Source organism: Rhodnius prolixus, unplaced genomic scaffold (genome assembly GCF_049639745.1).
Source record: "Rhodnius prolixus isolate KJV_2025 unplaced genomic scaffold, Rpr scaffold_4, whole genome shotgun sequence".
Lineage (NCBI taxonomy): Eukaryota > Metazoa > Arthropoda > Insecta > Hemiptera > Reduviidae > Rhodnius > Rhodnius prolixus.
Genome location: NW_027411614.1, coordinates 7,533,544 through 8,453,899, shown reverse-complemented (window position 1 = coordinate 8,453,899; position 920,356 = coordinate 7,533,544). Strand labels below are relative to the sequence as shown.

The following is a 920,356-nucleotide window of genomic DNA, read 5'->3' as shown; positions in this document are numbered from 1 at the left end:
AAGTTCCATTTGAGCCACGCGGCTACTATCGGAACTAAGTGTCCAATCACTATTAAAAATTTCAAATTCAAATAACTTACCTAACCTACGAAAAATAAGTCTATTTAAATTAAACTATTTACAAAAATTGTCAATGTGTCATCGCACTTCAATGTCTAACAAAACAAACAACAACAATAAACAAAATAAGAAACAATTTAACACTAAATAGTCACTAGAAACACTTAATAAATTAATAAGTTTGCAGAGCAAAATTTAAACACACTGAAACGTACAATGGCGAACCAGCTGATTCAGAAATCAATTTAAATACTTTTTGTGGTGTTCAAAATTAAAGAATTAACTAACATTGAACATAGTCAAGAGAAAGCACTGATATTCATTTGTAAGTAATAATTGAATGTAACATGCTGTTTTCATGCAAGAATAATAAAATATAATTAAATAATTGATAATAAAGCCTTACCTTGCTAAAAGAATATCCAAGTTCATTAGCATCTTAATAGTCACTATCCTACAGCACTTGACACTTTTTAAAATAATTAACAATACTATTTACTCTAAAACTGTATATCACGCACTAAGTATAACTTAAATTCAATTTATAAAGTCGAACTTCACTTTGCCACGCACTAATGTTCACTTAAAAAGTCACGTTATTAAAGAGACAACACGAACGAGTAAAAGATGGCCGACGATAACTGGCCAGGCTGATCAGCTGGTAAGTGAAGGTTATCTAAGCAGCTGATTCCAGCTGTTTTTTTTTTCATTTATTTTCAAAACAAAATGTAATTCTAAATTAAATTTTTTATTAATCTTACTTAACCTAATCCTTTTAGGTTTCGTTTTGTACTTCTTCCACTCTAGACTATTTTCGCTATTTATAACCTTCCTTTTAGGTTTTCCTTTTTATTTGTTCGTGTTTTCTTCATTTTGAAATATCAGTAAACTATTATTAATTATTTTTGTTATCTTTTATACCTATTTCATATTAATTGACAAATAAAAAGAGAAAATAAATAAAAAAAAATTTTTTACATTCTTTTAAAGATTTTCAATCAACATTCTAACATTAAATTATGAAAAGACATGCATATCACATATAATAACTACATACTTTTTTTTTTTATAGATTCCTAACCAAATTTGTTGGTATAGAAGAAGAAGAAGAAAAAGTCTTTATTGATTGTGCCATATACAGGGTGTCCCAAGCCATACGGACAACGACCTCCTCCCGGAAACCAAGATAGCTAGAAATTTGTTGGTATATTCACATTGGATTGATGACTTTTTCACTTGGGCTTCCATTGATGATTAGTTTTGCAGGCAGCACTCACCAGTATTAATCCTGAAAATCATTATTTATTGTAATTTAAATAATTAACATGTTTACTAAGTTTTATATAGCAGAAGTAAGTGAAAAACATTTATAACAACTTATGTACATTATAAAAATTAAATAAAGAAAACTGTAATTCAACTAAATAATTGATTTTTTAAAAACCTAAATCTTTTCATTCAATAATAATGAAATATATTTCCAAAAACACACTTATTCCTTGTGAATAAAATTAAGTAATAAGATAAGACTTACCTGGATGCGAATCACTTCATATTTATGGTCTTGCAGCTGAAAGTATAGAAGGACCCTTAAGTATAGAAGCTGAGCTTAACAGGGCTGCAAGTTGACAAAAAGCCCATAGATGTTAACAGTTAACACTGCATGAACTGATAAATACTACATTAATCATAAGTAGGCGTAATTCAAATTTGATTCACATTATATTACTCCATTTTTTAAACGTAATTTTTCTGTTTAATTCTATTATCAAAAAAATATGTATTAATTTTGCTCTTTTTTCTTAAAATAAAATTTAATTACATTCAAAACGTTAACCTTTATTACTTCAATAAAGAAAGAAATATTCTTCTTCTTCCCTTGGTGCTACAGTCCTATAGTAGGACCTGGACCGCATTCAAGAGAGAATGCCACTCTTCTCTGTCCTCGGTTTTTAGGCGCCATCTTACACCCACCTTTCGCAGATCTCTTTCTACGTCATCTAACCACCTTATCCTGGGACGACCTCTACGTCTTGCGCCTCTCGGGTGTCCATATAGTACCTTTTTAGGAACTCGGTGATGGCACCCGTTCAACATGGCCGAGCCACCTCATTAAAAATGCTGTAGCTTTCTTATAAGTTTAAAAAATTTAAATTAAATATAAAAAAAAATTATTTTATGTTGTGTTTTAACGAATTAAAATAATAGATAAGAATACCTGAAGAATAGTTCCACAGGCCAAGTGGTTGGTACACATACACAGGATTAAAGTTCATTATCGGAAATAGAATGGATGCGGAACCTCATATTTAGGTCATGCTGCTGGAAGTATAGGGGGACCTTAAATATAATCACTTCAGGTAAAAGCTGAGCTTAGCGGGGCACCAACTTGACAAAAGATTGAAAAAGCCCAAGAGGCTGACAATACATATTTCAATAATAAAATGAATGAATTTGGTTGAAATAAACCTTTAGAGTACACTTTTAAATAAATTTTGAAAACCTGAACTTTTTTTTATCAATCAAATCGAAATAAATCTTCAAAAATACTTTATCGTCAATTAAGTATATTTGTCAAAAAATGAAATACAATTTTTGAATTCTTCAAATATTACAAGTTTTGAATAAAATAAAATTTAAGAAGAAAATAAAGAAAGAAAGGTTTAAATTGGCAGAAAAATCGTTTCATTAGATGTTATAAGCAGCATTCACATGTATGTTTAAATTAAACTTCAACCTTTCCTCAAAAGTGTAAACATTACTTATTCTGATACAAAGGAAAAGATTAATCATCATGAAAAAGATTTTAGTTCGTCATGTTACTCTTCCCTACACTAAATAATGCAGTTTCAATAGGATTGAAAAATTAATGCCAGTTTCAGTCATTATAAACTTTATTATGCCGAGCTTTCGACCTAGGGACTAGGTCATCTTGGACTAATTTACAATATACTGTTTTACATTATTAGATGGTTGGTGGGTCTTCTGTCTTGTCTGTTCATGGACAGTCTGTTCAGTCCATGAAGAGACAAGACAGAAATTAGCCCTGAAGATGACCTAGTCCCTAGATCGAAAGCTCGTCATATTAAAGTTTATAATGACTGGAACTGGCATTAATTTTTCAATCCTATTGAAACTATGATTCAGTCACCAAAAATAATGAACACTAAATAATGTATTAAGATTACCTGAAGAACAATTCCACAGGAAATGTGGTAGGTAGATTTTCTTGACTTCTCCATTCTCCAGAATAGAATGAAATAGAACCATCTATAGAGATAAAAACACTGGAAATTTATGAGGAATGCTGAATTGTAATTTTAATTTTAAATTCACACCTTGAGTAAAACTAAAGAAATCTGGGCATTTTTCTGTTAATCTTTTATCAAGTACTTCATGCACGTACTTGAAAAAAGTATCCAATTACTTTCTCCTACATCCACAACCCTTCGTCAGGCACTACACCTGCTTGACTGAGTGAGGAAGGTTACACATGCTGTAATTCAAAATGTTAATTAATCATAAACTGTTTTGAAATAAAAATTAAAGATATTTAATGAACTAATTTAAGAGTTCTGTACGTTTAGTGCATTTTTAATTTTTTTAAATGTAAAAATAAAATTGTATTTCATTTAGGGGTGCAAATTTAAGTAAAAACAAAATTGAGACTGATTCTTAAAATTTTTTCAATTTTTATTAATTTCATTTTTCAGTTTATCAATAGAGTGGTCAAGTAGGTGCAGATGTCTAATAAAGGTTCTTTGGAACTTTTTTTAAAATTTTGCTAATTTTGTTGACAAGGAATGGGTAGGATGTAATATAAATAATACAAATAACTCGCAAAGTAGTATAATCTTATACCTAAGATGAAATAAAGACAATATAGAATAAGAATATTTTGTTTGAATTCATCTCTGTAAAGGGCAAAATCCGAACTTAAATGATATATTTTTACTTGTTAATAAACGAAAAAATACTGGAGACTATTGTTTCTTTTTTATTCAAGAAAAATCACAACTAAAGAAGATGAAAACAGTCTGTAAACAAGAGTGAGGAAGGAAATGAATGATATTTTTAAGCTGCATTTCAACAAACTCAACGATTAAATGGTGGATTAAATTTAGATTTTGAAAGGCGTGACGGGACCCATACCCACGACACCGCAGCCACGAGAGGCTTATTGTGCCTTCCCCTTTAAGTCTAGTAGATGAAACCTCCCCTTCTAAAAAGGTTGAGGACTTTCCCTACCAGTTTCTTCTGCGCTACAATCTCCTTTGGCCTCAAAGTTCCAAAGATAACGTAGCGCAGTCTCTCGATTGCAACACAATCGAACAAAAGGTGAGCGGCCGTCTCCTCCTCTTCCTGACACAGTCTGCACAACGGTTCAGAGCTAATAAGCCCCACCTTGTGCAGGTGCTTCCTGAACCTGCCGTACCCTGTGTGAGTAGGCCTGTAATCAGAGTAATCTGATTTCTGCCCAAGCCTCTTTGGTTCTTTGTTTACACAGCAAGGGCATGACACTCTTGCTGTGTTTGACCCCAGGAAGCATCACCTAGTACTTTTCATGTTCTCTCCAGATCTAATCTCTGAGAGCCTCACGAACTGCACCCTTGGTGATCCCCAGGATTAAATCGTGGAAATCAGAACTCAGTATGATTAAACAAAATAGAAATAAGTTACAATAATTTTCAAAGTACCAACAATAAAAATATATAATCTTTACATATATTGCCAGCTCAAACTCAGTGTCTTGTATCCGGAAATGATGCTACGCATCATGATTGTGTTTTGAAAGCAAGTATCACCAGTACTGGAATCACCTAGACCTTACACGATTCCAGCATCTATTTTCTCTTTTATTTCATTTTAAATTAGCAAATATTGCACATGGAGAAAGGTAGCCAAGCAAGCATCCTATGGACAATAATGTGATATTAAATTAGTTTTTAATGAATCGTTAATTTGCGTATGAGAGAATCGAACATAATAACTAATCTAAGTTTAATCAATTTTTTTAAATGAGTTTAATCTGCTGACTATGCTATGGAATTCCAAACAGCAGCATATAATTTGAGCTTAAAATGGAAATATTGTAACGTCTAATAAAATTAAATATTTACTTTTCTCCTTAAAAGCAGTGTTAGTCCTTAGAATACTTTTGAAAAGATAATACCGAAAAGGGTTCATAAGAGGAAAGGAATTTCCCTTTTTTAACTTTTTTGATAAAAATAGGTAAAAAATCGTAAATTATTTTTATAGCTTAAAACTATATTTTATGAGCTTTCAGGATTGCCCAGTTTAAAAGAACGTTTTTAGAAAAGATTTTTCAATAAAAAAAAGGCTTCTATTAAAAACTGTAAGGTTTAGAAAAAACTTTCGATTTATCAATCTGAAAAGTGAATACAAGCGCTTTCTAGCGAATATAATCAGGACTAATGTAGAGTAACAGTAAATGCGCAAGCGCAATTTCTGCTTTGATAAGAATGGTGCTATGAAGGTTACATTATGTTATATGTGCACTGTTTAGCGAAAAATGGGAAACTGATTTTTAAATAACTACTAAAGGAAACATGACTTCTAGGCCACGTTTTTTAAAACCAGGTAAGTGTTAAGAATTCTCTTAAAATTTTCCATATTCTCTCAATTAGAAGATAAAAAGTAAATGTTCTTCAAATTTTCAGAAGACGATGGGGGTTGGCATGAAGATAAATCTGATGTTGATACCCATAATAATACTAGTTTTGTTTATAACAGTAATCTAGCATTGGTATTGGAACAGCAACGCATTAGATTGCCCATTCACAAATATAAGGAACATATATTGTACTTACTAGAAAACTATCAAACAGTAGTGTTGGTCGGCGAAACTGGTTGTGGGAAAAGTACACAAATACCACAAGTTTGTTTTTATTTTTCTCTTTATTTATGGATAGCTAATTATTCTTACTATGCTAACGTGATTATTTTTGACAGTATTTATTGGAAGGAGGGTGGTGTGATGATGGGAAGATTATTGGAATAACAGAGCCTCGGAGAGTGGCAGCAACTATGCTTGCAACCAGAGTTGCCGAAGAAAAAGGATCTCAACTTGGAGATGTGGTTGGTTATGCTATCAGATTTGACGATTGTACTGATAAAGAGAGGACAAAAATTAAAGTACGTGAAATCATAAAACAAAAAAAGTCTAATCTTAATGCAATTTAAATATTCCAGTACTAACTGAGAATTATTTTAATAGTTTATAATCTAATAACTTTTAGTATATGACCGAAGGTTTGTTAATGCGAGAGATGATGGCTGATCCTTTATTGCGTAGTTATTCAGTCATCATGTTAGATGAAGTTCACGAACGAACCGTCAACACTGACGTGTTGATGGGATTACTCAAAAAGATATTAAAAGTAAGTAGAAAGTTGCAATTGAATTGAGGGTATTTTTTTTTTTTTAAATATTTTTCTCGATTTGTAAGGTGATGTATGATTTAATTAATTTTGATTGTTAAGAAACAGAAAAATTTGAAGTTAATTGTGACTTCGGCCACCGTCGACGCTGAACATTTACAAGAATTTTTTAATTTAAGAAATGAAAATAATTCTTCAAAAAATACATCAGCCATACTTAGTGTTGAAGGCAGACTTTATCCAGTAAATATTTATTACCTAAAAGGTATTATTATATATAAATTTTAGAAGCAAAAAAGAAATGACAACCATACTGTTCGGGTAAAATAAAATAATTTATTCTCCAGAACCAGTTGCTGATTTTATAAGAGCTTCAGTGGATACCGTTTTGAAAATTCATAGGAGTGAACCTGCTGGTGACATACTTTGCTTTCTAACTGGTCAGGAAGAAGTAGATCATGCTGTCTCCCTCGTAGAAAGCAGTGAAGACGATACTCAATGTAATGTTCTCCGTTTTTCTTACCTCTTGTGATATGCAGGGTAAATTCTAGTTTTTATAGGCGAATAGGTTTCTTAATAAGAATATTACTTACTTAACAAAACTGTTAAGTAATGTTATCTGATTATAAAGATAAGTGATTTACTGGTATTTCAAGGTGTCAGTCAATTTTTTGACTCTGACCATGACTCAAGTGACATATTGAAAAGTTAATGATGTAAGAATGTTAGTGTATACATAAATATTAATCAATTTTATTTTATATTCAAAAAAATTAACCATTTTGGTTCAGAGATCTAGCGTAAAGTTGATATCCTTTATTGGATAATTATTATTATTAATAATTATTCAGTCATCATGATAGATAAAGTTAACAAATGAACTGTTAACAAATTTATTTACTCTTAAAAAGTAGTAAAAAAGATTTTACAAAGGCGTTTAAAAAACAAATCTACTTTTTTTTCACCCTCATTATGTTTATGACCTGTTTTCTGATTCTTATGCATTAATTTCATCTTTCGCTATTAAATTTCAGTAAAATTATTTGCACTTCCAATGTATGGTTCTTTAACAAATACTGAACAGATAAAAGTATTTCGTCCTACGCCTAAGGGTATGAGAAAAGTAGTCATTGCTACAAACATAGCAGAAACTTCAGTAACAATTCCTGGTATTGTGTACGGTAAGAATTTCTATCTGAAGTTTTATTTAATTGTAAATTTAAGTTATATTGTTATTACATAACAGATTTTTGTAAATATTCCAGTTATTGATTGCGGTTATGTAAAAATGAAATGGTTCGATAGCGAAAGCCTTCTAGAAAGTTTAATTATGGTCCCCATATCGCAAGCCGCCGCCCAGCAAAGAGCCGGCCGAGCTGGTAGATTAAGATCTGGCAGCGCTTACAGGTTCCCATAAATTTATTGATTTAATTATTGTAATTTTTTTCAAATTTGCTAGTTATCACTAATCAGTGATATTATCCGTCATTAGAAGGATTATTTAATTTAAGTACGGATCTGCATTTACATCTTTCTTCAAATATTGAGTCATCATTTTTGTGTGGAGAAGAATATCACTTCGAAAAAATGAAGATTTCATTTATTAAATACAATTATCAGCATTGAATACTTTAGTTTTAACAGCCTACATTTTATTAGTCTAAGCTGTTCACGTAAACTGACGTTATGGCAATGAAATAAAATTCACATTTATGGATAGTACGCAATATAATGGATCACTTATTTAGTTAGTGATCGCGTTCATTATTTGTAAGCCGTGCCTGCAATTATAAACATTGTTTTGGTTGCCAAAAAAGTATAATATAACATTAAACTTTCTAAAGTGTTTAAATTAAATAAAAGCATTACCACTTTATTTTCAGACTGTACACAGAAGAAAGTTTTGAAAAACTTAGCGCCGAAACACCATGTGAAATGCAAAGAATAGAACTGAGCTGTGCAGTATTGCAGTTAAAGGCACTCGGCATCGACAATATTGTTAGATTTAATTTTCCAACACCACCGCCAGCTAAATCATTACTGTCTTCTATGGAATTATTGCATGCTTTGGGTGCAATTGATGAAAGTGCTCAACTTACAGAACCTGACGGTATTCGTATGGCAGAATTTCCTTTGAGCCCACTTCATGCAAAAACATTACTTGCGTCATGTAAGTTTTATTTTTTGGCCAGATTGCATTAATTATCTTTACAACTTTTCCTTTTTCTTTTTTTTCAAGCCATTTGACTTTCAATCATATTCAGTGAACTGGGTTGCATATTTTAGCCCTATTACATGTAGAAAATACATAATACTCTACGATAATTCAGTTTTTTAGTTGCGCTTTAGAGAATAGCGGTAATGATTTGAACTCCCAAGATTCAACTTGAAATTCGTCGATAATTTTTCATTTTAGGAGTCTATCTATTGGCTATCGACTCTTCTGGTAGGAGAATTTGAGGTTCGATTCGTGAAGGCAAACAAGCAAGGTAAATTTCTCTTAGAATCATGACAAAAAGGTAGGGAGATGTAATTAGTCGCGGACCCATTGACGAATACTAAATGGGTGCGAATAGTGACAATCATACCCATGCCAGTGATGGTAGCTCACTTTACTCTGCTTGACTCTTTTTTAGACTAAATTGTTCTGCGATGTTCTCTTAAAGAGATCACGTCCTCCAAAAAATATATGCTTAATTATTCAATGAAATATGCCACTTTCCTATCCAAACAAACTTAGGGATTAAAAAACATATTTATAACTTTTATTTATTGTATCACAGAAAGTAGAACAAGTACAGTGGTATAAAGCACTTATCACTAAGTGTGAACAATGATTATTCCGTCTAAAATTTTAAAGCTACTAAAAACAACGAATTACAAATCACTTAAAGAGATGTGTTAAAATTACAATAACGTTAAATAAAATATTAGGTTTCCGGTTTGAATCAATTTGTAAGTAAAAAGGAATAAACGAGAGCTCGATTAAAAAACGCTCCTTCATTGATGGGTTAAAACACCTCTATTGCCATATGTTTTCAGTAAAATGAGTGCCAAGCATCGGCTATTACCCGAAGTTAAGTCTATTAGAATGTTTAGTCTCATCATTAAATAAAACAACCAGCAACTGTGATTAAATCATTTAAACGGCAATAGGTTCAACTCAGTTACTACTAAACTAAATACCTTTAAAGATGGATAAGTAATCGAAATCGGGTTGAAGTAAGCAAAAGCAACAGTTATTCCGTACTAAGAAAGTTCTACACATGATTACCAAAAATTCCTGCTTTCCTGAGGCTCTTCTTTGAAAAACTAGTCGTTTGTACCACTAAAAGGGCAGTCTAGGTGAATTCTTCTGGCCAATATTTTATAATAAATAATTGTAAACTTAACGTTTCCTTTTTAGTTATGTAAGATCTCTTCTGTTAATATGTATTTGACTTCTTTTTGTTCGTTAGGTGAAATGGGTTGCACATCTGAAATCGCCTCCATTTTAGCGCTGTTACAAGTGGAAAATATATTCACAAATGTTACTTCAGGAGCTGCCTCAATTAAAGCTAGAATAAAACGAAGAAATTTCGAAGTTGAAGAAGGTGATCTGATCACCGCTTTAAATGTTCAGACTGCTTTTTTAAAAGTTCCTGAACAAAACCGAAAAAAATGGTGTTATAATAACTTTGTCAATTATAAATCAATGAAAAGAGTGCAGCAATTGTTATCTCAGATTCAAGGCCTTTTGAAAGCATTTAATATGGATTTTACTTCTTGTAATGGTTAGTGTTTTGATGCTTACTAGTTCTATTTTTGTTTTAGTAATTTTCTTGCACAAAAAAAAAATGTTTTAGGAAAAACAGAAACTGTTTGTAAGTGTATAGCTGCAGGATTCTTTCCTAATGCAGCGTATTTACATTCTTCTGGTGTTTATAAAACTCTACGGGGAAATTATGAACTCAGTATACATCCCTCTTCAGTTTTATATGTTCTGCAACAACCTCAATGGTAAAGTTATTTTCTTTAAGAAATGTAGTTTTTGTGAACTGCTTTAGTATTTTAATTAAATTACCAACTATTTCTAGGTTGATCTACTCCGATACAGTTTGTACCCAAAAGTTACTAATGAGGGACTTAACCGTTGTAAACCCAGATTGGTTATTAGAATTAGCTCCACATTTCTACCATAAAACAGTGGAAAAGTAATTTTTAAGACTGATTGTACTTAATTGTTTAAGTAATAAAGAACATGTATTGTTTAAATTTTATGTACAGTTCGTATTTACTGCTTAAAAGTGATTGGTAATTATTATTTCCGATAGTAAATTATTACAGAATTTAATTAATCGCTAATGAAGTTAGGTTCACATTTTCTTTCAACCTCAATATTTAACCCTCTCCTGTAAAGCATTTTTGCTCGCTTAATTAAACATTGAATTTTAAAATTGCTTTCATAAAGCAATACAACTATGAGGAATTCGTGTGGGTTATGCATATAAAATTTAAATAGAAAGTTTAAAGTATTATTACTTTCTCTTATTCTTTCTCACTCCCATCCTTTATTGTAGAGTTCGTGGGATTGAGGAGGAATGAAAACCATCAAGGTTTTACTCGATGAACGTAAAGCTGTAAATCTTTAGTGGCTTGGTCCCGCAATCGGTTTTTCATCGTTTATTCTATTCCAGTTGTTGCTCTTAGTCCAGATTGATTTTGGTTTGAGTAGGGTTTCGTTCCCCATTGATGAATGACGCTTCTGTGAAAGTATGGAAGTTAGGACTTGCTCTAAAAAGCTATTTTAGTATTATTTACGACCTTAAACCTTCATAGTATTATAAGAATTAAATATGTAATTAAAATACCAAATTTGAAGAAAACCTCCTAAACAGAAATGCCATTTTTCTGAATATCTTTTCATGGTTGTGATTCTTTTGAAAATAGTCATCGAAAGCAACTTACGGGACGCATTATTATCAAGATGATCAAGAATTTTATCACGCAAAATGAAATAAGTTAAAATCGTGTGGTTACTCACTTGTAGATTTTTAGAAGCAGTCATAAGTATAATTTTACAGAAATAATGAGTTAATATACCGAATTCTCAGAGTTGCAACAAACAAATCACATGAATTGCAAATAGCCCCGAAACTTTTAGCATTGCTTCAAAAGCCGTGGCGATAAAATTTATTTGTTATTGGCAGGTTTTATATTGTTATGTTTCCTACGAACCAAATTTTACACCGTCCAAATTCACTTACGCAGTTCTTGATTTTTACAAAAGTAACACTGACTAGTATTCTTACAAAAGTAGGTAAAATAGGAACAATTTTGTTTTCCTAAGGCGTTTATTGGACACACATAGCGACTTTCTTGAGCTAAATATAAACAAAAGCTTTCCCTAAAAAAACATCGTTATAATAGTATTTTAGCCTTCAGATGTTCATAAACTAAAAATTTTGTCTTTAAGCAAGTCATTCGACTTCAATTTAGTTGGTAGTTCAAAAAATAAAGGTAGTTGCCGTACAAAAACATTGAACAGAACTTTTCGGTTACAGACATAACAACATACTTCATTTTACAGTTATTTTTATTCAATACTATTTACATACCATTCTAGAATTAATTGCCTGGATAACGTTTAAGAAGTTCATCAATCTGTTTGTGCGATAAGTTTTTTTCACCCGGTACTAACACTCCTTGTCTCTCATGAGTTTTCTTCAGCCGTTGTTGAGCTGCATTATCTTCCCAACACTTTCTGAAGGCCGTGACTTCTTTATTACAAGGTATATCATTGAAACCATTTCTTTTAAGGCAAGCAAACAAAACAGACATTTCCTGTACACAAGAAGCACCAGTATTTTTATCTCCCTTACCTGATACGGAAGTTTTTAATTTAAGAGGTAATAATTCTTTAAATGGCACTTTATCAGGCGTAATATAACATCCTCGTTTCACATATCCCAGTTTCTTCATTTTTCAGATGATTTAGAACAGGCGATATGAATTTTTATTGGAACTGGACACAGCAGAATTAGAATTTAAATTTTCATCTTATCCTCTAGGTTCAGAATACTGACACTGACTTAGCCTACAGAGACGCAGATTGAAATCTGAAAATCACTTGCAAGATGGTATAACAGTCACGATTCATTACCTTCACACTTCATGGAGAGGGAAAAAGATAAGTAATCGTCCTACAGATTAGTGATGGGCAGAACGAGTCCGTCTTTGGACTCGTTGGATTTGAATCAGTTCCAGGGTTGGAATCGATTCCAACAACTCGTTCACCGATTCCGGTCTCTGTACTTACCCTATGCATTAGTAACATTGTCACGCAATTTATTAAAAAATATCATTAAATGTTAGCTGTAAGGGATCGAAGTTGAGTTATCAATGTTTTAGTTAGGGTAACATATGTTTTAATAGCAGATTGTATTATAATTATTGTTGATAGTAATTGCAATAAAAGTTGTTTCCTATAATAAGAAAGTATTCATTGACATGGCGCAGTCGGAAGATGGCATATTACATCTACAATTACCGACGGGTTTCAATTGGGAAGGAAATGTTACTGATAAGTGGAAAATTTTTAAACAACAATTTCAGATCTATGTCACTGCCAGTGGCATTTCATCAAGTAAGAATTCGGGTAAGCGTTTGTGTGCTTTATTATTACACGCCTTAGGACCAGAAAGTTTGCCAGTCTACAATTCATTTAAATTTCAAAAAAAAGAAGTTGATAATTTTGAGAGCTTAATAGAAAAATTTGATCAATACTTCTTGCCGAAAAAAAATGTTGTTTTCGAACAACACATGTTCTTTACTCGTAATCAGAGTGCGGAGGAAAATATAGAAAAATATGTGGCAGAATTGAGGAATTTGGCCCAATCCTGCGAATTTGGACAAATGGAAGACATGCTCATCAGAGGACGGGTAATTTGTGGGTTAAAAGATGATAAATTAAGAGAAAAACTTTTGAAGGAAGGCGATATTACTTTACAGAGAGTGATAGACATTTGCAAATTACATGAGAATACAGTTGTTCAGATGAAAAATTTCGAAAATTTAGCATGTGTGGATGCTTTAAAAAATTATAATAAGAAAAATAGTTTCATTGCCAGAAAAGAAAAAACTACTAGTAACTGTAGATATTGTGGTCTAACTCATTTGGCGAATAAGTGTCCAGCATTTGGCAAGTCCTGTAATCTGTGTAATAGAATGAACCATTTTGCGAGGTGTTGTGAGTCAGAAGGAAAAGCCATAAAAGAACTTAAAGAAAGGAACAAAAATGAAACTGAACGTCTGTGGCTGGAGGCCATTACGATTGAGGGGATTAATATGGTGGAATGGAAAGTTCCATTTGAGGTTCAACCAAATGTGTTCATCAATTTTAAGATAGACACAGGAGCTCAGGTTAATGTATTACCTAAACATATTTATGAGAAAATTCCAAACAAGGGAGTTCTGTATAAGACGGAAGCTAAGTTAACCACTTACAATGATGAGGAATTAGATGTGCTAGGGAAATGTTACTTACAGCTCAAGACGAAAAATAATTTTGTAGCTAACGAAGAGTTTTATGTCGTCCAAACAAGAAATAACAATAGTTCACCAATTATAGGATTGAAAACTTCCGAAAAATTAAATCTTATAGATCGTCGCATAAGCGCAATTAGACAGGATAATTGCACACAGATTGTAAATAGATATAAAAGAGTATTCGAAGGTATTGGTTGCATGTCAGAGGTATTTGACATAAAGTTAAAAGAGGATTATAATCCTGTAGTTCATACTGCGCGCAAGATACCATTTGCCCTCATAGATAAATTAGAGGAAGAGTTAGGCAGATTAGAACAGCTGGAGATAATTGAGAAAGTGGACAGACCCACTGAATGGGTAAATCCTGTGGTAATAGTAAAGAAACCTAATGGCAATGTGAGATTATGCATGGATCCACAGAATTTAAATAAATATATTGAAAGGGAGTACATTGATCTGCCAACGGAAGAAGAGATTTTGAGCAGACTAGCGGGTGCAAATATTTTCAGCACTCTGGATGCTTCACAAGGATTTTATCAAGTAAAACTAAGCGAACGAAGTTCAGAATTATGCACATTTGCTACGCCAAATGGAAGATATAAATTCAAGCGATTACCATTCGGCATTTCCTGTGCACCGGAAGTTTTCCACAAAAGATTTAAGAATATTTTTCGAGGAATTGAAGGGATAATAACATATATTGATGACTTGTTAATTTATGCCAAATCGGCAAAGGAGCATGATGAAATTCTGATGAGTGTGTTGCAAAGAGCACAAGACGCTAACATAAAATTTAATATAGAAAAATGTTGTTTCGCAAAGAACATGGTAAAATTTTTGGGTCACATCATAACGGCTAAGGGAGTACAACCGGATGCAGATAAAATTGCAGCGATCATACAAATAGAGACACCCAACAACAAGAAAGAGTTGCAAAGAATACTGGGAATGGTGACTTACGTTGGAAAATTCTTGCCAAATGTTGCAAAGGTGACGGCACCATTACGGGAACTACTAAAAAATGATGTTGCGTGGCAGTGGGGTTCGGATCAAGAGAAGGCCCTGAATGAGATAAAAAACATGTTGACCAGTCAGCCAGTCCTGCAGTATTACCATAGGAAAAAACCTTGTAGACTAACAGTTGATGCTTCCAGAGATACAGTCGCTGCGGTGCTGTTACAAGACAATTTGCCCGTTATATACGCCTCCAAATCAATGACGGAAACGCAACAAAATTATGCCCAGATAGAGAAAGAGATGCTTGCCATCGTCTTTGCCTGCCACAGATTTCACCAATACATATACGGAAAATCAGAAGTAGTGGTTGAAACAGACAACAAACCTCTAGAAACAATCTTTAGGAAACCATTGATAAAGTGCCCGTTGAGATTGCAAAGGATGAGAATAGCCTTACAGCAGTATGATATACAAGTGATATATACACCAGGAAGAGACCTACTACTAGCAGATGCCTTGAGTAGAACGAGAGCGAAAGAAGACAACGTCTTTGATAAATGGATAGAGAACAGTTTGGTGGCTCAGGTGAATCTAATTAATAACTTCATACCAATATCAGACAAAAGGTGGCACCAAATAAGAGAGGAGACAAGCAAAGATCCATGTTTGAGGGAATTAAAAAGGCTCATAGGAAACTGGCCAGAAGAAAAAACGGAGCAATGATAAAATGCAGCCATACTGGGATCTAAAAGAGGACATAACAGAAGTAAATGGAATTTTGCTAAAAAATAATAAGATCATAATTCCTGAAAGCCTCAAGAAGGATACGTTACAAAAAATACATTACAGCCATTTGGGAATAGAAAAATGTAAATACAGGGCACGAGAGTGTGTGTTTTGGTTGCACATAAATAATGATATTGAAAATTTCGTACGGCAATGTACAGTCTGCATGAAGTACCAAAAGGCACATATTAGAGAACCGTTACAAAGTCTGGAGATACCTCAGGGACCATGGGAGCTTATTGGTGTGGATTTATTTGCGTTCAACGAAAAATCATATTTATTAATAGTGGATTACTTTTCAAAATTCGTGGAAGTAAGCGTATTGAATTCATTAAGCAGTCAAGGAGTAATCAACTTATTGAAAACTGTGTTTGCACGTTTCGGTATCCCAAAAATTGTAAGGTCAGATGGTGGAAAACAATTTGATTCAAGAGAATTTGGAAGATTTGCAGAGGAATGGAGCTTTGAACACCGATGCTCTAGCCCGACCAATGCTCAGTCAAACGGAATGGTAGAAAGGCACATTCAAACAATAAAGAAAATGATGAAGAAGGCGAGCGAAGACAAAAAAGAGATGGAACTATGTCTATTAGAATATAGAAACACACCAATTAGTGAGGAATTACCGTCACCGGCAGAGATACTATTTGGACGTAAAGTTAGGGGGCTTTTGCCCTACAATCCTATACATAGGAACTTTGAAGGAATCAGAGAAGCTCTTAAGAAGAGGCATGAGATGCAGAAGGTTTACTATAACAGAGGGAAGAAGGAGTTACCAATGTTACAGGAGGGTGAAGAGGTGATGGTACAGAGGGAAGGAAGATGGGAGCCAGGCAAAGTAAAAGGAAGCCATGGTGATAGGAAGAAATCTTACGATGTAAAGATGAATAAGGGAGGAGAACTATGGCGGAATAGACGATTCATAAGAAAGGTTAAAAGGCCAGAAAAATATAAAGACTACGATTGTTCTTAACTTTAAAGTAGCGAATTAAAAGAGGGAGATGTAAGGGATCGAAGTTGAGTTATCAATGTTTTAGTTAGGGTAACATATGTTTTAATAGCAGATTGTATTATAATTATTGTTGATAGTAATTGCAATAAAAGTTGTTTCCTATAATAAGAAAGTATTCATTGACATTAGCTTTCCCAGTTAATAACAAAACTATATTTCTTTAACACACATTGAGTACTATCCCTAATTTCCAATTGCACTGATAAATATAAAATTAACAACGTAACACAAAAATTAACATAAAAATAGACTAGTCAATTATAAAAATTAAAGCAATGCTGTTTAGTCATTATCTAGCTTGACCACTGGAAGACTGGAGTTAATGTGCTTCAAGAGGATCCAAGATAGAGAAACGGAAATGGGTAGGAAATTATTCCCATAAAAAAAATCTAACCCTTCAAGCAAAATGATAATTACTCATAAATAAAGAAATATTTATTTACTAGGACTTGTATATCAAGCTTTAAAAATATTATCTCATTATCTTACGAAAAGAAAAAGCTGTGTGCTTAATCTTTAACATAGCGCTGGACACTCTTATTCTTATCTTCATTGGGTAAGTTTAACCGTGTACATGACCGTGAGACAGTCAAAGTAACACTGAGCCAAAATTTAGTATTACCTAATTGGTTTACTTACTGCAGTATCCCTCCCACTCTATCACCAATTTCACAAACATTCATCGATTGGAAATAATTTTTAGTTAAATATTCGTTTTATTTGAATACAAAAAACATTATAACGCTTTCTTAAGATGATTTTAATTTTTAAAATTTGTTTTTGTCCATTACTCTTATAAAATACGAAGAATTTCAAATAAAATATAATATACAAACACAATGATCTAGTGTGCAGGTGGAGTCAGTCCTCGTTACCATAGCAATGGAACCGTTAAACAACTCCGGTTCCAGCTCCAGCAATTTCTATTGGCTAGATTCAGTGAACCAAAAAATGGAACGAGTCCGGTTTCAAAAGGATTTAAATCACTCCGGATTCGACTCCACCAACTCCAGTGGATTTAACCAATGAAAATGCTAGAGCTGGGCCGGAGTCGTTTAACGGTTCCGTTGTCATGGTAACTACGACTGACTCCACCTGCACACTAGATCATTCTGTGTTTGTATATTATATTTTATTTGAAATTCTTCGTATTTTATAAGAGTAATGGACAAAAACAAATTTTAAAAATTCAAATCATCTTAAGAAAGCGTTATAATGTTTTTTGTATTCCAATGAAACGAATATTTAACTAAAAAATATTTTTAATCGATGAATGTTTGTGAAATAGGTGATAGAGTGGGAGGGATACTACACTAAGTAAACCAGTTAGGTAATACTAAATTTTGGCCCAGTTTTACTTTGACCGTCTAGCTGACATGTACACGTTCAAACTTACGCCAATGAAGATGAGAGTAAGTGTCCAGCGCTAAGTTTAAGATTAAGCACACAGCTTTTTCTTTTTGTAAAACAATAAGATAATATTTTAAAAGCTTGATATTCAATTCTTAGTAAATAAATATTATGAGTAATTATAATTTTGAAGGGTTAGAATTTTTATGGAATAATTTCCTACCCATTTTCGTTTCTCTACCTTGAATACTCTTGAAGTAAGTTAACTCCAGTCTTCTAGTGGTCAAGCTAGATAATGACAAAACTGCATTGCTTTAATTTATATTTGACTAGCCTATTTTTGTGTTAATTTTTGTATTACGTTGTTAATTTTATATTTATCAGAGCAATTGGAAATTAGGGATAGTACTCAATGTGTGTTAAAGAAATATAGTTTTGTTATTAACTGGGAAAGCTAACATTTAATGATATAATAATATAATAAATTGCGTGACATTTGTTCTTATGTTTAATCGTTCCAAACCTTCTGCTGCCTCATTTTCATTTTTATTTGCCTAAATTTTTTGGGGCGGGGCGGAATCACTTTTTTTAAAAATAGGGATTTGAATCAACTCGTTCCACCATCGGACTCGTTCCAATGGAACGAGTCCGCTCAAATAGCCCATCACTACTACAGATGGTCTAAACTAGTGATGGGCAGAACGAGTCCGTCTTTGGACTCGTTGGATTTGAATCAGTTCCAGGGTTGGAATCGATTCCAACAACTCGTTCACCGATTCCGGTCTCTGTACTTACCCTATGCATTAGTAAAAATGTCACGCAATTTATTAAAAAATATCATTAAATGTTAGCTTTCCCAGTTAATAACAAAACTATATTTCTTTAACACACATTGAGTACTATCCCTAATTTCCAATTGCACTGATAAATATAAAATTAACAACGTAACACAAAAATTAACATAAAAATAGACTAGTCAATTATAAAAATTAAAGCAATGCTGTTTAGTCATTATCTAGCTTGACCACTGGAAGACTGGAGTTAACGTGCTTCAAGAGGATCCAAGGTAGAGAAACGGAAATGGGTAGGAAATTATTCCCATAAAAAAAATTCTAACCCTTCAAGCAAAATGATAATTACTCATAAAGAAATATTTATTTACTAGGACTTGTATATCAAGCTTTAAAAATATTATCTTATTATCTTACGAAAAGAAAAAGCTGTGTGCTTAATCTTTAACATAGCGCTGGACACTCTTATTCTTATCTTCATTGGGTAAGTTTAACCGTGTACATGACCGTGAGACAGTCAAAGTAACACTGAGCCAAAATTTAGTATTACCTAATTGGTTTACTTACTGCAGTATCCCTCCCACTCTATCACCAATTTCACAAACATTCATCGATTGGAAATAATTTTTAGTTAAATATTCGTTTTATTTGAATACAAAAAACATTATAACGCTTTCTTAAGATGATTTTAATTTTTAAAATTTGTTTTTGTCCATTACTCTTATATAATACGAAGAATTTCAAATAAAATATAATATACAAACACAATGATCTAGTATGCAGGTGGAGTCAGTCCTCGTTACCATAGCAATGGAACCGTTAAACAACTCCGGTTCCAGCTCCAGCAATTTCTATTGGCTAGATTCAGTGAACGAAAAAATGGAACGAGTCCGGTTTCAAAAGGATTTAAATCACTCCGGATTCGACTCCACCAACTCCAGTGGATTTAACCAATGAAAATGCTAGAGCTGGGCCGGAGTCGTTTAACGGTTCCGTTGTCATGGTAACTACGACTGACTCCACCTGAACACTAGATCATTCTGTGTTTGTATATTATATTTTATTTGAAATTCTTCGTATTTTATAAGAGTAATGGACAAAAACAAATTTTAAAAATTCAAATCATCTTAAGAAAGCGTTATAATGTTTTTTGTATTCCAATGAAACGAATATTTAACTAAAAAATATTTTCAATCGATGAATGTTTGTGAAATAGGTGATAGAGTGGGAGGGATACTACACTAAGTAAACCAGTTAGGTAATACTAAATTTTGGCCCAGTTTTACTTTGACCGTCTAGCTGACATGTACACGTTCAAGCTTACGCCAATGAAGATGAGAGTAAGAGTGTCCAGCGCTAAGTTTAAGATTAAGCACACAGCTTTTTCTTTTTGTAAAACAATAAGATAATATTTTAAAAGCTTGATATTCAATTCTTAGTTAATAAATATTATGAGTAATTATAATTTTGAAGGGTTAGAATTTTTATGGAATAATTTCCTACCCATTTCCGTTTCTCTACCTTGAATACTCTTGAAGTAAGTTAACTCCAGTCTTCTAGTGGTCAAGCTAGATAATGACAAAACTGCATTGCTTTAATTTATATTTGACTAGCCTATTTTTGTGTTAATATTTGTATTACGTTGTTAATTTTATATTTATCAGAGCAATTGGAAATTAGGGATAGTACTCAATGTGTGTTAAAGAAATATAGTTTTGTTATTAACTGGGAAAGCTAACATTTAATGATATAATAATATAATAAATTGCGTGACATTTGTTCTTATGTTTAATCGTTCCAAACCTTCTGCTGCCTCATTTTCATTTTTATTTGCCTAAATTTTTTGGGGCGGGGCGGAATCACTTTTTTTAAAAATAGGGATTTGAATCAACTCGTTCCACCATCGGACTCGTTCCAATGGAACGAGTCCGCTCAAATAGCCCATCACTAGTCTAAACATCTAAAGAGAAACATCTGATTGAATTGAGTTAGAAACAGTGCAAATCTACATGTACAGTACACTGAACAGTGCACGCGTAAATTTAAACACCATCTCACAACCTTTTAACTTCAAAATTGAAATTAGCAAAAATGAAACCCACAATTGTTGCAGACGAAATGTTTCCTGAAGGTGCAGGTCCATATATGGATTTAGAAGAGGTAACAATTGCTATTTGAAACTTTGTTTTAATTTTTTTAGTGTAAACAGCTAATGTTTTTGTATCATAGGCAGGAGGATCGAGTGGTCTACTTATGGATTTGGCTGCCAATGAAAAAGCTGTGCATGCTGATTTTTTTAATGGTGAGACAAATGTTACGAGTTTATAATTAGATCGTCATGATAACAAATTACGATTTTACATTTATGTGTGGTACTAGTAAATGATATAAAATTGAATTTTAGAATAAAGGGAATAAATTTTGCATATTCAATAATTTTTTCCCTACAGATTCTTTTGTTTAAACAGATCAATTGGTTACTTAACCTACATTATCGTTTAAACTTATTATAATAAAACCTTTTTATAATTGCTCTACTTCATTTTTGATTTGGATCAGATTGGTGATAAAATTCAGACTTCTAGGTAATTTTTCTAGTCCCAGTAAGTTTAGATGGCTTAGAACTCCCTTAAGTTTCTACTTTTTCAGTATGGCTACTACAAGAATCGTGATTTTCTCTTAAAAGACTGTGATCCTGGAAGATTTGGCTAAGACTCTGCAAACATGAGTCCCAAACAAATGTCACCTCTCAGAATGCGCTGGTCGTAAGGAGGCCTCTGTCATCTGAATCTGTTAAACGTATGATGAGCTTTTTCGCTTACCGTTAGCCTTGTGGATTTCGTCTCACCATCTTTGTAACTCATTGTGCACTGTCACCTACAAGCCCAATATTTCTAATGTATGGTAGACATGCCCTGTAATCCAGGGCACTCGTTTAAATGCTGGAAAGTCAATATGCCGTTATTGTATAATGGGCAAATCATTGAGTCCCTAATACCTATTTTGTGGAGGTGTGCTTGTAGTTCCTCGGAAGAGCACGACAGAATCTTTTCTTGGGAAGCCGTCAGGTATCCTGTTTTCTAGCAGTGTTGCCCACTACTTTCCAGCGGCCATGCTCTTGAATTCCGCGTGTAATTTTCCCATTATGTGGCAACCTATAACTCTTGCCAAAGCGAAACACATTGCGTGGTCGGACTGAACACCTCCCCAGTTTCGCAAATTTATCGGGTTGCTCGTTCCTTGGTAATCCACAATGTGCAGGAATCCACTGGAAAGCCAGGTGCTTCCCTTTTGCAAGCGCCTTTTCAGCCATTTCTTTCACGCTCTTACATCTGCGGAAATTCCACTTTGAGATCCTGTTACGGCTACTAACGCAGCTTGGGAATCACTGAAAAACACTGCGATGTGCAATTTCTTTTCAACCATATATCTAAGACCTATCCAGGATAGCTCGGGGCTCCCCATCGAAATTTGATGCCCACGTTCCAACAGGTTCTAAAAACGAAGTCAATACCGTACCCTCCAGCTCCCGCATTTTTAGTGGCACCATCTGCTGAACGTCGATATAAATGAGCAGATTTCCTGGTTAATCGAAGTCTCAAAACAAGCAGAAAAAACAAAAAAGTATATCTTGGCCTAGAAGGTTGCCCAAAAGCAATAATTTAATAGTTTATTATTCCAGGCTTTTCGTCCAACTGCGGATCAAGGGTCTTGAACAGAGACGAATAGCTAACATATTTTTCTTTAAATTTCTATACACCATTTTAATAAAATCGAAAATCAAGACCGGAAATCGAACACCCCACCAAAATACGTGTTACTTCGCGATGGGCGCCTGTGACCGCTCAGTCAAGTTATAATTGTTAATGTTAACTTAGGAATTCAAAAAAATTAATTCAAAAAGCGACGGATGAAAACAGTGGAATTAATTTTTAATTTTAAATGGAAGTTATTAATATGAATTAAATTCATTTTAATGCAAGTAAATTCCATTTCAAAAATGCAAGATATTTTCCCTTTAATTTATGTGATTTTATTGACTAATGATTTATTAATTTTTCTTTTTCCAAGATTTTGAAGACCTTTACGACGATGACAATTTGGACTAGTTTAAAAAGGGGTAAGACAGAAAAGTATCAGCTGTTACCTTAATTTTGAAGAAAGAAAATATAACGTGTGTACGTGTTATTGCAGAGAACAAAATCAGTCGTTCATGGTTTGGTAAATTTAAGGTTTTTGAAAGCACACATGAAAACAAAAAATAAAACTTAATTCAAGTGCAGAATTTATATAAAATATGGTCAGAAACTTTTTATCTTTTTTGAAAAATACAGCCCATTATTTTTATGAAATAAAACTTTTTAAAAATATATATACAGTACTTGTCATTTTTCCTTTTACATATGTATATATAATTTTATTAAAATCTCGTTTTACTTACTACTTTCTAAATGTACACTCTTCGAATTCGAAGTACATATATTTAAAATGTTTTCTTCATTGCGTTCTAAGAATTATTTGTACAATATATAATGAATTCTTGATTTTTTGTTTGTTAGTTTATTTTATTTTTTTCAAATAAAATTTTAACTAACTTAAAAACTAATATAAATTTATTCTTATGGTTTTTGGATGAAGCAAATAACTAATTAGGAAAAACAGATGTGGCATATTTAAGAATAGAAAGTTTGAAAACACAAAACATGAGAAAAGTTTACATTATTACTGTTTTTTTAATTACAATGATGAGTTCACTTTTATTTCTTACATCAAATAGTAGAAAATGTCCTCAAATAATTGTGCTAATCACTTTAAATAAAAAAATGTAATCATTCAATTTTGTGTCAGTTATTTTTTTTTTAATTAAAACTGAATAAATTTCATTGCACTGTCATTTTTTGAGCGTCTGAAACCTAAAGACAATTTATTAATAAATCTGATAAAAAACGACGGTTTTGTAACTGGATTTATTCATTTAAATTAAATTGATATACGTATTCCTATAGCTCATTTTACTGAAATCTGATAATATGCAATTAAAAACAAAAAAGCTACTGTATTTTTTAAAAATATTAATATATTCTAATTTTATATTTAATTTAATTAACAAAGGCGCTAAGCAATTATGGTAACATTCGTTTTAATATTTGAAGAAAACTCAAATATTTAGAAAGTATTTTCAAAAATATAAATACTAAATTTTGTGTGAAGTGAATTTAAAGCGAGTAGTAAAGAGGAGGCATATTTATAAAGCCTCATATCTACATCTTCTACACTTACATAAAATGCGAACATCTTATGTATATTCTATCAATTTTCTTTTATCGACGGAATTTCAACAAAATATTGTGCCGCTCAACAACCTAACTAAAATTTAGATGTGTGTTATGTAATAGAATCTTGTACATTCTTAGAAGAGATGTATTGAATCAGTGGTGATAATTATGTAGATAACCCTTTTCTTCTCTTGAAGAACTGTTTGCGATTCTTTGCATCATACGAAAATTTTGCTTATTGTACGCCTAAGGTTTTTCTTTCAGAAGTAACAAGTGCCCAATACGTTATAATTTATATGCGTAAAACTTAATAGAAGCAGAGTGTTGGTGGAAGCGAAATTTTAATTGCTATATTTTTGCTGACCTCGTGATAAATTAATTAAATGAAGCTATGGAATCTACACACAACAGCGTGACAACACCTTTAGGTTCACTTTGAATTTTTGCTTATTAAAAACATATACAGGAATAGTTTAGGCATCAATATTAGCCAACGAAACCGCGCAAAAAACGAGACAGCACTGGGATGTAGTTTGAATTTCTGTTGACTCAGTTTTTAATCGCTGCATACCCATCGGACCGGCACGACAAAATCGGTATATTGAAATTAGCGCGTTTTGGAGTAGTTAGCTGGCTAGTACTGGAAGTTTTAATGCTAGAAAAGGTTTTGTTACCTTAATGTGAAGGAATTAAACGAAACTGAGATATTGTGCAGTGAGAGATAAACGAAAATACAAGCCCTTTTTTTTTTGTAACCTGTATGTGACACGAATCTGAAGTGGAAAGAATGCGCCAACGCGGTTAAGGACAGATACTTTTGAAGACGTCTGCTCCAAAGGCGCTCTCTACTAAAACATAAAAAAACACCGAAAAAGTGAAAATGTTGAGTTTTATGTTAAAACATTTCACAAATGATTTATGAATGTTAATAAGATCTGATGGTAGTAATCACTGGAAAGATACAATTGTAAGCTACGAACTACAAAGTAGTTTCGTATAAATTTACAAGACCTAAAAAATTGCATGGAAGTGGAAAAGTGGTATGTATAGAATATTGTAGTTTCACTTGTAAAACGATTTTTATGTTACTTAATGAGCTCTTTTATCGCAAATAATCTGGGATAAAGGAAAAAAAAACAAGTTAAAACATTAGAAATTAAACAATATTCCTAAAATAAAGTATTTATTTGATTAACTTAAAGAATTCAATTAATGCATTACTGGATTAGCAAAAAAAAAAAGAAGAAAAATGGGTTCGGTCCAGTAGAACAATCCCGAGATTCACATTCTTTACAAAAAATTCACCGAAACAAATTCTGTTGATAACTGCTGATGATAATACTAACTCGGAAAATATTTGTTGAACTAATGTAATGATTACTATTCATTTTATCGATATGTACACAAATGTTAAGACTGAATCGGCAACAAAACACTTAACCTCTGTTCAACATTTTAAGGGAGGAGAGCAAATTAAAAAGTAATTTTTTACAATATCCTTTGACTAGATAGCCACAGTTATTAAAATTGAAAAAAAAAGTTCTTGATCCCATTTTTATTTTTAAAGATTTTTGAAATAATATCACGATTATTTTGGTTTATTGCGAATGAAGATTAAGTTTATGATTTTAAATATTTGAAAAAATCTTTTGCATTTGTTAAACATTTTAAAGAATCTAATCAAGTTTTCAAAGGAATATTTGATTTTTTTTCTGGAAAATTATTTTAACGTTATAACTGTAATTTCCAAGTATTCTTAATACATGGAATGAAAAGTAGATTTTTTTTAGAATACTGGCACCGACTAACTTGAATCATACTTTTATGTCTCTGAATCTACTATTTCTTAAATTAAAAAATAAAAATAAGATAACTCTAACCATTAACCATCTAACCAACTAACTATTATTTTTTATTAACCATCAACTAACAAGAATATTTTGAAAATTTTCTATAATACAGAAGAATTCGTCAGCAATATTTAGTCCTATTTATCTAGATAATTTCCTTAACAAAAATGGAAAAAACTGCAACAATCATTCTAAAAAATTTAAAATAAAGACTTTAAATTCTTTAAAGAATTGAATAAGAAGATTAAATAATAAATCTTCAAAAAAAACTTGGATACGTATAGTCTAATTAACATGGCACTGATTTGGTTTTGTATGGAAATAATTTTGCTTCGCAACGTATTTGAGCAAATATTTTCGTTAATAATTATTTTAGTATCATGCATAAGGCATCCGCGACGGTCTTAAATTGGCTAAAAGATTTTGATAAAGTTGAAACTACTCATTATTTCAAACAAAGATTAATCAATCAATGATCTACATGAATAATATTAATTCCCAATGCGATCAGTGCAATATTTTCAAAAATTTGCCAAAAAACAAATTAGAATTGTCTCAAATGCCATCTAATATACAAAAACTTAATACAAAAAAAAAAAAGAAGAAAAAACTGAAGTGATAATATCCTTGGACTATTATACACATATTTAACAGAATTACTCAGTATTTTGATGAACAAATCTTACGGGTAAATCGCGGGATCGGTGAATACAAAATAACTAGTTTGTGGAGCCAGTATTCTACACAACTGCTTGAGAGAAAAAAAAATAAAATAATGATCCGAAAACTTAAAACGCATCTACTATATTAACTGCAGGCCACTACATTATTTGTACAAATGAAAATAAGATTAAATGTACAAAAGATATTAAGTAAAAACAAAATTCTAAATTGAATTTTGTTTAAATTAACGAAAATAATATTTAGTAGTAAAAACAAAAAACGTGCGCTTAACATCTAATGAGGCATACTTTCTAAAACTTTATATTCTTAAAAATTATTTTTTCAGGATTCACATCCTTAACAAAAAAAAATCCATTGGAACATAAAAGCCATGTTTCATTACGAAATATTTTTATTTTTTTACTAAGTCTCTGATCTCTCACACTTTTGTACAGATCCAGGCATAATTTATTTTTTTTTCTTTTTAATTTTGTCAATTTAATTTACGAAAAAATCTTAGCTTCTTTCATGATTTATTAAAAAATACTGTTAATATAATTCCGAATTAAATGTACAAGTTTAATTTTATTGGTAAATAGCTTGATAAAATATAGTTATAATCCAGAAGCGTTTGGGATGCTCTTAAGTTTTCTGTTTTTAGCTTTAAGACGGATAATTTTGAGAGGGCTTTAAAGAAAAAGAAAAAATCCAATTTAAATAAGTACCTCTACAAGTACTTTGCTCAACTAATCTGTACAAAATGTTTTCTGCTTATTTAAAACAAACTTGTGGTTCTAAACATTAGGATTATTAATGCACTGATGAAATAATTAATGGCAGGACAATTTAAATGTTTTTTCTTTCTCTACTTTTAAAATCTTCCTTCTTTTACGGAAAAAAAAATCAAATAAGTTAAAAAATCAAATAAAAATAAAAACTGTTTTTACTGATTAATTGATTTCCACATCTGTAGAAATATTTGATTCATCATCCGTTGTTTCTTCTATATAATCGTCCACATCTTCATGTACTTGTGCAAAAATACTACTACCATCCTCGCTACTGGAAGGACCAGCTGTGGTTATTGTACAATTTGGAAATTCTACTGTACTGGCATCATCAGTTGTCACAAAACCATTTGATAATGATGAAGGTTCTCTGGCCATTTCTACACGAAAAAAGAAAGCATAAAGCTTAATTGATTTGAATACAATGGCATGAAAGCATAAAGCTTAATTGTTTTGAATATAACAGCATGTTTTACACAAGCCTTTAAAATTGTCGAATGTACAAATATATAGGGAGGTTCTGAGTCTTTGCCCATCATATTACCAAAATCCTTTGAATAGTCGACTAAAATCGAGCTATAATTTTATTGTTTCCCCACACAGCTCGATTTTTCCATACAGGTTCCAGTCTAATGATTTTTAAGTTGTTGACAAGTGAAAGTACTGATCGTAGCTCTTCGAATGTTTTCAGTACTTAAATCAATTTTTCACTTCTTTGTCCAACGTCAGCCTAGAAAGCTAAGTATTTGATATAACTAGAAGTTTACTTTTTAGGTAAACAGCATAGCATGTACGACTCGACTTAGAGTAATGTAACATGAATTCATTCGTTAATTTTGAGTAGTAATCTCCAGAGTTTATCTCAACTGGTAAGTGAACTTGGATGTAAATATAAATTGTGCGAAGACTCTTTGTGCGTCAGAATGTGGTAAAATGATATTTGTGTTGAAAAGAACAAAAAAACTAAGGAGTAAGGAGATCCAAAAACATTTTCCCACTTCTATTTTTTTATTTTTTATGTAGATAAAACTTACTCGTTATATACTTTTCGAAAGCCTTTGGCATGGTGGATGTTATTTTCTCAAGATTTTCATCTGTTATTGTGCCATTTTCAAGACCTGAAAAATATAAAAATAAGTGATGACATAGAATAAATAATTTCTTTAAAAAAAAAATAAAATAAAAAACTTAAAATGAGTTGGTTTTTATTTGAAACTTACCGTAAGTTAAACCAATCTTTTTTAGAACATCAAAGTCATCGTGAATTTCAAATTTATCATTGAATACGAATACGTACTCAGTTCTAAAAAAAAAAGTTGTTAAAACATTAATTACTAAATTCAAAAAATAGAATGGTATTGAGAGCCTGCTATAACTTAATATATAATAAATTGTATTTCCATTTAATAAAATAAAGTATGATAAGAAATATTCGCACAATTTTCTCTTTCTACTTATATTTTCGTGAAACTAATTTTGGCGAAAAGTTAGGTATAAACCACTACTTGGGCACTTCATACACACTTGATTTCTTTTAACATTTTGCACTTAATGAGGTTCCTCGTTGTACGTACATAATTGACACTTTAGAAAGAAGCTCAATCTACCTTTCTTTCTGAATTGTGTTAACATTTTACCAAAAAGAAGCGCAGATATTTAGGTATTAGAATTGAATATTTAATAACTTTGTTTTAATTTCGTTTATTCAAATAAAAATTATTCGGTACTTTAAGAAATATTTTAATTTTAATGAGAGCGAATATTTATTTTTACTATTAGGTCTTAAAATGAAAATAATTTTACATAGATGTTACCGTCCTTTTAGAATATAATATTAATGATCTCGAACAGTATGTGTACATTTTAGCCACCTACTTTAACCAAACATACTAACAATATTCTATCTTTCAAACGTAACTTTCTCTTTACTCTAGGAGAGATTTCTTTTTCGCTCTTGGCCTCTTGGTTTGATTAAATATCTCAAAAACAAAAAAATGTCACTTTGTTTTAAATACCATTTTAATTATTTTAAATGGAAAAGTGACTTTTCCGATACGGTTTTTGTTTTTGCGATTTTCTCAAAATTGATTAAAATTATGTTTCATATAACGCTTTTGTCATGCTTATCACTATTTAATTTACTAATATTTTACTTTTAACATTTTACTTGAAACAGCCCAGGATTTTTTTTAGGGGGCTTCACTGGGAATGCATTGCAGAGCTTTTTGCAACAGAAGTGTCTCTTCAGTACCCAAGTTACTGTTCTGCGGGGACATCAAATATTTTTATGAGTTGAATATGTGGTTAAATACGCAATGATTAACATCAAAAATTTTAACCATTACATGCTTGATGAAACTGCAAAACTGGTCAGAATGTACAGTACAAGTATGCTGTAGAAGCATTGCTGCAATTCAAGATTTGAGAATAATCGTAGTTTTTTTAGGTTGTTTGAATTTTCTTGAAACCGGCCATAACTATTTTCATTTAACTTGCAGAAAGAGAGAATCGTGCCTGTTAACACAAGTTTTGTGTCCTAGGTATTGCAGTATGAGTCAAGTGGCACTAACTTGTCGCTGGAAATTGAGCAGTCTATTGAAGTTTTTCTATCACTGTTCACAACAATGAAGGGAAGCTGAATAGCTGTATTGGGTCCAGGTGGTCCTCGAATTTTTTCATATTCGAAATTTCTTGTAACCAAATTTTTGTAAGAAATTTGCTGTGAATGGAGGAGAAAAATACATGTACGAATTGAATGTCCAAAAGATAATGAGAATATTAAAGACTTGAATGAAAAAAGGAAGGGAAACTACCATACCTGCAGTAATAAATCATTTAACTGTTGTGTCTTACTGTGTATTCTATCTGCGATTTGCTTCTTCTGAGAATGCAAATTTAGACATTCTTGAGCTGAGGTCGTCGGCAAACCAAGCCACCGTATCTCTTTCTTTTCTTTAGATATAATATTCATTGCCATCAGAACATTCAACGCATCGTACACTCTGCGTCGAATATTTTTTTGATCATATTGCTGCAAAATAATCATCAAGGGCCACTAAGAGAAATCATTCTTTGAAAGTTCAATAATTTTTTCTAAATTTTTTAGTTGTTTCAGAATTTAGGATGTGTAATTTATTTGATAACACATTTCAATACAAACCTGATCAACACTATTTGGTAAATGTTTAGGATCCGTAAATTCGGCAACCAGTTCATCAGCCACTTCGTTATACGATGTCGTTCCTTTTTTGCGAACTTTTTCACAAACTTTCATTGAAAAATGTCTTAGGCCTTTACCGCCTTTGTCCGTCTTTCTTCTTTTAGCCACTGTCGCAGGGCTGTGTGAGAAAATGAATAATTGTTATTATTAAAAATGTTTGTAAAAAAGTATTAACAGCTTTTAACTTGAGACAGCCAAACACGTTTAGTGTTTTGCTTTTGCAAAAAATTACTTAATTACAGCAGAGTGTAAAATGGTAAGAAAAAAATTACAAAATAGCTCAAGTTAACACTAACAATTCAGGTACAAAATCATTTTCATGTTCTTGTCTTTTCCTTGAAGAGACGTCCAAAATTGGAGCAACATAAGGTTTAGGTGGATTAGGTTGTTGTATAACCTGAAAATGCAATAAATCACATTAAATCTTGGAACCCTAAATACATCGATTTATCCATTTTGTATTGCAAACAAGTTAAATTTTTTTAATTTAGTTTTCACTGAATTGAATTCCTAACCGAAAAAAATTGAATTCCTAGATGATAAAAAAATGTTTTCAATATGTGTTCTTAAATGCAAGTACTGAAAAACAAAACATTTAAAAAATAACAACTAAATGCATCCCTCATCACTAACTCATTAAAATAATGTTCGGTTCTGCCAGTTACAGACTACTACTGAATTAATTAAGATTCATTTGTTATTACAACATAAATAAAACTTTACATACAGCAACCTGGGCTGAGCTCACTATAAAATTGAAGAAAATACGCAAGTTAACCGGAAGTACAATTTCACAGAAAGAAGAATTTATGTTTCTTGAATTTTCTGGTACTTCCTCCACAATCAGAAGCAGTATACACTTTTTGTCACATTTTTAAGATCTTCAATGAATACTAATCAAAATCTTTGCGCCTTTGGTCGATATTTCAGAATTTCAGGAATTTTCGATTAGAATTCTAAATATTCTCAGATATGTAACAATGTTTTTTAACTATTCATTATTTTATTTATTTATTTTTTTAATAAAAAGTACAATCTCCTCAACCTAAACACAAAATTGAACATTATAGTGTAATACTTCATACTTACAACTGACTGATGTGGAGACGTTAATTGTATAGTTTTTGAAGTTGCATTTCCAGATTTTTCATTTTTTATTAAACTCTGAATCTGTGCTTTAACTGGAATAGTTACCAATTGCCCTGAAAATATTTCTATGTGCTTACAAAAAAAGTTTCTCACACATAAAAATAAGATATTTGTAGAATATTGAAATTAAAAACTTCAAAGAAAGATTTGCTAGCAATCAATTCTCTTCAAATTACTGACTTAGATTTTTTGATTTCAATAGTACAATTATTCATACATTGTGATTTCATAAAACGCATCTGTATTTTATACTGATTTAACAATTTAAATCAGTATAAATCCAGCTGCTGGCCCTTAAGTTTTCTCTTTCTAGGAGCTTCTTACAGCTCCCTGCCCGGAGATGGACAGTGTTGTTTGTAACGATAGAACACTGTCCGGAGGCCGGTAGTGCACTGAAAAACACTCAGGGCACCAATAACCTCAGATGTTGACGCGCCTTACTTAAATCTTTTTTTTTTTAATGTATTTCTGGAATCTTGAAAAGCGTTTATAACCGAACTATAGCAACGTTAAAATAAGTTATTAATTTCTTCAAATTTTTTACTGTTTTGCAACGAAAATGAATGGAGGAATCGAATCTAAACAGTGCTACAAGTTGGATCGACAGGAGAATAAATTGGTTAGTTTTGGTGATGGCAAAACCAGTGAGGCTAATGGGGAGCCTCATTCCACATGGAGGCGAAATCCTCATAAAGGTAGCAAACCCATGGAAAAATAAAGTTAATAGTCTTTTTAATTCAAAGACAGTCAATATTACCCAAAGCAACCTAAATTATCCATAGCAACGGGGCAAAACATTTTATGAAACGCACTGATTGAAGAGAGGCCCTTTATAAACTGTTTCCTGAATTGTTATCTCAACCTTTCAAAAATATAAAATTATACATATAGCGCGGTTAAATGAAATAAATAGATTTATGCCTTTATTCTTAAATTCGTTTACATGAAAGTACAAAGTTTAATTTTTAAACAATTCTAGCAAGTTAAATACGGGATAAAAGTCAAACTTGATAAACGAATTAAGCTGTGCGTGTACAGGTTCACTAAATAAAGCGTTCATACAAAAGTAGCTGTTTACAATGACAATTTATGAATTGGAAAGCTGCCGCATTAAATAGAGAAGACTGGCGGAAGCGGATCGAGGAGGCCAAGGCCCACTGATGGGCTGAAGAGCCGAGCAAAAAGAATGACAATTTACGGTGTATTGCATAATTTATTATGAAATAATAGATGTCCATTATTAAATTTATTTCAGTTCAATCAACGTTACAAATAATACTTGATGGTATTTTCCTAAAATTCAATTCATTTGCTCTAAGATAATAAAATGTGGTTAAAGTAAAAGTATACATTTACAACCAACATAATTATCAGGATGTAACTTATGTTTTCAATGGGGAAATATTCTTGATTCAGAGTTATTTAACTATTAAATACGGATCGAAAATTAAATAAATAAATAAAACTTATTTAATATTTTTGAGGAAACTCATCAAATTAATTTATTTTACTTTTTGTTTGTGCTTATGAATGAATCTAATGAATAAAATTTGGATGGGCACTCACTCGCTGGTTTGCCAGAGCTAGGAATCGTAACTGCTCGAAGTACCTGTGCACCTTGGATGTTTGCACCTGCACTAGAATTAATCACCTAACAAAACATAAATTATATGCAATAAATTTATGAAAACATTAGTCTCCAAACAAAATAAAATAAAATTCAAAAGCCTACACAAACCTGGGTTACTCCACCTGATTTTTGCGTAAGTATTTTTACGGTTTCTGATTTGACTGTTTTGGTGGGAACTGTTTTTTGTAATTTAATATATTGAGGTTTTCCTGGAAAGAAATATCTGTTAAAAAAAAAATGTAAATTCTCGACGCAACTTCAATTTTAAAAAGAATTTTTATATTTCAATCATGAAGATTTAATTAAAAGGTAGGCTTATAAATTGAAAAGTAAACATATATCTTGAAAACAAAACTCTTAAGGGTGTTTTCAGCTCTCAGCCCTTGTAAAATTTAAATTTATAAGATTGAATGGTTATAAGGAATATGGAGAAACATGGTGTTTTATAATGCCAACAACTTCTCACTTTAAACCCAATCCATTTTCAATGCTCACCATTGGTATCCTGTATTACGAAATTGTACGTTCCGGGCTGCTGAGCCATAGCACGATATCTGATAATAATTCCTCAGGTCAAAGCATTTAAAATGCCTAGCCAAGGCGCTATAAAAAATGATTTGCGTGAGCAATACTTTTAGAGGCCTTACAGTATTTAGGCAAAATGGCGACGAAAACACTACTGTTACGAAAAATAATTGGAATTATTCGTTTTTCATTAGACTGGAGGAACACTTCGTAATATAATTTCAGACAACTATTAGTACATTAAAGAACATTAACTGGATTACAAATGAAACATTAAGACTAAACCTATTCCGTAAACAACGACACAAGACACAAGTTATAAAACCCTCCAAAGCTTGGGCCTTGGCGCGATGGTACAATGGGAACAGCTGATTTATTCGCTCACGTGGTTCAGTCCTTGTTCCTTGTTCCACTCTTTAAAAATGTTCCCTATCCACAATCCAAACTAACCTCTGCAATAAATAAAATGACGTCAAGGTAATATTGACGTAATGTAAACAGTGAAATGTTTGTGAACAATGACTTATGAAGCCGCAAGTGGTAGTGTAGATATTAATAGTAGTAACGACCGTAGAAACATAGACTGTAATTTAAAGAAACTTAACAAAAATTTGTTCCGGTCCGCCGGCAAAATGGTGGAGGAAATTGCTGCGACGCTCCCCGATTCTGCTTTAGAAGTGATATTTTCATATTTAGACCTGCATGATCTTAGAAATTGTTCATTAGTTTGTAAAAAGTGGTATAGTTTTTTAAATGATGAAAATAATGACGTGTGGCGATTACATTGTATTAGGAAATTAGCGGAGGAAGCGCTAAAATCTGATTTACTTTCATCAGTTCCTACGTATAAAGCAAAATTACGAGCATTTTATCATGCATGGAACCCAAATGACTGTTCTAGAAATGTTTATATTAAGCCAAATGGATTTACACTACACCGAAACCCTGTGGCTCAAAGTACGGACGCTTCCAGGGGTAAGATAGGATTTAGGCATGGGCGACACGCCTGGGAAGTGATATGGGAAGGTCCTTTAGGCACCGTAGCAGTTATCGGAATAGCTACTAAAGAAGCACCTTTACAGTGTCATGGATATGTAGCATTATTAGGATCTGATGATCAAAGTTGGGGTTGGAACTTAGTTGATAACCATCTTCTACATAATGGAGATTCTCAAGGAAATTATCCTCTTTTAAATAATGCACCAAAATATCAGGTATGGAATTTTATTTAAAATTAAATAAACTTTTCTAGAAAGTATGTTACCATAAAAAGCAAATGTACCTCGATTTCCACATTGACAATATTTTCTATGCTTCCAATGTTCGAACACGTTACTATTAGAAAATATATTAAAGAATCATTAAATAGGTAAGGAAAGTATAATTTATCGTGTAGATAAAATATTCTTTGTTTTCTGAGCATAAGGTAAATTAAGCGAAATAGGAATTTCATCTGAATCATAATTATGTACTTGTTTTTTAATTGATAGGTTTGTTTAAAGCGATTTCGTTTTTATACATATGTATGTTTATTTATTAATTCAGGAAATAATACATATTAAGCGTTTATAACTTTTGTTCGCGTTTTTATCAAAAATACATTAATATATTTAAAAAAATGTGCAATGTACCAAATTGGTTTTTACTCTCTTTTTTTGTTTTAATATAAATATTTAATTTGATTCTAAATAATATAATTTACTCAAAGAAGTGCCTTATTATGAATTGAAAATTATTTTTGTGCTGTTCAATCTTTGCAGCAAATTTTTGTTTACAATTTCTTTTAAAATTGCCAGCGTGAAAATCAAGTTATGTTTTAGTCTATTCTGTATTACCGAGTGCAGTAATGTCAGTTTATTAAAAGGTTCGAGCAGTTTCTTATAAAACTTGTAAGTCTGAATTATCAGATTATTTTTCACTTGCTATTATATACCCGTTGATTGAAATCACTTAATTCATTACTATAATTTACGATTGGTTAATTTTCTTTTATGAAATTTTAATTGGTATCAGAATTAGATGAGTAAGTGCTGGATTCCCGAGGTGATGATTGTGAGACTCATCACAGTATAAATTCCTACTTAAAAGAGACCCATTGTTACGAAACTTCAACACGATACTCAAATTAGTGCAGTCTCAGTCGAAATGTATTATTCAATTCCAATATTAACACAATAAATACATGTTTTGGGTGTCAAATACTGGCGGTTATTATTTCGAAACAAACACCATTACACCAATTTTCGGGAATATTCCAAATTTTGATAAAGGGTAATAAATAACCCTCTATCTTCTCTCTCTTCACAAACCTGAAATTCATTCTTTTTGGCCCCAGTCAACCATTCATTGATAACTTCACAATTGACCTGTGAGTACACACTAGCAATGCACTTAACGAAACTTGCTATTATGTACTAACTACCAACTAGCGCTTAAAAGAAAACTAAAAGTAATTGCTAACTGGAACACCCAAAGTAATCTGTATTACTCAAACTAAGTTTGTGATAAAGTATGAGCGTTTGAACCGAAAGTCTTATTTCGAAAATCTGTTGGCGGTAACTAAACAGAATTAATATATATTAAACAATTTAACAAAGGAAATAAAATCAAAGCAAAATTTGTTCACATTAAACGTATTTTTAAGGAAGAAAAATGGAAATTTTGATACCAATACTTTTTTCAAGACGGATTGCCTCGACATGTTTTTGTGTTGAAAATCCTGTTTCACAAATTAGGTACTCTCGCAAAATTTCTTGCAGCAAAAGATAAGATAGTAAATTTTCTTTTTTTATTTTTACAATCTCCATAGGAATACGAGCCATTTGGAGATTTGCTATCTAGAGAAGATTAATTTAATTAGCCTTCGTTTTCAGGCCATGCTTTTTTAAGGTGAACGTGGGAGTGTCCTAAAATCGCCGGTAGCACGATGGCCAAACTAGTCCTATTTTATGGAGGTGCTTCTGTTCTTAGTAGTGAACGATCGCTAGTCTGAAGGGAGCTTGTGAATCACTCCTCCTTAATCTGTTTAAAGATTTACCCGTTGCAGTTTTCAGATCTTCTTTCATCTTATGCCTCTATAATTGCTTTCTGTTATTTTCAGTACTTTTTTCCAATGAGTTTTTTTCTGGGTTGCCTTGATATGTTACATTATGATGGTCATGATCCCTTGTAATTTTACTGTTCGTTCCTTTAGTCTAAGTCTCCTGTTGAAAGTTCTATATATTTAAATATCCTACTTAGCTATCATAATGATTATTATGTGAATGTAAAATCACTGCCTGGAAATCTACAAGATAAACAGTTAGTGGTTCACATGTGGGCAGTATTGCTTTCCATTGCGGATAATATGTACCTTTGCACTGTTTAAAATGCTTAAAGTCAACCCCTACATCTCCAATACGACATAGATACGTTTTTGAAGCAAAAATAATATCTAAGTTTCTTAACAATTTTATTTTTGGGGGAAAATGATTTTGTCAAAGAAGTTAGAAAAGATTTAACCATTTTTCTGTTTTCAGGTTGGTGAACGAATTAGAGTGATTTTAGACTGTGATGATAACACGTTGTCTTTTGAAAAAAATTATGAATTCCTCGGAGTCGCATTTAGAGGTAAGTAATATAAAAGATTTTGGCCGTAATGTTAATATAGAACCGAAATTATGAATGATGAAGATAGTCTCTATGTAGAGCATTTTGTGGGCCACAACCTCACTATCATTACTAATGTTAATTGTTTTCACCATTTCCACAATTTGAAAGTTGGAAGACATAAACGCCAAAATCACCGCTCCTTGTTGCACCTCCATCCGATGCGTCTGTATAGTTATGCTTCCTATTGCTGACAGATATTCTAAAGTGTCAAATACTGATGCATATACTGTGCGGAGTAATTTTTTTATACTCAACGTAAAAAAACCTAAATTCTACTTACTTGTAGTTTTATCTTCTTCGTATGCAAGGTTCTAGGAGAGAGTTTAGTTTTAATTCTACAGTAAGTTGCGATATCTCTACCCCATAATAATTCTTATTTATATACACCCAAAAATGTAGTGTGTCTTACAAAAAAATATGCATATTTTTTACAGGTTTACCAGATAGGAAATTATATCCATCAGTGTCGGCGGTTTATGGTAACACAGAAGTGTCTATGGTTTATTTAGGCCCACCGTTAGATGGCTAACACTTAGGAGATAGACGTTTCCTTAGTATTATAACCAGTTGCTCGGGAACAGTAGCAAGTGTATGTTGGCATCTTTAAAACACCAGAAGACAGCACAGATTGCAACAGTATAGGTACTTATGTGTGTGAGTGAATTTATCCCTCCGCCCTATTTGTCAAAGCACTTCAATCTAGAAGAATATTTATATAACTTGTCAGATGTAGGCAAAATAAAAAATATATGTACGAAAAGAGAACAAAAAAAACAAAAATTCCCGAAAATTGTTTAAATTGTAAAAAAAAAAACAACACATCTGACACCTATAAGTAAGCTTAATTAAAATAATAGTTACAATAAGCTGATAGACAACTCAGCTGAACATGATACTCTTTAAATATATGCCTAAATTCCTTAGGCACTACTTGAATAGATGATTTAAATAATCACAAATATAATAAGAAATGGTTGGAACAACTTTGGAACAAAGTTAAGTGATACCCTGTTACACGATGTATTTCAACTAATAGTATTGTTTTAGCAATTAAATATATTTGATTTTACAAAAACAGATTCATTTAAAAACAATAGTAATGTTTAATTAGGCACTTTGAATCAGTTAACTTATAAATCATACTCGGGTTCCTGGTTAAAATGCCATCTGTTTAAGGACTTCTTTTTCCTTGTAATTTTATGGAAGACTGATGTTTCACTCATGTTGTAATGCATCTGCTTAAGAATGGTTCTAATTCATGTGGTAGTAATGACCTACAGTACTGATGAGCACAATATTATATGTATTGCAACATAAGTGAAACTTAAAAGCTATTAAGCTATATTTATTTATTAATCTATTTTTAATTCAACAGGCATTCAAACATTGGCTATCAAAGCAGAATTAATAGTTCTATAATTTATTATTGACTAAACCTAAACAGCTTCATTTAAAAAACAAAAAAAAGGTTTAGCGAAAATAAAAACTTTCTGATAAAATTTCTTATTTGAGAATCACAGAGAGATTCATATTTTCATACTTAATTTAAGAATTCAAGTGTATAATCTTAGCCATTTCCTTGTTCTTGTGTTTTATTATTATTATTATTTAAGTTAACGAATATACCCACCATTATTAGAAGAATGTTATAAGTGATTTTTTTTTATTTTAAATTTTCACTAGTAGTCAAAACTTGTATGTGGTTACAACATGCAAGTAGAGTTACCCTTATTGTTTTGTCTTCCGTAAGAAATACAAATTTTATTTAAAGTCATTCCAATTATTATTTTACTTTATATAATCGTTTATTATTTTATGACAATAATTGAAATTTTGCATTTTTATTTGCACCGTAAAAATTGAATGTGCAATAAGTGATATATTATCTAAGTCATTTTGGGATATTTTATTCTTTTTAAATGGATCTTTCAGATGTTTGCTTAAAAGTAAAGAATGACGAGATATTCTTGTCATTATCTTATTTACATATTTTTAATAATCCTTGCTCATTGGCTGCATTTGAAGGAATTCTAAATTTCGTTAATTAGTCAAATTGCTATTCGGTTAATTTATTCGGTTTAAGTATCTTTAATTTTATTAATAATACTTTTATTTGTTCACCACCATTATAATTTCGAATGCAGAAAATTCTTTGGAAAGAAACAACTACAAAATATTTTTGAATTCTTAAAATTATTTTATAACTCAAGAAAAGAAATTCTCGATTTTTAAACAGGCAAAAAAAAATCAAAAAATATTTGAAAAAGAATAAAATTGTATATGTTGTTGAGGTACAAAATAAAAAAAAAATGTACATATTCTATACATAGATATACATAATGTATATATTTTGATAAAAGAAAGTAAGTCAAAACAAGTAATACAAAGAAAAATTCATTTTTTAACAAATTTTCTTGTGTAAAAATACTTTTATCATTGTAAGTGTTATTTATATAATAGTAGCTCCATTAAATATTAAAAATTATAATTATAAAGCGAAAAAAAATCTCTAGTCATAAATTGTAATACTCAAGCAACAACAATAATTCAGGTGTTTCCAACCTAATGGTCTGGATCCACTAACGTCGATATAAACGAAGAGTTTCTTTAGAGGTCAATAATGAGAAAGTCATAAACTTAAAGTACTTGTTTTATGTACTTCAGGATCTCGTACAGGCTTGTAAAACTAGAATTTAATGGAAGAATCAGAATGTATTATTGGATATTATTAATACTTACTGCATTGTAGCTAAAATGTAGTTATTCTACTTTATTCTTATTTGTTTGATAATTTATCTAAAAATGAAATGCGAAAGTCGGGAAAACATTTAGAACAAATTCCTTCATGTTGCATACAAATTTTCGTATACAAATCTGGTGTGTATGTTTTTTTACACATTTATTTTATTATTATTATTATTATTAATAAATAGCAACGTATCTACGAGATAAGTCCATGGGATCCAGGAATCCCCTTCAGAATTTTATTTGATCCTGAAGTACAATGTATATCAACCTACGCATTTTTTCCAAAAGTGGACGCCTGAAGAAGGTTAGGAACCCCTTGATTTCAATCGATCATTATTAAAAAATAAAACAAAAAACACTGCAATATAATAGCAGTCTAATTCTAATTTCATCATTACGAGTAAAGTAATAATTATACCTACTTTTGTTTCCTTTCTCTATTTATGAATTGAAGAATATTATTGTGATGGCAAATTAAGAATAATCAATTTGAAAATGTTAAGAAAATTACATTAAGTATGGGTACAAGGAGTTTTAATTTTGAGTTTCTTTAAAAAAACACCTATTATAATTAATAATAAAGTTCATAACCTTCATTCGTGATGGGTATGTTTCAATTTCGTGCTCTGTTTAATATTATTGTAAATTTCCAGAGAACAGCTAAATCTGGGAATTCAAGATTGAACTCTGGTTATTGTAGAGCCAGGGAATCGCAGATATCGTGCATAAAAAGGTGGCGGCGGCGGCAAAAGACCTCATTGGCGATCAAGAAAACTTATTTTAAAAAAAAAGTAATCAAGATAGATTTTCATCAGTTTTTGGCAAGTTGCACATTTATAACTTTTTAATATTTCTCTATCTTATTAAAATTCTCTTAATTAATGACTAAAGTTGTTTTTAAGATTGTTGAAACTCTTTTGTCAGAACTATGATATTTTCAATACTAATTTCGAAAGAAAATTAATTTTTGAAAGATGATTGTGGTGTTTTGCCAATTATAGAAGGGACGGCATGAACAAATTAGCGAGCATTAAAAAAAAAAAAGTTTAAATACATGACAGTGGGAATAGTAAATTGATCATTTATTTTCAATTAAAAAGAAAAAAAGGTTGTGGGCAAAAAAAAAAAAACTAATTTCCTGAATTTCGAATATGTTCACACATAGGACTTTCTGTAGTTCCAAACTTTAAATTTAAACATTTTATTCGAACTCGAAATTCCAAAAAATATTTAACTATGAACACACCATTATACAGTTCATAGAATCGTTCATTGCACTGAAGTGACAATGAAAGTCCGCCTCAAAACATCCCTTACAGAACTGCCCAAAACGTATTAACACTAAAAAGTTATACATCTATGTACAAGAAATTTTGGTACGAAGGCTTAAAGAAAGCAATATATCTACTCGAATAAGTGGTACTCGGTTGAGAGATTTTGTTCGCTGCTAAGTATCAATTGAGACTTAGCAATTGTTACTAGTACAATAGTTACTTAACTATTGTAACTGAAACTTCTGACGCAACAGACCTTAAAACGGATATTTCCGTTAAAAAACATTTTCTAAAATTCGGTACAATCTAATACTTTCCTTTTCGTGTTAGAATCAGTAAAATTGGCTATCTATCCTGACTTTTAATTTTAACAAAAGAACTAACATTAGTAAGAAAAAGATTGCTAGAGTTTACTGATTAAATTTAGAAAATTAGTCTTAGTCCAATTTTTTTATCGAGTATACTTTATTTTTTTTTCATTTTGCAGATTTGAAAGGAAAAAAAAAATAGGATCGACAAGTAACAAAAACTTCAATTTTAAACTCTTCCACATTAACACCTTAAACTCACGTATTTTCAGCTTGACTTTTGAAACAGAAAAATTGCATCTTGAATATTTCAAGAAATTAGACAGGTTATTGCATGAAAAAAAGCACCGATCTAGTGGGAGATGAAGTTCAGAATTTGAAATTTATTACATTTTATTTTAAGCTTTTATTTTAAACTATCCTTTTCATAATTTGCAAAAAAATAAATCAGATAATTTTCATCTTAAGTAAAAAAATTTAATTAAATTTGATTAGCAAAATTTTAGCTTTAATTTTCTAGGAGTTGAGCATTTTATTGCAAATGAATAGATTAATGAGTCGATTATGGATATTGAAGATAATTTTATATTAATAATTAAATAATAATATTTTTAAGAAAATACAACGTGGGACAAGGGAAAAGATTCCGTACGTGACGGATTGCTAAATTTAGTTCAATTAAATTAATTTAGTATAATGCAATAATATAATCCATTAATTACTATTCTTTTTACTTCACTTTCTATTTGGTGTAACAAAAGCAAAGAAACTTTTTGATTTGCGACGTGTTTCCTACGGTGCTCATGCCTAAGGATCGATAGTATGGCTAGCTTTTATTCAGTGTAAAGCAAACTCTCTCTAGACTTTATATCTGTCAGTGAATGAATAGAAAGATAACCTTTGAAATTATCAGTTTGTGATGGACCATTCGAATTATTAATCATAAAGTTTGTAATTAACGCCATGAATAATATTTTTCAATTCACATGACAACAAAAAATTAGTACAATTTAAAGTGTCAAAAAAACATTTATTTAGTTATTGTTTTTAATATTAGGATGATATTTACAAAAGTCGATCTCATTTTTTTTATTTTTTGCTAATTATTTATTCATTTGTAAATTGTGATGTTCATTTGTATTTATTATTATTATTATTTTTTTAATATACTTCTTTTATATTGTATCGATTGAAATTTGCTATCGGTACATTTCACAAAATTAGCTGTAAAAAAAATAATCTAAAAACCAAGTTGTTATTACTCTTTTTCTTTTTTTTTTTACAAAAAAACCTTACCTAAATTTGTAACTTGTATGCGATTGTTTTGTACATCTGTCAGCAAAAGGAGCCTATATTTTCTGAAACGAGTCGTGCCTAAAGTCTTCTGCAGTTCACGGCTTGCCTGCTATAGTTTCGACAGATTACCCCAGAGCTTAGCTGCTCCGGGAGAAAGTTGTAGATTATCCCAAGTTTGAGTCCCTTAAGGGGAGATGCTGCCCTTTGCCTAGTCAGTATGTTGGTTATGTCATTTCCTTGGTTACGAACCAACTCCTTGGATTGTTTTCAATCAATCTGTAAATAAAAAGTAAGAGTTGGCTAGGTGTTCTCAGATCATTGGATAAACCCCTTTACATATCATTGGATATGCGCATTCGTCTTTAATGTTATTATAATAATACTTGGACAAAAACGCTACACAGGCTATTTGAAATGAAGCAACCGTCTCGGTATCACATGCCGAACAGTCAGTCAGGAATGTAATGGCGGCCATTAAAACAGATATGTTACAAGTGGTCTCCTTTTAAGCTAAAATCGAGGATTCTACCCTATTAAGTGTTTTAGACTTTTCGTCCGATTGATGTGCTGTCGAATGGCTGTTACTAAAGTCGAACTATTAATCGGGGGGTCTATGAAAATTTTGTTTTATACGTTACTGCTTAGAGACAACACACTACCATAAAAACCTAGCAAGCTTAAAATACTGATGCTTGGAGGGGAGCATAAGTTCAATTTTTTAGAAGGCACTAACATTCGTTAATGACAAAATATTTTTTAGTAAAATGAATGTTAAAAAAAAAATTATGTAAAAAATGCAGAATGATCCGTATGCAGGTGGACTCTGTTATGGTTACCATGAGACACTGGACTCGTTCCGTGGAACCTGAGTTGATAGCGTGCATTTCTATTGCCTACTGTCGGTGAACGATTAGAAGAACCCAGTTCAGACTCAAAAGGATATAAATTTTAACGAGTTTTGCTTCGGTGTCGCTATGCGGTTATGCTACATCGGCCCTGCTCCTACGCCACTGTAAATTTAATCAATAATACCACTCATTACGAGCCATTTAGGTCCCTCACCGTAGAACTCTTTTGAACCAACTTCACAAAACATTAAAAGTAGTCAAGGCTTGAGCTCTTCATCGTCCCTTCCTGTATGTTTAAATACTATTTTGATGAATTCTATAGGAAATAAAAGTTAACTCCGTTCAAATCAATGTTTATATAAATGCAGAAAATGCGTACATAATTACGTATGAGAGAGATAACATAGCTAGTCTCCATTTATTAGTTAACAGCAGAAAATAAGACAGGCTGTTTCATAAGAAATTCAAATCAAGTTGTAATTGTGAGAATTCTTCTAAGAATGAAATAAAAGAAACACATGAATGAAATTAGAAATTAATAACGACAGCAGTCGATGCGCAAAAAAAAAGAAAAAATTATTGACAGTAATTGATAATAATGATAATAAAAGTACAAATATTGACAATAAAAGTGGGCTCTTTAAAATACAAATTATTAGAGATTAAATTTTGGTAAAAATTAAAGTTGTTATTAAAATTACAACTTAAACCATTGTTTTGATATGTTGAAGATCTTTTACTGCTATTTAAAACAAATAAACAAGGACAAATACACTAAATGAAATTGCATCCACTACTGAATATGTCTGTAAATACAAAATTTTTACAGAAAGTAAAATAAAGTGAAAATGGCAATAGTAGTGTGAACTAACATTCGATTATTGATTTTTTTTAAAGGATGATTATTCTTTGTTTCTACTACTGCAATTACAAAAAGCATCATATTTCACTAGCCTTTTGCCAACACTATATTTAAAAAAAGTTGAGAAAAAAATGACTGCATTATTTTAATGTTTGTTTTTCCAATTACATTAGATTCTTTATTTAAAAATTACTATCACCCAAATAACTATCTACCATATTTAATAGTTTTGTTCTTTTTTTTTTTTTTTATTACATATTGTCCACTAATTAAGTTTACTAGTTATAAAGAGTTACGTTTGAATATCACCAGCACAATGTGGTATGAAAACAAATTAGCCCACTTGAAAACAGATTTAGTCCAGGACCTAGGATTTTGTATTTTTTAATGTTTGTTCCAACATTTTCCGATAGCTGGTGCAAACTGATTTTTGATTAATTTGATATAGATACATTTTTAAAAAAATTAAAACTACATCTAGAATTTCGTGGAACCTAACAACTAAATACGAACAACTTTTGTCTTTGCTGTCACTGTGCATGCTCTGAACAATTACAAACCAGTCACAATCTTTGTTGGAACAAACGGATTCTTATTAGTTTTAATACTTAGTGGATATAAATAAAAAATATTAAAATAAGAATTGAAATCAGTAGAAAATATTTTCCATACATCTTTTTCAACATAGAACAATGGGTTTAAAAAGAAAAAAAAAAACTTTCCAAACAAATGATGCTACACTTAAAAACAGAATTAGTAAATTGTAAAACAATAATAATTATGAACTGTGGCAATTAAAACTCTGATATGAACATTTCTGACTTTATTTCTTATAGGAGTGATCAGGATTAGATACTCCATTTGCCAAAAAATAATGGGTCACATTGGGTATGGAACTCTCTCAATCTTTTGCGTTATCTAATGACTAAAGAATACTTTTGCCGTAAGGTAATGTATTAGGTCAGTGGTTTTATGCTTTCTACAAAGTATTGTCACTTTTACCTAACGTTGAATTTAAATGGATTATAAATAATGCGCTTCCTATGACATTACATATTTCTATAAATCATAATTAAAACTTTTTCCTTGAAAGTATGATTTACAAAGTTTTCAATTTGTCTTGCATTTATAAATAACATGAGTTTGAACAGAAGTAAATTGTTGATAAAAATATTAATTCCAAAAGTTTAATTTTTTGCATCTACAATAAATACTACGTCTAAATACTTTTACAGTATGGGTATTGCATATCTGAGCCTCTTTCTCAGATTTAAGATCCTTGAAAAGAGTAGAACAATTCGGAGATTCAGAAGGGTACCTAGAGCCTGTAACCTTTGATGTTATTAAGTTTTGCAAGGATGACTGGGTATACCAAAGAATTAGCAGAAAAGCAGAAAACTAAATACGGAGACCTGAGGTCGCTCTAGACCTTTTGAATTTGACAAGAGTAAGAGAAGAATCTAATTGGAAGGGGTGGTGAGAGAACTGGCAGGTGAAGCATCAAGGAGGTGAAAAAAATACAGACAAAAAATAAAAATAATAAGAAGCGCTATTGACCATAACTGCTGATGGATGTTCCACGTGCCTCCCCAATTAACAATCCGAAGAAGTAGTCTACATTTACATACATTTTTTTAATATAAGTTTAGGTAAATATTGACACCTCTTTCAAAAGTTGCTGGCATACATCCAAAATAAAATCACTTCATCCTCAGCTAAATTAATATAATCCAAAGCAATATTTGATATTTTTATCAGTATGATTTTTACATCTTTCTAGGAATTAACTTTGTTTAGTGACGTCTGAGGAAATGTGAGTAAACTGCCACAGAACATGGTAACTAATAGTTAAATTTGCTGTCCTAGCATTGGATACAAAGGGCACTGTATCATAATGTCTAACTCTAGAGAAAATAATAAAAGAAAGTACAAGATAATTAAAAATGTTTAGCTAAAATGCAATTCTACTAATTATAAAGTATTGTTATTCATTAAAATTCACTTTCTAATTTCGCCAAACAAAAATAACGTTAAATTGCGATTAAAGTTTTACACTTCAAATATATATAGAATATACACAATTAATTTGATTTTTGATTTTTTATTTTTTTGTTCACAGTCGTTTGAAAATTAGAAATTAAAAACTTCAACGTGTATAAAGAAAATTATTATTATTTTATAAGATCAAGGCACCTCAAAAAATTTTACAGCAGTTCAATTTAAAATAAATATTTCAAGAGTTAATAATATAGGGTGGATCAAACAAAAATAGTTCAGACAAAGATTTTGGAGTGTTTGTGACATTACATAGATTAATAAAGAGAAACTATAACAGGTGGAACGAAACATCATTAGTTGAATAATAAGAAATAAAAGGAATCTGAATGATCCTCGCAACAGTGTGAGCTACTATTTTACATTCTTTTCCTTTAAAACAAAACAAGAGTTATAAAGGAAATTATAAATAAAACTTCATTCAGGCAGATCAAGTTACAGACCAATATTTAATCCTATTTCAAAACTGTGCCTCATTTCCCTATAATGTAGTAAATATTATATGGGAATGCAAGCTAGTTCCTTTTCAGAAAATCTTGACAAATCTGCGCACAAATCTACCACACCTACAAGCCCCACCTTTCCAAGTTAACATAGTCCCTCTTATGTCCAAACCCCTGTTGTTGTAACAATGTTAACAAACGGGAGTTTGGACATAAGAGGAATTGTTAATTCATAATTTTTTGTTATTACTATTATGACAGCACCTCAGTTTCTTTAAAATATTGTTTGGATTTTCATAAAATAATAAAAAATTATTTGTAACCATTTTTCTTTTCTTAAGAAGGTTAAAAAAGAAGAATACTCTCGTATTTTTTCGGAGTAAAGTTGATCCATTCTTTTTCTCTTTCACATCATGAGTATGATTAGTGGTCCCATAGAGGTTTAAAATTTTTTTAGAAATTTCTTAAGTATGAGGTTGAAACATGTTTAAAATTGAAAATTTGACCCCTCTGATATTATATAGAACATAATAAGTAATTCTAATAAAACTAATAATTAGACGTTTAACAATTCAAACATAAGAAGACGTTTTACACATAGTTTACATGCACATTCAAGACTTTTTGGTCAGGAACGTTTTCTCTTCGAAGAGAAAGTATTTAAAGAAAAATAAAACAAAAAGAGAATACAGGGACGCTAATGACCAGGGCAGGCGATGAGAAAAAATAAAATAAATAAAGAATATACAACCAGACCAATTTCACAAGTATTAAACTGTTCAATAAAAAATTGCTGGAATACACTGAAAACATACTGAAGCTTTTTTCAATACCAATCCATGTATAAACATGCGTAGAAATTCATTTCATGTTTAACATGTTTCTTCAGTTTAGATGCATCAAGAAACAGAGATACATACTTTTAAAAATTTAATCTGATATTTGTATACCTCAAGGAGCAATTTTAAAACTAAGGATTAATTAAAGACAAATTAAGGTGCGTATGATTAAGTTCGGATATTAAGTATTTTAGAATAAATAAAAAAAAAAATGGCAAGGAATCTGATATCACAAACATTCTCACATTATTTTAATGGCATTCTGAATCACACCACCCTATATATAGAAATAATATATTAAGTAATTAAGTTACATGGTCCTACAAGACTTCTATTGTTCAATATGTATATATTTAAATATTTATCGTTAACTTTAACTGGGCTTTGTTGCTGTTAAATTGGTCAAAAAAGCATTTATTATATTAAGCTGCTATGGATAAAATTTTTGTTTATTTTTTAATATATATATTTATGTGTATTATATGATATGGGATTAAATGACTAGTTTTTATTTAGGCATTACAACATTTAAATAATTTTAACTACTAACATTCCCCCCCTTAAACTATTAATATATGTGTGTTATACTATATTTGCTAATTTTTTAGTGAGACAATTCTTGTTGCTTCAGTACTCAATGTTAAATAAATGAAAACAAAGGCCGCCAATTTTAAATACGGAAGAACTTTTATATTATTCAGGTTTTATAAAGGTTTCGTGTAAAAAATTCCAATGCAAATGTGGAAATTTAGAATTTTCTAAAAAGTTCTATCATTTAGTGAAAATCAAAAAGAACGACCAGAAATTCGTACTTCTTAGTAAAACAATAAATTCTGTTTAAGGTCAATAATTTTTTCAAAGATTCTGAGGCCATAAAAAAGCTCAACTATCAGTGTTCTTTTTTTTTTTGCTTTTGTGAGAGTAAATTTAGCCTCCAGGATATGGTGCTTTGATAGCATGTTTCAGTGGAACTGATCAATTTAATTTCAATAATGTTTGGGCAACTTAGTAAAGTTTTAGATAGTTGCTTTAACATATGTTTCAGAAATATCAATTTTGTCTAGTCTCAAAATAGGAAAACATTGTACCAAATAAGACGACGCGATTAGAAAGAGGCGTCATTTATTTTATGCCCCAAATAATCTATTTTTTTAAACTCACTTTAACCTGAAGTCCCAAATATAGCGACTTTTTTTTTTTTTTTTCATGTAACAGTAAAATCCAACAACTTCAGATATTTTCATCCATTATGAAGAAAGTCTACACATTGAATACTGAAACTCTTCAATGGTTGGCTGAATAAAAAAGAAAATTGATTCCTTTCCATCCAATGAAGTTGTATATTAGAACAAGGGCTAAAAATCCAACTTATTCATCAGTCTACAAACTTATTTTTGTAATTTCATTGCTCGATAACATTATCAATGTTATTTCCAATATTAAATTATATTAATCAAATAAACAGAACTTATTTTATCGTTCTTCCTTTCACAATCGTAATGAAAATGTTATTGTCAAAGTAGAAAACTTTCAATACCTTAAAAAAAATATTTAATAATTACTAAGAGAAAATAGGTTCCTTTTGGGGGGAACAAAACCTATTCTTGAAATTTTACACTTTTGCCAGAGTAACAAGCGATAATTTTTTTCAATATGCTAGTAAAAACTTATTTAATAAGAAACAAGTATAATATACATCTTATTTCCCACCCTCTCTTACAACTGTAAGTTTTGGACAATAATTATGAAAAATTAACATTAAATACAAAAACTAAGTACTTGGAACGCAACCATTTATAAGTTCGCTAGAAGTAGTACATAATCAAAACCGTCAGAGGGTTTACTTAATTATAAGTTCACAATTATATCAAAGTTTACAATTCGCCATATATTTACAACTTTAGATCAAATCAGCATTTCTTTCCGAGTATGGTTGTTTTCCATCAATCATCTACAGGCTAGACTAAGGATGAAAATAACTGCTTCACACTTCTTTTTTCTTTTTTTTTTATTCGAGATATACATAAAAAAAGGCATGACCGAATGAAAAAAAAAAAAATCCACAGAAAATATCAGATTTTAAACGATTGTCCATCAGATGATTTACCTATCAAAAGTTTCAGAATAAGTTCCTGGTCTAGCTTTGCGCCTTTTCTTCTATGGGGGATGAAGATTATTTCGCGAATAATTATAAAGGCACATTTTTTGTAATAATCCAATTCCATTGAACAGTAAAAACTGCTTTCATAGTACAATCACTATCTGAATCGGGAGGTAGTTATAGAAATAACCTTTCACTTACATTCAAAGTACTAGGCCAACACTCTGAGCAAGAATTACTTAAAACCCAAGCTTTGGCAGGGATATGCTTGTCATGTATGACAGTATAATAAACTTCACTTAAATAGTCCACACTCTGAACACTCTTCTTTCATATTTCTATCATTATCACGCTGAAAATTTGGTAAGAACGAGATTTGAATGGGATAGGTTATGTTTTTTTAAATATACTGATCCTTGCCTACATTGCATCAAATTTCATCAGGGCAGAGTTTAATCGAGTTTTGCTTCTCTACTTGGTAGTCACAGGAAAAAGTTTACATTTATGATGCCAACCAAAACAGACTGAAATATTTAGATAAAAGTGCTATCGCTACTAAAATTGCATTTACCAACAACACTTTATGCCTAAATTTCTGGATATCCCCTAGAATTAATACTTCAAATAGACTATGTATACAAATTAAGAACACTCCTAAAAAATATTTCTCATTCAATAATTAAAAAACAAAAAAAGAAAAACATTGTAAGTAATACATGCTGTTGGGTAACCAAGTAGTTCTCAGAGATTTTACAAGCGTTACATTCCTTCTTCAGTCATAAATATGAAATAAGGCGGAAGAAACACAAAAAATCATGTTAAGCACACTTTTGAAAGAAAGAGCGGAAGTAATAGGTAGTAACATTCCTTTTTATGAAGACGAGTGAATTAGGGAGAGAGAGAGCGTAAGTGGGAGAGAGTGAGAACTACAAAGTTAGAGAAAAGGAAATACTTGGGACTCTCTCTTCTTAGAAAATGTAGGAAAATTATAGTTAAGTTTTTTTTAAGGTAATAATGATATGTTGTCAATAAGATAAATGTAGGAAAACAATTTTTAATACTCTTGTCTTTTATTTTTTTTAGGCCTCATGCCAAGTCATAAATCTTATTCTGATTGGAAAACACAAAATTTATTATTTTTCTACTTTTGACTAATTGCGCTCATTTGTCTTTATTTATTTTGAATAAATATTTTTTTAAAAAAAGTAGAAAAATTTGTGGGAAGATTAAAATGTACATTTTTTTCAATTTAAGAACTTTCCTACTATATGGACGTTAATATAGTTTCTTCCTAAACACTTTTAACGCTCGCGACATACAATGAACATGTGTATGTTGAATACTAATTTTTTAATATTGAAGTTGATTACAAAACCAAAAATTTATTTTTAGAAACTAATATTAAACACTAATAGCATAAATTCAGAAAAAGAAATGAGTAAAAATCTATACTAACAACTACTGGAGGGCATCAATAATAGTTTATTTCTTTAATTTAGTTATATTTTTTTAATGCAAAATTTATCATGAGCAGCCAGTTGTTCAAGAGATTAGGTAATTTATTAAAACGTTTACTTATTTAGAAAGAATTATTTTCAAAATTTTTATTTTTTTAAAGGACTTAACATCTAATTCATAACTATTACTGCATTACACTAGTTTTTCGTTTATTTATTTTATTTTTTTAAGAGAAGGAGGCATTAGGAAAAAAGGAACTTACTTGAAAATATTCCTTTCGCTTTTCTGAAATAGATAAATAAACATAATAATCCGCTTTAATGTGGTTGTGATTTAAATTATCCAACTACAATCAAATATTTTAAGAATAATTTGTCTTATTAAATCTAAACCTACGTTGATATAGCGTTCTGGATAAATATTTTTAATGTATCTATATTATTTATATTTAAATAATATATAATATTTAAATTAAGTGAGCATTTGTAATAATTTTAACTAATAATTTCTTTTATAAAAAAAGAAATTAATAAAATATCGTTTTTACTATTACAAGATGTTTTCAATGTAAAGTAAGTTAAATAAACTGGAATGTTTTTGGAACAAAAAACATTTAAAACTTGTGTCTGTCTACTGGATGGCTGATATCAAAGATGAACTTCCAATCTCTAAAAAACAAAATTAGTTGAGTTTAATAAAAAATATTGGGTAATTCTTAATCAAGTGAGAATACACGTTAAAACTTAGTCAACATAGTTAAAACAAAAGAATGTTATTCTTGTAAAAAATAGTTTGCAATTTCTAACTAAAATGAGATGAAAGGATACCTAGGAAGGAGTGAATATGAAAATATTGAAATTTGTAATTTTACAGCTATAATTTTCATATTAAATCCATACTAAACTTTAATATTAATGGCTAGATTTGCACTACGTTAATTAAAGATTTAAAGCAGGTTCTAATGAACAATTTTAAAATACAATATCATTTCCTCGTTAAATTTTTAGAATTTTAATTACTAAACTTGGGTGAACAGACAAGCATGAGCACATTTGTAAATTTGTGTCAGAAGATTTTTTGACCAGATCATGTCCCATTATTTTTTAATTTATATCATATACATTTGAACTCTAATGCAGCGTATATTATATGTTACATGTGTATATATGTAAAAATTTCAGTTATTGCTTTTTACCAAAATCGTATCTATATGCGCGATGAAATTGTTGCTGATTTGTGGTTTTGAAATCAAATCTTTTCCACATAGAATTTATTAATAAAAATAATCATGCATTTAAATTTAATATAAAACAAGATTTACCTGTGTTATAAGTTCAGATTCTTAAGTTATTCCTTCTTAATTCAACAGATCAATGATATTTGTTCTCCTTTCGGTAAGAAATCGCCTTTGCCTGCATTCGTGTGCCAAGAAACGCGAACAATTTGCTCAACAATGGGCACAAAAATGCTTGATGCGCTGTAGCTATCGGTCTATACCATAGTCCATCAAATGGATCTCTTATTGCAGGGCAAAGCATGTGATTTAGATTTACCTGAGCCGGCTAGATTAAAAAAAAAAAAAAAATACATTAAAAATTTATCTGAATTTTTATTATTTTAATAGTAAATAAATTTCTTAAAAAATATAAATAAATAAACATTTTTGACTTTTGATACCCTCATTACTTTTCAAGGAAATAATGAAATATTCAAAATACATAAGTGATTATTTTACAACTCTGGATAGTCACCCTCTTTTATTAAAAAAAAATGAATAGACGGCGGAGTATTTAATTAAACTTTAATAACATAATTAACATAGCGTGTCTTTTTAATTGCTCTCTCATTTCCCTTGGTTATCTGTCATTAATAATGAATGCCATTAATGCACCACCATTGAAATTTGATTATCTTCTAAAAGGCCTCTTAAACACATTACAGATGAGTAAAAAATTGGATAAAATACCAAATCTACGACTAAATTATAAGTTAACTTATGGAAATCCATAGCCTAAATTTGAATGTATCGACTTTTGCGGGAGGTTATTTTTGGGCTAGATTACGCATACAAAACCAAATCCAAGGAGACCTAAAAAATTTATATGGCTCTGTTAGGTGTAGGGTTGGATAAAAATACAATATGTAAAATATGTTAGTCGAGTCTACCAGTGGGTTAACTACGAACTAGGTGCTCACATCAACTACCTCTGCAGTCGTAGAAGCTGCATACGTAGAGTATGTGTGAATGTTGAAAAAATGAGTATTGTGTTTTAAATTTCAGTTATTAGTTTAGGTTAGATTCCAACCTGCTTTGTTCAGCAGGTTATCATGTGCATCCCAGGATCAGCATGAGAAAGAGGTATTGGGAGAAACACTAATGACACCGAAGTTGATCCGAAACAAATTTAATTAAAAATTGGTTATGCTTGATAAACAATAATATTGTTCAAGTTCTGTGAGAAGCAATGGTGGTCAAAAACTAAAAACTTTTTCAATAAAATTTTCATTTTTCTTAATAGCTTGCAAAACAAAAAAAGTTTCAACATCCGGATGACCTTCTTCTATAAAACGTACGCACTTTCTGTGGGAAGTTATGTTGATATATATATGTAACTCATTAAGCGAATTCAAATTTAACTTCTACATATTGGGCTGGTGCACTCGTTCTTCCCTTGTATAAATCTTTATTTCTTGACTAGCTTGCTCAGCTGGTTAAAGAGAAGTTTGTTTTTCAATAAACTTCCACTTTTTGTTTGTTTTATTTTTTTTAACCAAGTTAATACTAGTTTAATGTGCCGGACGAAAAATAAAAATTAAGTCGAGCATTCTTTTCACGGTAGTTAAAAAAGCACAAGCTCCAATTTCTTTACTATTTGATCCACAGTGAACATGCATACATCGGTAGTTTGCAAAACACCTGTAAACGTCAGCCTGGAAGTTGGTTCTTCAAGTAATGGTGGTCCTTCAGAGACTGATGTGGCAGTACATATTTTATGAGATGGCAAGTTAATTATAGCGTAATAGGGGCATTTTGTCTAGTTGATTCATAAAGGATTTTATAAATATTATTACTATAAAAAAGGTAGCTTAGCGGCTGATTAATTTATGTACTATTATTTAAAAACGAAAAAAAGTTTACTTACGAGACCTATTCCTTGAAGAATGACGAAATGATAAAAAACCAGGATGCAGTACGATACCAAGCTCCAAGAAAAATCGTTCAATTTCTCAACTTGATACACTCCTGCAAATAGTATTAAGAAGTTAGGAAGTACTTACTTGCGTTTCTTTACAACAATGATGAAACAACTGCGCAAACATTGGTTATAAATGGCTAAATTATATACATAAATTCAAAATACAATCATGCATAGCGTATAACATCAACAATGTGGACCTTTGCAAATTTAAAACAAATCCTGCACTTTTTTTTTAATATGAACGTTTGAGTTACAAGTGTGCTCATAAAAAAAAATTTAGAAATAAAACAAGAAACTACTCCGATCATGAAATCCAATTTGATACTGGAGAAGCAAAACTTAAAACAAAAGTAATACATCAATTTCCTCTGAATAACAAAAATGAATACGAAACAGAAACAAAAATTACAGTCTTTTTGTTTATTTTTGTGTAGGAAAATGTTGTCAACCATGCTCTCAAATGTTAGAAGGAAAAAGAATCAACAACATTATCCAAAATTACTAAAAAGAACGCAGTGCCTACATTTTTGAACAGATTTACGTACCTCCAAGGTGTAATAGATATAAGGGTATTACCATCATCATAGTATGTTGTATCCAGTACAACCAGGTTTCAAATGGCAGCTTTAATAACAAATTCACCATTTTTAAGGGATAATGTACAATTTTTCAAGTGTGTTTTTTCGAAGAACATTAAAACAAAAATTAAACCATAAAATATCTAAGGTATAAAAAAGAATGCAAAATAAAGGTCTCATATTTTCTTTTGATGTTGCTTTAAACTATTGATTATTATACATAAGAGAAACTATCCAGAAATCAGGTAATGGTAAGTAATAACAATTATAACTTACATTTAGTGCATCTAATTCAGGAAATGCAAGAGCAAGCACTGCACCATTCATACAATTCATTTGAAAGCGGAATATAGCCCCTACTCTTTTGCTTGGACGAGCAGCCAACAAGTAAATCTACATCGCAATAAAATGCGTATTATTTTAGTTATCTTTATTATTTTGTTTTCCATAGGTGAAAAAACATAAGTAGCAATTCACAAACCTGTAAGGCAGTCGTTACATGGCATGGATTCAAAAGAAATATCACAGTCCGCGAAGAGAATTTAAATCCTATTTCGATTCCCCAAATCAGGCACATGGCTACAAGTAATATTCGCTTTCCTGTTGGTTCTCTTCTTTCTTGATAATCTAAATTCAATGGAGTCAAATTCCGTACACCCCATGAAAATGCCGGGCCAAAAATCAAGAGAACAAATATAGTTTCTAAGGTTCTTGCCTTCATAGTTAAAAAGTTGGCACATTCTTGACCACCGTTTCGTGGAACCGAGATGTTTACACCGTGATAAGCCCACTCCAACATTTAGAATAGTATTTTTTTCTTTCGCCTAAAAAAAATAATCATTTAATAAGCTCGAGACAAGTGGTGAGGTAAAAAAATGTAAACTGATAGAACACATTATACCTCAATAATGAAATATGATTCATTTTAATGAAATCAGTTGGAAAAGAACACAAACATTAACGAACAAAACTTCAAGATAACACGTTACGAACATTTTTGCAGATACAAATTTAATATAACAAAATTAATTGGTAGATACTCAATACTACTGCAATCAGGCTGGACAACACAAATATAAGTGACTGCACTTCAAATGAAAAAGTTAACTTTTTCTAACCATTTTACACTAAGATACTTACAGAATTTTGAAATAAAATTAAAATTTAATTTTTTAAAGTACGCCTTGAATTTTATATTTTCTTCTTTAAAATAACTTGAAATAGAAATTCCGACAGCCTAAACTTCTGACTGTTACACTCGTTAGTAATTCTCAAGATATTGAAATACATTTAAATAATTTAGTAAAAGTGCTCAGGGATATGAGAAATCAATAATCATTAAACATTAAAATGATCTACATTCCCTTCAAGCTTCATCCAATTATTAGAACGAGAATCCTTTTACGTTCTTTTCCTCTGAATTAAAGTTCTACAGTTGTGTCAAAGGAAAAGTCATTAATTGTAATGTCAGCTCACTTTTTGTTCACATAACTGATAAAATTACAAATTTAAAAAGCACTATTGCTTGTTACAGCTTTTAGAACTCCGAAGCTTGCGCCTATTTGTTGACAAGCAGTACTATTGATGAAATTATGAAGGTATCTCAGAAAACCATGTATGGGCTTGCATATATTTTATATCTCTGACAATATGTATGTAGACATTTTGTTACTTCTTAAAAAGGGTCTTAGATAACCTATCGCTTTTGCCGTTAATTCAATTTGGTAACTTCACCATGAAGGGTTCATTTTTTTAATATTGAATAATCTTGGGCTCATTCTAGAGGAGTCATATTTCTAGGTAAGGGTTTATCCATAATCAATTTTGCTTCACCTTCACTGAACAATCTTTTCTTCTTGCATGGATACTTTTATGGTTTACTGTGCCAATGATGTACAAATGTAGATATTTACTAGTAGGTTTAGGTTGGGACCGATTTTTTTTTTTTTAACAGGTCCTTTACGATGATTACTTTAATTGCCTGTAAATTAAAAAAATGACAAATCACACGCATGTTAAGTCACTGATTCCCTTTTCCCAATATATGCCCTACAGATAGGCTGACTCTAAAACTCCTTCCTCTTTCTGCAAACCACTCTCCTACCCAAAACATACTCGTACCTTGCAACGCCTTTTTTTTCTTATCTCCATCTAAGTCTTTTACTGCACAAGCTCATCCTCAAGGTGTGGTCAAGCAAGAATGTTCTCTACAATAACTGTAACTGTCGCTTTGACATTCAAACAGTCTTATGGTTGTTTGATATCCCACCTCACCTTAACATTCTCGGGAAAAGGCTCAAATGGCTTGCAACAGATTTTCGTGCAATTTTATCAATGTACAAGATTTGCTAGAATAAGTTTGGAAAAAAAGCGTTTCGGTGCCTTTGTGACTTATTAAGAAGAATTTCTTCAAATACATGAAAACTTTCTCCACAATCTTAATCCCTTCTCTTATCTGGTGTATGTTGAGCATCGCTCTTCAAGTGAGCGCCCAAAAAGTCCGATGTTAATGTCAATATTCACAAATAATAAAATCATCTAATTTTTACTACAAAACAAACGTTCAGGAACGAAAAGCAGAACAATAGAAATTATTAATTTCTTTTGGTCCGAATTAAATGACTCCTATTTAAATCTTTTCTGTAAGAATTTATACAACTGAATTGACAAATTCATCAATTACGTTCATGTTAATAGAGTTACCAACTAGCACACCTCCAGTCAAAGTAAAATAATAATTAGGAACAATAAGACCCAAGTTATTTTGGATATTCACAAAATAGAAAATATTTTAAAATTCTCTGAAAAATTGGTTGACAGAAACTGCTTTGAAAATTTAAGAGAGGAACACATAAATAAATATTATATATATAATTTTACATATTTACAAAAAATAATTTAATGTAGACTTTTTTATAATTACTTTTTCTTTCTTAAATGCAAATTTTCTGTATGGTTACTAGTTCTGTAAATATTAATTTTTTTTTTTTTCCAAACAAAAATCTCTTTCTTTCTGCACAAATCCTTGCTTCCAAAACGATTCCAGATCCGCCCTCCACGACGACTGAAATGCTGTTGGCCTTGTGACCACTTCCAGTAATGTAAGAAACTACAGTGAGAGTGTTGCCGGTGGGCAGCTTCTCTCTTCAACCTAATCCAGTCATGAAGTCTTGTATCATATTCAATGATAACATTTTATTCTTTTTGTAGATTGTGAATAGCAAATAAATTTTTTAACAAATATAAGTATAAATAATAATCTTTTGCTAGGAATGTTAGTTAAAAGGATTTTTTACATAATTATTGTGTCCCTAATTCTTCTTTGGTTTTTCCCAATATTTTTGGCATTTTTGTATTAGTTGTATCTTCCAGCTCCCGTTGTTTGTAATAGTGAGGAGCCACTTCTAACAACCATTTACTCTCTATTTCTGTTACCTATTGAAAAAAAGTTTGTCTATTAAAAACAACTGAAATATAACCCAAGTGTGTTAAATTTTGGAAATGAATTTTTTACCATTTGATTGGTGATAGAATAAAAAAAAAAAAAAATTAGTAACAAATTAATATAAAGTTAATATGAATAAATTATATATTCTTTTTGACGCCTGCTTGCTTGTTTTCCCATAGTCTCTGGTCAAAAAATTCAAAAGAATTTTTTATTTGACAATAATTGTCGTAGGTCTAAGGATTAATTTGTTAATCTAGTAAATCTAATGTTTAGTAACAACGTGAGTTTTCTATGGTATAATGGAACCAAAATTAGTTTTATTGCCTTGATACAAATGATATCATATGAGGAAATGTTTCAATTTATTTTAAAGAGAGACCAATCTACAAAACTTTTGTAATTAAAGTTTTAGAACTTTATGCAATTTTTTTTTCAGTATATGACATTACTAATCACTAATTTTATATGAAATTTTATAAATAATTGTCTCACTGTTTAGTAGTGATTTAAACCTCAGGTGAACTGGAAGATTTTGAAATAATAATAATGAAAATGAGCACTACAACTTTCAAAATATATTTCTACAAGGTTGAGAAGATATAAGAAACAAACAAATATAGTGTTGGAATATGTAATTTAAAGTGTAAAAATTAAGTTTAATAAAATGGATATGGAGTTGGCTTTATAAACAAAGAATTTATCACAAATCCACTTATAGTACAAAATAGCACCTAAGATTTATTATGGCCATTCGTCCGAAAGGAGGTGCGGAGTCCTCCAATATACACCTACCCCAGGACAACAACAGAACAATCCAATATACACCTACGCCCTTTCCGGTTTTGAATCAATTAAGATTTCTAGTTTTCCGAACAAATCAAACAATACTCATGGCACGACAGACAAAACTGTCAAACTGTTCCGAGCAAAGATCCTGATTCTGATCCCTCCACATCGCATGTGATGATTGGTGTTATCTCCTTAGACAGACTAAAAAACTGATCTGGCCTCATTGCTCAATGACTCATTACAACAAAATTGCCCAGTTGAGATCCAGAAAACGACTTCAGATTTAGAAATGAATTTAGTACGTAAGGCAGCCAGATTAACTAAGCAGCAACTAATTCCTTGTTAGATTGCCTTGAGTACCCCTCATTCCCTAAGCGTACAATATAAAAATGTTTTGTTTAATAATTTACTGCATTACACCTTTTGCTTTAAAAGTAATGATAAAGTAGAGTAATTTTAAATTATTTTAATTAAAGATAACAAATCCAATGCTTACCTGTCTCATAAATTCTTTCGTTGTAAATACCAATTCATGGTAAATAACCCATCGAGGAAGATCTTCAAAAAGCGCACTGTTTGGATGTATCATAACAGTTTGATTATGTTTTACAGTTTTATAATGACCACCTTTGGATAGTCTAGCAACGTGATAAAAATATCCAGATGTAATGGCTTTTCTTATAGCTGCAGTATCCGTCGGATTTGATGTAATATCAATTTCCACTCGTTCCATTAATCCAAGCAATTGTTCTCGGACATCTCGAGCTCTTCTCATTGACCTTTTTGAAATCATTAACACTTAAGGTTACATAAATATACTTATTTCAACGAAATTCACACGTAAGAGAAGTTACCTGTATTGTATATAATTTTCGTAACACCACTGCGTGCTATATTCTGTGTCTGCCCACTGTTTATATACATTGTACAATACCAAATGATCACCACCAGGTAGAAAGAAGTTTTTACGAGCTGTATCAGCATGTACTAGTTTATCTTTTGGTCGATAGAAAATTGCACCATTTACTGATAGCATTGCAGCAATGCTTACTATTTCATCACTACATTTATACCTACAAATTTGAGTACTTTTATTAACAAATAAAATATTAGTATCAACAATTTCAACGCCTTTTTTGATAAAAAAAAATCGAAGGATTTTAAATCTCAAACAAACAATAACAGCTTGTGTAACTCAATGAAACTGCACTAACTTTAACCAATTATTTTTATAAGCGTTATTGTTTGAGCTCAGAGATGCTTTCCTTTGAAATTCAATCACAGTAAAAGTAAGGGAAATTTTGTTTTCTCTCGTTCCTTTTATTAGACGCAATGCTCTACCAAAATTCCGAATTGGAAGTTTCTCAGCCAAATGAAATTACGACCAAACATAGCAGCTTTTTTGAATTGTTTGTAATGCTCTAGACTCTAGAGTCTAGAGTGTTACCGAAGGGTTTCATTTGAACTTGAATAAAACGAACATTAAACCTATCTCTTTATCTATTTTTTTTTTCAAAAGAATAATTAATTTTTTTGGGTTCTTGATAAGCTGTGGGGGGGGGGGGCACACTTCCTTCAACAGAATAATACTATAATTTTAGAGATCAAGTAAAATGCTAGAGCAAACGTACTTTTTAATACAAGTCAATTTAATTAACATAAATCGCAAAGAAAAAAGGAAAATATAGGTACACACAAGTTCTAAAAAATCCGCTTTTTGTAAAGTCCCAAGCGTAAGCTATCCCAATTGAAAGTGTTTTGTATAACTTTTATACATATGTATATCTTTTTATAAGGAGTTAATAGCAAGTTTTTGTTTTTTACACTATTTCAAGGTACTAATATCTTAGTTTTGACGTTTAGTAAGAATTAGCTGCTTACTTTTCTGACGCTAACAACATTTTTCCCATCATTGGATCTACTGGAAATTCAGCCATTCTTCTACCAAGTTTAGTAAGCTCTCCATGATGATTAAGTGCACCTAACGCATATAACTGTTCTAACGCCAAAACCTGCAAGAAATGCAGTTATACGCATTCAAAAATTCAAATGTGATATCAGCCAATCATTATTCAAGATAAAAGTATCTATACCAGTGTTTCATGTGGCGGAGGATCTAGGAAATCAAAATGTACAAGATCATTTATACCGAGTGCCTTCAGAGTGAGTACAACGTTGCCAAGATTAGTTCGTTGAATCTCTGGCACAGTATTGTCTTCTAGTTCATGTTTATATGCCCAAGCTGTGTAAAGTCGAAAACATTTTCCAGCTGCAACCCTTCCAGCACGACCTGCACGTTGATTTGCAGAAGCCTAAATAATTTCAAAGAAATTGACCATAAAATATAAAATGGTTAAAAGTAAGGAAAGTACCAAGACAATAAAACATTGTGGTCTTATTATATGACCTTGAGGAAGTATACCTTACAATACCGTAATGTATGTAATCACAGACACAAAAATTAACGCTCTTTTTTAAATTGAAATTAAGGAAATCTGGCATTATTATTAACAATATTATTATCTAGGCACTATGGTAACAGTGCGGTTAGAGGCGAGACCTGCAAAGCTAATATGTATTGAGGTACTGGGTTCGATTCCCGGCCTAGGCAATGTATTTTATTTAATGGTTAATAAAAGAAATTTAAAGTGAAGTACGTTTGCTATCTACCTCCGTCTGAGACACCTAATTGGTAGTTGGACGAAATGCCCATCTAGCAAAATAGGCATTACTTTACTACTTACTTGTTACTGTTATATCATCTAATTATGTAATACCTTAGAAATAGGAACAACAATTAAAGATTCCATGCCTGTCCTTGAATTAAAGTTATTTTGTTTACAAAATCCTGGATCAATTACGTATATAATATTATCAATTGTTAAAGAAGTTTCCGCAATATTCGTGGCAAGCACCACCTAGAAAAGATAGTAGAAAGCATTTTAAAAGACTGATCAATTCAGAAAATTCAGTTTTAATAAATTCAGAAAATATTCTACCTAAAGAAAAAGCATTCACCTTTCGGGCATTAGGTGGCGTGGGTTCGAAAATTTTTGCTTGCATATCTGACGGGAGACTGGAATAAACTGGTAGTATGATAAGCTCTTTTATACGGCTTCCCAGTCGCCTCACTCTATCTTGTAATATTTCCTGACATGTTTCAATTTCTTCTTGACCTGTTAGAAATACTAGTATATCCCCAAGTGGTTGTGTGGCATGAATCTGCAGTATAGAGACAACACATGCGTCAATATAGTCTGCTTCTGGTGCTTTGGTATAATAAATGTCCACAGGAAATCTACGGCCTTCAAACACATAACAAACAGACTCTCATGATATTAAAAGATAATGACAAAATGATCATCAAACTTTAGGAAACTCAAAATTCTCTAGCAATCGACTCGAAAGAATTTATGCAATTTTCTTTTCCAACTAAGGAAAGTTTTTGAAAATGTTACCTGCCTTTTTTTAGGAATTAAAAAAAAAAATCACCTGGTATTCTAAAGATAGGCGCGTCATCAAAGAATGTAGAAAATTTTTCAGCATCTAAGGTGGCAGAAGAGATAAGTAATTTCAAATTAGGCCTAAATCTTGCGATATCCTTTACCAATCCGAACAGTATATCCGTGTGTAATGTGCGTTCGTGAGCTTCATCAATTATCATTACGCTAAAGCAAAAATATAATTATACCGAACCTTTTTAATTTTTGATATCTAATTTCAGACTTAAATAACTCATTCAGTTATGTTACCTGTACGACTGCAAATCAGGTTCTGAGAGGAATTCTCTGTGAAGAGTACCGTCTGTCATGTACTTGATTATAGTACGTTCAGAAGTGCAATCCTCAAATCTGATAGTGTAACCAACCTAGAAATAAAAAAATATAAGCTAAATTGATAAATAACGCCAAAATAAGTTAAAAAAATAAATTTACAGAAAATACCCACAATTTAAATAAATTCAATTAGAATTACATTAATACCATTCGTAATAAAAACGTTAATTAATAGTGATAACTTTTATTTTCACATATTTCCTACCTCTGCGCCCAATTTGACAGACATTTCTTCAGCCACTCTTGCAGCAACAGACATTGCAGCAACCCTTCTTGGTTGGGTACAGCCAATCTTACCTGCCTTGGTATATCCTGCTTCTACCAAATATTGCGGTATCTGAGTAGTTTTTCCCGAGCCAGTTTCACCTTCGACAATTAATACCTAAAATAAAAGCGTAAGTTGCAAATAAGGTATCAACCACTGTCCTTCTAACATTTTGGATTTCTTATCACATAAACAATTCTGTTATGTTCGGGCAAAGTTGAGTATTTGCAACTTTTCTGAGAAGCAAATTTTCTTATTAATAAAGGACAGAAAACAGATTCCTCTCCAACTATAAATCCATTGTGCTTTAAATATTTCCCTTGTCACTGGGTTGCAAAATTCTTTTATTGACAAATGTAAAGTTCTGTGAGAGAAAATTGTCAAAAACAACAGTCATAAAGAAAGAGAAACCCATGCAGAACTTAAGGAATTACGCGAATCTATGCGATTTCCGATGGCAGCATACTTCCCAAGATTATGTTGACATCTTCTAGCAAAAGTAAAAGAAGAAATTAAGATCATAAAAATCTAAATTTGTAACACAATCAATAAGAACTTATGTTTCGGGGGAAACGGAAATCTATTCTTGATTCTTACAATCTGTTGGGGAACAGAGACGTCAGTGTCAGACCAAAACTCGGTGATTCTTCGAAGGTAATCAGAGGAAATATATCGAAAGCTCTGTAAACAGAGGTTTAAAGGACCAATTGGTTGATTCTTCAACACTAGGTTTAAATAACATTTGAATCCGAAAATCCACCAATCATTTTTAAATCTCATTATACAATTGTTGAAAAATTTCATTCAAAACACTAATTCAATTTAGTCAATATCTTATCTCCACATTTTCCAGTTGTTGCTTTGCAATATTCCAATTTTAATCACATTAAAGGATATGGAAAGTAATTTTTTTTTTAGTTTGGACTTGCCACAGCTATTGATATATTTTTAAAGCTAGTAAAAAATTATTTTCAATAACAACAGTTACAAAGAAAGAGGAACCCACGCGCCAGAACTGACAAAATTGTCTATAAATTGATCAACACAATAGCAGCCTTGGATATTTATCTACATAGACTTATAGATGATAAACCAAACTTGAGAGCCAGAACGGGTATTTTGAAGATACAGTTGCACTAAATACTCAGTAAATGAAGAGAATTTAGTCATCACTAAGAGTAAGGCTATAATTCTTCGTCGACTCTGAGGCGGGAAAAAATGCTCTTAATAGGGAAGAGATTAATTAGCCAGTTGATAATTAGATGGTCTAGTAAGTCGGAGATCATGTATTCAAATCCAGGCGTGCTGTCCGTGGATATTGTCTCCTTAAGAACTTCTACAACTCACTGTCCAGAGATGATCGGTATGCGAAAAAATGTACGAAAACCGGAAGGGCAATGAGGATTTTATTATAATGAAAATTATAATAAAAGCCTAAACAAAAATACCCTTCCTTATCGGCTGCCTGTAAACGAATTCCCAGTACTTTAAAAAAAATCAGAACAAGTCACTAGCAACGAGAAAGTTGTTAAACTGGACACTGTATGCATCATGATCTATCCATCACGCCGGACACTTAAAAAAGCCAAACTTGAGTAATATAAGTGAGGCAATAGGATCAAATGAAAAAAAAAAGTCACGGATTGATTTGCTACAGGCTAATCTCTTTCGGAAGAACTAAGTTGCTAATTGACTTGCTACGAGACATGATTTAGCTGCAACATTTATGTATTTAGATTGAGAAAGATTGTCCCTTATCCCCACATATGAAACGTGTAACACTTCATTGGCGCCAAATTTATCTTCAATGTTCTAAACTGACACTCACAACAACGCAAAGGAACTCCTCTTAATACTTGTCAGAAAGAATATGTTAATACTGCCACCCACAAAATTAAATTACAAGATAAAGTGGGAAGAGTTTACGCATCGTTGAGCAAAAATACAAAAACAACCAAAGGAAAACCTAAAGTAAGCTATACTTAGGGTGCTCAAGTATTACGACGAAATAAGACGAAGCTTGATCCACAAATCTGGACAGTTTCTAAAATTAGACCATCATACCGTACTTCTCCTGCGCTTGCTCTAACAGACTTCTGATTCTCTTCTCCGGCAAAGTCTGGTTCATCTGCTTATGTTGAAATTTACAAATTTAAAGGTACACATTGCACCAATCGCTACATCTAGGTCCCTTTACAAACAGTAAAGCTTAAGAAATGCACCGATGCAACAGATTCTAACAATGACCACAGTAAACACTGCCAACAAATTTTAAACACCTGAAAGGGATTAATACCTGATGTTTTACAGATTAAATACCTGATGATCACGGATAGCAGCGATAAGATCTTCTTTGTACTTGTAGACGGGTAAACTTTTCTGAGTCTCTTCAATAGTCATTCTTTTCTTCTGAGCATCGGTTAGTTTTGGTTCATCTGCCTAGAAAAAATGATTTTAGAAGTCCTTCTTCATCTGAATCAAATTTTTATTTATTTGTATTACAATACCTTATCTTTGGTTCCAGGTAGGCTAAGTGCCTGGATAAATTCAATCTGACTTTCTAAAACTAAATCATATTCTCTTGCTTCTTCTTTTTCATTCCTTTGTTTTGCACCAAAATGGAATACCGCAGATGACATTTGCTCCTCTTCCCATTTTTTTTGCTCATAATTGGGCTTTTTTTCACGTTCATCCACTTCTTCATAATCTTTATGACTCTAAGAAATAAAATATAAAAAAAAATACAATACGGTACATAACATTTTATTTTGAATGTCTCTGCAGGTTTCGAAAGTAAAGAAGCTCTATTTTCCTTACATCTTTAACATCTCTTGGCATATGATAACGTTGCACACGTTCCAATTCCCTCGCTTTTTCATGCTCTTTTGCTAGATTCAACAATTTCTTTTTATGTTCTCGATCTTTGCGTTCACGTTCTGTAAGTCTTTACAAAGAAAAGAATAATAACTTTAAAGTGATTCTAGATATGTAGATTCAACATTTACTTTTACTTCATTAAATGACAAAGAAAATAAATGTAAATGCTATTTATACAACTAAATAACACAAATTGTTGGCTTACTCTTCTTCCGCAAAAAGGTATTCATCATCTATAATATCTGCTTCTAACTCTAGAACCTTATCTTCTTTTCGTTTTTCCAAATACTTTCTTCTTGATTCTACACGCAATCTTGGTATTAACTTTTCCTGACTTTCTGCTTCAATTTTTAACCTTTTTGCAGCTTCTTCATAAGCTCTTTTATCTATGCAAAACAAAATATTAACTTATGAAATTTACAAGTTTCCGATGAACATCAATGTATATTAATATAATTTAAAATACCTGAATTAATAATTGTAATATTCCTAGTTTTATCTTTATCCCTCTTCCGTAGCCTTTCAGCAAATTCATCTCTTGCCTTTCTATCTTCCTCACTGCTGCTGTCACTACTATTGTCTTCCGACTTTGGCATTCTGATGACAGTATACTTATCCTTTTACAAGAATTCGCCAAATAAATAACTAAATCGTATTCTAGGGATAGGTTACTCGAGTGGACTCGGTCCAATGGAACGAATCCAACGGTGGAAGGTGTTGAGTTAATTCCCTTTTTTTTTAAGTGATTTCCCAAAACATTAAGGCAAATTAAATGAAAATAATTAATACTGAAGTTATTTTCATGTTACACTGAAATACAATTTTTAGCTGGCTAGTGGCTATCATTTAGGTGTCAATGACGTACATAATCTAACTTGTATAATCAATCAACACAAGAATAAAAAACTTGGTAAGCTTAAAATACTGATGCTTGGAGGGGGGCATAAGTTCCAAGAATTTTTAGAAGATTGCCCAGCATATTGTTATTTATCATGTAGTAGTAATGTTGCCGTCATTCTTGTTACGATCATTAGATCGTTGTTATTAATGTGATTTTAATTTATTTGAGACTGCATTTAAGTTTTTTGTCTTTATAAATCATGAATTCAAACACTCAAACATATATGCCAGAATCAGTATTCTTTTCAAGATTTACGTACTTTTTATATTATTTGAATAACTTATTGATAATTGCTTCATTTAAATATAATTATTTTCCAGTACAAATGAAAGAACTATAATCTGTATAATGTTTCTTAAATTAGCACTCCCTCTCCGTATAAAATACAACTCTAACTTTAGAATTTTAAGGTATTAAAATGCACTAAGTGTACCATAGAAGAAAAAACCTTAGAAGTTCTTACTAAGAACCCTTTAATTATTTCTTGGTTTCATTATTTTATGAAAACAATATATTATCAACATTATGAATTACAAATACATACATGTGTGTAACTTTCCTCTCAGTCAGCCAACAACAGCACGGAGGAAAGTTTAGTGATTTGTGGAATTTTTTTTGATTTAGAAATACTGTATAGTTTTGAACCAAACTGCTTGAGAAAATGCTACGATTTTTGCAGCCTCACTCAAGGTGTGAGTTTAGTTAAAATTTTAATGGATCTCACCCATTCAATTCTGGAGAATAAAGAAGTCAAAGTAATCTACCTACCACTTCTGTGACTGTGAAGTGGATAAAGCCCTCATTAATATACACATTGCTTAAAAAACAAAAGTAAATGTAATTAATTACATTTTAAATTGCAGGGATAAGAAGGTGTGGACAATTCCAACTAAGAAAAGCAAGGAAATCTGTTAAGAGCGCTCTTTTGGCAAGGTCGATAACTACTCAGCAATAGTTAGTTTCCAGTTCTTTCGCTAGATCGCACTGGTATGTTGAATTTGTGATTTTAAGTTCATACAAAACAATTATTTCTTTTTTTATTTGGCTACTCTGTGTAACTTTAATGTGTTATTTTAATATAGTTTTATTGTTATGGAATGAAAAGGTTCAAGTTCTTAAAAAAAAAAAAATTTAAATGAACGTATCTCTGCTTTAACTGTAGTCACATTTTAAAATATTTATCCATACTTTTTCCGTTGTTATGAATGTTTTTCTTTAGCTTCTTAATTTAAGACAACTTAGTTAACCCGTTATTTTAATTACATAATGTTGATTTTCAGATTAAATACTGCAGTTCCGTAGTCCGTGTTGTAGTGCTAAGCGGGCGTTCTGACTGCACTTCCCCAATTTTTAATACCTTCTGAATCATCAGAAGTAGAATTAGTACCAACACATAATGACTTTACCCTTACTAGTTACAAACAAATGATGGAATAAAAGGGAATAACTGCAGTCTCCTTTTTTCATAATCGTCAACAGTATTGGTAAAACAATATTTATCAAACTTTTTTATAAGGGGTTTCTTATCAGCTTGTGATCTACATCTTTTAAAATGGCCGTCATCGAGACTCTAAACATTAGAGCAAATAACTTCACAGCTTAAACAAAGCACAAAAGCTAATCCCTCTTCCAAATTAATAAGGTGATGTGAAATTCTCTGTACGAAATTAGATACAAAAATATAAAGAGATATTAGCCTGTTAAGTAAGTTTCTACAGGGTGTGCTTTAAAAAGTTTACGTGAAATAGAAGAGCCTTCTTACCAGCAAAGCAGCTAGTGTCTTACAGCTGGCAAAGAGTGTAGTTGCAAAAGCTACCTCACATTTCATGACAACGCAGGAGTTGCAGTTGCCTAGAAGTCTGCTAACCCTGCAGTTTATTCTCTGTCATGGATAGGGCAACGAATGTTGGTTCCCACAAGGCTTTAAGTTATGAAAAATATTGCCTATTTAAAAAAAAAAAAAAATCTCAACAGGCGATTAAACAAACTTCTGTTAGATGAAAGTGCAGACTTTTGCTGTAACCAATGTAAATGAATAATTATTTATAAATAATTTAAATTACTACTTTTTTGTTATTTAACCAATTTTTGTTTACGAAAAGCCAAAGTAATGTTATGAAATATTCAGAATTGCAAACGCAATAAAAGCTAAAATGAAATCATAAACAATATTTTGATAAATTAGAAAAAGATCGGTCTTTAAAGAAACCAAGTTCAGATCCCTCAATAATTTACTTTGCAGTTCTGATCAACTTACATAAATTCTACGCACAGTCCAAATACGATTTAAATTCAAATAGATAATTAATATATTTTAAAAAGTAAATTAACGAAATAAGGAATTGTGTTATGTATATTTCAATAAGAAAATCGTGTGCACCTACCATTATTTACATTTCACTAATAAACTTTGTACATTGTAATAAATAAAATAAAGAAAATTACAAAATCATCTATAACTTTCACTAACATGGTCTCATTATGAATTAGATTAATCAATTTATAATCAAAAACACTAATTTATTATTATTATTTTTTACTAGAATATTACAAACATTACTAATAATAGTAAATAACTCAATGATTAGTGCCCATTAAATAGAAAAGAAAACTGTTCAGCTAAAAAGGTTTCTACTAGATAGATGTGTTGAAAAAAAATGACTATTTTTTTTAGGTAGTAATCAATTTATATATAAAAAAAAATTCTTCAATTTTGTAAAAGAAAAAATGGTAAAATAAATCTCGCATTCTTATTTACTTCTACATTTATTGGAGCAAATTATTTTCAAGATGTTCACAGATGTAATTTTCAGATGATAATAATTCTATAACGATAATCTGAAGTTAAAATGCTTTAATTTAAATAAACTAGGTACAAAGTTTAAGTTCCCACCAGTTTAAAAAAAATAAATAAATTCCATTTTAAGCACTTTAAAATATGTACGACTAAACTAAGGTAAAGATACAGAAAAGAGGGTTTTATTTCACAAAATAAAAAAAAATACTCTCCTGTTAAAGTGAACTGTTCAAGAACGCAAGATTTTATTAAGGTATAATTTATTTAGCAGATAATGTGAAATAAAAAATAACATGTTGTGAAGTAGAAGAAAACTAGTAAAACTTACTTTCCAACAGTCAACTGGCCATTAGTTTTTTTTTGTTTTTAATTACCTCGGGGAAAAAAATTCCTCTTTTTCTTAAAATTAAATTGAAAGAAGATTCACATTTCAGTGCAAAATTCCTTTCAAAGAGAAAAAGAACAAAATCTGTTTAGTGACGATTTTGTCCTTCATTTTTATTATTTTATAACCCCCTTTTTCTTTTTAATCGATTTTCACCTCGCCATATATTTTAATAATAAAACAATAAGCTGCAAAGAAGCCTATAGTTCCAGTCAATATCCAATATGTAAACACCATCAATAATGTATATCCAAAATATAATAGGGTTGGTATGAATTCAGTTATCTGTAATTTTGTAAAGAAGTAAAAAACTGCGTACGCTAGTACATATGCTGCCGAACCACCGGACACCATCAGAGATCGCCACCACCAATTATAATCCTACAAATAAAATAAATTAATAATTAAGAATTAATTTTTAATTTTAAATATTTCCTTATAAAAATGGATAAAAGATATTAATTACCTCCCCACAAAGTTGAAAATAGACCATAACTATTGATATTTCTGAACATGATATAACTAGTATAATCAATACTAAAAACAAGAATCCAAACATGTAGTAAAACTGATTCTGCCAAATAGCCGTAAATATAAAAAATAATTCAATAAAAACAGCTCCAAATGGTAGAACGCCTGCCATTAATGTGCTGGAAATAAAAAATTAAATTTTATTAACAATGCTTTCATAAAATTCATTTATCTAATTATTATCTCTTAATTTTCGAAATTGAGTTTTCACGGCAATTGAATTAACAAATGTTTTGAGGTTCTATACAAACAAAAAAAAACTGTTTTTATGGGGAAAAACCTAAACGTCGACGAAAGCCTAATATTTTATTTCGTTTAGTTACCATTGACGCTTGCGAGTTTCAAGTAAAGTAATTTTTCAATTTGTCTCTACTAGCACAGCTACTAGGTATACAGAAACGTAAGCTGCTTTGTGGGATCAGAAAGGGTTGACCGAGCCTGTGGAGACGACCGGCGGTTGAATTACAGCAAGGGTGCATATGATAAGACCCGTACTGTTTTTCTTTTTATAAATAAAATAGTTTATATTTAAATTGTGATGTTAAGATCGAAAATACTAAGATCAAGTTGTTACCACTTGCGGACGATCTTTTTTCGACAAGCCTCGGATAGTCTACCTTTCAGAATAATGATTTAATTTCTGCAGAATTATTGTAAGGCTTGGAATCTACCTATTATATCTATAAATCTTTCAAAATTTAAGGTAATATTTTTTGACAGAGAAAAGTCAAAAAAGTGGTTCTTTAACCACTCAGAGGTGATGAACACTTACAAATTTAAAGAGCTTTATATGTTTTCGAACTAGTCATTTCAGCAGCTCATTAAAGAAAAACCGGTGAATGCAATAATTTAATAATAATTAAAAAAAAGCACTTTTGAAATGAATTAAATTTTTTTAAAGCGGCTTCTAGAACTGGTATTTTGCCGCAGTACGCAAGTCCTGGGTTACTGAGCACTGAAACTGTTTTAAAACTATCAATAACGAAATAATAATAATAAATTAAATTAAAAACTTTTCACTAACTAGAAGTGTGCCGGATTATTAAATTTATCTTGATCCCGTCTTTTTTTTACAATTAATAATAACAATAAAGACGTTGATATTTCCTCAGAGGACGCATTTTTATTGTATCCGTGACCAGCATCAACTTCCATCCATCATCAAAAGTAGATTAATATAGAATAGAGATTTTAACTTCACTTTTGTTTCCGTCTTGGCTTGGAGTAAGAAACCGGTCAGGGAAAAAATAATAAACATGTGTGCTACGACGAAGAAAAACTAAGATATTATTCAGCTCTGCGGACTTAATTTAAGTATAACACCTCATACCAAATAACAGTACCCAATATTTTAATAAGGAAAGTTATTTATGATAAGCTTTAATGGTTAAATGATGTCAAGGACATTTGTGATAAGTACAACGTTAGCATTTTTTTATCAGTAACGTAGTATGTACGTAAATAAACCATTTTTGAACTCTTAATGATGAAAGCGCACAAAAATTTTCTATATCTATAGATAAATAATCACACAGAAATAATAACATTACTCACCAAAGGAATGGATTCATGTACCACAGTTGATCTGGTACTTGACGAGGTATTTGATTAGTTCTTACGGGATGTGGAAATGGCATCTTTCTATAACCGAAGAAGTAACCACAATAAACCAATGGTAATGAAATACCAAACCACATCAGTAACAGCGATACCATTGTTGAAAACGGTACTGCACCACTAGAATGTTTGCCCCATATGAAGAAGTTGAGAAAAAAGCAAACACCAAATACGATGCCCGGATAAAATGATGCAGTCTGAAAAGAAATGAAATTATAATATTAATTTCTTGTTAATAATTTAGTAATGATGTAATGAAACGCAAACAAAAATCGGTAAATATGAAGAGGTAATTGACTTTTCTATCAATCTTTGCTCTGAGCAAAAAAGTCGTAAGTATTTAAGCATTGATAACTTGGATGGGCTACTCAAAATATAATGAGATTAAATGAAAAACAACATCGAGGCTTCTAAAGAGAGAAATAACCGTAAATCAGTTATTCCATTGGAAATTCTCTCTTATTATGTTATTGGAGAAAAGAAAGGAGTATGTTACACAAACCCTCACAGCATAATGGATGCGAACTTGAATGCGAAACCTTCTTAAGGTTTTCTGCCTGATCGTTGATCATATAAGGAACACAAGGACAGAATTATTGTAAGGCTTGGAATCTAGAAATAATACTGTATTCACCCCTCTTTAAAACTTGCAATATGTAAGGACAAATAGACAAGGTAAAACATTGGCGGGTTAACTATTTAATCTAGCATGAAATAACGATCTATCACATCATTATAAAGATACCTGTATTCTTTACGAACGGGATGCTGAAGTTATTACGAATTATTTGGGTGGATACAGTAGCCGTATCGTCTATAAATGAGTCGAAATGAGGATTACTCTGCAATAGAATTCTACCTTTGAATCTATCTTAGAGCACTAGAATTTCATCTTTAAATCTTTAAATTTTTGCTTCTGCATATTTTAAATCTTTGATACTGAATAATTTATAAAAGAGTGTTAAATCTTATCTTTATTATGAATTTAATATTAATGTTTGGAAGGTAATAGGTTACATAGTGCTTTCAGAAGCAGAGGGGTTTTGAATGTAGGCAACTGAATTTGTAGCGAGATAAGATTGCGTATGATGCTGAGTTGGTAGGGTTCTCAGGGGAATTTTTGGATCTAGGGGCTTCTTCCAGCTTACTGTCTGGAGAGAACACTGCCCGAAGGCCTCCAGTGCACTGAACAAAAACTCCGGGCGCCAATTAAGAATTATTAGCTATGAAAAAAGGCAGTCAGCAGAAGCGAGGGCTAAATAAAGTGGAACAGAACGCAGGATATGAAATTGTTAGATTGAGTCGTTGGGTCAGAAGGAAGAAGTTGAAAATATTAATCTCGACTCTACAGAATTCGTAAAGAATAACATAATAATCGAGAAACTATTTTATAATAGATTTTGATGATAAAACACATTTATAAATGAATAAAACTAACTAAAAATGCAGTTTTTTTCCATTCCCTTCCTTTTAAAGTTTTGTACAATCTTGCGGATACATAGCCTGCAGTTAGGCCCGAGAATACATAGAGCATAATGGCAACAGTCATCAACGCACCTCTGGATGCAGGTGACAACATTCCCAACATAGCAAAAACTATATAAAGAGCAAGATATAAATTAGAATCACTCATAAAAATAGTAAAATTCGGACCTTTGAATTATACATACAATATTATATAAATCTATTACATATATATAAACCTAACATACATATTGTAATGGCTGCCATGATAAAAATCTGAACTCCGGATCCAACAACAGCAGCAAAAAGATTCAACTTCGAAGGTGAACGAAAAACATCCCCGTGAACCAGCTTCCAACCTGACTCTTCTACCGCTTCCTCAATAGTTTCGGAAGAGTTGTAGCGAGCAATATCACGCCTTAATGTCCTTATCATTATCATAGTAAGAATTCCTAATGTATTAAAAAATACATTAGTAAGCGAAATAGATTAATACAAAATAAAATTAATGACACATAAAATGAGTATAATTATACCAAATAAAAATGCAACAACCACCAAGGAATTAAATATAGAAAACCAGTGTATTTCTACATCAGTCATTCTCAGATATATATCCCAGCGAGATGCCCAACTGACTTCAGAAGCAACCCATTGAACAGAATATGTAAAATATAATGTAGTCGGAGATCCACCAACTTCTTGAGGTTTAGCATTTTCTGGTGTGGGCAATTCACAATTGCCTGATTTATGTACCTTTAACGAGTTTATGTCTACACTTTGAGATTCCACTTCGAAGCCAACAACTCGATAGCTCTCTCTGTAGAAAACAAATTCAGTTATTTATTATGTAATATTGTTATTCTAAACTACATCAACCAATGTAGTTACTGTGTGAGAAACGACTTAAACAGCTTAGGTCTGCTTAGTAGGTGCATTAAAAAAAAAAATTGATCTGTAAATATTAAATCTAAACTAAATAATCCAGAAAGAACAGTTTGAAGAAATAAAAAAATTGCACGATGCTTTTACACAACATTTAAGATATAGGAAAGGTGTGAATTAAAACATCGTCTACAAAGTATAGCACCGACATTGGGATTCCTAATTTTTCATTAATTAATACTTTTTGAAATGAGGTATGTTAGGTATTAAATATGACTTGCCCACTTTAAATCTAAACACAAGACGTTATACTGCGAATCATTTGGGAGAAATATCTTATGATTTTTGTCTACAATCTATGCGCCCATTGAGACACTTGTGACATGCCACAGACCAGCACATTACCCTAAACACATACAGATCAAGAGAACACCAAAATATGTAATAGTAGCTTCAAGATTTTAAAGGTGAATCTGGTGTTTATTATAAGGAAGCTTGGAGAGGATTATACGAAATAAGCTTTAAAGATTAATTACGATAAAACAAAGTATACGGTTGTCGGACAGCTAACTGAACTGAAAGGGGTTATTTGGAATCCGTGTTCGAAAGAGAGGATCAGAGACGGAAATAAGAATATGGAGAGGCGAAGTCAAGGATATTGCCCAGTTTTGCCTTGGTAGAGTATCCTCCTTTATGTACGTAAACAAAAACAAAATCTTCATAAAACAAGAAAAAAAGATTTTTTCTTACGTGGTACAATGGAGAAATCAAAACATGCTAAGGTGGTATGGATTCCGAATAGAGAGAATGAAGAAAGGATTTCTAGATGTCGATATCTAGATAGGACTACACTAAAATTGAATACTTCCACAACGGTAACCGTGAATTTGGGAAAAAGTTGAGTAAGCAATAATTTGTTTGAAACGGACTTAATTCTGTTTGTTTCTTTTCGAAAGAGTGTGTTTAATAAGACTGGATCCACTTACTTGTCAACAGTATGATAGTGTAAAATTAATTTTAAATGGTTGTTAATATACACTTTATCTCCGTCCATAAATCCCAATTTGTATCCTTGTTCATACTGAACTTCATTTGTTTCAGGAATCATTACTTTCGTTGCACAAGGAAGATTGTCCACTAGCCTGAATTATCAAAGGAATCATTTATTTAATAATTTATTTTTTCTAAGAGGCATTATCTTATAAGTCCGAATGTGAAAACTTCGAAATAAAGAATAAATTATAACAGGATTCTTACAGATGAACGAGGTATTCATGTTTAATTCTATTCATCACTCTTAATTCTTCATCTCCCTTCCAATTCATTGGATTGCCTGGAGTATGACACAAGAGTTTGCAAGATATATCTTCAGCCATTTTCACTTCGTACGGTGTATTTACAATTCTGTCTCCTCGCAAAACTTCTCCTGAAAATTAAAATACATTATTAAAACTACGAAGTAATTCTTTCATCATCCGTTCTTTATGACAGATTTCTCGTTGTACAATATTACACTAAACAATTTTATCAAAAACGAAGTTAACTTACCCAAATTTTCTGATTTGTATTGAATATTAGTTTTGGGGAGACAAAGTGGTAAGGAATAATATTCATATGGAAGTTGGGTATGAGTGCTAGTCATTTTGACAGCTTTCACTTCGATTTGATCTCCTTTGCTAAATTCAACAGGTGCCACCCCAGGAACATAAAAGGAATGGCAAACCTTGAGATAGTAAACTAAAATCGCCAAGGAATGAATCCACATTTTGAAATCCTACGAGAAAAAAATGGTTTTAACGATAACTTTGCCTAAACTTTCAATAAAAGTAAGAGAGATAAGCTTATGACAAACCTGTTACATAAAACAACTTAATTTCTTGTCATAAAATCTTCATATTATTACGGATAGTATTTTTCGATCGTGGCCATCCTAAAGGTCGTATTTCAGAATTATACCGTTGATCATATATATTCAACCGCTTTTACCACCAACCACCTAAATTATATCTTACTTGAAAAATTTTCTTTATTAACATACTGTAAAACGGATCACAATAATTGCGAGCATTCGCAGAAGGTACTCTATTTTGCACACTAAGCTACATTCAACGCACCACACCACGATACCGAATAGCCAGAAAACAATATACTTAGTTCTTGATCATAAACGAACGATTCGTTCTTTTTGTATGATCTTAGCTGAGAACGAATTGATTCGAAAAATTTTTAAGAAAGACAAAAAATGTTCTTTTAAAAATTGATGATGTCGCAACACAGAGCGGTTTTCATACGTAAATACATATATACACATTATTTTCTTAGAAGCAGCTGATAATATAAACGTGTCAGCTGTGAGCAAGGCGGATAATATGAAATGAGGATTATTCTTAAACGTGTAAAAATTGAATTATATAAAGATAGATAGATAATTATTTTAATGATTGATAATACTTCACGCCTATTATGCCAGGTGCTTGCCCTAATATAAATGAATGGTCAGAACATGTTTTACGGGTATTTTAGCAGTGTTTTAATCCTACCATATAAATTTTGAGAGCATTCCGAATCGCTGAAATCGCAATTTGGTCTTATCTTCTTAGATTTAATTTGTGAGCTGACAAGAAGATGCAACGAACTTAGAAGCCTGGCTAGAAATATTATCTGGTGGAACTATAGTGGCATACATCTACATTCAGTTTTGCTCATCGACCGTATTCGGGCGGTCACCTAACTCAAGGTATTTGAATAAATTAGCAATATATTTTGGATACAGAAGTTTCGCTATAGAAAGAATAAGAAGTGAAATATCTTTTACAGTGACATCACATATACATACATTCGATAGAATGTGTTGTTGATATACTCTTTTTTTGATATTTCTTAAGTATACACTTCCGGAATCTGGAAGAGGTTGTGAACATTTCCAACCCTAATTGTCCTCACAATAAAATAATTTATTAATTTCAATATCATAAAAAATATATTATGTGCTGGAAATAGGGATCCAAGATAGAGTAGTTTCCTTCTATTAAATATTAAGTGGGTTTGGTTGATGTAGCAAAGGCTAGACACAGACAGGCCTGAAAGTAATCCTCCGGGAACTGGTGCATTCAAATCCCCCAAAATATTGTTTTTAATATGTTATTCGCACTCAGTGCTACCCTTAAAATTTTCAAAAGATTAGACACCGTTGAAAATAATTTTGAAAGATTTTACTCAAAATAATCTGAACTTAATTTGCATAAGATATAGTTAATATTTTAAGTTATTTTATTTCAATTATTTTTTAAAGAAAAATATAAATATTAACAACTTTCAGATCTTCCGCCAATTCAATTCTAAAAATCGCCATATTCTATTTTTTTTTTTTTTTCAGTAATAAATTGAAAATAAGTGACACTCAGAACTGATAACAAACACATTAACATGACTCACAGCTTCACAGCCCAACCCAGTTTTAAAAGCTCCAACAGTGATTTTACTAATTTTAATTACTGATATAAGGTGTGGGCCACCACAGAGATTAGGAACCAGTATAGCCAATATAGACGTGTCTTTAATCAAAAATAGTCTCAATCTGATAGAAATGACAACCGAAAACTGTAATAAATCAAATATTTGTCTTCGTTTGCTGCAATATTATTTTTTGAAACCAAATGATTCTTAATTTATTTTTATGGTCAATATTTATTTCTTGATGGTGACACTGAAAAGAACACTCAGTGAAAGTTTAATGTGTGAGGTGTAGCCTACTCCAATGGGGTGGGGTTTCTATTCGTTTAGCCGGCCTTAAATTAATCCAAATTTTAAATATGGACAACGAAGGAAAAAAAGTTATCGTTTGCGACAATGGAACTGGGGTAAGTACAGTTAAATAAGCTTTTAAACTAATCGTAGTAATTATGCATGAAAACGAACAGATATTATAACCTTAACATTTTGATGTTCAGTACTACAAAATATAATGTTCTTTTCTTTTAATTATTTTATTTTAGTTTGTTAAGTGTGGATATGCTGGATCAAATTTTCCAGAACATATTTTTCCATCTATTGTGGGAAGACCCATTATTAGAGCTGTTAACAAAATTGGTGACATTGAAGTGAAGGTAATTTTTTTTTCTACTTATATATTTCACAACTTTTAGGAGTGTTTGTACTAAAATTTCCTCTTGTGAAATATCATTAAATTCTATTTAAAGGAAAGTGGAGGTGACTTTGGAAATTATTAAATCTGAATAGAATATCAAGGCATTTATAAAATTGTAAATAGGCGATCCTAATGTAATACCACCTTTACTTGTTAAACATCGTATATCTTCAACTAAACCTAATCAACCAGATCCCAAAAAGATTCTTTTATAGAGGGGTAGGCTTTTCTTGTTCTTTTATAATTTTTTCGAAAGTTTTAAACTTGTATTTTTGAACTGTAATAGGGTAATTATGATGAGAGCTCTACGTTCTGAAAAAAGAACTACAGAATAGTCCAAAAAGTAAATGCATATCTCTCTATATTACTTTTTATGAAAATAAAACTTTCAATTCCTTTCGCAGTCATATATACGTTCATGGGGAGAAGCGAAAACAAAATGGTTTTTTTTTTTTTCAAAGCCTTGGCCATTGGCAACTAGGTAATACGGCTCCTGGCAGCCAAATAATGTATGACCGTATCATATTTCTTGAGGTGCCGCAGAGTAGTTAATAAATGGGCAGCAAGCAGCGTGACGTCCTGAAAAGTGTAAAAAAAGTATTCAATTGCACCATAATGTAGAAATATGGCTTACAATCAATAAATTTTATTGCTGAAAAGTAACTATTTTTATTATGAAAAATTTGTATGTCTACAAACATTTTTTTTTACCATTAAGTATGTACGTAAGTGTCACACATAAAGGAATTGCATGTAATACTGCAGTTAGGTATTCAGTCTTAAAATGTACTTTTTATTACAGGGATTAACTGTCAGAGTAAGCATACTGTTATCTCGTAAGATATTTTAAAGTTTTATGTTACACTTTTTCTTTACTTAGCATGTTGATTTTTATCCCTTTCTGTTTCTCCGATTTTTATTAATTAAATCTAAACATGTAAGTGTATAAGTATCTCCTTAATTCGTCATTATGGTAAAAACAGATGAATATTAATTTCAAAAATCAGATTTTGTTGTGTTGTTGATTACTACTTTATTGTTTTAATTTATGCTTTTATAATATTTTTTCATATAATTGAGTTTTTATTAATATGATGGATTATCTCACATGTGTCATCTGTATTTGTCACCTGCTGACCTCTAGGAATTACCAGTAAGTTCACCACTAATGAAAGAAAAGATTTATTCCTTAATTTATCCAGTAATTCTTTTGGAAAGAAAATAAAAGAATGCATGGAATTTGTTCTGGATGTTATTTTTTATTTAATTTTTTTCCCCAGTTGTGTTGTAACGATATACAATTTTTCCTTCTTTTTTTTGGCGGCCTTAATGACATTTTTGTTTATTGCTTTTGGTTTGTGCATTATTAATTTTTTGGTTGTAAATATATTTATTGAATATGGTGAAATGGTCCAAAGAGAAGTTTTTATATCAACCTAATGAGGATCTGGGAGCTCTGCATTTTAGTCGTTGTACCTACTTTTTGTTTACACTTAGATTTTATTTTTATATAATAATGTAAGCGTTTTCCATAAATATTTATAAAAACATGTTTTATGACTTCAATTTTATTTTATATATTGTCTGATTTGAAGCTATTTTTTTAATTACTTTTTTTTTCAGTATTTGCACGATTGGAATGAGACTGTTTACTTGTAGGGCTTTGTTATAAAATTATGTTGATTTTTTTGTTTGTTTTTTTTGTTAAGATAATATAGAAATTGTTTTAATGTTTTATCAAAATTAATTTTGTTTTAGGACTTAATGGTCGGTGATGAAGCTAGTAAATTAAGATCTATGCTTGAAGTCAATTATCCGATGGAAAATGGAATAGTTCGGTGAGAAATTTTCAAAAATTTAATTTGGATATTCTACTCAAAAGGGATTAATTAGTTTAATAATTAATCAATAAGGAAATATATATAAGTTTATTTATTCTGATGGTAACTTTATTGTAACGTTTGGAATTTACGCTAGAGGTTGACTTTAGGAAAACATTATGGGCTAGGAGTTAACTAGTTTAGCACATGGATGTGTCAATACAGCAACGATTAATTTCTCTTAATTTTTTAAAAAACAAGGGACAATAGTTTTGTTGCGCTTTGTTAGAACTGCTGCGACTTTTCTACAAACGTAATTCATATTAAATCGTGTTCGTAACATGTTACATTATATTTTTAGTGAGTCCGAGTTATGAATTTGGTGCCGGTATGTTCGTCTTTATTTGATTTTGCTTAGGCCAGTACGTCATTCTAGCGGAAATGCACGCTGCAACATTCGTGTTGGTGTCATAATTAAAATGATCACGATATATCATTAAACTCTGTCGCAATGAATCCATCCGTTAATCTGCCTGAATTATATTCTCTATTAAATAAGGTAGCCCTCAAAAACCATATTTTGTTGAAGATTACTTAGGATCCACAGCAATGAAAAAAATTCTATGGATTCGGCCCGAGGAGAATCATCTCTTTATTCTTTTATCTAGTATTGTGACGGAAACACTTTATCGCGGGCTGGGTTTGTAGAGTAGTTCAGGTGTTCGATAGTGATGCCTATATGTAAAAATATTCCTGTAAACCGTCTTTATGTAAGGTTTTTGGCGCTAGTTTTAGATATTACAGGCGTTTCAAACGATAACTTAACCAGAAAAACATTAATGAAGTATTTTGAACGATTATTTCTATTAAAAATTGTCTTTTTTCAGAAATTGGGAAGACATGTGTCATGTGTGGGACTATACATTTGGTCCTGAGAAAATGAACATTAATCCAAAAGAATGTAAAATTCTTTTGACTGAACCACCAATGAATCCTACTAAAAATAGGGAAAAAATGATTGAGGTTTGACAATTTCTATGTATTGTGCTCTTTAATTTATCAAAAGTAATGTTTTCGAACTTGAAACCACGCTTAGCTATTGCAAAAATAGCTGACCAATGGTTTTTCGGTGTTTTAATCTTAATTGTTTAACAACTAGGTGATGTTCGAAAAATACGGGTTTAGTGGTGCATACATAGCAATACAGGCAGTACTCACATTATACGCACAAGGTCTACTGAGTGGAGTAGTTGTAGATTCAGGAGATGGTGTAACACACATTTGTCCAGTCTATGAAGAGTTTGCTTTACCACATCTTACCAGGAGGCTTGATATTGCTGGTAGAGATATTACAAGATATTTAATCAAGGTCACAATTAAATTTATTTGTTTTTAAAGGAAAAGCAATTCACAAAATGTATTTCTTTGTCAACTTAGACTTTGTTTTCCGGTTTATTCAAAAACACTAATAATGCTACTATACATTCGTTTAGGATACATTATGTTGCTTAATCCCTTCAACTTCATATGAATATTAATTAACTTTTTAAAAATTCAGATGGAGAACTGAAAGTTGATTTAGAATGAACTTACTCATTAAGAGAATGATTCCAAATTTAAAAATTGTTCAGTATGGCTTTATCTCAAGTACTTTTTGTAATTGCTACTACACAACTCAGATATAGGTTTTTGAAGGTTAAAATAATAATAAATTAAATAAAAATCATTGCAGTTGTTACTACTGAGGGGTTATGCTTTTAATCATTCAGCTGACTTTGAAACTGTAAGGATAATGAAGGAAAAGCTCTGCTATATAGGTTATAATATTGAGACTGAACAGAAACTTGCATTGGAGACTACAGTGTTGGTGGAACCATATACGGTAATGTTTATAAAATTTGCGTAAACTTTATGTAGTTAAAAATTTCAAAATGAACTGTTGTAACTACAAAAGGCTTTAATTATATGTAACTTAGTGTTTTGTTTGCAGCTTCCAGATGGAAGAGTTATCAAAGTGAGCGGAGAAAGATTTGAAGCTCCTGAAGCACTGTTTCAACCGCACCTTATTAACGTTGAAGGACAAGGTATACTTTTACTGTACTTGCAACTTTAATTTGTTAGTTAATAATAAATGCATCTACTTCGTTGTCGTGCATACAGAAGTGGGACCCTACCATTTAAACAAATTGGATCTGAAATATTTTTTGTATTTGCCGTTTAGGAAGATTTAGCTCACAACAATTCACTTACTTATCCATCTGCATTAAAGCTTATGAGTAATAACTGAGTAATACTTTTAAAAAAAGTTGATTAATGAATTCGTGACTTCCTTGACCTATTTTTTTTTAATGCAGGATATTATTGATGGTGCTAGTTATATATTTGTACATGAAATTTGTAAAAAATGTAGCTTGTATTATTCTGTCTTGTCTCTCAAAATCACATTAAGTTGTGTGAATGATTAAAAGTTTGTGACAGTGGTTTGACCAGTTTTCAAGGGGAAATTTAAACATCAGTGTCTTCCCGATTCTGTAAAAATAATTTTGTGTGACATGGAAGGCAATGCTGAAAACAATCAGACTATTAAAGCTGCATTATAATGTGTGCAATTTTGGATATGCATAGGTTGATCCTTCTTCATTCAGCCCATTTTCTCCTAACCCTTTTTTCACTCAATGTCTGAAGAACCCAGCGACATAGCCTTCAATATTGAGAATGTCCTATAGAAGGTCAATTTCCTCGATGAGTATTTTTCAGCCAAACCCGTGTTTTTTGTTTTTGTTTTTTTTAAAAAAAGGCAATCTAGATCGCCAAACTGAGACCTTTCTGACAAAAACGATTATTGTAATGTAGTGGTAAAAACTGCTTGAATTTATACATCAACCATATAAAGTCATAGCTTTAGGGTCGATGACACAGGCTTATCTTGTTCGGAAATCGAACACATACTAGGTCTCGTTCAAGTTTCTTGAAAATACAAATGGAATTTACAATCCTCTAGTTTTGAATGCTGTTAGCCATTGCCTTAATAAAAAAATAAGTATTTTCTACAGGAATCTTAACACCAAAGCAAGAAGCTCAATGGGCTACTTTCCCCCATTTATGAATTGTTTAGATTTCTTATATTTATTTCTATAATTTTAGGTATAGCTGAAATGGTATTTAATACAATTCAAGCTGCGGATATCGATATGAGAGCAGAATTATATAAGCATATAGTGCTGTCCGGCGGCTCTACAATGTATCCTGGATTGCCAAGTAGGCTAGAGAGAGAGATTAAGCAACTGTTCTTGGAGAGAGTGTTGAAGAACGATGTAGATAAGCTAAGTGTAAGTATAAATTATGACAGTGACACCATTAAAAAGAGTAAATAATACTGCAGACATGTGAGGTTAGAATAATACATGGCTTAGAATCGGTTTCATAATAGAAAATCGAGACAAATCAAGATAGCTGGTTTTGAAGTCTCATTCAAGTATTCGTTAAGCAATAATCCTTAAATTAAGTATTTCAATTTCACAAAAAGTATAATTTAGCAGGCATGAAGCGAATTAGATCACTTCAGCATAATAGTGTATTAAATGTATATTTTTTCGCCCTCCTTGAATTTTGTATTTTTTATAATGAGTGCAAGTTCCGTTTCATATTATTTCTTTGAAACATATGTAAGAATGTTTTTTATATATATATATATATTTTAATAACGTTTAAGTCAACAAATGCGGAGTGAGATAAAGAACATATCTAGCTAAATCCATACGAACAATAATTGTACTTTAGAAAAATTAATATACCTACTCTCAGTTGAGGTTGCAACTATAGAGATATAAATAGAAAATATTCAAAACAAATGTTGAACTTACAATAAAATTTAAACAAACTTCTGAAATTAAAAGTAACTTTATGAGAATGGGTTAATTGCTTACTAGTCTCCACCTCATCCACATTGAAGTGCAGAGATACAATGGGTTGATGTATATCTTTAATTTCTTCCTGGACAATTTAATGCTACGAAGACCATTTGCAGTCAACTTCCCCCTCCAAGAAGAAAAATAATTATTTTTATAATTCTTAATTTCTCATAAGAGAAGGAATTAGCTCAGTGATTTCAACGCGAAAATCCTGGGTTCAAACCCAGCTGTGGTACCTTAGGTTTTCTCGCCTAGAAGCTTCTTATAGCTCACTGTCCTGAAATGTTTACTCCTGTCTGTAACGAGAGAGAGCACTGTCCGGAAGCGCGCTGTTTTCTGAAAAAAGCTACGGGCGACATTTACCTTAATCATTATTTTCTTTATGTAACTTTCCTTATAACGAAAATATTTTAACCATTTTGAACTTTATCTTTAAAATTTAATAGGGTTTATGAAGTTTTCTGTTTTTGTTAGTTTGAATAATATAAATAATTACTTACAGAAATTCAAGATTCGTATTGAAGATCCGCCACATCGAAAGGATATGGTTTTTATAGGTGGAGCTGTTTTAGCGGAAGTTATGAAAAATCGAGATACATTTTGGATGACTAATCAAGAATACCAAGAAATGGGCGTTGGAGTTTTGAAAAAATTAGGTGCAAGAGCTAGCTAATGAGAAGTAAAGAAAAAAGAGAAAATTTCTGAAACTTCTATTTTACATATTTAATGATTTATTAGAAAAATAAAATAAAATAATGTGGTAAAAAACAAAAAATTCAAGAAAACACTCAAATGATGCAATATAAGGACTCTTTTTAATTGTTAATAGTGTATTAATGATAAGAATTAAAAAAAAAAAGAGGACGATAACATAATTAGTTAAAAATCAATAAAGAAAGAAGCTCTCCTTATTAAAGAAGGTATTTGAAGGTCCGATTGGAAATAAGTTGCGGTCTGAACTCGTGATGAGAAAGATGTGGGTAATTTTTATCTTACATTGTAGTTTTGAGTTACATTTCAAACAAAGGCATTGTTATTTTAGTACTTTTTATTTATTGGAAAACTTATATCCCTTGCCAAAAACTGTGTATTACATGATTTTTATTGTAAGTGTAATTAAATTTTATTACCTATTTGAACTTATATCGTTCTTAAAGTGGAAATTAAAGCAAAATATTTTGCCATTTTTATTTTTTGTATTACTTTCAAATTTTAGTACTTTTAAAGATTTGTTTACCTTATTATTGATTATTTAACAGCAATATTTGTTAAATATGGATTTTAGACCGCTTCTTTTCTCTTTGTAATGTTCTGTTGTTGCAACAGATAAGTTAAATACTGTGATACATTCGATATGTATATCCTTTTAAACTAATATTTGATGTGTTTTTGTGTTCTTTTTTTTAAGGAGAAAAAAAAAATGCTCGCTCATTACTTTCTTTAATTCGTTATAAAAGATTATATGGCTACATAAAGAAACAAATTCATTCCATACTACGGAAAAACTGAATTTTTATTCTTACTAGCATACGTATACCATTTCATTCGATTTTTTGTCATAGAATTCGTATCATCAGATCACGTCATTAAGTAATTTCGTTTTCGAAAAAGATTCTCTAATAGAACTAATCATGCTTAATATAATTGATATTCCTTTTGAGGGTTTGTTATAATCAATCAAATAAGGTTTCCTAAATTTGCTAACTGTTTTAAGTGAAGAAAATTTAACCTGAAACATTAAACTAGGTCTGGATAATTAAAGCACTCCTTGGTTCCCAGTGAAGTAAAAGTCTTTCACACGTCAACCTAGACTAGTCATTTTCAGCTGGATTGTACTGAGTAATTTGCTTGTGGGATGCATATCTCTTCCATGCCTAAGTATAGTTGGTTCCGTTCATGACTCTCGTTGGCCAATCGAAAAATCAAAGAAGAGGTAATGGAATTGACAAGTACTTCCATCCTTCCTCATTGGTAGCATACGCACTGAAATATCAAATTTTTCATTTGAGTTACTAATCAAGAATAGAACTATTTCTAAAACCACTCTTTTTTTGAGGAGGGGAATTCAAAATGTATATTCCAGATGAAAATCTGAACTCTGGACTTCTACTTATTCTTATAAGAAACAAGAAAAAGAGAAACTAGTAAACAGTAAACTCAATTCCGGGTTAAATGAAGTATTTTTTAAAATTTTATTTTTAACATTATATCTAGCCAACATACAATTAAAGTGAGATACGTAAAAAAAAAAAAAAAATGCCAAAAGCAATTATTTAAAAAATGTCTTATACTTCGTAACGTAAGTGAGGAAACATCTCAACCACTTTTGATCACCATCTTAGTTCATCATTCATTGTCACAAATAGAGCATTCATTCGTTCAATACAATTTTCGAAATTAAGATTAGAAAAAGATTACCCTCTTCAAAACCACAAGCAACTTTATTTTTAGAAAGATAAAGAATTAATGTACGAACATTTTATTTTTGTGAACAGTCGCTTTTAAAAAAATCAAATTATTTCCTTGATGTTGAAAAATATAAAATAAATTACTTTTTTTCTTTTTTTTTTAATTAATGAGTTTGCAATAATATCTTCAAGCGTCCATTGCATTAATGTAAAATAATTATATAAGTATAAGTAAATACAGTTTTGTAGACAATAGTTCTTTAAAGATTTTTTACTCTCTGTTAAACACAGTAAGAGCTCTGTTAAAATTATCAACTTTTACTTTTATTTTTTGTGTTTAAAGGATGTCTAAGAAGGATATTTTGAAGGATGGGGTAGTGGTAAGCGAGTTTAATGCTAGACAAATTAATTAAAAATAAATTTGAACAAAATCTGTTAATAAATAACTACAAAAAAGTAACATTGTTTAGAATTTTAAAGTAAACTACGATAAGACAAAAGGTACTCTAAACTTAAGTAAACTTTAGTACCGTTGGTATACTATTTATTTTTTCAAAAAAAGTTATAGCTTATTATGTTTGCTTTAAAAATAATAATAATATAGTAATAATACTTGCAATTTTATGACAAACATTTTTAAAAAAGTACATAATTTCCCCATTGAATAATTTAATCGACAGTGCGAGCAGAAAATAAGTATTTTCTAATTTATTTTTTATTAGAATATTATTATGTGTTTAATTATAATTTTGTTTATACCTCTTTTTATAATTTATAAATATATTCTTTTGTTGCAGTACACTGGGTGCTTTTATGTTTTTTCTTTGCAATTTCATTATTCTTGTTTTACTAAAGGAACTATGAATTCATGTAGCTTAATTAATTTGGCAAGGGTTAAACATCTGTCTCTTTATGGGTAATGAACAGAATCATTAGACTTACTATCAAAAAAGCCTTGTTTTAGAATTCTGTTCTTCTGGTAACTACTCAGGCATCTAAATCTCCTTCGAACATGCCGTAGCAGTCGGTCAGGAAATAAACTTTACGATAAGAGAAATTTCGGAGACCGCTACAGGCGAGAACACTGTAATTTTGAGATCGAGTATGAAAAAATGAATGAAGTTGTGAGTTCTACAACACTTCTATTTCTAATTATTTGATTTAAAACATAGGATTCTGTAACAATGTCACAGACCAAAATCCTCTTCCTTTATTTATATAATATGCGTGTAACTTTCACTCTTCTTTCAAATACCTAGTAAAATTGGAACAAACAATCGTTGCTTCGATCATACAACCCAACTCCGATTCCCAATCTTTACGCCAAATATTGAAAACCAATAAGTGTAGTTTCATCTCGCAACAGTAAATAACGATTAAAGCATTACAGCAGCATTAACATGTTTGTCAACTGCAAAGGCGAACAAATTCGTATCCTGGCATCAAAACATTTACTTCAAAGAGCATAAAAAAGCAAATAATGCTGCAAAAAAAAAAAACGAATATAGTAAATAAAGTTAATAAGCATAATTCAAATGTTAAGCTATACAGTTCTTAATGATGAATTTTATGAAAGTGTAGACCAGTAAAATCAAAAGAAGGCTTAATTTTAACGTACATGAAATAGAAAAAATGTTTTCCAAGTTCCCTGTTGGTTATTCCCTGTAAAAAATAATTAAAAAAGCATTTTTATTTTTATGCTATGATTTTTTTACATCTATTCTAATAGTAAATAATCTATTGAGATTATTCTAAGAGATTTTAATTTTAAGTAATCTTTGCTATAATTTAATAGTTAACTTATGCTAACATCTCTTGCATATTTTAATCAGTTCGCACAACTTCATCAAGAAAACCAGATATCTGAACTAAATAAAAAGGTATTGCTGAAGTTAAAATAACACTGTTAATTTGATAAACTGTCAGGCTGTCTCACTATTAATAAAAATACAATATTGATAAGTAAGGAAAAAACCTAAGATTAGAAAAGATGAAACTTTTTCTTGAATAGTTTCTTTAACATCTTTCAGCAAGATGGGTTTGGCGGAAAATTACGGAATATTGCGACGTAGAAAAGATAATGGAGATGGTGCAGATCAGTTCACTTGCAGGATGTTCTGTATAATTTTACTACATGATGAGAAATTTTATTCACACCCAGGAGAGCTCTGCTAAGTGTTACGATCTTGGCTTGGACGACTTCCTTTGATTACAACTAAATTTTAAAGAAGTTTATTACTGATGAAGTTCTAGCAACTTATGTTTTTTATAAATGGGTACATGGAAAGAATTATAGCTTTTGATTATAGCTAAGATTAGAAAAGTTTTTGATGTAACTGTGAAAATGGAAAAACTCCCAATAATCTTAAACATTTTACTTTTTAATGTTAAGTAGTCATGCATAACTTTTAGTTTGATGAATACTATTGTATTTATTATAAATATTTACGATACTGTGCTAGGGTCTGGATGATTTAATTTCCAATGATTACGCTTTTTTTACTTTCCAAACATCATTGCTTACTTACTCTGTTGTGTTATATTTTCTTGGATTTTTCTTTTCTTCTCTTTTTTTTTTTTTTATCATTTGGAGGAAACTTAGTTTTTCTTTTATTATTTTTGCTTAAACCCAAAAAGAAGAAGTAATTTTCATAAAATATTTTATAAATGCTATTCCTTTGCTAAGGCATCGTGAGTCCTAGAACAAATAAACAAGTTGATAAATTACACTTGTGGATTTTATCCAGCAATTACGATATTAGTACAATTATCTATTACAGCTAGTAACAAATATCTCAAGCACAATAAAATGGAATATTTTTTGCCAATAAAAATATAAAAGTTGAATGAAATTGGCAATATTCTTTCTTCCCTTTGGATTATTGAATCAGTCACCAGAAACGATGAACACTACTCAACAAAAATGTCATTAATTATTTAACAATCACTTTTTATTATATCAATCCAATATTAGTTTACTGTATCAAATAATCAGGAACTTTTGTGATAAAACAAACATTTATTGGATGCTGATTGATCTAAAAATAAAACTGTTTAAATTTTAGAGAGGCCAATATATTAATAATGCATTTAATCAGTATACAATTTTACTACGCGTTTTTGTTACGTGCTTTCTTGAACATATATTTTATGAATTTATCTACTTAAGATAAATGTCATGGAAATATTTGGATCACTCTTTCTGTTCATGATTTTTCAACTTATGCTGATATCCTTTTTGCCATTATTAAGGGGTTAAGAGTAATAAATATGTTAAATGTTGTGCAATATTAAATTTTGCAATTCTTAAAACCGTACAGGTTTGATAATCTTAACTCTTATAATATTTTTTTTTGGATAGACCATTACAAAATAATATTATATGGATAAATATGAATTATAAATAACTTTTAAAAGTCTAAAACATGGATTATTAAAAAAAAAAATTCTTTGGTGGGCTCCGAGAGAATCGCCACGTCGATATTTTCTCTAACGCTAATTTCTGAAAGAAAGAAATATGTTTTGCTAATTGAGTTAATATCTGGTAACCAAAAGTGCGATTTTGCATAATAGATAACTGAGTTTTATAGAATTTTCTAGAAAAATAGTTCAATCTCTTTTTTAAATTTCAAATGCTGTTTCATACTAACACATTCACTTAAAAAATGTTTCCGAAAAACAGAATTCATGTGAGTTTGAGATTCTATGTAATATGGAGGCAGGACTAACTGCAGGGTTAATATAAGTTTTCGCTTGGTATAACATTCTACACCCTTCTCTTTACCTTATCTAACGCAAATACCAACATACCAAAATTATCCTTATCATTCTCTATATTTATTTATGGGAATCTAAAGTGAAGTAAATTTGACATTTACAACATTGGAATAAGAGAAAATGAAGCGCGTATTTCTCACAATTTATTGTATATAATGTGCACTTTACAATGTTCTGTTAAAACTAATGAACAAATTTACAAAGCCGAAATTTGAAAATAACGAAGCACATATTCATTTTGTGCTAAAAAGTTACGAGTATCATTTTTAACCAGAATTGGCCAAAATAAAACCTACTTTTATTTCTCTGTTCCACAACAATGTAAAAACACACCAGTTGTCTTCATATTTGGTTAATTTTATTAAAAAAAAATAATAAACTTGTTTAAAAAAGATAAATAAAGCGGGTATGCAAATGAGATTAATATTTGAAACCTGTGACCAATGGATACAGTTCATAAGATAGACACACCTCTGCACACATCTTGTCCACCTTGTGGGTCAGGAAGCCAGCTCAAGAGCCTCTGATGTAATTATTATTTTTTATTACATCATCATTAATAGTAATAAAAAAAAAGTACTTAACTTTTTTCACTACTCAATATCTTATTGTTCTTGCATCAGGTGCGCTGCTTTTCAGATGCTCTCATCTTTTTTATTTATTTTACTTTTTTTTTTATCTAATTAGTTGAATAACTTTTGTTTATCACATTGAACTCTTTAGCAACACTTCTGTTCATTAACACTCCTTCAACGAAGTGAGCCTTTATTAGTTTTACTTTTGTTATATTATTTATTTTTGGATAATCAAGTAAGTTCGTCCTTCAGAAAAGGACCTTAGTTTTGCGTTAATTTACACACTTCTCATTGTAGTCTATATACGTATGTTATCTAGACTTTATAAGATGTCTTCTATTCAAGAAGGGCATTTGCTCTAACCGTTATCTTTTCCTCTTCCACTCCTGCCCTCGCTTTCAGAATGTTGTTCCTCCTTATCAGATTAATCTGGCCTTTCTTCTCCAAGAATGTCTACATTATTAAGAGTGGACTGAATCGCCGTATTTCTAACCGTCCCGTTCTACACACCCCTTCTACACTTAGCGAATGTACTCATTTCTGCGGAATGAATATGACTTGGAACTTGTTTATATCCAGTATTGGTTTTGAGTAGGTTAAAATTTGGAATTAGCAAATTTTAGAAAACAGCAATCTTCAAGGTTTTAAAAACTTATCTTTTCGTAAAAAAAAAAAAATGGCATACTTTCATCGCAGAGCTCATAGTTCTAATAGTTAACTTTTCCATCTTCTTTTGTATCGCTAAGGCCCAAGGAGGACCTTAGTTCCATCAATATCCTCTTGGAAACATACCGCCTTCATCTTTCATTTTCGCACTATCACTCATTCCAAACATTTAAGACATGGTCTACCTTGGAACCTCTGCCCTCCGCATTGAATGTTCTTCACCTGCCCATATCATTTTCCTTCACCACCCGACCACAAAATTAGCATGGGAAAGTGATCAGCATCAGCTGAAAATAATTAATATTAAATAAGAGGATAAAGCATTGTTTTCCTGGTAGTGGATGGAAATTTACAATTTTAATTCAGCTAAGAATGGAGAAAATACTCTGCCACTGGAATATTTTGTTTAGGGAGAGGCACTAGAAAGATTGGTGATATGGAAATACTTTTTTTACCCGAGAACACCTTTAAAATTATTTCTTTAAACTAGGTATGATAATTTAACCAAAAATTGACCTTCATTAAAGTAAGGCTTAAATTTTATAGATTTTAACTTTTCACCAGAAATATCTGTTTTAAGGCGTCCTGAGACCGAAAAGGTGTTTTTAAAAACTGATCTATTCATGTAAGTGAGGTGTACGTGCGCGTGTGTTTAAAAGTACCTGTCACGGAATGTTCAAATTCGTTATTTGGAAATTATGCCACCCTACAGTTATTACAAGCTTTTGGACAAAATCAACTTATAACAAGTAGTACTTCAATAAATAGATTTTTTAGTGTTTTTACTTTCCTCGAAAAAATAACTTCAAAAATTTCCTATAAACTTCATATAATTATTGCTTACACTGCTAAGGAAAATGTTTTTAAAGGCAATTTTGGAAGAGAAGTCGATTAAGCTTTCACTCTAAAATTCATAATATAAGTACAATGAGAGGCCACATCACTTCTAAAACATTAATAGGAACTAAATATGTTTGTAAAAGTTCATAATTTAAACAAAATTTCTTGAGCAACGAGCGACTGTTGACTTTACTGGTTAAATTTTGTGTTTGTCAGGGATTTTTTATTCGCATAAAATAGTTTTATTAAATTTATTTACTACTAATTTTATTACTTATAATAACAACAAAACTGTTATTGCGCATAACGTGCTATAAAAGAGAATCATGCGCGTTTTACATCAAGGATCTAATTTTTACATATTTAAAAAGAGAACTTAAAAATGATCGGTATACGGTTGTAACGTCATTTGGAATTTTTGAAACAATGTAAGATTTGCACTTACGAAAAGATTTCCACCACATATTATATTATACATTCTGTTTCGAAGAAATCATTAAGATAGTGTGAAGATAGATATGTAGATGAGTGGGGATATAGTACGTAGATGGGATCTCTCGCAGATGTAAATATAGAAATGTGAATGTTAGTCCAATGGTCAGCCACGCCTCTACAACACTTTGAAATTATTCCATAGATTTTTCCAAAATCCCATCCCTACTTTAAGCTTCCTTTAAAGTAGGACGCTTCTAATAAAATAAACAGTCATATGTATCATAGTCATTTTCAAATTTTAAGAAAATTGTTCCTTGTTTGAGTAGTAGAGTAAGAGAAAATAGCATAATTCAGATTTCTAACTTTATTTTCTTTCAATTCTCGTCATAATAATGTCCAAACATAAAATGTTACAACCATATAAACCTTAGTAGAAACTAATGAACAAATGTTTATACATGTTTAATCGTAGCCTTGTCGTTGATTGCACTAGGTCAGGGATAACCGGACACAAAATATAATTACATTAAAGACTAAGCGAACGATAACTGTTCACTCTAAACTGTATCGCTACGAGAAACCTTAAGCGCCATTCTGCCGGTATATAATAGCAAGCAATTAAATTGATTGGACACTATTAAAATTGGCCCTTAAACTTCACATTTCTCTGAGTTGCGCCTTACAAAATTATTAGTTAACTGATGTCAATAAGATGCACACAATGGAAAAAAAAATATGGTGTAAATACTGCAATGAATAAAATTCTTAAAATAACTAACTACACTCAATAGTAAATACATCATGCAGCACAAAAATATGGAGGTGAAGATTAAATTATAAGTACTAGCCAAGATTTATGATTGGACATTAAATAAATAACAGCTAATACAGAACCTAGTTTTTACTTTGCTTCCTCAAATTGCCACGTAAGCAAAATATTGAAAATTACACCAGATAATTTGGACGTGGCTCAGCTTGTGTGAGTGAACTCGGAAGCATTTAGCGGTTTAATTTGATAATAAATGATACAGAAAGCATCGTCAACATTTCATTAATTACAATTTTTTTTATAGTTATCTATAATATAACGTCCATAATACGTACACTTTTTATTTCTTAATTTTAATTTTATAAACTTAAAAATGAAATTATGTCATTTCTTTTTTATGTATCATATCAGAATTGTCTTTAAAACATGAAAAACTGTCGCAATAATTCTTTTTTCTAAACTATTAAGAGAAAGTGGCAAATATACTGCAGTCAGTCTACAGTTCTGAATTATTAAACAATGGAATAATCGGAAATTAGTAAAATTAAAAAAATATATGAAATAATTAAATGTCAGTAAATTAAATTTTTAAACTAATTCCTATCTTAGGATGGAAGATTTGCGAGAAATCGGTCAAATAGAACAACTCGTCTCTTTGCCAACGTTTCGACAAATATATTGTCCTCTTCAGGGCGTTACAGAAACTGTAACCAACCAACCCGCATAGCCACGCCCTGAAGAGGACAATATATTTGTCGAAACGTTGGCAAAGAGTTGTTCTATTTGATCGATTTCTCGCAAATCTTCCATCCTAAGTTTAACAATTTACGGTCACGAAACCAATATATTCATATCACTAATTCCTATCTTTAAGAAGTTTTGATTTCTTGATCTCTTTAATCTTATAACCTAAAAACTGTATTCGGATTACGTAGATGTCACTTACCTAAAACTATCATTTTTTTCTTTTTGTAGGCTTGCTTTCCGCTTTCATCCCAAGTTTGCCTTGGCTTCTAAGGGTCCATTACCGAATTACTTTCTCTTTTATATTAATCGTCATTGGGGAGAGAATATCTACGCTATCCAAAGGCCTATAAAACCATCTGAAAAAACACATATATAAATTAGTTTCTCTGCTACTATCCGTTTGAGATTTCGGAGTACGAAAATAGTCTGTATTACAGTATCTCAAAACATGAAATTACAGTAAGTTAAAATTTGATACTTTACTTTACTTTAAAAAGAGACTTTACTGAATCATTTTTCAGTTATTTTTTCGAAATCAGCTTCAAAGATTTACCATAAATTAATTTATTTTTTACATAAATATATGTATTCAATACATACACTTATTATTACTAGTTTTTATCATCTTTCTATTATTCCACAATTCTCGGCGGGGAGTTGGAGGAGGTTTCCACTTAAGGTTAAATTTCAATTAAATGTACGATCAAAACTGTATAATGGTAAGAATTAAGTATAACTCAAATGAGTTTGAAGTATATTGCTTGATTAGAACCTTGACATTGGTAAAAAGTATAAGTCGTGAAAAGTGTGCACACCAGATTTAGTTTTGAATAGTATTGATCCAGTAACACAACTATTTTATGGCCTCGTCATTATACAGTAATACTTTTATTTTAGTACAGTTTGATGTATTTATTTATATTTAAATCATGATGTGTATGACCGTACCTTTTATACATTTTTAATTAATTATCAAACAAAAATAAATTTAAAAGAAAATCCCCCAAGGTCTATTTGCTCTATCAGTTGCATATTGATATAATGTTTCGGTCCCTTTTTTCATTTCTTTAGATCCCAGCTCCTCATTCCAATATTTAAATTATCCTGACTGAATATTCTTTCTAAGTATCTTGATTTAGACGTATTATATAATTAGTCAGCATTTATTTCTTATTTGAGGACACAATAGCCCCCATCCAATCGTAACGGTTAATTTAAATCTTCTAAAAAATTATCTAAAAACAGTAATTCTCTTCAGAGAGATAAACTGAACGATTTTATTTAATTTCTTTATTTATTTTTGTGAACGAAATACATTTTTAATATTATCATTGACATCTAGGTACGATACAAAAGTCACGTAGGTACAGCAAAATTGCCAATAATTTTTATCTTTACTACTACACTGAACGAAAATTATTAACTGTTATAGAGCCTACAATTCAGTATTCATTTAAATCTGAACAATGCGAAGAGTGATCCAAAGGTTTGAAATTTGAACCTATTTTAAAACCTCCAAAATTTAAACAGAGCTAATTTTTCACTACAATTCCGAAAAGAATTCATTCATCTAAAATTAAATTTAAATTAATCTATATATATAAAAATGAATGTGTGTCTGTTTGTTTGTACTCGATAGATTCAAAAACCATACATCCAATCGCCGTGAGAGTTTGGGAAATTATTAGGTATATCCCCGGGAAGGTTTTTGGATTTTTTTTTTTTTTAAATCAGAGTTGGGGTTCTAGGTGCACCCGAACAAATATCCCAAAAATATCAAAATAACATTTAATTAGTAATATTTGTTGAAAGTGTAACCATGAAAACCATGAAAAACAGTTTTTTGCAATTATTAATACGAGAATAAATTATACCGAAGATGGTGGAAAATCCATTAAACTAAAAGTACTCAACTATTGATGTTGATAATCGTTGGGTAGTACCATATTCTCCATTACTACTAAAAACGTATAACGCACACATAAATGTTGGGTACTGCAATTCAGTGAAAGCTATAAAATATATTTGCAAATATGTGAACAAAGGAAGCGATATGGCATTGTTTGGAGTGGAAAATACAACTGCATCTAACGATGTAGTCACCCAATATCAACTGGGACGCTTCATAAGTAGCAATGAGGCTGTATGGCGTATTACCTGTATATCATTTTCCATTCATGAACGATATTCAACGGTTGTTCATTTAGCAGTACATCTTGAAAATGGACAGCGTGTGTATTTTACATCAGAAAATGTACGTGCAAGAGCAATGTCACCACCTCCAACAACATTAACTGAATTTTTCACATTATGTAGAAATGATACCTTTGCAAGGACACTACTGTACTCTGAAGTAGGGGTCATTTTATTGTTAATTTTCATTTCGATGTATTGTATACATTTGGTCATTAATAAATTGTTTGAGGTATCAAAACTGCCTTTTTGTTCAAACACAGCAACGTGTGAACGGGTACAGCTAGTTTAATATAAATTAAACCTTCTATATCTCATTAACTAATTGCTTAACAAAAACTTAGTTTAAAAAGTTAAGTATTATATATGGGTTGATTAACTGAAGAGATCTCTTTAAAGAATGCTTTCAGTTGCGGTCCCCTCATCTCCTTAAAAATCCTCAAAAGTATCCTCAAAATCAATTTTTATTAAGAAGACGTTTTGAATAAAATAGTAAGGTATTTTTCCGTAAGAAAAATTAGACTGCGATGAAGTATTTCTCCCTAAAAGGCAAAGAGAAATTAAACTTCAAATACACGTGACTGAAGTACCTTCCTCTTAGTAGATGAAAGAGCATGAGGGCACTATAGTCACGTAGGGAAGCTTTAACCACTTCTTCGTTTTAAATTTTATAAAAATCGGGCTAAGCGTTATAGAAATTTTAGTAATCATAGTTGTAGAGGGGGCCTTAATTGCGGGTTTTCGGTAAACGCGTTTATAATTTGAAACAATTTCAATACTTCCCCTTAATAGGTGTAAAAAAGGTAGCAAGAAGAACAAGAACAATCTTTAAAATTGCCGTTTTTGCTCATTTTCGGCAACTTTTTTCTTAAAATCCTGATTACTTTACTTTAATGCATTACGTATCGAAGTTATTTAATCAGACTGCAGCAACATGCCGCAACTTTAATCACCAGACTGTAACCAAAAGTATAACATTCACACAGATCTTACGTTCTATCGTGCTAGTTTTACTGATTAATGTACGCATCTTTGCCGTGTAGCAGAGTTCGAAATATAAAAAAAGAAAAGAAATGATCAGAAACAGCCATATGGCCAATTTTGCTGCAGTTACATTTGAATGCTGACGTAAAATGTAAGCAGAACAAATAAATCTTTTTGTTTTAAATTTATAAACTCAATTATTTATTCGTTATGCAAGATTTATTGCTAAGAGTACATGGGTATGTTAGGTAACCAGGCGTCTAGTGGGAAGACAAATATTTAAATACATTGAGAAAACCATGCTATTTAGATAAACGTTTATAGAAAAAGAATTTTTGAAGTAAAAATAATGTTGAAATAGACATTTGAAAAAAGAATTATTAGCTACAAATTGAGATCTTCAAGTAGTTTATTTTAATCACAATTTTCTTAACAAATAGTTAAGTCAAAGTGATTTAAATTTAGGATTCGTACAGTTCTATTCTGTGAATATTTACATTAAATAAGATAAAATTTCTAGGGATATGTGGGTGACTCTTACGATGCCGCAGAAACTGGATTTAATGAAATCCTCAAAGTAATATATACACGATTTTGAAAATAATCTTAGATAGCTAAATGAAGAACTCAAGGGACTTACTTTATCAATGTTCTGACAACAAACGTTCCAAAATATTTCTTCATGACAGTCATTCTATCTAAAATCCAAACAATAATTGTTAAGATTATCGTCTGTCTATACTGACCCGCTAACATACTAGAAAGAAAATAAAACTAATGAATAAATATTTACACGAAATAAATTGCTAATATAAACGATTTTAATCACGAGGCTCTGAACGGTTGACCCGCTCAAGCAACCCTAAATACTAGCTCTCAAGAACATACATATACATATTTTGTTTTCTGAGAGCACGCAGATTTTTTCAGAGCACTACCGGCCTCCGATCAATATTATCTCATTACAAGCAACACTGCTAGCCTGTAAGAAGATCCAAGGAAAAGGAATTCTTAGGCCCAGCAGCTGGATTTGAATCAGGGGTCAGCTTTGGCAATCTGTACTCGCTTTGGCAGTACAAACACGTTTTAATAGAAGCCAATAAAGATAACTGTAATAGATTGTAAAATGGCTATAATCGTAATCCCCTGCGAACTAATAATCTATTCTGGCTTCTTTAAATATCGGCGATTATTTGTAGAATACAGGCATCTGTAAGGCTTTGTAATGTGTGACAATGTGCTACAGATTTCCTGTGATACACTAAACCTAAACATTTCCACACATGCAAGAATAAGCTCTGATGAGTCTATGTTTATTGTGCAATGTTTTTTTGGTGTCAAGTAAGTGTTAAGATTGATAGCCTCAGAGACGCCAAGATCCTCAAGACGTCCACTTTCCCCTATGAGTTCAATAAATTGTAACTGTAATAAACATGATGTAAAGTACAAGGCAATGACCTCTTTATACGTAATAATAAGGTAATATTGTACTTTTGCAAGAAACCAAGCTAGCTGAGCTAACAAATGGGATGTTTAGGACCAATATCGGTGACAATATGTACATATAGTACGATATCCCTCCTATTTAAACATAATTCATCATCAAATTCGATGGCAATAATATATAAATATGAATAAAGTGGATGTGTCATTGCGAGATAGTAATTTATTCTTTTAAAGTCCGTAAACAGAGAGCACGTCGTTAATGCGTGGTACCCGTTGAATGTTCTTATCTAGAAGATAAGAGTAAGGCCGTCTCTTTCAAATACATATAATTTTATTTGCAGTCGCACACATGCTTTTTTTCCCCTCTTTTTACTATTTATTTGATAAGAAATGAATTTATATATGATAAGTTTTCATAAAAAATGTATTTAAAAAAAATGGTATTAATTTAAAAATAACTCACACAAATATGTTAAGTGAAAAACCTCACTGTTGATGTTGAGCTATACACCGTCCGAAGTCTTCTTAAATTTAATATTTGTGAACTTAATTTCCAATTAATATACTTTTATGTTAACTTCCAAAATAAACTAGTAATAGAGTAAATAAATTTAAGAAAACATTTGATACCAAACAATCATTAATTGTTCAGACATTGATGGAGTACGTTTAACTTTAAGCCGGTAGATAGAGCAACAATTCAGCTCGCAACAGTTCACATAGGTATATAAAAAATATAACCTTCATCTATTGTTTATACCATACTGCGTGACTGTAATACAGACTTGTTAAGTGTGTTTTACTGTTTTAATCTGTCTTTTTAAGTAATAAAGTCTAATTTAATAAATTAAATAAGTAGCTTAAAAATTAAAAAAAAAAAAAAAACCTGTAAATTAAGGATTCAAAATTGGCGAGGAATCGGTCAAATAAAAACAACTCGTCAACGTTTCGACAAATATGTATATTGTCTTCTTCAGGGCGTGGATTTACAAATACAATTTAGAGAATTGAAAAATCAGTGATATAAAAATAAAACCTGTTTGCTAGATTTGTTTTTTCAATCTCGCTTATAAATTAGAATAAAGAATTTTTTTAAAAAGGGGAATATTACGAAGAAACAAGGAATATTCCTTGAAAGTTTATATTTTAAAATTATTTTTTCAAAACTTAAATTTGTTAGGCGAGGCATGCTCGCCCTTTATAACTAAAAACAGAATTTAGAGGACCCCATCTCTTTTAAAGACCTCTCGACCACTGCAAGCGCCGCCTTTGGGTGGCTGTACTATTATTGGTCGGAGTAAAAAAATATTTTTGTTTTGTAAAGAGCTAACTAGCCTCCATTGGCAAAGAAAATTAATTATAAGTAAAAATGAAAGGATTTATTTCACTTATAAGGAAGTATTTCAATTCTCAATCTATCGATTTTCACTAGGAACTTACATGAGGGCTCCACGAGTAAGATAAAAATGCCCATATCTATAAATATTAATGGGAAATTTAAAAAATAAAATGTGAATTTACTGACACGATTTTCTTGAAAAATAATTTTAAACTTAGTCCAACACTTACCCACCTCACCCAAATGGCAACCATCCAATCTGAGAACTATTTTAATGTCTAATGATACTTCCAACTGGAGGATACTGGTTTTTTCCAATACGGATAAAAGAAAAATAAGAACGGTCAACAGATTTCTGACCTATTCACACTGGCAGGTATACTTTTCAATGAATAAGGCAAGCAATTTTTTAAGCAAAATTCATGAATATATTTTTAAACAATTTTATTCATTTATTTTTTTTTTTTTCAAGTTTTTTGCATTTTTTAATACTAAAAATTCCAATAAATAAGTAAAAAATATTTAATTTACATAAACTCAAACTTTTCATAAGGAATGGCTACTTCCAGTTAACTTTGGCATAATTATACAATAAAATAATACCACACGTCAAGATTTATCTCAAAATCTCAGATATATACAATATACATATAGTTAGAGAGAGGAATAGAGAACAAGTTAATAAATGGGAAAGGAAACAGACATCACTAAAACTGTAAATTGTGATTCTTCTTAATGAAATTGCATTGCCTAAAAAAAAAGCCATTCTTACTGAAAACATCGTACAGCAGCATACAACAGTTTTTGTTTTTTGATTCAACATTTTCATTGTTTTTGGAAGGCAAAAATTTAATTGAAACATCAGTCCACTGTTGCATAAAACAAAATGAAAATGCAACATTTTATAAACTTATCTTACTTAAGATAATATTTACAGATAATATTTCTAATTACTATCACATATTATACAGACATATCCATATATCAGGTACAAAGAAACAATATAGCTCCTTAAGGCACTTACAAAAACTAAAAAAACAGTCGTTATGATCGGTTACAAAGTTTTTCTTTTTAATTAAGGAAATATTTCTTTCAAATTAAATTTTAAAAAAATGAGCTCACTTTGCTTCAAAAAGCTGAACTTTGTAAATACAAACAGTAAATTTAGTCAAATTTCACTGTTTGCAAATCCAGAAATTATTAAGTTTTTGGTCACATTTTTTAATTCCAAAGAGTGTCGGTCTTCCTCTAGAGTATTGGACTTCCAACTGAACGCATGGTTCCTCTACCGTTCTCCTCTCACACAAAGGACGGTATAACGAGACTTAATTGGAGTTTCTGTTGTTGCTGAAGTGGTTGCTGTAATGGTGTAGTTGGTGAACGACCATTTCTATTGTGACGCCTTGTGTGCTTGGCCAGATGGTCTGAACGCATGAATCTTTGTTTACATACAGAACATTCGAATTTCTTTTCACCAGTATGCGTCCTCTTGTGCCTTGATAGCTCATCCGATCGTGAAAATCTACGATTGCAATCGTCGAAAGGGCATTTAAATGGTTTCTCGCCTGGTGGAAAAAAAAAATGTAAATGAAATCAATATTTGTTGTATTTTAAATGAGAAAAAATAAAAATAAAACAATATTTACCAGTGTGGGATCGAGTGTGCGCCTTAAGATGGGATGATTTAAAATAATTTTTGCCGCACCCTTCGTGTTCACACTGGAATATTCTACGTCGTGAATCTTGTACAGGTTCAGCGGCAGGAGGTGTTGACGGGGTGACTAGTACTAATGGACAATTTGTAGACTTTAAAGTTTTTACAGGAATCAAGGTGCCGTTAGCAGTAAATAATACATCAACCACAGTGGCTGTTGGTAATATTGGTTTTGGAGCTATAGCAATTTCCTTCTTCTGTAAAAATGGTGCCACTATAGTTTGTTGTGTTGGTTGCGATGGTTGAAACGTAAACACAGGTTGCACTATCGCTGTTGGAGTAGGTTTCTTTTCTACAGAACTGGTATCTTTGCTAACACAACTGGTAATGATTTCTTGTTCCTTTCCGGTATCTTTAGCTTGTTTGAACAGCTCTTCTTTACGAGTACTCATTTTATATTTCAAAGTTTTTAATATATTTTGTGACGATACAAAACGTAATGTTTTATTTGTGTCTGAAGATTCATCATTTGGTGCCACGCGGTCTACAGACGATTGTTTTCCGATCCGACTAGCAGAAGAAGCCGCTGAACAGATGACACCTTGCTTATCGACTCTCATGATTACTGAAACTGCTACGGCTGTTGGAGCTTGAACGTCCACTGGACTGGGAGTTCGCGGCGGAGTTCGTGTCAACAATGACTGCAAAAAAACAACAGATTATTAGGATTATGACTAAACTAATTATTAAGGATAATTACTTTTGAAGAGAGACATTTTTTCTTAAACATGTGCCCACAAGGTATAAATTACAAACGAAGATTTGTAGAAGGGCAAGTATATGATCTGAAATTATCTTTTCACTTAATGAAATGAAAAATGAGATGTGAGTTTAATAAAATTATTGCAAATTCAATATAGTTCAGTTAAGGAAAAAATAAAAACTCAGCATAAACGAAAATTAATTAAATGTCACCCGGAAGTAGCTAGTAAACTTTCATAAAAATTGCTTACTCTAGCCATATCATGGCTGGCCAATTCGTCGTCAGATTTTATTCTTTTCTCCGGGATCTCAATATCTTCACTTTCAGAATCTGAAGGTTGTGGTGTTGGTAATTTTTCTTTAATTAAATCTTTGAAAGTTCTTTTTGTGCCCACAGTATGCATGGAAAGCAAAGTGCTTACCGCTTCCATCATTCTAGTAGTATTTGTTGTACTCATCTAAAAGAAAACATAAAAGAAATAAATTTACAATATCCTTATTTCAAATATTTTTGAATGCAATTTAATTGTAGCTCTGCCTATCTGTTTTAATCAACAATTTTATTTTATAAAAATTATAGTAATGCATAAAAGGGAATTTTACCCCTAAGTGGGTAGAAAAATGTTGACATAAATCTATTTTCGAAGAAATTAACGAGAGATTAATTCAACGAGACGAAGTGGCGGGGAAAACAACAGATACAAGAGGAAATCATGAGTTGTGCATGCGTAGTGAGGGAGATAAATTTAAAATGTAAACAAACTAAAAGAAGCTGCGTCATTAATTCGGCGAACTTGTTTTCATGAACAGACAAAGGGAAGGCGAGCGAGAGAGATAGAGAAGGTTGAATTCTTCGGTTTTGTAAGAGGAGTGGGGATGGTAAACAGAGACACACACCACGGAGGTCGCTATCACGGTCCCATCACGTGCACGACATGCAGTCAAGGCGTGCTACCCCGTACCCCCTCGTTAGACATTTTAAAAAATAGAATTTTACAAAATACGTAATAGTTATTTTCCTTAAAATTGTAACTCTATTTTGATTTACTGTTTTTCAGTCCCGCTTAATTCCACAGAAAAATCAATGACAATACTATAATAAAAACTTTTTAACGTCTATAATTGCAATGATATAATTTTAAGGATAAATATATAAATTTGTTTTCAATTATTATAAAATACCTTCAGAATGGATCGTTATTTTGGATTATTTTGCACTAATCAAGCGACACGGAAATTAAAATTTTAAAAGGATTGAAAAGGAAAAATTGTTAATGTAAAATAAAGAATGTACGTTACAAGATTAATTTTAAATAATGATGAAATTGTTTTTAGAGAAAAATCAAAAACTGGTGACATTTAAATACACAAAAAGTCGAACAGTTAAATAAAATAGAATATTTAAGAAATTATCTTACCATTTAACGATGTTTGCGCGTAAATGCTGTTTTACACTTTCTGTTAAATTAATTTAATTCAAAATTTAACATGACAATTCACACTTGGAAAAAAAAAACGATATGTTCGTTTAAACGTACATCCACAGAATGAATAAGAAAGCAGGGCGACTGCAATAATATAAATGTATGGTTTGAAAATCCTCCTTTCTTGTCTTATAACGAGAGTGTAGCGAGTACCGGGGAATATGGGGGCTCGCCTGGTAAAGTAACCAATAGCTGGCTGGTAAGCATCCGCCCTGATCATGCATTGTTCACGTGAATCACGGATGTGATCACGTGAACACCGGCTGACTAGGCCGTTGCTGTGGTAGCTGCCTTGGCCGCGCGCGCGCGCTCCTGACGTCAACCGAAAACAAAACAGTGTGGGCTTGTGGTGTGACGTCATGCCCAGTCACTCAGTTGGCTGCCGGCCAACCAGTTGGTTCCCCTCTCTCCGTTCCGGGTCGATATACTGACACTCTCTCCACTAGTGTTGGTACGTTATTCAGAATGTGGGCGAGTTGCGTATTATTTGACGCCCGCTTTCTGCAGTGTTACAACAGATTGAATATTTCTCTTATTTTTCGTCATTTGTTTCAAATGAAAGTGATAAATTTTTTAAATAGACATATCACACCACGTTTAGGTTCAAAGAGATTAATTAATTTTCAAGAAAATCTCAAATAGCTGTAAATTTTATTATATAAAATTGCACTTTCGCGAGTTTTATATCAAATTTTGGAATTCTCACAATGCTTCAGTTCGGTGTAACGGGATCCCAGACCTTTTTCAGTATATCCTTTTTCCAGCCCTCCGGGTTATCTGGTCATGATATATTTGGGTTCCGTTGGTGCTTTAATATCTGCTAGAGCTAAATACCATGATCTATAGGTCAATATTGCATTATTGTTTTGGTGATCTAGATTTATGGATCTGCTTACTGTTGGGCGTAAGCTATTGAGGCTCTCGGTAGTTGTCCGAACATCTTGCCATAGTAACTGCTACTGATATAATTGACGGCCAATTGTCCGCGCAAGATACTATTGATTTAAGCTAATGTTTCTGTAAGATTAGAAAAAACTATCTAAAAAATTATGTGCTGCATAAGCGGTCTATAATTTGTACAACAATAAAACTAAATTTTCTTTAAATTACGTCATGGGAAATAACGTCATGAGTAGATATTCATTCCGCTCACCATCACATCCTCATATGCTGAAGTACGTAATGATTATCAATTTTTAATCTCACCGGAAACCTGCATGACACTCATGTTTGCTGGGTGTACTACCAAATTAGAGATTGGTAAATATTGGGGTAAGCTTCAAATAAATGGATTACCACAAAATGGTTTCACTTCTAGCCATTTAAAAAGCATAAAACTGTAAAAGCAAGCCATACTATCCAACTATAGTTTACCTTCACTCTATGCTTACTTCTACCTTTTTTTTAAAAAAAGAATTTACTCATAAGATTTACCAAATGCATTTACAGATGACTGGAGGCGTGCAGAAGGACTGCAGATTCAAAGGTTTGCTACATTGGATAACAGACTACAATGAATAATAGCGTTGGTATCGCCAGTGACCTCAGATGTTGATACGCCATAAATCAAAGATTAAAATACTTTTTTTCTTTCATTAAATTAAGTAATTTTCCTTTTCCTTAAGAATAATAATTCCTGGGAGCCTCGCAGAGAGTGGTGGACAGTGTTGCCAGTAACGATAGAATACTGTTGGGAGACAGGTAATGCACAGATACAAGCTTCGAGCACCAATCAGTAGAATTTGGCCAAAGTTATTTGAAGGAAACAAAAAAAAAAAAAAAAAGCTGTGTATACAGATTTTGTTTTAGAGCCTTGTGTCCAGAAATGGTGCCTCAACGTGTTTTTAGTGAGGATCCCTTATCAAACCGATAGAGAAGGAGACATCAGGAGTGGAACTTTATAAAGTACTTAATTTTTTCCATACTCCAGCTTCTACCAACTGACAATATTTTCAGCCATATCTCAACTAAATCAATATAGATGAATTCCAGCTAAAATTGTTTTGTATAAAATTCTGCAAACTACGCCGTACTAGCATACTGCGAATGCTAAAATAAAGCGTCACGATTTTATGCATCATCCCAATATTTAAAATTACACACTCCCCACTCAATAACATTAAAACTAAAATCATTTTTCCCGGAAAAGGGAAGCCTAAATCTTGGAATCTAATCATGGAGAAAAAAAATTAAAAATAGAAATGGCGAATGTTTTAATCAGTTTTGGGTTACCCTTACATTTTTCTTTTTTAATAAATATTCACATGATCTCAAAATATGCTGTTCGCTTAAAAATTTAATTTTGTTATTATTAACATCTCCCCAATTCCGCCAGATTTAACTTGAAGGTAACATGAAAATACTAAAATTTACCAGACAATAAACAAATATTGTTATCTTAGACGTAAATATATAGAAAAATAATAATGATAACATTTGTTTATGAGCACAATTGAGGATTTATTGGTTGTAATAATTAATGATTTCCATATTCTGCGTATTTCCTCCATTTTGTTTTATTTCTCATTAGATAACATTCATAGTATTGTTTATCTTAAAACGGAAATTAATTTGTTAAAATTAAAATTATAAAATTTTATTTTATTTTTTTCTTGTGATACAGGAAATGAAGTTGAGATTCACTTGCCACAGTCTGATAAAATTACAAGAGTACAGAAAGTAGGCTAAGTGATAATCCACTTATGTTTCGACTAATTTTGCTTGCAAAAAAAATTAATTAATAAATGTTTACGTTTTTTAAACTCCTCGCAGTAGAAAGTAACTGCGCTCGTGCAGACTTTGGATTTTGAATAACCAAAAGCAAAAAAAAAATAGTGATAAACCGACCCAAGTACAATGATTGTTCGCAGTTTAAAGAAAAACGAAGCTATTTCCAAGAAAATTCAAAAAAATGTTTTTGTAAAGTGGTGCTTAAAGTACGATGAGAAACAGTTATCGCTTATTTTACAATCGGGTACTCTGTTGGGACACGAAATGTTAAGTTTCAGCCTTTTTTTTGTGGTTTTTTCATTTATATGTGATTGTACACTTACGAGGGTCGTTTGAAAAGTCCGTGCAAAGTCAGAGAGACAGCACTACTGGCGCGTATCGAGGTTATGTTTAGTTAGTAGCATCTCTTGGAAGAACACACACCAAGTTTCAGCCAGATCGGTCTATATCTTTGTGTTTGGCATTCGTTTGAATCGAGGAAGTCCTTTTCCATCACGACAACGCACCAGCTCACACCTCAGCAGTTGTGGTCGCAAAATTAATGGAAATAGGGTTCCAACTCGTTTCACATCCCCCCTATTCTCCAGACTTGGCTCCCTCCTACTATTTGTTCCCCGAAGAAATGGCTGGCGGGAAAAAGATTTTATTCAAACGAGGAGGTGACTGCAGAAACCAATGGCTATTTTTCAGACTTGGACAAATCCTATTATTCGGAAGGGATCAACAAACTAGAGCAGCGTTGGACGAAGTGTAAAAGCCTAAAAGGAGACTATGTTGAAAAATAAAAAAAAATTACCCCAAAAAATTAAGTAGTTTTTATTTTTGCACGGACTTTTCAAACGACCCTCGTATACCCACAGAAACTAGCCATTTCTAAAAATCTGTCTTTCGAGCTTGGAGAACTTCATAATTTATAGTTTCAGAGAAAAGTTGGACATGATCGCCGCCTCAACAGTAGTGAGAGGAAATAAAATTTGGTGCGAACAAGACGAAATCCTTATATAAATATTGCATGAAGAGCAGAAGGAAAGAAACAACCCAGCGGCAGCACTCTCTACAGGAAATCGATGATGACGATGATCTTTAGCTCTCAAGGAAGTCGTGGGACCAGCAGTGAATCAATCAGCGTGCAGAATTATGAGGAATAACAGTAAAGGCGATATTTCGTCTTGGCGAGTTCCTGTACGAATGGGATGTTGAGATCGTATCAACTATATGTCGGAGGAGTTTTGACTGAAATGACTTGTACAGTCCGTATGTTTGTAGGTTTGGCTGAACCCCACAGCTCTAGTTCTGTAAGTCCACATAGGTTTTGAGGATAGTGTTGTATATTAAACCTTGAGTTCAATGGGGCGTCGTCCAAGTAGTCAGTAAAGTAGTTTCGCACGTTTTGTCATTGCTTGTCTTTTAAGTCTTGCGTGAGGGTTCCACGTGAGTCGTTTGTCTTTGTACAGCCCAAGATAGCGCACCAGATCTGTGCAAGAAGAAGGATTGCTGTTGAAGAAGAATAAAGGACAGGAGCCCCGCCGACGAGTAAACGAAGCATGCTGCATTGGGCTTTGTGGGTTCATTTTAATAGTCCTTCTTTTCCTCTCATAAAAATTAAAAATTTTTTCTAACAAGAAAACTACACAGTTTTAATTGCCACTAATGAAGTCTTTTTAGACATTTTAAGTTAGATGAAATTGTTTATCACTGTTAGACTGCATCCATTTCAGCTTCAGATCGAGTTAAGCAAAATGGTTTAAGCATTATGATTAATTTCCCTATTTTTTTTTTTTTTGTACACACAGAAGTGTTAAAATTAAATGTGTAAAAGTTGTTATATTTCTATTAATAATTTATTATCGTATCAGGGCTCCCTCGATCAGGCGCATTTCACCCACCGCACCCCTGATCTGATATCATTTACGTTTAACTGACTACGTCCAAAAGGTTATTGTGAAAAAACCTAAAAAAAAAGTTCTACTTTTTTTTCACTTTACAAACACACATACAATCCAATTAGTGGGAGGACATGATTTCCACTTATATTTTCTGAAGTTAAATTCTCCACAAAACCTATCTACCACCTTTGAAGATGTTAGAAAACCCCAAATTGGATAGAACAAAGGAAAACCAATATGCAAATTATTAATATTGCGAGTCCAAAGATAAATTCAACGTTTTTTTCATATTTGGGAATTTTGAAAGCATGCAATACCAGTAAAAAACTGAATCTAGAAAATTCCATTAAGACGCAACAATAATTTAAGGTTATAAAAAAAAAACGTTATGGCAACACTAAACGGAATTACAAACATAAAGGCTATAGTTCCGGGAAAAAATTTCTTTTATGTTCTAAAATTGAACAGGATTTTAGGAAAGGAAGCCCCCCCTATACAACCCGGATCCTCGAAAGCATTCTGGTTTGAACTTGGTTGGGATTTTGTAAATTTACGCAACTTAAAGGTTTAATTAGAAGTTAACGTCAAATACTGACAACAGTATTATAAATTACTAATTGTTGAAATGCGTCACGATGACGCATGAATCGTACCAGGTACTAGAGAGCTTGACATAGGCACACCTTCCTAACAAGTTTCAAAGATTGGGCTTCCCCCACCATCTCGCGTATAATGCAAATAAACTGCCCTCTCTGATGTAAGCATGGTGCGCATCACGGTGTGATCGTTATCTTAGCTTAGTAGTGGTTAAATGGCTGTGTAGAGTGTCGTAGTGAGACAACTTAAGCGCTCAAATTCTCATTGCTCCATGAGCATATGCTTACAAATAAAAGTATGAATAAACTGTCAACTGTTTTAAATTGGTATAAGCAAACAAATTTAATTCATTTGGACAATTTATTATTTAATACTTGATCTTCCAAAAAAGAGTGTTTTTGACTACAGATCTGTATAGGTTTCTTTTTTTGTTTTTAAAAGATTAGAGTAAGAGAAATAAAGGAATATTTGAACCTCTAGGTAAACAATATTAAAATATTCACTGTAGTAGTTATTTAATATAACATTGAAATCTAAATGAAGTAAATAAGCAACAAACGCAGTTTATTAACAAACAAGAATAAAAGGTCACTTTTTTATGTACAACTAAATCAGTACAAAATTAGGTATGAGTTAATTTTAACGAGAATAGTTCTATTTATATTGATACCAATATGTAATTGAAATAAATAATAATAACAGACTGAAATAATTGAACAGATAAAAATCATCGATATGACATTTATATATCAATTAATCATTAACAAGAAATATTTAATAAAAAATAAAACAATCCTAATCAATATTAATTACAAATTTAGAGTATTCAAATTTTGTTGATAATTGTATATCACGTGAATGTATGATGAACTATCAATTCGATTAATCTTGTCTTCTGATAAAACAGCGCTATCATTCACCATAATCAGAATATAATAAGGCCTTGGAATCGTGTCTGCTACGTGTAAAACAATTATCTAATCTCTAAATTTATATTCAATAAAAAAATAAGAAGTGATTAAAAAAAAAAACTAATTAACAAATCTTATCACATTATCTCCTTAACAAAAACTTGAACAGTTTAAGAAGTTAAGTACTGACAATCGAACCATTCATAATATCCAGCTAAATCATGCATAATGACCTGAATATTCCTGTCTTGACCGAAATAATATCAATTCGCTATAAACAATATTCCACACCTTATCTGCACATTCGAATCCTTTTAGTCTATCGCCTGTCTTCATAAAGAATTTCTGGCGATCCTCTTAGACTTCTTAAACTTCATTGGCCTCGTGATTTGCTCCAGCGTAAAATCTCTTATGCGGAATGATACCACTGGGTAGTTTCTTCCCTCATTAATATTGTCACTTACTAATGGCCATTTTCCAAAAATTTCCATTGTAATAATATACACATAGAAAATCTCATTAAAATTATAAAGTTTATAAAAGGTTACACTAAAACGTTACAGGGTAACCTGTCTCACATTACAACTTGCATCTGTATGAATGTAATGTATACCCGAAGTTTGCAGAAAATCCTTGGAATCATTTGTCAAGGAGATCTATATAAAAAAAAAAAATTGAGCGATCCATTGAGTAAAGACATAATCTTAAAGGAATACGTACTTCAGATTAAGGAATGTTCATCAAACTGTGAATTTTAACATTAAATATAATCCTTCACAACAGTACAATGAGAAAGCACCATAAATTACGAAAAAAGGGCACTTTAGAGGCAATCTATTCATTCCCCACTTTTTTACCAGCAATCGAATTTTTCCGGGAAAAATGATAGAGCCACACATGTTCAGCAAGAATACTGATTCTAAAGAAAATCGTAATATCAGTTTTTGAGAAAATTCTACAAATACTAAAAAAAATCTTTTTTACAGTATTAATTCCAGGTAACCTATTTTAAGTCAAAAATTTATGTGGCATACACTGAAATATCAAATTAGAACTATCTTCGATTATTTTTTTTATTAAAGGTGGATTCATACAAGCATTCAGTGATCAATTTGTAAAACAATCAAAAAACCTCAAAATGTATATATCCGGTGGAAATTCAAAATCGAAAATCCGTAGTTACAACATCCACACTTTTAGATTGTATTAAAGGAAGGTTCCACCAAAAATGGGAAGGAACGCAGGCAATCCAAAATGCCTATTGTTCCCCTTCGTAGAACACTTTATCGAATTACAAAACGATATTACTGAAAATTTAATGCAGTAAAATTATTTAAATGATATTAATTGTTACAAGATTTGAATAAAACACAGGTTTTTTCAAGCATTTCTAAATGTCTGAAATTATGAGCTGAAGTATGAATGAAATATTGGGTACGCTGATTTGTGTACCTTTTGGTCGATTAATCAAACCTTAATGCTTGTCTTTTTGCACTGTAATTTTTTGTTAAGAAGATTTTTGTACTCTTAGATAAGAGTTTTCTCTTTGTTCCTTGATTGGAGCAAATTTATACATCTAAAGACCAATAAATATTCGAATAAAACAATTAGGCTGATTTACGTTGTGTTTTTATTAATGGCTTGTGTTTCTAGTTGCCCAAACATCTACAGTTTAGATCTATGTTAAGGATAAATAGCCATTTCATATGATAAATTAAACTGCGATTACAGTATTTCCTCTTTAAAAAGGTAATCAAAATATACTGCCCTAAAAGGGCAAAGAGAAATTAAACTGCGAAAATTAGGTAAGGCGACAGATTAAAAAAAGATAAGTTATGTGCCAATTTAATTCAAAACTAAGTTCTAGGATGTATAAATAGTGATTTTGATCGAGGTCAATTATTAGAATTGTTCTTTTTTCTTGTTGAATAAATATTAAGTAACTCATCATAATATATTTATCAAGGGGTAATCATTTTATAGAAACAAATACATTTACAGAGAGAGAAGCTGAATAAAAATACAAACCAAAATCGAAAGAAATGATGACTGCTTTACGCTCTGTTATTTTTAGGAAGCAATTTATATCAAATCTCACTTCATTTTAGGATTTTAAAAAAAGTCAACATAAATAAACACAATAAACCTATTCAATCAGTGAGGTTCAATATTCAATAGTGATACAACTAATAACAGTTAAAATAGAACTAAATTGTTCTATTCAAAATGTGTTAATAAAGAAAAAAGTACTCTCACCACTGCAGTAAGTTAATCACAACAAAAAAAGTAAAATTATTCTTCTGTTGATTCTGCAATAAGTATTTCATTTTTACACGACTAATACTACTCGCTGAGGCTACAGGTGCAGGCAACAAAAAGGTTTTAACACTCTCACGCTATCTATGAAATATTTTTTGAACTACAGTCTCAATTATATTAATAAGCAAGATAACGATAAAGATAATAATCTACATGAGGCTTAGACTTGAGATATGCATCACCAATCATTATTTTCAAAATTAGATGTGTTTTAAAAAAAAGGAAAAATTAAAAAACCTGTACCACTTTTACTAGCAATTTCTAAATTATAACTACCAGAATTTGACTGCAATGCCAGGGCTAGAACATAATCAGGCTAGTGGAAGTCTAAAATAAGAAAAAAAGGGGGAATTTTTGGGATTTTACTTAAAATTCCTTACTTTCTACTTATTACATTCCATTTTTATGCCGGAGATGAATATTATAACTTGCATTTGCTATTATTAAATTAAAGGTATAGCCAAAAATAAAATTAGAAAATTATCACTAGATTTATTAGAAATTCCTTAACTTCTCAATCTAATATTCTATTTCATTACTAGGGTAGGATAATTAACAATAGGTCTGCTATTTTTGGAATTAGCACTTAATAAGAAAAGGGAGGAAATGGAAAATCATTGCTAGTTATACAAAAAGTTCAGTACTTTTACTTCGAAAATTCTGATTTCGTACCAGTACTTGATCATAAACATTAGGTCAGCTTGTTTTAGGAGTAGCAATTTATTATAAAGGGAAAAAGTGGAAAATCTTAGCTAGTTTTACTGAAAGTTCCGTATTTTGAGTTTTACTGTACTAATTTTATGTCAGGGCTGGATCATACACATTAGGTCAGCTTGTTTTAGGAGTAGCAATTCATTATAAAGGGAAAAAATGGAAAATCTTAGCTAGTTTTACTGAAAGTTCCGTATTTTTGGTCTTACCATATTAATTCCATGTCCGGGCTAGAATGATGCACATTAGGTCGATTAGTTTTAGAAGTAGCAGTTTATTAAAAAAATGAAAAATCTTTGCTGCCTTATTTAGAATTTTATTATATTCTCGTTCTAACATTCTATTTTTTGTCTGGCGTTAATCAAACACCTTTGCTCGGCTAGTTTTTGTCTTTGCAGTTCACAAAGTAATAATTTACTAGAACTTAGTGCTATTTTTATTCTTTTGCAGTTTTTATGTATCCTGACATTAGAAAGGTGTCATATACTAAAGCCAGTTTTATGTGCAGCAAATAATATTCGGTTGTCCTGTAGTTTATACGTTTAAATAATGATACAGATAGATTTTTCTTTTATTCTATGAATTTAAATTTCAAGTTTTTTTATAATTACAATAATAATTAGGTATATTTATAATAATAATTGTAATAGTAATAATAATAATAGGTTAATTGAATATTTTAAAATTGTAGAATTAGTTTCAATGCTACTCAACAGAATGCGCTTGTGTTCACTTTTGACGTGTATGTAACTTTTACTAAAATAACAAATTAGTTATTTTTCCGTTCACTAGATATCTCTGGCATTAACTTTTTAGTAAGCTGTACTTAAAAACAAATTAATTCGCTAGGACTCAAGTGTTTGTCTTGAACTGTAAATCATTTTACACTTCGTGACCAGTGATTTTATCAAACTATATACCTAAAAATGTGTACCATCTAGAATAAAAATTGCCTAAAACTTCACCGAAATAATTATTAACCTGAGTAGTAAATGATTTTAATTGGAAATAAATGACAATAAAAGTTGGACAGACGTTTATGAAACCTTTGTTATTAATATTATTGGTCACTTATACATGTACTTTTTTATGGTTATATAATAAAGAATGCTGCTGCAATTAAAGTTTTTGATACAAACTTAATTCGTATTGGTTAATAGGGGGGCATCTGCCACCATCGTACAAAAAGGGCAAATCCTTGTGAAGCAATCTACGAGAGTTTACAGGAGTTTAAGAAGTACCTACACATGTGATGGTACGTCTTATACAATTTTGTTCATCTTAGAACTTATGATCAATCTAGAAGTAATTGATACTTCAAAAGTAATACAGAAAGGCTTCTAAAACTTTAGGTTTTCTGTTGAGGTATATACGTGCAATCTGTTGATAAAACAAACTTTCTGTATTCAATAGATTGCAGAAGATGAAGATAGAAATAACAAGGAGTGCCCCTCTGTAATTTATGTCCGTATTACAAATGTGTCATATTGCATTTGAGACTACGAGGTAATGATTTTACTGGGAATCTTAGGTGTTCCGATATATTTTCCAAAAATATCAAATTTATGATGATTAAGAAAATTACTGGGAGATTTGTAAGTCTACTTGCAAAGTTCTTCATCAAGAATTGCAGAAAACATATGTTACTAGGTTGCGCTGATTATCTAATTTACTGATATAACTTGGTAAGTAGAAATGAATTCATCCCTTGACAGGGGTTAGTCGATGTTGACACCCATATTTGTTCAGTAAAGGATATAAAACAAAAGTTAATAAGTTAATTTGATGGGAAAAGTCAAATTTTTCAGTTAAAACTTATCTCAAAATGTGGCTGAGGATTAATGATCAAATATACGAGTACGATAACTTTATTATGCAAAGATTATAAAATATTTTGAGAAATATATATCTATGCATCAAATATTTTAAATTAAGCACAAATAACGTGAAAACTAAAATACATTTCCTTAAAATATTAGATATTATAGGCAACTAAAATGCATTCTTTATTGGTCGCGGCAATGCACCTATCGCATTCTTGAAGATACGATTTATTGATAAAATATATCTTATCTGTCCACTAATGCTAAAAATAAAATAATACAAAAAATTCATAATTTAATATCACCTAAAAGTTAATTAATTGATTTGGACAAATTTGATTTGGTATGATATTGGCCATGATTTTTTATAAAACTGTAATTTTTTCAAATGAAATGTATCAATTATTTCATTTATTGGCTATAATGGACATTCAGATATTTCAGTTAAATTAATACACGCAAATCTTATCTAGTTTCAATTACACCTCAGATTCTGAAACTGGATCTTGAATGATACAGTAAAATGAGAGTTAAGTAATTAAAGAATATTTAATAGTATAATCTGAGCTGTAAGATTTTATAAAATTTATAATTATTTGTAGCTTTCCACCATAACTGCGGAAATCAGGACCTATTTTATTCACAAATATTCGTTGCTACATTTTTACTAATGATTAATTCATACTTTTCAGCAGGAACCTACTTTTGCAGTAACAATACTTAATGATTTGTTTATAAAATTTTGTCAAGTTCAACAAAATCAATTCAGAAAATCCTTAAGAAGTAAATTTTTGTTTGCAACTTCTCAGAAAAATTGAAGTTCTGATTGCCATCAAGTAAAACAACTGCTCTCCGAACTTGGTAGTCCTGAAGAGATTTTGCAGGAAAAATAGTTGTTCTCAGCATTATCATCCAAAACAAATTAACTCATTTACACATAATAAATTTCCTCCTTCAACATTTTCCTTCATTTGTGAACACGTTAAGTCTGTAAATGAACGATTGTTAATGGGCGTTAGAACAGTATCTCTTGATGACTTCGTTTGGTCATTATAATCTTAGGTAATCTTATCATATGGTGATGATTAATTAGTTCCTTATATTTTGAAGAATGATACAAAGTTATTCAAAAACCCAGGAGAAGAAAAAGAAGAGTTTTCGAACTGCAGTTGTTAATTTTAAAGATATCTTAAAAAACAAGATCATAGACGTATAAACTGTAAAAAGCTTTTGTGACAAATTAAACGAATAATGCACAGTTAAATTTGTGACGTCTTCTCATTATCCTGTTGCTAACTCATTACCACTTTTTTCGAATTTAATTTGTTTATTTATCCAACAGGCTGTAGGTTGATTATTATCAGCGAAACCTCTTATTAAACAGAATCAACTGGAACTCTTACTAACAAATAATAGGGAGTGCATCAAAATTATCTTGGAAGCCAGTTTGCTAAAGATCTTTAATGAAATGAGACATAAATTATCTATTTGGTTTCCTTGAGTGTTTTTTTACACGAAGTTATTGTTTAAAGATTGTACAACTTGCTGGTAATAACGCTTAGTATGCTGAACAGTGTGGGCTTACCAGAGTTGCAATAAATCATGTTATTCAAGTAAACCACAAACTTACCTGGCTAATAATAATTTAATAGGCCACTGTAATAAACTCAGCTTATCATTTCATTCAAAATTTAAGCATAGAAACTCTATACCTATATGCCCTAACAACTAATATTTTGTTTCCATAACTATTTTTGACCCCAAGTTGGGAACTGAAAAAGTTAATTCCCAAGATGAAAATTTCACTTCTTTCTACATGAGAACAAACTACTATTATTTTTAAAACACTTAAGTTTAATAAAGTGTCTAAAAACTGGTTAGCAAAAAAATTGTCAAGTAGTTGACAAGTTATGTATTTGGGAATCTATGTAGAAAAAGACCTCACCAACAAGACAAGAAAACTTTCTAAAATCTACACTGTTTAGTACAAATATAAATTGAAAGTACAAATAAAATATGCAGAATAAAAATATATAAACCATTTTGTATTGAAACTGTTGTTTGTAGCTATTGTATATTTTAAATCCTTTCAATTTCTACTGTTCTCAGATCCACAAATTTTTCTCAAAATGTAACTGAAACGTCATTAATACATGATTCATTTCTTCAAATTTTCGCTTTCCTTAATTACTTTATGTTATTGAATCCTTTCAGTCTGAAAAGAAGGAAAAGGTAATCAAGATAAGACCTGCTCGAAACATTACTAGTTGCTTTGTTAGTGGTTCATACAGTTTCAGTTAGGCGTTTACCTCAACTCATAGATTTCGGTTTCAAGTCCATCTAACGTCCTTAGATTTTCTCAAGAAAAAAAATGAAATAACTAATGTCCTACATTTTTCTGCAATTTTGTGTATCTTTTGCGTATAAACGAAGCACCTTGTGGGATGTGAGCAGCATATCTTTTCAAGTACGCGAAAGGGTAAGGAAATTATTGATACAGGATATTTAAAACTACTAGGAAAACTCTTTTATTCAAAACTACTAGGTCCTACTTACCAGGTCTCTTGCTTATCTCACTCTGTCTGCTAATAGTTTTCTTTGTGATAAATTAGACGATGCTTTTTCCACTTCTAATTTGAAGAATTCTATTGATTAAAATACACTAGGTAAACAAAAAAAGAAATGATTTTCATGTATAATTTTTAAAGTGGTTTTATTATGGTAATTTAGAAAAAATGTGTACAATAAAATGATAAATGTAGAGCACTCATGTCTAAGCCGTAAGATTTAAATGATCCATGAATGGCGCCATTATAGGTGAAACGATCTGTGAAACAAAGTTTAAATATAAATTCAAATTTTCAAAACATTCATTACAAAAATATTAAAATTATTTAAAACTGATTTTTTTAAACTCATTTATTATAAAACAAAGTTCAATTAGGAAAGAAATTTAGTCCTCTCAAATTTACACGTTTAAAAAATCTTTCGTCTAATTTTAAATTATTAAATGCTAAAAGTAATTAAAATAAATAATTTAATCTAATATTAGTTTTAAAATTAAATAAATTTCAAAAAATGAAATTAGTTCCTCTTCCTCTATCTTACCCCATTGGGCCAGTCTACGTCGGAATCCTTTTTGTTAAAGTGCTATTCAGTGCAATAAGTGCTTCAATTTTTTAATAAAAAGTAAGTAATTTATAGAAACTTTTATGTAAAACATTACTTAAAGAATTGTAACTTAAAACAAAACATTAAGTGTAATTTATTTTGCTGAATTATTAAATAAGAAGATTCAAAATTTTGGTTTCTTCCTGTAACTGATGGCGAGAACTTTTAAGAGAATAAAAGATATTTCAAATCAACAAAATTATTCAGTCAAACTTATAATTATATTTGCTTACTTAATCATTAGTTTTTTTACTTAAAACTACTTTAAAAAAATAAAAATTAATTTGGAGGCCGGCAGCTAGAAGACTTTCAGAATTCATCATGGCCGTTCATTAACTTTAATTTTTAACTTATTGCTTATGGCTTTTTAACTTATTACTTATAATTAGCATTATTTCATTTAAAAAGTCTATTATTGATCTATGATATGTAAGCTTTTCCATGTTTTAGTGTTGAACATTTATCTAATAAGTAAATTATATTAAACAGTATCAGAAGTTAAGTAAGTAAACTAGGGTATTCAATTGAAATGAGAATATTATCAGAGCATTAATATGAACTATCGGTCTAATGATATTATTGTTTCTAATAGCTTAAGAATCGGATTCACTTATGAATGCAAACTCATTTATGGATAATTTATTTTCAGTTTAACCAAAATATGATTTAATGTATTATGAAAATGCAGCCAAGGAAAAATATTAATCACTGCAAAAATTTGAATACACTTCTGTACCCGAACTATTTAGTTTTAGGTGTTGAATTTCCTTTCATTAAGATACCTAAGAAAAGAATTACAGACTTACCGAACTGAATACATTGATAAAGTTTTTAAAGTTTTTTTATTTTATTTTTTATTTAATTCATTTTTCATAATGAACTGATCTAGGCTTTATGCATTTATCACATTTAGGGACTTTTAAAGTTCCTAAATTCTGAATAGCACTCGTTAATCAACATTTATATTTTAAATGTTTCAATGTATTAATAAAACATGATTGATGTAAGGTGAAGATTCGTAAAAGACATTTGGTGAAGCTTTTACGGTATTGCAGAAGTATCTTCAAAATTAATGATGGGAAACAGTAGTTTTTTTTAATCTTAGTAAATTTTAGAATTTAAATTCTTTAAAAATGTCCTTTAATTAAGAAATTAAGATTTTTTTTCTAATTACAGGTGTGTGCAGTGCTGTGAGTGAGTGACTTTTTCTGTCAGTGTCAGTTAAGCTCACTGGAGAATGTGATCCGTATTTCAAAGAGCAAAAAAAAGTAAGTTTTAGTAATTTTAGTTCCCTTAATAAGTAAAATTTCTAATAAATGCTTATTAGAAAACAAATAACTTTTAATTGCAGGTGTCAGTGTTAAGTGTTGTGTCCAGTGTTTTGGTCCTGTATTCTTATGAAATAGTTGGGGTCTTCACTCATAATTTCAACAAGTTTAAGGTAATACAATATGTTTATTTTGGATTTCTGGCCAGGAATTTATGAAAAATCTCCACTTACCTCACGAAATAATTTAGCATTTCAAGATGAATAACTATTTTCTTTTATCGCCAGCAAACGATATAATTTTCTTTTTTCTTAATGCTCTAATATTGCAAGGAATACAAATAAGAAATTAACCGTGTGTTTGAACACAGTTGACTAAGATTATTCTAATTCTGTACTTTTACTGCTCATACACAGCACATAAGTTATCTATTTGTACACCCGATAAGAGTTTTTTAAACCGACATTATTTACAATTTTAAAACTTATTTGCAAAATAAAAAAATCACATGTTCACAATGTTTTTACTTCACCGAATATTGTATTTTGTTTGGCATGTCTTATGGCATTTTTGCTTTCAGCATTTTTCTATGTAAGATTTTAAAGATGAGATAAATTACCTCCTTTTAAGCAATTTTTAAATTCAATTATTGTCTTAATCAACAGTTGCAAAGTGAAGTGGCACCTCTCATTGATAGCAGCACAATTTTTAACCTCTCATTAACATGAATTGTTATTAATACACATGATAATAGTTTATTTCTTATTTAATGACCAGTGCTGCTGCGAGGGTATAAGGCACCTTTGTGCAAAACAGATTTCTGCGCCCCCCATATGAAGTTTATAAAAATTAAGGAATAATAAATATTCCGAATAGGTAACTTAAACTCACAACTTAGTTATTTTTAACTTTGCAAATTTTGTATTTTACTAAAACGAACAAGACCCACACACATATAATATAGAATTTCCATTAAAAAGGGCCAAATGAAATAAACCAAAATAAAAAATACATATCGTTAATTTAATCTTGAATTTTTTAAGTTAAAATTATTTTGGAAAAGAAAGTAGGTTAAGAGGACATTTATTGCCATGGGTCCTTCTTGAATTGTCAAAAAAGAGTATGCAAAGGCAATCGTGCAGGTTTCCAGTTTGAGTTATCACTGAAAGCACATTTTGTTAAAGTCCTCCTCGGCTTTTACACTTAAAACTTACAATCAAAATTTACCAACTGCAAGTACCACATTACTGAATGGAATTTTCTTATTTTTGAGTTTTCTCCAACGATTTCCTTTAAACTTTGTATTAAAACTGTTCGGTAGGATTCTCTTTAACTTTGACAGGATAAACAAATAAATAGTGGTTCCATTAAATGCAATACATTTTAATTCAACGCGCCGTCCTGCTCTTACTCTTAGTAAGAGGAAGAATTGCAAACATGCCCGTTTTAAGCCACTTGAACCTATTTTCGTGAATGAAGTATCATTATTTTTAAAATTTCAAGTATTAGGGAGTCTCGAAGCAGTACTAGGAGAGTACTTCTTTTAATAGGGGAGGAGTTAGCCTTATATATGAGTGTGTGGCGCCTTCTGAAATCAATTTCTCTTTCCCTTTTCAAGAAGAAATTTTGTAATCGAAGTGATATTTCTTTTATACTTCTTTAGGGAGAGTACAGTACAGTTTTAGTTCTTTTACCCTTCTTTAGGGAGAGTACAGTACAGTTTTCGTTCTTTTACCCTTCTTTAGGGAGAGTACAGTACAGTTTTCGTTCTTTTACCCTTCTTTAGGGAGAGTACAGTACAGTTTTAGTTCTCTTACCCTTCTTTAGGGAGAGCCTGTAGTTACAGTCTCATTTCTCTGATCCTTTAGGAAGAGTCCTATATTCACAATTTATTTCTCTTCCACTTCTTTAGGGAGAGTACTGTAATCACGGTAATTTCTCTGATCCTTTAGGGAGAGGTCTTGTAGTAACAGTTTTATTTCTCTAACCTTTAGGGAGAGTTTTGTAGTTCCAGTTTTATTTCTCTAACCTTTAGGGAGAGTCTTGTAGTCCCAGTTTTATTTCTCTTACCTTTAGGGAGAGTCTTGTAGTCACAGTTTTATTTCTCTTACCTTTAGGGAGAGTCTTGTAGTCACAGTTTTATTTCTCTTACCTTTAGGGAGAGTCTTGTAGTCACAGTTTTATTTCCCTTACCTTTAGGGAGAGGTCTTGTAGTCACAGTTTTATTTCTCTAACCTTTAGGGAGAGTCTTGTAGTCACAGTTTTATTTCTCTTACCTTTAGGGAGAGGTCTTGTAGTCCCAGTTTTATTTCTCTTACCTTTAGGGAGAGTCTTGTAGTCCCAGTTTTATTTCTCTTACTTTTAGGGAGAGTCTTGTAGTCACAGTTTTATTTCTCTTACCTTTAGGGAGAGTCTTGTAGTCACAGTTTTATTTCTCTTACCTTTAGGGAGAGTCTTGTAGTCACAGTTTTATTTCTCTTACCTTTAGGGAGAGTCTTGTAGTCACAGTTTTATTTCTCTTACCTTTAGGGAGAGTCTTGTAGTCACAGTTTTATTTCTCTTACCTTTAGGGAGAGTCTTGTAGTCACAGTTTTATTTCCCTTACCTTTAGGGAGAGGTCTTGTAGTCACAGTTTTATTTCTCTTACCTTTAGGGAGAGGTCTTGTAGTCACAGTTTTATTTCTCTAACCTTTAGGGAGAGTCTTGTAGTCACAGTTTTATTTCTCTAACCTTTAGGGAGAGTCTTGTAGTTCCAGTTTTATTTCTCTAACCTTTAGGGAGAGTCTTGTAGTTCCAGTTTTATTTCTCTTACCTTTAGGGAGAGGTCTTGTAGTCACAGTTTTATTTCTCTTGCCCTTCTTTAGGAAGTGCCTTAACCTAAAAACATAGATCGATTTTTAAACACCACTTTTTTGGGGCCTGAAAATGGATATTTATAAAGAAGTCTCGATATCGACATTTATCATACCTAATAAGAAAAAGAAACAAATGGCAATTTTAAAATTCCACTCACACTTTAAACTTGTAAATTGATTTAGAAAAATTTATCAAGTTCACCTGAGAATACTACAAAATCTAAGAAAGGCATTTCATGAGTATTTAGTTATTGCAACGGAAATATATTGAGGTGAAATAAGTAATTACGTCGCTTTAAAAAATAAAAAATAAAAATAACGTTGACTACTAGTTTAGTTTTTCAATAACTATTTCTATTTCTGCAAATAATAGTGGAGTAAGCAAATCATATTTGCAAGATTCTGTTAGATTTGCTAATTTTTCTGGTATCTTAATGAAAATCATGTTAAAGCATTCTTAGCACTTCCGGTCACGCGATGGCCTTCAAACTGAGAATTTTAGAAAAATATTTGATCAAAAACATTATTAATTAAGGGCGATTGTCAAAGTTTATGTAGCCATTTAATGTACCGTTGAAACCGTTAAGGGAAGAAAAAGGTGTTGACTAGCCTTCTTAAATTTATTTTCTTGGCAAAATGTTCTAATTTAAAAGTGATAAAACTGATGTGTTCATCTGTGTACTGCTGCGTATAGCGCTTTGGCCTAGGGGCTCCGTGCCGTCCAGAGCCCCGCTAAGTGTAAAAAAAAAAAAAAACACCAAAAACGGAAGTGAATAAATAGTGAGGAAGAAAGTTTATATTACCAATTTTAGAAATAATTTTTTTTTCTAAATTTATTTTATTGCCAAGCTTGAAACTAGGTTATCTTCATTAACAATTATTTAGGTTTTTCTTATTATTAATTATTATCCTTATTCTTGAAGGGAAAACATTTTAAAATAGACCACTTAGTATGTAAAACGAAAGGTCAAAAGACACAACAACCTTTAAGGTTAACACCCATAATGTAAAACAAATTTCAATTGTTAGTAAGTATAAGCCTTGACGATGACCTAGTCCCAATGTCGAAAACTAGGCAATAAATAATACAAATTATGACTGAAATTGGCAATAATCTTTGTTTTCCTCTTGGATAAATGAATCAGTTACCAACCAAGATGTACAATCCTATACAAAATAAATAATTTTATTTTTAAGCGCATTTGGTTATTATTTACTGTTTATCATACATTATAATAAATGTTACCGGCAGAATGTGCAAGCGTCGCATTTTATTTACTGCTAAAATTTCTCACCGATTTAGGCACTTTATTTCTCATACTCATTTTATAAAATTTCTATTGAGAAAAAGTAACTAGTTTTCCAAATGAAAATATTAATTAAAGACTATAAAGAACCAAGAAAATTTAGTCGGAATTTCAAAAATAAATCTCAGTATACAGAAATAAGAAATAAAACAGCATAACCTTATGATGTGTATTTAATGTTTTAAGCAAGTTGTCTTTTTATAATGAAGCAACTGATTATTTTGGGATGTCCGGAAAATAATGCAGGATTATGGTTTTAAAAGAAAAAAATAAAAATTAATGATTTATAACTGTTTTTATTAATCAAAATAGTCTCCATTACTTTCTATACATTTTTGCCAACGTGTGGGTAACTTTTCCATACCCTCTGTATAGAATTTGGAATCCTTAGAATTTATAAATCCAGAATACACATTTTCTAATTTTCTTTGGTCAATAAATTTTTTATTTTGTAAATAGCGGTCCAGGTGTCAAAAAAAATGGTAATCAGTAGGCGAGAGGTCTCCGGTGAGTAGGGCGGGTGTGGCAGAGTCTCATAGCCAAGCTCCAACAATTTTCGGGAAGTCAAACGTGAGATATGTGGCCGAGCGTTGTCATGCAACAGAATGGGCCCCTTTCGATTGGCTAAATATGGCTTCATTCTTGCCAATTTTAGTGCATTAAGTCAATTTGGTTACAATACGATTCAGCAATGATGGTTTCGCCAGGATTCAAAAAGCTGTAATGAATCAGACCAAATGAAGCCCACCAAACATGAGTAAAATATCACCTTTATTTGATGATTTGGGGGCTTTGGAAAATGTCGTGCTGCTTCTCCTCTGTCAAACCACTGTCCAGAGCGTCTGCTGTTGTCGTAGACGATCCACTTTTCATCGTTAGTCACAATTCTGGACAGAAAAGGATCGCTGTTGTTTCGACAAAGAAGTGCAGCACACATACTGCTCATCTTTTTTCGCGGACGTTTAATATATGAGGAACCCAACTTTCAAGCTTTTCACCTTACCAATCGCCTTGAGATGGTCATCGACGGTTGATTTGCTGACTTCAAGTTTCCCTGCCAGTTCTTGAACAGTTGTTATGGGATTTTCTTCCACCAAAGCTCGGAGAACATCGTCATCAAGGGCAGAATTTCTTCCAAGGCCTTCTTTGTCTTCAAGACTCAAGTCTCCCACTCGAAATATCTGGAACCACCGTTGTAAACAGTGCACTCACCTTTACTGCCTTCCACCCCCAGACATCGTTGATATTTCTGGCCGTTTGGGCACCGTTCCGGCCGGGTTTAAACTCGTTAAACAAAATTATGCGAAAATCACGCTTTGACATCTTAGTAAAGACTGAATTATTTCCAAGTAGTAAAATGTTACAGAGGTAAACAAACATTTTTGTTTGAAAGAGGATTAATAAGTGTTTACAATTTATAAAAGTCAAAAGTCCAACAAAAATAAACAGTAGGATGAAAAATTAATGCCAGTTTCAGTCATTATAAACTTTATTGTGCCGAGCTTTAGTCCTAGGGACTAGGTCATCTTCAGGGCTAATTTACAATATGCTTTTTTACATCATTAGAGGGTTGGTGTGTCTTCTTTCTTGTCTGTTCATGGACTGGAAGATGGACCTAGTCTCTAGGTGGAAAGCTCGGCGTAATAAAGTTTATAATGACTGAAACTGGCATTAATTTGTTCATCCTATTGAAACTATGATTCAGTCACCAAAAATAATGAACAGTAAAAATAAACAGTTTACTATTTGGAGGGGTATTTTAAAGAAAACATAAAATTCTGCATTATTTTCCGAACAACCCAATAATTGGTAATTCCATTTATTTATCTGCTACTGAAATTAACTTCTTGGGAGATAGCGAATATTAAAACACTACTTGCCAAAATGTTTCTCAAAAATGACTAATCTCTCTGTAATCTTAGAAGAAACCCAGCCTTTAAATAAAAAGCCTAAATATTAGCATGCTTTGTGCTTAATTTTAATCGAAAAAATAGTCGTATTAACTAGCATTTTAGGTTATTCGTTGTATTTTTTAAAGTAACTAAGCATTAGACGAAATGGCAGGATTTCATAATCTGCCAGTAACATGTATAGACAATTTATTAAGTTAGATCCCATAAGAGCACCAGATTTTTCTTTGAATTTCACAAATTTCTTGAAATCTAAATGATGTGTTCTTCGGTTCTCGTTTCTACGTTTTGGCGACAGCTGAGTTCAAAAGAATGGTCTGTCAGTTACCAACTATCTCAAAACTGAAACTTTATGTTTGTTTTTGGTCTTACTCAGGATATCTCATGTATCTTTTACCGGAAGTATAATTTTATTTTTGTTTTTTGAGTAATCAAAATCTCAATGGATAATTGATATAAGTTTTGATTAAAAATCGTTAATCGAAAATGTGATTTTACTGAATGTACGTTTCATTTTCTCCCAACTGGCTTCATCGATTTTCAAATACTTTGCTGCAATTTAAAAGACCTATAGTCAGAAGCTCCCGTTGTAATAATATGGTCTTCATGTACAATATGGTGTTTTTTTTCGATAGAATGCCTTTCGTCTAAGAATTTATTATTACATGTTCTATAATTTGAATAAAAGAGATGTAGATCTACAACTTTTTTATAAGAATTCACATAAAATTTAAATAAAAATTACTTTTGTGAAGCTCGGAAGGAATTAGCTACGAGGTTAGTGCAGTGAATTCCCACGCGGAGATCTCAGGTTCGAGTCGTTAGGACCTTCTCTTTGTAGCAGCCTTTTACCTTATTGTTCTGGACGGACACTGCTGTGACAATGTCCGGTGGCCAGGGAATCACTGAAAATGGACCCAGGCTCCAATGACCTCAGAATTTAATGCGCCTTGATTTAATTTTTTAAAAGCTTCCTGAAATAATTGTCCAGCCAGATCTTTGTCTGTCTTAATCGTCTGGAGGACGCCACAGCATCCTCCTCCATGTCTTGCTGGTATGCCCGCTTCTTTATTCCCCATCACGCTGACATCCAAAGTAGAGGGAATTTATTTTCATTCCGAGGTCATAGAATTTCTTTAAGGCCAATTCGTACCATTGTGCTACGGTTTGAATGTCCGCAAGGAAGATATCGGGAAATCATCCTATAGGTTCTGTATAGACGCTTAGCTCCAGTCCCTTCGGGAGTGCTGACCTATCCGTGAACCTTATTAAGGCTTGTTTTTAATGCCAAAAATAGTGAATTCACTGCTCCATTCCATCCCAAACCATGATCTGATAAAACATGATTGGCAACTTGGCTGTTGGAAGGCATTACTATTTCTTGGTCCCGATGTTTCCTGTGAAGTTTAAACTGAATGTACCATTGTACTATTGCTTGAATGTCCGCAAGGAAGATATCGGGAAATCATCCTATAGGTTCTGTATAGACGCTTAGCTCCAGTCCCTTCGGGAGTACTGACCTATCCGTGAACCTTATTAAAGCTTGTTTTTAATGCCAAAAATAGTGAATTCACTGCTCCATTCCATCCTAGTTGCTCCTCAACAAGAGGAATTCTTATATCATCTCTAGATAAGTTCTATAGCGAGGAGCTGACAGACAGCGATATCCACACCCTGTTCCAATGCACCCGAGCAACACAGTTGGTTCTAATGGGATGAAAAACTTGTCCTATAGGTGCGGTTCGAAAGTACACAGTAAATCTGACGACTAACACAATTTAGGCGGAAAGTCAGCTGTAAGAAGCAGCTTACGTTGCAAATCACAATTTATTTATTAATTTAAGGCGCGAAATCTAAGGCTCATTGGCGCCTAGAACCTCCGCAATGTTCTGCCAGCCTCTGAAAACCTGTAGTATCGCTTTTTATTATTGGAAATAATAATAAAAAAAATGAATTTAATAAAATTAATTTTGAATGAAAATTCTCAATTTTTGTGGGGAGGATTTCAGAAGGGGGCGTCAACTGGTTAAGTTTAGTGGTGGGGGAAGGAGCGCGCGGTCTGGCGGCGTGACTCCAGTTGTTACTCAGAGCCGGTACTGTGAAAACCGTGGATATATTGAAAAATTTATTATTTTGTTTAGACCGCGTTCTTTTTTTTATTATTATTATTTATTTTTTATTATCGCTCGTGAATTTTTACAATAATAAAAAGCGAGCCAGTGATTTTCTTTTAAATTAGAAGCCTAGAATAAATAGATAGATAAAAAACTTTTCGTCCAAATAAACAATTTCCGACAATGTCTACAATAATTATTGTACAAGATTCAACGAGATGAATTCCAAGTTATTGTTTGCTTGGTTACCAACAACAGCAACAACAACAACTACATCAACATTGAAGATATTTGACGAGAATACTTCTTGCTGTAGGCATTATGTCACGACGGAAACAGAGCAATCCAAAGCCACTAAAAGGTTGACTATAATTTATTTTGTATTTTGCTGCATTACCTTGTTGTATTGTTTGCCTTGATTCCTGTATTGGTTATTTTCTCTCATTTTAGTTTTATGATTTTGAACTTTTTTTTTTTGGTTTTATTTAACCATAAACTACAATAACCTATAAATACTCTTGAGAATTACGCTCGAAGGTAAAAAAAAAGACAAACTTAGAAACAAACAGACATAAATAATATTTAATTTAAAATAGAAAAGAGAGCAGAAAGAATGCGCTGCAAAGAGTACGGGGGCAGCATAAAGCCGTTATCTCTAGAGCCTATCTCAATTCTTATCAGATCAGATAGCACAGTGGCCGGTCTCTGTTATCTCTAAAACCTCTTTTCTGTATTATGGGGTACGCCGTATATTAACTTTATCTTCCTCTTCACAACTTTATATATATATAGTATATGGGTACATATGAAGTAATATAATAACAATACACAGAAAAAAATATGTATAAGTACATACACACAACACAAACATATAATATAACAATAGGTGCTTTAATTTTAGCATATAAAACTTTCCTAGCCTAACCTTCCTACAACCCACAATGCTTGAAATTACCTTCCCTTTAAACTTCATATAAAAACCAGAACATAAAAAAACAAAAAAAATTAATTTAACTAAATATCGTACCAAGATATTTTTTGTGTTTGCATTTGCTTTAAAAAACCAACAGTACCATTGGGTGCGTTAAGTGTTCCGTTTTCTTTTTAAAGTACAGATATTCTTCGTTAAAATAATATTCGATTTTAACTTTTTTTAAAGTGCTGAATCCATAGTTGCAGTTTATTAGCAGGAATGCTTAAAGAAATGTTGCTCTTTTTACTTAATTATTTGGTTGTTGTTATTCATTGTTCCTTTGATTTGGTGTACTATTAAGAAAAAATTGTTAATTAAAATTCAATTTCTTAGTTAATAATTAAAAGAAAAAAAAACATTGTTTTACGTTTCATAATTTTATAACATTAGATTCCTTAAAAAAATAGTATTAAAACTAGTTTTGTCAAATAATCTTTCAACTAATCGTTAGAAGGTTGAAACCACATGGTTGAACTAAACCGCACTATTGTTCTTCAAACCTCATCCGTTTTATCGTGGCTTGGTTTCTTTCTGATCTGCTTCTTCTTTAGACACGTAGTCCTGTAGAGATACATCCACATGAGCTTCCGTCACATTATTTATCTGACTGATATCCTCAATTTTTTTTTGATGACTTAAAATCTGAAATAGCTGTACATGATGGAATACAAGGTATGGTGATTTAGGGAGGTGAAATCCGATGATATTGTTACAGTTGAGATGGTAATTATTGTGTTCGCCTGTTACCTACTCACACGCGCCCATTTAATAAACTTTCTAAAAGAAGTCAGTGTAGATATTAGGTTTACTACTATTTTTATAACAATTAATAAAAATACTTTTTTCTCACAAATGGTAAAAATTCTAATGAATGAACCATTCATATCACTTATCTTACAACAGTTCCCAAGATGCTCTACAAACTTGCGACTTTATAACGTTAGTTGGCCTAGCAATATAGGTTCGATAATAAAAGAATTTTTTTCACAGAGTTAACTTACCTCAATTTCATCTCAGAATTTCTATTTCCGTTTTTTTGAGAATTCGCTGAATTGAGTGGAATTTACGCTGAAGAACAAACTTTCAGATTCTCACGTTCAAATCAATTTCAAGGAAAAAAAAAAATCCACCCAATTGGTGTACGGATTTATATTTCCGGGGAAGCGATGCTCTTCGAATTCGGAATTTTAGCAGCAGTTTTTCATTACATAACGTTATACATTTTCTGTATGTAATTCTCATCAGCACTAAAGCGGTGAAACAGTAAAATTCAATGGAATGTCAGTGGTACGTGAAGCACCCTTCCCAAAAAGTGCCTTTATTCGAATTTTTTTTAGGAAATCTCAAAAAAGTGGGAGGGAAAAACCATTCAGCGATATTATAAGTAATCTTTGTGAAACATTAACTTTTGTCAAACGGGTATTGTATAACGAAATGTAATGTTTAAGAAGCTACATATCTGCAATTTTTCGTTTCTCTAGTTTTTAGACCAGAGTATTCACAACGAATATTCTAAAACTTTTCTAAAAATTATTTATTTGGACTCTAAGATCACATAAACATTTAAATATTCTATGAAAACCCTTCATAGAAAATTGGGATCGCTCGAAGAACCTCCAATTTAAGTGTAACGGAAAATATTAAAAATTGAACAATCAAAGTAATTAAAATGGAGGAATATTGGAGGCCAGATATATTTATTCCGTGATTAATTTCCTTATTATTTATTATTTTTACTGCAGCTATTATTCAGAGAGGATTTTACTTTTATAGCTTTTTTATTTATCTATTTCTTGCTAAAAACATTTTAACAGCTGTTATAAAAAAAACTAAAATAACCTACTTTGTCCAAGTGTTTAAATATCTTATTGTGTTTGAAACGTAATAAGCACATTTTCGTTTTTTAAGTATTTTAATTTTATAGTAAATAATAATATTTGTAAAAATAATCATCATTGTTTTATTGTAATTTGTACAAAGTAAAATTTAATTTGGTTAATATTGAATATTTTTTAAAATTTTGATCAACTGCTGAAGCCCATCTTTCTGCCAACGGCTGGATCCCCTGGCATTCTTTAGTTAAAACAAACTTCATGACTAAGTAATAGTTTAAGCTTATGTAAAGATATTTTCCTCAAAAATTTATGAAAAGTTTATCTCTAAAAAAATGTTTTCTATAAAAGTTAAAGCTTAAAAGTATAAAGAGATTCGTCAGTAATATGAAAAGAGATTCGTCGGTAATGTGTAGAGAGATTCGTCAGTAATATGTAAAGAGATTCGTCAGTAGTATGTATAGAGATTCGTCGGTAATATGTAAAGAGATTTGTCAGTAATATGTAAAGAGATTCGTCGGTAATGTGTAGAGAGATTTGTCGGTAATGTGTAGAGAGATTCGTCGGTAATATGTAAAGAGATTCGTCGGTAATGTGTAGAGAGATTCGTCGGTAATATGTAAAGAGATTCGTCAGTAGCATGTATAGAGATTCGTCGGTAATATGTAAAGAGATTTGTCAGTAATATGTAAAGAGATTCGTCGGTAATATGTAAAGAGATTCGTCGGTAATATGTAAAGAGATTCGTCGGTAATGTGTAAAGAGATTCGTCGGTAGTGTAGAGAGATTCGTCGGTAATATGTAAAGAGATTTGTCAGTAATATGTAAAGAGATTCGTCGGTAATGTGTAGAGAGATTCGTCGGTAATGTGTAGAGAGATTCGTCGGTAATATGTAAAGAGATTCGTCGGTAATGTGTAGAGAGATTCGTCGGTAATATGTAAAGAGATTTGTCAGTAATATGTAAAGAGATTCGTCGGTAATGTGTAGAGAGATTCGTCGGTAATATGTAAAGAGATTCGTCAGTAGCATGTATAGAGATTCGTCGGTAATATGTAAAGAGATTTGTCAGTAATATGTAAAGAGATTCGTCGGTAATGTGTAGAGAGATTCGTCGGTAATATGTAAAGAGATTCGTCGGTAATGTGTAGAGAGATTCGTCGGTAATATGTAAAGAGATTTGTCAGTAATGTGTAGAGAGATTCGTCGGTAATATGTAAAGAGATTCGTCAGTAGCATGTATAGAGATTCGTCGGTAATATGTAAAGAGATTCGTCGATAATGTGTAGAGAGATTCGTCTGTACAATTTAAAAAAAAAAAAATCTTTAAAGGAATGTAAAGTCCCTTCATAAAAATGTTAGCGGTAGATTTGACCGCTAACTTTCTGTATGTTAGGTCCATTAGCTGAACAAATGACTGTTTGTAGTTTTTCAGTATTCAATATTTTACAACTTGCAGCACACTTTAAGACTTGAAAACCTGCGTCACAGCTACAATATACATTTACATACTTTTTGTTGATGACCTACTTAAACAATAAAGATAATTTTACGATAATCAACTTTAATAATTTATGTTTGAAAATAATTTTATTTACCGATTATAATTTAAAAAATGTTATTTGCTAAAATTCTTTTAAACCTAATTATAAAAGTCAGCTTAGTTAGTTATTTAACAATGATGTCCTTCTAGAATTTCGATCACAAAGTCTCATCTTGGAAACGCCAAGTACACTATAGCTTTTCTTGTTTCTTTCTGTTTTTAATATTGTTACATATTGTGGAAAAACTTACTGGCATCTCTATTAGATGTCAGAATAGGAAGAGGTACTTGTTATTGCTACTTTTCGATCTATTGGGAAGTTTTATAAATATAACTAATACGGATCTATAGTAGAATGTCTTTGTTACAATCCGCAGTCATTATTAATTTCAATTAATTCGTCCTTTTCTGCAATAAATAAAATTGCAAATATTTTAGAATTTAAAATTAAAGGATTTCATATAGACGATTAGTCAGTCTTTCTTCAAGACGTTCAAAATTTTAATTTTTGTAGTTAAACGATTTATTTTTTTCAAAATTCAGTGTGAATATCCACCCGTGCAGCTAGTAAAAGCGTAAAATTCCTTGAAATAAAGCCAAAGATGGAAACTTCTTTCCCTTCTCAGGAACTCACTTGGAATACAATAAGATTAAAAACAAAATTTGTTCTAAATGAATAGTTAGCATACAAAGATTGATGAAATAAGTTGAGACTTGAAAATGTCAAAATAATTTAGAAAAACAATATTTTTGGAAAATTTAATTTCCTGTAGGTTATATCCTTCCAACTGGGCAATTTTACTCATCTATTGAATTCTCATTAAGTGACCACACCTTTTGTCACTCTAAAATAGGTGATGGTGAACCTATGACACGCGTGTCAGAGTGGACAAGCCAACTCATTTTGGGTATCACGAATCGACAGAGATAAAAATTATGGTATAATTTTAAATAATATAGCGATTTGTGGAGTACTTTGTAGAAATTACGGTATTTATTGAGAATAAGGATTCGGCAAACTTTCCTCAGATCATAAGTGGGTCTTTTGATAAATCTACTTTTTCTACTGTGGTTGCAGATATCATCAAATATTTCTACGTATATGTGACACAGCACCCAGAGTTAAGTTAGGGTTTTTCAAAATGTTAATACGCCGAGCTCAAAAGGTTCGCCATCACTGCTCTAAAATATTCTTTAACATGAAGCCGGTAACTATTCGCTCCTTTAACATGAAGCCGGTAACCATTCGCTCCTTTAAAAAAAATAACCTAAAATGTATTTTTCTAATAAATTTTTTAATTAAAATTAGTGGATCGACTTGCATGCAAACATGAAGTAGAAAGCTTAATGGAAAACATTAGAATTGTTTTCGTCAAAATATTTTAAAAAACGTAAACATTGTTTTAGTAAAAGTGGCACTTTCCGCTTGTGGGATTTTCATCGATAATTTACTAATGATGATGATCTTATCGATGATTTGTAGTTACTTTCGGTCCCCATGGTGATGCTGAAACAACTTTTATAGTTGATACTCACTGTGATTTTTGGTTTTGGGATTAAGAATTTCGCATAAATTACTGATGCAATTAGCCACACCATTTTCTTAAAAATAACACTTTTCTGGTCTCAGAGATGTTCGTAAATTAATCATCATCGTTTGTAATTTTGAATTTTGTACACCTGTCTAAAAAAAAATCAAGTTAAAAAAAACAAACTCGGATTGTAATTCTAAATGCGGTTCGGAGAATTTGTTTTTATTTGTTCTGTTTTTGTTTTGCTTTGTTTCTTGTTTTAAATTTTTCTTTCGCAAAGTAAAAATTTCTAGAACAGAGATACAATCTTAAATTTATACTTGTGTATGTGTAATGTTTGTGCTCAAATATGCGTCTGTGCTATTTGTTGTTTGTTTAAAGAAATTGACTGAAAAAGGAACCAGGCAAGATCCGCGATACAAGTTGCCTTTTGCTCCTTCTCTGTCTCTCACTCTCGCAACTTGGTGGCCGGTATTTTTGTGATGCAGATGATCGATCAGTTTCTAATCAAGATAGCATTGTATAGGTACTGAATTCCCGTGCCTCTGGTCACTTCCCAGTCAAACAATCTGCTCTTGCAAATCTTCATATCTGTACTGTCAACGCTGGAGGAGGATACAGAATGAAACTTTGGAATTATAATTTTTCTTAACTTCTACTTTATATATATAATCTCCAGCTCTTTTGTCCCTTTTCCGCTTGTTTTATTATTTCTTTTAAACTTCTCCTTATACAGAGCTTCTCCCTTTAATTACTTCTTGCAGACCTTATTATTTATTTATATTTTCTTTCTTCGGATGCCCAGCCTTATATTTTGTTTTTGTAATTCTGTGTGTGTGTGTTAAAAATATTAATTAAAAAGGTTAAACTGAAGATGGGTTTTAAAAGAAGATGCCGCCGGCATTATTTTCTTTTTCGTAGCTCCTTTTTTATCAACTTTGGTTATTTCTTTATTTGTAACAAATGCTTGCTGACTACTGTTGACCTTTTTTTATCCTTAAGCCGATTTAATTAATGGAGTGTGTATATAACAATATTTTAACCTTCTGATACATAAAACAATTACAAATTGAATTCAAAGTGGAGCGCTAACAACCAACAACCGATTTAAAACTTTTGAATCACTTAAAAATAAATAAAAGTTGTTTTTTTTTAAATCTTTTATTGTAACTTACCACTGTAACAGTTGTTGCAACATGCAAATATGGTGAAAGAAAAAAGAAATAGAAGAAAATCATGAGTGGAGAAGACACCCAGTGGTGTCACTCCAGTAACGTGCTCAGCTACACTGCTCTCACGATGAGAGAAGATCACGAGGCCATCTTCTCTTCAGTCTCCTTAGAGGATTACCTGGTAATGTGGAGGAAGATAGGTGTTCTATGAGAGGGTTAGGATGAGCTGCTGTAGAGGAATGAAATTTGAAGAAACGAGTGTTAGCAAGATCTGTAATGAAAGGGATTTTGAGATCATTGTGGATGGTGAGATTAGATACATAGAACGGAGCATTAAGAAGTTTTCGAAGTATTTTTGACTGTAATGTCTGGAGACGTAGTGAGTTGGAACGCTTAGTCGATCCCCATACTTCGATGCCGTAAGACCAAATGGGTCGCAGTAACATTAGATATAAGAGTCTTTGGTTGTCTAGGTTAAGTTTCGATCGTTTGTCAAGTAGTCTGGCGAGAAGTTTGTAGCGCTGGTTAGTTTCTTGTCTTTTCAGTCTAGTATGGGGGATTCCATGTCAACCGTTTGTCTAGGTTCAGTCCAAGGTAGCGTACTTTGTCCACAGTTGGTATAGGAGTCTGGTTCAAGATGACAGGAGGTAGGATTTTCCGTCTGAGAGTAAATACTATAAACTTTGACTTCGAAACGTTGGTTTTGATTCTCCATTTGAAAAGCCAGTCCTGTAAGTGGTTGATGTGTATTTGTAGAGTTCGTGTAGCGATAAGAGGATCGGAATGTGGAGATAAGATAGCAGTATCGTCAGCAAAGGTGGAGAGGATAGTATTCAAGGAGTAAAGAATAGGACCTAGGACACTGCCCTGAGGAACACCAGCTCGAGCTAGACTGATATCAGAGTCTGTTGCTCCACAGTTGACTCTGAAATACCGATCTTTTAGGTAAGATTTGAGGATGAGGTAGTAAGTATGAGGAAGAATCTCCCTCAGCTTAAACAGTAGTCCCTCGTGCCACACCCTGTCGAACGCCTGAGCGACGTCAAGGAAAACACTCGGGCAATACTGCTTTCGCTCGAGGGAGGTAGCAATAGTGTCTACAACGCGAAGCACCTGATGAGAAGTTGAGTGATGTCTCCGAAATCCGAATTGATGATCCGGAATCATATTTTGTTCTGACACCAAAGGATAAAGTCTTTTAAGAAGTAGATAAATAAAAATAAATTGAAAAATATCGATTTGCACTGAGTTAATAACTAATTACCTTGCTCCAATTAGTTGTGTGCATGTGAAATTATCTAATTATTAAGCACCGTTCGTGCCATAATTTTTCTTCTGTAATTTTGAATAGATTATTAACTCTAGCCTTGTGCAATTATAACTAAACAAGGCATTCGTTTAATCTACTCAAAATTACCTGAAAAATAAACAGCATTTGTGTGATGCTACTATCCGGGGAGAGCCGGCTAGTAGCAGTAGTCGAAAAGTCTATTTTGGGTCGCCTTTTAAAACTGTTAGTTTTTCTCTTCTTTTTTTTTAAATTGTTTAATTGTTAAATAATGTGCAACATTTACAGAAAAACATTTATTTTTATTAATTTATGGCCACTTAGTTTTTTATTGTGTTAATTAATATTCTTTTCTCTTTTTTTTCCAGGTAAGAAAATGTTCCAGCGGTTACGCCATTTTTAATGGTTCGTTATTTATTTTTATTAATAAATTTGACTTTTTAATTGAAAATTAATTAAATCTTAAAATCCATTAATTTAATGCGAATTAATTCTCTTGTATGAGCAAATCACTGCAATGATAGTAATTGCTATTCATAAGAGCAAATATTTCTGGGAAATAATTCTTTACTTCCTTTTACCACTCGTAAAATTGAAAATTAAGAAATAGTTCTGATTTTCTACTTTGGGTTTTCATCAGGAAATAAACGTGTTCAAGTCCCCCGAAAATGAAACTAAATTGGACAGTGAAAGTTGTGTTTTACACTGACTCCATCGTATTTCCTCACAAACAATAACGTTTACAATCAAAATCCTTTAGCCTCCAGACTAGTGCGCTGGCAAAGCCTGACAGCGACTTCTTACACTCATAGACTAGGTTTTAAATGCTTCTAATGCTTTTAGTGCAGTCTGATTACCCGAATAGAGGCTTATTAGACCTTGATCTCAGCACTGGTTTTAATGGCAAAAACTTCATGATTGAATTAAGTGGAGTGATTCTTCAGTAGTCGAAGTAATGAATATCTCTGGACGTACCCCGTATTATCTAGTACTAGTGTCTCTGGCGATCTTGGAGCCATACAGTTCTTTTTAATCTGCTATTGTCCATTCAGTTCTTGTCCTTAAGATCATATCTGTATTTCGGTCCATCAATTTACTATCTTTGACCATGCTTCTTGCAAAGGTTCTTACAATCCCAAGCCCCAAGGAGTTCAGGTTAGCCTGAACAGTTCCTTGCCACCATTTTATCAACACATAGAGCAGAGGCAGGCCAGTAGTACTGTTGACAAAAGCGCTGGAGCACATTTAAAGAACCGTAATTTGAAGAAATACAAAATTCTGCTCCTCAAGCTAGAGCTTGTTTGGACCTTCTGTCCTCAGCCCAAAAAAAATGAGTTACAAATCTGCTTTATGTTGAACTTTTTGAGGTAAGCTTACATTAGACGTGTTCTTTCACCGTAATACCACCAGGTAGGCTTCTGTAAGGACGAATAGAAATAATTTTCAAAAATAGAGCAAAAAAGTAGCTATCTTGGAAGAAATTGTTATTAAACTTTGTTTATGAAAAATGTAGCCTTATATTAAAGCACTGTCGGTACTGGGTTCGATTCTAACCTCTATTCAGTCTATCCACGACACCTAAAATTAGTCGTAAAGCCCACCTGAAAAAAAATAAACACTACTTTACTGCCGGAACAAATCAAAATGGTTTTCCCAATACACATCTACGAATAAAAGAAATACTCTGACGATCGACAGTGTTACATATAGCGAGAGAACACTGTCCGGAAGTCGCAATAAAGAACTCCGATTGCTAATGATTGTAGTTGTTGACGCCCATTAAATTAAATCTGTTCGATTTTCGTTACATTACACGTTGTAATGTGTCGGCAGAAAACTTTATTGGTGCGACATTTCGGATACTTTGATGTTTCTTGGTCTTAGCCAACCATTATATCCTTATTAAATTATTATTTTTCATAAAATTATTTATTAACAGACTGTAATTTAAAAGTAATATAACAGAAAAACATTAAATTTTGTGGACTTTATTATCATTATAACTTTAATTTACTAGTAAAATTCGATGTTTGTGCTATTAGGCTAATACAATTCTTGTCATGGATTAGGTATCTATTCCATTAAAATGCATCCTAAGCACGTGTTTATTACAGAGATTTTGTGTTTTGGGAACATGGTTTATTAGAATTAGGTCTTGAAAATTTGTCTTTTTCTGTATACCAGTCGTTTTGGATAGGATGTACGGCCTCATCAGTGGCGAGTTTTCATAACCTATTAACCAGAATTCAAGTCATAAAAGAAGAAAAAGGCTAGGTCAACAAGGAAGCTATGTACTACATATTATTTTGTACTCTTCTTTGCCATTATTATTCTTATATTAAACAAACCATTGTAAAGAATGGAATAATTGAAAAGACCTAATGAATAGGAGTGACGAGTTTGATTTCTAAGAATTTTTTTTTTGTCAAAGTAATTTGACAAATCAGCTGTTTTCATATTTAAATTTCTCATTATCAGCTTTATTTATTTTAAATTATTACGTGTGAAATGTCATTTTTTTGATTTTATTTATTTATTTTTTTTTTAAAGAAAAGTTTAACCTCATTTTGCTAAAACAATAATTTTGTTTAGAATTCTGTTAAAGAAAAGTGGAATTATTAATTATTTGTGATTACAATCAGGGTTGTTGAGGCATTTGTCATCTCTTGCATCCAAGAGAGTAATTCGATTTCTTGTGCTCTCTAAAAAGGTACATGTATCTTTAGGATTTCATCTTCCATTCTCATGTTACATAACACACACCTAACTGGTCTTCAGCTGTAGATAATCGTGGCCGCAAAGAAGTCTATCGCAAACTACACTCTTTCTCTTTCTGTTTCGTTGATCTTGGAGGAATATTACCGCCTGGGTCATCCAGTAAAATTATTTTTTTTCCCCCTCTTCCTTCTTTTCCAAGCGTTCACATAATTTGATTCTCTTGATTCCAATGTAATTTAGATGGCTTTGCCAGTTACTTTTTTTTGCTGGAAGATTGCTGGCTATCGTGGCGCCAATGATATCCTTATAAGACGACTTATTGTTAAACCAGCATGCGCGGGACTCTCCATTTTTGTGAGATTGGCTAGTGAGGATCAATGCACATCGAGTATATCACCGGAACATATTGAGAATTGGGAAAACTCTCTACCAATTGCTTTGTTTATTTTTCTTCAGAAAGTTGGTGGTATTCTAAGGCACTGTTGATTTGAAAGTAGTTGTTGTTAGGTAATTTTCTCTCGAATGAAATTCAAGAGACAGTAGGAAATGAGAAATTGTTTATCCTGTTTCTATAAGAAAGTTTATAGTTTTAGTTGATAGTGAAAATATAATAGATATTTGAATAGAATTTCTGTCTGTTTTGCTTCGCCAAGTTTTGATGAAAAAGTAAAAATCAAACCAAATCTTTTTTAAGGAAACATAACGTAGAGGGCTTGTTTCTTTACTGATTTTTGACATCAGTATGTGGTCTATAATCACAGAATAATAATGCGATGGCCCAGAATTTTTGGAGCCATCCGTTTAAACCACAATTCTATATTTATAACCGCAATAATTGAGATCCACATCTGAGATTGTTACCTTGAATTTGGTTTAACATATTTTGTGTTTCTTTTTCTTTTTTTTTGGCAAGTTCCGGTTCTTTTCCGATGACAGGGTACTGCGACTTAAAGAGTTCAACTGGGCCCGAAGAATAGCCCGAGAAAATCGTAAATTTTAATTCGAAATTAAAGAAATAGGAAGCACCGAACGAAAATTATAAACTCGTGTTTTCTTTTTTTTTTTTACTACTTTAGATATAAGAAGTTTAATTGTTTAAGGCTATGTTTAATTTAATGTGGAATTGCCAGTTTTTATAAAACTAATTGCACAACATTACAAAAACGAGGAAAATATTGCAAATTAATATTTAATGTATATATATACATATTTCGCTAAAGGAGAAACGCAAAATAAAGGAAAGAAGGTTATACGATAATACTTATGGAAAGATACGATAAAATAGGGAAAAAAAATAAAAGCTAGTTACATTACGATAACAAGTTGACAAGGTGGACTATTTAACGAGGCTAGATATTACTGTCTTCCCTTAAAAAATTGTAATTCTAAATACGCTAAACTAGAAGACAGACTTGTAAAGAACGGAGCACCAAAAAAGAAGACATGATACAATAGAGAAATCTATCTAATCTTTTACATCTCATTAATTGCCTTAGACTTAGACACATCACTTTTAGAGAAAAGTTCCTGGTATCAGCTCTCCTTATCCTTTAATTTATTATTATTTTGTGAATGTTTCAAAAAAAGCTGTACGTATGTTCGTCCGTCCGTGATCTTCAAAACCATACATTAGGTAACCACGCCCCTATTCGTGAAAACATTTTTTTGGTTTAAACAAAGCGATGAAATGGTTTTAATTTGGAAAATATTGCGTTTTTACAATCCAAAACTTTTATTTGTAATATTTTCCAAGAAGTTCTTGGAAGAACTTGACATTACTTCCCCACTTATTATTGCAGGCGTTCTGTATGGTTGCCTTTCTCGGTTGCGAGAAAAAGTGAAAGATTAATTACATTTTGAAAACTGGGTTGTGCTGTTCTTCTAAAAATTGATACCCAATGATTGGCAAAGTAGAGTACTAGCCGTTCTTAAGATCTACTCTTCTTTTTCTTCTTCATAATCATTTCTCGTTTACCTTTCAGTGTCTGTGCGCGGTCTGCCCCTGCCTCTTTGACCCTGCATCTTAGCCTCATAACAAGGTCTTGCTATACGGCTTGTGTCCATCCTCATCATGTGCCCAAACCATCTTAGCCTGTGCTCTCTCAGCAGCTCTTCCACCGGCCTGACGTCGAGATTAGACCTTATAGTAGAATTTCTTATTCTATCTCTCCTCGTCTTTTCCTCTATTTTTCGGTGGAAACGCATTTCGGCTGCCTGTACCTGACTGTAAGATCTATTCATCAAAAAAAATTTGGAGTTAGCTCTTATTACTGATGAAAAATAAATAATTGTAGTCGTTTGAAACGACGAGCTGATCTGTAGATTTCAATTGTTGAAAAAAGTCCTTGCTTTCATAAGTTAATTCAAGAAATAAAAAAGTCACCGATAATTGGGTTAATGGTATAAACCTATTGCTTATACTCCTCCAACTCATTACGAATCTTTCGTAGTTTGATAAAAAGTTAAATATTTCGTTTTTTAATTTATGAACTAGATATTTGGTTTTTACTGCAAAGCGGAAGAACAGTTTTTCGTTTTTAAAAAATATTGGTACAGAGTTCATTAGTACAGTATTAGACAAGCGAAATTTAAACAGATTGAGAACTCTGCTCGGGGTATAGTGCTAGTTCATGATTGGATAGTAAAAAGTAGCGAAACAAAGGAATGATTGTTATAGAGTTCTGCAATGATTGAAGGACATAGAATAGTTACAACTCTCTTTACGATGATTGGGTCGAGAGAGATGTATTAATGAAGAGAGGAGGGGAGTCCCCTTTGGGGTTGGGCGAGTCCATTATGGTCGCCCTGAAGATAAACAGCTTGTTTTACCGTGGTTGCGCGATACCGAAAGGTGTGTATTGTGCCACAATAACAAGCACCGGAGGACTATCTGCATGCCGGCGGTAAAGTGATGCCCTGCAGCTCTTGCTGGTGCCCATATCTATGCTGCTGTAAACAGTCAAGCGGTGGGAAGGCGGCAGAAAACGCTGTGGCCCAGGTGATAGCTATTCCCCTTCGTCTAAAGTCACTCCACATCACATGCTGGATGTTGATCGTGATGCCAACTGGCCAACTCCCTTATATATTCCGTGTCCGTCTATTTTACTATTGCTTCCTATTCTTATTGTACTATTCTGCCGTGTGTGTCCATTGATAGGCACTTATGGCAATTTAGCTTTAAGAAGTGCATCTGCGCGCTTCTCCAAACAAGAGAACAATTTCCTGCCCATCTGTAAAATTGTCTTTTTCTTTCTCTTTGTGCTATTCTTCCTTTAGCTCCTGTTCTGAATATATTTTGGGTACGCAAAGGTTTCTTTTTGTGAATAAATTGTTTCTGTTCTTCCCTCTCTTCTTGTGCTTCAAAAAGTAACAATCCCCGGAATGTGCAGATTGACTCCTCATATCTAATATAAAAGTTTCAGCAATAATTTTCTCAACAGAAATTCTGTCTTCTCTTAATACTTGAAACTTCTATTCTATTGCAATTTTATCCAATTTACTACGATGAATTTTCATCGGTAATAAGCGTGTTGAAGTCCCCTGAACTTAAAAAAAAAGTCTTATTCAAATATCAGAAAGTTCAATGTTGGTAATTTGATTTGGTAACGTTTCCACTTCTGAGTAAAGTTGTACCGAAATTCAGTAACCATTCAGTGCGGCTCTCCAGAGACGATTTTTCTAGTTTTTCACAATCTTCTCTACTGTGTAACCTGTGAACTGACATAAAGGCATATCACTTTTATTTAGAGCTATTTCCGGGCAAGTTGATCTTTACAAGGTTCACACGGTATTCTCTCCAAGGAAATTAAAAGAATAGATAAAGTTTCAATTTCTTATAATTTATTACAAATACCTACTGAGTATTACATCGATCACTTTTGATTGACAAATTGACTCGAATCCTTGTTTGCGAAAATTTGTGATACTTCCTTGAATCGATTTACTTTTTTTTTTTGTGATTTAAGGCGCGTCAACATCTAAGGTTATTGGCGCCCGGAGCTTTTTTCAGTGCACTGCCGGCCTCCGGACAGTGATCTCTCGTTACAAACAACACTATCCATCACCGGACAGTGAGCTGTAAGAAGCTCCTTTACTTTACTTTAAGATTTACTTTAACTTGGTAAACTTGAATATGTGTTCGACAACTTTTAATTGAAACATTTTCACGGGAAATATTAGATTTTTAGCCCTTCTTGGCCAGGAAGTTGGTAGGGATTATCTCTCTAAACTGCAATTTAATTAGTGTAAAGACTTATCCCTATTAAATATTAAAAAGGATTAAAAGTCTACTCAAAATACTAAATTTGAAGAATTTACTGAACAATTTTTTTCCGTTACTTTTTGGAAATAATCTCGAAAATGGTTCTTCCATTGATTACTTTAAAGATTACTTGTACACTAAATATAAATACGCCAACAATTTTGAAGGAAAATTTCATTTTAGCGGGTTTCCATTTGTGATACAGTGTTGACTAGGGTACTGTAAAAAAAAAAGTCGTATTGGTATTGGATAGAGTGCCAAATTTTCGTACAAACTTAGTTAAAAAGCTAAGACTCTTTCACAGAGATTAGATCTTGTAGTGAATTACAGGTAGTGAAATAATTTTTAACAACTACTGATAAAAATGTCGCTAAAAAAAAAATGTAGCTGATACATATAATTATATTGTTAACAGTAACGTAACCATACCTAACCTATTTGATTTTTTTTTTCCTGTATAGGTTAATAAATTACATCCCCTCCCTTACATATACTTAACTACAACAAAAATTAAAAGGTTATTTCCTATCACCTGTATGATGGTTACTGTTACAAACAATTGAGTGAAGCAGCACGCATGACGTCCTATATTTTGTATGTAGAATGTCGCGTGACTAATTTATTTAAAATATTATAATGTATATATAAAACACCCCCTCACCATTTTTTTTTGTTTAATTCAGTCGTGCAGGGGACTGTTTTTTTTTACATTAAAAACTCCCATGCATTTAGCTTTGACCGATTTCAGTACGGTCCCATTGTACTGTCTGAGTTAGTCGACAGTCGATTTGTTAGTTGACAAATATATAGGTACCAGTTGTATCGTCAGTGCTCTAGACCGAAACAGTGTCAATTCTTTCCTTTTCTCTGTCTAGGATTTACTACTTCCGTTTTTTTTAGTGTGTAGGTGTTAAAGTTGGTAACATTGGTATTATACATCTGCTCTAATAGACATTGTTCACCTTTTTACATTCCGCTGCTGTTTGCCATGTTTACTATTGGTGGGAAAGAATCACTCCCAGCTAATTTATTGTGCGCACTATTGATCTATTTAATCTTTTATTCCTAGTTATTTATTGTTCTAAATTCCAAAGTATCAGCGCAAGTATCCCGCAAGAGGGTATCTTAGATTTGATTATTCACATAGTGTACACTAGAGCCATCCTAACCCATTTTGAAACAATTATTTCCTTCTTTGGAGATCACATTGCTGTACTTTCCATTCTCAAAACTATGAAGTGTACCTACCTCGGGGGTAGGATATGGCAGTATTAAAGAGAGTGTTCCCTCTGGAACACTTGGTTCGACAAGCCTCGCCAAGATAATTCCGTCAAGAGCCTTGGGTCGCTAGTTAGGAGTAACCATTCCCTTCTTTCGCTTCAAAGTTAACCTAATCACTGTTAATTAAACATAATCAGAACTTATTTGCTTCCTTCATAGGACTTCTATTTTACTCAGGTAATTTTTTCCTCTCTTTCTTGTTTCGATTTGCACTTAGTTCTCTTTTCCAGTTCCATCGCTGTTAGTACCGAATAAATTAATAGATAGTTTTAAGCATGCGCGCATACAGCTTATATGTTTTTGGGTGAAAAAGTTATGTGACCCACATTCCTGTTGAGGATTGCCTAAACTGGTTTAATGTCGTATTAAATAATGCCGTCACAACAGAAACATTTAGTAACCAACTGCAGCTGGTCCCCCCGGGTTGGAACAATAATATTCTTTTAATATTTTTACTCTACTTACGGACAGCCACTTTTATTGCATCATAATGGTGGCGGTGATGAGGTCATCACTTTTTAAATGTTTTGTTTTCGAAGAAATATTATAATCGTTTTTTTTAATTCAAAGAAATCTTATTTGATAGTTCAACTAGATAATCAAGCCTTATCTAGTTTTAAGGGCAGCTATCTCGCCATCCTACTGGATCGTATCGATAGTAATAAAAGTAGATTATTTATAAATTTATCAATTATTATATTGATATTAAAAAATTAGGTGGATAATTTAACTGAAATGGTTTGTCAGTATTCAGTTACTTCAGTTGTGCTGCCGTTTCCTAGACTTACTACTGTGTAGAAAATTAAACTTATTAATAATTCAAATAGTTTTTTCTTCTTCTTCCTCTTAAATGGCGCTACAACTTATGAAGAGTCTTGGCCTCCTCAAGACGTGCCCGCCAGGCGTTTCGTTCCTGCGCATCCGCCCTCCAGTTACGGAATCCTAGCATTGTCAAAGCATCTCTTGCCACACATTCCTACCATCGCGTTCTTGGTCTGCCTACCCTCCTGGGACCTTGTTCGCTGCCCTCTATAATTTTTTTTGGGTATTTCTTCATCCCCCGTCCTTCCATCGTGCACTGCCCATCGCAGTCTTCCGAGTTTTATAATTTTGGCAATATCCGATTCCTTGAACAAAGCATATACCTCTCGGTTTTTCCTGATTCTCCAGTTCTGTCCATCACGTACAGGGCCATAAATTATACGGAGAACCTTCCGTTCGAATACCGCTAAGGACCGCTCGCTCCTTTGACATGGTCCATGCTTCGGAGCCGTATATAAGCACTGGTCGGATCAACGTCTTGTATATTTGAATTTTCGTGCTGCGGGAGATAAGCTTGCTTTTAATGTACTTTACTAGGCCAAAATAGCACCTATTTGCGGCCATAATTATTCTTTTAATTTCCAGGCTCTCTTGATATTCACTACTAACTAGGGACCCTAGATAGCCAAACTCGTTAACCTTCTCGAATTTATAGTGCGCAATCGTCAGCTGCTGTTCCTGGTTGGTAGAGCTATATCCCGAGCGCATATATTTGGTCTTTGCTTCATTAACAACCAAGCCTAACCTTCTAGCGCCAGGAACGCTTCTTTCATGGCATTCATCGATCTTGCTATAATATCGATATCGTCGGCGAATGCAAGCAACTGAACAGTCTTATTTAGTAGCGTACCACTAGCTTGAATACCATAGTCCCCAAATAGTTTCTAGTAAACTATTTCATCCAACATTCCGAATTTCCCACGTAAAAGTCACAGACAATATTCTTTAAAGTTGGTGTTTAATAAATTTGCAGGAAACGTCATTTTATGCACTTTTAAGGAAGTGTGATGGTTGCGTTTCCCTCTAAAGTACCATTATTGTTTATTACTTACATCTATCACTTAGATGATGTTAATTAGGCTGGCTTAAATGCCGATTACGCGGAAAATAACGTAACAGGAAGTGGTAATATTTCATAGATTTTGGCGAATTGTTTGAAAACCATTCTAGCTGATTGATGTCTTTCAATTTGGTATCCTAATTAATCTTTATCATTTTTTCTTTTGATTTTAGAAGCGTTCCAAGGTAGCGGTATACCGACTTCCTACTGATGTGAAATTTCTCATTTCGGTGTGTTTTACGAATTAATTGTCTAAATAAAATAAATAATTTGTACCACACTTTATTGAATCGATTTTTAATTTTTGTTTTGTTGATATTTTCTTAAACGTCGCCCAAACGATTTTGTTTAAACATGGTCCATTTTAAGCCCTTTTTTGAAAAGGATTCTATTAGTTAATTGAAACATTATTCCTATACAAAGGGTTTTTAGCGCTTCTCTCCAAAGTGCTGTACGCATAAGGGCTTGCAACTTATTAAATTTAGTAATAATTACTAAATTATTCCAATACTAAATTAAATTCAAAATTTGAAAGAAATTACAATAATTGATCGGAGATGCCATTTAGTCCAAAAAGATTTTTTATGGTGCCGCTTAGATGAAATAGAATTAAATTAAATTTTTCCATTTTATTTGACAGTCAAATTGTAAGCTTCAAGACGATTTAATTTTGTAATCTTTAAAGTCGTCTGAGTATCCGTATCCCTTTTGATGTCTAAATGCGACCTCTACGCATTAATCTACGCTATCTAATAAATATGTAAATATTTATTATTATTTTATTTCCACTTATCTGCTTAAAAAGAAAAAGTATCCCCCTCTACTTTAACCATGAAGTATCAATTGAATTAAACTTTTACTTAAAAATGCTTTTAACAAGTTAGACCTTTTATGGTCATGACTGGAAGAGAGTGTTAGTGTGTCTGTGATTGTGTATTGGTTGACCAAGTCTTGTCGGGTCGCCTTAGCTTTCGTCCGTTTGTCACCCTGTGCCAACGTTTGCTGGGTGTGGAAAATGTCGGAATCATTAAGGTGCCGTTAACGTTGTGTATGTTAGGGATAGATATGCCCGGCGTTTAGACTCACCAGTGCGGGTGTCCAGACCAAGTAGAGGGTTTGTGGGTTTCTCTCACATAATCTACTAGTGGAGGGGGGATATATCTCTGTCCTCCTCCTTCTCCTTCTCCTCCTCTTCACACACTACTAATGACGGCAGATATTTTTTTAAAGTCGACAAGTCCTACCTTCTTCAAGATAAGACTCTTCTTTTTTATTTTCTCTCTTTAGTCTTTATCTTACATCTAACTAAATAAAAAGAATGAAATATAAAATATACGCAATCTAAGAATCATTTCAACTTTATGTTTCTTATCTCATTAAACAAAAAAAATAACTGTTTTAATTTTATATCGCCGAAGTAAATTAATATAAATTATAGTTTTTTGTCTAATTAAAAATATGTGTGAAGCCACCCACAGTTAGAACTATTACATTATTACAGCTCTAAAACTACTTAGTTACAAGTTTTTCTCCAAACTCCGAATTTTAGATACAGGATCTTGGGAACATTATATAGTTTGGTAAAACCAAATTTTGCACTTAAATAGGACCACTAATCATTTCAAAAAGCACGTTTTTTTTTATTTATACTCACCTAGGGTTCTTTTTTTTGACTGCCCAATCTTGCTAATTTTAGAGCTCAGCTTATTGACATCACAGTCCTTTATGGACGAATCCACTCGTTTTTCCTCAGCTACCTTTTTTTTTTACCGTCTCACTTTCAACACCTCGAGGACCTGCTCAACATTGTCCACCCATCACAATTAGGGTCTTCCTCTTTTTCTATCAGGTAGCCATTGGACAGCCTCTTCGGCATTCTCGCCTCCTTCATGTTCTCTACTTTCCTCTTCTACCAACCCAACAATATCCATCTCATTACATAGTTCGTTCAATCCTTCCTTACACCTAATCAAAAAAAAAATTAAGAATTGGCATATTTCTTAATTTATGGAGGATCATAGCTATTCTTATTTCCGATAGTTTAGTAAAAAAACAACAGTTTGACCGTGACATGAATTTGATCGTCTTGCAAAAAAAAAATGCACTATCAATTTTTTCCTTTGACTCTTGAGCTTATTAACATTTCATATTATTTATCAATAGACAAACGTTCGATCTCTTAAAATTACTAAGATAGGAAGCTAATATTTTAATATGGAAGAAGATGACATTTTATATGTTTTGTAAAATTACTAAATACTGGATTGTCGGTTCTGCATAAAATATAGTATGAGGGCGCCCGTAGATAACAGGCAGTGAGAAGGAAGTGTCTACAATAGGGGGTCTCAAGGCAGCCAGTATGCACCTACCTAGTGGATGCACTTTTAGAGACTTCTCAAAGTTTATTAGAAGATACTTATATATAGAGTTTAAAACTGAAGCTGCTGTCGATAAAGCGTTCTGAAATTCGCTCAATATCGCAGAAATAAATCAGCTTGATACTTCTGCGATCTACTCGTATAATATAATTCGTGAATTGTACTCGACTTAGAGATTGTCACGCGAAATCCTCAATACCAACGTTGGCCGCATTAAGTTAGTTTAGGCGGCCAGCAGACTTAGTATCCTTAACTGCTCCTCGATTCCAGTTTATTACTGTTATCCCCTTACCTTAGATGCCCTAAAGTACTCTTCCGCTTTTTTTTTTTTTACGGCCGGTGTAATCACATCACAGCCGTGGTCACGTCATAGAAGCTTTTCTATCCAGTTAGGTTTGTTTGGCCAAATTTCATCTGCCTTCTACACTGTGCAGTAATGGTTTTGCATACCCCTTGTGATAAGAGAGTGATATTATATCAGTATTTCCAACAGACTATCAGCATTAATTTCCTCTTTGTCCGGTGTTTGAACTGGATAAGTAACATAGTATAAGGTTCCTTTTGTAAATATGAAGAAATAGAAAACTTTTTTTGTTAAAATTATCTATAATATAGATAGCTATAATCGGCTAGCACTCTAATTACCTGAATAATACTCACTTTATTATGTACAATTATTATCTACTGTTATCAGTTGGCTATATCAATGGATAAGTTATTTTCCTTTGGACAACGGTATTGTAACTTTATCTGCATATATATTCATAATAGCCTTGACGAGATAACTTTATCAAAAAATGAAATAAGTTTACCTTCAATAAGAGACCTACGAGTATAATAACTAGTAAATTGCAGTAGTTTAGTTATACATATATCTATATCTGCAGTTAAAAATATTTGTTTTAAAGAGTTTATTTTATTTGAGAATTTAATGGATACTTAAATTGAGTTAATATTTTAATTGAGCAGGTTTCAATAGTTAGCATTTAACCCGGGAACATGATCTCAATTCTATAATTTGTACTGAACGGTAGTGATTAAAATTGCCTACAATCCTATCCTAATGATTCGTTCCTATTTTCAAGCTTGCAGATATAATACGAGAAATTTAATTGACCTAGATTATGTACTAATTTTAAAAAATAGAAGTTGGCGAAGCTTTGTAATTTGTAATTTATAAACTTCATTGTAGAGTTCATGTAGCGCTTTCCATAATTTCAAAAATTAAACTTCAGCTCCAAGAAATGCCGAGAAATTTTCTTTTCTCGGTTACATTGTTTTAAAATGGCAGATAACTAGGTTAACATACCTAGTTATTTTCGTTTTTGGAAATAATTTGGAGAAAATTAAGAAAAACTATCTGAAAACGATTTGCTAAAGCTTTTCGTTTAATTTTAACTCTTTTTTTATTATTATTATTAAACTTCGGAAATCAATGAATGCATAAAATGTTACAGGAGCCCTAGCAAATAAACTTTTTTAGCAAATAAGTTTGATTGAAGCCTAAATCTAGAGAATGTAGTTACTGTTGAAATTTCATCACAGTCATCGGGCTACAAAAAAATATTGCGGACAAACCTTGGTTTAAATGGGTCTATTCCTATTGTTTTCCTTTTCTAACTCACTTTTAGGATCTTCCATTTTGTTTAAGAGCTTAACTTTCTGCCAATTCTATCCTCTATCCTCCTAACAGGAACGTGAGTCCAGTTGGGTGGAGATCTTCTTCGTAAAAGTCGGAGTATATAGAGCGTCGTAATGGTCCTCGTATCACGAAACTCTACTGCCCCAGTCTGGTACTTTAGGACCTTAGCAATCTATCGTAAGTGTGGACAATGAGCTGCGCGTGACAATAAACCGTTCATCTTCAGGAGACTGATCTTAGTTAAAGCAACCGGTTGATCTTCAATGCAAGAATTGAAATCCTAACAGTTTCTTTTGTCAGCTGATTTTAGTCATAAAATGACCTACATTGGGTGTTTCTTGATTAAATATGCTTATCATAGACCAAGGGGGAGTCGTCAGGAGTGTACTGATAAAACCCAGGAGCAACCATCAGACAGGGCGAGAAAAGATGAATGTCAAAATTATGCGAAATAAATAATGACGCAGGATAAAATCTGCTGAATAATTAGATTCAAATAAGTAGGACTGCTCTGGAAGAGAACTAGTATTACATCCAATATCTCACCATTTCATTCACATCTTAAATTATAAATTCAACCAGTTGTAATTATAACTTCTGTTGAAACAAGGAAGTACAGTTAATTGATTAATTTAAAACGACATTTCTATTGGCTGCTTTTCCTCTTCTCACGTGTTAAGTTCGCTTATCTTTTCAGTCTAATTATCTCTTAGATGTTTTTTTTTATTTATTCATTATCTTTTTTGTCAATTAAAACTGTTATTATTACTTTAAATAAACATTATAATTGGACCAGAAAGAAAATTGCCCGTCTTTATTCACTTCAAAAATAAACAGTTTCATCTGCTATCAGATCTTAAAAGTTAGTTTTTTTTTTTTTTAATTGTAAATTGGTATCTTTGTGAATCCTCGGATAAAAAGACTATTGTAATTGTTACATGTAATTTTTGTATAAGCTGAAATCAAATACTCGGCACCAACTAATGAATCAACCTCTGATAATGATTTAATATCCGAAATCGGTCAGAATTAAAGAAAATCTGCCGAAGTAGAATTTAAAGAACTTGTTGTATTTTGGACTCCGCTTGAAGGTGTTACTTGTTAGACCGGAAGTGATTCGGGAGGCACAGATGGAAGAATTAGTGGCGCATTATCTTAGTTCCGCGTTTTGTGTTGTAAAGACTGAAGGGCTTTGGATTGGGTGTAATTTAGAGAGAAAATATGAATCTACGAGTATCTTAGGCGAATTTAAGGAGGCCATTATTGGGTGTGATTGGCAAGTTGGGCTAAATAATTCGATTTGAATTTAATGAACATCATAACTCAATATTCCATTATTCCGAACAAATTCCCTCCGGAAGTGTGACATCATAGATTCAGATTTTAATAATAATAATAATAATAATAGCCTTTATTACCAATACAAATTGCATACAAGCATATAATTCCACATTTTAAATTAATTTACATATATACACAAACAGGAAAATTAAATCCAAAAAGTAATGTTATATAAAACGAAAGATTTTGCTTGAAGTAAACTTAAAATAAAAATAACTAAAATAATTTATCATCTGAAATTTTTTCACTGAATATAAGATTGAAATTAAAAATTAAAAATAATTGAAAAGAATAAGAACAAAATAATATTGGTAACTAGGCCCATCTTAGGGCAAAGGCCTCTCCTTGTTTCTTCCATGCAGGTTTGTTTTGAGCCGCTCTGCTCCACAGTACCCCACAGAATTTCTCCAGATCATCCTTCCACCTCAAGAACGGTCTTCTTCCTCTTTTCCTTGGTCTATCTAATGGTATCCACTCAGTAACTCTCCTTGCCCAGTTCATCTCGCTCATCCTGGCCACGTGTCCAGCCCAATTCCATTTCAGCAATAAAGCTGCTTCTACTACATCAGTCATCCCAGTTTTCCTTCTAATTTCGGAGTTCCTAATTTTCTGAGCTCTTTGAATACCCAACATGCTTCTTTCCATCGCACTCTGGGTAGCTCTAAGATGACTTTTAGCTCTCCTGGTCAACGTCCAAACTTGCGCTCCGTAAAGACTGAAGGGCTTTTGGATTGGGTGTAATTTAGAGAGAAAATATGAATCTACGAGTATCTTAGGCGAATTTAAGGAGGCCATTATTGGGTGTGATTGGCAAGTTGGGCTAAATAATTCGATTTGAATTTAATGAACATCATAACTCAATATTCCATTATTCCGAACAAATTCCCTCCGGAAGTGTGACATCATAGATTCAGATTTTAGCTGAATAAAATCATGTCAGTCAATCATAGTTGCTGACTAAGTGGCTCCAACAATTTTCTTTAAAGTAGCATTTCTACACTTTAATTATTTACTTTTTTTCAACTATTTGGAAAAAGGCAGTGTTGCCATTTTGTTTAATTGTAAATTGAAAACTAATAAATATTCCCTGCCATCAATATTTAGATCAATAACACCTACACAGCTAATTTCACATTCTAGAAAGTTTGTCAATTAGAAATTAATAATAGAAAGTAATGGAAACTTGTAATAAAAGCTCACGAGTGAACTGCATCAGATTCTTTGTGAGCAGCGTAGGGAATCTGATAAAGAATCACTTGGCTTTCATTTAACACAATTCTTATAATTAAATTTTCTTGAAAGTTACAATTTGTAATCAGAAGATAATTAACTCAAATTGTTCCAAAAAGTTATTAAACTAATCGTGAACAATAAGTATGACATGTTTACAGGAAATCGTAGGAACTATTTTCGAAATAATTAACAAACCGGTTCCTGTTGACCGATTTTGAAAAAAAAAGAAACTCTTGGTTGCTTCCTCAAGTAGTTCTTGAACGAAACATTAAATTTGAACTTTTTGCTACTTGTAGTTTTTTGGTATTACGCTGGACTCACGTACCAAAGAGTAAAAAAAAAAAAACTTTATCGCCGCCATGTTATCTCAAAACGGATATTCCCTGTGAAAATTCCAAATTTGAAAATCTACCCAATCCGAATACTTCCTTTTTCACAGGATTAAGAGAAATGGAAAGTTTTTTTCAACTAATCAAAGTAACTTTGATAAAATTTACTTTTATAAAACTAGCTGATTTTCAACTGTTAGTCAAATTTCCTAGATATTAATAATTATGGTATTATTTTTAACAATTTAGACTTTAATAAGTTAGGTGTCCGATCAGTTATTGCTAATGAACAACCGTACAGGTTATTAACAATTAAACAGAATGTTTACTATCGTCACAATTCCCATTTATCCATGCTGAATATCACATTAACAATCTATTTTTTTCCCTTCTTGCTACAATATTATTTACACAGAAGTCTGTAAGGTTTATTTACACTGAGATGAGTAGATAGTTATCTGTATATCACGGAGTAATGGATAGTAGGGGGATTTTAATGTATATATGTACCCTTATATTAACTGATAACGCCCTCATCGCTCTAACTTGGCTCACTTATCATTGCCGAACACTTACATATTCTCCCACAAGGTGAAATTTGGAGAGAGTGAGAGAGCAAAAATAATTAACCCTTAAAAATTAAATTTACCTCGACTGGAACGTTTCAAAAAAGAACCAAACAGAATGTTTTTGGAGTTATCAACTTATGTCTGTCTGCTGGACACATAATTTTGCTTCGTTTAAGGAGTTAATTAATATGTTTTTAGTATATTCCTAGAGTTCTTAGTATTTTCGTGGTTAGCCAAGGGATCAAAGATTATTTCCTATTTCAGTAATAATTTATTTATTCATTTTTATGCCAATCTTACGACCTGGGGTTCTAGATTAACTTCAGGGCTTCTGTTTATTAACAATTGTTATTTGTTTTACATTATATCGACCTTAAAAGCTGCTTACTGACGGTCTAGGTAATTAGTACAGACACATCAACCTTTAATTTTAACAATGTAAAACAAATTACAATTGTTAATGAGTTATAAGCCCTGAATATGGCCTAATCTCTAGGTCGAAAGCTTGACAAAAGAAATAAGTAAAGAAATTATTACTGAAATTGGCAATAATTTTAGATATTTTTGAATCCTTTAGTTGAATGAATTAGCCACCAAAAAAGATGGACAAGTGGGGGACAAAGTTAAGTCAACTTTCAATTTTAGAAGATTCAAATAAATAAATAAATATATTACTTCTATTTTGGCGCCAACTTAGTCGCTTTTGAATCAATTAAATTGCTGCTTTGAACAGATTGTTTATCCTCTCCCCAAAAAACAAAAGGCTGAAGCTCAGAAAACAGTATTTCTGGGAACTATATTCGGAGAAGATCTTAATTCTTAATACCTCAATTCATTTGGCTCCACACTGCGAATCTCTTAATAAAAAAGAATGCTGGCTACTGATTGTCCTGTTTAAGGCGTTTAGGTAAGGATATTGGAGGTTTTGGCGATTATTGCTAGTAAATTGCCTTAAAAACATTACTTCTGGTTGGAAATGGTTCTTTAACCACAACTAGTTGAAATAATAACAGTAAATGAGCTTGTGTTGTCCATACCGTTCAGACATTTCTCTGTAGCGTTTTTTAAAATAATTTTTTGAGACTGATAGTTATTTTTGTTTCTGGTGCAGCTGGATTATTTCCTAAATACGTATTACCGAATTAAGGTGTCTTCTTTGAGTGATTAGGTTTTCCAGGCTGATGTACAAAGGTGGAGAATTGTTAGAGCGTCTCGTCCAACTTGATGGTGGAATTTAGTTTTCCGTGATAACTGTCAGAATTTGTTTCTGGAATTCTCTCATTGTCATCTACAATCAGAGAAACCCACTACTTTACCATCTTTTTCTCGTGAACCCTACTGTTATTTAGTTTTTTAGTGGATTGTTAGCTAAGAAGAAGTCTCTGCAATAAAGGCAATTTTCATGCATCATATTGCCGCAATATTAAATTTACTGGTAGCACAAAAATCACATCTCTATCTCAGTAAGGGTTGTTCAAATTTCTTGCTTGCTGTACTAGAAAAGAAGTGCGCGATCTATTACAACTATTTGACTATTTGTTTTATTAAAAAAAATCACCATCAAAGTGATTCCCAATGTAATATTATATTATTGGAAAGTTGTATTAGTGTTGGTAACAAGTGGGCGGAGTTAGCGTTAGCCAATAGTATGCTAGCGTCCTTGTAGCCTAGCAACCACTTCTGTCAGTACTTCTCTATCCTTGTCTTTCATTAGGATCTCTCACTCACTCTCCCCTCCACCCTCAATCATCGGGTTAAAGGAGAAAGAGTGAGAGGGAGAGAACGAAATGCACTATGCACTCTAATTAAATATGCACTTTCCTGTAATGCATTTATAAGTGTTCATTTTTTTTTGTTTAAAATAGTAAACCTTTGATTATACTTTGAAGCGAATATTTTTTACATTTAAATTTGAAAAATCCGAGCATTTTGGATTGTCATTGTTACAAAAAAACAGAACTACTTGTTTCCTTCCTTTTTTAAAAGATTAAATCCTTTTTGTGTTGGCCCTCCTTCTCGGTTTCCATGTTGTTTGTATCGTGAACTGAAAGAACTAAAACTAAAGGTTACCAAGTGAAAGAAGTATTGTACTCGTGAGATTGTTTTTCATATATTTTCATGAAGGCCATTGGCCAGCTGTCTTTTTTCTTTCGAGTTAACACCGTAGGATAACGGCTTGTTTTATGCGACGGGCTCTTAGCCAGGCGTCATTTAATTTGTTGTACGGAAAACTTCTCTTAAATGAAAACTCTCATACCAGACTCACCTAAATATATTTTCAAATTTCTTACAAGGAATGCGTGGGGAAATATATCTCAAAGAAATAATGGCTGAAGATTTAAAATTGGATTCAATTTTCTTCTTCGCAATTTAAGGGAGTGAAGGAAGGTAGATAATTCTATTAAAAATCGCCCTCATTTAGTTGAATTTCAAACGCAATAATGATAATTCTTAATTCCTACTTCATTGTAGCTCTTAAAACTTAAACTCAATACGTGAAAAAAGCACAATTATTTTAGAAAGAGCGATACAATCCTTGACGAATAGTCGAAGGTTTAGCTTCAGAAACAATGCAAAACAGTAATATCTCCGGAATGACGAACTGAAGGCTGATACAACGCAGGCTTCCTCTGTATAGTTCGGCTATAATTATTATAATAAAAAAATTAAAGCTACATTTACGTAAATAGTTTTACATAAATAAAAATCATTGTTTTTTATGAAATAATTTCTGGTGGGTTCAGTCTTGAAGTTTAATAGAAATCTTTGTTTAAGAGTTTGCTGATTTTGGGCTTATTCCTTGAAATTTAGAGAAGAACCGGGAAATAATCTGTAGACAAGAAATGTGAAATTCTATAGGCTATCTAAAATTAAAGGAAATTTTGTCTGTAGGCAGTAAACTTTAATGTCGTAGTAATTAGTATACGAGTTATATTTTTAATATGAAAAAGATAAAAGGGCTCTTTTTCTCACTGATGTTTCACTATAAGATGTAGGCTACAAAAATTATTTACGCCAATAATAATTCGAATTAAGGCAATGTTGAACATGTATAGGTATAGGTGAAATAACAACCAATGGCTAAGACCAGGGGCTGAATATAGAACCCCGCAACACACCTAAGTTTTGCAGTCCTTGCCTAACCACTTTGCTCGCCGACAAGAAATTACGAATTGAAAGATTGGGTTTAAAAGGTTTTATTATTTTGTAATTTTTGAAGCCTTTTTCTGTACCCTATCCGTCTCCTTTATTTTTATTTACTTTTATAAGCTAAAGAAGGACTCCTTGGTGGGTTATCGGAATTGGAATTGTGTTAAAGATGTTTGATTAATGGATTAGGATGGATTTGTGCGGTAGAATAAAAACGGAAAAGAAAGAGTTTCGCTAGATATCGAATAGATTATGATTGTTAAGATTAAGTCTGTATCAGGAAGAATACGCTATTTTCCTGTGAAATTTTGATTATGCGGACAAGATTATCTGTTTCAGTAGTGCCACACATTCCACTCCGTAAGTCCAAATCGATCCAATATTTAGTAGATATAATTGTCTTTTATTTTTACAGAGAATTTACAACGTCTGCCGTGGTTTTTTAAGAAACGTTTATATCGAGGGTTAGTTTCCATAGTATTTATCTTTCTAGTCATGGAGATGCGGAACCTTTTGTCGTGTAACAGTCCAAGGTAACAGATTCTGTTGGCGTTATGATTAGGCGATTAGATTGGCGATTCTGTGAATTTGGCGGGAGGGTTTGCTCTTGCGTTCATTTTTTTTTAGCCCCTTCTCTTCTGAAGTCACGTTTCCCAAAACATTGAGATTAGTTTGTGATTGAATTGTGAGCAAAAAAAAAAAACAGGATCTGGAATTGGGATATTGATCATCAGAAAGGATTTGGTTCTCCGTAAACCTAGAAATATACAGTGTTAGTGTATGGATGGATCAACTGTTTTGCGAATGGCGGATAGAAGTGCTCCGAATATTCAGCCTTGGCGGATAGATGCATAATTCAAGCGAAAATGTCGGCCAGAAAGAGAACAAGTTAAGGAAAAACCAAGTCCTTCCTGTAAGCCCTCGTGTCAGACCCCATGTCAACATAAAACTAGAAATATATTATACATTGATTTTCAGTAAAATTGATTGGGATCATTGGGACTGTCATATAGACATTTTTCCCCCCTCCAGATATATGATTAGATGTCGGGTAAAAGAAAAATAGAAAAATAAAGAAAAGTGACTAAGATTTGTTGAAGTGGTTGTATTTTTTACTTTTTCCTTTTAACGTAGAGGTCGTGTGTGTCGTGTACATAACAGTGTAGTCGGGTGGAGGAGTTTGGTTAAGTGTGTGTGTGTGTATGTGTGGTAGAGGGGCGGCGGCGAGAGGCGGCGAAGTAGAAGTACTGTGGCGATAGTATCAGATAGTGACTGGCACGACTGGCAACAGAAGGCAGCACAATTAGCTCTACACATGCCACCCACTCACACTCACCTAACCTTACTAAATAGTAACCGTGAATAGAACCTTCTCTTACTAGGCATGCTGCGTGCGGTCCTTCTATGTTGTAATGCAAATAAGAAGGGCATTCAGTTAATTTGTGGTGATGGCCAATAACTATAACTAATATTTTTCGTGTTGGTCGTCCTTTCTGGAAACGGAAATCTCTACTTCATTTCCCTTCTTCCGGCATGTTTTTGCACTTGAATTAACATTTTTCGCAGCACTTTCTAAGAAAGAAAAAACAAAATCTGCCTTCTTAATCAGCAAGAAATATACTTAGATACTTTCATAAAGTGATGTATACTTGTATAGACGTACATATACATCTTCTTCAGTGTAGGCTCTGGTGCTTGGTAGACTTCCAGTTGGATTTCTTTTAGAGATACAGCTTCTCGCTAAGTTCCCTTCTTTACTAATTAAAAGCGTATCAATTAGCGATTCAGTAAATATATCCCCAGCCTACATCCGAAGATGTACTCTCACTAGTTATAATATTCACTTCATAATAGTTCGTAAATCTTGACCTCGAACATTCTTCACAGTTCAGAGTTCACAGAGACCTGAAACCACTTAATAAAAGAATATTTTGTTCAAAGTAAAATCGTTTTCTTAATAGAACCACTAAGTTGAAAGAAAAAAATCAAAGAATTTTTAAAAAAATGGGACCCGGGGAATATTGCACTTTAAGAAGTTGGTGATGGACGTCAGATGTTTGTACTTTTGTCCTAGCTTCCAAATAGTTAGAAAATAAACATTAGTTTACTACAATGGTAGAGCAGTTTTAGTTTCTAAACTTTTTTAAAGCTCTCTTGAGCGCACATTATTGTCTTTAGTTGAAATATTTACTTTTAATGTCTATCTATTCTATATCTTGACAGTCTGGGAGTTCAATGGCCGGTTTATTACTAATTTTAGTAACAAACTTAGATAAAAAAAAAAGTTGAAAAGAAAGTTTTGAAGGTGATTAGAGTTATCTGTAAAACAAAAGAAATCATTTTTTATATGGGTTTTATCTACTTTTCTTGTGCAAGCAGCACTTGAGTTGGTGATGAACATGGTATTTAACCATTTGATGGTATCTAATAATGTTGATAACGTTGATAATATCGTTGTAATAAAACCTGATTTAGAATCACTCTCACTTTCCGAATATTTGGGGTTATTCTTGGTACTTTTTTATTTTTATTTTTGGAGACATTTTTTCGAAGTATGAGGTCTTAGCCGGGATTGACACGTCGGCACTTGAATGAATATAATGAGAGAAAGAATGAAAACCAAGCACAATTGTGAGCTAAATAACTGAAAGGCTTCTTGCTCAAAAAACAAAACTGTTTGAACTTGTAGCACCTGTAATCGCCAGCAACATCACATCCCTCACTTTTTGGGAGGCAGTGCTCCAATCCCTGTCTTCGGCACTATTTCTTCTCATCTTAAGTTTGACTATTATTATTATTGTTGAAGGCGTACGCTAGGCCACGAGAGGACCCCATTTCTACTATTTTTGACTAACTTTTCAACTCTATTAACAATTGCGTGACAAGAAAAATGCCCATGATAATAAGACTTGATATTTAGAGACACCCCATTAAACATGCTCTTCTTCTATTAACGTCCACGTTGAGCCACTGCTTGCGTTACCACTAAATTCCAGCCTCCCTCGGGATATGAATTTTTCCCAAATTTATAGCTGCTATATTAAAATTTAGCGTATTAGAGAGTCTTAAGTTCGTGTATCTTTAGAGCGAATAAGTAAAGTAATGCCTAATTTTTCAAACGGGCTTTACTTCCAACTACCAATTTGGTGTCATGAACGGAGGCAACTTAGCTGACATACTTTACAATAAATTCTTGTATTAACCATTAAATAAAATCCAAGACCTAGACCAGGAATTGACCTAGTGCCACAATGCTTGGCATTGTAAGTCTCGTTTCTATCCGCTCGGCTACCGTGGCATCTTTAATACGAATAACTTGAACTGTAATGGTGTAGAACATACAGCTAGAAATCATCCACATCTTGCCATATAAATAGTTTTTAATGTTTTCTCGCTGCATTAAAAACATCATTATGAAACAATGAAAGGAACCATGAAAATGACGAAAATTTCACAATTAATAAAGAAAACCGAGCTTAATAATAATATTATTATTGATTAATTTCCAAGGCGGCTAATGTTTGCAAAAATATTTTTAGATTATTAATAATTATTTATACAAATAAAAAAAACTTCCGACATTAAAATAATGAATGACATTGTAAAGTAATTTTTATTCATTGTAAAATGACTTGCTATTTTTTTCTCTCTCTGTCTCTGTCCAGTTGTTAATTATTATGTTGGTAATCCTGGACTAGTTTTCCTTGAACATTTGGTATTACGTGTTGATTGTGTACATATATGTTTATACTAATACGTTTAAATAATAATTCTTGTGGACATTGAAAACAAAGTGCATTAATTTTTTATATTAAGGATTCAAATAGCGAATAATCGGTCCAGAATAAAAATAACACCGTCTTTTTGCTGCCAACGTTTCAAAAAAATGTATTACCTTCTTCAGGACGTGGCTAGGTTGAATTACAGACAAACTAAGTTCATAAAATTGAAGAAGAAGAGAGACATTTTCCTGGAGCTTTAGATACAAAAAGGAAGAAGTGGAGAATAATGTGCATTTTACGCGAATTGAAAAACCAAGTCAACCTGAAAAATAGCAAAGTACGAGGGTCGTTTGAATAGTCCGTGCAAAAATAAAAACTACTTAATTTTTTTGGGTAAACCTTTTTTATTTTTCAACATAGTCTCCTTTTAGGCTTATACACTTCGTCCAACGCTGCTCTAGTTTGTTGATCCCTTCCGAATAATAGGATTTGTCCAAGTCTGAAAAATAGCCATTCGTTTCTGCAATCACCTCCTCGTTTGAATAAAATCTTTTTCCCGCCAGCCATTTCTTCATATTGGGGAACAAATAGTAGTCCGAGGGAGCCAAGTCTGGAGAATAGGGGGGATGTGAAACGAATTGGAACCCTATTTCCATTAATTTTGCGACCACAACTGCTGAGGTGTGAGCTGGTGCGTTGTGATGGAAAAGGACTTTTTTGTGGGCCAATCGTGGGCGTTTTTCTTGCAGCTCGGTTTTCAAACGGTCCAATAACGATGAATAATATGCACCTGTAATAGTTTTATCCTTTTCCAGATAGTCGATGAGGATTATTCCTTGCGAATCCCAAAAGACAGTCGCCATAATCTTTCCGGCCGAAAGAACGGTCTTCGCCTTTTTTGGCGCAGATTCCCCCTTGGTAACCCATTGTTTAGATTGTTCTTTGGTCTCAGGAGTGTAGTGATGTATCCATGTTTCATGCACATTGACGAAACGACGCTTAAAGTCCTGCGGATTCTTCTGGAACAGCTGCAAACCGTCCTTGCAACACTTCACACGATTTCGTTTTTGGTCAAGCGTGAGCAATCGCGGCACCCAACTTGCGGATAGCTTTGTCATGTCCAAATGTTGATGCAAAATATTATGTACCCGTTCATTCGAGATGCCCACAGCACTAGCAATCTCACGCACCTTCACTCTTCTGTCATCCATCACCATATCATGGATTTTATCAATGATTTCTGGAGTAGTAACCTCAACAGGGCGTCCAGAACGTTCAGCGTCACTTGTGCCCATATGGCCACTCCGAAAATTTTGAAACCTCTTATAAACTGTTCTAATCGAAGGTGCAGAGTCACCATAATGTTTATCAAGCTTCTCTTTAGTCTCCTGAGGCGTTTTGCCTTTCATAAAGTAGTGTTTAATCAACACACGAAATTTTTTTTCGTCCATTTTTTGAAAATCACTCGACTTCCTCGATTCAAACGAATGCCAAAAACAAAGAAATAGACCGATCTGGCTGAAACTTGGTGTGTTTTCTTCCAAGAGATGCTACTAACTAAACATAACCACGATACGCGCCAGTGGTACTATCTCTCTGACTTTGCACGGGCTTTTCAAACGACCCTCGTAGAGCTTATAAGTGAAGACAAGAAATTAATCTTCAATGAAGCTCAATGTTCAGTTGGAAAGGCCAAGCAATGGTAGTTAAATCCACTGTGGATTTAATTAGCAGTCATTTGATTCTACTTCAACCTAACTTTTCTCATGAAATAGTGAAGTGACAACATCAGAGAACAAAAAATTATCTAAACGTTTGAGGCATAGCCAAAAGATGTATGCTACTACTGACGGGCATAAGTGAATATTCTAAGGCAGGAGAATAAATAAAAGTATCAAAAGAAACAGCTTTCACTTATTTTTCAATTACTAAATATTTAAACAGGTTGCTAAAGTTTGGAGGAAATCTATCCTCACAAACTCGTTAAATTTGCGTAAAAATGTTGTTCGATTTTTTTTAATTATATCTATTAAAATATTTATACTGTTCATAAATTAAATAAATAGAAATAGTAAAAAAAGCTTCTGTGTTGGTATGGTGGAGGTAATGTACGTTGTGAACGGGTCTAGTTGTTGATATAGGCAAGTTAGACGGTGTTTAGGCTGATAAGATCTGCATATCATTTCTTTTCCTAACTTTACTATCAGAAGTAAACATCTCACAACGGCCAAGGATGTTGCCCAGTCACAGTGGCTATGAAAGTGTACGAGTGAGAGAGAGAGAGAGAGAGAGAGAGAGATTATCTGTGTGTGTGTGTGTGTGTAAAACACATTCGAGTGAACCTCTGAACTTACAGATATGTTTTAATGAAAAAAGGGGATTGGACGGAACATATTATTCGTACCATAAGTTATTTATTTCTCTTATTTAAAAAAGAAAAGCCAATATATCAATATTTTGAGAATTGTACTTGTTTAATTAAAATACAGAGTTTGAAAAAATTTTCCGGAACTTCCCCAGACGTCATTATGAGTCCCCTACTTTTCAATCTATATCCACGACTTAAGCTATGAATGCAGACGATACTGCTCCAACAAAGGCAATAACCAGTGCATTACTGACTTACAAACATCTGAATCAAACGGGTTCCAAAGATGGAAGCTAAAGTTGAATCCTTCTAAAACAGAAAGAACATTTTTCTCCCTTAGTAGGCTCAGGAATGAAGAGCTACGCGTATTAAAACTTAACAATCAGGAAATACCCTGGAAACAAAAGGAGTGCGCTACCTTGGCCTAATCCTTGATTGATACAAAACTCACCTGGAGACTGCAAATCAACACAAAACTTCAATAAGCATACACTCGACTGAAACAGTTATACCCATTAATTATCAGAAATACATCGCTCTAAACACTCCTAGCACTGTTCTTCTCTACACGACGCTCCTTAGACCCCTTTTAACATCCAGCCTGTCCAGTCTAGGTTACAGCTAGCTACACACTGACGAAAAGACTAGAGACATCAAAATAAAGCACTAAGAATTCGCCACTGAACGCCTTCATGGTTCCAACTAGGAACACACAAATACCCAGAGAACTCGTAATTCAAGGCCATTCACACTCACATGACCAAACTAATAGACAACTTCTTCCTCACCCTTCACATACTGCCATCCACAACTCAAGAAGACTGAAACCAAGACTGTATCAAGATCTTTGAAGAACTGAACTCTATTTGGAATATGTATCAATATGTGTAAAGCTTTTAGTGAACTCCCATATTTTTTCCTTTATTCTTAAATTCGCAACTGCATAACACATAAACGCAACAAGCAAATATGATAGCGTATAGTACATCATAAATGTGAAATATAAAACAAAACCAAAAAAATAAATAAAATAAAGTAATATATAAAGTAAAAACAAAATAAAATAATAAATAAGTAAATAAAATAAAATCCCAGCTTGAATGAGGGCCATCCAACGATGACCATAATAAGTCGGTTAAAGTAAAACACCGAATGGATTGAATTCGAAAGATGACCATTTTATCGTTCGACCAGGTGATAGCGAGGCCATCGGCGCCTCAGACTGCGAAGAGGATTTGACGGGAGGTTAGTGCAGGGCAGGTTGCTGATTAAGGGATTATGCTGAAGGTAAAGTTTGGAGTGGAATTTGATGTAGCCGGGACTGGGCAAGGTCAGAAACAAATGGGATTCGCAGGTCGGTGTGAATGGTATTGTTGCTCACGTAGAAGGGTGCGCCAGTGATGGTTCGAAGGAATTTTGACTAGAGGGTTTGGATTCTGTTTAGGTTCGAACGTTTAGCTATTCCGTACAGTTCAAGTCCGTAAGTCCAGATGGGTGCGAATAGGGCTGTGTATAGACGTTTCTTGTTTGTAAGAGTCAGTTTTGACGGTTTGTCAAGTAGTCTTTTGAGCATTCGATATCTCTGGTTTAGTACAAGTCGTTTGAGTCTAGTATGTGGATTCCACGTGAGTCGCTTGTCAAGGTATATTCCAAGATAACGAACGGAATCCGCTACAGGAATCGGAATGTGATTCAGGTATACTGGAGGGAGTATTTTTCTGTTGAGAGTGAAGGATACGCAGCGGGATTTATTTCCATTTACATACCTATATTCTCCATCTTCCATATTTAATTATAAATATATAACTTTTCTGGAAATGGTATCTCTATTTTACACTTTCATTTAAGTACCGTCTGTTCAGTTAAAGGCTGAATTCTTTTCATAATTAATAATTTTAAGGCAGAGTTCCAGGATGTCATATTTCCTTCAAAAGTGATCCTATTATAGTTTACCCAAAGTGAAGCTAAATAAATTGTATAATAGTAGAATCAAAGTTTAGTAAATGTAATAAGATTTCTTTCAGCGCTTATCAAAGAGATTATAAAACTTAACCACTTCAATTCTTTTACAGATAATTAGTTACTGTTACTAATTACATAATTGTGTGGTCACAAAATTGTGCCGAAAAGATTGGTTAAAGAAAAAACATTTTTTTTACCAGTTTTGGCGAAGTAATCACACATTGCTGGCAGTCAGTACCAGTACCAATCTATCTGTGCACAATGTCTCCTTGTACATTGTGATAAACAATTTCTTATCCGATACAAATGTTTTCACGGTAGCAATTTTCTTCATTAATTTTTATTACTTTAAATGTATTTTATCTTTATGTCGTGTGTGTTCTTCTTTTATTTATTGATTTTTTTTTTAATTGTCTGTAATTTCTGATAACCTTTTGATCACTGGTTTTTGAAAAATTATTTACGATGAGAGAGGGAAACTTAGGGAACAAAAAATATATATATTTAAACAAAAAAATCTGATATAATTATTGTATGTATTGTATCCCTCTGGTATAATAACTCTGTTATCGGCATTTATTCGATTCCTTTAGTTTGGTGGTTGAGTAAATAACTGATTTTAAAATTATTATTATTTTGCGAAGCTCTGTAGGTTTTATTTCCGTTTCTACCTTATTTCTACCTTCTTAGTCGCTGAAATATACCAAATTCTAGGACTACGAAATACACTAAAGCTGAAATATAATGGAACTTGGAAGTGGCACTTACCTTAGTAAATGAAACGTAAATGTAACTGAGGTCGCACTTAGGACTGTTAGTATTACCTTTATTACCTTATTACATGCATTCAATCGCAGAAAGTAAAGTATATACGAGGGTCGTTTGAAAAGTCCGTGCAAAAATAAAAACAACTTAATTTTTTGGGGTAAACCTTTTTTATTTTTCAACATAGTCTCCTTTTAGGCTTATACACTTCGTCCAACGCTGCTCTAGTTTGTTGATCCCTTCCGAATAATAGTATTTGTCCAAGTCTGAAAAATAGCCATTCGTTTCTGCAATCACCTCCTCGTTTGAATAAAATCTTTTTCCCGCCAGCCATTTCTTCATATTGGGGAACAAACAGTAGTCCGAGGGAGCCAAGTCTGGAGAATAGGGGGGATGTGAAACGAGTTGGAACCCTATTTCCATTAATTTTGCGACCACAACTGCTGAGGTGTGAGCTGGTGCGTTGTCGTGATGGAAAAGGACTTTTTTGTGGGCCAATCGTGGGCGTTTTTCTTGCAGCTCGGTTTTCAAAAGGTCCAATAACGATGAATAATATGCACCTGTAATAGTTTTTTCCTTTTCCAGATAGTCGATGAGGATTATTCCTTGCGAATCCCAAAAGACAGTCGCCATAATCTTTCCGGCCGAAGGAACGGTCTTCGCCTTTTTTGGCGCAAATTCCCCCTTGGTAACCCATTGTTTAGATTGTTCTTTGGTCTCAGGAGTGTAGTGATGTATCCATGTTTCATCCAAAGTGACGAAACGACGCTTAAAGTCCTGCGGATTCTTCTGGAACAGCTGCAAACCGTCCTTGCAACACTTCACACGATTTCGTTTTTGGTCAAGCGTGAGCAATCGCGGCACCCATCTTGCGGATAGCTTTGTCATGTCCAAATGTTGATGCAAAATATTATGTACCCGTTCGTACGCGATGCCCACAGCACTAGCAATCTCACGCACCTTCACTCTTCTGTCATCCATCACCATATCATGGATTTTATCAATGATTTCTGGAGTAGTAACCTCAACAGGGCGTCCAGAACGTTCAGCGTCACTTGTGCCCATATGGCCACTCCGAAAATTTTGAAACCACTTATAAACTGTTCTAATCGAAGGTGCAGAGTCACCATAATGTTTATCAAGCTTATCTTTAGTCTCCTGAGGCGTTTTGCCTTTCATAAAGTAGTGTTTAATCAACACACGAAATTCTTTTTCGTCCATTTTTTGAAAATCACTGGACTTCCTCGATTCAAACGAATGCCAAACACAAAGAAATAGACCGATCTGGCTGAAACCTGGTGTGTGTTCTTCCAAGAGACGCTACCAACTAAACATAACCTCGATACGCGCCAGTGGTGCTATCTCTCTGACTTTGCACGGACTTTTCAAACGACCCTCGTAAGTGGCACTGTTATGGGTACATTATAAATTCCGTGTAAATTATTTAATAAATATAATCTTTTCTATTCCACATAATCTACTCTTTAGATTTCTCATTCTAGTCTAAAAGTTCAGCTAAAGTAAGTGCATTTCATGGATTCATTTTTTTTTTTAACGGTTAAGCTGCATTTAAAATTGCGGGAATGAAAACCAAAAAAAAAAGGTGCTAAAAGTTTCCAAACATCTTGGGGTGCAGTTTTATAATGGTCTTTTAGGCGTTCAGAAAATTGCATTCAGAGTGTGCACTTGCAGGAGACTAACCTGGAAATAACGGTTAATCGGTTAGATTGGTATTATGTATATTATGAATATATAGGTTTCGTGTCCGTAAATTGTTAAACTTAGAATTGAAGATTGGCGAGGAATCGGTCAAATAAAATAACTCGTCTTTTTGCCAACGTTTCGATAAATATATTACCTTCTTCAGGGCGTGGCTACTGTTCTGTAACTCAACCAAACCGCATAGCCACGCCCTGAAGAAGACAATATATTTGTCGAAACGTTGGCAAAAAGACGAGTTTGTTTTTTATTTGACCGATTCCTCGCCTATCTTCAATCCTAAATTATGTATATTATTTGGGTTAAACAGTACTATGAAATTTCTGTTCACGATAGGAGCATTGTGGAAATAGATATGAAAAAATTGTAAGGGTAAAGGTACTTAGAAAGACATCATTCCGAAATTGCTCTTGAATATTATTTACTCGTAATGTGTGCCCATTAGAGTGCTGCCGAGTCATTCTCTTTTTAATCTTCACTTCTTTGCCAATTCTAAAGATTCCCCTTAGCCATTGAGGTTTTAGAGTTATTCAAATTTCTTTTCTAGTCTACCGCGCGGTTGCATACAAAGTTAGAACATGTTAATATAATTACATCACTGTAAGCACCCTTAATTTCAATCCTGAGCTTACATTGTCTCCATTCAAAATTATTTCCAACGGACTTCCTAATTTGCACTGTTTATTCTAGTCAGGGCTATTTCTTGCTCTTCTGGTCGCTTATCCATTTAGAAGTTATCTTAAAAACCCTCAAATTAGTTAGATATTCGTCTCTCCTGGTATATGAGAGAAGTAGTCACGTCTAGTTATGCTAAGTTTTTATGTGAAAATTCTCCTTTATTTCACAATCTTTCTGTTGTAGGTACGTTTAAAATAACAAAAACTACTCGTGTTCTATTGAGCTAACATGACATCACAACACATCCTTACTAATGTGGACGCCATCTCTTTAAACTGCGGCCAATTTAGTTTCCCATTTCAATTTAGATACGTTTATGTCTTTTATACGTGAGCTTGTTTTTTCTTTACTGCTAGATGTAGTCGTATAATATCAATTAGTGTAGTCGTATAATATCAATTGATATCAAATATCAAAACAGAGTCTTAATCAGGGAAAGAATTTTTTCTCAGAGTATTGCTTCAACTGCCTTTGGCCATATTATATTTATTATTTAATATTAAATTATATTAATAATATAGATTATATAATAATGATTATATCAGAAACTGGCCAACATGCACATAATCATGTAAAAACTCATGTATCCATGTAAAAATTTTAAAAATGAAAGAAGAAATATGTCGATGCATTAAACATCACCAGGTTTTATTGAATTTTATGTATTATATAATATTAGTTATATTAATTTATTTAATTTTACGGCATACCAAATCAATTTCACGACATTATCAAAAATTCCAGAACTACTGTTTCGTAAAATCCTAATCAAAATCAAATTATTTAAGAAGCTGATCAAACTTAATTAATTTACGTTTTATTGAACATTTTATGACATGTTCGACAGCTGATATTTTTTAATCACCTCAGAATATGTAAATGAAAAATACCTCCTCTAATGTTGTTTATTGCTTTCTTTTTTTTAAATTGGTTGTGTTGAAATTTTGGTCCCGTTGTACAAGTTTCTGGCGATCAGTTTATAGTTTTTTTGGTGATTTCGGGGGAGCCGAATTCTCTATCATCGTTGATTTTCGGCTCATTTGTTTTTTGATACTTCAAAATAATGATTTTCTTTCGTCAAATTCGTTGAAAGATAGAGCTTAATCATTATAAAAGTTATTTTGTGAGCTTGAAAGTACTACTGTTCTGAAGGAACATTCACTTTGTAAGCTAAGCATGAATATCTCTTCACTTTGTAAGCTAAGCATGAATATCTCTTCACTTTGTAAGCTAAGCATGAATATCTCTTCACTTTGTAAGCTAAGCATGAATATCTCTTCACTTTGTAAGCTAAGCATGAATATCTCTTCACTTTGTAAGCTAAGCATGAATATCTCTTCACTTTGTAAGCTAAGCATGAATATCTCTTCACTTTGCAAGCTAAGCATGAATATCTCTTCACTTTTATATGATTTTTTTTTTTCCAAAGAAAATAGATTTTTGGTACTAAGTGCCATCTCTAAATAGCAGCATTTTCAGCTTTAGCTGGCTAGCCCGTTTCCGATTTGTTTTCACGCTTGTCGCAGGCGGACATGACTTATTTCTAATCGCCCTTTTTTGTTCTAAGAATGTTTCTTTGCAAAACAGTTATTTTTCAGGTTGCCTTCACTTTTTCAGTTCGTTCAGTTCGCGGATAATACTTTTAATTCTCTACTTTTTAAACAACTTCTTCCTTTTAGTATCTAAATCTCCTGGAAACTATCTCTCTTCTTCAATTTTGTGCACTTATCAACTATTTTATGTGTCACATTGATGGACTGTTACATTTGTATCAATAAGCCAATAAAACTTTTCCTTTTTTCCCTTTTTTCACGTAAATAAATAAAAAATAAGAGATGGTTAGAAGAGGAGGAGTACGTTGTAGGATTGAATGAAATATTATATTCGTACATATTTATAAAAATTGTTGAGACGGATTGTTCCGTCCTGATTTTATCCTTTTGGATCCACTATCTCTCTACTCTCCTATTATTTCCGAATCCTGAAAGTAGGATAGTAGTATTATTGGCCCTGTCACCCACTGATTCCATCTGTCGGATACATCGCGGATATGAGTGCACAGAAATCATGTATTTCTCTCTCTCTCTCTCTCTCTATATATATATATATATTTTAAAGAGGAAAAGAAAGATAAACATTGTGAAAATTGATATTTTATCATTTGTATGACTACGTAGATCTATCTGTAAGTTGGAACCTGGTCATTTAGTGGCTAAATATAAAGCTCGCCTCCTAGGATTCCTGCTATCACGCCTTTTTTTCTTTGTTTTTCCATTTTTACATTTGTTCAGGTTTTAGTGATTTTCCCATCACCTCCAAAAAGTAACAAGGGATATGTACATTAGGTGTTTGTGCACCCTAAATTTGCCTTATTCACCCAAAAGATAAAAGATAATTATGCAAGTAACACCAAGAATTTCAGGAATAATTATATTTAGATGTACTTAGTTATTGACAATTACAGTTCAAAAAGAAAGTAATGCTGAAAATTACATTAAAAATCATTACATTACATTCTCTCTCGAATAAAAAAAATACAGTTGCTTGGTCAGCTGATTTAGCAGTTTTGTAACAATGCAGATCATTATTTAAAAGAATAATTATTTACAATTTGTTATTTGTGAAATACGTGCCATATCTTGAGTGTTTCAAATGAAGAGTGACTCACTAATCGTACTTACACTGCGCATGACTTATATCATCAGATTGTTGTTATTGTCTTAAGAGTGGTGCAAACTTTAAAACAAAACAATGTTCATTTTATTGTTTAATGTTTACATAAAGAGTATATAGCAAGTTACCGAGATAGTGTACGATTGCCTAGTTGTGTACAAAGCTTGTTTAAATAATGAAAAAATCATTTATATACATCAAGATTTAGATTTAGACTGTGCAGGAATTGAAGAATATAGATTTTTTAAAATTATTTATAGAGTACTTTTAACAACGCGAAAGTAATTATTAGGATTGCTTGGGTGATTCGCATAGGATAGGAACACAAATAAGACTCTTATAGCTTCAGCTTGATGACTAAGGGAACTGCAAAGGTGCTAATGACCCATTGAGCAGTCAATGAGCCCATAAAAAAAAAGTTAACAAAATTGATAGAAGATTATTGTTGTTTAGTAATGCCCTTTAAGAGGGCAAAGTTCATTGTTGAGGGTTTTAACCTGAAAATAATGATGGTTAAATTGGTGCTGCTTTTTTCTTTTCGTTAACGTGAAATTTTTTGGAAACCATTTATCTATTTTCCTGGCTCTCCTCCATTCTCGCCGTTTTGGATGTATGAGGTCAATTGAAGGAAATATTCTAGAAAGCAACAGCAACTTGATCCATTTTAGAGAGCACTGTCATTTCCACTAAAAAATAAAGATGGTTTTTAATCAGCAGCCGGAAATAGATTTTCTTTTAAATTCTTGGATTTGTTTTCTAGTGGATTTTACTTTCTCTTACTCTAGTTTATATTGCAATCGTGCAGGTTTTTCCTCGTACTTTCCACAGGCAATATCTCCCCCCCTGGGTCGTCCCAAAAGTGGTAGGTATGTGTGTGTGTGTGTGTATATATATATATTTGTGTCTGTCTGTTAGTAACCACTGTAACTCAAAAACGAATAATATTAGGAATTTGAAATTTGATATCATGCCTTAAGAGTTTTGTAGAGGAGACAACAATATAAGTTTTGGTCAAATTTAACAGGATGTTCAGCTTTACATAATTAATGTTCAGTTTCCTTTTTTTTTTTAAATGATTTTTTCGAGAACGTATCAATGATTTTCTCGAATATTGGTGTTTACTAGTTTCATATATCTAGATTAATAACTTTTGATTGAAAGTTTTTCCCAGGGAAATTTGAGTTAAGACTCTTCTTAGAGAGTGGAGAATTTAGGTTTAAAATAAGCTAAAAGTGATCGATATCATAATGATTTATTTTTCAATCGAATGCCTCTAATAGTCTTCACCACTTAATTATAGCTACCAAACAACTCCAAATTGAGAATCATAAATAAATCTAATCTTTTATAATTCTTATCTAATCTAAATTTCCCAATCTTTGCTGATAATTTTAATTGGTTTTTTCACAAAAACAAAGTTTTCCTACGAAATAACTGATCATTAATGATGATATTATTAGGAAGAAAATGATTATTAATGAGTAAGGTTAACTTTATTTTTTTGAGTTTTCATTGATTCACGCATGTATCACGTCGTCAAATGGTTGGAAAAGTGCTTAAGTGTTTGAAGTGGTATATATGCTATCACCGTTAAATTGGTTCCCATTAATTAAAAGTTATTTCAGTTTTAAGTATTAATAATTGATTTAAAAGAAAAAAAAAAAAAATCTCGAATGTTCCGTATAGATAGCTCAAAGGGTATTTATTCTATTCCTGCGAAAATACGTAAAGTGGCAAACATTTTTAAAAATTTAAGTAAAGTAACTGTTTTCGTCACTTTCTTTGAATATTAAATGAACAATGCGATCTTAGTTTGTTTAAATATTTGAAACATTTCTATAAAATTGTGGAAAATTTACTGTTTTGATGAAATAAGCTTATTTTTTTGAGTATTTAAATTAAAAATTTAATATTTAATAAATAGTTTCCTGCAGCTGCCAATTTCTTTTAAATGTTTCTTTAGATTGTGAAACATATTTAGTGAAATGAATCATGAGATGTTATTATTAAATAAATGCGGACGTTAGCAGATTAATAATGTTCATGATTACATAGTTTATTTTTATTTTATTTTTATGATAAGGACTTTTTTTTATATTGCTTTCTTTTGTGACGTCATTGTTTGTTTTTGGGTGGGGGGAAATTTAACAGTAGCGGCTAGATCGGGGGGTCATTTGAGCGGTTTTTTCTTCGCTGTGATCCATTTAATTCTTTTACAACTTTCTTGAAAACTACTCTCCCTGGAGAACTTTTTTGTTACTTTATTAATTTTATTAAAATTAGGAATATTTATGCCCTGTTTTGGGGTGAGGGGTTGGAAGAAAATAGATGGAATTTTTACTGAATAATTTTTTTTTTTTTGTTTCTTTTGGCGCATCGACGACTATAGTCATTAGCGCCCCTAGAGCTGTGTTCTTTTCTCGGACTAGGATGGCACATGCCTCTCCACCCGATTAGCGTCCAACCAATGTCTCATCCAGTGAGGCATGGCGGAGCCCCGGGTAATCCGACCTAGGTCCACACTTCCCTTCATAAGTTATCGGCCCAGCCGACAAGAGGGAGTGCGGGTACCCAGTAGTGTCATCCTCTTCTTACCCAACCCAATCGTCTCATCTCAGTTTTATTCACCACCTAAAGGCTATTTGCATCTATTATTCTTTCCCAAACTATTCTAGCTATCATTTTTGAACTTTGGGGTGTAGTACTCTTATAAATATTCCTACACCCTTTAAAATATACTAAGCCTAGCTATATGTACAATATTTACACTCATTTATACCTACATTCTTCTTAATTAAAACATTCATGCTTATAAATACACTCACGCTGATAAATATGTAATGGGTTCAGATGACTTGAAGAGGATGCGGGAATTAGTTAGAGATTTGATAGATAGATAAAGAGTTGATATTCGGAAAATAAATATATATATTTTAACAATAATTTAGAATGATTTAAATTGTAACTAGAATGCACAACTATAACGAAGTTGAATAGATATATGTTTAAACACTTAGATAGGGACGCGCTCGCGGTGTAACTCGCTGGTAGAATCTTGAGGTTACGGTGGTAAAAATCTGAAGAATAATCATCGACTGATCCCCCACTTCTTGTAGAGAGACCATATATAGCCCTCACCACACATTGACAAGTCTTGTAATTACGGGTCACACTCAAACATCTCTTGCCGTGTGTTGACCCTAGTCTTGAATAGGCCGGTGAAAGGTGTTGGATGTTGTCAAAGGGCTGTAGCCAGGTAGTCACTGTATACTGACCGTATAATGACCCTTTTGAAAGCGGTGTGTCTTTGGCGGGCGGTCCCTTTTTGCCCGTGCACTGACCGCGGCACTAGCGTCTGACTGGCACCACTAGTTATAATTTTTATAATTAAAAATTATATTTTTTTCTTCTGTTATCACATCACAAATACAACCATGCCAAAAATGCATACATACCTCGTCCATCCAAAGGGGGAGAGTACTCGATATTCCTTTCCCCTTTTGTTAAACTAACCTAACTAACCTAACCTAATCCTAAATCTTATGATAAAATCCAATTTTCTTCAAAAATGCAAATAGCCTTTTTTTATAAGAAGACCCTTCTTCTAGCACTGCACGCAAATCATCTGGCAGACCTGCTTGAACTCTATGTTGACGCAGTGTCTGGCACCCTTCCAACACATGTGCCACAGTAAGCCTTTCATTGCACCATGAGCACCTCGGTCTTCTAGTTCCAGTGAGAAGATACCCATGGGTCACTCTGGTGTGTCCAATCCTCAGCCTCGTAATTATTACCGATTCTCGCCGCAGGAAACTCTCACCTGTTGAGCGTTGCACCCGTGGTTCAATATCTTTCAATTTCTCATTTACGCAATCCCACTGATGCTGCCATTTCTTAATTATGTTTTCTTTAATGTGAGCTTTTAGATCAGTGGGTCGGACAGGGATGACACTTTGTATTTGATTCGAGGCGGCACTTTTTGCCGCCTGATCCGCCTTTTCATTCCCAGATACGCCAATGGGGGGGTTGAAAGAAAATAGATGGAATTTTTACTGAATAATTATTTTTACTTTTTGGCGTTTTCTAGATAGTGGCTCCAGTGGTTTTTCTTATTATTGCATCACCAAATTTGAAGTTAGTTCAATCTCGGATTAGAGAGGTCGTGAACAGAGGCTAAAGGAAAGGAAAGAGGCTGGAAATTAAATTCCAATCCATTGCTGGAAGCCTTCAGATATTCTCTGAAAGCTGATGTCATGAAATTCTTCTACCATTTTTTGTATTTAATATTTTTCTAGAAAATTCGTTAAACCCCCCACTTCTAGGTGGGGTTGTGTTCCCTCTAGGGGTTAGCTACAACCACTCCTTTTTAATTTATTTTCACTATCCCATGGTTAGATTGATTAGATTGATTAAATGATCAAGATTGCCAATTGAAGAAGTTTACGCAACCGGAAGTATAATTATGCAGAACCAATTTTTTTCGGAAGTCATTGATCCGATTATACACTAAACTGTACATAACTATTATATGAATATTTTTTTTGGTAGTCATAAAAAAATGATAAAACCTCGAAAATGGAAGTTAGCGTAATTGTTCAATCTCCGATTAAGAGAGGTCGTGAACAGATATTAAAAGAAAAATCTCTTACAAACCCTTACACATTAAAATTAAATTCCAGTCCATTGCTGGAAATCTTCTGACATTGTCCAGATATTCTCTGAAACTTGATGACATGAAATTCAGCTAAATTTCATCAGAATTCTGTCTCCCACAGATCAATGGGTCTCCCTTTTTTTTTGAAACAATTAACGACGATCTTAAGGAACAGTTATATTAACTTTATAACTCTTATTTACATTGAAATGTTTCCCAGTAGGGCTTAGCATTCTACAGCGAGGCAGTTTGCCAAACCAGCAGCTGTAAAAAAAAAACTAGGCTGGAATCTATCTTGTAGAAGAGACGAATGCCCGTCCATTCATTGGTAGCATAAAGAGAGTACTAAAGGCTAACAGCAGCATCTCTAGTGTCTGCTCCTTGCATACACACACACACACCAGTTTAGTGGTCCAGACATTCGGGAGGGGTTTAGGAAGGGATAAGAGGATGAGGGAATGCTGTTCCAGATAAGATATAACGTTTAACAAACCCGCATATCTGACCATTTATATACCAAATTTACTCGTACATGCCGGCCATATGTGGGCCTCAATAACCCACTCTAATAGTTGGAGATAGCCTAAAATATACCTATTATAGGCGTTTTGGTTCTCCTTTCTACGTTATTTCTTTTCTCCTGAACTTTATTGAAAAAAACCTGTTCTTCTAATCATTCTTTATTGGAAGATATTTCACTTTCCAGTTTGTTTTTTTTAGCCAACTTTGAAAATTTTAGGGTTAATTTACATTTTAGTATAAATTACCAGTTTAAATGAAATTTAATTTCGCAAATTTTAGGAAAATCAAATGAGTGTTCAGAGCAGGTTTTTTCTTTTCTATTATTTGACATATTTTCTGGAGAAAAAAATATTTTAGGAGATTACCAGGTGTAGTCCTGCTTCTTTTTAAAATAATATTTTAGCCAATAAATTACTGTTCTTCAATGAACAATTTTAGATTTATCACATTTATTAGGAATTTAAAATTGTTATTAAAACTGTCCGGCAGGACAGTTGTATAAGGGTTGATCGTCAAAAACTGCACGAAAAAGCGAAACGTTGAAAAACACCCAACTTTGATAATTTTCTTTCTCTTTTTCTATAAAAGATAAAATTCCTAAATTTTCTTTAAAATAAAGGGCAAACCCTCCTTTATAACTGTAATTTTTTTGCAACCACCCAGATCTAATAGGTTTCGAGAAAAAAGTTGCCGAAAATGACCAAAAACGGCATTTTCAGAAAATGTTCTTGTTCTTGTTGTTGTTACCTTTTTTGTAAACAACGTAGCGCCTAAACGCGCGAACCGATTTCCATGAATTAGGTGTCATTCGATTCAGAATTTTATGTAGATGTGCCTTTTGGGGGTCTCGACGCTGTACATCGAATGGGAGAGGAGTTAGCTCCCTTTATGTAAGGCCCCCTCCAAAATTATTACTACTAATAAATCTAGGCCCGATTTTGATAAAATTTAATATGATTATAGGGTTAGGGCTTCCCTACGTAACATAAAAGCGACGTTCTGCTCTTACACTAGTTAAGGGGAAGTATAGCAATCGTTTCAAATTATCGACACGTGAACCGATTTTCATGAATGGTCATTCGAATCGAAATTTTGTACAGATAATACCTTGTTTGAAGATAGTTCATCTAACATAATCCTTTCAGAGCTGCTATAGACTATAAGAGAAAATGCGAAAATTTTAAGTATAGAGAATTTTTCATCGCTTTTCTCAAATTCATTAAGCCAAAAGGAAGAAAGAATATCGCCAATTTCATTCGTAAGTTTATGGCTGAAATTGAAAATATTCTTCTTTCAATTTTAAACCATACTAGGTTGATTATTATTGGGTATTGAGTGAAGAAATAGCTTTTTTTTTTTTTCCTCAATAGAGCTGATGAGATCAATCAGTTTGAGATAGAGCACAGTTTTATCTTATCAATAAGTTGTTATCAGGAATGTAACTGATAAGCCGTTCGACTGTGCCAAGCCACACTCAATCTAAACACCAGTATGGACTCTTCTTTCATTTTGTTAAAAAAATATTTACCAAACTTGTTTTTGCGTATAAATGTTTTGGTTTTTAAAGACTAGGTTGAATATATATTTTTTTTTACATTTACTTTTATAGAAGATTTTTGACGTTCATTTTATAGTCTGGAGTGGTAGTACTGCTATTGTGAAAAAAAATTTGATTTTAACAGTTTAAAATTGAGTTTTCCGAAAATTGGGCTACTTTTTTAACGCTCATCACAGAAAACGCTGCAAAAATTTACAGACTTTCTATTTAAATTCATCTGAACCCAGCCTATCTGAACTCAGCCATTTAGAACGCATTTTCGAATTAGAAAACTTAAATTTTTCTTAAATACCAGTAAGTTTATCAGACGAAGTTAGTTTTGACTTTTACTTTACCACCTTCATTAATTTCTGGATTGCTTTTGCTAGTACACCGTTATTTAAATTACTATTAGTTTTTCATCGCATTTATCATTGTTTAAACCTCGGAATTATAATCTAAAAAAAAGAAACAAATCTATGCAACGGTGAATCGAATTGATTGTGTAGAAACACATGTTTGATGCATGATCCGTGTAACTTACTATTGTCGAGTGGAACTGTGATTATAGTGTACATAGAATTACATTAAGTGCAATATCAGTTTACATGTTACACACTTTAAAACGAATCTAACACTACTATACAGTCACATAGACCTAGAGAACTAACTAAAAATTATCATTACACATGCATTTTATTCCAATCTAAGTTACTTATAAATTGCATTCTTCTTTTTACGATATTATCATATCGGTGAGGTACCGTATTGCACTTTATGTGCAGAAGAATGTTAACATTTCTCTGGTATTTTGTTTTCATTATTGAACTGATAGGTTGTAATTGGAAATTTTGTAGAGAAGTATGTTGTTTGACCCTTATAACTTAACCTACCCAATTTTATATCAATTCCCTAGGAACTAGTTTACTGAAGAACCTAACCTGCTCACAACAGTCACTCATGGGTTTAATAACCTTCCCGAGACTCTCAAAATTCTTTGTGATGGGTCTAGCGGCAGGGGTCGGCAACCTATTTTAAGTAGAGAGCCATTTCTCCTTAAATAATTTTAATAAATCTTATCAAGAGCCGCAAGGATGATAGTGTAAACAACTCTGAAGATCATTTGTATTAACAATTTATTATTTTATGACATTCAATAACATTTAAATGTTTTAAAACTGTCCGGTAGGACAGTGGTAAAAGGGTTGATCGTCAAAAATTGCACTTAAAAGCGTAACGTTGAAAAACACCCAACTTTGACAATTTTATATATTTTTATTTTCACATATTGCAAAGTAAATAAACGAATAAATAATAACTAAACCTGTATTTGAATGAAAATGGCGGCAGTCTTTCATAATTACGAACTGTATTTTAATATAATTCTATTCAATTTCTAACCTATCACATTTAAAATTCTTTTTGAGAAAATATCTTTACTTTAATAAATGAAATTTTCATTTATTTCAATAAAATTGAAATATACAATTGATTTTGGACAGGCTGAAGAGCCACAAAATTTGGATAAAAGAGCCGTATGCGGCTCGCGAAGAAACAAATCTTACCCTGGCCTAGCGTAAGCGCCAATATACTGTAGTGATATTTCTTTAAACCGCAAAATCTATTAAAGGATACATCCTGGTGTCTGAGGGTTGCTCCTGGCAGAATAGAATCCATCCTAGTTCTGTTTTTTGTTTACCTACCTTCCTTAGCGCTACAGTTCTGTAATCCTCTCCAACAATCTGCCTTCACTCGCTTCTCATTCCTCAGCAGCTGTGTCCCATATCTTTTACACCTCATTTCTTCTGAATACAATTGACACCCTTGCGGGCGCCTTCTATCAAGCTACACTCTCTTCCGTGTGTAATCTGCATTACTTTTTCCCCACAAACAATGGCCAATGACAAACCTTGATGCTTCTAAACGCTAAAATATTACAAATACTTCCTGCTAGGAAGGTTCTCACCAGTTTAAATATTTTATAACCTGCAAGTAAATAAAAAAAAAATTGAAGGCCCCCGATTAATATGTAATTTACATTGATTACAACTTTATTGTATTTCCATGTTTATCCAATCCTTGTAATAACTTATAGAAATAAATATAAGATAATTATAGTTATAACTACAGAGAGTGAGAGGGAAAATCTAATTTTTTTTCCATAATACATTTAGAATAGTTAAGTTGTATATCGTGTATGCTTATCGTATGTGCGTAATTTTTTGTTAATTGTAATATGGTGGCAGCACTGTGCCTGTTAGGGGGTGGGGAGAGATTAACGAGTGGGGGCGGCAGTAAGGTAGATAATGAATGAATTAGATTGCTATTTGTGTGTGTGTAAGGTGCGGTTTATTGTATGTTTATTAAAAGGTTTTTAATACTATTGGTTAATATCCTGTGTTTATACGGTTTGAATTTGTAATACATTACAAACTTCCGTTTAACATTACAAGATATATGTAATGTTATTTTTAAACATGTTATATCCATTTATAGTGTTTGCTTTTATCATTTTTCTTTTTTTCGCTTTGTACCCATTTACATGCTATTTACGATATCGCATATAGTCCATCTTGAATAATTTTATTATAAAAGAGATTATTGAGTTAAAACTTACAAGAAAATAAACTTTTACCTTACTAGTTTAATTATTCTTAACTGTTTTATAGAGCGGCTTGCCCAGCTAAACGTTGCAATCTTTATGAGAATTCAATCGTTCTATCAAAAATGAAATTCTAACGTAAAACATAAAACTGGTTCTTGGATTGTATCTGATTTTCTTACCCATTGGAAAAAAGAAGCGATGCAAACGTCTAAATGTTTAATTTCTCTTTTTATTAGCTTATTTTGAATTTTCACAGGAAGTAGGCTCAAATATAAATTAATTACGACAAAAGAAACGTTTCTCTTCGATTAAGTGCATCAATTGTTTAATTGTGGTTCTGTAGTAGTACCAACGAACTCGCTTGCCAATTTTTGTTGTTGGGAGTTGATTCTACTGTTTATATTCAACTTATCATCGTTTTGTAGAAATATTTTGTTAGGAGTTAGTAAGGAATGAGAATTAGAAAATAATTTATTAATTTCGTAATATTTATTTAACCCCAATTTCATAATCAGCTCCTATTTTGTGACCAGCTGTTACCACTGCATAATTGTTTTAAATCCTGTTTAACTTAAATAGATAATAAAACAATTTAGATAATATTTATGTATAATTTGTCTACACACTATCCATTAATAAATATGGTTTTATATTTAAATATATGTGCAAGGAGTTGTTTAAAAATCTACCAGGGTGGTCTGGTTAGTAACTAGTAAAGGACCGGTTTTTAAAGCCTCTTATAACTTTATCACATTAACTGGATGGTAAACTTATTTATGCACGATGTTAACGCATATTTTTTTTTTTGTGATATATATAATCTATCTTTCTAAGTATGTACATGTGTGAGTAGAGTACGTGTGGCGAAGAGAATTATTGAGCGCAAGAGTTATGCCTATTTTGTATTAGAAAGACTTCTTTCTCCCTGTTGCTGAAAAGTCTTGCAAAGGATGTCATTTGCTGGTCTTGCAAATATTATTTCAGCCTCTGCTGGCGGATTGGTCTCAAGTCTAGTTCCAAAAAGGTCCATAACATAAACCTAGTATTAATTTTGGAACTCGTATAATTAAGTCACTACTTTACTTGTCCACTAAAAACATACTATCAAATGTGCCGTTTATTTTGAAAGTGGGGTAAGTCCATTTTTTTGTTATTTCGAGATATTTAAGGTTTTGCGGTTCAATAAACTTGAAAATATTGGTAAATATTAATAGACATATTTTTTTTGTATTTTGTGGTGTTAGATAATGTAAGTTTATAATCCAATAGTGTTTATAGTGCTGGCTAAGAAAAATAAAGATTTATTATAACTAAATGGACTTGCCTCACTTTCAAAATTAATGATTTAAATGGATAATATTTCAGTCGGATCAGTCTTTTTTTAACAATAAAAACAAAATACTAATCGATAGTTCAACTATTCTTCTTCTTTTTTTGAATCATTTTGGTCCGAATTGCCTTCGTATTCAGATTCTGATTCCAAGATTCTTCTTTTATTACCGATTGTCAGGGGTCTTATTTCTACAAGCATAATAAAATTACTTGCAAATGAGGATTTTATTGAAATGGCGTTATTACCCAGAAAAGTATTTTTATTTTATTTTTGGTACTTACCAAATTCACATTTAGATGCATCAGAGCTATAATTACCGTTGTAATCGGTTTCAGCCATTTTTTCTTTTTATAAAATAAACCACAATCCGTTATTAATTTTCAAATAATGAAACTTTTTTCGTACACCGAGCACAAAACAACACAACTTACTTGATAGCCGATAAGTCGAATGTTATACAATTTACAGTTTTTCAGAGCCAATAGTACTAAAATTTCCCGATGTTGTTATTATTATCGAAACACAAAATTAAGATGTACTTATTATTATTAAATAATAATAAATTTTATGAAGTATTGTACAATCACCTATTACCAATATAAAAGATAGATAGATAAGACATGATGTTAAACAATCACATTTGCTTCACCATACAGCAACAGGAGTTAAATTTTGCTGTACGGTTAAATAATTTCAACCTAAGATGGACTTGCACAATTTTCAAATTAAACATTATTTACAATATTGTTGAGAGCTAAAACTTCCATCTCCCAAATATTAGGATTTTGAATTTTTTTTTATTCTAAATTGTTTACAAATAAAAAGATCATACTAAGTTTTATCTATAATTACCATTATCTTCATTTTTTTCAAAAATGGACTTGCCCCACTTTCAAAATAAACGACTCATATAATTAAAGTATTTTGTATATAATATTGTTGTCCAAAACAGAGTGTGCTTCAATTTTTTACTTCGAGAGCAACCGCTTTAAAAAAAAAGTCCATCCGAAATGATGGATTTGGCAATAATTTTTAGAGAAACCTGTTTTATATTTCAAAGATTTGATTTTTTTTTTTAATTGGGAGGACGGTAAGGGCGGGCCAAAGAATTTTTATCATTATATTGGAAAAATTATGGGATTTTTAGAGAAGTAGAAGAAGAAGAAAAAAAAAATCTTCTTTAATCTGCCATCTTAAGAATTATCTTTGTTTGTGAATGCTAAACTTTGTTAATACTTGTTTTCTTTCTGTTTCCACTATAGATCTTATAAAAGATCTATTCAGTTTCCAAACACATATAAGTTAAAACTGCGGCTGTGTTCCTTTCCTAAAAGGAGAACTGCTCACATTATCAAGATTAACATACAGACAGACAAACTCACTAATATAATTATCATCTCTAATAGATCTAACTTTAAAAAAAGAAAAAATAATGGTTCTTTATTTATTTCTTATCAAAGCTTTATAATCGCAGTAAAAATAAAAATAAATTTTTTTTGAAACTAATCTAGGAATGTTTTGGCGAGCGCTTTATTTCATTTTTTCTCTTTTTTTAAATAATATATAGTTACGATTTCAAATCAAGGCTTATATCTGGCCAGATATTGGAAAGGTTATACCTTTCTGGAGGAATAGAAGTGAGTTTTTTGATTCTTTCTTTATAATTTAAGGCTCGTCAGATCATTGGCGCTGGGAGTCATTTTCAGCATACTTCCGGCTTTCGGTGTTCTTTCGTTTCAAATAAGACTTTCCATTACCGGACAATGAACTGTAAGAAGCTCCAAGGTAGAGAAAATCTGTGGGAACGCAACTGGATAACGTACCTAGGAGCTCCGATGGGAATCTTCTTCTTCCCTGATGATTAACCTTCCCCTGATGTTTTGTTTTAAATTCAGGAGCTCAAATTCAGGGAGAGCTGCATCAAATCTTAACTAGTGTTTTTTAAATAACACTGATTTTTTTGTGTAAATTCTTAGAGTCAGTCTGTGTTCTTTTTTAACCTGCCTCCAAGACGCAACCCTCCCAAATATGAATGCCCGCCTTGATGGTTATCTTTTTTAGAAACCTCCTTTAAATATAAAAAATGAATTAATAATAAAAGATTTACTATTCTCTCTATGGCCGGCTTCTACCTCTTTATGGCATTGTTTCTTATCGTCTTAATTTATTTATTTTTTGCCTTCGCTTTCTTCGTTTTCTTTTCTTTCTTTTGGATTAATGAATCAGCCATCAAAAACGATGAACAATATTCTACAATTAATTCTTATAATTAAATTACTATTATCATCAAATTGATAATTTACTAAAAAATTATTTAAATTAATTAAAATTATTTGTTAGAGCGCAGGTAGCGGGTTTGACAACCTAAAATTAATGCCTATTTTTTCAAGTGCCTCTAAACGTCTACTACCAATTAGGTGTCCTTGACGAAGGCGACTAGCAAACATACTCGTACCTACTATAAAATTTTGTCTAACCATTCAATAAAATCCAAAGACTAGGCAGGGGGAATCGAACCTACTAAACCAACAATACATCTTAGCTTTGCGGGTCTAGCCTATACTTTAAAATAATTTTTAATCTTAGTTAATGTAGCAGTTTAGACAGATGCTTAAAATGTTCCACTTTTTTTGGCGTTGGCTTCCGCCATACAGCCAGCATCGTGTAGGTGCTTATCACTAGAATATCATTCACTCTCCATTCTTACTTATAAATACATTCGCTTCACTCATTCATCCCTCTACTATATACAACTATTTACATAAACCTTACAACTAATGGATGGATCAGTACTCTATATTCCTGCCATCCTTATAGCTTAACCGAATTTTTTTTTTTTTTTTTGCGTTTATTTTTGCTACAATCAGCGCGTTAGCGCTATAAGTAACAGTGATAACAGGGTAACAACAAATAACAGAAGAATACGAGTGGAGAAGTTACCCAGTGGTAACACTCCAAAACAGGCTATTAGTCGCTCTCTTCACTTGAGATGAGATCACGAGGCCACTGTCTCTTAAGGCGTCTTGTCGGGTTGTCAGGAAGAGTTCTAGAAGAAAGATTTTTAGCTAGAGGATTTATATGAGATTGCAGGTTGAAGTGGAGTTTTCGGTATCTTGTTTTAGCGACTTGTGTGACAAAAGGAATGTTAAGGTCAGTGTGTATAGTCAAGTTGGAGACATAAAAAGGAGCGTTTACAATAGTTCGAAGAATTTTAGATTGTAGAGATTGAATCCTTTGAAGATTGGAGCGTTTGGTTGAACCCCACAGCTCTATTCCATACGCCCAGATGGGTTTTAAAATAGCTGTATAAATTAGTCTTTTGTTGTCCAGAGAGAGTTTTGATCTGTTGTCTAAGAGTCTTTTAAGTAGTCGATAGCGTCTGTTCAGTTCTGTTCTTTTAAGTCTAGTGTGGGGGTAACCGAAATTAAAATCACGTAATCCTTCTCTAATCATTTTCTTGCATTCATTCTATAACTTTTAAATACATTCATATTTCGTTGCTAGCTCTGCTATAGATTTAAGCGCATAGATGTTGGTGGAGAATATTATGTCTTCGTAGCGAAATGGTGCATCTAAATACCACCTGTATATGTCGTCAAACACTGATTTTAAATCCTTTGTTATTCTATCTCCTAGAAATGATTACCTTTTGCCCGATAAGGGTGATAAGGAGATTGCTCGGGCTGCAAAAGCAATATTAATAGCAAGTACCTATCAATCGAAATTTGAAGTTTAATTAATTTTCTTTTAATTGTGGCATGAGCCTGAATTTTGGTAAATCCTATTTCCATTATTAGATCTAATTATTAATGTAATAATTGATTAAGCAATTAAAAACAGTAAAATTACATTTTTTATCATTAGAATTTATTATTCATTCATTGACTGTGTCATGTGGAAAAAATAGTAATTTCTCAGATATAGAGAAAATATGGTAAAATAAAAAAAAAAAGTAAAGTATTTTTCCAGGCGGGGCTTAACGTCCAACTACCATTTACTAGGTGTAGTGGACGGAGGCGACTAGCAAACGTACTTTACTATTTCTCATTTAACCATGAAATAAAATCCAAAGCCAAGACCGGGAATCGAACCCAGTACCACAATGCATATTAGCTTTGCAGGTCTCGCCTCTTAACCCGCTCGGCTACCGTGGCGCCTCATATCGTAAAATAATATTTAATAATTTCTCGTACTAGAAGATTTTAGGCATTCTTTCTAGCGATGAACAATTAGTGTGCAACTAGTGAACACTCTCCGGAGGCCGGTAGTTGAATGAGTTGGCGCCAGTGTCCACATTTGCGCCTTTATTATTAAGGAAAAATACGAGTAAAATAATCAAAGATTTACCAAAAGAATTTGCAAAATGATGGATAACTATCAGTAAACTATAAAGAAAAATAATAATAAAAGATTTAATAATAATAACAATAATAACTTTTTTTATTGTCATTTGGTTTTACTGCGTTAGTGTGGTGTATAAAGGACAGAGAATAGATGCAAAGAATTGAACAACCATGATGTAGATAGCAGTGGAATGAATCATTTGATTGCGTAACACATTCTTGTCTTTATCGCGCACCCCCTTCTCTTTTTCTGGACTCTGTTTTATCTCATCTTCTGAAAACCACTCAGTGTCTCAGTCAGAGAGAGAGAGCCACCGCCAAAATGTCTCGCTAGAGACTGAGTAGATAAAATTTGTAGGATGGTTGAACGGCGATTTTACCAAACTCAACTATATCTTCGCTCAGCTATTTAAATATCAACTCCCTTAACTATTTAAATATGAAATAATTATATTTTTTATCAAGCTTCTCTCTATCCTTTTTAGTGTTGGCTCCATAGTTTCTATCATTGGTTTTTCTACGTATATACTTAACTTCGTATTCCCATGTTGCATATCTTATAGCTTGAGGTCGTTAACGACGTTTTAAGTTCTTTATTTATCTTTTGAAGTTATAGTTCGTTTTAAACGTTGATATTTGAAATTTTAAGAAAAGAAATTCACTGCATTCTTGTTCAAAACCAAGCCAAGATGTCTTTCTCTTAGGTTACTTATTCAGCTGCAGCGTTGTTATATTTTTATCCCTTGTACGACAATTTCTGATTAAGTACTGCTTTCCTAACTTGTTAAGTTGAATGAAGAAAACTAATCTAGTTTATTTAGATTCGGAGATGCAGTTTTTATTTATTTATGCTCCTCAAAGATTTCACGCATTTTTTGAAAATAGTAGAACAATCTTTTAAATTAGGACTTCAAGATTACCCAAATTCTGACCTATACATTTATCCATACTTACTGTGTGATACGTATTTAGCTCATCCTTCCACTTGAAAGGTGGTGAATAGTGCAATGAAGTGAGCGAAGTCTACCTCTATCATTCTACGTAACTACCCCCAAAGGAGTTCTCATAGAAAACTGAACTAGTCAAAATTACAGATCTATATGCAAGAAATTTAAATATGGAGACCAAAATTTTAGAGACCATTTTCGAGAAAATATATAAAAAAAAGAAAGTCTCAATAAAGAGAGAGACTCCGGTTCAGGATTTCCTTCAAGTTTAGACCTTAATTCACATAAATAATTCCTATTTTTTTTTTAGAGATGATGAGGTTGTATGAAATACTGAAATAAAACGTTAGAGAGAAGCCAACATGTGATACGAAAGCTATTTTTAATGAAAACAAATTTTGTATCTTTATGAAAGATTTCAGTACTCAAAAAGTAGTGTTAAGAGGTCTTAAGATCTTGGATTAGATTCGGAGTATGTTGGAATGGTTGGCAGTAACCTCATAGTTATAGCAGTAAGCTGAAACCATGGTATTGACCATAATGGAACTTCGACTGTAATGAGATTTGTCCCTAGTTTATCGCGTTTTTTGTTTTAAATAGAAATCGCGCAGCACTAAAACTTAAGGACCTAACACAACTTATTTGATACATTTTTTAAAAAAAGAAAATAGATTTTTAGAGGATTCTGAGAAAGCTTTCCCATCCTAGTGTCCTATTAGATTAAAGTTCGTCTTCCAATCAAGTTCCTCTGTTTTATTCATTCAAAACTACTTCTTTTTTTTTTGCGTTTATCTTTGCTACAATCAGCGCGTTAGCGCTATACTCGTAAGTATGTTAACACAGTGATAACCAAGTAACAAATGATAAGTAACGAGTGGAGAAGTTACCCTGTGGTAATACTCCCAAATATTAGATGGTTAGTCCCTCTCTTCACTGGAGTGGAGATCACGAGACCACTGTCTTTTAAGGCGTCTTGTCGGGTGTCAGGAAGAGTTCTAGAAGAAAGATTTTGAGCTAGAGGATTTATATGAGATTGCAGGTTTAAGTGGAGTTTTCTGTATCTTGTTTTAGCAACTTGTGTGACAGAAGGAATGTTAAGGTCAGTGTGAATAGTCAGATTGGAGACATAAAAAGGAGCGTGTACAATAGTTCGACGTATTTTAGATTGTAGAGACTGAAACCATTGGGAGATTCAATGTTTGGTTGAACCCCACAGCTCTATTCCATACTACTTAAGGTCATTATTTCCAGTAGGGTACTCTGTAATATTGGCGATACAATGAAATTTGTGGCGGACTTAACTCACTTTCCAGAAATCCTTTTATGAATAAAATCTAAAACTTGGTAAAAGATTATATTTCAAATTTATTATTATTATTATTATTATTTATTTATTTGTTACATGGGCATAGCCCTATACAAAGGAGTTGCTACAAAAAACAAAAAACAGTACATATACAAAAAACAAAAAGAAAAACTTGTACATCTTACGTAGCAAACAAAAAAAACAATACCAGTGTTATAATTTAAGTAATAATTAATAGAAATCAAAATATCTTGCGATAAATGAGTTATTAAATATTCATATAAATCAATAATTCATATTATTAGTTAAACACTGTATTATTCATTTAGAATAAATGCCCTCAGTTTTAACACATTTTCCACATAATAGTATAATTTTTTTATATTTTCAGCGCTGATATTATGAAATAATATTGGGAAATTAAATTGATCAACATCTTGTAAAAAACCTAAATATTTTAAACGAAATTGTAAATATATTGGGCAATTTAACAAAATATGGGACAAATCTTCAAATTGGGCGGTGTTACACAAAGTGCACTTTTCATTTGGATTTAATGTATATGTAATTTTACCAATACTAATCTTCAATACATATTTAGAGGACAAACGCAACTGAGAGAGCAATCGTATAAATTTAAAAGAAATAGGAAAATTCAAATAATTCTGTGGCTCCTGATCATTAAAAACTAACGCAGAATAGATTAAACTGAAATTGGAGCTGTGCAATTTGCAAAGGTCAGATTCTTTAAGCGACTTTTTATAGCTAACTAAAAACTGTTTCAACTGCTTCTTCAAACTGGAAATATTGTCATTGAATAAAATATCTGATAGATTTAAAGAAGGAAAGAAGAAATTTAATTGTGAAACCCAATTATACTTGGTATTTACTGCATTACGACTTAATTCCAACAGCTTTAGGAAACACAGCAACGGGTATCTGTCGGGCGACATAGCTTTTAATTTATAAATCCAGTTACCAGCAAACTTGAGAAGAAGATAACTAATGTGTACCACACCAAATTCCAAACGCACGGCAAAGTTGGGCGTACAACGCGGTAATCCAAGCAAACGCTTGTAAAAATTTAGACTACATGCATCCAACGTGTTGCTGTACCTGAGCCCCCATATATGGGCACCATACAATAATACGCTCATCGCAATGGCTTCATTCAGTTTAACCCTGGAATCCCAACAGATTAATTTCGATGCAGCGCAAGTATTTAACACAGTTCCAATAGCCGCATTTGTTTTAGATACCGCATTTTCAGACGCTTTTAGAAAAACCCCGGAATTAGAAAATAAAACCCCCAAGTAATTGTAATTAGAAACTTGTTCTATCAAAACATTGTTAAAGTATAAATTTCTGACTTTTTTCTTAAAACTTTTTGAAAACCTAATAATTTTGGTTTTATTGGTATTAACATTTAAACAATTTTCTTTGCAGTACGATTCCAAGCATTTCAGTTTCGATCGAATATCGGTGAACGAATCCCCAAAGATTATCAAGTCATCGGCATATAACAACATCAGAATGTCAGAGCGATGCCCCACAGGAACGCCGAACAGTCCCCTACTTCTAAAATAAGTCTCAATATCGGAAATGAACAAATTGAATAAGAGCGGACTCAACGACTCCCCCTGCAAAACACCCTCAGTGACCTCTATTGGTTCCGATAATTGATTACCAACCCTAACTTGCAAGACTGCATTATCATAAAGTACTTTTAGAAATCTTATAATTTTACCGCTAATAAAATCTAAAACTTGGTAAAAGATTATATTTCAAATTTGTTATCCCCCTATCTTCTTAAGTAAGTATCCTTTAAATTTTAGTAAGTAATTACGAGAAAGAGTAATTTACGGATTGTTAGCGCAAGATTAAGTTAGGAACTAGTTAAGGCGGGAAACAAAAAATCTCCCGCTGTGTTAAGATGGCACTGTGATAGTGCATCCAAGCGATTATGCATTTCTTTATTTCTTTTTTTTTAATGAAATAATTATTTACCTTATGTTCTTTAAAACTTATGAGGCATTGTAATTGAGAAAACTCAAGGGAAAAGTTCGTTGTTTTTTTCCCCCACAAATCAGCTGTTTTGTAAAAAGGAAAAGGAAGCTTTTTAGCATTGTGCTAGAGAGATATGTGACGTCATTTCAGTTGTATAGCCGACAGTAGTTGAGCGTCATAGTGGGTGAGGAAGCAGTTACTGAGAGTATGGAGGCGGCTCCGGGTTAAACCACCACCTGTTGATATTGGTCCTGATGAGGTTTTCTCTCATCTCATCTCTCTCTCTCTCTTTCTCTCTCGTTTCTCATTTTCACCAGTTACTCAGGGTTTTCCTGACTTTATTAAAATACTTTGCGCACCCACTTTATATCCAGCACCTCCTCACGTATGTTCAAGAATCCCCGCACCGTCTAGATATCACCTTGCACCCTCACACATGCCCTAAAAATCTTCAAATTTTCATCTCTCTCCCTATTGTTTTATTTCAGTTATATACAGACATTGTCCGCTTTTTCAGGCAATTTTTGCCTTGGTAATTCATATTTTTTGCCACTTTTCATTATTGTGGCAATATTAAGGCATCGATTTTTGTAGCGTAAGTTCTATTCTTGGTATCAGATATTGAAAGAAAGACACAGATTGGTGTAAAGATTTGGAGCACTGATTACTGAGACAGCCTATGTAGTGCGAAATGAGTGAAACATGAGTGAAGTCAAAATCTCTGCACAAAAGTGATTCATTCACCTCTGATGGTAGATGAAATCTGAAAGCGGCCAGGGATACAATAATATATGCTATGACGGAGAAAATCAAAGAAATTAATATTTTCAAAGGATTTTTCCCAAACAAATAATCGTTTCACGGAGTCTCTTTGAACAATTCGAGAACGTTGCCGTACACAAATAAAAGCACTCAACCCTTGTGCATAGAGGTTCAGACCTCAGTGCGAGCATGAATTCATTCTTTTCTTCCTTGTAAAAGCTCTTGCGTCCCTAGTTAACCAGGCAATGCAGGCAATACGAGGTGTGTTCAAAAAGTAACGGGAATTTTTAAATTTCGCGGGTTTGGAGAGTCTGATTGTAAAATTTTTTTTTTTATTATGTTGGTACACATGCCCCTGAAGTACGATAAAATTTTCAGTAATATTCATTGTTTACTTCTTAAGTGGCAGCCGTTAAGGTTAGACGTGTTTTTCGAGCTTGGCGATTTTTGTTTGTTAAAAAAAATGGATCAAAGAATTTGTATTAAATTTTGCGTAAAAAATGAAATAAAGTGTGTGAAATGTTAATAAAGGCATATGGTGAGTCTGCTATGAGTAAAACAAGGATTTACGAGTGGTATAAGCGTTTCCAAGATGGCCGCGAAAACGTTGAAGATGACGAACGACCTGGACGTCCAAGCACATCAACAACCGATGAAAACGTGAAAAAAATGAAAGAAATGGTTATGAACGATCGCCGAATCACAATCAGAGAAGTCGCTGATGATGTTGCCATATCAATTGGCTCATGCCATGAAATTTTTTCGGATGTTTTGGGTATGAAACGTGTGGCAGCAAAATTTGTTCCAAAATTGTTGAATTTCGAACAAAAACAGCGGAGAATGGAAGTTGTTCAAGAGTCACTCAATGAAGTCGACAACGATGCGGATCTACTGAAACGTGTTATAACAGGAGACGAAACATGGGTTTACGGATATGATGTCGAAACTAAGGCTCAATCGTCCCAGTGGAGGCATTCTGGATCGCCAAGACCGAAAAAGGCTCGACAAGTGCGGTCGAATGTGAAGGTTATGCTCACTGTGTTCTTCGATTTTAATGGCATAGTGCATCATGAATTCTTGCCACAAGGTCAAACAATCAATAAGGAGTACTACCTACAAGTTCAACGCCGTTTGCGTGAAGCAATCCGAAAAAAACGCCCGGATTTGTGGCAAAACAATTCATGGATTTGGCACCACGATAATGCACCTGCTCACACTTCATTGCTTGTTCGTGAATTTTTGGCCAAAAACAAAACTTTAACGATGCCCCAGCCTCCATATTCGCCAGACATGGCTCTATGTGACTTTTTTCTATTTCCAAACATAAATAGAACATTAAAAGGCCGTCGTTTTACAAGCATAGATGACATTAAAAGCGAATCGCTGAAAGAGCTGAAAGCTATCACAAAGATCGAGTTTCATAAGTGTTTCGAGGATTGGAAAAAGCGCTGGCACAAGTGTATTGTATGCGAAGGGGACTACTTTGAAGGCGACAATATTAATGTAGATGAATAAATAAATATTTTTTTCAAAAAACGAAAATTCCCGTAACTTTTTGAACACACCTCGTGCATGAAGCGGTGCAAGATTTTGAAATGCACAGAATGCTCTGTAATCTCAAGCCCCAGAGATTGCAGAAAAAGTGCTTGCAGTGTCTATTACGACGTTGTAAACTTTTGGTTGTTTTGCCCTGCGATCGATTTGTATACATGTCATTGTCTGATTTTAATTCCGCACACTGTGGGGGGGGGGGGGTTTAAGACTAAATTCCACGCTTAACTGGTTTTAAATGTGTGGATGTAACCAAGGACCATTACTGTTATGAGAAATTTGGCTATTCATGTCACTCTGAGATTCTGCATAATTAAACCAGCTCTCCAAAGAAGTTAGAGGCAGTTTGAAACTTTTCAGTTTTTCGAAATGGTTTACTCGGAAAAACTCCAAATTAGAGATTGAGTAAACAGGTGATCATGCCCTTAATTTTGGAGCGATCGCATCTAGTTTTTTTTTTTTTTTTAAATCCAAACTTTCTAATTTAGAAACTGTGCTAAGATAATTTCAACTCTCACAGTTTTAAGATGCGATAGCGATACACTTCATCTTAATAATACTTTGCTTAAACTGATCAATTATTATTTATATATAACATGATCTTTAGTCTGACATTTGTAATTTATTCATTAACATGCACGTATTTATGCAACTGCTGATCAACAATCTAAGATAAAAGTGCACATATTCTTGATGTATAGAATTTCATAGTCTACTTTAAAATTAATTTATTTAATTTTATATCGTTTCTGTTGCAGGTAAGCAGAGTTCTTGTCCTCACTTTTGCATGAAATTCGCACACGTTCCAATCACGTCCCAATCACGAACGAATAAAGGTTAGTACGTTATTTTTTTAATGACAATAACCCAATTAGCAAAACCAACGTTCTAGGCACGAACGTTTTTTGTCATAATGAAAACAACAAATTACTTCAAATATTATGTAAAATTAATATAGAGATCAAACCATAATAAATCTTTTATTTTTAAATGGAAAACGTGACATTCATCTGCATTCTAGTTTGTCTTATCCCTTGTAGAACAAGATCCAAGATGGCGGTCTAGAAGGAATTTAGTTTTTGTGTTTTCATTGGAAATATCTGTTATTAGTCGGATTCAGTGGTTTATACGGGGAGGAGGGGTCAGCAGAATTCGATAACCGAAAATCACGGAAAGTTCAAATTTTTATCAATAATTTGGCTCCCATTAGGAGACGTGACATGAACGTTTTACAAAAATATGTATTTTCCTTCGTATACTTTTGCGCAATGTTTATAATATTTTGTATTGTAGGGGAGCTAAGCTTGTATCTAAATCATTCCTCATTACATTACAGGAATTTAATGGTTTAATTTTATTATTATTTAAGTTTAAATTTATTAGGCGGAAGTGGCCCTTAATTTTATTGGTTTTTAGCGCTAAATTTCTAAATTTCATTAAACTTTTGTTGCGGAAATTGCGGCAAAGAGAGGAAGTAGTGAAAATATTCGCGCCAATAGATTATTGTACTAAACCGAGATATAGAAATAGAAATAGAAATAGAAAAGAAATTTATTATTCTGGGACAATTGTCCCCTAAGAATAAATACAGGAACAAATAGAGGCCTTAATAGTTTGGCCTGTGATTATACAGAAATTAAATAAATAAATAAATATTTACAAAAGTGAAAATATAATAAGTGAAAATGAAAGTAAAAATAAAATAATAAAACAGCAGAAATTAAGGAAATAAATTAAAACAATTAGAATTTCGGAGGAAGCTGAATAGAAAGGAGATAACTGAATAGACGGGATTTAAAGATGGATAGGGTAGGAGCATGGCGGACAGATGAAGGCAAGGAGTTCCAGAGAGAGGTAGCACGTATGAGGAAGGACTTGTCAAAGGATGAGGTACGGTGAGAGGGAATATAAAGATCAGATGAGCGAGATCTAGTGTTACGGGAATGGATGGAGGATTTAAACTTAAGGAGTTGAAAAATATAGGAAGGCCTTTGAGACTGGATGACTTGAAAAAGGAAAGAAGCCAAAAAATATTGGCGGCGATAGACAGGAAAAAGCCATTTCAACTCATCGTAGCAGTGCGAAATGCGAGAGTCTCTGGAAATGCTGAAAATAAATCTTATGAAGCAGTTCATGAGGCGCTTAAGCTTAGCTTCAATATCACCAGAAAGACCGCCATACACTAAACAACCATAGTCGAAATGGGGGAATATAAGAGAGGAAACTAGGTGTTGCCGGGTCTTAATTGGAAAAAGGTGACGGGAACTATTAAACTGCTTAAGGATATGGATGGAACGGCGAGAGATTTGGGAAACATGGTTTTTCCAGGATAGGTTTTGATCGAAAGTGATACCAAGGTTTTTCACAGAGGAACAATATTTTATTGGGGTATTGTAAAGGAAAAGATTAGGAAGAGGAGCCAATGATTTAAGGAGTGGGTTGGAGCTAATAACTATAGCTTTGGTCTTTTCTACATTCAGGGTAAGCTTATTGTTCGTGGCCCATGCTGAGATATTATTGAGGTCTTCTTGAAGTTTAAATACAGCTTCAAACAGATCCGACGGGGAAAAGGATATGTAAATACGAGGTTTACATATAGATATACGAGGTTTACGTAGAGTTGTACGAGGTTTATGTAGGTTTCGTATTTCTTAAAAGAGAGTTATGCTTAAACACAATAGTTAGCTTTAATAAGTACAGTGTACTTAGCTAGAATGACGGTACGATATAATAACGTCGGAGGGCGATATAACAAAGGTAGAGATAGATATTTTATGAATCGAATATCAGTAAGTGTACTTTTGTTATCTCGAGGTAGTCCATAACAGTTTGTATGTTACTTACCAAGAGTTATTTATTGCCTAGACATTTTTGAAATAGAGAAATAAACACACTATCACACTCATACTCATGCGTATGTATATACTTATATGTATTTATAAGATCAGGCAGGCTTACTGTAGATAAACAGGAGGTAACCATTTGACCTAGATGGTTATCTGTTAGGTTATATATACCAAGAATATTGCTTTGTGAATTTTCATATTATTGAAAAACTAATAAGAATTTCCTCTAGTAAATGTCTATTGCTGGTTATTAGGGATTTCTTCAAGATCAGGTCATTTTTACGTCATTTAATTAAAACTTCATTTTATTCTGATTACAATTCAGTCTTCTTTTTTCCCTCCAAAAAATTAGTCAAGGAGCACAAAGAACTGGGGCAGAAAGTGTTGTGATGTAATGGAAGATGGAAGGTTAATTAAGTTCATAACCCCATACACCCCAAAACGTCACTTCAGAACAAATTACTTTTTTTTTATCAGCTACGTAATCGATAGTAAAAATCATTGCTTAAATTTAAAATTTAATGAAAACCGGTTAAATGGTAGTGCAATTTTAAAGAGTAGATTCCTGAATTTCTAATTTTTTATAGCAAAAATGGTTCCAACGAGATTCATTGCTCTTAAAATAAGTATAAAATAAATCACATTTTATTTGTGAAATTTACGTCAGGTCCCCAGTATAAATGTTCAATTAAGAAAAACTGAATTCAGGAAAATTTAGTAAAAATTAAATTGTTATCGCAGATTAAGGGAAGTTTTCTTTCCAGATTTCTTTTCCTTATCCGGTTCCCAAAAGATATCTTTTCTATATCCATAGATATGTACTATATTTCACATATTTAGTTTTTTAACCAAGTAAAATAAAGTGGGCGCTGGTGAGCCGCATGTTTGCATTTATATCACCATATCCCGTGTTCTCACGGCGATCTGTTTTGCATATTGCGTGTGCATGTATATTTTCATTAACTAACTCTAATAATACAAGATTACAATTTTATATATATATATATATAACAATTTAGTTCTCCTCACAATCCACCAAGCGCGCTGTATATCCGCCTAACACTTCCATGATTCTTCGTGTACTCGTAACTTTGTACGTTTTGCATTCATCATAGTAAATATTTATTTATTTTATAATTTTTTTTTAATTTCAATTTCTTTTACTCTGTTATATTATTTTTCCTATTTCCTGTTGTTAAGAGTTTGTTTTTTAATTGCCTCGTTTATTCCATATTTATTCCATTGTATGCTACTTTTTTAGAATTGGTTCGTTTGCTGCATGTTTCTGTTCGATCTTGTCTCACTAAATGACAATTTATCTTCATTATTTACGGAACTTTATTAGTGTTTAGTAATTCATCACGCAATCAGTTGCAAGAAGGATTGTCTTTAAATTTATTGAAAAGTATTGTTGCACCGCAGTGTAGAAGGAGTGGACAAGTGCGGAAATCATTAACTAATTATTTATGACACATTTTATTTATGATCCCTGTATAATAAGAAGAGAATTAATTATAAATAAAATTACTGGAAAATAAAAAATCAATACCAGTTCTCTGGAGCAAGAAAAGTAACTTCAGTTGTCTATTACTTAGATATTACTAGATCGTACTCTTCGAGCCTGACCTTGCCTAACGTTCTTTCTTCAAACTTCAGTTTCTTCTGCTGATTGTCTAGTTGGCCGGTGTTTTCTATTGGCTGGGAAAGCATTATCAGTATTTAAAGCCGTCTTAACCATGTGTTGCCGCTGCCTTTCTTGAATACTTTAGGTGTTTAATTCCATTCTTCTAACACCTAATCTTAATCCTAGATAATAAGAAGATTAAGTAGGTGACTAGGGAGTAGGAACTTAAGAGGGTACAGTAAACATCAATGAATTTTGCTGTTGCAGTGCAGTCCATTCAGTATATATATATAAAAAAAAATTAATTCTAAGTGCCGCTTTTAAAACCAACCATTTAGTACTTCAATAGCCAGGACACTTGGCAAACAAGCAAGTAAAACATATTACAATGGTTCATAAGTATAAGCCCTGAAGATGACCTAGACTGTGGTCAAAGTAACTGGCAATAATCTCTTTTGATTAATGGATCAGTCATCAAAAAGATGAACAGAAATCTACATCCTGCAACAAGTGAAGGTGATACAACGTGATACGTACAATCCTTACACGTCTGAGGGGAGAATTCACCCAATAGTGGCACTCCCAAAGCAGAGCATAAACTACTACGTCCTGGCTTTTACATTATTAAGATCTCGTGGCCACTGGCGCTGCGACGGCCTTCGAGGAGTTCCTGGCAATGCAATAAGTTGTGAAACTATAGAGTTAGCGTATCGTCAGGACGTTTCTTTCTACGTTTAAATGATAAATACCCTACCCTTATAAAATACGTAGGTGGTGCTACCTTAAATGTAAAACACATCTACTACTTTCGTCGTATTTAAAATTTAAATAAGGCAAGTTTGTAAAGTGTTGGGGAACATTGGTGGCGGAGACAGAAGGGCAAAGAAATGGGGTATAGACAGCTGGACCGGAAGTTACACGGAATCTATTGAATATTTAAAGAAGAAGGTGGTAAGGCATGTTGTTGACATGTTAAACCGTTGTTACACGATTAGTTTCCGGTTTTATATGCAATATGCAGTTTAGTTGACTGTAATGCTTCTCTGCCCTTTGTATTGATAGCCCAGTAACCTTTTCTTTATGTCAACTTTGCCTCGGTTCTTTGCCAGCAATAGAAATTGTTCTGCTGTGACATGTATTGCAAAAAAACCTCTAGTCTGTTGGGAATTTTTCAGCCTGTATTGGAACATTATTAGGTATCGCTCCTAATGAATATTCGGTAATAAAAGGCCTTGGTTCCGTATAGTACTTCGAGATTATTCAAATCTTCTGTTTATATTATTTTCTCCTTGCGTCTAGTTCTGATAAAACATTTCTAGAATGTTTTTGAATCAGTGTTTAATAATTCCAGAAATTTGGAAACGAAATTACACTTCAATGCCTTTCCCTCAGAACCCTTTTAAAGTCAGTTTTTACCGGAAAACAGGAACAGTGTGAGTAATCAGAATCACCAGTTTCGAGAAATCCGCTGGCGGGGTCTTCGAATTTCAATTTTTTATTGTAACGAGAACCTATTTTGTACTTAAAACTTTCAAGACTCAAGAGTAAATCATATTTATGTTTTTAACACGATTTTTTATAGATTTTACAAAAAAAATTCTTACTTGGTCAACATTTTTGTTATTGAATTGTTACGATGTTATGTAACGGAATTGAGAGAGGTTGGAATGTTACGGATGTCACCCGTGGATGATGGGAGGAGAAGAAAAAGGAAGAAGAGGAAGAAGCGGAAAGTGATGTTGAAGATGCTCGTATTGGTGCTAGATAAAAGACAGGAATATCTGTACAAAATGTGGTGGCGGAGATTGAGAGATACAAAGATGGGGCAGTATGTTTGGAGGCAGTACGGGGGTGGCCAATACATACCCTCACACATACAGGCACACATACACGTTTCTCTCTTATCATTTCCACCAACTTTATCCCTTAACTGTTTTTAACATACATTTCCTTATCTCTCCATTTTAAGAGTGACTTTACTATACCACCCCTCTTGCCCCTACCCTCAGTTATTTCTCCATCACATTCTGTTTACTCTACAAACTAGGTATTATAAATATATTTATTTTACTCTTCCGTTATCCGCCATAATATCTCCTTGTCCTTCCTTATCTCACTCTTTTTCTAACAACTTTTGATTTATTAATGGTTTTGATAAGTTTCTTTGCTCTTGTTGTTATTATTTGGTGTTCCTAGATTGTTGTTAGATTGTGCCATCTCTATTGTAACTTTGCAAACCAATGGGGTACCATGTTTATTGGGTTGATTGTAATTTTATTGGGTTGCCTAGTTCTTTAGTTAGTTGGACCTTCATAAAACATGACCTAGTTTATAAAATTTTACTGCTATAATAAAGACGGCTCTACTGACCCTGAATTTAGAAGCTAGAAGCAAAGAAGCTCAGACCTGCTGTAAAGAGTACGTAAAGAACCGGTCAATAACAATGGGGGCTTCCATTTCTTGCCAAGTTAGGTTATCTAAGTCCCTTGTATTTATTATCTTCCCTTTATGGGCATGGTCCTGGTAAAAAGTTATTTCAGTGCTTACTGGATTCATTCTAAAATTTACAAAAGGGCAGCCAACATTATTGTCAATTAAAATCACACTAACTGGTGGCACAGAACATGATCTCCTCAGGAGGCTGGCAGGGCACTGCAAACCGCTCTCTACGCCATACAGTCATATAAATTACTATAAAACAATTATTTGGCATTAAGAGTCTCATGGTGTGCCAGGTTTGCCAACATTCAGATGAGGGCTCGCCATTTAGCTTTCTCAAGAAAACCCCTGATTTAATTGGGGCAAAGCAGTAAGAAAATCTGACCGAATTGGCAATTCAACGCATAGTATGAGGGCGTCAATCGCTAAAATTGGATGTTTAAGCTGTACCAACTTAGAAAGAATACTGTAAGGGTGGTCTGAAGTGTGCGTTCTCGGAACCATTACATCCTGGGTCCTCTGCGCTAAGTACTTAGAATAGATTAAATTAGGGCGGCCTCAAGGCCTACGCCACTGCGACCCCTTTGGATCTATTGTGGCTCCCCGACTTTAGAGCTCGCCCTCCAGACCCGTCCGTTTAATCAGACTCTTAATTCTGGAGAGTGACTCCTGGGTCCACAGGCCTTGGTTTTTCCTCCCCAAGAAGTAACATCCTTAGCTAGACAAGCCCCTCACATGACACAACACTTGCAGTGCAGTTTCCTCTTCTAATTGGCAGAACCTACAAAGGCTGTTATCTGCCAGGCCCATGCGATGCATGTGTTTTCTGAGCCTGCAGTGGCCAGTTAATAAGCCTACAATTATCCTTATAGCCCCCTGGCCTTGACGGAATAATTCTGTAGTCAGCCTCGGCGAATAGCGCGCTAAGTACTTAGTTGCTAATCTGTTTCCTCTATGATCTAATTAAAGAACTTTGCTATCTGATAAACAATAAAGATGTTTAATATAGTAATTGCCTGAGGGAAAGGACAGAATCATAAATTTCTTATGTTGAAAGAAAGAAAATAAAATTATCCTGGGACTATTGCACCTAAGAATAAATACAAGTACAATTGGAGAACCTATTGATTTGGCCTGTATTTTAGATATTTATATTCAAAAAATAAGCAAGTATTTACAAAAATAAGTATTAAAATTAAGGAAATAAATGAAATATTAATTTTTTTATTGAAATATCTTCTCTCATCATGATATTTAAATCAATCTTTATGTGACCCTGGAAGATTGTAGAGGTTAGGATAATGATCTCGTGATATTCTTGCCAGAATTGTAGGGCACGTCAGGTAACCCCGTATCCTCGAACATTCTATGCGGTTTTGAACTTCTTGTAGTACACTGGTTTTTTATAAAGGAAGGAGGGAAGAAATACCGTCGCACTAGAGATACATCCTTGGAGTTGTCGTGGCTTATAAACTATGACGTGGCCAACAGAGAGAACCTTAACGCGCCGTCACGTTATGGAAAAACTTGTCGTGACAAGTGACGAATTAGAATATAAAATATTTTTTTCTCCTCCCTTGAGAAAATAAATATACGTTAGGCTTCTTATTATTTTTTAGAGAAGTGCACAATACTCTTATTAAGAGTAGGGCAGCCCTGTGGTGAAGGGATTCGAAGGGTTGAAGTTTTTTTTTTTTAATTCTTGAAAGACGACAGGATAATTGTTAGCGATGTTTGGTGTATATGTGTGACGTCACACAAATTTGTAGGTCCACAAGATGGAATGGAAAATAGTTGTATAGTTGGTTGGGTGTTGTAATAGTGGCGAGGAAGAAGTAGGGGGTGCCAGTGGAGGAGATGTGGCCCTCCTACCGGGGGGGTAAGAACGGGGAATATGGAAATACGTAAAGAGGCGACCTCTACAATCTTGATAGCCAAACACTCACGACAGTTTGCCGCCTACTGGCATCGCACACTCTTTGTGTGACACGGCCTGTGGCGTATATCGCGCTTGTTCTCGGACATTCGCCAAGCTAAAGGTGACACTCCCTTGCCATATATACTCGTACATTATACTGTTCCTCCCCTTCTACTCTTCCACAGTCGTCACTCATGCTGCAATATAGTATTTCCTGTCATCGTAAAACAATGCGACATTTTATGCTGCATATATTTTATTACATTTTCTACCCAGTTGTTATTTATCTTCTCTTTTTTGCTCTAAAAACAGAACTACTACTTCATTTTTATTTTCGTTTATTCCATCTTATAAAATTTTTGAAATTGTAATCTCATTAAATTTAAGTTTATATTTTGTTTTCTCACAAACAATAGGCAAAGCCAAAGAAGAACACACTGATAATCCTGTGCTACAGGCGGTGCAGACCATCGTACCGACTGTGGTATAAGTCAGATCAGTATATGATAACTTGAAACGTGTGTCGACCGTTTAGTGTTGAAAAGGAAATTGGAAATCAAAAAGGAAATACCTAAGATTACATATTTTTGGTATTTATCGATGTAGTAAAACGAGAATCGTATTTCTCTTCATTTGTTCGAAGTGGCCATATGCCCTGAAGGGTATATGGTGAAGGTTGTGTGTCGCATATGTTCTGTGTAGGCTAGTAGGACCATGTTTTTAAAGGGTAGTTGTTGTTGTTGTTGTTGTTGTTGAATTCAGAGGGTAAAAGGAAGTTTGCGCTTATTGGCTGACAGAGTTCTTGTGGCGAGAAACGTAGGGGTGGTGGTAGCAGTGGCGGGTGAATAGTGCGTGTGTGTGTATGTAGGCAGGCGCGCGAAAGAGACTCGGTGTGGTAGTTTTGTTGATAAGGACTGCACTATCTGCCGGTGACATTGTACCTTATCATGACGGCAGTGGCAAGGTGACCCCAGTTATCGGAAAGCGAGAATAGGGCCCTGGCCACTACATTAGGGACGTTATCATACTATTGGCGCGCGCGGGAACCCCCCCCTCTTAAACACAGCACACACACACACTCTGAACCTGGTGCTAAAAACTCCACCACTAAATTCACTATGCGGAACCCCAGGTTCCATCTAAAATATAAGAAATAAAATTAAAATTTCAGAACATAGATCGTATAATCGGATGTCCAACTGTTGGCAGGAAGGACAGAGATTGAAAGAGTTAATTTTAAATGACACAATTACTTTGAACAAAATAGTATAATTTCAATAATTATGTTCATTATTGCAAAAATTTAACTTATTTTAACATTCTTTAATTATTTAACACTCTTTTTCCTTACCATACATTGAATAGAACCTACATTTCTTGGACTTTCTGGTTTTGGCTATATTTCTTGATTTAGCAGACGTATTTGACAATTTGACACGATGGACAGCTTTACAAAATTACGAGTAGATAGACTTTTGTTTCTTAATTACATTATTCAAATCATACGATCGTTTTTACAAGCCCGAGTACTCGCGAGCCAGCCTCAGGTTGGTCACACTGCTAAGATAACCTTAATTTACCAGCTGATCTGCGTGGCCAGTTACCGGCGGCCATCTTTAACTCGTAAGTGATGTCTCTTTATTAACGTGATTTTTTAAAGTGAATATTAGTGCGTTTTAAAGTGAAGTTCGGTTTAATAAATTGTGTTTAAGTTATTCTTAGTGCGTGATATACAGTTTAAGTGCGAATAGTGTTTTGAACTATTTTAAAAAGTGTCAAGTGTCAAGTGCTATTGGACTGGTGTTCTACTGAGGTGCTGGTGGACTTCTATATTCATTAAACGGAGTAAGTTTTTACTTATTTTAAATTTCGATTATATTTTTGTTATTCTTGCATGAAAATTACATGTTATCATTTAATTATTACTTACAAATTGCTACGACTTAAAAATTAAAGTTCTTTGATTCCCTAAATTGTTTTCTAAATTTTTTTGCTGCATTCTTTAATCTTTTCTATTTAATCGATTATTAGTTTAAAATTAGCATTCTTTGTTTCCCAAATAGTTTTTGGAATTGATTTCTAGATCTTTTTGATGTAATCTTTAATCTTTTCTTGTTAATCGACTATAAATTCTGCATTATCGTTTTTGGTTTTCCCAAATTGTTTTCTAAACCTTTTTGGTATATTTTTTTATCTTTCCTTTCAAAACGACTATAATTTAAAAATTAGCATTCCGTGTTTCTCCAAAGTATGTTCTAAAATTTTTTGATTGTTTTTGGGAATTGATTTCTTAACGTTTTTAATGTATCCTTTATTATTATTATGATTTTTAATCGATTATAAGTTCTACATTAGCGTTTTTGTTTCCATAAGTTGTTTTTGGAATTGATTTATAAACCTTTTTGATGTATTCTTTGATCTCTTCTTTCTAATCGACTGTAAGTTGAATATTATTATTCTTTATTTCTCCATTTCTTTTAATTGATTGGTACGAAATGTGAGCTTTAACGCCTTTTAAAGTTTCTGTACGGCTATCTTATAGTTGATTTGGTTCTGTTAAAATTGTCAGCCATTTAAATTGTTTAGAAGTGGTTCATGAAATTGTCCCATAAGTAAACAGAAGTAGGGATGTCGAAAAGAACCTAGAAAAGTAAGTGGTCCGTAGTAGTACGTAATGTACCTGTAATTTGAGCAACAATAACAAATCAGATCAATGTTATAGGTTTTGGGCCACTTTTATAAGTAAATAGAAAAATTTTCTGTTATTTGCGAGATACTATTTATTAAAGATGGAGATGTTACAGTGTTTCAAGATTATTGGAATAATAGAAATATTTGTGAAGATATTTTATGATCTGCATAAAAACGAGTAGCATTTTCAATATCTCCTTTTCTTTTACCTTGTACGTTCCCCAAGAGCGTCCGGCTAGCGCATGCACACAGATTGATGGTGCTCCCCGATAAGGGCTCTAATATCTCCTTTCTCCTCCTCTTACTTCTTTATCATGGCTGCACCACTCCATCGCATTCTTCTTCCTATTGTTTAATATTTAAGATTTGTTCATTAGTTTGTGCTTTACTTGCATCTCTTCATATTGGGTGCTCTGTCTTAGCGAATCGTTCTTTTCTTAAGACATGATTAGCATTCGACAAGCTTGGAAAACTTGAAAATTTAGTTACCTTTAAGGAGCATCTAGTTTACATTTCCACTTCTTTTCTTAATGCCTAAAATTCGTAAAAAGCAGATTTTAAAACTCTCTTGGTTCTTTTGCTTTTGTTTTGGGCTACTGTTCTCCTAATGTTTTCATTGGAATTTGCTGCCTCGACTTTAGCCTTATTTGTCACTGTGCTAGGACATACTGATTGTCTGTTAATACCTTTAATTTACTTTAAGAAATCTTAGGATATCTTACTTTATTAGCTGATGTCATGAATAAAAAAATCTGTGTTGCTCCTAGGCTCACATTGTTGTAAAATATAAGTACACCAGTTGGAGCGAAATGGGAATTCAAATAAGTTAAGTCGTCGATTACAATAAAATTGTTGAAGATATAATTTGTGTTATTAGAAATAACCCTAGTATTAGCCTAGTTCACAATAGATTCCATTATAAATATTATTCAGATCTGATAATTTTGGTTTTTATCAAATTATACAGTCTGATAATGCATAGTCACAACTAGATAAGCTGTAATTTCCTTTCTTCCAACCATCTACTGTTGTTAATATTATCGGATAATCTATTTTCACTTAATACAAACTTTTGTTGATTGACATTTATTGTTTTCCATGGTTTTTTTGGCATTAAAAATCGACATTGTACAGTCAATATCGATTATAGTTAGGCAATATTGGGGGACACTCTGTGTGTAATGTACTTATTAAGAGAAGCTTTTGGATCAGATAAGTTAACGTACTGTAACTGAGGGGGAGGAGAGGTAGAAAATGTGAGATTGTGTCAGAGTCGATCTAGACTAAAGTCACCGATTGACTGCGCCCATGATAAATATCACACTGAAACACGTGCAACACATTTACACAATGATTTCTGCACCCTAAAATAGTGTAATAGAGCAGGGAGAGGGACCTTGTGTTCTATTACTAATGCTAAGTAGTTTCGTCCGGACAGTAACTCTCTTATCTAACACTTATCTATTCTCTACGAGATCATAGTGGAATGAGGAGTGTAGCTTTAGCTTTATCTCTTTAAATCTAAATTCTCTCAGTCGTTCCCTGTACTACTACTGTATGGAACTATGCATGTATCTATGTGATTCTAGATGTTTGTAGTACTTTATAAATGTGAGTTAGTGTCTGTGAATGTGTATTTAGATAAACTTATCCAGAACTTCTCTATCTTTCTCTCTTTTAAACACGCGTTGCTATAACAACGATAACCATCTAAACTGAAGCCAATGTTATCTCGTATCTTTCATATTCAAAATAGTTCTCTTATATTTCTGTTTCTTTCTTTCATTCGTCCTTGAAATAACGAAATAGAAAGACTTACTAATTTTAATTGTACTCAATGTCAGTATTGATGGACAATTTAATTTTTTCTTCTTCTAAAAAAAAGTCCCAGAAAATTATATAGTCGACTCTCGATAAATCGAAATCCAAGGGACTGCAAGAAAAATTCGAATTATCAAGAAGGGGAAAAAAATTCGAATTATTAAGAGTTTTTATTATGTATATATGTATGTACATACGTATATTGAAAATACGTATGAGCTTACCTAAGTTTTAGACATATATAGCGTCAAGTAAAAAAGTAAAAATAATGGAAACGACAAAAAAGAACAAAAAAATTACATATGTATTAACATTTCAATAAATAATAATATACATATGTACCTAATTAAAAAAATGAAGAACAGTTTTTTGTTACAATGTGGCTTGACTTAGTCAGTGACTTAGAATTGTAGAAAGCGTTGATGGTGGAATATTGAAAGTTTTGGCGATATCTTTTTTGTTTCGAACCACTTTTCACGGCCGCGATACTGTTTTCTTTGTCGGACACAGTAAGGGAGACGTACTTCCCATCGTGACAAACTAAGAAAGAGAATTGGAAAGTTAAACTGGGCTGGAGAGGAGGGAAACATTACGCAGGAAATGGACAATAAGCGGAAAATGAGAAGTAAACATTACTAGGGAAAATTCGAATTATAAAGAGGGGCATGCGGCCTCGTTCGAATTATAGAGCCTCCTCTCCCCCTGTTGTTAAGGGAAAAGGATTTCGAGTTATCGAGAGTATCTAATTTTTAGATTTTTTTCGATTTACAGCTGTAGAGATTGAATTATCGAAAAATTCGAATTATTGAGGTTCGAATTATCGAGAGACGACTGTAAAATATTTTTTGGACAAATGAGAGAGTATTCGTTTTTCTGACCGCCTTCAAAGAGAGGTATTACAATCGTAAGGATTTTCGATTTTTAGTTTTTATAGGAAAACTTATTTTTGAGATCCTTCTTGGCTTTTTTTTTTTTGTGTGAAATGTTATTGAAACTGTCGTGTGAAAAATGGAAAATTTGAATGGCACGGTGAGGGAAATCCTCGCCAATTCCAGATTGTTTTTAAAAAAGAGTCTAATAAATAATACCGTTCAATATCATTTATTTTTGTTTTCCAAAGAATTATGAAGCATTTGTCTTAGAAACAGTTGATGTAAGGCATGCGGTTTACCAGTGCGTCAGACAAAGCGATACAAATGGCGGTGTGATTGTGTTAGCTGTACGTATAAGTGGCGCGGGAAGTGCGATATGTCTTTCTTTCGCTGTACTCGCTGGGTGTTATCAGAGAAAGAGAGAGTTGCGATAAAGTAACGCCCGTTGTTGCTATTCATATAACACCAGTGTTACCACCACCGTATACACAAGCATTGTATAATGTGTGTAAAATTCTTAGAGTCAGTCTGTGTACTTCTTTAGCCTGCCTTCAAAACGCAACCCTCCCAAATATGAATGCCCGCCTTGATGGTTATCTTTTTTAGAAACCTCCTTTAAATATAAAAAATGAATTAATAATAAAAGATTTACTATTCTCTCTATGGCCGGCTTCTACCTCTTTATGGCATTGTTTCTTATCGTCTTAATTTGTTATTTATTTTTGGCCTTCGCTTTCTTCGTTTTCTTTTCTTTCTTTTGGATTACTGAATCAGCCATCAAAAACGATGAACAATATTCTACAATTAATTCTTATAAGACGTAGTACGATACGTCGGACTGTACATTGACAAGAGACTCACGTGGAACCCACATACTCGGCTGAAACGACAAGACGTTAACAGACGCTACAAGCTTCTTAGTAGACTACTTGACCGCAGATCCAAACTCGACGTGAATCACAAACTGACTATTTACAAGACCCTGTTAAGACCCATATGGACATACGGAGCAGAAGTGTGGGGCTCAACCAAACCCTCTAACTCCAAACGCCTACAGACATTACAATCTAAAATCCTAAGGAAAATCCTGAATGCTCCATATTACATTTCTAACCTTACTATACACACTGACCTACACATCCCTTTTGTCACTGACCTAATAAAGTCTCGCTACCGCAACTTTCACAGCCTCCTAGCTCTCCATCCTAATCCTCTTGATTAACAAATGACTTGACACATACGAGGGTCGTTTGAAAAGTCCGTGCAAAGTCAGAGAGATAGCACCACTGGCGCGTATCGAGGTTATGTTTAGTTAGTAGCATCTCTTGGAAGAACACACACCAAGTTTCAGCCAGATCGGTCTATTTCTTTGTGTTTGGCATTCGTTTGAATCGAGGAAGTCGAGTGATTTTCAAAAAATGGGCGAAAAAGAATTTAGTGTGTTGATTAAACACTACTTTATGAAAGGCAAAACGCCTCAGGAGACTAAAGAGAAGCTTGATAAACATTATGGTGACTCTGCACCTTCGATTAGAACAGTTTATAAGTGGTTTCAAAATTTTCGGAGTGGCCATATGGGCACAAGTGACGCTGAACGTTCTGGACGCTCTGTTGAGGTTACTACTCCAGAAATCATTGATAAAATCCATGATATGGTGATGGATGACAGAAGAGTGAAGGTGCGTGAGATTGCTAGTGCTGTGGGCATCTCGAATGAACGGGTACATAATATTTTCCATCAACATTTGGACATGACAAAGCTATCCGCAAGATGGGTGCCACGATTGCTCACGCTTGACCAAAAACGAAATCGTGTGAAGTGTTGCAAGGACGGTTTGCAGCTGTTCCAGAAGAATCCGCAGGACTTTAAGCGTCGTTTCGTCACTGGATGAAACATGGATACATCACTACACTCCTGAGACCAAAGAACAATCTAAACAATGGGTTACCTAGGGGGAATCTGAGCCAAAAAAGGCGAAGACCGTTCCTTCGGCCGGAAAGATTATGGCGACTGTCTTTTGGGATTCGCAAGAAATAATCCTCATCGACTATCTGGAAAAGGGTAAAACTATTACAGGTGTATATTATTCATCGTTATTGGACCGTTTGAAAACCGAGCTGCAAGAAAACCTGGAACCTGGAAAATATATTTTTTCCGCTAGATTATCCTGAAGAAACCAAGGGTATGCACTCCTTAATAATATTCTAATATACGTATATTTAAAACTTATGAATAAAAGCTATATTAAGCTATGAATCAAAAGCTGAAAAATAAGAAAACGTATTAGATAGTCAGTTTATAAATGCAGTGGTAACTAGATCGAATTCGATAATCTACTTTTACAATCGAATACGCAAAAGGAGGTTAACTATATATGTATACGATAAAGATATTTTTAGTGTGTGCGTCAAAAGTTTAATATAATAGTATTTTAATGTAATTTTGTGTTTTTTGTTTATAAATGGTAATCAGTGAGTAATATGGAGAGAGATCTGTAAATATAGGAGACTTTTAGCCATACCCTTCGGCCATGAACATACCTCATAATTTAAATATACATTGTCCTAAATTTCCTAAATCAAGTTGTTCTATCTTCCAAACTTGTTATTTCACTTCCTGTTTTCAATCCACGGTTATATAGGTTTATTTACTATCGTTAAAATTTATCTGCGATTTACTTCTCCGTTTGATGATGATGGTGGCTGTGGCTAGTATTGGTCTTTGGAACACTCTTGGCAATGATCCTCATTTATTTCAAACAGATCATACAGATTACAAAAACAATTTTCAGTAAATTGTATGTTGCCTTCTTTGTTGCGATAGTAATCCAGAAATGAGTGCTTTGCCAATATTGGGTATCCACCTTGCTATAGAAATGATGTGATGTGATATTCTTCGAAGCTTCGTTGTACGTAGAACAAATGTTTACTGTTTAAATAGTAATTTTTTGCCTAAGGTAACTTGTAAACTTTTTGAAAAAGAAGATTGTAATGATTAGTGATTTCTGTTAAATTTATAGGTGGTTACTCTCATATCATTCTATTGTATTTTTACAATTATCCACAAAAAAAATATCCGTGACAGAGGCATTTTAAAAGTATGTTAAGAGTTTCCGCATCGTAGGCACTATTCCTTCCTAGATGGAGATGATTGGTACAAACAAGTCTAAAATCTAGCGGAACTATTATGTTCTGGAAATCTTGAGGTCTGGTGTAAGGTACATCTATTCATAAATCTGTTTATATCGTACAGTAAAAATTTGAAATGTCTAATTTCAAGTTATGGTAACATTAAAATTAGTGCTGCACGAGACCGAGACAAGGCGAGACTTTATGCAGTCTCGATCTCGGTCTCGGTCTCGGTCGCTCAAGTCTAGGTCTCGGTCTCGGTCTTGTCGAGATATCTCGGTCTCGGTCTCGGTTTTTTGAATTTTTGTTTAAGTATTAAAAGCGGTTTGCTATTAATAATCTTTTCAAAAAATGTTATTATTTTCTAATAATTATTTTAATTTATATATTGGTAATGAAAATGTGTGTAAAAGAAGACAACTACTTACACTTCAATGCATCATATATTACTATTACTGTTATATATCTTTATATAATTTCAAAAAGATGTTGAAAACGCGCCAAATGAAAGACCCAAATAACATATCTGCCTGCTATAACAAGTCGATTCGTGAAATAAAAAATACACCTCCCAACAAACTTCCCGCTCCATTAGTTATGGCTGTTGGTGAAGATAAAGAATCTGATGATTCACCTTTTGAGGACGACGACGACTGCATCAATATTTTTGCAACATTTGCTCAAAAATCAGCAAATATCACCGAAGCATGGAAGACAGAAATAATTAATTACACCAAATTAGACCAAGCACCAGTAGACGTTGACATTTTAGAATGGTGGAAAACACTTGAGAATTCCTTCAAAAATTTGCCTAGAATGGCGAAAGATATTTTTAGTATCTGTGCAACTTCAGTGCCATCGGAAAGATTATTTTCGCAAGCTGCGATGATAATGACCAATAGAAGATCTTCTCTAACTTCTGACTCAGTACCGAGACCGATACCGAGATTTGTCTCGTTTCTCGTGCAGCACTAATTAAAATTCACTGCAGCTAATTGTGCATTTCTTTGTGGTGCATTGGTTATCAGTATTGGGAGTCCTTTGTGATCAATCATTCCCTAACTCTCATTTAATGACTCCAATTTATGGCATCATTGAATTTTACTAAAATAGTTCTTCACTAGACAGACGTTAAGTGGTGTAGCATCTGCCACAAATTACCTTCATAAAGATATGCATGGTTATCCAAATCCTAGAAAGTGTATTTTAAATTTTCTGCGCCATCCAGAACCACCACCAGTATTGGGAACCCACATATTATCGTCCAGAAATAGTGCGGTTTTTGCGCATGTGTTTTCAATATTTTTTGGGAAAAAAGCCCTGAAGATGAACTAAATATAGTTCGAAACGTTGGCGTAAAGATTTTTTATTTATTTATAACTGACCAAAATTTAAGATTTCTCAGTTTCGATGTTATATCTAGGTCGTTTGTTTTAAATTAGGGGATAACAATGTTATCTAGACCGACGGTGTTTCAGAGTAAAAATGGATTAAAAAAGAAATAAATAATTTTCAACGTTACTTAAAGATTTTTGCATTTAAAGCTAAAATGGAAACTTGTGCATTAATTACTAGAAATGAGCAGGCAGACAATAAGAATCTTTACTAGAAGATATATATTCAGAGTGACCAAGGCATCTCCTCTTAGGTGGCCTTCTCACTTCATGAACTAAAAGCTTCTTCTTATCCTTTTTTCTGTCTTATCAACAGTTGATACGGAGTAGATAGTGAGTGGTGAGGTGGAAGTGCCAGAGACAGTCTCTTCTCCTCTAGATCTTGACAATCTAGTAATGGGGACATTACTCCCCAATCGTATAGCTAGTCGGTCGGTTCCTCTACCCAAGCCAAACAACTTAGAATGTTCGTTCACTTTTTTTTTTCTTTTCAAGCTCCTCCCCTCTCCCTACTTCCCCTTAACCCCTTCTTACTCTCCTTTCAACCCCCTCTCTTTCTAGAATATCGCTACCTTCTCCGAAGGACATTAAAATTCAAATGCAAAAGATATAGCAAAGGTTTTGTACCACGTACCATCCCCAGCCATCACTAAAGTGCATCCTTGTGCGGTCGGTCCTCCTTGCACAACCAATATCTTTTACTCAGACACTGCAACCAAACTGATAAAACCAGCCACTATGTGTGGCTTCTTGGCTATAGATATCTTAACTACATTCACTTATAAAAGTGTATATATCTATATATATATATACACACACGCACAAACACATTTTCATAGCAGTGGCGGCAAAATCCCGAAGTGCTGATAAGAAGTGGATAAATCTTAGAAAGGAAAAGACTCTGCTAAGGTTCGTCTGGAGAGTTTAGAAATGATGGCCAAGACGAAGTAGAGGAGTAACCATAAAACGATTCTTCTCACTGACCAAGACTTGCAACATTGATAAAAAACCGGATCTTTATCAATCACTTATGAAGGATATATTTTCAAACTCCCACGGTGTGTGCGCGCGTCAAGCTATATAGAGGAGGTGTGTATGGATAAAGTGTATGTGGATAAAGGATGAAGAAGAATCATATAAATATATATATTATAGATAAAGTTAAAATAAATTGATACATTCCTTTATCTCTAGATAAATTGGTTCCATTTTCTTTGATTGTTTCTAATCTTTTTAGTATTTTTTTTAAATCTATAAGTTTTTTCCTTTTATAGTTATTTTTGATCAAAATATCTATTATAGTTTTTTAGACTACTTTTGTTTTGACTGCTTAAGAAAAATAACTTATATTGAATGATTATTCATAAAACATCCTCTTCTATCAATTTTTAAAGTTGTAACTGTAATTTCGTTCAAACTATGAATATATTAGCCTTGTTAGGCTAATTCGAGGTCGTCACCACACATATTCACTCACTCACATTTACACATTAATTATTTTGCAGATGCCTACTACTATTGTACAGACATTGATACTTTAGGAACTTAGAATAGATTGTAGTAGCAACGTCAAGAAACTCCAGGACAGCACAGAACAAATTTCTCAGACTCTCCTCGACGCACTAAAATTGACTCACTCCACGAGTCTGCATCCATTATTCCCGTACACTCTACACTCCTATATCCAAAATCGTCTGCTGAAATTCCTTTCCATCCAAGACTGTTCTCCTAATTCATTCTGCCGCGACATAACCTCCTTCTGTGCTCTACAGGTACAAAAGTATCGAACACATACTTCTCTAACTTTCTAGTTACACTAGCTGCAGGTTTTTCCTTCCTTTTTCCCTGCATTCTTTATCCTTCAATTCTTAAGCTTTCCACATACCATTGTTATGAAGGTTATAATGCATTGTACATTGGCACTTTATGTCTGTATTTATTATTAAGATTTATTTATCTATCTTCATCTTTATCTACTATAGACCTTCTAGGTTGTTGATTTGGTCTTTTAGACATTCTCTTTTTAATCTACTTACTATGATTGTTAAAGAACCTCACATCTTATGTCAGTTCCTGAGGAAGGGCTTCAGAGAACTGGAAATATGGAACCAGTAAATTATCTGTTTAAATATGTCAATCATTAAAACCTATATATTAAATAATATATATATTTAAGCTAATCTTATGATTATTATCTCTGAGAAGATGACATTTCGCTCAATTGTAAACGTTTTACAAAACCTCTACAATGGCTGTGAGGTAAAACGAAATATGTTGCTACAACTCGTAGTTTGAGATGCATTTAGTAAGTAACCTTGAGATTTGAAGCAACAAGAATGTCGTTTGCGCGACTTCTTTACCAGATTTTATAAATTATTTTTTAAACTGGTACATTTTGGCTCCTTATTTAATTAAATTAGTATATATTTGTTTTTTTTAGTTGAAAAAACCTTGAAAATACGAACAAAAAAGGAATTATAATTTATAACCATATATGGGCGAGAAGAGTTTTTAGGTAAGATTTGAGGGGTGGTGGGGGGAGATAGTTCGGCTAAATTAGAAACACATGCGCTTGTAATCAGATAAAACCCAAGTTAGAATAAGCGAAAAACCTTCAAATAAGATATCAATCTTAGTCTTTCTCTCTCTGTCCCTTGTGCAGGTTTTAAGTAGTGTATGTGTGAGTGTGTATGAGAGAGTTTGAGGAAATAAAAGAGAGAGAATGAGTGAGGGCGTGTCAGGAGGATGGACAAGAGGAGCGATGAAGGGAGTACAGATCTTTACGAGATTTTTATATATTTTCGGTCTCACTTTAAGCGTACAGGTCCCGCTCGTAGTATTAGTATTATAGCACAACACCTCTAATCGTTCCTTCTTTGTCACTACAACCTCACCAAGTGCGTTTGTTTGTCTGTCTGTCTGTACAATTCTCACGACCTGTTTATCTACTTAGGTACAGGTAAAAAGGTTCGTGCGCGCGCGCTCGTATGCCTTTGATTATTGCCTGGTTTGAAAAATATTCTGACTGGATTTATATCTGTTTTTTGAGTGGGGAGATATTAATTGTGTGTGAGAGAGAGGAGATTTCCGGCTTAAGTAAGGCTAAGTTAGTAGAAAGTCACTGTGAGTAAGCGGCTGCCTTTAAATTCGAATGCTGTAAGTGATCTTAGCAACTTGAATCATTTTGAGCAGCTCCTTTTTTAGCAGGGCAAGTCTTTCTGTTTCTTTCTGTTTCGTGTTACATTGATGTTCTTCACCAGAAGTTTCTTTAACGGTTTAAAGAGCCTGAGGATGTTGTAGCTGTACAGCCGTGATTAGAAGAAGTTTTTTTTTTTTTAAATAAATTTATTCGACTTCTTGTTTACAAATATTGTGTCATATTCACACTCAGTACATAATGTTCCACTCACAGCCTGCTACATGTTCTGCCTTTCATCGTATAAGATATTTTCTAAACTACAATTTAAGGAACGATCCGATTCAGCAAAATTGCGCTTAGATTACAAAACGATCCTTAAAACCAAAAAGTTTCTCCTCAATATCGCTAACTTCTTCGACTTAGAATAACCATCTTATTGAAATGGCCATTTTAATGGAAACATAAATAAATTCCATCAAATAAAGATAAAATTGCAAATTTATCAAATCAAAAATAAATTATTTGCAATTATACAAATTAGAAAATCAATAATAATGAAAAATAAAATGTGGGAAGCGCTCACAAAAGTTTGCTGACATATTTAAATCGGTTCCTGTGGTATCATCTAACCGGAAGTTTAAGGTTCCTGATACTTTGTGATCAAGGCGCCACGGTAGCCGAGAGGTTAGAGGCGAGACCTGCAAAGCTAATATGTATTGTGGTACTGGGTTCGATTCCCGGTCTTTAGGCCTTGGATTTTATTTAATGGTTAATAAAAGAAATTTACAGTAAAGTATGTTTGCTAGTCGCCTCCGTCCACGACACCTAATTGGTAGTTGGACGTTAAGCCCCGCCTGAAAAAATAGGCGATTACTTTACTTTTTTTTTACTTACTTTGTGATCAGGTTTTTTTTTTATTTCCGGGTTACTGTTACCGGTTTATTGTGCAAAAGAGAGAGGTTTAACTTTTAAGGACTAAGTGACCTTTAAGGGCCAAAATGAATTTACAAATCCTTGTTTACACTTCTACCTGAACAGATCATCTTCAACACTGTGACGTCAGTTGTGCTCTTTAGGTTCATATGATCATAAATATGATAAAAAAAAAAGTTAATTATTTATTTTTTTTTAAGAAATTCGTTTGAGAAATCCCACGGGAACTTGGCACTTAGAGCGATAAGACGGGATAAATAAATTATTAAACGAATATAAATACATAACACGCAATTTATCTTTATTTATTTTATATTTAAACATTTTTTGTTTTACTTTATTAACAGTAAACTTTCTGAGTACTTTTTTTTTATACATAATTAAAAAAATTAAGTGCGGAATATGTATACAATGAAAGTCTTAAATAAACAATCTTCACTTATCTGATAAGATGTTTTTTTGCCTATCTTCACTCAAAGATATTTTATAAGAGTATTATAAAGAAGGAATTTGCCATTTTATTGGAATGTTATCTTTGAAGTAAATATAAGATTCGCTAATTTACTTTTCTCTTATTTTTAACTGAAATCAAAAACTGAAAAAAAAATCTACGAATACTCTGTCAGATTGAAAGATAGGCAGGCGGGGAACATAAGTGTAAAAAATAAAAAGAAGATATACGTCCAGATATTGGGGAGGACGAGCCAGAAATTTAGCGGGAGATCGCAATTTCATTTCGACTTTTTCAGCCTAGCAACTGTTAAACAGAAAAAAAACTTGAATATCTTTGGTCATTGACGTTATCTTATCGTCGTCATATCTTTCTCTTTTTTTAATTCCTATATTATTATTTGCTTTGCCATTTGTTTTCATTTCTTTTTAAATTGTGATCTTTTTCCAATTATTATTATTATTCCAAGTACTTTGGCGCTGGTTTGATTTTTTGTAAATAACGATTAAAAAAATGATCATTAAGGCTGAGTGTATAAATTCAGTTTCCGGTTTAATCAAAATGAATCCTAAAAGTGGTTTAAAACAAGGTAAGATTGGACAATATATAAATATATTTTTTTTATTCTCCAACATTAGTTGGGAAAATAAATCGGACACCTTCTATGCTTGATTGCCGGAAGTAAGATGACTTTGTTTTCCTCACCCAAAATATTTCTTTCATTAGAACGTATCTACCTAATGTGCGGATTTCCGCTTATATTTGTATTTATTTATTTATTCATTTATTTATTTCATTTTTTCCCCCGTTCTCTACACAGTATACAATCAGACATAACTTTGCAACTCTCTACACTTCTCTGTGCATATGCAGACGACACAGCCATACTAGCTACAAGTACACATCCTTCATTAGCTTCATACAAGTTACAAACACACTTACATAAAATAGAATCCTGGGCAAAGAAGTGGCGTATTAAAATGAACCCACAGAAATGCCAGCATGCCACGTTTACTCTCCGGCGGGGCTCCTGTCCACCTGTCCTCTTCAACAGCAATCCTCTTCCTTGTACAGATCAGGTGCGCTAACTTGGGCTCTTTATAGACAAACGACTCATGTGGGACCCACACACTAGACTTAAAAGACAAGCAATGACAAAACGTGCGAAACTACTTTACAGACTACCTGAACGACGCTCCAAATTACCCATTGAGCTCAAACGCTTAATATACAACACTATTCTCAAACCTATGAGGACTTATTAACTGTGGGGTTCAGCCAAACCTACAAACTTACGGACTGTACAAACATTTCAGTCAAAACTCCTCCCGACAGATAGCTGACGCTCCTTTCTACGGTGACTAACCTCACTCTTCACAACGACCTCAACATCCCCATTCGTACACCAACTCGCCAAGACTAAATGTCAGAAATTCCATACTGCTCTCTTTACTTGCTCTAATCCTCTTGTACTGACTCTCGCCTCCTCTGACATCCCTAACAATCCTCCTCGCCAACTGAATCGCCAGTGGCCCCACGACTTCCTTGCAGTCTGAAGACCTAAAGATCATTATATCCTGTAGAGTGCTACTCTGGGTAGTTTCTCTTCTCCTGCCTTTTACGCATTCATTGATATTTTATTCTCCCTATTTAATTATTGTATATACGATACTGTATACACGATACTGTATACACGATACTGTATACACGATACTGTATACACGATACTGTATACACGATACTGTATACACGATACTGTATACACGATACTGTATACACGATACAGTCAGTACAAGAGGATTACAGCAAGTAGAGAGAGCAGTATGGAATTTTTGACATTTAGTCTTGGCGAGTTGGTGTACGAATGGGGATGTTGAGGTCGTTGTGAAGAGTGAGGTTAGTCACCGTAGAAAGGAACGTCAGCTATCTGTCGGGAAGAGTTTTGACTGAATTTAAAGAAAATGTTTTTTAAGTAAAATTATTTTTATACACCTAAAATTTTTAACGTACTTATTTTTCGTGTACAATTTCTCTTTAGTCGTCGTATTTTATAATCACTAGATTTAAATTATTTTGACTTTTATGACTATAAAAGCCAACTTTTTATGATATGTAATTGTGGAAAAATTAATTTTTCTATTACGGAGAAAAGAGTTAATTTAATAAAACAAAAAAATAATCTTAATAGGTTGACAAGATAAGAAATAAAGATTAGATTAAGATCATTAGCAATAATCTCACCTTACGTAACATGATTCTGATGTTTTATTATCCTGTTCCATAAAAAAATGTCATATATATTTTATTACAGCCAATTCAAATTAATAAAAAAAAATAACACCGTTACCTTTAGATAAAACTTTATTAAGATTTATTTGGAATAGGCGTTAGTTCTAATTTAGTGGTGATAACCTCATTGAAATATGGTTAATGCTATTTGGTTAATATATTTCCAGAGCCCAGTTATGTCATGATACCATAGTTGTGCAGCCATGGTTAGTTGATGGCTCTCTTTTTGAAAACGTCTGTATATTAAAACTAATTTTTGATTGCCTAATGTGAGAGGAATGTCTGCAACCACCTTGGTTATATGATCACGTTTTGGCGTTGTGTATGTTTAAAGTGTTTCCTCATTTATTAAATTTTTGTAGTTGTCCACCTGAATGTAGTTACCCGACCAGGGTGCTCCACTCCTCACATAGTATTGGCCTCTTTCGGCCCACTTCCGTTCTCCATTCTTTTTATTAGTTTAAACCAATTATTCTTACATTGTTTTAATTTTAAGTAGGGCCCCTCAATTTTTTTGGGTCACAGTTTTTTCATTGGCCATGGAGACTGTGTTCTCTCGTTACACACAACACCCTCCTACATTGCATAGTACTCTGTAAGAGGCTTCTCTAAGAAGAGAAACATCAGCAGAAGGCAGCTGCACTCAATTCTATGGTTTTTTTCTTGAAGATAATTGTGAAAAAAAAAAATCTCTTTATTTCGTGTGTTTTGAAAAATGATACGTTGGGAAATTCATGAAAATTCCTGAGCAAAATTTTCATTGACAAATTTCAACGTTTATAACAAAATAATCATTTTTTTTCTCTCTCTCTCTTTCACCATCTCTTTGTCCTCTCTCTGTTTCCTTCACTCCAGAAGTGCTAGGAATACAACTCATCTTCCTGTAATTTTCCATGGAAATCACCAACACGCGCTAGCCATAGATTGATAGCAACAATTTTCTGAGAGAAATACAACCTGCAAAATGTACTACAGATCAGCTCAGACAACACCACTGCCAACTCTACATTGCTCGATATTATTTAAAGCGAAGTAGATTAATTTTAAAATTGTAAGATCATCCGGTGCTATAAATAAAAGATAAGATAGTAAAAATGTTATCGACGAGCGAACTTTACCATCAGTTAATGGTCGTAAAACTTCACCAGTTATATTTCTAAAAAAAAAGGTAATAAACATTACTTCAAGGTTTAGAAATCGAATCCACTATCGTGATAAACATCAGCAATGTACTTCCAACTTCCTGCCTATTGTGGCGCCTCATCAGATGTTCACTGGCCACTCACCGACATTTCAAAAAATAAATAAGTTTTCGTTACATTCTGACGCGTGAATACTCGTTTTTGCTTTTTTGCTGTAAAATTGAATCAGATGTACCGAGAGAAATTGCTATAAATGTTTTTAGTCGTCTTTGGTATCAGGACAATGATTCGATCGGGATGTATTAGAGCAGAGATTTCCAATATTTGTTAGCCTTTCCCTCAATTAATCATTTCTGAAATCCTATTGCTCTCTGTGAATTCAATATGTGAACTCCTTACAATGTGGAGTGTGATGAATCTGTGAATGAGGTAGATTATGGTGAAAACCATGTAGAAATAAAATCAAGGAAGCTAAATATTGATTAGGCACGAATAGATTACTAAGGCTATATGCCTAAATGCCTAAATGAAATGAAAGAAAGAATTAATGTTCAAAAGATGACTTACATTAATACTAATTTAAGAAGGAGAGATAGTTACAAAAACTACCTAGAGGATACTAAAGTGTAAAACTATAGTGGCTAAATGAAGCAGCTAAATTGATTGGATGACGTTGACAGTAACGGTATTGATACTGTGAAAATAGTGCGTAGGATAAGCGGTGAAATGGCATTTTTAAATACTTGGTTGGTCAGTTTGTATTGGTCGAACTTTACCTGGTATTTACTCATATACCGCTTTCCCCCTACATTTTGAATTTGTTGTAATTGAGTGGAATTTTAAATAAAATGCTAGGATTAAGAGAAAATAATATATTAGTTGAAGTGAAATCTGGAAAAATGGCGCATTATGTTTCAAAATAGACAGTAGATAACGGAAATGCAAAAGTAAAAATAATTGTGATAGCTTTTCACTTGAAGCAAAAATGAAATCAATTTGAGCTCGTATAGTAGTCTAAAACAAGTAAGATCTTTGTGCTTTCAAGTTTGCTGCAAAGAGCAGCCATTAGATTAGCTAGGCATAACAAGTTAGGCAACTTCAGTTTCAAGTTTTCTCTATATTGATGTCCAATCGATTCTTTACTTCAGTAACAAATCATTTAGAACTCGGGTGGCCAACTTCTGAACATGGAGGATCGATTTTTCCTTTTAAAAATTTGTTGCGATCTACTTTTTAAAATCTTGATATTGTATTTTATGCATCCAAACTTGTAATAAGTAATAATGGCGGAAAGGGTATCATAAAGAAACATAATATCTTATTAATAATATTAAGTATATCTATTAACTGACAAGTAACTGCAGAAAAAATACAGATTTATACATTATTTTACTGCCCTATCATTACTGAGAAGCCTGCGTCTGCATGTTTCTAACCAAAGTAATAATAATTTGGTGTATTTCCAGTCAAAGATAATGATTAGGAATCTTCACTGCGACAATCAGTTAGTAAAGAATGATGTGTAGTGTTCGTTACTGGGGCACGTTGAAATCGTCTTCTGTTGTGTACGATCGAGCTACAATCGCTTCGCAATCATTCGCGATCGACTTGTTGGCCACACCTGATTTAGGACAACTAGAATGGTAGTAACAGTTGGTCGAATTTAGGTGTTTTGATTTCGTCCTAAATTCTTCACTGCAAACATCGTCCGCTTTTTATAATTAATGTAATTTCGCAATTCTGTAAGTGTATGAGTTCTTCTCAGTATTTATCTCAAATAGCAAGTGGCTAGCACTGAATGTCATGCATATGATCACGATTGAATGTATAAATAATCCGTGAAATACATTTTATCTTCATCATGACAAAAAACGGAGCCTGCAATCATGAAATTTACACATATACTTAAAAATATGTGAAGAAATTGAACTGCTATTTATTAATTGGCACTTTAACAAAACTCATCTTAGTTTTGAATGCATTTTGTACAATATATACACCATGAAACAAGATTTACAACTGATGTCTGAGATTGTTACAGAAAATAAATAAAGTAAAATGTAGAGGGTCACACTGTTTGTTTACTCTTGCAGTTTTGGTACGATATTATTTATTACTACACGATCTTCAGCAAACACATTGGAAAATACTATTCTGATCACGAACTTCCAAGCTGGGATAGAGAGGAATAGTAATCTATATAAAAATATAAAGGATTTCTTCACTAATAGAAATTGTGATTCGTGAATTAAAACTTTCATGATATCGGGTGTTAACTGGTTATACGAGGGTCGTTTGAAAAGTCCGTGCAAAAATAAAAACTACTTAATTTTTTGGGGTAAACCTTTTTTATTTTTCAACATAGTCTCCTTTTAGGCTTATACATTTCGTCCAACGCTGCTCTAGTTTGTTGATCCCTTCCGAATAATAGGATTTGTCCAAGTCTGAAAAATAGCCATTCGTTTCTGCAATCACCTCCTCGTTTGAATAAAATCTTTTTCCCGCCAGCCATTTCTTCATATTGGGGAACAAATAGTAGTCCGAGGGTGATCCACATTGACGAAACGACGCTTAAAGTCCTGCGGATTCTTCTGGAACAGCTGCAAACCGTCCTTGCAACACTTCACACGATTTCGTTTTTGGTCAAGCGTGAGCAATCGCGGCACCCATCTTGCGGATAGCTTTGTCATGTCAAAATGTTGATGCAAAATATTATGTACCCGTTCATTCGAGATGCCCACAGCACTAGCAATCTCACGCACCTTCACTCTTCTGTCATCCATCACCATATCATGGATTTTATCAATGATTTCTGGAGTAGTAACCTCAACAGGGCGTCCACAAGCGTCACTTGTGCCCATATGGCCACTCCCAAAATTTTGAAACCACTTATAAACTGTTCTAATCGAAGGTGCAGAGTCACCATAATGTTTATCAAGCTTCTCTTTAGTCTCCTGAGGCGTTTTGCCTTTCATAAAGTAGTGTTTAATCAACACACGAAATTCTTTTTCGTCCATTTTTTGAAAATCACTCGACTTCCTCGATTCAAACGAATGCCAAACACAAAGAAATAGACCGATCTGGCTGAAACTTGGTGTGTGTTCTTCCAAGAGATGCTACTAACTAAACATAACCTCGATACGCGCCAGTAGTGCTATCTCTCCGACTTTGCACGGACTTTTCAAACGACCCTCGTACTTTGGTTTTCTTCACTCTTGCGTGAGTACAGGATGCTAAATAGTTAGGTTATTCTAAGATAGCCTTATTCCTTGCTTAAGCGTTCTTCAAGGAGACCTAACTCTTCACCATAGAGATTCCATTGTTTTCATAGTCCACAGTTCATCCCCCCCCCAATGCTGTTAAGGATTCGTTTTTTCTGTAGCTGCACCCCTCGCCTAAAGCTTATGAATTGGATCTCGTAACAGTTCTTTCCGTTCATTTTCATTTGGGATAAATTCCTGGCTAAATGCTCTGATAAGGAGCTCCCACTCTAACTTATCATGTAGATAAGAGTTGGCTTCTAAATACCCTACTGATTAAAGCTTTCTACCTTCACTCGCTGATAAAAGCACCCCTTCATCCGCCAGTACAGATAAGAGCTTACCCACTTACCTCTAGCCCAGTCTGATCGCTCAGTTAGATAGCCAAGTCTATAGATAAACTACCAAAGGAACAGACAACTTAACTAATTTAAAACTTTTTGGATAATAAATTGAATCAAATTAAAAAATGAAAATTGGTTCCCTCATTTTATTAAATGCTATTTACGAGTTACTGAATTATTGTAAAATAAATTATTTAAAGTATCTAATGTTCAATGAGCTCAGTCTGGGATGGTCTGAAACCTTGGTTTAAGCTTTTATCAATAACTGGGGGTTCACATCTCTATCTACAATAATTAGATCGCAGACGATTCTAACAAGAAGAGGACAGAATTACAACAATCCTTGGATCTGATCCACTTCTTTATTGTGACAATGAACACTGCTCGCTTTTTCCGAAGTTTAATTTAGATCCGCTTTTTGGAATTTCTCACGAATAACATCTGGACCTTAATTTAATAACGGATTATCTTCAAATTAAATAAAAATTTTGTAAGTTTTTAATTTTTTTCACGAACAAAAAATAAATAAACATTGTCTGATATGTACATGACAGACAATTATATATATGAACTGAAGTCTTATCTTGGTTAACAATCGTACAAAACGTGTTAGATATATTACTAGCGATAAAAACATTAAAAGTTTAACCTCTCTTCTCCCACCTGTAAATATATATATATGTATATAAAAAATAATGGTGATGATGGGAAAGTTGTTATGTATGGCTCTGAACAAACAAACATGGAATAAAAGAGAAAAACATAACATATGATTTATATAGAATAGAGATAAATATTGAAAGGGTTATGAACTATTTAGGAGGGATGGGTGATTATATTTGTGACTGGAGGAGCTCCATACCTGAGTTGGTTGTAAGTGCCAAGTGTTACTGGAGGAATCTGGAACTTAAGAACGTGTTCCAGTCCTCCCAATCATATCAGTTCAACACCTTAATATTTTACTAAGTTAATGTTTTATTCTTCTTTCACCTGACTTGGTCTGTTTGTTTTAGAAAACATATTTATTTTCATCTATAGTTATAATTTACCTTGGCTTCTCCTCTTCCATCACATCTCTCAATATCTATTCGCCACTTTTTTTGCCCACCCCTTGCGCTATACACGACATATAATAAACACACATAATATTTAATTGCGAATCCGAAATGAAATTCAGAGATGTTCACTCGTGAACCTATAAGCTACCAAATCTAATTAAAAGAGCGCCATATAAATCATTTTTACTGTTTTATTTTAATTTTACAAATGATTTTTCTGTTGACTTAAAGAGCTTTAGTTATTTTTTACAGCCAGTTTGCTGTTCCATCAATTAAGAATTAATTTTTTATATAAAAATAATTACTCATCGTTGGCACTAACGGAAAATCTTTCCTTGGCCCCAATCTATTCAGTGATTAATTTCGACAAAGATGAACAGAAAGGCTGCTAACTGGTGTTTATGTTCGATTTTGATTAGGGCTAGGTTAATCGATATTCATTTTCCAGTTATCAAATGAGAGTCAAAACACATCCTTAACTGTTCCGTGATATTTCTTTTTTACATTCGATACATTACCGATCTCCTTGGATCCAATGTCTGGAACAGTTTACAGTTAACTTAGCTATACTTTTTTTTTTACTTTATCCTACTCAACTAAATAAGAGAATTGTTGTTCATTCTTTTTGGTGACTGAATCATAGTTTCATTAGGATGAAAAAATAATTGCCATTTCAGTCGAGTAAAATTTATTTTGCCGAGCTTTCGACCTAGGGTCATCTTCAGGGCTAGTTTAGAAAGTAATACTATTACATTTCAGGGTTGGTGTGTCTTCTGTCTTGCCTGTTCATCAGTCCTGGTCGAAAGCTCGGCAAAATAAATTTTACTCGACTGAAATGGCAATTATTTTTTCATCCTAATAAATAAGAGAAGGTTACATTCCATTAAATGGACCCAGGGGAAAGAAGTCGAACCCTATATTGGACCTATATTGATCCTTGTATTTTGAACTTCAGCCTAGATAGCAAAGAAGCTGCAATAAATCTTAGTAAAGCATAGGTTTGCCATAAAAATCGTTCTCCTTATGTATCCAGAGAGGTTTTTAAACTTTTGGACGTTTCAATGGCAACACGTTGCCGTAATTTCGTCTGTCGTACACCTATTATGAAAAATATTACAAATATGTGCCATTAATCCAAAATTCCTGATAAAGAAAGAATAAATTTGCGAAACTTCTTTGTATTTATTTATTTAATTTACTAAATAATAATAATAATAATGGAAATTAAAAATAAAGTCAATATAAGACTCCAAGGTCTTCTTTATCAGAAGATAAAATAATGCCATCATCATCGTTAAACTATGAAGACAAGTGCATACCTCCCTTTTTTTGATCTTTATCTCTTACTGTCATAATCTCTTTCTCTCTCACTCTATATAAATACAGCAAATGACATGATATAAAAATGAATATAATCTTGAAAAAGAAATATTGTACCCTTACAGAAAAAAGTTAGTATGTATTCGTCTTCTACGGTAGTTATATCGTTTTTAAATCTATTATATGCATCTTCTTATAATCAAATAATTCGTTTAATTAGGGCTGGCGCTAACTGCATTTATAAGATTTTATCTCGTCTACTTCATTTGGTGAGTAAAGTATGTAAAATCAGTTTTAGAATCAACGGATTCTTTAATATTTAGATTTGTAATGATGTTGATTTTGTACTTAATTTTTTTTAGCCTTCATTAGAGGAAGGAAGTATTTAGCCATCGTGTAGGTTTTCTATTTTGGATTTTCCGCCGGAAATATTCGACATGATTAACAGCTGATTTTGTCTGTAATAACTTCCGTGTTCATTGTATCTCCAGATTGGTTTTGGACTTCCGTCCAAAGTAGTTAATCACTTTGGTGTAAAGAAATCGACCTCATTTATCTCACACTCTTGAAATTTTTTTTTTTTTTTATATATAAAATAGTGGAACTAACCATATTTTCCATACCATTTCAGTAAAGTGGAACCCAAAGAGGATGTAAACTTTCGAGTTTCCGGTGAGTTTCAGATTTTGTTCACTAACACAAAGGCTCACAAAACAATCTTTTGCACTCAGGTAATCATCTCAAAATGGGCACTTCCTGTAAAACTCAATTTTCCGCGACAAATTTGGCATTTATGTCGTCAGCATTTCGGAAATGTGTTTTTGTTATAAAAACAAATCAACTTCAGCTTTATCGAACTTAAATTACCTACTAGACATACAAAGCGTAGATTTTCGGTTAGAATTTATCCTGAAAAAAAACAACAAATCTCAGTTATATTGTACGTACATTCATAACAGATTTATTGGTCTTCAAAATTTAAGCACGCCATAATTGTCATTAACTTAGCCAATAAATCTTGTTGAATTTGATTTGAGAAAATGCATTTTTTTTTTTTTTTTTAAATAGATTTCATTGGTAATAAATTAAAATATCACTTTATCCCACATTCTAAGTGATATCTTTCTGGCTACATTGCCCCATAACTTTACTAACTTGTTTTCTGCATTACCGTTATAAATTACAGCGAATATTTTATTAGATATAGATAGCACTGGTCCAGAAATCATTAACCTGGTTTTTAGAAAATTTTATTTACTACCTCAGTATAATTTTTATATTTTTATTTTATCACTTTGTGGTTTTAACCAATATAGTTAATAAAAACTGATAATTACTTAATACAGGTAGTAAATAAATTTATTTTATGTGAAACGTGTTTACTTATATCGTACGTGTATGTAATTATTTTTATTGTTTGAGATTCTTTTAGCTCTCTCCGTTCTCTTGCGATTTATTCAGTTAGTTTCCAATTTTTATCAGATTTGATTGTTTAAACTGGTTCTAGACTTACTAGGCAAGTAATTTAAATTCAGAAAAGATGCTTATAACCAGAATTGTTTTAGCGAGAAGAATTCTGAGTTTTGGCGGAATTTTATCACCAATTGTTTGAACAATTGAACGTAAAATTTGCACATAATTTAATAAAACAGTTTAATGAAATATTGAGAAAAGGTAAACGGGTTGGTAGCTTACGTTAGAAATGAAGTTGATTTGGGCACTGCCGTCTTCTTCAGTTTTAGCGTGATAGCAATATATTGTGGACTTATCGCTCTCGAATAATGTAATTCAAATATTCTCTTGTAGAATTGATGTTTACAAACGAACTTCTCACTATCTTTCTTCATGTGTAGCATAACGTATGTATATGCATCTGTAGATAGAGTGAAGCTACAAAGAAAAAAACAATTAATCGCAACGAAATAAAAATTGATAGATCTAGGCCAAACTCTTACCGGAGAGAAGCACAAATAAAACGAAGTTTTAGTATTTGGAGATGCTTAAGGGAAACGAAGTGGCCGATATTGGCCCGGGAAGGCTCTGCGGGACACTTTGTTGGCCCGGAGCCCTATTTTGGGGTTCCAAAGTGTGTGAAGACTGCGGCCATTAACTTATGGGTGCAGAATAGGTCTCAAGAGTGGTGGCTTGCTACCACTGGGGCAGAAACAGGCGAAGGAGTTCATTAAAGGCTATTCGCCGAGGCTGACTGCAGAATTAATACGTCAAGGCCGCGTGGGGCTATAAGGATAATTGTAGGACTATTAACTGGCCACTGCATGCTTAGAAAACACATGCATCGCATGGGCCTGGCAGATGATAGCCTTTGTCAGGTTCTGTCAGGAAGAGGAGGAAACGGCACTGCACGTGTTGTGTCAGTGCGAGGGGCTCGTATGGCTAAGGATGTTACTTCTCGGGGAGGAAAAACCAAGGTGTGAGCTTTACCCAAGAGGCGCTCTCCAGTATCAAGAGTCTGATTAAAAGGACAGGCCTGAAGGGTGAGCTTTAAAGTGAGGGGAGCCACAATAGATCCATAGGGGTCGCAGTGGCGTAGGCCTTGAGGCCGCCCTAGTTTAAACAATCTATATGCGTCTGTAATAAAGTAATATAATTTTGCTTTATTCTATTTTCTAATCATGGAAACACGCATACTTTTTAAACTTTCAAATCTGAATTTTCTTCGACATATGCCTTAATTATTATTAGTTAATACTTTAGTTAGTATTAGTTAATTAGAATAAATGCCTTTTATAGTAGTTTAGTTTTTATTCTTTATTATACTAGATTGCAGGAAGAGAATTATAATTCTTAGCTGCATGTCCAGCCTCTGAAGCAAGTCTATTCTCTTTCGGATTCCCTTCAAATTTAGAATTAAACTTTTGCTTTTAATATTAAGTAAAGTACGAGAGTCATTTGAAAAGTCCGTGCAAAGTCAGAGAGATAGCACCACTGGCGCGTATCGAGGTTATGTTTAGTTAGTAGCATCTCTTGGAAGAACACACACCAAGTTTCAGCCAGATCGGTCTATTTCTTTGTGTTTGGCATTCGTTTGAATCGAGGAAGTCGAGTGATTTTCAAAAAATGGACGAAAAAGAATTTCGTGTGTTGATTAAACACTACTTTATGAAAGGCAAAACGCCTCAGGAGACTAAAGAGAAGCTTGATAAACATTATGGTGACTCTGCACCTTCGATTAGAACAGTTTATAAGTGGTTTTAAAATTTTCGGAGTGGCCATATGGGCACAAGTGACGCTGAACGTTCTGGACGCCCTGTTGAGGTTACTACTCCAGAAATCATTGATAAAATCCATGATATGGTGATGGATGACAGAAGAGTGAAGGTGCGTGAGATTGCTAGTGCTGTGGGCATCTCGAATGAACGGGTACATAATATTTTGCAACAACATTTGGACATGACAAAGCTATCCGCAAGATGGGTGCCGCGATTGCTCACGCTTGACCAAAAACGAAATCGTGTGAAGTGTTGCAAGGACGGTTTGCAGCTGTTCCAGAAGAATCCGCAGGACTTTAAGCGTCGTTTCGTCACTGTGGATGAAACATGGATACATCACTACACTCCTGAGACCAAAGAACAATCTAAACAATGGGTTACCAAGGGGGAATCTGCGCCAAAAAAGGCGAAGACCGTTCCTTCGGCCGGAAAGATTATGGCGACTGTCTTTTGGGATTCGCAAGGAATAATCCTCATCGACTATCTGGAAAAGGGTAAAACTATTACAGGTGCATATTATTCATCGTTATTGGACCGTTTGAAAACCGAGCTGCAAGAAAAACGCCCACGATTGGCCCACAAAAAAGTCCTTTTCCATCACGACAACGCACCAGCTCACATCTCAGCAGTTGTGGTCGCAAAATTAATGGAAATAGGGTTCCAACTCGTTTCACATCCCCCCTATTCTCCAGACTTGGCTCCCTCGGACTACTATTTGTTCCCCAATATGAAGAAATGGCTGGCGGGAAAAAGATTTTATTCAAACGAGGAGGTGATTGCAGAAACGAATGGCTATTTTTCAGACTTGGGCAAATCCTATTATTCGGAAGGGATCAACAAACTAGAGCAGCGATGGACGAAGTGTAAAAGCCTAAATGGAGACTATGTTGAAAAATAAAAATGGTTTACCCCAAAAAATTAAGTAGTTTTTATTTTTGCACGGACTTTTCAAAGGACCCTCGTAAAGTAATTGCCTATTTTTTCAGACGGGCTTTACATCCAACTACCAATTAGGTGTCGTGGACGGAGGCGACTAGCAAACATACTTTACTGTAAATTTCTTTTAATATAATTGATGAGCATAGGCGGCGGAAATAGTACTTGTTTTAAAAATGAACGGAAATTACAGCTCCCTAGAATTTCTTGACAACCAGTTTTTCTGGAAAAATTTTTAAAGTATAGTGTACAGCGTTTAAATAAAATCTTAGAAATAAAAGAATTAAAAAACCGGAAGTGATATAATATTGTATAACGGAAAGGAGCAGACAGGGGAGAAAAAAAAAATCCGTTTGATATATCTGTTGTTGTTTTCCTGTTCAGGGTATCGCAATACATTTATTTCCGGTGAACCACTGGTTTCCAAAATTCAACCTGATCGCAATACTTCAAAAGGAAATTTAAAAAAGAAATCGCATACTCTTTTAGTTTGGGTTTCATGTAACTTGTTTAGATAAGACGATAAGTGCAAATACGCGTACTTTTGTTTCTATATTTTTTGTTTTGTTTAGATACACAGTTTAGATTAGATTTCTCGCTAAAACGCTAAGATTCCATTGCGTATACAGCGCAAAAGAAAAAAAAAATAAATAAACACCTGTAATAAATACGAAAAAAGTAAAATGATGATTACGCGCATGGTCAGTTGGTGGTTATCTTTTTTCATTTGTTTTTTGTTTTTTACATGTGTTGCAAGAATCCTAGCGGTTTCATGTGGTACATGCTTGTAAGTACGAGCATATATACGTACATGTGACCTGTGAGTCAGGGCAGTGAGTCGGCTGAGATCAGTGGTAGTCATGGTAACGCCACATGACTGTAAGCACGATCTGACACCTCTCCGGTCCAATGCTCAGCTGATCTAGTATCTTTTTGACTGCTCTGTTCATACTCTTAGACGGGGCTTACACTTTACTAAGGTTTATTTTAGTACAGACAATGTATTTTCTTGATTTTTTTTGTAACTTCTATAACAGTTTGTGTGAGAATCTATTATTCTATTTTACTATAATTCTCTTCCTCATCCCTTTTCCACACTATAAAAACCTTTGGGGACTTGATGAATATATGGTTAGGTTGGCAGTGCTGAGTATCTTTCAGTCTATCCGTCGTACAGGACACATATGTTTATTGGTATCCCTGATCGGTTCCGGACTATCACCATTACAGGTAGTTTAATCAGTTTAGTACATTCAGACTTATTACGCTACCTCAGATGACCGATGAAATTGGTCAGGGATACACTAAACATGCATGTTGTGACGGATAAATTCAAAAACCTTCTGACTTATTTGAAACTGGATATAATTGACATATACCTAAACGTAATTGATAGTGTCCAGTTTTCAAATCGTACACAACCAATCTCGCTTGTGTTTTTATTCACTCTTCCATGTCCACATTTCTTGAAATTTTATCAACTCATCAATGGAACTAAAACGAACTTAAAGCAAATTTGTTTTTTTTTCTGTTTCAGGTAGGATAGTTTTTCTCAGCTGCAATTTGTTTTAAGACTTGATATTGATAAGGTAAAGTTTTAACTATTTTTTTTATGTCGTTATAAATCTAATTTATGGATGTAATCGCATAACTAAAATACTTAACGAAATTCTTCTTGTAGTACATTAAATAAACGTGACGTAGACAAGCCTGGGACTCAATACCAAGACGTTTATTGCTAGTTTCAGTCTTGATAGTTTAATAGGCATAATAGTTTCAGTCAAAATCTGACCCAAGTTGGAATTTCAAAGCGTGTTTTCATTATTTCCAAAATAGCGAATTATTATATTAATTTTTGTGTTTTGTAACAATGATTCTTTTGAAAACTCAATGAGCTGCAGCTTAGCCTCTTTTTACTGAATTTCCTCCTTTTTCAAGAATTTATTTTCAGTCTTATTTTCTGTCTTTCAACTCAACTTAAACAAACTTTGAATGATCTGTCTAATGAACTCAAAATGTAGTTTTGAAATCTGTAATTAATGTTCACTTTATGAATTATTTATTATGTACTGCCAGTAAATTTTCCTCATTAATTAAGTATTAATTGATACAAGCTCTTTTGCGGGCAGTAAAGCTCTCGATTAGCACATCTTAGTAAGTTCAACAATTAGAGAATTACCTCTTATATCTACTTCATTCTAAATTTTTGTTTCTAAAATATTCACTGGGTGACCCAGTGAAAATGACCACATTTCTTTTTTGAATAACTGTTGTGGTAACACTGCTACAGGGACGAACGCGCGCTCTATGGTTAGTAGAGACCTGGGAGATTCCTGTTATCAACATTTTAGTAATCATGGAACGTTACACTGCAAAAGAACGAGCATTTTGTGTAGAAGCGTATTTTCGAGATAAATCGGTTGTGAAAGTTCATAGAGCGTTTCGTAAACAGTTCAAAGTTAAAAGTAATGAATCTGTTCCTACGCGAAAATCGATCCTCAGGTGGGTTGAAAACTTCCGTGAAAGTGGCAAGACGACTGATAAGATTCATCCAGGTGCCAAAAGAACAGTTCGTACACCGGAAAACATCGGAAAAGTTTGCCAAGCAATAAAAATTAGTCCAACTCGTTCCGCTCGCCGTCACGCAGCTTCTTTAAAGTTATCAAGGGAATCTGTGCGTCGAATTCTAACCTCAGACTTGAACCACCATCCATATAAGTTGATGATCACTCAAGAGTTGAAAGAAACTGATTACCGACAGAGATTACTTTTCGCCGAAAACATGTTAAAGAAATTGGACGATGGTGAGATTGATTTAAATAATCTTTTAATGGGGGATGAAGCTCATTCCGAACTCTCTGGATCGGTAAATAAACAAAACTTTCGGTACTGGGCAAGTGGTAATCCCCAATTCATTCCAGAAAAACCGTTACATAGCCAACGAGTTACAGTATGGGCCGGTGTAGCGTCGTGGGGAATTATCGGACCGTATTTTTTCGACGGAACCGTCAATGGAGAGAGGTACAGGGAAATGTTAAACTTGTTCCTCATCCCCCAACTCCGCCGCAAACGTCGTTTGAATCGAACCTGGTTCCAGCAAGACGGGGCAACTTGTCACACCGCCGCTCTTTCACTTGCGTTGTTGAAAGAAACGTTTGGAATTCGTTTATTGTCACGTTCTTCAGATTTCGCTTGGCCGCCTCGCTCGCCAGATTTGACGGTTCCAGATTTTTTTCTGTGGGGGTATTTGAAAAGTCGTGTTTATGAAACCAAGTCCCGTGATCTAGAGGATTTAAAATCGAGGATTAGAGCCGAATTCGCAAAAATTTCGGCTTCCATGCTGAAGAAAGTATTCAAAAACTTGGTTAAACGATTGGAAGAATGTAAAGCCCAGAACGGTCACCATTTGAAGGATGTAATATTCCACAAATAATCTCCCATGTTTCTACTTTTCAAAGATTTTTTTGTTACTTTTATATCTGTAATACTTTTGCGGTTATTAAAGAAATAAATGTGGTCATTTTCATTGGGTCACCCTTATAATCAAATAGGTATCTCTCCTCACCAAAAATTGTAGTTTTAAAAATAATAAAAATCTGTAAAGTATATAACATATTAAACAGTGTGTTAAACATGTGTGGTACATATTATATATGTGTTTAGAACATTACAAGTTACCCTTGTGTGGGAGAGTCACGTTAAATCGTGCTACAACAAAAAGTTTTTACAAAATAAAAGATTGAATCATACATGGAATATTATGTCGCGCCCGCCCTCCATAATAATTTTAGAATTTAACGTGTTAATTATATTAAAAACGTTTGACTTTAAATTTTGTGATCATCTATAGCGTGAAACATTAAAACCCGCTAGAGTTTTAGCTTGGTTAGATATTTTTCTTTTTGTTTTGCTGCTGTTTTTTCAGCAGTTGACGGGATCCAGATTTAACTTATGAAGTCTTTTATTTGGCCTTATTCAGCGTTTTAATGAGTTTCCCTAGTTAAGAGGTTTTCTAGCTTTCCTGGATGTGAATCGGTCTCCATGCAGGAAATAATGGCAATTTCTGGTCAGCGAGAGAATAAAGGCGATCAATGCGGTGTATTAGGACCCTAAGGATGTAGTAATACTAAATGGAAGGGGATCCGAATCTTTGCTTATGCTAAAAGGAGCTAAATTGAGAGCTGTTTGGACCTGATTTCGTTTGTTCTGTATATAGATGAGATATAGAAGCTATGTAAGCGAAGCATTCCTACAGACTTAGTAGGATATTGACGATATGACACCAGCACAAGCTGCACACTACGATCTACACAGATATTATACTGCAGGATGCTAGTTCATAAGAGCAACTCCATCTAATGTCTTGGTAAGGGATGTGTATCAATAATTTCCTGAGTATTGTTGGGAAAATGGGTAGTAGAGAAAATTGCCATCCCATTTTGCGGGCAATATAATTGCTCTTCAGTCTGGCTCTGACTTTGAGAATCTGGGTTAGGCTATCAGTCAAGATGGACTATAGTTTGTCTGCCAGTCGTTATTATCTCTTGCTTTTCTTTTACCACTATCTGTTGCCTACAAATGTTTTCCACATTCTGGAGCCATTCCAGAATTACGAGCTCCTTGGTGTTTCTCGTAGTCTTTTTAGAAAACCTATTCATCTATTGCCAACTTCATCAACAACTCTTCCCTGGGTAATAAATAATTAATATAGGGACTATAATAATTAATAGGCCCTATTAATTTTGTAGCAATATATGTATATATATAAATTGATACTTATCAGTTCGATTAATAATTTTTATATGACAGAAATGATTGGGAATTCGATATCTAATACGCCATCAACATTATATTAGAACTATTTGGCTAATTGTAAATTAAAAGAATGAAATATAATAATCGATTAAATTAAACACTCATAGCATTTATCTTTGTTAGATCTCTAGCATGCTAAGAATTGGTTTTTAGTTAATGTAGAAAGAAGGCAGTGATGATGATGTAGATGATGGAGGCAAACGGCTATGACGTAGCGAAAGTAATTAGAGATGAAACGTTGTGTGGAAATGTGTATAGTGTGCGATCCGTTCAACATTTGATATCGTCGTAATCGTCATCTGTATCTGGATGATATAGAATGTTTATTAGACGTGAAACCTCCCTTTAATATAAAAACCTTTAATTATCTAGATCGTGTCTGTTTGATAAAATCGTGTAACTAGAAATTAATGGGGGGGCTAACATCTTTCAATAGTCTTTTTTTTTTTTTTTAAATATATACTATTCTTTTTGTTGTTGTTGTTGTTGTTGATATGCCCTTGCTCAGATATTATTGCAATTAACTTTGTAGTAATTATAACGTGGATTGTTATCTGGATATTAGGTTATTTATCTCACTCTGCCCCATTATGTGGTGTAGAAATAAGTTAACCAGCTGTCGTCATCAAAATATATTGAACACTCATATCTGATGAGTAGGTGATCAACCAAAAAAATAAAATTAACAATTGAGTTTAGATTGACAAAAGAGCGAATTTGGGTGTCATTGGAAGAAGATTGTAAAAACATTCTTTGCTCCCAAGATATTTATTCATTTTACAACCTCATTGAATTGGCCATTAACTAATAGAATTATAAAGGAAATCAACTGAAATAGAAAAAAGAAAACATTAAAGGTGCCCCACTTCGTGAGTAATTACTGGTAAAATTGGTTCAAATTAAATTTAATTCCTGAATGCTAGATTTTTCTGGCTATAGTCTAGACCAGCGTTTCCCAACCTGTGGTACGCATACCCACTGGTAGTACGCGAGTTGCTGGTTAGTGGTACGCGAAAAATAATCAATAATGGCTGACATAAAAAATTAAAGCATAAAAATATCATAGAAACGTTTTTTCCTATAATCCATAAAAATTATTTTAATTACTAATATAAAGTTGTTAATTTGTATAGTAGTAAGGTTAGTCTGTTTCACGATATACGAGAAAATACGTACAATAGCACGTTTAACAGGATTAAATTTGTCTTTCATGGAGTATTTTCCAAAACCCGAAAACACAAATGATACGTAATTGGATTTCAAACCCTCTTCTATAAAGAAAATTTAAGAAAATATACATCATTATCAAGAAAAGGTAAAGAAAATTTGATAGAACTATCATGTGACAGAACTTAAGTGAACTATTTACAAATCTTCTTAAAGAAACTGATTGTAATGAGTAAGCTCTATCCAAGCAACATTAAATTTAATTGGTACTTACAGGTAGTTGAATGCTTAAAAGAAATTAATTTAGAAGATTTGGGAACAAATATAATAATCCTAAAGAAGAACTTTGTAAATTAATTAATAATTTTGAAGAGAAAAATATGTAAGCAATTTTTATTATTTAACAAAAGTTTTAAAAAGTAAGATGTTATACGTTATAAAGTTTATAATAAAATAGCACACTCGGAGTAACAAATTTCACGAAATACAATCATTTTTACGAAATGGTACAATTTAGCATGATGTACTACCAAGTAGTACGCGAGCAAGGTTGGGAAACGCAGGTCTAGAATTCCCGAATACAGTCAGGTATGATGAAATAATGTAGCTGAGTTCTGGAGTGAATAAAATTTTGGCTGCCTTCATTAATATGCAACTGAATGGAAATTTGTAAGATAGTTGAATGAATTAGGTATACTTAGGGGTAGTAAATAGAAAAAGCCGTTACTAGATATTACGTCACCAATTTCATCTGGAAAAGTGTCCCATTATTCTGGAGTATTTTATTTTTTATAATATGTACTATAATTGAGGAATGAATATTACGTGTAAGAATGGTCTCAAGTTGGGTATATATATATAAGTGTAATAAAGATCTGTGTATCAGTGGAAGTGAGTTAATTAGAATAGGTCATTGGTTGGGATATTAGTGGAGATGCATAGTGGTGCGCGGAGGAAGGCCAGTGTGGTGGATGGTAGGCAAGGCGCGAGGTGGCGGAACAGAGCGGAAGTTGTTCCGTTCAACTTGTAGAGTTACATTCAACAAGTTGTAGAGTACCAACCTACAACACTCACACACATGCACACACCCTTCCCAGCTACCACTGCTACTGGCACAACGGCATTGCCATCCTGATCTAACGTACCCTACTGTATATACTAAACCCATATCGCTTGGGTTGTACACACTTACATTCAAACGTATATAATTAATAATCTTTATTATGTTTATAAATAATTTCTAATTATCTTTTTTTACGTTTTAAAAAAAGGTAAAATCTAACAGATATTTCGGTAAGTCTATAACCTTATTATGACTCGGTCATCAGGCAATTCTGTGTGACACATAGACGACTCCAAGACCGAGCGTTGGGGTTGGCTTGGAGGCGTAAAGGGTATAATCCAGTCTTTCAAGCTTGGATACCTGCAGAGCTAGTTGCAACATTTAATTGTACTGCTAAGACTATAATATAATATAATAATCGAGTCAGCAATATTTAATTTTTTTAGAATAAGAATCTTCTTGGAAAATCAGATTGCCTTACAAACTATGAACTGTATTCAAGGCTAGTGTAGGACTGCTTGGATATCCTTACGAGACCCTCTGCATCAATGAGGGTTCTGTGAATCCATTTGTGTTAATGAAACCGTCAAAGACTTGGTAGGCGCAGTTACATTGGTGGAAATCCCAAAGGAAGGAGAATAAGTTCATTTTGGTTAATCGCCTAAATTTACGAGGGTATTATTCAACAAGGCAGGATTTTTTTGACGGTTACTAGGTGAGGTAACATACCTGAGTATTTCGTTTAAAATTTGGTTCATCGGAAGAGAAGAAAACTTATGCCTTCATAGCTTAACCAGTCCCTCCATTTCTCCTGTTTCTAATTAAACGGTAAATCCTGGAGGAAGTACTATATCAGTAGGTGCCACACAATAGACTTTTTGGTCACAGTTGGCTTAGTTAGGCTTTCTGTGAATCCATTTGTGTTAATGAAACCGTCAAAGACTTGGTAGGCGCAGTTATATTGGTGGAAATCCCAAAGGAAGGAGAACAAGTTCATTTTGGTTAATCGCCTAAATTTACGACGGTATTATTCAACAAGGCCGGATTTTTTTGACGGTTACTAGGTGAGGTAACATACCTGAGTATTTCGTTTAAAATTTGGTTCATCGGAAGAGAAGAAAACTTATGCCTTCATAGCTTATCCAGTCCCTTCATTAGACACCTGTTTCTAATCAAACGGTAAATCCTGGAGGAGGTACTACATATATCCAGTAGGTGCCACAATAGACTTTTTGGTTAAAGTTGGCTTAGTTAGGCTTTCTGTGGCTTCTCTATGGAATTTAAACTAATCTTGTATGGGTCATTCTTATGCTGAAACTATTTATTTCTGACTTAACCTAATGCGCAACTTCTAATTAATGCAATTTGCATAACGATGCTTAACAGCATTAATGCTTAATGCATTAATATAAGCATTGTTGGCATATTCAAGTTCTTGAGATCGGATTCAGGAAGTCCACTTTTATCGAACGAATCATGAAAGGTTTCTCAAATACATTCTCGAGCACATCTTTTAAAGCCATAACGTTTAGTAAAAGTCAATTGCTGTACAGTAGAATAGTAACTTGATGGCACTTTCTCCATTAAACTCCAGTAAGAAGAAAGAAAAACAAGACTGTTGTTAGGCCCACATTACTGGATAACATCTTGCTATTTCCCCATCGTAGCACGCATCTTTTCCTGCGCATGTTTACCATTGTTTTCGGATTTTCCATCCATCATCAGAGGTTGATTTGAGTCAGTTTCAACAATTTCATACAAGATTGCTAAAATTTTCTTTTATTAGAAGTGAAAGAGAAATAAGTTCTCCACCTATCTTCTTTGCTGATGTTTTCAAGTTCTTCACTTTCAGTGGCTTTCCTCTGCAACTATAGTTTTATTCTGCTGAATAATGTCATACAAGAGACTTGTGGACACTTAAAAGAAATTTGCTTTCTAGTACAGACCCAGGGGGATTAGAAATCCAAATTACAGAATCACGCAGATGATGAGATATTTGTCTGATGATTTCGACATCATCTGTGTGTGAAAATAAAAGCCAATAGAGAGAGCCACTATTACCATAATAATGTTTGGACATAAATAATTAACTATGAACTCTGGCGACATCAAAAAAGAAAAATGGCGGTGGTGTAAAGAAAACTTTGAGAGTGATACTAGTGAGACAAAGAAATTGAATTAACACACTTCACTCTGTAATTTAAAAAAATCCGACACATTTCTTCCTTCTCCCACAGTAATCCTTACATCCTGTATGCTCTCCTCTCACCTGGTTACAGGACTAAAACTAAGAATATCCGGCTGAGTGTCGATTACAAAGAGAGATTCTAAAAAGTAAGCACGATTTCTAATTCTATTTCCATTTAGTCAATAAAAAAAAAAAAACTCAATACATCTTTACAAATTTATCACTATGTCGGTCAGTCTGTAGAATAAATGAAGATCTAGTCTTTATTCCAATCAGATCATTAAAAAATATCAAAGCGCACGCACAAAATATTCTCTCTAGATACATGTACAGGTGCCTAAGGTAATATCGCAAAAAATAATAATAATAAATAAAACGAAAATGATAAATTGAATTATTGCTCTGCACATTTCAGTTATCTATCTACATTGCAAAAGACTTCTTTTCAATAGTTAGTCTTTCATTTTAACAAAACATTAATTCCTTCAAGTAACCCCTACAAAATTTTAGTTGTTCCCCTTGACGCTGCAGGCGAAATAGCGTGCAACGTAAGACATAAATGGTAAACAACCACAGGTGAAACGAAAGTGGTTAATAATAATAAGAATAATGAGCTACAGCAGCCTGCAGACCGCCTGGTCAGACTTTCTGGTGTCCTACAAGACGATTTCACTTCAAACAAGTTGCTCTCTCTTCTGCTACTTTTGGTAGTTGCAGGTCTCCTCTTTTGGTCTTCCTTACCCACAATAAGTGTTCTACATTTTTTGGTGAAGAAAATTTTAAAATAACTTTATGAGATTGGAACTTTTCTGTTTTATCCTTAACTATATCTATGGCATTATTTTGGTCAAATTTTAAGTTTCCAGAATATTTAGTCATGTAAAGGGGGATGTATTGCAACGAGTCAGATGTTAAAACTTCACCCGAATAATATTTTGAGGAATCCTGAATGCCAAAAAATGTTTTTGGAACGTGTTTGTAAACAAAATATCTCAAAAACTAAGCATCTTAAAATTGATAGATAGATTAGACTAGGGCGGCTTCAAGGCCTACGCCACTGCGCCCCCTTTGGATCTATTGTGGATCCCCTCACTCTAAAACTCACCCTCCAGACCTGTCCTTTAGATCAGACTCTTAATGCTGGAGAACGACTCTTGGGTAAAGCTCACAGGCCTTGGTTTTTCCTCCCCGAGAAGTAACATCCTTAGCCACCCGAGCCCCCCAAACTGACACAACACGTGCAGTGCCCTTTCCTCCTCTTCCTGTCATGAACTACAGAGGCTATCATCCGCCAGGCTCATGCAATGCATGTGTTTTCTGAGCCTGCAGTGGCCAGTTAATAAGCCTACAATTATCCTTAAAGCCCCCACGGCCTTGGCGGATTAATTCTGCAGTCAGCCTCGGCGAATAGCCTCTAATGAACTCCTTCGCTTGTCTCTGCCCAGTGCCGGAGAGAAGCACAAATAAAACGAAGTTTGAATATTTGGAGATGCTTAAAGGAAACGAAGCGGCAGATTTATTGGCCCGGAGCCCTGTTTTGGGGTTCCCCAAAAAAGGACGAAACTAAAAAGGTGTTGAAAATCAGCCACATACATACGTTACTTTAGCGAACTCGTGCGCATACTCTGCACCCATAAGTGCAGTCGTAACACACTTCGGAACCCCAAAACAGGGCTTCGGGCTAATAAATCTGCAACTTCGTTTCCCTTAAGCATCTCCAAATACTCAAACTTCGTTTTATTTGTGCTTCTCTCCTTTCTTAAGGGTTTGGCCTAGATCTATCAATGTATATTTCGTTGCGATTAATTGTTTTTTTCTTTGCAGCTTCACTTTTTAACTAGAGCAATTAAAGTGCCAGGTTTATCGTTATAGTTTTACTAAGTTTGCATTTACAATTAGTTAACAATGACTACTTATAAAAAGATGATTGTAACTATAACCGGTTCATCGTATAGAATTGAAACTGTACATCTGCCATCAACTTACTTTCCCCAAGACAATATAATTACTAGTTGCCACTATCACTGCATGTAGTTATTATTACGATGCCCTTCAGCCACTATCTCTAACCAGTCCTAATCTAATAACTAACAAGTTAAGCATTTTCTTTTTTGGTGAGTACTTATTAAGTAAAAAAAAGTATTAACCACTTAAAAGTAGCCTGCAACTCGTATTTTATTGTATTAATCTTTTTTATTCTTATTAATAATTTATTCATTTCCCATATTACCTGCTTGCACCTTTATAGTCTTTTTAATAAATAACCATTTTCAAAGTTCAGGATGATTGATCGATACACAAAAAAATTGTAAACCTTCCTTTAAAGTAAAAAGTAAAGTAAAGTAATCGCCTATTTTTTCAGGCGGGGCTTAACGTTCAACTACCATTTACTAGGTGTCGTGGACGGAGGCGAATAGCAAACGTACTTTACTATTTCTCATTTAACCATTAAATAATATCCAAGGCCAAGACCGGGAATCGAACCCAGTACCACAATGCATATTAGCTTTGCAGGTCTCGCCTGTTAACCCGTTCGGCTACCGTGGCGCCTTTAAACCTTCCTTTATGTTTAATGTCAGCTAAGAAAACTCAACTTTCTATCTCTGTTACCCATTTAAACAAATAAAAAAATAGTGAGGATATATTTGATATGTAAAGAGCAGGAGGAGAGAAACTACTCAGCGGTAGCACTCTCTACAGAAAATCGATGATGACGATGATCTTTAGCTCTCAAGGAAGTTGCGGGACCAGTAGCGAATCAGTGGTGAATTGTTAGGAATAACAGTAGAGGCAAAAGACTGTACGAGAGGATTAAAGAATTAATGGATATGGAACTTGTGATATTTCGTCTTGGAAAGTGGTTGTACGAATGGGATTTTGAGGTCGTTGTGAAGAGTAAGAGGTTAGTCTCGTAGAAAAGAGCGTCAACTATCTGTTGGAGTGGTTTTCATTGGAATTTCTGTACAGTTTGTAGCCATCAATAAATATCAATTTGTGGTTAAATAATCCACGCAATGTCTAGAGCACCTACCTTAAATAATAATAATAATAATCGCTAATATTTTGAGGAATTTGTAGGTTCTGTCTTAGGTTAAAGTTGAAACCAATTGATTATCTTTGAAATAAATTTGACATGGTCAGCCGACTTTCTTTAAATTCGAAATTTGAAGTAAATCGGGATAAAGGATCTATTTAAAGAGAAGCGTTTTACAAAATGAAAACTCTATTATTACGATATTTTACTTCTTACACTCTCGTAAGCGCTAGTGATGCAGTCGTGCATATATTATATATTGCAATCTTACGAAACGAAAATCTACCCGATTGCAATATTTTCGCTCTTACAAATAGATAGAATTTCAAATAGGTTTAATAAAAGTCAAATAATTGCATAAAAGAAGATACTTTTATATAAATTATTGATAAATACAATTATTTTATTATTATTATTATTTTATTTTTTTTAAAAAAGATGATACCAGTTTGAGGAAGAAGTTTCTCTGCGTGGTTTATCGTTGCAAATCATTCGCGTGATTACCTGCCTCCCTCACCAAATGAAACACCTTTCAAGTTAAACTTAACTTCTATATCTACCAGTTCGTGTAAAAACAAAACATGCACACATATACACTGTGCACATATATACATGAAATTAAAAAAGGGGGGGAAAAAACACTCAAAGTCCTGACGAAAGAATCTATCCTCACTTCCAAGGAAGATATTTTAAAAGGTGTTCGTCGGAATGGTTAGTACTCAAAAAGTTCTCTGTTGGTGTCTGATGGAAGAAGTATTATCGTAACACCTTGTTGCTATTCGAGTTACTGCCAGAATATTTATCTCATTATTTAGATCTCTTCTTCTAGCACCTCTTTCTTACACCCTCCGTGCAGCTCGGCTACGGGATACACCTCTCCTTGGAGAGTTTGGTAGGGAACGACGGGTGGTGATTGTGTTATGGATGATGATGATGGCGGTGAAAGATCGAAGAGACAAGAATAGCTCTAGATGTGGTGGTGGGATCTGGGCAGCTTCCCTCCCTTACCTCGTTCTCACTCTCTAACTCATCCACCTTCATCTTTAGAATCATCACGATCTCCCAATAAATATGAATTACCCCAGACCATTCTCTCTCTTTTATATTATATTTTCACATTTTACTGTGAACGTGTATGTGTGCATATAACAACACACACACACACACACACAAATTAATAGGCTACCTTTAAATGTGCTAAAAAGGTGTTGAAAATCAGCCACATACATACGTTACTTTAGCCAACTCGTGCGCATAACTTAATCATAGCTAACAGATAAATTACTGAATTATTGAGGTAAGAAGTTATTTTTTAAAGCCCCTTGCTTACCTAATCAAATACTTTAGCTAATTCACGGGCTCGCAGAACAGATTTCTTTTCTTAGCCTACTTTCTCTTGTGGAGGCTTAAAAAAAGCTTTAATTGCGTACTGTGCCCTTCATGTAGTTACAATAAGAAACTATTTACTAATAATTTCATTAAAAAAAAATCATATTTTCACTATTTCAATAATTTGCAGTCAGGTGCATTTACAGTCAGGAGATGATACGATACATTGTCACAATAACACAGCATCGCTAAGTATTTGCATTAATCATCTGATAATAAGGTTAAATTATAGTAAGGCTTCTTCTTCTTCTTCTTCTCGAAGTTCCGCTCCCCCTTGGAGGTTGGCTACCATTATGGCTATTTTCACTTTTTTCCGCAATGACTCGAAATAAAGATTTGGTACTGCAATGAAAACCAACCACGAAGGTTCCTTAACCAAAAATGTTTTGTCTTCTGCCTTCGCTGCTTCTTCCTTGTACTTTACCTTGTGAAAGATCTTAGAGGTCGGCTGAAGCATCAGTAGCTTTGGGACCTCCTCAGTTTGTAGGTTGTCGAATTATAGGGGTGAATCATCATTGGATGGGTTACACCTTCATCTTGTAGTTGACTGTGCAGTATCATATTTACTAATTTACAGTTGTAAATTTCAAAATAAATAAATACGAGTAAATTACCAAAATTATAAGAATTGAAAAATACCAGAAATTCTTACATTTATTTTTTTAGATCAAATTGTGTCAGTATATGAGGAACTTGGAGCTGTCCTCCAGATAGTGTTCTATCGTCACAGACAGCACACTGTACACTCAATTCATTCTAACTGTAAACTGAAAAAAGGCTCAATTTTTCTTCTTCTTTGACGGCTCTGCATCCCATCAAAGAGCAATTGGCTTCTTGATCCGCTATCTCCAAGTCCTCACTTTTTAATCGTCAACTTTCCGATTCCAGGCGTTCTAACAGCTCATGGAAATTTCACTATCCCATTAACCCATTGCAACTAAAGATGCGTCCTACCATTCTTGTGCGCGACACTATTTTACTATTATCCTTGGGGGCACTTCGTCATCTGCCATCTAATCACACTGCAGCTTAATCAATTCAACGACATTCCGGGTATGGATTTAAAAGCATTAACTCCGCTTTAAATAGCCTTCTTCTGAATTTACTCTCTGTAGTATGTCCGTCGAAAAGAATCTTCCTTTCAAATGTTGTTGACCATTTTACTTTGGCTTTCGTTTCTACTCAGGTTTCCGAATTGTGCGCGAGATTAAACGAGCGTCTTTAGAGGTTTAAATTCATATTCCCAACTTAATGGTTTGCTCTTTATTTGAGATACCTAGAAAGTGAAAATCTAAAAGCTGGCAGCTGGGCTCGAACCAGGTTATCTCCATCACTGGAACCCTACGTATTTACCACTGAACCAATCAGTGGATATGTTTTGGATAAGCGACACAAGGGAGCGTTTAGAGGTGCAGATCGCTAAGCAATGATTTGCAGTCATACTGCGACCGGATTCACTGTTCTAGGCGTTGGATTTTATTTATTGTATCATAGATATAGGAGAGCATATTTGCTATCTCCTCCATCCACGACATAATCAATTCCAGACCATAAGAATAACACAAACGCCATTTGATTAGAGTACAGAAAAAACAAGCATTGCGCTTTAAACTGTTCGCCATAACCTGTTGCACTGTAGCTTGCCATTAAATAATTTTAATAAAAACAACGTTTTTAGGTACATGAAGCTAATTATATTCATTTCACAGCGCTATTACATATGTATATTTCTTGATATAGTTTCCGGTTCTTTGTACTTCTTTATCCTCTTTCTCTCTCTCTCTCTCCAAAGAAACATATAATTATTGCTATAAACCTTCAGAAAATTAAATAATTAATCCTTGGTATGCTTTTTATATAATAAATAATTAACTTTTTATTGTTATATGCAATTAATGTTTGTAATGCGAAAGAGAAACAGAAATTTGCGTATAAGAAAAACATTTCAAAATATCAAAAATCTACTAAAATAAACTTTTTTTAAAAAATATGAATAATGAAAGTGTTGAGACTGCAAAGAAAAATTTTTAATATTTAATAGTTAATTTTTCAGAATGTATTAGAGGAAAAATAAAAAAAATAATTATTTTACTGCAGCATCAACTCTACTCAGACTATTTCCAAATAATAGCGTTTTTTTTAAATATATTTTTGGTTTAATTAAAGTTATTTGCGAAATACTAAGTTCCTATTTGCTAGCTCGCTCCAGTTCTGTGTATTTTTTTTTCCTTCTCTTTTCCTAGTTTTAACGTAAAAGTAAAACAGTGATAAGCCCTCCAGGAAGCATGTTTAACTTTATCCAAGTATTCTGGAAGTGGGGTCTAATTTGTGATGTCACTGTACTCTGCTGTTGTGGCAATGGAGCATGGGGCGAGAGGGTGGCCCTTATTTTGCCAGTCCTCTTCCTTGTTTTTATTTTCTTTCTTAATAATCATAATTTTTTCTTTTTTTTTACTTTGTTAAATACCCGCTTTTTAAAATAATTATAGAACCCGCACATCCTGGTAGTCTGCACATAATAAACACTCCACTCTCGTCCTTGCTGGAGTCCTGATAAAAATGTAAATTTAATTATATATATATATATACAAAAAAAAAGTGAAGAAAAATGATGGTGGGGGTTTAGCGGTGATGAGGGGCGCAAAAAAGTAACAAACGAAAGATAATTTTTTGTTTCCATTTCTTGTAACTTTGTGTAGATGTCGCGGGTGTAGTTTCGCTAAACATCTCTTGCTTTAAGTGGTGACTGAGGGCCTGGTGCTGCTTTTTTTGGCGGGGGAGCTGCTGCATTTCCCTAAACAGATAAATGTCTATCTATATACTAGCAAAGCTACATCTCAAGAGAGGTTAAGTTTTTAAAGCTCTTCCCTTCTACATCACCAGCTTTCCTTCTTTTATAATTAAGAAAAAAAAAGCCCTTTCTTCGTGTCTCTGTTATGTTTCTTTTTCTTTCCCTTTTTTTTTTTTTTCTAATTTTGGATCCTGCGAACAAGACTCAGCCATCATCATTCTTAACAACGGTCGGCACACCCGGGGACATAATTCCTAGTAAAAATATTATTTAAATTATTAGCACCAGACTCCAATCTACTTTACGACTTCCTTGCCACCAGCAAGACTTGGCTCCCTTAATAGCTTGCTATATTCCAAGCTCCATTCCGGTTTCCCCTTACTCTCTTCAGAATTCTCTCTTGTTTTCATTTCACTTAGAACCAAGTATTTAACACTGGTTTATAATTAATATGCCAGGATGTTTAATACATAATTTTTTTTTTTAAGTTAAAGAATTTTCATTCTTTTTAAATGAGTTTTCTACTTTTCTTGTTATCTGGCCACATGTATCTTAGGGGTTAGCCCGAAAAGAGTGCTGCAGCATCCTTAATGAGGCAAGAACCCGAGGCCTAAAGCGAATTACTTGCCAAATCAAAGATCTGAACAAAGAATCGTTATTATTGACCATTGAGTTATGGATTTTTAAACTAAAATTGTTTCTCCACAGATTGTGGTTGTTACATCAAGTTTTCGTTGTATATTTTTTCCGGAAGTAAGCCAAGTTTATCGTCAAAATAGCCGAACCTAATCATAAATTCGAGAATAATTAACCCAATTATCTACTTTATTTTATCAAATTGGGGACATTTACAATGGATTTACATTTAAACCACTTACCGAGGTACTTTTTCATTTTATTTGCGTCAAAAATGTTCTTGAAAAGCACGTTGTAATTCTCACCTTTTTCAAGGATATTTAGACCCAAGTCGATCAGGTCGTTCGTTCAGGACCACTTCTTCTTGAACTTCATAAAGTTCTGTTGTTGCTTGGGGCTGTATCTGTTCTTCCAATCAATCATTTCTTAGTACAGTCGAATTTGAAGAAACGGAAAATCAATTGTGACTTAATCAGAATTTTAATGGCATTAAAGACTATTTTCTTAAAGATAAACTATGGTACTTATCACTCACTGCAAAGTTTAAGTAAATAAATTAAGTTCAGGGGTCAACTTTGTTTTATTGAAAAAATAATTTTTTTTTTACTCACCCTTATTATTATTATCTAATATATTATAATTATAATATATCAGATGTGACGCTGCAAGAGTGACGTATATAAGTTATTTGCTTCCTGTATTTGAAACATTATCAACATTATCATGAACGTTAGTCTGCCTTCCAATAAAGAAACATGATTATGCATAAAACACTTAGCCAGTGTACATACTGTCGGGCGATCGTCATTGTACCCATTGTATTACATAGAATAAAAAACAACTAACCACTTATTTTACATGACAATAGTGTTACCATCGCATGCACTACACCCAAAACAATTCAACTAGTCACCATATTTAGTGGCCTGGCCAGACTTCTCTCATTGTTTGCGTTCTATTTTTTTTTTTTTTTTTTTTTTTGTATTTGGTCGTCGTTTATAATGATATACATTATAGCCTCAACATACGTAACCTTCATTTTTAACCTGATAACTTCCTCTTTTTTTTATGCATGGCTCTGCACACACACTCTATAGTTCCTTCCCTACAGGTAGCTGCACGTGCATCTGTTCGTATGATGCACATATTTGTATAACACAACAACATTCATTTGATCAACACCAAAGATACCGAAGTAAGTTGCCAACCTGACAAAATTGAGATAAATCTCTAAAACAACATAAATTTACTATTTATATTTAAATAATAATTTCTCTTGGATTCGGATTCGAATTAACAAGTCCTTTACAAGTGTAAATGTGCCTAGTAACCTTTAAACAGCTTTACAGTTTTCTTTGGTCTCACAGTATAGATATCAATAACTTGCGAAGATCAGACTGGAAGTTTACACATTTACGATTGCATGATGTTATGCATCGTTCTGCAGAGGAGAATGAATCCATTCATTATGGCCACCTAAACATAGCCTATGCATTTCTATTCCAACCTTTTCTGACAATTCTATCTTTTTTATATAAAAATGCAAAACATTAATGGAACTGCAACTGCTGTAACGAACTAACCTTAATAATGTATTTCTGTTACAGGTAAGGCGGATTTTCTTTGCTGCACTTTCTTGTAATGCATGACAAAAGGTAATGTTTTGTTTATTGTGTTACAAGTATTTTTAATATATTTTTTATTACTAAACGTTTTTGCGTCAAATTTATAGCTTGCAAGAACATATAAGAGTCTCCTCTTTTAATTTAGGCTTGTTAGGTATTTATTATACCTAGGTTTTGATTACAAACTAAGCGCTTATCGCTGATTTATTATGGGAGTGACTTTGGGCGGCAAATCCACCAAAACATCGAAACCCCCCCTCATTACTCAAGATTCTTTGGGTGCTTTCTATGTTGTTTTTCGTCTACCAGAAAGATCCTGATAGAAAACTGTGGTTCATAGGCTTTTCAGTTTTAAATGCGGCCATTATAAAATGCTACAATTTTTTATAGCCCTAATTTTTATTTAAGTTGCATCAACATTTGGGGCTAACAATTTAGCCTCATGGTTTCTATTTTTTAGTGAGGAGATTTTGGGATAATTATCGATGTTTAAAGGTTAGACCTATTCACCTATTAGACAATTCAACTAAAATGAATTCAAGAAACAAATATTGAAAATGTAAATACGGTTTTACAAAAGCCTTATTACCTGAGTTGCAGCCCTGTTTTGGTCATTTTTAGTTAATAATAATACAAAAAGAAGTTACAATTCAAAGTGAGAATGAATTAATAGCCCTCAATGATTCATAAATATATGTTCTTGGGCAGCCCAGATATATCTAGCAGAAATAGGCTGCTACAGGAATTATAATTTCCGTAAACATCCTCCCAGTTTCCCCAAGTCCATCTACTTGGCCCAAGTAGGGAAGGTATGATGAAAAGGAAGAGTTTGGGTATGTTTATATGTTTGCAGAGAAGAGATCTGTAGTTGGATGCTGTATTAGATATAGGAAGGGCATTGCAAAGAGAGTTTTGGCCGGGAGAGAGAGGGAGAATAAGAGATATAAGTCCATATTTTTGGCTCCCTGGAGTGTGCAACCTATTCTGTTTTGCTACTCCAGTGGCTATCTACTGTAACAGAGGGTTTACAAATCCACTGAGTGCATGGATTTACATTTAATTTACTCCCTTTTCTATCTCACTCTTCTCCTTTCTCTTCTATATCTCCAACTCAGGATACTCTCCTCTCTTACTTAGATGGTACACAATACTGTAAAGTGGTTCTAGGACCCAGTTATATACCAATGGATTATGTGCACACTGAGAGGGCCGTAGATTTCCATCCAAACCAACTTCCCGTTCTTTGCTTGTGACCATATTCCTATTTTAGTAGTAGTAGTAAGTAGGTTGGAAGTGGCATTTTCTGTGTTTGTGTTTGGTTGCTTACGTGTGAACTGTTGAGTATATTCTATCTGGAAAGGAAATGAAAATGACCAAAGAGTAGGAGGAACAGTAGAATAGTGGCGAAGAAGAGGGTGAAGTAAAACAGAGATTTCCACTGTGTAGAGAATATGAGAAGACAACAGTGAAGAGATTGGAGGCGGCAAGACCCGGCCGGGTGGGTAGTTGGGAAAGGGAGAATATCTTGGGTTGCCCATCGGCCCGTGAGTGGACTACATCCATCATCAGCCGGGATTAAACAAAGCCCTTTGGATATATCCACACTCTCTTCCCTTCTTTATATATATATATATATATATATATATATATATATATCATGGTATTAGCACTAAGGGATGCTCTTCTCCCTTTCCCTTTTTGACTTTGTGGAGGTGTGTCCCAAGTAAAAGCCGCTATCTACTCCTTCCATACTTCACACCTGCTACAAACCCTAAATCTCCCCACTTCTGTCCACATTCCCATCTACAATCTCTTCTCATCCTTCATATCGAGAAAAGTGAGACAGACTGAGATTTGCACGTGAGAAACTCATCTCTCACAGCCTCCACTATCCTAGTTTATTCTTGAAAACTATCCTTTCAAATCCGTTATTACGCTCCATAACAGTTAATTTAACAACACAGTGACAGAATGTCACAAGAATGGCTCTTCCCATGAGACACTTTACAAATATCATTATTCCTTCCAGGTCTGAATTTACCATATAATAAAACTTTGAATCCTAATTTGTGGAAGTTTAGAATACTCTTTTCAACAATCCTAAATCATTCTTAATTAATTCTTATTATATAAATACAAATGAAACCCTGACTTTAGTATCAGGACTTCAACCCGGGACATACGGATGCTGGTCACTACGAATTGAGCTATTCCATCATTTTATTATAGTGATTCAGTTAAGAAGTATCAACATCCGTGCCCTTGCGCCAGATCTCTGCTCCCAAGACGTACAGAAAATCTAAAGGTAGCACACTGACTGAAACCTCCGCATTTGTAATCTGCTATCACTGAGCAATTCCGTTCCCAATTATTATTAAATAAATTAAAGCTTTGATACATGATCATTCTTGTTCTTATCACCCAGTTACTTTGTAAATAGAAATATATTTACGATGCAATTACTAAATCGATATATTTTTATATTTCTAATTGTACGATTGAAAATCATCACAGCCATCAATATATCTTATCCATATCTACATGGTAATTGATTCTATTGACCTAAAAGAAAGATTCCAATTATCCCGATAAAATAACTAATTAGTTTTTATCTAACTATAATTGTATTTCTAACATATAACAGAGATTTCATTGCAAATTAATTCAGTTTTTAATAAATAATTTTCTATTCGTTTTTCTTTCTAGCTTTGAGTAGAGTAATTAAGCAAACAAAATTGGGAAGTTCAGTTTCTTTCTTTCCCATGTGTGAGAAGATTTTGAAGAAGTTCCTTTTTAAAGACTAATTTCCTCAACGAAGATCACAGCACTAAGGTTCCTTCCACCTTTTAAACTGTTCTAAAATTCTATCATTAGAGTCGTCGTTCCCAATTTTGTTTCCTCCTGCTTAGGAACGACGTTTAGCATTTACACCTTCTATGCACGATCATACGTAATGTTCCTTTCTAATCGGTTCTGTTTCTTGCGATGATGAGATCTTTGAACAGTAAACGATCTTCGCTTCAAATGTAGCGTTATGAATCCAACGGCTTGTATAATCTGCGCACATGCTAACCCATATCTGCGGGTTTCTGTTATTAAATTTTGTCAGTTGATTTATTGAAATTCTTCCGTCGAAAGCTATACTTAACTGAATCGCTTATGTTAATCAATCGCAGATGTCGAAGATATTACAATAAACTAAATTAACTTACCATAAAAGGAATTCGCAATTTGATTTTCTTTTAAAATAATTACTTTTTATGTTTAAATTGAGGCTAAGAATAATAAATGTACCAGTGTAATAAATAGATAAATGGAGTTGATATGAACATTAATTGTAATGAGAGTTCTGTACAGAGATTGTGCTATCTGGCAATAGTAATCTAGACGGGCAGATCTGTTCCACAGATTGTATATACTACTGCTTTAAGGCAGCTAACTGACTGATGAGCAAACTGCCAGTCTCACAGTCTTAATAACTACTAAATACTTTAACAACTGGTAGCTAATTCTGCCCTAATTTCTTTTTTCCTTTGTCTATTATTTTATCTTTGAAAATTAAAATAATATGATAGTGATTAAATCATCATGACTGATCATCATGACTCTTCTTCAATCATTAAAGCCAAAATTAAAGTGGTTAGTGCACTGGCTTCCCACGCCGTGATTCAAGTTAGCTAGTTGCGCTAGTTTTTCTTGTTTCTTATGAGCCTTTTTACGATAGTTCGTTGCCTAAGAAGAATAGGGTCAAGATATAGGCTGGTAGAAGTGGATGGAAAGTTTGCACGTGTTTTTGGACAGTGTTCGGTGGGACAATTGTATTTCCTTTGTCTATCATTATCTTTGAAAATTAAAATAATATGATAGTAATAGTAATTACATCATCCCACTGATCATCACGACACTGCAATAAATAAAGCCTTGGATAAATGATGGTTAAAAACTGTTCGAAAATCGGGATGTTGAAAGACACCCAACTTTGACAACATGGTCATTTAGATCCTCTTCTTCTCCTCATCTCCTTCTTTGCCTTTTCATCCCGCTAACTTCCTCATAATCTTCCTCTAGATCATCGATGCAAGTTCGATCTCCTAAGAGATTGTTTCGTGATCTTTTAAAAGATTAAAGTGTAAGAGCATTACCTCAAGATAGTTTATGCACTCGGTGTCACGTACGTCATCATCGGTAGTTATTGGCGCCCTTGGTTTTTTTTCAGTGCACTGTAAGAAGTGCCTAGGTAGAGATTATCTAAGGGCCAACAGCTGCAGATTCCGTGGAAATCCAGTACTCTAACCTTCTCTTTTTCTTGCTTTACTCTGCACTTTCTTCAAATTTGTTCCTAGAAAGATTTCGTTACAAATAAAATAATAATAAATATTGTTCTACAGCCAACTTTCTGCGTTTTACTTAAAACGGAGTTTTTTTTTTTTTACAATTTCGATTCAGGCTGAAATTGAGAACTTCATGACCAGAATAGGTGAAACATCTTTTCTAAATTTGTGCCAAAATTTGAGCTGGCAATATTCACGTGTAAAAAGAAGAAAACTTGGATTAGGGGTGTTTGATGTATGTCAGAGACAAGGTTGTGTGCTGGGTAATGATTATGAAAGTGTTTTGATGATAAAGGCCTCTTGGGTACTTACTGTGTTTTCTTTAGATAAAAGGGCCCCGACCACGTGGGGAGCTATTGCTGGCCACAGTGATAATACCCAGGGTATGTGTTTGTGCGTATGTGTGTGTGTGGTTGTTTATTTTGTCATATACATATATATATCTACAGTGGTAGGGCTGAGATATGCGTCTTGGACCCTGTGTTGCCTCTAGATAAGAAAACCTTCTTCTGCAGCTACTCCTTCTTAGACTACTTGCCGGTTCCTCCTAGTTGTTGGGGGCTATAGTGAAGAGGATGTTTGAGACGGAGCTTTAAAGAGAGGCGGCCAGCCTTCCTAAGCTTCAAGTAGCCTAGCTTCCTTCTTTATTCATAGCAAGATCGTCTTGAACTCTTCATCTTATCCTCTTTCTCACACTCTCTCACTTTTATCCAGGCACACGATGTGGTGATGGAAGTCTGCCGCCTCTTTCTCACAGTATGTAGGTAGTTACTGAGCATCTTGCCTGTCTTATCTTGGAACTGTAAGGAAAACGGCGGCTAGTCCAATTTGCAATCCCCATACAAGGAGGGGGGATATGCAAGCCAACAGGACAAGTCCACTTGCTCCTCTTCTCCTGGCACTTTGCTTGATCAGTGGCAGTGGCGAAGGTAGTACAAAGTGTACCGGGCAGACCTACAAATTAATGCTTCCATTGTCCAGTCACTTATTCACAGACCGACCGACCGACCGACGTACTTACGGAGCTTGAACGTACCTAAGCGCGCCACCTATTTACACACAACAACTTGCACGTCATCCTTCCTTGTGTCTTTTTGTGATTTTTGTTTACAATCACCTGCCCCTCCCCCTGCCGACAACCCGAACACAGAAGGACAAGATATCCTCCGGACTTCAGTTTTTTTTTTTGTCTTCTTTTTCAGTATACTCATTTTATCTTAGTGTTGTAAATTCCTCCTAGCTCTCGCTTTAAACTTCTCAGTATAAAAGAAGCTTTGCACAAATTCACTTTTAATTATGAATTTCTAAGTTAACCTGTATCCTGTACTATGGTTTTCACAGTCAAACTTATCAGGCAGTGCCTTTCTCAAAGTGGGCGCTGGAAGCCGCCTACAGGAGGGCGGTAAAGGACTCAGAGAAAATTTTGGGGTGTTGAAGCGGTTTAGGGAGACGATGGCTGATTTGTGTTTTTCTAATGTTTTAAACTAAAATCAAAACCTGTCTACTACACTATATCGATTATTTCGTTGATTTTTTATTTCATTTTTTCATTAATTTTGGCTACAAAAGCCAATCCCGCAGCTGTATCCTGGTCGATGGTTCAACGATTTATAATAGCATTCCCTTCGTCGTATTTGTCTGAACGTGGATTTAGTACTGTGGTAACGCTGCTAACTAGAAAGAGAAATCGTTTGCATGTTACCGAACTTACGTCTGTTTTTGAGTAAATTCGAACCTGATAATAACAAACTTGTTGAAAATCATCAAATTCATCCATCACATTGGATTAGTTTTAAAATTTAAATTGAAATGTTTTAATTTGAACTAAAGTTTTTCAAAATATTATTTAAGTTGCGTTTTATTGCTCTCATTAGAACAGTCTCATTTAAAATGTAAGCTTGGACTCAGACACAGGATAAGACACACTTAGCCCGCTATAATTAAATTAAAGTAATGATTGCGATTGTGATTTTTAAGATGTGGTAAATTTAAAAATTTTCGGGGGTCGCTAGGAAATAATTGATTTGTAAAGTGGGTGGTTGACGAAATAAGTTTGAGAACTCTGACTAAGGAGAATGCAACGCACAGTGCAATTGCGGGTTTAGTATATCTTCTTAAAATTTACCAACTGTGGAGTGCAATTTTTTTTCTTATAACTCTGCGGCAACTCAGAGATGCAGTTCAGTTTTTCTGCTTAGCTGTAAGAAATATAACGCGGGTAACTAGTTCGGGAGTTTTTCTTTTACTCGCCTTCATCTTCTGTGGTAATGCTCCTCACACGTATTTATCCCACATACGAGGTGTGTTCAAAAAGTAACGGGAATTTTCGTTTTTTGAAAAAAATATTTATTTATTCATCTACATTAATATTGTCGCCTTCAAAGTAGTCCCCTTCGCATACAATACACTTGTGCCAGCGCTTTTTCCAATCCTCGAAACACTTCTGAAACTCGATCTTTGTGATAGCTTTCAGCTCTTTCAGCGATTCGCTTTTAATGTCATCTATGCTTGTAAAACGACGGCCTTTTAATGTTCTCTTTATGTTTGGAAATAGAAAAAAGTCACATGGAGCCATGTCTGGCGAATATGGAGGCTGGGGCATCGTTAAAGTTTTGTTTTTGGCCAAAAATTCACGAACAAGCAATGAAGTGTGAGCAGGTGCATTATCGTGGTGCAAAATCCATGAATTGTTTTGCCACAAATCCGGGCGTTTTTTTCGGATTGCTTCACGCAAACGGCGTTGAACTTGTAGGTAGTACTCCTTATTGATTGTTTGACCTTGTGGCAAGAATTCATGATGCACTATGCCATTAAAATCGAAGAACACAGTGAGCATAACCTTCACATTCGACCGCACTTGTCGAGCCTTTTTCGGTCTTGGCGATCCAGAATGCCTCCACTGGGACGATTGAGCCTTAGTTTCGACATCATATCCGTAAACCCATGTTTTGTCACCTGTTATAACACGTTTCAGTAGATCCGCATCGTTGTCGACTTCATTGAGTGACTCTTGAGCAACTTCCATTCTCCGCTGTTTTTGTTCGAAATTCAACAATTTTGGAACAAATTTTGCTGCCACACGTTTCATACCCAAAACATCCGAAAAAATTTCATGGCATGAGCCAATTGATATGGCAACATCATCAGCGACTTCTCTGATTGTGATTCGGCGATCGTTCATAACCATTTCTTTCACTTTTTTCACGTTTTCATCGGTTGTTGATGTGCTTGGACGTCCAGGTCGTTCGCGGCCATCTTGGAAACGCTTATACCACTCGTAAATCCTTGTTTTACTCATAGCAGACTCACCATATGCCTTTATTAACATTTCACACACTTTATTACACTTTATTTCATTTTTTACGCAAAATTTAATACAAATTCTTTGATCCATTTTTTTTAACAAACAAAAATCGCCAAGCTCGAAAAACACGTCTAACCTTAACGGCTGCCACTTAAGAAGTAAACAATGAATATTACTGAAAATTTTATCGTACTTCAGGGGCATGTGTACCAACATAATAAAAAAAAAAATTTTACAATCAGACTCTCCAAACCCACGAAATTTAAAAATTCCCGTTACTTTTTGAACACACCTCGTACGTTACAGAAAGAATCACTGGCACTATTCACCCAAAGAACTATTGTTGGCAATATCTGATTGCGATAAAGTGGTAAATAATTTCCTGCAATCTGTAGTTTTAGCGTCAAAGAGGCCAGTACAGAGATGGTTACCTCAATCTGGCATAGTGAGGCTAGTCCGGATTGGTCCTTCTGCTTTACCTACAATTTTTCTTTTCACCTTTTCTGCTATAAAAAAATCTTCTTGTCCTATAATCAATCATCAAGGTGCGGGCGTTGGTCTAGTGGTCAAGAGTGTGGCTTTTGTAAAGTGGGAGATCCTCAGTTCAAATCCCGCGTATGACTACTTTTTATTTGATAGAAAACAGCATCATCATTTTATTAAATACCTTTACAGAGGGAAAAAGTATATACGAGGTATGTTCAAAAAATAAGGTGAATTTTCAAATTTCGCGGGCTACGTACATTCGAATTTCGATTGTCTTTTTTTTTATGTTGGTACACTTGTCTCGAACATATTTTCAAAGTTGTAGCTATATAGCATGTTTAGTTTGTATGTTAGAGGCATAAATAAGACAAGTGTTTTGCGAGTTCGGCGATTTTCTTCTGTCGAAAAAAATGGATCAACGAATTTGCATCAAATTTTGTGTAAAAAATGGAATTAAGTGCTCAAAAACACTTGAAATGTTGAGAGTGGCGTACGGTGAGAGTACTCTGTGTCAAAAAAATGTTTACAAGTGGTACAAGCTTTTCACAGAAGGTCGAGAAGATGTGAATGACGACGCTCGCCCTGGACGCCCCAGCACATCAACAACCGATGAAAATGTTGAGAAGAATCGTCGAATCACAATTAGAGAAGTTGCTGAGGTTGTCGGCATATCGGTTGGCACATGTCCTGCAATTTTTTCGGAAATTTTGGGCATGAAGCGTGTGGTAGCGAAGTTCGTTTCAAAATTGCTGAATTTTGATCAAAAAAACCGTCGCATGAGCATCGTTCAGGAATTGTTGAATGACATTATCATGTCTCAGCCACCGTATTCACCAGATTTGGCGCCCTGCGACTTTTTCCTGTTCCCATGATTGAAGAGACCCATGAAAGGACGGAGATTTGCGACGATTGAGGAGATAAAAACCGAATCGCTGAGAGAGCTCAAGGACATACCAAAAAGTGCATATCAGAACTGTTTCGAGGATTGGAAAAAACGCTGGCACATATGTATTATATCTGAGGGGGACTACTTTGAAGGAGACAAAATAAAAATCGATGAATAAATAAATATTTTTTAAGAAAAATGAAAATTCACCTTATTTTTTGAACACACCTCGTATGTAGGTACTATCTTTTATTGTTAGAGGCACATTTTTTTTTTTTTAAAAAAAAAGATGTTCTTAGTAAGGATTAATTGATGAGAAAAGCTTTATCAGCTTCATGAAAAAGGGGATTTCTCATCTCTGAAATTATCATTTGGGAAAGCAAGAGTGGGAACGTATTTGTTAGCTGTATACGTTACACAACGTCTGTTCTGTTTCACATCCCTATTTTTTTTTTTTATGAACTGTAACATGTTTTACAGATTACAGAGTTTATGGTTAATCGAAATCGGAGAGGTAAAGGGAGGGGAGATGATAGAATGGAGCGATGATAGTAATGGAGGGAGCGAACTGTTCTATTATCAGATTATATAAAGGGCCCGCCTTTCTCTGGTGTGTTTATAAGTAGTTTTTCTCTTTATGTAGATATAATAAACCCTTCATTGCAGAAATCTTCTCTTTTCTAAACTAGCCACACTTATCCTGGTTCCATCTGGTTGAAGAACCAAAGTGGATTATGTAAATGATGTTTACTGAGTTTAACACCCTCTACCGCTGGGCACGCCACTATAACACCCTGAGCGGTGGTGGTACCGCTCTCTCGTCCTGTGGAAGAGATGCTCCTATATAAGTTTCTCCCCGTGCTCTCTGCGATATTCTCCTCGACTCTTATTGGCCGCTGGATAACAGAATGTTGTAGTACTCACAACAGCCATCGGGAGCAGCTTCTCTCTCCCTCTCCTCCCCCTTTCACCATTTTGTTCATAATATACTGGCAAACATTTTCACTCGCCATTGTTTTCCATTTGGAGTTACTCTCTTTCTCTTTAGTAAGCGGGGAGAAGTTTGAGAGCCCAGAGCCTAGGGATATGGAAAGGGTTTTTTGGGATGGCTTACTATGGCTAGGGAACTTAGTTTCCGGTTTGGGGCTGTGACGTCATACCACGTGTTCTGCCGTCTGTGCTCTCCAGTTTGTGTACTGCATGCGGCAAGGGAGGATAAAAGCGAAATGAGAACGATATCACGCGCACATACTACATTTCAACATTCTAACCACCTCTCCCTCCACCACCACACCACCTTCCGTACTCTTCAGTACTCTCTTGCTCGTTCACCCTGTAAAAGCTAGAAATGCCTCTTTTACTTAGGGGGCAATAAAGTCAGCTTAACAGGAAATGAACTTCGCCCCGGAGAATCGAGGCACACAGCAGTCGTATATATAGAGCGGGTATTCGGTTGGGTATGGACGTTATATCCGCCACCAGTTCTCCAGTAGGATATAAAGGGTTGGAGGTGTAATAGATACGTTGAGAAGAGGAAGGGGCTTTTAGAAGAGTATATAGATATAATACTATCGCATGGTCTACAGATCACATTGTAAGTGTGGGTGAGAGAGCAAACCAGTATTATAAAGAGTATATTTCGTACTGAGTATTATATAGACCAACAAGTGGGATGGTGGGTGGCGGATGCTGTTTATGATTTTCACTTTAAACGAAAACGTTTCGCCAAAACCTGCCCTCCTTCACTCTGTTACGTAATGTTGTACGAAAAACAAACATTGCTTCAAAACCGGATAACTGTTTAATGTAATCTCTTTTATTTACTTTAGTTCAAACAGATATAGTCACTTTGTAAATTATTGACTATTCTGTATATGTAGTATACTATACTATCTGTAGAACCATAATAATAGTTGTTATTGTTATATTTCTATTATACTATTTGCGTAAGTTCATCGTAAGATAATCAGAAAACTGTAGGCTGAGCAGCCAAATCCATTGTAGGCTGCATGGTATTAGATTCGATTCTACGAGGGTTGGCGATAAGTAGCCAAATCCATGAGGCACACAGCACCTTATTGTTGGCTGCATGGTATTAGATTCAATTCTACGAGGATTGGCGATGAGCAGCCAAATCCATGAGGCACACTGCACCTTATTGTAGGCTGCATGGTATTAGATTCAATTCTACGAGGGTTGGCGATCGAGAAAAAAACTATTGTGAGACCCGATATTTCCAGTCCATTGTAGTTCTTTGTGACCACCAGTTCTTTTAGGTGCCTGATGGAAGGAAAGGAGTGATCGCGTCTATATTTCGTGTAATTAATGGATTTACAAAGTTTAATATGTTTGTAAATCTTAAATATAAGCCGATTAGGTTGAGAATATTAGTAATAAAAGTCGTTTATATCCGATTTTTATTCATATAATTCAGAAACTCCCTATCAGTGCAACATAATGAAAAATAGAGACAGAAATAGGAATATTCTAGTCTGGCCAAATAAGATCACTCTGTTCTGTTGAACAATTTAAATGTAAAAAGCATTTTAATAACATCATATTTGTTTCTAAAGAGATAAATATATTTTACGTCTTCATTCTGGCGATGAAAGCCTTTTTTATTTGCATGTGATTTGCTCCTCCAGGATTCGCATATTGCCCTCCCTAGTACTATATCTTATTGCTCAGATTTTTGTTTTTTGTTCCTTTATCCAACTCAATTTGTTTTGCAGCTTATCCTTATTTCATAAATTTCTAATAATGGTAATTGGAATTTTTATATGGGAATTTAATATACTATAATAATAATTTTTTGTATTTACGAAAGAACTTATACATTATATGTAAACTATTTGCAGACCTTTTCTCTTTTAGATGTAGGTCTCGTTTTTATATTTTCGCACAACGTTTTGACGTGAATGTGTACCTTCATTAGTGGCACCGATAGTTATGTACGTATGAAGGTTATTCTGTGATGTAGGCTCAAGTCCATAATATTTGAAATGGTATATTTAGAAATGATTTATTGAACCCTTAAAAAACAGAAAAATCATATTTCCCACTTTTTTGGCGCTTCAAAATTTAAAGATTTTTGGAGGCAAAATTTGTTAGCGTGGGATAGACCAGAAAAAGGATGGCCTAAATGGAAGTAATAATTGTAAAGGCTGTGAAGTGAAATAAAGAGCGAAAAGATTAGTGAAAAGAATGAGTGGGAGAGAGATAAAGCTCTCTTGGATAGAGATCAGAAGAACTTTGTGACTAACACTAAAACACTCCGAATATGTAAGCCTTAGTTTCTATTCAAACTTACAGAGCATCCCGTACGTGAGTGAGTAAAACGAACACAACATGCGCACACTCTCAGTTTTAAATGTACATATATATATATATACATAGGTAAGTGTAGAATAATTATAATGATAATTATAACTGGGTTTCTCTGCCTTTAAGAGAAAAGAGAGAGCGTAATTAATATTATAATCGTTATTATGGATCTTGATGGAAAAATAGCGGGCGTAACCAATTATGTGAGTAAGTTCAATGCTAGGAGGAGGATGGCTGAGTGCAGGGGGCTTTAGGAAGGTCTGGAGGGGAAGAACGCGTACTGTAGAGGGGCAGCCGAGCTTTGTTGGAAATTGCTTGCTCTGAATTCCGTGGACGTAACCAGACAAGTTTGATAAGCTGTATATTAAAAACAAAAAAAAATGACATTTTGGATGAAAAAAGCTCGTATTAACTCGTACATTACCTTGGCTCTACAATTCTGAAAGTTTTCTTTAATATTCTCCTTTTTAATAAAACTTCGCCATAATAAAAAGGACTTGTGAGCGGTGGTGAATCGTGGCTTCTCAGATGCTCTTCTTAATATTAGTTTGCTTCAAAAGCATTTTGCAACAAAACCCAGAGGTCTTTGATCTAGACAAACGTTGAACGATGGCTAAAGAGAACCTGTTCGAGAGACTTGCACTTCCTCAAGGTTATTCTAATTCAGAACTGGGTTAATGCCATTTAATTTAGTGCAGTGAATTTCTCTTGGAAGTTATAACTTTCCATGTATCTCTCTATGTATAACGTACTAGATACGTTCTTTATGTCTTAAAATATATACTACTTTCATATTCAGTTCCCCCCGCAGGGGGAAGTGGATTAGCCACTTCTCCAGGGTACTTGGCGTCCCGACGGGTATCCCAGCCTAATAACATGAACATGAGCAACATATACTGTTACACCCCCAATACATTTACCCAGTGCACATATGTATCTGTACAATTACAGGCTTGTTAGCTCGGAACCGTTGTGCAGATTGTGTCAGAATGAGGAGGAAACGGCCTCTCACTGGCTGTTTCGATTGAGACCAAAGGAGATAGTAGCGCAAAAAGAACTAGTAGGGAAAGCCCTCCACCTCTTTAGTAGGGGAGGTTTCATCTACTAGATCCAAAGGGAGCTGACACATTAAGCCTCTTTTGGTTGCGGTGCCGTGTGGCATAGGTCCTACCCCGATAATCTAATCTAATTTATATTCAGTTGATTTGTCACAGGCTGTTATATTTATTAATTGCAACTTTGCATTGCATTTTTGTTTTTTTATTGCTAAAATAGAAATCATTTCTTGCTAAAGATGTATAATGTTCTCTTCTGAGGTGTGTTTAAAAAAAAGATTCTGTTTGATTATCCAAATTTCTTTTCATCGAATTTCGCTGAACTTTCACTTTCCTCTTTAAGTATTGCCGCAACTTCCTGCGCCACCTCGTCCCAGGAAGTATGAACTCAGTTTTAGAGACAGACCTACCTCTACCGGAAAATGTTTTTAATAAAGAAGCAGATATGAGTACGATATGTAGTGCACTCTTGTTTCAAAAAACCACTTTTCTTTACCGGATAGTGTACTGCAAGATCCTCCTTGTGGGAATCCAGTACGCTACCACTGAGCTAATCCTTCCCCTCATTAGTAGTTAAGTTCTCTAAGTTAAGCTGGAGCCTTTTTCTGTCTTCTATTATGAGTAACAATGTTCTGAAGGGGCAATTAAAGGGTTTTTTTAATATGACTTTTCCTTGTGGACCCGACTAAAGTTCATTTTTGTGGGAAAATGTTTTAAATAAAAGTGATAGGCCTTTTTATGTAACTATATCATATAAAGATTAAAGAAAATTGTGAACACTCTCCTCTTAGTTGAGGAAAAATTTATTTTATTAAACTACGTCATCGAGTTTCCCTAAATTCATGTATACATCACTTTTATTCACTATCTATCACCTTCATCTAATTTGATTTACCAGGGAATCATTTTAGAGGGGATCCAGTGGGAAGTGGCTCTTCATGCAAAAGTACTTAATTTAGTGCTCTTACTGGGAACTCCGTAGTATTTGAAGCCAAGATTTATTAATATATATTTGCAAGTTAGATTTTTTATCATGATGATTATTTTAGAAGTTGTTCTCGCCTTATTTCTTATCACGTTAATATTTTGAATTTTGTAAAGAAGCTGTTTTAAAATCAATGGAAAATACATAACGGATTTGAGAAGAAATCAAACTAAAAATAAATAAATAAAATCAAGATTTGTAGTTTAAAAAAATTATAAAATTAATTATAAACCAATAATGGTTTATTATTTCTAATTTCCGTCCGTATTACGTTACCGTTAATACAGATCACTCAGGGGCTAGAGTTACGGTACAACAATTAGTGAATTTTCTTTCCCAAAGACAACAAAATGCATCTCCACCAAACAAAGAATGTGCGGAATTTTCTCCTAAGTACAAAAAACGTTTTTAGGGTGTGTTTGAATCATTTATTTATTTATTTTTTTAAATAAAACTTGTAAGAAGCTCAAACGACATTCCTTTTGAATAGTCCCATCCCCTTTTTGAAATCCTGCTTATTTATATAAGTCCCTAATTCATGAAGAGAACTTTTTTCTTAAAAAACAAAATTAGGAGAAATTAAAAAAAAAAGCTCTAAAACAATCTGCAACTTAAAAATACAGTCAGTAGTGATTATTAGAGTTGTTGATGTTGGTCAAGACAAGATAATAAGTTCCCAATTAAGACATTACGTGTTAATTAACGTGTCCAAACAGGTACTTTGTGAGTGGGAGTTATACACTCTCTAAATACAGTATACACAGGACGACCCTCACAGAATTATAAAAGTATACATTATGTTAAACCTACGGAAGGTTTTTTTTTAATTATTTTTTATCTAATTAAAAAAATAAAAAAAGAAGAAAAAATAATGTGTTAGTGTGTCTGTGTGGGGGTTCCCAACATCTTGATAAGTGAAACTTCCTCCGATCTGATGAATTAGTGACTAAAACTCCTAAGAGTTCACTGACTTGGCCCTCTTCGCTGGATTTTATAAAATAGAAATATACAGTATCTAGGATGAGAAGAATCTTCTTTTAACTGTAACATTACTCGTTTCCCATTGTTCAATAATGGTTTATTATTTCTAATTTCCATCCGTATTACATTACCGTTAGTACAGATCACTCAGGGGCTAGAGTTACGGTTCAACAATTAGTAAATTTTCTTTCCCAAAGACAACAAAATGCATCTCCACCAAAACGACATTCCTTTTGAATAGTTCCATCCCCTTTTTGAAATGCTGCTTTTCTCCAGGTCTGTCAGCAGGCTTATTCATAGAATGTTGATGTACGCATGAATTACTTGGGTTTAGCGAATCTAAAGGTGAACTTTGTCTCATCTTAATATTTTCAAATACTAGATCTCAAAATTTAATAGATTTCCTTAACAAAAACTTATAGTTGAAAAGGTTGTATAAACGACAAAAGGTACGATTTTATATTTCATATAAAAAGAGAGAGAAAAAAAAATCAGCATTAACGTTTTTTCGTACAGTTTTTTCAACTTTATGTTGAACTGTCCTGCAGGAGGTTATATTACGTTTTTTCATACATTTAAGCTGTATTAGTAGTTGGAATCACATGTTTCAATTATTACCATCGTCTCTTCGATTTTAGACTTGTTTTTTGCTTTAGCTCTTAGTTGTGGAGTCTAGTTTTGGATGAAACACCTTTCTTACTGGTCCACTTACTGCGTAAAGAATGGATTTTTTTTGGTTACAGTAACTTTAAATTCGTATTAACGCTTAATAAAGTATGGGTAGCAATGTCGCATCGCATATGATGCCAAAGATTTGACCAAAATCCAATAACTGGTACTTAGAGAAACTGATTTTTCAACTATCCAACCAGTTGTTAATAGGCATATCACTTTTATTTGTTACATTTTTCTAGAAAATATTTATTTTTACTTTTGTGAGTGGGGAGCACCACGTTATATTTTCTCTTTTTTCTTTTCTATTTTAATTTCGCTCAGGAACGCTGAAAGAAATTCTGAATATTAAGTCTTAAGAAAAATGTGCTTTTATAGTACGAGGCAATTCCGTACCATCTTCTTTGGAAAAGTGTGAATTTTACTACTTACGACAGAGTTCCTAAAGAAGATTGTGATATCTAGACAAAGAAGACGATGCTTCTAGTCTCAGACTTAGCATTTATCAACGATATATATTGCTTTGACTTGACATGAAGTCTGGGGCCATAATGCCTCTCTTTTGATCCATATCCGGTATCCATAGGCGTGTACCCCAGCCTAACAGAGCGAATAACACTTTCTGAGATACCCAGTAAGATAGTTAATATGTATTGTGTCAATTCTTTAGCAAAATCTCGCGCACCATCTTATGCTACACAAACGTGCAACTTGTTATATTGTTATATCGATTATTTCACCTAAATAGCTGATTATATTCTACAATCAGCAATGAACAATTGGTATGCAAGTTGCATGTCTTCTTTAGGTGGCAGTTTTCCGGACTTTTCCACCACTATTAACACAAAATTTTTCCTTAAAATATGTGGTTAGGGCTTTTGAGAGAGAGCTAGGGAGTTTACGAAGATTTAACCACCGAAAAATGAAGTCATACTTTGTTTTGTATATTTTTTTAACAATTTATTTATTGTTAACAAGCATCAATAGATTTGCAATCATTACTAACACAACTGCGCTTCCTCACTACATAAAATATTCGTGAACAACGTTGCTCCAGATATAAGAACTCCGAACATTGCGGGAGCTAAGATATTTTTATTTATTTACTTCTTAGTTCTTCCCTCTAATGGTCCGCTGTTGTAGTTAGTGGTGTTGCTCCCGTGTACTTGGATGGATTGGGGGGGAGGGAATGGTACTGACAGAGAGCGGAATGTATGCCCCAATTTCCGGTAAAAGTGTCGGCCCGTTTCGCCTTCCGGTCTGATTACTATCATTTCTACCGGATCTAACCAGACTTTTTTCACCTCTGCCTTCAGGATCCTTGCTCTCTCTCAAGGCTACTTCTTCTTCAAGCATTTTTAGAAAGTCTCAAAATTAAACAAAATTATGTAGAAACCATCTCAGTTTTAGCATTTACATTCATTTTCCACGCGGGCGTTATTACCTTAGTTAATATTTGGGATTTATTGAGTTGTCCATCAGTTATATACCGTGTAATTTTGTAATTGCATCGGTGTGAGCAGCATTACTCAGAATCAAAAAGCAAGATTAGTGGAGGAAATTTAGATTTCCCCAAAAATGCCTAATCATATCTGTTTGATGTTTTTTACAATTAGTTGCTTATCACCTGCGCTACCTTGGGCTCTACATAGACAAGCGACTCACGTGGAACCCACACACTAGACTTAAAAGACAAGCAATGACAAAACGTGCGAAACTACTTTACAGACTTCTTGGACGACGCTCCAAATTACCTATTGAACTCAAACGATTAATATACAGTACTATCATCAAACCAATGTGGACTTACGGACTGGAGCTGTGGGGTTCAGCCAAACCTACAAACATACGGACTGTACAGACATTTCAATCAAAACTACTTCGACAGATAGCTGACGCTCCTTTCTACATAACTAACCTCACTCTACACAACGACCTCAACATACCTTTCGTACACCAATTAGCCAAGACTAAATATCAAAAATTCCATAGTGCTCTCTCCACTTGCTCCAATCCTCTAGTACAGTCTCTCGCCTCCTCTGACATTCCTAACAATCCTCCTCGCCGACTGAATCGCCAGTGGCCCCGCGACTTCCTCGCAGTCTGAAGGCTTAAAATTAATATCCTGTAGAAAGTGCTGCCGCTGGGCAGTTTCTTTCCTCCTGCCTTTCACGCCTCTATACTTCAATCTCCCTATTTACTCATTGTATAGTGTATTATACAGATTGTAAATAACAAAATAAATTAAAAAAAAAAGAAAAAAAAAAAGTTGCCTATCACCAATCGTTTAGTTCAACCACTTAACTATTGACCTAACGGACATTTGATCAAATTCCTAAATAATAAAGTTTTTGGCAAAGAGAAATAAAGATATGTTTTTGTTTTTTTTAATTAGAATAAAATGGGAAACAATTTGAAGCTAGTTTAAAGTCACAACTAGGAAATATTTTAATCAGTTAAGGGGAAAATTAATGGTCTGAAAAGTAGCGTTTTAAAGTATCCGGTTAACTACTGCTTTCTAGCTCTAACCGTTCGCCTGCTCTCTACATTGTTCTGTAGTTCATTAATTAAAAGCTTATTTTTCATTTAAACTTAACCAACCTTTTTAGTAAATTTTTTTTATTTTAACACTTCTAAGAAAAGGAAGTTTCAGATAGTGTCAAAAGTGTAATCCGAACATTGGAGAAGATTATTTTGGTTTATGCAGTAGTTATTTTCAATAACTTCCGTTCCTCAAATATCTCTCTTTCTCTCTCGCTCACACATACGGACGCATTTCCTGTATATGTTCTCTCAGTTTGTTTTTTAATCTCGTTTACTCCTAAGAAAGATAATTATTTAATCGTGCAGATTTTGTAATCTGCATAATAAATGTAATGTAATGAATTCTGTGTTTCTGTGAAATATACTATTGGTTTACACAACCCAAAAACAGAAAATCGTGTAAAGTTCAAGATCAAGTCTGTGTACGTGTAAACTCCATTATGAAACTTCGGACGAAATCACTTAAATATCGCCGAAGTATGAGAATGGATTCTTTTATATTCTACGAGTTCTTTTTGGAAACGTTGGCACTTACGATTTACTCTTTATATAATTTAGGTCAAAAAAAAAAAAATCAAAGTATCTTTGCATTCGCCTCAACCTTTTAGATACCTTAGCTCGACGAAAATCTCGCCTGAAATATTAAGCATTACTTTACTTATTTCATTGAATTTTTTGTATTAGAGGCGTTAACATCTCATTGGGTATTAGCGTCTTCAGCCTTCTCAATGCATTTTCTTCAGACAGTGTACTTTCGTTGACTACTTATCACTGGACAGTGTAGCCTTAGAAGCTCCAGAGAAACCTAAGCTGAGATCGAAACTCGGTAGTAAGTTGTTTCAGAGGATTGAAGAACCAATACTCCTGCATTATTAGCCAGGCCTAGTGTACGCCCAGGTTTAGAGATGGCAATGCTGCCTCTTTGTCTAATCAAAACTAATTGATGTGTCTTCTCGCTATTGGAGTATCGTCGAAGAACGTCTTGTTTAAACAGCTTCTAGTTCATCATCAGTAATCGGGAAAGATATGCGTACTTCAACTTTACAAGATATTTTCATTAAAACTACCCTGGAGTATCTGCACAAAAAAGCGTAACATTGAAAAATACCCAACTTTTAACAATATCCCTAATTTTCTTTAAAATATAGGGCATATTCTCTTTCATAAGAGTAATTCTTTGCTTTATTAGTGGAATCAGCCTAGTTCTCGCGTTTCCTCTCATACGAATGGCTTTTGTTTTGTCATCTGGGCAGTATTTAGGAATCAATACAAGTAGAAAAAAAGTCCATAAATTTGAAAGAGACGTCATCTAGATTATTCACCGAGAGAATATGAATTTTTTAACTCTTCTTTTTCATAATATTCCAACTTTGAAAATAAATAACCAATAAGTCTCGATAAGTATACGGAAACTTGTAGTGATATTTCCTGTTCCTTTAAGAGTGCAGCCTCTGATATGAGACAAAGTAAAAGGTAAAAAAATAAGGTAGGAGGAAAAAAAAACAAAAAAATACACATTTATACAGGATAATTCCTTCTTCCTCTTTTTCCGTGGAAATTTGTAATGATCGCCTTTTAATGGCGGATTTGATGACAACCCCGCTCATAGAAGGAAAGGTGGAAAATGCAGAAAAAAAAGAGGGAAAAGAAAATTACTGTTTTGTTAAAGGCTATCAAGTGAATAATGGAGGAAGAAAAAGTTCCAATAACAATTTAGGTTGGGAAATTCCTTTTCGCGCGGCAGTCGGGGTAATGGTTAGGAGGGGGTAAATATCTGAAGAGCTGTTTTAATGGGGTCTGTAAGATAAAGATGATAGTGGTCAGATGGAAAGAAGCGGAGAGAGGACCGCGAGGAGAGAGAGATCCCTCTAGAGAGGATCCAGATTCTAGGGCTGGTCCTACTTTAGCATTTGATCCTTTAGGTAGTTGCGGTATCACGCTCTTGATTAATGCCCTGTTTACTTTTATTATAGCCATTCTCTGGTGACTTAATAATCATCTCTTTAAAATAACTCATTTCTCTTCCAAAAACCTATCAAACTTCCAATAGGGACTTAAATCAGCTTTAATAAAATTTGATTATTTTGTTTGCCCATTCTATTGTCATTTTTAATTTTGAAATTATTACTTCGGAATGATTTCTTCTTTAGTGTAAAAACTTGTCACGGGAGTTGCTGAAAATAATTAATAAGGGGCAGACAAACTGTTAGAAATAGAAACACTTACAGAGCATTGTATTGTGATGGGAAAATTCCTGGCAAAAGGAACACAAAAGCGCATCTTTTCTGTCAAATATTAGGCCAAGGGGGAGGGAATGGTTAGCTAAGTGGTGATGGACAGTGTTATCTATAGTAAGAGAACATTGTCCGGAGGCTAGCAGTGCACATCAAAAAATCTTAGATGACATCGGATAGTGACGTACCTTAAATTAAAAATAGGACACACATTCGGATCGCTGTCACTTCAGAATTCTATCCTTTCGCGCAGTACAGCTAATTATTTATTCTAAAGGATGACATTGCTGACTGGGTCCATACAGCTTCCACGTCTTGTTACAAGTAATATTTGTTGTGATGAGTGTTGCAAGGATTGGTATAGGGTCCGTCTATGAAAGTATGGTGCTAGATGGTGAGTAGATGAACGCATACTGGTGGACACATCAACTCTTCCTCTTCGGGCTTTATCCTAACAGGAGAATGTAAGGTTCTCAGAGTGTTGCTTGTGAGTTAGAATGGATTTCTCACAGGAGCCCAAAGTGGCTAGTCCACTTCCTCCTCAAGGGAAGATTTCTGTTATACTTGTTTTTACTCGAATAATTTAAAGGAGTTTTTAATTAAATCGTTGCAAATAAAATAAGAAATGGACTAAATTAAAATGAAAAATATTTAAAAGTATATTTTTTCCTTTTTCCTCTGAAAAAAAAAAAAAAAAAAAAACTGGCAAAAGGTAAATTTGTAGCGATGACATTGGGCGTTATGTGCAAGCGTTCGTGTGAACGTGGCGGCAGAAGGTGAGGGGCACCTGAGAGGATAGATGTTTGGCGCTGTGGAATGGGTTCTAGCTAGGAGGTTGCCGGTGGGGTGACACTGATATATGCCGGGGCAATACATCATATACTAGCAACGGCAATACTCCTGCCACCCCCAGGCTTTTTAGTCTGAGCAGAGTATGGGGGCAGGAAATTTGGAACAGCCATTCCCCCTTACCACTTTGCTACTCATTGCTTGTCATGGAGACCTCCATTGCTAAGATTTACACTGCTTGCAATATACCGTCTTCTTTTCTACACACCTAGTAGATATGTACAATTCCCTATTAGTTATATACACTAATATATATATAGTACTAAGGGTAGGTTGAGGCATATCAATTTATCGTGTTTTTCTTTATACAATTTTCTTTAAATTTTGCTGATATTACCACCAGAAGTTTAACTGGAAAATTCTCTCTATCTCCGTCAGTAGGCTGTACGCTTTCCACGAAGTCAGACGAGACTCTTTTTCCATGCCTTTCATATAAATGTGAGAAGTAGTGACTTGGATACGTTTTTTTTTCTTGATCGTAGAAAGGATTAGAAAGGACTCATTTCACAACCTTTACCCTCAATCACAAAGCACTCCCGCCAATTGAACCACATTCTTATCCTCCGGCAGATAAGGTGCGATATCTCGGAGTTTACCTCGACAAACGCCTTACGTGGAACCTCTATACCCGACTCAAGCGACAGGAATTATTTTTACGATACTGAATGACCAAAAGACTCCTCGACAAATGCTCCAAATTGTCTATTACCAACAAAAAGAAAATCTACATAGCTCTACTAGCCCCAATCTGGACATATGGACTTGGAATTGTATGGTAATGCAAAGCGCTCCAATCTCAACCGCTTGCAATCCCTCCAATCGAAAATCCTACACACAATCCTTAACGCTCCTTTCTACGTAAGCAATCACACTATCCACACTGACCTAAAAATCCCATTTGTCCTTGACTTAGCCAAATCCCCGTTTACACCTTTCATTCCAAACTTTCCCCATCACTTCAACCCGCTCATAAACAATCTATCCCAGTCTACTCTTCCCTTGAATTCCCGCCGAAGACTGAAGCGTTGATGGCCTCGCGATCACCTGATCGCATCATAGAAAAGGGCTACCTTCGAATTCACTTCAAAGGCATCCTGTGTTAGTCGACTCATGATGGTTATCGATGGATGGCCCTCATTCAAATCTTTCAAGACATTTTTTATTTATGTATTCTACGCAATCTGATTTAATTGTTGCCAATAGGCAGATGTAAATTAAATTAAGAGTGTTTAAAAAAACAGAAAGCACTTTTCAAATATACTTAGAAATTACACATTCTTCAAATTCATTCAACTATCAGATACCTATATAATGAAAGTATATATATTTAAGTTATAAGTATTTATAAGTACTTATATAGTATTTGTTTTTTTACTCAGAATGTTAAGGTGAATATTAACTCATACTTGTTACACGGACCCTCTCAATCCCATTGATAAGTTTTCGTTAATTGTTTTAAGTATTCCTACCATTCTAAGTATTCCTTTTTAGTTTATTATTGATGTATATTATTTTCTTAGCATTGATCTTATCGCAAAAGAATCAGGTGATTATAATCTCAGTAGGTAATTGGCAAAAAATTGCAAGAACAAAAGCGATACTTTTAAGATGAAGTCTACTTAAAATAAGTAAAAAAAATGTAACGATTTGACTTAATAGGTGATCAAGTCCGAATTCCTGCGAGTAATTTCTTAATTCTTCATGATCATCAAATGTTTTTGGTTTTTGTTTAACTGTACTGGATCGTTTCCTTACATATATACGAGTATATATTTTTTAATTTGCCTAAAAAATTGGAACATGCATTAATGTTGATGGCAATCAAACACGATGTTCAATAAATGATTGTATCAAATTATATGAATTTTTAATTCTTCCATAACATTACGTTTATATAAATAGTTTGAATGTACTCTGTAATAGCAGAAAATATCACCTGTTCTTGTTCTTGTATATATAATGTACCAGATTCTCGGTACAGTTTTTTTAAATTGTTTTATATATACCCAGTTGGTTATATTTTACATTTCCACGCAATATATCCAGTGGAAAACCATTATCTCTGGGGGAAATCTTATCTAAGTGGAAAAATCTGAATAAATTACACATTCATTAACGTGTATATAAAATTATGTTGCGCAGAGCGGAATTTGTATTTTATATCGCTTGGAGTGCTTGGATCGTGGTTTTTTTTTATTCAGTTAGGTTTAGATTTATTATGATTTTCTTTAAGAACTTGCTCCGTTTAATCCATTCTTTCTTTGCTAAATATATACAAATTGCATATTTCACACGATTGTTTGTCCTAAGTTTGTTTTTTTTTTAGAACAAAAATTTATTTTTGAACTCTGGTTTGTTGGTTTGTTATCTGTAGATCTTTCTCTATTTACCAAAGTTTTGGCACGGATATGTACCCTCATCGGATACTTGAAGTAAGGTGCCAAAGAGAGGAGAATGTTCAGTGTGGAGGGTACAGATAATACTTCGCAAGGCTCTGTCTTCCTGATTATTTGATGAACGATTGGCGAAGAAAGTATACATGCGTTTTGAGAAGATACTGACACCCATGTGCCCACTAAATATGCCGACCTACATCTGTCAACGCTTTTTAAGCGATAAAGATGCTCTGATAATCAATCACCCGATCGTAAGGTTTGAAGCTAGTGAAGACGATCAGAAAGTTGAAGATACACCGTAAGAATAGTGGAATAATATTTTGAAGATATTAAGGGAAGTTTCAAGAAAAGTTGAACGTTAGGGAATGCTCGGTCCAGGGTTTGGAGACAGTGTTGCAATACTTGCATCATTTGAGACTATATCTTGAAGAGCTAGATATAAATCCAACAAATTTCAATCAAAAATCCAATCAGCCATTCGTTGGACGTTGTTAATTATCATATCTACGAGATAGTCTGGTTGATTGATAAGAATGCTGTGTAATTTAGAATCTCAAGTTTTTTGAGCTGCTCCAAATTGTGTGTGTTTTTTTTAATTACAATACAAGTAGTTTGTTACGCTTAATATTACTTTGAACTCGAGGTTTTTTCTCTTAAAAATGATTAAATCGATTGCATATAATCGAAATTCTTGTTCTATTCTTGTTAAATTTGTATTCTTTCCTGACCACCCCTTCAGAACCAGAGAAATCTACTTTTTCGCTTAAGTTCATCGTGTCTGTTATTCCTTCAGGTAGAATTATTGACTATGTGTATCGTCTATCAATATTTCTTTGCTTCTATTTTTGCTGACCACAATGCCACAGTAGCTCCTACAGTAGCTGGTGTTAAGCGTTATGGCGTGGAATGCTAATGCTGTATTTTCCTATCTTTAATTCATGACTCGTGATATTCCCGTATTCTTTTCACCAATGGCGCGAAATTTGACTAATATTTGTGGTTGTTAATCTTGTTTAAATTGGTTTGCTTGTTTTGTGGCGTCCGGTCTTTGATTTTCGAATATTTTTTTTTGTTTTGTAATATTTTTCGAGTATTATGATGCATTCACTTGTTAATCATGTTTTAATTAATTGCTTTCCGCGTGACTTTCGTGATAAGTCGTTATGGGTAGCCATTTTTTTTACTTTTATTAGAATTTGTTATGAATTCCTTTAATGTCTCATCTCATCGGTGAAATTTGAAGAAATTCAGTTTTGTTGCCCGTTGCATGAGGTGTTATTGATCTCTAATATGGGTGATTATAACAGCACTGATGAAGGCAACCATCTATGCCGAAAATTTTGGGCAAGATAAGTTTTCAAGTCCTTCATTTTCCGATACATCACAGTTCAAAGCATAAAAAATTTCAGCAAGTCTTTAAGACAAATAATTTTGATTGTTGGGACCCGAAAATATGATAACTCATGCAATAAATAAAAACTTTTTTCAGAGATTTGAAGATACTTGTTAAAGAGAATCTCTGCTCAAAAAGATGAGAGTTCTTTAGTTCTTTTGAGTCTGCAAGAGAAGAAATAGCACCTTTAAAAATATTAGTTTGATAGGCTAAATCAAAATGGGTGAGAATCTAATTGGAAATCATTGCACTAAAATGTTCCTAAAAGCAGACGATGGTATTGCCTTTTGCGCTGAAAAATAAATTACTTCGTAGTGACGATTTTTATACTTTTATTAAACTTCAGTAATTCCTTTCTCAATTGGTTCCCAAAGCTCCATGTATCTATTCTAGGGGCGAATAGGACCGAACATCATTTCCACGTTTTGGATTGGTCCAGTTATTGTAACCGACGTCACGATCAAGGCACTCAGGCTGTAACGTAATGTGAATATTGAACGACTTACGTTTTTCTTGCAGCTCGGTTTTCAAACGGTCCAATAACGATGAATAATATGCACCTGTAATAGTTTTACCCTTTTCCAGATAGTCGATGAGGATTATTCCTTGCGAATCCCAAAAGACAGTCGCCATGATCTTTCCGGCCGAAAGGACGGTCTTCGCCTTTTTTGGCGCAGATTTCCCCTTGGTAACCCATTGTTTAGATTGTTCTTTGGTTTCAGGAGTGTAGTGATGTATCCATGTTTCATCCACAGTGACGAAACGACGCTTAAAGTCCTGCGGATTCTTTAATACTAACCGTCCTTGCAACACTTCACACGTTTTCGTTTTTGGTCAAGCGTGAGCAATCGCGGCACCCATCTTGCGGATAGCTTTGTCATGTCCAAATGTTGATGCAAAATATTATGTACCCGTTCATTCGAGATGCCCACAGCACTAGCAATTTCACGCACCTTCACTCTTCTGTCATCCATCACCATATCATGGATTTTATCAATGATTTCTGGAGTAGTAACCTCAACAGGGCGTCCAGAACGTTCAGCGTCACTTGTGCCCATATGGCCACTCCGAAAATTTTGAAACCACTTATAAACTGTTCTAATTGAAGGTGCAGAGTCACCATAATGTTTATCAAGTTTCTCTTTAGTCTCCTGAGGCGTTTTGCCTTTCATAAAGTAGTGTTTAATCAACACACGAAATTCTTTTTCGTCCATTTTTTGAAAATCACTCGACTTCCTCGATTCAAACGAATGCCAAACACAAAGGAATAGGCCGATCTGGCTGAAACTTGGTGTGTGTTCTTCCAAGAGATGCTACTAACTAAACATAACCTCGATACGCGCCAGTAGTGCTATCTCTCTGACTTTGCACGGACTTTTCAAACGACCCTTGTATTTGCAGTATTGGAAATTAGTATTTAAAGAATCTATCTCCACCAAATAACCCACATATCGTTGATTTTAACCATCACAGCAGCTTGCTCTTCTTACTTCTGTCCGGTTTAGATTATTCTACCTTCATCAGATTGATGTAGAGAATTTTATTTTCACATTGTAATATTTCTATCAGATCACATTTTCACGATGAATTAATCAGATTTATTAAATCTGATAAATCAACATCTGATAATGAATGAAAATAAAAATCAACGATATTTTCCAGCACAACATGGACCCCCAACAGATCCACTCTATTTCCATTTCCCAATTTCAGATCAATTTATATGTTTATAAAAATCAAAAATTTTAAAGAGTGGCACAATTTCACGAAAATTGCGCCAAAATGATTTGAAAATTACTAATTTTGTTCTTTGATTTTTGTTACAGGTAAGATGGTTTTTCTTTTTTGAACGTTGCTTATTAAGGTAAGGATTTTATATCAGTTATAGAGCTAACTTTTCTCTACAATTCGGTAAAGAATTCACTTAAATCGGAACAACACGAAGAGAGATACAGTGGTTAGAAATTTGAACCACTTGCAAAACCTCCAAAATTTAACCTTCGTTATCTCAATAACTACAATGAATAAAACATTGCTATTTATGTCAGTTGTAGAGCTAACTTTTCTTTACAATTCAATAAAGGATTCATCAAAATCGGAACAACACGAAGAGAGATACAGCGGTTAGAAATTTGAACGATTTGCAAAACCTCCAAAATTTAACCTTCGTTATCTCAATAACTACAATGAATAAAACATTGCTATTTATGTCAGTTGTAGAGCTAACTTTTCTTTACAATTCAATAAAGGATTCATTAAAATCGGAACAACACGAAGAGAGATACAGCGGTTAGAAATTTGAACGATTTGCAAAACCTCCAAAATTTAACCTTCGTTATCTCAATAACTACAATGAATAAAACATTGCTATTTATGTCAGTTGTAGAGCTAACTTTTCTCTACAATTCGGAAAATAATGCATTTTGTAAAACCTTTTGTCATTTAATTAACCCTTATACTAAACTTTTTAAAATGTAAGTTTTTGGTTTAAGTGATTAATGGTACCTTTTGGATAGATTTCCCTTTTTGTCTATTCTGCTTTACTGACTTTTTTTAACGTTTTGAATAAGCATATTAACATTATATTTTGAAATGATATTAAGTTACCGATAGATATTACCATACCGTAACTACCACTGAAGAAATCTTTTAAAGGAATACTTAGTGTTGCGGTCCGCAAAGAATCTACTTAAACCCATTCTCTTGGGAAATCGTTTCGAATAAAATAGGAAGGCAAAATTAAACTGCGATTTCTGTGCATTGTTAAATTAAATTCCTAATCGAATGACATGAAAATTTAAAAACATTCAGTTAAAAAGGAGGATTTAATCTTATATTATACAGAAAATTTGGGTATTCTATTTTTTAAAGGAAAAAAAAAGATTCGTCAAAGTTGATTGTTTTTGAACGTTACTCTTTTTGGTGCACTTTTTGACAACGCAACTCTTATACAACTGTTCTACTGGACATTTTTTTTTTTTTTAAAAATTGTAGAACACGACCTCTAGTTTCGGTCGTTAGTCCACATCCCATTTAATTACAATTTTAACTGATCTTGACTAAAAATAAACATATAATTAACAACAGATGTCCTAAATGGACGGATTCTTTGAAACGTTGGTATTCATTTGTACTTCGTATGAAGCAAAACTACATAATTCGTAATTATAGTAATTAACAACACCGCACGCTTTGTTTTTTTATTTTTAAGTCCGTGTTATATACTTAAAAATTTGTATATAAATTTTGTTAAACTGGTACATAGCATACATCTACCACCCGGTTTTCTTGTGTGGTTGGATGCACTAAAGGGAGTGAGAAGTTTCGTACAAACTACTCGTACTTTGTTTCTTTGCACTCTGATTAAGAAACGATGTTAATAGTACTTTGTAAGTGAAATTGTTTGCACAAGTTTTATTGGTGTTTTGTGTTTATGGCTGTTAGTTATATATTTAGTTAAAATCCATTGATTTGTTGAATTTGTTCATTGACTACTACATTAACCGACTGTTTATAAGCCTTACGTTATCGATTGTATCGATTTGGAAGGCGGTAATCCTGGCGGAAAACCAAGAAAAACAATAAATAAATAAATAAACCGTACGTTAGCGATTGAAACTCCAGATGTCCTTTGGTTTTAAACAAACGAAAAAACCCAGTTAAATGTATTTTAAAATGGGTCACATACTTTCACTTTTAGCTGCATTATCTCCCCTCCGCTTATCCTATGACACACTGATCTTTAATGAGTCAATATATTGCTAAATTGTGACGCGCTTCCTCCTTGGAATCTCCCAAATAACAGCCAATCGATGGGCTCAAAAAAAAAAAAAAAATCTACACTTTAATTGGCAGATTATAAACAAATCTAGTGTTGTGGGGTGCAGGACTCGCAATATCATAAACTAAAATAAAAAGCTGGTGTGGAAACTCTTCTAGGGCAGATTTACCTAGTTAAATTTCCTTGAAACTCGCCATTTTGAAGTTTAAAAAAGTTAACTTCAATGCTTAACAGTGTACGCGTTCAATATAATAAGGAACGTGATGTCACAGCTCCGTATAAAACCCTGTAAAATCTATATTTCCAAAGAAAATGGTTCAAACTAAAGCAATGGATCTAACACACAAGTTCAAAGAAACCGTCAGTGATTGTCTAGAAAATTTTAGAAAACTTGGAAATAATATAATAAAATGTGAACATTCTGCCGTCTTTTTTAAACTAAAATTTCTAATTCATACATTATCTTACATGTAATTCCAACTTTTAAAACATAAAAATGAGTACATATATACTTACATATTTTACTAAATATGTAAATATATAGTAAAGTACATAGTTTTTCAAACACACTCAACCTTAAATGGGATATTTCTGTTGGTAAACTAGATATTTAAAATGGAGCACTCTCATATTATTTGCTCTTCGGAAAATACAAATCTTTTACGATTACATACAAGTCTGCTTCTTACTAGCTCATGTAAGTTACCCACATGATCTGTCAGAAGACAGAAGATGAAACCAGCCCTTCACACGGACACAATAACTGCAATCGTCGTTGTCAAAACAATATCTACAATGTGTACTTTTTGGAGATTTCTACATTTTGACTATTACGACTAATTTTACAAACCAAATTTTCGTATAAAAAGACTGCTATGTGACTCTACGCATTATACGGTGAACTGCGGTCGCTGAATATGCTATGTGCATCAACCAGAATATTATTCATCAATAATAAATACTAATATAAATTAGACATGTTTTTTCACTAATACCTGCTATGTGCCAATAATTGACAATTTATAAGCTGCTTTTTGCATAAATCACTCTAATTTGGTAATAATAAATAAATTATTAGATTTGAATACCTAAAATCAAATAAAATAACGTATAACACATATAACTTTAATTTAAATTAATTTTCAAAAATCTGCTTCATATAAAATTTGGACAGGAGAACGTTTTCATTCAATATCTCAAAGTTATACTTTTTGCACATAGCAGATATTGGTTTGACAACGACGATTGCAGTTATTGTGTCAGTGTGAACGGCTGGTTTGGCTCAGGGTTCGATACTTTAGGAACGAAGAATTAGCCATCATATTTTGCTCAGTAGCCTCTCACCTGATTTCTAAGTCTAGTTAAGTAGACATGTCTGAGGGTATATGCTCTAATTGGTTAGCGCCACAATGGGTAGCAGTGGTGTTGGTTTACTCGCTTCCTAAAACTAAACCAATACTGTCAAAATTAAATTTAGTATTTTGACCAAAAGTTTAGTTGGTAACCCTTCCCAGCATCTCTTCTCTTAAATATTCATCTAGTATTTTTTATTTAAGTCACGTCAACAACTAAGTTTGTTGGAGTCCGAAGCTTTTTGCAGTATACGTCGGCCCTCGGACAGTGTTCTCTCGTTACAGACAACTCTGTCCACTCACCGGACAGTGAGCTGCCAGAAGCTCCTCGGAAGAGAGAAAATCTAAGGCCAGCAGCTGGATTCGTACGCGGGATCTCCGCGTTGTAATCCAGTACGCTAATCCTTCACTAAACTAATCCCATCACTAGTTTTTACATAACTATTATAGAAACAGTTTATTTTCTCTTTGTTTTGCATTTTTGGCTCCCCATCACCACCAAATTAGATTACTCCTGAAGGATGTTGGATGCATCGTCATTCTGATCACAGATAATCCAAAAAGTAATAAGAAGAAAATCAAATTATTATTCTTTGATAAAGATCTTGTAGTTGTTGCGTTAATGTACAAGGCTACTGAATCATGTAAGACCCTGCGGCCAAACCGTGTCCATTTTAAACAAGTTTTAGACATTGGTTTTTTTCGGGGGGGCCTTGTTCCTAACAAGTCTTCACAGCGTTTAAGTCAAATATTGACTTAGCGAAAATGGTATCTTTCTTTTCTGCTGTTCAAAATTCAAGAAATTAACTGGATTTTTTTTTTTTTTTTTTAATCTTTTATTATAATTTACCACTGCAACAGTTGTTGCAACAAGCAAATATGGTGAAAGGGAAAAGAAATAGAAGAAAATCATGAGTGAAGAAGGCACCCAGTGGTGCCACTCTAGTAACGTGCTTTGCTCTCACGATAAGAGAAGATCACGAGGCTATCTTCTCTTCAATCTCCTTAGAGGATTACCTGGTAATGTGGAGGAAGATAGGTGTTCTATGAGAGAGTTAGGATGAGCTGCTGTAGAGGATCTGTAATGAAAAGAATTTTGAGGTCATTATGGGTAGTGAGGTTAGATACATAGAACGGAGCGTTAAGAAGTTTTCGAAGTATTTTTGACAAATGCCTGGAGGCGTAGTGAGTTGGAACGCTTAGTCGATCCCCATACTTCGAAGCCGTATGACCAAATTGGTCGCAGTAACAGAAGATATAAGAGTCATTTGTTATGTAGGTTAAGTTTCGAACGTTTGTCAAGTAGTCTGGCGAGAAGTTTGTAGCGTTGGTTAGTTTCTTGTCTTTTCAGTCTAGTATGGGGGTTCCATGTCAACCGTTTGTCTAGGTGCAGTCCAAGGTAGCGTACTTTGTTCACAGTTGGTATAGGAGTTTGGTTCAAGATGATTGGAGGTAGATTTTCGGTCTGAGAGTAAATACTATAAACTTTGACTTCGTAACGTTGGTTTTGATTCTCCATTTGAAAAGCCAGTCCTGTAAGTGGTTGATTTGTATTTGTAGAGTTCGTGTAGCGATAAGAGGATCGGAAAGAGGAGATAAGATTGCAGTATCGTCAGCAAAGGTGGAAAGAATGGTATTTGGGTGTTTCTAAAAATCAGTTTATTAACTTCTTTTAACAAAAAATCGAAAGTTCTCAAAGCATCTTTCTCTTAATTATTCAGTACAAATTTAAACTTTAATCATTGAATTTCAATCTGTATTCCGGTCAAAAAGGTTAATTAAAGATTTTGTATAGAATTATCCCTGGTTTTTAAGTAGATTTCATTAGGCTATTTCTGTAAAGTTTATTAGATTTCTTTTAGATATGCTCATGTATCGTATAATTAGTGAGCTATTTACTTGTGAATTAATCTCACTCTTTATCAAGTATTAAATTGAATAACCATTACTGTATCGTTAATTTAATCAGGTAATATATCAATAACTTGCACGGAGGATGGGAGAGATTTTACTCGTAGTTGGGAACTGTAGTTTTGATATGTTTATTGAGAGTAATTATTTATTAATTAAAAATTAATTTTATATTTATAATTTCCAACCCCCGGGGGAAATAATTTAATTAATGTACGTACATTATCTTTAGGTTAGATATTTATTATGATATTATTTAGAGTTGTGCTCTAGTGTGGAAGTATATTTATAAAATACGGCTGAGGCAGTGGCAGTCTTGTCTGTCAGTTGCGAGTGTGGACGAATCTCGTGCTCCTGTAGTACAGCCAGTGGCGCGGCTATCTAGTGGCCGGCATCCAGTCTAGTACACAGAGATAATCAGTTAATATCCATAACATAGAGGTTTGTCACGCGAACACTTCTTTTTTTTACCTCACCGTCCTCGCCACCATAATAACAATATTATTTTACTTATTAATGAGATTGCTATCATTTTGTGTATTTGAAGCGGATAATTAAGTGTATGCGCGTATGTATATTTTATATATGTTTATATATTAAGGGAATCTTCGAGGGATTTGAAGATGGGCCAAGGAAAGAGCTGTGTTTTTCCTATTATTCCGCGTTCCGGTTTTTTAAACATTTTTCATTCAGTTGTTACCTTAGTAATGGAGAGTATTGCGGAGGGCGTTTCAATTTCTCACCAAATAACAACCGTTCTAAGGTGTCCCCCTCATAGAGCAGGAAAAATGATTTTTCCAAATTCTCAGTCCTTATATTTACCCACCATAACTCAAAAAACAAAATTCACCGCGTTTAAATTTGATACTTTATTTTATTTAAAATTTAAAGTAAATTTTCAGCAAAATCAGCCACTTTCACTAAATGGTTTCTTTATTTTTGTGGGGAGTTTTCTCGAAAAAAGTTTTTCTAACAGGTTTTCCCATCTTCATGTCCTAAACCATTTTTTTTCCAGGACATTTGAGCGTTTAGGATTTTCTTTAAAGTGCTAAATTTCAGCCTTCAGCTCCCATTATCCTTATAATATATCTGGGAATTAAATTTAGAACTAAATTCAAAAGTTCTAGAAAAATCGATTGACTGGAACTGCCATTTTACTAAATATTATATATTGGAACCCCCACACTAGACTAAAAAGAACAGAACTAAACAGACGCTATCGACTACTTAAAAGACTCTTAGACGACAGCTCAAAACTCTCTCTGGACAACAAAAGACTGATTTATACTTCAATCTCCAAAGGATACAGTCTCTTCAATCTAAAATACTTCGAACTATTGTACACGCTCCTTTTTATGTCCCCAACCTAACTATACACACTGACCTTAACATTCCTTTTGTCACCCAAGTCGCTGAAAACACGATACAGAAAACTCCACTTCAACCTGCAATCTCATATAAATCCTCTAGCTCAAAATCTTTCTTCTAGAACTCTTCCTGACAACCCGGGCAAGACGTCTTATAAAAGACAGTGGCCTCGTGATCTCCTCTCCAGTGAAGAGAGCGACTAATAGCCTATTTGGGAGTGTTACCACTGGGTAACTTATCCACTCGTTACTTATCATTTGTTACTCTGTTATCACTGTTACTTATAGCGCTAACGCGCTGATTGTAGCGTAAATAAATGCCAAAAAAAACTAAATATATTTTCCAGTATTTGGCATATTTCTTACTAAAACGATTTCCTTTAAATTTTAAATACACATTCAAACCGTGTCCACTCAAGAAGCTAGGATGACCTATGACCTGTGTTGCATCCGTACGCAGTACCTTGTGCAAGGCAGGAGCCTTAGGTTATACGGTAATTATCCCACACATCCTCTCTTATCTCATACCTCTATCTAGACAATATGCGAGTGTTGGAAGGAGCTGAATTTAATCTAAAATATTTTAATAATATTCCAGCTAATTTTTAAATAATTCTTTAGTATCACCAACGTTATTCTTATATTTTCATTTAATCACTAACGACCAACTAAGTTGGTATCTTACTTTAATTAATCACTTAAGCAGTGAAAATTTGTTAAATAAAAAAAAAGTCGTAATTATTATTTTAAGAAAAGGTATACTCGAAAAAACCGGAAGCGATTAATTACAAAGATAAGGTTATTCTCTTTTTAGTTAATAAACATTTTATCAGATGTATTTTTGTACTATTTACAATTTTATATAGTTATATCTGATACACATATATAAAGATGAGTTGTGTGTAAATATTATCTAATTTATATTCTTTGTATAAATATTATGCGGATATCATATGTGTGCATGTACGTATATATATAATAATATATATATATGTATATTATGGTGGATTTTGTTTTTAATTATTTTTGTTCTGTTAATTGCTTGGCGTTTTTTGTTTGACGTGAGAAGGATCTGCTTTTTTTTAAAGAAATAGAATCATTTCTTGAGTAAAAATGGATGAAATATTTGTTAGCATTTTAGATAATATTTTTTCTTTAACCATGAACAACGTAATTCAGGCAAAAGTGAAATATATTGAGGCCGTACATTTGATCTTTTGAGCTAATAATTTCTAGTTAATTTTTAGTCCCTTGATTAACTTTTTATTTACAGAAATAAAGGCGATACGGTACCCGATAGGTTAGAGACAAGATCCACAAAGAAGTATTTGGTGGTTATTGGGTTCGATTCCCAGGTCTAGACTTTGGATTTTATTTAATGGTCAATATGAGAAATTTACAGTAAAGTATGTTCGCCAGTCGCCTCCGTCCACGACACCTAATTGGTAGTTGGACGTAAAGCCTGCCTGAAAAAATAGGCATTACTTTACTCGTACTTTACTTTTTTGTGCCCAGCACTATTTTATTATATAATTTTTGGAGAGAGAGTTTTATTTAAAAGTTTATTGCATTTTAGTTTTTGGTATTTAGAAATTACTTTAGAAATCTACTTTAAGGAGGGGCAAACTACCCCCACTACTCCAAAAGTGCCATATACATACAGTTACACATTTACTTATAAAGTACATATGTATATTCAATCAGTATATTTATTAAGGTCGAACGAAGTAGCCATATCTTCTAAGGTCTCTCTTTACATCTTCAGGACATCTGAATCTTGGCCTGCCTCATCTTCTTCTGCCTCTGGTTTTCCATGAAGTATTCTTCTGAGCACTCTCTCAGGTTCCATTTTCTCTTGGTGTCCCAACCATCCTTCTCCCAGACTTCACAGCCCAAGGGAGCTCTTCAATGTAGCTAATTCTCCACATCCCTCTTTTCTTAACCGAGTTACAATTCTTTATACTCGCTTCCCGAGTGTTGAACATCGTTCTCATCTTTCTTAGTTAGTACCCCGCCCTTAATAGCGTACGTCACTGTCAGACTGATGACCCTCTAATTCCCTCTTTATTGCGCGAGGGACCGTTCTAAATAAATAAAAAAACAACCTTTGTTTCCCACCTCTATTTTTAGTTAGAAATAGTTGTATGATATTATCTGTAAACGACAATCGTTCCACTTTATTCGACTGAACAATTATCATTTCTCCGTTTTCTATTTCCATATTCATAGTGATTCATGGGGAATATTCATGTAAATGTGGAAAAAAACTGTTATCATTTATGAATAGAATGTGAGTTAATGGGGGAATTTCACCATTGAAGGAAATGGTTAATTTTAATTTTATTCTTTACTTGTTCGCAGTATTTATCTCTTTTTTGTTGTTTTTTTTTTACTGAAATGTATTTCTGAAATACGCATTATTATGGTCCTCTTCGACATTGATTTTACACTTTCTGGTTTTGTTCTTTCTTTCCAAAAAAATGTGCTATTTTCTTTGATAACTCGGTACATAGAACTTTTGAATTACTAGTCAAAAACTCAGGACAATTATTTTGTAAACAAACAAGCAAATAGTAATAAACTGTAATATGAAAATTATTCATTAAGTAGTATCTGAATAAGTCAGGTGTCGACCGCATTTCTCTGATAGCATCTGGCGGATGTTGAAAGTCGAATGGTGGAGAGACAATTAAGAATGCAGCGGCTGCATGAAGTGGATACTTGTCATACTTTCAGTGCAGCGATTCACTGGAATTTTCTAACAGATTCTCTAATTCCAGTAAATTCAACTATAAATAATGTTTAATATGTTTTATACGACCATTATTGAAGCGTTATTGAATCCAATGGTATCTTTTATACGATTTGAGTTCATGTGACACGAAACTGAATCGATTGCTACTTTATACTTCTTGAACGCTTTCAAAGCCTTTGCAGCAATCTGCTTTTGACTTTCAATAAGTAGCTTTATGTATTTCCTGTTCCTCCTACAGGATGTGCCATCCTAAGTTGTAGGTCTTTAGTCAAGTTCAAACTTTATTGGATTTCCTGGTATGCAACAATCTGTGGGCAATTTCTTGATTTTTCCTTTTTTTCTTGAACAAAATTTTGTCCCTCCTAAACCACACGATAGCAATGTCACCCTATGGCGTTCGCAATAATAGACACATTTTAATTTTCCTTTATTTGTGGCTAGTATTTCCTCAAATCACTAATCTCCGACAATAATTGTTGTTCTGTCGCAGACATTGTTTTCCTTAGTTGACTCTTCATTAGTGCGGGACATTGCATTGTCACTTTACAGAGATACGCTCTGACTCCTTTCTGAGTGCTCCAATTATAATGAATTTTTCTGGACAAACGATTTAAATCCAAGAAACCGTGATTTAATGAAAAGCTCATTAAAATTGAAAAAGTATTGAGAAAAGTGGTAGTATTTCCGTTGCGGAATTTTATTTAACTGGCAATTTTGGCAACCGATTAACCCTCTTAGATAAAGATATCCTTTTTCTCCGGACAGTGTTCTCTCACCACTGAGAGTCCTTCATCGAACTGGGAGCTGCAAAGAGAGGCTCCTAGGAAGAGAAATGATAGATTATTAAAAAATTACACGTGTAATCTAGTCAATAAATCTTACTTACCGGAACTTACTACAATCAGTTGAGTTTTTAGTAAGATGAATACCATTACTGATAATCCCCGATAATATTGACGTGGTTTCCAATGGAAAAACTCATTCTCCGGTGCAATTCTTGTGGTAACAATGCTTGAATTTAATCAGCTCCAAAAATTACTAGCACTCATAGAATACGTTTTTTTTTTAAATGCCATAAATTTTCGCTTGGGATGCAGTTATCTGCAAATCATGCTTTAAATAGCAGTCTTATATGTTTTCTAGTTGTGCGTATGGTATCTCCAGGGGCCATCTGTGTGTGCGACCCTGTACGGTACCCAGATGTACTGTACAGTAGTTGTGTGTGTATGAGAGAGAGAAAGATCTACAAGTAAGTGCGATAGAGTGAGGTAGCAGTACAATTCCTCTACTCCATCTTCTCCTCTATACAGAGAGCTAACTGAACAAGTCCAGTCGAGAAATGAATCTAAATTGTATTACTCTAAGATAAATCAACTTCTTTTTTTTCCTTTTTCGGTATTGATCGATTAAAATAACCATCAGATTTCATCATATGTTAATATTAAGGTTGTAAGTTGTAACCATGTTTTCTGTTGTACGTGTACTAGATTGTACGAGAGTTAGGATGTTAATACTTACGGTTAAGACACTGCATTCTTGATTATTTCTCTTGTATTCTTCCTTGTAGATACAAGCCAGCTTCTTCTTCAACTAATATTTGAATGGGTATAAGATACTTCCGTTGTAAACGTTTTAATTGAAACACGTTTCTTATTATTGACAAAAAGAAAGACTAAAACTTTAAAAGGGTAACCATAAATTTATTTTTGACTTGATATCGATAACATTTTTTTGTCTATTAATTGTAAAACTTTTTAATGGTCTAACGGGCTGCTGTTTTTCGTCATACTTCTGTCTTAAACAATTTGTTGGCCTTCTGTTGTCATTATCCAATTTCTTATGATGACAGTGAACGATATATCGGTTCATCCTAATTAAAAAAATCTCTTTCATTGTTACAGTTTGACGATACCGTGTTTGTTATTGTTATCTCGAATACCAAGAACGTTTCTCTAGTTTGCTCAAACTTTCGAGTAACTTTTAAATGGTTTTATTCATTTAAAAATCAGCGCATCGCTGCTATAACCAACAAAGATAATGAAAAGAATATCCTCAACTCAGTGTAGAGAAGTTACTCAGTTAATATACACCGACAACCCTAATAATATGTTGACCATTGGACGTCGGAAAGGAGATCACGAGTTCACTGTCTTGTAAGACTACTAAAAGTGTTACCCGGAAGTGCTAATGTTAGATAGAAAGTTGGGTAACAATGAAATTGTACTTTATGGAGGAATTATCTGTAACGGTTGCGAGCATCTTATGTGACGAAAGGAATGTTTAGGTCGGTGGAAATGGTTTGAATAGAGATTTAGAAGCGTTAACTATGAAGGAAGTTCAATTTGCAATCACTGTTTTGAACACTGTTTTGATTTTTACATTAATTACACAAAACATAAAATAATGTAATATACAGTTATTTTTACATTCACTTTATTGAATAAATTTTAAATTAGAAGTTAGCTAATTTTAATACTTTTTAAATATTAAATAAAATCTATGACGGATAAAACCAACGATAAAAGTAACCCATGCTCCTGTGGGCAAAACCTGGACTTGTTACGTGAAAACTCATTTTCCAACCATAAATAACCATTATCCGTTGGAAATTTTTAATTAAAGATCAACATTAATTCAATCACTGAAAGTGAACATTCTCAGTTTGTAGTGAACTAGTAATCGCTGATTAGATAATCTTCTCGCCGAGTGAATGCAGCCCCGAATGCTTTTGTCTTGTATCCAATTGTTAAGTACTAATGTATAGGAAGATAAGTTTTGTAGCGTGCAAAGTGGTGAAGGTGGTACCTAAAGATACAAGTGTATGTGTGACGCTGTTAGGTACACCTGTATCCAGAGTATGTGACTCTCTGGGTATAGACCAGTTTACCAGCTTACCATCTGCCTCTATGCAGTCTCTTCCTCGTCCACTTAACTCCTTTCACACTCACACACTCACCACACAGTTAAACACTTGTCCCACAGTTGTCCATTTTTCTCTTTTTCTACTCTCTTCCCTATTATCTATGACGTAGTCTTCAATTTATTAACCGGTGATTTACATAAAAGAGGCTAACTTTTGACGATTGACACTTTAGCTAGCAGGTTCGGTTGTTGAGTATTCTTCCTAGTAGTATGACAAAAAAAACAGGAAATGGTAATTGTATGTCATCAGCTTCTTTTCTACGTAATAAATCTTCAATTATTATTAGCCTTTTTAGATTTTGTAATATCCATATATATTTTTTCTCCATACTGGGTAATACATATGTCAAACCATCTGTTTTATGTTTTTTCTATAATTCATGACCGTGGACGAACCTTTTTTCTCGGCTCATCATTTTAAACGGCGTGAAACAGAAGTAACCAAAATTCCTTTAAATAATCGTTTATTTAATTTCACTCACAATCTTTACCGACAATCAATGCGCAATGTGGGGAAAGAATGTATAGCCAAGAAACTATTTCTTGGACATCCAGGAGGGCCTAGAAGGAGAGGGAGGCCCCGGGCGAGATGGCTCGACAATGTTGAGCAGGATCTGGAGAGATTTGGGCGTAAGAAGATGGAGAAGAGCGGCCCAAGAGAGGGATGAATGGCACAACATTATTGAGGCGGCCAAGGTCCTTCATGGACTGTTAGTGCCAAGCAAGAAGAAGTACAATGCGCACCATTTCAATCAGCTCAGGCATATATCAGGCATATTCCACTAAGCAGCTGTCATCTAACCTTAACAGCTGCAATTTATAATGACTGATCATTAAATTCTAAATTATTCGCTAATCAAAAAATAAAATAAATACCTTGGCTATGGAAAAGTATCGATTTGTTAAACATTACCAATTTAAAAGGTAATTACCTTATTCCAATCATTAAAGTGTTCGTGAAATAATCCAATTAAATATCAGTTGTGCAACAAATTTCTCTCTTTTTTGTAATTTTGAATAGATTATTAACGCTGGCTTTGTTTTGACAAACGCATTCGTGCAATTATCATAAAAAGCAAGGCAGTTGTTTAATTCAAAAGTACTGGAACAATTATCAGCTCAATTACCTCTTGCAATTATTGCCCTTGCCGTGCGGATCAGAAGTTATGAGAAATAGTTTCTTTGGTGGAGGAGGTGTTAACTCTTGTGTGAACACTTTTACGTCTTTCTCTTATTTTAGTAATTTCCTTCTTACGTTGACTTTTATTGGATGTCAATTTATCATTAACTAATCGGAGTCTCCCTTTAATATTGTTTATTGTACTTACAATTGTTCCATAGATTGGCAGTGGTTCAGAATCCACTTCTAATGCTTCTATATTTGTAAATTTTAGTACGTGATCTATTATTTTTCTGCAATTTATTAATTTAGAAGGATCTTATTAAAAATATTCATTACTATCTCGTTAAATAACATCAACGCAAATTGATGTTAGAACTAGGACTATTTAAATGTAAGATGGTTACTTTTACCCGTTGGTTTTATCCGACATAGGTTTTATTTAATATTTAAAAGGTATTGTAAATTAGCTAACTTGAGATTTAAAATTTATTTATTTAAGTGAATTTAAAAATAACTGAGTATTACTTTATTTTATTAATTTAAATTAATATAAAAATCAAAGTAGTGTTCAAAACAGTGACTCGTATATCTCTATTCAAACCATTTCCACAGACCTAAACATTCCTTTCGTCACATAAGATGCTCGCACCCGTTACACACAATTCCTCCATAAAGTACAATCTCATTGTTACCCAACTTTCTATCTGACATTAGCACTTCCGGGTAACACTTTTAGTAGTCTTACAAGACAGTGAATTCGTGATCTCCTTTCCGACGTCCAATGGTCAACATATTATTAGGGTTGTCGGTGTATATTAACTGAGTAACTTCTCTACACTGAGTTGAGGATATTCTTTTCATTATCTTTGTTGGTTATAGCAACAATACGCTGATTTTAAATGAATAAAGCCATTTAAATATTACTCGAAAGTTTGAGGAAACTAGAGAATAGAGTAGCCATCAGGTGACCGTATGCAACATTTTAACTACTTATGACCAGCAAGTATTTTTCCGGCGTATCCAAGCCCTAAATCATGCGATTGCTCTCAGTAAAATCTTAGTAACTATAGCAACATAAGAAGTTTAAGCGACATTTAAAATTTTCTATCTAATGTATCTGCCTTACCCTAGGCCCTAGGCTCTCCAAACTTTAATCGATTTCCAGATTCCCCAAACATAATATATGATATTTAATATTAAAAAAACTATGTCAAATTAAAGTGATAAGTTATTTCGCATGTTAGTTTCGAAAAATCTTGTTTCCTTCGATAAAATTCTCTAAAAAATATTCCAAAATTGGACATTATAACCTGCAATGAATCTTCTTATTTTACGTGATCTAGGATCGCTTATTTTATTATTTAACAACAGAATTTGTCTATTTTCATTAAAAATTTTGCATTTTAAAAAAAATAAGCCTTTTTTAAAAAATTAATAATAAAGGGAAACATTGGACGAACAAAAAAAACTGAAAGAACTATCAGATTAGAGCCTAAGAGAGAAATAGTTGTCAGATGAGTGTGGCAGCTGGATGACAAGTGACAAATATAGCTTGTCAGCCCGTGACAGCTGACTGCAGGAAGGAAGCACGAGCAAGAAATACAGCATTGCTGCATACACAGCATGTGAAGGCAGAACTTTTTTGTTCCTCTCTCTCTCTGAATAACAAGTCTTTTATCGCGAAATTGGGACCCCTCTTTACCACATTATTCTCTCGATTTTAGTTTGTTTTTTTTTTTACTTTTTTTTCTTAACTTGATAAAAAGAAAGCACTGCAATCGTGCAAATTTTCCATTCTGAGTTTTCGTATGGCTTTTACAAAAATTTGACTTGTTCTCCCACCAATCGGGTCGTTTTTTTCCTTACTCTTTCACGGCAAGCACCTCACGGTAGTAATGTTGATCAATTATAATCGATATTTTCATCCGTTTTGACGTGAAAGGGCGACCTAGGCGGTCATCATCTCCGACGTCTTCTCGGCCATCTTGGAAACGCTTGAACCACTCAAAAACTTGCGCACGTAATTAACATTCATCGCCATAAATTTCTTTTCATAAAAGTTAAGTTTCAGTAGCGGTTTTTCCAAGTTTTGATGTGAAATTTCACGACAATTCGTTGCTCTACTACATGTGTAGTACGTACCATGCTTTCGACAAAACGAAACTAACACCTCTTACACAAACGACGGTTCCGGTCAGACAGATTTCTATACAAAGACGTGAGACGCTATAATCGTAAGAGAAGGCTTTACGCTGCACAGCTGTCGGTCGTTAGGATTTGGCGCATGCATAGTTTTTCTGTAGCAGCATCAGTCTCGTTATTTAATAGCCACACCTCGTATGTTTGTATCTTGCTGCCTGTTTATGGAGTGTGTTGGCCTAATATTAATTCAGAAATGGAAAAATACAGAAATTTCATATTCAAAACTTGATTTAGATGCTTCGATGGGATTTTATAATGAGCTTTTCTTCAAAATCTGATTCCGGAATTGCCACTGTACCCACAGTACTGATTTGTTTGTTACTTGTTTTCGAAAAACAGTCTCGAAGATATTTTTAATTGAAAATTTGGTTAGGATTGTTAGAGCTGAATAATATCTTATATTTTATTCTCCTAGCATGCATTTTTATTGCATCCCTGACCGGCTTCGGACTTTCAATCATCACCAGAGGTACATTAATCTGTTTGATGTAGAGAATTCAACCTCACTTATCTACCACGCTTGCAGATCGAGTCAGTAAGTTGAAATCGCTCTATAGAAAATTCAGCTGACTGATTCAGCAAGCATAGTGTGTGACTGAAACATAAGTGTAGCCGAATTCTCTACACCAAATTAATTGCTCTACCTCTGGTGATGATTGTAAGTTCGAAATCGGACAGGCATTCAATAAGTATGTGTACTAGGACTGTTCAAATCAACGATAACCAATTAATTCATCAAGTTTATAAGAATAATTTTTCTAGTTATACTCGTATTTAAGCAGATTTTGAGCAAGGGTACGTTTCATTTAGAGTCATTTCATTTATTTTATTGTTTTACAAAGTGTAAAATGTAAAACGATATGAGTATGATTCCAAAATTTGGACTTAGCAGAAAATGTGCAAGCTTGAGAATTATTATAAGGAAAAATCACAATATAAATATCCTAGATAGTATCAAATCAATTGCAAATAATTTGTTCGTACTAGGAAGTGATAAAATCAAATATTTGTGAAGAAAATTCAAGTAGCAATTTTCAATTAGACTTTGAATTAAATTAAGGAAGAGTATTGATTAAATCATAATAAATAATTTATAAATCAATACTTATTACAATAGTTGTGTAATTTATTTTACAATATTAACAAATAATAATAGTAATAGAAAACATGACTGTAACATCCATCATTAGTTATCAGATAAAATTATCAACTCTAATCTCACATTTAGAATCTATTGTCTCATCTACAGCACATTAAACTTGTATTTTTTAACGATAAGCGGAATGACTAAGTAATGACTCAGCTCTATTTAGTTGTAAAGATAGCTGGTTGTCATTTTGACGTCAATAAGTCACGCATTTGTTCAAAAGTAACTTATTTAAAGAGATAAAACTTATTAATTGTTCTTTTTTTTAAAAAAATCGTAATTTGTTTTTTGACTAAACTTACTAAATGGAAATATTTAAATAATTATTTTGAGCTTTTTTTACTTTTTCTTTCTGCAAGGAAAGTGTTTGCGAGCATGCCAAATCTTCGATAGCAAGATTCCCATTGAAAATTATCCTTTGTGAGTTTTCCTTAGACTGGAAAGGTAAATTTTAGAAAATAATAAATTTAAGAAGCTCATAGTTCTTATTTCGAAAGCGTCCCATCATGAGATCTGACAGTAACTTAGCAATGCCAATCTGTTAGCCAATAGCAACAACTTTCAGAAGCTCTTTTTGGTATTCCTCTAAAGAAAAAGCTCCAACTATTTGCTTTTAACGCAATTGCACACAAAACCCTGCCACATTTATTAAAAAAAAACAGGATCAGATTTGACCAAGAAAATTCGATTCTGAGAGAGGGTGGAAATTAAACTACCCTTTTAAGTGTCGTTTCGGTGTAAAGTGCTGTCGTCCCCTTACATAACATTTGGGAGAATAAATGAGTTGCTACAATCCTGAGCCAGAAGATACTTCCTCAGCCTCTTCATTGAAAGAGCTAAAAGTCTAATAACTAGATTAGGTGAACGAGAGCAAGTTCATACTTGATTTTTAAATGTTTTCCAACAGTTAGAAGGTTAGCTAACTGTAGATCGTAGAAAATTTTCTTTATAAGTTCAACAAAAAAGACTTGAAATATACTTTTTCGGGAACTGTAAGCACTTTTTCGAAGCTTGTTAAAAACATATTTATTAAATGGTCTATTTTGAATTTTCTATTGCAAGATGCTATTAGAACAGAATAGAATAGAAAAGAAATTTATTATTCTGGGACAATTGTCCTCTAAGAATAAACACAGGTACAAATAGAGGCCTTAATAGTTTGGCCTGTGATTAAAAGAAAATAAATAAATAAATAAGTATTTGCAAAAAGTGAAAATAAAAATAACAGCAGAAATTAAGGAAATAAATTAAAACAATTAGAAACAATTAGGAGGATGATGGCAAGGAGTTCCAGAGAGAGGTAGCACGTATTAGGAAGGATTTGTCAAAGGATGAGGTACGGTGAGAGGGAATATAGAGATCGGATGAGCGAGATCTGGTATTACGGGAATGTATCGAGGATTTAAACTTAAGGAGTTGAAAAATATAGGAAGGCCTTTGAGACTGGATGACTTGAAAAAGGAAAGAAGCCAAAAAATATTGGCGGCGATAGACAGGAAAAAGCCACTTCAACTCATCGTAGCAGTGCGAAATGCGAGAGTCTTTGGAAATGGTGAAAATAAATCTTATGAAGCAGTTCATGAGGCGCTTGCTTATTACTTCATGTTAAAAACAGGACTTTTCAAAAAGTGTAAACATTTTTAGTACGAGGGCTAAAACTTTTGTGTTTTCGGCTCCTACCCATTTTTGGTGAGTGACAAAATAACCAAAAGCATAAAGTAAGTATCATGGAGAGGAAGAGAAATATAATAAGTAGTACCACAGTTAGCAGATGGGAATCAATGGGACGAAAAACTAGAGGAGGACAGGTGGTAGCGTGTGACCCCGTGACATGGTACAGAGTGGCTCCGTAGCTCCCTAGCTCTCTAGCAGTAGCTCTCCTCTATACATTGCGGCTGGCCCGTGCGCTACACATTACTTGACTCAGGCCACAACTGCCTCCATGTTACTACGCTAATATTCTGACAACAAAACAACAGATACTAACCTTATCTATATAACCTTTACTGTAGTTCCCTCTGCATCATGTCACTGTCCCCTTTATCAATACTATTATATCTGTTTACCGGTGTGTGTGTGTTTGGGGGGGTGAGGGAGGGAGAGAGAAAGAGAAGTTCTCCTTGTTCTCTTCACGCCATTACTACTCCACAAACTCGCCACCAGTTCCTGTAATATAGTAATATATATTAAAACATTTTACTATCTATTTCCTCTTTATATTTGTCATCTGGTTATCTAATTACAGATATATTGTATAAATTACTATTCTACTTTTATATTTATCTGAAATATATTTTCATTTAATATACACTGTCCGTTTATACTAGACATTTGAAGGGAGTGATATTTTGAAAATAGATATATACATATTGTGGGTTATCAGCCGTTTTGCCAGCAATCAGCTGTTCGGTATAAATTATTGCAGTATGGTAATAGATTGTTCCATAATTCTCTACTAACAGGAACTCCTTTTCTTTTTCTCTTACGCTCAGAAGAGAGAGAGAGCGCTGTGGCATTCTTGGAGAAATTTTTATTTATTTTGAAAAGGTTTCTTGAATCCTGTGCGTGTAAAAGCAGTTTTGGCGAAGATCTGTTTAAGGAATCATAAACCTTCTAATAATTGGTTTATGTTTATTTCTCAACAATTACAGATGAGGCACAAGGTCAAAAATTCTCTTGTTCACATCCAATGTTATAAAATCCTTTGGGGGTGTGGGAGGGTTAGGGTTAGTCGCAGTAGTAATAATGGAGATCAAAAACGGTGGCAACAAGGTAGACATTTTGGGAAAGTAAATTAAAGCATAGTTTTAAGTCATATTTTCGGTTTTACAGATTTGGCCAAAAGTTAGCTCTAAGCAGAAAGCGTATAACCAATAATTTGGTTTTACAGTGAAAATTTGATAAGACCACGTTGATGTTATTAGTTTCTTATTCTTACAGTAGATGATAATAGTATAGAAATTATCTTTGAGTCCTTCAAAAGCCATCTAATTAATTTTTTAACAAATTCTGAGCTGTGTTAAAAAAAAAGATCCACGTTAATTTTAGCTGGTTTAATTAAAATGAAGGAAATAGCAAAAAAACTATGGGAAAAATTAAAACTATATTTTAATAAATATCTACATTTGTTTATTTTGTTTATTACATGGCTCCTACTCCAGCTCTATTAACTACTCCATAACATGTAATTTCTTATTTAATGTTAAACCTTATATTATTAAAATAAGTTAGTTTAGAGTTAGTTTTATATAACTGCTTAATTTGTTTGATAAACTTTTCCAAAGCATTGCTTGGATATATTTAAGAGAGCGTGACATGTCGCATCTGTCTATTAAATATTTTCTCATTTAGTTGGACTAAAAGTAAAAAATAAAATAAAAAAAAGAATGAAATCTGTGTCTCGTGACCACAATTGCCAAAGTTACACTTGGAGTTGTGCTTTATTACGTTTTACTTATACTAATATATTTTACATGTTTAGGAAGATTATATAAAATATTTCGACTGGGATTTATCTTTTTTTCCTTGTAAAAGTATTTAATGTAATTATTAGTTACTTTTTACGGAATGTTTTCAAAAGTTTTCACGTTAAAGTATGAGATTACTTTTTACTTAGGTATATTATTTACAACTTTTTGGTTTTGTTAGTTTTTGATAAATATTAATGTCAAACTTCCTTTCATAATGTATTATTTATTAATGTTCATCCAAAAAAAAAACATCAATTTATCTTTTCTTTTTAGTTTATTTGTTACGAAAAGAAAGTGCCCTCAAAAGAGTTGTTAGAAGCATTTGGCTATGGATTTAGGTTATTCTTAGCTCATGGATGCTAACAATATTAGATCAATTCTGTTATTATGATGCAATCGTAGGACTGGAGATCATGTTAAACGTTTAATCTGTATTCATATAATTAGCATACGTTAGGGAGCGGGTTTGGGGCTTGGTCCGCCAAGCTCGACACAATTACCGGTCTTTTACTTTGATGTGAATGATAATATAAGTCTATAGTCTGTGTTGAAGAAGGGAAAATACTTCTAATTCTGTACAAGAGTTCACTGAAAACAGTAAGAAAATACCTAAAATATCAAAAGGGGCGCAAAATAATTGGAATGCTGGAACGCTAGAACGGTACAGGAAGAATAGCTTGAACTTCAGAAGAATTGAAGCTCAGAAACTTGAGACGAGAAAATGGAATTGATTTCAAATTATTTAGATTGCCTTGGCTAGTATAAATAATTATTTTAAATTTATCTTATATATATATATAAATTAAATCTATAAAAAGATTTTTTTATGAGCGCTAATAATTACTGTGTGGGATCCAATTAATTAATATTGAAAATAAAAGGAATAAGTTGTAAATGTTGCATGCAAATTATTACATAATAGTAAATTTTGTTAAATTTGAAATAATAGCAATTATTAATTACAGATATCTGCAAAAAAAATATGTATATGATTTAAAATGGTAATGGAGGTATTAATTCCTAAGAAAAATATACTCATATCCCTAATTGTGAGTTCACACATTCACTTGACTAGCCTTGGCTGAATGCACATAGGAGCTAAGTGAGTTTCAACTCTTCACATTATTGATCCAAAAAATGTGAAAAATAAATAATTCTTTAAATCTCCAATTAGCCACGTTCACTCGTTTAATATTTATTTTTATATAAGTACATATAATGAATATAATGTATAATGTACGAGGGTCGTTTGAAAAGTCCGTGCAAAGTCAGAGAGATAGCACTACTGGCGCGTATCGAGGTTATGTTTAGTTAGTAGCATCTCTTGGAAGAACACACACCAAGTTTCAGCCAGATCGGTCTATTTCTTTGTGTTTGGCATTCGTTTGAATCGAGGAAGTCGAGTGATTTTCAAAAAATGGACGAAAAAGAATTTCGTGTGTTGATTAAACACTACTTTATGAAAGGCAAAACGCCTCAGGAGACTAAAGAGAAACTTGATAAACATTATGGTGACTCTGCACCTTCAATTAGAACAGTTTATAAGTGGTTTCAAAATTTTCGGAGTGGCCATATGGGCACAAGTGACGCTGAACGTTCTGGACGCCCTGTTGAGGTTACTACTCCAGAAATCATTGATAAAATCCATGATATGGTGATGGATGACAGAAGAGTGAAGGTGCGTGAAATTGCTAGTGCTGTGGGCATCTCGAATGAACGGGTACATAATATTTTGCATCAACATTTGGACATGACAAAGCTATCCGCAAGATGGGTGCCGCGATTGCTCACGCTTGACCAAAAATGAAATCGTGTGAAGTGTTGCAAGGACGGTTTGCAGCTGTTCCAGAAGAATCGGCAGGACTTTAAGCGTCGTTTCGTCACTGTGGATGAAACATGGATACATCACTACACTCCTGAGACCAAAGAACAATCTAAACAATGGGTTACCAAGGGGGAATCTGCGCCAAAAAAGGCGAAGACCGTTCCTTCGGCCGGAAAGATTATGGCGACTGTCTTTTGGGATTCGCAAGGAATAATCCTCATCGACTATTTGGAAAAGAGTAAAACTATTACAGGTGCATATTATTCATCGTTATTGGACCGTTTGAAAACCGAGCTGCAAGAAAAACGCCCACGATTGGCCCACAAAAAAGTCCTTTTTCATCACGACAACGCACCAGCTCACACCTCAGCAGTTGTGGTCGCAAAATTAATGGAAATAGGGTTCCAACTCGTTTCACATCCCCCCTATTCTCCAGACTTGGCTCCCTCGGACTACTATTTGTTCCCCAATATGAAGAAATGGCTGGCGGGAAAAAGATTTTATTCAAACGAGGAGGTGATTGCAGAAACGAATGGCTATTTTTCAGACTTGGACAAATCCTATTATTCGGAAGAGATCAACAAACTAGAGCAGCGTTGGACGAAGTGTATAAGCCTAAAAGGAGACTATGTTGAAAAATAAAAAAGGTTTACCCCAAAAAATTAAGTAGTTTTTATTTTTGCACGGACTTTTCAAACGACCCTCGTATGTTCATTATTGCACAAATTTAACTTATTTTAACATTCTTTAATTATTTAACACTCTTTTTCCTTACCATACATTGAATAGAACCTACATTTCTTGGACTTTCTGGTTTTGGCTATATTTCTTGATTTAGCAGACGTATTTGACAATTTGACACGATGGACAGCTTTACAAAATTGCGAGTAGATAGACTTTTGTTCTTAATTACATTATTCAAATCATACGATCGTTTTTACAAGCCCGAGTACTCGCGAGCCAGCCTCAGGGGCCAATAAGACCTCTACTCTTCTTGAATTTCTGCTCTATGGACAGACCTAAATGTGGTACAATGATGTTAGCAACTTTCGACACAGAATCATTAACCAAGTGACCATGTTCTGTTTTTTTTGTTCTTTATTTGCCATTCACGAAATAAAATGTAATTAGTGACTTTTTATAACAATAATTGAAGCTGAAGGAAATTTTAATTCCTGCGAGTGTTCAGATCATATTTTTCTTTATTTGCGTTGATTTAATTAAATCTTCTTTGATAATTTAAAGTGAATTTTAAAATAAAATACCCAATTCGTTAATTACATATTCAATAATTTCATTTTATTTTTGTAGATTATGAATGAAAATAAATAAAAAAAAAGGTTGGTCACACTGCTAAGATAACCTTAATTTACCAGCTGATCTGCCTGGCCAGTTACCGGCGGCCATCTTTAACTCGTAAGTGATGTCTCTTTATTAACGTGATTTTTTAAAGTGAATATTAGTGCGTTTTAAAGTGAAGTTCGGTTTTATAAATTGTGTTTAAGTTATTCTTAGTGCGTGATATAGAGTTTAAGTGCGAATAGTGTTTTGAACTATTTTAAATTGTGTCAAGTGTCAAGTGCTATTGGACTGGTGTTCTACTGAGATGCTGGTGGACTTCTATATTCATTAAACGGAGTAAGTTTTTACTTATTTTAAATTTCGATTATATTTTTGTTATTCTTGCATGAAAATTACATGTTATCATTTAATTATTACTTACAAATTGCTACGACTTAAAAATTAAAGTTCTGAAAAATAAAAAAGGTTTACCCCAAAAAATTAAGTAGTTTTTATTTTTGCACGGACTTTTCAAACGACCCTCGTACATATAAAGTGGTAATAGTATTGCCTTTTTTTAAAAGCATTACTTCCAAATTTCAGGCATTAGTCCAACTACCAAATTAGGTATCGTAGGAGAGGCGACTAACAAACATACTTTACTAACATAAGTGCTCATATTAAACATTAAATAAAATCTAAGGGCTAGACCGGGGAATCGAGTCCACTAAACCAGCAATACATCTTAGTTTTGCGGGTCCAGCCTGTAACTGCTAAACTATGGTGAAGTCTTATTAATGCATTTAAATATTTTATAGGCGTTATCGACTACTTTAAAAGACTACTAGACCAACGATCTAATCTTTCACTTAATAACAAACGACTGATTTATACTTCTATATTAAAACCCGCCTGGACGTACGGTATTGAACTATGTGGGGTTCAACGAAATGCTCCAATCTTAAACGAATTCAATCGCTTCTGTGTAAAAATTCTCCGCACCATCGTTAACGCTCCATTTAACGTTTCAAATCTAACCATCCATACAGACCTGGAAATTCCGTTTGTAGGTCAGAATCCTCTTGTTCGCCATTTATCATCTCATCACCATCCAGATCATCCTCCCAGACGATTTAATCGCCAGTGGCCTCGCGATTTTCTCTCTTCTGAATAGAGTAGCTAATCCTGGAGACGACCTAGGGAGTGTTATCACTGGGTAACTTCTCCCCTCAATTAGTGAATTTGTAGTGGTGCCAGTTACTGTCATTGTTACTTATGGCGTATCTAGCGCTGGTCTCACTTAACAAATAAATTTAAAAAAAATAAAATTACAATTTATACAACCAGTCCAGCAATGATGGTCTATCTAGAGCAGAAGGACGGCTTTGATCTCAATTTCTTCTCTAAGGTAACTGTGAATGCAGTTCGTACTTCAGGTGTATCAAGAAGACAAATATACGATGTTAAGGACATTTTAAATATCAAAATGTTTGAAGAATAATTAGCGAAATTCTTGAAGAGATAAGAGTAATTTAAATAAGTCAAGTCGAATGTGAGAAGACAAAATTCAACAAGACAGCAGAAGTTGTGTGAGTGGTCAGTTTGGATTTTCTTAAAACCAATTGAAAGTTATTTTCTGTTTGGGCACTTCATGTCACGTCCCGTTTCAACTCAGTTCCGTTCGCATCTCAAGAATACTTCTAAAATTAATAGTGGGAGGCAAGTTTTCCTGTTTCATGAGGTCTACAATGAATATCTTTCTAATTAATCAAAGATAGCCTTACTACTTATTAGCGATACTCCCATCATAAACAGAAATGCTAAATTCAAATAAAAGAAAACGTAGTAATGAGCACAAAAAAGTGAAGGAGTAAAACTTGCAAAAAGAGCTGGTAAAATTTACATATCAGTTACAAGAAAAAACAGTCACACGAATAAGTATCAAAGTGGAGGAGGAGAAAAAGAGACTTGAAGGAGCGAGGAAGTGGAAGATCGTGCACACAAGGTCAGATAGTTCTCTGCAACTGTTCCACACTCAGATTTTTGTTTTAAAAAGTACTTTGCAAACTTGTGTACAGTTGGAGCTCATTAGGAAGTGGAGAAGGTATCCAGAATAAAGAGGAGATAAGTATTAGGAGGAGACAGTGCGATCTTCTCTACGAAGGGAAACAGAGGGGGATGTTTAGCAGAGAGGGGACAAATAAATCTCTGGGGAAGATCTTAGCACGACATCTCTATAAGTTTTGTGTGCAAACGGCAGAAGTAGAAGAGTGACTGTAAAGGGAAGAAGTGTTTGGAGGGAGGCAGGCGGGATAGCGCAGCACACTCTAGCAGATAGGGACCACATTACTGCTGTCCCCTCCACCTTTTCAAACTTCTCTTCCCATTAGTCTTGTACAAATCTTTTATTGATCTCTTATAAATATCATTCAAACAGGCCCAAGATACTAAATGGCTGTACAGAGTTCCCGCTGGATCTGTACAGTGAAAGCCGCCAAAGGCGGGATATAGATAAGGCGAAGCATAAAAATTAGGTAATGATTACCAAAATGATCAATACTTATGGCAAGAGAGCGAACTCAAATACTTTGCGAGGTAGTTTTGTATTCTGTTACAGAATAGGTTTTGCCCTTAGTAACATAAATAGCACCCTAAATTTGATTCTTCCATTATTATCACCATAAATAGGATGAAAAAGCTTTGAAGTGAGCAAATGAATTAGAGAAACTGGTCAATATCCTTCATTTAAGTTATCCTCAATCTTGCACCTCTTGATCTTGCGGCTGAGAGATAGCCAAAAGAAGCCATCTTCAGAATATAAAGAAAGGCATTGGGTGAGAGGGCTGTAACATCTTTTAGGAAATTATTATTCCTTACTTTCGGCTCCTCAGACAGAAACTTGGGTAACAGACAGAGATCTTGGGTATTTATGAAGTGTTTTAAGAGGATCCATCACCACTAGACCTCCAAGATTGTTCTCCATTTTGGTGAAGGGTTAATGATTTCATTTAGCGCTAGTATGGGGACCACGTTGGTCACAGTTCTAATGAATGAAGTGACAGCTGTTACAACTGACTGATATTACAATTATGCGGGGGTTGATCGTCAAAAAAAATGCAAGAAAAGACGGAATGTTGAAAAAAATTAACTTAGAAACCGACAGAATACGCCAAACCTACTCACTAGAAAAATAAATAAATATTTTTAATCTCAAAATATAACAAACAACGCCAAACAAAAATGTTTGCCTCTCTGTTTTCTTTCGGTTACAAATAAATAAATTTATTTTTTAATTAGATTCAATCTACAAAACCTACACTACAAAGATATCTACGCGTATATTCCACCTACGCACGTATTATTAATTATAATAATAACGGCAGCCAATAACCTATATCAATTTAAAAAGAATATAGTGGTCTGTATAATAACATCGGTCCAGCTAAAGCAATATTTAATAAATCACATAACCTCTGCAGAACCTTTTCAACTTAGTAAAAAATTAACTAGCGATTGGATCATGTGATAATTTTTTTATTTTCTTGTTTTATAGCAATTAAAAATAATAATAATAATAATAAGGGAGATATGCATGATAATTCTGTAGGCTAGATGTTGAATAAGTCTATGTTCAGAAGTAAGAAAATTATAAATTCTAATATTAAACTGAGGCTCTCTTTTGTTAAATGATTCTTAAATTATGAATTTCCCGCGATAACTGGGCACTAGCACAATACTTCTCCATAAGGGGAGTGTATAAGATCGTGAAAATGGATAATGATGGGCATTTTATCCCCCATACTTATTTATAGATAGTGGGGAAAAATTATAAAGTTACAATGCTTAATCTGTGAAGTCAACAGATCTTTCTAATTTTTTTAAAATACGTAGTGTTGAGAAATAAACTTTTGTCTAGATTACCACCAAAATTATTGCTATAGATCTAGTGTTATAATGGAAAGTTGGCAGTAAAATGATCAAAGTAAGATGCAATATAAAGCTCTACTAACTAGCTCCTCTTCCTGTCTAGCTTATTTTCCTTAGATAAAGGAATAAGGGGAATAAGGAAAAAAAAACCTCAACACCAAAAAAAAAGAAGGTTAAGGTAGTTAATATTAATTGTAGTAAACAACAGGTTGGTAATTAATAGATTTAATTAGGACATATAAGGCTAGTAATTATGTAAATACCTGCCGCAGACCTGAGACTTCCCATGCATTAAGGCGCCTTTCTGACTTTAGCTTCCCTTGCTTAAAAGTTTGTTACAGAACTCTGATTCATAACCTTACATCAGGTAGATATTGTATCTGGCTTTTATAACCGTCTTCATTTTTTTACTTCCTTTTACCACTCTCACAATAGGGGTGGTTTAACGTCTGTGTAGAATTTTCTTTTTTTGAGTTTTTCCTAGAGGAAAAAAATCTTTTAAAAGTCTCCCACAATAAGAATATGTGGTTTTTATGAATAGTTAGAAGGCCTGTGTGCGTTGTTAGCCACTTTTCGTGGACAGCATAAAATCGCTGCCAGGAGACCTTGCAATAAAATTTGAATTAAAACCCTTTCACTGGAACAGCGAATTTTAAATATATTTTGTTCCCACCGTTTTTCCATATTTTTGAAAACAGCTGTATGAACTTCTTTAACTTCTCAGCTGCATTAATTGTATAATACCTAAATTACCATTTTGAAATAATTACCGTAGCCACTTAATTTTACGGCAGTTCTAGTAATCGTGGGAGTTAATATATTATTTGTGAATGGTGAGGAAGGAAACCCTACGTTATCCAAAGAGCCTCTGAGCCCAAATAGTTACTGCTGGAAGTTACTTCTTCTAGTGCCACTTTAGTGTATTGTACCGGATCTCTTTTCAAAAAATATTTTGCGCAGTCTCAGTCTCATAGGAAGTTATGTTCTTGGTTACCAGAAACGTTTTACCAAAAACTCAATATTAATAAGATATTATCGCGGATTTTATCATCACAGTACGTATATTTAATGTACTCCTGATCTGTTTAGATCTTCGTGCATCATCACAGTTTGGTGAAAAGAAATTTGCTGCAGAAATAAAGCAAAGGGAATTGACTAATCCAACAAGTGTAATACGGGACGGAAACATAACTGAAGTAGAATTCTCTACACTGAATCTACCTCTAATGATGGATGTAAATCCAAAACCAGTCAGAGATTCGATAAAGATGCGCTGTGGTCCTACCCACATTTTATTAATATTTAATGTTACCGATACTCCAATTTTACAGTTATTATCTTTGTCTCTTTCGGCGATGGAGGTTGGCAAATCACTCTTTGGGAAAGACAATTCACTGTTTTGTTTGCATTTTTGACGTAGTTTAGAAATACATTTTTAAGTAATTGCAGAATATAACAATTTCATAAAATAACATCAACTACTTGAATGTTGCATAAACATCAACTATTTCTAATTGCGCCTTAATTAATATTGCATTAATTTCCTTAGTTTTTGTTTTTAATTTTAATGAAATTATAACATTAACAAAACCCTGTAATTACTTGTTCTTTCAATGATTTCTATAAAAACCACCAACTATCTCTTTTTAATTAAATACTAACATGCCGTTGAACTCTTGATTCACACAAAATTAATGCTTAATATCATAAAACAAAAATTAAACATTAATTTTCATGCATGTTTAATTGCTTGATATTATTTTTATCTAAACATAGTTTATGAATAATTCATTTGAGATCTAAGTAGAGTGAAAGAGATTGAGTTAACGATTGGAAAAGATGTTCTTTGGAGTTTTTATCCGATTTCGAAACTGTCCGGTCGGGCAGTTGTAGAGAGGCTAATACAGGGGTCCCCAAACGTTTTACACAGGGGGGGCAGTTCACTGTGCCTCAGACCGTTGGAGGGCCGGACTATAAAACAAACTATGTACTAATCTCTATGCACACTGCACATATCTCATTTTAAAGTAAAATAACAAAACGGGAACAAATAGAATATTTCAAATAAAGAACAAGTGATTTAAATCACCAAACTGCCCAGTATTTCTGTGGGAATTATGGACCTGCTTTTGGCTAATGAGATGGTCAATGTCAGGTTTAGTTATAGTGCCTTTCTTCCGACTTCTGCTGTTATTTTTCGGAGCCGTAACGCGTGCGTCCAGCGTCACCGGAAGTAGTACTGTACGTGAGCGACGCCGCCACATACCACCAATGAAAGAGGTACCCTTCCGGAAGTGTGGCGGGGCCGGATAAGTGGCCTCAAGGGGCCCTCGGGCCGTAGTTTGGGGATCCCTGGGCTAATACATCTAAAAATATTGTTTTCAAATATCCATACATGCGAGGTGTGTTCAAAAAGTAACGGGAATTTTCGTTTTTTGAAAAAAATATTTATTTATTCATCTACATTAATATTGTCGCCTTCAAAGTAGTCCCCTTCGCATACAATACACTTGTGCCAGCGCTTTTTCCAATCCTCGAAACACTTCTGAAACTCGATCTTTGTGATAGCTTTCAGCTCTTTCAGCGATTCGCTTTTAATGTCATCTATGCTTGTAAAACGACGGCCTTTTAATGTTCTCTTTATGTTTGGAAATAGAAAAAAGTCACATGGAGCCATGTCTGGCGAATATGGAGGCTGGGGCATCGTTAAAGTTTTGTTTTTGGCCAAAAATTCACGAACAAGCAATGAAGTGTGAGCAGATGCATTATGGTGGTGCAAAATCCATGAATTGTTTTGCCACAAATCCGGGCGTTTTTTTCGGATTGCTTCACGCAAACGGCGTTGAACTTGTAGGTAGTACTCCTTATTGATTGTTTGACCTTGTGGCAAGAATTCATGATGCACTATGCCATTAAAATCGAAGAACACAGTGAGCATAACCTTCACATTCGACCGCACTTGTCGAGCCTTTTTCGGTCTTGGCGATCCAGAATGCCTCCACTGGGACGATTGAGCCTTAGTTTCGACATCATATCCGTAAACCCATGTTTCGTCACCTGTTATAACACGTTTCAGTAGATCCGCATCGTTGTCGACTTCATTGAGTGACTCTTGAGCAACTTCCATTCTCCGCTGTTTTTGTTCGAAATTCAACAATTTTGGAACAAATTTTGCTGCCACACGTTTCATACCCAAAACATCCGAAAAAATTTCATGGCATGAGCCAATTGATATGGCAACATCATCAGCGACTTCTCTGATTGTGATTCGGCGATCGTTCATAACCATTTCTTTCACTTTTTTCACGTTTTCATCGGTTGTTGATGTGCTTGGACGTCCAGGTCGTTCGTCATCTTCAACGTTTTCGCGGCCATCTTGGAAACGCTTGTACCACTCGTAAATCCTTGTTTTACTCATAGCAGACTCACCATATGCCTTTATTAACATTTCACACACTTTATTTCATTTTTTACGCAAAATTTAAGACAAATTCTTTGATCCATTTTTTTTAACAAACAAAAATCGCCAAGCTCGAAAAACACGTCTAACCTTAACGGCTGCCACTTAAGAAGTAAACAATGAATATTACTGAAAATTTTATCGTACTTCAGGGACATGTGTACCAACATAATAAAAAAAAAAAAATTTACAATCAGACTCTCCAAACCCGCGAAATTTAAAAATTCCCGTTACTTTTTGAACACACCTCGTACGTGTGTCCATACAAAGGTGTTTTAATTTAACTCATTCGTTTGATAGCCAGTTATGGACAAAGTTCCTATATTTATCTCAATTTACTTTAGGCTACGTAAATATGGATCTTCACATAAATGAAGCCAGGATGAAATGTAGTATTTTTTCAGTCAGGCCTTTACATTCAGCTACTAAATTAGGTGTCCTGGACGGAGGCAACTAGCAAGCACACTTCACTAAAAAATAAAAATGAAGTAAAGTAATCACCTATTATTTCAGGCGAGGCTTAACGTCCAACTTACCGATTAGGTGTCGTGGACGGTGGCGACTAGCAAACATACTTAACAAATAAAAGGAACTCCTCTCGGGATTTGAATTGGAAATCTCCCAATTACAAGTCCCAGCTTAATAACCGCTACACCAACATTCGCCTCACATACTACAAAGTTCTCTTAATAAAACCCAAGGCCTAGACTGGAAATCGAACCCAGTACCACAACATAGCTTTGCGGGCTTCGACTGTAACCGTTCGCTAAATTGGCGCCTTCTACACTTTGTATGAGAAGTTGTATCCTTCATTTACAATTAAATTTAGAGGAGGTGAAAGTGAAACGTTTGAAGAAATTTATCAGTTAAATTTTAATCATCTTGACGTGTACGCCAGCGTTTTTTTCTTTTGCTAACAAAATTTGCTGCGTGAAGTTTTTAAAAACTCGAGCAAGAACGGCGTTCAAGAATTCACATGAAGTGTATGGTGTAGTGGAAGCTGGATGCTGGAGGAGAACAGTAGGACCTGTTGCACAGTTCCTCTCATCTCCTCTCTGTCAGTTGTAAAGCCTCTGTCCTGGTCCATCTCCAGTGCCACGCACTCTTCCACATCTTGGTAGCACAGCTCTCTGCTTGCCTTCACACCCTCTCTGTCTCTAGCCACTCCCCCAACTCCACTGTACTATCCTCCTAACAATGCTGCATTTTTATCTCAATCTCAGTTTTCAGTTTAGCCACAATTAAAAAAAAAAAGAAAAACGTTTTTCGTTTTTATAAAGTTGGTATTTATGTATTTAAATGTATTGAAAAAGTTTTTTTTGGTCAGGGATCTGAAGTTCCCAAAGTTTTGATTGGTCACCTCTCTGTATGCTCGGACAGTTTTGTGAAGAGAGAGATTTAATTGAATAAACATTTGGTTGGATCCACAATATTGGACATTGTCAGCGATATTTTTGAATAATTTCTCAGTTTAGAATTCAATTATGTAAAATATTTACTTTGTATTTAGTAATTCAATTAACTTATTTGTAAAATGGTTTTAGAACCTCATATTTTTCGCCTCCATTTTCTTTCAAGACGAAATAAAAACCAAAGACTGATCAACCCGCCCGACGAGTATATGATTGTTAATGTTATTGTGTAACCACTTTACATCGAAACCAAAATGCTCTTTTTTGAATTGAAAATCACTCGGATCAATAGATAGAGTAAGGCATGCTTGCAAGAGTACGTGGCTTGTGCGGAGGTGGTAATTCCTAGGGGAATGTCCTTCCATTTCCAGAATCCTCCAGTAAGTTCCTAGTTGCGGTTAAGTGAGATACTATTAACAGTCCGCAAGTTTTCTGGTACTCATTCGACGATTAACTTCAACAACTTAGCTTAAAATAGATTTTGATAATTAAAAAGAAATAAATTATAACAGGAAATATTAATTTTGAGGCCCCGATTGAGTGTCCAATTAAGTGGTCCCTTCAAATTCGTCTTTGTGATTTAAGTATGTGTGTGTGTGTGTGAGAGAGAGAGAGAGAGAGAGAGAGAGAGCGAGAGGGAGAGAGAAAAGAGAAAGGTTGGGGAGAGTGTGCACAACTCAAAAAAACAAAAGTATCTCGCAGAAAGTTAAAATTAGAACTATTTCCGAACAAAATTGGTAAAAAATGTAAATATATCAATATATTTTATTTGAAAATTGAAAATTTCGTTTACATATTTCCCATTATTAGTGTTAAATAAACGTTCATTCCACTGAGACTGCACGTTAGAGGAAAGTCTGCCCCCCTCCTAACTCCAAAAATGCTATTAAGTTCTCTTTAGAAAATGTATCTAATAAATGTTAAGGTTCTACATACACTCAATATTATTATATCAAGTTCAAAGATTTGGGAACGTTTTTCGGAGCAGGAACGACTGAAAATTCGATTCAGGAAAGAGATATTTCTGATTGAATGGTTTGTTCAAGAGCAAATTTCCAGGTCCCTTGGCACCTAATTAAAACTGTCCGGTAGGACAGTTGTATAAGGGTTGATCGTCAAAAAATGCACGAAAAAGCGTAACGTTGAAAAACACCCAACTTTGACAATTTTTTTCTCTTTTTCTATAAAAGATAAAATTCCCAAATTTTCTTTATAATATAGGGCAAATCCTCCTTTATGACTATAATTTTTTGCACCAACACAGATCTAATAGATTTCGAGAAAAAAGTTGCTGAAAATGAGCAAAAACGGCATTTTCAAAAATTGGTCTTGTTGTTGTTGTTGTTGTTGTTGTTGTTGTTGTTGTTGTTGTTGTTGTTGTTGTTACCTTTTTTGTAATCATAATATTGAATTTGAGCTCTCTTTGTTTTTTTAGTTGTACCAATCAGAGACTGCAAATACGAGTACATACACAGGCCCTTTGTAATAAAACCCTTTTTTCGTTCCGAAGAGGGTGCCTCTAAACATATTCTTCCTGTTCTCAAAATCTGGGCAATAATTTTATTAATGAAGAGATAAAAAAAAAAATAAACAATAAAAAAGGACACAATTTGTCGCTTTAGATGGTGCCACAGGAAGAAAAATAGAGTAATGGGGAAGAGAATGAATATATGGGGAAAAGTTGGATGCATTGTTTTAAGTCGTTGCGGAAGTGAAATTTACGAAAAACAAAAAAAAAGCATTCGAGGGGTTATATGATATAGTTTTCTGATGTGGTTATAAATGGACAGAGAGAGACCGAGCGAGGAAACCAAGCCCTCCGGGTGGAGGTTTTTGTTTTTGTTTGAGAATGATGTCGGTGGTTGAAGTGAGCGAACGAACGAGTATATGGGGACGTTGTTGCAGTGTTGGTGAGGGCGAGATAAGGGCCGCGCTATCGCTGACAGACAGCCATCCCGAGCACGGCTATGAAAACATTTATGAAATATATTCAATGTGCCCGACGGTGATAAGGAGACTGCGGCTGCTGGCGGGCCAAACCTCCCCCAAACTGTTACCCAACAGCCACACTATGTTGTATCTTTCCCTTTCTATCTGTCTTCTTTTTAGTTTGGCGACGGCGGCCCTGCTTACAGGCGGACATAGTAGTATATAAGAAATCAATTCCATTGTAGGCAGCCTCAGCAATGAGGTGGAACAGAACTCTTAGTACGCACATCTCAGATCTGTTGCATACCTAGACCTTTCTACAGCCATTATATTTAATCGTCACCCAGTCTTCGCAGCATCTTATCCCACCTTACTTGTCCGGATAACGGAATGTAAACTAGACCTTTTATAAGATAGCGTCCCAATAATTATTACCTTATTTTTACTTCATAGTAAGGAATTTATCGGTTAGATTTTTGAAATTCATTTAACTTCAAAAAGAATATTTACAAAGAAAACTATAGTTACAAGGGAACACTGTCCAGAGAAAACGACAGAACATTGAGGAGGCTCCGATTACCGACAGCTTAAATTATTTAGTAATAATTGACCTACCAATTCAGCGAAATTGCTGGAAAAAAAAAATCGTTATCTGCAACATTAAGTTTAATAAAGGCAGAAGAGGAAGTAAACATGATAATTGTAAAAAAAAAAAAATGTTTTAATTATAGTAAATTAGGTACTTACAGACAAACGTACATAACAAAAGCTCTTGGGTGGGTCCATATTGTGATTTGTTCTTTTCTATTTCTATATCTTTGATGTGTGGGAGATGTTACAAATGATTGTGATTGGAAACAAAAGGAAACGGTCACCTTGATATGTTTTTTTACTTTTGTTTTATCCTTTAAACTTATCTATCATTCTTTTTGAATATGTTTGTGTCTATCTGTCTTAATGTCTGTCTCAACTATGATAAATCAAATGTTAATATTAAATGATTCAAAAAAAAAGAAGAAGATAAAAAAAAGTCCCTGATGTAGGTATAGATTTGAAGACATAAGCATGACTGTTAAAACTATAAAAACTTCTTCGTTTTTATAGTTTTAACAGTGGTTATTGTGCAATGCTTCTTAAGCTGCCCGAAGTTGTAGCTTCCAATTGAGTTCGTAAGATCTTTTAGTGTTAATTGTTGTAAAATAATTTGAATGATTTACTTTTCCTTTGTAGATGGATATACAGTGGTCAAAAAAAAGTATTCATACACTAAGTTTTCTTACTTTATCTACTGAACTTTTGTTTCTAGGATGACTATTTCTTCAGCACTGAAATCGAAGATAGTAACCATGAATTTAATGCTCTCATTTTCTTTTATAAACATAAAGAATTGATTAAAAAGTAGAAAAATAATTTACTGTATGCAAAATAAGTATTCATACACACAGTCTGAACGTTATAATTAACGCAAAACTAAAGACCTAATATTTTGTAAGCAATCCCTTTGCATTTGTTATTTCCTGAAGCCTCCTTGGTATAGATTCCACCAGGTTTGGTGTCTCTTGAGATGTGATTTCTGCCCATGATTTCTTTAAATTGGTTATGACCTCTTTTCTGGAAGAACATTTCAATTTTCAAATTTTCCGTCCCAAATAAGACCATAAATTTTCAATAGGGTTTATATACGGAGACTGTGGAGGGGTGACCAGTTGTTTTCGGGCATTATAAAGCAGCCATTCCTTAGTTTTTTTGGGCTGTATGTTTGGGATCGATATCCTGTTGAAAGAAGTATGTGCTTTCGATTCCCAATTTACCAGCACTTTTGCTTAAATTATGGCGGAGTATGTCCACGTACCTTTCAGAGTTAAGAGTATCATCGATGACGACAAGTTCTCCCATCCCCGCAGCAGTCCCATACCATCACACAGCCTCCTCCTTGCTGGACAGTTTTTATTATGATTTTTGCTTCAAGTTCCCTATTACTTATAAATTGTTTTTCTGCTTTTTAATCAATTCTTTATGTTTATAAAAGAAAATGAGAGCATTAAATTAATTGTTATTTTCTTCGATTTCAGGTCTGAACAATTATTCATCCTAGAAACAAAAGTTCAGTAGATAAAGTAAGAAAACTTAGTGTATGAATACTTTTTTTGACCACCTGTATGTTCATTCTCCTTCCTCCCTCTTCAACCCCTTCTTACTGTGTAACTTAGTATATAATTGTTTAAACAACGCAAAATCTCAGACAGCTCTAACATCCTGTTTAGAGAACACTCAAACAAAGTCTTAAATTAAAATTCCTCATCCGGTTCACCTATTAAAAATAAATAAATAAGGAGAGCCTTTTAGGTTTATATTTATTGGCTAACTTGGCTGACGGACAGATTGTCCATTGTCCTGTAGGTGTTGTATTATTTATCGTTATATTTTTAATGTACTTATTTCCAATAAAACACTATTCTATTCTATTGTAGATAAAAACTGTTACTCGTTTGTGGCAACCGCTAAGTTGTGTGAACTACCTTTAAATGAACTGCTTGGTATAGTAGAACTCAACTCGCCATTTATTAGCACAATCTATGCCGAAGAGTTTGAAGGTTACAACATATTAATTATTATGTTACATAATAAAATGAACTGACAAACACACTCGCCTCGTTTACGATCTTACTCCATTCCATCTCAATGCATTCTTCATTACAAGGGTTGTCAGCTGTCATTTTTTTCCCCCCCAACATCTGCCTAACGTTTGATATGTTGTAAAATTGGATTACATAATCAATCAGCTATGATATACTTAAGACAACTATAAAATTGATTCCCTTGTAAGATAAGATCATAGCTTGTACTATAGTATTAACGATCTAGCAATATTAGTTGGGCGTCAAATTGAAATTTGCATTTGAAATTAACATTTTGTGCAGCGGCCAAATCTATAATTTATACAAGATGTAAATATATTTGTGTGCTATTACAGCTGCTGTTGCGTGAGTTTACTGATGACTGATTATCATTATATTGTAATTGTAATAATAGCAATCATTATGATGCATAGTGTAATTTAATAGAATTAATTGTAATATTATATTAAACTAATGGACACATGAGCCGTTCACTGCACAAACCGATTAACTCCATTTTTTGAAATGTCCTAAATTTAAATGTCAAATCAAAATAAAGAGTAAAACCATTAAAGGAGAAAAAATTTTGTTGACCTAATTTATTTCGGAAGCCATTTTGATTAACTCAGTGCTCTAAGGTAAATCGTTGCAATAATTCAACTCAAATTCAGTAGCAGGTGCTTGAATGATAACGGTAAATTTATTTGAATTTATATTGTAAACGGGATTTTGAAAAAAACAATGTACATTATTTCATCGCATTTCTCCCACTTTATGGAGTTAATCGAATTGTGCAGTGAACGGCTGGTACATCCTGAATTTGTAAAGCGAATGTTGCATTCATCTCCGAGTCTGATTTGGAACGAAGTCTAGTGATGAGGCTGAGAATTAGTACAAGATATTTATCTTTTAAATATTGTTCCAAGTTATGAGTGATTGTTAGTAAATGTATGAAGAACCAGAACTAATGTGTTCTGGGTGTCCTACACCACACCATAAACTCTTTTTGTTCCGACATTGTGACATTTTACCTGCAACAAGCTAACCCACTCCACAATAATGACTCAGCATCTTGTGTTTTCAATGTTCTGTTGCTGGAACAATTGTTCTGTATTTTGCCTCCTCTTCTCCCTCGTACACTTTAACGTACTTCTCAGGTCCTAAAATCATTAACAGCCCTCAGTACTGTTTTGTTCTAAAATATATTACTTTTCTTATTTTATAGTATATATCGTCAAAAAAAGTGCACGAAAAAGCGAAATGTTGTAAAAAATCCTATTTTGATAATTTGTTTTCTCTTTTTCTATAAAAGATAACATTTCCACATTTTCAGATTTTGTGTACTTCTTCTTGTTGTAGTTGTTATTGTTGTTACTTTTTCTGTAAACAACGTAGCGCCTAAACGCGTGGACCGTTTTTCATGAATAGGGATAATTCGATTTGCAATTTTATGTAGATGCGCCTTTTAGGGGTCTCAAAGCTGTCTAGAAAACTAGAGGTATCAACTTTCTTAAACTGTAAGTTTTTTTTTTTTGGAAAGGAGGAATTATAAAATGTGCAAATTATAATATTATTCACCTTACCTATATCTTAAGGAGAGTGCAGGTTATATATTTTGAGATTAAACCTTAAGTTCCCGTTTTGATGTCTTTCAACACACATTTACTCGACTTTCTCGTGATTCTAACTCATTAAAACTGTCCGGTAGGACAGTTGTATAAGGGTTGACCATCAAAAACTGCACGAAAAAGTGTAACGTTGAAAAACACCCAACTTTGACAATTTTTTTCTATTTTTCTATAAAAGATAAAATTCCCAAATTTTCTTTATAATATAGGGCAAATCCTCCTTTATAACTGTAATTTTTTTGCAACCACCCAGATCTAATAGGTTTCGAGAAAAAAGTTGCCGAAAATGAGCAAAAACGGCTTTTTCAAAAAATGTTCTTGTTCTTGTTGTTGTTGTTGTTCTTGTTGTTGTTACCTTTTTTGTAAACAACGCAGCGCCTAAACGCGCGAACCGATTTTCATGAATGAGGTGTCATTCGATTCGGAATTTTATGTAGATGTGCCTTTTGGGGGTCTCGGCCCTGTACATCGAATGGGAGAGGAGTTAGCCCCCTTTATGTAAGGCCCCCTCCAAAATTATTATTACTAATTACTCTGTAAATCTTGGCCCGATTTTGATAAAATTTGGTAGGATGATAGGGTTAGGGCTCCCCTACCTAACAATAAAGCGACGATCTGCTCTTACACTTGTTAAGGGGAAGTATAGCAATCGTTTCAAATTATCGACACGTGAACCGATTTCATGAATGAAGTGTCATTCGAATCGAAATTTTGTACAGATTTGTACTTTAAAAGTCTCGACGCTATGCCTCATAAGGAGGGGAGTTCGCCCCACCCAAATAAGGCCCTTTCTAAAACTATTATTACCAATATTTCTACAAAGCTTAGTCCGATTTTGATAAAATTTAGCTCAAATAAGTGGTTAAAGCTCCTCTACGTGGCTGTGAAGTGCCATCATGCTCTTACACCTACTAAGAGGAAGTACTGCAATCGTTAAAATTATCAATGAGTGAACCGATTTACATCAATGAATTGTCGTTCGATTCAAAATCTTTGCCTTTTAGGGAGAAGTACTGTAATCGCAGTTTATTTTTCTTGCTCCTCTTAAAAGGAAGTACTGAAATCGCAGTTTAATTTTGCTATTTACGTACAAATACCTTCCTATTTTATTCAAAACGCTTTCTCAAAAAAATGGTTATTGAGGATGGTTTGGGGACCGCAACTATAATCATTCTTTAAAAAGATCTCTCCAGTGGTAGTTACGGTTCCGATTTAACACCTTATCAGGTTATAATGATAGAATAGCTTATTCCAAATTTTAAAAAATCTGTAAAGCAGACGTAACTTTGCAAATAGACAAAAAGGAAAATCTATCCAAAAGGTACAAAAATCTCCTTAACAAAAACTTACAGTTTTAAAAGTTAAGTATAAGGGTTGATTAAACGCCAAAAGGTACACAAATCAGCAGTTCCCAACATTTCATTAATACTTCATTGATATAATTTAAGTAATTTTACTGCATTAACTTTTCCTTCACATTTTTTAGAATTTATTAGATGTCACAGACCCTTATGCTGGCCAGTTCATTCATAATATTTTTTTATTATAATTATGATAAAATGAGTGATGAATTATTCTGAGTAGTCACATATACATGCATGTTAAAGTAGAAAAAAACAAAGTTAGAGTCGGCCACTTTTTAAATTTCAATCACGGAGGATTCAAAACAATATTTCAGTCTTAAATTCGTCTTACCGAAATATTCGTGAGCACGAATAACATACATTTAATAACAAGTAGATTATTCAACAATATTTACTCATTTCTCAATTGTAATTTAATTTAGTCCCCCTAATTTTACTTATGGTAAAATACTGGAATAATTAGCTGTCCTAAAAATATGCATATCTTTATTTTCTTTATTTTATATTACATATATATAAAATTGTGGGAAGAACACCTAGATTGAGAATGTAATTGAAGAAAACTATATTATTTGCGATAAAGCCAGATTATTTATTACTTATTATTACAAACGTTTGACTACAACATAAAATAACAATTACTTTAATCGAAGAATGAACTTAAACCAATGATTTTTATTTAAAAATTAAAATAAATGCATAAAATCATTGATGTAAAAAAAGTTTATGAATTTTTTAGCCTCTTATTTTTTTTATATTTTTTATAACGTTTTCTTTTTCACCTGTGATTAATAGTTTGATTATTATAGATAAATAGATATTACAGTCAATCTAAGTTAAATGGTGTGCTACTTGAGTAAATATTTTGTAGACGAAAATGGCCAGCATAAGGGTCTGTGACATCTAATAAATTCTAAAAAATGTGAAGGAAAAGTTAATGCAGTAAAATTACTTAAATTATATCAATGAAGTATTAATGAAATGTTGGGAACTGCTGATTTGTGTACCTTTTGGCGTTTAATCAACCCTTATACTTAACTTTTAAAACTGTAAGTTTTTGTTAAGGAGTCCATTACAACTAATGAGTATGATGTAATTGTTTGGGTATTTAATATAATATAGTTATTAGCCATAAATAAACTTTTACTTCTTCCAGGGCCCAATGGATCTATTAAGTCAAAGTGTTAAGTTTTTCACTGCCGGAGAAGGGAAAAGGAAAACTAATTTATTAATTTTGAAAATATGTGGAACGCTTAAACAAAGTAAAAAAAACTACCACACGTTGCCTTGGCGCTGATAAACCTAAACTTATCGCTGGTGTGCCTGTTCTATAGCGACACTCTACTGATATATAAGTAGAGATATTACCTCTGGCAACCTCGATAGAAAAAAAAAAAAATAGGTTCCACTTGTTCTTATCTTTAGCCCCTGATAGAGTGCCTATGTTTTAAAGTATATTTGAAAACCTCAGTGGAAACAGTTTGATGAACCGAAAAAGCCTATAGTTAATCGGTCTATCTAATTTATATAATTTATTTCTCTCTATATATTCTGGATTTTCTGCCTAACAAACTTTCTCCACATTACTTGCTATTCTGAGATCATGGGAAATAGAAAATTTAAAAAACTTTCTGCCATCCACAATTACCCAAGAAATTTTAAGAAAAATTAAATTTTCGATGATAGAAAGAACACAGGGTACAGGCAAACTTTGTAAATCGTTTAACCACTGTTTGGGTCTACACCATACCTTTACATTGAATACCACAATTAAATACCACTCGCTTGCTGCGATTTAGGGTCGTACTGAAGATTTAAAGTACTTAATAAGTCTGACTAGCTAGGCAAACTGAGCTCCTTCTTATGGGATCTTCTGCACTACTAATTACCTTAAGAGCTTGATATTCTTTATCTATTTTTCCAAACGCAGACGTCTTAAAGTTAATTCATAAAATATAAACTTGATTTCATTAAAAATGCCTGAAATCAGTAATTATTTGAAACTTCTAATTTCTTTTCGAATTTAGACACCAGTTACAAAACACTATTTTAGAGAAGTAAATGATATTTTAATAAAAAAACATTCAAGAGAATTTACTCATAAAACAGCGGTACATTTCTTGTCACGGTTACTGAGCCGCAAGGAATATCCCCAAATTCACGTTTGTCCCTTCAAAAAGTTTGAAATCCCACATTAGAATCTTATGATTCCGTTGAAAGATCATTTCATTATTTCCTATTTGTTAATTGATTTATAACAAGAAAAAAAAATTGTTGATAAATAAAATAATGGCTCTAAAATTACCTCCCTTTCTCTCCATCTCTTCTTCTATCTCGTCTTTTTTTTATTATTCAAATTAGAGTACAGGTTCGAAGCTATTTCAAACTGTTAGTTCTATTTTTTTTTTTAAATTAATTAATTGTTTACATATATAATTATATTGTTTTGACTGTCATATCAATGTTAAGTGATTTTGAATGGCTTTAATTTCTTTTAAAAAGTAATTAAGTAGGCTGTGTTTTTTTTTTTGTAAAGAAGTTTATTGAATGCAGGTGTAGAAGAGGAGAGAAAGTAAATGTATATAAAAACGAGCTGAAGGTTGGTAGAATTATAGCGCAGTAACTATCAGCTGTGTTGACGTTGAGCCGTTAATGGGACAACCTTTATTTTTATGGAGGGCTCCTCTCTATTCCCCAGACTTTTTCTTTTTTTTCTTTAATCTAATTCCTATCTATCCATCTTATACATACTTCTCTCTTTTGTGCGTGTTTTATCTTTTGTAGGAAGCTGTGAGGATTGATTGTCTAGGAGATTGGTCTCTACTTTTTTTAAAAAGTGCCTTTAATACTAATGGAATATTGATTAAAAACTATCATGCCCCTCTCTCATTTACTCACACGTATTATACCCACACATCCTCTCGCTCTATACAGAGATTACCTCGTTTTAAAATAATCACTCAAGATATATTGTTTGTTTATTCTATAGAATTTGTTAATTTTATAACAGGATTTAGGCAAAGTATCAGTTTTCTGAATAAAAATAACTATTTTTTTTTTATTTGTAGGTAGATATTTTCTGAATAAATAACAAAATAATCCGGTACTAAAAATTTATAAAGAAGCGCCTATTTTCTTTACTTTTTGAATTTGAAAAGTTTATTTACAATTTAAAAACGGTTATACAAATATATATATTCAAAAGGAGGTTTCAGGCTGCAGTGCCTATTATACTCTCAACCATGATTTTTACTTTGATAAATAGTCCAGACTTAATATAAGGTAAAAAAAACCTTACAACATAGAGTTAAATTATAGCAGGATATGCCTTTTGTGCTTATATTTTTTATAACTAAGTGAACTTAAGTTATAGTCTACAATATTTTTTATATGTGGGTGGGGACTACGTACATAGGAAGTTACAAATTTTTCCGTAGCGCTATAGATAAATGTTGACACGCTGGCAACATCAAGTGCTACATGGGTGTCCACCGGGGGTATGACCCAACTAGCCTTAAGCATTTGTTTTGAACTCTTTGTAACTTCCCATAGTTGGTGCAACAAGTATTGGACCACACAGGAGCCGCATATAAGAGTACTGGACGGATATAAAGATAGTAGTAAATTAGTTTTTTATTAAGAAAATCTATGTTAAAGTTGCGGTTCAAAAGAGGAAAGAGACTGCACATAATTCCTACCGCTTTATCGGACACTGATTTTCTTTATAATTTAACTACATCTGAGGTGATTGACGCCCCGGAGGTTTTTTTCAGTATTCTCCCGTTTCTGACAGGACAGTCTGTACATAAGATCTAAGATGTGTCTAGGAGAGAGAAAACACTAAGGGCGCCAGGAACGGATTTGAACCCTTGGATCTCTACGTGAGAACCACTGATCCCTAATCGTTGTTTATTATATCACGAAGTTGGTCCTGCACTCTAAGACATTGCTACCATGAAGGCTTATGGTACTATCCCCTTGAAATAAAGCCATCCCACTTTACGACGTCCAGGATGTCCTACTCTGTGCAAACCTGAATTAATCGGTTGCCAACTTTTAAAACGGGGGAAAATCAGGGAGGCACCAGTTAGTTCCGTTATCACTGACGGTCGAAAAGGAAGTTCACAGTCAAAGAAATAAAAGTTGAGTAATATAACGCCATAATTAGATATACATAGAACTTATTTTTTTTATGCGCAGTTAAATTTTTTTATTCTTTCTCTAGAAGGAATAATTCATATTTGTGCAGTTTAGTGGGTAAGGAGAGTTTTTTATGAAGCTATGAGGTGAGTTGAGGAAGTGGTACTGTTACCTTCCCAGGTCGGCGTTTCAACTGGGCAGGATGAGAAAACAACCATTGCACACAGAACTTAGCATACCTTGCTTCAACTCATCTACCGCACAGTGTCTCTTATCTGGAACTCGGACATCGGCTCTGCTGGTAGCCTCTGTGTAGAGGGAGGTGTGAAAAACTCTCTTGGTAGTCGTCGTCTTTTTTTGGTGAAGATGATGATAAATCTGAGAGCGCTAAAGGGGGGGAAGTGTGTGTGCCCAGTTTGGTGGATCTCACTTCTAGACCGCTGATAACATTATTACTAGCGGTAGACGCACGTTCTCTTTGCACACAACTCGGAGCTTTACTGATAAGGCCACAATTACCCTACTACAACCACTACTAGCAACTACTCTCGCTAAAAAAGGGTTGCCCTACAAAACATCGTAACCCTTCCATGTACAACTGAGCACGACCGGCCCAACCTCTAGTTCAGTTGGACATGTTTTGTACCCTGACTTTATAATTGTACCCATCGCTATCTCTTCTTGTTTATCAGGTGGCTTTCACTCTTTGTTTTGTGTCCTTGTCTCGTCACCATCCTCGTACATAATACCCCAAAAAAACTGGGAGACAATCTCCTGCCCTTACATTTCCCGTTTAGTGCGTTTCCGATTTACAACTTTATTACACAAGAAGTATTAAACGTCCTACAATCCTTTAAAAGGCAGTTTAGAGAGCTTTTCTGTCTCTCTTTCTGCTCTGAGGGTATGCACATGTCGCCTTAATACTAACATCAATCAAGCAATCAGTTGATGGGAGCTGCAGGTTTTTCCTTCCTTTATCCCTTCATTCAGTATTCTTCACATCTTTAGCTTTCTCCATACTATAGTTATGAGGGTTATAATGTATTGTACATTGGCACTTCATGTATTTATTTATTGCACACATTATAATAAAGATTTATATATCCATCTATGCAGTTCATGGGGCTGTTCTATCTTCACGTTCATTTTGATAAGAATTTATACCTTTAGCGTGGAGACCATCAGCAACAAGAAACTATTTCTATAAATAATCATGGTACGGACAACTAAGACGTATGAAAGGACCCAAATCTAAACTAACCACATCTAACAAACTATTCCTCTACAAGACGTTGCTTCAATCCATTTGGACTTATGGATCAGAGCTGTGGGGCTCAACTAAACCCTCCAATCTCTCCCGCATCCAATCCTTCCAATCAAAAGCCCTCCGCCGTATTGTAAATGCTCGCTATTATATAACCTCAACGGCCTAAATATTCTTTTTGTCACTGAAACAATCCATTCACGATTCCTCAATTTCCACAAAAGCCTATCCTGTCATCCCAATTCAACACCTCAAACATCTTTGCTTTATCAACCCATCCTGATAATCCATTAAGACTTCTAAAACGACGTTGTCCTCGTGATCTCCTAACCTAGACCTTTCCACAACTAAAATTCCCGAGAGTGTCTCTCCTCCTTACGGTTACGGTGCGCGTCGGCTATGCCAAGCAGCTTTCGCATCCTGTATTGTACTTGTACCATTCACACTTTGCCTGGTGTAAATGTATTCTTATACAGGTTGCAAATAAATGAATTAAAGGAAAAAAAAAGAAATCATTAAAGATGTATTTTTGCTTTTTATCCCAGGTCATAAAACAAAAAATTTGAAAAATATTAAGTAAATTCTTGCCGGATTATATGATTTAGTGCAGACACAAGATTGCTTGCAAGCAGAAATTTAGAATCAGTTTCAAAGTACCTTTTCTACGTCAGAACTCTTTCCGTCTCAAACTGATAACAAACAATAAGATAATAAAATAATTTTTCAATGATTTTTATTATTATTATTTAATTTATTGTGGCCAATTTTGTATCTATCTTGATTGGCCGATTAACATGGTAGACATCAAGATGAAATTCTGACTGTACGAGGAGAATTGGAAACCGAATTTACACGGGGTAAAAGTGTATTTATTATTTACTTTTTTTGCTTTCTTATTCTTTGTTTAAGGCTTCATCAAATAGGAATGTATTATGTATTTATTTATTCAATACATATGTTTCCACAGTTTGTTCTTCTTTACAATGCAGTCGTACTTTCAGTTTTTGTTTTGTTTTCAAGAAAGTGGCTTCATTGAAATTTCATCTCATGTTTGTATTTATAAAGTTGAACAAACCGACAATCAGAGTACTGTCTGCATTTTTTTTTCCTTGCTACAAAGTTTTCTTCTACTTGGTTCTGCTCCCTTTTCTTGATGAATTATAGTCTTATTAACAAAAAAAGAAAAACAGGAATTCAATTAATAAATAAGAAATAATTTAACTTGCAATTTCTTTTTTCTTCGATAAAAACTATTTAAAAATGCATAAATTTTATATTTCCTCATAAAAAAAATGAAAAATTTACACAAAATTTGCACGTCACTGTTGCACTAATGCACTTACTGTTATGTGTATTAATCACATTTGCCTTTGAGGCTAGTTCATTAAATCACTTCACTACGTTATCATTTAGTCGTTATGCACTGCCACGCTGTTTTTTTTTTTCTATTTTTTATTTTGTAATGAACTCAATTTTAATTATGCACATGAAAAACTTTTTATCTGGATTTTATTAAAATTTTAATGCACTTTTAATTAATAAATTAATAAATAATTAATAATAATAAGTCGGGAGGAAAGCCAAACAGCATAAAACTTCTAAATATGCATACTTCTCTGAATATTTAAACTCTCAGTTGTTTCAGCTAATAAAACCAGTTCCAAACTATTTGGAACAACAATGTACTAATTACGAAGTATACCATCACCACAAGGTGAAGAGAAACATGTACTACTTGCTTACGAAATGATCCCTTTGAGTGAAAAAACAATGGAAATATTTTATGGTTGTGACCGGCCAGGGGCGGTATCCTTGCGGGCGCCAGATAGCCGAAGCTATCAGATACGATATCCCTAACCAGCCTCAAATAGAAAAATACCCTCTGGCGGGATAGCTCACTGGTGAGTGGAGGGAGGGTCCTGGTGACAATCACCCGGGGCGATAGGGAGTAAAATAAAATTATTTCTTGTGCTCAATGCACCAACAACAAAATACCTTTACTTAAGAAAAAAATCATACAAAAAGGAAAATTTATGCTAAATACAAAATAATAATAAAAATATAAAACTCACAGACGATAGATAACATAAGCAGGCACTGGCCAGGCCGAACGCACGGTAGATAATGAATTTTTATATATATATATATATATTTTTTTTTTTTTGGAATGTTAGCTGTAAATAGCACCTGGTCTCGCAGTCCAAAGTTCAAATTTACATTATGCAGCAGCTCCTGCCATCTACGACTATTTTTCGGTTACATGGTTAATGCTTAAGTCTACGCTAGGCTATGAAATCACTTATCACATAAGTTGATAAGACAATGTCCGTGTAAGATTAGCGATCATGCTATAAGGCGAAAAAATATCGAATTTTGGACTAACGGTAAGATACAACTTATAAAAACAGGAACTAACCCAACGGAATGTGAAGGGGTGGCACAATTTTTCAACTGTTGGTGGCGGAAAATGCACTCGATTAGTGTTTGTTAATATTTCCGTTAATATGTGAATTTACAATTTCTGCTTTTAGTCCATTTGTACTCTGATGAGTTCCTAATATTATTGAAACAATAGCACAAAGTGTTAATATAGAAATGTCCCAAATTCAAATCACAAAATTTCTTAGGTTAATTACTTTAATTATACTGGTTTCAACATTGATTTGGTGTTTGCAATGGCTAACCCTTTTACCTGCATTTAAATTATAAAGAGATTCTAAATTGGGGTTGTGGTTATTTGCAGGAGATGGTTAGAAATCTCCAAAAGAATGAGTATTTAACCCGATTTCTCAGGTGATAAATGAGAGTTCGCTAAAACGAGTAGCCTTAGTTTTAATTCACAATTTCCAATAAAATTTTATTGAATTAAAGTAATGATAAAATTCTTGTTCTGTTTCAGGTAGGTGGTTTGCTGTAACATTATTTTATTTAAGGTATGTGATAAGTTGATTAACGTTCGATTTTTTGTATTTTTTGAACACTTAATTATCTCTTAGATGGTGAATAGAATATGATAAACCTCACTCATTACTTCCAGTTGTGGGTAGTACAAGAAAAATGTAATTTTCTGATAGAACCAGTACAATAAACGTCAACATACGCGTATCAGATGTAACATTGATATTTTACTCTAATTGATATTTTTATTGTAGTGAGTTTTATGGCTCCGATTTATGGCTCCATCAGTTTGAAACTCTAAATAGAATTTCCGGAAAACCCTAATCTTATCAAAGACATTTCTTACTTCAGACTTTTGGGTCTTCTAAGGATTTTTGGCTTTGTCAAGTGATTAATTTAGTTTCAGTTACGTATATTATTATTGGAATTTGATCAACCATGTTTGCTTTTATTAGTAAATTTAACAGAAAATTCAAACTTATTGGGGATTCTTATGTAGAGAGTTGTTTGAGATCTTTCGAGTATTGAGTTGACAGAATATTTTCAGTTCTCATAATTTCTCTCTTTGAATTTCTCATTATAATTAAAGGAAATGCTCTGTCAGGTACCTCATATTCTTCCACGATTTGATTGCCCATAATGAGAACTTATGCGTAATAAAATTTAAGTTGTTATCTAACTCTTGTTAGACGACAGTGTCTAGAGAGAGAGAGAAGTCGGAGAGTTTGTGTGAAGAAGTCTAAGTATAAGAGCTATGTAGTAAAGGTTTGGGCTGGGCAAGTTGTGAAGTACAGAGCGCGATATATCCTACGACAGGTATTGGCCATAAAGTAGCTTTATGGAAGATTGGACTGGGATTGAGAGATACTGGAAGATATTTCACTCCCCTCTATCTCTTTTCTAATAGAGATTCACATGCACATATAGGTCCCCTAAAAACAATGGGTAGATTGGATATAATGGGCGTTATATGGAAGATCAGAAGGTAGGTAGATGTATGGCTGGAAGGGATATCCTGTACAGACGGGCTGAACGCAAATATAGACAAGACTAGATAGAACAGTGGTGGAATTCCTCAACATACCGCATAGCATGTAGGGGAGGGGGAGGCTTTTTAGGCTTCAGCCAATGGTGCGGTGTAGGCTTTATCTAGAATCTGGGCACGTATATATCCAAGGAATAACTACCCAGATAAGAGCGTCCAGATAATGGAGATTAGGCTCCTATGTGTGCGTCAGCAAAGAGCTATTTGGTCTTCTGTGTGTTGTAGTGGTTGTAAGTTATTATTGATATGGCTTTTGAAAGTGTATCTCCTTTTCTGTGTGCGCGTGTGTTAGTGAGACTCAGGAAGGTTAGAGAATTTTAAGGAATGGAAACTGGCCAATATTTTGTACGTGTGTACGTACTACATCAGTATAAGTCTGTTATCTGTGGTGTGCTGGCGAGAGAAACAGAATCATTGGAAGTACCAGCTTCTTATCTGTTTAGGCGCGATTCCCTCTTACGTCCCTCATCAACCAACCGTCTATACTTTACAGGCAATGTGTGTTATTCATTTATAGATTCACATGCATGTAGAGGAGGATAGAGAGCGAATTTCGGGATAAAGATTCTCCCATAAAGTTCGCAACAGCTTTCCCTTACAGTTTTGTGGAAACCACCATCTCTTTTCTCCAACTCTAACACATAGATCTCAATATATTGCCAATCGATAACATCTCACACTTCGTAAATCGATATACTTTTATATTTGTTATGTGAGAGATAAACTTTTATAACAAAAAAACTAAAACTTTTTAATTAAAACAAAATGTCAGCGTAGAAAATGTGGTTAGGTTGGCAGTGTCGGATATCTTTGATTTTATCTGTCCCAGCATACATGTTGATTGCATCCTTAAGCGGTTTTGGACTTTCGTTCATCACCAGAGGAACATTAATCAGATTGGAGAAGAGATTTCAAAAAAAAAAAAAAAGACCAAAACCGGTCAGGGATACAATGAACATCATCATTCTACGATGGATAAAATAGAAAATGTCAACAGTCTATAAATTAAGCACTTTACCAAATCTTCATCTAACTTGAAGGCCGTTAATGAATTAAAATTTATTAATTTATTTTTTTTAAAACTTCTGTCCCCCTAAATCTTGAGATCTTTGGCCCCTAAAATTACTTGCTAATTGATGTCTAGACTCTGGCAAATTGGGATTCAATTGTTATTAATATTATTTTTAATTAAAGGCACGTTAATAACTGAGGTTATTGGCAACCGGAACTTTTTTCAGTGCACTGCCGGTCTTCGGACAGTATTCTCTCGTTACTGACAACACTGTCCATCACCGGACGGACAGTCAGCTGTAAGAAGCTCTTAGGAAGAGAAAATTACTTCTTCTTTTTTCCGTAAACCCGGTATCTCCAAGTAGGAATCCAGTATTTATTTTTTTTTGCTTTTTTTGGCATTGGCTTCCGCCATACAGCCCCAGCATCGTCTAGGTGCTTATCACTAGAATATCACTCACTCTCCATTCTTACTTATAAATACATTCGCTTCACACATTATATACAACACACTATATACAACTATTTACATAAACTACAGCTAATGGATGGATCAGTACTCTATATTCCTGCCATCCTTATAGCTTAACCGAAATTAAAATCACGTTATCCTTCTCTAATCATTTTCTTCCATTCATTCTAATCGGCTATAACTTTTAAATACATTCATATTTCATTGTTAGCTCTGCTATAGACTTAAGCACATAGATGTTGGTGGAGAATATTATGTCTTCGTAGCGAAATGGTGCTTCTAGATACCTGTATATGTCGTCGAACATTCGTTTCCTTTCTACCACATAACGTGGACATATCATTATTATATGTTTGAAATCCTCCTCCTCATTGCAATCTACGCAAAGAGGAGAGGACCTTTTGTTGATCCTGTGAAGATACGATCCGCACACCGCGTGGTTCGCTCTCAGCCTGCTTATTGTTGCAACAACCCATTTATTAGTGACAGTTCCCTTAAACCATGGTTGTCTAGGTAACCGATTTGCCATAGTTTTATAGAATCTTCCTTTATTACCATTACTGTAATCTGTCTGCCATTTTCGTAGTGCTGCTTTTGCAATTAGGCATTTTATTGTTATTATATGCCTAAAGGTGCTACTAGTGAATATAATGATGCGTACATATGGTAAATAATTGGGGGGTAGCGTGAATTATTGCAATCCAGTCATAACCAACAATCGTTCGTAAGACCAACGGCGCCTCAACCATTTTCAAAAATTTGACTGTGAAGTCAAATTGCCCATGGTAGATTTAAAAACTTCAGAAACCAAAGGATTGTTATAGTCTTCTGTGACTAGTCAGGTTACTAACATAGTAAGGAGCGTTTTTTCAATGCAATGGAGGATTTTCGATGACTTTAGCTAACTGAATCATAGTATTCGCAAGAAGGGCAAGATAATAATCGGCTCTTATTCTATAACGTTAAATTTGAGCGTTTGTATTTGTAGTCTAGCTAGTAGTCTGAATCTCTTGTGAGTTCAATAAATCTTGTTCTTGAGGTTGTCTCTAGTCTTGGTAAAGTCCAATAATAACGCAAATGGTCGGTTGGTGGAACAGAACTATTGTACAAGGAAAAATGGGTGCAAATATCTCTGAATTCAAAAAGAATTCACTAAGTTGTAGTTCACCAATGTTAGGGACAATAAGATCATTTGTTGCTGAAATTCCCAGTTTCATGATAATTGATAATTACTTGATCAGAAAAGATAATCAATCACTTAAACAGGGTTTTCCCTTTTTCGTTTTGTATTTTACTTTAGTTTCCTTGTAGTGACAATTCCATCTTTAGGAGAAGTTTAAGAATTACAGTAATTACGTTGTCGAGTAGATTTCCCCATCATCTTTTATTAAACATTGTAATTTTAAAAAGCTAAGAGAGCAAAAAATAATAATAATTGTGACTTTGTGCGAAATTTCATCCTTATAAAACTAATAATAAAAAAAAAAAATTAAATAAATACAAAGATTTCAGATCGTGCTCCTTTTTTTCTTGATACTGTATCTTGGGTATGTAATATTGCCAGAGTATGGAGTAGAAGAATAACAACACCTAGATGGTTATCTTATTGTGTGTCAGTGTGCGTGTAGGAGACATTACTAAAGCACTATGTAACTTTAGAATGTATATAGAATGATTAATATAAAGAAATGAGTTGCGATGAAGGTGACAGACCGCTAGATAAAAGATACTAATCATATTTCTTCTACTACGTCTCCTTCGCAGTCTTCGTGCTTCTCTTGCGCCCATCTCCACAACCACTACCAAACCTTCCAACTATATAACCACTCTTATACTTGGTACAAACTCCTCTTCTCATACTAACTGACACACACTTGCTCCTCATAGATACACTTCTTATCTGGCCAGATCTACAATTGAAAGAGAGAACCAAACATCCCTGTCTCTCTTTTACCTCTTACCTTCTTTACACTCCCTCCGTTGTATGAGTTTCATTTTTTTTTTGTAATGTTACTGATATAATATCAGTCACTATTACCAACACATACATACATACTTCTAAATATATATTATATACTTCTCTAACTCCCTCATTCTTAACATATATTTCTTCTTTAGTAAATAGTACATGAAGAAAGAATTTCTACCTCCACAATATTTCTTTGCGCAATACATTCCTTTCAATAAGCTGTCATTCAAAAATAGGGAGGCTGCAATCTGAATGATAGATAAATATAATTTTTATGTCTTATCTCCGCTGGAAATGTCATCATCATTCCATCCATAAAATGTAGAAATAAATGGCAGTTATCCTAGTGAAAAAAGTCATAAAAAAAATTGAAAATACTATTTTTTCTTATGAAATACTCACACTTTTCCTCTTATTCTTATGATTTTCTTCAAATTGGGAAAGTTTTTCTAATGTTAATTCAATTTAAATTCTCTGAAGAAAAGATTTTTCAGTAGAGCGTAATATCCTGGAACAACAGATTTTCAAGGCGATTGGTTTTTATCAATCAAAGTTAGTTAATCTCGTTCTAGAGAATTACATTTCTAGTTAAGCGATTCTTTTTGGACTCGGAAGTTTTTAGAAACAGTTTTTTTAAATCTCACTGTTATTACACAGTAGTTAAAAGCGTGTTTTTCGATTAAATGATTCTTCTAAGAGATCTACGTGCTACCTCATCATCATGGAAATGAATTTCCCTGAAACAAGTTTAAAATCCAAAGTATTTGCCTTTAAGGTAGACGATTAGTTGTGATAGTTATCAAATTTAAAGAAATTAGCTGAAATGGTTTTTTTTTTTAACTGTGGAAAACTGGAAAACCCTAAAGTAATTGACTCTTCTGGTAACAGCATTTTCTTCAAATTAGAAAGATTATGGAACAACTCGTTTATTCTTTACACGAGACTTCTTTTTATACAAAGATCGTAGATCTAAATATGGGCAATGTATTGTATGCTTCAAGTTCTTAGAGACTGGTTGATCACGTTATTTTAAAAAAAAACTTTTTTTGTGTCTTAGTGCTCCCCCAATATGGATACTTCCCACAAAAACTCAGTTTCGAAACTTGGCACGATTACATGACTTCCCATTACCAGTAGTTAGAAAAAAAAATCCCGTAATACTCGATGGAGCAGCGGTTATTGTTCAGTAAAAGGCACATCCTTCAACTACATTTTCAGCAGAAAAATTAGTCATACCGGAGATCAATTGGGTTCGGATAGAGGAGTCGATGTTCCTTATCACGTTGAATGAAGCTACTCTGTTTGAAGAGATATCTTTACCACAATTGAGTACCTCTTTTGTTTGAAAAATTTGGCCTCGAAGACAAAAAAGAAATGCTATTGCTTTTATTTTTTCGAATTTCGGAAGTTAACTTTACGAGTCTATTTCTACATTTTAGCTTTTTCTAAGTGATCTATGAAGGGCTTCAATATTAAAATTACACGTAAAAAACGTTGAATCTAAACTTTATTTAAAAACTTGTACAGTGCTGTTCAGAAATGTGTAAAATTTCATTTTTTCTCGACGAATGCGGGTGAAAATTGATAGAATGCATTTCTCAATGGTTTTCAAGCTAAAGACGTGAAAATTTCAGTGCAGTCTGTCAGTAATGCCGGCGTGAATGTATTAGTCGGTCAAATAATTGTGTTAAATAGAGTGTTGAAGGCAGACACAACAAAATGAAACTGCTTTCGTAGAGCGGCGCTTCACGCACTGTACACATAAAACTCTGTGCAATAGTTAGCATCAAGATTTGTCACTAGATTGTCCTAGTGACCTCACAGCTTCTCTCTCTTTCTCTCAACTTCTCCCTACCAGTTCTCCTTCCTTCACTTATAACTGTTACCTTGGTAACCCCTTTTAATTACCCGCCATCTACTAATTGTCACAAGTTTATGCTGATTCTACTCGGCGCCCAACCCTCCAACCAAACACTGATAACTATCTCACAAGTCATTGTAGGAAATGGGAACTTACTAATTTATATAGTCTTCATGCTTCATAAACATAATTACATTTATTAACTCTTTAGTGATACGACAAAAAAGATAATTATTTTTTAAATACGAAATTTAGGTTATTTAGGGTTTTTTTTTTGAGGCTTAAGTTGAATGTACTTGGGTCTCTTAAATTTGTTTTTAAAGTATAGATTTGGAAATTCTTCTAGCAGCCTGCAAATTACTGCCAAAATCTACCTAACTAACTTCTAAACGCGGAAGATCAAGTTACATCAAAAGCTCTATTCTTTAGAAATGATTTCCTTAAATCACCATCCCTAATATTGTTTTCCAAATAAGGGTTTAAGGGATGACGGTGACTGACAAAGAATTATCTAACAGCACTATCAAGAGCCCTAATCTGCATGTTAGCCTGCCGACATCCAGCTGAGTTCATTCGTAAGGATAAGAACTATGTGAGATGTTTCGTGCTAGTTTCTTTACAAGGAATCAAGAACTCTTGAACAGAGATACATCCGCCGGTCAGAGTAATCAGCATCTTCGTTAGCGCTCTACTATGACCAAAATCGTACACCCCGGCTAGTTCCGGATGAGTTGGGCACTAAAGTCTGGTCCAGATCAATTAGGAGGTGATCATTTGCCTTGGCCAGCGCAGGCTGTTGAAATAAAACAACCTAATGCTGCATGCTGGTCCAGTAACTGCCTATCCATACCGAATATAACAAGGGTTGGTGGAATGAGGGCCTTTACTGCCATTAACTGTTACCAGGTTGGAACTTCAGAACCAGATATGGCGGAGGTACTTGAATGGTATAACTAGTTTGGGAGATTTTTCGTCTGTCTTACAACATTCTCGAGAGGAAATCTAATATCGAAAATAATATTTGAGAGTATTTTTGTGCTGGCGTTGGGTATCATCAAGAAATGTTGCTTTATTTTGGACTGAATTTAGTAGCAGAAGTGTGCAAAGTGGAACATTGGAATTATAGAAGGATTCATCAAGTTTTTCATTGTGACCTGATGATTGGATACTTACCACAGGACTGATAGAAACAGTCAACAGGCAACTTTGTTTGTGTCCCAAATGCAGTGAGTTGCTCCCAAAAGTTGCACATAATAACAGAATTATTAAGAGATTTCCGACCTACAGACTGGTGCAGGTATCTGTCACCTCATTGATTTATGGACCTGTCGGCCGTCCAACCTACCATCTTTTGTCCTAACTACAACATTCACACACCAATAAGTGGTGTTGAATGTTTTGACCAATAAAATGAACATGGTAGTAAAAGCTGCGGTAGGGTTTTGCAGAACCAGTTTTGGATCTATGTGTATTAGTAGTGGTGAGGGAAGAGTTACAATCTGTTTATTATATGAGCCAGAGGGAGGCTGTGTGAAGTCTCTGTGGGTGTAAGTATGAGGGAGCTGTGATCATGGCAGGACCAGAATCAACTCTGTCAATGGCTCTGTGTATCATTGTGGTTTATATCTGACAGAGTGAGCCACACGAATAGCCACCGACAATGACCGTCTACACATAAACACGCGATGAATTGTAGGTTGGGAGATGCTCTACCCTAACGCTATCTATTATAAAACCTAACGCTCCAAACACTTGGTGCCTGCTTCTGCTCAACTCTTTCTCTCCAAATAGTCGACACAAACCGCTGCACCTTCAATCTCCAGGGCTCTATCATTCTTTTCTGTTGTGTCACCTCGAAACCATTATCAGCCTCTTTCAGTCCTCAACTACTCGTATATTCCCAAAGCACAACTGTTGTGATATTCACTTGTTTAGTATAATTAATAGGAGTTCGTCCCTCTTTGAGTGAAAGAGTTCACAAAATGGACAACACAATTGTTAACTAACGAACGCTGCATATCCATTCAACTAGCTGGTCACTTTAAACCGAAAATACCCATCACTGATGTCCAACAATAGGCTGGACATCGTTTGCCCAGCATCTTGATCAGTGACAAAGATCTGACTCTCTGCGCCATTCAGTTCATTCTTCTTTATTAAAAGAGAAGGCTGGTGAAGTTTCACAAACTGCAAAACATCCTTAGCCATTAGTAGACATTTGTTTTGAGACCATCTTTGTCTCATTATTTACATGTTTTACTGAAAGACAATTCAATTAGTTGCTTTTCAAGTCCATTGAAGCTGCTTTCTTTATTGTTCAGTTTTAAATCAAGGTCCCCTCTCCCATGAGTGGAATTTTAGTTTTCTCAACAACTGTGTGTTTAACAGGAACTTATTGCCATTGAGGCAGTTATTTACGAAATTGATAGTTTCTGATTCAAAACTTGGGTTTCTTTTACCCGTTTTGTAACATTTGGTTTTTCAGATGAAGATTTCCTAACCGTCAACGGTTCTAACTTTTCTTTTCACACATAAAATCCGAATATTAATATCTTTTATAAGAATAAGTTTACGAAAAGAAAATTACGGATTTGTAGTACAGTTGCAGCAATGACATTAGATGCGATGTTTAAATTAATTTTGGTAGAATAATGAAAACTGAATAAATAATCTTTCTGGAAATAGAAATTTAGTTGGTATTAGAAAGTGACGGAGCATGACTTTGATCTTACTCAACAATTTGAGGAATATTTTTCCACTTAATCAAACTAACAAGTATTAGGTCCTGTTATAACAGGAAACGTAATGGTTTAAATGTAGGAGTGATTACGTTAAACAGTGTAGCCAACTGATTGCAACAAATACAAAAAAAAAAAACTGTGGAGGTGGGGCCGCCAAATTCCCCCTCTCTTCCCTCATCACTATCACAAAGTAAAGGTTCTACTTTTTTTCTTTTTCTAAAAAGCTGCGAACGTGTGAAAAGTGGGAAGTACCAAAAGCAGCCGCTTGAGGCGGGCTCTTTAGCAAAGTTGTTAGGTTAAGTTGAGAAAAGTAGGAGGTTACATTTTAAGTATGGAGTGGCGGTGGACGAGGAAGTGAAGTGGGCCGGGTTTATATATATAAGTTTATCGTGGAACAAAATCTCAACTTATAAAAAACCGCGCTTAGTATCTTTAAAGGAAAGAAAAAAAATAAAAATAAAAAAAAATTTGAGAGAATACAATCTAACTAGCCTTAACTACAGCAACAACTACAACAACTACAACTATAGAACACGTTCCCTACATTTAACAATTATTGTCCAGTCACGAGAATATTGTTCGAGCCGCTACGGCACACTCCACCGCCTTCTAGATCTTTTGTAGTTTGGTTCTCCCTCGTATTGCATCTATCAACACCTTGCCTGCAACAAACTGTTTTTCCCTAGCACCTTAGAGAAATGCATGACCTTATTTTATTTCAACAACCAATTTATACGCGAACGATACTCTTCAGGAAGACAATTGCAGTATTTCTAATTAATAGTGGGTTTCAAATTTTTACCGAAGAAAAATTATCGCAGCAGTTAATTATTAATTGAATATCTTTTCCAACATCAAGAGATTTAATGAAATTACTTATTGCATCGATATAATGTTTAAAAAATCGATACTGTTCAACATAGAAAGTATTTTCCATACATTTTCATTCATTCATTACAGTGAATGATTTTTCAACTTTCCACGATCATTCTCTTTCGGAACACTTCAACTGATCTAGTTGACGTTTCTTTCATATTTTAACCAGAGTGATCTTTAAATATAAGAAATTGTAGTAAAAAGTAGTGAAGAATCTCATAAATTTGCCCTTATTTTACATTGAGAAAGTCTAATTTTGATCAAAATTAAAATCAAGAGAATTGATCAAATATGTTTTTGTGTTTGTCGCAGTCCAGCTGATTTAATACAGTGTTGTCTGTGTATTAGAATCCATCTTTAGTGTTTAATTTATTGGTGCTGGGTGTGAGCCGCGCTGGAGAAAGAGCAAGGCACTCAATGACAACGGTCCAATTAAATCTCCGATAAAACAATAATAATGTTAAAACGATAAGAAATTGACATCAAAAAAGAAAAAAAAAGTCAGAATTAGAAGAAAGCCTTGAAGTATAATTGACAGATTGATTTATTATTATTTTCTAATTTTCTACCTAATACGAGTATTTCATTTGGTTATCAACAAGCGAAATTCAAGCTGAGCCGACGTGATTTTTTGAATGTACGAGTAAATGATAGGAAATAAATAGAAATTAAAATTTTGTCTGTAATTTTTTGTTAATAGTTTGAATATTTGGCTTGTTCGTCTTTAAAGATAAATTTGTTCAAAATTTTAACAAATCGTTGATTGTTCTGTTACTCTTTTTTTGTTAAAGAAAAAGGAGTTTTGTTCTCTTTTCAGGCAAATGGAATTCCGTTTACTTAGCCTCCAATCACACCAATGTTTTTCCTAATAAAAAAAAAAAGCCTAGGCTTTCCGGCATTTTCGAGAAGGTGAACTTTTCATTGAATGAAGACGAATTTCTGGTTCAAAATTTTCTTCAAACTCTATTCTTTACTACCCATTTAAGCCGCCTTAACCACCCAAGAGTAGGACAACGTCCCTTGCTGAAAATTAAAAGATTCTTTTAGTACAGGCCGGCAAAAACTTAGAAGATTCCCGCCACTGTAGCCACCCATTCCCGCTAGAACTAAAGTCAACTTTTCAAATAGTAATGGACATTTTTCATTTCCTTCAAAGATAAACGCTTCTTCATTTCTTTTACCAGCCCTAGTCTTGTCTTCTTCTCCACGCTGCTTTAGAAGTTATATCTCACATAACAACAACACAGAAAATCTTCCAATGGTGCGTTATCCACTCTTCAAATCTTCCTCATTCTTCTTGATAATAATCTCACTCCTTCAACCATACATATTTCTCCTATCTATATCTTCATTTCTAACTCATTTCTCTTGGTTTTGTTTTTTTTGTCTCCCTGTTCTTCATGTTCAACTTTCAGAGATTTCTTATTCTTCTTTTTATCTAATTTATTTGTTTTATTCTTGATGAATCTCTGTGGCTGGATTCTTAATCCACTCTCAGTAAATTTTTGCTTAATTTCTATTTTCTCTCACCTTTAAGTAAGATTCACATACACATTTTGAGATTCTTTGAACATAAAAGTGTGGCTTTAAATTTAGTCCGTGTGCCGGTTTGTCCTATCTCAGCATTACTCAAAAAACGGAAAGTCAAATTGGAAGCAAAACGGAAGTAGAAATTGGACTCTAACGATCTAACTTATTGATCAGCCATGAATCGATTTTTTTTAAGCATAATATACTGATTAAATGTATATGTAGCATTTTAACTTTGATTAGGAACATTTTTTCGATAAATTAGATTAAGGGCATTTAACGATTACACTAGTTTCTGAAATGCTAATTCATTATAATCTTAGATTATAACACTTATCTAATCTTAATACGAGACATGTCCAGAAAGTAAGTGTACTGAATTTTTGTAGGTTACAAAAATGTTTATTTGAACAAAAACATAACCTGGTTACATTAGTACGTATGTAAGCTATTTTTCGACATAGTCATCATTTCTCTCAATGCAGTTGGTGAACCGGAGTATTAATTTTTTGATGCCTTACTCGAAGTAGTTTCCCGCCAACCCCTTCGTCCACTTATCCACTTCCCCCTTCACCTTCTCGTCGGTTGGAAACCTTTTTCCACCCATGTGCAGCTTCAGGGAGGTAAAGAGATAGTAATCTGAAGGTGCTAGGTCAGGGGAATGCGCGGGATGCTTACTGCGGATGCAGGGATGCACACTTACGTGTGCAGTTCCCGCGGGATGCTTAAGTGCTAATTTCTTGAAAAGTCCTTCAGCGAGTTTCTGGGTCTACTCGCATCATTGTACACTTCCTCCTTATAATTCGAAAACTGGTTCAGAACATTTTCAAAGAAAATTTACTTTAAAGTATAGCAGTTCTAACGGAGAAAGATGAAGCCAGGCGTTCCTCTAAAATATTATAGTACCTTCATAAAAATTATTGAGGATTAAATTTTGTTGGTAAAAGTCTGAATTAAGAAAATATCTCTTGTCGGCAAGTTTGAATCACTCTCCTGTATAAGGCGTATCAACATCTTGTGGCTATTGGCGCCCAGAGCTATTTTTTCAATTAATTGCCAGCCTTCGAGCAGTGTTCTCTTGTTACACGTAACATTGTCCATCATTGGACAGTGAGCTGTTAAGAATTTCGCTAGTGGAAGAGGAATCTTTTGAACGAATCCCATTGTGCATGCAAAAACCTTCTAATCAGTTAAAGAAGACTGGTCTAATGTTCGTTTGTCATAATGAATCTGTATTGGAGAAAACGAACATTCAGTAAAGAATTGGTGTTTTGTTTGAAAGAATTTTTTAGCAGTTTTCATATAAATTTTCTTTTGATTTCTTTTTAAAAAAGCAAGTTTTCTAGGTTATAATGCATCCGCTATTTGATATTTGGAGTAATTCAAGTAAAGCATTCTTGTTCGTAAAGTTTTAGGCTTAAAAACATTAGAAAGTACAATAAATTTAATGTTCGCTGAATAAGTTATTTCGTAGTAACTTGATTTAAAAAGAATAATGTTTGTAACATTTATTTTAAGCAACATTATTTATAAATTCTCTAGTTCTTTTTCTTTTTTAATGTTTTACATGAATAATTTCTTGTTGACCATTTTATATTTATTCCATTAGGTAGGAATTATGATAATTTACACCGTTGTCACTCACGAAATCTCCATCATTTTTTTTTTCTTTTCGTTTTAACAGACCGGGGAAAGGGGACACGATTTACCGTTTTCTCCACAGTTCGGAGCACACTCTTGTCTTTCAAACTCACAACAAAAATATTACGTCGGGTCTATTTGGCTAGAGTGAGAGAAGAATAGACTGTGAGATTTAGTGTAATAGATAGGCACTATGGTAGGGAGGATGGATTAGTTTCAGAGACAGGCCGACAGACTGAGCTAGTGCTCCGAAGAAAGTTATTCTTCACACCTTTTCTTTGTTACGTGTGCAGTTCCCTTCTTCGCTGGCAGTTCCAATGTAGATACACCTAGATACCCCATGCACTATGTACGAGTATATCTTATCCCCTGCAATAACCACCCACCCAACACTTAATTCAACACTTTTGTCTTTCTATTTTCTATTCCCCACTCTGGTACCTTTGTTTTGTTACGCTGTGATAGAATTTCTGTAATACTTCCTGCCTTATCTATTATCTATTACAGTTTTTACAACCTTCCGTTTGTTCCTCTCTTGTTAACTTTCACATGAGTACTTCCGAGTTCCGTTTTATTTAATGCAGTCAGTATATTATCAATCAACAGAAGTTTAATAAATTTAGATCGTCCATTAAGCTTAAATGTTAATTTGGCTTGGAATTTTTTTCTCCATTAATACTTTGGTTCAGGGGAATGTGTCGCATCCTATCAACATCTTTTCTTTTAAAGCAGTTCTAAGTTACAAGAAAATTCAATTATATTCATAAATTATGGTAAAAAAAGTCATGGGAGTGTTCATACGAGATTCTTTTCTTGAAACTGTCGAATATTGGCGAAAACTATTCAAAAACTATCATAACACGAAAAATTCCTTGAAAATTGAGAATGTTTTTTTTTTCGAATAAATTATTTGTATTATTTCTAAATATCTACGTAAAACCACAAAATTATTTCTAAAATCATAAAGAAGTTAATAAAGTATGAGAAAATAATTAAAGATTTAGAAAAATAAGTGAAAAGTATTGTAGCGCCATTGTAAATACGCTTTGATCAGCCCATAACTCGTTATCATTGGACAGGGCGTGGTTACACTACAGGTAGGCGTGACCCGCCCACAGCCACTACCTTACTGCATTGTGATTGGCCAATATTTCAAACTCAATAATTTCAATGAAATAATTAATTTAAATTTTTTTTTCCAACATTTCTCCCATAGGTATTTGATAAACTTTCGATTAAAGCAATAAAAAAAATTTCCCTTAAAAAATACGATAAAAAATATTTCTGTTGGAATAATACCTCATGTTTTACCCAATTATCGTTAACAGAATCAGAAAAGTTGAGAATTTGTATTGTTTAATCATGAAATAGATAAAAGAGAAATAGGCTAGTTAGCCGCCATTAAATAGGCTGTAAGCTTACTTTATACTCCATTCGGTGGAGAACTCTAGTGGCAATTTCTGGAAACATAATGTAGTTTCTACATTCACATATAACCATGTTGACGACTCCCTAGACTAATACAGATCTATCTTAAACTCATATGTAACCTTGTTGACGACTCACTAGGCTTATATAGGAGGACTATCTTAAACTCATATTTAACCATGTTGACGACTCATTAGACTAATACAGGTCTATCTTAAACTCATATTTAACCGTGTTGACGACTCACTACACTTATATAGGAGAACTATCTTATACTCATACTTAACCATGTTGAAGACTCATTAGACTAAAATAGGACTATCTTATACTCATATTTAACCATGTTGACGACTCATTAGATTAATACAGGACTATCTTAAACTCATATTTAACCGTGTTGACGACTCACTACACTTATATAGGAGAACTATCTTATACTCATATTTAACCATGTTGACGACTCATTAGACCAATATAGAACTATCTTATACTCATATTTAACCATGTTGACGACTCATTAGATTAATACAGGACTATCTTAAACTCATATTTAACCGTGTTGACGACTCACTACACTTATATAGGAGGACTATCTTATACTCATATTTAACCATGATGACGACTCATTAGACTAATACAGGACTATCTTAAACTCATATTTAACCGTGTTGACGACTCACTACACTTATATTGGAGAACTATCTTATACTCATATTTAACCATGATGGAAACAGTTAGGGATACAAAAAACGTGCGTGGTACGGCGGATGAAATCTGTGGTATATACATATTGAAATATTACAAGTTATCTTCTATTAGAACAAATTTTATTTTAATTTTTAAGCAAAAACTTGTTTCTTTGTTATAAATTGTTAAAAAATTGTATAAACAGAGCAAATTCTACATTTTTGCTTTTTCTAACTGTTTTGTATTTAGTAGATTGTACATACTAAATACAAAACAGTAGATTAGAAAAAAAAGCAAACAAATTGTAAGTAAGAGTTCAACAAAGAATACAAAGTTAACAATATTGTAAAATTGGAATGTTTTTATAAGAAAAATGGATGGTCCATATATAATATTAAATTATGTTTCTTAGATTGCATTAAATGTTATGCATATATTTAAAAAAAAATATGCAGGTATGCAATGAAATATAATGCCAGTTTTGGAAATATGTACGGTGCAAAGATCTAGGCCATGAGGTCCGTGTCTGTTTCAGAAATGCATTTTAAAGGTTAATTCTCACATAACAATTTCACCACCTAGCCAACCAAGTATTTGCTTTGCTTTCCTTTCTCTATTCACACAGGTGGCATTATGAAAGAGCGAGAGAGAGCACACTGATTGATTAGTTTCATTTATTTCACTCACTAGAACGATTTAAGATTGGATGGGAGGGAGGCAGGGATTAGAAAACTTTCTCTACGTGATTAATCAGATGCTGAAATTTTCTCTCTCCATTCATTCATGTGCAGTCCACAGCATTTGAATTCAGGATTTCCCTCGGTCACATTCTCCATTCTTTACTATTTGTCTGCTCTTATCTCGCTTTCATCAGAAAATACTCCCATTGGAGATCTCCGGATCACAAAAAGGTGGTTTTAAAAAAGTAGGATTGTGTGAGAGAGAGAGATGATCCTGCCTACCTGTCTGAGGTCTGACTGAATATATCTGAGAACAGCATAATCCAAAAATGGGAAATCGCAGAAATTTCATTTATGCTTCTTTTTTTTTAGGCGCCTTTGATGGGATCAGTCAGTTAAGCATTAGGACATAATCAGCTCAGTGGTTACGACATTTTGCAAAATCGACTTTCCAGATTTTCACGATTTTTCTCGATTGGCACTCACAATTTTCTTAATGATTTGGTATTTTCCATTACATTTGTCTACATCTATAACCTTTCTTTGCAACGTTTTTCCTTAAAAAAATCATGTAAGAGCCCTTTAGAGGGGCAAACTTTGCTCTGAAGTGCTGTTTAAATGTTACTTACCATCTCATCGCCTGTATAACATTAATAATAATTAAATATTCTATACAATAATTCTAATAGTTTGATCGAAAGTGGCAAAGCTACTAAATAGGCATTAAGTTTATGCGTTTTTTTCATAATTTTTTTTTAATTTTAATAGTGTTCCCTCTTTCGCTTTACTGCTTTTATTCAGAATCTCATTTTTGTTTTTATTGTTATAAATCTCAGTGTTATTTAAAAATAAAAGGGGGCGGTTACCGTGGAAACTTGCGGAGCCAAATCGGTTTTATTTATTTAGGAAATAATTAGAAATTGGAATGAGTGCGTTGGCTTTTTTATTAATAATAAGAGAAATACTGATGTGGTAGAATCAATGATTAGATTGAATGTACTGCAGGTGTACTAGCTAGTGTGTGTTGGGTGTCAAGGAGACGCGGAATGGAAGTCGAAGAAGAAAGAGTGTGGGTTCGTGAAGAGTCGGAGGGCCCCTTTTAGATACTAATCAGATGGCCTGAAGAGCTAGCTAGTTATATTGATAGCAATCTTAGCTCTTGCTATCTCTGTCAGAGAGTGTACGTATGATCGAGTTAAGGGCTGTACTACTACAAGGACAACACTCTGCCCCTGGGGAGTACTGGGTATGGAGGGGCAGTACCCCTGGAATATCTGTGTACAGGACTCAAGGCCTATCTTCCACCGCCGCGCCACCAAAATTCCCTTCTGCCCAAGTTTGATCAGAGATAAAGGTAAACTACCTTCTCACTCTTCTAAAACCTACCCCGCAACGCGGCCAAAACCCATTGAGAGCACCTCTGTGGACTATTGCCCCATCTTTCTCTTCTCTCCCTCCCATATCTAAATCAGTACTCTTGATAGTTTCTATGGCAACCTTATCTAGCACATCAATCGCCTCCCTTATCAGTTTACCCCATGGTACTACCATCATGGTTTACTTTCAGTTAAAACCAGCAGCCACCACCACCACTTTCCAACTTGCTGTTATTGTAGTTACACTTCTTCTACTTCAACATCTTACCATCTCACTTCTGTAAACTATTTATTCCATTTACTGTCTCACTTACTCCGTATATCCCCACCCAACATCGAACCATTCACTATTTTTATCTTTACTACCCTTATATTACCTTTTTCTTCTTTTTACATCCAACAGTTCTTTCTTTCTCCCTCTCCTTCTAGCCGGATGCCCGCTGGTAGAAGAAAAGTTCAACAATACAGTTCAACCTTACAGGCTGCTTAATATTTAGTGTAAAATATTGAAAGGTGGAAGTTCATGGAGGTGAACAGTTCGCCATTATTTAATCGTGGATCTATGAGGGAAAAAAAATGTAATTTAGTTTCTTTGAACCTACTTACTGTTCACTCCTACTAAATTTAAAAATTCCAGTTTTAGAATTATTCTTAATAAAGAAACGTCTCCCAAATAAACAACTCATTTGTGGAACAGTTCGAAGGGGCACAATGTATAAACAACTATTAACCCCTAAAGAAGTCCCTAGGTCGAAACTTTTCGAACTATATTTACTTCATCCACTTAATCTTTCTTTATAGTACAATAGTTATAATGTGCAATAATTCTAACAAAATATGCACTTACGTAGGTAAATCAAAATTATCTATAAATATTATAACTATTTTTTTAGTTTACTTAAGAGTTGGAATTATGTGTACCTGCATAAATAAATAATTAGTTTTAATTACTATTGTAATAAGTTTTTAGTTAGTCTATAGTTTTTTCTCTACGAGCTATTAGTTCCTAGCAGGTCAACTCAAAACTGGTTTGGGACTGTCTGGGTGCCATGAAGGAAATTAGCGACCATAATAAGGTCTTTCTGGTTTGAGTACCTGGGCATTCAGGTCATAGGGGAAACGAAGCGGCAGATTTACTGGCCCGGGGAGGCTCTGCGAGACATTTCGTTGGCCCGGAACCCTGTTTTGTGGTTCCGAGGTGTGTGAAGACTGCGACCGTTAACTTATGAGTGCAGAGTAGGTCTCAGGAGTGGTGGGCTCGTCACCACTGGGCAGAGACAGGCGAAGGAGTTCATTACAGGCTATTCGCCGAGGCTGACTGCAGAATTAATCCGTCAAGGCCGTGGGGCTACAAGGATGATTGTAGGCCTATTAACTGGGCCACTGCAGGCTCAGAAAACATATGCATTGCATGGGCCTGGCAGATGATAGCCTTTGCTGGTTCTGTCAGGAAGAGAAGGAAACGGCACTGCACATGTTGTGTCAGTGTGAGGGGCTCGTATGGCTAAGGATGTTCCTTCTCGGGGAGGAAAAACCAAGGCCTGTGAGCTTTACTCAAGAGTCGCTCTCCAGCATTAAGAGTCTGATTAAAAGGACAGTACTGGAGGGTGAGCTCTACTGTGAGGGGAGCCACAATAGATCCAAGCAGGGTGGCAGTGGCGTAGGCCTTGAGGCCGCCCTAGTTTAATCTAATCTAATCTAGAGTATAGTTTTCAGATTATGTTTCAAGTTATTTTTAAGTAGTATTGGGAGTAAAATTTTAGTTTCTCTATGACAATTTTAAAACACCTAGATCTCTATTTTTGGTTTTGTAACCCTGAAGATGAACTAAATATTATAGTTCGAAACGTTAGCATAAAGATTTGTATTTATAAGTGATCCAAACTCAAGATTCCTTACGAATAAAGTCTCATCAAGATGTGGTCACGATCTTATAGTTTTGAATTTCCCGCTACTAATCATTGTAAATCCAATCATATAAATCTTGGGCGGTAATTTGACTTCCTGGTAGTATCTTTGGTCATTTTACGTTTTTAGTTTTTAAGACATTTTAGTAAATTTAATAACTGTGAACAGTACGTTTTACTTTCGATGCACACTCGCTTGACGAATCAATAGTGTACATAAATGAGCAGCTGATACTGTTAACATTTAGAGGGGGAAGGTAACGCAGCTCCCAAGAAGCACCACACAGTGAACACTTGTCCTGCACTTCCTTAGATCTCTTCTTCACTGAACTGTGAGCAGAGCATGTAGCCGGGGATGGATATCTAACCCATATAAAAGGTGGGGTGAACTCATCATGCAGAATCTTAATTTGAAAACTTGACTCAAGAAGTAGTCGGGAAGGTTTGTACGAGAAGAAGCAGTGCGTCAGCGAAGCCGCGTTTATCGTAAACAGTTCTTAAATAATTATACTTACAGAAAGCTGTGTGATAACTAATTATTTTTGTTTAATAATAGAAGGTAATTCGTTTGGTCAGCGTAATTATTACCTCTAAGATAAGAACAAAGAAGGGGAAGATAGATTAATAAAAATATAGTAACGGATCTGTTTAGTGGGCGGAAATATTATATCTGTGGGTTCGCAGGGTGTTTTCTTTTTTTTTGTGGTGTTTGTATGTTTGTTGTAGCTGTCTCTCTTCCAGCTGGTTGACTAGATAGTACAATTGTGTCTATCTCTGCGAATCAGGTATGTAAACAAGGTCTCGTGTTTGGACACGAAACAAAGCAAAAAAAAAAAAACTGCAAAGATAAGAGTAAACATATGATGTCAGTAGTCTTCCATTTTTCCAAACCAACCAAACAAGCTCGTCGTAACGTACACATACATAACAATCACACATAGAATGCTTAACTTAAATGCATGTATATGAACTATGTAACTATGTTAGTGTGTTTGTGAGCGTTGAGAGAGAGGAGAGATAGAGATAGAGCTAGTTATTACTGTTTGCTTACTATAAATACAAGAGATGTACGCTGTGGTGTATCTCCAACTGATAGAGCCTCACCAATGTATTAGAGCACACTTTTCTGCCACAGCCCACTTGTAACTCTCCAGCGCAAACATAACTGACTTGTATATATCTTTCTTATCGAATCATCTTTAAATAAATAGAAACAATTCTCATATTTATCTGTTCGTCATATTTAATCGGTTATCTCGGAAATTTTAAATTAAAGGTAAATTCAATTATAAGCTTTTCCAAAACTATACTTATAAACTTGTAATATCATTACAGCATCCACTTTACTTTTGTGTTTTCTGTTTAATATTTATTTGGATGCAGGTAAAACCCCGGCCTTATAGACTATCAAATTCTGAATAGATCTGCTTGCAGATCCTGATGAGAATTCAGCCAAAGTTCAACCTTTCTAGTCCGGACTAGATATCAATTAGAAATGAGCCTGGCAAGGAGAAGGTCTTAAAGAAGCAACACGTGATCGAAACTAATTTGTACCATGGAAAACTGTCTCACAAGTGTAAAACTCAGACTTTGGGTTTGCAATAAACCGATGTGCATGGAACTACTAGGTTACAGTCAGACGAACAAGTCTTTGTTCGTCCTACCTTCCTAGGTTTTTTAAGCGATTGGTTGGGTAATCGGATATCAGATCTCCTCGGGCCACTGCTGATTGAGGAAGCATCTGCATAGAAAAGGTTTGACAAAGGAAAGCCTACAATGGGTTTGGCTGAAAGAATAGGAAACATTCTTAGCCCATTCAGAGAATTCAGCTTTTCATGCTACGGAAATAAATCTTGTGCTTTCCTACTTTAGCAGGAGCCCCACACCTAAGTCATTAATCATACAGGACGGTAGTCGTTATAAAATACTGATCATGTATAGAACTGTATGTTTATACCAAATTTGAACAAAAAATAACTATATCCAATTAACTCTAACTACTGCAACAACAGTAGTTACATAAAAGAGCAAGTTATAATTAAAACTAATACTTATCAATTACATTTCCTTAGCTAAATTCGTTGCAGTTAATCCAACTAACAACTATTAGGTCTTAAAAAAATCAATGATCAATTACTAGCATAAGATTTAGTTGCGTGAATTATCTACTAATACATCAAGTAGTATTAACAACTTACAACTATACATTTATTGTTACTGAATGAAAAATGAATAATGGTGAGTGATTTTTCCCTCTGTGAAAGCTTCAATATTAATCAAAACAAATTATTCATAATTAAAGCAACCGATCAATGTGAGATATTCTATGAGATATCTGATAAATCGCATAAAAATGTATCTACAGCAATTGACTCATTGTCATTGAGCGGTTGTAGGCTAGACCCGCAAAGCTAAGATGTATTGTTGGTTTAGTGTGTTCGATACCCTGACTTAGACTTTGAATTTTATTTAACGGTTTATTATAAGAAAGAAATAGTAAAGTAGTACGTTTGATAGTCGCCTCCGTCCACAACATCTACTTAGGAAGTAGGGCGTAAAGCCCATCTGAAAAGTAGTACTTTAATGATTGCAGTACGCCTTTAGAAAAATCAACAGTGTCTACATTTTTTATGCATACGGATCATTAGGGATCAGCTGCAACTTGGTCTACTTCTTTGTGTGTCTTAACTTAGAGTCAGTAGGATTAAACACTATTAATTCCTCAATCAGAAATGACAACAATTCCTTGGATTCACTTAAATTTTTATCCCTTATTACTCCAAGACTGATTTTTATTTAGACGAAATGGTTCATTTACTATTTCCAATCTATCCGTGTAAAAAAAAAGATTTTAAAAGTGCCAGAACAACTGAACTTTAATATAAAAACTACTTCTTTTTAATCTTGATGTGGCTGCTGGTATAGCCAAGAACTCGAAGATAACAAAACTTCATTAAGAATTAAGTTTAGTAGCTTCATAATCTCTTCTTATTTTTTTTGTAAGTATTTAAGAATCGAAGTTTTTTTTAATGACATTTTTTGTTTTTAAAAAAAATATCATTTCTAAAGGAAGATAAAAAAGAAGTAACGAGGAAGTAGATAAGAAATTAAAGTGATATAGTTAAGAAAGAGCAGGGGGCGGTTGTTGGCGGCGGCGGAGGCGGTAGGAGGAGAAGAGGAGGAGAGTTTGGACAGGGGATAGAAAGAGAGTTATTAATGTGGAAGTTAGTAACACCCTGGCTATAGAGGGCGCTCACATAGGGGCTGTGTAAAAAATGTTTAATTACGTTCACTGGAACCAGAAGAAGAAGAAGAAGAAGGAAAGTGTTCATCCAGGCCAGCGTGACGTCGCAGTGGGTATGAGGGGAGCCTTCTCTTGTTCTAGGTGACGTGAGAGGCCAGTAGTTTGTACGCCCAGAGTAAAAGAGCAGGGATGTTGCTCTTGGTTTTTTTTTTATATTCTGCAAAGTTTTTAATATCTCCTGCGACAAGAGATAAGAGCCTGAACGGACCGTAGGGAATTTTTTTTTTTTCCACGCACAGAACTGTTTACGATAAACGCGGCTTCGCTGACGTACTGCTTCTTCTCGTACAAACCTTCCCGACTACTTCTTGAGTCAAGTTTTCAAATTAAGATTCTGCATGATGAGTTCACCCCACCTTTTATATGGGTTAGATATCCATCCCCGGCTACATGCTCTGCTCTCAGTTCAGTGAAGAGGAGATCTAAGGAAGTGCAGGACAAGTGTTCACTGTGTGGTGCTTCTTGGGAGCTGCGTTACCTTCCCCCTCTAAATGTTAACAGTATCAGCTGCTCATTTATGTACAATGTACACTATTGATTCGTCAAGCGAGTGTGCATCGAAAGTAAAACGTACTGTTCACAGTTCAAATTTGGAAATCATTTTATGAACCCTACGTGCAAAATATCTTATTAAAATATGTTATTGTGTAATAATACCTTTTATAACATGCGGTAATCAAGTAGGTGTTATAAACATTTTATTATTATTATTATTATTATTATTATTATTATTATTATATTGTCTCTTTTAAAGAAAAATAAAAAAAAATGGTCAAAGAGGGTGCTTTTAACGTTACTCTTTTCGATTAGTTTTTGATGATCAACACTTACATGTTTAGCCGAACCTCAGTAAAAAGATTAAATCTCAATTTTGATTGCTATTATCAAAAATGTCCTTATCAGGACATTCCTCTTCCAAAACGATATCGTGATCTGAGTTGTGAACACATTCCTCTTCACCGTCTGAAAATTCAAAGCTTCAATTAAAATTACAATTCCATATATCAATATTTAATCGACTTTTCTTCATCGGAAATTTCACGTGAAATTTTATCGTGATCGCCTCTTTTTTTAAATGAATTTTAGTCCTAATGAAGAAAAGAAATTGTTGAAAATTTCTGAAAAGAAATGGGCAGGATGTCAATAAAATTTACAGAGGAGGGTTTAAAACAAGAATTTTACAGAATTCAAAGTTTGATTTAAAGTTTACTAATGAGTTAAATGAAAATTAAGACTTTAAAAAAAACCAACTGGAGAAATGACTTTAAGATAAAGCTGTCTTTCAGCAGATTCTTTATTGATCAGTGGTAAGATGCGGCGTAGCTGAAGCATGCATATTAGCAAGATAAAACTGGAAGCGCCACCGAGGACAAAGTGAGCCCCTATTGGTTCAGGTTCTTTTTTTTTTTAACTAGCCTTTTTATTGTTGAAGATAAGGGAGTGTGCCGCTGTTTTGAGATAGCCAACACTTTTTTTTTATCAGCAGTGCTGAACTTTATTTCTTGTGATATCAGCAGCACCACTCCAAGGGAAGGGTGGCTCCCTAGGGAGTGGTAAATTTTCTAATGACTAACTCTTTCTTTCCCTTCCATGCCCCAATTAAATGTAGTATTTTATTTTTTATATAGCATCTTTCGTAGCTTACATCAAGAGGGTTCTTATCAGATTTTCAAAATTAAGAACTTGGAAATCTTAGCGTTGGTCTTCAAGAAATAGTTGTACCCTCTTGAAAATATACATTAAAGTTACTCCCTGAGGATGAAAAGAAAAAGAATTGTAGAAAGGGTTCAGAGATAACAATCTCAGAGCAAATCATCTGTTCCTTTCTAATCTATTGTTTGCTGATGATGGACCAGATCATTATTTCTGAAGTTGGAAGTGAGCTGGCTGTATAATGAATGGGGAATGGCCATAAATGACTCACAGCCCTTATAAACAAATTATAGGTAAAAGACAAATACATTGCAGCAGTGAATTACACTGGTTATTTAAATGCAACAGTGGAAAAAGGTTGAAGAGTTTCCTCTAAGCAGAGAGTGGAGAGCATAATGGAAAATTAGAGTATTCAGATCTAGTTGCACAACAGAAGATATTGTTTCAGGAGCGTAACGATTAGCTCTTGGCAGTATACATGAAGATTAGCGGAGATCAGTCGAGTTCTCGATGAAAGAAAATTAGAAACTTCTTGATGAGGTGGAGAGAGAAGTAGTGAAGTCAGTTGAGGACAAGCGTCATTGCGACTCAGAGAGAATCGTTATTACATAAAGGCTAAAAGACAGTAGTAAGAAATGGAGATCCTTGGAAAAAAACAAAAAAGCTACTTAGGAAGATGTTTTTATAAATTGAGCGTCCTACAACAACTTCTTATCCTACAAGCTCTAGTTAGAGCTTACCTGTATTCAAAGCTTTAACCAAGTAAGTGCCCATTAACAAGCTTTAACCCAGAATGTACAAACTGAAGATGCAAGGAAGTTGCCTATACAAATATTGTAATTCGACAGCAAATTTTAGTTTCCTCACTAACGATCTCTTTCAATCAAATATACTACTCGTAACACACTTCTCTTCAGCAACGCTACCATCATCGACAATTCCGTCACTCAGCCTCCGACGCTATAATTCCTCTTTCTCCTCCTTACTAATAGCGGTGTTTATTCATATTGGTTTGCCATCAAGAAACTCCTACCTACCCAGCTAGCCAACAATTCTGACTCTATCCTCCACCTTCATTCTCTCATACTCTATTCCTCGTAGTTGCATTTACACACGCTTTCTGACCATCTAATGTGCAATATCCTATTTAAAACTTTTTCCTGAATGGCCAACTTTTTTTAACACATTATCCTATCTACAATACTCTTGCGGAAGCCGCTCCCAAAGTTGAAAATACACCTCCTTACCATTGCCTTGACTGTCTTTGAAGTGGTCTATATTTCAGTTTCAGACCCTTCTGTCATTTTCATACTTTCGATGGAATGATACATCTTGTTCTCTTTGAAGGAAGTCTTGTTTTATTTGACTAAGTAATTGTTTCTCTCTGATAACGAACTTACTTGAAAAAGTAAATTACTGTTCATTTATGCCTTAAGCAGGGATCTGCCTCGCGTATTAAGAAATCTCGTTCGTTGCTTCTGTATAGTTATCTACCTATTTAGGAGGTGAGCTCTTTCCTTCTACATTATCTATTCCTTAAACAGAAGAACATTCGCATTGTTTGATTCTTAAGCTTCTTGATGGGTTTTCTTTTCTTAAAACTATATATTACATTGTAAACATTATTGTTTTAATAAATTGATTTGTATTAAAATATATTTTGTAAACATAAAATGATAATGATTTTAAAACTGTGCTTTTCAAATGTGTGGCACAAAAACGATACTATTCAATTTCCCCCGACTGCTAGTAGATTCGATAGGAAGCCGATAGGAGGAGATTAACATTATTTCCGGTATGGATTTCAGGTAAATGTTTTACCGTTTTGAGGCTATATCAGCGTTTTGGGAAAGAGAGAGTGAGCTGTTTTAGCAGCATGAAAAGCTATGTGCAGAGGGAGGGCGAGTGGACAGGTAGTGGTGTAGCCGCTACTGGAAAACGATATTGCAAAAGTAAGTTTCCACAGGGAGAAATACTATACTAGCACTCCTCTGTGCCGTAGTGGCCGATCTAGGGGGTAACCGGGGCTAGGTGGAATGGTTTACCAAACCATCTCCCTTGTTCCTCTCTGCTCGAAGAGCCCGCCGCTCCCTCTTCCAATGTTCGCTGACGATAACACGGTCGTAAATTATGTAGCGAGGTGAAAATTCATGTATTGTTAGTTTATGGAAATCGGCGATGTTTGACCAAATTGTTAGGATATTGTTGGCAGCGGCTCGGGAGAGCGTTCCTCCCGTCTCCAGCTCCTAGCTCTTGGCGGCTGTTGGGGTAGCAAAGCTGATAAATCTGCCAATTTATCAAAGTTCCGTTGGCTATCTCCACATCTGTAACACTCGCGCGTCTCCACCTCACTCCGGCACACTCTGCGACAGAATTAGCCACCACCTCCGGGGGCTTTTCCACTCCATACATCCCGCTTCCCTCCCTTAATAGCTCGCACTTTCCTTCATGTCAATTACTTTAATACACTTCAGAATCCATGAACTTTTCTAAATTACTAATAAATTAAAATACATGTATCTTCTCCATTGATAACTAAAATACTTTTAACGCCTAACATATTGAAGGAAATCTTTATTCAAAACGACACTTATACGAGGTGAAAATATTGGTAAATTCTTTTTCACAAATCAAACTTTTTTCTTTGGTTCTTGTTGATTATTAATTTAAGTCGAGTCAACTTCATTGCAGCCTGCTCAGTGGGGTCTACTTAGTGTAATCAATCTCAGCCAATCTCTAAGCATAGTTGTACTCGTTACAGTAGGCGCCACGGTAGCCGAGCGGTTAAGAGGCGAGACCTGCAAAGCTAATTTACATTGTGGGACTGGGTTCGATTCCCGGTTTTTAGGCCTTGGATTTTATTTAATGGTTAATCAAAGAAATTTACAGTAAAGTATGTTTGCTAGTCGCCTCCGTCCACGACACCCAATTGGTAGTTGGACGTAAGAAATAGGCAGTTAGTTTACTTTACTTTTTACTTTACTTACTCGTTACAGTAGTAGTTTGACTGACGTTTTCGGCCTTCAAACCTGCATTACCTGAAGAGTTTGTAAAACCAAACATTACACTGAATGGACTTTAAAGAGGGAAAGTGCCCAACTTTCGCTCCAAGAAGTGTCTTTACACGACTTTTGCTAGAGTAACGTTTCAAACGGAAGTTATAGGTCTAAGAGAGTACTTTGGAAATTCCTAGCTTAAATTTTAGGTGCTATTTTTTTTTTATTTTTTTAGAAAATCTCCTCTCACTCAAAAAAAGTAAATCATTCATTTAATGCTCCTTAAGGTTTAGGATAATTGGCCACTAACTTTCTGGCAGGTTCCGGAAATATCCTCAGATATTGCCGCTGACAGCTTGATAATTTTGACCCGTTCGCGGTATTTTCTGTAGCAGTTGTTTTGTTTTAGTATTAATTGATTACTGAAATAACAACAGAAAGTCATTTCACTCCAGATTCTTTTTTACTTTTATGAAGATAAAAATTACTGAACAATCCTGAACGTGAAGTTTAGTGAAGCGTGTACAGTACGATTCTCAGACTCCTCTTTTAGATAGATAAAGTCTGGCAAAAAGTACTTATTTAGCTCGGCTATCCATTTTGATATTTAAACGGTTATTTTATGCTTTTATCTTAATGCATAATTTATATTAAATGTAATAATGCAGAGAGAGTGGCACAGCCGCAGGGCCACCAAGAAGAGGAAGAAAAGAAGATGTAGAAGTTTTAGAAAGAGAGGAAAAAACACAGAAAAATAAAAAAGAAAAAAAGGAAGCATAATGTGAAGAAAATGCATTTTTAATTTTTCCTTATCCATAGCTCAAACCAAAATGTAGTCGGGGGTGAGGGAAGAAGAAAAGATAATACACAGTGTTTTACATTAAATAGGTCCAGTGTCTGTAGAGGGCGAGATAACATGGGGGTGGCTCCCAGAATCTACCACATTCCGCACCATTTGTCTAACAAAGTTTTTAGTCTTCTTTTTTACACTCTTTCTCTCTGGTTTTTCTTTTTTTTTTATCCGCGCATAGAGCGCAGTACCTCTACAACGGCCGCTACGGGTCCGTCCTGGCCCACTCCGCCCTAGTCTATCCCATTCTTTTTATCATTTTTATGGCCCAGTTTCTCATTCCTTTCCATTTCTTTATCAGTCACAAAGAAGTGAGACACACAGAAACAGATAAAGAAGACTGAGTGAGAGAGAAGTTCTTCGTTGTGCTAGCTTTTTTCTTTTTTTTTTAAAAGGTTGGTGGGAGAAGTGGGTGGTAACTCCAGAGGATGGTGGTAAGTGGAGGCAGCAGAACTAAGCAGCGGATATAGCTCTATCTTATTCACTGTTCACTCCTTTGTCTAATCTCAGAATTCTTTGTCTCATTTTATTCATGCACATCCTTTTATATATATGTATATATATATAAAGGAGAAGAAAGGCCAGCTATCAGCCCGCTGAGAAAGGCATTTGAATCACAGAAGTTGTAATCACCGGCCTTGTTAGGTCATTTTTTATGAGCGAGATGCAAGCCCTGTAAATTTACTCTTCTTTCATGCCTTAAATCTTACCCATCAAAAAAAAACAAAAAAAAACTGTAATCTTAATGAACACTTAAGCGCGAGTGACATCAAGCTAATAACTTGGTTTGTACTTCCTGCCTGAGTTCTGTTGGCGGACTTCAATCTTCTACATTTCCTCTCTATGAAGTTCCTTCTAAAATTGAGTTCTTGATATGTTCTCGGACCAGTTATTATTTTCGTTGATGGAAAACTCATGTTTTGGCGAGTCCAGGTGCAAATATATGTTACATTTCTCCAAGCCTTGGCTTTGGCCATCTAATTTTGTATTGAGCAGCAGCTAAATGTAAATTAATGCCTACTTTTTTATGCGTGATTTACGTAAAACTAAAAAAATTAGAAAACATTGATTAAGTATATGCTAGTAAAATATTTTAACCAATATATTCCAAGGCCAGTAAATTAAAGTTCAGTACCAAGGAACTTCTTAATAATCTTTTATACGTCTTAATACATCCGATTATTAAAGCTATCAGTGCCTAATAAGTCAATTCTTGGCTAGTGTGGGATCTATTAAGTCGTACTTTCTTCAACCTGGTTGCCAGGGCAGGCCCAAGATATCCGGGTAAGGTAATGGCGAACGAGTTAACCCGAGAAATTTTTTTAACAGATCACTCGTACTTCCGGAATCTGAAGCAACCTGGTGGCGTAAACAAAGAGTTTATTCGAGAATAATAATAATAATAATAATAATACTGTATTTATGCATATTACATATTACAGGGAGTCAGCTTCGTACATCATTACAAATAAAAGAAATAAATGAAATAGAGAATAATTAGTTAAATAGTAAACTCCTTTTGAAAACAAAATAATTAAAAATAAGAGAGTAAATAAATAAGTAGCTCCATAAAAATTAAACTAAACATTTTGAGAAAATATAAATAAAGTAAATTAAAATAACTTAAAATAAATTCAACGCAAAATCTCTTCTTTTAATAACAGCCAGCATAAAGAACGCTATAGATTTCAGTTTGTTCAAATCATTAATCATTAATAAATTGACTGAATTTTCTTCCTCGCTGATATTTTTGTCAAAGTATCTTTCTAGGAATTGGTCTCTAGATAATTTATAGTACGGGCATCTAAAAAGTACATGTGAAAGGGACTCATATTCATTACAATTACACATTTCACATTTTTCCTCCGCATTAATTATGTGAGACTTCCCATCAATATACGAGAATTCCTGGTGAGGTGAGGTAAACAGTCCAAGATTAACTTACAAGAAAATACAATTACTTCATTTCTTTTGTACTAAAAGGTCAGAAATGAAGGCTTTTTTATAGTCTAAGTATTTATTCTAGTATTTTATGGCTAACTGAGTTCAGAGTTTGATTATCCCATTTCTTAATTTGAAATCGATGCTAAATCTGTATTAATTTGCTTAAAAACATTATTCAAGATTTCCACTTCTTCACTTCCTGGCGCCATGACCTACTTGTCAGTTACCCATCATCAGCACCAATAGGCTTCTTGATAAACTCCTCTTTCTCTCATCCAATACTTTCTCTTTAAACTTCCATTCTATGAAGTGCAATACTTGTTCAATTGATGAGCCAGCAAGTTAACAATACCCCTAACACTACAAGCTTCTATGTCGCACTTGAAGAATGCAATTAAGAATGAAGCGGAAATCATACATTATCGAAATCTCTTTTTTTCTTTCTTTCGTTTTCAATCTGCACTTGATGTACAAGTGGCCATGCTTTACTCTCTAAATCGTCACTTACAAGATAGCTGCTACTAATTACTAATGCTGACTCAACGTATCTTTTTTTTTTCTTAACACCTTTTAATATTATTAAGATTATTATTTATTTTTCTTGCCCCTCTCACTGTAAATCTAGCGTCTGTTATCATTTATTTATTATTAAAGTTTGTGCAATCATTATATAATGATTGCATTATTATATTAAATTTATTGAAGAAAGTGACAACTGTTTTCTCACTGTTCTAATTCAACAGCACTGTTTTAAATGCTTAATTAGTAAGTTTTCATTTTTTTGTATGCTTATAATGTAAGTAGATACTCAGTTTTAATGAGCAACAACCCCAAAACATTGTCTAAGTAGCGTGTAATTTATGAGGCTATAATTATTACAAATATATTCAAATATCAACACACAATAACGGAAACGGAATGAGGGGAACAGAAAGAATGATGAACGTAAAAAGAAGGTGTTATCGAATCGGTTCGAAATGTTTCTACTCCAAGAAATGAAATGTCCGAAGAGTAAAAGGAAGCAAAAATAAAAAATAAGGAGTATCCTGGTTTTTTATTATCTGTGAGACTAAAAATAAATTATATTCAAGACTTTTGCTTAAAAAGAAAATATTACCAAACAGCAGTTGATTGATAAGAATCTTACTTGATTTGAAAACAAGTCGAACTTTATTGGAGCTAAATAAAGAGGTTAAGGGTGGGAATGGTGAGGTGGTATCAACTGGCCGAATCGAGTCGTCCCGAAGTGTTATATTGAAATAAATAATATCAGAACAACATCTGTGGAGAAGGGGCCTTTCAGTTGGCACACTCATACCGAACCCATAAACAGAGAAGTTGCAGCATTCATTTTGTACAAAACTGTTAACAAAATATTAATTCATTTCTGCGATGAGGTGGATGGGAATGATGATGATAGTAGTGATGATTGGGATGAGTGGGGGGTGGATAGGAGAGCAGAAGACGTTATCTCTTCACTCACTGTGTGATGTTTGATGGAAGTGAACAACCGCCGCCAGTATAATGTCCACAGACAAGAGTATGCTGCTAGCTATTGATTCAGAGAAAGACAGCTCCCGCCTCCATGTCTCTTGTTTAGTACAAAAGGAGACTGCAGATTGGTTAAAAGTCACACTTTACTGACACGTTAGTTTAGACAAGGGAAAATTGACGGCTATATTATATACTTTTATTTGGGGCTTTGATAATGTACTTTTCCTGTTCTCGCCAGCCACTTTGCTTTTCAAACAATTTCATCGCGCTTGTCAATGGAAAAGAAAACCTTATCTTCACATCTACAGAACTAGACAGTTGCTGAAAACTGAAGACTTCAACATTAAGACGTTCACAGTCGAATGACGAGAGAATAGGTAATGACATTTTTTTTCATTTTTACAAGATAAAAGAAATCTAATTTGGGGAAAAAAGGTTCGCTTTTAGTAAAAACTCCTCCTACTGTGACTGAAACTTATTGATCATTGTTAGATATAGGTGGGCGGTCATCTTCGACTCTACAAAAACATTAAACTTTTTGGAGCCGTTTTTAGAGAAAATCTCGGAAAACTAATTACTGTTCATTATGTTTGGCGACTGATTCATAGTTTCAATAGGATGAAAAAATAATTGCCATTTCAGTCGTGATACATTTATTCTGCCGAGCTTTCGACCTAGGGACTAGATCATCTTCAGGTCTAGTTTACAAAGTAATATTTTACATTACAGGGTTGGTGTGTCTTCTGTCTTGTCTATTTAAGGGACTGAATGTGATCGGCCTGAGAAGACAAGACAGAAGACACACCAACCCTGTAATGTAAAATATTACTTTGTAAACTAGACCTGAAGATGACCTAGTCCCTAGGTAGGAAGCTTGGCAAAATAAATGTATCATGACTGAAATGGCAATTATTTTTTCATCCTATTGGAAAACTAAATAAACTTTTCTTTAAATTAATACTTCCAGTAGACCAAAAACCAAATGGGGACATTCTCAGGTTATACCTTGTAACCGAAAAATGGGCGATAGATGGCAGGAGCTGCCGCATTATTATAAATTTGGAGTGACGGTTGGACTGCCAGAGTGATTTACTGTTTACCGCTAACATTTTTGTTTGAAAAATAAGGCATTTCCTTTCCGTACGCTCGTCCTGGCCAGTGCCTTGAATATCGTTATCGTCACTGTGAGTCTTGTATTTTCTTATTATTATTTTGTAGTTAGCATAATTATTATTCTGCCTTGCTTTAGTTTAGAACAAACAATCTTCTCTGTAACACTCTTTCCTTAAATGAAGGTATTCTTTTGGTTGTTCAATTAAAGCACATGAGAGGATTTTATTTTGCTCCCTGTCGCCACGGGTAATTGACTACCGGACCCTCCTTCATCTCACGAAAGAGCTATCCCGCCAGGGGTGCCCTCAAAGGTTTTTTTTTTTTTTGCTTGGAGCTGGTTAGGGATATCGTATCGTATAGCTTCGGCTATCTGGCGTCTTAGAGAGAGGAACCGAAAGGGATCCTCTAGCCGGTCACTTTCTTTAACGAAATCTTTTATTTGCATTAACAAACTGGCAGAACGACTTCGTAAAACTGTTGTAAAATTTTCTTCCTTTGATCCTTAGGTCCCTGAATTCGTGAATCTTCTATTCCTTGCTTCCATCACCCAGAAAATAAAACTCCACAAGACTTGACGAGGAGTTTGAAACTTAATAAAATTAAGGGATGAGATTCCCTCATTCGATTCGAACAAGCTTATTGTAGGATGGTTAAAAAAGAAATTGAATAAAACACAGGGTGGAATAATTGTTTTTTTTTATTTCCTAAAAGAAAGGAAGTGTGAGGGTAATGAAGGTTGTATGAGCAACGGTGTGTGACTGAGATATGAACTGCCATCTCGTGGAGATTGCCGCCCCCAACCGGTATATTATTTAATATTACCGCCTCTCTCATATTCACAAACACATACACAATACATTCATATACAGAAGTAGCAGAGTTGACACATTTTATATTGTTCCAAGCCCCTTTTTTGACCAACACTGCATCAACTCCATCTATCTTTAATTAAATACAACCACACCTACAAAACACAGCTGATCCTACCAAAAACCAGCTGTTTAAAAAAAAGAAGAAGAAATATTTCAGCTGTATTTCTTATATTTATTATACATAGGTGTTCCTTTTTAATTAAAACCAAGTGATAATCCTAAATCTACCTTATTTTTACTTTCTGTCACTCTCAACAATGAGAGAAAAATTGCGATCCGTTTAAACTTTTCAAAATTAAGTTTTCACCATAGATGCACTTCCCCAGGGACTTTCCGACTCTCTCCCCAAAAGAAAATTGCGGCGCGTATTTAATATAACATCTCAAATCTCCAATATCAAACATCAAATTCCGTTTTGACACCATTTTCACTTCAGATACTAACGGCTAAAATCCTTAAACCCAAAATTCCTTATTGAACATTGACTTTACTCGCGCCATTTTTCAGTTTGATGTAATGTTTATGAATTTTGATGGAATGTGTAAGTAGGAGATCCCCAGTTCAAATCTAGCGTGCAGCTTCATTTTTATTCTTGGAAAAATATTAATAGTTCCGCCTTCCAATCATCGATATCTAATTGATATTTGGAAGTTAAGCCCCGCAGGAAAAATAAATTAGCCACTTACATTTCTATAATGATTTTGGATAGGACAGTGATTCATTCCAGAAGACAATTTAAACAAAAGCAATTAGGTTTTAGCCTGAAAAGACGAATCATTAATGAGAAACCACACTTCCGCTGTAGTAATTTTTTTAAATTCGAAATTTTGGTAATGTATTAATATCTCACTTTCCCGTAGGGGGAAGTGGATTAGCCACTTCTTCAGGGTACTTGGCGTCCCTGCGGGTATCCCAGCCTAACAACATGAACATGAGCAACATATACTGTTACACCCCAATACATTTACACACTACACATAGGGCGTAGTCATTTGTACAAGGTGGGGCTTGTTAGCTCGGAACCGTTGTGCAGATTGTGTAAGAATGAGGAGGAAACGGCCTCTCACGGGAGTGATTGCGCTATGAAACCTTTGGATCTTTGAGACCAAAGGAGATAGTAGTGCAAAAAGAACTATTATGGAAAGTCCTCCACCTCTTTAGTAGTGGAGGTTTCGTCTACTAGATCCAAAGGAGATGGCACAATAAGCCACATTTGGCTGCGGTGCCGTGGGGCATAGATCCTACCCCTATAATTTAATCTAATCTAATATCTCACTAAATTATTTTACGATATTTCTTATTGGACGGAAAAGTACAAAATTAATTTTTTCTTTGCCAATGATTCCCTGATTTTACTCAATAAAAAGTAATAATGGGGAAAACAAGTATCCATGTTTAGGATAGATAAGAAACCTCTGGAAGAAATTTTTGAAATGTGTGTTTGTGTGAGTATATCATAGTTGGGTGGTGTTTAGGAAGTGTGGTAATATTTTGTAACTTCCAAACAAATATGACGCGTAGGCTTGGAAGCTTTATAACAGGTATTTGTCAGGAGTAATGTTGTTTGCTCTAGGAGTAGTGGAAACTAGATATGTATTAGTAGATGTCCAGCGTCCAGTAGAGTGTACTGCTGGCAAATGTTAGTTAGTGACAATATGACAAAGAGCTCTCTTTTCCCTTGGCTGGTAGGAGTAGAGTTCGGCTAGAGGTTGTCCTACCAGAGCTGGGGGGACTTGAAGAAGGATTGCTGGCCATCACACGAGATTGAGTGTCTCTAATGTAAGTTAGTTTTGTGTCGGAGTGCGACTCGTAGATAGCGCTAGTTGGTTGTTTGCGGAGTAGATATGGTTTGGCAGGGGACAAATATTTAACTGACCTCTTGTACACCAAGCACCAACCATTGCTCATCTTCTTCGCAAATCCCTTCACTTCACATCTTGACAGATTATCCTTTTCCCTTAAACCTCCCTTCAAAAGAGGGGGCAGTTATACATCTCTGGTTCCATACTTTAGACCCCGAAGGTTTTCACTAGACCCATCTCTGGACAGGATGTTGTCGCTACTTCCAACACCAAAACCCTTTACTTTTCGCATCGTATGAATTATTCAATTGTTATGATAACCTCTCTGGTCAAACCAAAGAACCTAAAGTTTCCTTACTCATACAGAGAAAAATCACTTATGTGTGTGTGAGTGTGTGTGTGTGTGTGTCACTGTGTTGTCTGAATGTGTTGGTGAAAGGTGCAATAGAATAAAGGTGTTTAAGTGTGAGAAGCCAGGGATGGTTGACTTCGCTGGAGGTGTGTTTAAGTCTATCTGGGAAGTCCAGCCAAAAGGATTAGCTTACCCACCTGGACACTGGAGATAACTTTCCTGGTTTAGGGATAGAAGAGAGAACGAGATAGAATGAGAGAAGGGTGTGAAAAGGAACGCTTTACATTGGGTTCACCAGCCGGTCCCAGTACAGTCCCTGGTCAGAACTCAAACTTGAAGATATAAACCCATGGGTGGATTCCGTATCTGTCCGTTCTGTCTATTTCCCATTACCTCACACCCCGCCACATACATCTTTCTTGCATTTCATCAACACCTAGGCGTTGACTAACCAACTGCAGACACTACCGTCGCAGGCCGAGGATGGAAACCTGATACGCGTTAAATGTGGTGACTACTGTATTTATCCTTGCGGAAAGTTTAGCCACAATGCGAGGCTAACAATTTTCCAAACTACATTTCACCCACTCCTTCACACGATGTTCATCTTTTTATATTTTCACGTTGACCTCTGAAAGCAAAAGATAATTTTTTCCTACCTACAAACAAAAAATTTGAATCCTAAAAATGCTTAGTTAAGGCAACATCATTAATTTTATCTGTAAATTACTCCTTTTATTATTTATTAAGGTTATGTAGTCACTGGTACCAGATATTTCTTTATTTTACTTAAACTTTATACATTTTTTCTATCCAGAATCTTTCATTTACGGTATCTTGGATGTTCACAATCAACAATCCAAAAAGATTTCGAACGAATTCACTGTCATTATTACCGGGAAATCTTGAGTTTTGGTCAGTTTATAAATGAAAAAAAAGTGACGCCAAAGTTTTCAACTATATTTAGTTCATCTTCAGAGCTACAAAACAAAAACGGGAGATCTGGGCGTTTACAAATTATCATGGAGAAACTGAAACATTTATTCACAAATTCTACTTAAACACTCTCTACCATACTACCACAGATTTAGGGCAGAATGTTTTATTTATCCAAACATACTTCGCAAAGTACTTATATTCAAATCATTTAATGGTATGTAGTATTCATAAATTTAGAGCTAATAACGTTAAAACGCAGTAGAGTGCACAGACCAGAGGGAGTACCGCATGCGGGTTCAGGCGATTGGTTCATCACCTTATTTCCCGATGCATAGCAGTGACGTCAGATCACTGTCCGGAAGTTGGCCATAAACTCAAAAAAGACCGAAAGAAAAGCCAGAACAAAAACAAAAAAATAATAAGTTCAAATTGAGTAAGTAAACTACATTTTGCGTGCCATCAAGCTTCTCCCAAATGAGCTAATCCCTTCCTTCTTCAATCGCAGCTTCTTTATCTGTAACTTTCTCAATTTTATTTTTTTTAAAAACGACGACCTTTGAGAAAATTTATTTGTTGAAATACATCTAGATATGGAGGAATATTTTAGAAGCAATGGTGCCACCGAAATAAAAATCGATAATAACCACGATATTATTTCACTAGGATATGCTGATGATTTGGTTATCATGGGTGACTCATATACAGACATAAAAAAGAAGCTGGACCTACTATATCTGTATTGTATTAAAACTGTCCGGTAGGACAGTTGTATAAGGGTTGATCATCAAAAACTGCAGGAAAAAGCGTAACGTTGAAAAACACCCAACTTTGACAATTTTTTTCTCTTTTTCTATAAAAGATAAAATTCCCAAATTTTCTTTAAATTATAGGGCAAATCCTCCTTTATAACTGTAATTTTTTTGCAACAACCTAGATCTGATAGATTTTGAGAAAAAAGTTGCCGAAAATGTGCAAAAACGGCATTTTCAAAAATTGTTGTTGTTCTTCTTGTTGTTGTTGTTGTTGTTGTTGTTGTTGTTGTTGTTGTTGTTGTTGTTGTTGTTGTTGTTGTTGTTGTTACCTTTTTTGTAAACTGCGTAGCGCCTAAACGCGTGAACCGATTTTCATGAATGAGGTGTCATTCGATTCGGAATTTTATGTAGATGTGCCTTTTGGGGGTCTCGACTCTGTACATCGAATGGGAGAGGAGCTAGCCCCCTTTATGTAAGGCCCCCTCCAAAATTATTATTACTAATTACTCTGTAAATCTTGGCCCGATTTTGATAAAATTTGGTAGGATGATAGGGTTAGGGCTCCCCTACATAACATTAAAGCGACGATCTAATCTTACACTTGTTAAGGGGAAGTATAGCAATCGTTTCAAATTATCGACACGTGAACTGATTTTCATGAAAAAAGTGTCATTCGAATCGAAATTTTGTACAGATTTGCATTTTAAAAGTCTCGACGCTACGCCTCATAAGGAGGGGAGTTTGCCCCACCCAAGTAAAGCCCTTTCTAAAACTATTATTACCAATATTTCCATAACGCTTAGTCCGATTTTGATAAAATTTAGCACGAAGAAGTGATTAAAGGTCCTCTACGTGGCAGTGAAGTGCCATCATGCTCTTACACCTACTAAGAGGAAGTCTTGCAACTGTTAAAATTATCAATGGGTGAACCGATTTACATCAATGAATTGTCGTTCGATTCAAAATCTTTGCCTCTTTGCCTTTTTGGGAGAAGTACTGTATTCGCAGTTTGTTTTTCTTACTCCTCTTAAAAGGAAGTACTGAAATCGCAGTTTAATTTTGCTAGTTACGTACAAATACCTTCCTATTTTATTCAAATCGCTTTCTCAAAAAAATTGTTATTGAGGATGGCAACTATAATCATTCTTTATAAAGATCTCTCCAGTGGTAGTTACAGTTCCGACTTAACACCTTTTCAGGTTATAATGATAGAATTGCTTATTCCAAATTTTAAACAAATCTGTAAAGCAGATATGTAACTTTGCAAAATAGACAAAAATGAAAATCTATCCAAAAGGTACAAAAATCTCCTTAACAAAAACTTATAGTTTTAAAAGTTAAGTATAAGGGTTGATTAAACGCCAAAAGGTACACAAATCAGCTAGTACCCAACATTTCATTCATGCTTAGTTCATATAATTTAAGTAATTTTGCTGCATTAACTTTTCCTTCACATTTTTTAGAATTTATTAGATGTCACAGACCCTTATGCTGGCCAGTTCATTCATAATATTATTTTGTTATAATTATGATAAGATGTATATTATATCCGTTTTTAAATAGGTACATTATTTTAACTCTATTCCGAATTATTCTTCGGATTTAGCTTTAATTTGCCCTTTATTCTGAGATGTCACATATATATATATATGCAAAAGTAGAAAAAGACAAAGTTAGAGTCGGCTACTGTTTAAATTTGAATCACGGATTTGAAAGAATATTTCAGTGTTGAATTCGTTTTACCGAAATATTCGTGAGCACAAATAACACACAGTTAATAACAAGTAGATTATTCAACAATAATGATTCATTTCTCAATTGTAATTTAATTTAGACCCCCTAATTTTACTTATAGTAAAATACTGGAATAATTAGCTGTCCTAAAAAATATGTATATTTTATTTATTTTATATTACATATATACAACATTGTGGGAAGAACACCTAGATTGAGAATGTAATTGAAGAAAACCATATTATTTGCGATAAAGCCAGATAATTATTACCTTTAATTATAAACGTTTGGCTACTACATAAAATAACAATTACTTTAATCGAAGAATGAACTTAAAAAGACGATCTAAAAAAATAAATAAAATAAAATAAATAAATAAAATAAATAAATAAAATAAACAAAATCATTGATGTATGTTGATGTAAGCATTTTTTCAAAAAGTTTTTGAATTTTTTAACCTGTAATTAATAGATTGATTATTATAGATTAATAGATATTAAAGTCAATCTACAGTGCTACTTGAACAAATATTTTGTAGATAAATATGGCCAGCATAAGGGTCTGTGACATCTAATAAATTCTAAAAAATGTGAAGGAAAAGTTAATGCAGCAAAATTACTTAAATTATATGAACTAAGCATGAATGAAATGTTGGGTACTAGCTGATTTGTGTACCTTTTGGCGTTTAATCAACCCTTATACTTAACTTTTAAAACTGTAAGTTTTTGTTAAGGAGATAAATAACGAATTAACGGTGAATGTTAACAAAACAAAAATTCTAAAATTAGGTTTAGGAAGGGAACCCAAAAAACAAAGGAAATTTTATTTCAATAATCAAGAAATAGAAAAAGTAAAACAATTCGACTACTTAGGCATAACTTTTTCTCGGTCTGGGCAATTTAACGATACTGTATCTTCCTCGATCGCCAAAGCGAATGCAGCAACAGGAACAGCGATAAACATTCTTTGCAAGGGAAAATCTAACTCCTGGAAGTCTAGAACGTATTTATTTCAGTCTTTAGTGAAAAGCTGTTTACTATATTGTTGCCCTGTATGGGCATTGAGGCATGGCGATCAATTGGAAAAAGTACAAATGAATTATTATAAACGTTTACTGTGTCTCCCGCGGACCACACCAAATCACTTAATTAGATTGGAGACTGACCAGTTAAAACTTTCATTTAATATTTTAAAATCAACTCTTCATTGGATGTTCAAGATCAGTAATGCAGCCGAAAATAGTTTTCTATATCTCTGTTTTGCGACCCTTGTGAACTATAGCGTACTTAAACCAGGGGAGATCAAATATAATTGGCTTTCACAAGCCAAGGAATGCCTGAAATGCATTAGTATAGACGATTTAGGTCCTTTACAGGAGCTGGTCAGAGTTAAGAGAAACATTAAAATAACTTTAGAAAGATACAAAAATTATTTAATTCAAGCCGATTTAGAAAGAGTCTTAAAGTCATCTTTTAATATATTTTGGAATAATGCAGTATTGAAATATCTTCAGAGCTCTATTCCTTTCAAATTTATCAAAATTTACGCCCAAATAAGACTTTCTGGCCCTTATTTTATCAAACTTACACTTAATAAAATTACCTATAAAATTAATCCAAAAAACCTTTGCCTTTTATGTAATTTAAACGAACCTGAAACTTTAACACATATATTTATAAAGTGTCCATTATACAAGCTATTTAGAAAGCAATTAAATATAACTGCAGAAAACGATGCCAGTTCTGAATTTACAAATCTGTTTTTTAATACTCCTTTTGAACATACAATATATCGTATCTATAAGTTTCTTGAAAATGTATTAAAATTAAGAGCCTTTGTTCTAAATGAGTGATCAGTTATAATTTCTTTTTGTTATGTGTAAGTTTCTGTTTATTTAATTTTATTTAATTTATTTTAAGTTTCCGGCTTTTGGTTTTTTGTGTTGTGATTAATATATTATATTAGGAATATTTGTCATAGTACTAAGTAGCAGAACTCCATTTGTAACAGGTTTTACCTTTGTACAAATTTGAATAAATAAATAATAAATAATAGTAAATATTACTCCTAAGCAAACTACATCTAGATTACGAGTAGATTAGATTAGACTATGGCGGCCTCAAGGCCTACGGGCACTGCGACCCCTTTGGATCTATTGTGGCTCCCCTCACTTTAAAGCTCATCCTACAGACCTTTCTTTTTAATCAGACTCTTAATGGTGGAGAGCGACTCTTGGGTAAAGCTCACAGGCCTTGGTTTTTCCTCCCCGAGAAGTAACATCCTTAGCAAGCCCCTCACTCTGTCACAACACGTGCAGTGCAGTTTCCTTTTCTTCCTGGCAGAACCTACAAAGGCTGTTATCTGCCAGGTCCATGCGATGCATGTGTTTTCTGAGCCTGTAGTGGCCAGTTAATAAGCCTACAATCATCCTTATAGCCCCACGGCCTAGACGGATTAATTCTGCAGTCAACCTCGGCGAATAGCCTTTAATAAATTCCTTCGCCTGTCTCTGTCCAGTGGGTGGCAAGTCACCACTCCTGAGACCTAGAAATACATCTAAAAATTATGAGTTATTTTTTTGTTTTGTAAAATTGTAAGTGCTTAATATTTAACAATAAGTAACTTATAATGAAGATAACTTTTCCAAAGGATTTTCAGAAGATAGAGGAGTTTTTGAAAAGGTTATTACAGAAGTTACTAGGGGGGGAGAGTTCTGTTGGAGGTAAGACATCACACTACCTGGGGATTGGGGGACATTCTAAGAGAAGAGAGCTTACAGTGCTAGGGAAGAGGATGGATTTTAGATATTGCCCTATTTAAATGATATATTAGCTTTGATGGAAAACCAGAAGCTATGAGTTGCTTAACTGGGGAAGGGTTGTAAGAGCGGGTTGAGATGGGTTGAGTATGGATGCCAAAGTTAGCTTCGAGGAAATTATAGTGGACGACGAACACTGAGTATTAATCCGACAAGGAAGGACGGGAATGGAGATATAATACTAATACAGCCCCTTTCTCGTTTCCCAGGGTGTTTGTGCGCGCGCTGGATAACATTTCTCTATGTCGGATAACAGCCTCCGGGCGAATGCCAACAGAGAGGGGACCAGTTTTAGTACAACCTATCAATCACAGAATTGACTCCAAGTAATACTTTCATCAAAAAACATTTCTCCCTGTCTCTCTCTTTTATTTTACTTTAAAAACTTTTGTCTTTTTTTTGCCATTTCCACATTGCGCCGGCTGCTTTTCGAGTTCCATCGCCGCAAGACTTAGTCTATCTAAACTTTAATATATTTAACTCAACTTAATTTTAATAATTTCTTGTTTTCAACTTTTGATCCTTTACCTCCATCCTCAAGAGGTAAGCAGCTACTTCCATCATTGTTCCAAACTGTCATTTAGAGGACTTGTCATATCCAATCAATCTTTCCTATTTTACCTGCTTCAGTCAGTTTATTTTTTAAAAAAATATGTATACAGAACTTTTCATATTAAAAAGATAAATCCCCTATTTTCTCTCTTTCCTTCCAAAAATTAAAAAGAAAAAAACACAAAATGAAAATGAGAAAACCTGTCAAACTAAATTAAATACAATTCTTTTATTCTTTTTCATCTGTTCGATTTGTAGAGTTCATACTTTTCCTAAACTTCCTGAACCAAATCACTGGACTAAATTTGTTTTTTGCTTTTTTCCTTTGGGATCTGTGAGGGGGGATCTGTGAGGGGGGGATTCTAATCTGAAGAATTGTGATTTGTTCTTAATAATTTATTTTTTTCTTTTATTTGAATTTTATAATTATACAGTACTCTCTTTTTTTAAGAAAATATTTATCTTATCGTATGATGATAAATGATTGCTGGTTGCTGGCTCTTTATAATATATTTAAATTAAATCAATTTTTTTAACTTTCTATTTGAAAGTGACAGAGTCGCGGGTTTAAAACGATCTGCTAAATTGAAAATAAGAATATCCGATGTTATCTAACACCTACTCCATTATCCATTAAGAACCTATTCTGCAGAGTCGTCCGGTAATTGTCCTGGGTTCCACTTGTCACATGTATGATGTCTTTAAACGCTTCTCAAGTTCGCAGCTTGGACCATTCCTCTCTGTACCCTTAAATACTCCTTTAACTAGTTTACACTATCTAAAGGTTACTGACAGTGGTTGGTGAATGCAATTAAGCCGTTACTAAACTTATTGTGCTCTCTGATCAAATTCACATTAATTCTCTGTTATTGTTTGTCACCTACTAATTGTGTTATAGTAAATTATATCGAAATACTCATCTCTCCTAGCTATTGTTGAGTTCTTAAGGAGGTATTGTTCTGTGCTCAAGTCATGCATTTGCTACTGCATTTGCCTTTGGTGCTAAGATCAGAATTCCAAAATCGATTGAAGACTCGAAACGGCGTACACCAGTAATTTGAGGGAAATTGGGCAACAAAAGTTTACAGTGGGCATGCGCGCAGTGACAAAAACTAACTGAGATTGGACGGAGAATGCGTTTATATTTTCCATCCATTTCTTTTTAAATCGACCATCGTGCAAGTTTTGGCTGTTGGTGGGTGTTGTTGCCATATCTTACTGGATAATCTTAATTTCCTTCAAGATTTAGCCTCAGAAGAGCTTGAAAGCTTGTACCTTCATTCATTTCTCTTTGAAGTAATTATGCATTTCAACACTTCATTTACCCTGCCTTTCTCAGCAGTTCTATTTGAAATACTCTTAAATAGTTGGCTGGTTGTTAACGGTTTTGTTGTTCCTCTATCATAAATTTCTTTCCGGTTGTTCCGAAATGTAAAGTAACACTTACATAGCCAACCTATGTAACCAACAGCTCTCAGCTGTTTAATTGAATATATCACTAATTTTTTTAAATAATGCAACAGGGCAGGGTAATAAGATAGTTCTATCTCCACTGTAAGCTTCATTAATTTCTAACCTCTGCAGGTAATACTATACTTCCTTCATTGTGCTCAAGTTGTTCTTTTAATGGTATACATGAAGTATTTATTATACATTAAGTACCTTTATGTGGACCTACAGGAAATAGACCACCCGCATTCAGCACGTGCATTAACACGTGCTCCTCTTACCACACTGTAGTGTTTCCTACTTAACCGATAAAGGGCAAATTTCCTGGTTATTATTTTGGTGAAATATTGAAATTTAATTGTGGAACAATTAGGACATTTTCTTTTTAGTTTTTTAAAGCTGAATTTCTTAAATTCTGAATCTAATTAAATTTAAATATATGTATTGATAGATTATGTGGAGGAAAACTAGAACCCATCTACCTAAGGCCGCTCTTAGAGGCCAAAAACCCTAAAATTACAGCATGAGTGGTGACGAGCTAGAGTTGGCTAAACTATTGCTGCTTTTGTCACTACATCTGCAAGTATTCTATGCTTAGGGCAGTGAGTGAAAGTGCATTTGCATTTTCACTCAGTGAAAGAAGTGGCTGATCCAGAAATTCCTCTGAACTAGTTCACAAACTTTTGATCAAAACCTAATTTTTTAAATTATTATCAGTATTAACTAAGAGCGTCAACTAAGCTAGACAATATTGTCATAATTTTATACAATTTTGAAAAACTACAATTCTTTACCTTATGATTGGTGGACTTTGTCTTTGCAAAGGATGTCAGAAAAATTGAAACATTGAAAGGCTTTTTGAAAAAACTGTAACACTGCGAGGTCTATTGGCACTCCAATAAACTATAAAATTATTAAGTAAAATTCAGCGCAATTATTCTTTTTCAAATACCAAGCTTGTTTTTTATTTAAGCAGTTTTAATTTTTCCTGTTTTACGTTCAAAACATTGGTTCAAAGACGTTATTATAAATTCAGTTTCTTCTTATGTAGCTTCTAGGCAACAACAGGCATATTTTACTCCAACGTGGTTTTATCCTTCTATGGTCTGCCTTGATTTTCGTTTGTGGCCTTTTACTGCCCTGAAACTCCTCCACCTTTCAAACTGTTCACTCTTCATGTTTCTTTTCAAGGTATCCAGTAAAGGACAATTGTTTCATTGCGTAATATTTGGTCATCTCTACTTAGTTACCTTAATTTACATATCTTCAGATCTTTATTTAAACATAAATCTTCTTTCCCTCGTTTCTATTACACTACTCACACATAGAAAACTATTCTGTCTCCAATCTAGGATCTAACTTAGATATTTTCTCCGGAATTCTGGGATATTGAATTTATTTTGACGGGCATTGTATTTTTTCATTTTATTTTTGTTAAACCATGAAGTGTTCAGTGGTTTTTTGCATCGCATGGTTTGCTTCTTAGCTTTTTACTCAGAACAGCAATAAAGCTTTAAAGCTTGCCAAAACTCTAATTCATAATTTATTTGTAATATAATAATGAATTTACTAGCGCTACACCTAGAGTGGGCTAAAATGTGTTAGATTGTTGCAGTAGTGGGAAACAGTCAGGTTTAGATACAATGCTATCTAGATCCTGCACAAGAGGCCGCCACCTCACCAACACTGCAATACTAAATACTAGTTTTGTTGTTTGCTGAATACCATTGTAGTGGTGTGTAACTGCCAGGCTATACTAGAAGAGGGTCTTCTGCTTGGCCCTGCTGCCGTTGCTTGCCTAATTGACCAATCAGCGCGCCTCATTTGCTGCTCCTCTTGTCCTTCCACTGATTGTCTGATTACTATCTTATTGGAGCCCTTTTTTTTTTTTTCTCCAGTCTGTCTGTCTGTCTGCCTGTCTATAGTATATTTGGTCGCGTGCTAGTTGCCACTCACAAACAACATCAACAGCAGAAAAACTGTTTTAGTGAAAAATCTTACAACTTGTTCTTCCCCCCTTAATTCTAGTGTAGTTTATTTTAAATTGTTATTGAGCCAGCTAGATTGCTGACTGTACCATTTAACACTTTCCTCGAACATACTTATTTCTTTGAGAATTCGCAGACTTGGGCACGACCATGAGATGTTTCATTAGTACGAATTAGTAAGATTTTCTAGTAGAAGGATAAAAATCTCTCTTTCTAATACTGTTACTACCTAATTAGTGATCAATTTTTTTGGATTTTTCGTAAACGCGGAATTTTATTAAAATAATTATTTTTTAAGGAGGTGCATTGTAGAAGTACCTCTCTTTCACAACCAGCAAATCATTCATTGATTATAATGAAAAAAATTCAAAAAAGAATGAAAATCCTTACATCCCTACAAATAGCAACGCAACTCACAGCGTAATAACTAACATATTTTCCATATTCGAAAAATTATGTCACATAATTCACTTTAGACATTTCTAAATCCTTATCGGTATTATACAAGCGATAATATTGAAAAGAAAAGAAATCGCCTGTTTTTTCAGGCGTAGCTCAACATCCCCAAATACTAAATTAGGCGTAGTGGACAAAAAAGGAAGCACATTAAAATTCGCGGACAAAAGACGATATCTGGAGTTAGACAAGACATGAAAATATACAACAAACTATTATAACGTTTACAAGGAAGACACTCCACATTAACACTACAAAACAAGACTAATTTACCCGGTAATTATTCGATCTACGAGGTCTGTAAATTAAGTAATGAGACTGATTTTTTTTAAAAAAAATTATTCAAAAAGAATTACAATTCTATATTGTCACCTTCAAAATAACTTCCTTCTGAAGCCATACAGCGCTGGAGACGATTCCACGGATATCGAAAAAACAAATCAGCATTCATTTGATCTTCGACTTCGCCATCCTTGCTTTTTTGAGCCTTGGAGAGGTTGAAGTGTGCCACTCCATGCTCTGGCGCTTGGTTTCTGGGTCGTACTCAATCACCCAAGACTTGAGTCCTTGTAACTTTTTTCTCTTGCCGAAGTTGAAAAATCACCTCATTTTGGGACAGTCGAAAACATTCAAACGGCTGTAACCGCCCAGCTGAAGGCTATTCCAGTATCGAAGTTCGAGCACTGCAATGAGGAGTGGAAGAAACGTCTCCAGCACTGTGTGGCTTCAGAAGGAAGTCATTTTGAAGGTAACAATATAGAATAGTAATTCATTTTGAATAAATTTTTTTTAAAAAAATCAGTCTCATTACTTAATTTACAGACCTTGTATCTGAACTTAGGGAGCTGACATATGGGATTCAATCATTTCCGTCGCATTCAGTCATTCTAATCCGAACCCTCCGACGACCGAATCACCGACGCTCCATTTTATGTCTCCCGCCTTACCATCCATAATGACTTTAATATTCGGTTACATCTAAATGTAAAAAAATTCCATTTCAGCCTTCTCACAAATCCTCTAGTATCCTCATTATCATCTTCTATTCTTCCTGTGAACCCTTAGCTTGAAGTCACTTGAAGCGCAAGTGGCTTAGAGACAATAATGCAAATCTTTAGATAGGAAGGCACTCCAATGGGAGTGTACTCCGTCAAGTGTCACATGTGTGTGATTTTTTATCTCTGCGATCTACTTTACTTGATGAACACAGAATACTTGTAAGTAAATAAACAAGAGAAAAAAAGAGTTGCAGATCAGATTCCCAAATTTGATCATTTTGAGAAAGGATAAAAGGAGTTTATAGCATGCTGAAGAGATCCTGTGTTCTTCAAGAAGTCTGTTTTATAAAGTTGTTTCTTATTTCTGGGGAACTAATTAACATGTGCGTCCCTTCGTCGACATTTGAACAGATAGAAATTTAGAAGTTTGTTGAAAGAATTGTTTATCATCGAGAAAGGTTTTTTTTCTCTTCGGTCAGTTGTGTTAGAGGATAGTATCGGGCAGAATAACAGCAATAACGAAGAGCAAGGTAGTTGAAGATGTTAAGAGGATAAGGTAGACTAATGAAGTAGCTACAAAACTCTAGATTTCCAAGAAGTACAATAATTAAATGTAGAAAACATTCGCCTTCTATCTTCCAGCCAGGATAAGGATCTTTCCTATCTATTCTCAAAAGTTTAAGACTTTTATTTTGTAACGTCCAGAAGAGACTGCCGGGTTCTTAAGATAGTATTGGATAGGAGAGGGACAGATAGAGACTGTCTGGCCACGAAATACACTACACTAATAGAAGATGTTCTTAACAGTTTATCAGCATTTAAGTTCTTTGCCTGGACACGGTTTACTGGGGTTGTTCATGTTACACTCAGGATGAATGTGAATTACACTCTGTTCCCTTTATACTATCCTTACGATCCTGGCATATTTCCCTTACTGATTTTCCACCGGAAATACACGATCTCTTGAGCCCAAAAATAGTTCTTTCATATTAATAATGTGATAATAATATGCTTTATTTGGTGATAGACAGTGTTGTCTGATTCAAGAGCAACTATCCAGAGGCCGGCAATTTTTAACTTTCTTTGGAAATTCAGTTATTTTAAGGTGCCCTTGAGTTTGAGTAAAAAAAGAGGTTAACTGAAATTCATATCTGCCTTTTTTGTTTATGTGAATGTTGGTATGTTCATGAATGGGACTGCCTTGGGTGCATCGACCAATAATCTGGGAGTACTTTTAAAATTTGACATTTCCAACTCGTTTGATAGGTCGATTTTCTTGACATCGTAGGAGAACTTAGCATAAATCTTTATTAGTTTTTATCTGAGATTCATGAATATTAAGTCAAGAGCCCATGGGAACCATTTTTTTAAATCTAAATTTACTGTAATGTACAATATAAGATAATGCATCTCAAGATGCCAAATCTCTAACTAAACAGTATTTTTATATAACCAATTCTTTTCATTTGAAAATACTTGGGTTTAAACATATTATATTGAACATTAAATAAAAATAGTTAACCTTAAAATAGTTTAGTTTCCGGTTATCAGTGCTGATTAGATCTTTTACTGTTCCGTTGGTAAATAGATTATTTTATTTTAAGAAAGGAAGAAAAAAAAAAAGAATCTTTGGCAGGTATACAGTAAAAGCCGGGCATCAGAAACCACCCTTGTGTCTTTTACAATGGGCCAAGGGTTGAAGTATTGCCTTAGCCCTGCTATTGTAAGAAGGGCTCTTTCAGCCGCCCTTTCCTAAAGGGTAACTTAATCCTTCTGATAGGATCTTCTTTCACGTTTCCCTCTATCTATCGCTGTTGAACTCCCGGGCCGGCGGATACAGATTCAAAATCCTATCTATCTAGAAATCCTTTATCTAGCTTTTTATCTTAAAGAAAGAAAAAGAGAAAGCCTTGGAGTTTTCTCCCTTTATTTCCCTCTCTCTCTCTCTCTATCTTGCTCTCTTTCTCTCTCAAACCAACCCCCTTGTAGTTCTCCCCTCTACAAAAAAAACTAATGCCACCTTGATATATACACTAAGATAATATACCTTTTTAACCGGCCTATTATTTTACAATCTTACAGCCAACATCTATCCAACCTAGGGACCGAGTAAGCAAGGCTTCCTAGATAGAGAGCTATGGATTCAAGATCTTACAATAATCTTGTGTATGTGTGTGTGTGTGCTTTGTATATATATGTATATATGAAAGTTGGCACCCCTGCTATATTCTCATGAACGGATTTAGAACTGATACGTGTTCAAACTAATCTCTCGTTTCTCTTTAAAGGGAAAAAAATAACGAGCATTATCATTCTACTTTTTCTTTTTCTATTTCTTCTCTCTTTTGGTTGGTATAACTGGTTTTTGTGTGTGTATATCTAATCTAAATGCTCATTTCTGGTCCATACTATACACACTGGGTCCAGATAGTCGTCTTAAGAACATTGTGCGTGCGTGAGTAGGTACATTCTTATTATTTATATCATTTCTACAAAACTTGGAATGTGTATTTCGACTGTTATTAAAGGAACTATTTTCTTTATAAGATATATCTATATCTTTAATTCTTCTCTTTTTTCCCATTGTACACACTTTTGTTTCAGATACTATCAGTTAGGTTCTTATTTTTTTTTTTTTAAATAAAGTTAAATTGCTAGAAGCAATGATAACTATCGATTCCTTCTTCTTGTCTTTTGTGGTATAAAAATCTCAGTCGTAACCTATATTGTAGGAATGCCTACTTGGAGAATACTTTTTTGTTTCCCTGATATTTGATCTATAAAGATAATAAAATAGAATGTGCACCCTGAAAGAGAGGAATTGTAAGAGATTGCTTTAAAACGATTTAGCAAACAGACGCTAAAGATTTTGAAAGGAAATCCTAATAGCCTTTAAATGTGCGGTTGGAATTAGAAAAGATAAAAATAAAAGTAGATTAAATTAAAATGAAGGTAGTTTTTTTAATTCAGTTTTATAACTATTGTAGGCTGATCATAGTATTAATTACAGGTGTAGTTGTGTATATTAGTGAACATATAAAAGCCCATCAAAAGAAAATAAGGGCATTTAAAATCTTTGAAAAGTGTAGGAATCTTTTATGTAAATGTTAACACGTTATATTTGGAATAAATTGTGTCTAAAGTTGAATTGACTACGATTTTTGGATGCGTCGATAGAAAGTGTCTTTAGGGCAGTCGAATATTAGCGATTCTTCTTCTTGCTGATTGCGCTGCTCTTGCTGCGACGTTATATTTGCTTTGGCTGCCCGTAACAAGGCTTTATAAATCAATTTTTCCCACAAAAGCAGTATTGGTCGATTTATTTCATAGTACTGTGATTTCTTGGCGTCGAGACTTGGTGATTGTTTCGAGACAACTTGACAAGTCTACAATTTTTACTTTTATGTTATTATGTATTACTATCTCCAATGATGGTCCAGATCTGTTTGCTTTGAAACATTCCGTTTAACAACATCCCTTTTTTCCATTATCTTACAGATGCCAAGTTGAATACTACGTAATAACATAATTTTTGAAAAAAAAAAAAAAAAAATTCAATTCAACTTTTAATATTGGAGAAACAGTTTTATAGATTTCCCATCGAAATTTTTGATAACAAAGCCTTTTGTTTGTCAGTAATTTTTTAAAAAATACAATGAACTAGATTTAATTGTGCATACATTGTGACTTCCTTTATGGCCACGTTCTCTTCTTTAAAACCCACGATGCAGACAGCTCAAAATACTATTGAGACAAGAGATCACGACTATCTCTAGAGAACAGACTTCTCTTATATAATACTTTAGTTCTACAAAGTCGAACTATGGGGTTCTGCCAAGCGGTCTAACCTCCTACGAAATTCAAACCTTGCAATCAAAAATCCTTTGCATAATTGTCAATGCTTCTTTTTACGTATCCAACCGTACCATTCATAATGAATTCCATTATTTCTTTCTTGTCCGACGTAAGCTGAATCTGCTACTAGAAATTCTACAACCCTTTATCTTTCAGTCCAACGTTTCTCTTCCCGGACATCTTCCGGCGATCTTCCTAGACGGCTTAAGCTCCAGAGGCCTCGTTCGCTCCAGTGAATATACCTGGTTATAGCTATTGTTTCTTATGCGCAGTACCACCACCAAACCGTAAATTAATGCGATAAGTCATGAATTAGTCGTGTTATCATCAAGATTTGCGCTAGAATTACAGTTTTTTTAAAATATATATATATATATATATTTACCTTTTATCTACAAAGAAAACAAATGGAAGCCGCAAGATGAGCAATAAAGTCAGTTTAGAGCCGTGAGCACTGCTCAGACAGTTACGATGCTATCTACTTGACTAATTCCTTGCCTACGTGGTTTTGTGATCAAAAAAGTAAAGGAAGTAAATAGGACTATTAACCCATTTTTTTTGTATTTGTTGGTTTTTTTTACGTCAGTTTTTTTTACACAAGTGTATCTGCGCAAATTTGTTTTGTGGGAAGTTAGCAAGAGACAAGCGGTTTGGCTGGAGATACAGAGAGGGAAGCTGGTTGCGACGCCATTTAATATTCGAGTCTGCAACAACCTCTCTCTCTCTGTCTCTCTCTCTGAAGGGTTAAGATCTCGTGAAGGGCGATACTCTCCGAAGTCATTTGTTAATACGATATGCTTTAGCTCCGGCCGCCCTTTGGTAGGAGAGATTGGAGTTAGTTTAGGTGGAAGAGAGAGATGATGACTAGCGCTTGGCTTCCTAGGGTGTACCCCACTTGATGGAGGTAGTTAACTTAGAAGAGACAAAAAGAGGAGCAGTAACAACACTGTGTGATGGTAAATGTTGGCAACACTTGATGATGTATGGACCTTCTCATCAGATAACCTAGCATCCCTGGCGTGCCCTCACACAGCTCCTTCTATAACTAATTAATCCAGTAAAGCATGGTCGGCTGCAGATCTGTCTTTCTCTCCCTAATTCTGAACCGTTGCTATGAATCCCCATCTCATCCCATCACTTTTTAGAAAGGTGCCATTGTCCTGTTGAGATATGACCAGAATTTCAGCTTTAAACTTTTCCTTTTTTTTTTTTTTTATGGACTGGATGTGAAGTGGATGTGACTGGTTTATGCAAACCGAGGGGGTCAGCTTTTTTCACCCGAAAAAATTAACTTACGACTATCTACGTCATTGTAGAGCGAATTAAATTGATCATTTCAGTTCACAAAATGTTGGCTAATCTTTTCAAGTGATCTATCATATTTTCATTTCTTAACTAATGGATGAAGAGCTCCTAAAATCCAACAATTCTTTACTAATACTTTCAGCTACTGATAAGATGCTGTGATCGAAAACGGATATAGTTGATATAATTCACTTTATTTTTACGTTTAAGATATCCAATAAAATCCATGGGGAAGAAGGCGAATCGAACCCATAACTTAGCTTTTGTGAACTTCTCCTCTAATCTCCATTATTGTGCTTCTTGCCTGTATCTATTTCATGTTCATTATTACTGTTAAAATCATTATTTTGCCTGTTTTGCCAGTTACTCGCTGGAAGTCCGCTTAATCGCTACATAAAATTCTTTATAATAAGTTCTAACCCAAATTAAGAAACCAGCTGAATTTGCAGTTTAACACGTATCCTTTGTTCTTTTGACAACAGGGGAACGGAACAGTCTATCTACAATAGAAAACCCTAGCTTCTTAATTTTACAAAGAAGCCTTACAAAACATTATTGACTGCGCCAATTAGTGTTAATTTGGAGACAGCAGTTACTCTACAAATCGTAGAAATAGCCATTATTTGGAGTAGATATAGTTGCAGAAATTTAACCATCTTTAAATGTTTTTATTTTATTTAAAGAATTCATATATTTAGTAATTTTTATGATATTATTATCCTCGTAGAGGTTTTCAATGACTACAATAATCATATAAGACTTTGCAGTTAGATTTTTCTAGGCCAGGTGTTTAGTATAATAATAATTGTGTATTTTTATTAAACACACTTTTAAGCAACCATCTCTTTACGTTCTCTTATTTGGCGGATTTCGGTGACACTTCTGGTTCATTTAAAGAATTTTAATATTTAATTACTAGCTTCCGTCCTACACAGCTCACTGAGTCACTGAGTACTTACTACTGTGTAGCAGGAGCATATTTTTCATCTTCATCATCATGATTTTCCCATCCCAGCATTTTATATATCTCTGTTAATGAGGGCAATAAACATGCAAGCGATATTGGTACAAGTTATTCTTGTAAAAAAAGATTAAAAAAAAAGGAAAAAAAGTAAATAACTACATACATAAAAACATTCAATAAATGTTTTTAATAATCGATCATAATTTGATAATTGATCCTTTAATTGCTAATTCTGTGATAACAGTTTAATGATGATTTAATTTTATTTTTATTTCCATTATCTAACAAAAAGAAAGTAATCTTTAAAATTATAAACAAATATTAAATGAAAACAAATATGCCTAATAAAAATTAATTAATAATTTTTTTATATAAAATTGGCAATAATTGCATAAGAATGCTTTCTATTTACTTGGAGATATTTTTTTTTTTTTAAATAATAATAATTGTTTAATTGAAAAAGAGAAAATGTTATTTTTAATTGTGGTTGTGAGAATAAAATGTAATAATTTAATCTAGAAGAAGTGCAGTTATCGCTTGCGTTGCAAAAAATCAAACAATGAAAAGTCTGTTTTTAGAGTTTTTCTTCTTAGGCAGATATATAACCTGTACTGATCAATTCCAACCAGTTTCATCTTTGGCTAACCCGCTCAGGTTGGAATATATAACAAAATATTTACCAACGGTCATACTTTTAATTAAATCATTGACAAATTAAAAATTGTTGATTCATCCCAATATTTCGGTCAATTTTGTTATATCCCTTTTTGGAGTGATTTCTGCCATTTTAGGGAAAATAAAGTGTATTTTCATTTCAAATTTAAATATTCGTATAATATAAGTAAGTTTTATGTTCGCCATATGAGAAGTGCTTGTTGAGTAAGTTGGAATTGTGTGGGTTTGTAACAAGAGTTATGTAGAGTATTGATGGGGAATTGGTAGGGTTGAGGCTGTAAATAATTGTATGTTAGGGGTGTATGCGTGTCGCATATGGATGGTGTCGTGGCTAAGATAAGATGTAGCGCAAACTCCTTCACCTTCAGATGCTGCTCTGGGAGGCCTTGCTTCGACGGCCTCCTTCGACTTTGGCAGACTTAGGCTGTTGCCCTCCACCACTACTTCTTCTTAGGGCTCTCCTGAACTCCTCCTAACCATCAATATCTCACTATCTAACACCCTATCTATCGGTATGGTACACGCGCACACAAATACTTAGCATCACCCACCTACTACTTGCGGAAAGAAAGGGAGAGATGGCGGAAAACATAGAAGGTAACTTGTTAAAAAAAATGGGCAGGTCGCGGAGCGGGAGTTCATCTGGCAAACCTCCCTTTGAAGGCGGCATATAACTTCACCCCCAAACTTCATCCTTCTCCACTTTGAGTTGAAAAAGAAAAGCCATCCCTATGGAGTTGGCGGAGGCAAGTCTATCTTGTTCACACTCTTGGTGTATGTACACATGTACTTCTAGGTGTTTGTCGCTTTCACTCAGACACACTGGAGCCAGCACAAACCAAGCTCCAGAGTATTTCAGAGAGCGGCAATGTAAAACTGGTTGGAGGTTGCAGAGGGTTTCCTAATGGCGAATCATTTACCTTTACTAGCACCACCCTCCGCAGATCTTCTTTCCGTAAAACCTAATCTGCTTTCCTTTGACAGATAAAAATATCTAATAAATCATTGAAAGATGTGCTGGAGGGTGAGGTAAAAAAAAGAAAAAGGAGCTTACATTACTAGCTGAGCAGGGCGCGCTCTGTTGCATGTGTTAGTTGCCCCGGCTACTTGTGGTCGCACTATATTTCACTCGGTATGTGCTCCTGTCGGATTTTCTGTTCCCCTAACTTCCTGATTCCTCCACTCACATACCATGTGCTCTTTACCCCTTCACAATATGTGTACGTCTCCCCTAAACACAGGTGTGTGTGTTGTTATCGGTGCGGGAAGGAAATTAGCCGAAACGTTCTGTCACATCTCGTCATCAACCATCTGACTGACACACCCAACCAAATTGTGACCCACACATTCTGTACAAACCACTTTCATATTTTCCATTTTTTTATTTTTCCCCCCAAAGATAAAATATGGCAGCCATGAGAATTTACGAAATGGAATTTTCGCTGGAATGCTTACCTTAAATGTCCAATAAATTCGCAAATAATGTTTTTCGCGCGTGGACTGTTCTTGAGACAGAATATTTCAAAACAAAATACTTAGCAAGCTCAAACCTGGTGTTCCAGTTTACGCAAACTATATTTGAAAAATAGTTTCAGTCTGTTCTGAAATCCCGCCCTTAGGACATACATAAAAAGTAATTGCCTATTTTTTCAGGCGGGGCTTAACGTCCAACTAACCAATTAGGTGTCGTGGACGAAGGGCGGAAGCTCATACTCTACTATAAACAGTTTTTTCTAAGAAATAAAAAGTAGTCATACGCGGGATTCCATTTTACAAAAGCCACGTTCTTGACCACTAGACCAACATCCGCCCGCCCCGAAAATAACATAATCGCAAAATGATCTAGTAGATGAAACATCCCTTACTAAAGAGGTGGAGGACTTTTCCTACTAGTTCTTTTTGCGCTACTATCTCCTTTGGGCTCAAAGATCCAAAGGTTTCATAGCGCAATCATTCGATTGCAACACAATCGAACAGCCAGTGAGTGGCCGTTTCCTGTTCATCCTGACACAATCTGCACAACGGTTCGGAGCTAATAAGGCCTTGCTTGTACGTACAGATGAATATGCCCTATGTGTACTGTGTAAATGTAACAGTATGTGTTGCTCATGTTCATGTTGTTAGGCTGGGATTCCTGTAGGGACGCCAAGTATGGGGGTGTAAGTGAACATATCAGATCCTCGGTTTGTATGTTTATTACAAAAGTTGTTGACCTGCGAAGCTAATATGTATTGTGGTACTGGGTTCGATTCCCGGTCTTAGGCCTTGGATTTTATTTGATGGTTAATAAAAGAAATTTATAGTAAAGTATGTTTGCTAGTCGCCTCCGTCCACGACACCTGAAAAAATAGGCATTACTTTACTTTTATCAGACCCTCGGTGTAGTTGAGCGGTTATAGGCAAGACCGGCAATGCTAAGATGTACGTATTGTTGGTTTAGCGATTCCCCTGGTCTAGGCCTTGGATTGCATTTAATGGATTAATATGAGAAATTTATAGTAAAATACTTTTTGCTAATAGCTAATAAAAATAAATAAATGGGCAATAACTTTACTTTCTTTAGTAGCAATCAGTTTTTCTTAAATCGTTTTCCTTGCAATTTTTAGTGGTTCCATGAAAACTGCTCGATAAGTGTGGTTAGGAACGCAGTGCTGGATAGTACCGCTGATTTTATCCGTAGTTTTTTTATCCTTGACTGGTTTCAGATTTTCATCCATCACCAGATGTTGCTTAAGCAAAGTTTGGTGTTGAGCATTTGACTTCGTTCTCTTCTCACTTGCTGACTCAAGCGTTTCATTAAAAAATAAAAATCTCTCCATGTATTAATATAAAGAAGGGGTGGAAGTATTTAATGAGATCTAATTTAATCATTTTAATGTGTAACAAAAGGTGGCAGCGAGGAATTAATATTAATAATTACCTGAACTTAGCGATAGGAGACAGAGCAGAGATTGAAGAGCACTATTAAAATTGGAAGCTGATCTTTTGCTTTTTTTTATTATTTTTTCTTTAAAAAATGTTGAATAATGGGCTCTTTATAGTAATTCTTCTTTATAAATACCTAGTTGAAACTGCGTTTATAAAAAACAGATAACATCTTTAATTTCGCTTAAGTATCTTCAGCGAATATCTTTTTCTTGGCGGCTCACCTTTACTTGCGTGGCAAGCTGATCATTCCTTTTCTCCCTTCTACTTCTTTTAAGGAGTCATTAATTGCCCATTGAGTTTCATTTACTCATTCTTTTTCTCCTCCAGTCTTTATCTAATTCTGCTGCACTTAATCGAGAAATAAATTAAACTCTTTCTCAAAAAATTCTCTTGACTTTTCAACCCAAATAGTTCTATTGATGGTTTTGCACATTATCTCAGTTAATAACAGTAATAATAATAGCGAGGGTTTCCCTGTTGTCAACTAGAAAGTCCCATTTTTTGTTTTTTAGATAAGATTTTGAATGGGTTATCTTTCTATTCAGAACTAACTGGGTTTTATGTACTATATTTATATATATATGACCGGAAAACAGAATCTAAAGCTTATCATTTTCTTGATAAAAGTATTTCAAATAATCAAATAATTTGACCTTAGTAAGAAAAAATAGTTCTTTTTACGTTTTCCTTTACGTTTAAGCCTTTTCCTGAACACTGTTTGAATGAAACAACTAGCCTCCTCTTAAGCGAGTTGTTTCCAGCTTCGCGTTATGACTTCAATTATCTCTTTCTGAAGGAAGAAATAAAAAGAGCCTCTTTCGCACCTGTACACCACTTTTGATTCCTCATATCTGGCAATTCTCCTTCTCTATCCTGTTTTTACCGAACTTTTCCTCATGAAATTTATTGGCCCTAACACTGTGCCTATTTCTTTTCTAGCATATTCTTTGTCAACTGCAAAAATTAGCATGCAAGTTTTTATAACTAAATATTTGATAAATACTTAAAAATAAAATCATTTCAAATACATGACGTTCATCTGTTTGAACTGCACCTCCACTGCCTCTTCATCAGTCGCTATGTCAATACAACTCTTGCTTTAAGAGAAAATTAATAAATAATTAAGCATTTTAAAGTTATTGTCCGATTGAAGAAAACTGACTTCATCTTACTCGCAAATACTTTTATTTGGAGAAAATAACAGGGCTCATCATTAAATGTGCCGAGAACTATGAGAAATTAAAATTAATATACTAGAAAAGCTAAGTTCAACGTAATTGATTGGTCAGACAAAGTAATTCGCAATGTTCTTTTTGATTTAGTTGGTAGAGATTTTGGTTAAGTTCACCCCTAGCCTTCGGGAGTTCCCCCTTGGAATCTTCTTACTCGTTCTTCGTTATCTTCTTCTGCCAACTGTGTAGCCAAGTGAGAGAGAGAGTGAGAGAAGATAGTCAGTCAGAGAGGATGGGCTGCTAGTTATCTAGCGAGATAAACGGAAGATATACGAATGTGATAGCAGTGTACGGCCCTTTCCTTGTTTATTGCAAAGAACTGATAAGTTGAGAAAAATATATGCGCTTGCTTTCTTATCTCGCAAGAAGGGGGGGAAAAAAAACCTTCTAGCTGTTATATTAGTCTAAAACCTTCTTTAGTTTTTAAACTTCACAACTTCAGTTAGTCTTATTTTTTATAATTGTTGTTAACAAATCTGGTTTATAGAAATTTATAAATCATTATAACTGTTTTTTAAGATGGTTGCGTCTTTTGGGGGATATATAGTTAATAGTTTAGCCTCGAAGTTATTTTGATTTTAGAAGAAAACATTATCCATATTGTGAAACCTTGTCTTCCCCTGAAAATGATCCTTATCCCTCCTCACAATAATCTACATTAAATTTGCCAGCAAAAATTATCCAAATAAAAGTTACTGATTTACATTTTCGTTGAGTTTATGTGTTTAGAAAAAAATCGTAAACGGTATTTTCGAAACAAATCTTTGAATAGTGAAAAACCTGTAGATTAAAGTACGAATTTCTAGTTGAAGAATTCTGATCGCCTAAGTCGGGTGCTCTGGTAGGGGGAGGTCCCTATTCGAAATGGGGTCCCATATTCTCGCGATTTTCCGTTTTTTATGTATTTCTTTAAACAAAAACACACCAGACTATTTTCTAAAATCCACTTTTCCGGAATTAAGAGATCTTAAAACGGATTTTTCATATGAAAACGAAGTTTCCAAAATTTGACATAATCGCAAAACTTTTCTCTTTTAGTTTGTAACAGAAAGCAAAAAAATGGATCTCTTGAGGAGGCATTTTTTTTAAAAAAATGTAATGCTTGTCATTTCTTCGCATTCGCAGAACTATTTGGATGTCACGACCTACCATCTTTAAACCACAAACATTTCCTTTCCGTTTTCGCACGCACCTCATATTGTTCTTGCAATTGTCTCCAGAGAAAGCATTCAAGAAATATTCCTCTAAAAAAAAAAAAATCAAAGTTTTACTCGAAAAATGAAAATTCCAGAAAAGCACGAGTTTAAATAAAGAAAAAGAGACAGCTATAGAGTACTCATAAAAATGAGGTAATTCATACAATGTTAATGAAAATAATAAAAGCGAGAAGTCATTAATTAACTTTTTCACCACCAAAATAAAATAGAGTGTAAAAAAAGGAAGGCACATAACATACCCAGTTAGGTGTTAAAAGTGTGCCCATAATGTAGTTAGTGAGAAGGGTTGGAACAGAGGGTTTCAGCTGGGAAATCATTATTATAGAATACAGGGAGTGAAGAACATTATTATTAGGAAACTGTTGCCATGTTTGTCGCTATTTTTAGCCGAGAGAGAGAGTGTGTGGTATGGGGGATGCGCACAGCTTCCAGCTGATAATGTAACCAAGGTGAAAGTGGAAGGGCTATATAATTGTAGATAAACATCTATTTATTAACCTGAGAAGTGTGAGAGAGGGGCTATGGCCCCCCTATCTTCCCCTACCTGGTGAACTGTGGTGGGAGAGGGGAAGGCGGCTTACAGAATTAAAAGATGGCCACTACCTGTATCTTTTGTTTACCAGATATAACACCAGATAACAGCAGCAAGGTTAGTCCTGTATCTGTTCCCAGTATTACCGGGCTAGCTCCAAAGGGGGCGGCTAAAAACACGCAGAAACCACCGGCGATAATTCAAACATAATACTCTCCATGTCCACTACAGATTACTTGGGTAGAAAACATTCTTTAGAATATCTAGTGATATCGTAATCATCATATTTCCCATTATTTACGTACTTGCGTCCAAACCTTTAAAATTAATGTCCTTTAGCTCGATAAACCAGTTACATTAGGCTCCAATTTCTCTTCCATATTACGTACTATATATTTCTATAACTTTATCTTTTTTTATGTAAATCTATCTCCAAACATCTGTGTGGATGGTTTTCTTTGCCCATCCTTCTTCAAGATAGAGTTTAAGGATTACCCCAATTCTGGCCGAAGGAAAGTTCTCATACCGTCACTAGCCTGGGGAGCACCCTAGGATTTTTGTCTCCTCTCATGAATGAAGGATGTAGCACAATACAAAGAGTGTTTAGAAGAGTTTGCGCCGTAGTGCGTCATTTACTATACCTCTTTTCGCCACTCATCATTCGCCGACTTTAGTTGTAAATCGCAAATGCTATACTTTCATCGTCCCTAATATTTTTGTGAAAAAATCCTAATATTTTCACCCTCACCTGAACCACTGATCCAGTTCACTAATTCGCTCCGTTGAACAAGATAATATTTACTGTTTATAATAGCCCGCATTACTCCTAGTGAGATTAGCACATTATCATCGACAGGTGTATCAACAACTGTTTGTTGTGAAATGGCTGAGGAAGTTGGTCTTTAGAGAGAATGTTTTGTTGATTGTTTGAAAATATGGCGGTTCTGAGAAGATTCTTCAGAAGCTCACTTCGTTTATTTGGGAGAAGACAATTCCCTTTACTAGAGCACATTAAGAAGTATTTATCTTTCAGAATGTAATGGACAGGTAATTATCTAAAAACCGGAAATTGATATTGCCTGAAGTAGATGGATAACTAATTAAGGATAGTTGAAGATTTGGTTGGGTCCACAATAATCAAGATAACGTTGCTTTTATCTCTTTTTTAGCAGACTAGTTTCGGATTTTCGTCTGTCATCAGAGATTGAGTCCTCAGTTTGGTTTAGGGATTCCGACTTCTAATCTGCCGTCACCCACCTGACTTGCCTTCTTTCGAGTAACTTTTGAAGTAACTTCTTTTTGTCGGATTTGTTTTTGATTAGGCATGAATCAACTGATGACGTTGAATAGCACTCAAAACACTTGAATCTTTACCCGTGTTAAAATAAAATAGAATAAACCTATTCTGAAGTTTAGACCAACGTTAGAAAACTAACTTCCATGGATACTTAATCACTAACAGCGGAAAAGCATTTTAGAGTATAATTTTCAATTCACGAGATTTAGCTCCTTGAATCTTCTTTATTTCCCCTAAACTCAAAACACGCATTGAAGGAAAACGAATTTAAACAATGGAGGTCATAAAAGAACAATTTTCCAGGGAATTGAAGGAGACTCCATGAAAGGCTGCTTTCATCATCGTTAGGAATAGTGTATTTTTAAGTTTTAGAGACTATTTTGAATGCCTAAAAGACCAGTAGCTGCTAGAAAAAAATGCCAGTAATATTTTTAAAAAAAATCCCTAAGATTTGAACCCATTTCGTATATTCCTTCTCTATTTAAAGTAATCATGGATTTCGGGAGTGTAATTTCTAAAATGCAGTTTACCTTCTAAATCCTTACATTATCTCTTCTCTAAACCTTCATTTTCGTTCTCTAGAATAATTTAACCAATAAAGCAGATAATTGATACTTTAAGAATAATAATTATTGGCCATATTTTCCAGCTGATAACTTTAGTTACTTTACCTTGCACCCTGCAGATTGCAATGAATTCAAAATGTAATTGGTGCTTCCACAATCTGAAGCACATACTTGTAATTGACCAAGTATACAAGTAGAGACATATACTTTTGAGTAATTACTTTTGTTTGTTCGATTACTTGAGCCACACTATCTGATGGGGCTCTGTGTTCCACCAACAATGTTCAATTTATCTTGAGGATTTAGGCGATCAAGACAGTATTTTTACACTGCGCTTCTCAAAATAAAATCTCTGAGAAAAGGCATATATATTTATCCTTCATAAATTAAGCCAATAAAGTTTTCAATTAATTATTAAAAAGGAAAAATAAATAAAACTAAATAGCCAATTTTTAAACCATAATTACTCTCAACTGATGGCCGATAAATTTTATAGTTTGTTTGGTGCATAAACCGTAAATTGATAGTTGCAATGTGCAGTTTCTAACTGTATAAAGGAATATGCTGGCAGTGCAGGTTTTTATTTAAACCATTACATTAGAAAAAGAAAAGGATGCATATATAATTCTCGTTAATATTATTTAAGAATAAAACTAGCATTTTCATTTTACTCTTCGTTCCGACATTCCTAAACAAGGATATGGCCATCTAGCTTCTTTTAACCTCAATGATACGACATCCTTTAAGATACAGTACAGGATCATCGTACTAAGCTCAGCTAGCTCAGAAGATTTACCACCTTTCAGTTGAAGCTAGCAGCGCTATCATGTCACCACCTTGCGTCCCAAACATGGATATGCTTTAAAGTTGACTATCTTTTACTTTATCTCTCGTGCTTATATTAAATGTGCATTTTACTAGTTATTCTTTTTATAGCACATATATACCTACTTTATTTATAATTTCTTTTAATTTTTTTTTTTTGTCTACAGTTCTGAAGCATTCTTTAGAAACATGTTTATAATATATTAGTATTACAATTATTATTAATCTTATTGTTACTGTTATTTCTTAGATTATATTATTCACTTCTGTAGATCACTTTCAAGGATATTCAGAGACAAGAAGTGATTTAAAGTAAATTCCACAACGACTAAGAGCCCGTAAGAAGTCAGAGTTCGTTCAGCAAGTGCAGTAATGAGTGTGTACGTAAACTGAGCGAGTGAATGTGATGCTAGCTTATCTGTCTGAACGTTAATCCAAATAGTTTATTGAGAAATGATAGAGAAGCTGTAGTTATCAGCTATTTTTTCAATCCACCAAGGCTTAGCAGCAATATCAGAGCATGCCGACTGATATTAGGCAACTTAGTTTAAGGTACAAATAGTTGTCTCTTGATTAAGGCAATCAGCGTCGCAATCAAACTGATTTTTTTGTACAGCATTTACGTTCCATGTACTATTATTTACATCTGTTTGATAACAAATTGTTTGAAGAAAAGATGGAGAAGAAGACCTGAGTATAAAAAGGGAAGGATGTTTTAGAACAGAGGACATCCACAGCGGACTTACCTAGGTGCGATTACCTAGGTGACTATTTGTAGGAATGAAACCACTACAACGCTTAGAGAAAGAAATGCAGTTTTGAATAGTCTTTCGTTGATTGAAATGTTGATTTAAAGCAACAGATATTGTGACCAAATCTCGTTTTACTTCATAATAAACTTTACAGGAATGCCTGCAATGGCGCCGGGAGAAAAACAAAAATAGTATGATAGAGCATAACTCTGAAATAGCTTGTGGACTTACAATCTTTAAAAATAAATAGTATTGGCAACCAATAAATTTTAAAGCGGTTTAAAGTGACTGAACTGGAGGCTTTTAGGTCTGAACTGGTTTGGTAAAGTGCATCTAGAAAGACCTTTCAACAACCTGCCAGCAAAATCTGGGACTAACCAAGCTGTATCTCGTCTCTTATATTATAGCCCATCGCAATCTTGCTGCTGAGTCACCAGTGAAGCATCAAGAAGTTATTGTACTGTACAAGAAGGCGTTCTTGAAGTTCCGCCTTATTTCCAATTTCGATTTCATAGACATATCTAGCTAACATCCCAAATATCTCGCTGTAATTGTAGTACGTTGTACCTCCTTGAGTTTATATTTCTCTGGAAACATTGTGTTGTGCAGTTTAGTGTTGTTTTTCATACCACCAATCATCACAGTTTATTAGAACAGGGCAAAAAAGATTTCATAATTGAATTTTAAAAAATATAAAATTATTTGGAGGTGGGTGTAAACTTGAAATGGGACCGTACTATACATTCAATGTCTGAATCAGCTATATGCAGTTGATACATGAGTACATGATGACTCGCGGGTAACTCTTAAGGCCATTTTTTTCCTTTTCTTGTATCCTGGTTACAAATCAGGTGCGATATTCGGTTAATATCTTTGACAATAAATGTGCAATATAAAAGGTTCCTCGAAATGTACCAGAAATGTTGCTATAAATATTAAATAATGAAATATCAGTAGCGAAATGGCGCTAGTTTCTAACTTATAATGTCTCGTTATATAAGTTTAATATGTTAGAGTTGTAGCTAAAAGATTAGGAATGGGTTCACAAATCAGTAACCTCTCCAGAGTGTTTGCGATCATTATCTTGAGAACTAGCTTGGAGTTGAGTTTAAGCAAGGCAAAATACTACCCTTGTACTAGTGTGGGTGGACTTAGAAGAGTGATACACATTCGACGGAGTAAGTATTAGTGCGGCATGGTCATTTAAATTCTCCAGGCGTCCTAATCTCTGTTCACAATGAGCGGGAGAAGCCGTCTCCCCGCCAAACCAAAACCAGCAGGTACTTACATTGCCCTGAACAGAGGGTGTGAGAGAGGAAATGATACTAAAGTAAGAGACCCAAATGATAGAAGTGTTGTGTGGGTAGGTGTGTGTTAATGTACAGCCCGTGAAGGGAGGAAGCTTGTCTGCACGCTGGGTAGTGGATGGGTATGGGGTTTTGAAATCAAGAAGAAGTGAATTGGAAGCATGGATGCTCTGGTGCTTGGGTATCTCGGAGGTGCATGGTAGCCAGAGAAGTGTGAGTTAGGCTGGGTACCTAAGGGCCTTATCGCTCCGTCCAACTCTCTCTCTCTCTTTCAAGGAGAGTTGTCTGAGTGAGTGAGAAAGAGCGATGCAGAACTACACACCAACAGGGGGAAGAGCATTGAGTCTTCGTACGTGATTTGAATGTGCCAAAACTAAACACCCTTTAACACAGCTCGTGACGTAGATCGTCCAATAGATCGCGCCCTATCAACTTACTTCTATCCTCCCTATTCTACCCTATCGCCCTGTAATCCCATCCACTACATATCGCCCCTTAACCAGAACAGCAACAATACTGCGACTTCTTTAGTCTTCTAAGTCATTCTTCTTCCCCATAAATTTATAAAGCCTAAACTGTCTTATGAAATTCCGTATTAATTTTTAATTTCCCTTCTCCCACCTCAATATATTTAAATAGTAGAAAATCCTTTTATTATAGTTAATATTTTTTTCTATTTTCAGCAACTGGGCTTCGAATGTAACTTTGATGTTAATTTACAGAAAAGTTAAGCAGAACGTTTACTAAACAGCGCACATTAAGCAGTAAAAGAACTTCTATCAGTACTTCCAAACGATAGCTTAAATATTACTTCATTTCAATACATTAATTACGTCATTTTTTTCTTCCATCTTTGGCTACCAGATCGGAGAGTAGTTCGGCTATTTTTCGCCATTTACCCTGCTACAACTTACAGCTTTGACTTTGTTGGAGATCATTTATTAAAAATGTTATTTTTTTTGTATCCTTCGACTGTAAAGCTGATTCAATCCATAAATAAGGATCATTGGTAGCCCAGTTATCGCGCACGGCGTCCAGTCTTGATCGAGTCAGAGGTGCTTCTGAGTCAAGTAAAGAGACAAGTCGGGGACAAGAATTTTAGAGTTGAATAAAATGTTTCTTCGTTAATTAATCTTGTTGAATGTTGAACTACTTGTGGTCTCCGACCTTAATAGTTATTCATGCTTAATTTTAGCATAAATTCAAGGATATAGATAAAAAGGGCTCTTCCTAAGTAGATCCTAATATTTAAATTAATTTTTCTTTTCTTTTTTTTAAAAAAAGTCCCAATTTATTACTTTGTCAAGAAGGGGAAATAGATTATTATAAGCTAATTCTTCTTCTGATGAAGGAAAAGGGTCTTTAGGAGGATTGAGGAGAAGATTTTAGGGTGCAATGGAGGGGGTGAAATAAGAAGCACTACATCTCATATTCTAATTTTGGTCAAATAAAGCACTTTACCAAATCCTCCTGTGAATATAATGACTAACGTTTGCCCTCTTTTTTTTTATAAGTATATAAGAATTAATGTGAAATTATCTAGTGGGCCGTGGGCCGAGGTAGAGCTTCGTAGGGATACTATCTGCCACAGCCATCCCTACAGGACCCGCTACTTCTCGTTGAGTTAAAACGATGAGATTGTAGTTAGAATAAATTGAGATTAATTTTAAGCATGAGTAATATTCGCTTTGTGTATTACTTGTGTTTGTGTGGGTGTCTGTTTGATTATATATATATATATGCTGGAGGATGACTATAGAAGCTCCCGGTTAAGAAGAGAATTGTCGAGGTGGCGTTGGTTACAATTAGCTAGGACCTCTGTACGTTTATGGGTGTGTGTGTGTGTGTGAGGCCGGTGGTAGATGGGGGACCTGTACACTGTACCAAGAGTACATTGGCAAGAGATAGAGTGAGCAGGAGGTATTTGGAAGACTGGGAGAGATTGGTAGGTTAGAGCTGCTGTGTGGAGTTTGGGTAGCTACTATCTCTGGATCGCAGGATCTTGATTTAATTTCAAGGCAAGCCCCTCCACGTACAGTTGGCGGGGAACCGTCTTAGAGGGTGTTATCAGCTTGGTGCACAGGGCCCCCGGACTCTTCTTCATCTCTTCTGGCGGCTGTAAGCGCTCGCAGTTCGCTTTCTCTCTCTCTCTCTCTCTCTCACTCCACCAGCTTCCTAGTCATAGTAATGGAACAGAGACGAAGGACTATCTACTGCCTCCAGTTACCAAACACCCCGGCCAACCGCCTCCAGCTCGGGCTAACTGATCCTCCACAGTACAATATCTCTTCGCGCCCGTCGCCTTTTCTACCCATACTCTCTCGCCCACCTGGGAAGGAGATCTTCCTTATTTACCTCTCACTCACTGTATACACCCTTATCAGGTCAACTTGAATATTTGAATATCCCGTACTATCACCTTACCAAGCCAACCTGGACTGGGTGAGAGAAATGCTATTACTGTATCGTCGTCGGTCTAGTTCTAGTTACTAGTTGTATACTTATCTAGGTAAATATGGGTACAAGAACGCAATAACATCTGGAAACCTCCATCTGTCATTATTATTCCAAATAGAGCATCAGCTCTGCTTTGTACACTTCCTTTATCTCAAGTGAACACACATAACACTCGAATCATGAACCTGCATTTGCAAAATTCTCTGGCAGAGTATTTTTCACGAGAATTCATCTCGAAAAGATAAACCTTGAAGTCTATAATTTTTATTAATGAGGCTGTAAATAGCAAAACCATTTCTATCAATTAATAAATCAATATTAGAAAGTGTGCTCATAAAGTTCGTGCACTTTTTTGTCTAATTCAATGACAATTGCAGTTTTCTAATTCCAGTAGTTTTTTTTTTAATCCTCAAGTTTAGAGATGGCTATTACGTTAGCAACCAAACCAAGTAATGTGGGGTGAATGAGTGATGGTTGAGGTAGAATTTGTCTGTGAGTTGCTTGCTGCTATTCGGGCATCAGTAACAGGTGAGCGCCTGGTAGTAAAAGAATGCTTCGAAATGAAGGCCTTCGTCTTAGCACAGATTAGCTGCAGCTTCCGTTTTGTTTTAACCTTTTTCATAAGGTGTCCAAGGATGTCTGTTTGTCCAAAAAGCTTTGATTAATTATTCTTTCATAAATTTGGTTAACATAGGGTCATCTGCCATCGTAATAAGTTATTTTCATATTTGCATATGTAGGCACAAAAAAGTTTTGTACTTATATAAATACAAATAAAGTTCAAAAAAAAGCACCTCTAATACTGGAAGTGGTTAGAAGGGTTTTGAAGGACAATGTGAAGACTGAAAACAGGCCACAACATCCTCTAGTTCCTTCGTTACTCTGATTTAACAGTTTTCTACGAAGTAGCCTCATTTAGTTTCCTCGACTGTGTCAAAAGTGGCCCCAATGAATTTCTTAAAATTTCTCTTACTACATATTTTACGGAGAAGTTTTAGGATCAATTTATAGTTCTATTAATCTAATTATTTTAGGATCAAAGATTTCTGAATTTTAAACGCCTTTGCAGATCATCCACTGTTATCTCCTCGCTTTCGTTTTAAGGTCAGTTCATAATTATGGGCGGCCATGAGTGTGAGTTACTCAGTTTGGGAAAAAAATTATTGCGTTTTCATTAGGAATTCGAACTGACTGGCAATTCTACGATTAAAATCAGACAGACTGTCCTTTATTTTAAATTAATTAGTGCAATACTAAAAATAATTTAATCAAAACGTTACTTTGAGCCGAATAATTCTTATATTTTTGACTCAGGAAAAGCATTAACAATTTACGCAAGCAAATCATCCAAATTCTCTAGTTTAAAGATTTAATTGTTCAGTGTTTTCTAAAGTTTGTTCATTGAAATTCTCCACATATTGGATCATGAAATAAATAACTTTTAAATAAAAGTATCTTAGAATGGATATTATTTAAGAAATACTTCTTGAGAGAGAGTTTCTTATTGCGCGTAGAGCCGCCATACTGTAGTGAGCTGGCTTTAGTTGGTTATACGTTAAGAAGAGAAGAAGTAGGGAAAATACCGTTTGCCTTGCTCAATATATCGGATATTTGCAAAGCTTGGTGACTTAGTAGGAGGCGTGTGGAGCGAGGAGGGCAGTTATCAGTAGCGGCCCAGCTACGACACACCTTATCACACTGCTCCGTCGGCTCGCCCTGCGCTAAGAAGTATAGAAGGTGGTACTCTCCCAGCCAACAGCCGCTCCTATCTACAGCCGCCGGAATCAGACAAAGAAGGAGAGCGGTTTACTAACAAGAATAGTGCCCCTGCTATAGAGGGGATGTGCTTCGAAGAGATGGGTAGATTTCAAGCAAATTAATTGTGTAGGTTCCATCTTAACGTTAGCGCAAACTGTGGGCGGTGTTTCTAAATGGTAGAAGTGGTGGTGGCTTTAAGAAGTGCCAGCAGCTCTTTCTACACTATCATATACAAACTGGACTGTTCTCCTCCTCAGCCAACAGCCTCCGTCAACATCTCGGCCATATCGCAGACCCTGCTCACAGGTAAACAAGCAAACAAAGCCACCCCCTACTTACATGTACCACCACACCATCATCGTATTAACATCGTAGTGACCCTCTTCTGCACAAATTTTCAATATCTATACGTTGTTTACTGCTGGCCTAGATAACAGCCGCCAAATTACTTCTATAATCTCAACATATTTATAATCTAAATTCTCTTATCTGCTGCGCATAAACACTAATATAAAGTAAAAACCATCATTAGCTACAAAATGATAGTGCAGTTCAACCGAAAACAAACTTACTTTGAAGAAGAAATGAGGCAATACAATCGTTTCTTACTTACACCAACAAAACTGAAGACACAGCAATTCGGAATATGAAGGATATGTAAAACTCCCAAACTTTATCTCCTTATATCTCCTTCAAAAATGGAGCTAGAAAGCGGGAATTATGCACCACTGTAGAGGAAAAACGAGTTCTATAACTGTCTATATTTTCGCAGAGATTATACCTATAGGACAGGAGATACAGTAATTTGAAATATAAAGGAAATGTAAAGATCCCAAACTTTATCACCTTATATCTCCTCCATAAGTTCAGCTAGAAGAATGGAACTAGAATTGTGCACAATTGTAGAAGTAAACTGTTACTATAATTGTACATATTTTCGAAGAGATTACAGTAATAGGACAGAAGATGCAACAATTCGAAGTATGAAGGAAATGTAAAGCTTCCGAACTTTATCACCTTACATCTCCTTTAAGAATACAACTAAAAAGCTGGAATTGTGCACAATTATTGTAGAGGTAAACGAGTATTATAAATGTACATATTTTCGAAATGTTAAAACTCTGGAAGGACTAAACTGGGTTTCTCAGTTAAGAGCTCTGCTTGTCACAATTGGTGCTGAACATTTTTTGTCCCTGAACTGTCCATTCAAAGCCCGAAGAATGGTATCTGGCATAATAGAGAAGTTCAGTAATCACTATTTAAGTATTGATGTGAACGTTGCAATTAACTCGCGGTATAGCCTACTCTATAGATCTATCAGTACCCTGGGTTTGGGTGAGGATTATCTCAGGTTCCGAACCAGCATCGTCAAGTTGCGAATTATTAGCCAATTGAGACTTTCCTTCAAGAATAGAATCAGATGCTATTTTCGTAATAATTCTTATGTTATAAATTGTGATGAATTGTGCACAATTTGCAATCGCAATGAATTCGAGACCCTCCATCATGTACTGATTGTCTGTCCTATATATGAGCCACTTAGAATACATTATCTTTCTAGGTATCCTAAGCACGTTGAGAGCTTGCTATCCATAGCAGATAGCGATCAAATAGATAATTTATTTTTATTTACTGTAAATATGTTAAAATTGAGGTCCTTCATTTTAAATGAATAGTTATGTTTGATTAGTGTTTTTTTGTTTTTTGCTTTTTTAATTATTTTTGACGGTAATCATATTGATTTGGGACTCTTTTTTATTTTCAAGAAGTGGCTTTATTCTTTTTTGTTTTAATAATATCAATTTTATTTTTCTAATTGTAAAATAAATGAAAAAATATAAAATGCGGGAGAGAAACACACAAAAACTAAGACACATAAACCATAATAATAATTTACTTAATGTTCATAAGGGTTTGAATAAACACAAATTAACCTAAATATAGTTTATTCACATAAGTCATAAGGCATAATATTCATAAGGCATAACTTCCATAAAGAGTGACCAAACTCAACTCTACTCAACTAAGGAATGTCTCCAACTACCTGCAACCCTATAGCTACCCCTAACGGTCAGCCCTTCTCTTACACCCTCAACAGGGTTGCCAAATATCTACCATTCCAAATTTACTACAACTCGGCCAATCCTGACCCGTGATCGCCCTCGATCACAATAGTACTAAATTACAATTTAATAAAAATTACTAACTATTCATACTAACAAACATAACTGAACTTAATAGAAGCTAATACATAAACAAATAAGTAATAATTAATACACAATAAGAAATTAATACACAATGTTACATAAATGATTAATAAAAAAACCTAAAAAACTATTACAATCATAATTAACATAACCAAAGCAAATAATATCGTAACATACCTAATACAAACAAAATTTATAAATAAAATCTACTATAACTTTACACAGGAATTGCTTATACTTTGCCAATTCCAGACTCAGAAATTCCATCAAAAGGAATCTGAGTTACCTGATATATCCCCTAAACAGGTACCTAGCATGGAGCAAAACATTGTCCACCACATTTCTTTCTTTCCTAAGATTGGATTGTATGCAATACAATTACTACAGTTAGGAATGTAATCTTTAACTTTGTCTTGTAATTTTGGGCACCGACAGGACCTTAAAATTAATTCGGCACCTTTATTAACAACTAAATGGCCAACATAATCATGAAACTTTCTTATAATTTGTTTCTCCATTTTTCCGGGAACTACAAATAAAATTTTCCCCTTTTTATTTCTGAACACCAACCCCTCACATAATTTAAATCTTTTAAGCACTTTATCCTCTAAATATCCATAAATTTCACCAATTCCCTTATCACTGTCCTGAGATTCCCTAATCACTTTAATATCTACAGCGGGTTTACAAGGTTTGTCGGTAGGTATATACTCATTAATATTCTTAGGGACAGATTTTACCTCATTTACAGAAAGCTCAGGGTTTACAATTTCTAATTCACCGTAATCAATTAGCATTAACTCACAACCATAATTAAGTGCTACCTCACGTAATATATCGCTTTCACTCACACGATCTTCCATTATCAAAGATTTTGCTGAACCGGGCAAGGCTTCTACTTCACTAGTAGTAGCGCCTTCTATGACAATGTCGGCTGTGGATGGAGGTACAGCGGATTTCTCAGCTACCAGCAAAACTGAAGATGATGTGCTCTGCTTCTGACGTTCGCAATCCCTTTGAAGGTGTCCCATTTTGCCGCACTTGAAACAGCTTCCCTTTTCACGTCTGGGTTTCGGACATTCAGCCACTACATGTCCCTTGACACTGTCTTCGCTAGAAAATTCCTCCACAAGTGCTTCCTTCAATGCACTGTAACTGGTTAAACCACGTTCAACACTAACAAAAAGTTTTGCCAGTCCCTTCAGTGATTTTTTAGCGAACACCCATTTTTCTAACTCTTGCCACTTCATAACTTGCGCCAATTCTTCAAAATCAGTTAGCCACAAGTTAATGGTGTAGTTATCTTCGCCGGTAAATGGCCTCAGACTTTCTTCTATGTCTCTAGAAGAAAACTGAAATGGTCGACATTGCTGCACATATTTTGAACATGAAGAATTTTCACTCACTTCCTCAACGTATTCATCTTCTTCTTCTTCTGGTTGTTCTTCATTCGTTGCCTCAAATAATAAACTAATATTATTTAGAAACTTACACAACTCAGACGCCACATCCTGTCTACAGCTTAACTGAATACCTAATAGGTTTGCGACACTTTTTAATTCCCACAATGAAAATGTGTCTTTCAATTCTTCCACTTTATTACATAAGTCCACATCATTCAACTTGAAACCTTCAAATTCCTTTATTTTCTTTCTACTCAGACGCCCTTCATCTAGACCAAAAATAATTTCATACAATCTTTTAGCTTCCCTTACCGGTGCACACAAAATTGCGGATTCAATCCTCTTAATGTTGCCAAGCTGCATTTTGGTTTCTCACAAATAGCTACTCTTTAACTTATTCTTTAACTGTTCTTTCACTATTATTTACCGCACTTTGCCAGTTCTTTACCTATTCTTAACCAGTTCTTGACCTCACACTTTAACAGTTCTTGACCCCACACCTGAAGTTGTAAAATAAATGAAAAAATATAAAATGCGGGAGAGAAACACACAAAAACTAAGACACATAAACCATAATAATAATTTACTTAATGTTCATAAGGGTTTGAATAAACACAAATTAACCTAAATATAGTTTATTCACATAAGTCATAAGGCATAATATTCATAAGGCATAACTTCCATAAAGAGTGACCAAACTCAACTCTACTCAACTAAGGAATGTCTCCAACTACCTGCAACCCTATAGCTACCCCTAACGGTCAGCCCTTCTCTTACACCCTCAACAGGGTTGCCAAATATCTACCATTCCAAATTTACTACATAATTTGAATTAATATTTATTTTATGTTCTTTTTTACTTTATTTTTTTATTTTATTTTTTTTTTTTCTCAACAATTTGGTTAAAGTAATAGTTTTTGTTCCCTATTTATATTCTTTTATTTTTTTAGAAGATTAGTATTATTACTATTTTTACTCTTTTGCTGTAAATACTGTACTCATTTGTATGGCTTATGCTTCACAAATAAATAAATAAATAAATAAAAAAAATAAAATAAAATATTTTCGAAATGTTTACAGTGTAACTTGTATGTTCAGTAAATTTCATTTTTTGAAAAAATGATTCCCAGCTGTGAGTTGATCTAAATTAATTCCTGCCCTAGATCGAGGGCAGCTGTAGACGTATTACACGGAAATTTTACTTTGACGTAGGGATTGATAATTCCTAAAACTGTTAATTACAATGTTATTAATTATCATTGTCAATTAAATAGAAATAACTGATTTTGTTTCTGTTTCAGGTGAGTACCATTTTATCTTCTTGGGTGTTTTGTGCTGGCTTCTACAATAGTAAGTTTTTTTTAATTTAATCAATAATTTGTCAATTATTTTCTCATTGTATCACTTATAAACCATATTCTTGTAGTGGATAATTTCTCTTTTGAAAATTTTGGAAGCTAACGTGGGAAATGTTTTATTTTTCCCTGTATTTTTTTTTCTCTATTTCTTTATTGTTTTCTAATTTAAAAAAAAGTTAGAAATGGGAAACTGGAAGTTTAAAATTTCCAACCTGAACGTTAGGTCGTTCTATAGATAACCTTTATTTCCAAATTTTATACTCCAGATAAATAATATAATGCACTTAAAATAAGTACTAATGCATTATGCAGTAAGTGATCCGCACATTAAATGGCCAATTCACAAAATTTCACCAGCATACTCTAATTGCAAAGTTACTGTACGGTCCCAAGGATGTTTCTGGCTCAAGAGACGAAATACCGCAATAGTTTCCGGTTGTGAGAGAACGTAAATAAAGAGAGAGAGAGTAAGGAAGTGGGTGAAAGTTGGCCTAAAACCACTCATTGATCTTGAGACAGTAAAACGAGCTACACACTCACAATGGTTGAGAATTAGATATTCGATATTTTGCAGTTAAGTATAGAAATATCTAAAACACCGCCTGGAACGCTGATAATCATTCATTGTCTAGTAAAATGAACGATATTTCAAATGTGCAAGTTAGTAAAACTTGATTTTCACACAGACACACAGTACAGTTATGATGCATCGCACACTTTTATTTATAAAAATGCATCTTGGACTTAGTAAAAACTTAAGAAATGAGAGATAGGTCATTAAAGATATATAGTAATATAGTATGTTGGTGGAGTTAGTTGGTGCATAAATACTGTCATCTGTGAATAATGAGTACAGGTGTCCGAGAGGATGAAGAAGGTAGGTTTTTGTGAGTTGGTTGTGGTTACATGAATCTCGTTGACATATACCGATGGCAGTTCGAGAACTGGCCATTACTTTACCACCGTTCAAACATTTCTAGCCACAATCTTCTCTTTTAAACTTGGGAGTATTCACACACTAGTTGACACCTTTAGATTAAAGAAAAAGAGACTATGGCGAGGACAGAAGTTTATAATAAGGGACAATATACGACGCACGAAAAGTCTAAATTGTAAATGGACTTACACAAACTGCTAAGAACCAGACCAGTGAGCGAGCAATTGCAGCTCTTTCATAGTCCTCGACCGGGGAGACAAGTACAAAATGACCAACCTTTAGCAGAGCTATATTTCCCTTATATTTCCATCTGCCAGGGTATATCTAACAAACTGATAAAACTTATAATGTATATCCGAGAGAATAAACAAACAAAAATAGAAGTAGGTAAATAAATAAGCGAACAGAAGATAGAAGCGTGTATAAAATAGGCGGGAATACAGATAGTGCTCCAGGAGTCTAGTGTTAACTAAATTACTTCAACTTATCACGGCTCAGTGCGCCTCTCCCGCCCTTTTTCTGCGACTACTTTCTACGAATGCCATCTGTATCTGCTAAACTACTAGCTAACACCTGTCAATTTACCATTGGCCAAATGCAAACCTAACTTTTTTTTTACTTCACATAGATTATAATTACTCATTTATTTGTAGAGCTTTTTTTTTTTTTTTAATTTGTGTGTAACCTTTCTTACCCATTAAATTTTTTATTATCAATTATACTATCAGTTAATTACGTCTAATTATAGGTGTTCTTTTCAGTGATTAGTCTAGCTCATGCTTTTATTCGTACATTTAGAGCGGACGAGAGAGAACATATAAGAAAAACAGTGATTGGTGGAATTCTTTGTACGCTATGAAAATTCGTTATACCCGTTCTCACCATACCAAACTAAGAATCTGCTGTAACTTCTTCCTTGCGTCTTTATCTCAAAATAATTTTCAAGTTTCCTCATACATGTAATTTTTACTTCATGTTATTCAGCTTCAGAATTGGTTCAACATAATATAAAATTACTTTTGAGAACAGCATTATGATCTAAGAACCCATCCATAAAACCTATTTGCAAGGAAATGATTCGCAACAAGTTATCTTTAACCGAAAAGACAGTTCACAAACGTTACAAATAAAAAAAGCGTTTAGAAGATTCACCCTATTGGTTAAGCGATTTTTTAGCAAACGATTTATTTCTTATTAACGTTTGATATTGGTTAATACCGATGAAATCTCTCCATCAAAATTGGGGTTTACCTTACTGGCTGCGAAATTTCTATTGTTTTCGTGAAAAACCCCTGTGCCAACATGTAAAATCAACTCTAGCCCAGTCCCAGTCATCGGTATCAAACAAAAAAAAGTGGTAGGTTCTTTCATATTCCACTAAAATAGCACTGTAGAGATAAGCCTAAACATCCCTCCTCTTTTCCGATCGAATTTTCTTGCTGTTTTTTTTAAAAAAAGTTGAAACCCATTTGTGTTCAGTCTATCATATTTAAAGAGAATCTCGAGAGCCGTTTTCTTGTGAAAAAAGAAAGAAGTTCGTACTTCCGGTAAAAGGGGTATTGGCCTTAAATTCTCAATTAAAAACAAACTTTTGCGAACCGAGAGAACCTCAAAAATTACAAGAAAAGATTTCGAAAATTTAGCAAGATCACCAAAAGTGCCATGGATCACAGCATCTTCCAGATTACAGACAATATTTAAAAAAAATAATTAATTTTAAAAAAAATTGATCTACCTATAGATAAAAATCCACAATTTTTTTTTCCCCATTATAGTATCCAATATTTGAAGGTTATTAAAAAGAATATATACTTTCAAAATGATTAGAAATGAATTGGAGACCAGCTCGTCATATCACGTAGTAATATGGCGGCGGTACGAGATCTGACCGCGCTTAGTGCGGCCACATATTCAGATTTGAACTCACACGTACCATTCTACAAGTATTGCTCTTCCATATTATTTCCTTCAATGCTTTCTTAATATTACATATACATTCGTATCTATCTCTAGATATGAATTTAGTTTTAGAAAACATTTAATCAATACAGCCAATAGGATCTCTCACTATATATTAATTTCATAACTCATAACCCTGATGAAATTGATTATATCATATCTAGTATAGTAATAGTTGAATGGAAAGATTGTGCATAACTAAATTGATTTTAATTTTGCGTTTGTAATTTCCAGCACTACGCAAAATTCTCAAACTACGCAATATTTAATCTAAAGTCAATTTAAATTGAAACTATAATGTTCTAGAATTATATTAAACGGCTAATACTTTTTTATCGTTTAGTATTGGTTGAAAATACCAATAGATAAGACTAATATTAAAACAATTTTAAAACTTAGTCAAAAAAAAAATTTAAATTGTACGAGGGTCGTTTGAAAAGTCCGTGCAAAGTCAGAGAGATAGCACTACTAGCGCGTATCGAGGTTATGTTTAGTTAGGAGCATCTCTTGGAAGAACACACACCAAGTTTCAGCCAGATCGGTCTATTTCTTTGTGTTTGGCATTCGTTTGAATCGAGGAAGTCGAGTGATTTTCAAAAAATGGACGAAAAAGAATTTCGTGTGTTGATTAAACACTACTTTATGAAAGGCAAAACGCCTCAGGAGACTAAAGAGAAGCTTGATGTACATTATGGTGACTCTGCACCTTCGATTAGAACAGTTTATAAGTGGTTTCAAAATTTTCGGAGTGGCCATATGGGCACAAGTGACGCTGAACGTTCTGGACGCTCTGTTGAGGTTACTACTCCAGAAATCATTGATAAAATCCATGATATGGTGATGGATGACAGAAGAGTGAAGGTGCGTGAGATTGCTAGTGCTGTGGGCATCTCGAATAAACGGGTACATAATATTTTGCATCAACATTTGGACATGACAAAGCTATCCGCAAGATGGGTGCCGCGATTGCTCACGCTTGACCAAAAACGAAATCGTGTGAAGTGTTGCAAGGACGGTTTGCAGCTGTTCCAGAAGAATCCGCTGGACTTTAAGCGTCGTTTCGTTACTGTGGATGAAACATGGATACCTCACTACACTCCTGAGACCAAAGAACAATCTAAACAATGGGTTACCAAGGGGAATCTGCGCCAAAAAAGGCGAAGACCGTTCCTTCGGCCGGAAAGATTATGGCAACTGTCTTTTGGGATTCGCAAGGAATAATCCTCATCTACTATCTGGAAAAGGGTAAAACTATTACAGGTGCACATTATTCATCGTTATTGGACCGTTTGAAAACCGAGCTGCAAGAAAAACGCCCACGATTGGCCCACAAAAAAGTCCTTTTCCATCACGACAACGCACCAGCTCAAACCTCAGCAGTTGTGGTCGCCATATTCTCCAGACTTGGCTCCCTCGGTCTACTATTTGTTCCTCAATATGAAGAAATGGCTGGCGGGAAAAAGATTTTATTCAAACGAGGAGGTGATTGCAGAAACGAATGGCAATTTTTCAGACTTGGACAAATCCTATTATTCGGAAGGGATCAACAAACTAGAGCAGCGTTGGACGAAGTGTATAAGCCAAAAAGGAGATGTTGAAAAATAAAAAAGGTTTACCCCCAAAAATTAAGTAGTTATTATTTTTGCACGGACTGTTCAAACGACCCTCGTATTACACTACAGTAACTCTGAATGCACACAAGGTTACTTGCAGCCAACACCGAAGTGTTTCCATAGCTGATAGGATGTTATGCAGGTAGATATTACGCAACAAAATAACAGTTTATTGCAATGTTTCATCCAAGTATGGCACTGCCGTAAAGACGCACTTGCAATTATAACGCACCTGTCCCTAACAAGATATACTCAATTTTTAAATTTGAAACTTTCTTTAGATTTTTAGTTTCACTTTGAAATATCATTTCCGGTATCACAGTTCTATAAACAAAAATGAGCCATTGTTCGTGTGCTTTAAGATTAAAGAGCTGGGCTAATGGTGTAGAGCTGTAGGCTTCAACCAAACGCACCAGTTATAAAGGAATTCAATCACTAAAATCTAAAATATTTCGATCCATAGAAAACGCAATGAAATTCCACTTCAATCTGCAATCCTCTAGCTTAAAATCTATCTTCTAGAACTCTTTGACAACCAAAGAACACGTCTTGAAAAGACCCTGGATTCATGTTCTCCTCTTTAGTGACAACAGCTGCTTATAGTTCAGGGTTTAGAACGTTAGCTACCGGGTAACTAACTTCTCTCTTTACTGTACAGCCGACTTCTCTGTTCCTGTAACGTCCCCAGAGCGCATGAGCTGTTTTATCTGGAGGAGCCGTCCTCAGAACTTCCAGGAAAGTGCGGAGGCATCAGGGAGCGATGAATGTCCCTTATTCCCCTTTCCACTGTTTCTTTGGCGAACCTGAATAGCTATCATAGTTTGAAGGAAAGATTACCTAACTAGAATCCTCTAACTTTCTTTTGATTTAAAGGAGTCTCCTTTAGAAAATCTTAGGCAATATTTTAGCACTGTTTAGTTGAGACAGGGTATGGTTACTCTGGATTACCTGCACCGCACTCTTTCTAAACTTCCCTGAACTTCATCACCAATGGATGCTTCTAGAATGAAAACTTCAGCAGGAACCAGTGCTGCTACATGCATGAACGTGTATTTTACACAGGCAGTGTTACTGAGTTAGACCAGCGCCACACTGGGGTATCTTGGGGCCTTCTGAATTAGGAACCTCTTAAAATAGAAACTTTGGGAGATTGTCTTTCATTTTATCTTTTTCCCATGAGCATAGGGAAGTTTTGAACCCTTCATTTTCTTAATTAGTCAACTTGATTCTGGGATGTGCTGGTAGAATTGATATGGCTTCCATTATTGTGTATCAGTTTTCTTATCTTCCGACATCTGATTACAAATCCGCTTTTTGAACTTATGGCCAAGTATAATTCTACAACTGACTTTTCTAATTATTTAATATTAGCAAATAAAATTATTTCTTTAAAAAAAGAAAGAAAAAAAAGATCAACGTTGTAGGTAATAATCCATGATATTGATAAGAAGTTGGCAGAAAGGTAGGTGTACTATATGAGCGCAGTAGTTGTATTGGTAGTTTAGATGTGGTAGATGGGTGGCTAGCCAGAGTGGTATGGAGTGGTGATGGCAGAGGCTATCTCCACATTCCTGGGCTGGCACGAAGTTTGATGGGTAGTCCAGATAGCGGACTCAATAAACCTTTAGATGCACGATAACGATATTACTAGCACACCTTCCTTCTTCGTCTTCTTCTTTTCTACGTTTTTACTTCTTCTTTTTTGGCTGGCTTCATCATCATCATCATCATCAGCTCGCTTCTCATCTTCCAAACTTACACACACACACACACACACCACATTTTGATGATTGTGTTACATACTCGTATCTTACTGCTTATTCTTCTTCTCGACTTTCCTACTGAAACTTGCCTTAAGCTTCTGTTGGGAGGTATTATCTAACTACTCTAGTTTTTCACTCAAATCAAGAAAATCAAATAAGATGGGTTTTCGTGAATTAAAGATTTCAATCACATTTCTGAGGATATAGCAAGAATTTTCTTTTCTTTTCTTTTCTTTCTATCCCATTTTAAACACGAAATATTTAAGCAAAACAAGTAATTGAAATATCTAATCATTAAAGAAGTATTCTTATTACGATTAAAGTAGCCAAATAAGATTATAAAAACTAAACTGGTAGGTCTCTCTGACCTTAAATGTATTGATTTCAATTTTTTATTACTATTATTATTATTAAAAACCTTTAATAAGAAAATAGGCTACTTTTAAGTAATATTCACACGTTTTGGTGCCACGTTGTTTACGAAAAAAGGTATCAAGAAAAAGAAAAACAACACAAATTTATGAAAATGCCGGTTTTTCAACTTTTAGCAACTTTTTCTTTAAATCTATTTGATCTTTGTCGTTACGAAAAATTATACTTTTAATCGAGGATGTGCTCTTTGTGATATTCGAGGAAATTTGGTAACTTAAAGTTCTATAGGAAAAGAGGAGAAAATTGTCTAAGTTTAGAAGTTTTTTTTAAAACATTATGCGTGCAGTTTTTGACAATGAACCCCCTTAAATAACTGTCTTCAAAACTGTACGGTCAGTTTTGATTTAGAATGAAAGCTTTTTACAGATACAAAACTTCTTATAGTCTTTATTTTCCATTTTCATTTCAGTTTTGTATTTTCATTTATGTACATAGTTTTATAAAACGTATTGCTATAAACAAATATTTTTATGGTTAGTCTTAAAACTAAAGAATAAATATTTAATAAAGACAAAATTCAGGAGAGCAGTTATCACCAAAAAAGTATTTGTGTTAAGGAGCTCTTGATTCCTCTCGCATTTAGCTCATAATTTAATTACATTACTGAATAATTGCATAATTGATTTTATCTTTTTAAATTCATAAAATCTTAAAATATATAATTATTGTACATCTGAAAGTACCTTAAATAATTATCAGCTGATAACAGTTACTGGTACCAGGTGTAATTCTTTTATACTGAGTACAAAAAAATATTTCCTAACATAGAATATCAAGTGCAGTTTTAAGCTTATCAAAAGGTGTTAGCTAATATGCAAATTTAGTGACCTGCCGTGATGAAATTAATGCAAGTTATAAAATAACACCTGCACAAGAAGTTGCAATAATCATAAATTTTTTGTTTAGAATTTATATCTCCAGTTAAAGAGAATTTAATTACAAAAAAATAAAAAATCTAAAAGTTTCAATCTCTCTTCTCTTTTTCACTTCCTCTAACTCCTAGAAAGAGGAAGTATTGTGATCGTGTTGAATACAGATTCTCTAAACTCGGGGGGGGAAAAAAGCGTTGTGGAAAAGACTCTAAATTGAAATCAATACCTCAGTTTCTATACCAAGGAACGAAACAAATCCCAGAATAGTCCTACCTGATCTTTAAAAAAAATAAATATAATAAAAATATGGAGTTAAAGTAAACAAATGCGCGAACTGAAGCAAACATAGCTCGTGCCAATGTTCTGTCTGATAGACTTAATATAATAATCCTTTTACCTAGTGCTTTCATTTTAAGCTAAAAATAAAAAAAAAAATGGTCGCTGTCCCATTTCAGAAAATATATTATTTTTACCTTATCTCTGATTGGGGGATTTCCTGACTTTGAAATTTCATAGCCGAGAAAAAGTTGATTTTTTTAACTATTGTTTTATAAAAGTTGTTAATTTTAAAAAAAGTCAGAGCATAAGTTGTTTTTTAATTAGAGTTATTTTTTACTTAAAATTAAGCCTGAAAGGCTCATTGAGGACTACTGTGGCTTCATATTAATAATAATATTAAAAAGAGCAAATTAAAAAATAATAAAAAGTACAAATATGAAAAAATGCTTGATACAAACTTGGAAATTAGACCACACTGAGCTAACTGCAATACGAGGGTCGTTTGAAAAGTCCGTGCAAAAATAAAAACTACTTAATTTTTTGGGGTAAACCTTTTTTATTTTTCAACATAGTCTCCTTTTAGGCTTATACACTTCGTCCAACGCATTGTTGATCCCTTCCGAATAATAGGATTTGTCCAAGTCTGAAAAATAGCCAAGTCTGGAGAATAGGGGGGATGTGAAACGAGTTGGAACCCTATTTCCATTAATTTTGCGACCACAACTGCTGAGGTGTGAGCTGTTGCGTTGTCGTGATGCAAAAGGACTTTTTTGTGGGCCAATCGTGGGCGTTTTTCTTGCAGCTCGGTTTTCAAACGGTCCAATAACGATGAATAATATGCACCTGTAATAGTTTTACCCTTTTCCAGATAGTCGATGAGGATTATTCCTTACGAATCCCAAAAGACAGTCGCCATAATCTTTCCGGCCGAAGGAACGGTCTTCGCCTTTTTTGGCGCAGATTCCCCCTTGGTAACCCATTGTTTAGCTTGTTCTTTGGTCTCAGGAGTGTAGTGATGTATCCATGTTTCATGCACAGTGACGAAACGACGCATAAAGTCCTGCGGATTCTTCTGGAACAGCTGCAAACCGTCCTTGCAACACTTCACACGATTTCGTTTTTGGTCAAGCGTGAGCAATCGTGGCACCCATCTTGCGGATAGCTTTGTCATGTCCAAATGTTGATGCAAAATATTATGTACCCGTTCATTCGAGATGCCCACAGCACTAGCAATCTCACGCACCTTCACTCTTCTGTCACCCATCACCATATCATGGATTTTATCAATGATTTCTGGAGTAGTAACCTCAACAGGTCGTCCAGAACGTTCAGCGTCACTTGTGCCCATATGGCCACTCCGAAAATTTTGAAACCACTTATAAACTGTTCTAATCGAAGGTGCAGAGTCACCATAATGTTTATCAAGCTTCTCTTTAGTCTCCTGAGGCGTTTTGCCTTTCATAAAGTAGTGTTTAATCAACACATGAAATTCTTTTTCGTCCATTTTTTGAAAATCACTCGACTTCCTCGATTCAAACGAATGCCAAACACAAAGAAATAGACCGATCTGGCTGAAACTTGGTGTGTGTTCTTCCAAGAGATGCTACTAACTAAACATAACCTCGGTACGCGCCAGTAGTGCTATCTCTCTGACTTTGCACGGACTTTTTAAACGACCCTCGTACAATTAGAATTAAATATTAATATGGTGATTTATAATTTTAAATTTAAAAGATAGAAAAGGGCCAAAATATTGGGACTCTTCCAACTAAAATACAATGACAACAATCCGTTGAGGGAAGAGATTAGCTATGCGATTAGCCTACTGGACTCCCGGGTAAGAATCCAGCTGCTGACCCTTAGATTTTCTCTTCCTAGGAGCTTCTTCCAGTTCACTGTCTTGTGATGGACAGTGTTGTCTGTAACGAGAGAATACTGTCCAGAGGCCGGCAGTGCATTGAAAAAAGCTCCGGGCGCCAATAACTACAGATGTTGACGCGCCTTAAATCATTAAAAAAAACAATGCGTTGCAGTTTGTCAAAATTCTCAACTTTTCTAATGCTACAATCAGCGCGTTGGTGCTATAAGTAACAATAATACTGTACAGTAAAGAGAGAAGTTAGTTACCCGGTAGCTAACGTTCTAAACCCTGAACTATAAGCAGCTGTTGTCACTAAAGAGGAGAACATGAATCCAGGGTCTTTTCAAGACGTGTTCTTTGGTTGTCAAAGAGTTCTAGAAGATAGATTTTAAGCTAGAGGATTGCAGATTGAAGTGGAATTTCATTGCGTTTTCTATGGATCGAAATATTTTAGATTTTAGTGATTGAATTCCTTGGTAACTGGTGCGTTTGGTTGAAGCCTACAGCTCTACACCATTAGCCCAGCTCATTAATCTTAAAGCACACGAACAATGGCTCATTTTTGTTTATAGAACTGTGATACCGGAAATGATATTTCAAAGTGGAACTAAAAATCTAAAGAAAGTTTCAAATTTAAAAATTGAGTATATCTTGTTAGGGACAGGTGCGTTATAATTGCAAGTGCGTCTTTACGGCAGTGCCATACTTGGATGAAACATTGCAATAAACTGTTATTTTGTTGCGTAATATCTACCTGCATAACATCCTATCAGCTATGGAAACACTTCGGTGTTGGCTGCAAGTAACCTTGTGTGCATTCAGAGTTACTGTAGTGTAATACGAGGGTCGTTTGAACAGTCCGTGCAAAAATAAAAACTACTTAATTTTTGGGGGTAAACCTTTTTTATTTTTCAACATAGTCTCCTTTTAGGCTTATACACTTCGTCCATCGCTGCTCTAGTTTGTTGATCCCTTCCGAATAATAGGATTTGTCCAAGTCTGAAAAATAGCCATTCGTTTCTGCAATCACCTCCTCGTTTGAATAAAATCTTTTTCCCGCCAGCCATTTCTTCATATTGGGGAACAAATAGTAGTCCGAGGGAGCCAAGTCTGGAGAATAGGGGGGATGTGAAACGAGTTGGAACCCTATTTCCATTAATTTTGCGACCACAACTGCTGTGGTGTGAGGTAGTGATGTATCCATGTTTCATCCACAGTGACGAAACGACGCTTAAAGTCCTGCGGATTCTTCTGGAACAGCTGCAAACCGTCCTTGCAACACTTCATACGATTTCGTTTTTGGTCAAGCGTGAGCAATCGCGGCACCCATCTTGCGGATAGCTTTGTCATGTCCAAATGTGGATGCAAAATATTATGTACCCGTTCATTCGAGATGCCCACAGCACTAGCAATCTCACGCACCTTCACTCTTCTGTCATCCATCACCATATCATGGATTTTATCAATGATTTCTGGAGTAGTAACCTCAACAGGGCGTCCAGAACGTTCAGCGTCACTTGTGCCCATATGGCCACTCCGAAAATTTTGAAACCACTTATAAACTGTTCTAATCGAAGGTGCAGAGCCACCATAATGTTTATCAAGCTTCTCTTTAGTCTCCTGAGGCATTTTGCCCTTCATAAAGTAGTGTTTAATCAACACACGAAATTCTTTTTCGTCCATTTTTTGAAAATCACTCGACTTCCTCGTTTCAAACGAATGCCAAACACAAAGAAATAGACCGATCTGGCTGAAACTTGGTGTGTGTTCTTCCAAGAGATGCTACTAACTAAACATAACCTCGATACGCGCCAGTAGTGCTATCTCTCTGACTTTGCACGGACTTTTCAAACGACCCTCGTATGTTCAACAAAAAATCTTCAAGAAGGTTCAAGTTTTAGAAATTTTATTTGGTAGCTGACTTGTTTTGTAAAAGTTTTATCAACTAAATATATGGAGGAGATATTTAAAAGTTGAGATAATGTTTAGGGAATTCCAGCCGCAGATGGGCCACAAGGTTTTTACCGGATTCTATAAATAACAAACGAGTAAACCCAGCAATAAATAATAATTAAATGTTTTTGGATTTTTAAAATTTTGAAACATATTCAATGCAGTTGCTGGTCATACGCATTATCGCTGCATCTAATAACGGAGACGGCTCAGTCCTGCAAATTCTGTAAGCAGTAGTTCGTCACTTTCGTTACTATTACTTACCAAAATTAACTTATTACTAAAATATAACAGCCTTATTAAATATTCCTTCTCTAATCACTGAGAAAAATCATTTTTCAGTCTGGAAAAATATATTTTTAGAATTATTCTCATGTTAATATCGCATCTTTGTGGTACACTGATAAGCTTTGATAATTATTAATTTGATAAAACTGCATGCCAGTCTGTTTTAAACTGATAAAAATGCGTTCATAGCACGAAATATTGCGCAATGTTGTATCACAAGGCTCCGTTTGAATGGAGTTGAGGTTTTGTATAGGGATATTTCCAGAAATAAAAAAGAATTCGGTTAAGTTTATTTAATGAACGAGTGTCATATCCTGCAATCATTTGCAGTGAACTGTTTTAACACTTGCATATCTCCAAATCATATGTTTTTATTTTAGGGTCAGAGGAGAGGATAGTGCTTCCCCGAAAGGAGGGGGAAAAAACTTCTTTTTTTTCCATAAAAATTGCACAAAACTGTGGGGAAAAATATAGCAAAGAAATAAACTCTCTGACGGTTGTGTTGTGCGATTCAGACGTTCCTCTCAGACGCTTGGTTCGAACTCTAATTTAAACGACATTTAATAATCGTCATTTGGTGCAAGAGATACAAGGGACTCAATTTCTCTAAAAGTTTACTGAAGAGATAAAAATTTTTGAAGCCGTTTCCGAGAATTTAAAAGCCAGTAAAGTGGTACCTCCATTTGTGGGTCTTTGATGGCTGAGTTTTTGTCGGGTATAGTTTTGAGCTAGAGAATTCAATGCCTACTAGATACTCACACAGAGTATTTTAAACATTACTCAGGGAACTTGAGAACATATATTTTCAGTAAAAAAGTCAATATCAGAACTTGTAACACGAGCCAGACAGTACAAAATGTATTGTTTGTTTCAAAATAGAATAAAGTCAATGAAGATATCCGAAATGTACTTTAATAATAACTGACAATGGTTTACAGTGCAACAAGTTGTTACATGTCCAGTTGCCGCTGTTAGTTCAGACTGTTGTTGTGACCACTAATAAGCCTTACTACTATCTCTTGTCTTCCAGTGTCCTTTCTAACTTGTATTCACATACACAGATGGAGATGTACATTGCTGTAGCTAATTAGACTGGGGAACTAGAAGAAGAAATCCTTGTCTTGTTTGTGTACTTATGTGGGTGGAATTGTCTGGTTGAACTAAAGGAGGAATGTAAGATTGCGACAATGGTATAACCAACACGGTCTTATGTGACTGTGTCCGCTGGCCACGCAGTGGAACTCTGTAGCTAGAGATGTAACCTAATGATCAGCTGGTACTATCATCTTAACAGTTAACCCTACTTATTTAGTTCTTCTATCATCAGTTTGGAAAAAAATATATTTGATTTAAAATCTTCTGTAACATTTGTGATTCATTTTTGGGAACTTGAGATTTTATCGAACCCTAATGATAATTATATAAAAACGTTTATATTAAGTATAGTACAGTTCTATCGTACTTAAGCTGAATACTCAATTTGAAAAAATAGGCACGATGGACGTGTCAGAGAAAATACGCTTTGAAGGAGGATTATCATGAATTCATTGTAATAGACTTCTTTTATTTTGCAAATTTGTGGAAATTGAATGGAACTGCACACTATACAAACTGGATATGATGCAATGCGTAAAGTTGGCGGAAAAAAGTGGGTATATGGGTGTTCAAAACATTGTACTCTGTACCAGAATGTACGACGACCCATTGGCTGCTTAACAAGAAAAGTTGGGTTGAGAAAAACGCTGTGGTCGATACTTCAAGCTTAGCTTTAGTGTTCTTTTAGCAAATTAGCCTTTAACAAACTTTTTTGAAAACAATAAATGCGATAAAACTGACAAAATCTTTACGCGAAGTCGCACTTCTTATTAGCGGCTTCTTTGGAAACCTTGGCAGCGAGAATCAAAACAGAAAAATTAACTTTCAGCATTACCGTTGAAAAATCATTTTCCAAAAAAAAAAAATGTGACCATATTGTAGTGCCTGCTGTTATTAGTGATTACTTGACAATCAAGCGTTTTAGTGTTTCCTAAAGTTTCAGGTAATGTACTGAAGAATCTACAATAAAGCCCCATCTTAGGCGATGTAAAGACTCTAACAGCGAGAGACTCTAAGAGCCAACACTACCTAGACTCGAATCTAGAATCTCTACACTCTAATCTAACTGAGTTAATCCCATGCCAACCCCATTTGTTTACGCATTTGAATAATAAACCTTCACGCATTTTTCTATAGATGGACATGGAGAAAATGCCTATTGTTGTCTAGAGATAAAAATATTTTTCAGACGTACTAGGGTGTACATTATCTGAACTCTCCAAAGATTACCACAACTTCCCTCCTCTTTGTGCATATATATATATATATATAATACAGTGTTTGTGTGGAACTTTCAGTTGACCCTTCCTTACAATATTTTATCTTTTCACTTGGCTTCACCATTTTATCTCCATTCGACTGGAATTCTGTTCTTCAAATAAGTAATCCATCATGCTGCTGGCATCGTAAGATTATTTTATCACAATTGTCCTACACTTTCACGTGTGCGTGTGAGTGAATGTATTTATGTGTGCTTACGGGTTTTTTTAAAAAATGGGCTTCACTTTAATAAACCAAAGACGGAATGGTTATTAATTTGTCAAGTAAAGAAACAACTCTGCAGCAATTTTGCCAACTGAATGAGTATATTTTTGAAAAATATAATTTAATTAGATTTTTTTCTGTATCCTCTTTTAATTGGCTTCAACTTATTTATTAATATTTATTTTAAATTCAGTTTCAATAAATAATAAATGAAAACTACCTCTAAGTTCATCAACTTTAGGAAATATACTGCAGGCCGTGCAATTAATCAAAATCAAATTAAAAATGGCCATGTTCCAGTTCTGTAAACTATCTTCTCTCGCCAATACACGTCCACTCTTTTGAGAAAGGTTCATCTTGGAAAAAAATCAACGTTTATGTTGTTCCAAAATGCGATGGTAAACCGCGAGTACTTGAAGATCTAAACTGATAATTATTTACTATGAACTTTAGAGGCTTGTTAGGAGTGGCGGATCCGAACTGTAGTAATATCGCCTTTCATCTTTTGAAGTCCAGTCTTTCAAACATTTCTCTCGATATCATCTACCTCGAAATCCTATTCGATGACTGAAGCGGCCCCAGACTCGAAATTTCCTCGGAAATATAGGACAATAAATACTGAATTGGAGAATCATTTCTAGTTGACAATTCTAGAAGGAGATTGAATAAGAAATAGTGAACTATCAATTGATATCTTTATAAAGATTTTCCACTGTATTATATAATAATTATTCCAAATCCGTCCACTCCTAATTACTACCTAATTGGTAGCTGGACGTAAAGCCTGCCTGAAAAAATAGGCAATTATTTACTTTACTAATTATTCTAAAAAGATAGTTGTCTCGTTTCGATAGATTTTCGAATAGAGATTATTAAAGTAGTTGAATATCTCTTGTTAAATAATAACATCTATCTTCATTTTTTGTTGTTGTAAGATCAGAACTGTCACAAAACGAAATCCGCTACAAACATTATTCAAATAATATTTGACTAAACATTTAACCAACGGTGTTGGAGTAGTGGTTATGAAGCGTGGCTTTGCAAGTGGCAGGTCCCCAGTTTGAATCCAGCATGTAGTTCTTTTTATTTGTTCTTGTTCGAAAAAATATTAATAGTAAAGTATGGGCTTCCGCTCCTTGAAAAAAAAATTTACAATTTATACTATTGGTGGTTCTGCTCTCAAATTTTAACACTATCATTGATCTGACTGTATTTTATTTTAAATAACCATTAAGTGATGGTCCAAAAAGTGGAAGTCAACTTGTCCACAACTCTAATTAGTGGACCAAACTCAGATCATGATGGAAAATCCGAACCAGTCTGAGCAAAGAAACGAGCACGCTATGGCCGATAAAATCATTTACTCACAAACTGGATTTCTAAATGTCAAGTTGAATTTTAGAGAATTTCATAAAGATAATTTTGAGCGAATAGAAGCTAACATTTTCTCTATAAATTATGTAAATTATTAACTCTGATAAGGTACAAAAAAAAGAAAAAAATATCCATAAATGAATTCAGTAAAGGCTAGTTGGAAGTTTACTGAACGGTTATTATGTATATTAGCATTGTTAGGTTGGCTCCCCTGTAGAAGGTGTTATGTCTGAGTAATATACATATAAGGAAGATGGAAGCATGTTTGAGGCAATATATACAGCTACCGGGGTACACGCAGCAAGTGTTACACAGGAGAGTGAGAGAGCATCCTGCATGAGGAGCGAAATTGTCCTGAAGGCATGCAGGGGCCTTCAGAGTTCACGCACAACCTTCTTCACCATGTCTAATATCATCCTCCACCACTCTATCCCCATGGATATGGCTCCTCTCCACCCTTCTCTACATGGAACATTTACATACTAGTTTCACATGGTACATACCTGTTGTAGCACGCTGCTAACCCAACACCTTTACACTCATTTACCAAGAACAATAAGCTACCGCCAGACCACGCCCTCTTAATAACCTATTCAAGTCTATTATTGTAAAATAAATGCTTAAAACATACAACAAAGTTTTTAATCAGTTTGATTGTCTACTACCCGGTGCAATTAGTGAGATAATACTTGGATAAAACTAAAATTATTTACAGAAAGTTTACACTTAATTTTCTGAAGAAAACAAAGATTGGTAACAGACCTACGACAATTTTCTTACCAGTTCTGAACTTCCATCCATCATTAGAGATCTATTTATCAGTTTGGGTGTGGAGAAAGAAGTTCCTCATGCAGTTGCTAACTCGCTGACGATATTGAACTGCAGTACAGCCACATTTACTAGCTTTTACTTTCATCTAAAACTCGCGATTTTGCAAACAAAATGTTAGTTGGAACCAAGGCAATGTGCTCAACAATAAAATAGTTGGACAAAACTGAAATTATTATGAACTTAAAGCAATATTTTTAACAAATACAAAAATTAAAATTTAAGATTTTTTCCCCAAAATGGCTGCTACAACTTAGTCTATACTTCGTATGCAAATTACTATCTAACTTCTATCTAAAATCTTTATTGTTTCCGATGAAAATTTATTTCAACGCAGTTTTACGGAAGAGCAAGGTAGCTTTACTCTAACGTCTCTTGGTACAGTGATGGCTTCTACAACTTGAGAGTGTTACTAAAATTAATATTTACGTATAGAAATATTCGAATTCGAAGAAAATACAAGTTAGAAACTTAGATATTATTGAGTAAAAAAGAATCGGTCACCCCAAAAAAAAGATGAACCATATTCTACAATCTAGATTAGATTAGATTAGACTAGGGCGGCCTCAAGGCCTACGCCACTGCGACCCCTTTGGATCTATTGTGGATTCTCTCACTCTAAAACTCACCCTCCAGTCCTGTCCCTTTTAATAAGACTCTTAATGCTGGATAGCGACTCTTGGATAAAGCTCACAGGCCTTGGTTTTCGCCTACCCGAGTAGTAACAGCCAGATGAGCCCCTCCTCACACTGACACAACACGTGCAGTGCCGTTTCCTCCTCTTCCTGACATAACCTACAGAGGTTATCATCCACCAGGCCCATGTGTTTTCTGAGCCCTGCAATGGCCAGTTAGTAGGCCTACAATCATCCTTATAGCCCTACGGCCTTGACGGATTAATTCTGCAATCAGCCTCGGCAAAAAGCCTTTAATAAACTCCGCAATCTAAGAAATATAGATATTGTTTCCCTAACTAGATTATAATAGCATTGGACACGAGTTTTCTGGTACAATTTTTTTATTTTTGCCAAAGAGTTGAAACTGTTGAATTTGACTTTCGAAATCATGTCTTTCAAAATATGGAACGCTAAATAGTTATCTAAATTTCTTATTTTAATTTATCATATTCCTTCCAATCCGTTGTAATCATTCAAATTTAGTAATTTTACTTCTAACAATTTCTCTTAGATGGTACTTTTTCACTTTTTCTTTTTAGTCGTATTATCTTTTCTTTAGATAAAAATTTTTAATTATTCAAATTTTCCTTAAAAAATAATGGCATTTATTCCGTCACTTTTTTTTAGAACAGCCTTATTTTTGCTTAAAATTATCTATATATGTAACGTTATCTTTATAAAAACCTAATTAACTTTTTTAAAAATCTAGAATGGTTTTATTTATCTCTTTATTATGGCGCCAATTGTTTTTTTTAATGTTTAAAAAACAGCTGATTAAAACAAGTAAAAGTTATCAGCTGTTTATGCAATTCTCAGAGGCTGGCTATGCCAAAGAAGTGTAGCATCCATTTTTTTTTTATAAATATATATATATGTATATATAAAAAAGCGTAACAATAGCAATATGAAACCATTCCAACTGCTGTGTTTTGTAGATGGACGGCAATCGTGAAATCAGAACGGTCACCTCTAACCAATCTTTACTACGGTGAACATGCACCAGTTCCATAGATCGTGTTTATCGTCTTACCTCCTACAAACTTGTGTACTCTGGTACTATCTCTCCGTCATAGCCATTCCGTGACCGTTTTCCCTTTCAAAATAATAATATAATAATAAATAGAAATATATTTTAAAAAAAATAGATCTCGTTTCTCTTCACACTGAACGGTTTATTTGATATGTGTTTTTTGATAAGATAGTTCAGATAGTTACCTTCTATGTTATAGTAGGTTTTACCATCCATAATATCCCTGCAATCGCCCATAACTGGATTCTTGGCCGGGTAGACCGGGGAAACTTAGAGTAAACAACTTAAACTTTGCTCTCTTTCGGAGTGTTGATCAGTTTTTAAAATTGTTCGCTGATTGTTGTTTATTTTCCTACTACTACTCGGTAGAATAGTAAAGTAATGCCTGCTTTTTCAGTTGGCTTTTTATCCGGATCAGAGATTTTGGTGACGGAGGTGAATGGCTACTAAATTTTTCTCTAGTTATTTAATAAAATCAAAACCTCAACCAGAAATCTCACCCAGTTCCACAATACATACTCGTATTTTTGCCACCCTCGGTTCTATTGCAGACAGTCAAGGATACTATGTTTTACTATTTTTTAGCCAGCATCAAAACAATTACTTCAATGTTATTGACTTAACCTCGCAAAAATTAGCTGATATAATATAACTTCTGGACGATTTTGTGCCTTGCCTTTGAGATAAATTTGTTTATTGTTTAAAACACGTTTTCACTAACTAACTAGGGTTATCTCAGTCAAAAAGGTCTCTCGAAACCTTCTAGTCAGACGACACTTCCACATTCAATCCATTCAACTTCTTCTCTCTCCCTCCTATCCAACGTTTCCCATTTCTAAATCTACTAAGCGACTGCCTCCTACAAACAAGCCATCCCAGTCTCTTCACCTCAGTCCATCACAAAATAGTAACCTTCACGTCCATTATCTTCCAAACTTCTTCATTCCACTCTGGATACTTCATAGAAAAGGAGAATTAGCCCCAGAACTGGCAGTAACTTCCACCTTTGCTGCAATCAGTAATTCACTTTTGGCTGAACTATATATCATCACCTTCGTCTAATTGAGTAAATTATTACCTCTCCAAAGAACAGAATTAAGCGCCCTATCCATCTCTTTCCTGATACTTTGATTTATTTCTCTATCTTGAACGTCCCTTATAAGAACAGGTACTCTGCTTGAAATTAATTTCTAAAAACCTCTTACTATATGCTTAAGGTAAATTAATTTGTTGCATTATTAGAATCATCTTAGGTGTTAATTTTGCCACATTATTGTTTTTATTTCGTAAATAATTTTGATGAGCACCTCATGGAGAAGCGTTTAACAAAAAGTAAAGACTTATCTCGGTGGATCTAGAACTTTCTAACTAGTACATAAAGACGGCCAAATGGCTCCTGCAGGTCTAGACCTGATTATGGGTTGGTAGTGTCAAGTTCTAAGTAAGAAACTGGTAACTGATCGAACATTTGTGCATTTAATATTAATAAAAATCTAACATGCTTTTTCAAATCGAGCACACTACTTAACTAGTTTTAGTTTTTATTTAAAAGAAATACGTTTAACTGGCTAAATCTTTAAATTAAACTAACCTTTAAAAGGCACTTTCAGAGGCTTCCTTCTCTGATAGTTCGCACAAAGACAAGTGCTAGAGTGACTTGAGATAAGTGGCTACACGAAAAATACCCGAAAATCAGATACATTAACTTCGAAAAAGATAATAGTATCATTAAGTTTAAATCTGGATTTATTTTCGCATTGTTTTTAGAAGGTAGCTAGTTCAAACGGAAGTACTAAATATTGGTAGCCGGTAGCCGTGTAGGAGCTACTTATAAATGAGAAGATAAAAGTAAAGAGTTAAAGCTAAAGTTAATGAAGTTGTACATGTGTAATGTGAAGATATAGGCCACCTAGACGTTAACCTCTCACACAGACACACATACCAACAAGTACAAAAAAGATTGTCTTCATTGATAAGTATTATACTTCATACTAACTAGTTAAAAAGTTTTCAGTTTGGCCAATTAGTACTTAGTGACTGGTTGGCTGGAGATGGGAGTTGGATGTGGTTTCATTATTTTAAATAAAGTCAATGAGTGGAATAAAGAGCGCGGGAGAAACTATTAAGTTCCCGCCAATACTATTCCCAGCGCCCTCTGTAGCTTGTACACGAACACGAATATAGCGCATTCTATCGGCACGACTTCTCTTTCTCTCTCATTGCTGCTGCTGCTTCTTTTTAACTACTTTATCCTCTTATTTGTTGGCTCCTTTATTTCGTTTTTTATACCACACTTTATGCAAATCATTTGTTGATATAAACTGAATACTCGCTTTAATATAAAGTACAAAACCTACAAAAAATATATTATATATAAAATAATTTATCTTTAATACATCGCAGTTCTCTTTTCTTATATTTTTTTCTTTGTTAAATTTTTCTTTAATAAAGGTACCATATCTTGACACGCAATGGAAATAAAATAAAAAAATAATATATCAGTACTAAGTTTATCAGTATTATCTCAGTTTTTTTTCCACTCATTTTGAGATATTTTGCTCGCTTTAAATTTCCCCTGTATTCTTCATTTGTCTTAATGAAGTTTATATTGACTGCAGAGTCATGGGCAACCTGCATTTGTATAATTGAGTTTGAAACACAATGGCATGCGACATTTTTCCAACTTATGGCCGGCTGTTTTAATTGGACTTTCACAGTTTTTCACTACATCTAGCAATTACTCATATTCCACTGTCTCTTTTTACTTGGAAAACTACTGGAGAATATGCACTCGGAAGGCGTATATAGATGAATCAATTAGGTAGATACTGTTAAGTGTATAACTGCCACAGAAAGCAGTAACAGGATGGATGTTACAGTTGTAGGAATTACAAGAAGCTCAACAAGAAGTAGAGAATAACGGAAGAAGAAGTTCGAGCAAGAAGAAAGGGAAAAAATATAGTGCACAGTTGTAACAAGAGAGCAAGGCATTACGAGGAACTCCAGGTGATCGAGTAACATTCCAGTCAAAGAAGAGCAGGGAACTTTACGTTATAGTAAATGGGCAGATGGTCTTACTTAAAAGCTAGACACACAGCATGCCTCTAAGAGGAAATGGCTCCATCGTGAACAGAAAGGAGGATAGCATTGTATGAGAGAATCACACACAAGAACCGAGAAACTGAACTTATGTAAGGGAAAATAGTCACCCTAAATCGATGACTGCTCACCCGATAGAGAATAGATGATAAGCACCTTGCAGCAGCTAAAGAGTAATCGAACATTCGGCTTGGACGGGCTCTCTGTTTCAAAATTTCAAAAGTTAAAGTGATCACCTAGAAAAAGTACAGCTTGACAAACTTATCCACATTTCCATTTCTATTTTGGATGAAGTGAAGCATAATAGTGCTGATAGTTGGCATTTTTATGACCTTTGAGTGCATAGCAGGTTCTAAAAAGAGATCTGGTTTGTAAAGCAAACTGAATAGATTACTTATTTACCAAAATACATAGAATATATGGTATGCTGTGCCATACCAAGGAGCTGTAGCCAGATCTTGAAAGGGTAATTAGTTATGATGAACTTTTATCATTTAAATTAAAAACAAAAAAAGAAGATTCTCTGAGATAAAAAAAGAAACTTTTACCATTGGAGCCGTTCATCAGGAAGTGGGTATGAGGAGCAATTGTTGAAAGATTTCTCTAGCCATTCTTGGATAATCTGCGATGTTTAAGTATTATATTTACATCTATGTAAAGTTTAGCCAATTAAAAGGCCAATTCCAGCTCATATATTTTTAACACTTACCATTTTTCTTGGAGCCGCTGTAATTATAGCTTTTAAAGCGCAGTAAATTGCGCGTTTTATATACTTATTTTAAATTCTATTGGACATTTAAAAAAAAAAAATCGCATATTTTAAAAAAGCCATTAGCAGTTTATTTCCGGCTTAGTCCTCAATACGTGAATAAACGATAATTTAAAATCATTCATTCCATTCTGATGATATTCCCAAATTTCTGTAGTATAATAAATGAAATTTTTGCCAACCAATAATTTAGTAAAATTTGATTGATTACTAAATCAATGATGATATTTTTTTAAAAAAATAGGTATTACTAATTTTGTATTGCAATTTTTCTAATCAGGGTTTTTGAGAGCATGCGTGGTTGGTCGTTGGAGAAATGTGGGAATATGATAGTATTTATAGATAAGGATAATAACTGATAAAAACTCTTATCAATGTTCATTATTTATTCAATTTTTGTTATCTATAGATAATTTCAAACAGATAATAAACATATTGTTCCAGGAAATTATAATTATTGTTATTGTGTAAAAAAACCTCTATTGATAATTTATATTGTTGACTTTTAAACAATATCACTTTCTCTTTACTCTTTTTGCGGAAAATCACTAAGATTTCCTACTTGAAATTCTGGTTTCAAAGTACTATCACCGTGGAAAAGAGTTTAGTGTAACAGTCTGGTGAAACTTTGTGAAGTTCTTGAAGTTTTCTTTCAGAAATCGCTACAGTTACATAAAATTCAAGTAAATTTCACTCTCTCATAAGCGGGAATGCCAAGTTTATTGAAAATAATTTGACCGGCAATTTTTTTAATTTATTGATTAAATTTGCTCCAATCTTCTGGAAAACATATCCTACATTATTAGTTCTTCTATTAAACTGGATCTTTTCCTCGATGTCATCTCTGACTTAAGATAATTTCTTAATTACTCGTTGGATTAGTCAAAGAAAATTTATTCCAGCTCATAAACATCTACGCTGCATTAATCTCCTTCATTTGAGTGCAATTATGCAATTAGTGACTCATCTTTTGCTCCTATACTCTTTCTGTTGCAAGCGATTGAGTCACATTGAAAACAACATCTGCAATGAAATCCTTTGATTCTGACACAAAGGCCTGTAGAGGTAGAGACAATGAGCTGTAATTTGGGTTTAACGAACCATAGATAAGCTGTAGCTGTAATTCATTAGCTAATTTTAGCCTTCACTAACTAGCCTTTTAGGAACTTACTTTCTGGCTAAGAGCTCCTCTTTGACGAATAATAACAATGCATCTTACTTCTTTACTAGGTTCTTTGTGGACTTAATTTCGAAGAGACTTGATTTGGCGATGGTAATGCAGAAGCCAAAAAGATTATCTAGATGTTTAGTTTTACAGTGAATACTTCCACAAGTAGTTTTTTCCGTCGTCTTTTGAACTTCTAAATAGGAGTAGTCTTCTTGTTGTGGTGGTCGTTGTTGTTACCTTTTTTTATGTAAACAACGCGCGAACCGATTTTCATGAATGAGGTGTCATACAATAGGAAAGTTATTTAGATGTGCCTTTTGGGGGTCTCGACGCTGCGCATTTTTAGGAAATGAGTTCGCCCCAGCAAAGGGCCCTTTCTAAAACTATTATTATTATTAATAACTCTGTAAATCATAGTCCGATTTTGATAAAATTTGGGGAGCAGAAGAATTTAGAGTGCGTTACATTAGGGTACTATCCTGCTCTTTCACTTATTAAGGAGAAGTATTGCAATCATGCCGTATTTGAAGTTTAAATTCTCTTTACCCGTTTATGGAGAAGAACTGTAATTACAAATAATTTTTCTTTCCCCTCTTTAAACGATGTTATGCTGATCACAGCTTAATTTCTCTTAAATCCCTTAAGAGGAAGCAAAGTAATCACAATTTATCTTACTGTTCTTAATGGAAGGTACTGTAATCACAATTTTGTTTCTATTATCTCTCTTAATGGGATGTAGTAAAGTAAAGTAATTGCCTATTTTTTCAGGCGGGCTTTACGTCCAACTACCAATTAGGTGTCGTGGACGGAGGCGCCTAGTAAACATACTTTACTGTAAATTTCTTTTATTAATCTTTAAATAAAATCCATGACCTAAGACCGGGAATCGAACCCAATGGGATGTAAATATTCATCACTTTATCCCACAACGTTCCCAACAACCTTTTACCATTTTTATAACGTTACTGACAGTCTTTTCTTCACAATTTGGTACCACTTGGCTTTTCTTTCAGTCTTTATCTCCTGCCCACTAACTTGATAGTTTTATTTTCTACAACTACCTTCCACCACCTTAGAATCAAGTATAAAAATATTGCTTATTGCAAAAGATTAGAAAACCAGTAAACCAGATAAGAAACTTTATAGAAAAGACTTTTAAAGGTTTGGAATATTTTGGAAAATGACATTATCGATTATTTTTAAAGTTAAAACGATAATTATAGCAATATTGATGTATTACTTTGATTGATCAATTAAATTGATGTCAAATGTATGTAAGATTAGACTGATCCAAACTAGAGAAGATAAGACTAGATCCATAAGAACATTAATAAAAACTTTCTAACCTCTACATCCGGCGTAAATACTCCAAATCGTTTTTGACGTGAACGCAAATAAAAAAAAAAAAACAGTTTTAAAAGTTAAGTATAAGGGTTGATTAAAAGACAAAAGGTACAAAAGTCATCTAACATTTCAGCAATTTGACGGCATTAACTTTTCATTAATATTTTTTAGAATTTATTAAATGTCACAGACCCTTATGCTGGCCATTTCATCCATAAAATTTATGTTGAATAAAGACTTGCCTGCCATTAAGGACCATATATTACAGCGAGCTGTTTTCTAACCTGACCATTCCCCTCCTCCACGAGTAGCCTTAATCGAAGTAGTCCAGCAAAATGTTTCTTATAAAGACTTCTCTTTTAACATTTTGGTTTTGTATTTGCTTTTTTGTGTTTGTTTTTTTAAAATGTTTAATTCGTAATAAATTAACATTTCCCTCCCATTTTTAAGAGTTTTAACGAGAAAAAACACAGAAAGACAGAAGTATTCAGATAAGAATAAAAGGATGAATCAATGTCCAAGATAAAAGAAGGACACCAAAACCTGCCCAAAATGAAGAAGGATTCACATTAAGAGAAATACTTATTTTAGCCCTACAGAGAGGTGTACCGACAAAATTATTAAATTTTATATACAGTAACACTCAAGAAAAAAAGGGGACACACAGAAGTAGCAAAAGTCTGCAGATAAGCACATTAAATGATGACTCGGCTATGTCCAAGGGAAGCATTAATCGAAGAGCGGTTCCCAAAGAAAACGGCCTCACAATTAAAGAAATGATAATATTTTGTTTACAAAGAAACTTACCAACATAGTAGAATCAACTGAATATAGTTGCATATTTCGGAGGACTCGAGAAAAAAAGGGGACACACAGAAGTAGCAAAAGTCTTTAGATAAGCACATTAAATGATGACTCGGCTATGTCCAAGGGAAGCATTAATCGAAGAGCGGTTCCCAAAGAAAACGGCCTCACAATTAAAGAAATGATAATATTTTGTTTACAAAGAAGCTTACCAACATAGTAGAATCAACTGAATATAGTTGCATATTTCGGAGGACTCGAGAAAAAAAGGGGACACACAGAAGTAGCAAAAGTCTTCAGATAAGCACATTAAATGATGACTCGGCTATGTCCAAGGGAAGCATTAATCGAAGAGCTCTTCCCAAAGAAAACGGCCTCACAATTAAAGAAATGATAATATTTTGTTTACAAAGAAACTTACCAACACAGTAGAATCAACTGAATATAGTTGCATATTTCGGAGGACTCGAGAAAAAAAGGGGACACACAGAAGTAGCAAAAGTCTTCAGATAAGCACATTAAATGATGACTCGGCTATGTCCAAGGGAAGCATTAATCGAAGAGCTCTTCCCAAAGAAAACGGCCTCACAATTAAAGAAATGATAATATTTTGTTTACAAAGAAACTTACCAACACAGTAGAATCAACTGAATATAGTTGCATATTTCGGAGGACTCAAGAAAAAAAGGGGACACACAGAAGTAGCAAAAGTCTTCAGATAAGCACATTAAATGATGACTCAGCTATGTCCAGGGGAATCATTAATCGAAGAGCTCTTCCCAAAGAAAACGGCCTCACAATTAAAGAAATGATAATATTTTGTTTACAAAGAAACTTACCAACACAGTAGAATCAACTGAATAAAGTTGCATATTTCGGAGGACTCAAGAAAAAAAGGGGACACACAGAAGTAGCAAAAGTCTTCAGATAAGCACATTAAATGATGATTCGGCTATGTCCAAGGGAAGTATTAATCGAAGAGCTCTTCCCAAAGAAAACGGCCTCACAATTAAAGAAATGATAATATTTTGTTTACAAAGAAACTTACCAACACAGTAGAATCAACTGAATATAGTTGCATATTTCGGAGGACTCAAGAAAAAAAGGGGACACACAGAAGTAGCATAAGTCTTCAGATAAGCACATTAAATGATGACTCAGCTATGTCCAAGGGAAGTATTAATCGAAGAGCTCTTCCCAAAGAAAACGGCCTCACAATTAAAGAAATGATAATATTTTGTTTACAAAGAAACTTACCAACACAGTAGAATTAACTGAATATAGTTGCATATTTCGGAGGACTCAAGAAAAAAAGGGGACACACAGAAGTAGCAAAAGTCTGCAGATAATCACATTAAATGATGACTCAGCTATGTCCAGGGGAATCATTAATCGAAGAGCTCTTCCCAAAGAAAACGGCCTCACAATTAAAGAAATGATAATATTTTGTTTACAAAGAAACATACCAACATAGTTCATTCAATGCTTTTAGTCCGACAAAATTTCCATCCTATTTCAAAAATTGCACTTACAAATTATTCCACTTACAATACCTCCAACAATACAAACGCGTACCGAAATTTTTGTGCACGAAAAATTATCACTATACGATTATCCTTCGTACACGTACAAAGGACATATGACGGCCATATTAAACGCCAATGACAAAATTCAAAAAATAAAAAAATAGATAACCAATTATCTCGAAGAAGATAAAAGGAAATTACTTCATGTTACACCGAAATTTTCTGTAAAAATAATTCATCTACATTCCACCTGCCCACCATTTCGATCAACTACACTAAGGAATAAACACAAAATGTCCTCTGAAAGGGATATACACAAAAAATTTTATAATCGGGATCAAAGCGCAATTGACACTGGCTTCGCCAGACTACATAATCAACATATTTAAACACACCTACCTAACCTACCTACCTTTACGGCTGTACAAACCTTTTAAAACAACATTTTTCACATTAATACCATCACATGGCGGAAGAATTCAATGAATTCAACATTCCAAAATTTTCAACCAAATTAAAGAAACTAACATTCTTATTCAATTAAATATTAATAATTTCATGTTTACTGTTAAACAATAAAAAGATGTTTTCCAGTCATTGAAAACGAATTATGCCCTCCATATAAACAAAACTCACAATTTCAAAAATGTTACCAATATAACTGCGTACAATTACATATGGCAGAGCACAGTGTCATAGTGACACACATGATGAGTTGTACATATTATCTACCAACATACAAGTTATCAAACAAAATGTTACACATACAATACAAAACATGGGCATTCTGACAAAAAAAAAAAGAAAAAAGTGTAAGAGATAAAGAAAACTAACACTTCGCAAATGCCACGCCCAAGAAGAAGTTTTTGGAAGGGGCGCTTTTGTAAATGCGTGAAGAAGTGTTTCCTTGGATGCCTTTGTTGTAAAAGACGCCCAGAAAGAAGAGGGTCTGCTTTAAGAGTAAATACTTTTTTTGTATTCTTGTACTTTATTAATTTTTCTCTCATTCCTGAACCACAGCCATACTTCAAACTACATCTTTTTAATAAAGCCTTTTCTGAGTTATCAAACAAAATATTACACATACAATACAAAACAAGGGCATTCTGACAAAAAGAAAGAAAAAAAGTTATATATTCAAACACAGAACCACTTCAATCAAGCAATTTTAGAAAAAAAGAATGCGCTTTGATAGCAAGACGTTTTTCTAAAGTAATGTCAGATACCTTCATTGTAAATAGGGAGAAAAATAGTTAAATACATAATATGGATATAGATAAAGATAATATAGAAATATAGACAAATACATAGCTTGAATGTAAATTTATAAATAGAATATTTTAATGTAGAAATTGTAGCTAACAAAAAACAAAAATGCCCCCCCCCAAAAAAAAATACAAAAACAAAACAATAAAATTAAAGTGGTTTGAAATATGGAAGCAATACATTTTAAATAGTGTGGAACTGAGTTGGAGAATATAATAGAAATTGGCCGTCAGTTAAAATCCAAAAATGAAATGCGAGGATGGTTTTCTAGGTAAGTACCTAGTTTAGTAATTTCGCCGCTATAATGGTGCTTTATTCATTCTGCTGATACATCATTAATACTTTAACCCTTCCTTCTGCTACACAACACATTATAGTCCCTGCCAAGAAGACAATCCCAGTTAGTTGTATTCTCCAGGTACCTCGAGGAACCCTACCTTAACCTGTAATACCTTGTACTATAATGTCAGTCTCCAATATTCCAACAAATCTTAACCTCAGATTTGTTGATTCCTTGTAATTTTAGACTCCCATGGCCGCCAAACAATTGATTTAGTAAGGAGAACGGACTTCCAGTATCTAAAACAGCTGAAAGGGAAGAAGATAAGAAAGGGAAGGATACCTCACAGGTGTAACTGCCAAAAGTTCCCTCAATGAAACTAATCGATTTTGATGGAGGATGTCGTACATCTGTAGTATTCTTTTGGACAGGCATTGCTCTTATGTTCGAATGAACCACACTTGTAACAACTTAGGTTCTCACTTGGGTTTCCTGCATTCTATTGCTTAAAGTCCAGCAATGCCATACAGATGAAACATTTCTGAACAAACTAATTCTTCTTCCGACGAATTTCTTCTTCTTTTCCAGCTTCACTGCTTTACGCACATTTCCATCTACAGCCCCCAGGTTGACTTTAAATTCCTTCAAGTTGCTAGCTCCATACAAAATTATCTCATTTTGTAAAAAAAAAACCAACAGGAATTCCATTTATAATATAATTCATCAATGATGAATCATCAATTAGACCTTAGGACAGCGTTTCAATTTCAACATGATACTCGTGAGTTTCTGTGCTCTCCAATTTCCTAGCAGCTAAGTGTTCATGGGTTTTGTGCACGGCAGACTCTCTTGGGAAACTCTTGACTACAATAGTCTTCTAAAGCTTATCCAGTTTGTTGACTTCTGGGCAACTATTCAATTTTCTAGATCGAATGAAACTTAAATCATTTTCTTCGAAATCCTTTACAGGAACAACGCCAGTGCCAGCAAACTTATTAACTGTTACTTCTACATTCTTAAAAGTGAATGAAAATTCTTTTCACCTTCCTTCAAGATCTCCTTCAATCACATTACCATCAATGTCATAAACATCCATCATCTTCATTCTCTACAGCTTCACCAATCCTAGAATGCTTCAGAATAATAGCAGCCTTTGTAATCTGATTCTGTTTTTTTTGTACACCTCTTGTGATTTAATCAATCTTTATACTTAACTTTTGAAACTGTAAGTTTTTTGTTGACGAGATTTTTTTTTTTTAATCTGCAAAAAAAGAAAAATTCTATGAATAATTTTTAAGTATAAAAAAAAATAATAACTTGGAAGCATTGTGTGAAAAAATAATTGTGTGTTTTCATAGATAAAGGAATAAATAACATCATCACTAATTTGCTGGCCAGACGGGCAAACACGTTTGGTGGTAATTTCACATTCGAGGTTAATTAGATTAGATTTTAAAATAGATAAAAACTTACTCATTATAAAGTTAATTTTCTTATTTCTTCACCAGTCCTAATTAATTTATGAAAATAAAAATTATAAAGATTTAATTCGTTAAATATATGACAATCGTTATCTGAAAAAAAGGATAATTCGCTGTTGTTTTTCCAACTGGTTTTATAAATAACACATGACTTGTTTTAATTTTTTATTATTATTACTTTTATGTGATACTGCTTGCTATATAATCTTGCGTTAGCTCTTGTAATTTAAATTTATAATTCTTCTTTTTTTTTAACTTCCTCTATTAATTATGCACATACATACATGCTACATTAAATGTGTGCCTGTAACCTGGTTGATTATAAGAAGACATGAATCCTCTTTACGTCAATGATCATGTCTTTTCTTATTCATATGGCCGCCTTAGAAATTGCTTCCTTTTTGTTTAATTTTCTTCTTATTCCGTTGTATTATTCTAAGATGAAAGTAATTATTACCTACTTTGTGAATAATTTGTCTTTGGAATTCAACTAACTGAAGAATATATAGGGATTAACTTGCTGGTTGTATCACTCGGTACTCGGACCCAACGTTTCCAGTTACAGATCTGACATGTTGCATGTTTCTCTTCCTGTAGTTTAATGAAAAGAGTTAGATAGGAGTCCACAATGTTTAGAATAATGGAAAGAGAGATCGTAGAAAGTGGGCAACCCAAAATTAAGATAGATGTACAGGTAAGGGAAGAAGTGAAAGTTACAATTATGTCCTAATGAGCTGGTTTAATCAAAATGTAATTTTTTAAAAAGATTGAAAAATGTAATCCAAAAAAGATCTAAACGAATTTGTTTACTTCTCGTTTTTGAAATCTTCTATTCCTCAAAGATAGAACTTGGCTTAAAACAACTTTATTCGTTTTCAAATTACTTTAAATCCTCTTTAAAACATTCGGATTCCGATGAAATTCCTTAAGGTCGACCTATTTTTTATAACTGAGAATTTAGAAATAAAGAAATAGATAATATTTTACTATATCAGGGTCGTGAAATGTAACGGAGATTTGAAGGATGAGCAGCGCAGATCTAGATGTACCTAGTATGTACTCAATATTAAAAGATAATCATTCGAAAAATAGGTAAAAATAAAGTTTTAATAGTTTATTTTTATAGTTTAAATCGATTACAAAAAAAAAATTTCCCGCCATAGGTATTTAATAAAGAATGAAATTATGCAAAAAAGCAAAAATACATTATTTTGAAGATTTATTTTACGTTACACCAACAACTACGTTTTATGAATGATTGCAGAATGTGTAATATTTTGATTATGATGTGCCTAATTTTGATTTGATTAAAGAATTTTGTCGGAATAAAACAGTAAAGTTAAAAAATTACATTAATTTTTGTAGTAAAAACTTTTATTGCATAAATTGATTCTATAAGAAATACCTACGGAGGAAAAAATAGTAAAACAATTTTTAACTATTGTTTTAATAGAAATAATAAGCTTTAAAAATTCTAATGGCGGATCGAACCAGGGTCTAGTAGGCGTGTAAACTGGCCAATAGAACCGAAGGTAGGTAAGGATAAACCACGCTCAATTACACGCCCACATACCACTTCCAACAGTAAAACTTTTTATGCTATTTTTCTTATCGAAAATGTACTCTAGAATTTTTTCACTATTTTTCCTCCATAGGTGTTTACCTAACTCTGATTACTGCATAGGAAAAAAAAATTTAGATGTTAATATGGCGGCCTGGCCAAACAGTATTGTATTAACATGTTATTTGAAGTGGTGCTCTTTATAGCTCTTTGGATACTATCCAATCTGAGCAATAATGAACGAATCGATATGGGAAAACTCTTAATTCTTCAACTCAGCTATCTGACTTCTTATATTCCAAGCATTCAGAGATCAATGGAAGCAGTTATTTCCTATTTAAAAACTCTACGGTTTAGACTGAGCTCCATTTGTAGAGTGAAACCACAATGATCAGGATACCAGAAATTTTAATGATGCTCGTGAAAATCAGAGCAACTTCCCATTGTTTGGTACTAGTACTCCCAAAGTACTCAACGAAAAGGATGTATTAGGTGTATGTCCGCGTGCGATTGCCGGCGAGATATTAATATGAATCGATTACAGAGAAGCTGGTATCTTGCAAAGATGTTGCAAATAAAGAAATTATAATGTTTTACACCTCTTTATTAAATTTAGATTTACGTTTACGTTTGACAATATCGGGCCCTGAAATGTGGTGGTCGGCCGCGAATGCCTTAGCTGTCTAAAGCGAATAACTGGAATAAGTTGTAAAACTATTTTAGGCCAGAGATTAGGTATCATACTGTAAAGTCAAACTAATATTAATATTAGTTTTTGATTGATGACCAGGATAAATTGACTTTTGCAGGTGACATGAGTAGAGTTGAGGTGAGCAGATTATAGGTATAAGTGTTATCCGTGAAGCTGGACTAACCACACTGATGGGACTTAGTTTCTTAAGAAATGTAGTGGGGGAATTTTTCTCCAAATATTAGAATCAATCACTCGATTTGCTCCTTACATTTTTAGATTTTAAGGTCCACTTACACGCATCTTATTAATTAAAGAGGCCAAAAGCCTTGTCTGGATTGAAGCTTGATTGTTAAAGTTGATTGACGCTTACGAATATTTGATTCTTTAGTAAATAGGCCGGTTTTTCAAGTTTATAATAAGTATATTCCGTCTTTGTTAATACTCCCTTCTAAATACCGAAACGTTTTTTTCTAAAGCACTTCGTGATAAGCGAAAATCAGATAAGCATGATGCTATTCCTTTCAAGTTTGTCCATTTTAGGGAAGATCTACTATAATTTCCTTTTCGTTGTTTTGTAATTGCAAGTGAGTTGCTAAAAAGAGTAAGGCCAAAGTATGAAGTTGGTTTTCAAAATAAGAAAGGTTAAGAACAATAGTAGTAAGTCAGTTGTAAAGGTGAAACAGTTGTGATACGTAAAGAATGGATGCGTGTGTACCACAGTAGCTGGATATCCAATCAGAGAAAGAGCACAAGAAATACCATTGTCCTGTAGGATCAGTTAATTCAGAAGAAGGATAGTCCAAGTATAAAGAAAGATATGTTTGATTGTATTATGTGTGCGTAAAAGATATCTTGTGGAAGTTCTCAAAGAGAGGCAACAAAGTTGCGGGGTGATTGGAGACGGGAGGCAGTTACCTTCAAAGTTTCTATCTGGCTCCCTCTCAGAGCTACTTACTACATTTTATTGTAATGTATGCTTTGGGTATATAATCTGAAAAGATGTCCACTAGTTGATAAACCTTTTATGGTACCGCCAATTTGCGTATGTTGTGTTGCAGTCCACAGCTGTGGGGTATTGTTGAGCTCTACTGTAGAGATCGGTCGGATGGTGATGTTAGAGAGAGGGGGGAGACTTGTTTTATCACTTTAGTTAGATGCTGATGGCCAAACAGCACCAATAATAGCAACATCTTTCCAGGCTCACATTGTATCTTTGGTTGAGTATCGATGTTCGCCAGCGATACCCCTATTATGATTCTCTTATTTATTTCGATTTTAGAAAACACCGGCCCTATTTGTATATGAATAGAACCTCCCAGAAGTAGAAGGAAATAAGGGCTTATTTCTTGATTCTCTACCTTTGTTTTCTGTCTTCTGCACTTAAATATCTGTTTCTAGTTCTACAAACATCTTTTCAGTATATATTTTTTATTTTTATTGTTAAGACTCGTCATGAGATTAGAGTATAATTTGCCACGAAACGAGTGACGTCATTAGTGTTGGTTTTTCAGAATATATCACTATTATGCTCAGTGACTAATTGAAAATAACTTATTGAATTCTCTTCCTTGATAAAAACCGTTTTTAGAAAATAATCATTTTTCGTATTTATTTCTTTGTTTACTCAAAATTTCCTCCAACTATTGTAATCTTTAAAACTAGCTGAAAACTTACTTATACAAGTATAACCGCTACTTATACAATTTAACTTCCACGAAGAGAGGAAAACGGCATCTCTGAAAGCCTCTCTATTTAGATCAACCAAATTGACTCTCCCAACTGAAGTTGGCCTTAAGAGACTGTTGATGTGAGCACCTACTCTGATTTAGCGAAAAAAAATGCAATTTGTAGATCACTAACTACATCCGAATAGCTGCTTCTAAAATGTTATCAAAAACTTCTTAGTATGCCCATGGCCTTACGCTGTTCATTCCTAGGAGGTAAACAAACAGTACAGTACCAAGATTCTGTACTTTTTGTGTAGAAATGACTAAGTAAAGATTAACTGTCCGATTTCGATTTTGATGTGTAAAAAACAAGCTTGGCTGTAATGGATAGACCGTGATGAAAATGGGCCTAGCTTTATAGGATCCCTGATAAGTTATTTTACGGGACGTTGGGAGAAGCTATTGCGAATTTCATTGACTGAATGATATAGAAGCTGACTTGAATCCAGTGATTAGAGAGAAGAAGTTCACCTTTCTATGTCCACCAACTTGAGCTGATGACATTGGCCACTCCGCCAGCTGCATTTTGTTTTACCTTATGCACTTACATGTACACATTTGTCTGTATATCTAGATAAGGTTTCTCTACTAAGAGCAGGCTGTACTGAAGTTAATTTATTTACTGCTATATGGCCATGTAGAAACATATGACTATAGAATGTTATTGCACACAGTGTAGACAAAGACAAATTAAATAATCTTTGTACATAGTCATTTGAAATAATGAACATTTCTTTGCACATTCCTAAAAGCTAAATCGTTACAAGATTTGTGAGGAAAATCTACTATTTCTGTTTTTCTTTTTGAACCAAAAAATGCTCTTTCTAAAGTACACTTAGTCCCACAAACTAGTTTTTACAAAAATCAGTCTCTCGCTTTCTCTTCCAGTTTTATGTCGAAGTACCATTTGAAAACCATGGAGTTCGTTCTCAAAATAGGTTACATTTCTAAACAGTCACACTTTAACGACGTCTACATTTATCGGAAATACATTATTCTCCTCTGTAATCTTATTTATTTGTTAAAATAAATATAGATATAATTACTGATTCAATAATAAATCAGATAATACTAATTTATTTTCATATAATAAAAACAAAAACGGTTTTACATACTCTCGTATTCATATATAATTAATTTTTTTTTTTTTAATTTCTTTAAATAAATTTTGATTATTATTAAGTTATCAAAGATTAATTATAGTTTAAAACAAATATTTCTTAGATATTATAGTTTACAGAAAGTAGGTTTCAGTGCACGGTAGTTTTCCGGTGGAATGTTGGATCCAGATAAACTATTGACGACTGACATTGTTATCGCTGATAAACTGGTGATAAGAAATGGACGGGGTCGATTACATACAAACTAGTTTTAATGTCTATGGAAGAAACGCACCACTATAATATTTATATCGTTTGTTTTATTGCAGTTTGTTTTTTTGTATTGTTTATTCAATTTGTTTGTTTTGTGCTCTTCGAACATCGTTTTGTTTCTTTCATTTTTAGAGCAGACCGCATTCTAGGACAAGAAAAAAAACAAAATTATATATTTAGTCAGCGTTGAACTCATCCTTATCTGGTAAATATTTTTAAAATTCATTTTCCTGGTAGTTCTAGCTAGAACAATTTAATTTAGTTTGCTTCTATAATGTATTTGTATGTTATTACTTCATGCGAATGCCTGTTGGACCTAGAATATTCTGATGAACTTGTCTTCCTCTTTGCCTAAGATCTAAGAACTTGAAATTGAGCTTTTACAATGTTTCAAAACTCCTTGAGTCCTCAATATGATCATTAAACGTAATGATTCAATATTAATTATCATGGGTGATTATTGAAGTTAGGTTTTCATTCATTTGTATATTTCTCAGTAAAATGCAATCAAAAGAGCACAATATGGCACAATGCTTAGCTTCTCCCATTATCATTGGCCAACATTCACCAACCTGTGTAATATTTCTGCTATAAAACTTCGTCTAGCTAATAAAACTTGAATCAGTTGACATCTACAGTTTTTTAGCTCTTCTATGCGCTCTAAAAAATACATATATTCTAGGCAAAATATTTTTTGTAAAAGAAGTGTGTGCGGTAGTAAAAATTTGGAAGTATTCGAGTCATTTGCCGAGAAAGTTGCAAAAAACCGAGTATGATCTACTGTATTTAGGGTTGCCCAGGCATTAAAACATATATTTCGGTAAAATAGCAATTCACTTGGAGTTCACATGAGTTCCCAAGAAAATAAATTTTCTGAAAAATGTTATAATAAGATACATAAATAAAAGTGATAAGATATTAGTAATAATTTACAGATTTCAGCTCTTGTTTTTTTTAAAAAAAAGTTTGATTATAAACTGGTGATTGTGACTTTTCTTGTTGCTGGCGTTCTAAAAATAATTCTACCAAACGGCAATTAAACATTTAAGTAGATTTTCCAGCTCTTGCCACATTGATATTTAGTTTCATATGACTGAAAGGGGATGTTCGATTGGTAAAACTTAGATGAAATAAATTGTGTGGCAGACTTCTGATTGGATCTAGGAGAAATAATGAGTATAGACAAAGATAGAACATTATTTATAATCAACTAGCTCACTCTAGGCAACCAAGGATGGTTAATGCAGTCTTCTAGTTCTTGCAGGTCCTTTTATTCTCTCCAATTGCACTCTTAATCAGATTAGTAAAAACTTCTTGAAGAGATGTAGTTGAGAGATGTGGTTCTACTCCACTAACTTCTTCACATGTCACTGCATTATATTCTTCTTGCAATTCTCTAGCAGTTTTTCTTTTATTGCACCAGTATACATCATAGATAATCCTTTTGTCTCCAGCGAGAGGGTAACTTACAAATTATTACCAGCTTCGTTCTTTGATTTATTTCACAGATAATGGTTGGCATGTTTGTATGTTCTTATTTGTTACCCTTTGTAGAAAATAAAATATAGAAATCAGCTGTGATTAGGGTAAAGAAACAGCCGATATTAATTTAACCCTGCAGCGGTTGTATTCAGTTTTTAGAGATAACCTAAGGTAAGATGATTTCCAATCTTCCCTTGCATTCCTCGTTGGTAAAGTCCTGTTATTCGGCTCTGCTAACTCAATCTGTTTGATTATACAGCTTTCCTGCTCGTACCAATGTCCTAAATGACCTTTCAGTCAATTTATCGTTCTACAACCTCTAGAATATGAATAGTTGACCCGTCTATCAAATGAGTAGTACAATTTATATTCAAAGTAAGAAGGAAGGGATGAGGAAAGACTCTCTAGGCTTTGAGTGTCACCCTTTAGTAATCGTGTTTCAGTGAGAGCTGTGCATAGCATTTTTGCGGTGTTTCAAAACTAACGAAAATCGTTCCGAGAAACGAAAGCCAGCCACTCAATTTAGCCCGGTCGTCTAAGTTATTGGAAATTTGTTAGGCTACTGCACTGATGAGCCTATAGGCTTTATTGGCGGAAACAAGCCTCAGCCTTACTACTCTTCATCCATCTGAAAATAGAATTAGCGATTTACTGTTGTCTCTGATCGAATCTGAAGTTTTGACTTTCTAAATACATACTTGATTAGGATAGTGGACTCTTATAGGGCTTTTTAAGTCCCACTCATCCTGATTGGTAAATAGTAGTGTTAAGGGCCTTAGAGCAGCGATATGCGATGGCGCCAATTTAATTCTCGTATCTAGTCGAACAGATTTATACAGAAGCACTATCTTGGGATTGTTAATGGGATTAGACATGATTTAAACGGTGTTGCTAATTACCGGAAATGCAGTTTTAGTCTGTCATTTGTTATAACAAGAAAGTAGCTCGGCTTGCTCAGAGTCGACCGTATTCCTCAGAGTACATTGCAGAGTGAGGATCAATGGAGTGGAAGTAATTAGAAGGAACTTCTTACAAACTTATCTTTAAGTAGAATTGAAAAGGTACTGTAAAGAGGTTTTAAAGGAAAACGTTGTTAAGATTGAATTTGCGAATTGGATGAGAGTTAGGGTTTTCTGTCAAATTTGATAGTTGCTCATTTATGGCTTAATCTCCATACCTTAAACCGCTCACCTAGATTTAATTCTTACGTAGATTTTACTTACTAAAACTCAATAATGTGCAAACAACTCAGTGAAGAAGAATAGAGCTGTTCTAATTTCTCTTTCCATCACTAACGCAACCAATTAACTGTCTGAAAGAGTCCAAAAGTTATACTTAACCATCACGACACAAAAATGGTGAAGCTGTCAATTCATCGTGTTAGTTAATTAGAGAAATTTATTGTAATTCAAAATAAATAACTAACTTGATAAGAGAATTATTAAAACAAGATTATTCATCAACTTTGTGCAAAAAAACAAAGTACAGCCTTCTATCTTTCGTAATCAATAGCCGGCCAACAGTTCGTACAGTTTGTTATATGATATTGCCAGAGTATTATTGTGACTCTTAAGTTAGAACTGATATGTTGTCTTGATTAAGAAATCTCGACCAAACATAGAAATAGAATAAATTCATGTAAAACATTCGCTCGGACACAGATCCAACAAATACCCGTAACTTCCTGTACTGTTCTGTATCCTGACGGGTATCGGTACGGGTGTGTATGTGACACTACTTAATTAAACAGATTTATATCCTCTTAACTTCTTTTTTCTTAAAAATAAAAAGCTGTACACATTCATCACTGCAACGCACTAATTTATTTACGCTTGCGTTATCCCCACCCTGGAGACTCTATTAATTGTAGCAGATACATTTATACAGCTGATTTACTATCTAAAGAGTGAGAGAGAAGCTAAGCTGTATGTATCAGATTTTATTCTAATTTAAATACAATTTTCTTTTACTTTAGCATTGCATCATTCAACTGTTCTGCAATCATTGCAGGTATTTGTTGTACCGCAATGAATTTTTTCCAGGCGGGGCTTAACGTCCAACTACCAATTAGGTGTCGTGGACGGAGGCGACTAGCAAACATACTTTACTGTAATTACTTTTATTAAACATTAAATAAAATCCAAGGCCTAAGACCGGGAACCCAGTACCACAATACATATTAGCTTCGCAGGTCTCGCCTCTAACCGCTCGGCTACCGTGGAGCTACCGTAAATGCTTCATCATTTTCCTCGATTTTTTCGAGTATCATTACAACACCTTAAATTTCTTTGTTCTGATTGTTTTTTTGGGGTGGTACGATCTGAGGAGTGGGATACTTTGGATTTCTCTGTAAAGGGCCAGTCTGTTGAATGCTTGTAATTATTAGTTTTTTTTTTGTTTTTTTTAGAGGAACATATGCTTGTATTTCAAATCAGATTTTTCTTATTGATTCACAATCAAATGTAAAAATATGATGGCTATTGAATACAAAATCATATGCTCACTCTGGATTCGTGAAGGGGGGGAAGATAATGATTGAAGGATAAACATGAGTTTCTCTACATGCATTAGTGTATGTCGTAGTGCAGGTTTTGTGTCTGTACACGTGTAAATATCTAAGTGTTATGTATGTCAGTGTAAGACAACCAATAGAATTTCCTTATCTGACAACGTGTATCTATACCAAGACATCATATGTACATAGAGGGGTGATGGGGAGTCTAGCAAAGTCCTGTGTTTAGTTCTTGTGGTTCAAGAATTGTATCCCCTCAACTCTGCATCTCTGTTCTTCAGGTTGCATCAAACCCTTCCTGGTACCCAGATGACAAGGACGATGCTGATATTGCCCGTCGGCCGACATCACATCACTTCTTCTTGTAACCTCCACATTCTCTTTGGCTCACTAAACACACACACACACAGTGATGTGGAGAATGTGTAGCATGTAGAACGTCACTTTAGACAACAGACAGCAAGTATTATTACTCCCTGCTACCTTCCACTACTGTTATACTGCGTACAAATCTCATATTTCCTTAGTCTCGTGTATAATTCTCTCTTTCTCTAACTCTCTCTTACAATTTTCTTTGCTTAAACCCTCAATTTTACTACTTTAATTGTTTTTGAAAGTAGCTCCCAATAGATACCATCCCCTCCACCTACATCCCAAGCAGCATTAGAACTGCTGGAGATAGAAGTCCATCCCCTCAGCTTGCTTCCTCGTGAGTTTTACCACCAACCAGACTGAGTATCTTCTTAAACGCCGTCCTAATCTTGACTGATTAGCGTCTTTTTCATTCCAAGAAGAAGTCTTTATAATCCACGCTACGTTATATGCTTCATTCTAGTAGATCATGCGGTTTTTCTTGACCACTTGTAAGAATACAAAGTATGGTCGTCTATTTAGTAGTGTTTTGTGCCACAATAGATCTCTGGGCTTTATTTATTAAGTGCGCTCTTGCAAAAACTTCATGGAGGATAGTCACAATTCGTGGTGTTTTATTTCCTAAATTCGAACTCAGTCCACGAAACTTTCATTTTCTCTTCAAACTTACACTGTAAAAGATATTTTTTAAAATGATTGGGTTCGCTGTGCTGGATAAGATTCATGATTAGACAGATACCTATTTGTGGCCACTCTTTATCAAATTATCTGTTTGCATTTGATGTTCCTTGCTATGAAATTCTTGAAGGTTGAGTTCAGTAGCTTTAAATCAACAAAAAATAAGTCCACTGAAATTTAGATTTCAGCCTGATAATATTTTATTTTTTTCTTTTATCAGATTTATTAGTAATAAATTGTTCAAGAAAAAGGGAAAAAAAAGTAATTCTGCTAACTGAACAGGATGTATTGAAAGAACAGCGCCTGCATTTAGTCGACAGCACACAGCCTCACGCTGTTATACCGGGTATTCTTATCTCTTTCATTCTCCATTTCCTCTGTTCTAGTTAAGATCAGTCACTCTCATAAATGGTCTGGATATCTATTGTGTGTCGAGACGTTATCATTTTACTAGCGGGCCACAAGGGTACCATAAAAATAAAATTATAAAAATCTTTCATTTTTTTTTTTTTTTTAACTCAAATCAGTTTAATGTAGCTCAGCATCATCTTATCCATGGACCAGCAACGTTGAAGAGAAAGAAATGAGCGAGGATCTACCTGATAAGAAGACCCGTTAATTGGGACAGATATTTTTATTTGTTTTAGTGTGTTACGTATATGTATCTTTTTCACTATTTTATCTCACTTTGTCCATCTGTTGTCCAGTATCCAGAAATACACACACACACACACACAATCGAAGATACAAAGTGAATTCGAGATGCAAATGACCATCTATATCTTTTGTAGATTAGAATGTTTGTTTGTGTAGAAGTGTGTGGATTGTATGTGACAGAGAAAGATAGCTGTCTGTGTTTGTGAGTGAACGGTCCAGCTACAGCTTCTCGTTAAGAGGTGGACCTTCCATACTAATGGCACTTTGCTTCATCCTGCTAGTCCCCGTGGAGATAAGATTAACACTCCCTAAAAGCTATACTTGACTCCACTTCTTTTTTCTATCTCTCTTTACGCCCCTACTTTTTCTTTGTTTTATCTTTTTCTTTTAATTATAATTTCTTTTATAAATATAGAAAAGTAAAGTTACCGGAAAAGAAAGATGTTCAGGATGCTAATCTTCTCACCTTTAAAGTTGTTTTTCAAAAATAAGAGATTATGTCCATTTGCTCAGTTCAACATTTACTTTCTCTTATTATTTAAATAAAGAATTTTCGGATGTAAGTTTGCCAGCTTGATTTTAACCATAAACCTGTTCGAGGAACATTTTTGCTGTCGCTACATCAATAGTTGCACACCCATTTACTCAGGATCAACATTTTGTACACACTGTTGGATTTCACCACATCGTAATGGATATTTACGTATTGGCAGCATTGCTCTAAATATCGTGTCGGAGTATATTTGGTTTATATATCTTAATACTTCCTATTGTTACCCTTGAGGGAAAACTATTACCTTTTTCAGCTCTTCCTTGGTCTCTGCAACCACACTTCCTCATTGTTGGAGCAAATGATTTGGAATATATTGTCTGAAGCAGAAGTGGAAGTATCGTTTTGAAGAGGAAATACAGGAAAATTGAATAAGCTTGTGGCTGAAAACCTTATTAGGGAATAAACGTAATTAATAACTAAAGATGGACCAACATAAAATTAGAAGAATTAATAAACTAAATCCTGCACCACTAGACAGTACGTACAAACAAAATAAAAAGCTTTTAAAGATAATCTAACTTAGAAATCCAACTAAATGAGATGAAGAGACGAAAATCTGGACTAGAAAAGAATAGAAAATAAATTAAACAAAAATAAGTAACAGCTTGAATGTAGGCGAGCTAAACGAACTAAGATGGATTGATCAGTAGCAGCCAGCCGTTCAGTGTGTGTGAGTTTGTCCAAAGAAGTTTGTCCGATCGTGAGAACCCATTTTAGAATGTTAATTATATTCTTTGCATTTTAATCTTCCAACTTACATTCACAGCTGATCTTACACCAGATATATTGAAACCTTCTTGTTTATAAATATATATATATATATATATCATTATCAATTCTAAAAAATCTAAAAAAAAAACAAAAAACAGATATATCTGTTATTTCAGTAAGTCTTAGTTCAATTACAGTATATTAATGCTTCTATTAATGCAAATGACGCCATTAGACTTTCTGTTAATTCCAACTTATTTATCATAACTTCGAATAAAAGGTGATATTTATTATTCAACTTTAAATATTAACGCTTTCTTGTTAACCATTTATAACATTTTCATTGCTTTAACATTTCATTTACAAGGTCTCCTCAAAAACAATCCAATCTAAAAGTACATAGATCTATCTGTATTAAAGTACATTCCAAGTTTAAAGAAACGCTTCAAGTGGCCCATTTTTGGGGAGACCCCCTCCAAAAAAATAATGAGATTTACCTACTGAATGAAAAATTAATTCATTTACTACTTCTAGTTGACCAATTTTCATTGAAAAATTGTTGCGTTTTTAGCTGACCAATTAGGCAAAATACAAAATTAGAAGTTCTCTCTAAAACATACCCTGCAGACGAATGCGCGCGCACAGTCCCGTAAACTAATTTTAAAATCCAAATTTTTGGTTTTTGTTGGAACTCAGCGACGACCCCCCACAAAAGGGTTATTCCCAATGGGGAAAAAAAAGATCTGCCCGATTGCATACCTTCTTCTTAAGATTTACTACTTCTAGTTGACCAATTTTCATTGAAAAATTGTTGCGTTTTTAGCTGACCAATTGGGCAAAATACAAAATTAGAAGTTCTCTCTAAAACATACCCTGCAGACGAATGCGCGCGCACAGTCCCGTAAACTAATTTTAAAATCCAAATTTTTGGTTTTTGTTGGAACTCAGCGACGACCCCCCTCAAAAGGGTTATTCCCAATGGGGAAAAAAAAGATCTGCCCGATTGCATACCTTCTTCTTAAGATTTACTACTTCTAGTTGACCAATTTTCATTGAAAAATTGTTGAGTTTTTAGCTGACCAATTAGGCAAAATACAAAATTAGAAGTTCTCTCTAAAACATACCCTGCAGACGAATGCGCGCGCAAAGTCCCGTAAACTAATTTTAAAATCCAAATTTTTGGTTTTTGTTGGAACTCAGCGACGACCCCCCTCAAAAGGGTTATTCCCAATGGGGAAAAAAAAGATCTGCCCTATCGCATACCTTTTTCTTAAGATTTACTACTTCTAGTTGACCAATTTTCATTGAAAAATTGTTGAGTTTTTAGCTGACCAATTAGGCAAAATACAAAATTAGAAGTTCTCTCTAAAACATACCCTGCAGACGAATGCGCGCGCAAAGTCCCGTAAACTAATTTTAAAATCCAAATTTTTGGTTTTTGTTGGAACTCAGCGACGACCCCCCTCAAAAGGGTTATTCCCAATGGGGAAAAAAAAGATCTGCCCTATCGCATACCTTTTTCTTAAGAGGAGTGATGGTGCATAAAAACAGGACGCCAGTTACAAGTGGCAGTGTAATAAATCCATAAAACTATTCCTTTATGATTTCAAAAAATAATTTGGTATGTCTAAATGCACTACAAAATTTATTTAGTAAATTAACCCTTTCGCTCGTCTCTTAATATTGTACAACCAAAGAAAATACTTTAGAGGGACGCTTTACTCCTACCTCTTCCTTGGAACTATCTTAAAACGGTTTTTTCTTGGGCAATATTTTTTTAAAAAAAGTTTTAGATCTACCCACATTCAATGAACATTCTCAAGTTTTAAGAAAACTCAAAATCTATTAAATAGAGAGACATTTCTGGTAGCATATTTTGTCAAAAACTAATATAATCGCGTTCCCTGATTGTTGAAATATTTGAATTACCAGTTTGACTAGGTTTTGAGGATGCTGACCACACACAAAGAGACCAACTAGTAAAATCACTTTTTAGATTCAAGGAGCTTCAAAACGGATATAACTGAAAATCTAAAATGTATTACACGATCGCAATACTTTTTCTGATTAGAAGAAAGAGAAAGTAAAAAACGGTTTATATATTTAAAAAGATAAAATACAAAAATAACGCATTATCTAGACCAAGCTAGCGAACAATTAAGGGACTTGTTGAAGTGATTTAAATAGTAGGTGATGGAAGGTGGCGGACAAGTTACCTTCAAAGGATTCTCTTTGATGACACGCAGTTCATGACTTGAACGATACAGTTGGTCAGTTGGTACCCTTCTACTTGTGTATTGCTTCTTAAATTTGTTTCACAAATGGCCGACCTTCTACTATTGGATGTAATAAGAAATTACTAAACTCTTATCTCTCTAGCTAATTCTTTTTTCTTATTCTGTAAGTAAAAAAAAAAACTAAAAGCAGGTTGATCAATTTTTTATAACTCAATCACCAACAGCCACTATTAAAGATATTGGTGCTGCAGAGGAAGTTATTTGCAGCTATTCTTTTGTAGCTCAGTTTAGGTACCATGATGTAGTTGTTGTTTATCTTCATTCATACCTATTCAAGAGGCATTTTCTACATAGATGACTGATGTCTTCTGTTGCATGGCCACTAACTGCTCTGTTCCTCTGCAAATCGTTCAGAGTAGAGTAGAGCGTTTGGTTTGTACCGACCTTTACCCTTTGGTAGTATTTACACCGCTCAAATGGTTTCCGTTTATGAAAGTATAAACATTATTGTTTCCTCAAAGAAGAAATTGGTTACTTTGCTTAGTTTAGCTTGTTGCTTAGCTGTTTGTACAGATTTCGTTATCTATCTTCGCTCTTATTAGTTTAAACAATATTTTTATCAGTATTCTAGTAGTTCAAAATATTTTATAAGAAGAATAGAATAGAATTAGAAAAGGGATGGGTGCTGTACCCCACAGCACCGCAGCCAAAAGAGGCTTATTGTGCCCCCCCCCCTATTGGATCTAGTAGACGAAACCTCTCCTACTAAAGAGTTGGAGGACTTTCCCTACTAGTTCTTTTTGCGCTACTATCTCCTTTGTTCTCAAAGTTAAAGGTTTAGTAGCGCAACCGCTCGATTGCAGCGCAATTCGAACAGCAGGTGACAGGCCGTTTCCTCCTCTTCTTGTCACAATCTGCACGACGGTTCCGAGCTAATAAGCCCCTCCCTGTACAGATGCTTCCTGAACCTACCATGCCCCTGTAAATATTTTATTAACTTTAAAATCATTTTCCCCCAAAAACATATTTTGGTCAAATAAAGCCGGCAATGAAGAAGACTACAGTGCGTTTAGAAGAACTGTTACTTATCGGTAAGGTCTAGTATCAGGCTAAATCGCTCTTATTAAAAGAAGACACGTATGTCCTGCCATTGCTGACTATAAGTTGAGAAAAACTAAAAGCGATATCAACAAATAAAACTCTTCTTTCCGACTGAAAAGTCTAGAGGAAGTGATACTTAGTCGTCTCTGAACTGAACTGCGAGTAGATGCACGGACATTCAATAGCTTTTGAATACGGGCAGCCCTACATTTTTACCGAACTAAAGCATGATGACTCCTGCAAGATAGTCATCTATTTGATAACACTAACAGACATACATTACGAAGTGCAAATTAGACAGATAAAGGCGATATGATTTCTGTAGTTGACGCCTTCAATAAAAATTTATGCATTTATATAAATCTTAAGTTTTTCGTAACAAGAAATCGTTTCGTGAACAGAGAGAAACAACTTTTTTTGAAGCTGATGTCTGGGTGGGGCCCCCAAAATTTTTAAAATTTAATTTTGGCATTTTTCCTTGACATTGTGTATTTAACTCTATTTCTTGAGATTATATAATATTTTATAGTCATTCTAGACATTCTTTTCTTTCATACTGAGTAATTTACATAACCTAAAAGAGCTTAAATTGCGAAGGCAGTGCAGGTTATAGTAACCTTATCAGTTAGTTAGTCAGCACTAGTGATGGGCAGAACGAGTCCGTCTTTGGACTCGTTGGATTTGAATCAGTTCCAGGGTTGGAATCGATTCCAACAACTCGTTCACCGATTCCGGTCTCTGTACTTACCCTATGCATTAGTAAAAATGTCACGCAATTCATTAAAAAATATCATTAAATGTTAGCTTTCCCAGTTAATAACAAAACTATATTTCTTTAACACACATTGAGTACTATCCCTAATTTCCAATTGCACTGATAAATATAAAATTAACAACGTAACACAAAAATTAACATAAAAATAGACTAGTCAATTATAAAAATTAAAGCAATGATGTTTAGTCATTATCTAGCTTGACCACTGGAAGACTGGAGTTAACGTGCTTCAAGAGGATCCAAGGTAGAGAAACGGAAATGGGTAGGAAATTATTCCCATAAAAAAAATTCTAACCCTTCAAGCAAAATGATAATTACTCATAAATAAAGAAATATTTATTTACTAGGACTTGTATATCAAGCTTTAAAAATATTATCTTATTATCTTACGAAAAGAAAAAGCTGTGTGCTTAATCTGTAACATAGCGCTGGATTCTCTTATTCTTATCTTCATTGGGTAAGTTTAACCGTGTACATGACCGTGAGACAGTCAAAGTAACACTGAGCCAAAATTTAGTATTACCTAATTGGTTTACTTACTGCAGTATCCCTCCCACTCTATCACCAATTTCACAAACATTCATCGATTGGAAATAATTTTTAGTTAAATATTCGTTTTATTTGAATACAAAAAACATTATAACGCTTTCTTAAGATGATTTTAATTTTTAAAATTTGTTTTTGTCCATTACTCTTATATAATACGAAGAATTTCAAATAAAATATAATATACAAACACAATGATCTAGTATGCAGGTGGAGTCAGTCCTCGTTACCATAGCAATGGAACCGTTAAACAACTCCGGTTCCAGCTCCAGCAATTTCTATTGGCTAGATTCAGTGAACGAAAAAATGGAACGAGTCCGGTTTCAAAAGGATTTAAATCACTCCGGATTCGACTCCACCAACTCCAGTGGATTTAACCAATGAAAATGCTAGAGCTGGGCCGGAGTCGTTTAACGGTTCCGTTGTCATGGTAACTACGACTGACTCCACCTGCACACTAGATCATTCTGTGTTTGTATATTATATTTTATTTGAAATTCTTCGTATTTTATAAGAGTAATGGACAAAAACAAATTTTAAAAATTCAAATCATCTTAAGAAAGCGTTATAATGTTTTTTGTATTCCAATGAAACGAATATTTAACTAAAAAATATTTTCAATCGATGAATGTTTGTGAAATAGGTGATAGAGTGGGAGGGATACTACACTAAGTAAACCAGTTAGGTAATACTAAATTTTGGCCCAGTTTTACTTTGACCGTCTAGCTGACATGTACACGTTCAAGCTTACGCCAATGAAGATGAGAGTAAGAGTGTCCAGCGCTAAGTTTAAGATTAAGCACACAGCTTTTTCTTTTTGTAAAACAATAAGATAATATTTTAAAAGCTTGATATTCAATTCTTAGTTAATAAATATTATGAGTAATTATAATTTTGAAGGGTTAGAATTTTTATGGAATAATTTCCTACCCATTTCCGTTTCTCTACCTTGAATACTCTTGAAGTAAGTTAACTCCAGTCTTCTAGTGGTCAAGCTAGATAATGACAAAACTGCATTGCTTTAATTTATATTTGACTAGCCTATTTTTGTGTTAATATTTGTATTACGTTGTTAATTTTATATTTATCAGAGCAATTGGAAATTAGGGATAGTACTCAATGTGTGTTAAAGAAATATAGTTTTGTTATTAACTGGGAAAGCTAACATTTAATGATATAATAATATAATAAATTGCGTGACATTTGTTCTTATGTTTAATCGTTCCAAACCTTCTGCTGCCTCATTTTCATTTTTATTTGCCTAAATTTTTTGGGGCGGGGCGGAATCACTTTTTTTAAAAATAGGGATTTGAATCAACTCGTTCCACCATCGGACTCGTTCCAATGGAACGAGTCCGCTCAAATAGCCCATCACTAGTCAGCACTCCACGTGCATGCACATTAACCAGATCTACTTGGATATCTTTACTCTTGTTTCTTTCAGTTCCATTCTTTTGATCTGTGATCATTAGTAATTAATTTACTAATCATTTATTATAATTTACCTGAATAGAACGGAAACGTGCTAGTGTTTCTCAAATTTCAATTTCCAACAAGTTTCAACCAACAGTCAAAATTATTGAAGCAGCTTGTCTTTGTTCTTTAAATGGAGTTTCTCGCACAGGTTTCTGCTATTTCCATGCCAGAAAATTAATCATGCTTTACACTATAATCAATTTCCATCAACGAGTTTGTCGGAAACTTGGAAAAATGGTAACCGTAAGTGGTTTAATGCATTTATCTTTCACTTTTTCGATCCTCTTTCTTTCTTTCTTCTCAAACTACCCAATAACTGTTTTCATCTCTATGTTTCCCAACTATGAGGAACTACAGTTAGTTCACAGGTAACTATTCTCCATCAACTTTCTGTAATCATTCAAAATCAATCGAAGTTTGATATCTTTGTTCTTCTAATACTAACAGATAAGCAAATAGTTTGCCTGTATTTATGCCAGCTGCTCGAATGGGTTCTCTAAGAATTGTGGTCAGCCAGAATTTATGTAAGAGGAGTCACAAAACACACGTGAGTCTTTTTTTCCATTTTTTTAAATCTCAGTTTTGACTAGTCTTTCATCCCTCTTCTAATATTTTCTTTGAGAATGTGATTTCTTGTTGCCAAAAGTGCTCAGTAATTGTCTTTGAAGTTTCTTTTTCTATTATTTTTAATCAAAGGTTTTGGTGTATTTCCTAACAAAAAAAAAAATTTCTGACCTCCAGATATCAAATTCTGAATTAGCCAACCTCGTGTGTTAATGCTGAAAGGTGAGCAATAGTTTCAAAAACGTTGCTCCACTATAATATTATTAATCAATAATTTGCCAGAAATTATTTTGCAACAATATAATTAATGGGGCTTCTTCTCCACAAAATATTGAGTCTAATGGCGTTAAACCTAATTTTCTTATTTCCCAAAAAATTTATCGCAAAATGAATCGGCCCTTTCCTCCTCTAACTCACAGGGAATAGAAGTGACCTTCCACTTTTCCCGTACACCGACCTAATATAAACACTTCATGTATACATTCTTCAAAAATTCGTTTAAATCAATTTTACCAAGTTCAATATGAATCGATTTATCAGAAGCGGCAATAGCTTGAAAACAGACTTAAGCTTGCAATTGCTGCTAATTTTCATATTTGAAATATTCTTTCCACATAACACCCATACGAATTTGTGAACCATAACTGTTTTCATCTCTATGTTTCCCAACTATGAGGAACTACAGTTAGTTCACAGGTAACTATTCTCCATCAACTTTCTGATTTTTGCGCACTGAGAGGGCCTCAAACATACATAATACGGTGCAAATTTGACTATTGCTGTACTCCCCGATATTAGGAGTAATAAAATACAAAAATTCAACAAAATAATTCTCTTAAATATTAAAAGAGTGCAGCCATATCATTAATTTTCCTCATTTAGAAACAATATAACAAAACTTTTTCCTCTTCAGAAATTTATTATTTAAGATAATTATTAAACAAAAAATTATCATAGATTATTATTATACAATAAAAAAAAAATGTCAAAGAATGGAATGATAATTTACAGCGATATGTAAGTAAAATAGATAATAAATGTTTTAAAAAAGAAACCTTATCTCTTATTAGTTTTGTGCGATATAAATAATACCCGCATAAATAGTATTGTATTTAATTCATTTAGTGCTGCAAATAATTATTATTTATCGCATATTTTTATAAAAATAATTTTGTTTTAGAAGAGCATTGAACGCACTTTATAAATAGTCAACTTCCTTTTATTGCAATATGTATTGTGCAGTTATGCTAATTTTATTCTTTTCATTTTATTAGTTTTTCCAAATTATTTAACGTTTATACATTCAAATATGGTTACATGGAAATAGATCATTGATGTTCTTTTCTGTTAAGTTTTATTTTAAACAAGTTGAGCACTAGTACCGATTTCAATAATCTGATAGGCTTTTAATTTCTTCTCTACTTTAATCTCCACAAAAATTTACCCTTCCAGTGAAGGCCTGTTTCTTCAAATTCGAGTTATCAGATTTCATTTAATCCTCTAGAATATTATACAAGTGAGATACGCGTGCGTTACACTTAAGTGACAAAAGAAAACCTACAAAAGTTACTTCCCAAGAAGTGCCATAACTTGGAGATTCTTAAGATTTGCTGTACATATAGGAAACGTACATGTGAAGATATTGGTTTGACCAAAACATTAATATAGGGCTCCTCTAGAGGAACATTATTGTTATTATTAATTCTCTGGACGGGTTCTGTTGCCCAGAGCACTGCAAGATTACTGTACCATTTGGTAAAATAGTGTGCTAGATAACTCTCCTTTTTGTACAAAGTCTAGGATCTTCCCATCGTCTTCGTTGCAAAATAATCTCCTTTGGCTCTTATAGCACCAAATACGCAATCTCGCGTTGGCAACAAAACCAAACAGTGTTAGTATATAAACTTTTTGTTTTCATTTTGCAGTAATTTTTCCTGTAACAACTTTAAAAATTAGTGCATATAAATTGCTCTAAGAGCTATTACACTTCTCTAGAGTTCAGAGTGAGTACTCTAGCTAGGGCAGCTCAACAGTGTAAACGCACCTTTGTCAGTTGTTAGAGAACTTAAAAAGTAACTGTCAAGTACAAGTAACAGATAATATGAATATGATTAAATTTAATTCTGTACTTGCTGCTTTCTATACAGTTTATTAAATTTAATTCAGGTGGTTAAGTTAGGCTGAAATTTATTATTTTCTCATTGACAATATGGTTAACTAATACAAAATTTATTATTATTTAACATTATTGAATCAGGGGGTGATATATCCAATGAAGTAATAATGGTTCATTTACTGATTAGCCGCTACAGTTTTGTTAGCTGTATTGCTTTTATGGCGCCCCTTTCCCCCTTCCATAGGTTTTCACATCTATGTTCTATACACTAGTATGTATATTAATTATGTATCATTGTTTATTCATGTACATTATTATGTACAGTGTATATATATATATAATACTAGATTATAATCACTGTAGCACTGAACGAGAGTATGTGCGGCCCCTCTGCGTGCGAACAGTTTTAGTCTGTAGAGTCGAACGAACCCCTACTCGCAGTATTATCAGACAATTTTACAAACGCATGCATACACACCAACATTGGTAGAACAGTAGAGGCAGCTTACCTTCCCGCCAAAATGTGGTGTTATCCCGCCCTTTCTTTTCTATTGGCGTTAATCTATATTCAATTATCTATTATTACTTGGATAATAATATAGAAGGCAGATTATAGTGATCAGTTGTTCATTAATAAAGTGATCTCAAGCGCTTCACTTCAAACTAAATAACCAAAATAATACTATCACCACCCCCTTCAAAAATTTCGTATCTTCAACACACACACTTCAGTAACTATGATAAAGGCTATCGTTAATTTATTATTGTAACTTTAATTTATATATGATACATTTCATTAAATAATCATGTCATTTAGAGTTAAACGCAAAAAATTTATTTCTTACTCTTTGACGGATTTAAAGCCGGGAAAGTCAGTTGAAAGAGCGCCTAAGAGAAAGGATGACGTCTTTCCCTGTTTAAAAATAAATAGTAATTTATTATAATCAAAATATATACAATTCTTTTTTTAATCTGTGTTGTTATCATGCAGTTTTTGAAATTTTAAACAAGCTTCCTCTTTGTGTATGTGTATTTTTTAATTCTATGTAGCATTTGAATGAAATATTTGGCGATATATTTCGACAATATTACCAAGAGCAGTGAGTGATATCATCCCCCGGTTCGTCCTGATAACAACAAGAAGTCATTCTGTTGTAGAAATTTAATTTTAATGAGTACTATAAAACAAGTAAAAATAAAATTTTTAGCTTTTGTGTTTTAAACGAAGATGTTCAGCTACGACTGAATTCAATAAAAAAAATTGTCTACCATTTCACTAGCTTTGGGCGTTTAAAGTACTAGGAGTGAGTTAATACCGTTCCTTACTGTCACTATTTATGATGAAGATGAGGTTTTGTTAGCTCTGGCAGAGCAGTTAGGACAGTTCACTTCTCTAGTAGGAGGACCAGAATATGTCTATTGCCTCTTTGCCCCCTTTGGAATCATTGGCCACCGTAGAAGAAACAGTTGTGATAAAGCCGTAGAATCACTACGTTTAATAAGCTCGCAGCACAGTCCAGCTGATTAAGAAGCACGATTTGTACCTCTTGTCACATGACTAAGCTCGGGTGACTGGTTTACCTCGCGAACTTCGGCTTGTGGATTGTTTTCGGTTTGCTACACTAGAGTTAATTCATCGATAAAAGCCGACCTAAGGACTCATTTCAGAACTTTGTGTCAAGATGATACACCGATGGTTAGGAGGGCAGCTGCTTAGTAAGCTAGGCGAGTTTGCCAAAGTCGTAGAATTAGAATATCTTAAGACCGACTTAATACCAATGTTTGTTAGCCTCGCTCAGGATGAACAGGATTCAGTAAGATTATTAGCTGTAGGAGCGTGTGTGAGTATTGCATCTTTGCTACAGCAGGAGGATGTGGAACAGTTGGTAATGCCTACTCTGCGACAGTGTACCAGTGACACTTCCTGGAGAGTGCGATACATGGTGGCTGACAAGTTCACTAGTCGCCTCCGACCACGACACCTAATTGGTAGTTGGACGTTAAGCCCCGCCTGAATAAATAGGCGATTACTTTACTAAAGAAAGTAATGGAGTTTCTCTTGAAAAATATTTTCAGTGAAGAAGCAAATGATAAGTATTTGTAGATTTTTGTCTGAACATAACTGTACTTAGCTTTACAAGGAAATGATAGATGGATTTCACACATAAGTTCATGTAGTATTGCAGGGTTTTTGCAGTTCAATTGTCTGCATTAAAGGAAATTGCTTATTTTGAGGAAATGGATTAGCGTAGTATCAGTTTCTCAAGACGCAGTGATTCCAGATTCATGTCTCGCAGGCTGTCCATAGATCTCCTCTTCATATTGTTTTGTTGTTAGGAGCTTCTCCATTCTTTCTTTCTGTAATGCAGACGGGTGAATGGCCAAAGAAGACAAGACATAGTTTTTCTAGGTGAAGCATCCATGATTGCCCGCGATGGATAGTGTGTCTGCTCGAGGGAACACTGTTGTAGAGACTACACTACAAGAAAACGCTAGGCCACCGACCTTAGAAGTTGGCGTGTCTTACTTTAATAACAAAAAATAATAAAATCTAGGACATGCTTTATTTAAAAGAGAGAACAAAAAAAAAAAATCACCAAAAGTCTCCCAAAGTAAATGCGGTGGGGAATTCCCCAATCAGATTAGTGTGCTCGAAAATAAACTAAGATTAGATTAAACAAAAAGATATGGCAAACAAAGAGCGGACAGATAAGTTTGTAATAAGCCAAGCGGTAGTGAGAGCAAGAGAGCCTGTTACAAGAAAAAAAAATGTTGTTGTTGTTGATGATGATGATGTTGATAAGAATAGAAGAACAAAACGGCCCCAAAAGATAAGATAAAGAGCTAACTCAGAGAAATATAGATAATAGATTTATTGTTGGAGATAAGCAGGACTGAGTGCTGCCTTCTATATCTTTGTAAAACCTATATATTGTGTTTACTATCTCGAATTATAAAATACTAAATCATACTGTACCTATATTTATTTTAAATTATTGTTTTATTTCTAATATTAAGCCTGAGTCTATTCTAAATTTTGTGCGATGTTCTTAGTAGAGCATGCTATTGGCCTTCACAGTTCTGCACTATACCTTCGACAAAATTGATTTTTTTTATTAGTTATCATTGCTATTTATCGCCAAATGTGATTTATTTAGGTTTTATTGTTATATTTACAATCTAAAACTGGCATTGTTAAAGTATATCTAGCTAAGTTATCTAACTCATTTTATATTGATAATGAAATGATTAAGACTATTATTATTAATATTATTTATTTTTGAATTTCATGCGCTTCAACCTCTAAGGTCATTGATAGCTTCCAGATCCTTGTTCAGTGAACTGGCGGCCTCCAGACAGAGTATCTTTTTACTTCAGACAATATCTCATTATAATGTTTTGTCATAAATATTATTCGAGTTTAGAAAAACAAGACTTTCTGCATTTCCAAAGTTGTTATTTGCGAATTCGAGTTAAAACTAATTTATTAATGCCACAACATTGATGGCTATATCAAGAAATAGCAGGCTGTGACTTATTTGGTCACAATTGCCATGTTTTTCTTAAGGATTAAGAGAATTAAGGATAATATGTAGTTTTCTTTTTTCAAATTTACCCGCTCAATGCGCTGTTTCTACTATTGCTTATTAAATAGTGTATAATCTTTGTAGCTTTATGGCGTCGATCTCCTATAGCATATTTAGCAAATAATTGTTTAGGATTGGTTCGTGCTACTGACTTTGTAAATTACTTTTTAAATTTGTATTCTTGTATGCTTGCATGGCTGGCAGTGGGAAATCCAAGGCAATCTTGACAGAGGATGGGAGGCTCTCAAGTAGATTGGAGGGAAGGAGTTGATGTGCAACTAGAACGCAAAGAACATTTACTAAAGCTCACTTGTTATCTTTTATCTTATTTGGCTGCACTGTTGACTGGAGGTGGCGTATGAGTTCCAGCATGAAGTAGTGGAGGTCTATATTGTGACAGAACAAAGAGCTTGAGGAAGGCTTTGCCAGGGCACTGCGGGGAAACTATAAGGCCTGTTGCCAACTAGGCTGGATATACAACAGCACATTGGTTCTGGTTAGGGATGTTTATATGAATATTTGCATATCTGAGATCGGCCATGGCACCGCCACCTTGTTGTGGGTGGTTTGTGGAAGAGAGGGTGGAAGAAAACTGGCATTTGGCGTGGCCTGATAAGAATGAGCCGCTCGTCCTTCCCCGCCAACTGAATCAAACCACCCTCCGCTCTCGGCCCGTATTAGCCGACCACTATCAGCAGAAAAGTTGCGTGCCACCGCGCTCGTCCTGTCTCTGTCTTTAAGGCCATATCTTTACTACAACAGCAACACAACAATCTTCTCCATGTGCCTGGCACCGATCTATGGGTCGCATCTTCAACCAGCCCTTCTTATTTTTATTGCAACCTAACATCCTGTAATATATTGTTACGAACTGTTGCAAAATATCAAGACTGATTTGCCAACTGATTCCACCAGAAGATATCCTGTCTGGAAGTTTTCTATTATGAACGATATTACCGCCTTCCTTGAGGAGGTTTGCTTTTAAAAAGTTGGGTTCCCAAATATTAAAACCTTTAGGTTTGCGGTAATTAGACAATTTTTTTTTAATTTAAAAGAAAAAATAGTCATTACATTTAGCTTTATTCAATTTGTTTCTTTATCTTAACCAAGTCTCAGTATTTTAAGATAGGACAATTCTAAAGAATTGTTTATTATATTTTGGTAGTTATCCATGATCTATTTATCTTAGATATCATGCCCTGAATTACTTTTTAAACCTTAGATAAATTTTCAAATGATTATTCTAAGTTGAAGAGTTAGTGATTGTGGCACCCAGACAGTTTGCCGAGACTGATTGTTTCAGCAGACATTTTGCGGAGACTATGTTGGAAGTAGAAGTCTGACTTGATGTAATTTTTAAATAGAATTAATGTCTACATTGTTATGATGATATTGGTTTGAAAGAGATCGTGTTTTTAAAAAACCACTTTCATTGAACTAGTTAATCAACAAAATGGAAAAAACTTGTAATCTCAACCAAAAATTCAATCAATTTTCCTATTATTTGAAAACATGAACAACTCATGTGGTCTTTGCATCAAAGTAACTTTGAAATAGATTTTTAGAGAAGTCCTATTGCACATTGTTGTCTATTATTGATCAGTGTACCAAGTTTTGATATGGAAGAGAAGAGCAGAATGGGTAAGGTACGGCCAAACAAGGGGTATGAGGGTCTGCAAAGAGATGGCCACCAGCTGATAAGGCCGATCAGTTCGCGATAAGAAGAGAATGACTGTGTCTGATGGGGTACTAGATCTAGATTGCTGGCCCAACTTTCCTACAACGATACACGAACTTTAGCGAATATCATCATCGATTGAAATTGAAGTAAAAATGATTACAAATGACTTAAAAATGTTATTGATGACCATGTTGCTTGAGTAAAGAAAGCAGCTAAACTGAAAAAAGATTTATTGGGCTCTCTGTCGAAATCAGTAAATCTTAATAGATTAAGTTTATCACATTGCTATGACGTTTCTCACAAAAAAAACTGCATAAATTTTATATATTGCGTATGTTTTCTGGGTTTCAATATAAATGTGGTATGTGTTCATTTCAGCAGCAAACTCTAAATTACTTAATACATTTTTATTAAGAAATAATTATTGTTAATTTAAATATTGATGAACATGTGGTTCTAATCACTTAATTTACAGTTATTTTAACATTAAACGAACTTTCCTTGCTCGACTTTGAAGACCATAATATAAGAGTTGTAAAACTATAACGAAATTCATTATAAGTTTGAATTCTTAAATAATTATAGCATTATTTGATAGGCACTTATGAATTACTAGATTTTTTTTTAACCATTTGAAGGATAAATTCGTGATTCTAGGGATAGCCAATAGTGTAGGAATGCCTATTTCTTCAGGCGGGCTTCAGATCCGACTACCAAATTAGGTATCGTGGACGGAGGCGTTAGCAAAGGTACTTTACTTTAAATTTCTCATATTAACCTGTAAATATAATCAACGGGCTATGCTGGTAATCGAAACTAGCACCACAATATTTCTTTAGCTTTGTGGGCCTCACTTCTAACCACTCCAGGCTACCGTGGCGCTTACGATGTCCAATATTTCCACCGTTATTACTGTAAGAGGCGATGAACGTCCCTTTAAAAGGCAGTGTTCATTGTAAAACAAAAAATTGCATTACTTTTGCCAAGAACAGGGGCAGAAAATGTGAGAAAGAAAGCTGAATTATAAAATAATTATAACAAATCATTCGTTGAAGATCGGCTAAAAGCGTTGTCTATCGGTTGATGTGTGCTGCTTCAAGTGTACAATCAGAAGCCCACGTGAGGTTCCTTTAGTTGCAGTTTTGTGCGTTCCATGTTAACAGCAATGGTGTGTTACTCTCTACTATCTCTTGAGTAGTTCATAATAATCTTTTAGTTATTTATTTATTGTGCAATGTGTGTTACCTTGCTTGATCAATTAGATTTGAAATCATCAATAACAACACCAGGTAATTTAGGATTCATTATATAAATTTGTTAGTTCATTTATTATAAAATCATGTTTGTTTTAACGAAAAATGATAGCAGAAACTTTAGCAGTTGATAGAATTATTGTTCGCCAATTAATTTCTTCCAATTCTATTATGAAATTTATCACACCTCGTGTTTGAAATATTCTGGTGATATGTTACGTTAATTTTTTTTTTAATTACATTGAATTAAGTAATTTCTAATATTCAGTTTATACATGATTAATCTTTCTTTAAATAATAAGAAAGGAATCATTTATAACTATTAATAGTAAGTATGTTTGGAAAAATGTGCATTACTTCTTCATTTAGTTAAGGTAATGCTTCTTTTCTTCTGTTAATTCATTCAATTTAAAATGTCATCTCTAGTAATTTATTTCTTCAGTCTTTCCAAAGCATTCCTTAAGTGAACTGTAACAACAGGTTAACAACGTTAACCTTCACATTTACAAAGTTCGCGCTTGAATTCCTTAAATTTTACTAGCTTTGTTTTATAAAAAAGTTTAAACTTTTTTGCATAAATCTAACCATTTTACTTTCCCTTACGCCTTCTACGAAAGTATTGAAGAAAGTTGCAGATTTTTGATTGAGTTTATATCAGTGTTGAGGTTTCCAGAGTACAAAAAATAAAGGGGGATTTCTTACTTTGTATTAATTGTTACATGAGTTGGGTGTCCATCATAATTTAAAAACAAAAAATTGCTGAAAATTCAAATTTTTAAATATTTCGCTCAGGGTGCCAACATCAGGTTGAAGGTAAAATCGGTCTACCTGAAGTACTGCACTACTGAATGAATTTTTCAGCATTAATTGTTTAAATACAGAACTTGTATTAGCAACTTTTTTTTTTTTGTCTTAGGTAATCATATTAAAGGCACACTGTGCGAGAAGGTGCTTAGGCATTTCTGTAATGTGTAACATTGTCTTATCACATATCTACTGGTTGACGTGGATTAAATGTGTTACTAAAATCTAAAGAATATTTCTCAGCTGGAACTACCTCTTTACTCTAAAGATTGTTTACTTTTTGAAATATTCTGCAAAGTTCGTATTATATAAGCATGGATTTACTCTGATTTTTTAGAAAAATCCTTTTTCGTGCTGTTTTCAAGCAGATTCTTTGAGAATCCATCTCTCTTAGAAATATAATTTCCTAAATCCACAATATACTTTTCAAAATTTGGACCTGCGTTCCAAAATTTCAGCTTTACTTTTAAGAGTAGCAGAGTGAGCCTCTCACGCCTCGTTCTAGTAGCTATGTTCTAGACTAGAGGAATGGGTCAAGAGGTTTTAGTGGTTCTGAGTTTTTATTCGATTTGGGCTGTGGTATTTAATTAATATGTAGGTGTCAAGGTTGTTCACAGAATGTAGTTATTCTGTATGGTTAATGTCGTGTAAGTGGGAATGGCAATGAATCAGAACTTATCGCAGTAATTTCCCACTTAACGATTCTCTATTGGCACTTGTATAGGTTTTGTTTTGTTCTTAGGAGCTTTTAGTGTCACGTTGCTAGGTTGTAAAGCTCAGATTCTTGGAGAAGTGGAATTTCCAAATTTCTCAAGGTATATAATGTAATAAAATACAGACTGGGGTCGAGACCTTTTAATCTAAACCGTGCAATAATAATGCTTTAATTCGAATTCACGAGATTCATCCAAAACATTTAAAGCAACCACCCTGTTACAAAATATAGTATTGATGTGAGCTGCTTGGAAATGAGAAGGCAGATGAATTGGCAAAGGATAACTGCTGCATGTAAAATTATTATTCAATTTTCTTTATGTACTTGAAATTATAGTTTTAATAATTTAACCTTTTGACAGATGAATTGTGTAGCCTAGGCTAGGCATTCTAAATCCTTTTGATTACAATTTTGAGCCTTGGATCTTTATTTTTCATAAAATTGTACTGTAAGTAGTTGAAAATAATTTAGGCAACTGCGCATTTAGTATGTTCAGAAGGAATGCTCATAAAGAATAATCCTAGTCAATGATAGTTTTTCATACCTTTACAAAGACTTAATTAAGATTATGTTTTCAGTGAGCATTTTACTTAATTATGTTGGAAGCGATATTGTTGGATAAAAGTAGAGTAAACTTTTTCATCCTTTCGCTATCATACGATTATTGATTACATATTATGAACATTAAAATTCCATTGCTGCGATAGACGATTCAGTTAAACCTCGTTCGCTATTAATAATTGATGGATAAATCAGATATTAACTCGCAGAGAGATAGGTAGATTCTGAGTTCTATTGCATGTATATATACAAACGTGTATGTGGTGTGGTAAATATGAAGCTTAGTAGATGTGTATGTTTGTGTATTAGTAAAATGAGATAAGGATAGGTTTGGTCGTTATATTCATGGCCAATTGGTCGAGCCCTCTCTCAGCGAGCTATGGAGAGTACTGTGGCGCGCGGGGCAGGACAAGCTGGGTGATATCGGTGGCTGGTGATCGCTAGTCTGTACAGCTAACTTCTTAATGAGTTCCCAGAACAGGATAGCAGGACCCGCCGCTGATAACACAACTAATTGCCCTGGCTGGGTACCTATGCCGAGAGTGCAGATAGCGCTTATCTGGCGCGACCATCGCCTTACACAAAACTGGGAATATCCGTTTTGAAAGACTTCTCCTACCGCCTCTAATCTCACTCTTTCCTAAAATCGTTGTTTTGCATTGCCGGCCTTCATTTATTTCACTTTTCTTGTCTTTTTTTTTTACTTTATGTTATTTAAAATGTTTTTTGCGACTTGTGTACTCTTCTTTTATCTTTGATGGAGTTTCCAATAAGAATTTAAATTCACCGATTAAAAAGAAGGAAAAGAGATGCTCTTAGTAATGCAGTATTATTGTTTAACAATTGTTCAACATGGTTCACTCTAAAAAAAATTGTCCAAAATTTTTGTTTGTTTAAATAAAAACTTTAGTAAATGTTGAATAAAATCTGTGGATTATTATTGACGAAATTAACTATTTGTGTTTTCTTACAGGAGGAGAAGAAGAGGAAGAGTGGAGGGAAGGAAATGGAGGTGGCACGGCAGAAGAGACTAAGCAGACTATTACAGGCGCAACTAACGCAGTAGAAGAGGATTCAAAGAAGGACGAGGAAACTAAAGAAAGAGCAGGCCCATCTTCAACTGGAGTCAGCTCCACCGGGACAGTCAGTGCTGGTGAAGAATCAGTTGGCAAATTACGATTAAACGCCAGTTTAGCTACAGATCCTGCAGTTGTTCGTCCAGTGGTAGAAACCGAAAGGACTGTCAGTAAGTCAACTGGTGGTGGAGGTAGCATTATTGAAAGAGAAGACTCCAGGACAACACCATTACACGATATTGGAAGCGGCTACATTACGCCATCAGTAACTCCATCACCAACCATCCAGTCAGGTAACAGATATTATTAGCTGTTTCGCCCAAAAACGATTTGTCTTTGTTTAGTATAGAAAGTTTGAGAAAAATCTAGGAACAGATGTTTTTGTTAAGAGAATATTTAATGGTTGAGTTGTACTGTCAGTGAGCGCAATGTGCCGAGAGATTCTAATCTTATCTATCGCCAGCCGCTTTCCATCTTCATCATAAATTAATCTCCAGCACACCACACCACATGTATCGCACTATCTAATCTGGAGAGTATTATCAAGAGATCTAGATGATGGAATCTAGATAACCAATCCCCATTTGCTTCATAAAAACTCCTTATCTTAGCTTACTTTTATATACGGTAAAAACTAGAGTTTTCTGTTTAGGCTCTCCCATGTTGATAAATTATAAACGTTCTCAAAATGTGGCATTTCTTGCTCTGTTTAATGTTTTTAAAACTATTGGCAGTAAAATTTTTGAAATATGGAATCCTTGGGTTCTGTTTCACGAAAAAATAGGCGGAATTATATTTATCTTTGTGGGTAAATATTAAACAAATATTAGCTCAAATAGTACCTAAACAAAAATAAACGAAGCCTAAATTTTACTATTCAACTAGAAATTGATCGAATTTTTTTCCTCTAGTTCCTGTAAAGCATCTCAATTCCCTCCCAAGTTCGACTTTGTCAAGTCTTGTCTTGCTAGAAATATTGTTTAAAATTATGCATTCTAAAAAAATAAGTATAACTAGAAATATATACCGTTGTTTTCATGCCTCTCATGAGCTAGTGTTTTAGACTCTCGATTACATTTGCGTTATTAGATACAGTTTTTTTTTATGGCATTCATTCATCCCAAGCTAGAAATTGATCTGCTGCTTTGTTAAATTTATTAGAAATCTTAGCTCTGCTGAAAATCACAGTTTTTATTGATTTTCGCCATAAAGCCAGTTATTAAAATCAATATTTAATACTTTTATAAGAATATCTTATTGCAGGGCTTCTTAAACTTTTGTCATTCACGACCCCATTTATGATTGCGAGTTTCTTGACGACCCCATACAAATATAAAAGAAAAATAAATTAATATTTTTTGATTATTTATTTATTAGGTAACAATATACATATAGTACATATACATATGAAAATATATAGTTTTAGAATTCGTTTTGAAACATACAAAAATCTAAAATTAAAAATTGCACAAAAAATTATAAAATTGTATTTATTATAGTTTCAAAAATAAAAGTGGATTCTGAGCGTCTTAATTCGCTCGAATATATTCAAGTAGTTGCGTGGTAAGTATTACATTAAAATATAAGTAAAAAATTTAATGAGATGGATAATAATAGTATAATAATAGCGATCATCGATCGTTTACTGCTGTCGGAGGAGATAGCTCAAAACCTTCAACAAATGCGCGTGTCTAGACGCTGCAAGTCCACTGTATTCCGCCAACTCTAGTGATGTTATAAAATGGTATATATAAATATTTGACATTAAAATCTCTCGCGACCGCAGAATTTTGCTACCGTTTTTATCGTTACTCATTTCAAAAAAATAAAAATAAATCATCTGTTGCAGTAAATAAAACAAAATTATGTAGAGAAAGAAGCGCTTATAAGAAAATAAAACAGGACATGCGTTTTGTCGTTGTTTTAGTTTAGGAGAAGAGCCTGGGGCAATTATAGCATTGTTATCTTAGCATTATGAGCGCCCTTATCTCCAGGTATTATCTTATGTCAAAGTCGTGGATAAAGTTATCAGTCATTTGCCTGTAAATGGCAGTTTAGACAAACCACATTAAGCGTTCACTTTTAAAAGTTCATTCCATTTTCTTTCTTTTCTTTTGTTGGATAATTTTTATTAAATAGGAGGTAAATAATTATATATTGTTATTTTTATATTACTTGTTCGTTTTTTTTTTTTTTTGTTTTCTTTTTTTGGCATTGGCTTCCGCCATACAGCCAGCATCGTCTAGGTGCTTATCACTAGAATATCACTCACTCTCCATTCTTACCTACAAATACATTCGCTTCACACATTCATCCCTCTACTATATACCGCTATTTACATAAACTACTGCTAATGGATGGAGCAGCACTCTGTGCTCCTGCCATCCTTCTCGCTTAACCAAAATTAAAATCACGTAATATCTTCGTAGCGAAATGGTGCATCTAAATACCTGTATATATCGTCAAACATTCGTTTCCTTTCTACCACATAACGTGGACATATCATTATTACATGTTTGAAATCTTCCTCCTCATTGCAATCTACGCAAAGAGGAGAGGACCTTCTGTTGATCCTGTGTAGATACGATCCGCACACCGCGTGGTTCGCTCTCAGCCTGCTTATTGTCGTAACAACCCATTTATTAGTGACAGTTCCCTTAAACCATGGTTGTCTCGGTAACTGATCTGCCATAGTTTTATAGAATCTACCTTTATCACCATTATTGTAATCTGTCTGCCATTTTTGTAGTGCTGCTTTTGCAATTATACCCTTGATATCGGTGTGTGGTAATTTATAATTAGCCATTTCCCCACTATTGGTGGCTTCCTTTGCAAGTGTATCAACAATTTCATTCTCTTTTATACCACAATGACCTCTTACCCACAAAAAATTAATGCAGACTCCCTTCTCTTTAAAGATGGCAATAGTTTCTACAATCTCTGCGATAATGTGATTCATTCCTGCAGACTGGTTGTGTATATGTGATAATTTACACAACGCACTCTGGCTGTCACTAATAATGGTATATTTTTTCTCCGACAACGAATAAATATATTTTAAAGCAGTTAAAATAGCAATTAGCTCCGCTGTATAGATGGACGCCTCATCTTCTAATTTAATTATCGTAAAATAGTTCCGAACCGGATCATACACAGCACTTCCGACTTTATTATTGATTTTGGACCCATCTGTAAATAAACGATATGAGCCCGGATAATGGGAAGAAATGTAATCTTCGAAGGCCGCAGTTCTCATCTTTTCCGGTACCTTTATCAAGTCGAAGGAAGTGTTAACACTTAATTCGCTCAATAAATGTTCGTATTTTAAGTTGTACGCATCTAACTTATTATTAGAATATACCTTATCTCTAAAGGTAGAGATTCTAATAAAACTTTCTGTGTAAATGGGGCCTTTCTTTTTTGTCCAATATTTGTGAGTGAGTACTTGTTCGTTCTTTGATTATGGATATCTTCATGAACTGTTTCAGACAAAATAAAAGTAGCAACATCTGCATTTTTGTTGCTTGATTCACGAACTGAGTACTCCGTATTGATATTTATTGACTCTTTCGCCAATGTTAAGGTTTCGGTCGAAAATCTGTCAAATCTATGACTCCTTCTTTTTTTACTGCAAAAAAGCTGCATTTAATAAAGTATTCTCCAATTATGTAAAACATGTATAAAGTGCATAATCAAAACAACTGTTCCGCATCTAACTGGAAATTAGTCAACTCAGTACTTCTTTACAAAATAGATTTAGCCATCCGTAAATATCTGAAACCTAAATATAATTAATTGTGAATAGACCTAATCATATCTCAACAATTGTGGCCGAATTTCTTGAATTCTCTAAAGCCAGAGTTATTCCCTAAGAACGAGTGTAATTCAGAAAATGGAATAGAGAGCCACAATTCTCAGTTTTTCAGGGGTAAATATTAGAGTTATGTAGAACTTAGCATTCAATCGGAGAAATGGTCTTGCTACTCATAATAAAGCTAGAACCACCCATCTGCCTCTCTAATGATGGAGAATCTCTGACACCTTATTATCTTGAGCTTTTTCTTCAAGTTCTCTTAAGCTAAACCTAGCTTCTCTTGATCTTGAAAGTAAGTTTCTTTCTGGATGCTTGAACTACTATTGTCTAGTCCTGATAACGGTGGAGAGAGAGAGAGAGGGTAACATTAGTCTAGCTTCTTCAGGGCTTCCTCTCTTCTTCGATACAACACTTTTGAACGGCAGCTATTTTACCCATACTAAAAATCCTTCAGGTAATAACACGTCCCACTCATTCCTGGTTGCCTAGTTAGATTTCCAGAAATTGTCATAGAAGTTGCCATCAACATATGCCCAACCAACTGTCTATCGACTTGAGTCTCTAAAAACTTTCAAAACCCGAGAGAGTTTTTCATCTAACAAATTAATTATTACTCGCGAATTAATGTGATTTTATTTCAAAATTTGAAAAATCCTTATAACTTAGGTATTTAGTTTATGAAATTAGGCAGTCCGAGGACTTTTTAAAAAAGGATAAAATAATAGTGTACTAAATGTATTTCAATATACCTACTTGTTAAAGAAATACCCACACTGAAGTGCCTTCTTCTTTACACTTATTTTTAATTAAATATATTTTTCTCACAATTCAAGTTTATTTATTTCAGCAACTAAAATAAATAATTAATATGATCACGCAGATACCGAACTGATATCTTTTATTATGTTTTTTTTTTAAATGACTATTAATATTTTTTGTGTTAGTACATATCTCAGTATTGTTGGCCCGATACGAATCTCCTTGTACCCTTATGTTTTGGTGCCGATCTATTGTTATTGGGCACAGAGTTCTGTATATCTTTCTGGCTGGCCTTGATCGCTAAATTGCATCTAATAGATTTATCTGATGAAGAACCTAACTTTTCAGATGATCGTAATGACTTTGATACTTCATGTTCGATTTATAATATGTAAAGTAATATTTTTTAAAAAAATCTGATAAGAAGCATTATTATAAAGTAGTTTTAAATTCATCATTTGAATTTGAACATCATGGAATTTTATCTTTGAAATTAATTTTTCCGTCTCCGTTTACTTTTTTGGAATTCTCGCGAGTGTAAAAATGGTAGCATTTGACTGATAATCCATATATTATATCATGTGGGTCCTGTCCAAGGCAGCAACAAGTTCTTTCACTTCTGTAAACCAAGTAATTTATGGGATTTTGAAGGAGTTGCAGCCTAATTCGCTAAATTAACTTCTTTCTTTAAATCACAAAATGCTAAAAGCTTTTACTATAATTTTTATGCAAGAACAGCAAATTTTAACGTTTTACCTGGTACAAACACCAACGAATCAAATTTAGAAAAGCATATATAATTAGTAAAATGAATTCTATATTTACTTTCAGGTTCTGCGCCACCTGTTTATGTGTGTACTCCATGTGGGATACGGTTTAGCTCTCTGAGCACTCTGGAGGCCCACCAAACTTACTATTGTTCCCACAGAATGCCTTCACTTCCAAGAGGTAACTTATGTGTGATTATGTAATTATATTTAAAACGTTCTTTATAGCGTTTCCTACAATACTCGTATGAAAGCGCTAGTGTTTCACTCGTGCAATTTTTTTTTTTTTTTTTTTTTTTATTTTTTTTATTTTTTTGGCGCATCAACAGCTGAGGTTATTAGCGCCCGGAGCTTTTTCCAGTGCACTGCTGGCCTCCGGACAGTGTTCTCTCGTTACAGACAACACTGTCCATCACCGGACAGTGAGCTGTAAGAAGCTCCTAGGAAGAGAAAATCTAAGGGTCAGCTGCTGGATTCGAACCCGGGACCTCCGCGTGGGAGTCCAGTATGCTAACCTCATAGCTAATCCCTTCCCTCACTCGTGCAATTAAAAACCAATCTCAAGTTGCTAATATCAGTGCAATTCGCACAAATAATTTATCTCTCTATAATTCATTTGTTAGTTAAAAATAATAAAATAAGGTTAAGCAGGTACTATCATAATTCAGTTCGCTACCGACTTCAAACAGTGTTCTGACGATACACACAAGATGTGAGAGGTCAGTAAACTGTAGGTGGCTTCTAGGCAGAGAAAAATCTAAGGGCAGGCTGCTAGACCTTCGGTTGGAAATCTAGTATACTTATCATTGGGCTTATCTCATCACCATATTTATTAAATTAAACTAGTTTTGGATTCCCTATGAATTCACAACTGTTGTTAAAATTAACTGGAAGATTGTGTTGATCTATTGATTAACGGATTAGGAATTAACCTAATTCCTGCACCAGAGCAGTTTTTTACTGACCTAAATTCTTGAACAAAATTTGTATGTTCCATAATTTTATATAAAATGAAAATCTTCGAAGTTTTAATTTGTTCTTTCGTTCAATTTTTCACTTAAATAAGTAAATATTTATAAAAGATTAATTGACATAGCTCCACCACTCCCTATAGGGGGTACTGGATGTGATTCTGAGCCGGAAGATGTGAAATGTCCTACAGAAGAATGTGCTACAATTAGCGGAACTGAAAGCAGCACTGGCAGTACTCCAATCATCACTGCAGAACCTCCTTCTAAGAGTGTTCGCTCTGGCAAGTTGTACAAGTGCCCACACTGTTCTTATTCTGCCGATAAGAAAGTCAGCCTTAATAGACATATGCGGATGCACGCTACTTCTCCTGGAGGCGGACCACCAGCCAGTGAAAGATCAGTGTCCCCACAACAACCAGCAATCGATAGATATTGCCAGGATTGTGATATTAGGTTTGTAATTTTTGTTTTAAAATTTACTGTTATTAATTATGTTAAATATATCTGTGGTTATATATGTATATTTATAAATTGTTTAACCTTATTGTAGATTCTCTTCTAGTAAGACATTCCGCGCCCATAAACTACATTACTGTAGTACACGACATGTGATCAAACCAAAACCAATATCCAGCCCTCCATCACCTGGTGAAATGGTTGGATCAGGATCTCCTGCAGAAGCAGCACTACCGCCTAGAGATCAACCATTTTTAGCTCTGCCCACAAACCCTATACTCATCGTGCCCTATTCATTGCTGCAGGGTCAGTATAGTTAACATATCTACTTAAATTACGATAAAAATTAAAATTATTTAAAAAAATAAAAATAAATTAAAAAAAAAGTGAACCTCTCCTTTTCCGAAAACAGATCTATTGAGTTGTAATATAATGTATCATTGCTATTTGTAAAATAATTTTAAAAAATCTCTAAAAAACTATCTTATCTTTACAATTTGCTATCGCAATGAAATATAGGTCTTTGAAACAGTGACATTAAACTATTGCAAATTAAATTGCATAATATTTGGACTGTTAAAAAAAAAAATCAATGAAAAAGCTTAATTTTATCCATTTTTTTTCGGTTCTTTGGAAAAAGTTTTTTTTTTGGCGAGAAGAAAAAAATCACTTAATTTATTAATAAGATATTTTATGATTGGCCATTAACCGCGGGCCTCATAGATGCAAGTATATACTATAACCATTCTAACTTACCTGCCCTAAAACGTATTAGTATGTGTTTATTGCTTTTTTTTAAGTTTCTTTACACTGCTAATAAAAATGAATTGCAGTCTACGTCTACTGTTGCGTGTAGTATTAACTACCTTCCTGATATTAAATCTTTTCTGTTTTACCATTTTACAGGAGCTAGCTTATTCTCAGGAGCTGCTGCAGCAGGAATGCCTCCGACTGATACTGCATGCCTATTGTTACCAGATGGCACTCTGCAGCCCTTGGCCCAAGCCCTACCCACTAGACATGTTAGGGAAGAAAAAGTACTTCCTCGGCCTCCACCTTTTCCATCTCCTCAAGTAAGCATAATTTCAATAATAATTTTTCCTGAAGACAAAGACTTTTAAATTAATCATTCCATCATGTTTTGCTTTTGTTCAGGTACATAAAGTTGCTTTGGAAAAAAATAGTAAACCCCGTAGTGAAGGAACATCACCATTAGATTTGAGTTGCCGTCGTAGTGAAGAACGAGAAGAAGTCGTTGTGGTAGATGGTTGTGAAGATGAAAAGGAAAACAGACAGATCAATCAGTCATTGTCACCAGAGCATGAGGATATCATATGTGCACCTTCCATTCCATTAATGCTAAGTACGTCGTCCACATGTTCCTCGCCTTCGCCGGCACCTGTAAGCCCTCGCCCACGTGGTCGTAGTGAATCACAGTCGCAACACAGTAATAGTCCTAGTCCGAAATCCGTGGGTGGCGGTGGAAGTAGTGGAGGAGGAGCTGGAGTGTCCCCTTCTTCTGCTAAGTCTCCTAGGAGGACACCCAATGGATTGGCGGCCACAAAAACTAAAGAAGAACGCCGAAGGACTCCAGATAGTTTGCCAAAACAGGACGGTAATAGTATTAATCTGCAAAGTTTGTTGTTGGCTGCGGTCACTGCACAGTCACAGATGGATAATATGCAAATCAAATCTGATTTCGCTAGTCTTCCTTTCCCGCCGGAATTGGTGCCACATTTGTCTGCAGCCTACAATGCTAGGTATTTTGTTTACTTTATTCTTTCTGTAACGTGTAAATGATATAAATCAACATTTATTATTTTATTCTATATATAGTAATACAGTTGAGTTGCGGGTGTTGGTCTAGCGGTTGAGAGCGTAGCTTTGTAAGTGGGAGATCCCCAATTAGAATCCCGCGTATGACTGCTTTTTATTTGTTTGAAAATTATTCATAGTAAAGTATGAGCTTCCGCCCCCGTCCACGACGCCTGATTGGTAGTTGGACGTTAAGCCCAACAATTACGATTACTTTACTCTACTTTTTTTTTTGTAATACAGTTTTGTCTTACTCTAGGTTTTCCCCAAAAACTAAACCTCTGGTACCGATGAGTGGTCTTATACCTCCGCCACCTCTTCCTGGCCTATCTTCACTTAGTGGCAGCAGTCGTCCTTCTTCAAATGAAATATTAAATCATGCTGCATTCTTACCATTGCTCACTTCTGAGATGGCATTACGACTAGCGGCCGCAGCTGCGGCTGCGCAGGCGGGCAGTAGTTCAGGAGGATCTGCCGCAGACATAGTACCGTCTGCTGGAGCAGTCGTCCCACCTCCACCTCCGCCTCCTCCACAAGTGATAGTCAAGCACGGTGATTCTAAATGTTTGGAGTGCAACATCGTGTTCTACAAACACGAAAATTACATTGCCCACAAGAAACATTACTGTTCGGCAAGAAAACATTCCGATGTATCTAGTCAAGAGGTTAGTATAGTAACAAATTAATATCGTTACAATCAAGTTGTGCAATTACTGTAAAAGGTACAATTTTTTATATATTTACTAATTAAATATGGGCCAGCTGACTAAGAGCTTTACACATACTGACAAGTAGTTACAATTTTAATAATAGTACTTATGTATGAGAAGAATTTAGTAAAGGAATTGAAATAGTTGGCAATTTCTATAACAGTAAAAAGGATAAAGTTCTAAATTACCGTCCACAATACGGAATTTTGAAGCTGGGCTTCAAACTTTGCCTGCAAAAATAGGGGATATTCTATTTACATTTTAAAGCACTTATAGTTTTTACGAAGGTTCATTTTTAGAAATGATTAGTGGCTGTTCCTATGACCTCACTTTTGGGAAGCCGGTAATACGCTGAGAAAGCACTGAGCGCCAACAACCTCGAAAGTTTGTCATGCAGTTAATAATAATAAATAAAACGTAACTTTTAAATAAAGTAAAAATTTGAAAATACTGTCCCCAAAAAGAAACTGAAAGCCTTATACATTAACATCTGTTTAAATTTGCGCCCCTCCCCCTTATAAAATCAAACTCCAATTTAATAATTATAAAATATTATACATATACTAAACGTACAGAACCCTTATACTATTACTAGGTTTCATTATTTTTAAAAAATGTTTTACGATTCATTATTATTTTGAATAACTTCCATATTCACCATGTATCCTCCCTCACTCAGTCAGATGGTTCTGAATCAAACTAATTCATCTTTCTCTTGTAATGAATGCAACTCCGAAACCAGTCAGAATACAATAGAAATGCCTGCTACGAGGATATGAAAGCCTTGTTTGTTACAAATGGAATATGCAACAAACTTTTAAAAAAAAAAAACAAGCTAGATAAACAAACTATGGAATATATAAACATTATTTACGACTATTAACTAAGAGGTACCAGTTATATTCTTAAACTCAACTTTCCCCTCGCACAAACAAATTAATCAAGCAACAATTGATGTAAATTAATAAGTTTTCTAAGTGTCCAAATGCTATAAAATACGACGGTCTTAAAAGCGAGATTATCTTTTCCTTAAGCCTTATTTTATGAAGCCAATTAAGTGACATATTACATAGGATCATTGTAATTTATTGTTATTTAATTTGAATTATAGGATAAAACGCCAAGTCCTGTAGGTTCTTCATCACCACCGATAACGTCTCCAAAGGATAATCTTCCATTAACATCTAAAAGTCCTGTAGGAAGTAATCCACCAGGAAACATTGTGGCGTCAACGTCTAAACCACCACTATATCAGTTCATTTGCGCTGCTTGTGGAATCAAGTTCACATCATACGACAATCTAACAGCACATCAAACTTATTACTGTCCAAAGAGAGTTCCCCAACCTGAACAAGAGAAGCCCAGGCGGTGTCCTAAATGTAAGGTAAATACATATGTATTTTCTACCACCATGTGAAAATGCGAGAGTACTATAGTGAGAGAATTGTACTTTTAATCACAAGAGCGAGCGAGAAATATAATTTGTACTGTGCTTACAAATAATTACAAATCACCGTTTTCCCAGTAATTGAAATGATTATTACAAATGAAACAGTTGTTAGAGCTGTATGGAGCTTTGTACAAGTGTAATGTAGCTAACAAGTGTAATTAATTAAAAATAAATATTTTGAGAGATCCGGGTTTAATCGGTGCTCCTGCCTTCTGGACAGTCGGTTCATCTAAGTTGTATACGATGTTAATAGTAGTGTGTGAAGGGTAGGAAGACGTTGGGTATTACATTAGTGTTTACATATATTAATCACCAAGTTATATATAAAGGGCATTCTTGCAATTCTTAGCACTTTGTTTTGCAAATTCTTTAACCGTTTTGAATGTGCGTTTCTAGCTGTAATCGGAACAGTTTATGCACAAATCTGAAAACAACTCAAGAGGTAACTTAAAGCGCAAATTGTATTGGCTTGTGTTTCTGTTGGTGGGTGGGATTAACTGTTGTAGTTTAGTGTAAATGTATCTGGGTGAGCTTGGTGCAAAGCTTTCCTAGAAGATTTCCCAGCTGTTAACTTTCATTATGCGCAGGTCTCCATTTCAGAACCGCAATTGAGTGAGGAATTGTTTTAGAATATTTTAAATGCAGCTTTTCATTTTTGTAACCATTTGGATAAGATTGGCTGTTGGCTGTTTCTGTTTGCTTTCGGTTTGTTTGTTTGATTTTTGAAACGTGTTTAACAAAGTATCATCTGTAATCCTACCTAGTTAGCTTATGTTGATACTAGTATGCCCAAGTAGTTCAGGATGAAAAGTATAAGGCTCACGATTATTCTAAATAATCTTGCATAATCCACTACTTGAGCCAGTTATCTTTTACTGATCTGATCTGTCTGGAATGGCCTGTGATCTTAAATTTTTTTAAAAGTTATATGTGACCGTTTTGTTGAGAATTATCATGACGATTAATTTCTGTCCTCAAAATTGTGTGAACTCTGATTTAATGATGAGTTTATTCTCATCCAAAATGGGTGTGGTAGAATTGTGTGATTGGTTAATAAGTTTTAAAAGAATATTTTGTTATGTCATTTATTCTAATATTCTTGAGAAAGAATTTTAGGCTGACGATAACAGTTAGAATCCCTTTTTTGTTCGAAACATAAGTGAAATACGCGAACTAATGCATTCTTCCATTATTTTTATTTCATTTTTTAAATTTATTTTTATAAGGACGGAATAATCCTTAATCGAAGACAAGCGATGAAGAAGTTACTTAGGAAGTTTATAACCTTTCCTAGGCAGATTTTTTAAAGTAGGGTACTTTTTTTTTAGTAATGCGTAGGTTCTAGGAACTTATGTTGCAGGTACTTTGACTTGACAGTGAAGATATTATCTGGAGATTATGTATTTGCCAAGTTATCGTTTATTCTGTCTTTCAAGGCGCTTAAGTCAGTCAGCAAATTAGTCTTAGTTTTCTGCTAAGGTTTGTGAATTTTCGAACTTATTTTTCTCAGCGTGTAGTGGACGAAGCAGTACAAAAACCAAATAATGTGTCTCTCTTCGCCCAATTTTACTTCCAAATTTCGATAAATCTAATTAAATATTGATTAAGATTAAAGTTTATTTTCGATACATACAACTTTTTTCAAGCTCCTAGAAACTTGTAGGTGCAAAGCAAGTAATTTAATAAGTACTTACTATTCTGTTATAATAAGTATCAATTATTTGATCTGTTAACTTCTAGCATTGTAATATTAATTGCGGAAATTTATTTTTAGATAATAATTAATGGTAACGAACATCACTGCACCTCAGCCAGCGCCACTATTGGTATAGGATCGTCCACGGCGAATACAGCTAATGGTTGGAAATGTCCTTGCTGTCCGGTAACCAGTGCGACGGCTGCTGCAGCACAAAAACATATGGACACTCATACTGGTGTCAAGGCATTTCTGTGCACGCTTTGCCGGTATAAAGGCAACACGTTAAGAGGCATGAGAACTCATATTAGGATGCACTTTGATAAGAGACCATCTGAAATTAATGTAAGAATAGCAAGCGAAATTGAAAAATTTATTACGATCAAATTAATTTTCATCATATCTCATTTTTTTGTCGTTATCATTTCAGGAGGAGAATTTTATAACTTGTATCATAGAAGATGGTTGCGTAGGATCTACAGTGGAAGGAACTTCACCAAATCTTAGTGCTGAGGAGGATTCCGCTAGATCTCCAAGACTTAATTCTGTAGAAAAGAATACCTCGTGCAACGGTAGCGGCCTACTACCGCCAACATTGAGAATCAAGGAGGAAGAATCTGTTTCTGTAGAAGGGAATGTACAAGATACTGATGAAGAATTCATAGACGTTGATGAAGTTACAATAAAAGAAGAACCACCACCTTTAGTGATGTCTGGTAATGCGATCCCGGCTAATGTGATTGTAAAAAATGAAATAGATGATCAACCAGACGACTTGAGCACTTCAAACAATAATCGTAGTGGAAGTGGAATCGCCAACGCTGCGCCTCCAACAAATACTGGCCCAAGATATTGTAAATCGTGTGATATTTCGTTCAATTACTTATCTACTTTTATCGCACATAAAAAGTTTTATTGTTCCAGCCATTTAGGGGAAAATGCGGCTGCAAATAATAATAACAATAGTAATAATAACAACAATAGGCCTGCCGGTACTCCAGTTACTTAAAGTCTGACAGAACTATTATTGTTTTATGAAACAACGTTTGAAAGGGAATAAAGGAAGGAAAAGGGAAAAATATAGGAAAAGGAGGGAACGATAAGAATGTTCATACAAGCAGACAGTGGTAGACAAAAAATTAAGAATCTTTGGATTCATAACCGCGCCTAAATCTGTTAATTTTCATTGTACCATATTCTTGGTCAGATCTCAGTCGCTGTGGTGTGATGTTAAGTTCCACATTTTTGCATTGCAACAGCCATGATTTTCATAATCTGGATAGAAGGTTGGCACAGTGGTTAGAAAAGAAGATGTATTTGATGTGTTTGATTTTTGCGTTTATTTACATTTTTAAACTTAGAAAACTGTCGCAATTTTAAAATTGATCCTCACTACAAATAGACTTAATTGATCAAATTGATACAATATTATTTTACTTAAAACTCGCATTGAAATTGGAACATTTCCACGAATATATTAAATACAAGTTGTCAAAAATATCCTTCAACAGTCACATGTACCTATTTTTTTCAAGCGAAGATCTGGAAGATTATAAAATATTGAAAATTTTACATATTTATATTTTTTTTTAGGCTCTTTGGGTCTCTTTACTGGAATGTGTTAATCAAATTCTTGACTGTTGAATTTGTGTAGCTTAATAAATATTGTCAAAAAAAAAAATGCAATTAAAATCTGTTGAAACATATTTTGGAAGTGTCAAATTTTTCGTCTGCTTAAAATTTTAGATAATATTTGGTAGTTATAGTTTAGATAATTTTTTAAACAACATTCAGCGGTGTTTGCTTTCAGGCAATTCTATTAAGTAAATATGACGTGGGTGCGAAAAAAAAAACGCCTCGGACCATTGGTAAGCCACCTTTGCTTATCCGAAGCAGCTCACTTTTTCCAATAATTCTTACGTTTTCCTCCTCCATCATTTGGTTCAACTTCCATTTAAGCCGTATCTTCCGTTTTCAGTTACAAACAGATGTAGCGGCTACAAAAGGTGAACATTTAAATACTGAATCTCTTACCATGGACTTGATGAACCAAAACTCCTTCAATAGAGAAAAAAGTAGGATGAAATTCAGAATTGAAAATTCAGTGTTCACAGTCATACGTAAGCGTTTGACCGTGCAGTAGCTAATAACATTATAAGCTTCAAAATTACTAAAAGAAAGAATATGTACATTAAAAAAATATGAAATTCCTAAGATGAAAATTGTGTTACAGTGATGAGGTTTTCCAAAAATATCACCTCTAATACATCTATTTAGAATCAGGGCAAATTAAAAAAAAAAAATCATACTAATTTTTAAATGCCACTTCTGAAGCTCGATTTTTTTTATTTTTCGTTCATTTGAGTTTTCTTGAATTTGAAAAGTATAATATTAAAATATTAACTCTTTTTTAAATACTCTAATCGAATGCGTATTGATCGAAGAAGAGATAAGCAAAGAGAAGAAGATAATTTTCCTGTTCTTTTTATTTAAAACCTTTACCAAACTTGAAAAAACAAAGTTTTGAGAGAATAAAATCTTTAATTCAAAAATGGAATACAATCGAAACTGCATCGTTATTTATTTATACATAATTCCAAAGTTAATTTATTTTCTTAGAGACTACCAAGAAATTGTATAATTAAAGAGGAATAAAATTCTCATAATGTTTTTTACTTTAATTTTACACTGTGATTATGTAAAACCCTTCTCTTTATAATTATTATTATAAATAGTGTCAAGCAAGTAAAATATATGTACATAATATAAATATATATATATATATAAATAATATTTAAAATATGTAATCTATGTGATAGTATTATTATATAATATGAATGTACGGTTTGTTTGAAAGTAGCAAGTACTTGGAGATTTAAACTTGAAAACATGTGTTTTGTTTTTTATGAAAGATTATTTTATAAAGAACTACAGCTATCTTTATAATTTATATATGTACATTTTTTCCCTATTTAAAATTAAGTAGTTCTGTCCAATTTTATTTTAACGTTTTTAAAAATAGTGACAAATAATCAAATACGTACATTACGGAGTGAACTGCAGTAAATTTGTGCAATTTTATTGTTAAAAACGACTTCAAAATTTTGAAATAAAATTTTTACAGTAAAAGCAAAAATAAAAACAAAGATTTTTTTTATCGCAAAAATTTATCTTCTGGTTGAGATGAGTCCTATAGGCAGTATATGTTTAAAAACCACTTTTCTATATATTTTGTACCAAATAAGCTAGTAAAGTGTAAACTTAATACTAAAATCAATATGTAAATTGAATTCATGAATTGAGACAAGTTTATTTCACTAAATTAAAAGGTCTGCACAGAATGTCACTCTGTGGCAAAGAAGATGTGTTTATTCATGAATAAGGCTGATTTATATGAGTTATACCCAACAAATACAAAGAATTAAAACACATCATAGCAGATTATGACAAATTCTGGAGTAAGAATATATTTATTAGATTAAGTGGGTTTCTTCTTGACTAGAACACTGTTCTACGAAACGTCTTAGTTTATATTAGAAAATAGGTACTCTTCACTGTTACACATATTGTAACACTTTAAGGTCCAAAAGTCGGTTCCATTTTCTAAGAAGCAATCAAGGTTTAGATTGCTTGGAACAAAGCAAATTTTCGCAGCAATTCGCTTCAGCGTCCCGTAGCCTGCATAAACTTCCTCGTTATGTGGCAGCCCAAGTGTATCGACTTTGCGGAACTATTAAACTCAATTGATTTTCTTAGGACTATGAAAACCATTCTTTACTAAGGATCCCTAAATCTTATGGTAACCAGCATCTCTATCTTAGGAACGCTAGTACCACGAGCCCTTAAATAACACAGGTTGGAGAACTCGGATAAAGTGACTTGCTTTATTCGGGAGTCAAGCTTATACTTATTGCTCTCAATCTGTTTACCTCCCAAGGTTCTGCTTCTAATGTCTTTCTGACCTCATTCTTGAAAGCAGAGGAAATTTTAAATGCTACTCCTCGGAAACTCTTGCCTTTCAGTTGACCATCTTAATTTTTAGTTTCTCAGTGTTGACTTGAAAACCATAAGCGGTTGCTCTTTTTTTATTTCCAGAAATGTGCTTTTTATCACTGCGACTGATATTGTAATAAGCCTTATATCAACCAGGTGCACCAGGTATTATACTGTGAAATAAATAAGGCCTGCAGGATGTGAGCTCACTTGTTTCAAGACCATTTTGGACCAAATTGAAAAGAACCAGGAATACCGGGTCACTTTCTTTTAGTCCTGCATTATTCAACAAATTTATTTGCTAACGTCACTTGTATGGTATCTGATAGTATTATCCGTCTTTATTTTTATAATAAATAAATAATGTTATCATTTTTCTTCATCAAACTCGAACCAATTCTCTGGGATTTCAGCAAACACTCATTACTTCCTTTACTCATTATTCTTTCATGACAATTTGTAAGATTGTTATTATTACTGCATTACGAATTTGTTTTACCTGCCGTCTTCTATATACTCCGTGTTATTGTTATTATCAATTAATGTTACAATAATAGTTAAGAAAAGCCGCTGATAAAACTATCGAGTTTTATAAATATTTCGCTAATAAAGAGTCTCTCTTAAGTGTATTTAATTTGATTAATTTAATTTGCGTTCATTAACGACGCTTTGTTGAGGAAATATTTTCATTCTGGACACATTTACATATTGCAAGCAGGATTTAAGATATCTCGAAACTAATAAGTAATATAAAAGCCTACTTTATGAAGTGACTATTTATTTGTGTTTGTTCTGAAAAGATGTAAAAGAAAAAAAGCTATCAATAATATTAAATAACTCAATTTTATTTTTCCCAAATTAACAATGAAAAAGAACTGAAATTTAAAAAACAAATGGAGAAAGAAAGCAAAATTAAATTTGATACAATATATTTGTTTTATAATGATGTAAATTATGAATTAATCAATTCTTGTATTATAAAAATAAATAAATGTGTATATTAATTAATTTTAGTAATGAAAAGTATCAAACTATAGCCAGCCTTTAGAACTCGGTTGGATATTGTAAATCTTACAAATTATTCTAATTGTAATTATATTGTTTTTTGTTACCCATTACAATAACATTATATGTATACATGTAACACAAATACATACTACATAAGAGAAATAATAATGGTGATGATATAAATAAAAGTAAATATTTATTGCCACGGGATGTATGTATGTATACATTTTTTTGGATCATATAGGACGTTAGGTATTTGTGATTTAGTTTTACTTTTAGTACATATGAATAATATAAATAAATATACGTAAGTATAGCTTATTATTTAAAAAAATCTAAAGGCAATTATAAAATATATATATATTGTAAAAGTAAAACACATCAATTAAAAAAAAAGATCCTCAAAGACAATAAAAAAATTATTTATTTGTAATATTGTTTATTTCCAGTAATACCTTCTAAAGTAGGAAATGGTTTTGTAGCCTGAACGTTTGTTAATATTAGCGTAGAACTGCCTATGCCCGCTTTAGTTAATTCGTGATTATTATTCTATATTTTCTATCTTAGAACTGAAAAAAATCTGTAAAAGAAGTTCACAAAAATTTAATAACCAATCATTACAACACAACGTACAAAAAAAATCATTTAATGCCATCATTTCATTTCAACACAATAAAGTTATTATGTAATTTTATCTGTATTCTACCAACATTTATTAACAGCATCGTAGCAAGAAGCATTTCTAATTAAAAAATGTTCCAGAGCAAAATATTGGAAGCGGATACATTCGCAGTAGTTTTATCTGTCAACACGTTAAACATTTTAAATTTCCGATTTACTTACTGCCTTCTCCAAGTGAACCTGGGAAGATAAATGTTGAAGTGTAGCTGCAGGTTAAATGGGTACTGCCTCTCGACTTATTTTCAAGTGTTTACTATTTAACTTACAGAGGGATAGAGAGGGAAAATTTTTAAGTATTTAAATTGGACATTTCTGGCTTTGTTTTTTTCCTTAAAAAAACATGCTGTTAGATACGTACTTTTGCAGCCTGTCTTCTACAACCCACAAGAACCCATTACTATTAATCATATTGTGTTGTTCAAACTATTCCTTTTTTTAATATATCTAGTATTTTAATAACTTATTTCCTTTTTCTAAAAACCTCTTTAAAATTATTAAACTTTGAGTGTGGAATTTACACTCAAATTTCCCAGTTTTTCTGTAGAAAAATTGAATACAAAAAATTATAAAATACAATCTAATTTATTTCTTTATCTCTCAAGACAGCCCGTTAGGAGTGCAGTAATTAGTTAATCTAATTTTCCTCGTTGTAGCTCTCTTGATTTTTTGAAAACTTACTTCAGGGAAGAAAATACTAGAAAAACCTACGTGCAAATATTGATTACAGAATAATCGGCAGTTTGCTATTAGCGTAATAAGTGAAATATTAGAAGCATTACCTGGTTTGGAATAGAATTATATTAAAATCGTAGTTAATCAAGTAATTGAAACATCATGATAAAATATTACTAACTTTCCAAGTGGGAGTTATGCACTGAGTAATCTAAATACGAGTGCAATTTGTTGTATTCTTATTTTAAAAAAAGTTGAGTTTAACACAGATTCAAAGTTGTAAACTAAAGCAGAAAGTTAAATGTTAACTGAGTCGAAGAATACCGATGATTGCCGACTACATTCTGGTAGTTGCAGTTGAAACAGATCGTGGAAGGTAACAGGCGGCTAAGGCACCGTGGGTTCTGACCCACGTAAAATCTTAGTGTTAGTGACCAATTTTCTTGGAATTACCTCACTAACACAAAGATTTTACGTGGGTCAGAACCCATGGTGCCTTAGCCGCCTGTTACCTTCCACAATCTGTTTCAATTATGTACATCTAGCCGAATGTAGTCGGCAATTATCGGTATTCTTCGGCTTGGTAATATTAATTTAACTTTATTTTTTTAGTTTTCTGGTTTGAAAGGTTTGATTTTGTGTTGTTCTAGTGGTCAAGAACGTGGCTTTGTAAGTGGGAGATCCCCAGTTCGAATCTCGCGTATGACTACATTTTATTAAAAAATATTATGATGTATTAAGTATTATGAATGACTGCATACGCGAGATCCGAACTGATCTCCCACTTACAAAGCCACGCTCTTGACCACCAGACCAACACCCGCCCCTCCCTGTTAAGATATTGTTGCCGTAATAAAGTAGAAAAAAAATACTAGAATTATTGAAGAATTTATTAATTCTATTTTATTTTCTAAATACCACATAGTAACCATCTGCGGTGACGGCTTAAAAGTATTCCCTACTAGATTATATATTAATATTATTTAAAAAATAATTCAACCATAGAAAACTGATTTTTGAGTCAACATTACACTAGAATTTTTATTTTTTTAAATCTACATTTATTAAATTATTTCCGATAATTATATAAAAAAAGAGTACCATATGTGACTACTACACTTTTGTAGCGGCCATTATAACTGTTATTAATATAGCTGGGTAAACAGCTGATTCCAGTTCAACTCTGGTGGAGGTAACATCACTTCTGCGCAGTAAGTACATTTTCTTAATTTAAATTGATAATATACCATTAACTTTTTATATTTATTAATAGTTTATTAGAAAGAAAGATGAATACATAAATATTTATGGTTTTCATAATTTAGTTTAAAGAAATTAAGAAGAAATAGAATTGACCAGTACTGACATGTCTGAACTAACATTCAATTGAATGCATGGTAAAAGTAGATTTTGTTGAATAAAACTATCTTCAATAAGATTGAGTAAGTTTGTAATTCAACTTTTTTTTTAAATTTTAAGTAAATAGATGAACTTTAAGACAATAGGTAGTTAATGACTTTGTGGTACATAGGTATTTACGTATTTAATGAATTCGTGCTAGGTATTAACTGAAAATTACTTTTTTTAAATTTTTAGCATTAATTAATTAAAATAATGTTGATTTTTGAATGATTTATAGCACCACAATTTGTAAGGATGAATTTAAGACTAAGTCCAATATTTTTGAGTTCGGTGAAAAATTCAGCTGAACAGATAAGTTTTAAATTCTTTTACTAAATGACCGGAATATAAATACATTTTTATGTCAACTAGTATGAACTTTTTGATGAGGTTTGAATTAAACTTTTCTGAATTAATTTTGGGCATATTGGTCCCTTTAGGAGAAGAAACAATTAATTCAAATTTCTGTAAATTGTTTCAAAAGTATTTTATGAATTTACGAACAAGAATGAGTTTTATTATTTGATATTTTAGTCAAAATTTAGTTCAAAAAATGTGTTCATTTAAGTTATATATGTACTTATCTTTTTTCCTTATTGTTACAGGAACCGAGTTCGTGTTAAAATCCCCGGGAGTGATTGCTTCGGAACTTTTCTTACCTTCTATTAAGTATTATCATTGATATTTGAACCTGTGCGTATTTAAAAGTAATTGCTTTGGGTTCTTCCAATTCCGCTAAAGAAAAGCCTGCGAAGTATTTGTATGCGATATATTTTTAACCAGTGCCAATTGACGATTGACGAGGACTCCTGCTCTTCTCTCTCCGCCAAGAAGAAGACGCAAAGGACTACATCGATGGATATGTAACTGCAAGATATTGTTACATACCCCAACCTGTAGCAAAAAAGGTAGACTGGGGAATTATAGTAGTTATATCGATGACGTTCGGGCGCGATTAGTAGCTTGACACTCGCTCTAGGCGAGCGGCGCTCTAAAATCTCCTTATCCAAATTTATTTTTTTAGACTTGGCCAAATTTTACATAGAAACTCTTCTTCTTTGCGAATTATCTTTTTCGTCAACGATAAATACTTAGAGTTTATCCATAATTATGATTCAGTTTATTAGGGCATCTTAGGGATTCCTAGAGGAAGGAAAGAAACAACATTTTAGTTAGTCAAAGTAATTTCAAAATTAAGTTTAGAATTTGCTTTTTAGATAGGGTTTTCTGGTGGATAAATACAATATACTAGTTAGATAATTAAAGTTATTAAAAAATTAAAGTTTAGAATTTGTTTTTTAGTTAGGGTTTTCAGGTTCCCAGCCTTTTTTTTTTTGCACAAACAACACTCATACACTGACATCATAACAACACTCACACAGTATACTGTGTATATGTTGCTATAACAACATTACACAAAACAACACTGCATTCCAATATAAATTCATTTTAAGATTTAATTTGATTTTTAGTTGTAACTTTTTTTTTCTCGCGTGGCTGTTATAAAACTCACTGTTTAACGTAGTGGTGTTTTCCGTGGTGTGTAAAGATTGTACGAAATGGTATTAAGTGCCGACTTAAAAGGATGTCAGTAGCAACTTTTGGCAGCACGTTACGTGTATTGGACAAAGATCATCGAATAACTTACGTGTTTTTGGCGATTCATGAGAAAATTAGTTTTCACTATTTTAATAGCTTCTTTGTAATAATGCGACTTTTCTTCTAAATTATTGCAAAGTTGGTTTCTGACAAAATATTTTCAGTGGGAGAAAAAAGTTCTTTGCCAGTTCCTAATCCGGTAGGATGTCATTTTGGATGAAATCTTACCTTAGCAAGACGTTATCTACAATTTTTGAAAGCAAACACAGGACCTTTGTATTCAGAAGAACTGAGTCCACGTTCAAAGATTCATTTTATGTACTGATCCTTAACAAAAACTTACAGTTTTAAAAGTTAAGTATAAGGGTTGATTAAACGCCAAAAGGTACACAAATCAGCAGTTCCCAACATTTCATTAATACTTCATTGATATAATTTAAGTAATTTTACTGCATTAACTTTTCCTTCACATTTTTTAGAATTTATTAGATGTCACAGACCCTTATGCTGGCCATTTTCGTCTACAAAATATTTACTCAAGTAGCACACCATTTAACTTAGATTGACTGTAATATCTATTTATCTATAATAATCAAACTATTAATCACAGGTGAAAAAGAAAACGTTAGAAACGTTATTGGTTTAAGTTCATTCTTCGATTAAAGTAATTGTTATTTTATGTTGTAGTCAAACGTTTGTAATAATAAGTAATAAATAATCTGGCTTTATCGCAAATAATATAGTTTTCTTCAATTACATTCTCAATCTAGGTGTTCTTCCCACAATGTTATATATATGTAATATAAAATAAAGAAAATAAAGATATGCATATTTTTAGGACAGCTAATTATTCCTGTATTTTACCATAAGTAAAATTAGGGGGACTAAATTAAATTACAATTGAGAAATGAGTAAATATTGTTGAATAATCTACTTGTTATTAAATGTATGTTATTTGTGCTCACGAATATTTCGGTAAGACGAATTTAAGACTGAAATATTGTTTTGAATCCTCCGTGATTGAAATTTAAAAAGTGGCCGACTCTAACTTTGTTTTTTTCTACTTTAACATGCATGTATATGTGACTACTCAGAATAATTCATCACTCATTTTATCATAATTATAATAAAAAAATATTATGAATGAACTGGCCAGCATAAGGGTCTGTGACATCTAATAAATTCTAAAAAATGTGAAGGAAAAGTTAATGCAGTAAAATTACTTAAATTATATCAATGAAGTATTAATGAAATGTTGGGAACTGCTGATTTGTGTACCTTTTGGCGTTTAATCAACCCTTATACTTAACTTTTAAAACTGTAAGTTTTTGTTAAGGAGATTTTTGTAACTTTTGGATAGATTTTCCTTTTTGTCTATTTGCAAAGTTACGTCTGCTTTACAGATTTTTTAAAATTTGGAATAAGCTATTCTATCATTATAACCTGATAAGGTGTTAAATCGGAACCGTAACTACCACTGGAGAGATCTTTTTAAAGAATGATTATAGTTGCGGTCCCCAAACCATCCTCAATAACCATTTTTTTGAGAAAGCGTTTTGAATAAAATAGGAAGGTATTTGTACGTAAATAGCAAAATTAAACTGCGATTTCAGTACTTCCTTTTAAGAGGAGCAAGAAAAATAAACTGCGATTACAGTACTTCTCCCTAAAAGGCAAAGATTTTGAATCGAACGACAATTCATTGATGTAAATCGGTTCACTCATTGACAATTTTAACGATTGCAGTACTTCCTCTTAGTAGGTGTAAGAGCATGATGGCACTTCACAGCCACGTAGAGGAGCTTTAATCACTTTATTTGAGCTAAATTTTATCAAAATCGGACTAAGCTTTGTAGAAATATTGGTAATAATAGTTTTAGAAAGAGCCTTATTTGGGTGGGGCGAACTCCCCTCCTTATGAGGCATAGCGTCGAGACTTTTAAAGTACAAATCTGTACAAAATTTCGATTCGAATGACACTTCATTCATGAAAATCGGTTCACGTGTCGATAATTTGAAACGATTGCTATACTTCCCCTTAACAAGTGTAAGAGCAGATCGTCGCTTTATTGTTAGGTAGGGGAGCCCTAACCCTATCATCCTACCAAATTTTATCAAAATCGGGCCAAGATTTACAGAGTAATTAGTAATAATAATTTTGGAGCGGGCCTTACATAAAGGGGGCTAACTCCTCTCCCATTCGATGTACAGGGCCGAGACCCCCAAAAGGCACATCTACATAAAATTCCGAATCGAATGACACCTCATTCATGAAAATCGGTTCACGCGTTTAGGCGCTACGTTGTTTACAAAAAAGGTAACAACAACAACAACAACAACAACAAGAACAAGAACATTTTTTGAAAAAGCCGTTTTTGCTCATTTTCGGCAACTTTTTTCTCGAAACCTATTAGATCTGGGTGGTTGCAAAAAATCTACAGTTATAAAGGAGGATTTGCCCTATATTATAAAGAAAATTTGGGAATTTTATCTTTTATAGAAAAATAGAAAAAAATTGTCAAAGTTGGGTGTTTTTCAACGTTACACTTTTTCGTGCAGTTTTTGATGGTCAACCCTTATACAACTGTCCTACCGGACAGTTTTAATAAGTTTAGTTTGGGGATGAACTTCGAATACTTCTTTACAGCATTTTGTTTTTCGTTAGTTCCATATTACATTCATCTAAATCATAATGAAGAACAAAGGTGCAATTCAATACGAGGAAACGAAGAATTCTTTTTTGAGAACTTCAGAGGATTACATTGAAATTTTGTGTGTACTTCTATGCTGCATACACATACAATAAAATTAGTAACGTTTGTTAATATGTTGCAAAAAAATTACAGCTATAAAGGAGGATTTGCCCCATATTTTAAAGAAAATTTGGGAATTTTATCTTTAGTAGAAAAAGAGAAAAAAATTGTCAAAGTTGGGTGTTTTTCAACGTTACGCTTTTTCGTGCACTTTTTGATGATCAACCCTTATACAACTGTCCTACCGGACAGTTTTAATCCCTGTGTTACAAATAGAATATTGAAAAATATAAAGGACAGAAAGTTATTAAAGTTTTTTTTTTTTAAATAGTTAATGCTTTTTGAATTGTACATTAAATCCCAGTGAATTTAGGGCACATGTTGAAATGATATAGGTTTTAGGTGTTTGTTGTTTTTCATAGTTTGAATATTGGTCTAAACACTTCGATAATAATAAATCTTGCCAACGTTAAGTATTTTATATTTTAATTTATTATTACATGTCCAATATTTTAAACTAGTGTTTTTCTTTAATCTATGGCAAGGTGTAGATTAGCTATTTATTGTGATCCAAGGATTTTAGTGCGATTCCAGCTGTGAAATTCCAAAACAAGGCATACATAGTAAGGCAACTGTGGTTTTCCTGCTTCTTCATAAACTCCAGTTAGTTCGTTCATAACGCTTCATCAAGAACTAGTATGGCAGTGATTTCCATCGTTTGCAAAGTATTCCTATGCTTCTTTTTTGCAAATCCTTGTTATAATCAAATAAGTCGCAAAAATTATCCTCCCCACCCTCAATAAATTAAGGTCATCCGTACAAGATCCAACTATTTTCAAGCCTACTTCTTCTCAATCCGCGACGATTCATTTCAACTTCGATGCAAATCTTGAAGGGATCAAGAAAGCAAGATTCAAATGACCGCACTACATGTTGCCTCAGCTCCTAAACAACATCCGTACAAGATACAACTATTTTCAAGCCTACTTCTCCAATCTGGGGCGATTCAATTGTCTACTTCTTCAATCTGGGACGATTCATTTCAACTTCGATGCAAATCTTGAGGAGCTTAAGAAAGCAAGATTCAAATGACCGCTCCACAACCTGCCTCAGCTCCTAAACAGCATCCGTACAAGATCCAACTATTTTCAAGCCTACTTCTTCAATCTGGGACGATTCATTTCAACTTCGATTCAAATATTGAAGAGATCCAGAAAGCAAGATTCAAATGACCGCTCCACAACTTGCCTCTGCTCCTAAACAACATCCAACTATTTGCAAGCCTACTTCTTCAATCTGGGACGATTCATTTCAACTTCGATACAAAAATATTTCAATAGAAGAGCTCAAGAAAGCAAGATTCAAATGACCGCTCCACAACTTGCCTCAGCTCCTAAACAACATCCGTACAAGATCCAACTATTTTCAAGCCTACTTCTTCAATCTGGGACGATTCATTTCAACTTCGATTCAAATATTGAAGAGATCCAGAAAGCAAGATTCAAATGACCGCTCCTGCTCCTAAACAACATCCAACTATTTGCAAGCCTACTTCTTCAATCTGGGACGATTCATTTCAACTTCGATACAAAAATATTTCAATAGAAGAGCTCAAGAAAGCAAGATTCAAATGACCGCTCCACAACTTGCCTCAGCTCCTAAACAACATCCGTACAAGATCCAACTATTTTCAAGCCTACTTCTTCAATCTGGGACGATTCATTTCAACTTCGATTCAAATATTGAAGAGATCCAGAAAGCAAGATTCAAATGACCGCTCCACAACTTGCCTCTGCTCCTAAACAACATCCAACTATTTGCAAGCCTACTTCTTCAATCTGGGACGATTCATTTCAACTTCGATACAAAAATATTTCAATAGAAGAGCTCAAGAAAGCAAGATTCAAATGACCGCTCCACAACTTGCCTCAGCTCCTAAACAACATCCAACTATTTGCAAGCCTACTTCTTCAATCTGGGACGATTCATTTGCCTACTTCTTCAATCTGGGACAATTCATTTGCCTACTTCTTCAATCAGAGGCGATTCATTTCAACTTCGGTGCAAATACTGAAGAGATCCAGAAAGCAAGATTCAAATGACCGCTCCACAGCTTGCCTCAGCTCCTAAACAACATCCGTACAAGATCCAACTATTTTCAAGCTTACTTCTTCAATCAGAGGCGATTCATTCCAACGTCAGTGCAAATACTGAAGAGTTCCAGAAAGTAAGATTCAAATAACCGCTCCACAACTTGCCTCAGCTCCTAAACAACATCCGTACAAGATCCAACTATTTTCAATCCTACGTACTTCTTCAATCTGGGACGATTCATTTCAACTTCGATTCAAATATTGAAGAGCTAAAGAAAGCAAGATTCAAACGACCGCTCCACAACTTGCCTCAGCTCCTAAACAGTATCCGTACAAGATCCAACCATTTTCAAGTCTGTTCTTCAATCAATTTCAATTCAATTTTTTGAACTCCCTCCAATCACCATGTTCCGAGTTTCCTTGTTCTATGTGTGGTAGTGGCAAATTGTTAATTTTTAATGGTGTATTCTGAAACTTCGTAGTATGCTTTATGTTCGTAGAAAGGAAGACAACCTTCACCCAGGGTTTTCTCTGCAAAAAAAAGACTAAAAATTTAACGAACATACTTAAAATGACAAAATGACTATATAGGAATAACAAGGAGTTAACTTGTACGTATACTAGATCAACTGCATATATAATGTATACAAAAGAGAATCTTTGAACTTGTCAGTTCCGTTGCTATGTCTAAGACAGCTGGCCTTGATTTCCATTGGATGTTCTTTTTGAATTTGTTTAAATTTCTAAGTTCTGAGTAGGCCTTATTGCATAAATAGTATGTGATCTTTTTTTAGCAATATACCAAACTTTAAAATTGTTTACAGACTAAAACTTCAGTTGTAAATAATAAACTTTACAGAATTTCTATTTGTCATCTTAAGTTGGAGGAAGAAATCTTAATTTCATTATATTTTTAATCGTAGGAAGGTTCATAGACTTATGTGAACTAACAGAACGGTAAATCGAATAAATATGTGAAGTTTAATTCTTTGTTTTTTTATCGAGACAAGGTTTATTACTGTTCTTAGTTTAATCGTTTCCAGCATCACGGTGAGAGAAGCTAAAGTTTAAGATAAAACAATGTAGTTAAATTACAAAATAACATTAAACTATAACCAGAAAACTGAAGGCCGTAACAACAAGAATAAATTTTAGTAGAATAAAGTAGTTTACTTTCTTATATAAAAACTGTAAGAACCATATTTAAATTACAAATTACATTTTGGAGAGGAGAACTGTGTTTGAGGTAAAGGTTTTGGTTTAATCTTTCCAAGAGCAGAACTAAAAATGGGTATTTTGGGTATTTGGAAAAGGAATTTGCAAGTAACAAGAAATTATATAAATTTATATGTGTGGACGTATGTTTTGTATTATTTAAATGGGAAATTGTTGGAGAAAAAATCAGCTAAAACGTTCAAGTGACTTTGTTTTGTCTTGTGTTTCTGTTTGGTTATTGTTCACCATTATTCTGTACAACCTGTGTAGTTTTTGAGTTCATTACTTGGGGAAAGTAAAATTGTGGTTTCCACAAAAGGTTTATTTATTAACATCAAATTTTGTGACTAAATATTCTATTTTTAATACTCACTATGTGTAACCGCTGTATATTTTAGAAGAACAATCAGGACATACAATCTTAACTTTCTCACTCAATTGGGACTTTTTTATTTCATGTTACCTGTTAAATTTCTTCAACTAAACCAAAACAACAAGCATCACAATCATAGACTACGCTACAAAAATCTAATCACTTTTTCCATCTGTTACCAAAACTATAGACCTATATCGAGATAACTGCGGAAGCTGGACTGCAGCCAGCCCTGAGTCATCTCAGATATGAAGGTGTTCAAGATGTTTTGTTAAATAAAAAGAAAGTGAATTATGGATATTGTTAGCTAAAAGACAGATTGTGATGATGTTTGTTAGGAGTTTGAAGAAAGAAATGTGTATTACTTTGGTCTTTAGTAACATGAAATCTAAACAGTACCACTGAGCTGAGAATGATTGTTGAATAAATTTCTGATTATTGTTCACAGTATACGTTGGTAAGATGTAATAACATTTAAAAATTAGAATATTCAAACACAAAATTTGAGATTTAAAATAACTTTTTGGGCACCCAATTTCACTTCCGATAAATCTACAATTTCGAATGAACTCAAGATTATACAATAGAACAATGGTAAACATTTTACCCAAATAGTAAATACTTAAAAAAACTAAACAAGTCACTTGATAATTTCAGCAGAATTTAATCAACTTAATAGAAAAAAAAATACAAAACAGAGAGCCAAACATTTATATTTATCAGCAGGAGATCGCTCAATGCTTGCATATTTCACTTTTTCTAACTAATATCCATTCTTTAATTAATCATTAAAGATTAAACTAAAATCACTTAACTTCAAACAAAGCTTGCCTTGATAAATTGCAATTATTAATTTAATATTGTATTTTAAGTTTTATGTCATTGAAATAAGCTCAGTTTTTTTTTATTAAAATTTATTTAATGTTGATGCTGTTTCTACTAACTTCTGTCTTACAGTTTTCTGTGTTTTGTCTTTAAAAATAAGTTAAAAAAAAATAAGTAAGATGAGATATAAAGTTGTGCTTTCAATCATGTTCTAAAGCTGTGTCACTTTGAACATGTTTGGAAGTGAGAAACGTTTTATTCAGCTAGGTTTCTCTTAAGGGTGCGTTGGACAGTGCGCACTAAATCATGAACAGTAATAACTTAAGAAAAATGAAGACTTAAAGCTTCACAAATGATCTGATTTAACCGTTCTAAAGGTTCACATAAGACTTTGAGAATCATGTTTTCTGATACTGAATTTAAAGATAATGAAATCGAGAAATCTCTGTAAACTTAAAGCTGGGTCTATCGTTCGACGGGATACGGCGCGTTTTTTTTTTTTTTTTTTTTTCATTTGCCGCGAACGGCGATACCTTTAAAACATCGAAAATAATAGCGTTGGCTTTTCGCTCTTCGGCGGTCGATTTACTCGGTATTAGTCGCCGTATTGATTTCGTAATTCTTTTAGGGTAGCATGCTACCGTTATAGGCCGTTCTGCGATCTTCCGTTCCTTACTTGCGAATTGATCGCGTTATTTCGTGTTCCTATAGACCCAGCCTAACAAGGAGACATATAGGAAAATTCTATAAAGTTTTTATTCAAGAGAACTAAATACTTGTTTCAGACTGACAGCAATCATAAACTTTGGTTTAAATAACAAGATCACGACTAGTATTTATGTATACATTGCCCTACATTTTCTGTCAGAAAATTTTAGACATTCGAGCAGAAATTCCACAAACACCCAAGACAACCAGTTGTAGTATTTGTGTTTTCCAGAACTTCACTTGATTTAAGAATATGAGTTCTAGTTAGGAATTTGAGTTCATTGAATTCTATCGTTATTTTTATGCAGCAAGAATCAGTTGTTAAAGTTCATGCTTTGTCTTGTGCAAAGGAGTTTTGTTAATGTACATTTTCAAGGCTAAAGATTTGCATCCTAGAAGGATAAAAATTACATCTAACTGCAAGTAGTTAGGGATAATTGTATCTTATTTAAATAGTGAATCCTCTATTGTAGCATATAATGATTAGATGTTAGGTCGGTGGGCATTGATGAACAGGATTACTTGAGACGAATGAACTGGATTAGATTGGTTTGATGAGCTGGATTAGGATGGGATAGAAGAAAAGGATAAGGTGGGATAGACTAACAGGAGTACAAGGAATTGATGAATTGGATAAGATGGGATAGACGAATAGGAGTACAAGGGATAAATGAATCGGATAACACGGGGATAGTTATACTGGATTGATGGGAAAGATGAACTGGATTAAATGGAATAGATGAACTGGATTAGAAGGGGTATACGAACTGAAGAAGAAAGGATAGATGAATGGTTAAGAGGGGATAGCTGAATTGGATAAGATGGGATAGACGAGCAGGAGTACAAGGGATAGATGAATTGGATAAGACGAGGTAGTTACACTGGATTGATGGGATAGATGGACTGGATTAGAAGGGGTATACGAACTGATGTAGAATGAATAGATGAATTGGACAAGATGGGATAGATGAATTGGATAAGACGGGGATAGCTGAATTGGATAAGATGGGATAGACGAACAGGAGTACAAGGGATAGATGAATTGGATAAGATGGGATAGACGAACAGAAGTACAAGGGATAAATAAATTGGATAAGACGAGGTGGTTATACTGGATTGATGGGATAGATGGACTGGATTAGAAGGGGTATACGAACTGATGTAGAATGAATAGATGAATTGGACAAGATGGGATAGATGAATTGGATAAGACGGGGATAGTTATACTGGATTGATGGGATGGATGAACTGGATTAAATGGAATAGATGAACTGAAGTAGATGGGTTAGAAGAACTGGTGTAGAAAGGATAGATGAATTGGACAAGATAGGATAGCTGAATTGGATAAGATGGGATTGATGAATTGGATAAGACGGGGATAGTTAAACTGGTTTAATGGGATAGATGAACTGGATTAAATGGAATAGATGAACTAGAGTAGATGGGTTAGACGAACTGGTGTAGAAAGGATAGATGAATTGGACAAGATGGGATAGCTGAATTGGATAAGATGGGATAGATGAACAGGATAAGATGGAATAGATGAACAGGAGTACATGGATAGATTAATTGGATAAGGCGGGGATAGTTATACTGGATTGATGGGATGGATGAACTGGATTAAATGGAATAGATGAACTGGAGTAGATGGGTTAGACGAACTGGTGTAGATAGGATAGATGAATTGGATAAGACGGGGATAGCTTTACTGGTTTGATGGGATAGATGAACTGGATTAAATGGAATAGATGAACTGGAGTAGATGGGTTAGACAAACTGGTGTAGAAAGGATAGATGAATTGGACAAGATGGGATAGATGAACAGGAGTACATGGATAGATGAATTGGACAAGACGGGGATATTTATACTGGATTGATGGGCTAGATGAACTGGATTAAATGGAATAGATGGGTTAGACGAACTGATGTAGAAAGGATAGATGAATTGGACAAGATGGGATAGCTGACTTCGATAAGATGGGATAGATGAATTGGATAAGATGGGATAGTTGAATTGGATAACACGGGGATAGTTATACTGGATTGATGGGCTAGATGAACTGGATTAAATGGAATAGATGGGTTAGACGAACTGATGTAGAAAGGATAGATGAATTGGACAAGATGGGATAGCTGACTTCGATAAGATGGGATAGATGAATTGGATAAGATGGGATAGTTGAATTGGATAACACGGGGATAGTTATACTGGATTGATGGGATCGATGAACTGGAGTAGATGGGTTAGACGAACTTATGTAGAAAGGATATATGAAGTGGTTAAGATGGGAGAGCTGACTTGGATAAGATGGGATAGATGAATTGGATAAGTTAGGACAACTGAATTGGATAAGATGTGATAGATGAATTGGACAAGATGGGATAGATGAATTCGATAAGATAGAAGAGATAAACTGGATTAGATGGGATAGATCTTTTGGATAAGATAGGATATGATTAGATGGGTAATAATCGTTTAGACTACCGTTTGTTCGACGTAGTACAAGAAAGCTACTTTTATTCCATTTCGAATTTATATTTTTGCCTTCTTTTGAGCTCAGCTCTTGTCGAAACTGAATTCATTCCAATTGTTCGACACTTTTTATTTCTGAGAAACTCTTTTTTCACGCCATTCTATTGTTTATCCCCACCCCGCTCAACAAATTAAGGTCATCCCGTCAAGATTCATCTTTTCTAAAGCTTATTTCCTCTCTCAGAGAACATTCATTTTTTAGCAGTAATCTTTCTTACCAATCTTAAAGAATTCAAGAAAGCAAGACTCAATTGACTGTACTACAACCTTTCTCAGTTCATTAATAACATCTAATAACATCGTACACGATCCAACTATCTTCAAGCCTACATCTTCAATCAGGGAGGATTAATTTCGAGGCCACAATCTTCCTTACCAATTTTGAAGAGATCAAGAAAGCAAGATCCAAACGGCCGTACTACAACTTGCCAACGTCAGTGGAAGATCCATTTTTTCTTGAGCCAACTTCTTCAATCGATTTCAATGCCATTTTTGGTCCCCCGAATCAACAAGTTTCAAGTGAAGTTTTCTTTAGTACGTGTGGCAAATTGGTAAATTTTAAAGGATTATTCCAAGACTCTGGGGTAAGTTTTAAATTTATATTTGACCTATTAGGAATGCAACCTTCATTCTCTGATTCGAACAATACTATTTCCTTTGAACAGAACTTTTAACAAACTTACATAATAAATAACTAGATGGCAGCACGGGAATGAAAAAAAGCTGAACATATACTGACTAAAATTTCAAACCTTGCGCTTATGTTCTTACAAACTAAGTAAAAATGTACGATATTATAAAAAAACAATCGGTTCAACTTAGAGTTAGAGTTCCGTTACTGCTATCTAAATCAGCTGGTCTTGTTTTGCATGAGATGTTCTATTTTTATGTGTTAAAATTTTTAAGTTGTGGAGTAGGCCTTATTGCATATTTAGTGATCTTTTTCAGCAATAAACCAAACTTTAAAATCGTTTACAGACTGAAACTTCAGTTTTAAATAATAAACATTACAGAATTTCTATTTGCTTAATTTGCAGGAAGAAATCTTAATTTCACTATACTTTTAATGGTAAGTAAGGTTCATAGACTTACGTGAACTAAGTGAAAGGTAAATCAGATTATTTGTGGGGGTTTATTTCTTTGTTTTTCATCCACACTTAAAGATTCAATTTATTACTGATCTTAGTTTAGTCGTTTCCATTTCTACGGTATTTAAAGTATATAATCGATTTTCTCAATTTATAAAACACTTTCTGTGACGTAGAGACCCTATCAGTGGTCCAACAATTTTGAAACCAGCTCAGTGAGGTGAGATGAATAATTTCGTCTCTCAACATTTCACATTTAGAGCTTTGCATTCAGTTTGCCTCAAAACGTAACAAACTGCTTTATATTCACTAGTTTTATTGATACAAAATAGTATTTCTTGAATAAAAAGCGGCACTTTCAATTCCAATTTTTGCCCAAATGATTAGAATTCGGTTTCTGCAGTTTAGCTTGCCAGAAATTTTCAAACAAGACTGATTATAAAATATTGCATAGTTTCCAGCTGATACACTGCAGTACTACTATTAGTTTTCTATCGTTATTCGATTCCTATCCTATACTTGATTGATTTAGAACACGCCTTTGATTAATTTCACTAATGGTTTAGTTTCCGTTATAATACTTCGTACATTATTTAGTACTTTATTCGGCTGTACAGGGAATGCTGAGGCAATAATAAATTTTTTGAATGATTTATTTTGAAATTGAAACAATTTTTATCAACGTTGTTAACTTTAAAACAACTTTTTTTTAAACGTAAAAGTTTATTACTTGAGATTATTGCTGTGACCTACACAGCTATAGACTTCTAAGTACAGACTGTCAGTTCTTCTGACAAGGCAGTAGATTAAAATTAGATGATCTTTTATTTATGTCAAGTAGATATTTTATTTACATTCACTAAATTAATATATTTAGCATGAAAGAAAAATATGCTGCGAGAAATTGAGATAATATATCTGTAAAAATGTTTTGAGATAAAATAGTTAAATTACAAAATTACATTAAAGTAAATGATGCAACAACAAAAATAAATTTTAATAAAATAAAATTTAAAAAAAGAGTTCATTTAAATTGGATAAAAACTATAAATACTAAATTAAAATTACAAAAATTGCATTTTAAAGAGAACTGTGTTTTATGTACAGATTTTTGCTTAATCTTTACTCGAGCAAAATTATTATTGTCTATTTCGGGTTTTTGATAAAGGAATGTGCAAGCAACGAGAGATTATATATATGTAAATGTGTGGATTTATGTTTTGTATTATTTTAATGGGAAATAGTTGATTAAAACATTCTGCTGAGATGATTGTCTTTGTCTTGTTTTGTTAAGTGTTCCTGTTTGGTTATTGTTCACCATTGCTTTGTTACGTATATTCTAGTTTTGAGTTCATTATGGTAGTGATTTTAGGGAAAGTAAGTTGTGGCTTTCACGGAAGGTTTATTTATTTATTTTTAAGTCAAATTTTGTGCCTACATATTCTATTTTTAAATAGATATTATTTGTGACCTTTGTATATTTTAGAACAATCAGGATATAGAATGTGAACTTCCTCACACGATTGGACTTCTTTATTTCATGTTACTAAATGAGAAATTACTTTAACTTAACTTAAACAGCAAGCATCACAAATTATAGTCTACACTATACAAATCTAATATCACTTTTTTCATCTGCTAACAAAACAAAAGACCTGTATCGAGGTAACTGCAGAATCTGGACTGCAGCCAGCCCTGAGTCATCTCAGATACAAGGTGCTCAAAATGTTTTGTTAGACAAAAGAAAGTGAATTATGGATATAGTTAGCTAAAAGATAGATTGTGGTGATGTTTGTTGTTAGGAGTTTAGAAATAAGGAATATATATTATATTTGACTTTAGCAACATGAAATCAAAGCATTACGATTGAGTTGATAGGATTGTTGAACAAAAGGTTCTGATAATTGTTCGCTGTATACGTTGGTAAGATGTAACATTTAAAAATTAGAATATTCAAACACAAAATTTGTGATTTAAAATAACCTTTTGGGCACGCAATTTCACTTCCAATAAATTCTGAATGAACTCAAGACTACGCAATAAAACAGTGGTAAACAATTTATCCAAATAGTAAATTCTTAACAAAAAAACAACTAAACAAGTCATTGGGACATATTCAGTAGAATTTACACGACTTGATCTAAAATAATACACAACAAAGAGCCAAACATTTAACATTTTACCGGAATAAGATCGCTCATGCTTGTACCTTCACTTTTTGTAAAATCCAACCATAATTTGCTCATTCAAGATTAAGCTATAATCACTTACTTCAAACAAAGCTCGTCTTGATAAAATTCAATTATTGATTTAATATTGTATTTTAAGTTTTATGTCAATGAAATGAGCTCAATTTATTTTATTAAAATTCATTTAATGTTAATTACTGTCATTTACTTTTCTGTTTAATTTGTCGTGAAACTTAACTGAATTGAAGTTTAACTTAATCTCAAAATGGTATATTATATTATCCTTATTTGCTTATAAGCAAATTCTTCTTGCAATGATGCTAAATTTCATTTTTTTTCTTATTAATTTTTATTGAATATTATTCTACTTTTCAATAAAATCAAGATCACTTTATTGTAACCTTTAAGTCTACAAGAACTGCCATTCTTCGAAAAGCTATTAGAAGTCAGTACTAGTGTAGTTTCAGAATAACTACGAAAAATAAACTTTTAAGTTTAAATTTAAAAATTGTGGTTTAAGTTAATAAAATTGAAAAAAAAAATAATAATTTAATAGAAACTATTTTAAAATAATATTTTCGAAAATAATTTGTCATTTGCTCAGTATTTTGATCTTTGATCTATTTATTTTAGTCCTGATTATGAAAACAAATATTTTGTTGAATTCGACAAGAAGTTTTTCAATTTAAGGACATTCCATTAAGTATTACATTTAATGTATGAAGTAATTGCACTTAGTACAAAAGGTGCAAATTAATGAATGGGAATCGTAATTAGAATCTTGGTGAATTTGATCTTATTCGTATCTAGAATCGAGTATAGGAAGGAATATTTAGAGAACAATAGTTATTAACTGTAATAGTGTAGCATCTGTATCTATGGCAATTTTCAATCAGCTTGCTTCTTGGGTTGAAAGTTTGCTCAAAAATGTTTTTCTATTCAGAAAATCAATTAAATTTTCTCCAGAAACAGATTTACTCGCGAGCTGTTTGTTACTCCTGTTGCGAGTAAAAATAAATGGATAATTTTGTAAAGCTCTAAATGGGAAAATCGTTGAAAGATAAAATTGTGCTTTGTATCATCTTCTTCATAAGCTGTGTTCCTTTAAAAATGTGGTTCTGAATTGATGAACCTTTAATACACCCTAAGTTTTTCACAAAGGTGGGACGGAAATACTAAGTAAGAACAGGAGTAATAACTATTAGAAAAACTATGTCTTAAAACTTCACATGATCTGATTTAACCGTTCTGTAAGTTCTAATAAGACTCTGAGAATCTTATTTTCTGAGATCGAATTCAAAGATAATGAAATTGAGAAATCTCTGTAAACTTAAAGCTGGGTCTATCGTTCGACGAGACACGGCGCGTACTTTGTGATTGGTTGCGCGAGGCGATACTTCTAAAACAACGACGAATTTAAATCGCGTCGACTTTTAGCTCGTCGGAGAAAAGCGCGTCGCTCTCGTGAAGAGGGGCCGGTCGATGTACACGTATCTAGTCGCTTTATTGGTCTCGTAATTCTTCTAGGGTAGCATGCTACCGTTATACGCCGTGTTGCGATCTTCCATTCCGTACTGAATTGATCGAGTTAGTTCTTGTTCATTTAGACCCGGCCTAATAAGAAGGCATATTAGGAGAATTCTATAAAGTTTTTTATTTAAAAGAATAAATACAAGTTTCTATCTGGTAGCAATCATAAAGTTTGGTTTAAATATGAAATAAAAGATCACGTCCAATATTTATGCAAAAATTGTCCTACATATTCACGTTATTAATTTTTACACATTCAAACAGAAACTCTGTAACACACAGACAAACTTTTCCGGAATTATACTATAACTATAGATATATAACATGCTGTAACTAAATATACTATTTTTGGTTTACTGATAGTCACATAATTTACGAAAATGCATTCTAGTTTGGAATTTGAGTTCATTTAATTTTACCTTCATTATTTTTGAAAAGCAAGGCCTAATTGTGCTTAACCTAATCATGCTTGCCTTTTACAAAGAAAGCTTGATTAGTGCACACATTTAAGGCTGAAAATTTGCATCCTAATAGGCTAAATATTAAATTCAAGATGCAAGTAATTTGGAATAATCATTTGTCACGTCTGGTAAATTTTATTTTGAAGTATACGATGATTAGAGATTAGAGATTATGTAGGTACAGATAAACTGGATAAGATGGGATAGATATATTGGATTAGGTTGGATAGGTGTACTTAATTAGATGGGGGATAGAAGCATTGGGTTAGATGGGATAGATGTACCGGATTTGTAGGATAGATGAAGGATTAAATAGGATATATGATTTGTGTTAGATGGGATAGATGAACTGGATGGGATGGATTTATTGGAGTAGAGGGGATAGATGTACTGGATTAGATGGGATGGATTAGTTGAGATAGATGTACTGGATTAGATGGGATAGAGAAGCTGGATTAGTTGGGATAGATGAACTGGATTAGATGGGATAGATAAGCTGGATTAGGTGGGATATATGAACTGGATTTGATGAGATAGTAATCACCGTTCTGAGTATCGTTTTGTTTGTAGTAGTGCAAAAATGGTACCTCCATTTATTGTTTACTTGGTGTCTCTTCTCTTCTTTTGAACTTAGCTCGAAACGAAGCTGAATTCTATCCAATTCTTTTACACTTTTTGTAACAGATTTCCTGAAACACTTTTTTACTACTATTTTACTTCATTTTTTTAAGGTCCTTGATGCTTTGGTATCAAACGGCTTTTAGACTTTCACATTTCAAACTAAGATTAAACCCATTATTGTTCGGCCGGTACCCTAAATTTGCAATTAAAAGTAAATGTAAAATTTAGAGGGTGATATTTTCTTCCTCAATATTTTCTACGTAATAAGGATACATCATGATAGAGTCAGTTTTTATTTACAAATTGTTATTGGAGACTGTTCCATTTAATATTATCTACTGTTTATCCCTGCATTTTTTTTTTTTTTAATCTCCATTGCTTACTCTCTAAAATTCAAGGATAAAACTACATAACATACGGATAAGCAAGAATCCAATCTAAATAAAGCTAATAGAATGTTCTACTTTTGTATATTTATGTTTTATTATACATTAAATTAAATTGTAACTGAAGTTAGAAAATGTTGAATTAAGTGTCCCAAAAGGTAATCTGAAATTTGAAATTGAAATTACAATATTTTTTCAGGCAAGCTTTACTACGTCAAACTACCAAATTAGGTGTCTTGGACGGTGGCCACTAGTAAACATACTTTACTGTAAATTTCTCATATTAACCATTAAATTAAATACAAGCCCTAGACAGGTGTGATCGAACCCACTGACCAACAATACATCTTAGCTTTGCGGGTCTGGCCTCTAACCGTTCGGCTACCTCACAACTTGATTGCATAATAAAAATTTACATTTCTTGGCATTAAATTTCTACCAGTATTAAATTAATAACTAAAACAAAAAAATTGTGACATTTTATTAAACAAAATCTTGGTATCAAGTTTGATAAAAATGTTATCATTTACTTATATTTTAACTTAATTACAGTTACTTGAAGATTTGCAGAGAAAATATGTGTAATACCTAGTTAGGTGTGTATTTAAATAATAATTAAAGATAAGTTGTGTGATATTGGGCCATAAAAAGCAGTTTCTTTCTGAACAATGTAAATAACTTATTGTTAAGGCAACATATCATTGCAAACTTTAATTAGAGAACAATCACTTTTCTTTAATCCAGTTGTTCTTAATTTCTTTCACACAGTAATAGCATTAACCAAAGCAGAATTTAGATTTTCAACATCAAAAATATTAGATTAAAGCAATATTTTTTATGCTGTACATCTTTAATAATTTTTTAAAAATTGAAGTCGTATCTTTTTTATGAAATCTTATTTTAGATATATTATAACATATAACATATGTATATGTAACTTCTAACATAACATATATAAACATTATATGTATCAGGAAAACCTGCCGTAGTAGTTAGTTAAATGTCTATTTCACCCAATAAATCTTAATTTTCTGATTATTCAGTTGAATACAAAAACCTGTTTATTGTCAGAAAGGTTTATTTAAAAGACAGTGATTATTTTTTAAACGAACACATTAACAATCAAGTTAACATTAACATTATCTGTCAAAGATGAATGATTTCTGGCCTTTTGTGTATTTTATTATCTTCATCACTTTTTATCACTATATATCCGTAACATGAGCGTAAGGCGCCTTCAGATTGAGATTATTTTGTCAAAGTTTAAAAGTAATTTGTCTCAGTTCAGGGCAGATGATAATAATAGTTTTTGTTAAAAAATGCTTGAAATTATATTATTCTATAAATACTTGAATTTATATTTTAAATAAGTAAAGGACATCCATTTATTTTTTCATTTTTTAATTAGTCACTAAAAAAAAGATTACACATTATCTGTTAAAGATATAAAGCTCCTACAGCTTCCATCTCTTGCTAATTTTTTTGTACCTGGTGGGCACGGCCTGGGAGGAAGTATTATTATTTCACGATCAACACTAAAAGCTACATCATTGCTATCTATCCATTAATTTTAGCATTAATTAAAGCATTAATTTTATTGGTCATTACGATATTTCCATCTTATACTCTAAATATGTGCTGCTGTTTGCAATTCCATAGCATTGCCAGCAGATTAATCTCAGTTAAAAAAATTAGAAGCTATCTTTATTAAACTGAGATAAACTATTATGTTGGATTATCTCATACGCAAATTAACGAATCATTAAAAACTAACTTAATTAATTTTAACTAATTTAAACATTATTGTCCATAGGATGCTTGCTTGGCTACCAAAATAACAGCATAAGTAACCTTCCTCACTTAGTAAAGCAGGTGTAGTGCGAGGTGGAGACGTCGTTCATGTAGAAGCGCTCAGTTATTTTGAATCAAATTGAAACTTTTTTCAAGAAAATTGATACAGAATGTTTAATTTTGGTAGGTACGTACATAAGTACTTGATAAAAGATTAACTTTAACTGAAAAATGCCTAGATTTCTTTAGTCTTACTTATGGTTTGAATTTAAAGTTAAAATTATTAATTTAGCAATCCTCGTAAATTTCCAGGGTTTTTATCCCTTTAGATGGTTCTAATCCATTTTATTCTGGATCTCTCTATATCTAAAACCTACCTACCACGTGTCTTATGGAATTGTTCTTCAGGTAATCTTAATACACTATTTAGTGTAGCAAAGATTAATCTTTACCTTTGTATCAGAATAAGTAATGTTTACACTTGTGAAGAAGTAAGGTTGAAGTTTAATTTAAACGTACCTGTGAATGCTGCTTACTCGTATAACATCTAATGAAACTATTTTTCTGCCAATTTAAACCTTTCTTCAAAATATTTATTCTTTCTTTATTTTCTTCTTAAATTTCATGGACAAAATGTATTTTATTCAAAACTTTTAATATTTGAAGAATTCAAAAATTGTATTTCATTTTTTGATAAATAGACTTAATTGACGATAAAGTATTTTTGGAGATTTATTTCGATCTGATTGATAAAAAAAGTTCAGGTTTTCAAAATTTATTTAAAAGTACGTCTACTTTAAAGGTTCATTTCAACCAAATTCATTTATTTTATTAATAAAATATGTATTGTCAGTCTCTTGGGCTTTTTCAATCTTTTGTCAACTTGGTGCCCCGCTAAGCTCAGCTTTTACCTGAAGTGATTATATTTAAGGTCCCTCTATACTTCCAGCAGCATGACCGTAAATATGAGGTTCCGCATCCATTCTATTTCCGATAATGAATAAAATTGTAAGTTGATCTTAAATATCGACAAATATTAGAGATATCGAACGGGGAACGTCAATTTTCACAATTTTTTTATTAGTTTTCATAATCATTGTCAAAACCAGTGGTTCTTATGAAACTCCGATCAGGTTTTTGCCCCTAACTCCGCAAAAAATAAAGTTACAGCATCGGAAGTGAAAAATTTGAAAACTAGACCCAAAAATCATATTTACTTCGAGGGGCTTTCCTAAAAAGTTATTGGCGATTGATGCGTTTTAAATGGATCACCCTGTATTATTTAAATTTTTTAAACTTATGTGAATTCTACAGCATTTTTAATCAAATGAAGTCAGTTTAAACTTTTTCTTAATAATAATACTTTCCTTATTCCATTATAACTTCTAATAATAGTTTAACGTTTTGAATGTAATTAAAATGTATTTTAAGAAAGTATTCAGCAGAAAAATGACGTTTTAAAAATGGAGCAATATAATGTGAATCAAATTCGAATTACTCCTACTCATGTTTAATGTAGTATTTTTTCAGTTAATGCAGTGTTAACATATATGGACTTTTTGTCAACTTGCAGCCCTGTTAAGCCCAGCTTTTACCTGAGATGAATTTTTAAGGGTCCTTCTATACTTTCAGCAGCACGACCATAAATATGAAGTGATTCGCATCCAGGTAAGTCTTATCTTATTATTTATTATTTAGTAATGTTAGTGTATTATTATTATTTTGCAATCAAGTTAATTTTATTCACAAGGAGTAAGTGTGTTTTTGGAAATATATTTCATTATCTTTGAATGAAAAGATTTAGGTTTTTAAAAAAATCAATTATTTAGTTGAATTACAGTTTTCTTTATTTAATTTTTATAATGTACATAAGTTGTTATAAATGTTTTTCTCTTACTTCTTCTGCTAGATAAAACTTAGTAAACATGTTAATTATTTAAATCACAATAAATAATGAATTTCAGAATTAATACTGGTGAGTACTGCCTGCAAAACTAATCATCAATGGAAGCCCAAGTGAAATAGACATCAATCCAATGTGAATATACCAACAAATTTGGTTAGGAATCTATAAAAAAAAGAAGGTATGTAGTTATTATATGTGATTTGCATGCCTTTCATATTTTAATGCAAGAATGTTGATTGAAAATCTTTAAAAGAATGCAAAAAAAATTATTTATTTTTCCTTTTTATCTGTTAATTAATACGGAAAAGGTATAAAATAAAACGAAAATAATTAATAATAGTTTGATGATATTTCAAAATGACGAAGAAAATACGAAAAATAAAAAGGAAAACCTAAAGGAAGGTTATAAATAGCGAAAATAGTCTAGAGAGTGGAAGAAGTACAAAAGGAAACCTAAAAGGAAGGTTAAAAATGGCCGCCTGAGTCTAGAGAGTATGAGGGAAGGTTACAAAGAAGGCAGTAGGTGAAATCCAGTGGCAGTGGACTTTTAACATATGGACTGAACATATGGTGCCGCCATCTTGCCTCCAGAGAGTATATAACAAAGATCGCTGAAAGGGGGGGTAGGTTGGTTAGAACCGTCGTACTGAACACATCGCTCTGAACCTTTGTCAGGTACACATCTATCTTAACCTTCCATCCGAAGAGGAAGGTTACTACGGTCAGGTTATCCGAAATTTCTTTATTACTCATAAATTTTAACTTTGAACTTAAACTCAATACAAATTACGTATGCAAATAAATAGATGTTTTTTAGCAAATCTAAACTTAGAACCTTTGTCGGGAACACACAGTTAATGTAAAATCTATGTAAAAACTAAATAGGTATTTAAATGTAAAAATCTATATATTTCAGCAATTCTTATTTATAGTATAAGGTAAAGTAAATGTAAAATCTATGTAAATGTAAAATGTAAAAACTAAATAGGCATGCAAATAAGTAGATCTTTTTTTGATTGAAGGTTATTTTAGCCTCCTACTTTTTTGAAGTTAATGTAAAATCTATGTAAAAACTAAATACGTATGCTAATAAATAGATGTATTTTGATTAAATTATGTATATTATGTATATATATATATATTAAATTATGAAGCACTTGTTTTTTTTTTTTAATCTCATACTTTTATGAAATAAATGTAACATCTACGTAAAAACAAAAGTAAATGTAAAGTCTTACCTTGTTTAAAGAATATCCAATTTCATCAGCATTTTAATAGATCACCAGGCCAATAGCACTTGTCACTTTTTAAAATAACTCACAACACTATTTACACTAAAACTGTATATCACGCACTAAGTATAACTTAAACTCAATACAAATTACGTATGCAAATAAATAGATGTTTTTTAGCAAATCTAAACTTAGAACCTTTGTCGGGAACACACAGTGTAGGTTAACCAGACCGTAACCTACCTCTATGGATGTGGCTGCTTAGATAACCTTCACTTACCAGCTGATAATCCTAGCCAGTTACCGTCGGCCATCTTTAACTCGTTCACGGTGTCTCATTATTAACGTGATTTTTAATGTGAATATTAGTGCGTGTTAAAGTGAAGTTCGGGTTTATAAATTGGGTTCAAGTTATACTTAGTGTGTGATATACAGTTTTAGTGTAAATAGTGTTGCGAATTATTTTAAAAAGTGTCAAGTGCTATTGGACTGGTGATCTATTGAAATGCTGATAAAATTGGATTATCTTTAAACAAGGTAAGACTTTTATTATTCTTGCATGAAAATAGCATGTTATAATTTAATTATTACTTACAAATTAATATTATTGCTTCCTTTTGACTACGTTCAGTGTTAGTTATTCTTTAATTTTGATCATTGTAAAAAGTATTTAAATTTATTTCTAACCCTTTTGATGAATTCTTTAGTCTTTTTTTTAATCGACTATGAGCTCAAAATTACTATTCTTGGTTTACCTATGTTGTTTAGCACACCTATTTTATCTTTACATAGATTTTACATTCAATTGACTCTATAATATAATTAAGAATTGCTAAAAACGGCCTATTGATACCTCTTTAGATTTTACATAGATTTTACATTTACTTCATAAAAGTAGGTAAAAGAAAACACAACCTTTAATCAAAAAAAGATCTATTTATTAGAACACCCATTTTGTCTTTACATAGATTTTACATTTTCTGTACCTTACACTATAAATAAGAGTTGCTGAAATACATAGATTTTACATTTACTTCTGTTTTTACATAGATGTTACATTTACTTCATAAAAGTAGGAGGTTAAAAAAAAAAACCTTTAATCAAAAAAACTTCTATTTATTAGCACACCTATTTTGTCTTTACATAGATTTTACATTTACTTTTGTTTTTACATAGATTTTACATTTACTTTACATTAAACTATAAATAAGAATTGCTGAAATACATAGATTTTACATTTACTTTACATTAAACTATAAATAAGAATTGCTGAAATACATAGATGTTACATTTACTTTACCTTATACTATAAATAAGAATTGCTGAAATACATAGATTTTACATTTACTTTTGTTTTTACATAGATGTTACATTTACTTCATAAAAGTAGGAGGTTAAAAAAAAAAACCTTTAATCAAAAAAACTTCTATTTATTAACACACCTATTTTGTCTTTACATAGATTTTACATTTACTTTTGTTTTTACATAGATGTTACATTTACTTTTGTTTTTACATAGATGTTACATTTACTTCATAAAAGTAGGAGGTTAAAAAAAAAACCTTTAATCAAAAAAACTCCTATTTATTAACACACCTATTTTGTTTACATAGATTTTACATTTACTTTTGTTTTTACGTAGATGTTACATTTACTTCATAAAAGTAGGAGGTTAAAAAAAAAACCTTTAATCAAAAAAACTCCTATTTATTAACACACCTATTTTGTTTACATAGATTTTACATTTACTTTTGTTTTTACGTAGATGTTACATTTACTTCATAAAAGTAGGAGGTTAAAAAAAAAACCTTTAATCAAAAAAACTCCTATTTATTAACACACCTATTTTGTTTACATAGATTTTACATTTACTTTTGTTTTTACATAGATGTTACATTTACTTCATAAAAGTAGGAGATTTAAAAAAAAAACCTTTAATCAAAAAAACTCCTATTTATTAACACACCTATTTTGTTTACATAGATTTTACATTTACTTTTGTTTTTACATAGATGTTACATTTACTTCATAAAAGTAGGAGGTTAAAAAAAAAACCTTTAATCAAAAAAACTCCTATTTATTAACACACCTATTTTGTTTACATAGATTTTACATTTACTTTTGTTTTTACATAGATGTTACATTTACTTCATAAAAGTAGGAGATTTAAAAAAAAAACCTTTAATCAAAAAAACTCCTATTTATTAACACACCTATTTTGTTTACATAGATTTTACATTTACTTTTGTTTTTACATAGATGTTACATTTACTTCATAAAAGTAGGAGGTTAAAAAAAAAACCTTTAATCAAAAAAACTCCTATTTATTAACACACCTATTTTGTTTACATAGATTTTACATTTACTTTTGTTTTTACATAGATGTTACATTTACTTCATAAAAGTAGGAGATTTAAAAAAAAAACCTTTAATCAAAAAAACTCCTATTTATTAACACACCTATTTTGTTTACATAGATTTTACATTTACTTTTGTTTTTACATAGATGTTACATTTACTTCATAAAAGTAGGAGGTTAAAAAAAAAACCTTTAATCAAAAAAACTCCTATTTATTAACACACCTATTTTGTTTACATAGATTTTACATTTACTTTTGTTTTTACGTAGATGTTACATTTACTTCATAAAAGTAGGAGGTTAAAAAAAAAACCTTTAATCAAAAAAACTCCTATTTATTAGCACACCTATTTTGTCTTTACATAGATTTTACATTTACTTTTGTTTTTACATAGATGTTACATTTACTTTTGTTTTTACATAGATGTTACATTTACTTCATAAAAGTAGGAGGTTAAAAAAAAAACCTTTAATCAAAAAAACTCCTATTTATTAACACACCTATTTTGTCTTTACATAGATTTTACATTTACTTCTGTTTTTACATAGATGTTACATTTACTTCATAAAAGTAGGAGGTTAAAAAAAAAAACCTTTAATCAAAAAAACTTCTATTTATTAACACACCTATTTTGTCTTTACATAGATTTTACATTTACTTTTGTTTTTACATAGATGTTAGATTTACTTTTGTTTTTACAAAGATTTTAAATTTACTTCATAAAAGTAGGAGGTTAAAAAAAAAAACCTTTAATCAAAAAAACTCCTATTTATTAGCACACCCATTTTGTCTTTACATAGATTTTACATTTACTTGATCTTATAATATAAATAAGAATTAAAAGCTAAAAAACTTACGAGTAATAAAGAAATTTCGGATAACCTTGCCGTAACCTTCCTCTTCGGATGGAAGGTTAAGATAGATGTGTACCTGACAAAGGTTCTCCCCACCCTACCCCGCCCTTTTAACACAGCTGGGCAAGAGCCAATATGGCGGCCAGTCATACCATATGTTCCCCAAGTGTGTTAAAAGGGCGGGGCAGGGTGGGGAAAACCTTTGTCGGGAACACATCTATCTTAAACTTCCATCCGAAGAGGAAGGTTACGGCAAGGTTAACCGAAATTTCTTTTTACTCGTACGTTTTTTTAGCAATTCTTATTTATTTTATAAGGTCAAGTAAATGTAAAAAGACAAAATAGCAGTTTAAATAAATAAAATAAATAATAAATAGAAGTTTTTTTGATTAAAGGTTTTTTTTTTCGATTCTTATTTATAATATAAGGTAAAGTAAATGTTTTTTTTTTAAATCTCCTACTTTTATGAAGTAAATGTAACATCTATGTAAAAACAAAAGCAAATGTAAAATCTATGTATTTTAGCAACTCTTATTTATAGTATAAGGTACAGTAAATGTAAAATCTATGTAAAAACAAAAGCAAATGTAAAATCTATGTAAAGACAAAATGGGTGTTCTAATAAACAGATCTTTTTTTGATTAAAGGTTGTGTTTTCTTTTACCTACTTTTACGAAGTAAATGTAAAATCTAAAGAGGTATCAATATACCGGTTTTAGCAATTCATAATTATATTATAGAGCCAAGTGAATGTAAAATCTGTGTAATGATAAAATAGGTGTGCTAAACAACATAGGTAAACCAAGAATAGTAATTTTGAGCTCATAGTCGATTAAAAAAAAGACTAAAGAATTCATCAAAAGGGTTAGAAATAAATTTAAATACTTTTTACAATGATCAAAATTAAAGAATAACTAGCACTGAACGTAGTCAAAAGGAAGCAAAAATATTAATTTGTAAGTAATAATTAAATTATAATATGCTATTTTCATGCAAGAATAATAAAAGTCTTACCTTGTTTAAAGATAATCCAATTTCATCAGCATTTCAATAGATCACCAGTCCAATAGCACTTGACACTTTTTAAAATAATTCGCAACACTATTTACACTAAAACTGTATATCACGCGCTAAATATAACTTGAACCCAATTCATAAACCCGAACTTTACTTTAACACGCACTAATATACACATTAAAAATCACGTTAATAAAGAGACACCGTGAACGAGTTAAAGATGGCCGACGGTAACTGGCTAGGATGATCAGCTGGTAAGTGAAGGTTATGTAAGCAGCCACATCCATAGAGCAAGGTTACGCAACCTACACTGTGTGTTCCCGGCAAAGGTTCTAAGATTAGATTTGGTAAAAAATATCTATTTATTGGCATACGTAATTTGTATTGAGTTTAAGTTATACTTAGTGCGTGATATACAGTTTTAGTGTAAATAGTGTTGTGAGTTATTTTATAAAGTGTCAAGTGTCAAGTGCTATTGGACTGGTGATCTATTGAAATGCTGATGAAATTGGATATTCTTTAAACAAGGTAAGACTTTCATTATTCTTGCGTGAAAATAGCATCTTATAGATAAGAAATTTCGGATAACCCGAACCTATGTTGTTTAGCACACCTATTATGTCTTTACAAAGATTTTAAATTTACTTCATAAAAGTAGGAGGTTAAAAAAAAAAACTTTTAATCAAAAAAACTCCTATTTATTAGCACACCCATTTTGTCTTTACATAGATTTTACATTTACTTGATCTTATAATATAAATAAGAATTAAAAGCTAAAAAACTTACGAGTAATAAAGAAATTTCGGATAACCTGACCGAAACCTTCCTCTTCGGATGGAAGGTTAAGATAGATGTGTTCCCGACAAAGGTTTTCCCCACCCTGCCCCGCCCTTTTAACACAGCTGGGCAAGAGCCAATATGGCGGCCAGTCATACCATATGTTCCCCAAGTGTGTTAAAAGGGCGGGGCAGGGTGGGGAAAACCTTTGTCGGGAACACATCTATCTTAACCTTCCATCCGAAGAGGAAGGTTACGGCAAGGTTAACCGAAATTTCTTTTTACTCGTACGTTTTTTTAGCAATTCTTATTTATTTTATAAGGTCAAGTAAATGTAAAAAGACAAAATAGCAGTTTAAATAAATAAAATAAATAATAAATAGAAGTTTTTTGATTAAAGATTTTAAATTTACTCGTAAGTTTTTTACCAATTCTGACTTATAATAAAAGGCAAAATGAATGTAAAATCTATGTAAACATCAAATTTCAAATAAATTGATGTAAAAAACAAATTACGTATGCAAATAAATAGAAGTTTTTTAGCAAATCTTACTTACAAGAGAAGGTAAAATAAATGTTAATTCTATGTAAAAAAAAAAAACAAATTCGTTTGCAAATAAATACATTTTTTTTAACTTTAAGGTTTTTACTTATTCTCCTACATTTATGAAGGTTTATGAGTTTATCATGCAATATTTGGATCGTATAAAATATTAGATAACATTGCCTTAAAAACAATCCTACCTTACAGAAGTGGAGATTTCCTTGACTTCTTCATTCTCCAGAATAGACTTAATGAAAATCACCTAATATTTTCCGTTGCTGGATGTGAAGCAGGGCCCATTGTTTGAAAGCACTGGTTAAAGACAGAAAGTTCCTGCCTGCAATTTCTTCTTGAACACATGTCTCTACCCCCTCCATCAATTTAAGTAATATAGAGGAAGGTTACATCCTAACTTTTTTTACTCATTCAAGTATTTTGGCAATTCTTATTTAGAAGAGAAGTTAAACTAAATGTAAAATATATGTAAAAACAAAATACGTATGCAAATAAATAGATCTTTTTTTAATTAAAGGTTTTTTTTTAGCCTCTTACTTTATGAAGCTTTATGAGTTTTAGAATTAGATTCTTTAGAATTTATTTTATATATTAGTATTTACTTTATATTAAATTTCTTTATTACTATAAGTTTTTTAGCAATTTTTATTTATAATATAAGGTAAAATAAATGTAAAATCTATGTAAAAAAAAACACACAATGTGTATGCAAATAAATAGAAGTTTTTTAGCAATTCTTATTTATAAGAGAAAATGTAAAATCTATGTAAAAACAAAATATATAAGCAAATACATTTTTTCAAATTTAAGGTTTTCTTTATATATTTATTCTCCTACTTCTATTAAGGTTTATTAGTTTATTTGGAATATTTAGAACGCATAAAATAATAGTTAAGGCTACCTGAAAAACAATCTTACTCAAGTAAAGATTTCCTTGGCTTCTTCATTCTCCAGAATAGACTTAGTGAGGTTCACCTAATATTTTCGGTTACTGGATGTGAAGCAGAGCCCATACAGATAATCATTTCCTGATGAAAGCTGAGCAATACAAGGCTCCAACTTGGCATTTCTAGAAAAACCTCTGGTTAATGACAGCAAGCTCCTGACTGCAGTTTATATCACTGTATTTCAGCAGGCTATTAAACAACAAAATATAATCAAACAGTTCTTACTTTAATAAACAGTAACTTATTCTAAAACAATAAAAAGTATGCCTAATAGAAATGATAATTTATAAAAAAAATTTAAGCTACCTATGTGACCAAAATAATGGAAACATTACAAAAGGTTTACATCCAGTAACAATAATCAAGCAAAACAAATGTAAACAATTCAAATAAAAGTGCGCTTCATTAAAACCCCTTTTTCACTATGAATTTTTTCTGTAATAAAAGAAAGTATCATTTTGAACGAAACTGATTTGAGTATTACTTAAAATTTCCAAAATTAAAATCTGTAGTAATTTCTCATTAAAAAAAGTGCCAAAAGTACCTGCCTATGCTTTCTAGCGGCGACTGCTAGAACTAAGATTGTCTTTATAGTACCTTTAGTTTTAGCAGTTGACGCTAGATAGCATTCAGCAGCATTCACACTTTTTTGTAAACTTGAAATTTACTCTATGGTCAAATAATTGCAGACGACCAACGACTTCTATTAACATTTAACATTTATTTATAATTCTGTAGTGAGAACTATACATATTTTGTGGTTCCTTTTAGGAATGGTACACTAAATTGATTTTTTCAAGATTTATTCGAAGACAATAATTAATCTCAAAGTTCCCACATTCAAATTGTGCATATTATAAAAATGATACAATACTATCATCAGGAGCTAATAATTACAAACCCCGTATAACTATTTTGAATACACGCGAATATATTTCGCATACCCGACGAGAAAAATTAAAATTTCTCATCTATATTGATCATTTCCAGCCTACAGGGTAACAACTAATGAAAAATGGAAAATTTAATTAACTTAAGGTACTTACAAGTAGTAGATTTCAAGGAAGGTGTTGCCTATAAATCCAGTGTTCTGCAACCTAGTCGATCTTGTACTTCCTCTGCATATTCAGTATTCCTCTTAACTTTAAATAGTTAATCACTTTTGTTAACTGAGTTTTTTTTTATATATCTATCAAACTAATCTAGAAATCTAAAATCTATTACAGTAAAAAAAAATTCATAGCCCTGAAGATGACCTAGTCCCTAGATCTAAAGCTTGGTAAAAATAAATAAAAAATTAGGACTGAAATTGGCAATAATCTTTCTTCCATTATATGGTATAATAATAATTTCAACTTTTATCAGAAGCTAAATTTAGATAACTCACGAGATGAGTGCATTTTACAGCCCGTGGGGATTATTATTTTTAAATTTCCATAATATTCATTAATCTTTCTCGTCATAAGTAACTATAAAAGAATAAATGACTAAAACTAAACTATTTTTTTATGAGATGTAGATGTAGAGTCGTTTGTAGAATCGCAATTACTTGACGATAGTGAGTAAATATATAGTGAAAAAATTGATACGAAGAAACGGATATAGATGTATATTTGAGTTTGATACAGGGTACCAGTAACTCAACATTTGTGCTTATAGATCTTAAGCAAAGTTTAGAGAATGTTCAAAGAACTTGTCTTTTAAAAATAAATTGTTCTCGGAAACACAAACACATGTGAATTATACGTTTCAGACATTTTTATGTACTATAATACATTTATCTGCATCCATACTTGAATTACAATTTTTCCTTAAACAACACTAAAATACGGTAAAACTACTTTTAAATGATATACAAACAAAAGAAACAACAGTTTCTCAACGATTTTATAAAACTTGCAAGTAATATAAATCAAATATACTTCATAAGTTGTGTAAGAATATTTCAGCTAACCATGTTTTAATCCTTTGAACTTTTCAAAATTCGGTCAAAAATGAGCATATTTTTATTCTGTGCCTGACTTTTTGGATTTTGTTTTCACGCTGGTAAGAATATATGTATATGTTTTGATTTTTTTAAAAAAAAGTGTAACTGGTTAAATCAAGTGGCATCCGTTACCTAATTAAAACGAATTTTTGTTTTTTACATTATGCTATTCTGTGTTACGAAAAAAAAGGTTCAATTTTAAATAACTAAAGATATGGGGATGGAGGAAACTGCTTCGTTTCCCGCACTAGAAAAAAATTCCAATAAACTTGGCGAGATAGACGAACTGAACGAAGTTACAAGATGTGAGGTTATCTTTAGGTTTACCAAGTGAATTTTATGCAACAACATATGTTTAAATAGCAAATTTAACAATAATCATAACACCTAAGAACTAACAATGATTATAAAATTTAAAACATCTATACAATGAATAAAACAAAATACAAATAAGATTAAAAATTAAAATTATTTATACAATTTTCTGTTAGTGCTGGGGGAATAGAAATCATTTTCGAATTTATTTAACCATTTTTTTGAATAATTTTTTACAATTTTTGACTAGAAGTAACTTAACAAAAAAGGCTGTTTGCCTATTTGAAAACATACTATTAGACAAAACCCTATTTTTTCCATTAACAAAAAAAGTTTGAATACACCACTAAACTTGAAACAGAGATTGAATATACAAATCATGACGCCCAAATGTAGAATAAATAAAGCTTAAGAAATGAAGGAAAAAAGGAAACTATAAACTTCAATAAGCAGCGAATTATTCTAATTTAGATATCACGAATAGCTGCCTTCCGATTGTGGAATCAACATGTTGCGTACTATTACTCTACATCATCATTCTTTGTGAGAGGAGAGGTGATGACTGTTAGACTAGATAAGTTATGTTTGGAGTGACGAGGAATGTTACCTCCTGTATCACACAAGTTGTTGTTCGAATTGAAGAAAATTTGTTGCGTTGACATATATGTATAGGAAGGTTCTTTATTTTCCAGAATAGACTAATTAATATCGGCGTGCTGCTGGATGTAAAGAAAAGCTCATATAGGTAGTCATTTCCAGATGAAGGCTGAGCATTACTAGGCTGTTACCTGGCAGTCAGGCTGCAGTTTTTATTTCTGCAGGCTATAAACAACAAAATATAATCAAACTTATAGCTCTTACTTTATAGTACACTAATACATTTCTAATTAAATACATATAAAAACATATTCCAAATTAAAAGAAACTTGCCAGAAGAGTTGTCAATTCACGATAATTTTTTTTTTAATGATTTAAGGCGCGTCAACATCTAAGGTTATTGGCGCCCGGAGCTTTTTTCAGTGCACTGCCGGCCTCCAGACAGTGTTCTCTCGTTACAGACAACACTGTCCATCACCGGACAGTGAGCTGTAAGAAGCTCCTAAGAAGAGAAAATCTAAGGGTCAGCAGCTGGATTCGAACCCGGGACCTCCGCGTGGGAATCCAATACGCTAACTGCATAGCTCATCCCTTCCCTAATTCATGAGAATAGATGAAAAAATGGTGATTTTACAGAAGGTGGAGAAGTAGTATTATGAAATAAATATATTTTAAACAGTTGGAACAGAAGGCACACCAACCTTTAATGTTAATGTAATTATATAATATAATGCAAATGAATTATAACTGTTAATAAGTACAAACCTTGAAGATGTTCCTATGTCTAAAGCTCAGCCAAAAAATGAATACAAAAAAAATCATAAAATAAATTAAACTAAAATTAGTAATAATAACCCCCCCTTTTGAATAATGAATCAGTTTTCAAAAGAGTCCACGAAATAAATATAATGTTGAAATAAATGTTTAGTTTTATTTGAAATAACAATGGCACCAATCACGTAGGGGATAGATCTGATGAATAAATATGATGGTGAATAAGAAGTTGGTGTGTTTTCATCATAAAAATAAACGGTTTTATGGCGTTTAAGAAGTTAATATTATTTTTTTAAAGTATTCTAAATTTTAGGAACTGCCCTGAGTCCGACAAAAGCTAGAGGCAGCTCAGGAATATTAGAAACGAACAGATTAAAATTAAAACAAGGAATTTCTCCGTTAATCCTATTGCACATATGTTATAGAGGCGGCCATTAAAAATTTATGCCTGAGAGATTCTTTTTCACAGAATTTACAAGTTTTGAATAGTTTATATTATAACCAATTTTGCTAGTACGAAGAATGTACTCAATTCAAACAATGCAAACATGCGATGGGAAGATATGACTCAAGAATATACTTATTGAAAATACATTTCTAGCTACGCTTCTGTCGCTGAAAATTTGAATCTTAACTGTAACATACCTGTTGCAATCTGAAAGAGCTAGTAAGATGGATTTGAAATGAAGAAGATGCTACAGTAGTTACGCTATACCCAATTTCCTCTGCAGGCTCTTTGTAGAGTGTCATGTTGTTTAGAGTACCTTCAGACAAAGTTTTAGGTGGCCAATAACAACTTTCTCCATACTGCACTTTCATCAACTGAAAAAATACCGTATACTATTAATCTTTTATTTCGGAGTTACAAAACGAAAATATTCCACTTTCAGTGGTCAGTCGCACTATTAAAAAGTAATAAGTAAAGTAAGAAGGAAAATTTGGCCGAAGCAACTGAAAAGAGATATATTAAGGAAACTGCTGAAAAAGAATAACTTGAAATCATTAAAGTAGAAGTTTGTTGAAGCTGAAAAAAGTCAGTAGACAAGAAACGATGTAGTTGATAAAGAAGTAAAAAATAATACAATTAAACATGACAAGAAAGAAAAGATTTTGTATTGAAAAGAATTTAATTTAGACTCAATGTTTCACTGCTTTACAAAACCTTCAGTTTTAAATGTTAAGTAAGGGTTGGTTGTACAAAAACTGTCCTACCGAAAAGTTTTAATACATTTTAATTGCAATTAAAAAAAATAAATTATTTTTTAAGTTACACCAGCATTCATAAATCATATATGAGAATATTTACACAGTCACTAATTTAGGGGAGAAGTTACCGCTAAAGTTATCATTTAAAAAATGAAAAGTTAATACAGAAAAAAATAATCAAATTTGCTAACATTTTGTCCTAGGTTTCTACCTTTTCTTCTCTGTCACCTACTTTTAATGCCGAGGCTAAAAAACACACAAAAAGAAGCCTTCATTTAGAAAATAAAAAATAAATCAAAGGAAAAATACCAAACTGGATTCCAGTTCCTCTATATTTCTACTTGTTTGGCCCCTGTAATCTAGTTTTAAGGCCAAATGTTAAAAATTTACAAATTTACAAATTTACACGAAGGGTAGTTTTCTTTTGGAAAATGATAAGTAAAATACACAGGTAAAACATCAAATTGGGTCCCAGTTCGTCTAGATTTCTACTTGTTTGGCCCCTGTAATCTAGTTTTAGAGCAAAAGCTAAAACATACTTAAAGAGTAGCCTACTTTTGAATAATGAAAGTAAACACAACGGAAAATACCGAATTTGGTTCAAGTTCGTCTAGATTTGTATTTGTTTTGTCTCTACTAACTAGTTTTGAGGCCAAAGCTAAAATTTGCATAAAGGGTAGCCTTCCTTTGGAAAGTGTAAGGTAAAATATTACGGAAAAATACCGGATTGGGTTCCAAATCGTTAAGATTTCTACATGTTTTGTCTCTGGTATCTAGTTTTGAGGCCAAAGCTGAAATATTATTAAAGGGTATCCTTCGGTTGAAAAATGTACGGCAAATTACTACGGAATAAAACTGAATAGTGTTCCAGTTCGTCTAGATTTCTACTTTTTTTTCTCTAGTGTCTAGTTTTGAAGCCAAAGCTAAAATATACGTAAAGGATAGCCTTCTGTTGGAAAATATAAGGTAAAATACAATGGAAAAATACCGAATTGGGTTCCAGTTCAACTAGATTTCTACATTTCCTTTTCTGTCACCTACTTTTATTGCCGAGGCTAAAAAAAAACACAAAATGAAGCCTACATTTACAAAAAGAAAAAATAAATGAACGGAAAAATACTTATTTGGGTTCCAGTTCCTACATGATTTCTACTTATTTTGTGTCTGTTATCTAGGTTTGAGGCCAAAGCTTAAATCACAAAAGTCTTCAGTAGGTAGTACGGAAAGTACATTTAGAAGATAGCCCCCTCCTATTGTTATATCATTTATATAGTTTCATGCAAAAGAAACTAATCGATTTCCAGACATCAATTTATAGTTTTCACACTGGTAACAGTCACGTCAAAGAACCTTCCTAGACATGAAGATTTTTGTTAGCAGTAGTTGATAAACAACTGCAAGTTTACTTTATCCCCACTTCAATAAGTTGATAAGAGTGCTATGAGCAATGAGTCAACCAATAACCTCTAGTTAACTGTATGTAGTTGAACTTGGATTTAGCAGTTTACCTAGAGTGCCATCCATTCCAATCAGTTATGGTTAGAAATACGTCAATTTCGTTTGTTAATTAAATTTATAACATTAAAACAATTTTTTTTTAATTTTGCAATAATTATTTGACGATTTTTAGCATGGGTTAGCAAAAATCAAATCAAGTGAAGAAGAGAAAGAAAAGAAAAGGAAAGAAAGAGAGCAGAAGGTGCAACACTATAAGACTGGAATGGCGAAAATATTAGCAAAGGCTAGTGGCATTTAAATATATTTACATTATTTTTAAAGATAATTAATCCAAAATACCATTTAAAATCATTCATCACTTACTTCGAACTGGTTTGAAAAACAGTAGGTTTATTCAATGTTTTTTGTTAACAACAATGGTTGAAAAAAGTCACTATTCACAATATGTTATAATCAATAAAGTGTAGGTGATTAAATTATTGTAAAAATTATGGATTAAAAAAGATATTGGGATTTAGCCCTAAGATGGTGAGTCAATATAGGTAAGATTGCAAAGAGGGTTTTTTATTGAAGCAAACATTTTTTGATATTGATCTACGTTTATTATACGAAATGTGAAAATAACATTCTACAATCTATAGATTGAAAGAATATAAATTTTTATGTGAGATATATTAAACCTCTATAAAAAAAAAAGTAAGTCAATAATGTCAAATTTCATAGTGTATTTCTAACTATTTTTGGACAAATAGAACATAATCTGCTTAATATTTTAGACTTGAATAATTCATTTATTAATTTATTTTTAACTACCAAAATATTAGTTGATTCTAGAAATAAGTTAATTTAGTGCTTGATCACATTTTAATAGCTAAATTTTACTTTGCTTTTATTTTACTTCACAAAATATTTTCTTACAAATGACTGTTTGATTCGTTTATATCTTTAAATGTTTACTTTTACAACAATTGAAATAAATATTTCAAAATATATCAATTTATTTAACAGAGGAAGAATCAGGAACATGATAACGAAGCATTATCTTTAGTTGCTGACATGTTAATGAACAATCCCGATATATATACTTTGTGGAATTTTAGAAAGGAGATTTTAATAACTTACAAAAAAGAAAAGTGAGAATTATTTTTAAATAATTATGACATTTCATTATACACAATTTACTTTAGTAAAACCATTTATATTAAATTTAGAAGTGATGAGGATCTAGCAAAGTTGTTATCAAATGAATTGGGATTAACAGAGGTGTGCCTTAAGTGTAATCCAAAATCATATTGCGCCTGGTATCATCGTCTTTGGCTTATCAGCAATTGGCCTACTCCTGATCTAATGGTTGAACTCAATTTGTGTAATAAATACCTAAAATTGGACGAAAGAAATTGTAGGTATTTAATAAAAACTTAAATTTTCAATAAAATATGGCTTTTAATTTATATTTCAAAATAAGTAGAGTGTAAGATCTTATCAGGATTAAGAGGTTTTTGAATCTTAATGCTAAAAAAGTTACTGTTTGTAATTTGTAAATTTAAACGTACATTTTTAAATGTTCTGAATGACCTGAAAAATTTGAACGTTTTAATTTTGGAATGTTTTTATAAAAAGAAGTGAAAAAGAAAAGTTAGAATTTATGTGATACTGATAGTTGCCGCAATTAACTTATAATTATTTTCTTCATAATAATAATTTGCGTTACGAATGAAGCTATCATTCACCTAATTAGCATTTCATAAATAACGTCCATTACTGGTGACTGTAGATTGTATGATACTTCTGGCAAAGAAAAAAATCATTACTATTTTGGTCTTAAGAATGTATTATTTTGCTGAGCTTTCGATCTAGGGTCTAGGTCATCTCCAGGGTTTATAAATCAATATTGCACACAGTTCAAATCCAAACATTTATGGTGAAAATTCAATTCAAGATAATGTTGAAAAAACAACTAGTGTATGTAACATTGATCTTACAAGCCTTGAAGACAGTCCCAAGTCGAAAGCACGGCAATATAATAGTTATTTGTGTGAACATTACGGAAGTGATTCTTTTCATTAGAATTAAAATTAGAATTTCACCCATTAGGGTGTGGAATATTGCTACTCCCGCCGGAGGCGAGACTTGCAATTGCACGTTTAAACAATCAAATAAATAATAGTTGTTGTGAACAGTGCAAAACTAAATCGGTGCTTTCAAATTGAAATATCTCCTTAAACTAAGTAAAAAATAAGTCAGGAAACAATCAACTAGTGCTAAATACTATGTTATAAAATTACTCAAATTATACCTAATTAATTTTCACAGTAAAGATTAAGTTAAATTTCATTAGCTATTTTTAGCCATAACTTAATTAAAACACTGTTTAATAAATAGAAATAAATAAGCCGAATTGAACTAAATATATTTGTTTAAAATATAACGTAGTATTCTAATTTTAAGTTTATATCAATATGTGCGAAGAATGCCACATGCTGTGAATTCATATCATACATAAGTACTTTTAAAACATAAGAGCATGAGGTAAAGAGGGACATTCTGCCTTACTAAAAATTAGGACTAAAATTAGTAATAATTTTCTTTCCTATACTAAATAGCTTGTATTTAAATTTTTTAAAGACTACCGGTTGATATTTCTGTTTTATATAATACAGAGGTTTAGTCAAACTATTTTTTTATTTTAAAAGCATATGGTTACTAATGTTTCAACAACAATGTTTTTTTCAAGTAGTTATAGATTTTTTTTATAGGCTTAAGCTACTTATTTACAGCTACTAGTGTTCTTATCGTATCCCCGAAACGTATCATTCAGTTGAACGATACTTTTACCACTAGTAGCTAAGAGAGGATTAATAAGCACGTGAAGGAGGCATGCAATTTTTTATAGCCGAATTTACAATAGACCATGTGTCGTGCGATGTAAAATTGAAAAAAGTGTGGCGGGACCTACCTAAGTGTTCCACTTTAAAAGAAAGAATCAAAGATGTATACAATAATAAAAGCACTCCGAGAGCGAAGACCTATGCCATGGGTCCTAAAATTTATTAAAACTACCGATAGGGGTCAGTCCTGTATAATAATTGAGCTAAGATAAATAATTAGTTCCTGTTTAAAATTACTAATTTGACTTTGTTTTCCGACCATTTCATAAATGATAACAAAATTATAAACTGTGCGAGATAAATGTTAATACAAGAAATGAAGTTTATATATGTTACGGTTCTGAAGATATAACGATTAGAAGTCTCTGAAAATCGTCCTTTCTTCTGTTAGTTGTTATAATAATTTTGTTAAAATCTAAACTGTACGAAAAACGCCGTTCGATTTTGACGAATGAAGTATCATTCTTCTCAGAATTTCATGTTGAATGAAGATGCGCTTTTTGCTAGTTTCGTGTGTGTAGGTCATCCTGATGAAGCTCTAGAAGGAAGCTGAACGTTAAAGTCAGTAATGCTAAACTTTCTTTACCAATTGTAGAAGACAATATTGAGTGCACGTTTCCAATTTTGGAGATTGGTTTTCGTATTGTTTTAACTTTAACGGACATATTTAACACGGATGAGCGTTCATTTTTAAAGTAAATTGAAACTCCCATCAATACAATATGCAAAAAAGATGCCTTGATTCTAATTTTTAAAATTTGAAGTAGCAAATTAAACTAAATAGGTGAAATTTTTAACATAATGTATAAATAAATTGGAAGTCTACAAAAGTCACAATTATTTCTTGTCTTACTTAAGTTTTGTTAAATTTTGATTAATTTAATTGTATTTTGTTTTATTGTTATTTATACTTTGAATTACGTATAAAATAAGAGATCTCCAAAATCTTAGTGCTCATCGCCTCTAACAGTGTTAATCTGCCTCTAGATGCAACGTGTCGACTTGATTTTACTGATAATTCGTACCTTCAGCACACTATAAGGCATGAGATATTATATATCACCTCTTATCATTGTGTGGGTATGTAGTTACGGATCGATTTGTCAATGATCAGATTTAATAAAACATCAGGCTAGTCTTGTAAGCGTCTTGTGCGCTAGTCAGTCGTATTGTAAAATGAGTATAAAAGCCGGAACTAGTTTCCACTTCATACTACTTCGTACAGTGCCATTTCTTTGATATGACGGGATAAAAACAACAAAAGGGCCCATAAAAAGCCTGGATTTGCTTTTTTTCGAGTTAATACTAAATACAATGCGAGTGAATATTAACGAGAAATGTTTCCTAAAATTTCTTACTTGGCTTAAAGCTTGAAGTTTTCCCAATAGATTGATAAGAACACAATAAATAATTTTAAATTTTCTTATGAGATTACAAAAATTAAAAAATTGTATAAATTACCTTATGTGATTAAAAAAGTAAATTACCTTATGGGAGGAATTTCACAGTGATCACATAAACTTATAGGAAGTTTTATTTAGTTGCATATGTAAAATGATTACTTTTCTATGAAAAACCATATTTTGAAATAAAATCGTTTACTACTTCATAACTAAAGATTTACTTGTCGATACGTTGGTTACATACATATAAAGTATTTATTTTGTCAGAATTATAATACCTCTAAATATCTTTTTTTATAATTTCGTTTTATACCATCATTATATCTGCGGCGAACGATATCAGATAAGCTGTGTGTTTGGAAATCCTTTGGTAGTGATTTCAGAATCACCAAACATAAAATATCAACATATACAAATTTCTCGAAAATGAAATAAAATAAATTTTTTAGAGGAAGCGCTGGTGTTTTAGTTAAGTAACAATTATTTCTAGAAGTACAATTATATTATTTTGATATAATTGATTCCTTTATTTATGTTTCAGTTCATTGTTGGGATTATCGTAGAGCAGTTGTTTCGCTTTTAGGATTACAACCTGCCGAAGAATTGCAATACACTTTAACTAAAATAGAAGAGAATTTTTCAAATTATTCTAGTTGGCATTATCGAAGCAAATTATTACCGCTGATTTATCCAGATCCAGCGGGTGTCAGACCAGTTGAAGAAAAAAGTCATTTGTATGGTAATTGCATCATCACTTATATTAAATTTAAATTTCTTAAAACTTTGTATATATTTTTTTAATATATTTATGTATTATTTAAGAAATTAGGCCTCAAAACCTTAGTAGTTTTTGGTCAAATAATTTTATTAAAACATCACTCATTACAAAACTATTTTCAAGTTATTCCACGGCCTTAAACTACAGTTAATATAATTATAAGGTGATTACTCTTCAGTAATTCATAAGTGTGCTCATGTCCTTTCCAAGGCATTGTATTAAATGTAATTTTTCTTCTGTATCGATTGTCTCGTATAAGTGAATTCTCTTAAACAAAGCCCAAAAGCTTATCAAGTAGTTAAATCAAATTTTTTAGACTCAAGTTTAAAAAGCTAAACTTGCTGGGCTTTTTTTGTTTTATATTACTACTTTACTGTATAATATTGTATTGAATTTTTACTTTTGACAGAAAATTACACCAAAAATGTATTAAGTAGTTTTCGTCTTTTCTAGAAGACAAACCCGCCTCAAATCAATTTATTATTAATACTATTTATTTCTTAAAGACAGAAAATACTTGCAGTGACAATCTTCGAGGTCTAATGTAAATTAAAGAATGGTCATCTAGGCACCAACGAGTGCTCTTATTTGTATTATCAAACCTGCCGGATCTTAGAGATTCTGTACGGTAATTGATTCATTAAAACTTTTCTTTTTAAGTCCAAACCTTTGAACCCTATAGGGTGACTGACCCTCATCAGAAAAAGTAGAAAATTCTTTCATAGTTTTCCTCTTACTTTTTTCGATTTAGTTTTTAACATTGCAGCAGAATGAAATACAGAATACTACGATAAGTTATTTTCTCTTGAGAAATCTTCCTAATTAATGCCCATCGAAATAATTATTAGATCTCTCGATTTTTATAATCCGGGTTAGCGTTTAAATCCAGATATTTTTGAAAAGGTATGAAAAGTTGGTAGAGGTATGAAGGAATATTAATTGAATGCTTATTCTTTCTTTTGCTGTGCTGTCCTCTGAACCCCCTTTAGAATAGGATTAGATCAGCTTTTTATTGAATATTCAACATCGTTAGTCATCCGAGGACTCAAAAAGTCAGCATAATGCAATTTTGCAAACAAATGTTTACTTCCATCGTTCTCTTTAAAATCGTATACATTTCAAAGCCGAAACAGTTTTTTTTTGTCAAAAAATTTCTAATTACCAAAACAACAGTTAATACTCTTTATAATGTACAGGTTGGTGCGAAATAGAACGAAACTAATGGCGCATGTGTGAAAACTAATTTATTGTAATAAGTGACAACAAAAAAAGTTCTTTCGAAAATGATTCCAAACATTTTTTTCTGAGCTTTGAAGTATTATTTACTCGGCTAAATGCATTTAGTTTGTGACACATTTTGCCATAAATAATGATTTTGTGGGGAATTCTTAGGAAACTGTCATCTTGCAAGCTCTCTGTCTGGTGGTAGTTCAAACAGTTTATTGACCTCAGCCGACAGTGAAGTGTATTTACTTTATTCACGTTTAGTTTTTAAAAATCTAGAAATGTAATAATTGTAAAAGAAGCAAAGTAAACTCACTGCAGATATGTCTAATGTTTCTTCTTTTTTAAATTCTTTTTTACCTTCTCTTAATGGTCTCTTCATCTTTCTAGAACTTGAGCTGGTAGAAAATGCTGCATTTACCGATCCAAATGATCAGAGTGCTTGGTTTTATTTACGGTGGCTGCTGGGAAGGCTTCAGCCGCCTCTTAAAGCTGTAGTACTCTCTGGAACAAATGGCGGCCGACTGTGCGCGGCATTCAATCGGAGTGTAAAATTTTGTGATCAAGATATCAAGGAGGAAGGTGTAAACGCATCTGTTGATTGTATACCACAGGCGAAATGGATGTCCTTGTGCTATACGCATGATGCCGGTAATCACTCGTCTAAAGCTTGGGTTCGTTTACGTTCGTTATTTTTCAAAACCATATTTTTTTTTTATTTATTTTATTTTATGTGAATATGGCTTTAGTTTGTAGAATTACCGGCAAATGTTGGCGACATAATGAAAGTAAGTTTCATTTTCAAAGATGGACATAAAGAAGAGGTTACATTACAGAAGAACAATGGTTACTGTTGGTCTTCAGAACCGGTCTTTGACTCCCCTTTTAGTCCTAATTTAAGGACAGTACTCAAACAACAACTTTCTTCTTGTGATCAACTGCTAGAACTTGAACCGGAGAGCAAGTGTAAGATGTTTGAAGGTTTCTAATTACAAGAGGCTGTCCAAAGTAATGCATACAAATTTCCAAAATTATTTATCCTCATACATTCAGGTGAATATCCAAGTTATTTTTCTACAGGATCTTTTTTGTTATCTAACTACAGTCACGAGCTTTAGTTTTTGATTCGTTAGGTAATGAAAAACTTGGTAATCTGCAGTACCTTGTCTTAATCTCAAATGACATTATACCTTTGGGAAGAAGTTTCAATGTGTGTTACATAAGAAGGGTATCTGAATTTTTCAGTCCTATGTTTCCCAGTGATAATTCTCGGGCAAATCGAGCCCTGCGTTATTTTAATCGAGTATGAAGTGATTCGAAATGAAGTCAGCCAGTTCAGGTCGGTTTTATTTAATTTAGACTACAGCTGACTTAGAAAACGTCTCTATTACGTTTTCCGACCATGATTACTTCTTTAGTGCAGAAAGGAAGGCAGTCCCTAGAAAATTGAAAATTGAATTTTCTCTGAAGTTTATCATCTGGACTTATTAGTAGTGAATTCATTATTTGACTAACTGCTGCTAAATGGTGTTGGGATTTAGTACGGATACTTGTCTCTGTTTCCCCATAGATCTCTGTGTAACTGTGAAAGCATGTTTCATCTTTTGCATCAAAAAGAATAGTTGACGACGCACTTCCCTAGTCGTAAAAAGTACAAAAATTAATATAAGTAAACTCTCTTAAAGAAAGCTCGTAAATCTGAAGCTTCAAGGTATTTTTTATATTTTATATTATTAAGTTCATCTCTTCAACTTTCACTATTGCGGTTACAGCAGAAACATATAGAGAGCAAATGTAATAATAATAATATGCTATAATTTTGGACTGCCCATTTCTTATTTGCCTTATTTGGAAAAGTATTGTGCTCTGATCAAATTCATCATATATCTAAGTTCTCTTTTTCAATGTCTCTTTATGTAATGGGTAATCTTTTTTGTAGGGACTCTGTTAACTTCAACCGTATTAATGCAGGCGTTAGATAAGTATAGTTACAAAGATTCCATTTTAAGACGATTGGAATTGTTAAAAAAATGTGATAAATTAAGAGCTAATTATTACGACGATTTACGTAAGTATTTAATTTTATCATCATTTACTGTTACGAATTTCTAATAACAATTTTAATTATGTTGTTATGTAGGTAGTAAATTTCTGATAGAATGTTTACTGCAAAAATGGGATTTTAGTGACAAAATATCACTTGCCAATCTTGATTTAACTACAGTGTGTCATTCACAATATTTAATTGGTGCTATATCAGTAGATTTGTCAAATAATAGACTAAGCAGATCTTTACTTGATTTATACACGCTTTCAAAGTGTCAGGTAAGTAGTTTGATAATCAAATTTAGTAGTTTTTTATATCAATTGCTCTCTGTGTCTGGTGAAAATTCAATATCGCAGGTTTGAAACAACCAGCAGTAGAAAGTAAATGAACTCGAACAATTGCGATTTTGCTAATCGTTTTACCTTGGTGCATAAATATTTTTGGAATTTGGCCAAAAGCTAATTGACTGTTCAATAAGAAATAGAAATATTTTTGACATAATTCTATCTATTTATCACCAAATCACTAGTGATTATATGGTTGATATGGTTTTAGGTTTTAAATTTGGACAAGAATAATTTAGAAAGCTTAAAAGGACTGCCTCGGCTTCCTGCTTTGAAAACATTAACGTTACATGGCAATAAGTTATCTTCTGTGGAGGCTATAGTACCTTATTTATCCAAACACAAAGGTTTAGAACGCCTAGTGGTCAGCAACAACCCAATTGCAACACATGGCTTCGGTGATCTTGCCATGGCATTGCCCGGTGTCAGTATTATATGTGATAGCCAATCGAATCAGCTGTGAATAAAAATATTTAAAATAAATAAAATATTTCATTTTACTTTTTTATAAAAAATAAGATTGCACATTCCTATGATTGAATAACTATTTCTTTTACTATTTAAAAAAAATAAATTAATAAATCTGTCTGTGTAAAATAGATTCGCTATTTGTAATCTTTCGAAGCTTAAAATAAAATGTTATGTTTTTAACTTGTTTTTTCTCCATTTTAAGATTTTATAAGCTTCATTGTTATATTTTTTCCAAATAATTTATAACATAAGCATATATACATAGTTAAGGAACATTTTAAAAGTTCTTTTGAATGAGATTGTCACTGCCGCATGTTTTTTCTTTTTTTTCTTCTTTAAATAATTATTTTGAACTAATTGGAATTTAAATACTATAAATAGTTTTTTTTGCAATCAACATGTTTAGTCATATGTACAATTTTAAAATAAAATATATTGGGTGCACTATTATTTTTCTTCTAATTGTGTTACAAAATTAAAAATCTGGGTAAACACTCACATGACTTTCTCTACCGTAGTTTATGTAATTCAATTTTGTTGAAACTTTCAATTTGATCTAAAAGATTTTTTAATAGGCTTTCTCTATTCGTCTAGCGTCATTTAATTACATAATGAACACAAACTAATATGAATAGTGCCATCTAAACTCTAACACACCTACTTGCGTCTAAGTATCCTACTGTTTATAACTACTCGTCCTAAACCTACTAAAAAAGTAGGAAAGTAGCAGTCGATGCACCTTAAAATAACAAAAAGTTCAACATTGTACATGTCCAAATTTAAAAAAATACACTTCCGATAAGCCAACTTAATTCAAATTTGAATTTGGGTTCTTTATATAATAAATAAAGTTCTTTATTTCTTAATATTCAATGGTGATTATTCCGTACATTACATTGCATTGTATTAGCAATTTAGAAGAATGCCCAACCATCCTCGCCCAAAAGTGCCCTTAATATAATTTTAATAGACTTAATAGAACGTTTCTAATAAGTCGTAGCACTCTTAAACCCAATAGGTATTCAAAGAATAATATCATAATCTCATTTCAAGAAAATATGGATATGGAAAATTTGACGCGATAAGAATATTCTTCTCTATTAATGTAGCTAAAATTTTCATCCAAAAAAAATTTAAGAAATTATTACTGCTCTTTGTTACCTAATATTGAAAGAGAAAGCAAAAAAGGGATAACTTAACGTTAAGTCAGTTCACAGAAAAAATAACTCTGTTTAAGAAAGTATATCGTCAAAGCCTACTTTGAATTCTCTGTAATCAATTTTTCCTGAGATAAAGTGTAAAAGTGATAGGCCTAACCTTCATAACGCAAGGTTAGGTTCAAATAAAACCCTCTATTTTCTAGAGAATGCTCAAAAAGTAAATGAAAACACGAAAATGTCATTTCATACAGTCGCACATCCAGGAAATGATGTAGTACCAACTCAGAATTTTGGTTAGAAATTTTACTCTTATAAAATTTTACAGGATACGTAATGATAAAGCAAGAGGGTTGCTTAATTAACCCTTCTCGAACTTCAAGGTTTATTTAGAAAATCTATAAAAGTAATAAATCTGCATGTATGTATGTATGTAGGGTGAATTTAAAGTTTAGAGAAAACTATACTTTTTATAAAAAATCTTTCTATATTGAAAGATCTCTTCACAAAGTTGCACTTCCAGTCGACAAATTTGTATTTTGTGAAATTGGGATCTATGCTTACTTATTTAATTTCTATATTGCGCAAATGATGAGGCTGTACATCACCGAAACGGCATGTTAGAAAAAATCCTGCCTTTAACAATTCGCCTTACCTCCCAAAAGTGCCCTAAATTAATTTTCCTGGGAAAATTTAAAAGCTACATATACATATGTAGGTATAGTTAGATCTTCATGTAAGCAATTATTGAGTACACCGAGTTCACGGAAAACCGTAGCCGAAAGAAAAATTGATTCAGTAAGATGACATATAAACGAAATATAAAATTTGACTTTAGCGATTTATATTTTTGAGTTATGCTGACTGACAATAAACAGAAATCTGAGGAAAGGTAAAAACCCATTTTTGAACTCATACATTCAGTGGATCCCAAAACGTGTATTTTACATGAAAACTCAAATCAGGAAATCTGCAATATTGCCTGCAGCTGTAGTATACTATTTCCTACAAGAAACTAGAAGCACAAAAATGGAGTTCATCAATGTAAGAGAATACGTTTCATAGAAATGAAAGGCGATTCAATATTCAAAACCAACAAATTGTATGGTAGGTTTTGATTTATGAGTTTCAGATTAGATTTTAGGATTACGACACATTCACGACTGCATCTCTCTCCTCGACTTAAAAGTAATTGCCTTTCAGGCGGGCTTTACATCCAATTACCAATTAGGTGTGGTGCACGGAGGCGACTAGCAAACACACTTTACTGCAAATTTCTTTTATTATCCATTAAATAAAATCCAAGGGCTGAAGTCCGGGAATCGAACCCAGGGCCGCAATACATAATTAGCTTTATAGCTCTCTCCTCTATCCGCTCGGCTACCGTGGCACCCCTCCACGACGTTAGCGCTCCTGATGAGACGATTCGTTTACACTTTCAGAAGGTATTGCTTGATAACGGTTATCTGTTGTGAAACCTGAAATTTGTGCTTTTCAAACATTAATGACAAAGTCAAACAATATTTAATAAGTGTAATTTTATTGTGATCGTAGGACTAATGTCTGATAATAGCAGTTTTAAATGTGAAATTTGTGATCAGTTTTTCAGCACCAAGTTCAGTTTAAAGAGGCACATAAAGGTAAAACATCCTCCAAGCAAATCTTGTGTATTGTGTGAAACTTGTGGCCAGTCACTATCAAATGGAAAACTCTTGAGTAAACATATGGAAACGCATTATCAGATGAAAAATCGTTTAAAGTGCCCATTGTGTGGTTTTTTATGTTATGTTTCCGCAAAATTGAATGAGCATATAAATAGTAAACACGGTGTAGAAATAGAAGAAGAAATACTTGAATTCAAATCATCTGAAGAGTTTTTGAAATGGAAATTGAATTTAGAAAAAAATGATACTTCTAAGTTTGTAAAGTATTGTGGAAATTCCAAAATCAAGGATGGCTCAACCAGGTCCTACTATTATTGTCATAGATCGTACGTACATAAATCATACGTTTTGCATAGAATGAAAAAATTAAAAAAGCAAGGTCTGACAAAAATTGGTGCCCACTGTCCTGCAAGAATGAAAGTATTATGTAAGAAAGACGGGGCTATTAGTGTACATTATACAAAAACACATTTAGGACATGAAAGAGAAATTTGTTATATTAACTTATCTCTAGATGAAAGAAAATATTTGGCATCATTGATTTCCAAAAATATGACATTTGATGAGATTCTAAATGACATTAAAAAACATGGCGATTTCAATAATTTTAGAAAATTAAACTTAGTTACCAGAACCGATTTGCATAATATCCGAAGAAGTTTCCATTTATATCATGATACTACTGTGGCCAGTAATCGGGACGACCTGATAGGTTTAGATGTATGGGTGAAACAGCATCTGGAAGATGATGCGAATTGTATATTATTTTATAAATCTGAAGACGTTAGGAGTGAAGACTATCCAAATTTACCTAATAATTTTTTTTTTCTAGCAATCATGACCAAAGATCAAGAGACAGTGTTATTGCAACGACAGTTCACTTGTACCTGTATGGATGTTATACAGTCTAATAATATTAGTGACCGTCGTTTTGAACTTGTTGCATTGTCAGTAATAGATAATTCAAGACAAGAATATCCTACTGCATTTCTTGTAACATCTAAAGTCAATTTAGAATCGGTCGAAATATTTCTAACACTGATTAAAAATAAAGTAGGGCTTATCTCAGCAAACGTATTTTTGTCGAACATGAAGGATTGTTGCTACGATGTTTGGTGTAAAATAATGACCACTCCTAATATAAAATATTATACTTCATGGAATGTAAGTAGGAGGTGGCGTGTAGCTTTACATAAGATTATTTCACCAGAAGATGAAAGTTTAGCTTGTAAAATAGTTAAAGAGTTGATAGAAGAGAAAGATAAGCAATTATTTTATGATAAACTAAGGACTGCTTCAGAAAGTCTATGTTCTAATAAAAAAACTCGTCGTTTCGGGCACTTTTTCAAAGAAGAATTCTATGAAAACGCTGAATCGTGGGCGCGATGTTTTAGAACAACTTTCGATTTGGCAGTTGATATTCAATTAGAAAGAATACATCGAACACTGAAATATCTTTTTCTTGCAGTAAAAACATTGAAGCGTCTGGATAAATCTGTGATAGAAATAACAAAATTCGTGCAAGATGAATTTTTCAGTAAAAATAAAATTCTTACCGAGGAACTTAGATTTGCCAAAATGAGAGAAATAGATAGTCGTCACAGGGCTTCACTGCGTTTAAGTCTAGACAACGTGGTGACTGAAGAGCATGGATGGGTGGTGGTTTCTAAGTCTCGAACTTTTCACAAGCTTATTGTTTGCGATATATCACCAAATTGTAATTGTTCACTTATATGTGCACCTTGTAAAGTGTGCATCCATAGATTTTGCTGTTCTTGTAATGATTCATCTGTTATGTGGAGGATGTGCAAACATATTCATCTCGTTTGTAGAGCAGTTGGATTTACGCGTTCAGAAAAGGAAAGTATCGTTTGCACGGTTCCTAATGAAGTACAAAACAATAAATATAATGAAATAATTTCATGCGACACCCAACTGGTTAATCAACTGATACAAGTAGAAATGAATTCTGCTGAATTGGATAGATTAGTAGGTAGTATAAATATAAGTGGTATGATTTCCAAAACCGAAGGTACGATTGATCAGAAGAAAATTCTTATTAATAGAAAGTTCACAGAAATTATGGAACTAATTAAGACTGAAAATGAAGCCAATCTTTTACAGGCTAGTCTAGATTTGCTATACTCAACTTTCTCAAGCAAAATTAATGATACCCAAGATGTTTGCCCAACAAATTTATTGAGTGAAACATTCCAAGACGTCTCACCTTTAGTTTTATTAAAGCCAAACAAAATAAAATTGAATAATCGAATTTAATGCACAACTTTCTCATAATCAGTACGTTTCGTAGATGGATGAAGAACCAATTTTTTCCTCACCTTTGACATCTTCGGTTTCATTTAGAAAAAATAAATAAAATAAGAGACAACGCAAAAGAAGATTCTTTATAAGAAGATACCTCATCCTTTAGCCGTGCCAATTGTTGGCTTAGATCAAGGTATGCTAAATACATTTACTCCTAATGAGTACTTTTTTAAGTTATAATAAATTTATTATTTTTGTTTATCTTTTTAGAAAGCTGAGAATTATTTCCCGCCAAAACAGGAAATGTTTTCATCTTAGTGAATAAAATTTGTAATAGTGATAGTAAGTGAATTCATATTTTCATTATGTACTTTTAAAATAAGTTCTTTAAGAGTTGCCAGTACTTGCTATGTAATTATAGAAATTTATATTTGTTTAATTAAATGTGATATAGAATGTTACCTTATCTTTTGTACCGCAAATTCGTCCCCTAAGTTTGTTTTTGTCTGGCAATCAATTCTGCTCTGTAAGGTGCAAACTTTGTACAATTCCATTTAATTCAAAATTGTCCAGTTTTTCAAAATTTACTTAAAGTAAGCGAATAAAAACTAAAAGGTTAAAATTATGTTTCAATCGTTTACGTGAATACCAAATTCACTAACATTCACCTTAAGGTCTATCGTTTAATTCAGACTGCTTTACATCAAATTTATAAAGTTTAACTTCTATCTTTATTTGAAAGTCTAAGAAAAAAATCAATGAATGAAATATTTTCAGCAATTAATAATCCACCATCTTCACAATAATAATCAATAGTAGAATACATTAGAATATTAGATGACTTTTTCATCTTTTTTTTTTTTTAATCGAAATTTCTCGTGAATATTCATCTTTATGATTTGAAATTTGGAAAATTTAATGAATTTGTTTAAGAGAGAATATATTTTTTTTTAACTTGCTGATTTCAAATCAATTCTGGCTGTACATTTTCATTTTAGCTTCACACTTAATTTTCATTAATGACATGGAGATGATAAGACCAAACTTTGGACGCAAGCCTAACCCCGTCTTACATTCCCTCAGTTCTGCCCTAAAAGATTTTTTCTCGAAAAATTGTTGAAATAAATTGCCCATCTAAATTTTTGAAATTTATAGGCTAAGTTTAAAGAAAATCGCATTAGTTATCATCGAGTACACCTCACAAAGCTTTATATTCCTCATAGAAAATTATAGATCCTTTTTTCTTCCAGTCGGGTGTCCTGTGGTATCCAAACCTAAAGTAATTGTTCTCGGTTGTGAGATATTGTTTGTAAGTTGTTTACTTGCCTTACCACCATACACTAAAATTTGCAAACAAAGTGCATATTATTAAGAAAAATAATATTAACGCTTTTCTGAAACCATAAGATAAGCAGAATATAAATGAAATAGACATATAATAAATGTTAAGAAAAAAGAATTATAAAGTGGGCAATACCCTTCATAATACTGTTATCGTATTTTGGCTTATCATAGGTATGTCCCATTTATGCACATACTTATTTATTTATAGATATACTTCATTGCCTCCACATAATGTTTTGTATTCAAGTTTCTACAATAAAAGATTTTTTTATATTTTGAATTTTTGTATTTTCTTTTAAAGTGTTAGGAAAGGGGTACATTAGTATGACGGAGTCGTTATCCCACATGGCTGTTTTTCCTCTCCCAAGAACCGTCCTGGAGTGTAAGTACCTACAGTTCTGGCTAGCATCAGAACATCTGGGGGGCATTAGGTGAGTGGTTGTCCCTGACTACCGGCCCTCCCTTTTCCTACAAATACTCTAAAGAACTCAGTTAAAGTGGTCACCTAGGGTTATTTAATTGTTTTATTAGGAGTGGTTTTGTTAGCTGGCACCTTTGAGAGCACATAGATTTATTTTGGTAGTAGTGCGAGTCAAACAACGGTATTTAAACTGTCCGGTAGAACAGTTGTATAAGGGTTGATTGTAAAAAAACTGCACGAAAAGCGTAACGTTGAAAAATACCCAACTTTGACAATTTTTTTTTCTTTTTCTACAAAAGATAAAATTCCCAAAATTTCTTTATAATGTAGGGCAAATCCTCCTTTATAACTGTAATTTTTGTGCAACAACTTACATCTGATATTGAGTTATCATGGGAAACGACATTTAAGGGTTCCCTGAGACCGAAGTGGTTTTAGAAAATGGTATGTATATGTAGTATTTTTTTTTTTTTTACATACGTACAGTATGTATGTAATACTAGCTCAATATATCAAGAAGTTCAAACTATATATTTAGTTTTGGCGCTGCCATTAGGCCCGAAGAAAGTTAACCTCTCAAATAAACATCACTTTCCCAATGGATTTTTTTTCTTTTTTATGAGATTTTCTCGAAAGCGGCGCTAACTCTTTCAATTTGGCATGCAGTACACGCATGAGATCTACAAAATTTTTAAGTGAAGTTTTTTGCCAAATGTTTCGGTTCAAAAGTGTGCCCTTATCAGTGGTTCTGATGTATGTTGTCTCTCTATATGTAAACTGTCTCTCAGATAACAGCGATCGCTTTTATTTAAGTAATTATAACCGAAATTGATTTTATGGGAGTTCTAGGACATCGTGCTTCCATTAAAATTCCTTTTTTTCTAATTATATTGAACCCTCAATGAATATATATAGTAGTAATTGAGGATTGAAGAAAACCTTGAGTTTTGTTGTAATATAAAGTCGTGTGAGTGTGCACACGAAATGATATAAAATTTCTTACTTTCCCGGAAAATATGTTTTGAATATTTATGAAAGATAATAAAAATTAATTAATACGTTGCAATTTTAATAAAGTAGAATGCCCATTAAGAAATTATAATTAGCATAATATAAATAGTTTGAATAAAACGTCGTTACCTAATAATTGAGGTCATAAAATGTTTCATTAATAAAGATGTATTCTTAATTTAGTGTGCATGAATTGTCCGATTATAGTATAATGAGTATTTTATGAAAAAATATTTTTTATCAAATAGTCAACCATAGAAGACAATAAATTTTTAAATTATCCAATTTAATTTACAAAAAATAGTGACCTTGATTTTTTGTTTCCAATTAATGATTTGTTTTTGCTTGACTGCTTCTTGTATCATTACTCATTCTCTGTATTGAAACGCTTAGTCACTTTGGAAATATTAGAATTATATTAATATCCTTTTGTGTAATGATTTTTTGTTAATTCAGTCGACGAATTATAGTATAAAGCAATAACTAATGATAAATATTATTAAGATGTTTGTTGTATTATAAAATCTTTATATATATGACTTCAAATTTTTTTATATCTAAACCACTTTTAACGCCCAATTAAATGACAGAAAATTAATCCCATTAAATATCGTAACTTTTAAAGAACGTACAAGTCATTTGATAAGAGATAAGAAGTAATGTCCAGTTTAAGCCTCTTATCACTGACCAAGGTAAGAGCATATTCAGGCCTTAAATACATGAACATGAATACCTTTTTTAATGCTTACTGAATCTAGTATTAACAAAAAAAAGAAGAAGAAGAAGAAATTAAAAAGTGAACAAATTTTGTATGCAAAAAATATGTGACATACAACTTGCTGTACGCAAAATCACAGTAAGTTTAAATTCGATTTTTGTTCAACAAACTCAATGGGAACCGACAATAGGGAATTTAAAAGAAATTAAAGAAGTGATGTAAAATATTTCCCAGAAACTTGACACAGATTGCCTACTTTGAGGGCAAACTGTTTTATTAAAAATATGTTCCCAGCAAAATTAGAGGAAGGGTACTTTCTATGATAGAGAAGTGGTAAGGCTTTCCCGAAAATGCAATTTCATACTATTAAAGGTCCAAACGCTTAATAAAAATAATTGGAAATAAATATGTAACCGAAATTCTAATGTTACAGAAAATTTAGTACATCGAATGCCACGCTACTTAATAGATTTTTAAGGGGTGTTTTTTTTTAAATTTTGTTTACATGCACATTCTTGTGCGCCAACTACTTTTTTTTTAAACATATTTCCAGGAAACACTATCGGGATAGCAGGGTTCTTAGGGAGGGCCAACTGCAGTTTAAGTTTATTGTGAGGTTTTTGTACCAAAAAAAAAAAAAAACTGTTACTGAACTGTATGTAAGGCATGTCAACATCTGAGGTCATTGGCTCCCGGAAAAGAGAAAATCTAAGGGCCAGCAGATAGATTCCAACTAAGGAATAACTACTGAGCTTATTACATTTTAAACACATTTTAATAACACTTTTTTTTTTGCAAGTATATTTATGTTAAATGAAGGACTACCGATATCTGATCTGCGATAAATTAGTATTAGTAAGTGGTATAAGTGGAGTGATGGTGGGTGATACTGCCTTCAGTTTTGTTGCTAACATCATTCCCGGAAAGTATGTTTTTTTTTTTTGAAGAGTTATCATTTCTTTAGAACTCTCTTTTGAACAAGTTTCTGCAAACCTTTTTTAAAATAAAATTCATTGTTCTTTTAGATTAAGCAAACAACAATCCAAATTTAATCGTTGTAGCTATTTAACAAATAAAAATAAATGAATAAATAAATACAAATATAATTTAGAGAGGAGAGACTAAAGCAGCAGACCTTTGAAAACTCCCTAAATAAAAAAAATGGACAAACCTTTAAATAAAAGAAAGTTCAAAATATACAAATCGTTGGAACCGTTTTCGGAAAAATCGCAAAAACTGGACTACTGCATTTCTATCTTTACTTTCTTTTACTATTTTTTTCGCAAATAGCTCCACCTATTAACATACGAGTATAACGTATATCAAAGTAGGAACACTAAACCGTACAGATTATGCTCTCAAAACTTTGATTTTCTTCCTGTTTATTAGCTCTCAAAGTAGGTATTTCTGGTAAACAAAAAAAAGAGTAAGAGATATTTCTCACTAGAAATAAGAGAAAGTATGAAGTGCGCACTTAGCAAATTTTTTATGATGAGAAAAAATGGATCATTAATAATTTCAACTGGTTTTTGTTACATTTTCCCTCTAAATACTTAGATAATTTTTTTTTTTGAAAAATGTATGTATTTTAATTATTTTTTTAAAAACATATTTTTTATAAATATATTTTCAAGGACATAGACAATTAAATAATCAAGGTTCATCATAATGCATACATTTCATAAAATATTGTAAGCTGCAATTAATATGGAAGGAGGTATCCTTGTCCTATTATAAATAAAAAAAAAAAGAAAAATTCCCCACAATTTTCGAGAATTAAATTGGTAACAATTAGTCTAACTGATTGAATAAACGTACAGGAAATTCATTTTCAACTAGAAAAAATATACCTATTATTAGTTTGTTTTTTTTATTTCTTTACCATTTATTTTATTTTAAATTTTCTTCAAATTTAGAATTTGTTCATCAAAGATGGTTTATTTTCAAATGTACTAAAAATGTTGTTAGGTCAGCGTTGATTGATACTATAGATGTATTCTAATTTATTTTGATTTTATTTATTTTTTTAATTCAATTTTTTGAAACGCAGTATTTTTTTATAAATCAAAAATTTAAAAGAAATCATCTGTTTGATCAATAAACTATTTTTAAAAGTGTGATGTAAAAACTCGCACAATTCAAAGTTAAAATTAACTTCAAACTTTGAATTTTTCTTTTAACAGTTGCCTTCAATATTTTAAAGGCTCGCCGCAATAAAACAGTATTTTTAAAAGAAGCCATAATACCCAAAGAAAGAAGTACTCCAAAACTCCTGTTGAAATATTTTTAATAACAGTGATATACCAAATAATGAAGTCATTGAAGACTAAAGAAAATCATTGGGGTCATTTAAGAGAAAATTCAAACAAAAAAAAAACTGAACTTAAATTAGTGAAATGGCTTTTCCAATTCAATGATTTTAATTAAAAACTTTTTTGTCAATACTCCGGAGGTACCAAAACGAAATATCAAATTCTAATTTCTGGGTTTTTCCGTTTTAGAATAAATATCTGCTTGATCCACTCATAAGCTGAGCAATTACTAAAAACTTTTTTCGAACTTAGTGGCCCTTGAAATATAGCAGTTTTAATCTCATCATCACATACATAAATATCTACATGATCATCTTACGAAGGGAAATAGAAAGTACAAATTATTTCCTAAGATTTCGTAAAAATTAGGATTGCTTCATACTAGTTTTGCAATAGATTAAGAAGTGCTCTTTTTATTTTTGGAATGAGTCTTTCGAACATGTTTTGCTGTTTCTCCCAGCTTTTCAAGACAAATTGTTTAATTCCCGCAATTGCAATGAAATTTCGTTTAATTCAAACTTGAAATATGTATCCATAATCCAATGTATCATATAATTTGAGAATACTATTCACTAATTGAATTACGTCGTTGAACTCTGCCCTAATAAACTTACCCTATTCGCCACATATTCCTAGAGTTGCTAATATCTTTTCATCCTCTTCTTTGGAAGCTAATTTTTTTTTTCTTTTTTTTAGAACATTCACTGAAGGTACGTTCGCATAATGCATCTCTTCAGAATCAAAAACACTAATTTGGAGGCCTTCTAACAAATGTTCTTAATTCTATAGTTACGATCATAATTAATGCATACTTGAATTTTTTTAATTTTTTTTTTTTTGGAAGCCCCGGCAATGTTAAAAAAAAAATAAATAAAAAATAAAAGAATAATAATAACTAGCACCACAATTAAACTTATTGTTCTTTGTAAAAGTTGTTAATATAAATCCATCCAAGGCAAGTGTGACTCCAAATTAAAGACTTTACGACATAACTCGACATATCTCAATAAAGGACATTACTGCTTAATTATTAAACTGCTTCACCTTCAAGATTTTCTACTTTTCCTTACTAGTACAGTAAGAGAATGTTTTGTAAACGTAGAAATTTGCGATTTTGAGATTCTACCAAAAATACACGATTTGAGATCGCCTGAGTACGAAAAAAAAATTCGAAAGGATAATCGGATGCCAAGCAGATTTACCGCAGGACACGGTGTTCGGCAAGAAAAGGATTGTATGACCGCGTAGACGTTGGTTACAGGAGATTGAAGAGAATAAACGTGACCTCGTCACGGAGACGGGAGTGTATGGAACATCGTGCGCTTGGAAGCCATTTTGAAGAAATAACTGTGTAGAAATAAAATAATGCAAGTGATTAGCATATGACTGTATAGAAAATTGAAGCTAGTAAAACAAGATTATTCCAATTTCACTTCTAGTTTCAATTTTTAATGTCATTCATGATATTCATGTTATGCATGCAGTAATTCCTCTAAAATGCCTCCACAATTCGAGTTTTAACGCTAAATAAAATAAGGAAAAATACTTCCAAATACATTCAAGGACATCTATTTTCAAAGGTCATTTAAGTAAATAAATGTACCCATTTAAATAAATTTTCATTTTCCCTAATTAATTTTGTTTCTAGGAAGCAATGCGATTGTTTTAAACGATATCATCACGCTCTCTTTCTCACACTCTCTCTCATTTACTATACACATTATGTTGGTGTTACAGTATATTTCCGAGGTGTTCAAACTTTATTTTTAATTTCTTAACTTACAGCATTATTTTATAAATTAGTTTTACTCTCTCTTACTCGACTACATAGTAAGAGAAGGTATTGCAGTCGTGCAGAGTTTTAATTTTGAGTTTTCATTGAAAATATGTGGTACCACGAGTCAAAAAAACATTTTTCTCAAATATATTAAAAAAAAAATTTACTGAATAATCAAAATTTCAAAGGCAAAAGAATATTTGTTTGTTTGAAGTTAATTAGAACTGAGAATTTCTCCCCATATTAGGATATTGCTGATTTTTTACGAAAAAGATGCCAAATATTTCGATTTTTTGGAGATCTTTATGTAGAACTCCTTGATATATTTAATGTAGGACACTTTGCATAAATAATACGGAAAATAAAATTATTTTGTAGTAATTCTTAAATTTGATTAACATTGATTTACTGAACGTTGAAGCATCGAGTGTTTTTGACTGTCGCGATATTGTATATATATTGAAATTTAAAGTGAAGCTTTCAAGAAAAAGTATAAAGCTTCAAAAATTTAATATCTAAAAAGATAAGGAAATCAGACGTAATCACAATTGCAATCGATTATATTATTGATCACAGCAAGAATAAAATAAAAAAATAAAAACCAATAATGCTACTGAAAAGTAGTTAGTATGTAGTAATAATCCATAAGTATCTCCTCTTGTAATTTTTTTCCCTACATTGACCTAGTTAAGCCCGCGTTTTAATAATATAGAATTGATTCTCAAGCTTAAACAAAATAAAAAAATGTGTTTTATCAGCAAGATTTATAAAATACTTCTCTAAGTAAATTACCTAATCAACATGACGTATAATTTTTAAGTGTCCCTACAAGTTTTTAATTGAGTCAACTCAGCAACTCTTTTTTTTGTTCTTCTGTCTTTTAATAACTATTTTTTATTTGTTTTTGTTTAATTTGTTTTAAATAAAATATTTTAGAAGGTCCATTTCCAATAAATCAATCTTAATTTCTGAACTCTATTTAATTTAAGGATTAAACTTGTGTTTACTTCTTACTTTTACTCACACACAAAATTATTCTGTTATTTGGAGTGAATCTCGGAAGAAAATGAAGGCATGAGACAATGAAATGAATTAATGAAGAAGCAGGAAAGGAAATTTCAATAAATAAAAAAAAACTTTTACGATATTTATCGGAATTTTAATTCTTTCTAATTAGGACCCCCTACAGGTAAATTATATGTATATTATTTATATACGTTTACACCATCGTAATGCTACTCTATGTATTGGATTAATGGAATATTTCCTCATATTGTACCTCTTTAGAATTAAATAAAAAATAAAAATTTCTTTATAAACTGCTTCTTTAAAAAATTAAATTAATAATAATTTAATACTCTCTTAAATTAATGTACAAAAAAATCTATAATAATAAAACAATAGAATCCTTGCACGTTTTTATCCACGTCACGCACTTTCATCACTTAGATGGTACAAAGAAATCAAATTGTAAATTATATCATTTAAAACAGAGAAAGCAATATACAGATAAGAAATACTAAAATTTCTTGTCCCTAACCATATTTTCTTCTAATTCGAGTACACTTTTATTTAAGAACACAACGTGTTGGCAGAGGAAGAATTATGATTATTTTTAAGAATGGGGGTATTTTATAGGATGATTCACTCACAATCGGCATGCATACCTCGAACTTGCCCCACATTACGCTGTTTGTCAAGTTCTTCTTTGGTGGTTTCTTCAATTCTTCGAATATCCTCCATGGTTAACCCATACCAGCGATCCATCCAGCAGAAAAGTTGTCTATGAAATGTAGTAAAGAGCCGTCTTTCAGACTTATGAATAAAATTTTCAATACGAGATTGAAGACCAAACCACTTAAATTCTACTGTCACCAATTTATAACAGGTCATCACTGGTTCCACTTTTTCCCTCCAAACCGCACTATCTAAGGGCCCACGACCTGTCTTCTGAGATTTAAACTTTTTAGGATCTTCAGATTCTTTATAATCGGCCGGTGCCACTGGATCACAGCCAATGTCAATCATAACAATTTCTCGCATTTTCAATTTTTCTTCATTCAGCTCATGTACGTTAGTCGACATGCCTCTATCTCCCACATGCAAGGTTTCCACAATTATAACAAATTTGTCTTTCATATAATTTGGATTAGTTAAAACCGTACGGCAATACGGATAAGCATTCCACGCTTCCTCATGTATTTCTAAGGAACCTTTCGGCGCCAGTAATCGAATGAATGCTGGAACTTTGCTCTGCAAATGGTATATTTTATAAGTATACTGCCCTTTGGAGTACTTTCCTCCTAACAAAGGAAAGTCATCGAAAGGTTCATTCTTCAGCACTTCAATACCTTCACCTCCACCCGTTTCATTCTTGCTAGCTTCTGCAACTGAATATAACTGCGCCACTTGATATTCTTCAACTGTTAAGGGAAGGGTTACTCGGTACTCTTTTATCAACATCTTTTTAAAGAGGAAAACCAAAACATGGAAAAATTTCCTTTCCACTAACAAAAAACAATTATTACTTTTTAGCAATCAAATACAGACTCACTTCACTTCAATATACAAGAGGTCAGATGAAAAAATGTATCACCTGCAGTGCTAAGTCCTGTACCTCAGCTGACACAAACTTCACTCAAATGTCCGGGATTTCAACAATGCTCGCTCAGCACCGCAAGCGAACAGTAGCAGTATTCTGCAATGCTAGCCCTAACGAAAAATGTCCAGATCGCACGTAAAACTTTATTAACAATGGCAATTAAACGCGATGACACTAAAGATTGGATTAGATAGGGAATAATAACCTACCTTTTACCTTCATATGCTCGCCCCTGCCTTGTCAATTTATTGACTACCAACCTTTGCATCACATGAAAGCCAACCTTCTAATGCTAAAACTAGTAACTTGAGTGTTCAATAATTTCATTTTTTTCAATTAGATCAATGATTTTAGTAAGAGAATATGTTTACAAAAATATTTGTTTGTAAATGAATTTCATTAAATGGGCTTCTTAATAAATTTATTATTTCAGTAGTACGAAAAATCCTTTGTTAGGTATAATTTAAATATTTTTTTTTAAATAAAAAAATTCTTACTCTGAATAAACAAACATAATTAAATTTATTCAACATATATTCCTCGATTAAGTGAATGTACTATATTAACGTAATAACACCTAACATGTAAGAAATGTGGTTGGAACGTAGAAGGTAATTTTCTATTTTTAAACTTCATTGTTGATTCAAACATAATTTCTTGTAATGTTAGAAAGAATTTCAGAAAGACATATTCCACGGCCAGCTCTACATTTGCACCTTCCCTTTGATAAATGCTATTCTTCCCGCGTTTCCATGCAACAACAGTTAAGGTTCATCGCGCGTATTATTTTGCTATTTGTTTAAGGTATAATTCAAATGAGTTTTGCTTAGCTGATTTTAGTTCACCCCAGTGATGTTACTTTTTCAATGTACAAATTAGATGAATGTTATTAAGTTTGTGAAGCTTAATTAAAACTGACCTGTAGGACAGTTATCTAGGGGTTCTTTACTAGTTGTAAAAGGTATTATACTTAAGAGATATTTTTACTTACATAACTTTCATTATTTCAGTAATATTAAAGATATAGCTTAAGCGATTCATATATTTTGTCATGCCTAGGCTTATGACTGAAACAAGGCCTAAGTTATCAGGGATGGGATCTAATATTTTAATATTTTGTTTTAGAGGTGTAGTGTTTTGCAACCCATACAGATCAATTGTGCCCCTTACTGGTGCTAAACCCGAGCACCCTACCCCTTTCTCCGAACTGAGATACTGGTACTGGGCGTAAGTACCAGGCCCAGCTTCTTCAGGTGTCCGTAAAGAAACCAGTCAGCTTGGGAAGCGTATTTTTACATCAGATTTCAGATTTAATTATCGGACTATATCTGTTATAATATTATCTATGTTTATTACTATTATAACTGATTATTTCACACTTTAATAAGACTCAGGCCTTCCTTAATACTGGGAGGTCAATCCAGAGCAGAGTTCTCTGCTGGTTTTCCTGTCACTCTTGAGATCGTCTTGGAGAAGCCTGTCGCTTATCCTAGTGACTGTTTAGGAAAGAGGCATGTTGCAGCGCTCACCCTTTTGATAGTATCGGCTTTCTCATTTCGTGCTACGCCCTTATGTCTGGGGCAAAATTTAATAATGAAATAAGTTGGCAAATTTTTCGTTCCCGAATCATTGGGTTTGATAAGGCATTCCAAAAATTGTTGAGCTGTCAACTTCTGAAACAAGCGTTTTAATGGTAACCTTGCTGTCGTATAGAGTCTTTGATTCCGATACTTCCTCTCGAGGTTAAATTTGACGCATCTTAATGCAAGAATGTTCGTTGAAAGATGCTATGACGTCCGCCCATTGGGTCCGAGTTACTGATAAAAACATTCTGACTCCAGTCGTTCCGATATTAATCACAATGAAGTTTAAAAACCAGCGTTAGAATAGAGGAGGAAATCCTTGAAAGAGCCAAGCCAGATTCTAACGAACGTTGAAGCCGGTAAGAGATACAGCGATAGATAAGCTCAGACGTGAACATCAGAGCATGCAAACTAGATTTCTTGGGGAATGCAGTACATTTCTTAAAAAAAATAGTTTTTAATGGGATTTCAGGATCTTTTTGAATCTACAATAGGGAACGATGGTCGAATTTTACATAATTATTTTAACTTTATTAATTACTATAGTTTAAATTTATAGCAGTTGTTTGAATATTTGGTTTATTAACAATAATATATTTGTATTACCTGTTTTAGACCGAAAACAAAAAGATGGTTGCCAATTATATTAAAAAACAAAAGATATGATTACATCTTTCTCCGGAAACATAATTTGTTTCAAAAGCGTCTCATACTTTCATCCGAACAATAGTGAAGTAATTAAAGAACTTAGCCATAATGGGAGATGCGTTCGAAAAGTCTTTCGTGGCTCAAGCAAGTTCAAGCAATAAACATACCATTAGTAAAAAAATTAGTGAAAAAACAAATTCTGATACCGTGAAGTATCTTCATTCCAGAAAAGATTTTCGTAGCAGTAATGATTGCTGTTCGGGACCGTGTTTTAATGCAGAAAATGCTGCAAATGATAAAATTAATGAGGAATTAGGGAATCCTTTCAAACAGCCATTAAATTTCAAAATTACTACGATCGGCAATGAGAGGAAAGTAGAAGCACCATCAGATATTCAGAAAGAAACTTTCAGACATGATGCTTCTGGATGCAATTATCTATCTTCGAATACTAGTGCTATAACCGATGAAACTTCGTATCTGGATAGGACAAGAGATATGACTGACAGCCACTATGGAAGAGGTTCAACAAACGAAGATTCATCTGTAATCACCAGAAAATCAAATGAAAAATTCCATTCAGATAGAATCGTTAAGAAGAAATCTTTTCCCCTTGGCAAGCTTTCACAAGGTGTGAAACGGGACTGGTACCCAAGCGCGTCAGTTCGTAATGATGCTTATTTGCATGTTCTTGACCAAAAAGAATCATTTGATCACACTTTTGAAAAGGTGAAAGGTAAAGGTGGGGCCGGAAGAGGATTTGTACACAAATATTTAAGTGATTGGTGTGATACTACGTTAAATGTTCAAACAGAACGAGAATCAAGTGCAAATAAGTTCGATCAAAGAGATTCTTCTGAATTGTGTATCCGAGAGATTGGTAGAGGTAGAGGTGTGTTAAAAAAGATAATAGTCAACCAAAATGTACAAGGAACAAAATCTGACGACAAATTAAAAAGTCATTGCGAAAGTTGCCTTCAGGAGGTCTCTACTCATAATGTTTCACCATTATTAGATGATGAGTTTTCCGATCCATCTTTCGAAGAAGTTCAGTCCAAAAGCGGTTTGTTGTACACAGGGCTTTTTAAAAAAACGAATAGCAAACCCTACCATCAAATTACACCAAACAAGGACTCTCAGAGTGAGGAGTGCTGTAGATTTTCTGAGAATGAACAGGATTCACAAAAAAAGCAAAATCCAATACCTACTTTTTCTCAAGAAGCGAAACTTCTAGCCTCTACGGAGAAGTTAAAAACTAAACAAGAAGAGGAACAAATTGCTTCCCAAACTACATCAGAACAAGCTACTTTAGATGAAGATCCAGTCACTTCTGATCAACCAGAGCAAGCGATTTCAGATGGGGGACTAAACAAAATTGAATATCTACCAAAACAAGTAGTTTTAGGAGAAGAAATAATTCAATCCAATACTCAATCAAAGCGAGTAACATTTGCACCCTTAGACATTCGAAATGTTTCAGGAGATACTGTGAATGTTTCTAAAGAGTCAGCAGATTTAAGTCTTAAAGAAAGAAGTGAGTGTAATGATTTACCGTCGTTGGTAAAAAGAGATTATGACATTGACAACAAGTCAAATTTTCAAAGAGCGATCGAAAATTTACATTCATCAAAAGAAGTGGTACAAGCTACAAGAGCAGAATGTATTTCTACACTTTTACAGCAAAAAAACAACCCCCATTTAAATGATATAACTGTTAGTGATGAAGAAACCACTTCATCTAGTGCGCATTGGTGTAAATCAAAACCACCGTCAAGTATGGGAACAGGCATGTTATCTACACTTTACTCGAATGTAATGCAGAAAGAAGAAGAGGTAGCTTTGCAATCTAATAGAATGGACGAGTCAGCAGCAACACCAGAAGATGAAACAGAATCACAATGCAGCTTCACGAATGAAAACTGTAAAGTAACAAGTTCTGAATTATCGCCGAATAAAGAGGGTAATGTTCAAGTTCAAAAAAATGAACTGATAGATGAAGATATCATTCTCCTACCTAGTGAGAAAAAGAATGAAATTCAAGAAAATAACGATTGTTCGGGAAATTTACTTAATAATAGTATCAATTCTACTAGTTCTGCAGGACTAATAGAATCAATTCATGATATTAGTGCTAATGGGACCACATCAGCTAGTGATTTAAACAGAGATTCTGATGAAAGCTTTGACAGTTTCAGAGTACAAAGGTAAGATTGTTTTCAGTTTTGCAATGATATAATTTTTATTCTTCAAAGTTTTCGACATTTGAGGTCTTCAAAGGTTTATACTATAATCCTTCTATCTAAGTTGCAACATCGTTTGCCTACTCTTCCATTAGTCCATTGCCTCCTCAGCCTGATCTCTAAGTGTCCTCTGGGTCTTCCCCCAGTCTTCGACGATCTACTTTGCTGACGATCACCATAGATAATCTTACAGAACTATTCTCTTCACATAATGTAATCTCAGATTCTGGGGAAGTATTCTTTGTTGAGATCATTAATTAGACCCTGAAGGGCGTCACCCCTGTGATTAAACATTTATCTCAGGCCTTTAGAGTAGTACGAAATCGGAGTAGCAGCTTTGGATGATTACTCCCGTAGTCATCTTACTCTTTCCACCATTATCTTCTCTAAATATTCTAGTGAAGCTTCCTCTAAGAGGATTCTAGGTAAGGTACGTATATTCCTACAAATGGTAACCTTGGCTCTCCACCCACGCCATGCCCCCATAGATTAAATAGATGAACCCCATGAACAAAAGGGAACGAAACCCTCTATGGAAGTAGTAGGAAGTCGGGTACTCTCTGTTGACCCTTGCTTTCCATCTCCCAAAGCCGTGCTCAGATTCCAAAATTGGTCCCAAATTAAGGATTGGGAGTATTTTAAGTAGGGCATTCATCCCTTCATTCCTGATAACCATCTAGAATGTCAAGAAAAAGAAATTAAAAAAACCAGGAAGTCAACAGATTGGGATGACCTTTTCCTAGAAGCTTTGACCCCTAAGCGAAGAGAGAGAGAGAGTGCCCTCCTCCTCTACCCGAAATTTACGAAGACTTCCCTAGTACGTCAAAATATGATCCAAAATCCACGTTACTTCTGTACCTTGAGGCTCCATATTAACCATTTCTCCACTACTTCCGGATCACAAATTGCCAAGAATTAGGCTAGGGAGTGCAAAAGAAAAAAGGGAACAGCAGTGAGATACCTCATCCCTGAAGCCATATACTCCCTTCCATCTTCCCAAACACCTCTCCCAGATAATTCCCTTTATCCAGCTTTCAACAAGAGCAGAGGGGTAAGATTAAGAACTATTTTTATTCCTGATAGCTTGCTCTTTGGAGAGCAGTTGTCTGAGAAGCATCACGTCGAGATTGAAATCAAATGCCTCCCTCCCATTCTTCTTACAACCTCACATTCTAACCCTATTTTTTGTCAAACTCATTATTTATCCTATCTTTTTTTTTACGCACCTTTTCTAGTAATCCATTTCTACTGAACTTTTGTTTGTGCAAATGTTAGAAGTATCTGACCACGATATAAGAAATCCTTCTCTATATCTCTGTTTATTACGCATGCATTCTCATGAGCTTTATTTAATTTTGAGAATGTTTGTTCCAGTATAAATTCGTTCCGTGAAGATATGCTGTCTAAAATTCATTCAACCGGAAGCATCATTCATGGCGATATTCAAATCAGTCTGGTGTCGAAAATTTATGATTTCAATTTTCATAACCTAATTATCAAGGTATTTATTATGTTAATTACTTCCTAAATAAAAAATTATTGAAATTAATCATAAATATATGCAGATTATGTACAGAGCTAATTCAAAAACATGTTGCAACGCCTTTTATTGAAGTATTTCTGATGAAATAGCTTGTCATATGGACGGAATCTAGTAAGATTCTCACGCAGAGATCTCTGGTTCAAATTTAACGGTCAAGGTGCTTCTTACATCTCACTGTCCGATGTGCTTTCTGTATCGAGAGCACAGTTTGGAGGCCGACAATGCACTGAAAAAATATCCGGGCACCTCAAAAAAAAAAGTTAACCATCTTCTAGAGGAAAGTCATACTTATCTTGTACATATTTCTTTTTTTTTCGTTTCAGAATTTACAGTATAGGAAAATAATAGATTTGGCTCGCTCTCAAATGTTGTCCTTTCCTATTGTGGCTAATGAAAGAAATTTAGTGCTGATTGGTCCTCCGCGAACAAAGAAAACATCTGGTTGGTTAATTCCAGTATTGAACAGCTTGTTAAATGATAAGGTAAAGAACAGTGTTAAAAACGACTAGTTATGGAAATTCTATTTTGTTATTTTCGCCCTTTTCTGTTGTATAAATATGTTGTTTTGCATGTTACTTTATTATATTGTTTCTTTGTTGTACAAAATTCCATATTGCAGCGTGATGAACCTCTGAACAGCCCTAAATGCATAATACTTGCGCCAGGATCACATAGAGTACGACACATAGCTCGATTATGCTCTGCATATGTTGGAGCAAAATTAATTACCATAGCAACTCATGGCGGAGGTTTGGAATTAGAGAGAAAGGTTATTTTAATGTTTAAAATTTGTATTATTCGTTTCTAAAACATTTATGAATCTGTGTCCTGAAATCTAAAGGACATTTCAACCTTAATCATTTACTTTAGAGGAATGTAATATTTTTATATAACCTTAAGTTGCCCTAGTGAAAATTATTTTGAGTTAAAAATTTGTATTTCACGAACGTCTTCTGTCTCCAAAGCTTCAACTGCTTAAAAATACTATTTTGTCTGCTTCTTAGGATGAGCTACTTTCTGGTGTCGACATTCTTATTTCAACGCCAAGATGTTGTTTAAGACTGTTTCAATGTAAATATATAATTATACCAAATAGGTTGAGATATTTCATCTTAGACAGTGCTGAAGACATGCTTAAGATGTTTTCACGAGAGGTTAGCAAGATTAATTAATGTTTGTTTGAAACTTTTTTGTTTTATCATTTATATACGTAGGATAATTGTTTTTTTCTTGTAGATAACACTGTTTAAAAATGGATTAGACAACTTAACTAAAATGAGAGAAATATTTGCCGAAGATAGTAGGCTTCAAATAATAGTGGCTGGTACAATGTGGACTGAACAAATAGAAGATATCGCATTAAAATGGATGAAAAATCCAGTAATTTGTATCACATCTTATTTAGAGGCAGCTATTTATTCACTTGTTAATTTCAAACTAAATATTACTACAACAGAGGAAAAAATTGCAAGCCTGATTGGTGTGTTCTCTTTTACCACTTTTTACTTTTTTAAAAGGGGAAGGGTGTACCAGTTCAGAAGAGGTTATTAGTTTTTCATGTGGAGTTCCTAATACATTCATTTCCATCAAGCATTCATAGCTTATTTCTCGGAAGTAGCAGTTTACTGCGAGAAGGTATTGCCAAAAAGCTGTTAACGCATAAAGAAGGTAAGGTCGATGAGAAGACAAGATCTCGTCGCATTCTGTCCCGTCAATTTTAATGAGAAAGACAAAAATTTCATTGAGGGTGGGTAAACGTAAAACGTTGCACTCAAAATCCCCAATGCCACTTTCTGTTGAAGATAGTCCTGATGGTAGGAATGTGTCCTTCAGATTAAAATATTGCAATCTACGTAGGAACGTAATTGATTTTTTGTTTCTGACATCATTCATTTTGGGATCATGGCCTAATGGGTTAATACCCCGTCCAATATTTTCGATTATGCACTCATCCTTGACTCCCTATCTCCTTTCTACCTCATATCGAGGGTAAAACCTTTCTTTTTCCATTTTCAGGGATTTCATTCTTTCTGTTAAAAAAAAAAAGTGTCCCTAGATTGAATCTAAGTAATATTCTACATGTTAGATGGGGTTCATTTTAAATCTTGCTTTGTGACTAATCCTACTAATCTACAACAAAGTTTATACAAAATTAAGTAATTTATTTATGAAAGAGATTCATGATTGTAAACATATCCAAGATGTGAGAGCATTGCTAGACTAGTAGATATATTCTGTTATTACTATCCTAGTAATGCTCTCGTATCCTTTTCCAAATCTTATAAGGATTTCGGCAGATTACAAAACTTTCCTTAAAAGTGTGGAGTAAAAGTGAAGCGTTTTCAGACATTTTGCTTATTTTTGTTATTTCAGTTACGTTCCTAATTTTAGTCACTACATCTTCATTTTATTTTCAGAAATGATTTCGAATAAAACCAGCGTCAGAACAGTAGTAGTATGTTGTAGCACAGAGGAATCTAAACAGCTACGTACAAAGCTGCAAACGTTAGTTTGCAGGACAGTAATGGTTGCCCACGAAGGAATCCATCACACCCTTATACCAGGTATAAAACTATTAACTCAATTGATTAAACTGCTTTAAAAACTACTAGTTTTTATTGAATCGCTTTGTAAGGAAGTTAAATTTTCTATTATTAATGTGTTTTAGTATGAAACTGTACTTTAGTTCTCCCATTTGATTGTATTATATCATACTGTTTCATGTTAAACTAAACAATCTTGAAGGAAATAACTTAAAAGAACGTAAGAACAGTAAAACTGCCTATTAAGGCGTAAATAATTTTAGAGAAAAGAACATTCATATTAACATTATTTCGATTGAAGAATGGTCATAATTTTTTAAGCTACTTTGTCTAACGTTATGGTAATTTCTTTATCGTTACCCACATTTACTGGATTTGCGTTAATGATATGGGTGTCGATGCTCCAAGAAAAAAAATTATCGTTGTACTATAAAAAAAAAAAAAAAATTGTAACATTTATTATTGTACATTTTCTATTTCAGTACCTCGGAGGTACACATTATGTCACATTTTTTAATTTTTTACAGAAGAGCAAATGAAAGGTTTCTTTCGCGGTTTTTTCTTATTTATAAGGCCACGGAAGTTATTTTGCTTAAATCTTTGGTCGCTAATAAGTAACATAGATGCACGTTAACAGATGGTTGTGTAATAAAAAACAATAATTTTGTATTAGAAAGATTAAAAAAATAAATTTTGAAAAAATGGGCTTACTGCTGTATACCTCCGAGGTACTGATTAAAAAAAAAAAAAAATTGTTGCATTTTGAGTTCTGATTAAATTAGAAAGTTTATATTCAATTTTTAAATTCTTCAGATCAAGTTAATGTCCTTTATTTTTATGCAGAGATTCGTCGTACGTGGCCCTTAGAAGAAGCACCAATTTTAATATGTACAGATGGAGTACTTCAAGAAATGGACATGAGTAATGCTAAATGGTTAATACATTATAGTGTACCGAATAATAAAACCGATTTTCGAGAGAGATTCAGATTTATAAAAGATTCATTCATGGATAGAGTGAAGACAGATACCGTATGTAACGTCTTATCTTGCTTCAATTTTTTTATTTTTTTTTGAATTGTCATAGATTTATACAATTTATTTATTTATTTATCTAGAAAGAACGCCCTAATTGTGAAGTCGATATATTTATTGATGAAAATTCAAAACGTTTTCTACCAAAAATTTTAGAAATGATGAATAGATTAAAGTTGGCGATTTCTGAAGAACTGATAATTCAGGCTCAGGTAACTGTGGTGATCTTGAAACGTTTCTGTTTTTTGCGTTTCGTTTATTTATTTTTGAATTAAGGGTAAAAGGTTGATTGCTCTAAATTTTTTTACAATTTTGCCCAATAAGCAGTGGACTAATCATTTCTTCAGGTTCGTCCCTTCCTGTACTCTGTAGTAATAACGGTTCTTGAACATATTCAACGCTTTAATTCAGCAAATTAGTTGATGTAATCAGTTAATAATGTTATTGCTTAATAAAACCCTTCAACAGTTAACGATTATTTGTAACCCTTCTATGTGATTAACCCGGAACCCCCATGTGTGTGTGTCCTGCGCATTTTACTGAACTATAGTTTAATATTTAATGAAACGAAAGTATGGGTATCTGCTCAAAGTAGATCACCATCTTTTAATGCAGTACTAAACAACTATTTAGTGGTCTCTTGATGCTGTCATGATTTTTGGCCCTCAAAATCCGTGATCTTTTAAAACCAGAAATCTTCTCTTGAAGAGAGTGTTGATCAACTGACTCCTTCTCATTTCCTTAAAGTTTGTGATGCCATTATTTATTTATTTTGTATTTGTTTAATTATTATTCTTAGGAAATAGACAAGTTAAAAGAAATGGAGAAATGTAATGTAAGGTTCTGCGAAAATATTTTACAATTTGGACAGTGTTGGAAGTCGTATTGCAAAATGCGACACTTAATTATACCCTCAAAGGATGTTTCGCAACTTGAAACGCCAATGTAATTGTATACTTTTTATTTTTTTCATACAGAGTTAATAGTTAGCTGAAGTTAGTTTTATTTATTTATTTCTTTTTTTTGTTTCAGAAAAAGTTTCGTAACGTTGAATATACTTGAAGTAATTTCACCAACGCATCTAATTGGCAGGATAATTTCGTATTCACAAAAACTGTTTTCTGAAGAAACCCTACTACATTCTAAATTTCTACAGATTACTTTACAGCTTGCTGAATTTTATGCAGATAATGCAAATAGGTCTGTTCAATTTTAGAGTTTTCTAAGCAATCTGATGGTTTTTGTCAATATTTATTTGCCATAAAAGCGAATTCATTGAACAGTTTTTATAACTTCGAAATTTTAGTGATTGCAATGATTATCTAAACTTACCATTTTTATCAACATGAAATATTAGGTAACCCTAATGTTTGATTTGATTTGGGGGTAGTTCTGGTACAATGACAATTTTGTTTGATTGGTTTCTGTACAAGTTCAAAGCAGCAGCAAAGATTGGGGCGCAAAGTTCATAATTTTAAGGTACTGTAGTATCCACCTTGTAATTGGATAGAGTACACATTCTAGATTCGTTTTAAAAAAAATTTTTAGTTAGAAGTTTAATATTGTAGTAAGAGAAAGTTTTGAGTGTATCAGAAATTATTGATTGAGTGGTTAAAATGATTTTATTTACACTTTAATGAGGGTCTTAGATTAAACACTAAAAATGGAAGGCAATATTTTAAGAAAACTTCTAAATTAAATGTTGTAAGAAAATATCATTTGTGATTGCCAAACCAGATTTCTTTTTTAGCGTAGAGATAATCTGTCGTAAAGATACAAAATATGATCTGGATATTTATTGCTCCTAGATGTGTACATGGACGACCCATGATTGGAGATGTTGTGGCAATTCAGAGAGATGAAAATTTTGCGAGAGGAAAAATAATTGACATAATAGAACGAGATAGTAAATGTACTGCAAATAAAGTTAATGTGTACCTTCTAGACTGGGGAACATACATAACTGAAGAGGTTGGTAATTTCTTTCTGTTGAGACAAATGAAATGTATAATTTGATAAATTCTGAAAACTGTATTAGCTGAACGGATATAACCTTAAACCTTTTTTGTATTGCTATATCTCGCTTACAACTCTCAAATGATGAATGAATGTGAAAGTACAACCTTACAAACCTTTTAATCAAGGGTATTGCAAATAACATAGTATTTTTTCTCTTTTCATATATCAGGTAGAAAAGATTTTAAGCCTACCTCTTGATCTACAAGTATTACCCGGAGAAGCAGTAAATATCTATATTACAGGCTTGCTTCCACTTGACTTAGATCGTTGTTGGAGTTATACGGCAACTAAATTTATAAAAGAGAGAGTTATGGAGTATCAAAATGATGACTATCGCGATGTTACCATTGTTGGACAGGTAAGAAAACTTTCTAAAACGTTGCTTACAAATTATTAAAGAATATAAACGAATAAGTCAAAGTTTATTTTTAGAACATTTATATCAATTATATTAGAACAATATTATATTACCTACATTTTTTAACTATTACCTCTAAAGGAATATGCACTTCGAAATTACTATTTTCCACTTTCCTGTTGATCAAACATACAATACTTAGGCAAAGGTTATTACATATGTATTAGTAGCTGATTAGGAAGGAGGTTCGCTGTTAGAGCAGAGAAAATCAGTGTTTAATAAATTTTTGATTATATTGTGTTCTTTTTATGTAAATGGCAAGTATTATTAATTCATTGTCATCTTAATTCAGCATTAAGCCGATTATGACAACATTTTAGAATATTTTATGTTTACGTATTTTATTTTGTAACTTCTCACATCCTCCGTAAAAAACTTCCACTTTCCTGGGTGGAACAGCTGATTTATAAAAATTAACTCAGTATGTATAATTTGATAAATTCGGAATCTGTATTAGCTGAGCGGATATAACCTTAAACCTTTTTTGTATTGCGATATCTCGCTTACAACTCTCGAATGAATGAATGAATGTGTTTATAAAAAAAATGAAAATACAACCTTACAAATACAACTCTCGATGTTCATCTTGAAATGTGTTAGTGAAATGTACTGTGAATTATGTTAAATATCCCTCTCTCTCCTGGTGGAGGCAGTTGGACTAACATCTGCCTAAAAAATAGACATCATTAAAAAAAAAAATCTCAGCACTAGGTGCTTTAAGCGAAATTGAATCTCAGTTAGATAAAATTTACAGGTGGAATTGATTATTGGCAGAGATTTATTGTTGGATAAATTGTTGTTCTATGAAGAACCTCCTGAAGGATGTCCACCTTGGTTGATTGAATCTTTTAGACAGTTAATAATATCTGCGAATTTTGGAATTTATAATCCTAAACATAAGGATCTACTGAAAAAGTTAGCATGGGAGACTGGAATTTCAGTAGCAGAGGAAGGTATTGATTTTTATTAATATCATCAGACTGGGACAAAAAGATGCTTTGAATTGATGGAGTAAAATTTGAACTTTAGCAGTTTAATATGAACTATTTGTAATTTTAGTTGTAAAGAAAGAAGAGAGAATTGTGTCACAGCCAAGCTATGAAGTAAATCGTTGGGCGTTCCTAACTAAAGACAGTGATCATCTAGTCTATGTTATAGTCGCTGAAGATATTGATGTATTCTTTGTTAGATTAATCAAATTTCAATCTTGGTAACAGAAATGCAGACTTTGTATTATTGAATTTGTTTCTATTGCATTTATTAATATTAATTTTTAAATGTTTGTTTTTTAGTTTGGATATATTGGAGAAGGATTTAAAATCAGCACTATTGAAGGAAATGATAATGCTGGATGAATTTAATGTAGGAACTGTTTGTGCTGTTTTAGATCCTGGACGAGACACGTGAGTATAATCTGAGGGCACTTTGGAACAGATGTACTTTTCCTTATTTAAAAAATGGCTTGCCTCTCTAGAACCAATCCTTTATGGATACGCCAGTGTCATTTGGATTTTGTTAGCTGAGAAAGGGAAATTATTGGAATGTACAATTTTGCCACCAGGCAAAGTAATGTACTAAGAAGAGCATACATTTTAAAAACAACAGTTTGAAGTGCAATAATTTGAGCTTAAACGTTAATGTACCCAAATGATTTATTTAACCTAGTAAAAAAAATCCCTTAATTTCAAAAAAGCATATTTAAGTCATTAAGTGTTGATTAGTTAAAAATTATTTGTGAGATTCGGTATAAATAAATTGTAAAAGAACAAACGTTTTGACTTAAATTAACATTTATTACACCCGCACAATTTCTACATAAAAATCTTTTATGTATACTTTTAGGCTTTGGGAAATATACCAAACATTGCCATTTATGCCTAATCTCACAAATAATTTTAAAATAATTATTACTGATGGCTGATTTATCAGTTTATGTTTACATCACAACATAAGCTTGTAGGACAAAATTATTTGTTAACTTATTACCATTGCTTTTTATTCTTTGAGCTCACTACGAACTGTAGTGCCTATATCACCTGGTATGTACCGGTACCACCTATGTACGAGTATGTATATCACCCGGTTATGCAACAATAACTTGCAGTAGCCATTCAAAGTTAATTAGAATGGTCAAAATTGTTGTCCTTGCAGAGGTAGTATTATTTTTTCCTTTCCCTTACTACTGTTAAGAAAAAATATTGCGATCGAATTTTTTGTATATATTTTTTTTCAACGAAAATACTGCTTGAGACCCTCCCCCCGCCTTAGAGAACCCAAAAAATGTCTAAACAACGCTGCCAAAAAAAACAGGAATTTAGTATTTAGTTATTTCCTCAGAACCTATTGCTTCTGGTTGAAACATTTTTTCGTGAAATTGATTTTAGGAAGTTCCGGAAGAGGGTGGGTGGTATACGCGCTCCTTTCTAATGTATTATTTATTGCAAAAATTCTGAGTTTCTAGAAAAATTTGAAGAATTTTTTACAATTTTGATATGAATGGTAGTAAGTTAAAGCCACATAAATATTACTCATCTAATTGTTAATTCGCAAAATTATTTTGAATTAAGTGGGTTTTGTGAGAGAAATATTCCTTCCTTTCTTTTGATTTAGATTCATTCGTGGAATGATCATAGAACCGCTTGAATTGATTGATGTTTTGTCAGAAGTTGAAGTAAGGTTTCTTGATTATGGAGAAAGGTTGGTGTTTCGAAAATCTGAAGTTTGCAAACTGCCTCAAGGCTTTGTCAACCGATTACCTTTTCAGGTAACTTAATATCGATCTCTTAAAAAAGAACTTGAGCTTAACTTTTTTTTGCTTTGCTTTCCTTGATTTATAAAATTAACTATATTGATTTGTTCACATTGCAGGCAATAGAGTGTGGTTTAGCAGGTATAAAAGCAGTATCTGGGGAAGAAGGAACCAAGGAAGCATTAAATAGCTTTGATGATTTAACTACAACTGGAGACAATTTAAGTTCTTTGTCCCTTAAGGTAATTATTGTTATTTTTTAATTGTACTAAATAATTGGTTGGACTGTGCAGAGATGTGGCAAGAGTATTACAAAATGTCCTAGAAAGATTTGTAAAAATTAAAAAAATTATATAAGTAATATTTTGGTGAAAAGAAGAGAGAAAAACTGAAAATGGAAGAAATTCAATTCGATGATATTAAGGTGCTTTTCAACAAACTATAGAAATAAAAGGAAGAAAAAAGTGTGTCAATTCACTGTAAGATTGGTTTCATTAGTTATTTTCTCTTCACTAGGTGCAAGGAAGAACATTAATAAACACGCAATAGGTATCCCGTTTTTAACTGAATGTAATTTAGCCTAGGTAAATGTTTTTACACTAGGTAATGATGTAATTAGTGTTTCTGTACCAAATTTTATCAAAAGATGTTAGTAAGGTGTTTATTGAATTGAGATGGAATTTTGTTGTAAAGAAGTACATATGTAATTCTGCTATTAGGTAATTGAAATAAAGAAGGTTGCGAAAACGATTGGTGATTCTCATTACGATGTTGTTTTGATAAATACTAATGGTGAACACGACATTATAATCAATGAAGAAATAGTCAATCTTGGTCTTGCAGAATGGGAAGAAGATATGAAGGAAATAGTTTCGAACGTTAGGTACTTTATTTTACAGTCATTCAATAAGTTTAATATTATTAAAGTATTTCTTTTTAATTAAACCATTTAAAATGCTTTCAGAAAGCAACAACTAGCTCAAAAATTAAAAGCGGAAACCGCAAATTCTGAAGATGAAATTTCGGAAAACCAGAATTGCTCTTACACTGCAGTGGCGAAATTGCCGCCAAACAATGTAGAAAGTAATATTTTTATTTTTGATGGAGAACAGAGAGACCTCGATCAATTTGAATTTGTAGGCGATTATGAAGAATTCCTGCCATCTTTTTTTTCGAAAGTGTGTTGATTTTTTTTCCTTTTCTTTTTATACTTTTATTTTCTCTTATCTTCAAGTAAGTGTATTTAATAGATTTTTGAAGATACAGCTTAGCATCTTAGAAGGGTATTTGGCAATATTTAGAGCATAAGTTCATGGAAATAAAAAAATAAATAAATTTTCTGGTTGGAAAAGTCATAATTGTTGCTTGTAGATGAAATATGTGGAAAGGGTGTGGTGTGGTAAAAAAAGCCAATTGCAAATTGAAATTTGATGCGAAAATTGCAGCCTTGTTTTTTCGTATCGTATTTTCGAAAAAACGTATTTTCTGCTGAGTAAAGTCCGAAAGAGTCAACTTCGAATCTTCTAAACTTGTTGGCAGAGTCCTGTGTCTTTTCAGAATACTTTATGAAATAAATTATTTATCATTTATTATATTTACAACATTGATTGTGCTCTTCATGTTGCGAATTGTTAGTTTTGCCCGAAGCATGTTGCAGTGTGGTTTGCCTCCTTCTTTACTATTTCATAATTTTCTTACTTTCTGCATTCATTTCTATTTTTCACCCTTGTCCTCTTTTCTTAACAAAAGTTTTCTTATACAAAATTCCTGAACACAACTGAATCCCGAGTGTTAATATAAGAATAGCATTAAAATGAATAAGTAAGTTATTTTTAGTTATTTATGTTTCAAGAAATATATATTTTAGAATTTTATTTCAGTTTATTAAACCACCACCAGCTGTTGAAATCAAAGAAATTACTGAACCCGAACAGAAAGAAGAAACTTCGGAGTTTAACGTTAGCAATGAAAGTGATGAATTACTTCAAGCAAATGATAATATATATAACATAGAATGTTTCTTACAAAGAGCAAACATTTTTTCTCCGACAGTTCATTGGCGACAGTCAACCAACTATGTATGGATAAAGATATTGTTGCCTGATGTAAAAAGTTTTAAAATGGAATGGACCACGTGTTACATAAACTTTCAGTAAGTATAAAATTGAAAATGTAGTCCTCAGAGCTGGGTATCGCTGATTTTATCTGTAATTGCATGCATGTTTATTGATATCCCTTAACATTTTCAGTATGATTAGAACATTGTCTTTAATTTAACAAAGATTGTTTCCCAGTACAAATGAACTGAGCTGTGTTTTCTGCTCTAAATTCTCGCCCCCAGCGGTAAAAATAAACTCCAAATTTACAGTTCTAAAACATCACCTGTTCACAAAACATACATTCTTAAAAACGGTATAATTTTAATTCTAAAATTTCAAATAATAGTTAATTTATTCCATTTTGCCGTCCTTTGCAATGCATGAGTTGCAGCGTAGGTAAGCCGCTGTGAGGTAGAACAGCTAGAAATGTACAGCATGACAACTTCGTAAAATTATTGGAATTGAATAGAGTTACCCGACACCAGGGTCATTGTTATTGTTATTATTGTAATAAAGCACTTTTAGTCACAAATGCCATCCTTTTTTTTTTAATGTTATGTATTTTTTGATGTGCGGTTAAATACAATAACAATTTTCATTTAAGGACCACGCAAGAAGATAGATTATATTTTGTGGACGTAGATCTTTTCGGGCCAATCAATCCGGACACTGTAATGCACAAAATGACAGGCCTTTATTTTGAGATCAGATTATCTAAGTTACTAACAGGTAATTCACTTTAAATTAACTATTTTTATTGTGCTTTGCTTTTTAATTTTTAGCTAGTTATTCTTAAACACGACTTCTTAACTTCCCTTCAAAATATCAGCATTAAACTTTATGTTGATGACGCAATAGCATTCGTTCTGAAAAACAAATGAAATTCCACTGATATTTCGCCCTCCTGAGGTCATCACCAGTTTAATGTTTCATCATAATATATCATTGAAGTACTGCTTTAATTTTTTTAAGTTACACTTTAGTACTCTTGTCCAATTTTTATTTAATTTATTATGTACTATTTAATTTGTTAAAATTACTCAAAGTGATTAAAAGTATGGAATGTGCAAAGCAGAAAGAATTTAATGTTGATTTTACACCTCATTTACTTTAATTTTTTTTTATGAAATAAAAATTAAAGAAAATTAACGTTCATTTGTTCACTTAATGATACAATAATTACTTTTTCTAACTGTTATCCATCTTCTCCTGTGAAAAAAAATCATTCATTACCAGTCCAGCTTCATAGAAGCGGTTACTTCAGTTTTAATTGAACGTTGGTTTGTAATCGAAATGAAATTTTTAGGACATTATTGGCCACGATTATTTTACACAAACATAAAACCAAGAGGCATCATACATGATCCTGATAAAGTTGCCCTGCAAGAAGATGAATATGAGAAAGAGGATAAGAGTCTGATTCCCTCTTATATAGCAAGAAGTAAGTAACATTTTTTGATGAAAAACCGTACCAATATTGGCCTATTTCGAGTGATTTGGTCATTTTTACAAAGGAGAAATTGAGTCGCTTAGTTACTGACTGTGAAAATTTAAATAAATCTAATGCTGTGCATTTGCTTATATAATGTTTATATTACTATATTTTTTTCAGGTGAAACGAGTGAATCAGAAGGTGTTAAACAAATTATTAGTAAATTACCTACAAAATTCAATCATAATGCATTGGAAGAAGACGGTTCTGCGTCTTCCGAAGAATCAGATATAGATGTTTTTAGCCCGATTCCGGACGCCTTGGATAATGTCTTTGATGACTAATTCGTAAGTAAGAAAAGTTTTTATCTCATTTAGTTATTCTAAACAATGTATAATTTAGTAGTGACTTACATATAAAAGTAATTGCCAAAAATAAATAAATAATAGAAGTGAAAAGCGAAAAAACCACAACGTTAAACGTGTAGAATACGTTGATGCAAATAGAACTTTTCTTCTTCTTCTTAATCAATCCTCGTTTACCTTTCAGTGTCGAGATTCCTCGCCTAGTCGTAACCTTCAAAAATCCATTCGTCATTCTTGTGTTACTTGTAATCTATAAATTTTCAGTCGTATGAGGGATTGTCCCATAGCAACCTATCCTGATAGAGGGGCTGCCTCCTTATGGCTATTAGGCTAACCATATCTCCTTAGGGACGGTAGCCCTAAGTTGTGTACTGTCTGTACCTTGTCTATAGTGTAGGAGTGTTAGTGGATATGTTTAGTGTACTGTTCTGGTGAGTGTGCATGTGCATGGTGTACTGAGCTCAGGTTACCCCGTGAGGTTGCTACTCCTCAAGTAGCTGCATGCAATAGCTACTCCTTGCGGGGTAGAACTTTTCTTCTAGATCAAAAACGTCGTCTCACTAGTTGAATTAGTAAGTGAAAAGTTGGCGTGCTGATTCTAACACTTTTGTAGGATTTGTTCAACCACGAATCTCCTACGGATCAACTAACTAGTTATTCTAGTTTGGTAAAGGTTTCTCAGCTAAAGTACAAGACCCATATTCCAATTCCAAAGACTTACCCAATGTGTAAATCATATGTGACCACTAACAGAACCTATTATAAGCAAACAATTTTCTTGCTTATTCTGCAGATCTATCCAATTTCTCACTGTACGTTCAGCAACCATGATTCTATACTCATTAACCCTCGTCATCATTTGCGTTTTGACCATGGCGATGGGGAGCAGAATTTGGAATCTTAAATGCCGGGATCCCACAAAGGGCATCAAGAATTAAAAATGTTGTGCGTGTGGTTTGGTACTTCCCTTTCCCAAGAACATATTTATCCAACTCAAACCCATCCTCGCTCGAATTGTTACATGAGATGAAACTGCTATTATGCTTATTTCCGCTACAGAGAGGAATGGTTAGTAAGCCCATTCAGGAACCCAAAAAAAGACTTCATCCTCAGAAAATTATGGAGCGTGTCTGATAGGGCCCGAAAACATTATTTAATGCGAAATGCTGTCAAGGAATGAATACGGCATTGTGTTGTCGCTAAATGTTTTGACGAGTATTTCATACAAAAGATGCTCACAATACAATTGTACTAGTTAACTAGAATGTATTGATGTCGAAATAATTATCATGGAATAGGCAAACCATTTTTAATTGTCCTTAACAAGAGGAAACCCATCGCACTTACACGCAAGTATTTTTTGGTGTGTGCTCGCATCCCTGCAGAAAGACTATCTTTTAGGCACAATCACACAACTTTAAAATATTGATATTTGCTACAATTGTGCTAGTTGTATTAAACAACTGTTCATTCTTCATTTGACCTGAGAATACTCTTCCGCAAAAGAAAAAAAAAAATTTACAGAAGTTATACATCAATTTGGTTTAAAATTTAACGTGATTCTAAGAAGGTTCGGATCCCAAGTGTAGGAACCTTTATTTTCGTGTTAAAGTGTACCGTCAGGCAAGTTCAATCTCAACATATCCAGGTGAGAGTTTTTAGGAGTTTCGAATAACGTAGATCTAGGGTTTTTAGACCAACAATAATGCTTACAATCATTTACAGTTGAAGATAAATAGTCACATATTCCTAACTTCGTCATATCTTTGTCTGTTAATGTTTCTAATTCCCTTATTTTCTAGGTAAACCGAATCTCAAATGTACATATAGATTTCACTTAAAATCCAAGCGAAGTGCAATCGAAAAGGACAAGTGTGTAGATATGCTGAACACTGATTCAGAGCAATTATGTCCATTAATTGGTGGTATATAAAGTTTACGAAGATTATTTGTATAATTGTACAAATAGTTTTTTTTATTTTTTGTAAGTTTATTGTAATATATTTATACAAAAAGTTACCTGACTTTTACATTTTATAAAAAATAAAGTTTTTAAAAAGAGGAACTGTTCATAACAGACTGAGTTTATTATTGTTGGATTAATGTAGATTAGCAAAGCATTATAAAATTATATTTAGTTAAAGACAGTTGATATTTTGTTTATAGTTCATTCATTTAGCTTCCTTCAATAAACGAAATTGAAAAGATTGAAGTGTTGCCTTGTTGCACTAAATAATTTCTGGATATTAATAAAAAATTTAATGTAAATTACGATTTTTCCACTTTAATAAAACAAAATAGTTAAACCATTGATAGTGCTGATTTTTACCATCACAATAAATTATTTTCATTAGAAATATAGTAATAGCAAAATTTGGGAATGTTTTTCCTGTACTAAATTGATTATTCTTTCTTTAAAACAGATTTTGAAGTGTAAAGATGTATTTTTTATATTTTCTAATGTATCCCATGTTGATAAAAATAAATGATCAAAATTTATTTGTCTTAACTTTTAATTAAAATTAATTTCAATTTTAAACCTAAGTAGAGGGAATATAATTCATAGCAATATGAGAAAGGGATTGACGGCCGTCATATCACACTTAAGAATATAACAGCACATGAGCATGCACAATAGAAGGTCCAAAAGGATCAGCGACCAAGTGGAGGCATCTATGTCCCCGCCGTGGTTGAGATCTGAAGCAAATACCTTTCGGCAAAACGTAAAATGAGGACTTACTCTACGCGCATTTGCTTAAACCCAGTTTTCCCAGTCTTCAAAGAGTGTAACTCTTAGAGCTCCTCTGACAAGGCTAAATAATCTGCTGTTAATTTGTGGGTATTCCAAAAAATCTTTTGACTATGGTTTTAGGCTACTCGATCTTCAAATAAGCTGCGAAATACTAAAAGACTGACTTATTTCAATAAAAGAGTAGCATTACTATTAAAGGAGTGTAGTCCATGCCCCGCATGCCTTGGCCCCCGAGATAAAGGGAGAGTTTCGAAAATGCTTACTGACAGTCTCCAAATTGCAGAAGTTTACACATCTTGCTTGAAGTTTACTTGATGGCCTTGATTACGTATGCCTTACTAATGTCAAGAATGTAATCAACACACTAGCATTATTCAAAAATACTATGTCTTTCTAACGAAAAGGTACACTGTACTAAAAAGTTTGATTCTTACATCTCTATATTTCGGGCATTTCATCAATATATGTCTAAGATCATCTTATTATTGCATTGATTACAATTTGCCGTCTTTTTGACATTAATTTTGTAAAGATGTGCTCCGTAGACAGTGTGGTTCGACCGTAATCTAATTATCGCCATAATTGTCTGTTTATTTAGCCCTAGCCCTTTAAACCATGGTTTGCCCTATATTTTCAAGAAAATTTATAAATTTTACCTTTAACAAATAAGTATTAATAGTTATTAATCCCTTAGTTAAGGGAACCACACTGTAATTGGAGAGGATTTGTAGCTCATCATTTTCCATATCTAAACCTGTCAACTTGTTTCAGAACAAGTATTTTTTTTATGAAAGTTCAGAAAATGTTTGTTGATTAGGAAAAGAAAAAAAAGTCATCAATGTAAACAATGATCTTAATTTACCAAATTATTGAAATTATTCTAAATATTGTCGAACCTCTTCCATTTGATAACAGGTAAAAATATGTTACAATATTAAAATTCTGTAATCTTTAAAAGTAAATCAGTCATAACTATAATTTTACAAACTCTACAAACAAATGAATACCTGAATACAATTAAAAAACAGACAATTTTATGAACAAAACTATGTTTGTTCAATATTTTCTGCTTCATATTCAGGTATAACTATATCTGAATGTGTATCTGCTTCTGAAGAACAGAATGTATGGATTGAAAAATTTTGGCTTTTTTCAATCAAATAAATGATTAAAGGTAAAATATATTCTTTCTTAATTACGCCATTCTCTTTACAACATTCCAGACCTTCTTTTTTATCCAATGTGTTCAGTTCTTCAATAACCGTAGAGCTATAAAAAAGAAAAAAAAACAAAACGTAATATCAAATTTTAAAAACTGAGTTTTTACAGGAAACCACGCTTTGAGAAAGAAAGAGCAAGTTTAAAGTAACAGCTTCCCAGCTTTCTTAGAGCTTCCTTAAGAGTCAGGAAAGTTATCAGGTGTTGGAAGGAAACTGTCCTCCCTAGAACTTTCCTGCTCCCAGAAAAAGCTTAGTTCTTCTGCAGCTCCCCGCTCTTGTTAGAACGTTTTCCTATAGAATTTGGGAGAGTAATCTCATCACCTAGGGGCGCTGTAGAAGGAGTTGTTTCGCCCTGGCACTAGTTCGGGCAAAAGAAGCCAAAGTTGTAACTCATAAAGACTCAAAACACTATACCCCTTAAAAACACAAAACAAAAAATCTTAAACGCAGAGACCAAACATATTTCCCTCTAAATAGTTTAAGTATTAACTTATATAAAGTAAAATTCAAAATCAAGCGAACCCACGTCTATGTCAGTACACACTTTAGCCAAATCTAGATCCCAGATAGTTTGCAACACTCCTCTATCCACTTAGCATTTTTCAAAAACTGTTCTTCCTTTTAAAAAATAAATTCAGAAAAATATCTACGCCCACAATATTCGTTTAACAGATAAACAAATTAATTTCTAAGTATTTCGCTCATCCCTGAGAGAATGTAATATGGTATTCTCTTTTGGTGCTATTCTCTTTTAAGATTCTTCTTTTATTACAAAAATAATTAAACCGGTATGAAATTTATTGGTTAAAATTTGCAAAGATTAAAACACCAACGACTCTTGACAGGGCGCAGAAGTTATTAAATATACTAAATTGTTCTAAATTTAATTTAATTGTTCTAAAAGGCAAAAACTCGACTCACTTCTCATAAAAAAGTATGAACACATGGTTGAAAATTTCATCATCAGAAAATCCACGCTCTCTGAGAAGTTTTAAATTTGTCGCTATTTCAATTAATGATGCGTATCTCCAAAAAAAACATTTTTTAAGAATTGATCGTAATTTCTTTTTATCGCACTGCAATTCTGAAGAAACATAATTAAGTATATCGCTTCCAGCATATCTTCCACAGCCATGCATATAGTATCTATATAAAAAAATTAATAACCAATTAACCATTACTTAAAAGTTAAAAACTTACTCTATTAATTTAATTAATTAATAGAATTAATCATTTAAATTTGGTTATAATAAAGAAGTTACATGGGAAAACACCTTGTGTCCTGCGCTTATAAGGTATTTAAGGAAGACACTGGATTTGGGACACCATTATTATCCTACTAAATGCTCTAAGTACAAATAAGCTATCTACAGAGAGTCATATTTTGAAAAATTCCTTAACTGTTTTGAATGTATATTGCAAAAGGAGAAAGATTATTGTCAATTTCGGTCACAATGTTTTACTATTTTTGACAAGCTTTCGACCCAAGACTAGATCATCTTCAGGACTGGGAACAATACCAACATTTGTATGATACATGAAACTGAACACCACGGGACTTGCTTTAAATACAGAAATCATCACATTTACCATTTCCCAAACAAAAAATACTCTAATCAGAGACAAGCACACAAAAAAGGAAGTTCTAGAAATGATTTACACATAACAAAAAATAGATTGAATGTCAAAACAGATATTAGCAATCTAAACAACATAAAGTCAACTTTCCCAAAAAAACCTCTTTGTCAATTGGCTTCAAAGACCTGTTCACAAATCAGAACATTTTAAGACTGACCACCCTCAGTACATAAATAGTCAGGACAGAAAAGCCACCAACCTTTGACTTTAAAAAGGTAAAAAATATTGTAATTGTCCACTAGCATAAGGTAAATAATTTTTGTAAACTGTATTTTTTTTATATTAAATTAATGTATATTATAATCTGTTACTGCAAATATGTTCCATAGCCCAGATGACCTAGTCCCTATGTCGAAAGCTAGGCAAAAAATAATTAAAAATTATGACTGAAATTGGCAATAATCTTTCTTCATTTTTGATCAATCAATCAGGCACCAAAAACGATTAGCAATATTTTACAACATATATTACGTTTTAACGCAGGTTATTTTTTACTCTTGATCTTCTAGAACTCCGCTCATAAACACTTTCGTTGTTCGTCAAAAAGATCGCAAAGTTTTGCTTGTGTCTGATAGTTAGGTGTTTCATCATAAAGTCGTTGATCGATTTGTATATGTGACGCTTGTAAGAGTACAAATGCGGCAGAGCAAACAAAAAATTAAAAAGACATGTTAAAACAATTTAACCAAATATAGGTTAGGCAACGTGTATGAAAATCCAAATAGCGAGTTAATTAATGTCTTATACGCATTTAATTATAAGCTTTGCTGTACATGGAAAGACTAAGGTGAGTATGCGAAGGATATAAACGATTTATACGACGGAAATGGCACAATCGGATGTTTAATAAGTCGATGACTATGGGAAATACGAGTTTTGATGGCAACTTTAAGAACTGATAAACGTGCTGAAAAATGTGCTCAATTGGAACAGGACAGTTAGCAATAACATACGAGCACATAACTATTGTTATAAAAAGTTTACAAGGGCGAGCAGTTACTAATTGAAATGGATCAATCATTTCATAAATCACCCAAGCCATACTTATGGTTCAAAGTAGGAGAAGGTGCTGCACTCTGAATCTCACACAACAATCAGTTTACAGATGTTTTATACAATACTAATATCCTGTCTTAAGTTCAGTAGCAAGTGGCCAAAATAAGTTTTTGACCATTACTGATTATATTTAGGAGCTACTTTCACGTCCAAGAATGAGGTTGGCGATGACGATGATGGGGTAACAGAGGTTAGGGCGATAAGAAATGCGCTGCGTAATAAGAATGTCTCCAGACAGGCGAAAGTCACCATAATTAAGACAGTTCTCGGGCCTGTATTATTATAATGCTCAGGGGCATGAATGTTGACAGCAGCTGAGCATGAACTGCTGGAAGAAGAATGGATTGTCATTATGGCCTTGTACCGTCCCCGTTAAAACGCTGAATTGTATCAGCTCTATCAGTATTGTAAAGAAGAGACGCTTATGGCTGCCATAAAAGTAGGAAAGTTGCACTGGTTAGAATACATCCACAAAATAAACGAGGAAATAGCCCCTCGAAAGGTCTATGAAAGACATCCTGGAGTAGAAGACCTTGGGTCAGCCAAGGTTGCGTTGGCTTCAGGATGTGGAGGATTTGATTAAGATGGGCGTCAAACAGTAGGGAAGGACAGTCTGCTAAAGGAGGTCAATTTCCTGCAAGATCTTTTTTTGATGACTGATTTTTTGGAGAAGAAATATTTTTGCAAATTTCAGTTTTTTTTATATTAATTTTTGCTAAGCTATCGATCTAGGGACTAGGTCATCTTTTATGCTGATTAATTATTTGCACTTTGGTTTTGATTACATAATCTGTACTTTCCAAAGTAGTTGGTTTAAAAACTATGAACCACAAAAATTAATTGTTGCTTGTTTAAATGGATGCAGTTGTGCGTAGAAAATGCAATAGAGCCCCCGCAATTTACTATTGCAACAGATTGGATGCTAGACGATTCCCTAGCCAATGTAATAGTACGTATTTCTAAAATAGTACGAAGCCATACTTATCAAATTTTTTCTGATTGCTGGTGCATACTTGATTCAATGAAGCATTCTGAACGTTCATTTCTCTCAAAAGCTGAAGTCTTAACTTTATTTTTCTATAGTAGTAGACTTGTACCAGTACCTAATTTAATACAATACAATGTTAATATCTAAGATTTTATAATTAATATCTAATAAAATTAATCTTAATCCTCGATTATAAATAATATATGGAAGATTTATTTATCTTGAGACAACAAAAAATACTGATAGATTTCCTGATGAAACTTACCCTAGGATTATGTTTCTGGACGTTAAAGAATTCTTCTTTTTCCAATTCTTTTATTCGATTTCTTACATTTTTACTTGATAAAGTGAACAGAAATATAGCTCTTTGCACAGCTTCATTGGAGAAATTAAATTCCTTAAAATTAACATAGAAATATGTTCATTCAAGTTCCTTTTTTATTTTTATATTTCTTTCTTGAAACAACCACAAATATATATATAAAAATGCAGTCATCACCAGCCGTAAAAACTTGGAAGTATTAGTAGTGTATGCGTACTTTTAAACACTGTAGCATGTCTTTAGTATTTTCATATGAAGCTGTTATAATTTTTGGATATAAGGTCATACAGAATTTTATATCGATTCCTCCAATTTCTTTAATTTCCTTAATTACTTTCATTGTATTATCAGGATCTGCCCAAAGTAAGAAAGGATTCCGACATATCTGCAGAAAAAAACGCCAAAATTTTAAGTCTTAAAAGGCCAATGCTATTGATGCATTGCAGCAAAGAGTGGCTGCGATTAATAAAAAAATTAAATTATACAAGTTGACACCAGGAGAAAAATATGTGTATCTTACAAAAGTATGTATTTTTTTTTAAAGTATGTATTATAAATTAAAAATGCCACTCTTACCTATTAAGCTTACTCCTAGAAAGCCATCATCTTCAATAACTTAAACCCCTATGATCTAACGATACCTAGAGCTTTCATTGAAGACCAAAATAACTCCAAATTTTTCTTCCCCACCTCCCTTGAGTAATAAATTTTACACTAGTAAAAAGTGACCCATGGGGCGGAAGAGAGTACTCGTTTTAAATAAGTGAATTAGAATTCTTAGTAATTGCACGACCGTTAGGAACTTGTTCAGAACGAGAAAAGCCTTCGTACTTTATTTTTACGACAGCATTCATTTTATATTATTTATGTACATGTATAAATACAACTCTTTTTGTTTTCGGAAGACGGTCAAGTTTTTGAACTAACTTACTCTGTTTTTTCTGATTGGCGAAATATAGCACTTTTTGTTCTAAGTAGTTTTATGTTTGATGAAACAAAATCACTCGATTTTGAAAAAGGATTTTACATCCTATAAATCAGCGTGGTTTACTGAAGTAGAATGCTTTGACAACATCTGTGAATCCTAAAGATAGAAGTTTACGTTAAGTGGGAACGCCTACTAATAATTACCCAAATATTTTCTCGTGCTAATGTAACGATCTGTTTCTGTCAGATATACTAAAACTAAGCGAAAGAATTAAGCTGACTTATTAGCCTCAAACTGCACAAAATTACTGAACGTCCCAAAAAGCTAGAGTATATGAATGTGAAGCAGCAAATTTGGCAATTTCTCCTTTTTACTTTATCTTAGTAATAAAACACAATTTTTTAAAATGGTGTCGCTAAGTCGGCCAAATTTTAAGGTTCAACTCGGCCACTTTTTAAATCACGTAAGACTATTCGTAAGCTGATAAAGCATAAATGAAAGTAAAAAGCTCTACTAATTAACTAACACTTATTTAACAAAGGGACTTACTCGTTGTGATGACATTCCAAGGAGATTTTTTGCAATGTCAATATTTCTTTTAATAATCCGGATACTTTTGTTATTCAATCGTTTCAATACCTCGCGCTTATTATCTAACTCTTCATCTGTAAGGCCAATTTCATGCTTCAATAAAAGTCTCAGCAGCTGAATCTAAAAAAATTATTTCTTTTTTAAAGTTAAATGATACCCATTTTAAGTTAACTTCATGGTGAGAGTTCAAAAAAGATTCCGCAATTTTCGGTAGTTTTTTATTATAACCAGTTTCTGAAGAGCTTAATATTTTATTTTCTGCCATTAAATTATGACGAAAATTTAGATACAAAGCAAAAGTGAAAAATTAAAATATTTACGGTTTAATATTTATTTAGTTTTAAAATATTTACTCACTACATTTCTTACAGTCCCCTATTTAAGTGCCGCCTCGCCATCACTTTAAATTTTTAAAGATTTATGCTTCGCCATTTTTTATAAAATAATTTGGTTGGATTTATTTTAATGTGAATTCGTTATTCCATTATATCCTGTTTAATATTATGCTAAGATATGTTGTTGAGTGACAAAATAAATTTGCCCATTGGGGATCGCAGTGCTTAGAAAAATTGTAAAGCATACGAATACAATAAGTGACAAATGAAAGTAACATCTACTTCAAAACTGGTAAAAAAAATTGAAAAAATGTCGTAGCCGGAATGGACGGTAACTCACTTTTCTCGCATTACCAGGGGATAAGATGCGCAGTTGCTACGGGATGAAATGATAGGGAACATCATAAGTTAATAAAGATGACTATCCCGAACATCTTCCCTACTATCGCTCGTCGATAGGAAACAGTCACCCTTACACTTCCCAAAAAATATCTTAAGAGCCCATCAACTACCCCAGGATGACAATGATGTAAGTGGATTCAAGAAATGGCGAGCTAAAATGTGCCAGTTAACACGTAAATCAACAGTTCTACCCAACTGCTTCTTCAGGTTCTTATTTATTGGCTTTAAGAGTGTCAAAGTAGAAATTATTAGCTGTATTAGTCTGAGCCACCCAAAAGGGAACAAAACTACCAATAACAATGGTCAGTCCATTTCTCCCTAATGGGGAATCCTGATATTTCATTTGTACAAAAAAAATGATCCTACTGATCCCGGTAATTATAGGGAAATTGCTTGAATAAATTGTATTGTCAAACTTTTCACGTCAATATTAGCAAATCGTTTAATGAATTGGACAAATAACATCAAAATACTTCCTGAGGAACAAATTTGAGTCAAAGATGTTAGCTTTCCTCTTGAAACACTATTCTGAATCGGTAGTTCAAAGACCGCTAAAAATATGTTCAAAACAAAAATCTTACCTTAAGGGCAACAAGATTGTAGGTATCAGGCATGGGCAAGTAATGGTCTACCAGCTGAGCATGGTTTAGCAACCGCATGTACACATCAGTACTTTTCTCTATAAAGAGTTTATTTTTCAATGCATTTATGTTCCAATGCGTTAAGGAGAGAAACCTAAAATAAGTAGTTATATGTTAGAAGTCTTTTTAACGTAAATAAACTATTTCAACCACTGTAATATTTATTTAAAAAATAGGCCTGGCGATAAAAGAAATTTACTTTTTAACCGATGCCGGATTAATTTTGTCTTGTTGAAATCCACATTCTTGCATGAACATTACACGATTTTTCAATGTTGCTAAATGGAGTTTGGCCAAATCAAAAAAGTTCTTATTACTAATATCAGCTACTTTTAATTCCTATAGACAAAAATAAATAATTTATAATTCCTTTATAAATGTATAATAATAATGTATTGCAATAATATAAATTTTATTAAATCTGTAGTGTATAATTCCTTCATGGATAAAAGGGTGAAATACACAACGGATAAGTCATTTCTAAGACCTGCAATACGTCCAGCTTTTCAAGCAATTCGTCTACAGATGTATTTGGAATATCTTCTAAAGAGGACAATCCTTCAACAGCTACGTTTTCTGTACATCCTACACACAGATTCCTAATTCATTCCACAAACACATCAAATATTCTGTTTAAATTCATTGTTTAAAATATACCTACCTAATGCTTTCTGTATCAGTTCAACGTTGCTTGCTTGTAAGTGAAGGCTTGTATTAACATTTAATTTATTTGATAAAAGCCTATAGAAACAACAATATAAAGTAGCATTTTTATTCAGTAAATTAAGCTTGTTAAGCATCTTTTCACCTATCTAATGCAGGTTTAGTCAAATGAGGAAATCTCAGGTTAAGGAGAACTGAATTTCTGTTATATAGTGCTAACATAGTAAAGTAAAGAAATGTAAAACTGACTAAAAGCAGAAGTGAAGTAAGCAGCGGAGAGATTTAGCGTAAGCAATATGCAATTCAAACTACCGAGCCAGGCAATGGCAACACCTAAAACTCGAGTATAACCTTACTTGAAACGTTGAAACCTCTGTTCTATTTTATTCTGTACCGTTCAAATAAAACTGTTATCAAATAACCGGATGTTAAATCTAGTATAATATTGATGAGGGAGTTTTACTATCCGTAAAGTATTTCCGAAATATCGTAAGCAAGTTGAGTTTACCATTAAATAAATGGAAAGCTGTGTTATTAAAACTTACCCTAGCTTACTGTAGCTTTCTTTTCAAAAAGAAAAGAAACTTTGAAGTCCAGGTGAAAGCTTGAAGACGTATCTGTGAAGCATTTGAACAATTAAAGCTGCAGTTAGTAGCAATGGGTCAAGGTACCAGCCAGTTCACAGATGAAGAATTACAAGATTATGAGGTCTCTGATCTGAAATTTTAATTATGTATTGTAGTTATATTTCTTTAACACTAATTGCATTTTTAGGACCTGACATATTTCACTAAAAAGGAAGTTTTGCAGTAAGTTAATTTGTTTGCTTAAAGAAACAAACTTAATGTTCCAAACATTGTTTTGTTTAATTACAAAAGTATTTAATGCATGTTTCTAAAATTCAGTATTTTAAATAGTATATTGCATATGTAATTATATACATATTGTTTTAAAGTGCCCATCAGAAGTTTAAAGCTCTTGCTCCTGAGAAAGTTGGACACAATCGAAATGCCAAATTACCAATGAATAAGGTGCTGCATTATCCTGAACTTCGAGTCAATCCGTTTGGAGATCGTATATGTAAGGTTTTTAGCTCAAACCAAGATGGTGATTGTACGTTTGAGGATTTTCTCGATATGATGTCGGTGTTTAGCGATTCTACGCCGAAATCCGTAAAAGCTGAACATGCTTTCAGAGTGTTCGGTAAGCCATTGTAATAACAATGTTTTTCATGTGTCTTTGGTGTTAATTTTACAACAAATAATTATTTTATTTGCTCCAGTCTAAAATTGCAAGGAAATGTTTAGAGGCATAGAGCACCTAGGGCTATTCAGTATTGACATCCAGCCAAAATAGACAGTTCTTAGCATTTTTTTTCTGTACATTTCTTCTTTGCCTTCGGAATAGAAGGTATCGGTGAAATTTTGGTACCCTAGTTTAACACATAAACTGAGCTCCTCATTCGTTCAAAAAGTGATTATGTGGTCTCCACTTGGCAATTTTGACCCATGATTTCTGTAAATTTGCTTGAATTCATCAACAGAAATCATTTATTAAAAATTTATTAAAATGTTTTTATAGCATTTTTGTTTTAATGTTAAAAAAAACTTACATTAAGAATTCTCAGTTAAAATTATTTGTACTAGAAAAGAAATAGCTGTAATCATAAATTTTAAAGGAACTGCAGTGTACAAAGAGTAGTAGCATTCATGGTAATTGCAATACCATGTACTTGCGGATTTTACACATTGTACTTACTAAAATTGATATAGTTTGTCGTCCCATCCTCAATAAGTTTTAGGACGCTGCCTAAAACAGTTGATCTGCACTAGCGATAAACATTTATAGTTTATGAATTTTGCAATGATTTTATTGTTTATTACGGTTGGACACATTGCACTGAGACAAATACCAGCTGCTTTCCAAAATTCCAAGATACCACTTTTATTTGTGGCCTTCTATCCTCTTATATTATTGGTAAAAATGATAATTTAAAAGAAAGCCCGATTGCACTAATTAAAGCTTTGGTTAAATTTAAATATGGTTTTCATTAGGTTTCTGTGTATACATTCAATACGTCGGCTAATCTACATCTTATTCATTGCTGAACCACACAAAGAATTTTAAAACTATAGAGACGGCTGGTGTACTTAACATTATTTCTTATTAAATCAACTCAATAAAAAAGACTATTTCTACAATGTCTTCGATTCATGAAATGGTGAATTTTTTTTTAAACTAAAAAGCTGTATTTTCTTTTCTAGATTTCGACGGAGATGATATGCTTGGAGTTCGTGATCTGCGAGAAACAATTGACCGACTAACCGCTCCACATCGACTTACCGATCAAGAAATGGCGCATCTTATTCAAAACATTTTAACTGAAGCCGATTTAGATGATGATGGAGCTCTCTCGTTTGCAGAATTTGAACAAGTAATTGATAGATCTCCAGATTTTGAAAGGTATTTTTCATGATTGGTTCTAGAGAAAACCTTGTTTTTTTTGGTATTATCTCAGCGATGGACTAGCCATCTCCTTTCTCCAACCATTAAGACTAATTCTACTTTCCTTGTCCTGTTCCTGAGCTTTTATTTGTCGCCCAGAGGTTTATTCATCCACAATTTGATCCTTTTCCATCTTTTAACTTACGTCGTAAGTTGGGTCAAATTCCCTTTTGTTTCAATGTTGACAACAGTATGATTGTCCTCAGCTCCATCTTAAAGAGCGTAATTTTAGTTGCTGTCAAATGATTCGTAATTTAAATACCGTCTAAAAAGACCAAAACATCCTTTTATTCCCTGTAATTCTGTTTTTCTGGCAGTAAACATCTAATCAAAATTCTTTAGCGATTGCCTCCGTTTCTAAAAAAAAAAAAAAAAAAAAAAAAAAAAAAAAAAACGCCTTTAACTCCGATTGTGAATTGGCTAAGATTGCCACTATCGTCCAGACTGGTCTTTCCACCCTAGGATACTATTTAAGCCTAGATTATAGTCAGCCTTCGTATTTCTAAAACATCTATAATTAACGTCAGCGACATTCGATAAGACTAGTTTAAAAATAAAATTTTTGGTCAACAATCTCATAGAATTTGGATGCAATTACAGACAACAAATAAACTATTTTTTAAGGCGTGTCAACATCTGAGGTTGGCGCCCGGAGTTTTTTTTTCAGTGCACTGCTGGCATCCCGGACAGTGTTCTCTCGTTACAAACTACATCACCAGATAGTGAGCATTAAGGAACTTCTAGGAAGAGAATTTCTAATGACCAGCAGCTGGATTCAAACCCAGGATCTCCGATTGGAATCCTGTATTCGCTAACCACCCTGCTAATCCCTTCCCTGTTAATGTTTTCAATTTAAATTATTTAATGTATTCTGTTGCAGAATGTTCAAAATCCAGCTCTAGGCACAAAGCAAAATTGAATTTATTTATTTATATATTTTATATGTATAAAAATGAAGTTATTAATGGTAAATGGACGAGGCTATTATGTAAAAATATGAATTAAGCAATATTTTTATCCGTATTAACAAAAGTTCGAGGATAGAAATGATGATAAATGCTAAGAAGACTTCTTCTACGATAGTTTAAATTATAATACCTTCGGACTATGGACACATTTTGTTATATTTTTTTCTTTTTACTATAAACCCTAATTGAACTTCAAATTTTAAATGTACTATCTGTAGGGAAATATGTTTTAAAAAAATTCCCTGTAATATTATTTTTTATATTTAAAATTGTGGAATCTTAAAAAAGAACAAAAAATGGCTGAATGTCATCTATTCTTTTCGTAAGTGAATGTTTATTTCAATAAAATGCAGTTGAAATACTCCAGCAATCACATTACTCCTTCATTATGGTATTTTATTTTTCCTTACACTCATGTCCGTAGGTAACCGCTGCAAATTAAAACAAAAAAGAACAATTTGATAGCACTAGTGGAAATCAATAACCAGAATAGGAAATGTTAAAAAAAAGATGAGTACTCACGGCAATTTCATACGCATAAACACCCAACATGCTATAAATGAAACAGTTACACAAATAAACCCCACAGCTATCAGAAGGATTCTATTTAATTTCGGTGTCGTTGGATTGTGCGTATGATCAAGAATAACAAAACCTAAACCACCTAAGGTAAATAGGAATGAAGATGCTAATCCTTCCATTATGTATTGACCATTAACACGGTAAGGCATAAAAGCAACCTGAAATGAATATTTAAAAAAAGAAATAAATTAATTTTTTCATCATAGTTTTTCTATTCTAATTTTACGTATTAATCTCTATCAAGCCAGGATTACTTCACAGAAACTAATATATATACCGGTCTCGAATGTCCATGCTCATCTGTGGTGGAACCTACGCTTGGAGGTTCTATAATTACATCGTAAATTATTCCTATAATAAAAGCAATTTTAAGAAGTAAGTCATTAATTAGTAATAAACAGTACTTTCAACAATAAATTCTATTACAACCTCCGGTTACTAAGAAGTAAGACAAAAGTACGAAAGAATACATGACCATAGCAGATGGTTGTTGCAACCACGATGGTTTTTTCAATTTTAAGTTAGGAGGATCTAAAAAAATTAGCGGTGATGCAAAAATATATTCCATTGTTATAATTATTTTGCTTTTGAAATACGAATAATGCACTGATTACAAGGGCACCACACTACGTTGCACAATTGGAAGGTTATATTTACATAGTAAATAAACGTATGTGAATCAGTAAGCGCTTTTAAACAATATAGTACTTCTAATCAACAAGAGTAGTTTAAAAAATGATCTAAAGTAATCTATAATTTTACATGTAAAATATATGCACATTTTAATTAATCAATATTTCATTTTTATGCATAGTACACTTTAAAAGAATTAGCTGATAATCATGGCACCATTCAATAATTATTTCTTCGAGGTCGAGCAGTTAACTGCTGATAACTTCAAGATGGTCGTGCTTAAAGGATTTTTATAGTTGAGAAAGGAATTGTTTCTAGTTTTTTAAATTTAAGTTGTTTGCCACATTATTTATAGTTATCAGCCGCTTTTTAAAATTGGATATTCATTGTATGTGCAATTGCTAATAATTAATTTAATTTTCTATTAATGGTGCAGTGATAAATTTTTTCTTGAATAGTTGACAGGTCTGTAGTATTTGATATCTTAAATGTAGTTTGCATCATTTGTTAATGAAAACGATATATGCTTAAAAGTTTCAAGTGACATAATTTCTAATTTTAAAGAAATTTTACATTCTTACTATCATGGTTATTGTTTTGGCTTTCGATGGCTTTAACCGGAATTTGATTGTGCGTTGATGATTTTACAATTATCTTTAATTTCTAGAAAATTTGAAATGCCTTTATTTGGAAAGTCCCAAAAGAGTCCTGCTGAGGTAGTAAAAGCCCTCAAAGAAGCAGTTAATGCCCTGGAAAGAGGTGAAAAAAAATTAGAAAAGGTAGGAATAACTTAGTAAATGCAAATAGGGGCGGTTGATTATATTCTCATATATCACTAATAATTGGAATGTTAAAAATAATCCAATCGCACTTATCTTTTTATAAAATTATTCTTATTTTGTGTACTCAAGGCCCAAGAGGATGTAAGTAAAAATCTTGTTCTTATAAAAAATATGCTGTACGGAACATCCGATACTGAACCACAGACAGACATAATAGTTGCTCAGCTAGCTCAAGAATTGTATAACAGTAATCTACTTCTAATGCTCATACAAAACTTGAATAGGATAGACTTTGAGGTAATGATATGTTGTTTAAATATATCTATAATGTGATTGTTACCAAATGTAGTATTATTGACAGGTGACAGTTATTTTGCAATTTGTTTGGAATAAAAAAAATAAGATTCCCTGCGTTTGCAGATTTTATCTTTTAAACACATTACACTAACTGATATAATCGCGTTATTTTTTTTTTTTTGTATTTTTCGCTGTTCATGAACTTTTACTAATGATGTCCTCCATCTCCTCAGGGAAAAAAAGACGTTGCTCAGGTTTTCAACAATATCCTTCGTCGACAAATTGGTACCAGATCTCCTACTGTAGAATATATTTGCACCAAACCAGAGATACTTTTTACTTTAATGAATGGGTAAGTAGAGCTTAAATTTATTGTATTTCTGTAAGTGAAAATAAGGTCCCAGTTTAGATTGTCCGTTAATATGTTAACAGAAGTTTATTCTCCATAAATTTTAATCTAATTAAAAAAGTTTTTTTAATAGCATAGTTGTGCTTAATTTTGGTGTTCATTGGAAAAGAGAAATTCACTCCTTAAAAAAATCTGATTTCGTTCAACTTTTTTAAAAATTTTTTGTTTTTGTCGCTAGTGATTGACATTACCATAGACTGTGGCGTGAATAAGATTATATGTTGATTTAATTTTATCTAAAAATAGTTTTATTCTATTATTTCTTAGTTATTATCCTTCGTAGGACGCTAATTTTCTTAATTCTAAGTTTCTGATTTACATAGATTTTCTTATTCGGAACTTTATAAGTGGAAGGTGTAATAAATTCCAACCTTTACTGCTAGACCAAATTTGAAAGTGGATTAAAATTCGAAACCGTTCTAATCTAAATAAGTTCATTATAACTAAATAAAAGATGACTACCCTTGATAAAAAATTGTCTTAAATTACGTATTTTTTAACTAATCAGGTACGAACATCAAGAGATTGCATTAAATTGCGGCACAATGTTGAGAGAATGTGCTAGATATGAAGCACTGGCGAAAATTATGCTTCACTCAGATGATTTTTTCAATTTCTTTCGATACGTTGAAGTTTCAACATTTGATATTGCATCAGATGCTTTTTCTACGTTTAAAGTAAGTTTATTAAAAGAACTGAGTTTTCTTAACAAAAAAAAAATGGTTGGGTTTTGAACAAGATTTAAATAAAATCAAACGGAATTACAAAAATTGTGTTCCAATTATCAATTGTACCTTCTCAATTAGTGAGTTACGTTAATAACATGTATGATTATGCTTACTACTTGGCCCAAACTGACTAGACGTCGATTCTCGAAAACGTAACTATTTTGATCTAGTAGGCGATTCTTGTAAGGCCCTAATAAGTACTAGTCGTTTGGCTAGACACTTTTAGACATGTAGACAAGTGTAGATATTTTTATTAATACACAGCAATGTGCACAACGCCTCGGCTCTTTTTACGACTGCCTTAATGTTTATTCATTATTTATTTAAAAAATAATGAATCATTAATAATAAATAAATAATGAGTGGACGTCAAAAGTAGTTTGACTAGAGAAATAACAGTAGTACGATCTTATAGCAGGACTGTTTCGTCAGTATTTAAACATCTTAGTATTATGATAAATTAAAGCACAAAAAGCTATTCGTACTCAGTTCAGATCTATCTTATTCCCGTATTTCTTTTTTTTATTAAACATTTAGTAAGTTGAGGACTACAGATTTTTATTGTTGTATATTTCCATTAATCTGATTGTCTGATCATTTCTTCACTCCGACTTACAAAATAACAATGATTATCGACAAAAAAGTAGTAAAATAAAAATAGTGTATATACAATTATGAGTAAACGTAAAAAATGAACTACAAACGTAACCCCGAATTGAGCACCAAGCTGATAAGACTCAGTGTAGATTGTAGAGGTTCGACGAGATGGACAAAAGGTATTAGATATTTTAGGGATAGTCAACCCACTACCAATGATATGTTTACTAATTTCTTTCATGTTTCGGGGGAAAACCGCCAGTCGGCCGAACAGCCGATTTTGCAACAAAGTAACTTTAAAGCCACTTGAAGATGAGTGAACCTTTTCTATTAATGATGCAAGTCATCTACATTTTCTGAGAAAACAATGATTTTGATGTACCTCTACGGAATAGGGATCTTGAACAGGATCCTAGGTGTGGTGTAGGGCTAACCGTCGATCTGCAGATCTGTCCTTTAAAGTCTTTAAGTTTGGCCGTTGTAGAAACTAATAAATTTCAGAAAGTACATTTGATAAATAAACTCTCATTGTAATTTTGTTTGTTTTCATTTCATCTATATGAAAAACCCACCATTCTTTTATGATAACTTTGCATTTAATTACAATTTACATTAAATTCATTAGTTTTAATTTTACCTTTTTTTCATGTCTTATTTTATTATTAGGAATTACTAACTCGACACAAGATGTTGTGCGCCGAATTTCTGGAGTTAAATTATGACAAAGTATTTTCACATTATCAACGGCTTCTCAATTCAGAAAATTATGTAACAAGAAGGCAGAGTCTTAAATTATTAGGAGAATTGCTATTAGACAGACATAATTTTACTGTAAGTTTTATAAATTTGTTTATTTAAGTTACTTTCGTACTTAACAACTCTTTGTTGTAGGTCTTTATAGTGTTTGTCAATATTCGAAATTCGGAATACAGCTTCTACTTGAAAATTAAAACAAGAAATATCGTTCCCCAGGTCTATGCAACTTCCGTTTGATCATTTTTTCTTGAAGTCTAGAATTTTATGAAGTTAAAAAATGAAATTCAAAAATATTAATTTCTTATAAATTCATCATATAAAATTCGTTTTGTCTAAAATAACCGACCAGTTAACAAGGTTTATCGTTTCCTAGAATGAATTCATTAAAATAAATGCTAAAACTTTGCATATAATTTATCACATAACAAATTTATCATTCAGTAAAGTAAAGTAGTCGCCTATATTTTCAGGCAGGACTTAGCGTCCAACTACCATTTACTAGGTGTCGTGGACGGAGGCGACTAGCAAACGTACTTTACTATTTCTTATTTAACCATTAAATAAAATCCAAGGCCAAGACCGGGAATCGAACCCAGTACCACAATGCATATTAGCCTAGCAGGTCTCGCCTCTTAACCGCTCGGCTACCAAGGCGCCTTATTAAAATTTATCATTCACCAAATAATAATTTAAGATAATTGCTAAAAAGAAAAAAAAAATTATACTGTAAAAGTTTCAGTAAAATTCATCATATAATGTAATGATTATTATTCTACAATGGTACATTATAGTGTAACCAACATGCCTCTTCTAGAAATTCACTAAAATGAATGATTTCTATAAAATGACATTAATGTAAAATGTACAATCAGTACATCAAGTTAACAGAATATCGTGTCTAATTTTCAAGAAAAAAAAAAATTGTGGAGTTTGACCGTAATTGTAAATGTTCCTTTTTTGTTACTTTTGATTCACATTATCGATTATTTAGGTGATGACAAGGTACATATCGAACCCGGACAATCTGAAGCTAATGATGAATATGTTGAAAGAGAAATCTCGTAATATTCAATTCGAAGCTTTTCATGTTTTTAAGGTAATATATTTTAATTTTCTATTTCATTCATTTAATTCTTTTAACATGTGATATTAAATTATTTTCTTTTATTTATAGGTTTTTGTAGCCAACCCTAACAAACCGAAACCAATTTTAGATATACTTCTGCGTAATCAGGATAAACTAGTCGATTTCTTGACGAAATTCCATACTGACCGTTCAGAGGATGAACAGTTTAACGATGAGAAAGCCTACCTGATCAAACAAATTAGAGAGTTGAAGCCACTGCCAATGTCGGCCGCTACCTCGTCCATGCCAAGCCCTGGCACCACCGCCAATGCCGCAGATCACTAGCACATCACTATTGTGCCACTACTGTTATACATTTTGGGACTTCAACAACTGCTACTCTGCTTGGTAAACATCTAATTTTCTCTCCCTTTCTCTTCCAATTATGTATTTTTTCTCTCTTTCTCTTAATCGGTTATTAACTGTTTATTTTGATTATTTAATATGTAAATAGTCTATGTTCATTTTGAAAATAATAAACCAAAATTGTAGGTTCAAAATTTCTTTTGTTCAAGATTTGTCTCATCTTTTTAAATAAATAATTTTTAACTTTGTAATTTCGCCCTCCTATAATAAAAAGTAGAAAAGAAAATAAATATAGGAAACTAATTTTCTAAATTATCTTTTTTATTGTTGGTTTAACTTATCTGTTTATTATTTCCTAAACATCAATAAAGTTTATCTCTCATAAAACACCACCTCTGTTACGAACATCTTCAGTATTTTCGAATACTTGTCTCTCATTAATAAAAACAGAATATTGTTAGTTTTTTTTTTCAATTGAAGTAGAAATTTGCCATTCATTTATTATAAATACGAATAACGATTTTTTTCTGGATATTTTTCATGGATGTGATTTATTTTTTGTCAAAAAATTTGTCCTTAATAAATAAGATCTACAAAATTTAGAAAATTGTGCTTGCAGCTTTGTAAGATGGCTTTATTGGGCATTCGAAGTATTTATAATAAAGTTAAAAATTTTTGCGAGCCCACGGTTCCTCCCAACATGGAGGGTTTATTCCGTGAAAGTTAATTTTAAAAAATTTGGCACGTACGCAAGAATTCACTTACTAGGGAAAGAAAACAACTATATAATGTTCATATTCTATACATAAAGTTTTAAGAAATACCATCCAAAGAGCTTTTAAAACAATCCTAACAACTTTTAACATACTGCGTTCGTAAAGGCCTACCTTTTCCGAAAAAAAATTGTCTTAGTGGATTTTGAAGGTGCTTTAAAACATAAACATAAGCTTCCTTCCAAAACAATTCCAGTTACAAAGTCATTACCTCCTGCTAAAAAGTTGCTCCAAATTCTAATAATCCTGTATTAGACAAATAAGAAATAAAAGTCAATTAAAATTACTGTGAGAATAAAAATGTTAAGAGATGATTTCTTCCTACTTAAATTTTTCAATTTGTGGGTTTTAATTTTTATTATTTATTTTTTGTTTTATTTACCGCTTCATTTGTTTCAATCTAAAGTGGAAAACCATTATTGGAAAAAGTATCGTAAAAAAATAAAATAAAATAAATAAACACGATCGTAACTGTTCCTTTAACTAGAATCAAAAATGATTATTTCATCGATCATCATTCTAGCTAGCTAATAGCCGTCAAGAAAGAAAGTTTAAAGTTGTTAAGAAAGTTCAAATTCTTTTAGATATGCTGGTTATAGAGAATTACAGTTTAAATGCAAATTAATTTATGCGGTTTATAATTTTTCATTATTTTATTTAAATTTTTGTCGCTTAATTAGGTGGAATTTTAAGAATATAAATATTGTACACATATCAATCTCAACTCTTTCTAAAATCAATTACATAATATTTAAAACTGCAAATTTTTACCACTGTGTATTTTAGTATTTAATAAAATCTTTCTTTTCTTTATAAACCATTTTACATACATAAATTTCATTGTATATTTGAACTTAATTTCACAGTTCGTTGTGGTCCTATATTAAAGAGCAACCCGAGTGTGCAATTTCCAGGATGAAGAATAAAAATATAATTAAGATGGCTTCTGACTGGCCAGAAAAGTAAAAAAAATTATAAATTACTAGGATGTAATAAACAGATTTTTTTGTTTTTGTCAGCAAGAAGAAGAAAAAAAAAAAAATCCAGGCCTTTGGCCTTTTTTTTAAAGTAGTTAAAATAATTTTTAACTAGTTGTAGTTCTTCAATATTCTGTTATTCTTTCTTATTAATCTATAACGTCGCATTAGAAAGTTTGACCAAGAAAAAGAAAATCTCTTTTATAATTACTATATAGCAATTAAAACCTATAGTGCACCAATTACTAAATCAGTGATAAAATTCTACGAAAAAAGGAATCGAATTGTCGATATTAGCGCTTTGAAGTCGAAAAATTATCCTCAGTTTCTTACAACTCAAAATAAATTTTAATAAAATAAGAGATATTAAGAAAATTCTAACTTTAAAAAATTATTTTAATTTTTATTGTATTCTATAAAAATTCTTTTTTTTTTTTTCCTTACAATAAAAACAATTAATGGACCAAAATTCACAATGTATTATGTTACGAGAAAAATACTAACAATTTTGAGGTTACAATATACATCTTTTTTTCATTTCCCTTATTTTTAGTGTATACCGTCTCATCAAAGCTAAAAATTTGGATTTTATTTATTATGAATACTCATAACAAGGAACATTAAAAATTATTTTTATTAAAATTTACCAGTGAATGTCCATGTAACTTTGTACATGGTCAAGCACCTATTTTCAATCTCTTTTAAACCTTTTACTACTCTTTTTTTAACATTTTAAAATATATGTAGAAAACAAAAAAAAAAAATAATTGCCATGTGATTGAATTTCAAAATTTGTTAAAGAAAATAAAAATATATTGCCTTTTAAAAAGAAATAAAAATTTACTTTGTCTCTTATATTTAATTCATTTTTACATTTTAAATTTTCATTTCACTCTTAGAATTTTCTTAAAAGTTATAATACTAGGAGAAATCAAACCGTGGTTAATTCTAAAAATGGTTAAAACTAGATGGTATTTGTTAGTGAAATGAATTTCAAAATTAATTATTAAAACATGAAGTTGAATCATTCTAGATTTTTCTAAATAGCATTAATAATAATTGTCTTTTAAAGATACAAAATGTAAGTTAGTTTGAACGATTAATAGCAAAAAATTATTCGGTAATTTTCTTTTGATAGTGAATAATAATAAAGAATGTTTATGTGTTCAACCTGGATTTTTTATTTTACTTTTACTTTTATTAATTTATTTTTTGAGCAATTTCCAATATAATATGTTCATGTAAATACTCTCATGCAAAAAGATAGGACACTCCTTTTATTAAAAATGCTATTTTTGGTCCGGATGTTGAGACTTAGAGAATTAAGAAAATATCTCTCCTGACCTTTTCTAAAACCTTGAGTTTCCCGCCTGGTGATTGGAGGCATGAGTTGATCGGAACTCATTTCGGAATAAGATACTTCTCTGTTGCTCAAATGAAATTGCTGCATCACTTTGAATGAGTTCAAGATCATAGGAAGATTGCCTCTACTCATTTTTACTAGTGTAGAAGCTCAAGGATGAACTTACAGGAGCAGCAGCTTGAAATCTATCTCGAAACCCCGCAGTTCAAACTCACCTCGGTCGAGCCTATTCTTCTTACCTCAAACTCATAGTACATAATTTCCTAAACAATAGTTTTCAAATAATGCTCAATCCTTTGCCCTATCCTGTGTGGGTGCTGTATAAATCTAGAACATGGTCCTGTTTTCCAGATACGCAGTCAAAAGTGGCTTCTTACTGTGCCGGCCCTTGTAGTTCTTCGAGAAATTTACTTTTTTCTTAAGATCCTGAATCCCCCCTTCCCTAAATAATTTTTTAATATTATCTCCTCTGGACCCAAATTGCAAAGATTTATAATATCATAAACTACCACAGAGATGCTGTCAGACGAAATATACGAGGCCTTACTTAAAGCGCCCTGCTCTAAGGGATCAATGCTTTTATTTCCCCTGCAGGGAGACCTCTTTAGTTATTCGACATTGATTGGTATGGCCCGTCACTCATTATCCTTTGTGATAAGCTGCCTCTGTAGAGTCCCGTAGGAGTCTGTAGACTCTGTGTTTTTTTTTTACTGGTGGGTTGCCACAGTTCCCCTACATAAGTGGGTTTTCAACATAATCGCATGCCAACCATGCTGTAGCCCGGAGGTCGAATATTCCTTGGATTTTCCAGAAATTATGTGTGTATACCATGTGAGTCAGTGCAGAGTTGTTCATCTTGTTAGGCTGGAAAACCTACAGGGACGTCAAGATCCTTGAAGAGGCCCTCCACACCCTAAGGGCATTGGGTATTAAAGTCACCGTAATTTAAAATTTAAGCATATTATTGAGACATTATATTTCCACTACCCCCTCATATTTTGCACCACCTTCCCTTCCTCATGAAAAATAAATACAGATTAAGGTCGAAGTAACTAAAGTAGTTCTTTTCCCTCAGGGGATGAATTGAAGTTTTAAGCGTTTAAAAGTCTCTCATAACCACCCGCAACCAAAAAACAATTCAAATTTTGTTTTGTTAGAGAGCAGAACATACCTAGTAAATGAAAGCGAAGTTTTACAATACATTTGAATTCAACCTATATCTCAAAAAGCCATGGGTTTTTTAGATTTTTTTCTCACCCGAATGAACGTTACATATAATTTATAAATCAATGTTTTTTACTTGTTAATTAGACCTGCAAAATTATTTTATTTGTATTAATACATGTATAAATTTACTTTTATTTATGAACATTTAAAAAAAAAAAGGTAATAGAAATTTAGTTATTTGTGATCACGCGGAGTATTGTTGGTCTTAATCTAAAATAAGTCAGAGATTGAGAAATTAAAACAAATTTAATGAAAGAAGAAAGTTTTAAATAAGAGTGTATAAGTAAATTGAGAAAAATTATTGCATTATTTTTTGCTTATAAATAAATAATATATATTTAATTAATATATGGAGGATTTCATTTGGAATAAATGATTTTTTCATTATATATTTGTAAAAAAAAAGTACTTTTAAATAAATTCGAAAAAAAGATGAAAACAAGGTTTGTAATGTTATGTGTACTTTTATTTATTTAATTAAATTCTATTATTTTGGGGGATAGGCGCGAACATTCTTAGTCATAAAATAATAAATTTAATATTAACAAGAATATTTAAGAAAAAACTTTGGGGATCCCAGAAGAGAAATATATATTTTAAATTCCTTATGTAAAATGTTATTTAATTTATTGCATACAATTGTAATTTTTGTTGAATAAAGTAATTAATATACTATTTTCCTTCGAATTTTTTTGTTTATTATTAAAAGTTAAATCTAAAAGAAATATATTCATGTACTTCGAGAATTGTTACGAAGATCAGTCCTAAAAATATATTCAATTTAAATTATTTTGGATTGTTTGGCGTCATATTTATCATTATGAGTGATGGTTATGGATTCAATTTTTATTACAGTAAGAAAGAGTCAACGAATATAAATAAAAGCGTGAAAAGAGATTAAAATAAGATTTTTTTTTAATTTAAAAAAATAAATAGAAATTGAAACATTTTTGAAGTATTTTTTATTATTTCACGTCTTCCTATTTAGGTTACCAAATCCTTACATTCAAATATTTTCGTAGCTAAGGCTTAGCCCAGATTCTGGCCTCCAAAATATTTCGTCTCTTTCCTACGTCTCTACCCTCAGTCATCGTCTCAACAGGTCTACAAAGTCAATTAAACCTCGAGCCACTTGGTGCAATAGGCAAGATTCAAGCGGGCCACAACATATTTACAAATTTTTCCGAGTTTACCAATATCTAGATTCAAAGACTGAGAACAGACAATCTTCAATAAGGTGGATAGATGTTTATCAGTCAATCTTGTTCTGTATGCCACTTTATTTCATTTCTTAGACGGAAATAGTTGCTCGCACAATAACGTACTCTCAAAAACAACAAAATTTTTGCAGCCAACATTTTTGGATATCTCTCAGCTAATTAAGAATATATTTTGAGAGTTCCTACTTCGTTTTTAAAACCGATTCATTCTGGAATTCCACTGAGAATGGCAGACATATGGCTTCCAAACGTCACTGGAACTAAGTCAGCGTGTTTATACAAGCCCACTGGCCCCCAGGAAAGGCCTTGGGCCACGTGTATACTCGTCTTCAGTAGATAACGGAAACTGGGAATTGTGTGTACGATATTGCCTCGATCCTCCCCTAAGCGCTATTTTCTTCATGAAAACTTTTTCTATTTTCATTTTATTTCAGTACATCGTGGGCCACAAGAGATTACCTAGTTTGACACCCCTAGTCTACAACAATTTTGACGTTCCCATCTACTTCGTTCTTACCCATCTGTTCCTATTGATATCATTGGTGAAGAGTAAACTTGCTCTTTCTTATTAAGGGGGTTCGCTGATCTGCAATCCGCAATCCCTGATCTTATTAAAGAGGAAGAGAACATTTGTCTTAATTTAAGAGTTCCAATAGGTTGTACTGAAGTCTAATCTTTATTTGGACATCGCTACTTCAATCATTTTAATTAATTCACCTATTTAGATGTCTTTTAGCTATGGCTAGCATATTCTTCTGAACCGATTTAGGACACTTTGAAGTTTATGAAAAGATGGTGCATGATTAAATAGTTTTCCCTAAGATTTGTCCTATATATTTGACCTTTTCTTCAAGTAGCACTACGTATGCGTCCCTTTAGGCGCCCCTTTGTATAAGGTGGAAGCCTACTTAAATTAACAGAATAAAAATTGATATGCTGGTTAAGAAGAGAAATACGTTCTATAATTGTAGATTTCGAGGACAACCCATTTTATGGGTTATACAAATTACCTTTATTCCACTCCTCAGCAGCCCCCATTCCTAGTAACTAGATGCTCTCTCATCTGAGGAAGCTCTGAATAAATTAACACAAGTCAATCGTTTTTAGTGAGCAACCAATTCTGTATTCGCTTGCTGGCTACTGGCGAGTGTAGCGCTTTTTTCTTATTTGGTTCAAAAGCTGTACAAGGAATCAGCAGGTTATGACTTACACCCTACTCCTTTGGTTTGGCCCATTTAGCTTTATTAAAAAATCAATGTGGGCGAGACACTCATTACTATTATGGTCGGGTCCTACCGTCTAAAATTATGGGGAATACTTTAAAAATTTCTTTTGCGTCGATGCAATTGACCTTTGAACTAACACGGCTTTGGTTCTTCACTGCCTGTTCAATTTTCGTATAAACTGTCACCTGGCAACAAATTATGTAACGCTTTATAATTACGCTCACTTCGTTTCAATATAAAAGATTACTCCAAGTCAAAATAAATTTTCTTATAAACAATTTTTTTTTTTAAATGATAGAATGAGTAACTGTGATGACTAAGGTACTACAAGGGATTAGTGGACCTCTTGCCTTGGTGAAAACTTGCGTCAAAAACTACTAGAAATAAAGAACATTAGTTCTTTACTTACATTATGAGGCACACAAAAAAAGAAGAAATGAACTAGAACCAGAAATATATTTACAATTATTTTTTTTTTTTAATGTTTTCACTTATTACAAGTCCAATAATGTTAATATAGTAAAACTTAAGAATAGAGCAAATAATTTACTTTAGGAAATGCTCAACTTTTTTTCACTCTTCATTTAAATTGGGGGGGGAAAAAAAAACAAACCTAAGTGTACAAGTTCTGATTATTTATTGAAAATGTTACTTGGAATAACATAATTATACTTTTTTTTTTGTTTCTAAAACCAAGAAAAAGGTAATTTGTTTTTTATTTATTTAAATGAAATTAATTACTAAGCAAAACTGGTTTTTAGTATATTGTATAATGTTTGCGTTTCTTTAATTTTTGTTTTTCATGTTTTCTTTTCGTATTTACTTAACTGCCTCATCTGAAGTACGCCCTTAATCCTATATATTTATCATACTTTATAAATAAGTTATACTGTACAAATTTGTATTCTTTAAATATATATATTTATAAAATTTTGTTCTTGCTTTCTTACTATATTAGTGTTTGAAGAAAAAAAGAGCCAAATCAAAACTCTTTTATACTTCCAGATTTCTATAATAAACTGGTATTCTATTTTCCGAAGTTAAAATTAAAAACAAAATGCATTCTAATTTTGTGACATCAGTAAAAGAAATTATGAATCTAGTAAGAACTTCCAAAGGAAGTAATAAAGAATTCATAAAAAAAAAAAAAACTAAAAAAAAGGAAAACTTAACTTTTACAAATGCACTTTTTGCAACAAGAAGCCGACAGACACTTCTTATAATAATTTCGTTTTCTAAAAGTTTAACACTCTATTTCCTGAAATATTTGATTTTTTCGAGTTTCTTTTCCTTTTTTCAAATTTCTCGCTACCTGAATATGCGAGTTTTTCTAAATTTTGTAATGTAGATTTTATTAATTAAAAACCAGTTACCCTAATAAATAACCAACATGTCACTCACTGCATTTGCCCCAATGGAAGTTTTCATCTATTTTTAATATTTTTGTTGTACCATTTTTCTAATTTTATTTAAAAAAAAAAGTACTTTTTTTTTTACTCTCTCTTATCTCTTTAGTGATGCATAAATGAACAAACTTTTTAATTTTTATTTTCCTTTGTTATAATAATTTTTATTTAAAAGTTTGCTAGCATTTTTATCACAGTTCTGCTCTCACCTTTCTTAAAAAAAAAAAAAAAAAAAAAAATCGTTAAAAAAAAGAAATCAGTAACATCATATATATCCTTCCTATTTCCACTATCGTCACCCAGTTTTCAGAAATTGTTAACGCTCTAAACGTTTTTCTCACTTTGTTTTCATAGTCCGACACTAATTTTATCAAACTTTTTAAACGAAATTAAACTAGTCAATTTAACGGAAAATTTATATTTACTCACAATTTCAACAAATACTAATTTATAATAAGTTACACAATTCACGTAAAGCAACAAAAAAAAAAAGTAATTAATCTTTTTTTGTTCTGCACGTGAAAAAATATATACTTTTCTCTAATTTGTTATGCGAATTCTTTTTTAAAAAAAATTAAATTAATTATAAAAGTATTACATTATTAAACATAAATACATGACTTTAAAATACCTTGATACAGTAATAATGAAATATTTTATTGATTTATATATAATAAAGAAAGTTTGACGATGTACGTGAAACGCTGATGATAGAGGCGGAGGCATGTTGACGGACTGACTTGGTATATTGTATTTGGACCTATAAAATCAGATGATGTTAAGTGTTTACTGTAATGAAGATTAATCATCCAACATTCTATTTGAGGGAGAAAACACAGCGAATTACAGGTATGGCAAAAATTTCTTTCCCACTTACTGCGGTTAGGGCGAACGAATTGTTACACTAATACTCTATAAAAAATAATGAAGTTCAATGCATTAATTGTTAGAAAATGGAGTGAAAAATAAAAGAACTTACACTGCCTGCAGGTAATCGTACTGTGGCCATCTTCAAGCAACATAAGTGTATACTTTTCTGTAACAGCAAGAAATGTGGTAAACTAAAAGTAAGTTCTGGAGAACTTGTAGAGGACTACAAGGTTTAGTAACACATTCATTTCAATAAAACGATTTAAAGGTAGCAAGTTAACCGAGAAGCGCTAAATAAAATTAATTTTATTAGGGTGATGACTTTTATGAATGGTGATCTGAAAAGACGGTTTCCGAAAGGAATTTTCCTGGTAAGAGATCGTCTGTTGAAAACCTTTCCTTATTTTACATCTTATCCTAATGTTAAAAACTGCTACCTTTCCCTGCCTTCGTCCGAGAAAATAATGTTTTTAAAACAATCCATACTCTCTAGCTGCATGTATAGCATATGTGTAGTAAAAATATGTTCCTTTCTTTTCAAACTGTGCCATCATAGGGCAGCAACCTTGGGTGTTTCAGCTATTCTTCAAAGATTGATAATTAAAAATTGAAATATTTTTTAATAATCTACAACATTATTACCATTATTTTAATTTAAGTGATGTTTAAACTGTAATCTGTAGACTAAGAGACTATTTTTAGCCAAATCATAACCTAACTCAACCTAATCTAAAAAACGAATCGTACATTTAGATGATCCCATCAACGGGCATATGTGCATTAAATATCTGCGTGCCTTGCCTAGCAAAAACAGGACGTGTGCACCGTCCACAGGACACTAAATACCATTGAATATACGCACAATCTTCTATGCTTCCAACAATTATTATTACTAGAATATTAAAATTGAAAATTAACAGGCAAAAATTCCGCGTAAGGTTTTTGAAGAAGCACACTTGTACTGATAGCAAAAATTAATCTTGGAACTACTCTAAAATGAATTTTCGGTACACAAAAAATTTCAAAACAAAAGATATAGTTTTTTTACTGAGGAATTTATACACCGTTTTAAAACATCAGCTAGAATATTTTTCGAGAATTTGAGAAAAGCTGAAAAATCTATTCAAAAGTGGCACTTCCGGCTTTCTAATTTTGAAAAAAAAAAATTATTAAGTAGGGTCCCCTGGCGGTATTTAAACATGCGTGCTCTGTGATATTTCAAGTGAAAACTCAGAAGCGAAAAATGGTACGATTGCAAAAACTCCTCTAAGGTTAAGAAAAAGTAAAAATAATACCTGTCTTCACTTGTCCTGGATAGATACTCCCTATCGATCAGATTCTCTATCCTCTTCTTGATAACTACGGGCGAAGGGAGGAATCTACTCCTGAGTTGCTCAGTAACTTCGGTCACTAACACATTATGCTGTGGGCAAATCAATGTTTTCATTCCATACCGTGCGAAGAAATAATACAAATATAAAGATTAAAATGAAAGAATATTGTTGCTAAAAGAGAGCACCGATACCAGTCTTGTAGCAGTACTACTTCAATAACCAAAATGATCTTGTGTGTTAAATCAATTAGGAAATTCATTTAAGCCTGCGGGGTACTTATAAACATGCATGTATGTCTATTCGATTGGAACCACTACAAAAACTTTATGCAGGGAAAATTCAAAACAGTTTCTCATACTTAGAAACATACGAGAAACTCGTAAATAATAATATAATGACAATTATGAGATGGTGAATAATATTTAATTTCTTTAATTAGTGAGATATTTGTTTCTCAACTCTTTCATTTATCTCATGTAAGACGATTTTGTAAAATGCATTGATGCGCATTTTTGCAAAACGTAGTTGATGTAGATTTTCATCTATTAAGTTCAAGCTTGATCTATGTTTGGTATATTTCATCGAAATATGAAGGAAGTGTAAAGCTCCCAAACTCTTATCATACTATATCTCCATCAAAAATACAGCTAGATTGCGGGAATTCTGCACAATTGAAGTAGTAGGCGGGTTGGCCCTATTTTATAGCGTATAAAATACTGCTTTAAAAAAACTTAGATTCAAGATTCTTTTTCTTTAGGAAAAAACAAGTTTTAAAAATTTAATTTCAATAATAAAAATATACTGACAGGCATCCGCCGCCTTGCTTTCATAATCCTCACTATAGCCGCTTCTATTTCATGTTTTCTATCTTCATCAACCTTACTCCTAGTCTCCTTTCTTTCTGGTTCTGATTCTCCTTTTGCTGCCACTGTTTGTATTTTCACCCTAACGCAAAAAATTTATAGGGATTTTTGTTTTAAAAACAAATCTATTTATTAGATTAAAAAATTACTAAAATTTACCGATGCAATTTAGAAGTAAATGCATCATTCACATAGAAAACATGGGCAGATTCTATTTCTTTTGTTTTAGGCGTTTTTATTAATATTCTCTGTGACGCTTTACCCATTGCTAATGACTGTAATGCCCTGATTAAATCTTTTTCAGGAATATCCGTTTCATGCTGTAGTTCCTGTAAATTTTTAAAGGAGTTAATTAAATCATCGCAATTCAATATATAGTAATAGTAGTTTCATTTTAGTGAAATTGTATCCTTTTTTAAATAAAAATTAGATATATTGAAACTAGAGAGTGTCAAAGGAAAATAGAATAAGATAACATACTTTACTCAAAAGTAAAATATTAAAATATTTATTCCATCCTGATTAAATTATAGGAAGAAAAAGTATTATGATGTATTAAGTATAATGAACGACTGCATACGTGGGATTCGATTTGGGGAACTTCCACTTACAAAGCCGCGCTCTTGACAAGACCAACACCCTGGCAAGATATTCTTACCGTAATCATAAGCCAAGAAGTCTTGTATACGGGGTACATTATCATGATGTAATGAGTGCTTTTATTTGATGATAAATTGGATTATTATTATTGATTCTGGAAACTGGAATTATCGTACAAAGCTCAAAATATACACATATAAAAAATACCTCGTAGGTAAGACGATCTCTCTTATTAAACAACATGAGCACACACATTTGATAAGTTGATACTTGTATAATATGTTTTCTAGGTTGACTGGTTAAATGGGCGTTTGTACTGCTGGACACCGGTGGACCACCTTCTTCCTCTTCACGTCTTGTGCCGTAGAATACTGCATTCAAATCGGCTGATCCAAGCTGTGGTTGCAATGTCAACTGGCGACCACTGTGTTTACCTAGGTAAAATCTGTAAAGGTCGAAAGTAAATAAAAACAATAATTTCCTAGCAAGTTGATAATGCATACAATAGCTCTTGCAAATCTATAACAACGTTATTTACCTCCTAAATACTTCGAAAGCTGAGTGTGGAGCCGCAGGTATATTACAGTTTAGAGTTGCATTATTTGTTGGCCAAAAACCTGTAGTAAGTACTCTTACGCTCAGGTCAACTCCGCAAAGATTAGCCTGGAAAGAAGTAAGGGTCATACTTAACAGTCTTACCCACAGTAGCTGTACTTGTTTTCATAACATGATAAATAAGGGCTAAATATTTCAAACGACTTTCAGAAGCTCTGCGTTATTACAAGTGAACACCAACTCTTTTTTCTTATTGTATTTAACAGGTCTATATTCTGGACAAATAAATTCTGGTATTATCTATTTTACTCTACATAGTCATTTTTTTTAAAGATGCAATATAAATATGAGAAGAATAAGCCTAAAAAATCAAAATAATTTTAAAAAATTACTTTTTCAGCATTGGCCAGAGAAATCTTTTGTGAAAAATATAAACTTTTCGTGTACCCTTCATCAAGGGCTTCTATAGGAAGAGCTGTTTATTTTATACAGGACAACTAAAGTGGAGTGACACAATAGGATCCAAAACTTACGAGCATTAGAGATCTCAATACAAGATAAATATTTGAATTTCTCAAATTAAAGTGCAAATCTTCGACTCCCGACAGAATTCCAGATTAATGAAGTTAGTGTCAGTGAGTAATAATTAAAAAACAATTAACAACTTTTCATTTGTTGCAGGATTGTAAACCAGCTGCGGGTGAAGGGTGAAGAATAAGAGAAAGTCCTCAATTTAATTCCCTCCCCTCCCGCAAACTTCTTTCTGTAGGGAATCGTAAAAAACACTATATTATGTAGGCCACAAAACCATAAACACTGAAGAATCCAAACAGCAACCTGAGTAGGCCTCAGCAATAAGTTGTAGAAACATTTTAAATCTGATGAAGAAGGTGCTAAAGTTACAATTCGTTCTCTGAGGACATATTTCGAAGGGATTGTAAATTGTTACGGCAAATTTGATTGTACTAGAACTAAAACAACTCAAATCAAGGAGCTGAACTGAAAAATAATCATCGTCGAAAATGGAGACAAAAATGTCAAGATGAAAAAGACAAAGTAGAACGATGAAGCAAAAATAACCAAGTGGTAGTTATTATTCCTGAGTTACAGCCGGAGAGCAAGATTACTAAAATAAAGCATATTATAGCACCAGTATTATTTCTTAAACAGAACAGAAAAGTAACACATTAAAATAAATAGCATTATGCACCAAAATTAATTAACTTACACCAGTAGTAGTGATATGTTCTTTGAATTCCTCCATGATGGTGTTTGAAACTGTCATATCTTTAAACATGCCTTCAAGTTTTGATGTAAACTGGCAGCCACATTCAGTCTGAAATTTAAATTAAAAAACACTTTTAATTATTGAAGAAATAAAAATAATTTGTTTTTTTTTTTTGTGAACTATTTGGAAATAAACTAAAAAAAAATGTTGGCTCTGTCAGTCATTACTTTTTAACCACAAAAATTTCATTAAAATGTGCTGAAATTTAAATCAAATCAATTAATAAAGTTAAGTTTCAAGATAAGAACCTAATGATTAGCAAACTGAATTACTTTTAACTTTGAGATCATATTCTTTTCACTATCGTCAGAAACCGATTTATTTAGTAATAGTCTTTTGGCTAGATGGTTTTTGTAATATCTTTCAAATACATCTTTTTCCTGTAGGAACCTGAACAACACCATAGTTTTATCAAGTACTGACTCAATTTCTTGTTCAGTCATCTGAAAAATAAAATAAATAAAAACATTATATAAAAAGAATAAATAATTCACCAACTCAACCATAATTTTTATTTATGAAGTTGATGTTAATAAACTTTGGTTTATCTACTACAAAATTTGTTAGAGCTAATTATTAGATTTTAACTGAAGTGAATTATAAACGAAGGGTTATCCAAGGTTCTCTTAGCATCACCTCTAAGTCTTTTTTATTAATCTAAATATTTAAGAATTTTATTTTAGGTCAAAGAACAAACTGGAACGAAGAATTCTTTATAAAAAGCTTTAAGAGCTTTAGGTAAATAAAATAAATAAATTTATATAAGACAATACTAACCCCTTTAACACCTTTCTTCAATTTATCATCAATGAAAAGAGATAAGTACTCTGGTGATTTGGAATTTAAATTTAGAAAATGTTCGAAATCTGCAGCGATCATGTGTTTAAAGATTTTATCATTATTAAATGAATTATGAAGAAAATGATCCAATCTATCCTTCAAGTCCAATAAATTCTAATTGAAACAAAAACAAATAAAATAATATTAATTACAATTAAAAAAAAAAATCCAAAAGTGTTCATATAGTGCATTCGGCTGGATACTTGCTTTAAGTACCAATAAATAAAAAAATTAATTAAATTCTTGCTTTATGCTCAGCGGATAGCATGAACCGAGGCAAGTAACCAAGGAAGCTGCAGTCCCATAAAACAACTTGTTGCATGATAAATACTAAAGCATGTGATTGTAAGTTTCATTAACTTAGCAATCGATTGCAACAATTAACAAGGCAGAAAAATCATCATACGATACCTGTACATATGTGATGGCATTAGTATTTGGTTGTTGTTCTTCAACTAAAGCTTTTCCTTGTTCCCTAAGATACAGGCTGACACAGTCGGACATAGTTTTCAAACCGTCAGAAACCCGACTGAATAAATTATACATACAAGCAAGATCTTCGGTACGTTGGTTCATCAACATATGTACTACACCGGAATTTTCCATTTCGACTATGGTTTTCATATGTTTTTTAATCAATTCAGTTTCTACCACTTCTACAATAAATCCTTCAGTACTTTCGTCAAGGTAATGTTTAGCACGTTCCGCTTCTTCATTTATCCGCGCTTCAACTTTTTTGATGTAAACAGAGGCGCTATTCTCTCCCAGAAACTTTTGGCTCTCCATTTTGTAAAATTCGGCCGACTGATGGAGAAACGGTCGTTCGAAATCTTCTTCATATACACACCTGTGAAAGATATTAAAATTAAAAATAATTGTAATAAATACAGTGAGAGAAAGTTCTGTTCGCGATTTTTTTAACCCCTAAAATTAGCCCAAGTCAAAAGTTTTGGACTTTGTACAGTTCTGGTGATACTAACAATGAAATCTTGTTTTTGGTAACAATAAAGTAGTTAGTAGTCAAATTAACCTTCGGAATAGTTTATACTTCATATTATTTTTTAAAAAAGGCAAGTTTTGTTTACTGAAATTAAAATCGATGGAAATAAATTTTTTTGTTTTGGGCGGTTCATCGCCAACAGCGATTCACCCAAAATTGGTCTCTGTCCTTTCATTGTCAACACAGAGAATTTAAAAGCGGACATAATTCCTTTAAAGATCCACTCCGGGAGTACGGCTCAGATTGCAATCAAAAATGTATACATACAATACAATAGGTAATTGACGATGAATTGAGGTAGCTAGAAATGTTTTAAAGAGATAGCTGACAACTTGGGCACATCAGAACGAGAGGATTCAACTTTTACAGTGAATAAGCGAGCAGTACACTCTTCATGCCAGAAAGGATCGAAAAAAAAAAACAATCTTTCACCTAGTCACCAGATCAACTTACTTTTCAATTTGCCCTCACAAAAGGAAGAAGTTATTCTTTAAAGAGTAGAAGAAGATTAAAGAACTAGAGGTGGGAAGATACCTGGAGTTGATGCCAAGAACCATGAGCATATGTGATGCATTCTTGATTGACATCCTATCTACAACCTCTCCCTTTCGCTCCCTAGCTACCAGTCCCAATAGAGTTTCTCTCAAGTGGTCCCTGATACAGCCGTATCGTACAACCTGTAAACCGAAACAAAGGAAATAAGGAACAGTTAAATGTTAAACAATATATTAAAAATTAATAAATGTAAACCGAAACAAAGGAAATAAAGAACAGTTAAATGTTAAACAATATATTAAAAATTAATAAATGGTAACGATTAAAACAGCAAAAAATGAATTACCTGATCTCTGAAGGCAATTAAACCTAGATTGTATACATTGTCCACATCATTTTGTTGTACATATACTCTATCCATATACATTAGTATATCACGGATCATCACCATTGATGTCTGATGATCATTCCAGGCTTGATTCAGTATTTGAAGAAAATTATTATTTAATGATCGCAGAACATCTTCTCTAACCTACAAGTAAATAAATATATATGATCTTCAAGTATGGTTGATTAATGATCATATAACTGAATTAATCAACTCATCATTTTAACTGACTACAGCACTTTTCAAAGGGATGGATAGACATAACAGGGAACACTTTGGAAACAGCTTCACTATGGAAAAATGATTTCGTAAAAAATATTCAAAACATCATTACATGATGGAGAAATTCACCGCGAAATTACATAAAGGCAGAAATAAATTTAGTAAACAATCTTATCGAGTGAGGTAGGTTTCATTCAAATTAAAACATAAAATAAAATCAAGGAGTAATATAATTATCAACACAACATTAGATTAAGATTCAAATATGTTTAATCAATTCTACTTAAAAACAATTAAATCAAATTTTAAAACTCCTCAGTTCTTATCTGAAATGCTTCATTAGATAACAATCTAATATCAAAATAATAATCATTGTCAAAAATAAATATGATACCTTCTTATTCTCTCTTACGTCCCCTTTTATTTAAAAAAAAGAAAAGAAAAAAGAGAGTAATACTTTTCCCTAACAGGAAAATATAAAAACAAGCATAAAGATTTTAACAGATCAAGGTCCAGGAAAAAAAAATTAAAAATGTTAGATCCAAATAAGATAATTGTGGATACCAATTGTAGAGAAAATTTCCAAAATCTTTTTATTTTATATTCCAAAAATGTATGTGGGGAATCTTTAAGACAATTTTCTCGGTAACTTTGACTGAAAGAAGCGGGTTTATCTAAGAAGATAAACAAAAAAAATATCTAGATAAGGATCGAGATAATTAAAAATTCAAAGGTTATGACTCTAATATTGTTGATTTACAAAATAATAATAATAATAATAACTAGAAGGGAAGAATTAGCTTAGTGGTTTAATGGATCCCAACGAGAGGATCCCGGGTTCTAATCCAGCTGCTTTCTCTTCGACTTTCTCCCGCAAGGAACTTCTTTCACCTTACTGTCCGATGATGGACAGTGTTGTATGTAACGAGAGAACACTGTCCTGAGACCGGCAGTGCAGTGAAAAAAGCTCCAAGTGACAATGACTTCAGATTTTGACGCGCCTAAAAAACACAAAGCAAATAAAAAGGATTTCCGGTTTTTATCGCTGCCAATGACCTGTTACTGGCTTTTGATGGAGGCCAAACAACTATAGTCTTGATTATTATAACAAAGCTTATGAAGCTTCTTAAATAACTTGCTTTCTTTAATCGTGGGTAAAGTTATTTACTATGTAAACATGTAAAAAAAATGAGATCGTGATAATAAAAAAAATATGTATGGAAGAGATAAGCTCAGGAGATGAGCAGTGGAATCGCAATCCAAAGGTCCCGGATTCTTACCAAATGAGCTAAAATTGATTAGCTGATGTTCCCTTTATTTTTAGCTCACTATCTGGCATAGTCTAAAACGAGAAATCTCAGCCCGGGGTAAGGAACTGCATTGCGAAAACAATAATTTCAGATGCACAGCCGTCACCCGCCAATGGTTAACATAAGGAGTAAAAAAATCGTATGAATTGAAGAATGAAATACTGCTTCATCCACCATTATTAATCCCAGACTTCTGGCCAGGTTATTAACATTTCAAGAAACTGGATAATTTTTTTATTGAAAGAACCCTCAACTCCAAACCATTCTTCGAATTCCTTGAATCCCGAGTGATTTCTACTTTTTGTCAATGGCAGTACTAAGGGTGCTTATTTCAAGTATAAGCTCGTTCGAGTGGTGTTAGTTGAATTATACAATTTTAAAGTAAACCCTCTAAAACCCGTACACATTCCTTCCAACTAATACAAAAGCTTCCAAACCTAATACTAAACACCAAGAATAGTATCCATAATACGAATGATCAATGCTTTGTGATCCCTTAAGTTAGTTATAAAAATAACATCAATCAATAATGTTCTTCCAATGTATTTGTAATAAATTGAAAAATCTAAAAGAATATCTTTAGAAAGCCTCAACATAGAAGCAGATGTATTGCATCAAGTAATGAATTATTATTTAAATGCTATTCAAACTTTTTCCTAACCATTTCCAACAGCGACATTAACATTACATTACTGAACTAGGTAGTGAATAAATATTTACCTTTGTTTCCAAATGATGAGTTACAACTTCTTTCAGACCGGTGTACAATCTCTCACCATGTTTGTGTAGTACCATTGTGTAGGCATTTCTGTATAGCTCTTCAAAGCTAAGACCAGAATTATTTTTCTTCTGTATTTCTTGAATGGCACTTTTAAGTAAACCCCATATACTTTCTACATATTTTTCATCCATGGACATCTAATTTAACAATAATAAACGTGCATAAATACAAAATGTCTCGTTCAAATGAATAAGATTGTGTTATCATTATTCTCAAGGGGAACTTAGTCATGTTTATTAATTATCAGTTACTCTAATTGTTGTTTTGTTTAAAATTGAATAGTATGACAAGTTGAGTTAAATACGAAACCTGAAGTCGAGAACCCTTACAGTGTCTGGTGGTACTTTTACAGGGATTCTGCTCTTCTGTTTAAGATCTAAGTGCCACACACCTAAAGTAAAGCCGGGTGCAATAGGCCTCCTCCGATTCGCCATCTCCACTTATGATATTCAGCAAGATTTAATGCGGACATTAAGACGAAATTAATCTAACTTTTACACTATACCACTGTACTGTTGGGTACATAATTTGAAATGAATAGTTCCAAAAATACATGAGGAATTTTATGAACTGTTTATAAGCCACACTTGAAATTTAAAGAGGTAAAATTAAGAATTGATGAGCTTGAATTACTGAGGCTTTTGATTTTGTTTTGTAACAGATGTGATCATGTGCAAAAGTCATATGCTGGTTACTAGGAAATAATTGGCATCTATCAAAAATTTACAGTTAAATCAACTCACAAAAGAAGAATGCTAGAATCAATTAACGAAAGTCATTGCAATAAACAACTAGCGACGTATATGGTGAAAATTTAGAGCACAAATGGCTAAAAACTAAATATAAAATTATTAAAACGCTTGAATAATAATTAAATTTTTAATTATTATTGCCGCCACTCAATGACATAAGTACGCGGAGCTTAATTATATATTCAATTGAGAAAGTGGAAAATATATACTATAATAATCTAAATTTGTAAATACCGGGAAAGCTCGGATTCTCATCTTGCCTTCCTTTTTTGGAAGCCCACTCTTCATCATTTTAATAGAATTCCAATTTCTAATTCCCTAAATATTAGGCTTTCACCGAAGGCAGATTAGATATCTTCAGCTGATCACCACATCACATTACAAACAAGTTTTAAACGTAATTGTCCAACGAATAATTTTTAAAGAATTTCACTAAACTGTAACTTTTCTGAAAATAAAGTTCAACATACAATTAATAATATACACTAATTAACCCCAAATATAACATACTAATAACTAAAAACGAAGGCAATACTTCCAGCTCAGTGATACCAAGGGCAATCACTAACTTCAAAAACCAAAACATCAGCCATCTTCTTTACGAAATAATTAAATTTGAATTGCAAGTGTTTGAGAAGTATAAATGACACTTCTTTAATAAATGATTATTACGAGAATTATAAATTTCACATACAACATTAGGAGATGCATATGGAGCACTTGATGTCATATGATGAAGCTTTATATCCAAAACAATTCTACTGTTGGCTGTACTGAAAATACTTCATAAGAGGTCAAACTTCAAATTTTTTACTTTCCGATAGTTAACTCCTAAATTTTACTGCCGAACATTTTTGTATAATCATTTTATTATTATTTAGCATTAAAGTTGAGCCTTAAATAAGCAGTAATTATTTACACGATTGCCACTAGCATTAAGGTTCCACCGCGCTGTAGATTAATTTATAAATCATTTCAGAACTGTTTTTTTACTGTAATAAAAAATAAAAACAAGCTTAAAATAATTTCTAGTCTCAAATAAGAAAATTTAATTTGAGTAAGGCATTCAGATTCAATTTTTTATCCAGTTATTTGTTCAGGTTTCTTCATAAGTTCATTACTTGAGTTGTAATAAAATTTTGTTTCCTTAATGTAAATAAGTATGCAATATTAATGATAAAAGATAACATATATTCTGTTTAATAACTATTGGGAAATATCGATGTTTGAATTCAATTAAATGGTTAAATGGAATCATCGGTTCCGTATTTACTGTCACAATTCAAAATCCACTAGGGCACTTCATTTCAACAAACGAATAACGGCTTAGCATTGCTCACAAGATGCCTTTTCGTTTCACTAAACCCCTAAAAAAGTTATATTCTAGAGGGGGCGCTCTACTATTTAAACATAGCTATTGTTAAAAGAATTGATTTTATCCACATATTCGACATTCAATTTTTTTTTTTTTTTTCACGACTTACAATGGATTCCTTCAGTCAGTTAAGGCTTGATTAATATGTTTTCAGTTTGCACACATCCGTGTTACACCTTAGATATTAACTTCCGCAACATGTGTATTCTCTAGCATTTTAAACAATAACCAAATTTTGAATTTTAAAGTTATTATTTTATTTAGGTCATTAGTCCCCTTAGCTTTTTTCAATGCACAGCCGGACTCCTGAATGTGTTCTCTCTTTACAGATCAAAATGTCTTTCACCAGAAAGTGAGCTGCAAGAAGCAATATAAATTTCTTATTTCGAACTTGTACTAGAAAAAAAAATTTGGACGAAACCAGCTAAGCGGGAGTGCTCTTTATCAACGATTTTCTTTACCCTTTGAAGGCTCTTTTCGCACGTGTAAATCTATACATTTTTGAAACACTTTCCTATGATTATGCTTCTTAAGGCAATGATGCGGGAAAGACGGAGTTAATTAAGTTTCCTTTTAGGTGTAATGTACGTACTCATTTTTTACCTTTATATTACTCAATGACTACTTACATTGTGTAACATTTAAAATTTTTAGTACTAGTTTACTGATTAAGTTGTTAAGAGATTTTTCAGTCCAAAATAGTTATCATACTCTCCCTCATATTTTAGCTACCTTGATTTGGCCGACTGCAAGAGATATTCTCTGGTCTATACACTATTCTTGCATCCTTCAGCATCATTGTACTTTAGTTTCTGGTATTTCTATAGAAAACAATCAATACTCGTTTAAAGCGCATAAAATTTCCTCTTCTACAACATTTATCTGTTGCATAAATTAATGTCAGTCCAGAAATTTGTCTTCTAACTTTTCGTTAAACTTCCTTAGAGCTCAAATTTCAGTACCAAAGTAAAAAGTAACAAAGATTTACAAGCGTTTAGTCCAAACCGACCTCCGCCTAACTTAAGCAAGAATTGTTTTTATTTCACTGGCTTAATCTATTTGTACATAATAGCCTGCATAATTTCATTTATAATAAAAATATATTGTATATTAATCAAAATATAATAAAACCATTGATTGCTATAAAATGAAAGAAAATAAATTGTACAAATAAATAATGTAACAACCAGGAAGGTAGGAAATTTTTTTATTAAAAAATAATTTTTCTTTTGAAATAAATTTAAATTTTAGTTCAACAGAAGCAAGATTTTTAACACTCCATCAAATTTTCTGTTGGTTATATTATTATTTTAAATTCTATCCATGTTAACAAATAAGATTGTTAAAAGTAGAAATCGGGGAATAAAGGAAAATCTCTTAATGAAAATGGTATAAATTTTGTATCTATTTACAAGTTATATAATTTACAACAAACTTTGCTTAAAAAAAATGTATAAAATAAAAAAAAAAAATTGTTATATACAATGTAAAGTAAATGTAATTTATGCTAAAAATAAAAATTTACCTAACTTGTTATTATTTATAGTATTATTATATTTTATTTTTGGACGGAATAGTGCTATCACTTTTAAATAATCTGTCATTTTTTTAATATAAAATAAAAACAATTTTTTTGATCACTACGTTCCATGAAAAATATTTATATGTTTAGAGCAGATGAAAAAAGACATTAAATATAAGAAATCTCTCTTTTTTTTTCTAGATTCATTCAATTGTTTCAACAGATATGACTTAAGAATTTTAATTTGTATAACCCCTAGACTAGCATTATAATATAAAAGAAAAGGGATGAACACTGATTTTCGAAAGGCTTATTTTTTTTAATTTGTACTCATTTCCAGTACTGATCTCGTTTCTTCATTATTTCATCTTAAAATTTATTGGTTCGCAGAAAAATTTAACTTAATACACATACAATGCTAAATTGTAAGATAAAAATTAAATAAATATTGAAAATTAATCTTAAATATATTTCAAATTACAAATTATAGTTTATTGTTTCAGATGTTTTTTTGTTAAGATATGCCATTCCTTATATGTACTACTTTTTTTCATAAATGGTGGGTTAGTAAGCCCAAAATACTCATTTAACAAGACCCGTAATAGATAAGTGGTGGGAAGCGGGCGTAATTTATTAAATATAATTTGTTTTGAACACCTAATATGTATCAAAAGCAAAGATTTGGTTTGGTTCGGCCTTAGTACGACTTTCACATTAATACCAAATTATACTAACATTACTAAATACCTTCCTAAATTTGTGTATATTTAATTTACCCAAGGAAATAAAAGTTCAATGTATGTCACTCTTAAATTTGGCATGAACAAAGAAAAACCTACATTTAAAATTCTATGATTTCCAAGTTTGTTGATCACATGGTCAAACGCTAGGCAATTTCAATGAATTCATAATTATTCGTAAAAAAAAGTTCCTCATGATAATGGTCATTATATAAATAGTAATTAATAAATTTTGGTTCTGATCTTATTATTTGATTTAAAAATATATTGCTTTCTTCCGGCAATTTTAAAACAAAATAGCAAAGGATGGCGAAAGGTTGGCCCAAAAGAAACAAGAATTTATTATTACTCAGGAATCTTGTAAACACAAAAAAAATATAAATATAAATATATGTTTTCTATCACGATAAAAATGCAAATTAACAAATTATACATGAATTTAATAAAATAGTGAAGTTTACGAAGTATTTATCAATGATTGAAGTTTCTATTTTTCTGTTTTTTGTTTTTGGGATGAAAGCATCTTTTAAAATGACCATGATTTTTTTTTTTCACTCTAGCATTAGAATAAAATATTAATAATTAATTAAACACTGAATGAGTTAATTCATTGAATGACTAAGTTTAAAATTGAATGAGTGCACTAGTTAGAATATTGATATGGTGCGATTAATGTATCAAAAATGTATTGCACATGATATATTTCCACAAATTTGCAGTAATTATACTGCACACAAGAGCTTGTGTTTCACTGCCAGATAATGTTCACATTTATACAAAAAGTGTTATTTCTCTTTTGTCAAACATTCATTTTCAAAGTAAAAAATCAAAACTAGCAATGGCACATGATGTCTCATAAATATTAATATAATTCTTAACTGTAAACCCAATTTGTTGGTACCCATTGATATTTAGAACCCAAAGTTTGTAAGCATTCAATAACCTTCCTAAAAGTAACATCGAAATCTTCATTTATTATAACTTCGTCAATATATTTATCGTAACTGCGCTGTAACATTGCACTCTCTTCTACTGTACGGCGTAAGTCATCCTCCTACAAAAGTAAATTGTATTTTACCAAATTATAGTTTTGAATCACATTTTGCTATTTAGAATTATGCTATCAAAACTGGTTAGAGATATAATCAAACCAGAAGTTCTAAACCCTGAAGAATATAAATAAATACACTACGAGAACAGAACAAGCTGTTTGAAATATAAATGTCATTTATATTAAGTAATAAGTACATAAGAATTTAATTGTTAACGTTTCGATAACTTCGGTAGGTCCAAGACCTCAAAAATATAAACTGATAGGACATTTTACATATAAAATCAAATGAAGGTGTCAAAAGACTCTATAAGAAACGCGCACCTAAAGGGTTGGTAAATAGGGCTGCAGAAATCAGAATGAACTTTTATAGATTTAAGTTGGAGACTAAGAACTACATTAAGACCCAACACAGAAAAGCTCAAAGGGTTTTTTTCCCCATTTGCTTGACTAATTAGAAGATTCCTAGTGTTATTTTTATTTACCAACCACAAGAAATCATACGTTCCAAATTGTATTCCGAATACTAAACTAGATTCCCACCAATTTTTTAGCCAGGAATTCAATAAAGCATTTTTGCAGGTAATCAAAGAACAAAATTTCAAGGGATGTCGACGAGACGACACCCCTGAAACATACCAAAAGAAAAAAATATACAAATAAAAAGAAATCTAAAAAATTATGAGTAAGTAATTCCAACTGTAGCAAAATACTTTTTCAATTTCAACTAAACCCACTACTTTAAAAAGTTTTTTTTTTTATGATACTCCATAGTATGAAAACTAAAAATTTCCGCTGCACTAATTACTCATGATACAATTGCTCTACTGATTCATAATACATTTCTTTTTTTATAATACGAAAAAGTGATAAGAACTAATTCTAAACTTATTCATATTTTAAAGTTGTAAACATTCTAAAAAAGTACATGTCTAATATGAAAATAAATGCAGGTTAATTTTTAAAACAAAACTGAACAGAACAAAACAAAATACCATTACTTACTTCGTACAATGAAGCCAAAGATTCTAATGTTCTTGCTCTTCTCGAACTATACCTTATTGAGCTCTGTCGATCAAACTGATAAAGCGCACCAATCAAAATCGCACAAATTAATTTAATTGTTTAGACAACACATGAAAAAAATTCAAACCAAGACAATTTTTTTTAGAAAGAAAGTAAATTAAAAAAAAAAATCCGAAGAAAATAACTATTTAGAGTAAAAAATAAACATAAAATAACCATGCTCATACATTTAAATGAAAAATAAACTTAAAACGCAATAAAAAGTATCTCTTACTCACAGCCAAATTACGATTAGAAGCACCAGTAGTCCTACCAAAATCATATAATTGTTTTAATAGTTCCATTCCTGGTGCAGCAATAAATATTACATATGGCATGAATTCAGAAGAATTGTGAAGAATCTTCAGTGCCTGTAATAATACATGTTTTCAACAATTACTTAAAATTATTGGTTTAAAATTAGGGATAATTTTTAGGGGTCAGAAATGCTAAGTTTTTCTCTACGGTACCCAATCAGAACACTTTAAAATGTAAAATAAAACATTAAAAACATTGTCAGAATTCCATTTTTGAAAAAAATAATTTAACCAGAAATACGACTTTACAAAACAGATGATGATATTTTGAAATATCTACAAATGAGATGCTTCTTTAGGAAATGTAGAAGGATTGTTGACATTAATCAGTTATCATTTTTAATTGAAACACTTTGTGGTGGAACCTGAAAGCTCGGTCCTTTTGACTGCCATTGAAATTCAAGGTAGAGAGAAGTTATAACACTTGCTACCTGCCAACCCATTCACGAATCTTAGAACCATGAAACTACAATTCCGAAAACGCTTCTTGCTTGTAGATTTTTTCATTACCTTCTACGCAAATAGGTCCAGAAGGTGTTAAAGCATAGTTTAGCATTTCATTTCGGACCAAATTTACAGAAAACGACAAAAAGTATTTTAGTGTCTAAATGACATAGCTTTTCCCCAATGAGGTGAAAGAAATTTCGTATAGTTGATTCCTTATAATGCTTCTTGATTATGTAAAGTAACATACTTTATAAGCTATTTCACTATCTGAACAGATGTTCTCAATTTTAATAAGATTAATTAGCCCGAAATCCCTAAACACTTAATAATAGTAGGCCATGAGTTTAAAGAAAAAACACTGACCATTTTTAAGCAATTTTAATTTTTGCAATTTCTCTCACATTATCTCATCTAAATGTTCCTCACCTAGTTTATGATTTAATGCCCATTGACACTAGCTCCATGAATATTTTTCAACCAATAATAAGTGGAAAAGGACTTTATTAAATTAACATAGAACTAACCGCAGGACTGCAATCCAGTACACACATTTTTCCTTGTCTAATCACATCTCTTATTGATTCTAAACTAGTTCCATACAGGTGTCCATTATGTTCACCGTATTCTAACAACTGATGTTCCCTTATATCTTCCTCTAGTTTCTCTCTTGAAACAAACCAATAACTTTTTCCATCTTCTTCTAGTTCTCTTTGTGGTCTTGATGTCACTACAATCAGTTTACTTTAAAATTTTATGGTTCTACATAATGTATGTTCTTATAATATACATATGTTAATTATATAGACAAAACACTTATATACATATATTAGACATTAAAAAAGTAAAGGTTCTCCAAGTTAACTTACTAGGAATAACTGCTGCAAATTTTTCGGGATCGCTATTTATGATTCTATTTTTGAGAGTTCTCCGTCCGACCCCGTGACTACCTACCAAGGCAAGAGTTCTTCGTTGAAACGGAGGCATGAGAGCAACTTCCTCATATAGAGTTAATTCAGCTTTATCGAATTCCGTATTCGATTTAGATCTGTAGATTATTTTCCGCTTTTTCTTTGAAATCTGAAACAAGGCGTCCGCGTCACCTGCATTATCTTATTGTGCAAATTTCAAAACTCTCGTTCTCTCGTTCATAGCATATTTCTAATTTTCATAAAATTTATCAAAAATCGAGGTCAATAAATACCCTAGTTCCGCAGACGCTGATCTTGTGGACATAGTCTGCTTCTGGTTTTACAAACGCCTTTCTTCTTTCCTCCAATTCTTGGGAAGGTATAAGACCAGCAGGACCATTGCCTTCAACTAACTTAGCCTGCCACCAGTTTGGATCTTTCTGGTCTAAAATCTTGCAATAAAAAATAATAAGGTTACTAATTGAAAGTATTTATGGTAGGACTATGATTTAAAAAAATCCAATACAGTAATTTTTAAATAAATGACGGACGTAACTAAATAAAGTAAAAAATGAAATATAAATTAAATGAAGTAACAAAACAAAAACAAAAACAATAAATCAATGTAAATTTTAGAAGTGCTTAGTGTGTGTATACTTAATCTTTGCAGAACGATTGTTTACTGTCACCTTTTACTGACCTTTTAGTTTATACAAACAAATTCTAATATCTTTTGCTATTTGTATTTTAATTTGTAGTTTTTGTTTCTTACTTTTCTTCAAGGTAAACATATTTAAGGATGTAACAAAGGTTTCTGAGTTTTTTCCCTTTCATTTAGCTGAATGAACTGTTATGTAAACGTATTGTTGTATAGTACTTCGGACAGTTAATACTGAGTACATGGCGTTCACTATTCAAAATTTAACAATATTTAGTAGAGTTAATGAAAAAATGATAAAAATATGAAATAAATTATGAAATTTGGGCGATATTGAAGGATTAATTTAAAAAAAACTTTACAATAGGCCGCTCGAGGCATGTGTAAATATGAAGAGACATTGCTTTGTTAATGCATGCTGCACAATATAACTTTAAAATTTCAGGGCAGGAATAAAAGTGTTAAAAATAAAGGAGGGTCCCTTGAAGGGATTTAAGGGAAGCTTTAGAAGCAGACCCTAAAAGACTAGGGCAGGTTTGGAGTGTTCTACTCAAATCTAGACGCTTGCAAGACATTTTCTAATAATTATTAAAGAACAAAAAATGCAGACTCTAGTTACCTTCTTATATTAAGAGCTAATGAGACAATTTAATCTGAGTACTTACTTGCAAAATATCTCCTTGATTAAATGTCAGTCCAATTTCCTTGCAGGGTAACAGAGAATCTTCTTTAGGATCGTAAGAAAACAAAGCTCTCATGTAGCTCTATGGAAATGATAACAGATACTTCATTCTTTAATTACCACTTTGCGGGTAACAAGTGAAATTTTATAGCATTTAAGTTACCTGGGGAGGTTTTGTGGGTTTAATTTGTTCATTTGTAGGCACCACCCTTAATGTAAGAGAGTCATTGGCAATAGCTACTTCAGCTCTAAGTTCCTCTGGTGTACTAACCGGTGAACCATTCACCTCTAAAATTGTATCACCAGGTTTCAGAATACCCTGGCGCTCAATGGAACCACCAGCCAGTACTCGTGCTACCACCAAATTACCTTGGCTATCTAGTTCCACAGTCAGTCCCTGGCAAGAAAAAAAAGTAAATACTAATCAGGTTTTAAGTTTTTCGACCTTGAATAATGAAAAGACTTTTTAGCAATGAACACAAAGTTTTCGGTAAAATTATCACCACAATTATTGGAATTAACGCATACAACGCTCCATCCCCAGCACTAGATAAAAAGCACCGTAAAGAAAGCAAAGCATTATTTTTAAACGACATTATCAGTTCATTGCTTAGAATACTTTTTAAAATAAAATTTACTAAATAATTTGTTATCATTCTTACGAAGTTGTAGACTTACAAGTGGTTCATTAGGTTTCTTTCTCAGGCCTATGACCTTAATTTGTTCGGTTGTCATTGCTTCGTCTTCCTCACTTTCCACCAAAGGCAGTTGACTATCAGTACTTTCCCAAGTACTCCTACTTTTTTCTTCAACTGGTTTTACCTTTTTTGTAGCCACCGTATCGTGCGCTTCTATTAATGCCTGGAAAAATTAATTAAAATTCTCTAAAACGGGTAATGTAATCATCAATTCTTCCCGAACTATTTAAAAAACTTCTTAAAATATACATTCGCAACATTAATTGTGATTTTCTAGCTGGTAAATTTTTATGAAACTACAAAATTCATTAAAATTCTAAGAATGTGTACACTATAGGTCAGTATATAAAAATTGATGACCGGCTAAAACTTATGGTAAGATTTGTTCTGTCAGTCCTTTTCTCTTATAAGAATTTGTCACACACACTAAGTTAAAGTTCACTGTTTTCCACGAACATTCAAGATAAATTTACTTGTTAAAAAGTTTCAAACAATAATGAGATTATTTATAAAAATTAAATTCCAAGTTTATACCCTAAAAAAACATCAAAAGCAAAATGAGAGCAACGAATTAACAGCATTAAAAAAATGCCTGCCCTAGCAAATTCCAACAAATTAATACAGGACATTTATCTGACCTAACAGTCAAAGCTCAATAAAAAGCTAAGGCTCGCAGAGACAGTTGACGTGTGGAGCTATCTTTTAAGTTTCTTCAAATTTACCATATATGTACATTTTTTCTCTTGAAAATCACAACTTAACTAAACAAAAACAAAATATTACCTTGAAGTGGGGCTTTGTAAGAATAGCCGCAAGTTCTCTCGCACTTCTGCTATGAGCTAATCTACAAGATATCGTTATATCTTTCACTATCTTAGCATTCTCTGTTGAAACAGGTTCTATAATTTTAACTGGAACATCGGAAAAATTTTCTAAGCGATCTTGAGCCTAAAACATAAAAAATTAACTTTATTAAAGAGTCACATTATAGGGGAAAATATAAATCAATCACTCATAAATAATTTATAATTGATTTATAACTTTCTTGCTGATTTTTTTTTAAATATCATTTCCATTGATCGAATCATCTAATACTTTATAAAACTATTTTTTCGATACATTATATACAGGCTATATTTGCGAAAATTGAAATTAACTTTCAAAATATTTGAAAATATTGTCCCGATAAATTAATGGCAAAGTTTTACACATTAAATATGATGCCATAGAAAACAAGATCTTTCAATAGAGCTGCCAACTATGCACTATCTAAACTATCTAACAAATCGCATTACAAACGCTTTAATGGGAGTAGCATGGCAAAATTAGTATTCATAGTTCTTCGCATTATTGGAGAGAGGAAGAATTCGCAAATTTAAGTTAGAGAATATCGTAATTATTGCTAACAAATTAAAATTATATTTGAAGTTCTCAGTATGAGAATTCATTTGTATTTTCATTTTGTAAATACATGCATAAGTTACATATAAACAAAAGAGAAAATCAAGGTCAGATTATGGATAGATCTAAACCTTCCCTTTCGTAATGTTGGTGCAAGGTGAGTTAGTCCAAGGTATTTTTTTTTTATTTAGATTGTTTTAGGAAACGCTTAAAAAGCGAGCGAAATGGGCAAAACTACTACATATTTGAGTACAAGAAGCTTGCATGAAAGGCCACGCCCACAAAAAATTAACAATCTCACGTGAAGTATTTTTAAATAATTAAAGAATACTTATTATGAAATAGTCAGAAGAATACCATTTCCTCCACAAGGCGAAATGTTAAATTAAATATTTTTTATATTAAACAAAATACCTTATTTTTGTATACTATTTCTTTTGAGAGATGACAAAACACTCCAAAACGGTTACTAGTGTGATGGTTACTTAAGACAGTCGCACTTAAAATAGAAAAATCTTTCAGTTAATGTATTAACCCACTTAATAAAAACCTGATGCCAAGATGAAATCCACAGCAATGTTTACACTTTCAAATAAGACAACGAACTGGAATGACACGTACGCGACTGACGTCACCCCTTTCAGGTAGAGAGTCCCCACTCTATAATCGAGCCAATCATTTCATCTGCCTGGCACTGGCACTGTACTAGCAACGAGCACTTGGGAGAAGCGAAACTAATAACTCCGGCAACACAAGTAAATTTTTTAACTAATGTCTATGAGAAGAGACAGTGTACAGTCCGTTCAAAGATCTAAAAAATTTCTCTAAATTCATTTCTTATGTCATTCCACCTATTAGCGAATATTCCTCAATTTACAATTTACATTTCTAATAAGAATTTCTATAAACAGGAATTATTGTACAATAAATCAAGAATTTATGAAGAGAACCATAATGTCTACAATTAATAACGAATATTTTCGGGGAATTGACGTACACAGCTGCAGCATGTTGAGGACTTCACTGAGGGAATTGAAGTAGATAATGAAAAACAAGATGAGATTACTTTCGTTATATTAGATAATGATCTCTTTCAAAGAGGATAGACGGAACCAGTAGCCGTCCTAAATATATAAATCATTTGCGAAGATTTAGCACATTTACACATTTGCAAAATGAACATCCTCTCCAGTTTCAACTAGATATTATTCTACGTATGAATCAGTATGAAGATTAACGAACATAATATCACTACTTGACTGGTTTTACTCCTACCTCACCGCAAGACATCAATCTGTTAAATACAAATCACTAATGTCAGAAGAATTTCTTGTATCATCTGGTGTACCTCAAGGTTCTATTCTTGGCCCTTTTTTATTCAAAATTTTTATCAATGATATATCTACATGTCTCAATTCAGTAAACTTTCTGCTTTTTGCTGACGATTTAAAGATTTATACTGCCATTAACTCTGCGGATGACTTTCTCCTCCTCCAAAACTCTCTTCATAGACTGAGTGTTTGGTGCGATGAAAATGATATGAGCCTAAACATCTCTAAATGTAAGGTAGTATCCTATCATCGTAGTCGGACGTGTACAAACTTCGATTATTCTCTTCATGCTTCAACTCTAAGTAGATCTAATGTAGTGAAGGACCTTGGTGTTACGTTCTGTGCTAACCTTTCATTCAACCTCCACATGAACTCCATAGTCACAAAGGCAAATAAAATGCTTGGCTTTATATCTAGATCTACTCGAAACTTTAAAGATGTCAGAACCATAATTATCCTTTACAAAGTAATGGTGCGACCTATTCTTGAGTACTGCTCTGCTTTATGGTCTCCTTATCAGAAAACTTACGTCAACAAACTTGAATCACTTCAAAGAAGATTCCTAAGATTGCTCTGGTATCGAGAGACAAAAGTCATGACGGAGGTACCGTACGATGACGTAATGGAATTTACTGGTTTGAGTACTTTACAGTTTCGTAGACAAGCCACAGACTTAAATTTTATTTTCAAAATTCTAAATAATAATATAAACTGCCCTGAACTTTTATCATTGTTAAATTTTCACGTGCCAACAAACGGTACTAGACAAAAACAAGTGTTTTCTAAAGTGTGCCATGGTACCAATTATCGTAAGTTCAGTTATTTTCCAAGAGTTGCGGATCAAGTTAATCATCTACCCGCTGATTTTGATATATTTAACACCAACATGATCGAGTTGAAACATTTGTTAAATGGGTGATTTTGCGGTGATTGGTACTAGGGAAAACTTACCGGTTATTTGTGATATAAAGATTTATTAATTGAGTAAAGTTTCTATTTTTAAAGTATATTTTATAGTACATATTTTGAAGTATTTTGTTTATCTATTAAGTAAATTATGTGTATATATTATTTCTATTTTATCTTTATTTCTATTCTACGATATATATATGTATAAATGTATGATGTATGTATATTCTATAATTATTATATATTGAGTTATTATTAAATGTTATTTTAAATTATATTTCTTTGTAACTGGGTGATTGCCCGTCTTGTAAATAAATAAATAAATAGTTTTAAAAAAATAATAAAATCTATTAATTCATTGCAAGGTTTCTCGATATCTGGAATTGTCGCTAATTCTGCAACAATCGAACTGTAGTACCTGAAATTGCCTCATATAATGGAACCTGGAGTCACTGGCGAAGCTAACAGTATTACATCTGCATGGCTGAGATCATAAGACGGGAAATAATAATTAATTCCAAGTTCGTCATAATCTCGTTAATCCAAACGGCTTTACAGGCTGGGAAGTCTATTTAAGGCTGGTTTGGGTATGTTTAGAAATCCTAAGGAGAGTTGTCAGCCAAAATAAGGATTTTTCTTATCGGAGTATTTTTGATTGAAATAACATTACAGCCTGTATATTCGTAGTTTTGGCTGAACTCGACAGTTCTAGCTTTCAAGTTCACATAGGTTTGAGGATAGTGTTGTAAATCAATCGTTTTACTTCTATAGCCCATTTGGAGCGTGGTCCAAGTAAGCTGTAAAGAAGTTTCTCAAGTTTTGTCATTGGTTGTATTTTAAGTATTGTGTGAGTGCTTTAATGAAGAGATTAAGAGCCCAAGGTAGAGCAAGGTAGGTCTAAGCAAGGAAGATGACAGTTGTCTCACCGGAGAATAAACTGGCATGTGGCAATTCTGTGAATACCTTTTAATTCGCCACTTCTTTGCCCAAGTAGTTAAAAACAATTTTAAAAATTAAATCTTATTATAATATTGACATTATTGTAACAAAGAGCCTTTTTCAAACGGAAAAACATGTTTAGGAAAAAATCAATAGTGATCATGATTCCAAAGAGACTAAGAATCGTCACATTATGATCTTGAAATCATATAAAACAAATAATTTTATTTTATAGGCTCCAAGATCTCCAATAAATGGCTACTCCGCTATCCCCTTCGGAAAGATATTCATTAATTTACTTACAATAACATCAAATCAATTAAAAAACTGCGAATAGTCGAAGATAAATTTTTCATGGAATGAAACAAGAGATTGGATTGGTCATTTTAATTTGATAAAAGGGTTCTTTCGTTTAATTTAGGATCGTATAAAATACTACTTACATTAAAAAAAAAAAGTGTGAGAAAAGTATTTATACAATGTACAAGAGTATAATTTTAATTGTTATTTATGTTACTATCCTGGGAATAGTTCGGACAAAGAACATCAAGTATCACAAATTTCAGGGACACTTAATATCTTTAACCTCACAGAAATTGTTCGCCGTTTAATTTGATTTCATGCGAAATTTCATCTGATGTATTTTTAAAAAAAAGAAAAAGATGAATAACAGCGTGAGAGCTGATTTTAACGTATTTGAACTAAAATACAATTCATGTTAATTATTCTCCTGTAAAAAGTTTTGTATTTTTAAAGGAAATGCCTGATTGTACTTTCATTTAATAGTTTAAGTAACAAGTAGCTTTTAACCTTCAAGAAACAACGACATCCGCTGAGGCTACAATTAAACAGAATTGCCAATGTACTTGGAAAATTCAAAGTTCCTTCTCAGATCGTAATAAATCGTTAAATATTGCCAACTATCAACTAAATAAAAAACTGCCTTACGCGAGATAATGCTGGCAAAAAATGATACTAAATTTTACTTCTTCCAAGGTTCTTGTCTAATAACTTTTATCTTTTCTCTCCAAAAAAGCCTTGTACAGCTCATTGTTCAGAGATGGATGTTGTCTGTAAGGAGAGACCTCTGTTCCAAGGCCGGTAGTGCACTGAAAAACGTTTCGGCGCAAATGAAAAAACTTTTACCTTGACTACAGATCTGACTAGAGGATCCTCAAGTATTCCTTTCAGGAAAAGTATGTCCGTATCTTTGGCTCCAGTTCTTGTTTCCAGTTCGATTATATTCTCCTTTATGTGTTCCATTGCCTCTAAAAAAAAAAAAGAAGAGAGAATTGTTTCTGTAACAAAATGTTAAAATAGTAATGCGGGGTATACAAACAATTTATAAGAATTTATAAAACCCAAAATTACGGCACCATCAAAAAAATGAGAATGAATAGATTTCATTTTTCTTATAAGGGCCACTAGTTATAATTCTCCACTTATCGGAAGCTAAATATAAGATAAACTAAGAAACTGCCTCCAATAATATTCATTATCATCATAGCAAATAATTAAGATTTCCTCAAAAAATGTTAACTCTTTTCCTCCCCAAAAAATACTGTTCAAGTCTTTTACATAAATTGTTTTTTTTTGTTAGTTAATCCATAGAAATTCCATGTTCCGAAATTCACATATCCTAATTCTTTAGCAATAAACTTACCTAGAGTTGAACAATTACGAAGTATTAAGTTGTTCGTTCATCATAGCACTACTTAGTAGAATATACATTGATCAGGAAAACTCCTAGACTGATATCAGACAGTTTTTGTTGAACACACCATGAAACAAGGTTGTTTGATACTAAAGCATTCGGTATCACGCAACTACGATAAAATTCTTGCAGCTGAGTTAGTTGGGCACGATTTATAAAGAGGATTTCTTTCATCTCCGGTTAAAAGACACACCAATAATTTAATTTTTATAGGGCTTTGCGAAAGTTAATTGAAACTAAAGCGGTGTTCACGGCTTTTGATATTTTGAGATCAATTACTTTAGTTCAGAGTGATTTAAAAGTTTTTTTAGTTATTAAAATTTTTATGATTCACTTTGCTGATTACTCTGAACTAAAGCCAAGTTGCAAATAATAATGTAAACCATTAATATAATGAAAGTGATGATTCTATTGTACTGCGAAGTTGTTGAAAAAAATAATAATAAAAATAGTCGAAGAACTAAAGAATCGTTTGCGACTTATAATAAAACAATAGAGTTACAAAAAGAGATTACGCTCAGTCCAGGCATTGCGATCTTTTGATTCTCTTTCTTAAAAAAGAAAATCCTTGACATTTCTACATCTCAGAGTCTGTTGATGGACACTGCAATAAACAAAATTAACGATAGACGAGCCTTAATTAAATAAAAGTAAAACTGTAATCTAAAAAGATATTTAGAAAAAGTCAATGATTAGAAATTATGTATTTACTGCTCGACAATATGTTCACGGAAATAGAATGATGAATAATTCAATACTTTAAAATATGAATGGAATATTGATTGACTCAAAACTTCAAGAATTATGACGATCTTTATTATATTTTACTGTAGAAAAACTCGACGGTCCGCCCTGTATCAGGCAGTAGTGGTGATCCAGACAAGGCTGAGAGCCCATGCCTGCTGAAATTGGCGTTTTGACGTTTTATAGAGCTGGATAAACTCAGAAAGTATCTCCACTTGGTGTCCTAGAAGAAAGAAACATTTTTCCCCCTTCCAGGCCCTGGGCTGGCGGAAAATGGTGGCGACTCTGAATATTTTGAGTATCAAAAATAGAGAATAGGCGTTCACGATTTTTTTAAATACGCATTTTAAATGAGATTACGATATATGAATGAAACTACTAAATACTACTCAAAATTAACGATCTTTCATTGAATGAAATATGAACCAAAGCTGTGCGAAATGCAGGAGATAAAATCAAATCAACTACCGAGAACCCAGAAGTAAAAATTATTTTATTTTATTTTTATCACAAACTGCAGTCTTGTTATTTCAGCAATTTTAGGAAGTAAAAATGATCTACATGGACTCACACATAAAATAAACTAGTCAGCTAGGCAAACAAGTGGGCTATGCTAATTGGTTAAAAAAAAATGCATTAAGTTAGAAGAGTAAATAATTTTAAAAAACTGGAAATTGAAGAAAATGGAAAATATTAAAACACAAAAATTATTCAGAAAAGTCACTCACTTTTTGATTGCTCTCCTTTGCCAATAGTAAGCTCTGCAGCTGCAGGGGATTTCTTGGCAGCTAATTGAGATTTCATTTTTGTTTTTAGGAACTTTTCATGTTGATTTCTTGTTATACAATTCCCCATTTAAATTGATATTTAAATAAACTTTTTTTTTCAGACGCAGTTCTTTAACAGGAAATAACGGTTATTATTGTATTGTTTTGTTCATCTTTAATTGATGAGAGTTGAGAAATAGTAGCAAGAAAGAAGAAAATGCCGGAAGAAACGTTGTTTTAAGATTGAATTTTAATGAGATTTATGCAGTTTAGCTTATTATAGTTATTCTGTATTCAATAAAAAATAAAGAAGTTTAACTATAGATTACCTATGATTTTTGCATGATTCAAATAAAGTAGAAGTTTAAATGAAGCCAGATGTTGAACCGAAGAGGTTTACTGAAACACTGGAGTATCAGGGAGAACTGTCGGATCTCAGTGGAAATAACATTCGTGGGAACTTTTACAGTTTTAACTTCTTCATTGTTTTCCATACAAATATTAGATAATTTATTAAAGTAAAACGATGCGTGCAACCTGCTGTATATTCTTCTTTTCTTTTGGTTAAATTAAAACATTTATTGCTTTGATTTAACAATACTCATTAAAAATTAATACAACAGAAAAATTATATATAATATTCATATCTATACATGTATTGTTTTCAATATTTACTTTTTCAAAGTTTATTCCCTTAGAAAGAAAGTTAGGTATCAAAATGTATAAGGGAGCAGTAATGTTTATCTAATTAAGAGAAACTCCCAAGACCAATATAGCCTGAGAGAATTGAATCCTTAGTTCCTACGAGTAATAGAAGTAAATCCCAATTGAACAGCAGGTACTTAAAGTTTTCTACTGTAACCTATTCAAAATAGTTGTTATAAAAAATTAAGATGAGAAGAAATGTTTCAACTGAAAAAAATTGTGCAAGAAGTTTCCTACATAAAGGTTGGAAAATTTAATAGATTGTCAACTAATGAGACAAACTTCTATGCTATTTTCTTAATATTTACTAAAGATTCTTCTAATTCCTTCAGGATTTGAAAGAGTCTACATGTAGTACTAAGTCCAGTTTTTCCGAATGCCTTCCAAGTCATCAAAGTCCAACAAAGAAACTCGTTAAAAACTGCAGTTGTTTGTTGCTGAATGAAGAATGAAATAGAACTCCTCCGATCTGATTATTATGCGATTAATAGTGCCGAACAAGACTTAGCCTGCCACAGGTCTGAGGCAATGCTAGCTCCAGTTAATACTTCTACTATTCCTCGTCCTTTTCTTCAGCTTTTCTTGAAGAAGTTTTCTGCGCCCACCATTAAAGGTTTCTACTTTTTAAAAGGCCATTGTTTGCTTTTTCCTTGCAAAAACTGCTAGATTCTCATTACTTCGATGACAACGTGCCCAAGAAACTAAAACATTTCTTTCCTTTGCTATTGTAAAACTAGCTTTAAGTTAATGTAATATTTTGTCTGATCTGTATTCAACAAAAATTCATTGTCAACACAGAATCCTGTAGGAAATAAGAGGAATCTTTAGTACATATTCTGTTAGACTAGGATATCATCATTAAAAGGAAAGTTAAAACATGTTCTGCAAAAATTCAACGTTCATTGTATTTATAACAACAGCCACACACTACATTGTTGCTAAATAGAGGCTGTTAAGTGTGATACATGTAGTTAAAAGTTCTTTCTAGGAAAGTTGGTGAATAAAATACATTAAAACAGTCCAATTTATTTACTTATTTACATAAGTTAACGCGAAACTTTAGAGAATGTTAATAATTTTTACAAATCTAACTCTTCTTAGCCTACCTGTAAGTGTCTATTAATAAATAATGAATGTTATTGTAAGCTACCAGTTCGTATTGAATGTTTATCCATCTTACTTAAAGAATAATAGTAACTATTATTCTGAGCAGTTATGCTTGGAACTGATCCACCGGTGCTCGCCAGGAAGTTCATCTCTATTTGGTGGTGATGGCTTGAAATACTCAACAAAATGAATTAAATTTATCCACTTTAATCTTTATCGATTGCATGAATCAAACTGCAAAAGTGAAATCTTCCTTAGCACATCCTCTGGGTACATTCTGGCAATATTCCACCCACTTTAGCCACACTAGATTGTTGTGTCTCACAATTTTCTACTCGTTAATTTCATTCTTCTTTGAATTCCGTTTTATTGGGTGCCTCCATCTCCCATCCTCAATAAGTGCGTTATAGATTCTTCGGTATATTTCTTGTAAAATTAGCGTTTTTATGTTTTCTTTTGCGACATTTTTCAAATAACTTCTTTTAGCTTTCGGTTGCCTCAAAAAAGGGAGAAAACAAATAAAACGCAAGGAGTGCAGAAGTAGCCAGAAGGAGTAGGCAGAAACGACAGTTGTAGCAAATTCATATAATTCTGAATGGTTTTAGATTTTCATTCTCTTTTAGTGGTAGGCAATCAGTTAGTTTATTAAGAGAATTTGATTTCCATTTTCATATTTTTTTGTTATGTTTTTTTTTTATAATAATTTAGTTCATTTACAGTATACCATAACATAAATCGATATTTAATTTTTTTCATTTTGTCAATTACTTTGATATCGAGGGGCGCTATCTCTCTAGAGTGCCTCTTCAGTGTAATGCTATGTCCTATCACCGTAATTACGAAGATAAGACACAGTATTGGGAATGCGGTTCCTCAGCCAAAAAAGGTTTGTTCCACCAGCTCTTTGGAGTTCTACTTGAAGAAACCACCCATTTTTGACAAAATTTCTTACTATCACATACACCGTTTTTTCAACAATTTTTTTCGGATCCTCAAGACGGAATCTAGAAAATAAAAGAGAGTTTATCAACAAAAACCTCAGCTTTTATAAGAAGTGTTATAAATAAGTATAGCGCGAGTCAACCAAGATAGTAGTCGTACATTGTGTTGATAACGGGTGAACTAATTAAAGTTAATAAAAGAAAAGTTAATGAAACCTTCACGCAACTTCTCTTAACGCAATAATTACCATTCTGTTATTCAAGCTTGGCGCTTTTATTAGCAATAAAAACATAGTTGTCACAGAACATTTTTGTGCCCGACACGTACTAGTACAACGACAATCTTCCTTAATTTAACTGGAATTTCCTTGCTTTCGGTTTCTAACATTGTATTTATATGCCAAACGTGTTTTATACACATCGGGTCGGCTAGTTTTGGATGTAGAGGTTTAGAAAAAAGGGAAAAATACAAAATCTACCTTAGTTTTACTGGAATTTCCTTGCTTTCGGTTTCTAACATTGTATAATATGCCAAACGTGTTTTATACACATCGGGTCGTCTAGTTTTGGATGTAGAGGTTTAGAAAAATGGGAAAAATACAAAATCTACTTTAGTTTTACAGGAATTTCCTTGCTTTCGGTTTCTAACATTGTATTTATATGCAAAACGTGTTTTATACACATCGGGTCGACTAGTTTTGGATGTAGAGGTTTAGAAAAATGGGAAAAATACAAAATCTACCTTAGTTTTACTGGAATTTCCTTGCTTTCGGTTTCTAACATTGTATTTATATGCCAAACGTGTTTTATACACATCGGGTCGTCTAGTTTTGGATGTAGAGGTTTAGAAAAATGGGAAAAATACAAAATCTACCTTAGTTTTACTGGAATTTCCTTGCTTTCGGTTTCTAACATTGTATTTATATGCAAAACGTGTTTTATACACATCGGGTCGTCTAGTTTTGGATGTAGAGGTTTAGAAAAATGGGAAAAATACAAAATCTACCTTAGTTTTACTGGAATTTCCTTGCTTTCGGTTTCTAACATTGTATTTATATGCAAAACGTGTTTTATACACATCGGGTCGGCTAGTTTTGGATGTAGAGGTTTAGAAAAATGGGAAAAATACAAAATCTACCTTAGTTTTACTGGAATTTCCTTGCTTTCGGTTTCTAACATTGTATTTATATGCCAAACGTGTTTTATACACATCGGGTCGTCTAGTTTTGGATGTAGAGGTTTAGAAAAATGGGAAAAATACAAAATCTACCTTAGTTTGACTGGAATTTCCTTGCTTTCGGTTTCTAACATTGTATTTAAATGCAAAACGTGTTTTATACACATCGGGTTGGCTAGTTTTGGATGTAGAGGTTTAGAAAAAAGGGAAAAATACAAAATCTACCTTAGTTTTACTGGAATTTCCTTGCTTTCGGTTTCTAACATTGTATTTAAATGCAAAACGTGTTTTATACACATCGGGTCGTCTAGTTTTGGATGTAGAGGTTTAGAAAAATGGGAAAAATACAAAATCTACTTTAGTTTTACAGGAATTTCCTTGCTTTCGGTTTCTAACATTGTATTTATATGCAAAACGTGTTTTATACACATCGGGTCGACTAGTTTTGGATGTAGAGGTTTAGAAAAATGGGAAAAATACAAAATCTACCTTAGTTTTACTGGAATTTCCTTGCTTTCGGTTTCTAACATTGTATTTATATGCCAAACGTGTTTTATACACATCGGGTCGTCTAGTTTTGGATGTAGAGGTTTAGAAAAATGGGAAAAATACAAAATCTACCTTAGTTTTACTGGAATTTCCTTGCTTTCGGTTTCTAACATTGTATTTATATGCAAAACGTGTTTTATACACATCGGGTCGTCTAGTTTTGGATGTAGAGGTTTAGAAAAATGGGAAAAATACAAAATCTACCTTAGTTTTACTGGAATTTCCTTGCTTTCGGTTTCTAACATTGTATTTATATGCAAAACGTGTTTTATACACATCGGGTCGGCTAGTTTTGGATGTAGAGGTTTAGAAAAATGGGAAAAATACAAAATCTACCTTAGTTTTACTGGAATTTCCTTGCTTTCGGTTTCTAACATTGTATTTATATGCCAAACGTGTTTTATACACATCGGGTCGTCTAGTTTTGGATGTAGAGGTTTAGAAAAATGGGAAAAATACAAAATCTACCTTAGTTTGACTGGAATTTCCTTGCTTTCGGTTTCTAACATTGTATTTAAATGCAAAACGTGTTTTATACACATCGGGTTGGCTAGTTTTGGATGTAGAGGTTTAGAAAAAAGGGAAAAATACAAAATCTACCTTAGTTTTACTGGAATTTCCTTGCTTTCGGTTTCTAACATTGTATTTAAATGCAAAACGTGTTTTATACACATCGGGTCGGCTAGTTTTGGATGTAGAGGTTTAGAAAAAAGGGAAAAATACAAAATCTACCTTAGTTTTACTGGAATTTCCTTGCTTTCGGTTTCTAACATTGTATTTATATGCCAAACGTGTTTTATACACATCGGGTCGTTTAGTTTTGGATGTAGAGGTTTAGAAAAATGGGAAAAATACAAAATCTACCTTAGTTTTACTGGAATTTCCTTGCTTTCGGTTTCTAACATTGTATTTATATGCAAAACGTGTTTTATACACATCGGGTCGTCTAGTTTTGGATGTAGAGGTTTAGAAAAATGGGAAAAATACAAAATCTACTTTAGTTTTACTGGAATTTCCTTGCTTTCAGTTTCTAACATTGTATTTATATGCCAAACGTGTTTTATACACATCGGGTCGTCTAGTTTTGGATGTAGAGGGTTAGAAAAAAGGGAAAAATACAAAATCTACCTTAGTTTTACTGGAATTTCCTTGCTTTCGGTTTCTAACATTGTATTTAAATGCAAAACGTGTTTTATACACATCGGGTCGGCTAGTTTTGGATGTAGAGGTTTAGAAAAATGGGAAAAATACAAAATCTACTTTAGTTTTACTGGAATTTCCTTGCTTTCGGTTTCTAACATTGTATTTAAATGCAAAACGTGTTTTATACACATTGGGTCGGCTAGTTTTGGATGTAGAGGTTTAGAAAAATGGGAAAAATACAAAATCTACTTTAGTTTTACTGGAATTTCCTTGCTTTCAGTTTCTAACATTGTATTTATATGCCAAACGTGTTTTATACACATCGGGTCGTCTAGTTTTGGATGTAGAGGTTTAGAAAAATGGGAAAAATACAAAATCTACCTTAGTTTGACTGGAATTTCCTTGCTTTCGGTTTCTAACATTGTATTTAAATGCAAAACGTGTTTTATACACATCGGGTTGGCTAGTTTTGGATGTAGAGGTTTAGAAAAAAGGGAAAAATACAAAATCTACCTTAGTTTTACTGGAATTTCCTTGCTTTCGGTTTCTAACATTGTATTTAAATGCAAAACGTGTTTTATACACATCGGGTCGGCTAGTTTTGGATGTAGAGGTTTAGAAAAAAGGGAAAAATACAAAATCTACCTTAGTTTTACTGGAATTTCCTTGCTTTCGGTTTCTAACATTGTATTTATATGCCAAACGTGTTTTATACACATCGGGTCGTCTAGTTTTGGATGTAGAGGTTTAGAAAAATGGGAAAAATACAAAATCTACCTTAGTTTTACTGGAATTTCCTTGCTTTCTGTTTCTAACATTGTATTTATATGCAAAACGTGTTTTATACACATCGGGTCGTTTAGTTTTGGATGTAGAGATTTAGAAAAAAGGGAAAAATACAAAATCTACCTTAGTTTTACTGGAATTTCCTTGCTTTCGGTTTCTAACATTGTATTTATATGCAAAACGTGTTTTATACACATCGGGTCGGCTAGTTTTGGATGTAGAGGTTTAGAAAAATACAAAATCTACTTTAGTTTTACTGGAATTTCCTTGCTTTCAGTTTCTAACATTGTATTTATATGCCAAACGTGTTTTATACACATCGGGTCGTCTAGTTTTGGATGTAGAGATTTAGAAAAAAGGGAAAAATACAAAATCTACCTTAGTTTTACTGGAATTTCCTTGCTTTCGGTTTCTAACATTGTATTTATATGCAAAACGTGTTTTATACACATCGGGTCGGCTAGTTTTGGATGTAGAGGTTTAGAAAAATGGGAAAAATACAAAATCTACTTTAGTTTGACTGGAATTTCCTTGCTTTCGGTTTCTAACATTGTATTTATATGCCAAGCGTGTTTTATACACATCGGGTCGGCTAGTTTTGGATGTAGAGGTTTAGAAAAATGGGAAAAATACAAAATCTACTTTAGTTTTACTGGAATTTCCTTGCTTTCGGTTTCTAACATTGTATTTTATGCGATGCATGTTTTATACACATTAGGTCGGCTTGTTATTTAATACTAAATTGTGCTCCCTGAAATGTTATTTCAGCTAATTTCAGTTGTGCTCATCTATGGTTCAGCCAATGTTTAAGATTAGGTGATAGCGGTACATATATGATGAATGCAATTGCCAGATTCATCTCAAAATCTTGTAAAAAAGAAAGAAAAGTGTATCTAATAAATGATTTCCCACAATAGGAACTAAGTTCAGAAGAATTTAAGGTTACAAGAAAATATACCAAATAGAATTGAGATTACTGGAGAAAGAGAAAGACGTGAGGGTAACGCTAGATTTTCTATAAAAAAGATAAGCAGAGCTTATTTAGTGAGGCTACAACAGGGATGTGGTACACTTGTCAGGGTAATAAAACAACAGAAGATCTAAGTGGCTAGAAGTACTGACAGGTTCTCCCACATATACTCGGTAGACACTTGGCATCTTTCCCTTAGTCACACGGATGTAGTGTGTTTTATTTGTTAAGTATTTAAAGCGTTGTTTTCAGTTTATACAAAATAAATTAAGGAATGAAAAAACTGAAATGAGTCACTCTACGAATTCTTCTCACTGCAAATTAAGAGTTTTAAGAGTTAATTTTCTCGTCACTCTAAATCTTCAATACTTCTGGAGATTAAAGGACGATATTAGCAAATTGGCTTCCAAGCATGAATAGCAAGATATCTTTCATCCATTTGGAAATGCTCGGTGTTTTTCAACAAAAATTAGTTTAAATAAAAATTGAAGTCTCATTGTAGATATTTGGTTATAATTAGAAATAAGTACAAAACGTTCATCTACAGTTTATAGGTTTTGATTAATGAAGAGAATTTTGGCTTCAATTTATAAAGTTTTTGTCACTACAACACATAGAAACGTAAACGTATTCATAAAACTGATACATCATTCCCTAGAAATACATGGTTTCAATTTTGAAAAGAATCATTTCAAAAATCATAAAGTTGATAATAGATTTGTTCATATTATTTACTTTATTTTATATGCCAAGCGTTTTTTATACACGTCGGGTCGGCTAGTTTTGGATGTAGAGGTTCAGAAAATTAAGAAAAATACAAATCTTCCTTAGTTTTACTGGAATTTCCTTGATTTCGGTTTCCAACTTTGTAAATATACACCAAGCGTATTTTATACACATTAGGTCGGCTAGTTTTGTATGTAGAGTTGCAAAAAAAGGAAAAAATACGAAATCTTCATTAGGTTTACAAGAATTTCTTTGTTTTCTGTTACTAACACAGTATTTTTATGCCAAGCCAGTTTTATACACATTAGGTCGGCTAGTTTTGAATGTAGAGATGCAGAAAAAAAGGGAAAAATACGAAATCTTCATTAGGTTTACAGGAATTTCTTTGTTTTCTGTTACTAACACAGTATTTTTATGCCAAGCCAGTTTTATACACATTAGGTCGGCTAGTTTTGAATGTAGAGATGCAGAAAAAAAGGGAAAAATACGAAATCTTCATTAGGCTTACAGGAATTTCTTTGTTTTCTGTTACTAACACAGTATTTTTATGCCAAGCCAGTTTTATACACATTAGGTCGGCTAGTTTTGAATGTAGAGATGCAGAAAAAAAGGGAAAAATACGAAATCTTCATTAGGTTTACAGGAATTTCTTTGTTTTCTGTTACTAACACAGTATTTTTATGCCAAGCCAGTTTTATACACATTAGGTCGGCTAGTTTTGAATGTAGAGATGCAGAAAAAAAGGGAAAAATACGAAATCTTCATTAGGTTTACAGGAATTTCTTTGTTTTCTGTTACTAACACAGTATTTTTATGCCAAGCCAGTTTTATACACATTAGGTCGGCTAGTTTTGAATGTAGAGATGCAGAAAAAAAGGGAAAAATACGAAATCTTCATTAGGTTTACAGGAATTTCTTTGTTTTCTGTTACTAACACAGTATTTTTATGCCAAGCCAGTTTTATACACATTAGGTCGGCTAGTTTTGAATGTAGAGATGCAGAAAAAAAGGGAAAAATACGAAATCTTCATTAGGTTTGCTGGGATTTCTTTGTTTTCTGTTACTAACACAGTGTTTTTATGCCAAGCCAGTTTTATACACATTAGGTCGGCTAGTTTTGAATGTAGAGATGCAGAAAAAAAGGGAAAAATACGAAATCTTCATTAGGTTTGCTGGGATTTCTTTGTTTTCTGTTACTAACACAGTGTTTTTATGCCAAGCCAGTTTTATACACATTAGGTCGGCTAGTTTTGTATGTAGAGTTGCAAAAAAAAGGGAAAAATACGAAATCTTCATTAGGTTTGCTGGGATTTCTTGAGTTCTGTTTCTAAAACTTTACTTTTAAACCAAGCGTACATTACTCCTTAACAAAAACTACCTTTTGGATTAAGATTTCTTCTTGTTCCATGATTTGAACCACCTTAAATGTATCTAATGATAAACAAATATTAGGATGTCTAGAATAATAATTAGGCTATTTACGACTGTAATAATTCCCCTGCCTCTTCTTCTTCCTGCCAAATTTTATTTTACTAACACTCAAACTAGATGTAGGCATATGTAAATTATTTTCCTAACTAAAAAGACATCGCCCTAACCATAATTTCACTCATGAATAAGACCACGAGAAAACTCTTAACTTCCTGGATATCTCACTTACTATAAGAGATAACAACTTAGAATTCGGCATGTTCAGAAAGCCCACGTCCACTGACACTATTATACACAACAGATCCTACCATCCTATTCAACATAAACTAGTCGCTCTCAGACACCAGACAGATTGGAAACTAAACCTCTTGTACTGACCAACTATGAGTGAGTACTAGCCACAAATAACAGTTTTACCACCAACATTATTAATAAATTACTAAATACAAACAAACATTGCCCCGAAGCAAGGCCTAAACAATAACCCACCCAACATATTCGCCAATTTTACTTACATCGGAAACCAGACAGGCAAACCATGTATCCATTCCAAGAAACTAGGCCTCAATGCCCAAACTAATAACCCTGGTGACAACAGCGGTATTTACAAACTAGTTTGTCCGGACTATGTTAGTACCTATATGGACCAGAACGGGAGAAAAATCCAAGACAGATAAAAAGAACACATCTGTTCGTACAAACACAACTTACGCAAACCTCCTTATTAAATACAGTCACTAACTGGACGGTATCAACAACACAATGACTGTTACATTCAGGGAAAAAAGGAAGGCTTACGGACATTCTTAAAAAGACTATAAATATACAATCAGGAAGCCATTTACTAAAACCATGAAAGACCAAATTAAACTCTGATGCACTCTTTTAAACTCACCGAAACAGCTGAGCGAACCTCACAAAAAAAAAGCATGAATGTAACGAGCGAGAAGCATTAGAAGTGTTCTATTCAAGATTTTATTTATTTACGCAATATTTGTTAAATGATTGGTATCACATATTCATCAATAAGTAATTAACAAATTACTTTACAGTAAAAATGAAAACTAGGTATGATTCAGCTTTTCCAGCTTAAGTTCTCACCACTTCCATTTTATATTTCTAAAAGATTTCCCTCTAAAGCATATTCCCTAAAATGCGTAGTAGGATTCTTTAATTTTATTTCAGTATTGGTAAAAAAAAAAAGAAAAAAAAAGAATTTGAACCAACTGCTACTGTCACGTTCAAGGAACGGAAGTTATTTATCTCCATCATGTCAAAAAGCTGCACGATTTTATCGTACTCCCACATAAGAAGGGTGAGAAAATATAAAAAAACTTGAAAAGTTAGAGTAATGTAACCGACTTAAAGTACTTCTGTCGAGAATCACTTGTAACTCAAGCATTGGATATTTATGAATTAATTTAAATAATTACGGTTGGACAAATTCATCTAATATTACATAATTTGACTGATTCACACAAAATACCATTACACCAATTAGAGTACAGGTCAAAGCATTTATCAATAATAACTATGTTAATAAGAAATAAGTTAACCGAGTAACAGAACATATCGTGCACAAAGTAGAAAACAGAAAGTACACAGTACCTATATTTCTTGATTTGACAATTTTGACCCGCAGGACTGCTTTACAAAGGTAGGCTTTGGTTCTTAATTAGATTATTCAAACCATACGTAACTTCTAACAAGACCTATCTTTCTGGGTAGGATTCAATTTACAGTTACTTTCAATCAACATTTACAGTACTTGACAATAATTCTCGCGAGCCTGCCTCAGGGAGCAATAAGTCCTATACTCTTCAATTTCTACTAAATGGAGAGATCTAAACCTGGTACAATGATGATATCTACTTTCGACACAGTGTCATTAACACAAGACGACAACACAGACATTAACAAAACCATCACCGACTTACAGATATCAACTAATCTTATAACAAACTGGTTCAAAAAACAAAACAAAAAATGGAAACTGTGTTTAAGCCTATAGAAATCGAAAGCAAAAATCTTCCCTCTAAGAAGGAAGAATAAATTATAAGGGTTAAAAAAATCAATACAAAACAACTTATGGAAACAAAAATGCTTTTTTTGAACTTGTCGATTATAAAGAAAAGATCAAAGAATAAATCGAAAAGGCTTAAAAAACAATTTAGGAAAAGAAAAGCACTAATGTAGAACTTATGTTACAGTCGATTAAAAAGTAAAGATTAAAAAAAAATACAGTAAAAAGGACTAGTAATCCATTCAAAAAAACAATTTGGGGTAACAAAGAAAGGTAATTTTGAACTCTATAGTTTATTTAAAAAAAAATTAAATATGACGATAAGGCATCGAAAATAATTTAGGGACAGAAAGAACGCTAATTTTGAACAAATAGTCTATTACATAGAAAAGATTAAAGCATACATTAAAAAGGAATGGAAATCGATTCCAAAAACGATATTTTATAATTTATTGAACGTCTTTTCGTTCCCCAGAAACACACCATACAAACGCTAATTTAGGACTTATGGACGATTAGAAAGGGAAGATCAAAGAATAGATCAAAAATGTTTAGAGAACAATTTGGGGGAAAAAACGACAATGCAGAAGTGGATAAAAAGAAAAGATTAAGGAGAATACATTAGGAATGAATAGAAATTCCATTCCAAAAAACAACAGGGAAAAGAAATATTAATTTTGAACTTACAGTCGATTAAAAAGAAAATATCAAAGAACACATCAAAAAGATTTAGAAATTAATCCCAAAATACAATTTGGGGAAACAATGAATGCTAATTTTGAACTTGAAGTCGATTGAAAAGGATAGATAAAGAATAAATTGAAAGGTTAAAATTAAAATCAATTTAAATACTTTTTGTGGTATTCAAAATTAAAGCGTTAACCAACTGTGAAAGTAGTCTAGACGTAGCCATAATATTAATTTGTAATTAATAATTATATGATAACATGCTTTTTTCATGCTAGAATAATTTGAAATATAAAATTAAATAATGGATAATAAAGACTTACTTTTTTTTTAAAGAATATAAAAGTCCATCAGCATCTCAATAGATCACTAGTCCCATAGCACTTGACACTTATTAAAATAATTCACAACACTATTCGGGCTAAAATTGTATATCACGCACTAAGTATAACTTAAACACAATTTATAAAACCGAACTTCACTTTAAAACGCACTAATATTCACTTTTAAAAAATCGCGTTAATAGAGACGATCACTAACGAGTTAAAGATGGCCGCCGGTTTCTGGCCAGGCCGATCAGCTGTTAAATTAAGGTTATCTAAGCTGAGTGATCAGCTGTTTTTTTCTTCATTTATTTTCATTCGAAATCTTCAAATATAAAATGTAATTAGTGTATTACACTAATTTGCTAACTAGAGATTTTATTTCACCGATTTATTTTAAAGTCGACTTTAAATTATTAAAGATTTAATTAAATCAATGAAAATAAAGAAACATCTGATCTGAACATCAGAAATTTTCTTTCAGCTTAAAATCTTGAAATCTGTTGGAAATTCACCAATTACAAGATCTAAAAATGGAAGTTTGTGAACGCAAGCATGTTCACGCGTCAATAATTTGACGCGACGATTGCAATACTTCCCGCTAGTAGGTGTAAGAGCTCTATATTTTAAAGAAAATTTGGGTTTTTTATCTTTCAAAGAAACAGAGTTATGTTTTAATGTTTAATATTATTCAACGTTACGTTTTTTGTGCAGCTTTTGACGATCAACCCTTACAGAAAACTGCCCTACCGGACAGTTATACGACTTTAGGAGTTACTGTTACTCGTACTGTTACTAGACTTTAGAAAATGTTTAATAATGATGAATAGTTTTACTTAGTCTAACTACTCCTTCCTGAGAGAAACTAATCCAAACATTCAGATTTTGTTTTAATTACTCTGAATAACTTGACTGACTTATTTGTTACTGCAATATTTTGACTACTACTGCTGTGGTGTAAACGATACCATCTCAAAAGAACTCGAAGTAAAAGAAACCACTTATATATACGACCTTACGGTTTTTTTTAAATCTGGCTGCATTTTTTACTGACTTTGCCCCTCTTGAGCCACTTACAGTTCATTAGTTTGGCACTGTTGTACAGCAAAATGTTTTTTTTATCGGGTCGGCTAGTTTTGGATGTAGAGGTTCAGAAAAACGGAAAAAATACAAAATCTTCATTAGTTATACTAGAATTTCCTTGTTTTCGGTTTCTAACATTGTATTTATATGTCAAGCGTGTTTTATACACATCAGGTCGGCTAGTTTTGGATGTAGAGGTTTAGAAAATTGGGAAAAATACAAAATCTACTTTAGTTTTACTGGAATTTCCTTGCTTTCGGTTTCTAACATTGTATTTATATGCCAAGCGTGTTTTATACACATCGGATCGGCTAGTTTTGGATGTAGAGGTTTAGAAAAATGGGAAAAAGACAAAATCGACTTTAGTTTTACTGAAATTTCCTTGCTTTCAGTTTCTAACATTGTATTTATATGCCAAGCGTGTTTTATACACATCGGATCGGCTAGTTTTGGATGTAGAGGTTTAGAAAAATGGGAAAAAGACAAAATCTACTTTAGTTTTACTGGAATTTCCTTGCTTTCGGTTTCTAATATTGTATTTATATGTCAAGCGTGTTTTATACACATCGGATCGGTTAGTTTTGGATGTAGAGGTTTAGAAAAATGGGAAAAAGACAAAATCGACTTTAGTTTTACTGAAATTTCCTTGCTTTCAGTTTCTAACATTGTATTTATATTATATGCCAGGAGAGTTTCATACACAGCGGATCGCCAAGCAGAAATGTCACTACTACTTAGGGTTTTGAATCTTTTCAAAGGCAAAAAAAAAAAATGTTCCCAACTCTGAAAAATTTAATTTGCAGTAAAACGTTTCTCTCTTCCCAAATTTTAGTAATAACAGAGATTATATTGCTGCTTTACTTACTTTATCAGTCGAATAACAAGTCGAATAAAGCAGGTGAGGTATTGATCCTTCATGAACCCTAGCAGGCGAGCCCAACTTTCACTGAGAATTTTTACAACTCACATGTTAAATGTGTAAGCGTGCAATGTGGTTCATCCGCTTGGATTTAGCGAACCTACAGCATGAGGTGAATCAGAACTGCTTGCAGGAAACTATTGGTTTTAATGTTCACTCTTTGAATAAACTTAGTATGACTTTTTTTTAAAAAAAGTTATTTCAATTAAAACAAAACCAAAATAAACATTCCCATATTCACATCAAAGCAGAATGCATGCACATTATCCAGACTGCAAGCAAATTCTTAATTAATGTATTTCTAATCATACCGAGAAAGGTTAAAGATAAGTACAGATTATAGGAAAATAAAATAGCCAAACACAAAATAAACCAGAAAATAACACTACAAAGAAAGTACCTTGAAGGTGTATACAGAACACAGTCTCAGAAGAGCGGCCAGAATGTGCTGTCTGTCTCTGTTCAAGGGGAGAAACCCCCTCCGACATCTCTACCCAGACTTTTATTTATAGAATATTATATCTATATAGACCTTTACCGCCAAATATATATATGTATATAAGTAATATTATTACAGATTTATATTCGATATATTTAATAAGTTCTCTCTTTGAGGAATAGAAGTTATATGTTTAGAATCCTGGGCGAGGTTTTGAGAAATTGTCCTAATAAAATCAGATTTCTTATAGACCATCTTATTCAGTGTCAGTGATATAACGATTACAAACCTTTTAATTATTAATCTATCTCTGAAATTAAATATGAACTCTACTATCTAAAAACTAAATTGTGCCTTCTTACTAAAAACTAGAGAAATCTGTGAAGTTGCATGTTAATGAGTTTTCTTAAAAGATAAGAACTCTAGTTACATTTAATGCATCTTAAAAAAATTAAACACAATTGATTTTATCAGTTTCCTTTTTGCTCTCTGTATAATATGAATTGGTCAAGAAAGATCATCAACCCTTTCCGAGACGAGTGTGGAGTCGTTAGTAAAAAGCAACGTTGTTTGATAATGAACGTATTAAAACGAAGTGTGTTGGCGTTTAAATTCAATGCTAAATTTATTCTATCGCCTTCAAAAAGTTAAAATGAAAATACAGTTACTATTCTTGGATCAAATGATAAATTACTTTTCCACTCACACAAGAGTTGAATTAATTTATACACAGCTGTGTGATGACATCAACATTACTAAACTAAGTGTCACAAGGGAAATAAACACCCAATCTAATAAAAAAAAAAACTTTATTGTTGTCTATAAAATACTATGATGGGCGGATTCTAATATTACTTTTAGTTTTTTTCTTATTATTATTAATGGTCTACAGAAATTTCAGACTTCTAATAAAAATGTCATTTTTTAAAATTTATGAGAATAATATAAAAACAGTTACAGTCCTGTACATTTGTCATGCAAGTATCTTCATTACTTTGAATAGTTAATGTGGTATGCGTGCATTAAGTGTTTCTACTGTACAGAGAAAAAGAACTTGCATCCTCCAGAGGCAAGATAACTCTTCTCTAGTCCACATCTCTTTTCACTCCCACTTCCTTTACCTCCACTTCCACTCTCACTCAAACTTTCCCTTTCGCTTTGAACGTTTTATTGCCAATAAGTTCCATCAGAGATAAATTGTTCGAGAAATCGGAAAAGAAATAGTTTGTCAAGAACTGAAGTCAAAGTGATTAGGCAAGGGCAAAGCCCCGAAGAATGAGATGACCAAGGATCAGTTGGGTCAATAATGTTTTTAGCTATGCCAGAAACCTAGTTTTGGAAAAATTAGCGATCCGGTGCATTGGACAGCGAGTAAGGAGAAAACATTGATGTTGATGATGAAAATTTCTGTAAATAAAAGCTGTCCTAACCTATCTCCAACATCGGACTTCTATCTATATGACTTGGACTTCTGATTTATTTATCAACCAAGACAATAATTGAGAAATTTAAAAAGAACTAGGAGCACTGTTAATAATCTTTTTTCCTAAATAACTCTTTTCAGATCAGTAAAATATTTTCACTGACGTTACTCTTCCTGCTCCTGTTAGCCAAATTATTTCTCAGTCAATACAACCTCTATTGCTTGATGGTGGGCTTGAGCAGGTCTTTTGTCGAACTAAAAGATAGACTAGATACTAGCTGAGGAAGTAGTACTGCCATCTTATCCAGTGCTATCTTGCCTTATCGATTTTCGAGATGCTCAAATAGTCTTTAGTTTTCTATTCATACATAAAAATTCATGATAAATCGACACGCAAAACAGGACAAGTTATAAAAACCCACTAAGAAGTCAATTTCAGGTGGCTTTCAATAATTAACATGGTTATGCATTCAATACTATCAATAAAAGTTACCATTTAAACAACAACATATTCCACATACTGTTTGTAATGAAAAATTTATTGTAAATGAATAAACCAGTATGCTGTTCATGTTAGCGTGATAGGAAAGACGATCATTACCCATAGTATAATAGAGGCAGCGATGTGTACGAGGAAATAACGCGTAACGGAACTATTAGTATTATTACTGGACAAGGACGCCAACATATCTCGCTGTATGTACATCTGTATGTACCTACTACATTCCTCTACTAATCTGATTGTGGTAGTGGCTGCTTGCGGCCCTGAGTGGTTCGGAGTACTTATGTAATATTAATTCTTTTACTATTCAAAGAACTGGTTTTCTACTTAATATAGAAATTGTTTATGATAACCAGTTTACCCAGGTATACCAGCAAGGTGAAAGTTTCATATTGCTGAAGTGTTTACCAGTATATTCGCAGTCTGTGTTTGTTAGAAAAGGAGGAGTGGGAGGAATTTTGAATGAAAGTGATCCTTCTACAATTTTAATAAAGTGGGAGAATACAAATCAAAATGCACTAACTAAAATGTGGATTATCTTATTGACAAACCTTTACAATATACCAAGCATATTATCTATTAATTTTAATTAGAAATTGATTAGTAAGATCTAATTTTATACCCACATCTATTCACGATAAGTTGGGGATTTACCGGCAGAGTGAACGTTTCTCAATAAATGGAGATTATTCTGACTTTTTCTAAACAAGTTACATTTTCAAGCTAAAGGTGCGTCAAATCCTTGTTGCATTCTTAGTGACAGGAATGTTGCCAATCAAGTCTCTTGGATTGAGTAAACATAATTCAATCTAAACCTCTCTTTCTTTAGCATATTAAATAAAATCCTAAACCAGAAAATCCAGCCCACTCTTCTAATCTTTCAGCTTCTTGTATGAGCTCTTGGATAGTTAGGATTGTTATTTGAACAGCTGGTTTTTTTTTTCATCCTATTTTCCTTCAATCTATCAATTGCAGTAGACTGAAAAAACTGGCTTGCTCCAGTTGCAAGTTATTAATCTATAAGTATGTAACTAATATGCGAACTTTTCAGATTATCAGCCGTTTTAAAAAAAAAGTGAACAATGCAACGAGTAAGGGGTGTTTCCAATTAAGGAATTTTCAGCGATCTCGGAATTTAAATAGCATATAAAAAGTTAAAGTAAAGTAATGCCTACTTTTTCAGGCAAGCTTTACCTCTAATCACCAAATTAGGTGTTGTGGACGGGAGCTATTAGCAAAAAGTATTTTGCTACAAACTCATATTAACCATTTAAATAAAATCCAAGACCTAGTCTAGGGGAATCGAACTCTCTAACCAACAATACATCTTAGCTTTGCGGGTCTAGCATCTAACTACCTAACATACTTTACTATAAATTTCTCATATTAACCATTAAATAAAATCCAAGACCTAGACCCAGGGGAATCGAACCCACTAAACCAACCATCTTAGCATTGCGGGTCTAGCCTATAACCGCTCGGCTATCGATTTTGACTAAAACATCGTGTTGTTCTCCGTTTACAGGATGGACCTAAACATTAGATTTGCTACAATTTTTCGATTTACAGTTACAGTATACCATTTTGAACCACTTTTTCGTGAACAATGGATCTCAAAGCGGATAATTGATATCAAAACTCATAATTAAAAATCTGTCCGATAAAAATACTCGGTAAGAGAAAGAAAATGGCCATAGTAAATACAACCCAATCTAAAACCAACACATCCTGCCGCCAATTACCCTAACCACTCTTTAATTTTATTATAATACCACATAATTCTGAAGAACCTTTCAACATTGACGTATAATTGCTAAAGATAGCCAAAGAAATGTATGATTAACTGGAAAAGAACAAAAATGTGAAAACCCATCAATCAGAGCGAGCCGAACGAACATTTAGTTTGACTACCTTTCAAACTAACGATAAATAGAACATAAATTTAATTCCTATTTGATGGATACTCTCTAAGAATAACATCTTCAGATTCAAATCGTATGTTAGTTATTTTAAAACTCATTGGTACGAAAAATCAATCATTAATGAATATGTACATTAACTTTTTTACTCACTTGACGCCTGCAATTAACTAATTTCTCTTTTTTATATCTACCCTCTGAGAGACCAATATCTAAAAACATTCTCGTTTTGCTTAAAAGAAAGATACTGATGAGCTTTACATTGTAGTTTCGTGAAATTTCTTTTTTCATTCATAGAAACGAGAAAGCATCATACTTCACTACGCTGATTGTTTGGGTTTTGAACATTGGCCAGAACAGGATATTTGCGGAAATGGTTTAGTGATATCCCCATTGTGATTCTTATTGCCTTAAGATTATTGCCTGACTAGTTTTGATTGTGTTCAAATTGGAGTACCACGAAGTTTTTGATCAAAAACTGTAATCTGGGAGTTAGAAAATATAGAATGATTATTTTAGTTTTTTATCTCTCGAAAATGGTATTCAAGATGGATTTGGATGTTGAATTCTGATGATATTTAAACAAATAAATATGTAAAGTTTGAACATTTTTCATTTTACCACATTTTTAAAACTACTTCTTCAAGCTGAAGTTCATCTTTTTCATGTTAATCACAAAGCATGAATTAAAAAAGAGAAATACAGAATTTAATAATGCAAAGAAAGTTACAAACAGAATTGGCTATTTTATGAAGGTAGTGTGTTCTCCCTTTCTCCCTCTTTGTTTGTTTGATTTTCTCTTTTTTTCTTTTTTGCAAAAAGCTGATTTTATTGCAAATTCAACAAAACTGTCCATCAGTTTGTAATTCGTAAAACCTAACATAATGCTTTTTTTTCTATGACGTCAGCAAAATTCGTAAACAACGTTTTATGCCGACATTTCTATTTTATCGAAATAAATAAAATAATATTTACTTAAAGAGACAAAAACTTCATATTTAAAATATAGACAGTTTTAAATAGTGAAGGAATATATAAATATTTTAGTGGATGTGAAATTTTTGAAGGGGTTGTCAGCCTTAAGCATGGGAAAAGAGGTTTGTAAACTGGCTTTGCAGAGATATTTAAATTTTTGAAGTATTTCTTGGGCATTGCTAATATTAGGCGAGTTCTTCACCTAGTATTAATTATCTTAAACTATTTTTAAATTAAACACTTATCAACATACTCTTTTTAATATACCTACTACAATTTTATAACTATATTTTAAGAAAATTAAAGACCAAATGTTTGCTCATTCTTGTTGAGCATTGTTTGAAAGATGCTTCCAGTTCTAGCATCAGCTTTAGGCAATAGCTACTGAAGTTACCTACCAACATACTTAATTAAGGAAGAAGAGGACACCACTGTATCTTCTTCAAAAATGTTGGGGTTCTTGCAAGAATCCCACATTGGCCTAACAATCCTTACCGTAGCAACCAAAACCTCACTAAACATGCATAAAGTCTTCAAATGTAGAACTTTAAATGCAGTCGATCTGTAAAGTAGGTAGGGGATAAGTGTGTATGTGTAATGACCTACAGTTTGCAAGTGAGTACGTTATGATCAAGTAGTTACTCTCAACGACTAACTCTGCGGATTTGATTAATGGTAAATACTCCAAGCTGAAATTGGAGGTGAAATGTTGTTGGTTGGTACCTTATGTTTTACTGTATGTTGCCACACCGGTGAGGTTGGCTCCTTCTTAGATGGAAGTTTTACGTCTGCTGCTAAATAAAATTATCCAATCATGATTGTAGAGTGAGAATTGTAGAAAGAGAAGTGATATGATGATTTCAAAATACACTATTTCGTTTTCGTAATAAAGGATAGTTTTGTTCAATTCTTTAGGTAAAATTCAGTTTCAATTAAAACATCTTAGCCCTTTATAAACTTTTGTGGTTTATGAAGACGTATTCATTATGTCTTCAAATAACTATCAACTGTCTAACTAATAATCTAATAGGTTGAGCTCTAATAGCTGGAAATTATCAAGTATCTCCTGAGAGTGTAAGTTCTGACTTTACTCTGCACTAAATAGTTTATGGCGTCCAACTGACGATGGGCTAACCTCAGAACCAGAGTGACCAAAGCTAGCTTGAAGAAAAACTAGCCAATCCTTTAGAAATCATTAGTGACCTAGCTGATATCCCTTTCTAAGTACCGTTCGCCAACTACTGATATACTGATATGATGTACTCCTCAGTTACTTGATGAAAACAACTATTTCCAAAAATTTTCACTTTAAAAGACTCTTAAAATGCCGGACGTGTTCAGTAAAACAAAACAAAAATCCAGTGCCACCTAAAAAGCGTATTTGTCGCTCTTTCAGTGGATGTCAGGATTTTTGTTTGGGTTCTTCTACATTTTGGCTGCCTGGACTTGGCAGAGGGCCATGTAACTCGGTGTCGATGACGGGATTTGTTCTTAGAATGTCGAAGCTGTAAAATTTATTATATGTCTGATGTCTTAGGCAGCTTTTGCGATCAACTTTCGACCAAGTAAATGAGGGGAGGTAAGTCAATTGAAATTTCTCACATTTTAAAAATTGCAAGGCCAAGAACGGCAATAATACTACTGCTGCAATACAACTTAACTTTGCGGGTCGCACTACTATTATTTGTATAAGAAGTAGGTAGGAATAAAGTTAAATTTAACTGTCCCCGAAAAGACTATTATGGCTCCCTTCGAAGTTATTGTTTATTCGAAGTATATCGGTGTCTGTTCACTAATAAATGCGTGTAGTTAGCATTGTTGAGCTAGTTTGTCTATAGATTCGCTAAACTCAAGAATGTGCACAAATAAACTTCCTATGCGAGCACTACGAAGTCGAGTGATAGTAAACTTTGTCTTAGGGTGTACACTAAGCCGAAGGAGTAGCGCACATGAACTACACCAACATTTTTTAGGCCCTTTGCGTGTTGTGGCTGTTAGTGCATCTGTTAGGCTGGGCCGACCGCAGGAACCATGTACCATTCTCATCTTCAGGAACAGTCTACTTCACATTCAACTTAGACCCAAGAGCAAAACCATACTGTAATCGAAGCAGATCTGTCTTCTTAGCCAAGAACCAGTACCTACAATCTAATACTAAATCGTGTTCAAGATAGGCATGATCATATTGTACGTATATCATTTGAAGTTTATTGATTAAACCAAATCTATATATTTGTCTTGGAAACGGAACTTGGTAACAAAAGAAACTTATCTTTCACAGGGTAACAATGCTAGAAACCTTCACCAATTCATAACACATTTTACTTTTTTTTTTCTTTGTTAAATCTAATTTCAAGAAAAGTTTAAACCAACCTGCTCGAGTTTTGCCCACACTTTCAATAGAGGCGAGCAACTGACGGCGTTCTCGAACACTTTTCTTGCCACCGAACAACACCATTCTATTTTCAATTTAGCGACCTCCACATTCAGTCAGGGGGAAAAAAAGAAGTACACAACAGAAACAACATGGTTCAGGATATTGAAATCACATATTCTTGCTACGAATGCAATAACATCTTTATGATAACCAAAACTTTCGTTCACAATGTCACTTTAAACAAAAGGAATGTTTGAAAGTTCTTTATTTTATAATAACGAGCGTTGTTTGACACCCTTCTTCGGAAATAACCAACCGAAGACTCTTCTACAACGGTCTTCTCCCCTCCATTAGGCACGCATATTCACCTCCCACCACGTGCATATATATTCCAACCGTGGCCATCTACCTCGCACGTGTTTTTCTTTTATTTCTATAACTTATCTTCTTTTTTCAGCGTTCCAAACCACCCACCTGTTATAACATCCTTACTTATCACTGACACAGTTTTATCTCTCTGCTAAATCATCCAGTTACCTCGTCCAATCGTATCAATCATCATGTTAAATGCTTCTAAAATTTAAACTGAAGCAAAGAATGTAGACTATATTTCCTTTTAGGTACAACTGATAAGTTGGTAACTTATCAAAAGTCAATAAACAGTAAGCAGGAAACAAAGGTCAATGACTTCTCGACTTCTTTTTCTTGTTTTAGATAAGCCTAATGTGTTCGTCATATTGTCATACGTAATTATATAACTTATAGAAAATAGGTACTCTCATAATGTTCTGCAAGAAAGTTACTTAGATTAGATTGGGTCAAGTTTCCCAGGCTCTGCAGCCAAAAGTGGCTGATTGTGAATCTAGTAGGAGACCTTTTTGCAATGTCAAGGGTTATCTCAACTTTCACCCTCCTATAGTCTAAAATTCTAACTCTGGAATAATATCATTGGTGAATGAAGAGAAATTATTGCCACCTTCACTCTCATTTATCCATTTTTCATTTATTTTCAACCTATGTAAAGAGAAATTATTTTGTTTTGTCCTCCATTTCAACGTCCAGTTCAACGTTTACACCGTAAACGTTTTAGGAGATCGAAAGCAGAGAAAAGGCAGATCACTGCGTTAACAGTATTGGGGCTTTACTTGCAACGCCTTTAGGTTTAACTTCTTTGAGGATAGATTGAAAAAAGTGAGATTCTAAGTTTCTTGCACTCTCTGCACTCGAAAATATTGGACTGAAGTGAACTGTTATTTGGTGTTCTTAGGTCTTATCTCCAATCTTACCTGGAGAAGGACCCCGAGTCCATATTATATCATAACAGCCTGTAATCCTTATCAATAATCATTTGCTGTAAATCTCACAAATGCGATACTTTTTTCTTATAGCAGAAAAAAGGCAATCAAAGTTATTTAAATAAAATAATATTTTCAATAATGTCTAAACTTGATTATTTGGGCACACTAATTTAGCGTAATAAACAGAACATGTAAATTCCCTTTAGACAGCCAAAGTTATACACACACAAATAAATGAGAAAATTTATGTATATTTGCAGCTAAAACTGGCCCACATTGAGCGAATGTTATGGTTACCCGGCAGGCTGATACCACCAGCTGTTAAATCAACATCATTAAAGTGCACCCCTCCCGTCAAAAGAGGCAAACTAAAAACAAAAAAATGCAATTCCTTGATAATTTATTGAATCTCCTATAAATAGATTGACTAAAAAAAAAAAGAACTATTTACAGAAATTAAAAAAGCAATAAAACTAACGAAAAATCTCAAATTAATTTAATTTCAATTGAAATTGCGTAAAATTCTTTTTATGGATAGAGTATTCTTTCTCTAATGTTAGTTAATAAAAGGTAAATTCCAAAACTAAAAACGATTTCGTTCATTTTTCTTGAGAGGAAGGTTTTTTTTTAAAAAAAGTCACTTCCTTCTTCGTTTAGTTAAGGTTGTTAATCGCAAGACAATGAATGAGGAGAAGAGAGTGGTCCGAGAGGTAGCATGGCTCACAGCCATGCGAGATGCGTCTACGTGCAGCTTCTCCGAGGAAATTTCAATGGGCTTTAGAAGAATATCCCTTCAGCCTAGCATTGCCCGTAAACAGAAGCGCTGTTTCTTTCTCAGACAAGCAAAACAATGAACCACTCTAGGCCACACCCAGTTAGATAGTGAAATCTAACTTTAGAATACATTAATTCAGAGCCATGGGTGTTTTTTTGATGTATTATTATTGTTCAATATTGAGCACATACTTGCTTTCCTTCAGTGTGAGAAAGATTAAATAGAAATAGAAAATCCAAATTTAAATTAGGTAACTCCATTAGAAGACCTTTGTGAATGGCAGTCTATCAGCAACATGTTTCGCTCACAACGATAAGAAAATATTAAGTTTGTTTATTCACGAAGAATAAATGAACTAAATTGACCTTTTGTTGAAAAATTATTGCTTTTAAAACTCCGCTTAACCGCATGGCCCGACAATACTGGGCACGTAAGAAAATCAATTCTATGATATTATGTGACTGACCTTTAATTCTAGACTAAATGCAGGAGTGAAGGCTCGTGGATTTCTTTCTATTTTCTACCCTTTGACTTTCAAACCCTTGTCTTTTTATTCATTGCAGTTGCAACATAATTTTGTATTTTTGGATATAATTGGAAGAATGAGAAAGTTTATTTTTTCTAAAATTTTTACATAAAAATTAATAAATTGCAGCTCCTTCATATGAGTGTTTGTAAAATTTCGTGAGTGAGTGTATTTAATATTGGTGAGCTAGGTTTTGCCTGAGGTTATACCAAACCACAACATTTGGACGCACAAACCTCTTCTATTGGCCCATGAATTTCGAATTGACAAAATTATCTCTAGAACTGCTCTTAAAGGAGTAAACCAGATTTACATGTGTGAATTGAGGATTTTGCCTATACAAAAAACTGGTTACAACTATAGCGCTAACATCTATAGCTATTGGCTATACATTGCATTTAATCAAAAGCAAGCGTTCAATTTAAATAAACTACTAAATTTCATATCATTAAACTAAAAATAATCGACAAATCGTTAGTTTTAAACTTGAATGGAACTAGAAAATGCTGTATTAAATGTAGATACATTCTTTTTTCTTTTTTTTTTAAATAAACAAGCAGTAGAATTTAATTCTATAACCTCATCATAGATTCTGTTTTTTTCCCCCTTATGTTTACATTACTAAAGCAAACTAGCAGGTTAGTGTGTTTACCAGTTGTAGTATACAAGGACGCATTAATGAACGATAAAAATTGTTATATTATAGGCATTATAACTACAATAGCTTTCAATAACCACCTGTTACTATCATGTACTTATTTCTTCATATGAGTGAGAGTTTTTATTTACCTATATATTTATTTACATTTATTTTAGAGGAACAATAAATTAAATAAACATATCCTGCTTAGTTCAGATAAAATATAACGTGACAATCGTCACGCTAAATAAACTTCCGGTTTATGAAGTACCCTTTAATAAACTGATGCACTCGATCTCCGCCAGAGGACAGCACAACCAGTCCTCTGTTAGAATACAAAATACTCCTCTGTTAAAAATATGTAGTAGAATAGGGTGAATTAAAAGTTTAGATTTTTTTTTAAAAGTTTTATTATTTGTATTGGGATATGAATCCCGTTTATTTATCCAACCTTTTTGTGGATGTTATCTTAATTTATTATCTTGGACAACATCATCTTTAATCATAATACATTTGCTGATAGCTCAGCCTTGTTTTAAGTGACGGAGTAAAAACGTTTACTAATTTTATGAAATTCTTGGGAAAAAAGGGATGATTTGTATTCGAAGCGACTTGGAATATTTCAACTTGGAATATTTGAAATTAGTGAATTTCAACACGAAGTGTTGATTAAGCGATTGTTCTTGAATTCAAAATTTAAAAAGTGTGGGTACCAACACTTTGAAAGAAAGTCAAGTACGTTGGTAGTTATGGATTAATAAAATCAATTATTAAGTCTAGGGATAAAGCTCTACGCTATCCAAAAACCCAGTATGACAACAGACTACGACTGTTGTAGGATGCATAGGTTTTGTGACAATAGGTCTGAGATAGTGGAGCTTGAGTTCTCCATTGGGTTCACTAAATCCCCAAATCAAGAATCTTTGCAATCCACATGTGATTTTGTGACTGATTCAGGTGTTAGTGTAAGTGTTGTTCGAGCAGTTAGCCAGTGATATCCGCAGGAGAGCTAAAGTCCAAGAAAAAATGGCTAGTCATAAGGAGTTAGTAGTTGTGGATATTCTAATCGAAGATGTGGAGTCACCACACGGCAAAGATACCCATCAATAATGTACATTTGAACTGGGGTCGCCAAAAAGAAAAAAACAGTGATTCTACGTTTACGGCTTACATTTAACCACAACCAGACCGACTGACAGATGCACAGATGTACGGACCAATTTGTTAAAAGCGTGTTTTGAAAACTTACCGTAGAAGTTCACAGTGTGACTAAGAATCGAATTCTTAGGTGCCATGCAATTGTTAGGTGCATCAATGCAGTAATACAGGTCGCAGTAGCCATTGTTAAGTTTTGGAAGATAAGCTCATATTGGCTAAATTTTGAATGCGACCACTTATTTTGTTTTGTTTTCTTTCATAAAAATAAATAATATAAACAGTTTTTCATTCTCCCCACTCCTTATAATTCCTATATAATGAGTAAACTAAAATTTCTTATTGTTCATAGTTCTGTGATGAGAGTTGGGCACTTTATTGACCCGTTCAAGCTTTGCATGAATGACTAATCTAGTAGCCGGGTTATTTTAATAGCCAAAGATTGTTTAATGGCTGAATTTCGTGATATTTCGCAGAAGAACTTTGAAAGAATAAAGAATATTCGTAAAATAATTTAAAATGTTAAGTGAAAAACAGTTGATATTTACAAAGGTATGAAAAAGCTGATTTATTATTTATTGATAATCTAATTCAGTAAAAATACACCGGAAGTGAACAAAGCATGAAGCTTTTTCGCCGGCACCAAGCTCAATTAAACAGCCGCACCTTATTCTTTCCTGTCATACTCTAAAGCCACAAATTATTGAACTGCACCTTATTTTCGCTTTCATAATTGGATATTGTAGAATTAAATTTCGCATAAATTACTTCTAATAGGGCAATGATAGTAAATCAAAAGTGTGCCATTTTGTGTTGTAATCACTAACTAAGCCGGATTAAAGTTTATGTGATAATACCAGCTCGTTTTGAAGAATTCCCTCGCTGTATTGTTGCTTTGAGCTTCTATTCTTGTTGAATATGAAAGTGAAATGACAAACACAGAAAGAACTAAAGTAAAACAGATAAGAGCTAATTCACAGATAACGGAAAAAAAAGTCAGTGTTGCCAATAATTTACAAAAGAAGAAACTTTAAAAGTTCTGCCCATGGTAAAATAGGACTTGATTTTTTTTTTTTATGAAACGAAGATTTCTATCCAAACTGTACAATCAACAAACTGAAATAATTATTTGTGCAATAAGTTTTATAAAATTCTGTGAGCTATGTTATTGGGCTAAATTTTCTTTTTTTTTTATGATATCTACTCACCTAAAGTAGTAGCGAATGGTCTAACTTTCCTAGTAGAAAGGCGGGGGCAACACGTCACACCTGCCATTCAAACCCCACCTTGCTTTAGAGAGAGAGAGAGAGAGAGTGAAAAACCTTCTGACAGCCCCTGGTATGTTTACGTAAATATGTCTCGATTGTTGATACAAAGTTAAATTAAGAAAAATAAATAAATAAGGAACACAACATTAACATAAAAAGCACCAAAGAAACATTAACCCCCCCAAAGATAGTGCAACAGACGGCATGCTATAGTGTGCGCCCCACCGCCTGGTTTAACCCGATATCAGATCAGGTTGGCCAACATTTCACTGTACACCAGGGGGAAATATGACGCGTTGCCATAGCAACATTAGGAGGAAGCAGTTTAAATGCTCCGTTATTTGTATCTGTAATGGCAACCTGTACTGTTGCTTTTTCCCTTCAATTACTTACGTTGAGTTGTCCATACGACTTCTTTTAGTCCAACATCACGCAACAGTGATATTACAACTATTACTTCTTACTTCCTGGAAAACAGGAATTCTTTAAGAGTATCTTCATAACGACGTAAGGAGTATGAAGGCTGCGACATTTGCGTGAGTAGTTGTTCGGTTCAGTACTCGGCTTAACCTTTTCCTTCAGATACAAATACACGCAACCAGATACACGCAAAGCTATAAATATCAAAATAAATTTCTCTGCTGGCTACCGAAGAGGTTTCACCGTCTGTGAGCTGTCTCCTAATCTGTTGGTTCATTTCCAATACATTTCACAAAACCTGGGAAGCCGATGTTGGCTACATCAACACCTCTGGTTATCAACTTCTTACTTATTCCAGAGTGGAGGTGCATGATGAGTCCAATATTCTGATTAGGTTTTCCATAGCAAATTCTAATTCATTTCCAGTCGCAGTCTCTGAATAGTATTAACTATTCACAGTGAAGGTGATGTATTTCAAGTTTTATTTATTTAGAATATCAATGCTTATTATTTAAGAAGTTGTCTTAAAAAAATAAATAAATTATGTCAATGTAGTTATGGTCCTGTACAAATTAAAACTTTCTAAAAAGTTATTAATTTACTTTAGAAGCAAATACATTCGCTGACGATACTACTATTCTTTCATCCCACTCCGATCCGGTACAAGCCAGTCAGAACATTCAAATCCATTTAAATCTTCTCGAAACCTGGTTCCGAAAATGGAAAATAAAAATTAATGAACAAAAATCAGTGCACATTACTTTTACGTTACGAAAATCTGCGAGTCCACCAGTTCAACTGAACGGTGTAACGATTCCTCCAGCTGACGTAGTACGATACTTAGGACTGTACATTGACAAGAGACTCACGTTGAACCCACATACTCGACAAGACGTGAACAGACGCTACAAGCTACTTACTAGACTACATGACCGCAGATCCAAACTCGACTTGAATCACAAACTGAAAATTTACAAGACACTGTTAGGACCCATATGGACATACGGAGCAGAAGTGTGGAGCTCAACCAAACCTTCTAACTCCAAACGCCTGCCTGCAGACACTACAGTCTAAAATCTGACGGAAAATCCTGAATGCTGTATACTACATTTCTAACCTTACCATACACACTGACCTCCACATCCCTTTCGTCACCGATCTAATAAAGTCTCGCTACTGTAACTTTCTATCCTAATCCTCTTGTCCAACAACTCTCCTGTCCTCACCTTCCCGACAATCCTCCTCGTCGTTTGAAGCGGAAGTGGCCTAGAGATCTATTGTGATTAAATCATTGTGAAAGTTTCACCAGTGGGTGATTGCTCCAACCATGACGTAACAAGTGAACTGAACAAGTAAGATCAAATTTACTTGATGCAACAATTGTTGCAGTAGTAAATATACAAATAAAGTGGGAAGACAATAAAATAAAATTTGTTGATACATCTTAAAGACTGTAGAAATGCTTCCTTTTCTAGCACCGAAACGAGTTCTACATAAAGGAATCTCTGTCATCCAGTAGATAAGTTTGAGTCACCATAACACAATAGAATTTTAAGTAGCCTCCGAGTTGAAATTATTTAGAAAGGAAACCTGACATCATTCTTTCGTAAGAATAATGGTAAAATTGTGGAGGATGCCACATAGCAACACATTCTAACCTGGGGCAAACGAGAGGAAGTCTGTTTCGTTGCACATTTCGTTTAGATTAACTCCGGCATAGTGAATTCAAGATCTGGAGCACATGGATACAAGAGATGAAATGGACGCAATTCTTACTGATCGATAAAAAAAAAGACAGTAATTGAGAAAAAGAAAAATAATCATTAGTTTGTTTGTCTATTTAAAAGGATCTATTGTAAACTAATTGCAGTAAAAACAACAAATTATAACGGTTCTGAACTCAATTTAATCATTTTTCTTAAGACAAAAAAAAATTAAAAATACCGCTATTTACACAGAAATTAATGTTAAATATTAAAAAAATATAAGTAGATAAATAAATATATTTAAACAAAGAAAAACGTGCAAAATGGTTAAATAATTATGTAATAATTGTTGAACAAAATTCAGTACAACTGTTAGTAACTAACAGAATTTGAAAAATAATATACAATTCTCTACATATTATACATAAAATTAATTAAATTTCAAAATTATTATTTTTTTTTAAACAGAAATTAATATTTTCTCATTATTTTTACTGCGGTTTAAAAAGATGTTTATAATTTAATAAATATTAATAAATGGTAACAATTGAGTGATAATAATGTAACATTAAAACTTTTACAGTTTTATGTTTATTACAACAAAAAATTATTTATACGTGAACACCAATATACTTTTCTTTTTTTTTTAAATATAAAAATTCTTATTTTTTCTTTTTATCCATATTTACGTGATATGTTAATAGACAGTGTAAAATGATATGCAAACAATGTAATGTATATTATATAATATTGGTGATAGTTTTATATAAATATATATATATTATATACACGCTAAGATATCAAAATACCAACTATTATAAAAATTTTATGAGAATAATAATTTTTTATATATTTTTTTATTTTTAAATGTCATCATCTGAAAGAATATGTATTTAAAATATAAATATGAAAATTTATTATATGTAAATTTATTTTTATAAAGGATAATTTTAGAAAATAGATAAAAATAATGTTCACAACTTTACATTTGTTTTATAGTCTTAAGATAAATGCCCAAAGTAGAAGTAGTTATCAGTTTTGTAATGTTTTTCTATTCTTTCTATTTGAAAGAGGAAAATAAATATGTTTCTGGGTTGAATTTGTAAGCATGGTAACTCTAATTAAAAACATATATTTCATCTTGCGAGCCTTTGATTGATTGATTTTAAATAAAAAGCCTTGATGCCCTATCAAAATATTTGTGATAAAATCGAATAAGATATGGTACGAAACAAAATCAATGTCCTTCGTTATGATCAGAAAACATACAGTTTGGTCGCTTTAAGGGTACTAAATGATCTAGACTTTTTGAGAGCTGAGGGAAATCAATTCAGGAACTGTTAAAATGGGCCAAACAATGATGATAAAAAAAAATTTTCTCTCTCTCATTCTGCTTCCTTTTCCGGTTTGGTCGATTTTCTCTTCTCTGTGAGAAAATAAGCAACGATAGGAAGGCGACTTAAATCTGTGTTAGAGATTCGTTACAACTGAATTGAAGCTTGCATTAATTATAGTGTCTGGACAAATTTAGCACTTTAGAAACTTATTGTTAGCGCACATAAAGATAATGGCTGGACATACCTGAATTGAAGCTTGCATTAATTATAGTGTCTGGACAAATTTAGCACTTTAGAAACTTATTGTTAGCGCACATAAAGATAATGGCTGGACATACCTGAATTGAAGCTTGCATTAATTATAGTGTCTGGACAAATTTAGCACTTTAGAAACTTATTGTTAGCGCACATAAAGATAATGGCTGGACATACCTGAATTGAAGCTTGCATTAATTATAGTGTCTGGACAAATTTAGCACTTTAGAAACTTATTGTTAGCGCACATAAAGATAATGGCTGGACATACCTGAATTGAAGCTTGCATTAATTATAGTGTCTGGACAAATTTAGCACTTTAGAAACTTATTGTTAGCGCACATAAAGATAATGGCTGGACATACCTTTTTTTTTATCGCTTCCAGGAAACATAAGCAAATTCGTTACTTCAATACGGCTTAATCAGACTCTTGGAGGCATTTAAAGGTATTTTGATTAAGGAAACTTGTGATCTACTAGCACTCTCACCAAAACAGGCTTTTAGAATTGCTATTCTGCCTTCGCGACGACAAACAGGTATATTTACTCAACAGGGTGTACAAGTAAAGAGTTTTTGTAGGCCTGCAAGTGTATACTGGGTCAGAGTAGTAAAGTAATGCCTATTTTTTCAGGTAGGCTCCAATTAGGTGTCGTAGACGGTGGTGACTAGTAAACATTCTTTACTGTAAATTTCTCATATTAACCATTAAATTAAATACAAGCCCTAGACAGGTATGATCAAACCCACTAACCAACAATACATCTTACCTTTGCAGGTCTCGCCTCTAATCGCTCTGTTACAGAAGAGTCAGAGTATGAAGTTACTGATTGACCATCGTTTTATAATATATGCTTCCATCAAGAAATCATGTTTTAAATGAGGTAGTAGTAGTAGTGTTTTTGGAAAAAAAAGAAGATAGAATCACGATCGGAAGTACTGCAAATATTGAGAAAAAGTAAAGATACAACAAACACGTCGACTGGAGCTGGCCGACAGTAGACATTTACAGGAAGGAACATGATTCACGTCTGGAAGTTGAGGCAAAACGAGATTCTTCTTCCTGGAGAGGATTGATATGCCTACAGTAGTGACGTATCATTTGAGGCGACTTTGACGCTAGCTTGTGAGCATAAAACGTATGGTTAAACCATTGTTTCATGGTTACGGTGATCCCCATAATTCATTCCCCTCTTTCTCGATAGAAAAGAATTTGGAGAAGCATAATTGAATACTACAAGTTACTGGAGCTCAGAATAATCTTCCCAGTGACTTGTTAAAAAAATGAGTTGAGAAAGGAAACTAATAATTAAAAAACAAAAACAATGACTGCATGAATGAAATTCAATCCCAGGAACATTAATCTAGCATTATATCTTAAACAAACATATTTGTTCATTCATGTATTAGGTGTGCATGGTGAACTGGAATCACAAACTGGTTAATATTACTCTGTAGTTTAATTTTTTATACGAATTGTTAATTTTGGTGCTTATTAAAGTACGACTATTTTTAATTAATAAATATTAATTAAACCTTTTTTTTTTTGTTAAACGACTCACACATTTTTGTTTGACAGAATTTCACACATACTAAATAAGATAACAGTGCAAGAAGGTTTGTTATTGTTAAATCTGGTACAATATTTTAACTGCTTTAAGCTGATCGCCGATTAGTAGGCACAGCCAACTAACTATAACTAGAGCACGTCATGAGCGCGCATGGTGCAAGATGGTATGAACAAAATTTAAACTAACAGTTATTCATATTTACGGAATTACCTTCCTCGAATCATTTAACTGTGAGTTTTCGTGTTGAACAAAGAAAAAAGGAATAACTTTGCTCTGTATTTGTCATAGTGTTTTATTGTTTGCCAGAGAACATGCAAACTAAAATCGGTTCACGCACTGTAGTATTGAACTCTTTTTGTTTTTTTAATGTTTGTCCCCATTTTAATTGTTAATAACTATTCAAAGCCAGAGAAACTTGTGTCAGTAAACAATTTTGAAATGGCCGCTCACTTCTTGCATTTTAAACCCAAAGCAGACCCTGGGTTTTCTTTTCTAAAAATTAATATTATATAACAAGAAAAGCTTTCTTCAAGTTTGTCATTGTTTTCTTCTTTTTCTCAATTTCCCGCCCCAAATTTAAATAAATAAGACCGCAGTTGCCACTCTCTAGATTCGTTCGTTCAACGTGCACTGTAAGTAATTAGTGAAATAAAAACTCATCAACTCATTTTACATAAAGTGAAGCTTTCCATATCGCGCGCATCCGTATGTACCCAATTTTACATAAAGCGAAGTTTACTGAGTTATAATTGAAGATTTTTTACGATGAGAACATTTATTTAGCCATGATGTTGATGAGCTTACCATTGAAACCAGTTTCATATTATATGTATAATGATGAATTCTATAACTGCTGATTACAGTAATGCATCAAAGTAATAGTGCCACTTATAAACAAACATTTACAAGTAAAATACAATTTCATAATTTTGGTGACACTGTGTTATCCAATTGTGAGTTTTGGCAAACCTATTTTTTGATTTTATCAGCAGTAATTTGTTATTTGAACAACATAATGTTTTAGCCTAATATTCTTGACAATTGAAAAAGCTAGAATTTTTTTTTAAAAAAAGTAATACTTAATTTCTTTACAAATACAAATGTGCTCAATACAAATACAGGGCACAACTAATACTACAAAATTGAAGCTCATAATATTTTTGTGTTTTCCTTTTCAAAATATACACACAAAAAAAAACTTCTTGGGCGCATTAACAAGAACAAGCGCATTATTATTTTTTTGGAAAATACGAAAACCTTTTTTTTTTTTTGTGAATTATTTATATAATAAAGTATTTGATTTTTTTGCTTAACTTTTTAAAAAATACTTTTTTAAAAAGTTATACAGACAGACCTATTAAATAAATATTGCTAGCTACACGTACACAAAGCGATAATTTCTTTGTTTAAGCCCTATTTACTATAACAATAATAATAATAATGTCTTTTAAATTTACATTAAATAATCTTTAAACAAATAAGATAATTTAAAAACAAAAGAAAAGCGAAAATAGCAAATCATTCATTTAGCACGGCGTATGAAGCATAATCAATTCAATGAAGCACGCGCACACTCAACATATATATATATTTTTGCCAGATATTTTGATAGCAACAATTTTTATTTTTTTGATCACATGTCATTTTTGCTATAAATATCTAATATTTATAAGTCACTCTTTATTGTCAGTTCAGATATGTGGCAAATAACGATTATTTAAATATATATGTATTTTTAAAGTTGAAAAAACATAAGAGAGTCCCTGTCATCGGATGATTTTTATCACTTTGTTTTTTGGTTAGTCTTAGTAAATGATGAGGGAGGCAAATGGAAATTCTTTAGATTAAAAACTAGTGTTAAAAAAGTTCTTTTGGTCTGAAAAAGTTTGTTTTAACGATATTATTATAAAAACTTGCACTCTTTACTTACATTTGCTTCCTGTAGAATTTACTTCTGTTTATATGTCGATTTGGATTAGAAGGAATGGCAGTTTCTCTCTTGGATTAACACCAGATAATAGTAATTCGGATTTCACTAAGTACGAATAAGTTCTATTCAGGAGAGCAAAATGCAGTATTGCTTCACTCATTTAATTCTTGCAAGTTTGTTACTTAATTTTTCACTGCTGTTTTTTTTGGTTTTGTTTTAATATCTTGAATGGAGCCACAAAATTTTCTATTCCATAATGTTGGACGCTAGTTTATCTACAGCTTGTTCGTATTATCATCCTCTGTAGAGGGGAGATGGTTGTGGCTTCAGTACCACTATACCCACAATGACCCACTCGATCCTCTTTGTAGGGCGGGCTCCGTTCTCTTAGAGTCCACAATGGTCGAAATTCACTGCAGTATAGCCGTACATTATTTACATCCACTTCATAGTATGAAGAACTTAACACTCTCCATACTCTTAACAGTCCAAATTTACTTTTGGTAAAATAAAACTAACAGGAGAAACCCTCTAAGTGCAAAACATTATACTGATCAAATTGGTATTTTTTAAAACGTAACTTTTTCAGACTCATTGAACTTTTTGATTAAATTTTGATCTAAAAAATTTTAGAACTAGCAATATACTCTACTTTAACAACGAAATCCTTTAAATTCAAACAGTTAAATAAGTTTTAAATTTTAATGATAAAAATAAATTAAATAAAAGTTAATAATAAAAAAATACATACTTTTGATCAATGAAAAAACTATAAATGGATCGCGGAAATCTTATATATGTATAATGTAGATATTTCTCAGTTTATTTATAACTTTTATCGCACTAAAATATTATATAATTTAAAGTAAAGCATTTTGTTTTGTTTACAGTGTCAAAAATGTCGACTACTGATATTTTATGAAATTATTTAGTGCTTAGTTGTTTTCCTGTTAGTTATTTTAATGAAGAAGAAATATACATAATAAGTGGTTGTTAATACACTTTCATTTGCTAGAAAAATACAGGTGGGAATTTCCTATTTTTTTTTTTCCTTATTTCATAGGAAACACTTACGATTAGATTTTCATTCTTACTTTATATTTCATTCGTTTGGCCAACAAAATTTAAAAAATATAAATACATACCTACATATATATATATATATGTATATTTTTAATAAGCAGCCGGTGATGCGACCTGACTGGTGCTTTTTGTTACCTGCCTTTCACCTTGGGCTATTTCCCCGTTCTGTATACTTTTATATTTTAGGTAACAATCGTATCCATAGATTACTGTATTTATATAGCCGAAAAACTGAAAGGGAGAAAGAAAATTAATGAACAATAATAATGAATAAATAAAGTTAATAGCATCAAAATTTAAAGGCAGTTAATTAATCATTTTTTAAATAGCGTAACAACATAAATTGTGACAGTTCATATTATAAATAGAAGTCAGCAGGATGACCTACTTCTACTGACGTAATATCAATTTAAATATAAATGTATACCCACTACATTGAATAGAATAAAATACGCTTTTTTAAACTACAGTTACATTTAAAAAAATTAAAATAATTACTGAAAAATACATTAATAAAATAAGAATGTAGTTTATCTAACTTAAATTTACTTTTAAAAGGGAGAGAAAAAAATCCCATTAAATAAACTATTATAACCCTTTTTATTTATTCTTTTCATTTGTAACTTTTTCACGGGAGTGTATACTTCAGGAGTTCTCAAAGAACTGCCATCTCAATTTCTCTTCTTGAGTACCAACAGTACAGTATTCACTGTTCCACCACATTTATAGTTAGGGACATTAAAAGAAGTAATTCCAAGAATCCCATTCAACCATATAACCTTTATTTGAAGAAATTCAATTTGAAGTGGTTGTGTGGTGATACAAATTTGAGGAATGAAGAAAACTGAGGGCGGTTGCTTGTATCTGACCCATAAATAATAAAGCAATCAACCATTTGTAAACCGTTGAGGGTTATTAGGTCACTACCCTTTCATCAAAATACTGGCTTTCAGTCTTGTGAAAGTTTGTACACCCATAACTTGGGAAAACTATATTAAAACTTAGTAAATTCGTCTTTGTTTATTAAAAAAAATATATATATTTTTCAGAAAGACATGTCGATTCTCATATAAGATTATGTAAGTTACTTGTTCGCCATTTTTTGTTCAGGAAAAATTAGAATAAGTTTTATTAATTATTGTTTGGCGTGTAATCAAATTTTTAAGTTCACCACTCAAATTCAAGAAGGAATTTATAATTAAGCCGTATGTGCAATACAACTGCAGCTTTTTGTGTCTTATTTTTCTATCTTAAATACGGGAATACAGCCAACAATTTATAACTCTCTATTATCTAATCTAACTTGATTCAATTTAAATGTAAAAAAAACCAACAAAATAATTTTATACAAATAGGATAACCTGCTCTCTGGCCTTATACTGCCGAGGTAAGGTATACAAAATAAATTAATAAACTTAAGCCTGCAATTGGTGCCTAGTATTTTGTATTTATTTTATACACTTACTCTTTTATAATTTTACTCTTAATTGGAAATTTACTCTTTCATGCTGAGTTTATAGAGTTAAAAATGAGCTACATCTCAATTCAAAATTAAATTTTAAGTTTTTTTCCTTTTTTTGTTTTTAATGAAGTGAAGAGTATTATCAAGCATATGAATAACTAAAATACTGATGGAATGGACAGAACTAAAAGAACCTTCGTAAGAATTTATTTTAATACTATGTTTATTTATTTTCCCCCCTCCAAGTCTAATTTTAGAATAATTACCCAGAATGAAGATCAAAGTAATGAAATCCGTAGTGAGTGAGAGAAGGTGATTGAGAGAGAAATGATATCAGTCATTTATTCAGCTTACAACCACGGCCATCACAATGAACACATGTCCAGCTTATTGTAGTTATAATTTTTATACAGTAAATAATTGTTTATAAAATAAAAAGACACAAAAACAAGAAATTGCCTCATTAAAAAAATAGTAAAATGAAGTTCTGGTGCTTAAAACAAAAATAATACAAAAATTGGTTAACAGCCACACACTTTCTCAGCATTCCAAAAATAAAATAATAATTTTCTAGGAACATAGAAGTTTTAATAAAAAGGTAATGACGCTTTCATAGCAAATGTAAAATTACAGCTTCCCCCAAACACTCACTAAAATCAATAAAATCGTATTCAGGTTACCACAAAACTTATTTTTCTGGAGAAAATTCAACATAGAAAATCTGCCTGAATGCAAAATCTGAGAAAGTAAAAAGCACACTTCCTTCATGCTTAATCTTTAGGTAACTTTTTCCAAGAAACTATGCTATGCAGAGCAGAGGGAGGAGTGAATTTAACTCCTCCTCTAAAGTGCTGTTTCCTCATTTTAACGCCTGAATGGATCAATTGTAGCACCAAAAGTACGAGTTGGATGATGGCGACTGATCAGCTTTTCCTTGATCTAGATATGTGCCAATAGTTTTCACTTGAACTTGGACGTAACCAAAGCTTCATTTGTAGCATTTTTCCAAAGATATTTATTTGAGTGGAGTTCTGGGACAGCTGCAATGTCTTTCCATCATCAATCTTATTGTTAGAGTGTACACTCATAAAATTAAAGTTAAATCTCTATTTAAAACAAATTCTAGAATCACTTCTTCTTCTTTTTTTAATGCCACGAGAGACAACATGTGAGTGTCTACACCAGATTTTACATTATTAAAAGAAATATGGTACTTACGGTAACGACGCCAAATGCTGCTGCATAGCCCATATATGATGCACACAACGTCGATCCAATCAGTAACATTATTGTCCATAATCCACCGTATATCAATTCCTGGTCATACACAATTATTAAAAAATTAATAATTATAATTAAAATTTATAATTATGCATTAAAAAATAAATAAATAAAAATTCCTTTAAAAATAATCAAAGTAAATAGATTCACTGCTGACAATTGTAAAAAAATGTTTTAATTTTCATTCTTAAACTGAGTAACATTGATGTTAAAGTACCAAAAGATGTTATTAAGGACATCAATTAGTCTTTTTAAGGTGAAAAAAACGTAGCAAGTTATTATATAATTAGTTATCATAGCTTTTTATTGTATTATACAATAATGGCACCTATTATTAAACAAAAAATAATAATAACTGGAGATGTTTTCGATGAAACTATAATAATTATTTAATTATTAATTACAAGCCCTAATGACCGTAATAGTTAACGTAAAAAATAGAAAACCTCTTCCAAAAATTGTCTCTTAGAAACACTACATACATAGCTCATTAACTCTTAAGACGCTTCTGATAAAGAGCACTAATAATACCCGAAACGAAAAAGTTTTTAAAAAAAGATTTTCTAACACCATTTTTTCTAATAATTTAAATTCTGACGAATTTCTTTAATTCTTGTGAACATTATTAATTTATTTAAACCGGTACATTTCATTGAAAACAGAGAGGATCTTTAGAGAGACCACCAGATTCGCCCAAAATGATTTTTCCAGGAAAAACAATTCAAATAAAATTTTCAGACGTTTGAGTATTTTAATGTACATGCGATTTATAAAGCAAATCAAGATTCGTCAAGCAAAGATTTTTTCTGTAAAGTGGTACTCCTGATAAAGGATAAGCTGATGGTTAGAATTAGAAGCTGGAATGAAACTCTAAGTGAACATATTTAAATTTCAGATATCTAAGATTTTTCATGTAAAAAGTTATAAGATCATTTACCTAAAGGCCACTTTTCCACACAACGGAGGTTTCTTCAAAATTTCTTTTGGGACAGAAGCTAGAAAATTTGTCACAATCACAAAACAACTTCTCCTTACCAACTGAGAGGGTAAGTAAAGAAACAATGAATTACCACAGCAATTATTCGTAAGAATATCATTTTTTACATGAGCCTTGGCGTTTCTGTTTGGATTGCTACCTAATAACACTATCTTTTATACTGACTCCCAAAACTCACCGAAGATAACTGATGTGGGCAACTACCTTGGGCACAAGTATCCATCATAAGTACCATCTTACTGCATTTTCTTCTACGTTAATAAAAGGAAGAATATCTATTCAATCTTTGCAAATGACTGGTATGTTATTCTAACTAGAAAAGAACCCAAATTCCATTTCACCAAAATCTACAATCTACTACTGTTTGGTGTAGCAGTAACAATGGCCCACAGGCAGAAAATTTATTCCTACTTGCTTCCTGTTATTGTACTATAATGTGACAAGTTAATATGTAAATGTGTAGATTTTCATTTTGAGATTACACTGAAAATCCGTTTTAGGACAGATCTCGGGATCGGCTGAGCGTAGGATTTCCTGAAACGTTTCATTTCAGTGTAAGGTATGATTTTTACATCATTTATTATGTTGGTAAGCATAAAATATGATTTAAATGACTAAAGATTAAAGAAAATAATGAGTTAAATCCAAGACAATATTAGAAAGACAAAATCGTGTGTGTTTACATCAGATTTTTAATACCATATCGAAAGTTTACAGTAGTTTACTTGAGACGATTAAGAAATAAGTGGTCCTGTTAGGTCTGCGTATTTAAGCCAGTTGCATAACATAATTTACATGACGCTTATAACAAATGAAACTTCTTAAACATAGCGGAGAAGCTCTCTGTGGGCTTTAGAAAGTCTTTTGTTCTCGCGATTGACCAATAATATCAATATTTTGTATCCTGAAACTGATTTTTTGTTATCTCTTATTTAACTTTATGTAAATGTACATTTTATACGTAGGTTATTGTGAATAACGAGAACTCCCAAAAATTTATCTGAAAATAATGAACATTTTCCTGAAAATTTGGGCGTTTCACACCTAACTGTTGAAGAATTCTTCTGAAAATATAAAAACAATATTCACTTTTCTAGGGAGGGGGAATAGCGTACTTAAGCGAATCAAAACCCCTTCTACTAATCTCTTTCTTTAAATACCAAAATTTGAACTCGTCTATTTAATATTTCAACTTTAACGTTCTCGTATTTTATCTTTTTTATAAAATACCAAGGACAAAAATATGACACGATAAGTTCTCTTAAAATACCAAATTACACACTATTTCAACTGTAATAATAAAATATTTTATTTACTTATTAATTTACCTAAGTAAATAAACGTCCAGAAATTGAAAAAACGAAGTTACTTACAATAAGACATTAAAAACAGTATTTATTATACAGGCAAAATGTAATTTTTTTCAAGCAGACATTCCCACTCCTAAAAAATATCATTTTTGCAGTAGTTTAGATAATGTATGTTTAGCTGGAGTTTAGATAAAATCATTATATTATTGAATATAAACAAAGGGTGTATTTATGATTAGGAATAAATTCATCGATAATTCTCTAAATTTAAAATTTTCTCTTCAAGTTTAAATTTTAGCTCGTGTTATAACATACAATTAAGCAGCTAAAAACCAGTAAAATTACTGTTTTTAAAAATCACAACCTAATATCTTACAGAGACTTAATTTATTAAAAATTTGGTATTAATAAAAATAAGGGTACTCACAATTTTCAACCAAGGTACTTTAAAGAATTTTTCAATAATATGGAACAAATAAAAGGCCAACAAAACTCCAGTAAACCAAAATCCAAGTCCACAAATGAAGCTCATAAAACTTAATTGGCCCGTAGAAGAATAATGTGAGAAGAAAACTGATAGAAATATGAGTAAATTCATAATCTGAAATAAAGTCAATAAAAAAGGGTATACAAACTTTTAATTGTAGGTATAAAGAATGCAAATAAAGAAAAAATAAAACTTACTATTTGTGCACATTTTAGCATTCCAGGAATGGTCTTAATATATGAAGGGTCATATCTAATATTAGTTTGTACATTTGTATTTGAAGTTGTTACGGTCGTAGTTGTAGTATGCTGACCGGGAAAGCCTGGATCGGCCATAACGAATTAAAAATTAAATAAAAAAGAAAAACCTGCAAAAAATAATATGAATATTAACATCTACATAGTAATGTAATTTTTAAATTTACTGTCCACTTCCACAACCCACTACTACATTTTTTCTTATAAAAAAGTTTTGGATATATACATCGAAAAATTAAACACCACATAACTGTTCTATATTCTACATTAACCTTTCGTAACTTGAGAGCACTCAAGATGCTGAGATTGGAAGGAACCACCTTGCACTTAAGAGAATTTTGTTACATTAATAACAGCAAGTAAACAAAAGTTTTTTAAGAACCAAATGAACTTGAAACTTTTCAAAGTGAATTCATTGGAAGCCAATGAAAAAAAGATAATAAAACATACATATCCTTTTCAACGCTGAAAATAGGCCCGGATAAGAGAGCCAGAAAAGAGTTGACGCCTACCTCCTCCAACTGTTTTATTATATTTAAACCTTTAAATTGCTTATCATAAAACGTGGGAGCAATTTTGCAACACATACAAAGCACACACAAAATGAAAATAAGTTCAGTTAAGAATAAGAAGATGAAAATATAACAAAATTACCTGCAAAAATTAAGTACAAAATAAACCTCTACGATCCTAAATAATCATCGATTCTGTTCTCCCACCACTGATCCGAGATCCGACATTATGGAATTGTTCTAGGTCGGACGACCTAAAAACGCCAGCACCATCTATTGGCATTCATTTAAACTTTTATAATACTTATACATTTATGAGAATATAAAAAATTAGTAATTTTCTAGATGATCATTAGAATTAATTAATACCTAATGCCAACTTGCAATTAAAAATTTGTTCAGTAAAATTATAAACATAATTATAAATTCAGTCATTTGTAAATGATTATGAAATAAATTCAGGAAAAAATCTGGTATAGACACAAACACCCTTTTCTCTTACCTCAAATTATACAGTACTACTTTATTTAAACTTAGAATGTTTTATCGCGTTCAATACTGAATAAAGGCGTTAATGACCAAAGCAGTCGATGTGCCAAAAAAATAATAAAATACTGAATATGTTGTCACTAAAAAAAATGGTTCAGGGTTCAACTAATATTAATAATATTTAGTATAACAAATTAAATAAGAAAATTGAGTAAAGCCGAAAAAACTGCTCATAGGGGACATATTTCTGGTCAATTGATTTCTTGCAATCTCTGATTTCTTCAGAGAATAAACTCACTTGGTGCAATAGTTCAAATGTACATTTACATCATTAACAAAGCATATTATTGGAGACATCCAATATCTCCTCATAATTTCTAGAGAGATGTTTAATAAGACGTTCATGTACTCAGTTATAACTAGTAATGTAGTTTATGTACGTTTTTTAGTTATTAGATTGTGATAATTGGCTGTAGAAATAAACATGATTTTGTTAAGTAAGTCTATATTACACTTAAAATATTTATTAATTAATAAAATAAAAGCATATCGAAACGGATGTGGTTAACAAATATTCTGTTTTTATCTTAAAAACAGAAGTCAGTTACAGTTTCTAGTCAATTATTCTGTAAGCTCTTAGCTCACACCAATAAAAAAAAAAACACATCACAAAAGACATATTGAATATTTTAAAGAAGTCCCGAACTTTAATAAATAACATATTAGTAGTAAATTAATCTGGTTTACAAATTAATGAGATTTATCTTATCACTTTTTGACAAAGAGCTGTTACAGTTCAAATAAAAAGAGAAAAACATAGATAATCAATTTAAAATACTCTATTTACATCCAACAAAGATTAAAAAAATAATAATAAAAATAAACGAAATTTTCTTAAGTAGAAGCAGAACAAAATGACAATTTAGCTATGTTATACGGTACTCAGCATATGTATTCATTTTTAAAGATGAATAAATGTATCATTATATTACAGCCATCACCAATTTCAAACGGCAAAACTTCCGCTTTAAAATAAAGCTTTCAATAATGTAAAGAATTGAAACAATGTCCCAAAGTGAATCGCTTTATTCACTTCATGATGAATTTTTATACTCAAAAGAGATATTATTGGGCGGGGAATGATGTAGTAAATATGCTTACAAATCCGCTTGTACCCAGCTTTGGTGAATCCCTAGCAAAGCTACGGCCTTACGCTATGTATTATATACGAATATTAGGTGCAAATTAATGTTAGAAACTTGAGTTTATTTTCAAATGATTTACTTTTTATAACTCTTAATAACAATATAAGTATCGTCAGAACAGAATAAGTAATACTAGTAGGGGTTCTACAAAACTAGCCAAGATTTTTCTTGCCTGCTGGGTCCACAGGGTTATCCATAAAAATGGCATTAAATACATGAACAGGGTCTACAATAGGAGCAACTAGAACAATCCAAAATGTGCAAACTGTTCATCGAGACCATAAAGCGGTCGTTAATTAAACAGGCTATAACAAAAAAAATAAAATAATAATATTAAAAAATATACAAGTTTCGAAAAAGAGGAGAAATAAAAGTTATTATTTGTAGAATGATATATAACTTTAATAACAATTCCAAGAATTTACATTTTTGACAGATTAATCAATTGATGTAAGATCAATTGCTTACAATTTAACATTCCAAAATTCTTACTTTACAAATTTTAATGTTTAGTTTCTAGTAACAAAGAAAACTTGTTATTTACATCATAAAAACTGTTATCTTCTTCATTTACTTCTTCTAATCCAGAACTATCCTCAGGCGCTTTGCCTTGCCGCTTCTTATGTCTCTTTCTACATAATTTCCTTGATTCCGTAACCGTCCAATTTGTGAACTGTGCTAATTCTGTATACAGAAACATGTGTAATTTTAAAATAATAGGAGATTTTTTAAATAACTTTTCTAAATAATTAATTATATCTGGCTGACGTTTCAAATTTGTTGCAACATTGTATAAAAATGTACCATTGTAGAATTTGGAAATGATTATTCTTTTGAATGGTTGTAGAAGAAGTAAATTTAAATTCTGTCCAAGGTCTAATATAGTCTGCAATTCTGCAAAACAATGAATTAACGTACGTGAAAAATTGCGAGGTCTCTCTTTCAAACCACAGTCCACGCTAAAATCTGATAAAATATTCTGGAAAACAAGTAAACAATCTTCTTTAGTAACCTCAGATAGTAGTTGATTCATACTTTTATCTCTGATTTCATTATCAAACTTTACTGCAACATTTTCTCTTATTTTCTCTAGACTTTTTAATTTAGCGCCATACTTTCTTATAAATAATTTTGTTTTTCTAAAAAAACCAATTTTTTCTTGAAAAATATTGACAGCAATCAACATAAACACAACTGCATGAATGTGACATGGAATCAATGTGTCTTTCGATTTTATCCAGTAAATAAGGCATAATAACAGCAAACGCCAATCTTCAGGATATGAATCTAGAAACTCTGGTCTCTCCAATTTCAATGTATCCAATAAAATATTTTTACGATAATCAAAAGAAACTTCATTCAGCGCAAATAATTCTGGTAATTCGCCAAGTTTAAAACAATTAGAAGGTTCAATAATTTTACATCTATACTCACTGGAACCAAGTCGATACCAATAACGCAAAGAATTTGTACCTAGAACTAAGCCAGCAATAATCCGTAAAATTGGAAGGCCTACTTCACCGGCATGCGGCATCCTACAGTCTTCAACTTGTGGAACGCAAAAATATGTATTAAGGGTAATTAATGTCATAATCTGTGGAGCCATTTGGCACCTTCTGCTTCGTTCAAGAAACCACTGCGGTGTTTCTAAATTATTACAATAAGAGACAGGTGACGACTGTTTAGTACTTATCTGATAGTTTTCACCGAACTTTTCATCCCCGGAGAGTTCTTTCTGCGAATTTTCAAGGCTGTCTAAATATTCTTCATCGCCTTCCTCCACATTGTTTTCACTTTCGCTGTAACTTTCATTGGCCTCCATGTCCTGATGTGCTATACTTAACTCTTTTAACTGAGAACAAATTTTATTACAAGTCCCCGGCAAATTAGTACTACAAGGCAAGTATTCATCAAGACATGTTGATAGATCAGAATATCCAGTAATAATAGAATTAATATTGCTTCTTATTCGTTGTCTGTAGTTCTTTGGCAAAGAGGAAAGAATCTGAAACAAATTTATAAATATTAAAATGATTCTTACTAAATACATGAACTGATTGAAGTTCAGTAACTTACCTTCTTTAAAGCAGAGTCAAATGATTCTTTTTTAAGCCACCTAATTAGACCTCCAATTCTTCTTTGTCCTAAAGTTAATTTCTTACTCTTTTCTATTTTTATCAGTCCATAAAAATTTTTAAACACACTTCGCTGTAGATAATCATTGCCAAGTACAGTTGCCAACAAGGGAAGCATACTTTTTTCAAGACCTCCATATGATTTTAGGAAATTGTCAACATAGAATATCTGGCACTGAATAAAACAATGAACATTTGACTCTGAGGAACTTTGGCAGACATCAAACGGAAAAGTTGAGAGCGGAATAAATGGTATATCAAATATAAAAAAATCTGAATCGTTGCTAAGAACTGGAGCATTCAAACGCTTGGAAACTGCTGCAATTTCTCTATCTGCTTCAAAGTCACTTTGAAGACAAGTAACGCCAAGTTCAATTAATCTCTCTTGTAACACTGGCCTCAACATAAGAGGGAAAAAGTCTCGAGTAGATCTATTAGGAGTGACCTTTTCAATAGCGTATACCTTCATTGAATTTCTTTTCCTTACAGTGGTTGCTTTCTTTTGTTCATACCCTCCATCAAATATAAATACAGGTTCAACTTCACACCTCTTTAGGTTCTGAATAAAATTTTCAACCTTCTCTGCAAAAAAATCATAATCTCCACCAAAAGCGGAATAAGGACCAAGAGTTTCAGAATAAAGTACAGCTGCTAAACTGTTTCCATCTATTACTAAAGTACATCTATTGAGTTTAAATTCCACAAAGAACGCATCAGAGTTTGAATTAATGAAAGTTGTTAATCCGCGGACTCCCATTACAACAAAAAACAAGTTTAAAAGAAATTAGTACGAATTTACCCAGTTAGTTGTATAATATTTGTCAATTAATGATCCTGGAAGTTTTTTACAATTGATAATCACATCAATCACCAATCAGTTTAAAATTACTTGAAAATAAATGGCAATAATTCCAAAACTTTCTTCTCATTAAATCTAAAAACATCAAATTTCTTGACGTCTAAAACGTAACCTAAACGAATTTATTTTAAATCGAAAAGAACGGCTATTGAGAGCTCTAATTAGAAGTTAAAGATAAGGAATATTCAAATCTAATATTGAGTTAATATTTAATGTTAAATTTTGAAACATACTTCTGTCTAGGTTATATAATTGTAGTAGTTTTGCAAATTATCGTTTATTCATTCATGGCAAATTACTTTTACCAATTGTGATAAACTAACAGCACAATCAATTACAATGCTTTAGATTCACACTTCACCAGGTGGAGGCGAAAGTTAACAGCAAAGCGTGGGTTGGGGAAGGTAGCGTAACTGTTATGATGCTAGTTGTTTATTAAACATGTTCTTTGCAAACTGCCTTAATTCTGATCACCGGGATCTAATCCATGATGTCGCTTTCGATCACTATGGGATTCGTATGGCTACTTGCTCCAGTGATCAATATGTAAAAGTAAGTAGGGAAAAATTTTTGATTGTTGAAAACTTGGGATTGTTCTTACTGCAAGAAATCAAGTTTGCCTTTATGTATTTTTATTAGTTACTTTACGGTATTCATATTTGTCAAGAACCTTTTTATCGACAAAATCTTTGACTGTAGGTATGGGATCTTGATAACCGAGAGTGGAAACAAACAGCTATGTGGAAGGCTCACTCTGGTTCGGTGTGGAAAGTAGCATGGGCACATCCGCAATTCGGCCAGGTCTTAGCTACTTGCTCTTTTGACAGAACTGCAGCAGTTTGGGAAGAGATTGGTATAGTACAATAATCATAATAATTCAGCCTTTTTATATGTCATATACCTAGCGTATACAAAAATTATTAGTTTTGCATAATATGCTGAAAACTAATCTTTATTGCCAGTTTCGGAACCTACTGGCCCTCCAAAACAATGGGCAAGGCGGACTAATCTCGTTGATGCCCGTAAATCAGTAATGGATGTAAAGTTCGGACCTCCCACATTAGGATTGGTGCTTGCAACATGTTCAGCTGATGGTGTGGTCCGCATTTACGAAGCTCCTGATTTGATGAATCTGGCTCAGTGGACATTGCAGCAAGAAGTTCCAATTAAGGTTCAAGCAAGTGCCATAACTTGGAATCCCACCTATCCCAGGTAGGTGTTGGTTGATGCAATTCAGATATTTGGTTTTACTATTTAGGAGTATTATTATGATAGTTATAATATTATTTAATAGTTATAATATTGTTATTCTTTTTAGGGAGAGGCGTTATACCAAGAATTCATTTATAAAAATTCAACCAGTTTCTCCTAGCAGCGAGCAGCGGTATTGATTTTTATGTTTATTTACATTTACTCTTTATATTTGTAATGCGTTGAAGTGTAAAAAGTGATTTTTTTATCTCTACTTTTAACGAAATTTATAAATGGCTTTGGGTGTACTTAATTTTTTTAGAAATACCAACTTTCTTATGTATTTTGTTTCATGTAATTTATATCATCTACAGACCTGAAGATTTAGACGGAAGTGCAATGAAATACCCCTTTCCTGTAGAGAAGACTGATAAATATATAGTAATGTAAGTAAAAAAATTGTCATTAAATGAACATTTTTTCGCATTACTTTTTTTTAAAAAAACGGAAAGCTTATCTATAAAAAAAAGAAGATATTTTTAGATCTATCCTGCGAAACCCGCTGGCTGCGGATTGAAATTGAATTGGTATATATTAAGAACCAATTTGACGTATCCTCTTGTTGTAAAATAGTTTCTTTTATCAAAATAAATGTGTAGTACACTTTTAACGTATAACTTTTGCATGTAACTATCTATCTTTCATGTAGAATGGGTTTAAAAAAGAAGTTCTATTCTTTGATGTTATCATTTACTTGATAAAATTTGGTTTAATTCCTCATTACAAACGGCTAAAGATTGTTACCAACCAATTGATAGGTAATCTCTTACTATAAGAGGCAGAGGTACGGAGCTTGGGAACAGGGCCACTTCATATACTCTTTAAACATGTAATCTTTTATTATTTATTACTTTTATCGACTTACTACAAATAAAATGTGGAATTTTTGACCTGCAATGTTCCTTCACAATATATAGGAGTTTGCCAGGAACTAAATTGTCTCAATCCGGCCCTTTATATCGTTAGAAAGTATTAAGTATGTTAAATCTACACGCATTTTTCTACAATGAAGCGAAAAAAAAATTATTAGGAAATCTTTCCTGGAAAATTAACTTCTAGTTTCCTTTTAAACATGTCACAGAAATTAAAACAATATTTTTAGTAAAGAAGGGGGAGTCGCAGAGTAATTTTTTTGATTCAGTAATTATTGCTGTCTGCCAACGTTTCAAAACATTTTCAACTGGCTCTTTGGCTTAAGAACGTTATAACAAGCCTGTTCTAGATCTTTATATTTGTAGATTCATGGCATTTTTTTTTGTTTTTTCAATGAATTTGTAACATTTTCGAATGGAATTGATTTATGTAGAGAAAATAGGATTTATACTCCTTTGAGACGAACCATGCGTTAATTTCTGTCATATAATGCTCCTGAAAAGAAAGTATTTATTGGGGGATAAATGTGCTAACTCAGGTGTTGTTACTTCTACTACACATTCTCACCCTCCTTCGGCACTAGAATTAAAATTAAATATATTTCTTGAACGGGTCATGATTAAAAAATATTTAAATTTAAAGCTTATTTTCTTGTTATAATAATAGATGCTCTTTCTAGTCCTCAGATTCCAATGCTTGCTGTAGGCTCTGACGATCCCAACTGCAGTCCGAATTCGAGAGTTGTTATATTGCAGTATGTCAGAAGGTGGAACAAGATTGACGTATCTGCAGGAGTTACAGAACCAGTTCATGATTTAGCGTTTGCACCACGACTGGGACGAAGTTATGATATTTTGGCAGTCGCTGCCGATGACATTAAATTGTTTACCCTTTATCAGATAATGTAACAGAAATAAGTTGTTTAGATTACAAGCAATTACTTAACAACCTGCAAATTGAATTGAGAAATAAATTTTAATGTTTAGGGGTGTCTCTGGGCAAGTACGGCCAGAATTATGTTTGGCGGCAACTTTTGATCATAAAGTTTGTTGGAGAGTCAGCTGGAATCCTGTGGGTAGCATCCTGGCGAGTACTGGGGGCGATGGCTGCGTCAAAATGTGGAGGCAATGTAAGTGGTTCAGATATACCGTTGGAAACGTTTTTGTTTTCAGTAACACTATTGAATAACAGAAATTTTTCTCTAAAATCAGGAGAAAATTTTTTTAGAATATTAAAGGTGTGTTTATTTTTTAAGGTCCGCCAGAACCAAGTAAAGAAACAAAGAAGGCAGATTTAATGTCAACCTCTTTGGTTGGAAGGGACCTCGAAAGCGATAAATCTAAAGCTAATGATATCACATCACCCTATCAAGGTAAATATGTGGTGAAACTTTTATAATATTTCTATAACTTCCTGTCGATATTTGTTGGTTCGCTTTTAAACATTAATAGCATTAATGGGTTTTGTTTAAAAATTAAAGGAGATATCATATTGCACTTTAATATAAAATAAAATGAGATCTGATTGTATTGTACGTTTTAAATTTAAATGACAAAAAGTAAAAAATAACTTATAATTAAAAAAATTAAAAATCGCCCTAGACTCTCGACTCATTAAGTGGAGCTTACGAAGTTTAGTTGGCGAGAGTTTTTATCATTTTGGAAACATCAAATTCAGGCATTGTATATTTTTCTTTTAACAGAAAGAAAGCTGCGTTGGCGTTGTGTGCGAGTGATAAAAGGAGATGGCCATACTCCTGTTCAGGGCGAAGCTGTATAATAAATTCACCTAAGAGCAACATCGACTTTAGATTGATGAAATATCTCACCAGCGTTATCACCTAGAAGATAGATTATATCCTTGATTACAAATCTAATTATCTTTATTCTATGGTCTATGGTATTGGTAGAAATTGAAAAATAATCATTTGTAAATAACTTTAAAAAAATGTGCCATAAATGGTATTTAAAAAAAAAAAATGTAATATAATGTGTAAATGATTTATTTTTCTTTCAAGGAACTGGATTCTTCATATTTTAGCACGCTGATAATTTGGGTTGTATTATGCCATACCAGTTTGTATCAGCTATTTATTTAACATTGCTGAGTGTATCAGTAAATAAATCATATTTGTACAGTTTGGTTTTATCCATTCCAGGCAAGCTAAACTTCTTTTCATAGATGTAGATCTACAATATAATCAGTATAACTGAGAACAATTGTAAATTAAATGTCCGTTAAAAGAAACTTATACTAACTGAATAATAAGTACTGATGATTCACACATTATTTCAATGCAACCTAGTAAATTAGAATTTAGAGTTACACTCTTTCTTAATTAAAGCACTAGCGCTATTGTCTCAATAATAGGCAAAAAAAGCAACTCAAGAGCTGGGCCTTCTGCATTTTTACTGATCCTCTTCACTACTAGTAAGTGTAGAGCCCAGACACACTTGGTTCGAACTCCTTTAATGGTACAAGCCTCATAAGAAAGGACTGACAGGCTCTTCAACTCGCCGAGCTGAACGTTATTGTAAGATTGTTCTGTAATGTATCGTAAGACATCGCTTCTTCCTACGACTTACGACTATGATGAAACTATCTTGTAACAAAATTTACCCTTAAAATTGATAACTTCAAACAAAATAAAAAACTGACAAATGGGCGAAGCATAATAAAAAGATCCCTCGCACTCGAAAAGCTGCTCTACATACGAAAAAAGCAAATGCAAGCAGCTGAAATTCTAAGCACCGTTTTGAAATATCGATAATGTAAGGAAATGAAAGATTTCAAGTACATTATAATAAGACAAAGTCTTCTTCTAAACCTTAAACCTTGATATGTAAATTACTTCTGATTGGTACAAATCATTCGAGAAACATCACAGGTAAAGGTTCTGCAAGGTCTTATGTCAAATTTTCGTCTCATTAAAATACATTCGCTAGATGAATGAAGAGCTTGCAACGCTTGAAGTGTTCTTAACTGATATGATTTTATCGTCTAAGAATAAAAAGATGGATGAAGTATTGTCCAAAATTTATTTAAATCATGCAAATGTTCCAAGTCAGAATAGAAACACGAGACTGTAATTTTATCATACGTTATTTCAGATAATAACAGGCTTATCCCTGTAAAATCAAATTTACCACTTTTCTCCTTAAAGAAGTTTTTCCATCCTACCTCCTTGCTAAAAACGAAGCACGCATCAGAATATTTTCCAATATTCTACAAACGAATAAGAGGAAATAATTCCACACGCAAAAAAAGGGCTACTTGGAAAAATGTTTCCGGAACAAATGGCCTCTTTTGCTGTAGCATTCCGTATAAGAATCTGTGGCCAGCAAAGTAACTACTAACTCTCGTACAATATCTTTTTCTTATTAGATCCTCTTCTCTCAGGTAACTGGTAGAACACATGATGTACTGAAGATACACACATTCGAAAAGGGCAATTTACGTTCTTTATTTAAGAAAAACAAATCAAGCAATATAACTGTCGAATTTCGGGAACAAACGAGTGAAAAACAATATTTAATTTTTTTATTTATTTTTAAAGCTCAGTTTTACAGTAGTTGATTATTGAGCATTTTCATCACGAAATTTCTTTATATCTACCACAATTTCGTTAAAAATACTGTTAAATTGGACAAATTTACAAGAATCCACCAAATAATTTTTCCTACATACATCATGGTTTAAATGCATAATTTTTCTATGGTTGAAGAAACAATTTGGAAAGTAGGAGTCTAATCTATTCATAAAAATGTAAAAATCAACCGTAAAATCTTTAAAATTGACCCCTAAGACTAGAAATTAAAATTCAATTAATTCTTTAAAAAAAACTAATGCACCACCATAAAAGTAACAACTTTGCCTTTATATCTTAATAATAATAAACTAAAATTTGTAGAACGTATCACAGAGTATCTATCAAGGGTATAAATTAAAACTATCATTGGATAGAGTATTACTTAAAAACTTCATGCTATTAAGTGTTTTTTTTTTAATTCGTATAACTTATTGCTTATACTTGCTGCAAGTAATATCTATAAAGGCGTAGTAAATCTATCACAAATTAATAACTTGTACACAATTATTCCATTAGCGAAATAAATACAACCTTGGCCAAAAGTATTAGATACCCTTTAAGTAAGAGTATTTATAAAGTTATGTAAACAGTTGGAATAATTTTTGTCTTTAATTTTAAAAATATACATTTTGAAACTTAAATTACAGCTTTATTTGAAATTAATTTAAATTACATAGGTGCCTAAAACTTTTGGTCAAGGAAATAAATATATGCTCTTAGAGTTAATAACTATCAGAAATAAGAACTAAATTTTAAAGCCATTTTAAAAATATTTTTGGATCAAAATCCATATAATAGCTTTTTGTACCCAGTAATCGCAAGCCAGTTTATTCTTTTCAATATGTGGAAGTGAAGTGTTTGGTAAATAATTTACTTTCCGAAAATAATACTTTGCTTCGTAAACTTCCTTTGTCTGAAGTCCGCTTACAAAGAAATGTTTTTAATATTAATTGTTTACACTTTAAAACTTATTTCTTTTCCTTTCCAACTTTTATAAATTGTTTCTTAGGTTGTCCATCTGCAGGAGATCTAATTTTCTTATCAACGTCTTTTAAATATTAACAATCAATCAATCGTCAAAAAATCCGAGTTAAGGTGTAATATATTATTATCAATAGTTAAAAATAAGAAATACTCTTATACTTGTAGAACTCTAAACTATAAAGATTTTAAACTCAATACACTTGGTCTTTTAAAATGCAACTGCAGTGATTTCATCAGTCTAGAAATATATATGAATATTAAATTAACCGGCCTGAGATTTAGATCTATGCGCAATAAATGCACATGTGTTTACATACAAACAAAACTGTTATTTAGCTAACACTCCTTAAGTTATATTTTGGGAAATATACTCTCTGGTTAACAAGTACTAATCCCTTCAATAATCAACACAAACTGTAAACATTATTTATTACAGGGTACTATTTAAAACATCATCAATTTTCGAAGAATAAAGAAGTTAGTTTAATTTAAATAAATAAAAATCTACAAGGGACAAATAATAAGTAAGCATTCTAAAGAATGAATCAACCGAAGCTTTAATTAAAAGTACCGAACACCTTACGATCTCTTAGGTATAATTGTTTACCTTTAAATAGCCCGAAAAATTCGAATTAAATTTAATTTCTAATTAAATGAAAAGATTTGGTTATAAACAATATAATATCGATGTCACAAAAGAGCCGCTAAAAATGCCCGCTCTTGAATGATCAGATGAATCCTTGAAAGTAAAAACAGTTCCTTTTGATTCTACAGACCGAGCCAGATTGTATAATTCATATGAACCAGAACTTATTTCAATTATTACGTAATAAGTTTTATTAGCATAGAACCATACTTCTTCATCAAGTGACACCACCTAAATTTTTATTATAATTTAGTCGCAGAGAAGAAAAAATTAATACCATTTTTAAAAGAGTTAAAATAAATTTACCTGAATGGAATCATAAGGCACCCGTGCATCGTAAGAAGTAGATACTAATACTGTTCCATCTTGATCTGTTATTGCAACAGAAAATCTCTCGTTGTAAGTACCTGTTGGATGTTGCAGGGATCCTAGCCAGGGGTAACATTCTCTTGCTGAATAAATACTTCTCGTTGGTACTTCCAACCTAAAATCAATTGTTCACTTTTTACCATTATGTTTTCGCCAACATTATACACAACATTAGGTAATTCATAATAAATAGATAAATATACCCTGTAACAAGAACTAAGTTATTGGATACTACAGTGCAAACAAACTGATCACAACAAATCCACATTGAATCACCTTTAACCTTCTCACGTGTACACCTCCATATAACACGACTTACTCGTCTTCGTTTTTTCTTTAACGCACAAATACCTTCTGGTAGTTCATAACTTTTTTTCGTAGTGCTCTCAACAGTTGAACCTAAAATTACGATTAAGGGAAATTCAATTATTGTTTCATTCTTTTAAAAATTGTAAAAATACAATACTCTCTAGTGAAATAAAGACTAAACAATTTGAATGAAGGGGCCATTTAGTGCTGGCGACAGGGCTCAATTTATTTATATAAATAAACTAAAAGTTGCATTAATAGGTAACACAACTGGATTGATCTTATCACTGTATAATTTAGTTATGCTAATAAACTTATTTATAGGTAAATTATAGATATTTAAATTTATAGGTAATAGATATTTTTCAAATCAATAGTTACCTTTACGTTGGATATAATTATTACTTAAAATAGCATTTACTATTAAATGAAATTACCATTTTGATCGAGTTGTTGTTCTTTAATCATTCGACAAATAGCATTTACTTCAGAATCAGTTAATACTTCAGCTCGCACTACTTCATTTTTAAATTTCTCTCCATTAAATACAAGAAAACGAATTCCTTCCAAAAGTCTTTCTCTCTGTAAAGCATCCCGTAAGTGCCTACCAGTGAGCTTAACACCTCTGTCTAGACAATCTTTATGCGCCCAATCTAAAGTCACAGACCAAAGTTCCTCTTCAGACATATTCATACTGGATTCACTTAATAATCGTTTCAACATAGCAGCGGACAAATGTTCGGCTTTACTGTACCAAACATGTCTTCCAAAACGGCACATTATCTGAATACAAATTATTAAACGTAAAAAATTATAATCTGACCTATACATTTCAATGTGTTGACCATAGTTACCTTAAGAACTGCTTCAATAAGTTCCTCTTCATCCAGTGATTCAGCTATGGTCAGGATATCCCATAAGGTCTGAATACAAGTTCTGTCCAACAAATATTCCAAGCAAAGTCTGGATAACTGCGGCATTAAATATTTTTTTGCAGCGTACAATAAATTTCCCGCTTCCTCTATGTTGTGTAGGTTTAAACTATCTGAATACATGTACCTAAAATTACATAGATAGCATTTATGTGACTAAAGCCCTAGGTTTACATTTTGTTATTTTAATTAACATTAGATATCTCCTTTTTGTTTCATACAATTTACCCACATTAACAACATCTTGAAAATATGAGGCTCAATATCTGGTACTCGTATGGATTCACACAAAGGATCTGATAATCCACCAAAAAATAAAGCTTCAAAAACTGGAGAACTGACGGCAAGGACTAATTTATGACATTTTATCTGAAATCAAAAATTTAATTAAATATTGAAAATCGCCTTTATTCAGGATCGCATAAATTTATATAAATTTGCTGAGAACAGAATAATGAATCAAGGAATAGTGCTGGACACAACTTTAAGCACAAATTTAAAAAAAATATTGATGTAACTTGTTACACCAAAATTATTTTTACAACATACGAGGCAAATAAACTTTCCTTTTTGTTTTCTACCATCTATATGCTAGAATATTAAGTTCATTAGTATCACAACCACATTTTTCTAATCAGCACTTACTTCTGTATTATCTTCTCCAACTGAAAATGTACAGTCAGTCCACTGTGATAAAAGTAAAAGTTCCTTAAATCTTTCTTTGAGTGAACTTTTAGTTACTTGCCAATCTTGCTGCTTTTGACCCCAATTCATTTTGCTACGAACAAACATGAAACTTAATTTAAAAAGGAACTAAGAAAGCAATAAAACGTAGTTATTAATAATGCAAAAATAAATAATTAAACTTCACTTAAGCCAAGAACAAAAAATTTGCTATCCAACATAAATAAGAACATATAAGTATATTTATAATTTAACGAACCACAGTTAGTAAGGTCATCACCAGTAAACAATGATTACTCACATAATATTTTTCTCTAAAACACTAATGATCACAAAAACTGTGATGTCATCTCCATTTAAAAAACTAATGTGCTGCTACAGGATGAATTACACAAAAATGACAATCAAATTGCGTTAAATTTACAATGTAACTTTGATTTGCTTATTCTGAACGGATTAACCTTGAAATCGGTCATTCTCAGGAATACGAAATTACCGGCAACAGGCTAAAGAAAATAAACACATTAATATAAACATTCAATCTCATTCTATCGATATCGTTTTCAATTTTCGATTTGTGAGCCTATTGTATTTATTTCCAACATATTAATAAATATTTATTTAAACTAACGTATAATAAACTAAATGGTGCATATTTCTACAAATTATAACGTTTCAAACTCCCTAAGCCTGGTTCAATATTTAACAACAAAATTAAAATAAAAGACCTTGAGATGTGATTTTAAAAATATACCTGTTCTGTGTTGTTGAGCTCCATTATGAGCAAATGAGCATGAGTAATCAAAATAATTAATGAAAATCGCACTCTTAAATAGATTTTTTCAGCGAATATTTTCGGGCAACACAATAGCAGTAAGTTACAAAATAGACATTAATAATAATTGTCAGTCATTAATAATTCAGTATTTACTTCAAAATAGTGATGGGCTATTTGAGCGGACTCGTTCCATTGGAACGAGTCCGATGGTGGAACGAGTTGATTCAAATCCCTATTTTTAAAAAAAGTGATTCCGCCCCGCCCCAAAAAATTTAGGCAAATAAAAATGAAAATGAGGCAGCAGAAGGTTTGGAACGATTAAACATAAGAACAAATGTCACGCAATTTATTATATTATTATATCATTAAATGTTAGCTTTCCCAGTTAATAACAAAACTATATTTCTTTAACACACATTGAGTACTATCCCTAATTTCCAATTGCTCTGATAAATATAAAATTAACAACGTAATACAAATATTAACACAAAAATAGGCTAGTCAAATATAAATTAAAGCAATGCAGTTTTGTCATTATCTAGCTTGACCACTAGAAGACTGGAGTTAACTTACTTCAAGAGTATTCAAGGTAGAGAAACGGAAATGGGTAGGAAATTATTCCATAAAAATTCTAACCCTTCAAAATTATAATTACTCAAAATATTTATTAACTAAGAATTGAATATCAAGCTTTTAAAATATTATCTTATTGTTTTACAAAAAGAAAAAGCTGTGTGCTTAATCTTAAACTTAGCGCTGGACACTCTTACTCTCATCTTCATTGGCGTAAGCTTGAACGTGTACATGTCAGCTAGACGGTCAAAGTAAAACTGGGCCAAAATTTAGTATTACCTAACTGGTTTACTTAGTGTAGTATCCCTCCCACTCTATCACCTATTTCACAAACATTCATCGATTGAAAATATTTTTTAGTTAAATATTCGTTTCATTGGAATACAAAAAACATTATAACGCTTTCTTAAGATGATTTGAATTTTTAAAATTTGTTTTTGTCCATTACTCTTATAAAATACGAAGAATTTCAAATAAAATATAATATACAAACACAGAATGATCTAGTGTGCAGGTGGAGTCAGTCGTAGTTACCATGACAACGGAACCGTTAAACGACTCCGGCCCAGCTCTAGCATTTTCATTGGTTAAATCCACTGGAGTTGGTGGAGTCGAATCCGGAGTGATTTAAATCCTTTTGAAACCGGACTCGTTCCATTTTTTCGTTCACTGAATCTAGCCAATAGAAATTGCTGGAGCTGGAACCGGAGTTGTTTAACGGTTCCATTGCTATGGTAACGAGGACTGACTCCACCTGCATACTAGATCATTGTGTTTGTATATTATATTTTATTTGAAATTCTTCGTATTATATAAGAGTAATGGACAAAAACAAATTTTAAAAATTAAAATCATCTTAAGAAAGCGTTATAATGTTTTTTGTATTCAAATAAAACGAATATTTAACTAAAAATTATTTCCAATCGATGAATGTTTGTGAAATTGGTGATAGAGTGGGAGGGATACTGCAGTAAGTAAACCAATTAGGTAATACTAAATTTTGGCTCAGTGTTACTTTGACTGTCTCACGGTCATGTACACGGTTAAACTTACCCAATGAAGATAAGAATAAGAGTGTCCAGCGCTATGTTAAAGATTAAGCACACAGCTTTTTCTTTTCGTAAGATAATATTTTTAAAGCTTGATATACAAGTCCTAGTAAATAAATATTTCTTTATTTATGAGTAATTATCATTTTGCTTGAAGGGTTAGAATTTTTTTTATGGGAATAATTTCCTACCCATTTCCGTTTCTCTACCTTGGATCCTCTTGAAGCACGTTAACTCCAGTCTTCCAGTGGTCAAGCTAGATAATGACTAAACAGCATTGCTTTAATTTTTATAATTGACTAGTCTATTTTTATGTTAATTTTTGTGTTACGTTGTTAATTTTATATTTATCAGTGCAATTGGAAATTAGGGATAGTACTCAATGTGTGTTAAAGAAATATAGTTTTGTTATTAACTGGGAAAGCTAACATTTAATGATATTTTTTAATAAATTGCGTGACATTTTTACTAATGCATAGGGTAAGTACAGAGACCGGAATCGGTGAACGAGTTGTTGGAATCGATTCCAACCCTGGAACTGATTCAAATCCAACGAGTCCAAAGACGGACTCGTTCTGCCCATCACTACTTCAAAATATTCCTAGGTATGAGTATTTGTAGTTACTTTCTTTAAAGCGATTCCAATTATTTTCTTTAAAGTTGAAAACACCTACTGATGGCATAGATTAGGCAGGTTAAGTGTGTTAAGTGTTAAGTGTAAGTTAGAAGGTTAAAAAGAGAAGATTTCACCGTCCAGAATATATTTCAACCGATTAATTAGGAAGGAGGAGATTAACCTGAAAAAAGCAGAAATTGTCTCCTAATTTCACTGAATGCTGCCGTTTTTGTATTCGATAGTTATTATTAAGGCCAATGCTAGGTTGTACATCTTGGGTCGTTTCATTTTTTAAAAAATAAGTAAATACAATTGAAAAAGGTGGAACTTTTCTCCTAATTTCACAGGAAAGCTGCTGTTTCTTTATTTGAGAGTTAATATTAAGGGTAATGCTAGATTGTAGTTTTCGGGTCGATCTATTAAGAAAAGCAAGAAGTAAAAACATTTGAAAAGGTGGAACTTTTCTCCTAATTTCTCCGCAGTACTGCGGTTACTGTTAATAATAAGGCCAATGCTAGAATGTATTCAAACTTTGTTCATACTTCAAACCGTTGTGTTCAAACTTCCAACCGTTGTATTAGAAAACATTAGATCTAGGTTGAACTAAATTAGTGGAAATAATTATATAATTTTATTTGTTTTCATGAAATAAATATAAATTACACATACCCATGCTTTCTTGCGGAAGAATTTAAAACTAATGATTGCAAAGTAGTTATCAAACTTGCCAATAGAGCTCTTCTAACAGCAGTTTTTGTGGATTTTCTAAATTGAAATTGTCCACATATTCAATTTCCTGCAATTTGAAATGTCATTAATTGTATTTACTTTTTTTTCTTTTTTTTTTTTAAGCAATGTGTACATTAATAAGGGCTTTAACCGTTACATAGAACACAATAAACAATTGCATAAAGAAAATATAAAAGGGATAGATTTAAATTATATGAAAAAAAGTTTTCTATTGTTTTGTACGTTTTATATTACTTTTAAAACCTTTCACTGATAGATAGTGTATGTAGATTTCCTTGTTTAGTTTACTATCGAAAATAGAATGGATACGATTCACCTCATATTTTATAGTCGTGGTACTGGAGGGACCCTTAAAAATCATTTCAGGCGAAAGCTAAGCTCAACGGGGCGGCGGCAAGTTGACAAAAAATCGAAAAAGCTCAAGGATGAAACCACTGGATAAAAGGAAAAGAAACTTCATTAAAACATCAGTAGATATATTATTATAGATTTTTCTGTACACTAAACCTATTTTTCAAGTAAATTAAACCAATTTCAATTTTCTGGAAAATGAAATAATAATAAGGTTCAAGAAGTTTACCTATTAACTGAAAAAGATGGACTACTCACGCATTATTCTGGACTAAACTAAATGAACATGGTTAAAATAAATCTGCATAGTTGACAGAAACTACTAATTAAATTTTTAACAACTTAAACTGTTTGCTTTGTAATCAAATCAAATTAAATCTTAAAAAATACTTCATTTTATTGTCAATTAATTTTATTTGTTTAGAAAATAAACTTTTTAAATTTTACAAGTTCTACCTTTATTCTATGAAAGCGGAATCATTACTTTTATTCAAAGCGATAGTTTAAACATCTTAAAAAAGTTTCTGGTTAATGATGTAATACTTGGAAAGAACTAAACAATGGATAAGATTACCTGAAGTATCCCGTTGAAATCATGCTTTAAAAAAGTTTAGTTTGTCTAAATAATGTATTATATAGTATAATAAGCTACGTACAATACAATTTTCTTACGTTTCTGTAAGAAATCTATTTGCTATTTTTTCTCTATATTTTTTAGGGGTTTAATGAAGGGGTGTTTCTTCTGTAATCGATATTCTTCTTTTGTGGCCATGTATTGGATTTGTAAAGGATTTAGATCTGGGATTGGTAAGGGCTGTTCCAAAGAAATTTCAATTCTGGAACTCATGCAGCCAGGCCTGTTTTTTTTTTGCTATTGGCCTGCTGAAACTTCCAAAATTCACTACTGAACAAAGTTTGATTGAGGCCAAGTACTGCCTTGCTTAAAACATGACCGGAAGAACTTGATAAAAGTTTCCACCTTTTTGTTGACAATATTTTAATTTTATCATTCCGTGTCAGCCCGAACCAACTGAACTATTTGTAGTCGCAAGATGATGCCCTCACTAATACTTCCTTGATGCTTTTAGACGATTCAACTTTTCTTCACTACTAATACTTTTCGTCAGCAAAAAGTACTGACCAGTGAAGAATGTCGTTGACATAGCAGCTTGCTTCTCTCCTTCCTCCCTTCTGACTGCAATGTCATTATTCAAGTAAGATTCAGGCCCCTGGGAAACTACTAGGTGCTGGAGGAGGACATGCCCTTCCTGGAACCCTCTCAGACCCTAGTATTTAACTAGCACCAGGAAGGAGGCACAATAGTTTTAAAGGTGTACATCATGTTCCGGATAGAAAAGTTAGGGGCCAATCTGTAGCCTTGATCCCTTGTCTATTTTGAATTGTAAAGCAGTGACTGAAGCACGATTTTCTTATTTTGACCCTGCCAATTAGAGACAGGATAGAAGAGAAAGAGATGTTATATACCAATTAACAAATAAAAATATGATAAACCTGACAGTTAAGGTATTAATTGTTTAAAAAATCTTTATTTTATTTTTTTTAGTTCATTCTTCATTTCTACAAAACTATACTCTTTCTTACAATGTCTTGACCAGCCACAACCCATGATTCTGCACTAATCAGTACCCCGACTTGCAGATTGTGTGCTTTTTCTTCTCATTATTTTTAATATAAACTATTTAACAGAAGATAAATGTCTAATATAGTTAAAGTGACACAGATAATAGGTTTCAGACCAGCTGCAAGGCGTTTCACAAGACTCTCGTTTTTAACACGCCACAACCGGTCTTTAGCGTTTAACCTTCACTTTCAAAATCTAGTTTGTAAGGGGACGAGGGAGGGTTTCAGAGCCAGTGTTGCTCAAAACTTTTAAAAACTGACACCAGATGATTTACGAGTTTTTTAACTCTTTATTTTGATCACATTCAATTTTTGTGTAAAATTTAGCTAAGGTTGAATGTTACTCTTTCTGACCTAGATATTTTGATTTTTATCTCGTATGTCAACGTTGCTTATGAATGGATTTTAACATTATTAGAAGTGTACTATCAGAAAACTACATGAAATGTAACACTTTTTGCAGTGACCTTATCATTTTTCAGATTTCCGGATGCCAAATTTTTAAATGATTATTTTTTGATGCAAATAAATAACATGAATTTAAAAAAAAGTAATTTAAATTATAATTAGACCATTAATATTGACATAAGTGTTGAAATTTTAAAAGGAAATTTTTGTTAAGAAAAGCTGCTGGTGAGATAGCTATAAACTAAATGAAATCTTCTAAATTTTTCAGTTTTCAATTAACTTGATTTCGTCAAAGTTAATTTCGTTTATGAGGGAGAAACATCAAATTCTAGGTTCAAATTTTAACCAACTTTTAATATTATATAGATGTTTGTGCTGAAGAGCATGCAATAATACCCACCAGATTCATGGACAAATACAGATTACTAGCCAATAGAATCACATTCGATTCCTATTACCAAAAAATAAAAATAAATAACTAAAATAAAATAAAAAGATAAAAAAATTATTTAATAGTAATTCAGTGGAACTTTTGAGAAAAGTCTAAATAGATTCTACAGTGATTTTTTTTCTAGAAAATATTCCAAATAAAAGCAGTAATTGAGCCAAATTAAAGATTGCTTAAGTTTATATGGTTCAATGAAGGCGGTTTCCGAGAAATCCTATATAATTTTTTCTTTCTCCTATATTCGAAAATGAAAAATCAAATTCAATTTTGAAAATCGATCACTAATAATTACTTATTACAGATTTGAGAAAATGAAAAAAATTATATCGCAAGCTAGGGCAAGAGTTTCAATTACAATAAATCAAGAGTTTCCCGCAAGATTTCATATCTGCTCTGACATTATTATTCGGTCTTCACTTTGGAAGGACCACACACACACAATTTTATCTATTATTATTTCACTTTTTTCAAAATATAATAACACCTCACCTTTACTATTCTGAGAATTATTAATTATTCGAAGCAGGATATTTATAAAGTCATTATATTAAGTTTAAACTCTTACTTTTAACCGTGATAGGAATCAAGTGCATGATAGAATACTTTAAAAATTAATAGCCACGAATAATTGAAAATTATAATTCTTCTACAGATTATTCCAATTTATTTTTCCATCATTTGTTTAGTTTTCTTTTTCCCTTTTACTAACTGAATTCAAGGACTTATATAATTTGAAGGCCATTTTTATTAATTTAACAAAATTAATTATGCAATTAGTTTCATCAAACATTTCCTGCACCTATTCTTATTAGCGCCAATTTTAAATACGATTCATTATTTAAATTGCCAATATAAGATTAGAAACTTATTGAAGTGATTTTAAGATAAAAATATTGTAAACGGGACAAAAAAAAAAATACATATGTAGTTGTATTGCCTTGATATCAAATTATTTCAAGCATATAACTTGTTACATTTTAAATTCACAAATTTAATAGAATTGCTTGCACACTGAATACCCTGTGAAAAAATTTATAAAAAAAATGTGAGATTTCATGTCTAAGAGATGAATTTCATTTTTACTTCCTTCATTATACTGAAATTTGGCAACTAGGATCTATTAAATCCACAGGGAAGATTACTTTTAAACACTCAATTATGTTTGAAAAAACAAAACAGAATAACTTAAAATGATAAATAGTTGCTTGGATATTAAAGAAAAATTTATAAAATGTTAATTGCCCAATTATAGGTCAACGACTTTAGGTGGTACCTAAGAATTAGATTCTATGTCCGAGCCGCTGAATAAATGTGTTTCTTTATCAAGTTCAGATATTATAGAACAAATATATATATATATATATATATATATATATATATATATATATTTCTTCTTATATATATATTGAGTTGAGCAAAACAAAAAAGAAGAAGAAGAATAAAGGTCTATGTGAGTGTGCTAACGAGTATCTAAGTTAGAGCTTATGTTGATCTAAGTTAAATTTATGTTAGCTGCTTCCTTCTGTAATATAGTAAATCAATTTTGTGAATACAAGGGAGAAAGCTAACCCTTTAAAAATACATTTCAGTGATTGTCTGTTTCGTACATATTTAAACATTCAGAGATTTTTAAAGAAACTTTTGAACTCGTAAAAGGAAATGAAGGGATTTTGATAATTCATCTTGTTGAAAATGTGGATCAATAATGTCTGATGATGGATGAAAGCCTGAATTCGGTCAGGAATACCAAAACCATGCTTCGGATAAAATTTACTTTGTAATTTCTTATTAATAAATATAATTTATTTTGCAACACAATATATTTTGCTCACTAATGGTATGGTGCTTATCTTAAGTAAAATTTATTAAGATTTAGTTGGTTACAAAGATAGAAGATTGCAATCAAGAACTCCATTTTCAAATCGGATCTGTGAGGAGTAAAATGAACGTCTTGATGCATTAAAAGTGTAGTTGGAAAAGGAATGATTTCTTAAGAAAAAACCGTTATAATTGTATTAAAATCCTGGGAAAATGATGCAGTTATAACTGTAGAAATTCATTATTAACAATTTATTTTTCTAATTAAAAAATTAGTTTAAAGAAAAAAATAAACTTGCCGATCTTTGCTAAAGAAGGAAAACTGCATTAGCTTTTTCTCAGGGTGATTCCATTAATTTCCCATAATTATATTAATAATAGACATTTTTTGGGCTTTTCCTGTTTTTCCTCTCGGCAACACAAACACTTTCGTGTTCGAGTGGAGGGAAATGTTGTTAGTGAAACCTATGGAGGATGCTTAGTAAAACTCGTTCATGAGAAGATAAAGGAATTAAAACATTCTATACTTTAGGAAATGCAAATGATAACAATTAAAAATTAAATAAAAAACAGTGGCATTTCTCCAAAATTTCTATTTCTCTGAAGCTGAAGAGAATAGTAACAACATTGGTATAACTACAGACAATTCATTTTTTTTTTCTGCTAATAATCTACTGATTTTGCCCATGTCTTGTACTGATTCACGATACGATAGAAAATCTAAGAGCCAGTACCTGGATTCGAATCCGGGAAATAAAAATATTTACATTTCATAAGTGAAAAAACATTTTTATTGTATTATTTATTGAATAACTAAAAAAAAAAAGTAATATGTTAGTGGCCTTAATGTCAGTACAGAAAAACATTCTGTCCAGTTTTTGAACGAATATTAACCTCGCTGGAAATAGAGGTGCCTATTGTGTTTTGGATAATCATACAAATTACTGAGTCTGTTTTTTTTAATTACAAAGGATGTTGTTTTTGTTATTACCACACATCACAATTCGCTACTTCCCTGCGTCACTCGCCTCTTATTGTTACATTATGTTATTTTTTTTTTTTTTAATAGTCGCAATTTCTAGTAAGAAACCTAGTCGCCAAAAGCTATTATTTTTATTCTTCTCTTCCTTTTTACTATGATTGTTGTTTAATGTCAAGAGGGAGCGTTAAGAGTTCCAAAAGAAAATCTTGGGCTAATCGATTTTATAGGGTGAAATTTTGGACAACAAATTAAAAAAAAACTAATTAATTGAATTTACATAACGTAATAGCCAGATTTCAAAAATCTTTTTTGAATTTTATTTTTTATTTTTTTAAGGCAATAAAAACAAAATCTAACCTCGGCATTTGATGGTTCATCAGAGATTCCATAATTGTTATTATAGTAAACCCATCAATGTTAATAAACAGGAAAAAGTCAAGGACAAAACAGATGTCTGTTAAGATACAATCTGTAGATAAAGAGAATACGAAACCAAATCTTTTTGTCAAAACGTTTCATATGAGTACAGGTAGAAATTTAGCCCAGCTCGAAATCTCTATTAAATCTTACAGAACACCGTTTGGATAAGAAGAGCCGGCGCTTCAGGTGTTCCCTCAAAAGCCAACGAAAAGTTGTTATTGACTATGATTATTATATCGGAAAATAGATGAAAATTTGACATGAAACTATGAATTTTGTGCTTATCTTTTCAATTATCTTTTTACTTTTCTTTCGTAAGTCTGTTTCCTTTTCTAAGGTTCTTAAAGGCACATTTCGCTAGAAAAACCCTCCCCAAAACAAATTTTCTCAAAAAAAAAGTTTAACATTGAAGCATTTGTTTGGGCAAAGTCTTTAAACAAGCTTATTTTCAAGAATATTGCAAAAACTTTTCCTTTTTGAAATTTTTCTATCCACGCATAAAATACGCAAACACGTGTTTTTTTTAAAAAATTTATTTTAGAAACTTCGAACCACATACCTCTTATAAGAACTAAGAAAATATGTCACCATCACAAGATGTAAATAAATAAGAGAAATTAAAAATCGGAGTAAAATGTGTTTCCGCCTAAAGAGTATGATCTGATCTTTTTCATTTTATTTTACTTGGTAAGGAGAGAAGTAAGATTTTCTAATATCCGTTATAATGTCTCAGAATCAGCAAGTGCAGTATGAGATAGAAAAATAAGTAGAGTGGAATTCTCTACACCAAACTGGTTAATTTACCTCTAATGATGGATCAAAATCCGAAACCGATCAGGGGTAATAAACAAGCATGCAATGACGTCTACAATCAGCGGTATAGTTCTAATCTTCATACAGTGTAAAATCTAGTTTGTGTAATATGTACTTACATAATTCTATAGAAGCTCTTAAGACAATCATCTTACAATCCACTACCTCGAATGAATCTTTGATGAAGGTCACTCAAAGTAATCTGCTTAAACATCTTAGAAATAAAAAAAAAAAAAGGAAAAGAAAAAGAAAAAACACTAACAGTTTCATTACTTCTCGCACAACAATAATTTTTAAAGAGATTGATGCTGCTTAATCAAGATAAGAGCAACAATGGAGATTCTCACAAACTTATCTTTTAAATTAACAAGTTTTAAACTGGACTAAAATTTCCATTTTTGAGATAGGATATCTTCTCTCATGCAAACCAATATGTAAAAAACCTTTTTTACATTTGAGTAACATCAAAACGAATATTATCTTGTGCCCGTTCAAAATCGAAAATCTGCACTACTGCAACACTTTCTCTTCTATTAGTTTTGTTATTTTTGACACAACTCATTACTGAGAGCTCCTCATTTCCCTATCTCATGGAAATCTACCATCATTTCCAAACCTAGAAAGCCTTTACATGATCCTCGGACATACTTTATGTCATAATTCACTGGTTCATCAGCTGCAAGCCTAAATTACCAAATACTATAATTTAATTCCTAAAATGGCCTCGAGGCGCCACGATAGCCGAAGGCCAAAACTAAGAAATAAATAAGACGCCTAAGTTGGTAGTTGGAAGTAAAACCAGCCTGAAAAACGAGGTAGTACTTTTTACAAATAACTTACTACCTTTACTTAATACTTTCCTGAAGCGCCAATGGCCTCAAGATTATCTGCACTAATCTAACTCCATGAACGATAACTCATGGTATCTTCAATTGTCACTGACTTCATATTACTCTAGTACCACTTTTGCTTCTTCATAAATGGATTTACATATGCCATCCTAGCTCGAGTGGAGGCTAAATGGATTTAACATGGGTCATTCCGAATGGCCTTAGTATGAGAAAGAAAACAGTCGAAGGCGCTGATGACCAAATTTTTTTTGTTTGAATAATAAAATTTTTTCAAACTCGAACTTCTGCCTAGAGGATTAATATCCATTTCCGTAATAAATATTAACAAATAATCATTTTTAAATTAGTTAGCTTATTAAGAGGATAATCCAGCTCAAATTTATTTATTCATTATTTTAACATTGTAATTAGTATAACAATTAAAAAACAAAACTTAAAAGTTAAGGATTTCAAGATAGGGGACATAAAAAATTAATCCAACATTTATTAATGCATTAAATTAAAATACATTTTGTGACGATTTTATATGGATTGTTAAACATTTTTAGAGAAACTCGTTCAGCTTTTCAAGAAGAAAAAAAAATTATTCTTAGTAAACTTTTCGAAAATAATTATGCCATCATCAGGACTGATTGTTTTTGTTCTTAAATGTAATTGATAAAAAGAGTTAAATTGATAAATTGATCTGTTCATGAGAACAGAAGTCAGGAACATGTCAATTTAACTATTTCTATCTATTACCAAACAAAATTTATCCTTTTGCAGCCTACCAAGGGCCAAGGCCTGCCATACACTGAGTTTTGTTAAGGAACGACGCACTTCCTACTGTCAAATAGTGGTCCTAGCCTTCTCAAACTAGATCCGCCTATTAACTGTTGTTTCCGACGTGTTATAAATATACGTAAAGTTGGAGTTCTTCCGCTAAACCAGTTCTTAGCAAAGGTCAATTTACTGGCCAATGACAACCATTTGTTATCAATGACTCTTAATTGAAAATATTTTTTTGCACATACGACAAAAAAACACCCGTGTTGTAATTTATTTCACTAAGCAATTCTATATTGAACGAAGCATCAGCAGATAGATTCGGCGACGGCATTCCCGTTAGAGAACTTTGTTCGTGATTTCTAAACACAAATTTTCAATCATTATCTTCGTTTTAGCTATGAAACCTATGCTCTTATCGGAATTTTCCTTGCGTATTCGACGGAAAATATCTTTAGCCAAGAGCGAATTATTTTCTCTTGAAACACTGCTGGAGATAAAGAAGAGCAGGTGATCAATATGATTGAAAATGTACGAATTTGATTTGGATATGGATTTGTTCCCTTTTTTCTGAATCCCAACAATAACCTAATGTGTTTAATATACGATTGGCATTAAAGTACAAAGTTAGAAACAGAACTTATGGAAAATCTAGCAAAACTAATGGAGATTTTGTACTTTTCCCTATTTTCTGAACTAGTGGATCCAAAAATAACCGACTTACCATGTATAATATACGCTTGGCATGAAAGTACAACGTTAGAAACAGAAATTAAGGAAATTTCAGCTAATCTAATGAACATTTTGAACTTACCTCTGTTTTCTGCACTGCTGGATCCAAAAATAGCCGACCTAATGTGTATAGTAGGCGCTCGTCATCAAAATAAAATGTTTGAATTCGAAATTGTGGAAATTCCATTATAATTAATGATGATTTTGTTTTTTCCTTTTTTTCTAAACCTCTACTTGCAAGACTAGCCCATCTATCTTGTATACATTGTACATGTACATTGACCTAGTGCCTACTTCTAACATTGTATTATTTTATTATTATACACGCTAATCCAAATTCTCAATTGCTGGAAGACGTTGGACAGGGCTTATTTAAGAAAGAAGCATTGATAATCAGTGAACAGTCTGCCAGTTTCATTAAATATGTTTGGCTGTCCGTGGCCTCGCTCTCCTCGCTTGTGTCGTTCAAATGATTTTCTAGTTGCGTTCCATGTGTAATACGTAGACAATTCTGAAATTGCAGAATACAACTGTGTTTTTGTGAACATAACGTGAAGAAAGCAATTAACGTTGTAGCCGGTGGATTCAGGGCTGTTTGTTGCACATTGAAATCTATGAACATTCAATTTAAAAATTCAATCGGAAACATTGAAATGGAATCATAAAATATTTAGTATAGCGGATGATGTTTTTACGTCCAATAGATGGCGCTGTTTTTTTTTTAAACATGTTTTTACCTGTCACTGGTGTAATATATGTATAAAAACACGCCTGCATTCGAATGCAACGTTATGTCCAAATTTCAAAGCAATCGGTGTAGAACTTTCGAAGATTTAAGATTTTGAACAAACGAACGTTTACATTTTTATTTAAATATATATATATATATATATATTTACCATTATATAATATATATATATATATATATATATTAATGCTATGCTAATTAGTTAATAACTAAGGTTTCTTAATTATTATAATATTTTTGTAAATTTATAAAACGTACTGACTGAATTACACAGTTGACCTAACTGTTGGCGCCTACCACTCTTCGCGCTTTATCTCAAAAACGGTTGAATGTATAAAAAACTGCATACAATCATTTTTTTTAAGAGTATTTTATGCTCTACAACTTTTGAAATAACTTTAAATCTAATTTAGCGAAACAAGATATTTACAAGAAAACTATTTTCGGGAACTTCTCTATGTGTGCGGTGACGCTCCTCTATATTCTATGAGACTTTTGAGCCAACTTATAAAATGCAAAAAAAAATATGTATACAAGTTATCTTATTATTATTTTCCATACCGAGGTTAGATCCTAATTTGACAGCGCTATTTAGAAATAATTCTATTTTCTCGGTATCATCAGAAGGTGAGTTAAATGAACTTAAAATGGATAAAAACTAATGTAGGTCATCAATGTCCAAAGAAAGATTAATTAACATTATTGTCAATAGAACATGAACTGGAAGTATGAAAATCTAACACGTAACTAAATGATTTTAAAGAATAAATATGTGACATAATTGATGTTTCATAAATTTGGGTCTTGATTTATGTTAGCGACAATTTGTTTTTTTGTTCTTCATTTAATTCAGTACGATTCAACGAGGAAGAAAGATTATCGCCAAATTCAGTCAAGATTTTTTTTAATTATTTTTTGCCTAGCTTTCGTCCTAGGGACTATGCTAATAATAATTATACAATATTTTTTACATAGTTACATCTAAGGTTAGTGTGTACTGTCCTATTTGATTATGGTACACATGCTTGTTGCTGGGACAGCCAGCGGAGCAGCAGTTGTAAATTTTCAAATTAATTTGTAAAATAAAAAAAATCAGGTAACTTGGAAATTAGTAAGTTGTTACTTTCACCTATTGCTGAAAAGTGACTTTGTAAAACAAATAATAGTTTGAAGGGGAAAATATATCCTAAAGAGTGCCCTACACGTTTTCATATGGTTTTACCTAGAGGAATCTTATAATTAATCAAAAGTACTAATTATCTGGTAAAACCAAATGGGCTGACAAACACCTTAATTGTTTTTATAATTATATTGATTTTTAAATATCATTTACTATAGATTGGTATGATTTTTGCGAGAAATTAGAGAAAACCTTGAATAATGTGTTATAACATATAGTCCTAATTGATACCATGCTTGCTTAAAATTACACTCAACAAATTAACATATTGTGCAATTGTTCACGAATAAATTATAAGTATTGTATTTATAAAAAAACGCATATACAAAGTTAATTTTAACTATAAATGATGCGATACCAGTTAAAAAAAAATCAATAATTTATCTGATTGAATTTGTTACTATTACAAACATTGTTTTATATCTTAAGAGAGGGAACCTTGTTGAAGAATTCAAGAGGGGAGGTCTTTATTTGCAGGATACAATTTTCTAAAACAGTGAGTCCTGGGAACATTCTGTTACTCAGCGCATACGGATAGACATGTAAGTTCTGATACAAGTATATTCTTTTTAATTAATACAACTAATTATATCGTAAATGTTTGCTGCAATTATATTGCCTAAAAAGAAAAAAAAAACAACATAAAATTACAAGTCTTAAGTGGCGTTTCATACAGTGTAATAGAATTTATTGCAATTCAATAGGTGTTAAGTTCATATTGTCTATTACATCAGAAACCGGTCAACTTTCTTATTAGTTACTACATACAACTGATTACGGCAATTACATATTAATGAGTAAAAACTTATTAATGTATAATGAGTTCGTTAGTAGTAATAGTGTTTCAATTATTTATTTTACATCTATTATGTAGTATTGTTAGTAAAAATTTTAAAACTGAAATTTTTCTAGGAATATTCGCTTTAAGTTTCTCTGTGTAAATATCTCAAAAGCCAATTCTTTGAAAGTTTGAACTTCATTTTACGTTTTGGTATCAATAAATGCCTATGCCTTATATTTGCAAACTTTTTTCTAAAAAGTATTGTGGATTTTTTCGATTTTCAAAAAACTGTTATGTTAAGCTTGTCTCTAAATTACTCCTTCAAAGCGATTTACTATTCTAACACTTACGTTGTTACGTTTGTCGAAAATCGTTTAATCAAAAATAGAATTTTGCAGGATAAAAATAAGAGATTTTAGATTTAGTATTAAAAAAATATATATTCTTAATGATATCATCACAAATATCAAAATTATATTCACTAAGTATATTCATCAGCAAACTTTTAAATCTAGAGAAATTAATACTCAATTTCAGTTCAGTTACCATTATAGGGGTTCAATCACGCAATTCGAAACTTTCTCCCTAAGGAAATATTGCGAGGTCACCTATTTTTGGAAAAATGTAGATATGAAATTTTTATTCAACTTTCTGTTATAGTAAATATTGTTTTGTATCATCATTAAATTGACCCTACGTTCCTTTAAAGTTGGCCTCCTCAATTACTTCTTACCTCTTATTCTTTTTTTGGTCTCGAGTTCTGTACTTCTTTGTACCCAGAGTTTTCAGATCGATTTCTACATCATTCTGTCACGCAAAGAGGCCTTACTTTTCTTTTACATCACGACGACATGTACAAATTTCTAGATATACTAGAGCTTGGTATTCTATCAACCCATCTTACGTGAAACTGTTTACACTAGCGTAAACATTATGGCCATCAACTGCTAAGTTGCTCGAAATTGGTACTAGTCCACAAACAGACACAAACATTTACTTAGATAAATGCGCCACTAATAGAATGTAAAACTTTTAAAACAATGCACCCAGGATTCTTAAAAAAATGCATACTTTTGAATAAACTGTGTGTAATGATGTTTTTTTAGAAACAGTGAGAAAGGGTGGTTGTTTCCACATTTCTCTTCAATTTATGTCAAGGACCCATGGACTCTGCACATGTTACAAGCCACCCTAATCTCGTGGTACATCTGGCTGTATGCAAATGAAGCTATTCCACACAGTTGTTTATTTTTTGTTTTCTGATTTTGTTGTGAAATATTTTGTATAATTTACTTTCATTTTGTTAAGAGCAAATTAATCTTTCAATAACAGCACTTTGGCTGTTAACACTTTAATGTTTACTGAATAAGTGAGAACGCCAACAGGAAGTTGCATTTAGATAGTGTCTTCAAAGCCGAATCGATCCTAGCTTAGAAATCTATTTTGGTTAAGTGCTTGTTCATAGAATATAATCATAGAATGTAATCATGTATGGTTACATTTCATCATCAGTAAAGTTTGAGCATGTATAGTGTTGAGCTTTTGCAAGAAGAGCCCGATTGGTTGCATTCATCTGAGCATTCTCAGTCAGTCTGGGATACCTGCAGGAACATCAAGAAACCCTGAAGAAGTGGTTTGTCAGCTTCTCTTGTTGTCAGACACAAAAGAATAATCAAATATTTAGATCTAACACCATCTAAACAAAGCTTTGTCAGGTAGACTGAATAATTTACTTGTGCTTACTCAAATTTCTGAATTAAACCATTTCTGGGATTGATAGAAGTAAATTTTGATTATTTCATGCGCAAAAGAATACCTCTACCGAATTCGAGACAAGAAGGAGATGTTGACTAAGCCCCATTTTCATTTAGATTTTGGACTTCGCTATCCGAGAAACCAAGGATAAAATTAAAAGTTGCAGCATTTATAATATTAGAACCTACAACCGGGATAGCAGCCTCTGTTAGCATGTGCTGATATCATGGTGCTCTTGAAAATGATCTAATTTAATTTAAGAATACTCTCATAAGATTATAGTTCAAGATAAGTATCAATGCTGAGAACACCGAGGTTATCAGCGGGAAAGTGTACATATAGAATAACGCGGGTTACACGTTGTGGTTATTGAGAAGGAATCAACCTGCAGGTAGAACTTCTTAAATAAGACCAGCAATCAACATTTTCGAAGAGATCCGGCTGAGTCTTGTCAACAGACCATAACAGATTTCTCTTACTTAGGCTTATTTTTGCTAGTGGCAAAAAACCAATGCAAGCCATGGAACCAAGGTCTAAAGCTCAAAGCTTTCCATCATAAAAGGTTTGATGGGGAATCCACCCAGGAAAGAAATGGAAAAGAATATATGTGCGCTCCCAATTAGTAGAGAGGAATTTGACTTTGAACATTGTAATGTCTGTCACATTATGTCTGATTGGGCCTTGAAGTGAAGTCAAGTAATCGCCTATTTTGTCAGGCGGGGCTTAACGTCCAACTACCAATTAGGTGTCTTGGACGGAGGCGACTAGCAAACATACTTTACTGTAAATTTCTTTGATTAAATAAAATCCAAGGCCTAAGACCAGCTCCACCAGGAATCGAACCCAGTACCACAATACATATTAGTAGCTTCGCAGGTCTCGCCTCTAACCGCTCGGCTACCGTGGCGCCTGATTGGGCCTTGATGTTTTCTTTTATTTCAATATGCGATACAAATAATTTTAACCAACTTGCTTATTTAATTTTTTTCGTTGCTGCTTTCACAAAATTATGTATTTCATTTCAAGCAGTACATTATTATTTAAATATATTGTTGTATCAGGAAATAATATAATTTTCAGCCACTAACCTTAATCACTTGCTAGAATGTACTTTTAAATGAAATGAAATTTTACTTTCAAGTAGATTATAAACAGATTAAAAACTTCAAACACCCTTGAATAACTATTCCTATTTCCTCAGTAGCAGATTGGGATGTCAATAGTTACATTTCAAAGTCAAATTAACGGTCCTATATAATTATATAGATTCGAAATTAGATCTAACAAACAAGGAAAAAAAGAAATAAAACCTTGACCGGCTGCAGCCATCAAGCCTATAATCTAGGTCCTCAATTTTGTAATCATGTATAGTAAAAACTTATTTTCCACTGAGACTTAATCTGGATTTTTCCTACTCATTTTGGATTAAAAAGGAGGAAAAATCTTGGAGACGATTTGATATACAAATTATGAAAATTAAATAGCAGGTTGGAGTCTTTTAGCAATAAATTTTTACTTCCTCTTACATCTAGCTTCTTCTAAAGTAAACATGTCAAATTTTTGAATTACATAGATTTCTCAGAAAATACGTAATATGGCTTTGGAATCACTTATGTCAGTTTCTGTTTTAACATATTTCTCTAAAAAAGATAAATCTTAGATCTCACAGTATTTCACAATTATTTCCAACAGGTCATCCAAAATACACCACTTTTTCGATAGTGGTTACGATTTTATTTTCAAACGTCTGATTTAAGTTCATACATAAGACTTATTACTTTATTTGAAACGCTTACAAAAAAAAAAATCCTAATTTTTTTTTTGCTGATATTCGTTTTGCATTTTTCTCAACTTCCTGTTCAGAATCATCTAATTTTACTGCTCTGCAATATATTTTGAATAACATCAAGAAAACTATTGTTTCTTGCTTTAATCATCGGTTGGACTCAGGGAATCACAAGATATCCTGATAGACACGTCTAAAAACAAATTTTGCGCTGAACGATACGACGATCTCGTTAAAACATCTTCAAGACAGCAGCACTTCTGAAACCGTCTAAACAAACAGCATATAATTTTAATACAACTGAGCAAGTTTATCAACTTAATTGCAGGCTTGACTTTATTTCCTTGCTTACTTTAATAACAAAAAATTATTCCATAGCAAATAATTGGTTCTTTTTGTATAACAGATGCTAAATTAGCGTCCCTGCTATATCAATAATTATTATTGGCAATACTCTTTTAACCTTCAAATTGAAAGGTATCTTGGACTGTATTTTTTTACTTTTTAAACCAAATGAGATTTTAATGATCTATAAAATATTAATATTGCTTTTCTTAATATTTCCCACTTTATAACGCGTAAGGTAACGCTTGAATATTTAATGTCTCCGTGCAAAAATATCTACTCTTCCACGCGATAATCTTATGGATTATCTCAACATTTGCAGGTGTAAAATATAAATGTCATAATTAATAAAATAAATTACTTAGAACATTGTTGTAATTTGTTGCGCACGCTTGCGAAAACAAAGACACATTAAGTAACAATATCTTTACCACAGTATACTCTTCAGTACTTTACTCTCTTTTTGTTCGAATACCTAGTACACACTTTGATCCATATTTGGCGCATGACTCACTTTATATAAGATGTACATAATGATGCGAAACGAACTCACTCGACTGTTACATTGCGTGTTCACAAGGGCATTCAGTTCTTAGGTCTCCCCAAGCTTGTCTGTTAAGTAGTTCTCTAATTAGAGAACTTTACTTTTCAAATAAAAAGAAAAATATAGGTGTTAAGTTTTTTATTTAAGTATACAATGCATAGGGGTAAGAGTTGATGTCTGGATATGCCTACTTTTAATGGAGATTACTTTAAATGTTGTTAGCTCCGCAGTGTTGGTAATAATTTAGCTGGTTTTAGATGTCGTAGCACGCATATCTATTGTACCCCTGACCGGAGACATTCTCAAGGAAACGAAACATCGTTTAAGTTGAAATCTCTACGCCAATCAACCTCTGTTGATTGATGAAAGTCCAAAACCGATCAGGGATACAATAAGCGTACATACTACATCGGATAGAATCAGCGAAATAATTTGAAACGTTAGTTCAGTATAGGCAAACAATAATTACAATATTTATTGTATGTAAACAAATAAAACAGGATGAGAAGACTATTGCTCGCTGCAGGATGTTTGTGCTTAGCGCACATCGTCGCTGGTTATGGATCCGGAGCACCTACCGAAGCCTGTGGAGACCTTACACCTCAACATCCGGCTAAACCTAAAACTACCAGATCTCCGTACATGATCCATGTGTCCAAAACAAGAATTAGGTCTAATGAATCAGTCGATGTTACACTCAAACGTAAGTTCACCTAAACTAATTAATGTACTATGCTGATTTCTTGCTGTAACTTTTATTAAAATTAATTCCATTTCACTACGTTAATTTTTAAATTAATTATAATAAATATTCAAAAAATCCTTTTCTCAGCTATAAAAGACGATACATTCCAAGGATTTCTTATTCAAGCAAGAGTAGGGGCCACACCAGTTGGAAAATTTTCAATTCCCAACAATAACGGAGATGTAAAACTGCTAAATTGTTCACCAGGTGCTCAGGTAAATAATTCTTAAGTGTTATTCAAGCAAAATCAAATCGATTACATATATAGTAAGATTGATTATAGTGAACAATCAATAATATCCACTGCACTTAATGATGTTATACGTACATTATTCAAAATATTCTTATTTATGCAGGATGCAGTGACCCATTCTAGTCCCAAAGAGAAAAAAGAAATAACTGTTACATGGACACCGCCTCCAGGACTTACAGAACAAGTTATATTTTAGTAAGTGATCACTTTAACTTTATTCTCATATTTTTACGATGTTAAGAGCCAATCTGTATGGAAGTTATTTAAAATTTAAAATTGATTCTTAGGAAATAAGCATCGTAATTTTCACTGCACGATGGGGTAGCTCTGAAGCAGTTTGCGTAAATATGTTCTTTCACGTTTCTGAGATTTGACAGAGAGGGTAATGACGTAAAACAAGAGGTTACCCAGAGAATTTCACAACCGAACATGGCTGCTTGCACGTACTTCTTAAAGCAGAAATTTATTTATGGCCACCACGTCAACTAAGTATTGTTAAGTTTAATATGCCACGCAAGGAAACAAGGCTTGATCTTAACGAAAGCGTCAAAGATAAAACTACGCCTTAGAGAAAGATTTGGCACAGCTATGGAATAGTAAATTGTATGACGCCTGAAGATGTATTGGCTAGGCTATTTGAGGAAGTAGATAAGTTTATTAAATCCAGTTAAGCGAGATTGCCATCGATATGGAGATCACTGAAACCCTGTAAAAGACTGTTATAAGGTAAAGATGAAAAGTTGGAACTTTAATCGATGGGCGTTACTACAAATGACGACCGACAACTGAATTTTCAAAATTAGCAGATTACGGCGAGGGATATAAAAAGATGACATGGAATTATTGATAAGGTTAGACTCCAGAAATGGGCTGTATTAAGTCATAACTTAGCAATTAATAAAAAATACCTAGTGCATTTAGACATCGCAGGCAGTCCTTTTAAAAAATTTCTTATTAACTCTGCTTACTTTTATTTAAGCAAATGGATAGATAAGTGAAGATTTGGTTCTGTTGTATTGTTCGGTTTGATTAATCAATAAGAAATAATATTTTTGCATTCAAAATAGCTTAATACTTTTTTCACCTGATTAATTGAAACTTCGAAAATGCAAGTTTCTAGTTTCCTTCTTTTTAGAGAATGAGAAACTGAATATACGTAACGGCAAATAAATTTTGTATTCGATAAGCAAGTTTTTCTCCATTGACAAAAGTAGAGCCACAAATTAAAATTAAAAAAAAAAAATAGTGTACTTGAATTGATACTATTCACATTTATTTACTTGGATTGAATTCACTTTATATCATATCACAAATAAATTAAGAAATATATATTTCATGAAAGAAATGACATTTAAGAAGCTTTGCCGCTTGCTAGTTACAGAGTTGATGTAAACAAAAAGATTTCATGAAAATAATACTGTCGAGAGATGCTTCAGATAGTTATGAACTGTATAAAGTATCTTCAAAACGAACTTTTTTAACAAAATTGAATTTTTCAAAAGGAACGTGCAAAACTGAAATTACTTTTCTACTTATTTTTCTGGCTTCTTTTAAATTCCTTATAATTCCACGAACTTATTCTACGTTTATCTCTAAAACTATATTAATAAAGAATATTATTCTTAGTCGAATAGTTTATATAGAATAGAATATATTCTTAGTTAAATAATCTTCCTTACATTTTATATCAAATCTACCTATAGAATCCTTAATTCCTACAAGCTGCAACAATATATTCCGGAATTTTGAAGAGAACAGGTGTACAGCAAACGATAATATTCGTTAAAATGTCTTAAAAAACCTGTATGATTCTTCTCCGGTCCATTTGCTGACTGCAGTTAATCTCTATTCAGACAAAAGTTGATGAATTCAGTGACACCTTAGCGAGGTATTTTCTAAAGTTTACCTAGAAACTACATTCTGACTGTACATAAAAACTCGATTAGTACTTTTAATCCATAACAAAAAAATAATAAAATTATCTCTTTTTCACCAATAATTACTATAATGCCTATCAATACGTAATTTTCTTTCTTTCTTTTTTTTACAGTTACACAGTCGCTAAGACTGGCGATGAATATTGGGTAGCGCAAAAATCACGCACCGTTTCTGTGCATTAGCGAAGACAAAGATGCTGCCAAAACAAATTAATTAAAAGAATCAAAGCAGTGGAACAGAAGCAATTGTCTTTCTATACTATATTTTTTTTTATATATATAGATAGCGTATCTTTATTATTAAATGATAATATATAAAATAAAAAGGTATATTAAAAACCTAGATTTAGCTACATTCGAACAGTGATTACAAGCGTTAAGTAAAAAAAAAATTAAGATTGTGTATGTCGGATTTACGAAAGTCGTAACTAGCAGTCATGTAAAGATATTGTGAAGAAAATGTTCAATTGTTTTTTGACGAAAAAATGATAACAATAAACGTTTGTTACTTGTCTAATACCAAGTTGGACAATACATTTAAATTGAGAGTATCATAAATTATAAGATTAAAACAAAATAAATTTATTAAATTTGTATATTTCTTTTTTTATTTCCTTTTAATTAACTAAATTTATACTCAAATGAAGCCTTATACTTCCTCTCTCTCTCTCTCTGCTGAAAAGGAAGAATTTAAATCTTATCAATTCGATTTTTAACCGAAATATCTATTTTGTGTACTGTGAACACAACTAAGTGGTCTTAAGTAGGTTTCTCCCAAAAAATAGGAGCTAGGCGTAAAGATTTCAATGGAAGTTAAACATATATATATATATTCATATATATCCACTATATCTTTCGGTTCTCGAAAGATATGTTAAATAAATCGGAAGTAAATCCGACTGACTAAAAGGAGGGAAATCCCATCTTCTGGTGAAAATAGAGATGGAACAACACTGCAGTCTTCTGTACATTTTGCAAACAAAGCCAGATTTCTTGACATTAATCTATTTCCAAATTTTTTCAAAGCGAAAGATCTATTCCTTTTTTCTGCAAAACATATTTAATAATTATTTATCCAGATAGACAATCATTTTAAAACATTACTTTTTACCTTTTAAGCGCCCGCTAAAGTTTCATGTTGACGAGTTTTGCCCCCTAATCTCTGAACCAAATTTAAGTTTCGATGATATTTCAATTTATCCTAATCCATTAATGAACGGAGTTTTATTCTCTTAAAATTAAAATGTTTCACCGTCTTAAGTCGTCAAGGCAGAAAGGATTTCATCTACAGCTATACCTCTAAACCTAGTGCAGCCTACAGTTCCTCTGGATCTTTATGGCACAAGCTGAATCAAGGGCGCAAAATCAGAACTGAGCATGAATCACCTACCATCCACAGCAGTCCGACCAAATATGACAATAACCTTCACGGTTCTAAGCTAATTCTCGGCCACCTAATTATGGCTAAGAACCCGTCATAATATACTTGGTATTCTCACCTGGCATTAGTAGAGGGCACAGTAGATCTAATAAACAGACAGTTTAACGACTGAATTATTTGGAACGAATCAATACGAATATCTTACGTTGTTTAATTGTGTTGTATATTCTTTAATTTCTACAATTTTCAAAGGCACTAAAACAATAAGTTTTACCTTTTTATAATCATTTTTAAAATGGAAATACACTGTTAAAAGGCATTTAGTGATATCAGTTACAGTAGTGTAATAAATAAGTAACTAAAATGAATTACCATTCATTACCGTATAAGTTATAAATAGAACTTAAATTCTCTTTACTAAGTTGATAATCTGGGCCCAGAAAAACTGTAAGTTATTCAAAGCATTAAAGTCACCCACCGACAAACAATAATAAGCTGGTAAACCAAGCTTTGATGATGGATCAAAATCTGAACACAAGCACGCTTGCAAATTCAACGATACATTCACATTGATTGCTGATATGCAATAATAAGTAAATGCAATAAAAGGCAGGCATAATCTATTCTAAAAAACGAAGCTTAATAGCGTCAATTAAGCACTTTCATTTTTAAAAAAAATTAAGTTTCATTATTAAAGACTCAATTAAGTAAATTTTATTTTAAATATGTACCATAAATGCCCATTAGAGATAAGATAAACAAAAATTTGTGTTGCCTTGTTATAATACTGAGGTTTTGGTGGGGATAGTAAAAAAAAGAAGAAGATGCCTATTTAACTATTGTTATGTAAGTTACTCTAGATTTATTTGAAATAAATTGGAAATTTACAGAACCAACAGGAGATAAAATCCTAGTGTTATAGTAAAAACTAATATTAAAAATCTGGCAGGAACACACTCAACTACATATCTCTTACCACAATTGATTCTGAAAAAACTTTATGAAACATAGCACGAGGGAGATAAAGTGGAGGATCTACCAATTAGGGTACTCTGTAACACTAGGTAAATCTCATTGGCCATTGAGGACTGGGCACTAATCACTGAGATGGTTGCAAGAATTCGATTAGACGGTGGCATTTGATTAATCAGGACACTTATGGGATTCCTATTCTTCATGAATAGTTAACATTAGAAACATGATAAGGAACGTTTGTGACTTGAGGAAGGAGAATGGATGCAAGGGGAAGTAGAGTGCTTGGTCATCCCAAACTTCATTCCATAGGCTCAGAATTGTACATTACTCTAGTTCTAAAAATTCTCATTTTCAGTTATTACGAAGTATAGTATTTTCATTCTTACATGAAGAACTTACGAAGTCGTTTGACCACGAACGGATTTAAGTAGTGTACTTCTATAACCAGATTCGGTACTACGGTCCCATAGAGGAAAACTGAAGAATGGCGGTGTATTGCTCTTATTTATAACATTTAATTAGCAATTTCGTTTACTATTATTCTAGGGAGTTCATGTGGGTATGAAGTTCCCTAGAAGCCAGAATAAGATCGCTATTTCGAGCAATAAAGCCGAAAAATGACTAAAATTCACAAAATTGATTCAATAAAAGTGACACTTCTGCTCTATAATATTTTTCAAATTTAACATTTAGCTTGGGAATTGAATTCATTCATATTACCACAATACAAGTACTGAGATCGCTCACAATACATACAACAGGCAACAAACTCAAATCTCTCTCCCAAAACTGCCTTAAGAAAATTTTTTTTCCCTGAAATAATGTTTCAAATAAAGTTATACTTGTGTACCATGTCAACACAAAATACATATAACGAAAATTGTTGGAGCTATTTATGAGAAAATTTTTCAAATTGAAAAATCAATTTGGATTCAACCAAGTAGTACTCATTTTGTACCCAAGCTTACTGCAGGGCCATGGTAGCAGTGATATAACCTTTCAAATTTAAACTTTAAGTTTTTAAGAAATATTGAAAAAGTAAAAGTTTATATAAAGCTGGGTTTAAATTCACATGTGCTCTAACATATTCTGGGATCCTCTTTTTTTATATGGACGTATCCATTAGACATTCTTGGATTAGTTACAAATATATCTCAGGTGTTCTAAAACAATTCTGCAAAAATTCCAAACTGTGTGGCAACATTGCAAAGCCAATGTGGAAAATACAAGTTTTTATATATAATATATACAAAGTATGGGGGCTGCCTTAAGCAGTGACGAAGGAGTTTTGAAACTGTTTCTGCTTTGTTCGTTCAGCTTATAGACCAGTGTAACAGTTGTTTTTAATAAGATTACGCTGTCCATCACCGATCAGTGCTCTAAAAAAGCTATGGACAACAACAGCTTCAGATTCTAATTAAAAGTAAAATTGTTTTTGTAATAAATATAGAATATTTAAGGAACTCAAATCTTTTTTTAAATTTTTTATAATACATTTTTATTGAACCCAATGAGCTTTACACATTTTAGGGGCACTTTGGATATTTAATCAATTATTTATTTAAATAAACTGGAATAATTGTTGGGGAACAATTTTCTTTTTTTTGAAAATTCCAATAATTACTTTAATACAAGAAATTAGTATGAATAATTGATGAAAAGAAAAAAAAAAAAGAGACAATTTTAGAGAAAACTAGCCCAAATGCACTACAAAAGTTTGCAAAATAAAAAATAAGGGAACCTCCCATTCTTTAATTACAGAAAATAATTTAGAGATAAATGAGGTGAAGCTCGAGAAGGAAAATAAATTAAGCGAAATGTCAGTAATATTAAAAACCAGGTACGTTACAATTTTTTTTTTTTTTAATTGCTTCTTACTTATCTCTAACAGGGTATAAAAAAAAATACAAATCATTAAAATAGCTTCTTGGTTAAAAAACAAAGAAACAAACAAAAATAAAATAAGAAAACAATGACGAAATACATCTGGGATTTAACTGAGAAATTTTTATGGACTTCATCACTTTTAAGGATTTCATCGTCGTAGCATGTTTGTTAGTATCCAGTACTGGATTTTCAATCAACCTCAAAGAATGTATCACCAGATTTGTTGGGCAAAATTTAGTTTTTACACACAAATACAAAGCTTCACCTTTTCCCCTCTCTACTTGACTCTACTACTTAACAGTTTAACTCAGTGAGGAGACAACGTGACAGAAACTCGAAGTCAAATTACTTAACAAACTTGATGATTCACTTATCTGAAATAATGAAAAATACGAAACCTAACAGAATAATAATAATTTTTATGCATGCATAATAATTAGCATGCTATGAGATGAAATCATTAATATTGTTCAGCATTTCGGCTTCAACCTAGTGTTCAACCAATTCTTTCAATTCTAAGTAGTCTTAATTTTAGAATATGAAATAAAAATTGTGAAATAAAAAAAATGGTTTAAATATGTTAAATTTCTAAAAGCTAATCACAGAAAATTGATTTTTTTTTTTTTAATCTTTTTCTTAGACACAACGTATGAAATAATGCGAATCAGTGAAAGAAACTTACAATAAAAGGGACGAATAAGTCCCGACTCTTAATGTAAAAATATATTTAGGATGGGGCACTGAGTGCTTCAAAGAGAATAACAGAAAAGCAAAAAAAGGCGAACATTTTTGGTGATTATTTCAATGATATTTTCTCCCAAAGTATTGGTATAGAAAATTCGCCTTTCAATATTACCTCTCCAATCAAAAAAACAACATACTGTTTCGAAGAGCACAATTCTTTTTTTAAAAAAGAAAGAAAAAAAAATCGATGAATGATAATAGTATACGCACATAAGTGACTTGCTTTTTTCCCTCTGTTTTGTTTGAGAAACATAAATATGTACAGACTAACAAAATTTCCACCTATTGCCACACTCGTTGCACATTACAAAGGTAGTCATTGGTTCATCAGCACTTCGTGTTTGCACCTAGAAAAATAAATTAGAACTTAATTTTTTCCATACTAGTTCCATTTATACAAGAGGTCAGCATAATAAATTGATATAAAATTCTACAGAAAAAAGTAGGATTAGTGAATTATCTAAGAGATTATATGACAAAATCACGAATCATTACAGTAGTGCAATTTCCATTAAAATGGGAAAGTTGAAAAATGAAAATAGCTACGAATGAATTTCGGGTAGAAATAAAAATGAAAAACTGCAGACCAAGTCCAATGATGACGCTGAAAAAATTGGGCCAAAGGGCCAAGCGAAAAAATTGTTTCCTATGAATTTATTATCTTTTGCTCTTTCTTCGTATATATCAGCATGTTTTCCATCTTCTCTGCCAGCTCCCTGATTGATCAGAACATTTGCGGCATCACATTTGCTTGAATCTACTGCTTGAAACCCTTGAATAAAGGAGTTCCAACAAAGAAATTCAAAGAAACAATGAATAACATGAAGTGAGAATGAGACAGAAAAAAATTAGCTCAGATTACATCTGTACTCTACAATATTAAAGCTCCACTTCAACGGTACACATGCAGAAATGTTGAAAGAGGAATAAAAATTGCTCTTAAGGAAAATTCAGATGCAAGAAAAGAATGTCAGAAGTTTGGAGAGAAGCTCTGAATGTCCTATTACAAAGTAGAGGTAGGCTACCAAGCGAAAATTATCAGAGGAAACACTGCTTCATAATAAGTATAAGATTATTGTATGTACATTGCTACTACCAGATTAATGAGAGACTAAGTAGAATAGATGGGCGCAAAAGTATGAGACAATGTGAGAAGCAAGTGTCCACTTACTTGGATACACGTTTCACACAATCAGTGAGATGAAGTAATAGGGGCGTTAATGACATCTCGGAGAGATTACGGAAAATATAACTCTGGATAACAGAAAGGGTACTACGGAATTTCTCTAAAGAGACTAAATTACGGGTTAAATAAACATACATTGCAGAAAATCTGAGAAAATTCTTTGTTTATGGGAAATCTTTGGTCTTTATATACAAGATGATATTTGTCGGCATTCGAATCTAAAGGTACGGGAGCTTTTCTTTAGCTAAGATTAAGCCACCCACAAAGAAAAAGAGGCTACGATGATTGCTGAGCCATGCAGAATGAATATCGCCTAACAAGATTCGAGAAAGCGGACATTCAGAATTGCTATGAGAGGAGGAAATTCGTCGTTAAAATGATGGCCCTCCAAGAATAAAGTACAAAACTAGTAATAATCGTATAAAAGTAAGTACTCAGTTCGCAAATCCCTACATCTATAATACATTCTCGGGCACAACATGTAAAATTTAGTGAGTTGGCACTATGATTACGAGAGTGTTGGCAAACTAGTTTCCATGTGGGTTCGCTCAACCCTAGTAGTTTCATAGAACCTCCTTTGCAGGCCATTAAGTGGGAGCTAAGGGTGTCAAAGTGTCGTAAGGCTAGCCATCCAACTAGATGCTAACATCAGTAGTGGAAGTGCTAATGAATTATTAGTATGATCTAAAAACTAATACTAATGTGTTCAGTGAAATGACATAAAAAGTTCCCTCATAAATCTAAATTAATAGAAAACAAATTTCGAGATGCTCTTGAAAGCTACGAATATGAAATGAATGATACAGTTGGTCACATCAGAAATATTCCCATAGAAGAGAACAATGTTTAAATAAAAAAAATAAATAAATAAAAATACCTGATTATAAGTGCAATTTCTCTTCTTACATTTTGCACATTTCAAGAGATCAGTCTTTGTACCTTGTACAGTTGCCAATTGTGCGTCGTCAATTGATTCTTTTACAAATTTATTTCTAAGAGCTTTCATTTCATCGCTTGCCATTTCCTGTTAAATGATTAATTTATCCAATAATTAAATGGAAATCTAAATTAACTTAATTAAACAGTAATTACTGAGTATGTTAAAAGAAATAATTGTGATTATTTGAAGATCTGAGACATTGCACAAACAATAATGTCTCTGCACCTTGACGTGATCTATGTAATTCTTTCCAAATAGGGGCTCATCATTTACTTAATAACACTCCAGTAAAACGGTAGGGTGTTACAAAAGTGTTTACGGTTTTTTGTCAAAATATCAGCCCTGTTTAGTACTGTTTTCATGTATATTCAACAGCTTGTATGTTAAGCAAACTTTGTTACTTTCTACTTACACTGTTCATATCTGTATGGGCCGATGAGTACACTTAATACAGGCTCCTTTAATATATTAGCAGCAGAGTTGAAACATTTATATTCGTGGAAATGGAAAATATTATTTCTTACTTCTATGAGCTTTCAAGCTGTGAGCTATACAAATCTTTTACTAATAACTTTAAGAAACTTTTATTGTAAATGTTTGGTACAAATAACTAACCTCTGCTGTCATAACAGCTAGTTTATTAGCGGTTAAAGCTCCACATAGGAAGTTAGTCCTTAATTGAGGATTTTTGGTATCTTTTAAGTTCGATACACGTGATCTGACTCTGTTTTTATATCTGTTGTCAGTATTTTTGAACTCTTGGAAAATGGCCTCTTCAAGTTCTTCTGCTAGTTCTTCAGGTGTCGCACATCCTTCAAAAGGATCATCTACCACAAAAAAAAAGAAATAAAAGCAATAAGTATCATCAAATAAGAATATTAAGTATACAATTTACTTTTATTTAATCAAAAATATGTAAATAACAGTGAGTAATTTCTTTCTGCTGCGTGCAGGTTAAGCAATCTTAATAAAGCAGGGTAAATTTAAGAGCCTAATGAAAAATTTTAACCTCATGAGATATAATATCTTGGGTAATTCTACAACTACTTTTGAGTTATAGAATCAAGTTATACTATTTATAAGAGTTTCATTTATTCACTACCTTATTCTTTTAATTTTTCGATTCTTGGTTAGAGACTTTTTCCTTTGTTAAATTGTAGGAATGTACAAACACAATTTTTTCATTATAAAATGCAGAAAATAATAAGTTCCTTTAAAAATTCTGCGAAAATTCTTTCAGTACGTTACTTTTATTATTAGTAAAACAGTAGAGTGCATCTAAGTATTCGAAGAAAGTTACTATAACTGCTCCATCTTTAACTTCCACATGACCACCAATAATTGCACACCAATTTTTCTTTAAATTTGTGAAGTGATAAACAATTTTGATTAACTTTACAAATTAAAAGTATCCTAATTCCTTATCAAATCCCTGTGTAAATATAATCTAAAACCTCTACCATAATGAAACAAAAATTAAAAATAACATAAACATATGGAAAAAAATATTTGCACACATTGATTATAGAATTTCAAAGGTCGTTCACTAGTTAGTTGTTGTTATTATTTTCTCTCCCTCAGTATTCTAAACTGTGATAGAATGTTTGGAACTCTTTATAATTTGTGATAAATTGATAATGCTAAAAGAAGGGGAAACTGCTGATTTCTTAGAACTGAATTTTTCTACTGTAAGATACGTTATCAAGGGATATGAGGAACGAGGCATAACTGAAAACAGTTAATGTAAAGGTCGTCCGAAGAAGTTAAATGATAGAATGAAGAGAAAAATGAAACATGAAGCTCATGAAGAATCCGACGATAAGCGCGCAGGTTCTAGCTGATCTGGTGTAATCAACTTCTGGTGTCGGCGTAAGCGAAAGGAAAATAAGGAATGCTTTGCATTCTGACAGTCTCCACGGTTGAGTGCCAAGAAAGAAACCTTTCATTAGCGAAACGAACCGCAAAAAGCGGCTTGCTTTTGCCAGAAAGTTTCTAAAGAAGTCACTCTGCTTTTGAGAAAATGTAGTGCTCTTTGAAGAAAGCAAGTTCAATTTGATTGGATCTGATGGTCGTACGACAATCTGGCGTAGGCAAAATGAGGAACTGAAGTAGCAAAATGTTTCCGTTACAGTAAAACACGGAGGTAGACGTGTAATGGTTTGGGGATGTGTTGCCAATAATGGGGTGGGAAATCTTGTACTTATCGAAGGTAATTTAAATGCAGAAGGTTACGTGAACATTTTGTAACCTTAAAGCAAGTGCAGCAAATTTGGGAATCCAGCACCAATTCATTTTTCAATATGACAACGATCCGAAGCACACTGCTAGTAAAACTAAGGAGTAAATGCGAGGGGAGCCACAATAGATCCAAAGGGGTCGCAGCGGCGTAGGCCTTGAGGCCGCCCTAGTTTAATCTATCTAAAACTAAGGAGTGGTTAATATTTAACGTTCTGTGACATCTGCCCACCCTTCCAACAGTCCCCAGACTTGAATATTATTGAACATTTATGGCACATACTAGTTCAAAACGTTAGAAAACACCAAATCATCGGAAGGCATCATCTAAAAAATCTTTTAGTCGAAGAATGGAAAAGAATCAATCCAGATTTAATTTAAAATTTAGTCCACTATATGCCCAGACGTTTACAAGCAGTTATTGATGCTCAAGCACTTTTTACAAAACTTAATAAAATAAAATAAAGCCTACACAAATGGAAAACCATAATGTGCCAATACTTTTTTCCAACAGTTTACGTAAGTTTCTCTTTTTACTTAACTGTGACAGAAAATTTTTCATTTTATTTATTCAAATATTTGGTCAGTTTTAGATATACTTTTTATTTTAAGCAGTTAACTGAAATTTATTATTAACTAAATTCATTATCTTAAGAAAAAACTAGGTGTGCAAATACTTTTTGCCGCCACTATATATTAAGGAACCTTTAGAATAGAGTTAGTAAAATAAGTTTATTCTTGTAAAATGTTAACATTCTTAAAAGACGAAAAAATAATCGAGGCTAAAGGATTTACGCGTCATCATCTCCAATGTCTTGTCATCCTCTTGAAACTTTCATCCATTTCCAATTCAAGTAAAGTGCTTTAGCTCGTCAATTCGCAAATCACGAGAGATATCTGACACCTCAAGTATTTACAGTTTAGAACAAATCAAGTTTCAAAATTGTTATTTTACTTGTTATAAAAAAATTATTAAAACAAGTATTATGCCCCTAGGAGTTTTTGTCAATAATTTGCTTTATTTTCTATGTTCATATTTAAATCTGAAGCAATGATTATTAAAAGTTGTAGTAACTTTATAGGAATTATTCATAATCCGGCCTATAAAATACAATACAATTATACAGAAATGAGTATGTATCAGTTTATGCAGCGGGCGTTGATAAGATGCACATGCCTTTATTGAAGTATTATTTTGTCAACCACTTACATAAACTTAAGAATTAGAAATAATCCTTCAGCTGAAAAAAGTGCTTAATATTCTGAACTTTTGGTTAATTTTCAAAAAACAATTTATAATTTTATTACACAATTGACTTCACTTCACATTGGTGTAAAATTGTATATTTTTTTTGTATAGACTTCTACTTATGGTGATCCTGTCACAACTACAACTACAAAAGTTGTAAAGTTACAACTACGAAAATTGGTATAAGAGAAAGTCGCGTAGTTTTTTTTTTTTTTAAATAGTTTTTTCTTCTTAAAATTATATTAGTACATAAACAAAAAGAACTTACTGTGATCAGTTTTCAAGGCAGACACCAATAATTCTCTACATTTCAACCTGACAGCATCTGTGGTATTTGCTGGTGGAAACGACGTATGTTTCGTTTTGTCCTTTTTTATATCCTCTTCTTTCCTTTCTTCTTTAATGGTTGGTTTACTGGCTGGTTTCTTTGAGCTGCTAGTTGGAGTACTTTCTTTACCTATGTTGGGACCTAACAGACAATGATAGTTAATTATAGAATATAATATTGTGAATAACAGAAAATGCTGCAACTATTATACATATTTTCAACTAAGAACCTTCATAAAAATAAAATGTCTTCTGGTAGTCATTCATGAACGGTGTGTAAACCACCGTAAGTAGTTAGATACTGAGACAGTTATAAAATTAAATTACAATACTTATTACCGAAGTTTACCAACTTTTTTGGGGGGAGAACAATATTTTTTGATAGAATGCTCTTTGGATGAACCTCTAAGATTACAGTATCTGGCAAAGAATATGAATGGGGTGAATGACAAAATGACTAAAGTAACAAAATTGCTGGAAGTCAAAGGTGAAGATCAGACGAATAATATCTATTTGTGCACAGTAGGGTTGCTCATATTACTTTTTATCCCTATTAAAAGCAAAAATTTAATTTATTGCATTATATTTCCTTTATTTTATTAACTTATTTCACTTATGTTATATATTTTATTTACTAATTTATTATTATTTCGTTTGAAAATTGAGGGGGAAAAATTAATTTGTTTGTACATAATTATTAAACCAAACAGAAAAGATAAGATTCCAGATTTTTAGTATATCATGAGAAGTTCACATTCTGCGACTAACAAAATCTGAGAGAATCACAATTATTTGCAGGGTTTCTCTTTACTATCACTTTCATCGTAAATTTTTACGATCTTTTAGCCAAAAGTTGTTAAAAGATAAAAAAAAAGGATACATACAATTAAATTAAACAATAATAACTGAAACTATCAAAATAGAAATGATTTGCATATTTAAATTAAAAAAATATCTTTAGAAAACAGTGACTTCTAATATATCAATTCAAAAGGAGAAAAATGAAAGACGAAAATAAACAATAAGATGTAAATAAACAATGTATATCCATCTTGAAATGCAGAATTAACCAAAATTAAAGCACTAATAAAATTTGAAAAGAAAAATGTTTACTAGAATATTAGATTAATGGTTATAAATTACCCAAAAACTTTTTCCAATTCTTGATGAGAGTTTTTGAAAGGCTTATAACTTCATCATCATTACTTGACTTTCGAAGGGCATTTACAGTCATTCCTATCCTTGTTTTTGTTAATATTTCCAAGTTTACTGGTAAATTCTGTAAGGCTTTTAACAGCTCCAACGCTTGCTCTTGTCCCTACAATAAGAACATGAGATCGGTTAACAAAATAATATTGTTCATAATTTAAAAGAAGAAGAACCTTCCTAAAAAACTTTAACCCACATAAATAGCATCACTGAATGTGTTTACTAAGATATGAGAGGACTTTTTATCTTAAGCCAAATGTTTTATACTTACATCTCCTGAAGTCATCTTTGTTAGCTTCTTCTGGATACGCATCACATCTTCTTCAACACTCATTTTAATGAACTACAAACTCTTGTTTAATTTCTGCCAAAAATATCACTTCTATGTTTAATAAAATTGTTGATACACTCACTAACTACCTTCTCCAAAGCCTCCTATTGTCAACGAAATGAAAGACGGCTGCAAGGGGAATATAAACCACTGCCTTCTATATAAACAAAACGTAAACCGAAACATTTCCATCAGCAATATTTTACGGTGAACATTAAAATGCTTTTAATAAGCAAAGACGTAAAATTATAATTGGAAATAAAATTGTATTGATTATTGGATTATTTTTTGAAGTATTATACCCATTGTTCGATTTAGAGAACCTATGAGAATCTCATGTGATTTTCTGGGCTTCTCTCTTCTACCCTTGTTCCTATAGACATAGAAATGGCAGACACTAAGTTGTATGATATTTTAGGTGTTTCTAAAGATGCTACAGATTCAGAAATTAAAAAGGTATTTATTACTTATCTATATAACTTGTATTTTTTAATCAAGTAAAAATATTCCTAATGTTTTACGTTGTGCGTTGTTCAGATCTAAAATTTTCCTTTGACGATCCAAGGAAGAGGTCATTGAATTCATTGGTTGTTAAATGGAAATAATTGTTCTTATGCAACAAAATTTTTGTTACTTTGTTATAGTTAAATTCATGCCTACAAATACTATTTTTTTTGTCATTGGTTCCCGAACTATCAAAAGACGTATTGTTAAACATTAGTAGTTAATCATTAATGCGCTTATTTATTAATTACAACTTAACCGTTTCAAGAAGTTTTTTGAATTTTAATTTTTTAGATGGTATTGCATAGTAAACACTGTTCTTTTGATAATGTTGCAAGTAATGTAGGTGTATGAAACAGCATAGGTTAGTTTCCTTGAGATTGAGTTTATTTCTTTTTTAGGCTTACCGCAAACTTGCAAAGGAATTTCATCCGGATAAAAACCCTCAAGCAGGAGACAAATTTAAAGAAATATCTTTTGCATATGAAGTACTTTCTGATGAAAGAAAAAGAGACATGTATAATCGGTACGGGCTAGAAGGGATGCAGAATGGAATGCAAGACGGTGGTATGAGCCATGAGGATCTATTTTCACAGTTATTTGGAGGTATGTTTGGAGGTGGAAGACGTGGTCCTCGCAAAGCTGAAGACACCATTCATCCCCTCAGGTAAGAAAGTTGATTCCTTGGAAAAGTTTAAGCTATTTTTATTTTAAATTTTTATCTTACATGCTGAACGTTCATCTTTAATTATAAAGTTCAACTCTTTGGTTGTAATGCTTCGTAATTTATTAGCACAGCAGTAGCATTATGAGAAAAATAATATTGGCTAGTATGATGAAATCTTCATTTCATAAATATATATATATTATTTATCGTTACTATTGCTAGATAGTATTGAGATTGCGTAAACTTTTAAATAGAGTTTTTACCTCAAATATATTTTTGTTACTAGGTGACAAGGAAAAGTCCGGAAAATTCTCTCTCTCTCACAAGGGTATGTGTATGTGTTGGGAAGGGTGTTTTTTGAATATAGTTTCAAAGTTTTTTTTTTTATTTCTTTTTTAAACTAAGGAATTAATTGCCCACGTATGATCAATTTTAGTTTTTACTGGAAATTTGGACTTAGGGCATTTTATGGTAGAGGCATAGGAAAGGTACTCTAAAATGCCAATTCGGCGATATGTATGGTCTTGTCACTTATTTATTACTAAGAAGGATTAATGAGTTTTCAAATTTTCTTTTTTATATAAAATTCCTCATCTGGTAGTAGCACTTTCTGAACAGATATTTCATTGGTGTGATTTGCTTTTACCTGGGGCTCTGATGGTTTTCTCCAAATATGTAACTTACTTATAGATATATATAACCTTGAATCGAATAATTTTTTTATAAGAAAGTATTTTAAACATCTCAATTTTATGTAAGTTTATTCAACTTAAAGCAACTATCCAGCAGAGATAGGCAAAAATTTAATCAATTGCATTAAAACATAATTTAGATTTAATTATAATTAAAATTGAAAAATTTATTCGGCCAAAATTAGTTGATTGAATTAAATTAACTTTAAATTTAATTGGAATTTACTCAAATTGTTTAATCATATACAAAAATTATTATTAAAATTGAATAATTTAAATTTTGATTGATTGAATTAAATTCCAAATTTAATTTTAATCACTTGGACGATTAAATTTTTTAAATTCATCTAAATTTGTGATAAAATTTTTATAACCACAACTTTGCAATGATTGAACCAGGATCGGGCTAATGCACTTTCATTCTTTTAGCTGGTGCCTCATCACCAATCAATATTATCACTGTTCTTAAACATGAATACGAGTGATTTCAATTGTAGAAAGTACTTGGGAAATTAGGAAAAACTTTTGAAATATCTTCTCTCTAACGATTGTTCCCTTTCTATTCCCAAAGACCTACTCCAAAAATTGTGAGGTTGACTCTGTTTGTCCACATCTCAATATATTGTTGAGAATAGTGCTTGAGGATTATCGCAATCCGATCTTCGGAATAAGTTTTGATGACTTCCGTATTGCTGGAGCAATTGTTTGGTGGGGGCATCATGATAATAGGATTTTTGTCATTGAAATCTATAAAACAAGTAGCCATAATAGACATTTCTCTGGAGGAGTAACAAGTAACGAGTCACCAACATTTTTAAATTTGAGTGTAGGATGGTACTATATAAGCCTAGTGCAGTGATGGCAAATCCATGGCACGCTTGCAAAAAATGATAGATAATAGGTAAATAAAATTGAAATACGTCAAATAATAATATTTTTAAATTTTTGTCACGTATATCTCAAAAGTTTTGCCATCAAGGATCTAGTGAGTCGTCAATATGGTTAAATGTGAACTGTAGAAACTGCTTATGTTTTCTGAAGAGTTCTCCACCGGATGGAGTGTAAAGTAAGCATACAGCCTATGTAATGGCGGCTTAGAAGTCTGCAATATGCCCATTTTTCTTTTATCTATTTCACCATTAAACAATAAATTCTCAAGTTTATTTGTTTCTGTTTGCGATAATTGGGTAAAACACGAAGTATTATTCCAAAAGAAATATAATTTATCGTATTTTTAACGGGATTTTTTGTTTCGTCCTCATTTCGAAAGTTTATCAAATACCTATGGGAGAAATGTTGAACAAAAATTTTAATTATTTCATTGATATAATTAAGTTTAAAGTTTTTGTCAATCACAATGAGGTTCGGTTACAGATTGTGAGCCCACCTCTAGTGTTCATAAGTTAATATTGTTTTTGAATAGTTTTCGCCAATATTCGACAGTTTCAATTTACATTTCATGAAAAGAATCTCGTATGAATACTCATGACTTTTCTTGCCATTTACTAATATCATTGAATTTTCTTGTAACTTAGAATTGCATTAAAAAAAAGGATAAATTTAATAATAATGTTGATAGAATGGGACACATTCCCTCTGAACCGAATTATTAATTGAGAAAAAATGACATTAAAATTAATGACATTTAAGCTGAAGTAGTTCGCCATTAGATCAGCTTCAAATGATTCCGTTCGACAAATTTTCTGTAATTACAGAAAACGTAAAAAGAGCTTTTTTTAAAAAAATTGCACTTCCTAGTCTCGATAGATGAACGTTCTCAAAAAAGGCCTGCCACACAAGACGATCATCCTGATTATACATGAAACTATAATCTACATAACACAAATGAATTTAAACAAAATGTTAGGAAAGAAAAACGTTGACTTTTTTTAATGTCATTTCCAGAGTTACACTTGAAGATTTGTACAACGGGAGGACAGCTAATCTTCAGTTAACAAGAAATGTTTTTTGTAAAACATGCAACGGGTAAATAGTAACGTATTTCTGTACATATTTTGTCCAAAATGATAAAGCAAATAACAATATATATTTTTAATAATTATAAAACAGTAAGGGCTGCAAATCTGGAATGTACAAGGTATGCAAAGGATGTGATGGACGAGGGTTTAAAGCTACATACCAACAAGTTGCACCAAGGATGCATCAAGAGATCCGAATGAAATGCCATGAATGTGATGGTGAAAAACATGTAATTAGCGAGAAGGATAAGTGCGCAGCATGCATAGGCAAGAAAGTAGTGACTGAAACTAAAAAATTAAAAGTACATGTTGAAAAAGGAATGTCCGATGGTGAGAAAATTGTGTTCAAAGGGGATGGTGACCATCAGGTGTGTGTCAGTTTATCATTATTATGTAGATTAATCTATTTTTTTTTTTTATTGTTATAATTAAAAAACGCGTTAATGAAACAAAATTACAGATTGCTGGTGTTGAACCAGGAGATGTGATTATTATACTTCAAGAACAAACGCATCAATGTTTTAAAAGAAACGGGCCAGATTTATTTATGATGTATGAATTGCCATTAACTGAAGCGCTTTGCGGTTTTTCCATCGTTATAAAACATTTAGATGGAAGAGATTTGGTTATAACAAATCCACCGGGCAGTGTCATACAGCCAGGTAAGAGTTTTGCATTTTAGGACTTTATTAAAAAAAAAAAAAAAAAGAATCCTCCCCTTAGATTACCAGGTCCTATACTTGATCCAAATTTCAACTTGAAACACAATCAGGATTACCTTTTTAAAATATCCAGTTCGGTCTAAGTATATTGCATGTTTTTGAATATAATTGAAACTGGCACATTGAGAATGGTAAGTGCTGAACATGGCTATAATGAATAGTCGTTGAAGTTGGATGTGAGTAAAATTGTTGCTGATTAATTGGGGGCGTCATGTTGTGTCAATAAACCCGCGATGCTGGATAATATCTCCTCTTCTTTTTTAATGTGCCTTTCGACTATTTTTCCTTCGCAATACAACATAAATTTGCCAATCCAAAACTTTACATTTTAGCGTTGTTTTAGAGGTAGCTTCAACCAGAGCAGCTGGCGGAGCTCTTGTGTTAAGCACGAGCAAGCTGCAAAACATTTTCGGAAAATTGATTACTCCAATAGTACGAAGATATGCTTCTGCAGGAAATCATGCCCAGAAAACAGCTAGTAACTTGCACAGAAAGCTGATCGGGGGAAGTACTGGAGAATCGTGCCATTTTTAATGAGAAGTGGTTGCCAATGTTTTTCACACCCTTGTTTTCCATAATCGCTCTTACATAACCTAATCGGTGTGTCACACATTTATTTTAATAGAACAGTTATAATCAATTGGCTGCCTCAAAATCTGTCTCTCTGGCAAGATTACTATTGAAATCCATGGGTCTCAATAGGTTCAGTACCTTTCTAAGTTACCATTTATTCGATCTTTGGTTTTTTATGGATCAAAAGCTTGAAGTAGGTCTCTTGTACAATTGCCAAGAAACTGGGTGATTGTAAGCACCTGAATAAATGCTTAGCAGTTCAATAAATTTATGTACCTCCTTTCAGGTCTTCCAAGGGAAAGTTGGTAGTGCTTCTTTTACTGCAATAAGTTTTCCTTTATAGTTACCCGCCGACTTCAAGAGAAATAGTCATCTTTAAGATCCCTCGAAATTATTCATTTTACGATAATATTTTTTCTCCAATCTCAGAACTAATTGGTTAAGTGATATACATAGTGGAGGATAGCAAAGCAATTGACAAGTTGATTAAATAACGCGGGAAGAACATTTTGTAAAGGAGTGAGAGTATATCGTTTAAGTGGAAAGAGAGAGTAAGCAGTATGAAGTGAGATAATTTGAGAGCTTGAGAGCATATATGGAGAGCAATGTTAAGGTATACTGTTAATTAAGTATCTATTTCACATGCCAAACCCAAAAATATCAATACTTAGCATTAGAATAAATTAAGTGACATAAAATATAGTCGTGACGAAGAATAAATGAGAAAGAACTTTTATGCAGACTAGTAAGCGCCAGAACAAGATGACCTAGAGATGTTTTCGCTGTTTATAATTTTCTGTATTCGTTCTATGCGGAGCCCGACTTGCAGCTTTGAGTTTCACACATTAGTAAGAAAGAGTTAGTGGATACTTTTTTCTACAGTATCCAAGCGTGGAAGCTCTCTTCCTCTTTATCTTTTGTTTGTACTAAGATTTTAGAACATCAAATTTGGTTAGAGACACCTTTGAAAAAGAAAGCTTGCCATTCTTTGTAAAATTTCTGTTGTACATAAAATTCTTCCGCACATTTTACAAATTTCTAAGTTATTAGCGTGTAGGTTCTGTCTCAAGAGAAAAATTTCTCAGTCACAGATAAAATATAAAGCTTGCTACGACGTGTAATCTCAAATAGATAGAAATGCCTCTTTATTAAATAAACATTAATGCGGAAAAAAGTGTTCAAACATTGGAACAAATACCTAACTTATATGAGAAAACTGACTGTAAAAATGAAAGATCGAATTAATGATCTTCCTTTTAGAATGTCTCTTTTTATAAAATGTTAATAATATAGCAGGTATAAATAAGATGAATATTAAAAATAATGTTATGTTACAGCTGATGACCCGAATGAATTTAGTGAGAGAGGTAATTCCTTCATTTTCCTTTTTCCTCAATCCCATCTTTAAATATTATACGAAAATAAGAACTGGTTATTTGTAAAGTATAAAAGAATTATAATTATTGATTTGAAAATCTGTTAATACATACAGGGGGTGGACAAAAAAATGGAAACACCTTGAAAAATCATCAAAATACTTTTGTGGAAACTGAGTTCTGTACATGTCTATTGAGCTCAATAGTGATTTTAGGAGCTGTGGTCTTGCGATCAGCTCTAACAATTCGCTTTAGAGTCCGACGGTCTCTCTCAGACAACTTCGACTTTCGACCAGACCTGTACTCGGCTGAGGACGTTTTCCCTTCTCTTTCAAAAGCAGTCATTACTTTTGAGACATTACCTCTTGAAACGCCAAATATTCGGGCACATTCTGTTACACTGCCATTCGAGCACCAACAATTTGGCCTCTTTGAAAGTCTGAGAGGTCTGCCATTTCTAGAAGGTTATAAACAATTTCCTTAAATTTCTTTTTTTAAAAAAAAAAAAAAAAAAAAAATAAGGTAGGTTAAAAAACCATATCAAATAACAGAATTTAAAAAAAAAACATTAAAATATGTCAAGTTTTGATTGATTTGAACATGTTCAAACATTATGATGCCAAAAGTCAAGTGTTTCCATTTTCTTGTCCACCCCCTGAATATTATCTTCTTAAAAACATGAAATTTATATTAATGTTATTTATTTTTCGTTTAGATCAGGTAAAGGGAATTCCTGGTGAAGGAATGCCGTTAAGAAGAAACCCATTTGATAAAGGCAATCTGTATATTAAATTTAAAGTGGTATTTCCGCCCAATCATTTTACAACGGAAGAAAAATTGAAGGTTGGAATAATAGTTGTTTATCTTTATGCACTTATATATTATTTTATTTATTCAAATCTATAATCAGAACTTTAAACAAGTTGTGGACCTACTTACCATTTCTCAGTTAATGACAAGATCGTCTGGTAGTCCTTAATAACTTCGCCATGATAATTGTTATTATCATTATCATCAGTGCCTGTGCAACCTATTAATGATTCTAAGCAATCATCTAATTTTAGTTTAGAGTTTAGAGCAAATTTTGGTTTTTTAACACTAAATACAGTTCACTCAAGAAGAGTTTCAGTAAAATATGTTCTGAGTCATGTGTAGCCTAAAAGAAATTCTGACTTAGACGTTCCAAAGTTAATAATGGCTCTGGCACACCTTCCAAGGCACTTCAGATTTTTATTTTTATTGAGAAGTTTTAAGTCCTTGTCCTAGTGATTATTCAATAACAACTCAGTTCTCATCACCTTCCCTTCGAGTTTTGCTGGCTTCTGTAGAAGTTCTCTGTCATAAACAACATTGTTCAGGGCTTTAATGATAAAAAATGGCATGTATATTTTAAAATTTAATGTTTAATGACTATTAAAGTTTAATGTATATTGTATATCATTGGAACAATAAATTATAAATTGTGCATTAGGGTTCATTTTATAATTATTAAATTAGGGTTAAAGTTGACATGGTTTTTACTTGGTTGAACTTAAGAATGTCCGTCTCTTAAGAAGGGTAGAAAACCTAAGGGCAGTTAGTTGAAGTCGATTTGTTCCTGTGTGACAGACGATGAGGGACCTGAGCTTAATAGGACTTCTCTCCCATTCCTCCAAACTTTGATTGTCCTTCCCAAAGCATACTTTTCTCACTGCTTTTAAATCGTAAATTATTCTTGAACTCCAAACCGCCCAAGCACTTTTTTTGGTTGTACATATATCTCTCTTTCTAACACATGAAGTTACTATTTGCAAAACCGTTAACAGTAACTTTATGTTGTAATAACAAAAAATTAACTTTTGCAGGTTAAACTCTGAACCATTAAGACTGTTAGATTGCTAGTTTGATCTTTTGGTTCATGAAGATTAATTAAATTTGATTATAAACATGAAATATGTATTATAATTTGGTGAATACACTTCTTTTTTCTTTTCTTTTTTTTTAATAAAGGAGATAGAATCTGCTTTGCCGACCCGGCCTGTAACTGTTATACCAGCTGGGGCAGAGGAATGCGATCTAAATGAATATGAAGAGGAAAGAGGAGGAGGAAGCAGTCGTGGGGGCGGTGAAGCTTATGAAGAAGATGATCACGGGCCACATATTGGTTTTTCTGCGGGACCTGGCGTCCCTTGCGCCCAACAATAATTTGTACCCTCCAATTTTTCTTTTTCAAATTTGTTTTGAAGAAAAAAAATCACAAATAAAACAGCAAGGTAGGATATAGACTTTTTGTTCATTTTTTTATTTTATTTTTTTGTGATTATTAGTAGTTATTCGGTTTCATGACAGGTGCCGAAGAGATTATTAAACAACACGCGATTTACAAATACAAATTTATTATACCAGCAAGTGATTTATTGTAGCAAACTTTCGTGGATACCCACGGTTTAAAAGAAGATAAATCTTCATCAAAATATGAATTTTATTTTATGTAAATTTAGTTAGTTTAGTCTTTGGCTTACTCTGCTTACGCATTCCGTGAAGAGAAATGATTAATTGGAAAGAAATTATTTCATAAGTTTCGAGTAAAGTGTATTTTCAAAATAGTAAGTACAATCAGTACTACTTATGCTTCTTAGAACACTTTCTAGAAAGTAGAAAACTTTCATTAGGTTGATTAATTATAATTATTTTATCTTTAACCTTTTTCCACGATCATCGTGAGGACAAGGGAGGCTATTAATGGCAAAAGATAATTTAAAGCATGTCAGAACGAAGCGGAAACGTAGAAATGTTTTGTTTTGTTTTTTTGTACTTAGCAGATGGCCACATAAAATTGTGATACGAATTGTCTAATTTAAAATGCTGTTTTAACAACACGTCAATTATTTGTGGAAATTTATAAAAAAAAAAAATACGAGAACGTGACAGTGGTAAAGTTGTTCCCATTTTAAAACAAGGAAAAGTTCGAGCTGACGTTTACTAATTATATTTATTAATTTATTACTAATTTAAGACGAATTAGATTTACTAGTCATGTCTGCAAAACATTAGTATGTCAACTATTAAATGTGTGAGATTAATTCGATTTTGCCAGAGGAGAAGTTAAACCCAAATACTTAGTAACCTTAATTAAAGTCAAGTTAACCATCTGAACATTCCTTACTTGTATTATGTGAGTGTTTGGAATTTAAATGTAAATATTGTTCGTGTTGTTAAACTGGGATACCCGCAGGAAGGTCAAAATCCCCCGGAACATCAAAAAGGAAGTGGCTCTACTTCCCTCTACGAGAATAAAATTTGTAAAAGTGCTTTATGCTGTAAAGTTGTAAATAGTACATCACGAGGCGTAGGCTAAAGAAGCCCCCTTACCGTCTATTCCACTTAACCAAATTAAAAAAAAAAAAAAAAATGATAATCTCGTTCAATAATATAGATATCAATAATAAAGCTATTGGAGCACTAAGATTCAGTCCCGTAATCTGTTTATATGTTGAGCCCCGCTCGAAGAAAGAAGGCATATTGCGCAATTATAAAAAAAAAAACCACTGGCTCTGCTGTCACAATCCATTTCCGGTAACACCTGGTAACTGGCAGAGTTTTGCAAAGGAAAAGAACAGGACCATGGATTACAAAGAAATTAAATGTAGATTGGAGACTAGCCTGATTCGAAAGAGAAAACATAGTTCTTACCATATAGTACCTGGAACCAAACTGTTATTTTTAATATTACTGGAAGAGTAGTGTAATGTGCTTTAAATTATATTGATTAAACGTGAATTATGATATCTTTTGCGTTTTCTTTTTCTTTATCTGGAAAGTTCCAAGTTAAAAATAAAATTTAAAAATAATAAATAAAAAAGAAGTAAATATTATGGGTGGTTTAATTAAAACAAATTTTTCCTCAAGTTTTCTAATTACATAATAATTTCAGAAAACTAGACCTTAGATTTTTTTTCATTCTAAAAACTCCTTACAGCTGATTATCCGGTGATAGACTGTTGTGTGTAGCGAGGTAACACAGTCCGGAGTGGACGCGTAAAATTTTTTTAGTTTTTGTATCGTTAATTTTTTTTACAATCAACGCATTTATTGCGCTATAAGCAACAAGGGTAATAATATTACTACATTAACACGCTCAGATAGAAAACTTACCCAGTGATAACAATCTATCAATATTTAACTTTCATTTAACTCTTGTCTTCAGAGAGGAGATCGCACGGCCTTTAAAGAAGGGTTGTCTGGAAATGTTCTAGAAGAAAGGGTGTAGTATCAGTGGACTGTGATGAGATTGTAAGATAAGATGGAATTTTTTATAACGGGTATTAGCAACTCGAGTGACGAAAGGAATGTTTTAGGTCTGTGTGAATAGTTTGATTGGTGACATAGAAAGGAGCGTTAACTATAGAGCGAAGAATTTTATACTTCAAGGACTGGATCCTTTGGAGGTTCGAGCCCCACAATTCGTTGTTGTTTAAATTTAAAAAGAAATAAAGAATAATCTCTTACATAACCAAAAAAAAGAGTCAAAACTTGAGCACTTCGTTCCTTTTTACATACTTTTCACCTTCATGTCATTTCATTAAACAAAATATTATTATTATTATTATTATTTTTGTTTTTGTTAACAGTTGCAAAACAAAATCCTCAAATTTAGAATCGACGAAGAAGAAAAAACATAATCAATATTATTTTAAAATTAAACTAAAATATAGACACTGTGCTACAAGTGAAATCATCCCCGATTTAATTAAATTATTCTTCTACTTATATTGTTTGTAACGAGTATGTACGTACGAATATTATATAAAAAAAGAAGCAGACAATTTCAAATGTTGCTGTGATTTTTTTAAATACCTTTGGAAGATGTGCTTTTTGTTGTAAGAAGAAAAAAAAATTGAAGAGAATGAAGCATTTCTTTTATTAACGCTTCATTTAAAGGATAAACTGAAAACTTTGTGATCATGTAAACCATTTGCTAAATTAAAAACAAATATATAAATATCTTCAACCCTTAAGTGTTTAATAAACTGTTTTTTTTTTTATGTATTTTTTCTTTTTTGTTTAGATTTCAAAGGCAGACAACGGAAATAAATGGATGTATATTTAAAATTAACTCTACATTATGTATTATTGTTATATTAGTAGAATACATGATTATGCGTAATTGGGAAGAGAGAGTGTATGTTCATGTGATAGTGTCTGCCATTTTGTTTTCACTCTCTTCTATTTCCCCCAATTTCATTTGAAAATTATTATTTGAGAAACAGTCATTTAAGTAAGTATTTAGAAAAAATATACACAAGAAAACCTAGAAGTTGAAGTTTATTTTATTTTATTTTATTTATATTTGAATCAATAAAATGTATGTGTGATCTAAAACATTGAGTTAGGTATTGTAATAAAGTAGGCGCAGACATAGAAAAAAGAAACAATGATCTAGATTCTTTTAAATCAGCTAATTTCAAATTTCAACACTTGAACTGTTAATTTCTTATACTTTCGAAATTTAAGCTTACTGTATATTATTCAAACACAATAAATAAAAAATTTAAACTATAAAAAACTAAAGATTCTTGTACATTTTTAATGTCTAATAAGTTTATAAAATATGACCAGACGTTTAAGATTAAACAAAAACAAAAAAAAATTATAGAAATAACTATACGGCCTTTTAAATGCATTTTTCCCCTTTAAAATCACCCACTTTCTTAGCTTGAAGTTGGTATAAGAAGAGCGGCCAAAAAAAAAAGAAAGTCATTTGTATGATTAAGGAGATCTATTCCGTTTATCAAGAGATAATATTTTTAAAAGTAGTAGACGTTATTGGTGATCCCATTAGTTTCTTTCAATTCTTCCACCAATCTTTTGAAAATTTTAGAGCCTATTGCTTCAAGATTTATATATAATCATCAATGCAACCGATAAATCCTGTTGTTGATGTTCGAACATCCAATGGTCGCTGATGCTGATTCTGGCCGGAAGACAATTTTTATTATTAATAATGATTCATCAGTGTGATTTCAGTTTGTAAGATATAATAATAATAATATTGTATTAAAGTAATTATGACCGTTAAATTAGGTAATGATTTAACATCTGACTGAGGTAAAGGATTCTTGGTTCGCAAAAGATCTCTCTTCTCTTCTCTCTCCTGTGGATGTTTGTTTACACAAAACTAAGCCGTTGCACTCAACTCATTTGAATTTTTAACTAACTCATTGGTGAAAAAGGAAAGGTATTACATTTTAAGAGAAAATTTTTGTTGTGAGTGTCTGTGGACCAAAACTTGGGAGAAGATTAGACTAGTGCTGTGACTGGCAGGAAGTAGAGAGAGCGATTGGATGTAAATAATTTGTACTTTTATCAACATTATATTTGCTTAGTAAAATAAATCGCAGTACCCATATCGTTATCAAAAAAAGTAATGAAGTATTGATTGTACAATCAAGTTAAATTTAATTCATATTTCCGGAAAAGCAATTTTTTTTTTCATGTTAAAATAAAAGAAAACTGGTATTACCCTGAAATTACACTCAATAAAAGTAACTATTCTTCCATTGAATAATTAAAAAGTGAAAATGTTTTGCAAATAGATTTTTTAAATCTTTATAATACAAAATGTTTTTAACTGTTTTAATTTTAAAAAAACAAAACAGTATAATGCATTAAAGTTAATCATTTTTGAAGTAAGTAAACTAATCAGTTGATGAAGTCCTTGCTTTTAGGAAACTACATTTGGATTATTTTTCTAGAATTTCTATTGAAGTTTATAAGTATTGTAAGTTCTCAATTGGTAAATACATGAGGGTATAATACTTATGGCAACTATACAATTTCGTAGGCTATATTTTTTTAAAATTGTAATTTTAATTTTTAAAAATTATATTTAAATTTTTTGTAATGTTTGTTTTTCACTTTTCTAAATGTGTAATACCAAAGAATCTTTGATTCCTTGATTTTTTTGTGTTAGTTTTTTCTTTTTATTTGTACTTACAGTTTCATTAGAACGATTTATATTAGGATAATCAAGTAAAAATATTAATTTATGCCCAAGAACATTTATTTATTAAAAAACAAAAAACCTAAATTTATTTATTTTTAAATAATTACATCGATGTAGATGTAATAATTTGAAATACACCTATAAGTTTCAGATGCAAACGGTTGGTGTTTAGATTTTGGATAAAAGATTACCATTGCGAACAGGGGGCAGAAAATCAAGAACGCACAAAAAACATGATGTGAATTACCTACCTACTCTACTCTGTTCATGCTTTTTCTAACAAAATGTGCTCTAAAACTGTTATTCATAATTCGGTAAATCTTAGCCTGAATTTTATAAAATTGGGTAGGAAGCAGATATTAAAGCTTTCCTAAGAAACATTGCTGTGCCATTATGCTGTTACATTCACTAAGGGAAAGGCTTGCAATCGCTTAAAAAAAAAAATCGATTTTGTAAAATGGTATTTCCGGTTGTTCAATTTGAATTTAATATAGAATTTTTGTTACACTTTAATCCTAATTAATCTTTAATAGGAAGTAAGTCCAAATATTGTAGAGAACTGTCATTCTACTGGACTGACCCACCCACCCCCTCCCCCAAAAGTGCCCTTAATTGAAAGATTCCAGAAAAATGTTCCTAATAAAAGTTATAGAACTATTTATGAGCTATAATTATACCAAGTTTGAAGAAAATCCAAGAAGTGGTTTTTTAAAAAAAATGGAAAATTTACTCAGTAAAGTGACACTTCCGGTGGACCTATTTTGACCAAAAATTTATTGTCGCTTCTCCTAATGGCACCTGAATGAAATATCAAATTTGAAATTTCTACGATTTTCTGTTCCTGAGATAGAGTGGATAAACGTAGTACAGAGCGGTAAATTCTGTTCAAACCTAAGCTATCAAAGACCGTTGGGTTGGACAACAGCAAATTCCAGGAATTACCAGATCTCTAACCCATCTAGCCTTAGCCAGCTTTTTTAATATCACATTTCTCTCTTACTTCTCTCTAATAAGCCGAATACGATTGGTTTTTGTCGGCAGTTTTCGGCTGAGTTGACCATGATTACTATTTCCTATTTAATGTTGACGCGCCTTAAATCAGTTAAAAAAAATATATAATGAGCACACTCTTACGACTTTCTCTTACCATAACCTACCTAGGCAATTTTTTCTTGTATTCTAGTATTTTTACCAAATAGTAGTTACCTTAAATTTCATAATACAGTCTAATGGAACTACTTTAAAAAAACTAACAGGCACACTCACAACAAATGAAAGATGAGATGCAACATACGAAAATGAATGAAAATCCTTGAGGTATCAGCGATATTATCCAGCGCTGCAAGTACCTAACCACATTTTTAACAGTTACTTGCTTTGATTATCCGGATGAAGTCTTACTACCGTCTTATTTTCGTAATTTCCGTCAGTACATAGATCGACTGGCACGGTAGCCTAACAATATCAGCTAATTATGTACCTCTTTAACCCTGGTTCTTAAAAATGAAACTTTTCCCGTTTTAATTAGAGAGCCACTCTTGTGTTTTTCTGGGATATTATGTCCGCCTTAAAAGCTAGTTCTCTATCATCTGTCTATTACCTTGATTAATCAAATTTGATTTCCTTATACAATGCTTCTATCACAGGATGATTTTCTGGGATGGTGGATAAAATCATGAATTTCTCTTACCTTGTTTATATAAAAATAATTTATAAGAAGTTTTAAGATAGGACTTTTTATTTACAAAGTATACCTTTTTTTACAATAAACAAATGTTACAAGAATTTACAATAATATTTATTGTTATAACTTTTTTTTTGTTTTTTATAATCTATACATAACAAATTTTTTGTTTAAATGTAATAATAAAGTATAATTTAAATATAATTTTTTTTTTCAACTTTATTATATTGTTTTATAACTTATATACACAAAAAAAGGTTTTTATTTTAATAAAGGCTTACTTTTAAAAATTTTTATTTTTATTTTTTGGTTTGTCAGCCTTGGTTCAGTCAAAATACATAAATAAAAGGAAAAATAAAAATTACTTTTAATAAAAATGACTAACTGAAAAAAAGGATATGCTTTTTTTACATAAATATGTTAGATATATATTTTCTAATTTATTATTTAACATAAAGTTAAACAAGCGAAAAAACAGTAAATAATTGGTAACTAATACTTGGTTCACTACAATGCCAAACAAAAATAAAAGTTCCTCTTATGGTCTCTCTTATAGGACCTATATTTACAAAAAAAAAGTTTTAAATTTTTCTGCTTCTTAAAATATTTATGTGAAAGAATATAACACTTGTAAAAAAAGGTTGATGCAATAAAAGCGAACATTTGACAAGTTTTGTTCTTTGGATGGATAGTAGGAGAAATTAGAACATACATTATGATTTTTTAAAAACAGCAAATAGGAAAAGTGGTTTTAAATATTTTTGTAGAAGAGTGATATAGAATTTATACACGAACAAAACTTATGGTTGGTGGCATTTGACAACTATCTCCACCAAAACCAGGTGACCCTGTTTCCTTAATTCTTTATTAATAAATATTTTCGTCCAGTCCCTGAGGTTTATTACTAATTTGTATAAAAACCTTTAGGCTTAGTAATTTTCAATATAAAAGTATCATTACTTTCTAAAATAATTAAGTTTTGAAAATCTTGAATTTGGATTTAGTTTCTAATAAATTAAAGGACTAAATAAAATTGAATTTAACATCCCAAGGTTAATCTTTTCCCTTTGTCTTTCCTAATAATTCTAATGACAAAAATAAATAAATGTAGAATAATAATAATTATAATGTAACTATCGGAGGCGAATTTACTCTTCTTTCAGTAAAAACTTTCAGTCTTGTTGTTCAATTGGTTGATGTAAAGGTAACGCTGAACTGGCACAGGACGAAGAACTAACGCTACTCGACGAATTGCTACTACAGTCATCGACGTTTTCATTAACTGCTGCTGGTTGTGGCGGTGGTATTTCATCAACCTCTTTTTGTGGAACATTTTCTTCAACTTCTCCATCGTTAACTTGTTCCTGCTGTGTTTGCTGTTGTTCTTCTTCTTTATCCTCTTGTTCACTTTCATTGTGCTCAGATGTTACGTCCCCATTTTGTTGGTTTTCGTCCACTTCCATTTCTTCATAGGCATCACCTCCACTTTCAGCCCCAGATGAACCGCCACCGCAAACCGCCCCTGCAGCACTATCTTCTCCCTCACCACTTTTTACTTCAGTATCTTCCTCCTCTTCACCATTACCTTCTCCTCCTCCTTCCATCTGAGTTCTGTCTTCCAATTCTGAACTTACACCATCCCCTACTCCATCAACTTTACCATCATCACCATTGTCTTCTGGTTCATCGAGTTCAATTTCTTCGGCACCAGTTTTCAAATTGATATAAACTCTACCTCTATTTTTTTCTGTTTGCTCTACATAATCTAAAATATGATCCACGACTTCTGGTTCGTATCTAGCCTTTTTTGGAAATGTATCACCGTTATCTTTAAATACTAACATCCTTTTGTCTGCAGAATTATGATTTGGATCGGTCGGTTCTGCATATAATTCCAATCTATCAACCTAAAATGTATACATTATTTTCATTATTTGTCTTCAATCCAGGCAAGCAAAATATATTAATAACAGCCTACAAAGCTTTGCAAAAACTAATTATAATTTTACATTATTGATTAGAGCCCAAAGATGCGTTTAAAAGATACAAAATCTGATGCAAACAATGATATTAATTCCTCTTTTGCACTGTACTCTACAAGGAAATTATCTTAATGAAAATGGTAAGCATTCAGATGATAAATTTAAAGAGCTTTGTCCAGGTAAATAGAGAAAATGAAAAGGATACGGACTTCGGTTTCAAAAGCATCATGAAGACTGCGCTTTCTGGACTGCTCGTTTTTCAACATTCTGTGTCACAAATACAACCCATACACAAATTTTTTTTAAATAATGAAAACTTAATTTAAATGATTGAAAACTTTACATTAAAAACTTTTTCGAAAATAAGGTACGATGATATTACTTTCTCTAACTAGAAGTAATCTTAAGTAAAAAAGAATATTAGTGAAGTAATGAGCGAAAAAAGATATTTATTTACACTTGCAATGTTAGAAAGTAATAAGTGAATAGTTGCGGGTTTACTTTTTCAACATTTAGTTTGTATACACATTGAAGCTTAATCCTGAACCGGGTCAGTTACTGTTATACGTATCGTTAAGATTTTACATCAGGTGGCTGAAATGTCAAACTTCACTGTAACCTAAAAGAATTACTGAAGCTCTCTTGTGTATCATTGCAAATCAGATGCAGGCGTCAATAGTCAAATATGAATGAGAATGATTGGCAGAGAGTGTCTACTTTACTTTGCTAAAGTGAAGTAATCGTGCTTTAAACTAACTCTGAAGAACTTTTGTATAGCATATCTCAAGGGTGGTACATGTACAATATATTAGGATATCAAGATCTATATTCTTCAACGAAAGTTACTAAGTAAAAAACAGAACAAGTGAGGAATTATATTATTGTGTACTGTTTATATTCTCACATCAACTGGACTCTTATCATTACTGTATTAAACATACAAGGCAGTAAAACAAAAACTTTCATGGTTTACATGCTAATTATAATGACATCTTTGCGCCATCATATTTAATTTCCCAAACATGAAAAAGCCACAGATATTTTCCATAAAGCAAATCACATAAACACCATTCAAACAAAATATATAGAATTTTACCTTCATATATGCTTCTGGTTTCATAAATTTTATTGGCGCAAAATGCAATTTAAGATGTTCTTTTAGACGATGCACTTGTGGTACATTGTACTGACAATATTTACATGAATAAGCAGCCCCTTTGTTATTAGCATGACTTCTTACATGGCCAGTGACACCATCCCGACGATTGTTAGCATACGGACAATATGGACAACGTGAAACTGCAGCCTGTTTTAGCAATAACAAATATGTTTTTGTTTTGAACAAGTTAACCCCATCCATTTTGTTCAAATTTTTGAAGGAAAAAAAACAGAACAAAAAAGAGAACATGAAAACTAACCTCCTTATCTATAACTGAATTGCTGACGAATCTTTGTTGCATGACCATTAAGGCTTGTTGGTCGGCTACGGACATCTTTAGCGACTTTCCAGCCCTATTAAGTGGTGCAATAGGTCTAGAAATCATGTCTTGCCATTCGCTATTTTCATCATTGGCAATTACTCCACCAGTTACACCTCCATTTGAAACTTTCCTCTCTTTTCGACTAGCATCGTTCATTTCATGTTTTTTCACATGCTGACTATAATTAGCATAATATTTCACTGAATAATCACAACGCTCACAATTGTATCTAAAACAGAAAATTATAAAAAAATTTGGTACATTTCCGTTAGCCGGGCGCAAATGTCGCCAATTGTGAACCAAACGCGAGCTAAGTCAACGGAAAAAAGTCGAAAACGTTCAACTATAAACAAATATTAATTAATAGTAAGCAAAACAAGTTCAACTATAAACAAATATTAATGAATTGTAAAGAAAACAGTTTTACCCAATACTGTTTTTCGCTTGCGCCCGGCTAACGGAAAAGTACCAAAAATTTCATTATATTAGAGTTGATGTTTTGATTGAGGAAATAACCTTTGCAATGTTTCTCGAATGTTTCAGGTTTTCATGATACTTTTTTTCGTGAAATATATTCGAAAAGATGAGATTTATCGGTTTCCCTCCAAAGTGACATTTTTGAGTATTCTACAGTTTTCCTACCAATATCTTACTAAAAATAAAATGGTTAAAACGTTGTTAAAATTCTGAATTTGTAGATAATCAAAAGATAATTTGACAGCGAGAATGATGAGAATTGTAGTATGAGTAAGTGTGCGAGTTTTTGAAACCAGTTTTTTCTAATAATTCAGCCTAGGACAATATCTTTGATTACCATTAGGATCAAATCCCGACACTGGCGATAGAGGCTAGGATTTAGCTACATGGCATTCTGCAGCGTATTCTTTTTACTACACGTTCTGTAGAAAAAAGCATAATACACATTTACAATTTTAGTTAAAACATCGGCATTTATTTCTTACTCACAATCTTTGCTTTTAGGAAGGAATAAATTTCTTAAGAAAACTTCTGCATTGTTGAGTTACTTAATAAATTAAATCACTTATCATCTATGAACTATAAAGAACTATGAAATGAAGTATCAGATACAAAGCCTTCTATTAAAGTGAGAAGGTAGAAAGATAAGTTTAGCGTTATAACAATTTATAGTATATGTAACAATAAATCAGGGCTATTTCAAAAAACATTCTAAATTACCTCTGTTTAGATCCATGTAAAGATAAATGAATCTTATATTGTTCTCTCTTTTCAAAAGCAGAAGGACATTTATGACATTTATATCGTTTCTCTTTCAATTTTCCATTTTTCACATATGTTGGATATACAAAATCAGGTGATCCATGTATCAGCAGTCCAAATTCTGGATCTCTCTGCAATGGTGGCGGTGGCGGGGTTTTAGGTTGTTTTGGTTTTTCTGACTCACGAGGCCGTCCACTTCTTTCACCCTGATGTACCATTTCGTGACGTATCAGATTTCCTAAAATTTTACAAATTTGAATATTCAACTTTTTTTATTATTCGTTTCGAGGGAAATACTCCGTAAATAGAAAAACATTTTAGCCCTCATTACTGACTAAAAGATATTCGTTTTCTTAGTAGTTTTTGTTGCTTAATAAGAAGTTGGCCACGAAATGCGCTTATAAAAAGAGAGAAAAATAAAAATATTCCGTTCACTTCGCTCTCTTATTAATCATAGTTTAGTTTATGTAGATAAATGTAACAAATGATTACAGACCAAGGGTTGCAACTCAACCTGCTCGTGTTTAACCGTAATACTAATGGTAATAATACCAAATCCTAAAAACTAATAAGTGGAAACCGCTAAAAATAATAAGTGGAAATGATAAGATCAGTACTGTTATATAAAGAAGATTTAAACTTCTGGAGTACAAATTAACGAATAAAGGTTAGTTACTGCAAATTAGTTGATGATTGTTATTAAATTCTTTAGAAGTAGGTAGCCAAGAAAACAAAGGCAATTTCCAAGTAATATCATTAGAAAAATGATTCTACCTAAGGACAACGTTATGCAATGGAAATAGTTGGCATAAACTGTTGACCAAAATTGAATGAAAAGTATTATTCTGAAGAGTCAACCATGGCTGGTTGTTCAAATCCATTCATAACGGACCGTACTAATGGAGCGAACAATATAACCACAAAACGTTCATTAAATTGGAGCTTTCTGCTACACTTTTTTTTTTTTAGATATTTTGTTCATCCCCTTCTGTCATACACACGCCCCACACAGACCATGCGCTAAAATAATTTTCTATATCTTCAGGGGACCTCTAAATAGGTATTCGACATGAAATTGACACGATCGCAATACAACCTCACACTAGAAGTATTTTTTCGTGATACTTACCATAAGTTTTGACAGCATAATCGCAGGTTCTACATTTATGGGGGCCGGGCCCTCCATGTAAACTCATATGATATGATAATGCAACACTTTTGAAAAATTCTGCTGGACATTTATCGCAGATAAATGATTTTGGTGGTGTTGATACAATACTTCTTTTAATTTCTCCATTGTTCGATATGGTATTATCGTTAGTGTCAGATTTTACAACAACCCACATTGATTCAGTTTTAGGTCCTTCGTCATCCAATACAACGGCCACTTTTGGTTTCGGGTTCTCTTCCGATACTGTATATACATTTAGTAATGCGTTTGTACGTTCCTAATAAACAAAAGGATAATTTAAAAAAGAACCTTTTTGTAAATAAATTGTTTAGAAAAAAAAACATTGCAATTTTTTTATTTATTTACCTGGTACTCATCAGAATGTACTTTACTGTGTGCCATAAGATGTTGTCTCTGTCTTGCTGTGTAAGTACATGAATCACACTTAAATGGTAGCCCAAGCTGATGAAATCTTGTGTGAATGGAAATTTCTTTTGCCAGTAAAAATCTAGCTGGACATAGATGACAAAAATGGAGTATACGATCTTCATCAATATTACCTCCACCGGATGAAGGACTATCTGTCGTGGCATCATCCAGACGATGTGGAGAATGAGTGGATGGATATGATTCATCTAGTTGTGCCACCTGTGTAAAATTTTTTTTTTTTTTTTTTAATCTTTTATTGCAATTTACCACTGCAACAGCCGTTGCAACAAGCAAATATGGTGAAAGAAAAAAGAAATAACAGGAAATCATGAGTGGAGAAGGCACCCTGACAGTGGTGTCACTCCAGTGACGTGCTCAGCTACACTGCTCTCACGATGAGAGAAGATCACCATCTTCTCTTCAATCTCCTTAGAGGATTACCTGGTAATGTGGAGGAAGATAGGTGTTCTATGAGAGAGGGTTAGGATGAGCTGTTGTAGAGGAATGAAATTTGGGAAAACGAGTGTCAGCAAGATCTGTAATGAAAGGGATTTTCAGGTCATTTTGGATAGTGAAGTTAGATACATAGAACGGAGCGTTAAGAAGTTTTCCAAGTATTTTTGACTGTAATGCCTGGAGGCGTAGTGAGTTGGAACGCTTAGTCGATCCCCCATACTTCGATGCAGTATGACCAAATGGGTCGCAGTAACAGTAGAACTTTGTATAGAATAAAATACAAATTAATGCAACAAAGTAGTTGGATGGTGTTAAAATTAGATTCCAGGCCCAACCAATGCACATGCTTCTTAAGACTTGAAACTGTCTTTCGTGAAGAATGTAATGTAATTGCATTGTGAAGAATCTATGAAGAATGCAATGAATCTAGCAGGAGCTAGAAAAATAATCTATACCATCTAGCAATGTGAACCAATGATAACCTATTTAATGGCTTTGAAACAGTAGCTATGCAGAATAGTATCTAGGATTAAACAAATAGAGCTCCGAATGTTTCATGCCTGACTGCCCCATAATGAAATAGTAAGAAGTAATAATCGAAACACAACTTAGTTAAATTATTCATTAAAAAACCTTATTAAAAATTGTCAAAGTTGGGTGTTTTTCAACGTTACGCTTTTTCGTGCAGTTTTTGACGATCAACCCTTATACAACTGTCCTACCGGACAGTTTTAATTAAAAAGGCTAACTAACCTTATCTCTCATTTCATCTATTTGAACTTCATCGGGCCTAGTATGATCGACAACTCCAACAACTGTTCCGAAAAATGCAGCATGAACTTTTGCATGCGAGGATAAAACTCCAGGGTTGTTACACACATAATTGCATTCAGTACATTGATGAGCAGTTTGACCAAGAGCATCTGGACGAACTCCATGCATTTTTTCATGTTCCTAACCAAAAAAAAAAAAATTAAAAATGAAAACAATATTTTGAATAGTATGAAAAGTTAGGGGCACAACACAATAAAATCCTTACCAAAATATTAGATTTCCTCATGTTTACGTGCGGACAGAACCGACATTTAAACATCTTTGATATGCCCATTGGTTTCGATACCCACACCATAGGAATTTCAGTATAGTTTGAAGTATCTACGCCAGAAATATCAGAAGGTTTTCTTTCTCCTATGAGTCCACCATTACCATTAGTACCAGAGGAAGGTTTCTTTTTTACAGGTGGAGTTGGCTGCATTGTGTCCAAATTGTCCAGATTATTACGCCCATGAAGGCGTACATGTAAAGAAAGGAACATGTTGTTCGGAGCTCCATAGGTACATCGTATGCAGCCATGTGTAGCAGCGACATTATCAGCACGATGCCAGTTTCTATGGTAGACCAATTGAGCATGTGACGTTGCAACGTAAGGGCAAGCGAAACATGCAAATATTACGCCTTTATTTTCCTAAAATAAAATTAAAAGTGTATTATTAGCCTACAATAAACAGTTGATAAAGATTGACAAGCTCACAGTAACAAGCATTACCTCTGAATCATCAGCCTCAGCTTCAGAATGCATATCATAATGTTCCAAAAGTTCTCTGAAATAATAAATAGAAAATTTAAGGTAAATGAAAATATACACATCGTTTAACTTGAAAGATGAAAAGAAATATATATTAATCTTTCTTACTGTTTGTTGCAAGCGTAGTAAGGACAAAACTGGCACTTATGTGTGGTGTTAGACGATACAAAATGTCTTTCACAATGAGCCTCTAATTCCTCCAAAGTACCAGCGATAAATGGACATGTTTCGCACATAAAATCTGGACCTGAACAAGCATAAACATCAACATCAATAAATATTACCCAATTCATAAATATTGTACAGAAAATTACCTAGATTAAAAAAAAGCAATGATCTTTTGTTAAATGATAAGTAGATATATAAAAGATTACTAATTAATCTGCATTCAAACATAATGGTACTGGGAAAAATTATTACATTCTTCATTTTCAAGGTTATCCAGCTCCGATGGCTGATTGGTAAGCGGCGATTTTGATTGATTTTCATTACTATGATTTCTTTCAGGTGGAATTTTTCTTTTTCCCAACTGACCGGCTTCTCTATAGTGTTCCTTGACATGAGCGAGAACAACACTTCGATCACCATCCCTGTTTAGAACAATAAATTTTGATTTTTCAACTGTATCAATTAATCTCTTTAACATCGATTGAATAAATATCCAAAGGAAAATTTACCTGAAATAACATTTCTTGCATTTCCACATTGTTCTCTTATTTTCTGAATGCCGCCTTTTGGCTTGCTCCTTATAATTTTCATCTGCATCACCTCCACCGGTAAACTCATTTTCATCTAAAGGAAAACTTGCCGCCCTCTTCTTTCCAATTCCTCCACCCAATAGTTCATTGTCTTTTGGTAATATCTTACGCGGTAATTTACCCATGACAGTTCCACCATTAGCAGCTCCAGAACGTGAACCACCACCGCCAGAACTAGCCTCCGATTTCGTGAGTCCTCCTTCCGTGGCTGTATGTCCAGATGAAAGCTCCATTCGCATAGTTGTCAAATACTTGTTATATTTTGAATAATTTCTACGTCCGGTCTCATCGGTTAGCAAAACTTTTGCACGAGAATGTGACGGGTCACGTAAAGTTTTTAATCTTATATGTTTGGTTATATCCCAACGCCAATTCGAGCTATAGTAGCACAGGCTACATTGAAATGGTCTTTTATTGAGATGTCCCACAATATGTACGTGAAATCTGGATGCAGTGGATGCCCAAAATGAACAGTGTGGACATTTAAATACCTAAAAAAATAAAAAAAGGAAAATAATAAATTAATACAGACAAAACGAATTGAATTTCATTATTACTTCAGTTTATAACGAAAAAAAATACTATACTAAAATAATAATTAATCTTAAGACAAAATAACCTCCAAAAAAAATGGTATCGTTATCAAACCTTTATAATAATACATAGCTTACATGAGAAATTAATGGGAAAGTGTAGTACCGTTGATTTCATCCGTCATATTACATCATTTTGTTTTCTTTAATTTTGCCCAATTATGGATTTTCGTCCACATATTTTGATTGATACATGTTGCTTGATAAATAGAGGACGATTTATTAGTTTAGTGAATTTGATTTCCACTTCCAACAAGAGCGTGTGTGACGTAAGTGAAAGTCAAATTTTTACTATACAATGCTATTGAATCAGCTTCTGTTGGTGGATGAAAATACGTAACGGGTGAGGGCCTACTTTTAAAAATTAAATAAGTATTATGATAAAACGTTATTATCCAGCAATAACTTTTTTAAGCTAAGTAGTAATGGCGTTAATTTTAGTATTATTGAAAGTTATTGCCAAGATTTTGTGAAATGCAACTAAAGTTGTGAAATGGTTTGAAGGAGATTATTTTAAAAATTGGAAAAATTTAGTGTCTGAAATGGATTTTTTGTTTTTTAAATGTTATCATTTCAAGTATATTATTTATGTGTTAGTGGTAAGTATAAATGGGCAGATTAGAATGAATAGCTATGTGGAATATTGGATTAGGGTGTCATGTGTTTGGGAAAGTGAATTAGTCACTTGGTTCACTGTTTTTCTTTTATGCTAGAAGGATATGTTTTGGAAAATTTTAAAAAGCATTTTTGTTTTGGTTGTGGAAAGAAGAGTGGAGAACAGAAATAGTTTTGAGAAATAGCGAATGAAATTAATGTTTTGATAGAAAAGGTGCAGAGAAAGTAAGTGTAGGAATGAACTGTTTTCATGCAGTAGGTAATTTAATTAATATTACATGTAGTAATAAAATGAATAGTCCGACACGACATGGTATAATAGTTTTTAAGAATGACTCACTTTTTTAACGCTGAGATCTTTGCTAGCAGCCCGCTGTTTCTCCTCCAATGTTCTTGCAATAATTCCATAGCCGGGTTTCACTTCTACTCCTAAGAGCGATTTGTCTAAAAGATCCTTGTGAGCATTAAGTTCATCTTGTGTTAGTTTTCCCGGTGAAGCTTTATCGTTCTCTCCAAATTCTCCCCCATTTCCATTCAGTCCATTTTCACCATTAACAGTATTCCAAATGAACACTTTGTTTTCCAACGAATTGAAATCATCTGGATTATCATTCAATCCTAAATGATCATCATCGTCATCGTCATCATCATCCTCGTCTTGATGTTCGTCTTCTTCAGGATCTTCGTCTTCAATTTTTATTGTTGCTGGCAGATTAGTTTGATTTGCTAAGCAAGTTGGAAGATGCTGTAATAGGCTGGCATTTGTTTTGAATCTTGTCCTACAATGTTGGCATCTTGTTGAAGAAAGCTGATCTACAATTTCAGCATTTTGTGAATTTGATCCGCGACTACTTTCTTCACTATCGCCGCCACCATTTTCTGTGCCCAACATATGGGTCCTTTGGTGTTTCATATGTTCGGACAAACATTTTGCCTCGTATCCACAATATGAACATGTGAGATTGCTTTCTGAAGCGCTAGTCATTAATTTTTCTTTTAGCTTATCAAAAAATGATGCGTTTTTCTTCTTGAACGCATCAGGAACTTTTTTAGATGTGAGATCTGCAGGAATGTCATTACTTCCTTCTGTACATTTACTATCTGGCTGATCATTACTAATTTTTGAAGCGAAATCCTTTAATGAGCTGTTTACATTTTCTTTAGCAGGATGTAAAGGTGTATTTTCCACTGTTACTGGTATATCTTTCCTATCAGAAACCGACGTAGGTTTCCCAGTAGCAGGTTGTCCTTGAATTGGTATCAAATTTGGTATCGGCCTAGGCGCCTTTTTCTTTGTAACTGTTATTGATGAACCATGCATCAACGTTTCGTGTCTCTGAACTTCACCAAGGTTCCCTTCAAATTCACACATTTTACATTTGTATTTTTTGATGGAGATAAGGCGATCACCGCCTAGACCCATCACTCGGCTGATCATGAGTGCTGGATGTGAATGTGTCGCCTGTTGTGGTGGTAACTGACCACCAGCTAATGGTGGTGGAGAGTTTGAATCAGACTGATTGAATTCCGGTAGATCAAGTTGTATCTGCACAAAATCAGCTGGGTTAGCCTGAAACAAACAAAAGAAAAGAATACAACCTTCTATTAACCATTTACTTCTAAAGATGATATCAAATTTATATTTTCAAGAAAAACACAAATTGTTACTTTAGTTTTTTTAAATAACCATTTTTATGCACAATGCAAATCCGCATGCACGCAAGTATTTAATATTTCAAATATAATCTCGTATTTTTTTCTATGTTGTAATTAAAAAAGACATGCTACAAAATATTGGTATTTGTTATCATTACATTGTTAAAAAAAACTGATTTAAAACAAGACCATATATATCGGTATTTATTACTAAATAAAACTTTATGGAACGAGAGAAATAAATGGAATCAGTGAATGCCATCAACAACTGACAATGAATTAACAAATAAAGTGAAACAAAAATATGCCCTTTAAATTATCTCGTCTATTTAAAAACTATGTACCTCACAGAATACGCTCTAATCACCGCTTGCAAACTAGTGGAAAAGTAAAAAGTCCTCCTGAATATAATAATATTGACAAAGTCAAATTAATAATTGAAATGAATGTTTCTCCACTTTAAGTCGAAAATATCACAGAACTATGTTTGAAAAATAAATAAATAAAAAATATTAAAATCTTGAACTAGAATGCAACAGCAGTCAGGGTTTCTAATAGTTTAAGAAAATAATCAACAAAAAGATATAAGGATTTACAAAAAAAATTAAAAATTTTCGTTTCTTTCTAATTTTGTCAACAATTGTAATTCTAGATATTATTCTGTAAAGGAGAAAATTGGTTCAGCATAAATAGAAATTTTTTTCAAAGAAAAAGAGTGTACCATGAAGAAAAGTAAGACTGAAAATACTAAATATCTAGAAGGTTCAGGTTTGTTTGTTTGTTTTTTAAGAGATAGATAAAAGAAAATGGATTGGTGAGGAAATGATTAGAATAGAAGATTGAAAACAATATTAATTCTATTATTCATCTTTCGAAGTCGCTAACTTTTTCAAGTATTGACAATATATATGAAAAAGAAATTTGTTATTTTAAGATTTAAAAGGTCAACCATTGGAGGGGTTAAAAGAAGAAGAAAAAACCCTCTGGATATACGACGAAAATGACTTCTAAGCTACAGGCTTAAATGTTAGAACATTTTTTTTTATTTTTCAAGTTTATTTTATATATAACATTCACTTCGTATCATTTTAAATAACATAAAAAAATTAATTGTGTTCCCAAAGAGGATTTATTTATCTGAAGGTGAGTATAAGGTCAAAGTTGCTCTTCAGTGTTTCTATTGTTAAGAAAATGGTTCATTATTTTTGAAATCGTTTATTAAATGAGTGACTAAAAGAGGTTTGCATTAGCTAAGTTTGGAAACAATACAAATATTTCAATACTTGTTGATAAAGATTTTGAAAGTAAAGCCTTCTAAAATAAAATGTTTTTTGATTTTAGCTGGTTTCAAGCCTTTTATCTTTCGTTTTCACAGACGTACTGATCAGGTTAGAATAAAACAGTTTTATTTATTGTTACCCCATAAATGGAAGCTAATTTCTTTCCATAATTCGATGAAACAGTCTTTCTAAAGTTGGATGAAGGTCAGCAATGGTCACCAATAAAGAAGGAAAGTTTGCTAGATGGATAAAATTCTTTGATATTGTCACGAAAATTCATTTATTTATCTCCTTAACAAAAACTTACAGTTTTAAAAGTTAAGTATAAGGGTTGATTAAACGCCAAAAGGTACACAAATCAGCAGTTCCCAACATTTCATTAATACTTCATTGATATAATTTAAGTAATTTTACTGCATTAACTTTTCCTTCACATTTTTTAGAATTTATTAGATGTCACAGACCCTTATGCTGGCCATTTTCGTCTACAAAATATTTACTCAAGTAGCACACCATTTAACTTAGATTGACTGTAATATCTATTTATCTATAATAATCAAACTATTAATCACAGGTGAAAAAGAAAACGTTATAAAAAATATAAAAAAAATAAGAGGCTAAAAAATTCATAAACTTTTTTTACATCAATAATTTTATGTATTTATTTTTATTTTTAAATAAAAATCATTGGTTTAAGTTCATTCTTCGATTAAAGTAATTGTTATTTTATGTTGTAGTCAAACGTTTGTAATAATAAGTAATAAATAATCTGGCTTTATCGCAAATAATATAGTTTTCTTCAATTACATTCTCAATCTAGGTGTTCTTCCCACAATGTTATATATATGTAATATAAAATAAAGAAAATAAAGATATGCATATTTTTAGGACAGCTAATTATTCCAGTATTTTACCATAAGTAAAATTAGGGGGACTAAATTAAATTACAATTGAGAAATGAGTAAATATTGTTGAATAATCTACTTGTTATTAAATGTATGTTATTTGTGCTCACGAATATTTCGGTAAGGCGAATTTAAGACTGAAATATTGTTTTGAATCCTCCGTGATTGAAATTTAAAAAGTGGCCGACTCTAACTTTGTTTTTTTCTACTTTAACATGCATGTATATGTGACTACTCAGAATAATTCATCACTCATTTTATCATAATTATAATAAAAAAATGTTATGAATGAACTGGCCAGCATAAGGGTCTGTGACATCTAATAAATTCTAAAAAATGTGAAGGAAAAGTTAATGCAGTAAAATTACTTAAATTATATCAATGAAGTATTAATGAAATGTTGGGAACTGCTGATTTGTGTACCTTTTGGCGTTTAATCAACCCTTATACTTAACTTTTAAAACTGTAAGTTTTTGTTAAGGAGATTTTTGTACCTTTTGGATAGATTTTCCTTTTTGTCTATTTGCAAAGTTACGTCTGCTTTACAGATTTTTTAAAATTTGGAATAAGCTATTCTATCATTATAACCTGATAAGGTGTTAAATCGGAACCGTAACTACCACTGGAGAGATCTTTTTAAAGAATGATTATAGTTACGGTCCCCAAACCATCCTCAATAACCATTTTTTTGAGAAAGCGTTTTGAATAAAATAGGAAGGTATTTGTACGTAAATAGCAAAATTAAACTGCGATTTCAGTACTTCCTTTTAAGAGGAGCAAGAAAAATAAACTGCGATTACAGTACTTCTCCCTAAAAGGCAAAGATTTTGAATCGAACTACAATTCATTGATGAAAATCGGTTCACTCATTGAAAATTTTAACGATTGCAATACTTCCTCTTAGTAGGTGTAAGAGCATGATGGCACTTCACAGCCACGTAGAGGAGCTTTAACCACTTCTTCTTACTAAATTTTATCAAAATCGGACTAACCGTTATAGAAATATTGGTAATAATAGTTTTAGAAAGGGCCTTACTTGGGTGGGGCAAACTCCCCTCCTTATGAGGCACAGCGTCGAGACTTTTAAAGTGCAAATCTGTACAAAATTTCGATTCGAATGACACTTTATTCATGAAAATCGGTTTACGTTTCGATAATTTGAAACGATTGCTATACTTCCCCTTAACAAGTGTAAGAGCAGATCGTCGCTTTAATGTTAGGTAGGGGAGCCCAAACCCTGTCATCCTACCAAATTTTATCAAAATCGGGCTAAGATTTACAGAGTAATTAATGATAATAATTTTGGAGGGGGCCTTACATAAAAGGGGCTAACTCCTCTCCCATTCCATGTACAGCGTCGCGACCCCCAAAAGGCACATCTACATAAAATTCCGAATCGAATGACATCTCATTCATGAAAATCGGTTCACGCGTTTAGGCGCTACGTTGTTTACAAAAAAGGTAACAACAACAAGAAGAACAAGAAGAACAAGAACAAGAACATTTTTTGAAAATGCCGTTTTTGCTCATTTTGAGCATCTTTTTTCTCAATATCTATCAAATCTAGCTTGTTGGAAAAAAATTACAGTCATAAAGGAGGATTTGCCCTATATTTTAAAGAAAATTTGGGAATTTTATCTTTTATAGAAAAAGAGAAAAAAATTGTCAAAGTTGGGTGTTTTTAAACCTAACGCTTTTTCGTGCAGTTTTTGATGATCAACCCTTATACAACTGTCCTACCGGACAGTTTTAATTAGGAAAAAAAAAACACTAAAAAGGTAATTTTAAACTTAGTAAGATAACCTCCTTAGGTTATAGTGAACAAATGCCTTTAAGCAAATAGATAAAAACTGACAAAAAGATAATCAATATAAAATTTTAATTATTTGCTCACTTCTTTCAACCATTTGAGAAAATTATAATTAAGGCCTCGTAATGAACATTTTCTTCATTAGATCTGGAAGATTTTGTAGGTATAAGCCGGACATTTATATGTCAAAACATGTTTTTATTGTTTGAATTAAGTTATTTTAAATATATAGGTAATTGATATTAATTATTGTCAATTATAGCAATGAAGATCAATTTATAATTAAATAAAGGGTTTAAAAAGGCTCAGAAATATTTTAGGTTTCCATATGGTGGGTGCTTTTTGCACCTTTTTTTTGGTACTTTTCGAGAAGTAGATATTTATCTCTTTAGCCAAGTTTCTCCTTTGATTTCCATGACAATAGTGGAGACACGAAGGTAGCAGGGACAAGTTTTTAGAGCTAGGTTTCCAGTCCGGGGTACCTTCCTCGAGCCGATGGGGAGGAAAGGTCCCCTTGGGCGACCATTGAATGGCTGGACAAAGACATTCAGATTGTATATACCACTTCACCGAAAGCCCTTGGAGCTTTTGGACTTAAGACGTAGTTTCTTTATGGCCAGCAAGCGACATATTAGTCCATCTAACTTGCCTCTGCTTGCTCAAGAAAAATGGTACACATTGCAGGTGTGTCCCATGGGACTTGAACTGAGCCAAGCTTCTACGCCTTTTTATAGGAGAACATTGCTCTCAGAATCAGACTGTAGGTGCCCTACAGTCTGATGGATGTGGCTTTCTTCTAAGTGACAAGAATAGTATAAACGGCCTTGTCTATTCTCCGGAATTTGCGGAACGATAGATGGACAAATATTGGATCTTATAAGTGAGATATCTGCTACTAGATCTAGATCTGCCTAGGGAACAGCAAGTTTCAGATTTTCTTAAACTTGAGTGTTCTACCTTCAATGATTGAATGGAATTAACATTCTGCCAATGAAACCAACCGAACATCGTTCTGTAGGGACCACTCCAGAACAGTGCTCGTGCAGAATATAAAGTTAACTAGATTTTTTAATAAATTTTTCATTTTTTTTTTGTTTCTAATGTTCCGTTCGCTACAAAACTCCAAAATAGGCCCGGTATCCCTGTACAGGTCTGACTATCCAGAACGCGTGACCCACCATAACTTAAAAACGCAAAAATTGCAGTAATACAAATTTGTTATTTGATTAGGAGTGTTCACACCAGATAGAATTATTCTAAATTTTGATTTTTGTTTACATCTCATGAAAAAAAAATACAAATACAAATACAAATAGTACTTAGAAGACACAGACATCACGATGCGACTGATCGTATTATAATGGACTCATGGGCCACGTAGAAGATACTACGCACACATATACATACATACAACATACACATACAGTGGCGCTCGACCTTGACACATTGGAGAAACTGGTTCACTCATTCAGTATGTTTGTTTGAAACGCACATCTCTACAATCAAAATTGCTATACTCAAATTTTAAACTTTAAAACCTACAATTTTTGTTTTTTGTGTAAATTCTAATTTTATTTGCCAAAATTGTTCATTTTTATTGACTATCAAAAGATTTTTGATAATTTAATCATTAAAACTATTTCTATAAATCAAATTTCGATATATAGCCGTTTTCCAAAATAGAAAGTTATATCCCGTAGGTATTTCAATGACATCACCACTGAAGGATTACAAGTGGTAAACAAAATAAAATCTATAAGCTGCACACTATGTTGGAAAAAATTAGAGCAAATTAAGGTGAGGTGATTTATTTTGTTTTATTAATTTATATAAAAACTTGACGCAAAGTAAAAGACATTCATACAAAACGGACTCTTTCCTCGGGGAAGATATAAAGCAAAGTAAGTAACTAGTACCAGTTTGCCATTATACATAAATGATGTGACCAACTGAGAAATATAGACTTTGGTAGAGAGAGGACAAGGGTGGAATCAATAAATGTTAGTAACTTTGACATGCTTTTTTTCCGATTACTCTCTCTTTGGCTATTCACAAGAAGAGCATCCAAGAGTTCGCATTTGACTTATCAGGTGGGGGAGAGTTTTTACTATTATTATTATAATTTTTTTAAATTAGGATAATTATGATTTGTTTATGTGTGGGATACCTGTTCAGGATAGGAGGCTTCACGTTCCATTCTGAGTAACTCCAATTCACCTTGTTCAATTTGATCCTCCTCGGTAACCAATCCTTGGGTATCGGAAGCGCCCACTCTGAGCCGCCTTCTATTGCTAGCTAACAGATGACCTACTGGTGGTACATGATGATTCATCTCATGTACAGTCAAACTTTGTTTAATATCCGCAGTAAAATTACATAAGGAACATTTAAAAGCACCATCGCCCGTATGATTTTTATTATGTCTATCTAAATTCCATTTATATGGTGTTTTAAAATCGCATAAATCACATTTAATCATCGGCATACTATGGTATTTAACGTGTTTAGTATAACGCGCTTTCATATGTGTCACATAGTTACATTTTGCACAACGATAGAACTTTCTCTTTAAATGTATTTGGCGTTCGTGTCTAGCTAATTGATTCTCAGTCTTGCATATTTCACCACAAACACTACACTTGAATATCTGTGAACCATCTTCAGCATATGTTGGCTCTGGTTCTTCATCAGCTTCTTCAGCTTCAAAAATCAGTTGTTGTTGTTGTTGTTGTGGTTGTGGTTGTTGTTGGGGTTGCTGTGTAGCAATTTGTTGCTGAACCGGCGTAGGCATTAGTTTACGCGGCTTCAACGCCCTCCTCTTGCCACTACCCATTATATGCACCATGTGTACGTGACGTTGCAATTTTTGGCTATGTTTCGAAGCGTACAAACAATTTGGGCATTCGTAGATTTTTATTTTCTCTTTATGCACTTGTTTCTGATGATATAGATAGAATCTAGGATTTTGGGTATAATAATCACAGTTTGGACAAGAATAATTGCGTTTTATCTTGCACTGCGGCAGTTCCCCTTGTGAATATTCTTCTTCAGCTTCTGGTTGCGAAAGAAAGCTGTCATCATCATCTTTTACATCGGGTGGACAAGTGCCAAATAAAGGATCACCGGAAACTACACTGCGCACTATCAAGTTATCACCATTACGGCTCACCATGGACGGCGCTGACATTCTCTTCTGTGAACAGAACACAACAACAACATGTAAGTAAAGAGACAAGAGTTGTTTTTTGTTTTTTTTGATTCTTTCCTAATTTTTTTTTTCTTTCTTTTTTCTACACGGACGGTTAGCCACTGAGGGCTTGACTGAAGGCCTCGCGGGACCACAGACCCAAGAAACAGGGTAAGAAGAGTGAAAGGAGGGGTACGCAGTATCCCCCACCACGGACTGGTTAGACATTCGCAGCCGTCCAAGGGACTCCTGGTGGCTGCTGTCAGCATGCCAGGGCCTCTGGCTGCAATATAGCGGAGAGCCAAAGAGAGTGTGGGGGAGAGAGAGACGAGAGGAGTGCCAGCAGCAGGTAGTGCCCCTCCACATGCGCGCAGAACCAACGCCGAGGAGGATCATGGTATAAATAGGCTTCAAGCCACCTGCCCATGGCCACCGCTTTCTATCTACCATGTTCTGTTCTATTATTCCATCCAAACACAGATATCTATTCGCAAAGTGCTAAACAAATCGGCCATCAATAAGAGAACACATTCATCACCACAATAAGAGAAAAAAAACTACGCTAGTTCTTCACTCATAATCAGAAACATTAAAACAAGCAGAAGAAGAAATACCAAATTAATTTTCTCAGTAATAACTATTTAAACAAATATTCACAAAACATTTTGAAGGAAACACTAATATGACTGGACTTTACTCCTACTTATTAATAAAAGTGGGATATCTCTTGACATTTGCTTTATCATCCGCCTTTTAAAGATTACATACCTTAAATTGAAAACTAATGTTATTTTTATAAAATGACTTAAAACAATGAGAAGTAGTTCTATTTTTAAATGTTTGCAAAAAAATAAAAACAATTAAAAAATAAAGACAAATAATGGGGGCACTCTAGTCTACACTATTTTTTTTGTTTTTGTAATTTTTCTAAAGATCTCTTTCTGTCATGATTGAAGCAGGGAGATGACTACAGAGTAAATGCGGATCTGACGTCACCCACAAACACCAGCCCAGTTCTCTTAAGAGTTCTTTCATTTGGAAGGGATCAACCTCACTATATTCTTGTTTAAAAAAAAAAAAATAATGGGTGGTTACTGGCGAGGACTACTTCACCTCATTTACTCGGATTATAAAACGTAACCACATTTTTACAGTTTTCTACTTTAAAAAAAAAAATACCACGAGACATATGATTTAATTAAGGTAATTATGAATCTTAGCAGAGATGGACCTTTAATCATGGAAATGAGCTACACGCTGTCATACCACATTTCCCAAGAATTTTATTTCTAATCTAATCTGGTTGACATAAACTAACCTTTTTTTTTGGTTTTGCTTTTCTATTTTTTGGGCGCTTCGACTGAGATGGTCCTTAGCGCCAACTTAATGACGTAATTGCATTAATTTTTATCTAGTTCTGGGGAGGATATTCAAACGGGACTCTAAGATTATGGTTGATATCAGTTAACTACAGTGTGGAAACTGGCCCAGGACGTTGTATAGAGTGAAATCTCTCAAGATTTAGTTATTGTATTCTATAATAGAAGAACTTGTAGAACCTACTTGAATAAGAAAAACTCATCTCTTTTAGGTACAAGACCTTACAAGACCAGGGCTAAGCATTAGAGGAAAGTCGCTCCTCTATCGCCTTCTTTCTTCTACAGCTTCACCAGTTTTCACTCACACATGTACCACCACACTTGGAATGTGTGTTAGTATTGTGAATAAAGAGAGAATGATTGGCAGAGTAAGATGGAAAGAAAGACTCACCCAAAAGAGATTGTGTGAGAGCTCTTTTGGGTGCGATTGTGTGAGTGTGTATTTGTATGAGAGCCAGAGAGACCCAGGGCAGATGGTAGCCAGAAGGGGAAGTGACGTCAGATAGCGTCTCTCTTGTCGGCTGCCACACGGAGGTCGGTCCCCCACAATACAAGCTGCCACATATCGACCGTAGCATGGCTCTGGCTAGGAGGTCGCCCTTATTCCAAACTTCAAATGTACAAAACCAAGCCCAAACTGTCCTCGAACAATATTCTATGGTACTAAAAATCAATGCTCCATTAATTGAACAAATAAATGATATTTAGTAAAGATTTTTGATTACTTAGAAATCGTTCGGTTTAGGAAGGGAAAAGCCAACTAGGTTTAAATTCTGTTAAAAGAATTCATAGAACTACATTTGAAGAAAAACGAGGTTTTACGGATGGTATCACAATAATGAACATCACGACGTTCTTTCTCATGGTTTCCTGGAGGGCTAAGACGAAGAAGAAGAAGAAGAAGAAGAAGAAGAAGGCTTACTACCAAGCACCTTGTTATTACATGAGAATCTAACAGAGTACCCACTTTCAAAAATTAATTGAGTCCTTCTCTCAACATTCACTGGGACCTGGAGACAACTTCTACTTCCCGTTTCTTCAGGACTTGGCAATAAAATTTCATATTATCTTTCCTTTAGTTTCTCCTGTAATCATTTACTCTTTCTTTTTTTTTTTTTTTCACTCGCTAAATTTCCAAAAGAGAGACTTGGGAGTCATAATTACTAATAATATTCTGCTAGAATATGTCCAACCAATATTTACCTGTTTTTAATTCAAATTTTCTAAACTCTATCAAACACTAATTAACATTGAGGTTGTTTATAGTTTCTAGTATCCTTCATCAGTATTTAACTCTCCAGCAAGGGCCTTGAAGAAAAAATTCTCCAGAAGAAACAAACAATTATTCTCTTCAGCGTTTTGCTGTTATTTTCAAATATATCAATAAAGATAGCAAACCTTCTTCTATAACCTTCTTCTATTTTATATTTGGTTTCTTTATTAACAGCAATTATCCAACGAAGTTTGCAATATGCACTTTAGATCTTTAATATCTAAAGTTCAGTTGTTTTTATTAGTTTGTTTTTTTTCTTGCAGTTTTAAAATATAAAAAAATCAGTTGGAATCCTCTCACATATGACTTAAAAGTGTGTATTAGTTTCTTCTTCAATGAGCATAACTTGCAGACTCAAAAAAAAAAAATCTATTCTCAAATTACTCCAAAAAAAAAAGTTTAATTTAAAAGCTGGTTGCAGATCAAAAAATGCTAAAACTTCACTGCTATCACTGGGCTTCAAAACAATGGATTGCATTCGGTGAACGAATTAAAACTTAATATATCATACAATGATGAATTCAACGTCTCCTAAGGTGCTAATAACAATTGTTTTACAGTTTCTAATGACACGAGGAATGAAATAAATCATGAAGTCTACGAACCATGTAAGTTACAATAAACCTTGAAGATCTAGGTTCAAAATCCTGTAAATAAAATTAAAAATAAAACACCCTTTCAATTTTAGAACCCCTCAAAAATAATTCCATAGCAATAATAAATAACAATGGAGAAAAAACTCTAAAATAATCTGACAATGAAATTTTTAAATTAAGCGAAACTTAACAAAAAAAATTTCGCAACATTTTATGAAATACTTAGTTAAACTTTATTCACATACTCATTTTATGTAACACTAATATACTTCAGTTTTGTATTTGACGTAATTTCTTATCATGAAATACGTACTTCATCTACAAGGTAATGCTTCAAATTGTGTATCACTACAAAAGTCTTGGGGTTGATTTGTGTCGAATGAAATTCGTAAGTTGACATAAATTTCTCTGTTTTCCTTACATTTTTTGTTTAAAAGTAATCTATGACTTGGACGGTACAGTAAAGAGTTAATGACTAAAAAATAAAAAGTAAAATCAAAGAACTATATTTGGTGAGTAACGTTAAGTGAAAATCTGTTTGTCCATTTATTACAGAAGTTGGGAGTGATTTTATGGAAATCTTATTTTAGTAGTGATGCATTAAAACACATAACTAAACGGTTTTTTCAGCTAAACCCTAAACACAATAATTACCAATAATCAAATTCTAGAGATATTTTAAGAAGAAAAACAATATTTAGTTAGGAAAAGGAATAGATCAGTGGCCGAACAACAACATGTGCCGAAGGTTACTCTCCTTGTACGTCGACGTCGTCGTCATCGCCGTGGTTTTTTAGAAGGCAAACAATTTAGTTTGGAGGGGTGTTCGTGTCCTTGTCCCGTTTAGTCAGCATTTACAGAGGTAAGATAGTGGCAAGCAGTATGTACTCGGCGTGAACGGTTCCACAGTTTGGACCTATGCCGTCCATCCACTCTAGTTCTTAAATAGAAACAGAAGCGGGCAAACGTCCAGTTTTTTTGGCCCATACTTAATGTGCCTCTTCTCTTTCAAAATATATAACATTCTCGCATAGTCTTTACTTCGACTCATCTTTTATAAGATTGACTGAGCGGAACCTTTTTTTCACTTCCTATAAAGAAAGAAAGACTTTTTTTTTAGAACTGAAAGAGGATGAAACAATAATGTATCACATTAATACACTTATATAGACACAATTTGTACAATAAAAATACCTGGAGGTAAACTAGCGAATCTTTTGGCTTTCAGCAACCAAATAAGTGACGGTAAAGTTAGTATTTCATCGGAAGAAGATTTAACCAATAACAGAAATTGCTTAACATTAAGAGTTCAATGATATATGAACTTGAAAGGCTTTTAAACTAATCGAATAGAAGGGTCATTCAGAAAATTAGGTAATTTCAAAAAGGGGAGATGCCATTTTTTGTTATTAGTAAACCTAATATTGGTTTTTGATTTTGTGTAGCTTCATGACATTCACTAGTAGGTAATTCTGAATGAAATTGTCACCTCGAAAACATTACTAGCTTGAAGTACGATGGTACAAATCTTTGACAAAGTCAGAGAAGGTCATGCTGGAGTGTTAAGCGTCTGACTTCTGAATATTCGACCAGAATACGCTTTAGGCAAACGATAGCGTTAACAGTGAGTTGTAACAGTATTCGATCTATCCTGCAAACTAGATTATCTTCACATGTTTTTAAGAAAAATACATAAACCAGTCTCTACATTCGTGAGAAATTGCAGTTGCAAAAATAGGGTATAGTTGTATCAATAATGATTTTAAGGATAAGCATTTGTTCGGACTTATGAAATGCAGAATCCAAAGTCAAATGTACTTTTTATCCTAAAGTATTGACAAATAGAATCAAATTTGCTAACTCCTACGTAACTTCTTCATTAATGTCCATATTGTATTCATCTATCTGAATATAGGAACAGCCTTCTTATTACTGTTTGGATAACAGTAAAGTTCCTCGTTAATGAGAAAAGTGTAAATTGTTTTCAAATTTGCAATCACTGGATGCTCAGAAGTGCTTCATTCAAATTTTCAAAACTGGTTATTAAATTTTTTCAAAAGCGTTGATCGACGCCGAAATTCCAACTATTTGTTTAGCTCCTATTTCTCCATAGGCTATTTCTAACATGCAGGCTTATGTTCAGCAGTTCTCTCTTTGGGTCTCTTTCTTTTTATTCTTTCTGAGGCCTTCAGAGGATCATTCCATGTTCCATCAGGATAGATAGAATCTGCTGCTCATCAATCGTTGACATTTCCGTGCAAAATCTAAACTTTTTTGAGGGTTTTCCATGAAGAACCATCCTCATTTTTTTGTACATTTTTATAGTTTTTCGTCATGACAAAAAAAAAGAAAAAGCTAAAACCCCAGTCAGTGATGACTACTGAAAAAAATCAGTAGACAAAAAGGATGAAATAATAATAAAATTCAGTTTACGTATTTTTTCTCTTACTTTAGGAACCTTCGGTGTGACCCTGCGCAACGTGCTAAATTTTTGCCAGGAAAAGAGTAATTGAACAAAAATTGCCAGTTGTTCATTTCAGGCTCATCTTTTTTAATTCTTACTGACCTTTTATAGTTTGATTTCTTCATCGAAAGTCTTCTCTTTTTTTTTTTTACCATTAACAACCCATGGGATGAACAAGCAGATACAGAATAAACAACCAATTTTAGGATTATCTTTTATAAAGAGAGAACTTTGAACTATGCTGAGAAATGGAACCATTTCGGAGATCTGTAAGTTACTACAAACGATCCCTTAAATATTGTTCGTTTTATTTGCATCCTAAAACTCGATGCAATTTATGTTTTCGATGCATTTGTTGCTCTTATATGTTTTGCCAACATATTACTTGAATTTATAATAATTAAAATACATATAAATCCATTCTCTATTTAGTTAATTTCTACAACAACCTCCATCAGTTCCAAAATTATAGAAACAGTATCAATTTGGAATTTAATAGAAGAAGTTATAAATTTAAAAAAATGAACAAGAATGCACCTATGTTTGCCAAATGTTGATTTATTTTTCATTTAACTATTTCAGTATCATTTAGAAGTTATCTCTAAAAGGTCATCACCATCTTCTTCTTCTTCTGCTTCTAGTATATTAAAATCTTGTTTATATTTCAAAAATCATATTTTTTTCCTTTTTCAAGTGCAATTTAAAACTAGAGGTTTGGAAATATGTGAATCTTATCACACTTTTAGACCTAATTAAACGTTAACGTAAGTAACGACTTATGATTATTGTTCTGTGCAGGTAAACTGTTTCGTTATTGCATAGATATTCTCCCTTTTCTTAAAAAAACGCTTAATTAGACAAGAAAATTGAAAATGGAACACCGAAATTGCAGCAACATATCTCTTTCTTTATCTTATTCGAAGTTCTGAACTTTCTATTCTAATAGTTCTCCTAGGGATGGGCGCCAATTAGCTTTAAAGAAAATTTTAGATTTGCTTTCCATATTTAAAACTTTCTATTTTCTATTTTCCAAATTAGCTTGAAGGCGTGAGCAAGAGAAGTTTTTTTTTAACAAAAACTCTTCAATATCACATTAACATTATCATTTCCCATTATACGTGATTGCACACCAATCCTCCCAATTGTAAGAGAATTTTAACAACATTCTAACAAACCAGGTATGTACCAAATAAGCGCATAATGAAACTTCTTTTGTTACACGTTAATAATTGGGTTCAGATCAGTGGCCTCATTGTATAAAGTGCATTGGATAGCTGTTGTGTTCGTGTATTTTGCGCGATAGTACTGCGAAAAAACAAACATTTTACTTCAATTTAAATTTACAGTATAGTGGACTTATTAAAATTTATTTTGATTAACGATGAAATTTGTAGCGCTACCTTAAATATAATATTAATTCACCTTTAAATTGTTCATATATTTGCCTGAATCTTTCTTTCTGGGACATATCAATGTTGATTTCTATAAATGAACTTTTTTTCAAAGGTTCTTGAAATCGAATAAATTAAATCCGATTGAGCTTTATTTTAAGTTAATTATTTTTTAGCCTTTTCCATGTCCTCTGGGTCTTTTGTCGGTTCTAGTTCAAAGATAACATTTCGTCACATTTTTTTCACTTCTTCGTTGATGTGAAACTTGAAATGATCCTCTCTGTCACCAAACAAAACTATAACGGATGTTATAACAGGTCAGGAAATTGTAGGTCTCAGAATTTTCGAGCTTACTGTTTCAAACTTTATTTCTATATGTGATTATCCCAAAATAATCTCTCCCTTCCTTCGATGGCCTTTCTTAAACATCACACAACACATCATTAGAGGAGACTTTAGAGCCTGTTTGATATCTTTGGGTTCATCATCATCATCATCTAACGGCGCTACAACTCAATGCTGAGTCTTGGCCACCTCAACCAGCTTCTGCCAGTCGGTCCTGTTTTGTGCAGCCGCTCTCCTGTTGGTGATATTTAACACCAGCAACACCGTCCCGTTCAGCGCAGCTTCGGCCTCTCAACTCTCCTGGCTCCATGGAGGTGGTGCTCATTCATCACCCTTTTTTGGGATGTCTTCGTTCCTCATTCTAACCACATGCCCAGCCCAAGTTGAAGTCTAGCCAACTAGATATCTTTGGGTTACTATAAGAAAGATATTCGGCACCTTCAAGGCAAGAGAAAATCATATCACGAAAATAGTTACTGGTTGTTTCTTCACCTGCTAGGCCCAAAGGATTGTTAATGGTTTGCCTCGTGGCTGCAGTACGTGGGGGAACAGCTCCCCACCCTATGCTAAAGAATCTAATGAGCAGATGCTTTAGTTTGCAATTTTTGTTCTTCAAAAAATAGTCTTCTCTTGAAAACAAGTTGGATATCTTGATTTTAGTACCTTGGTATATATATTTCCAATTAACCTTCTTTATCATCTTTTTAAGTACTTAATTGTCAATTTATCTTTTTAAGCAGATTATGTAGACATATTTAAAATATCTAAGCAGATATTTTATTTGGATAATTTGGTACAATGATCATTTTACTAAACACTTAAACACTTTCAACGTGCAAAATTTAATTTAAATGCTATGAATGAATTTAATGCAATCCTGGACGGTTTAAAGTTCTGTTTGGAACAGCTTAGATGTGTCCAAGTAGATTGCCCGAAAAGGCTCTTAAATCTTTGTGTGTTATATTTTAAATCAAATTGTTATTAATTCGGTAAAACGTAAATCTTTCCTTCTAGAGTCTATCACTTTATTGAGGCATTTTTTGGGGGGCAAGCAACCTTACTATTTGTATCTTAAATTATATTGCAAATGACTTTTAGTAAACACATTTTTTTAATTTTCAACTTTTAATTTGTTTTGCCTATTTATTTCGTTAACAAAATAAATTACTTCTTTCGATTTTAAAAATAAAGCATTTCTTTTCACTATATGAGGTAAGCTATGAAGTTAGTGATGAAGATAGAAAACAGTATAGAGGAAGATATGGTGACAAGAGAGTTAGATGAAAGAGTACACCTGGATGAACAGGGTAGAGTTTTAGAAGGGAAAATGGAGGAGAGTATGTGTGTGAGTGTGTGTGTTAAGGATGAGTCACTTTCCGGTATGTGTGTTATATGGTGGATAGGATGATGAAAAAGGGGATGTGGTTGATCAGTTTGGGGGCGTAGTACAAGACCGGCGGATGATGAGAAAGCGGATACTTTCTGGAAGAATGACTGTGACGTCAGTTGTGACAACGTCTTCTAATCTTTCGCCTAAGTAGACTAAATAAAGACACCCACAAATATTTCTAGGGTCTTCCCGAAGAAACCTAAACACCTAAAATAAACCTATCATGGAACTTAAAACTTTTTTTATTAATTATAGCAGTCGAGCTTTACTGAATATAATTGTTCTAAATTTATTTTTTAAATATTAACTTAAAATATTTAAAAACAAAATCAATCCTTTAGTCTTCCCAACTAGTGAGGGAGACAAATATGTTGGATCTCTCGCAGGTATAGTAGGCGGTTATCATTACTAAAAACTCTAATGTGAACACTCCTATTCTCTTATTGCGACCAATTATTATAAATATACAAATTTTCTTAATACTAATCGAAAAAATTTAAAACATTGTTCATGAAAATTCTCAACCGTTTTTCCAAGAAGCTTGAAATTACTATGTAATTATTATGTCTGATGTAGAAGACTTTATTTATGAATTGTAACACTTGAAGAGATAAGCAAAAGATAGATAGTTCCCTGAATAATAACCTCCCCCCCAAAATCAATCTATATCAATCATTTTTTCAAAATAAAGTAATTTGCATTTAAGTGAACAAATGATAAAAGTTATTAAAAGTTGTTAAAAGCTATTTTGGATAATAATTAGTTAAATGGTGCAAAATGGTGTACGTTTCAGTAAAGGTAGATGCCCTTTCAGAATCTCCTTTCATACATCTTGATAATCAGAACATGGATCTCGCAAAAAAAGCCCAAAATAATGCGCAAAAAAGTCTTCTTTTTGTAAATCGATCTGTAAATATCTAAGGAAAACTGAATGACCTTCCCTCTGATTAATAAAGATAAAAAAAATGGAAATTTAAATAATTTACTTGATATTCTTAGAAGGAAAAATTAGTCTAAAACTAGAATTCCATCATCTTCAACCTTAAGCACAATTAAGTTATATTTATTAACTTATGTATTTACTGAAAGAAAAGTATCTCGACCTTTTGTACATTATCTTTATTTTTCACATACATTATTGGGAACAATAACACACTAGAGAGATAAGTGCAAGTAAGTGTATCTAAAGTACACTTTCCAACTTAGTTCGTTCTTTTTTAGTGAAATGAATAGTCTTCAATATTCTTTTTGTATTGTTTACAAAAGAAATATTGTAACTTACTTCGAGTTTTTGTTGAATAGATCATTAAATTTACATTACTTAAATAAGATCTTATCGCATTGTAAGGAAAATACAAGAAAAATCGTATAGTGTGAACCACTCATTTCCACAAGGTCGAAAAATACTATTTTATAATATCTATTTAAAATTTTCCTCATACTATGGGGCTTTTTGCTGAAAGATAGTTTACGAAATGGCCCTCAAACACCGTTACAAGAGTTATAATAATAATCTGTCACAGGATTGCAGTTCACCATTTAGTTTTTGGTCAGAACATAATAAAAATGGTTTTTAACCAAAAATGGCAACACTAAATAACCGAAGATTCAATTTTGTTAAACTTATATTGTTAGAAAGTGTTCTGTGTACAGCTATTTTTTTAAAACAAATATTGCCAATATTTGTTACAAGAAAATGAACAAAAATACATTCATTGACTGCAAGTATAAAGCCAATAAATTTTTTTTTATTACTTTTACGAGGTAATAAACAAAAACTAAAAATCTAAAACAAAATTGAGAAATCATGAATTTCAACAATCACAAGACAATACATATTTTATTAATATTTTCCTTGTTTAGTTATTTATTTGAAAGAATAAGTATGAAGTGTCGTTATGGAACACAAGCCTCTAGAGCCAGAGGTGACACCTTATCAGTAGGTGATAAGAAAAGAAATACAAGCAAAATGCAAACCACAACTCATGCTACACAGTCCTTAGCCTTTATTTGTATTTAAATACATCCAAATTATTACTGTAGTCAACAAGAGGACCGTTTTATAACTTAATAAACTGTATAATTATCTGTTTCTGGAAAACACTCGTTTGATATCTTTATTGTGAAGTATGAAGTAAAAAATATTGATTGCAAATAGAATCAAGAAGAGTATGTTCCAATTAATTTAATAAATAGAACTTTTCAGATTGATTACCTTCTTTTCAGCTGATTATCAACTCGGATAAGCCAAATTTCCTCCCAATATTACCACGAATACAACGTTATTCAAATTCTGCAAAGGATAATTCGCAGACCTTATAAGAGCTTTGTGTATCATAACCTAAACCAACTCAATCATCACATTTAAGTATTGTAAAACTCTTACAATGTACGTAGGGCACATTAAAAATAGTCGATATGCGTAGGGTTTAGCATACCATAGGGAAAACTTAGCCCTATCGCACTTATTTTCGAAAACTAGTAACTAGTAGTAGAAAACTAATAGTTTGAAGCATAGTATTAGAACATTGTCAAAAAACACGAAAATAAGCTAGCTCCTTACTAATTACATTTTTGAAGAAAAAACTGCCGGTATTCTAGATTATGGCATTTACCAAATGAAGAAATACGAAAGCACTTATGTACAAGAAAAATATTCTCTACCACTATACAAATAGGGGAACTGTAGATGGCCCGAAAAGTTTCTTTCAGCACAACATCCTCCAGGGAAAAGGCAAAGTAAGAAATGGCCAAGGGGTACCTTGAATAGAGAGTGTCCTGCTGGGCTCTATGGAAGGTCAACCAGCGGAAGGACAAGAGGGAATGGTTTTTGGGTATAGGAAATATGTTTCCTCAAGTTATAATTGTCAAAATTCTGAAATACAAATCTCTTTAAAAAAAAAAAATAAAGACTTGTATAATAATAAAAAATTGTTTCGAACTTCTTAAAACAAAGGAAGCAGAAGCCGCCAAATTGAGAAATGGATGGTTACTCCATTTACTAAAGGCACTGGAGGTCACTCTAGCCTTGACTTGATTATTGGATTTACTAAATGAACTATTTACTTATGTTCTTATATGCTTATTTAACTCACTTACTTTGGATACATGACAATAAGTAGTATTTTACTATTAACACATTTAACTACGAACAACTTATTGCAAATAAACATCAGTCACCCAAAAGATGTAACATTTATTTCATAAAAACAGGAGACAAAAAGAACAGCAACCATCTTTGCGTTACATCTTTTTTCACGCCATTACACTTTCTAATTTGAAAGTTACTTATTCAATTCCTGTTGCACCTAAACTTGGAATTACTGGTGTTACTAGACGTTCCAATGGAATTTATTACTGTTAACAGGTGAACATCATTTTATTACTTTGAAATTTAGCGTGGGGGGGGGGGGAAGTAAATAAGTCAATTGTGACTAATCTTTCGTAAGTTTGACTTTTTTCTGTCGTTAATATTTGGAGACATACAGAGGTTGACTTTTCATTCATGTGGTTCAGCCTCAACTGTCGTCCTCCAATAAACCACTTTGTCTATTGGAAGGTAGTTGCAAGAATGAACCCAGCTGGGTTAATTAATGCCCTTGGGGCCATAGTACAAGTATGGTTTTTAGCTACTAAATTAAAAAAAAACGTCCAATAGGTGGCGAATTGATAGTGAAGTCGGAACGTGTCGGCTAACTTCTAGTCTAGCAAAGAGAAGGGTGGAATTGCACCAAAAAAAAGTCTAAAAAATAACTAGCGTCTTCAGGGACCAACCAATTGGATGAACAAATTTTTGAGAAGAGACCCTGAATTTGCAAAAGAAACAAATTAACCTTTCCTCTGGGCAGTGCACAGCTACCAATTTTACAATTTAATTTTTCTTTCTGTTCCCAAATTGAAAATAAATATGTTGCTAGAAAACGCTTAAATGACGAGGTGATAGAAGATGTAGATGGTATTTTTAAGCACTTTCCAGAAACCACTTCTGGGATAGGAATATGTTGAATGGGAAATCAGTAGACAGAGATTCATTAGCCAAAGTGCATTGAACTAAAAGGTGGAATACGTAGAAAAATCCATGCATTTTTTGAACTAGAAGGCAGGTTTTCCATTGCCAGGACGATAACTTTCCACCTAGCCTTGGAATAGATAAAGGCAATAGGATTCTTTTTATTGATTCTTCACATTAAACTTGTTCGTTCTGAACGATTTGGATTCAACAGATTTTATTTGCAGAGTTTGGTGCCTTAAGTATGTTTTGAAGTTTTACTTTTCAGTTGTGAAGTTTACAACACATTACACTATTTGAGAGACTGTAGCACACCAAACGGATGTACCATACTCTAAAAGTTGGACGAAAATCCGGAACCTGTTCAAAACTAAAAATAAGTACCCTGTGAAGATGAGTGACAGTTCAGTGTTACGGATTCTTTTTCGCATTTAGTGTTATCAGTTATAATTTTAACCTTTTCCCCGATAAATCTATATTTTATGGAGAGAGCGTTCCCAGGGAGCTCGTAACTGTAACCTTGAGCATCGCCCCAAATTGGCTGGTTGCATTATAAGTGTGTGAACGAGAAAACCTTAAAAAACGAAAAATCATGCAAGGTCAAGCTACTTACTCAGTTTTTATACCATTGTACGACTGATCCTAAATGGATTTTTAAATTTTTAATCAATTATGATCATTAAATGTGCAGATCTTCTTTCAACATCTAATAGGACGAATTCTACATAGGAGGAGGGCCAATGTGTTATTTGACTGATTTTCCAATGAACCATTCTTACTTCCCAAACTTATGTATCCCTTAAGTTGCATGGATGTTGATCCATTTACGGCGTAGATTTATCCCTCCATTATACAATAAGGAGCACTTGGACTTTTCTAGAAAACCATCTTAAAAGAAATCTGTTAGGGGTGTAGATAAAAAAATGTAAAAACTTCTATGGTGTGACCTTTTATGATTTTTTTTTTGGGGGGGGGGATAAAGAGATCCGATTTTTCTAAAATTACCAAGCGTTTCGGCATAGAAACGCTAGTGCTAAGTGAGGAGGTAATAATCTGTTGTGGTTATAATCAGATGATAGTAATGGAGGCCATAAACCGCTTGTCTTCCTGTTTGAGTTATGATCATTTGATTAACTTATTTATTTATGTAAGCGGTGATTTAAGTTTCCTTAGATTGAACATACTTCGAATAAATATATGAACTAATGTACGTATTTTAAATGAAAACTACTCTGATTTTAAGCTTTTAGCAAATAAAAAACTATAGTTAAGTTAACCATAGATAAAATTAAATATATATTAATGCAACTAGTGCACTCAGACGCGCCGAAATAACCTTGAATAAAAAAAATGTTGCACATGGAATGCAATCGAAATGGTGAGAGGAGAGAGAGGAGAAGACAAGCAAGAAACACCTTGAAATAATCACTTGGCCAATAGATATTTTTGATGGATAAATTGTGTTTTACCATTTCAGATTTAAAAATAGCGCTGCTGCAAAATTAAACCCTCTTGTAATGGTCGTACACAATAAACAAACTACGAGTATAATGATAAAGCAGAGGATTTTTTATAGTCAGATGGTAGTGACATCTAGAAACTACAGTAGTGGAGGCGCAAAGCTCTGGTATTCGAACATCGTACAGTTATTGCATTTAAGAAATGTGTTTTCGTTATTTGGGATTACTATTATTTTAAATATTAAAATTGGATTCAAAGATTCAGCAAATTCTTCACTCATGATTCAATTATTACTGACAACACTTTTGGGCCGCCATTTGTTACAGCCATGAATCCTCGTTAATGAAATGGAATCACCACTTCCCCAGGGATGTTGACATCCCTTTGGTTATCCTAGCAAAACAAGGTAAATCTGATATCTTCAACCTCATAATGTTCACAGGAGAAGTGGGTGACAGGCCGTTGTGCTATACATGGATTTAACGTACAGCTTGTGACAAATTGAAATTTAAGCATTATATACTTTGCAGACAATGTACAAAACTCAGGAAATTAAGAAAATATTGATTTTAGAGGGTGCCCCTAGACTATGGCTTTATGGAAGTTATACTTTGCACTACAAGTCGAACTCTAAATTTCATAAGAGATTTTTACAAATCATATCCTTTAAAGATTAAAAAAATTACAAGTACACGTGTTTATTAAGCCAACAAAACAAACGATTTAGAAGAAGCAAACAGAAATTCCAAAATAAAAGAGCCTTTGAAGAAATTATACAATATTAAATATAACAAAAGACAATGCAACAAAAAAAAAGGATACAAATTAAGAAAATAAGAATGAAAAACGAATTAAAGTATGCAGTAGTAACTTAACACCAAGATTCATCATGTTAAGAGGTAGAAATGGGGGAACAGATTGTGCAAACTAATCATTCTATAAAATATCTAAAGAATGATATCCATTTAAAATTTCCATGCAGGTGATTCAGAGTAATGAAGAAATAATGTGGTACAGATAATGAATTTCAACAAAGATTCAAACAAGCATCACCACAGGTGTTCAATCTTTTTTTTGCAACCATCTCAAACTAAAGAGAATACCAAGGGAATGAAGAGAGCCAAATATAGAGGGGGTAGCATGTACACAAAGGAGGAGAAGCTGGAACACAGAATCTACTAGACACAAACAGGGAAAATATATTTTTGATAAAAACTACTAATTGTTCATAAAAAAAAGAAGTTTTTCCGGCTTACCAAAGGGAAGGGGATCTATGGAACGGATAGGTTGGCTGCCCTGTACTAATAACCACTTGTAAGCAAAAGTTTAGTGTTTTGCCTAAAAGATCAGAGAGAACAATATATTTACGTATTGTAAAGAAACGTTTGGAATTAGAATGTAATATCTAATTCAAATGTTATCAAAAGACTAAATTTATAAGAAAGAAAGTATTGTTTCAAGGTCGCAATGTTGCACAAGACCTTGATGAAAGGAGGATGAAGGAAAATTTGGTGAATAAGCAAAACTATTACTATAAAGGATTTACCTTTTCTGGTAGAGAAATATCCAGTCCCTTCAATTTTCGTGAGAGACAATCTCTGCTAAATTCTGTATGAAATGGCACACAAAAACTTAAAAATATCTAGATATTCGAGTTAGAAGAATGTATGAACGCACAAAAGTGGCTGGTGAAATGTCTTGAGAAGTTTGGGGTTGTTGTTGAAGAAGTCCAAGGAGAACTGGGCAGCAAGACCTACTAGTGCTGCTGGAGGGGCAAACTGGGTCTAGTTGGGTAGAGTAGAACAGACAAAGAGGTTTTAGGGGTCGTCGATGTGGAGGGCTGCTGTTGTCTAGGGGTACACCAAGCGGCGCGCATGGGTCGTACCATATACAGGAACAGCTTTTACTAATACACTCACAACAACTTGGAGGGGTTGTACACATACAAAGGTTGTACACACAGACACACAAACAAACCAGTACACTGAACTGCAAGTGGGAGAGGAACGCTTTACTGGCAGAGCCAGGTGGTGGCTTAACTCTAGGCTTCCAAACGCACACTCCTCCTCTTTGGTTGGCTGGGTACCTCCTGTGTATACTACATGCCATACCGGTCTTCCGTCAGACATCTTCACACACCATGTCACTCGATCCATTTAAGTTACAAAACCAATAACTAAAGGGATTCCTCCTTGTCTGGACAACATTACAGCTCCAAAGGCAAATAATACACCAAAAAAACTAATTACCTAGTTTCTCAGGCCTAAAGATTCCTGCGATCCTAACCTCTGCACTGTTCAGCTTCTCTGGATTTGATTTTAGGTAGCTTTATTTATTTTTTCAGCACCTCCTCTTAGACCAACGCAGTGAAGTGCCAGCTTTTTGTAACAATGTTCATCGGAAATATAAGGTTTTCTGTTTGCAAACAAAGTATCATAAGCTCTAAGTTAAAACTTTGTCTAAATTCTTCGATCAGTCACATAATATTCCCTTAGTACGCCCTGCAATCACTTTTTTCCTACTTCCTTTTGCCTCTCGTAAGAGCAACCGTAGATTCAAAAAAAGAAAGTAAGGGAAATCATGCAGATTTTCACAAGTTAATCTATGTGCATATCTAAGTCTTCTGTCAATCCGAGAACAACTCAAAAATTAAACAATATTATATCAAAAATATCAAAATGTAAAATTTCAGCTGTCTAGTTTTTTGTTTTTAAGATACTTTATTCACCACAGGTGTCCCCAAAATTTTATTGTGTAAGAGAAGATAAAAAATTAATTTTCTCAACAGTATGTCACACAATCTTTAGAAGAAAACAAAAAAGAAAACCTATAAACTTTTATGTTTTCGTTTAGAAACCTCAGATTTTCAAGGCCAGATAAAGTCATGCCTATCTTTTGCATAACTACTATTTGACATTCTACCAAGACGAAACAAGAAGAAAAAAACAAAACAAATACAAAAGGAAACTGTAACAATGGTCCAACTTTACCACAATTTTACTAAAAATTATCTTGGTTTATTGTTCCGCAATTCTCAAAAAGATAAACCGACAAATTTCTTTCAAAATCAGATTTATTACATTTACTTATTTGTCTTTCAATTTAAAGCTCGAAACATCCTCTGTTAATCAATGAAAGTATCCTCTTTCAGATAACTTATAAAGGTATCAAATTCTTCGCAAAAACATTTACTCCATCACCAAAAATCATTGGTTGTTGATTCACAGACTGTCAAAAGATGTTTTGGGCAAAATATTACGCGATTTTTTTTTCAGCAACTGGGCTCTGTTTTTTTTTTTTGGCATTGGCTTCCGCCACACAGCCAGCATCGTCTAGGTTCCTTATCACTAGAATATCACTCACTCTCCATTCTTACCTACAAATACATTCGCTTCACACATTCATCATTCTACTATATACAACTATTTACATACAAACTTACAACTAATGGATGGATCAGTACTCTGTGCTCCTGCCATCCTTATAGCTTAACAGAAATTAAAATCACGTAATCCTTCTCTAAGCATTTTCTTCCATTCATTCTAATTCGGCTATAGCTTCTAAATACATTCATATTTCATTGCTAGCTCTGCTATCGACTTAAGCACATAAATGTTGGTGGAGAATATTATGTCTTCGTAGCGAAATGGTGCATCTAAATACCTGTATATATCGTCAAACATTCGTTTCCTTTCTACCACATAACGTGGACATATCATTATTACATGTTTGAAATCCTCCTCCTCATTGCAATCTACGCAAAGAGGAGAGGACCTTTTGTTGATCCTGTGTAGATACGATCCGCACACCGCGTGGTTCGCTCTCAGCCTACTTATTGTCGTAACAACCCATTTATTAGTGACAGTTCCCTTAAACCATGGTTGTCTAGGTAACTGATCTGCCATAGTTTTATAGAATCTACCTTTATCACCATTATTGTAATCTGTCTGCCATTTTTGTAGTGCTGCTTTTGCAATTATCTAGGGCTCTAGTTTAATTTAATTAAACTGTATTTACCTAATTTACGCAGCTTTTTCAGTATACAATATTTTTTTCAAACTATTTCGTAAGATAAAAAGTATCTCCTCAACTTTCTAGAGAGTTCTTATCATTACTGACGGTGCTACGCATACCCTCGTCTAATCTATCACCTCATAGTCTCCAGTTCAAAAACAAGCGAACAATTATTTACTTAAATTGAACCGAATTGAACAAAAAAAGAGAACATTTTGAAATGAATTTAATAAAATGAGCGAGTTAATATCATTTAGTATTATTTTTTGAATAGTTAGTTATAAAAGGAAAGACTGAACATCACAATACGTACAAAAGACATAAGTATGCTGGTAGATTGTTATAGAAATAGGGGTTTAAAATGTATATATTATACAGAGATGGCGGCCACATTGGCTGAAAGAGTTGATGAAGGCCGATGGCTGTTCCCACTGGCGGTGGAATCAAGTGGCCTTTCAATCAACACGATGGACCAAAGTTATGTGCATTTGAAGACCGCCGCTCTATAACTAAATAAAAACAAAATTTAACAATTTCTTACACTCTTCCAAAATTTTTTATTTTAATTGCCTTACAGGTTGTTTGTAGCCATAGTAGGCTGCAATTAAACTACTTAGGGGGAATTGGTTTTAAGGAGGATTAATCAGTTCTTAGGCACCCAGAGAGGAGACTCTCCTTTAGAACATGGAAAATATTATTTGAACTCTCTCACGACTTTTTAAAACTATAGTTCCAAAACTTTTCTTCAATTTTTAGTCAAAGTTACTTTGCCTTCATTATATTATACAATACATTATATAGTAGATGTATAAAAATTTTATAAAATGGTACTTCCGTTAAATCTATTTTGACAAAAAACATGTGAAGAATCTGCGAATTTCCGTTTTATAATGTCCAAAACACGACAGAATTACTCACCAATTTGAAAAACCCCATTTTCGAAGTCAGAAGCCCTAAAAAAGTGCGTATTTTTGGTGGACACTAGTTCGAAAATTACATGATTACCTTACGAGGGATAAAAGGAAGTAAAATAGTTTATACTTACATCCCAAAATTTATCCAATTTACACGCAGGTCTTTTAGTAGTTGATGTGACGTCTTTTACCTGGGTTTTTTTGCAGAGTAGGGTATAAAGGATTCCGAAATTATACACTCTTAGAGGATAGTAATCCTTAGGGGACTTGGATAGCGAAGGGTTGGTTGGAAACTTCACCAGGACGAGTAATAGTAGTGCCACTAGACTTCCATTTTTAAAAGTCAAGTTACCACCTTTCTTCTGAACACTCTAAATCATGTAATCAGGTTACTTGAGGGTAGTAATTAAGGTATTATGTGAAAGGGAGTTTGTCTACAAGCCCAAATACCCATCGTGATCTAAAATATCTTATTACGCTGTCTTGAGTATCAATAAAGTAAAAATTAAATGGGTATATTTTCAGGTGGGCTTTAAGTCCAACTACCAAATTAGGTATCGTGGACGGAGGCGACGCTAGTCTTTACTATAAATTTCTCATATTAACCAAAAAATAAAATCCAAGGCTTACACCCCGGGGAATCGAACTTCTTAGCTCTGCGGACATCGCCTCTAACTGTGTACCGACTACCGTGGCTCTCAGAGCACTACTGTGTAAATTCCTTCCTTGCGATATTATTATTATTATTCGAACTCGAGGCAGAATCTACAGTCCAATGTATCTCGAGACACTGTAGCTTTAGTTTGACAGACAATATGTGTGTTGAGTGTGTTTGTTAAGTAAGCTAGAGTGGCCTACGGTAAACACAAATAGTGTACCATCAACTATTGTTTTGAATGGAGGTGGACAGCGTTACTTGCTTATTTGGTTAGTTAGCCATGGGATATGTACCACCGTCACACCCAGATCTTCTGAAGAAGTGACTAGCCCATTTCTTCTTAATTTTCCGAAATTACTTTTACTGAGTTTAGGGGATTTTTCATTATTGAATTATATATTCTTACACATGCCGAGAGATATTATGTACGATCTTTTTGACTCCCGGATCCCCTTATGAATTCCTGGTGAATATTCTAAGTTAGAACAACTGAAAGAGTGATACTCGATTCTGTCTATTGTGACAGCTTTGCAGCAAGTTTAAAATGGAACAAAAGAAGACTTTTAATTTATTCAAGAACTCCCACCAATTACAAGAAAGTTTAGAATAAAAATAAGGAAGATGATTGAAAATTACACCATCCATACAAACAGGCAAAACAAAGGAATGCTCTTTTTATAAACGGGCCAAAAATGGGCACAACGCCTAGCCTAGCCCTAGAAGTGGGCAAGGCCGAGGAATAGTTCATGTTATCAAGCAGACAGAACGGGCACCATAGCACACAAAACGATTGGTCAACCTCGTCTGTGTGGAGGCCCCACTTTGTTAGTTACATGTTAAGTGGATTTCAAGGACTCTAATATTAGCTGTTGTCTTTTAAAACATTGAAGCCTTCTACAAACACAAATATCTCCATTAACTGAAGAGAGAGAAAAAAAACACTTGTATACTCTGTAGGGCTATAGCCGTTGTTTTCTCCACTCCAGGCAATCGAATAAGCCTAACTTGGCCTTATAATTCTTTAATAGAGGCTCAAAATCTTCGTAACCACCTGGTCATCACTTTCATTTTCCTTTCATTTCGACAATTTATTAAATATCGAAGGTGCAAAAACAATAAGCAACTAAACTTTCCGTTCGCCTTGAATTTTACGCCATGACTAGAAAAATATGTTAAAACTATAATTAGCGAAAAATAGATAACTGCAATAAGAAATATTGTTGTTAATGCAGCTGCAACTCTCAAATTATCCACTTCTTGAATTTTTAAACAGAAACAGAAAACTAGCTTAAACTTCAAAAGTACAGTAACTAGCATACAGTTCAAAGGAAATTGTTGGAAACTAAATCAATTTATAACGATTTCTGATCTAATTCTTTGATCTATTTTTAGTAACACCCAAACTACGACCCCTTGGATGATAGCATTTCTCTCGAAGGGCCACTGCAGACTGTGGCAGCTTCTGCCTGGGTAGTGGAGAGCCTGGATAGATGTCAGCAATGTGAAAATGTTCGAGCATTTTTCGATTTTCAAAATTGTATTTGTTCTTACAAAATTGCATTCTTTCCAAGTGGGGGAAAAAAAATTATTTGACCCTTTTTTGACTTTCACAAGGATGGTTCCTATATATGTATAATATATATTTGTTTCTGGAGACTATCAGATTAACTTGAATTAAAAGTAACCGGATGAGGACATCTTGGATATACCAAAGAATGGAGGAAAAATTATATTATTTCTCGTTCCAAAAACTTAATCCGCTCCAGTAGTGTAGCCACAAATAAAACTTAATTTTTAATTTTTTATAAAGTTTAAACTCAAGTGAAATACACCAAGTAGTTTTCCTTGGTAATGTACAGGTGTTCCATCCAAGAGAATATACAAAGAAGAAAGGTGAGGTTCACGCCCAGTTGGGCATACACCATCATCATAGGAGCGAGGCGAGTGGAGTGCCGGGTGTCTGTTATACAAGACACTGGAGGCTCCAGTTAGCCAGTTAGATTAGTAGCGTCAGTGATCTTCATTTCCTTCCTGTCTCAGCAGCTCAAAGCACACATGCTCTTTGTTATTGTTGCGTTACTGCGCTCTTCTTTTCTGTATTCTGACTCCGATCTGCTTTCAGTTCACCTTTTCTTATTTTTAGTATTTTATCACTTCTAATAAAAGTTAATAGAGGGCTAATTGAATGAAATGATATATATACGGCACAGAAGCAACTCGAATGGTTGAGTGGTTAATTTTCTTTAAAAATATACCCATATATATGAGTTTTCCAATCATTTGCTACAAAAAAAAAATAATTGCAAAATCAAGACTGTTCGCAGGATGAGGGCAAATGCACATTTTTCCGACAAATAATAAGTAGTTCACGCCAAAACTCGCAATACACCAAACTTCAGAAAATTAGATGGATGAACTCCTAAATCGAACTCTCAATCGATCAAACCTATCACAATATAATCGCCTCAAAAATATTGAGAATTATTTTTGTATTCTCTTTAATAGGATTGATTAAAGTGCCTAGAAATCGCAATACCTCTTGGACTTCCAACAATATATTTTTAATATGGAAGGACATCGAAAATGATATTGATCGTAACACCATCGTCAGGACACTTTCCGCCTAAAGTTCTACATCCTGGATCCACTGATGGCTGGCATGATTTTAGAACATATAAACAATAAAATATTTTAGAAGATTTCTTAGTTTATTTCTTTATTTTATTTGAGGAGGAAAAAAGTGGCAAGACTATCAGTTTTTATCAAGTTTTTGTGAAAAAAACCTTTACACATTTTGATCCGTATTTCAATTGAGTTTCGAATTTACTTAAAATACCTGACAAGACGTGAACAGACGCTACAAGCTACTTAGTAGACTACTTGACCGCAGATCCAAACTCGACGTGAATCACAAACTGACTATTTACAAGACTCTGTTAAGACCCATATGGACATACGGAGCAGAAGTGTGGGGCTCAACCAAACCCTCTAACTCCAAACGCCTACAGACATTACAATCTAAAATCCTAAGGAAAATCCTGAATGCTCCTAACTACATTTCTAACCTTACCATACACACTGACCTACACATCCCTTTTGTCACCGATCTAATAAAGTCTCGCTACCGCAACTTTCACAGCCTCCTAGCTCTCCATCCTAATCCTCTTGTCCAACAACTCTCCTCTCCTCACCTTCCAGACAATCTTCCTCATCGCTTGAAGCGAAAATGGCCTAGAGATCTGTTGTGATTAAATCATTGTGAAAGAGTTTCACCAGTGGGGTGATTGCTCTAATCATAACATTACAAGAGAACTGAACCAGTAAGATCAAATTTACTTGATGCAACAATCGTTGCAGTTGTAAATATACAAATAAAGTGAAAAAAAAAAAAAAAAAAAAAAAAAACTAAAAAAAACCTAAGATTCTTACTTGTAGATATTTTTTCCGAATGTGACAGGTGAGATCTATACTGCAGGCAAAGATAAGATGGAGACTTATAGAGAGAGAGATTCCAATGGAAAGTATAGAATACCCAGACCCCCTCAAGATTGGGGTGGAGGCTACAGGAAACGAGCAAGCACCCAGGTCTACGTACATCGAAACTCACCAAACCGAACTTAGTAGAAGTACTACAGTCCTTCAGTAGTACCAATCTTTTATTTTTTTGTTCCTAAAAAGAACTTTTTACCCCTGTAAGTGAAATATTTGTAAGAAGGGCGCCTGCGTCGTAGAAAGGTAAAAAACCTATTTTCTCACATATCATCCAACCTCTCAGAGTGAAGAAGAAGCATTTTCTAACATATTCCCAAGGATATGAAAGATGGCAAAACGACAAAATCAAAATAAAAAAAATTTGTAATAGCCAGGAAGAACTAGTTATAATAGAAAATAGAGAAGACAAGCTAAGTACAGATAGGGGGGACGACGAATACGTACAACTGAAGAGATACAAAGGAAATGAGAGAGAGTTCAGTTAGGGTATTGGCTGTACAGTTTGATGACAGCCCCAGTAACCAGGTATAGTTCACCAAAAAGAGGGGTTTGTTGAACCTTCAAATATCTGTGTGTAGAGAATCGTCACAGTACGGCTGGTTGGTTGCCTTCTCTCTTCAGCTGCCCCTGTGCTCAAGAAGAGAGAGAGAGTGAGTGAGTTAGTGGTAAGGAGGGAGGGAGACCGCCCCTTGGACAAGAACAAGGAGAGTATGGTTACCACGGCCCACCGCTCCAAGGAGAGATTCGTAACTGGCCAACCTTCACGTTCTCCTCTGAGGTTCTAGCTTTCTCTGTCCTACTATTCAACTCAAGAAATCTACCACTTCTAATTTAGCAAGTCTTATCTCTTTTATAACTGCGATTTTTTTTCACCACCGGTTACAAATTAATTTGCGTCTCACAGCATGAAAAGAAACAACGAAATCCACCAAACTTCCCAAGATTTGCGCTCGAAAGTTACAATCTACTTTTCAAAATAAAATTGTGGTTATCATGCAGGCTGATTTTTCAAAAAAAAAATTTTTGATTGGACAACAGTGACCATCAGAAACAGAAATAATTTTACATTGCCCGAAATTAAGAAGCATGTATTGTTCTTTTACTTTGCAATTCTAACCAGAAAATATAGTTTTTGGTAGAGAGTCTTCATAAATAATTCTTTGCGATCTTCACTCTGGATCTCAATCTTGGATATTCTCTCTGTCTTTAGCCCTCTTCTGTTCTCAAGATTCCCTCACAAATTCAGATCTTCAAGCTTTAACACATCAGCTGATGTGGCTTTCGAGAATTAAAACAGAAATCCCTTCAAGAAATTCGCATTTCCAGTCATGCCTATTACTAAAATGTCTCCTTTAAAGTCAACACTAAGTCATTCCGTATGATACTGAAATGATACACTAGATGAAGCAGCCCCACTTTCCGGAAGTCCCCTAAAATGAAGTCTCCTGGAATGAAGTTAGTCAGCTAAAAGCTATAGATGCGTATAATCAATCAGTGTACCAAACTGATGTAAATCGTTTGAGCCGTTTTTAGAAGAAAAAGTAAAATACAAAAAGTTATGTGATGAAGAAGTGGAATCTCCTTAGTGTTTGTTTATAAGCCCTAAAATCATCGGTTCCTCCAAAATTACTGGCAACAAATCAATAAACCTATAATAATGGTTTGTAAATGATCCACTTAATATATGTAGATTGCGCATGACAAAATCTTAAGACTCAAATGAAGTATCGTGCATATTTAGTAGATGGCTTTTGGTTTTTTGATCCAAACTTTCAACCCAGGATGTCGATCAGTTAAAAAAAAAAAAAAATTATTAAAGATGAAATTCAACTAAAGGAAAATTGAATGCTATCTTTTTTTCTGCTAGCATTATAATTTTGAATATATAGGTTTCATGACCGTAAATTGTTAAACTTCAGATTCAAGATTGGCGAGGAATCGGTCAAATAAAAAACAAACTCGTCTTCTTGCCATCGTTTCGACAAATATATTGTCCTCTTCAGGGCGTGGCTAAATATATTTGTCGAAACGTTGGCAAGAAGACGAGTTTGTTTATTATTTGACCAATTCCTCGCCAATCTTGAATCTTAAGATTATAATTTTGTTTCGATTGAATTCGTAATGTTTCACTCTGCAAAAAAATGAAACTGCATGACCGTCTTGAAACAAAAATGTGCATGATATCTCTTCTTTTTTGTTCCAAATCTTGAGATTATTTAATGATTGGATATCCGTTTCACATTTAACCTCAGAAACACTTCCCTGTTTGTTAACTATAGAAAGGTTATGAATGTATAACATTGACACAACTGAATGTACAATTGTTTAAACAATGTCAGCTGTTTTTTTTTTTTTTGGGTGGGGGGCTGAAATTATCATCAATTGGAGTTGTTAAAAAATGATGTTGGCCTGTATCTAAAGACAGGAAGGCGGTTGCGGCGGCCAGTCTTTGGCACATGTCCCACATCTTCTCTCACTTGAGTATATAACGCGGCGACGACGAACGGCGTAACCATAGTCCGGCCTCAATTTCCACACAGAACTCTCTACTAGCTCCACCACTACAGTGTCAGATAGACGGACCGACAGCCATGTCCACACTCACCTCTCTTAGAACTCTCAGCAGACCGTTCACTTCCCGGCAATGTAATCGCTTGCGCTCACCTCCGGTAGTTCAGTGCATTGCCCTCAAAAAAAGTAAATCTAAGCCTCCTCATTTATATTTTTGTTAATTCTATAAACATATAATAATTAAAATAATATACATTTGAGCTTAAAAAAAAAGAGTAAGAAATAATCATAAAATAAATCGTTTAATGTAGTCCACGTCCATATTTGTTACGGGCTTCGCGAACTCATGGCCGACAAACTAACATTGTAAGTTGATGATTTACATAAACTCTTAAAACCTATTAAAATCACGATTTCTTAAATAAGACAAGTAAGAGCAACTTCCTCTGCTGCTGGCAAAGAAAGAACGGAAATAGAACAAAGTATGCTGCAGGTCCTAAGGTTCCAATTTAGGCAGAATATCCTCTCTTTCCGGTAAGCTCCAAAACTAATGGTTTGGTGTTGGATAAAGAAGTTATCTAGTACCTTTCTGGAATATAGTTCAATGTACAGGCGCCAGGGTACCCCATAATCGACCTAATTAAAAACAGCATAAATTGTCCTCAAGAGGAAACTTTGTTATCATGTTTGAACAAAGGGAGCAAAAACGCAGTAAAGAATTAATAAATCAAGGATATCTGAACAAAGAAGAAGCTTCAAAATAAAAATCTCAGATAACACCTAAAAATGGAAATCACGGTCAAAATATTGGGTAAAGATTTTTTTAAACTATGCTACGAACGATAACGTTAAACTTCAATAATAGCAAAGGGTACTGTCAACAATTGTAAACCAATTTTACAAAAAACAACAATTACCTATATGTTAAAAAAAATGCAAATTTAAATAAAAATGTCTCATCTTAATAAACTACTAAGTACAAGAAGGCATAAGAATCAAGATTTTAGAAATGGAGAAAGAAATTCCTTCTTCACTGCAGAACTACCAACACATGACTTCTACACAATTGGCCTCCTTGATAACCAAAGTGGGCGTAACCATTTATTTAGCTGTTGGTTTGGGATCTATGTCGGCGTCACCACACTCCAATCTATGCATAATAGTGATGTAATGAAGGTCACCAGCAAACCTTATAAGGTATCCTTTGAAGAATACATAATCACTACCCATACATCATGTTTTAAGTTATTAAATCAATATGTTAAAGGTTTTGGACAGGAGTAGCCAACTTGTAGACCGTAGGATGCATGTGGCCAGCATTGAACAATTGTATGGCTAACGAGATTCATCAGAATTTTACAAAACTGTGCAAAATTCCCGTTTTCGAGCTAATTTATTAAGGAGATATAAGGTGATAAAGTTTGGGAGCTTTACTTTTCCATCATATTTCAAACTGCTGTATCTCCTGTCCTATAGCTGTAATATCTGCGAAAATATGGGCAATTATACCACACTTTTACTTCTTCAATTCAGCACAATTTCTGTTTTCTAGCTGTATTTACGAAGGAGATATAAGGTGATAAAGTTTGGGAACTTTACAATTCCATCATATTTCAAACTGCTGTATCTCCTGTCCTATTGCTGTAATCTTTGCGAAAATATGGGCAATTGTACCACACTTTTACTTCTTCAATTCAGCACAATTTCCGTTTTCTAGCTGTATTTACGAAGGTGATATAAGGTGATAAAGTTTGGGAACTTTACAATTCCATCATATTTCAAACTGCTGTATCTCCTGTCCTATTGCTGTAATCTTTGCGAAAATATGGGCAATTGTACCACACTTTTACTTCTTCAATTCAGCACAATTTCCGTTTTCTAGCTGTATTTACGAAGGTGATATAAGGTGATAAAGTTTGGGAACTTTACAATTCCATCATATTTCAAACTGCTGTATCTCCTGTCCTATTGCTGTAATCTTTGCAAAAATATGGGCAATTGTACCGCACTTTAACTTCTTCAATTGGGCAAAATTCCCGTGCTGTATTTACGAAGGAGATATAAGGTGATAAAGTTTGGGAGCTTTACTTTTCCATCATATTTCAAACTGCTGTATCTCCTGTCCTATTGCTGTAATCTCTGCGAAAATATGGGCAATTGTACCGCACTTTAACTTCTTCAATTGGGCAAAATTCCCGTGCTGTATTTACGAAGGAGATATAAGGTGATAAAGTTTGGGAACTTTACATTTCCATCATATTTCAAACTGCTGTATCTCTTGACCTATTGCTGTAATCTTTGCGAAAATATGGGCAATTGTACCACACTTCTACTTCTTCAATTCAGCACAATTTCCGTTTTCTAGCTGTATTTACGAAGGAGATATAAGGTGATAAAGTTTGGGAGCTTTACTTTTCCATCATATTTCAAACTGCTGTATCTCCTGTCCTATTGCTGTAATCTCTGCGAAAATATGGGCAATTATAGTACTCATCTACCTCTTCAATTGCCCAAGATTCCAGCTTTCTAGCTGTATTTAGGTAGGAGATATAAGGTGATTAAGTTTGCGAGTTCTACATCTCCTTCATATTTCGAATTGCTGTATCTCCTGTCTTATTAGTGCAAATTAGGCCATTGTTAAAAGGGAGATTAAGACTACTATTTGTCTAAGTTCCATATAATAGACTAATAATATTTTGAGAATATCTGCACGTTATCCTCTTATTCTATGAGGGATATAATTTGTATTTCTAAATGATCAGAAGAAAAAAAAGTAATAAAAGCTTCTCATAGTAGGCAGCGCACTGGAAACCTGATTCTGGCTGAGATTATAGGAAACTCCTAGTATTGTGAAATAATAGAAAAAAAGAAGAAGAAATAATTCCGTGTAAATGTCTAGCACTTGTGGTGGAGATAACAGCAATAGAATGTTTATAACTCCAGGAATTCTGCAGTTATGTTTACACAGATGTACATGTTGTAACCAGCTCAATATGGTTTTAACTATTGGTAACTTGAAGATGACCTCATATAAAAGTGATTAAAAAAGCTACTTGAGAAAAGACCAGTAAATTGAACATATTTTTTAATTAATATCACACCAAACTCTGAGAAGATTAAGCTCAATGGGCTTTAGATTGTCAAGTTGGTTGAGTATAAGAAGCTGCCCTTAAAATTTCTCTTCGTAGCAGATTCCAATGATCATTGATATTGATATGATCACACACACACACACAAAACTTAATTCAATTCTGGAAGGTTCTAAATATAAATTTGTTAAAAAGTTCGCATTATAAAATTTTTTAAACTGTTGGTTTCAGTTTGTAAAACTTGGAGCGTTGTAAAAAAAATGACATTTTAACCAAATTTAAACCGAACATTTAAACCCCCCTTCGAATATACTGTAGATAAACTAAGATTGTACCTTACTTTGAAATGTCAACTTAAGAGAGAGAGGACTTAGCCATTACCTCTCCAAGAAATATCCCAAGGCGGTATCCACATTAAAGCTTGATTTCATTCTTAATCTTTAGTTCAACATTTTGTTTTTTAATTTTGATTTACACACATTCTTAATTAAAAAAAAAAACTAACTTGTTTTCTGTCAAGAGATATAATAGATTTATTTACATTTCGGTTATATAGATAAAAATAAATATCGAATATATGACATCATATATCATTACTAAAGGAAAGTAAAATAATAATGAAACAAATAAAATACTTTAGGGTTAACCTCAAACTAAGTGCTAGACAACCTATCCTTACATGTTTTTGCTCCGAACAATTGGAATCCCTCACATTACATGGGAGAAGTAAAACTTACAACCCTCACTGGGATACCCTTGTTTTTGCCTTCAAGTATCATCTAAACATGTATTTATTTCTCTATAAGAAAATTTAACAAGATCGCAAAAGAAATCCACTAGTTTCTCTTTTTCCTTACTTTTATTTGTGGTAAACTTGATTCACAGAAATTTTTTGGAGAACGATGATATAATTTTATCAGAGGATTTTTTAAGTTACTGGTAATGAATATTATAGATGTAATGCGCAGGTGCATAGCCTGTTGTCTTTTCTTTTTTTTTTTGAGAAACCCTTTTATGAAGGTCTTGGTTCAATGAAACCAACAAGAAATCGTGCAAGGTATATTGTTTTGAAATTGCATAACAGAAAGCGAGAAACCTAGGTTTGTTACACTTCTATTTAATGGGATTGTTAGATATTTCGTGTATTAAGGTACTTCAATTGATGATACTTCTTTCCATTTAAAAAATAGTTCTGTAAATTAATCCCTAACTATTCCTTTAATACCAATAGCTTTCTTCCACTTTTAGAGGTTGACTTAGAAACTTAGAAGTTACTGCATCTTTTTCATTTTCCATCATCTTCAGTTCCAGCCTTGCCAACTCCTTTGTTGTCGTACTTTCGTTGAATTCACCAACCATCAGCTTCTTCTTCTATGCTTCCCATAGTCGGTTGGGTCATTCCACTATTTTTATACTTTTGACTTGTCCTCTCTATTCAACTTACTCTTCGTAATGTTTTATCTATTTTTTTTTTTTTTCACCAGCTCTTCAAACTATTCTTTCTTAGTCTTCTTACTTTCTCCAAAAAATCAGCTTCATAACTTTCTTTAACAATTCTATGTACTTCAGAGTGCTTTACAGTTAACTAATGTTATCTTTAGTGAACTAAGAAATTTCTAGGGATATCTTCCAATCTTACGATACTAGATGCAACATCATAACCGCTTTCCACGAGTAGTTGCAAGCACTTTCGATTGCGCCTCCGTTGCTCCCTCTCCCCTCTAGGTGCTACTGAAATAATCGTCTATATTTCTGTTTAAATCCTCAAGAAACTTAACTGATAATAATTCCAGCAAAAAATCCAGGTTCGCTATCTATTCAGAGCAATCATCATGACCCTTCCTTAAAAGTACAGTATCCGGTGCATACATCTTAAAAATACTAAGATGAATAAAAAAAAAAATATATATATCAGTCACAACTAAGTGATTCATTCACTAAACAATATTGTCATCTCTCTGATTCGTTCCTTATTTGTACTGTAAAATGAGTCATGAATTAATTGAACGTTTTAGCTTTTATTGCTCCTGCTAGGCCTTCAACTTCTTCGCTTTTACTAACACATAAATTAAATTTTCTGTGTTAGATTTTGTGTGTTTTTTTTTTTTTTAATTTAGAAGCGGATGCAAATTTTCAGGCAATTTTTGCAAAATATTTTATTTTAGAAGTCAAAAAGTGAAAAACAAAATAAAATTCATGCTTATAACGCGTATACAAAGATTAGATTAGTCGGCTCTAATAGCCATTTTCATGAAAACCTTAAAACCAGTAAAATTTATCTGTTAAATGGTTCTTCAGGATAAGAGTTTTTAATTGAAATCTTGTAGATATCTAAGCTAAATGTCTAATAGAATCAATTTTGTGGAAAAAAAAGCCACTTCTTCTAGAACTGAAAACATGTATTTCCGGACAAAATATAAATTCGAAATTATTACACGTAAGCAATTATTCCTCTTGCAGAGGGAAGACAAAGTAAAAATGGCAATAAAAAGTACTTCATAAATCTCTACATCTGTATATTTAGCTGCGAACAGTATAGAATGGATGTTACTTTATCACCTGCAATTTAAAGAGTAATGCTATAACAGGGTAGAGTGGATAGAAAAAGCGGTACTAGCAGCAGTCATGCAAGATTTTCCGGTGTAGTAACCGGTGGTAAGAAGAGAGAAGCCTTGATGAGGTAATCAGCTACGTTTTACAGCAATACATTGTGGACATTACTGCTCACCTAAACTGCTTATTTTTTTACTCGAAGATTATTAGCTAGGTATAAATAAAGTACGAGGTAAAAATAGTTTTAAGTACGATTAAAATTTGATAAAGAACTTCGTTAAGTATTATTATGAATGTTATGGTAATTTGAGTAGAGAAGTTGTAATGAATATTTCTGCTCATATTATTGCAAGGTATTTTAGCAAATGCACTTTAGACTGAAGCTAAATCTCCAGAATCTTCTAATTTAATTTTTTGTTTTAATGAAAAGATGAATTTTACTTTTGTGATTAAGATCTCACAGTCCAGAGAATGATATATTTCTCTTTTATTACATAAAATCTACTCAAAGAGGGAATATACAAAGAAAACAGAATCCCATAGGAGCTCTAAATATCTATCCTGATAAAATATTAAAAATAAAAAAAACTGCAACAAGATAGATCCCACTGCACTACTCACTCTTTTTAGAAGGGGGAGGATTGATACATTATCTCAACTGTTCTACCAACTGACGTTGAAATAATTTACCCAGTATTAGATTCATGCTTTGATCATGGTAGCCATGAAGTAAAAAAAACAAAACAATGAACTGAAAGAAATCTCCGGGATGCAGAACTGAAAAATGCAAGTGTCCATAAGAACGTCATAAGGTTCCAGATTCAATTTAAATTAAGAAGATAATGGGAATAGCCTCTAAAGCTGAGATTATCCAAAATATATAAATAGTTCATTTATTCTATTAAATTCTTTTATTTAGTTTTTTTAGAATGTTTCTTTTTAAAACTATTTTCCCTGATAAAATAATAGCTTTAGTTACACAAACTATTTTGAATTACGTGCTCAACGAATAAACGATAGCAAAACTACAACCAAGGCTACATTCTTCTGCAAAAATCTGATACAAAAAAAATCACTGCTTTAGAGTGTTGAGATCACGAAAGCTAATCCTTTGACAATCTTCGGTGATCATCCGGAGAGACGAGGCTTGCAACGAATTTATCATAATAATCACAGTGAGCTGAGAAACTTTATTAAACGCACTTTCTTCTTACTTTTCCAATCAGAAAAAATTTGGCCATCAATTAATGACTAAAAAAAGAAAAAAAATCTCTACGCTTTTTCCTGCCACAAAGTGCGTAATTTCTCTCGATAAATGACCCGTTTATTTTGAAAGTGGCCTAACTCCATTTGTCAATTTTTTCCGGTTGCCATGGTTACATGTACAACTTCCTGTTATTTATCAGTAAAGCATTTCAGGTTGCTCATATTCCGAGCAAATACGATAATTCTTGACACATAACTTTTTAGAGTTAGTTCAATAATTGAACCTTGTAGTTTGAAAGTGGCCTAACTCCATTTATACTTAAATCAAGATAATAATATATTATTGATAATATCTGAAGGCAGTAATTTTAATTAATTAGTATTTAACAAGTTAATCTGTTTTTGGACAATTGCGTTAGTTGAATAACCAGTACGCTTAATTAATATAAAACTTAAAATTTAATATTAAATTCTAGAAATTATTTCCCCCATGGGGAAGAACAGAACAAGACCATTTAGTTCAGATAGTGAAGAAGAAATAGTTTTAAAGATATGTAAAATAAATTAAATATGTTTTTTTTCAATTTGAAGCATCTTAAATTATGTTGAATGGACTTGGGCACCTTCAAATTTTATAATGTAACTGGATGTTAATTTTGAAAGTGGCCAAACTCCATTCTTGATAAGAAAACGCATATTATTCACTTAATAATTGCCACTATTTTAATAGGAACTATAAATTTAACACCCTTAGATACACTTAAGCAGTATGACTCATTAGTATCCTGTACGTATATTTTTAAATTCATCGAAACGCAAACCCTTAAATATCTCGATTTGAAAATAAATGGAGTTAGGCCACTTTCAAAATAAACGGCTCAAATTATTGCATGATTTATGAAAAGAAAAGCCATAATTCATTAAGTTTTTAAATGAAAACAAAATTTTAAACTTACTTATAAAGTAAGCTTGATAGGAAATCATAATGGTTGGCCATAATAATCAGGTACGTATGACAGGTTTTTTTCTAGTAACGCTTCAAATAGATATTTGACGGGTTAAAACCGACTAAAGCACATCAACTTAGGACCGGTAAAGCTCCACAAATAGGTTTCACAAAACCACATTTCCACTTTTGGATTTATTTAATGTTAATTTGCTCGGCAAGTAAACAAAAAATACTAAAATATTCAGCATTTATTAAAAAATGTAACGTTAATTATATAAAACAATTTTTGGCTAAGGAATGTTATATATCTTCCATTTCATTTTCATCTTACTTGCTCTCAAAAGATTAACTATAACTCATTCCTCACTAATTGAAATTCTTGTTGGAGTCTCGAGTGATGATGTCACATAAAGGAAATAATTTGTCTTACAGTAATATGTAAAAATTTTAAAAAAAATCAAAAAATCAAAATCTATAATTTTTTTTCTATAAAAAATAATGATGTCATGATTTGCCACAATTTTTCTAGTTAAATATTAAGAATAAGAAAAATTCAGATGTTGACGCGCTTTAAATCATTAAAAAATAAGAAAAAGGTACGAGTTTTGAGAAATTTAATATTTTCTGGATTGGATATCAAAAACCTGAAGAAAGAGTGACGAATACTTTGTAACGATGAAGAATCCCCTTAACGCCCAGTAAAATGTTATCTCAAGACACTTTTCTTATCTTATTCTGAACAAATAAGAAAGAAACCTGGTTTGGGAAGAGGTAGAGAAGTGGAGGTGATAAATAGAGGAAGGTTGCAACAGCAACATTATGTCGGTGTGCTGAGAAATACCATATAATGCAGTTTAATAGCATTAGAATTAGTAGAACAGGACTATCTCCTTGTATTATATTGGGAGGACGTGTCTACCTTGAGAAAACATACACCACAGGAGCTACCCTACCTCCTTATAATTCTTCATCATCGCGCTCAAATTATGGAAACGTTATTGTCTTTGACATGCGCATCTTTTTTTGAACATTTTTCTTTTCCTTTTTACTAAAAACACAAATATCTTCACAGTTTAATAGAGTTTTGTACAAAAATAGTTTTATGGTTAGCTAAGTAATCTTTTAATAAGCACGTAAAAAAGTCACGGTATTTTGTCTTAGAAGATATACAGTTGTACCAATCATCAAATAAATTCAAAATATTTTAAAGAACAAATCTGTTGCTATGTTAGTCGATACTGTTCAGTAACCGCTTTAAGAATGAGCGTGATCGTTGGCCCCAGAACACAAAAGAGATTCTAAATGTTACAATTATGGGTTCGCTGTTCTATTTTACAATATTTTTGGTTTACAATAATAGAAAAGGGGCTAAAAATTTTCAATAAAATAGAGAAATGAAATTATTATCACCCCTTTGGTCAGTGGATTAAATTAAATTTCAGATTTAAAAACCAACGCTGCGTAAGAAGAGTGAGTTGTATTCTGGCTTTGACACCCCACAGACGGTACAATGGACTTCCTAGATGTTCATGGATTGGACAAACCTAACATATCACCAATTTGTATCAAAAAATAAATAAAATAAAAAATTCTGCTCATCTTACAGTGTATTGAAGTTCAAGATCTGTCATAATTTTATTTGATTTTCTCAAGAAATCCAGAACTTAACCTACGTAACAAAAGACTCTTATATCTACGTACTGTTACTGCGAACCTATTTGGTCATACTGCATCGAAGTATGGGGAATCGACTAAGCGTTCCAACTCACTACGCCTCCAGGCATTACAGTCAAAAATACTTGGAAAACTTCTTAACGCTCCGTTCTATGTATCTAACCTCACTATCCAAAATGACCTGAAAATCCCTTTCATTACAGATCTTGCTGACACTCGTTTTCCCAAATTTCATTCCTCTACAGCAGCTCATCCCTAACCCTCTCATAGAACACCTAACTTCCTCCACATTACCAGGTAATCCTCTAAGGAGATTGAAGAGAAGATAGCCTCGTGATCTTCTCTTATCGTGAGAGCAAAGCACGTTACTGGAGTGGCACCACTGGGTGGGTGCCTTCTCCACTCATGATTTTCTTGTATTTCTTTTTTCTTTTACCATATTTGCTTGTTCTTTTTTAAAAAAGAAATTCAATCCACGCTATTTGTATTAGTGATTGTATTTTGTAATATTAGATAATGATAGTTAATCCAGATATCCTACTGTTTACAAGAAGAACTAAAGCAAAACTTCTCCAATAGCAAAAAAAAAAGTGGATTTTTTTTAAAAAATTCTAATTCTCTGTGAAAAAAAACCCGTACTGCACAATTCTCACGGCTACAAATGACAAATTTTCGAAAGAATTGTCACAGAAAATTTCACAACTGATAAGCCTATACAGAGTAGATAAACTACAGAGGTCAGATTTTCCAAATGGATTGGTTTTCTAATAAATAAACCATCAATCAATCAGGACATTCATACTTCTGGATCATTCCAAACTCTTTTGAAACACAGAAATTCATTAACTCAATTCAATATTCAAATCGTTAATTAAAAGTATGTAACTCCAACCCTTGTACACAACACTTAATTGCAAATTGAAAGTTAAGCCTCGCCTACAAAAAAGAAAATGTAGCAACGATAATGTTACAATAAAAGTGTGGAATCGTTCAATCAACGCAAAACAATCCTAAAATGGAATTTTACTGGACAAATGTTTCAGATTTACATCTATGCAAGTAAAATATAAGTTTGTAAAAAAACGTATGGGGAGTGGTTTCAAAAAAAAATCTTCCCATTCCCAAGAAAACAAAAAACAAAAATTTATTTAGTAATCTGATACTTCCGGATCAATCCGAAATCTTAGCGTCAGATTTCCTGGTGGCACCTAACTCAAATCTATTTTGAGTTGAACTGATTTTTAAAAATTCTTTTCGAGAACTTAGAGTTCTTTAAAAAAAACGAGTATTTCGGTAAAAAAAAAAAAAAACAAACAAAATGAAAAATGTGCAAGTATAAAAAAAAAAATTTACAAAAAGCGCATTAAGCGAATATAAAATTCACTGACCGATATTTTTTAAAATTAAAAAAAAATAATAAAACCTCCCAAGCCTTCCCCAAACATTATACTATACAATGTTGGCGCAATGCAGAATTGTAAATACTAAATACACCATATATATTTGTAACAGCCAGCGCTGGCTGTTACAACAAACAAGATACAGATTGTAGGCCGAGCCAGGCCCGGCCAGCTGTAGTTTAAAGAGCAAAACAAGGGCACCGACGAGGACATCCCGATGACTGGTGTGTTGAGCACTCTCGCCAACTGACATTTTGCTTTTCACTTACTTACTGGTTCTCCGCTTTTCCCACAATCTGAACAGAACTCAAGGACGTCTTCATCAACCAAACCAACCAACAACACACAACTACATTAAGAAACAGATCTTAGCTATATACGTACACTAATACAACACATTCTATATTTGTGGAAGAGTAAGTGTGGTTAACGTTAAATTGTCTAACAAATAAATTAAAAGCTTCTTCTTCTTTTTTGATAATGTCAGACAACTTTCTTAGATGAAGATGACGAACTTTATGTTACACTGATAGATTGATAGTGCAATCAGGTCATCATACTTTCCTTTTTTTTTCTTTAATTGCATTTGTCAATTTTGTCGTAAATTGATTTTAATGCACCAGGCTGTGCAACCTTTCAAATCTTAACAATTTACTTGCTTTTACATTTTTGTATTTCTCTTCATTTATTGCAGTACAAGTAAAAGAGAACTAATAAAGTTTAAAATTGGTGATGCTGAAATTTGCCGATTAAATTTTAGGCCAAATTCTAAATTAAATTTAAAATAGAACTTTACTTCTCAATCGACTCACTGTAAAATCTCGAACAGTGCTTCCTGGGTGGGAGAAATAATTATTTCTTTTGTAGGCTAATTATAGGCAACAGGAAATGAAGAGAATCAAACATTTAGAAGGAGTCAAGTAGCATTATTACCCCCTAGGGCAGTGGTTCTTAACCTTTTCATAGACGCGGAACACAATTATATGTATATATTTTTCTCGCGGAACACTAACATTAAATAATTTGAAATTCGGTATTTAGCAAGAACTTAAAATTAAATTCAAATTAAAAAAAAAAGGAACAATTTTTTGTTTTTGTATCTTTCCTAAGTTTCTAAATTACATTTAAAATTGAAATTTCGCGGAACACTTGGACCATTTTTACGGAACACCGGTTAAGAACCACTGCTTTATATCTTCTAAAATTATAGATCTGTGCACAAAATAACTATAGCTTATAATTGAGAAAAACAAAGTGTACAAGAGAACAAAATTTCATACGAATACGTGGTCCACAGTGGGAGATATAGAACCGCCATAATTTTACAGAATTTCATGACCCAAAAAATTTTCAACCCTTTATATCTTCCACATTTATAGATCTGTGCACAAAATAACTATAGCTTATAATTGAGAAAAACAAAGTGTACAAGAGAACAAAATTTCATACGAATACGTGGTCCACAGTGGGAGATATAGAACGGCCATAATTTTACAGAATTTCATGACCCAAAAAATTGTCAACCCTTTATATCTTCCACATTTATAGATCTGTGCACAAAATAACTATAGTTTATAATTGAGAAAAACAAAGTGTACAAGAGAACAAAATTTCATACGTATACGTGGTTCAAAGTGGGAGATATAGAACGGCCATAATTTTACAGAATTTCATGACACAAAAAATTTTCAACCCTTTATATCTTCCACATTTATAGATCTGTGCACAAAATAACTATAGTTTATAATTGAGAAAAACAAAGTGTACAAGAGAACAAAATTTCATACGTATACGTGGTTCAAGGTGGGAGATATAGAACGGCCATAATTTTACAGAATTTCATGACCCAAAAAATTTTCAACCCTTTATATCTTCTACATTTATAGATCTGTGTACAAAATAACTATAGTTTATAATTGAGAAAAACAAAGTGTACAAGAGTACAAAATTTCATACGTATACGTGGTTCAAAGTGGGAGATATAGAACGGCCATAATTTTACAGAATTTCATGACCCAAAAAATTTTCAACCCTTTATATCTTCTACATTTTTACATCTGTGCACAAAATAACTATAGCTTATAATTGAGAAAAACAAAGTGTACAAGAGAACAAAATTTCATACGAATACGTGGTTCACACTGGGAGATATAGAACGGCCATAATTTTACAGAATTTCATGACCCAAAAAATTTTCAACCCTTTATATCTTCTACATTTATAGATCTGTGCACAAAATAACTATAGCTTATAATTGAGAAAAACAAAGTGTACAAGAGAACAAAATTTCATACGAATACGTGGTTCACACTGGGAGATATAGAACGGCCATAATTTTACAGAATTTCATGACCCAAAAAATTTTCAACCCTTTATATCTTCTACATTTATAGATCTGTGCACAAAATAACTATAGCTTATAATTGAGAAAAACAAAGTGTACAAGAGAACAAAATTTCATACGAATACGTGGTTCACACTGGGAGATATAGAACGGCCATAATTTTACAGAATTTCATGACCCAAAAAATTTTCAACCCTTTATATCTTCTACATTTATAGATCTGTGCACAAAATAACTATAGTTTATAATTGAGAAAAACAAAGTGTACAAGAGAACAAAATTTCATACGTATACGTGGTTCAAAGTGGGAGATATAGAACGGCCATAATTTTACAGAATTTCATGACCCAAAAAATTTTCAACCCTTTATATCTTCTACATTTATAGATCTGTGCACAAAATAACTATAGCTTATAATTGAGAAAAACAAAGTGTACAAGAGAACAAAATTTTATACGAATACGTGGTCCACACTGGGAGATATAGAACGGCCATAATTTTACAGAATTTCATGACCCAAAAAATTTTCAACCCTTTATATCTTCTACATTTATAGATCTGTGCACAAAATAACTATAGCTTATAATTGAGAAAAACAAAGTGTACAAGAGAACAAAATTTTATACGAATACGTGGTTCACACTGGGAGATATAGAACGGCCATAATTTTACAGAATTTCATGACCCAAAAAATTTTCAACCCTTTATATCTTCTACATTTATAGATCTGTGCACAAAATAACTATAGCTTATAATTGAGAAAAACAAAGTGTACAAGAGAACAAAATTTCATACGTATACGTGGTTCAGACTGGGAGATATAGAACGGCCATAATTTTACAAAATTTCATGACCCAAAAAATTTTCAACCCTTTATATCTTCTACATTTATAGATCTGTGCACAAAATAACTATAGCTTATAATTGAGAAAAACAAAGTGTACAAGAGAACAAAATTTCATACGAATACGTGGTTCACACTGGGAGATATAGAACGGCCATAATTTTACAGAATTTCATGACCCAAAAAATTTTCAACCCTATATATCTTCTACATTTATAGATCTATGCACAAAATAACTATAGCTTATAATTGAGAAAAACAAAGTGTACAAGAGAACAAAATTTCATACGAATACGAGGTTCAGACTGGGAGATATAGAACGGCCATAATTTTACAGAATTTCATGACCCAAAAAATTTTCAACCCTTTATATCGTCTACATTTATAGATCTGTGTACAAAATAACTATAGTTTATAATTGAGAAAAACAAAGTGTACAAGAGAACAAAATTTCATACGTATACGTGGTTCAAAGTGGGAGATATAGAACGGCCATAATTTTACAGAATTTCATGACCCAAAAAATTTTCAACCCTTTATATCTTCTACATTTATACATCTGTGCACAAAATAACTATAGCTTATAATTGAGAAAAACAAAGTGTACAAGAGAACAAAATTTCATACGAATACGTGGTTCACACTGGGAGATATAGAACGGCCATAATTTTACAGAATTTCATGACCCAAAAAATTTTCAACCCTTTATATCTTCTACATTTATAGATCTGTGCACAAAATAACTATAGCTTATAATTGAGAAAAACAAAGTGTACAAGAGAACAAAATTTCATACGTATACGTGGTTCAAAGTGGGAGATATAGAACGGCCATAATTTTACAGAATTTCATGACCCAAAAAATTTTCAACCCTTTATATCTTCTACATTTATAGATCTGTGCACAAAATAACTATAGCTTATAATTGAGAAAAACAAAGTGTACAAGAGAACAAAATTTCATACGTATACGTGGTTCAAAGTGGGAGATATAGAACGGCCATAATTTTACAGAATTTCATGACCCAAAAAATTTTCAACCCTTTATATCTTCTACATTTATAGATCTGTGCACAAAATAACTATAGCTTATAATTGAGAAAAACAAAGTGTACAAGAGAACAAAATTTCATACGAATACGTGGTTCACACTGGGAGATATAGAACGGCCATAATTTTACAGTATTTCATGACCCAAAAAATTTTCAACCCTTTATATCTTCTACATTTATAGATCTGTGCACAAAATAACTATAGCTTATAATTGAGAAAAACAAAGTGTACAAGAGAACAAAATTTCATACGTATACGTGGTTCAAAGTGGGAGATATAGAACGGCCATAATTTTACAGAATTTCATGACCCAAAAAATTTTCAACCCTATATATCTTCTACATTTATAGATCTATGCACAAAATAACTATAGCTTATAATTGAGAAAAACAAAGTGTACAAGAGAACAAAATTTCATACGAATACGAGGTTCAGACTGGGAGATATAGAACGGCCATAATTTTACAGAATTTCATGACCCAAAAAATTTTCAACCCTTTATATCTTCTACATTTATAGATCTGTGTACAAAATAACTATAGTTTATAATTGAGAAAAACAAAGTGTACAAGAGAACAAAATTTCATACGTATACGTGGTTCAAAGTGGGAGATATAGAACGGCCATAATTTTACAGAATTTCATGACCCAAAAAATTTTCAACCCTTTATATCTTCTACATTTATACATCTGTGCACAAAATAACTATAGCTTATAATTGAGAAAAACAAAGTGTACAAGAGAACAAAATTTCATACGAATACGTGGTTCACACTGGGAGATATAGAACGGCCATAATTTTACAGAATTTCATGACCCAAAAAATTTTCAACCCTTTATATCTTCTACATTTATAGATCTGTGCACAAAATAACTATAGCTTATAATTGAGAAAAACAAAGTGTACAAGAGAACAAAATTTCATACGTATACGTGGTTCAAAGTGGGAGATATAGAACGGCCATAATTTTACAGAATTTCATGACCCAAAAAATTTTCAACCCTTTATATCTTCTACATTTATAGATCTGTGCACAAAATAACTATAGCTTATAATTGAGAAAAACAAAGTGTACAAGAGAACAAAATTTCATACGTATACGTGGTTCAAAGTGGGAGATATAGAACGGCCATAATTTTACAGAATTTCATGACCCAAAAAATTTTCAACCCTTTATATCTTCTACATTTATAGATCTGTGCACAAAATAACTATAGCTTATAATTGAGAAAAACAAAGTGTACAAGAGAACAAAATTTCATACGAATACGTGGTTCACACTGGGAGATATAGAACGGCCATAATTTTACAGAATTTCATGACCCAAAAAATTTTCAACCCTTTATATCTTCTACATTTATAGATCTGTGCACAAAATAACTATAGCTTATAATTGAGAAAAACAAAGTGTACAAGAGAACAAAATTTCATACGTATACGTGGTTCAAAGTGGGAGATATAGAACGGCCATAATTTTACAGAATTTCATGACCCAAAAAATTTTCAACCCTTTATATCTTCTACATTTATAGATCTGTGCACAAAATAACTATAGCTTATAATTGAGAAAAACAAAGTGTACAAGAGAACAAAATTTCATACGTATACGTGGTTCAAAGTGGGAGATATAGAACGGCCATAATTTTACAGAATTTCATGACCCAAAAAATTTTCAACCCTTTATATCTTCTACATTTATAGATCTGTGCACAAAATAACTATAGCTTATAATTGAGAAAAACAAAGTGTACAAGAGAACAAAATTTCATACGAATACGTGGTTCACACTGGGAGATATAGAACGGCCATAATTTTACAGTATTTCATGACCCAAAAAATTTTCAACCCTTTATATCAGTGGTTCATAACCTTTTCAAAGACGCGGAACACAATTATATGTATATATTTTTCTCGCGGAACACTAACATTAAATAATTTGAAATTCCGTATTTAGCAAGAACATAAAATTAAATTCAAATTAAAAAAAAAAGGAACAATTTTTTGTTTTCGTATCTTTCCTAAGTTTCTAAATTACAATACATTTAAAATTGAGATTTCGCGGAACACTTGGATTATATACGCGGAACACCGGTTAAGAACCACTGCTCTAGTGAGTAAGAGTTACGTGTATATGTTGAATGCGTAATACGATCGCAAATATCTTCTTTTTTTAGCGAACAAAAATTACAAATTAATATTAATGAGTATGATGAAATCATGTTACGTTATCGTTAATAATATCGATGGAAATTTGGGTTAGTTAAAAGCATGGCGATGCATAAAACTGTTTCTAAATTTGAAACTGTTTATATCTTTTGGGATATTTGGAAATTTAACGAGAATGTTCCAGCCAATATGTCTATTATTTTTTTTTTGCTTTTTTTGACAATTAAATTTTTGGGTGCTTCACATTAGACCCGACGTTGTCCATATGGTTATCAAGATTACTCAAGACTATAATAAACGATCTCATCTTATGTTACAAAACAAACTTGTCCCAAAACTTTGCTACAACCTAGATAACCTAGGTACTTAGGGACTATTGTCGTGGAGTTCCGCTAAGTATTCCAATATCTTTACCAAATGCACACCCCTTACAGTCCAAAATACTTAGAAAAATCCACCAATGCTCCTTATTATTATATCTCCATTAAAACCTAAATAATGAAATGATCCTTTCGTGTTTGACCTATAAAATTCCACTATCACAGATTTCACAATTCCAATCCCCCTTGTATGTTACAATAGCTTTCCAGACTAACCTTACCCAATACTCTGAAACGCCAATGGTCTCTTGATCATCTTCATATTTTAAAAATAAATTACAGGCAAATTTTGAAATGAAGCAAATGTAATAATAATAATAAAAAATAAAATACACCATTCCTGTAACCAGGATGAAGAATAAGCAAGAACATCTTCTATCGACCACAATGATCACTAATCGATTAAATAACCAAAGTCATTACAGATAATGGAATATTATAATTTTTTATGATTTAGTGGCGATAGAGAGAGAGATACGAGTATATTGATGTACTGTCGAGAGAGACGACATGATTTAAAGTATAAATTAAAACGAGGTGCTTTATTGCTATTAATAAAATAAAAGTAATGACATTCATTGTTAAATGGTCAATAATAATAAATAAAGTAACCAATGCTAAATGTATTAACTATAAGTATTTAATTACAGCTGTATTACATCAACAGTTCTATTACACGTGCTTTTTTGTGTCTGTCTGAAAATAGTTTTTTTTTTTTTTAAGAGGAAGTTTTGTTCAAAAAGATGAGGTGTTGTATTTGGGTCAAATTTTCGAGTTATACGCATTGCCGTATGAATTTTTAGTCACAAAATATCCCACTTTCAATTTGGTACTTAAATAAGGCTAAAATTGTTTCCTTAACCAATAGAATTCTTTTTAAAGGAATCAATAGAAGTAATCACCTAACCCAAATAAACTTTAACCACAATTTTAGATGAATTTACATGGGCAATGTAATCGTCTAAAGCCGAAGTTAGTTTATGCTAAACGATATGTCAGTTTATACATTTCCTAACGATATTTAACCAAATTTTTAACGATATTTAAAATAGATGGATAAGAAAAAAGAAAGACTATTCGACAAATCACAAGCTGACCATTGACATACGTTATAACAATACGTATACCACAATGTTTCACTGAAATAGCACCATATTCACGGCCGAGATCTTTTCACCTTGGATAAGTCTTTATAACCTTGTAAAATATTATTATTCAGATTTTAAATAAGTTGCTGCTCAAAATTATGGGAGAAACAAATATCGTTTTGCTGAAAAGTACTTTACTTCGTACAGTTGTTGCAGCTAAATGCGCTTTAAGTGTAATTGGAAGATAACCTTGGATGAGATATAACAGGCCATGGTTTCAAGGATTTAATGACGTAGGAACTTAGAAAAGAAAGACCACTAACCTGCGCTATCCTCCGAAGATCCAAAAATTGAATCCTTGACGTATGGTTTAAAAAATTTATAATTTTTTGGAACTAATACTCATAAAAAGGAATCATTTCATCCAACAGGGTGCCATTTTTTCTTTAGTACCTCTAAATACATTTCTTCTAACGATTAAGTACTCTATTTGATCAGAAAACTAAGAATTTTGTACACTTAACTGTAATTGACGGTATATAGAACGACGATATCTCACTAATACTCGTCAGACCGTTCCCAGTTCACTCTAGACAACAGAGTTCTTAACAGTACTACTACACTTAAACCATCATGGACTTACGAAATAGAAGTTTGGGGTTCTCCCAAGCGCTTACCACTAGCACCCATTACCAACACTCCAATTCAAAGTACTTCGCAGAATCAACATCTTTTTTTTTTTTACGTTTCCAATGAAACTTTCCAGAAAGACCTATCCGTTCCTATAAAAACCAAAATTTCCTATTCATCAGGAGATGCAACAACAACAACAACAACAAAAATACGTAATACCTTCTCATTCAATTATAATCTTTTAATCCAAGAACATTCTGGTCACTCTAAATCTGGAAATCCCATCAGAAGACTGAGACGTCAGAGGGCCGAGAGATCTATTCACGGAGTTTTAAGTGCATACATGCAGTTTTTGCAGTATGTTTATGTTTTGCCCATTAATAATCATATTCTGAATTAACTCCTTCATTGTTTCAGTTTTATACGTTTACATACACATATTGATTTTGTTTAATTGTAATATTTATTACTGAACTTTAGCAAATTAGAACTACATTCATATCGATTTTGGCAAGCAAATAAGATAATCAATTATTCAGTACTCCTAAAATAAAGGAATGAATAAATAAATTGAAAACTAAGAAAGTGATAGCAAATTTTAACAGTTAAGGTTGGGTACTTTAAGGAAGACAGAGAATTGAGTAGTGCTGAAGGCGGACTCCAAGAAAGTTATGTAAGCATTTTGGCGGTCGTCTAGCTGACAAGAAAGACAGAGATAGTGTGGAGAGTATGGCCTCTATCTATCTCTATTTATTCACCGAGTATAGCTGGTAGAATAATAATAATTCATCAGCCCAAATTTAGACTCAACTGTACGACTTCCACCAATAACTTTTAGCTTCTTCTTGGCATATCAAGTTCATCAAAGCGTTTTCGCGTAAGAGCTCCCACAATAAATATTTTTTCCATTAAATTTCTTTTATTTCTTGGGTTATTGAAATAAAGCTGTTTTCTTATCAAAAATACATCTCTAACTTTTCTTTAATCGTTTAACTTAATTTTTTCTAGGCTATTTTATCTTTTGTAGAATAATGCAACCTCTAAAAAAAGATCCTACTCAAAAGAATTTGTCTTTAAGCAATAATTACCATCTTATAACTTGGTAAATAATTTAGCAACATTCAGGTAGAAATTAAATCTGTTTGGTTACGAATACTGTCAGCTTCTTCACCAACTAAAGAAATATGGCATCAATTTCTGAGTTATATCTAATCCTTCCCAATTTTCCTCACCTAGAACCGTTTTTTCAGGTAAAATCTTGGAATGGATTATTTTCAAAATAAACAGAACAGAATAAACATTTTTTAAAAGCTTGGAACTACATTCTAACCTGTAGAATATCACACTTTCTGTTCATAGATTTTCCTTCAATTTGAGATTCCAACGATGCGCTAAATATTATTTGATAATATGATAGTCCGCGTAACTTTAACTAGTATTAACAGAGCACTATAGAGGTAGATAGTGCTTAACTCAACTTACTACCCAGAGAAAACCACTTGGTTTTTAGCAAATTAGAACTATATTTATTATAACGATTTTAGTAAACAACAATGTTCAAATCAATTTTCCTTTGTGTGAACCTGTTTTATACGAAATTAAAAGAAAATGGGAGTTATTGACGAGAAAAAACAGAAGTTACCTTAATTTTCTTGAAGAAGTTGGTAGTAGGTTGTTATAAGCGTGGTTTTGTGTTAGAAAAACATATGAATAGCTAAATTATGTGTTTTAATCCCTGTCCAGTACATCTAATTTGTTAGTTGTATGTTAAGCCTGGCCTGGAAAAATAATATTTAATTTTACCTCATCGTAAATTGTGTCCCAGTTTTTATTATTTTAATAAATAATATCCAAAAAGCAGTAAAGAAACACTAAGTCCACTTTACTTTTTAATAATTCAATTGTTTAACTAGTCTGTGTTTCTTACTGCCAACAAATTGAAAATAATTGCTATTTTTTTTTATCCAATCAGGTTTTTAAAAAACAACCACTTTATCATTTATTAGCAGAATAAACTGAATATGAACATAATAATCAGAATATAATATTTCAATGCTACCAGAAAATGATATATTATTCAAGCACTATTTATTGAACAGTTATTTGTATATTCTGTAGATAAGGAAAGTATTGTAATCGTGCCAAATGTTCGTTTTTTTCTTTTTAGTTTTAACTGGAAATAATATCTGTTTTGAGGTCGTTTTAGTTCACCCCAAAATTTTTGTTTTTTTAAAATGAAACGTATGCAAATAACATGAACACTAATTCTAAAGAGAAAAGTCCACGTGAACTCCTATCTTTGTATTTCGTATGCGTTCACTCTAAGAACTAACACTGACTCAATTATGAAAAATCTCTCATTCGAGACGACCACTTTAGTTTTTCCCCCATTTTTTTTTTGAAAATTTTTCCAAAAACGATTCAAACTTTTTTTTTATTAAATCATTTTCATTCACACATTTAGCTCTCTATAACGTTCATTTGAAACATTTATTTTCAGGAAATTCGACTATGTGCATTACCAGGGAACAGAAGTGAATAGACTTCCGTTTAAAGAGTTCTATTTTGGTTAATATAGAGTTGTATCACTTATATAATATTATGAAGGGTTAAATGAATTGCCAACATTCATTGGAATTGTAACAACTTTACTGAACGGACTTTTTGCTCTAAATTCTTTTCGAAAACTATCAATTTTTTCAACAGCTCTTTCGCAATGCTTAGTTATTCCAACTATGATGAAGATAACCCAGTAACCTGATAGATATAAACAAAACTTGTAAAAAAAAATAATAATAATAATGATTAATGTAAGCAGAGAAGGATTGCCAAACCTTGAAAACAACATAAACAAGTCTCATCAAATAACGACGCAAAGCGTTCGATTATTGTTAACACTTGAAGAAAGTAATCGAAGGAATTTTGTGTGTGTGCGTGTGTATGGGTGTAAGATAGTGAGGGGAGGAGAGAATTAACAGACAGACATACAAATAGTGTACAATCATTGTACACGTAATAGGTAAACGTTTAATAAACTAGCATAATGACTACATTATACTAACAAAACATGTCTGCTAGTTGGTAGTAGTATTTCATTCAAATGTTCTTGCTTTTTTTGTTTATTTTTAAATACAGATACGAGGGTCGTTTGAAAAGTCCGTGCAAAGTGAGAGAGATAGCACCACTGGCGCGTATCGAGGTTATGTTTAGTTAGTAGCATCTCTTGGAAGAACACACACCAAGTTTCAGCCAGATCGGTCTATTTCTTTGTGTTTGGCATTCGTTTGAATCGAGGAAGTCGAGTGATTTTCAAAAAAATGGACGAAAAAGAATTTCGTGTGTTGATTAAACACTACTTTATGAAAGGCAACACGCCTCAGGAGACTAAAGAGAAGCTTGATAAACATTATGGTGACTCTGCACCTTCGATTAGAACAGTTTATAAAGTGGTTTCTAAATTTTCGGAGTGGCCATATAGGCACAAGTGACGCTGAACGTTCTGGACGCCCTGTTGTGGTTACTACTCCAGAAATCATTGATAAAATCCATGATATGGTGATGGATGACAGAAGTGTGAAGGTGCGTGAGATTGCTAGTGCTGTGGGCATCTCGAATGAACGGGTACATAATATTTTGCATCAACATTTGGACATGACAAAGCTATCCGCAAGATGGGTGCCGCGATTGCTCACGATTGACCAAAAACGAAATCGTGTGAAGTGTTGCAAGGACGGTTTGCAGCTGTTCCAGAAGAATCTGCAGGACTTTAAGCGTCGTTTCGTCACTGTGCATGAAACATGGATACATCACTACACTCCTGAGACCAAAGAACAATCTAAACAATGGGTTACCAAGGGGGAATCTGCGCCAAAAAAGGCGAAGACCGTTCCTTCGGCCGGAAAGATTATGGCGACTGTCTTTTGGGATTCGCAAGGAATAATCCTCATCGACTATCTGGAAAAGGGTAAAACTATTACAGGTGCATATTATTCATCGTTATTGGACCGTTTGAAAACCGAGCTGCAAGAAAAACGCCCACGATTGGCCCACAAAAAAGTCCTTTTCCATCACGACAACGCACCAGCTCACACCTCAGCAGTTGTGGTCGCAAAATTAATGGAAATAGGGTTCCAACTCGTTTCACATCCCCCCTATTCTCCAGACTTGGCTCCCTCGGACTACTATTTGTTCCCCAATATGAAGAAATGGCTGGCGGGAAAAAGATTTTATTCAAACGAGGAGGTGATTTCAGAAACGAATGGCTATTTTTCAGACTTGGACAAATCCTATTATTCGGAAGGGATCAACAAACTAGAGCAGCGTTGGACGAAGTGTATAAGCCTAAAAGGAGACTATGTTGAAAAATAAAAAAGGTTTACCCCCAAAAATTAAGTAGTTTTTATTTTTGCACGGACTTTTCAAACGACCCTCGTATAACCCCCTACCATCTCACATCAAATGAATGACTAATAACATACAACATTTTCAGGTTTTATCAATGGGCCTAGCATACTTTGAAATAGGACCCATTTTTTGGCTTACTCCAACTTTACAAGTACAGTGGTACCTCGGTTTTCGAACGACTTGACTTTCGAACAAATCCGGTATTCGACCAAGAAATTCGAGAAAATATTGTCCTGAAATCCGAACAAACATTTGGAACTCGAACACCCGAGATGAGCCAAATTGTTTTTATATTTACACTTTTAGATCTTATTCTTGTTTTAGATACATGTTTTTACATAAAATGGAAAAATTAGGCCAGTAAAACGGCATATTTCTGGGGCTTAGAAACGAAATAAACTAGTTTACATAATTTCTTATGGGATAAATTGCTTCGGTTCTCGACCAAATTGGTTCTCGATCGCACTTCCGGAACGAATTGTGGTCGAGAACCGAGGTACCACTGTATAAGTTACCTTAAAATATTAGCATCGAGTAAGTATGAAGAGGCGCTTATGACTACAGTAGTCGTTGCGTCAAAAATATACTTAGATTTACGGCTGGCACCCACCTGGATGGATAATATTTAATTCTACTACAGATTCAATTGTTGGTGCCTCAGTTCTTAAGGCAGCTTCGAGTCTCCCCTCCCCAAATGTTTTAAATAGGAATATGATGCTACAAATAAAAGATATAGGACAATCAAATTGAACAAATGTTACAGTACCTCTGAAAAATAATAAAAATTGTTGGAACCATTTTAGAGAAAAATCTTGTAACAGTAAAGTCAAAATTCTAGTAGAAAGATAATATCTAAAGTGACAATAGAATCAAAGCACAAAACAATGTTTTTTAAAATATCTGTTAAAACTGACCGACCAACAACAGATCAAACGCTAAAAAAAAACATGGCGACGATTAAAGAGACCGCCAAAGCAAACTAGACATGAAAAACTTAACAGCTAACAATGCTTGTTTTATTAAGGCAGTTGTTCATAAAAACTTTTTGCGACCACGACCCCTTTTTAAAGTAAAAATTTCTTACCGACCTCTTTTTATCATATCTTAAGTGATTAGGCTTTAAGTCGATTTATTTGGTCATATTTGGGATATGATTGTACATAACATATAAGCTTATATATAAAAACATCCGGCTATAATACCATTTTTATCATTGATTTTTTTAAACAGGAAAAAATTGAAGTTTACATAAAAAAAAGTATATTAATTTTAGGCTTATACATTTATTTAAAACATCAAATCAATACCAAAACTTTTTAAAAATAAATATAAATTTTATTTTAAATTATCACAAATAAACTTTTATTGTAAAACCAGAAGAACCATAAAAAATGGTTCGTATTAAAATCGTTCAATTATATTTAATGAGAAGGATGTGCTTGTTTACCTTCACACAAAAATTAAATCTGGGATAAGGAAAGGATTAGCTATGCAGTTAGCATATTGGATTCCCACGCGGTAGTCCCAGGTTTGAATCCAGGCTGCTTACCCTTAGGATTTCCTCTTCCTAGGAGCTTCTTACAGCTCACCGTCTGGTGATGGATATCTGTAACGAGTGAACACTGTCCGGAGGCCGGTAATGCACTAAAAAAAGCTCTGGGCGCTAATAACCTCAGATGATCCATAGTTTAAGAAGCACTGTATTAAGGAATAAGAGTTTAAGGTTGAAAAGGAGAGGGTAGTATTTCCCTTCTGATATTTTACTAATTTTTATGCCATAACATCGCACATAATGAAATAAAAAGTAATGGTAGAAATAACAGACTGATCAAGAGAAATATTAATGGGGTACGGCGAAGAAGAAAAATGTTAAGTTAGGGAAGATTAAAATCTATCAGTCAAATAAATTCTATAATTTTTGAATTAAACAAAAATATGATAGCAAAAATTGTATAGCAATTTTTAGAAAACTGACGAATCAATAATTGTATTCATGAGCGACCGAGCTTCCATCTCCTGAAGAAAAAGATATGGCCACTCTTAAGTAATATGCTAACGTGGATCAAATTAGGAGCTGCCTAATATGTCGAGTTGGAATGGAAATGCCAATTTCCAGAAAAGGTTTACTAAATTTTCCGGTGATTTTAATGAACTAACCATTTATTTATTCTAATTATTATATAACTATTTTATCTTGATACAATTGAGAAACTTCATTTTAGGACAGTTTTTTTTGGCGGTACAGCTCCTCTAAAAATGTCGTTACATGAAATAGAGGAATAACCACAACTGGACTTAAACGTAAAATTATTTATAATTAAATTATATTGGCTTTGAGATTAAAGAATGTAGCTGAACCGAAAGAGTAACAATATAATTAACCTAATTGCAGCTAATTATTACTAATTAATTAAATTGCACACATGGGTTCATCACTTTTAGTGGAAACATTTTTGGTTCTAGGAAAATACAAAAGTAAGAATGAAGTTCAATTTTAGGAATTTTCATTACTATGTGCCTTAGTAAAAGAGAAAATTAGGAACATGATTTAAAAATGAGAGAACTGCTAGTGAAAATTTCGAAATGATTTCCTAAAAGAGAGTGGGGATCACAAAAGTGACAAATATAGAAGTAACAACCTTGGCAGGTATTGTCAGCTCGCTAAACACCATCCAATTAACAATAACAACAGATAGAGTGAAATAAGAAATACTATAACTATGGTGAAGGAGGTTTGTCCAGAGAACTAACCTTTACGGTGTTCATTAAATTTTATTTTATATCCACGGAATAAATATTACCAACAATTTTTCATTAAGTTTAGCCGGATGTAGAAATGGCGTTTAATAACAAAATATTATTCCAGAAAAAAGAAAAGGAAGTATTTTTCTAAAGGGCTTGCTTATTGATTAGTGGTTTATTTAGTTACTGAGAGAATCAAAGAGTACCACAAGATGTGAAAGGGCAGCTGAATGATTTTAACAGAATATTGTTAGAAGATGGCCATCACACTATGGAACGCCACCACCAGGTGGTTGTCCAATGCTGCAGACCTGTTCAGAACGGCAGATGGTCATCCTACTCTTCCTTTCTTACCATCTACACATTCTTCATTTAAAAGAATATGTCGTTCTTTACAACCTAGCCTAGTTTTATCTAAAAGTTTTGTTTAAAATAAAAATGTGTCTTGTAAGATCACGTACAAATATGATAGATCTTAGAAAAATATACAATTAAATAAATAAAGCAAGAAAAAGATCTAAGGGGACACAGTTTAACTTAGTACAACCGTATAATATTCTGATATAGCCCTATTAAAGGGAGCCTGATATTATTGCTCTCACTGAACCTACTAAACTGAACTTACACCGGAACAAAGTTGTCAATAGAAATAATAATCCGTTAAGTGTAAGAGAGTATACAAAGTTCAAAGTTAACTTTTAAACTATTTTCCAGGAATCATTATTAAACTGATAAAATCGATTCATTTTAGGGGCACTTACTTCTAACACAAAAATAGAACAAAAGTATAATCATATTAAAAGCAGAGAAAGATGTATCCTTCATTATTTGTTCTATAAACTATTCATTTACCATTTATTAATGATATCAGAAAGACAAAAAAAAAAATCATTTTTTTCTAAATACGGTATGTAAAGATCGGAGTAGCACTTAAAAACAAAAACATTGGAAATAGTTCTTTACTTTTTTTTTTTTTGGCAAGCAGCAAGAAGTGAGTTCCAAATAATTCCGGAATAGTAGGTAGCTTGAAACAATCTGGTATCTTTCCAAATGTTCCAACATCCGGTCTTCCGATTAGTACGCCCACACGGGGTGTTTGAGCTAAGCCAGTTAGTAGCTTTAAAGTAACACGCAATAATATTCACCACCTTAAATAACTGATTCATTCAAATAGAAGTGAAAAAGGACATATAATCAAATTTTCTATAGATTTTAAGGAAAATAATTATTAAAATAAAATTGAATACGGGGCCTTTATTTTTATAATTAAGTATCTGCTTAGATAAATAAACTTCATTTTTTTTTGCAATTATTTCATCTGAACAGTTAAGCCAATTTTCTTAAATATTCTTACATTTTAATGAATAAATTCACCTAGAGAGTGTGTTGGAGTAGGTTAAAAGTTATTAAAGCCGGTTAAAAGTTAATTAACTCGGACTCTAATGAAATATTATTTCAATTATTATTAGTATTCTGACATAATAAAACAGAATTTTAATAATCTTAATATTTACTTCTAACGATTTTGTAAATAAGAGAATTTAGGTACTCTATTCGACTTCCAGAAATCAGTTGATGTTATTATCTTTAAAACGTGTTTGTACTTTATCTTAGAAAAATAAATAATTTATTGGAATATTCAAACATTTGTTTATGTTTGGTTAAACGGATTACTTAGATAATAATTTCTTGCAATAATATATTTCAATATGTGGTTACTCTGTTTATTAGTTGTAATACAAAAAAAAAGTTGTTTTCTCTTGCACTGATATATATAAACATAAGTTTATTGTGCTTGATTTTTATTTTATTATTGATGCCTCAATCTATTCTTTGCTTAAGATGTATTTTTTTTGTTTGACTCTTGGCCCAAATAATAAATAAATTATTAAATCTAACATTAATTTCTACGATGGGAGTGGCAAATATGTATTATGTATCTGAATGACTCAATAGAAGTATCTTCAGAGATTACGTGTAAATAAATAACCTTGAAGTGCAAACGAAAACTAAAAGGCAGTTTTAAGTGAGTAAGTTCAAGTAATAATTGACTTTAAATTTAACAGGAACAGTAAATAGATTCTAAAATTTAAACTTACTGCACACTATTTCCTGTGTATTTCACATTTTTAAAGGGCTAGTCATTGTAGGTTTTTGCATGGCAAGGGAATGCTTCAGGAATTGCTGCAGTCATCCTAAAGCTCATACTAGTATTTCTAACCATATACTAAACAGGTTGGCGCCTGGAACATAGATGAAATATGCAAAAATATGTAGTTGGCCTACCAATACATTTAAACACACCTGTCACTTTCCTCAATTGTTAAAATTCGGTAAAAAAAGAAGAATTAAACCGTTCTTACACAACTAAATCAAAAATATTTATTGCAATAATTGAAAATTTTGCTCGTAAAATTTAGCATTGGACTAAATAACTGAAAAACAAAGGGGGGAAAGCTAATTAATATGGATTAATATGGAAATATGTATTAAATATTCCCCCCTTTGTAAAGACTTGGCCACTTTCATTAGTAATTATGTACTGTCTCTTATAAGAGGGGCATGAAAAAGGTGAAATAATCAAACATAGTCTTTAAATGAATCTAACATTGTCATTATCAGTTTATTTTTAACTGTAACGGATGGGCTACTTGTTGCTTTGAAGATACATCAAATCTCAACTAAACTTTTGCGCCCCTTTTCCGAAAAGATGCAACCTTCCCAAATTCTCTAACCTTGCAGCAAAAGATAGTATAAAAAAAAACAACCATCGAATACCACTTAAGACTTCTGCGCTTTAACTCTTTGGGGCTAGGTGGGTTAAAAAAATTGTCCCACCTTTTGCTTAGCTTTTTGCTGCATGGTGGGATATATTTTAACCCACCTCGAAAAGTTGAAGTTACTCATAGTCATAGATAATTTGTTCATTTATTTTGCAACTGTATCCAGTACAATAAGCAAAAGAGATGAGTGATAAGGATAGCGCAAATACACATGCACGTATATACATACTCGCGCACATCCATGTGCGCCAAGGGCGTAAGTGGAGTGAACGACGATAATCCAGTGATGGAAGCCGTTAGATCGCCACATTAGCAAGCTTACGCAGCAACCATTGTAGGAGATCGGGCGTTATGTGTTGAGATGGTCGCGTGGTCACCGCCGCTTTAGTCTGCGTTGAGGATTTGAAGGAAGAGTTTTGGTAGACATGTTGTGGATTGGGGGACTGTAATGATTGTCTAGATTTGAGTGGAGTTTTGTGTATCGAGATTGGGGCTATTTCAGTAACGAGAGGAATATTTAGATCAGAGTGTAAATGGGAATATTTTTTTTTTCTTATTTTGAATAATAATTATGTAAAATAATGGAAATATATGTTTATTTCCATTTTTTTATAATAAAAGAGATTCTGTGCAACTAGGGCTTTTATTTTCTTTAAAATCGGGTGCCTCAAAGAGTTAAGAAAGCAAAAAATTCTAGTCAGAACAACGCTTTACCAGAAAAAATGCTTTAAGCAAAGTAACAAGTAAAAAATGAAATTGGAACTGTCGGAACATCTACCTTATTCACCAGATTTGGTACACCGCTCTTTCACCTATTCCTAATTTTGACTACAAATTTACTTTTCTGAGATATTTTGGAAAATGGTTTCCATGATTTTCTCTTTCATATCTCAGGCGCCACGGTAGCCGAGCGGTTAGAGGCGAGACCTGCGAAGCTAATATGTATTGTGGTACTGGGTTCGATTCCCTTGGTCTTAGGCCTTGGATTTTATTTAATGGTTAATAAAAGAAATTTACTAAAGTATGTTTGCTAGTCGCCTTCGTCCATGACACCTAATTGGTAGTTGGACGTTAAGCTCCGCCTGAAAAAATAGGCGATTACTTTTTATTTTTAACCGTTTTAGGGGATAAGGTAAGGCTTCCCCCTCTAAAGAGCATTTTTGAGTAATGTACAGCTTTAAAAAACTGGATAATTTTTTTGGAAATTCATTAAACAACTTTTGTAATTCGGGTTTGAGTAAAATGTATAAGTTGAGACCTTGAGAATAGAACTGAAAAAAAAGTCGGATGATTTTACTCTCGGATTATTTGTGCTTAGTTTTTGGAGGGGGCATTTTGTTCAGAGAGAAGGAGAGGAGGGTAGGAATCATTTGGTTTTAAGCATCCTTTTTCGTATTAAAGGAACTTCGAATCGGGAACTTTCTGTTAACCACAAAAATGGTTCTTTCGCAATCTTTTTCCTGTTTTCTGACATGAGTGAAAATAAAAATCAAATCAATAAAGCATCAAACCCCCGAAAAAAAAACCCGCATCAATAAAGACGGTCCTTGAGAAATGAACAAATTAGCACTCTCAAGTAGTTATAATATTTAGAAGAAGAATTAATATAGAAGAAGTGGAGGAAGTTAGGTTCACTGCTGGTAAGAGTATAGCCTGAATAACAACGGACCGTCTGTTCTGTCTGGTAGTGGAGGTGGCGTTCCCTTTTACCGGACCAGTGACTGCTACACATGGTGGATCATCTCCTGCCAAGACTGAAATAACAACATGGGGGCTTTCAAAAGCAAACCTCTTCACAACCACTCTCCTAACCGTCAAACTTCCGCTCTACCATTCCACCATCAGATTATCCAAATTCACCTCCTTTACTTGTTCCACAGAAATTGATACAAGGCCAATCTTTACAGGAAATAATGTAACGACTCGTGTTAACTTACGCGATTACTTATATAAGAATTTTTTTTTTTCTAATTTAATTATTAATTTCTACTGGCTCTCGAAGAAATCCTCTGAATACGATAATGATGTCATTCGAGATTACCCACACTGTATGCTCAGTGAATTTGACAGTATAATCCGTAGAAGAAATATGAAATCTAAACTGTTGTTCTCACAGTGGCCAAGCTGAAATATATATATGTATAATTCAAATCGGAAGTGATAAAACTCGCATAAACTGTTCTTGAAAAGCACTGCTTAAAACTGATGCTGATATTAGAGAAATTGATGATATCACCGTTAATAGAATATTAATTGGGCTAAAATTAATTGGGCGAAAAATACGAAGAACGGAAGTGCTAATTTCATGATTTTTATGGTTTTCTTTAATATTGGCGAAAGAGGTTAGGTACGTCTTTATTCTTTATTATGTATACGAATATCTAATTAATTTTTGGGCAGTACCGAAGAGGTAACGGCGGCCCGCTTCATTTAACGTAACATACGCGAATCGTGAAAGTTGCTAAATTACCAATTTGGAAAAACATCTCTAGAACGGAAGTGCTTGAATGTTTCATTTCTAGTTTTTGGTGCAACTTCCGCTCAGATAAACACTTATCCGCTATTGAAAGTGTGGGTGTTCAGGTCCGCAGTGCTGGATTAATATCTTCAATTTATTTCGTCATAGGATATTTATTGTAACCCTGTCTCAGCAGCAAGTTTAGCGCGAGACGGTAACGTGAGTGAAGTCGAAATCTCTACACTAAACTGATTAATCTATCTCTGATAATGGATGAAATTCCAAAACCAGTCAAAGATCAAAAATATGCGTTCTTACAGCAGATAAAAATTAAAAAAATACAGCGCTTTTATTCGAATTTCTGTTTATAAACAAATTTAAGAGTTTTAAGAAATGGTTTTGCGATATCCTCGTTTCCATAACAAAAAAAATACCTTTGACTTTGCCGAAACTACGTTTTAGAACCACTTAAAATTTAGAGGAAAATTGCAAATTTAAAGAAGACTTTGGGGACTTGTTAGTAATAGCAAGTAGTGTGAAAATGTTTAATCGAAAATTTTTTGAATTTAATATTGATCTAGAAGAGCTATCATCATTCGACAAGACAATTAATTCAACAATCATGGCTACGATTTTGACTATTAATAAGAGCGATTAAAATTACTATTAGCATAAAAGTCAGTAACTAGAATTTGATTAGAATTAGAGAAGTTAGCTAAAGTGAACTGTTAAATTGCATTTTTCTTTTTTTTTTTTTTTTTGTTCCTGTCGCCCTCGTTCTCGCTGAACAATGAGAATCTTGAATTCAGACAATCTCACGAAACAATTAACTACCAGCTTTGAAAATGAAGGTCAATTTTTTTTTTTTTTTGCAATAAATACATTATATTCTTTTCCATTGAAGACTGCAGATTAAGGAGAAGAATTGAGGTTTTTATTATTATTATTACATTATTTATTATGAGTATTATTACCATCTAACGAGGTGGAGAGAGCATCATGGCGCTGCGTGAAGCAACAGCTAGTTTTTTTCCCACTTCCTTTCAGCTGGGTTTAACGCACGCGCACTATCTAGAGCAATGTGGAGTAAGTTTACTACAGATAGAAATCTTCTATCAACTGTCCGCCCGAGTGTACCACCAGGGTGTACAGCTTTGAGCCACCTGAAGAACAAAACATCGCTATACAGGTGTACACCAGTTTCCATCATCTACAAGAAGACTAAGTAAACATTTTCTATAATCTCTACTAAAATTTTATTTCATCGCTTCTTTTCTTCTGTTTTATTTGGGAGCAGATCGTAACGACAGATGGATAAACTTTCGTGCAAACAGCAAGAGTTTTTAGCCAATATGGTCAAGCTCATTTTCTCATGTTCGTAGTTTGTATTATCATAGTACTAATTATTACTTCATTGGGAGGTTAAAATTTATTTAAATTCATAGTTTAAGACTTTTCGTCTGTCTCAGGCCTTGCACCTATCTTTTGAGTTACGTACCCTAAGTAATCAGAAAGCCACTTTTAATTTTTGGAACATTTTACCCGAAAAGTGAATTTTAAAGAAGATTCTCGAAATCTTGAACTTTTTATTTTATTTTGTAATTTACAATATAAACAGGAGGAGAGAAACTACCCAGCGGTAGCACTCTCTATATGAGATAGGGGAATGTGAGGAGGTGAATGTGAGGAGAAGAGTGTGAGGAGGACAATACGAGGAGGAGAGAGGAGAGATAGGAGAGTAATGATGTTTAGTTCTTCAGACTGTAAGTAAGTCGCGGGGCCACTGGCGATTCAGTCGTCGAATAGGATTGTTAGGGATGTCAGAGGAGGCGAGAGACTGTACAAGAGAATTTGAGCAAGTTCGAGAGAGCAGTATGGAATTTTTGATATTTCGTCTTGGCGAGTTGCTCTATGAAGGGAATGTTGAGGTTGTTGTGAAGAGTGAGGTTAGTCACCGTAGAAAGGAGCGTCCAGCTATCTGTCGGAGGAGTTTTGACTGAAATGTCTTGTACTGTCCATATGTTTGTAGGTTTGGCTGAACCCCACAGCTCTAGTCCGTAAGTCCACATAGGTTTGAGGATAGTACTGTATATTAAACGTTTAAGTTCAATGGGCAATTTAGAGCGTCGTCCAAGTAGTCTGTAAAGCAGTTTCGCACGTTTCGTCATTAAAGCGTCATTCTAAATTGAATTGTCATTGTCAATACAATGAAACGGATCGTGCATTATGTTTAATAAAAATGACTATAATTCCTAAATTTCAAGAAAAATGGGGAACCACGGAGTTGGTTTTCCGCTGAACCGGTTTCTCAGATTTTTTTTTTTTTAAATATTTTTCTTGAAAAGAGCACCAAAAGATAAAATTAATTTTGTAATATTTATAAATTCTACGTACAAGGTAACACACAAAACAGAAAATTTTCAACAGACAAAACTGAATGAATACACATATTTGGAAACAAAAATACATTTAATTTAATTAAATGCCTGTTTTGGAAACGTTGGAATGCACGAAGTGAGATGTCTTGAAGAATGCCAAAGAGAATTCTTCTTCTTCTTCTTGGTAGAAGCATTGGCTACAACAAGAAGTATGCGGAACAGTTGGCAGTATTCCCTCTAGTTATGTTAGTCAAGGATATAATTCAATGTAAGAACAATACGATAAGAAGGGAGGAGAATAAGTTAAGTGCAGAGATTCCGGAAGCAATATCTTTTTCTATCCTTAGATTTTCTTTTCCTAGGAGCTTTTTACAGCTTACTAACCGGTGATGGACTATAGTGCCTGTAACGAGAGAACACTGTACAGATGCCAGCAGATATTAACTGGCCTTTAGTAAAAAGAAAATCGTGTGGGAGTTTCACACCACAACTTCTTTCAAGGTTATAATAATTGTAAAAAAATTAAAAAAAAATAAATAACATTAACAGAGTTAATCTATTGCGCAACAGTTAAATATTGAACAAACTAACAACTTTACAAGAGAAATTAAAAAAAAGTGAAGTAAAAGAAGAAAAAAGAAAAAGAATCTAGCAAATGCCACATTTTATTGAACGTGAAGACTGTGTAAAGGAGCAAAACGCTGAACCAGCAGGAAATATTACCAGAAGGGATTATACTGACAGGAAAAACCTACCTGAGTCATCGCTTCTTCGGACACCATCATCACCTTACCAAATGAAATGCTAGGAATTGCGTTCTTTTCTGCGTAACTACTCTCACATTCTCATATTTATTCTTTGCGTTGAAAGATATGATGTTATAGATAAATATAATAACCGCAAAAAACTAATTCATTCAAGCCACTAATTACTTACACTAGCCACTAGAAAAAGGGAGTATTGCGATCGTAAAGCTTTACACTATTGAAGACCGACGAGCTAGAGAAAAACTATTTTTAAAAATTGGTAAATATGTGTCTTCTGCACAATTTAATATATACACTCCCATGGCATTCTTTTATTAATTCTATAGCTCCAAATGTTCACTCTGAAATTTTTTGAAAATTTTAATTCTTCATCCTACACAGTTTTCTTAAGAAGACAACTACCATTTATGAAGATATTTTTATAATTCTCTAGAAAACTTTATCTTAAAAAAAAGTTTTCGAACTCCGGTCTTGAGTTTCCGAAAAAAATCTGTTAACTCAAACGTACATGTATTCCGTTTTATGATTCAACCATCCCATTTATGAAGCCAAGGTTTCGACTTGCTTCATCTGCAACATAATATTTTTATTTGGCAATTTTCTCTTTAACGATTCTCTCGATTACTTACTGTTTTATAATATATACCAATACACAAATAAAGGTCAATTTTTTTTAATTAGGAATATTTTTTGTATAAAATCTTATTTTGAGAGGAATTGCTCAGAATAACAGATAGTAAATTATACAGATCAACACTAATTATATTTAAAAACCATCAATATTAAGACTGAAGCAAAGTAAGCAAGTTAATAGTAAGTCTGATTGGACTTTACGAAGTTATAAGATTTAAGTCTTTTAAAGAATCGAAAATTTGACAAAATCTAGTTTACCACTATCACATTACGTTAAAAATGTAATGTCTTATTTAAATAACAAATAATATATTACGTTTACAAACCGGTTTATTTAATCAAATGAAGACCACATAATGTGTATTTATTCTACTATAGGGAACACAGGGAATACAAACATCGATCCGTTCGTCACATTTCTAAACTGAATGTTGACCTCTATGTCATGTCAATGAATATTTGGGGTCAGAGTTCAGAGGATACAAGATATTTCTTGGCCCATAAATTTATACAAAAAGGAGGCACTAAAGATAGCTCTATGGTAATGGAAATTTATAGAGTGCAAAAGAAATAATACAAGACAAATTTAAGTTAAAAGTACACTTTGACATTTAATAGTATTTAAAGAAAAGAGAAATTAATAGAATAAATGAATTATTTGTTGAAAAGTAATTATGTAAACAATTAAATAAAATTAATACCAAAAGTTGTGCGAATTAAAACCAGGTAAAACGCACATTAGAAATTTGTTGTACGTAATCAGCTGTTCTTCAAGGAACTGTAATGGCGCGCTAATTGTGCGCGGGACAATTTAAAAGCCGATGACGTTTACTAGTGCACACACACACACACACACACACGCGCGCACACTACGGGCAGGGAAGGTGACTCAATTGGCCGAAATGACGTCACTGCTTCTTGAAGCTCGGGGCCACCGCATATGTGTGGCCTTTACGTCGTTGGAAACTACCTTGTACAGTGGCCAAAGAAATAGATATATCACTCACCGCGACCTGCCTAGTTTGCGATTGTGTGAACCTGTCTCTCTTTAACTACTCAAAATATTTATTACTAATAAAAACTACCTATTACCTTTCTATTACCTCATCAAATTTCAAATATAGTTTGGGTATTTGTTTGCTTTTAAAACTTCAACGAAACAATAAATAATTAATAAATCAAATCTCATTTCATTTGATCTCTTGCTGAGTTTAACATAATTTATTCTTGTGAAGCATTTAAATCAGTCATACTAAAATAATTTGTTCTTTTTTCACTAAAAACAACCGGCATTACATAGGATAGCATTGCTGCTTTTGGAGGGGTGAAGTTAAATGAAATATTACAAACATTCATTAATACTTCTTCAACAACTACTACAATTTTTACTTATTTTACTTTTCATTATCCCTTAAGAGGTAAAACAAAAAATCAACAGCATTGAATTGGTAAATTTTGAGACTTAGTTACTGGAAAAATGCCTCCGAGGTTAAATGGTTTTTACATTATTATGTATAGCAAAATTCAAGAAAAAAGCATAGTAACTTCAAAATTTGAAGCTTGGTTTTAGTCCCGGTAACAATTCGCTTGGGATCAAAATGGTCATATCAGTATAGCATTTTTTATCAGAATGTGTTTTTTTTTTTAAATTGTAAATACCAAAAGCATGCAAACTTACATTTCAATTTTATTTTGCCAGAAAAACGGAATTATGGGCACCTTTTTGTGGGAAGGGGTTTGTTAGTTTACTGAGGCCTTCTATAGGTGCTATTTAAGTGTAAAGTGTGATCCTTTTACTTAAATAATAATATTTAGGCTTAATTGAGTTGTTTAAAATTCCGAGTTAAAAAACTTGCGTGCGACTGCAAGTAGGAATTTATTCAATTTTTCGCGATTGTCTTTTGGTTTTCTTTAAATTTAAATTACTCTCATTAAGTGCATATAAATATATCTTTTATCTTATTACACCAGCTCTCATTGGACAATTAAAAAAGTAAACAGACACATTAAAAAGAAATGTTTAATGTTTAGCATTAAATACCTTATTAAATTCAAACTTTGTCTTCAGCTAATAAATAATCATCCTTTCAACTCTCTTTTGAATTTATAAATTCACTAGTTTATTTATAACCTGCACCTTTTGGTGTAACCTGCAAACCACCAGTTTAAAGACTTATTGATATAATTTTAAATTAAACATAGTGATTAAATTATAATTATTGAATATTTTAGCAATAAATGCCTTTACTTAAAAAAAATAATAATAATAGTTTACACAAACTATAATTTTATTTTGAGTTAGAACTTATTAAATAAAGCTACTAAAATTGATTATAGGTACATATAAACAGTTTCCTGCACTTACTTTCCATTGTTATTATTATTATTATTAATAATTGCAATATCATTGCACGATTGCACAAGAAGAAAAAGTAGTTTTTACTGATCAAGTCTCTCTGATTGTAAATATAAAAAAAAAGCTGGAAAACAAAGAAGTCCTTTCCTGTTTTAAGTAACTGTTGTTTGGAACCACTACTGTTTTTATTTGGAGGAATGGAAGTGGTGGTTAAATGAGAGGAACAGACAGAGAGATGGAGGATGACTGCAGAGGAAATCGAAGAGTTGCGGATATCCGGCAAGCCGTACAACTCTAGTTTGGTCTCTCCCTAACGACAACACCGAACGAGGAGCCTCCGCAGAGAGGGAGGGAGGTGAGTATATAGAACTACTTTGCTGGTCACTACTGCTGAGTGCTGCTTCTCACAACATCCTCTAGTTACCAAGCCAACATCATCATCATCATCATTATTATTATCGGCCCTACCTACAACGTATCATCCCTGCTATAATATTGCTAGTGTGCCTTTTTTCATCCTACAAGTTACTTTTCCTATGGGCTATGCAACATTCTATGCTCCCTAAGCAAATAATCACTAAGTATGGAAATAATTATCAAATTATCTCCGGACTCTCTGAAAAAAATGGCATTTTATAAATATATTGACCATTAAGATTACCTAAATAGTAAGAAAACTGCTCAGTGGATTGAAAAAAACCTAAGATCAAACTTTATATGAAAAATGAACAAGCAAACTCGTAGTTCTCTCTACAGGACGAACATTGTAGATTAAACAAACACATAGATCATATGAGCTCTGGAGAGGACAGGCTGTGCAGGTTATGTTAGGAAGGAGAGGAAACAGTACTGCATGTGTTGTATCAATACGGCAGGCTGCGTATTAGTCAGGGGTACGGCCCAAAAAACTATGCCTTTCTTACTTTGCCCAGAAGAAGCCTGTCGCCATACATTACTGTCTACTTAAAACAGACAGAACTGGAAGAGATGTTCTGAATAGTGAGTACCATAATTGATAATCTAGGTGGCAGTGATGTAGACTTCCTAGCAAGCCCTCGTATAGTTTTCCGAGACAATTGTGGACAAATAAAAAAAATATTTCCAGAAATTCGCACATCCGTTGTCACTCTTAATTCCTTTAACTTCAGAATTTTGGCAACGCATTTCATCCTTGAGAAGATTATTTGAATGTTAGCGCCACATATTACATTAAAAAATAACAGTTTAGATGGATTTAACTAGTGCCTAACTTCCAGAACATTCTTAATTTTTTCTGAAAAAAAAATGTTATGACACCAAAGTCATGTAAAAAGTAAAGTAAAGCCTATTTCTTCAGGTGGGGGCTTTACGTCCAACTACCGAATTAGATGTTGTGGTTAGAGGCGTGTAGCAAACATACTTTACTATAAATTTCTCATATAAATCATTGGATAAAATCCAAATCCTAGACAGGGAATCGAATCCTGTACCTCTCAATACATAAGCTTTGTATGTTTTATATTTTTGTTTCCTGCCTATTTATTTAGGTAACATCTACTAATATTATTATTTTCTATTTTTATAACTTCTTTTGGTTTGTTTTAATTACATTAATGCTATTTTATTTTTATTATCTAGATTGCTCATTTAATTTCATTATTGTATCACATATGTAAATTGATTATTGACACTCTGTTTGTTTAAGGCTCAGGCCTTAAAGACAAATAAAGAAATAAATAATAACAATAAAATACTTAAGCTTTGCCGGCCTCCTTCTAATTAGCTATCCTGGCGTCTAAAAAGTGTACAGTGTAATCTGTATGTAGTTATACTATATAATCATCGGAGCCATTTTCGTAATTCCTTTAGTAAAGGATTGTTAGTTCCAGATGTTCGATTTTGACCAATATATCACTATCGTTTCTGCTAGTTGCACATAATCGATTTTTGTTTTTTTGGGTTATGCTGATTAAATACCGGTCAGTTTTTTTTAAAAAAATATTTTTCCTTATCTGAGGGGGACATGAAAATGTGTTTCTCCAGTAAAATATTTTTAAAAAATATATTCAGTACTTCCACTTTTTCGAGGGCTAAAAGAACGAAAGGGATAAATAAAAATGGCGTTAACAACTTACAAATATCATCTCAAATAACATCATTGCATGAAATTGCTACTGAACCGGATTAAACCATGTGTGTTGAAACTCCTTTTCAGATGAGCAATAATTCTGCTTAACTAGGGTATTTCCACTTAATAGTACCAATTACTAAGTACCAGATGACTGGCGCCTTCACCGGAATGATGAAATATTTCAACAAAACAAGTTAAAGACAGACTGTACACGATTACATTAAAGAACTCAGTAGCACTAAGAGCATCACAAGTAATTTAAATTTTACGTCAGTAAATTTCCCTGAAGACATTATTTTCAACGAAATGGTGTCTATCAATTACCAACTTGCCACAATAATCTGTAAAGTACCAAAGCAATATCGTCAATTGTTTACATTTATAATTTACTAAAAAAAATGGTCACATAAGCTTTCATTGAACAGGACAGAACAATTCATGGCCTTTAAATGAAACGCAAGAGCCGAAGAAGGCATGCCTGATGGCAATTTTTTTTGTATTGAGGCTGCCCAGTAGCCGTTAGTTCCGGCTTTTGAAACCAGGAACCACTATCGTTTACTTCATAAATTGGCCAATATCATCAAAGCCGTTGTGGCAATCTTTGTTATCGTTCACAACAAAGGCGCAAATCCCCGCCTGAATGAAAATAAGCGGGAGCTAATTTGTTTTTGAACAGTTCAAAAGTTCTAGGTTGTTACATTTCTAGGTTACTAGTAACGAAACTATAGGTTAGATCGTTGCAAACACATTACATCATTTTTCTGTAGAGGAAGAAAATATTTATTCCACTAGTGTATTATTGGATTTTCGATTTTTCAAACCGAAACACCCAGAAGACTAAGTGTGATGCCATTCCTAACAATACCTAATTTTGTTAGTAGATATTAAGCATATCCTGCCCTGTAAAAAAGGGCGATTATTCGAATATAATATAAACATGATAGTGCTTGTTGTGAGGATAGACTAATTTTTTGTCCCTCATTGTTAAATCCAAAAAAAAAATTTAAGGTGCGTTAATGGCGTATGGAGTCTTTACAGCATTACCGTTCCCTGTAAGTGTTCTCTCGCTACCGACAACACTGTCCATACCCGGACAGAGATTCCTAGAGAGAGAGAAAGGAATTTACAGGCAGCGCGTCATAATTTGAACATGGAATTCCTGTTTACTTCTTAGAACGAATTATTATTTTCAATTTGAGAATATTCAACATTGCGAACATATAAGTTTTAGTTCGTATTATTGCAGTTGATATAAATTGATTTATTTTATTTCAAGAATAAAATGCATTTATTAAAATTAAAATGCAATTGCTACGTAAATAAGTAACGAATTTTTTATGCTCTACATTAAAATAAGTGTGAACATTTTCATTCATGTGCCATTTGCACCTTCACTGAAATAAAAGAGCAGCTCTAGAAAAGTTCATATCATCCAAATTTAATGATAATGACAACTTGAAGGACAAATTTTTTAACAGAACTATGACAAACGAAATAATGACAATATCTTGTCAAAATTAGAGGAATGCTCCAAAAAAAGATTATTTTTTTTATTTTAGTTCATATACTCACTGCTAACATCCAATTATTAGGGCGGAGATATGCTCTCAATGTACTAGTATTTTTCAACAATAGATGGTGCTAAGTGGAATGATCTCTCTCTGTCTCGGCCAACACACAGAGTGGCTCGGTTCAAAGAGCGTGGCTATACAGTGTGCCAGGCACAATTTAGCCAACAATCCTACCAACTAATCCATCGATTTCTAGTTCCATCAACCTGCCAAGTATACTGAACTCTCTTGCTGCAAATAAACCAACTGCATTTTAATGAATATTGCAGAAATAATCTAACAATTAATTATAAGTGATATTAATTTAAAGTGCAAGTAACCAATCGCTTCGGTCTAAAAGATAATGAAAACTTTTAAAGAAATTAAAAACTGAACGCCATTAAAGCGTTACTTTTGAAATTTTCTGTAGAATGTCATCTCGAGTTGCTTCTACATTTCATAACTACATCCTGTTAATGCCAGTTTTTTTTGGCATATTTCATAGATCTTTAACAAGACGTTTTCACGGTAGCCGAACGGTTAAAGGCTAGGCCTGCAAAGCTAATAAGATGTATTGTGCTACTAGGTTCGACTTCCCATAAAGAACGTTTGCTAGCTGCCTCTGACCACGGCATCTACTATGATAGTTCGATGTAAAGCCGTCCTGAAAAAGTAGGCATTTCTTTACGTAGAATAAAGTAAGTAATGTCTTAATTTTTCCAGGCAGGCTTTAACTAACCAAATTATCTGTCGTGGACGGAGGTGACTAGCGAACATAATTTACTAAACATTTCTTATATTAACGCCATTCTTCCCCATTAAAATAAAATATAAGGCCTAGACCGGGAATCGAACTCATATTATCTTTGCGAACCACCATCTTTAGATCTTTAAAATATTAAGATAAATATTTGAGAATCATTATTCTAAAATGAATTTGGAATACTTCACATACATATTGCATTAAAATAAATAAAATTGTTTAGATCTGGTTTAACGATACTTAGGACTGTACATTGACAAGAGACTCACGTGGAATCCACATACTCGACTGAAACGACAAGACGTGAACAGACGCTACAAGCTACATACTAGACTACTTGACCGCAGATCCAAACTCGACTTGAATCACAAACTGACAATTTACAAGACACTGTTAAGACCCATATGGACATAGGGAGCAGAAATGTGGGGCTCAACCAAACCCTTTAACTCCAAACGCCTGCAAGACGGAAAATCCTGAATGCTCCATACTACATTTCTAACTTTACTATTCAAACTGACCTCCACATCCCTTTCGTCACCGATATAATAAAGTCTCGCTACCGCAACTTTCACAGCCTCCTAGCTCTCCATCCTAATCCTCTTGTCCAACAACTCTCCTCTCCTCAATCCTTCCCGACAATCCTCCTCGTCGCTTGAAGCGGAAGTGGCCTAAGGACCTACTGATTTGTAAGCAATCCACTGAGAAAGAGTTCCCCACCAATGGGTGGTTGCTCTTACATGACTTTCATGTGAATTTAACCAGTTTCATCCAATTTACTTGATGCAACGTTTGTTGCAGTTGTAAATGTACTAATAAAGTGAAAAAAAAAAGATCTGGTTTAGCTAACTCCCAATTTGGTGCACGAAACTCCCACGTAGAGATTCCAAGTTGGAGTTGAGCTCCTTGCATTTAGATTTTCTATTTCTGAAGATTCTTTTAGCTCACATTTTGATAAATATAATATTCAGGTTAGAATAACCACACTCATAAATATTAAAACGATACTTTAGAGGAGAGTTTTCCTTTGAAACCAATTAAGATTTTCTTGTAAAATGTTTTATAAATTTTTTTATAAAGCTCTAAATAAAAAAGCTTTAAAGAAAATCTAAAATATTTATTCAGTAAACAAGTAATTCCCAAAGGAAGTCCTTTAAAGCATTTTCCAGCAAAAAAGTTTCAAATTTTAGTACGAGGGTCGTTTGAAAAGTCCGTGCAAAGTCAGAGAGATAGCACTACTGGCGCGTATCGAGGTTATGTTTAGTTAGTAGCATCTCTTGGAAGAACACACACCAAGTTTCAGCCAGATCGGTCTATTTCTTTGTGTTTGGCATTCGCTTGAATCGAGGAAGTCGAGTGATTTTCAAAAAATGGACGAAAAAGAATTTCGTGTGTTGATTAAACACTACTTTATGAAAGGCAAAACGCCTCAGGAGACTAAAGAGAAGCTTGATAAACATTATGGTGACTCTGCACCTTCGATTAGAACAGTTTATAAGTGGTTTCAAAATTTTCGGAGTGGCCATATGGGCACAAGTGACGCTGAACGTTCTGGACGCCCTGTTGAGGTTACTACTCCAGAAATCATTGATAAAATCCATGATATGGTGATGGATGACAGAAGAGTGAAGGTGCGTGAGATTGCTAGTGCTGTGGGCAACTCGAATGAACGGGTACATAATATTTGGCATCAACATTTGGACCATGACAAAGCTATCCGCAAGATGGGTGCCGCGATTGCTCACGCTTGACCAAAAACGAAATCGTGTGAAGTGTTGCAAGGACGGTTTGCAGCTGTTCCAGAAGAATCCGCAGGACTTTTTAAGCGTCGTTTCGTCACTGTGGATGAAACATGGATACATCACTACACTCCTGAGACCAAAGAACAATCTAAACAATGGGTTACCAAGGGGGAATTTGTGCCAAAAAAGGCGAAGACCGTTCCTTCGGCCGGAAAGATCATGGCGACTGTCTTTTGGGATTCGCAAGGAATAATCCTCATCGACTATCTGGAAAAGGGTAAAACTATTACAGGTGCATATTATTCATCGTTATTGGACCGTTTGAAAACCGAGCTGCAATGAAAAACGCCCACGATTGGCCCACAAAAAAGTCCTTTTCCATCACGACAACGCACCAGCTCACACCTCAGCAGTTGTGGTCGCAAAATTAATGGAAATAGGGTTTCAACTCGTTTCACATCCCCCCCCTATTCTCCAGACTTGGCCCCCTCGGACTACTATTTGTTCCCCAATATGAAGAAATGGCTGGCGGGAAAAAGATTTTATTCAAACGAGGAGGTGATTGCAGAAACGAATGGCTATTTTTCAGACTTGGACAAATCCTATTATTCGGAAGGGATCAACAAACTAGAGCAGCGTTGGACGAAGTGTATAAGCCTAAAAGGAGACTATGTTGAAAAATAAAAAAGGTTTACCCCAAAAAATTAAGTAGTTTTTATTTTTGCACGGACTTTTCAAACGACCCTCGTATATATCTAAACCGACGCAGTTGAAAGAAAAACGTGTCATAAGTTTTCAAGAAAATGTAAAAAAAACGAAAGTAAAAATCGATTTAGTACCCATTTGCTGCAGCTGTTTAGTATCTAAAGCTTATGGTAGGGCGCCATTTTGGTACCTAAGTCAAGTAATGCAATTTTACAAACGCAAAACACAATTTGACAATAAAAATACACTAAAACGATGTTTTCATACTCGGGGGAATATGTATCTCTAAAAAATATGTATCTCTGGTAAAAACTCCAAATTTAACAAGATTGCAATACTTTTTGATTAAAAAATAAAAGTTAACGTGGCTTTACTCTTGTAGCTAGTTACGAAATTAAAGAAGCCATTTTCACTCAACTGACCGTCCACCTGAATTCCATACAAGCAAAAAAGCTTTCATATTAAAAAAAAAAAAAAAAGAAACTGGAAGGCCAAGTTTTTTTGGTGATATCTTAGTGGCAGTGAAATGGGAGCAAAGTTAATGTCCAAGCCGGACCCGAGTCTATGAGTTTCTATCATACGATTTTGATTTGTTATTTGAATAGTCTTCGGCACATTAATTAGACTTATAAATTTTATTTTATTTACGCTTTCCTTAAACTCATCTCATTTTATTTGTAAGAAAAAAAGCCGACGAATGGAAGAATACTCTTTTTACTAAAAGAAAACCCCGTCACTTGGTAAGGAAGAATCAAATTTTAAAGAATGAGATACTATTAAGAATCCATCCAATCTCTCGATGCAGCTTCAACAAGCCAACGAACACGATTTCAATCCAAACTTCTTTCGTACAAGTTTTGCGAATAAACTTTAGACTTGCTTCCCCTTCGTTGTGATGTTAGTTAAGAAACCCAAGTGATTCTAGGTCAATTACGTGACCTCACAGAAGGGTTGGTTAGACTATTGAATACTCGATGATGGCCATGGCTATTGTTTAGCTAAATCCATATACAAGATGGTTTCATGTTAATGAATTAACTAAATCTAAATTAATAGTGGGGGTCATAGGTGCACATTATAAACAGAGGATACGGACTGTAATAATAACCACACCCGTTTTCGTTACCTTGACAACCATCCTCTGTAACCCAGAGAGATAGATAGTACGCCCACTGGATATTCTCGTAATCTACAAAGTGCTGGTGTTTTAAGTATTTTATTTCTCATTTTCCTAGTTAATTTTTAATGCTTAATCATTCTTTTTATGCTAAATTATTTAAATAAAACTGCTATTTGTTGGTTACTATTACCAAAATCTATTTTGAGCTCCTTTAACCGACTTTCTCTTACTAAATTTCTCAAAAATCATTACTGAATATATATTTTATTTGAACTTGCACTAGAATATATCTCAAACAATAGATTCACTATAAATGAAAACGTTTTGCATGAAATGATCCGCACCATAATGCTCTCTTAGAAAAATCAATGTCCATAGCATGAATTTCAAATATAAGCGAAAGGCCTTCCACTTAATATTCTCAAAACTTGAGATAAATCGTCATTCATTAGTTACGTAACTTCAAAAACAGTAATCACGATTAAAGCAAAATAAATAAATGCATGTAAACACAATATATTTTCATTCATAAAAACATACATACATGAAAAAATAATTGATGTGTTAATATGGTGCAACGAACAAAACACTTATGAAATAACATGCCAAACTGGCATCAGACCAAGAACCTTGATATCCAAAAACTGCGGAGGAGACATTGCGCTCAACCGTCTCCGCTTGAACGTCTGTACTTCCCCTAGCGAATTTTATTCGGGTCGTTGAAATTTAATAATAATCAGCAAGTTCAATGATTTTATTTACTAATAATGTAAATAAGGAAATACAAAGTTTTCAAGAACAAAATTAATCATAGTTAACTTTTGACAAATAGTAATAAAAGTTAAAAGAGATTATGTCAGTTATTCTTCGACTTTTCCAACGTCTTATTTAGAATAGATTTTGCATAGGCAAAAATCTGGTAGTTAAAAAAATATTGAATCAATACAAAAAATGGAAAAAAATAAAACTGAATTGAAGTGTGCAATGAAACCGATTGGCAGTGCGAAGAAAGTGCAATGAGAAGACTATGACATCAGTCAGAGAGACAGTGCGCCCGGATGCTGAATAGACATACAATCAGCTTCTCTAGCTGCACTAGTGGCCGGAGAAACTCTCCTTGTTTGTATTTGGCTGATTCATTACCACTCTCAAAGACAATGGCAGCCATTTTACTACAGTTATTAAATAAAAAAAATATGCAATTTCCATTGTATTAACTAGAATACAATGTCAAATAGATCGTAATATTGGTACGTATAGCTAGGACCTTGAAAAGTTACCCTAGAAGTTGATGGATTTCTCCTGAAGCTTTGATATCAGAATTGCTGAAGTATCGGCTTTGAGCTTCCTTTCATTGTTAGTTCTTAGGCATTCTTCTGCACGCTTTCTCTCTTCCTCCTCCCACACTTGCGACACCACAGCCATAACAAGAAGCAAGCAACAAGAACGAGAACATGCGCTAAAAAAAAAGGTTGTTCACAGTCCAAGGTGACTACGGTAAAAAAACACAATTTCGCTAATAAGATACGGTAAGACTGATTCCATTTTGGAGGAGGAGAAAGTAAATAATTCTGAATTATAGAAAAAAATAAGAAAACTGACTATATTTGGTGGAAGCATTGGCCGAAAGAAGTGGTTTAAAAAAGTAAGTTTAATATTAACTAGAATACAATGAGCAAGACGCAGCTAAGTAGGTGGCTGCCCGGAGATTGTGTCAATGCCAGAGGGTGCTGGTTTCACATTTCTTGCCAAGCTGGACGTTCTGGGGGCTCGTTATACTTATCTGCAACTGGGATGTGGGAAAGTAATAATAACAGTAATAATAATCCATTAAGAAAATAACCGCTCTAAAATTCTTTGATGTTAATTATAAACTATTATATTATCTCCCAATCGTATACTCCATGATTTTAATTAGATAATTACAATAAAATTTTACATTAGCACCACCAATCCAACTATCCAATATTCTTTCCTCAGAAACTGGTTTTCACTCGCAGCTGCGCTTTTGAAACAATGTAATTTCAAAAGAAAAAAATGGTTTTATAAAGTGAGTGATCAACAAAAATAACGACCTCAAATACCTAAAATTATCATCTGAAGAACAACAATACTTAGGTCAAAATAAAAGAAGTTGAAGAAAACGCTCGAGACAAAACCCTGGCTCTTAGAAGAGGTCTAAACTTCTCCAGCTTCTTGAGCAAAGCGAGATTGGTAAGAAATAAAGAAGCCGGCTCAGTAAAACAAGCATTTAATCAAGAGTTGAAATCATTCCTACTATGTAAATGAATCTTTTGATTGATCTTAATTTAGTCAAATACGAGTGTTGAGTTGAATCAAATCTTCTGGTGATCTTTTACTGTCTTTATTTAATTTACAACTGTCTGTTGGCAACATTTAGATATGATTACATATGGTACACGAACAAAAGAAATTAAAAGCATTTAATAAGGGGGACCCAACAATGACCACAGTGAGTCGGTTAACTTAGGGTACCATTGAAGTAAATTCGAAGGATGCCATTTTCTATTGTGCACTCTCAAGGAAGAACACGAAGGAAGAGTTCGGGGCATGTTGCGAATGAGCTGAAGTGTTGCAGCACTTTAGAATGAAATTTGGTGTAACGGAATTTGGCTTAGTCAAGAACAAAAGGGATTTTTAGGTCAGTGTGGATATTCTGATTGCTAACGTAGAAAGGTGCGTTAACTATGATGCGTAGAATTTTCAATTGAAGAGATTGGGTGAGTTTGAGATTCAAGCGCTCTACTAGTTCCAATCTGGATATAGAGCTGTGTAGAGTTTCTTTTAGTTCGTAAGAGACAATTTGGATCGTTTGACGAATAGGCTTTTGATTGTTGAATAACATATTAAGGCAATTATCTGTCGCTTAAGTCGGGTAAGGCATTTATCAAGGTCTGAAATTTCTCATATTATTTATTTAGAAGGTTAGGAATGTGGTTCAGCTAGATTGGAGAGTAAAGATTATACTGAGTGATTCAATTGTAAAATTAGAAACCGATATAATTATTAAATCACGAGAATTAAGAAGGAAAATTAGATAAAGTTGTGTTATCATGAACACAGCCCAATAATCTAATCAATAATATTTCTTTCATTTAAAGTTTACAAAAAAAACTCCAGAGATAAATATTATTTTCCATTAGTACGTATGGTTCCTTTCCCAAATTTATATATAACGTTTTCCCATATACCCCAAAAACAGATAAAACAACTTAACTAGCTAAAACCTGATAATATTAGATAACGTGATCTAACAAGAAATCTAAATGGTAACAGATAAAAAGCGTTCCAATAACTAGTAAAACACAAAAAGTTTATTTTGCCACTCATTATTGTTAATTTATTTTTTTTTGCAATGAACGTAATAAAAATTAATTATTATGCAGTAAAATTATGGTAATAAAACTGCAATTAATTTATTTCTTTTTCTTTTTTAATTAAATGTTCAACGCTGATGGAAGAATAATACAAAGGGAATAGGTTAGTAGCAGCAAATAGTCTATATTTTTCTTATTATTTGCAATATTGTTAGTTTCAAGTCTTTCCTTTCTCTTGGCAAGAGGAAGCATGGCAATCGTATACAATTTTCTGTACTGAAATAAATGAATTCATAAAATAGAAAATCATCGGAAATGAACTTTTTTTGAGGTCTCCTTGAAAAAAAAGTGTTTTTTTAAAAAATGGATAAAGTGAATATGTTTTTAGAAATAATCAAGATAAAAAATGAAAAAAATCAAAAAAGTTTAAAGTTCACACTTTGTCTGCAAACACAAATGGTACCTGGACAAGTTAACCAATCAAGTCTCCTAACCAGAAGTAATCACTTAACTACTTTCTTTCTCTTCCTCTCTCGAAAACCACTTTTTTTTAAATTCTTTGGCACACAAAAGTTTTGAACAAAAAAATATGTGCAACCACCATTACCCCTAATGACGAATTTTTATTTATTTTTTAACTTAAGGCCCATCAAAATTTGAAGTTATTTTTGTGTATTTTATGATTTTAAATCAACATAATTTTATTGTTAACTAAATATGTAGCTAGAATTCCAAAGTTCGTTTAAAATTTTGAAAAAAGTTTCTCACAACTATGAGACTGAGAAAATCGTGCGAACAAATTACGCCATTTAATTTTTATTGAATAATTTACAAACGCTCAACACTTTTTAGTTTACGCACAGGGAAAAGATTACCCTTATCACAGAGAAAGCATTTGTAAAGAATTCTGTCGTAACTTTCTCTTCTATCAAATATTATAACACTTCCTTTAGCAATACATCCGGTTTATTTTCAATTTGAAACTTTCAAGAGTAAGTAATAAGCTCAGCTTTTAGAAATATAATGTGAATGTGATCTAAAATTCATTTTAATAAAATAAATTTTACCAATTCTTTTTTAATCAAATGTTATTAAGAGCATATTCTCTAAGAGTCCTGAAAAAATGAAAACAAATATTCTTTTCTTCATACTACGTCGAAGGTAGGTATCAAAACGCAATGGTCAAAAGATGAAGAATGCTACGAACGAGGAAAGGTTTTTTGACATTATCCAACGTGGTGGACTTTACTATTAAAAAAGAAATTAGATTTATTACTTAATTAATAAATAATTTTTCCTATCATTATCGCAATTCAGAACAGTTTTTCACTTACATTATCCTCATTTTCGCTAATTCAGTTTATATCCTTCATTTGTAAAATTATAATACACATTTTTTTTTTTTTTGTAATTTTGTAAAACTAATAATCATTAGCTGTATTGAAACAAAGAGAATAAGAATAACAAATAACACTCAACAATTAAATGCTTATTTGTAATTCATGCCTAAGCATGCTATCAACAAAATAAAAAATAGGTATGTACGAAGTACACCTAAAAAAACAAAAGAATGATTACTAACTAACTGCAACTAGGAATCTCAAATCAGTTTACAAAGTCACGCACTGTGCAAGATGCAATCTTTTTAATTTTAAAATTGAAGAAATATTTAATTATGGAGTGACATTAAATGTCTAGGAATTCATTTAAATGTAAGAAAAAAAAAAATGTAATAAATATTTAGAAAAACGTGCGTTTTCAAAAATTGAAGTTATAAAAGTAGCGGTACAGTGTAGTAAAGAAAAAGAATGTAGAGGGCGCGCAGTAACAGTAGATAAGAAATATTATGACAGTGCTGCCAACGTAGTGTTAGCGGTGGTAAAGAGAAAGAGCGCCGGCAGGAGTAGACGGGCGAACGCGCAACAATAAGAGGGAGAGTAATGTGGACTTTAGATAAAGACGTTTGGTCATATGATAACATGTTGAGGACTGATAGACTTATAGTGGGTATGTATGTGTGTGTGTGTGTATGAGCGCGTGTGAAACTCCTTCCTTCTTCCTCCTCTTAATACTTCTTGGGAGAGTATTATATTTACTGTTGTATAACAAAGATAGAATGATGGGTGGATAACAACGCGCGACGATGGTTGTGTTATTGTGCAATGGTGAATGAAGAGGGGTAGGAATGTTAGTGGAGTATTATAACAGATAAAACACCAAGTTATGGGAACCAAAAGGCAAAGTAAGAACAGCTGACTCAAGAGGCAAAAATGTGCTAGCATTGCTCATCCATTTCAGAATTTCTTTACACATCCAATAATTCCATCTGCCACCGGCAGTTCTTCGAAAAGAAAAATGAAGGAAATCCCTATTTATTAGTTCTTACTTACAGACAAAGATCGCAAAATGAATTTTTTGTACAATTTAAGTGATTCGAGAATGAAAAACAAAAAAATGCAAGAAGTAGAGGAAACGAAGAAAGAAAATCAAGAGTAGGCAAAGATAGTGTAGAAGCAAGAAGACGGCACGAGATAGTTACGATAGAGTGTGAGAAAGAAGGGTGCACGTGTTTACGGACAGAAATAGACAAGGAGACTGGGCCAGATAATCCTCAAGATTAAAGGGAAGGGGGCCTCAGGCCATTACCAAAACGGTCCTATATCAGCTTCTCAAACTGAAAGGCCGACTCTATTCATTATGTTCGGCTATCTTATAGTTCACACACCCCTTAAAATATTAGAAGAAAAAATAGGGACTTCATACGAAGAAAAATGAAAATGATACAGGCGCATTGCATTCAAAATTGTTAGATGCTGAAATATTCAACAAATTTGGGTCCTTAACTGAAACTGAGGCGATGAATATTCCACTGAAAAAAAAAATAAATAAACCCAAAACAAAACGCAGATCAATAGCCCTTTCCTCACATTATCCACCTACATTTTCCTCCTGCGTGCTTCTAAAGAGTTCCCACGCTGATAAGTATGTTGCTCAAGAAATATAAATTCATAAAAGCAACAATCTCACTCGATAACAAAAAAATGAAAAATAAGGAGAGAAACAAAACACTTCAAAAGTCCAAATTAATAAATACTCCATTACGAAGTGATTGCCTCTTTGTCCTTAGTGAGTTCCAAGTTATTTTGACATCTTGTAACGTTTTCGAGGAAATATGACTATGCAAAAATGTTAAGAACCTTACAAATAAATAACTGCATTAATTAATTGAATGCGCAATCCGTAGCAATAATAATAAGCAAAGAACACTGAACAAAAAAATAAATTCTGCTATTAACTAGTGAAATTACAACTAATAGCTAATTAAATAATTGCAGACAATAAATGTAACATTTGGAATTACTTTATAAAAAAGATATTTAGCGGAAAAATAATAAAAACTTTCTGCAATAAAACAATTTTTATCAATGGCTCATGGCGGATGAATCATAAAGAGAGTCAAACGTGATCCAGAATTAATATACTGACTTTTATAACTTTAAAACTATAAAAAGTAGAAATGTCACGGGGAAAAAAAGAATAGGTGCGGTGCAAACAACTATGAGTGAATCTTTAGGCAGTTTGTTAAGTGGTGATAACAAGCGCAGAAATAATAACAATGAAAGGAAGACGAGAGGGGCGCGGGGGTAGAGCAGAAAGAGAGAGAGGTTACGAGAGTGGAGGTGCATGGGCAAATGGAGGGGGTATGCCCAAAGCAGAAGGTCCCAAGTGTCGCCGGGTGTGGTAACCGATAAGGAGTGGGGATCTACCATATCAGAAATATACAGCTGAAGAATTAATAATTCATTGGAAATGGTTTCCAAATGACAAACAAGGTATTCAAATTGGCAAGAGCCCGTATCAACATTATTTACAAAAAAGGAACTTCTCAAAATAACAAGCAGTAACGGCCCCCCCTAGCCGCCCTCTTCAGTAACTTGATGGATAACGTTTTAAGAAGTGTGGAAGTTGTTGCAATAGCTAAAAGAAGTTGATGAAGAAGAAGAACCAAAATGAGTATAAGAGGGAAGATGTAATAAAGATTGCTAGGAAACATTAAGAAAGAAAGAGAAATAGTTTTTTAAAAATTGGAAAGGTACCTGAAGTAGGTTGATTGTTGGATGGTTGTAGATTATATGGAACTGGCGATGTTGAAGGCTCCAACTGGGATGGTTGACTGAGAGGTGCGCAGAGGAAGGTCTGTCCCCCCTCTACCACCGTCATGGGGCTGGCAGCCGCGTCACAGCCCGGCCTCGACACTCGCTCCGCTGCAGAAATAACCGATCTCGGCTGGCTGTTCTTAGGCCCGCCCTCTGCTCTTACTAATAACAGCCAGAAGTTGGTTCTTCTATATATGACATCCGTTCAGAAATAACTTCCATCCGTTTCGTTAAACTAACTGCCAAGGATGTTTATAAAAGGAAAAAATATTTATGGGAAAAGACAGTATGGTTATGGAAGACTCTTCGAGTGTCTGTAGTATTGGCCAGGGAGAGGGTGGTGGAGAGATATCGAGCACTCCAACAGCACTAGCTCGCTCCGGCGATCAGCCAGCCAACTAGCTGGTCTCATACACAGTTCACCGCTGCTTCAACTGACGTCACGAAACGCAACTATAAACTCCTCATTTTTCCCATTGTTGCTGACAAATTAATGCAATCACATTATTATCGTGATAGTGTACTTTGGTTGGTACACATCTCAAGTTCTAGGGGCAGAAAAAGTCATTGGCCAAGCTGCAACCGTGTGTGCCACTAAAATTGATTTTTTGCCAAATACTTCCTGCTTTTTCGGAAATCATAAAGTTTACCAACCCGAATAAAAAATGAAAAAACGAAATGGGAAATGTTAATACAAAGTGCTGAAAGAAAAATTTTAAAACAATTTTCAGATTGATAGAAGTTAATGTCAATAAGGTCAATTTTTTAAAAAGCTCTTGTTTTTGTATCAGCTTGTGGAGATCCAAGTGATTGTACTTTACGTACCATTTTTCAGAAACGAAATAAGCTCAGATATAACTCAGATGAGTTAATAAAAAGATAAAGCGTATATAACTTTTCCTTCAATGCTGCTTTAACGTTAGATTCATCCAGCATAGGAGATAGGTTAACCGGAAATACGAATTTCGTTAAAAGCATGGCCAAACAATGTACTCAGTTCAATTCTAAGCCCACATATGCTCGCTAAAACCAATTGAATCATCAAAAGAAAGGTTAATTTTGATAATTGGAGGAAGAAAATTTCTTGAGGGACACTCTAGTTTATTGTACAAACAATAACTTTCCTCATGAGGGAAATAAATTTTCTAAGAATCTCGGGGTACCTGCAAGTATTCCTGCTTAATATCACATACAACATACATACAGTATCAACATCCATATACTGTGCACAGCCTGCAGAGGAAATTGATTTAACTCCTTGGGTTTAACAAATTCTAGCTTTTACAGGCAAAGTCTAGTTCATTGTCAAGCACATGTGTATAGTTCATTTTCAAATGCCCCTGTAAACAAACACTACTAAGGCAGCCGCATATTATTTACTATGTGGAGAAATTGCCATTATACCTATTCATTTTACGAATACAAGATCTAAATATACCATTTTTAGCGCCTACATCAACCCAGCACCTGAGGTATTTGCTCTTTGTCTCTTAAACCGGCCACTAGTTAAGTACAACTAACTGTAGCCCACATAATTTATTGCAAATTATTATACAATTTTGATTTTAAAATAATAATAATAATAAAACTGGTTTACAAGACAGCAGGAAACTGCCACATATTCTTTTTAAAAAAATCAATCCCCAAAAACAGAAACGTTCGTACAAGAGATAGGTTAATTGATGGTTAAATCGACCAGAATGTTTTTGTACTGAATACATGTCTGAAGTCAGTTGTCCCTTCAAGATGGATTTCTTATTATACTGAATTGTATCGTTATATGTTTTCGCAAATTTTAATTTGCAATCATGATAATTGTAACAGGCTCATAGATATTCTAGCAATGTCTTTAACGGTGAATACAAAATCGAAACCGATATCGGATAAGTGGGAAGCTTATTATGTCAAGAGGCAACTGCTAGTCCTTATGAGAGAAAATAGTGATGAATTCTGACGAAAGTGAGACATGACAGAGAAGAAAAACCTGTTTTTACCAAATAATTGCATGTTTTGCGTAACATGTGCATAGCTAGTCATGCTGTGCAAATGGATATGAGTACAACTTATTATAAACTCGATCGGTTGATTCATCATGCACAAATCACAATTCATAATGTTAATTATACTTCAAATAAAATATGTATATGAAACCACCTAAAAATATATATAAACATTTGGTTATATAGATGTGATTTGTGTCACAAATATCTAATCTGAAAGTAGTTTCAGAGTTAAATTTACTGTAAAAAAACTAAACCATCGCCCAAATTGTACAGTGAAATTGGCTAAAATATAAAATCCTTAAGTGATTAGAAAAACATAACTCAGATGTGAATTCAGCGTGAAAAAATTCGGTACGATCTACCCATGGGCATTTCTGTTGCAAAAATCGTGATAGCAAATGTTATTATTTAGCAAAAACTAAATTTTATACAATATATGTTCGTTTTTAATCAAAAAAAGAACAAAAACCACCATCTTGTCAAAATAATTCAAGGAATGAACGAGTAGCGAGTAAAGTGATTAGATAATAAAAGGAATAAGTGTCCTCTTTGAACACTCTCTCACAAATCTCATAAGGTTTTTATTGTTTTTACATATAATCTTATAATTTAACATTACTTTTGTTAGAAGAGGTTAAAGAGGTACGTTGGAATTATTACTGTTATAAAATTACAGTCTATATGAACATAAAAACCAAACGCCAGCAAATCCTTTCATTATTGGTAACTATGGGCTGATTAATAGAAAATTATGAAAACTTACCAAAAGGAGACATTATTTTGTTTGCGACATCAAATCTAGTGTGTAAATAAAAAGCTTGACGCCATAATTCTTAAGTACTAAGTTCAATACAATAGCAGCAGCCTCAAGAACTGGTGGATATCTGTAGCATACCTAAAGAAAAAATAAAATACAGTGCATGGGAATAAAACAAAAAAAAAATCAGAAATATGTTAATTAATATGAAACTTTGTCATCACTACAGTTAGCTCAAAACCATTAGTTTTCTAAGAAGGTAGTTTTTAGATTTGATTTTGTTCTAGACGTTTTTTCCTCCCTCAATCAACCAAACTTATCCCTTACAGCCATTTCATACTGTAAAGACATACTTTTTGCAAGAGCATGAAAACCTCGTATATAAACGTGGTTGCTTTTTTCTTCAAAGATGTTGAGGTTTCGCAGACTTCCCAGTCTAAGAACAAACTCGAAAACACGAGCAAAACACTTAGACTGACTCTACAGGGAATGAATAAAGGGTCAATTCCACTGTGGGCTAAAAGATTGATAGTGACTATGGTGAACAGGAGCCGTAAGATTCCTGCAAAAAGACTAGTCCACTTTCTCATATGGGGACCAAACGATAGCACTGAGTGTGTCTATATCTCACATTCAATATGGTCAGTACAAAAAAATATAAAAAATATAACTTTAAGGCCCTCTGTTTCAAGTATTGTAAATTTTAGCTGATATTCATTTATTCTAATTCTTCTATTTATTTAGTGTGTTTATTTCACAATTCATAATGCTAATTATATGTACTTCGTATGTATAATTAGGAATGATCATATGGTCAATTGTATGTACATATGTATATCAATTAATTAATAGTAACTGATGAGGAAATCATCTATTGCAATTTTATTCAATTAAATATTTCACTTTTTTCTGTAATCCATTCAATGAACAACTTCTTTCAGGTAACCTATAAAAAAGGTGTTTGAATGGTCTATTTGTGCATTACTGCACAGTTTCTAGAAAAAAAGTGACACGAACCAACTTAATTACTTAGCTATCATCAGTGAAGTACTTGAAAGAACAAAGGTTAACATCAAAGATCTATGGCTATAAACAAATTCCATTTTCTGAAGTTATGTAGATTTTTGTCAAGTTCAAAATATTTACAATAACAATTTATTTTTTTCAAAACAATAATTTTTTTACGCAAGCTGTAAACAAAACATAACCTTCAAAAGTGACGACATATTATTTCGTCTCAACATAATTTATAAATCTGTTAAAACTTTGGCTTATCTAACTCATTTCTTTCTATTAAAACACCACATAGATTCGGCTGTTACATCTGTTATTTCACTTAATGAGGGTAAACAAGTTTTTACTGTTCGGAATAAGGCATATAAACAACGCATATAAACGTACAAATATTTTTAAAAAATGTAATAAAATACAATAGGCAAAAAAAGTATTTGCACACCCTGTTATTTTAAGGTTTCATATAAAACAAAATTCGCTTTTTTACCCAAATTACGTTTATTTAACTTCTTAAATCAAGCACTATAAGATGATAAATAAAAATATGCAAAAGAGTCAAATAAATTAAGTATAAAGAACATAATGTTATTTTAAACTGCAAAAAAAGTATTTGCACACCTAGTTAAACATTGCAAAAAATAATTTGGTTTACCCATAACCAATCATAACATTGTCCTTAATATTTAGTGTGCATCCCTTTAGCTTCAATTACGGCTTGTAACGCCTTGGCATTGATTCAACTAAATTTCTTGTCACCTCATCTGATAAATTGTTCCAGGAATTAACTGACACTTGTCTTAAGTGCTCCTTACTTGTAATAGAGGTCTGGCGGACTTTCCTGTCCAGAATATGCCACAGATTTTCAATTGGGTTCAGGTCTGGTGATTGAGGTGGGTTCAGTAATCTTCTTGGGGCATTATAAAGAAGCCATTCTTTTGTAATGTTGGCCGTATGTTCTGGATGGTTATCCTGCTGGAAATGAAAATCGTTCTCCAAACCTAATTTTACAGCACTTGCCTTCAAGTTGCCTCGCAACACCTCCAAATAAGACCGAGCTGTTATTATGCCCTCAATAACTTCTAAATTACCCACCCCAAAGTAAGCCATACAGCCCCAAACCAAGATATTTCCTCCTCCATGCTTAACAGTTTTTAATATATTTTTTGTATTCAAACCAGTTTTATTTCTTCTCCAGATTGTTATTATATTTTGTGGTTTAAAAACCTCAATCTTGCTTCCATCAGAAAAAAATAATTTTTTCCCGAAATTCAACAGGTTTTTTAACAAATTCTTTGGCGAACTCAAGACGTTTTTTCCTATTAACCTCACTAATAAATGGCTTTTTTAAGGGTCGCCTGCCTCGTATGCCTTTATTGTGAAGGACGTTTCTTATTGTTTGAGGTGTAACCGTCTTTCCTGAACAAGACGCCAGGTCATGCGCAAGTTTTTGAGCGCTGTGAGTTGGTTTCCTCAGCGTGTCTTTGAAGACCTTCCTCCTCTCCCGTTCATTTAAGGCTCTTGGTCGACCTGTTCGCTGTTTATTTTCTGTTGTTTCTCTTTCAATGATATACCTCACTGTTAAAAACGATAAATTTACTTTATTTTCGATTTCTCTATTACTGTTTCCAGCACGATGTAATATAAGCACTTCCTGTTTCACACTCACAGGAATTTTTCTAGATTTTGGAGCCATCTCAATGCACTAGTTGAAAACACAATTAAAACTAATGAATCTAGTAAAGGGAGTATAGACAGTACCAAAGGTGACGTTAATCCTCTTTTGTTAGGGCATTTGTTTTATTTACATGTCAAGAGATCCCAAATTACAGCTGTGCAAATACTTTTTTTGCAGTATAAAATAACATTATGTTCTTTATACTTAATTTATTTGACTCTTTTGCATATTTTTATTTATCATCTTATAGTGCTTGATTTAAGAAGTTAAATAAACGTAATTTGGGAAAAAAAGCGATTTTTTTTTTATATGAAACCTTGAAATAACAGGGTGTGCAAATACTTTTTTTGCCTATTGTAGTTGATATAAAAAAATAAAATATAGAAAATTTGAGTTTAAGAGAACCTCTAGGATTTGATTTAATGAGCGATCATTTTACCCACACCTAAATTTTTGATTGCCTATTTTTAGAATAAAAAGAAGTAGATAATTTTCTCAAACCTACTTCGACAAGATGTGTTTGATGTTAGAGTACAGTATGCTAAGTTGACATTGGTTTTACAGCTGACGGAAGAATGTTCATTAGAATTTCTCACATAAGTTAATTAGATTCTGTCCTTAAGAATACTATTGTTTGGGAGTTGTTTTATTAGAAATATTTCGGTCATTCTGCATCTAAAAAAAAGAAAAGAAAGTTTTAGAAATACATTTGCGAGATAGAAGTAACTACGACTCTCTGTGCCCTAAAATCTCCTTTAATTTCTGTGATTAGATATAATGTAGTATAGTTTTAGCCATTCTCTAATCCAGGAGGCTTGCTACCTGAGTTTGGGCCAATATAGGAAGGGATTCTTTGGAAGTCGTTTTGGCTCTGGACGATCTGAGTGAAGATCCGGTGGCTATTTCGGAGAATAGCTCTGTCACCTACAATAAATACAAGTGCCACTTGTTTTCAGGAGCCATCAATAAGTTCTCAGTTATTATTGAAATTATTTATCTGCATATCGGGAAGTAGTTGAGCCCAAGAATTCGCCCTCCATCTCCGTGATTATAGTAACGTCAAAAAGAGATTTTTCTATTCCATGATGACTGCTATTTAAAATATAACTGTCTTATAGGCATCCAGCGCTGGATATGGCCATCCGTTGAAGCCCACTGGCGAATGCCTGGAGGTTGTTCTGGGGGATTTACACACGACCATTGTAGGTTTTGGCCAGAAGAATGGTTATTTAGAGCCTGCAGGCGACGTACAAGCCCATCTCTCTACCCTTAGCTGGTCTGGGAAGCGGAACAACACGTAACTAGATGAGGTTGTGCCCATTTGGTTAGAATCAAAAACTCTACTATCCTGATTTAGTAAATCGCGCACAGGAAACATTTGCAGTGGATGTAAGTAAAGTAATGCCTATGTCCAACTACCAATATTAGGTGTCGTGAACGGAGGCGAGTAGCAAGCATTTTTTACTTCAAAGTTCTCAAATTAAACATTAAATAAAATCCACAATATATATATTAACTTTGCAGATCTTTATAAGCTTCACAGTGATTTCATTCTGTCACTGTGAAGAATATGATATGAGGAAAGGAAGCGGTGTATAGGTCATATCACTTGCTCTCGCTGCAATCGCTAGTTTGCGGTATACAACAGGCAGTTGGAGTCTAGAGGAGATAATACGCAAAAAAAGGAATCGTGGGGAAACCCGCACCCAAAAGGATTGGCACAACAAGCTTCTTTAGGCAGCAGTGCTCGGGAAACACGACTCACCTCTCATTCTAATCTAATCTAATCTATTGCTGCTAGACAGCTAATATGAACGAAAGATTTTTGAAATAAAATATAACCAATTTTTTTTTAACTCTGTTAGTATAAATGATATTTTTTATACATTATTCAATAAGTGAAATTAATTATTAAACTTAGTCTTAATATTTCAAAATACATCATTAAAAAAATTAATAAATTATATGTTAAAATGAAATAACGAATTTCATCGTAAAAAAAAAAAAGATTCCAAAAATAATCGTAAATTTATATAAATAGCAAATCAACAAAGATAAGGAAACTTTCTAAATGGATTATCTTAAAATGAAATGCCAAGCCTGTTCAGATAAACGTGACGACATTAAAACTCAACGTAAATTCCTCGTGGTCTTTATGGATGGTTTGTACGTGCTATATTAAGCGGATAAGTGATAAGTACAACAAAATTTAACCAGCAATCTTAAAAAAAATACTAATTTGAACATACAAGGACATCTTTGATTTAAAGGAGGTGCAGTATTTATTTAGTTTTTTATGTAGTTAAAAACGAGTTCTCCGCAACGAGTTCCCCTGAAGAAAAGAATTAGAGGCTGATCTCACAAGAGAAATGGCTGAGTGGTTCACGAGCCGTCCCAAAGCTTGGACAAGTGGGCAATCGCTTGATATAGACTGCTGGTTAAATTTTGGCAATTTAATTAGTATTAGGAAAATACTATTTAGTTCCACTTTTAAATTTGTGAGCACTTCTAAGGGAAATCCACAGTTTACAACTTTATTAATTACATATGAACCTCTACTTTAACAATACAGTTGGGATCTTAGAAGCGTTTTTTGAAGCATAGGTTTAGATGTTTAGACCCTCAGGAAAATCCTCATTCACTTTCTGATTTGCGCAAATTGTACTCAGCTTCGCAATGTTTGTAACATGAAAAATCTATTAAATGTAAGTACAAAACTTACCTAAATGTCATGCTCCTGATGTCAACTAACTGACAAATCATGAAAACTGTAGGTCTCTTTTATAAAAATTTCAAAAAGATTTTCACCATCACTTACCTATATTTTACCTCGTGACTTGTAAGATCTCTCACTACATTGTCTATAAACTGTTACTTAAAAATTATTCCAAAATGTACTAACTATCAATAATAATTCTATTTTTACGTTCTTTCCATAAATAGCATTAAATTTATTGCTCACAAGTCCCATTACACTTTGAAATCACTTCAATGTCGACTTCCTGCCAGGCCATTTATTTTCTCATCATTCTCCCAATTAAGATCTTTTGCAAAGATGGCTGTTTCAATTACCAGAGAACTATTTAAAAAAAGTTTATAAGTAAGAAGAGTAAAATGACAATATAAAAAAATGTAATATAAGTAAGCCCAATCAAATACAAAATTGTGATTTTTTTTCTTTTTGTACAATTTTTTAATAAAATATTGCCAATCTTAATGTAAAATTTGTCTGTTTTCATAATATTAGCTTTATAAGCAATTTTTCCTTAAAGTATTAATATTTTCTGAATATTTTCCAACACACTTATTCTTAAACATTAATAAGTATATTACAATATATACGTATACATACTTGGGCGGGATAAATACGAATGTACTTTAAACGAAAGGTTATGTGGTATAAATTTCCTTCTTTTCCGAGGTGTGTTGACACTTAGAAGTAATAGTGCATATTTAACAATTTCTTATAATTAAGGATTCGAAGTTCAAATGACAATGCAGCTATCAAAATTTTTAGAAGGCCATAAGAAATAAGTAAGTCAAACTGGGTATTTCTATTTATCAACAATGTAGGTGATAAGAAAGTGAAGGGCACATTACCCGAGATGGAGCAACCAAGAAAGACCCCAATTTTTTTTTTTAACTTATTTATTCTAACAGTAGAATATATGCACCAAGTTTTAATCATAAGACTAATCTTGAAACAATTAATGTGAATTTGTTTTGTAAGTACGTTTCTGTCATTTGTAATTTGTGCAACATTTCTTCGGCTATAACAAACTTTTTTGTTCTTGTTTCATTAAAATGTTATTTAAAAGTAGTAAAAAATTGGATGAAAAAAGTAAATGCGGAAGTTTGAATGGTTTAGAGTAAAAGAAATGTAAGTTTATAGATTTTTGCAAAATGGTACATTGTTATTAATGTTTTCAGTTAATAAATTCTTTTAAAACCTTTAGCATATTTTGTTTCATACTAACTATTAGTTGGCATGTTGAATGTTTTGATTAGGTGGTTGGTTATCTTCAACAGTTTGATTCATCAGGTTCAGTAAATGTTTCTTTTTTTAAAGGTTTCTCTGTTCTGTTACTTTTATTGAACTTGTTGGTACGATGTGATCTTAAGCATGATGTGAGAGATAAAACAAGGAGACAACACATTTAAAAAGATGGGAGTATCCCTTTTAAAAGTATTAAATATTGAATGGTAATTGAAGAATTAAATATTTTTAAAAGCATTGCTTGAATGACGGCGAAAAGTGTTTCAGCTCTTTTCTTCATTACATAACTACCGTTGCACCACGTTACTCTGCTGAAAGTTTTTTCCAATGTTAATCATGACGTTATACTCATGAGAAGTACTCATGTGGTTATAATCAAGTAATTAATACTGTTGTGGAACAGTTCTAAGACCAGCATTATCTAATCATTCATGGTTATAAGGCACTGGCACCTCAGGAAATTGAAAAAGTTCAACGAAGACTTTGTAAAAATTACGGCGTCCAGGATGATACTCAGTTCTTGCGAAAAAATGAACATTTGGAGCTTAACTATGGATGCGGTTGTTTTGCAACAGTTATGACGTTCTGTTTACATGAAGTTAGTTAATGATGAAACCGGGATTACAGTGGGAATACATTGTCAGGTATAAGTGCAATATCCAAAGAAATCCTAAGTTTGTATTGTATGAATAGGTGAAATAGTAAATTAGGACATCCATTCCGAATGATAATTTTATTTATTGCAAAGAATTTAACTTTGATTCTTTATTGAATTTTCGAGGAGGATAAAATAAAGATATTTGAAGAATTAGTTATTTTATAATTTACTGATGAAAGTATTTTATCTAATTTTTTTGGTTATGGCTATCATGAGACATTGAATAATAAATTCTGAATGTTCTTTACCCAAAAACAAGTTACACGACCCTGTTACCCAGTAAAAATTATTTCATTTTGATGTTACCCCAAACTTTTTAAATTCGTTCAGCAATTCAGGACAATGCAATAAGAATGTCCATATTAATCTTTGTTCCTTCAAGTGTCCAGAACCAATAGTCCTCACAATTGTAAGAAGAAATTTAAGTCAAAAAATGCGTTTTTTTTTAGATATAACATTACAAAAAAAATCAAGTTATGATTATTTACTTCGTTATTAACTATACATTTTTATCATACTAATAACTTTCATAATATTAATTCATAGATAAAAAGGATATATAATTATTAAAATAAAATATAGTTTTAACGCTAAACATCTTATTAACGTATCAGCCACAGCTTTAGCACCATCGGACTGGCCGTGATCGTCTAGTGGTTAGGACATTGCGTTGTGGCCGCAATAACCCAGGTTCGAATCCTGGTCACGGCACATAATTTTTTTTCTCCCAATTTTATTTTATTGTTTTGCCTTTATGTGTGTTTAATGATTATGTGTGTTTTTATGAGTATTTTATCTATTAAGTTTTTCTCTCATTTTTTTTTAAGTGTATTTAATTATTGAAAGTAGCTTTCATGGTCTTTCTTAGCATATAATATAGCAACTGAATATTTATAAAGATTTGTAATATAGGAATGATTTTAGGAATTTTTACAAAAAAAATTGGCTTTAAGAAATGTTAAATAACATGTTGTTAAGCCTACTCTTTTTCCACTCCTTTTGAAGGCATCCATTTCAAAAATTTAAATGTAATTAAATGTTTTTTGAAAACTCCAACTCTGAAGAAAGGTGATATAATTTTGAATTTAAAAATTCTTTAAGCCTTAGAGAAATCAAGCTTTTGTTCAACTGCATAATGAAATCTTATCGCGCAAAACGTTGCATCTTGGCAGCTTGATACGAAATGATGTCAAGGTAGGTCTGTGTTGACCCTGGTCTTCTGGTCTGCCTTAGGTCCCCGTTAATCTTTCAAAAATATTTAATACTTTAATAAAATTGGCCACAAGCAGGTGGCTTATTAGCTAAGGGCGTAAGTTAATTTCCTTACTGTACAAAATAATACCTATCTTTACATTAGTTTCGTTTTTATTACAGCTTATATACGTATAAAAAATTGTCTCAGAACAGAAAAAAAAACTGTTCTATACAATTTTATCATACTTATAACAGTAACAATATTAATTTATAGGATAACAAATTTTAAAATAAGGGAAAGATTAAACTATAAAGAACTTGTTAACGAAGCAGCTACAGATCTAACACCGCCGGACTGGCGGTGAATGTACTTTACTGATGTAGCTTGTAAGTTCTGGCATTTAACTTTCCTTTACTCTTCGAAAACGGCGCTTTTCTTTAAACTGATCTATTAATGCCTTGTAGGTTCTGTAACTTTAATTTGAAAACAATTTGCCCTAAAAAATTAGTTCAAAGGAATTGTTAGGAAACAGGAGGTGACAGGTTTTTGTTTCATTGAAGATATATTTCAGTTTAATATACATAGGTGTTGCTTTATTATCTGAATAACAGTAATAGCAGCATGCCTAATTTGAAGAATAATGAAAATATGAAGTGCCCTTTTACTTAATGGATTTCTCAGTTTGTGAAATATCAAATTTAGTTTCAATAATTAAATTTAAATTGCGTATCATACTACACAGTAGAGCTGTCACTTTTATTTGAACCATTCTTGCAGGAATTTATTCAAGTGTGGCTTACAGAAAGGGCTGATTTCAGCTGCTGTGAAGTGCTGTTTCAGTATATTTTGCTGTTCTAATACGGTATAATACTAATGAAGATTTCGAGTTGAAAGATTATTAGTTATTCCTGTAATTTGCCTGTACTGTCGAAAACGTGTTTAATTTGAACTTGTTCATATGTTAAACTATAATTTTGCTTTGAAACTTGATTATTTTCAAGGCCTCTTTGCAGCCTAAGCAGTATGAGCTTTCTTAACCCATTTAATTTTGTATAAGACTGAATTTTATCCTCTTGCTACTCTCTAAGCTTTTTTTTTCCGAAAGAGTAGCTTCTATTTTGTAAACTGGGTCTATCACTTCGTCTTCTTTTTTTCACCTGAATTTTGTAGGTGAGCCTTATTATTTATTATATTTTATTTTTAAAATTTCAATTATAAGAGAAGTTTGAATTGAGACTAATTTGAAAGTGATTCTATTTGGTTATTTCAAGTGAAATATGTATATATACCTAGCCGAAAGATGTTACATGTTGACAACCTAATAATGGAATGCAGTTTACTAACTAATCCATATTCAATGTTTTGAATGTAAATATGTATAAGTAGAAAGAATATGCCACTCACTGACTTTTTTTCAATTCAATAATAAATTTTACTTACCAATTTTGTTTCTGTTGCTGCCCCCAATTCATTATTTTAGGGTACGGAATTTTTGCTGCTACTTTTATTCTTGAGTAACAACTTATATCTAATAACTTCAGTCCTTAATTCATCAGCTGTTTGATTGTGCAATAACAATGCAACATTTTCCTTGCTTTAAGTTGATTAATAAAACCGCTTAAGGTTTTTAATTGGGCTACAAATTTATTTATATTGAATCCGAACTATATTATTTATATCTTTTAGATAAATAAGATGGCATTCTTGTCAACAATATTGTTCTGAGTTACCCAACTTGTATGTAACCCGTACAGTTAGAAGCTTTTGCACTCCACTACATCACATACCACGAGCCCGTATTGATCCGTAACCAGCATTTTCTCTCTGTGCCCTTTCAACAGACTGTGAAGGTGCCCCTGGGTTCTGTTAAATACCTAGTCTCGATAATGCCTTGAAACAGCTGAAGCTACCTTTTACTGTTTATCTTTCATTCTTGTAAAATTATTTATTTTATATTTTACTTCTGATTATCGTATATGTTTTTCATATTTAGAAGTCAACTTGCTTTTAATGTGAAGAAGCTTTACATTACTTAGAAAAACTTAAAAGTTTCTTGAAGCTTTGCTTTTGGCTTTCCTAAATAATTTTCAGGAAGGATGTTTCAAATATTTGTAAAAGCAAGCAACAGCATGTTGTTTGTGGGCCGTCTTAAAAGAAGCGAAGGGAGGAACATGTTGCGGTAACGTAGGTTCATTGCAGAAAAAAAAACGGTACTTGTCTTATATTCCAGCCAACCAGGATTTCTCTTAAAATCAATTTTCATGAGAAATATTTCTAACTAAGCAATTGGTTATTTTTATAAAAACTTTTTAAAAGTTTTCTAAAAGTGGCTATAAAGATTTTCTTTAAACAACATATACACATTGTTCTCAACTTTTATTTAGATATATATATAAATCTCTAAAATTCATGGTTGTAAAAAGCCATCCACATTAGTCAAAAACGTTATAGTATAGTATAATATAGACCTTTAGACTATGTAAAGTATTGTGTTCATCTCAATTTGACAGTAGCTTTTCTGAAAACCGTGAATAAGTCTTACAAAAGTTTAGTTGTTTTACTTTAAACAAAAGACAAAGTTTACGTTGTTTCAAAATTTTCTTTATTTTCTTCATTCCAAGGATAGAAACCAAAAGTAGTCATAATGATGCTTCACAATCTTCCATCACTAGACTACATAAAAGAGCATCATTAATACAATATGATACTGTTCTTTTGGTTATTTTGCATTTTATTAGTAATAAAAATGTCAAATTTAATATCGAAGGTACTTCTCACGAGGACGATGTTATTAAAGAGGAGAGTACAGACTACTTTAGCGAATTCGCTCAAGATGATGTAGTCTGACTAGTCGTATACTTATATTATTGTTGTTTGATTTAGAAATAGAAAAGTTAATCAAAAAAGACTAGAGTTGAACATACGCATTATCTTCTCGCATTCATTATCTAACGGGCAAAATTTCCTTTCAGAGATCCTTACCTCGCATGTTGTTTAGGAAGTTGTGGTTTCAAATGGTTCAAATGTCTAAGCCACCTATACTGTCGTTTTTTCAATAATTTCAATGAGATGCTAGGTAGATCCTTTAGGCAAATGGGCCCAGTCTTTTTTTTTTCGAATTTTCTTAACCATATTACTGGTCTAGAGGCAACTTGTTTCCTTTTTTTCAGTGCTCAGCATTCGCTTATTTTCCAGGGAAAAATATATTTCAAGTGGTTTTTAGGTTTTACAGATTTTTTTATGTTGATCTCACTAACGAGAGCGGAGTTCCGAGTTGTGAACTTAATTTTTTTTTTTACATTCCAGGTTCTATTAGAGCTACAACGAATGAGCCATTTTTTAAATCGCTTTTATGAGTTTTGATTTGTGGCAACTAAACGTTCGAAAAAATTGACCATTTACTAACTGAGATAATTTGAAGAGTAAGAAACATCTGATGATTATTTCAGATCAATTCATAATTTAAATATAATTAGTGCGTTCTTTTTCTTTCAGATGGCGTAGTTATTAAATGGGGAAAAAAGAAGCTCTTCCTTATTTGTTGTGCTCCAATAACTTGGAATGAAGAGTAGGACGAGATGGATGGATTCCTCCACTAGTATGAAGTCAGAATCTTGGGAGTTGGCATGCCTACCATAGCATGACCGATCGCGGTCTACCACTTTTCCTGCTTTATTAACTGTATAGCTGGACCAGAAATTATCACAAAACCATATTTAGTTGATCGGATAACTGAAAGGAAATTGGATGCAGTAATAATAATTTAATTGGTAATCATCATAATTGCACGAATTACTTTTACGGAGTGAAGAGTAGGACGTAATTAAGAGTAAGAGCAGTTTTTAAAAAATTAAAAACCATATTTTTTTATTTTAAACCTTATCAAATTGGACATTTTGACATATTCAACGTTCTTTACATCATCACTGATGTTAACTATAAATTTTCTCCCGTTCTGGTTAAGCTACAAATAAGGTGACCGAAGTTTAACATATTCCAGTTTTGCTAAATGACGAAGCTTCTCAATGTTCTTTTCTATTGAGGAGAAGTCTTATTAAACGACTGCTCACCACATCCCACGCATGTTTTAGGTTATTTTTAAATCGGGACATCGAGCGGACTGATGCAACAAAGAGAGCAAGATGTAACAAATTCTTGCAGCGTGAAATCAAGCATTGAATTTTTGGAAGATGCTACCAGTATGATTGTTCAAAGAGTGTATTAAAATTAGACTTGAAGATCTCATCAATGTACCGATTGGTAACTTCTCGCCATCAATGTGCGATGGTTAAGTTATAATAGATACAAACAGGACTCGCCTCTAAAGTTAAATCCTGAGTGGACCCTAACTTTTTCGTGGCACTACTGGAAACGGCTGCCTTATGAAATGTTAATGTCTGTGGTCTACAAGGCCGGTGGTGTGATCAAACGACTGTATAAGACGGTCAACTGTTCGCATGTATACCGTTTGAAATAAGTCGTTTATCTAATCCAACCTCTAAACGCCTTTGGGCTCTAGTTACCAGATTGAAGTAATTTACAATTTAGGATAATGTGCTAAAGTGTATAAGTTTCAAGCCTGCAACTTTCTTCTACAGAATGGTGCAATTAGTTTCGAACATCAGCATGTACTATATTCATGATGAGAAAGTAGAGAGGGAGAACAGACTAAATGTTTTTAAATTTAAAAAATGGACTTAAAGTTGAGTAATAATTAGCTGTCTTTCAAAATAATACTTTCAACCAAAATTTGACCGTCAAAGCGCGATTTTTTTTTATGGTTTCAATATTTTATTACCAACCCTGACATTCCTACATACAACATACCTATTATTTATGTTTTGATTCTTTTTATAACTACATTTAGGGAGCAACTATGTGCTAATACATACTAACAAGTTACAAACGTAATGTCGGTGTAAATATAATTTGTCGAAAGCTAACTTATATTATCTAGAAATTGAAACTCAGATTCTTGATTGTATCAAGTAACAATTCTAAAGGAAATCCTTCAGTTGTGAAACCATAACGGAAGAGATACCAACCAAGTACGCGGTTAGTTCCAGTTATGGATTCAGTCTATCTCATTCCTCTTTCTCATAGAACGTGAATTATGAAAAACAATAAAATAAACTCAATTCTAAAGTCATTAACCATTTTTTTTTCTACTAGATTTTAAAAATAGGTATTTAACTTTTAAACAATAGGTATTTTCAACTTTGTGTAATTTATTAAGGATTTATTTATTTTTTTAAAAGGGCAACATGTTATGAACTTCAATTTAAATAGCTTTGAGTTAAAAGTTTCACTGAGATGAAGAACTGCATTCCAGTTTACTGATGCGTTCGCGAAAAAATAATTTACGCAGGAAGAAATTTCAGATTTAAGTGATAGACATTTAGGTAATGGGTGCTATTATTGTTTTTACAGTGACCTTGGTACTAAAATAAACCTGTAATTGATGAGTGTATAGTGAAATAAAATCCAACCAAACGGTCCATCGCTCTCCTAATTAGCCAAGAGCTAATACTCTCGTTCTATACTCACAAGCAAGCTCTAAAGCCGTTTGAGAGGCACCTTCAGCACAGCTTGAGAAACCTCAAGCCATACCCTCATGGCTCGCCGTGATGCTGAGAAACTCCATTCTTTGAACTTTACCGAAGGGTACCTTGATACCCTCCTACAGAGTCCTAGGCAACCACATCACCGACCCTCAAGATATGGGTTGTAGCGAATAATAAAAAGATCCACTGTCGTGTTTTTGTGGTGGATATTGTGGAATCGGAACCAAGGAGTCGACGTTCTAAAGTTGAATGAAAAAGATGAGGCAAAGTTCCTGATGGAGAATCTCTTGACTTACTTATGCTGCAACCGCTTCTCCTCTCGGCTAATATTATTTAACTCGCGGCTAGAATTTTGATCATCAACAATTTTGTCCAGAAATTGAGAAGGATACAAACCATAAATTGTTCAATTATTTATTTATTTATTTCAGATATTCTACATTTTGTTACAGACTTCATAATCTGCCTCTTTCATTTGGCAAGAGTAATGTGGGATAAGCTTTACAAGTGGAAGAAGATTCTACATCTACGGTTAATTTGCTTCTGATGATGGTTATAGCCCAAAAACGACCAAAAATAAGAAAAAAATACGCCTGTTATCCAGCTCTGATGACCCAACCGTGTTTTCAAGAAAATTTATATTAGTGAAAATGATGCCTCCTAAAGCAAAGATCTCTGGCTAACGCAGAACATAGAACTGCCTACCTTGTGTGCCCGGACATAAGAGAAATACTTACATGCGAACAAGTAAGATATATAATTATCTTCCACTACCAGGTTAGAGCTCTAACAATATCAGCACCATATAAACCTTTGAAGTCTTCAAAAAGGAATAAAAAGCAAGCCCAACTTAAATAAAACCGTAACTGTCTTATCTAGGTAGATACGTAGCTTATTTTTCGAGACCATTTGCTCTTACTTTCTATCTTTTTTGCCTTAATAACACCAGGTTTGAGCTCTAGAAATACCAAATTCATATAAGGCAGTATATAATTGTTTAGGGAGAGGTAGAAAAAAAAATCTTTGATTTCTGGACATCTATTGTAGCATTAAAAATCAAACTTGGAGACATCTAAGATAGGTAGCCAGGGTCGGATGGCCATCAAATGACGATTCCAATTGTGAAACTTGGCAATTTCAGAAGAAGTCTATGTTGTGCGTTTTTTGAAATTTTGAGGAGTAATATTTCACGAATTTGTTTCCTATGCGTTCCTCTTGAATACGAGTATACGTCTCTTGGTCGTAAAATCTGTTCGTTGAAATTGTAGGTTAAAATTCAAAGAAAAGCATTGAAAGAGATCATTAGTTTGCCTTCTTTAAAGTAGAGTTGCTTTAGGCACAGCTCATTGTTCAGGAATTTTGGCTTTCTGCAAGCATTCAAGTACGTTAGGAATGCTGCCAACGTTTCACCTCCGGCCTTAATGAGTTCTATCGGAACTCCATCTGTCCAGCCGTTTTTCTGTTCTTCATTGATTTCACAGAGTGAATCACTATTAAACCAAGTGTTATCTTTTTGATTACCATTAGATTTACATATATGAACTAGATATTCCCAAAAATCTATTGTTTATCAATAAATTTAAAAGATTTCAAATTCAGAAAAGTTTCAAATTTAAAAAATTAATTTCTTTTACGTCAATTTAATGAGACATATTTTCTTATTGAACTTTTACTGAAGCAGTTCTTCCTAGCGAAAACTATCTTGGGGGGTCTACTATAAATTATATTCAAAGATAAATTTGTACTGAGCTACTCAAATTAAAGGCAACTATCAAATACACCTTGAGAAGTGTATTTAACTAAAGTTGTTATGTTTCAGAAGCGATAAAAGGAAAGCTGTGCTGGCGGAAAAAAACAAAAACTATTTAATATTTCAAACAATTGAACAAAATATTGGATAATCTGTTAATATTGTAATAAATTAGTTTCTTGTTTACAAATTAATTGCTACAAGACTTATCTTTCCGATACAGGTAGGCATCTCTGAAAAAGAGAGTCAGCTGCTTGAAGTCAACTGTAAACAGTCGGCAACTGAAGATTTTTCTCAGAATTGCTGTGTGCTTCACCAGGCAGTTTCCATTTCTTAGTCGAGTGACCGCTGCTCAAGGATTGTAAAGTAAGATGGCTAATTAACTTGAAAGGGAGAGTTAAACGGGTATTGGATACAAATTGGATTTTGAACAAATCTCGTATTGTGGAGTATAATGGTTAAAAAGTTGAATTTTAATTTTACTACGGTTATTATTGTAATGGTAGGATATCCATTTCCATTTTACTATTTACAAAATTCCTGAATTTATAAACTGGACTCATTATTTGTTTTATTTTTATTTTAGTTTATCTAATTTTCATTTTTGAGTTATTACAAATATTTGTATGGGGTGAAATTATGAACTGTACTCCAACTTATATATTAACTTATGATAAACAATTATTATCAGTTACTGCAATTATTGCTGTAACATTCGCATTATTACTGTTATGGGGGATATTTCTATCAGATTTATTAATCACAAACCGGAAGTACCTCAGTCGTGTAACCGGTGGATGTTCTACAGTTATCGACGGGAGTTGTAAACAAAGGTCATATAGGTAAAGAAAGGTCCATTTTCCAGATGGAGGCTTCAATAATAGCTTAGCGTTAGTAACTAATATATAACTTCAATAATAACTAAGCTGGACAAGAAATATCAGAATAAGGAAATATGATACTAAACGATTGCAGGCTGCCATTAAAACGCGATTTCACAAGCTATTAGCTCAAAAATGGTTTGGAGATGCTTTGACGAACTCGAAGACCAGGAAAATGAAAATAAACCTTATTTTGGCTACCACGGCATGTTAGAAGGAAAGAGGGGGTCGACATCTTGGCCTAGCAGGTTGCTGCACCCTCCTTGTGGGGTTTTGCTATTATTGAGAAGTCGATAATAATAGTAATAATAAACTAATTAATCTAAATCTAAAATTCAAATTTAGTTACTGCGGATGTACAGTGAAAATAGAATAGCTTTTTTGGAAAAATATATACAATTTCTATGAAATAAAAGGTTACAAAAAACAACAAAAAGTATTTTCGGCTTGGTAAATTATCGTCCGCCTAGAGTTGCTGGAATATTTTACTTTCAAAATAGATAACTGATAATAATTGACTGGTTAATCCCGAGCTTTAGAGATGTACGAAGGATGGAGAAGAATTTGATCTCCAACTCCAAATATTTAAAAAATAAATAAGTAAAACTTTTTAGCTAGGGCTAAGGAATCTATTTTTAGAGGAAGATTTTTCAAAATTTAATCTTTCTAGTGGAGAGAAGAGATATCAAAATTTTATTCCCAAACTTCTGTTTTCAGATGGTTGAAGCATTACCCAGCTTTCTATTTTTGTAAAAAATAAAACATTTAGTCTGACGGGCTTGGATGACACGGAAAAAGTCAGTTTTTTTATAAATTTATAGAAGATAAAAGATATTATGAAATACAGATACTGATAGATAACTCGTAGTGATGTAATCCCTTCATCTTGTGATAATAATTTTTCAAAACAAGATTAAACAAAAAAGAAAAAATAACAGCTTAACTAAGCAGTTAAAAGAGATTTTTATAAAGGGTGAAATATTCTTGAAATTATCTAGAAACCTTAATTCTGTTTAAGAATTCTCCTTCAGCTTGAAAGAATTTGTTCTATAGAAAATACTCATTTTTCAGATGAACCAGGCCTGGTTAGAGAACCTGACCAAACAAGTAAAAGTAGATGAACAAGTACCACCTTGTTGTAATTTTTACTTTCTCTTTATTAGAGGAAGTACTGGAAACTCGAATTTGATGTTCCGTTTTGGTACGTCTTCTTTCCAGAAGAAGGTTTTGTTCAATCAACACCAAACAGAAGGGCATCTTTCCTGTATGATCTTTATTTATTTTGTCCCAATATTCTTAATAACAGATAACTAACGACTAAAAAAATAATTTTTTCTATGAAAAATTATTTCAACCGAAGTGTAAGAAGGTTTTTTTAGGTACTCTTACTTCCGACAAGCTAAGATACGGCAACAAATTATTAAAATTAGTGTTTAATTATACATATTTTAAAGATGACGAAAAAAAACAAATTTACCCTCTTACCGATGAAATGATCGGCTTTGCAGAAACTGGTCATTTTCTCTAATTCTTTATTTTTCTTTTTCGTCATTTCCTACACATTTTTCTGAGATTTTTGTTTTTTATATTACAGTGCCATCCTTTATCATCTGATGCTTTGCTGCTTGATTTTGAGAATAGGTTAAAAACAAATGTGATCTGATTACTACGAGTTTCTCTTATTACTGTTAAGTACAATGGTTCTACAATTCATTAGTATTCTTTAAAATTGTGATATTTGACTTACATTAATTTTCTCCAACATTATAATTTGTAATTCTACTTAAAAATTGACTAATGGTCTAAGAGTTTTCAGTGAATTAAACAACTTGATAAACTAACACTGTTGAGTGCTCGTGAACACGTTTTCTTGCAAAATAAAAGTAATTACGAAGATAAAACGAATCCTGGAAAATGATATACTGTTAGAAAGCCCATTAGACAAGAAAACTTCTATAAAAAGTGCCAGCACCTAGGTCTGATAATAATCACATAAGAGCCTAATTAGTTTTCTTAAAAATTTCGATTACTTTTATTTTCCCAGTATTCGGAGGAAGATTGAGGCTGTTTGGAGAATAATTTATGCTTAGAAATGGTGTCAATTGTCAGGAAATTTATCTGCCTTTCTAACAGTGTCATCAGAATCAAATTCGGGCTAAAACTTTCTGAGTAATAACATTTTTATTGCAAAAAAAAAAGTCATATTTTTAGAGAAAAAAAATTAAGTGAGTCACTCAAGAACAGTGGAAAATATGAAGTTGGCCAATACGTCATTGAACTCCACTTTAGATGTACTAAACACAGTAGGCCTATGGACATTACTTACTGGTTCACCCTGTATATATACGATACCATTTTGTAAAAACAACTTTTTCGGACTAAAGGGTCTAAAAAACGGAAATTTCTTTTGAAAACTCCAAATAGAAACTATAGTTAAATTAGAGAAAGTAAATGAGATTATCTATATCGGATATTTACATTTAAACAAATCAATTTTTAATGAAAATTCGTCGTTGCTATAAATGTTTCAAGGATTCGTTAAGAGAATTGCATTAAGGAAAAGTAATATGTCTGAGCTTGCTAAAAGGAAACTTAATGTTGTAAGAGAATCGCTCGCCACGACTGACACTCACTTTAGCTGGTCGCTTCTATCTTTTCAAGAACTGGGCGACTCAACTATCGCCAAACCCCAGTGTTACAGAAGAGTTTAAGAAGAAGGAGATAAAACCGAAGTAAAGGCTTCAAAAAATACGTAATTATTTTATTTACCAGTGTACGATGTCAGTTATAATCTTACTGGTCATTTGTAAAGTGGCGCTTGTTCAGAATTACTTCTATTATTCGTTTTTAATTCGGCAATGGTATTCATCTTCTGCTAAAATTTGATATCCTAGTTACCAACCTAAAGTAGTCGACATGATTCGGCAGCATTTATTATTTCTATTTATCCGATTTTACTCATCCTTTACTACCTTTTCCCCTTCTACTTGCTCTTAAAACACTTTTTACTGCCTAAAATGCAACATAAGTAGAAACAGTTGTGTTCGTATTTGTTTAATTTCTAATTAAAAACAAACATACATTACTATTTCAATGAACCAACTAATTACCTATTCCCTGTCCTTTTTGCTTAATAGTTTCTTGAAGGTGTTGTTTGCAAATTTAAAAAAAAAGAAGTAAAAAGTAAATTATCCTACCGACAGTTAAGCAGGTAATATCTTGCTTGAAGGAATCCAGAGAAATTTTATTTAAGAAAGGACTTTTTTAATTCTATTTTACTTTTTCACTTAACAAAAAAAAAGTCACCGAATTGCTACTAATGATTACCAGTTAACGTTGCCAGCACTAAAGGCCAAAGTATACCCTTGAACTCCAAGGGTATTTGCCTGAATTTGGGTGTGGCAGCAAATGGGCTACTATAGTCAACACAGCAGAGTATTGATCTTCATCGGCACTCCAGTGGAAATCCATCCTCTATTTCTAATCCCCGTTTTCAATCCATGGGCTGGTGCCAAAGCAGATTGCTGACATTGGATCACCTCACTCCTGTCCTCATTAGCTTTTCATGCAGCATAATCAGTTCATCTTTTAGGTAGACATTTCTACTTTCTTTTAAGTTTTTAACCTTTTATTTTCAAATTGCAGATTTTATTTAATTGCTTAAAAAAAAAAAATGAGATGTAACTTTTTCTTAAGATGAAATAATTTTACCAACAATTTATAATCCTTCTTAAGTTGTGACAGTTTTTCACATATAAAACCTCACCATTTGTATTACCAGCTAACCCCAATTTTTTTAATTCTTGGTCGGAAGCGAGTGTTCACTATTAAGATGCTGGGAGATGCTGACAAGCACTAAATTAAAAATGCAGCTAATTATTAATAGTTTAAAAGGAATGTTCTAAAGAGAAGAATATTACCAAGAATCAATAATTGATTTCGTCTGAAAAAGTAATCTTACTCTGCTCACACGTAATAGTATGAAACGATGAATTAAATGTAGAAAATTACAAATAGAAGAAACTAATTCTTTAGGAATCATATGGACCACAATACAAATTGATGGTGTATGTCTTCATTGTCAATTCAATTACAGATCGAATAGATTTGCTGGAGTGAATACAGTACATTGTTAAAATGAATAATAAATTTCGTGTATTTTTGCAACAGTCATTCATAACATGAATCATTATTCTAAAACTGAAAGCGAAACTGCATAGGGTAGTGCCTCACAAGGCACCTCCCTAAGAATCATTTTAAAAAAAAACTTTCTTCTTTTCAAAGTGTTAGGCCTTTTGCTGGCGCTTCAGTCTATTACTAAACTTTGGCCTACTCGATCCGCATCCGACAGTTAAAACAAAAAACTGACCTTCTTCTGTGTTTTTAGGTTTCATTATAGGTTGGGTTCAAGGATTGTGGGATATCAGTCCACAGTTTCCTTGTGCCTTGAAGTCTCTGGATTTTTTCCTACTCTTTGAGCACCATCTATGGAGCCCTTAAGTATGTCCTATTTGTGCTCTAGTGTAAGTGTAATTATGTAATCTACATTTCTAATAAGTGCGTTTGGTACACTGTACTCAGCAACCTTGGAAGCTGCGTACAGCTTCCTCCGGAGATGGCTTTTTAGATATATGTTATAAAATCACCCTTCCATTCGGCAGATTTGGACAAAATCTTTATTCCAAATTACTATGTTTGATTTTACTACTATTTGTAGTTTTTGAGATATTCTTTTCACAGATACACACTTAAAGAAGAAGCGCTAAAAACTTCTCCTTTTTTTCATGATTCAATATGTGTTTGCGGTGAAAATTTAATTACAAAAGTTGGGGAAGTTTGCAAACTTCCTCTTATTAGGAGTAAGAGAAAGTAAAAGTTGTTTAAATTTATTAAAATCTAATTTTATATTCTAATTGAAAAAAGAAGATGAGCATAAAGCGCACTCATGAAGACCTTATGCGCAATATGTGGGTCAGGAAGCGCGATGAGAGAAGGCGGAAATGTTAGTTCAAAGTGATCTAACAGCCAGCTAAAGACAGGTGTACAGTTATCTTAGGATTCAGTGCACACGCCACATATCTCTTCCAGAGCCAAATATAGCCACTTAATTTTTATGGAAACGTAGTTTTTTTTTTTTAATTTACGTGGAATCTGATGAGAAACTTCTTTAACCATTTCTCAGTTGCTATTTAAAAACTTACAAGTCGATGTTTAGATGAATATTTTATTAATTATCTTCTGCCTGAGTTGGTAGAAGTGTTAAGTTATACTGAAAAGTAATAAATTTCAAACAACCAAGGGTTGTGTAACGTAACTATTTTATCATTGTAGGATAGCTGTACTTACTCTCCGTTTTTTATTTTCTCCTGCAGGCATTTCTGAATAGAGCACAAGTTTTAATAATATTTTTCACTCTTTCCTGGCACAGATCCATTGTAAACGTTTTTGGAAATGACGTGTAAATTTCTCCATCACCTAGAAGGAGGCGAGAAGTATTTTTGTTAGATTTTTGATTGGATATTTCAGTTGGATTTTGATTTTTCTCACATAACTTGACGGAATGAAGAAAGATGAAGATTTTTTTATATTTCTGTTTAATTTTTCTTTTCAATTAAAGCCATATATAAAGACAAATTTTCATTTCCCTCCTTCTGTAACTATTAACTTGATCGCAGCCCAGCCCCTACTTGAGCATTAACTCATTTTCAAATTACCTCGAGATGTTTTTGTCTCTAACCTTTCTGACTTTTATTTTTAGACTTCCGTAGGATAACCACTGTAGCATTTGGATGCCCCATAGTTCTTTCAACGTTTCAACATTGCGTCTGACAATAGTGAGAACTACACATGTGCAAGTGACTAAACATCTGAAGTGTCGTGATTATTCATTCCTGGGGTACATAATTCATAGAGAATTATTTAATTTATATAGGAAACCTTATAAAACCAAAATTTTCAGGATGGTATAAGAAAGACTCTTCAAGTTAAATTGTCTCAGAGGATTCATCAATTGGAAGAATCAGGCATTGATATGGAGCGGACAGAGCCATACTCTTCAGTCCAGCAAAGTCAGCAGTAACAAAAATAAGCCATAACTAGAACGCTAGCTTCCTATTGAGCCAGGTCTCTTTATTTAAGAAGGCACTGCTGTGTCTCGATCACTGATCATCTGTAATTTTTGCGGTATCTAAATAATGAATCTGTCGTTTCCTTTGTTCGATAATGTTCGTCCCAGAGTTCTCACTTTTCTTCCAAATCATGCTATTAAAATTAAGACACTACTTAGTTAACAAAGGTAATAATTCAACTTTTTAATATTTTCCTCAACTCCAATAATTTTTGGGTAAAATTTGTTTAAATGGTTAAAAAACAGGTGATGCTTCCAGCTGTTAATCAGAGCCTGACATCTTGTACGGGGTGATGGGCAAATTCCAAAGTGTGGAAGGTTTAGTACAGTCTGATTTATTTGTTTTGAGGATAAGAAGAGATCATCCAAAAAAAACTTGGTAAATGGACAATCTAGCATTGGTTAGGTATAGAAACAGGAATTTTGAAAAAGCATGATGACTTCTGGAAGTGAAAGAGAGATTGAAGAATGAACTCTGAAAGTTCCTCTATACTTCAACGTTGTAGAAGTAAAAACATAATAGAATATGTGCAAAGACATTTTCCGGAAAACTGATTGAGTATAACTTTAGCCAACTTATCCATAAAAAAAAAAAACTTCCTTTGAACAATCATACGATTTTCTCTTAATACAATCTTCGAGTTTTTGACTAATTAGACCATTTTAACTCATCTCAAAATGAATTTTCGCAGAAAAATTGTTGCAATAAAAACTTATGATACAAATAAGAAATTTAGAGAAATTTTAAAAGATATTCTTAATTTCAACAAAAAAATCTCAGAAAAGCGGAAAATCCATTGAGTAATATGATACTTACCTGAATAATGTAGACACGGAATTTAATACAAACATTTAACTGCCCTTTATAAGGTAAAACTCGTAGATTCGTACATTTTACTGAAATAATATTTTATAGAGAATAATGGCTACCCCTCTCCAGAAAATCCCTTTAAAAGAATTGCCCAGGTAAATGTATTAGAAAAAGTTATAGACTATCTCTAGGAAATAGAAAATTCAAAGAAAATAGTTGATCATTTTTAAGGAAATCTCAAAGGAAGTTAATGATTTATTCAGTAAAGTGGTTTTTCTGGTCGTGGAAGTTTCATCAAACTCGAAATTTAAGGAACACATTTAACCACCTTTTATATCATGTGTGGAACACAAAACCGTTCATTTTATTAAAACAGCCCTTTAGAGGAAAGGCTAGGAGCACAATAAACAATTAATTAATAATATTTAATTGTTTATTGGTTTAATCTTCAGTTCTCACAAATGGGGTCACATCAATACATCAGCATATAATAATAAAAAATAAGGAGAATGCTCACAAATCAATGGTAAAATCAAAGTAAAAGATAATTCATTTAGTTACAAGAATTTAAAAAAAAGTGCTTTCGTTACATAATTTTTTGATAAAATTAGTAAGTAAAGGCAATTCATCGCTAAGCAAATTCAAACGGAAGACAAATTTTGGATAATGCAGAGAAAACTGAGAAGGGATACTTAAAATGAAGAAATAAAATACCGAAGACTTATTAAGTTACAAGATCCCTTACGTACATGGCGTGTAGGAACTAGTGTTAGATTATTTAGTTTTTGAATTGATGATCGCGTAACAGTAAACTAACATAGTTTCACAGTTGTGAAAATATAGGAAAATCTTAAGTGATTTAAGGCAGGAAAAGCAAATAAAATTAGAAACACATTTAAATCAGTTGTAAAAATTAATAATTATTTATTATACAACAATTAATAAATAAAAATCACTTTTTAGTCTCAAAAACTATTCCTCATACTTGAGATAAAATGAGGTTACCTGAGAGGGTTTAGGACATTAATTAAATAATTTCCTCTATAACGAAAAAGTCAAAAGTTCTCTTTGAAGAAATAAATTGAGGCTAAAGACTTTGAAATTCGGGACTTTCTCTATGTAAGCTAGATGCAAACATATTTACCTCGGGTAATGGGGAGGCAGCATTCATTCGAATGAGCCATATCGCGTTATCATAAAACAGCCAATTTGGGTTTCCATCAGTTAGGGGCTCAGAGTTTAGATTTCTAATATCTGTCCCGAAAGCATAACACACGCTTCATCCACCTTCTTGAGATCTTCATGAAATATTTCTCTCTCTCTAACTCTCTCTGTCTTGAAAAATTCATAAATATATAGTATAACCGATCCCTGCACAAATCGATTATCCACTTTTTGAAATATTTTAAATTCAAGTGTCAAAACACTACTTGGTTCAATCATTGATTTTTATATATGCAATACATTTTCCAAATAACGACACTTTGAACGTAAGGGATCTTGAACTTAAACGACAAAATTTTTGACCATTGTAATTTATGTTCAGAAGCCACTTCAATTAACTCATGGAAATCGTTGCAATAATTGAAGTCAAATTCAGTAGCAGGCGCTGAATAATAACGGCTAATTTATTTATAACGGAATTTTAAAAAACAATGTACATTATTTCATTGCGTTTCTCCACTTTTTGTTTTAATGGAGCTAATCGAATTGTGTAGTAAACGGCTCATATGTCAAAATAAAAATAATTGCTTATCTAATCAGAAATCAATATCTTGAAATATCTACAATAGAATTAATATGTAGATAGTGCAGGGAGTGGTTGCCAATTGCACTGTGACTACAAGATCAAGTTTAGCACCTTTTTGTGCCTGTGTTTTAGTATTAATGTGTGTTTGAAAACTATTTTTCATCTTATCTTGGTTTATTTCAGCATCAAGGATCTTTAACAGAAGACAAAGGAGCCCGATGTAGGCCATAAAGATGTGCTGCCTAAGGAAAGAGGAGAGGAAGACACTGAGAGACAGAATACGAATACTAGGAAGACACAGAGAGTAGAATTTGGAATACCACCAGCCAACAGGGCAAGTCTAGTAAGTACTACAGAGCTTAGATTGGATGATGGTGTTTGTAAGTGTCCGAGCCGGTGTTTATCTTGAGAATGTTTTTACTTGAAATTGTTTTTTCATTTCATTATTGAAAAGTACTTTATTTCCTCACCTATTAAGTAAGGTATGCTTATATCTAGTAATCATCATCTAATGCAGCTTGAATCAATCGATAGTGCCAGGCTCCAAGCTCCGGGAGTTATCTTTGGAGTCAAATAAAGTACAATTATTTCCATGTTTCCATTTTTTTATTTAATAATGTTTCCACTTAAATTGTGAGGGAGTAGAAGAGATGGTAATCAGAGAATGGCGAAATCTGGGCTGTAAACGGGGTGTGTATGAATCCAGAAATTCAAATCGTTGATTACTGTGTGTTTGACACACTTTATCAATTGGCCGAAGTGTATGACTCTAAAGGATGTAATATTCTGGGCGACGCCGCTTGCTCGTATCTTCCTGTCAAATTTTGTTCAATCAGATCTGATCAGCCGAAATAGAAACTGAATCTCATTAATTTCAAAGCGGTCTTTGTACAGGACAGCTTGTTTAAGTAGGTATGTGAAATCGTCCGAATTGTGGATTGTAGGCCATTTTTTAAATTGGGTAGACCAGTTCATCAGTCGCCAGTCGTTCATTAGTCGTTCATCATTCAAGGTCATTAAAATAAGTAAAAGTCGATAAAAAATATTTGCTAGAAGATAAAATTCTGATAAACAGGGCCGATTTAGAAAATGCAAAAATGTACAGACCTCATTACAACCGTACAATACTCTTACTTTCGGTTCCAATGTATTTTTCTGGTGCATGTTTAAGTATGTGTCTGTAACGGTAAAACTGAGCTAAAACTGAACGGTTGCACTCTTCTACTACCATTGCGGTCTTCAATTGATGGTATGTTGGAGTGTGAACCTAACTTTTTCATCTTTTTTTTTCACAAAAAGCACAATAACAATATTATTACTTATACTGCAAGCCTTAAGTAACAGTAAAATAATAAGTAGAAACAATATCAATAATTACATGAAATGTAAAGATTTTCCAACTTAATATTACAAATACAAAAATATACATTTTAAATTTAATACACAAGAAAACTTTTAAACCAATCACAATATAAACTCATCACAGATGTTAAAAACTACTGTTAGTGATTCAGTACTGCAAGAGTGACCAAGCGTCACCATCAAGTCTGTCTGGACGAGGAGTCCTGATCCTGTCCAAGTGTAGACAGTGCAGAAAGATGAGTGGCACATCTTGTATTAGCTTTTAAGGTCCTTTAAGAAATCAGTGATATTCCATATACTTCAAAATAAATTGCCAAAGTTGTTTAATACTATTGATCATTTTAGAAACCTTTTGTAAAGTCATGTACCAAAAAGTTTCTGCTCTAGAAATTACCTATTTGGTACCTACAAAGAATGCGATAGCACAACAGTCGTTTTCAATGCTCGTGGCGTTGGAACCCCTTTAACTGTTCGTGCAGTAAAAAAGGCGACGAAATTTTGTCAGAATTAGTGCAGGCGAAAGCATTCAGAAAAGGACAAGTTTCAATTGAGTGTAAGTTGAAGGTTATAAATAAATTTCTTCTCTTCAGAACTGATAGCACAATATTTTCAGGTAGATTGCGCTTAAGGCTGGAACTCTCAAAATAGTGGAAGAATTTAGAAGAAGAAAAATGAGCTTTTTAAATAAATAGCTTTGAGAAGTCTCATGGCGCTCTTCTGAATAACCGGACATAACGGGATAGAAGTCACCCAGAGAGAGAACGGATTGCCTAAGGTAGCAGCTACAACACCGGTCTATGGTGAGATTGTAGTGTGCCGAGACAAGTGGTTACTAGCAATTTTGTGATAGAGTGGATCGGAGAAACACTGGAGGGAGATCAGAATGCCCTTTTGGCAATTTAAAGTTTACTCCATTTTGGAGACGCTTTGCTTACTCATATAGGAATTGTAAGAAACCAGTTCCGACCGAAGGCAGACCGGTCAGCTGCTTTTATGGGACGAAACCTAGAAGGATTTTTGGTTGAGATTTAGGAGGGGTTTGAGCCACATTAGACTCAGTCAGTAGCTTTGTTATGTTAAGAAAAAAGTCAGAAAAATCTGGTGCTTCATTAATCAAATCTATTGTAATATACACTACTTTCAAGGTATTCTAATTTCTTAATTCATGTTCAAATGTTAAATAATGCACTTTTCATTGTTTAATAATAATCTATATCAAATCATGATTTACTTATACAGCGATTTAATTTGATTAATAACGCAATGTCATCGTAATAGTAGATTTGATAATATATAAATCTGCTTGGCGTTGTGTGTACTTGGATGGGAGAGTAATGTTGGCAGCGGTGTTAGCGAGATAATGGTCAATATGATGATGAGGCATACATGGATACAACAGGTCTGTCTCTGTGATGGTATAATTGAGACATTAGCATGTGGTATGAGCCAAGTAATTCGTGACGCCACTGGAGACGCTCGCCCCTTCCCCTGCCTCCGAGCTAATTGCAACACCCGCGATACAGACCATATGTATCTACATATATCACACAAACGTTAAACTGCAATGTGACACATGTCCACCATATTCAATTCCATTTTGACTTACTACTGCGTTTGCATTAGCAGATATTGCCACCTCAAACAACCTTTACAAACAAATTGAAACTTGGATGTATGATTGCCATAACGAGAAGAATTTAAAAAAAAAAAAAAAAAACTAAATCTGATATGACTTTCACTCATGCAATCAACTAACTGATTCTTTTTTCAATCTTCTAATTTGTACTAATTGTTAGTACGGTTAAATGTTGGATTACGGACTGTTTTAAACAAAGGACTTTATAGAGTAGGTTGTCATTTCACAACTCCTTCATTAAATATGTTTTTGATTCTCTAATGGAAAGAATTTCGAAAAATAGGTATTTATTTGAGTAGAAGTTTGAAAAAAAATAAAAAAAGAAATAATTCAAGATTCATAGTTCTTATCAAGCTTCTTGATTTAAATTCGGATTTTACCAACAAATTTAATATTAGATAATTGGCAATACCACATTCTTCAAATTAATTAGCACATTAGTGGGAAGCCTACCTTACTACACCTTCTCCAGAATGACCCTAAAATGAATTTTCCTGATAAAAATATTAAGTAAAAGTTAAATTCTTTTTTTAATAAGAATAGTTGAAACTGATAGTTTGGAACTTCTGGTCTTTTGTTTTAGACGTTATGTTGGTCCCCACTTGATATTCTGGGAAAGGAAAGAAGGAGGCCTAGCATTCAAGAATTACAACTCAACGGCAATTACAAGAAATAATATAACATAAAGAAAAAAATTGTTGTCCTTTGATTTTCATGATGAAACAGTGATCAGTGATTATTTGGATAGTGTGCTTATTTTGACCAGCTTGGGAAGTTTAGTTTGCAAAAAATACCGTCTAAAAAGGACCCTTTTTTTAAATGAATTTTTATTTTTTGCTGAGAAACCAGTGCCTCTGAGAAAAAATTCTTAACAAATTCACAAATTGTGAAAATGTTACGGTGAAGGGCTGAAAAGCAAACCCTTTTATTGTGAGAGAAAAGTACATCGATCGGCTTTAACTAGAGGCAACGACCTGGTAAACTCTACGGCTCCAGATGAGGCTTCTCTTTGGGCGACCAGGGCATAGCCAATTGTGGCAATCAGTGCACGGCTGCTGTGCCTCCGCTAAACATCCAGTTATGTCTATTTACCCTGCCACTAGTCAATTATTGTTATCTATTAAGAGCTGGAGATATTTCTCTCTCACTTGGAAGTTCCAGCTGGTTTTGCACATTACGTAAATTATGACTACTTAAAATTTTAATTTTAATGTAAAGGGGTATTCGTAGAATACGATTGTTTTCCTTCATTTCGAACATTTTTGTTTTTTAGTTCTTAAGTTAAATAAAAAAAAAAATACCGATGATTCTGCCTTAGCCTTGGTTCAATAGAATCATGAGAGAAATGCTAGAGAAATAATAAAGTAGGAACTATTTTACTAGGCTGGAAACTTCATAAGATAATTCTAGTAGGATGGATTGCTGGATATTCCGGTCTTAAAGGATTTATCCTTTTTCTTCTGAAGTTACTTTCTTTACTTCCGCGCTGGGTTAAAGTAAATTTCTCTCATAAAGTGAATTTCTACTGAGGTTGCACTTATCTCTCTCTCTCTCGTAGATGACCTAAGTAATGTAAGCATTTACTTTGTTGATTAAAAAAAGGATTAACATTTTATGCGATTGAAGGGGTTTAAATTATTCTGTCTCAATCAAAGAATCTACGTTCAGCCGAATGCTATGATGTTAAAAAAAATGTTGCTTGAAACAGAAGAAAAAAGAGTTCGAAAGAGAAATTTAATTGAAATCAGAAGTCCAGTTGGTTTGTGATTTTATTATTGAGCATTTATTACAATATTTTTAAACTAATTGTATTACATAAAATAAATTATACTAGTCTTAATTCTAACAAATAATATTTTCATTGGGTAGTCTATGATAAAAAAATTCCTGTTCTCAAAAAAATCGTTCTTGCGACGGTTTATTAATTAAGAACACCTATAATAATTAAAGTTTTCTTTAGCAGACTTGGACAGTTAGCTGAGTTGCATTTTTCTTACTGTGATATATTACATAAGTACCAATTAATAGTACTAATTTTTCTTTTTAGTCCTGGCAATTTGATCGATTTCCATTTATCTTTTTTCTCGTCTTTGCTTCACACTAAAATGCTCTCTTCTCTTACCCTGGACGGCTTCCCAACAGCTACCAATCAATAGCCAATTCTTTTCCTCTCTTTTTCAATGCTGAAGATTGCGTAACATATTACTAAATCAATATGTTGTTGGTTAGTATGGCTTTCGATTTTTTCTTTATCTTCTTCGTGAGCTCGTAACATTTATATTTTCTTTTATAAAAAATATTATATCGTAATTTATTAAGAAAATTTGAAAATTGAATTCATTCATTTATAATTAAAACTTATCTCATCTAAGTTTGACAGTTTACTTGTAATGATGAAAGTTCAAAAGAATTAAATTATTAAAAATCTATTTATTGCTATCATTGAGTTTAGATGTACAACTGCTGGTCAATTGCGAAACAGTCATCATATGTATGAAATATTTACATAACTTAAAAAGCTCGAAAAATATTTATGTATATCATGGTGAAAGTATAATCTGTGTTAAAGTCTCCAATTCACATATAACTTAATTTTTTTAATAAAATAGAACAAAGAGAAATATGTTGTCAATAAAAGAAAACAGGGTTATAAATCAAAACAAAAAATTGTCTATAACTAGAAAAAATGTAAATCATTTAAATCTCTTCAAAGTCTTATTTTAAATCCATTATAATTAGGAGCCGGATATAACGTTATGGTTAGGTTTACTTATACATATGTACAGTTGGTTCTCTAGGGAAGCTACAGGAAATGTGAGAATCGGGCAGTAAGGGATAAATAAGCACTCCCTAGAGCCAAATGTTCCCCTACGCTCCTCCCCAACGTCTTCTACAGATATTCTGAAGTTGGCTCTCCAAAGTTCCCCTGTGAACCAAAGGTAAATAGGTTTAAGATTGAGAATTTCTGCTCTTCTTCCATTTTAGTAAACAACGGGTACAAGACAGAGAAAGAAATGGTTTCGGGGTGATTGGAGATAATCTAAGGTTTGTCGACTCATTAAGCTACTTAGGCTTGCTTCAGGTGTTGCTAATCCCAATTGCACGTTTGTGCTGGTTATTTCATAAAACAGGGAATAACCTATTTCAGAAAAGGTGTAGGATATGTCTGGGTTCCACTCTCCGGAGAAGAAAAATCCAGATCTTCAAAGTGATTCAAGAGCATGTCGCTAGATTTTTAAGTTAATTAATTAGACAAGATTGGAAGAGGTGCTGTAACTAATGGGTTTCTCAACGTAGACCCTTCGGGGTCGCCGGTGGCGTTGGCTTTCTGTCCTACTAGGAACTAGGTACATTATTATCAGAATAATTGGATTCCCTGCTAAGAAATGTTGTGTTTTAGAAAATAATGTTAAATAACAGTCAATTTCTTGAGAATTAGAATTAAACATTTTTCGATTTTTTTATTTTTCCACAAGAATCACGTCTGGCCACCTGGAAAGTTGTATCGATAGAAATATGGACATTAAGTGCTTTTTATTTATTTATTTATTATTATTTTTAGAATTTCAGTTATTCGCTTGATATTAAATAAGTGATGGAAAATACAAAAAAAAAAAAACATTCAACACGATTATTTCGCGAAGGTTATAAACTGTTATGTTCCTGCAGGTTATAAACTGCTCAGTGTAACACGTATCTTTTAGAAATATTGTGCCAAGTAGTTTAAGGTAAAACTAAGAACGAAATTTTTGTTGTTAAAAGATTGAATTATTGGAGGAAGAAAAATTCAATTTGAAAGTAATCGAAAAATTGCTCCTGGCTTCCCTTAAAGAGTTAATGATAATTGCTCTTAGTAGTGGTTACCTTTCTTTATCATCTTTGAAATCATGGATCAAATCGTAAGCTTATATCCCTCATTTATTGCAAACTATTTTTTATTTTAAAATGCCTCATACATTTAAATTTGTGCTATTTTAATTTTTTTTTTAGGTACAGGGAACCAACGATTCTAGTATTTTGTCCAAGTATTCTATGATATCTAATGGTTATTATTCAGATGAATACATAAAATATTTTGTACAAAGATATGTTAAAAGAGCTCCCTTAATAAATGTTGGATATTTTGTCCGAGCGTGGATTGTTCATCATTCGTTAACAAATTTCTTGAAAAGTGCAAATGATATGTATGCACAGGTTTGAATTATGATTTTATTTACATAAATTATAATTTAAATTTTAATTGTGTTTTAAAAGTAGGGCTTGAGTGTTTGATAACTAATAAATTATGTTTGCCAAAATGCAGTGAACTCTGATTTCCGTTGAAACCATCTTTTTGAACCTTTATTTTGTGGTAAAAATATTATTCTGTCAAAGGACGAGTGAAACACTTGAAGCTAATATGATTCTGAATTTAAAAATTACTAGAATGCTATTTTACATCTCGGAGTTGCCTTCCAGTTTTTAGGCATCTCAACCTTTTTTTTTTGTTTTGAGAGAGAGAGAGAGAAAATAGTATTTTAGAACATAATATCCTTTAGTTGCCTCATAGAACATCCTGACTTGGACCAGGATTATTCTTATTCAAAGTCCCTAACTTGCAGTAGTATTTATCGAAATAGAACTATTAGAAAGAATAGACTACACCTTTCCTCATAGATCTTGGGGACTCTCAAGGAATCTTTATAGGCAAGAACTGGATTCCTTGCCATTTTTGGAATGGGCTTAAGTATACAGCCAACCATGGAGACCCGACCCTCATTCCTACAGATTTGCTCACCAACTTAGATTATGTTTTCTTCCTTATTTGGAATTTATCAAAACGGCTGTTACACATCCTCTTTTTCTTGGGTCCTCGTATTTGAAGGCGGATTGACTGGAAACTTGAAATGTCCACGGCATTTCTTGAATAAAACTTATTTGACAATAAGAAACCATTGAATCTTCCAACAATATCTTGTGTTGGGTCTAAAAAATTTGAAATCAAATATTTGTTACTTATTATTATTAATTTGTTATCGATTGAGATTTTTTTCCTAACAGGTTATTTATTAATATTGGAGAGTAATATTCAGAGACTTTGACCATCTTAAAAATTTCTTCTTAATTAGACAAATATAATTAATTTTCCAAAAAATTTGTTTAGATAGTTTCTCTTGGTGCAGGGTTTGACACCTCTTTTTTTAAATTTGCTTCCGACTACAATAATACAAAATATTTTGAAATAGATTTACCCGGAGTTGTAAAAAGAAAAATTGAAATTATAAAAAACTCTGAAGCATTGATGTTGCAGATTCAGAGAGCAAATGGTATTTTTTTTTCTTTAGATTTATTGATTTCAGTGATTTTTGTAGGATATTAAGGAAAATTAATTCTTTAGTATATTTTTAGGAAAAGTTATTATTGGAAATGAAAATGAATATCTCATGAGCAGCAAGTATTGCATATTTTCTCATGATTTAAATTTTGTGGATGGTCTAGAAGTAAAAATGAAGAAATATGGTTTTGAATTCAATGAAATTACTCTGTTATTTTCTGAGTGTGCCATTACTTATTTGGAAGAAACAAAGTAAGTATATAGTTAGTATATTTAGAAACAATCCAAATGATCATTTTTACGAAAAATTTATAAATATCTACTTTTCAGATCTACAGAGTTTATACGTTGGTCACAAACTAAATTTCCAAAAAGTATTTTTTTAACTTTTGAACAAATTAATCCGGATGATGCGTTTGGGCAAGTAATGATAACTCATTTCAATAAAATACAGAGTCCATTAAAATCTGTTCAGAAACATAAAACTATTCAACAACAGATTCAGCGGTACTTATCTTGCGTTAGTTTCATTTTATAGTTTTCATTTCTAATTTATTAGTGAACTGAGTTATTTCTTTCTTTCATTGGCACTTTTTAGGTGGTGACTCTGTGTAAAAAAAAAAACATTCAATACAGATAACTTTAGCTAGATTAGTTTATTTTCTTGTATTTAGGGCAGATTCTCAATGTGAGGCAGCCTACATCTAATTGGTATTCATTAATTTTGAACTGAATTAATATTTATTCATTATATGCCAGTGGTCTTACGGTTCATTCTTAGTAAAAACGGAATTTTTGTGATTGGTGTTTTATCTAATAAGAAAATAAAGTCAAAGTTTAAACCTTGTTAACTTACTCTTCAAGTTTGGAAAACACTTGAAAATTATTTAAATAGTTCACTGCTTAATGCAAGAAGCTACTAATTGGTCATCATAAAGATTACAAATGTAAGATCTTTGGATGTTTAGTTATTTGATTAAACAATAAAAATGGTATCAGTATCCAATCAAATGCAAATGGTGAAAATGAGGTTTAGTTTGATTTAAGTTTAAAGGGAAAAATACAGTGACAGAAAGGCGCCACGATAGCCGAGCGGTTAAAGGCGAGTCCTGTAAAGCTAATGCGAGTATGTAAAGCTAATCGTATGTATTGTAGTACTGGGTTCGATTCCCGATCTTAGGCCTTGGATTTTATTTAATGGTTAATAAAAGAAATTTACAGTAAAGTATGTTTGCTAGTCAACTCCGTCACTTACTTAGTAGTAAGTAACACCTACTAAGTAGTAGTACACGATACCTACTTGGTAGTTAGACGTAAAGCCCGCCTGAAAAAAATAGGCATTACTTTACAGTAATAGAAAGAGTGCCTTAATGCTACAATTATTACCATCAAGTAATTTGGGCAGATACGAAAATTCCGTAAGATTTTATTTCCATTTTGGGAATAACCGTTAGTCAGTTATTTGCACTGTTGGGGAAAAATATATAATTATCTGTTGATTGAATGGTTGAAATTAAATATCTTTCATTTAGAAGTACTAAATGACATGTTTGGTTAGTTTTTAAGGTATCACTAAAGAAGAAAAATTGACAGGAAAAAGAAACTAAGCATTAGGGAAGAGAACATTATTAACCTTATAAAAATAAAAAGGTTATTAACCTTTTTTTCACGAAATAAATCTACGTTTCTGCAAATTTATTATTTTTCGCTCAGTATAAAATTCGTTTTTGAGTTAGTCCCACAATCATTTGAGCTACGGTTGACTCAACGGATAAGCTCTATAAGGCAAAAGTTAAAGGTGCAAGAAATGGGCTGTTCGCATATAATTTCAAAATCGCTTGCCGGGCAGTCAAAATTCAGAGTGTCCTGAAGAAGAAGTTGAGTACTTGTGAAATCTGTTCATTTGATTACAAATGTGACTGTGAGGGTATCAAAGAAAGGACTGATCGATTTTTTTAAAACTATGTTGTAGAAATGAAATTTTTAAACCTGCATCCTGTCTATAATTTTCAGCTATATTATGTAAAGAAATAGAATTAATTGACAACTTAGTAAACTGTTATTTCCCTTATTTCATATCTTACTTTTTTTTTTTTTTTTTTTTTGAAAGGGTTGGGATTGGTGTGATGGTGTCAGTGCTATCGATATGATCTTGAAGATGTGGCCAGCAGAAATATTGTGGCAAAAATTAAATACTGAACCATTTGATGAATTTGAAGAATGGCATTTGAAATGTTGTCACTATGCTTTAATTGTTGCTACAACAACAGATTATTCTCCAATATGGAAAAATTTTACATCACGTTTTGGTCGAATCTCTTCAGTTATAAAAACTAACGTAATTTTTACTAGAAATTTCTTAAGACTTCGATTATTTTATTTCTTTACACTTATAAACTGGTTTTAAAGTAATTTTTACTAGAGATTTTCAAGTTACATAGTCTTATAATCTAATATTGTTCTTATTTTGTTTTGCCCAAAAAAGCCTCCATTAATTGAGTGGTCAGAAGTTCTAGATACTTCAGTTGTAAGGTATGGGCACGCGTGCATAAATCTAAATGAAAACGAGGTCTTGATAATAGGAGGGTTTGGAAATAAGGCAGGAAAGCATTCTAGAATGAACACCGTTCTCAGTATGTCTTTCACGGATTGCAGTGTTAAGGACTTACATCCAGCTAAACTAATTAATAGTAAGTAACTTCAAGTCCAGAGGCATGCAGCTTATATAATAGTTAAGTAAGGCTCTAGTTAACATCAATTGATGTCAACGTTTTCAAAATATCAGCATTCAGGACTGATTGATTTTTTTTTTACAAAAATTGAGCTTAGAAACCAAACTATCTACCATGGGGGTTCTCAAAATGTTCAAATTGAAACAAGCATATTCTGTACAAAAGATTGACGGAGTATACCTGATGACTAACTAGTGACGCTTTCTATTTCATTTTGTCAAAATTGTGGATAACTGAAAGAAATCTTGTAAGCTTGTGATCAAACCGGTATGCGAAATAGGCTTCATTTTTAAAAATATATATTTAACTTTTTACTGCTGCATTTCAGAGCAAGAACAACCAAAATGGGACTGTATGTATCCTACTTGTACCAAAATAAATGATAATGAGTTTGTTTTATACGGTGGAAGAACCTCTCCATATAATCCAGTAAACAGTAAACCCTGGTTCTGCAAAGTAAACTGGAATCAAGAGAAGAGGTCGTGTGCTATTGTGCCAGTAGAAGTAGTAGGTTACTTTCGCAATTTATTCAAATTATTCTTTGCAAAAACCATTCTGGATTTTGGCTTGAATTCCGTCCAATTTTCAGGGGACATCTGATCGTAGCTTAGAACCTGTTGCAAGGTGGAGACATTCAGCAGCATTGATAGGCCCTGGCAAAGTACTTGTTTATGGTGGCTTATCACCTGGCTTAAAGGTAAATCATTATAAAACTAAGACCCTCTTTTTAAGGTTTTATTTTATTATTATTTTTTTTTTATTGTATTTTGCAAAGGTTCTAGGTGATTTGTGGCTGTTAGAGATTAGCATTAATTCTAATTCAAAAATTGCATTATCTTGGACTTTGATAACCTCATTAGATAAAACTACTGAAACCAGTATTCCACCTCCTTCTTTTTCTCATTCAGCTGCTGTCCACAACAGTACTATGTACATATCTGGTGGATTTAATGATTCGTTGCTACCACTAGACCATTTATGGGCTTATCACCTATCAAGTGGTTGGCGGAAAATAACCACCGCTCCTAATATGAAACCTAGGTATTTGTAATTTTATTTGAGTTCATTTAGCGTAAATAAATAATTGACCTATCTTATTTTCTTAGATATGGTCATACCAGTCACATAACTTCTGACAACAAGCTAATACTATTGGGTGGAGTGAATATTAATCACCTAGATCAACCGGCTTTGTCAATTGTTTGTTTGAACACCTACACAGTTTCTGAGTACAAAATAGTGGTAAATATAAACAGTTAATAATTTTTATCTATAACCAACGGGTACACTTTTCAAATTTTTCAACAATAATGTTTTTGTTGCTGAGAGATTCAGGGGCAAATATCTGGAGATATACAGGGTGAACCAGTAAGTATTGTCCATAGACCTACTGTGTGTAGTACATCTAAAGTGGAGTACAATAACGTATTGGCCAACTTCATATTTTCCTCTGTTCTTGAGTGACGTCACTTTAAAGTCTTTTTCTAAAATCATTACTTTTTTCCAATAAAAATGTTATTACTCAGAAAGTTTTAGTCCGAATTCGATTCTGATGACACGGTTAGAAAGACAGATAAATTTTCTAAAAATTGATTCCATTTCGAAGCATAAGTTATTCTCCAAACAGCCTCAATCTTCCTCCGATTGCTGGAAAAATAATAGTAATCGAAATTTTTAAGAAAACTCATTCAGCCCTTACGTGATCATTATCAGACCTAGGTGCTGGCACTTTTTATAAAAGTTTTCTTGTTTAATGGGCTTTCAAACGATGTATTATTTTCCATGATTCCTTTTATCTTCGTATGATAAATTACGTTTGTATTACCAGAAAACGTGTTCACGAGCACACATATTGTACTTAAGACAACTGGAAGAGAGTTCTCATCACAGATGAGATAAGAGTAGGCCTAAATTCTTCTGATGGCCATAGTTACAAATGGCTTATTTTTTCAGCCAACAATATTTTGAAAGTCCAAAATTTGCACAAATTGGAAATAATAAAAAAAATAAGGGTGGTGCGTTAATTTTGTCCATCAGTGTATATATACATATATATATATATATATATGTTTGTGTGTGATATCATTTCTTAGTGACTTATACCTTTCGTTCTTGTTATTTTCTGAAATCCGTTTTGTTGCGATGGATCTTGAATACTCCTCTTTCTGTTTATTCTATACATTTCACATCAATAAGAGGTTTGCTAGGTGATAGAAGTACGATGCGGATGGTGACGCGGAATGCCCGTTGTCGTTTTGATTTTGATCCTATCACGTAGCACCTCATGCTATACTGTGCTATTCATTGTAGCGTTGTTTTTTTTTTTTTTTTTTAGAAAAAGTAACAGCAAAAATTAAATAATAAAAAATAATTATAATAAAAAAAATTGAACATTTTTTCAGCCTTGTAATCCCGAAGCTCCAATTCTGATGATACACAACCATATCAGTATTTATAAAGAAGAAGAAAATTCTATATATATTATTGGTGGAGGAGGTAACTGTTTCTCTTTTGGCACCCATTTCAATACGAATGTGGCCCGCTTGGATGTAAATTACTTTCCGAAGTAGATCTTGAGAAAGAGTGTTGACCATCAATAAAAGCTGAAAACCTATTTGATTATAAACTTATAATGCTTTATATTAATCCTCATAACTTTTGTAAATAAAATGTTTTTACTTTAGTCTATTGTGCAGTAAACAAGGAATGTTAATGTTTATAAGAAGTAGCAGGCAGCCACAGTGTCAGTTATGATAAAACTGGAGAGCGTTTACCTCTTTTCCCCGAATTTGAGAATATTGCATCCTATTTAAGTTGAAGTTTTAAAACGAATACTGATTACTAAAGAAAAATTGTCGCAAAACAAAATTGGTGATGTGAATAAAATGAAAAAATTGCTGCATCAGCTTCGTGACTTAGCGATCAAGTGTGGTTTGCAAAATATTTGCAGTTAATAAAATATTGTTTCTAAAAATATATGAAGTAGAAAATTCTCAAAATATCGTTTAATGATACTTCTCTTGATATTTTAGAAGCTATTGTTATAACTTCTTGAGATGACTGCTAAATTATGGAAAAATTAATGTTGAAAAGTGAAAATTAATTTTCAAACAAACAAAATAAATGATTGATTTGCCAAGTATAATACTTAGCGGGTGGCGTCCCTAATGGATGGACTTTTGATACCCTACAGCTGATTCACTGCAGCGTTGGAGCAGATACTACTTGACTCTTGTCAAGCTACTTTTAGTTGCCTCGCATAGGTTTACGAATGTAGGTATATATAAAAGTAATTTTTACCATAACTTATGAACGAAGATCTACTTTCATTAACTTCCAAATACAGTTTCAAAATAAATATATAATTAAAAAGCAAGGAATACAAATTAAATATCGCCATTATTGGTACAGCATATTCCAAATTTGGTGTCTAATTTTAATGCCAACAGGGTTTTGGTGGGGAATGATTAATGCAGAAGGCTGAGCTTCGGCATTATGGATTTCGGATTAATCAAAAATCTTGCGGAGTTTCGAGGTTCTACCAGGGGTGAACAGAAAACAAATGCCACCGCAAAACAGAGGGTCTATTGCCGCACCTGCTAATAGAGCACGCACTCCAGTTGTTTTTAATATTCTAGACTTAAGAGAGAGAGAAACAAGACAAAGTAGGAAGGCGTAAGTTTTTAACTTGTGCCAAACCAGTCCTTAAAAGTATCCCGAACGGTGAATTTTAGTGCTGCGAGGGCCTTTAGTCCAATGGAGTCGCTCGTGTATCTATTTTTAAATTGTATTTTCATAAAACTAACGTGAGTAACTTTTTATGGATTAGAAGTATCGTTAATTTCAAGTTTATTTAATAATTGTCTTTTGCCTTACAATTTCAGAAAGTTCTTATCAAATATAACATTTTCTCTAATCTTGCTAGCTGGTTTGATGCTTTGCTTCAGTTCGAATGTTACTTTTTTATAAAAAACCAAAGGGTTTAGCGTCATTCTTATAATTAAGTTCGTATGTTAAAAAAAGCTGCTTATTTGTGAGGGGGGGGGTCTCGCAATGAAAGCTAAGAACGTGAGTAAAGTTACATAATAAGCATTTTAATTGAAATACTTCGCTATTTCCAAATTTAAATGAATTTTTTTTACAAGATTTTATTTCAGAAATAGTTTTATCAAATTACAACATTGCTCCCCATTCCCGCCTATTGCAAGTCAAGACTCAATTGTTATGAAGTATTCAACGTTACATAAGTAAAGTCAGTAGCAAAAATATATCTAGTTATGTATATTGTGATACCCAAAAATAAAGAATTAAAGTTTCGATTACTATTTGGCAACAGGTGAAGAAGTATATGTGGTTATAGAAAGGTCATTTAATATGGAAACGGATTCTCCCAGAAGAGCTTCTCGACAATTGAAGGTGAGATATTTAATATTAAAGTAATAGAAAAATAATAAATGAATCCAGCTTATTCAAATAGTATAGAAAAATATTTAAATAAACGTTACTCCATGTATTATCCGAATTACATGTACATACGTTTCCAGATAAATTTTACTTATTTCAAAACTTAGTTTTCATTCAGTCAGTCATTCATTCTTTCTTTTATTTCAAAACTCAGTCTTTCATTGATATGTTCTTTAGGCGTTGTTGGTAAGGACAGAAATAATTCCAAGTTCCTTACATGTCCTAACATCTTAAATTATTACAATAGGATGAATCAGTCACCAAAAATAATGAACAGTAATTAAATTATTACACCTAATAAAGTCTTAATGAGAAAGGGAGTAGTTAATATCTTATTTTTATTGTAAAACTGATCAAAGTAATAGTTATGATTTTTTTAGATTACGGAAAGAATGAAATCTTTTAATGGAGTACATAAAGTGAGCAAAGAAGAGATAATCAAACAAGGAAGTAATGATAGTGGTGCTGAGAATTCTGAAAGTGAACTCTCTGAAGTTCTCGTTAGTTCTAATAAAAGACGACGATCGAATGATGTTATTGAAAATGATGATAAGGAGCCGGAAGAAAGTGAAGAATTTTCTGAATATGAGTTGCTGCAAAAGAAAAATATTGAAGAGAGGAATCAATTTTTACGGTTAAAAATTAATTTTCGAATATTGGAGTTATTTATTCGAATTAGATATAATTTTTTTCTAGAGATTATAAAAGCCACGTGTTTTCGTTTGCAATTGCAACATATAATTTAGTTCTCCAACACCAGTCATTACACTAATGTGTTCAGTGGTACATAGTTAATGTGTTGAGCCCGCAGATGAAACCGGCTTAACTCTCATTTCCACAAACACTTTATAGACCACTGTTGTTACTATTTGTGAATGCCACAGTAGATTTTTGGGCACTACATATACGTTTTTCTTCATTACTTGTTTTCTTTTCAGAACTCTTGGCATTAAAGATACAATAAGGGATTTGGTGTCAGTAATTAGCCCAAATAGTAAACCAAAGGCTAAAGCAACAAAACGAAGGTCTGTCAGTTAAATAAATACTTCTTATAGGTTTAATTTTAAATCTACAAAATCCTAAAAGATAATCTTTGTGTTCTTTACACATCCCTGTAAAATTCTTTACTCAGGCTTTTACTCACTTGCGCTTGTCCCTTAAGGTTGTAGGTTAATAATGCTTAATAAATGGACTTTAATAATTCCGGAGTAAAGAGTTGTGTATCATTGCACCATGGATTTTACATGAATTATTATTGTCAAAGTCTTCATTGACTTGGCGCGCACAGATTCTTACAAAACCTACAAACTCAGCAGGAAAATGCCTGTAACTTTCTTTCGTTTGGGCCGTAAGTGAAGTCCGACGACGCCAAAAATCATTACAACATATTAGTGAATTAATGAGCATATAAGACTTAATCTAATGATAGTGATAATAATAATCGGCACTACTAAGCCTTGGCCTCCACAACCCGCTTTCGCCAGCTATCTGTATTTGTCGCTGCAACCTTCCGGTTTCTTACGTGGTGCTGTTTTCTGATTCTTCAGTTACTTCACCCGTTCATCTTAATTTGGGTCTGTCTACTCACCTGGTGTACTTCCTCCTCCATGAGCCTTTTGGGCACTTCCTCATCCCTCTTACAGAGCCTGCCAAGTGTGATCGTTTTAACGTTATATCCTGCTTCCTGGAAAAGATAATGTAATTCCTGATTCTATCTTCTTCAAACCTGCTCTTTCGAATGGGTCGTAGATTTGCCGGAGAATTCTTCTTTTAAAGACAAGGACTATCTTTTCATCTTTTTTTTGACATTACAGAAGCTTCAGGACCTTATGTAAGCACCGGTTTAGTATTTTATAAAGGGTGACTTTAATTCTTGAAATTAATTTGCTCCTCATTTGCCTATTCACCCAAAGTATCTCCTTTTTACCAGCTCCTATCACCCTCTGTAGACTTAATCTAATTCAATACTAATTATGAATGTACACTTTGTTATTCTGTTTACTATATTTAAAAAGGCATTAAAGGCTAGACATTTTTTTAATTTAAATTTAAATTTCCAAGTTCGTCGGACACTTCGTTTCGTACGTCCTATTTTGCATTACCAAGACGAGAACCTTCTAGACGCATACAGGCATTAGCTGCAGCAAAGAATGGTGCAAACGAAAATCCTGATTTAGAAAAAAATATGTTTAAAACAGAATACGAACTGCCAAAGAAAGAAAAGTACAAGGAAACAGTGGATGACAGATTAACAGGTTTGTAGTGCTTTTTTCTTCACACACTCTGTCTCTCTGTCTCTTTTTCGCAATAGAGAAATTAAGAAGGGCAGTTTTTCTTCTATATTGCGTTTTTCGCCGGAAATATCCGTTTTAAGGTCCCGTGAGTCCAAAGAAAATGTTTTTTCGAAATTGATCTTCAAGAACGTGAAAAGTCAGTTTCAAAAACCACAAATCGAAGATAGGACTGAGTTTGAGTAACCCAAGATTTTTTAGCAAAGAAAATTCTTTACTGAAAATGCCACTTAATAGAATTTTTTGTTTTCTTGAGAAGATTTCGAAAATGTCTTCAACGATTTTATTTTAACGTGATTTTGTTTTTTACCACTGCATATATGTAGATCTACAACTTTGATTTGAAACAGTTTCCTAGGAATTTCTATTAAGGGCACTTCTTGGATACCCAGGGTTGAATTTTTTATTAATTTGCTATTTTAATCCAATTTGTAGCCCCTAACGCTATTTTACTCTTAAAGTGAATTAAATTTATTGTTAAAACTTCGACGTTGAAAGAAAACTTACTTGAAGCTTTCAATGTAAGGTTAATATAAATTATTACAGATTTTGTAATGTTTAAAAAATGTTAAAAAAATTGGTATTTCAACCTTTTAATGGAGATTCGTCGTAAGAAAAAGTCGTGTGAGTGTCATACCTGTTTTTTGTTTTTGTAATGACTAAACCTACAAGAACATTTTCTTTCTGCTTAGGTGCAGTATCTCTGCAGCTTGAAGAAGAATCTTTAGATATTCTTCACAGTTTCCGCTTTATAGATGAAGAGTGTAAATATGATCCAAAAGTAGATTTAACTTCTTGCGATTTAGATAGGTAAATCTGAAAGCTTAGTTTTTCGTGATGTAATAATTACTGTATACTTACCCAAGGTAAATTAATTTTATTCATTATTTAATATTTATTTTAGTTTTAGGCGTAACCTTGCTTGTTTGCAAATGGTAGGACCGCATAAAGTTACCACAAAAAGAATTCAGTCTCTTTGTATTCATCCCACTATTTCAAAACAGATTGTCCTAGCAGGCAGCGCAAATGGTTCTCTTGGTTAAGTAAATCAATGATCAAATAGATTTTTTTTTTTTTTAGAAAGTGAATCTATAATCTTATAATCCTTGTTTAATGTTAATAGGATTATGGGATATAAACGCAGATAGGGAGAATGATGTTGCTGAATTCTCGTATCACAAGGCACCATTAAATTGTGTATCAGTTAGCAATTTCAATCATTGTAAGATTTATACAACAAGTCATGACGGTACAGTTTGTTGTGTGGATATGGAAAATCAACTCTCTACAAATGTAAGTATAAAATACAAAAAATTGTACAGAATAAGAAAATAATCAAAATAATTTTAAAATAGGTAGAAAAGTTAAAGAAATAAAGGCATTGTTAAGTAAGCGTGTATAAGTAATTAAACGATAAAAAAATTTGTGGCCATTAAATAATGAATACTTTATTGCGGAAGCCATTTTGATTAACTCATTGCTCTAATGTCAACCGTTACAATAATACAAGTCAAATTTAGTACCAGGCGCTGAGTGATAACGGTAAATTTATTTGAATTTACATTATAAACGGAATTTTAAAAAATAGTACATTATTTCAACGCATTTCTCCACTTTTTGTCGGAAGGAGTTAATCGATTTGTGTAGTGAACGGCTCAATAAATGGGAACTGCTAAGTTTTCTGGGAAGATAAACCTTTCCTGTAACGTTTTAGATGTTAGAATTTTTCTTGGACTGGAGGGATTGCTACGGGAACTTGCCTGGCGCCAGATTTCGACAGTGGGGCACAGTTGATCTTGAAAGGATCATAAAATAAATTACTATCAAAGATTATTCTAAAATAGCAAGCATGATTTTCAAAATGACAGTTCGGGATTACATCCATACAAAAAAAAAAAAAAGTAATAATTTCGTTTCTCGACCTGACCAAAAAAATGTAAGCTATATAAATTGCAACGATTCCTATGGTAAACAAGCCATTCCTATAGGTAGAAAAGTTTATTAAAATAGGACCTCTCATTTTTAGCTTTGGTTATTATCGCCTCTATTTTGGGAAAAACTTGGTGAAGGGAATACTTCTTTCTCTTAAAAGCGTGAGCCGTGACTTGTAGGAACAAAATAAAAACTTCTTACTGAAAATTTCAAATAATATTAGTTATGTTAATTCTTAATAATTCTTTTGTCAATTCAGATATTTTCAACTGACTTCGGTAGCCGTATTAAACATTTAACTTGGCATGAAGAAATTAGTGCTAATTCTCTGCTAATTTCACATGGTGATGGCAGTGTTGGAATTTTAGACGTAAGAGAAGATACAAAAAAAGTTTCTTGGATAAATTGTTTTGAACGTTCTTGCAGAACTGTTCAATTAAATCCAGTTAACTCAGATTATTTTCTTGCATGTTCAGGAATCGGGTGAGATATTTTATTAATATAATTATTACAAGGCAGTGACTTCTTAATCTACATCTGTTTTCACTCTTTTACAGAGGGTGTAAAATTTTTGATCTAAGAGGTAGTCCAAAGAGTGCTTGTGTTACTGATATATCCCATCCTAAAGGATTAACGAGTGCTTTTTTCTCACCTGATGGGAATCAGATATTAACAACTTGCAATGATGATCGTCTCAGGATATTTGATTGTTCATCATTTGTAGACAATGTGCCATCACGTAAGTTCTTTATTTTTTACTATTATGTTTTTTAAATATTGATTATTCTAAAAATGTAAATTAATTGAGTTAAAAGTTAATTAATGATAATATTTCAGAAAAGAAATCCATTATTCACAATAATCATACAGGAAGATGGTTATCAGTATTTAAAGCGGCTTGGTTTCCTAATAGAAATGATGTGTTTCATATTGGTAGCCTTATGTCGCCAAGAAGGGTTAGCACATCAATAATGATTAATTATTTTACAATGCTTGCCTTTTTGTTATCTCCTTATTACCTTTACAATTTTTTTTAAAAACGTTTTACGAACTTGAACAATCTTTCAAATTTATGATTCCCTTACATTCTCGAGGAAATATCATCAATAACGGTTTAAAATCAGAGATCTTGACCTTGTTTCTGAATAGAAGATGTCCAGTGTTCTCACGAATGAACTTGTCTTTTTTGCAGGGGTTCGAGTAGTTTAATATTATATGTGGAGTATTTTGTATATGGATTTCCAACTGTCCAACCCATTATGTAATGTATGACTGGTTACACCGCATAAGAGTAACACGTTAAATTCCAATAGATAATTACCTACATCATTCTCTTTATTTTATTTGTTCTGTCTATAGAAATTCGTATAATTTGTTGGTAAATTTAATTTTTTGTTCAAAAAGTGTTCAATCAGTACGAAGGAGGAGGTATGAACAGTGTTGGCTTACTTGGAAATTGGGAACATGCTGGCAAATGTGCCAAAAAGCGCAATGTTAGCACTAACTGTCTTGGGTATTTACTGAAGTGTAGTTCCCCTTTAGCCATTTGCACTCCAACCTAAATATTCTTAGAAGGTTTTATATAGTTCATTGCTAAATTGAAACTTTGTTTTCTGCTCAAATATAATTTTGATTTCATCAACGAAGTGACGTGTTTATTTTGCAACAAATAATGAAGGTACATAGGAAACTGTTGCTAATTGCTGAGGTGTAACATGGTTGATGTTTTTATAGCAAAGGCAGGGGACAATTATACTGGCCAAAAGATATGATCACAATACATAGAAATGATACAAGTCAAATTCGACAGAATCAAGACAAACTAATGTCAGTGAATAAGATGCTTTGAATATTACATACAATTCAGTGCTTTGATTAGTAACAAGTGAATACTTGAATTGAGATGTCCATGACAAGTACTACCGCACATTATTAGGGCAACCTTGCTCCTTTCCCCATACATCATTATTGGTGTAGACTGCGAAATGATCGTTCTATTGAAACTTTTAGAAGGCAACAATTAAGGCATGAATGAACTCATATGGTACAATAGCTATTAGTGTTAGAGAGATTCTAAATTTATTTATTTAAACTGTTAATTTATAGTTTGTTTTATTTTTGATTATTTTTTACTGGGAGTTCGCGACACCTTTGAAACTTTCCTTTAAAATCATTGATTACATGTAAGGTTTCCGTTTATTCAAAATTTAACTTTGAGATTTGAAAAAAATATGTCTATACATAAATGAAAGTAACTAAGAAAAATACAAGCTGTTTTTTGCTTTTATTTATTGTAAAAAAATATTTCAGATACAATTTTACGAAAATTCTGGATTTTTACTCTATGACTTAACACATGAAGAAATGTTAACTATTTCTCCAGTAATAGCAGTTCATCCAAAACTACCCTTTATTGCTGGAGGTAACAGTTCTGGCAAGATTCATATTTTTGTACCACCGGAAAATACTGCAACAGAACGTGAATTATAAGGTAATTCTTGGGGATAATGAGTTACTTTCCCACAATATTTTCTAATTTAAATGTAAAATAATTTTGCAAATGTTTAATCTGAATTTGTTGGATAGGACTTTAAAAGCAGATTGATCTAAGCGTAAGAAGATAGCAAAATTATGTGTTTATAACTAGACACATTTTTATTATTTTCAGCGAAATGAAAAAAAAAGAAGTATTTTCAGTTACTAAAAGAATATTTGAATTTATTTTTAATTGAAGTTGTTATTTTTTGTATTTGACGTAATTATGTACTTCCGTTCTTTAAAGTTATCTAAAACTAAAAAATGGGTTATCCTGTAAAGCTGTTAGTGCACAGATTTTGATCACAATCTCCTTTCCTTTTTCCTTTTTTATGAGAGGATTCCTATTCTAATCGCCTTTGTCTCTATGTATTAAATTTTTATTTGGCATTCATACGTATTTTTGATTATTTTATTTATTTATTCTCCTACTAGTATATGACAGTTTTTTCGTATTTTTTTTTTTATTTTACTCAGTTTCTTTCGCCAGTCAACTGTGAATGGTATTACGAATTCAGTTACTTGCATTTTGAAATACTCTGCCCTGCGAACGTAAGCTTGGCCCAGGTTTTCTACTTCTTCATTTCCGTTCTGGTTCACAGAAATTAGGTGGGATTTACCCAGCATCCATCCTCACTATATGACTGAATCTCCTTAATTTAAACAGACACTGTCAATAGTTCTTTTCCCAATTTTTGTTTTCATTTTCTTTACTTTTTTCTAGAGCTCACAATATGCTGACGATATAAGACATAATGAATGCCCTATAATTACGGCTATTCTGGGGATAATCACTCGCTTATCATAAACACACAGTATTCATCCCTATAGTGGAGCGCTCGGATTTTTTTTCCGATTAATGGTGGTTGCTTAAAAGAAAAAGTAACGACTGTAAGAACTGTAACAGAGAAAAATAAGTACTGTACTAGCCTTCTTCCTCTAAATGTGAATATGGGATGCATGTGTGGCTGAAAGGTCAGCTCTTTGAACAAGAAAAAGTAGCGCCATAAAGCTTTACCCAGGAGCCATTCTCCTATCTTAAGTCTAATCAAACAAACAAGACCTTAGTGCTACGTTTCTCTTATTTTTGACAGGTTTCTGATTTTCATCCATCATTAAAGGTGATTTTTTAGTTCAGTGTGAAGAATTTTTCTTCCGTTTATAATGCTTGTTACCCACCAACACTCAATAAGTCATAATAAGGTTCCCTATATCAAACTGTCATTCTTCAATCAGTGTTAGATCCATAGATTCAGAAATAAAACGCGACGGAAAAAAATCAATGAGAGCTAGCAGCACAGCTCAGCCAACCAAACATTTCAAGAGGATAGTAGTCCCTAATTTGCTAGACAGATTTGGAAAAGAACGTAATCAGAAATAATCTAGCAGGACCTCCGCGTGGGAATCCCATACGCTAACCGCATAGCTAATCCCTTCCCTAATTTGCAGAAATTAAAAAAAAAAAACTATTCACATGTTAAATTTGAATTTCATAAACTAAGTTTAGTTACGTTATTAGTTCGATAAAAAAAAGTTAATTCTACCAAGAACAAAAAGGTGTAGTTTATGCCCATCGAAGTAAAGAATAAAGCTGTTTGAAAGCTAATTTGGAAATTCAGCTATAATTTTCCATTTTTTGCCAACTGCAGCTGTGGAATGTGTATCCGCAAGTAAGTGTTGACCTCGAGATTGTAAAATTACCCGCGCAGTAAGTTTAATTTTCTTTAACTCAGAAATATGAGTGTCTAATTGCGTGTCAGGATTAAGGTAGGTATTTTTGTAAAAAATTTGTCTCGTAGTCACCAACTTTAAGAAATATTAATTTGTGCTTAAAACATCAGCAATTAACACAATTTTTATAATAAAATAAAGATAGGCCCTTCTTCTTTCAGTTCGATAAATGATTAAATATCAATCTTAACATCATAAAATTACTCGATCTGCCTTCTATGAGAGCAAGAATGAACTCAATTCTTCTTAGCGTAGATGCTAAAGGAACTTTGCTAAATGAAATGCTGAACTAACTCAGTGAATTTTATGGTAAGCATGAATTTTGGTAATTATATGGTTCACAAGCTGTGATTCTAACGAGATGAGTTGAGAAATGAGAAGCCAGTCAAATAAGTTAGGATCTCTACTTATTGTACATAGAGCTAACTATGTAGCCCACGTAGCAGCAACTTTAAGATGTACTAAACAAAAAATTATTCTACCTAAAGGGATAATGAAGAGTTTCTCTCGGGCTGAATGTAAAAGGAGAATTTGGCTAGGATAATGAAATTATCCTCTCATCCCCATTAGTCAACCTCTTATATAAAGATTGCCACAATCCTAGAAGTGAAAAGTTATATTGGAAGAAACGGATGATCGCTGCACAGATCAGTTTTTCTGTTTTCAATTGCAAATTCAGGTTTTATTTGTATGAATGGGTGCATGTAAACGTGATATCTCGTAAAATAAATATTATAGATTTGTCAAAACTTCATTCTTCAATTTTATTACTTCAAAATATTTAAATGATACCAAGTTTCGGCCGAAATCAATAAAAAATGCGACTTCATTGAAGCGTTTCATTCTTGGAAATAGCTCTCAAAATGTTATTTAAACTTCATATATTCCGAACTTTAAACCTTTCCCTTGTAACTTAAAAAATTTTCTCTGGAAAAATTGATAGGGGTAGAGGAATTTCTCTTCATGCACTTCCCACTCGAGGAAATGGAAAATTTAATAATTTGAACTCTCACACGACTTTCTCTTGACAATTCTCAATGTTTTATCTTACACAATGTCCTCAACTCTGAATTTCATATGTAAAAATTGCAACGTGAAAACTGTAAAATTCACATTACTGAGAAGCCTACTCCAACCTCCTCCCTCGAAATACATAAAATAGATATTTCTAGAGATGTTATTCTAATAAAACTATTAAAGCCCATTAGACAAGGAAACTTTAATAAAAAGTGCCAGCACCTAGGTCTGATAATGATCACATAAGGGCCTAATGAGTTTCCTTAACAATTTTGATTACTTTTATTTTTCAAGTAATCGGAGGAAGATTGAGGCTGTTTGGAGAATGACTATGCTTCGAAATGGCGTCAATTTTTAGAAAATTTATCTGACTTTTTAACCGTGTCATCAGAATCGAATTCGGACTTAAACTTTCTGATTAATAACATTTTTATTGCAAAAAAGTAATGATTTTCGAAAAAAAATTAAAGTGACGTCACTCAAGAACAATGGAAAATATGAAGTTGGCCAATACGTCATTGAAGTCTACTTTAGATGTACAACACACAGTAGGCCTATGGACATTAGTTACTGGTTCACCCTGTATTTACATATATATTTTTTTAATTTGAACGGTTATATTCTCGCTTTGCAGTAGATTCGGTGATATCTAAATTATAATAGTTTGTTGCTAATTGAAGCTAAAAGTTTCCTTTTTTCCTTCATTTCAGAAGCTTTATTTTTTCTACATTTGGGCAACATAATTTGTATATTCAATCTCGGTTTAAAGTTTGTAATTCGAACTTTTTTTTGTTAATGGGAAAAATAGGGTTTTGTCCAATAGTGTGTTTTCGAGAAGGCTAGTCACCTTATTTTGTTAAGTTACTTCTAGTCAAAATTTGTAAAAAAGTTATTCAAAATAATGGTTAAACTATTTCTAAAATTATTTATGTACCCCCCCCTACAAATAGAAAATTTTATAAATAATTTTTCATTTTATTTATATGTTGTTTTATCCATTGTATAAATAGATTTTTCTAATTTTATAATCATTGTCAGTTCTTGGATGTTATGATTATTGTTAATGTTACTATTTGAACATACATATGTTGCACAAAATTCACTTGGTAAACCTAAAGATAACCTCACATCTTGTAACTTCGTTCAGTTCATTGAGTGTAGTTTTTGTTGTTGAGCGGGAAACGAAGCAGTTTCTTCCATCCCATTTTTTCATAACAAAGAATAGCATAATTTAACAAAAAAAGAAATTCGATTTAATTAGGTAACGGACCCCACGTGATATAACCAGTTTCACTTTTTTGTTTAACCAAAAAGTATACATATATTCTTACCAGCGTAAAAACAAAATCCAAAAAGTCAGGCACAGAATAAAAAGTGCTAATTTTTGTCCGAATTATGAACAGTTCAAAAGATTAAGACATGGTTAGGTAAAATATTCTTACAAAACTTATGAAGTATATTTGATTTATATTACTTGCAAGTTTTATAAAATCGTTGTGAAACTGATTTGTTTCTTTTGTTTGTATACCATTTAAAAGTGGTTTTACCGTATTTTAATTTTGTTTAAGGAAAAATTATAATTCAAGTATGAATGCATATAAATGTATTATAGTACATAATAATGTCTGATACATATAATTCACATGTGTTTGTGTTTCCGATACCAATTTTTTTTTAAAAAGACAATTGCTTTGAACATTCTCTAAACTTTGCTTAAGATCTGTAGGCACAATTGTTGAGTAACTGGTTTTAATGTACCCTGTATCAAACTCAAACTCACATCTACATCCGTACAAGGTTGTGCGTATCACAGAAACTTCGTTTAATAAACCCACTTCAGTCTATTTCCACACAACCTAATCTGGTAGTTGGACGTAAATTTCGCCTATAAAAGTAGGCATTACTTTACTTTTTACTGTTTCCACACATTATTGGATTTACTCAATATCTTCAAGTTAATGCCGACATAAGTTAAGAGGAATACTGATTACGCAGAGGAAGTTCAGATCGGCTAAGTTGCAGAACACCATGGATTTATAGGCAACTCCTTCCTTGAAATCTACAACTACTTGTAAGTACCTTAAGTTAATTAATATTTCTATTTTTCATTAGTTGTTTCCCTGTAGGCTAGGAATTATCAATATAGATCTTGAAAATGTTAATTTTTTTCGTCGGGTATGCGAAATATATTCACGTGTATTCGAAATAGTTTGTAATTATTAGCTTCTGATGATAGCATTGTATCATTTTTATGATTTGAACAGTTTGAATGTTCAAGATTAATTATTGTCTCAGAATAAATCTTCAAAAAATCGATTTAGTGTACCATTCCTAAAAGGAAAAACAAAATATGTATTGATCTCACTACAGAAATACAAATAATTGAAATTAAAAAGTTTACCAGTTTAGGTTAGTTATGTGAATGCTGTCAATGCTATCTAGCGTCGACTGCTGAAACCGCAGGTACTATATAAAGGCAATCCTAGTTTTAGCAGTCGCCGCTAGAAAGCATAGGCAGTTACTTTTAGCACCTTTTTTAATCAGAAAATTATTACTTTGGATTTTTATTTTTAGACATTTCAAGTAATAGTCAAATCAGTTTTGGTCAAAATGATACTTTCTTTTATTACAGATAAATTTCATATTGAAGTTTTTGTTTTAATGAAGTTACCTTTAATTTAATTGCTCACATTTGTTTTGCTTGTTTATTGTTACTGGATGTAAACCTTTTATATTGTTTCCATATTTTGGTCACAAAATAAAAATAAATTATCATTCTAAAAATCTTGTCTTATTGCACAAAGCTTTGGAAATTGATGTCTGTGAAAATGCAGAATCTATTAGGCAGCATAAGTTTTATTGTTTTAGAATAAGTTACAGTTTATTAAAGTAAGAACTGTTTGATTATATTTTGTTGTTTAATAGCCTGTTGAAATACAGTGATAGAAACTGCAGTCAGGAGCTTGCTGTCTTTAACCCATGGTTTTTCTAGCAATGCCAAGTTGCAGCCTAGTAATACTAATCTATCATCTGGAAATAATTATCTTTACGGACCCTACTTCACATGCAGCAACCGAAAATATTAGGTGATTCTAATACCTTTATTGGTTTTACATAGATTTTACATTTACTTTACCTTATATTATAAATAAGGATCGCTGAAATACTTTTGTTTTTACATAGATTTTATATTTTACTTTTGTTTTTACATAGATTTTACATTTACTTTACCTTAAACTATAAATAAGAATTGCTGAAATACATAGATTTTACATTTACTCTTGTTTTTACATAGATTTTACATTTACTTTTGTTTTTACATAGATTTTACATATACTTTACCTTAAACTATAAATAAGAATTGCTGAAATACATAGATTTTACATTTACTTTTGTTTTTACATAGATTTTACATTTACTTTACCTTAAACTATAAATAAGAATTGCTGAAATACATAGATTTTACATTTACTTTTGTTTTTACATAGATTTTACATTTACTTTTGTTTTTACATAGATTTTACATTTACTTTTGTTTTTACATAGATTTTACATTTACTTTTGTTTTTACATAGATTTTACATTTACTTTTGTTTTTACATAGATTTTACATTTACTTTTGTTTTTACATAGATTTTACATTTACTTTTGTTTTTACATAGATTTTACATTTACTTTTGTTTTTACATAGATTTTACATTTACTTTACCTTAAACTATAAATAAGAATTGCTGAAATACATAGATTTTACATTTACTTTTGTTTTTACGTAGATGTTACATTTACTTTACCTTAAACTATAAATAAGAATTGCTGAAATACATAGATTTTACATTTACTTTTGTTTTTACATAGATTTTACATTTACTTTACCTTAAACTATAAATAAGAATTGCTGAAATACATAGATTTTACATTTACTTTTGTTTTTACATAGATTTTACATTTACTTTACCTTAAACTATAAATAAGAATTGCTGAAATACATAGATTTTACATTTACTTTTGTTTTTACATAGATTTTACATTTACTTTTGTTTTTACATAGATTTTACATTTACTTTTGTTTTTACATAGATTTTACATTTACTTTACCTTAAACTATAAATAAGAATTGCTGAAATACATAGATTTTACATTTACTTTTGTTTTTACATAGATTTTACATTTACTTTTGTTTTTACATAGATTTTACATTTACTTTTGTTTTTACATAGATTTTACATTTACTTTACCTTATACTATAAATAAGAATTGCTGAAATACATAGATTTTACCTTTACTTTTGTTTTTACATAGATTTTACATTTACTTTACCTTAAACTATAAATAAGAATTGCTGAAATACATAGATTTTACATTTACTTTTGTTTTTACATAGATTTTACATTTACTTTACCTTAAACTATAAATAAGAATTGCTGAAATACATAGATTTTACATTTACTTTTGTTTTTACATAGATTTTACATTTACTTTTGTTTTTACATAGATTTTACATTTACTTTACCTTAAACTATAAATAAGAATTGCTGAAATACATAGATTTTACATTTACTTTTGTTTTTACATAGATTTTACATTTGCTTTTGTTTTTACATAGATTTTACATTTACTTTTGTTTTTACATAGATTTTACATTTACTTTACCTTAAACTATAAATAAGAATTGCTGAAATACATAGATTTTACATTTACTTTTGTTTTTACGTAGATGTTACATTTACTTCATAAAAGTATGAGATTAAAAAAAAACAAAAAGTGCTTCATAAAAGTAGGAGGTTTAAAAAAATAACCTTTAATCAAAAAACATCTATTTATTAGCATACCAATTTAGTTTTTACATAGATTTTACATTTACTTCAAAAAAGTAGGAGGCTAAAAAAACCTTCAATCAAAAAAAGATCTACTTATTTGCATGCCTATTTAGTTTTTACATTTTACATTTACATAGATTTTACATTTACTTTTGTTTTTACGTAGATGTTACATTTATTTCATAAAAGTATGAGATTAAAAAAAAACAAAAAGTGCTTCATAAAAGTAGGAGGTTTAAAAAAATAACCTTTAATCAAAAAACATCTATTTATTAGCATACCAATTTAGTTTTTACATAGATTTTACATTTACTTCAAAAAAGTAGGAGGCTAAAAAAACCTTCAATCAAAAAAAGATCTACTTATTTGCATGCCTATTTAGTTTTTACATTTTACATTTACTTGACCTTATAATATAAATAAGAATTAAAAGCTAAAAACTTACGAGTAATAAAGAAATTTCGGATAACTTGACAGTAACCTTCCTCTTTGAATGGAAGGTTAAGATAGATGTGTACTTGACAAAGGTTCTCTCCGCCCTTTCCCGACAAAGTTCTTTCTACCAGTGCTTTCTACCAATGCCAACTTACAGTCTTGTAATGCACAGCTTTCATCTGGAAATGGTTATCTTTATGGGACCTGCTTCACACCCAGCAACCGAAAATGTTTGGTGATTCTCATTAAGTCTATTCTGGAGAATGAAGAAGTCAAGAAAATTTCTACTTGAATAGGATTGTTTTTCAGGTAATCTTATCTGTTTGCATGCCTATTTAGTTTGTACATTTAATTCATAAAAGTAGGAGGTTTAAAAAAAAAACCTTTAATCAAAAAACATCTATTTATTAGCATGCCAATTTAGTTTTTACATAGATTTTACATTAATAGTACGAGAATAGTCGTACTGAACACATGGCTCTGAACATATGGTATGACTGGCCGCCATATTGGATTCTTGCTCAAGTGTGTTAAAAGGGCGGGGCAGGGTGGGGAGAACCTTTGTCGGGAACACATCTATCTTAACCTTCCATCCGAAGAGGAAGGTTACGGTCAGGTTATCCGAAATTTCTTTATTACTCGTAAGTTTTTTAGCTTTTAATTCTTTTTTATATTATAAGGTCAAGTAAATGTAAAATGTAAAAACTAAATAGGCATGCAAATAATTAGATCTTTTTTTGATTGAAGGTTTTTTTAGCCTCCTACTTTTTTGAAGTTAATGTAAAATCTATGTAAAAACTAAATAGGTATGCAAATAAATAGATGTTTTTTAGCAAATCTAAACTTAGAACCTTTGTCGGGAACACACAGTGCAGGTTAACCAGACCTAACCTTCCTCTATGGATGTGGCTGCTTAGATAACCTTCACTTACCAGCTGATCATCCTAGCCAGTTACCGTCGGCCATCTTTAACTCGTTCACGGTCTCTTTATTAACGTGATTATTAATATGAATATTAGTGCGTGTTAAAGTGAAGTTCGGGTTTATAAATTGAGTTCAAGTTATACTTAGTGCGTGATATACAGTTTTAGTGTAAATAGTGTTGCGAATTATTTTAAAAAGTGTCAAGTGCTATTGGACTGGTGATCTATTGAAATGCTGATGAAATTGGATATTCTTTAAACAAGGTAAGACTTTTATTATTCTTGCATGAAAATAGCATGTTATAATTTAATTATTACTTACAAATTAATATTATTGCTTCCTTTTGACTACGTTCAGTGTTAGTTATTCTTTAATTTTGATCACTGTAAAAAGTATTTAAATTTATTTCTAACCTTTTTGATGAATTCTTTAGTCTTTTTTTTAATCGACTATGAGCTCAAAATTACTATTCTTGGTTTACCTATGTTGTTTATCACACCTATATTATCTTTACATAGATTTTACATTCAATTGACTCTATAATATAATTAAGAATTACAAAAACGGTCTATTGATACCTCTATAGATTTTACATTTACTTCATAAAAGTAGATAAAAGAAACACAACCTTTAATCAAAAAAAGATCTATTTATTAGAACACCCATTTTGTCTTTACATAGATTTTACATTTACTTTTGTTTTTACATAGATTTTACATTTACTGTACCTTATACTATAAATAAGAGTTGCTGAAATACATAGATTTTACATTTACTTTTGTTTTTACATAGATGTTACATTTACTTCATAAAAGTAGGAGGTTTTAAAAAAAAACATTTACTTTACCTTATATTATAAATAAGAATCGAAAAAAAACAAAACCTTTAATCAAAAAACTACTATTTATTATTTATTTTATTTATTTAAACTGCTATTTTGTCTTTTTACATTTACTTGACCATATAAAATAAATAAGAATTGCTAAAAAACGTACGAGTAATAAAGAAATTTCGGTTAACCTTGCCGTAACCTTCCTCTTTGAATGGAAGGTTAAGATAGAAGTGTTCCCGACAAAGGTTTTCCCCACCCTGCCCCGCCCTTTTAACACAGCTGGGCAAGAGCCAATATGGCGGCCAGTCATACCATATGTTCCCCAAGTGTGTTAAAAGGGCGGGGCAGGGTGGGGAGAACCTTTGTCATGTACACATCTATCTTAACCTTCCATCCGAAGAGGAAGGTTACAATCAGGTTTTCCGAAATTTCTTTATTACTCGTAAGTTTTTTAGCTTTTTAATTCTTTTTTATATTATAAGGTCAAGTAAATGTAAAATGTAAAAACTAAATAGCCATGCAAATAAATAGATGTTTTTTGATTAAAGGTTATTTTTTTAAACCTCCTACTTTTATGAAGCACTTTTTGCAATACATAGATCTTACATTTACTTTACCTTATACTATAAATAAGAATTGCTGAAATACATAGATTTTACATTTACTTTTGTTTTTACATAGATTTTACATTTACTTTTGTTTTTACATAGATTTTACATTTACTTTTGTTTTTACATAGATTTTACATTTACTTTACCTTAAACTATAAATAAGAATTGCGGAAATACATAGATTTTACATTTACTTTTGTTTTTACATAGATGTTACATTTACTACATAAAAGTAGGAGGTTAAAAAATAAACCTTTAATCAAAAAAACTTCTATTTATTAGCACACCTATTTTGTCTTTACATAGATTTTACATTTACTTTTGTTTTTACATAAATGTTACATTTACTTTTGTTTTTACATAGATGTTACATTTACTTTACCTTATACTATAAATAAGAATTGCTGAAATACATAGATTTTACATTTACTTGACCTTATAATATAAATAAGAATTAAAAAGCTAAAAAACTTACGAGTAATAAAGAAATTTCGGAAAACCTGACCGTAACCTTCCTCTTCGGATGGAAGGTTAAGATAGATGTGTTCCCGACAAAGGTTCTCCCCACCCTGCCCCGCCCTTTTAACACACTTGAGCAAGAATCCAATATGGCGGCCAGTCATACCATATGTTCAGAGCCATGTGTTCAGTACGACTATTCTCGTACTATTAATGTAAAATCTATGTAAAAACTAAAATAGGTATGCTTAATAAATAGATGTTTTTTGATTGAAGATTTTTTTAGCCTCTTACTTTTTTGAAGTTAATGTAAAATCTATGTAAAAACTAAATAGGCATGCTAATAAATAGATGTTTTTTGATTAAAGGTTTTTTTTTTAAACCTCCTACTTTTATGAATTAAATGTACAAACTAAATAGGCATGCAAACAGATAAGATTACCTGAAAAACAATCCTATTCAAGTAGAAATTTTCTTGACTTCTTCATTCTCCAGAATAGACTTAATGAGAATCACCAAACATTTTCGGTTGCTGGGTGTGAAGCAGGTCCCATAAAGATAACCATTTCCAGATGAAAGCTGTGCATTACAAGACTGTAAGTTGGCATTGGTAGAAAGCACTGGTAGAAAGAACTTTGTCGGGAAAGGGCGGAGAGAACCTTTGTCAAGTACACATCTATCTTAACCTTCCATTCAAAGAGGAAGGTTACTGTCAAGTTATCCGAAATTTCTTTATTACTCGTAAGTTTTTAGCTTTTAATTCTTATTTATATTATAAGGTCAAGTAAATGTAAAATGTAAAAACTAAATAGGCATGCAAATAAGTAGATCTTTTTTTGATTGAAGGTTTTTTTAGCCTCCTACTTTTTTGAAGTTAATGTAAAATCTATGTAAAAACTAAATAGGTATGCAAATAAATAGATGTTTTTTGATTAAAGGTTATTTTTTTAAACCTCCTACTTTTATGAAGCACTTTTTGCAATACATAGATCTTACATTTACTTTACCTTATACTATAAATAAGAATTGCTGAAATACATAGATTTTACATTTACTTTTGTTTTTACATAGATTTTACATTTACTTTTGTTTTTACATAGATTTTACATTTACTTTTGTTTTTACATAGATTTTACATTTACTTTACCTTAAACTATAAATAAGAATTGCGGAAATACATAGATTTTACATTTACTTTTGTTTTTACATAGATGTTACATTTACTACATAAAAGTAGGAGGTTAAAAAATAAACCTTTAATCAAAAAAACTTCTATTTATTAGCACACCTATTTTGTCTTTACATAGATTTTACATTTACTTTTGTTTTTACATAGATGTTACATTTACTTTTGTTTTTACATAGATGTTACATTTACTTTACCTTATACTATAAATAAGAATTGCTGAAATACATAGATTTTACATTTACTTGACCTTATAATATAAATAAGAATTAAAAAGCTAAAAAACTTACGAGTAATAAAGAAATTTCGGAAAACCTGACCGTAACCTTCCTCTTCGGATGGAAGGTTAAGATAGATGTGTACATGACAAAGGTTCTCCCCACCCTGCCCCGCCCTTTTAACACACTTGGGGAACATATGGTATGACTGGCCGCCATATTGGCTCTTGCCCAGCTGTGTTAAAAGGGCGGGGCAGGGTGGGGAAAACCTTTGTCGGGAACACATCTATCTTAACCTTCCATTCAAAGAGGAAGGTTACGGCAAGGTTAACCGAAATTTCTTTATTACTCGTACGTTTTTTAGCAATTCTTATTTATTTTATATGGTCAAGTAAATGTAAAAAGACAAAATAGCAGTTTAAATAAATAAAATAAATAATAAATAGTAGTTTTTTGATTAAAGGTTTTGTTTTTTTTCGATTCTTATTTATAATATAAGGTAAAGTAAATGTTTTTTTTTAAAACCTCCTACTTTTATGAAGTAAATGTAACATCTATGTAAAAACAAAAGTAAATGTAAAATCTATGTATTTCAGCAACTCTTATTTATAGTATAAGGTACAGTAAATGTAAAATCTATGTAAAAACAAAAGTAAATGTAAAATCTATGTAAAGACAAAATGGGTGTTCTAATAAATAGATCTTTTTTTGATTAAAGGTTGTGTTTCTTTTATCTATTTTTATGAAGTAAATGTAAAATCTATAGAGGTATCAATAGACCGTTTTTGTAATTCTTAATTATATTATAGAGTCAATTGAATGTAAAATCTATGTAAAGATAATATAGGTGTGATAAACAACATAGGTAAACCAAGAATAGTAATTTTGAGCTCATAGTCGATTAAAAAAAAGACTAAAGAATTCATCAAAAAGGTTAGAAATAAATTTAAATACTTTTTACAGTGATCAAAATTAAAGAATAACTAACACTGAACGTAGTCAAAAGGAAGCAATAATATTAATTTGTAAGTAATAATTAAATTATAACATGCTATTTTCATGCAAGAATAATAAAAGTCTTACCTTGTTTAAAGAATATCCAATTTCATCAGCATTTCAATAGATCACCAGTCCAATAGCACTTGACACTTTTTAAAATAATTCGCAACACTATTTACACTAAAACTGTATATCTCGCACTAAGTATAACTTGAACTCAATTTATAAACCCGAACTTCACTTTAACACGCACTAATATTCATATTAATAATCACGTTAATAAAGAGACCGTGAACGAGTTAAAGATGGCCGACGGTAACTGGCTAGGATGATCAGCTGGTAAGTGAAGGTTATCTAAGCAGCCACATCCATAGAGGAAGGTTAGGTCTGGTTAACCTGCACTGTGTGTTCCCGACAAAGGTTCTAAGTTTAGATTTGCTAAAAAACATCTATTTATTTGCATACGTAATTTGTATTGAGTTTAAGTTATACTTAGTGCGTGATATACAGTTTTAGTGTAAATAGTGTTGTGAGTTATTTTAAAAAGTGTCAAGTGTCAAGTGCTATTGGACTGATGATCTATTAAAATGCTGATGAAATTGGATATTCTTTAAACAAGGTAAGACTTTACATTTACTTTTGTTTTTACGTAGATGTTACATTTACTTCATAAAAGTATGAGATTAAAAAAAACAAAAAGTGCTTCATAATTTAATATATATATATATATATATACATAATTTAATCAAAAAACATCTATTTATTAGCATACCAATTTAGTTTTTACATAGATTTTACATTAACTTCAGAAAAGTAGGAGGCTAAAAAAACCTTCAATCAAAAAAAGATCTACTTATTTGCATGCCTATTTAGTTTTTACATTTTACATTTACTTGACCTTATAATATAAATAAGAATTAAAAAGCTAAAAAACTTACGAGTAATAAAGAAATTTCGGAAAACCTGACCGTAACCTTCCTCTTCGGATGGAAGGTTAAGATAGATGTGTACATGACAAAGGTTCTCCCCACCCTGCCCCGCCCTTTTAACACACTTGAGCAAGAATCCAATATGGCGGCCAGTCATACCATATGTTCAGAGCCATGTGTTCAGTACGACTATTCTCTTCCCTTGCCAGTACATCCTCTCTAGACTCTGGCGGCCATTTTTAACCTTCCTTTTAGGTTTCCTTTTGTACTTCTTCCACTCTCTAGACTATTTTCGCTATTTATAACCTTCTTTTTAGGTTTTCCTTTTTATTTTTTCGTGTTTTCTTCATCATTTTGAAATATCAATAAACTATTATTAATTATTTTCGTTTTATTTTATACCTTTTTCATATAATTAAAAATTTATAAGATAAAAAGGGAAAATAAATAAAATAATTTTTTATTCTGTATAAAGAATATTTTATTCAGCAACACTTTTTTTTAACGTTCTTTTAACAATTTTAAATCAAAATTCTTACATTAAATAATGAAAAAACATGCATATTACATATAATAACTACATTCTTTTTTTTTTATAGATTCCTAACCACATTTGTTGGGTATTCACATTGGATTGATGTTTTACGTCTTTTTCACATGGGCTGCATTGATGATTAGTTGCTGCATTTATTGATTGGCGATTAGATGATGCAGTACTCTGGTATCACCAGTATTAATCCTGAAAATAATTATTTATTGTAATTTAAATAATTAACATGTTTAGCTAGAGATGAAGCTAGAGAAAACCATCTATAACAATTTATGTATATTATCAAAATTAAATAAAGAAAACTGTAATTAAACTAAAGAATTGATTTTTTAAAAACCTAAATCTTTTCATTCAGTGATAATGAAATATATTTCCAAAAACACAATTATTCCTTTTGAATAAAATTAATTTGATTGGAAAAATATAATAATACACATAACCTACTACCATTACTAAATAATAAATAATAAGATAAGACTTACCTGGATGCAAATCACTTCATATTTATGGTCGTGCTGCTGAAAGTATAGAAGGACCCTTAAAAATTCATCTCAGGTAAAAGCTGGGCTTAACAGGGCTGCAAGTTGACAAAAAGCCCGTAGATGTTAACACTGCATGAAATGAAAAAATACTACATTAAACATAAGTAGGAGTAATTCGAATTTGATTCACACTATATTGCTCCATTTTTAAAACGTCATCTTTCTGTTTAATTCTTTTACCAAATTTTTTTTTTATTTTGCTCTTTTTTTTTCTTAAAGTACATTTTAATTACATTCAAAACGTTAACCTATTAATAGAAGTTATAATGCAATAAAGAATGTATTATTATTATTAAGAAAAAGTTTAAACTGACTTCATTTGATTAAAAATGCTGTAGACTTCATATAAGTTTAAATAATTTAAATTATACAGGGTGATCCATTGAAAACGCATCAATCGCTAATAACTTTTTAAGAAAGCGGAATTCCGGAAAACCCCACTAAGTAAACTATGTTTTTTTTTGGTCTAGTTTTCAAATTTTTCACTTCCAATGCTGTAACTTTATTTTTTGCGGAGTTACGGGCAAAAACCTGATCGGAGTTTCATAAGAACCACTGGTTTTGATAATAATTATGAAAACTAATACAAAAAATGTGAAAAATAACGTTACCCCGTTCGATATCCCTAATATTTGTCGAGATATTTGAGATTAAATTACAATTTTATCTTATTCGTGGTAGGTTTTCAATATTAATTTTCCACCAGAAATACACGTTTTGGGAGGTTTTATGATTGCAAAAAATGTTATTTGTGATGCAAAGTAAAAAAATGAAAACTTTAAAAATGTAATGGTTGTGGGAGAATCAGGGGAGTGTTGATCTAGAGGTTAAGAGGGTGGTTTTGTAAGTGGGAGATCCCCAGTTCGAAACCCGAGTATGACTACTTTTTATTAAAACATTACTATTATATATGACGTATTAAGTATTGTTATGGATCACCCTGTTTATAAAAAAAATAGTTTATGTTGTGTTTTAACGAATTAAAATAAGTGATAAAATACCTGAAGAACAGTTCCACGAGCCAAGTCGTCGATGCCACTGGATTAAAGTTCATTATCGGAAATGAATGGATGCGAAACTCCTCATATTTACGGTCATGCTACTGGAAGTATAGAGGGACCTTAAATATAATCACTTCAGGTGAAAGCTGAGCTTAGCGGGGCACCAAGTTGACAAAAGATTGAAAAAGCCCAAGAGACTGACAATACATATTTTATTAATAAAATAAATGAATTTGGTTGAAATGAACCTTTAAAGTAGACATGTACTTTTAAATAAATTTTGAAAACCTGAACTTTTTTTATCAATCAGATCGAAATAAATCTCCAAAAATACTTTATCGTCAATTAAGTCTATTTATCAAAAAATGAAATACAATTTTTGAATTCTTCAAATATTAAAAGTTTTGAATAAAATACATTTTGTCCATGAAATTTAAGAAGAAAATAAAGAAAGAATAAATATTTTTGAAGAAAGGTTTAAATTGGCAGAAAAATAGTTTCATTAGATGTTATACGAGTAAGCAGCATTCACAGGTACGTTTAAATTAAACTTCAACCTTTCTTCTTCACAAGTGTAAACATTACTTATTCTGATACAAAGGTAAAGATTAATCTTTGCTACACTAAATAGTGCATTAAGATTACCTGAAGAACAATTCCATAAGACACGTGGTAGGTAGGTTTTAGATATAGAGAGATCCAGAATAAAATGGATTAGAACCATCTAAAGGGATAAAAACCCTGGAAATTTACGAGGATTGCTAAATTAATAATTTTAACTTTAAATTCAAACCTTGAGAAAGACTAAAGTGATCTGGGCATTTTTCAGTTAAAGTTAATCTTTTATGAAGCACTTCAAGTACGTAGCTACCAAAATTAAACATTCTGTATCAATTTTCTTGAAAAAAGTTTCAATTTGATTCAAAATAAATGCGCGCTTCAATTTCATTTTTCAATTTATCAATAGAGTGGTCCAGTAGGCGCGGCTGTCTAATAAAGTTTCTTTTGACATTTTTTAAATCTTTTAAAGTTTTTAATCTTTTTTTCTATTAATCTTATTTTGTTTACAAGGAGTGGGTAGGATGTATTGCAAATAAATACTAATAACTCACAAAGTAGTATAATCTTATACCTAAGAAGAAATAAAGACTATGTAGAATACGAATGTTTTGTTTGAATTCATCTCTGAAAAGAGCTGCAAGCCGAACTTAAACGATATATTACTGCTTGTTAATAAATGAAAAAACTGGAGACTATTGTTGTTTCTTTCTTATTCAAGAAAAATTACAACTAAAGAAGATGAAAACAGTCTGTAAACACGAGTGAGGAATGAAATTAATGATATTTTTAAGCTGTATTTCAACAAACTCAACAATTAAGTGGTGGAAATCAGAATTCAGTATGATTACATATACAAAATAATTACAAGTTATAAAAATTTTCAATGTACCAACGATAAAAATATATAGTCTTTACATTTATTGCCGGCTAAAACACAGTGTCTTGTATCCTGGAGATGATGCTACGCAACATGATTGTGTTTTGAAAGCAAGTATCACCAGTACTGGAATCACCTAGACCTTACACGATTCCAGCATCTATTTTCTCTTTTATTTCATTTTAAATTAGCAAATATTGCACATGGAGAAAGGTAGCCAAGCAAGCATCCTGTGGACAATAATGAGATATTAAATTAGTTTTTAATGAATCGCTAATTTGCGTATGAGAGAATCGAACATAATAACTAATCTCAGTTTAATCAATTTTTTTAAATGAGTTTAATCTGCTGGCAATGCTATGGAATTGCAAACAGCAGCACATATTTAGAGTATAAGATGGAAATATTGTAATGTCCAATAAAATTAAATATTTAGTTTTCCCCTTGAAAAGGAGCATTAGTTCTTAGAATACTTGTGAAAATCTGAAATACTGAAAAGGGTTTATTAGAGTAAAAGAATATCCCTTTCCTAGGAAAGCTGAGAGAACCATCACTAAAAACTGTGTCCTTCATTCTCTAATTTTGTATCTATGTTGAGCTAAAAGTAATTAGAAAAGTTTTTATCTAACAAACAACTTAGAATTGGTTGTTTTTTTAAAATAAAACTAGAGAGATTGAGATTGAGATCCAAATAAAAGAGTCATGACCTTTATATCAGTAAAAATAATTTATACATAAACGATACTGTAGCATTTTTGTATTTTCCACCAGACACTATTGGAGTTTGTGTATAGCTTTTTAAAGTGTTTTTTATTTATTTTTTTTACTGTACTTACTGTTCTTCAGTCTTTCAAATGAAGTTGTTATTGTGTACATGGCTTAGTCTAGTTTGGAGTGTAACCATAGTGCTCTGTTGGGCAGATAGGATAGTTTTCGAAAGCGAAGAAAACCAGATTATACCATCACCAGAAGATGTAAATTTTAAAATGATGTTGATAGTTCCTGCCAGGCCTTGCCCACCAGGTACAAAAAGATTAGCAAGAGATGGTAGTTGTAGGAGCGTTATACCTTTAACATAGATAATGTGTAATCCTTACTAACCAATTAAAAAATGAAAAAATAAATGGATGCCCTTTACTTATTTATATTATTCAAGTGTTTTCCCTAACAAACACTGTTATTATCCTCTGCCCTGAACTGAGAAAAATTACTTTTAAACTTTGGCAAAATAACCTCAGACTGGAGGCGCCTTATGCTCATGTTTCGGATTTATAAGTGATAAAAGTGATGAAGATAATAAAATACAAAAAAGGCCAGAAATCATTCATCTTTGACAGATAATGTTAATGTTTATGTTAACAACTTGATTGTTAAAGTTTCCGTTTAATAAATAATCACAGTCTTTTAAATAAACCTCTCTGACAATAAACAGGTTTTTGTATTCAACTGAATAATCAGAAAATTAAGATTTATTGGGTGAAATAGACATTTAACTAACTACTACGGCAGGTTTTCCTGATACATATATATGTTATGTTAGAAGTTACATATACATATGTTATATGTTATAATATATCTAAAATAAGATTTCATAAAAAAGATACGACTTCAATTTTTAAAAAATTATTAAAGATGTACAGCATAAAAAATATTGCTTTAATCTAATATTTTTGATTTTGAAAATCTAAATTCTGCTTTGGTTAATGCTATTACTGTGTGAAAGAAATTAAGAACAACTGGATTAAAGAAAAGTGATTGTTCTCTAATTAAAGTTTGCAATGTTATGTTGCTTTAACGATAAGTTATTTACATTGTGACATATTCAAAGTGTTTCTTTCATTTTTTTATTGTGCTTATGTTTGTATATATTTATATTAATTTATGCTGTACCCAACTGTATTTGAGACAGGACGTGAGTCCTATAAATCAAATAAATAAATAAATGTAAAAATGTTATTTACATTGTTCAGAAAGAAACTACTTTTTATGGCCCAGTATCACATAACTTATCTTTAATTATTATTTAAATACACACCTTACTAGGTATTACACATATTTTCTCTGCAAATCTTCAAGTAACTGTAATTAAGTTAAAATATAAGTAAATGATAACATTTTTATCAAACTTGATACCGAGATTTTGTTTAATGAAATGTCAATTTTTTGTTTTTAGTTATTAACTTAATACTTGCAGAAATTTAATGCCAAGAAATGTCAATTTTTATAATACATTCACGTTGTGAGGTAGCCGAACGGTTAGAGGCGAGACCCGCAAAGCTAAGATGTATTGTTGGTCAGTGGGTTCGATCACACCTGTCTAGGGCTTGTATTTAATTTAATGGTTAATATAAGAAATTTACAGTAAAGTATGTTTACTAGTGGCCACCGTCCAAGACACCTAATTTGGTAGTTTGACGTAGTAAAGCTTGCCTGAAAAAATATTGTAATTTTAATTTCAAATTTTAGCTTACATTTTGGTACACTTAATTCAACATTTCCTAACTTCAGTTACAACTTAATTTCATTCATAATAAAAAATAAATATATAAAAGTAGAACATTCTATTAGCTTTATTTAGATTGGATTCTTGCTTATCCGTATGTTACGTAGTTTTATCCTTGAATTTTAGAGAATAAGCAATGGAGATTAAAAAAAAAAAAAAATGCAGGGATAAACAGTAGATAATATTAAATGGAACAGTCTCCAATAACAATTTGTAAATAAAAACTGACTCTATCATGATGTATCCTTATTACGTACAAAATACAGTAGGAATTTTGTACACACATAGAAATATTTATAATGGTTTCAAAATAAAACAAAAATAATGTATGTTTAAATTAAAAAATTACTTCTTTGTTTAAGTTTTTATTTATTTATTTATTTATTACTTGTTACAACTTAGCAGTTTTACAAGAGAGTTGGGACTTGACAAAATATGGAAAAATATAATAAACATTACAAAAAGTAGAAAAATTACACCTATATAATAAAAAGAAACAACCAACAGTGCAGCACAAGTATAAGAAAGATATCTTCTGGACATTTGAAAAATTTACAAACTCACAAACATTTATACTGACTGACTATTCATTCATAATAAAGGATCTCAACCTCAATGAACCCAGCACGTAATACACAATGTCGTTGATCTTGTCTGTACTGTCAAATACAAACAAACTCATAATATCAAGGTTCATTGAAGGGAAATACTTTAGTATATACTGATCGCGTAGAGGTCCGTATATAGGGCAGTAGAAAAAGAAATGTTCCAAATTTTCTATTTCATTTCTTTTGCACAAACTGCACAACACGCCGCCATCCAAACAATACTTATTGCCTTTATAGAATATCCTTATTACATTTTTATGAGAGAGACGAAGTTGAGCTATGATTCTAATTTTTGAAATAGATAAATTTGCTTTTAAATAAGTCTCTCCATCGCCCCAACAGGCTATACTTCTATAAATGTTACTGTAGCGGGAATTCAATACATTTTCAACCGCTAGACTGTACCAGTGGTTCGACCATTTCTCAGTTAAATCTTTAATAACATTTTTCACCAACTGAGGGTTAGTGGCATTCCACAACTCTTCAGAACCAATAGGACACAGAAGGTTTTTAATTTGTAAAGCCCAATTGTACTTATTGTATTTGTTGAGGCCACACTCACAAAGTTTATCATAACAAATGCGGGGATACCTACTTGGACTCATATGTAACAACTTGAGCCACCAAGATATTGTTCTTTTAAAAATAGCAACTTTAAGTGGTTTGCAGCCTGTTTCCACTAGCACATAATGATAAGGCGTATTACGCGGTAATAACAGTAATGTTTTGAAAAAGTGCTGCAGTACCTTTTCCACCATTTCCAGATATTGAATGGCCCATATTTCGGAGCAGTACAAAGTTATGGCTGACACTATGCTCTCAAAAAGTTTGAGTTTACATTCCCATGAACTATTCTTGCCTTTAATGAGAATTTGCTTTATTCTGCCTACAGCTTTGATTCCTTTATTAATAAATTCTTGGGCTGCTAATCTAAAACAACCAGAGGAGCTGAAAAGTACTCCTAAATATAAATAACTTTTAACGAATTCTATTTCATGTCCGAGATAGTGCAGAGCCCTGAATTTTTTCAGTCTCCCCCCAGCATGGAAAACGACTACCTTGCTCTTGTCTGTATTGACCTCAAGATCATTCAGAGCACAATATTCAGCCAACACATTCAATTTAGCCTGCGCATCAGGTCGAGAGTCGGCAAAAATAACCAAGTCGTCTGCCCACATCAGACATAAAATATCGCAATTTTCATTTATAGTTATTCCAGATAGATTGCGCTCTCTAAAAAATGATTCAAAATCTGATAAAAACAAGTTAAAAAGTAAGGGTGAAAGGGACTCCCCTTGCAAAACCCCACGTGAAATATCAATAGACCAATCTGTGACAATACCATTTAACTTTAGTCTGAACACTGAAGCTTCATAGAGTTTTTTTAAGATTCGCAACATTTTGCCACTTACCCCGATAATATGCAGCTTTTGCCATAGTTTAGAATGGTTAATGCTATCAAACGCCTTCCGGAAGTCTATAAAAATGGCGAATAAATTTTTACGTTTTATTAGGGTATAAATACTAATAACTGAATAAAGGGTGAATACATTGTCAGCACAGCCCCTCCCACGCCGAAATCCGGACTGACATTCAGGGATTATAGAACAACTTTCCGCCCAGTAGTACAACCTATTACACAAAATAGACGTGAACAATTTCGCAAGGCAGTTAACTAAAGCGATGCTGCGATAATTATTGGGGTCACCCCTGTCTCCTTTTTTATGCAATAAGACCATCAGAACCTGGGACCACTGTGCAGGCACGCATTCATTACTCAATATTATATTAAACATGTGTAAGATATAATGTTCCCAGCAGTCCGGAAGAGTTTTTAATATATCATAACTTATTAAATCTGCTCCCGGAGACTTATTACTTTTAGCACTACTAACTGCATATTGTAATTCCTCGAGAGAAATGTCTAAATCAAGCTCTGGATGAGTTACGCTGGTAAGAGAAAGCATATCGTTTACTATTTTTGGCGGATACAAATTAGTATAAAATAACCTCCATGAATCACTGTCTATTATATTCACTATTGGAGTACAGCTTGACAGTGACTTAATAGTTAGCCAAAAACATTTAGAGTTTCTCACATTTGACAACTTAGAGTAAACAACATTATCGTACAATCGTTTTGCATGTTTAATACAAGAGCGATATTCCGCACGTAACAATAAATAATTCCTAAGGAAAGGTTCAGAGAAATTAGACTTCTTACATTTTCTATATACAGTCCGCAGTTTTTGTTTCAGAACTTTACAGTCAGCTTTAAACCATTTGTTTTTACTTGTATTGTTAAATGTTATATATTTATTGAAATGAAAAATACTATTAAGGTGGGCAGCATGATACGCAGCCTCCGCAAAGTTCACATACAAATCCTCAGATGACACACTGTTAAAATAAATTCTTCTATCATTGGTAAGACACTTTTTAAAATCAATTTGTTTACTTTCATCCCATTTTATACTATAATTATGACCACAATTAAAAGAACAATATCTGTACTAACAACATAAATACTGCTGGTATTATTTACTACAATATCATTATTTAATGATTGATCTGTATTGCCGAATAATTGCAAAATGACAGCGCTGTGTTCTAAAATATCACTTATATTAATAACTTCTAGATCTCTTACTTGTTTTACACCATCTTCATTAATCCAAACATGATCAATAACACTTTTCCCACCTATTCTAGAAATATATGTGAACATACCAAGTTTATCAGAAATGGTACGTCCATTACATAATACCATGCCCAATGAGCCCATCACTTCAGATAGTAATTTCCCCTTGCTATTCATTACCAAATCTAAACTTCGCCGAGGATAATTAAGAAAAGTACCTTCAAATAAATATTGTTCTGACATGTCCAGTGAACCTACGCGACAATTAAAATCACCACCTATGATAAATATGGTATCATCTGTTCTCATTTCAAACAACGAATTAACAAAATCAAACAACAGATCAGTGCAAGAAGAGATACCCGAGGTAGGCTTCCAGTAGACCACGCCCAACACATACTTCTTACTACCTATAACAATATCTATGAACAGCCAAATATTAGAGCTATCGATAATCTTTACAGAAACATTAGGGCTCTTTTTAACGCACACTATAATGCCACCACTAGCTCTACCTACAGATTTTTCTCTTATTGCACTTGAAATAAAGATATTATAATTATCAAGTAAAAAAGGCAATTTAATACAGGTACCTGTAAACCATGTCTCTGTAAAACAAAGAATGTCCTTAGAAAGGAGAATATTTAATTGTTCCAAGTCCAGAGCATATAAGCTGTTTAAACCAGAGATGTTCCAGAAAAGTATCTTGAGACACACCACTTCGGAGATTATTTTTTCGTTATGGATCTTGTGCGGTCTTGGCTGGTTACTAGTATAAGAAGAGTTGCTAGTTGCATAACTTAATCGTTTTTTGGAAGGGGAGTAACTAGATCTTGCTTAGGCTTGACAGACGATGTAGATGGCAAATTAGGGTTAGTAGTTAATGGAGATGGCAAAGTAGGCTTAACATTTGGCAGAGAAGGCTTCAGAAACTCGGAGATTTTACATGATTGTGACCTTTTAAACTTACGTTTCTTAGATGGCTTTCCAATTTGATGTGTTAAAACCTCATCAGTCTCTGTTTCATCTCCAGTTGCAAATGAAGAACATTCTTCCAGGTCAGTAGCAATGTCGTAACCAAATTGCACAAAATCATTTCCATTCCTGATCAACATAGGCTGCGAATCTTCTTCCTTTTTAATAAATATTTTACCTTGTCTGGTCCAAATAAACCTTATTACACCTCTTCTCTGTAACTCCCTGCCTCTACGAAATAACTTGTAGGTTTCACGGCCCATATCTTCTGAAATATAAATCTTTTTCGGATTGTCTAATTTAGTGGCAAAAAATAAATTAGTATTGATTGACTCTTTTTTAGCCCAAAATAAACTAAAAAATTTATTTTTCATCTCTTTTCTGACAAATTTTATAATATTCGGTGGCAATGGCATCAACCGTTTTAACTTTAAACGGTAGGAAAAATCAATATCACTTTCCACAACTGTACATCCTATGAACTCACCAATAATTTTTATTAGAGAAAAAATATCTTCTGTTTCAGAGAAGGGTATGTTTGACAAACGTATTTTATTGGCATAAGATGCCTGTTCATATTCTATCATTAAAGTATTCAAATAACTAATCTTTCTCTCGAATAATGAGTGTTTTTTATTTAGAGTAGCATTTTTAACATTCAAGATCTTTAAGTCGTTCCTCAAACTGTTGATGTCTGACTTAATTTCATTTTCAGATTTTAGGCCACTGATATTATTTGACAAACCCTGATTGTCTGCTTTTAGTGCGTCAAATTTCTGCTGTAAAAAATTCATAGACTGATTTATCTGACCAAGTTGTTCAAAAAGTTTTTCAAAATTTACAGAATCACCCATATTTGAGTCCATTTACAGCAATAGGAAGAGCAAAATATTAATTATTTATATAAAAAATACGATACAATGTATACCTTGTGAATACAGCTGTAAATCTCAATAAATTTGGACTGTGATACTGTGATGACAGAGCGAGCGCACACAGCAAGATTGTCAACATGCACATATACACTGTTCACCCCACTTCTTTGTAATAACACTGAACTTCTAGTTTTATTAAAAAGTTAAATAATTTATTTTATTTAATTATTTGGGAACTAATGAACAGATTTCAATCATAACTCACCAACCGCAAAATACAATATTAAAGTTTATTTGTACAAATTTACATAACTTAAAACTAACTAGAAACCAATAAAAAATTAAGTTTAACAGGAGCACGATGTTTACTGCACCAAGGCTAGAACCCAACTCAATTGTTGGGTTTAATTAATATACTTGATTCCTAAAGTGCGACTTTAGGTCCAACAAAGTGTATAATTTTCAAACCAGCCACCAGAAAGCAGAACTTACTTGGAATTTTACTTCTTTTAATTTAGAAACTTCACAAGTTGGATATGTTTCTGGAGTTCACACATTAATAGAAGTTCGATGTAGGCAGCCCCAGTACACAGCAGTTTTCATAACAGAAATATTTTTTTTATTAGTCTTCAGCAACAATATTCTGAGCAGAATTCTACAGATATAGACACATAATTTTAGTTTTTTGTGATAAATAATAGTGCCTGGAACGAAGTATTTAGTAGTAGATAGTTCAAGGCTTTAGTAAATAGGATGATACTTTTATTCTAACTAAATTATTCCGAGTAAACACTCTAGAATTCATAGAATTAACAAGTAAAACTATTTAAAAAATATTTTATATTAAAATTCGGCCTGCCCGGTGTGTATAATCCACCTTTAGCCAAGTTATTAATTCACAGACGCAAAAATCTCAATCTTTCCAGTCAAACTGGAGCCTAGTTAGTAATTAAAGGGTTGTCTTTTTTTCATCAGATAATTTTGGAGTGATAAAAAATGACTTGTGGAAATGAAGTCTAATTTAACGTCACGATTGGAGTAGAAAAGGGGGTTTCCCTGTTTGACGATCGCCAACTAAGGCCAGAATAAAATTTTAAATATGAAGTAGACCCTTTTTCTTTTACTCATTGGGAAACTCGAAAGAAAAATTATTTTTTTTTATGGAACTTGCCAGACGGTCTTATGACCATGGGTTTGTTACGGTATTGTAGGCTTACGGATTATGTAGGCTTTTTGATATGAATAAATAAACGTAATTATCAACTATCAGCTAACTTAGACTGGAAAAGCGAGTTTTGTGATAAACACAAAAGATGTTTCGGCCAGCTCTAAACATGACAACCAGGGTTGTCCTTTTTCATTCTGCAATTACGAAAATCTAACAAAATATAAGGAACTATCAGTTAACTTAGACTGGAAAAGCGAGTTTTGTGATATACACAAAAGATATTTCGGCCAGCTCTAAACATGACAACCAGGGTTGTCCTTTTTCATTCTACAATTACGAAAAACTAAGGAAATATATGGAACTATCAGATAACTTGGTCTGGAAAAGTGTGTTTTGTGATTAAGACAAAAGTTATATAGGCCCGCCCTGAACATAGCAACCAGGGTTATCTTTTTTTCTATCCATTCATTTAGAAAAACGATTGGAAATAAAAAAAACTAACAGATATTTTTGGAGTGATAAAGGATGATTTGTGGAACTTAAATCTAATTTATCGTCTAGATTGGAGTGGAAAAGGTGGTTTTCCGGTTTGTCAACGATAAACGGCTAGAATAAAATTCTTAGTCCCGTTTTCTTTTACTCATTGGGAAACTCGAAAGAAAAATATGAATGTATTACATTGTTAAATTAACAACCGCTAATTTGGCCAGGTCTATTTACTACAAGAGAAGGAGGCACCTTTCATTTCACTCAATGTGGTATAGGTAAGATGGACTTAAATTGTAGGCCGGTTTAAATATAATACAGGCGATTTTTCAAAAAGAGTGACATCTATTTAGGCCAACATTAAAAATTACAGCGACGGTTTTTTTTGCTTTTCACTTATTTCCAACAAATAAAGACATAATAATAACTATTCACTACTTTAGACAGGAATGGAATATTTTATGGTAAAGAGAAGGTCTATTTAGGACGGCTCTAAACATAACAACTGGGGTAGACATTATTCTTTTCAATCATAGCGAAAAATGAAGGAAACAGAAAGTAGCATCGAGATTTGATGAGAAAGGGGTATTCCTAAAATGATAACGGCAATTTCGGTCCGATTTAAATTTTACCAATGGGATATTTCATTCATAACAAAAAACAAAAATTTATTATTACTTTGGTTTACTAAAATATGTGTTTGCTGAGCGATAAGGAACACGGCTTTTTAGTCAACTTTATCTGAAAATACATTGTTTTTGAAATTCCGTTTTAAATAAATTCAAAACAAACGTAAAATAAAATGTCTCGCCGATTAAAATCATTTACGAGTAATTGTTGCTTTTGGCAATATAACTTTGATCTTCCACGCAATCAAAAAAAGTTAAAAATAGTTTTAAGAATTTCTTAGGGAATTTCCCAGGATGGGAAGGACAATCTAGCGATATACAATCGATTCACTGCCGTTAGAGAAGATCTGTTCTCGTTAATAAGCTGACGATTTAAACTTACCAACTGATTTACAATCCTTTGGACTGTAAAACCATTTATCAGATTCAAAGGATGTTCAGGCACGTTGTATAATTGAGAAGATTTAGGAACTGGCTCTGTTAGCCTGCTCAGAGGAGCAGTTACCCGGGGGGCACCACGAGGAGGTAGAGCTCAGGTTTCTGCCCCCCAAAAAATGCCATTCTCGCCTTTATAAAACCGTATTCCAGCTAGTTTTGACCCCCTATAAAGCAGGCTTAATTGCAAATGTCAATAATATTGGCATTCATCACCTGCGAAGGTACAGGGTGAAAACCAGTGTGTTTGGAATACGGTTAACCGCGAAAAAAAATTTGGCACGAATGGCGGAAAAAAGGTTATTCGCGTTTGGGGGAAACAAAAGGAATAGAACAACAAAAACCAACAATATAACAAACAATACAACCAACAACAACTGAAAATCGAAAAACGAGAGGAATCAAACAATGGAATGAAACAAAACCAACAAACAACAACCAAATACAATATAAAAACCTGAAAATACATAGTAAAAATACATAATATATATACACAATATAAATAAATAATATATAAATAAAATAAATATGTATAAATATTTAAAATAATCTTGAAGAGAAAGAGAACATGCTTAGTACCAAAAAGACACAAACCTTTGCTGCTCTACTTGGACTTGAAGTTCCGAAGAAGGATATTAGTAGTGGCCATATAAATGAATAATTATGATTCCATTTATTTAAAAAATGACTAGTGTCATTTTGTCATGCACTAAATATATATCATGCACTAAATAGAGTGGCTGGTTGATGTGTAGCTGAAAACCTTAACTAAAGAGCAAATTATAAACTTTAATTTTGAAATTACTTTAACTATCTAGTATTGGTCCACCTGAAAACCTTAACTACAAAGCAAAATCTAAACTTTAATTTTGAAATTACTTTAACTATCTAATGTGTTGTGTCATCCTTCTTCTTGAAGTTCCTAACATGCCCTAATAAATGGAATCATAATTATGTATAAAACCGAAGTATTTATCGTTGACGGAAAAGATAGTTCGCAAAGAACCAAGAAAAATTTGAGCAAGTATAAAAATATTAAAATTTTGATAAGGAGATTTTAGAGTGCCACTCGCTGTAGGCGAGCCTAGAGCGAGTGGCACTCTACTAATCGCGCCCGAACGTCATCGATATAACCACTATAACTCCCCAGCCTACCTTTTTTGCTGTAGGTTGGGATATGTAACAATATCTTGCAGTTACATATCCATCGATGTTGCCTCTTCTTCTTCTGCACCACATCAGGTTAACGCAAAAATATAACGCAAAAAATTATAGCGCATTACAATGCGGAATTTAGAAAAATTTGAAAAAGTGAATAAAAAAAAATTAAATAAAGATAGAGAAGTTGAAAGCAATCTCCGAAAAAAACACTCCCGGAACTTTAACACTCCCGGAACTTTAACACTCCCGAGCTGAAACAGAGAAAACAAAAAAAAATCAGCCTCCCTTTGGAGGAGGCGAGTGGTTTGTGATATGTCTGTATGTGTAAATTGCTTCTGTTATAAAGAGTGCATGATATTCTGAGCTGGGGTAGCTGTGGGGTCGCGACTCCCCAGGTAGCTGCATGCATCAGCTACCCCTTGCAGCATTTATTGGAAATGTTACCGGGATTATAATAATAATAATAAAAATCCTATTGAACTAAATAGTAAAAATCAATCGTAAGTTTGTGGGTAAAAGAAAAATCAGTCGCAAATGAAGATTGAAAGCTTTTCTATCTCTACTTTACCGAAGAACAAAAATGAACCTTTTTGGACCTAACGATGCCAAAAAATGCGTAATTAATATTGAAGGAACTCTATTCTAGTGAATGGTCTGCAACAATTGGTTTAAGACTGTATAATGGGCGGAATGAACCTGGAAAGCTAGAGCGAAGTGTGTCCTTTATTTATTCAGCTCATCTGTTGGCAGTCCAAAATGTAAACCAGCTCAATTAATCCATGTGACCAACACCACCTAATCCAGATCATCTACCCACTTAATAATGTCAATCAATTTATGAACACACGATTCTAACCGAACTCTCCTCTTTGAAAAACAATAAATTTCCTAACCAGTTAAATATCAATGTTACAATAACAGAATAATCTGTTTTGTAAATAAAAATAATAATTGAAATTATTGATGTAATTTTCATTTTTAAAACGAATTCTAAACTACACATTTACTTTTAATTGCAAATTTAGGGTGCAGGTCGAATAGGTTTAACTGCTAACTGTTTAATCTTAGTTTGAAATGTGAAATGTCTAAAAGCTGTTTGATACCAAAGCATCAAGTGATTACAAAATTGAATGAAATAGCTCGTAAATAGTGTTTCTCAGAAATCAGAAAAGAACGCAGATTTCAATTCAAAAGGGAATAAAAGTATAAGTTTTCTACAAACGATACTCAGAACGATCATTGCCATCTTATCTAATCCAGTTCTTCTATCAAATATAGTCCAGTACTTCTATCCTAACATACTCAGTTGATCTCTCCCATCTTATCCAGGACATCTTTCCCATCTAATCCAGCACATCTCTCCCATCATCCAGTACATCTCTCCCAACTAATCCAATACATCTATCCCATCTAATCCAGCACATCTTTCCCATCATCCAGTATATCTCTCCCAACTAATCCAATACATCTATCCCATCTAATCCAGCACATCTCTCCCATCTTTTTCAGTACATCTATCCTACCTTATTCAGTACCATCTAACCTATCAAATCCAGTTTATCCAACCCATCTAATCCAGTACATCTATCCTATCTTTTCCAATGCATATGTCCCACCATATTCAGTACATCAATCCCACCTAATCCAATTCATCTACCTAGTATATCTCTCCCATCATCCAGTACATCTCTCCCGAGTAATCCAGTTCATCTATTCCATCTAATCCAGTACATCTATCCAATCTTTTTCAGTACATCAATCCCATCTAACCCATCAAATCCAGTTTATCCAACCCATCTAATCCAGTACATCTAGCCTATCTTTTCCAGTACACCTGTCCCACCTTATTCAGTACATCAATCCCATCTAATCCAATTCTTCTATCCAGTATATCTCTCCCATCATCCAGTACATCTCTCCCGAGTAATCCAGTTCATCTATTCCATCTAATCCAGTACATCTATCCAATCTTTTTCAGTACATCAATCCCATCTAACCCATCAAATCCAGTTTATCCAACCCATCTAATCCAGTACATCTAGCCATCTAATCCAGTACACCTGTCCCACCTTATTCAGTACATCAATCCCATCTAATCCAATTCTTCTATCTATCCCACCAAATCCAGTCTCTTCTAATCCCATCTAATCTAGTACATCTCCCCAATCTTCCAGTACATCTCGCCCATCTAATCCAGTATGTTTTTTCCATCTACTCCAATACATCTCTCTCATCTAATCCGGTACATCTATCCCATCTAAACCAGTAAATCTATTCCATTTCATCCAGAACATCTCTCCTATCCTAATCCTGTTAACCCAACTATTTTGACCAAACTATTTTACCCAACTATTTAGTACTTCGATAGAAGATTTTTCAGAATTGACAAATCACTTAAATGAGAAACGATTATCCCAAACTACTCGCTGTAGAACGTAATATTTAGCATACTAGGATGGTATTCTTCAGTCTTGAATAAATTAAAAAATCTGTCTTTGTAAAAGGCAAAGCATGAAGTATGAAACATTTGAGTCTTTATGAAAATAAAGGTAAAAATAAATGAACTCAAAGGCCAAACCAGAACACATTCTCTTTCTCTTGTGAACTTCTAAAATAATTTAGTTATTGCAAATTTCTGAAACAGTTAGTCTTCTGTTTTTGTGAGCTTTCTGTTCACTGTCTGACTGTGAGTTAGAGAGTTTTCTGTTTCGAAGTGTAAAACTGAATAACAACTGAATATGAAAAACAATTTTTGCATAATATTGGACGTGATCTAATATTTCATTTTTAAACCAAAATTTATGATTGTTACCAGGCAGAAACTTCTATTTATTCTTTTAACTAAAATCTCTATAGAATTTTTCTTATATGCGTTCTTATTAGGCTGGGTCTAAATGAACAAGAACTAACGCCATCAGTTGTGTACGGAACGGAAGATCGCGGAGCGGCGTATAACGGTTTTTCCGTGCGAAACCGCGAGATACAGCGACTAATACCGTGTAAATCGACCGACTACACGAGCGTCGCGCTTCTCTCCGACGTAATAAAAGCCGAACACGAATTCTAGAAACCGTCGTTTTAAAGGTACCGTAGCGCGCGGCAAATCACGACGTATGCGCAGTATCTCGTCCAAAGACAGACCCAGCCTTAAGTTTACAGAGATTTCTCAATTTCATTATCTTTAAATTCTATCTCAGAATACAACATTCTCAGAGTCTTATGATTACATACAGAACAGTGAAATCAGATCATATGAGAAGTTTAAAGACTTGGTTCTTCTACACTTATTATTACTGTTCATGATTTAGTCATGTCCAAGCGATTTTTAAAAGAAATCTAGGTGAATAAAACGTTTCTCAATTCAAAATATGTTAAAAGTAACACAGCTTTAGAACAAAGTTGTTCAAAGCACAACTTTATCTCTCACCAATTTTCCCATTTAGAGCTTTAAAAATGTATCAATTTATCATTATTCGCAACCAGAAGTAACAAACATCTCGTGAGTAAAGGTAAATCTGTTTCTGAAGAAAATTTAAATAATTTCCTGACTGCACAAACCCTTTTGAGCTAACTTGGATTAATTTTTTTTGTACTTATATATTCAGAACTATAATAAGCAGTACAGAGACAAAATACTGAACATATGATAGCTAATTTCAGAAAATACGGTTCTTAAATAGTTTCCCTTAAATATACTTAAATCAACTTTAAAAACTTAAACAATACTTTTTTTTTAATTTAAAATTCAAAGCGTTTATTACTCGTAGAGATACTGTAAACTATACTAGTGTAATAGTCTTTAAAAGACTGTGTACCAAGACTGACAATTCTTATAGACTGGCATTAAGACTACAATAAAGTGATCTTATATGTATTTAAAAGTAGTATACTCTTCAATAAAAATTAATTTAAAAAAAATAAATGAAATTTAGCATCAATGAAAGACGAATTACCTTAAAAACAGATGAAGATAATATTTTAAGTTAAAAATTAAATTTACTCAAGTTTAACGACAAAAAAATAGAAAACTATTTGACAGCATTTGATAGAAACAGCATTAACATTAAATAAATTGAACTTATTTCAATGACATAAAACTTAAATCTTTGATAGCATTTTATCAAGATGAGCTTTGTTTAAAATAAGTGATTTTAGGTAAATCTTTACTTAAGGAATTAAAGAATGGATATTAGTTAGAAAAAGTGAAAGATGCAAGCATTGAGCAATCTTCTGCTGGTAAATTCAAATGTTTGGCTCTCTGTTGAGTATTATTTTAGATTAAGTTGAGTAAATTCTGCTGAAATTTTCCAGTGACTAGTTTTTGTCAAGTATTTTCTAATTGGATAAAATGTTCACCATTGTTTTATTATTGTATAGTCTTGAGTTCATTCAGAATTTTAGATTTATTGGAAGTAAATTGCGTGCCCCAAAAGGATATTTTAAATCTCAAATTTGTGTTTGAATATTCTAATTTTTAAATTTTAAATCTTACCAACGTATACAGTGAACAATTATCAGAACATTTTTTTCAACAATTATTCTCATTCTCAGTGGTACAGCTTAGATTTCATGTTACCAAAGGCAAAACTAATACAATTCTAATCTTCAAACTCATAGCAACAAACAACATCACAGTGTCTTTTAGCTAACAATACTCATAATCAACTTTTCTTTTCTTATTTTTTTACTAACAAAACAATTTGAGCACCTCGTATCTGAGATAACTCAGGGCTGGCTGCAGTCCAGATTCTACAGTTACCTCGATACAGGTCCTGTAGTTTTGTTAGCTGATAAAAAAAAGTGATATTTGATTTTTGCAGCAGCGTAGACTATAATTGTGATGCTTGTTGTTTTGGTTTAATTGAAATAAAATTAGGTAACATGAAATAAATAGTCCAATTGAATGAAAAAGTTAAGATTATATGTCCTGATTGTTCTAAAATATACTGTGGTCACACTTAGTATGTATTTAAAAATAGAATATTTAGTCACAAAATTTGATGTTAAAATAAATAAACCTTTTGTGAAAACCACAATTTTACTTTCCCCAAATAATGAACTCAAAACTACACTGGATATACATAAGCAATGGTGAACAATAACCAAAAAGAAACACAAGATAAAACCAAGACACTCGAACGTCTCAGCTGATTTTTCTCTAACAATTTCCCATTTAAATAATACAAAACATAGATCCATACATTTAAATTTATATAACCTCTTGCAGCTTGTACTTCCATTTTTCAAATGCCCAAAATATACCATTTTTAATTCTGCTCTTGTAAAGATTAAACCGAAACCTTTATTACAAACCTAGTTCTCCTCTTTAAAATTTAATTTCTAATTTTAATATTGTATTTAAAGTCTTTACCTAATAAATAAACTAATCTTCTTCTTTTTATTATTTTATTCTATTAAAATTTATTTATGTTCCTGGGTCATTTAGTTTGCTGGTAATAGTTTAGTATTATTTTGTAACTTAACTATTTTATTTTATCTCAAAATATTTTTATATATTATCTGAATTTTAGCAGAATATTTTTCTTTCATGCTAAATATATTAATTTATTGAATGTAAATACAATATCCACTTGACATAAATATAAGATCATTTAATTTTTATCTAATGCCAAGTTAGAAGAACTGGCAATCTTTATTAATACGGAGGTCTACAGTTAAGCAATTATTGCAATTATCTCAAGTAATAAACTATAAAGTTTAAATAAAGTTGTGTTCAAGTTAATAACATTGATAAAAATTAATTTAATTTAAAAAAATCTATCATTGCCTCAGCATTCACGGTACTGTTGAATAAAGTACGAAGGAATATAATGGGAATTAGACTGTATTGAAATTAATCAAGGGGCTTGAAATTATTCAAGCATTTGATGGGAGTCGATTAAAGCTAGAAAACTAATAGTAATTAGATTAATATTAGATAATTTTACTATTAGTAAATAGTAGTATTAGGATTAGAAACAGGAAATTATAAAAATTAATTTCTAAAAAAAGATGTTCAATTACTCACGAGCTGTTTGTTACGTTTAGAAGCGATTAGAATAAAGCTCTAAAAGTGCAATGTTGAGAGATAACTCTAATGAGTTGTTTTCAAATTGTTAGACCTCTTACAGGGACCATATGTCATAGAAGAGGTTTTATGAATTGAGAAAATCGATTATACACTCTAATGTCCCTAAGTCGTTTATGGAAACGACTAAACTGAGAACAGTAATAAATTGAAATCGTAAGACGCGATAAAAAACGAAGAATTAAACTTCACAATTTTTTACGACTTGCAGTTCTGTTAGTTCTCATAGATCATTGAACTATTCCATGAATAAAAATATACTGAAATTAAGAATTCTTCCTTCAACTTGGGATGACAAATAGAAATTCTGTAATATTAATAATTTACAACTAAAGTTTCAGACTGTAAACAGTATTAAAGTTTGGTTTATTGCTGTAAAAGATCACGTACTATATATGCAATAAGGCCTACTCAGAACTTACAAATTTAAACACATTCAAAAAGAACATCTCATGCACAATAAGACTAGCTGATTTAGACAGTAGCAACGGAACTCTGACTGACAAGTTGAGCAGATTCTGTTTTTAAGTTTAAAGTAAGTTAAGTAAGTTAATTTCTTGTTGAGCAAATGTTTATGTAGACTACTACGAAGTTTTGGGATAATCGTTTAAAATTTAACAATTAGCCAATAAAAAACTAAATAAAAACTTGACTTGAAACTTGGTTGGGTGGTCAAAATAATTAATTGAAACTTACTGAAGAAGCGGGCATGAGAAATGTTGCATCTTGTTTATGAGCTGAGGCGAGTTGAGGAACAGTCATTTGATTCTTGCTTTCGTGATCTCTTCAAAAGTGGTAAAGAAGATTATTGCGTCGAAATTAATCTTCCCTGATTGAAGAAGTGGGCTTGAGAAAAGTTGGATCTGGTGCAGATGTTGTTTATGAGTTGAGGCGAGTTGAGGAACAGCCATTTGATTCTTGTTTTCTTGATCTCTTCAAAAGTGGTAAAGAAGATTATTGCGTCGAAATTAATCTTCCCTGATTGAAGAAGTGGGCTTGAGAAATGTTGGATCTGGTGCAGGTGTTCTTTATGAGTTGAGGCGAGTTGAGGAACAGTCATTTGATTCTTGCTTTCTTGATCTCTTCAAAAGTGGTAAAGAAGATTATTGCGTCGAAATTAATCTTCCCTGATTGAAGAAGTGGGCTTGAGAAAAGTTGGATCTGGTGCAGATGTTGTTTATGAGTTGAGGCGAGTTGAGGAACAGCCATTTGATTCTTGTTTTCTTGATCTCTTCAAAAGTGGTAAAGAAGATTATTGCGTCGAAATTAATCTTCCCTGATTGAAGAAGTGGGCTTGAGAAAAGTTGGATCTGGTGCAGATGTTGTTTATGAGTTGAGGCGAGTTGAGGAACAGCCATTTGATTCTTGTTTTCTTGATCTCTTCAAAAGTGGTACAGAAGATTATTGCGTCGAAATTAATCTTCCCTGATTGAAGAAGTGGGCTTGAGAAAAGTTGGATCTGGTGCAGATGTTGTTTATGAGTTGAGGCGAGTTGAGGAACAGTCATTTGATTCTTGCTTTCTTGATTTCTTCAAAATGGTAATGAAGATTATCGCTACAAAAGAAATGTTCTCTCAGGGAGGAAGTGGGCTACAGAAAAGATGGATCTTTCTAGACCGGATGATGTTCATTTGTTGAGTGCGGACATATTTTGTGACTAAAGGGTAGCAAAAAAGAAGCATAGGAATATAGTTTCGAGGCGGTGGAAATCTACTGCAATATGGCTTGATGAAGCATTAATGAAGTGGTGTTTATGAAGAAGCAGGAAAACCACAACTGGCTTACAGTGTGTGCCTTGTTTCGGATTTTATAGAGCTGGGATCGTACTAAAATCCTTGGATTGCCATAAATAACTATTCCATGTCTTCCCCCAAAGATTAGAGAAACACTAATTTCAAAAATAGTAATTTATCGCAACATCACGTTGGCAAGATTTATTATCAAAGTTTTAAGACCAATATTCGAACCATGAAAAGCAACGAACTCGTAAAATCTATCTCATTTCGATTTGTGCCCTAAATTTGCTAATATTTAATGTACAATTTAAAAAGTATTAATTATAAAACAAAATTAGTTTAATAAACTTTCCTTTTTTTTATTATTAAATTTCCATTTTAAATAAAACGATTTTAACAAATGCTACTAATTTCAATCTATGTCGTAAGGAAAAGTCAGTCTGCTCATAAATATTAAAGGAATCCCCTGAACTTCTCAAAAAAGAATTTCCGTTTCCTTGTATTGAATGGCAACTTTCTTCTCGATTACGAATCTAATGATTGGATATGAAACAACCTATTATGAAAATGGACGTTCATCCCCAAACTAAACTGATTAGTCCATAAAATGAATCTTTGAACTTGGACTCAGTTCTTCTGAAAACTACGGTCCTGTGTTTGCTTTCAAATATTGTGAAGGAATAATTCATCGAAAATGACATCTTCCTATCGGATTGGAAGCTGGCACAGAACCTTTTCTCTCCCGCTTAATACCCAATGGAAATTGTCTTAAACCAACTTTGCAACAATTTAGAAAAAAAGTACTCTTATCACAAAGAAGCTATTATAATCGCGAAAACTAATTTAATCAAGAATAGCGGAAAAAACTATTTATTTATTCAATAATCTTCGTCCATTACACGCTGCCAAGGATACTATCGACATCGAACTTAATACTATTTCGTACGATCATTACACATCAGGAAAGATACCAGTAAGTTAAACAGTCAGTTTTACAAAAGACATGCGAAAAACAAGTTTTAACTAACAACCAAATTAAATTTAAATGAATTGATTGAATCCGTTCCTTGTTTCAAAAAATTTCCACTAATTTCTAGTCATCAAAGCCAAAAATTCTATGCAGCCTAACTACTTCTGGAATTCTAAAGGTATTCACTGTTTTTATGTTAGAATGCAGTGTTGTTTTGTGTAATGTTGTTATACTATGTGATTGTTGATATGATGTCCGTGTATGAGTGTTGGTTGTGTAAAATACCAAAAGCCTGGGAACCTGAAAACCCTAACTAAAAAGCAAATTCTAAACTTTAATTTTGAAGTTACTTTAATTATCTAACTAATATATTGTACTGGTCCACCTGAAAACCCTAACTAAAAAGCCAAATCTAATCTATAATTTTGAAATTACTTTAAAAATCTAACTAAAATATTGTCCATTTCCAAAGTACCTGGTTGATGTGTAGCTGAAAACCCTAACTAAATAGCAAATTCTAATCTTTAATTTTGAAATTACTTTAATTCTCTAAATAATATATTGTATAGGTCCACCTGAAAACCCTAACTGAAAAGCAAATTCTAAACCTTAATTTTGTAATTACTTTAAATATCTAACTAATATGTTGTTTTCCAAAATAGCTGGTTGATGTGTAGCTGAAAACCCTAACTAAATAGCAAATTCTAATCTTTAATTTTGAAATTACTTTAATTCTCTAAATAATATATTGTATAGGTCCACCTGAAAACCCTAACTGAAAAGCAAATTCTAAACCTTAATTTTGTAATTACTTTAAATATCTAACTAATATGTTGTTTTCCAAAATAGCTGGTTGATGTGTAGCTGAAAACCCTAACTGAAAAGCAAATTTTAAACTTCAATTTTGAAATTACTTTAATATCTAACTAGTATATTGTATTTATCCACCTGAAAACCCTAACTAAATAGCAAATTCTAAACTTTAATTTTGAAATGATTTTAAAAAAAAATCTAATATCTGAAAATGTTTCCTGCTGTAAATAGAAAAATAATCATGCAAAGAAATAAAACATGCTTAGTAACATGCAGAATTGACTTACCCCTCTGCTCTACTTGGACTTGAAGTTCCGAAGAAGGATATTAGTAGTGGCCATATAAATGAATAATTATGATTCTATTTATTTAAAAAATGACTAGTGTCATTTTGTCATGCACTAAATATATATCATGCACTAAACAGAGTGGCTGGTTGATGTGTAGCTGAAAACCTTAACTAAAGAGCAAATTATAAACTTTAATTTTGAAATTACTTTAACTATCTAGTATTGGTCCACCTGAAAACCCTAACTAAAAAGCAAATTCTAAACTTTAATTTTGAAATTACTTTAACTATTTAATGTGTTATGTCATCCTTCTTCTTGAAGTTCCTAACATGCCCTAATAAATGGAATCATAATTATGTATAAAACCGAAGTATTTATCGTTGTTGGAAAAGATAGTTCGCAAAGAACCAAGAAAAACTTGAGCGAGTATAAAAATATTAAAATTTTGATAAGGAGATTTTAGAGTGCCACTCGCCGAAGGCGAGCGACACTCTACTAATCGCGCCCGAACGGCATCGATATAACCACTATAACTCCCCAGCCTACCTTTTTTGCTGTAGGTTGGGATATGTAACAATATTTTGCAGTTACATATCCATCGATGTAGTGCCCTCAGCGTCTTCGTCTTGGCGGTGGGTGGAGGATGCCTCGTCATATCGTCAATTGGCACTGGACACTTGACACTAGTTAAAAATATTTTTAACGCAAACAAACACTTTGAGCGCATTAAATTTTAGCGGAATTTGGAAGAACCCGAAGCAATTATCTTTTAATACGCACAGGTTAAAATATAAATGATAATAGTTAATAAAATGTAAAAAAAAATCCGAAGCAATCACTCCCGGGGATTTTAACACGAACTCGGTTCCTGTAACAATAGAAATAAAAGATTAGTGAAACATAGTTTGTATAAAATAAAATAAATTAGATCATGTAACTATTAACTATTTAATATACCAATATATGTTAATAACTACAACTATATAACTATTTAACAAACCATTGATGGTAATAGTAGTCATAAAGTTAACATGCATTTTGCAGATGGCTCCGATCTAAACAAGAAGATTGCAGCGCCAATAGATTCACAGATAAGTGCAAAATAGTAAAAAAAAAACAACCAATTAAAAAAAGAAATATTTCTTAAACCAAAGTTAACATTTCACTGAAATTATAATTAAGAAGGCATTTTTAAACGTTAATTCTACAGCCAGAGATTTTTAAAATAAAAGTAGCAAAACTAAATGATTCAAATCATTGTTTAAGATTCTCTACTATTTGCCTAAATATATAGATGAATTTCTTATTTAATTTCAATAAATTAATAGTAGTCAATTTTAAAATAAACTTTTATTCCATAAAATACCTCTTGATGTAAGTATATAACTTATAAATAAACACTTATTTTGAACTAAAATTTGACCAAAATATTCAAATAATAAAATTCTCGTTCGTAAGTTCATAAAATACTTTTAAAAGAATTTTTAGGTATTCGAGTTAATTTGTTCCTTCAGCTAAAAGGACCAATAAGTCTGAAGTTCATGTAGAGAAATTAAATTCAAAATTTATGGAAAGGTTCGTTCTACTTGACATAAAAATATATTTATATTCCAGTAATTTAGAAAAGAATTTAACACTTAATTTTCATCGTAATCGGAAAAAAGGACTTAGTCTAAATTCATTCTTACCGATTGGAATAATATAAATCATTCAAGAATCAACATTATTCAGATTAATTAATGCTAAAAGTTTAAGAAAAGTATTTTCCAGTAAATACCTATCAAAAATTCATGAAATAGGTAGCCTTAAAGTTCACCTATTTACTTAGAATTTACAAAAAAGATCAATTGACCTTTACTCAACTCTATTGAAGATAGTTTTATTCAACAAAATCTACTATTACCATGCACTCAATTGAATTAAATAAATTGTATTACTAGATCCTCACAAAAAAATCCATCAAACTTTTATTACTAAGACTAAATTACTCTAAAACAGTCAACAATAGTTTAAAAATATTGAAAACTAAAACAATATATTCATTTAAATTCGTAGAAGTGAAAATTCATGCCTGTGTTACTGTTACTACGTCGTTTGTAGTTTTTCTTAATTTCTTTAAATAAAATTATTTAAAACAATTATTTTTGTATGTATTCTTCTTTCTTTCTAACACACTATTAATAATAATAAAAATTTGATGGAATATTATCAACTTAAATAAAGAAAATGTACTTACTGAGTAGAAGTGATGTTACCTCCACCAGAACCAGAGTTGAACTACGATCAGCTGTTTAAAGGTTATACTGGCTGTTACCTACTGGCTACTTCCTAGTTACATATGGTACTTTTTTTTTTATAATTATTATTAAAAATCATTTAATATTGATTGATTTTATTAATTTTTAGAAAATAGTTTTCTATGTTTGAAATATTTTTGAAATAATTTTTATGATTAATTTTTACTGAATACTTTATGACGTCACACGTAGCTGGTGACTGTTGTATTTTGGGAATAAAATAGTACTAATTAATTATTAAATAATATTTTTATTTTTTCACTTTAATTTAAAGATTAGGCTCTAGATTCATTTTTGTTTTTTATTTTTTAAATCCATTCAAGTTTTTAAGATGAAGTTAAACAGCTGATTCTTACAACTTTCATTTAACATTTTTTTTAAATCTTCTCAATAAATTTTCAAAATTCCTTAATATTTTTGCAAGTTAAAAATTTATTAATTTATATACACTGGGCCAAAAAAGTCTGTGAACACTAACCTAAATTTTATTACTTTTATTATTATCTTAGTAGAAACTTCTTTTATTTTCAAATGAAGTATACTATTCGGTAGAGGGAAACCAGAGTTTTCATTTTATATTCAATCTTTTATTTTTGTTCAACAGGAATATCACAATTAAATGTTTAACAAAACAACCCCACACACGAAAGCAAAAAAAGTCTGTGAACAGCTGTATAAATGTGTAAAAACATTAAGATAACAAACAGTAAAACGATTGAATAAAGTTTCAAAGTTCTCTATTGTATTGTAGAAACCACTACAGTCAGTTTTGTGAATAAATAATCTAATTAGTATATATTTAACCACTAATATGGAAGTTCCTAGAGCGATTCGTGAACTTATTGTGAGGTAGCGAAATGAAAGAAAAAGTATTCGAGAAATAGGGAAGATAGTTGAAAAAAAAACCTTCAGCGGTGCATAATATAATTAAAAAGTACGAAAAGTACGGAAATGTGATTAGTAGGCCACGCAGTGGACGGCCACCAAAACTTAATTTCTTTCATAAACGGCAAATTCTGAAGTCTGTTCGAGAAGAACCCAGGACAAGCGCTCAAAAAATCAGTCAAGAATTATCAAGTGGTTATGGTGTAAGCGTAACACCTCAGACAATTGGAAATAAATTAGATGAATACGATTATTGCGGTCGAGTCCCAATAAAAAACCTTTATCAATAAAATAAATCGTAAGTGCCGATTGGAGTTCGAGAAAGAATATGTTTCTAAGCCTTCTAGTTTCTGGGAAATCGTAATCTAAGAGAAAGTTCAAAAAAATTAGGGTTGGAGGGAACGTTTGTCTTCCAACAAGACAATGACCCGAAACATACCGCACTAAAAACTCGGGAATGGCTTTTATATAATACACCCCGGCGCCTAAATACCCCTCCATAATCGCCTGACCTTAACCGAATTGAACATTTGTGGGATGAAATCAGCCGCCAAATAAATAAAAGAGGAATAAGAAACCGTGAACAACAAAAAACGCTATTTTAGAAGAATGGGATAAAATTCCAACATTGACGACCACAAAATTAGTAGGATCGATGAAAGCTCGCTTGTTGGAAGTGATTAGGAATAAAGGAGGTCCTACAAGTTTTTAAAATTTATAATACACGTACAATGTGTAAGAATGATTTATTATCTGCAAAGTGTTCACAGACTTTTTTTGCATTCGTTTGGGGGTGTTGTTTTGTTAATCATTTAATTGTGATATTCCTGTTGAACAAAAATAAAAGATTGAATATAAAATGAAAACTCTGGTTTCCCTCTATCGAATAGTATACTTCATTTGAAAATAAAAGAAGTTTTTACTAAGATAATAATAAAAGTAATAAAATTTAGGGTAGTGTTCACAGCCTTTTTTGGCCCAATTGTAATGTAAAGATTAACTTTTGTTATTTTTTAATTGCTTGTGACAATACATAATGAAAACAAGACCACAAAAACAATAAATAAATAAATAAACTGCTTGTAATTTTGGTAATACAAAATAGAGAAAATGGATAACAGAAATGATTTAGAGACTTCATGAAAAATATATTTTTACAAGAATTAAGTAGGTACATCTCTTAGTTACATAAACAAAAGTGAAAATTCCAGGCGTCTGTAAACTATGAAATAATATAAATAAAAGTAAATATATCAGTTTTCTAAATGTTAATAAAATAGTTGAAGACAAATTTAACTGCGTTAAAAGAAATAGAATACATTTTAAAAAATAAAATAATTAGATTCACAAATTTGATGGTTATAATTGTTATTTGTCCTGCAACTAAAGAACGCAACAGGTAGGAATCCACTTTTAAAACTACTCGGGTTTTGTAATTTTTAGCAGATAGTTTACTGTAATATAGCTGTAAAGTCTTTCGACTGGAGCAGAAGATGGCATAGCAGATCTGTATTTTATAAACACTATTTTCTTTTCTTTTTTTTAATTTCTGGGTTTTAAACCATTTCTCCCACTATTCCATTATATAATAAGGAGATTGAAAATCAAACTTATTCTACCATACAACATATTTTGCAGCACTAGTAAGTACTTCATGCAATTTCTTAGTGCATTTTGCTCTTAACAATTTGCACATGTAGACATATTGAATGTTAGACAATTACTTTGTTGTAAACAGTTAAAGACCCCGAGATGAACCAATAAATTACTCAAAGCAGTTCATCATCTACAGAGCTACATCAACGGTTATGATGATATAGCTTAACAATAAACTCCACTAATTTTACAATACCCTGAAAAGGTAATATTTTTACTGAAACGTTGGTATGAAGAAAGAAATACGTTTGTGAATTTATTGACTGCCCTTCAATATTCCTCAAAATCATCAATAACGTACAATGTTAGAAATAGAAGTTATGGATTGCAATGAGGAGGAGGATTTCAAACATGTAATAATGATATGTCCACGTTATGTGGTAGAAAGGAAACGCATGTTTGACGATATATACAGGTATTTAGATGCACCATTTCGCTACGAAGACATTATATTCTCCACCAACATTTATGTGCTTAAGTCGATAGCAGAGCTAGCAATGAAATATGAATGTATTTAAAAGCTATAGCCGAATTAGAATGAATGGAAGAAAATGCTTAGGGAAGGATTACGTGATTTTAATTTTGGTTAAGCTCGTAGAAGGATGGCAGGAGCACAGAGTGCTGCTCCATCCATGATGTGCTGCTCCATCCATTAGCAGTAGTTTATGTAAATATCGGTATATAGTAGAATGATGAATGTGTGAAGCGAATGTATTTGTAGGTAAGAATGGAGAGTGAGTGATATTCTAGTGATAAGCACCTAGACGATGCTGGCTGTATGGCGGAAGCCAATGCCAAAAAATAAAAAAAAAAAAAAAAAAAAGTTATGGACATTACAGCAAAACTAATGAAAATTTTGTATTTTTTCCTTATTTTCTGAACTACTGGATCCAAAAATAGCCGTCCTAATGTGTGTAATATACGTATACATTTTGGCAGTGCCTGTTTCTAATATTGTTGGTTGTAGTAGGTAGACGTTTACGCTATGATTTAAATGAGATGGACTTCCGTTTTTGTAAGATTTAGTGTTGGCCTAAAAAGCCCTGGCCATTATGGAAAAAATTAATAAAATAAAATAATAATAATTAAGCCATAACTTAAAAGAACTGCTATTGCATAAAGCAAAAGTAGCACTAACTAAATATTGGTAACAGAGGAAGATTATTTAAATTTGTTTCCAAAAGTCGCCACTGGAGTGCTCTGCAAACTGTAATAAAGCTTTATCGCCCTAAAAACATGGCCAAAATTTCAAGTTTTGTATCAGGATATAGATGTGCGAAGGAGCTCTTTTCTCCTTCATTCCTTTATTATCTTTGCAAATTTTATTTAAATATTAAATGTATATTGTATATTGAAAATTATTTGTATTCTTTAAATATAGATTTTATAAATGCTATTTAGTGACAGTATTATGAATTTTAATCAATTTATAGTCTAAAAGTCAAAAGCTGCCTAATTTTATTAAAAAAGAATAGAATGTACGTTTTTACAAGCCATAATTTCTTTAAAAACTCTGAATTTTTAAATTTTAGAAAGAATTTAAAAGAACACGAGGAAGCACGAATTTTTACTATAATTTACAAGCTGTCAGAAACAAGGAATTTATTAATTTGTTTGTTTTTCTTATAATTTTGAATATAAAAATGGGGTTATTAAAAACGGTAACACACTACAAATAATTAGTGATCCCGACTTTTTCATTGGTAAAGATGTGACTCTAGGTTCAATTTTTCAACTAACAGCATGTTTTTCAAGAAAAAAAACAAAGCCATATGTAACTGTTTTATTTAACAATATAAGTGCTTAAAAATGTGTAAAGCTCGCCCTTTCTGTGAGTTAAATGTTTAAAATAAGCTGTGAGACATTACCCATTTACTCTTTAGCAGCTAACGTGGTTACAAAAATTTTACATGCTACAGATCCTAACCCCAAATTTTTAGAAAATAATGTGATATACACTGGGCCAAAAAAGTCTGTGAACACTAACCTAAATTTTATTACTTTTATTATTATCTTATTAGAAACTTCTTTTATTTTCAAATGAAATATACTATTCGATAGAGAGAAACCAGAGTTTTTCATTTTATATTCAATCTTTTATTTTTGTTCAGCAGGAATATCACAATTAAATGTTTAACAAAACAACACCCCAAACGAATGCAAAAAAAGTCTGTGAACACTTTGCAGAAATAAATCATTGTTACACATTGTACGTGAATTATAAATTTTAAAAACTTGTAGGACCTCCTATGTTCCTAATCACTTCCAACAAACGAGCTTTCATCGATCCTAATAATTTTGTGGTCGTCAATGTTGGAATTTTATCCCACTCTTCTAAAATAGCGTTTTTTAGTTGTTCACGGTTTCTTATTCCTCGTTTATTTATTTCGCGGCTGATTTCATCCCACAAATGTTCTATTGGGTTAAGGTTTGGCATTTGTGGAGGGGTGTTTAGGCGCCAGAGTGTATTATTTAAAAGCCATTCCCGAGTTTTTGGTGCGGTATGTTTCGGGTCATTGTCTTGTTGGAAGACAAACGTTCCCTCCAACCCTAATTTTTTTGAATTTTCTTTTAAATTGCGTCTTAATATATCCACATACACATATTGGTCCATCATACCATTAATTAGATCTAACTTGCCCACTCCTTTAGCACTCATGCACCCCACACCAGAATGTTGCCTCCCCCATGCTTAAAAGTAGGCTTCATATTTTTCATTTTCATAGCTTCATTTCTTTTTTGCCACACTTTTTGTCGTCAATCAGACCCACATACATTGAATTTCGACTCATCTGAAAAGATTACGGTTTCCCAGAAACTAGAAGGCTTAGAAACATATTCTTTCGCGAAATCCAATCGGCGCTTACGATTTATTTTATTGATTAAAGGTTTTTTCCTCGGGACTCGACCGCAATAATCGTATTCATGTAATTTATTTCTAATTGTATGTGGTGTTACGCTTACACATAACCACTTGATAATTCTTGACTGATTTTTTGAGCGCTTGTCCTGGGTTCTTCTCGAACAGACTTCAGAATTTGCCGTTTATGAAAGGAATTAAGTTTTGGTGGCCGTCCACTGCGTGGCCTACTAATCACATTTCCGTACTTTTTAATTATATTATGCACCGTTGAAGGGTTTTTTTGAACTATCTTCCCTATTTCTCGAATACTTTTTCTTTCATTTCGCAACGTCACAATAAGTTCTCGAATTGGTCTGGGAACTTCCATATTAGTGGTTAAATATGTACTAATTAGATTATTTATTCACAAAACTGACTGTAGTGGTTTCTACAATACAATAGAGAACTTTGAAACTTTATTCAATCGTTTTTCTGTTTGTTATCTTAATGTTTTTACATATTTATACAGC

The 920,356-nt window shown here is 32.8% G+C and overlaps 32 protein-coding genes, 8 long non-coding RNA genes and 1 other non-coding gene across 104 annotated transcripts; 21 read left to right on the top strand and 20 right to left on the bottom strand.

Moving 5' to 3' along the window:
- Positions 1–5,513: 5,513 nt before the first annotated feature.
- Positions 5,514–10,802, top strand: LOC141455463 (probable ATP-dependent RNA helicase DHX35). 2 transcript variants are annotated; one of them, XM_074130561.1, is made up of 12 exons: positions 5,514–5,661; positions 5,742–5,959; positions 6,034–6,216; positions 6,321–6,461; positions 6,564–6,726; positions 6,809–6,961; positions 7,496–7,642; positions 7,727–7,868; positions 8,345–8,631; positions 9,920–10,234; positions 10,316–10,460; positions 10,538–10,802. In XM_074130561.1, the coding sequence occupies exons 1-12, from the start codon at positions 5,631–5,633 to the stop codon at positions 10,656–10,658; spliced, it is 2,046 nt and encodes a 681-aa protein (XP_073986662.1). In that variant the 5' UTR covers positions 5,514–5,630; the 3' UTR covers positions 10,659–10,802. The 2 variants fall into 2 exon arrangements, with proteins under 2 accessions (XP_073986662.1, XP_073986661.1); XM_074130560.1 differs by having other exon boundaries at positions 10,307–10,460.
- Positions 10,803–12,018: 1,216 nt separating this feature from the next.
- On the bottom strand, positions 12,019–12,422 carry LOC141455471 (small ribosomal subunit protein mS37). Its single transcript, XM_074130576.1, has one exon. The coding sequence runs from the start codon at positions 12,420–12,422 to the stop codon at positions 12,069–12,071; it is 354 nt and encodes a 117-aa protein (XP_073986677.1). The 3' UTR covers positions 12,019–12,068.
- A 97-nt stretch (positions 12,423–12,519) lies between these two features.
- On the top strand, positions 12,520–23,778 carry LOC141455472 (COP9 signalosome complex subunit 9). 2 transcript variants are annotated; one of them, XM_074130578.1, is made up of 5 exons: positions 12,520–12,653; positions 20,836–21,044; positions 21,114–21,186; positions 22,956–23,004; positions 23,079–23,778. In XM_074130578.1, exons 2-4 carry the CDS (start codon positions 20,976–20,978, stop codon positions 22,991–22,993), a joined length of 180 nt encoding a protein of 59 aa, XP_073986679.1. In that variant the 5' UTR covers positions 12,520–12,653; positions 20,836–20,975; the 3' UTR covers positions 22,994–23,004; positions 23,079–23,778. The 2 variants fall into 2 exon arrangements, with proteins under 2 accessions (XP_073986679.1, XP_073986678.1); XM_074130577.1 differs by having other exon boundaries at positions 22,956–23,778.
- On the bottom strand, positions 22,957–34,157 carry Dp (transcription factor Dp). Its single transcript, XM_074130564.1, has 11 exons — positions 33,956–34,157; positions 33,569–33,669; positions 33,397–33,481; positions 31,771–31,883; positions 30,978–31,078; positions 30,622–30,799; positions 30,280–30,492; positions 30,032–30,180; positions 28,682–28,764; positions 28,496–28,579; positions 22,957–27,841 (listed from the first exon to the last, which is right to left on the bottom strand). The coding sequence occupies exons 1-11, from the start codon at positions 34,002–34,004 to the stop codon at positions 27,624–27,626; spliced, it is 1,374 nt and encodes a 457-aa protein (XP_073986665.1). The 5' UTR covers positions 34,005–34,157; the 3' UTR covers positions 22,957–27,623.
- A 192-nt stretch (positions 34,158–34,349) lies between these two features.
- On the top strand, positions 34,350–38,245 carry Fsn (F-box synaptic protein). Its single transcript, XM_074130571.1, has 3 exons — positions 34,350–35,199; positions 37,504–37,594; positions 38,071–38,245. Exons 1-3 carry the CDS (start codon positions 34,504–34,506, stop codon positions 38,163–38,165), a joined length of 882 nt encoding a protein of 293 aa, XP_073986672.1. The 5' UTR covers positions 34,350–34,503; the 3' UTR covers positions 38,166–38,245.
- Positions 38,246–42,144: 3,899 nt separating this feature from the next.
- On the bottom strand, positions 42,145–56,920 carry LOC141455470 (transmembrane protein 164). 3 transcript variants are annotated; one of them, XM_074130573.1, is made up of 7 exons: positions 56,787–56,920; positions 56,128–56,470; positions 55,923–56,039; positions 55,614–55,692; positions 55,012–55,112; positions 53,190–53,430; positions 42,145–43,538 (listed from the first exon to the last, which is right to left on the bottom strand). In XM_074130573.1, the coding sequence occupies exons 2-6, from the start codon at positions 56,443–56,445 to the stop codon at positions 53,239–53,241; spliced, it is 807 nt and encodes a 268-aa protein (XP_073986674.1). In that variant the 5' UTR covers positions 56,446–56,470; positions 56,787–56,920; the 3' UTR covers positions 42,145–43,538; positions 53,190–53,238. The 3 variants fall into 3 exon arrangements, with proteins under 3 accessions (XP_073986674.1, XP_073986673.1, XP_073986675.1); XM_074130572.1 differs by lacking the exon at positions 42,145–43,538 and adding an exon at positions 45,887–52,536; XM_074130574.1 differs by lacking the exons at positions 42,145–43,538; positions 56,787–56,920 and adding exons at positions 45,887–52,536; positions 56,548–56,732.
- A 48-nt stretch (positions 56,921–56,968) lies between these two features.
- LOC141455475 (uncharacterized) lies at positions 56,969–59,045 on the top strand. The gene is made up of 2 exons (XR_012459299.1): positions 56,969–57,107; positions 57,181–59,045. It is a non-coding gene; the product is annotated as an uncharacterized lncRNA (long non-coding RNA).
- l(2)37Cb (DEAH-box helicase 16 lethal (2) 37Cb) lies at positions 58,503–67,575 on the bottom strand. Its single transcript, XM_074130559.1, has 16 exons — positions 67,328–67,575; positions 67,067–67,247; positions 66,802–66,928; positions 66,492–66,701; positions 66,304–66,423; positions 63,925–64,101; positions 63,636–63,751; positions 63,376–63,551; positions 62,902–63,188; positions 62,661–62,801; positions 61,977–62,195; positions 61,765–61,895; positions 60,738–60,956; positions 60,380–60,662; positions 58,943–59,081; positions 58,503–58,797 (listed from the first exon to the last, which is right to left on the bottom strand). The coding sequence occupies exons 1-15, from the start codon at positions 67,455–67,457 to the stop codon at positions 58,947–58,949; spliced, it is 2,652 nt and encodes an 883-aa protein (XP_073986660.1). The 5' UTR covers positions 67,458–67,575; the 3' UTR covers positions 58,503–58,797; positions 58,943–58,946.
- A 2,934-nt stretch (positions 67,576–70,509) lies between these two features.
- TM9SF4 (transmembrane 9 superfamily protein member 4) lies at positions 70,510–77,713 on the bottom strand. Its single transcript, XM_074130563.1, has 10 exons — positions 77,294–77,713; positions 76,990–77,215; positions 76,699–76,867; positions 76,428–76,583; positions 75,093–75,376; positions 74,805–75,008; positions 74,531–74,688; positions 73,030–73,289; positions 71,411–71,594; positions 70,510–71,325 (listed from the first exon to the last, which is right to left on the bottom strand). The coding sequence occupies exons 2-10, from the start codon at positions 77,204–77,206 to the stop codon at positions 71,086–71,088; spliced, it is 1,872 nt and encodes a 623-aa protein (XP_073986664.1). The 5' UTR covers positions 77,207–77,215; positions 77,294–77,713; the 3' UTR covers positions 70,510–71,085.
- A 108-nt stretch (positions 77,714–77,821) lies between these two features.
- On the top strand, positions 77,822–87,576 carry Arp2 (Actin-related protein 2). Of its 3 annotated transcripts, none has more exons than XM_074130567.1 (10): positions 77,822–77,955; positions 78,042–78,178; positions 79,437–79,547; positions 81,347–81,426; positions 82,296–82,431; positions 82,568–82,777; positions 83,141–83,290; positions 83,399–83,492; positions 84,553–84,737; positions 85,822–87,576. In XM_074130567.1, the coding sequence occupies exons 4-10, from the start codon at positions 81,353–81,355 to the stop codon at positions 85,990–85,992; spliced, it is 1,020 nt and encodes a 339-aa protein (XP_073986668.1). In that variant the 5' UTR covers positions 77,822–77,955; positions 78,042–78,178; positions 79,437–79,547; positions 81,347–81,352; the 3' UTR covers positions 85,993–87,576. The 3 variants fall into 3 exon arrangements, with proteins under 3 accessions (XP_073986668.1, XP_073986666.1, XP_073986667.1); XM_074130565.1 differs by lacking the exons at positions 77,822–77,955; positions 78,042–78,178 and adding exons at positions 78,844–79,301; positions 80,391–80,405; XM_074130566.1 differs by lacking the exons at positions 77,822–77,955; positions 78,042–78,178 and adding an exon at positions 78,853–79,301.
- A 687-nt stretch (positions 87,577–88,263) lies between these two features.
- On the bottom strand, positions 88,264–96,738 carry LOC141455474 (uncharacterized). 3 transcript variants are annotated; one of them, XR_012459296.1, is made up of 6 exons: positions 96,025–96,738; positions 95,736–95,892; positions 92,765–93,032; positions 90,256–90,425; positions 89,346–89,389; positions 88,264–89,210 (listed from the first exon to the last, which is right to left on the bottom strand). It is a non-coding gene; the product is annotated as an uncharacterized lncRNA (long non-coding RNA). The 3 variants fall into 3 exon arrangements; XR_012459298.1 differs by having other exon boundaries at positions 96,137–96,738; XR_012459297.1 differs by having other exon boundaries at positions 96,020–96,134.
- Positions 96,739–101,925: 5,187 nt separating this feature from the next.
- Positions 101,926–113,904, bottom strand: cbt (Kruppel like transcription factor cabut). 3 transcript variants are annotated; one of them, XM_074130570.1, is made up of 4 exons: positions 113,779–113,904; positions 104,166–104,372; positions 103,145–103,853; positions 101,926–103,063 (listed from the first exon to the last, which is right to left on the bottom strand). In XM_074130570.1, the coding sequence occupies exons 2-4, from the start codon at positions 104,370–104,372 to the stop codon at positions 102,798–102,800; spliced, it is 1,182 nt and encodes a 393-aa protein (XP_073986671.1). In that variant the 5' UTR covers positions 113,779–113,904; the 3' UTR covers positions 101,926–102,797. The 3 variants fall into 3 exon arrangements, with proteins under 3 accessions (XP_073986671.1, XP_073986669.1, XP_073986670.1); XM_074130568.1 differs by lacking the exon at positions 113,779–113,904 and adding an exon at positions 105,333–105,564; XM_074130569.1 differs by lacking the exon at positions 113,779–113,904 and adding an exon at positions 104,518–105,214.
- Positions 113,905–117,348: 3,444 nt separating this feature from the next.
- Positions 117,349–121,575, bottom strand: LOC141455473 (uncharacterized). The gene is made up of 4 exons (XR_012459295.1): positions 121,048–121,575; positions 118,932–119,202; positions 118,415–118,590; positions 117,349–117,363 (listed from the first exon to the last, which is right to left on the bottom strand). It is a non-coding gene; the product is annotated as an uncharacterized lncRNA (long non-coding RNA).
- ush (Zinc finger protein ush) lies at positions 119,505–477,132 on the top strand. Of its 9 annotated transcripts, XM_074130554.1 has the most exons (13): positions 119,505–119,564; positions 120,723–120,814; positions 120,898–120,987; positions 459,158–459,553; positions 464,665–464,781; positions 465,715–466,024; positions 466,122–466,333; positions 466,934–467,100; positions 467,183–467,787; positions 468,102–468,507; positions 469,664–469,936; positions 471,777–472,043; positions 472,129–477,132. In XM_074130554.1, the coding sequence occupies exons 5-13, from the start codon at positions 464,763–464,765 to the stop codon at positions 472,705–472,707; spliced, it is 2,838 nt and encodes a 945-aa protein (XP_073986655.1). In that variant the 5' UTR covers positions 119,505–119,564; positions 120,723–120,814; positions 120,898–120,987; positions 459,158–459,553; positions 464,665–464,762; the 3' UTR covers positions 472,708–477,132. The 9 variants fall into 9 exon arrangements, with proteins under 9 accessions (XP_073986655.1, XP_073986653.1, XP_073986659.1 ...); XM_074130555.1 differs by lacking the exons at positions 119,505–119,564; positions 120,723–120,814; positions 120,898–120,987 and adding exons at positions 446,496–447,271; positions 447,351–447,450; XM_074130552.1 differs by lacking the exons at positions 119,505–119,564; positions 120,723–120,814; positions 120,898–120,987 and adding an exon at positions 128,972–129,361.
- Positions 450,390–451,739, top strand: LOC141456483 (serine/threonine-protein phosphatase 2A 65 kDa regulatory subunit A alpha isoform-like). Its single transcript, XM_074132512.1, is given in 6 exon segments — positions 450,390–450,454; positions 450,792–450,837; positions 450,839–451,009; positions 451,011–451,050; positions 451,053–451,297; positions 451,299–451,739. Coding segments are annotated over 6 exon segments (867 nt in total). The 3' UTR covers positions 451,599–451,739.
- Positions 477,133–479,169: 2,037 nt separating the features above from the next.
- LOC141455820 (uncharacterized) lies at positions 479,170–508,650 on the top strand. 7 transcript variants are annotated; one of them, XR_012459471.1, is made up of 8 exons: positions 479,170–479,263; positions 479,378–479,494; positions 480,059–480,361; positions 499,641–499,801; positions 499,931–500,026; positions 501,192–501,286; positions 501,583–501,702; positions 508,516–508,650. It is a non-coding gene; the product is annotated as an uncharacterized lncRNA (long non-coding RNA). The 7 variants fall into 7 exon arrangements; XR_012459468.1 differs by lacking the exon at positions 499,931–500,026 and adding an exon at positions 501,891–502,250 and having other exon boundaries at positions 501,149–501,286; positions 508,516–508,617; XR_012459469.1 differs by lacking the exon at positions 499,931–500,026 and adding an exon at positions 501,865–502,250 and having other exon boundaries at positions 501,149–501,286; positions 508,516–508,617.
- A 6,876-nt stretch (positions 508,651–515,526) lies between these two features.
- RabGGTa (Rab geranylgeranyltransferase subunit alpha) lies at positions 515,527–525,224 on the top strand. Its single transcript, XM_074131218.1, has 10 exons — positions 515,527–515,687; positions 515,780–515,890; positions 516,616–516,740; positions 516,819–517,006; positions 520,440–520,637; positions 522,291–522,574; positions 522,650–522,866; positions 523,840–523,968; positions 524,041–524,225; positions 524,503–525,224. The coding sequence occupies exons 1-10, from the start codon at positions 515,685–515,687 to the stop codon at positions 524,752–524,754; spliced, it is 1,692 nt and encodes a 563-aa protein (XP_073987319.1). The 5' UTR covers positions 515,527–515,684; the 3' UTR covers positions 524,755–525,224.
- A 2,111-nt stretch (positions 525,225–527,335) lies between these two features.
- On the top strand, positions 527,336–530,309 carry LOC141455799 (uncharacterized). The gene is made up of 3 exons (XM_074131202.1): positions 527,336–529,707; positions 529,895–530,041; positions 530,119–530,309. The coding sequence occupies exons 1-2, from the start codon at positions 527,479–527,481 to the stop codon at positions 529,958–529,960; spliced, it is 2,295 nt and encodes a 764-aa protein (XP_073987303.1). The 5' UTR covers positions 527,336–527,478; the 3' UTR covers positions 529,961–530,041; positions 530,119–530,309.
- Positions 530,310–538,568: 8,259 nt separating this feature from the next.
- Positions 538,569–540,256, bottom strand: vib (phosphatidylinositol transfer protein vib). Its single transcript, XM_074131233.1, has one exon. The coding sequence runs from the start codon at positions 539,892–539,894 to the stop codon at positions 539,076–539,078; it is 819 nt and encodes a 272-aa protein (XP_073987334.1). The 5' UTR covers positions 539,895–540,256; the 3' UTR covers positions 538,569–539,075.
- A 266-nt stretch (positions 540,257–540,522) lies between these two features.
- On the top strand, positions 540,523–561,205 carry LOC141455798 (putative ATP-dependent RNA helicase TDRD12). 3 transcript variants are annotated; one of them, XM_074131200.1, is made up of 26 exons: positions 540,523–540,644; positions 542,232–544,468; positions 545,879–546,005; positions 546,371–546,529; positions 546,667–546,816; positions 547,052–547,201; positions 547,284–547,527; positions 548,465–548,611; positions 549,434–549,621; positions 549,708–549,836; positions 550,424–550,569; positions 550,657–550,824; positions 551,433–551,595; positions 551,813–552,001; positions 552,816–553,014; positions 553,121–553,271; positions 553,354–553,464; positions 554,672–554,825; positions 554,930–555,052; positions 555,530–555,693; positions 555,775–555,988; positions 556,691–556,962; positions 557,514–557,638; positions 558,216–558,350; positions 558,522–558,692; positions 560,509–561,205. In XM_074131200.1, the coding sequence occupies exons 2-25, from the start codon at positions 542,373–542,375 to the stop codon at positions 558,683–558,685; spliced, it is 5,868 nt and encodes a 1,955-aa protein (XP_073987301.1). In that variant the 5' UTR covers positions 540,523–540,644; positions 542,232–542,372; the 3' UTR covers positions 558,686–558,692; positions 560,509–561,205. The 3 variants fall into 3 exon arrangements, with proteins under 3 accessions (XP_073987301.1, XP_073987302.1, XP_073987300.1); XM_074131201.1 differs by lacking the exon at positions 540,523–540,644 and adding an exon at positions 540,785–540,994 and having other exon boundaries at positions 558,522–558,688; XM_074131199.1 differs by lacking the exon at positions 540,523–540,644 and adding an exon at positions 540,785–540,994.
- Positions 561,206–562,293: 1,088 nt separating this feature from the next.
- Positions 562,294–570,379, bottom strand: mTerf5 (mitochondrial transcription termination factor 5). Of its 2 annotated transcripts, XM_074131220.1 has the most exons (10): positions 570,241–570,379; positions 570,067–570,164; positions 569,779–569,918; positions 569,520–569,673; positions 568,160–568,321; positions 566,900–567,067; positions 566,626–566,757; positions 566,354–566,475; positions 563,600–563,824; positions 562,294–562,727 (listed from the first exon to the last, which is right to left on the bottom strand). In XM_074131220.1, the coding sequence occupies exons 1-10, from the start codon at positions 570,377–570,379 to the stop codon at positions 562,505–562,507; spliced, it is 1,563 nt and encodes a 520-aa protein (XP_073987321.1). In that variant the 3' UTR covers positions 562,294–562,504. The 2 variants fall into 2 exon arrangements, with proteins under 2 accessions (XP_073987321.1, XP_073987322.1); XM_074131221.1 differs by lacking the exon at positions 568,160–568,321.
- A 429-nt stretch (positions 570,380–570,808) lies between these two features.
- Positions 570,809–574,498, top strand: LOC141455815 (calcium and integrin-binding protein 1-like). Of its 3 annotated transcripts, none has more exons than XM_074131235.1 (5): positions 570,809–570,950; positions 571,017–571,051; positions 571,198–571,445; positions 572,507–572,705; positions 574,140–574,498. In XM_074131235.1, exons 1-5 carry the CDS (start codon positions 570,900–570,902, stop codon positions 574,141–574,143), a joined length of 537 nt encoding a protein of 178 aa, XP_073987336.1. In that variant the 5' UTR covers positions 570,809–570,899; the 3' UTR covers positions 574,144–574,498. The 3 variants fall into 3 exon arrangements, with proteins under 3 accessions (XP_073987336.1, XP_073987335.1, XP_073987337.1); XM_074131234.1 differs by lacking the exon at positions 574,140–574,498 and adding an exon at positions 573,628–574,101; XM_074131236.1 differs by lacking the exons at positions 571,017–571,051; positions 574,140–574,498 and adding an exon at positions 573,628–574,101.
- LOC141455818 (oligosaccharyltransferase complex subunit ostc-A) lies at positions 573,959–574,964 on the bottom strand. The gene is made up of 4 exons (XM_074131240.1): positions 574,727–574,964; positions 574,575–574,648; positions 574,238–574,455; positions 573,959–574,146 (listed from the first exon to the last, which is right to left on the bottom strand). Exons 1-4 carry the CDS (start codon positions 574,863–574,865, stop codon positions 574,128–574,130), a joined length of 450 nt encoding a protein of 149 aa, XP_073987341.1. The 5' UTR covers positions 574,866–574,964; the 3' UTR covers positions 573,959–574,127.
- Positions 574,965–575,160: 196 nt separating this feature from the next.
- On the top strand, positions 575,161–585,220 carry Mo25 (calcium binding protein Mo25). Its single transcript, XM_074131231.1, has 9 exons — positions 575,161–575,395; positions 575,598–575,709; positions 575,842–576,009; positions 576,243–576,361; positions 576,927–577,095; positions 578,410–578,574; positions 579,491–579,595; positions 579,674–579,973; positions 581,571–585,220. Exons 2-8 carry the CDS (start codon positions 575,608–575,610, stop codon positions 579,908–579,910), a joined length of 1,065 nt encoding a protein of 354 aa, XP_073987332.1. The 5' UTR covers positions 575,161–575,395; positions 575,598–575,607; the 3' UTR covers positions 579,911–579,973; positions 581,571–585,220.
- Positions 585,221–587,154: 1,934 nt separating this feature from the next.
- Positions 587,155–600,260, bottom strand: Cul3 (cullin 3). Of its 6 annotated transcripts, none has more exons than XM_074131206.1 (16): positions 600,116–600,260; positions 599,656–599,869; positions 598,609–598,806; positions 596,315–596,500; positions 596,008–596,150; positions 594,885–595,320; positions 594,411–594,587; positions 593,906–594,076; positions 593,574–593,681; positions 592,329–592,453; positions 591,998–592,235; positions 591,350–591,519; positions 591,134–591,272; positions 590,289–590,416; positions 589,103–589,159; positions 587,155–588,883 (listed from the first exon to the last, which is right to left on the bottom strand). In XM_074131206.1, exons 2-15 carry the CDS (start codon positions 599,710–599,712, stop codon positions 589,135–589,137), a joined length of 2,301 nt encoding a protein of 766 aa, XP_073987307.1. In that variant the 5' UTR covers positions 599,713–599,869; positions 600,116–600,260; the 3' UTR covers positions 587,155–588,883; positions 589,103–589,134. The 6 variants fall into 6 exon arrangements, with proteins under 6 accessions (XP_073987307.1, XP_073987305.1, XP_073987308.1 ...); XM_074131204.1 differs by lacking the exon at positions 600,116–600,260 and adding an exon at positions 599,957–600,109; XM_074131207.1 differs by lacking the exon at positions 600,116–600,260 and adding an exon at positions 599,991–600,009.
- Positions 600,261–602,668: 2,408 nt separating this feature from the next.
- Positions 602,669–639,213, bottom strand: vari (MAGUK p55 subfamily member vari). 2 transcript variants are annotated; one of them, XM_074131215.1, is made up of 12 exons: positions 638,891–639,213; positions 614,611–614,732; positions 609,668–609,832; positions 608,865–609,047; positions 608,350–608,583; positions 608,170–608,268; positions 607,140–607,298; positions 606,805–607,015; positions 606,463–606,665; positions 605,414–605,545; positions 605,115–605,189; positions 602,669–604,112 (listed from the first exon to the last, which is right to left on the bottom strand). In XM_074131215.1, exons 1-12 carry the CDS (start codon positions 638,973–638,975, stop codon positions 603,933–603,935), a joined length of 1,848 nt encoding a protein of 615 aa, XP_073987316.1. In that variant the 5' UTR covers positions 638,976–639,213; the 3' UTR covers positions 602,669–603,932. The 2 variants fall into 2 exon arrangements, with proteins under 2 accessions (XP_073987316.1, XP_073987315.1); XM_074131214.1 differs by lacking the exon at positions 638,891–639,213 and adding an exon at positions 616,651–616,812.
- Positions 639,214–647,776: 8,563 nt separating this feature from the next.
- LOC141455816 (uncharacterized) lies at positions 647,777–664,223 on the bottom strand. Its single transcript, XM_074131237.1, has 6 exons — positions 664,084–664,223; positions 659,305–659,435; positions 658,591–658,760; positions 658,334–658,507; positions 655,537–655,635; positions 647,777–653,087 (listed from the first exon to the last, which is right to left on the bottom strand). The coding sequence occupies exons 3-6, from the start codon at positions 658,726–658,728 to the stop codon at positions 652,947–652,949; spliced, it is 552 nt and encodes a 183-aa protein (XP_073987338.1). The 5' UTR covers positions 658,729–658,760; positions 659,305–659,435; positions 664,084–664,223; the 3' UTR covers positions 647,777–652,946.
- On the bottom strand, positions 661,234–663,931 carry ast (single-strand DNA endonuclease protein asteroid). The gene is made up of 2 exons (XM_074131209.1): positions 662,933–663,931; positions 661,234–662,861 (listed from the first exon to the last, which is right to left on the bottom strand). Exons 1-2 carry the CDS (start codon positions 663,746–663,748, stop codon positions 661,359–661,361), a joined length of 2,319 nt encoding a protein of 772 aa, XP_073987310.1. The 5' UTR covers positions 663,749–663,931; the 3' UTR covers positions 661,234–661,358.
- A 45-nt stretch (positions 664,224–664,268) lies between the features above and the next one.
- Positions 664,269–668,256, top strand: Nup44A (nuclear pore complex protein Nup44A). Its single transcript, XM_074131230.1, has 9 exons — positions 664,269–664,402; positions 664,550–664,703; positions 664,813–665,062; positions 665,169–665,234; positions 665,416–665,487; positions 666,654–666,878; positions 666,961–667,103; positions 667,230–667,346; positions 667,677–668,256. The coding sequence occupies exons 1-9, from the start codon at positions 664,292–664,294 to the stop codon at positions 667,751–667,753; spliced, it is 1,215 nt and encodes a 404-aa protein (XP_073987331.1). The 5' UTR covers positions 664,269–664,291; the 3' UTR covers positions 667,754–668,256.
- Positions 667,901–701,842, bottom strand: LOC141455808 (BTB/POZ domain-containing protein 6-like). Of its 7 annotated transcripts, XM_074131225.1 has the most exons (9): positions 701,754–701,842; positions 677,173–677,299; positions 673,449–673,581; positions 673,036–673,172; positions 672,726–672,930; positions 672,309–672,654; positions 671,766–671,961; positions 671,500–671,677; positions 669,498–671,424 (listed from the first exon to the last, which is right to left on the bottom strand). In XM_074131225.1, the coding sequence occupies exons 3-9, from the start codon at positions 673,575–673,577 to the stop codon at positions 671,215–671,217; spliced, it is 1,401 nt and encodes a 466-aa protein (XP_073987326.1). In that variant the 5' UTR covers positions 673,578–673,581; positions 677,173–677,299; positions 701,754–701,842; the 3' UTR covers positions 669,498–671,214. The 7 variants fall into 7 exon arrangements, 5 of the variants coding, with proteins under 5 accessions (XP_073987327.1, XP_073987326.1, XP_073987324.1 ...); XR_012459452.1 differs by lacking the exons at positions 669,498–671,424; positions 677,173–677,299; positions 701,754–701,842 and adding exons at positions 667,901–668,163; positions 673,789–673,993 and having other exon boundaries at positions 671,839–671,961; XM_074131226.1 differs by lacking the exons at positions 669,498–671,424; positions 677,173–677,299; positions 701,754–701,842 and adding exons at positions 667,901–668,163; positions 673,789–673,993.
- l(2)34Fc (reeler domain-containing lethal (2) 34Fc) lies at positions 688,795–697,152 on the top strand. Its single transcript, XM_074131239.1, has 5 exons — positions 688,795–688,952; positions 694,122–694,324; positions 694,454–694,581; positions 694,723–694,814; positions 696,670–697,152. Coding segments are annotated over exons 1-5 (495 nt in total). The 5' UTR covers positions 688,795–688,950; the 3' UTR covers positions 696,740–697,152.
- Positions 701,754–709,163, bottom strand: TfIIS (RNA polymerase II elongation factor). The gene is made up of 6 exons (XM_074131232.1): positions 708,961–709,163; positions 708,624–708,798; positions 707,422–707,622; positions 704,285–704,496; positions 703,607–703,753; positions 701,754–701,890 (listed from the first exon to the last, which is right to left on the bottom strand). The coding sequence occupies exons 1-6, from the start codon at positions 709,021–709,023 to the stop codon at positions 701,810–701,812; spliced, it is 879 nt and encodes a 292-aa protein (XP_073987333.1). The 5' UTR covers positions 709,024–709,163; the 3' UTR covers positions 701,754–701,809.
- Positions 709,164–709,316: 153 nt separating this feature from the next.
- LOC141455809 (dnaJ homolog subfamily A member 2-like) lies at positions 709,317–721,268 on the top strand. Of its 9 annotated transcripts, none has more exons than XR_012459454.1 (9): positions 709,317–709,476; positions 709,926–710,191; positions 712,789–712,869; positions 712,954–713,230; positions 713,323–713,524; positions 715,495–715,524; positions 716,249–716,376; positions 717,523–717,785; positions 720,581–721,268. XR_012459454.1 is itself a non-coding variant. In XM_074131227.1 (8 exons), the coding sequence occupies exons 1-8, from the start codon at positions 709,408–709,410 to the stop codon at positions 717,715–717,717; spliced, it is 1,248 nt and encodes a 415-aa protein (XP_073987328.1). In that variant the 5' UTR covers positions 709,317–709,407; the 3' UTR covers positions 717,718–717,791. The 9 variants fall into 9 exon arrangements, 1 of the variants encoding a protein (XP_073987328.1); XR_012459453.1 differs by having other exon boundaries at positions 720,144–721,268; XR_012459455.1 differs by lacking the exon at positions 720,581–721,268 and adding an exon at positions 719,011–719,300.
- A 576-nt stretch (positions 721,269–721,844) lies between these two features.
- Positions 721,845–831,153, bottom strand: LOC141455796 (uncharacterized). 6 transcript variants are annotated; one of them, XM_074131194.1, is made up of 19 exons: positions 830,899–831,145; positions 828,586–828,755; positions 825,398–825,529; positions 822,572–822,793; positions 790,268–790,403; positions 742,330–743,355; positions 734,852–736,081; positions 733,223–733,794; positions 732,966–733,135; positions 732,654–732,792; positions 732,507–732,561; positions 732,000–732,425; positions 731,714–731,914; positions 730,442–730,723; positions 730,034–730,352; positions 728,863–729,142; positions 727,603–727,894; positions 727,281–727,490; positions 721,845–726,109 (listed from the first exon to the last, which is right to left on the bottom strand). In XM_074131194.1, the coding sequence occupies exons 6-19, from the start codon at positions 743,347–743,349 to the stop codon at positions 725,375–725,377; spliced, it is 5,931 nt and encodes a 1,976-aa protein (XP_073987295.1). In that variant the 5' UTR covers positions 743,350–743,355; positions 790,268–790,403; positions 822,572–822,793; positions 825,398–825,529; positions 828,586–828,755; positions 830,899–831,145; the 3' UTR covers positions 721,845–725,374. The 6 variants fall into 6 exon arrangements, with proteins under 6 accessions (XP_073987295.1, XP_073987293.1, XP_073987296.1 ...); XM_074131192.1 differs by lacking the exon at positions 790,268–790,403; XM_074131195.1 differs by lacking the exons at positions 727,281–727,490; positions 790,268–790,403 and having other exon boundaries at positions 830,899–831,153.
- Positions 743,239–778,628, top strand: LOC141455819 (uncharacterized). 4 transcript variants are annotated; one of them, XR_012459461.1, is made up of 3 exons: positions 743,239–743,381; positions 743,469–746,609; positions 778,486–778,628. It is a non-coding gene; the product is annotated as an uncharacterized lncRNA (long non-coding RNA). The 4 variants fall into 4 exon arrangements; XR_012459462.1 differs by lacking the exon at positions 778,486–778,628 and adding an exon at positions 765,749–765,901; XR_012459463.1 differs by lacking the exon at positions 778,486–778,628 and adding an exon at positions 754,789–754,996.
- A 273-nt stretch (positions 831,154–831,426) lies between the features above and the next one.
- Positions 831,427–844,905, top strand: LOC141455821 (uncharacterized). Of its 2 annotated transcripts, XR_012459472.1 has the most exons (7): positions 831,427–831,614; positions 837,237–837,352; positions 837,426–837,700; positions 839,947–840,241; positions 841,468–841,610; positions 842,843–842,922; positions 843,197–843,692. It is a non-coding gene; the product is annotated as an uncharacterized lncRNA (long non-coding RNA). The 2 variants fall into 2 exon arrangements; XR_012459473.1 differs by lacking the exons at positions 842,843–842,922; positions 843,197–843,692 and adding an exon at positions 843,720–844,905 and having other exon boundaries at positions 831,428–831,614.
- On the top strand, positions 833,375–833,446 carry TRNAH-GUG (transfer RNA histidin (anticodon GUG)). The gene has a single exon. It is a non-coding gene; the product is annotated as a tRNA-His (tRNA).
- On the bottom strand, positions 837,571–848,632 carry LOC141455822 (uncharacterized). Its single transcript, XR_012459474.1, has 5 exons — positions 847,472–848,632; positions 844,895–845,137; positions 843,873–844,032; positions 843,611–843,746; positions 837,571–837,662 (listed from the first exon to the last, which is right to left on the bottom strand). It is a non-coding gene; the product is annotated as an uncharacterized lncRNA (long non-coding RNA).
- Positions 848,633–857,426: 8,794 nt separating this feature from the next.
- On the top strand, positions 857,427–864,540 carry LOC141455803 (tRNA wybutosine-synthesizing protein 4-like). 3 transcript variants are annotated; one of them, XM_074131210.1, is made up of 12 exons: positions 857,427–857,710; positions 857,802–858,005; positions 858,955–859,117; positions 859,200–859,377; positions 859,456–859,645; positions 861,236–861,463; positions 861,611–861,815; positions 862,186–862,364; positions 862,447–862,554; positions 862,633–862,898; positions 862,964–863,099; positions 864,260–864,540. In XM_074131210.1, exons 1-12 carry the CDS (start codon positions 857,699–857,701, stop codon positions 864,425–864,427), a joined length of 2,037 nt encoding a protein of 678 aa, XP_073987311.1. In that variant the 5' UTR covers positions 857,427–857,698; the 3' UTR covers positions 864,428–864,540. The 3 variants fall into 3 exon arrangements, with proteins under 3 accessions (XP_073987311.1, XP_073987314.1, XP_073987313.1); XM_074131213.1 differs by lacking the exon at positions 857,427–857,710 and having other exon boundaries at positions 857,864–858,005; positions 859,037–859,117; XM_074131212.1 differs by lacking the exon at positions 857,427–857,710 and having other exon boundaries at positions 857,866–858,005; positions 858,974–859,117.
- A 1,474-nt stretch (positions 864,541–866,014) lies between these two features.
- Positions 866,015–888,105, top strand: LOC141455805 (WD repeat-containing protein 76-like). Of its 4 annotated transcripts, XR_012459449.1 has the most exons (14): positions 866,041–866,273; positions 866,702–866,955; positions 867,260–867,346; positions 868,383–868,576; positions 869,305–869,422; positions 869,517–869,650; positions 869,736–869,905; positions 870,804–871,027; positions 871,102–871,283; positions 871,382–871,500; positions 872,855–873,035; positions 874,972–875,119; positions 881,252–881,388; positions 887,837–888,105. XR_012459449.1 is itself a non-coding variant. In XM_074131217.1 (13 exons), the coding sequence occupies exons 2-12, from the start codon at positions 866,232–866,234 to the stop codon at positions 873,032–873,034; spliced, it is 1,704 nt and encodes a 567-aa protein (XP_073987318.1). In that variant the 5' UTR covers positions 866,015–866,109; positions 866,194–866,231; the 3' UTR covers position 873,035; positions 873,131–873,479. The 4 variants fall into 4 exon arrangements, 2 of the variants coding, with proteins under 2 accessions (XP_073987318.1, XP_073987317.1); XM_074131217.1 differs by lacking the exons at positions 874,972–875,119; positions 881,252–881,388; positions 887,837–888,105 and adding an exon at positions 873,131–873,479 and having other exon boundaries at positions 866,015–866,109; positions 866,194–866,273; XR_012459450.1 differs by lacking the exons at positions 881,252–881,388; positions 887,837–888,105 and adding an exon at positions 875,299–875,476.
- A 15,744-nt stretch (positions 888,106–903,849) lies between these two features.
- On the bottom strand, positions 903,850–904,829 carry LOC141456236 (uncharacterized). Its single transcript, XR_012459665.1, has 2 exons — positions 904,310–904,829; positions 903,850–904,083 (listed from the first exon to the last, which is right to left on the bottom strand). It is a non-coding gene; the product is annotated as an uncharacterized lncRNA (long non-coding RNA).
- Between the last annotated feature and the right edge of the window lie 15,527 nt (positions 904,830–920,356).

Bases quoted from the DNA above. Each gene is read 5' to 3' on its own strand.
- LOC141455463 (XM_074130560.1), top strand. From the start codon at position 5,631: ATGACTTCTAGGCCACGTTTTTTAAAACCAG. The intron at 5,662-5,741 runs GTAAGTGTTAAG...TCAAATTTTCAG, and splicing joins GCCACGTTTTTTAAAACCAG to AAGACGATGGGGGTTGGCAT. The intron at 6,727-6,808 runs GTATTATTATAT...TTTATTCTCCAG, and splicing joins AAATATTTATTACCTAAAAG to AACCAGTTGCTGATTTTATA.
- LOC141455471 (XM_074130576.1), bottom strand. From the start codon at position 12,422: ATGAAGAAACTGGGATATGTGAAACGAGGATGTTATATTACGCCTGAT.
- LOC141455472 (XM_074130578.1), top strand. From the start codon at position 20,976: ATGAAACCCACAATTGTTGCAGACGAAATGTTTCCTGAAGGTGCAGGT. The intron at 21,045-21,113 runs GTAACAATTGCT...TTTGTATCATAG, and splicing joins CATATATGGATTTAGAAGAG to GCAGGAGGATCGAGTGGTCT. The intron at 21,187-22,955 runs GTGAGACAAATG...TCTTTTTCCAAG, and splicing joins GCATGCTGATTTTTTTAATG to ATTTTGAAGACCTTTACGAC.
- Dp (XM_074130564.1), bottom strand. From the start codon at position 34,004: ATGGCTCAGCAGCCCGGAACGTACAATTTCGTAATACAGGATACCAAT. The intron at 33,482-33,568 runs GTTTGTGTAGGC...ATGTTTTGTTAG, and splicing joins AATCAGGTGGAGTAACCCAG to GTGATTAATTCTAGTGCAGG. The intron at 28,765-30,031 runs GTTAGTGCCACT...TTTTTTTTTTAG, and splicing joins TGCTCAATTTCCAGCGACAA to AACTGAGTACGTATTCGTAT.
- Fsn (XM_074130571.1), top strand. From the start codon at position 34,504: ATGACTTATGAAGCCGCAAGTGGTAGTGTAGATATTAATAGTAGTAAC. The intron at 35,200-37,503 runs GTATGGAATTTT...TTCTGTTTTCAG, and splicing joins ATAATGCACCAAAATATCAG to GTTGGTGAACGAATTAGAGT. The intron at 37,595-38,070 runs GTAAGTAATATA...TATTTTTTACAG, and splicing joins CCTCGGAGTCGCATTTAGAG to GTTTACCAGATAGGAAATTA.
- LOC141455470 (XM_074130573.1), bottom strand. From the start codon at position 56,445: ATGTTGGAGTGGGCTTATCACGGTGTAAACATCTCGGTTCCACGAAAC. The intron at 55,693-55,922 runs GTAAGTTATAAT...TTGTTATTAAAG, and splicing joins CTGAATTAGATGCACTAAAT to CTGCCATTTGAAACCTGGTT. The intron at 55,113-55,613 runs GTACGTAAATCT...TACTATTTGCAG, and splicing joins ATATCTATTACACCTTGGAG to GAGTGTATCAAGTTGAGAAA.
- TM9SF4 (XM_074130563.1), bottom strand. From the start codon at position 77,206: ATGTGGATTCATTCCTTGGCGATTTTAGTTTACTATCTCAAGGTTTGC. The intron at 76,868-76,989 runs GTAAGTTAACTT...TTTAATTTTCAG, and splicing joins ATACAAATCAGAAAATTTGG to GAGAAGTTTTGCGAGGAGAC. The intron at 76,584-76,698 runs GTAAGAATCCTG...TTGATAATTCAG, and splicing joins CATGAATACCTCGTTCATCT to GCTAGTGGACAATCTTCCTT.
- Arp2 (XM_074130565.1), top strand. From the start codon at position 79,254: ATGGACAACGAAGGAAAAAAAGTTATCGTTTGCGACAATGGAACTGGG. The intron at 82,778-83,140 runs GTCACAATTAAA...AAATCATTGCAG, and splicing joins TTACAAGATATTTAATCAAG to TTGTTACTACTGAGGGGTTA. The intron at 83,493-84,552 runs GTATACTTTTAC...CTATAATTTTAG, and splicing joins TATTAACGTTGAAGGACAAG to GTATAGCTGAAATGGTATTT.
- cbt (XM_074130568.1), bottom strand. The intron at 103,854-104,165 runs GTAAGCAATTTT...GTTTTTTTGCAG, and splicing joins CCAGCCATGATATGGCTAGA to TCATTGTTGACACGAACTCC. The intron at 103,064-103,144 runs GTAAATATTGTT...TTTTTCCACCAG, and splicing joins GCACACTCGATCCCACACTG to GCGAGAAACCATTTAAATGC.
- ush (XM_074130550.1), top strand. From the start codon at position 456,086: ATGTGTGTTACCTTGCTTGATCAATTAGATTTGAAATCATCAATAACA. The intron at 456,141-459,157 runs GTAATTTAGGAT...GTTTTCTTACAG, and splicing joins ATCATCAATAACAACACCAG to GAGGAGAAGAAGAGGAAGAG. The intron at 464,782-465,714 runs GTAACTTATGTG...CACTCCCTATAG, and splicing joins AATGCCTTCACTTCCAAGAG to GGGGTACTGGATGTGATTCT.
- RabGGTa (XM_074131218.1), top strand. The intron at 516,741-516,818 runs GTGAGAATTATT...TATTAAATTTAG, and splicing joins ATAACTTACAAAAAAGAAAA to AAGTGATGAGGATCTAGCAA. The intron at 524,226-524,502 runs GTAAGTAGTTTG...ATATGGTTTTAG, and splicing joins ACACGCTTTCAAAGTGTCAG to GTTTTAAATTTGGACAAGAA.
- LOC141455799 (XM_074131202.1), top strand. From the start codon at position 527,479: ATGTCTGATAATAGCAGTTTTAAATGTGAAATTTGTGATCAGTTTTTC. The intron at 529,708-529,894 runs GCTAGTCTAGAT...TACGTTTCGTAG, and splicing joins ATGAAGCCAATCTTTTACAG to ATGGATGAAGAACCAATTTT.
- vib (XM_074131233.1), bottom strand. From the start codon at position 539,894: ATGTTGATAAAAGAGTACCGAGTAACCCTTCCCTTAACAGTTGAAGAA.
- LOC141455798 (XM_074131200.1), top strand. From the start codon at position 542,373: ATGGGAGATGCGTTCGAAAAGTCTTTCGTGGCTCAAGCAAGTTCAAGC. The intron at 546,530-546,666 runs GTAAAGAACAGT...TCCATATTGCAG, and splicing joins ACAGCTTGTTAAATGATAAG to CGTGATGAACCTCTGAACAG. The intron at 554,826-554,929 runs GTAACTTAATAT...TTCACATTGCAG, and splicing joins TCAACCGATTACCTTTTCAG to GCAATAGAGTGTGGTTTAGC.
- mTerf5 (XM_074131220.1), bottom strand. From the start codon at position 570,379: ATGCTTAACAAGCTTAATTTACTGAATAAAAATGCTACTTTATATTGT. The intron at 570,165-570,240 runs GTAGGTATATTT...ATCTGTGTGTAG, and splicing joins ACTGATACAGAAAGCATTAG to GATGTACAGAAAACGTAGCT. The intron at 562,728-563,599 runs GTGAGTCGAGTT...TCTTTTTTATAG, and splicing joins TTCATACTTTTTTATGAGAA to CTCTACGGTTATTGAAGAAC.
- LOC141455815 (XM_074131234.1), top strand. From the start codon at position 570,900: ATGGGTCAAGGTACCAGCCAGTTCACAGATGAAGAATTACAAGATTAT. The intron at 571,052-571,197 runs GTAAGTTAATTT...ATTGTTTTAAAG, and splicing joins ACTAAAAAGGAAGTTTTGCA to TGCCCATCAGAAGTTTAAAG. The intron at 572,706-573,627 runs GTATTTTTCATG...ATTCTGTTGCAG, and splicing joins AGATCTCCAGATTTTGAAAG to AATGTTCAAAATCCAGCTCT.
- LOC141455818 (XM_074131240.1), bottom strand. From the start codon at position 574,865: ATGGAATATATTTTTGCATCACCGCTAATTTTTTTAGATCCTCCTAAC. The intron at 574,649-574,726 runs GTTGTAATAGAA...CTTTTATTATAG, and splicing joins TTACTTCTTAGTAACCGGAG to GAATAATTTACGATGTAATT. The intron at 574,456-574,574 runs GTATATATATTA...TATTCATTTCAG, and splicing joins AGCATGGACATTCGAGACCG to GTTGCTTTTATGCCTTACCG.
- Mo25 (XM_074131231.1), top strand. From the start codon at position 575,608: ATGCCTTTATTTGGAAAGTCCCAAAAGAGTCCTGCTGAGGTAGTAAAA. The intron at 576,010-576,242 runs GTAATGATATGT...CCATCTCCTCAG, and splicing joins TGAATAGGATAGACTTTGAG to GGAAAAAAAGACGTTGCTCA. The intron at 579,596-579,673 runs GTAATATATTTT...TTTTATTTATAG, and splicing joins AAGCTTTTCATGTTTTTAAG to GTTTTTGTAGCCAACCCTAA.
- Cul3 (XM_074131203.1), bottom strand. From the start codon at position 599,103: ATGGCGAATCGGAGGAGGCCTATTGCACCCGGCTTTACTTTAGGTGTG. The intron at 594,588-594,884 runs GTATCGTATGAT...TGTTTCAATTAG, and splicing joins ATGCCATCACATATGTACAG to AATTTATTGGACTTGAAGGA. The intron at 592,236-592,328 runs GTAAATAACGTT...CGACCTTTACAG, and splicing joins GCTTTCGAAGTATTTAGGAG to ATTTTACCTAGGTAAACACA.
- vari (XM_074131214.1), bottom strand. From the start codon at position 616,777: ATGGGGAATTGTATAACAAGAAATCAACATGAAAAGTTCCTAAAAACA. The intron at 607,016-607,139 runs GTATTTATTGAC...GCCTTGTTTCAG, and splicing joins TCAGCGTCTGCGGAACTAGG to ATTTCAAAGAAAAAGCGGAA. The intron at 605,546-606,462 runs GTTAGTTCTATG...GTATTATTACAG, and splicing joins TACTGGATTGCAGTCCTGCG to GCACTGAAGATTCTTCACAA.
- LOC141455816 (XM_074131237.1), bottom strand. From the start codon at position 658,728: ATGGCCGATCCAGGCTTTCCCGGTCAGCATACTACAACTACGACCGTA. The intron at 655,636-658,333 runs GTGAGTACCCTT...GTGTATGACCAG, and splicing joins AAGTACCTTGGTTGAAAATT to GAATTGATATACGGTGGATT. The intron at 653,088-655,536 runs GTAAGTACCATA...TCTCCCTTTCAG, and splicing joins CAGCATTTGGCGTCGTTACC to TTTTTCGGCTATATAAATAC.
- ast (XM_074131209.1), bottom strand. From the start codon at position 663,748: ATGGGAGTCCGCGGATTAACAACTTTCATTAATTCAAACTCTGATGCG. The intron at 662,862-662,932 runs GTAAGTTACTGA...AATTTGTTTCAG, and splicing joins TTGACTCTGCTTTAAAGAAG to ATTCTTTCCTCTTTGCCAAA.
- Nup44A (XM_074131230.1), top strand. From the start codon at position 664,292: ATGTTCTTTGCAAACTGCCTTAATTCTGATCACCGGGATCTAATCCAT. The intron at 664,403-664,549 runs GTAAGTAGGGAA...CTTTGACTGTAG, and splicing joins CCAGTGATCAATATGTAAAA to GTATGGGATCTTGATAACCG. The intron at 664,704-664,812 runs GTATAGTACAAT...CTTTATTGCCAG, and splicing joins AGCAGTTTGGGAAGAGATTG to TTTCGGAACCTACTGGCCCT.
- LOC141455808 (XM_074131225.1), bottom strand. From the start codon at position 673,577: ATGAATTGGGGTCAAAAGCAGCAAGATTGGCAAGTAACTAAAAGTTCA. The intron at 671,678-671,765 runs GTATATTTATCT...AATTGATTTTAG, and splicing joins AACTTAGTTCTTGTTACAGG to GTTGGAAGTACCAACGAGAA. The intron at 671,425-671,499 runs GTAAATTTATTT...ATAAAAATTTAG, and splicing joins TGCCTTATGATTCCATTCAG to GTGGTGTCACTTGATGAAGA.
- TfIIS (XM_074131232.1), bottom strand. From the start codon at position 709,023: ATGAGTGTTGAAGAAGATGTGATGCGTATCCAGAAGAAGCTAACAAAG. The intron at 708,799-708,960 runs GTAAGTATAAAA...TTCTTATTGTAG, and splicing joins CAAAGATGACTTCAGGAGAT to GGACAAGAGCAAGCGTTGGA. The intron at 701,891-703,606 runs GTATTTTTATTT...TTATTTTTCTAG, and splicing joins GAAATTGCACTTATAATCAG to GTGCAAACACGAAGTGCTGA.
- LOC141455809 (XM_074131227.1), top strand. From the start codon at position 709,408: ATGGCAGACACTAAGTTGTATGATATTTTAGGTGTTTCTAAAGATGCT. The intron at 712,870-712,953 runs GTAAATAGTAAC...ATTATAAAACAG, and splicing joins TTTTGTAAAACATGCAACGG to TAAGGGCTGCAAATCTGGAA. The intron at 715,525-716,248 runs GTAATTCCTTCA...TTTTTCGTTTAG, and splicing joins GAATGAATTTAGTGAGAGAG to ATCAGGTAAAGGGAATTCCT.
- LOC141455796 (XM_074131194.1), bottom strand. From the start codon at position 743,349: ATGTCAGCGCCGTCCATGGTGAGCCGTAATGGTGATAACTTGATAGTG. The intron at 733,795-734,851 runs GTGAGTCATTCT...TTATTTTTTTAG, and splicing joins AAGATCTCAGCGTTAAAAAA to GTATTTAAATGTCCACACTG. The intron at 732,426-732,506 runs GTAATGCTTGTT...ATTTTATTTTAG, and splicing joins CTGAGGCTGATGATTCAGAG to GAAAATAAAGGCGTAATATT.
- LOC141455803 (XM_074131210.1), top strand. The intron at 859,378-859,455 runs GTAAGTATATAG...TCTACTTTTCAG, and splicing joins ACTTATTTGGAAGAAACAAA to ATCTACAGAGTTTATACGTT. The intron at 861,816-862,185 runs GTAAGTAACTTC...GCTGCATTTCAG, and splicing joins TCCAGCTAAACTAATTAATA to AGCAAGAACAACCAAAATGG.
- LOC141455805 (XM_074131217.1), top strand. From the start codon at position 866,232: ATGGAAACGGATTCTCCCAGAAGAGCTTCTCGACAATTGAAG. The intron at 867,347-868,382 runs GTCTGTCAGTTA...TAAATTTCCAAG, and splicing joins GCTAAAGCAACAAAACGAAG to TTCGTCGGACACTTCGTTTC. The intron at 869,423-869,516 runs GTAAATCTGAAA...TATTTATTTTAG, and splicing joins ACTTCTTGCGATTTAGATAG to TTTTAGGCGTAACCTTGCTT.